This window comes from Pan paniscus, chromosome 5 (genome assembly GCF_029289425.2).
Source record: "Pan paniscus chromosome 5, NHGRI_mPanPan1-v2.0_pri, whole genome shotgun sequence".
Taxonomy (NCBI): Eukaryota; Metazoa; Chordata; class Mammalia; order Primates; family Hominidae; genus Pan; species Pan paniscus.
In genome coordinates this window covers 59,093,618-60,247,050 of record NC_073254.2, presented here as the reverse complement: position 1 = coordinate 60,247,050, position 1,153,433 = coordinate 59,093,618, and the positions used below count along the sequence as shown (strand labels likewise).

At 39.7% G+C, this 1,153,433-nt stretch overlaps 3 protein-coding genes and 1 non-coding gene across 20 annotated transcripts; 1 reads left to right on the top strand and 3 right to left on the bottom strand.

The window, feature by feature from the left end:
* Window positions 1–85,057: 85,057 nt before the first annotated feature.
* On the bottom strand, window positions 85,058–90,070 carry LOC117980789 (uncharacterized). Its single transcript, XM_055114404.2, has 3 exons — window positions 90,062–90,070; window positions 87,834–88,941; window positions 85,058–85,638 (listed from the first exon to the last, which is right to left on the bottom strand). The coding sequence occupies exons 1-2, from the start codon at window positions 90,068–90,070 to the stop codon at window positions 88,267–88,269; spliced, it is 684 nt and encodes a 227-aa protein (XP_054970379.1). The 3' UTR covers window positions 85,058–85,638; window positions 87,834–88,266.
* A 15,681-nt stretch (window positions 90,071–105,751) lies between these two features.
* LOC112440220 (U6 spliceosomal RNA) lies at window positions 105,752–105,858 on the bottom strand. Its single transcript, XR_003028400.1, has one exon. It is a non-coding gene; the product is annotated as a U6 spliceosomal RNA (small nuclear RNA).
* Window positions 105,859–201,325: 95,467 nt separating this feature from the next.
* Window positions 201,326–428,562, bottom strand: RUNX2 (RUNX family transcription factor 2). 6 transcript variants are annotated; one of them, XM_034962200.4, is made up of 9 exons: window positions 424,063–428,562; window positions 423,739–423,862; window positions 329,649–330,013; window positions 320,584–320,740; window positions 314,556–314,660; window positions 260,265–260,438; window positions 239,982–240,143; window positions 207,137–207,202; window positions 201,326–205,592 (listed from the first exon to the last, which is right to left on the bottom strand). In XM_034962200.4, exons 1-9 carry the CDS (start codon window positions 424,198–424,200, stop codon window positions 205,114–205,116), a joined length of 1,770 nt encoding a protein of 589 aa, XP_034818091.2. In that variant the 5' UTR covers window positions 424,201–428,562; the 3' UTR covers window positions 201,326–205,113. The 6 variants fall into 6 exon arrangements, with proteins under 6 accessions (XP_034818091.2, XP_034818092.2, XP_063461365.1 ...); XM_034962201.4 differs by lacking the exon at window positions 207,137–207,202; XM_063605295.1 differs by lacking the exon at window positions 260,265–260,438.
* On the top strand, window positions 330,370–927,460 carry SUPT3H (SPT3 homolog, SAGA and STAGA complex component). 12 transcript variants are annotated; one of them, XM_055113659.2, is made up of 13 exons: window positions 374,976–375,012; window positions 387,229–387,329; window positions 429,569–429,657; window positions 430,645–430,740; window positions 641,397–641,481; window positions 720,174–720,260; window positions 727,888–727,978; window positions 739,327–739,466; window positions 781,303–781,378; window positions 788,534–788,646; window positions 789,725–789,832; window positions 810,210–810,320; window positions 906,774–907,789. In XM_055113659.2, the coding sequence occupies exons 3-13, from the start codon at window positions 429,620–429,622 to the stop codon at window positions 906,813–906,815; spliced, it is 987 nt and encodes a 328-aa protein (XP_054969634.1). In that variant the 5' UTR covers window positions 374,976–375,012; window positions 387,229–387,329; window positions 429,569–429,619; the 3' UTR covers window positions 906,816–907,789. The 12 variants fall into 12 exon arrangements, 8 of the variants coding, with proteins under 8 accessions (XP_063461369.1, XP_063461368.1, XP_063461370.1 ...); XR_010112435.1 differs by lacking the exons at window positions 374,976–375,012; window positions 429,569–429,657; window positions 430,645–430,740 and adding exons at window positions 330,465–330,771; window positions 927,103–927,460 and having other exon boundaries at window positions 906,774–906,867; XR_010112436.1 differs by lacking the exons at window positions 374,976–375,012; window positions 429,569–429,657; window positions 430,645–430,740 and adding exons at window positions 330,465–330,771; window positions 916,832–918,805 and having other exon boundaries at window positions 906,774–906,867.
* Window positions 927,461–1,153,433: the final 225,973 nt, after the last annotated feature.

The following is a 1,153,433-nucleotide window of genomic DNA, read 5'->3' as shown; positions in this document are numbered from 1 at the left end:
AAAAAAAATCCCTTCTCCTATTTCTAACCACCCCCCACCCGTGTCTTCCTTTCCCCTCCCCTTACCCTCTCTTCTCTCAGGGATTGGCTTTATTTAAAAAACTATATTTCTGCCCAGGCACTCAAAAATGCTGAGTGCCTGAAGCAAAGTAGTAGAATAAGCATGTTTCTTACTGTTTCTTGGCAACTCTGAGGCCCAAGACCTGCTTCCAATTAGAGATCATGTGGCTTCAGTTTAGTATTATCATGAAAATGAAATTACCACTTTAGAAAAGTCAAGTTATTTTGGAAGTGAAAACTGCAGGTCAGAGCCCACCAAAATTCCAAAAAATTTGCTCAAGAAACATCTTGTTGAAGGGTCAAAAAGGCCTGGCTGATAAACATCCTGGGGTTGTGACTTGCACCATTCCTCCAGTGGGCCTCCCTGAGCCCTATTGTGAAGGTCAAGCTCATCGTCTTGCAAGAAAAGGCATCCTTCTGATGGTAGGTCCAAGCTCACCCTGCTTGCAGAGAGACAGTGCCAGCTTCTCAGCTCCTCTTGCCATGCTTGAGCTGCTGATCTTGACGACTCGCCTGGCTGGTACATACCTACCTTAGCTAGGTTTTTCTCTCTACTAAGGTTTATATCTTCCCTCCCCAACAAGATTGTAAATTCCTGAGAGCAAGGCCCATGTCTTTCCTTTTTTGTAGTTACATAAATTCTTAGAATAGGAAGGAATCTCGTCCAATCACTTAATTTGAAAGATAAGGCATATTAACTAGTTTCTGGCAGAAACATCGTTAGGGCTAAGGCCTCTGGCTATATCAGGATCCTCCCTGAACCCACAGATTGCCTTACCACCAGGATGAGCTTGAGATGCTTTATTGACTAGACATGGAAAACCTTGTGTACCAACACAGTGGTTAAGACCCCAGAGATTCAGCAGCACAAGGTTCAATCCCTGGGGCCTCCACTAACTACCTCTGTGATTTGAGACAAATTGCTTTACTTATTTGAGCCTTCATTTATTCATCTGTAAAACTGGGAAAATATAAATATCTACCTTGTTGGTTTACTGAGGATTAAACAAGAGAATGTATGGAAAGTACTTAGTCCATGTGCCTACAGTTGGTAAGCACCAAATAAATGGTTATTGTTTTGTTATCATTATTATTACTATTATTATTATTATTATTATTTGGAATGTGTTTGATAGAACCCAAACACGGGTGTGTGTGTGTGTCTGTGTGTGTGCATGTGCGTGTGTGTGTGTGTTTTATAGAAAGCTCCACAGCACGTCCTGTGAAAACATGGGTTTGTTTAGAGGAAATGGCCTGTGTCAGCTTTCTAGAACCATCTCTGTGTCAGCTTTCTGGAACAATCTCTGTTATTATGAAATTCCAGGAACTGGAATAAAATAGCAAGGGAATGGGGGAGAGAGCCAATGGGTTCTTCACAATGCAACTTGAACCAACCAGCTAGCAGGTCAATAATTTGTTGAACACACATTGTGTATCAGGCACTGTCAGATGCTTTAGGAAATTCAGGAAATGTTAAACACAGGCTCTTCAAATGTGCACACTCTAGTTACAGATACAGGGTGAATGGAAAGAGAACTAAAATTTCAGCTATGTGTAATGTGTCTCATGGGATCTATTGACAAGTGCTAGAGAAGTTCAGAAGAAATAGAGATGGCTTCCAGGTGGTGTGGGCAAGGAAGATGTCATAGAGAGGGTGAAACTTAAGGTGGATCTTGAAGGACTGGGAAGACTCAACCATGTAAAGATGAGAAAGCAGTGTTCCTCATGCTAAGGGAAAAGTCTGTGCAAATGTCCAGATGTGGAAATTTCAATGTGCATTTAAAAGCAGTGAGACCAGACTGGCTAAAGGTAACAGTACATCTATAGGCTTAGGGAACATAAGAGTAGAAGAGTTTCTTGGAAATATACTATGAAGTGCTTTGAATGCTTTGCTTATTACAGGACCTCAGTATGGTTGTGCATAGAATGCTGCACCTTAGCATTTTGCAGTGTACAACCTAAACAATTGTACTTAGCAGTTTGGCTAACTCTTTGGAATTCATCCTGCAGGTAGCCATGAGGCACTGAAGGTTTTTGAGTAAGATGTCAGGATTTGATTTTTATATAGGATGTTGGGGACCATGCACTCAACTTGGAAGAGTTTTGGAAATGAGCAAGTCAAAAATAACTCACCACCAATTTGGGGGTGGGAAAGGAGAGAAACTGTGGTGCTTTAAAGCCCTGGCTTTTGGCATTCACAGTCTGAATACCTTTGGAGTCTGAGGAATCATGATCCAAATTAACAGCTTCTGAGCTGACTGGAGGCAAAAAAAAAAAAACCAAAGAAACAAAAAAAAAACCTTTAGAGTAAAACATATCATAGTTGACTAACCTTTATTATTGTGGGCTGTTCTAAAATTCTCCTTATCTAATGGCACAATTTCTAAGGGGGCTTAGGGGAGAAGTGGCAGGCTGTGGGGCTTCGAGGAGGGCAGAAGGAACCATGGTACTATCTAAAACTCTTCAGAGAGGCAGGAAATGAAGGAGCAGGTAGTTGAGAGGAGGATTGGGTCACAATTACTCCATTTTCTTTTTTGCTGTCTTTGAGAACAATTGTTCTGTGGCCTACATCAAAAATAGAGACCAATCCATAACTGTGCCAAGAAAAACTCCCCTGGATATAACATAACACTGAGTCTAACATGAGGTGGTGGGGGACAAGGAGGGAGTGTATCACAAAAGAAAACAATGGTGTGTGGTCCTCCTCACACACTCTGGCAATTGATGGGTAACTTTTGGTTTCACAGGTTCCTGCCAGTCCAATTGAACCCTGAGCCTTTACTCAACATCCAGGGTGACCTGAGGCTCCCAGCGACACCTAGCTCCAGGGTCCACACACATCATGGCTCCTACTGAACCCCAGGGAAGACTGAAACTCAAAGGAGACCAGAGAGTTTCTGCAAGCCAGAAAGGTGTGAAACAGATGCTGGGGTGGAGGGTGCCAGAGGATGGGGATAGACATATGCAAGTTTCTGCCACCAACTTGTGGATTCAAGTTTGAGCCCTCATTTGCAAATATCTGTGTAAAAGACTCCATTTCCCGTGACCTCAATGGAACATGACTTGGCTGGCTGGACAAAGCATCCTGAGGAGAAAAGCAGCTTGCCCGGGACGTCACAGGAAACTTACAGGAGCCCTAAATGAGCCCCACTGCTCAAAGGCAGGAGGACCGTGTGGAGGGAAGGGATCCCCCAGCCACACCAAGAAAGCCTCTTCAGACCCTGAGAAAGAAGAGATAGGAAGGGAGAGCACAAGGTGGAGCATGTCTCTTCCACACCCTCGAGGGCAACAGGACCAGGGTCCCCACCTCACCACTCCCCCATCTACCACACTCAGACACGCCTGGGAAGTGCGAGCTGTTCTCTCGGAGAGACAGACCCAGGCAAAGCCCTGCTGACCCTGCAGCTTTCCCATCCTGGAGCCTGCCTAGCCCAGGGCAGACCCCTAACCACCCAGCCGCAAGGTGTACGTCGGGACAGAAACAACGACCCGGGATTGCTGACAGGCAGACCAGCATCAGCGACCCAGAGCGAGGTTCTGGACGGCTGGCATTCTGCTCCACAGCTACCACCTGGGACAGCAGTGGGGATTGGTTGCATTTAACTGTTTTCTTTCATTTCTTTTAAGTGCTGCTTGGCTCATTTCAACCAGGGGCTCCTGAAGGATTGCAGAGCACTGCAGAGGCACTCCGTGTGCTGAAACAGCTGAATCACAAGAGGAGTTCCCTGAGACTCTTGCAGCTGGTCAACACTGCTCAAGGGACACACAACACGTTCCCAACTCCCTCTTTCCTTGCTTTTTTCTCAAAACACAGGTGTGTATGCGCGTATGCATATCTGTGTGTGTAGATACAAATGTAGATATATAATATATAAAATCTTACAACACAACACAGTATAACATAGTAAGAGATAATATCATACAATATAATATCCTTATATACCACCATTGAGATCAAGACCCTCGATCTCAACCAACTTGTGGACAACAGTCCGTTTTACCAACCCCAGTTTGCTGGAAGTTAGTTCAGAGCAAGTTTGCTCTGAGATCTGTGCCCCTACCATCATTCTCTGAGGAAATACCAGTTGTACTTCCCATCAGTGCTCCAAATGTTCTTTGTGGGTAGATTTTTTTTTCTCACTTCACAAAAACAGAAGCTTCCAGGTTACATGTACAGCCAATCATCAATAGGCTCCCCGGCTTGGGTAAACAGTTCATCCCAGATCACGTCTTCTGTTCAGCAAAAGCGGGCTCACACTTGCAGATGGCAGAAGAGTCTCCTCTAAGTGCCACAGGCCCTTCTGCCTCCCTTTTTAACCCCCTATTTGCCTCCTCATCTTCTCCTGCTGCTAATGTTATAAGAATGAGCTGTTCTCAATGAGAACACATGGACACAGGGAGGGGAACATCACACACTGGGACCTGTCGGGGGTCGGGGGCAAGGGGAGGAAGAGCATTAGGACCAATACCTAATGCATGCGGGGCTTAAAACCAAGATGACGGGTTGATAGGTGCAGCAAACCACCATGACACATGTATACTTAAAGTAAAATAATAAAATAAAATACGAATGAGCTGTTCTCCCACAGTCTCACCTCCACCCATGTCTAGATGTTGATCCCTAACTCTCCTTGTACAATAAAGAAGTAAAATTCTGCCAAAAGTGCCAAATATCTCTGGGCATTCAAATCATCCATTCAGGCCACAAAATCTGAATTTGTGGATCACCCAAGCCATCACCATCACCCCTAAGTCACCTCCATCTCCTATTGCGACTACAACTCCTGATGGGCTCAATGCTACATGTGCCTGCGTCAAATTTCTTCAAGAGATCTCCCGTTTATTCATTCATTTGCAAATGTTTGTTGAACAGGCACGAAGAGCCAGGCGCTGGGCTAGGCGTGGTGGCTCACATCTGTAATCCCAGCACTTTGGGAGGCAGAAGCTGGCAGATCAATTGAGGTCAGGAGTTCAAGACCAACCTGGCCAAAATGGTGAAACCCCATCTCTACTAAAAACACAAAAATTAGCCAGGCATGGTGGTGAGTGCCTGTAATCGCAGCTACTCGGGAAGCTGAGGCAGAATTGCTTGAACCTGGGAGGTGGAGGTTGCAGTGAGCCGAACTCCTGCCTGGGCAACAAGAGCAAAACTGTCACCAAAAAAAAAAAAAAAAAAAGCCAGGCGCTGTTTGTCCTAGGCCTTGGGAATCAGGCCAGTGCGTAAAACTGGCAAAGACCCTGCCCTCCTGAATCTTACATTCTGATGGGGGAGAAAGATAATAAACAAATGCTGCATAATAGAGGCTGATGAGTGCAAAAGATAAAAATAGAACCAGTGAAGAAGATAGAGAAGGACCCAGTGGGTAGCACTTCAGATGTTAAGGGGCTGGTCAGAAAAGCCTCTCTGAAGGGGAGACCCTGGCGGGGGGTTGCAGTGCAATGTGAGAGCATGGCATGAGGGTATCGTTCACCTATGAAAACACAACCCTCAATTCTCCTTGGCAGTGGAAGGCAGTCATACAAATTAAACTCCCTTTATTATTGCAGCAGGGAACATCAATCACATGCTTTTACACCCGTCAATGCATTTGCTTCTCACAACTCCATGGGGTATGATTCACATTTTAAAATGCTGCAACAGAAGCCTCAAGAGGGGAAAGGACTACCCAAGGCCATTCAGAGAAAACCCAGTGGCAGAGCTAGATTGGAATCCAGATCTTCTCACGACCAGCCAAGCACTTCCTAGGAGAATAGATCATTTTAAACAGTCTTAACCTCGGGTATATTTTGCTTAAGACTTCCATCAGAGGTATGTGCCTCAGAACTGACAAAAGTCTGCTCAGGTATATGTCACTGCCTGTGCGGCCCTCATTCCCTTCCAGCATGACCTAAAACTGCTGCATGGTTACAAACGGGCTAATGAGTTACTGAATTACCATAAATATCCTACTCTTTGGTAAATAGGAGCTGGCTGTCGTCAATCAAAAACCCAACAGAAAGGAGATAAAGAGCAACATATGCACACTGTGTACTACATTTGCTAAAACTACCAGTCCTATGTAACTTTGGACACATCTTTTTCCATCTTTGACCTTAGTTTCCTCTTTTGTAAAAAGAACATTTTAAATTAGGTGATCACTAAGTTTCTTTTCGCTTCTGGCATCCTACAATTCTATGCAAACATATAGATTTGAGTAAGGACCCTAAGCAAGCCCTTTGGTGATGTGCCACATTGTACCTGGCTAGAGAGACTTTCCTGGCTAGAGACACTACCGTCCATGATTCATTTTCCCAACAGAGATGCTCTTCCCAGGCTAAAGCACTTCCTAAGATTTTCTGAGGTAAAGGATGAAGTATGTTGATTTTTTTCTAAATCAGTGTTCGTTGTTGATTGGAAAACTGAGGGAAGGTAAAGCCTTTGGGGATGAGGATGAGAATAAAAGGGAGGAGCAAGAAGGGGGCAGAAAACAAGAAAAGGAGAAGAAAGAAAGATAAGGTAAAGAAAAGAAGATAGAAGTGGTGGTGGTGGTGGGTGATAGAGGGGTAGGAGCAGGGACAGGAGATGTCCTAGAAAAGTGTTTCCCAAGCTTTGTGATTTGCTTGTTGTATAAGGCACATAGGCTTCATTAATAAGAAAGTGTGTGTGTGTGTGTGTGTGTATTCTGAAGTGTGTATTAATCATACTGGCGATGAGCAGATGAAATCAATGATTCCCCCAACTTCCTCTGAAATCTACTGGAGAGACCACGTATATGATGTTTCCTCAAACTGCCACTCATATTCATCCTTCGTGCAGTGGTTTCCTATTAAGGTTTCCAGGACAGTTTCCTATTATGATCACTCCTCACTCTGGGATGCACCCCCAAATTCTCTGTTCTTATCCAACCCCATGACTGGTTTCTCCTGCTCTCCTGGAGGAGCAAGTTTCATGTCATCCCCTTAGCTAGCTTCAGCCAGGTAAAACTTTCACGTTTCAGCTTTCACACCTTTTCTGTAAGTGTTCTCTATGAAGCAAAAAAACACTGTTTTTCCTCTGCTTTCACACTACACCATCAACACAGAAGGCTTCTGTGACCAAATGTGTCCAAGTTTTTCCCCACAAATTAAGCAAACAATTAATTCTGCAGCAGACACCAGCTGGATGTCCTCGAATTCAATTCAATCCTGACACCATCTACCTGGAAGTAGCATCAGATCCCGCAAGTTGAGGGTTCAGCCCCACAAGACTGCCTCCCCCAACTTTAGACACCAATCTCAATTAATAAGTTGTCACCTATACTTCTATCTGATCAGTTATAAAATTGGGGACCCCATGACCCCCTTTTGGGATTTGATTAATTTGCTAGAGCAGCTCACAGAACTCAGAGAAACAGTTGGTTACATTTACCAGTGTATCATAAAGGATATTACAAAGAATACAATGAAGAGGTGCATAGGGCAAGGTGTGGGGGAAGGGACATGGAGTTTCCATACCCACCCTGGGTGCACTGCCCTCCAGAAACCCCCATGTGTTCAGTTATCCAGAAGCACTGGAACTCAGTCCTTTTGGGTTTCTATGGAAGCTTCATTACAAAGGCATGATTGATTATAACATAGGCCATTGATGATCAATTCAACTTTCATCCCTTTTCTCCTTCCCAGAGGCTGGTGGGTGGGGCTGAAAGTCCCAACTCTCTAATCCTGCCTTGGTCTTTCCTGTGACTAGTTCCCATCCTGAAGCTACGTAAGGACCCCCAGCCACCAGTTATCTCATTAGCATACAGAAGGACACATCACTTGGGAGAGTCCCTGGATTTTAGGAGTTATATCCCAGGAAACAGGAGGAAGACCAAATACATATTTCACAATATCACATTTGTTATTCCACTTTCTTCCTTCTGGTTCCTTTTCCCGCTGTGGTCTTTTTACTCATTTTTCTAGGTGCACCTTTACCTGCACCTAGAGTATTCCAGTACTACAGAAATAATCTTCAGATTGGCTGTGTATACCTCTATGGGGAACCAAAGACTTTCCAGAGGGATACACAAATGTGAATAAATTGGGAATCATTTTCCAGATCCTTGACTCCAGAAATGCTCTTCAACTTGTTCCCCGACCAGCCTGCCATTCTGCCTCTGCACTTCCCTTTCACAGACAACATTTTCCCTACTTGACAAAACATGGCATATTTCTTGCCCACTCAGATCTTGCTTTGGAACATTACTTTGGTGAGTATAAATCTCTAGGATACCAAACAAGGGGACAATTCAATAATGCATGGCTCCTGAAAGGGACCCCTTGACAATGAAACAACGAGGTCTTTAGTAAGAATTATTGAAGGGCCAGAACCTTATTTCTTCCACACACACACACACACACACACAAAAGAGCAATTAATGGCATAGCTCTGTGCCTTTAACTGCGTGTCTATCTACCTGTCTGTGAGTTAGGAATGGATGGTTGCCATAGGGTTGCACCAATTTGAGTTGAAAATTTAAGTCAGATTTTTTTTCTGGAAAAAAAAAAAACAAATAAGACTGTGTGAACTGCCTTTGCCAAAGTGATTTTATATGACTGGACATTTTCAAAAACTGAATGAGTTCTAAGGTTATGACAAAAATGTTTAAAGCACATACACAATATGTCATAAATTACAAAATTTGCAACTAGTAAACTTGTAATGAAAAACTTTTAGATGTTGTGATAGATTGTATTTTTGTTTCTATTTGCTGCCATCCTCATACTAAAACTATACTTGGGTCAGGTTTGCTCATATGACCTTCTTTTGCCCGTTGAATATGAGCCATAGCTGCATGGAAGCTTTAAGAATGATCACATGGTTCTGGCAGAGCTATATTATCTCTTAAAAAAATTATAAACAATTTTCCATGATGTGCTTATTTCATACTGCATGCCTGTGTCAAAACATCTCATATACTCCATAAATATATATACCTACTCTGTACCCAATAAAAATATAAACAAACAAAAAAAAGTGTGTCCCAAACAGCAGGTGCTTCTTCCATGTGGATCCTGGAAAAAAGAATCCATGTGGAGCAGAGTCACAGCCAAAGTATCAAGTAAGCAAGAAATAAGACTTTGTTGTTATAAATCTAGATTATATTTTATATATTATATGCTTAATTTTTATATTATATGCTGTTATACAAAAACATAACCTAATTAAAACTGGCTAATATATCTGAGAGGCTAAATACATTTTTAAGTTTTATTTAAAGAGTATGAGGGCAAATATATTACAGCCTAACATTTTAGATCAATGATCAATTCCCGTTATATAAGCCACCTTTTATCCATTCTCCAGGCTTATTAATCAAATATTAGATGTGAGCCCTAGAGATACAGAAGAACACATACTCCTCAGTCTCAAGGAAATTACAGTCTGATACAGTAGAGACATACAAGCAACATACCTCACTGCCTGGTGAGGATGACCATGGATATGGATCCAGAGAACAGAGATATCAGAGAAGGGAATGGTCACATTTATATAAGGTAGAAAACACTGAGGAAGAATTACTGGAGGAGATGTAGCAGGGAAGGACATTTCAGTTACACACAAGTGCATATATAAATTCCTAAAGATTTAAAGAGACATGGTATGTTTACAGAACTAGAAACATCTGATATTGCTGGCATCCACTTTTCAAAAGCAGCGGTGGGAGATATAGGCTGTAGCAGACAGATCCTAGATCCCTGCCTCCTGGTGTTCATGACCTAGTATATCCCTCTTCCTTTGGGAGTGGGATGGATCTATCACTTACTTCTAATCAATACAATATGGCAAAAGTGATGATATGTTCCTCCCATGATTCAATTACATAAGACTCCTAGAAGACTAGCCTGGAATCTCTTTCCCTTGCTGGCTGTGAGAAAGAAAGCTGCCATAAAGTAAGTGGAAGCTCATAGTGCAAGAAACTGCAGGAGGCCTCTGGTAGCCAAGGATGGCCTCAGTCCTGCCACACAAGGAAATAAGCTCTGCCAAAAATCTAAATAAATGTAGAGGTGAATTCCTCCCCAGATGAGCTTCTGATGAGACCACAGCCCTGGCCAATAGCTTGATTGCAGCTTGGTGAGCCCCTGAAGTTTACAACCAAGCTTAGTTTTTCCCCAGGCTCCTGACCCATAGAAACTGTGAGATAATAAATGTGAGTTGTTTTAAGTCATTACTTCATGGTAATTTCTTACACAGCAATAGAAAACTAAAAGACATCTAGAGCTGTGGGAAGGGGCTGTGCTAAAGAGCTCAGCTGGGAACCTTGGAAAGAACTCTGAAGGAAATGATTAAAGTAAGATTGGTAGAACTTTGACCTTTACCATTCTTGTATGCCTAATATGCTGACTACACTTAGTACTTTGATGAATGGGTGAATGGCCACCCAAGAAGTTTTCATGGAAAAGTCAGATGTGAGCAGGTTCTGAAGGAGGGCAACAGTTAGATAAGTACTGAGGAGCAGAGAACTTTCCTGTGGGGAGCAGGAGAGTGCCAGAGGTGTGGCAATGGAGTAGGGGTCCAGGAAACATAAAGAAGACCTATTTGGTAAAGAGAAGGGTGGGAGAATATAAATAAATAGTAAAAAAATGGATGGGAAAGTTGGTTGGGGCCAATTTTTTACCTCAAAATCCTTAAGATCAATGTCCTGTCAAGCTCTTATGTTCTTAGCCCATCCATGATTACATCACTCCTTATTTACCATCTTTTGATAGCTTCCTATTATCTTTGGTATTAAATCAATACTTCTTCCCAACACCTACAAGCATCACCTGATGCAGCATATCTCTCTTGACTCAACACATATCCCCAAGACCCCTAATACTCTGGGCTCATTTTCTCAGAACACCCAAATTCTCCTGTCCTCCTGCCCTTGGGTCCTTCACACAAGCCAGGAGGGGTTGACAGAGTAAGGTGAAGGCACATTCCCGACAGGACTTCCCCAAACTCTCTGCACCCCAGTTTGGAGTCCTTCTTTGTCATATGCTCTCATGACACCTGCCTGCTTCATGGCCTGTACTATACTTGTAAATGCAACCCTGGGGATGAGTTGTTGAGTATCTGTGGATCTCATTAGGACATACGAGACCTAGGCTGTGTTGCTCACCATCACATTCCCTAGAGCCAGCATAGTGCCTGTCACAGAGCTGGCACTCAATAAATATTGCCCCAATGAGTGTATGGATCTATGGGTCCACTCTCTGCTAGAGTTTAACCCAGTATAGGTGACAAGAGTTGAAGCTTGAAACTGATGCTTCTACCACTCACCTTGTGCTGGGCTTTGTACCCAGAGCACGAGATGAAGCCATGTCACAGCAGCTTTCTACTCACCTGCCGGGGACAGAGGGGCCACTAGACACAAGGACACACCATGAACTGACAGTGCATAGAATGCTTTTACAGTCATCCCTCAACACGAGGTGAGGAAAGTCACAGGACAACTAAATCATACCCACTTCTAACAATTCCATTTCTTATTACTCTCAGAAAAGCAGTGAAAAAAAGAATAAGGTCTGGCTTGCATCTTTGCATACTATAACTGCATAATGCTTTTATTGGCAAGATGTCACAACAAACTTATGTATTTGGTTTTTTAAAATCACCATTGATAGATAAGACACCAGGAGATTTTGACATGCATAGGGTCACATGGCAAATTAACAGTGGAACTAAGGTTCAAGCTAAAAACCACAGGAGAGTCAACATATTTATTGAATAGGCTTTGTTCAACTGTGAGCTCTTGGGTTACATCTGGTGACTTCATTCCAATTGTATGTAGACTGAGAGAAACCCCAGTCTGACAGAGGACGTATTAATTAGAATGTAAGAGGATTTAGAACGTTCTAGGGTTGATGCCAAATTCGGTGTGAGGACAGGCAGTGAGTTAAGAGGAAATGAATGGCTGAGAGGGGCGGCCTTTTTGAGAGAGAGAACAGGGGAAAGGAGACAGTTGGTAGAACTCAGCCTGAGATGCAGGGACTGCCAAAGAGGTCCTGGTGCAGGGAGAAGTGGGTCAATGTTTGGTGCTTTTAGAAACTCAGAAGAAAAGTGGTTTTAAAATGGGGCCACTACAGGCACCTGTAGTCCCAGCTACCCGGGAGGCTGAGGCAGGAGAATGGCGTGAACCCGGGAGGCAGAGCTTGCAGTGAGCTGAGATCATGCCACTGCACTCCAGCCTGGGCGACAGAGCGAGACTCCGTCTCAAAAAAAAATAAAAATAAAAATAAATAAATAAATAAAAATTTTAAAAAATGGGGCCACTAGACTGGATTTAATCCTGACTTTAGGGCTTTCTTTCTGGGCAACCTCAGAAAAGTGACTAAATCTAGTTAACTAGTACCTACCTCGTGGGGTTATTACAAACATTAAACAGAGTAATTCAAATAAAGCAGAGATGGAACGGTACAGATGCTCCTTGACTAACAATGGAGTTACCTCCCAATAAACCCATTGTAAACATTGTAAGTTGAAAATGCATCTAATACACCTAACCTACCAAACGTCACAGCTAAGCCAACCCTACCTTAAACATGCTCAGCACATTTACATTAGCTTACAGTTGGGTAAAATCAGTTAATGTAAGCCTGTTTTATATTTAGGAGTTGAATAACTCAGGTAAGACTATACCATAGAGTACAGTATTGGCTGTTTACCCTCATGGTCGTGTGGCTGACTGCAAGCTGCAACTTGCTGCTGCTGCCAGGCATCACAAAAGAACCTCATATGGCATATTGCTAGGCCAGAAAGAGCAAAATTAAAAATTCAAAGTCTGGTTTCTAGTAAGTGTGTATTGCTTTTGCACCATTATAAAGTAGAAAAGAAATCATAAGTTGAACCATTGTAAAACGGGGATCCATCTGCACAGCCTGCAGATCAAGTTGAGTCCACTCCTTGCTTTTCATAAATAAAGTTTTATTGGAACACAGCCGTGCCCATTTGTTTACATATTTATCTATGGCTATTTTTACATCAGTGGCAGAGTTGAGTAGCTGCAACAGACAGCTCATGGCCTGCCAAACTGAACATATTTACTATCTGACCCTTTCCAGAAAAGTCTGTGACCCTTACTCTAACACAATTAATACACATTTAGTAAAATACATTAGCATGTAGCCTGGAACAAAGTAAGTGCTCAATAAGCATTAGTTCTTATTATCTAATCCCATGCTGTCAGATGTAGGACCAGGTTAGGTAAGTGATTTGCCCAGGAATGCTAAGCTAGGTAGTAGAAAAGAAACAGGGCTTAAGAAAGAGGATTAGGTGCCAAGCCTGGTCTATCAGAAGACCTAATCCAAGCATAGTGTGTGCAAAGGACACAGGAAGTTCAATTCAAGGAAATCTGCATGTCAAATCCAGTGTCTTGTGAATTGAACTGGATAGAGAAGCAAATTTTATTGTAATCAAGAATAAAAAGGCTATGGACAGAAACTTTCCTAAGATGTGTTTCCTTGATAAGAAAATCCAGGAAGAGAGGCCTGGAGAGAAAAGTTTTCAGAAAGGATGGCTGTGGCAAGTTACCCTAGAGTGATAAAAACCAGTTAGCAAATGTTCATCTATAAATTTGGGAACTGTCCAGTCATTGCAGGTCATGATTTACATACCAGGAAACTAGATTTAAAACGTTCTATTTAATTTGTGTTTTGTAACCCTGAAAATACAATCCAGAATATAAATAATGAAAATAAGCATAGACAGGTCAATGATACCTTTGTACAATCAAATTATCATTTAGGTGTGTCTGAGGTGGAGGTGGTTATTGTATATAAGAAGTTATATCAGGAGTTCTTGAGTAAGCATGCAATTTTAACATGAAACAGCCAAACTGGAGACAAAAATAATCTTGCTACTAGTTGTTTTTGTTTTGTTTTGCTTTTGCTCACCCAGTGGCGTCTAACATAGGGATGGCAAATACTATTCATGTAAATACTTGTTATATGTACTTCCACTTCTCTACCCAGAGTAGACATTACTAACCGTTCTTGGCACATTTTCTCACTGATCCAGACTGCTTCAGAAGTCTCCGGAGTGTCATGCTGTATGAATCTATTATGTAGCATTGAAGATGAAATAAAATTATCATTCCCAGATCCATGGTACATGGTAGATGCTTATTAAATTTTTATTGAATGGTGATGAATAGATAAATGGATTAATGAATGGATGAACAAGTAGGTGATTCAACTGTAGACCTCTCTAAATGCAGCAAACTGTTTTGTTTGTTCATACCATCGATCACAAGAGAAACCAAGTAAGGTGGAGTTGGAGCAGGGTTGGGTATTTACTGGAGACGAACAATTCCAGCTCATGCTTGAAGCCTCGAAGTCATGGTGACAACTACATCTCTAAACACCCGAATACAGGAGAAAATGGCTCTGGAACCCACTTGCTGCGATTGTCCAGAAACAAGAGTTACTACAGTGAAGCCTCATTCATTTGTTTATTCGATAAATCTTCATTTCATCAGTCAGGCTCCCAGCAGGATGTGGATAATGGAGGAAACAGATAACCTCAGATGGAGTCATTTTATGAGTTTAATGAAGAGACTACTACCAAGGATAGCACAGTACCCTGAGGCTAGAAACGGAGGGAGCCATCACCCTCCCTGAGCCCAAGAGGAGCTGCTGTTTCAGTAGAGGGACTCAACCAACCTGTATGCAGGTTTACTCCTGGTTCCTCCATGGGCTGCACGAAAGGGAAGCCGGGGGCGAGGGAGCCCACTGATATAGTTCATAAAAGTCAGCTTCCGGGCCCAACACAGGGAGGAAGTGTAGCGAGTGGACCTGGAAGGACAAAGTAGATCAACACAAAGCTGGGCAGTAGCATTGAGCAAAGCTGGGCAGTAGCATTGAGCAATACCTTGTCCTAGACAGTGAGGGCTCAACAGTGAACAAAACAAACAAGGTCCTTATCCATAGGAAGCTTAGAGTCTAATGGGGGAGGAGAAATGTTGAACTAATTAATATGTTAAAATAAGATGATTTCAAGATATTTTAGAAAACACAAAGCTAGTGGTACGTAACAATATTGTTTCTATTACATTTTCCTAAATTAAAAAATTAACCATCACCAACAGATAATGCAGATGCCAGGAGACAGCGCTTGGCCTGACTGTTTATTCTTAAAAAGGAAACCAGGCACTATTTTCCTATCTTGTCTTTTGATCACATGCTTGCTTCCAAAGTCATTCTCTCTTTGATAGTTTGAGAAAACAAATTTTTGGTTTTGGAATGGGCGCTTTGTTTAATCCTGGTTTCTGCAATCTTGGTAAATCAGGGAGAAAGATATGCCCAGTGGGCAACACAAGAATGTTTTATTTGCGTAAGAAAAAGAAAATAGATTTTTTTTTCTGAGTTGCAGGAACAGAGTTTTGACCATATTTTGGTGTTTAACATCCGTTCATCTCAAGAAACTTTTTTATTTCCAATCTGTTCTTGATTCTATTCAAAGAGAACTATGACATCTCTCTCCATTAATAATATTTTAAAGCTTATTACCCTATAGGCTCTTTCTTAAAGGTTAGGAAAGGAAGCTGCTTTGGCCAGAAGTTTTGGAGGTTTTCTCTGGGGGAGTACCTGAAGGTTGGCAAGTGGGTGGGGGTGGAATAGAGGAAGAGTGTTTATCACCAGGACACCAAGTTCTGATCCCCAAATCAACAAGCCATGCCCCAAGTTAGGAAAACGGAGAAGGGCTGGCTGGACTTCAGAAAGACATGCAAACAAATTTACCATACAGTGGGTTCACGATATTAAATTAAGTATTCAGCAATCACAAATCTTATAACACATTCCAGAACAATCGAGTGTGTGAGAGAGAATGAGACCTCAAACCAGCTAAGCCAGTATTTAAAGCCTTTTTAATTTAACAGAACCCATTTTTTATGGTATCCAGGATATGTTTCTGGCTTTTCAAGCTGTCACATGATCTCTTGTCCAGATGTGAGGGTGTATATCTGGGACTGGACCAGCCAAAAACCGCAGCACTTTCCTTCAGCTTGTAGCTTGTTACTGTAACTCAACCGTACTCCTCTCAGCTACAGAAGCCCCACATTAATATGTGGTACAACAACAATAACACAGGAGGGGATAAAGTTAACCAAAACATTCACATGAATCTGGAAAAGAGGAGAGGCGCGGGGCGGGGCGGGGGTGGAGAAGGAAGGAGAGCCAAGTCAGATAGGTTTATTTGTCAGCTCCACACAACACTGAAAATGAAACCTCCAAGTGTGTGGTGGTCTGAAAACTTCCCTTTTTCTCACCTACTGTGAACAGCTTTTACCCAAGGACAAGACTTGCTGGAGCTTTCTTCAGGAAATTAGCAAATGCCTCTGTTTGGAACGTCAGGTTTCAGGAACCCACAGCAAGGCCAGAAAGTGCCTCAAGAACCACAGAATGTAGAGCTTCTCCTTCAAAGAAATTTCTGGAAGCCCAGGCCTTCACCACAGAGCGGGCAGAAACAGGAGGGAGAGGGCAACCGCCTGCCTGCCTGACTTTGCACCTTTGCCAATGACCTCTGAGGGACCAGCTCATAAAGCTGCTCAGATGGCTTCTGTCAATCAATCACATTCGTCACGAGGTTTCTTTGTGTATAAAGTGGGGACAGTAATAGAACCTGCCTGGAGGGGATGTTTTTAGGAGTAGAGGAAAGCACTTAGCATCTTCCCTGCCTCAGTGAGTGCTTTCATTCATTCTTGAATCCACAAATATTGACAGAGCACCTACTATGCACCCCTGTTCTAGAGGCCTGGGCTACCTCTCTGAACAAAACAGACAAAGATCCTGACCACAAGGATCTTACTTACATAAGAACAGGGGGAAAAACAATATAATAAACAAGAAAACAAATTCATACCTACAAAGGCAACATGAGCTACGGCAAAAAGGGGAGAAAAAGCCTGCTCGGGAGACTGCGGCACCCGGAGAGCAGGCGCCATGTAATAAAGTGATAAGGAAGGTGGCTTTTGAATTAATTAAACAAAGCAAACGTCATTTATAATAATCTTGTCTTAATTCACAAAGGACGTCTTTCACCCCAGGGGGCTCTTTCACCCTATGTCTAGCCCTAACAAGTGGCTTCATTAGAACAGATGTGCACGGCCGGATAGTGCTGGGGAGCCTCAGAGGCCTCCCCCATTGAAGATCCTGCTCCCCTTTCTGCCCAGCCCACCTCGGAGGCTCACCAGGCCTAGAACTGCACCTCTGACTGGTCACGAGTTGGAACAAGTGGCCTCTCTTGAGCACACATTGTGCAACTGGCTCTGGCCGGCTCACCCTTAAAGCAGAGAGGGTAAGGCAAGGAGAGCTCCATGTCCCCTTTCATGCTATTCTGATTCTCCTCTAAAGGGGCATGAAAGGTGAGAGCCAACAATGTATTAAGGGGAAGCCTTGTATTCTTCTTTGCCTTAACTCCCATCCTTGCAGTGCCACAGAACGGACACCGGAAGAGAATTCTATCCTGGGCCCTTCCACGACACACTCTACTTTCAGGACACTTTTCCTTCTTCCTTCGAGTGTCAATCCTTCCAAATCCTCTGTGCACTGCTCGGTTTGACTTCAGCTCCAGTGGTGAAAGGGAAGATTTATTTCCAAAACGTTCTGTGGAGAGTGTTTCATAGAAGATGTATTGTTTCTAGCAAGATCTTCACCAGGGCTGAGGAAGAGGCAAGAAATCTCCCCCAGAAATAATGCCACATTTCTTGGAAATCATTGACTCTGCAAAAGAAATAAAGAAAAAACCTGTAATCATTTCAGTTAAGTTGTATGCAGGTATCTATATTTTATGTTTAAATACATCTGGGTATGTGATACAATGCACATATACACATGTTAAATCATATAATCTCAGGGTCAGAAGGGTGCTTATAGTAGAATTTCCTCTCTTACTATAATGCACTGTGAATTATGCCTGCATTAAGTGTAACATGGGTTACAGCCAAGGAGAAATATCTACCCAGCTGCAGTCCATCCAGTCTACTGAAAGTCTGCAGATGGCACCTGACAAAGCCAGGATTTTAATTCACAGCCTGTATTATGACAATTAAATTAATTTCAAATACTTTCATTTAGTTTAAGGTGAGTTTAAAGGCAAAGAAGTTAATAAAAGACTTACAGAGTTTTAGCAGTGGTTCATATCTCTGGCTACACACTAGAATCACCTGAACTGCGGTATTTTTAATTCATACCTATAGAGAGTCTTATTCACAAAGTAGTCCAGCATGCATTATGCTAGGTTAATTTTTGCAGCAGTAAAATATTCTGCTTATAATAATGAAAATTTGTGGCAAGAAGCCTCAAGTATAATTAATATAATTTCCCCTCAGTAATGTCTAAAATGAAATCACTCTCCTCTACACTCCATACCCATACTGTGATTTTTTTTTTTTTTTTTTTTTGAGTTGGGGTCTAGGCTGGTGTGCAGTGGTGCTGCAATCATGGCTCACTGCAGCCTCAAACTTCTAGGCCCGAGTTTCAGCCTCCCAAGTAGCTGGGACTACAGGCACACCACCACACCCAGTTAATTTTTCTACTTTTTGTGGAGATAGTCTCACTATGTTGGCCAGGCTGGTCTCTTACTCCTGGCCTCAACTCATCCTCCCACATCAGCCTCCCAAAATGCTGGGGTTATAGGCATGAGCCACCATATTTGGCATGCTCTGATATTTTTTATTGGCCTTTGCAGAGGGCCTTTTGACTCACCTTACTGCAAGAAGGTAAAGTAGTTGAAAGAATCATAGTCTAGTAATCAAGAAACATAGTCTTCTGCTCTGACGCCAATAGCTGTATGCGTCTATGTTTACCTTTCTGGCCTCAGCTTGCTCGTCCATAAAATGGGCAGATTGTCCAAGGTGACCTTAAAAACCCTTCTTTTAGAAAGAGAGAATTGAGGTTGTAGAAGGAGTGTGGATTTTGGAGTCAGAGAGATAAGAGTTCTATTCCCAACTCAGTCACTTCCTAAGCAGGCGACCTTGGGCTTGTCTCTGAGTTTCAGAACAGCCATTGGTAGGCATTTATTGGGAAAATGAATTGAGATGTGGAAGCACTTCTGCAAAATAGATGCAATTACATATTCTTTTTAATTCCATTTGATTCCCTTTCTCTCCTCAGACCCCCTCCTCTTACCCCCTGAATTAACAGAGCATTCAAGTAAAGTATGAGTTTCTTTCTTTTTTTTTTTTTTTTATTGAGACGTAGTCTCACTCTGTTGCCCAGGCTGGGTGCAGTGCCGCGATCTCAGCTCACTGCAAGCTCCACCTTCTGGGTTCACGCCATTCTCCTGACTCAGCCTCCTGAGTAGCTGGGACTACAGGTGCCCACCACCACGCCTGGCTAATTTTTTGTATTTTTTAGTAGAGACAGGGTTTCACCATGTTAACCAGGAAGGTCTCGATCTCCTGACCTTGCGATCCACCCACCTCGGCCTCCCAAAGTGCTGGGATTACAGGCATGAGCCACCAGGCCCAGCCAAGTATGAGTTTCTTAACCAAAGAAACCCATCCAAATGACAAAAGGAAATTTCTACCTTGCACCCTTTTCTGTCCAGTAGAATTATTGTTAGATTCTACCCATGTGACCCAAGAGAAACAGAATTGTCCATGCAATAGGCAGGCTCTCTACGTTCAATTCACTTCCCACAGCTGGTGATTCCCTTTGATGCCTTGCAGGCAGACATTTTAGGCTATGGGAGGGACATTTTGGAGGCAAGCCTTCCATGGAAACCTCCAAATCCCATTCTGTAGTCACCCACTGGCTTTTCCAGTGTTAGATGAATCCTACTTGTCTCAGCCACTTCCTTTAACCTCATCCAGGGCAGGCCCTCAGAGCGGCCATCTTTGGGTAAATCTATTGTTTCAGTCTTTTCGTGGGAGGGAAGAGTCTCTTGTGAGAGAGGAGAAATGAAGCTAACATATTCTTGTCATCCCTGAAAGGCCTTCTAATAGCTTGGGTGTGCTGGGAATTTGTCCAGCCCTCCGTGTGGAGGGCTTTCTACCTTGAATGAAATAATCCACTTGAATAGCCCAGTAAGTAAAATCCAGTGGGAGATAAGCCAAGAATCATTCCTTGCCGCTTTTAGCCAGCTTACAAGTTTGGTGTCTGGATTATTTTGTGAGCCTGGCCATTGGAAAAACATCTAAATCTGACTTGTTCCCTGAATGAATATGACTTGGGGTGTGGGGGTGGAAGGGAGAAGAGAAAAATGAACTGGAGCTGTGTGAAATTTGACAGTTTCAGTTCACAGGGGTTTGAGTTAACTTCTTTCAGTTTCAGCTCATGCAGGCTTCCCTCCTTTGGAGAGAAGATTTGACTTTCAGGTTGAAAGAAGCTAAACGGAGCCAAAACCACATTATTTGACGTACTTTCAGGTTGAGTCGAGGAGAAGAAAGAAGTGGAAAGGTTGCCCCAGCCTTATTCCAATTTCTCCTACAAAAACTCGCACCTGGTTTACCTCCAGGGTTCTCTGTTTCCTGGTCGACTTTCCTCCCAGCTAGATTCAAGTTGAATTGTGAACCCAAACCCTTACATATTTAGCTTATCCTGGTGGCCCACTCCCTGAGCTCCAGAAGAGCAGAGCCAGTCTGAGGAGGGACAGGGCCTACCCTGAAAGATCCGTATGCCCCCAATTGTCCCTATTGCCCCTGTTTATCTTTCTAAAATCCCCCATGGGGCCAGGGACAGTGATCAGCAAAGAATCTGAAGTTGAACCCCACTCCCGCAACATACTATCTGTGGGGTCTTATGTGGGTTAATCACCAGGCTGTTGACACAAACCTTAATGATTTTTTTAAGTTCTAAAATTTGTCTTATTATAATACGAAAAATCACATTTTCCCCCTTTGTGGTGAAGTCGACGTATTTAGTAGAGACTCATTCATCTGTTAGTAGCCCAGTCCCCAGAAAAGTGCTAAGGGGTTTTGGAGGAGTTAATTTCTAACATTAAGAAACGTTTAGAAGAATGGGACGCTGCTACGACTTGAAGAGGGTGAGGATCCACAATCTGACCACAGACAGAAGACACCCTCCTACAAATGTACAAAGCTCCCTTGAAAAACAAAAGTCCCCTCACCAGCCGCAAGGACTGCAGCAATCCCTCCCAGTCCTACCCTTGTCTGACTGAGGCCATCATTCAGCCCAGATCACATCTGTCCACTCTGAGGTCTTGGCCTGAGGAAATGGGTCACAGAGGGACCAACAACCCTACTCCATGTTACCTGGCATTTCCAAATAGAAGGATCAAGGGAAAGAAGGAGAGGGAGAAATATATAATCTTTCACATAGGGAGAATAACTGCTTCTAAGGTTGTTTCCATTTCCAAAAATTAATTTGCATATACCCTGAGAAAATTCCTGCTGCAGGTGGAAGTACTTTAGGTAGTGATCACTTATTGGATGGAAAAAGAGAGAGCAGATAGAATCCAGAATAAGAAGAGGACCTCTAATGAATACGGATGGGCCCCAATCAGTAAGACTGTGGTTTACCAGATGTTTTAAGTAACCAGCATGTCCATATTACGTAGTTAGAAAAGACTTAGTGAATCCTATCAGGATGGTTTTCGGGGGTTTTTTGTTTGCTTTTTCTCTAGAAGAAAAGCAGCTAAAACTCTCAAAGTCTGACCTGAACTCAGTATTGAATCAAGCTGACCTTTGATGACATAGGTCACAAAAGCTGATTCCACAAGCCACACATGGTAGGCAGCTCTCATATCTCAGACGACTGCAGACAGCCCAGTGGCTGAGCAGCCGAGGCACACATCCCCACTGTGCAGGTAGGAAGACTCTACCCTGCTACCAGGGCCTGCTAGACCACGGCTGCAGGAAACAAGGGTTTTGGGAGAAGGAGGTAGTTCTAATAAAACACCCTGAGGCACAAATCCAAAACGCTTTTTCGCCTGGATCAAAAGACTCCCTGTTATCAAAGCAAAGGTTGCAGGGCTGCCTTTCTCCAAATTCCGTAAATCCCCTGCATCAGTAATTACTAATTATCCCCCAATAGCTAGCTATGCTCTCTCTCTTCCACACTACTAAGATCCATGATTTTTTGTGTGGTGCCTGGATGCCAGATTAAAGACCGTATTTCTCAACCTTGTTTGCAGTTAAGTGTGACCATGTAACTTAGCCCTTGCCTTTGTGATTGAAGTGGTGTGTATAACTTGCTGGAAGTGGTTTAAAAAGCCAGGTTGTGCCCTTTCCTCCTGCCTTTTTCCTGCCCATTGGCTGGAATATAGATATAATGGTTAGCACTCCAGCAGCCATCTGGGACCATGAGATAACCTAGAGAAGTCACACATAATGGACGGCTAAGATTAAAGATGCCTCTACCTCTGACACCACGAAGAGCCATTGGAGCCCTGGACTGACCACCTCCAAACTTCTTGAACATAAGGTGTAAATAAACTTCTATCTGGTTTAAGCTGCTACTCACAGCTAAGCCTAATTGTAATTGATAAATTCGCTCAATAGGTTACGTATTTTCTCCCTTTATTTCCTCTTCCAACAATTTCAATTATTCAGTTAACACAAATTAAAATACTAGCTAGCATTTATAGAGTGCTTCTTGTGGCCAAGCCACTGGTCTAAGTGCTTTATATGAATTAATTTGTCACAACAACATATGAAGTAGGTACTTTTTTCTGTCTGACAATATTTATTTTTATAAGATATTTTTTATATTTTATAAAATATTTTATAAAATGTATGCAATAGCAAAATATAAGAAACCTATATTGGTAGGGAAATAATTAATTGTATGTGTATGTGTGTATTAAAAGAATTATGCAGTTCTATATATATTTATATAGAAAATTATCCCAGGTATAGAGTTAAGAAAAAAAAAAACAAGGTATCAAAGTGTATTTTTTACAAATCAGAAAACCGAGGCATAGAGTGCTTAAAGAACTTCCTCGAGGTTACTTGTAAAAGCTTCTTGTAAATGATTTGGTATCTGAATCCAGTTTATCTGATTTTAATTGTGAAAAATAATAGAGAGGGAGGGTTGACCTGGGTTTTCACCCACCCAATGAGGTTCATAGGGACAAAGGAATCTATCCACTGAGCAGAAAATTGGATCAGATGACTTTTAAGATGCATTCTAGTTTTCAAAATTCCATAATTCCATGAAAGGGCAACATTGTAAGATCCTTAGGTAACCAATAAACATTCACTTATATGCCTACACGTCTCTTCCAGGGGGAAAAGAGTGAACTGTTTTAGATATATTTTCAATTTAGATATACTATGTCAATGCTTTTGTTCCAAGAGGATTCTAGAGTCATCATAAAACTCAGTCAGAACTTGCATTTCTCCAAGTTTCTGGTTAATCAAGCCTTTTCTCCATCCACTCAGGATTCATTCAGTCAAGAGCAACTAAATTCTTTCGTATTCAAGTCACTGTGCTACATGGTCAGGGATATTTAAAGATAAAACAAAACAAGATAAAGACATGACATTCTCCATGCCCCGCAAAAGCCTATGAACTGCTAAAAGGGTCCTATAGAAGAGTCTTAGGCGTGAATTCAGAAGGCCTTGGTTTGCCTGGACCTTAGGAAAGTCATTTTTTCTCTTTGAGTATGTTTCTTCATATTTGAGTTGGGATTGATAAGACTTAGCTCAAAAAGTTAGAAGAAAGATTAAGTAGCAAGAGTAAAACACATTGTAAATCAAAAAGTGTTATAAACATGTAATTCTTCACTGCTCTTCCTAATCTATGCACCACCTTCTCATACACTTTCTCTGTTATTAATCCCTCATTACAATGCTGTGGGATATGTAACAGGGATAATATTATCCCTATATGACAATTGCCTCAGAAAGAAACCAAGATGCAGAAACATGAAGAACCTCGGCCAAGTTCACACCTGTTACATAGCAGAGTCAGCTTTTAGAGAAGACGCCAAAGCTGAAATCCTGGCTGTGCCATCTCCACAGAGTGAAGCAACAGAGAGGGAACCTGGTGATTAAGAACATGGTCTCTGCACTATTCGCAATAGTAAAGACATGGAATCAACCTAAAAGCCCATCAATGACAGATTGGATAAAGAAAATGTGGTGCATATACACTATGGAACACTATGCAGCCATAAGAAAGAATAACATCATGTCTTTTGCAGGAACATGGATGGAGCTGGAGGCTATTATTCTTAGGAAACTAACCCAGAGACAGAAAACCAAATACCACATGTTGTCACTTATAAATGGGAGCTAAATGATAAGAACTTATGAACACAAAGAAGGAAACAACAGACACTGAGGTCTACTTGTGGGTGGAGGGTGGGAGGAGAGAGAGGAGCAGAAAAGATAACTGTTGGATACTAGGCTTAATACTTGGGTGATGAAATAATCTGTACAACAAACCCCTGTAACATGAGTTTACCTATATAACAAACCCTCACATGTACCCTTGAACCTAAAATAAAAGTTTAAAAATAAATAAAATAAATTTTAAAAAAAGAACATGGGTTCTAGAGCCAGACTCCCTGACTGTGAATCCCAGATCCACCACTGCAACCCCTAGGACTCTAGGAAAGTGATTTACCCTCTCTGTGCCTTAGCTTCCTCATCTGTAAAATGGGGATGTGATAAGATCACAGGGCAATGAAGGTTAAGTGAGTCTCTGCAATCTTTTGCTCATGTATTGGAAGTTTTATTTTCAAATCTCTCCATTACAAATGGCACCTTTTCTAAAGGACCGTCCTGTGCCAGGTTCAGAGGAGCTTTGAAGTTCGTTGTCCCCTTTTGCTTATCCTTCCTTCGGTTCATGGATGTCTGGTGTCCACACCTTTAGCCATGGTCCAAAACCTCAGGAGGGAAAAGGACATTACAAGAAGCACATTGCTTCCTCAGCTGGGAAGCCAGAACCGCTGGCTGTGAGCTCACCCTCTGAGGGGAATTTCCACCTCTGAACAAGAAAGAGTAGACTCCACTGAGCACCAGAAGCAAAGCAGGAAAGAGAGACCAACCCCTCACTGTCCAAGCTCGACTCTTACCATGTAAACACTCCCTGGCTGTACGCAGACACCCATGGCCACACTGGTGTATACATTTACATTAGAGCGAAGCGGATGAATTGGCTCAATTCACTAACACTCTTGTTTTATTTGGAGCCATGAGCACTGGGCTGCCAAGTGAAATGGCTGTCTTAGAAAGCGCTTGTGTATTTTAAAGAAACATTGCATGCATTTTAACCAGAGATTTCCTCTGTGTGTTTATTTCCAATAGTGTGAGTGCCAAAGGGTGGTCAGTTTGCTGCATCTCATCTGTGGTTGTTGGGGTAAGATTAGGGGCCCGCCTGAGGACACTGAAAGATGGGAGACACGAGTAAATTGGAAGTCAGTGGGGTTCATCTATTCCTCATTGTTCAGTGGGGGGCAGGATGTTGGAAATTCTTCCGAAGTCAGGGTGCTTGCAGATGGTGTATTTTATGCAAGCCATCATTGTAATGCTTCCTGTTTGAATACTGCTTTGCAGATTAGAATTCCTTCATACACACTCTGCCAGTCACTAGGCAGCAGGAAGTCTGCTGGTCTTGTCTCTTTACATCCTGGGGTGTGTGTAGGGTGACCCTATGCTCAGATAGGGTGCACAGCCTGACAATGACAGGAGCCACGCCTTTATAAAACTGCTACCATGTCCCCAGCATGTAATCTTTGATGGGTGACTCAACCTCCCTCATATTCCTATTTAAGGGCTTGTGAGGATTAAATGAATTAATGTGTGTAAAGAACTTAGGACAGTACCTGACCCATGACAGTCACCTGACCCAATTGAAAATGTAATAAACATTAATGAAAATCACAATGATGAAGTTAACGATGATGATAGCAATAGTGACAATGGTGATGTGAGGATGGCGAGGATGGTGAGGACACTTCGCTCTCCTCCTTTTTGGTAAAATAACAATAACAGACTCCAGTCACTTAAGGCCAGGAAGCCACCTGATGGGCGCTTTATAACATTGTATCTAATCTTTACAACTCCTACCTTATAGTTGGAAAAACTGAGGTTCAGAAAGGTTAATGAACTAGCCTGGGGTCACAGCACTAGTCAAAAGCAGAGGATTTGGATCTGTCCATCTTCAATCCATGCCTTTTCTTCATGTCACACTGTGCACATCTCCATGTCACCTTCCGGTCATTGGAGTCACCTGAATACTTCCTTTTAAAAGTTTACTTCTGGACCATTTATCCTTCGTCTCTGCATTTTTGTTTCACATTTATCTTTACTTTTATGCCACCTACCAGCTTATATTCCCAGGCTTCCTGTTGAGTATATCCCTCCTTTGCAAAGTGTCTTGTGAAATTCCAGAGTGTGTTCTGAGGTTCCAGGCTACTTCAATACCAGCTTGGAAATCCTGGGTTACTTGGACAATGTATTAATTGGAAGTGACAGTGGCATAGGATCCATTTCAGCAGCCTGTAGAAATTGAGCTGCTGGCATGTGCCAGGCAGAGTCCCACATGCAGGGACAATGGCTCCATTCTCACAGGCCTTCATTCTAGAGCATGATACATGCAAATCCCAATACATACAAGAGAAATAATTATATCATCTCTATTTCACCAAAGCTGCATTCTTTATGGAGAAAACTGTACATTTTAAAGCGTTCATGGTTTGGCCCAGTCTTGAATTCAAAATAGCAGAATCCAGACCCTGCTGGGAGAGACAAGAATAGGGAGGCCCAGGTTCAAGTCTTGGCTCTTCTTTTCTTATCTGTGACCCTAAGCAAGAATTTTCCCCTCTGATCTTCACATTATTCCTCTTCAATAAAGATAATACCTAATGTCTCCATAACAATGCCTTGCTTTTACCTAATACTTTTAGCCATTAAATATGTTTCACATCAGTATTTCATTTAATCAGGCCAAACCTGGCCACCCAGGTCATGTGAAGCATCGACTCCCTGGATCTCCCTAGAGTGCAGTAGCCAACAACCCACACACCCACCACTGAGTGGCCCCACCCCTTTGTGCAGATCAGGGCAGAGAATTCTAAGAGAAGAACCCTGACACCACCAGATATGCTGGCTGAGGATGTCTTTAAGTGTACGCACCTTAGAGTGCTGAATTCAATTCTCACCTCTTCACTTGCTAGCTGTGTGACCTTGGGAAAGTTGCTTGACTTGTCTGTACCTTGGTTTCCTTATTACTAAAGGGGAGTAATCATATTTGGGGTAGTTTTAAAGATTCAGTCAAATAATGTATATAAGGAATTTAGGACACCAAGGAATTAAAAATTGGTATCTGGAAAATAACTAATTCTTATCAAGTAGAGTGAAGAGGAAGAAGAAAGGGGGCTCAGGAGAAATAGGAAGTGTTCAACATACCTTGAACATTGACCCTATGAAAGGACATGGTAATGTATCCTTGCTTCAACCACCCACAAACAGATGGACACCTTCTAAATGTCTTGGGAGTGGATACAAATTGACTAATTTTACAGGTGGATAAACAAGTAATCACTCAGAAATACTGATACTGACATCACACAAATAGCTAGTGAGTTTCTTGAAGATGGGAGCTACATGGATCTTATTCACCGCTGTACCTCCACCCCTTCCCTGGAAGGTGGCTGTTGCTGGGTATGTTTGTTGTTGCTTTGCCTGCTTCACCAGGCAGCATGTCCCTCCCAGAGGAACAGTGAGTTGGAGGTGATGCCAACAAGTGGGCATGGCAACAGAGAGAGATCAAAGTTATTAAAAACCCTACTCACCAGGCTACTCCTGTGTCCCTATGGCCTACCAAGGATATGAAATCCCACAGCCTCTTCCGTGGAGCTCTGAGCTTCAGCCTCACCTGCCTCCACACTAGGAAGAAAGTGTCACCACCATGCAGTTGTCCAAAAAGCATTCCTCTCATGCAAACGGCCTCCTCCCCGACCCACCAGCAGGCATGATGCCTAATGCACACCTCCAGGCTTCTACCTCCATCTCACTTTTTACTACCATCTCAACTCCCATCCAATAACTCCCCTATGGTGACACTTCCTTAAACCTGGAATTCCTCCTTCTCCCTTAAATCTCAGGGATTAAGACTCTGGTGGCTCCTGACTGATGCCACTTCTTGGCCTAATCTTGCTCCACTCTGGGGCATTGCTCTCCCCTCCTCACATGCCTCCCCTTTACTCATCTCACCCTCCAAGGCCCACCCTTCCTGAGGTGAGGGAGTCCTGAAGGATGGACCTCTAAGGTGGACGTTGCAGGACCCAAGACAAGGCCACACAGTTACCGGGGCCCTTAGGCACAGCCACAGTGGACAACAATAGAAGGCAGTGAGGACTCAGGGCACAAACAGGACAGAGTTAGAGTTCACAGGAAAAACAGAAGAGATTGGAGGTTTCATGGTGAAGGGGCCACATGAGCTCAGTCAATAGCCAGGAGGATTTTGACAGGTCCAACTGGGTATAGAAGGAGATGCCCCTCTGGGAAAACCTGAACCAATCATTACATCTGAAAAAGGACTGGGGTACATGGGACTAGCCTGATGGTGAGACAGAGACCCAGATGCACCATAATGGGGAGTGACAGTTCCCTAAGACACCTGGAATCTTAAAAACCATGGTTTTCAAAGCCAAATAGGCATGGGTTTTACTCCTCCCTCTGCTCTTTTAAGCTATAGCACCAAGAGCAGGTCACTTAACCTCCCAAGCCTCGGTTTCCTTATCTCTAAAATGGGACTATCATTATCTCAACAGGATTGATAAGGAGATTAAATGGCAAAATGTGCATAAATCCCTAAGTCCTAACTCTGGCCTATATTCTGAGTGTATAAATGATTCTCCACTGCCTTTGGGATCAGGTGCAAACCCCTTACCCTATGACTGTAAACCTTTACACAAACACCATTAGAGTAATTTAATTTTATACTCAGAAATTTATTTTTTAAAATGATTTTCAGAATACACACTATAAGATATAAAGCTCAACAAAATCTTGCTGGTAGAAATATACATAAAAATTTACAGTCCTGTTCATAGCAGGGGTCAGAATTTGGCCGGCATAAAATTGTCATGCTCCTCAGTAGAGGGTAAGAGTGTATAAAGGAACACCCTGAACTCAGGAGTTGCCTCAGGGTCCCTCTGACTGCAAGATTCAAAGTCTCACTGGAGCAAGGCCAAGAGGAGTGGAAGACAGACTCATATGCCTCCGAGCCTGAAAGGGATTGAAGAATGAGTATTGTCATAAGGATTTGTCTTCCACACACATTTTGCCTAAGTCTGGCTCTGGTCCCAGGCCACACTGCAACAGGAAGAGCCATTTAAAAGGGGTAACAGGTTTTAGAGGCTGAATTGCTTCTGTCAGCCTTGTCATAAAAGGGGCTAAGAAAATGCTGGAATTCAAATGACCATCCATATTCTAGAACATTCCAGAATCTTCCCAGGAGTTCTCAAGCCACTAGCCAAGCTGAAACGTGGCAACAAATATTTAATGGGAAAAAAACTGTTGCCATCTTTTGCTTTCAGAATATCTGCCACACATTTCAGGACCTGTCTTCCACCTGCCCTCTATCTCCCCTCCCACTGGAGCCAAGTGCGCACAGGATTCTGGCAGCTTCCTCTTCCCTCACACCAAGTTCTAGCCTTCTCAAGAACCAAGCACCTGCCACCACTTCTTCCACTGGCTGGACTTCCAGGGGCACCCTGCTCTTGGTTGGGATGTGATGAAAACTACAGTGATTGAGAAGCAGCCAGGCCTTGGCCTCCTTTCCTCTGCCCAGAACATCCATCTCCTGTCACATCTGCCCACCTGATTGACCACAAGCCCCTTTCTGCAAGGGCAGGCTAAGGTCAGAGCCAAGACAGCTGCAGGAAGAAGCTGTATGGCTTGGGGATCACCACCTGGGCTGCCAGTGCACTTCGGTCTTGCTGATGCCTGGACCCTGGTCAGGCATCTGAGATGCAGGCACTGGAGCTCAGCAGGCAACCCCGGCCTCTGATGAAATTAAGCCCCAGTGAAATCTGAGCTCCCTGCTTCTTGGGCTGTGTTGACTCTGTGTGCACCTGTCCTATTCACATCTGTGCCTTCAAAGAAGCATGTAGGATCAGGGAAGAGGTGCCTCAGGCCAGTTTGGGGAGGTGCCCAGGAAACTGTGCCAGGTGCATACAAGACACCATGCTCACAAGGCCAAGGGTGGGAATATTGGGTGGCCCAGGTAGGTCATAGCCTTGAGCCATGGACACGCCCTCCTCCCATCCCTAACCTGAGCCAGCCGTCTTAATAATGCCTATGTGTAGACAGCAAGCAGGTTAAGTAAGAATATGGACAGTTCAGGGAAACTTGTCCCCGAAACTACAGAAAGAATCTAACCCAGCTTTGAAGAGGTAGAAACGGACATCATCTCCTCTCATTAACTTCATTGTGATGGATTTCAGATACCTTCTCTGTCCACTCAAGGAGTAGCTAAGATAGTAAATGATTCCTGAGGGCAGATAAACTGTTTCAGCAAGAGCACTGATCCCAGACCCAAAGACAACACAGGGATTTCCCTGAGTACAAGCCTCTCCTCCCAGAGCTCCTGCTCCAGCCTCCCACTTTGGCCCTGTGGCACCCAAGATGGCAGCCCTGCAGCAGCTTCTATGCCAAGACTGATTTGGCAGAAAAGCCCCTGCCTCTGGACTGGCCCAGGCCCAGACTTATATTAATACCAGTTACATCATCACATTGACTGGCTGGGGGAAAGTGAATGCTCTTAGGATTGGTTGGCTAAGGTTCTGAGTCTTGCATGGTCTAGATGAAGAAAGAGTTTCTTTTTCAAATCCGGTTGAATTATGGTTTTATACAGTTTCAGCTACAACTCCTTTTTTTTTTTTTTTGAGACAGATTCTCACTCTGTCACCCTGGCTGGAGTGCAGTGGTGTGATCTGGGCTCACTGCAACCTCCACCTCCCAGGTTCAAGCAATTCTTCTGCCTCAGCCTCCTGAATAACTGGGATTACAGGCACGTGCTGCCATGCCTGGCTAATTTTTTTGTATTTTTAGTAGAGACAGGGTTTCACCATGTTGGCCAGACTGGTCTCCAACTCCTGACCTCAGGCAATCTGCCTGCCTCCGCCTCCCAAAGTGCTGGGATTACAGGCGTGAGCCACCACGCCTGGCCTACAACTCTTTTCCTAATACTTACAATGCAACAGGACTAAGATCCATGTTGACTATAACCAGGAACAGTGCAGAAGGCAGTGTGGTGACCCCCACCTCCATGGTGCCTACTTAAAGGACTCTAATGGCCCCTGAAAAAACTCTCTCCTGAAGACTTGTCACAATCCAAGGAATTACCATCTTTGGAGTTTCATTCCTTTGGGTTAAGATAGTGTCCTCTGTCAAAATATTAAAATTTCTGGGAGGGATAGCACATTGAGTATCAGTCTCCAGCATCCAAGAATTCATTTATCACACTTTCATCACCCTCACCCCGATCATCGCTGGCTGCCTGGCACTGCTCTCCCCTTCTTCCCATTCATCTTGTCCTCTTCTGACAGCAATTGCTTTTTAAAACAGCCCGTATCAGTCCCTGTCGCTTCCCTTTCTAAAATGCTTTGCTAACTCCCCTTCATTTACAAATACAACTCCAACTCCTTAGGGTCCTTAGAATTGAGGGCCTCTTGTGTTTTGGCCCCTGCAGGGAGCTCATGGCCCTTCAGTTGGCACACCCCACCCATAGCACCTTATGCTGCACACCGGGCTCCCCAGCATTCTTCTCAATATCCAGGCCCTTTCACTCCTGTCTTCTCCCATGCACTTCCATTGGCCTTCCTCCACTTCTCCTCCTGAAGAACTCCACCCCACCCTTCGAGAGCCTGATATTTTTTCTGGATTGTGCTGGGTTTCCACAGCCCACCTCACTCTGGGCACTCTGTCCTGCCAGTCTCTTCATCCCAAAGTTCTGGAGACCGCATTTGTGACATGGTCCCATGTTATAGGAATATAATGGGTATTATACTCCTTTATGTGTGTTTGTGAGTGCATAAAATGGATATAATAATATTTCTTTCCCCCTTTCAACTGGGAGCTCTTCCTGGGCAAGAACTACATCTTATTCATTGTCCCAGCACCTGCTACATAGCCAGCCTTCCACAAACATGTGTTTTCTTCCACTCCAACCGTCAGCTGAGAGATTTTTATATGAGAAAAGGGAGCAATGTGAGGTGGGGGCAAGGAGTGGAGTAGGATAAAAGCAGTCAGTACATTATACATTGGCCTAAAGACCCAGGCAGCTACGTGAAGCCTGGATGAAGGAGAGGAATCCTAAAAGGCCAGGACCCAGGACAAACATCACCAACCTAGTCATGTTCTCCAGGGCCAACTAAAGCTTAACAAACAGTGGTAGTAGCTACTTAGAGCTTTTTTTTCTTCTTCTTCTTTTTTTTTTTTTTTTGAGACGGAGTCTTGCCCTATTGCCCAAGCTGGAGTACAGTGGTGTGATCTCGGCTCACTGCAACCTCTGCCTCCCAGGTTCAAACGATTCTCCTGCTTCAGCCTCCCGAGTAGCTGGGATTACAGGCACCCGCCACCACATCCAGATAATTTTTGTATTTTTAGTAACGATGGGTTTTCACCATGTTGGTCAGGCTGGTCTCAAACTCCTGACCTCGTGATTCGCCCGCCTTGGCCTCCCAAAGTGCTGGGATTACAGGCATGAGCCACCGTGCCCAGCCTACTCATAGCTTTTTAAAACCTCTCTGCTAAATTTTACATTACTTCTTTGATTCCCAAGTTATTTAGTAGTATGTTCACATTTCCAAATGTGTGTGTGTGTTATCCTTTTGTCGTTAGTTGCTAACTTAATTGCATTGTAGTCAGAAAACATTGTCTATGTGTTCCTGATTTCTTTATTGCCTAAAATGTGGCCAGTTTTTATAAACATTTACACTGGGGAGAATATGCAAGCCCCAAGTATAGGGAGCAGGACTCCCTATAGGTTCACCAAATGGATCTTGTTCATTGAGTTGTTCAAAGGCTCTTCAGCTGTACTAACTTGTGGTCTGATGGATCTAAAATAGATGTGTTCAACATCTCCCACATTGATGGTGGGATTCACGGTCAGTCCTTTTAGTTCATTCCACCTTTGCAAACTTATCTGTTCTCACTTGCCTCAAAGAGGTGTCAGCTCCAAGGAGGAGAGGTTTCGCAAACCACAAAGCTTCATGTGCAGGGTATCACTGGTGAAATTTTTGCGGCACCTATTATCATCTTGAGAAGAATAAAAGCCTTTTCAATAGCTCTGTAGGTCTTCCCTCTCACCTTCATTATCATCACTCCCCATCATGGAACACATACTATATACACAGGCTCTTCTCACTTGATTCCCGGTTTTCTTTGGAGATGCCATTAGTCACAGAGGGAAGAGCCTTGCTCAGATTCCTCATTAATAGAACTGCAAAACCTGGAGCAGAGCCCAGGTTGGCCTGCCTCCAAAACCTATGCTTTTATGATGTTTTTTTTCATTGCTTAAGTTGTTTTTCTAATAAGGAAATATTTCATATACATATGTAATAATATACATAACACTATATAGAAGGTATAAAGAATAACAAAACAAAACCCATGCCCCCACCACAAAGCCTAACACAAAGCCACTATAATTGCTTTTAAATCTTGTGTGCCCTCCCAGTTCTCATTCCCTTCACCTCTTCTCCAGAGTAAACACTTTCCTGAATTTTATGGGATTTTTATCACCTTGCTTTTTTCTCAATAATCTTACTATCTATGTACATATACACATATACACATATGTGTGATAATATATTTTTAAGTTTTATATGATTCTGAATCTCATAGAAATGGGTTCACATTACATATACTCTTCTGCAACTTGGGAGTTTCATCTGTGTTGATGGGCTGGAATTCATTCCTTTTTACTGCTGTATAGTATTCTACTATATGAATGTACCACTATTTATTTAGTTTTTTTTTTTTTTTTTTTTTTTTTTTTTTTTTTTTTTTTTACCATTGATGGACATTTAGTTTGTTCCCACTTTTTGCTACAATGATGGTGCTATAAGTATTCTGATCCCTTGGTGCACACATGCAAGAGTTGCTCAAGGGTATAAATACCAAGAGTGTCCCTTAGTCAGCTTGGGCTGCCATAACTGAATACAGACTGGGTGGCTTAAACAACACAAATTTATTTTCTAACAGTCCTGGGGGCTAGAAGTCTAAAATCAAGGTGTGGGCATAGCTGCTTCCTGGTGAGGGCCCTCGTCCTGGCTGATAGGCAGCCTCCTTGTCTACCTATCCTCATATGATGGAGAGAGAAACAGCAAGCTCTCTGCTGTCTCTCTTTTTTTTTTTTTTTTTTTTTTTTTGAGATGGAGTCTTGCTCTGTTGCCCAGGCTGCAGTGCAGTGGCACGATCTAGACTCACTGCAACCTCTGCCACCTGGGTTCAAGTGATTCTCGTGCCTCAGCCTCCTGAGTAGCTGGGATTACAGGCATGTGCCACCACACCCAGCTAATTTTTTGTATTTTTAGTAGAGACGGGGTTTTACCATGTTGGCCAGGATGGTCTTGATTTCCTGACCTCATGATCTGCCCACCTCAGCTTCCAAAGTGCTGGGATTACAGGCATCAGCCACCATGCCCGGCCTTTGGTGTCTCTTTTATAAGGGCACTAATTCCATAATGAAGGCCCCACCCTTATGACCTAATCTAAACCTAATTATCTCCCAAAGGTCCCATGTCCAAATACCATCAATGGTGGAGAGATGACGAGGGGCTTCAACATATGAATATTGTGGGAGACACCATTCGGCCCACAGCAAAGTGGAGCTGCTGGGTCATGGTGCATTCATCTCTTCGGCTTTACTAGATATTGCCAAACTGTTATCTAAAGAAGTCAATTCAAAAGCCACGCTCGAGACCTACTTCTTCCTAACTCAGCTGCTCACCTCCTTCAGTATGCCTGCCAGGAGCATCCTTGAGCCAGATTCGACATTTTTCCTCTCTAAGAGCTTAGGAATTTTTCATGTGTCATGACCTGTTTCTCTCCCCTGCTCCCTCTCTAACTGGTTTTCTCTTCCCTCACCTTGAATGTCTCTTCTCCTGTCTTCCCAGCAATAACACTGGCTAAAACACATCCACACTCCACCTGTGCTCCCTTCTGGAGGGAAGCCACACCCTCAGGAATGTGGAGTGCTTCCAGGGCAGAGCATAAAGGAGCATTTGTCTCTCAAAGACACCAAAAGAAATAGTGTCTAAACCTTCTTATAGTTAGCCACCAGGAATGAGCCAGTCAGTTATTAAATCAGTGGGCACTGAGACTTATAGAGGTGGAGGAAGTCCAGGAATCATTATCTAGTCCAGCCCCCATCCCAGGAGGAAACAAAGGCCCAGAGGAAAGTGCTTTGCCCAGCGTCACCAGGCCAGTGAGGTGAAGCTGTCCTGGAACCCTAGCTCTGTGTTGCTAAGCAGAAGTTGCCATCCAGGCAGCTTGCAGGAACAGAGGTAATAAAATTATGCTATTTCTGGGCTTTGCATGCAAACAGCTAGTGTAAAACATAGTCTAAAATTGTTTTAAAAAAAAAGATTTGCCTGTTCAGGGAATTTATTATTAAGGGCTAATTTTAGGCTCAGCCAAATTAAGGAATGATCAATATTTTATCACAAAGGGTTTGTTTATATTAAGTGACAATTAATGTCTTGTTAACCACTTTTCCTTCATGCATACAGTAAGTGTTTATTGAGCAGCTGCTATGTGCCATATTCTAAGCATTGATGACATATCAGAGATAAAAATCAGGTGAAAATTCCTGTCTTTCTAAAACTTACTTTCTTGATTTTTTTTTTTTTTTTGACAAGTTCTTACTCTGTCACCCAGGCTGGAGTGCAGTGGCGCGATCTCGGCTCACTGCAACCTCCACCTCCCTGGTTTAAAGGACTCTCATGCCTCAGCTTCCGGAGTAACTGGGACTACAGGCGTGCACCACCACACCCAGCTAATTTTTGTATTTTTAGTGGAGAGAAAGTTTCACCATGTTGGCCAGGCTGGTCTTGATCTCCTGACCTCAAAGTGATCCACCTGCTTCAGCCTCCCAAAGTGCTGGGATTATAGGCATGAGCCGCCACACCCGGCCTCTAGAGCTTACTTTCTAATGGGTGATGACAGACAATAAACAAGCCAACAAACACAGAAATATGTGTGTGCGTGTCTGTTTGTGTGTCAGGTGCCAGGAAGCACTATGAAGAGGAGGAAGTAGGGTAAGAGAGGGTGGAAATGCCAGCCAGCAGAGGGTGCTGTCATAGCTAAGGGCACTGCGGAAGGCCCCTGGACTGCCCTATTAGAGCTTTGAACAGAGGGAGAGGAAGGATGCCACACGGGAAACGCACTCCAGGTTGAGGAAACTGCAAGAATAGAGGCCTGAAGCAAGAGCCCTCTTGGTGTGTGCAGGGAAAGAGCATGGAGACTCATTTGCCCCAAGCAGGGTAAACAAGAGGGGGCCTAGAAAGAGGCGAAGTCAGAGAGGTAATGGGGGCTGGATCACACAGGGCCTTGGAGGCTGTGATCAAACCTTTGGAACTAACTTAAGTGGGATGAGAAATTCTATCAGTTTCCTGATGCTGCTGTAACAAAGCTATAAACACACATGCTTAGTGGCTGAAAACAACACAAATTTAATATCTTACAGTTCTGGAGGGGAGACGTCTAACACGGGTCTTACTGTGTTAAAATCAGGGTGTCGGCAGGGCTGTGTCCCTTGCTGGAGCCTCTCGAGAAACCCTTTCCCTGCCTTTTCCAGCTCCCAGAGGCTGACTGCATCCTTTGGACCTTGGTTCCCTTTCTCCATTTTCAAGGCCAGCAATGAAGGGTCAAGACCACCTCACTTCACAACTCTTTAATTATTCTTCCACCCCCACAACTCAACTTCTCTGACCTCAGCCTGGAAAGGGTCTCTGCTCCCAGGGACTCATGTCCCCAAGACGTGTCACCCTAGGTTGTGTTGGACCCACCCAAGATACTTTTTCCATCTCAAGATCTATACCGTTCATCACATCTGCAAAAGTCCCTTTTGCCGTGTGAGATAACACATTCATAGGCTCTGGGCATGAGGCTGTGGACATCTTTGCGAGCCTTTAATCTGCTGACCACCATCTACACTGCAGGGTTCTGGGTAGACAGAGGAGTTATGTGACATGACCTGCTTTCCAAACAGCTGCAGGGCTGGGAATGGGCCACAGGAGGCAAAGGTGGAGGCAGAGACAACAGTGAAGCGCCTACAGCAGTTACTCAGATGAGAGGGGAGGGTGGCGTGGATAAGAGCAGTGGGACTGTGAGGAGCAGTCTTATGATGGGTATATTTTAAAGGGAGAATCATTAGGATTTCCTGACAGATTGGACATGGAGGGTGGCAGGAGAAGAGTTAGGCTAATTCCATGGATTTTGTTCAGCGCATGGGAGAATGGAATTACTGTTCATGGGGAAGGTTCCCCACAGAGGTGGGAACACATGACCTCATATAATGATTCCACTATCCAAAGTTCAGCTATGCATCCACTCTGGCCTCCCAGCCTTCAGGATCTTATATTTTAATCAGGGAAAAAAGACATACAAGATAACAGAATTGATTATTTACTGAAATATCAGAACTTATTCCTACAAATGAACACTATCTCCAAAGCTCTCATCTTGGGAATCCATACACATTTATTCCAAGGCTGCCACCAAAAGATTTTTGGAATCTCTTTCTAGGAATCTAGTTGATTTATAGACCATAAAAGAAAATCGGCCTTGTCATTTCTGCCTCCAAAGGTAAGTTTATAAAAGCATTGACTTTATTCACTGGACCTCAACTTCCAAAAATTGAAGCCATTTCCCCCAGGATGACCATCTGCTACCACAGAGGATATTCACATGTCCAGCTGTGCTGGTGTCATTAGAAGTCAGCTACAATTTCCAGGCAGGACAAATTTCCATCCACACACCAGCACCCCTTCACTGGAAGTGAGAACTACCGCCCTCCTGGAGCTCCAGTTTTTATGCTGTTAACACTGGGCAGGAGGTGAAGGGGGTGCAGATCTTCTTAACAGCCCAGAACTCATTTGGATGTAGATTCTGGTATAATATGGCTTTTAAATTGTGTTATTCTGCGATGGTGGATCATCCACATATCTTTAAAGAGACATTTGAGCTCATCTCAATACCAGGTATATTTATGTTCTCTTAAGCTACTAATTTGTTCTGATGTTATCGTCCCAGTAAATATGTAACTAATTGTATTTCTTGCTTGATTCTAGAGGCTAGAAAATCCTCCAGACTGAGATTGCTCAGTTGTAAAATGTGGGTGACAACAGTATCTTCTTCATATGGTAGTTTTGAAGAGGAAGTCACATATGTCACAGAAAGCACTTAACATAATACCCAAGAAACTCTTGAGGTATCCTGGACATGATTGCTATTCTGCATCCTCATGTGTGATCACAGTTACTAGATCCACAGCCCACCTTTTGTTTTTCCTTAGAAGGACCTACTTTTTGGCTCCAACTGATTTTGTTTCTTTCTTCTCATTCTTGCCCGGTTTTCCTAAACTTCCCTTTGAGTAACTTCACTGCCCAGTTGGGTGGGTGAGCAAGGTCTTCTTTTCCTCCATTCCCATCTCTCCTCTACCTCCCAGGACCATACCAGAGGCAGGCAACGGTCCTGGCCAAACCAGCCTCCTCTGCTTCCTTCATGACTGACAGACAGCTGGACTTCACCTGCATAGAACGACACAGGAAATTTATAGGCTCAAGGTGGGACATGGTCTTTGCTGCTATGTGGCTACTGAGGAGAAGAGGCAGGGTCTATCCATGTAAAATTTTGAATGTCCGTCCCTTTCTATGAAACCAACCCCCAAGTTTTCTATCAACCTGAAAAAGAAACACATGCTAATGCCAGGGGAATTTTCTTCTCCCACAGAGAATTTTAGGAACAAAAATAGAGGGCTCCTCGAGTCTATAGCTCATGCTTAAAATCTGATTCACCAGTGGCTCAATTGTTTGGAATTTTAGTCCAATGGAGGAGATAGTTTTGACCAGAAGGCCCTTTAGAAGCACTCTCCCCCCACTGAATTACAGTCACTCATTTTCTCTGGTTGAATAGGTTAGAGTGGGCCCCGGGGCAGCTTGAGGCTCTTCTCCACCCCTTCTTTCCCTTTCTTCCCCACTCTCCCCAACCCCACTCCACCCTTAAAGAGGAATCATATACCCCAGGTGATCAGATCATCGCCCAAATTAGATGACAAAATAGATTTAAAAGTGCCTCACCTCACTCTATGCCTGGCACATCATGGGTACTTTATGAATGTCAGTTTAATTGTGTTTCCCATCTCCCACACTTGTCCACCAAAACTATACAGTTCAGACCCCAACAGACCATATGCCAACACTCCAGTGATGAAGCTCCCCATCCTACGGAGCCTTCCCAGCCCGTTTATTCCATCTCAGTACAGCTGCTGATGGACCAGCCATGCCTGTCTTTCTTCCTGAGGCTCCAGACTTTGTAGAAACTTCCAACCGCTTGATTTGACAAATGACTTTCTGAGTGGAGGGAGGTTTTACATTTAATACATATCATAAGGGACATCAGAGCTATGCTCAGGAGATCAAATACTTTCTTCAGCTAAGAATGTAAGCATTATCCCTATTAATATCTTTCCAACAAAAGCCCTGTGCTCCCCACCCCCGTTCCTCTATGATCTCAGTTTATTAATGTCGCAGGCCCCTCCCCTGTCAAGCTGTCCTCACCACAGACTCTCATTCCAGCCTGATGTCTACCCTCTGTAGAACACACCTCCTTGGCAAGCATTTAATGCAAGAAAAAAAAATCCCCCATCATCATAAATTGTAAAATCAAACAACTGAACACCATCCCCTGGGAAATAAATTCTGAAGAGTTAAGAAGGGAAAAGAGAGGGCTATGATTATTTTAATCCTATTCCAGATGCCCAGGTACTCTCCCCAAACAAAACCCAAATTAAACATGAGCCTTATTCAAAGGGAAAACGACAACACAAGTGCAGAAAACAACGTTTGGCAAATAGTAGATGCTCAATTAATGTTTATTTAAAAATAAGTAAGTGCATAGGTACAAAGCAACGCTGTGCACCATGTTCGGCCAAGCCCCAGCCTGACCAAACAAAGTAAGTTATTGAAACCAGAGTCCCCACACTGAGAGCATGCTCTGCTGTTCAAAAGCGCCTTCATGCTCATTAGTTGCTATGACTAATGCAGCATATCGAAGCTTGCACCTGGCCTCGAAGGGATGTACCTCTCGGAGGTCCCTCAAAGAATGGAATAATACAGACATCCACAAACACTGAGAAAATCCTGTTCTCACAAGATTTTTGAACCATCTAAAGACTTTAAGACCTCTATCCTTACTACAAAAATTGCTGAGATTAGGAGCACACTGATTCATGATCAAAACTGGAGTGAATAAAGACCTCTTTTTTTACCACCACCACCAACAAAAAGTGTCAGAAGGGTACTGACATTATAAGGTGGATACTTCAGATGTAGAGGTCAAAAGGGCAAAAATGTACCAGCCAGAAAATTTCTTTTACTTAGCCAATCGAACCCTGTAGTCAATGACAAAGTCATGTATCTCTCTGGGCCTCAGTTTATACATCTGTAAAGTAGGAACAAGGAGGTTGGCTCCACATACCTACAAGGGTTCTTGAGAAAATAAAATTAGATTGTGTGAAAAAGATCTTTGAAAAATCAAAACGTATACACATAAACCAGCCACAATAAGTAAAGGACAGAAGATGTGAAAACCAAGGAGAGATCGTTCTTGGTTTTGAGTTAAAGGAGGTGTCCTTTCCCAAGACGGTACCAGGTAATAGGAACAACAGCGATGAGGTCATCACAGGTCATGTCCTGTCATCAGAGGCAGCGTATCACAGGGTCAGGGCATACTGCCTGGGGTCAGAGCCTCCACCGTCCTGGGTGTGAATACCAGAGCTGCCATCTGCAAGCTAAATAATCTCATGCTGGTCTTTTGGCCTCCCAGGTCCTTTGCTCACTTGCCTGTAAGGTGGACTAATATCTTCTTCCTCCTAGAAAACTACTGTACGAATCCAATGAGGTAACTGAAGCCAGAGCATGCAGAAGTGCTGCACAGATGTCAGCTCGGCCTGAAAGCACATCCTTCAAAGAGAACATTCCACTCTCACAGACCCTCTGAGGGGGAGAAGGAGCTTCCTTGCAGCTTCCTGTGTGAAGTTTTCTCAGGTTCTGCTTCATTGCTCTGGGTTTCCTCCCACCACCCTCTCTGTGGCACCTCCACAGCCTTGGAGGGTCACATGCTGGGAGGCAAATGGCCCTTTGCCTCATGCCCTGTCCCCCACTGCTGGAGGTGGTGCCCAGAGGGAAGGAAGAACAGCCTGGTGTGGTAGCTGGCAGCTGGTGGCTGCCTGATCCGGATGCCATCTCTGGCCCAGATGGCTCTAACATTTTCCAGTAGCCCCCAAGCAGTGCCCTAAGCAAAAGCGTGAATCAGGTGAGATTCTGCTGCATGGTTTTCCCATCTACATTTCAGTATCCTCCCCTCAACAAGGCCCAGATTCCCCCAAAAGTGCTGTACTAACTTGTTCACTCCTGACCACATCCTCCCATCAAATCCTCCTTGGACTCACAACTCTAAGACCCAGAAGGAAGGTAGAGATCATCTCATCTGGATCCTAACCTGGGTCCCTGAGCCCCCTAAATGTCCTAGCAGGCCATAACGGGAGTCCTAGAGGTATTCTTCGTATTTTTAAAGCCATTCATAAGCATATGTGTGTGCTACACATGAGACCAGACAGGCTAATTATGCCTCAGGTGCTTTGCTTTTGGATGGAATTATATCCACTGACTGTGTTCATTCTAGTTAGCTGGTGTTAAAGATTCTGATTACAAGTTTGTCATTTTAAATGTCAACAATTCCTCTTTCAGTAAATGTTGCTTGTGTCATAGACAGGCTTTTTTGTCTAAAAAAGAATCAATAGAGGAAAAATAATAAAAGGGCTCCTTTGAGGCAAAGAGGTGGAGAACCAAATCACCTCCCCATTTTACAGATGAAGACATGGAGTCCCAAGTGTTTCCCAAATTCATGCGGCTACTCTGGGGCAGAAGCAAGAGTTTAGCCTTGGTGTTTTTCCTTCTGCTCCAGCACTGCTTGTACAAGCTGTTCTGCCACATCCCAGGTTCTGTCCTCTCCTCGCAGCCCTGCCAATTATCAAGCAGCACCTAATAAGAAAACTACTGTCTCGTTGGCCAAGTGATGTACATATGTCAACAAGTCTTTCCTAGAACTGTCCTGTCCATCAAGTAGCCACTAGACACATGTAACTATTTAAATTTAAATTAATTACAATTAACTACGATTCAAAATTCAGTTCCTCAGTCACCCTAGCCACATTTCAAGGACTCAGAAGTCACATGTGGCTGGTGGCTACATATTAGACAGTGCAGACATGGCTCATTTCCACCATTGTGGAAATTTCTACTGGGCAGACTGCTGTAGATGCACTTGACTCTAATGGGGAAGGCCCCAGCCCTGTGACTGGGGAAGACATGAAGGTGCTTCTCATGGTATCAGGCTCTCTGCCTGGACTTATGGTCTATGGATCACCAATGACCTGGGGCCAGACCATTTCTGACCCCATTCCCTGGGGTCAGTTGCAACTGCAGTAAGTCCACCCAGGTCAGAGAAGGAGATCTTGCAACAGAAACAATCAGAAGGATCACCTTCTCCTTAGACAAGCCCTGTGGTTTCCATGACCAGAAACCACGTTCAAGGTTCAATCACTCTGAATATACATGTCACTCCGTCACAGGAGAAAGAGCACTAAAGGGGAGTCGGGAGAGGTGGGGTTCCAGCACAAGTGTTGCCTCTTACCAGCTGTGTGCCTCCAGCAACGCCCCCCTCTCTGGCCCTCAATCCCACACTAGGTAAACAACCCAGTCTTCTGGAGTCCTAAAATTCCACGCTGACCCCATCATCATTTCATTCCTCTCCCTCTGGTATGTGTCTTATCTTTCTTGGATGTGTGTGCATTTACAGAATGTTTCATCTTAATCAAGGACATAATAGAGAGGGCAGGGGAAATTGCCTTGGAGACTCCAAAGTGTGTGTTAACATAGAGAAAGAGCTCTGAAAACCTTCTAGGGCAGCAGAGGCTGTCAGGGTGCTGTTTTCCATGCAAGAATCCAGTAGAGGGGGATGTTGCATAGAGGCGAATTCCTAACAGGCTTTGCCTTCAGCTTGTCATTGTTAGTGCCCAAACTCAGAGGGGAGGAAATGTCTTTTTCGTCCTTGCGGGACCTCACATCTACTCTCTGTGTACCAGGACTCAATAAGTCTCTAAAAGCCTCTGGATGGACACAGGAAAGCCGCTGGTGTTCTTTCTGTGCATTTAACCCTAATGAATTTTCCCTTCCCATTTCCAAATTACAAAATCAAAGCTATTTTCTCAGGTGCCATATTTAGCAGCTGTCAGAAGTTGGAATCTGGCAAGATCAACAACTTTTGAATAGCTCAAAATTCGCTAAAGTCCCAGATGGGTTTTCCCCTTCTCTGCCCTCCCGCTCCCTTCTCAGAGCCAGCTTTCAGAGTCCACCTCGGGCGCCTGAGACCCGAGCAGTGTGCCTCTTTCAGTAAAGCATGGTTTTAAGGAAATAAAAACACATTTCCCTTTCACATGCCTCATTGCCTTATTTTCCCTCTCATTTTGACAAAATGGGGCTCTGCAGTCCTCCTCCTCAGATGAAGGCTGATTAGCAGCCACGGTCACTAATCTCTCACCATCTTCTTCTAAAAATGAGACTCACCCAGCCTCAGCACAACAACTAAGAGCAAAAGGTTCGTCGGAATTTCCAACTCCTGTGATTTCTCCCTTTGGTTCTTCAGAGATAACGGTGAGAGTGAAAGATGTAGAGGTGAGAGTAAGACACGCAGAGAAGCCCTGGCTATGAGCGCCCATAGTGGGCGTGGGGCAGCAGCCCTTGAAACTTCACGGTGAGATTCCACAGAAGGGATCTTTCCCTTGTAAATGTCCCACTTACGGCTTAAAGTTCAAGAAGGTAGGCCTGGATCCAGCCTCACCAGCCTGACCCTATGCCAGGCTTTCTGCAGCACTGGGAGGGAAGGGTGGAGAATGCTGAAGACAGAGATCTCCGGCAGTCACACCTTTCATGGAAAACAGAGACACCTGTCTTGATAGGTGAAGCTGTGGATGGTGGCTCAGCTGCTGTCTCAAAGCAATCAAAGAAAATGTCTGTGATAGGTGGAGGGAGATTTTGTTCCCCAAGGTTGGTTCTCCAAGCTGAATAGACAAAGGTGCAAGAAACAGGGAAATTCTCAAGCAAAATAAGTTGTATTTGCCGGAAAGTCTATCTGAGTGAGAATTCTCAAAATATTTTCTAAAGCTCCGAACTGTTTGGAGAACGTAGCCACAGTATATACAGAAATAAATGCCCCATTTTCATTAGAAGAGCCTTTGTGTATAAAGGGACGCATCCAGGCTTTGGGGCCAGACATTGGTTCAAATCCCAACCCTGTCACCTTCTACTCAGATAACCTCAGACAAGTCACCTAGAACCACTGAACCTCCATTTTCTCATCTCTAAAATGTAATGGCACCTAATTTTACAGACTTATTCCAGGGAATAAATAAGATAAACTATGTAAAAGCACTCAGGGGCCAGGTGAGGTGGCTCACCCCTATAATCCCAGCACTTTGGGTGGCCAAGGTGGGCAGATTACCTGAGGTCAGGAGTTCAAGACCAGCCTGGCTAACATTATGAAACCCCGTCTTTACTAAAAATACAAAAATTAGCCGGGCATGATGGCGGGTACCTGTGATCCCAGCTACTTGGGAGGCTGAGGTGGAAGAATCACTTGAACCTGGGAGGCAGAGGTTGCAGTGAGCCGAGATCGCGCCACTGCACTCCAGCCTGGGTGACAGAACGAGACTCCATATCAAAAAAAAAAAAAGCAAGCACTCAGCACCATGCCTGGCATATAGTCAGCACTCGCCAGATGTTAACTGCTATCATTACATTGCTAATGAAATAATACCACAACATTCTGAGTGTAGAGGTACAGACATACAAGAAAATCCTCTCTTTCTACAAGAAATTTCTTCAGGATTAAAATTCTGATGGCTGTATGACTTAAGACTAACCCACAAGAAAATGTCATGGGGGACTGTGATACATACTTCCTAAAATTTGTTTCCTGTTCTACCCAACAGCCCTTGTGTTTTTGGAGTTCTAAAACTGAAGCCATGTGGTCAGTATAAATGGCAGCGTATTAATCAACTGAAAATAAATATTTCTGAGATCCAAGGGCAATAAAACCCTGTGGAAGCACCCACCCCCTACCCATTACTCAAATTCAGACACAAAGAGACTGCGTCTGTCTTCATCCTCACCATGATGACCCTTCATTTCAAGCAATGGAATATTCACAGCATCATAGTGGAGCTTGGGGTACAAGTGGGGCATGGTGCTGATAGCCCTGTGTTCGGTGAGACACTGCCCTGGTGGTGGCAACTGGTGCATGCTTCAGTTCTCCTCCTTGATCCTCAGCCACGCTCAAGTCGGTGTTTGCTGCGCAACTCAGCGTCGCTGCTGCCCCTGCTCATGAGAATTACATTGTCATGTAATAAGTACCTTCCTTGAGTCCATGAAAATAAAAAAAAAGTCTTAAAAACAAAGGAAGAAAGAGCATCATTTCCACGTTTGAGGACCTCAAGATTGGTTAGAAATTAACTATGACACCTGCCCCAAGTGGTCAAGATGTTGTCCAATAATAAGTTGTCACCAGGCTGGGTGCAGTGGCTCACGCCTGTAATCCTGGGATTTCGTGAGGCCGAGGTGGGTGGATTGTCTGAGCTCAGGAGTTGAGACCAGCCTGGGCAACACGGCAAAACCCCATCTCTATTAAAATACAAAAAATTAGCCGGGTGTGGCAGCATGTGCCCGTAGTCCCAGCTACTTAGGAGGCCGAGGCAGGAGAACTGCTAGAACCCAGTAGGCAGAGGTTGCAGTGAGCCGAGATCACACCACTGCACTCCAGCCTAGGTGACACAATGAGACTCTGTCTCTAAAAATAAAAATAAAAATAAAAAAGTTGTCACCAATAATTGAAAAGTGGGCTAGTTTATTCATTCATTTCTAATCAAGCAGATGCCACAGTGTTATTTGATACTAACATCTGATCTTTGATACTAATATCTGACCTCTCACTTCAAAAATTGGGAAATATTTCTTCACATGGTTCCTCTGACACCGTGAGCCAATGGCCTCTTGCTGGGCACTCATGAGGTATAGAGCCTAACATTATTAGCTTAATAATAACAACTTTTAAAAACCTAGAGAACAATCAAATGAATAAAGTGCCTCAGATATTGCACTTAACTCCGTTCCCTAAGTCAGCAGCTACAACAGTGCTGGTTTGAGTTGATTGATCCAGTTCACGGGCGGACCTGAAGCCGGCTCAGCCCCACATTTAGGTAAGATCTGAGGGGCGCCAAGAAACTTACCCTTGGTGGTGGCATTCCAGTAAGTTATTCATATTTTGAGTGAAGGGAGTAGGACTTTGGAGCTTTGTTTGTTTTACCTTTTGGTAAAGCAGTGGAAACCCTCTTTCAAACAAAATCTCTGAGGGCCCCTATGTAGACGATACTAGCGCATTGTTAAGTAGTATTTACTGTATGCCAGATGTTTTAACTCATTTAGTCCTACAATTCTACAAGGTAGATACAGTGTGCTGTTACTGTTCATACTTTACAGATGGCAAAATTCAGGCACAGAGAAGTTAAATGATATGCCCAACATCACACAGCTGTAGGTGCTAGAGCTGGGTTTCCATCCTGCCTGGTCTGGCTCCAGAGCCCACCCTTTCATAGATCACACTGTGTGACCCCAGTATAGAGTGTTTTTAAGGAGGCGTATAAAATCAGAACAGCTCTGGCTGGAGCTCTGATAGAGGGCGGAGGGTTCCAAGCTTTCAATAGTGACCCTCAGGTACATCCAAGGAAGATGAGGACTTCAGGAAACCAGTGGATTAAGACTTTATCTACCTAAGATCACTTTAAGATCACATTTACTTCTTGAGGAGTAACAAATTAGTGCATTAGTAGGAATCTATTTCCAATTACCAGGGTCTTTAGAGAATGAAACTTAGGTAAGTGGTGACTGGGAGTCCCTGGCTACAGGGCAGGGATATGGAGAGCACACGGGTAGAGGGAGCGCTGGACTCGAGTCTGGACAGTAGGAGGGGAGGGGGCTGAGAGAGGCAGTGCCTCCAGGACAACCAAGCCTCTACTTGACAGGCAAGCTGGAGGTCAGGCTAACAGCAGTGCTTGTGACCAGTATTTGAAAGGGCCTCCGGGCAAGCCACTCTCTGGGTGCTGAACACTAAACAGCAGGTTGGTCCCTGGCAGAGGCATAGCGTGACTAGAGCCGTTGGGGTGGGTGACGAGAACAGTCTGACGTGAGAGTGTCAGGGCTCCCCCCATGAGGTGACACTCAAAGTTTCAGTTTTTATCTTGATAAAAAGTTTGCAATTTTCACAATTGCAGAACAAATAGAACCATGACTCATATTTCACAATTTGCCTGGCAAATTCACTATGTGAGCATGTTTCTGACAACTGCATGTTTTCCAGGGGTGAGGGGACATCAGGATAGAACATTTGGCCCGAGGGGCATGTTATAATGGGGGACAGTGGGACACACATTGCCCCCACCTCATGTCTTAGGTTCAATACCAGAAGCCAGTGATTCATGCTGTGCACAGGTCTCAGTGGACCTGGGAGTACATCACAAATTCTGAGGTATCCATGTGTATATTTTACTGTCTGATTTTTAATCATCTCTGAGCCACATTTTCATCCTCTGGAACTTCACGGGATAAATTACTTGAGGTTCATCATTTAAAAATTTTTTTTGAAATTTGAATAGCATAAGTTTGAGTAGCAACTTTCAAGATAATGTAATTTAAGAGATGATGATACACGTGATGAAATGTGACACTTTAAAGGAACAATTAAAACACCCATTGAAACTGAAAAACCGGAGTTTCGCCCTCCGGTTTCTAACTAAGGAATTGAGTCAGAAGTTCTGTAGTCTTCTGTGGAAGAAATAGACATGAGGGCCAACTCTGTGTCACCCGTAGATAACACCTAGTACCACGTCAGCAGCATGAGATAATGAATTATTATTTGTCAAATGAATGATAAGTACATAGATGCAAATACATAAGCATACAGTCCACACCAGCTGAAATACAGGACCCAGTCTTATTCTTAGGGACCATTTCCCTATTCAACATGCTAATAATATTTGTTCCTTTTTTTTTTTTTGAAACGGAGTTTCGCTCTTGTCGCCCAGGCTGGAGTGCAATGGCACGATCTCGGCTCACTGCAACCTCTGCCTCCCGGGTTCAAGCGATTCTCCTGTCTCAGCCTCCTGAGTAGCTGAGATTACAGGCTTGCGCCACCATGCCCAGCTAATTTTTTTGTATTACTAGTAGAGATGGGTTTCACCATGTTGGCCAGGCTAGTCTCAAACTCCTGACCTCAGGTGATCCATCTGCCTCGGCCTCCCAAAGTGCTGGCATTATAGGCATGGGCCACTGCGCCCGCCCATTTGTTCCTTTTTAAATAAGCGTTGATTAATCTTGGAAACAAGGTTTATATAGACAGCAGAAACTTATCTTCCAATGGTTATATCTCACATTCGTTGAGCACCTTTTACTCAGATCCCTTGAAATGGTCCAATTTTTGATTCTCAGAGCACTAGTGGGCTGTTAAGCCCCAAGGTAACTGTGATATTTTCCCGTATCTCCCAAACCACCCAGTGTGGCAAGTGTAATTTTGTTCATTTTAGGAGATGAAGAATTGAGAGACATCCAAGCCACAAAACAGGAAGGGACAGAATTGAGATCCTAGGCCAGGTTAAGCCCAATGCCCGTGGTCTTTATATCAAGGGCTAACAGCCTTAGTGAAGATGGGGGTGTCTGCCTGCCCCTTCTGCAGTGTCAGTACTGTGAAGGCTCATTGAACCTCAATTTTCATCATGTAGAAATTTGACCCCTTCAGTGCTGCAAGGGCCTCCCAACAGGTCCCAAGTCCATGCTTATTCCCACCCAGGCTGCCGCCCACCTTCAGCCAGAGTGATTGCAAGTCTGGTCAGGTCACTCCCTTGTTGAAAACCCTTTAAGACTGCCCATTACATTCAGAATAAAGGCCCAAATCCCCACAAAGCCAAAAGCTCCTACCTGACCAGCCCTGTCCACCCCTTTGGGCTCCCCTGCTTCTGCCCAAGCCCTCTGCTCCCCAGACATGGGAATCACTTTCTCCTTCCTGTCACAGGGCCTTTGCATATGTTGTTCCATCTCCCAGAGGGTTCTTTCCCACCACAACAGCTTCCCTCTTTCTCTTGTCTTAGCTTAAATGTCCCTTCCTCAGAGAGGCCCTTCATGATGACCTTCTGCAGTGCATTCCAGAGCACCCAGCACCCATCTTTCATTTCACTCATCACTGTTAGATCAGGATAATGGTTTACATAATTGTTTGTTTCATGTCTGTTTCACACATTGCCCAGAGGAGGAGGTATGAATTAAATAATACCTGTGAGGGCAGGAACTCTGTCCATCCCACTTATGTCTATGTTTATTACCAGTGTCTGCTTCAGCACCGGACATGTAGGAGATGCTCAATAGATGCTTATTCCATCCATGAGGCAATTCATCACCAAATCAGGACACTGCTAATCTAGTTTTAGGCCCAAGGTCTTGTAATCTCCAAGCATGTTTACCATCTGATATCTGATTGGTTCTGAGTTTTATCAGAACCAATGTGTGAGAAGCTGGTGGAGCTGAAGTGTAACATGCATTACAGGAAACCACTTACCACTCTGGGATCCCCTCTCCCCACTATGTGTTAATAAGCTTAATAATAGCGACAGCTAACATTTATTAAGTGCTATGTTCTCACCAGTACCTTAAGAGACTTTCATACAACCTAAGTCCACATGGCATGATCTTTTTAACTTAAGCCAGATCCTGTCCAAGCTCTGTTCATCTCCAGAGGCTCCATCTCACTTACAGTAAAAGCCCAAGTTCCAGGCATGGCCTGTAAGGCTCAAAGGGTTTGCTCCTCTCTGACCTCATCCTCAGCACACTCTGCCCATTTCACCGGGCTCCAGCCACACCAGCAGCCTCCTTGAAGCTCCTAGAATACACCTGACAGCTCCCCAACAGGGCCTGTGTGCCTTCTGTACCCTGGGCACGAAATGCTCCTGCCCCAGATAGATGCAGTTCTGGCTCTATCATATGCTTTAAATGTCATCTTCTCCACGGGCCTTCTCTGACAGCCATCCTGTACTCCCTCAGCCCCTTTCTTGCTACGTTTTTCTCCATCACATACCACCATCTAATATACCACTGCTATTACCTGTCTGCTCATTCATTGTCTGCCTGCCCCTTCTGCAATGTCAGTGCCACAAAGGCAAGGATTGTTGCCTATTTCGTTCACTGCTGTGTCCCTAACTGCCTGGTGCCTACAAGGAGCTCAACAAATGCACATTCCATGAGTGGATGTTCTCATTTCATCCTTACATTAATCCTGAGAGATACACACATCACCGAAACACCTTCCTTGCCATCTTTTCTGCCAAGTCTACTACTGCTCCTGTACTTTGCTCGCTGGTGGCAGAAAAGACAACCAGGAAACTCAGACCTCGAGACATTCTGGGTTCACACCCTCACCCCTACAAAGCCTGTCTGAAACAGGTGCCCTGTTTCAATTTCCCACTTCTCTAGTCTAGCCAGAAGTGAGTTTCCTTATGCATCAGTCATTCATTTGTACGTTGTTTTCCCGACATTTGCCGGAGACGGTGGCCCCAGGTGAATGAGGTAGGCCCCACCCTTGGGGAGCTCAGAACTGAAAAGCTACCTCCATCTCTCAATGGCCTCTTCAGATTCTTCCTGCTGCACCATTTTCCTGCTCATTTATTTTTCTAATTTCAAACATAGATTTTGTTACCTTTCAAAATATGAGGCATTTAAGAAAAGCAGCATTTTAAAATAGTGCTCATGGCTAGAAGTGAGAGAGATTCTTTCACACCTCCCTGTCCCTACCTCCAGGGGCGAAAGAGGTGCAGCTTGTTCTCAAATAGAAAAATTCAGCATTTTTCCAAAGCAGGCAAGGGTTATGTTTCTGCACGTAGGACAGGTTCTGAGCCCTGGGATAGTGGTGAACTTCATCATTTTCATTTCAGATGCCATTTCTCTGGATTCTTTCCCCAGCCATGACTGCTCAGCATTGCTATTAAATCTTCTAAGCATTTTGCCCAATTAACACGCAAAACATGCTTTTCGCCCTTGCACCCACCTCCTGTCCTGCATCTACCTCTCCATCCCTTCCACTAGCTTCACATCTCTGTTGTTTTCAAAGTTGTCCCTTGTATTCTGGGCAACCCGTTACTTGTTTCATCAAACCATTCTGTTCTCAAGTCCCTTCCTCTCTTTAAATCCCTCTTAAACCATCAGCAAAATCTGCTGCTGCTGCCTCACAAGCAGGGCCCCTCCACCTCGACACCCTGCCCTGAGAATCTGAAGGGGAAGGAGTAATAGTAGAACTGAAATTAAATGTCAGTTTCAGCTAACCTGAGCAAGGCACACTTTCACCAGAGGGGATCACAAAAGCAAGGGATGAGGACTGCTTGTCCTCTGCACTTACAGACTAAACTGTCAGGGTCAGCAGCTGCTTCTGAATAGACAGGTTATGGACTTGATTACCCACTCAGATTAGAGGAACTATCAGGGCACCATATACTCATTAGTTCATTAATGCCGTCCTTCACGCATGCAGCAAATAGTGATTGCAAGGTTTATTTCTTTGACTGCTGGAGGTTTTATAGTCTTTCAGAATGCCGTATTACATTGCAAATATTCTTGAGGGGTCTTATGTCTTTTTGAATGAAATTTAATTTGATACAGTTCAGTTCCTCCATTTGAACTTCCATAGCATTTTGTGACATGGAAAAGAACACTGGACTAGGGTGAAAGAGAACTAGAGAAAAATCCAGTCTATTCTACTTACTGGCTGATTAACACGAGGAAAGTCACCTGACTTCTTCAAGCCTCAGTCTCCCTCGTCCATTAAATGGATGTGATACCAGCTACCCTACCTATATCATGGGAGTTCTGTATCCCATGTACAATCAGCAATCAGCAAGATGCCTGATATACAGTGGCCTTTCCAAAAACATAGATGAAACTGAAGAGATTACAATTAAAATCAATCCGTGGTAACGAAGGGCCTTTTTGTTGAGTCGAGCATTACAGAAATGAAAGCTTCATCTCTACTTAACAAAATTTTGTGCATCCTTCAAGGCCTAAGTGAAATGCAGTTTTATTCATGAAGTGGTCCCTCCCTCCAACCCCAAGACAGAAAAGAGCCAAGGAGATTGAGTGTCATCTGGGACACAAGGCCACACCTAGGAAGTGCAGCTCCCTGAAGCAAAGCCCTTGAGAGTCGCCAGGAGAAGGGATTCACTGCAGAAAATGCAGTTTGTAAACCTAGGGCCTGCCAAAGAGGAAAGACGAACCAAGGACCCAGACTGAAAAAGGAAAGGAGGGCTCTGAGCCGTGGAGAGCAGACATGGAGCAGAGAGGAGATTTGAGAAACAAAGTTGGGTGGTGTTATGGAGCAAGTAGATTGGTGCCCAGGGGCAAATAGACACTGAGTGCTTGGAATATTCTCCTGCAGCTGAATCACGCTGGACAGAAACCATCCCACCCTTTCTCAAATCCCATAGCACTTTGTACTTCTCAGGGCACTGCCCAAACTGCCTGTCTTTACGAGTCTTTGAGGATGTGCATATCTTCCCTCCCCTACCAGAATATAAATACTTTGAAGGCAAGAGCCAGGTCTCACACCCTTTGTACACCCTTCCCAGCCCACACCTAATGCCTAGACCAGTGTCCTGCATATGATCAGTATAATAAATATTTGTGGTGGATTAATAAAAACATTACACTCTTTGGTTTCATATATGACCAAATAAAACATGACCCAAAATACTACTGAACCTTAAAAACTAGTTGTGCACAGGTACCCTGGAACTTAAAGTATGATAATTAAAAAAAAAAACTAGTCTACTCCTGTAGCTTTATCAGCTGGGTTTTGAACTTTCTCTCTATCCTTGAACACTTTACAGCATACTTAATTTTGTTATACTACAAAATCACTGCTCACTTAACTATGTGTTTCATACCAAAGAGTGTAAGCATGAGTACCATTTATTGGACATAATAGCAAAATAGCTACCTGTTGGCCAAATGCATTTGCCACCCCTTCAGAGTGTAAGCTATTGCTAAAAGGTGGCTGCTACACTAAGACTACATTTCCCAGCTCTTCTTGCACTCGGGGGAGGCCACGAAACTAGTACTCATCAATGGAATGTCAGTGAAACTAGATAAGTCTCATCTCTAGGCCAGGAATTTTAAGAAACAGTTAAAGCTTCTACACTCTCTCCTTCCTCTTTGCCACCTGGAAGCAGAGACTTTGAGGTTTCAGGGGATGCAGAAGTCACGAGATGAAAGCCACAATCCCTGAGTGACCACAGGGAGAAAAGCCCTCTGCTTTCTGTATTTAGATGGACAAAGGGAAATTGCAAGATGGAAGCCTGTATCCCTGAGTCACCACATGAAGGAAAGCTCCAGCTTTCTCCATTTGGTCTATCACATAGGCAAGAAAAAAACTTTAATCATGTTAGCCACTGGAATTTGGCATTTAATTGTTAGAAAAGCTAGTGTCACCTTAACTAACACAACTACCTATTGTATGGCAGGTGATTCACACAAATTACTTTCATAGAACACTTGCAACAGTCTTGCATGGTAGGTATGATCACTATCCTTTTTATTTTGCAAATAAGTAAACCAAAACACAGAGAGGTTAAGTCACAAAGGTTAAGTTAAGAAAGGTTGTCACAGCTAGTAGGCGCTGGAGCTAGAATTTCACTGAGATTTGTCTGGCCCCAAATGCTGTGTTTTCTCCCACGACATCATACTACCCCTCATTTATCAGTGATCTTAGACTCTGCCTTTGACATCATTTTTAAATTAGGGGTTTCTGGCTTGATTCTGACCTACACTTTTTAGAAGCAGTTGAGATATATGTCTCTGCTTTCCTTCACTGAACTCCGACCATCACCTGGAAGAATTATGTATTCCAAGCCCTGGAGTGTTCCCAAAGACTTTAATTTCTTCCTCACCTGTTTTGACACAATTCTTTTACTATCAGAATTGAATTCTTTCTCTAAGCAAATATTTAAGCTTTATACTGCTTGACTTCCATTTTTTCACCAGTTGGGAAGGGTAAGAAGACAATTCATTCTGGGTTTAGAGTGGGGGACAAGAAAGAGAGCGGGGGAAAAGGGAGATTGTATGGGTTCATCAAATCCCACCTGGTCCTTGCTTGTTTCAGAAAACCCTCTCAGACATCTTGTTGATAAAATTTATGCCACCCACGATTATGTCTGTGTTAGTTCTGTTTCTCTCTCACTTTCCTACTGAGGGATAAAAAAGTTCAAATGACTTATCCAGAGTCATACAGTATCAGTGGACAGAACTGGAAAGCAAATTATATTGACATGAAAAGAAATAGAAAGTAAGTCAATACATAAACTCATCTGCAAAAAGGAGCTTGTAGAAATTGGGTACTTTTTTTGGATTCTTTACATATAAAATGCCAGTTATCCAATGTAGAAAGAAAAAAGAGTAGGCAGCCCCAATTTGTAAGTAATTGAAACCAGCTCCTTTAGCTACTGGGTGAGTAATCTTTCTAAAATGTATATACGTGTTGACTTCTTAAACCATATTAACTATTCTTAGTGACTCAAGATAAAAACCAATTGTTGAATTAGATTGTTAGAGGATGATGCCTTCAGAGGATAATGAAGAAAACAAGGCTTCTTACACTAAATATTCCCAAAGTAGTACTGGTTCAGTGCACTCCAGGAGAGCAGAGATTTTGTCTTTAGCTAAAGCACCTGGACCTACCTGGCACATAGTAGTTGTGCAATAAACATTTGTTTAATGATTGAATAAATGGATGAGTGTTTTGCTTTCTAATCATTTCATCTCCTCCCTTTATATCAGGTTCTTTGTTGTCATCATTCCCTATGCCCTTAACTTGCTATTTCTAATCTGTTGTGGGTCGAGAAACTTAAAATAAATTACATAGATAAGAGAAATTTTAATGTAGCTCAGTAGAACTTCTAGAACTTTCTGCATGATGGAAATGTTCTAAGTACCCTGTGTACTTACCACTTTTGAACATTTGAAGTACAGCTAGTTTAGCTAAGAAACTGAGCTTTAAATTTTATCTAATTTTAATTAATTTAAATTAAATTAAAATAACTATATCTGACCATTGGGTACTGTACTAGACAGCACAGGTTTTGAACTAAGTGCTAAATAAAAGAAGGACTTGTCTGAGGGCCAGGGGATGGAGATTTTGAAAACTGTGCAGTCTTTTTTTTTTTTTTTTAAATTCCACCCTGTTATGAACGAGTAATGAAGCAGGTCACAGGGCTCTGCAGGATGCATAGGAGTGGAGTTGGGCAGGTTGATTTGGTTCAAGTTGCACAGTTTTGCCTCAGTGATAATATTTAGAAGGGCTGAAAGTGAAAAGTGGAAAAAGCTCTGTCAGGGATGTTCAGAGGCCAGGTGAAGCCGGAGGAAAAAGCTGGTCTATTCAGGGAGACATCCAGCATGACCTGACACCTTCTATCCCTGATCACTCAGGGCAGACAGCACTGCAGTTACGTGGAGTTGTGTTTGTGTTTGTTTGTGTGCATTTTTTTTTTTTTTTTTGAGATGGAGTTTCACTTTTGTTGCCCAGGCTGGAATGCAATGGCACAATCTCAGCTCACTGCAACCTCTGCCTCCCAGGTTCAAATGATTCTCCTGCCTCAGCCTCCCAAGTAGCTGGGATTACAGGCATGCGCCACCATGCCTGGCTAATTTTGTATTTTTAGTAGAGATAGGGTTTCTCCATGTTGGTCAGGCTGGTCTTGAACTCCCGACTTCAGGTGATCTGCCTGCCTCGGCCTCCCAAAGTGCAGGGATTACAGGCGTGAGCCACCTCAACTGGCCCATTTGTGTGCATTTTAAATCCCCACACTTTCTCACGATATTTTTTAACACAGGGCTTCAAGCAATCAGTATGGTTTAAAAGCTCTTCTGTCTCTATCCTAAAGAGAAAGAATCACCCTACCTTAGTCAGGAGGTCTATTATCTGACTACTAAGGAGCATTTCTGGAGCTTCTATGTCCTGCAGGGATGATTTGGAGGCTTTCTGAGTAGAATGGAGGCAGCTGTGCTCACTGGAGGGAGTCCACCCTTTGCACCTTTGTCCTAGGTTCCCCTGGAGCTAGAACAATCTCAGCCATCTAGACCTCAAGGAACTCACACTGAATTCAATGTCTATTGTCTGCAGAAATGGCATCTGCCTATCTCTATGCAGGGAAAGAGTCTCAGTGGCTGAATATTGTCACATACATATCTTTTTTGCTGGTCTAGAGGACATTGCTTATATGCGACCTGCAGGCGCACACCACTGCTCTCACCCACTTACTTCCTAATAAAAGAAACAAATTTGGTCTTAACCACACACACTGTAGCACCAGGTCCTGTTTCATGATCAAATCCATGCAATTCTTCTGTTTTTAGAATATATATCTATATCTATGCATAGATATAGATGCATATGTGTATGTAATATAAAAGCAATAATTGATCATTAAAGAAAATGTAAAGATGAACAAAGGCATTCAAATACCCTTATCCAAAGACAACCTCAGTTAACACTTTGTTGTATTTCTTACCTGCCAGTCCTCTATGCATAGATGAGGGATTTTCCCTTCTTAACCTTGTTGCAAGCGTTTTATATTCTGCATCTTTCTTTTTGTTATATCATGAGCATTTTCCTTGTAATCATACAGACTTAGCAGATCTCTTTTGTAAAGCCTGCCAAGTATTCTGTTAAGTGGAGTTAACATACATACTTAATCATTCCCCTCTTGGAAAAGCATTTGTTTTCTAACACTGCCCTTTTATAAATTATGACAGCAAATAATTTTGTGTGCAAAGACTTGTCTCCACACATACCAGCTTTGGAATATCCTCCTTAAGATAGAAGCGTAGAAGTAGAATATCTGAGTCCAGAGTCATGAGCATGTATTAAAATTAAAGTCCCATATTTCCAAGAGTCAAGGTTCAGGGTAAACGAGCAAAGCCAAGTTCACAAGCTGATAATCATTTGACCTCAGTATTCTAGCTCAGAAGTTCCCAAACATAAGACCTGCTGCAACAGGAGTGCCCGGGCATTTATTTACAACCCAGATTCCCAGTGAAACAGGAGAGTTCCCTGACCCCCTCCTGGGACTTTTGACAGGAGTGTGGTTCATTTGCTTGGCTGCAACACCTCAAACCCTTTACAGGAGGGAGAGCATGCAGACGGGCAGGTGCAGGAGGCGGGGTAAGCGCTTTTGGGCTCCGGCTTCACGGTAGCATCTAGGGAGGAGTTACAAATAATGCTCTTTCAGTAGTTACCAGCCACGGATGGCTAAGTCGTAAACCAGCTCAGTGTATAGTCAGGGTGCCGTCCTTTTATACCCTGCCCTCTTGGTACCTGGGTCCTTGTTTGGTGTCCAGAAAGAATCAGGTCACATGGACTTGAAGGATGGTGAATATGGGGATTTTTATTGAGTGAAGGGGGTGGCTCTCAGTGGGATGGAGTGGGAAAATGATCTTCCCATGGGGTTTGGCTGTCCTGCGGCCAATCCCTCTCTGACCATCCCCAGTCAAACTCCTCTTGATGTTCAGACACTCCTTCTCTTCTCTCCTTCTCTGCTACACCAATCTGCTGCTCTGCTGCTCATGGAGTTTGGGGTCTGGGGTTTATATGGGTACAGGATAGAAAGGCAGGCATGGCAGGCCAAAAGGCCACATTTGGGTATGAAAACAGGAATGCCTGTTCCCATTTAGGGCTGCAGATTTCCGGGCTTCAGCGTGGGGCCTTTGCCAGAGACCTGCCCTCTTCTGCCCAGTATTTCCCTGCCTTCTGTCTATATTAGCAGGACCCACCCCAGACTTACTGATTCAGAATATGCTGGGTTGAGCATGAATGGAATGCTAACAGTCTCTAGGTGAGTGTTTAATAATCACTGCTTCTGGACAAAGGAACCTCCAGGCAGAAACACATTTTGAAGAACAACTTTACAAGCCCTTCTGTTTATCTGCGATTAAAACTGCAGATAACAGGCCTAATCCTAACCCTGCCACATGGCAGGGAAAAAAACTCATAATAGCAACCAGTATACTTCTTAGTTCCTTATTGTACTCATTTAATCATCACATATAAAAATATGAAAATTCACATCCCACTGATCAAAAATGCTTCGCCTTATATGACCTTTGGAAGTTAGCCATTTCCCATGTAGATGTTCACTCTTTTTCTCAGTATTTCCCTCACTAAGACTGTCTACAATTTCCTCTGCTAAGACTCTAGGGTCTTATTTCCTCTTTATTGGAGGATAGAGAGTCTCATCTGTTTTAATTATAAATCTCAAAGACTTCACTAGAATTTTAGTAATATAACAATGCCACCAAATCTAAAGTATTTGGAACCGTTGATGAGATCCTCTAAAAAAGAAAAGCAAACCTGACTTAAACCCAGGATGGGCAAAACACTCAAAACTCACCCTCTCCCTGAAACCCACTGTGTTTCCATGGTGTTCCTTTGATCAGGGAACAACGAATTCACACAAACCAAAATTGAGAAACAAAGAGAGAGAAATCATGTCAAAAGCAGAGACCAATTTTGAAGCATTCAGGAGGACATCAGGCCAAGATGGGTGTGATCCTAAAGGCTACAGCCCAATAAGGCTTAAGGGGAACAACTTGCCTCCCACATCTTAGCCCTGGGTCAAAAGTCTCTTTCTCAAAGGAAGCACTACAAAGCGGTGAAAAGGTGTCCTTTGTGAGAAGTTCTAATTTGTCTTTTGTGAGAAGTTCTAGTGCTACTATAAATCACTGTGGACCATAAAGAGGGCCTCAGTGGAGGTGTCCCTGAGCTGCTTGAACTTGATGAGTCCTGAAAAAAAGAAACTTCCACCAATGAAGGTCAAGGGAGGACTACGATCCATTTTTAATCACTTGAAGTGGTTAAAGGGCAATAGCTCTGGTGGCACAAAATCACCCAACAAAAATGAACCTGGCACCTGTGCTGTCCTGGTAGCTGAGAAATTTTTAAGGAAGCATTTCTCAAAAGCAGGATGCATGGAGACCCAGAGGCTGAAGTTCAAGGTTAAAGGGTCCAGGTCGGGAAAGAATGACATTTAACTATCTAGTTTCCTTTTTTTGTGTTTGTTTTTTGTTTGTTTGTTTTTTGGCAGGGTCTCACACTCTCTCCCAGACTGGAGTGCAGTGGCGCCATCTCAGCCCACTGCAAGCTCTGCTTCCCGGGTTCAAGTGATTCTCCAGCCTCAATCTCCAGAGTAGCTGAGAGTACAGGTGCATGCCACCAAGCCTGGCTAATTTTTGTATTTTTAGTAAAGACAGGGTTTCACCATGTTGGCCAGGCTGGTCTCAAATGCCTGGCCTCAAGTGATCCAACCACCTCGGCCTCCCAAAGAGCTGGGATTACAGGCATGAGCCACCGCACCCAGCCTAGCTTCCTTTTAATATTGGCCTAACAGTCAGCCAAATCCAGATGAGTCTGGTATAAAAATGAGAAGATAGCCAGGGCTGCTGGTGACCTGGTGAGGTCATGGATGTAACTTCAAATTAAGAAAGTCACTCAGGTTTTAAAATCGCCCTACCCACCTCTCCAATCATCCTCAGGCTGTCCTGGTACAGTACACCAGCTCCAGCATCCAATTCATAATTGCTCCCAGATGATAACAGAGGCAAGGGAAGAGAAGCCAGGAGCAGGCTATCATGATATAGCTCATTTTCTAACTTCATGTTATTAAGATGTCCCTTCTCTTTAGAATATAAAAGACCCGGAGAATCCCAGGCCTGACCTCCAAAGATTCCTAGGGTGGAGCCCAGGAATCTGTGAGGTTAGCAAGACCCCATCCCTACCAAGGGATTCTGATATTGGTGGTTCAAGGACTTACCGTGACCAAAACCCTCTCCCGGAACCCCATGTCTGGCTCCACTCATGGGCCCCAAACAGAACACATGTAGTCAGGGTTGAGCAACCCGGAGATAAGCTCTGTGCTCCTGGGGTGAAAAGGCCATGGTTCTGTGGTCGTTCTTTTGGAATGCATTGCAGAAGGAGGACTAAGCATTTGTTCTTCATGCACGCAAGCTGATGACTCAATTCTGACAGCAGCCTTCTTGTAAGACGGCCTCTGCCAGGCTCCATAAGCAAAAGATTTAGTCAAGTGTGTTAATTCAGGTAGGGCTGCAATTAACTGACTATGGCTTCATCTCACCCTCAGAGTGTCCTTTTTAGATTGTATTATTGTTCCCAAATATTAATTCTCCTCTCTCCACTCCACCAGAGCTGCTGCCAACACAGCTTTCAAGCAATATAAGCAAGAGATAAATGTTTATTCTTTTAAACCATTGAGTTATTGAGGCTGTTTGTTATTGTAGCAAAAACTGGCTAACATAACCCTGTTTTGACAGGTACAGGAGTAAAGCACATTCTTTCACCTAACATACTTATTTTAAAGACCTACTGTGTGTCAGGGATTATTCAAGAATAAATGTTCAAACCTTACAAATACAGAATTTGACCACACCTTCCAACTCAGCTTTAGTCTCTTCTTCAATGGAAACAAATCATGTTACTCTTCTACTTAGAACTCTTCAAGCATTCTCCAGCTAACTCAAATTAAAGCTTAAGTCCTCTATAATGGCCTGCAGGACCCTACACACAGTCTGGCTCTCATATCCCCCATGACCCCATTTTCTACTACTCCCTATGTCCACTTTTCCAGCTGCCTTGGCCTACTTGCTGTTCCTTGAATACACTGAGCATGCTCCTACCTTAGGGCTGTTGCACCTGCTGTTCTTTCTTTGGCCACTGTTCCCCACAATATGACAGGGCTCACTTCCTCACCTCCTTTAATGTCACCTATCAAATGTCACCTTCTCATTGAAGCATTCCTTGACCACCCAATTTGAATTGTAACTCTCCCCATGCCCTCCCTATACCTCTCCCCACCACATCTGTCTCCACTGCACGCATCACCATCAAAATGGAGTGTATCAGCAGTTCTCAGAGTATGCTATACAAGCCCTGAAGGTTTCCGAGACACAACAAAAGAATTTTCGTAATAACATGAAGCCATTACTTGTCCTTTTTCCCTTGCAGTATATGCCCTTTCTCTCTTACACTTGCAGTATGTCTTTTAATACTCTGAAAAATATACATAAAGGTCTTTTGCCACCTACCAAACTATGATAGTTGTCTCAAGGAAAAGTACTTGTATTATTGTTTGAGTTGCAAGCTGAACTGGCTGTTTTCTTTTTTTTTTTAAATGGATTTTTCTTTTGATCTTCACAGAAACACTTTTTAGGGATTAATTGTTTTTATTCCCATTTTATGGTTGAAGAAACTAGAGCTTAGAGAGTTTAAGCAAAATGCTTGCCTAATAAGCACCAGAGCTAGGATGAAAATGCAGGTTTATTCATTAGGTTACATCATTAAGTTACCTTTAAAATTCTGGCTGGGTGTAGTGGCTCACGCCTGTAATCCCAACACTTTGGGAAGCTGAGGTAGGCGGATCACCTGAGGTCAGAAGTTCGAGACCACTCTGATGGTAGTTTCTTTTGCTGTGCAGAAGCTCTTTAGTTTAATTAGATCCCATTTGTCAATTTTGGCTTTTGTTGCCATTGCTTTTGGTGTTTTAGACATGAAGTCCTTGCCCATGCCTATGTCCTGAAAGGTATTGCCTAGGTTTTCTTCTAGGGTTTTTATGGTTTTAGGTCTAACATGTAAGTCTTTAAGCCATCTTGAATTAATTTTTGTATAAGGTGTAAGGAGGGGATCCAGTTTCAGCTTTCTACGTATGGCTAGCCAGTTTTCCCAGCACCATTTATTAAATAGGGACTCCTTTCCCATTACTTGTTTGTTCAGGTTTGTCAAAGATCAGATGGTTGTAGATATATGGCATTATTTCTGAGGGCTCTGTTCTGTTCCATTGATCTGTATCTCTGTTTTGATACCAGTACCATGATGTTTTGGTTACTGTAGCCTTGCAGTATAGTTTGAAGTCAGGTAGCATGATGCCTCCAGCTTTGTTCTTTTGGCTTAGGATTGACTTGGCGATGAGGGCTCTTTTTTGGTTCCATATGAACTTTAAAGTAGTTTTTTCCAATTCTGTGAAGAAAGTCACTGGTAGCTTGATGGGGATGGCATAGAATCTATAAATTACCTTGGGCAGTATGGCCATTTTCACAATATTGATTCTTCCTACCCATGAGCATGGAATGTTCTTCCATTTGTTTGTATCCTCTTTTATTTCATTGAGCAGTGATTTGTAGTTCTCCTTGAAGAGGTCCTTCACATCCCTTGTAAGTTGGATTCCTAGGTATTTTATTCTCTTTGAAGCAATTGTGAATGGGAGTTCATTCATGATTTGGCTCTCTGTTTGTCTGTTATTGGTGTATAAGAATGCTCGTGATTTTTATACATTGATTTTGTATCCTGAGACTTTGCTGAAGTTGCTTATCAGCTTAAGGAGATTTTGGGCTGAGACAATGGGGTTTTCTAGATATACAATCATGTCATCTGCAAACAGGGACAATTTGACTTCCTCTTTTCCTAATTGAATACCCTTTATTTCCTTCTCCTGTCTAATTGCCCCAGCCAGAACTTCCAACACTATGTTGAATAGGAGTGGTGAGAGAGGGCATCCCTGTCTTGTGCCAGTTTTCAAAGGGAATGCTTCCAGTTTTTGCCCATTCAGAATAATATTGGCTGTGGGTTTGTCATAGATAGCTCTTATTATTTTGAGATACGTCCCATCAATACCTAATTTATTGAGAGTTTTTAGCATGAAGGTTGTTGAATTTTGTCAAAGGCCTTTTCTGCATCTATTGAGATAAACACAGGCAACCTACAAAATGGGAGAAAATTTTCACAACCTACTCATCTGACAAAGGGCTAATATCCAGAATCTACAATGAACTCAAACAAATTTAAAAGAAAAAACAAACGACCCCATCAAAAACTGGGTGAAGGATATGAACAGACACTTCTCAAAAGAAGACATTTATGCATCCAAAAAACACATGAAAAAATGCTCATCATCACTAGCCAGCAGAGAAATGCAAATAAAAACCACAATGAGATACCACCTCACACCAGTTAGAATGGCAATCATTAAAGAGTCAGGAAACAACAGGTGCTGGAGAGGATGTGGAGAAATAGGAACACTTTTACACTGTTGGTGGGACTGTGAACTAGTTCACGCATTGTGGAAGTCAGTGTGGCGATTCCTCAGGGATCTAGAACTAGAAATACCATTTGACCCAGCCATCCCATTACTGGGTATATACCCAATGGATTATAAATCATGCTGCTATAAAGACACGTGCACACTTATGTTTATTGTGGCACTATTCACAATAGCAAAGACTTGGAACCAACCCAAATGTCCAACAACGATAGGCTGGATTAAGAAAATGTGGCACATATACACCACGGAATACTATGCAGCCATAAAAAATGAAGAGTTCACGTCCTTTATAGGGACATGGATGAAACTGGAAACTATCATTCTCAACAAACTATCGCAAGGACAAAAAAACAAACACCGCATGTTCTCACTCATAGGTAATTGAACAATGAGAACACATGGACACAGGAAGGGGAACATCACACTCCGGGGACTGTTGTGGGGTTGGGGGAGGGGGGAGGGATAGCATTAGGAGATATACCTAATGCTAAATGACGAGTTAATGGTTGCAGCACACCAACATGGCACATGTATACATATGTAACAAACCTGCACATTGTGCACATGTACCCTAAAAGTTAAAGTATAATAATAATAAAATAAAATTTTAAAAAGTTCGGGACCAGCCTGGCCAACATGGCGAAACCCTATCTCTACTAAAAAATACAACAACAACAACAAAAAAACTTAGCTGGGTGTGGTGATGGGCACCTGTAACCCCAGCTACTCAAAGGCTGAGGTACAGAGAATTGCTTGAACCTGGGAGGCGGAGCTTGCAGTGAGCAGAGATGGTGCCACTGCACTCCAGCCTGGTTGTCAGAGTGAGACTCTGTCTCAAAAATAAATAAATAAATAAATAAAATTCTTTCCATGTATAACACGCCATGACTATACCACATTGTAGAAGGTCTATGGTGATCACAGACCTCTTGTGGTTAACGGTGTTTGAACTTCAGAGTTACATAAATATAAGAAATAGAAACAAACGTATTGGGCACCTATATGCCTCATTTCTAGACAATGTCTCTTTTAATACCAGCCTCGATTTATTCCTTCTGGAATTCCAGTTAGATATTTGCTGGATATTTCCATTTTATCCTCCATGTATTTTAATCTCTTTCTCTTCTTTTGCTGGATTCTGTGTAATACCCTCAGGTTTATCTTCAGTTTGCTAATTCTTTCTTCAGTTTTGTCTAATTATCTGTTCAGTGCATCCACTGACATGTTTTTAATGCATTAACCATACTTTTTATTTTTATAAGTTCTATATTTTTAAGTCTGCCTATTCCTTCTCATCTTATTATATTTTCATCATTATTCATCTTGTTTCTTACATTTTTTAAATTAATTAATTTATTTTTTCCATAAGTTATTGCGGTACAGGTGGCGTTTGGTTACATGAGTAAGTTCTTTAGTGGTGATTTGTGAGATTTTGGTGCACGCATCACCCGAGCAGTATACACTGCACCATAGTTGTAGTCTTTTCTTTTATTTTTTTTGAGACGGCGTCTCACTCTGTTGCCAGGCTGGAGTGCAGTGGCGGCGATCTCAGCTCACTGCAAGCTCCGCCTCCCGGGTTCACGCCATTCTCCTGCCTCAGCCTCCCGAGTAGCTGGGATTACAGGCACCCGCCACCACGCCAGGCTAATTTTGTTTTTGTATTTTTAGTAGAGACGGGGTTTCACCGTGTTAGCCAGGATGGTCTTGATCTCCTGATCTCATGATCTGCCTGCCTCGGCCTCACAAAGTGCTGGGATTACAGGCGTGAGCCTGCGCCCCCGGCCCATAGTTGTAGTCTTTTATCCCTCACCCCCTTCCCACTCTTTCTCCCAAGTCCCCAAAGTCCATTGTATCATTCTTATGCCTTTGAACTAGCTGTTTTCCTTATGCATCACGTTTTTACTTGCAAGAATGACTACTGACAGACAAGGTATGGTTACTCAGACTTGAGTATTTGACAGACATTTTCTGAAAAATAACTAATGCATTTGTTGCCAAGGATAAAATATAGGCTTTCTTGCAAAAATTTAAAATTTTGTAAATTTTATATCTGTCACTATTCAATACTTAAAGGCTTTTCTAATGAAATTGGTGATGATATTAATAAATGTTATTTTGGGGATTGGATAATAAAATCTAGTAACATTTGAAAGATTTACGTAATTGGGTGAACTTATATTTTTCAAAAGATCCATTCACAATGCATTGATAAAACAGTCATTCAAAGTGCAACATAGACCAATGGATTTCAATAAAACAAAATGTTGTTATAGTTTCAGATTCAACGTTGCAAATTACCTTTAAGAAACAACTACTTGTTGAGTTCTGGTGTAGTAGCAAAGAAAAGGACTCACAATTAAATGAAAAGGCTCGTAACATACTCCTCTCTTGTGCAACTTTATGTCTGCGTGAGGCTAGATTTTCTTCATATACTTCAACCAAAACAGTACATCAACACAGATTGAATGCAGATGCAGATATGAGAATCCAGCTGTCTTCTACTTGTAAATTAAAGAAATCTGCAAAAAAGACTTTTTAAAATATCACTCTTTTCTAAAATGTTGTTTGTTTGGGAAAAAACTATAATTTTTCACTAAATATATGTCATTTGTGCTAAAATGTAATGCGTATCTTATTATTACTTTTAAATATTCATATAGATGCATTTTTAATTTCTCAATTCTAATTTCTAGTATTGTAAATATCAATAGCGATAACTTTTATAAATGAAAGTTCTTTGAGGTCCTCAATAATTTTTAGGAATATAAAGGGGTTCTGGGACCCAAAATTTTGAGAACTGCTGCTGCATATAACTCACTTATTGCTGTAACTATTTTTCATCTTCCTCCATTACAATACATGCCATAATATGGCAGGAGTTGTTTCCTGTCTTGTTCATCACTGAGTCTCCAGAGTTTAGAATAGTGCCAGGCAATTGTAGGTGCTCAGTAAAGATTTGTTGAGTGAATGAATCAATGCCACTCAACAGCAACCTCCACTTCCTGAGGCCTGTGTGCTGACTCTCCTATGAACCTCCCCAGGGCACAGAGTGTGAGGTTGAGCTAAGAACCCCCACATCCATTTATCTGTTGTAAGATATTTTCCAACTTCCTGCCCATTCCAAATCAAACCGATCTCACCCATTCTGAACTCTCCATGCACTGGCCTTCTAACACTGAGTGCACACTATGTCCTCAATCATTCATCCTGGCCCTGAAGGCCACCACTTTGCCTTGTTTATATGCAATTCCTTTTCTTCCTCTCAGATTGTAAGATCCGGGAGTGCTGTGTTTCATGGTTCGCCTATTTTCAGCTCTAATCACAGTACATAGCACTGAACAGGTATTCAATAAATGTTTTTTATATAAGTGAATAATATACAAAATGAACACTCTTTCACCTGAATATGCACGTATATATACACATTGAGAATACTTATTTGTTTCCAGCAGTCAGTGAAAACCTTTCTCCAATGACAGCATGGTTCCCATACCTTTCTTTCCCTATAGCTAAGCCCTTCCCTTGCTCCCAAAAGTTCTCTAGCCAACCCTGCCCTCAGGCACACCAGTGCAACAGTGCAGGTGACTCACTGTCAATGCCTGTTTGTAGGACATCCCTCAATGGTCAGTGCCCCGGTATCCAGGCTTCTGCCTCATAGCCACAGGTCCAGTAACCAGGCCAAGGCATTGTTCCCTTGAAAGAGTCCTGGCCTCCGTGACAGTAGCATTTCTTGAGCATCCACAATGTGTCATGAGCTTGGTCATAAATATGTATAATCCCCAGGCATCTCAGCAACATGATAGTGAAGAACCACAGAGAACATGAGATAAGGACCAAGCCTAATCAATTTGTTGTATCTACACACTCACAGTGCATGCTCAGTCAATATTTAGTGAATAAATGACTGAATGAATGAATCCTACGTGTGTGTTCACATCCCATTGTACATATGAACAAACAGCCTCACAGAGGTTATGCAGCTCATCCATCATGTTGCCAACCCCTGCATATATTTAGGGCCACCAATGGTCTACACCCAGTGGCTTCCCCCACAAGCCTCTGTCCACTCAGGCAAACTGGTTTTCATGTCACAGACCTTCTTGGTCTTGGTGGATTCCACTGTTCATTCAGCAACAATCTCTTAGTGTCAGCCAGCTGGGACAAGTCACCTCAGTCCTTCCAACTCCTGTCATCCTTAGCAGACCAGGCAGGGGCATTTTCAAAGTACCAGTTAAACCTCTTGATTTCAGCTGGTTGGTCCAGACTAGCAAACCAGAGAGCAGGACACCTAGTGCAAAGAAAGCCATTCTGCTCTCAACAAGTCTGCAGCTAACAGCACTTCTTTCAGTCCTCCTCAGTTTCTGTTGCTGGAGGAAGAAAGATAAAGGAGGCTGGGAAATTCAGGCCAACCGACTTGCTCATATTGCACCCAGGCTCCCAGTCTGTGGCTGCAGCTTTTACTGGAAGGTAGTAGACATGTGACTTGGGCAAGGCTACACTAGCTAATGCTTTGCTTCCTAAGTGCTCCTAACAGCTGCAGTTAACCAGGGAAAATGAAGCTGGGAAGGATCACGGAATGCCAAGGTTTGCCACTTTCCCCAATGCCCAGGCCCCCCATGGCCTGGCCACAAGCATCCTTTGCCCAGTTATTGCCCTGACAGCACAGGGAGCAAGTGGCCCCTTGTGCAATCTAACAGTGCAGCCAGCTGAGAAGAGCCAGGGCCCCAGACAGAATGTGAAGGCCTGGACAGGAGCATTCTTAAGCCCTGTGGAGCACTGGCCTGGTCAAGGGACAGCACCTACTTGGCCACAGGAGTAAAAGCATGGGAAAGTTGGGCCCTTCCCCTGAAGCCTCTGCACACAGGAGGCTGTGGGGCCTTCAAAAAAAGAAGAGGAAGGAAGGAAGGAAGGAAGGAGGGAAGGAGAAAGGGAGAAAAAGAAAGAAAGAAAGAAAGAAGGAAAGAAAGAAAGAAAGAAAGGAAAGAAAGACGGAAAGAAAGAAAGATGGAAAGAGAAAGGAAAGGAGAAAGAAAGAAATCTTGTATTGCTTTGGGTTGTTTTCTATTTTAAAAAGTGATATATTTCAATAGTAGAAAATTCAAATAGTACATAGAAGCATTAAGAAACTGGGTGCAGTGGCTCATGCCTGTAATCCCCGCACTTTGCTGGGGTCAAGACAAGAGGATTACTTGAGGCTGAGAGTTCAATACCAACCTGGTCAACATAGCAAGACCTCATCTCTACTAACAGTAAAAGAAAAAAAAATAGCCAGGTGTGGTGGCATGCCTGTAGTCCTGGCTACTGGTGGGGATGAGGTGGGAGGATCCCTTGAGCTCAGGAGGTCAAGGCTGCAGTGAGCTGTGATCACGCCACTCAGAGTGACAGAGTGAGACCCCATCTCTAAAATAAAAAAAGAAGCACTAAGAAGAAAATTTAAGTTACTTGTTACCTACTTGTCATCTAGAAATGACTACTGTGGACATTTTGTACCAGTCCTCCTGTCTTTCTTCTGCATGTGTCTTTATTATAACATATTGATGTCATAATGTTCCTACTGTAAACAGACTTTCCACCAAACACTGCATAATAAGCATTTTCTCCACCATAATAAATAATATTTTGTGATTTTTAAAGCATACAGAATATTCCACCATCATCTGGAATTTATTTAACCATTAATTTTTTTAACTATCCCCTATTATTGAACTTCCAAGTTGTTTTCCTTTTTTCTATTCTAAGCAACATGCTGATTATCTTGAACATAAACTGTGCCCTTCTTCAATTACTTAATTAGAAGGGTTGCTAGAAATGGAATTATTGGGTCAAAATGAACCCACATTTAAAAAAATTTAAGAAGACTTACTAATGTATAATTAACATACAATAAGTTGCACGTATTTAAAGTGCAAAATTTCGTAATTTCTGACATATGTATATACCCATGAAGCTATTGCCACAATCAAGGTGATGCACACATCTGTTACCCCCATATGTTTCTTTGTGGCCCTTTCTAATCCCTCTCTCTCTCCCCTTCCTTTCCCCATAGCAATGACTGCTCTGCTTTCTATCACTACAGACTAGGTAGAATTTTCCAGGGTTTTTTATAAATGGAGTTACCCAATACGTACTCTTTTCCTCTGGTTTCTTTTCTTCAGTATAATTATTTGGAGATTCATTCATATTATTGTATCACTAGTTTATTCCTTTTTAGTGCAGAGTCTTACTCCACTGTATAGTCAGGAACGTGCACCCATTTTTAACACTTTTGATGCCTACTACAAAACAGACTGTGGGGGCTTCTTGAGGCTCTTTATCACAAAAGCATGGACATTTGGAGCTGACCGCCCCCTCCACTGAAAAGCTAGGATTTAAATTCCATTTGTTCCAAGTGTACCATTCTGTCCCCAGAACTGCACAGCCTCTGACCCTCCCTAGTTCCAACATCCATTACCAGGAAAAAGGAAAAACTCCAGGAACCAAGAAAAGACCCAAGAGAAGAGGGGCCGGCAAGGGCAGCAGCAGTGTCACTGGAGCCCTGGTACCTCGTGCCTCAACTCTCCAATCCCAGAAGGGACCTACTTCCTAGATGCTGCTCTGCTCCCAAAGAAGCTGGCCCTGAAGCAGTGGCCTAAGCCATCACACCATGGGCAGTCATGGGGGTGATGAGCAGGGCACAGGGACAAGACAGGTTCTCAGACCACACAGACAAGTGCGTGTGAGGTCTATTTGCGCTCCCTGTAACCTGTAACACTGCATGAACATTGTACTGGTACAAATAGAACTATAAAACAGGGAGGAAAAAAAGACTGCATTTGCTTCCCTGCTAGACCATGAAACCACTGAGAGTCGGATCTGTGGCTGACTCATCTTGCTTCATGGCTTCTTGCTCTGGTGGGTTTTCAATCCGCTTTTCTCGAAGGCTATTGACTACATTTTCTTTGAAATAGCTCAGCTCCTGCCCAGCACCAGAAATCAGGCAACCACAAGGAAGATGGCAGGGGGCTGGGGCCTGCCCTATCCCTACACCCGTCCCATAAACTTCTCTGCTTCCTTCAACATGCAGTTGCATGTCTTTTCTTTAGAACCACGTCCAAACTCCCCAGGTGGAGTCAGTCATGCCCTCAAGCTGCCTGTTTTCCATTGCATTGGGATTATTTGCTTAACCATTCAGCAAGCTTATTGGGGGCCCACTGTGTGCTGAGTACTGGGCCCTTCCGCTCGTGGAGTCCAGAGTCCAGTGAAGCACCAAGGCTCAGTGGAGATGACTCCCATGCCAGGGGTCAGGAGCAAAGATGGAGCTGTGCAGAGGACACCATGGGCCCACTGAGGAAAGATGCCTCTCTTGGAATGGACAGGGAATCAAGAAAAACCTCCTGGAGGAATTAGGCCCTAAAACAAACCCTAAAGAACAAAAAGGGGTTATCTAGATGCAGAAGTTAGGAAAGAGGCAGGGTCCAGACTGCGTGGATCAGGGAACAAAGGCAGAGAGGCAGTGGGGTCAGGGGAGAGATGTACAGAGGGAAGAATCAAATCCCTCACCCACCAGGAGAACGGGAGGCCGGCCAGTCCAAAAGGACTGAAGAATCTGGCTGGTGGTGGAATAGCAACTACTGAGGGGCAAGGCAAGAGAGGCAGGTAGGAACCAGGCACCAAGAACTTTGTACTCCATGAAAAATGGGCAAAAGGGAGCCACTTGAAAATCTGAATGAGCCACTTAGTTAGAAGTGTGTGTGAGGCAGATTGTGTGCTACAGTATGGGAGAGGGATTTCTGAGGGTGACACCGGATCAGACACACTAGTTATGGGGGAAGTACAATAATCAACAGAAGAGGCATTAAAGGACTAAACTAGGGGAGTGTTGGCTGGGATGCAGAGTAGAGATGAGTATGATGGATGTTCAGAAGGTAAAATTTGTAATACTTGATGTTCGATTCCAATGTGGGGACTAAGGGTGAAAAATAAGTCGATAGTGACTCTTGAGTTTCCCAAGTGGCACACATGTGGATGGCACCTTCCCATCAATTAGGACAGACATGGCTTATTCACCACTCCATCCCCAGAGACCAGTACAGTTTCTAAGATATGGCCAGTGCTTCATAAACGTTTCTGAATGAATGAATTAGTCTAAGAACAGTCCTGCCTTACCTACTCCAAGGGGGCACATGCACAGAGCACAGAGTGAAAGATGTCCTGGATTTGGGTAGCTGCAGACCCTGCAGGGAAACCCTCAATGTAAAGATGGTCTCCTGTCCCAATAACATGCGTTTACAGAGGAGGATGCCAGCAGAGGACCCAGGCATATCAAGGAATGGAGGATAGCAACTAACACAAACAGACATGACTTGGATCCTTGCTCCATTCAGACCATTGGCAGCTCAAGGCTGTGGAAAAAGGAACATAGGAGCTTGACCCAGAGAGAGAAAAGATTTGGAGATTTTAGTCAGCAACAGACACTGAAGGTGGGCAAGGTCAACATTTACAAAGTTATGACGAAGGCCTTTAAACAAGGAGATTCCTACCATCTTCTTAGTAGGAAGTTGTCGTTGGAGGTCAATGAAATGGAAGCCACTTCCTGCAAAAGGGATCTTCCAGAACTGTGGATCCCCTTCCCTGAAAAAAGGTAAGATCAAAAACTATGATAGATTTAAAGAAGTTTTAAATTGATTGTGTCTAACAAAGTTTCCAGAGCATAAAGTGGACCCTTGGGTTTTTGTAGCACGTCCCCAGTATGGGGTGGGATAACTGAGGGCTTCCACACTCCAGCCTGTCCCTTTTGGTTTTTGTCAAGAATTACATCATGGGTTTTATGAAGCCCATTCAGAGCCCTCCTCGCTGAATATCCTTGGACATGTTTTTAAACTTCTCATTCCTCAGGTTCCTCATTGCACAAAAGGTGTGGTAATACCAACGTTGGAGGACTGTTATGGGACTGAATGAGATAATAGACGTCTAAAAAATGGCAAATTTTATTATCAGAGGCATCGCTGTTATTATCTTACAATAAGTCAACCTTTCTGAGTTTCACCACAAAAACACATGATCAGGCTTTTGGAGAATTAAATTAGATGATGGAGAGGGATACGTTTTGTGCACTGTAAAGAATTCTGTAAAAAATAAAATGATTATTGTTGTGTGGGTATGAAGAGGGAAAAACAGTCCCCTGATTCTCCTGGAGAGACTGAGGGCTCTCACCCAGAGCATGTGCATTTTTATCTTTAATTCAAAGCCTATGACTCAGGTTGGAGATCTGCTTACTGGACTGCTGGAAAGCTAGGCTTAGGACTCCCCTGCAGGACCACCCAGGAGTCTGAGCAGCCACAGGATGCCAGCATCTTGTTGACTTAAGAATATGAACCATTGGAATGTATTACACCTGTCTGTCCTGGCTACCTAGCCTTTTAGTCCTTCAAGGTGTTTAATTTAATCTGCAGAACTCTATACAGTGGGACCCTCATTCCCTCTGAGGTTATTGCTTGCTTTTATAACATTAAGCTAGGAAGTTATAAAATTGCAGAGTGTGGGAAAAATACCAAGATCCTAACCTTGGTTTGACCACCTACCAACTGTGTGGTCTTGAGAAAATCATTTCACTTCTCTAAGCCTCGATTTCCTCTCCTATAAAATGGGGCTTATAATCCCTGTTTATCTCTCATAATTTTTATGAGAATCATTAAAGTATTCTGTGCAGTATAAACAATTGTATAAAATAAATATATAAAAGTATTCTTACTACTTCTGCTATATCAGTTAGGCTAGGCTACATTATTCTTCAATAAATACAAGACTCATTTTTCATTCATGTAAAGTCAGGTGTAAATTGAGTGGCTCCTCAGGGCAATTCTCCTCCATGCAGTGATTCAGGGATCCAGGCTCCACCCATCTGGAGATGCCAACATCTGAACATCTGGTTTCCAGAGTCATTGTAGCAGAGGAAGAGAGGAGTGATGGTTTGCCAAGAATTTTATTAAATGTCATGCCTGGGAGTGGTTGGATATCATTCCCACCTATATTCTATCGGAAGCACCCAATCATATAGCCCCAACATAATTACAAGCAAGAGTGAAAAATGTAGGGGAGTCAATGGAACAACTGGTGAATACCAGTGTCTTTGCTACACCTGCACTAATGACAAATAATTTACAGTTTAGGAAAATGCATGACAAAGAACAAAGAGCTTAAAATCAAACAAGCCTGGGCTCAAATCCAAACTTTGTTGCTTGCTACCTATATGACTTTGAGCAGTTTGGAACCCATTTCCTTATATTTCAAATGGGGGTATTATGGAACCTACCTTACAGTTTTGCTGTAAGGATTATATGAGATAATAAGTATAAATCTGACACATAATTGCTTAATAAATGGTAGCTGTTTATTATTTTTCTCTTCTCTGAACTTTGAAACTGCTGATTCACTTCTGTGAATATTCTGTGGCAACTTGCGAGAAAAAATTTAAGTGTCTGTCACACTCACCAGCTCCCACCTGAGAAACACTTTATTGCTACTAAAACCTGATTAAACTGAGTTTCAAAAAAGAAGCAGTCATCTGAGAGGTTATTCACCGTCAAATAAGCCTCTTGTACTCTGCTCTGGGCATCAAGGACCAGGGTTCCCGCTGTACCATAGAGGACCTCTGTGCAAATTAGAAAAAAAAGCCCTTCCTCTTGATGTAGAATAATCCCATTGGCCCTACTGCTTGATAAGTGTGGATTTCACCCACTCCTTAGCCTGGTACCCTTGGGCAGTGACCAACCTGCACAACTGTACCCACTGGTCTGCCAGGGATATATAAACGAAAACATCTAGTCATGCTCTTGAGGAGGCCACCAGAAAGCTCTGGGGAGACAGACTTATAACCAATTGACTTCACTCCACTTTAGAGCAGAAAGGAGAGAGCAGACAATTTTGTGGGCACAAAAGGCAGCAAGTTACCCTTTATTCCTTTTCTCTCTTCCTATAAACAAGACTGTCCTGGACTGTGGTGACTTTCTGTCTTGGTTGGTCCATTCAGAGTTAAAAAGACTCAGTGTCTTTGGTCTCGCTGAGTAAAGGCTGGTCACAGTCCAAAGTACAGAAGTTCAATCATTATAGCTAGGTCTAATTGAGACACACATCCAATCCTTCCTCAGGAATCCTGAATAACCCATTTTCAAGTCCCCCCCACCAATCTCTTTGACTAACAGGTTGTTTTACTTTGGACAACTCAGTTAAACCTTTCCTTGCCTCAGTTTCCCCCAATACAGAATGGACATGGGGTACTAATCAAATGTGTATTGAGGGGAATCTATTAAGAATATTGTAAACTTTCAAAAATATAAACCGACACAAATGCATGGAAGTCATTGTTCTTTTATGTATGTGATTAATGTACTTGCATAGTAATTCACAATGATATTTTATGTGAAATATCTTTATCTTTATTTGTTCTAAGCAGTTTCTTCAAATAAGGATAAAACAGGCGCTAGAGTGTGGTATTAAGAATTACAATGGGCCAGGCATGGTGGCTCACGCCTGTAATCCCAGCACTTTGGGAGGCCAAGGCAGGTGGATCACCTGAGGTCGGGAGTTCAAGACCAGCCTCACCAACATGTAGAAACTTCATCTCTACTAAAAAAACAAAATTAACCGGGTGTGGTGGCAAATGCCTGTAATCCCAGCTACACGGGAGGCTGAGACAGGAGAATCCCTTGAACCCAGGAGGTGGAGGTTGCAGTGAGCTGAGACCGCACCATTGCAATCCAGCCTGGGCATCACAATGAGACTCTGTCACAAATAAGAAAAAGAAAAAAATGAATTACAATGAACTACAAGTAAAAGAAGTAAAAAAAAAAAAAAAAAAAAAAAACAGGGGCATAATTAGTTGAGAAGTCTTATTTTTTTCACATGTAGCTAGAAGTGAAAAAGGAGGCAGCCCATGGCTGGTACTGTAGTCATGCCATCAGAGACCCAAGCTCTTTCTGCTTTCCTCTCAATCATTCTCAGCTTGTGCTGGCTCCTTGGGGCCATAATATTTTCCAGCATCAGATTTTTATTCCAGGAAGGAAGAAGGAGAAGGGCAAAAGGACTCCCCATCCTCCTTCAAGGAACTACTCAATATTTCACTTGCTTCTCATTGGCCAAAGGAATGTCACATGACAACTCCTTTCTACAAAGGAAGCCGGAGAATGTAGGTTTTTAGCTGGGCATGCGGTTCTGGCAGTAAGAAAAAGCAGGAGAGTGGATATTGGGTAGACACCTAACAATGTTCAGATGTATTTATGACAAGTTGATTGAAACAAGGGGAAAAAGAGTGATTAAAAAAAAAAAAAAGCATATGAGGCAATTCCCTAAATCAGTCATCTACTTCCACAATAATGCTCCCTCGCAGTAAAAAAACCTCAGGGACATGCAACAGTAAACATCTAGGGTCAGCTGGAGGTCAGCTAAGTGGCTCTGCTAATTTTGGCTGGGCTTACTCATATGTGTGAGAGTCGGCTGGCAGTTGGCTGATCTAGACTGGCCTTGACTGGAGCAACAGAGATGGCTCAGCTCTGCTGCTCAGTTTCTCTTCCTCCAGCCGGCTAGCTTGAGCGTGTTGTCATGGCAATGGCAGATACACAAGACAGCAAAAGGAAACACACACAGTCTCTGAAGTTCTATATGTGGAACTGATACTTACACTTTACCTTGTTGGCCAAAACAGGTCCATGATTAGGCTCAGAAACAGCATTGGACAGCAATACAGATGTGTATGGTGAAGGACATAGATACAGGAGGGATGAATAATTAGGGTCATTTCTACACTCTGCCATATCCCCTCTCTATAGATTCTTAGACCTAGTAGCTAAAAGAGGCATTAAGTGGTTAAAAAGGATTCTCTAGAAAGCAGAGTTTATCACATTCACATTCACGCAAAGATCTGCTGTTAAAAGAGTCATGTCCCAGCAGTATGATTGCATGTTTTAAAATTATAAAAATAATATCCTAGATATTTAGAACACCAACACCACGTTTTTGGGAATAACACCCTAAAAGAAGAATTTTCTTTAGATTATTAAAACTTTACAATATTGTTTCCAATTTTTTATTTTGATAAAATACACATAACTTAAAATTTAACCTCTTAAAGATTTTTCAGGGTATATAGTTCCAGTGGTTTTAATACATTCATTCATAATGTTGTATAAACATCACCACCACCCATCTTCAGAACTTTTTCCATCTTGTAAAATTGGAATTATTTACCCATTAAACAATAACTCTCAATTGCCCCCGTCCCCTGGCAACCACCATCTCTACTATTTTGAATAGTAATTGGCAGATTTAGATTAGATCTAGTAATTTTATACTTAATTACCTCATAGAAGTGGAATCATACAGTATTTGTCTTTTTGTGACTGTCTTATTTAACTTAGCATAATGTCCTCAAGGTTCCTCCATGTTGTATCCTGTGTGAGAATTTCCTTCCTTTTTAAGGCTGAATAATTTTCCATTGAATGTATATACCATTTTGCTTATTCATTCTTCTGTAGAGGAACACTTGGGTTGTGTCTGCATTTTAGCTATCATGAACAATGCTGCTATGAACATAAGTGTACAAATATCTCTTTGAGATCTTTCTTTCAATTCTTTTTGGTATAGACCTATTAGGCTGGTGCAAAAGTAATCGTGGATTTTGCTATTTCTTTTAATGGCAACAATTGCAATTACTTTTGCACCAACCTATAGATGCAAAATTGCTGAATCCTATGGTAATTTTATTCTTAATTTTTTGAAGAATCATCATACTGTTTTCCACGGTAGCTGTACCATTTTACATTCCCACCAACAGGGCACAAGAATTCCAGTTCCTGTGTATCCTCATTAATACTTGCTTTTTGCTATGGTGTTTTGATAGTAGCCATCCTATTTGGTGTGAGTGTTACCTCATTATGGTTTTGATTTGCGTTTCCCTAATGTTTGGTGATGTTGAGCCTCTTTTCATGTGTTTATTGGTTATTTGTATATTTTCTTAGGAGAAATGCCTTTTTTTTTTTTTTTTTTTTGAGACTGAGTCTCACTCTGTCACCCAGGCTGGAGTGCAGTGGTGCGATCTCGGCTCACTACAAACTCCACCTCCCAGGTTCATGCCATTCTTCCACCTCAGCCTCCCGAGTAGCTGGGACTACAGGTGCCCACCACCATGACCAGCTAATTTTGTTTTTGTATATTTAATAGAGACGGGGTTTCACCATGTTAGCCAGGATTGTCGCAATCTCCTGACCTCGTGATCTGCCCGCCTCAGCCTCCCAAAGTGCTGGGATTACAGGTGTGAGCCATCACACTTGGCCCAGAAATGCCCATTTTTAAATTAGGTTCTTTGTTTTTGAATTTTAGTTCTTTATATATGCTGGATATTAATCCCTTATCAGATGCATGATTTATACATATCTGCTCACATTCTGAGGGTTACCTTTTTACTTTGTTGATGAGCACATTATTTCTTACAGCTAATTTTGAGGGTGGATTGTCTTCCCAGAAAATGGGGGGAAATAATGTCTCAATTTTTTAAAGGTAGAAGACCCAGGATGAATAAAGTTTCAGGTCTAAGAGGAAAAATATAAATTCTTAAGCTATAGAAATGACCCTTCACCTGATTTTGTACCTCACAGTAATGCAAAACTGAACCTGTTTCAAAGCCACCTTTTCTGTACAGTGCTGCTATTGTGTGGTGGGTGGTACAAATTTAGCCAACCCTACAAAATCCACTTCCCTAGACACATCCTGCAAGGTTTCTGTGACCGCTAGTGGTAAAGCACCACAATGGCGCTCATTAGTCAAACATCACTGCCGGTAGTCTCATTCCTCCTGGAGGCACACACTGAAAGAGAGAACTTTTCCTCTGGGGTCCTGTGCTTATGTGTTCATGGTCTTGTAAGTCACAGCAAAGAGAGAGAAAAACACAGGAGAAAATGAAAATGTCCACAGGAAACAGCCAACTGTACAGAGACAGTGCTTTGGGAAAACCTAAATGGGACTTTATTTCTTTACAGGGGGAAAGAACAAGAATGCAGTCAGCTCAGGTTTATACCAGGATAAAGTGAAATGGGTGGAAAGAAGTGTGAGTTCTACCTTAGGTAAGTTGGCACCCCTCAGTTTCCCCAAATGAGCAGGTGGAACTGGGTGAGCCTGCGGTTCCTTCCAGTCTTTATAGTCTGTGTTTGGGGAAAACCAGGAGGCCACCAGCACAGAATATTTGCGTGGGGCCATGTGTGTGTCCTCCCCAAAGGGGAGAATATAGCAGGGAAGCTCAGCGTCGGGGTGACCAGGAAATAGTGAGAGCTCCCAGCCCAGGAGAGCAGGCCCCTAACAACGAGCCCTTATGAGGGGCAGGTACATGTACACAGTGTGTCCCTGAAATGAGCTGTCAAAAGGAGGGGAAAGAGTACCCTGAGGGTGTGTTTTGGAGAGGAGAGTGGTAGCGAAGGGGGATTCAGAAAACAAACTTTGCTTTGGAACTCCAGACGAATAAGGACAGGGAATGCCCTCCAAGTACACGTGGACAACATTCACAGCAGATACCTCAGCTCCCAGATCCAAAGAGGGTAACCACGTCCAACAGGGATGACCAGGTGGCATTTCTAAACCTGATGTGCAGTTCTAAGAGGAGAATCCATTTTTTTTTTTTTTTGAGACGAAGTCTCACTCTATCGCCCAGGCTGGAGTGCAGTGGCATGATCTCGGCTCACTGAAACCCCTGCTGCCTGGGTTCAAGCAATTCTCCTGCTTCAACCTCCCGAGTAGCTGGGATTACAGGTGTCTGCCACCATGCCAGGCTAATTTTTGTATTTTTAGTGGAGATGGGTTTCACCATCTTGACCAGGCTGGTCTTGAACACCTGACCTCATGATCCACCTGCCTCAGCCTCCCAAAGTGCTAGGATTACAGGTGAGAATCCATTATTATATTTAATATTTCAATGCAGGGACTCAGAGCCCTTAAACTGATTGGACCTAAAAAACCATTCATGGACCACACATGACCTGATCACTCTTGTTCCCTTCCTGTATCTGTGACACAGACAACAAATGCCATCACTTCTCGGCCACAGGTGGAGACCCTGGCCAAGGATACATGACCAAGGATACACGACAGAGCTACAGATCAGTCCTGAACAGAAATGCAACAGAACAGCTTCTTGTTTCCTCAGCCACACTTCTAGACCGAATTTCCTGCCCTGAAATGCTGTCCACAGCCAGGCCAAGGAGCGGAAAAGAGAAGCCTTTTAAAATTAGCATACTAGCATATGGGGCGGTGGGAGGAGGGGGATGAAAAGAAGGATCTTGGAAGAGCTCCAGCTATTTTATTCCTGCTTTTTCATTCCAGTTTGGAGATCTGGGACACATTGATTCACAACTTTATAGTTCTTATTCAGCATTGATTTATGGGCTGACCAATCTGGGCCTAATCAGTCAGAGAAGGATTGGGGTTTTTTTGTCCAATAATGTTATATTTATGAGTCCATGAAGTGCACCTTGGCTGCAGCCCTGCCTGGAGTCGATAGAACAGAACTTCTAAGATCTCAGAGAAGGGGGTTCCCAGACCATTTTCTGCCCCCATATCATGCTTAAAGCTCCACTGTACATTAGAGGCCCCTGGTGTCATCTCACATTTAAACTCCAAACGGCTTGTCTGTAAATCTTCAACAACTGTGAACAGCTATGACAGTCTCGAATGTCCGTGGTTCTGTGCATCTGTCACTCTTATTTTCTCCTTTCCTTCTCTGACTGTGGAAGTAACTAACCCGCAGCTGGATGGATGCTCACTGGATATTTCACAGCTGCGGAGACCAGGGCAGCGTTTGTTCACTCAGAGAAGCCCAGCCAGGGCTGTGCGGAGTTCAGCGGGTTATCATGTGCTTCCGGCTTGATTTGTGGTTATTCTGGTTCAGTGACTATAAAGAAATGAGCAGCCTGGCTAGACAGGAACTAGTTAAGAAGCCTGTCGTGGAGGGGAGGAAACAGAAATACTCAGATTGCAAGCATCTTTATGTTTTTCTTTGACGGGAAAGACATTTTCCCTGTCACACTCTTGGCAGCTGTCTGTTCTCAGCCTCCAACTCTGGTTAGCCCCAGCCGAGTCATTTATTTGCAGGACACCTCAGGCAACAGTGTCCCTGCCTCCCTGCCCTACCGTGGGTACCAGCAGTAAATGTCCATCACCAGCCTCGGCACCCTAATTCACCTGACAAAGGATTCCACTGCTTGATTTATCCTGAGGAGAGAAAAATTCAGCAACAGCAAGAAACTTAGAAAAGCCATAGGCATCTGACAGACGAAGGAAGAAAGCTGCCAATTCTGCATTTCAGAGTCTGAGCCTACGAAGCCGACCAGATCTACCTATAAAGAGGGAGTCTTGAATGTCCTAGGAAGACTGCCAACCATTACTGGGTGAACGATCAGACAGGTCATCAAGTCAGGGATTGGCAAACTTTTTCTGGAAAGGGTCACATGGTTAAGTGTTTCCAGCTTTGAGGGTTACATACAGTCGCTGTCACATCTTATTTTTTCACTACGACTTAAAAATGTAGGCTGGGCACGGTGGCTCACGCCTGTAATCCCAGCACTTTGGGAGGCTGAGGCAGGCAGATTACAAGGTCAGGAGATCGAGACCATTCTGGCTAACACAGTGAAACCCCATCTCCACTAAAAATACAAAAAAAAAAAATTAGCTGGGTGTGGTGGCGGGTGCCTGTAATCCCAGCTACTTGGAAGGCTGAGGCAGGAGAATGGCGTGAACCTGGGAGGTGGAGCTTGCAGTGAGCCAAGATTGCGCCACTGTACTCCAGCCTGGACGACAGAGCGAGACTCCATCTCAAAAAAAAAAAAGTAAAAGTCATTCTCAGTTCACAAGCTGTACAAGAGCAAGTCACTGGTCGTGGTTTGCTAACCGCCCCTCACCCCAACCCGTGGTTTAGACAAACTAAAATTGTTTTTTATTTTAAATTTTGTATCCACTCCCACTGTGCATACATGCATGTGCATGAGTGTGTGGCCTGACAGCTCCAGGCAGTCCCAACGCGCCACACCTCACCTTCCTAGGGTAGAAGTAACACTGGGAAACTCACTCCAGAGAGCCAAGACGCGCTATAGCAGAAAGAACACAGGCTTCAGGAGACATGAGGATTCCTCCCAGCTCAGTGCTGCATCTGTTCTGTGCCCTGAGCCCGTCACTTGCCCTTTGTGACCTTCCGAGATCCATTTGCAGGGTGAAGGGGGTCAGGCCAGATGATGTCCAAGCTTCCTCCCAAAAGCGATATTTCCTGTAGGCATCCCAAACCCATTTAGGACCAAATGAGGATGTCAGAGAAAGGAATGGATACAAATGTCTTCTATTTGTTCACTCTAGCTCAAAGCACAGCCAATTTTGAGGTGACCACCCCCCACATCAGAAAACCCCCTTTGGCAGCAGAGTGGCTGGCACAAGCTCTGCTCAGAGAGAGCTGGGAGGAATGCTTGTCAGCCTGGGGGTGCCAGCCACCCCTGCCATGCTCACCATGGAAACAAGCCGTGCGGCCCGCACACCAGGCCAAGAATCTGGGCAGCTCGAAGGAGCCATGCCATTGTGGGCAGACACCGAGGCTCCCAGAAAACAAGCAAAGGCGAGGCCTGGAAGCTGTAGCGGAGACAGGTCATCATGACCTTCCCTCCCGGGCCACTGCCAGACTGGCCAGCGGACAGGTCTTCATCTCCATCCAGGCAGCCCAGGCAGCCCTCAGGAAGTAAGAGACGGAGCTCACTGCTGCCAGCGTGGGCCCAGGGACTGCTCCCTCCATCAGCAAGTATTGGGTACCAGCTACATGCCTAGATGGTGTTGGGCATTATAGGGACAGGGTGGACAGGATACCGTGACTGCTCTGGAAGGAATGGCTGGGTCGGAGAATTAACACCCTCCAGTGACCACGTGGGCAGCAGAAACTGTACCTTGTGCATTTTGAAAGAAGAAGCTGGAGCTGAGAGCCTTGAAAGATGTTCCTGGTGTCTCTCAGCAGGGGCTTTGCACGTGTACTTTATGGAAATGGTTTGAGCCCACGGGGCATCCTGCCAGCCGCATCCATGACTGCAAAGGTTAGAGTCACCATGCTTGAGCAAAGGAGTAGTGGAGACCTTGCTTTGTAGGAGGCTTAGTAATAATTTGGTAGCAAATGCCCTTGGACCTTGGGATACTAATACAGTCACCATAGAGACCTATAGAAATCCTTGCATTTTCTAGTTCTCATGCAGAGTTGGTTGTTGAAGTCAGATGATCTAAGGGGACGAGAGAGGAGGGTGATAACATACAGTAACAGCCAAGTCACCTTGTACATGGAACGTGATTAATAACATTGACCTTAAAGGGCCTAGGAGCCATTGGTGCTTCAGAGCCATCACGTTGGACAGCCCACCGGCTTCTCTCCTCTTTCCTGCACCTTGTCCTCTCCTTCAGCACCTCCTTTCTCCCTCCCCACATGACACTGATGCTGTGGCTGATGGGGGATTAGGGTATTGGTAAGGTTCCTTGTTTTCCAGCTTTCTGCTCTAGTTTCCTGGCATTTTCTTATTTTTCAGAGACCTAGTGCTTCCAGAGAGCAACTTTGCCGCCAACCGGCGGGAGACCCACTAGCCAAAGGCAGCTCAACAGTTCCAGGGCTTTGACCTGCTACCAAGAGGAAGTCTAACGGGAGAGGCAGCCCCAGGTGGTGGTACAGCCAGAGCCCTGGAGACAAACAGATCCTGTCTCTGTTCGGTACCAGCTATGTGACCATGGGCAAGTCACTTGACCTTTTCGTGCCTCAGTTTCCTGATCAGTGAAATGGGAGTGATAGGCCCTACCTCCTAACCTTGCACACAGGGTTACTGAAAGGAATAAATGAGATCCTATATGTAGAGCACATAGCACAAGGCCAGGACCTGATAGGAACCCAATAAACACTTGTGCAGATGTCCTTTTGGTAAAGGAAGACAGCCAAGGGCCAGTCCCTGGGAGGTATGTGGCTATGGTTAGAATGTCTGTGTCTCCAAAATCCATATATTGGAACCTAAGACTCCATGTGATAGTATTAAGAGGTGGGGCCTTCTGGGAAGTGATTAAGCCATGAGGGCTCTGCCCTTATAACGGGCTAGAGGGAATTGGCAAGATGTTTCTCCTTGTGCCCTTTCACCTTCTGCCATGTGAGGATGCAACAAGGGGTGTCATCTTGGAAGGAGAGACTAAGTCCTTACCAGACACTGAACATGCAGGTTCCTCGATCTTCCCAGCCCCCAGAACTGTGAGGAAATAAATTTCTGTTGTTTATAAATTGCCCAGTCTTAGGTATTTTGTTATAGCAGCACAAAAATACTAAGACTTATCTGCCTTATGGGCAGGCTGGCTTCCTGTCTCCCAGAATGGCAATGCACACTGGTTAGCCTGCCCTTGCCCAGGGCCTAGCAGTCCACCAAGAAGGTTCAGAAACCCCATCTGTCTGTGCTCTGCAGCAGAGCCATTTCTGTGGGCCAGTCTCCCACAGCATGTTCTCGTGGCATAGACTGAGAGCCAAGGGGCGGCGATCACCACAGGGTTCTTCCTGTGGCTAGCTCCAGAGAGCCAAGCCCACCTCTGCTGGCAGGAGCACTGCCCATGTCACTCTGTGACGCCCCATCTTCAGTGCCTCCGTGGCTGCGATGCCCCTCCTCTGACTGACAGTTGCTCTCTTTAGCTATCCTACTGCTTTGACCCACAGTACTACTTGCGCTGATCATTTGCCTACTCGCTGTCAGCTGCGTTCCCAGCCTTCTTTGCTCTGCTCTAGCATAGCAGGGTGAGCCTCCACATGCTGCATTTCCCAGACGCCCTCCAACAGGCTTTCAGTGAGGTTCTGTGAAGAGGAGGCACTGCCAAAAGCCTGGATAGTTCCTCCCTGCTGGCCTCTGGTGGTGTCTCAGGCAGTTGTGACAGTGCTATTGACACCCAAGGGTGGCAGTGGCAGTGGCTGCAGTGTCAGGGGCTTTGGCCTAGCAGTGCTGCTCTTGGCTTCCTGCTGAAGCAGCTCAGTTCTACAGCCATGGCTTGGAATCACACCGATTCTGGTTTCCAAGGAGACGTTCCCCCTTGGCTCCTCCAGCCCACAGCTGGTGGCGCTTTCCTGCAGCCGCTAGTCTTCGGATAACCTTACCTGACTGCCACTGTTCCTCCAGTCCTTCCATCACCCAGTTTCTGCTTCCTCAATTAGATCTCCTCAGCGTGAAAAACCGGGAGGGCTTCTGTTTCCTGACCGGACTCATACACCACTTGAGTGACCATGATTCATCTCTTCAGCATGGTTTTGCACATCTCTGTTCTGGCCTGCTGTGTGCTGATTTTAAAGTTTAATCTTCAGAAGATAGCTTTGTTTTTATTTCCCTTTTACAAAGTTTTTAAATGGAGCCACCCCGAGACCCCATTGTTCCTCCTACCATTCATTCACTTCCCCTTTTTGAACTTTGGTGAAGCCATAACAGCACTAAAGAAAGAAGTTAGGAGTGTATGCCCTTGGACCCAGCAATCATACCTCTAGGAATGTACTTACACAACATAATTACAGAAGAGTAAAAACATGTATGCTCAGATAGATTCATTACAGCATTGCATGTAATAGTGAAAAATCAGAAGCATAAATAAAAAATTGGTTAAGCAAATTTTGCTTCATATATAACATTGCTTTTTAAATGAAAAGATTTCTATCATCTATTATCAAGATTAAAAAAAACAGGTTACAGAACAGCAGGCCTACTATGATCACAGTTAAGTAAAATTGCATACGCATAGGTATTTGTATTTAGACACAAATACTTCAAAGAGTAGTTGCCAAAATATTAACAGTGGTTATCTCTTAAGTGTGGATGAAACTTTGGGTGAGTTTTATATTCGTAAGCTACCTAGATGGGTTCAATCACTACATCTGTATTTAGGATTTATAGGCCAGCTCCTCTTTGTTCTTGAAAGATTTCAGTCTTTTGTTGTTGTTTTTAATCTAATGTAAAAGAAGTCAGTTAAAATCAGAATGAAATACTGTTCAAATCAACAAATGAATAAAAACTTGATGTTCCCAGTTGCTGTAGTTGATGCCGGTTTTGCTGTTTCTTCCGCTAAAGGGCAGATCACAGGGCAGGACAGTCACTTTGGGCCATCAATTCTCCTCCTGAAGAAAAGAAGGGGAAAGCTCAGCTCAGACCTGAGTCTATGACTCTCACTCTACCAGAGTTGCCTCCTAATGATACAGGACTCAAGAGAGAGGATGTAACAAAACTCGATAACCATAAAAGGACATTTGGACAGCACTTTCTGGAATACCGAGCCCATCACATCCATGCCTGATTTTGATAGACTGCGGTACAGCGATGTTATCTCCATTTGATTCAGATTAGGAGACTGAGGCTCAGGGGGATTAAAGAACACTCCCAAAATCAAACCACAGGAAGCCTGGCCTCCCTGCGAATACTAATTTCACCACACCCTGCTGCCTCTCTCCACCACCTTCAAACTGCTTACACACTGGAACTGTTGATAATCCCTCCCTGTGTGAGACACCAGGCTGGGATCCCCTTAAGGGCAGGGACGTTATCCTATTCATCTTGTGTCCCCCGATGCACCAGCATTGTAGCACTCAGTAAATGTTTGTTGAATTAGATTGAACTTCACTGGAACAGTTTTAGAAGTAGGAGGCCAGAGCTAACACTGCCAAAAAAAAAAAAAAAAAAAAAAAAAACCAAAAGCTTTGGTTAGAGTTGAGGAATCTAGGCACTGCAGGGTACAAAGACAAGCAGAAGTTCCTGGGGAGCAGTGGCAATTCAAATAAGCAGGAATTCCAGAGCAGAAAACCCCTCATTACTTTCTTGCTACTCACAGTGTGTCTTGGATCAGTAGCATCAGCATCTCCCTGGAGCTGTCTAGAAATGCTGAGTCTCAGGCCCCACTCCAGAACTTCTGAATCAGAATCTGCATTTTCACTAGCTCTCCACGTAGTTCCTGCTTATCAAAGTCTGTGAGGCACTAGAGGTGCACAAACTCTACCAGCCACAGAACGCCAGCTGTGAGCCCTACAAGTGCTCCCAGACAGGGTTTTATTTTGTGCAATGTGGTCTCAGACCCTTCGTTTGTTTGTTTCTTTTTTTTTTTTTTTTTTTTTTTTTTTTTGAGACAGAGTTTTGCTCTTGTTGCCCAGGCTGGAGTACAATGGCACAATCTCGGCTCACTGCGACCTCTGACTCCTGGGTTCAAGCCAGTTTCCTGCTCCAGCCTCCTGAGTAGTTGGGATTACAGGCATGTGCCACCATGCCCAGCTAATTTTGTATTTTTAGTAGAGACAGAGTTTCACCATGTTGGTCAGGCTGGCCTGGAACTCCTGACCTCAAGTGATCCACCCGCTTCAGCCTCCCAAAGTGCTGGGATTACAGGCGTGAGCCACCGTGCATGAATATTTTCATTTGTTTCTGAAGAAAGAGCAGCATAGCATGTTTGCTTCTAGCAAAGAAGCACACTTTATTAAAATTCTAATAGGAAGAGGAGAAGAGCCCTGCCTCACTATGAGAAGCCAGATTCTGGAGAGTGTGGATCATCCCAAATTTTTGAAATTCTACATAGGTTAGTGGATCTCAACCAGGGGACAGTGGCGATGTCTGGAAACATTTTTTGGTTGTTTCAACTGGGGAAGCTGGTCATTCTGGCAGTGAGTAGAGGCTGGGGATGCTGTTTCCTCCATATTTATTGCCCAGTCCCTCTGGAACTTGGTTTCCACTAAGTCCAAATGAGAGGAGTGGGTCTATCAAATTTATGAAGATCTGGGAGTTATGGAAAGAATCAGAAGAACCATTAAAAGCTTATTCTTGTCAGGTGCAGTGGCTCATGCCTGTAGTCCCAGCTACTCAGGAGCCTGTGTTGGGAGGATCACTTGAGCCTGGGAGGTAGAGGCTGCAGTGACCCGAGATCGCGCCTCTGCACTCCAGCCTGGGTGACAGAGTAAGACTGTCTCTTAACAAAAAATAAAGTATATTAAATTTAAAAAGAAGCTTATACTTCACAAGTATGACAAAAGTTCAACAACTCAAGGACTATAGGAGGGCTGGGACAAGCAACTAAGCACAGAGAGAAAGGGGCCGTGCAAAGGAAGAAATGTGGTAGGGAGAGCCCAACGCCCAGAAAGTGGATATAAATTTTTTTTTATTACACAAAATACTTTCTTACTCATAAGAAAGACTTAAATACCCCCCCTTTTCCACAAATACACCAGATTTTGTTTCATTTCTCTATTTTCCAAACTTCTTGAAATGTGGTTATGAGGAAAAAAAATATTTTTCCAAAAACGATTTTAAAAACAAACAAACTTGTGAACGTCACCAGAGATGGATGCTCCACCAACGCTGGAGCTGGCCTCGCTGCTGCTTTGGCGACTTGCTTTGAGCTCCTCTCCCTCCACGCCACGCAGAAGTCGCAGGAATGGGATGTGAAAGAGTGTTTCTCTAAGCATCCTTCGCAGGGTGCCACCGCCGTCTCCAGGCACTTTTTCTGCTAGGAGCTCAAGACAAGAGAAGGGCATGTGAAGGGCCAGGAAGCCGGGCCAGGGGCCGCCGTGAGAGAGCGGAGGAGGAGGGTGTGAGGCGCAACCGGGTCTGTTTAACGCTGAAACGCTAGGGCCGTGCTTTCCGCTAGGCAGCTGCGCAGAGCAACCGCTCCTCCGCCGGGCGCGCTTCGCTGCTGGGGAGGGACAGGCAGGGATGCCTGGTGCAAGCGATCCCTTGGCCCCGGGGCGGCCCAGCCTCGCCGAGCTCCATTAGTTGGCATCCGGAACATCTGGCAGGGGCTCAGGCTGGGGCCCCAGGGACGAAGCCAGTTTGGTGAGGGCCCGCGCTATGCTGTCCAGGTGGCCGTTCATGGTCCGCAGCTCCACCAGGATGTCCCCGACGTGGGCCTCCAAGCTCGCCGCAGCGGCGGGCCGGGCTCGGGGCGACGGGGATATACCCGCGTCCACGGTGCCCTCCTCCCTGCCCGCAGTGCTGGGGCGCGGGGCGCGGCTCCTTTCCGGGCCCTCGGCCGGTGCCAGGACGGGCGGCGGCCGCTCCTTGTCATCCCCGCGTGTGCTGGGAGAGGTGGTCGAAGGGCAACCGGGGAGCCAGTCGACCAGACGCGGGGCGGCCTCCGGGGAGGAGGCGACGACTGAGTAGCGGCCTGTGCGCCGGGAGGCGCCGGGGCCTGGGGGCGCCGAGGCTGCGGGGAGCGGAGGCAACAGCGGAGGCAGCACTGGCGGACCTGGGGAAAAGGCCTGGGGCTCGCAGGAAGAGGAGGAGGGAGATGGCAGGGCGGCGGTGGAGGGGCCTGGCTCCTCCGAGGAGAGGAACAAGGTGGTCGAAGACTGGGAGTCCAAGGTACTGGGCTCTGAATCTGTCAAGGAAGAAACGAGAGAGTCACTCAGGCATGCATGCTCATCAGCATTTATTGTGCGCCAACTCTATGCCCAGCTCCATGCTAGGTGCTTAAACGAATGAGAAGGTGGAAATGTATTTCCTATCCATCAGAGCTTGCAATTCAGTAAGGAAAAGTGGGTTATATGAGCAGTTAATGACTGGAGAACAAAGTGAAGAGGGTGTGGTACAGAGCCTAGGTACTCAGGGGCAGAGAAGATCAGCGAGTCCAAGAAGGCATCCTGACCTAGCTCTCCACTTGGTCTCGAAAGGTGGCACGGGTGTGAAGACAGAGATGGACGTCCAGGCAGGGGACCATGCTGCAGCTTATTTGGAGGCAATCTTGCCAAGGACAGCCCTGAAGACTATGACAAGAAGGGCCTTCCCCAAGATTGCCAAAAACAGAACTGTGTTAAACAGATGACCCTCCACCGCCCCAGCAGAGCGAGGCTCTCAGGGTGGAGGAGAAAGAGTTCAGGGCCGGGAGCCAGGAGACCTTAGTGCTGATTCTTGCTCTGCCAGAAAATGCCATGGGACCTTGGGCAAGCCCCATCCCTCCTTGGAGACTTGGTTACATCCTCCCATTTATATAAGAAGGTTGGGGTCAATAGCCTCTGGGACCCTTCAGAACAGATCATTCTGCCTTCAAAAGTCTGCAGCTTGAAGCATTGATCTAAGTTCACAGTGGACGCACTTAAAAATCTGGAAGCACTTTACAGACCAACTTTTGTTAGTTCTCCCCTAATCCCTTGAGCTTCCAGGTAGAAAGCAGGAGGCAGCTCTTTGTGACTGGATATGGTAACAAGGTTTACCAACCTCAGATCAAAGGAGCCACATGAATTCGAGCTACCTTAACTGAGCTATCTCAGCCACCCTGGTCACCACCTTTGGGGAGATGGTCCATGCTCACCCTGGAAACAGTTCTGAGTTTTACTGGAGCCAGGTTTGGAGGCTTCTCTCCCAGTTCCAGCTAGAACCGTCTGCGCTTGGCTTTCTGCATTGTCTGTTTGGGTGCCCACCCTGGTGCCCCGCCCTTTGGGGATTCCAAGCTTTTCAAAGGCAGAACTTGCTCGAGTACCTCAGCTTATTATCTTGGGGAGGGTGACCTGATGAAAGAGTCAGTGAGTAAACATATCCCCCGCTGCCTGTGAACATGTGTGCTCTCACCCTCGTCATGGGTGAGCTGTTCCTTCATCTGGTGTCTGGCTCAGACTCAGAGAAGCCCTAGTCATCTGGGGAGAGGTTGGTCCCTCATCCCTCCCGACTCCAGTGTCCAACAACGTTCTCACAGAGCTCACAGGCCCCAGATGTTCAGATGTCCAGTTTGTGTGGGAATTGTGTCTGAGGGGATCAGAAAGGCAATTATTCCTCGGGTGACAGCATTTGAGGAGAAGCCAGCAATGTGCCTAAGAGCTTCTCTGATGGAAAAAGTTCATGGGGCCAGGCATGGTGGTGCAGGCCTGCAATCCCAGCACTTTGGGAGGCCAAGACAGATAGATTGCTTGAGTCCAGGAGTTTGAGCCCAGCCTGGGCAACATGGTGAAACCCCATCTCTACAAAAAACTTGGTGGCATGTGCCCATAGTCCCAGCTACTCAGGAAGTGAGGTGGGAGCATTACTTGATCCTGGGAGGTTGAGGCTGCAGTGAGCCATGATCACATGACTATGCTCCAGCCTGGGCAATAGGGTGAGACCCTGTCTCACAAAAAAAAAGCTCATGGGTACTTTCTGCTGTTGACTTTCACAGAACCGCCTCTCCCCCACCAAAGCTATATATCCCCAGGTGTCTGTGATTATTTTCTTTTATAAACCAAGAATCATGGCTAGTTCTAAGAACCCAACCACTATGAATTGAAAATGATAAAAAAGAAACTCCACAAACTGTTTTCTCTAGCTTTACTTGAGAAATGTTAATGAGCTTCACATATCCAATTCTCGTAGCAGACAATAAAATCTCTATATTAAACCAAATAGAAGTCTAATGTGTAAAATGAAATAGAGGCAAGCACACAGAATATTCTAGGGTAGAAGCAACCTAGAGACCTAATGCCATCATAAAGGTGGTGATAGCAATGATGCTGAGATTTCTCTGGGCTACCAGAGGTATAAGAAAGGTGACCTCGGCTGGGCGCGGTGGCTCACGCCTGTAATCCCAGCACTTTGGGAGGCCGAGGCAGGCGGATTATGAGGTCAGGAGTTCGAGACCAGCCTGGCCAACATGGTGAAACCCTGTCTCTACTAAAAATACAAAAATTAGCTGGGTATGGTGGCATGCACCTGTGATGCCAGCTACTCGGAGGCTGAGGCAGGAGAATCTCTTGAACCCGGGAGGCGGAGGTTGCAGTGAGCTGAGATCGCGCCACTGCACTCCAACCTGGGTAACACGGCGAGATTCCATCTGAAAAGAGAAAAGAGAAGAGAAGAGAAGAAAAGAAAAGAAAAGAAGACCTCTACAGCCATTCACTTAATAGGCCCCAGCAAAACCTTGAACCAAAGAGCACTGGCTCAGTGAGGGTAAAGATGTCTCAAAGAAAAATGCTTCACTGTTGTTTCAGCTAAAACTTTAAAACATGTATAAAAGTTGTCAAGACTTAACCCAACCACACTGGTAAACAGAACTGAAAATCAGAATCACTTTTTCACAAGCCACATCACCTCCCAGAACTTTCTCCTGGCTGTCAGGAAAGTTGGTTGCAGCCCTAGCTCAGCTAAAATTGGCTAAATGATTTATAGGTCTCTTCCATCCAAGCTACTGCTCATTTTATCCCAAATTTGGTGCACGAGCTTTTTGAATCAATGACATTTTTATGCACCTTTGGGGATTGCTACAAAATAATATCACAGTCTTGCTGTACAAACAGGTCTGTGTGGAGGTTGGGGGCTTTCAGGTGCACAGAGTTGAGTTCCTCAGCCTCCTTAACTCCCTTTCTCAGCCCTCCACATGGTCTCTGGCCCTTAGCCTGCTTTGCTAGCCTTCTGAGCATGAAGACTACATGACATTTTGTGAACCTTTTGTTAGCTAGAATTTAAGCCCAGTGAAAACAGGGACATTGCTTATTTCATTCTCTGCTGTATCACCAAGGCCTCAACAGTGCCTGGCGTATAGTAGATGCTTAATAAATACTTGTTGACTGAACACCATGTAATCATCATAGTCTAGAAACACAACTCTAAATGCAATAAACAGATCCAGCTGCATGTTGTTTGGTCATTCAGCACTCCAGTTATTTATCGAGCCTATGCAATATTGGGTACATATTTATCCTTTGAAAAAATGGGTTTCTTGTTTATCTGATATTCAAATTTAACTGTGCATCCTGTATTTTATCTGGTACCCTCATAGGAGATTGACATTTTCATCCTGCCTATTTCATAGATGAGGAAACTAAAGCAAAGATGGGTTAAATGTTTTCACACAATTTCAGAGTTAGAAGGAATCTTTGCTGCTGTTTTGGATTAATTGCTTAAAACGAGGAAGTAGAGGCCAGTGAGAGAAAGTGACTTACTGTTTAGTGACACAGCTGAGAATAGAAGTGAGAACAGAGAGAACAGCGTCTCCTCTCTCCTAGTTATCCCTTCAGGATCCTGATCACTCAGTCACAGAACAAATATGTATAAGAACCTACTGTGTGCCAGGTGCTACACTATATTCCAAGACACAGCCAAACCAGGCAGAGTCCCTACCTGAAGGAGCAGATCGGGCTGTAGGCTCTCTGTCCTCCCACAGAGTCAGTGGGAGAGCACACGGGGTGCAGATCTCACCAAAACAGACTGCCTCTCTGTGCATATCAAAACCCAGATGGCAGATCAGATTAGGGCGGAAATCCAAAAGAGCTGCACAGCAGACATCCACCAGCTATAGTTAGCACTGATTTGCTTATAAAGCTTTCACCCTCATTCACAAGAAGGTGGACTAGAGGCTGGTGGTGAGCCATTGTCACGCAGCAGTTGAGTGCAGACTTTCTACCACAGCACTTCTTTCTCTCTGCTTTGCCACCCCCATCCCCCTCATACATATGGTTGGTTTTTGAGGGGAGAGATGCTGCTTCTTGAGGTGAAGGAAGTGGGATTTAACTAAATATTGGTTATTCTGGTTCCTTCCAAGTCTAGAAATATCTTTGCAAAGGTCACTTGAAAAAAAAAATGTAACTAACAAGCATTTGAGAAGTGGTCAGGCTCTCTAGAAATTTTTTTAAACCTGCAAATTAAAATAATAATGAATTACTATTTCTCACTTATAAAATTGTCAAAGTATTCTTTTGCTAACGCTCATTGTGAACAAGATTGCCAGGAGAGAAGCATTCTAATATACTGATTCTAGTTGAGTAGATCAGTACAGCCTGTCTAGAAAGCAACTTAGAAACATGTATGATAATGTTTAGTGAGAAAGGGAAATTGCCAAATCACATTATTCAGATGAGTGCCACTGCTTACAGGAAAATGTGTATAATAAAGATTGGGAGAAAATACATGGTGATGTTAGGCATGTGAGGCATGTACTTGGATTGTAATTTTCTGAATTTTCAAAGATTTCTGCAGTGACTATGCATGGATATGCCTTCCCTCATCACTGACTTTTGAGCCCAAAGTGACTGCTTCCTACCAAGCCTGGTATCAAGGTCTTCTGACCACTTTCTCTTCAATCTTGTTGCTGAGTTGAGCTGAATAACTTGGCTGGTAACTATGCACCTTGAAAGTCCAGTTGTTTGGGCATTTTCTGGGGGGATGGGGTGGGGTTCAGTTAACTTTTTTTACATCCATTTAGTATTCTCCACCACTGACACCCCCCAGCCTGGGGCTTAGGCTTCCTCTGTGGAAGAGTTGAAGTGTGCACCTGGCTATGGGAACATGTGGCTCATTTGCAAATAAGACCTTCAGACCCTCTCCTTAAAAGCTATTCCTTTCACTGTCTTCCCCTCCTCCATAAATGGCCTTCTGTGTGTTCAGCCAAACACCCAGGACTAATCCTTGACCCTTCTCTTTCCCTCAATTCCCACATCCAATCTGTCAGCAATTGTTGTCAACTCTACCTTCAAAATATACCCAACATCTGACCGTTTCTGTCTCTAGGCAGTGTCCCAGCTGTTGATGGCTGAGCTGAGATCAGAAAACAGGTCTTCTGAGTTCCAGGTCAACACTTTCTCTGCCACACCTAAAGCCTACTAGATTTGGATGGACTATTTAGAATGCATCTCCCAACCCCTCTCAGCCACTCCCTATGACTGGCCCCAGGAAAACCCTTTGCCTAATTCTTGGTCCCCCTTTAATACATTTTAGGTAATATCTAAATTTATTCATTGATTCATTCAAGAAATACTTATTGAGCACCTACTGTGTGCCAGGCAGGATGCTCCATAGTGCACAAAACCAAGCCTAAACTCTGTCCTCATCATGGGGGCAGAAAATAATCATACAAAACAAATGTGTGATTGCAACGGTGACAGAATCTACATGTTATAAGCTAAACATACAAGAGGAGGATAAAAAATCCCTTCTAAATATGAGGATATGACCTCTGGAAGGTTCTTTGAGGGAACTCTGCTTGAGTGGAGTTCTGAAGGATTAGTAATTAAGTAGGAGGGAGGAGAGAACACTGAAGCATGAGCAAGGGCCTATGGCAGGAGGGAGTATTGCAAATGTGTGGAACATCTGGAGAAAGCCAGTGTGTACGGAGTGGAGAGAGCCAAGGGAAGAAGGCATGTGGTATAATGATGCTTAGGAGAGGAGTACTATATGATTTACACTGCCAGTTATCACTCAATATCTATTCTCCCCTTCTTCCTCCATTTTTGGTGGGCTATGGCCACTTGGAAAAAAATATTACATTTTCCAGCCTCTCTTTCAGCTACCTGTAGCCATGTGACTAAATTCTGCACAGAAGGATGCAAGTAGAAGTGCTGTGTGCAATTCCTCCTTCCTGTGAACTGAGATTTGGTTGCAATGGCTGGAGCTCAAGCAGCCCTCTTTGATTGTGAAGTGAAAACTGCATACTAAGGATGACAGAGCAGATAACTCAAGTAGTCTGAGTCCCCCATCACTTTAAGGAGTTGCTGTGCCAATCCTCACTGGTTGAAATGCAGACTCTTCACATACAAAAGAAAACCTTATCTATTCAAACCCCTATTAACTTGGGTTTTCTGTCACTCATAGCCAAACCAAATCTTGATCTACATGACCTTGTCAGACTTGTTAGAGGTTTTGTCTTTATCCCAAGAGCAATGTGAAGCTTTGAAAGAGTATTAAGCTTAAATGTGCATATGCGTGTATGTGTCATGATCAGTTTTATATTTTGAAAATTTTACCTGTCTGCTGGTGGCAGGTTGGGAAGACAAGGGTAGAGAGAATAGAAACAGTAAAAACAGGAGGTTGCAGTTGCAGGTGAGAAATTATAAAATGGCAGTGGCTTTTGCTAGGGTTGTGGCTCTGGAGATACAGAGAAGTAGATTCTAGAGATAGTTGGGACGTGGAAACAACAGGACTTACTATTGTTAGGGATGTGACGCAGTGTGGGGAAAGAAGGCCTCAGAGAAATGGGTCCCCTACCTGGCTGCTGCTTCAGTGCAAGGTTCCAGAAATCCTGGCTCCAGAAGGGGAACTTTCCCTTTCTTATTCTTTGGAATCTGGGTGGCCCCTTCCCAGCCCACACCCAGCCCTCGAAAATAGCTCAGCTCTGACACACCTCACCAGAGGCAGCCCTCAGAAACATTTTCCCAGGAACCTGGAGGGAGGAGAAAGTCGATAGCCTTGGGGGACTGGAAGAGAAGAGGAATGGAAAGAGGAACAGACCTGTCTTCATGAGAAGCAACATCTCCCTGCACTGCAACCAGGCCATTGCCTTTGATGGTTCAGACTTGGCTAAGTTTCTGCCTGCTCTCTTCAGAAGCACCGGCATACAAAAGGGAGGGCTGAGTGTCTGATGAACTCAGCCCAATAATATTCACTTCTTTTATTTTCCAGGAACGTCATGAGACCCACAGGGCAATCTTCTGGTTTTAAGACCTGGTGAGTCAAGTCTACAAATACCTCTGACTCAATCTGATCCCAAGTTCTCACCAGGCATCTCCTAGGAACATGGCTCAGCAGGAGAGCTGGAACTGACCAACCCTCTGCAGGGAACAGAAGGGTTGGTTTCTCTGCTTTGGGGTTTGGGGAGGGAGGGGGTGAGAAGGGCTGGCTGCAGTGGAAATGATGGGATTCTTGACTTGACACTGACCATGCTCACAATAAGAGCTGACATTTATTGAGTACTCTCTAACTCCAAGCCATGTGTTATCTCTTCTAATCTTCACAGAAAACTAGAAGTGGTTTCTGTCATCAATCCCATCTTACCATTGAGGAAATTGAGGCTCAGCTATGTTAGGAACCCTGGTCACTGGCACAGAGCTGTGATATGAACCAAGGCAGCTGATGCCAAGGCTATTCCATGTGAGGGAGGTCATGTGCTTTCTAGAGTTTTTGCAGGCATTGGAGGAGGACTGAGGAGAGCTACTATTTAAGGAGGGTCTGCTACACTCTAGGCCAGTTATATGCCACCTTGACTGCACATTAAAATCACCTGGGGAGTTTTATAAACACTATCGGCGCCCCTGACCAATTAAATCAGTATCTCTAGGAGTCATACCCAGGCATCCTAGGTTTTAAAAGTTCTCCAGGTGATTCTAATATGCAATAAGGTCTGCTCAATAAAAGCAAGTTTCATGTTTTTTATTTTTTTTCATTTAATGACCCTATATCCATTAGTAAATGGGGAAGCTGAGGCTCACAGAATTTGGATGGCTTGCACAAACCCCATGGCTGATAAGACCCATGTCTTGATCTATATCTGGCTGATTCCAACACCCGTGTTTGTTCAGTTCATTCCATTCTCTCTCATATTTGGGCATCCTCTATTTTGAAAACATGCGATTTTTTTTTATTATAAATTTCTTTTGCAATTTTCATTTTGTTTGTTCAAGTCCAAGTGCTGTTTAGGTCAGCTGCCTGAGAGTAGCAATGCAGTCTATAGCCACTGAGTCGGGTGGGTTGGCCCAGGGGCGGCTGAAACCACGGCCTTGGCTTCATCCAGGCTCTGCTGCAGCCAATGGACCAGGACCTCCGAAGAGATGTCCAGGAGCCCTGGCTGGGAGGTGCCCACTGACTCTCCCAGGCAGAATACTGGCCATCTTCTGTGGCTTCCACCCCTGAGGGGCCACCATCTGAGAATGAGAAGGCCCAGCCCTGGGGAGATCCCTAGTCTCTGTTTCCAGCAGTGCTAGTGATTTCCCAAGGAGTGACATTAGAAAAGTCATCACACATTTATTTCTGTATATATCATTCAGAGCCTAATTTTCTGGTGGCTGAGGGTTGAGCTCATCAGAAACAGACTTCATCATCAATTGAGTTAATAAAGCCAAGTCAAGACAAGGGATAAGGGCAGCCATCCAGATGGATTCAAGCAGCCAAGAGGTGCTTCTGCTCAAAGACTACCTTTAAAGAAGGGAAGAGAAAGAAGTGAGAGCAGATACCTGTACACCCATGTTCATAACAATATTATTCACGAGAGTCAAAAGGTGGAAGCAACCCAAGTGTCTATCCATGAATGAAAGAATAAACAAAATGTGGCACAAACATACAATGGAATATTGTTCAGCTTTAAAAAGGAAGGCAATTTTGATATATGCTACAACATGGATAAACTTGGAGACCTCTGCCAAGTGAAATAAGCCAGTCACAAAGGCCAGTACACAAAACATTGTATGATTTCTTTTGTGTGAAGATCCTGGAGTGGTCAAATTCATAGAGACAGAAAGTAAAATGAGGGGGAGTTAGTGCTTAAAGGATACAGAGCTTCTGTTGGGAAGGATGAAGTTCTGGTGATGGTTGCCCAACTGTGTGAATGTACTTAATGCCACAGAACTATATACTTAAAAATGGTTAAAATAGTAAATTTCATGTTGTGTATACTTTACCACAATAAAAAGGTGGAGGAGAAGTTTGACACCTTAATTCACAATTTTGTCCAAGCACTTGAAAGATCTATATATGGCATTACCATAAATGTTTATAAAATGGGAATGGGAAGAGCTGATAAAATAAATTGCTATGGAGAACATGAGAGATCAGGTATGGGTTAAGCACCCCGGAGGCTCCTGAGGATGAGGATTACTTACCCAGTCCTGGACTCTAACTAAACATTAATGCCTCCTCAAAGATGTCTGGTTTTTTAGTCATCAGGGTGTCAAATTCTAGTAAAATGGCTTTGTTGAGACTGTGTGGATGCAGGTTGGGAGAAAGTAAAGTCTAGAGCCTGACACTTTCAGAACCACTCTTACACTCATATGCATTATAAGCAAAGTGTTGCAACCTCCAAGCATTTCACAGCCAACCTTCTGGCTCAGGTCACTCATTCCCACTGGCAACACTGGCAAGTGTTTGGGTCAAGAGCCCCATGGTCCTCACCCAGACTTCCAGACACCTCATCCCTTTATTGCTCACCCTGCTCCAACTATTCCTTGAAGGCACCAAGCACATTCCCACCTCAGTGCCTTTACACTTGCTGTTCCTGCTGCCTGAAATGCTCTTCCCTCAGCTATCTGCAGGCTGTCTCCCTCATCTCCTTCAGCCTTCACTCAAAGTCACCTTCTCAAGTGTGCTTTTCTGGCCACCCTAGTTAAAAGTGCCACCCCTCACTCTACCACATCATCTTCCTGTCCCCCTTGCTCTGACCACAGACGCTATCACTGTTCCACTCATATCCCCAGGGAATATGCCAGTGGAGGAAATTGTATGTGCAAAAGCATGAGGCTTGGAAGACTGTGGCCTCAAAGGCCGTCTGAAATGGCTGGAGTGGAGCATCCATGGGGCTGGGGGACTTCATGGAATGGCTTAAAGGGTAACGAGGACAGAAGGTTGAGGGAGTTTGTCTACCAAGCTAAGGAATTTGAACTTTAGCAGGCAATGGGGAGCCACCAAAGGGTTTTAAGTAGGAAAGTAATAGATTTGATTTGCCTTTTAAAAAGATTACTTTGGCAGCCAGTGGAGTGGAGGCTGAAATGGATGGGATGAGGCTGGAGGCGAGAAGACCAAATGTAAAAGTAACATCTTGAACATTGATGAGCTCAAATGACGTTGCAGCAGAAGTGAACATAAGAGTGACATCCAGCCAGCCAGTATTAGAAGCAATTTTTTTTTTCTAGGAATAGATTGAATTTCAGCAAAAAGAAACTTTCCTGCCACCCTTTATGACAATCCTGTGAACGCTGGCTCCTGCCCTCATTCAAGTTGGCCACCCTTGGTCTTTCATGCATCACCATTCAATAAAAGCAAGCATGGGTTTTATGGGATTGTTTGGAGAGCCCTGAGCCAAAGTTTTCTACTCACTTAGGCAAGGCTGTTCTGCCAATTCTTAAATTGGCTGTTTTTTACATATAGGGTGTGAAAGATATCTCTATGCATCTCTAGGAACACACCCATTTGGAAGGAGACATATGTGACTATATATAATATCTTTATGTGCTTTTTGAAGGGATGTTTATACAACTTGCATATTCTTTGGCATGAATATTTTTGTAGAATGGAGAAAGGGAGAGACAGCATGAGAAAGCTATTCCTATGCCATAACTGACTTTGGCTCATGAAACGAAATGCAAAATAGATTATGTTCCTTAGCAATGCCTCCTGGGTTGAACGGCTCCCAAGTCAACCCACTTAATCCTTCCTCCTGGAGGGTCACTCACCTTTGAACCTTCTTTTCTAAAACTACCATTAAAAAAAAATAACAATGATGTAGCCCAGTCCAGGCCCTACTGAAACCCAGGCTCCCTACCCCCAGAGGAAGAGCTCACCAAAAGAGTCATCTCGCTTCTAAACCTCGGGTTGCTTGAAGAACTTGATGGAAAGAGCAGGGTAGTAAAAGACAGCATTTTGGTTGGTTTTAACAAGGCTAGGAAGCCTAGAGTGGGGCCAGCTGTATAGTCTGAACTAACCCAAGAATATTAGAAGCCGGGGTCACATGGAGCTGGGACACCACCAGGAATGTGGGGAGCAGAGACAGTCTGGCGAGGAGCGGAGGGAACGACTGCAGCCCCCTGCTGCCAGCTCCCACGTGAGTCAACCAGGAGGACGGGGGGACGGCTAGGATAGGCAGGCAGGAGGACTGATCCTGCAGGGTGAACGGGCAAGCTGCGCCCAGCCGTATGGAGTTCACTTGGGCCCTCTTCACACCATCAAGCTCCAGGACTTCCAGGGGGAGCCAAGGGTGACAGATGTGTCAGCCAGGACAGGCACCTCAGAGAAAAAGCCTCCTTGGTTTGTTCCATGGTGTCCCCTTGCCAAGTCCCCAACCCACACTGAGCAACCAAGCAGTAGGACACCCCATCTGGAGAGGAGGGAGGTGACGGCTCCATTCCCCAAAGCAATAGGCAGCAAGGTTTCCGACAAGGATGTTCAGTAAGTCAGCGGAACTGGCTGAGTCCTCTAGCACCTTCCATTTGCTTGGGGAATAAAGTGACACTGCCCAGCCCTGAACACACTTGGTAAACATCTGGTAAGAGGATAATCCTGTTTCGGCATTCCATGGTGCCCTGGGAGCAGACGCTGGCTCTTAACAATTGATGCCTCTGGTGTCTGTTGCCACCTCTTACCACCACGCCCTTGCACTTAGAAGCAAATAATCCCAAGAGATGGCAGGGCCATATTCAGTTCCCTAATTGTCCCATCCAGGCACTTTTAATGCCCAGTCCTTTCTCCTAAGAATTCCTCTGAGACCAGAGCTCCCAGCCTTGCCACTGTGTCTCTCCCTCAGGACATCTTTTCTAATTTGGGTCTGAGCTTTTCCATTCCTTCATTTCATGCCATTCCTTCTAATGATAACCCTTTGTGCCAGGCTCAATTATATACAAAGCTTAAATGAGCAACCCCAACTCTAAATTTGGCCCTGTCCATTGAAGGGGGTGGGGGTGGCCTTGGTCATCTGGCTTTGCTCAAAAAGAAAGATGCTACTCCCCATGGGGAAACAACGCCAAGGAGAGGGGGGAAAACCTTTTGCAGAAATAAAAATCTAGAATGAAGAAACATACCCGTGCTGGCTGCCCCTGGTCACTGGGGCTTGAAGCTGCTTCTGCATCTTCAGCCAGGCCTGTTAGGACTCTTTGTCCCACTACAGGCATGCAGAAGCTACAGACATGCTTTTATTTTTCCTTTTAAAAACGTCCTCCGATCTGACCCTACCTATGCTCTCCCTGCAGGGTTAGCAGAGGGTGAGATGAGAGCATTTGCCAGGAATTTCCTGACTTCTGTGAGTTTTTCTCAAGATCTGGTCATGAGTCAACATGATATACTGGGACACATGGTGGAGCTTGCAGTGGCCTCCCCTCCCTTCTGGAACTTTAGGAAAACCATGTCCCTGCTGAGTAACCCTGGGCAAAAATCCAGAAGGCCCCCTCCCTCTCCCTGACTCTCCCTCTGTACAGTCCCCAAGTTAGAGGAGATAAGGGAAATATATTTACAACAAACTTGATCAGACTATTAATATTCTCCAGAACTACACAAAGATCCCTGTTTATACAGCTCACCTCCTTTCAAAATTAAGCTCTCTTGTATGGTTCCATTGCTCTTTATATTTTGGGCATTTAGAAAATCGGAGGAGGGGGTGATGAGGAGAGGAATGGAGAAGAAAGGAGAAGCATTGCCCAGATTCACAATGACAAGATCCGAGACCCTAACACACCCTCTGAGAGGCCCAGGTGAACTGGGCTGCCAGGTAGGTAGAACTATCTATGCAATTTTATTGATGTTGACAACCCATCTGAAATACTCAAACGAAGTAGATTCATTACAATTTCACGTGCGAGTTCTGACTACCAGAACTGGCTATCCTGGCCAGTGGAGTCCAGCCATGATCAGTTTCTGCTAGTGATAGTTTAGAATTACCCCTAAGAGTTTGGGGGAGAAGCTCAATGAAAATCAATGACATCCTTCGATAGGTCTTTGAATTAAAACAAATGGAGTGCTACCATGAGACTGTTAAATATCTGTGAAGCTTTGCCTCAACCCGGGTTAATGGGAGCAGATTCTGGGAAGCACTTTGCAAACTGTTAGATTGTAGCAAGGAATTGTTGGTATCACCATCGTTGAGGTTCACTAGCTTCAGCTCTTTGGGCCAAAGAAGATGAACGTCTTTTATGAATGTAGCATAGACTCACACCTGTAATCCCAGCACTTTGGGAGGCCAAGGTGGGCTGATTATCTGAGGTCAGGAGTTCGAGACGAGCCTGACCAATATGGTGAAACCCCGACTCTACTAAAAATACAAAAAAATTCACCGGGTGTGGTGGCAGGCAGATGTAATCCCAGCTACTTGGGAGGCTGAGGCAGGAGAATTGCTTGAACCCGGGAGGCAGAGGTTGCAGTGAGCCGAGATCATGGCATTGCACTGCAGCCTGGGCAACAGAGCAACACTCTGTCTCGAAGGAAGAAAGGAAGGAAGGAAAGAAAGAGGAAAAGAAAGAGAGAAAGAGAAGGAAAGAAAGAAAGAAAGAAAGAAAGAAAGAAAGAAAGAAAGAAAGAAAGAAAGAAAGAAAAGAAAGAAAGAAGAGAGAGGGAGGGAGGGAAAGAAAGACGAAAGAAAGAAAGAAGGAAGGAAGGAAGAGAAAGAAGAAAGAAAGAAGAAAGAAAAGAAAGAGAAAGAAAGAAAGAAAGAAAAGACTTTCTAATATCCTTGAGAGTTTAGAGGTGAATATCTTTATTCCTGTCTTTGAAATGCAGAAACTGAGGGGCAAAGACATCAAGTGAGTTGCAGGCATTGAGGAAAATAGGACACAGCACCTCCGACCCCTTAGGCCCTTTATCTCCTTCTAGCCCAAGACCCTCAGGAAGGGTCAAGGCATCCTTAGTTGTGGAAAGCATAACTTGGGAAGGAAAATCTCAACTTGAAGGAAAAGCTTGCTGAGGAGAGAGGCCCTGTTTCTCCTCTCAGCCTTTCCTGTGTGCTGGTATCAACTGTCCAAGTAACAGATGGAGGTGGTGGGGCAGGTGGGCTGCTCTGCTGTCCCTGGCTGTGCTGGGGTCAAACTATCCACTCTCCCCATCGCAGCTGCCAGCCTGGCACGTTGTACCACCTGCCAGACCTGGTTCCTGAGGCCACAACAGAGTTCTCATACTTTCTACCATTCTGAGGGAAAAGTGAGATCAATATTTTCCAGGGCTCTTTCAACTGAGATGAAGAAGGCAACTGTCCTCTTCTCCACAGGCTTTTCTCCCCTTTCCTCACTTCCCCTGTCCTCTCACACGCAAGCACACAAGCCCATGGTCTCACCACGCCGGAAAAAGACAGCTCCCAGTTTCCTTCTCATTATGGGAAAAAAAATTCTGAATGGCTGCTTTTTCACATACATATAACAGCAAAAGGAGAACAAAATGAGGCAAAGAAGAATAAAATTTTAGTGAACTATAACTTTTACATTTTTATTTAAAAATGTTTATTATACATTATATTTTATTATATATTTTTATTATTTCTTTATTTGTTCATTTGCTTATTTATTTGTTGTAAGCCAGCAGAGCCTTTCCTTCTCCCAGCTGACCGTTTTCTACCATCTGCTGTCTGCCTGTTGAGGTGCAGGCCGCTGGGAGAGGCTTCCTGGAAGCAGAGCTTCCCCTGAAGCAGAAGTTCCCCGGATGTACGCAGTTAGAGCCCAGGCTTTCTGTGAGACCCAGACCCAGGCCACTTTCATTGGCGGGCTCTGGAAACATTTTCTTTCAAACGCTGTGGGCTGTAGCTCACTTACACATAAAATGAGCAAAACAACACTCTTTCCCATAGCTATGCCATGAGGTTTAATTGTTGCAAATTTGTGAAGTGTTTTAAAATCCTTGGATTAAAGAAGTTATATGAGAAAAAAATGTTATTATAGAGTGGAATTCTGCTTAGTTGTCATATGTTTCCTGTAACTCTTCCCCTGTGTCTTATATAACTTGGAACAAGTAGTATGAGCTATGAGGCCTTCAGAAAGCCTTTAAGTAATTTCTTGGCCTGCTTTCTTTACCTTTTAAAAAAAATTCTTCTTCTACTTTTCCTTTTTTTTTTCTTTCTAATGCAGCCAAAACTTGTTCCCCTCTAATCCGTATGATGAGAAAGGAAGTTGCTTGAGTTGGGGTGGGCCCTTGTCCACCTGAGTACTTCCTTGTCTCTCCTCCCTTCCTCTCCCTTGCCTTTGCTCCCCACCTACACCTCTTCTTTTTATCCTCATATACACGTTCATAGATTGAAATAAATTTGACTTTGAGCCCTGGCTCTAAAATTTGCTCTGCCTCTTGGACCAATTGCCAAAACAGGTTACTGAGTGAGGCTCCCTGAAGCCAAGCCTGATGTGTGTCGAGGCTTGGTGATGGTGACAGAACAGAGCCTGGCTGACCAAGGAGCACAGGAGGCCCTGGGTGGCTCTTCCCCACTAGGACTTCCCAACATCAGCGTCACACCCAAAATGTGGGAAAACACCCAGGCAGCTGCTACGGTGGCCATGAGGCAGCAGCCAAGAATGCCCCTTGTCCTGGCTGCAGCTGTGTCCCTAAGCAGGTGCTGCCTGGCGGCTGGGCATGCCTGCATGTGTCACATCCTCCCCTGGGCACACAGAAACACATCCCAGATCAGGGATACACACTGGCCCTCACAAGCAGCACTCTCAGGCCCCATGCCCGTCCTGAGGCCATGGAGATTGTGAGCATAAGATAGGCCCCAGGTGATGAATTCTTTGTAACCCAGTATCTCAGCCTCAAGATGCATTTAAACATTTTTTTTCCTTTCTTACTTTCAGCCTTGAGGCAGACTTTGAAACTCTTTGCTTCTTCCTTTCCCACCGTGCAGGCTTGTCTAATTATGAGCTTGCTTAGAAATTCCAGGGACCAACTTTGAAACATACCAGGCAGAGAGACCCAGCTGCAGGATCCTCCCACTCAAGAAGAGTTAGCAACAGTGAGCCCCCCACTGCCAGGCTGAAGTCAGTATGATGCGAATCAGACCTCCCCACAAGCCATTACCGAGATGGCCACAGAGCAGACACGCGGACCTGCGCCCCTTTTCACTACTCCTGCCTATTCCCACACCTTTTCCTTCCTAAAACCCTTCCCTCGGCCTAAAAAGTTGGAATGATCTTCCAAAGGCATGAGCTTGGCCATACCCCAACCGCCAGCATTTTCATAAAGTTGCTTTCCTTTCTCCACACCTCTCTTCTTCTGTTTTCTACCTCTGAGCGGCGAGCAGTCAGACTTCAGTTACAAAATGGGGCCCAGAGTCACATTCCCTCTGCCCTCTGCCCTCTACCCTCAGCTAAAGGACCCTGAACAGATTAGAGGAACCCCCTTCCACTGACCCTACACCTCCCTGGCATCACTGCAAGGGACAGAGTGTCCCCAGAGGAGGAGGGAGCACTGACGCTGGCTCTCTGGCCCCGCACAGGGACTAAACATCTACTGCCATCCCCACACCACCCTCATCCGAGAATTCTCAGTCGGGGTCCCACTTCTCTGCTCCCCACAGACCGGAAGAACCCAGTGAGGGAGGGCTAAAGTGAACCTGAGCCTGGGGACAGGACAGAACCAGGCAGCCTTCCTCCTGCACCTGGGCTTTTTTTTTTTTTTTTTGTAATTTTCATTTTTGTGTGCACGTAGTAGGTATATATATTTATGGGTTACATAAAATACTTCGATAGAGGAATGTGATGCATAATAACCATATCATGGAAAATGGGGTATCCCTCCCCTCAAGCATTTATCCTTTGTGCTATGTGTAATCCAATCAAATTATTATTGACTATAGTCACCCTGTTGTACTATCAAATACTAGGTCTCGTTCATTCTTTCAATTTTTTCTTTTGGTACCCATTAACCATCCTCACTTTCCCCCCACCCCGCCTCCCCCTACCATAGGGGCCATGGTAATCTTCTCTGTATCCTTCCAATTTTAGTATATGTGCTGCCGAAGCAAGCACCCTGGGCCCTCTTTGTCTCTCATTCCTTCCTTACTCTTCCTCACCTGCTTCTCCCCAACCCCAACATTCGCTCTTTTTCCCTCTTCTCCTACTGGTCTCCACTCCCACCCTCAGCCTGCCCTAGCTCCTTACCCCCAGCAACCTACTCTCTTCTTTTTTAAATTTAATTCTATTTTTAATTGATACATAATAATTATATATATTCATGGGATACATGATGATGTTTTGATATGTATAATGTATATTGACCAGAGCAGGGTAATGAACATATCCATCTTCCCAAACATTTACCATTTCTGTGTGTTGGGAGTATTCAATATCCTCCTCCTAGCTATTTGAAACTATATGATCGTTAACTACAGTGGTACAGAACACTAGAACTTATTTCTCTTATCTAGCTGTAATTTTGGATCCTTTAACAAATCTCTCCCCATACCTCTCTCTCCAGGCTGGTTGGTTATCTGGGGGTATGGGGAGCTGTGTGTTGCCTCTTCAACAAGAGGAGAGTAGGGACTATGTCTCATACGGTGATACAGTCCCCTCCCTAAATGTTTTACTCACCCCTGCAGAAACAAAAACCAAACCAGAGAAGTATTTCACTTTTAAAAGGGGGTTTCCTAGAGGCTGTTTCCTAGGGTCTACGTAAATTCGGTCCCATGATAAACATGCTAGAACATTCAGAGCTGAACACAGTTAAATGGTTTCCTTCCCTTAGGAATTCTGAGGACCTTAACATGATAAAGAGCATCATAAACATCCGAGAGAGAGGCAGAATGTAGAGTTTTCCAAATTTATTTGAAACTCCCCTTTTCTAAGAAATATTTTGAGAGGCAAGGCAAACATCCCCTTGACCAATGCTACGGGAGATGCCAGCTCCTCCAAGGCTGGCTCCACTCTGGAATTATGGACAGTGCCCAGCATAGGATCCTGGATAGGCCACCCCTTCACAGAGACCAGCACCTCTGCCCTCCTTCAAGCCAGAAAAGCAGAATTGGCCTCATCTTCCAGAACCTTCAACAGTCACTTTGACAAGTGGAGGACTTGCTTTACTCTGAGACTTTATTCTGGGGTGTTTCAGCCATGGACTAACAAAGAGACACCCAAAGCTACTCCTCTCACAATAAGGCCCCTCAGTTGTTCACCCCCAGCAGCACCTGCATTAGCACAACAAAAGTATTTCAAAGTCTAAAAACAACAGACTCAGCACCTTGGCCTGTGGCTAATTAATTACAGCCCTTCCCCTCCTGCTGCCTGCTTTCTTGGACCTGCTCTCCCTTCTTCCAAGCCCCTCAGTAATTGACTCTCACCTCCTGGCTCCCTGGGGGTTCAGCTTGGTGGTCCATGTGACAGGGCCCTTATCAAGAAGTCTCCAAACTGCCCTATGGCCTGGACACGTGCCCATGGACCAATTTTGTTTCCTTCAAATCAGGGAAAGGAGAGGGGAGTCTTCTTGCTTCCTGAGAGTGTTGGCGATGCCTGAGAGCATGAGGGGAGGAGAAGGGAGACTGTCTCAGCCAAGCCAAGGGCAGGGTGGGGTATTCCCACAGGGCACCATCAGCATGGAAGCTTTGAGAAACAGGGCACACCCTGTGCAAAGGATGTTTAAGTCTACAGCCATTGCCCTGCTGCGGCCACAGTGTATACTCCCATCATTTCCTCCCATTTCCCATTGGCATTGTCCCTACAAAGAGGGGTAAGAATTATGTGAGATTTGGGCAGGTGATATCCCCTGGACAACCATCAGGGCTGCTAAGAATCACAACCAGCACTGCAGGCCCACCCACGTTTCTTCCTCTGCAAAGGCATGCGTACCTGGGGTTGGGGGAGCAGCTGGGAAAGCACAGCTTGGGGGACACCGACACTCTGAAGGTGCAAGTCATGCTGCAACTGGGAGCCTCAGTGTGTTCATCTGCAGCATGAGCACAATGGCTCCCCATCCCACCCACAGCGTGTCTCCCAGGGGCCTCTGGGCACTCTGGGGACAGGAGTGTGAGAGAGCTGAGTACTAGTCCCTCTACCATTTCCTAAAACGTCCCATTCCTGCCACCCAGCATCTCTTCCCTATGAAGATCAAACTCGCACTGTCCCTGTCTGCCAACGTGTGCAGGTAGAGGAGACCCAAAGGTCCCACCTCATTCGATTCCAGCTGCAGATGTCATGGTGAGAGCCCCCTTAGCTGCCTCACCTTGGACGATGAACAGTGTGAATCACAGCAAAGACAGTCTAAGCCCCTCTCTTGCCACAAACCCCGCCCTGACTACGCCTGAGAGTGTCCTTACCACTCACCTCTGCAAAGAGCTTCTTGAGAAGCTCTGGAAGACTGTGGCAGAGCAAGTGTTACTTTTAACCTGTCAAGATTTTAGCCCAGGTGACCATAACTCTATCTTCCTTACAGGGTCTACTAGAGTAACCAGAACAAGGGTTGGAGGACTGGTGGGAGAAGGCGAGGAAGGAGGAGGGAACAGAATGGGGACACTCCTGCCTCTTCACCCCTCTCTGAGTCAATGGTCATGGCCAGTGCTGCTGCTTATAGGCACTCTGAAGCTGGTTCCCAGCATAATCAAATAGAAGCCAAAGGTCAGGAGATGCCTTTGCCAGACAGGAGAGCCCTCCAGAGGACCCAGTACTGCCAAAATGCTCAGGATACACACTTCCGGTTACTACGTTGCTGCCCTTTGTCTTCCTGGCTGTTGCTCACGTCTTCACCAGCCTAATCTCGGGCTTCAGGAATCCTAGACAGAGTCCCAGCCCTTCACATGTCGCTCTGTCTGGAGGGACCTGACTGTGATCTCTACTCCCCAGCCTGATGCTGCCTGCTTCCTTTCCCCGAAGTCACAGCTCAGTGCTTGAGGCAGCACAAGGAAGAAGACTCTGGGGGAACCCCAGTCTGTGATGTGGGAAAGAAAGGACACAGTATCCAAGGACAACAGAGAATGGCAGATACAGAGAAGGGGAGGGAAAGGAGGACAAGGGAAGGAAGAGAGGAAAGGAAGGGAGAGGAGAGGAGAGGAGGGGAGGGGATAGGAGAGGAGGGGAGAGGAGAGGAAGGGAGAAGGAGCGGAAAGAAGGGAAAAGGAGAGGAGGGGAGAGGGGGAGAGGAAGGGAGAGGAAAGGAGGGGAGGGAAGGGGAGGGGAGGGAAGGGGAGAGAGGAGTGGAAGGCAAGGGAGGAAAGAGAGGAGGGGAGGGGAGGGAGAAGGGGAGGGAATGGGAGAGAGGAGGGGAGAATGGAGGGGAGGGGAGGAGAGGGAAGAGAAAAGGGGAGGGGAGGAGAGGGGAAAGAGCGGGGGAGAGAGAAGGGGAAGGGAAGGGAGGGGAGAGGAGGGGAGAGAGAAGGGGAGGGGAGGGGAGAGAAGACGGAAGAGAGGAGAGGAGGGAAGAGAAGAGAGGAGAAAGGGAAGGGAGAGAGGAGGGGAAGGGAGGGAAGGGGAGGGGAGAGAGGAAGGGAGAGAGGAGGGAAGGGGAGGGGAGAGAGGAAGGGAGAGAGGAGGGGAGGGGAGGGGAGAGAGGAGGGGAGGGGAGGCAAGGGGAAAGGAGGGGAGGGGAGAGAGGAGGGAAGGGGAGGGGAGAGAGGAGGGCAGAGAGAAGGGGAAAGGAAGGGAGAGGAGAGGAGGGGAGACAGAAGGGGAGATGAGAGAGGAGGAGATAGAGAGGAGAACGGGAGGAGAGGGGAGGGGAGAGAGAGGAGAAGGGGAGGAGAGGGGAGAGGAGAGAGAAAGGGAAGGGAGGGGAGAGAGGAGGGGAGACAGGAGAGAGAAAAGGGGAGGGGAGAGGAGAGAGGAGCTGAGGGGAAAAAAAGAAAAGAAAGGGAAGAACATGAGGCCAGAAAATCTTTAAAAATGAACTTTCTCTTCCCAGAGGGATATGAATGGGAGAGGAATGCCACAAAAAAGAGCCCATACAAGTCAATATAAATATGGTTATTTTAGGACTCGGTGGAGAATGGCTGCTGGTGGTCTCCCCCTTCTTCCTGGTGGGTCGGCGTTCATCCCAGGGAAGAAAACTGGGTCATCACAAGTCTGGCCCTGCGGCCCGACCAGGCGGCCAGCGTGGAAGCGCAGTGGGCGGCCACGCGGGCGGCGGCCCGGGCCGCACCTTGAGGCGGTCAATCTGTATGTGTGAGCAGCACTTTGATATCTGGCCACGAAAGGACAAGTTCTCAAAGCCCCCATTCATGGACCCTACACACAGGAGCAGCACACAGAAAAAAAATTGTTTCCCCATCGGTCTAGAAAGGTGGGTTCCTGTTTATTAATCGAAGACCACATAAAGAATGCATGGTTACAAATGTTCCTTCTGAGGAGCACAGAAGCTGGTTTAAAAAAAAAAATCCATCCGGTGATTACTTGGGACAAAAAGCTGCTGCTGCGGCCCTCATGTTAGTTTTAGAAGGAAAATTCTACAAAAGTACGGGGGGCCTATTTTCACCAGGCCTCACTGAAGGCTTTCCACGGGGCCTGCTGAAACTCGCCCCCTGTTAGAAGCTCTCAGACGGTGGGGTCACTAGTGCCGGCCGCAGCTCCCCCTCCCCACCACTGCTTCTTCCTGCACTGAGAAACACCCAAGAGGATATTTTTTAAAAAGGTCATTGGCAATTAGCTCCCTGTGGAAATCAGAGAACATTCGAGAAGAGTTCCCTTGGAAGAAGTTCAGAGAAACTCATTCTCAAGGCAAGGCTCACCCAGACCGTGAGGGTCCCACCCTGCATCTGACCACAGGCTCCGTTTCCCACCTACAGCAGGGACCGTGGAAAGGGAATTAAGGAGCAAACAGGAGATAAGATGGAGGCTTGGGTTCTCTTTTGAAGCTTAATTAAAGCAAACCGATCAGCCTTCTACTGCACATGCCGCAGACTACACAAACGGCGAACATAATCACTAAGAGGGAGCCCTGTCCTCCGCAGCAGGCGGGTGGCAAGGAAGCCAGTTCAGGCTTCCAGCGCCGGAGAGAAAGCCCAACTGTGATCACTCAGTACAAATCGCACCTGGAGGCCAAAAACACTGCTGATTTCTCCAGATAAGGGGGGAAAGGGGACGGGCAGAGGAAATGGATTCCAGGCCATCTTCATTTAATTTATTTCTGTGGCGGATCCTAACTTATTTCTAGGTGAGGGGATCAAACAGGCCTGTCACCAAATCACAGTCATCTCAAATATGCACAGACTGTACCCCATCCAGCTCCCGGACCACCAGCACGTTTTATGATTTCTTTACACTACAAATATTTGGCCGTGCTGAAATCACCCAATAAAGTCAATCCGGGGCTTCATCTGCAGTTCTGAGGCGCTCTCCAAGTGCTTGCTGGAGACTGGCCCAAAATAACCATTGCTCATCTTATTCAATATCGCAGGAAAATGTGTCCTCCTTCCCGTATCTGCCTCCCACCACCTGGGAGCACAGGGACGGTCCCGTTTGGTGTGTGTTTGTGCTTTTGCTGTTAAAGCGACTGCTGTTGTTTTCCATACACAGTTGCAGACGCGGTCAGGATGAATTGCCTGTGGGTGACAGCCAGGTCCTATGAGCAGACTACAGGGCCAGTCCTGACCCTCCGCCGACAAAGTGAGTCGGGGCCAGCCACTAAGGCGGAGGCCGCGCCTGTCACTTTGGGCAGCCACAGAGGTAGCCTCAGGGCCTGAGTCAGAAGACCAAGACTCAGAGACCTTCCATCCTGGGCCCTTCTGCCTCCTGCCCTCCACCTTCCTCCTGGGAGAATGAGGCCAGGGCAAATTTAGGGGTGGATGCCATAGGAACAGGAAGAAAAAGAGGTGTGTCTGAGACAGGAGGAAGCCACGGTTCAGGGGTATCATCCTGAAGAAGTTGTCATTCAGGGTAAGCAAAGGGAGGGAAGAAAAGTAAGCGGCAGCCACCATCGTAACTCCACAAGGACGTCAGGCAGGCAGGCAGGCGCCATCGTCAGTGGGGCCACTGTGTGTTTCTGACCACAGAATAAGAGCTCACCCCACATTAAGACCTACACATTTCTGCATCCTCTTTCTCTTTGAACTTAGGAGTTCTTGGAGAATATAATCTGGGTTGCCCCCGAAGCCATCCTGGCTTTACTTAGAGAAGTTGGTATGATTTTCCTCTCTTCATAGAAGAGAAAACAGAGGTATGGAGAAAATGAAGGGAATCAGAGGAAGTCAGGCAGGATTCCTGAGGAGTTTCCCAGCCTCTGCACAGCAAGGGTGGGGTTCGAACACCTATTGGGAGGCCTGGAGGCATCTTCAGTTGGTTTGATGGGCATCTGTCCCCAGAAGCCTCTATGTCAGTGGGTACAGGACCTGCCCTGTGGAACCTGATGAGCAATTTTGTCCTCACTCCCACAGGCTTCCAATGCCTGACAACACCATGAAGGATGAAGTCCTGGGCAGCAGCCAAAGCTCCATGCATTCCACCCTAACCCTTCCCAGCCAGGACTGTGGACACAGCAGCCTCCATCACCCTCACCACCACTAACCACTTCTCCAGCAATGACAGCTAGCCCTGGGCCCCAGGGAAGGAAAACGAAAATCAACCCCGCTGTTCATCAGAAACATCCCTGAAAGACTTGACAGGGCCTGAGGCAAGGCCAACAAAAATCAGTGTTTTCCCAAAGCCACACCATGCTGCAAAGTGACTAACAATTCTTCTTTTTAGAGATTGCCTTGCCCATGACTTCTCCAGCTTTGTCTCTTTCCTACTGCCTCAGAAGTTGCTGAGATACCCAACCTGTCCCACTTCATGTTGGCATGCAATTCAGAGCAGGTCCACATTTCCCCTAGTCCCTCCTTACCATCATTAAGCATGAGTTCAAAGCTTATAAAATGCCCCTCCCCATTCCATCCTCCTGAGATGGGTCCCTGGGGTATGTTCTCCCTTGCTGCAGGAAGTTAACAAGCCTAACTTTATTTGACAATAAGTACCTTCTCGGTAGTTATCCGTTGGAAAGCAAAAATATGAGCAATCCTTCTGATCACAGGGGCCTCTGCAAGCTTAGTTTCCACAAGGTTGGTGCTGATGCTCTGAGATATCCACCTGGTAACCAACAACTGGTTTTCCAAAAAGACGTCACAACCCCAGCCGTGGCATCAGTGATCCATGTCTTGTATCCTCTTTTATTTCTCCTGGAGGCCACATTTCCAGTATGCAGCCAGGCTTCATGGGGAGAGAGGAGCAGAGACACCCTGAGCTCTGAAATGCAGGGAGTTGTCTTTGTGTTATTTTGCTATTTTTATTTTCACATCGAAAGTAGCTTTATTGTTTTCTGATTTTAAAATAATAAACACTGTAAAAAGTTCAAACTCCAGAAAGTATTTTTTAAAATGAAAGCTAACCTAAAGCCCACTAACCTGCTAATCATCACCAACATTTTGATAATCATCCTTTCATCTATCTCCTTATATATGTGAGCATAGATACATTTTCTATATAAATGGGGTATCACACATATTGTCTTTTAATACAGTGCACACATTTTTCTCTTCCATGATCTTTTTTTCTCATATCCCACCTTCCCCTCTTCAATGTTCCTGCTCCAGGTAACCAGTGTTACCTGAGGTGCTTCCTTCCACACTTAGCTCCTCTCTACTCTCTCTGCATGCAGCAGAGCCCAGTGAAAGCCCTGCTCCCATTGAAGGCATTGATTTTAGACAATGGACCCTGGTAGAGACAAGGATGGAGATCCACACATGTAATTAAGGAGTCAGAAGACCTCTAACCCATAGACACTGATGTGCTGCTATAATTATAAAGATTGTTGGTTGGTTGCTGGGCCATAACTGAGTTGCACTCAAAATACACTTGTGGGACAAACAGAGTCTCCTCCTCCTCCTCCTCCTCCTCCTTCTCCCCAAACTAAGTTGGATAATAAGGTGACAGGGGTCTGTGTTGATTTTAACACACCCCATTGCCCCATTGTCTGTGTGTGGCAGTGATTTGGACAGGTTGGTACCAAACCAGGTTGTTTTCAGCCTTCTTGATGGCCTCTCCTCAACACTACTGAACAGAACTCTTCACTGCTCCCACAGAGCGACTGTTTCCTTCCTGACTTTCTCTCATCAAATTATTTAGATCTTGATCTTCCTGACCTTCACCTGAGTAGGTTTGCCGCGCTCTGCATTGAACTTTTCATGCCTGTCCGTGCATGCCAGTTGTTCACCATCTTGAATGACATCTTCAAGACACCAAATATGATAAATGCCCACTTTGTAATATGCTGCACTCTAGAGCATGTGATGAAAATGGATGTTATGTTAATCAAATCTATCTTTTGAAAATTCCAAAGTACACTAAAAATGAATTAGATGGTAATTTTTTGTTTCTACAACAATTCCTAGCATAAGAAAGAAATAGCCTATTAATATTTGGGGCTACAAAAACACGTGATTTGTACTCAACATTTCAGGAACATATTTATTGTATTAAAGTGAAAGGGGGCACATCTGGGTCCCTGTTTGCATGTGTATTTCTGCATCCAGGAGCCTGGGCCTCTGGTCTCTGGCCTTTTAAAATCTGTACCAGGTTGCCTGCCACATACCTCTCCCCTGCCTGTCACTCACCACAAGCAGCCCCTCACAGGCCAGAGCTCTGCTGTGCAAACAGGTGCCTCAGAGTTCACCCAAAAGATTTTTTAAAAAAACAAAAGACAAAAACTTTCCACTCAGAGCAGGCAAGCTTTACTTTTTTTAAAGTAAGTGTTACTTAACAGAAGGCCTCGTAAAGCTCATAAAACACTGGAACATCTGGTAAACGGTGTCAACTTTACACGTTCTCCAGCACAGGGTACATGACTCTTGTTTCCACTGGCGTAACTCAGGGATGCAGAGCCCCGTGCTGGTGCGTCTCTGGGCTCCCTGCCAGTCCTGATTTTCACAGGATGGTCTCAAGCCAGCAGGTCTGTCTCTACTTTCAACCAGCCCAGCAACAGACAACCAACAACCTCAGAGCCCAGATACAAGAGGCAGCAAGGGAGGTGAGAAGAGTGAAACAACCTGAGGACCCAAGGACATGACCCTGCTGTGACGGGCACACACTGCATGCTGGGAGCTGGGGGGAGCAGACTAGGATGTCGCATATGATTGGCAGCCTACCTCTTTTGGGTGCCTTCAAAATAACATGAGAATCTGTGGTTTAAATGTTCATTCATTTATCCTAGATGTTAAACACACTGCTTTTTGCCCAGGTGGGGTGCCAGGGGTTGGGGAGGGTTACTCAAAAACACTTAAAATCAACATTTCCAAAGTCCTCTGGAAATGAGGTCATGGTTCCATCAGCAGACACGATTTTCTATACCTGTTTTTATATCCTGGCAAGTAAGGATCCCAAAGGCTCCACTGTGAGACTCTGACTTCACCATGAGAAGAAAGCTTCTTTCTTCCCAGCTGGTCTCCTTCCTACCATGTGACTTTGAATCCCAGGGATAGCCACAGGAAAACATCAGAGAGACACTATCAACATTTCGAGACTCTAAGCAAATACCTCAGTGAGCAAACCATCATGTCCCCTTAGGAATCTACTGCATTTAGGGCTCAGGATCATCCCACTCTCCCAAACACAGCAGAGACCTGGTGATACAAGCACCCAAGGGTGAGATGAGGACCTCTAGCTGGAGGAGGACTGACTATGTGTTTCTGGTTAAGTCCCTCAACTGAGCTCCAATGCTTTCATCTGAAAAATTGCTCTCTCTCTCCCAGGATTGATGTAAGAATCAGCCGACTTAATACACACAAGTGTGGCTTATAAGGCATTCCACAAATATTACTTATCATTATACACATATAATCGCTGACTAGTTTGTCTTTTCTGTAGTCTTCATTAAAAAAAACAAACTCAGTTCTGGCTAATAAAATGTAGCAGAAAGTGTGCTGAAAGGTTTCTGGGAAAAAAATGTTGCTGCTGATGAAATACAATTATGTTAGAGAAAAGAGTTCTCTAGTATACCTCCTTCCCTGTGCTTCCAGTCTTTGAAAGTGGGGCTGCTGCAGCTATTCTGTAACCATGAGGCAACAAGCCTATGGGTGGAAATTCATTATGTTGAGGATGTCAGGGAAGAGGCAAGAAATGGCCTGGAGGCTTGATATCGCTGAACCAATGCCAGCAAATGTCTGCTTTTGGACTTCTTGTTATGTGAAAAAAACAAACCCTACTTAGGCAAGCCACTGTTGATTGGGTTTTCTGTTATTTGCAGCTGAATGCATTGTAAAGGACTTAATTCTTCCTTTATCTGTTCTCACAGGACCTTGTATTTTCCTCTAAAGAACTTATCACAGTCATAATTATTTAAGTATTAGTGTGATTATCTGCTTAATGTCTCTATCAACTAGATTTTAAGTTCTGTGAGGGTAGAAACCACATCTGTCTGGTTCACCATTGAATCCCTAGCTCCTATCTCAGTGTCCAGCATATAGTAGATGCTCAGTAAATACTGGTTGAATGAATGAATGACTGAATAAATGAATAGCACTTATTCTAAACAGACACTAGTCAGTTCACTTCCTATTCTCAGTAGGACTAGTGTGGCAATCTCTCAAATTAGCGTGGAAGTTTTGGCAGCATGGAGGGACCTCCCTCTACCATTTCTCTCCAACACTGACTTGAATCAGCTTTTCCATGCCAGTCAAGACACTTTCCCTTATGGAGAATAATGCCCAACACAGACCCCTTAGAAGGACCTCAGTAAATCCCGGCAGAACAGATTTTGCCACCCCCAAGAATCATTTTCCATAAGATAAGTGCATCCTGCTTTCTAAAGACAATTTGAGTCTCTCCCTCTAAACATTAAGCCCTGACCCCAGCTTCAACAGCAGGAAAATACCTCAGTAAGCAATATCCCCCATAGCATTACCTGATTTTGCTTCAAGAAGAAGGAAGAAAAGTTTCTTAGTGAAAACCCTTCTTTCCTCTACTGCCGCTCCCTGGGCTGTGTGTTACCACTTCTAGTCTCAGCTGGAACTAGCAACCCAAAAGCAGTCCCAGAAAAGAGAAGGAAAAAGAATTAAATCACACCACCCACGAGGGATCAGGAGTTTACAAAACACTTTCCCCGTGGTTGGCTGCAAACGCAGTGCAGAGGGTGGTCTCTTACCCTCCATTGCCTGTCCCTTGTCCTCCCTGTGCCAGAGGGGTATATATTACCTTTTTCCTTCTGCTAAATGCCAACACACAAACTCCTGGAAACGATCCATCAGCAATTCGGAGAAAGGATCTCCCACGTAAAGCAGGAGGATCCTGAGTTTCAACTTCCTGTCTCCATTCACACTGTACCTTCCAAAAGGAGGGAGACTGGCCCCCTGGAAGCCATAAAGCATAATGGTCAAGAACCAAGATTCCAGACCTGGGAACTCTGCCACTTCCTCGTTATATAATCCTGGGCATTTTATCCAATCTCTATAAAAACTCATTCTCTGTTTTGGTAAAATGGGGAAATAAATGAGATAATCCATGTAAAGTGTAAGCTTGCCACATAGCAAGCCTCCAAAAACTTCACATATTTTTATCCAGGTTCAACTCAAATCACACTTACCTATGAAACCATACTCTGGGAGGTTGTTAAATGTCTTCCAAGGCATTTTCTACTGATTGGCCGGTTCCCACCAGCCTTCTGTGTCCTGCCTATGTCTTCTCTGAGTCCATCCGCCTTTCCTAGGCTCATTCCCTCTAAAAGAGCTGCTCCAACTTGAGAGATGCCTCCCAAAAGATTGTGGAGCCCATCATGGGGATATCTCAGTTACTGCCTTAGTTGCCCGAATCTTGCTGTCCTGTTCTTAGCCAGCCAAGTTACCTCCCCTCGGTCTGTTTTCATCATCTAAAATTCAAGAATAACCATTTCTACTTTGCAGGATTGTTATAAGGTTTAAAAATTAAGTATTTGTAAAACGCCAGGCACATACCGGGCACTCAAATCAGGCTTAATGTTCCTATTCATATTATTATTATTCAAGATCCAAGTTAGCATATGCCTAAGTTAAACAGAAAAAGAAGAGAGAAAAAGCAAGAGCAAAAACATTTTTTTCTTTTCTTCAAGCTGAAATGCAAGTTGGCAATCAGCTGGGGTCTGGAAAGGGAGCTGGCCAGCCACCCAGCACGCTGCTGCTTCCCAGGAAGATCCTGCTTTAAAGCTGAAGCCCCACTGGGCAGGGTCCAGCGACGCTTGGCACATGACTGGCACCACCACACAAATACAGAAGACTGTCTGGTTGCAAATGCATTTACAGATTTGGATTAAAAATAAAGTCCCCGGATGGACCCACCAAGCTTATATTTTAGAAGGATTTCTTTCTCTCTCTCTCTGGAAATGTTCTGGACTCCTGAAAATAGAGGTTTATTATGGAAATGCTGACAGACCCTTAAATAGAGCACTGTATTTGCAACACTGTAATTATGCCTCCATTGAAAAGCTCCAAAGAAAACATGATTTCCTTGTGCAAATAAATCATGCATGGCTTTAAAGGCCCAGATTTGGATCATTTGAACCATAAGGAACCATCGTCTTCCATATGTGAATGAATTATAAATAATAATGGCTTTAAAAAAGGCCCATCCCAGGGAAATATGGACCCACTACTATGGCATTTGTAAAACTGGACCCACATCTCACTATTGTCTTATTGCATGAGTAGGCACCAGATTAGCCTTATTATAGCATTGATTTGATTGGCCTAGAAATTGTCCCTGAATAAATAAGACATTCATATCTTCTTCCATTTATGTCCCTCACAGAACTTTCTCCCACACTCTCTTTCTTTCTCTCTTCCACTCTAACATATTTGCTCTGTGTGCCATTCCTCAGCAAGACGATCTGAGGTTAGACCCTGCAAATAACCACGTCAACATGATGCAGTAGCTCAGATGTGTCCAGGGGCAGCAGATCTGTTTGCACCCACAATGGAAGGTGCCACATGCACTTCTCTATGCTCTTGACACATCTCGTGGAGGGTGTGGGGCCACCAATACTTTAGAACTGTATCTTGACAGGCACTGTATGTTTGACATACAACATGTGTCTGCAGCCTCGGCAAAATGTGCTCCAGATTTCATAGCTACTGCCCCGAGCACTGGATAAGGGGCCATTATGTGAATCTGCAGCAGCTCCAAGCAGTAATCAGAGAAGCAGACCATGGTCTTGGAGGACAGGCTTTATTCTCCCATCCAGATTGTGGTTTGCTTGTTTTCAAACAGTTATTGATACTTCCAAATTGCAGTCACTAAATGACAGGTTTCATTTAGATGATCATCAAAAACGAAACTAGCAGAGTTGAGGCTATAATTCTTTTTTTCTTAATAGCAAAAGAAAATCTGCATTATAACTATATAGAGCTACATGTGGTTATAAATACTTGATTACACCTACAAAAAATAAGTGTTACATGACATTTGTTTTTTTCAACAACAAAACTGTAGCTGGATTTTTTTCATACATATAATTTTCATATTTGGGGATAAGTAAACTCCTAAGAGGCTTTTTGAATTACAAATGAGAGATTAAATTAGGCTCCTTCTGATTTTCTTATCAAGTCTACTTTATTACATTCTAATTAGTTGAAATTGGGTAACAGAGAGTTGCCTGAATCTGCATGTAACACATATAAACCCAGAGGCCCTGTGGCCCAGGCTTGGTGAAGTGCTATGTTAAAAGCAATGCAACAGAAAAGATAGATAAATATAACTGAAAGCTATTTAAATCCTTTCTTGTTCTTTTTAGAAAACACCAAATCAGGGGAGGACATATATTTCATATAATAAAATAGTTATAAAACTCTTGTTATGGACTGAATTGCGTCCTCCTAAAATCCATTTGTTGAAGCCCTAATCCCCAATGTGACTGTATTTAGAAATAGGACCTTTAAAGAGGTAATCAAGGTTAAATGAGGTCATTAGAGTCATTAGAGAGGCAGTCCTAATCCAATATGACTGTAATCCTTGTAAGACGTGACATCAAGTTACCATGTACGAAGAGTAAAGGCCATGTTGGGAGACAGCCATCTGCAAGCCAAGGAGAGAGGCTTCAGGAGAAACCAATCCTCCCAACATCTTGATCTTGGACTTCCAGCCTCCGGAAGTGTGAGAAAGTAAGTTTCTGCTGTTTAAGCTACCTGCTCTGCAGCATTTTGTTATGACAATCCCAGCAGACTAATCCAACCCTCTTTAGATATCTTTCATGGTTATTCTCTTACACCTATCAGTGGCTCCCCCTAAAAATCTATTTACTCCTTCCCTCTCTATGGCTCTCACACTCTCCCGAAAGCCCACTTCATGCCTGCTTTCATTTTTCTCTCCCTGCTCCCCTCTTTGGCTCAGCTCTTTATTACGTGTGTCGACTGGGCCTCTCTAGTAATTTGAGATATTTTTCTTCCTCTTTTCTTCTTTTCATCTTATCTTAACCAATGTAAGAGATATTGAAAAATTAAAGGCCTTCCTCCAAAGGGGAGGTGGGGAGACAGGCTATAAGTATGTATTACAACCTGTTGTCCTTATTACACACTTCAAAATTATAATACAGAAGCAAATGGGACAAGAAAGAAATGGATGAAGGTTCAGAAAGACAGAGATACAAAGCCAGGTGCAGTGGCTTACACCTGTAATCCCAGCACTTGAGAGGCCGAGGCAGGGGGGTCACTTGAGGCCAGGAGCTTGAGACCAGCCTGGCCAACATGGTGAAACCCCGTCTCTACTAAAAAATAGAAAAATTAGCCAAGTGTGGTGGTGCATGCTTGTAATCAGCTACTTGGGAGACTGAGGCAGGAGAATCACTTGAACTCAGGAGGTGGAGATTGCAGTGAGCCAAGATGGTGCCACTGCACTCCAGCCTGGGCAGCAGAGTGAGACTCCATCTCAAAAAAAAGGACAGAGATACAAACAGCAGCACTGCCGACATGATGCCAGAAGTGCAGTAGGAAAGGCCAATTCTCTAGTTATTTACAAAAAAAAAAAAAAATGGGAATCTAAATGTTTGACCACAGTCATGCATTGCTTAACAGGATAAGTTCTGAGAAATGTGTCCTTAGGCAATTTTGTCATCGTGTGAACATCGTAGAATATACTTACACAACCTACATGGGCAAGCCTACTATAGACCTAAGCTATATGGTATGACCTGTGTTCCCAGGCTACAGACCCGGGCAGCATGTTACGGTACTGAATACTGTAGACAATTACAACACAATGGTAAGCACTTGTGCATCTAAACAAATCTAAGCATAGAAAAGGCACAGTAAAAATACAGTATAATAGAGAAAAAAATAGTACACCTGTATAGAGCAGCTCTATTATAATCTTAGGGAACCACAATTGTATATGTGGTCCACCGCTGATGGTAATTTATAACAATGCATGTCTGTAATATGTTTGCCACCCTGAAAAGTTGGCTAAAAGCTTTGACATCCTGTCCACCTGGTCAGAAATGAATGTGAAGGTGAACAAGAAATGGTGTGTTCAATTCTCAGCAGGCTCTCCTCTAGGGGAAAGCGGACAGCTAAGTAAACCTCATTTGGCCTAAGAGAAGAGAAAGGAGGGAGAAAGAGGGAAACCGGAAATCCTCCACAGAACAAGTACAATTTTATAAGCATCAGTAGAAGAACTGATTTTTGTTTTGGAATGGGCTTGTTTATAGTTGACAAGCAAAATATTTAGAAATGTAACGGGAGGAAAAGGTCACCACCAACTCCAACAAATTCTACTATTAGTCAGCAAAATGCCACCAGTCTGGATTCAGGCATCTGTGTACAATTATAACAGCATTCACAATGCACTCTTCACCTTCAAAGCCCTTTCCCCAGCATTAACGAATGAATTCTCACAACGGCCTTGTCTGGGAGGTGGGATTATATCTGTGTGGGAGAGAGAGAGGCTGGGGTGGCCCAAAGAGGTTCTCTTTTCCCTAAGCCTGAGAGAGATACATCCTGGAGATGCAAATTCTTGGCAGCCTCTGGTCAGCTAGGGCCCTCCCAGGTCTCCAAGGGCTGTAGATCTCCTGGCTTCCCCTGAGTGCAGGAGCCATCCAGAGAGGAGGTCACCAGCTTTACTGCTGCCAACCACCAAGAAGTGAAAGACATACCTCCCTCTCTCAGGGGTGATGAAAGCTCATTTCTGTATCCAAACAGGCATCTCTCCTCCAACCATTAGTTTTCCGAGCTCTCTTGCAACATATGCTGGCTTTGTCCTGGGTTGACTTAGCTAAACTGTAACTAGAATTCTCAGAATTCTCTTCCTTGTACAGTTCTAAGTTAGGGTTGGCTACAAGAGACTTTAGAGTGGGATCTGGGAGGTGAAAGTGAATTAGCCTCCATTATGCTGGGAAGGAGGTATGGGACTCCAGGCAACTTTTTAGCTTAAATTGCTGCTACAGGTCCACTGCCCATCTGCTGGAAGACAGCAGAGCTGGTCCTGTGGCTCTTCCAGATCCTACAAGATTTCTTCCTTCAGCTCCTCTGGGTCCTGAACCAGGCATGTGCCCAGTTCTATGGAGAAGGACACCTGCTTCTGCAAACCAACTGCTTTGTCAAGGTGGTGAGTGCTATGGTCTGAATGTTGGTGTCTCCTGACAAATTCATAGGTTGAAAGTTAATCTTCGATGTGATGGTGGGAAGAGGAGAGGCCTGTGGGGAAGTGCTTATGTCCTCACAAATATAATTAGTGCCCTTATTAAAAAGATTAAAGGGAGCACATGAGGACACAACTAGAAGGCACTACCCATGAAGCAGAACACAAGCCCTCACCAGACACCAAACCTACTGGTGCCTTGATCTGGAGTGTCCCAGCCTCCAGAACTGAAAGAAATACATTTCTGTTGTTTATAAATTACCCAACATAAGATGTTTTGTTAGAGCAGCTTGAATGGACTAAAGCAATGAGTGATACATGTGAATTCCAGTTTGTCTTCAAGGCTTCATGCTGGTGCATTCCAGTTTATCTTTGGCCATTCCCACTTCATATCCAACCTTTTCTTTCCAACTGATGATCCTATGGACTTGCAATGGCCGCAGGCCCATCAGCAGACGAGGCAACAGCCTTCTATCGACTTCCTCACCAGCTTCCAAAACTGTGTAAAACATAATCCCTACAGAAAAGCCCTCATTCACCTTGTCCCTCATAGTGGTTCAGCTTTCTTGATCAAATTCTAACTGACACAGGGCATTTGACTACTTATGTGATCACAGGATCTCCAAACAGAATGGGTCCCCAACCAGGAGTCTACCCCGTGGAAGCCTACAAGGCATGTAAAATGGCATCCGTGGTTTCAGTGAGCCTCTCAGTTTCCCCCATTTCTCTCCTATAGATCTGCTTGGCCTCATTTCCTGTGAACTAGGACTTAGCAGACCCATGAATCTGAATTCTAACCCAACAGCACATGTCCAGTCCTCTCTTATCCCTCCTGCTCACCTCCATCCCACTGGTGAGGGCAAATGAAGAAGCAAAGACTGGACAAACAAAGTTCACCCAGCCTGTCCCCTTACTGGTCAAGTGTTTATTTAATGAGGAGCTGCCTAAAAGGTGTTCCATTCATGTAAGTTTCAGTCTTAAGTATGAGGCTAGTTTGGGGATTTAGTGGCTTCAGTAAGAAATCTGAATATTTTCCAAGGCCAAATATGGAAGAAAGAGGAGAATAGTTCAGTATAACCTTCCCAAGGGGCCACCATTTATCCAAGCAGAGAGCACCCATGTTCCCTCAACTTCACACCGTACAGGAGAGTCAGCAGGAGTGTTGGGGATGGATGAGTGGATGCTGTGCTGGACATCTGCAAACAAGCTCTAAGATCCAGACTCTGCCATTTCCCAGCTCTTCTCTATATTCAAAGAAGGATGACCTCTATAAACTACCAAGGTTCCCCACTGCTTCCTGCTTGGTTTGGCAAATGACAAATATGGGCAGATATTTGAGAATGGGCATAAAAGAGAAGCCAGGTTTTCACACCCCTCCCCTACTAGGGGCTGAGACTTCTCTACCAAGACACTACCAGTTGGATTCCCCCCAGAACCAGCTTTCAGCAGGTAGCTCAGGCTCTTGGCTCAGGTAATACCTTTGTTCCTCCAGCCCTAGGGAAAAATAGGAGTTTTCAGCAATTGCTAATCTTGGGGTCGCCTTGCCTTACCCTGGTTGCTCTTTCAACTCTTCTAAAAACCTTTGTAACTAATTTCCCATATTAAATTTCCTCTATTAAATTATTCTGCATGGGTTTTGTTTTTTCTGGAGAGACAATGGCTGATACATATGCTTTCAACTCTAGGGATTAGAATTTGCCAAAACTGATGCCCTTCCAAGATTTTTAAGTTCCCTAGGCTAGCATCATTTTTTTCCATTGCTTGTAGACAACAATACACAAAGTGTTGCTGAAGAGGAAAATTGAATGGTAATTCTGCACCCAATCTTTGCGTGGAGGGTGGGGGTAGAAGACAAGGAAAATTGACTCAGGTTTTCCCCCTAACTCAGTAAAAGTAGGTAGATACTAGAGGGGTTTCTCATGTCATAGTAATGGGTTTCTACTCATCCTTTCCACACTGTCTTACCCAAATTTCACTTCTTTCATATATTCACCAGCATATATTAAGCATCTGCTAAGCCTGGGGATATGAAGTGGACAAAATACTATTGACATCAAGGAACTTCTAGTCTAGTGGACAAGTGTGATCATGTGCATGTCCTTTCTAGGATCAGCCCTTGCCATTAGAACCTGTAGTACTGACGTAGAATTATCCATTCCAATCAAAACAGCCAGATAATTCCTCACAGACCAGAATCTTTCCAGCAGCTTCAATAGAGGTATTCACAAACAAAAGCACATCACTTCAAAGTCATCCTCACAGCAATCCTCATCACTAGGGTCCTTCATATAAGAAGGCAACAACATGCACTCCCACAAAGGAGACCATATTCTCCCTCTTCAAGTTCAGATCCCAGTCTCTTCCAGATTTGGACATTCTGGTCATTCATATCATTGCCATGTGTGATCTGACCACATATTAGTCCAATCTACTAAATCTTCAAGGGTTTTCTTGGCCTACATGTTCAGAAGATCTCTTTATCTTCCCTTTTCCTACTCCAAGCAAGACACTGACCCTGCTACTCTTCAAGGGTTCTTCAGATCATGCTTCCACCTCTTCCTTCTTAATCAGTTTTGTATCTTTCTTCAGCACTTGGTAGGTTCTGGCAAGTAGAAGGCATTCAGTGTTCATTGAATGAATGAATGTATAGATGCAAGGATGATGAATTTGGAGTAAGAAGCAATCAATGATGTGTTAACTAAGGGTTGTCTACAAAGCACTGGTTTGGAAACCTTGCTTTAAGTGCAGTACCATGCTCATCCGTGATCATCATTGGAGTCATACGCCAAAAATAAGACTTTCAAGGAATAATACTGAAGCCTCATCCCCAGGCACAGACCAGCACCCGTGTGTACAGAGGAAGGCTGGCTGCTATACCTGGACCTGCAAGAGTAGTTTTGTCCCAAGATTCAGCCAGTATTAGAAAATTAAGATTTCTAAGGAAATGTTTGAGCCATCCATTTGCCAGAGTCCCCCCACGAAGTTGGCTCAGTATGGATCCAATATTTTAAAATCCTCCACTGGCATTTCCAGTTGCAGAAAATGTGGATCATAACAAATTGCAGCAGACAGCTTCTTCATTTTCCTTTGCGGGAGCGGCCTGCAAACCCAACACCCACAGGCAAAGTCCTATGCAGTGTCAGTTAGAGACCACAGGAGAGTGTCTGTTAGTGGCTGTAAGACTTTCCCTCTTCCCAGACCTCAAACCTTAGAATCTGGCTCATTAAAGATAGACAGTAGGCTCCCCTGAGCCCCAGACCTTTCCCTAGCCTACTAGAAATAACCAAGAAGCCAGAGGTGACTCAGCTCCTACTTAGACCCAGACTGACTTTTCTACCAGCCAGTGCTGTTGTTTCAAGGTCCAGTCTTGACAGGAGCCACCCACACCCCAACCTATGAGTAGCTCTTCCCCAGGAAAAAAAACAAAACAAAACATAAACCAATAGAAACCCTGAAGATTAGGTAGCAGATTTGCAATGACTTGGGCGCCATGTAGAATTAACACAGAATGCCTCATGCCATAAGATGAAGTCACAGCACCCAAAGATGAGCCAAAGGATGGCCTCCATGTCTCCCTTCATTGCTGAGGCGAGTGGCAAAGGCCTGCCCACTCTCTGCCTTCTGGGCAGGAAGTCTTACATGGCTCTTGCATTCCATCCAAAAGACAAAAGACGGGGTGGATTTCTCTGAACCCTCGCCAGGTCACACTGAGGTGGGTGTTGGGTCTTTTGAAACTGTCAGAATGAGTATGCTTCTGATTATGGGGTTCCCAAGACTCTGAGCCAGCTTTTTTTTTGTAAGCACATACATTTTCTTTCTGGACCACAGCCACGTTGCTCTGGCTAAGTTAATCCCCACAAGTAGTCACAGTGCTTCCCAGGGCATCCAGGGAGTTGCTTGTTTTAGGGAAATCCTGTTAGTTTGAACTCTGTTCAAGAATGTGCCCAGTGTGCTTCAGCCCAGGAGCAAAGTGGATTTGGCCTGGAGAGTTAAAAGCACTTGGGTCCTTGGGGGTAGGGGACAGAAATGATCTGTGAGCCTGTAAGCCTGGAGGAAGAGTATGCAGATCCAAGGGTCAGCTAACTCAGCCCTGCAATGTTCTGACCTACAAACTTGAAGATTAACTGGCTACTGGAAGATTCTCTGCATGCCCCGATTAGCGAAGGGTCAGTTTACGTTGATGTGATGAGGGCAATTGTGAAGCAGGATTGTCCTGGTCACTCCACCTCTTGTTTTAGGGCCTTCCTCTTCCAGTAGGTTCTCTGGGCTCTTGTCTGTCTAAAAGACCCACGACTTCTCAACACAGTGCCTTTGCTGGTAAGGAAATATGCTGCTCTTTCCAGATGTTTACCTCTAATTTTCCCTACTCATCAAAGCTTGCCTGTCCTGTGTGTCTACACTGATAATAGGAGATGATTACTCCCTGTTACTGTGTTTTCCAGGATAATCCTTAAAAATAACTGGAGCAGGCCACTTTCTATATGCTGGGAATTTAAAAGAGCCTCTTACATCCCAAAAACTCTCCACCTCTGACTCAAGGCCACTTCGAGGTTTACCATCAAGAGTGACTCATTTGGCTTAAAGTTTTTGTTGTGTGTCAAAAAGCAAAGCAAAGAGGCAGTATAATCTAGAGGACAGAACATGAGACTGAGAATCAGGGGCCTCAGTCCTCCTACTGGTTCTGTCGTAGCTAGCTGTGTGATCTCAGGCAGTCACTTCAGCTCTCTGGTCCCTAATGTGCCAGGCGTCCCCAAAGGTCAGAGCAATGGCAATTTACTGAATCAATCAAGTGACACAGCCCCAAAGACTGCCTGTAGAGGGTACTTCTAAATAGTCGGTGATCAGATATGTTCCTGCCATAGACTAGCCTGCTCACGAGTTGTGACCTTATGATCACTCATATGTGTGCACTCATCAGATTCCCTCCTGAGATTGGGTTTTATTTTGTTGGCAGAAGAAGAGAGAAAAAAAGAAAAAGGGAGGGAGGGAAAGAGAGACAAAATGAGCCAGAACATAAAAGGTGCCATCCAGAAAAGGGAAAGAAAGTAGAAAGGGAAGGCAAAGGCAGTGGCGCTGAGGAGAAAATGGGCCTTCTTGCAAAACATACTTCCCTTTCTTACAAACCCAGCTAAGATATACACAGCACCCGTGGCCCAGTAGCTAATCAAGCTAACGGAGAATGTTTCAAATTTAAATCCAGACTCTACCTCTCATTCTAGGAAAGTTATCTAGCCTTTCTAGGCCTTGATTTCCTACTCTATAAAAGGAAGTGAATATTAGAACCTACCTCAGTGGGTTACTTGGAGGACTAAACGGAATAAAGCATGTTAAGCTCTGCCCTAATAGTGCAGAACTTTTCCCCACTAAAGACTCACTCTATGTAGGCTATTTTTATTATTAGGGAGGAACACAGATTACCTGAACTCTGGAGGTGTCTACAGGAAGAAGTATTCTTCAAATAGGAAGACAAGAATGGTGCAGGTTGCCAGGCTTCTGAAGTCACAGCATGTAAAATGGGAAAATTAGCTCTGCTGAATGAGCTACACTAAGGAAATGCCTAAGGCCTCCTTATAAACCCAGGTAATCCATAGACACCAAGCTATTAGTGCTCAGAGTGCATCCCCGGCCAAACGCCTGGTCAAACATCATAGTTGGTTGGTGCAAAAGTAATTGCGGTTTTTGCCATTAAAAGTAATGTCGAAAACCGCAATTACTTTTGCACCAACCTAATAGCATGGGACTGAACCTACATGTGTGATATGTTCCCTATGATGCATTTTAAAATTTGATGGTTCATCACCAATGGTAATTTTTTGTTAAGAATGGATAGGCTGGGCATGGTGGCTCACACCGGTAATCCCAGCACTTTGGGAGGCTGAGGTGGGTGCATCACTTGAGGTCAGGAGTTCCAGACCAGCCTGACCAACATGGTGAAACCCCTTCTCTACTAAAAATACAAAAATTAGCCAGGTGAGGTGTTGGGCACCTTTAATCCCAGCTACTGGGGAGGCTGAGGCAGGAGAATCGCTTGAACCTGGGAGGTGGAGGTTGCAGTGAGCCAGATGGTGCCACTGCACTCCAGCCTGAGCGACACAGCAAGACTCCATCTCAAAAAAAAAAAAAAAAAAAAGAACAGATAGATCAAAGATCAAAGTTAAAGTATCATCTAGAATAAGGTCAGCTGAAGCCTGAGGATACAGCTATGCTCAGAGGGAATGAATGAGGATGGAGGATGGGTTGAGTGGGTGGGTTTTCTTCTTAAGCCATAACTTGAGATTCTTATCACAATGATAATGATGGGGGCTCTCAGCTAGGGCAACTTACTAAACTACTAGGGCTTAAAGAAGTTTGTGTGAAAGAAAAATGATCTAACAAAACATGTTTTTTGAATTATTCCATAGAGTTCTTTTCTGAAGAATTAATTTTAAAAAATCCGAAGTCCTTACAATGGCTTCAATGTTCTATATGATCTAACCCCTTCTGTGACCTCATCTCCTGACACTCTTCCCCTGCTCCTCCTCAATCACTGCCAAGCTCACACTCTCTTTAACTTGCCTTATCCTGTTTCCAGAAAATTCTCCCCAGATATCCACATGGCTTGCCCTTTCACTTCATTTAGGTCTCTGTCCAAATGTCACCTCATCTGAGAACCCTTCCTAACCATACTACTCACAAGAAAACCCTAACAATCTTTTCCTTTTACCGTGTTTTATTTTCTTCATAGCGCATAGTACCATCTGAAACTCTAATAATAGCACTTGCATACTAATAATGGCACTTTGGTACCACCTTACATCCTGATGCACTTAGTACCACATAGCACTTAGTACCACCTTACATGCTAATAATAGCAGTTAGTACCACCTTATATGTGTTGACGCATCTAGTACCACATAGCATTTAGTACCATGTGCTGATTGGGGACATTTTAAATTTTCTTATGTTCATCTTAGTATCCATATACTAAGTGCCTGGTACATGGTAGACACCCAAAAACTATTTCTTGAATTAATGAATGAATGACATTGTTGAGTGGATGGATGAATGAATGAGTGGGGATGCAGTTAAGTGGCACAACCATTAAGCTAATGTTAGCTCCAGAATGTGACTCTCTTAGAGAAAGCTGTGTGGTAGTAATCCTACATGTTTTGTTTTATGAAAGAAAGCATAAAATAGAAGATTTGCCCATGACTTTAATCCATTTTGTATTCTTATTTGGTTCTAAAAACATAAATCCCCCTTTCAATTCATTGCTTTGTGTAGAAGAGCCCTGGATCCAGTTGAGAAGAGCTGGATTCAATCCTGATTCAGTCATTTCCAGGTACATGATCTTGGATGAGACATGTGACTGGCCTGAATCTGAATTTCCTCATTGGTAAAATGAAGCTAAAATAACTTCTTTCTCAAAGGCTGTTGAGAATTAAATGAGATGCTATATACAAAGGCACTTGGAATTGTAAAATATGATGTAAATGTGGATGGTAGATGGTAATGCTTTCTCACAAAATATGGAAAGTGTTCTCCTTTTGAAAAGTAGATACTTGATGAATTAGAAGGAAGTAGAGACTGCAGTCAGGACTATCTCTAGAGCATTATTTTTTGAAACTGTGGGACTTTACCTCTTAGTGGGTCATAAAATCAATTTGATTTAAAACCAATTATTTTTGGCCGGGTGCAGTGGCTCACGCCTGTAATCCCAGCACTTTGGGAGGCCGAGGCAGGCGGATCACGAGTTCAGGGGATCAAGACCATCCTGGCCAACATGGTGAAACCCTGTCTCTACTAAAATACAAAAAAAAATTAGCCAGGCATGGTGGCATGTGCCTGTAGTCCCAGCTACTTGGGAGGCTGAGGCAGGGGAATCGCTTGAACCCAGGAGGTGGAGGTTGCAGTGAGCTGAGATCATGCCACTGCACTCCAGCCTGGGCAACAGAGCAAGACTCCATCTGAAAAAAAAAACACAAAAAACACTATTTTTTGCAGTAAGTGAGAAAAGAATAGAAAACATCAAGGTATTTCATAAAACCTTTAATGTTGTGGATGTGTTTCTAATGTCATAATTTAGTAATGAAGTAAATTTGTCACTGTGGGTCATGGTTAAAAGGTTTGAAAACTACTACTTTAAAAGAATCTATTATTACGGTGTTAATTTTGGTCACCAAAGCCTGAACTAGATTGGAAGTATGAGAAAATACTCACACCATTTTTCCACTGCTCTCACTCCACAATGATCAACACAGAGGACTTCTGTGACCAAATGCATGAGGATTTTTCTTCACATACCAAGCAAGCCATCAATTTTGCAGTGGACAGTGGCTGGGTGTCCTCAAATTTAATTCAGTTCTGACACTATCTACCTGGAGATAGCATCAGATCCCATAGGTTGAGGACTCAGTCCCGTAAGACTGTCCACCTTTCAGATGCCAGCTGCAAATTCAGGCCTCTGGAACTTCTGATCGACTGACTTCAAGTTGGAGTTCCCGTGACTCCCAGTTTAGGTTTGATTAGTTTGCTAGAGTGGCTCACAGAACTCAGTGAAACACTTACATTTACTGGTTTATTATAAAGGATATTACAAAGGATACAGATGAAGAAATGTGTACTGCAAGGTATGAGGGACATGGAGCTTCCATGCCCTCCCTGAGCACGCCACCATTCAGGGACTTCCACATGTTCCAATATCCCAGAAGCTCCCCAAACCTTGTCCTTTTGGGTTTTTATAAAGGCTTCATTGTACAGGCATGATTGATCAAACCATTGGCCACTGGTGATCAACTTCACCTTCAACCCCTCTCCCCGGAGGTGTGGGGGTTGGGCTGGTCACCAGAAAGACCAAGGGTCCCAACCCTCTAATCATGCCTTGGTCTTTCTGGTGACCAGCCCCCATCCTCAAGCTAACTAGGGGTTGCCAGCTATTGGTCAATCATTAGCATACAAAGATTTATCGCTTTAGAGATGCTAAGGATTTTAGGAGTTTTATGCCAGGAAACGGTAGAAGACTAAATATATATTTCACAATATCACAATGAAAGAAAGAAGAACAATAATAACTATTATTATTAGCTCATATTATTATTATTATATAATCATCATAATAAGTCTATGTGGTAAGTTGTCTCTTACCCTAGTTTTTAAGAGGGTTAAAACAGGTCCAAGGTCACACAGCAAATAAGTAGCAGAGCCTGGTTCCAACCCAACTTTTATTTTTTGTTTCTCTCTCTACTCCAGATCCTACAGTCCTATCACTAGACTATCTGCTTCACCTCTGAAAGAATTGAAGAAGGTGGGAAGCCAAGGAAAGAAAAGGTCAATATTGACATCAAGGCTTCAGTGCTGAGTAACTGAAAGAATCCCTGTACAAATGTCCAAAGTGGGCACATCAGCAGAGTGAGTTGGTTTGAGCAGGGGAATGGGAAAAACCTGAATTTAAAATGATGGATTGACACCCAACTATCTAATTTTCAGGTCAAAAGAGAACCTCAAGCCCTTGGTAGACATCACTGGCATTTCAGAAGACCCAAAACCCCTCTGGGTTTGTGTATCTTGGGATCAGAACCAGCACTTGTGTAAAGGAGCACTTCCTACACCCCAGAGTGGCTGCAAATGCTTGTGAACGGCAGTGCCCACCTCAGCATGGCGCCAACATCCTAGTAACACATTTGGTTTGTGAAGGCCATCAGCCCTTCCCTGTTTGCACACCTTCTTGCCTCCTCCAAATAGTAGTCTTCCACTCAGAGGTCAAAGAACATGCTAAAAAGTCATTTCCTGTTTTGCAGTTGCAGTCTCTGAAGGCCTCTCAAATCTCCTCCAACCCTGTCCCTTGCCAGGTTGAAAAGAATGCAGTGAACCCATCACTTGCCTTTATAATCAGATCTTCTACATAGCTCATCTAAATTTCTCTCATGACAATGTGAGCCCCAGTGCTTTCAGAAGTTGTGGGCACCAGATGGGCTGTGGCCTTCTGAGTAAGCGCTGACCAAGGGCAACCACAGGCTAACCATCTGAACTGAAAGTTAATCTTACGAGAACAGTGAACATTAAGGCTTATATGTCAATGAGGAGTTAACAACATGGCACAAACACATTACAAATTATTACACCGACACTGGTGTGAAGAGACTTAAGCTGTGGGTTCTGGAGTCAGAAAAATAAACAACAAGAACAAAATATGTAAATGGCTGAGCTGTCAACCTAGGCTGCTCTGTAACATTCGTGATTAGTCTGTATGGTAGGTCGATTCGTGGTCCCCGCAAAGATATCCATGCCCTAGTTCCAAGAACCTGTGGATGTTACCTTAAATGGTAAAACATAACTGCAAATCTTAAGGATTCTTGAGATGGGGAGATTATCCTGCATTGCCTGGGTGGGCCCTGCGTGTAATCACACGTCCCTAAGTGTAATCACACATGTCCTGTAAGACAGAGGCAGAAGAGATTTGACACACACAGAAGAGAAGAAGGCGATGTGATCGCAGAGGCAGAGACAGGAATGATGTGGTCAAAGCCAAAGAATGACAGCAGCCACCTGGAGCTGGAAGAGACAAGGAACAGATTCTCCCCAGGAGCCTCCGGAGAGCGTGTGGTTATGCTGACACCTGGATTTCAGCACAGGGATGCTGATGTCAGACTTCTGGCCTCCAAAACTATGAGGAATACATTTCTACTGTTCAAGCCTCCGTTTGTGTAATTCGTTATGGCAGCCATAGGAAACTAATACAGTCTGGAACATAGAGATGTGAAAATGCCAAGCACAATAATGGTATTAGCAGATACAAATAAACAAACAGCGCTGGTAATCAAGCCCAATGTTCTTCTCTGTAGGCATTTACCCCAGAAGGCATCTGAGATGAAGAAATGTTTGTTTCTTCCCTGCATGCCTTTCTTCATCTCTTTCCTCCTTCATATGCCTTCTATTTTCTCATCCCCCTTTAAAAAAAAATCTAGTCTGTAAGGCATAGAAAAAGGAGCACCAGCTTTGGAGCCTCACTTCAAATTCCACTACTGCCCATTCACTGAAAACTTAGGCTAGTCCTGTGACCTCTCTCAGTTTTCCCATCTGCAAATGGGGACAATGCCACCTACTTTTTAGGGTTTTTGTGAAAAGCAAAGGAGATAAACCATGTAAATCTTGATACAGTCGGTTTATATCATGTACTCATTTACCTTGCAAATTGAACTTTCCATATTTGTTGGGGGCATTGGAGAGAAAATTAGAGAAAAATAGAATTAGCAAAATAAATAATCAGTGCTGGTAATTAAGCCCAGTGTTTTTCTCTATAGGCATTTACCCCAGAGGACATATAAGATGAATAATATAATCTACTCTTTCATCTGTGACTTCAGGCCTCAGGTGCTTCTGCTGAGTGCAAGTCCAACATTCAAAGATATATTTCTCATATAGCATGGTTTCTAAACACAAGACAACTTTTTCATCTGATACTTTACATGGTGCCTTCTATGGTATTTTTGCCAATAATTTTAGCATGCATGGTGTACACTGCATAGCTGACTGCAGAACGTGGACCCAGGCACAATGCGGTTCCACTGTAGTGCCTGGTCATTATCCTTCTGCACAGGTATGCCCTGAGCTTACCCAAACCCCTCATTCCCACACTGAGCTAACTCTTACCAAGCTCCCACAAGCACCAAAGGCTACTGGCCTACTGGTCTTTCAGCAGCCATGGAGTTCTGGAACAATTATCCTGCTTGTATCTTATCTTCAGTCCATAAATTTAATGCAAGTGGCAAAGGTGCCACCAAGGGGCCTAATGATCCCCAAAAGTTTGGGAAATGTAGAAAGCACTAAAAATTCATGAGATCCATCAAATACCAAGTTATCTCAATAACTTTCTGGCCCTCAGCAATTTCCTCAAAAAAAAAAAAAATGACCTGCATATTTAGAGAACAGTGGTCTTCCTACAGTGTTCTCCCACCACTTCAAAAGTGATTTTTAAAATTGCGGCAGAACTTACTGCTAAACAGCCACATCCACATCCAACAGCTTTTTGGGAGGTTATAAAACAAACAGGCAGCTCTTTTGGAGTCATAACATAGCAAAAACCTAGTCATACCACTGAAAAGAGGAAACCTGAAATTTGCCCTACCAGTCTTAAAATGGGAATCTCTCAGGGAAAAGAAAAAGGGGAGGGGGAAGATTTCTGGCTTCTTTAAATATCTTCCTGTATTTAATTTCACAGAAAACCAAGCTTCTGGCCCTACCATGCCTTCAGCCTTCTCATTACCTCCAGCAATTTACATTGCATCTTTTTTGAACTCTGAGTTCCCGGATAGAGTTGAATGTGGTGTGGCAAATTAGTGAATCATAAAAATTAGAGCTGGAAAAGGCTTCTGGGGTCATAGGGTTATCCTCTGCCAATTCTAGATGGTTCTCTGTGGTTTATTCCTGAGTGCTTTGTTCAAACTGGTTTTAAGTCAACAATACATCTCACAGGGAGGGGAGAAAGGGAATAATAACAAAAGAGTCTGTTGCCTTTCCGTTTCCCTAGCCAGCCCAATCCAGGAGAGGGAAGCCTAGGGCCACTGACTGGAGAAAGAGGGATGAATCATGGGATATGAGGGCTGGAAGGGACTTCAGAAGGTATCTAGTCCAACATTAAATTTTACAAAGAAGGAAGGGAGGTTCAGGGAGTTTAATGCACAGTGCCACAAGGATTACATGAGACCTATGTCAATGAAAGCAGGGCCTGGTACATCAAAGGAACTTGACAAATATTGGTTCCATTTCCCTCATCAGATCATCTTCTGCCTTTGTATTGGAGTTTGTTGTTTACACACATTAAATGATATCTTGTGAATTCCTTGAGGGTGGGGACTCTATTTTATTTATGTCTCCCACAGCACCTAGATCTGGGCCTTGCATAGAAAGAATGGCTCAGGAGATGCTAGTCATGTTGAATTATGTTTCAACAAAAATGGTCTCTATTCCTTACACAGATCTCACTAGCTTGTATCCATGTTTGTGCTTGCCCCCATCTCCCAGATCTTGGAATAATGGCTGTACATTATAGGAAGTGGGGTTTAGGGTCAACGTGAGCAGGACCTTCCATGGACTACACCTGAAAGGAATTGGGCTGCCACGGCAGGTATCAGGCAGAGCTGAACACTTGGGCAGAGACAAAAAGGAGGGGACATGGGCATCCAAATTAGGTTAGAGTATTGACCTCTGAGGTCCCATTCCACCTTCAAGTTTTTAGACCCTGTGATATAAAAGAGCTTTATTTCCAAATGCACATAAGGTTTCAACTAGTTGAATCCCTTAAAAGTCAAAGCCCTCTCAAGACAGATCCCCACAGTCTCTCACCCTTATAAATCAAAGACATCAAAATATGACTCCAACTGTGAGCAAGGGGTGAGAAGGGTCCCCAAAGTTTTCTCCCAAATGCACCTCTTGATCTAGCTTAGAGACTTCAAAAGTTATCCTCTTAATACACTTTTTAAAACCTCATTTAACATAGTCAAAAGTGGAATTAGTTCTGTGAGTTAGTTTGGCAGAGAGACGAAATCACATCAAATCCATATTCATTATAGACATCCCAAATGTCAACTATGAGGATGGATGGGAGCTCTTGTGTAGGAGGAAGAGTAGCTCAAGAGAAACACTCCAGGGTTTACAGAGATCTGCCTTTTGCCTTCCTGTTTCACCTCCTTTTAATTGATTCATCCCCAAACACTGGAAGACTCATCCATTCCAACCAAAACTCTTTCATTCTTAATACCTCTCTTCCTACTTTTAGCACTAGCCAGTTATGTCTAAATGGGCCCTTGAAGACATTTGAAAATTCTTATATGTTGTTTTAAATTTTAACTTTTTTAAAACGGGAAGTGTCATTGTAGAAAAATTAGAAAATGCAGGTAAGCAAAAGAAAACCCTCACCTTCTAGAGAGAATTCTATGAATATCTAACATGTAAGTTTTCAAGCCTTCTTTCTCCTCCTATCCTCTAGAACAATGGGAAAGAGGGTAGTTAGAGAATAACTGTATAACCTAGACCAGTGGTCCCCAACCTTTTTGGCACCAGGGACCAGTTTCATGGACAACAATTTTTCCACAGACAGAGCTGAGTGGGGAGCATGAGATTCTCATAAAGAGCGCACAACCTACATCCCTCACATGGGCAGTTCACAATAGGGTTCGGGATCCTATGAGAATCTAATGCTGACAGTAATCCAACAGGAGGCGGAGCTCAGGCAGGGATGCTCACTCACCTCCTGCTGTGCAGCCTGGTTCCTAACAGGCCATGACCAATACTGGTCCGTGGCCCAGGGCTTAGGGATTCATGACCTAGACCACACTGAGAGTCGGCTGTACCTGCTAGCTCTTGACTTCACTCTTGAACTCTGAATGTGGAATAGTACAGAGTAGAGGTGAATGGAAAAAAAAACTACAGGAACAATGCAGGCTGTTTCACACAAAAGCATCCTCTTGTGAGTGGGGGAAGGGAAAAGGGACAGGGATAGGATTTATTCAGACTTTCAATCACTGTAATCATAACAACCATTTATTCAACATTTATAATGTGTCAGGCATCCCTCATCTCAATGAGTTCACACCTCCTGGAGCTTTCCTAGGGGTGTGCTGGTGAAGGGTTAGCATCTGGCAAATCTTGGATGAAAGCCCTGGCTTGTAGCATTTACCATTTCCTGTGGTGTAAATACCCCTACCAATTTCAAGCTATGACACCAAGTCGGGAAGAGATGCTCAAGAGTATGAAATCATATAGTATTTCCACCATTCAGATGGAATAGCCATCAATAACCTCAAAAGCATAGATAATAGTGAAATGCAGTAACAGAATTTGGATATGTGAGTTTTGTATATTTTGTATGTTTTCAATGTAATTTGTTCAGTGGAAAGTTTGTATAACTTAATTCTTATTAATGTCTGTATTTAACAACTGGCTTGCAAAATTCCTGAAAAGTGTAAGCTTTTGTGGAGCCAGCATCAGCCAACTCCATTGCACCACTGAGCCCTCCTCATCACCTCTTACTCATCTTGCTATGTAAATACAACCTGACTCATGAGCTTTTGTTTTACCTGAACTTAGGTTTTGATTTTATGTTTTTGTTTTCCTTTTTGTAGATAACCGGGTCTCACTATATTGCCCAGGCAGGTCTCGAACTCCTGGGCTCAAGCTATCCTCTGCCTCCCTAAGAGCTGGGATTACAGGCCTGAGCCACCATGCCCAGCAGATTTTGTTTTAATCTTTTCCATCTTCAAGATGTTTTGCTTCTCCTCCCCCTCCTCTGATTTTGGCTTTCTGCAACAGGAGAGGTTATGGTGGAGAAGAGAAGCTGATGTCCAGGGGGAAGGACTTTCCCATTCAATAAAGATTTTAAGAAAGGGGAAGTGTTAAAGCAAGAAATGTGATGCGTGATTAAAAGTGATGCTCTCCAATACGGCAGCCACTAGCCACATGTTGTTGCTGAGCACTTAAAGTGTGGGTAGTTTCAATTGAGATGTGCTATAACTATAAACCACACACCAGATTTTTGAAGGCTTAGTTCAAAAATATATAAAATATCTAATGAATAATTTTATATCAGCTAATTATGAAGATGATAATATTTTATATATGCTGAGTTTAAAAATATATTATAAAATTAATTTCATCTGCTTATTTTTACTTTTTAAAATACATTGACCGGGTGAGGTGGCTCACATCTGTAATCCCAGCACTTTGGAAGTCCAAGGCAGAAGGATCATTTGAGCCCAGGAGTTCAGCCTGGGCAACACACGGAGACCCTGTCTCTACAAAAAATAAAAAATTAGCCAGGCATGGCGGTGCATGCCTGTGGTCCCAGTTACTTGGGAGGCTGAGGTGGGAGGATCACTTGAGCCCAGGAGGTCGAGGCTACAGTGAACCATAATCATGCCGCTGCACTCCAGCCTGAGCAACAGAGTGAAACCCTGTCTCAAAAAAACAAGTAAATAAAAAATAAAATACATCTACTAGAAAATTTTAAATTATATACATGGCTTACATTTGCTTTCTACTGAACAGCACTGCTATGGAGAGTTAACAGAGATCAAGGGACTTTTGCTAGAGACGGCATTTTTGATGATTTAATCCCAGGTTTCTCAAGCTGGAGGCGTGGTTTCTGAAACTTGCTGGCTTGGTGGGAAGGTTTATTCCCATAGAGTCTTTCAGGAACTCAGGCTGACCCTGATTTATTTAGTGCTGACGATTGGGTGCATTGTGAACAAGAACCAGCATGTGCTGGCGCAGCACTAACAGAACACTGCTGCTCGTTCACGCCATCTGACTTCCTCACTGCATTACTGTCCCTAAAACCAGCAGCACTAAACTGCATCTAATGAGAAACTCCTGAAAACAGCTGGAGTCAAGTTATATCCCCGAGCTGTTATTAAACACGTGCCATGTGCTGGCCCTGAGCTGGGGCTATGACAGAGTAGGGTTCAAGCTTACAAAAGAAATAGCCCCACAAATACATGGCCAATTGATTTCTGAAATAGGTGCAAAAGCTTTTTAGAGGAGAAAGGAAATTCTTCCCCATAAATGTTGCTGGAACAATTAGATACTCACATGCCAAAAAATGGAATTCCATCCATTCTTCAAACCATATACTAAAATTAACTCAAAATGGCTTATAGACCTAAAACTTTAAAACTTTTGAAGAAAAAAATGGGAAAAATACTTGTGATTTTGTGGTTAGGCAAAGATTTCTTAGATATGATACCAAAAGCACATCCATACAAGAAGAAAAAGTATAAATTGGACTTTATCAAAATTAAGAAATTTTGCTCTTCAAAAGATACCATTACGAAATGGATAAAACAAGCCACAGACTAGAAGGAAATATCTGTAAGTCACATAGCTGATTTGAAAAAAAGACCTGTGTCTAGAATATACAAAGAACTCTCAGAACTAAATGATAACAAAGCAAACAACCCAATATGAAATTGGGCAAATGATTTTAAAAGACACCTCACCAAAGAAGATACACAGATGAAAAGGTGCCAGTCCTTATTAGGAAAATGTACGTTAAGGACACAATGCAACTTAAAATCACAATCAGCTACCACTAACTATTAGATACTTATTAGCATGTCTAAAATTAAAAAGACTGACCATAACAAGTGTTGACAAGGATATGGAGCAACTGAAGCTCTCATACAATGCTGGGTGGGAAGGTACAATAGTATAACCACTTTGAAAAGTAGTTTGACACTTTCTTAAAAAGTTAAATACAAAAAAATACACAACTACCACATAATTCATTCCACTTGTAGGTATTTACCTAAGAAAGATGCAAGTGTATGTCCACAGAAAGACTTGTACATGAATGCTGATTGCAGCATCATTTGTAATAGCCCAAAACTGAAAACGACCAAAGTGTTTGTCAATGGGTGAATGAATAAACAGGTGTCAAATACCTGTCCAGTGGAATAATACTCAGCAGTAAAGAGGAGTGAACTATATAGATGTAACAACATAGTTGAATCTCTGAATAATTACACTGAGTGAAAGAAGCCCGACAAAAAATAATACTTATTGTGTGATTCCATTTATATAAAATCCTAGAAAAGGCAAACTAATCTATAGTGACAGAAAGCAGATCAGTGATTGTTTAGGGATGAAGGGGGAATCAAGGAGGACCAGGAGGGAGAAATTATAAAAGGCCACAAGGAACCCTTTTGGGGTGATGGATATGTTCATTAGCTTGATTGTGGTGATGGTTTCAAGGGTAGATATACATGTCAAAACTTTTTAAATTGTACACATTAAAAATTTGTAGTTTATTGTAAATTATACTTCAAAAAAGTATAAAGCATAGCCCCTCTCCTTGGGGAGCTTTCAATAGACAGTGTATAATCAAGATTCACCATGGCTTTCCCTGTATTTATGGAGATTGTGGGAGGGAGTCTCATGCCTGCCTCTCCCCCACCTCCCGCATTAAGCACTGCTGCTGCAGCAAAGACTCTGCTAAGAATCCTAACAAGTAAACAAGAGTGATTCCATTTAGAATCTGGTCCCATCTGGCCCAAGCCAGGGCCAGACCCCAATAACCTTCCCACCTCTCATGCCCCATTCCCATGTGGACTCCGTCTTGCTTCCTTGTCCGAGTGCCCAGTCAGGAGCTCTATTCTCAGCTACTCAGGTTGAAAAATTCGTGCTTGAAAAATACTTGTGCTATTTCTTTCAAAAAGACCTGCATTTTTTATAGACTGGCAGAATAAAAAAACTCAAAATGCTTCATGTCTAGAAAGGACATTTCAGGCTCTGTTGAAGCTTGGGGGACCTTACCACCGCATGGACAATCTCCTGCAATCACTTACCTTCTGCATGTGCATGGCACATGTTCAAAGTTGGAGACCTTTACCCTCTGGTTATTGGCCTGCTGGTAGAGGGAAGCCGAGCTAATCTCTCACCTCCCTTGTAATTCAACACTCAGAAAGGGCAGGTAGTAGAAGAGCCCTGGAGTCATGGCTGCCTGTTGGAAGCTCAGTCATGCTGGTCCCCACTGAAGCTGTACCTGCAATGGTGAGTTCCAGCTGAGAAATGGGGGATAAACTCAGTGTCCTATGAAAACACATTTCAATGAGACTATGCCTGCCAACGGGTGGCTCGAGGTCTCCCTGCAGCAGAGTCCTTCTTCCCTCCAGGTAATAATACCTGGGCCAGGTTAGCTTTAGGTGGGGTTAGAGGACAACCTGGACCTTGTCTCAGAGCCGCCTGCTTTCTAAGATGGCACAGATGGGCCCTGCAAGAGGGCCTCTTTAAAGTCCCCCTCACCCAGTGCTGGCTGAGCCCCAGGTCAGAATCCAGTCAGATAAACAAAGCAACAGTACTGTTTCTAGACAGGTTTTAATTCTTCTGTGATTCTTTGGAAAACTTAACATAGGATCAAGAAATCTCAGTTGGAGGAACAGTAGAAATATTCTAGCCTGACTGCCTCACTGACACATAAATCTCTACTCCATCGTACCTGAGAAGTGGCTGTCTGTTCCTCGCCTGAATGCTTCCTCTGACAGAGTTTTATTTTAAAACAAGCTCTAATTGTTAGAAACTTCTTCCTTATATATGCAGCTGTGAAAAAGAATGAGGAAGTTCTCTCTGTACTGATGTGGAAAAATCTCCAAGATATACTATCAAGTTAAAAAAAAAAAAAAGGCCAGGTGCTGAACAATATGTTTAATATACTAGCTTTGGAACTTAAAAAATAAGAAAAATAAGAATTGACGTTCACATTTGCATATATAATATATGCATTTTAAAATTCTGATAAAATACAGATGAAATATAAAAATAATGGTTGAATACTGGAGAAAGGGGAGAACTAAGCAGAGAAAAATGAGAGCTAAGACATTTGTGAAATTGATTGTATGCCAGCAACTGTTCTAAGTACTTTATGTGGATGTACTCATTTAATTCTCACAACGATCCTATTAGATAAGTACCATTATTATCCCCATTTTTCAGATGAGGAAGCTAAGGTTCAGAGAAGTTAAGTAATTTGCCAAAGGCCACACAGCTAAGAAGTAGCAGGACTGGGACAAACTGAGGCAGCACAGCTTTCAGAGACTACACTCTTAAGGACCATCACAAACTGTCCCTACTAGAGTACAAGGGTGGGAGGGAGGCTTTGTCCTGTATTTGTCTTTATGCTTTTTGTTAGTTAGGTTGGTTGGTTGGTTAGTTGGTTCATTATTTATGTATTTATTTATTTGGTTGGTTAGTTGGTGGGTTGGTTTGGTTGGTTGGTTGGGTTTTGAACCATGTGAATGTATGCTATATTTAATAAGAATTTCTCTGGCTGCTGTCAGGAGACAAGGTTAAAAGCTGGGGGACCAGTTTGAACAACAACAACAAAAAACTGCTTTCCTGCTTTTTTGTTGTAGGTTGGTTCTCTGGGCAGTGATCAGATCCTGCTAAATGAACCCTTTCCAGGAAGAAAAAGAACATTTTCAAGTCTGTCTGCTGATCCCTGGATGCCCCAGGCTTTCATACTTGTCACCATGCTGGTTAGTCTTCCCCAGATACACCCTGGGACCTCATTGCCCTCTTAAGGTGGGGCCCCAAATCCAGCCCAGTTCTTCAGCACTAGTCTAGCCAATGTGACTATTACCTCCTTGTTTTGAGAACTGCATTTCTACTAATGCAGCCTGTTTGCACTTGGAGTTTCCAGAGTCCTCATTTCTGTGTTGCCATTAACTGCAACGTCCAACACTCACCCTCATGTGCTCCTGCCTATTCAGCTCCTCCCCATTCCTGACTGGTACAGTTGTTTCTGGGCCCATGACTGGGACATTAAATCTCTCCCCATTAAACTTTATCTTGTTAGCCCATTTGATCTATTGTTCCAGCCTGGCTCAGTTGGATCCTGACACCATTTTCCAAAATAGTCAAGATCCTTCCCAGCCTCATGTAAGACAAGTATTAATTATTCCCATTTGGCTGTTAAGGACACTTAGCCCCAGAGAGGGGACATGCCTAACATCTCACAAATTGTGCCAGGGGAGGAACGAACCAAGGGCTCTTGACCTCCACTCAGTGCCTGTTCCAGGAAGTCCTGGTGTTGTACTAGGTCCACAGCCCGGGCCTGCCAGAAGAATTCCATCCTGCAGGCACTATGGCTCAGGACTGCCTCCCAGGGCTCGGGACTGCCTCCCAGGGTCCAGCACTGACACCTTCAATAGGAGCTGGACAAAGGGAGTGCACTAAGGCAGACTCATGCTCAAGCTTCACAGGCAAGAAGGAAGGCCGTCATGTGCATGGCACATGTTCAAAGTTGGCTGGTGATTATAGCAGCTTAAAACATCATGTTCTAGATGAGTTGCTGGGGGTTTTCTGAAGCGTGTGCCGAAATCAGAGATGCCATGGGGATGACATCTTCCTTATCTGTGAAGTGATGTGATGTGGAATTACTCAACGAGCAATCCCCAGAGACCACAAACCAAGAAACTGATCCAGGAATTCCACTCTTGTTCTTCTGCCAGATGTGCGGGTTGAAGTGTGTTTCCACGCTCCACATGTCTTCTCTCCCAGAGACAAGGTCAGACAGCTATTTCAAAGATGGGTAAAAAAAAAAAAAAAAAGGGAGGGCATTGCCTACCTAATCCACAGACTGGTCACGTGTCTGATTTGGCAAAATGGGTGAACAAAGTGAAAACAGGGCAATTTCCCAGGATCCAATAATTTGTGGTCATGAAGACACCAGAAAACATGGCAGGGGAGACAGAGAACCACGACTGGGCGGATCCGCGTGCTCCGGGACCGCCATCTATGGGAAAAGCCAAGAAAGCAAAGCACAAGGAGCAACAGGTGCCTCCTAGAGAACTGAAAATGCCTTTGAGATGAGGTGATGCTGGGTTGAGGAGAAGTGAGCCAATCAGATTCGTTGAAAGCCAGCCCTCAGTAAAGGTCATGGCAGGACACACCTCAACATCTCAAATTAAGTCTCAGATGCCATCAGGAACTCCGGCTTGACTAGATAGGAGTGGAATTTAAAATGAAAGCTTTCTAACCCGGAAACCAAAACGTGGTCTCTAATTCTGACCCTGCCTTATTGTAGTGGTTTTTGAACATCCTATGACCAATGTGTGCCTCAGTAACCCCCGTTTTCAAGGTGACTTGTTGGGAGGGTAAGAGGCAGAATAAAAGAGATGATGAAATCCACCCTGCCAGCCTCACTGGTGTCCTATAAATTCAGAGACGATAACATCAGGACATTCTTCTGAATTACTTAAAGAATGACAGAGAATAAATAGGATTCTTTATGACTGCTATTATGATGAAATTCATAAAATTTCCTGTGGGGGTGTTTTCTGAAATCCTGAAACACAATTTCATTCTCAACTATGTAACAGTTTTCACCTTGTCAAAATTCTTAACAGAAAGTCCCCAGGACCCCGTCATGGGAAATTAAACCCCTGGAGAAGTAGAAAAGCTACTAGAATATGCCCTTCTGACCCCAAACCAGGAGTAGGTTAGTGCGGGAAGATGTTTCGAGTATGTTCAGTTGTGAACTGGGTGCAGCTGGCACCCCTTAACGGATAAAACTGGTTCCAAGAATGAGTCATACTGATTATACCCTTGGGACATCATTCATAAATATCATCTGTCCCCAAAGACTTCCAAAACACAGGAGTCATGGCAAAACACACACACATATATACATGTAAGCAAGACTTCTAACAATCAGGCCATTGTTCGCAGCAGAAAAACCAGGCACACCCTTTATCTAAGATAAAAAAGAAAATGCAAAAAGTAATCAAATGAAACCTATCTTGCTTAACCTGAAAAACAGCAGTTGGATTAAAACATGTCTATGATCCATTTTCAGCAAGCCACTTTCCTGGGAGCATTTCAGTGAGCAGGAACCTTTTTGGGGACAGTCCTCCCCTAAACAATGAAGTGCTCCTTGACACCTGTACTCATGTCCCTTTTGTGGCTAACTTCCCAATCAGTCCCATCCTCACTCAAGGGGCACAGCATCTGGTTAATTAAACCTCCTTCTTTCCTGTAAAAATATGTTATCAGAAAGTAGTTTTTGTTTTGTTTTGTTTTGTTTTATTAGGGAATACAACTTAAGAAACAAAAGTTAATTTCAGCATTTCAGGCACCTACAGTCTCCTGGAGAGGGGGTGAGATGAGGTGAAGGGGTTATGTATAATCTTCTCCCTAATTCCACAAGGGAAAACCTGGATTCAGCACCTCACAGAATTCCCTCCCACCTCCCCCTTCATCCCTGCACAGAGCAGAAAGTCTCTAAAGGGCCAGCCGTACACATGGCCATTTGGTTCGACTGTGGCATCTTACCCTAAACAAAACTCTCCCAAGTATGCCTTTCTACAGAAAATGACTGGCCTGAGAAAAGCTGGCCAGCCACATAGTGTGAAGCCAGGTGCAGAATATGTTCATCCTTGCTGAGCCTGCAGCAGTGGGGTAGAAGTTGAGAGGTTTCAGACTCTGTCCCCAACCTGTTGTCCTTGCCTTCTTGTGCACACCTCAGAGGTACACATAAAACTCCGCCCCACGGCCCCTCCCCACTGCTCTTCCCTCTACTACATTTCAGGAGCTAGGAACTAACAGGAGCTCTGCCTGCCTCAAATGAAAACTTCAGTGAGGCCATCACTCCCACACCCACACCCTGCAATAGCACCAATCCTAAAAGAAATCCCCCCACACACACAACTGCCTGCTCTTTAGAGGGCATTAGACATAACACTTCCCACTGAACACACATCTAATTTGCTCACCCAGAGATAGTCACTCCAAGTAGAAACTATTCTAGCTTTGATTCTGCATGTTCAAAACACTCACGCAAAGAGAGAGGGAGACAGACAAAGAGAGAGAGACAGAGAGACAGAAGGAGGGAGACAGAGTCGGAGACAGACAGAGAAGTAGAAGAAGAGAGGGACAGAGAAAGCGAGAGAGGAAAGGAAGTTTTCATAGACCACTAGGGCTAGAAGAGACCTCCTTTTAATTTTTTCAATAGTTATAGGTCAATTGGGGTTTTGTATTTTTTCTGAGTCAATTTTGGTAATATGCTTTAATAGGAAATTGTCCACTTAAATTTTCAACTTTATGGTATAAGGTTATTTAAGTTATCCCAATAATTTTAAACTCTTATGTTTATAGTTGTCCTTTTTTTCATGGTTTGTTCATGCTTAATTTTTCTGCAGATATCCAGTAGTCTTTAAAGAACAAGCTTTTGGCTTTCGACAATCCTCAGTTGAATCTTTGTTTCTGTTTCATTAATCCCTTCTGATACTATTACTTCTCCCCTCTCTCTACTTTCTTTATCTTTACTCTTGTATTTCTCCTAACTTCCTAAGTTGGGGATTTAGCTCATTGATATAAATATTTCTTTTCTTTTCTAATTGTAATGCCCATTCTCAGACAGACAATTACACAATCACAGCACACCTCCCTTGAATCAGCTTCACTTAGAAGAATACGAACAAGAAACACAGCATGCCTTCAGGCCAGGATCAGACACTGCTCTTCATAGCAGTCCTCACAGTAGTTCAAGGACTAGTGTCTTGTTTTTAAAATGAGGAAATTGAGACCTAGAGAAGGAAACAGTTTGACAAAAATCAACAGCAAGCTGGACCTAGACCCTAGGTCCTTTGTCTCTTTTCCCTGTTGTACTAATTGGAAAACTAAGATAACTGTTTAAGTAGTCGCTGTACCTCCCATAGTGTCATAATATCTTTGACTCTCTGCTTCAGTTTCTTCATCTGTCAACTAGAAATACCATCCTTCCCGGCCAGGTGCAGTGGCTCACGCCTGTAATCCCAGCACTTTGGGAGGCCGAGGCGGGAGGATCACCTGAGGTCGGGCATTCGAGACCAGCCTGACCAACATGGAGAAACCCCGTCCCTACTAAAAAAAATACAAAATTAGCCGGTCCTGGTGGCACATGCCTGTAATCCCAGCTACTCGGGAGGCTGAGGCAGGAGAATCGCTTGAACCCGGGAGGCGGAGGTTGCGGTGAGCCGAGATTGTGCCACTGCACTCCAGCCTGGGCAACAAGGGCGAAACTCTGTCTCCAAAAAACAAAAAGAAAGAAAGAAAAAAAAAAGAAATACGATCCTTTTCTTGTCCCTCCCAGATCACAATCTTTGGAAAAAAAAGAGCCGCCCATATTTAAGAGTTTTTTTTGGTTGTTTGGTTATGTTGTTAGGGATGTGTGGGGGTAGATGTGTGCTGAGTCGGCTGGTGGGGGAGGTGGAGGTTATTGTGGGTAAGTATCATTAAAAACTGACCCTGCTCATGATGGAGTCTGGTTGAGGTCAAGATGTCTTGGTTTGCATGATCCATGATCTTAGCGTTTATCATTTAAAATTAGCACTAAAGTGAGTTCCCCACAGATAAGTAACTTTTAGCTCTTAAAATTACATCAGTGGGTACAGCAGGTCCCCATAGAATTCAACAGAGGAGAGAAGTTTTGCTCAGGGCTTTGATACCTCATTGTCTGAAAGGGCCAGAGGGAATGGACTCACATTTATTTGGGGCCAACTGTATGCCAAAGACTTTGATAGGCATCTTCCCCACCATATTTCTTTTTGGAAGAGTGTTAATTACAAATTTAATTTCTTGTTATAGATCTGTTCAGATTTTCTATTTCTTCTCTAAAGAAGTTGGTTTTGGCCCTGGCATGGAGGCTCATGCCTGTAATCCCAGCACTTTGGGAGGCCTAGGGGGTGGATCACCTGAGGTCAGGAGTTTAAGACCAGGCCTGGCCAACATGGTGAAACCCCATCTCTACTAAAAATACAAAATTAGCTGGGTGTGGTGGCGCATCCTGTAATCCTAGCTACTTGGGAGGCTGAGGTGGGACAATCATTTGAACCCAGGAAGTGGAGGTTGCAGTGAGTCCAGTGCGGCTGGAGTGCAGCTGCACTCCAGCCTGGACAACAAGAGCAAAACTGCATCTCAAAAAAAAAAAAAAAAAAAAAAAGTTGGTTTTGGTATAATTTCTCTCTAAGATTTTATCAATTTCAACTAAATTGTCTAATTTGTTGGCATAAAGTTGTTCATAGTATCTCCTAATCCTTTTACTTTCTGCAGGGTCATTACTAAATTTGGTAATTTGTGTCTTATCTCTCTTCATTCTTTGGCCAGTCTAGCTACCGTTTTGTCAGTGTGGTTGATCTTTCCAAAGAATCAACTTTTGGTTTCTTTAAATTTCTCTCTTGTTTTTCTGTGTTCTGCTTCATTCATTTCCACTCTAATCTGTATTATTTCCTTCCCTCTGCTTTGGGCTTAGTTTTCTCTTCTTTTCTCTAGTATCTTAAGATATGAACTAAGATTATTAATCTGAGATCTTTCTTCTTCTCAAATATAGATGCATAAATTTATAAATTTTCCTCTTATGAAATGGACCCTCTTAAGAAAGGACGTTTGAAAGTCAATTCCTCTATAAAGCTGAGAACGTTGGCAAAAATGTCAAAATGAATTTTTTTCAGAACTCTAAATTAACTAAAGGCTTGCAATAATCCAAGGAACACTTAAGGATCAGCTTTTCCATTTCTGCAAGAAAGGCAGTTGGAATTTTGATAGAGATAGCATTGAATCTACAGATAAATTTGGGGAGTATAGCCATGATATGGTTTGGCTGTGTCCCCATCCAAATCTCATCTTGAATTGTAGCTCCAGTAATCCCCATGTTCATGGGAGGGACCCAGTGGGAGATAATTGAATCATGGGGGTGGGTTTTTCCTATGCTGTTCTCATGATAGTGAATAAGTGTCACAAGATCTGATCTGCCCGTTATAAAGTGCAGTTCTCCTGCCACACATTCTCTTGCCTGCCACCATGTAAGACATGCCTTTGTTCCTCCTTTGCCTTCCTCCATGATTGTGAAACCTCCCCAGCTATGTGGAACTGTGAGTCCATTAAACCTCTTTTTCTTTATAAATTACCCAGTTTGGGGTGTGTCTTTATTAGCAGCATGAGAACAGACTAATACACCGTGTTAGCAATATTAAGTTTTCTAATCTATGAACATGAAATGGCTTTCCATTTTTTTATGTCTTCTTTAATTTCCTTCATCCATGTTTTGTAGTTTTTACTGTAAAGCTTTATACTCCCTTAGTTACATTTATTCCTAAGTACTTTCTTTTTTTGATTCTATTATAAATAGAATTATTTTCTTAGTTTTATTTTGGATTATTCATGGCTAGTGTATAGAATTACAACTGATTTTTATACATTGATATTGTATCCTGCAACTTTACTGGACTAGTTCCATTGCTCTAAACATTCTTTTCTGTGGAATACCTAGGATTTTCTGTATACAAAATCACTTCATCTGCATGTGGAGATAGTTTTATTTCTTCCTTTCCAATCTGGTTTACCTTTTTATTTCTTGTTCTCATCTAATTTCCCTGGTTAAAACTTCCAGCACAATACTGAATAGCAGTGATGAGAACATCCTTCTCTTATTTCTTACTTTAGGAAGTATTTCACCATTAAGTCTGTGGGATTTTCATAGATATACTTTATGGCTGGTGGGTATGTAAAATGGTGCAGTCACTTTGGAAAACTTTTTGACAGTTCCTCAAAAGGTTAAGCATAGAGCTCCCACATGACCTAGCAATTTCACTAGTAGGTTTATGCCCCCAAATAATTGAAAACATATATCCACATAAAAACCTGTACATGAATGTGCACAGCAGCATTATTCATAATAGTCAAAAACAGAAACATCCCAAATGTTAATCAACTAAAGAATGGATTAAAAAAAAGTGGTATATCTATACAATGCATTATTAAGCCATGAAAAGGATTGATATACTTATAGATGCTACAACATGGATGAACTTTGAAAACATTATGCTAAGTGAAAGGAGGCAGACACACAAGGCCACATACTGAATGATTCAATTTATATTAAATGTCCAAAATAAGCAATGCATAGCAATAAAAATTAGATTCGTATTTGCAAAGGAATGGGGGAAGGAGGCAATAGGCAGTGACTGGTAATGGGTATAGGGTTTCTTTTGAAATAATGAAAATGTTCTGAAATGACTGATGATAGTTGCAAAACTTGGTGAATACAGTAAAAGCTGTTGAACTGTACACTTTAAAAGGATGAATTATACGGTATGTGAAGTATATATCAATAAAACTGTTATTTAAAATTTTTTCTTTCTAAGCATTTTAGCTGCATGATATATATTTTGATGATGTGCTTTTGTTTTCATTCAGTTAAAAATATTTTATTATTTCCTTTGTGATGTGTTGTTCAATTTCCAAACACTTGGAGATCTCCCACATTTACTTCTCTTGTTAATTTCTAATGTAATGCCATTGTGTTCAGAGAAATGCCTTGTATTATTTAAATGCTTTTAAATTCATTGACACTTTGCTTTATGACCGAGGATATAGTCTGTTCTGGAGAAGTTTCCATATATGCTTGAAGAGAATGTGTATTTTGCTGTTGTTGGGTGGACTTCTATACATCTATAGAAATAGATGTCGGTTAGGTCAAGTTGGTTAATAGTGTGTTCAAGTCTTCTTAAATCCTTACTGATTTTCTGTCTAGTTATTCTATCAGTTATTGAGAGTGGGATGTTAAATGCTCCAGCTATTGTCAAATTATCTGTTTCTCCTTTCAATTCTTTCCATTTTTGCTCCATATATTTTGGGACTGTTTTCTTAAGTGTACATAAGTTTATAACTTTTTTATCTCCCTGGTGAATTGATCTAATTATCATTACAAAATGTCCTTCATTGTTTCCAATAATACTTTTTGTCTAAAAGCATATTTCATCTGACATTAATCGATCCAATTCTAGCTCTCTAATGGTTTCTATTTATACAGTGTATCTTTTTCCATTTTTAAAAATCTATTTGTATCTTTGAATCTAAATTGTGTTTCTTGAAAGTAGCACATAGTTAGATCTTGTTTTTTTTTCCAGGCTGATAATCACTGCCTTTTGATTGAAGTGTCTAAATCATTTGCCTTGAATGCAACTACTGATATGCTTGGATTTGCATCTTCCATGTTCTATTTGTTTTCTATAAATCCCATGGCTTTTTAAATTCATCTGTTCTTTCTTTACTACATTCTTCTGTGTCAAATAGGTATTTTCTAATATGACATTTTGATTCCTTTATTGGCTTTTAAAACTATTTTTAAAAATATTTTCATATAGTTACTCTAGGGATTACAATATGTATCTTAATTTATCAAAATCCACTTTGGATTAATACTAACTGAATTTCAGTACAATATTGAAAACTTGTTCCCATACATATAGCTCCATTTTATCTCCTTTCCTTTGTGCTATTATTATATACATTAAATCTTTATATAAGCCCAACAATACAGTTTTATAAATATTGTTTTACACAATGATCTTTTAAATCTGATATGAGAAGAAAAGAGAAAAATATATAATACAGTTCTTCTATTTACCTACATAGTTACCTTTTCCAGTGTCCTTTGTTACTTCACGTGGATTCAAGTTATTCTCTGGTGTCATTTCCTTTCAGCCTAAAGGATTTCCTTTAATATTTCCTGTAAGGCAGGTCTGTTAGCAATGAACTCTCTCAATATTTGTTTTTCTGGGTAAGTGTTTAATTCACCTTCATTTTTTAAGGACAATTTTCTTGAATATAATAACCTCAGTTTACATTTTTCTTTCAGGATTTGAATATGTTATCCATTGCCTTGTAACTTCCAATGTTTGTGGTAGAAATTCAACTTTAATCACATTGTTATTCTTGTGTACTTAATGTGTTGCTTTTCTCTTGCTGCTTTCAAGTTTTTCTCTATCTTTTAATAGTTTGACTATGACGTGTTTAGGTATAATGCTTTTTTTCTCATACTACTTGTTTGTTGAGCTTCTTTGATATTTAAATTAATTTTTTAAATCAAATTTTGGAACTATAAAACCATTATTTCCTTAAATATTTTTTCTGCCTCTTCTCTCTTGCTTCTCCTTCTGGAACACATATTACACATATGGCGTATGCTTGATAAAGTCCCACAAATCTCTGAAATTCTGTTCACATTTTGTCATGCTATTTTCTTTCTATTCTTCAGTTTAGATTATTCCTGTTCATTTATCTTCATGTTTGCCAATTCCTTCTATTGCTATTTCAAATCTGCTGTCGAGGGATTCTAGTGAATTTTTCATCTCACTTATTGTTCTTTTCAACTCCAGAATTTCATTCTTTTATACATTTCTCTCCTCATTTATATTCTCTATTTGATGTGTCATCACCATACTTTCCTTAAATTCTTTAAATATGATTTTTTTTAGTTCTTTGAGCATGTTTATTATATCTTCTTTGAGGTCCTTCTCTGCTAAGTCCAAAATCTGGATTTTCTCAAAGACAGCTTTTTTTTTTCTATGTATGGATCATACTTTTCTGTTTTTTTTTAATATGTCTTACAATTTTTTTGTTGAAAACTGAACATTTCAGTTAATGTATTGTAGCCAGTCTCGATTCTGATTCCTCCTCCTCAAAAGTTGTTGTTGCTGCTTTGGTTGGTTGGTTGGTGACATCCTTGGATTAATTCTGTAGAGTCTGTCTGCCTGCAGTATGTAGCCACTGATGTATCTGCTGAAGTTTTAAAATTTTTTCTTTTTTTAATCCTAACTTCCTATACCTAATGTTTAGCCAGAGATGTGTGGATAATCACGGCCCTCTCTGGTCACTACTGAGTGTGTGCACAGCCTTGCATCTGTGTGCAGCCTTCCACAATTCCAAAAATGTTATCAATGGCCACGGTGGCTATCCCACTCCTTGTATCTTCCTGTTCTTTTGGGGCAAGTTGCCTTTTCTGTTGCTTCCCTGAACCAGAATTACAAACTCAGGATGGCTGCTGTATTGGCCTTTCTTATTCATTCGCCACCAACATGGTTACTGTTTTAACAGGGTTTTCCTGCACTTCACTCCAAAGCAAGTCAACCCCCTCCAGCAGCAAACCTGCTGGGTTTTATGGCTTATCCTGCCCTGTTAGGAACTACTGTGCTGATGGAGCTGGAGTGAGAGTTGGGGAGGTAGGAGCAGTCCCAGTCTACCGTGGCACAGACTCCCTTTGTTCTTAATTAAGGTTCTGCTGTTTGTAATGAATAAATACTTCTCAATTTGTTGTGTATCTTTAGTTAATTTTTCATAGTCCCAAAATGGTTGTTTTTTACAATTTTGTCCAGTTTCATTGTTGTATTTCGGGAGTGTTGGACAGGCTTCTCATTCTACCATTCCAGAAGTTCCACAAGTCTCCATTCTATATTTCATTTAATCTTCATAAATACTATGAGGTAATTTTATTATTACCAATATATGATGAGGAAACAAACTTCAGAGTGATTAAGTAATTTGCTGGAAGTCATGACTCATATTTCTCAAAGGTAGTACAGTGTTTTGTGGATTCTACACCAGGGATCTGAATTGTTTCTGATTCTTTGAAGATGCACCCTCTTATAGAGATGCCATCTTGAAGAATTTTGCATATCTTGACAAGGTTAGGAGTCAACACTATTGTCTTGATGGTTCTGGTAACTCTGTTTTGGTGTTGATGATGCAGATAAAAGTTGTTTTTATGATGTACACCCCATGTTCCAGATGCCAAGCAATGTGCTACCGTATTTCAAATGTAATCCTCATAGCAATACTAGAAGGGAGTGAGACCTAGTCATGCCCACTATGAAAATGTGGAAGCTGAGACACAGGAACATCTCATGTTTTAAGTGCTAGAGACAGGATTCAAACACAGACTTCAGATTCTAAGGCCTAGTGTTGGACATAGTTCAATAGTCTCCCTCAATTGGAATGTCATCCTGCTAAAAATAAAGTGGGAAACATGGAAAGAGCCCTGAGAAAATTAATAAAAATAATGAAAGATTTAGAACTATAAATCAATGGAGAAAACTAACATGAGGGACAATTTGGTCTAGAGAGGGGCTAAAAATAGCAATCTTTAACTACATGAAGTGATACTAACATTTGCTGATAAGCACTAAATGTTTATTTCATTGAAGGAAAAAAAGCAAAGCAAAGCAATAGAAGTATATTTTTATTTCATCAGAAAAATCTCACTTCTTTCAAGGATTCAGGAGATGCTTTAAAGTTTGTTACTCAAAAGATTACGTAATCTTCTTCAACAACTAATTGTATTTCAATTCTCCTCATAGTATGGCTTAGGTAAAAGCAGGGGGTGACTTGCAAGACTCTTTCAGCCCTACCTGCCCTTCCCAAATTAGAAGAGCAGATTCCCCATCCAACCTCCCTGGTGCCTAAGCTCCATATTCTGCTCATCTCTGTGTCTCCATACCTCTCTCTGGTTCATGTAGCCAATTAAAGCAAGACTTTTGCAAGATACACCCCCTTCAGGCAGGCCAAATCTGTTTATCAGATATAAACAACTACTATGTGAGTTCTAATACGAAAGTGTGTAAAAGCCCCACTTGCTCAAGCATTTCTTCCTGACTACCATTAAAATCCCCATTTAATACTTTGGGTTAAGAGATAGTCTCCAGAATGTGACTGGTAAAACACATGTATCATGGTGGCCACATCTATTTCAATAGATGCACACATCAACTTGGCTAGGCATCCCTTTGGAAGAAGGAGTGGCTCTAAGATAACATCAATTTACATCCGGGGAAATTTGATTTATGGACAAGAAAGGTAGAAAAGTTGAGATTTTGCCATAGTGGATAAATGAGTCCATGGGTACTGAGACAGGAAAAGCGAATGAGAGGAGGGCAAGCTCACGTTCAGAAAAGTGGCATGACACATTTGATCTTTACAATTGTCCTTCAGTCTAGCCTTGACTCAGATCATCCAAAATTTATTCCTTGGGGCCGAAAGTCAGAAATGGTTACCTAAATCCCGTGCAAACTTGACTACATCTCTGCCAGCCAGCTGGAACCATAGCATATGTTTTTACATTCACTTTTATATGAACTTCATTTTGCTAGCGATTTCATTAAAACCCACTTCCAGAGCTGATATGTGCAACTTGAAATCCTCCAGATGAATAAGTTCTGTAGATGGTGACAACACTCCCGCCACACTCCATGGATCAAATTGCTCTTTATCCACTTGACTTGGCCAGAATGTAAAGGCAAACGCTGAGCAAATGCTATGAAATCAATAGCTACAGAGTGTTGGTTTTGGGTTTTTCCCCTATGTAGACTCCAAAGGAGACTGACACGCAGATTAGACAAATCACTTTTTGTAATCTTAAGGACTGCTGCATGAGGTATCCAGAGTATTAATCAAAGGCTGAGACTGAGTAAAATGTGAATTAAATTTCTTAATGGAGAGAGACATGAACTCTCTATCCTTAGATCTCTGGCTGTGGATGTCTGTAAGGCAATGAAAAATTCTGCTACCCAGTTTATAATATTCTGAGAGATATATCACCAAAGTGACACAACTTATCATGGTTACACTTTCTGTTTAGAGGACTCAGTTTCAGATGAGGTCAAAGGGAACTCAGGGCTGCTGGCAGAGAATTTAGGGTAGCCCATGAAAACCAGAGTCCTGTACATTTGGAGTCATTTGAACATCCTTTCCACCACTGGGGGCTTGCCTGAGTCTCAACCAAACACCAGCACCTTAACTTTTTTTATTTAGTCCATCGAATTGCAATGAAGTGAAATCATTTGCTTTCTATGGCAGCAAAACCAAAGTGAGCCTAAAAGAAATTAGACTAAAAGCAAATAAGATTTCATGCTAAAATTGAAAATAACCCTGTATCATGGCCACATGTGAAGATCAAACTCACACCACCTAAAGTCACTGGTGTGACACTGGTCAAGTTAGGGATGAATGGCAAAAAAAAAAAGAAAAGTTAGTAAAAGTGTTTGTAAACAGAGCTTTTTCTTCTTGCTCTCTGCAAAGATCTTTTTGGGTGCCATGGCACTGCAGAGTCAAGCCAGTACAACTGTCTACCCCAGAAGGAATGAACCCGGCAGCAGCTGGAGATGATTCCACTTCATCTAAGACTGTCTCTGGTTCTTTGAGGATGGATGGGGCTATGAACCCACACAGAAACATTATAGGATACAGTATTTGTATGTGGGCAACTTTTTCCTAAGGCGTTAAAAGCCTTTTATGGGCATTATCTGACTTATCCCTACAACCTTCGGGTAGATGGTAGGATGGGAGAGAAAGCCAGCAGTATAGATAGGAACACAAATCAGAAATCCATAAAGCCTATGTTAGGAGATATCAATGACTTCCCTAGGATAAAGCAAGCTGATGGAAAGGAATTTGAGGCATTCAGCTTTTCCAAGGAGTTGGAGGCTACAGGATTGCATGCCTCCTCCAACATACATACACACATGCAAACACACAAGTCTGAACCTCTCTGTGACTCAGTTTTCTTCATTTCTAAAGTTGGGATTACAGTGTATACCTCATAGGATTTGATGAGGATCCAAGGAGATGATCTAAGTAAAAAATAATAATGATGATCCATAATAAAAAGGCAGTTCCCTGTTAATCCCTTTCCTTTCTCCTCCTCACTGCCACATCTATCCAGAAAATGGGCCAGCCACAGAAGGAGGCAGAACACATGAGTTTGGCAGCAGAAGGAGTAGTGTTTCTAATAACCTCTCAAACAAACTGAGTATACTATATATTCTAGAGTGTACATGGTCTAGGTTAAAGCAACATGCTAAAATGTATTTTGCATTTTGTCAGGCTGTTAAGAGTGCACTGAATCACTGGCTGAAACTTCAGCCTCTTCTGCCATGCCCATCTGCTTCTCTGCGCCTCTACTGGTGTTCTTAGTAATTGGGAGGAGGCGAATTTCCCCCCAGTTGAGAGACCCCATGAGATTATCAGCAATTGTGCAATAAATCTTAAAGATCTATCCCCCCTCGAATGCAGTATGCTATGGCACACCAGGTTACAAGATGCATAATTAGAGCTCATTCGGCTGACAGATTAATGGGGTTGTAGAAAAGGCCAGATAGCAGTAAATTAGGCAGCTAAACACTGCAATCTCTGGCATAACATCAGCACTAAATAGCACATCTTTTGTAGCGTGTTGGGCACTTCTCACAGATTCTTAGAAGTGTATCTGTTTTATGAGGTGTTTTCCTTTTAAGGAACCTCAGCATAAATACTTTTGTGGGCAACTTGGCCTACTGGTATTCAGCACTTTCATTGCCCCAGCTATTTCAGAGTCACCTACTTAATATCTGTATAATATACTGTAACAGTCTATTATTGGAAGAACAGCTAAATATAACAACAATGACTTCTTAGTAGCAGTCATACTCTTGCTAACTAGCTTTAAAAAAAGACTGACAAGTTCATGATTATTGTACATCTGTTTTACTTTACTCTGAAAGTAAATTTCAGAGTGTTCAGATGGATGAAACAAATGAACCTGAGTGATTTGGGTATTTTCATTCTAGATAGGACAGCTCACCAAGATGACACAATGTCAGAATTCACGCCCATAGTGCTGACAGTAGGATCTTCTCTCCCAGGGTCTCTTAATTCTTTTCCACCTCTTTGCAGATTTCTACAATTTTGAGAGCATTTTTCCAATCCCACAGCACCTTTCTGCCTATTAATGAGTTTCCTCCTTGCCTATGTCTCTAACCCTTCTCTAAATCAGAAGTCTTTGAATTATTTGTTTGTGTATACCCTAAAATAATGTTTTAACTACATTTTTAAGAAGACACCTAAATTTCATCAACATATGTTTAGGTTGTTATGAAGGATGTACCACCTGACAGCCTGTGCACTCTGCTTATGCTTTAGCTATATTTTCATCAAAACTTCCTTGCAAAAGATTTAGGTGATTCTGTTTATGTCTGCCATATGACCTAAATGGTAAAGCAGTCCTCACTGTCAATCCAATTAGCCAAATCATACTCACTTTCTCATGGAGAAATTCTAACTTCATTTTCCAATTCAAATGAGTGTGTTAATATGTCTCCCCAGGGCAACTAATTCATTTCTGAAGTGTCATCCTGATAGACAGATGGATAAATGGGTAGATGGATAGTTATGACACTACATACATGCATGGAGGCTTGCCAGGAGTTTGCCATGGGACAGAATGGTGCTCTGCCCCCTTTCAGTATTTCCCCCTAACACGCTTTTTGGCTTTTTTTTTTTTTTTTTTTTTTTGAGACAGAGTCTCACTCTGTCGCCCGGGCTGGAGTGCAGTGGCAGGATCTCCGCTCACTGCAACCTCTGCCTCCCGGGTTCAAGTGATTCTCCTGCCTCAGCCTCGCAAGTAGCTGGGATTACAGGTGCCAGCCACTACACTCAGCTAGTTTTTTGTATTTTTAGTAGAGAGGGGGTTTCACCATGTTGGCCAGGCTGGTCTTGAACTCCTGACCTCATGATTCACCTGCCTTGGCCTCCCAAAGTGCTGGGATTACAGGCTTAAGCCACCATGCCAGGCCCATGTCCCCAATGTTTAGAGACCCAGAGGATATTTAGACCCTGAGGAAATGCTCTATAGTGGGAGGGGGATGAGTGAAAGGATGCCTTTTATTTTAAAAGTGTGAGAAGGGCAACTGTGAAGGGATGGTGGGAAAGAGTGACAAGTGGTGTGTTCTCAGGATGGTGAGTTTTAGGAAAGGGTGCACATGAAAGTTGAGCATCTGAAAATCAACAGCATTAAAGCCACCAGCATCTGCATAACCCCTGAAAAATCTTCAGGCACTCCCCAGAAGGATACACACCATAGTGTGAAGATGGCTGTTCTTGATCAAACACACAAGCTGGGGGTCATTCTGGGGAAAGCAGTGAGAAACACCTGCTGTACCAATATCTGCCTCTGCTCCTCTAGCTGCTGCAAGCAAGAGGCCTCACCAAGGGTGCCTCACTCATTTATTCACTCAACAAACATCCTCTTTGTGTGATGCTCAGTGCTATGTGTGCTCCCTTGGCCTTGCATTCTAGGGGTCATCTTGGATAATCACTGCCATCAAAATATGGAGACTCCTATCAGCCCTCATTTGTGACAACTTCATATCACAGCAAAACTCGGGTATGTACAGACAGCAACTGGTGACTTGGTTAGAAAAACCTATGTAGGGTATTTCCAGATGCTTGAGCCATCTAGATTCCAGATCCAAAATAAAAGAAAATAAAAAAGGTAGGAGGGGAGCCTGAGGGAAGAGGTCATATCCTAAACTCATCATTAAATTGCCAGGAAGTGTGAGTGATGAAAATGGCCAGGAAATATGATCCTTTGGTGAATTGGGATCTCACTAATATTTAATTGGGTCTCCTGTGAGACATTTAAATCTATGGGCAGCTATCAAGGGTGAGAATTCTACTCTAGTGGCCCCCAAATGATTTCACCTTCACTTTCATTTTAGTGGTGGAGGAAAGCCAGGACATTTGCTAAAATATTTGAACTGTGGGTATGTGTTTTAAGGCCTGTATGTGTGTGGTAGTCACCATTGAGGAAATTCAGAGCTTGATGATCTCTTTCAGCACATCGGTTACCAAAAACCAGGGCAGCCACTCTGGAGGTCTGGTCACCCTTGTACAAGCCCTGGATTAGTCAGTTTCCTAAACAGATTTTTTTCCAAGAAGGATGGCTAGGAAATGACCATCTTCAATTTTTCTACAAGTATTTACAAACCTCCTTAAGGCTGAAATCTAGGTGCTTTCAAATAAACAAAAATAGTTTGCAAAGCACTCCATAGCCTCTGCACTCCAAGCCCCTTCAAAATAAATGAAAAGGTAAAATGTTGTGTGTGTGTTTGTTGTTGTTGTTGCTTTTCTAAATTCCAACACATCATCACAGGCTTGGGGACCAGAGACAGATAGGAAAATCACTGGACCAGGAGGAAGGAGACAAAAGTTTTAAATCTCAGGTTAATGATGGGACCAAGAGAGTTCTGAAAAGTGTTGTGAACCTCAGCCACACACTTCCTTGCTCTATAATCTTAGACAAGTTACTTAACTGCCCTTTGCCTCAGTTTTCTCATCTGTTGAAGGATGAGCCTACCTCTCCGTGAATTGTGAAGAACTGAATGAGATTAGGCATCGGAAGTGCTAAGCCTCACACCCAGCACATACGACAAGCCCAATCATATTTGCTATTACTGTTTGTGGTGTGGGGCAAGTAAGTCCGCTCCGTTTCTCCAGACCCCTATTTCTTCCTCTTCTCTGTCCATGTAGAAAAAACAAAGGCACATTTTATTGTTTTTAAAATGTAGGTTTTACTAAAAGGCAAATGGATCAAAGTCCAGTTTCCTCCTCCATTAAATTGCAAATATCTTGAAGCCTGGGACCAGAATCTTGCTTTTGTATTCCACCCGCAGCCCCCGACCCTGATCCCCTGCATTGCCTAACAGTGCCTTATACATGGTAGGCATCAATAAATATTTATTGACTTGAATTACCTCTACGTTTAACTTTGTGATAAGGGAGTAAATGAGTGAGACAGTTTTTGTGGGGGCGTTAGGTGAGTCTGGGAGTCTGTTTGAGTGAGAGTAGGTGTGTTTATTAGTGATTTAGTGAGGGGAAGGGGGATGACTGCACATGGATATAAACATTTCTGTAATTACTGAGATGGCTTTAACTGACCCAAGACTTCACAGGAACATAAATCTCTGCCTAGCAGACAGAAGTGCTGTTATTTAAAAAAAAACAAAAACAAAAAACAAAAAAAACCCTTATTCAACCCTCAAATGAATCAGATTTTGAAACTGATCTTCCGAAGATAAGTTCGTGTGAGGAGAAAATGAGATGCATGTTTTCCATCTTTGCCCTTTTTTGCCTTTGTTTATCAAAAATATCAACTAGAAGAGAACTTTTTTGCACTTCAGAAAACAACTAAAATCAACCCCTGCTTTTCTGTGGGGGCTCCACTCATCTCCTCTGTGAATAACACCAAGTACAGATAAAGCCCTTTGAGACAAGCACGGGTATCCAAGACTCTACTTCAGAAACCTAAAATTAAAAACAAATCTAAACAGTGGATATTAATTGTTTTATATATATACATACTTTTTTTTACATAAAGGAAAGAAAAAATAAAAACACCAAGTGTTTTCCCTGGCTTGTGCATTTGTGATGACTCACTTCAACAAAATTCTAGGGGAGAAAACTCACCTCACTTCTACCTCTAGGAAATTCCCTTTTCATGGGAATGAAAATCTCAACTTCCATGCTCTCAGATCTGGGGACCCGTGGTGTGGGGAAGTGGGTCTGTCACCCCACCTTGAAGCTGCAAGCCCTAAGGCAGGCCAGTGCTTTCTTTCTAACCAGATCATATTTTTCGATCTGAACAATTTTATGATAGGGGCTTAAGCAACTTCCTACATTCCTGTTGTTGCTCTTAATTTCTTCTACTTGGACTGAAACCCCTACAGGGAAGCTATAAAGAAAATAGAATAAATAAAGAAGGAAGAAAATGTTTCTCTTCTCTTTCCTCCCTAAACCCCCCTCATAAACATCCCACCCCAGGTCACAAAATGTATGGTGAGCGTTAAGCCTTGGCAGTATTTTGACACGGTGCACAGTCCTTTTCTCCTCCCTTTTCCTTTGAGGTTCATCTTGCAGCCCAGGGCTCTGTTCCCCTGCCAACTTGGTGGGAGTGTTTAGTGACTGGAAGGTTGTGGCCTGCTCTCCCCAGAACTTCACACTTCATTTTTCCATATCCCTAGGAGCAGCAGCAAATATTTCACCAGCCTGGTTTGCCGGCTACTGCCATAAATCAGACTTAGGCCTCAAAAAAATATCCAGGCCTGTCAAGGCATTAAGCTTTTATTTTCTGACTCGATCCAGTGGTAAATGAGAGCTTGTATTTTCCTTTAAAACTGTAAAGGGATTTTTAAGGATTGTCGCTGGATGGCTGCCAGCTACAAAAGATACAATACAGAGTGTAACTGGTTAGGAGAGATTTGAAAAAGTCTTAAGTATGAAAAATGTCTTTTCTTAAAGGTTTTTCAATGAAATGGGAAACAGGGCTTAAATTTCATAAAGACTTTAAAAAAAAAAAAGACCCAAACTATTCATGAGAAAAGCATTAGGAAATGGAAGAGTCGTGCTCTTTGAGAAATATGAGTTATACTTGTTCTGCGTGCTCTCTGCCACTGGCCCCCTTTCTTCCTCTCTCTTTCTCAGTGTACACAGATACTTGGGCCGGTTCATTAGTCAGTTCCTGCCATCATTACTGACGATATGACAGCAAGAACAAACAGACTGGACAGTTTTATGTGCTGTATATTAATTGCTTCATAATTTAGGCCTGCAAACAGGACAGTGAGGCAAGTCTACTTGGAAAATCCCCTGCTTAAAATTCTAAGCAAGCTTGCAAGGTGCAAATCATGCCTATGAGATCACTTCTGAATATTTCCCCTGGATGAGTAATCAAATCTTAAACTCCAAATGCTGAAAGCCAAAGCCTTCTTGCAGTTGGAAGAGAGATGGAGTTAAAATAGGTAGGTATTGCACCAAAACACCATGTCCAGGAAATCTGGAAAAAGGTGCAAGAAACCAGGCTAAGATCAGGTACTAGGTGTAGAAAAACAGTCTGCTTAGATTTTGTGATGTGTCATGTTTCATTGAGGTACACATTTAATTTCAGTAAAATATAATTAAGTGAGAGTAAACATAATCTTTCCTCTGCCCAGTCCAGTCCAGGTTATTGCATACACTTGCAGCCTGGTGTCACAAGGAGGTGTGGGAAGTGGGGGACGAAATAACTAAGGAAATAGTGAACCTCTATTTACAAAGGTTTCAAGGTAGCATTTAAATCAGGATGAGACCAATCAAGACAGTAGCAGTGCCATTTAGGCAAGGTGATCTGATTCTGCACTCAAGAGAGCTGGGGATGAGGTAAGTGGGAGTGATGGGAACACAACACCAATGGGATGTGGGAAGCGGAGACCAAAAATGAGTAGAGAGGAATATCATTATAAGGAGGGTAGGGGGAGGAATAGACTGCCACAGCTGACTTTGCAAGGATGCCATAGACCATCCACCCTATTGGTGAAGTTATTTATGTAAACCTCTCACACTCCAACCTCAAGATGATTATTTGTGTTAAATCTTGGGTGTTCTCAAGGCAGGGCATTGTTTTCCTGTGTGTTGCTCTTTCTTCTTGAAGGAGTTCAGAAGAACCTGAAACCAGACTTTCTGGCCTAACATAGTTTGAGCAATGGTTTGAATGTTGGTATAATCCCAGAATGGATCCTCTTCTGAAGTCCATTCCAGCTGATCTCTCTCCACTACTCCCAACCTTTCAGTGGCACATGGAGCCGAGCTATGGGTGTCTGAAGCCTCTCCAGGAGCACGCCTCACCTCCAGCCTCCCACTCAATGATCTATCCCACCCTTCCATTAGCTCTTTAACTTGCCAAGGTTTCTCTTGCCTCTGGTCTTTTCCTTCGTCCTGTGACATTACCCCCAAAAGTCTGCAAACGGTGGTCCATGGACCAAATCTAGCCTACCACCTGTTTTTGTATGGTCCACAAGCTAAGAATTGTTTTTTTTAAATATAAAATCGAAAGAAGAATACTTTGTGACATGAAAAACTTATAGGAAATTTAAATTTCAATGCCCATAAGTTTTATTGGAACACAGCCATGCTCACTCGTTTACATATTGCCTCTGGCTGCTTTCACAGTATGACAGCACAGTAGAGTAGTTGTAACAGAGATAATAGGACCTGCAAATATTAACTATCCGGCTAATTACAGAAGGTTTGCCAACACCCTGTTGTCCCTCTCCTGATCAACCACATCACATTGAGCCTGACTGACCCCTCTTCTTCTTTGACATCACCTTTCGGACTCACTCCCAGGCTAGCTGCTCCTGCCTTGCACACACTACACTTCAAGCATAGTGAATATTTTGTACACTGAACTCATTTCAAAATGGTTTGCATTCAAACTACAAACTGGCTAAAACTACTGGATGAAAACATAGTAAAAGTCATCAATCAATCATAAAAAATACCCTAATTGAAATCTGGAATAATAAATCTAGAAATGTTCATAGGGGTTATCCATAAGGAGTAGTATGGGTGAGTTTAACATACTTTTGATTATCGATATTTTATAAATTTTCATAATGTGTATTTTCTAGATTTTCTCTATAATGTACGTGCTCTAAATTTTCTATACATTTATAATGTGGAAATATTATATAAATATTATTTTTAATGGAACTTTTACAAAAATGTGTATTGAGCACCTTTTTCATGCAAGGCACTGAGCTAAGCACCATGGAAGATACACACATTTTGCCTGTTTGGGTTGAGTATTCAAGAAAGCAACTATTATTTGGTGAGGAAATGTGTTTAGGTATTATTAGATAATATATATGTGTCTATGTATATGAGCCCCTAGTTTATTCCCTCTTCCCAGGGTTATCCACTTACTTACTGTAAGTCCTTGAATATGTCTATATCATTTTTAAAAATGGAGTATACATGTTTTACCTTACATTGAAGGTATTCTGCTATAATATCATCCTTTCATTTTTACACTCTTTAAAATAATTTGTTTGTTAATTTCCCAAAAACGTTTGGGGGATCTTCTGTGAGGTCAATTCCCAGGTATGTTGTGGGTTTAGCTGTCATTGTGAGTGGTATTTCATGTTCTATCATCATTTCTCAATGGTAACTGCTGGTGGATAACGAATCTTGAACCAGGCAATCTTGCTGGGGAAGGGAAAATATAAATAACACAATGAAGGAGACTCTTACTGATCTGTGTTGCAAACTCTGGAGTTGGGTCTGCACCTGTGGTCTAAGAGGCTGGGGTAGGGTGTGGCAGGGTGAGATTGGGGGTGGGGGGCCTCTCCATCTGTCACTGATGGTGTGTTCCACGCTTTTCATAACTGAGACTTCTGCAGGCCTGCTACGTGTGCATCTGGCATGTCCTGACACCACACCACTGCCCCACTGACTATCCAGCACACAGGCACTGCCCACGAAGTAAACTATCATTTCCTTAAAAATCCCTAAACTTCCTCATATCTTTCTACAGAGTCTCACTGAGGCTCTAAGCCCATAATCTCTCCTGTAAATATATTGGCAGGAAGCAGCCCTGGCTCTGTCCTCTCTCTCCTTAAGTGGCATTTGTGCCCACCAAGCTATCCTGGTAGGGTTAAGATGGCCTCCAGGATCTGGCAGATGGTATTGGATGGAATTCATTATTCTAGGGCACACCTATTGGTTCAATAACATCTGAAGAACTGTGGAATGATCTGAGCATCAAAGATTTCAGGTCTTGGCTTGTCCCTCTTATCACCACCACCATCATCTCTGCTAAGTCATTCCATTGTTATCATAACTTCTTAGCTCCCCAGTGATTTACTAACTATGCCATTTTGCAGGTATAAAATGAGCTGGACAATATATACTCTTTGTCCACATCCATGGAGTGCTGGGAATAAGTTTTTGAGAGCCTTGTCAAAAGACTCTAGGTAGTCAAATCCTCCTTAGCTAATGTTTGTGCAGGAATAAGAAATGCTAACTCTTACTAGCTGGGTTCAACTTTTTCCCCACTGACTTGCCTTCTAAATGCAGTGAGTCATCCAATACCTTCAATAACTAGAGCAGTGGCTCTCGATCACCTGGGAGCTTAGAGCACATACCTACACGTGGACCCCACCCCAGAGAAACTGAATCAGAATTTCCCTATCTATCTGCTGTGCCAAGAGTGTCATGTTCTGCTCTCTGAGACCAAGTAGAACACCTGGGTGGGGGTGAAGGAGCGGGGTGGAGAACCTGTCCTCTGACCCCACCTTTCTCTAACCACATCTAAGTGAAAAACCACAAAACCAAGTAAACAGGCAACTGAGGGTTGATACAGTGATTGAAAAGGGGCGGGGGTGTGGGGTAATGAGGATGGATAAGGACAAGAGACCACATCACATTAACAGAGTCTTTCTCAAATTCAGACCTCACACTCCACGGTGGAAGGGATCTTCGGGTGCCAGGGTCAAGTTGCTGACACTGCCCTGGGAAGGACTGTACCCTGCCAGTGTCCAGGCTGGAGGGGCTGAGCTCAGCTAACTAGAGGCCTGAGCACCCTTTCCTTCCTGCACCCTCCAGGCGGCCCTCCTGCCCCTCCCTGGTGGCCCCCCAGCCTCGCACACGCTCTTCATTATCACCACCGTTGCCTGTGCTTCTTGGGTGTTCCACCCATCTCTGGTCTCCGCCCTGAGTGAGGGGATTAACTTCCTGCAATGCCACAGCTGCAGCAGGCTGTTTCTGCAACGGGCAGCAGGGGGGCCACATGGCCCAGGAGGATGTGTATCCAACAACTAAGGGTGCTGAATACTCATTCTGGGGGAACTTGGGGTGGGAGAGTTTGCTCTCTGGGGCATTTCTGAGAAAGGGGGAAATTGGCATTTGGAGGCCTTGTCTGACACCTTCACCACAGTTACCAAAAAACAGAAAGAACGTTGCTTCCATCTCCATTATCCTCCTGAAGTGACTTCTCTTTCCCCATGCGGTTCCTCTTTGCTTCCTCCCCATAATAAGAAATGCCTTTTATTGAATGCTGGCCATGTACCAAGTGCATTCATGTGCTCTCTTCAGTAATATTCTGTTTGTAGATGAAGAAACTGGGGCCGAGGGAAACGAGACTCAGCTTGTTAGTAAAGTCAGAGGTGGTGCTCAAAGGGCCTGACCATCATTAACCAAATCCATCAGAACTCAGAGCCATGTGGGCAATTCTGATGGGAGCAGCATAAGCAAGAGTTGGGAGCACCCACAGGCTTTGGACCAAACAGTTACTTAGCTCTTCAGCCTCCAACCTCATCTGTAAAAGAGGACAACAGCACCTACTTCATAGGGTTGTTTGAGGACATAACACAGGAGGGACATTTAAGACCAAGTCAGGTGTAGCATAGGAGCTTCATAAAGTAGCCATTTTATTATTAATCTCATTGTTAGTTTTAGAAATATAACTGCCAAACATTTACTCACTCATTCAGTAAATATTGATAGAGGGCCCTGTACCCATCACTAAGGTACATCTGTGAACCAAAAATCAAGCGTTACTATCAGTTGATGGGTTCATTCTCACCCCAGTTGGAAAGCCCACTGTGGAAAGCAGGTCACCATTGGAGGGTTGCCTGGAAATTCTGGGATCGTCAGAGGACAAGGACGAGTGTTTTGAGATGAAGTGGCCACCTCTCTTCCAGCATCCTTGAATACTGGAACCAAGGCTCAGGATGGTCTGTCCCATGAACAGGAGGGTTGTGGGGAGGAGAAGAGACCAATCCTTATTAAGCACCTTCAGGTAAGATTCCTGAAACTCCTGATACAGCAAATGCTTGTAGGAGGCACTTGAGATGCTCTCAGAGGCCATGAAGTCAAAGCATTCAATAGCACAGACTGACACGTAAGAGAAGATATAGTCCTGTGCTGAAGAACTCCAGGTCTGGAGTCAAATTTCTTCGCTTCCCATTGTCTACACCCCTAGCTAGCTTGGGTGCTCTGAGCAAGTGGTTTATTCTCTCAGACTTGATGTCCTCAGCTAGAAAACAAATGGAAATGATAGGATCACTGGTCTCATAAAATCTGGAGGTGTCAATGGGAGGATATGTAAAAAGAGACTCAACAAATTTTACCCATTACTATGATCTGTCAGTCTTTCTTACTACTCCAAGAAGAAAGTCTGGGTGTGCTGGTGAGTCCAACACTTTCTAATCTTCCCTTTAACAGGAAAGGAGCAATCCTCAGGCCCACAGCCTTCTACAGGTAAGATAACCTCGTTAGGACTTCACGACATTGCTTTATTTTCATGGTGTGCGGGGGGAGACAGGATGATTGTCTTCTAATTATGGCAAGTGATACTGGTTTTTTTCTGATAATGATAGAAAGCTTCCTTTTAAAATAAACATTTCAATAAAAACAAATCAACTTCAATACAAATGTTAAAGAAATAATAGAGCAGGTGGATACAGCAAACATCTTAACTGTGGCATCCAAATGACTGAAGTTTGGGAAACAATGACAGAACAGCCCCCATGCCACTGCTTTTGGCCTCCAGTTAGAGATGAGAGGCTCCAAAAGCCATGCTTTGAGCCTCATTCTAACTATCTCTAACATCACTGTCCTTTCCTAATATGTCCCATCAACAGAAATATGCCTTTGCTTCCAAGCCACTCCAAAGAGACCACTGCACTTCAGCCATTTCCTCCTTCGTGTACCAGTGCTGTACATTTCACCCCCTGCACTCCAGGCTGAGGGATACGGCCCAGTCCCCTGACAGGATCAAGTTGCTTCTTGAGTCTTCTTAGAAACACAACTATACCCTGTTTCTAGGTGTGGTCTACTTTTGCACATAGCTAACCCCACTCACAGGGTATCAATTCCAACTACTTCCTTCCTCAGGCAGCAATTTTGGCACCTTTTTGTACCCACTCATGTTCCAACCACACACCCGAGATGAATGAGCATCTCATCAAGTTGGGGAGGCCAAAGCCACTGAAGGATTCTGTTTCTACTGTAGCTCTCATTACTGTTTCTCACATTAGAGCACATGTCACTCTGGGAATGCATCGCTGGATTAAAGAGTATTCTTTCACACAGTCATAATTATGGGTCCTAGAAGTCAGTGAACTAGGGAGTCCAGGGGATGTGGATGAGAATAAAAGATGAGAATCATAGAATTTAGATGTACAAGTTCCCTAAAACTACACAGTCCCACTCTTCTGCTTTACCCATGAGGGGAATGAAGCTGGGAGAGGTTAGTTGACCTGCCCAAGGTCACATGCATCCCAGTCAGAAAACTACCATGTTCCCCTTTGGGCTTCTGAACCCAATTTGACCCTGGACCTCACTAAAAATTCTCTCCATGTCTTCTTTCTTCAATGGATAATTTAAAATAGAAATAATAATAAATATAACACCTCGTTGTATATGTGTAGCACCTTTCTTCCAATAAATGGTGTTCTTTCAGCTTGCCCACCCATGCTGCACAGAACGGAAGTGTTTCCACTATGGACTCTGGTGTTGGTTATTGACTGGAGCCCAACTTCTAGCCCACACACATACCACTATCAAAGATATAGCTCAGAGTACAGGCCCATGTCTGTTATTATTAACTACTCAAGGGGTAGTGTTTAAAAACAAAAGACCCTCCCCAACATAATACACATGAAGAATATGTTTAGAAAGCTTAAATCTTAACTATTTTAAAAATTAACTATTTTTGTTTTAATTGGATAGTTATTTGATTCTCCATGGAAGAACAGGCTCTTTTGTGTTGTTAGTAATAGGTTGTACTAATATTGATAGTAGAATAGTGGCAGCAGTAATAGTAACAATCATCATTTATTAAATGTCTACATGGAAGGCATTTATATCCAGTCTTTTATTTAATCCTCACAAAAATCTTAATGATATGTGTTTTTTCACCTTACTGAGGAAATAAATGAAAGTTCAGAGACATAATTTACCCAATATGCAAAAAAGTGAGGTCTTACCTTTTTGACAATAGAGTAGACATGATTTTAAGAAAAATCCCTCACTATACTAGGAAAAATATTTTAAAAATTTTAAATGTATGACAGATCTATCTAGAAAGTAATTCCTTGGGCCCCATGAATGATCAGAATGCCCAAATCCAGAGTCATCATCAAGTGATGGAGTCAGCATTTCCTGCACATGAGAGAAAAAAATCTGAAGCTCAAGGTGAGTGAAATATCAGAATGGAGACCCACAAATAAGCCAATATCATGGAAAGGCAACACTCCATTGACGGAGCTAAAAAAACATCTATCCCACAGAACAAGGTGGAGATACATGACTGGCTTGGTCTTGACTCTGAGTAGAAAAAAAAAAAAAACAAAACAAAGAAAGAAAAAGAAAAAGTTCCCCCTCCCTATTTCTAACTACAGATGTGTAGGTTTATGACTTTGGGCCTGAATATACACAACAAATGTGGCTAAAATAAAACTCTACAAAATTAAATTGATTCCAAGTTGGTGATAAATGGAGCCTCAAAGAATTACTACATATTATTAAGTTACAAAGAAAATGAGCTCTGTAGAAAAAAAATCAGTAATAAAAAGTAAATAAACAACCCTGAGTGAAAGTCAGCAGAAACAATAAACTCTACAATCAGACCTTCAAAGACCACAGATACTGGAATTATTCAAATATAGAATATACAATTAGTATGTTTAATAGGTTTATAAATATGAGAGGAGATTGAAACTATGTGAAAGGTAAAAGAGACTATCAAAATTAGCCACATTTGAAAAGTACCAAACAGAAATTTAGAAATTAAAAATGTAATAAATGAAATAATTTAAATAAATAGGGTAAACATTAAAATCAATGAACTGTAATACTGAAGAGATTACACAGAATCTAGTAGTAAAAAAAGCAATGAGAAATGTGAAAAATGGTGAGAAAATGTAAAGAATAATTTGAGAATGTTTTATAGGAAGCAATAAAGAGAATGGGGAGAAGAAATATTAAAAGAGATAATAGCTAAGAATTGTCCAGAGTTAATGAAAGACACCAGTGCACAAATTGAGAAAGCCTAGAGAATACCGAAGAAATCCCTGCCTAGATATACCGTAGTGAAGCTGCAGAACAACAAAGACAAAGAGACCTTAAAAGCAATCAGAGAGAACAGGTAGATTGTCTGAAAAAGAATGATAAGGTCATAGCTGAGCTCTCAAGACCAGCAGGGAAAATTGAATGAATTCAGATCAACCAACTAATGTCAAAAAAACTATCTAGAATTCTAAACAAAGAAAGCTATCTTTCCTTTAAAAAAAAAAAAAAAAAAGAGGGGTGGTCAAAGAAACACAATTTCAAACTATCACAAATTGAGAGACTTTATTATCAGAATATTGTCATTGTAGAAACATCTAAAGGACATTCATTTTAGAAAGAAATCATCCCAGAAGGTAGATCTGCATTGCAAGTGAGTCAATGACAAAGATAAAAGTAAACATGTGGATAAATCTAAACAAACACTTATATGTACCAAAAAACAATGTCTAATTTATGAATCTTTAAAAATCAAGAGATAATTAAAATCTGGATAACTTCATGTAAAATTTAGAGATGAATAATTAGATTTCAAGAGTTCTTTGTTTCTTGTATTGTTCAGAAAAAGCTTATATTAATTAGCTTTCAATTAAATTATGTTAAAGTTGCATATTAAAATTTTTAGGGTGGAATAGAGGGGAAAAATGGAATTCAGAGTTGAGTGAATAAAACCAATCAATCCAAAACAAGGAAGCAAAGGAGAAAAAAGAAAAAACATATAGAAAAAAAGGTAAATATTACTATAAAGTACAAAATAAGATGGTAGAAATGAATCTAAACAGTTTGGCTATTACAAATGATATAAATGGCCTAAACTCTCCACTTAAAAGAATGACAATCAGACAAGCGCCTGACCTGGAGGGAGTTGTTAGTCCAAGTTGAGAAGTGGGGAAAAGGTTCAAAAGGTAACCCAAGCAGCACCAAGTCACATGGTGCTTTCAAAGTTTAGCTGAGGCCTTTGACTTCAAAGCTGTGCTGTTGAAGCATGGAGCAGGAGATTGCTGCCTTTCATTGTAAGACTTCTTATTATTGTTTGAATGAACTTTCATTTAGCATATTGATGAATTACAAGGATAAAATATTTAAAGTTAACAAAGAAGAAAAAATAGGGAACAATTCTTTGGTTTGAATATATATATTTTTATATATGCACACACACACACACATACTGTTATGCATTGTTTAACAATGTGGATATGTTCTAACAAATGCATCATTAGGTGATTTCTTCATTGTGTGAACATCATAGAGTGTACTTACACAAACCTAGATGGACTAGCCTACTACACATCTAAGCTATATGGCATAGCCTATTGCTCCTAGGCTACAGACATATATGGCATGTTATTGTACTAAATACTACAGGAAATTATAGCATAAAGGTAAGTATTTGTGTATCTAAACATAGAAAAGATAATGTGTTGCACTATGATGTTATCATGGCTAAGATCTCACTAGGTGATAGAAATTCTTTAGCTCCATTGTAACCTTAGGGGACCACTGTTGTATATGCACTTCTTCATTGACTAAAACATCATTTTGCAGTGCATGACTGTGTGTGTGTGTGTGTATGTGTGTGTGTGTGTGTATATATATATGTATGTATGCATATATATGAGATAGTTTCCTTTATATATTTATGTATTGTTTGAATTTGGGACAATAAGTAAGTTTACTTTTTTACGATTAACAACAACAACAAAAAACTCGGGCTGTGGTGACTCACGCCTATAATCTCAACACTGGTGAGAGGATTGCTTGAGGCCAGGAGTTCAAAGCCATCCTGAGCAACATAGCAAAACCTATTGGTGTGGTGGTGCATGCCCATAATCTCAGCTTCTTAGGAGGCTGAGGCGGGAGGATCACTTGAGCCCAAGAGTTTAAGTCTGCAGTAAGCTGTAATCACACCAATGTACTGCAGCCTAAGACACAGAGTGAGACCCTGTCTTAAAAAAAAAAAAATCTTAAAAATAGGCAATGGGATACTGTAAATTTTTTAGTCAGGAAGGGCTTGAGAATAAGATATTATGTGGGAAGTAGAGAACAAGATGGATTTAGAGATCAAGAGACAAAAACTAGAACCAGAGAAACAAATCAAAACAACTAAAATAATTGTCTGGGACAGTGTCATAAATGCAAGATAGAAGGAATGGATAAATCTAAAAGAAGCAACAGAACTTCTTCACTATTCTTGTTCTTGCAGGTCAGTCATAGGAAGAACAATTGAGTGAAACTGAAGGAAGAGGCAAAAGTGACTTAATGATGATAACAGTGCCTGCTCTACTCTGCTTCTGCAGAAGACTCACTTACTGGACATTCTGGAGCATTCATACAGAATAGTGAACCCCTCCCCGATATCTTCCATATCTTCCCTTGCTAGGCATAACAGAGGATGAAGCACCACTACGGTCTTGAGAGCCTCCTAAAACACAAGTCAATTTGATTAGAATGAAAAAAAAATCCTCTTTTGCATGTCCTCCAAGGACCCTCCCTAATTCCAGTCCACAACATTAGAGGCTCTGGACCTTCAGATAAATTGTTGGAAGGGATGGAGAAGTACCCCAACCATGCCATGGGTTCTCGAATGGGGCTGCCAAGTGTACCCTCTGTGCCCTAGACCAGGAACTTCCTGGAGTCACATTGTCCAGTGGTTAGATACAAGATCTTAAGCAACCAAAAGGCAAGGAATCAGTTACCTGGAAATGGAGGCAACTTTATAATCATTTTCACAACCTCTAGAATGGTATCCAAACTGGCCATTCCCTAGGCCTTCTAGAGCTCCACTTGTGTGGCCTACGTAAGTCACTTAGCCTCTCTGAGATTTAGTTTCTTCATCTGTAAAATGGGGATGGCAGTAACAGACTTCTACAGGTTTGTGGGGTGGCTTCAATGGGATGATAATATAGAAATTACCTGGCACAGTGATTGGCCAATCTAATAATTCAATACTTATTTTTAAAAATTAATTTTGTAAAAAGTGAAGATAAAGAAAACCCTTCCATTTCTGTAGAAATGCTAGTGGAAATGTAAAGGAAAGAAGAGAGAAAGAAAAATAGAGGAGAAGTAGAATCAATAGGACTGAAGAGAGGGGATGAAAGAAATGGAATCTTCAGGAATTAGAATGTTAAAGCCTGGCCTATTATGGAAATTACTTTATCAGTGATCAAAATAAAGAAGTCAGAAGGGAAAGACTTGTCTCTGCAGTGAAGCTGTAAGATCTCGAAGGCAAGAAATGTGCTCCCTTGTGCTCACTGCATTGAGCATAGGTCAAACATTTTAGTTCTAAAAAACAAAATATTTGCTGCATAAATAATGAATAATGAATATGTGCTGCATAAATCATTGAAGAGTGGATGAACAAGTGGGAGAAAGGGAAAAGGAGAAAGAAAAAGAGATGGGAGAGAAAGGGAAGGAAAGAGAGAGAACAAACCATAATGTGAGGCAGGTACTGTCTCCTGGAGCTGGGAAAGCAGCTCCTCCACATGGAGGAGGCCACCACTGTGGTGTCTTCCACCCCTTTGTTCTCTTCTCAAGCAAGATGGGATTCTGAACCTTGAGGCTACCTGCATATTATCAACCAGAATCCTTTACGAGTAGCCAGCACTGTTCTTGAGCTTCTTCTGTGCTCCTTCATAGCATTTCCCAAGGTCTGAGCTCTGAGAAACAACCAGAGAGCTAGAAGTGTGCCTAAAGAAATGCGGCCTTCACTGGCTTTGCTGGTTACAGGTACTCAGACACGACCAGCCCTGAAGCTTTTGTGCCTGCGCTGCTCCAGACTTAGCTTCCACAGGAAGCCCGTCCGTTCCCATGGCATTAGCCGACTTCCACTCTACTCTCACTGGTAAGGACAGTGGTAGTTAATAACCTTGTATACGGAGTCAGGAAATGGAAGGAGTTATTTATTTTCCCTGAAGACAGTTTGTTCTTTTGATAAACTACAGTTTTATATAATTTTATTAATGCCAATAGTAAATTGTGTTTTCTCATGACTAAGCTTCTTCCTCCCACCCTCCCAACCCCCTTTAGACTTTGGCTATAAATAGAAAGCTCTTTGTTCTGTCTCCTCTGGGCAATAATTACAAACATAAACTGGGGAGAAGCCCTCATGTCTTTCCACATCTCTTGGTTATTTCTCCACAAGTAGGCAGTCACACAAACAAACAGCCTGCTCTGTTTGTGTTTTCTCTGCAGTCACAATTCTTCCACTGAATGTTTATGCATTCCCGCATCTCGAGAACTTCAGGACCGGGATAGATGGTATCTTAATATGCGTTTGAACATGTGCACTTAATGTGCTTGGTTAATTGGAGTAATTAGTAGTCTTTTCATTCCAAGGCCGTTGCTGAAATTAAAACGGGGCTGTTATTTCTTTTAATGGACTAACTGAAGAATTATTATTTTGAAAGTGAATCAAGACTGAAGGATGCGAAGTTCTGTGCTTCAAAAGAGGAGGAAGGGACTGGAATTCTAAGGATCTGAACATCTTTGGGGAAAGTTCCCAGCCTCATTTACTCCCTCCAGATATCACAATACCCAGGGTGATATAATTTATTACCCAACCCAGGACACTTCTGAGAATAAAATGGGGCCTGTTTACTGATTTCATCGGGATAACAGTCCTAAACAGAGTGTTCCAGCAAACCGGAGTATGAGCACTCTACCAACACTTCACGTGGCTATAGCTGTACACACAGGGGACTAGCCATTTGATACCATCTGTTTCTCACACACATCCATGAGGGAAGAATCATTCCCATTTAACAGACAATGTAACTGGGGCTGAATATAGCTCAGCGACTTGCCCCAGGCCCACCAGGAAGTGGATAAAGCCGTGCTCAACCCAGCACTTCTTCAAAGCCTTATTCTTTGTCTGCCACACTGACCCACGCTGATTCCTTCTGGTCAGCCAAGAATGGCACAGGAGTGGGCTGGTAACATGTGAGCATGTGCAGCTGAACTGGAAGGTGGCCAGGAGCTGAAGTAGCAGAGGGCAGAGCTGCATTTCAAGAGGAGGCAGCAGGGCATCCCGGCCAGGAAGCCTCACAGGCAGCCAGGTGGGTTGCCAAAAGAGGCTGCTCCCTTGGTGTTCTGGACCAGCTTCTGACCCTTAGGCGTGGAAGTGTCTCAAATGAGCTCCAGGGGTCCTGTGTGACCAAAGGAGCTTAATTGCAAAGGCACCAGCTATTGTGACAGAATTTTTGAGACGATAACTTTCAACAAGTTCCTGGACTGAGAGGGCTGGCCGTAAAGTGGGCGTGGTCTATGGGCTGTCATAGTTACGGTCTTCTGTGACGTATCAAAAGGGCATTGTTGATGCTCTCATTTCCACCATTTGATACCATCTGTTTCTCACACACATCCATGAGGGAAGAATCATTCCCATTTAACAGACAATGTAACTGGGCCTGAATATAGCTCAGCGACTTGCCCCAGGCCCACCAGGAAGTGGATAAAGCCATGCTCAACCCAGCACTTCTTCTCCCTACCTTCCACCCATCCTGCCTGCTCATCTTCCCTCCTTGGTGAAGGCATGTGTGCTGTGCTCTGCTTAACTAATTTCCCTCAGATATTCGCATTTCTGTCTTTACAATTTGGCATCCCAGTGAGGTTTCCCTTTGTATATTTTCCGGTTCCTGTATTCCCATTATTCAGGTATCATCACTCAATAACCATTTGACAGCAGTAATGCTTTTCACATGGAAAGAATTGGGTTTTTATTGATGGCAAATGTTGTGATGAACTTTCATGCCCACTTGGAGCCGGAGCACCTTTTTTATAGAATGAACCACAATGAGAAGCGTTTCCAAGAAATGTCTTTGGAGTGTGGACTGAGATGTACTTTTAGGAACAGGTCCTGTGGCCAGAGTGGGGAGAGAGGGGCCTTCCCATTGTCAAAATCTCATCAATCAAAATGTATAATAGCAACATTATTAATAACCCTATAGTTGCATTGCACTTGGTGCTCTTCCAAGCACTTCCCTAGAATCCTAAAATGAAGGCAGGGCAGATATTATATCCATGTTACAGGTTAAACAACATTGTAACAGGACTGATAACACCATGAATGAGAAGTCATTTGATCAATGGGTAAGTGTCTCATGAGAAAGAGACTTTTAGTAGGCCTGAAATCTGTCTTTGGGGGTCATAGATGCTCTCTGTAGGAGTCCTTCCAAGGCTAAACTCTTATCAAGATCCCTTTTGTCCAGTCCAAATATAAAAGCATGGCCACTATGTCCAGGCATGGTGCTCCACCTGCAATGAAATTAAGCACCCTGACACCTAATCCAGATACAGTGAGGAACCAGGAATTATTTCACAACATATGCCATTGGCACATGGTATGGCAAACAGAATGTGAATGCCGTGTATCGACTTCCCAGGCTAGGCTGGAAACACTATGGACAAAATACACAGGGCATTCTGCACTGGATCTAACAAAAGAATGGCAAATGCTGTGTGATGGAGGTGGTGATGCTAATGAATCACATCTGCATTACCAAATAGGCTAGTTTGGGTCCTAGGCCACCCCTGTACTTCCTCAGAAGCCAGTCTTGGCACTTGCCTTGGTGAAAAAGAGAATTAAGCAATTAGACAGGAACTTGCAAACCAGCTAGGACTACCACCATCACCATTTTGTTAATATGGAAGATAAAGCCTCAAGACTGAAGAGACTTGCCCTAGTAGCAGGATTAGCCAGGGCAGAGTGGCGCTAAGAATGCAGGCCCCTGGCAGAGAATGCCACCCAGCCTCCCACATTGAGTCAAGAGATTTTCTAACTCATCATGACATCTCTTCTTCATCCTTAACCCGGAATTACCCTTATTGGTAGTCTGCAGCTGGTAATTAGGGACTCAGCAGTCTGAGTTAAGAAGAGGATGCCTTTCCTACATATTTGGCTTCTCCGTGCTCCTCCCATCCTCACTACTATTGCATAGTGCAGCAGGTGTCCATGCCCTTCATTGTGAGGAAGCACCTGCCCTTACGGCAAAGCTCCCTGAACAGCAGGTTGTGCAAGGAGCACTGTGAGGCTGGTATGAACCCACAGGATGTTGTAACTCAATAGGGGAATGCATGATCCACATGCACCTGGCACACCCCAGCTGGCTCACCGTGGCCTGTGTCCTGATAGCTCAGTCTCAGGCTCATACTTGTTCCAAACACACCAGATTACCCAGGAGTGTGCCTAGAGGAAAGGTGCTTTTTTTTCCTAAGCCACCTGCTTCCATTACCCATGGATGTCCTTCCCCAGGTCCATAGCCTCATGACTTCTGTCAGGAATTGGTTCAGAATGTAATACTCGGACTCTCTGGAGCTCAGATCTTTTGTCATTTCAAACCTAACCCTCCCTGGCTCGCGTTTCAAGGGATGTTTTTCCTGTCCTGCTTGGTTTTCCTGTCTGCTTTTTGCATTTTGGCTGGCTTATGAAATGTCCTATTTCATTCTAAACCAACACGCTGCTCCTATATCAATTCAATTTCAGTCAAAGAATATTGAATAGAGGGCACACCTAGACCATCATTAGCTTCTATCCATCCTAAGGTTGTAGAAAATTCCATCCAATGGATCTACAGCTAACTGCCATGCTGCATGCAAGCTTCTTAATTTATATTTTGCTTGGCAAACAAATAACTCAGGGGACTTTCCTCTTCATACTTCCCCTCAGAACTCAACCATCTCATGCTCCTACTACCATGGTTGACGAGGAAGCTGAGCCATCAGACAGAGCAGTGGTGACCTACGGAGCCGTGCTTTCATGACCATATGGCCTCTCAGCCGCGGGACTTGCCACACTGTCCCATACAATCCTCTGTCATTTTAGTATCTCTCACTGCCAGGTCTTCTTCACACCAGCTTGTGAGAAAAAACGGTGCATCACTTCTCAATCCTGGTTTTAGTGACATCATATTGATAGCTGGAACTTTGCCATATTTACATCACAGAAATCAGTAAACACCATTAAAAAGGCTTTTGTTTTCTTCCTTTTTTTTTTTCTCAGAGAGCCAGTTATTAAACATTTACCAACATGTGCAAGAACGGGTTTCAAGGCCGAGGTGGGCAGATCACAAGGTCAGGACTTTGAGACCAGCCTGGCCAATATGGCGAAACCCCATTTCTACTAAAAATGCAAAAAAATTAGCCAGGCGTGGTGATGCATGCCTGTAATCCCAGCTACTCGGGAGGCTGAGGCAGGAGAATTGCTTGAACCCGGGAGGCGGAGGTTTGCAGTGAGACAAGATCGCGCCACTGCACTCCAGCCTGGCAACAGAGCAAGACTCCGTCTCAAACACAACACAGCACAACAAAACAAAAAAGAACGAGTTTCATAGTGAGAAACAGCGGAGAAGCCAGCTTACCTGGTGGGCCTTGAGTGGCCCCTACAAACTCCAACCTGTTCAAGACTCATTTGCCATGTTGTCCCTTCCAGCCAGGGCAATCCCCCCAGCCTGAGCTACTTCCCAGACCAGACCACAGAAGCAAGGCCATGCTCACCGAGGACCCCACTTGTGGACTAGACTTCTGTCCTGCTGTGGCCTCAAAAGCAATAGCCAGGGCCCCATGAGGAAACTGCCATCAGAAGCACAGGTGTGCCTGGCAAGGACACAGGAGGACCACGGCTCCATGCCGATGAGAATGGCAGCTAAGTCTGAAGCTTTCTATGATTTAGATTCCTGGTTGCGAGAGGGAGCCTATAGGAATGGCGAGAAGGGAGAACTTTGCAGAGGCAGCAAGGTGAGTTTAAACTGGAAACTATGAAGTTCCTGGGTTTGGGGCTTTCACTTTTTCACCTCAAAGTTCCAGGAGAAGACTGTTCTAACTCAAGAAAACCCAGGCCAGGTGGACTCCACTATTGTTCCATGGGTTCCCCTGACAAAGACCCCAACTTCCCTCTCACTCAGCTTCCCATTTTAGGTAAAGGATCTCAAAGGAAGAGTGGTGGGGGGCAGTTCAGAAAGGAAGAAGGAAGAGGATGAGAAACAGAGGATGGAGGTCAACACAGCCAGAAGCAGAGGAGGAAGGCATAGGAAATAACACCTTTGCTCTGGTAACCAGAAGGAAGGAAGAGTTGGGTGGGGCTGGGGAGAGGACAAAGGCAGAGGCAAATGCCACCATGTCACACGTTTCCACCATGAAGGCTTTCTCAGCTCGAATCCACTCTGCACCCTGCAGCCAGATGAACACTGCTTTCCCTGGGCCATTGACAAAAACCTTCAGTGGCTTCCTAGGGCCCCGGTCATTCGCTTCATACCTAAAATCTCCCTTATCTGGCCCCAGTCTCCCTTTTCGAACCAGGCTCCTCTTCTCTTCCCTGGGCCTCTCCTAAAGGGGTCCTATTCTCAGACATCCAAGCCTTTGCACTCACTGAGCTGGGTTTTCTTGAATTAGAACAGTCCTCTCCTGGAACTTTGAGGTGGAAAAGTGAAATACATGAGTGAATGAATGAATGAATGAATGACTTACTCTTAATATATTAATTTGACCACAGAGGTCTAGTCTATTCCAAATTAAGAGAGGAAAGAGACATGACAGCTAATGCAATATGGGATCCTTGATCAAATCAGAGAATTTTTGTTAAAGAGCTATGAAGAATATTCTTGAGCTAATTTGAAAATTTTAATATATTGCTGTTTAGTATATTTAATATTATTTTACATATTAACATATTTTAATATTTAAATAATACATAATATTAATAATAGATAATATTATTTTATTAAAGTTTCTTGGGTGTGATGTCATGTTTTGGAGATGTATGTATATAAATATATCTATATAGATATATAGATAGATATACAGATATATAGATATATATAGATATATAGATATGTAATGAGTATTTATGCCTAAAGTGTCATGATATCTGAAACTTACTTTAAAGTGGTTGAGGGGGGAAAATAGAGAAAGAAGAGAGAGAGAGATGCAGTGAGATGTTAATTGGTGAATAATCTAGGTAGAGTATTTATTGTAAAATTCTTTCAAATTTTCTGAAAGCTTAAAAGTATTCTAAATAAAAATTTGGATTAAAATTAATATAACAGGCTGGGCTTGGTGACTCATGTCTGAAATCCTAGTGCTTTGGGAGGCCAGTGTGGGAGGATCACTTGAAGCTGGGAGTTTGAGATCAGCCTTGGCAACAAAGCAAGACCCTATCTCTACAAAAAATAATTTTAAATTATTTTAAATTAGCTGAGTGTTGTGGCTTGTACCTATTGTCCTAGCTACTTGGGAGGCTGAGGAAAGAGGATCACTTGAACCCAGGAGTTGGAGGCTGCAGTGAGCTAGCATCCTGCCACTGTGCTCGCTCCAGCCTGGGTAACAAAGCGAGACCGTGTCTCTAAATTAATAATAATAATAAAACAAATAAAGCCTAAAAAAGCTTGTGCCCTCCATCCATTACCACCACGGCTTCCCCAGTCACCTCAGAAGAAAACCTGAAGTCCTTCACAGCCTGCTGCTGGTCCTTCATGTTTCGGCCCTGTCTCCTCCTGACTTCTCCTACCGCTCCCCACTCTCCCACTACATTCCAGGCACATAAGCCTCCTGATTGTTTCTTGAGCCAAGTGTGGGCATTATACCCGGGGAAACAGACAATAAATATATAATCAGATAAAGAACATAAGATTAGTTAGTGCAAGAAGAAAAACAGAGCATGTGCCTGCCCCAGGGCCTCACACTCATGGCTCCTGTGGCTTGGCCCTGTTTCTCCTACAGTTACAGCTCACTCTCTCACTTTCTTCAGGTTCCCATTAAGTGTGCCCACTTCAGAAAGCTCTTTCCTAACAGCCCTATCTAAAACAACATCGCCACCCACTCCTTGCCCTTTCTTTGCTTTTCGCTTATGCAAAGCACTTATCAAAACTTGATATGATGTTGTTTATTTCATTATGCATTTACCGTTTATCTGCCTTTGTTATTGTCTCTAGTGTCTAGAACAGTGGATGGGACATATTTCACATGAAATACATGAATGAATGAATGAATGAATGAATGACTTATTCTTTATATATTAATTTGACACATATTGTACCTGACTAGGTATTGTTGGTTACCTTTCCATGTACTGGATATTTATCCTCCATCACACCTAGCTATGGTAAATTACTTTTGATTTAGGCCAGGCATGTTGGCTCACTGTCTGTAATCCCAGCACTTTGGGAGGCTGAGGCGGGCAGATCACTTGAGGTCAGGAGTTCGAGACATGCCTGGCCAATGTGGCGAAACCCCACCTCTAATAAAAATACAAAAATTAGCTGGGCATGGTGGCACATGCCTGTAATCCCAGCTACTCAGAAGGCTGAGGCATGAGACTTGCTTGATCCCAGGAGGCAGAGGTTGCAGTGAGCCGAGGTCACACCACTGCACTCCAGCCTGGATGACAGAGTGACACTCCATCACAAAAAAAAAAAAAAAAATTACTTTTGATTTAACAATTTTGCCTGAGAATAGTTTCAGGCATCATATACACAAGTTCTCCCTTTGGAGAGTACACGCGAGAGAATCTGCATTGAAGCCCCAGCTCTACCATTTACTGTTTGTAGAACCTTGGCTAAGCTGCTTAACCTCTTGGAACCTTTGTTACTTCACTCATAACCTCATTACCTACTCTACTTTGCAAGGCTATTGCATTAGAATGAAGTTTGTAAACTACAAAGTACTGTTTAAAAAAAAAGTCTATTATTTTATCTCTGAGAAAGACTTGGAATAAATAAGTAACTCAAGTACCATTAGAAGTATTAATTAAACTAGCAGTAGAACTAGTTATGAAAATGCAATTCTTTCTCGACTTACTCTCTAAAGCAGCACAGTCCAATAATACATTGCATGTGGCTAAAGAGCCCTAGTGTGACCAGCGAACTGCATTTTAAATTTAATTTTGTTAGTTTTATTTAGAGCTGTGCTGCCACATGTGGACAGAGGCTATCTCATTGGACAGCACAACTCTAGGTCATCATTTCTTCAAATATGTTTTGCAGAAAACTCCTTGACCCTGACTATGAAGGGATTAGGTTTTGCAAGCATCAAGAAGTCTAGTGATGGAAATATTATAGTTTAATGAAAAAAGTGTGGAATGGAATGAAGACAGGAAGAGGAGAACAGAGGGTGGTGTCCTTGTCCTGTGACAATGCTGATTTTGGAACGGCAAATGAAATCTGCCTCTTTGGAATTCTATCATCCCCTCTTACTGCTCTGTGGCCTTAAAAATGATATTTAAGATCTCTGAGCCTCAGTCTCCTAACTGTAAATTAGGAATCATAAGGCCTACCTCACAGGATTACTGTGAGGATTAAATGAGACTGACTAATGACACAAAGTGACTAACGCAGTGCCCAACACAAAGCAAGCTCTCAGTCCTCTAATTCTCCCCTCCCCACACACTTTTGCTACTCTGGGAACACAGGGAGGTCAGGAACGGCATGGTGAACTTGTGTTTCTTGCCCCAGACCACTTGTTCTGGGGCTGCCTAGCTGTGAGTGGGGCATCCCTCCAGCTGCATGCAGCCTCGAAGTGGCCTGGGCTGGCACACACCCAGTCTCCCTCCCTCCATCCAGGCCTCTTGAATGCCCTGACCTCACCCAGCACTTTGCTCTGAAGATCTCTGAGGGCTTCAAAGGCTCCTCTTTGGATTCAATACAAATGATGTTCCTTCTGGGTATGTACACAGGTGGGGGGAAGGCTAGTGGGTGGGGCCCAACCACCTCCTCCTAATGAAGCCACTGCTCCCTCTTCTCGGCTCTTAGGGAGAGTTCCTTGCACTGCCATTTCCTTTGCTGTTGGTAGAAAAAAATGTAAAGTCTAGTTCATGCCCACACATGCTTCCGGGCGTAAGCTTCCTTTGGTGTCGCCTGGGCAGTCCCACTCCAGTTAAAAAGCAGATGGTGGTGAATCCACTTCTCAGATGTGGCAAATGAAAATCTTAAGCAAACTGCTTAAAACTCTTAACCTCCCTCCCAGGATTACCCAAGATAGTCTCATTTTTAATTACTCTGTATCTAAACCTTCAAAAATGCCCCAAAGATCCAATACATCAATGTCCAAGTCTGATCTCTTAGACTGTCTCTTTTCCGTGGAAGCAGCACCAATCCGGTCAGGCAGTGGATTCTCAGTGTTCCAAAACTTGATCACCATGTGTGACCATTTAACATCATGGCTGCCAATCTTTGACATTCCCACCTTGAGAGATGGGGTCCCCTCTCCTCGAATGTGAGCAGGCTTGTGACTGCTTCGATCCATGGAGTATGGTGAAAGTGACAGACACCACATGACCTCTGAGGCTATGTCATAAAAGGTCACACAGCTCCAGCCAAGTTGGCTGGGACATTTGTTCTCAGAGCCCAAGTTATCATGGAAGAAATCTAACTACCCTGAGACGGCTATCCTGGAGAGCCCACGGAGAGTGTCTTAGCTAAGATTGTCCTTTGACCAGCCCAGTCAGGCACCCAGCATGTGAGTGAAGAAGCCTCAGAAGATTCTAGCCCCCAGCCTTTCAGGTCACCCCCTGCCTTTCGAGGTGGCCAGCTGAGACCACAGATATTTAGGGTGGAGATGAGCCATTCCTAGTGTGCCTGCTCCAATTCCTGATCCACAGAGTCTGTGAGCATAATAAAATGTTGTTCTCTGACACCACTGAGTTTTGGGGTGATTTGTTGTGCAGCAAAACATAACAGGGCCCTGGTATAATGTCTCATAGAACCCAGGCCTCCTGACTCTCATCTCATCTGGACAACTAATTTCCATCGACCGAAATGCCCTGACTCCTTATCAATGGACCACAAAGTTCCCAGTGCTACTTGTTGATAAGAGGGAGACCAATTTGGACTTGCGTAAAACTTGTCTGGTATAGAAGTGGCAGGCAAGGGTGGAGTGGGGCACAGCCTGGAAGGAGACATATTCTTTTTTAAAAAATAATTCTGGCTGGGTGCAGTGGCTCATGCCTGCAATCCCAGAACTTGCCAAGGTGGGATGATTGCTTGAGGCTAGGAGTTAGAGACCAGCCTGGGCAACACAGTGAGACCGCATCTCTGCAAAAATGTTTAGCCAGGTGTGATGGCATGCACTTGTAGTCCTAGCTACTCAGGAGGCTGAGGTAGGAGGATTGCTTGAACCTAGGAGGTCAAGGCTGCAGTGAGCCATGATCCTGCCACCGCACTCCACCTTGAACAACAGAGCAAGACCCCGTCCCTTAAATAATAAGAATTCTGAACTCTGATCTTTAAAATAATTTTTTTAACTAAAATAGAAAAAAATACAAAGAGAAGAGTAAGGGCTTACTAATGTGATTTAAGTGGATGGCAATGGCTTTATTCAAAGATTTTCATGTTAAAACTTGTTGGTGTTTTAATTGGTTTTATTTGGTTGTCTGTTTTTTAACGTTTTGCTTTGTTTTTTGAAGCTAGGATTTTCTCTTTGGGTCACCGCGTGTTCTTTGGGGTCATATAAAGTACTCTGCTCAAGAACAAAGGCCAGTGTGGCTATGATGAAAATGCATTGACAGAGGGGCTTCAATGTCTATGGAACAGAAACAAGAGCCCTGGGCCAAGAGGAGGAAATGTGGATTCACCAACATGTTGAAAATCATTCTAACATCTCCAGGCCTCAGCGTGGTCATTCACAAATGGAATTCAACAATTTCTAAGGCAACTTTTCTAACATTTTGGAGATAAAAAATTTAATGTTTAGTAAGTGCTTATCCTGTGGCAAGCACCATGCAAGATCCTTTAAATTTTTAATTCTTTAAAAAAAATCCTGAGCAGCACAACTGTGCATTTCTCATATCACCAATGTGTGTATTAGAAAACGGAGGCCCAGTGAGATAGAGTCCCATGGTTGAGAAGTAGAGGGGCAGAATTCTAGAATCAACATTGCCATCCCCAAGAAACGCTGGCTCCCCTCTGCCTCTGCAGCATTTCCCACACCTCGTGCCCAGAGGCTTTCACAGTCTGGTTCTTCAGTCTCTAATCCTTCATAGTTAGAAGGGAGGGTCGTAACTGCATTCCTTTGTACTGTCATCAGCTACTTAAAGTGGCAAGAAACAATAGCCTCTTTCTCTGGAGAGTCCCAGCTCTGCTTTCCTGGAAGGGTTGCTCTTTGGACCCTGCTGGATCTCTGAGTGATGGCCAGGGCAGCCCCCAGGTGCACTGGGAAGTTCAGAGGACTCCTGCCACCTAGCACTTCCCTGCAGATCTTGAAACGTAAAGTGATGTGAGTCCCTATTTCCCCCTTACCAAGGCTCCCTCAACTGCCGGTTATTTGACATATACTCAGTCTATTACAGGACTCAAGAAAGCATATAATGACTCCATTCACAAAACACTAAGGACTCATCTTTTCCTGCCAAACACTCACTTTCCTTATCACCATGATGCTTCCTATCCTTGTGTCTTGACGAAGAGGTGTCTGCCTGTGCAGGGATGCCTCATGCCCAAAATCTCTTCTCCTTGTACACCTGTTACTGATGCTGGAACCCTGAAATAATCACCAGATGTTCACTAAGTCCCACTGCAATCAGCGCTGAGAGGGATCATTGAGAACCATCATATCTAAGAGGAATCATTGCAAAGTGATTAAGATCATGGGCTTCCAAGTCAGTCACGATGGGTTTCAACTATTAATACATGTAATAGTTTAAAGACAGCTCTAAATTTGTTGCCTCTCCACTTATTCCTCTCTCCTTGATTCTGGGCAGGTCCCTGTAACTAGCTTTGACAAAGAGAACACAGTGGAAGTGATCCTGCCCACCCCTCTTCCAAGGTAGACCTTAAAAGACCTGTAGCTTCCATTATTGTGCCTCCTAGAAGCCTGTACCATGTAAGAATTCTAACTACAATGGGAACATCATGCTGTGAGGAAGCCCAAGCTAGCCATTTGGGAGAGAGAAAGGCCACGTAGAGAAGCACCAAGAAACTAGACATGTTTGTGAAGCCTACTTGAACTTTCCAGCCCAACTCCAGCTGAATGCATCCAAGTGAATGGCCCCAGCTGATCCCCTGTGGAGCAGAACCGCCCTGCTGACTCCTGACTGAATCCCTGATCCACAGAATTGTGAGCAATAATATGACTGTTGTTCTAAATCACAAAGTTGAGGCATAATTTGTTAATCAGCAATAGATAACTGAAACAGAGTATAAGAGGATTGGAGGACCAAACTCACAGTGCAGGCTACATATACTATCACTGAGCAATTGGGTCAGAATGGCAAGGAGATCTTCATGGAGGAGGTGGGAAATGTTTTGCAGGAAGGGATGGAGTTGGATGAGTGAAAGGACAAGGTATGCAGGAGAAAATTCTACAAGAGCTAACCACTCCATAGGCCTCTGGGGACATGCCCTGAACACTGACAGGACTTCACAATTATTTCTATCACAGCCACCTAACTGCCTCAGTACCGGGGAGTCTGCCTGGGTTTGGCCCAAAGTAGATTTCACCAAAGTCCTGCTTTATCTTCACAACTCCTATGAATTTTATACTGCATTTCATAATTTAGTCATCTACATTTTAATTTTAAAAATGGTTGAAATTACTTACCAATTACATTGTTTAACTTCTCCCCACCCATCCCAATCTCTTCAGTAAAACAGATGCCCCATGAAGAAGGGTCACCATGAGACCTGGACACTGTGTGCCCCAGAACATGTGACCTCAAGGGGGTCAGAGACTTGGGTTTTTCCTTTCAGGATCTACGCACAGATCTTTTTTAGTGCCATAACTGGCCTCTGGGTTCCCCACTCCTGTCTCAGTCCCAACTTTAAGCTACCCTTAGATTCACAAGGAACCTGACTCAGGAGAGACCACTTCCTGACCCTGCCCAGAGGCAGCTTAAAAACAACCTAGTTCTTCAGTCTCTGGACCATGCTCCTGGCCTCCTCCCACAGAGCATTTGGAAAGCAACCCAAGGCAATGTTCAGTCTTCCCTGAACATACTCGAATACCCCTCAAACCTCTTTTTTCCTTAAACAGGCAACTCACATATGCATCTATAACCTGTGTAGATACGTTGACACTTGGAAGCAAAATAGAGGAAAGCTTTCATTATCATTTGCCATTTGAAAATGATTATATGGGGGGATGATGGGTATTGAAGGAGACAGCTTATAGTTAGCATCCCGGGGAGACCTCTCTCTCAAGACCTGGGTGAGACTACACTACCTCCCGGCTTCCAGAATGGGGACTGCTTGGTGCCAGACCTGGATGCCTACCAACACAAATTAAAGGAATAAGACACCTCCTAGATGGGAATGCAGGACACTCAAGAGTGAGAATGGTGAGAACTTTAAAGGGATCATCACCTCTGCAGGAGACCAAAAATCTGCCCCAGAAAGAGCAGCTACCCCAACAGATGTTTCCCTCACATTCAGAAAGTCTTTGATTCTGTGTTACCATGAGACTCCAGACTCTGTCTCTCCCACATCCCACCCCGATCCCAGCCCAGGACCTCTGCTGCTCCCCATGAGAAATACTCCCTCTCTCTTCTCAGTCCCATCCAGAAATACAGCCACGCCTTATTTAAAGTTGTGAATCCCTAACTGGACACTCTGTGGAAACCAAGCTGATCAGGTCAACTTATACTAAAAAATGGATGTGGAGGTGAGACTAGGAAGCAACTGCTTAATGGGCACAAGGTTTTCTTTTAGGGTGATAAAAATGTTTTGGAACTAGACAGAGGTGGTGGTTGAACAACATTGAGAGTGTACTAAATGCCACTGAATCATTCACTTAAAAATGATTAATTTTATGTTATGTGAATTTCGACTCAATTTTTTTTAAATCTCCCGATAAAGAGTCAATCCTTCTAGAATCCTATAAACCAACACACATTTAACTCTGGAGCTTCGTCTCCTCATCTGTTAATGGGAGGTTGTGGGAGAAGAAAGAGTTCTGACCCCTATGATTGTTCTAATTCCTATAGCAGGACAAGGACTCCAGATGATCCCAGGACAGGACAGAGAGAAAATAAGATCAGCAAGCTGCCAGTAGGCTAAAATTAACTGACCCTCCACGATCTGGATTTGGCAAGTGACTGAACTTCTCTTATGTTCCTCCTCTGTGAGCTCAAACATATCATATGAAACTCTTGAGAGCAGCCCATAAAAATGATTCTAAGACTCAGGCCAAATCTGGAGAGCTATATATTTGAATCCTATAACTTCATTTCTCTCTCAAACATGAGTTCGCAGTCTGCAATAAGTCCCAACATTAGGCGACGCAGGATTTTTCTTAATACATGATTATAATCTTCAAAGGCCCTTGCCGATTCAAAATAAAGAGAAAAGAAGATTCCGGGAGCAGGCACCCTACAAATTTTAAAAGAAAATGAAAGGGGTCCCATCTGGTACTTCAACAAGTTGATTTGATACTTAGAAAATGATCCTTTTGGCCAAAGAATATTTTTACTTCGTGTGTCTATATAAATACACTTTTTTTTTAATAGAAAGTACATCACTAGTCTCTAAAACCAAACGTGGTTTTGATTGAACCAGACTTACATTTATTTCTGAAGCTCGTTTGCTAACAATAGAACTGGCTTTCCCATTTGCCAAGATCAATGTTGACCTGTTTTCACCTAAATTTTATAGATGTCAGAAAAAGAAACTGTTCACTATTCAGTGGCATACCCTGGCCTTTCTCAGCCACACTTGCTTGCATTTTTGCAGCTCCTTTAAATTCCCCTTGTCACAAAAACTAACAATAAGGTCAAGTATTTCAGTAAGAAATATTGAATTATTATCCAACGTTGTCAAGCAGCCAAGAAGCTACGAAAGCTAACCACGAACTGTAGAAGAGAGCAGCTTAACCTCAGGCCTCCCAGACCTGCCTCCATTGCACGGGGAAGGATTTTTGGCAGTGGGGGGCACCAGAAGGGTTGGGGAGGAAGGGGGGAGGGTGGATGAGTAGAATGAGAACTGGACGGCTCACAATCACGTCCAGGCTCTCGTCCCTCAGGAGTGTCTTGTTGCACTCATTTGCTGCTGCAAAGAGCCAGCTTTGATTTTTCTTGGAGAGGGCTCCAGGCACCCTAACATCTCAGCTTTGCCAACACCATGAAGCTGCCGAGCTCTCCTGATTTCCTGGCCATATCCCTGTCCATCAAGGCTAATTTCTCTGACAACATAAACTTCACTGTGTAGCCAATAAACTCAAACCCGATGGAACTTGATGTGGCCAGGAAGGAGAATGACAAACGGGCAAGATGTCAGGGCTGGAAATACAACTCATTTCGCCAGCCAGTGGTTTGGGAGGGGTATAGATGAATTAACATGTGTGTGCATGCGTGTGTTTTATTTGTTCTAATAACTCTAATAAAGATTCCATTAATCAATAAAATAACTCTCACAGAGACAGAAATCAATGCAAGCTCCCAAAATGGGCCTCTGATAGATTCAGAACTCTCTCTCATTTTCACCCTAACCCACAGTGGCTATGGGCTCAGATCCTCTCTTACTTCAAGGGATCTGGGCTGGATGCTTGGGCGCGAGAGAGAAGAATGGCTCTCAACTGGGCGGGGAAGAGTAGCCCGCAAGGAGGCAGCGGCTCCAGGATGGGAAGTGAGGATGCCAAAAAAGCATCCCTAGGAAGGTTCCTGCCTTTCCACGAGGCTATGGGGCTTTGAAGGTAAGGTTTTCATAGTTCCAGAAAACTTCCCTGGAAATGCAAATTCACCCCTCCAGGATGAGAGTCAGGACAGGTTCATTTTATAAAAGGGGAGGTCCACGGGAAAGGGTTAGCTGATGTGGGCTTAGAGAGAGGGGAGTCCATGTGAAGTCCTCTAGGGGCATGGTGGGCCTCCAAAGGAGAGCTCTGGAGGTGTGGGTAGAGAAGACACCAAGATCCTGCTTTAAATTTTTACATAGGATCAGTCACAAACATAGCTCTTGTCAAGCTCTTTGAATGTGTGACCATGCAGAGTGGTCTTACCCCAACCATTTATGCTTGACAACCTTTCCTATTGAAGGCTGAAGGGTCCTTTGTGCCAAAATTATCCCTCACTGCTCTATCAAGACTCTAGTTCACTTGGTAGTAGGTACAGGGTGAGCAATCAGATAAAATACATCCCTGTTCTGTACTGAAAATTTGACATTTTATGCTGTCCTCTCAACATTTTTATATCTATACTCTCTTTTGTTAAACATTAAAATCTCACATTTTTTCATGTTATCTGTTTTAACAACATAGGTGTTTCTCTAGGTTTTTAATTATTAAATTCTACTATTGACTATGGTTTTCCCAAGTATGACTCCTATCCCACAGAAATTCTGATACTGCCCACCCTACCCCACCACTCCACCCCCTTGCTCATCCTATCCGTGGATGTGTAGTCTGGCATGCTAAAGAATGCTGCAGAGCCTGGGGTAATTCTCTCTTTCTTTCTTTCTTCTTTCTTTTTCTTTATTTTCTTTCTTCCTTCCTTCCTTCTTTGTTTCTCTTTCTTTTCTTTCTTTCTTTCTTTCTCTTTCTTTCTTTCTTTCTTTCTTTCTTTCTTTCTCTTTCTTTCTGAAGAGCTACACGTGGGAGCTCCATGTGGCAGTATGTGTCCACTCCCAGGTGCTGCACTGCAGGAACTGACACTAGCTCAGCTTCAGACCCTGAGTGGCAAGGAATTACTCAGGCTTCCAGATCCAGCCCAGATGTCATCTTCCTGCCTTTCCCAGGACTTGCTGCCTCCTTGGGGCCCCCTCTGCCCTTGGTTCATATGGCACCTGCTGCACTGTACAAGTTTATATTTCTTTTTTCTTTTCTTTTCTTTTTTTTTTCTTTTTTTGAGAAGGAGTCTCACTCTGTCACCCAGGCTGGAGTGCAGTGGCACAATTTGGCTCACTGCAACCTCTGCCTTCCACATTCAAGTGATTCTCCTGCCTCAGCCTCCTGAGTAGCTGGGACTACAGACGTGCACCACCACACCTGGCTAATTTTTGTATTTTTAGTAGAGACAGGGTTTCACCACGCTGGCCAGGCTGGCCTCGAACTCCTGACCTCAGGTGATCCACCCGCCTCAGCTTCCCAAAGTGCTGGGATTACAGGCGTGAGCCACCTCACCTGGCCATGAAGTTTATACTTCTGTCTCTCTGAGCAGATGGTGAGCTTCATGAGGGTGGAGATATATCTCATTCATTTTCATTTCCATCATTTCTAGTAAGTGTTTAATCAATATTTTTGAATGAATACAAATGTAACCCCTCCCTTAAGATCAGACTAGAGTTGGGGACTGAAGCAAAGCAATGACAATTATTTTCTCAAGCAAGGGATGGGGTGAAGCCACAAATTCCTCCTCCTCTTAGCTTTCCACCTTCCTCTGCCCTGTAAATGACTTGACACTTATGTCTGAGAATCACTTGGCACAATAATGGCTGTGTCTATCATTAAACAGGGGTCAGATGAACTATGTTATAAGTCTTATAACACTATACTTAATACCTGTGTGCTCTATCATCACCCCATTAGAATGGTTTTCCCCTTCTACTTTTTAAATTGAAGGGTGATATGGTTTGGCTGTGTCTCCACCCAAATCTCATTTTGAATTCCCACGTGTTGTGGGAGGGATCCAGTGGAAGGTAATTGAATCATAGGGGCAAATCTTTCCCGTGCTGTTCTCATGATAGTGAATAAGTCTCATGAGATCTGATGGTTTTAAAAAGAGGAGTTCCCCTGCACAAGTTCTCTCTTTGCCTGCCACCAACCATGTAAGATATGATTTGCTCCTCCTTGCCTTCCACCATGATTGTGAGGCCTCCCCAGCCACGTGGAACTGTGAGTCCAATTAGACCTCTTTCTTTTGTAGATTGCCCAGTCTTGGGTGTGTCTTTGTCAGCAGTGTGAAAATGGACTAATACAAAGGGATATTGGTTATAGGTAACTTAGATAACAAGCAGATAAAAGGTACAATTGAGATGACAAGCCCTTTTTCAAGAATAGCTGTTATGCTTTGATTTGTTTAGGTGGCTAGGACATCATGTTAATGAAGTCAAGACTATGGCCCCATCTCTAGAGGCCAAAGCTTGAAACAGCAAATAGAAAGACCTTTCCATAGCAAGGCCATTGCCTTCCAAAGCAAGGCATTGATGGCAAGGGTCTGGGTGAGAAAATCCCTCTTGTCCACTAAACGGAAATCAACTTGAAGCATGTTGCCAACAGATATATCAGCTTTCTCCAGGAAGAAATGGCACTGATGCTCCTAGACTGGATTTCTCATCCACTAAGTCAGGCCTGGTATGCTAACTTCATCTATGTTTTAAATAAAGTAACATATAACAGGTCTTTAATTAATAAGGTTAGATGGAGGATGGTATGGGATCAGCACGTTGGAAATTAATTTATATAAGAAAGTTTTAATAAATCAGTTTGCCTAAATTTATAACAAATGAAAATAGGTTCACGAAAAGTAGGACATTAAAAAAGTAGTTAATGAAAATATAATGCAGGAGGTGCTACTATTATGAAGGAATGAAATATCTCTTACGGTGAGTGAGTATAGAAACTGCTTGAAATAGATGTCCTGACCCTTGACTTCCAATCATCTGTCTTTGGGGTGATCCTTCAAAAGTGATTTGACCTCTCTGGGATTCCATTCCCCATCCTCTACAAAATGACCATTTTGCCAGTTCTGCAGTAAACAGTGGACCCCATTCTCTTTCTTAATGTTAGACAGACTCTAGTCTTTTAAAACTCCCCATAATTTCTCCATTCTAAAAGCCATTCCAAATCTATAGGTAAGAGCTCCATGGTCCTTCAGCAGACCATCTGGCTGGCAATATATTATTGTCCCGAGTTAAAGAGAAGGTCAAGAGAGGTTAAGTGGCTTGTTCAAGGTCACGCATCTAGTTAGTAGGGGTTAAGGATCTGGAACCCAGAACTTTTTGCCACTTTCTGATGTCCCCCTTTCAATACACTGCTCAACCCCTTCAGGGAGAGTTGGCTTCATGGCTGCTACAACAGGGTGGAGAAAATGGAAGAGTAGATTTTCCCTCTTTGACTGTATGAAAATCACCCACTTTTAGAATACCAAACCACCCATATATGTGGTGGGAATGAAAGTCTTGTGTGACTAAATATAGATGCCAAGTACCTTACAAATATTTGAGTGTTTGCTTTAGGAAATGAGAAATGGGAAATGAAACTGGCCATAAACAGAAATCAAAACTGTCTAAATTCTCTCTATAAACTAATTACTACTTTTAATATCTGTTTTTTTGCAATCTCAAGAATTCATGAATTTGCTTAAAATAAAGAATGGCATGACAAAAACCTCTTTTACTGAAATGGATTAAGTTGAACAGACATGCTTTCCAATACGCTTCTTAATGACGGCAAGCCTTCCAACATATTGGTCTGCCTATAGTAGCTGTTCAATAAATATTTTCAAAGAGAAGAAAGAAAAGAAGGGAGAGAGTGTGAGAGGGAGAGAGATAATTTCTATTATCTGGACTTTCAGTAAAATATAATATTTTTTTCCATATAGATTTAAGAAAATAGTCTGCAAGGTACTTTAAGATACTTGGAGAGAAGCCTACCTATTCATTCAAAGTGATTTAAATCATTTAGGGCAAGAAACGGTCGTGCCCCATCCCTGGGCTCCTCCAGGCTTCTGCACACCAACACAAAGCCTTGCCCAGATCAGGGGTTCCACTTCAGATTGAGGGAACTGGGTAGTGCCCCTTTGTCAGATTGCAAGGAGGACCCCAGAGCCATTCATAGAAAGGTAAGGGTTGAAGTTGACAGGAATTTCTTGGCTTGGGTCTCTTTCTAGTTAGATGAAGCCAATGCTGCCAAATTAAGTGCAATAATAACATTTTCAGTGACAATGTTCACACAAAACACAACATACCTACATGGAAAACCTTGGAAGAGACTACAGATTGAGGATTGGAATGGGAGTAAGGTCAACATTCTTGTTCTGAAGGTGTTGATGTATTCCATTCATGGTTTACGTGATACAATATCTCCGGGTTCCCTAGGGAAGCAGCCCATAGCAAGCCAATTGCCAAACTTAACCTTAATGAAATGGACTAATGGCTGTTGTAACAGCCTGAACCTTAATGTTCAGTAGAAAAATAGTTTATAAAATATATAGGAAAAAAACCTCTGTCAAAGAGCAACATTTTTAAAAATGTTAAAATAGCATTTTTAAAAAATCTTCCACTTCTGGCTTCAGCTCTATTGTGATTCCAACTAATTGAAAATTTTATTTATGCTTTTAAAAACAATCTTAATTATTATCAACAATAATAATACGTACCATCTAGTTTACATCTATTATGTGCCACACACTTTGCTGGGCATTTTTAGATCTCATTAATTCATTTACTTCTCATAACCTCCATTATACAGATGATACAGAGATTGTGCCCAAAGTTTGAGCTTAGGAACATAGTCTCTGGTATCAAGCAGATCTAGGCTTGAGTCTTAATAGCTGTATAACCTTGGACAAGTCTGAACCTCAGTTTTCCTATCAGTAAAATGGGGATAAACACAGTACTAACTTCTTCATAAGTTGCTGGGAAGATTAAGATAAGGCACGTGAAACATTAAGAAAAGTGCCAGGTACATATGTGATCATGCTACTGGTACCAAATCTGAATTTTCCTCAGAAGGACATTAAAACAATGGGCTTCAGTGCCATCCTAAGTAGGGAAGGAGGAAAATCATCTTTGGCTCCCATTCCTTTCCCCCCAGGATGTTCATACTAGTGAGATCAAGGCCAAGTGAACTTCAAGGACAGCTAGGGGGGAAAAAATAGAAAGGATAATGTGCACTTTCTGCATTTCAGGGGAGGATGTGGCAGTTGGAGGGAGAAAGTATAAGGGTTTAGGAGGATGATATGAGCAGGAAAGGTAATGAAAGGGGTCTTTGGGGAACTTATTTTTGGGGCGAGCCTCTCAACCTCCTCCTAACATCCCCTTCTTCTCTCGCTCACTTTCCTGCAGGCCTTGGAAGCAAAGCCCCCAGGAATGACTGGAAGACAACATTCTGCAGACCCCTTCCACAGGGTACCCCTGCTCTCCAGGAAGGGCCTTCAGGGCAGCATTTGGAGGTGGCATGAGCTAGCAGCGGCGTGCAGCCTGGTCACTGTCTGATCTGGTCAGCCCAGCCGCACAGAACACCACACAGGCTCTGGCAGCTCCCTGGGAAAGAAGAAAGCAGCATCTTGCATGTGTGGCTTATTCTGAAAGGAATAGTATCTGAGGGATTTGATGGACTCTGACAGGGGGAAGAAGGTAGTGAAAAAGATGGAACAAAGATGCCATTTAAAAATACTGGCTCGTGTTCAGGATTTCGCTATTTTTTACTGCAAGGAACAAGTAAAAAAAAAATCCTCCTATTGATGAGTATTTTTCTACAGTCATTAAAAGTCAAAGGGCTCAGGGCTTCCGACTTTCCCTCTTGGGAAACCTGTAAGCTCGTCTTCTGGACAGCTTAGAAAAGGGCTGGATGGCGAAGGCGAGAGGCTCAAAGGCCCCCAGCAAGCAGCTCCGCCGAGGAACGGGTGCAGGGGACACACTGTGTTTTCAGTTCAGATTCTGTGATCTTTCTGCCAAACACGGGTTTACAAAGCAAAAACCACCAGAGAATTCTCATACTTTCTGCCTTATTCTCCTGGTGTTCGTCTTAACAGGAATCAGCTGTTTGCCTTCTCACTTATACAGCATGTTGCTGAGGCGAATTTAGCATCTGGCCTGGCTATTATTAAAAACAAGAACATCCTGCTCTGTTGGGAGAACAGCACCACTGGCAATAAAAGGACAGAGATCATTTGCATTCAGGATTCCAGAGATGTGTTTCAGTTCAATATCTGCGCTCCCTCCTTCCACCCCTGCTTTCATTTTAAGATTTCCTGATGCATCCATCATTTGCAGCGTGGTCAACTTTTTTTCTGAAACAGGCACACACAGAGCATATTTTTTCCTTTCACTGGGAGGCAGGAATGACTGGAGTTGTTCAAACACCGGTCCGTTCCTGCAATTCCTATGATAAAGTTGAACTACCAGAGGAATTTTTTTTTTTTTTTTTACAACTGCGGAAATGAAAAAGTAAACAAGACTGGGACTGCATTGGTATTTAGGCTCCAGCTTTTTGTTGTTGTTTTTGTCTTTCCCTTTTTTTAAGCCATTGGGCTAGGAGCCTGAAGGGAGCATATAATATGAAAAACGCTGAGAGGTTTTATTAGCCAATAAAAAAAAAAACTGAGTTCCTATTAACCACTTAACTCCTTGCTGAAGTTCAAACTTGCTTTCTCCTTGAATCCTTCTCTCCCTCTCATGCCCACGAGGAATGACGGTTGGTTCACCAGTCTTTCCCTGCACAACCTGAGCTCACAGTTTGTGCTCCAGAAGGTGTGGTTGAGAATCGTATTCAATAATAATCTCTGTATTTCTCATCTGTGAAGACATAAATAAGATTTCTGCAAGGAGCCAAATGTTCTACGCCCCCAAATCTACACACACAAAGACTCTTTAAGCACTCTACTAAAAAAGAGTAAAGTCATTGTGATTTCTAGGATTTGAAATACTAAATGATGGTTAGGGAGAACAAAATCAGGCTGAAGCATTTCTGGGATAAATAATGATCCCACAAAACGCTCCTCTCATTTGGGGGCAGAAGAATGAAGGGAAACTCACAGAGAAACAGAAAGTGAAATTGGTCCAACTATTTCACTGCTGGAGATAGATGGAGTTAGGATACATAGGTGACTTGGTTTAGGAAAGAAAGGATGTCGAAGGTGATTTAAATCCTAACACTGTTTTATTAATCGTGCCACAATTCTACATGTCACGTGGTTTTGTTATCTGCTTTTTGCTGCTTTTAAATAAATTTGTACTTTTCTATCAGTCCATCATCCAATTGTGTTTCGGGTGTTCTTGGTATTCCCATCTCTCAAAAACACCCTTAGTTTCTGCCATTATATACTGTATCTCTAATTCCACGAAGCTCACTCTATCCTATTTCCATTTTCTACATTCGGGTTAACTCTAGTACTTTTGGTCCTCCCAGATAAATTTCCTAAGGCCACATGAGCCTGTGCGCTTTTGTGTTCCGGTCCCATTTAATGTTACTGCTCCAAGAGCTACTCCCTGAAGGGCTTATGTGGAAGAATTTTGCCTTTTTGTTAAAAGTATTTTGCTCTATGTCCTTGATTTCTTTATAAGAATAGCAGGTGGGGGAAATTCTTCCCTTTTTATTGGCTACGCAGTGGGACAGAATGACCTGGAAAGAATAGATAGCAATCAAGAAGTGAGCTGTGTTTGCAGTGCTAAAACAGGAAGCACGTTTTGCAGAAAACCCCACTAAGTGGCCTGACATCAATGCAACAAGATAATAAGAAACGAATTAAAAGACATTTTGGTAAATGTTAAATGTGTTTCCAGAAATTTGATCCCTCTGCTTCCCAAATGGCTGAGCATATCTGAATAGCAGGGCTGGATTGAGTCACAAACTTTTGAATAATAGCTTTACAAAAATTACTAAAAACTCCTTAAATGTTAGCTTCTCCCTGCTCCCTTAATTGACATATCAAGGAGCATCCAGTGTCCCTTGTCCCAGTAACCTATTTGAAGACAAGTAATTGTTTCTTTATCACTTGTGGGATAAAGGCAGTACTTTTTTTTTTTTTGAAGAATTTGCAGAAATAAAAAACTGAGGCCAAGAAACACTGTGTCTCCTGAGTACATGTGCAGGGGTGGTGAGCCCCATCTTTCTCTGAGTGGGTGGCTGTTCAGGTACCCTTTCCAAACTTCACCCTCCTCCCTCCCTCCCTTCAGGCACACACATACCTGTGTGTGCATACACATATACACACATACACACATACACCACACCACACACACACACATACACATACACCACACATATACACACACATGCACATACATACACATGCACACACACACCACACACATATACACACACATACACACACACACCACACATACACACCACACATACACACACCACACACACACATACACATGCACACACACCACACACATATACACCACACACATATACACACATACACACACCACACATGCACACATACACACATAGACACACACCACACACACGTATACACATATACACACACGTATACATATACGTGCACATACACACCACACACATACACACATGCACTACACACATAAATACACATACACACATGCACCACAGACACATATACACACACATACATACACCCCCCCCACACACACACACACACACCACACACACGCCCACACACACACATCCCTGGTGTATTACCCTTTGCGTCTTCACTGGATCCTTTTCCTTGGTAAGTTTTGATTCATAACTTTTTAAAATTTCCTTTCCAAGGCCTCCTGATTGAATAGTTACCGCTGAGAAGCCCCTAGGAAGACACAAAGAGGCTTCTCAGGGTCCACAGCAATGGTGGTGAGGAAGGAAAGACTCCCTTGCCTTTGCTCAGAACCCAGAGTTTAAATCAAGAGTATCAGCTCTCCACATACTGGTTCCTACCTGGCCTTTCTTAGCACCTTTTCCAGGCCAGAGGAGAGAGACAATGGAAGAGCCGAGAAGGGTTGGGAGCAATTTGGAGTATACCTGGGGTGCATAGGCCTAGGGTGTAAGCCTGATTCCCAGTACCAATACCTGGACAGCTCAGGTGTTATGAACTCTTGCATGAAGATGTCCTTTCCAGCCTCACAGAAACTGACTAAGGAGTGAATGCATGAGAATTTGCTTGGGATTTTCACAGGTGAGCTGGCCCACACTCACTACAACTGGAGCAGTCAGTTGAGTTGTCCTCCACTTCCCCAGAAGAACTTAGAGATGGTGACACTGTTTCATAAGCATCCTTTTTAGATACCTCCAAATTGTTGCTTCCTAGGACTGGTCTCTAAAATAATTTTCGAATAGTTAGGACAGAGAGGCCAACTGATAGCATTGCTTATTGTTAACCTGGTAATCTAGGTACAGGCAAGCCAGTACCTCCATTTCTGCAGTGGCTCTTGGCTAGGTCATTATTGTTTACCAACCATTTCCAGAGAGAATGAAAAATTAACTAATAAAGAGCTGTAGGACCTGCTCTCACTGACTGCCAATGAGGGCTTCCCTGACATCCTCCCTTGCCTTTCATACTGTTTTCAAGTCCCATAAATATAAACATGCGGCTCTTCCACTGCGTCTGTAGATAATAACTTCAGGGGCCTTCCTGTTTACATGGCAATACCCATTTCCCAGCCAAATAAACTCTGTGACAGAGACCTGAGGTGTTTATTGGGCCAGTCCCGGCTGGGATTGAGTTAACAGGAAACACCCACTCTTGCAGAAATGCCTGATGATTAAATATTTGGGGGATAGGGGACACCAGGGGTCAAAAACACTGCAGAAATTGCTTTCTTCTTCCGCCTGCCGTTTCAGTGAGAAACAGGCCATGATAAATATGGCCAACCAATCCAGGCTTAACAAAGCCCCACAGCTGGGCTGTTCACTGGCTGCACAGCCCATGTTGCAGAGAGGAGTGAAGAGGTGCAGACAAAAAAGCCAACAGCAGCCCTCATGATACATCCAAATCTTGGGGTGCCATCAAGTGAAGGGATGGAAAAGGTTGAGGTGTAGCCATCACTGGGAAGTTCCTCAGCCTCTGCCTGGCTACTCTGATTTAATAAGCAATGTATTCTCATATCAGTTCTGTCAATAAAGCCTCTAGCTCAGTGGTTCTCAATCGGTGGTGATCTTGCCACCCAGGGACCATTTGGCAACATCTGGAGACATTTTTGATTGTCCTAACTAGGGAGGTGCTACTAACATTTAGTGGGTAGAGGCTAGGAATGCTGCTAAACATCCTACAATACACAGGAGAGCATCCCTGACACACACACACACAAAGAATTACCCAGTCTGAAATGTCAATAGTGCCAAGATCTAGCCCAATGTCTTTTCATAAACCAAGAAACTGAGACACAGAGGAATAAAGGGATTTGCCCTAGACCATCCTGATGGAGAAAACTGGAGACAGAAAGCAAGCCACTGTGACCACCTCCCTTGTGAATGCCCTTTAAAGTCACACAGATGTTTGATTTTTTTTTTAAATAAATAAATCTACATCCTCAGAGTTGCAGACAAGTTCCCTGGCTTAAGCTCACCCAGTTGCTTTCAGGACATTTCCTATTCTTGGAATTTAACTATTTCCAAGATTTCTTAGAAAATAGTGCCAAAGGGTTAAGAATGAGCAGATCTTCAAGGTCTCTAACTCTCCCTGTGATGTGGGTCAGCTTGGCCACTGGCTGACCTTCTCTGCACCATGTTTTCCTGGGTCCCTATTTTAGAATTGTGGTGAGCCCAAGCATTCAGAAAGCCTAGGACACAGAGAAAGCAACCTTTCTACCCCAGGCCTTCAACCTTATCACAAGGGGGGGGACTTACCAAAAATAAACAATGGCCAAGGGAAAAAAAAATCTCCAAACTATAGTTATGTTCACTAGGAGAATTCTTCTGAGGCTATAGCCCTCCAGGCCAAGGTCCATTTTTACTCATCCTTGGGCTTTGGTTGACTTTATTTTTAAGAACCCAAAAGAGATGTGGAAAGGAAAACAGACTAGCCTATACCTGGGCTGCCCGAGATCTTCTGTTGATAGCCAGAGGTTCACTTGCGGGGCCCTGTTCATGTTCTCAGAGATTAGAATCATGAAGCCATCGAGACTGCATCTATATGCCTGATAGGTCCCCCAGTTGGAATAAATGGCCTTACTCAAGGATGAGGTGAGCACTCCTTCCTTCAGACACAAGCTAGTAAGGAAGTGAGTTCACTGCTAGATTCTTTGCCCACCCCTCTCTAGGAATAGGACAAAACAAGAAGACACCGTTTACCAAGATTTTTTTTCTTCTCCCCAGTAATATAGCATCTCTTCTCTTAACTAGCCCTGGCAAGTCCTAAGACCAAACAGTGCCCAGGTGTAAGCAGGAGTAGACATCAGACTAGGGAGAAACCGTGAACAAGAAAAGACCCAAGGTACACACATAACAAAACCAAAAAAGCCATTTTATTGAAAATTAAATTCAAACTTCAAATTAATATTACAATCATGAGAAAAATGCCAAATAATTCAATTTACAGTTGCAACATACAATACAAATAGTCCCTTTGAAGTTAAGAGTAAACTCATCCACAATCATGACCTGTGGCACAAAGCGGAATTTTTACAATATGTGCATGGAAAGCAATTCTTGGGCAATAGCAATTGGAAAAAATAAAAATGAAAGCTTGTATTTACACAAAATGCTACAAATATTTTTGTTCCACAGAAACCTAAGAATGGTAAAGCATATCCAAAAGAAATGGAATTTTATTCAGAATACCTAAGAAATTATTGTAAGTTATGGTTTTGGCTGATATATTTCAAAGTACTGCATTAAAAAGCAAACAGTTATTTGTAAACATGAAGTAAACACACATCTAAAAAATTCTCACATAGAAAATATTTTTTAAATGCATTCGTTTTCTAAAAACAACAAATTCAAGGTTTGGAAGAAGTGTCTTTTATTATTGTTCTTTCAAATACCATAGGTATAATTATTACTTTTGCTAATGCTTCGTGTTTCCATGTATTAACCTGGATTCTGGGCCAGTCCCTTTCCTCAGAATGGAGGGAATCCTTAAAGCTGTACACACATCTCCTCCCTTCTGAATTTATCACAGATGGTCCCTAATGGTGTGGACTTCTCTGCTCCTTTTGAAAGGGCCCTGGCAAGGGAGAGGCAGTGAGACCGTCTAAAGAGCAAACGATAGTTAATCTGTTGAGTTTCTCAGTTCTGGGCTGAATGTTATTCCACTAATCTAAAACCAAAGCTGTGGTACCTGTTCTGGAACTCTGATATGGGTTAAAATTTGTGAGACAACTGAAATGGATAAAAATGTGGCTGCATTGAAAAGACTGCAAATTCCAGCAATGTTTGTGCTACAAAGAGAACCACGCTATTTTAATTCCCAGGAACTAGTACATGGTTCCACAGTAGTAGTAAGACTTTGCTTTGGTCTTGAAATCACAAATCAAACACATGACCCAGTGCAAATTAAGGGTTCAGTGAAAAAAAACAAAAAAAGAAAGAAAGAAAAACAAAATTTTAATCCCTAGACCAAAAAAGGGCAGAATTTGTTCTAAGAAATGTGAATTACCCCCATTGGGGTGGTTGGAGTGAGGGTGGAAGGAAGAAGTGCTTGAATTTTTCCCAAGGAAAAAAAGCTTCTAAAGTGTTTCTGGGTTGCTGCCTGCAGCCACTATAGTAACATTTCAACACAAAAGCATCCCTAAAGTCACTCAGTATGTGTACTGTAAACTTAAAAAAGCCCTTTTAACATTAAAAAATAATGTACAAATATAGTACCTTTTTAATTAAATAGGATGCAGCTGGCACTGGCGGTAGCATTTTTATGTCAATTAATTAAAATTGAAATGTGTAACCAGACACTGGCTTTTTTAAGTGCTGCTGAAACAAACACACATATTTTACACTTACAAATAAATGGACAGTGGTGTGCTTCAAGCTACCACACACAAACAATAAATAGTATCAATTACTACTTCCATCTTACTTAAGTAATAGAAAAGTGGCTTATTTATCTAAGCATACTTGGTATACGGCCTTTAGAAGGCAAAGTGTTTTGCTTTCCCATCCATTTTTATTAGAAGGAGTCAGGATGAATTCCAAGGGAGACTCCCAGGCAGGAAGCACAGGTCCAGCTGCCCCACACGCTGTCCTGCAATGCTGGGTGGCCTACAAAGGTGGGTTTGAGAAGGACCAGAGAACAAGGGGGCCGTTAGGGTTAGAAGGCAAATCTCTGCTAAATTCTGCTTGGGTGGGTGGAGGATTCCAATGAAGGGACCCTGACTTTTCAGGGAGGAGAGCAGGGATTGGCCTGGTGGTGTCATTAGATGATCCTTGTTTGGATTAAGGATTTGCACTTGGAAATCTGCCATGTGACTGCCAGGAGTGGTCAAAGTGCATGCCACAGAAGGACTCTAGCTCAAATTCATACACACTAGTAGACACCAAACTCCACACCCCCTTGCCCTCCTTGGCACTCCATTGTAAGAAATACAAATGTCAAAGGCTGTCTGTAGGTCCCCGTGGGCCATATGTCCTCTCAGCTCAGCTACCTGCTGGAACCTGGCTGCCTTTTCAGAGGACCTACTCCCAAAGGACAGTGATGTCATTCTGCTCCTCTAAATGCAAATTCTGTGGAAAGCTGCCAGTGGGGCCTTGGGTAAGGCAGATTGGGGTTCCCCTGTTGTGTTGTTTGGTAAGGCTGGTTGGTGAAGAATCCCTGGTGCAATTTTGCTCTCCTGTACTAGGTGTCTCATAATTGAACCCTCTATCCACATGTGCGGCTTTTAGCTGACTATGTCTTTGCTATGAAGCCTGGCGATTTAGAGTTTTGCTTAACTATGAAACCACAGAACATTTTTCTGTAGTTCAATGATTTACTTGTGCTTGTCTTTTTAATATGACAAGAGTCATAATTACCCCAAAGAAATTAGAAAACCACATCACTCCAGCATTTCATGCTGATAAAGGGCTAAAGGTTGTTTTTTAAATCCCTAATTACTGCTTTAGAAGGCAAAGCTGTGTTAGAGGCATTCAAAGATCTGAAAGAACTAAACATAACATTTCCTTCATACATCACAAAAACAATCTATATCTAAAATATTTGGAGATGGAAGTATTTTTTAAAATCACATTGTGCCTGGATGAACTGAAATTGCTTAGCAATATTTCAGATATGGCTCTAGACCACTGAAGAAATTTGTTATTTAATAAAGAGCACTTTTAGAGACCGAAGTCAACATATCAATACACTAAGAAATGTTTCAAGGGTCCAAATGTCATTAAATAATTATAAATATATCTTTAAAGTTATATGACCATTCACGTTAGCAAGTTACCTCAGATTTTACACATATTCATAATTTAAAAAAAAAGAAAACAAATAACACATAGCCAAACGCAAACACTATCTATATCATTATGGCTATAATAATGTATTGCCATTTTCAGTTTTGCATAAAAGGAGAAGGCAGGTTTTAGGGATGGGATTTCTTTTTGGTTCAGTGGGAAAAGGGGAGAAGGAGTGTTAAAAAGTAAAATAAAATAATCTATCCTGATCAGTTATTTTTGAAGTCACTTTCTTAGAGCAGGAAAAAAAAAAAAAAAAAAAAACGAACCCAACAGTTCAGATGAGGACCTGCAGCATGTCTGAAAGCAGAAATTGGAAGAGTTATTCTGAATGATGGTACTGTGATGGAAGCGTCCATTCTACCTCATGTCCCTTTAGTGCACCTCAACTGGTTTTGTGAGCTGTCTGCGGAGGGCACTGGTCCATACACAGCTGCCACCGTGAGGGTGTGAAGTTTCAAAGCACAGAGAGGAAGTGGCTTTGCTCTTCTCCCTCCTGAACCTGGAGTCCACCTCTCTGAATTGGCATATGAACAGGTTATTGATGATAACAGACCAAACAACAAAAACAAAAATACCTTTTCCCTTCTTTGTTCCTTTGTAAAAGTACATCTTAAATAGTAAACAATCTGAAGCTCGATTGCAATTGTCTCTCTTGAGCCTTCTGCTTCTCAATATCTACCCTCTTATGGCTGCAAGATCATGACTGAGTGAGTGAATGAAAAATCTTCTAAAAAATAGGCACTTTGTAGATAGCTAATCGATATACATATATATGCACTCTCTCTATATATGTATATATTGATACGTGTGGGATGTGGCCCCCAGATACCACTGGGCCACTGCTGAGGAATTTCAATATGGTCGCCAAACAGATTCATCCATTCTGCCACTAGAATTCAAAACAGTTGGGGAACTGCTGTGGCTTCCATCAGCGTCAACACCATCATTCTGGTTAGGCAAATTTGGATTTAATAGCGTGCTGCCATTCGAGGTGGTGGTGCATGGCGGAAGCATTCTGGAAGGAGACCGGTCTCCCCCCGGCACCATGGGAAACTGATAGGATCCTGACGAAGTGCCATAGTAGAGATATGGAGTGCTGCTGGTCTGGAAGGGTCCACTCTGGCTTTGGGAAGAGCCGGGGTAGGGTGGTGGCAGGTAGGTGTGGTAGTGAGTGGTGGCGGACATACCGAGGGACATGCCTGAGGTGACTGGCGGGGTGTAAGTAAAGGTGGCTGGATAGTGCATTCGTGGGTTGGAGAAGCGGCTCTCAGTGAGGGATGAAATGCTTGGGAACTGCCTGGGGTCTGAAAAAGGGCCCAGTTCTGAAGCACCTAAAAATTATAACAGAAGATGGAGGGAAAAATCTGTAAATATCAATTAAAATAATGATAGAATTGTTACAAGAAAAAAAAAAGAAAACTTTAGCTTTCCCATAAAGGAACAGCAAGCCACAGACAGACCTTCAAATGCACCAGTCACTTTACAGTCTTTTTCCCCCACTTTGCAGTCTTAACAGCATTGATCCTTAAGTTCTTCACCCCCAGAGAATCCCAGAGGGCTTTAAAAACCCACATGTGTGCCAGGTCAATGTGTAAACCAACCCAACACTCTGATCACATAGGTTCACTCACCAGACTTTAAAACCAAATCCTCATGGATTTTTTTTTCTCTTTTTGTTTCTCGTTGCACTTTAGATATTTGAAGTGAAATTTTTACTAAGTCAGACAAGTTTATTTTCCTCAACTCAATATAAAGAAATTCCAAAATAATGTCTTACTGTTATTTACTCTTGGTAGGCTCTTTCATCAATGAAGGAACATCAAAAAGATATCCTATCATGTTCCTATCATTTCCTTTAACGCCTTTAAAGAATTTAAAATCTTGTCAGAGGTCTCATCTTAGCAACAGTGAAATCAAACCAGAAACTCATAACTTCTCTGGGGGTGGATAGGGAGGGTCATAAGCTACTAGATCAGTCGGTTTTGAAAGTGGGAGTCAGGAGGCACAAGGGGGCTTGGTACCTTAGGAATCATTGATTTCAAGTCTTGATGGGAGACTTGTGACCTGATTTAGACCAGGTGCTAACAGTAGCTTTTGCGAGAGGCTCGCTGCCTAGGGGAGATTAAGAGGAGGGCACTCCCCACCCGTCTCCCAGGCCCCAGCACCACATCCTACAGAACCAGCTTCAGGTCAACTTGAAGCAGTAACCTGAAGGCAAAGATGGTTTTCCCCTAAAACATGAAGTCCTTTCACTTCTAAAGCTAACAGTAGGCCTCCTTAATAGATGTTTCTGGTGCCTAAGTTATGAAACCACCGTTATAAACCATTTCATGTGGAAATTTGTTTTCTGAAATGCTAGAATCTTGTAGTTGTGACCTTTAAAGATTGGGTTTATTATTATTTTTCTAGAATTGACAGAATTGTGACAAGCCCTTTTCTAATACCAGTGCTCTTGCTAAGATATTGTTCCCTTCTAAAATATTTTGATTATTCAGATCTCATATATTTGTTTCTCCTACAGCTTTTAGCTATAAAGAAAAGCACTAAACAATTCTTGAGGACTTTAATGAATGGGTACTTCTTCACCTCATTTTTATTCAGACCTTGTTCTTGGATATTACGATGTTTATTAAGGGAATAATCCGAACACTTTTCTTTAAAGGTGCTGATTGAAGGTTACTAATTTTTGTTAAAATGCACACTGCTTATAATCTTCACAAAATGCAAGGGTTAAGTGCCATGATGTGCATTTGTAATAAAAAGTGACTCTTTAAAAGCAACATATAGTTAACAAAACTCACAAATCGGACAGTAACAACCAGACAGCCCAGCCCAGCCCAGCCCTGCCCAGCCCAGCAATTGTTAAAAGTCTCACCTGCCTGGCTCTTCTTACTGAGAGTGGAAGGCCAGAGGCAGAAGTCAGAGGTGGCAGTGTCATCATCTGTAAAATGAGGGGGATGAGCTCTAAGTTCCCTTCCAGCTCTAATGTTCTATGACTATGAATTCCAAGAGAGAAGGAGAAGCAACAGCCTTAGGGGAGGGGTAGACAGAGAGGTTCCCATCCCTCATTAGTATTTCCCAGAGTCTGCAGGCCCATAAGCAGAGGGTAAAAGCTAGTGAGCAGCTTCTAAGGCCAGAAGCAAACACTTTCAAGATGAAGAACCAAAACTGACAGCCCAGGCAGTCACTCTCTGCTTTTTATAAATTCTTCCATCCTCAACCAGCCTCTACCTATTCCTCCCAAAAACGAAATTCTGACAAGCTTAAATTTAAAAATGTGGAAACAGCTATTATGACAGAATCAGAAATGGGAGCAGATGCTCCATAACATTTCCCCTGCCCAGTGCTTGTGCCCTGCCTCGTACAATACAGAGGCCAAATGGAGGCCACAGACGTTCCTCAGGCAGCCTCTGCATTGCAGGGCATCCAGGTGACCTTGAGCTGGCAGAACTAACAGCGATGGGCAGGGCACTTCTGTATGCATTAAGTTCAATATTTAGATCATATAAGAAGAACCAGAATAATGTGAACAGCGTGTATCAGAAAGAAGTCTCACTTAAAACGCCAACGTGTGCCCCCTGCAGAAGTATGGAGTTCACACAGATAGACATGTTAATGTAAAAACTGCTTCTTAGGTGTATCTGTACTTAAAATACACTGCAGTAATAATTACAATTCCGTATGGTTTCACTTATTTTGATGCAGAAGCCTCATTAAAACTCTTTATGTGGGGCCCTGGCAGTAAACTCCAATATGGTTTTGAATTTACCCCTCCCCACTCCTTCCTCTCAATTTTACCTGATACATTTTGCTGATGTTTTTATTGCCCATCACATGCCAGGATCACTGTACCTTTTTGGTTTATAGATGCTAGCTAACACAAAATGACATTTGTTTTTCAATTAACGAGCTCTGGTTATGGTTTATAGAAAACAATGCAACAAATTTCCGCTAGGTTTACAGTATTTTAACCAATCACTTCTAGGCATTTGAGTCTTAATGTCTTGAGAATGGACTCTTTCTTGATAAAGAGCGCTAATGTTGACTTGAAAGGGATTATAGGATGATTTTTCAACTTACAAACAATAGAATTTTCTGGAATTTGCTTAGTCATTTTATGTTACCAAGAAATGTTCCTGAAACATTTTGCAACATGTTCTCTAGGAAGAAATAGTAACAATTTGCTCTAGTACCATACGAGATCCCTTATAAAATAATCATGATAAGGTGGTGGGAGAAATCCTAAACTTAAAAGAAAGACTATAAAGTCCTTCCTAATCTTCAATTTTTTAAATAATAATAGTTACAGAAGCAAATAATATCATTAAATTTTCTTTCATTGAATAAGGTTGTATCTGTGCTTCCAATGTCTGTTTTGTACATGAACTCAGGTTTTCTTTTAGAACCCCTTCTTGGGCTATTTTGACATTGTATCCTAAACTAGTCATCCTTGTGTCGCCAACCACATTGTAGCCACAAACTTACCAACATAGAACTAACTGGATGTTACATCAACTAAAGTAAGCAAAATATAAGTTTGACTTATTAAGAGTCCATATTATGAAGGCCTAGAGTTCTAAAAGCAGTGCAACCCCAATCTGATTTTCTAAATATAAAACCAAAGCTCAGCCACTCCCCCAGTGATATGCCTGGTACCCTCAGAGCTCCCAAGAGCCAGTTTAAAACTCATGACTACAACTTACTGGATAGATAAAGCCAAAGGTGGTTTGGGGACCTTTTTAAAATAGCAAGGAACAACTTGCACAAGTCCATTCTTTTTGCTGTTATCCATGTTATCTCCTCCATATACAAAGTACATTCAGCTATTAGGCTTTGCTGAACAGTGGAGAAGTTGAGAGTGCTATAGCCAACACTAGATCACTTGGTGCGAAGAGTTTCAAAATGATATGTGCCTACATCTTCCTGGGGGACTGCCAGGAGTTACTAGACGCCCAAGATAATCATCGTGCATTTTCCTGATGGGTTGGTTTTACTCAACTTGGGGAAAATAATACACTATACAATAAACATGAATATGATGTGGAGGAGAATGCAACATTTATGTGAATTTTTAGATAAATAAAAAATGACTTCAACAAAATTTTGCGCTTGTAAAGCTTTAGGCTATGATCTGAGATCCCCCAAGGTACTCAAATACTCCTTTATGCTGGTTGAGGAACTCTGATGGAAAAGTCTAAACTCTTAATTTGCTGCTTAGGTAACGCAAATCTAACTCCTGTTTGACAAATAGGAAAGCTGGTATCTAGAGAAAAGAAGCCATTTACTCAATATCACAAAATCACAGCCACAGCTAGACAGACCTCTTTGACTTCTAACAAAGGATATGCGATCTTAGTTACCCTTAAGGAATTTGGTTAACATGATCACAGGTCTATCTACATACACATACACACCTGCTATCTTAGAAGTTGATTTGCCTAAATGAAAAATACTCAAAATATCTCAAAATACTTAAATTGACTCTTCTACTGCCTAAGTGTTGCCCCAGTGAGAGTTCCTATCTTTGGGATATTATTAATAACTCTTTTAGGCCTTGTTGATCTAATCTGCTAAATAATGGGCAATTAGTTTAGTTGCTCAGGGCAACATGTGAATAAGACCAAGGTCAAGGGTACGATCCCCTTAGGACCTGCTGGCTTCCTACAGATGCATTTCATTCCAAAACTGCTGTCTACACCCCTAGCCAAAGCCAAACAGCTTGCAAACAAATGTAGCTGTCATAAAAAGAGCTGCAAGAACTTTGCTCATTAAAATAGTAACAGCAGCGGCAGCAGCAATTTTTCACAACCTAATATACACAGGAAAGAATATATTAATAAAATTTCCATGGAGCACAAATAAAAATAAAATCACTAATAAAAATTAAAACATCTTGCCCCTCCTCCCAAGGCCTATGAGGGAAAAGGAAATAGCCTCTCTTTACCCAACTAGGTTTCTTGGGTCTTCAAGTGGAAAGTGTGTGAAACCAAGATAAGAGGGAATCAAACAGAATGTCTGATCTTCAATTTTCAGGGCCGGGAATCCTCCCTGTGGCATCTTTCACACACTGCTTTCGAATGCTGCTTATCCTGAGTCACGTTTGGCTCCCACTGAGAGTGAGCTGTGGAGGGTAGAGAAGTGTCTGATACTTCTTTGCCTCCCCTTCAGAACTTCATAACAGTCACACCTGTTTGACATTTGAAGGCCTTTACTTTAACATACATTTTCTCATTGACTAGGCCCCCAATAAATACGGTTGGTTGATGGAAAATGGGTAAGGAGATCTCTAGAACAAAAAAGAAATTGGAATTTGACCAAAATAACAGACCGGGTACTTGCCACTGGGGCTGTCAGCTGGGAAACCCCATGCCCCATGTCCTCTTGGCCTCTGTGCAGTACATTCACACATCCCAGCAGAGCAGGCAGGTCAGGGCAGAAAAAAGGAAGGGGGGCCTTGAATCCAGACTGAACATATGCTGGCATATTCAGAGTCCTCTGCCCACTTTATGTGAGGGGATAAAGGTACAGAATGAAAAGCCATTGTACTTCTCAGCAATGAGGTGTTAACTTCAAAGCTTCATTGGGGTCTTTTAAATGGTAGGAGTTATTGCTTCAACAAATCTCAAATAAATCCGAAGGACGTTTTATTAACCCCTCTCAGAGTTCTTTCTATTGGAACATGTAACACACAAGACCTATGTGGAACTGCTCTCCCCTGGTAACCAAGAATCTTCTCCCCCTTTTAAACGTTTTGGCTGCCCCCTTCCCAACAGCTCTATTATTTAATTTCCTATTTTACTTCTGTTCCAATAGCATTTATTTTCTGTATCACTCTTTTGGACCCTTACTCACTCCCTTATTGAATTATTAGCTGTTTCTTAGTCTGTTTTCTCCAACTATAAAGTCAGCTTTGGATGGTAAAGAATATGTTTTCCTCTCATATCCCTCTTGGAACCTAGTACATTGTAAGAGGCTAAAATGAAAAAAAAAATGTCGGCGCATGGTTGGATGGATAAATGAATACGTAAATGAGTCTAAGGATTGGGAACTCTGTACAATAACTCTGTACAGTTTTAACACAAAAGAAAAAGATATGAAAAGCATTGAGCAATGCTGACATCAAACCTAAAATGTAATTCAAATACATTCCATACCTATAAAACCTTGTAAAACTCTCTTTAAAGAGCATTCAAAGCTATTCCCAAGCATTATTGCGTCACTTGACCTCACATTGCAGACAGGAGCCCCCAAAACAGCAGTTGACACTAGTAAACGGATGCCTCTGCTTTGCTTCCACTGTTATTTCCTCTTCACTCCCAGCACCTGTCCTGCCTCCCAGCCAGTATCTGGGTGTAGATCCACACTAGGGAGCCCTGGGGAGACTAGATGAAAGGGAAAGAGGGCCAGGCCAGAAACCCATGGCCTGCTGTTAGGTAAGCACACTCGTCCTTCCTTATGATCCTGGGTTAATCGCTGCCACTAAGATCATAATCTTTATTTGGAGTGAATAGTTTAAAGGAACAGAGAGTGAAACTAGCATCTTGTTTGAATTTTTTTAGACTAGTATACAGAAGCAGAAGTCAGAGTCATCAAGAATCATAGATGAGTTCTATAGATGAGTTTTATAGACACGGAAACCTGCGGGCATGGTAGATCTGAGCGGCAACATGAGACTCCAACATGGTTCTCCGTCCTAGCTCCAGCATTCTATTCTACCTCTGCACCCTGACAGAGTATGCAGGGTGCAGAGGAAAACATAGAGGGTCTGCCTTGAGCTTCCTGAGATCTGCATTCTATGAAAACACACATGAAAAGGGAAATTCTTCCACTTACTGCCTTTTTAAGTCACACAGGCAGCAGGGCCTTAAAACAAGAGTGTATTACCCCTTACTCAAGCATAGGCCAGCCACCTTTCAAAAAGCATATCTGAGCAATTCTGTAATGAAGGGGTGAAAAGGAAGGAGGCTATGGGCATATTCAGAGTCCTCTGCCCTATTTCAAAGTCATATCCCACTGCTCCTAAGCATGGCCCCTCTTCCTGGTGGAGTGATTATATACTCAGGACACTCACGGGAGCTTTGCCCATGCTCTCCCCGGCACCCATGGTTTTCTCTCTTCTCTCTGCCAGACCAAAGTAAGCAAGCTCTGGCTCAAAGCTCACCACTACACAAGGATTTCCTGGGCACACAAATTCTTACCATAATATTTCATTTACCAGACTAACCTTGGACATTTATGTAGATAAATGTTACTGCTGCACACATTCCTAAGTATTATCATTGGTTTTAGATAAGAATTTTCGTTTTCCAACTAAAGAGGAAGCAAATGAAGAGGAAGAACCACATATTCTTCTTCCAGATCCTACCTTATAGTATGGTGCTGAGAAGACAGATGCTTCAAAAAATTTTGCAAAGCAGATGAATTACTACCAAAGTCTCAAGGAGGCAAACACGACAGAGGTAGAAATGCTATATAAACATTATTCAAAAGTCAAATGTAGACTATATGCAAAATATTACTTTGCATTTTCCACACTGAGGTTCTAAGGGACCAATTTTCTAAATTTCCCTGAATTTCTCCCCTTACACTAAAAAATGATCAACTATCCATCACTAACTTAGTTTTACTTTTCATTTCATTAGATAATAATTAGGAAAATATACCATATATAGAAGACATGCAACGGATCATGCTGATGGAGAAGAAACCAGCAAAATGAGATTGTAAAATCATTTTAAGATAATGAAATGACCAGCAAACTCCATTCTTTTGCAAAAGAGAGGGAAAATCCCTCGACTATACAGTCTAAATATTTGTTTTCTGTGTTGTAATGAATTGTACTTTTCCACTGCATGCTCACAAATTCTGAAAGAACTAGCTGATCCTAAGGCTAAGAAAGTATGTTATGCTGAAGGAAAAAGAGAGAGAGAGAGAGAGAAAAAAAAAAAACCTGGCAATTTTCAGAAAATTCAGCCATTCCTTAAACCCACCCAAATTTTGAGGATATTGTTGGAAGAATATATTTCCTTTTATAAAGGGAAAGGGGGCAGGCAGTAGATGTGTGAGTGAGTGTGTATGCATACAGGGAGGGAGAGTAAGGGAAGGAACAAGCCAAAGATGGAGGGGGAGAGAAAAGGGAGGAAAAATGAGAGAGATCTTCCTGCTAGGCCTTGATTAAGAACTTTTTAAATCCTAGGAAGGGTGGATAGTCTTTGAAACCAGATCCGCTGCAGGAAGGAGGCCAGCACCCAGGACACCGTGTCTTTCAGAAGGGGCCACCCACGGTGCCGTGGCGGTCATATGACTGCCCTGTCACATCCTGAAGCCATTTCCAGCCCATGCACACGTCTGTGCTCCCATTTAGAGAGGATGGGATATATTGGGAACACATATGGAAACACTTTCAGAGAATCAGTTTCCATGAAATTCATAATGAGCCAAGTGGCTTCAGATGTGGTTGCGTTCCTCCGATTAGCCAGCAAAAAAAAAAAAAAAGGAAAAGGGACAAATCCACCCTTTCAGACCTTATTTCAGTTTCAGAAAAATTAAAAACCACTAATGACTTATGGCTACCAAAACATGGAGCCACAATTAGGAGAGAAGGACTAGGAAAATGAGGGAGAGAGGTTTAAAAGTGATAGCCTTTCCCTCCTAAAAATAACAGCTTCGATATCGGTAATCTTATCTTAAATCAGAGAGAGCCTTTCCTGCGATGGTATCTGCCTGGAGTGGCATAATTAATTTTCTGACATCCTGGCAGAAGGTTGTACACATGTGCAAATGAGGGGGTGGGAGGTGGCGGGGAGATGGCGAGCGAGGCAGAGGCTACAAGACCAACTCTTATTTGATAACATATGTGGTCAATTAAGATTATTTTAAAAATTGCAAACTAAATGATAAATTGTTCCTAAGTAAATCTTTCAAAAAAGCCAGAATTCAGACAGGACAGACTGGTATTTTCCTGTGGCCTGCGCTAGTGGTAACTTGGTCTATATTAAAAGCAGAAATTTATGAACTGGTTGAGATGTTATATATTAGACACCAAAGCCTAACTGATAGGAAGGCATGAAATACAAGAAGTGGACAAATGGAGAAGGGTTTTTAAAGAGGGACATTTAACTGATATTAGTAAGTTAAAACGTTATTTATATATTAAAACAAAAACATACATATTCTAAAATAAAATTCACATACATTCTCAGATAAAACAAGAGACTTGGAAATATTCTCTTTGGAGACCTGGGGTTGTTTTGGGTTATGCCAGCAGATCAGGGAGAGCAGGGATAGTGAAGGAGCCCTTGAGTTTCCTCTGCCCTTTGAGGCGCTCCCGTGGAAAAATCTGCGCAGCGTTTCTTTCAGGCTTGGTAGCAAGCCTGAAGCCCTGGTGCAGGAATGTTCTGACTTGAAGCTGCTTGATGATGGGCTGGGAACTAGAACTGCCTATTGCTTAACAGACTAGTCAGTTGCTTTTCCCTAACCATATGAATCCTATAAGTGATGGAATAGCCACAGCATCCCATGGTGTTAGCAAAAATTGACTAAGAGGAAAGAGTGGCTAACCAAACAGCTGGGATGCCACGGCTCAGATCTGCAGAAGTACTCCATCAAAGCACTCCCGCTGCCATTTTGTCATTAAATCCTCTGTAAGGTAGCAATGCCACTGACTATACTATATGAATGGCAAACTCAAGCTCAAAAAAAGTGATTTCGTCGAAGTTACAGATCAGTACATGGTAGCCCAAGACCTGGCCCCAGATTTGTGGGGGCTTTGCTGTCACTGTCTCCCCTAAGGTGCAGGGATTCGGGGTCATTTTCATGTGAATCTAGCAGCCTGGCCATGGCTACCTGGAGGGCAATGATGAAAAGCGTTCTGACCAATTATCACTGACAGCCCTGGGATGAAGGTGGAATGGGAGGCAGACGCATGCACTCATTAGCCATGCTTGACCCAGCCCCAGAATTCTGATATTGTCTTTACCACTGGTGTTCTGAATGATATGAAGCAAACCATGTTTTATATTCCTTAGGTAAACTCATTGCATGAGACTCTTGTAAGCAGGAATTGGTAACAGTACACAGCAAATAGCAAACATTTCCATCCTAAAAGGGCATTCCTCCTTACCCGCACTATTTGAACTAGTAGAGCCAGAGAAGAAGGAAACCAAAAAGATTGGGTCTCCAAGCTAGAAAATACATAAATTGAGAATCAAAATCTTGAAATTCGTGATTAACCCCACACACCCAGCTGCAGGTCCAGCCAAACTCTTCTGTAAAAAAACCATAACTGAGAAGAGAGATGCTGGTTGAGGTAGGAAAAGACTATGAAATGAATAATCACCACAAAGTCCAATGTTTTCAGATAGAGTTTGCAGAGTTCTGGTTGGACTCTGCTTCTTAAAGCAGGACTCAAGCTGCTCCTTTAAATCTAAAACCAACCCAATCTAAGACTACACCTGTAACTGAGACTAGCACTGGTCCAGGAGAGATGCCAGGGAAAAGGAAGAGTCCGCTGCAGGCAGCGGCTGTTTTCAAGGCCGAATCACACAAAACCTGACAAGCTGGGGGCACTATTTTTTTCAAATACAATTTCCCAAAATAGATCTCAACAGGCTTGGTCCCCAGGTGTGGTCCAACAGCCCTGAGGCCATCCTGGGCCTTAAAGCACGTGGCTCGAATTGCCTGATGCCCCTAGACCTAGGACTTGAACCAGATTACCAAGTGCTGTTCAGTCTCTATAATTCAGCTCCAAAAGATACAGCTACCCCAGGCCTAACGCAATCCATATTAATCTAGGATCAAAGCCACAGGCTTCAGCCTCAAACTGTATCCTGTGAGGACCTATGCTTATTTTTGCCCTTTCTCCCTCTACGGTCAGATGCAGCCACTTACCTGTGCCCTACTGGAGGCCTGGGCTGACCATGCCCTGGGAGGGGTTCCTGCCCCAGGAGGAAATACATAAGGGGCTTCCGGGTTGTGACAGAAGCTGGCTTTATATTCAAGGTTCACTTTCTGTGTTGCATCTTCTGCTTGGGTGGTTTATCTGGCTTCCTGAATCTTTATCTTGTTTGACTTTCTGGTTCCTCGGGATTTCCTTGTTCATGTCTGCCTACCTGTTCTGTGACTTCACGTCAGGCTTTTTCACTCAGGTGTGTGTGTGTTTCTAGACTCTGTGTTAAGGGCACACAAACATTTGCAAGAGCAACAATCTTGTCCCAACTTACCTTTCCAGTCTTGTCTCTCATTTTACTTCCATGAACTCTACAATCCAGTCATACCAGACCCTTTTCCATCTTCTGTGCTACCCTACCTTTTCCCACCTTCCTGCCTGGGTTTACATTGGCCCCTCCGCCCTTAGTATCCCACTAGCCCCCTACCCTATCTCAGCTCCTTAAAATTCTAAGCAGCCTTTAAAATCGACCTCACAGTCCCCCTCTGCTGTGAAGCTTCTTCATATATTCTTGCTTTAGCCCTCAGTAACCTCCCCTTCCTCTCTGCAGACAATTAGTTCTTCATTTGTATCTTTCTTTTTCTTTCTTTTTTTTTTTTTTTTTTTGAGACGGAGTCTCATTCTGTTGCCCAGGCTAGAGTGCAGTGGCGCAATCTCGGCTCACTGCAAGCTCTGCCTCCCGGGTTCACGCCATTCTTCTGCCTCAGCCTCCCGAGTAGCTGGGACTCCAGGCACCCGCCACCACGCCCAGCTAATTCTTTGTATTTTTAGTAGAGATGGGGTTTCACCGTGTTAGCCAGGATGGTCTCGATCTCCTGACCTCGTGATCTGCCCGCCTCGGCCTCCCAAAGTGCTGGGATTACAGGCATGAGCCACCGCCCCCGGCCCATTTGTATCTTTCTTATAAGTGTGCTGGGGAAGCAACAATCGCGCAATCACCTCTATAGCCTTTTTTTTTTAATTTAACTTTTAAGTTCAAGGGTACATGTGCAGGTTTGTTACACAGATAAACTTGTGACTCGGAGGTTTGTTATACAGATTATTTCATCGTCCAGGTATTAAGCCTAGCACCCATTAGTTATTTATCCTGATCCTCTCCCTCCTCCCAGCCTCCACCGTCCAATAGGCCCCAGTGTGCGCCGTTCCCCTCTATGTGTCCATGTGTTCTCATCATTCAGGCTCCCACGTATAAGAACATGCAGCGGTATTTGGTTTTCTGTTCCTGCATTAGTTTGCTAAGGATAATGGTCTCCAGCTCCATCCATCTTCCTGCAAAGGACATGATCTTTCTTTTTTATGGCTGTGTTCAACTAGCCTTTAAACTGCTTAAAAATGGGACTGCTGTCCTATTTATCTTTAAACACACCATGGCCCCTCTCACAGTTACATACAAAAAGTATTTAAATGTGTGTCTAAGGGAAAAATGATGGCAATAGCAGATTTGACTTAAATCCTTGTCTTTCACTGAAATTTGTGTGTGTCATCTGCCTTCTGCCTGTACATCTTCAACTAACTGCCTTTCCTACTTACTCTACCTGTGTTTACCTGAAAGGGTTCAGGTTAGTTGCGGAGCCACAGCTCTGCCCTGACTACCAGTTAGTTCTGTGGTGCGTCTCTTGCTTTCCTCAGTTCCCTGGCTTGCCCCCTTTATCCTATGAACAAAAACTGTTTCTGATTTTTTTCAGTCCCAGCAAACCATCAGGTCCCACATCAACCTACCTCTCAAAAATCATCATGAAATAATAAGGTAACATCTCAGATTTTGCTTTTTAAGTTTTCACTGCTTTTACATACATTTGGTTTTACCTTCACAAAGAGCCTGAGAGGTAGTCAGGATAAGCACCCATTGATAAGGAAGCTTCATCAGAGAAAGAAGGCACCATCTCGAAGACACAGCTCATTAGTGCAGAGCTGAAGTGAATGCGTTGGGTTTCCAATTTGTGTCCTTTTTTCCCCCAGTAGAGGTGCCTCATTAGCATCTACTACTTTCCATCCAAACAGAAGTCTCAACGGGAGGTCTGGGCGTGGTGGCTCAGTTCTGTAATCCCAGCACTTTGGGAGGCCCAGGCAGGCAGATCACTTGAGGCCAGGAGTTTGAGACGAGCCTGACCAATATGGTGAAACCCCATCTCTACTAAAAATACAAAAATTAGCCAGGCGTGGTGGTGGGCACCTGTAGTCCCAGCTACTTGGGAGGCTGAGGCATGAGAATCACTTGAACCCAGGAGGCGGAGGTTGCAGTGAGCCGAGATCGAGCCACTGCACTCCAGCCTGGATGACAGAGCGAGACTCTTGTCTCCAAAAAAAAAAAAAAAAAAAAAAAAGCCTCAACAGGGGAAAGGACGGTATTTCTTTAAAAACAGGGCACATTTCAATTGATATTTTTAAAGCGATGACTGGTATGCCTTCTCGCATTGGATGTTTATATCCAGTGACATCAGGAACCAAACTACTACCTTTTATTTAACTGAAAAACTGACTTTGCAAAGAATTTCTTTCTCTTTGTTGTTAGGATTTAGCCTAAAACCATGTACAAGAGTCTTCCTGCTATCCTGAGACAATGCTCCTTATGTAACTTCCGAATCCAAATGTAGCGTTGTAGTAACTCGTTCCTCTGACAGTCTCAGCGTTTTTCCACTCAAGCCCTGCACACAGAATTAACTCAAAACTTCTGCAAGAAAAACGTCCCTTTTAGAGTTTGATTTGGCATCAGTTTCAAAGAGCTGTTTGTATATTTTAGAATATGTAGAATTTTCCTTTGATTGAAAACTCTCTTTTAACAATGGACAAGAGATGATTTCTCTTCTGAGTGATTTAAACAAAAACAAACACATCTTAGTTACATAGAGCCTTGTTCTCAAAGTGGTCTTTCTGAAAGAAATCAAACCCTACAGATTGTTAAGCATTTGGCAAAAGCCTTCAAACAGCCAAAGCCAAATAGCGAAATTTTCCTTGTTGCAGGAGATAAACAAATACTAGAGCAAATTTTTTAAAAAATAGAACCTCCTTTCACTTTCTACTCTGCTCGATAACATTCCCCTCTCAACACACACACACACACCCCTTCAGAGGGGTTTCATCTTCAATGTTTATTCCTGGTGCTATAGTAATAAACTCGCCACAAATGGACATTTTCAACATCTGTTTGTGGCTGTTCCCAGACGTCTTGTATTTCTTTGGGACATGAAGCCCTCTGTCTCCCAAGTGTAAACAGACACACCTAATTATGTATTAAGGTGTCTGAGAGGAGCTACTTGTTTTGATGACCATAAAAAAAAAAAAAAAAAAAGAGCCCGGTCTGCTTAGCTAGCTGTGGGATGTGGGACAAACACACAGTAGTAGCTGTAGTAGCTCCTCAAACAGTGGAAGTTCTCTGCCTGCCAAGGACAAAATCCAAGTCCTATTTTTCTCAGCCTGAGAATCATGTCCACTGAGTCCACTCCAGATGTGGACCAAAACAGTTAGTGACTGGTCAGGAGAGACAGTGCTGCCACAGATGCAGGGCCACATCTATTTAATCTTTTCATAAGGACTTAATTTTCGGGTGAAAAGAGGAAAGGTGCAGAGGGGAAGAGGTCATTGGGGGTTCATTTTTTTTCTTCTTCTTCAGGTCACAATGGCCATGGATAGCAATTTTAATCAATGTCAGTAGCCTATGAGAAGCGTAGCAGGATAAAATAATTCTAGAGTGTTGGACTAGCAACTGGAGATGTGGGTTCTGGCCACAGTGCTGTCCCTGCCTCACAGGGTGATCAAGATGGAGTCCCTTTCCCTCTCTGACCCACACATTCCTTGTCAGTAAAAAGAGGGGCGGGGATGAAATCATCTCTGTGGGTTTCCCTGCTCTAAAATTCTGATCCTGCTACATATTGGACAAGTCTGAGAATTCCAAAAATACCTTCAAAAATTCTACTAGAAATACCGTTCCTGTAAAGAATGGTCCCCATTCATTAAAAAGCAGTACTAGTTTTCAAAATGAGGTAATAAAGCTATACATTCAATGTGCAAAAAAAAAAAATCTAGGTTTTCTATGTACAAAATGTCAATTCAAAAATTTAGGATCTTTTCTAAAAATTAAAAAAATGTAATTGTTAACAACAGTTCCCAACACAGGCCAAAAGAAAATGGGAACACTACTAACTTTTTAAGAAAGTCTTTCATCCTTAAATTTAGCAGTAAAGAGGTTAAAACTAACACTTCAGGCTCCCATATTCAATGGGAGATACCATGTGAGCTATTTCTCTTTCTTTTCTGTTCTAGATTATTTAAGCAAATTGTTTGATCTAAATTATCCAAAGTTAAAATAAATGATTTTTTTATCAACCTTTCCAGCTCTCGCAAGGTAGAATATATTGTGCATAATTTAAGTAGCTTTAAATTTCTTCGCCCCACATATAAAACCATATATTTTGAGTTTTGTTTTTTTTTAGACAGAATCTCGCTCTGTTGCCAGACTGGAGTGCAGTGGCACCATCTCGGCTCACCACAGCCTCTGTCTCCTGGGTTCAAGCGATTCTCCGGCCTCAGCCTCCCGAGTAGCTGGGACTACAGGTGCGCACCACCACGCCTGGCTAATTTTTGTATTTTTAGTAGAGATGCGGTTTCACCATGTTGGCCAGGATGGTCTCGATCTCTTGACCTTGTGATCTGCCCACCTCGGCCTCCCAAAGTGCTGGGATTACAGGTGTGAGCCACCGTGCCTGGCCTATTTTGAGGTTTTAAGATTTCATTAATGTGTACATTTTTAATTTCTAGAATAAAATTTATGTTTACAAAATTGGGAGGTAGATTTTTCCACTATTATTTCTGGTTAGGGATTTGGTCCATTTTACTTTATTTTGGGTTCTCTGATCTGCATCAAACCATGAATTTTGGCTACTTAGTAAGGATTAATGGTGTTATCCAGGTTTGGGCTGGAAAGATCAGTGATAACGAATATTCCTCTTAGGATGATAGCCAACAGGCCTTTGTAGCAAAGTCCGATTCTGATATGGAGACTCCTACAGCAACGCAGAGTAGGGAAAAGCATATTATGTGGAGCTAAAAGACCTGGAATTGAGTTTTCACTCTCTATCCCTTTCACTTGATGACCCTGAACAAATCTCTAAATGTCTCTGAGCCCTAATTTCCTGCTGGCAAACTACTGAGTATAATAGTATTGATACTTCAATGCGTTGTGATGATTAAATGAAATAATGTCTATGAAAGTGCTTTCTATAGATGTAAAGCACTATCTAAGTATTATTAATACTAAGTCTTGCTATGCATTTATTTTTACTCTCACCTTTGGAGTTAGTTGCTAAAATTCTTCCCGTCTTCCCCTGCACTTAATTTGTCTGAGGTTCTAACATGTTCTTTATCTGTGAGCTTTAAGTACTTTCCACCATCAGAAAAGAGCTATTACAGAGGACCTGATCGTCCTGCTCCTTTTTAATTCCCTCACTCTCTGGAGTTCCTGAAGCAGAGCAGAAGAGTTCAAGGTGCCCTCCTAAGATGCCTCCACCTTCCTGGGGGAGTCCTCAGTTTGTCTGTACATATTCTGTTGCACATGCCCGAGTTTCCACTTCTCTTGGATGACCAGCAGCATCCTCTGGAGACAGCAGCTTGATAAGCTGCCAGAGTCCACTGTCATCTAACTGCACTGGAACATGGACCTCTTCATATGCAATAGGATACTGTGGGGGAATGCAATAAGCCTAACTCACAGATTGTACTTGTACCAATCTCTTTGTTCTTCCCGTTTCCCTCAATGTTAACCTGCTTGTTACACTTGTTGGAACTTACTTGCCACATTTTTAGATAACTGAAGGGATTTACCTCCAATTCGCCTTCTATATAACCTAAAGTGGTACTGCTTATTTGATTTTAATGAACTTTTACAAAGATTGTTTTCAAACTTCTAACTAGACATTCTATAATTTGCAGTTTGAGATTTAACCTTTTTATTAAAATGGTGGTAGGAAGACCCCTGGGAGGGGTTCACTTTGGAGAAATAGTTTTTCTCTCTTAGGTACCAGGGAATGTGGTAAAGTGCAGGAGGAAGGCAACTTAGCCATCTGCAGAAGCTGTGGCTTTGCAAGTCCAAAGCTGACACCTCAAATACTAGCTTGCAAAGTCTGCAAATGGGCTGAAAGATAACCACATCTCCAGTTCCCTAGTTTTAATCTATCTCCTAGTTACCTATCTCCTAACTCACCTGTGCGGTGATTTTCACTATTATACCACGGTGTTGTTGGAGTGAAAAAGATCAGTACCAATGCCTTAAGACTGGAGGGGGAGGGCATGAGTATAAGCAAGTCCAGCCACTCATCTGAAGAGGAGGGGAATTCATTACACACATGTGTATTGTCAGGATTCAGACCTCTTGGCTCATGGGGAGAAAGCACGCCTCTTTTCAATAAACTACCCTACCAATTTTATTCCTTTTTAAAGTGACTGTTTTTATCCAGGGGCTGTTATCTGTTATCTGCTGCTTCTGACTCTAGTGAGAAAATTCACATTACATTTTTTCACCTCCATTCTCTTTTACTATACCCTTCTAAATGAAAGGGAATGCAATAAGCCTAACTCACAGATTGTACTTGTACCAATCTCTTTGTTCTTCCCGTTTCCCTCAATGGGCTGTCAAACCTAGTTTTTAACCAGGGAGAAAGGTTAAAAACTAGGTTTGACAGCCAAAGAAACAGCCAACCCATCATCCGAAGCTCCAATCTATGAAGTTTTTGGAGCTCTGAGAATTATTCTGGATTCCCCATGCTGACACCCTTTGAACTGTATCTTCTATGGAGTCCTTGAGCTTCCAAAACTCAAAATAAATCCATCAAATACATTTTGAGTAGGTTTGGTCACTGGGAAATGTGCTCTCCAGGTCCTGATTTTACTACTCTCCTTTCCTTTAAAACAAACTAACAAATGGCTGTAATAGTTTTCAGTACACACACCTCTGAACTTCAGGATTCCAGAAAGAACAGAAAGCTGTGTCCATGGAGAAATGGAACTTCATTACATTTTAAACAGGAAATATAAGAAAAAGTGTTCATATCTGCATAAGATCTTGAAGCTAACTTCCAGAGCCCCAAATTTAGAGTTTCATGAGGAGGAATCTCCTTTTAGGGCATGGTTGAAGGATCTGAGAATGGAGTGATAGCTTACTACAACTGTGATGCCAACAGGGTTACCTGTTTAAAGCTTTCTCCTATAAGCTTGGCTTGTGATTATGAGATTCTGCTTAGAACATGTTCCTCATCCCTTATCAATTCAAGTTCCTTGCTATTTAAGATAAGCCCCAATTTCTCAGTCCTCTGAAGAAGCTGTTCCGGGTACTGACTCCACAGGGAGGACAAGTGCTGGTTTCTCACCTGGACTGACTTTTCTTGACTGCTGGATATTAGCTCGCCAGCCTGAAGGAATTGATAGCCCCTTGCCTAAGTGTTTCTTCACTTCAGAGCTGTTGCCACACACTGCCCAGTGTGATCATCTAATGATTGCCTGCAAAGCCAGCCTGGTCACAACTGCATGCATGATGCTTTCCATTGAAGTGCATCTTTTTTTTTTTTTTTTTTTGAGACAGAGTCTCCCTCTGTCACCCAGGCTGGAGTGCAGTGGCACGAGCTAGGCTCACTGTAACCTCTGCCTCCCGGATTCACACAATTCTCCTGCCTCAGCCTCCCCAGTAGCTGGGATTACAATTGTGTGCCCCACACCCGACTAATTTTTGTATTTTTAGTAGAGACGGTGTTTCACTATGTTGGCCAGGCTAATCTTGAACTCCTGACCTCAAATGATCCGCCTGCCTAGGTCTCCCAAAGTGCTGGGATTACAGGCTTGAGCCACCGCGCCTGACCTAAAGTGCATTTTAGAAGCAGTAGAAGGAACTGGTGTGTATGAAAGATACAGAAGATACATTTTGAGGATGAGAAGAACGTTGATATGGTTTGGCTGTGTCCCCATCCAAATTTCATCTTGCATTATAGCTTTCATAATCCCCACGTGCCATGGGAGGGACCTGGTGGGAGGTAACTGAATCATGGGGGTGGGTCTCTTCCATACTGTTCTCGTGATAGTGAATAAGTCTCATGAGATCTGATGGTTTTAAAAAGAGGAGTTCCCCTGCCCCCTGTACACATTCTCTTGCCTGCCACCATGTAAGATGTGCCTTTCTCCTCTTTTGCCTTTTGCCATGATTGAGGCTTCCCCAACCATGTGGAACTGTGAGTCCATTAAACCCATCTTTTTTTATAAATTACTCAGTTCTTGGGTATGTCTTTATTAGCAGCATGAGAACAGACTAATACAAACATATAATGTTCTTTCAGTCCCCAAAATTCATCTCATCATTGTACATCATTGTACTAAAATCTGGGTTTGCATGGTGCCAAGGAAGGAAAGCTATTGGAAATCAGAAGATTAAAAAAACGTGATTACAAAAAACTAATAATTTTCAGTCAAACAAAATATTTCAGATCTCAAAATGGATTTCTGGCCTGAAATTTCCAGGTTAGTAGTTCTGTATTTGTTTAATAAATCAAGTAACTCCTGAATTACCACTTCACTTAGGGTGTATAATAGTGTCTAAACATTAATTAAACTTGTAAAAGATGCAATATTATTCCTTTTAAAGTAAACTAACAATTGGGAGAAAACATTACTAAAGCATTTTGATGATACCAGCAAAATTCTCTCTCTACTCCAGTGTCTCTATCCCCACCATTTCCAGGGAAGCCCAAGCCACTGTCCTCTCACTAGGGTGACTGCCGCAGCCTCCTAACCTCCTCCCTACCCCTGTTACAATTCTCCACCCAACCGCCAAAGTGAGCTTTGAAAAATATAAATCAGTGTATATCAAGACCCTGCTTAAAATCTGCCAAATGGCTTAACACTGCACATAACAGCAAATCTAAACCTCTGATCTTGACCTGTAGTGGCCCTGCATAACTTGGACCCAGCCTATCTCTCTAACTTCATGTCATCTACACACTCCAGCCACTAAGCATTCTTCTCAAACACCCCACAGTCTTCCCACCTCTGGGCCCTTGCACTCGATTTTCCCACTGCCTAGAATGCCCTCCCTTCCTCCTGATCTTGACAGGGCTAACTCTTTTTTGTTAATTAGATCTCAGCTTCAATATCGACTCCTCATCACATCACTCTATTTTACTTCTTTCATAGTACATATCCCTAGATAGTATTTTATTATTTTTAATTGCCCACCCTTTGGTAGTAATAGCTAACATTTATTGAGCATCAGGCATTATTCTAAGGGCTTTACATATATTAACTATCCTTTAGTCCCCATAACAACCTATTAAAGCAGGTATTATTATTATTATTAGATTATATGGTCATTTAACTGATGCGGAAATTGAGGTACAAACAAGCTAAGTTACCTCCCCACAGGCACAAAGCTAGTGAGTAAAGAAGCCTGAATTTAGACCTGGCTCTAAAGACTGTTTAATTATTATGCCATATGCCAATAGAAAAAGTTCCAAGAGCCTTTCTGTCTTGATCATCAGAGTATCTCCAGTGGGCAGAACGGCGCTCAATAAATGAGTAAATTTAATGTTGGCAATAACTTGTGTTAAATATTTTTATCATGCAGTCATAAAACACTACGACAGTAATGTTTCATTAAGAGAAATCTCGTTATGATTCAAATCATATTTTCTTTAAATAGATCTAATTTCTTTAATATAGAAAGCCTGGTCCTGTGATCACATTTATTCTGTTATTAACAGAATTCGTCCGTTTTAATAACTCTTAGCTTATAAGGTTCTCATTTCTCCAGTAAGATAAATTATCACTTACAAATGTACCATTCTCATGTAAAGAGGGTTAACAAATAAATTACATAAAACCATGCAAGGGTATGAGAGATGTCAATAAAATTCCTTAATTTTACATTAAATCTGGGATTTCAAAAATTGTCTGTGGATTCTGACACACATGCACATATATAAGGCTTCACCTTAAAGACAGGTTCAGCTGTGGTCAGGTATCAATATCTAAATGTACAGGTTTTTGGTATTAAATAACCTGATCTTAGGTTGCTTCTCATCAGAATCTCTTAACTGAAATACAAAACAAAACCTTTCCTGACATCTATCATAGTTGCTCCTGTTAATTTAGTTCTTCGATTAAATGCTATATTAGCCTTTAGTGTTATTATTGATGGTGGTATTTAGTTTTCTTTTTTTTTTTTTTTGGAGACAGAGTCTCACTCTGTCACCCAGGCTGGGGTGCAGTGGCACAATCTCAGCTTACTGCAGCCTCAGCCTCCCTGGCTCAACAATCCTCCCACCTCAGTCTCCCAAGTAGCTGGGACTACAGGCACGCACCACCCCCAGCTAATTTTTGTATTTTCTGTAGAGACGGGGTTTCGCCATGTTGCTGAGGCTGGTCTCCAACTGCTGGGCTCAAGCAAACTGCCCGCCTCAGCCTCCCAAAGTGCTAGGATTACAAATGTGAGCCACCGCGCCCAGCCGGAATTTAGTTTTCTGATGTGATGATTACTAAATCTCTCCTGTAAGAAAACCTGCCCTTTCAGGCCTTAATTTAGAATCACAGACATCAAAAACTTTATGATATACCTTGGGGAAAAACTAGCCCAATTAACTCAGTTCACGCTTAAAGAAACTAAGACCTACAGAAGTTAGTGACCTGCTCAAGAACTCAGAGGCACATCTGAAATTCACAAGAGAGGCTCCTCAATTCCCAGCCAACTCCTATTTCCAATACACTGTCAACGATGCTTTGAATGTTTAATTACCACTCTACATGCTTGAGTCATGGAAGAAATGTTTTCCTGATAAACCAAATCAATTCAACACAATTTTATTGAGCAACTGCTATTTTATCACTGTTGAACTCAATTCTTCTTTGGGAGGCAAGACCCAATTCAAAAGTTTCAACCACCTACTGGATTAAAGAGGTTATGTGAGGTTTTATTAACCCTTCAAAGAGTATCTGTGGCACCTGCCAATTTCTAAGGTTAGAGAACAACTTTAACTTTCTTTGTTAACTGCTCTGAGGGCCAAACTCTTTCCTTTTTGGAATCTTTTAGGTCAGTTCTCTACTATATCTTTTGAGACTGAGTCTCACTCTGTCACCCAGGCTGGAGTGCAATTATGCAATCTTGGCTCACTGCAACCTCCGCCTCCCGGGTTCAAGCAATTCTCCTGCCTCAGCCTCCCGAGTAGCTGGGACTACAGGCGTGTGCCACCACACCCAGCTAATTGTTGTATTTATAGTAGATACGAGGTTTCACCATTTTGGCCAGGATGGTCTCTTGACCTTGTGATCCACCCACCTCGGCCTCTCAAAGTGCTGGAATTACAAGCATGAGCCACCGCGCCCAGCCTCTACCATATCTTTAAGCCACACTGAGAATGTACTGTTTTCCTAAGGTGTAGTTTGGGAGCTTACAAGTTTGTTTTCTTTAATGATGAGTACCATAACGCTATTATCAGACTTTTTCCTCTTTTCCAAACCTGTTTTTATTTCCTTTGTAGTTTTTATTTAGAAAAGGTTCTTCTTAATTATGTACGGATTTATTGTGACCACATCAATGGGTTTATTTATTGATTTTTCATGAATCACTGCTCTCCTTGGCACAGGTCAGGGTGTGTTTGTAACCATCATTATATGTGTTATTTTTATTCCATCAACTATAGCATTGTTACTAATTACCACAGAGAGCTGGAACAGTGACCATTTTGGGTAGAGCGCGAGACGGCGATAAGCTTTAGATACAAAAGCACAGGGCTCCTTCTAGTCTCCCATGCTTCGCTGCATAGTTATGGGTTGATCACTTAAGGTCACAGTCTCTCTGGAAAATACATGACATGCTTCTACTTAAAAAAAAATCCTCTGAGATATTTAGGAACAATGTTGCCTGTGCAGCATTTTATTTTTATTTACATTACTTTCATGGATTTGAAATTCATTAATTTATTGAGTCATATAAAAAAATTTAGACAGTATAGTCAAATGGGGTCCTAGATTTGCCTCAGACCAAGTTACTTAAATTCTGACCCAGTTCCATAAAATACGCCTTCCTGTTTGCATTTCAGGAAAACAAAAAAGAAGTCTGAAAATGACTGAACTATTTGAAACAAAGTGTTGTCCACAAATGACTTTGAACAATTCAAATTAAAGTTCTGTCATTTGCATTTTATCATATAAGATATTTTAATTAGAAAAAAGCTTTTTACTTGTTTAGTTATCTCTTTTTTTTTTGTTTGTTTGTTTTCGAGACGCAGTCTCGCTCTGTTGCTAGGCTAGAGTGCAGTGGCGTGATCTCAGCTCACTGCAACCTCCGCCTCCCGGGTTCAAGTGATTCTCCTGCATCAACTTCCTGAGTAGCTGGGATTACAGACATGTGCCACCACGCCTGGTTAATTTTTAGTAGAGATGGGGTTTTACCATGTTGGCCAGGATGGTCTCTATCTCCTGACCTCGTGATCCATCCACCTCTGCCTCCCAAAGTCCTGGGATTACAGACGTGAGCCACCGCACCCAGCCTATTTATCTATTTTCTAAGATTCCCCTTATAACTATTTCTGCATGTTAAAAAACCTAAGAGCTAATTTAAAATAATCATGCAGGCTGGGCGCAGTGGCTCATGCCTGTAATCCCAGCACTTTGGGAGGCCGAGGCGGGTAGATCACCTGAGGTCAGGAGTTTGAGACCAGCCTGGCCAACATGGTGAAACCCCATCTCTACTAATAATTTTTATATTAGTTAGCCAGGCATTGTGGCAGGTGCCTATAATCCCAGCTACCTAGAAAGGCTGAGTTAGGGGAATCGCTTGAACCTGGGAGGGGGAGGTTGCAGTGAGCTGAGATCATGCCACTACACTCCAGCCTGGGCAACAAGAGAAAACTCTGTCTCAAAAAATTAATAAAATAATAATAATAATCATGCAGTTCCTCTGTCCCCTTTCTACCTTTCTACCAACAGTGATCAGTTAATGTTTCCTGAGAAATCAATGCTTAATGAAGTAATCAAATAATATTAAGACATAGGGATGTCAGTGATCCTATTTTTCCTGAAAAAAGTATGAACTTGGCTAATATTTATTAATATCACAAATAATAGACCTGTCAAGACTATTTATATGTATATTCATTATCAACATAATGAGTAGGTGGATTCATGCATATGGGGATGTATATGCTGAAGCAGAGCAACAACGTTGTTTGATTTTATCAGAGTTGCTGGCATATTCCGTAACATATTGCATAGTGAGACCATACATGCATTTACGAAATATGAAATAAAGGTAAACAGAAATTGTCTTAGTCTCCTATAGAATCTTACTTCTAGATCTATTAGCCAATTTCTAATAATAGTCACAGCATAAGAACCCTGAAGCATGCAGCACTGATTCCTGGGTAGACTTTTCTACTGAATGCTAGTACTTCCCACGACATTATGCATGCTGAGCATCGGAGTAGGAGTTAGAGATAGAAAGGGATTAGAAGGCCAGGCCCTGGGCCAATGGGAGTCTTCAATCTAGCAGGAGCTCTGGAGAGATAGCAAAGGATTAGAAGACTAGGCCCCTGACTTAGGGGAGCTTTCAGTCTAGCTGGGAAAAGACAAGATCCTCCATATCCTTGTCACATCTTAAGAAACATGAAGCCACACACATCAAACATACGTAATTTTTAAAAGTTGAAAACGTAATTGTTGAAGCAATTCGGAGTGAAAGTATAATCTGAGCTGAATGGGATTTTTTTTTTTAATTTCCTAATGCAGATGGCTTTAAGTTGTTTACGGATGTGAATTATTATAATAGAGCAAAGGAACAAAAGAGATCTCCTTTCCTAAAATCCTGAGCATTCTTTGCATGTTTTTGGCATCTACATGAGCTAGTACTATAATGTAACCATCACATTTGCTTTATGTTGTATCCTAAATGAGACTGAAAACTTCTTGAAGGCAGAGACTATATCTTCTATTTCTTTTTTTACTTCTCACCTGCATAAGCACATTTTAAGTACATGCCAAATATTTGTTGAGCTGACTTGAAATGACTGAAATGAATGAAAGAAAAGCATTCCAAACAGGAAGGAATGCCAGGGACTACTAATATATTAGATGACATTATTAAAATCTAAAATGTTCTAGACAGGCAGAAATTATTACCTGAATTAAATAAGGTAAAACCTAACAGGGATAACTGTAAAGTATCATATTTGGATCTACAAAAAAACAGCTCTAAAAGTAAATAATTGGAGAAATGCAGATTGACAGAAGTGGCAAATAAGAGAAAACAGTGTAATATGGTCACCAAAAGAACAAAGGCCACTGAAGCCTGCACTACCAGAGCCTGAGAAGAGAGGAATAGTTTGGTTCTGGGTACGAGGCATTAAGATGGACACTAATGAACTGTGTCAGAGACCACTGACCAGATCAGTAGGATGACCTGCAACCATACTATACAGAAAGCGTTAAAAAAAACAGGCAGAGGTGGGGCATACAGGAAAAATTCAGGCTGAAAAAGATAAGACTATGAGAAATGATAACTGTCAAAACCCTATCTTTTGCTTTGTTGTAGAGGAATAGCTGTACTTCAGTTTACAGATTAGTTAACATAATTTCTATCATTTTCTCAGAAAAGAGCTTTGACACTTTATTACATGATGGCTATAATTAATGTCAGACTCTAAAGTGGAAATCAAAAATTCTATTTGATCATTTGGTTTCAAGCTGGACCTAAAATATGTTTTGGCATTGTTACTAACTGTTAGCAGCAAGTTCTGGAAACAGATACAGTCTTGATATGTGTTCTAAATATGAAACATATTGCAAAAAGACTTGGAGATAAAAACATATACTGCTTATGCACACTCTTACTGCGCTATTTCCTGTCCTTATCAGCAATGAAAGTTTCTCTTGTTTTGCCCTTTCTTTGTTGTTCCAGGTGAACAAAATCTTTTCTCTTCCTTTTCTTCTCCTACATATCTATCTTCCTCTTTTTTTTAAATCTTCTTTCCCACTAATACTTGTTTCATTAAACATTCTTAAGCACCTACCATGTGCCAAAAACTGTGCTAGGTTATAAGGATTCAAGAATATGCAAAACATAGCCACTGTCCTTAAGAAGCTTATAAAAGGAGAATGGCATGCAATTAAATTTTTATGCTAAAGGATGATATGGGCTGGGCATGAGGCCTCACACCTGTAATCCCAGCACTTTGGGAGGCCGAGGCGGGTGGATCAACTGAGGTCAGGAGTTCGAGATCAGCCTGGCCAACATAGAGAAATCCGTCACTACTAACACTACAAAAATTAGCTGGGTGTGGTGGCTCATGCCTGCAATCCCAGCTACTCGGGAGGGTAAGGCAAGAGAATCTTTTGAACCTGGGAGGCAGAGGCTGTAGTGAGCCGAGATCACACCACTGCACTCCAGCCTGGGCAACAGAGTGAGACTCTGTCTCAAAAAAAAAGAAAGATATGTACACATTAGAGGTGTGTCCAAAGTACAGAAATGACATACAAATGGGTGTAGATGAGACAGCGATTCACTTTGAAGAAAGTGGTGTTTGGGAAAGGGATGCCCAAGAGGGAACAACAGGGCCCTGCCCCCCAGTGCAAAGAAATGGGCTGACATGGAAGTGGGAAATAGCACAGCACACTTAAGGAATGCCAGGCATTTTTAAGAGAAAAGGCCCCCCTTTACCTAGGAGAGTCAAATATTTTGGGAGGCAACTAAGCAGTCACATAACTGGATTGTTATTTTAACTTGGTATGTTCCATATTTGAATTGGTATGCATGACCACCAAACAGTAGATGTTCAGGAATTTATCTATGGGCAAGATTAGGAAAAAAATATTTAATTTAAAAATGCACCCAAGATACAGAAAACCATTTGGTGACAATTGCTATGATAGAAAACATGCTTCTCCAGGAAGAAATGTGTGAAATGCTTTCTAATAGGAATGATCACTGACAAAGTCAGCAACAAAAGGAAAATGGAAGATAGGATAGTATCCTCAGGTTCAGGTAGAGCACCTTTGATGATTTTAAAAATATAATAGCATCCGGTCGGGTGCAGTGGCTCACACCTGTAATTCCAGCACTTTGGGAGGCCAAGGCAGGTGGATCACCTGAGTTCAGGAGTTCGAGACCACTCTGGCCAACATGGTGGAACCCCATCACTACTAAAAATACAAAAAAATAGCCAGATGTGGTGGTGGGTGCCTGTAATCCCAGTCTGTAATTGGGAGGGTGAGGCAAGAGAATTGCTTGAATCTGGGAGGCAGAGGTTGCCATGAGCCGAGATCATGCCATTGCACTCCAGCAGGGGCAACAAGAGCGAACTCCATCTCAAATATATATATACACACAAACACACACACACACACACACACATATATATATATATAAAATAGCATCCTTCCAATTCGGGGTAGAATTAAATGCAATTCGGGGTAGAATGAAATGCATTACTAAGCCATGAAAAGACATGGAGGAACTTAAATGCATATTACCAAGTGAAAGAAGCCAGTCTGCAAAAGCTACTTACTTATTGTATGATTCCAACTATATAACACTGGAAAAGGCAAAACTATAGAGACAGTTAAAAAAAAAGAATCTGTGGTTGCCAGGGGCTCAGGAAAAGAGAAGGGAAAGAGAGATGAACAGGTGGTGTACAGGGGATTTTTAGGGTAATGAAACTACTCCTTATGATTCTGTAATGGTGGACACATGGCATTATGATAAAACCCATAGAACTGCACAACACAAAGAGTGAGCCCTGTGTAAACTATGGACGTTATTTCATAACAATGTATCAATATTGGTTCATCAATTACATCAAACATCACACAAATGCAAGATGTAAATAACAGGAGAAAGTGGGAGATGGTGGGAGGAGAATATAAGAAACTATACATTCTGCTCCATTTTTCTGTAAACTTAAAATCGCTCAAAAGAATAAAGTATTAATTTTAAGACATATACATGAAAGTAATAATGTCACATGCATTTCTACTCTTTAGAAGATAATTATGCGACCTCCTTTTTCCACTAGCATTTATCTGGTAAGGCAAACTTTACTAAAAGTCCTAAGAACATCAAATCCCTAAACAGATAGCATCTTACTCCTTGCAGAGCCTCTGAGATATATGATTCAGCGATTTCTAGTAATTCATTAACATAGGACCACTGAGGCACAATAAATTAACTGTATCTGAGAATGATACAAAGACTCTTTAGTGACAATGAAATGAAAACTCAGGTGTCCTAAGTTAAACTGCGCCCCCTCTTCTCAGACCCCAGTGCACTGCAGAAGCCACTGTATCTATCGTTAGAAAATTAATACTTTGGGTGAAATGAGGTTCATACACTCAAGTTTTCTTTGATGGAAAGGAGATTTCAGCAAATCCTCAATAAAATATATAACCATGTGTTTGCCATCCCTGCAAAAGCATGATTCCTTTCATTACTAAATCTTTTCCCTATGTGTGGGTGGTTGTACATGTGTCAGAAATAAATCCCCACAAAAACAACTGAGAAAAACCATGTATAAAATCAGAGTCAAACCATGTACACAGGTTTCATTCTGAGCTTTAGTATCTCAGTGTAGCTACAAATAACAGTAATTAGTCATACAACCAAGCTTAGTAAACTTTGTGAGCTGGACCAACTATTATCTCCAACTGATCTAGTAGGAATGAAAACCACTTCTTTGGGCCTCAGCAGCAGTAAATCAAAAATTAGAGTAAATGGAGGTCCAGGTAAGATTAGAACACCATCTGCTATGTCAAAAGATAGGCTATTTTTAGGGAAAGCAAGATGAATTTCAACTTATGGAATGCAAAAGTAATCCATCCAATCAGTGGCGATATAATGAAGAATACGGAACATTCAATTGTTGACACAGGGCTTGCCTTTGTTTAGGGTCCATAAAATTTAATAACTTCCCCACTCTGTGGCTTTAAACGGAGAACTTCTTCAAAATAAGAGTTACTCCTATTAAACTTAATTATTTGCCTGTGGCTGCTGTGGCAGAGTATGTCTACCAAACAGGTGGCTCTTAATAAAGGACTGGTTCTGTAGTAAAAAGTAGATGCTCTAGTGTTTTATTATGGTTGCTTTAACTTTCTGGTTTATTAGTATTAATTGCTGAAGTTTTCCTTTTAACCTTTCTTAAGGCATTCCTCCCTCCTGTGAGTTAAGAGCTGCTCTGCTAAAATAAATGTTCACATATAATTGGCACATTACGAAGCTGCTGGTTTCAAGAACTTGACTCGGCGGACTTGATAGAGACTTGGTTATAAGGGACATTTTAAAATGAACTACATCAAACTCTACTGGGTTTGAATCCTCCTGACAGACCTTGAGTACTCAAATGGGGTTTCTCCACTGGCAATTTCTAGATTTTGTAGTAGTGATAAAATAATTTTTAATAATTTTATTATTAAACTAATGCTTATTCTCCTGACCTTGGAATATTATAGTTTAGCCACTGAAAGTCATAAAACTGGAGACATCTTCAATAGTCCTGTGCAGTTGAGTAAGTGAAAAGTGTTAATATTTACATATTTTGAAATAAGAGATTCAAGACTACTTTCCTAAGCAGAAGAAAAAAATAACCTTACAGAAAGATTAACTCTGTCCTATGTTAACAACAACAACAAACAAAAACCCCATAAATGCAGAGAAGAATCTTCCATACAATCTATAGTGGCAAGCAGGGAGAGGTGGCTCATGTCTGTAATCCCAGCACTTTGGGAGGCCAAGGCAAGAGGATTACTTGAGACCAGGAGTTCGAGACCAGCCCAGGCAACATAGTGAGATCCTGTCCCTATGAAAAATATTGGCCTGGCAAGGTGGTGCAGGCCTTTAGTCCCAGCTACTCAGGAGGCTGAGATGGGGGAATTGTTTAAGCTCAGGAATTCAAGGCTGCAGTGAGCTATGATCACGCCTCTGCATCCCATCCTGAGCAATAGAGCAAGACCCTGTCTCTTAAAAAAAAAAATCTATAGTGACCTCTTTCAGAGTAACTGAGGCAGCCAACATCTATAAATAAGATGCATCTTACCTGTGCATCTTTAACTAACATATCCTAAGTCTCTAAGAAACCTCCAGAAAGCAACAGAAAGGTATAAATCCCTTCTACCTCATTATGCCAAAGAGTGGTACAGACTTAGGTTAATCTAAGCTACTTCACTCAAATGAGTGGGATAGTGGGGGAGTTATTTGCAGTGAAAAAAAAAACCTGTGTAAGCTCTCTAGGAGACTCATACTCTGACCCACAAGTCAAACAATCAGCCTCAATAAAGAGTTGTGCTTCTTTCCATAGTAGGATAATTGTATAAAATACATTTTGAAAGTCAGCAATTATTTATTTACATAGTATTTTGTAATGACTTCCAGAAATGTAATTATAATCTTTGTGTCAAGCCTCACCAGTGCTTTGAAGATCAAAACTGCCATGGGTGATACGATTGCAATTATAAAGACATGCAGTGGTTCGGGTCATATAAGGCTTGCTGGTCCTTGCCTTGTCACACCTTACCCTTGACTAGAATCAATGAGAAATAACTTTGGCCACCTCTGTGTACTGAATAATCTTTTAGAAACATGTAGGATGAAGTGAGATAATGTATAAAATCACCCGGGGATAGGAGTGCTACTTAAATACAGATTATTATATGATGAGGCCATATTTATCAAAATAAGTATGGTAGGAAAGGAGGTGTCTTCTGCACTATAACATCACTAGACCGGTTTCTGAGACTAGTGCTGACTTTTATAATTCAACTGAATATGATTCAAACTCATTACCATAACGTACACCTGTTAGTCAATTACATGGCAATAACTTCTCATTCAATTACAAACTTATATGTGCTCTTGTTGTTCCATTACAATATTTAAGGCTACCCAATGTTAAGGAAATATTTCCTGAATCATTGTATTGTACTCTGAACTTGAAGACGTCTAGTATTATATCTTTCTCTGCAGTAAAGTAAGGATTGTAGGTAACATACCTTTATCATTTTATCTTATTTTGTTTATACCTTGCTTTCAAAAATGGTCTGAGGAAAACTACAAGACTATCTAATATAATATCACTGTGATTACTGTCATTTATTAACTTCTAGAATTGTTGCCATGCTTGAAAATTACTCAGAAGAAAGGATACTAATAAAGAAAGGTGAAATATTGGATTCTTTGAAGGTCTTTAGGTAGATTAAATCATGGTCTTTCTTTGGAATGGTCTTTTAGGAGAAAATGGAATTTCTTTAGGAACAGTTCTTTCTGGTGGATCTTTCTGGTTGTTTCTATTCCTATGATCCCTTGGAACACAGCATTAGCATGCCTAGTTAATTTAAGTGTAACTCAGCACTTTCTATTGTCTGACATAATTGAATCGTTATTTTCTCTTAATGCTTTATTGATTTTTTTGTGAATGGTTCCCAATTGCTTTTTGCTCTGTAAATATTTATTTTAAATCTACGAATAATAATAATAATGGGAAACATTTGAGGAATTCTATGTGCTAGGTACTGCATTAAGTGATTTATGAATGCCATGTGGGTATTAACTTATTTAGATAATCTAAGGGCTTTGTTTTAAATATGCCCTGTGGTGATCTATTTTCTGAAGGAAAAGTCCCCTTTAAAAGTTTAGATTTTTATCTAATCTAATTTGACTCACTTAACAAGACTTACCTGCAAATTACATATGGATATAGAATTTTTACAAAACAATTTTAGCTTCATAATATCAGCTACAATCTATTTGGCACATATCATGTGCCAGGCCAGTTCTAAACACTTTACATAAAGTATCTCACTTAATCCTCACACCAACCCTGAAGATGAGTATTGTATGCCTATTTTACAAATAATAAAACTAAGTTTCAGAGAAGTAAGAAGTTGCCTGATACATGTATGAGCTGGGATAAAAACCTGGGTCCGAACATCCAATCCTACTGTGAAGTGAAGAATTTTATTCTTTCTCACCCAAAATCATATGAGAATATTTTGTGTATCCCTTTAGATATGGAGATGAAAATTGATCAATGCACACAAAAACATAAACTGTTCTGGAAAGCATCTCAAAAAGAGACCACAGGACTGCCTGTAAACAGGGATAGAGGTTAGTATTTTTAGCTGTCCGCGTTATGTGCAAACAGCATTATTTGGCACAGAGCATTATGAAGACTAAAGGCACAGGAATGGACTCAATCCAAAGGACTTTATTTACTAAAGCACACAAACAAAAAAAAAACCCAAATTAAAAAACCCCTCATGCTTAAGTCTCACATGTAGGAGCCTCTAGGTCATGGACTTAGACATTGGGTTTAGATGTTGAGAGGAATCATAAGATATAAATTGTCTAACTTGGTACCTGGGAACCTATGAGACAGGCTCCCCCAAGAAGGCTCCCAGGACTAGTCCCCAGGGAATTAGAAATGGTGCACACTCCGATGACATGGTCCCTGAGTCCACCAGGCAGTGCTTGGGTGTGCAGGCACAGCCCCACAGCCCAGGGCAAGGTCAGGTGAGTCACGGCTCCTCCAGTTCCCTGACAGTCCATGTCTAGTTGTTTCTTCCTGTTTCCCTACCTACATGCTGACAAGAGGGATTTTCTGTTCTCTTTACTGTTTATACAGAACCTCCCACCCTGGCACCATGTTACTTTACCAGTAACGACTCCAGAAATGTTAAGGGTTGGAGGAAAAAACTGGACTAAACTCAGTATAAACCAGTTTAAACCAGAGGCTCACTCCTACCTTTGGCCTAAGATAGATATATGGCTGGAAAATTAACCAGTTTCTGCTCCTGCCTCCCTGTCTGTGAAATGGGAAAGGTACTGTTTTGTGGAAATGTTTTAAGTAACCCTCAGTAAAGTAACTTGAAATAATCTGGCTGTTTTCCGTTACACATGTACATGATAAACAATGACGACTACTCATTTATGCAGCATTTTTCCAATGTTATTTTCAATGGCTTTCCTGGTGAACTCACAGGAATATACCTCAGTAGGAAACTGCTGTAGATAAGTGTCTCTAATGCTACCATCACTCCCTGAGGTTTTTTTCCTGTAGGTACTGCTAGAGAAAAAAACAGCAAAATCTGCTTCAGCCACAGTGGGTTAGGCAGATGGAAGCCCCAGGGGACCCCAAACAGAAGCAAGTTTGCATAAGTCTATTCTGTCAAAGTGTCCTTTCGGGCCTATGTAAAACAAAACAGGCTCTCAGTATGAAATGCAGAAGGAATAACCAGAACTAACTCAACACCATCAGCATTATGCTTTTAATCCCGCATCAGCCTTCGTTATCCCCACTGTGCCTTACTCATCCTTTCCCGTATCTTTAATTAATGTTTGCCTGAAGGCGACGGTGATCCCAGGCAAGGGAAATGATAACTAAAATTCTATACTCTATACAATTCCCCAATACATACTATGTGATTCTTAAAAATGATAACAGGAGTCATAATGAAAAGTGGTAACATGGTTTTCCAAAAAACCTTGCAATTCTCCCTCCACCCCTCTTCTTTCCCTACTCACCCCCATGGGAGTCCATCTGCTGCAGAAAATGTGAGGCACTAGGACCAGAGAGCCCTTTCCTGCTATTTGCTTGAGAAACAAAGCCTTCCCTCCTCCCAAGTTGAAAGAAATAAAGGAGTCTGAACTAATCAAAACCTGCAAGCCTGCTGGTGGAGCTTCAGCTTGTCAGTGATGCAACTCAGCGGAGTGAGTAACGGCTTCGAGCTTTGCAGAAAATGAGGGAGAGAAACAGAGACAGAAACACAAAGAGAAAGAAAGAAAGGCATTAACCTGGCCAGGAGTCAAACAGGTGCAGGGGCCCGAACGCTGAGAAGAGTATCTGGCAAACGTGGGATCCAATGGGGTGTGTGCCTCTGTGGACGTACGTCATTGAGTGGGGACAATGTTTGCAGTTCATATGTCAGGGTGGACCAAGAGGTTTCTTTTCTTATTCATGGGACTCATATAGTCAGCTAAGGGCCTTTAACTTTTCTCTACTTGTCAGTTTGGAGTTTTTGTGAACACTTTCTGGCTCTCTGTGATGAATTCTCCAGGATAGAGGGGCAGCCAGGTCATTTGTCACACACACTCCCCCCATGGGCCACACATTTCTGTGGTGCCTTTGGAACAGAGGAATTGTGAGCACTGGGCTGCCAGGCTGCAAGTGACAGCAGCATGCATTATGTTTCACAGAAAGTCTGCCTCCTTCTTGAGTTAGCCACTCAGAGGCCACGCATTGTCTTTTAAGATTCTTCCAGGCCTCACAGCACTTCAAATGACTAGTTTCTGACAAAGATCCTAAGTTTGCAGGTGCTCTCTCTTGGAACTGACTAGCTTGGACTCCTGGGACTTATAAGCCTTTAGGAATGGAGGGCTGTGCCATCAATCTGGTTTATAGGCAGATGTTAGGAAAAGAAAGGAACACAAGCAGAGGAAATCCTGGCATAATACCCTCAGGAAAAGGGCCTAGTTATGAGACAGTGCCCACCAAATGGGATACAATTCAGCAGGACACTAACTGGGCGGCATTAAATACCATGTTAAAAGTATGCCATCTCTAGTGGATTTTCAGTCTCTTGACTTAAAATGTTCCAGTGTTTGATAACCCCATAATTCAGAAGATTTAATTTGCCAGTTGTCATTCCCTTGCCCACATGCCTCTAATAGAGAGTCACTGTGAGCATGGATGAGACAGGCTCAGCCCATCCCACTACCCCCGACCCCTGTGCAGGGATGGATTTTTAGTTAAAGCACGGTCTTTACCTGAAATGCGCCTAGGCACATCGGTGATGGCAGGAAGCCCAGTGCCCCGTGTGGAAGACAGCGGGGTGGTAGAGTGGATGGACGGGGACGTCATCTGGCTCAGGTAGGAAGGGTAAGACTGGTCATAGGACCACGGCGGGGAAGACTGTGCCTGCCTGGGGTCTGGGAAAAAGAAAAAGAAAAATCTTTAGTATAGCAACCATTGCAGCCTTAGAAACATGCAACCCAAAACTCAGAAAGGAAAAAGCAGAAAAACAGGGAGAGAAAAAAATGGCTTATATATATATAATATATAAGGAATGGCTATTTATCTCTTATAACCCCATCCTTTCACGCCTTAAATAGCACAAAGCGTTCTAGACTTTGAGTTTCAATGAAAGCAACAAAATGGATGATGCATAAAGACTATTTGTCTCTCTCTTCCAAATATTTCAATTTCGAAAGTCTAATAGTCATTTAGAAAACAATCTGCTTTGGTTATCTTTACAAAGTGGAATTATATTTATTTTCTGTATCTCTAAAATTCCTCCAGTGAACATGGATAACTTTTTCTAAGTTAGAATATTTTCTGAACAATTAACTTGGTTAAAGACTATGTAGACTGTGCCTTTCGCTGCTGCATATCCAGCTACTTACTATCTTTCAGACATGCTTTTTGGTTTTAAAGTGCATGATTCCATGATTTCATCTCAGGGCACTTTCTTTTCAGGCAGGTCAATGGAATGGCCCTTTCTAGCATGGGGTGAAGGGAATAAGGGCAGGAATGAGAATGGAGGGGCAGCATGTAAGATGAACAGGAAGGAGGGAAGCCAGTTACGTTACTCTCATGCTAAAGCTAAAACAGAAAATAACCCGGAAGAAAAAGACAAAAATTTAATTTCAAAGTCAACTACCATTAAGAACTGAGAAGTTTCATCACCAGCCAGTTTCAATGTTAAGCACCATAGTTTCTGACAGTAAGAAAATGCCCCAAAACAGGAGAACGGGGAAATGTTTTTAATCCTACTGGAATCTGTTTAGAAGAAGTCACATGTCTGGAATTTGGCCTAGTGTTACCTACAGTCATTGTAATATTAAAACTAATGGGCAGTCAGCTGTTTAGGGTTAATTGCTGAACATTAACAATATTTTTTGATGTATCTCTAGAAGTTTCTTGGAGGTACAAACTCAAGGCCACATAGATTTATTAAAAGACCTTCTGCTTACATACAGAAAAAAAGGTAAATGTGCTGTATGTTTCCAAAGCAAAAAAAGTATGTATTTCAAACTCTTTTGCTCTTACTTGAGGGCTAATCAAACAAAATCATAACCAAATTTCTCTTAACACGTTTTTATGCTAATTTTTAAATTATGTTAATTTCTAAAATTCTAATAGACCAGGCTGTTCACAAGATAGCTTGGTATCTTAGAATATGCATGGACTTCGGAATGTTCAGAATTAGGTCCAAGTTCTGAGACTTCTACTTTCTGTGTAACCTTGGCTTAATTACTCAGTCACTCTGAGCCTCAGTTTCCTCATCTGTAAAAGGTGAGGAAGGAGGGGCAGCAATAATACCTGAATCATAAGGATATGAAAATTACATGAGAAAACGATTAAGAGAAAACTAGCACAAAATAGACTTAATAGGCATTAATTATTTTATATACATATATATATTTAAAAAAAAACTCTGGGTGACATAGGGTTAGTTCCATGTTTCAAACATATCTGAACTGGAGTTAATACACTTGGAATAGGTTTCAAATTATCCCCACACATCACCTATTATTCTTTGAAAATAAAAACTATTAATATACTTGAACAGTTAATTCAGGTTTATCTCTAAAAGTAAAAATGAGTATATTAAGATGTGGATTTTTAGATGATTCCTCCGTTAAAACCTCTCAGTTTTTCTATACAGTCACAGCAGTTTAGTTCAGCTATTTCTTGTTTATTTGTTCAATTCAGAAACAATTTATTTAAAGATTGTTTAAATAGGACATACTTCCTTGAGTCAAAATAATTAAACACACCTGGATATTTATCTGATGTTTACTGACATTGACATATACAGAAAAATGTCATCCAATTCAATTTTAAAGAACATTTACCTGAGTTTGCAATTTGAATAAAAAAGTAGTACTATAAGTGGTTAACAAACTTTTCCTTCAGAAATCTAAAGGATAATTGATCATTAAAGTAATGGGCTTCTGTGCCTTAAAATTCTCAAGGCTGAGATTGTAGAGATTGGCAACATTTCAAATCTGAGTGACTGGTCCTTGTTATATATCTGATATTGACATACTTCCTTGCCTTACACCATTAATGTAATTCAGTATTCAGAGAAACGGTAAATGATCTTCAGATGGAAAAAGATTCATTCCTTACAGCACAGGAAAGCAGTCTCGCAAGGGCAAGTCCTTCTCTCAAGCAACATTTTCGAAAGACAAAGAGGTTGAGAACCACATAGCTAAATAAGTTGGGTACACAGGACTCAAATTTGGATTTGAGTTCTCATCTAACTTCCCCAGATGACTTCCTGAGCAAGCAGTTTAACCTATACCATTCCTCTCCTGCAACAAGTCATCCGTCTAGGGCCCCCTGCCTAAAAATGAGAACAAATACAAAGAAATGTAAAAAATGACGAAAAGGAATTAGGGTACTCAACCTGGATGTAAGATACAGTTCTCCTTGTGCAGAAAGGCGGCTCAGTACAGTGGGAAACAAGTGGGCTTTCTAGTGAGAGGATCTGAGTTGGCGTGCCAGCTCTGCTATTGATAAGCTGTATGACCTCATCTGGGTTAGCTAACTCTGAATCTCAGTTTCCTCATCTGGAAAATGAGGCAGCATAACACAGAAAAGTGAATATAGTAAAGTGGTCACGCATCCTGGCTGTGCAGACAAGCCTAGGCTTCAGTTAAACCTCCCTGCTGTGCTGAGCAAATCACTTAAACTTTTAGGCCTTGGTGGCTCATCTATAAAATGGGAATAATGATACTTACTAGGGTTTTTGTGAGGATTACATGAACTAGGCCATATCTAATATGGTACCTGGCACTCTTAGCACATATTAAGTATATAATAAATACAAGAGCTATCTATATAATGAATACAATAATAACTACTCTCATTTTTGGAAAATGAGATAATGCAAGTAAAAGCATTTTGATAACTATAAAGTACTACGGAAAAACTATTTTGACTCTCTTTAGGAGCTCACATGGTGAAGGCCCTGCCTGAGCCTTGTGACCTGGGCTGTGTTTCTCAATGTCACTGAGCTTTAATTTCCTCATCTGCAAAATGGAGATGATAATACTATCTCAAAGAGTTGAATCCTCAGACTGAAGATTAAATAATATATGGTAAATGGAAAATCGTCATTATTAAAAATAAATATTAAAATATGACTCTGTGCTATCCAGGGTAGCTGGGTTTGTCTCATGTTGTTATTCTTAAAGACTTCCAAGATCAGATTCAGCATAACTAAGTATAATGCCTTGCACATAGTACTCAATAAACAACTATTGAATGAACCTTTCAGGGTGGCTTGAGTGAATAATAAAATATTAAAATTAAGTCATAATTAGTAATTCTCTAATTTCTCTTTAAGCTACCAAAGAGGTTTATATCGTGAGGTTTTAGGTTTTACATCCTGACTGCCAGAATATATACTAGAAAAGTCTATTAAAGGATAGTTTTGCTTTTAGTGGAGGCCTTTCCAAATATCCAAGATTAGGAAAAATAAGTTCTCAAGATCCCTAAACAAGTCAGAAGATCTATCTTTGTCTTTTTGTCTCTCAGAGGATAGGCTAGAGTCAAGCCAGTCTCTTTCAAGGTCACTGTCCTAAGAATCTGTGAGAATGACTTAAAGAAAGAGTTACTAAAGAAAAATAAAATAGGCCGGGAGCAGTGGCTCACACCTGTAATCCCACCACTTTGGAAGGCCAAGGCAGGCAGATCACCTGAGGCTGGGAGCTCAAGACCAGCCTGACCAACATGGAGAAAGCCTGTCTCTACTAAAAACACAAAATTAGCTGGGCGTGGTGGCACATGCCTGTAATCCCAGCTACTCAGGAGGCTGAGGCAGGAGAATCTCTTGAACCCAAGAGGCGGAGGTTGCGGTGAGCCGAGATCACGCCATTGCACTCCAGCCCGGGCAACAAGAGCAAAACTGCATCTCAAAAAAAAAAAAAAAAAAAGAAATATAAGAACTGCCATATGGGGTTATGGGGTTCACTAGATCTAGCATAAAAAACAATTTTAAAGAGGATAGCAACCTTTTAAGCAAAAGCCATGGTCTCCAAACACCCCCATGCCTTCTCTAATACCTTGTGAATGAGTGATTACCAATCCTAGCTCCACCATTTCCAGACTGTGTGATTGGACAAATTACGTATCTAAGATTAAAGTTTCCTCATCTATAAAATGGGAGTAAATAAGAATATCTCCTTCATAAAGTTGTCTGATGATTAAATGAGATAATATAATATAGAGTTTAGCATATGGAAAGAACCTGATAAATGTTTCCCACAGTTAAAGACTCTACCTTACTGAACCTTCATTTTATATTTGTTTCTAGCCCTTGACCTCTTTTTCTGGCAGAGTACAATTTTTAGGAGAGCTTCCTGTACTGTGTAGTTCACAATTTGGAGCATATATGTCCGTGTTAGTCACGTTGATATCCGTTTACAATGGCTTAACCTTAATCATGTTCTTTCTTAAGTTTTGGTTTCTTCCCAGAGAAATCCTAATTTTGTAAGTGTATTTTCAAATACTGTACACTTTAACCTCTTCAATCTTTTAGTGGGGGAAAAAATGGCTGTAAAATATCTTCACTTCCCAAATGCGCAATCACCAAGAAAATATAATCCTGTCATAAATACATGATTACAACATATTTGCTTTTTATGGACAATTATTAGTGCTTATAGTAGAGGAAAGTCACCTTAACCTGATCTCATAAACAATTTCTGAACTCAACTTCCTGAAGAAACCTGAGACTTCTGAGATTTACTCTCAAATTGGATGAGTCAGAACAGGTGATAGATGTTTTTCAGGCATCATCAGTCAATCCTAAAGTTACTAATAGGAAAGATACAAGGCCTAGCTCTGAGACAAACCTACTAATTAACGACAAACAAGAAACTGTCTTTATCTCAGCCTCAGGTCCCACAGAGCAAGGATAATCCATCCGTCACTCTGCCTCACCCAGAGTTATATTGGATGGTGTGTCTTTTCAAATCTACAGAAACATGGAGGGAAGAACCATGTCCTAACACTCCAGCAGAAATACAAATATCCTTGAATTTTAATCATGGCCTTGAGGTGACACCCTGGCTGACTGCAGTTATAGGTCAGCCAGAGTGTCACCTCAAGGCCATAAACTACCTACAAGTTTTCAGGGGCTAAATCAATCCTATCTCACAGAAAGTTTCCAAAAAAAAAAAAGAAAAGAAAAGAAAACTGTTGCCAGGCACGGTGGCTCAGGCCTAGAATCCCAGTACTTTGGAAGGCCAAGTTGGGTGATCACTTGAGCCCAGGAGTTGGAGACCAGCCTGGGTAACAGGCTTTTGTAGAGATGGTGAAACCCCACCTCTACAAAAAAATACAAAAATTATCCGGGTGCGGTGACACATGCCTGTGGTCCCAGCTACTCTAGAGGCTGAGGAGGGAGGATCATTTGAGCCTGGGAGGCACTGAGTCACGCCACTGTACTCCAGCCTGGGCGACAGAGCGAGACTTTGTCTCAACAACAACAACAACAAAACTGTTGTTGAACTTTAAATATTTTTATGTTTTTTTAAAAACTATAATTCATTCTTTTTATATGGCAATCTTCAGAAACAGTATCAATATTATTTTAATTACTATATTAGAGAAATTCAACAAATTGACATATGTTTTCATATGGATATGATATATGAGCTACCCTCTGGTGTTGGGTTTTTATGCACACACTCTTGAGTGCTTGGGAAATCTGAGGCACTACATATCACTAAAGATGACTCCACTCTTATTTCTCCACCAACTTCTCTCCTGCCACCTAAAATAGGGGGTCTTAGAGGGAAGTGGTAATCAAATCTGACCTGTAACATAAACTTGAGAGAGAAAATCAGGTCTTTCCTATCTGATGGGTCTGCTGTACTCACAGACAGGATGTGATTGATCAAAATGACTACATGCGAGAGAAGAGAACAAAGCAGAGGACCAGGGCTGCTCCTGCGGACCCTGAGGATGAACCCAGGCAGAAAGGAGTCCCCAGGGCCAAGAAAGCACACTAAGAACCACCACCAGGAATAAAGGGAAGGCTATTTATTGGACCCCTCAGATCTGCAACAACACATTTTCAGAAGCAATCATGGTTTCCTCCGTGAGAGTAGACCAAATCTAGCTATTAAGGGTTCAGGTTAATTTCTCTTTTTCTGTCTAAGGTAGAAGCCACTGAAAGCCGTAAAAAAGAACCAGTCATCTGACATAAGGAATCCCTTCAGCATGTGTTTCAACCGAGGCAAAGTCTGTCACAAGCATGGAATTGTGTTTTAAAAACGCTCTAAAGATGGAAAGGAACCATGGAGCACCAATGTCAGAATCGATTTTATAAGTTCTCCTTCTAGGGTGGTGTTCCTTCAGCTTAGACTTCTTGAAGAGTGGTTGCATCTGCTTTCCATCCTATAAACCACAAAACATAAAAGTACAGAAGGCAAAACCATACCCAGGGGGTGCTCAAAAATGCTAATTGGGAGAGGGGTGGTTCATCTGTCTCAAGTTGCCTTTCATCAGGCAAAAATGGAGACAACCCTTTATGTAAACCTGTGGAGATGAGGAAAGCAAACAGTCTTTTTTGAGCAGGACCACAGCTTCTGAAGTACAATCACTGGTATGGGGAACAAAAAGGGGGTGGCTGTGCACTTCCTACAGTGATATATAAGAGTCATGAGCTCTAGGAGTCTCCATACTTTCAAATGACTAAAAAGCCAAATTTCGCATCTGCATAATTGAACCCTAAACACTTGGAGTCATATTGAGAAGGGAGGAAGGCAGACAAGAAAAAAAAAAAAGGCATCCCGGGAAAATGAACTGACTCCGGGAAAACATGTCCAATTCTCTTCTGAATGAGTAAGTTTGAGTGGGGGCAGCAGAGCAGGCAGAGAGCTTTCTGAAAGCCCAAAGGTATGCTGGAAACAAGGCAGCTGCTATTAGCAAGGCTCCTTTTGTAAACACTTTGGTTAAACATGTGTGGGTGTGAAGGAGGATCTGCTTTCCTAGGAATTGCTCACAACAAGGCACACCAGGGACAGGGTGCTGAACTTCATGCAGACGGGAGGAAACAAGTCAATGGGAGCAAAGCCTGAACCCGCACACAAAAGGCTATTTCCTGTTCCTGCGGCCAGCAGGCTTCTGTGTAACAGGACACCATGACAGCCAGTGATTCTGCCAAAGCTGTCTGCAGGGAGTACCTGCCGTATTGGGGCAACAAGGTATAATCAAAGATCCCCACAATCCCACCCCTTATTCTCCACCCATTTTCCCCCTAAACAGTACTCAAATCAGGCTGTGTAAACCTCAAATATTTCTTGAGAAAACTGGGGTGTCAAAAATGATATACAGAGTCTACTGGCTTAGAACTATGCCTCTTAATTGCTACCAGGGTCAATCATCCTAACACAGAGGAGCAGATTCGCCATTTCCTATCTTAAACTATTTCTGTCATATTACTGTCATTCATAATACAGACATACTCACACTTATACATATACACATTCATACATACAGAGATTCCCATTTCAAAACAATCTACACTAAATATGAAATGTTAAATTCTATGTCTTTTCTAATAACCCTGTCAGCAAGACTGGAGTTTTAGAATGAGCTTTCTTCACTCATTTCTGGTTCTCTTGACTAATAGGAAACCATTTACAAACAAATGGCCTCCTCCAAGCATAGGAAGAGCCCTAGACTGGAGGCTCTGGCACTAACTGTGCAGCCGTGGACGAATAATTTATGGCCTCTGAGTCTCACTGTTTTCACCTGTAACATGGGAATGGGTGGGTTATCTCTAAGATGTTTTCCAGATACAAAATGCTATGATGCTAACCACTCAGAAGAGTGAGCTCCCAACCCTCAGTCCTTTCTGGAGACTGTAACTGCATCAGAAATGACTGCAGCCATGCAGAGCTGACTCGGGGTGGCTATGAAAGGTAGCTGACAATGCAGCGCCTCCCATCACAGAGCATCTGGCTCATGTCTGCTGAGAAGCCCCAAGAGCAAGGTGCGGACCCCCCTTGTCCCCACCAAGGGCCTTCTCCAACTGATCTGGTGGCTACCAGAATCATCCGGCAGGAGACAGACCCGAGTGACAGAGTCTAAAAATGAAATCTGAGAAAAAAAAGCAGCAAACTGGTTAAAACTGGAAGCTATGTAGGGTACACCAGGCATGACCATAGGTTATATTACAACACAAACAATGGGAGAAGAGAGAATTAGTAAACTTAGAAGACAATAAGCAGAGAAGAGAATGAAAAACGATATGTATGGCCTAAGATATCATATCCTGTAATAAAATGTTAAAAGAAAAACCAGAAGGAAGTTGCATTGTTAAGACAAGGTGATGAGAAGCACTCTTATGTATCACCAACTTTTGCTAGATAGGGATCATAACTGTCTTACAGAAAAGGACAGGCATTTCTTGTTTTAAAAAAAATCTAATAGAAGAAGAAAGAGGCTATACCACATGTCATACCTGTCCTGGCCTCTCAGCCTTGGCATATCCTGAATCTCAATGGCAAAGCTAGAAGAGGGAAAGAAATGAGATACAAAAGGGTGGGACAAGAACTTGAAATGCCACTGAGATGTGATGCTGGCAAGGGAGAGTGGCCCTTAGTTCGAATCATAGTATTGAACTGGGTGTGGTAAATTCAGGTTCAAATCAGGCTGATGTCAACATCCAGGAAATCAGATATGGGCAGTCGGGGTATTACAGAAGGTCCCCAGGCATGGTGATACCTGATGTCACATGGATGATTATATCCATCGTTCTAGTAATTGTCTCTCATTCATTCATTCATTCATTCAAAAAAATATGTATCAGGTATCTACTCTGGTATTGTGTAGGCACTTGGAATATTAATGTTGAATAAAAATAGACCTAATCCCTGGTGCTATGGAGTTTTATGACCTAATCCCTGGTCCCATGGAGTTTTACAGTTGGGTAGGAGAGACAGGCATTAATCAAATAATCATATAACTATGGTAAATGCTGAAAAAGAGATGTTCATGGTACCATAAAATGGGAACTCCAACCACATTGAGCATCAGGGAAAGCTTCTCTAAGGTAGTAAAGATTAAGCCAAGACCTGAATGACAAGCATAAGTCTAGAAGATGAGTAAGGGAGGTTAAGAGGGCTTTAGGCCCGTGTCCAGTCCCTGGGAAGAAGGCAATATCATTTTTTTATGGACTTGATAGAAGGCCTGTGTTTAGAACATTGTGAAAAAGTTTCAAAATATTGTGAGATGAGAATGGAGAGCAGGCAGGGAGGAGCCAGGCTGTGCTGACCCTGCTGGGCCATGCTAGACATTTTAATCTTTATCCTAAATGCAATAGGTCACCTTAGAAGATGTTTAGGTATAGAGTGACATAATCAGACATGCATTTTTAAAATCTCCCTCTGGCAGCATCCTAAAAGAAACAGGGCAGAAGTCCAGTCTAGGACCAGGCGTGCAGGAAAGGGTGTGGAGAGAAAACAACAGCTGGAATGGACACACGGGTGGAGTCCAGGGGCTGCACTCAGGCTTCGGGCTCTTAGCTGCCTCCACACATCACCTGATCACGGGGGCGAGGCTCCTGAGATGGCCTCAGGCTGGATCAGGATGAGTTCTGGATGGGTAAGGTGAACCTTGAGTAATAGGCCTCCCTTGGGCCTACAGCTGGGAGTGATTTGGGCCGGCTCCATCTCACACCTTCTAATTCAGCGGTAGAGCCTGGGCATCTGTATGTTTAACAAGCTCCCCAGGTGATGTGATTATGTGCCAAAGTTCAAGAACAATAGGCATAATTTTTATTAATGAAAGTTAGAAAGGAAAATTACCGAACCCTATTTTGATTTAATCTTCCCTATCAAAAAGGATGATCTTACATAGAAAGAGCAGAACAAACGTGCATAAGAGGAAATTAAGGCCCAAGAGAAGTGAGGAGATAAGGGAGAGCAGTGTGCTGCTTTAGATGAATTCAAGTCTCTGCTCCAAGATAAATGATATCCCACAACATGGCAAAAATGTAGGTAACTAGTACTCAAGGGGCTGCTTCTTGATGGAGCAGGGTCTAAAAAGTTTTTCCTTAGATTAAGTAAAATATGCCTCCCTATAACTCCAATCACTACTAATCTTAGTTTTGCTCTCTGGGATTACTACTCCACATGACAGCTGTTAAATTACTTGAAGATAATGCCTTTAAAGTTTACGACACAAAATACACTAGGTTTTACATTCCCTTATTCCATTTATCTTATTCTGAAAACAGCATTGCTATTGGTAAAATCTAAGTTGCTGAAACTAAGTTGTTTTGGAGCCACTGTTGGTGTTGACTTGCTTGCAGCCCACTAAAAACACTTTCAATAGCCAGTGTGCAAAGAACTTCTCACACTTCATCCCACAGTGACTATCAGAAAGCAGAATGGGCTCACTAAAAAACTGTCTCCTAGAATTACTAAAGCAATAGATTAGAAGGCAGCTCATCTGTCTATTGCATATCTGGACCTCAGCAAGATATATGCCTTATCCCTAAGTGATTTATAGCTAGTTAAAAAGCCTGCCAGAAAGTGGTCATTAATATATAGATTGTGGTCAGTTTAGACAGAGTTATATGGTGGCATAATCCAGGGCACAATAGTCTTATTTCTGTCCAGCATCTTCACCAAAGTCTTGAAGGATTAGAAGGGAACTTTCCAAGCTTCAAGATGAGACAAAGTTGTGAGGAATAACCCAACACAACAGAAGAAGAATCAGAACTACAAAATAACCCTACAGGATGGAAAGAGGAGGTGAAAGCAACATGATGAAATGAAATAAGAGCAAAAGTACAGTGCTGCATTTTGTCAACTACAAGACAGGATGGGGGAGCCTGCTCCAAGAGCAGAGTTTTTCATGGACTGACAGCCACAGTGTGATGGGATAACAAAAAGTTAACACAAACTTGGGATATATTAACAGAATATTAGTAGACCCCTACTGACCTGGTCAGGCATAGCTAGAGGATTGTGTTCTCAAGAGGCAGCATCAGGCTAGAGCACTGGAGAAGACAGGACAAGGTGTGGGACCTCTATCGGTCATATGAGGAATAGCTGAAGAATGGCTAAGAGCGCCCATCTACCTTCAACCTCTCCAGATGACACTCCTTCCCCTTCCCACCTGAACGAACACTCGGATTTCCCCATTAAATTTCCCTCTTAACCCTTCCACTCGGCTGCTGCTCATTTTCCCAGTCCAGATGGGTCAAGTCCTCTTTGGAAGTTCTTCCATCTACCAACCTGCAGGACATTCCCCCACATGGGAAACTGGCTCAACATCTTCCTTGTTCCCCTGTGTTGTACTGAATCCTACCTAGTCCTAGCAGACAGACGGTCCACGACAGCCTAGCCCACTCCTAGTCACAAACTGTAACCACTGCGGGAGAGAATCACATAATCATGCCAGTTGGCTCTTCCCATGACCTCTACCTTCAGCTGGGTCCTCAAAGATGCTCATCCAAAGTCATTTTCCATTCCCACCATTCACCCTGGCAACAGCGCCAAACATTTTTCATTCTAAATCTTTCCCCCTACACCTTCACCCACTCCCCACCTAAAACTATCTGTCAGGTTTCATCTTCCTAAGACACAGATTTGCAGTTTCAGCACTGAGGATTTCAGAAATCTCCTAGCACCTCAGTTTTCATATTCTCTATATGGATCACAATCTGATTCTTCCATTAAATCTTGTCTTTTAAAGTCTATTAAAACCAATTGTTTTAAGCCATTAAAAAGCAAGTCTTTATTACAATAAACAAAGTCCTAAAGAGAATTTGATGCCTCTAACTGGGAGTAGTGCCATACAGTTCTATTCCTGGAATACTTTTGCATACATTAAAATGAAAACACTTTTTAGACTGATCATATCTATAATATATTATTGTTGCTATTAATACTGCACAGTCAATGTACACCAACTCTCTGTGTGAAGCCCTGAGATATGTGGAAGCATATCACATAAATAATGGATATGTGAAGCATATCCATTATTTAGTGTGAAAATATACCACCGGGGCATCTTTGCACAAAGTGCAGGCCTAACTTGCCCCTCTGCTGGGTTACCCCGTAAGTTAATATTTCCTTCAACATTAATCTCCTATTCTGATCCTTTTGCCCACAGTCTATCACAAAAGGTAAAACAGGGCAAAAAAGGACCCTAAGCAACTAGTAAAGGGGACAGGTATGCATACACATGGGTGTACATATATATGTACATATACATATGTATATAAAACTAAAACTAAATATAAAACTAAAAGAGAAAGATGATGTGTTGGAAAAGAATAGGAGAACAAAATCAAGACTTCCTCTGCATGGAGAGTTAAAGACAGGCTAGAAATTGAACTGTTTTGGGGGAAGAAGGATAAAACGAGGCATTATATAGGAGATAAACCCTTCTTATCACAACTAAGTGTTAACTATGCATCTTATATTCCCAGATAGGAGAAAATTACAAAGACAACTTTTTGAAACAAAAAAATAATTTTTCTGGGAACATCACCCTCTCTACTTTTCTGAAAGCGTAATAAAGTCAGACCATCTTCAGTTAATAAGGGAATGCCAACAGACAGAAATCCAAACAGAGCACCTTTAAGAAGCTCATCTGTGGATACTGCTAACAGGCTAAGCAACAACATAACGGGTTGACCACCAGCCCTTCACAGAGTCCTAGGCAGCTTCATTCTTTAAAGCCAGCACAGGCTGCACCTAAAGTCTACTCTTCCTCATAATGTGGCCACCAGAGCAGAATCAATATGAAATAGTGTTTACACACAGGATTTGAACCCTTTCTAAAAATAAGGATTGTGACTAGCAACCTCCTGTACAGAGGTTCCCTGCTCACACATGTGCAAGGCAGCAGCAAATTTGCCCAGCTGCCCCACCTGAAACATCTCAAAGGAAGAAGACAGGGCAAAACTTCCCAGGAACTTCAGAAATTACAACACTGCACCACCAAAGTAAAAAAGAACCACTTCCAACAATCTGTCTTTCAATGCAGTGACTTCAGTTCCTTGACACAAGTTGCCTACAAGTGAGCAAGGACCACAGTGACTGTGAAGCCTGAGAATTCACGTGACTCCCACTCTCCTCCATACCCACACTGATGGTACCCTACTGTCATTCTTCCTGCTCACCAACAGTATCTGAGCCTCTTACGGGTCCGTCCGCCCTCACACTCACAGCCACCATCACCCCAGGCCCACTTCATCTCCCAACTTGTTTCACATTAAAGAATCATGTGGTCACTCAGCACTTGAACAGAACAGTAACTTAAGACACATGCAACTCAGCTGTGCTTTCTGATTTCTGAAAGGATTACACTAGTAAATGTTTCGGGACAAGCACTAGAATCCTAGGACAGCCAAACATATACACAGCCTAATTCCAGCTGGCCTAATTGGCTGAGGTCCCCTTAATTGTTAAAGGAGTTCTGTTTGCTGAGGGAATACAGAATCAGACTGAAGTTAGGTGGAAACCACTTCAGTCACAGTAACTGCTGATAAGATTATTATTAGACAGGATGTCCGGCAAGCAGTTTTTACCTTAAATACATGCCTTATATAACTGGAATTTAATCATTTAAATGATTATATTGAATTTTAAAGTATAATTCAGATATTCCTAATGCTAACTCCCTTTTATGAAAATATTCTCTCTAAGTATCCTAAATAATGTATAATGGACAGAAGAAAAAGAAATTAGTCCTGCAGGACACATGTCACTTAGATTGTTGGCAACAAGCCCAACTTGATAGGGATGAAGGTGACTGCTTGCTAAGAATCAGGAACTCACAGTCAACTGCAATAGCTGAAGTAGCCTCCAGCAAGTCATTTCTCCAAGAATCAATTTCTTCCATCTGTGAAATATGTACCTTTAGAATTGTTTTAGGCCTTTGGTTTGTAAATGGTAAAGAACTGCATAAATGAAAGTGAGGTACAGAAATGGGAGGAAGCTGAGCCATGATAAAAGTACATTTCAGCTTCCCAAGAGTACTTGGTGGTAAGTACACAGGGCCATGGAGCTATGGAGAGCTGCCTTTAATTCCTGTATTTACCACTTACTAGTAGTAAGTGGGACCTTGGGTGAGTTATTCCACCTGTCTACCATCAGTTTCCATAAGAATGCCACCTATCTCATAGAGCTATTGTGAGGAACGTATGAGTTAAACTAATTAGAACAATGCCTGACACATGACAAGCATTTAATAAATGGTAACTAATAGTAATTCAATCAAACAGACACTAGAAAAATATTAAGGCTAGGATAATAGTGGGTCCTGCCTCCTGAAGAGGTCAGTGACCCATTTATTCATTGATCACCGAACCAAAAGTCACGTAGTAAGCAGGTACAATGTAAGACAATGGGGGACACAAAGATGAAGAAAACATGGCCCTAGACTTTGAAAAGTCCAAAGTCTGATGGAGGAGACAGACAAGTGAACAGTAATCATCAGCACATGGAACAAGATATAATCAAGGGTTGTACAAGGTGGCACGGGAGCCTGAATCGACTCTGCTTGGATAGGTTGGAAGAGGCTTGACAGAGGTGGCAGCATTTGATCTGAGTTTTGAAGAAACAATAAAAATGTGTTTGGAAAAACAAGACAAGGAAGAGTGTCTAGGCAGAGAAAAAAGCATGAAATACAATAACATATTAATTTAAAATAAAAAAATAAGTGAAACTTCAAATGAATTGCTTGTACATTACAAAAGGAGAAAAAGTCACAATAAATAACATGATGGACTATCTAGCAGCCTATGCAGAAGTGTCCAGAATCTACTCCTGAGTGAAGGGCAAATAGGGGTCTGAACCAAGGAAAAAAATATCCTGTGCACTTCCTTCCAGCATTTACATGCAGGGAAAATCAACTTTCATTGACTGCTTAGAAAAACAACCAAGACTCAAAAGAACCAAGAGCTGCTTTTAAAGGAGAAAGGAAATCACGAAAGGCAACGCTGCAACCTAGGAAGAATCATGAGAAGGGAAGCCCCTTGGGTGTCTGCAAAGGCAGTTTTACAAGCTACTGTAGGAGTGAGAATGTCGAGTCTCTTCTTTCTTAGCATCTTCTTTTCTCCACCCAACTGCTTCTCTGAGCTCCCCAGCCCCACTCCACCTTATCCTCCCTGAGTCTTCCCCACATCAGTGAATGGCACCACCATCCTCCAATTGCCCAGGTCAAAACTCTGAAGTCCTGTTTTCCCTTCACCATCAGCGAGAGTTGTGAACTCTCTATTAAAAAAAAGAGAGTATTCAGAATCCTTCAGTGTCCTTCCACCTCCACTGCTACCACCATTTACTCTCTCGAGCTACTGTAGCAGCTTCCTGAACATAATTCTGCTTCTTTGTTTAGCCCCTTATGGTCCCCTCAAACAGCATCCAAACAGGTTTTATTATGCATGTAAATAACATAATGTCATTCCCTTGCTTCACATCCCCCACTACACTGGTACCCCACTGCAATCAGAACTAAACCCAAGCCACTATTGCGGCCCCCAAGACTCCCCATAATCTAGGCTTTGCATGAGTTTCCTACTGCCTGAAATGTCATTCCTCACAGATCTTCAAAGCTTTTCAAAGGACCTTTTCTCAACTTTCCAATCAAAATTAGCTCCTTCCCTCTCCGAGTTGTTACCTAGCAATTATCCTATTTCATTTTCTCATGGCATTCATTATTATCAGACATTATCTTATATGTATGCTTATTTACCTATTTATTGACTGTGTCTGACACTAAAATATAAGCTCCTTGTGAGCAGAAGCTGTGTCTCTCTCACTCACTTGCATCAATGCCTAGCAGATAATACGCACTCATTAAGTATTTTTTGAATGAGTGAAAAACAGAATAGCAGCACATCCCCCACCCTAAAAGCGAGATGATTCTCCCAATCCACCAAACCCAAGGGCCTGAATCAGCATTATTTTTTAGGTGTAGCGGACCCATCTAGAGGATAATGAGTTTAAAGATATCTTAAGCGATATCTCCCAACATCATATCCTTACTCTATTGCTATCGCCGCTTTCTGAATCAAAAGAAGTGAACATTTGTGACAGACTAGGTGTTTCCTGGCACCTAGAGACAAGCAGCAGATGTCTGAATGATAAGAGGTCTAGAGGAAGCAACTTCCCCAGGAAGCTGTGGGGAGGCCCTGGGCCTTCAGCTGAACATCAGCCATTAAAGACTTCCACAAAATATCACCATCAGACAAGCACTGCAAAGATACCAGGGAGGGAATACAGAATCAGACTGAAGTTATGTGGAAACCACTTTAATTAGGTTCTAGCTACCACATGGCTATAAGTTTTGGTCCTAGGAACTGCAAGAGACACTGGAAAAGGCTAACTATGAAACACTAAATGCTTATGACTTCCTCAATTTATGATTGCTAATTTCACTTCACTCTTCTGGGAGTTTAAAGACGTCTTCTGCCTTTTATGTTGGCAAGTGGGAGAACTAGAGGGGACTATATAACCATGATCATTATCTACAGTTTTGGGGTAAAAGCTTGAGATAGCAAGAGTAGCAAGCCAATTGCAGAGAGGTAACTGGGCCCTTCCTGTTACAAACCTCTTGTCCAAAGGATTACATGAACTAAAATGCAGATATGGCATATTGCAAAGAAGTTACAAAATCCATTACAGGCAAGAATTTAAATTTAGTCATGCAATTACATTGACCCTAAACTTGAATAAAACTGAACAGTTTAAGTAAATGCTTTATTGAAATGTGATTTAAGCTGCTGCCCATCACTAGGGAACAATGACATCCTGGGACAGGAAATTAGAAAGAAGAGTTAATGCTACTAAGACAGATATGATATCCTCTCAACCCTTATTGCACCGATTGCTTCTCACCTGAACTTTCAATAATTCATATTTAATGAGACACTGCCACTGGGCTAGTCACAAAAGAAAATAAATCCCTGTAATAAATCCCTCAAAGAATGTACAATGTAGCAGGGTAGAAAAGATGAATACACAGTATCCTTAAAAGAAGGCAATCTTAACTAAAGCTTAGAGGGTGGATGCACTGCCTTTGGATGAAGGTTCCAGAACTTTTTCCTGAAGAAGATAACACAGTGGCCTTGGAGGATGGGTGGAATCTTGTCAGCAGACAGAGACTACTGTAGATGGGCTGGCTGAGTAAAGGGGTACAGAGAGAAGCACGTGTACTCAGGAATGGTATTACAGTTGGGGCACAGGATGTGGTATGCCAGGGCTGGGGAGGATAACTATCTCTTCAACTACAACTAAGAACAGCGCTTTTCTTCTCTCTCCATATTACCTAACACCCAGTTTGCTACATGTGGTAGGCCCCAAATCATACTTATTGAATAAACAAAGAAGTCAATCCAGAGATTAAAAAATTAAACCTATTCAATTCATTTTCACATTGCTGCTGCTCCAGATGTTCCTGGGCTTTCCTTTAAAAATTGGGTCACAGTAGAACACTGCATCTCCTTGGTTATGGACAGATACAGGGATTCTGTCACTCATAATATGGGAACATTTAAAGAAAGCTCACATGGCCAAGAGTGGTTGGGGTGACAAGTATGTATGTGGACATCTGGAAATTCGGAAAGTTTGAGAAAAGTTGTTGGGTCCAATACCTAGTGGATGTTGAAAAAAAAAGAACACTAGTCTATAAATCAATTCTATTACTACCATAATCCCAAAATGAAGAGCACTAATACTCATAGAAATTCCAAGAAGCTATCAGTACCTAGAAATTAACTTGTTTTATATTTTCATTTTCAGAAATATATCCAGTGAATGTGTTCCCTGCCCTGCCAGTAACTTGCTGTGCAACTGCAGACAAGAAGCTTAACTTCCTGAGCCCCCTAACAGGGAAGAGGGTGAAGAGAAGCTGACAACTGGAGGAGGGCCAGGCCTGTGGAGGTGGCCACACTCTCGATCTGCTCAGATGCATTTGTGGCACAGGCGAGCCCCACATCTCCTCTGAGCCTCACTCTCTGCACGTGTATCTGCTAGGCGGGGATGCTGCTAAAACACAGATCCTCTTCACAATTTTTCCAGCCATTGGTTTCACAATATCTAAGGTACCTTTAGGTTCTAAAATGTCCTCTGGATCTACTTTATGATCTCATCTTTAGATTTAAGGACAAAGCCTTGAGAGAAGCATCTTCTTAAGTGAATCTGGCAACACGCAGTCTCCAAAGGCCATTTCTAAAGCATTAGTCATTAACAGCATAAATAGCAAACAAAAAATGATCAGAATACAGAAATCAAACATTTAAAAAGCCAGTGGTTGCCAAATCATAGAACATATATTTATATATATTTTATTAGTCATCATAAATCCATTACAAATCATATATAAACACTTATATATATGTGTGTATATATATACATTTGCTTCTACAAACACACACACACACACACACGCAGTCTAAGGATTACTATAAAGACAAAAGGAAAGCTATTTTATGCCTTAATGAATAATCTAAAGTCTACTACTTTTTTTTTTTACATATATTTAGGGGGTATAAGTATGGATTTCTTATATGCATATAGTGCATAGAGGTGAAGTCTGGGCTTTTAGTGCACCCATAACCCAAACAGCAATCATTGTACCCAATGGGTCATTTTTCAACCCTCACCACCACCCCCACTCTCCCATCTTTTGTAGTCTCTAAGTCCACTACTTTAAATGCAGTAGCATCCATAGCTACAAGCTTCAAATTCACAAGTTAGTGTGAATTTTACTCTTGTATTTTTATCAAGGACATATGTCTAGTGAACACATTGACCTTTCAATCCCACATATGAATGATTAAAGTTTTATATAGTCTAAAACATGGCCATTCTTCAAAGAGCAATAATGTTCTTCCTTAATGCAGATATCTGGTTATCTTTAGTGTTTAGATGTTTGATTTTTATAATTCTATATTATTTTTTAAAATATACACTGATGCAAACTCATACATTCCGACTAAAATATATACACTCACAGAAACTGAAACCTACTCTAAGTAACTATCCAAGAATACATTTACATAATATGGGCAGGAGAGAAGAAGAGATAGGTCATTCTGTTTATAAACAATTATGTTTTGAGACCATTAAGAACATTCGAGCCTAACTACTATAAACAAAAATCTAACCATAAAAAAGATCCATGTTGAGGGCTTATTACACATTTTGTTTTGACTTACTTTCCCTCTATTCTAGTCCACCTCTACCAATGATAGCAATTAGATGACATGTAAACTTCCTTTCAGCTCTCAATACTTTTATCTGCAAATTAAAGATTTATAATAATTAATACACTCTCTTGTCATCATGACCTAAAAGCATTCAAACTAGTCTTTAAATAAATCTGTTTTTGCACAAGTGGGACAAAAAGAAAAGAGTTGGGGGTCTTAATGCACCGAATGTGAATGATTAGTCTGTAATGTAATGCCGATGTTAATTTCTCAGAAGAAAGGTAAAGTAAGTAGCTGACTAGAATTTATAAAGAGAAATGTCTAATGGAGAACCAGAGCTAAATGTAAATCAGAAGTGAATTCTGTGTGCCCGATGAGCCACACATTGACCTTGCCTTATAACTACCAATCAAGGCCTCCTGTTCGCCCTGGGCAATTTTCAAGCAGACTTAATGAAATAGTTATACATGTAAGAAATGTAAGCCCAAATCCGAGAGGGTAACACTAATTTTCTAATAGTAAGGGTGTGATGTTATCCCCTGCACCACCTGGATACAATATAGAAACGTATAATAAACATTCTCCCAAAGTGCATTATTACCGTTCCACCAGGGTGTAGACTGAGATTGCTGCAGAGTAGAGCATTAGTAGAAATATCCCCCAAAATGTTATCCCCAAGTTATTGAATGTTATTTTTTTAATAAAAAAGAAGAAATCAGTGTCTTCAAGTCTTGATTCTTTAATAATAAGCCGCTTCACAGCTCCAGGAGTTTTGAAGTGAACACATCTCCTCTGGTAGCCCCTCACCCCCAGCCTGCCAGCGTCTATGCAAGTGAAACCTATGAGTCTGTCTTACCTGTAATCTGACTCTGTCCTTGTGGATTAAAAGGACTTGGTGCAGAGTTCAGGGAGGGCCGTGGGTTCTGAGGCGGGACACCTACTCTCATACTGGGATGAGGAATGCGCCCTAAATCACTGAGGCGGTCAGAGAACAAACTAGGTTTAGAGTCATCAAGCTTCTGTCTGTGCCCTGGAAATAGCAAATCATAAAATAAAAGCATATTAATTAGCTGAACAATTGACCATGCTAAATAGATATGTGAACATACAAACTGGGAGTTTAAGCCAAGGAATTATCAATATTAATATTTATAATGACTTGTCTACATAATGCCTTCCATTTCAAATTGCTTTATAAGCAGTATCTGGTGGCTAGCATTCCTAGCTCTGTTTTATAAATGGAGAGCTGAGGTCTCAGAGGACAACTTGAAGTCAAGCATCAATAGAGAGGCAGGATACTAGACACCTTCTCTGGCCCTCTCAGTAAAAAAAAACAAAACAAAAAAAACAAAACAAAACAAAACAAAACAGGAGAGATGTGTATTGGGGGTGTTTGCTTGTTTCATGATGGAGGAAATCCCCTCTGAAAGTTCAGAGAGTCCATGCATGTTAGCCACAATGTCACAAAGCTGGAGCAGAGACACGGACAAACACATTTGTCAAAGGGAAATTTCCACGATGACCATAGTGACTTTTCTTTAACGTTACAACTACTCTTTACTAAGACTCTTTTCTGGAAAATTAAAACTCAAACCTAAACCCCTTTAAGAAATAAAAAAACAGAAATGTAAGCAGGGAAACTCAAATTCTCAAGAGGAATCTGGATATTTTGTGATATGCCAAAGCTGGAATGTGTATAATAAACTCTGTTAAATCAGAGAGAATGCTTTTTTATTTTAAATCCACTACTGTGGTTTTGGAAAAGAAGCTGAAATACACTCTTTAAGTAAACATGTGACTGTGACAATCCATTATTTGGCGGAGGCGGGGAGCCTTTCTATCTCTCTTCTAGTTTATTCAAGTCTAAAAGCTAAAGAAATTCTGGGTATTAGAGAAATGCGCAAATTAAAACAAACCAAGATACTAAGACTTCTTAAAAATCATCAAATCATTCTTAACAAAAGACATACTAGTGTCTTGGTGCAAGTATAACAGAAAAGCATCTAAATCTGGGTGTACCACAGTAGAGTAAATCTATAGGGTGGTGCTATTGGGGACAAATGCGATGCTAATAGAGAAACAGAAACGGACTGTGGATTCCTTCCTCCAGATTCTGTGCCAGTGAGGCCCTAGGGTGCTGCCCCAACATTTTAGTATGACTATTAAGTAACTGAAGCTGATTCGAGGAAGAACCACCAAGATGATGATGGGATTAAGAGTTTGCCCCTTGAAGAGAAACTAAGGGAATTAGAATATTATCCATAAAAGAAAGAAACCTTGAAGAAGGTTTATGAAAAGCCTTCAAGCATGGGAGTTTTTCACTACTCTACGGGTAGCGCAAACGCCTTAGCTTCCACTTAATACAGAACAAGAGGAATGTATCAGGATAGGGTTAAATTGAACATTAGAATTTCCCAACTATAAGCTGTCTTCGTAAGACAAATTCCTTATTTTATTTGCCCCAAAATGTATTTTCCTGTCTCCTTTTTCATTGCCTTCCCAGCCCAAAGAAAACAGATAGGAAGCCAAGGCTTGGTAATATGAGTGTAGCTGTCTCCACGGCCAAACGTGTTCCAACTAGGCCCATTAACTGAAATGCACCCACCACCCTATTTCCTGCCAGTGCAAGTTTTTGGGCATCTGCTATAACAGAAGGACTAGACCTAGGAGAAAAATGAACAGGAAAAACTAGAGAAATTCATTGTTAATGGTTGTTTTCCCCACCATTACTGTTTTGCATCCAGATTACAAATAGATTTTAGATCCCTAGAGGACTTTTAGAGATGACCCAAAACAGCTCCTAGACCCTGGCAAGTAAGGTGTTCACCTATGAAGTGACTGAGGCCTGCAGAGGTAGAACAACTAGCTTATGGTCCTCGGCTGCCGACTAGCTCAGCCTTCACGAGGATATAGCCCTCGTCCAAGTTGACTGAGCTTTCCATTCATCATGTGGCACCATCAGTGCTGGTATTCTAGCTTTCTCTTCCCTTCCTCTTCCAGCTGCTATGGAGGACTGAAAATATCCAGATCATATAGAGTGAAACACCTAAGAACTAAGCCCAGTGAGGTGCCAAGGCTGGCTTTCAACATAAGCAGAAGTAGCAACAAGGATCCAATTACAAAGTTAATAATTCACCCATTACCCTAAACAAATGGCTGTAGCCTAACTCACCAAACTTCCATCAGTACATCTTGCTGGGTCTAACTAGTTTCACAATTAGGGAATTATATAGTACTTGTCACAGATCCATGGAGTCTGTTCCTCACACTCACACACAGACACACACATGCACACACATAGTATTGGTGTGGTGTTGATACAGCTGTAAACATTAGCAAGAAAGCTTACGGAATTGTCCCTGGAAGTTATTTTTCTTAATAGGCCATATTTTTGGAATGGCAGGTTCCCTGAGGGCTGAGGGGAGGGCTACATGATCTTGCATGGTTCCTTTATACACTAGGACTTTACGTGGGCCATGGGTCACAAGAAAATTTAATAAGCTTTGCCTCTGCTTTCTATAGGCTTTTCATTAGGTTTTCCTAGAGGCTGTATGAGATGTGAGCTCAGACTGTACATGTGTGAGTACATTTTTACTTTCTCTTAGCCCAGTGCTTTCAGGAGTAATAAGAGGTTGCAGGCAAAAATAAAGGACTTAGGCTAGGACTGGTAAGTGTGAAAAATTTTAAAGCAGGTGAAATTTTAAAACCCTTCATGATCTTTTGGAAATTATCTTCAAAGAGCGCTTCCAAGTATCTACAGGCACCCTAGAATAATTCAGGAAACATTTATCTGCAGATGCACACATACAAAAACATACGCATTTTTCTTTGTAGATATCTGCCCCTTCACAGCCACCACTGCAACCACAACAAAATGCACTCTTCATAATGTATGAAGTACATTGAAGAACAAAGTACATTGAAGAGAAAAAGCCAAACAAGTTCTTCACACTTCAACTATGACAAATACCTGTTACCACTAAACCACATCAGGGTAACACTCGAATGATGGGCTGAAAGAAGGTGTACTTAAATCCCCAGCACCCAAGCAATTCCTTCAGAAATTAAGAACATGGAAGACCAAGGACACACTGACTAAGTCAAGGACAGGGTACTCTGTCATAGTGCAGTGAGGACTAAACCTCATCCAAAGGGCCAACGAGTAGATGTTCCAAACAGGAGGAGGGTAATGAAGAATGGAAAATTCCTGTATTATACTTGAGACTCTATGTAAAAATGCTCAGTCCTGGATCCCTTCTCTAGCTGAACTTTCTCCCTGAATCCTTCCATCATTGCTGAATAAGAAAATTCCCTAGGGAGCTTTGAAACACGGATGTCCAGGCCCCATATCAGATCAATTCAATCAGAATTTCTGATAGTGGGACCTGGGGAAAAGGTCTCTTTTATTCAAGATTTCACCACATGATCCAATGTGCAGCCAGGATTGAGAACCACTGCCCAAGGTGATCTCAGTCTCATGCACTAAATACTACCTATTTATACCAATGACTCCCCCTTTTCTGGTTGAGCCCTGACCTCTGTCTTGAGTTCCAGGTTTGTGTGTTCTACTGCCTACTTGACATCTTCCCTGGGATGTTCCAAAGGCATCCATCTTAAATGCAGTATATTCAAAACAGAATTTTTTATTCTCCCCTCCAAAAAAATCCTATTTCTCTCTAATAGTCCCCCATCTCAGTAAATGACACTAGCCACTCAGTTTCCTAAGCCAAAAGCCTAGACATTTTCCTTGATTTCTCCTTATCTCTCACTCTCCACATTCAATCCATTACCGAGTCCTGTCATTTCTATCTGAATGCTATATCTCAAATCGATTCAGTTCTCTCCATTTCTACTGATATAACCTTGGCCTAAGACTCTAGCATTTCTCTCTGGGCAGCTGAAAATCTGTCTCCTTTTCAGTTTCCCATCTCAAGAGCTTTCCATATTCCTGAAGTGCTCTCCCCTGATTCCTTGTAGGGCCCACTCTTTCTTACCCCTTAGACCTCAGAATGAACACCACCTCCTATGAGAGGCCTTGTCTGCCTCCCATAACCAAAATAGGTTCCCACCCTCTTGAACACACCCTCTCTTTATTTTATGGCAGTCACCACAATCTATAATTATCTTGTGTATTTATTTTTGTCTCTCCTGTAAGACTGTAAGTCTCATGAGAATGAGCCCTCTGTCTTGTTTACAGCTATAATCTCACAACCTAGTTCAGTGCCTGCTACACAGTGGGTGCTCAGTAAATATTTATGCAATAAGTGAATGAATGAATATTCTCCTCTTTTAGATAAATTCCTTGAGTGAAAGAAAATTTTCTGGTCCAGGACATCATATTATATATATCATATTCTTTCCCCAAAAACTATGTCTTGTTTGACAATCTAGTGAATCTAGTGGGCAAAACCTTTCTCTAGAGACAAGCCCTTATTAGTGCTTCCTACAAAATTTTACTGAAGGACATTCATTTAAGTGAAAATTTGCTTTCTTTTTGGAAAACCCTATTCGCTTTCACTGTAATTCTTAAGCATTGTTGAAAGTCACTGGGAATCAGAGAGATGAAAGGGCAATAGAAATCATTTAGACTCTAAAGTTTAGAGTAACATGCTTCTTTCATGGATGAGGACCCTGAGTCCCTGGCAGGGGACATGCCTTACCCAAAGTCATATAGTTACTGGCAGGACCAGACTCAGTTTTCCTGATTGCTGGTCTGGGGCTGTTTTCTCTCCCATTGCCAACCAGCTTATTTCAGCTCATAATAGTTCAGCAGCAGTCATTCAGGGGAAATCATGATCAAAAATCAATTTAAAATTAAAAACAAAAAAGTGGTTTCCAGAAAAGATTTCTTTCAAAAAGTTGAGTGTGTTTAGCTGAATATGACTTTTGTTGCAATAAATTCAGGGGCACAAGAAGAAAGCATAATCAAAAGGTCACAGCATTCACACATCCTTAGAGCAAAGACAAATGAGAAACAGTTAAGTCCCTAAGTCATAGTCTAGCGAATCACCCCATTGTGCCCTACCCACAATGAAAGTTAGTAGTACTACCATTAAAACTTCTGCTTTCAAAAATCACACATCTGAAACTGGCACACGAAGACTCTGAAAATGTGGTCTGTGAACTATGAAAGTAAACTTGACTCTGTGTGATGTGCCCCTTTTTGCCCATTTTTATGAAAGTTGATTGAGAAACATTTAACAACTTCGGAGAGCTACGTGGCTCCCCAGACAGAAACTTACATTCTCTGTATTATATCCACAACCTGATGCACTGCACCAGTCAGCGCACCCTGAAGAATGTCAAAATGCACTTACAAAAAACAAGGCACTTTTCATGAAGAGTGTGCCACGTGATGCCCAGTCTACCCTAATATGGCACAGCAGAATCATTTTGCTGATCACTAGGGCATGATGTTTGGCAGCTCATCTTTTTGGAGTAGTATTTTAACTTGATTTTAAAAATTCCCTAGGTATCTACCTGTATCCTAAGTATCATGAAAACATAATTTTTAAATAAAATAAAGTTTAAAAGAAGATCTGTAATAGAGCATCAATAAGGAATCAGTACCATGTCCATATTTGGGTCAGTTAGTGCAGCTAATGTGTACTGGTTATCTACTACATGCAAGCCTCACTAGGTATTGTGAGGAGGAGAGGATAGAAAAATATATAAGATAATATCCTTGCCCTCAAGGAGTTCACAGTCTAGTGGGGAAGAAAGCAATTAAATATAACTGAAGAGAGGCTGTGGTGAGGGCAATCACTAAAATGCCATGATTGCGGATCAATTGAGAAAATCTGAATATGAACTGTTTTTAAATATTAAGGAAGTGGTACTTTCTGTGATTATGTAGAAAAATGTCCTTCTTATTTAGAAGGGCTAACATATAGTTAGGGGTTAAATATCATGGCATCCAGTATTTGCTTTACAATATTTGGGCAAAATAGTAGGTGAGGAAATATGCCAAAAAATAAATAAAAGGTGATGGGTAGATAGTATTGTATTCAATATAATCTCTATTTTTATGTTCGAAATTTTTCATAATAAAAAATTTAAAAAGTATTGAAGTATTATAGGAAGTGCAGGGGAGCAATTGATTTTGACTAAGGGGAAAGAGGAAACCTCACTGACAAAATCATGATGCCTGTCCTTGAAGGTTGACTAGGATTTTGATAAGCAGAGAAGAAACAAGGAAAGTTAGCTGGAAGAAAAATGATGAAAACCTGATAATAAATATCTTGTGAGATAAGATGATGCTAAATATGTATGTATATATATATATATACACACACACACACACACACACACACACACACACACATACATATCCAGGCACACATATATATACACTTATCTATATATGTGTGTGATATCAATCTAAACAGATGCACACCATTCTTCAAACCACTTTATAACTCTAGTCTTACTACTATACATTAATTCTTCTAAGCTATGCAGTACCTATGGGAATCTGCCCTTTAAAGACAGCTCTCAGCCAGGCACAGTGGCTCACACCTGTAATCCCAACACTTTGGGAGGCCGAGGCGAGCAGATCACCTGAGGTCGGGAGTTCGAGACCAGCCTGACCAATATGGAGAAACCCCGTTTCTACTAAAAATATGAAATTAGCCAGGCGTGATGGCACATGCCTGTAATCCCAGCTACTCGGGAGGCTGAGGCAGGAGAATCGCTTGAACCCAGGAGGCAGAGATTGCGGTGAGCCGAGATCAAGCCACTGCAACAAGTGAGAAACTGGGCAACAAGTGCGAAACTCCGTCTCAAAAAAGAAAAAAAAAAAAAAGAAAGAAAGAAAAGAAAGGAAAAAGACAGCTCTCTTAATGAATAAAACCATACTTTGGCAGTCCATGAGCCTCATCCACCATGCATTCAGACTTCACTGGAAGAGAGGGGTGACTGGGGAGACATGAGCTAATTTTGCTGTCACCAAGTATGTGATTGAATAAAGTCTGTTCCAATACTCTAGGGCTCAAGCCACAGGATGTAACAGTTTCAGAATGTTGTGACAATGATCCCTGGAGTAAAAAGGAAGAGAGGAGAGGACTTGCATCAGAATTACTATTTCTCAGAGAAAATTGGTTATATGTCCACAGAGCTGCTATTCCACAGCAGTTTTGGAAAAAAATAATGAGATCCTTCACTTCTAATCTATCCTAAAAGTGCTACATGAAGGAGTGTGTTTGTAGGGAGGCGTTAGGGAACAGGTTGACTAATTTTAAAGTCATGATTGCATTCCACATGTAATTGTTGCATTTCTACTTCTAAGATGAGCCTTACTGTATCTTAGGGAGTTCAGTCGATGGTTTCCAGCAAAAGCAATAGCACAAGGAAGATTACCCAGACTCAAGTACATTCTTAGGAAAGCCACGCAAAGTTCTCATCCACATACTTTATTATAACTATTGAGGCTCTAGATTTAAAAACTTTGATTTTCTGCATTCCTACATACATGTAAAAATGAAGATACTATGGAGAAAAGTGAAAGTCTGCTCCTCTGTTTACGTTCAGATGACTACATTTCACTGGTGGTTTGTGAATGTCTAGAAATCAAAGACCTATACTCTTGTAATGTTTAATTAAGCCCTTTGCCCCTCCCTTCCTCCTCAAACCATCCCAACCAGCTTCTCTTCTGATTTCCTTATTTTCATCATCATCATTTTCTAGTCTCTCAGACTCAAAATCCAGCTTAGGCATGTCTTTGTCACCTCCTTTCCTAGACCCCCTCATCCACTCCAGCCCATTTCTACAGTTTCTTCAGGAATGGGCCTCTACTAGAACCCTCCTAACCTCTGGCCTGTGGCTAATACAGCAGAGGAGCAGCCTGGCATATTTGGAAGGGCACCAAAATGGAACCCTGTTGGTCTTAGTTTCCTCATCTACCAAAAAATGAAGAGTTAGTTTCCATAATTTCTGAAATTCTTTCTGCCCCCAAATCCTAACATTCATGTCACTTACCTGCTCAAAACCTTTCAATTGTCTTCCATTGTCTATTGAATTAAATAGAGCCCCCTGAGCCCAGCAAACAAGGACCTGGTAAATATGGTCGCAATATGCGTTGTCACTCTCATTTCCAATGGCTACAACTGTACTGCTCCCAGCTTGTGCTCTACTCACACTGGTCTATCGACAGTCCAAATACACCCTGTGCCTTTGCTCAAGCTGTCCCCTCCACTTGGAACACCCTCTCCGCATCAACTCCGTTTGGCAAAATCCCTTCCAAGCTCAACTTGGTCATCACATTGTTCTGGTGTTTCCTGTCTCGAGAGCCTTGATGATCCCTCTGATTTATATCCCAGCAAGCTGACAGCAGCGACAACTATGTTTTGTCTACTACATGTGGTTATGCTTATGTGCAGTAGGCATCCAGTAAGCATTCACTTACTATGAATTGACATAAAATATTTATACAAAATTTCAAACCCTAATATTTTAGATTTTCCTAGACTTGACTGAGAGCCCCTTAAGGATGGGTGTCACATTTTATGTCTAGCACAAACTTGGAGCCTAGGTACAGAGAAGTCACACAACAAATGATTGCTGAATTTAAAAATAAGAACATGGATAAATTTAAAATTATCTGTACTTTTGTCCAGTAAAGACAAAGAAGACAGAAAAAAAAAAAAAAAGCTGGTTATTGGGAAACATTTCCCACAGTAAAATTGATGAGTCTATAATCTTTGCTGGGAAAGGCTGCTGAGTCATCTTTTTCCCTAAGAGTGCACTGTCTGATTCAGGTCAGAAACTATTTCTGGACTAGAATAATGAAATGGGCTAAGAAACTGTCTTCATGTTTAAGGCCTCTAGCCCTTTGAGCCGCTGGAAATTAATAGCCATGCAATATGATACAGGATAGCTCGTGAGTAGAGACAGCCCTAGAACAATGTTAGTGTGTGGCTTCAGACACAGGACCACAGATCATAAACAAATCTGCTTCCAGAAGATTCTTCTCTGATGGCATTTCAAAAATGAGCTAACAGAGCTTCTCTCTAAGGGCCCTTCTTAATACATAAACCAATTTCTAAAGGAAAAAAATCATAATCACTACCACATATCTTCAAGAGTCCCCTTTCAGCTCTTAAACAGAGTCAGGCACGTAGGATTCGGCATTTATCAAGAGAGAAGAGAGGAAGAACAATTTCACCCAAGACAGGTCTGAAGCCTTTCCAGTCTCTTGGGTGAAACATAATTATGGGAAGAAAAATATAATCTACTCAAGAGACATAATTACATGGTTAAGCCATAGACTCCATAGAAATATTCTAGGGACTCCATTTCATAGAAAAAATGTTAAAAGCTGAGTTTGATTTCTTTTAATACTAAAAGGCACCCATTTAGACCAGTGACATAAAGTTCACTATCTCAATCTCATATGTAGTCATTTTTAAATACAATTAGATGTGTGTGAGAGAGAAGTGAAGGCCTGCTCCTTTCAAAATTTAGGCTTCTAAGGATTGAAGAATTCGAGATCTTTGAATAAATTCATAAATAAATAAAAGAATTGTACGATGTTAATTTGAATGTCTATAAATGCAAGTTCCTTTATAACTTTTAGGTTTTAGGCTGTGGCAAATCACAACAATCAAAGCATACAGTGTCTGAGAGAAAGGACAGTTATCAGGCTATGCCAATATCAGTCACACTTCAGGAAATAAATTATAATAAACACGTGCTTACAGTATAATCCCTTTTCTTCAGATAATGGACTAAAAAAACTTGAGACGTCTGAAGAAAAAGAAACTTCATAGGAGGTAGGAAGCAAAAAAGGATTAAAAATTTTTTTAAAAAGATTGGATGAAAGCATCATGGAAATATACAAGACGAGAAGTAATACTTTTTGCAGGCAGGAAAAAAAGAGCTAACCGGGAATCCGGCTAACTTCGCCGTAGCTCCTCTCCCATGTCCTAATACACCTCTAACCTACTATGCTTCTTTATTACAACTCTACTGGTATTTTCTCATTTCAGACCTACTACTCAAATTTGTCTGCCTGTTGTTTCCAAGGGATGCTTCCATCCCGCCTTACTCCAATTCAAAGTAAAATTATATGAATTAGGATTTTTCAGAGTTGTAAGAGAATATAGATTTCATCAGACCGGGTTCTTCGTTTTAGAGAAATAATTAATGCCCAGAAAAATACCGAGACTAGCTTTGAAGTCATGGAACTAGGCAGTGACACTGGGAGGCAGTCCCCTAAACTGCCTGAGCCTCCTTTTTCCTATACCAGGCTGCCACTGAGGGAAAGAAGAAAACGTGGAGCAAAGAGACCAAAAGGACACATTAAGAAAAAGTGCAGAAGCTTACTTCAAAGATGTTATTACATTATGCCCAGTCTCTCTGACTCCGTTTTATCACTTGTTCTCCTACTAATTACAACTGAACATTCACACCATCCTGGACCATGTGAATCTTTATCTCTCCCTTGACTTTATGGGAAATGAACAAAAAAACTTTCTCTATGTCTACACTTTACTTCCAAAACTTAGTAAAACTTGAGTGTTTTAGTTCCAAAAACATTTTCTTTGCCTTCTTTTTCTGTAACATGTTCACACATACCACAGTTCTTTGTGTTTCGAGCACTTATAGAGACCCTACTGAGAGATGCAAAGATTTTTTTAGTGGTAACATTTTTAGCAATGGAAATAGCAGTTTTTGTAGTTGAACAAAAAGCATCACTGTTTATTTGCCAATCCAGCTAAACATGGATGGCATTATTCTTCAAAGAGTGCAGTGACAACTAGCCTACAAACAGACTGTCACGCAATTCCTGGATCCTGGCTCAATTTCCTTAGCATGCGATCCTTTCTGTTTCTCTTTCATTATTAAGGTTTTGTGCATATTTTATGTGAGATAGAGAGTGAGACAGAGACAGAGAAACAGAGAGACAGAGTGTTTTAAGCAAAAAGAAACACTACACAGATGTAATTAAAAAGGCAAAGGGCTCCTCTCTTGACATTCACTGCTGCTGCAGCAGAACATCATTCTCAATTTTCTCATTTCTGTAACAGGAAGAAAATGTTAAAAAGTAATAACCAAAGAAAAAGTCAGCCAACTCCCACAGCCTGGTCTTGCTGTGCTGAATGGCAGAGAAGATCACAGAGGAAGAAAAAAGAAAAAGACAGAAAAAAGGAGGCGGAGAATTTCTTGCTTAAACTGGACCTAGTCCAGCTGGCAAGAAGAGGTGGTTTTCTTAACGCCTGCAAAACCTGATTACTTTTTTTAAAGGAATGAAGAAGAAGGAGATGTAAACACAGCCATTAAAACAGATTTAAGGTACTTAGTTTTAATCTAGTCTAAGACCTTTTCAATTGTATGCTGCTCTGCAATTCTCTGCTTGCTAGACATTAATACAGTGCATAGGCACATGTCAGTGTCTTCTAACCAGTGAACGCTTTCAGCTGAGCTCTGTGGTTACCCTCTCAGGTCAGGCATGGAAGGAACAGCAGCTTAAGCAATAATGGATGCATGTCTGTTACGTGCTATGTCTGTCAGAAGTCTGTTTTACGACATTAAAGGACTATTGTGTTTATATCTACACAACAGGTCTTAAACAGATTGTTTAAACATGATTAAACAAGAGACGTCTTTGAAATAACCCCCCTAATAAAATTCAGATGGGTAAAGAACTGAAAAATGCAGTCAACAATATTTTGAAAAATCATTTCCCTCTAAGCTGCAAGGGTAACATGATATAAACTCCAAAATAAAACAGTTTTTACAAGTTAAACTCAAAGGATTACCTCATATATCAGCACCGCTTTCCAATGGAATAGCGTTTATCCACCTATCCATCCACTCTTTCTTAATGCTGTTGCACAAGTTGCTAGTCTTGATAGACAGATAATCGCTTTATTCAGCCAGGTGTAATGAAGGGGAGTCTATTGTGTTAATCCCAGTATTCTTATCTTCTGTGAACTCTGAATAAGGAACTGAAAACTCTACCTCTTCATTTCAGAACTACTGGAGTTTACTCACATTCAAATCTGTTAAAGTGTTCTTACATTCCACTCTGTCACTAAAGGTGCCAAGTATTTTGAGTAGGATCAAGTTATCGTTATATAAAAAGGAATCAAATGTAGTGTTAAATGGAGTTAGAAGATAGCAAGTTTTACTCTTCTTTTCAAGGCACAACAGATTTTTTTCAAGTGTATTATTCTCAAGCCAAAGGAAGCAGGTTGGTGTGGGTTAATATTAAAAAACATCCTTCGAGCGATTACATTTAAAACCTTTTTTTGTTTTTCAAAAGCAAGTGTAGTGTTAAGTTTTGTGGATATCTGCCTGCTGGCTTCATGCTGAATTATTTAATCAATAATGACAGTTTGGCAAAATGTTTTTCTTTGGTCCATATGAAATATATTCCCTTTTCCACATATACGTACATATATGTGGTTATAAATTTATATTATCTCTATTATATGCATACCTATGTGTACAGAGAGGAATAATCCAGCCAGAGGAACAGCGTTACTACTAACATTAGTTCCATGTCTCTATCCAGGTAATTAGGGATACCATCCCCTCAAGGCCCCACATGCTTTATACTCTGCCCCCATGACATCACAAACACTTCTGATCACAAACATACCTTTCTTTGCAATAGAAACATACCTTTCTTTGCAATAGGAAGTTCTCATCCTTCAGCCTAATTAGATGCTTTCATTTTAGTTCAAAATGATACATACCGAAGAACCTATGAAGCTCACTGGAAAAGAAGTAATGCAATCTGGAAGAATGGGATAATCCCTGAAAGAATATTATCATTTAATTCTTTCTCTTCTGAGTCCTATCTCTTTCATGGACCTTTCATTGAGAATGTTCTCAGGAATGGCATTCTTTCTGCTCAGAGGATGGGCTCTTCTCAAGATTTAACTTGCCTAATGTCTCAACAAATCCTACTAACAACCCTTGCAATTCAACACAGAAAGTCTGTCCTATTGCGTGCACCTTAATCTCAGCTACTCGGGAGGCTGAGGCAGGAGAATAGCTTGAACCCAGGAGGTGGAGGTTGCAGTGAGCCGAGATGGCGCCACTGCACTCCAGCCTGGGCGACAGAGAGAGACTCCATCTTAAAATAAAAAGAAAAGAAAAGAAAAAAAAAAGTCTGTCCTATGGAATTGATGACTGCCCAAAATGCAGTATGAAAGAGAACATGTGACTGAAAGGAGACATGGGTTCTGCTACTAATAGCAAGTGTGAACTTCTCAGGTACAGAATTTTCTCATCTGTAAAATAACAGGTGACCTAATTTGCAATCCTAAGAATCAATAATGCTATGGATTCCTCACCTGTCACTATGAGTTCCACAAATACACACACACACACACACACACACACACACATTTACACACAATTAGTGAACTTAATGGAATAGTTAAAAGACCAAGGCAGTGTCTGATTAAAAAGGAGAATCTCATTTCTAATTCTGGGCCTGACTATACAAGGAGCAGGAAAACTTGGGAGTCTATTCCTAGCTCTGCTACTAAGTTAGTTGTGAGGCTGTAGGCAAATATCTATCATCTCTATGATTCAATTTCCTCCTATGACTCAACTTCCTCATCTGTCAGAAAAAAACAAAGTATCTACAACACAGGGATGTCGTCAGGACAAAATGTAATAAGAGGTGAAAATGTCCTACACAGGTAAAACCACTATGCAAATGTAATATTCACTTCCCAATTAAAATATCCTAAGCACTATTATGTTTCATGTACTATGCTAAACTAGGGTGCTCACGGTATACTGGAGGCATCATAAAAACAAATAATTACAGCAGTGTGATAAATAATATAATTAAAGTATGAAAAGGAAACCAAAGAGGAGCCAAAGATTAAATACTTGACTTTCAAGAGCAGTCAGGAAGGGCTCCCAGAGGAGACAGCGTTTGAGTAGAATTAAAGAATGAGTAGAATTTAGTCAAGCAAATGCAGAAGAAGATAACATTCCAACCAGAAGGAACAGCAGGTGCAAAGACACCGAGATGAGAAAGTATAGAGTGAAGCAATTTGGCATCGCTGGAGCTCAGCCACAGGTGTGTGGGTGGAAGGCAGTTGGGCAGAGCAGATGCTGAAGGGCCTTGTCAGTGTGCCACCAAGTCTGAACTTCATCCTGCAAATAACAGGGAGACACTGAAGTATTTTAAGCAAGGGTGTGCCATGCATTGGTTTACAGTTTAGGAAGATTGCTTTACTTACAGGGGAAGATAGATTTAGAAGGGAGTGCAGTTAGAGACATAAAACCAGTTAGGAAATTGTTTTTACGTTATAAGTCAGAAGATAAACACTGAGAGAGTATACTAAGCTAAATCAGCACTAAAAGATTTGAGGGAGTGAATGTGAGACATAGAATAGAGGTACAGACAACAGTACAGTGGAATAATTAGATGTCAGAAGTAAGGCAGAGAAGGTGAGTCTCAGGTTTCTGGTTTGGTCACCTGGGTGAACTATAGGGCACTCAAAACTGGTAAAACTGGAGGAGGTTCATGTTTGGGCAGAGAAGTTTGGTTGAAGTAGAGGTGGGGAATCCCTAACGCTGTGTTGGCCATGAGTTTGAAGTACCCATGGGACATATTCAGGTGCAGACACCCAGGAAGCAACCTAGAAATACCAGTCTGAAGTTCAGAAGAGACTGAAGATGCATTTTCAGTGGTCATGGGAACACGAAGTTAATAGTGTCAATGAGGACACTCAGGGAATGGGTACAGAACGAGTGGAGAAAAGTGTCTAAAAGGGAATCCTGAGAAGCAAACACACCTAGGGTGGCTTGGCAAGGAAGAGGAACACAAAAAGTGATCTAGGAAAGAGAAAGATGAGGAGCCAGTGGCGGAGACAACCCATGCAGTGGCCACTGAAACGGTTCTGAATCTGCTCTTCTGCTGCTTCAGGGACCCAGGGGAGCTTAGCAAGAGAACCTTTGTCTGTGTCCAGGCAAGGGACACAAAGTTAGGTCACAATGGTAAAAAGGATAACTCTCCTCCATTCATTCCATACCCATTCCTCATGCAGCCTCATCAATCCCAATGGCTTCAAGTTCCTATGACTATGGAAAATGCATTTCCAGTTTCTACCAAGCTTCAGATTCATATTTCTAAATGCTTCCTGTACATCCTTGCATAAGAATACCTCTAATGATATTCACTATTTAAAGGGAAAGATAGATTTAGAAGGGAAAAATGTCTAAATACTATTAGAGGTATTCTTATACAAAGATGTATTATTTTCTAATATTTCAAAATGGAGCCCTAGACTGGTCTATAATTTTATATACCAGGTCGCAGTATAAACTTTTATTTCTTAACACTAATTTGAAAAGAAATGCATGCACAGTGTCTTCTGAGTTCAATCTTAGTCATGTTATTTTAAACAAATGGGAGAATTTTTTACCCAGTCTAAAAGCCCTCCCAACTGCATGACAATCAGCCCTTTCTGGGCCAAGTCACAAGTCAGACAATGGCTCTGTACCTGTCACTTGCACAGGCCAGAGAGTAGGCAAAATTTGTTCTCGTCCAAATATTACATAGGTAAAGCCAACATCAGAGTCAGCATCAAAGATGAGGGAAATCAAAAGAGAACATGAAGCAACAACAAAAATCTCCAAAATTAACCATCCTCTCCAGCCTATCTTCTGAGCAAGGTTCCTTCCTCCCCAAAGGCTCCTTGAATCTCATGGGGCAGTATAGCTGACCACTTATCCTACCATTTGCCACTCCAGTAAGCTTAGGAGAAATATGGAAACAAAATAAAACAGACTCACTCCCTCTTTTCCATCCCATTTCTGCATTCTCATTTCTGTTGTCTATCAGAAAGTAACAAACCCTGAGCAACGTATAGTGGAATGGAAGAACAGAATCCATCTGTTATGGATGGAGAAATGGCAGGGATCCAATGCAACTAGTACAAATGATATCATTTATAGAGCTGCAAACTTAACTAATAAACACATACAAAAGGGCTTGAGAAAGAAAGTCTGAGCCACCAAGTTGGCCTGAAGATTTTTGGACCTCTTACTTTTCCCTATAAAAAACAGAACACCAGAGGTTGCTAAAATCTAGAACAATTTAGAATGTCCCTTGAAAAAACATGATTATCATCATTTTGTAATGGGCTTATTTTCTAGTATTTCAAGATCAGGCCCTAGGGCTATAATTTTATGTACCAGTTCACCGTATAAATTGTTATTCCTTAACACTAATCTGAAAACAAACTTCAATATGTATTTAAAAGACTAATTCAGATACCTGATCTACTTTGTTCAACTGAATCATATTCAATTGAATATCTAGAATGTGCAAAATGTTATCATATTGTAGTGGTACAGCTCCAGTAGGGGAGATCAATAAATACAGAACTAAAAAATGACAGAATTGTTAAAGTACTAGAGAAAGTGGCATTTAAAATTAGCTCTGAATGTTGAATAGGCCCTAGATTAATAGAGCAGATCACCACTGAGGTGGAAGGAACCACCTAAGCTAAAGCACTAAGGCATGTGATATTATATCTCCATGCCATACCTTCCATCAGTATACCTGCACGTGGAGCCAGGGACAAGACAGTGAAAGACATATAGTGTTAGTCTCCTAAAAGTCATCATCTATCTACCTAGAATTTTATAACCAAGAATTTCTGCCAATAAGTCTAATTTCTAATCTTCAAGATTCAGCTCAAACGCCTTGACTTCAATAAAACCTCCCCTCCACCCTCAAATAGAAGTAAAAATGTTTCTGAACTTCCATGTCACTCCAGTTGCCACTTTCTTATGCCCCTTCTCATGTTCTATCACTTTCTGTCACATAATCATAGTTATTAATACCCATGTCTTATCTCCTAAAACAGATTAAGCTTCTTTTTTTTTTTTTTTAAGATGGAGTCTTACTCTGTCGCCCAGGCTGGAGTGCAGTGGTGCAATCTTGGCTCATTGCAGCCTCCACCTCCCAGGTTCAAGCGACTCTCCTGCCTCAGCCTCCTCAGTAGCTGGGATTACAGGCACGTGCCACCACACCCGGAGATTAAGCTTCTTTCTAGCCCATGTGATGGGCCAGAGATGGGTCAGAACTCAGTCATCATCTCTGAATTCCCACAGCCCTTTCTTAAAGTGCCTATGGTAGGTACCCAGTAAGTTTTTATCGAATAAATAAATTATTGAATTCAGAGTGTGATTCAGTGACCAAAGGTTCTATGTGCTAGCAACCATTCTACTTAATAAAAGCAGCTCTCACTACAAAAACAAATAAGGCAATAGAAAAAGCCATCTCAACCATTCACAGTCATAGATTATTTTGCCTTCTTCCTCTAGGATAAGAAATGAAAAGCTGGACTCAACGTCTATTAAGTACTCACCGAGAGTCTGATGCTCAAAGGGACATTTCAACTCCCCAGCATTACCAACAGCCAGACTAAACTCTACAGACTCTGATAAGATCCCAGGCTTATTAACAGATGTGAACAAACATCGATGGTTTGTTTATATTTCTTCTACAGCAAAGACTAACCAGAAAGACTGCCCACTCCTCTCCAAAAAAAAGATAAAATCCACAATGATTTATCACAATGCACACATTGTATTGTCTACTGAAATACACACACACACACACATATATATAAAACATAAAAATATGGTGGGCATTATTTAATATATTTTCCTAACTTAGTTTATCCCCAAATATTCCCTAGCCATTATACAAACTAAACTTTTATTCACTTTACCTTTTACTCTACTATACCTATCTCTAGGGCACAATAGCACTGTGACAAATTAGTTCAGAGAAAGTTTTATAGCCCCGATGCTGGGCAAAGGGAAAAAAAAAAAAAGAAAACAGAAAAGCCAACTAAATCTGCACTAAGGGTTTGGACAGACAGAATGCAATTAACCTGACCTTAAGATGTGTTTTCAGGGTTGACAAATCACATTTCACTGGATTAAGGGCAATTTTTCTTTTCTTTTAAGGACAAAATCATTTGGCGCAGAAAATAATTCAGACATTTACACCTGAAGTGGCGGTGCGGCGGCAGCTCAGCCTGCTTCTTCCCAGGACCTGGTGACCATGGTGGCATTTGTGAAAAAGGAAAGAAAACATCTAACTTTCACAACTATGACCGAGGAAGAAAACTTGACATTCATTCCCACATATGTGACTCCTTTCAAGAACTCCTGACTCAAAATTTCAGAGGGAAGTGGCCCTGTAATAACATCTCTTCTGAGAATAGTGCCATATGGTTTTAACAGAGGTTTATTTCCTGAACCCAAAGAGGGCTGCTGATTCTCAATCCAACGAAAATAATTATGCAGACAATTTCACTCTATTACTTTCAGTGAAACCCATTCTGTGTGGTCCACACATGCCTGCTGACACCTTCAAAGAGACATTAAGCCATTTTTATGTACCATACCCTTAATGGGTGGAATGTAAGGTAAATTTCCTTGAAGATTAGCACCTGTCGTCATGCATAAGGCACCACCGCCGCCACCCCTCCCCCACCTTTGAGTACCACATGTTAATTCTCAGAGTGGGTCAAAGAAAAGGAGAGAGATGGACATGACTTCCAAGTTAAGTAACAACTTATTATCAGTTAGATATTAAGGCAAACATACACACAAACACACATACACGCGCGCATACACACGAACTGGAAATACTACATCTCCCAAAGTCAACAGCACTGCTGGGAAATTACTTCAGACACAATTGGCAGGTGGGAGGAATGGGGGAGGGTGGAGCTGCGGGGTGTGGGGAACCGCTCCCTTGTGTAAATTCTAGCAACATTCAACTGCTAACCTTAAAATAATCAAGAGAATAGGAAAATAAAATCCCTTCAGCGCAAAGGCTGAACAACACAAATGCTGTATAAATAAAGATTTAAACCAAGGAATACAACTATTAAATAGTTCTTTCAAAGAAGACCACCCTTTAAGCCTAAGAATATTCCCTTAAGAACAAAATATGCTAACTCACACCAGGTTGCCCCTGAATCTCAATTTTATTACACTAGCTGGGTATGAAATGAACTGGTTCTCCCTTTCAGACGACTAAAGATTATTGAGCTTGAAAATGAACTGGTGAAAACAGGCTTTTATTTTGCCAACATACTTGGCCCATTGCAGAAAGATACCCTTTTCCTCCCATAAGATCTTTGCTTTCTAATACCCACCCACCTCTCTTTGAATCAATATAGAAACAACCAAAAAAATTACAGTTTCTCTAGATGTCCACGGGTGTTTCACTAAATCGAACCAAAATCATGAATACTCTTTAAAAGAGAGAGACAGAGACAAAGTCTGTAAGGAAAGCAGTGTCCAGGCCACAAGGTCAGAGCAGGAACCAGATACAAGCCAGCACAGTATTAACCACAAGGCAGGCCCAAAGGCTGCTCCGGGACTGTTTTCTTTAGACTGCCTAAAAGTCCTGCCAAGAAACAGACGGATGCTGCTGAAAGAATATCTTCCACAGCTGGGCATCTGGGTTCAGTGACAGACAGCCCCGCTCCTGTGTGTGTGGCCTGCAGAACATATCGAAAGCCTAGGAGGGAGTATTTGGCAGAATGGGAGAAAACCTAAGGATGTTCTTTCTGGGGGAGAGGGGAATGTAATTCCAACATCATATACATCTGACTGAAACTTTGCCTTTGTTCCTGACACCCAGACTTAAATTTTGTTTCTCACTTTTGCTATCCGTTTCTGATGTCTGCTTACTGATTGGGTAGAGAACGCCCTCTGCTCACTTTCCTTTCCAGTAATACCTTTACATCTACTTTTTGCACCAGGCAGCACTAAGGCTATTTTGTTTTTAACAATCCAGGGGACTATTTAGATAAAAAATAAACTAAAAATCTTGAAATTTCTTAAAAACAGAAACAATTAAAAAATGGCCTAGTCATGCGTGAGAATTACTATCAAACAAGCTTCAGTTAATTTTCTTAAATTAAAAAAAAGAAGAACCAAGAACCCACTTACCTTCATTCATCAGATTTATTTTCTTAAAGCATAAGCAGTATCAAAGTTTAACTTTAATAGTATACTGGCTAAAACAGTAAAACAAAAACAGGGCACTATCAAGGAAAAAAGACCAGCCTCTACTATATGCCCTTCAAAGGAAAAACTCAGCGCTCAATAGAGAAAAGGAAGGTAAATCTGAGAAATTAACCATTAATAGACAATACCTAACTTCCGATTTTGATGGAATAATAGGACACTGTCTTCATGATTATCCTATTTAAATAGCTTTGAAAATGTTGGCCGGGCAGCGGTGGCTCACGCCTGTAATTCCAGCACTTTCGGAGGCCGAGGAGGACGAGGTCAGGAGATCAAGACCATCCTGGCTAACAAGGTGAAACCCCATCTCTATTAAAAATACAAAAAATTAGCTGGGCGTGGTGGTGGGCGCCTGTAGTCCCAGCTACTCGGGAGGCTGAGGCAGGAGAATGGCGTGAACCCGGGAGGCAGAGCTTGCAGTGAGCCGAGATCGCGCCACTGCACTCCAGCCTGGGAGACAGAGCGAGTCTTCCTCTCAAAAAAATAAAATAAAATAAAAACGAGGTGGGCGGATCACGAGGTCAGGAGATCACGACCATCCTGGCTAACACGGTGAAACTCCATCTCTCTAACTAAAAATACAAAAAATTAGCCGGGCGTGGTGGCGGGCGCCTGTAGTCCCAGCTGCTCGGGAGGCTGAGGCAGGAGAATGGCGTGAACCTGGGAGGCGGAGCTTGCAGTGAGCCGAGATCGCGCCACCACACTCCAGCCTGGGCGACACAGCGAGACTCCATCTCAAAAAAAGAAAGAAAGAAAGAAAGAAAATGTCTGGGGCGAGGGATGTAGGTACCGCTTGAGTTCTACATGCACAGGAAAAAATATGCACAAAACACCCTGCTTTTCAGGAACTTAGAAAGAGGATGATTCCCTGACTTATATCCATAAATATCTCCCAAACGCTAGCACTTTGTTAGGAAGTCATACACACTCCTTACAACCAGGAACTTATTTGTTCTGGACCTACTTTTTAATGTAACAAATCTGGTGACATCAATGAGTGGAAATCACTTTACCAAATTTAAAAGTTGAGGCACCTTTGCTAAAAAGAATGGGAAAAAATGCAGTAGTAATTTTCCACCCCCATTCCCAACCCCCAAGTGTCCACGTCCCAAGATGGCTCCTGGGTTGGCTTTCTATCATCTTGGCTCTAACTAGCAAAACTGAAAAGCTATACCGTTATTATTCCCACAATGCCATTATTATGTAAGCTTTTGTCAAATCTCAAATTTGGGGCCTTGAATCCACAAAGTCTAAGCCAATTTCTCTGGGACAGAGTGGTAGAGGGAATGGGTTAAAATGAATCAGTTTAATTTCTATGGAAACTTTTTTGCCCTCACAAAAGCCACAGGACTCGCCAGAGTCTTGAGCTAATAAGTATAAGAGCTACAAGAGTTTGAGGCATGTCTTCAGAGAAATATATTACAAGGGGAAACAGGCCTGTTAGTGAGACATTTTAATGCCCAACCATGGTGCTACAAAAAGGCACAGTTTCTGAGTCCCAAGGGAAAACCTCATAGAGACCAGGAGAAGTATTTCCGGTACCAAAGAAAGGACAATCTGATCAAAAGACAATCTTGGACTCACATGGAGGCCAGGTTGCTTTTTCTGAGTATCAGGGTCCACAGTGATCTCATCCCCCAAATCTGTGGTACTCTTGTCTGTATCACTCATGTGACATTTATCATACACTTCTTTGTAATCTCCTCTGGCAGATGCTTAACTTCCCAGTTCTACGTAAAATCCTTGAAGGCAGAGTACATCTTTATACTCCATTGTGTCTCTCAAACTACAAGAAGAGCTGGTTTTTAATTGACTGATTCAACCCAAGTCTGGCATTTTTCTATCAAGCTGGGCTCTGGGCGAGGCTCAAATGCATCTGAGGCAAGAGATGGAAAGAAAGTAATGAAAATTAATCATGTCATTTGGCCATATCATTTTCTTGGATCACTTTACATGGTCTCTACATTCAAAGACAAATACTTCCTACTTCAGAAAAAATTATAAACAAAGAGCTGTTAAGTTTCTTCTTGTAAATAGTAACGAACTTTTGTTGATTAGCACCTATGGTTCGACTAATTATTTAATAAATGAAAACACAACCATGAAAACTACACATTGCCAGAGTACTGCAGTTGGATTGGCAGAAAAAATACCTACTTTTCCAGTGGCGATAGTGTGTGCAGTAGCTTAAATGTGTTTTTCATTGTCAAAGGGGTCTGATTTCTTTCATATGGATATTGTTAGGAGGCTGAGGGTTCGTGACGGAGTTAAGATGACAGAAAATGAAGCCATGGCAGGAAAGACTGCACAAATGCTTGATGCTCCTCTAGTTAGAGATGAAAGGTGGGTGGAGTGAGCACTGAGCTTTCCTAGCTCATGTCATTGGAGAGGGATACTCAAAAAAGTTGAAAGCTTTCAGTTCTTGGAAATCTTGCTTACTCTTTAGACTCTATGTGTTAGAAGGAGCTCTTGAGGGAATTACCCGTAGTGGTTTTGAGGTTTTTGAATAAAGGGAGAAAACAGGGAAATTGTACAGGCATCCCAATTGACTTCAAAAGTTGATTTGATCTGTACATTTCAGAATTGAATGAAAAAGAAGCACTTTCTCTGTATTTTCTCTACAGTGTTTGAATGCTGGTTCTTGCTATGTGTAGAGAATGACCTTATCTTTAATAATAATTCCAGTGGACACATATTCATAAGTATGTGTACAGACCAAACCATAGGGCCTATAGGCTATGTGCTTTTCTGATATTATTTTGTACTATTAGAAGTTTATGACATGAGGATAAAATGTAAATGTTATAAAAACAAAAGTAAGTTTTAAATGTTAAAATAAAAACCAACCTTTTCTTTTTTCTTTACAAATACTTTTAAAATTAACCATTCATTCACCCGATAAACATTCACTGGGCACCTACTTTGTGCAAGACAGTGTTTCTATTAATAGAAACACTGGGGAATATAACCTCTTATAACATGTAAATAACATAAAGGGTCTATATCCCCAAGGACCTTACAAGCTGGTAGGTAATAGCTGTACACAAATAACTAACATGAAGCAGTATGTTTTAAGAATTCTAAGTGCCACAGTCTGGATGATGCAAAATTTTAGACTGAAGGAAAATTTAATGGGGTGTATGCCATTTAAGCTAAAGAGATAAAATTTCAAAAGGCAGAAATGAAAGAAATATATTCAAATCAAAAGGTGCCACATGAAAAGAGATGTGCAATTGGGAAAAGGCAAGGCATGTTCACCAACAGTGAGAGCAGTTTGGCTAAAGCAGTGGTTCTCAGCTCAGGTAATACAAACTCCTTGGGAGTTTGGGAAATATGTGGAGGCAGTTTTGATTGTTACATGATTGGGGGTGTGCAGCTGTAATCTGGTGGGCATAGGCTAATGATGCCAGTTGTCCTGCAATGGGACAGTCCTACAGAATGAAAAGTTTTTCCACATTCCTCATGACTTTTGGGACATACACCAGAAATTCAAGTAGGTGAAAAAAAATCTGGTTATAATTACCTGAGCCTAGAACCTAGTTCTACTTAAATATAAAGGGATTTTTTTCCCTAAAGTTTTAACACATTGGGTTTTCTAGGAATAAAACCATCTAGAAACCAAAGACAAAGCATATTTTGTTTCATTAGGAGCTTCAACAAGAGTTGCTCTACATTTCAGAAAATCTTCACTAACAGTAACATCATTCTTAGTGTTTGAGTTACTAATATGCACCTGCATCAATCTTGATTTGTAGCTGTCATATTCAAGGTGGTTTTACACATGTTCAAGAAGCTGGCTAGTTCATTGTGTTTTCTAGCATGTTCTCTAAGTATTTAGATATTAAAATGTATGAATATAATTTTGTTTTAAATTAGGTTCCTTTATTTTTCTTTTATACTATGGTAATGGCATCAGAGTGATCTTTCAGAAATTGTGTGGATATATTTAGAAAATCTACAGATTTCATTGAGGATAGTAAAGAGAGATTATTGAGTATTCGTTACAAAAAGGAGGTGTTGGCTCTAATACATTTGAGAAGTACGGGGCTAAAATGTGTGTAAGAAAGTGACTGCAGTTGTAATGATAAGACTGGGCTAAGTTATTCTGGGCATAGGGAAACAGCCTGAGAAGCCTGTACTTGGTTGAGTAGCATGTGGGGCACCACAGAGAGTTTCACAACATGAAGGCCTCAGGTTGACATGATCAAAGCTGAGATTGAGGAAAACTGAGTTGCAGCACTGCATGAAAAGAACTTTAAGGAGAAAGAGGCTGGTAGCTAGAAGAATAATTGGTAATCACTACAATTCCCTATATTAAGGTAAGGAAAGGTTAGTTTTTACAGAGATATATTATTTAAAGATCAAAAGGATTTTGTGGCATTAGTTTTAGGCATAAGGGAGATGGGACATTGAAGACGGCTAGAATGAAAGATAAAGATTTGGGAGTTGTTCATTAAGTCAAGGTGACTGCTCACATGATAGTGTCTTTGATGAGCAAGCAAGGAAACAGGAAGAAAGGAAAGCCAAGTCAGAACTTTTGGCAATGTCCATTTGTCCACTTGTAGGAGGTAGATGAGTGGCTGGGGGCGGTGGGGGTGGCGGTTCTAAAAGATAAAGCAGGCCTGGTGCAGTGTTTCATGCCTATAATCCCAACACTTTGGGAGGCCGAAGCAGGTGGATCACTTGAGGTCAGGAGTTCAAGACCAGCCTGGCCAACATAGTGAAACCCCACCTCTACTAAAAATACACTAATTAGCCAGGTGTGGTGGTGTGCGTCTGTAGTCCCAGTTACTTGGGAGGCTGAGGTAGGTGAATCGCTTGAACCCGGGAGGCAGAGGTTGCAGTCAGCTGAGATCACGCCACTGCACTCCAGCCTTAGCGACAGAGTGAGACTTCGTCTCAAAAAATAAAAGTAAATAAATAAATAAATAAAAGATAAAGCAAAAGAGAAAGAGGACCAGTCATACAGGCAGGAGAAAATTAGAATATGATATGGAAGAGACCAAGGATGGAGGCAGAAGGGGTCACCAACAGGATTATACCTGCAAAGAGGCCAAGGATGATGAGGACTGAAAGTCGGCCAGAGTAAGGCATGGACCATGGCTAAGCAACCTTCAAGACAACAGTCAAGCCGTGGGAGCAGAAGCCAGACTGCAGGAGGCTCAGCGTGAGTAGGCGATGAGGAAATGAAGGCGACAAGTCTAAGTGACTCTTTCCAGAAGTTTGGTGGTTAGGAGCAAGAAAAATAAAATATCATCTCAAAAGAGTAAGAAAGGAAAGGGATGTTTTAGCACAATCTGACCAAATAAATATTAAAGCATTGCAGGAATTGTTTGTCAGTTTCTTATCTGTCGAATAAATGAACTGAATCAAAGCAGCCTTTGTTACAACTCTAAGGTTCTATGATGAGCTACTCAGGCATACAAATTACACTGGTTAAGAAATGAAGCATTCCTAACAAAAATCTGTTTAGTGGAAATAGGATTTATCTCTCCAGGAGACAGACAGAGGGGAAAAGATAAATTATGTACTCCTACTGGAATCCTACTAAAAACTACACAGCATTAGAATACTGGAAGGTCTCTCACCAAGGCCACCTGTGAAGAGATGTCAATGCCATCCTGGCCACCCTTCTTGGAGACCTGAAAGATCATCACACAACCAGACTGGGAGCTATATTGTAGCCTGGCAAGGGCTCAGGCTTGGATGTTGATGCTGGATTCCAGTCCTGACTCTGCAGCTCACTGGGTTTGAGGAGTTGGGCACACTACCTAACTTCTCCCCATTTTTTTCTTCACATTTAAATTGAAATCACACTAGTACCTCAGAGGGTTATCGTAAATACTTTATAATATTAGTTATTATTTTTAGTTTTCTTTTTTTTTTTAAGACGGAGTTTCACTCTTGTTGCCCAGGCTGGAGTGCAATGGCGGGATCTCGGCTCACTGCAACCTCAGCCTCCTGGTTCAAGCGATTCTCCTGCCTCAGCCTCCTGAGTAGCTAGGATTACAGGCCCCCACCACACTCGGCTAATTTTTTTGTATTTTTAGTAGACATAGGATTTCACCATGTTGGCCAGGTTGGTGTCGAACTCCCCGCCTCAAGTGATCCGCCCGCCTCGGCTTCCCAAAGTGCTGGGATTACAGGCATGAGCCACTGCACTTGGCCTATTTTTAGTTTTCTTAACATCTCAAGATTAGAGCTACTGCTACAATTTAGTAGGCATGGAACTAAGGCATAGAAAAAAGAAGTAGGGCTGGGTACAGTTGCTCACGCCTATAATCCCAGAAATTTGAGAGGCCAAGGTGGGTGTATTGCTTGCATCCAGCAGTTCGAAACCAGCCTGGGCAACATGGTGAAACCCTGTCTCCACTAAAGATACAAAAAAAAAAAAAAAAAAATTAGCCAGGCATGGTGGTGTGTGCCTGTAGTCCCAGCTACTCAAGAGGCTGAGGCGGGAGAATCACCTGAGCCTAGAGGCTTCAGTGAGCCAAAATTGTACTTCTGAACTCCAGCCTGGGCAATTGAAATGAGATCTTGTCTAAAAAAAAAAACCAAAAAGAAAAAAAATAAATAAAAACAGAAAAATTAAGTAGTTTTCGTCAAGTTCCTACAGATATAGACCAGAAGGCAAATTTCTAAAATATCATATGACCATATCAACTAGACAAGGCTGCTTTTTAATTAACTGAAAAGTTTATACTTGTTCAGATTAATTAAATATTAATATTTATTATATAAGGTATGCATAGTACTAAAATTAGAGTCCTTTGAGAATAGGAGTCTTGACCAATAATATTTATTATCCAGGCAGAACACCCTCAAAATATCATATAATTAACCATGAAGGATTAATATTTCAGAAGGATGAAATAAGAGTTGTCATATTTCCATTTCACTGTCCTTAGATGATCTTGCTGAGCAATGTCTCTGAAAGATCCTCTGGGATTATAACAGGAACTTGGAGTTTTCAGAGTATCTATGGAATGCCTACAAGAAATGGATGGGTTGGCCAAGGCTTATAAATACATCAAAAAGCAGGTAACCTTATTTCAGAAGCATACTGCTCTCCCCGAGCCACCGAGTGATTTATAAGGAACCATGGCAGAGACAAAAGAAAGAGTCACATATAAATTCTAAAGTATTTCCCCAGCTTATAAACATTTTTTCTTATAAGGCTCAAAAGATGGCAAATCTTGTATATACTCAAGAATCAGCACCACTCCCAGAGTTTCTTGTGTTTGAAAGCAGTGAACTGGCCATATGATAGATAAATGTTCCAGACACTTAAGGAGCTGCCACAATCCCACTGTGCATCAAGAGATATTGTGATTCACACCCACCAGAGGGTTTGTCCAGACAACTTTAAAAAGCTTAAATCCTACCAAGGCACAGTTAAATACCTATGGTTATGAAAATGACAGCTTCTGATGTGACTGATAGGAAAATATTCATTAGGGTAAAATGAGAAAAGTGAATGAACAGGCTACCTAGCTGCTCAATCATATACAGATTCTGAAAGAGGAAATTCCTTTGTTTTCTGTAAGAAAGTGAGTTTTGGATAATGCTCGGACATTGACCTAAGCTGGTTTTTCCAGCTCTGTAGAGAGTAAAGCAACAGATAGAAAAATCTGGTTTGAAGCAGCTCATGCAACCCAAGGGCCACTGTAGATAGAGTTTTAGAATGCTGACACTTATCAAAAAGAAGTAAAGGATTTGTATTTCACTTTACATTATTCTCATGTCATCATTCTAGCCCATCATCACTAAAAAGAAAAAAAAAGTTTATATTTAGGGTATAAACGTCTTGGGTTTAGCAATCAATTAACAGTTCACTTATTCATTTGAAAACTTTACTGTTAACTACTACCTGACAGATACTGGGCTGGGACCTTGCACATAAGGGTGAAAAGACACAGTCCCTGATACACAGAGAACCAATAAATGATCGCTTAGGAACCAAACTGTCTCTGATGTTGTAAACTTTTTTTTTTTTTTTTTTTAGACGGAGTCTCACTCTGTCGCCCAGGCTGGAATGCAGGGGCGTGATCTCGGCTCACTGCAAGCTCCACCTCCCGGGTTCACGCCATTCTCCTGCCTCAGGCTCCCAAGTAGCTGGGACTACAGGCACCTGCCACCATGCCTGGCTAATTTTTTGTATTTTTAGTAGAGACGGGGTTTCACTGTGTTAACCAGGATGGTCTCGATCTCCTGACCTCGTGATTCACCTGCCTCAGCCTTCCAATGTGCTGGGATTACAGGCGTGAGCCACCGTGCCCGGCTGATGTTGTGAACATTTTTCTAATTTCAAACACAGTCCACAATGAGTCCAACTCATTGTCAAATTAGTGTTATCTCACAAATTAATGAAGATAGAAACATTTCCATTAATATGTGTATTTCCAAGACAAAGTAAAGATCTGGATGCAAATCCCTCACTGTACTGTCTCAAAGCTGACCCAGAATAATGAATAAACTGAGATATGCTATTCTTTCCAGGGAAAAGTAAACTGAAAGAAAAAGGGAACAAAAATAAAAGGAGGGAGAATTCATTTTTTTAAAAAAAGCATTTAAACAAATTTGAGTATCGCTGTATAGATTTCTTTGCTTTACATTATCATACTTACACTGAGAAAATCCATCAGTTTTAGTTCTACTGGCAAGACAAAAGGAAAAAAACCAGCATACACCAAATGAAATAAAGACTAAAGTTGGAAAGAATTTTTCTCCCCAGCTAGAAAGAAAATATCTCCTTGTTTTGGAATAATAAGGTCACCTAAAATGCCTTAATGGCAGTCTATTTAGCATATGGTCCACCTTATAACATTACTTTAATATTTGATGTCTTAGTCAATTCATTCTGTTTTTAATATGCCTGAGGATGATATAAATGCCTCCTTGTACAGACTTTTCCTCTTGTTTCTGTATGGAAAGATTTTATTTCTGTTGGAGAGTAATGGTATGCATTTTATTTCCATTGGAAAGTATCAGCATGTATTTTATTTCCTGTGCTTACAAGACCAAAAAGAAAAGTGACCGAGGAACTAAACCATTTGGTAAAGACTCCTTCTTTTTAAAAGTCATTGATCAATATTTGGTAGAAAGAGAAACTGCCTGCGATGTGCTCCTTTCAGGTCAGATACCCAAGTGGCTGCTGGTCTGCAAAGGTGCCTGTGCCACTGTATGCATCCTTCACATAGGGCCAGATGGGGACAACTTCAGCCTCAGGTTCCGCCCAGCCAGCAGAACTCTGGGGTTAGACAAGCAACTTGTTCTTTTACTCACATGAGCACAGAGGGACAATGCTACACTACGACTCACTGTGGTAATTGATGATGCCTTCCAGACATCTATGTCAAAATTAACTTGCAATTGATGCTCACTTGCTTAAGTTTCATTCAAGTTCAAATTATTTGCTCTGAAAGGGAACTGTTTACTTTTGTACACACTTTGATTTCAACCTCCAAAACCATTGCTAGAAATTAATCTTAACCACTGAACATCTGCTTTAAAACCCAAACCCAAGTCCGTCATTTTAACAACATCAATTACAAATATACTGTTTTAAAAACTCTATTGTGAATAGTGGCATATTGTCACCACACAAATCATTAAAACCAGAGTCCTAGCCCTGACGAATTATTCAAAACTACAGTTCAGAAATTAGTAAGCACATTATTTCATGCTTAAGGTTTGTTTTTAGCCAGTTTGAGAGCTCATTTATTCATGTATCTGTTTATTCTCACCTAAATCTCCAGGTACAATGTTCTGTGGTCTTCTTATACATCCCTCCCACAGATACACATAAGACCTATAAGACCATCGATGTCAATGAGAAGCAATGGCAGAACTGTCATACCCCATCAGCTTAATGTTGAGTAAACGGTGGAGTACCAATGCCGCCCCCTTCTTATTTCCCTGGAAAGGATCCAACCAGCACTTTCACTGAATTAGAAGTAGAAACATGGGTTGCTTAACATATGGATATAAATAACTGCAGTGCACCTCATTGATTCTAAATCCTTTCATGTATTTAAGGCAATTTCCTTAAAGCAGACTGTCAGGAATGGAACCTCTTTTTTCTCTCTTTATTTTTAATCAGTGTTTCTCTGTACATTTTGCTTTATTTATCTGAATGTCTTTTTTATTATTTGTTTGTATGAGGGTCACACGAATGGCTGGGGGGCTTATATTTGACAGAATTCTTTAGCAGTTGGACAAGCCAAATCTGGTCATGTGTTCTAGCCACAGCTGCCCTGGGAACATTTTTAAAGCTAGTAATTTATATTGTCAAAACACATTTTTAAAAAAGTTGCAGCAATCAATTAATATTGATAATTCATTTAATAAAAATCATTAATTCACTTAGCAAATTATGTAGTAGGCACCGAAGAAATACAAAATCTAATGGACCTAATCCCTCAAAACACAAAAAGAAAAAAGTAGTAAGCCTCATTGTATCACTATTTGGCTTCCTCCCACACATTTCCTGCCCTTAAGCATGTTTGTTAGTCCATGCTTAGAACAGAGCTTAGAAGAGTGCCCAGACTAGTGCCAAGAACAGCAATGGTACGTAGTAGGTGCTTAATATTCTTGTCGATTGACTTCAGACTCATTTCATGAGTGTTTCCCCATCTTAAGACATTCCTTCCTTTTGCACTTTCCTTCTCCATGATGTTGATACTGACTTTCAATGGCGTATACATTTCCTGGGTCTCATCACACTGGGGTTGTGCGAGTACTTTTCCAGCTGGCTTCTTTGCCTCTATACATCCCTTACCTCCTACGTCTTCCTTATATTTGGTTCCTCTTATTTTCCCCACCAAATCAAAATATCTCTGTTGCTTCACAACACTGGAGCTCTTCTGTGGACAGAGGTAGAATGGATCCAATCCCTGTAATTCCCTGTCAGGTGGCAATCCAAAGCCCTCCCTTCAACTATCTTGTTGGGGAGTTCATGAGGCCACCCTACTGCCTGCTCCATTAACTGAGACTTTTCTGAATAGCTTTTACAGCCCTGCATCATTAGCCTGATTCTACCTATTCAATGTGATTTTCCTCTTCTCCCCAACATTCATCCTCTGTTCCAAACCAGCTGTTCTTACTTCTTCACATTCCCTGATCTTTCCCTTCCCTGTGCCTGTAACACATGCCTTCAGTCCACCTAATCCATCATAACCATTTTTTCAGGACCTAATTTCCTCCAAGTGATCTTGTCTTTCTTTCAAAATTTCTATTACACTCAAAGGATAGTATGACTTTTACATTTATGTTGCATTTTACAAATGACAAACTTTTACTATACACTATCCTCTAAAATAACCATTATAGGTAGGTGTTATTATTTCTATTTTTCTGCTGAAGATGCCAAGGCTCTGAGAGACAAAGTGGTTTGTCAAGGGTCACTCACTCTTTTTTTTTTTTAAGAGTTGGGGTCTTGCTATACTGCCCAGGCTGGAGTGCAGTGGCTATTAACAAGTGCAATCATAGCACATGACAGCCTCGAACTCCTGGCCTCAAGTGATCCTCCTGCCTCAGCCTCCCAAGTAGGTGGGACTACAGGTGCATGCCACCACACCCAGCTCAAGGGTCACTCGTTCTTAACAGTTCAGCACAAGAGCTCCATTATGCCATATCCCCTTCTGGTTACTGCCCCATTTCTCTGCTCCCTTTAAACATCCTGAAAGTGTGTTCACTTTCTAAATTCATTGTACTCACCTCCTAGCCTCCATTTCTCTTAATTTTCAACAAATGATCTTTTGAATCTATCCTTGCACTGACATATTTTTTGCCAAGATCATCAATGCCTTCCACACCGCCAAACTCAATGACAGTCCTTGGTCAGCAAAATTTGACACAGTTGGTGACATTCTTCTTGAACAGAGTCCTTTGCTGCCTGAATACCACATTCTTTGGGGCTCTTCCTATCTCACTGGTTGCACCTACTCAGGGTCCCACATTGGCTCCTCTTCCTAATCCCTATTTCCAATGTTGAGAATTACCCCAGGGATCTGTCCTTGGCCTTCTTCTCTATCTAAAATTATTTATTCCAGTCCTATGACTTTAAATACCACACCAGATTTGACCTAGAGCTCCTACTTGATCTGTGCCTTCCACGCACCATTCTCTGCCCCCAACTCTCTCTGTGGCCTCATGTCATACTACTTTCCCATTCACTCACTCTGCTGCAGCCACACTGGCCTGCTTGCTATCCCATAACCATGCCAAAGAGCTGGGCCTCAATGCCTTTGCTCTTGACATTCTGCTACCTAGATATTGATAGATGGCTCGCTCCCTATTTAATTCAAGTCTCTGCTCAAATGTTGCCCCATCAGCAAGGCCTGCCTGACCTACATGAAAAATCATCCACCTCCCTCCCTCTGTCCCCTTACCCTGGTTCTTTTTTCTTTAAAGTACTTATCACTATCTGCATATTTGCATATTATATATATTCATTTGTTTGCTTATTGTCTCCCTCTTTCAATAGAATGCAACTTCCAAGAGGGAAACAATTTTGTACATTTTGTTAAAGGCTATATTCCTAACACATAGAAGAATGTCTGTCATATGGCAGGGCTCAATAAATACTTGTTGAAAGAATGAACATGTGATAGCCGAATTGAATACACAGTGCCATCTAATTGTTTATTAATTATAGCACTATCTCCAGGACAATATTTTAATTCTTCCAAAGTAAAACTTTGTGCCTTATATTCCAAACTTGTGTGTAGCTGGCATACTTGTAGGCACACAGCAGGTGCTCAATAAATACTGTGGCTGCCTGGTTGATTTGAGCAACGTAGAGAAAAGCAGGATCAGAATTTCAAGTATATTCAGCAATTCAAGTATATTCAGTTATTTTTAGGTAATTCTATGATTTTTACGAAGAAAATTAACTGTTATATCTCTGCTCTGTGGGAATACGGTTTTTGATACTGAAAATGGAAGATCATGATGTACGTGACCATAAGAATGTGTACAAATAACTATAAACATGTCAAGCTCTAGGGTTCTTTATGGCAAGAACCCAAGCTAAAGTAAATTCAACTGAAAGAAGAGTAAGGGTTGAGACTAAAGAGAAAATATGGGATGTTAAGAAATCCAGACAGAAATAAGGGCTGCTTAATGTCACATACACACAGGGAAAAGGAAATTAATCAGGAGAGGGGAAGGAAGAAGGCAAGTGGCTCAAAGCTGCAGGTTACTGTCGGGTTTTAGAAACAGAGAATACAGCTACGCATTTCTGTTGGCAAGTTTTTTCCAAGAGGACAGATTGTGGACCTTGAGGTTTTGCATCCATAACATTTGCCCTCTCAAACCAGAGACATTAACAAAAGAGCACCTCAGGAATTTGAAGGAGTCAAGAGGTTCTGTATGTTTCCAGATCATACTTAGAGCCACTTTTTCCCTCCTGCCACAGATTATTACATATGAGTTTTATGTAGAATGAATATATGAACCTTGAAAGGTCCATTCAGCTAACTGGAAGATTCCATTCGCAGTTTATTTTTCATATATTTTTACCGAAATGTCTTATACCAGAGAGGAAAAATAATCAAAATTTTTTTGTTGATTTAATTTATTTACTTGGCAAAAAGGATTAGAAACTGAAGGAGATCATAATGTATTTGCCAGTTAACACATTGGTGGCACGGAATAAATGTATAGTTTATCAAAGTTGTCACAGCTGATTCCTTAGTAACCCAATATTTCTATCTGATTTCTCAATGTTACAAAAGTGAAACACAGACTCTAGGTAGTTTCATCAAGAATGTAAGATGCTTAACAAATACTCTTCATTGCCTAAAAGTTGGCACTGTTTTTGTTTTTAATTTCCTACCCCAAGCTGGGCACGGTGGCTCATGCCTGTAATCCCAGCACTTTGGGAGGCCGAGGCGGGTGGATCACCTGAGGTCGGGAGTTCGAGACCAGCCTGACCAACATGGAGAAACCCCGTCTCTACTAAAAATACAAAAATTAGCCAGGCGTGGTGGCAGGCACCTGTAATCCCAGCTACTCAGGAGGCTGAGGCAGGAGAATCTCTTGAACCCAGGAGGCGGAGGTTGCAGTGAGCTGAGATCGTGCCATTGCACTCCAGCCTCCAGGCTAGGTAACAAGAGTGAAACTCTGTCAAAAAAAAAAAAAAAAAAAATCCTATCCCAGGATTTATCATTGCATTTGATTAGATCCCATATAGTCTGTCAGAGAGCCTTCTTTGCCTGTTAAACCTTCATATGCCTGTGAGCTTCCTTGTCATATTAACCAGGCAAATGCATTTTAGAGCCACCTCTGCACACTTTTCACAAAGCTTTTAACCACAATGGTTGACTGGGCCTCTATGTTTTTCCACTCAGTCCCAGGCTCTCATCAGCCAAGCTGCCATTGCCCTGGCTTATTTCTTCTACTTTGTTCTATGGGCCAGCCTCCCCAACCTAGTCTCCTACTTTTCTCTACTTCACTTAGCCTCCTTGATGTCAAAAGTCACACTAGAAAGGCTGCTTTAGTTTTTACAAGTGTTAAATAAAAAATAATAATAATTCAAATTGCATTTCCAGGTAGACATAGTAGCTTCAGGCAAAGCATGTGCCAAGCAGAATGCTTCTTCTTTTCCAGATATACTTATGAACCGAAAATGTTATACTTTTCAGGATTTTTAGAGTCTTCAAATCTACATCCTCTCATCTTTCATGTTTCTAGAATTCCAAAAATAGGAAAAAGCATTGTCTGACATGGGATCTTCCTTCCACCTTCCCTTCTCCAGTCACCCTATCTCCTATGGAGATGGTCCAGGAGGAAAAAAGAACTACCTTACCTGCTGATTCAGCCATCCCTGCCCTGACTTGCAGCCTTCTTCTGTTGGGAAAGGTTAAGCATTACCTTTCCCTTCCATCCTTAGTAATGAACAAGCTGCTACACTAAAAAGGCAATGTTTTCTTTTTTTCTACATATATCTTTTTCTCCATTAATTCCGCTTTTCTTTGATCCTCCACCAGAGCAATTCAGAACAAAAACTACAACTATGTAACCCCCAAAATTGATTTGAATTGTTTTTTTCTTCACATGTATCTGATTCCTACTTACTTTTGCCCCCTCCTCCCAAAAAAATGCACATAAAAATTGGCTAGCTTCTAGTTAGAGTAATCTGAAATTATTTTGGATGTGGTAAAATAGTGACATCTTACACATTTTTCTTCAAATTCACAGCAGGAACCTTTTTCCAACTTGAATTTGATTTGAATCATACTAACCAATTTCAAATATGAAATGTTCAACACAGATGTGTGATCCTGGGCAAGTTCTCTAATTTCTCCAGCCTTCTTTCTCACTTGTAAAAGAGCATCTTCTCTGTCTGCTTTACAGAGTTGTTGTGAAGTCATCAGTGTTATTACAAACTTTGTATGCTATGCAAATATAGAATATATTATTTTCTGAAAACCCAGCCCATAGGGCAGGTCTGAGCATCCTATGCTAAGGTATACATAAGCCACTCCAAAAGATGACATAAAGAGATGGAGCCTTGAGGAAGTCTGAAGAGGAAACCCAAGAGACCCTCAAAGCATGCTTAGAGTGCCCAACATAGCATATTCTTATTCGATTAGCATACCAAACATCTTGTGAGCACCTGTAAAACAGAACAGAGATAAAAGGAAAAAAGAGACAAGAAGAAAAGCAAGGAGAAGAATGTGCACTTCATATGAGTTGTCTTCTGAGGCAGGCAACCATATCAGAAAATAATGCAGTGGGCTGTAATGTTTTTAAAGGAATAGATTTTATACCAATTTTTGTAAATCAATTTTCAAAATGTTCATTTTTAATCAAACAGGATTTACCATTTTGCGATTAAGACTCAGGGTATAGGTCAGTCAATTCCTTTGAATAATTAAAAAATAAAATCAGTTTAGAAAATGCAAAAATGTATAAAATAAAAAGTATATGTGAATATATATTCATACATACAAATACATTTAGGAAAAAGTAGTAAAAGGAATTACGTCAAAATATTAACTGAGATTATCTTTGGTGTTGAGTTTCAAATGACTTACCTTTTTCTCAATGCTTTCTGAATTTTCTGAAATGTTTACAACAGATCTTCTTATATACTAATTAAATTAAGTAAATGTTATTTAAAATATAAAAAGAAACAATTGGCAGCACTGAGCATCATATATATGCTTTTGTTACTAGTCCTAACAATGTCGTATTTTCACCAAAACAGAATTTTTTCCACACAATCTAAATTATCAAAAACTAAAAGTATGATTACCTCTCTACAATGGCAGGGCATTTATCTACAATGATATTAAAGACTAACAGGATAAACAAATCTTGTAAGGTACATGAGAATATTCATTTCTTGTGACCAATAATAATTGCAGTTTCTCTAAGAAGAAAAGATGGCTTAGTAAAGATAAGCAAAGCCCAATGAACTTAAAGGCGTATTGCTGATTGTCACGGGAGTCTCTCTTTACCTTGCTCCTTCACCTTCCACCCTAGTCCATCACACTTCACACTGTGCTAAAGATAAATAAAAGGACTACAAATTAAGCCCTTTATGGACCTTTACGGTTGCTAATCTCGGGTTTATACTCAATTCTGCTGGAGGCCCTTTCAAGTTAGACTCTCAAAGTTATTTCATCAGCACTTAGCATTCTCAAAAGCCCTGGACAGAGCAGCCATGGTGCAAATGTTTGCTCAATTAACGTAGAAATAAACAATATGGATACGTTATTAAGCTGATTTTCTTTCCTAAAATTACCTTCTTTTAATTACCAAGCACACCAAGAACAAAAGCATCTAAATATCAACATTAGAATTTTACTGGAATATAATTATTTGTCAATTAAAAATGAAATAAAACTTAAAAAAGAAGAATTTCCCTGAATTTCTACAGTTACTTTGTAAGTTGTATAGAGGTCTTGGGATTTAAGATGCTATTGTACAAATAATATTTTCTAACGCAGTTGTTTTAAATAATTTCTAAACCACGAGCTTTCCAACAGCCTGGCCACATTTATGTGGAGGAGAATGGTGAGACTATGTTTTCTTTTCTTTTTTTTCTTCCCAAAGTCTCACTCTGTCGCCCAGGCTGGAGTGCAATGGCACGATCTCGGCTCACTGCAGCCTCCACCTCCCAGGTTCAAGCGATTCTCCTGCCTCAGCCTCCTGAGTAGTTGGGATTACAGTCGCCTGCCACCATGCCCAGCAAATTTTTATATTTTTAGTAGAGACGGGGTTTCACTATGTTGGCCAGGCTGGTCTCGAACTCCTGACCTCAAGTGATCCACCTGCCTCAGCCTCCCAAAGTACTGGGATTACAGGCATGAGCCAGCATGCCTGGCCTGAGACTGTGTTTTCCTGAAGTGAAAACTATCAAAATCCATTCTAAGAACTGACCAAATAGTACCAGGAATAGAAGTAGGAATAGAACTCAGCTATGGTTCAGCTGGAGGAGCTCATTGCTGTAACAAAAGTACATACACACACACATACATAGAAAAATACCTACATACATACATAATCTTCTGATAGACTTTTTGGAGCAATTTGTCCCAATTTAGAAAGGAATGAAAGGAGACATTTATAAATTAGCCGGAAATGCCACCTATTCCTTCAAACACAAGGATTTCTCCCTTCCCCATAAAAGTTTTTGTTTACAGCTAAGAGATGACTCATCTTGTTGAGTTCTTAGCAGAGAGGCATTTAGCAAAAGTGGTAATAACCAAAGGCATCTATCTAGATCATCAGATTTCCTTCCTCTGGTCAGTTTGTGCCACAAATCTCATGCTACAAAAGCTACATTTCATCCTTCAGTGTCAGATTTTTTCCAATTCAATTGCAAATTTTTATTTATTTATATTTCAGTTTTCCTAACAAGAGAATAAAGAAATGGTGCCTCCATACCACAGAAGGGCTTCTCCACCTATATCTGACAGTGGGTTGACCCTCAGCAAAAATGAGTGGTTGGGGCTGGTATGTCTTGCAAAGTCCTTTTCCATTAACTTACTTCCATTCAAATGCTACCACTGGGCTACGAGGCGACAAATTAACTACAATCAGTTTCTCTATTCACCATCCTCAGCATAGCTCCAACACAATCTAGAATGAAAGAAAAGGAAGAGGCATCTCTCCTTCTCTTCATTCAGGCTATTTGGCTCTACCAAGGAACTGTTGCACCAGGTCTCACAAAATATAGAACCAATATATAATATACAGAAAGGGGACAAAAATATGTTCTGTAAAAAATAAAATGAATGTTCATCCTGCGTTTTGGACCATCAATGCTTTCCTAATTATACAATCCAAAAACTCTTGGATCCCTGGCCCCAGCAAATTTCCTTGCTATGTCAGATCTGTGCCAACAATGTAGACTTTCATAAATACCCAAAGAGAGTCAATGTGGGAATCTCCTGAGACATGATCGAAGCACAGGACCTTCACTGACACACTCTCCAAACCATCCACTTTTGTTCCCTTTGAATCTCAAGACCTTCATAAAAGCCTCCATCCTTCTTGATTGTGCTTTAGGCATTATCATGGCCATGTGTCCAGCCTTCTAGAAAGCCCTGACCACTGAAAGCTCTCACTCTGTCTCTATCACAGTACCTCTTAAGGAAAGGGAGACTGGTTTATAAGTCTTAAGTAAAGTCCTCAGGGGAGAACAGATAATCAAACACTTTTTGTGGGTATACCAGTGGGTGTTCTGTTGCTTCAGATAACCCAGTATATCCTCAGTTTCACAGCTTATTCCTCAGGAAAACAGAGCCAGCCTCAGTTACTGCAGAAAATATGGAACTGGCCCTCCACTGTCCCCACATAGGTAATGAAGAGACCTTTCCTATAGCAAAGTGTTTGAGAAGAGGGTTCTTTTTTATAAAGATAAACAACAGGAGGAAACCAAACCTCTCTCCAGCTGATTTTCCTTCCCACTATCAATCCTCTGGCCTCACAGCAAACAAGGAGGGCTACTAATCCCCTTTAGGTTGGCTTTTCCCATGAACAGACAGCTGTAGCTTTTACAAATCTTTAGAAGAGGTTTGAAAATAAATCATCTGTTGGGGAGGGGTGGGGGAGACCCAAATGTAAAAATCATAAGAAGGACATAAGAAGTGCCAAGGACCACTAAGAAAATGTCATGGACAATGAAGAAAGGAGAGCAGTGGAAGAAAGCAAGTTGTGACTTCTGACCCACCTTCAACTGTGGGTGGTTCTCCACCAGTGATGGTGCTTTGGAAGGGTAAAGTGTAGTGGCTAAGGGTCTAAATGTTCTTAATGAGCCATGGAGCCCAAGTTATTTTGGGAGGAAAGAAAAATAGGCTTTCTGAGTATTTTTCCTTTCCCCTAGCCTGGCACCACACCCACTCAGCCTTCTTCCTTGTTGTGTCACCTGTTTCGAAGTCTGTTTCTTTGGTCTCTTGATTATTTTTTTCCTTAGAGAAAATTGTATGCACTTAGTTCAAAACAAGAACTCATCTAAAACACTGTGTTCGTGTGCATGTGTGTGTCTGTGTGTGTGTGCACATGCTTTGTTTCTCATCGTTTCATCAATGAGCTATCAGTGAGTGCTTAAAGCAAACCATGTGCAGGTGTACTAATTAATTATTACAAAAGTTGCTCAGACAGGTATTTAATAAGCAAAAGAATGAATTAAAAAATAAACTTAAAAATACAAACTCTGATGCTTGGCTTCTCCAAGAAAAGTTAACCCTGAAAACAGGGCTCTTTCTTTCCTGCAGCTCCAGCTCCAAACCTGAAAGGAATGGTATGTTCAGCCAGCCTTTCTCAGACTTGCTCTGCTCAACTTCACTTCTCTGCCAGCCTTTAAATGCATGAAGGTTTCTGTTTTCAGAAATAAATCCTGCCTATTTCCTCTCTCTTTCCTTCCCTGTGACAATAAATTCCTTGAGGTTGATTTTTGGATTGCATCACTCAAGCTCCAGGTTATACGAACTTTGGTGTCACCTGGAAATGTTTTTAATTTCTCCCAGTAGGGAAGGAACAGACAAAAATGAATCAATTTCATAAAGCCCCCTACCTTTTCTATCTGGAATATACAAATCAAATGAACGTGGGTTTTTCTAACAATAAAACATTATCCCCCTCAGTCCAAAATTAATAATGCACCTATTCTGATTATCAGTAACAATTTTTTGATCATATGGCAGATCTGTTTCTCTTTTTGGTCATATTTTTCTCAATTAAAGATTCTAATGGCCACTGAATCAAGACAAATTACCCTCATTATTTATGTCCACAAACCTCTGTGAGTCTGAGCTTCAGAATTATAATGGAAAACAGAAATCATGCCTTTGATTTTGAAAGCAGAAAGGTGGCACTTTGTTGCACTTTATAAACACACAGAGAAGCACTAAAATGGAAGGTATTTGAAAAGCCCTCCATTCAAGCCCTCATCCTTCAGCAACCTGTACTATTTAACAATTCTTATAGTCAAGAAGTTCTTCTTTAAATCTAACCTAATTCAGTTGAAACCTATTCTTTCTCTGACCTTGCCAGAAACAAAACAGCTGGTCACCATACATAGCTTAATAACTCTCATAATTTTGAGTCTGTTATTAAGTCATTTTTCAGTCTCCTCTTCTTGAAGCTAAACGATCCCAAGTCTTTCAACTTATCTTCATAGGTTCAATTTTACAAGCCTTTAATCATCATCAATGCTCTTCGCTAAACATTCTGAAGTTTTCCATGTTGCTCTTATGTTTTGAAACCCAGATCACCTTTGGGATTGCTTCTCATTGTCCACATAAGCCAAGGCTTTACTGCATGACACATAGTCCTAAGAGAATCTACTTATATAGGTAGCCTACAGCTTTGTTTGGGTTATTTTTAGTACAAGCCCACTCCTATTGCTCTTTATCTAAGAAAACATGTTATTCGGGACCCAGAATTCTTACGGAGCTCCAGCTACAGACAAGCCATTCCCCCTCCACCTCCTCCCACTCGATTTTTCTCACCAGTGCTCTTCAAGGTCTTTCTCAACCTGCTTTCCCTACCAATTTGGGTCTTGTGGTCCTCTGCTATAAAATAAGTATCTAGCTAATCTGATTTGATTCACTTATTTAAACCAAGTTGTTCACCAAAAATGGCTTAGAATGTGTTATCCTTTGTAGATAACATCTATGAACATCCTGTCCTCGAAGCCTTAACTCGAAGAAGAATCTCAGGCACCTGGTGAGAATGATAAGAGAGTGGTTTGGGGCCAGGAGGGATGAACATGAAGAGTCCTTTTGTGCTCCTCTAATTACACCACACCAGCCTTGGGTACAATTATAAACAGCCACTTTTGGGTGTGTGAGTCCAGTCTCCTTTTTTTGCAACCTCTTCCCAACCATGTAGGCATTGCTAATGCCCTCTCACCTTGCAAAGTTAGGTATTAGATTCTGATACTGACTGTGTTCAAGGTTTGCACACAATGTACCTTTTGCCTTGATGTCTCTTCCCCCAACTCTTCCTCAAACTGGCTTCTTCTCACCCTTTAGGTCTGTGCTCCAATGTCATCTCCCCAGACAGGCCTTCCTTGGACCACTCTTCAATAGGTTCCATCCTGTTCCCTCCCACTCCATTACTCTTTACTATGACATCAGTTCCCTTTACAGCACTTATCACAATTTGCAATTAGATGTGATTATAGAGAAATGTTTGTTTACTTGTTTCTTGCCTTTTTTCTCTACAGAATGTAGGCTCCTCAAAGGGAGGATCACGCCTGCCTGGCACCTGGCTAACAGTAAGCACTCAAAAGTAATTTTTTGAATGAATAAATGTTCCCATGCCGGAAATATTTACATTTTAAAACACATCTCTAATTGTCACCAAAAAAAAGGCTCTGTCAGCTATTTTAAAGGGAGATGGTATTTTCAGTGGTGGGACAGGGTTGGGGGAGGAACAGATCTTTCTCAGATCCATCTAGTCCCACATCATTCAGGCAGCACAGGCCCTTCACATCACAGAGGCAGCCATTAACTGGAAACAATTGTCGGTTCTATTGTCATGCTCCTTTTCCTTACAGCAATTACCCTCGTTTCCAGTTATTTGCTCTCCTTTGAGCTTCAATGTGGTCATGCCATTCTGTAGCATTCCATCATTTTCCTGACGTTATTTCCCCAACTTCTGTTATCTTTCATAACAGTACCAGCATTATCTATCACAGAATATCTGGGAGATACACATCACGATGTTAGTAGTGGTAATCTTGGGAGATGCAATTATGAGTGATCTCTGTCTTCTTCTTTTTTATTATTAGTTTTTATTTTCTAGTGTGCAATTTTTTCACTTGTGCAATTTTTTAAAGTTAATTTTTTAAGTACTAAATTCATTTCACTGGTATTCAAAGTAAGATTCTATTGAGGTTAATTATACAATGTATTATTTTCATCTCACAAAATTCAGTGTTTTCAGCTGTTATACTAAAATGAATTCAATACTCATTCAACAAACATGCCTATATCCATGAACTGCATGCCCACTCTGTGCCAGGCCTTATAACTTTGACTTCTGTACTATTCAGCGATGCTACTGCAGCACTAAGCATGCTTCTTATGTAACACTGCTTCATCACATCAACCAAGAATCCCCTGGGCCCAACACTTACACAGACTTGACAAATGGCAACAGGATAAACAGGAAAATATCTGGAATCCTTGCCTGTCTCTATAAATCATCTGCTGACTTGCAGAGTAACATAGGACAAATGAGTTCTCAGATGTCCATGCCTCAGTTTACCTATGTGTAAAATGCATAATGCCTCCCTCAGAGGGATGTACAGAGAATCACTGAGGTAATGTCTAAGCATTTGGAACTCCTTGGCAGAAAGGCGCTACATAATTACTATTTGGTATTTAAGCTGCCCTTCATGTGTGCCAAGTACTTTATGATCATTCCTTAGGAGTTACTCCCAGCTACTTTGTGAAGTTGCCTTCATGTCTATTTCCATTTGAAAGATGAAGAAATAGAAGTAGAGAAAAGTTTAGTGGTTTGCTTAAGGTCACAAAGATGGCAATGAGGTCTCAAAAGAAGAATTCCTGAGTCCTCCAATCCCCTTAGCCATAAGGGAATCCACCTCTTAAACACAAACTACCCTTACAGATTAATTCCCTGTTAAGCTACTCTGAAATAGCCTTCATGGTAGAAAACACATTGTCACTTGTTTTTGTAGGCTGGAGTAAACAGTGAGGGGGTGAAACAGAAACCAAAGCTCTAGAATTAGTAACCCAGACTTCACACTCACCCTTCTTTTTACACATCTATATTTCTCCTCACTTCCTGTAGAACAACCTGCATTTGGTACCTTCATCATCTCCTTGAAGGGCCCATCTTTGCCTACTAATAATTTCCTGGGCCAATCCTAAGGAGGCATAAGGCCCAGATTAATCATCCTGAGTATCCCCTGCAACCAAAATACATGCTAGCGTTTTTACCCAGATTGTATCTCATAAAATTTAACTCCAAGGAGGTAAATGAGAAGATGAGAATGCATGTTGTGGAGGGTACATATGCATTCTGAGAGTTCACGGAAAGGCAGAAAGCACCAGCTTGCTTCAGTGTCATCTGATGTCTTCCCCACCCGCCAACTACTGCACAACCCCAGGAAGACACACACCGAGACAGCACTGGAGTCACCCCATCCACCTTGCCCAGAGCTAGTCTCACCCCAGATCGTGGTCTCCTGGCCCTTTTAAACCATGTTCCTCTAGTCCACACATTATTTTCTTCCCTCTTCTTAATTCATTGATTCGTTTACCCTACAAAAGACAGCTCTTGTGGTTTTGAGTCCTATACTCTCACCAAAATGACAGAAACGTGTGGACACCAATATCTAAGGATTCCTGCTCCGGTTGCTCAGGGAGCAACAGCCACATGACCTCTGCAGAGCAAGTGTAATGATGGAGTTCTTTAACATAAATTTGGATAAAAAGTTCCAAAGCAACTCAGTGCCTGCCCATGGCAAAAGTGTAAAATAAGGGATTTAATTTCCTCCCCGTTTGCTTTCTCCTCTGCAGGAACATTCTCTCTGACCTCCTCCCCACTCACTGACCCTAGACCTCTCCAGAGTTCTCCAGAGTGACAGGAGCTTAGAAACATTTCCCTTCCACCATCTTTCATGAATATTATCTGTCCTGTGTTCCATTTCCTTAAATACTACACCAGCTAACCTGATAATAATGACCTGAAAGTTTCAATACAAAGGAATGACTGGAAGTGTGGATCTCAGGCACTCAAAGCAGACAGGCTTTCAGCAGAATGCCTCTCACATCACCGCATATTGGCAGCAGCTAACACACACAACTGCAAACATTTTCAGGAATAAAAACTCTCTGAGAGTTTCACACTAACAGTTTCTCATTGAAGGAATTACTGAAGGATCTACATCAAGAAAAAAGCAAACTCAACTTAAAAGGAAGAACTAAGGTGAAAGAAGGAATGATAAGCAAATGAATCAATAAACATAATGGATAAATACAAGTATAAACATTTTTTAAACACCGATAATGACTAATCCAGGAAATATAAAACAAGGATCTACTAAAATATCAGATAACGACATTAGAAGAGAGGGGGTGAAACTGCAGTTTAAAGAATTCTAAAGTTCTTGTGTGGACAGAGATCATGATTAATTTTAATAAGACAAATATACATATTAAAATGGTAAAGATAATACTAAAATAAAAGAAACACATTCAATGATAACTTGCAAACCAATAGAGTAGGAAAGCTAGCATGTATCTAGAACAACAGAAAAGGAATACTCTGAAAGGAAAACATTTGCAAAAGAGAGAGATATGGAAATACAGAAACCCAAAACTCTCACCTTTCAATAACAAAATCTTGCACTCTTAAGAGTATATCAGAACTGGAAAGCATCAGGAATGCTCATTGCTACAGTTGACCTGCAGCAAAACTGTGATGCCTGAAGTTGGCAACCACTGGCCTCAAGGCCGGCAAAGGTCCTGCCTGCTGCACACTGCCACTCACTGTTTACGTTCTAGTACCCAGGATTTCACTGACCACTCTCCCCCTATCTTCCAAAACCTAATTCCCAAAAAATGATTCTATGTCACTTGTTTTTATCTTAATAAGAATTTAAGTCTCAGTTACCTTTTCCAGGGGTGCTTGGGTTTAAGCCTTAATCCTAAATTTTAATGAAGGGTTTTGGTCTTCCAACAAATAGATTTTCACCACCAGTGCGCAGTAGCAGAGAAATTATGAGAACTGGAGCCCTTCCTTTGCTACTTACAAACACAGTCTTTTATTTTAACTGTTACATATGATCTTGAATTAATATTTTAGACCTAAATGGTTTTTATGCCTTTTCTTAATTTCCAAAATTACTTGAACAAACAAGAGCAATTAATTATTTTTATACCTGCTTAAATAAAAACTTTAGAGATTTTATGTGAAGGCCAAAGATGTTCTTTAGTTGACATCATAAATGTATCCTATAAAAATGCTAGGTACGGACAGGTATGAATGGGAAAAGCAATACAACAAATCTTTTTTTTCCCTGCTATTTTTAAGTATGTCCTATTCACTGGTCTAGTCTTCCTTGAAGAAATTGCCATGGCACAAACAAAATAGAGGTGAACAGAGTATTTCAGTGATCTATCAGGAATTATCTTTCTTGAGAAGGAAAGGTCATTTTTATTTAAAAAAAAAAAAAAGAGAGAGAGACAAAAAAAAAGGGGGGAGGGGAACCTCTTTCTCTCAAGTCCCTGTCAAGTCCCTAACACTATTTTCAGAATGAATGATCTCTGACTTACACTAAGATACAAACTACTGACACATTTGGATCAAGCATGTATGTGTTTTTAGAACACATATCACTTGAAAACTTGCCATGCTATATTTAGTTAGAAGTAAATATATCAACTGGAACATATGCATGTGGAAACTGTGCTCTTGCTGTGAAAGCTACAGCACCTTGTTAACACAAGTCCAATACAATGAAAACGCACATTCAGAGCTGGGAAGCCAGGGAAGAGTGCAAAGGAGGGACACGAGCATGTTTTAACGGCTGTGATAATTTGCCATGAAAGGATGTTAATGCCATAGCTCCTTGCTGCAGCATGCCATGTGCTGCTGAATTAAATTACTGCCATGCAGTCTGCGAGCGAAGGAATGTGTAAACAGGCCATATATCCTTGCATCAGTTCCACAGAATGTTGCACAACACAAAATGCCTCTCGATGTGTCATTTCCTTCTTGGCTATCTTCCCAGCTCCTGACAGCCAGTCAACAAAAAAAAAGGACTGAAAGATATTTAAAACTGGTCTTCTCAAGAGCACATTCCACCAACCACCAGACATAACCTCCACCAGCGCTTCTGACCCATCCCCCCGCCCCCCTCACCCTTCTTGAAGAAAGGGAAACAGAGAACAGTGGGGTTTTCTTACTGTTATTATTCTCTTAAGTTAAAGATTTTCAACGATGTTTTATATACTGGTAGCCAAGTGATTAATATCTATGACAATCAAATTGCTGCTTGTATTTGCCAACTTGTAAATATCAAAACATGGCATTTACCCATAAATTCTATTCCTTGGGCACTTCGGAGACAGTGAAGAACCCAGGGGAAGTCTGAAAGTCAGGAAGTTAAGGGCTTCTCTACTAATGCTTTGTGCTAAGGACTAAAACCCAGGCCTGCAGCATCTGGGGCATGGCGCAAAGGCTATCAAGGTTTTTTCAAATCATCCTCACAGACTGCAAGAATGTGAATGCAAGAACTGTGTCCAGAAGAATCAAATAATCTTAAAAAATACATCTGCTGTCCCTCTATCCAACATATTTTACATGTACCCTCACCTTATTTCACATGTGACCAATCTCTAAATAAGCATCTTCCTGGGCCGGGCGCGGTGGCTCACACCTATAATCCCAACATTTTGGGAAGCTGAGGCGGGTGAATCACGAGGTCAGGAGTTTGAGACCAGCCTGGCCAACATGGTGAAATCCCGTCTCCACTAAAAATACAAAAAATTAGCCAGGTGTGGTGGCACACACTTGTAATCCCAGCTACTCAGGAGGCTGAGGCAGGAGAATCGCTTGAACCCAGGAGGTGGAGGTTGCAGTGAGCCGAGATCCCGCCACTGCACTCCAGCCTGGGAGACAGAGCAAGACTCCATCTGAAATAAAATAAAATAAAATAAGCATCCTCTTTTGGTAAATAAGCAAAAGTCATGGGCTAGCCTTTGGCATAAAAAGTCTATTCCTTCACCCAACTAAGATGAAAAGTAATGGAGGATAAAAGTGAGCTGCCGCTGACATCAGCTGGAATGAGGAAGAGAAAAATGTCAACCCCTCCATTCTCTCCACCCTTCACCAGGCTGGAAAGCAGTCCCAGAACTAGGTGGAACAGCGTAAGAGAAAAATGAGATGATGTCTTGCCTACACCACCTGTTTCGTTAAGTCTGTTAACTCAAGTTTGTTAAGGTAAAACTTCTGCAATTGGACATGCCTCAAAAATATAGAGAAATAAAACTTCTCTGAACAATTACAGATTTGTTGATGAATTGGGCACAACTGAGAATAAGCAAACAGGAAAAGAAAATAGTTTAGCTGCAGGACCTAAGCCTAACAAGCTGAGTGAAGCAGGATACTAAGGCAAGCCTAGAAATACCAACAGTACCCTATACTTCCAGATAACCTCTCACTAACCTAAGCCCCGGACCCTTACTGAAGCCACACACAAAGACAAGCAGAGAAATGTTGCAGCCATGTACTCTGAGCTTGCAAGAAAGGAGCTAGATCACCGGAGGGAAAAAGGCAGAGCTTCTCCTTTTTCCCACCAGGTCGAGACAGGTGGCTGGCTGATCAGTGGTGAATGCCAGTGCCCTGGCAGGAAGTACACAATTCACAGCTTTGGTATCTCCTTGAGAGTAAATACGGTTTACCTACCTGAGACCCGACACACAAAAATTTTTAGAAACCCACTCACATGTGTCAGGCAGTAGGTTTGCCAAGGTGCCAGCAAGCAAGAATTTCAAAGTTGGATGATACAAAGTATAAAACCTCTAATCTTGGCCAGGCGCAGTGGCTCACGCCTGTAATCCCAGCACTTTGGGAGGCCGAGGCGGGCAGATCACCTGAGGTCAGGAGGTCGATATCAGTCAGCCAACATGGCAAAATCCCGTCTCTACTAAAAATATAAAAATTAGCCAGGCATGGTGGTACACGCCTGTAATCTCAGCTACTTGGGAGGCTGAGGCAGGGTAATTGCTCGAACCTGGAAGATGGAGGTTGCAGTGAGCCTAGATCAAGATCATGCCACTCCATCTCGAAAAAAAATTTTAAAAATTGAAAAAAAAACCTCTAATCTTAACCATCTGAGGATTCATAAGATATTTCTGCTATAGACTTGTCATGTTGCTGGGCAAGGCTCATACTTCTTTTTGTTCAAACATCTAATGTTCTTCTCACTTGAGTAGTGATCTGCTAATACCAAGCACCACAAGGGAATACCCACCACTAATTCATCTGATATTTACCAAATCTGTTCAATTCAGAATGACACTACGATTAGACTAGTAAATTTGGAGTAATTTTCTTTGAATGTCCCCTAGATTGAAAAAGCCAAGAGTCCTTTCAGAAGATGGCACCTTGAAAAGAATTATTTTTCCTGTTGTGACAATGACAACTGCCAGCTAAGCACTTATGTAAGTTGATGACATTGGTGTCATGAACCACATCCCCCAACATTCACACCATTGGTGGTTTTTTTCCCTTAAATCCAGGCTGCACCTGTGTCTTGCTTCAACCAATCAAATCTAGAGGAAGCAATTCCATGCCAGTTCTGAGCCTAATCCTTAAGAAGGCCCAACATCCTTGGGTGCAGTGGCTCACACCTATAATTCCAGCTGCTCAGGAGGCCAAAGCAGGAGGATCACTTGAGGCCAGGAGTTCAAGACCAGCCTAGGAAACATAGTGAGACCCCATCTCTACAAAAAATGTAAACATTAGCCAGGTATAGTGGCACTTACTTGTAGTCCCAGCTACTCAGGAGGCTGAGGTGAGAGGATGGATCACTTGAGCCCAGGAGTTTGAGGTTGGAGTTAGCTAAGATCATGGCACTGTACTCCAGCCTGGATGACAGGGCAAGACCTCATCTCAAAAAAAAAAAAAAAAAAAGCAAGGCCTGAGAACTCTCACTTTTGTACCTCAGGGAGCCCTGAGCTGCCGCCATGTGAGAAGTCAGACTCAGCGGGAAAGACCACATGGAGAGGCCACGTGGAGAGGAAGAGGATCCAGGATTATATGGAAAGAGATGCAGTGGGGCCTGTTGCATCATTCCAGCTGAGCCCAACCTGCAGCCATCCCACCAAGGCTTCAGACACATAAATGAAGCATGTGGGATGTTCCAGCACCAGCCACTATCTGATTGCAGCTACATGATAGACCCCAAGCCTGACAGATAGAAAAACCATCCAGATGAACCCCAATCAACCCACAGAATCATAAGAAATAATAAACTGGATGTTATATTCGAGGGTAGTTTATTATTTAGTAATAGACAACTAAAAAATACAGCAAGAGAATTTAAAGTATCCTATGTAAGCTTATTTACTTTTTCCATCCTCTGCACAACAAATAATACCTTCTCCCATCAGTCCTCTTCCCTAACTCTGAACCACTTCTATACAATATGATGTTGCTAACCAAGTTTTCACATTTCTGTAGAAATTATTTAAATCAGACTGGAGGTGGAACCAAGTCCACAGATGGAACAAGGGATCCTAATAGAAACCGATGTTTCAAAGAGCTAGGTATCTAAATGCATTACTATTGCTGCTGCTGCTACACCACTTCTCTGGCTGACAGTTGTTCTTCAGAGCTAGCTTGCCAACAGAAGGTCAAAATGCCTTGCCTAAACACAAGACTTACAAATTTGGGATCTTAAGTATGATGTCATGTCTTAAAATGATAAGCTGGCAAAGAAAATAAATGGCATTTTGTAAAGATGTGTACCATTTTCATGTTTACGCTACTTAAGATGAAGGTTCTAATAAGTCATCGGCTATGTTCCTTTAAAGGGAAGTTTTATAACCGAGATGAATCACAACTGCAAAAGATCAAAGTTAAAAAACATCAATGATGCCATAGGGTACTTTTTAATCTTGTAATGAGTGATGATCATGTGCTCTTATGAAGTTAGTCCAACTGCCAACGCCAGATGTGTATATTAAGAAAAGAAGTTGTTTGTGATGTGACAGCACTGGTTCAGCTGCCAGAGACAGAAAACATAGAAGGATGAAACCTTTTGGATTTTTGAGTGAAAAGCAAGTCTTGGCAGATGCGTTGATAGGCAAGGCCTCACAGTGGGGTACTAGTGCCATAGCATCTGCTCTTGGACTTTGCTGCAAACAAATTAAATTTATCATCAGTTCTGCACAGCTTTCCCTGAGCAGCATGAATATCTGCTCAGGCATAATTTATAATACTTATTAGTGTCATTTACTAATGAGCAAAAATTAGTAAAGCCATCTGCAGGGGGAAAAAAGTAATATACTAGAGAACAGAATCTATAGATGGTATCTGTTTCCTAGAGGCATACCATAAGCAAAACTCTACAGCCAACCTCTGACACTAAAGAAAATTGATGTAATAATAGCTGACACTTAATGAACACTTACTACATGACAGTCACTGTGCTACCCATTTTACATACATTACAATATTTAACATTCTTGTAGCAACTGATGAGGAAGGTATTATCATTCTCACATAAAAGATGAGAAAACCAAGGCAAAGAGAAGTTAGGTAACTTGCCTGCCTCCATACAGTTAATAAATGATGGAGTTGGGATTTCGATCCAAGCAGTCCAACATAAAGACCCAACCAGTTAACCCAGAATTTGTCCTTGTTCAAACAGCTGAGCTACCAGAAGCAGGCTTTTCAATATATATTCAGATCTTTAGAGGAAGGAGTGAAATTCCAACAATAGGAACCGATAGTACAAAATCCTCAACTTCAAGCCACTATAAGTGATAAACAGAAGTATACTACTTTTATGACTAATAACCACTAATTAAGGAATTATAATTTGGGGGAGAGGAGGCTAAACAATTGCATATAAATTGTTCCACTCCCCCTGCCCCAACACTGCCCCCAGGAAAGCCTTTTACTAAAGCCCTTCTCTGTTAAGGATCAATAAAATAAGCCACTTTGCATAAGCAAGGGTTGACAAACTACAACTTGGCCCACCAATTATTTTTATAAGTAAAATTTTAGTGGAATACAGATCGAGTATCCTTAATCTGAAAATCCGAAATGCTCCAAAATCTGAAAGTTTTGAGCACCAATATGATGCCACAAGTAGAAAATTCCACACATAAGTACATAACACAAACTTTGTTTCTTCCACGAAATTATTTACATATTGTATAAAATTATCTTCAAACTGTGTGCATAAGGTGTATATGAAACATACATGAATTTCATGTTTAGATTTGGGTCTCATCCCCAAGATATCTCATTATATACGCAAATATTCCAAAAATTAAAAAAAAAATTGAAATCCAAAACACTTCTGGTCCCAAGCATTTTGGATAAGGGATACTCAACCTGTATAGCCATGACCATGAATGTATGTATTTGCTTATGCTGCTTTTGAGCTACAATGGCAGAGTTGAGTGGTTGTGACAAAGACCACCATACGGCCCACAGAGTTTAAAGGATTTGCTATCTGGCACTCTGTAGAAAACGTGTGCCAGTCTGTGTTCTAGAGGATCTCCCATTTAACATTATATGCACCAACTAATCAAACTCCTATTATACTCACTGTTTAAGAAAATTGGAAATATTGTGCATTTCCCACACCTGGGAGTGTCAAAATTAAAGAACCATATTGAGAAGAGTGGTATGCTACAAATATTCAATGCCCAGGATGGCCAAGAGCAGGGAGGAAAAAAATAATCCAGCACAGAATCCAGGTTGTAGGATTCAGCTGTCGCTCAAAGCAGACCCATGCTTCTCTCCAGACACTGACTTCGTCAAGTCACCCTATGATGTCAGAAAAATGACCCCGCATTTTCACCGATATTTTCAGTTAATAAGAAATGTTACTCAGGCTTATCTAGGGCAGGTGGTCTACCACTTGCAGATCTGTATCTGCTTCCACCGCCCACCCTGGGCACCACACAAAGCTTGAACTCAGGTCCCACGTATACCACCTGGCCCCTCTACTCCTAACTCTCACTGCTTTCAGAGCACTTCTCTGCCTTTACAAGGCAATTCTCTGCCTTTATAAATTAGTCTATTGACTAATTTGGACAAAAACCTCTCTGAAATAAGGTACTGCTATGCACACTTGAAACAGAAGTGACTTTTCCAAAGCTACCCTGCCTTCTCACTTATTGTCATATGGTTCAGAACAGGGAGCACCTATCCTTCCCTCTTTCCTCTCCCAGCCATCAACTTTTGAGCATCAACTCTTGTGTGTATGTACACATATACACACACAAACATACACACACACATACACACACACACACACGCACACAAACACACGCAAATGGTTTTTCCAAGAACTGAGAAAAGCAGCTGAGATCAGCAGGAAATATCTTTAAGAGATAAGTATTAGCGGTGCTACATTTTAAAAACCAACTATCCTGCTATGTGCATTACTAAAATGGACGTCCTGCCTTTTCAGGAATTCCGGGGCTAGTCTGACCAAAAGTTAGAAGACATCTTCCATCATAAGGCATCATCCCCAACTTATGGCTATCCAGAAAAGGCAGGCAAAGCCCCAAACCAGGCAAAGCTCTATTCACCTGCACTCCATAACCACTAGCCCTTAGGACTAGAGACTTGGTGCTTACACACATGTGTACAGCAATCACCTAACAGGACATTCCCAAACTGAACAGACAGGGCCAGCACTGACTCAACATTATGAACCTGGAAGAATGCCATACACATGAAAGGAGAAGAAAACAAAAACCTCAAAGACTTGCTTTTGAGGCAGGAAACCTCCCTAGCTCAGGCAAGCAGTCAGCCTTTGTGAAAAGAGACAGCAGCAAAAGGGACGGGACCCACCATATGCTCCCACTGCTAGGAAGGTATGCTGCTTGGGTAGAGGCAAAACTTTATGAGACCTTTTCTCTCATTTTAGGGGAAGAAAAGATATGCCACTCTCATGGTCTACGCAGGTTGATTGTTATAGAACAAGTACTTCTGCCAGCTATGCCTCCACCACAAACCAAATTGACCTCCCTAAATGCAGTGGTTAGGATTCCAATGTATTCACTCAGCAAAGGCAGAGTTCTATATGATGTTTCCATTGGCACACAATTGTTAATGGTTTATATATCAAATAATCTTTAATCTCTAAATATATTCAAATACCGCTATGCTGAGTTTGTTCAAAGCAGTTTTTGGTGGGGGTGGGGGAAGCAAACCTCGGTCATTTTAGATTTAGAAGGAACAAACATATTGGCCCAAATAGATTATGTGCACTACCTGAAACTGATTGCCGGTGAAACCTTCTGGATGTCCAGACAGACAAATAAACCAAGATGGATTTAAACGTGGTTTGACTCTATCTGTTAAAAGAAAACTACCTATAACAATTACTAGAGCATGACCAAACAACAGTGTTGTAACAATCAAGCAAGTTATCATTTGCAAATAAATTCTTTGTAATTAAGCAGTGTGCTCTTCATAAAGGGAATTGAGTGGGCGAGTTAAAAAGCTAAAACACATTCTTAGGCCATGGGAAACATATGCCAGTGCTTTTTGACTAAGCTCAAGATTTTTAAGTTTGCTCTTTTCTTCCTCAGCTCTCATGGGTCTATTCTGCCCCATTATGTTCAGTACATGAGCAAAATTTCTTAGCAAATAGTTAACAGTGACTGAATAATTATTCACTCATTTCCCAAAGCTACGGAGGCCTTAGTGATTGTGTGGCAAAGGTTAAAACCGTAGTTTTATTTTCTACTAACTCTGAAGTTTGACTAACTCTCCCTCACTAAAAAAAATATATGCAGATAGCAAAGTCCACAAAGACACTATGGACATGAAAGTGACACTAACTCATTTGGAATAAATTCCTCATAGGGTCTCTGGAAACTCTATTACTTTCTTCAATAAAAAGGGGAGTACTTACTTCTGGGTTCCCGAGGTCCATCTACTGTAACTTTAATTGCTCTGTGATAGGTAGCTACTTGGGGAGGATTTGTGAAGACGGTTATGGTCAAGGTGAAACTCTTGCCTGCAGATATAAAAGGGGAAAATATACAGTGAATATTAAAAAACAGTGTTGATGATTACACAGCAGCATAGATTTCCAAATTGCATTTAAGCATCTCTAAGGAGGCAATGAAACAAAGACAAGAGGCAGGACTCCTTCTTCTAAATTGGAAACCCTCCGATGACCACTTTAGGACATTTCCAAATTTGCTTAGAGTCAAGATCATCGTCCTCATTGTAGTGCTACACAGGAAGACTCCAATTCCAAAAAAGCTCCTCAGTAGCAACAGTTGTAATGAAAACAAAACCCTGGTCCACTTGAGGAAGGTTCTTTTTCTTTCAGTTTTCTCCAACATCAGGAACACATCCAAGCACAGACAATTTTAGAAGTCTTTATTTAGGGTTGGGTCATGACCTCACGAGAGAACAATAGTAAATCATTGTTGATTATGTTATTTACTTCACATAGCTTTAGCATTTCATTTGCTTAGCTGCACTACAATAAGAAGATAAAAGAGGAAAGCTCTTATGGGAATCATTTTAACAGGAGCCAGTGTCTCCTGTCCTGGCCTTAATGTGCCTGTGGTATGATGATTTCATCATTACTGGAACAAAGTTTTTCTCCTCCCTGTCCACCCCTCCCCTAACATACATCCTTGCTGTTAAATCTTGAAATAACTCCCTGACAGTGACTTACTTTTTGCTAAATGAACATGACATCTCTCAGTATAAACTCAAATTTTGCTTTTAGCAGAAGGTGTGCTTCATTGAAATATTACATCTGATGCTTCAAATTAATGAGCTAAAAGCGATGAATAAGAAGGGGAAAAGAGACAGGGAAAAGTTTGGTAGCATATTTGGATGTCTGTTTTCTCCAGAAGAAGATACCATTCTCTGTTGCACAGACTTACTAACAGTTGTAATCAGTTAGATTTGCAACGGTTAATCATGTCAGATAGTCAAAACTGCAAACTGTTACAAGACAGGAAGAGGTGGGCGTGAAACAGTGACTCAATAAAACATTCAGCAATCTCAGGCCAGAGTACTCATTTAGTCTACTCCTGTAACAGACCTTTAAAAAGCTCATTTTGTTTTGCTTTGTTTTTTGGTCAGAGATTCTTTTTCCCTTACTGAAAACTGAGAGTATTAAACCAAAACACAAATCTTTGACAATATGTACCAATGCAAAGTTTAATGCAGTCTTTTCAAAGCTTAATATGGAACAGGTTATATACAAGGCTTAATGGAGAACAGGTCTTTGGCTGTCAAGTCTAGTGAATGGGTTTTCTTTTCAACCTAGACCATGTAAGTTCCTAAAATCTGTTTAAGACGCACATCATTTGTTACTGAGTATAAATAGTTTTAAGTCTCCTTGGCTATACTTTTCCATAGCCAAGGGGAAAAAAACAGGAAAGAAAAGACAGGAATGGGGTGGGTGCAGTTTGAATAGGGAAAGGTGAATAACAATTAGAAACGTATTAAGTGCCACTTCATACACATTATCTCAATTAATCCTCCCCACTTAGATCTCTCACCCCCATTGCACAAATAAGGAGGCTGAAGCCTCAAGAGACTTAGTAATTTACCCAAGTTCATACAACTAATAAATGAAAAAATGAGGATCTGAACCTCATTTTTCAGACCCTATAATTAATGCTCTTTTTTTTTTTAAATATTCTGTCACTTGGCCACTTCCTTAAGTGGCTTGATCACTTGCCATTTAAAAAAATTAATAAATAATTTATTTCTAGATGCGTCCCAATCAGCTCTATGTGCCCAAGAAACAGTAAACATAAATGGACTAATGCAATATCTCAGGATGATGAAAGCATCTACTTTTAAAGTGTCATTGATATATTTTATCCACTATATTGGCTATTACACGGATTTAAATAATTTATAATTGGTTAGCAAAGAGAGGCTTTATTATAAACATTAAGACTAACCAGAAGAATAAACCAGCCAGGAGTCTAAACTAGTTACAGAAAACTAAAAGCCTACAGAATTAGAAACCAGAAACTTGAATAGGAAGCCACTGGGTCCAAGTTAGAACCTCAAAACAATGGAAAGATCGCAAAAAGTAACAGAGCTGAATCTCTAGATTGAAAGTTAATTTACACTAAAACATTTTAAAGTGCCATTTTGGGGTCAGATTAGTGGTCTATGGGCCCAGGATTGCCTTTCTAACAGTGGCTCCCATGGCTGTGTTTCAGAGTCAGTTTTCATCTATGGCACTCATCTTAATAAATTAAGGATATATACAGATCTCAGTTAACCTTAATGTCTTTAAATAACCTGGTAGAAAGATTGTCGGCTGGGCGCGGTGGCTCACGCCTGTAATCCCAACACTTTGGGAGGTGGAGGAGGGCAGATCACCTGAGGTCAGGAGTTCAAGACTAGCCTGGCCAACCTGGTGAAACCCTGTCTCTACTAAAAATATAAAAATTAGCTGGGCGTGGTGACGCACGCCTGTAATCCCAGCTACTCAAGAGGCTGAGGCACAAGAATCACTTGAACTCAGGAGGCGGAGGTTATAGTGAGCCGAGATGGTGCCACTGCACTCCAGCCTGGGTGGCAGAGTGAGACTCCATCTCAAAAAAGAAAAAAAGATAAAATAGATTGTCCATAAATTTATTTAAACCAGTTTTGGTAACAGTTCTACTTGAGACCTTTACAACTTACTTAGGATATTAAAAGTCATCTATGCTTCCCCTAAATTCAGGGCGACGCCTCATGTAGGAACAAAAGGCAAAAATTAAATTCACCCTTCAAGTATAAAGCACTTAAATTTTCAGAGTAGAATGAGTTCTCTATAAAAAACTGCTTTTAAAAAGAGATGGGTTTGGGGGAGGAAACAAGTAGTTAAGTATAACTATGATCTGCCAAAATCAGACCCTAAGGATCAAGATGTAATTAACAACTACAGCAAAAGTGAATGAGGCTCCTTCTGCTTCTTATTGCCCCTTCAGAAGAAATATGTATGCAATGTTGAAGAAATTTTCAGAAATTACCAACCAATTTAGTAATTGGTTCTTCATCCTATAATAATAATGCACCTCTTAAGTCAAATGTTTATGTGGGCATTCATGATTTCCTTAAATTAATTTTTTTTCAAAAATCCCCTTTTTATCACTTTCCATAAGTGATAAAATACAGCCTGTTATTTTAAAATGTAGGCTCTCAAATAGGGAGCTAGCAGTCAGTAGATAACTAATTGTGTCATCCATGGCTTCATCAGGAAAAAGAAAGCATACCAAAAAAAAATTTAAGGACCAAAATCATTTTAAACACTTCTCTTTAAAAGATTAAGGATAAAAAAAAAGGAAAAACCATGAAAAACCTTAAGCCTCTCCTAACTTAATGCAAGTTCCACTGATGCTCTACTTTTATTCTAGCACTTTCAAAAGTTGTGGTCATAAGATGACCCATAAAGTCAAAGTCAGTAGTGACATGACTCCTTTATAATCTATGATTGTTTTTCAGTTTCTGAGAGTTTATGTTTCTACCAGTGGAAAGAAAAAAAAAAGTGTAATATTTGAGGAATTTTTTTTTATGACACTACTGAAAATAGAAATATTTAAAGCCGGGAAAGAAAATACAATGGTAGCAGCATGTTGATCCAGACTTAATAGCTTAAGAGAAATGTAGAAGTGTGAAAATCAAAGAGGAAGCTGGAAGAGTCTGTTATAAAGCAGGTCAGGTACAAAGGGTACAAAGGCAGGTTAAAGGGTTTCCTGCCACTGAAAAACTGACCCATTTTTTTTTCAGAGTGTGATCTGTTATCAGTGTTCTCTGTCTTTTTTTCCTCTTCATCTCAGCTTGATATTACTGTTTCCTTTCATACAATGTTAATGCAGTGATATAAAAATATATTATTAGTGATAAATCAATTTTTCTTTCTCTCTCCACCCACTCCCCCTACCCCCCATCTAAGTCTTGAAGACAAGTCTGGACCAATTTCTCCATCCTGCCTCTGGCAGCAGACTGTAGCATTTCAGATCCTCCACCAAGTCCCGGCTGCTTCAAAGGAAAAATCCTACTTTCTTCAGTTAAGATCATAAGAAATATAGGGGGAGGGGGTCAGCTCTGTTTGGACATAATTACACTTCATCAAAAGAAGCTTTCTTCATCTTCCATGCGTGAAAAGTCTGCAAGCAGTTAAGTCTGTCTTTTTTTTTAAATATAAAAATTGCTATTTGGGAAACCAGCCAAAACTCAGAAAGCCAATATAGTAAAACAGTGCACACCCTTTGTTTCTCTTTGAAGTTTCTTAAATAAATATGTTGAGGGTTTACAAAGTACACTATCACTTTGCCATACTTTCTACTTAAATTGATCAGAAAAAAGTTATGCAGCATCTATATAATACAAAAGTAAGATAAATGAAAACACTAGTTTGAATCTGTAATGTAAAATTAAGCATGGCACCCAATCCTTTAAAAACTAAAATTCATTACTCTAGTTAAAAAAAAAAAGTATTATTACATAAGAAGAAAGATGCAATTCAGAGCATACAGGTAAATCATCATGTTCACATTTTTCTTGATTCTAACTAGAAAAAAAGGAAAACTTTAATTGCATAGTGGACCTGCATAAGTAGATGAGAAAAAGGAAGAATGAATACACACACACACATACTCCAAACCTCATCAGTCAATAGTGATATAGGATGTGTCTTTTTTTCCTCTTTTTATGAAAGTTAACTAAACCTGATGCAGAGATAACTCCCTGAGTTTTGATTCTACCGGAGGCTGTGAGCCTCATTTTATTTCAAACAACCTGTCAGTGACAGTATCTCATTAGCATGAATCATTTTTTTTAAGTTAAAAAGTACAACTTCTTGGCCCTGTTCCTAGAAAGTAAACTAACACTACTCATCGGAAACAGCCTTGCTTGAATTTCCCTTATCAAGTTTTTACAATGGTAATAATTTGACATCTGATCCAAACTAAAGAGCAATTATTAGACATGGTTTAAAAAGTGGTGCTCCTCATTTCCTATTCAAACCTGGGTTGCAATGATTCCATAAGGCTTTATTTCACCTCAGTTCTAAAGTGGTCTATTTTCTTTCTTCTTATCAAAATACTTAAAATGGAAATATTAGATTCAGTTAAGTAAATAAATAAGCATAATGCTTCTAATAGTGAGTAACTAGTAAAAGTCTTTCTGTAGAATAAGTAAATAAAAGCCAAAATATTGGCCTCCTTAAAGACTTTTTTAAAAAACATTAACCTCATTTATCAAACAGTTACAAAAACCCTAAAAGGGATAATTTTCTATTTAAGGATCTCTAATTTTTGAATATGGATTCAGATGATGGGAATCCTTACATAGTATGGAACTATTAATATTAGAGTACTAATCATTCATCTGTCTAGGCAACCTTACACAGTCACTCTAACATAAGTAATACATTATTCACTTATTCAAATGAAAAGCCTTATGTTAAAAAAAACCATGGTTTTTAATAAATTCTTACTATGAGAGTAAATTAAATCATATAGAGGTAACCTGTGATAAGTGAAGAGCATTATGCCAGCTGTCCTTGCTACAACTTAGACCAAAATTGATATTACCAGGAAATTGATCCAACATATCCATTTTTCTTTCCCCTTTACCACTCAATTTACTCAGTTATTTGACTCCTCATAATTCAGAAGTTGATCCTCCAACTGTTCTTTTCTCTACCTTATATGCTCACACCCAGTGAAATTAGGAGCTAGTTTTTCTGAAAACATTGTTTGAATTTTCAATATCATAAAATAAATGAAAAAGGCCTGAGTACTCAGAAAAACACTCAACTTCATCTGGATATATTTAAATCAAATCTTCAGTAATTCTATTCAGAAAAAGAAGGTGCTGATTTATATACAGACTAGTCTACATTTCATCAAAGGAGCCTAATGTGCTTATTCTATTATCAGTATCAAAAGTCAGAGACCTACCTCGTCCACTCCGGCCCACAAATCTTAGATCGTTGAACCTTGCTACTTGGTTTTTCATAACAGCAGAGGCATTCCGGAGCTCAGCAGAATAATTTTCATCGTTACCTGCCATGACAGTAACCACAGTCCCATCTGGTACCTCTCCGAGGGCTACCACCTACATAAAACAGGAAACACAGCAGCAATAATGGCACATCAGAAAGGCTTACAAACAGAATATATTCTCATTGCAAATGATGTGTCTTATCAGGACTTAGTGTTCTAGTCCAGTCCAGTAATGGCCGACAGGAATGAAGCATCTGTGTATGGGTTGTGATGCCACTTCAAACAGACCAATGTTTCAGGGTCCACCCATTTCAAAGGCAGGCAAAAAACTTCCTTCATTTGTTGTTGGATTCTTCACAGAAAATATGTACATTTTTATTAAATCCCCATGTTAAGCTGTCCATAGGAATTATGCCACAGAAGGAAGAGGGATGCCCCATCTGCAGATTGCATCATACAGATCAAGGCACCACCTGTCTGCAGGCTTTCTCTCAGGGAGAGCCCTGAGGTGTGGTCTTATCCCATCACAGGCTAAAAAATATCAAGTCTGGTCAACTTTATGGGAGAAGATTTTTAAGTGAAACCCTGGGGCTCCTCACTACATAGAGCCTAGATATCGTGTGTTCTGTTTTATCTCCTTACTTTGGACTAGCACTTCAGCTTTTAATAACAGTATATTTACTGAAAACCACGCTGCGGTGGGACCCAGTGTGATATCCGAAGTCATCAAGAAACTGAAGGTGAAAATAATTGATGATAAATAAGAAAAAAACAATATATACCCTTAGCCTCAGTTCTATTATGTCTTGTGTCCCATCTGCCATCCTGGAATGACATACTTGACTGCTTAATCTTCAACAGTTAATCTGAAGCAAATTAACTCAATCAAGAAAAGATCTAGATTAATCCATCTTTGGAACTAACAAACATTTTCTCTGCTCCAAGACTAGAGATAACACTTTAACCTGAGTCAGCTAACTTGCAAATGTGTGCCTTTGATTAACACAGAGCCCAGTAAGGAGATGCTGGTGCAGATCCTTCACTGTCATATATGAAACACTCCTCCTAATCCATTGCCAAGATCCTGCCCCTTGGTAACAATCCTCTCTCTCAACGAACTTCCAGGACTCTATATTCAGATTATTTCCATGTCTTCCTCATTCAGCTTCCAGATACCCTCATGGTAACTCAGCAATGACCGCAGCTAAAGTAGCCCACAACTGTCTGATAATAACACCCCTGTGTGCTTGCCTGTCTGGTGAACCTCCCACTTATCTTTTTCTCCTTCTAGTGCTACTCCCTCCTTTGTCAAGATTTCCATAAGACAAACCTAAGCATTTAATTCCATGTTCCCAATACAATTGGCATATTACAGTAGATTTCTTACAGTGTGATAATACACACTATACCTATATTTTAGGGCTGAATTTCCCCCATCCATGAACCCTACTGCAACACGCCTTCACTATGTCCTCTCCTCCAGCCAGGAAAACAATCAAACAAAAAACTTGTCAATATTTTTGTCACCCTTACTTTTCTCTTAGGCTGTTTCTCAGTTCCATTCCTTCCATTTAGTACTGTGTTATTCAGTTCAAAATCAATAAAGCCTTCCTTAAATTACAGGCCCCACTTTCCCCAGCCTCCCACTGTACTCAAGTGATCCTCATTTCAACGTACATATATTAATATTAATGGTCTATGACTACTTTAAATATACCAGGCCAAAGCTGATGGACTCACTCCTAGGAGTCCAGATTATATGAGTTAGGAAACTACACGAGAGAAGGGCCTTCATCTCATCTGTCTTGTTCACCACTTATCAACCCTGCTCCCAAAAGTGTCCAGCACATGGTAAGTGTTTGATTAATTTTTTTTTTTTTTTTTTGAGATGGAGTCTTACTCTATCACCCAGGCTACAGTGCAGTGGCACGATCTCGGCTCACTGCAACCTCCACCTCCCAGGTTCAAGTGATTCTCCTGCCTCAGCCTCCCGAGTAGCTGGGATTACAGGTGTGCACCACTACACCTGGCTAATTTTTGTATTTTTAGTAGAGAAGGGGTTTCACCATGTTGGCCAGGCTGGTCTTGAACCCCTGACCTCAGGTGATCCGCCCGCCTCAGCCTCCCAAAATGCTGGGATTACAGGCGTGAGCCACCGAGCCCAGCGAGGTAAACATTTTTGAAATAAATGAAAGAGCTCCATAAAGAGCCCCACTTCGCAGAGACAGAAGTCTGTGGGGCTACCCACTAAAACTCTGAGGGGGCCAGTTAATGTTGAGTCAGCACCCCTTGCTAACAGCAATGTGCCCTTGCCCCCAGCTCGTTTTCTGACATTGTTTTCATCCCAGAGGAGACGGAACCATGCTGCCTCCCTTTCCCTGGAGTATATAGTTATTCTCAATATGAGAAGTCTCCTGGGTCAAAAGTAAAATCCCTTGAAAATAAGACTTCCTCTCTGTACACGTCATCTCATATCTCAAGCGGCTACTGAATACAGGTAATGCTGTACTCCTGATGGAGGCAATGTGCTTTTCAATTTTTCAAATTCACCATGCCAAAAATGTGAACATTTGAAAATACTGCAATAATTGACTACATTTGCCAGGATTCATCTGAATGTTTGACATTTTGTACACTCAGCATATTGTATTTTAACACCTGCTGCGTGGCTTTCTATGTCAAAGTAAATATGGACCCAGTAAGCATATTAATAAAGGCAGGAGAAAAGTTATACTGTTTAGAAGAGAATGAATATACCAAAATCAAGAGGCTCCACTTTTTCCCCACTTCTGCTACATATCTGCTATGACCTCACACAAAATAACTTCATCTCCAGGAACCACAGTTTTCCAATATGAATTGGAAAGTCTGCAAAATGTAGAAGATACTATATAAGTATAGAGTGTAATTATAATGATGTGCTTTTTGTAAGATGAGGAGGGTAACACAGTGTTCTGTTCCAAATCTGCTGTCTGTTAAACATAGGCTTTTACTTATAAGCATTCTTAAAGGGTTCAACTGAGTACGTACTTCCTCACTTCATGTTCTGAGATGTTCTTTGATGTTGTTGAGAGATACAGGATGACTGCTGGTGGATTTCACTCAAGTCTGGCTACATTTCCGAAAAAAAAAAAAAAAGCAATCTGCCCCAATATAAAGGTTTTCAAGAGCTCTGGGACATTATTATTTTACTGCATATTTTTAACATAATGGATTTTTTTTTAGTTAGAAGAAATGGAAAATTGATTCAATATGGGAAAATATGAAAGAAAAGATCCCTAAGAGTGAAATACATACATCCATTTTACTGTGCTTAAGCAGTATAATAATGACCATATTCAATATTAGTGTGTTTTACGTATCACATTTTACAAAACAAATAAATAATCACAAGTTGTGTGAGCCTTCTATGAGGCTGAGAGCAAGACCTGAAAAAAAATGCTAATGCAATGTAGCGACAATCTTTCCTGTTAAAGCTGAACTCAAGTTTAATGGCTAAATATATTGGGTTTTTTTCTGCTATTCACTCTACCAAATCAGATTGCCCGATGTTTTTCTGAGGGGGAGAAAAGGTTGGGAGTTGGGGGAAGTACTGTATTTGACTTTATATCAATCAGAAGTATAATTATATGTTTGAGAGGTTTTTTCTTTAAGTAGATCTCTGAAGCTAAAAAGTTTCCCTTGGAGATTCTCAACTGTGTTTATCTAAAAGAAAACCAAAAGAATCAAGAAATTTTTACACATTTCATCTGTACCAAAACCAAGCAATGGAAAAACATTTGAAGGGGTAAAGCGCAGTCAAAACTCACTCTTTAACTAGTTAGGAATAAGCACAAATTAAAATTTGCTTCCATCCTACCCAATACAAAAGTACTGCTCTGCAAAGAATAATTTGTGATGATCTTAACAATTACATTTCTAGGTGTTTTTAAAATATAAAATCTACAAATTCAAGAAACTCCATGAGAAAAGGAGAAGTAATTTTCTGTCCTGACATTTCAGAATAGAGAAAGACGTTCCTTTATTTAGCGCACCTCACCATAACTAGCACTTAAATCACATGATATGTGGCTTGCACAAAATAAAGTAGAAGGATATTTAACTGTAGTAATGCTATTGAAATTTTGTATGAGACTCCTTATGACTAAATCTGTGAATCACTAAAAGAAGAGGAATGGAGAATTAACTCAAACCCTTAAAACAGTTTCTCATCTTTTTATATGGAAATTAAAATTGCCTATGACATTTCCATGGACAGAAGTTTAGTCTTAACTCATCAATTACTCTTATAGGCCAAAATAATTCAGGATATTGTACTTGCGGTATAATTGAAATATAATTATTTTTCAAGATAAAATCTGATCAAATCTTTCTTTGCAATAAAAAGAGAAGTGAGTCTAATTGCAAAAAGCAAAAATGTTATTCCTATCACAATTACTTAAAGATAATTTCAAATACAGTATCAAAACATTTCAACAAATACTACAGTTAATATTTTGAATTTATCCTAGAACTTAGAAAAAGCCCATTGAATTTTAGAGAAAAAACACAATATATCATTTCATAATTTTAAAAATATATATGTCAAAGATAAATTTTGATAAAAATTATTTCAATTTAAAGCAGCAATTTGTGGGCCATGTATCATGGTGGTTTAGATCATCTAACAATAGATATTCTGGAATTTTGAAAGGATACAAACAATAATGCCAAAGAGGAAAAAATAATGAAAGATATCTACCATACCTATTTTCAAATATTTAATAGAAGTTTTCTAAAAAATTTTATAAGTATTTATTTTCCACCTGAAATTCTTTGTTCCAACTTCCTTACTTAGAAGTTTTATATATTCAGTCCCAAAATATTTAACTTTAAATAAGTTTTCTTGAATTCAAAGGCATAACACAAAAATGTGTCTGTCTTCACACAACTTGAAATCTATTGATTTACATAATTTTGCATAATAATTTATATTACGGTTAATAAGGATTTAACAGGCTTAACAACCTATTTTCCCTAGTTTAGATACAATGAGATTCAAAAAATATAAACATAAAATCTGATCATTAACTATGTAAGAAAAATACTACTCACTGGTATCAAGTATTTACTAGTTCTATATTTGTTTTCGAAGAGAGAAAAATGGCTAGTGATGCCAAAAATTTATTTTCAAACAGAAATTGCTCCGTCATTTTGAAACCCCTCCTTTTGACAAGCACTGAAAGGTATTATTACATATACAGAATTAACTATGAGTGCTAGATTATATATCTAAAAATGTGTTTTCTTTCTTTAACACTGCCAGAAAAACATATGATACTGATAAATATATATAGTCCAGTGTTCTCTAACTTAAAACAGCAGAATAGGCTTGAACTACTTTTAGTTTTAAAATATACATCTGGACTTAAAATTTCTGCATAGTGTTTCAGCTTGAAGCTATTTAAGGCAACTAAGTTACGAACCCTGAACACCAGGCTTCACAGTGGAAATGCTGACAGACCCCTAACTAAAAGGGTGCTACTGGATGCATGGTTGACACGCTCTCTCCACCGTTACCTGACCATCAGCTAATAAGCTGAATTTGCAAATTACTTCTTTGTCACTAGAATTATCTAGGATAGAAAGGGTCTGGGATCCTCTAATAGTATGCCCTAACTATTTTAAGGTTTCAGTGAGATACACCTGAAAATGTTAAAAATATTTATTTCCGTTTCCTTGACACCTGGGGGGACCGAACATTTCAAAACTGCAGAACTTTGTTAAAAATACAATGTTAATAAACAACTTTATATAAAGTATACCAGTTGTTTTTGCATTTTTACATGTAAAAATAAATAAATTTTATATCATCTCGAAACAAGAGTAGATGAACAACGCTAATACATTCTTAATGAAATAGATTGACAATATCGTGTTTAAACACGAGTTTAAACTGACATTTCAAAACAGTCTATTGAATTCATTTCTGATTCTCTGCGGTGTCAAGCTCAGTGTGACAGATACAAAATACGGGCTCAATAAATATTGTATTGATTTGAATATCAGACTTCACAACAAATAAGTTGTGTGTGTGTGTGTATGTGTGTGTTTAAATCCATTTACCTATCTGCTATTGACCTGACAACCACTATAATCTATTTTTTACATAGCTCTAAATATCATGGCCAAATTGCTGTCACCACTTTTAAAAGGGAGACTTCTTCATATTATTTCTTCATTGCAGATGTATTTGATTATATTGTAAGAGTATAGAAAGTCTAGTGCTCTCAGGCTTTTATTCCAAAAGTAGGGTAAAGAGAGGTTGTCACAATCTGGATGTTCCAAACATCCATACATTTTTTCTCAACAGAGTATTTTCTATACTGAGTAGATCTTAGCTATCACCCACTTTTTGAATTGTTTAACACAGGTATGTTGATAGAAAGACATTGACAGTCAGGTTTTAGGTTAACTCAATTCATTATTCAATTGATATGAATTAAAATAGTCAATTTAATATGGTCTTGTTACCTACGGTCTGTTTACTGCTTAAGATACAAAAATGTACTCTGTGTAATTAACAAGTTGATTAATAACAAAGAGCAAAATTTATTTTCAAAATAATTTTTAAAGGGTGGTAGTGAAAAATCTTAGATGACAGCCAAAATATCTGAGACTAGCTCAAGCTAAAGTGCAAAAAACAACCTTTCCATCCAAAATGCTCATGTTCAAATCAATTCAGCAGCATAAATGCAAGAGAACAGTTCAAGATAGACCTTAAATATGTTTAGCAGAATGGTATATGGAACACTTTAAAAATGTAAGCATCTGTTCTTATATTTTCACATATTCTGATTTGTGGCATTGTGCAGACAAGGTATCTACTTATTTGTATTTTTTGCTGTTTTCATCCAGGTTTGGGGTTTTTGGGGGCTTTTGGTTTGGGGGATTGGAGGGCGTTGGTGGAAACAAATTTCCATTCTCATATAAGACTAATTTGAAAATTCTGGGCCCTTGGCCGATGGACATTGTAAAAGATATATATTGTATGGAAATTTAAATTTATACAATTCACATGTATTCTGAGCTTTTCCTATTTCAAGGAAGCAAACATTAACCTACAAAATGGGTGGTTTATAAAAGGAGAAATGTGACGGTTAAAAAAAAAAATTTCTTGAGCCAACTGCAAAATGAAACTTGCCCCAGAATGCAACATCCCCTTTCCATAACAATTCATTCTGATTTCTGTTCTGATATAAGACCTAGCGAGATAACCAGGTCTAATTGACCTGGACTCCTCTTTCTTTCCATCCCACCCACACACGGAATCTGAATTGGTGCGTGGGGTGGGGGTGATCAACAACTGGGAACTGTCAGTGGCCCGTGGGAGTTTGGCCCCAGGGTCCCCAGCGGAGAAACTGGCATGATTCCTCCCCCAACTTTTTTTTTTAACCTCCCCCAAGGCCTTGCTTGCCCTGCTCTCCACAGACCTCAGAACCCAGGGGACCCAGGCCCACCTACTCAAGTTCAGAGGTTAGCAAGGGCCCAAAGCACCTTTCTGAGAGTCTCATCTCCACGTCTGGCTTACCACCCCTGCATCCCTGGCGTCTTGCGAGTGTGGACAGTCCTGCGAGTGTGGACAGCCCGGGAACCCGTTTCCCCATCAACCCAGTGTGCGCTGGGCCCTGGGGGCTCCGCGTCTCCCCCCTGTAGAGGGCTACCCCGGGAAATCTGGATCGGGTTATGGAGAGCCATCGGGCTACTGTGAGAGGCTCCAGATCCTAAACCCTCAACCTGTGGAGCACCTGCCTGCGACTCCCGCGGCTGCCACCCGCCCTCAAACTAACGGGCCGGGCAGGCACAAGAGTCCGCGGGGCGCGCAGAGGCCGCTCTCAAGCCTTCGAGCTCACTCCGTGCTCAGGCCACCAGCAGGAGCCTCTCACCACCTTTCAGAAGCAGGAGGGATCTTTTTTAGATTTAAGTCCTTTAAAAATAATAATAAAGCAAAAATACAAAATTTCACCTCCATTTTCAAGTTGGGCGAACTAAAGTTGTTCCACAGGTTTCCCTCATTCCCTCCCTGGCGGGGCGAGGCGCAGAGCTCGGTCCCGGCTGGAAGAAGCGGCCCGAGCTCCCGCCCCCTCCCCTGGCCCGCGCCTCCCAGCACTCGAGGGTTCAGCGCCCAGGCCCCCTGAACGCCCCCGCTTCGGGGCTCGCGGACGCCCCAGCGGCCCCGCCTTCCTCCCGGTAACGGGATCTGGCGCGGGTCAGCGAACAGAGCAAACGCCCCCGTCCTGACACCCCCTCCTCTGGAGACCCTAGGTTTGTCCAGGACCCTCCCGGGCACTGGTAGCGCAGCCCGCGCGCCTCAGTCAGCACCCCACGCCCAGCCCCGGGCACTAATGCCCGGCACCGGCACCCCACGAATCCCGGCACGGGAGCCCGGGAGGGACCAGGACCGCTGAACTCTGCGGGTCGGGGAAGGGGACGCCGAGACCTGAGGAGGGGCGTTTGGCTGTGAGGGAAGCGGGTGAGAGCGCGCGGAGCCCCAAAGAGAGGCTGCGCGGGCAGCCCGCAATGCGGCCAGGCCGGGATGTCCCGGAAGGACGCGGGAGCCCCAGGGGACAATGTCGGGGATCCTCGCCCCCGGGAAAGGGGCGGGGTGGAGCAAGTCCGCTCGCAGTGCAAGAGTGGGTACTTTGGGGATCCTGGGGGAAAGGGAGACGGCGCGAAGGAGTGAGTGAGAATCAAGGCCGGGCAGGAGGCATGAGGAGTGCTGAACGGGTCAGGGGGACTAGGGCTGAAGTCGGGGTGGCAGCGGGCACAGGTGGGAGAGGGAGGGATTTGCGCGGAGGGACTGAGCCCCGAGCCCGCCAGGGCATCCGGAGGGAGAGGCCCGGCCGGGGGTTTCTGGGGTTAGAGCCGCCAAGGCAGGAGGTCTTGGAGGAGGTCCGGGGCCCAGCCCCGCGGGCAGGAAGACACCGGCGGGCAGGTTCCGCGGCTCCCGGCCGGGGGCGGGGGGCGGTGTGGCCTCTTACCTTGAAGGCCACGGGCAGGGTCTTGTTGCAGCGCCAGTGCGAGGGCAGCACCGAGCACAGGAAGTTGGGGCTGTCGGTGCGGACGAGTTCGGCCGGGTGGTCGGCGATGATCTCCACCATGGTGCGGTTGTCGTGGGGCGGCCGCAACCGGGGCACTGCAGCTGCCGCCGCCGCAGCCGCCGCCGCCGCCGCAGCCGCCGCCGCCGCCTCCTGCTGCTGCTGCTGCTGTTGCTGCTGCTGCTGCTGCTGTTGCTGCTGCTGCTGTTGCTGCTGCTGTTGCGCAGCCACCACCGGGCTCACGTCGCTCATTTTGCCGGGCTGCAGGCTGCTGGAGGGGGGGCTGAAGCGCCGGCTGGTGCTCGGATCTACGGGAATACGCATCACAACAGCCACAAGTTAGCGAAGTGGCCGGGGGAGGGGGAGGAGGGTGGAAATGAGGGGCAAGGAGGAAATTGGGGGGGTGAAGGCGAGACGGGGGGAAAGAGGATGGAGGTGATGGGGCTGAGGAGGTGAGAAATCAAGTTTGATGAGGCCGACTGCCGGGCGGAGTCTGATGGGCCAACAGAGTCTGGCGATGCGGCGCAGTCGGGCTGGCGGGTAGGGAGACCCGGGAGGCGCAGATCTTTGCCGGAGCCTTTGGAACACCCGGGGTGGCAGCTGCGAACGGGCGCGGGGGTGTGTTTGGCCTGGGGAGGCGGGGGACTTGAGTTTGCAGCTTGGAATGGGGTCCCTTGGGGCACCGCGTCCTGGGTGCGCTGGCGCCCCCTCCCAGTTCGAGTCCGGTGGTGAAGCGGTGTGGGTTCAGCAGTCCAGCCCCGGGGCCGGCATTGCCGCGCGCTGCCCGCCACCGCCGCGCCGCGCCGCGCCGCGCCGCGCGCTGCTACCCAGCTGCAGGCGGCCGCGCCTCCGCCCTCCCGCGCCGCCGCCTCCGCGGCGGCCGCCGCTCCCCCCGCGCCGGCTGCACGCTCAGATTCCTCCCGCGGCGGCTGCCAGCCCGGCTCCCCGGCTAGGCTCCTTCCTTTCCCTTCTTTTCTTCTCGCCCTCTCACAGCCACCTCTTTGCATCCACTCCCTCCTGCAATTTGCAAAGCTCCCCTGTCTCTCGCGCTTCAAGGTGCCAAGAGGTAAGTCGTGGGCAGCGGATCTCGGGGCAACGAATCTCGAGCCTGCGAATCGCAGCCGCTGCCGCCGCCAGCCGGCCGCGAGAAGGAGCCCCCCGCGCGCCGTGTGCAGTTTCCGAAGCCTAGAGGCGGCCCCAGACTAAGGGCAATCTCGCCAGGTCGCGTCCTCTTGCTCTCCCCACCCCTAGGACAAGGAACCCCCTCTTTGTAGGAAGAGATTGAAGCCAAGACACCAGAGAGCCCCCGGCTGATCTGACTGTCGCTATTTTTCGTTGTAACTTCAGGAGAGGAGGAAGGAAAATTCTTGAGCGTCTGTGCTGACTTCTCAGCACTCTTCACCCTCCCACCTCCACCCCCACCTCTGTCTGAGCGACTCCCAAGGGAAAAAGATTTTGCAGGGTTTGGGTGTTTTTTGTTTTAAGTGACACAAAAAAAATGAGGGGGGGGTGGAGGGAGATCTAGTCAAAATAGTTTTTAGGAACTCAAGTGCATAGCTGGACATTTCTTTTTTCTTATATATTCAATCTTGTCATTCCTAGAGAACAAGAATGAGGTGTTTGTTTGTTTGTTTGTTTGTTTTTGTTTTAAGGACTGAAAAACTGTCAGCTTTGTGATTAAAATAAGTTGCAAAACCCTTGCTGGGGAAAAGCACCAGCCGTTTTCCATGAATTTAAATATTTTATTAAGTCTATTCTACATCTAAGACTAAGTTTCGTGTCTGTCTTCCCCAGCGCTCACGGGGAAAAATTAAAAATACGAACTAAAAAATTCAAAATGCTTCCGTGGCTGTTTATTTATGTATTTATTTCCTAGTGTGGGTTTAAAAAGCGACTTTGGATCCCCCAAAAAGTTGTGGTCGAGAGGATGAAGGAGCGCGGAAAAAAAGCGGCACTTTTTACCTAAAATGTGGTTTTTGGAGGCTGGGATTTCTAATGATTAGGTTTTTGTGGTTTATATAGACACGACTCTGGCTAAGTCGATCATTACGCTGATGAGAGTCAGAGCACGTGGGTGTCTACGACCAGCCTCAAACTCTGAGCCTTCAAAACAAATAAAACAATGTGCTGCGCCCGCAGAAGCCGGGAAATCCGCTTGAGGCTATTACACCCCAAGAAGGGGGCACAGGGCCGTTTTACCCTCGGCGTTGTGTACTACTACGTTTCTTGCTTATTACCAAACTCTTTAAAGCCTTCCAAAGCTTGAAAACGTGTTTGCGAAAAAAATCATCAGTTGCCAAAGTTTCAAAGATTCCTAGTGGAGTAGCTGACACAGTAACAAGTGATTTTATAAAATAAATGAAGAATTAGAATGCCTCCCCCTCGAAGCATTAAGGAAGAAAGATGGTTGGGTCATCTCTCACGCCCTCCCATCTTATTTAAAGCAATTCACATACCCATTACTGGGTGTTTTTATTGCTCAGTGCAAACGCCTCCCTCACCCTCGTAGCGACCTGCCACGACCCTCCCTGTCTGGTTTTAGAGCTTTGCTCCCACTCGCTGAGCCCACGCCCGGGTCTGCGCCCTAGAAGGGGCCTGGAAGGGCTCTGAGAGCATGAGGGGCACGGAAGATGGGGGCCTGGTGCCAGTCGCGGACTCTGGAGCCCTTTCGAGTACAAGATGAGCTTGGGGGGCTGTGGTTGCGTGACTCGGGATCGCCCCGCTGAAGAGATGCGCAGGGGACTGAGGGTCTGCCAGACCGCGTGAGCAGAGGTGGGGGTGCGGGGTAGCCAGGTGTGCGCTCTCGAGGGGTAAGGATGGAGTTCAGGGAATACTACTCTGTCCTTCCTAATTGGGGCTTTATTTTTACCTGCCCTTCCTCCATGCACTGCTCCACGCCTCCCTCGTCGGTCTTTCCCTTTCCCACGTTTCTCTCCACGTTCCTGCCTCTTCCCCAAATCCCTCCACAGACACTAGCCCCGAGCCGCGCCCCTCCCGCCCCACAGCCGCCGCCTGCCACTGCCACCCTCGGTGACTCCGAGAAGCGATTCTGCGCCACCGGCTATGACACCTGGTCCCCAACCTACTCTTTGCGCCCGGCCTACTGGCCTCCCAGCCCGGGCGCCGCCAGGGTGCGAGAACCCATTTAGCCAGACCGGACCAACTGGAAGCGCAGCCAGGAGCTGAGCTGGCTCCTGCGCGTGCGATTTTTAATTATCTTTTCGGTCACAGGGGAGAGCTCTAACCCCGGGCACCGCCGCGTCCCCTGCGTGCACAGGTCTCTCGAGTCCCACAGGCGGCCGATCCGGGAAGGGAAGCCAGGCTTTCGCCTCAAAAAAGAGAGAGAGAGACTGCATCCATTGCTGTCCTACCTTACACGTCCACTCATGTGCACTCGGACACACATTCTTGCAAGTCCACACGCAGACACACATAAATACATACACACTCATACAGTCATGGCTTTTTTTTCCTGCCTTTTTTTTTTCTTTTTAGGGGGCTAGTTTTACTTTGGGCATGTTGTGCCACTGTCTAACAGAGATCCCTGGATCGTTTTTTGTTTTTAAATCTGTGGGGGCTGCAAAGGGGGGAAGCAGTTATGGGAATTGATTATTTCTATGGTAAAAGTGACATCAAAATTCCATAACTACCATGGTGGATGATATGCCACCTTCTCTGGGATTGTCCTCCTCCCAGGAAGTCCATAGAACAGAGAACTCCTGGAACTTTGAAGACAATAAGAAACAATTAATATTTCAAATATGGACCACCAGAGGGGCTTTCCAAATAAAAAATTCTAGAATTGAATTTAAGAAGTTACCTTAGGGACTTTTCCTCCTTTTTTCTCCATCGCTGTTTTGTCCTTTGTTTTATTTGGTGGATAGCAAACTATGCAGTCCTCAGTGGTTGGGGATTTTAAGGGCAATTTAATCAATAGTGAGATTATTTATTTTAATTAATCATATCTAGTAACTCAGCTTTATGGCCTTTCTCAGTATCCTTCCTCCATTTCACATTTCAGTGGAACTAATATAAGCAGCTCTTGGAAGTTACTAGTCTTGGATCTCTTAAAATATCCTACAGTTATTTATAATGTGGAAATGAAATTTTCCACTGAATACCCTAACAACGTTTCAGGTATCTGGCACAGTGGGTTTTCAGTCTCCTTTCAAAAACATCCTTTTGCTGAACATTCACACTTTCGACTGGAACTGACTGAGCCTGGAGCTGATGATGTCTTGGCTCTGAGCATTATGCTTAAAGAAAGAAAACATTTTTACAGACCCCTAAACCAAACCTCTCCTGTTAATAGTAGGCACATAGGAAAACCATGAGGTTTTACATATGTGTATTTTGTGCTATAGTTTGCTTGATGTCATCTTTGGGTTTAGATTTTCTACGTCAAAATGTTTGAAACAAATCACCCACCCTATTTCTCTTCAGAAATATTCATCTTTTCAGTTGTATGTGATGGCACTAAAAAGTATACACTTTTTTTCTGAAAATGTGGCAACTCTGGAAGATACAAACATAATCCCACCCACCACTCCCTACCATGTCCTTTAACATTTAACATAACTGTTTAGTAACAACACCTGACAATTCTGACTTTCTAGACAAAGAAAATGAGATGTGAAGCAGTCAGGTTATTTATCCAGTCAAAGAACTGACTGGGAACAGAACCCATAGGCCTTTTATCCTGGTTTCCTTTTCTAACCCCCATACATTATTTTATATATACTTGTTATGATGAAAAGTAGAATAAGTCCCTGTAAAATCTTAAAATATTTTTCAATGGACCAGCTATTAAAGAGGGAAAACCAATGGAAAATTATGGGCACATTGATGATCCCTAAAGCTTTAAATGTCTCATATGGGAAAACTTTATAAACAGAACGATCTTTAGAGAATTTTCGTTTGGACTCTGATTGACAGAAGGTTACTCAGCCCTTGAAGAAGCAGCATTGCCACTAGACCAGGAGTCATCATACTATGGCCCATGGGACAAATTTGGCCTAATGCCTGTTTTTGTACAATTCTCAAAGATGTTTCTTGCATTTTTAAATAGTTGAAAAATTAAAAGAATAATATTCATAGTACATGAAAATGATATGCAATGCAAATTTCAGTGTCTACAAATAAAGCTTTATTGGAATATACCTATGGTCAGTCATTTGTGTATTATCTATAGCTGCCTTCACCTAAAGCAGAAGAATTGGGTAGTTGTGACAAAGACTGTATGAGTCACAAGGCCTAAAATATCTACTGACTTTTTACAGAAAAGTTTGCCAACCCTTACCCTAAAGTGAAAGGGATGCAAGACCGTGGAGGAGTGAGATAGCAGAGAAGAGTAGATATTTTATAAAGATACTGGAATGGGTGTGCATGTGGTTCAGATTAGTTCTCTAAAAGTGAACAACGTAACATTTAACTTATTCTTTTCTGCATAAATTGTTAATTAGATTAATATTTTTCACTTAATAATTTTGGAGGTGCCAAAACAGAAAGAAAAGAATGAGGAGCGAGTACGTTTTCACAGGCTCCTTAAGAACAATTTTCTTACACATCTCCATATGTCAGCATTTTCCATTGTCCTTAAAATATAGTGGGAACACATTAACTGCATAGATGAAGAAGAGTGAAGAAACTCTCATGTAGTCTGAACATAAAAAATAGGTAAGGTTTTAGTAGGTTTATTCCAACTGTGTTGCACATGATTACACAAGAAACTCAGTGAGCTTACCAATAATTTTCTAGTATACAATATATTCATAAGACCTATATACAGTTTTCAGACAGTTAGCTTAGTAACTTAAGTGATCCCAAAGCTTTTTGACATATTTTTTCCATTTTAACTTTTTATACCGTTAAATACTGTCTGATTTGTTTTAAGCTCAGTAAATTTTTCCCATTGTCAATGGACCTATAATAATTTGCATGGCTGTAACAAGAGATGAAATGTTTGTAGTGGAGGACTTAGCATCATAAACCTTTCCTTGTTGTTTTAGTTAGCATTCCCAAGGGCCATATTCAGGCACTTACAAGAGAGTACAGTGTTGTCATAAAAAGGCTGACACTTGCCATATGACCTTTCAGAACCACATTCATGGAGCATCTGTGTAATTACTCTTCAGGCATGGTACTGACTAAAGAGGTATATATTTTGTTTGACTAAAATACCAACTTACTAAACGACACCCTAGTTACCTTAAGAAACCAATGTAATTTCTAAAAAGAGCCTAATTCATTACCCAGGAGTCAGAGAAAACTAATTTTCTCAAATCAGCCTTCTGGTATTTTGGTGTTGGCAATTGTCCTATGGCAGTAGCAGTGATCTTTGAGCAGCAGTGGAATGTTATATATAAAAGTTTACAGAGGTCTGTGATGAAACTTCTAAGAACACCCTAAAATTAAAGATTTCCTGTAGTAATTCAGCCATTCTTTACCCAGCTGCTCACATATTGCCTTTAAGTCACCAAGGAAGGTGCTATCCTATTCTAATCTCACTGCCCAAGGTTCCAAAGTTTCACTTTAGGCATTAGGGCAGTGACTTCAATTATTTGTCCCCTCCCTACACCCTGCCACCAAAGTGAAAAATGTAAATCATAATACTCTCAGTTCATCTAGTAAAGTACCAAAAATGTCAACATTTGCACAGTGTGAGAAATTTGAATTACAAACTAGCAAAGTAAGAAAAAATAGAACAGAAAAAAATAGAATAGTAAGAGTTCAACTTGGTTCTATTAGCTGCAATCCTAGGGGATGCCAGTTATTATAAGTCACCATTCTAAGTTTTTTGCTATTCTGGATTTCATACTCAGAAACTGTTCTCTCAGTGTTTTTCCCCATGCTTTTCTAAACTAGACTTTTCTCAGAGAAAACAATTTCTTCTTCCCATCTAGTCATAATCAATTTCTAAAAGCAATGACTCATCTTTTCTGACATTAGATGATTCTCCTGAATTATCTTCGTTATTGGCAGGATCTTTTCCTGACTCATATTCCTATTAGTGACAATATTTCTTCCAGATCATTTTTCTTCCCTAGGTGTGCCAGTTATCAGTTTATTGTCTTGCAGCTCCAAATTCACCTTTTTTTACCTGCTCTGTGAAAATGAATCCGGATCCATTAAATATTTCTCTTTATCAGTTGGCAATCATGTTTTGTCGGTGGGGACGTTAGAAAGACATTGCAGGAGGAAAGGGTTTTGCTTCCTGGTTAACTTGTGCTCACACAGCAGGTTTCTGCAGTGCAGGACATATAGATTTCCCAGCTCCTGGCTCCTGAAGTGCATACATACCCACATCTTCTCCAAAGCCCAGCTGCTGCAATAAAGCTAGCTTTTCCAGTGCCAGGCTCCTGAGGCACCGGTAGCCAGAAGTTTCCCCCAGCACCCTCCCCTCCTGGGCTGTTTGTAGCAGTGTGGCTCTGGTGAGGCAACTCCATGTGAACAGCCTTCCCCAGCACCCTAGAGAGCAGATCTGCAGCAAGCTCTACTAGCACAACTTCTCTGCCACCCAGGGAGCCAAGGCTGTGCAGGGTCTGGATTCAGCCTTGGTTGAGAAGAGGGGAGGACTCTTACTTGGTTGCTGTATTTCAGCCCTGAGGGTAGTGGATGCTGTTATTCCTGTATTCTTAGAGTTATTTTTAGTTCTTCCTAGCCAATTCCTTGTTTCTCCAATCCTCTGTTATAGTCAATAATTCTTCACATTAAACTTTTCTTATTCAAATTACTATATGGTTTCTCTGTCCTCATTGGACTTAGACTGATATGCTAAGGTTTCCATTTTCTGATCCCCAAGACATGCCTATTCATAGTGGTTTCCATTTTGGATCACTCCACTGGGGTCATTATAAGATGAGGATTTCCAACACCATATCACATCTATTAAATGATTTATCTCTTCCTAATTATAAGCCTATAATTAGAGGACATATATTTTAAAGAGAAGAAGATGTAGACAGAGAGTATAGATATGGCTATTTTAAAGCACAGGCTAAAATTGGTCTGTGTTTCTTCCCACAGTCGTCCTGACATCTTCCATGAAATCCCATGATCTTATGTCCATACTGAAACTAAAATACACATAAACAAAATCCTGGGCAAAAATTCCAGAGCTGCCTTATCACTAGATCTGATAAAAAAAAAAAAAAGCCAGGATCTGGGAAGGTGGAGAGATACCTTACAGAATCAGAAAAGCAAAATGCTACCACCAAGGAAAGAAAGGGAGCAGGGCTAGACGATTGCTGCCTTATTGCAGTTGAAGTCAGAGACTGGGTAGTGCTGTGACTCTATGATAAAATAAAATTGGGAAAACGCTGTATTAAACAAAATAAACAGACTTCATATTGTCAATTTTATCCCAGATTTTAATATGCTACATGCATTTTGAATCTCCACTAGACGGACTTAAAATACAGCATTTACAAACTTATTTAATTATTGCTTCTAAAGGAATTTAAAGGTCTTTGAAGTATTTTTAGAAAATACTGAGCTAAATCAAAGTGGGAAAAAAATGTGTTGGAACATTAAAGGGACCGTTCTGTCTAGAAGGGAATATTGTAATATAGTGGAGAAGTGAAGTTGGCTTGGCTACAAGCAGCCAAGCCAAAGAGGGCCTTGGTACCATGATTCCCACTTTTGTGCACATTTACAAGAGGGAGAATATTCACGTTGCTTCTAGAAGCCACAATCTTGGTCTTTTCCTCGCTATTACAGCCCATTACCTTCCTTCATCTAAAAAGGAGAGTTGAATGAAAGTTTCTCTGGGCATGACTCTTCACTCCTCTTGAGTCCTCATTAAGATGAAGCAGAAGAGTTATGCAGGTGTGGGAGTGGATCCCCTCATTATTTAATACTTTGATATTTTGTTTATCATGTATTTATTGGTATTGAATTTCATTTTTCAGAATATTCCATTAAAATCATATCTTGAATACTAGGGTTTGTTTGGAACTCCCTTAAGTTTTGCCCCTAAGGCTAGCTAGGGCCTCCATCATTTCATCTCATCCTGGCCCAGCCCTAGGTCTGTGGGTATTGAGAACTTACCGAGTGATTTCAGGCTTCCTTGCTTCACTACGAGCATCTTTATTTTTTTAACATGTTATTAAATATAAGTACAAATTGCAATCACTGCATATTCTTCCACAAAAGAATGTATCTTTTAGGCCAAGCTCTGGTGGCTCATGCCTGTAATCCCAGTACTTTGGGAGGCCAAGGCTGGCGGATCACAAGGTCAGAAGTTCAAGACCAGCCTGACCAACATGATGAAAACCCATCTCTACTAAAAATACAAAAATTAGCCGGGTGTGGTAGCGTGTGCCTGTAATCCCAGCTACTCAGGAGGCTGAGGCAGGAGAATCACTTGAACTCAGGAGGCAAATGTTGCAGTGAGCCAAGATCACTCCACTGCACTCCAGCCTGGGCAACAGGCTGTCTCAAAAAAAAAAAAAAAAAAAAAAAGAATGTATCTTTTAACTTTCTGTATCTACTTGAAGTATTGATAGCAGATATAACAGAATTTTGACCTTCACTATATAAGGGTGATTGTGTGTGTGTGTCCTGTGCTTACCTGGTTATCACTTTTTAACAACAAAAATATGGATTATCTGCTTATTACTATGTAATTTTAAAGAAGTAGACATTCCTGTTTTGTTGTTTCTGTCTGTTTTAGAATTGTCTTTGATTTTATTTAAATACATTGCAAACACATTACACTTGGGGCTTATTTTCTTTCATTCCCATAAGTGTATCTTTGATGTTAAATTAATTAGATTCTCCTTTAGTAAATAAAATAGATTCCATTATCAAATCTTTACAAGAGTTTAAAAGAGGCAGTTCCTGCCAGGCCTAGTGACTCACGCCTGTAATCCCAGCACTTTGGGAGGCCAAGGTGGGCTGATCACTTGAGGCCAGGAGTTTGAAACCAGCCTGGCCAACATGGTGAAACCCCGCCTCTACCTAAAATAAAATACAAAAATCAGCCGAGTGTGGTGGCACACACCTGTAGTCCCAGCTACTCAGGGAGGCTGAGGCAGGAGAATCACTTGAATCTGGGAGGCGGAGGTTGCAGTAAGCCGAGATTGTGCCACTGCACTACAGCCTGGATGACAGAGCGAGACTCCGTCTCAGAAATAAGTAAATAAATAACAATAAAAGGGGCAGTTCCCACCAGTGCCACTATGAAGGTAAACTTTTACCAGAGTAAAAAAAAAAAAGTAGGAAAAAAACTGTTTTTTAAAAAAAAGGTTATTTGGCCAGTATTCTTTCCTTTGTCAATGCAGTTATTTTTCTCTGAATTCACATCTTTGCCCAGAGAATATATTTATTTCTGTTTCCTAAGTGAAACCTCTTTCTACAGTTTTTGATGACTAGGTTTGAGTCTTAACCATGATATACTGATTCTCTGGCTTTTTGAAGTAGGGATTTTTCACATGCCTCAAAATCAAAACCCTTACTTTACTTCTCATACGTACAAAAGAATCTTAGCAAGTCTTCTTTTTTGGGGGGGGTTTTGTTTTTTATTTTTTATTTTTTGAGACAGGGTCTCTCTCTGTCACCCAGGCTGGAGTGTACCGGTGTGATCATAGCTCACTGTAGCCTCAAACTGTCAGTCTCAGGTAATCCTCCTACCTCAGCCTCCCGAGTAGCTGGAACTACAGGCATGAGCTACCATGCCCGGCTAATTTTTTTTTTTTTTTTTTTTGTATTTTTTATAGATACTGGGCATGTAGCCCAGGCTAGTCTCAAATTCCTGGCCTCAAGCGATTTTCTGGCCTTGGCCTCTCAAAGTGCTGGGATTTCAGGTGTGAGCCATTGTGCCCAGCCTCAGCAAGTTTTAATTCGGATTTTTACCTCAACATTTAGACCAGATTTATATGTACATAGATAATCAACAAGTCTAAAATGCTATTGAGTGACATTATTCTTATTATTTTCAAGTAAGATATCCTACAGTAAATCACACTGAATGAGATGTTCCAGATCTTAAGCTTAATGCTTACTATTCTCCAGGATTGCTGGAAATGTGGGTTGCATCTAGTAGTTTCATTGAATATAGTTTTTTTATTTATTCTGTTTTTAACTTGCTTCACTGGTGTTTACCCTTACTGAAGGGAATTATTATAGTGTGCCCATAACTACAAACATGAAAACTGGTTGAAGTGTTATAACTTATTATAATATATAGTCCTTCATAATTAAATTATGGCTTCTCTGATGCTGATGGTATTGGTTCATACAAAAATAAATATCTTTTTTCAAAGGCTTCTCTGATAAAATTTAAACTGCAAAAAATAAAATATAAGGGAATTACCAGAAGTATGATGCATAAGAAGCATAACTCATCTTACATTAGCCTTGAAAATTGAAAGCTTTACCATTTTCAACTTTGTTTTGCTAGCATTTACAAACTCAACCATAAAAATTCCCTCTAGGCAGAGATCTGGCAAAAATATTCCAGTTCAAAGTCAAACTTTCTATAGAATGTTTCTTATTGTCAGTGTTAAAATTACAAAATTGAAAAAAAAATTGTTGGCAAGTTGCTTTGCACTTGTCACTGAATAAAAGGGGGGAGACTCACATCTAAACACGTTAAAGTCCAAACAATCCGTCAGTCATTTTTATTAGACATATATGAAAAGAAAAATAAATTAGTTTGAATTCATTTACTTCACCCTTAAAATTGTTCTATTATGTGAAAAACCTTTGCGGTCTTGAAAATTTTAATATGAGTTACTCAATTTTCTGAACTTCTCAATTGTAGAGTGTGCAATTTGGAGCCATTGAAAGAAAAAAACTTTCAGAAGGTTTATATTGGAGTGGAGACTTGGTCTCTTCCCTTTGAACTCCCTTCCAGGAACAGAGCAACAGGACCACATGTAAACTACACTTCTTCTCTGCACATCCTAAAAGATTGGGTAGACTGAAAAGTGGGAAGTGCACTGGGAAGCCTTTTTAACTAACTCACTATAAACCCTTAACCAAGGGCTCTAGACTAACATGTCCAGTGGTTTCATAGAAATTTCCATCTAAACATTCCATAAACCCTTCAAGGTCAGCATGTCCAATATGCCAAACTAATTGTTTCAGGTGAAAAGAAAGACAAGGGGCAACATGGAGGTTCCCAAGGCTCGGTGCACAGTCCTTATTTTTTTTCCGTCTTGGTTAACAGTACAACTGTACACAGAACTGTGTGCTCCTTAACCGTAGGAACTATGTCCTATCTACAGAAAATCTGGAACCACACGATTGAAGAAGTCTGGAAACACCATCCCTACCATATTCCATGTATATACCACGTGAATAGTGTCCCCTGGAGCCATGTTAACATGTTATCCCTAGATAGCCCCCACAGTCAGCATAAGTTCTGGCATGTAGCATGTGATCAATATATATTAGTTGATGAATGAATGAATGAATATATCCCCTTAGGTAGAAACTTAGGTATCATGATAGACTAATCTTTTCCCATTATTTTCTACTTCTAGTCTATCACCTGATTCTATTAATGCTACTTCCTGAATATTATTCATATCTATTTTCTTTCCATATCCATTGTCACTGCTTTAGGTTCAGGCTTTTATCATCTTGAACTTCAACTACAATGGACTCCTAACGTGTCTCCCTGCCTCCATTCATGCCCATCTCAATCCCAGTCTATCCTCCACATTGCCATCGGCATTCTCTTTTTAGAATACAATTTCGTTCATTTTGTTGCATTGCCTAAAACTCTTTAAGTGGTTCCATATCATCTATCATACAAAACCCCTTCATGTCCTGGCCTTCCCAAGTTATCACTACAGAACTATGAGTATAGAGTTTAAAAAGTAAAACCCAAATTTGAAAACAAACATATCTTGTGAAAAACCTCAACCTACACATTTCCTGATATCTCTTGCCCCAAACTCAGACTCATTTTTCTCTTTCCTTCATCAGTGCTACAGAAATTTGCATTTACCTCCATTATTGCACTCATCACCTGAATAATCTGTTGACATATATGCATTCCATATAGAGTGTAAGTTCCTTGAGAACAGGGATTAGTCTTAGTCATCTTTTATCCTCAGCATTTAGCATAATGCCAAGGGTGAAATAAGTGTCAATCAATGCTTGTTAAAATGAGTCACTGAATAAATAAACCTATTAAATTATCTTTAGACCTGAATTTTCTATCCTTTTAAAATAGGAAATTTTCATATTATTAAGTGTTATTATTCTTTCTGAAATTATCAAATATTGATTAGGCTGTGGCTCAATGGGAACTTTCTTACATCTTGTTGGGAATATAAATTGGGGAAAAAACCTCGAAATAATAGTTTGGCATTAAGGTTGAAACTGCATATGCTGTATGACTTAGCAATTCTGTACCTAAGTATCTACCCTAGATATACATAGAAAATTATAATACGTTGTATGTCATACTGGAATAAAGAAATGAGAAGCTTGTGTTTGGAGGCAAAAGAGTACAGCTCCAGCCACCTTAGCCCATGTGGGTATCCTAAGGGCTCAGGAGATCAATATCTTGCACTTGTCCTGAATGGAAGGTTTTATAGTGAGTTAGTTAAAAAGGCTTCCCAGTGTACTTCCCATTTTTCAGTCTACCCACTCTTTTAGGATGTGCAGAGAAGATATATAGTTTACATGTGATCCTGTTGCTCTGTTCCTGGAAGGGAGTTCGAAAGGAAGAGACAAGTCTCCATTCCAATATTGGTGGTGTTCTTCCAACCAGGTGCAATGAATATTTGCTGTTTTATTTAAGAATATTCAGTATGCTATGAAAAATGAGAAAAATAAGGAAAATGAATGAAACTAAACATAAAAGCTAGTGGCTTGTGAGATATGTTAGACATAAAAGAAGTTGAGCATATGTGTGCTTAATTTCAGTTGGGAGGAATAGTAGGACCAAGAGCACCAAATATTCATACAGTAAACATATATCAGGCACTCAATATTCATAAGGTCTTAAACTGACTTCTCATTTACAAAACTCATTCTAGCCCATGTGTCCTTTACCCAGTAAACTCCATGGCTGTTCATCAGTGTAATTGGCAAGCTACAGCTGTGGCCAGGTCTAAACTAAAGCCAGTGTGTTCGCTTGAGGCACCATCCTTCTGCCAAGTCCTGTTGCTCAAACCTTGACTCTGTCTTGTAACCACACCATCAGGGGAAGGTTGATACACAGGAGGAAGAGACAAGATGTATGAACTCAAATACTGCAATCCTTCCATTCTGCTTGACCCCAGCCTAGGTGTAGGTTAACCTACACCATTCCTCTCCCCTTGCTTATCCTTCTGTTTTCAATTAATTCACTAAATTACATGACACAGGCATCTTATTTTAGTCTGAAAGACATTTGATTCAGTGACTTTTAGGATAGCTTGCTTTAGTGTTCTTAGGGGCTGCATTGCATCAAGGTAGTTTTCCACAAGATGTACATGTACTCCTGCAAGACCTGAAAATTTTCCACAGACACAGGTTTAAGAGAATCAATTCCCAAATCCTCAAAGTCATATATACTCCTTCCTAAAAGTGATATGCCTAGGAACTTGCCCATAGTTCCCATTGTCTCCCTTCATATTTCCCTTTTCCTACTTTGCAAAAGTAGGCCACCTTCCCTTACTGTTATGCATTGCCTTTGGGCATAAAAAAATCTCCTGGCCTCCATGCCACTACACTCCAGCCTGGGCGACAGAGCGAGACTCTGTCTCAAAAAAAAATAAAAAATAAAAATAAAAATCTCCTGGCCTCCACACAGAGCCTCCATTAATCAAGGCAACAAAAGCACCACTTCTTTCAAATCCTTAAGAGATATATTTCCAAAAAAACAGTTAACTTTCATGTTTAATAATTGTTTATAAAAAGTATAATGTAGTTATGTTCTTTCATCAATTCTATACCATGGTAATAATAATATTATAATAACTCAAACCAGAAGAATTATTTTAACAGTTATAAACTCATGGACCTAGGAAGCTTAACTACTTACTTGCAATTTCAATTTATGTACTTATTTTTCTGCTGAAAAAATAGTGAAGCATGACTAATTGAGACTCTAAAGCAAAAAAAAAATACACCATTAAAATATTATTTTGGGCTGGACACAGTGGCTCATGCCTATAATCCCAGTATTTTGGGAGGCCATGGCAGGAGAATCGCTTGAGGCCAGGAGTTCAAGACCAGCCTGGGCAACATAGCGAGACCTCTGTCTCTACAAAAAGTCAAAAAAAAAAAAAAATTAGCTGGGCTTGGTTGGCATGTTCCTGTAGTCCCAGCTAGTGGGGAGGCTGAGATAGGAGAATTTCTTGAGGCCAGGACTTAAGAGGTTGCAGCGAGCTATGACCACACTACTGCACTCCAGCCTGGTGGACAGAGGGGGACCCTATCTCAAAAACAACAATAAAAATGATTTTGTGGAAGAAGAATAAGAGTGGGATAAAAATAAACAATGTAAAATTTCTGACTGAGGAGGATCTTGTTCATGTATTTTTTTAATGGATGAAGGTGTCTCACATCACTGTGGTATTTCCCCTGCATTACATATATCTGAGGCTGCTAGTAGTGGCTCATCCCTGCATCCCAGCAGTTTGGGAGACCGAGGCAGGTGGATCACCTGAGCTCAGGAGTTCGAGACCAGCCTGGTGGTACATGCCTGTGGTGCCAGCTACTTGGGAAGCTGAGGTGGGAGGATCGCTTGAGCCCGGGAGGCGGAGGTTGCAGTGAGCAGAGATTGCACTACTGCACTCCAGAGTGAGACCCCATCTCAAAAAATGTTAATAGTAAATAAAAATTGAGGGAATTATAACCCCCAAATTCAAGATTGTGTTTACCTCTGAATTGGTTCAGAGATCAGATCAGGGTTTTACAGGTATGGATAATGTTTTATTTTATAAGTGGGGTGGTAGCTACACAAGTATTCATTGTATTGCTATTTTTTATACCCAACAATATTATATTTTGATACTACTCAGTATTTAATAAAGCAATTTTTAAAAGCTCTATGGTTCTGAATATCAAAGTCTATGACTTTAAAGCACATATATTTCCTAGTACTGGGTTGGGCTGGAGATTGGTTTGGAAAATTCATGTCATTATTTTTAGTATTTTCGGGGATTGGGAACAAATACATCCTTTCCCACAAAATAATATAAAAATTGGTCAAATTCTTATCTGGCCCTGGAAAGCCTATTTAACATGCAATAAAACTAAATGTAATGCTAATCCCAGCACTTTGGGGGGCCAAGGCGGGCGGATCACTTGAGGCCAGGAATTTGAGACCAACCTGGCCAACATGGCAAAACCCCATCTCTACCAAAAAATACAAAAATTAGCCAGGCGTGCCTGTAGTCCCAGCTACTTGGGAGGCTGAGGCACAAGAATCACTTGAACCTGGGAGGCAGAGGTTGCAGTGAGCCAAGATTGTACCATTGCACCCCAGCCTGGGTGACAGAGCGAGAGACTCTTCCAACAACAACTATAAAAAGAATATTAAATATAATGCTAAGAGTCTTATTCTTCCATTGATTCTACAAAAAATGGGCCCAACCTTTACCTGAGAAGTCAGGATACCAGAACACACCACTTACTACTTTAGTTCCAGCCTCCCCATGATAATTTCTACTGTAGTTATCCAGACAGAGGGATTCCTATGCTATGGTTAAGTTCCCTTATCATAGGGGTAGGTGAAGAGGAGTCTGTTGAGACAACAGAGGGTGTTTACTGGGGAGTTGTGGAAAATAATACTGCATAGATTATGATCATATCATAGACTTCCTCAAAACGTTTACAGAGCAGTCGAGAATTTGTGAAATAGGTAGAGAGATTGTTTAATAAAAATTAAGCTAATAGTTGTTGAATATATATTATGTACCAACAAATTTTCTAAGTGGTTTACATATATAAACTCTTATTCTCCTGAGAACAACTGTATGAAATAGGTAATATAATATCCCTATTTTCAGATGAAGAAAGTGAGAGGCACAGGGTGGTATCTCATCAAATGTCACACAAGTAGTAAATCGTAATGCTAGATGTGAACCCATTCTACCGATCTATAGCACTTGCCAATTTCTATGGTCTAAATATTCCCATCATAGTTGATTTTTTTTTTTTTGAGACGGATTTTCACTCCTGTTGGCCAGGCTGGAGTGCAGTGGCACAGTCTCGGCTCACTGCAACCTCTGCCTCCCGGGTTCAAGTGATTCTCCTGCCTTAGCCTCCCAAGTAGCTGAGATTACAGGTGCCCACCACCACCCGGCTAATTTTTGTATTTTCAGTAGAGACGGGGTTTCACCATATTGGCCAGGCTGGTCTTGAACTCCTGACCTCAGGTGATCCCCCTGCCTCGGCCTCCCAAAGTGCTGGGATTACAGGCATAAGCCACTGTGCCCAGCCTACTATAGTTGATTTTTAAGCTACCAGCATGATGTCACCAAACAATGGGTTGGAAGGAGATGTGCACAACTGGCTCTAGTAGCTGATATGAGCTAGCTGTAGTGCACTACTGAACAAAGATTTATCAAATTATGATTGTATACAAGAAGCACTCTGTCAAGGCACAAAATTGTTTAGCTCCAACTCTTGCCCTTATGGTAGTGATGGTCTAAATGAAGAGATGATATTTGCTGCCGTGAAGTATTAAATAATACATATGTATGTAACTTTATAAGAGGAATAATAGTTCACACTTCATTGCCAGATAAATGTTGTAGATATTGGCTTACAGGTGGAAAAATTGCAGTGTCCTCTATGGGCAAATAAGATTTTATGGAGAATTAACAAGTTATTAAATCATTGCAGAATTTGCATGGATGAAAAGGAAAACATTCTAAATACTAGTAAGAACATGAACAAAAAGGGTTATTTACATGAGTTAATGCTTTCATCAAAGCAGACTGTGAAGAGAAACTGTAGAACTCCTCTCAATGAAAAATTTTCCAGCAACCGGGATAAGTTTCAACAACGATCTGCCAAAAGGCAAGAGGGTTAATCAGATGACATTTTGAAATATTTTCTAAGTTTGCTGGTTCGTATAGTTATAACTCATTAGCCTATCTGACCGTATGGCTATATCACTGCCTTTCCAGAAATACATTCATGAAGGGAGCATTGAAATCTAATCTTTAAAAATGGGATGTTCTGATTCTGCAATGTTGAGACTCTTCCTCTGGCTAAAATAAAATCTAATATACTTTTTTGGTAAATTGTGAAGTTTGGCCTCTGGTCTATTTCCTAGTAATAATCAGGTCTGTCTGTTGATGTCTAATATGCTGCTGACAGGCACCTTGAGAACTGTAAATTTTGTTCAATTGTATAGATATTTTAAAGAATCGATTAATACATGTTAATCAACAACAACACTATCAAAAAGAATGGATGGGTTGTTAAAGGGAAAGGTGCAGAAAGCTGTTTTCACATTGGCCGTTTCAATAAATGGGGAGAAGAAGAAGCACCATTGAAGAACACAGAGGAGGAAGTAGTGAAGAGGCAGGGCCATGGGGAATGGAGACATCCTAGAGCAGGAGAGAATTTCAAGAAGGTGGGTCCTTTGCACTTGCAGATTCTTATGCCTAGAATACTTTTTTTTTCTTTTTTCTTTTTTTTTTTCTTTTTTTTTTTTGAGACAGAGTCTTGCTCTGTCATCCAGGCTGGAGTGCAGTGGCACGATCTCAGCTTACTGCAACCTCTGCCACCTGGTTCCAAGCAATTCACCTGTCTCAGCCTCCCTAGTAACTGGGACTACAGGCACACGCCACCGCACCCGGCTAATTTTTGTATTTTTAGTAGAGGTACGGTTTCACCATATTGGTCAGGGTGGTCTCGAACTTCTGACCTCAGGTGATCCACCCACCTTGGCCTCCCAAAGTGATGGGATTACAGGCATGAGCCACTGCGCCCGGCCTACTCCCTCATCTTTTTAAATGTCACCTCAGTGAGTTTCCCCAGATCAGGTATGGGAGATAGCGATTTTCTCTCCCCACACCATCCAGCCCAAACTGGTTCCCTATTCTTCCCCTGCTTTGTTTTTCTCCATTTCTCTGATAGTTTACCATTTGATATATATTTACATGTTTGTTTGTTTATATTCTGTCTTCCCTCTTCCCCCAAGTCACACATAGGTTAGAATGTCAGCTCCATGAGAGCTTGTTTTTTTTTTTGTTTACTATTGAATCCCTGGTACCTGGAACAGTGACTCACACATAATGGGCATTCAATAAAGACTAGTTAGAATACAAGTAAATGAAGATATGATCAAAAGTGGCAGAGGTGGTCTAGTTCCTTGAATAGACTACATCTCCAGCATTGGTCAGCTAAACACATCTATGTTAATTAAAAGGAAAGTCAGGCCAGGCGCAGTGGCTCACGCCTGTAATCCCAGCACTTTGAGAGGCTGAGGCGGGCGGATCACCTGAAGTCAGGAGTTCGAGACTAGCCTGACCAACATGGAAAAACCCGGTCTCTACTAAAAATACAAAATTAGCTGGGCTTGGTGGCTCATGCCTGTAATCCCAGCTACTTGGGAGGCTGAGGCAGGAGAATTGCTTGAACCTGGGAGGCGGAGGTTGCAGTGAGCCGAGATCGCACCACTGCACTCCAGCCTGGGCAACAAGAGCAAAACTCCGTCTCAAAAAAAAAAAAAAAAAAAAAAAAGAGACTCAAACAATTAAGTATGGAAGAAGAGACCTTAAACCCATGGCCAACTGCTAAAGATAAATAAAAGAAATCCTTAAATCCTATTTTTTGTGTCAATAACAAACTTAATGTAATGAACTTGGATCTTTATTATAAGGTTGTTGTAATCATATCCTTGTGTTTTATAACCTTAAGAAGAAAAATGTCCATTGAGTATGGATTACTTTTTTAAACCTCATAGATCTGCCAAAATGTTTTTGCTATATATGTGATAAAGGTATTTTTTTAAAAATATACTTATGTTTTTTCAAAAAAGGACTATTAAATAGATATTTCAGTGTGTTTGTTTGAGGGATAGGGGAGTGGGAGCTGTTGAGACAGAGTCTTGCTCTGTAGCTCAGGCTGCAATGTAGTGGCATGATGAATGGCTCGCTGTAGCCTTGATTTCTCAGGTTCAAACAATCCTCCTACCTCAGCCTCCAAAGTTGCTGGGACCACAGGAGCATGTCACCATGCCCGGCTAATTTTTTTGTTTTATTTTTTGTAGAGACAGGCTCTCTATGTTGCTCAGGCCAGTCTTGAACTCCCGGCCTCAAGCAATCCTCCTGCCTCAGCCTCCCAAAGTGCTGGGATTACAGGTGTGAGCCACCGTGCCCAGCTGATATTTAAGTATTGATTATCATAGCCAAGATTTTGTTAATGCTTTATATAACTGATTATTATCTTTTGGCATGTTATAGGAAGCTCTATAAAAATTCCTAAAATATTTGTTGAGAGATAAATAAAATTAATATGTATTTACCCAATTTGGGTGAAAACATTTCAGGGCTCTTTAAAATAATTTGTATTCTTCTGTTTTAATGGTATTTCAAATGGCTTGCTTTGGAAGACATCCTGATATTAATTGATCTTTCATAATGCTACTTGTGGTATATGATTTTTGCAACTCTGAACAGCATGAGGAAATTTGCAAAATTTGCCATTTGCTAAGGGAATCATTGTTTTAAAATTCCCATTTATACTAGCTTCAGCTAAAGAAGTAGATAAGTTAAAAGAGGTAAGAAATACTTAAATTATTTTTAGAAAGTGAAGTGGCAAACAAACATGGACAAAGAAAATTTGTGGAGAGATAGATGAATATTTACAGTGAAATACCATTATGCACTCTAAGAGCATAATTAACCAACACTTTCCTTGAATTATCTAATCCATTACTCACAGTATAATACGATGTCGAATGGGATGTTTCTTGATATCCTAGTAGTAACTCTAGAACCCAAGACACTAGGAACGAAAGTTGAAGACAAAGAGAGTTTGGGTCTCAACATTACCACTGAGTGGTTGACAAGGATACATGAGTTTTGTTTGTGCCAAATGGGCACCGCAGAAAGTAGCAGTTCTAGAACCATCTGAACTGCCACTAAGGCTGCAGCTGGGGTAGGAGAAGAGAGGCCATTGGAAGAGGTTGAACGTCTACATTAGGAAGATGTACTGGCATTTGTATGCCTGTTGTTCATTAGCCAGAAAGGCAGGGGCCCCAACAGTCAGTCACACAGTCCAATCACATAAACAATCTTTGCCTTCTGTTCATTATCCAATTATTCAATTACTGGTTGCAGTTTTAAAAGCCTGCATTATCCAATTTAATTCTCATGGCAGCCCTGTGAGGTACGCATTGTTTAAAAATCATACCTCTTTTTTGGATTAGAAGACTTAGAAATGGACTCAAAGAAGTTATACAACTAGTTCAAAGTCAGAGTTAGTGACAGAGCCAGGACTTAAACCAACTTCTTTTGGCTTCATATCTCCTCCTTAATTCTACTGTACAATATAGCCTCACATGTATATTTGTATCTCCTATGAACAAGGCATTGTTAAATGGATTAAAGAGTATATAAATATGTGTAAGATGTTATTGTTCTTAAAGAATTCTTAACGAAGTCTTTGTTTAGGAGGAGATCATAAGCAGCTTGGGTGAGAATGCAATGAGATTGTGGTTAGTAGAAGATAACAAAGAATGATAAAATGCTTTCCATTAGAAATGAACAGAAATTTTGGCAGGGTTTACCCACTGGAAGATAATCCAGAATTTAAGAGAGAGGGTAGGATGGATGGCTGAACGACTTGACAGAAATGCTGAAGAAATTTTTTTGTTTTGTTGTTTGTTTTTCTCAATATCTTATTATGAAAAATTTCCAATAAATAGCAAAGCTGAAAGTTGTTTTTAAACAGCAAACACTCATATACTTACCACCTAGATTCTACATTAATATTTTATTATACTTGCTTTATCATACATCTGTACATCTATCCACCTCTATCTACTCAGCAACTCATCTTCCTAAAGAAAATGAATTTCAAGGTACAGTGCAAACAATATGGCTGGAAGCATTTTAAAAATAGGAACGTATTATATTCAATTTACGTTGTTTGTTTTGCAGCACTATAATTCTTCTTCATTTCTCTTTACCTTCGGTAAAGCTCACCACACAGAGAGTCTTTGTGAAGATGGTGTCTTTCAATAATAGAAATCAAGGAAAATGGCTGGGTTCTAAGTGTAAATAGATGCAGAGAGACTGAAATAAAAAAATACATAAGACAATGGGAAGAACCCAAATTTATTGGAGTCAGGGAATTAGAACTAGAGGTGATCACAAGACTGTAAACTTTCAGGAATTTGGAGAAGTCTTGGGGAGGGCATCAGATTTTGCACAAGGTGTGAATAGGGATTTAAGCCCATTTATCTAGATCATTTAAGGAACAGGCAAATACCAGTTGACAAGTAAATTACCACTTCGTTTCTCAGTTACCATTTACTGGAACTAGAGGTGTTCTATCACTAGAGGCAATATTTGTGGTGGGAAAAAGGCAGGAAAGGAAGGAACAAGTTAGACAGGAAAGAAAACCCGAACTTGTCATAAAGGATCCAGCCACTGCCAATGGTTCTCCTCTCTTTTCTCCACCTTCCCTCACACCTCTCTAATTTCCCTTCCTCCCTCTGTCTCCCCTCCTTCCTTCCTTCCTTCCCTCATTCCCTCCTTCTTTCCTTCCTTCCCTCCCTCCTCCTTTCCTTCCTTCCTTTTTTCCTTCCTTCCTTCCCTCCCTCCTTCTTTCCTTCCTTCCCTCCCTCCTTTCCTTCTTTCCTTCCCTCCCTCCCTCCTTCTTTCCTTCCTTTCTTCCCTCCCTCCCTCCTTTCTTTCCTTCCTTCCTTCCTAAAGAAAATGAATTCATCTTTCTAAAGAAAATGAATTTCAAGGTACAGTGCAAACAATATGGCTGGAGGCATTTTAAAAATAGGAATGTATTATATTCAATCTCCCTCCCTCCTTCTTTCCTTCCTTCCTTCCTTCCTTACTTCCCTCCCTCCTTCCTTTCTTCCCTCCTTTCCTCCCTCCCTCCTTCCTTCCTTTCCTCTCTTCCTTTCTCTCTTTCCCCACTTCCCTCCCTACCTCCCTCTCTTCTTTCTTTCTTTCTTTGGAGAGTGAAAGAAAGAAACAGGGAGAGATAGAAATGAGAGAGAAGGTGGCTCACGCCTGTAATCCCAGCACTTTGGGAGGCCAAGGTGGGCAGATCATGAGGTCAGGAGTTCAAGACTACCCTGACCAACATGGTGAAACCCCGTCTCTACTAAAAATACAAAAATTAGCTGGGCGTGGTGGTGCACGCCTGTAATCTCAGCTACTCAGTAGGCTGAGGCAGGAGAATCGCTTGAACTCAGGAGGTGGAGGTTGCAGTGAGCCAAGATCGCGCCACTACACTCCAGCCTGGGTGACAGAGCGAGACTCCATCTCAAAAAAAAAAAAAAGGAAAGAAAAGAAAGAAATGAGAAAGAAGAGAGAAACAGGAAGACAAAAAAGGGAAAGGGGGAAGAGAAAAAGAAGCCACTTTGGGAGATGGGCAATTCTCTCTGCCTCCAATGCTGATCTTGCTCAATTTCTGCTTCCACCTTGACACTATTCATTAGTAGAAATACAGATGAAGAGAGGAGGAAACAAACTGGGGTCAGGGGAGTAGAAAAATGGGAGGGAAGAGGAGAGAAACTTATGTGAATAATATCACTAATTTTTCTAATTGAGTCCCAGCAACTCAAACTCACTGTTACAGGTAGCTCAATGATTTTTTTATCCCTAACTAGAAATTTATTTACAGCTTGCTTTTGTAAACAAAAGCTTCAAACATCTTTTCTGCAAGAGAATACAGCCCTCAAGAGTTACATAGATATTATACTAAATATAGGCTTTTCATTTACCAGGTGTGTGACTTGGGAAAATTACATAGCCACAGTGTGTCTCAACGTCCTCATGTCTAAAATGGGACCAACAATACCTACTTTCTTAGATTGTTGTGATAATTAGAGATGAGTTGTATTAGAGCACATGCCACATGGCACTTATTAAAACATAGCTATTAATGTTATAAGGAGGAAAGCCCTAAGTTGGAACTCTAGATGACAAACTAGCATGAAGGTTAAAGGAGCTCTTTTGAAGGACTGACTGACTTCAAGATAAAGATCTAAGGTGAGTCAGAAAAAAATGTTCTACATAAGTCAGGGGATGAATGATGCCAGATTGTGGTCAAGAAATACTTGTTAAAATTGAAGGATTAGTAATGAAGTTACCATATTGTATGTACTTGCCAATTTCTTTAAAATCTTCACAGATCTTTTGAACATTTGTAATGTTATGTATATTGGTTTCAAAAGAAAGCCTATATATATAAATATTTTAAGGAAAAATTGAGGGGAGAAAATGCAGCTAAACTGCCTCTTTGTTAATCAGACTTAAAGCTGAAGTCTCACTGTTCAGACTCTTAACAACTTCAATGATAATAGCTCATGCTTACTGAGCACTTATTGTGATCAGGCAGTGTGTGAAGAGCTCTGCATGGATTGTCTCATCTACCTCCCACTACAACTCTAGGCAGCAAGTACAGTTAATAGGTGAGGAACCCGGGGCCTAATAAACAGGCTAAGTAACTTTTCTAAGTGCACACTGAAAGCAGTGAAGCCAAGGCAATCTGAATCTATAGCTTACACCCTTAACTGCTATGTTCTATGTCCATGTGTCCCAGAGCCAAAGAGGCAGCCCAACAAAACCACTGGCAAAGTCCTAAGGAGAAAATAATTTCACACAGACTGGATTTCCAAAACTGAGTGTAAATCATCCACTGAACACTCAAAATGTTCTAGGCACAATGCTAGGTTCGATGTCACATGCAGGGAACACTAAAATGAGATAAGATCCTCCCTGCCTCGAAGACCTCAATAGGTCAATATTGATATTCCATTGTGTTGTTTATATTTAATGTTATAAGTTTAAAAATGATTAATTGCACCAACTATATTATATATGCATGATTCTTGCATAAAATATCAAATTCAATCAAAATAATTTATCAGTAATTCTTTAATTTTGGTCCCTTAAAATATTATGTGACTAGCAAAAGACTTGAATAGACATTTTGCCAAAGAAAGTGTAAAAATGGCTAATATACCATTTTTGAAATACTAATAAGTATCATGAATCTGGCATCACTAGTCATTAGGGGAAAGCAAATTAAAACATTATGAGACACGATTTCACACCCACTGGGATGGCTATAATCAGACAGACAATAACAAATGTTAGCAAGGATGCTGCGACACAGAAACTCTCAAATATTATTGGTGAGAATGGTAAATGGTACCATTTCCAAACTGCTACTTTGGAAAACAGTTGGATCTTTTTTAAAGTTTGAAATATATGCCGGGCACGGTTGCTCAAGCCTGTAATCCCAGCACTTTGGGAGGCGGAGGTGGGCGGATCACAAGGTCACGAGATCGAGACCATCCTGGCTAAGACGTTGAAACCCCATTTCTACTAAAAAAAAAGTAGAAAAAATTAGCCGGACATGGTGGCGGGCCCCTGTAGTCCCAGCTACTTGGGAGGCTGAGGCAGGAGAATGGCATGAACCCTGGAGGCAGAGCTTGCAGTGAGCTGCGATCGCGCCACTGCACTCCAGCCTGGGCGACAGAGTGAGACTCAGTCTCAAAAAAAAAAAAAAAGTTTTAAATATAAATTTACCATATGACCCAGAAATTCTACTCTTAGGTTTATACCCAAGAGAAATAAAAACATATATACTACATATATATACTATATACATATCTACACAAAAATTTGGACAAAGTATGTATAAGCATTTTTTATAGCAGCATTATTCATAATAGCCAAAAAGTGGAAATGATCCAAATGTCCATCAACTGGTGAATGGATAAATAAAATATACTGTATCTGTTCAATGGATATTGTTATTCAGTGATATAAAGGAATAAAATACTGATACATGTTACAAAATGGATGAAGGTTGAAAACACTGTGGTAAGTGAAAGACACCAGTCACAAATGGCCACATATTATATAATTCTATTTATATGAAATGTCCAAAGTCAGAAAGAAGATTAGTGGGATGGGTACAGTGGTTTACACCTGTAATCCCAGCACTTTGGGAGATCAAGGCAAGAGGATCGCTGGAGCCCAGGAATTTGAGAGCAGGCTGAGCAACATAGCAAGACCCTGTCTCTACAATAAATTTAAAAATTAGCTGGGCATGGTACCACATGCCTGTAGTCCCAGCTACTTGGGAGGCTGAGGCAGGAGGATGGTTTGGGTCCAGGAATTCAAGAATGCAGTGAGCTATAATGGTGCCACTGAACTCTAGAAAGGAGACTAGTGGTTGTCTAGGGCTGGCATGGGAGCATAAATGAAATGGGAATTAACAATCCTTTTAGGGTGATGCAAACCTTCTAAAACTGGATTATGGTGATGGTTACACATCTCGGTAAATGTACTAAAGCCATTGAATTATACAACAATTTCATGATATGTAAATATGATATGTAATTATACCTCAATGATTGTTTTAAAATTATAAAATATTATTATATGACTAAAATTCTCAGGTTTTTATGTAATATCTGAGAATTAGTATGGAATCTATTTCCATTTTATAAAATGCTTATTTTGACAGATGCATATTATGGTATCTATTAGGAGAGTTTTTTATACTAAAGCTTTATAATTGCTTGTCACTAGGTGATGTCACTTCAGATTTAAACTGTCTTTATTCTAAAGCAATTACCCAATTAAGAAATCTTTTCATAAGCTTTTACTAATTAATATAGTGGGTTGAAAATGTTTTGGGTTAAGGCTGGTGCAGTAACTCATGCCTATAATCCCAGCACTTTGGGAGGCCGAGGCCAGTGGATCACTTGAGGCCAGGAGTTTGAGACCAGCCTGGCCAACATGGTTAAATCCGTCTCTACTAAAAATACAAAAAAATTAGCTGGGTGTGGTGTCACATGCCTGTAATCCCAGCTATTTGGGAGGCTGAGGCATGATTGCTTGAACCCAGGAAGTGGAGGTTGCAGTGAGCCAAGATGGTGCCACTTCACTCCAGCCTGGGCAACAGAACAAGACCCTGTCTCAAAAAAGTCTTGGGTTAAATAGTGTATGACTCATTTGAAATGCTTACTTTTATAGGTTATAATGTAAGGTAAAGAACCATAGAAATTGCCTCCTCTTTTGCTAAATTTTTGTCACACATTTTCCCCTAAATTTTTTGTTATATGTTCTTATTTTACTCTCTTCTTATGTTTTAGGAAGAATTTGTATTACTCTCATTTTATAGAAGAGGATATATGAGCTCTATGGGTTCAGTAATTCAACTAAAATAACCTAACACCTAGGAGGTTTAAGAACCAGATTTGAGCATAAAACAGTATGTCATTCTACCACTGAGTACCAGCGTGACTTCAGCTGATAGATGTTAAGATTCTAATAGTCATCAATTATTTCTATGTATGAGACTGAAGTGGACTTCCAGTTTCCAATGTGACATGTAAAGAGCTTGGAAGTTGTCACTTCCACTCTCACAAGAAAAAAAGCTGAACAAACTGAAAACCAACCATTCTTCTTAGTTCCATCAGAGAGTGGAGGTCACAGGACAAACCACTGCCCCAAACACTGGAGAAACAGACTGAATATAGACAATCACAGATTATCAGGAGCAGAAGTGTGGCTGAAACCTAGCAGGGACACTTAAAGGGTAATTCATTAATCGCTGGAGACTAAGCTTGTGGACTAGCTTGAGATATTAAAAACAGCAACAATAAAATTCCTGGGGCCCTAGTCTTGCCTCCCCACCACACACACCCATTCCTGAGTTTTACCTCCAGGAGTCCCACTAGGTTCTCAGGATAAAGATCAGGGAAAAATGCTCTCAAGCTTCCTGTGGAAAGAGGGGAAAGCAATCATTTGAAATATGCTCAGAGCACTTTGTTCTGCTTAACCAACGCCTGCCCTTAAGGCAAACTATTTTACCCTGGTTTAGCTGAGCTGGGGGAAATAAAATACCCAACTCCAGCCTCCTCCAGCATTCCACATGGAGGAAGAGAAATACATAAACCCAGCCCCTACTGGCCTTCCTATCTAACTTGATGGCAGTGTCGGGAGGAGGAGAAGATGAGAAGCACTTGTGAAGTTCACAGCCCAGGGAGCCAGGCTCACTAAAAGACTGAAAGCTAATAATAAAATCATGGAACACTTCCTCTGCTCCTGTGCTTTACCACCACATCAGTCAGGGTCCCTTATACTCACTGAGAATCACAGCTAAAAGATCTGTAAGCTTCAGACCCTACTTAAAAAGGAGTCTCTAGGGAAACCCAAAGACAACAGGCGAGGCTAAAAGGAGGACTCTAGAGGACATTTGATATGGCTTGGATGCTTGTCCCCTCCAAATTTCATGTTGAAATATAATCCTTAGTGTTAGAGGTGGGGCCTTGGTGGGAAGTGTTTGGATCATGGGGGCGGATCCCTCATTAATGGCTTGGTGCTTTCCTCATGACAATGAGTAAGTTCTCTGAGTTCATGTGAGATCTGGTTAAGAGTGTGGTAGCTGGTCGCAGTGGCTCACGCCTGTAATCCTAGCACTTTGGGCCGAGGAGGGCGGATCACGAGGAGGGCGGATCACGACCAGCCTGAACAACATGGTGAAATCCCGTCTCTACTAAAAATACAAAAATTAGCCGGGCATGGTGGTGCACGCCTCTAATCCCAGCTACTCAGGAGGCTGAGGCAGGAGAATTGCTTGAACCGGGACCCGGGAAGCAGAGGTTGCAGTGAGCCGAGATCACGCCTGGGCAGAGTGAGACTCCGTCTCAAAAAAAGAAAAAGAATGTGGCACCCCCTACCCAACCCCAACCTTACTCCTGCTGTCACCATGTTATGCACTGGCTCCCCTATTCACCTTCTGCCATGGTTGTAAGCTTCCTGAGGCCCTCACCAGAAAGGGATGCTGGCACTACACTTCTTATATAGCCTGCAGAACTATGAGCCAATTAAACCTCTTTTCTTTATAAATCTTCCTTTACCGGGCCGGTTGCAGTGGCTCACGCCTGTAATCCCAGCACTTTGGCAGGCCAAGGTGGGTAGATCACGAGGTCAGGAGATCAAGACCATCCTGGCTAACATGGTGAAATCCCGTCTCTACTAAAAATACGAAAAATTAGCCGGGGTGGTGGCGGGCACCTGCAGTCCCAGCTATTCGGGAGGCTAAGGCAGGAGAATCTCTTGAACCCGGGAGGCAGAGGTTGCAGTGAGCTGAGATTGGCCATTGCACTCCAGCCTGGGCTACACAGCGAGACTCCGTTTCCAGGAAAAAAAAAAAAAAAAATCTTACTTTACACAATGCAAGAACACATTAATAGTACATTTTAGACACTGACACTGCAGCTATAGCAAACAATAAACACAGCTTATCTCCTAGCCAGAAAAACATAAAACCACACAGTGAGGGCCTATCTACCTCAGTTCCTTTTACCCAATACACCATACTTGACTTTCAACAAAAAATTACAAGAAATATTGAGAAGCAAAAAGTACAGTCTGAATAGACAAAGCATCAGAACCAGACTCAGATACAGCAGATATTTTGAAATTATCAGACTAGAAATCTAAAATAACTATAATTAACATGCTAAGGACTCTAATTGAGAAAAAAAGAATGCCATGTGAGAGCAAATGGGTAATGTAAACAGATAGAATCCCTAGGAAACAATAAAAGGAAATACTAGAAGTCAAAAACACTGTAACAGAAATAAAGAATGCTTTTGATGGGCTCATCAAAAGATGTGACATGGACAAAGAACCTGTGAGCCTGAAGATATGCCAGTAGAAAGAAAAAAATCTGAACAGAATGTCCAAGAACTGTGGGCCGATTACTAAAGGGTAACATACTTGTAATGGAAATAACAGAAGGGGAAGAAAGAAAGAAATCAACAAAAGAAATACTTGCAGTGACGATGGCTGAGAATTTTCCAAAATGAATGAGAGACACTAAACCTTAGACTAGGAAACTCAGAGAACACCAAACAGCAAAAATATATATTAAAAAAAAAATAGATCTAGGCATTTTCTAGGTAATTTCCACACCTAGAAATTAACATTACAATGTATTGGTCTCCCTTCTTTTTCTTCTGACCCTCCCCACCCAGAGTCTTTGCTGTCTGGGAAATGTCACAGAATTATTATGCAGATTATACAGCCTAATAAGTTTTCCCTTTAAGAAGTAAAAGTGTATTTATTTTTATTTATTTTATTTTATTAGGGACAGAATCTCACTCTGTTGTCCAGGCTGGAGTATAGTGGTGTGATCACAGCTAACTGTAACCTGGACTCATGCATTCCTCCTGCCTCAGCTTCCCAAGTAGCTAGGAATATAGGTGGATGCCACCACACCTGGCTAGTTTTTATATATTTTTTTGTAGAGACAGAGTCTCACAAAATGTTGCCCAGGCTGGTCTCAAACTCCCAGCCTCAAGCAATCCTCCTGCCTTGGCCTCTCAAAGTGCTGGGATTACAGGCATGAGCCAATATGCCCAGCCTATATTTAAATATAAATAGTAAAAAATAAAATGTTCTATTAGCTTGCACACCTCAATTGGCGTGCAGATTTCTTGAAGGCAGGGATTATGTATTACGTAATTCTGAGTTCCCCAGAGCCTCTAGTTCTATTATACTGTACAAGCAAGGAAAATGTATGTTTGTTTAACCGATTGGAAACAAGTATAAAGGCCTGACTACATATATGAGAGCCTGCAGATGAGGACTGGAAACTGGTGAAAAGATGAGCCACCAATGAAATGGATTAAATAGTTTTGAAGTATTATTTGAATATTTAAAAAGCAAAAGTAATCTCCTCTATGCTTCCATAGTGTGTGATACGTTTAGGCTTTGTGTCCCCACCCAAATCTCATCTTGATTTTTATCCCCATAATCCCCAAGTGTCAAGTGAGAGACCAGGTAGAGGTAATTGAATCATGGGGCGGTTTCCCCATGCTGTTCTCGTGATAGTGAGTTTTATAAGGGGCTCTTTCCCCTTTGCTTGGCACTTCTCTTTCCTGCTGCCTTGTGAAGAAGGCGCCTTGCTTCGCCTTCGCTTTCCACCATGACTGTAAGTTTCCTGAAACCTCCCCAGCCATGCTGAACTGTGAGTCAATTAAACCTCTTTCCTTTATAAATTACCCAGTCTCAGGCAGTTCTTTACAGCAGTGTAGAAACAGACTAATACATTGTGTTAGGCCATTTTAGCATTGCTGTAAAGAAATACCTGAGGCTGGGTAATTTATAAAGAAAAAAGGTTTCATTGGTTCATGGTTCTTCAGGCTGTACAAGTAATCATAGTACCAATATCTGCCCAGAAAGCTTATAATCATGATGAAGGGCGAAGCAGGTGCAGGCTCATCACAGGGCGAGAGTGGGAACAAGAGAGCAAGGGGAAGGTCTCAGACTCTTTTAAACAACAGAATCTCATATAAACTAACAGCAAGAGCTCACTTTTACCAAGGGGATGGTGCTAAGCCATTCATGAGGGATCTGCCCCCATGATCTAGTCATCTTCAACCAGGCCCCAGCTCCAAATTTGGGAATCACATTTCAAAATGAAATTTCGTGTGGATAAACATCCAAACCATATCACATAGAATCTTGTACCTATACAAGACATGCAATGATTTGTTTAGTAGTCCATTTTTTCCGGTTAGACTATAAGCTTCTCTAGGACAGGGATCACATCTTTCTTCCTCTTTTAATTGTGAGAGACGCTTCATTCATATTTTGTAAATAAATAAAATTTGAGAGATATTTGATCAGAGGGAAGAGAGTCTAAAGCCAATCTATAATAATAAAGTTATGTATTTAAAAGAAGTACTATGTTTCAGAGTAATTTTGAAGGAGTTTTCCCTGAAGGAAATGTACTCCCTTGCCCCACAAACCCAATCTTTTTAGGGAGCCTGTATTCTCAGTTATCCAGCTTCTCTCCTGTGATGTTCATATCTCTATTTCCATTTCCATTGGCCTTTCTCTTTTTTTTCTGACCTAGTTTCTTTCTCATGGGGGAAAATGACAACCAAAATTCTTTTCAATTACCCAACTACACTTTCACCTTCCATTTTGTTCCCTTCCTTCTTTTAACTGCTAACCTTCTCAAATGAGTGATCTGTTCAATATGTTCACATTTATACCCTCACCACACCATCAAGACTAGTTATGTCAACATTAAAGAACTTCTGAAAACTCAAAAGTCACTTCTCAGTTTCTCATCTTCTTTAAGTTCCCAATGTTTTAAAACATTTTCATAAAGCAAACGATCCTTTTATGAGGTGAAAAAGCACATGATAATTTATCTGTTTCCTGTAGTTGTTCAGAAGAAAAACAGGTTTCCAGGTTGGGGTACTGCCAAGGAAGACGGCCTGAACCTCTTAGAGTGGAGTTCGGGTTTGGGGTTTGACCCCCTTGACCCTCACCAGACAACATATTGCTGTTCCAGAGCTGACTCAACTTATAAGAGACCCAGCATAAAAAACAAAATGCTGAGTTATTGACATTATCATTGACATTATTATCACATTACTGAGAAGCCAAATACTATTCATGGAAGCCAAAGAATCTGAAGGTTGCTTGGTCACAACAGAATCAGGATAATGAGAGTTATCTACATAATTTGAATTTTTAAATAATACTAAGACCATCATAGCCTGACCTATTTCTTTTCCTCATTTACCTCCACAGAATTGGAATGTGAAATAACTTTTTTTTTTTTTGAGACAGAGTCTTCCTCTGTGGCCCAGGCTGGAGGGCACTGGTGCAATCTCGGCTCACTGCAACCTCCATCTCCCAGGTTCAAGTGATTCTCGTGCCTCAACCTCCCAAGCAGCTGGGATTACAGGTGTGCACCACCATACCTAATTTTTGTATTTTTAGTAGAGACGTGGTTTCACCATGCTGGCCAGGCTGGTCTCTAATTCCTGGCCTCAAGTGATCTGCCCACCTCAGCCTCCCAAAGTACCAGATTACAGGCATGAGCCACCATGCCCGGCCTGCCAATATGTTCTAATTCTGCTCTTTCTGTGCTTCCTGACTAACCTCTCTTCTTATTTATATCATATTTTAATCAGGTTATAATTAAGGCTTGCTGTCTTGGATCTGTATCTCTACAGTGATCCATTATTTACTTATTGTACAAATTAACTTTCAGAGCTTAGTCTTAATTGTAAGTAATTGGAGAATGTCTCACTGTCATCTATATGTCCATCTATGATTTACAAATATGGATTTCTACATATTATGCCATATTTCTTTAAGCAAGACATACTTGGTTAAATCACCTTGATCACCTACACACATATTTAGCTGAAAAATGAGTCTTTATGATCTTTCTAGACCAGTGATCTGTTGGCTGTTTCATTGTTCAGGATTTCCAAAAGGATATCTCCCAGATCGTGAAAGTAGTTCCAAGTTAGGTTCCAAATATTTGAGCAATGGCAAGATTATTGGGACAATAATAGTAGAAAATGACTTTATTATTGGTATGCAATATAAAAATCACAGTCATAAACATGTGTTCTATTGAAGAGAAACTATTGAACTAAGTATGACTGGCTAACTTCAAGTTTCATTAATATTCATTTACTATTTGTTCACTTACTTGGTCATCAATTAGCACTTGCTGCAAGACAAATAGTAGTAGAAGCCAAAGGTTTAAGAAACATTTGTTGGAGGATAATTTAAAATTGAGAAATTCAGTTCATAAACTCCTTCCCCATGAATTGGGAAATGACTGCCATTATTTGATTAGAATGAGATGATACCAGTGCTGGAGCATAATTTGAGAACTGCTATATAGGGGGAGTCGCTGAATATTTCTGATGCTATGAACAACAATTTTATTATTTCTCTATTATAAATGTAAAATGAGAGTAGAGAAGCAAGATTTTTTTTTTTTATAGTATTTGCTTTGTAAAACTTGGAAGAAAGAAATCTGTTGGGTTAGATTTTTAAATCCTGTATGACACCCATTTCTAGAGAGAAACCAGTAGATTTTTAAAAGTCCTTAACAATATTTTTCCAAATAAATGTATTTGTAATATGAAAAATATGACCAAAAATGACTAGAATGTGGTTGAGTAGCATAGTTTGTGCTTCATCATTGCTTGCTAGTTGGAGGAGTCACAAATTCTGTAGATGCTCTAGTGCAAGTTGTTCTCAAACATTAACTTACTTCAAAATCACCCGGACAACTTTTTAAGTTAGATTGCTGAACTCCGCCCCCCAGAGTATCTGATTCTGCAGGTTTGGGGCGGGGCCCAAATATTCATTTCTAACGAGAAGCAGATGCTGCAAGTACACTTTTAGAGCCACTGCTGTATGCTCCGGGCTAGCTGCAATTTAACAAGCCTCTGGTTATCTCTGTCCTATTCCTCATAGTGTGGCAACAAAACTTTATCACCTCATACAGGATTTACCCTGTCATCCTCACTTTTTCAGCAAAATAGTTGCTTTCATACATTACTGAAAAAACTGGGATCATTAGGTATGGTCTGCTTCAAGTTCTCATTTCTTTTTTCCAGCCTGCCTCTTTTCTAATTTAAGACTCATCCCACTTTCTGGTCTCTTTTCTAGTGTCTAATTCTATCTTTGCATCACAGTGATTTTGTCATTAGCCTTCGTCTATCCCAAGTGTTCAAACCTTCCCTCCTTACCAGCTTCTTCTCGAAAGCCTGTAAATAACCTCAAGTCTTTTGATCTTGAACATCTATATCATGGCCCTGAATATTTCTCCAGCTACTCTTTCTCTTTCACAGGCAAATTCTTGGGAAGAATAAGGAACTTATAGGACTTTCCAAGTCACTATAACCAAGCTTCTATTCCTGCCACTCTATTGAAGCTGTTTTGCCAACGGTTACCTTCAACTGGCTAAGTCCAATTAATCCTGATTCTTGTTTTAGCATCATTAATGTGCCTCTTTGAAACTCTGCTCTCCTGGTTTCTGTGACACCACTAAGCACCCTCTCAATGTTCCTTGTTGACTCTTCCTCTCCTCCTCCCATTAGGACTGTGTTTAAGGTAACTGTATAAAATCCCAGTGGCTATAACCAGTAGCACAACTGGAATATTCAGGGAGAATGGTGCAGATAGAAGCTAGAATACAGTCTGGAGATCAGGAGAGTATGTGGACATTTAGATCTGGGAACTAGAAGCATTGAATGTGGATATTTAGGATTTGATGTTTGACTCACTTCTCATTGTTTTATGCACTGTCTCGGGCATTTCATTGTCTACTTTGGCTTCCGCTGTGCCCACACAGATTCTTGCGAGAATTTTCTAGGCCGAATCTAGGAACAGGGCTGTGTGTCGCATGTGAGTTATGTGTGTGGAATGATGAGTGCTGTGTGCTTCTGGTTCCTAAACCCAAATGTGCAGCCACTCTCTTGAACTACATAATTTATTCTAGCTTCTATCTTGACTATTTTGCCTGAATATTCCAATTTGCTACTTGTCATAGCCACTGAGATTTTGTACAGTCACCTCAAACATATGTCCAAAACTGCCATCTTAGTATTCCTTGTCTTGATAAATGGTACTACCATCCACTCAGTAAGTCAAGAAACCTTGGAATGATACTTGAGTTCCTTCTTTGCCTTACTTCTATCCTCATGTCTTACGAGTACCCAAGTTATATAAAATTCTACTTCTTTAGCATTTCTCCTGCCATCTTCTATTGTTTCCTACTCCATTGACTTAACTCTAGCCCGTATCACCTCTTCCTGAACTGTTAGCTCCTTCCAGTTTTTCACCCTTCCAACCTGTCTTACACATTACTGTCAACTAAAAAGCAAATTTAACTATGTCATTGCATTAAAAACAATTATTCCAAGGCTCACCATCTTTTATTAGATAAAGCCCAAACTTAATGCCCAAGACTTTATTTGATCTGGCTCCTGTCAAATTTCTAGCTTTCCTTCTCATACCCTATGATCTCATCATGCTGGACAACTGGCAGTTTCCTCCAACACATTGACTTTGCTAATACGGCTCCCTCTGCCTAAATTATCCTTCCTCATTTTGTTAAACCATCATTTACTCTTCAAGGCTGAGTGATGCGTCATCTTCTCAACAGTAACGACAATAATGACAAAAAAACCCCCAACATTTATTAAGAGCTTATCATGTGCAAGGCACTTTGCATACATTTCCATGTAATCCTAATCACAAGACCTTGAAGACAACTGAGGTTCAGAGAAGTTATCTTCCTTGACATCTTTCTCTGCTCCAGTCAACACTTAGTGGCCTCAAATGACTACTCCCTAATTGTGTCTCTGCTACAATCTATACATATGGAGGTAAGATAATTTATATCAGAGAAGATAGTTTTGAAGGAAATGATCTCCAATTTCTTTGAGAAAATGCACTAATAGGACGGGCACGGTGGCTCATGCTTGTAATCCCAGCACTTTGGGAGGCCGAGGTGGGCTGATCACCTGAGGTCGGCAGTTTGAGACCAGCCTGACCAATATGGAGAAACCCCATCTCTACTAAAAATACAAAATTAGCCAGGCGTGGTGGCATATGCCTATAATCCCAGCTACTAGGAAGGCTGAGGCAAGAGAATCGCTTGAACCTGGGAGGCGGAGGTTGCAGTGAGCCAAGATTGTTCTATTGCACTCCAGCCTGGGCAAAAAGAGTGAAACTCCATCTCAAAAAAAAAAAAAAAATGCACTAATAAGCTGCTGGGTGGCCAGTAAGCCCTCAAAGACTGGAGCCTGCTGGAATCTAAGAAAAGAAAAAACTACTTAATATTAAAAACAAATAAGAATTTGTGGGTGAGGAGGAGCAGAAGACTGAGTAGAAAGAAGAAAAAGGGGCACTGTGGAGAAGCACGACATTGTGGCAGGAGTGCTTTTTCACCAAGGCCGGAGTGCAGTGGTGCGATCTTCGCTCAACACAACCTCCACCTCCCAACTTCAAGAGATTCTCCTGCCTCAGTCTACTGAGTAGCTGGGATTACAGGCATGCACCACCACGCCCAGCTGATTTCTGTATTTTTAGTACAGACGGGGTTTCACCATATTGACTAGGCTGGTCTTGAACTCCTGACCTCAAGCGATCCACCCACCTTGGCCTCCCAAAGTGCTGGGATTATAGGTTTGAGACACCACACCTGGCCTGCTTTTAAGAATAGAAATTTACAGTACTTTTAAGTTGTGTTTCTGTGATGTTGTGATGTTAACTCCCTTTCATCATTTCACAACCTTAGTAAATCTGCTGTGCCCACACAGAGCTTTGTGAAAATGCTTTTGGGTGAAACCTAGGAACAGGGATAAGTTCCACATCTGAGTGGATGTTTGTGGAATAAGGACAGATGGCAGCTCATCCATGAACCTCACTAGTTTACCATAAGGGGAAGTTCAGAGCCAAAGCAGTTCAGTGAGAACATTAGCTCCCCAGAAATAAGAAAAAAACTTGGGTTGGGCATTGGACTTGCAAATGAGGTGGAATGGAGGTTCAAACCAATCCTAACCGAGAGGTTAAAACCCAGGGAGATCTCAGCTGACACCCAGGTTACATATTATCATAGTACCTTTGCTCTTCCTTGTTTATATACCTTTGTCTCTCCTAAATTCACCAGTAAGAAGTCTTTTTGAGAGCAGAGACTCTGTTATTCATCTTATATTCCCAATGTCTAACAATGACAAATAGTGTACTTACTACGTCCTCAGTAAATGTCTGTTAAAAGAATAATTGTCAAATTTACATAAGTTTACTGAATTAAGAAAAAATAGGCTGGGCATAGTGGCTCATGCCTATAGTCCTAGCAGTTTGGATGCTGAGGCAGGAAGATGACGTGAGGCCAGGGGTTTGAGATCAGCTTGGGCAACATAGTGAGACCCCATCTCCATAAAATTTTTTAAAAAAATTAACAGGGTATGGTGGTGTGCATCTGTAGCATCAGGTGGGAGGACTGCTTGAGCCCTGAAGTTTGAAGTTACAGTGAGCTATGATTGTGCCACTGCACTCCAGTCTGGGAGATAGAGTGAGACCCGGTCTTTAAAAAAAAAAAAAAAAAAAAAAAGACACCCTAACGTCTAATACTTGAGATAAGATTTTGTGTTTCATAGTACTATGTCTAACACATTAAAAAATATAAACATTATAAAATTACTCAATAACTAATTATAATAAAAACTAGAAAACTGGCCAGGCACAGTGGCTCACACCTGTAATCCCAGCACTTTGGGAGGCCAAGGTGGGAGGATCACTTGAGGCCAGGAGTTCAAGACCAGCCTTGCCAACATAACAAAATGCTGTCTCTACAAAAAATACAAAAATTAGCTGGGCGTGGTGGTGCATGCCCGTAGTCCCAGCTACTCAGGAGGCTGAGACATAAGAATAGCTTGAACACTGGAGGTAGAGGTTGCAGTGAGCTGAGATCATGCCACTGCACTCAGCCCGGGCAATGGAGCGAAACTCTGTCTAAAAAACAAACAAACAAACAAACAAACAAACAAACAAACAAACAAACACCCAACCACTCCCCCCACCCCTGGAAAACAATAATAACTACAAATTATCAAATATTTTCAATGTGTCAGGAACTTCCCATTTAAATCTGATATCAACCTTCCTACATTAGGTATTCCTATCCTTATTTTACAGTGGAGGACACTTATTTTCAGTTGAATAACTTGCCCAGCATTACGGCTAAAGTGACACCAAAGCCTTTATTTTTTACACTATACCTGACTGAGTTAAAGAAATGGTTTTAAACATATTCTGGAAAGAGGAAAATACAGCTTATGCTGCATCTGTAAAAAGCTAAAAATAAAAACAAAGTAACCTGGTGAAACCTGTTGGTATAGTTCCCTGATTACTATTTAACAAATGATCTGAGCATTACTTAGTCAAAATAGGTTTGTTGCATCCACCTTCAGAATGTGAAGTAGGAATAACAGGTTGCCTTAGCCACACTGTAGTTTATTTTATATGACACCAAATAACTTTTGGTCCTGTTTCCACATGTAATAGAAAAAGAAGGCAGTTATTTGAATAATTTACTGAAATAGATTCAGTTTCAATGAAAATACTTTGGAGAACTGGATGTTTCTGTATACTCGTCTTAACTTTATTCTCTACTTTCACGGATTAATAGACCAAAAAATATTTTTCTTTTTCTTTTTTTTTAAACAAGGGGATGTTTAGCTTTTCTCAAACTTTCTTAAAGGTATTCCTTGACATATATTAGATAGGTCTAAATGGAACTTTATTACATGAGCAAGATTAGAAATTAATTTAATTATTATAAAATGTTACAAATTCAAACTTCTCATTTCCTTAAGAACTTATTTATTTATTTACTGAGACAGGGTCTCGCTTTGTTGTCCAGGCTGGAGTGTGGTGGCGCTATCTTGGCTCACTGCAACCTCTGCCTCCTGGGTTCAAGCGATTCTCCTGCCTCAGCCTCTCAAGTAGCTGGGATTACAGTCATGTGCCACCCCACCTGGCTAATTTTTTGTGTGTTTTTTTTGTAGAGACGAGGTTTCGTTACGTTGGCCAGGCTGGTCTTGAACCGGCCTCAAATGATCCACCTGCCTTGGCCTCCCAAAGTGCTGGAATTATAGGTGTGAGTCACCGTGCCCGGCCCAGAACTTATTTATTTTTGATGGCAAAACATTAAAGATAATACAAACATCATGCTTAATTATGTACTTATTCCCCAAACTGCATTCCTGATCTCTTGCACCTACCCAGCATACTCCAACCCCAATCTTCCCCATCTCAGCTAATGTAGGCAAATCAATTTTTCCAGTTGCTCTGAACAAAATTGTTCATCCTTCATTCCTCTCTTTCTCTAGAACCCTAAATCCAATGTGTCAACAAATCATATTGGTTTTCAAAATATACCCAGAACCCAACCATGTCTTAAGCCCTCTACTGTAACAACCCTAGTACAAGCTACCATCGTCTTTTGCCTGGGTTACTGCAATAGGACCTGTCACTCTACAGACTATTTTCAACCTGGCAGCCAAGGTAACCAATTTAAAGCCTAAATCTTACGATGTCAATCTTCTGCCAATAGCCTCTCAGTGTCAGGCACACAAGGCCTTTCACCATCTGGCCTAGTGCTTCTCTGACCTCATATCACATGATTTTCTTTCTGGGTTACTCTTCTTTAGCTAAAGTGGCCTCCTGGCAGTTGCTTCAACTTACCAGACCTGTCCCCACCCTAGGGTTTGCACAAGTTGTTCTCATAGTCTGGAATGCTCTTTCTTCAGATATGTGCAGGTATCTCCTTCACTTTCAAGTCATTCTTCAAATACTACTTTCTCAGTGAGGCCTGCTTCAACTGCCCAATTTAAAAATGACATCTTCCCCATTTCTCCTGTGCTTGGTCTCCTTCCACATCCCTTCCTGTATAAACTTTTCTGATAACACTCATGACCTTCTAACATACTATATAATTTAGGTATTTATTTTAGGCATTTATTTTTATTGTCTAACTCCTGCATGTGAGTTTGATGATGGCATATGTTTTTGTCTGTTTTGTTCACTGCTCTATCTGCAGCTTCGAGAATAGTGTCAGGTACATGGTAGGCCTACAACAATCTGTTGAAATGTAAAAGTTGTTTGATTCCAGTACAAGAGTATTACATATTGGATTCCATGGGAACGGGAACAACTAAGTTTTCATGTGCCTGAAGAGCTCAAAGGCTCTTTGAAACTCTGGTATTCCATGGTTCCCTTACCATTCTGACTCTCAAAAACATAATCATTTTTTCAGCAGCCAAGCACTACTTTTAAAAGACCCTGGACTGTGAAATCTACAATGATAGGTCCCTAAGAGGATGATCATGATTACAATTCTACAAGCTACCTGGTACTGTAAAATTTTTTAACATTTCTTTTCTAATTATTGTACTGCTTTTCCTTATGAATGCAATTGGAAGGTAGGGGAAGCCAATTTGATTACACCTTAATAATTTTGTGACACCCCAACCCCCTGCAGTGCATCAGCATATTTGATACATCTTTTCATGTTGGTTTTTCTTTTGAAATGTGTAACATCAGGCAGGGCATGGCAGCTCACTCCTGTAATCCCAGCACTTTGGGAGGCTGAGGCAGGAGGATCTCTTGAGCCTAGGAGTTTGAGACCAGCCTGGGCAACCTAGGGAGATCCCCATCTATACACAAAATTTAAAAATTAGCTGAGTGTAGTGGCACATGCCTGTAGTCCCAGCTACTGAGGAGGCTGAGGTGGAAGGATTGCTTGAGCCCAGAAGGTTGATGCTACAGTAAGCTATGACTGCATGACTTCACTCCAGCCTGGGCAACAGAGAGGGAAACCCTGTCTCAAAAGAAAAAAAAAAGAAAAGCCCTGAATACTTTTGTATTTTTTGTAGCACAAATGCTGAAATTATTCTGCACAACTTTAGGATCCATCCTTTGGCTATTCCCATTTTGAAGGAACATAGAATTTTAGGGCTGTAAGGTTTTAGTTCATTTGGTTCTATCATCTCATTCCACAGATACAAAAACTGGGGTCCAATGATGTTAAGTGACTTGCTCAGGTACCACCGGGCTGAGTAATCTTTTTGGTCAGAACAACTTGCTCTAAACATAAAACAAGATACTTTTGAGAATGCAATTGGAAAACAGTTCTCAACGTCAGAAAACAAATATAGCAACAATTGCAATATACGGTTCTAAACAATATGCAATCTACCCAGTTTATTTCCATGGTGACAACTTAAGCATTAAAAATAGAAGGCAAATATAGCAAAGGATGAAATAATTGATAAATAGAAAATAAAAAGTCCCCACAAACATCCTAGCAAGTAAGGGTTATGAATCTCAAACAACAAAGAATTTCCAAGTCACCTGAACTGTCACTGTAGCATACACATGAGAAGAAACCACTTCTGGCCGGGTGCGGTGGCTGACGCCTGTAATCCCAGCACTTTGGGAGGCCGAGGCAGGCAGATCACAAGGTCAGGAGTTTGAGACCAGCCTGACCAACATGGTGAAACCCCGTCTCTATTAAAAATACAAAAATTACCCGGGCGTGGTGGCACACGCCTGTAATCCTAGCTACTTAGGAGGCTGAGGCAGGAGAATCGCTTGAATTGGGGAGGAGGAGGTTGCAGTGAGCCGAGATCGGGCCACTGCACTCCAGCCTGGGTGACAGAGCGAGACTCTGTCTCAAAAAATAATAATAAAAAGAAACCACTTCCATGGAATCAGAGAGATGGTTCCATATTAGCCATGACTTCTGCTGCTCTTTTGAGAATGTGGGCTTACTACCTAATCATTTTAAGATGCCCATGGGCACTTTTACTTAGATACATGCACTTTCTCTTTGCACTAGTGAGTCTACGTGAATGTTACATGCCAGAGGAACGTTAAAGTCTACGCTAACAATGCTTCATTTTTCTTTAACAATTTTGTCCAGGTCATGGAGACATTTTTGTGGAGTGATAAATTAACTTGGTCTCCTGATGTGTTTTCCCCACATGCCTTGGAAAATCACTTGTTTCTCTGAGAGGTGGTAGTCATCAAAGCCTTAACTTCAGCAACAGCTTCGCTGTTTTAGCTTTGTTATAATTAAGATACCCTAGTACCACTGATAGTTTAGGATATTTGATATGAATGTAATGCAAAAATATTTTTGGCCCTTTGTATATAGCAATGGTCTCAAACTATGAGCAAAATTATGGCTAAATCAGATTTTCAAAAATGGATTTTAAGAAATTCCAGGAGGTAGGAACCTGGTTAACTCATGTGACTTTAAAACTCAGATCTCTGCCAACAGCCCAATTCAGTTTCCTAAGAATAAATTTTTAAACTTCCTGTATCAATGCCTTAACTCAGTTTCCCTTCTCCATGTGTCACTCTCATTAACTTTTGTTGTGCGTGATTTTTTTTTTTTCTTTTTTTGACGGAGTCTAGTTCTGTTGCCAGGCTGGAGAGCAGTGGCGTGATCTCGGCTCCCTGCAACCTCCGCCTCCCAGGTTCAAGCGATTCTCCTGCCTCAGCCTCCCGAGTAGCTGGGACTACAGGCACGTGCCACCACGCCCGGATACTTTTTTGTATTTTTAGTAGAGACGGGGTTTCACCATGTTGGCCAGGATGGTTTCGATCTCCTGACCTTGTGATCCGCCCGTCTCGGCCTCCCAAAGTGCTGGGATTACAGGCGTGAGCCACCGCGCTTGGCCTGTGTGTGATTTTATGCAGGCTGGACACCAGTATCCTAGAATAAGATGATCTGGATTCTATCCTGATAAACTGGATCAAACAGGTACTCATCTGATGCAGGTGAAACTCCAGTGCAGGAACTTCTATGATAACATTAACTGAACACAATTTTAATTGAAATGATCTACTTTTATGTTTCTTTAGATGTGAACATTAATTTTTCTCTTAATCTTCTGTTAACTAATTTCTTGGTAATGTACTCAAAAGAGCTTTCAACCAGTCTTCCCATGTAAGAAGTTATCACCATACTCACTCTGTTACTTTCCCTTATACTGCACACTTTGCTCAGCAATGAATTGATCCCTGATTTACACATCAAGCTGAGCTCTCACATTCTAAATATATCTATTCTTTTGGAATTTTAGGTATTTGGCAAATATTGAAGCATTGGGGAGATTAAAGAGAATCAAACACAACACTAGCAGACTCAACTACAATCCACAGAGGAAATAACCAAATAAGTTGCTATTTTAAACAATTTAAGCAAATAGAAGGAAGGGATTTCAGAACTCACAGTATCTATAGGCAAGAAAATAACTGAAGCAGTGATGCTTAAAAAGACTTGGTGAGGGTTAATACTTGAATCCCTATAAAATACAGTATTTTATAGTATTTGACAACACAGGTGTGAAGGTGAGCATGGATAACCAGTTTTCTTCTCTAAGCAGCCAATAAGAATGTTAAAATATAAATAAGACTTCATATAATATAAAGAGTGAAAGACTGAAAGCATTGTCTTACGACTACTGTATTATTTAAAGAACTACATCTATATCAATCAAATGTGGCAGGACAGGATGTACAGTGCAATACTGGGGGTGCAAGATTTTAAAATGAGGAACAGGCCAAAATCTAAACACAGAATCGTCCAAAAAAAAAAAAAAGCCTTCAAGTAGACAAAGTTTTCAATAACAAAACATGGTAGTTAAACGCCTGCGTCTAGTAACATGAGTTGGGGAAAAAACATTAATAGCAGATTAATGAAACAGATTCTGTGCGAGGTCAGGGTAGGGAGTGATGGCGCGCGGAAGCGGCGGAAGAGCTGGTTTCGCCGTCCCAGAAAGGGTTCCACGTCCGCACGCCCGTACTGCGGCCCTGCGGGGAGCGCTCAGACCCCTCCGTTTCCCTTCACCATTGTAAACGCGCAATCCCATTAAGATCCCGTTCACTCCAATTCCTGGAAAGAAGCTTAGAACGGTGAATCTCTTCCTCGGAGTTGAAAATCAACTTCCAGTGCCGGTCACCCAATCCTTCAAAAATCCTAGCCCTCTCGGGCCCAATTCCTAAAGAATTCAAGCCTGTACCCTGTACACCCTCACCGATCTCAGCTCGTCCCCACTCCGCTCCCAGCGGCCCCAGCTCTAAACGCCGCCGCGCGGCTCAGCGCTGCCCACGCCCGGCCCTGAAGACCGCGCACAACGCCCCGCCCCCGGCGAGCGTGGCGGAAGTAGCTCGCTCGGGCTGGGAGACCGCGCGCCACCTGGCCGAGCGCGCATGCGCCCGCACTGCCAGTGCTGGGGGCGTCCGTATCGCTTACTCCTCAGTCTCCGCAACCCCCGCCCCACCGAGAGTCGGGATCACGCCATCTTGCACCCCCCCCCATCGTCCCGTCACCCAGCCGAGTCACCTTTTCCCTTTCTACACTCCACACTCTCTGTCCTCCACCCCGCCCCTTTCCAAGCGTGTCCCGGGCCGCAGCAGCAGAAACCGCCCCATCTCCACCCCTACATTCTCCTCGCGGGAAGCGCAGCAGTGCCTCCAAGGGTTCTTAAAGCAGAGGTTGTAGGGCTTGCGGGGGGTTTGCGGGGGGCGGTGCGGGGATTCGGGCGGGGGAGACGTCAGAGAGCCGGGAGGGACGCAGAGCGGAGATCCCAGCGTCGCTGCGACCTCGCGCCGGCCACGCCCTGGCCCCGGCTCGAGGGCGGCTGCCTGGGTCTTCGTCGTCTACGCCGGAGTGTTGAAGGGAGGGCGGCTGTGGGAGGCGCTGACCGGGCGCAGCGCCCTGGTTCCGCTGCCGAGCTTGGAGTTGCCTCTCGACTCCTCCCTGTTGGCGGGTGGGCGTGGGGTGAGGGGGGCTGGGCTGTGCTAAGAAGCGGGGTGCGCGGGTCGTCTAGGTAGTGTGGGGGCTGCCGGAGGAATCATTAAAGAGGGAAATTGTTGCTTTATGGCACGGCGGGAGAAGAGTTAGGTAGTTAGTGGGAGTGTAGCATCCAGAAAGAGGAAAAGATCCGCTGTGTTCTCTGTGGGGTGAGCTCACGTCTGTGACCCCTGGGGAAATTATTTAGCTTGTCTTTGCCTTGTTTTGGTCTGTAAAATGGCGATCTTATAGCCTATTTCAGAATTGTGAGGATTATATGAGAAAATACACGTTAAACGCTTAGAACAGCGCCAGGTGCTGCTCAGTACATGTTAGCTCTGCTTTTGCTCTCCACGTTTTAGGAGTTCAGAATGACTGTGACCTTATCTTCTCCGAGAATCAGGACACTTGGTCTCACACGTGAGAGTGAAGTTATGAAGACAGTGATATGTAATATTTGACACTCAGACGATCCTGGACGTAGTATTACTGTACACGTGGATAAATTAGCATTTCTCCATGAGGCTAATAGAAATGTTAAGTTATTTCGGTAGAAAGAAATGTGTGTGTATATATATGTATATACATATGTGTGTATATAAGTATATGTATGTGTATATATGTATGTATGTATTTGGAAGGAGAGGACCTGGGGTCTTAGTATATGTGAAGGGCAGACTCTGGAAGAGGAATTAAATTCGCCCTGCAAAGATTTACTTGAAGGACAAAACTTGGGGAATTTCTGGTGAATGTTTCAAAGAGGCTGAATTTGCCTATGAGAAACAGTTCGTGATAGTGCTTTGCAAGAATGGAATGCTCTTCATTGTGCTATTGAAAGTTTCTTATCTCAGGATATTCGGGACATTGGAGCGAAGTGTGCCTAAGTCTAGGGCTGCACTTTTCACTAGCAGTTTCTGCCTTGATGGAGATGTTCCATAATCTGTGCCTTTAGGCACTAGTGGTAGCCTAGGCACAGTGGCTCTTCAGCACTTGAAATGTGATAAGTGTCACTGAGGAACTTAATTTTTAATTTTATTCATAAATTAATAAATTGATTTACGTTTAAATACCCACATGTGGCTAGTGGTGGCTACTGCATTGGACAGCACAGGGCTACAATTTAGATTTTGAGAGTCCTTCCGAGTCTTAATATGGTTGAGTTTTAAATCAGAGAAGCCAGCTCTTTGGAACATTTATTGCCATAGGGAATTGTAATTATATTCAAATAATGCCTTTCATTCAAATACTGCAGTTCAGACCATGGGTCTGTTAGTACTTATTTACATCTTGACAAATTAAAGCAAAACGTTGTCTCCTAGGTTGTACAGCTAATGCCAGATTCAGAGAGCTATGACAGTATTAACTGGAGTTTTCTTTAAACATTATTGTACTATTTTGTGATTGTCGGTTTCTGCTATCTTTTACCACTTTGGTTGGTTTTTCAGTGAGAAGTTTCCAGCTCTTTTTATTCAAGTTTTTTTCTTTTTTAACCTTTTGTGTAATAAAGGGATTTGAAAAATTGTAACTCTTGAGCATTAGGACATTTTAGAACTAGTTTTATGGTTATCCAAATCTTTTGGAGAGATAAGTGAAATTAGGTAATAGATGTTTCACAAAATTACTTTACTTGAAATATGTGCATCTGTTTTTTTTTTTAAGCAAGTGTATATAAAGTCAAATTTGAAAATAAAACTAAAAGAACAAATAAAAAACCTTTTTAGGTAGCGGTAGCACCCTTAACCTTGGCCTGATGTCTGTAAAATGGTGCCATTGGGCCAGGCACGTTGGCTCATGCTTGTAATCCCAGCACTTTGGGAGGCTGAGGCCAGAGGATCTCTTGAACCTAGGAGTTCAAGGCTGCAGTGAATCATGGTCAGGCCAGGCTTCCAGCCTGGGCTGCAGAGGGAGACCTTGTCTCTTTAAAAAAAAAATAAAAAAAAAAATATGATGCTCTTGGTCTTAAGGCTGAAGATAATTGTTAGATCTGGAACAATAACTTAAAGCTCACGAGTTAAATCAGATGGAGAGAATAGCTCATAATATACAAATCAGAATGGGGTGCTTTTATGGGTGACTATAGTATCTTAATTTTTCTGAGACAGTCGTAGTATAAAGCCTGATTGTTCCAGCACAATTATTTTATTTAATAGAACCCCTTTTACTATCAAAAATGTTCGAATTGGGACCACATCATAATGTCACCCTACTGTTAGCCTTGTTGGGACTTGTAATATATAGTTTTAGGATGATTAACCACATTGCAATATCAGAAATACTTTATTATTATTTTTGAGATGGAGTTTCACTCTTGTTGCCCAGATTGGAGTGCAATGGTGCGATCTCAGCTCACTGCAACCTCCCCCTCCTGGGTTCAAGCGATTCTCCTGCCTCAGCCTCCCGAGTAGCTGGGATTACAGGCACATGCCAGCATGCCCGGCTAATTTTTGTATTTTTTGTAGAGACAGAGTTTCACTATGTTGGCCAGGCTGGTTTTGAACTCTTGACCTCAAGTGCTCCACCCGCCTCAGCCTCCCAAAGTTCTGGGATTACAGGTGTGAGCCACCGTGCCCGGCCAGAAATATACTTTAAAACAGTGACAAAATTACTGTTTTTGTGTCTAAATAATAAATGAGATACCTGGAATAAGGCCAGCAAGTGACTTTCCCATTTAAGCCACTGATAATTTTAAAATTTTGCTTTGAATAGAAACCTTTAGCAGCTTGAGTTTTGGTTCCCTCTGGAAGAAAATTATCTTTTGGTGGGGGTGACTGCATGGTAGTCTACGTCAGTCAAATCAGGAGATTGAGTATTTGTGTTGAAATAACACTGATTTTATTTTATGGTGAGGTTGAATAGTGAAATTCGTCAGAAATCTGATTATGTATTAGAATGTTAAAGAAGGATTTTGCTTACAGTTTACTTAATGAAAAATAATTCAGCCATATGCATTATTATTTTAAGTTTATACTGAAGTGGGTAAAATATTTTATTGAGGCTCTAACACTTGATTTGAGTTCTCGCTCTGCTGCTTCCTAACCATGTGATTTGGGACAAATTATTTAATCTCCCTAAGAATACTGGGTTCCTCATTTATAAAATGAAGATGGTAATGGCATCTGCTTCTAGGTTCATAAGAGGTTAATTTAAATAACTCATGTGATGGGTTGTGTGCAGTTCAGTAACTATTAGCTGCTGTAGCCTTAAGTTTATTGGATAATCTAGAAGTGATAATAATGTTCTGAGATGTTATGTGGGTTGGTGAACAGAGCACTAAGACCCAATTCTGTAAACCTAGCTTTTGCCCTTTTCTGGCACATTCTTTTGTCATTTCAGTTAAGGTATTTAACTTATTAATATCAGAGTCTCAATTTCCTTATCAGTAAAATGGAATTAGTACCCATCCTCATCCTGCTTTCTCATAGGACTGTTGGTGGCATCAAATGAGAATTACATTTAAAAATTATCGTCTTACTTTACAAACATTTTTATATTGAATTGGTTTTGTCTCATCTTGTCTACCTTCAACCTCCACTAAAGAGTGACCTGCAAAAATTGTTCTGTAAATTTTGTGTAACAGCATGGATAGTGTATAATAGGCACTATTACTGAAGACAGTTCTCTTTTACAAATAATATTGTAAGTCACAGGCTGGGTGTGGTGGCTCACACCTGTAATCCCAGCACTTTGGGAGGCTGAGATGGGTGGATCACTTGATGTCAGGAGTTGGAGACCAGACTGGCCAACGTGGCGAAACCCCGTATCTACTAAAATTACAAAAAAATTAGCCGGGCATGGTGGTGCATGCCCGTAGTCCCAGGTACTCAGGAGGCTGAGGCAGGAGAATCGCTTGAACCCGGGAGGCGGAGGTTGCAGTGAGCCGAGATTGTGCACTGCTCTCCAGCCTGGGCGACAGAGCAATACTCTGTCTCAAAAACCACACACACTCACACACAAAAATAATGTTTTAAGTCACAGTAATGGTGCTTTTTTGATCTGGTCACAATATATTTTCTACGGAAAACAACCCCATACTACTGCTAAGGGAGAACCAACATTTTCTTGGGCACTTGATGTGTTCCTTCCGTTGTATCTCATTTATCCAAACATATTCCCACCTAATAGGTTATACTAATGAGGCTCTTACTTTCTAGAATTGGTCTGTGAGGCTTTTTTATACTGTAGTTCTCCCTCTGAAAATACCTGGCCCATAGTTAATGGGTAGTGAAGGTTAAATAAGATAATGAACATGAAAATCGTGGCCGGCTCTGTGACTTCATGCCTGTAATACCAGCACTTTGGGAGGCCAAGACAGGCCCGGGTTGCTTGACCCTAAGAGTGATGGGCAATATAGTGAGACCTGGTCTCTAGAAAAAATTTAAAACAAAAATTAGCTGGGCCGGGTGCGGTGACTCACAACTGTAATCCCAGCACTTTGGGAGGCCGAGGCAGGTGGATCGCCTGAGGTCAGGAGTTTGAGACCAGCCTGGCCAACATGGTGAAACTCTGTCTACTAAAAATACAAAAATTAGCCGCGTGTCTTGGTGTGCACCTGCTACTCGGGAGGCTGAGGCATCAGAATCGCTTGAACCCTGGAGGCGGAGGTTGCAGTGAGCCAAGATTGTGCCATTACACTACAGCCTGGGTGACAGAGCAAAACTCCATCTAAAAAAAAAAATGTAGCTGAGCTTGGTGGTTTGTGCCTGTAGTACCAACTGCTTGGGAGGCTGAGGTGGGAGGATTGCTTGAGCCCAGGAGGTGGAGATTGCACTGAGCTGAGATTGTGCCACTGTACTCCATCCCGAGCAACAGAGAGAGACCCTGTCTCAAAAAGAAAATAGTACTCTGTTTGGTGTATGGTATGTAGGAGTTACTGAAAAGATGCTGTTGAATTCACAGGACAGTAAATTGAAATGATTTATGTGAATATACTTTATAAACTAAAATAACATACAAATATAAATCATTAAAAAAATCTTGAAATGTACTTTTGCTGATTTAAATGCTATAGTGGTTTTATGACTGAATTCTGTATATTTCACTTTATTCATATTAGTCTTTAAAGGTCTACTCTTAGTCATAACATTCTTTGAGAATATACATGTTTAACAATAATCTTTTGTGATATATTTTCAAGAAGCTATGCTTTTGCATGAGTTAATCATCATCATCGGCATGAACTAAATGCCTTGTATGTACAAGGCGGTTTACTAAGGGCTTTACGTATGTTATTTTATGTAACCTATAAGAGAAGTAATTTTAATCTCCATTTTAGAGATGAGAGAACTGAGGCAGTGAGGTGGCATAACTTGCCCAAGGTCATGTGTAAGTGTTAGAGCCTATAATTTAACTCCAGAGCCTAGCTCTTTACTGCTTCCATTGTGGTTTGGCATAGGCAGATATTAATATTTCACAACACAGTTCACTGTGACATACACATTGTGGAGGCCTTTTGGGTTAGTTATGATAAACTTTTATTTGTATATTCTTTGATGTATAGTAGAAAGAACTCTGGACCAGGTGTCGGGGGACCTCAGTTTTAGTCCCAGCTTGTATCACTAAATAGTAGTGTGTCCTTGGGCAGTTCAAGAAACCCCTCTGGACTTCAGTTCCTCACCTGAAAAATGAGGGATTTGGAGGAAATTAGTGATTTTCAAACTGTAGTTCTGAAGTCTGCTCAGATGTCTTTGGTTCCCTCCCACCAATTTGCATATATGTTTGTCTGTTATAGTTGCTTATCCATCTACCTAAGATTTTCTTTTAAACAAAGAATTTCTTAACTGAGTGTTTAAAGTCATCAGTCTCCAAGATAACTTAATGACCATGTAAGTCCCCTGACTGCTATGTTTACAACTTTTCAGTAATTTCACAATATTTTAGTGTTTTAGGAGACAGAGATCTTTTACTAATGAAAAAACTAAAGCACTAAAATGAGAGGATTGTTATTAAAACATAGTGTATCTAAATGGCCTGAATATTTCAGGTTATCTGCTATCTGGGATCAAAGCCTGTTGTTTATTGGATTTGTGACCTTCAGCCAGTCTTAGTTTCCTCATTGGTAGAGGGAGAATACTTGTAGGGTAATTGTGAAAAAAAAAAGTGAGCTAATACTGGTGAAGCACCCTTTATAAACTCCAAATTCCTCTATTTTTTACATGCCTACAGTAAATCCCCCAGTCCTTTTTCTTTTTGGTCACATAAACTGTTTTTAAACACATCAGATATTTTGTAAATTGTTTATGTTTAATGCAGAATTCTCATAAGCTTTAATATTTCTGAAATGTGACTCTAGACTGGAAGAGAGTTTTGATTTTTAAGGGAGCTGCTTATTTTTTTGACATGTTTGTCAAATACACTTACCTCTTACTGTTAGGAGTATAATTGCTGCCAAAATCTTCCACATATCTCAAAAGTTAACCATTAAGTAACTCTTTAATTAAGTTTGTGTAAGAACAACAGTGTTTTAATGTTGGAAAAGTAAGTGTGCTATGTGCCATTTGTCAGGGCTTAAGGATAATCTGATAGGCACATTTGCAGTGCACTTTAGGGACTGTTTTTGCAAAGAAATTTTTTTTTAAACTCAATTTTTCTGTGAGAGTACTGGATATGAAAGCATATGGAATAGAAACTTAATGTGAGACTAAAGAAGGAGGATATGCTAGAAACTCCTGTGTCTCGGAGCAGTCTATCACTGGGCTCCTATGTCTGTTCAAAAAGATGCTCAGGTAGGATATGTAATGCTGCACAGTTTTAGCTGTTTATCATCCAGAGAGAAAGGATGGGGGTAGTTTTCATGTTTACAGGGTGTTTTGATATTTTCAATTCAGATTTTTTTTAGTGCCCATTATATGGATTCCTGGGAGATAAATTATTCCTGACAGAGAAACTGAACTTATGAGATTAGTTGATCCTTATATCCTTATACAAAGTTCTATTATATTGATTAATTATCCTTAACAAAAATCTTGTGACCATGGCTTTTATTTCAGTTTTCTGCTTTACAACATCTCTCACAAAGCTTCTGCAGCTTTTTAAAATCTCCACTTGAATGTCTAATAGTTGTCTCAAACTTAACATAGGCCCAACTGAACTGTTTTTTTTTTTCCTTCCCAGCCTTCTGGATCTCAGTAAATGGCACCACCATTCAACCAGTTTCTAAGGCTCCAGAATTCGGTCATCCTTGACTGCGCTTCTCTCACACCCCACGTGTAATCCATCAGCAAATCAGTTCTGCTTTCAAAATGTATTCCAGAAATCTGACCACTTCTCATCATCTCCGCTTGTTAAACTAATTCAACCCACTGTCATCTCGTCTGCACAACCTCAATAACTTCCTAACTGGTCTTCTTGATTGCACTCTTGCTTCCATATAGTATATTCTCCCAGCTGCTGGAGTTATCTTTTTAAACCTAAAACATTTCAAGTAACTTCCCTTTTCAAAATTCTCTAATAGCTTCACATTACACTCAAGTGAAATGTAAACTCCTGTGGCCTAAAGGCTTTATAAGATCTGCCCTCTTGCTACCCCTGTGTTCATATCTTTCTAGCCACACTGGCCACAGGATTTTGGTACTTTGCTGTTCTTTCTGTTGGGAAGTTCTCCAGAGCTCCCTCCCAGATCTTATATTAAATGCCACCTCCCAGTTGAAATCAACTTGTTTTTTTGATTTCATAGTATTTGTTATTTCCTCAAATTATATTTGTTTATGTGCTTGTCTCTTGCATTATAATGTATTTCTTTTTGTCTGACTTAGTCACTACTATATCCCTACCTCTTAGAACGGTGTTTGGCCTGTAGTAGGTGCCCCGTAAATACTTAGATATGAAGAATCCAAAGCACTGGTGGTGTTGGCTTTAAATAAGAGGGTGTCTTTATTATAAGAGGAGGGAATTAAGGGAGGATACGATACACTGTCTTTGGTGGAGGAGAGTGGAGGGAATGACTAAATGATAGCTTTTTATTCCTCTGGAAGTAGAAGATGATGTCAACTGTCCATAGCTAGGGGAGGGATTCACTGTGGGACAGAGGCTTATTCAACTAAAATAATTAGTATGCACGAAAGTAATTTAATATTAAACTAATATAAACTAAAATAATTAGATGTCAGAGAAAGAATTTCTTTTGTTTACATATCTGGGAAGGTTTCTTGGAGATGGGCTTAGGTCAGTAGAGTTTGGGTAGGTTGAGAGATACTGTATTGTTTCAAAAGGTATTGCAAGAAGAGAGAACTGTAGGGGTAAAGATTCAAAAGAACATGGAATGGTTCTGGAGATAGTGAAAGTTTGATTTGACTGCGGTAGAAAAGGAGGCTGGGGAGGTCAGGTGTGACTGATTTGAGATAAGTTTATAAACCAGGCTTTTTAATACCTTCCAAAGTCCACTTAAAATGGGGCATATATTAATATATTGAGATTACCTTTGTGTTATTCTAAACACTAGGTCTAGAAGTTTTTATAGATATTTTATGTATTTAATTTTTAATTTTTTTCATTCTCAGTGATTGACCATTTGGTATTATTTTTCACATCAGAAGAAATTTAGATCATGATGTAACCTGATATTTTTTTAAACAACAAAACTAAAACTCAGTGCATAATAGTGTTGGCTTAACCATAATTGCTTCCTGCCTTTGGAATTTTATGAAAATAAAAATGTTCTAATTATAAAAGTTTTCTATTAATTTATATTATGTGAGATGTTCAGGTTATCATTAGAATTGAGACTCTGTAGATGCTCAAAATCAGTACATAGGTCTGCTGAAATAGTTTTCTTCAGCAATATAGAAGAAAAGGTTAAAACTTCTCTCTTTTAATTAGTGGATTGACTGATAGTTTTCACAGTCCAGATTTTGATGATGTTTGGAGGGTGCAGAAACTAGTAATAAGGTTCTCAACAATTTGAGGTCTTTTAAGCTTAAAGATGTTTCATGGTATTTCTTCTGTGGTCATTTAGTCCCCCAAAATATGAGATCTAACTAGAAACCCAGTAGCATGTTCAGTGCATTTTGTTTAACTCACTTTTTGTGATTAACTTCACTACAATTAAAACTTTTTTTTTGATAGCAATATTTTCTGAGGAAAGGGATGTATCCTTAAATTCCTTCATTTTAAATTGAAAGGTAAATGCCAATTTTTCTTCTCTGGAACACAGTTTTACAGGTGTGTTATAATATTAGCTATTAGCTTAATGATCAGTTTTAAATACTATTAATCAGATATGAACTTATTCCTTGGGTTCACATTTAAACTCTGGCATGTTGAAATAATCTAGGTCCCAATCTGCACATCTGAATTCATTTTGTAAAATATGGCAAACAGATGCATTTTCAATTGAAAGCTGAAACAACTGCAGGACATTAACCCATTGAGAAGATTACAGTAGGTTTTCAGTTCCACAGTAACTGTATTTATTAGTGAAAATGGACTTGAGTGCTTCTGCTTTTAACAGACTTTTCTTTTTTAATGTCTAGAAGAAAGGAAATAGAGCATTGGAATGATAGGACTTTGATGTGTAAAGAAGTTAATGTCAAAAGAAGTTAATTATCTAAATCAAACAATGTGGGTATGGGAAATAATTATTTTAAAGAGTCTAATGACCTATCAGCTCATCATGTCAAGAAAAATGTTATTCACCTGTTTGATATAAAAATTGACTTGACTGTGAAAGGATGATCATGGTTATAATAAACTAGGTTTGGTGACTGGATTTGAAAATGAAAAAGGAGCAGATTGCTCCAGCAGTGTCTCAGGACATTTGACCATAGGATAATCCCATGGAATGGCATGTCTGTCAAATCAGACAAGTCAACTCAAATCATAACTTTCTGGAGGCTGGGGTTACTACTTACTCTTTGAGTTTAACATGTTCTCGAAGATAGCTCTGTCAGCCTTCTATTGGGACAAGGGAACATTTCCTGTGGTCTTTGAGAAATCCAGGCTCCCTTTTTTCGCATTTTGTCCCAATTCTGCAGGACTATTTAGGGAAGTCCTTTGTTTCCTATTTTCCCCCAGTCTTGGACTTGTGATTTTTTTTTTTAATCCGAGTCTCAAATGGTTATGTTTCTTTTCCTGTGTTATTTGTAGAGAAAAGTACTTATTCCAAAAGTCTTTTTAAACAATGGAACAAATTTAGGCTTAAAAAAAGCGATGGTCTTTCTTAGCATTATGTTCTTCATATGTTTTAGAATTTTGGTTTTCGGGCTCAGTTTAGGTGGAACGTTTTTGTTTTCCTTCGCTTTTTGTGCTCTTGCCTTCTTGGTATAGTGGTTTTGGCCTGGCTGTTAGGGCCCTCAGACTAGACCAGAGGGATATTGGGATATTCCAAACCTAGTCACCTAGCTAGTGTGCTGCTTGCCTTAGATCTGTGTCCTGTTGCCTTCTCAAAAGCTTCAAATAAAGCCTATCTCCATCAGTGATTTGTAGTAGCTTTTTTTCCCCAACCTTCTTTTGTGGGGCCCAGCCCTTCCATCTCAGCCCTTGGTAAGTGACCCTGGTTTAGATTCCCTTTATGAATTTTATCATTACCCATAGGAGTGGTTAGATTAGAAAGATATATTAAGAAGATAAATTTGGCAGCAGTATGGAGAATGAACTGAGATGGAGATAGAAGATGTAGCTAAGAGTTTTTAGAAGGCCATAGCTGTAGGACAAGAGGGGAAGGGTGTGAGAACATACAGAAAGTAGAATTTACTTGACTTCTTACAAATTGTAGGGTGCAGGAGAAGGAGTCAAAGGTAGTGACTGAGACTTTGAGCCCAAGTGACTAGTAGTTGTAGTGATGTCATCAGTGAAAACTCAACTTATAAAGAAGCTACTTAGTATTTGTTTAGTTGCATAGAGGTCTTTTAGTAAAAATGTTTAAGTTTTAAAAACTTGCCTGATTGTGAAAAAAAGGGTAATACATCTAAATTTATATAAAAGTTTTTAGCAGATAAAGGAGGGGAATTCTTTTTTCTTCTTTAACTTTCCCCTTTAACGGAAGAGGGTGTTCTTAAGGTCTGCTTATTACAATAGCTAACATTTATTGTGTATCCACTGTGTGCTATCAGTACTGCTCTAAATTTTTGTATGTATTCATTTAATTCTCACAACAGCCCTAAGAAGGTGAGATTATCGTTGTCATTTACAGATGAGGAAACTGAAGCACAGAGAAGTTAGGTAACTTGCCCAAAGTCTTAGCAAAGGAGCGGAGCTGGGATTCAAATCTAGGCAGTCTGACCCCAGAACCTGCCCTCTTAGTTTACTGAAAGTCCTCTGCACTGCTTTACTTTATCATATGTTCTAAATATCTTACATTCTTCTTTAGAAACTGCAAAAAATATTTTGAGGAAAATTACAGCTTTGCAAAGTTTATGCAAGCATATGAAATAATAACTAATGTTTATTGAGCACTTCCAGTATAATAGTGTAATAGATGAGGGTTTACCTACTTTCATGACATTATTTTAATGTTACTTTGACTAAATCTTGCCAATTTTTTTAATGCATTAAATAAAATGTCATACATTAGGATTGGCACCCACTTTATCATTATGCATCACCTTAATTTTATTGGGAAAAATGTCACATTTAAAATTGAGTAAGTTATTTACCCATAGGATTATAAAATATCATAATGCTTTTGATCTACCAATTGACATTATTATTTGTATTTTAGGCTTTTGTTCAAATAGGATTTAGATTATGCTGTAGTTTTCTAATTTTGTATCTTTCAGCTGTGGAATTGTTTCTTTAAATGAGATCTTACTTGGAACCTTCATATATCAACTAGAAAAATCAGGGTTGTTCCGTGGCCTGAATGAAACTGGGGGTGTGTTGTGCTTGGGGTCCATCTAGAATGCCCTGAAGCATTGCTGATGAACCATAGGGTTCCCTGAAGCACATTTTGAAAACCAATGAGCTCTAGTAAAATATGTTAATAAATACTATTTTTACATTACCTATTGTAAAATAGGTGCTAAAGTATTTATCACTGAAGTGAGTAATTGGCTGACATCTTACTTGACTAGTTTTTTTCCACCTTGCTATTTCATTTTAATAAAGAACATTAAGTATAAGTGAATCAGTTTTGTGCAAAACAAATCAGAAATTTAAATTTTCTCTACTTTTTGGAGTAATTTATATTTGCTTTCTTTTTTTTTTGCATTTACTTATAGCTAGGTACATTTTGTAAGCTTTATTTCTCCTTTTTATTTAGATGAATAATACGGCAGCTAGTCCAATGTCTACTGCAACTTCAAGTAGTGGAAGGAGTACAGGGAAGTCTATAAGCTTTGCAACAGAATTACAGAGTATGATGTAAGTATGTCCCTGCATGCTATTGCTATTACTATTTTAAATTTATTCATGTTGAAAGACAATAGACATAACAACATTTATAAAACGTAACTTGGAAATAATTTGTTATTAATCAAGTAAAAATGAAATACTGTGGTAACATTTTAAATTGCCATATGTAGAGGCAAAATTGGTTAAAAATGCTACAGTGGTACTGTATTTGAAAAATGAGTATTGGTTCATCTTTATAAATGATAGAATGAATAATCAGGTGGACACAATTGCTCTAATTATTTGCCTGAGTCTGTGTTATGTATTGTTTATTTCTATTCTAGTTTATAGATTTAGGAAATTTTTAGACTGATTATATTCTTGGACAGTTGAAATGTTTTCACATGGAAGTTCGTAGTTTTTCTCAACTCTTGTAATAATTCAGTAAGCCTAATTTAAATTAGTTTTTAGTTCTGATAATATTTGAAATCACTGTGTTTCAGAGCATTGGGGAAAAACTTAGAGCATTTGAAAAACATGTATTCAATCTTTGGGAAATTGCAGAGTCATTAAGATTTCTTAAGGCTCTGTTCATCTTGATTTCTGGTTTCTTGCATTAAGTGAAACTATATCTCTTGATTTGATAAGAGGTAGCATATTTATTAGAAATGTCTGTTGACACATAGTAGTTTTTCATTATATTGGTTCGGGAGACAATTTTGTCTGTATAACGTGGGGGACAACATATTATAGTGCTCTTCTTTTCCTGTGGATACATTATTCATGACTTAACAGGTAGTTGAAAAGAATATATCTGTTGAAGGTTTAAGTGTCTTCCTCTTGTGGCTAAATTGATAGCCTTCATAGTTGAATTAACGTCACTATGTGATGATTACTGTTAAAAGGTAAAATGAGTTTGAGCATATGTCTTATAATTGCATGATAAACTTACTTTATACAATATTGAAAACATTTAGTTCAGGAGCTCTCAAACTTTTTGGCCTTAGGATCCTTTTATACTTTTAATCATTGAAGATCCTGAAGAATATTTGTTTATGAGGGTTATATCTATTAATATTTATTAGTTAGAATTTATTATTAAATTTTTTTTTTTGAGACAGAGTCTCACTCTGTTGCCCAAGCTGTAGTGCAGTGGCACAATCTTGGCTCACTGCAACCTTCACTTCCTAGGTTGAAGCGATTTTCCTGCCTCAGCCTCCCAAGTAGCTGAGATTACAGAGGTGTGCCACCACACCCGGCTAATTTTTGTATTTTTAGTAGAGACAGGGTTTCGCCATGTTGGCCAGAATTACTTAGAATTTAAAAAGAAAGAAATTTATGCATTAACTTGAAAAGTAGTAAACCTGTTATATGTTAATATAAATAATATATTTCTTATAAAAATATTCTAAAGCCAAAAATTGATTACACCTTTCAGATGAGATGCCAATAAATTTGACATATTTAGCAACTGCATGAAGTGAGCCTATATTTTAAATTATGGAAAATTATAAGTGTTTATGCTTATATACATTTTTGTGGATTAGTTTAATTTTTTTCATTATAGTTTAGTGGCTTTATATTAAGAATATTTTATGTTGTGTTATGTTAATTATGTTTAAAAATACTAAGCATGTTTTAAAAGGTTTAGAATAAGGTGAAAAAATTCATTTTCTGTAGAGCTGGTTCATTGATTTACTTTGTATTTTTAAAACTTTTAATTTGGGAATTTTCAAACTTACAGTGTAATGAAACCTATATATCCATAATCTGGCTTTAACAATAATTGTGTTTTTCCAGTCTTATTTAACCTTTCTCCCTACTCTCCCTTTTTAAAAAAATATGAAGTATTTTAAAGCAAATCCCAGACATCTTATTTCAAAATTTATAGTATTTATTAAAACAATATACTTGTTAGTAAAGTTAAAAACAGATGTCCTATAGCAGAAGTCAACAAATTATGGCCATGGACTTGCTGCCTGTTTTTGTAAATAACTTTTTACTGTACCATACCCAGGCTTATTCATCTATCTGTTGTCTATTGAAGCCTTCATGCTCTGTGCCAGAGTTGAGTATTTGCGACAGAGACTATATGGCCTGTAAAGCTGATAATATTTACTAAATGGTCTTTTACAGAAAAAGTTTGATAATCTCTGATCTGTAAGAGACAGTTGCCTTTAAGAAGAAGACTACAAAAATTAAAAATAAAAATTAAAAAACCTATGTACCTACCAAAATTAAAAATAAAATATTAAAAAAACCGAACTGTTCCCACAAAAATTAAAAATTAAATTAAAAGCTGTAGAGTATTATATTCTTTTGTTATTTATACTTAGGAGAGCTTCTATTTAGTGCATTTGATGGACCTTGGGCCATTTTAAAAAATACTGAGAAAAAATAAAGGCTAAATTCAGCACTTTCTTATTAAATACTTTTGCAAACATCTTCCCAACCAATGTACCTAAGCTGAATTCGGAATGCAAAAGTTATTGTTGGCTACAGCTCTGGAAGAAATGTACATTTTCCTTCTATTTCAGACCTCATAGAGAGGCCACTCCTAATAGTTACATTCATCATTTATAGTCTGAAGTTATTTTTTTCCCCCTTAGGAATTTCTTTATAGAACAGGGAAATAGGGCCAAAATTGGGAGAATCCTTTTAAATTTACTGGTATTTCTATTGTTATGAGATTTTTAGGCTTTTGATTGTATAAAATTAGACTCAATATACATTTAATTCTTGCTTATGTATATTTCAAATGAGAAAGTGTGGACTTATTCTGCTATGTTTATTTTGTGTTACAGTAATTTCATTCTGTGAATCCCTACTGCTGCTGTTCATAGTTCTAAGCCTGTTTATATTGCTGCTTTTCAGTCCTCTGCTGCTGTCTCCCCCAATCCATTCACTATTAATGAGTTGTTGTTCTTTTGGCTCCCTGGTCTCTAAATAAGTAACAATATTGTAGTGTCATTTCTGGGGAATGGTTTCACTGAAAGTTGTCTAGTTGTCAAGCACAAATGAAATAGTCATGATCTGCTATTAAATCTAGAACTGGCAACCAATCTGTCCTAGTATTAGAGCCTTGAAGAACTTACCATATTTTGAATTTGGGTGGTAAATATCACCAGTGAGGCATTCTTAACAGAAGTTGTGTTGTTGTTGTTGTTTTTGTTGTTTTTGAGAGGAATCTAGCTTTGTTGCCCAGGCGCTGGAGTGCAGTTGCCTGATCTCTGCTCACTGTAAACTCCGCCTCCCGGCCTCAAGTGATTTTCCTGCCTCAGCCTCCCAAGTAGCTGGGAATACAGGCATGCACTACCACGCCAGGCTAATTTTTGTATTTTTAGTAGAGATGGGGTTTCACCATGTTGGCCAGGCTGGTCTCAAACTCCTGACCTCAAGTGATCCACCTGCTTTGGCCTCCCAAAGTGCCTGGGATTACAGGCTTGACCCACCGTGCCTGGCCCCTTCTTACAGATTTCAAAGGAAAGGATTAGTAGTCTAACAAGTGTTAGTGGGTTGGGATGATAGCAGTTGTGCCTTACCTATTGCATATAACTGAGCACATTTGCTATATGCTCTTTATCACAGCTCCTTTGAATAACCTGTACTGGAATGGTCCAGAGGTTTTTCATTTTTAGGTTATTGAACTCAAGCAGCCTGTAAATTTGAAAGTGAAATCTTTTCAGTTGACATTACAGGTATTTTAACAAACTTCTTAAGAATTTTAATTAATTTAAATGCACTTTGAGAGTCTTCACTGAGTTCTCTGAGTTCTTCCTTACTTTACCCATTTATATATTTCTTGCCTTGTCATACTTTTTCAGAGTTACAGGCCTGATGATAATGATGCCAGATTTCACAGCTCAGTAGTGCTTAGTAATTATAATGTCACCACGTTTTTAAAAATTGGGAGTTTTTGGGATAAATAGCAATAACATTGAAAAAATCTTGTTTACATGTTACTTTTATATTGTAAGAATTCTTGCAAATGAAAATTTCATCCTTATCTAACATCCACAAATTAAAAAAATTTTAATTAGAATTTTCTTATATATAATAAAATACATTTTAAAAATTGTACAGTTCTGCAATTTTTGCATTTTAAAAAATTACCTTTGTATTTTTGAGATGGGGTCTCTATGTTGCCAGGCTGGTTTCAAACTCTTAGGCACAAGTGACCCTCCTGCCCCCGTCTCCTGAGTAGCTTGGACTACAGGCATGTGCCACTGTGCCCAGCTAAAAATCATTCACTGAGTCCTTATTATATGGCAGGAACTGAATGCCTTCAAGGGGCATATAGTCTAGCAATAGAGAAGGAGACAAATATTTGTAATGCAATAGGATGCGAAAAATTCCATGGTAGTACAAAGGAGGGAATGAGGAACTCTTCTGAGGATAAGCTACCTATGTTTAGGTCTGTAGTTCTGTCCGCTTCCTGGAATGTTTGTTAAGTGTTCTGCGAGCACCTCAAATTTAGAGTGTCCAAAACTGAACTAACAATTTTCTCAGTAAGATTTGCTTCTTCTCCTGAGAGTGTTTGGGATAAATAGCAATGACCATTTATTCATTGCTGCAGTATACTAGAGCTTTGTTTTATATGTGAAATGGTATCATTTGACTATTTTTTAAGTATTATGAAGATATGAGCTGTGAAAGAATGTGTGCCCCCTTCATCTGACTTTAGAGAGCCCTGATATGTATAGTCTCTGAATTTTTAGTAGATGGGTTTTTAAGCTAACACAGGCTTCCTTCAAATATTGTTCCCCTGGTTCATTTAAGTTTTTCAGGAAACTGGGAGAAAGAAAAACTCCTGAAGGTAAAAAGTCCGAACATACTGTAATTCCAAGGGTGCTTTAATAATATCAGTGATAATAATGAATGCTTGTATAGAACATGCTGTGTACCAGGCACTCTCTTAAGTACTTCCATATGCCATTTCATTTCATCCTCACACAACTCTGTGAGGGTAGATGCTATTATTCCCCTTTTATAGATGAAAGAATAGAGCCACAAAGGTTGAGTAACTCACCAAATATTATCCTATAGTCAGTGGCAAATTCTGGATTAATGCCAGGAAGTCTGACTCCAGATTCCGTGCTGTTGCACTTATGCTAAACTAATTTCAGTTAATCAACTTTTAATTTTGATTTACAAAATTTAGTTTATAAATGACTTTCAACAGTTTATGTGTGACTACTGTGCTATAATGAAATAAAATGTGAAAGCTAAATGTTTTTTCAGTTGATTGCTCGGTTATTAGTAACAAGGACCAGGTGATCCTCCTGCCTCAACAAGTAGCTGGAACTACAGGGGTGAGCCAACACACCTGGCTGATTTTTGTATTGTTTTGTAGAGGCAGGATTTTGTCGTGTTGCCCAGGCTGGTCTTGAACTTCTGGGCTCAAGTGATCCTCCCACCTTGGCCTCCCAAAGGGTTGGGATTAGAAGCATAAGCCTCTGCGCCCAGCCTGTCATTTTTATATTATCATAGCATTTGTTGCAGTTTCCTATATCTAACAACAGATCTTTTTCAGCAAGGGCATATCAGTAACCAAAAGAAAGTATAATTTTTCATAGAAATTATATACTTACTATATACTTATTAGATGCTTGTATTTGTGTTATTTCATAATTTTGGATACAAATGTGGCCATATTATTTGAATATTTAAATGTCTATCCTACTTTTGTGTTTTATCACTGTTAAAAAATAATTGATCTTCCTGATATTTAAATTACACTAAAATATGTGGTAAACTTACCCATTTACTTTTTGTGAAATGCATCTGTTTGGGATATTTTAAGATATACTTTAGTTTATAACTATAATAGTAATTAGGAATATTTTCAAATTGTAATGTAAGTGAGAATATGTATAAAGGCAGATTTCCTGAAAGTGATATTATGTATAAAAGCAGATTTGAGAACATAAAAACACTGCATAATGGAAAGTCTTTTTTCCTTTCAGAAATGAAATAGGAAATGTTTAAGTTTCTAGATCCAGTGAAATTAAGTGCTTGTGTTAAAAAATGTTATTTTATAAATGTGGCTACATAAAATAATTGATTTTTTTATTTAAATATTACTATCAATTCTCTCATGAGAAGGTAATAACTAGAACTTTCAGTTTAGGATTATATGTGTAATTACCAGGGAAAAAAGTGTCTTGCTTACTTACAGAAATGAATTCTTGAAATTCAGGTAGATGAAGTTATTTGAGTAATTCTGTGATGAAAATCCTTAGTTATATGGGGAAAAATAGGTAAAAATTCACAGACCCATCAGCCTAAAATTGCAGTATAATTGCTGATTATCACACTGGAGAGTGGCAATCTCTGTTCTGAACTAATTTGATGGTAGATCCATGCTGTAATTGATATATAGCTATTTATAGTCTTTTTTTATTTTTAGAGTGAATATTCATACGTTTCACCATGTTCCTGAATGCTTCTCTAGACTCTGCTGAAAGTATTATGTGATTTATGTACAGTATTAACTTTCAAAAATCTGAAAACTTTATATTCTGCAATACATATTTCAGATAAGAGATTGTGAACCTGTATCTACCTCACAGGGTTAGTACGAAGATTAAATGAGATGATTGAATTAAAACACATAGTGTAGTTCCTGGCAGATGATAAACATTGTGCTCTTGTTACCATTATCTTTTTAAAAAATAAATATCATCATCAACATACTGATTAAGGAGTTTATAAAAAGTAATTCAAGTATAGGGGGAAATATTTGCAATTTAATGGGAAGAATTTCATAATTATAGAGAAGAAAGGATTTGTCTACATTATAGCATGCTGTAGAACTCTCCACAGTGATAGAAATTTTATTTCCTTTTTGTCCGGTGTGATAGCCACTAGCCACGTGTACCTATTGAGTATATTAAATAAGCCAGGCAGCTGAGCAACTGAATTGTAGATTTTATTTAATTTAAGTTTAGCCATAAACTTAGCAAACAGCTACCATATTGGGCAGCACAGAAGAAATATAGTAAATACAAATTATTTATAGAATGCTTCTTTTCTGGGTTGCATGTGTTACATTTTTATTGAGATGGGAAAAATACATTTTACATGTTATAACCTGTTTTTATATTTGATTTTAACACAGTCATTGATTACTTTTTTCCTGTCTCTCTTTTTTAAGTTGTCATTGTCCCACAGTTCTTTATAGCTTTGAAGATGTTAATTTTTGGCTACTTTGGCAAGTCAGATTTGATTGAGAAGTTTAATATTACATTTATGTTCCATTTTTTAGAAAGTATGAATAATAAAGAAATGTGTTCAGTTTCTTAAAAATGTTCTTTTGTGAATGTATTTATATATATATATACTCTTAGTCTTTCTGAAAAATCCTATGACTGTAGCTCTGAATGTATTACACTTGATTATTATGTCAGCATGTGTAATTGAATATGTAATGTCATTGTGAGTTTTAGGTTCTCATTTTTATGTAGCTAGATTTACAGAATTTCTGGTAGCTGTAAAATTAGCAATGTTATGTAGTATTCTGTCAATTCATTATTTTTATTATGGTGAGATTTTGAAAACTTGTTAGTTTAAATGTACCAGCTTCAAAATTAATCTTTAGAAAAGGGGGACCAGGTGTGGTAGCTCATATCTGTAATCCCAGCACTTTGAGGGGCTGACGTCAGGGGAGCTCTTGAGGCCAGGAGTTTTGAGACTAGCCTGGGCAACATACTTGAGACGCTGTCTCTACAGAAAATAAAATTAAAAGCAATTATCTGGGCCCTGTAGTCCCAGCTACTTGGGAGGCTGAGGCAGGAGGATCACTTGCACCTAGGAGGTTAGGGCTGCAGTGAACCATGATCCTGCCACTGTTCTCCAGCCTGGGTAACAGAGTGAGACTGTCTCAAAAAATAAAAAATAAAAAAGGTACTAGATAAAAATGGATTCTTGACCGGGCACAGTGGCTCACGCCTATAATCCCAGCACTTTGGGAGGCCGAGGCGGGCGGGTCAGAAGGTCAGGAGATTGAGACCATCCTGGCTAACATGGTGAAACCCCGTCTCTACTAAAAATACAAAAAAATTAGCCAGGCTTGGTGGCGGGTGCCTGTAGTCCCAGCTACTCTGGAGGCTGAGACTGGAGAATGGCGTGAACCCAGGAGGCGGAGCTTGCAGTGAGCCGAGATCGTGCCACTGCACTCCAGCCTGGGCGACAGAGTGAGACTCCGTCTCAGAAAAGAAAAAAATGGATTCTTCATTACTAAAAATATATCAGAGAGTGGTTAGTAGTTTTAGATAGGAAATTAATATTTGATGCCTATATTATATATTGATTTGCCTTGTTACAGTAAATTCTGTAAATTAAAAAAGGTGAGTAATTTTAGAAAAGAGTAGTAAATTCTTAATATAGTGGAATAAATCTTGTTGATTTTGACTTTTTGCTGGTTCTGAAGTCCCATGATAGTTAAGTTTGCCAAAGCACAGTTTTGATTATCTCTAGATGTGAGACTGATGGACACTTTTACATTACAGCCAAAGAAATGAGAATTGGGCCAGGCGAGGTGGCTCACACCTATAATCCCAGCACTTTGGGAGGCTGAGGTGGGCAGATCACTTGAGGTCAGTCAGGAGTTCGAGACCAGCCTGGCCACCATGGTGAAACCCTGTCTCTACTAAAAAAAAAATAAACATTAGCCAGGCGTGGTGGCACACGCTTTTAATCCCAGCTACTCAGGAGGCTGAGGCAGGAGAATTGCTTGATCCTGGTGGGTGGAGGTTGCAGTGAGCTGAGATTGCGCCACTGCACTCCAGCCTGGGTGACAGAGCGAGACTCTGTCTCAAAAAAAGAAAAAAAAATAAATGAGAATTGATATATTCCAATGTGTTTTAAGATGTTAACATATATTAACATATATGTGTGTATATGTGTGTGTGTTTTTAATATACTAAAATATATAAAAAATATATATTCAAATGAGTATGCCATCTTTTGCAAATATATCTTTTTTGGACACCTATGTAGATTTTTAAAAAATCCTTAGCTGTGAAATACCATATGCCTTTGAAAAAAATGTTGTTGTAGTCATTAGAAAGTTTTCTAATTGGCATAACATTTTTTTCCTATGACAGAATAGAGTACACAACCACTTTTCTAGAGAAGAGGAGTGAGAACTAATCCTTAATCTATTATCTTTGACTGCTTTCTTCTTCTTACCTTTCATAGGTTTCTGTGTCTTAAAACAACTACGTTACAACCAGTTTTTGCCATGGCTAGTAGAGTTCTATTAGCCTTTCATGGCTTTCTCTCTATTCCTGTATTACACTGATCAGTAATGTGTGTTTAATAGGGAAAGGGGGGGAAATTAAATTTTTGGGGTTGGCCTGGCAATCAATTAATATTTATTTATTCAACAAAAATAACATTCTTTTTGGTTGGAATTACTTTCCAAACATTCAGACTTGGAATACAACCCATTTCTAAGTCAAGCACTGATAGTATTTTTTATTCTGCCTCTTCCAATTTAGAATTTGTGCATATCAATGTCTTTTATATATCTCTAATCCTTTAGAAGTATGTGAACATAGTTAATGTTTATTTTTAATAGAAATAAAACTTCACTTATCTGGAATTTGTAATTAAATGTAAATATTTCAAAAGGCAAATTGATGCAAAGAAATAATGCTACATCTGAGTGATTAAGGTAGCATGATACAGTGGAGAAGACTACGTTTGGAGCTGCAAGATCTTGGTTCACTTCTTTCTGTATTGGTGGATTTTATATTTTAGGAACAATTAACCCCCACCCCCAATGAAAAACCCTGGAAATTTTATGGGTAGGGGAACTGTTATATCAACATTTTATTCTATAATAAATGAAGTATTTTTTATATTTCCTCATAGAGACAGTTTATATTATTTTCTGAAAAGGAAAAAATCAGAAAATACAGAAAGTTCATAATTAACACCTTAATTATTAAATTAAATTAAATTAAAGTGCTTATTGGAGCTGGGCATGGTGGCTCATGCCTGTAATCCCAGTACTTTGGGAGGCTGAGGCAGGAGGATTGCTTGAGCCCAGGAGTTTAAGACCAGTCTGTGGTACCCCATCTCTAAAAAAAAAAAAAAAAAAAAAAAAAGCCAGGTCTTTTGGCATGCTCCTGTGGCTCCTGATGCTTGGGAGGCTGAGGTGGAAGGATTGCTTAAGCCCAAGTGGTTGAGTCTGCAGTGACCTGTGATCGCACCACTGCACTTTAGCCTGGGTGACAGAGTGAGACCCTGTCTCCAAAAAAAACCTCAGAGTGCTATTAAGGCTTTGGTATTTATCTTTCCAATGCATACAAAAAATTAAAAAATACCAAAAGCCCATATTATAATTACTACTGTGTAACTTGGGTTTTTACTTAATATATATCACAGGACTTTTCCATGTTGATAAATACACAGCATTATCTTTATAAGCTGCACTATAAACCCTAGCCTCAAGCGATCCTCCTGCCTCAGCCTCCCAAAGTACTGGGAATACAGGGGTGACCCACCACACCTGGCCTAAAACTTTTTTTTTCTTTTTTTAAATGTGTCTAGAGATCTCTGCATAGCAACATATAGGAGACTGTGTGTGTGTGTGTGTGTGTGTGTGTATGTGTGCGTGCATTTGTGTAGTTACTGTTTGAATAAATCAGGAAGCCTTAAATGCAGTGAAGCCCCTTATTATCCAAGGAAACTGAGACAATCCCTGAATGAGTTAGCAGCGGCAGTAGAAGTAATGAGATCCTCACACAGATAAGCAAAAAAGAAGATCATAAAAGCATCTATGATTCCTTTCCAAGCGAGGCATACACTTTGGGGTGTGTACATTTGTGTGTCACTTAATTTTTATGTTCTTAGTAATTTTTAGTCATTACTGTGCTTTTTTGGTAACTGTCCTTTTTTCCTTTCACCTACTATATTGTGAACAACTATGTTATCAGATCTTTTTATTTCATTGTATGTATATCTATCATATTATTTTTAATCCCTGCTGTTAAGTAATTAGGTTTTGTCCAGTTTTTCCACTATTATTAAAAATGATATAATGGAATCTTGATACCTACTATTTGAAAGTCATGGAGGAATTTTTGAGTCTAAAGACTTTTTTGATACTAACTTCCTAATTTTTCCTACAGGAAAGTTGAACTAATGTATTTCTATCAAGTTATGAGAGCACCTCCCTCCATCTTCCCTGACAATTTTTAACAGTAAAAATATTGTGTTTTCAGCTTTTCTTTGACAACTGAGCTTGAAAATACTTTGGCCATTTTTATTTCTTCTTTTGTGCTTGTCTGTATTCTTAGTATAATTCTACTGTATTTTTTTTTCCTATTAAGGACCTTTGATATACTAAAGGCACTGACCTTTGGTTGATTATATTTGGCATTTTCCCTATTTTCCCCGCCAGCACCTAAATCTCGTGGTTGCCTTAAGGTTTGTATATAGTGATTAAAAAAAAAAATGAGTTTTCATTGCTCATATAGTTGAATCAGTCTTATATATCTTATTGCTTCTGTCTTTGACAGAATGTCCTACCCTTGATTTTGATACATATCTTCATGCACTTTCTTACATTTCATATTTTTAGTTTCTGTGGTTTAATATTTAATCCATTGTTTTGTTTTATGATGTCAGGGAGGGTTCTAAGTTAGAATAATTTTTCTTCAAATTGATTTGCCAGTGTACTTACCATCTCAAATTATATAAGCCCTTATTTCTCCTCAGAATTGAAATACTACCTTTATCAGATAATAAATTATTTTAAACTTTTCTGCTTTGTTCCATTGAGTAGTGTATTCCTTTGCCAGTACTGCATTATTTTAGTTATTATAGCTTCTTAATATGTTTTAATAGTTAGTATTATAGTTCAAGTCCATCCGCATAACTTTTCTTTTTAAAATATTTTTGACTCTTTTCCTATTTTTATTTTTCCAGATGAATTTTTAGGAATCATTTTATCAAGTTCCAAAACAAATTCTAAGTGCAAATTTTAAGTAGTTTCATTTTTCTTTTCTTTTTCTGCTTTTTGCTGTGTACTCAGATTTCAGACATTGGTCTGTGCAATTCATTTTACTTTTAAAGTTGATTAATGAAATCATTTTACATTTAGAAAGTTTATTTGAAACAACACTGGAGAGAAACAGTAAAAACAACTGACTAATGAGTGGGCCAGTTAACTACTGTACTATTAGAGACTCTGAAGAACTTCTCAGTTTTCTTTAATATTTGTTTTTCTTGCTAGAATGTAGAATTGTGCTGTGACTGCAGTATGTAAAAATCAGCCAAACTATTCCCTCAATTTTAAATCATGCAGTTATTGTCTTAATTTTGAATGGTAGTCATAGCTGGAAATAAATGACCAGTTTAATTTTTTTATAGATATATAAAACTGCATTCTGACTAATAGAATTATATATATGTAGATATCTATGCAATATAAGTAATAAAGAATAAAGGTATTTAATATATTCTTTATTTCGTAAATACATGATCTAAGTGATCAAATGGTTCTATTTTAAAGAAATTATTTCTACAGTAGATTATGAATATGCATGACTACTTACAAACAGAATACTAGGTACAGTTGCTCCATAGTACTCTACTTGTAATACAGTGATGTCCTAGTGAATCATAGAAGCATAAAATGTACTTTGTTCCTAGGATAAATAGTCCCAATCTGTAATTTTGTTTGAATTTATAGATTTATTTTTATAGTTTTTGTTTTCTCTCCCCTTGGCTGGTAATTTTGTTGCTGTCATACCAGACTCCAGCAATGTTTCACCTTCTTTCCTTTTGAATGTTGCTTCCAGTCTACAACAGTATAGTAATCAAATTTATTAGATTTGTATCTATAATAAGAGTTCATAAACTAGGAAAACTTGATACACTTTCTTTTCTGAAAAAAACTACTTGATCTTTGGTGCATAAACATAATATCAGTTTTGAGAGGGGTTTGCTTACTCCTTGGTTCATATTTTTTATTGTATTTTCTAAGGCTGAAATTGTCAGGTAGACGATCAAAGGTTATTTGTAAGTCCTTTGGGACTGACTCTTTTCTCAAGGAAATACTGTTAGGATTTTTAGTTAGATTGCTGTAGTTCAATACACTTCTTTTGCTTATAAAAAAGGTCAGGTAATATTTATTTTCAGCTATGCCTAATTACCATTCATATCATTTTAAGGAAGCAGGCAAGATAGCTGGTTGGGATGGCAAAGATTTGAGGTAGGGGAGTTTGAAGAGAGTGGTAAAGGTTTGTTGTGTCAGCGGTAGAATTAGGGACAGAAAGCTAATTAGGAGTATACTAATTGTTGCCTAAGTTGTCAGTGACTCAGCTGAGCTTAGTCAGCATTTATAAGGCCTCTAACAGGCTGTATTACTCTTTTTCAAAGTGCTCAGCAGCTGGGCATAGGGCTGGGAAAGAAAGATAATTGGGTTAATTTAGGTATTTGAAGGGCAGATGTGGCAGAAGGCTATTGAAATTTGAGATGTTGGAGGTTCTGATCACTAAGTTTGGGCTGGTTGGGAGGGATAGAATAGAAAGTATGGAGTTGATCAATTTGGAGAAAAATGGGGAGGGAGAAGGGATTGGAGATTTTAGTGAAGTATAAAACTAGGTAGAGTAGAAGTAGTAATTAAGAGAGCTGGAGGAACAGAAAATGTAACAGAAAATACAAGTATCACCTTGGAAATCTCATCGTCCTGGAAGTCTTCTTTGACATCTCCACTCAGTTTCCTTTCTGTGTGCTGTGGTAACTTATAATACTCTTTTAAGTCCTCATTTTACTATGTTACAGTGATCTTTTTATTTTTCTCTCTTCCTCACCATAAGCTCCCTGATTATGGGGATTGTTTTAAATTTCATGTTTTACAGTGCCTGGTACGTAAGTATGCCTGGTAGGTGTTGAATTTAGTAGAATGCATAGGAAGTTGTGATCTTGATGGGTTAGTATAGCGTAGGAGGGCAGTCTCTGTGGGAGTGGCTGAAGTGATGAGTGAGTTGTATACTTGAAGTGTTTTCACTAATTTAGAGCATAATTTTTTTGTATGTATCTTAGTTTCTGTGACCAGCTATTACAGTGGTCCTCAACCATTTTGGCAGCAGGGACCAGTTTCGTGGAAGGCATTTTTTCCACAGACCTGGGTTGGTGGGGTGGGGACATGGGGAGTATGGTTTTGGGATGCAACTGTTACACCTCACATCATCAGGCATTAGATTCTCATAAGGAGCGCAGAACTTAGATCCTTTGCATGTGCAGTTCACTATAGGGTCGGAGAATCTAACGCTGCTACTGATCTGACATGAGGTAGAGCTGAGGTGGTAGTGTTCGCTCTTGCTGTGCAGCCTGGTTCCCAACAGGCCACGAACTGGAACTGGGGGTTGGGGACCCCTGAGCTATTATAAATCCGTCTGAAAATGTAAAGACTTCATTCATTTAGACACTACTGGGATATCTTAAATTTCCTGATTAGAACCTGGCATTTAGCTGACAAAAAGAGCTTATCCTTAAAATTTTTTGTTGTTTTCATGTGTTTTATAAGCTTCCTTTAAAAGGCATAGTAATATGATTATGACCACATCTTAGCAGCCAGAAATTATTTTTAGAAATTATTATTTGCTTTGAAGTTAGTTTTCATCCCCCTATTTTTCCCTCTCATTTCTACTCTCAACATTTAGTCTAAAGCAGTGTTACTCAGCAAGTTTGTGACTATTATTGGTCTTCTGTGAGAAAGCAGCTTGAGCCAAAATGTAAACCAATTCCCTGCTTCCTTTGTTGAAATAGTTTTCTTGTGATAAAAGGAGAAATTAAATGGTGTGTATTACAAATTACCTAATGTAATTCATTTACATCCTGGTGCAAATTCCTTGTATTTTATTGTGTACTTGAAACAGTTTTTAGACTAGCACCTGTTGGGCAGACCACATTTAATCTAGAAGATTATTATATACAAATGTTTTTTGTTTATTCATTCACAAATACCAAGTGGGTGCCTACTGTGTACTATGCACCGTTCTAGGCTCTGGAGATATAGCAGTGAATAAAACAAACACAAAATCCTTAATCTCAGGGCTACATTCTAATTGTATTAGAAATATCAATTTTATTTCTCATTTCTCAGAAATACTTTTGTTTTTGTAGTAAACTGTATTCTTGCAGTTTACAGTTTTGTGTATAAAAACTTTAGACTTAATTGTATGTATCTTTACATATAGTGGCAATACTACTTTATATTTTTGGCTCTAGTAATTTTTTTTCCTGTGACTAATAAAACCTTTGAAAACAGTAATTGCTTATTTGAGTCACTTCCCAATTTTACTTGAAATTAGTTTTTCTGAAGCAAAGATCTTTTTATTTAAAAGGAGATGTAAAAGGAATTAATTTTGAATAAAAGAGAACATTGACAACATGAACTGATTATGCAGTGGATGGAATTGTATGTTAAGCAATCATTGTTTGGTTGCCTTTCTTATATTCTGACAGATGACCTGTTTGTCAGACTTCAGAGTATTTTAGAGACTATATTGAAATAATATAATTTTAATGATGAAATATAAAGAGCAGCAAATTGATGAAAACCAGTGAAACAACCTATGACTTAAAAAAATGAATCTTCCAGTGCAATGGTTCCCAAACCTTAGTGTGCATTAGAATCACCTGAGAGCCTTGCTGAACCATTAAACTGCTGGGTCTCACCTCCAGCCTTTCTGATTGAATAAATCAAGGGTGAACTCAGCAATTTGCCTTTCAAATAAATTCCCAGGTGATGTTGATGTTGGTGATCCAGAGACCATACTTGGAAAACTAGTGCTTTTATATAATGTCATCTTATAGTGCCCCGATTTATCAATAAGTAGCTAATTTAATCATAGTCGTAGCAGATGGTGACTTAAAGAAAACTCAGCAGGTAAACTGAAAGCCAAGAAAGAACCCACATTTTTCTTAATCCTTATTTTAGTGGACTCATTAAATGGAAGATTGTGGGACAAAATATAGAGAATTATTGTGATTCCATAATTGTGACTTTAAATATGTAGAAGTAGACTGAAATACTAGCGATATTCTTTTTTCCCCCTCTAGTGTAGTTGTCCCTAGAAGAACTAAATTGAAATTTAAATACCCCATTTGTATTACAGGCAGTAACATTTATAATCAGGATCCCACTGATTTATGTAGAGACAGAATTTAATGATACCAGTGGAAAGATTATAAACCTCTTTCCACTCATAAATTCATTTATTCAACATTTACTAAGTACATGTGGTGTGCCATGAACTGTGTATACATTTGTGGAAATAAATAATTATAAATTGTGATAAGGACTCTGAAGGAAAATGTACAGGATACTGTGAGATAGTGTAATGGGGGAACTAAAGCCTCTCAAAGAGAGTTCATTTAAGCTGAAACATGAAGGATCGATAGGAATTTTGGTTACACAGAGTTGTGGGAAGAGGAAATATCACTTCCATCACTAAATAGGTAATGTGCACTAACATCTTCCTATATATTATTTCATTTAATGCCTTGTTAGTTGAATGATATTATTGCCAATTTTTTTTTTTTTTTTGAGTTGGAGTTTTACTTTGTCACCCAGGCTGGAGTGCAGTGGTGGGATCTTGGCTCACTGCAACCTCCACCTCCCGGATTCAAGTGATTCTCCTGCCTCAGCCTCCTGAGTAGCTGGGACTACAGGCATGCGCCACCATACCTGGATAACTTTTTTTTTTTTTTGTATTTTTAGTAGAGACGGGGTTTCACTGTGTTGGTCAGTCTGGTCTCGAACTCTAGACCTCAAGTGAGCCTTCTACCTCGGCCTCCCAAAGTCCTTGGATTACAGGCGTGAGCCACCGTGCCTGGCTATTGCCAAATTTTAGATTAAGAAAATGAGGAGACGATAAAACTAATGGTAGAGAATTTTTTTTTAGAATTTAGAATTTCTTTAATAGAAATTAAATAGCTTTCCAGAGTCATCCAGCTATTCAGTGGTAGAACTGGGATTAGATTTGGTCTTTCTGACTCCAGAGTCAGACTTTTAACTGCTATGTTATATTAGATTTAAACTTATTTTCTTAATTATTAAATAATGTAAGTATACCCCTTTTTTCTCATTTCTATGGAAATGAGAAAGGTGCTGCTTTTAATGTAAAAACTATAAGCTAGATATAAGCAGGCCATTTAGAGGGATACATACACATATCCACATATCCACACATGTGTACACATGCATACATACCTATTTATATAACTTTAAACTTTCTCTGATTGTAAAAGTAATGCATTTGTTTGAGATTTTGGAATCTCTAGAACCAAAGAGGGAAATAATTTTTTCATTCGCAGGTAACCATACTGACATTCTGTTTCATTATTTCAGTAGGCATGTAGTATTTTTTAAAAATAGTAATTACAATGTGAATACAGAATTATTCTCTGATAAATAGACAAACAGTGTTTTAATGAAATATGCGTCTTTTTTTTTAAAAAAAAGAATTGTGAAGTTCTTTTTTGGATGTAGAAAAATAAAGTATTTGGATTTCACTCTTCTATTTAAAGGGAATAATCTCACAGGATTATGTTTCTTTTATTTAAAATTTTTTTCTCTGTCATGTGCATATTCCCTTGCTTTTGCAGACAGACCCCAAGAATGCTGGGGAGTTTAAAAATATATGGAATGTAAGCCTTGCTGCATTTATGTTTATTAACCAGTTTAAAAAATATATTAAAGGTCAGATTTTGTTTTTCTCAAACTTAACATCTTGCCTATAATGATACATGGATATTCCTTTTGGGTTCATTATGTGCCATAGTGATTTATGTTGAGGTATTTCTTTTGTGCACATCTACCACCAAAAGATTTTAAATACAATTGCAGAACTTTACATTTGTAACTTGAGAAAGAAGGAAATACATCTTAAAATCAGAACACTGTTCCCTAACAGTCATATATATATCAGTGAAATCGAATTCATTTTAAAGAAATTTAATTATTCACTGTAGTTTAATTTACTATATCTCTTAATTCTAAGGTGTTGAATATAAATTAAATTTAGATGTTAGCCAGATATCCCATTATTTCACTTATCTTAATATGATACATGTAAATAATTCTTTAGTCTTAGCTTCTTTCTTTGATAGTAAAGTCACACATATTTGTGGGGTATTTTTATTTAAAATGTGTTCAATTTTTAATTATATAAAGTACCACCTCTCTTTTCAGCCATATAAGTTATTTTTAAGGCATTTTCTTTTCTTATATAGTATTTCTTTAGCTGTTACCACGTCCCTTTGCTAAGTCCTCCTACTTTTTGTTTAGGCACTTGTTTATTTGTCCATCCACTTCCACCTACTGATTGATTAATTCATTTAAGAAATGTTTATTGAGGCCCGGCGCGATGGCTCACGCCTATAATCCTAGCACTTTGGGGGGCCAAGGTGGGCGAATCACCTGAGGTCAAGTTTGAGACCAGCCTGACCAACATGGTGAAACTGGGTCTCTACTAAAAAAATACAAAAATTAGCCAGGCATGGTGGCCTGCACCTGTAATCCCAGTAGTCAGGCAGAGGCAAGAGAATTGCTTGAACCCGGGAGGTGGAGGTTGCAGTGAGCCGAGATCGTACCACTGCACTTTGGCCTGGGCAATAGAGTGAGACCCTATCTCAAGAAAAAAAAAAAAAAAAAGAAATGTTTATTGAATTCCTATTATATGCCAGGCATTTGGCTAGATGATGTGAAAAGAAAGTAAGAGTGGGAGAGAGGGAATTCTTGTGTATCTGTGCTACCAAGAGAGTGTGTAGTTTAGTGTACTGTATTGTATCTCTGTGCTTAATGAAGTTGCCTGTGGGGCTGCTCAGGAGGGCATGCGAGGTTCTAGCTACCCTCTCACCCTTCTTCGTTTCAACCCCGTAGACTCCTTTAAAAATCTATTTTATTTATTGGGCTTTCTCATAGCATTTCCTATGAACAATGGATTTTGCAATTTAAAAACTTCAGTATCACCTGTCTAGTAGAATTATATATATTTACATATATGTATAAGTAGAGTGAGAATCTTACACACATAGAAACTGAGAGAATGACAGGTGGTAGATGCAGGTAAGTATGTGAAAAGAGTTACAGATATGCTACTATAGGAATATGGAGGTGGATCAGAGAGTTTTCAATTTGGAGGATGAAAGCCAGTGAAAATAGTGTCGTTTGAGATTTTTCTTCAAGGATAGGCAATATTTAGCCCTGTAGAGATTTGTAGGTAGGGTGACAGTGAGGATAGGTAGGGAATATTGCAAGTACGGGAGACAGCATGATCAAAGACACAGAGGCAGGGATGAGGCATTTGGAGCAAATAGCTTACTGTGTCTAGAGAGAAACTGGGTCATAGAAAATACAGATAAAACATGATTAGTATCAAAATGTGGCAAGCTTTGGCAGACTGAGGAGTTAAGTCTTTTTCAAAGACAATTGGAAACCTTTGAAAAATGTTTGAAAGATAAAGGTACGGTGTGCATTGATACTCGTTAAGAAGAATTGATAATGCATCATGTAAAATGAGTTGGCTGTGGAAAGACCTGTTGTAGTAGTCCATGTAAGAGGGAATGGGAGTGAAGAATAGCAAGCAAGTGTAAGTGATATTGCATAGGTTAGATTGTTAGGTCTTGGGGATTTATGAGATTAGAGAATTAGTTACCAAAAATGATTCCAAGGTTTCTATCTTAGAGGACTAGCAAGCTGATCATGCCATTAAGCTGCAGGTTTGAGCGTTGGTTTATCATTTGTATCCTGGTTGAGGAGTCTATCATAATTATTTATAATACTAAAGGATTAAAAATGGAAATTGAGATGAAGCCTGAAAGGAATAGAGATACAAAATTAATCTAGAAGGTAAAAGTCTGCAGAGATGCATATAATAAAGTCCCTCTGGTTGCTGAGATGGGGCAAAAGTTTTACTGTCAACTTCATAGCAAATAGGAAAACATGTCATTTGAGCATGACATTTTACAGTCTTTAACAATCAAGTGAACAAAAGTTTGATTTATTTATAATACTAAATTGTAATAGCTTATCTTTGATATTTTTATAAAGTGTCAAAGATTTTTATAAGTATTCTGACATCTTGTATTAATATCTCATTTAAATCTCAAAACATCCATGTGAGGCAGCGCAGATGAGTGGGTAGTTTCTCCTCTGTTTCATCCCATGAGGAACGTTTTAATGTACAGCCTTTTTGTTACATAAATCAGTTTGCTAAATTCTGATTCAGCTAGGTGAAACAGATTTCTAAACTCACCAGAATGAAGCCTGGCTTCAGAGCATAGTCCATGGCAACTACTAAACTATCCTGCTTGTAAAGAGTCCCTTAAACTTCAGGGATTTAAAAATTCTGTACCATTAGTTTTACCGTCTCCCTTGTCATAGTCTGAATCTTGGCTTATTGCATTTTTAACTTCTGAAGTGGCCTTCTTTTTTAGGTCCACCAAGTATATTTCTCTTTTGTCTTAAAGGCAGACTCACCTTTCATATTTAGGATTTTTTTTCTCTAAGCTTTCCTAGCCAACCATGAAGAGCTAGTTTATACACTTTACCCAAAAAGTTAACATGCTTTTGACATTCCTGATTTTTAATGGGTTTTAAATTTGTGGTAGGCATAGCTTTTTGTGGCCTCTTAATAGTTTTTGTTGTGCATATTGTAAAGCAGTTAAGTACTTAATTGATAATGTTACTATTCTAGACGTTCAAAGGAAAATGTACATATATGGGCTCTCCACTGGATATTTAGAATCTAAGGCAGTGCTCATTTGGACATGAATGAAAAAAAAACCGTCAGAGAATGAAAACAATAAAGCACTGCATGAATGGGCAACAAAGTACATTGTTTATAGCTAAGGGCAAGTCAGTTTTAAGGGTGGAGAGCAAAAATAAGTATACAGACAAGGGGAAGTTTAGGCCAAGTATAAATGAAGTGGTTCCCAACTGTATAAGAAATAAGATTGAAAATTCTGGTTCAAGTAGTCTAAGAAACCCCTGCAGAGGAGCTAAACTTCTAGGAACTTTGTCATGGTCTAACTCTTTGTATACTACTAAGTATTTAGTGGATGTTCTTTCTCTTTGTCATATCCACTTCATATCAACTTTTATCTCTCCGAATAAAAGGAATTTGAATTGCTCTTTAGTTTGACAATTTTTCATATATACAATTGTCTCTCATATTTTCTGTTTTATTCAATTAGTAGTCATGGAGAGGAAAAAAGACAGGAATAGGCACCTGTGATTGTAAAATATTTTACCAGTAAACAACTAGTATAGAATATCAAGGGCAACTGGTTATAAAATGAAAGCCTGTAGACCTGTCAGGTGGAGGTCTTTGATGGCTAAGATTCTAATATGGGTTATTAAAAGCGTGATTTTAAGCACCTAGAAGGTGAGTAGTTGGAGCCAAATGGTTTTCCTCAGCAGTAGTCATGCCTCACAAACTTCTGTGTTACATCAGAGCTACTAGATAGCTGTCTCAGGAACATGGGACAGAGACACCATTTTTAAACTTCATCAAGGCTTTTCACAAGGTTGTGGTGAGACATCATTGACAACATGAAGAAATATAGACTAGTAGCTAGTTTGTACTGTTATGCAACTTAATAATTTGCAGAATGTCTCAAATTATTGAAGGCATTTTTTACAAGAGAGAGTTATGTACATAGGACCTTCTCTCTTAATCAGTCATTGTGGGTAAACTGAGGGGTGTATGAATGTGAAAATTCTATTCAGGTTTGAAAAGCTGCCTTTTGGAGGTGCAATTATTATAGATTAGATGATCTCTGTTAGTCTCTCGAGTCCTTCAGAATTAAGAATAAAGAGTAAACTACCAGGTGCTCTTCACTCAGTATTAGAACTCTGAAACAGATCAAGTGAACAACTTTAGGGACCTTTAGTAGAGAAGGGGTTTCACCATGTTGGCCGGGATGGTCTTGATCTTCTTGGTCCGCCCGCCTTGGCCTCCCAAAGTGCTGGGATTACAGGTGTGAGCCACCGCACCCGGCTGAGATTCTGCATTTTTAACAAGCTTTCAGGTCATGCTGATTCTGCTGTTTTGTGAGCCACACTATGAGTATGAGTTTAGACTTAAGATGATTTAAGGTTTGGAAAGTTGATTATATTTAATAATTGTAATGCTTTTGTCAGATCAGTGTAGACACTTCACATTTTATTTAACTGGAAACTTTCAAGGTAGGTGGTAATATTTTTACAGATGAGGAAATTGAGATACAGGGAGCTTAAATGTTGGTTGCTCAGGGTTATATACTAGGCGCTATAACTGGAATTTAAACTTAACACCAAAACCCCTGCTGTCCTTGTGTTTCCATGACATTCTATGGTTTTCATGAGAATACTTTTTCGATTTACAAATATCTTGTAATTGGAGGACTTTGTTCTGTTTCTTACAACTTGAGCATGAAAAATTAAAAACATTGTTCTTCATATGTATTTTTTTGTATGGGTTCAGGAAAAATAAGCTTTTAAAACATTAACGCAAACTATTAACTAAATTTTTGAAATTTTATGTATTGATGGTTTTTAATTGAAAAATATTGGCAAATAAAAAAAAAGGCTTCCAAAATCCTGCTACTGTGTAAACCTTATATTATGACTGTTTTGAGTTCCTCTGATATAGAGGCACTCTCATATTATTTTTAAAAATCGAGATTGTAGGGCTGGGTGTCGTGGCTTATGCGTGTAATCCCAGCACTTTGGGAGGCCAAGGCGGGTGGATTACGAGGTCAGAAGATCGAGACCATCCTGGCCAACATGTTGAAACTCCATCTCTACTAAAAATACAAAATTAGCTGGGCGTGGTGATGCGCACCTGTAGTCCTAGCTACTCGGGAGGCTGAGGCAGGAGAATCGCTTGAACCCAGGAGGCGGAGGTTGCAGTGAGCTGAGATTGTGCCACTGCACTCCAGCCTGGCGACAGAGCGACACACTGTCTCAAAAAAAAAATTGAGATTGTGTTATATATAACTTAGTATTCTATTTTTTTTTCACTAGGCACAACTGTAGTGACAAAGAGACCTCATTCTATTTATAATAAAAACCCTTTCCTATTTTCCTCATGATCATTGGCACCATCAACCATTCTGTCCTAAGTGGCAGTCTCATTTTCCTTATTCTTTGCCTCTTCCATAACTGCTGCCAAATTCTTCTGTTAGTTTCTTTGTAATATCTCTTCAACTTGCCCATATTTTTCAGTCCAGTCTCCGTTTTTTTTTAATGCTAGGTTAATTACTACTAAATCACCATGTTATTTGTGAATTTATTCTCTGCTGTTTTGGTTGACTGTTCTGGCTATACACAGAACCTTTTGTCTATCTTCATACATCTTTTTAGTGGCTTCTGATGAAATAAGTGTGAATAATTGTAGGGTTTAAACTAAAAGCGATGAATTATCTTAGTGTGTCATTTTTAATTTGTAACCACATCTTTTTCTAACTTCTTGCCTTCATTGCCAGATAGGGTACCAGAATCTGAGAACTTGTAATAATATTGCTACTGCTGAGGACTTTTAACTATCTGTTATTCCGTAGTTATTTTCATGTGTATACATTTTGCCATTTCATTCCTTTCTTTTTGTTACCTCGAGTCTTATGCCATTGTACTCTTTATGAAGTTGCCGAGACAAACTCACTTTTAACCTTTTTCAGTGGATGTTTCTAATGAAAAATAATATGAAAATTTGTGTTTTCCTTTTAAAATGTAGTTATGACTTTATACTTGCATATGTATTTATTTAATATTAGTGTGATCCTACCTCATGTAGCTTTTAAAAGTTGTTAGTTTGCTCATTAAAATATTACCTATCAAGTTAAATATAGGTGCAGAATGATTGGAGAAGTCTGTTGAGATTCATAGATCCCCAAACAGCTTTTCTCTTTTCCTTAGTGCTTTATCTTTGCAAAATATCTCATGTATCATATCATAACCTATGGTTTCTAATCAGCATTTTTTCTCAAAACCATATAGACTGAAAAATATAATCTCATAGCTTTATTCCTACCCTCTGCCAGAGAAAAAAGCGGAGCACTTTTGTGGCTTGTTTGAGAACTTTTTGTTTTGAGTAATAATGTGGATAATTGTGGTTAAAATTGGGGTGAATAGTACATGTCAAGGATTTACTTCTTAGAATCTTGTGCAGTATTTTTTTGGTAGGCACAGGAAAAAGTACACTTATTAGTGGATTTTTGTGAATATCAAATGAATTAGAATTTAAGAAATTATAATTAGAAGTTAAAGCTTAGAAATAAAGGTTGTCTGGATCACTTAGCATATGTGTAGGGGTATAGGTCTTTGTAAATGGGGCTATGAGACCATAGTATAAGGAATGCTACAGATAAATATAGGAAGTAGGATTTGATTCCAGATCTGACACCAAAGCCTATGATTATAATCATATTTATGATACATGATTATTTTAATTTTATGAGGATTATACATTCTTGGTGTTTAAGTGTTTAATTTTTTACCCCTAAATTATATTTTTATATCACATAGAGTATATATGTGTATTGTGGACATTAAGACTATTAATTATAATGATTAAGAATTATCTAATTCCTTGAAACTTTTTTTTTCTGATCAAACTCGACCTAAAGGCCAGGTGCGGTGGCTTATGCTTATAATCTCAGCACTTTGGGAGACTGAGGTGGGAGGATCGCTTGAGCCCAGTAGTTTGAGACCAGCCTGGGCAACATGGCAAAAACCTGTCTCTACAAAAAATTACAAAATTATCTGGGCGTGGTGGTGCGTGCCTGTAGTCCAAGCTACCTGGGATGCTGAGTCGGGAAGATCCCTTGAGCTCAGGAGGTCAAAGTTGCAGTGAGCTGTGATCATGCCAGTGCACTCTAGCCTGGGTGACAGAGTGAGACCTTGTCTTGAGGGGGAAGGGGGCTAAACAAACCTCACCTTAATCTTATTCCTTGATATACTTTTATTTTTTCTTAATCTCTGGTTCTGTCAGATTAGTATTTCTTAAAGATATGTGGCAGGGTAATTTGAAGACTCCAGGATTATCTTCTTGTTTGTATTTTATCGGTTTAATAACTTTAGAATAATTATGTTTCTGAGAACTAACACCTTTACAGATGAAATTGATTGAGGACTAGGAAGTAACTTCATTTAGATCATGTATAACACTGTAAAGTGGTAATTAAGAGTTAAAAGGCTTGGGTTGGAATCCCATCTCTTCAACTCTGTAACCTTGAGCAAGTTCCTTAACCTCATTCTCAGCTTCCTCATCTGTAAATAATTATGATACATGTCTCATATAAGGGAGTTGTAAGAATTAAAGGAAATAATGTTTATAAATGGCTTAGCATAGTACCTGGTACAGTAAACGCTCGACAATGAAAGCTAACAAAGTACAGTTTCAATTAAGGTATACTCTATAAAAATTATAGACTATGTTAGGTACATTGATTTTTCAAAATATGTTGTCTAATTAAATTAAAACTTTAATAAATTTTAAATAATTTAAAACAAATAACATTTAAAATAAAGTTTTGGATTAGATTAATTATGTACTTAGAATAGCTATTTGAACCTAATAGAAAAATAAGAATATTAATGTTTTTGGCTATAGTCATCTTATGGAATCCTCTGTACTTCTTATTTTCCTTATTAATATAGCTTGTTAAACACAACTTTATTTTTCTTATTAATATTACTGGTTAAACACATAACCATTGACTATCACCTCTGTTGGAAGAAAAGGAAGGAAAGAAAGGAACTAATTTTTTCTTGTGAACAAGCTTTACAAATGTTTATTGGGGACACAATTTGGAATTAATATATTTTGGATATGCATTTTGTCTTTAGCTTATTTCTAGGAGTATTAAAAGTTGGCTATCTATTGGCTCACAATCTGGGCTAATTTATCTAGGGAGTTTTGTTTTAAAAAAGTTCTGAAGGCTTTCTCTCCACAAGCTGCTCTTCCCCAAGACTTACTCCCCAGGTAATTCTGTTGATCAGCCAGATTTGGATACCACTGTAACATAAGAAGTCTTGTATAGGCTAGTGAATTCTTTAATGGAATACTCTTTCAATCCCTTTTTTCTTAAAGCCTTATAGTCAAGTAATAAGATTACTTAGCCTTATAGTCAAGCAATAAGGCCATAACTATCTTACTTTGCAAGATATTTATGGCAAGTATGTCTTCTTTAATGTAAATATTCTTATTTTTAATTTTTCTTCTTATATTACCTTATTTCTATGTTTTATGTCACCCTGCTTATTACATGTCATTTTATACTCACATGAGTATAAATAGTTTATACTTATGTGTCTTCAGCTCAGGACTAGAATTTGTATGAGGCAAGCAAAGTGCCTAGGGCACAAAATTTAAGGAGGCTGTCTCTTTGAGGACTGTGCAAGAGTGAGTACCTCCTTAAATTTTGTGCCCTGGATGCCTCCCTTGTCTCATCCAGAGAAATAGGCTGCATATAAATTATTTTTATTTTAGTTTAGCATAATCTCATGCATACTTGGATGTTTTGTAAAAAAATTGATGACAAAACGAAATAGTATAGCTGAACCCAAATTTATATCGCCCAGTATAAAAATAAATTAACTATTTGAGAAAGATAGCATTATTATTTTTATCACATGGTCAGTAACCCTCAGAGCTTCCCAGTTCAGCAGAATCTTGTCTGACACTGAAATACACTTGGTTGTTTTACCTACTGGCAGCTACCTGAAATCAGTGCTCTTGTAGCTGTCAAAGTTTCTTAATTCAAAATATAGTACCATCAGCTTTTTATATAAGCTTATATGTGATCATTTGAAGTAATCAGAAATGATACCAGTTTTATTGTATTTTTATTACTAATTTTAGAATTTCTTGAGAAGTTGCCTATAATTTTTTTTTTTATGAGAGCTACATCTGGAAATGCTCAAAAGTTGTTTGCCTTTTTTGAGAGAACAATCTGCAGTGAAAGTATAACTTCTTTAGAGGTGATGTTTAAGTTAGCAAATGCTGAACCATAATGTGAGGAAGCATAATATTGTGAATTATTTGGCAAACATACCTAATACAGGCATTAGCTGTTGAAACCATTTGTGAAGTACCACTTACAGAAAGCTAGAAAGATAGGCTACACAGAACTTTATCTGTAAACTCTGAGGATGAAAACTAGAGTACAACTTGTTTATTCAATAAAGACTAAACTCTGTAAGTTTAAGTTTGATTTGTTTATAGGTTCCATGATTAATGTGTAATTAGAGTATGAAAGAAGCATTTAGAATCCTTTAAAATTTATAGGTGTAACATCATTGTCAAGTCAGGAGTTTTGTTTCTTAAAGTTAGAATTTACTTAAATATACTTTTTCTCTAAAAAAATAAAATCTTATTTCCACTTACAGTAGTACCAAAGTGAGTTTTCGCAAAAAGAATTATTTAATATGTATTTAATATTTGTTTCAAATAAACAAAAATAAACATAACAACTAACGGTGGAGGGGCGTCTTAGATTTGTTTTTAGCTTTCTTTTTCATGGCTTCTAGAAGTGTATCATATTATAAATACATTCAAAATGTTTTGCTCTGAGGATATGTAGCATTCCAATAAAGGTTAAATCAATAAAAATGATTTGGACACATTCCTAAGCATGGCTAGAACAGGTAGTCCGTTGTTTTAGGTACCCTTGAGTTTCTGGAGCAGATCATTATGGCGTAGCAAAAGAACTTACTAAAAGTTGCTTTCTATGTGTAGATGCATCAGCTTAAAAAAATAAGATTTTCTGGCCTTCTAGAAATGAGTATTTTTAGAGTAACCCTTGTATATATTGATTTAATTATATATTTTAAATGCAGTTAAAGTTTTGGAGCTTTTTTTTCTTCGAATGCTGGAGATACACCATAATTGATAAGGAAGAGGTACGTACAGGAAAAATGCAATGGCAAGCTTTTCCAGCAAATTTAGAATAAATGACAGTCTTATGGTTAAAGAAAGTATCACACATTATAATTGCAAAATAGGGATTGGATGTGATTCTTTTTAGTCTTGCCAGTTTAGAAAAAAATTCTGTAAGTCATTGGCATGTTGTTCTGTTCATATGGGCAGTTCAAAAGGCAAGCTTTAATTTGAGCTTTTATTTTAAAAAGCATATGTATATCTCCTATGTTCGGGGTTGGCTTCTCACTATATTATTGTTGCTACGTAGTTTTATGCATTTGCTTGCGTTTTTTGTGTTCATGTCATAAGTTTTAAGTATGTAAGTTTTCAGATCACACTGTTTTCACAGCAAGTTTCAAAAAATATTTTTATGCCAGTTTATAATAATGAGTAAGGCCATTTTTATTAAAGTTTCCTTTAAAACAGCATTTAAGATGTTTCTTGATCAAAAAAATTCAGTGAATTGACCATGTATTTGAATGAAGAAAGTTTAAAACAGAGGTAGAAAATTTGAGTTACATGTATTATTAATGAAGTTATATTATAGAAAATCACTTCCTATCTTTTTGTACATCTAATATATATTTACTTTGTAAGTAAATACTTTATTAAAAATACTGTGTTACAGTATTTCTTGGAGCACAGGATTTAATTTTATAGTCAAGAAAATTGTTTGAATACGTCTGAGTAAAAATTTATTTTACATATATAGAGTGGTTTAACCATTTAATAATTAAATAATTTAGCAATTTAAGCCAAGTATTTTGATGTTTTAAAAAATATTTAAGTGTATCTTGATAGATTCTGATTTTAGTGTGTCTTGTGTCTTGATAGGACCAGAATATTTATGAAAATAAAAATAAGCCTAATTATCAGCACATGGCTCTAAATTTTCTTCCTGGGTACTTGTGAGTGATAATGTTAAAAACAGATCACTTTATGTGTTTTCTCTAGTCCTATTGGTGTACAAAAATATTCTGCAATATGCTTATGCGTGTTATAAGAGAGGGATATTGTTAAATCTTTACTACATAATCAAGAATAAAGCTTTCCTGACAGTACTCATTGTCCTTATCTAGCTAACACTTTTAAAATGAAGTGGTTACTAGTGGTAAAAAGTTTTTAAAATGTTAAGTTTTCCTTCTAAATTACAGAGAGAGAAAGAATGTATATGTATTTGGTTTTGAAAACTGGGAGAATATAAGAATTCTGGGTGGACACTGGAGTTTATAATACGTGAAAAGGAGTTTCTTCTATGGAAAGGAGGTTGGATTAATGATCAAAAGTTGGAGTACATTGACTTGTATATTTCCATTTCTTTAGAAATGCACTGTAGCACATTGTCTTTATAAGTAGTATCTCCATAGGCATTATCTTCTTAAATATTTCATTTTTGCATTGACTCTTATAAGAGCAGTAGCAAGTTTTTCTGCATTTTGTCAAAAGCTGAATTACCGAAATGCTTTACAGATTTCATGAGAGGTAAAAAAATTAATCTTATTAGATTATCTTTTGTAACCATTTATCCTGCCTAATGTTAAGATGCTGTTGTCTTGATGGGAGTTTTCTCATAGATTACTTCATGATGTCTTAATATTTTTGAATTGGGTGTTAGGTTCTTAGTATGAAATGCTTATGTACTTTCACAGGTGTCAGCTTTATGGAAAACACAGTGATTGATATAATGTGGATTGTTAGCATAAAGAAGTTTCCTTTCTGTGATCCTGTACAGTTGTTACAGATATCTGTAATCTGACAGTTTATGAAATAAAATGAGAATTTACTTTTATCTAAAAAAATGTATTTTAATGAGCTGTGTTTGCATTAAAGTATCTTATAATAAAATTGTAATTGATTGAAGAGAATCCATACTGTGTACCTTTTTGATACACATGGATTTTCTAGGATCGTTATAGTGATACAGCAGTAGGTTGACATGTTGTAAAATGTAATACCATATTACATAGTAAAATAAATGTCATGATCCTTTCTTTTAAGCTTCAAAGTAAATTCACATTGTTTAGATACATTTAAATAATTTGTAATCATTTAGTAGAATTATATCTTTTCACTTAAAATTATATTGGGAATTTGAAGTCTTAAACTGGGAAGTTCAGTACAGAAATTTAAAAAGAAAGTTAATTCTAGCAATTATCATAGAAAAATTAGAAATTCAATGCTTAAATTGTTTACCCAGGTTACATGGTCAATGAGAAAATATACCTGTTTAGCTTCAAGCCAGAGTTGTTCTTTGAGATAATATTTATAAATAGGAATCTATTAGCAAATTAATTCCATTCATATTTGCCCTTATAAACTCTAATACTTTGTTTAACTGATATCAGTTTTTAATTATTGGTACTTAAGTTTATAACTGGAAAATACCATCTTTGGATTTTACAAGATTGATTATTTTAGTCTTGAAATTCCTAGTAGATGCCTAATCCCTGTTACTGGTTTTATAGATTGACATTTGTTAACTTACATGCAAAAAAATTTTGATTATATTTCATGACAGAACTATAGTACCTCAGTTACATAATTTACAATTTTTTTCCTGGTTTATAATCATTATTACAAGTTCTGTAGTCATTGGTGTGAATGCATTCACACTCATGCATGTGTATATGCCATGTATAAAAATGTTAAGACAAACATAGCCAGAAGAAATTTAAGTTGAACATATATGACACGTATTTTGTTTCTGTGTAAAAATACATCGTGTTCATGTGAAGTTCTGTGGAATATCACGTTATTATTCTGATATTTCTAAAGAAAGACTGCATATATATGTATTCAAACCTTATTGATGATTGTTATTGTGATTTGGCTAGCATTTAACTTTGTCTTTTTTTTTTTTTTTTTTGCTTTTCCTGAAGCGCAAAATAGATGTAGGTGTAAGATACATGACTATAAGGAATATGTAAATAATGGTATGGTTTATGTAATTTAGGGGAACCTACAAATGTGTATTTAAGTTCTTGAGTTTTAACTCAAGAACTTAGTCTATTATGTAAATATATGTTTATAGTTGGTGGTATATAATGATTCTGGTAGACATCATTGATGTAAAAAATCAATGTAACTGAAATGTAAAATAAAATTACCTTATTTGACTTTGTGGTAAAAATTATTTGCCTTACATAGGATATTTAGATATACCTTTTTAGAAATGTCACTAATCTGATGTAACTAATGTATAATTAAGAGAATTGGCAATAGGAATAGTAGAGATAAAAGAGTCTTTAAACTGTTTGCCAAAATAATCTTAGATATATTTCTGGGAATAATGTTAACTTGGTAAATTTTCTAACATCAGTATGATAATTTTTAAATATCTCAAACATTATCGAAATTGCGTATGTATATATGTCGGAGATTTCCTTGTTTTGTGGGCAGTTGATTTACAAGATGAAAATCATCTAATCAAGGTAAACATTTATCTTTTATTTAGAGCTCAAGTCACCCTTGGTATGATTTTTGTTCCTTGGGTGTATACTGGATTTATGAGTATTAACAAGAATATAGAGTAGAGGAAGTGCATGAATAACAATTTTTTTCTCTTCATGTATTAAGTACTTATGTAGCAACTAGCCTTTAAAGGCCTGTTTTAATTCTACAGCTCATCTTATTTGGGGATTGTTTTTTATATCAGGTTAAATGATATAAAAAATGATTGTTTTTTATATCATGTTAAATGATGCAGTTTCTGTTTATTAGTGTTTATGAAAAACTTTGCTTTAGTTAGGCTTCTTTCTATTCAGCAGTAACAACAAAACCTAAAGTGTTTGATAACATGTTGCTTACATCCACTCAACACTGTTCCAAATCTTGAGTCCTATGCCCTTAATAAATAGTATAAAGGGGAGGAAATTCCTAAGAATTCTACATAAAGTGAAGATACTGTATAAAATAAAAGAACATTTAATCTGAATTGCTATACAGGTCTTAAAACAGTTGTATGGGAATGTATGGTCTGTTTCATGTGTATGTGCTGTTGAATGGACAAAAGCTTGTGGTTGACTGTGGTTAAAAATGTAAGGAAACTCCCTTTTAATAAGGTATAGAATTTCCCTGTTATTTTTTGAATCGTAACACATTAATCAAAATATATATCCAGTGAATTTCATAATCTTTTTGAAATGGCAAGAGATTATATTAAGGCATAAAATTTCATTATGTGAGACTTCTTTTAAAGATTTGTTTTAAGATATTAAACATCTCAGATTTGATGAAGAATTTTCACATGCTTTAGACAGTTAGCTTAGAATATTTTATTATTTAGAAAATACCAAGTATTGGAGTTCATTGTTATCTTTATTATGGGAGTTTTATGATTTTTTGGGGTGTGAGGAGAGGCAGAATTTTATCTATCTTCAGTGGAAGTTGCAGCGTTCATTGGTATAGGAGAAAAAATAGTACATTAAGGTAACCTATTGAGAAGTCTCTGCTTAAATTACCATTGGATCTGCTAGCACCTGATTAGTAATGTCTGACTTGTGAGTGACTAGAAAAAATAGTTATGCTTTGCCATAATTACAATTTTAGTATTTGCAGGAAGGATTTTTTTCACATTGAGTTGATGGCATTTGTCTATTTGGTCACATGTTTTTATATATTTTTAATAGATGCTATAGAGGTAGACTGTTTCGGTGAATCCTTCATATAAAAATGTCTAAAGATTTTTGTTAGGTAATAGTATTTGCAGTTTTAATGCATTTAATGAGCTTTTGCATGACTTCACTATTGACTTAGAGTTGTCATATCTTAGTATCCTAGAACAAAGGTTAGAACAGTATGGAAGATTGGTATTTGTATGCTTTGGAGAGGGATTTGAGATGTTACCCTGTTTTGCCGTCAATTTTCAAGTATGCACGGGTGCATCATTAATCATGAGAAATGCAAATATAAATAATATAGTCCCATTGGATTTTTTTCTATGAATACTTACCTTTTCCTTTTTTTAAAATATATATATACAGTTGAGGTATTTAGGTAACCCCTAACCTTTTGCTTCAACAAAGAAGTACAGTATAAAAATATTACCACAGTTTTCATGTGAGCAGCTCTTGAATCGGGGGGAGGGGGAAAGCCCTCTAGATGAATATTTGTTGAAAAAAAAAGTTGTGATACAGAATGTCTTAACTCAGCCTCGGTACAGTACTTGAGGACCACCAGTGTGTAAAATTGAAAGCACATGAATTTTGAAGCACTAGAAAAGGTTTGTAATTGATTAGCGCTGCTTTAAAGTATTGGAGTACAGTGAGTTTTGATTTGTGAATGGTTCTATTCAATAAAGATTAATTCTGTGTGTTTGATAAAATCTTAGTGCCTTCAATGAGTTAGCTCCCCCCGCCCCTGCAGTTTATTTAACCATCAAATATTTCAGTGTTCTTTTAACAAACTGGAACATTTCTATCTTACCGAATTTAACTTTAGCATGACTGATTTAAACAAGTCAAACTATCAGTTGTTAGCTGGAAGAGTGTAATTGAATAAATTAATATTTTGTTCTTTTAAAATAACTAAAATATATCATAATGTAATCATGTATATTTCATGCCTTGTGATATAGAGACGGATTGATCAGGAGAGTCACACAGACCAGCCAGATCTTTTTCCACAATTTATTTTCAGTGTTTTAGATTTCAAAACATTTTTTAAAAATAAAAACTAAAAATCTTTAAGTTTGTAATGTAAAATTAGGATTGTTATAATTTAAAATAATTTATATGAGTCTTTGGGAATTACTTTGACATTTTTAGCTTTTGATATGTGTTAGAGTGATTTTCTGTGTTTGTTCTTAACTTTGTAATTCTGCTGCCTAGTTTTGGAATTTAGCTCTGTATTTTAAAAAGAAGCTATAAAACTTTGTCACTACTAAATCTTGAAACTATAAATATATTATTGATATGGACCACAATTGCTGTTTTGGAAATCAGTGTTCACACATCATGTTCAAGCAGTTACAAAGATTTTATGTAGATAATCAGTCAGCTGATACATTTTCATGAGTCATTAATTTTAAGATACTCTATGAGTCACATCTGTGATTTTCAGCAAGCTATATTTATGATAAATGATGGACAGATTTTGAGTAGTACAGATTGATAATTTTTGATTAACTCAAAGTGAAGTATGCTGAGAGATCAAGGACACAGACATACTCTGTTTCTCTAGCGTGTGCGCGCGCACACCACTCATTGTATTTGAGGTGAAGCAGTTGTTAATGTGTGCTTTGTACCTCACCTAGGAAAATCCTAAACTTTCTTTTTAACTATTTTACAAAATTGGGGCACATACTTAAGACATTTCATTAGGTGGCGGTGATAATCATTATATAAAAATCTAAAGCCTGAAGTGAGGTTTTAGGCTTTGCATAGATTATAGAATGGGGAAATGTTTGCAATGTGATAACATATACATGATGTCCACTACTCACCTGTAATTAGTCTGAGGTAGTGGGTTGACATTAAGTTCTCTATTCAGGCTTCAAGATACTGTTTAGGGGCTGGCGGGGAGGGAAGGTGCAGCCCACTTTTCAAAAGAGGAAGAATTGGTTGTAATGTTGGGGGAAAAAAAAGGTTCACTACCATGCCTTGCTTAGAATCCTGTCAAGTTTTGGAAATTTTGAATAGTTATTAAGAATGTTACAGAAGTATAAGATCCCTGTTATGATAGAATAAGAAGCAGTTTAATATATCCTTTGTGAGAACTTTAACATATTCTTCATGATAACTTTACTTCTAATACTGAAGAATTTTTTGAAACTTGTGTTGTTCCTGATCTGGTTTTTCAAATGTGTTTAAAATAAATAGTTAAACAGAGTGATAACGTGAAAGAGTAACTTAACTGCCTCTGTTATCCCTCCCTGATATCTCTGTTATCCCTGTTTCAAGTTATCCCTCTGTGTAACAGTAGTTTTAACTATTCTTTTTCCTTTTATCTCTTGGGTAGTAGTAACAAAACTTTCGATGTATAAGCTATAATTATGCTATGTGTTGTAATGTAGTCTAGCTGTATTTATGTCCTGCTTCCTTAATATAGAAGTTTTTAGAGTAATACTTGGTACCCATCATTAAAATTTTAAATTAATCTGTGATTATTATATTGTATATATTATAACTGAGGGGGCCCACTTACAGCTATTGAGGGAGTCACTAAAGCAATTTTACATTTTTTTGTAAAATACAAAGTACCTTTCCTCACCCTGTAAGAGAAACCATTTTTTCTCCCTTCAGGTTTAATTATTTCTGTTTGACCTAAACTGAGACTGATCCTCTAGTAGTATCCAGTTAAAATGTGTGAAGTAGGAGGAGTAAAGGAAACTCCAGTCATTAGTTGTAAGTTAAAAGAAGAGTTAATATAGCAAGAAGGTTTATTTTAATGGATATAAGAAAAATTTTTGAAAACTTGCCTTGTAGTTGGAACATGTTGGACATCATAAAGAGAATCTTGTAAGTGTGTTTAGATATTTTGCTATAATAACACATCAGCTGATGAATGTTAAAGTCATTTACATATCTGTATCAACAGTAAGTTGAAATTAAATATTAAGGGACAAGATTATGCCTACTTCTTTTAAAGTCCAGCATGGTTTAATAGTTGTGGCTTTTAAAAATCATACAGGGTATCCTTATGGAGCTTTATTTTTCATGAGACTAAACAGCAGTTATTCATTTTGGTAGGTCCAAGAATGTGATTAAAAGAATCTTAGACGTTTCAGTGTTTGCTGTGTGTTTATAACAAGGTCTATGGATAACAGTGTGTAGATGTAAAATTAAAATTACATAGAAAAATGCAGTTGCATGTAAGTTTTGAAATACTTCCATGAACTTTTTAATATCCTGGGCAACTATAAAGATCTTTTAAAAATGGCTGTGATGTGCTTATCATAATTTTATTTCAGCTGAATGTATACTTATATAAAGTTGTTTAGAAACAAACTTATTTAGATAGGATACAGTTTGAATTTATAAGTAGATTTCTTTTAGTTGAGCTGGTTAAAATGTTAACTGTACTACAGGTTTATTTCTGTGTTATACATGGTAGACCATAATGTTGAGATAATTCTGTGGTCTGTTATTTTGTAAAATTGCTTCCTTTTTGAAGTTTGCTCAAATATTGGGAGCTGCCGGAGTCAATAATTTATAATGCTTTGATTAATTTAGGATCTGACTTTTCTTCTGGTGAGGGTTAATGAGAGTATTAAACTGTTTCTTTTACTGTTTTCATATCCTCACCTCTATAACTCTAGAAAACATTTTGATCAATGTGAGATAATTTAATTTTGTATATTTCAAGTCATTACTTTGAAAATTAGATACATTACAGATACCAAATGCAAATATATACATAAATTTCATTTTTCAATTCTTAATGCAACAAGACAGCATAATTAGGATCTTTAATATACTATTTGGAAAAGCTAGCAGTTTATCAAAGAATCATACCTTTATGTTTAACAGGTTCATATCTTACAGGATTTTAAAAATGGTAACACTTACCCCAAAAGAAGTTTTGCTGACATGGTGTCACTGTGCTGAAGAGGCTGTTTGATGCCATAGTCCCTCCTTTTTTTTTCAGATAGAACTTGTACCCTCTGTTGTAAATACTGCTTGCAGCCTTAAACTGAAAATACAAACCATACCCAAACCTTGTTTTAGTTTTACAGTATGCCTGGAGTACATAGACTTTATATTTATTTTTTTCTGTCAAGAAATTATGTAGCTGGTAACATGTGAAAAGCAAAGAAACAAAACAAAAAGAGAATGAGCAAATATTTGAAGGACCTACTATTACTGCATAGACTGTGGTTAGAGAGCACTCACTGACTCTGTTGGTCTCGGTGGCTGGTAGTGACCTGCGGAGATTAACCATTTAAAAACCAGAGACTTCTTGCTGTCCTCCTGGAGAAAGTTTGCACCGCACTTGTGGTTCTGTGGTTGTTTGTGAGGCGAATGAAGCATTCACACAATCCAAAAAAGCAAAAGCTTTAAAACTCCTTTTTTTTGCAAGCACTATTACTGGAGAGGCAGAATCATGTGGTTTGTGACCTCACAGTACTCTTAAGTAAAGTGGGACTGCCTACCACTGTGGCTTTTCCCCCTTGCTCTTTCTCTCTCTCTCTTTCTCTCACAAAAGGCTTGTGGTAAGGCCTTTCCTGGCATCCAGAAGGATATAGCTTTTTAATTTTTGTGACTCATGAGGATTTGGATAGAATACAAATGCTGAAGGAGCCCAAACTCCTGTAAGGTTAAGCATTTGTAGAGCAGAGCTCTGCAGTTAAGGGCTTTCCTTTCTACTCCCCGCTCAACCTCTGCCTTTTTGCCTCCTCTTTTTAGTTCATTATTGTGTCTGTGGAAAAATGAACAAAATTGGCTCAAGAGTCTGTGTGAAATTCTGAACAACAGTGATGATTTACAATAATTCACATCTTTGGACTGTATCACATTCTGGGGTCTGCTTCATATTTGCTGGGTGGCTGGATTCCTTCTGTTTTCCTTTTTCTTGTCTTCTTAAACTTGTGAATCTGTAACTCATTGTAAAAAAAAAAAAGTTTACCTTAAGGTCTGGTTGCAAACTGCTTGCTAGGCTTGACTATAATTGGCTGTCATGAAAGTGTTAGTCTGGGCATTCTTTTACAAATTTTAAATCACGTCTGTCTAGTTTATTATCAATCTATTAGATGGCAGCCTTTACAATAAAGATTAAATGTAATGTTTCATGTATACCATTATCTCATGCCTAGTTTGAAGATCTTAAAAAAATGAATGACAGGGATTGTAATATAGTTTATTGGATGAATCTTAGTTTTCTTTATGATTGTAATATTTTTTGTCTTTCATGGAAGTGTATTCAGTTTATATAGTTCTTTAAGTAGTTTAGACATAATAGAGTTGCTGATAGCAGATCTTCTATAAAGTAAAATGCTTATGTTATAATGTAGATTGTTCAGTATTTGATTCTATGAGCTTAGAATAGAGTGGGTTAACAGAAGCTATGTATTTTTTTGTTTCTAATGGAAGCTTTGAAATAAATTACAAAATGCTGTGTGTAGTAAGGAATAATGGCCACAGACAGAGTATGTTAGTCGTCTCGATTTGCTAATTCTGATTCAGAAGAAAATTGGAAACATCTTTGGGAAACTATCTCCTTTTTTGCCCCTTTGGACAAGTATGTATAGAACTCATTTTCTTATTAGGATGATTATATATCATAGGCAGTGAATTTTATATTTATGAATAGAGCTTCCTGTTTTCATCAGTTGGGAGCGATGGAGTATTTTTCAACCAAAATTATAAAGGCGAACAGACCAATTTTCTAGGCATTTTTTTGCCATTTATCCATGCCACTCTAAATCTGCATGTTAGACTTCTTCCTAGCGTGACAGTAACTAGGAGTGGCATAAAGTAAATGGGGTGGGCGGAGACAGTGAATTACAAAAGATTATTTGGAATATGCAAGGAGGTAAGGGCTAGGGAGACAGGAGGGTGTTAGAACTAAAATATCCCTGTGTTCTTCCTAGTGCTATTCATTATCTGCTTTTGGTTCATATTAGATCACAATAACTGTACAAATATGTTCATAAGTTTCTTTACAGAAAATTTGATTTTCCCAAAATACACTGGTAGGGTATGGGAATGATTCTAGTCCTTTATTTTTCAAATGTCCAGAACCTTTTCAGAATAAACTTTTAGTGATAAAAAACCAGAAATACATTTTGGTGTTTTATTTTAACTATGGATTTATCATGCCTTATTGTATGTGTAAACAGATTTTACATTGAAAGGTAAAAGCGTTCATTTAACATGCAGTTATTCATGTGAAGGAGAGAAAAATTATTTTTTCTCTTTTATAAATAAGTCATATCCATATTATCTGTATCTCTAATTAGTATCCAAAGTAAACAAAAGGAGGGTTTTGTCCTTATAGCTTGTGGGATTTCCAAACATAGTTTCATGTGTTCCTATAATAGCAGAATCACTTAATTGAAAATATGTAGGTAGCTGCTGTAGTATGATCAGCAAATGGTTTTCTTCTTTTCAAATAAGCTTATAGTTTCTACATTAGCATTCACTGAAACATCTTACAAACCCAACATTTTGCTATTTTCTTCCTTAAAATCTTCTTTATGTAAACTTTGGCTCTTCAAATTGACCTGATAAGAATTTAAGTAATTTTTAACATCTATTTGTCATTTAATTACCTGTTCACTTTTTGCAGGTAATCCTCCTGCATGTAATTTTTGGACCAGGATTATTATTCTTAACACATGAGAGTTTAGTAGATATTGTTATATATGCACTTTTTGTCCTGTGTGAGGCCTATCAAATTCTAGCAGGAGAAAGATAGTGAAATCATGTGCTTTAAGTTAGTATATTCATTATCCACATGAATTTTTTTCCTAAAACGAAAATATATCCTCTTTGGAGCAAATATTACTTTGTTGTAAAAATTTAAAAAACAATGATAACTGGGGCACATTTGATAATTGGTACACATTTGATAACAGTGTGTTTCATTAGAAATAGCTTACTACACGTGGTGAAGAGATACTGATTTAGAAAAGTCAATGCAAATAAAGCTCTTGATTATAGATTTATACCATGGTTATAATCAGAAATCGAAAACCACAGATTTATTTTTATTTTTGTTTTTGCTTTTTAAAGACCCATAAAATTTTATCCTCTCTGGGGACATGTTAGTATTTGCTGTTTTGAAGTAAGCAACAAGTTTAGGTATACTGTATAAATCACATACTTTAATGCCACGGAAATGAAATACAGTTTTGATCTTGAAATCAATTTCAAAGAAAAAAAGTTGTTGGTATCTTGCTTCTCCATGGCTTTGTAGTGAATAAAATGTGTTAGAATTGGTTGAACTTTTGAAAATACCAAGGTATTTGTGTTTAAATGCTATGTGTGTCTTCATTGTAACCATTTGAGTAATTTTTTATTTTCTTAACTAATGATCATATTTTAATACATTAGTTTTACTTTATCAATATTGTGCTCATTTCTATGCATTTTTTTAAGGATTATTTTAGACTTATTTGCTGCTAACTCTATTCTTTTATTTGCTGCTAATTCTTTGAAAAACAAAGGAGAAAATGGTTTGATGCAGGAATTTTTAAACTTTAGAAGTCCTAATTTGGCTTAAAATGTTCTGATTATGAGGTTTTACGAAGGAAGTTTTTAATTTATTGTTTCATCTTGGTATGTGACTGTTTCTTATTTTACTTTTTTTTGACAATTTTTCTTTTTTTTGGATTTGATGTATAGCTGTTTAAGCTTACACGGGATCTATTTGGCCTCATATTGACTACTTCTGTTAGTAAAATATGTATAGTTTCATCTGTTAAATTATGGTGACTGTGCAGTATTCCATTTCCTTGTTTAATGGGGTGTATGTTTATGTACACAACTGCATGCACATTTGTCTTATTGCGTATGTATACAAGGCATTGTTTTGTAGTACTTTTTGTAATGAGAGCATTTTTCTCAGTTTATTTTAATTAGATCAGGTAAAAACCCAAACTAGCACCATTTCCCTGATTGTTTGAACAACTTCATTTGATTAGTTTTAGCAGCTGTCTAAATGTGAGATTATGTGGAATGCCAGAAGAGAAAATGCTAAGTCAATCTCTCCCGCCTTCCCTCCCTCCCTCTCCCTATCTCTCTCCCTCTACCAATCTCTCTCCCTCTACCTGTCTCCCCCATTCCTCCTCTTTCCCTTTCTTTCTCCTTCAGGCCTTTTTGGTTTCTCTTCCTTTTTTCCCTCATTTCTATACAGCCTCAAAGTAGATTCTTAAGTTCTAGTAGGGGATATTGACATTAATCCTCACTAATGAATACTCGGTAGATTTGGAGCTCTTAACATTCATTACAAATTGTTATATTCTAATATGTAATGCCTCAGTTGTTAGATAGTATTGGCATCTGATTATAGAGACTTAATTTCTTTCAGCTGTTTTTAATTGTTTCTTGAATCCTTTTATGCTAATTTACTTTAATACATTGTTCACATAGTATTAACACTTTAATTATGAGGATTACTTTTTTTTCTTTGATTATTCTTTGAAGTGCAGAGTGATCCATACTTGTTTAATGTAGCTGTATAAGTAATTCATGTTTCTTGTAATTATTAGAACAATTCATCTTTGAATGCTGTCATTTTTGTAATAATAAAAAAAGGCGAGAACTTGCAGAAAATATGGGAAACATGCTCATATGACAGCTGAGGATGTGGCTAGACTAAAGCAGGAAACTACTACCCACAATGCAATGTTACATACACTACCACTTAATAAAATTTATATCAAACATGCTACTGACAAAACCAAAGAAAAATAATATCCCAGCTATGCTATTTAATGTATCTAGGGAGAAGTGAAAGTAATCTTTTTAGAACCTTTGTACTTAGAGAATATAGTAAATGAAACTGTAGGACATTATTGTATACGTTGGAGCACTGCTGTAACTTTGTGCTATGGAACATGGCTGTAGGTAAAACTGTCCTATAATGAGAATCTTTTGTATATTAGCTTTCTTGGAAAAGGTACAAAAGGAAAATCTCCTCTCTTTCAATTGAACTCTTTTAGTATTAAATAGGATTAGAGGATATTATCACTTGAAAAAATAAGTTAAATTTTGAGATATTCATTGTCATTATCTAAACTTTTAGTACAGTCATGTATATTTCGTTACAATTTGTTTTAAGATGTCTTTTATTGCCAAGTTGGGGGTGGGACTTGAATTGTCCACTGAGGCATATTTCTTTTTCAAGTAATTGTTTTTCTTGCTCTTTATTTATGTTAATGACTTGCTCTATCAGTCTATGTGCTTTACTGTAGGGAGGTTATTCTAAAGCAAAAATGTGAACTGCTTTTATAATGTGGTTGAAAAACATGTTAAGGCATCATCTAAAAAAATCGGATTTTAATATATTTAAGGTTTCTGTTTATAAATCTTAATCCACTGTGCTCTTAGCTGTCAGACTTCAACAATTTTGATGAAGTTAATAACTTAATAATTTAGATGAATTTTGAGGTTTATAAAGGAGGTTGTTGAAGGTTTAACCGAACATAGTAGAGTTTTTGAATTGATAACCAATGTATACAAGTTTAGTTAGAGGAAGAATAGAGAAGATTGTAAGTTAGTGTTACTTATGAAGGATTCCCCTCTGAGCATTCCAGTATATAAATTGTCAGTGTTTTGTTTCACAACCGGCACAGTAATTGTCATCTCATAATTTAAACATGAATATCATCGTATGTCTGTCTGTATCTCTATTAAGGATGATTTGCTTAATTGTTTGAAGTTTTTTCTCCTTTAGAAACTGCTTATCAATAACAGCTGTAGCACTGTGGCTTTTCTCCATGGACTCATGGTGGTCTTTGGAACAACGTTCTTCAACTTTGACAGGTGAGACAGAGCCTCTCCAGTGCCACTGCTTTTGGATGAATCTGACTGTGGTTGGAGAACGTGCATCTTGCCAAAATATATGGGCGAGACCACACACAGCCTTTAAAATAGTTATTGTAGGCTTATTTTTAGGAATACATGTCTTGACAGTTCTTTTATTTGCATGCCAGTTTCATTACTGTGTATAGATTTTTCATTGGTTTCAGTAAAGGCGATCGCAGATTTAGGTCTCTATTTGTTAGGCCTTGTGTATAACTTATGCTGGAAAATACCTTGAGTTCTAGCATAATTAACAATATAGAAAATATATTGAAAATGAAGTGCTAGAATACTGATCTTTTTGTTTTTATATATTTGACAGTATTCCCATTGGAAATCTCAATTTCTCAGAAAGCATAGCAGTGAAAACTTGCACTAATTTTACTTTTAAGATTAAGGAAGTCAGGAAAGAAATGTTAAAATATTCATATATTTTAATTATATTAATATTAGAAAATTATAAAAGTATGCATTTTTATAATATTGGTATAATAAAGCATTGTTTAAAATGTAGGTTTTACACTTTAATAGAAGCTTGAAAGCATTGAAACTAATTCCTGAAGAAGTCTGTTTCTTGATGCATAGGCATAATATACGTGTTATCCAGTCTTTTTATGGGATGATTAAAACTTTATTTAGCTTAATGAACTATAAAATTGTTTGAATATGTTTAAAAATAAGTATTTCTAGTTTTCTAAAACTAGCTTTTTTAGTGACCAGTAGAGATCACTCTAGACTTTTATAAAATGTTAATTGTTTCTTTTTATAAAATGCTGCATTGGATAATTATTCATGATTCTTATTAAGTTGTTAGTATTAACAATATTAAAACTTCTTGGGAACTGGGAGGTCACAAGACTTTTTACTTGATGATTAATGAATATTTCTTAGGTATTTATTTATAATATGTTTTAACCATCTAAGGTGAGATTACAATTTTTTTTCTAGCTTCATAGGGAAAACAGATACTATAGAAGTAATTGGAAAATCAGTTTTTCCCTATTGTTATCACAGTATCCTTCCACTGCTGAATGATTCTGGCAGGTAAGTAGTGGGAAATTGTGTTCCTATCGCTTTTCAAGAGAACAAGTTTATGGATAGAAGAGAGAATGTATTATATACAAATAGATTGTTTAGAGAAAGATCTGGTGCTTACCTGTCAGAAATCAACATGCATGTGAAACTTGATTGGTTGCTAGATTGAAAGTAGAGCTACATAGTTCACTTTTAGGATATTTGAGAAAACTTGGAATATGGACTGGATTGCGATGATACTATGGAATATGTATTAAGTTAGATGTGATAATGCTATCATGTTTTTATAGTACAATATCCATAGTCTTAAAAGAGATATGAGCTGAATTAATAAAATTTAATTAAATACATTCATAAAATAAATACATTTGTAAAACAAATGTGTCAAAATGTTAATTGGTGAATATAAGTAAAGGATATATAGGCATTTTTCAGCTTAAACAGTGAATTCTGAAAGGTAAACCATTTTATGTTTAAGTGATACAGAAATTTGATTTCAAATGGAAATCATACTTGAGGAAAATTCACTCATGTATAAATAAATTTTTAAAAATGAGTGAATATGAGTAGCTTGGGCTATACAGCAATTTTAGATTTTAGTTTATAGTTTTATTCTTTAAATTTTATTCACAGTAAAAAAATGGCTAGTTTTCACAGTTTATTTATATATGGCAAATATAAATTGAAGATGGTAAAATATTTTTGAAAATCCTAACTTTAAGAATTATGAGTTTGCATTATGGTAATTCAAGGCTAGAAATTTTTAGAGGATCAAAACAAGCATCTGTTATTGGTATGTCATTTGTGTATTCTTAGCTGTATGCTTCTGGAATATATATATAAAAGCCTTAAAAAGTTTATTTACATTAAATACTATTATATTGTACTACTGTTACTAAATTATTTATACTACTACAACTGTACTAATACTACTAAATTGTTTATACTACTACATTACACTTTACAAGCAGTATTTTAATGATCAGAAGACTACGTCTCTATGTACAAAGTATTAATTTTGAATTTGTGTTATACTAGTTGATGCCCTACCAGGAATTGACACACTTTTTCTAAAAGGCCAGGTAGTAAATATTTTTGGCTTTGTGGGCCATAGGATTTCTGTTAACTACCTAACCATTGCCGTGTGAAAGCAGATGATAAGTAAACAAATGAGTATGGCTGAATTCCAGTAAAACTTTATTTACAAAAACAGGAAGTTGTGGCCAGGCATGGTGGTTCACACCTATAATCCCAGCATTTTGGGAGGCTGAGGTGGGAGGATCACTTGCCCCCAGGAGTTCGAGACCAGCCTGGGCAACATGGTGAGACCCCATGTCTACCAGAAAAAAAAAAATGGAAAAGAAAAATTAGCCAGGCATGGTGACGTACGCTTGTGGTCCCAGCTATTAGGGAGGCTGAGGTGAGAGGATCACCTGACCCCAGGAGGTGCAGGCTGCAGTGAGCTGTGTTCTTGCCACTGCACTACAGCCTGGGCGACAGAGCAAAGCCCTGTCTCAAAAAACAAAAAAAAACCTGGGAAGCTGCCATAGTGGTTTGTCCACTCCTCTTATAGAACAGGCAAGAATGACTTGTAATAATGAAGATCATGTTTCTTATTTATATATTATAATAGAATTCTTGAAGTATTTGGAAATTTTTTTAATAATATTGTTATGTGAAAGATCGTGTCTATGGTATGTAATAACCATCTCTTGAATTGAGTCATGCAAGTTCATCTTGATCATATAATCATTATATTGTGTCACCCTAAAGTCCTTTTAGGATGAGGTTGGAATCCAAATAATTTTGATTAGAGTCCATCTATAAATTATCTTCAATCTCAATATTTAATTTATTTACTTTTCATTATTACTACTAAGATGTTAAGATTTATGTACTTATTATCCACAGAAATGTTCTCTGTTTTAGAGTTCACTACGTTTAATGCCTAAGCATGAAATATTGTAGCAGAAATCTTAGTAACAACTATGATCAACTATTTTCCCTCTGTTTTATCCATATTTGAATTTCATTGGGTGGAAAAAGTAACTAGTTATATTTGATATTACTATGTATTTCCAGAAACAGTCATTGCATCTTCCATTGGACATAATATCCAAAGTAAATTCATTTTCTGAGGATTTACCTACATTAGGTAGACTTTGAGTATTATTTGATGATGGTGGTTACTACTGAGTAAGAAAAGTAATATTTTATGTATTTTTATTGGTAAATAAAAATTGAGCTTGTATTCTGATCTGAATTTCAGATCTTTAGCCTGTTAACACTTAAGGTTTTATATAAATGGGATGGCTTTAAGTAACAGCTTACAGTTCAAATTATTGTGTACTTTATTTTGTCCATGATCATTTTAAGCAATTCTAATTATTAGATATACCGGCAAGAATATGTCTCAAGTAATTTTGTTATGGAGGAGGAATCTTTCTGCCTGCTTCCTCCTGCCTTACAAACTCTGGTGATTGCCTGTTTGCCCTCATTTATGATAAAGTTCCAAAGTGATTGTTTGTACCTCCCATATTTAATTATAAGACACATCATAAGACACATAATTATAAGACACCTATTTAATTATAAAACACATAAATCATTGCAAGCAGTAAGAAAGATAGCTCGTCTGAGAGGGAAACACACACATATACAAACCCAAAAAGCATCTTCAAGGGTCATTTAATGTGAGGGCAGATTGATTGCCCTGTCTGCCTCAGTACATTTTAAAAGATATCAGTGTAGGAATTTAATGAACTAGTTGACAAGAGGAACATTTTTTTAAACATACTTTTTTATGAAAGACTGGGAAATATTTAATATTTATGTAGGGAAGATTTTCATCCAAAATTAATAAATTAAAAATAGTTTTGACATTTAAAGTTATATAATGATCATGTAGTAGGAAAATCTCTGAGAAATAAAATCTTGACTAATAATAAATGGTTAATATAGATTTACTTTATTTATTTCACTATCTCTTGGTACTATTTTAAATCTCTAGGACTCCTGTCATTTTTAGTTATAAATTCATGTTTTTTGAAAATTGAGAAATCCTAAAGACGGCATATTTTTGAAATAATTTATGGATTATTCAATACAACTGGTTGGTGTACACTCTAGCATTGCTATTTAGTTATTTACTGCATGAAATATTTATAAAGTTGATTAGTGATAATGTCTTAAATTAATAGACTTTATTTTTCAGTGCAGTTTTAAATTTACAGACAAATTGATCACAAAGTACAGAGAATTCCCATAAGCTCTCACCTTCCTGCCACTGCCAACAGCTCTCAGTTTACTCTTACTAATATCTTGCATTGGTGGTCTACACTTAATTACAATTGATGAACCAATATTGATACATTATAGTTAGCTAAAGTCCACAGTTTACATTAGGATTTATTCTTTATGTTGTACCATTTCATAGGTTTTGCCAAATGTATAATGTCCTGTCTCCAAAATTATGGTGTCATCCAGAATAGTTTCACTGCCCTAAATATCCTCTGTGCACCTCCTATCCTTCTCTCTCCACAATCCCTGTTAATAACTATTTTTTTCTTCCCTTTCTTTTTACTGATACATGTATGTAATAGTGGTTAAATACATATAACATAAATTTACTATCTTAACCATTGTGACAACGGATCTTTTTACTCTGTCTATAGTATTGCCTTTTCCAGTATGTCATGTAGTTGGAATTGACTCCCAATCCTGCAAGTCCTTTTCATAATGGTGTTAATCTATTCCTGAGGGTGAGGCTCTCATCACCTGAAAACCTCCCGTTTTAAAAATTGTGTTACTTGTTTTTTTGCATTCCTTATGTATTTTAGATATTAACCCCTTTGCAGATGTATGGTTTGCAAATATATTTTCTCATTCTGTATGCTTGTTTCTTTACTCTGTTGATTGTTTTCTTTGTTCTGTAGAAGTGTTTTAGTTTATTGTAATCCCATTTGCCTATTTTTGCTTTTGTTGCCAGTTCTTTTGGGGTCATATCCAAAACATTATTATCCAAACCAATTTCATAGAGCTTTTCCCCTCTGTTTTCTTCTAGCACCTTTGCAATTTCATGTCTTATGTTTGTGTTTAATGCAGTTTGAGTTGATTTTTGTGTATGTTGTTAGATAAGGATCTAATTTTATTCTTCTGCATGTAGCTAACCAGTTTCCCCAGCACCATTTATTGAAGAGACTATCCTTCCCTCATTTTGTGTTCTTGGCATCTTTATTGAAAATCAGTTGACAGTAAATGTATGGATTTACTTCTGGATTCACTGTTCTGTTCCGTTTGTGCGTGTGCTTTTATGCCTGTACCATGCTGTTTTGATTACTGTAGCTTGATAGTAGATTTTCAAATTAGGTAATGTGAAGTCTCTGGATTTGCTTTTTGCTCAAGACTGCTTTGGCTATTTGGGGTCATTTGTGGTTCCATATGAATTTTAGGATTGTTTTTTCTGTTTCTGTGGAAAGTGTCATTAGATAAAGATTGCATTCAGTCTTTAGGTCACTTTGGGTAGTCTGGACATTTTGACAATATTCTTTTTTTTTTTTTTTTTTTTTTTTTTTTTGAGACAGAGTCTTCCTCTGTTACCCAGGCTGAAGTGCAAGTGGTGTGATCTCAACTCACTGCAACCTCTACCTCCCAGGCTCAAGTGATCCTTCCACCTCAGCCTCCTGAGTAGCTGGAACTATCCGTGCATGCCATGATGCCTGGCTAATTTTTGTATTTTTTGTAGAGATGGGGTCTCGCCATGTTGCCCAGGCTGGTCTTGAACTTTTGAGCTCAAGTGATCCGCCCACCTTGGCCTCCTAAATTTCTGAGATTACAGGTTCCATATGGCAGGAGCCACTGTGCCTGGCCTTAACAATACTCTTTCAATACATAAAGTTAGAATATCTTTCCATTTAATTGTGTCTTCTTCCATTTCTTTCCTCAGTGTTCATGCAGGTATGAGCCGCTGTGCCTGGTTTTAACAATATTCTTTCAATCCATAAAGTTAGGATATCTTTCCATTTAATTGTGTCTTCCATTTCTTTCATCAGTGTTTTGTAGTTTTCACAGTATAGTGTACAGGCTGTACTTCTTTGGTCAAATTTATTTCTAAGTATTTACCTTTTTTTGGTAGCTATTGTTAATGAGTTTTTTAAAATTTCTTTTTTGAATAGTATGGAAATGATACTGATTTTCACATGTTAATTTTGTGTCTTGCAGAATTACTGAATTTGTTTATTTGTTCTAACAGTTTATTCCAGAGTCTTTAGGTTTTATTCTATGAAAGATTATGTTGTCTGCCAACAGAGATGATATAACTTTTTCCTTTGGATGCCTGTTATTTCTTTCTCTTATCTAATTTTGCTTGATACAATATTTTTTTTTTTTGCTTTTTATAGGAGTTATTTAGTATTTACAGCTTTCAACATAGACATCCCTCTGATTCATTTTTATTTTTTATTTTTTTAAAATTTTATTTTTCCATAAGTTATTGGAGTACAGGTGGTATTTGGTTACATGAGTAAGTTCTTTAGTGGAGATTTGTGAGAACCTGGTGCACCCATCACCCGAGCAGTATACACTGCACCGTATTTGTTGTCTTTTATCCCCCACTTCACTCCCACTCTTCTCCCCAAGTCTCCAAAGTCCATTGTATCATTGTTACGCCTTTGTGTCCTCATAGCTTAGCTCCCACGTATCAGTGAGAACATACGATGTTTGGTTTTCCATTCCTGAGTTACTTCACTTGGAATAATAGTCTCTAATCTCATCCAGGTCATTGCAAATGCTGTTAATTCATTCCTTTGTATGGTTGAGTAGTATTCCATCATCTATCTATCTATCTATCTATCTATCTATCTATCTATCTATCTATCTAAGCTTCTTTATCCACTCATTGATTGATAGGCATTTGGGTTGGTTCCATGATTTTGCTATTGTGAATTGTGCTGCTATAAACATGCGTGTGCAAGTATCTTTTTAGAATAATGACTTCTTTTCCTCAGGGTAGATACCCAGTAATGAGATTGCTGGATCAAATGGTAGTTCTACTTTTAGTTCTTTAAGGAGTCTCCACACTGTTTTCCATAGCAGCTTGTACTGGTTTACATTCCTACCAGCAGTGTAGAAGTGTTCCCTGTTCACCGCATCCATGCCAACATCTACTGTGTTTTGATTCTTTGATTATGGCCATTCTTACAGGAGTAAGGTGGTATCGCATTGTGGTTTTGATTTGCATTTCCCTGATCATTAGTGATGTTGAGCATTTTTTCATGTGTTTGTTGGCCATTTGTATATCTTCTTTTGAGAGTTGTCTATTCATGTCCTTAGCCCACTTTTTGATGGTATTGATTGATTTTTCTTGTTGATTTGAGTTTGTTGTAGATTCTAGATATTAGTCCTTTGTCAGATATATAGATTGTGAAGATTTTCTCCAACTCTGTGGGTTGTCTGTTTACTTTGCTGACTGTTCCTTTTGCCATGCAAAAGCTCTTTAATTAGGTCACAGCTATTTATTTTTGTTTTTATTGCAATTGCTTTTGGGTTTTTGGTCATGAAATCCTTGTTTAAGGCAATGTCTAGAAGGGTTTTTCCAATGTTAACTTCTAGAATTTTTAGTTTCAGGTCTTAGATTTAAGTCCTTAATCCATCTTGAGTTGATTTTTGTGTAAGGTGAGAGATGAGATCGAGTTTCATTCTCCTACATGTGGCTAGCCTAGTGTCTGAGCACCATTTGTTGAAAAGGGAGTCCTTTCCCCACTTTGTTTTTGTTTGTTTTGTCAAAGATCAGTTGGCTATAAGTATTTGGATTTATTTCTGAGTTCTCTATTCTGTTCCATTGGTCTATATGCTTATTTTTATACTAGTACCATGCTGTTTTGGTGACTATGGCCTCATAGTATATTTTGAAATCAGGTAATATGCCTCCAGATTTGTTCTTTTTGCTTAGCCTTGCTTTGGCTATGCGGGCTCTTTTTTGGTTCCATATGAATTTTAGAATTGTTTTTTCTAACTGTGGAGAATGGTGGTGCTATTTTGATGGGGATTGCTTTGAATTTATAGATTGCTTTTGGCAGTATGATGATTTTCACAATACTGATTCTGGCCATCCATGAGCATAGGATGTGTTTCCATTTGTTTGTGTTGTCTGTAATTTCTTTAGCAGTATTTTATAGTTTTCCTTGTAGAGGTCTTTCGACTCCTTTGTTAGGTATATTCCTAAGTATTTTATTATTTTTGCAGCTATTGTAAAAGGGATTGAGTTATTGATTTCTCAGCTTGATTGCTGTTGGTATATAGAAGAGCTACTGATTTGTGTACTTTAATCTTGTATCTGGAAACTTTACTGAATTCTTTTATCAATTCTAGGAGCTTTCTGGAGAAGTACTTAGGGTTTCCAAGGTAAACGATCATATTGTCAGCAAACGGCAACAGTCTGACTTCCTCTTTACCGACGTGGATGCCCTTTATCTCTTTCTCTTGTCGGATTGTTCTGGCTAAGACTTCCAGTACTATGTTGAAGAGGAGTGGTGAGAATGGGCATCCTTGTCTTGTTCCCATTCTCAGGGGGAATACTTTCAAGTTTTCCCCATTCAGTATTATGTTGGCTGTGGTTTTGTCATAGATGGCTTTTATTACATTAAGATACGTCCCTTGTATGTTGATTTTGCTGAGGGTTTTGATCATAAAGGGATGCTGGATTTTGTCGAATGCTTTTTCTGCATCGATTGAGATGATTGTGTGATTTTTGTTTTAAAATCTGTTTATGTGGTGAAATATATTTATTGACTTGCATATGTTAAACCATCCCTGCATCCGTGGTATGAAACCCACTTGATCATGGTGGATTATCTTTTTGATGTGTTACTGGATTTGGTTAGCTAGTATTTTGTTAAGGATTTTAGTATCTATGTTCATCAAGGATATCAGTCTGTAGTTTTCTTTTTTGGTTATGTCCTTCCCTGGTTTTGTTATTAGGGTGATGCTGGCTTCATAGAATGGATTAGTGAGGGTTCCCTCTTTCTCTATCTTGTGGAATAGTGTTGAAAGGATTGGTACCAGTTCTTCTTTGAATGTCTGGTAGAATTCTGCTGTGAATCCGTCTGGTCCTGGACTTTTTTTTTTTTTTTATAATTTTTAAATTACCATTTCAATCTCGCTGCTTGTTATTGGTCTGTTCAAGGTATCTAATTCTTCCTTATTTAAGCTAGCAGGGTTGTATTTTCTAGGAATTGATCCATCTGTTCTAGGTTTTCTAGTTTATGTGTGTAAAGGTGTTCATAGTAGTCTCGAATGATCTTTTGTATTTCAGTAGTGTCAGTTGTAGTATCTCCTGTTTCATTTCTCAGTGAGGTTATTTGGATTTTCTCTCTTTTCTTGGTTAATCTTGCAAATGGTCTATCAATCTTATATATGTTTTCAAATAACCATCTTTTTGTTTCATGTATCTTTTGTACTGTATTTTTTGTTTGTTTCAATTTTGTTTAGTTCTTCTCTGCTCTTATTTTTTTTCTTCTACTGGGTTTGCTTTTGGTTTGTTCTTGTTTCTGTAGTTCCCTGAGGCGTGACTTTAGATTGTCTGTTTGTGCTCTTTCAACCTTTTTGATGTAGGCGTTTAGGGCTATGAACTTTCCTCTTAGCATTGCCTTTGCTGTGTCCCAGAGGTTTTGATAAGTTATGTCATTATTGTCATTCAGTTCGAAGAATTTTTTAATTTTCATTTTGATTTCATTTTTGATCCAGTGCTCATTCAAGAGCAGGTTATTTAATTTCCATGTATTTGCATGGTTTTGAGGGTTCCTTTTGGAGTTGATTTCCAGTTTTATTCCACTGTGGTCTGAGAAAGTGCTTGATAGCATTTCAATTTTCTTAAATTTATTGAGGCTCTTTATATGGCCTATCATATGGTCTATCTTGGCGAAAGTTCCATGGCTGTTGAATAGAATGTGTATTCTGCAGTTGTTGGATGAAATGTTCTGTATATATCTGCTCAAAGTCTATTTGTTCCAAGGTATAGTTTAAATTTATTGTTTCTTTGTTGACTGTCTTGTTGACCTGTCTAGTGCTGTCAGTGGAGTATTGAAGTTCCCCCCCCACACACACACATTATTGTGTTGCTGTCTGTCTCATTCTTAGGTCTATTAGTAATTGTTTTATAAATTTGGGAGCTCCAGTATTAGGTGCATGTATGTTTAGGATTATGATATTTTCCTGTTGGACAAGGCCTTTTATCATTATATAATGTCCCTTTTTGTCTTTTTTTTTTTTTGAGACGGAGTCTCACTCTGTTGTCCAGGCTGGAGTGCAGTGGCACGATCTCGGCTCACTGCAAGCTCCGCCTCCTGGGTTCACGCCATTCTCCTGCCTCAGCCTCCTGAGTAGCTGGGACTACAGGCACCCGCCACCATGCCTGGCTAATTTTTTTGTATATTTTGTGGAGATAGGGTTTCACTGTGTTAGCCAGGGCCAGGATGGTCTTGATCTCCTGACCTCGTGATCCGCACACCTTGGCCTCCCAAAGTGCTGGGATTACAGGTGTCAGCCACCGTGCCCGGCCTTTTGTATTTTTTAACTGTTGTTGCTTTAAGGTTTCTTTTGTCTGATATAAGAATTGCTACTCCTGCTTGCTTTTGGTGTCCATTTGCATGAAATGCTCTTTACTACCCCTTTAAGTTTATGTGAGTCCTTATGTGTTAGGTGAATCTCCTGAAGGCAGCAGATAATTGGTTGGTGAGTTCTTACCTATTCTGCAATTCTGTATGTTATAAGTGGAGCATTTAGGCCATTTACATTCCATGTTAATATTGAAATATGAGGTACCCTTGCATTCATCATGTTCTTTGTTACCTTTATACTTTGTTTTTTTTTGTTTTTGCTTTTTAACTTGTATTTTTGTTTTATAGGTCGTGTGTGCTTTATGCTTTAAAGAGATTCTGTTTTGATGTGTTTCCAGGATTTGTTTCAAGATTTAGAGCTCCTTTTAGCAGTTCTTTTAGTGGTTGCTTGGTAATGGTGAATTCTCTCAGCATTTGTCTGAAAATGACTGTATCTTTCCTTCATATATGATGTTTAGTTTCGCTGGATACAAAATTCTTGGCTGAAGATTGTTTTGTTTGAGGAGGTTGAAGATAGGGCCCCAATCCCTTCTAGCTTGTAGGGTTTCTGCTCAGAAATCTGCTGTTAATCTGATAGGTTTTCCTTTATAGGTTACCTGGTACTTTTGTCTAACAGCTTTTATGATACTTTCCTTTGTCTTAACTTTGGATAACCTGATGACAGTGTGCCTAGACGTTGATCTTTTTGTGATGAATTTCCCAGGTGTTTTTTTGTGCTTCTTGTATTTGGATGTCTAGGTCTCTAGCAAGGCTGGGGAAGTTTTCCTTGATTATTCCCCCAGATATGTTTTCTAAGCTTTTAGAATTGTCTTCTTCCTCAGGAACACTGATTATTCTTAGGTCTGTTAGTAATTGTGCATTCTCCACAGAGTATTCTTAGGTTTGGTTGTTTAACATAATCCCAAACTTCTTGGAGGGTTTGTTCATATTATTCTGTTTTCTTTTTCTTTGTTGGATTGGGTTAGTTCGAAGACCTTGTCTTTGAGCTCTCAATTTCTTCTGCTTGTTCTGTTCTATTGCTGAGACTTTCCAGAGCATTTTGCATTTCTAAAAGTGTGTCCAAAGTTTCCTGAATTTTTGATTGTATTTTCTTTATGCTATCTATTTTGTTGAATATTGATCCCTTCACTTCTTATATCACTTTTTGGATTTCCTTGCATTGGGCTTCGCCTTTCTCTGGTCCCTCCCTGTTTAGCTTAATAACTAACTTCCTGAATTCTTTTTCAGGTAAGTGAGGGATTTCTTCTTGGTTTGGATCCATTGCTGGTGAACTAGTGTGATTTTATGGGGGTGTTGATGAACCCTGTTTTGTCATATTACCAGGGTTAATTTCCTGGTTCTTTCCTATTTGGGTAGGCTCTGTCAGAGGGAAGGTCTAGGGTTGAAGGCTGTTGTTCAGATTTTTTTGTCCCACAGGGGGTTCCCTTGATGTAGTACTCGCCCCCTTTTCCTGTGGTTATGGCTTCCTGTGAGCCAAACTGCCTGATTGTTTTCTCTCTTCTGGGTCTAGCCACCCAGTGAGTCTACCCAGCTCCTGGCTGGTGCTGAGGGTTTCTGTGCACAGTCCTTCTGATGTGAACCATCTATGGGTCTCTCAGCAGTGGATACCAGTGCCTGTTCTGGTGGAGGTGGTGGAGGGTGCAACGGACTCTGTGAGGGTTCTTAGCTTTGGTGGTTTAATGCTCTATTTTTGTGCTGGTTGACTTCCTGCCAGGAGGTGGTGCTTTCCAGAAAGCATCAGCTGTAGTAGTGTGGAGAGGGATCAGCAGTGGGTGGGGCCCTAGAACTCCCAGGATTGTATGTCCTTTGTCCTTGGCTACCAGGTTTCCTAGGGAAATCCTGTCAGGTGGGGATGGGGCTAGGTGTGTCTGAATTCAGACTCTACTTGGGCCGTCTTGCTGTGGCTACTGTGGGGGATGGGGTGAGATTCCCAGGTCACTGGAATTGTATACCTAGGAGGATTATGGCTGCCTCTGCCGAGTCATGCAGGTTGTCAGGGATGTGAGGAAAAGCGACAATCACAGGCCTCACTTAGCTCCCAAGCGAACTGAAAGGCTGGTCTCATTCCCACCGTGCTGCCCACAACAGCCCCAAGTCTGTTTCCAGGTGGAGGGCACGCTTGAAAACTTACCAGAGGCTTTCCACTTCCCAGAGTATTTGAGGTGTCTCCCAGGTACTGCAGGAGCAGTCCGCTTTCTTCAGAGGTTCTGTGGGTCCTCTCAGGATTGCTGGTTTGTTCCTGCGGTTGATCAGAAGCTAACATTCACAATCTGGTACACTATTCTTGGTGGACATTTTCTCCCCATCCTTTTCATCACTTTGACTATATCATCCCATTCTCTCCTGGTCTGTAAGGTGTCTACTGAGAAAACTGCTGTTAGCCTTATTTGAACTCTGTTATATGTGATTTCTTTCTTTTCTCTTGTTGGTTTCAGGATCTTTTCTTTATGTTTGATTTCTGACAGTTTGGTTATAATATACCTTCGTCTATTCTTGTTTGGATTAACTCTGATGGGAGATTTTTTTCCCTGCCTATATGTTGATATTTATATCTTCTTCAGATTTGGGACATTTTCTGCTATTTATTTAAATAAGATTTCTATCACTTTTTCTCTTTCTTCTTCTTGAACTCCTATGACCCAAATATTTGCTGTTTTGATGCTGTCTCATATATTTTATAAGCTTTCTTCAGTTACATAGTTTTTTTTTTCTCTTTTGACTATATATTTTTAACTAACTTGTCCTTAAGATCACAGATCTTCTGCTTGATCAGTTCTGATATTGTTGATACTCAGTTAAAGTTTTAATTTCATTTCATCGTGTTTTTCGGCTTTGGAATTTGTTTCTTTTTATAATTTCAATCTATTAGGTTTTTCATTTTGGTCATTTATTTTCTTGAAGTTCACTGAGCTCACTTAAAATGATTATTCTGATTTCTTTCTCAGGCAGTTTATCTTCATTTCTTTGTGGTCAGGCACTGGGAGATTGTATTCTTTTTTTTTTTTTTTCCTAAATATTTAGACATCTATTTTTAAAAGGCATAAACACTCACAGTGTTATCATAATCCTTTCTCCATTTATTTTTCTTTTTATTCAAAATGACTAGCTAGCTTATATGCATATTTTAAAGTAGCTGAATAGCTCAGGAAAAACAAAAATTTGCATAACCAAATTGTGCACCTTTTTTTTTTTCAAATATTTAGACATTCTGTTTTTAAAAGGCATAAACAGTGCTATCATAATCATTTCTCCATTTATTTTTCTTCTTATTCAAAATGACTAGCTAGCTTATATGCATGTTTTAAAGTAGCTGAATAGCTCAGGAAAAACAAAAATTTGCGTAACAAACCGAATTGTGCACCTTTTTTTTTAAAATTCAGAATTTTCATTATTTTCTTTGACTGTTTTTTTTTTAAATTTTTTTTTTTTTGTTATACTTTAAGTTCTAGGGTACATGTGCACAACTTGCAGGTTTCTTACGTATGTTTACATGTGCCATGTTGGTGTACTGCACCGATTAACTCGTCATTTACATTAGTTATATCTCCTAATGCTTTCCCTCCTCCCTCCCCCGATCCCACGACAGGAGCTCTTGTAGGGCAGGCCTGGTGGTGACAAAATCTCTCAGCATTTGCTTCTCTGTGAAGTATTTTATTTCTCCTTCACTTATGAAGCTTAGTTTGGCTGGATATGCAATTCTGGGTTGAAAATTCTTTTCTTTAAAATGTTGAATATTGGCCCCCACTTTCTTCTGGCTTGTAGTTTCTGCTGAGAGATCAGCTGTTAGTCTGATGGTCTTCCCTTTGTGGGTAACCCGACCTTTCTCTCTGGCTGCCCTTAACATTTTTTCCTTCATTTCAACTTAGGTGAATCTGACAATTATGTGTCTTGGAGTTGCTCTTCTCGAGGAGTATCTTTGTGGCGTTCTCTGTATTTCCTGACTTTGCATGTTGGCCTGCCTTGCTAGATTGGGGAAGTTCTCCTGCAGAGTGTTTTCCAACTTGGTTCCATTCTCCCTGTCACTTTCAGGTACACCAATCAGATGTAGATTTGGTCTTTTCACATAGTCCCATATTTCTTGGAGGCTTTGCTTTTGTTTCTTTTTATTCTTTTTTCTCAAAATTTCTCTTCTCACTTCATTTCATTCATTTGATCTTCCATCACTGATACCCTTTCTTCCAGTTGATCAAATTGGCTACTGAAGCTTGTGCATTTGTCACGTAGTTCTCGTGCTGTGGTTTTCAGCTCCATCAGGTCCTTTAAGGACTTCTCTGCATTGGTTATTCTAGTTAGCCATTCGTCTAATCTTATTTCAAGGTTTGCCATGGGTTCGAACTTCCTCCTTTAGCTCGGAGAAGCTTGATCGTCTGAAGCCTTCTTCTCTCAACTCGTCAAAGTCATTCTCCATCCAGCTTTGTTCCGTTTCTTGTGAGGAGCTGCGTTCCTTTAGAGGAGGAGAGGCACTCTGATTTTTAGAATTTTCAGTTTTTCTGTTCTGCTTTTTCCCCATCTTTGTGGTTTTATCTACCTTTGGTCTTTGATGATGGTGATGTACAGATGGGGTTTTGGTGCGAATGTCCTTTCTGTTTGTTAGTTTTCCTTTTAACAGTCAGGACCCTCAGCTGCATGTCTGTTGGAGTTCGCTGGAGCTCCACTCCAGACCCTGTTTGCCTGGGTATCAGCAGCAGAGGCTGCAGAACAGCATATATTGCTGAACAGCAAATGTTGCTTTCTGATTGTTTCTCTGGAGGTTTCGTCTCAGAGGGGTACCCAGCCGTGTGAGGTGTCAGTCTGCCCCTACTGGGGGGTGCCTCCCAGTTAGGCTACTCGGGTGTCAGGGACCCACTTGAGGAGGCAGTCTGTCTGTTCTCAGATCTCCAGCTGTGTGCTGGGAGAACCCCTACTCTCTTCAAAGCTGTCAGACAGGGACGTTTAAGTCTGCAGAGGTTTCTGCTGCCTTTTGTTCGTTTATGCCCTGCCCCCAGAGGTGGAGTCTACAGAGGCAGGCAGGCCTCCTTGAGCTGCTGTGGGCTCCACCCAGTTCAAGCTTCCTGGCGGCTTTGTCTACCTACTCAAGCCTCAGCAATGGCGGGCACCCCTCCCCCAGCCTTGCTGCCACCTTGCAGTTTGATCTCAGACAGCTGTGCTAGCAATGAGTGAGGCTCCATGGGCCTGGGACCTTCTGAGCCAGGTGCGGGATATAATCTCCTGTGTGCCGTTTGCTAAGACCATTGGAAAAGCGCAGTGTTAGGGTGGGAGTGACCTGATTTTCCAGCTTTGCTTGGCCATGAAAGGGAATTCCCTGACCCCTTGCACTTCCAGGGTGAGGCGATGCCTCGCCCTGCTTCGGCTCACGCTCAGTGCGCTGCACCCACTGTCCTGCACCCAGTGTCTGACAAGCCTCAGTGAGATGAACCCGGTACCTCAGTTGGAAATGCAGAAATCACCCGTCTTCTGTGTCGCTCATGCTGGGAGCTGTAGACTGGAGCTGTTCCTATTCGGCCATCTTGGAACCGCCCGATTGTATTCTTTTGGTGGTGTTTTGTCTCCTTGGTTTTTCATGGTTCTTGTTGCATTATGTTGATGTCTGAGCATTTGGTGGAGTAGTCACCCCTTGCAGACTTTTTGGGCTAGTTTTGCTATGGAAAGACCTTCACCTTATGAGGGCGCTTGTTGGTTAGGGTACAACAGTTCTGGCACCAGTGTGGGTTCAAGCTGGGTAATCTGTGTAGCTCTGCCAGCCGAGATTGATTTTAGACCAAGATTGGAGGGATGCTCAGTGGCCAATAGTGTGAATCCTCAGTGGCTAATACTGATGTCTGTGGTGGCAGCAAGGGTTTTGGGGTCTTTGGTGACAATGGCTGCTAAGGTCCTTGTGATCTCTTTTACTCCTAACAGAGAAGTTGTGGCTGAGCATGGATTCATTTTGGTACTGGGTATGGCTTGTGGACTTGCTTGAAATAGCAATGGTACTAGTTTGTGATGTGTGTTGCCTGTGATGTGGCCTTGGAGTTGAGACCTGAAGCCTGGGTACTTGTGGAGGGAGTATGGCTCTGGCATCTGGGTCCATAATGGCACTGATATGTATCATGTAGGCACCTCACCTGCCATGTTGGCAGCAGTATGTGATGCCTGGAGGCTTGTGAACACATCAGTGGAGATGAGAATTGGGAGTACAGGTATATGCAGAATTAGAGAGGCTCCTAGGTAGAGGTGGGGCCTAGCTCTGTGTGATAGCTGGTTTGGTACTTGGAGTACAGGCATGAGCAGTGAGGGCTTGGCTTTTAGCCCAGGGAATGTGAAGTTGCTCACTAAGGTGATGGCTCAGATATCTGAAATGTGGGCCCAGTGCAGCCACATTGCCTGGGCTTGGAGTGGGTTATTTGTAGAATGACTGCAGTTCTGGGGTTGGGGCAGGTGTGGAGTTGGGAAAGATAGTGGCTTCTACTCTGTCGTTGGTGATGTCATTTCCATTATTGGATTTTTAAGGCAAGGAGTTACATGATGTATGGTTTTGAATCATCTAATAGCAATGTGGTATATAGTATATATTAGAAGGGACCAGAAGGATTTTGTAGTGAACAATGCTGAGGGCTTGAATGAACTAAAACCACATAAAGAAAGGGAACTCTGAAAACTGGTTGAAAATTAGTTTTGTGCATGTAATTTAATTTATAAACAAACAAGTTGGCGGAAGGAACATTTTGTCAAATGTTATTAGAATAATCTAGCTGAATTTATGTAGATGTATTTGTGAAAAGACTTTTGTAACTTCTTGAAAATTTCAAAACATGACGATTCATTTTATATGTGTAATAACACTGAATCATAAAATGCAGTAGGTATAGCGGAAGCAATAAATATTGTAGTTATATTGGAGTTGGTATGAAAAGACCATGATATTATGTAATACAGGTGGTGAGTTATGTTCCAGTAATATGGAAACAATTCATTTAGATTTAGAGCTAAAAGCCGATGTTTTTCGTTTGAGGTAGTTCAGGGAGTCTAATAGCTTAGATTCAAAAGTTCTACAAACTATAATTAGCCATGTCATTCTCTGGAATTTATGCCTCATGAAAATAATACTTTTCTTTGAAAAGCAAATGAATAAGCAAATATAAAAGCGTGAAGAAAATGCCTATTCCTCTGTGATTCCTATTGGATACATTATGTATTCAAAAAGAAGATCAGGCCATGGTGTTCTTGAGTTGGGTTTCTGTAATCAACTGTTTGTAAAAATAAATGTTTCAGGCTGTTGATTTCTTCTATTTGTGTTCTTTTAGTGCTCAAGTGGGTTTTCATTTTAAGTACATTATTGACTGATGATGGCCATTGGTGCTTAAAAAGAATCTAGGTATAATGGCATTGTGCATTTTCTAAGATATTTTTGGCATTCTTACCCATTAAAATGGTTACTTTGCGAGGATAAGCAACTGGAAAAAAATCATTGAAGCCATTCTTTTCTATTCGTATTTTTGGTTTTGTTTTGAATACTACTTCTTTTATTTTCTCACCCCGTATTCCTAATAACTTCTTCCTCTTTGACCTTTCTTTTTAGGAAAAAAAATTTAACAGAAACTTTCTGAGGTCTGTTTGTATAGCTTTGAAATAACTTCTGCTAACAGTCTGTTTAGTTTTAGAAAATGATACTAGCCTTGTAGAGCAGTAGAATACTAAGTGGTATCATTAATGCCAAACATAACGATAAAATAGTGGAAAAATTTATTACATATTTAGTTTTTTGGATGGTTTCATTGAGGTGTGTCTTTGAGCATAATTATCAAAGTGATTTTTCCTTTAAATTAAGTAACATTCCTCACTCTGCTAAATTGATTTTCAAAATTAGACTTCTATAATTTGGATGGATGGGTAGAGATTAGTAACTTTTATCTGTAATATTTTCCTGTATAAAGCAGTTTTAAATGTCTTTTAATATATTTTAAGTGAAATATAATTATTAGATATTGCTGTTTACACATTTAAATAGATAAAAAGTGTATTATTTTTCTATTTATAAAGCATCCACTTTGTGAGAGTGACTAACTCTTACTGATCCTGATCTGTAGTATACTAGTACTTAGTTCTCATCTGCCAACATATTTAGCTTTCTACAGTATATAGTCTATTAAAAGAGAAGTACAACAAATTTAATTTAAAGATTTAATTGGCTTTGGGTTTTTTTTTTTTTTTTTTTTTTTTTTTGAGACAGAGTCTTGCTCTGTCGCCCAGGCTGGAGTGCAGTGGTGCAACCTCCCCCTCCTGGGTTCAAGCAATTCTTTTGCCTCAGCTTCCCGAGTAGCTGGGACTACAGGCGCGCACCACTATGCCCGGCTAATTTTTGTATTTTTATTAGATATGAGGTTTCACCATATTGGCCAGGCTGGTCTCGAACTCCTGACCTCATGATCCGCCCACCTTGGCCTCCCAAAGTGCTGGGATTACAGGCATGAGCCACTGTGCCCGGCCTGGCTTTTTTTGTTTGTTTCTTTTTTTTTTTTTTTTTTTTTTTTACTTCTAGAATCAGGCAACATCTCATTCTATTAAATAGAATGGACTGAGCAGAGATAGTTGGCTTTATAGGCCAAAAATGGCTGAAGAAAACAGAAACGAGAAACAAAAAGCAAATTGGTTGTTTCAAAGTTACTTTCCTTAGTGATGTTAAGCATTTTTTCATATGTTTGTTGGCCATTTCTCTATCTTCTTTTGAAAATTGTTCATGTCCTTAGCCCACTTTTTGATGGGATTGTTTGCTTTTTTGTTGCTAATTTGCTTGAGTTCCTTGTAGATTCTGGATATTAGTCCTTTGTCGGATGTATAGCTTGCGAAGATTTTCTCCCACTCTGTGGGTTGTCTGTTTACTCTGCTGTTTATATCCTTTTGCTGTGCAGAAGCTCTTTAGTTTAATTAAGTCCCACCTATTTGTCTTTGTTTTTGTTATATTTGCTTTTGGGTTCTTGGTCATGAAGTCTTTGCCTAAGCCAAGGTCTAGAAGGGTTTTTCTGATGTTATCTTCGAGTATTTTTATAGTTTCAGGTTTTATATTTAAGTCCTTGATCCATCTTGAGTTGATTTTTGTATAAGGTGAGAGATAAGGATCCAGTTTCACTCTCCTTTATGTGGCTTGCCAGTTATCCCAGCACCATTTGTTCAATAGGGTATCCTTTCCCCGCTTTATGTTTCGTTTGTTGAAGATCAGTTGACTGTAAGTATTTGGGTTTATTTCTGGCTTCTCTCTTCTGTTCCATTGGTCCTGTGCCTATTCAAACCAAAACCCAATGCAATACCACTATACTCCTACGAGAATGGCCATAATCAAAAAATAAAAAATTAATAGATGGTGCCATGGATGTGGTGAAAAGGCAACACTTACATACTGCTGTTGGGAATGTAAACTGGTACAACCACTTTGGAAAACAGGGTGGAGATTCCTTAAAGAACTAAAAATGGAACTACTATTTGATCCAACAATCCCAATCCTGGGTATCTACCCAGAGGAAAAGAAGTTGCTATACAGAAAAGATACTTGCACACACATGTTTACAGCAGTACAATTTGCAATTGCAAAAATATGGAACCAGCCCAAATGCCCATCAATCAATAAGTAGATAAATAAATTGTGGCATATATATATATATATATATATATATTCCTGAGATACTTCATTATATATTATATATTCCATATATATATATATGTATATATGGAATACTACTCAGCCATAAAAAGGAACTAATGGCATTCACAGCACCTGGATGGAACTGGAGACTATTATTCTAAATGAAGTAACTCAGGAACGGAAAACCAAACATTGTATATTCTCACTCATAAGGGGGAGCTAAGCTATGAGGATGCAAAGGCATAAGAATTATATAATGGACTTTGGGGACTTGGGGAAAAGGGTGGGAAGGGGGTGAGGGATAAAAGACTACAAATTGGGTTCAGTGTATACTGCTTGCATGATGGGAGCATCATAATCTCACAAATCACCACTAAAAAACTTACTCATGTGACCAAATACCACCTTTCCCCTGCAAAGCCTATGGAAATAAATTTATTTAAAAAGTTACTTCCCTCATACAATTGAAGCAGAGGGGACTTCCTTATCATGCTGGCTCCAGGTAAACTGGGCCTCATTGGTTGCTGTGGAAAACTGGCCCATCTCAAAATTCAGTTCATTTACTTGGCACTTAACAGGAGTGATTCCATTTTGGTTTGGTTTTGTCTGCTAAAGTTTAGTGTGGGAGGCTAATCTAAAACAGTGACTTGCCATAAACTTTAACAAATCAAATCCACTTGCTAAAGGACACTGAAAGATACAAAGTTAAAAAAATACTGTACCTTTGGCTCTTTTCTAGTTATATTAAAACAAAGTACAGCTTAATTCAACAAACTATTTTCAAATTCCCATTAGGTGCCACATACTGATAATATAAAGATTGATAAACTAAAATGATCCTTGCTTTCAAGTATTTGACAATGTTAAGAGTAAACAGTCTTGCACACATGATTCATATGAAATAATACAAATCATAGCTATAAACAGGATTTTTAGGGACATAAATTAGAAGAACCACTTCTGTAAGGTGATGTAACATTAACTAGGAGATTGCCAGGAGGGAGAACTGATGGCAAAGGTCATTTCAAGCAGAGATGAAGCAATTATCCTCAACCCCTGCCTGCACCAAAAAGACCCAAAACAATAAAAGAAAAACCCTGAACTAAAAAGAATAAGGGGAAAAACTTAAAGGGCTAATGAATAGAAAAAAGAGAACTTCCCATTATGTTTTAATAGGTTGAAATTATATAAAGCTGGAATGGAAAAGAGCATGAGTTATAAGGTAAAGAGAATACGTTTCAAGTTCCAATTGTACCTGCTCTGTGTTTCCAGATAAGTCACTCAGTTTTTGTAAGCTTCCTTTTTCTCGTTGCAGTAGATGCTGTTAGTACCCCATCCAGTCCCTTTTTATCTGGATGGTTTATTTACCTATCCCTCACCCATACTGTTGGTGACTTACAGCTCTCAGTTCTCACTAGTGCCACAGAATTGCCAGGACCTGCCTGCCCAGAAACCCCAGAGATCTTAAGCTTCCCACTTTCCCAGGGGGTAGGTAGGTGACTTGTAGTCAATGACTGGTTGATATAAGGGTATAAGGCCTTGTCTTTGTCTCAATATGTGACATCTCCCTGGTGCCAGTTAGACTCCAGAGCTCACTCTGAGATCAGGTTGAGGCTAGTCTTTAGCTGAACCCACAGTTTTGTTGCCTCATTCACTTCTTTAAATTTTTTACTAAGAGCAGTTCCTCAATCATGTGCACAGAGTTCTTGTCTTAGGTTTTGCCTCTCAGGGACTTGACCTAACACCCACCCCCACTTTCCCCAGCCCTTTAAAAAATCTGCGATCAGGTATACATAATTTAAAATGTACAGTTTTCACCATTTTAAAGTATACAATTCAGTGGCATTAAGTATATTCCCAATGTTGTGCAACTGTCACCACTATCTCTTTTCAGAACTTTTTCATCAACCCATAGGATAACTCCAAACCCATTAAGCCGTCGCTTCCTGTCTTCCAGCCCCTAAGCAGCCACTGGTAACACCAAGGAGTAGAATTATCTCATCATATGGTAATTTAACTCACTGAAGTACTTGCCAGCTGTTTTCCAAAAGGGCCATGTAATTTTATATTTCTACCAGCAATTTTGAAGTATTAGTATTTTGATTCTCCACATGCTCACCAATGCTTGTTATTTTCCAATTTTATTTTGAGGGTCATTCTAGTGGCTGTGGATACTCTTCTTTCAAATTGAACTAACTCTCCTCTTAACATTATTGTGAGAATCAACTTGTGAGAGAAAACTTTTGGCGTATTACAAAGCACTGTGATGTACGATGCAAACTGAAATCGGATTTAAAAGATTTGTTCTATCTTTGGTTTTATAAGACTTGCATAGAAAGAAAATAATAAAATTCAGTTGTGATTAACTATTGGGCAGTCTAATAGAAGTATACAGTATTAAGCTTTTGGTTGTCCCTTTTTACATTTGAGAGATGTTATTCTTGACATAGTTTCAGTGTAAGAAAAGATAATTGGGGCTCAGTTTCATTTTCAGTGCCTGCTATTAATTAAAGGGCCACTTATGCCAGAATTTCCCATTGATATGTTTTGTTGTGTGTGTGTGTGTGCACATATATATATATATTCACATATATAATACGCATATAAAAGTCATGTTATATACTTACTAAGAAAAATGACAAAATGTTGGACAATAAAAAGAATATAAAAACATTTTTCCTATAGATAAAAATTTTAAATCAGTCTATTTTTGTATGTATTTGAGATGTATATATATGTACATGATACTGTTAATTAATTAATTTTTTTTTTTTTGGCAGAGCCGGGGTCTCACTGTGTTGCCCAGGCTGGTCTGAAACTCCTTGGCTTAAGTGATCTTCCTTCCTCAGCCTCCCCAAAGTGTTGGGATTATAGGCTTGTTAATTTTTTTAGCTACCATTAAAATTTGTTTTCTGAATTGACTAAAAAACCTCTATAGTGTGATTTTTAATGACTGTGTACAGTATTCCTCCTTGTGGATATTACAGCATTTTCATAAAAAGATAAATAAAATTGAACTTTTATTTATATGACACATTTTTGTGTGTGCATATGAATTAAAATCTCTAATCTTCAATCTTCAGTTAAGATTTCTTTTGTTAAAGGGGACGCATATCTTATATTACTGCTTTTGTTTTTAACATAGTCATCAGTTTAAGATCATTACTTCATACAATTCTTTTTTTTTTTTTTTTTTGAGACAGAGTCTTGCTGTGTTGCCCAAGCTGGAGTGCAGTGGCGCAATCTCGGCTTATTGCAACCTCTGCCTCCTGGGTTCAAGTGATCCAAGTAGCTGGGACAACAGGCCCCTGCCATCACATGCGACTAATTTTTTTTTTTTTTGTACTTTCAGTAGAGATGGGGTGCCACCATGTTGGCCAGACTGGTTTCGAACTCCTGACCTCAAATGGATCCACCTGCCTTGGCCTCCCAAAGTGTTAGGATTATAGGTGTGACCACTGCTCCTGGGCACTTCATGTAATTCTACAAAACATTTTAATTTATTTTGATGTTTTTTAAACTTTGCATTTACGTGGTTTTATGGTTTTTTGTCAAGGATAATTTATTGCCACAGGATTAAAATGGTCCATGTTTTAGAAGCATTAGTTTTATTCTTTGATGAGTAATTAAAAATTTTTAATATAAAAAGACACAGGGATCATTGTGAGATCAAGGTAAAGTTGACAGGAACTTAAAAGATAAATTTGGTTATATACTTTTAAAGGTTTCCTATATTCTAGAGAGTTACTTTAGTGGAGAGGTTTAGTTTGCAATATGGGATATTTTCAGATTTTACCATTCAGTAAATAGAAAAGTAACAATTACATTGGCCAATTTTAGTCATTTTTCTGTCTCATTTGAGCAGATCTGATAACTTTGTATGTTTTACAAAGTGTTGTTTGGATGTTTGAGTTATTGGTCATTAAGAGATAACATTTTAGGGAGGCCGAGACGGATGGATCACGAGGTCAGGAGATCGAGACCGTCCTGACTCCATCTCAAAAAAAAAAAAGAGATAACATTTTAATGAATATTCTTCATATGTGTTAGGCCCATCTTGGAAGGCTCTTTTCTGATTTTTGTAAATTACTTTTTTGATATGTTACAGGTGGATCAAAGAACAGATATCTAGGAATTAACTGTGATACACCTCCCATTCTCCTCTTGATAACCTACTTTTTTTTTTCTTTTAAGTGACAAAAATAATTTTAGTTTTTCCTGATTCTAAAACTTATTCATGCACATTGCTAAAATGTAGAAAACAAAATTTCTTAATGGCACTGTCATCCTTCCAGTCTGTCTTCTGTGTTCGTGTTCCTATTCGTTCTTTGGTCTATAATAATCTTCCTGTCTCCACTTTCTGAAGTCATGATCATTCATTAAATTATCGAAAGTCCTAACTCTTCATAAAACTTCTCAGTGTAGCCTTGTGGAAAAGAGATGAACTTCATTGTGAGAACTGCATGAAGCTGTGAAAAGTTACCAGCTTTGGATTTTGTCAAATTGCATTCCACTCCTGGCTCTACAAATTATCAGCTTGGTGGCCTGAAGCTTGTTATTAAACTTCTGTGTTTTTATGCTTTTTTATCTCTAAAGTGGGCATAATAATCTTTTTATGGATATTGTGAGCATTAAATGAAATAATATGTGTAAAGTACCTAATACAAGGAGCTGATAAGCAATTCATGTTGAATCGTTCATTCAGTAGATACATACTGGATGTCTACTCTGTGCTAAGTTTTCTCTGGGTGATAGGCTGCATAGGGAGACAGATACTAAAGTATTAAAATTTTATATACCATTAGTAATGGGGAGAAGGGAAGTATCTTACTGAACTTCAAGTTCATTATGAACATGTGTGTAACATTGTGTGTGTGTAGTTTGTTAATATGTTAAGTTTTAAAAAGCCTCCAACAATTTATTGGTTCCCAGAAGACAATAAAATGAGCTCAGATTTAAAATAAATGTGTTAGCATATTTATAGTAATCCTTCTAAACTTGCATTTCTGCCAACCTGTCTTGGAACTTCAGTGACAGAGGGACTTCTAGTGTTTAAAATATTTTATGTAATTTTTGTATAACACAAACCTTTAAACACAAACCAACTATTTTATCTAGAAGTACAAAAAAGACAGTGATCTGACACACTGGTGAAGGAAAATCTAGCTTTGTTATGCCTATGAGACAGTACTATTCTGCACTTTATTAAAAACTTAAGGGACTTTGTATAGGATAACTCTGAATACAGTTGATTTCCTCTTTTCCTTATAAATCTGCACCTAAGACAAAAGTCTACTATACAGAATTTTAGTTAACAATGACAGGTAGATAGATATCCCTTCCTCTAAAATTTTTGCTTGTATAATGGTTGAGTTAAACTTCATGATGTCTGAAACCTGGCTTTACTATTTGCTCTGTAATGGGGGATGAAACACATCATTTTTTTTTCCTTTTATTTTTTTTTAAATTTCTTTCCGTAGGTTATTGGGGAACAGGTGGTGTTTGGTTACATGAATAAGTTCTTTAGTGGTGATTTGTGAGATTTTGGTGTACTCATCACCTGAGCAGATTACGCTATACATTTGTAGTCTTTCCTTTTTTTTTTTTTCTTGAGACAGAATCTCACTCTGTCGGCCAGGCTGGAATGCAGAGTGCAGTGGCATGATCTCCATGGGGCACAGGTGGTGTTTGGTTACATGAATAAGTTCTTTAGTGGTGATTTGTGAGATTTTGGTGCACCCATCACCTGAGCAGAATATGCTGCACCCTATTTGTAATCTTTTTTTTTTTTTTTTTTTTTTTTGAGACAGAGTCTTACTCTGTTGGCCAGGCTGGAGTGCAGTGGCACGATCTCAGCTCACTGCAACCTCCATGTCCCGGGTTCAAGTGCTTCTCCTGCCTCAGCCTCCCGAGTAGCTGGGATTACAGGCATGTGCCACCACGCCTGGCTAATTTTTATATTTTTAGTAGAGACGGGGTTTCACCGTGTTGGCCAGGCTAGTCTCAAACTCCTGGCCTCAGGTAATCTGCCCACCTTGCCCTCCCAAAGTGCTGGGATTACAGGCATGAGCCATCACACCTGGCACTGTTTGTAGTCTTTTATCCCTAACCCCCTTCCCACCCTTTCCCCCTGAGTCCCCAAAGTCCATTGTGTCATTCTTATGCCTTTGCATTCTCATAGCTTAGCTCCCACTTACGAGTGAGAAAATAACGATGTTTGGTTTTCTATTCCTGCATTACTTCACTTAGAGTAATAGTCTCTAGTCTCATTCAGGTAGCTGTGAATGCCGTTAGTTCATTCGTTTTTATGGTTGAGTAGTGTTCCATTGTGTGTGTGTGTGTATATATATATATAGTATGTGTATGTATATATGTATGTATATGTGTGTATGTGTATGTATATGTATATGTGTGTATATATACTTATATATATATCACAATTTCCTTATCCATTCATTGATTGATGGGCATCTGGGTTGATTCCGTGTTTTTGCAGTTGCGAATTGTGCTGCTGTAAACGTGTGTGCAAGTATCTTTTCCTATGACTTTTTTTTCCTCTGGGTAGATACCCAGGATTGGGATTGCTGGATCAAATGGTAGTTCTACTTTTAGTTCTTTAAGGAATCTCTGTACCATTTTCCGTAGTGGTTTTACTAGTTTGTATTCCCACCAGCAGTGTAGAAGTGTTGCCTGTTTAGTGCATCCATGCCAACATTTACCCAGTTTTTGTTTTTTGATTATGGCCATTCTTGCAGGATTTGGTGGTATTGATCATTAGTGATGTTGAGCATTTTTTCATATGTTTGTTGGCCATTTGCATATCTTCTTTTGAGAATTGTCTATTCCTGTCCTTAGCCCACTTTTTGATGGGATTGTTTTTTTCTTGTTGATTTCTGTGAGTTCATTGTAGATTTTGGGTATTAGACCTTTGTCAGATGTATAGATTGTGAAGATTTTCTCTCACTTTGTAGGTTGTCTGTTGACTCTGCTGTTTTTTTTTTTTTTTTTTTTTTGCTGTGCAAAAGCTCTTTAGTTTAATTAAGTCCCAGAAATTTATCTTTGTTCTTATTGCATTTGTTTTTAGGTTATTGGTCATGAAATCCTTGCCTAAGCCAATGTCTAGAAGGGTTTTTCCAATGCTACCTTCTGGAACTTTTATAGTTTCAGGTCTTAGATTTAAGTCCTTAATCTATCTTGAGTTGATTTTTGTATACAGAGAGAGATGAAGATTGAGTTTCATTCTCCTACATGTGGCTAGCCTAGTATCCCAGCACCATTTGTTGAAAAGTGTTCCCAATTTATGTTTTGTTTGTTTGTTTTTTTCAAAGATCAGTTGGCTGTAAGTGTTTGGGTTTATTTCTGGGTTCTCTATTCCATTGGTCTATGTGCCTGTTTTTCTACCAGTACCACGCTGTTTTGGTGACTATAGCCTAATAGTATAGTTTGAAATCAGGTAATGTGATGCCTCCAGATTTATTCTTTTTGCTTAGTCTTGCTTTGTCTATGTGGGCTCTTTTTTGCTTCCATATGAATTTTAGAATTGTTTTTCTCTAATTCAGTGACGAATGATGGTGGTATTTTCATGGGAATTGCATTGATGAATTTGTAGATTGCTTTTGGCAGTATGGTCATTTTCACCATATTGATTCTACCCATCCATTAGGATGGGATGTGTTTCCATTTGTTTGTGTTGTCTGGGATTTCTTTCAGCAGTGTTTTGTAGTTTCCCTTGTAGAGGTCTTTCACCTCCTTGGTTAGGTATATTCCTAAGTTTTTTTTTTTTTTTTTTTTTGCAGCTATTGTAAAAGGGGTTGATTCTTGATTTGATTCTCAACCTGGTCACTGTTGATGTACAGAAGAGGTGCTGATTAGTGTAGAATAATTCTGTGTCCGGGAACTTTGCTGAATTCTTTTATCAGTTCCAGGAGCTTTCTGGAGGAGGCTTTAGGGTTTTCTAGGTAAACGATCATATCAGCAAACAGCAACAGTTTGACTTCCTCTTTACTGATGTGGATGCCCTTTATCTCTTTCTCTTGTCAGATTGCTCTGGCTAGGACTTTCAGTACTGTGCTGAAGGGGAGTAGTGAAAGCTAGCAGCCTTGTATTGTTCCTGTTCTCAGAGGGAATGCTTTCAACTTTTCCCCATTCAGTATTATGTTGGCTGTGGGTTTGTCATAGATGGCTTTTATTATATTGAGGTATATCCCTTGTATGCTGATTTTGCCAAGAGTTTTAATCATAAAGTGATGCTGGATTTTGTTGAATGCTTTTTCTGCTTCTATTGAGATGATCATGTGATTTTTAATTCTGTTTATGTGGTGTATCACATTTATTAACTTGTGTATGTTAAACCATCCCTGTATCCCTGGTATGAAACCCACTTGAACATAGTGAATTGTCTTTTTGATATATTGTGGATTTGGTTAACAAGTATTTTGTTAAGGATTTTAGTATCTGTGTTCATCAGGGTTATTGGTCTGTAGTTTTCTTTTTTTGGTTATGTCCTTTCCTGGTTTTAGTATTAGCGTGATAATGGCTTCATAGAATGATTTAGGGAGGGTTCCCGCTTTCTCTATCTTGTAGAATAGTGTCAATAAGATTGGTACCAATTCTTTCAATGTCTGGTAGAATTCTGCTGTGAATCCATCTGGTCCTGGACTTTTTTTTTGATAGTAATTTTTAAATTACCATTTCAATCTCACTACTTGTTATTGGTCAGTTCAGGGTATCTAATTTATCCTGATTTAAGCTAGGAAGGTTGTATCTTTTCAAGAATTTATCCATTTCTTCTAGGTTTTCTAGTCTGTGGATGTAAAGGTCTTCATAGTAGCCTTGAAGGGTCTTTTGTATTTCTTTGGCGTCAGTTGTAATTTCACATGTATTGTTTCTCACTGAGCTTATATCGATTTTCTCTCTTCTTTTCTTAGTTAATCTTGTTAATGGTCTCTCAGGTTTATCGTTTGAAAGAACCAGCTTTTTGTTTCATTTATCTTTTGTATTTTTTTTTTTTTGATTGTTTCAGTTTCGTTTAGTTCTGCTCTGATCTTGGTTATTTACTTTCTTCTGCAAGGCTTGGGTTTGGTTTGTTCTTGTTTCTCTGGTTCCTTGAGGTGTGACCTTAGATTGTCTGTCTGTGCTCTTTCAGACTTTTTGATGTTGGTGTTTAGGGCTATGAGCTTTCCTCTTAGCACTGCCTTTGCTGTGTCCCAGAGGTTTTGATAGGTTGTGTCACTATTGTCATTCAGTTCAAAGAATTTTTTAAATTCCATTTTGATTTCATTTTTGACCCACTGATTATTCAGGAGCAGGTTGTTTAATTTCCATGTGTTTGTGTGGCTTTGGAGGTTCCTTTTGGAGTTGATTTCCAGTTTTATCCCACTGTGGTTTGAAAGAGTGCTTGATATAATTTCAGTTTTCTTAAATTTATTGAGGCTCATTTTGTGCCCCATTATGTGGTCTGCCTTGGAGAAAGTTCCACGCCTTGTTGAATAGAATGTATATTCTGTGGTTGTTGGATGGAATGTTCTGTATATATCTGCTAAGTTCATTTGTTCCAAGGTATAGTTTAAATCCATTGTTTCTTTGTTGACTTTCTGTCTTAATGACCTATCTACTGCTGTCAGTGGAGTATTGAAGTCCCCCACTATTATTGTGTTGCTGTCTATCTCATTTCTTAGGTCTGTTAGTAATTGTTTTATAAATTTGGGAACTCCAGTGTCAGGTGCATGTATTTTTAGGATTGTGATATTTTCCTGTTGGACAAGGCCTTTTATCATTATATAATGTCCCTCCTTGTCTTTTTTAACTGCTGTTGCTTTAAAGTTTCTTTTGTCTGGTATAAGAATAGCTACTCCTGCTTGCTTTTGGTGTCCTTTTGCATAAAATGTCTTTTTCCACCCCTCTGCCTTAAGTTTGTGTGAGTCTTTATATGTTAGCTAGGTGAGTCTCCTGAAGGCAGCAGATAATTGGTTGGTGGATACGTATCCATTCTGCATTTCTGTATCTTCTAAGTGGAACATTTAGGCCATTTACATTCAATATTAGTATTGAGATGTGAGGTACCATTTTATTCACCATGGTATTCGTTGCCTGTATACATTAGATTTTGTTTTTGTTTTTTAAATTGTATTTTTGTTTTTGTTTTTTAAAATTGTATTTTTGTTTTATAGGTCCTGTGAGATTTATGCTTTAAAGTGGTTCTATTTTGATGTGCTTCCAGGATTTATTTCAAGATTTAGAGCTCCTTTTAGCAGCTCGTGTGGTGGTGGCTTGGTAGTGGCGAATTCTCTCGGCATTTGTTTGTCTGAAAAAGACTGTATCTTTCTTTCATATATGAAGCTTAGTTTCACTGGATACAAAATTCTTGACAAAAATCATTTTGTTTGAGGAGACTGAAGATAGGGCCCCAATCCCTCCTAGCTTGTAGGGTTTCTGCTTAGGTATCTGCTGTTAATCTGATAGGTTTTCCTTTGTAGGTTACCTGGTGCTTTTTTCTCACAGGTCTTAAGATTCTTTCCTTCATCTTAACTTTAGATAACCTGATGTCAGTGTGCCTAGGCAGTAAACTTTTTGTGATGAATTTTGCTGGTGTTCCTTTTGCTTCTTCTATTTGGATGTCTAGGTCTCTAGCAAGGTCAGGAAAGTTTTCCTCGATTATTCCCCCAAGTATGTTTTCCAAACTTTTCAATTTCTCTTCTTCCTTGGGGACACCGATTATTCTTAGATTTGGTTGTTTAACATAAGCCCAGAATGTTTGGAGCCTTTGTTCGTATTTTCTGATTTTTTTTTGGTCTTTGTTGGAGTTTGTTAATTAGAAGACCTTGTCTTCAAGCTCTGAATTTTTCTTCTACTTTTTCAGTTTTATTGCTGAGACTTTCCAGAGCATTTTGCGTTTCTATGAGTGTCCATTGTTTTCTGAAGTTTTGATTGTTTTTTATTTATACTGTTTCCCTGAATATTTCTTCTTTCACTTCGTGTAATATTTTTTGGATTTCCTTACATTGTGGCCACCTTTCTCTGGTGTCTCCCCTATTAGCTTAATAACTATCCTCCTGAATTCTTTTTCAGGTACATCAGGGATTTCTTCTTGGTTTGGTTCCATTGCTGGTGAGCCAGTGTGTGATTTTGGGGGGTGTTAAAGAACCTTGTTTTGTCATATTACCAGAGTTGGTTTTCTGGTTCCTTCTCATTTGGTTCCTTCTCTCTGTCAGAGGAAAGGTCTAGCGCTAAAGGCTGTTGTTCAGATTCTTTTGTCCCATGAGGTGTTCCCTTGATGTAGTACTCTCCCCCTTTTCCCATGGATGTGGCTTCCTGGGAGCCGAGTTGTAGTGATTATCTCTCTTCTGGATCTAGCCACCCAGCAAGTCTACCAGGCTCTGGGCTGGTATTGCAGGTTGTCTGCAGAGTCCTGTGATGTGAACCATCTATGAGTCTCTCAGCACAGTATTTGGGGTGTCTCCAGGGTCTTGCAGGAGCAGTCTGCTTCCTTCAGGGGGTCTGTGGGTCCTCTCAGGTTTCCTGATTTATTCCTGCAGTCGTTCTGGAGCAAAAATTCATGATGCGAGCCTCCACATGCTGCTCTGTCCATCCGAGTTAGAGCTGCAGTCTAGTCCTGCCTCCTGTCTGCCATGATCCATCCATTTTCTTGGGCCTCAGATTCCTCATTTGTGAAATGAGACTAGAAAAGCCTCTGGCTCCATAGGCTTATGTGATACAATACTGTGGGATACTTAGTACATAGAGTAAGTCCTCAGTGTTAGCTACTGTTATCATGTGACACTACAAACAATAGTTTAGAAATAATTTGGAATTGGATAGACCTGATATCTGGTCTAACTCTGCTTTTAGCTTTGAATGAGAGTTTCAGCCACTTCTTTGGACTTAGTTTTTAGTTTTTTAAAAATATTTTTAAAAGAGAGATCATAAGGCCCAACTTATGGGATTTTTGTTGATGTTTAAAGGAGTATATAGTTAAAACAGTGCCCAGAAGAGTAAATACAAAATAAATGCTAGATTTCTCTTCCATTCCACTCCCTACCCTCTGCTTTTTTTTTTTTTTTTTTTTTTTTAAATCATCCATGCCCTGATCTTTTTCCAGAAGAGATTCACTTAATCCCATGACAGTGCAGTTCAGACCTGACTGGAGTACTACAAATGTAGTTTGATCTGTGCCTGGTAGATAATTTAAATTGACCAACTCCAAGGTAGTTATATGTTAAGTCAGTATTTGTCTTCCTTTTTGTTCACAAATAAAAGCAAGAGCCTTTTTACTTTCCAAATGATTTTAAAATTTAGATTGAATTTGTCCAAAGGAAGAAAAATATATTTAATTTTTTTTTCTTTTTTTGAGACGGGGTCTCACTCTGTTGCCCAGGTTGGAGTGCAGTGGCATGATCATGGCTTACTGCAGTCTTGAACTTCTGGACTTAAGCGATTGCCCCACCTCAGGCTTGTCAGTAGCTGGGACTACAGGTGTGTGTCACCACGCCTGACTAACTTTTTTAAATTTTTGTAAAGATGGCATCTCTGTTGCCCATGCTGGTCCTGAACTCCTGGGCTCAAGCAGTCCTCCTGCCTCAGCCTCCAACATGCTAGGCGACTATAGGTGTGAACCATTGCACCAGGACTTTAATATTTTTGTTAAGAAATTGTTGCTGTTAAAAACAATCATAATTCAGTCTCCTCTGTACTAGTGTTACCAGCTGACGTACCATTTTTTCTTTAAAATCTAAACAGCAAGCATATTTAGTAAATATCTCATCCTTACCTGTGAAACTTATAGCATATGACGTAACAGAGGTATGACTGATGGATGTTTTCTCGTGTTTACTTATTCCTTTTTGAGGAACTGAAGAGCAATAATGGTTTATGCATACGTATTTTCTAAAAAGCCTATGTGTTAATATATTATCTGACCTCTCAAATTATTCAGATGATATCTCTTTAATATGCCACTAAGAATGGAAGGAGAGTGGCTCAGGGAAGATAAGACAAAAACTTTTCATGTTATTATTTTTTAAATTATGAATTACTTTAAAGATACAGTGAATTACTGAGAAATCCTCAGATTTCCACTTTCTCAATATTTTATTCGATAAAAGAAAGGTGGATGGTGGCTTTCTATTTCCTCAGTAATACTCTGTATCTTTATAGTACTTTATAATTTCAAAAATGAGTCAGAAGCAGTTTGTCATTAGAATTTATTAATATCTTATTTTGGCTCTTCTTATGGTTCTCTTTTATTTATAATACATGATTCTGGATTTTTTTATGGTAGGGATATAAAAATTCCCTTTAAAATTAATTTTAGTAACAATTTAACAACATAAAGGGTTGATAATTTGAAAAAATACTTGAAGAAAATATTAAGCAAATAAGAGTGCAATAGTATGCTGATATGCAAGATGGTTAAACATGGAATATGAAAAACACATTAGAAAGAACCATGTTTTAAGATACAGTTTCTTATTAAAAGAAATGTGTTACTAATCCTGGCCCGATGCTGAGAGTAGAGAGAAATAGCTCCTATGGATCCTATATTAGAGGACACGTATAATGTTTATCACCTGTATCAAATGTAGAATGTGTATATAGGACCTCGTCTCATGTATTCTTTAAAATTGAGTCAGTGGAAGGGAGAGAAGATAAGTGGGAAGATGGATCAATGGACAGAGGATGGGCAAAAAGTTCTCTCTTTTTCTTTCTTTTAAATGTCTTTTGTGAAAACTGTCAGAAAAAGTTGTGTTCTTTATAATGGTAATGGTTTGTCTTTATCAAACGGTGAATATTTAGAATATATTAAAGTATCCCACAGTGTGATTATTGCATGGAATTAATGAATTTATAAACAGTACTCAGAATATTGCATGTAGACTGAAAAATGCTTTGCTATATATATATATATATATACACACACACACTGTATCTCTTATTGTGTGTAAATATTGTGATTAATAAAGTACAAATACATTTTAAAACATTATTGAATTTATAATAATTTTGCCATCTATATTCTAAATCAGCATTGCATAGTTATTATGTTTGAATATGTGATTTTTTTGTGTTAAAGAAATTACCTTCTGACTTAAAATGGCATGAAACCACTGTTACTGATTCAAAAACTATCCTTAAGTCTCTTAATAAATATCGTTATTTATGCTTCTCAGTTATAATCCCTAAAAGATACATTAGTTTCAGCCCTTTTTAGTTGTCAGTTAAGTATTGAGTTATGTTTGAGGTTGAGGTGGAATGGATTTGATATCATATTGTGAAAGGTGAGTAGCAGAAGGTGGCTTTGGCACATAAAAGATGTCAACTCAGAAACTACCTGATGGCTGCTCTAGGATTCTCTTTAGAAAATAGTATTAGGTAAGTTCTAGTAAGAAATAGGTGCATCAAGCCTTATAATTTCATAAAATACATGAATGGCTGTCATGTTAACCTGGAAACTTAAAAGGCAAATATAACAATTAGCTGTTCTCAGCTACAGAAGTAAAATTTTAGGAAAGGAATGTGCAGCAGACCTCATTTTCAAAAAGTTACAAAATAACACGAAGAACTAAGTGTGGTAAGTTGCTTTAAGTAATTTTTAGGATAAGTCTGTTACAGTTCAGAAGTTGCAGTTATTTTTGGAAACTATTGAAATTGATCGATGGTCTTGTGCTTTTCAAAATTGTAGTGATACATTAAATTTACCATTTGCACTATTCTTAACTGTAGAGTTCATTGGCATTAAGTACCTTGACATTGCATAATCATTACTCCTATTCATCTCCAGAACTTTTTCATCTTCCTAAACTGAAATTTGGCAACCATTAAACAATAACTGCTCCTTCCCCCATCCTCCCAGTCCCTGGCAACCAGCATTCTACTGTTTCTTTCTTTGAATTGGACTATACAAATTATATGAGGTCACTCCTATAAGTAGAATCATGCAATATTCATCCTTTGGTGACTGGTTTATTTCACTAAACAATCTTCATGGTTCATCCGTATTGTAGTGTGTTACAGAATTTCCTTTCTTTTTAAGGCTAAATGCCTTATATGGATATACAGCATTTTGTTTATCAGTTTATCTGCTGAGGGACAGTTGGATTTGTTGACCTTTTGGCTATTGTGAATAATGGTGTTACGAACATCAGAGTACCGATATCAGCCATTCACTCATGTTATAATTTTTTTTATTTTTTATTTTTTATTTTTATTATACTTTAAGTTTTAGGGTACATGTGCACAATGTGCAGGTTTGTCACATATGTATACATGTGCCATGTTGGTGTGCTGCACCATTAACTCGTCATTTAACATTAGGTATATCTCCTAATGCTATCCCTCCCCCCTCCTCCGACCCCACAACAGGCTCCGGTGTGTGATGTTCCCCTTCCTGTGTCCATGTGTTCTCATTGTTCAGTTCCCACCTATGAGTGAGAACATGTGGTGTTTGGTTTTTTCTCCTTGTGATAGTTTGCTGAGAATGATGGTTTCCAGCTTCATCCATGCCCCTACAAAGGACATGAACTCATCATTTTTTATGGCTGCATAGTATTCCATGGTGTGTATGTGCCACATTTTCTTAATCCAGTCTATCATTGATGGACATTTGGCTTGGTTCCTAGTCTTTGCTATTGTGAATAGTGCTGCAATAAACATACGTGTGCATGTGTCTTTATAGCAGCATGTTTTATAATCCTTTGGGTATATACCCAGTAATGGGATGGCTGAGTCAAATGGTATTTCTAGTTCTAGATCCCTGAGGAATCGCCACACTGACTTCCACAATGGTTGAACTAGTTTACAGTCCCACCAACAGTGTAAAAGTGTTCCTATTTCTCCACATCCTCTAAAGCACCCGTTGTTTCCTCAGTTCTTAATGATGGCCATTCTAACTGGTGTGAGTTGGTATCTCATTGTCGTTTTGATTTGCATTTCTCTCCTGGCCAGTGATGATGAGCATTTTTTCACGTGTCTTTTGGTTGCATAAATGTCTTCTTTTGAGAAGTGTCTGTTCATATTCTTTGCCCACTTTTTGATGGGGTTGTTTTTTCTTGTAAATTTGTTTGAGTTCCTTGTAGATTCTAGATATTCGCCCTTTGTCAGATGAGTAGATTGCAAAAATTTTTTCCCATTCTGTAGGTTGCCTGTTCACTCTGATGGTAGTTTCTTTTGCTGTGCAGAAGCTCTTTAGTTTAATTAGATCCCATGTGTCAATTTTGGCTTCTGTTGCCATTGCTTTTGGTGTTTTAGACATGAAGTCCTTGCCCATGCCTATGTCCTGAATGGTATTGCCTAGGTTTTCTTCTAGGGTTTTTATGGTTTTAGGTCTAACATTTAAGTCTTTAATCCATCTTGAATTAATTTTTGTATAAGGTGTAAGGAAGGGATCCAGTTTCAGCTTTCTACATATGGCTAGCCAGTTTTCCCAGCACCATTTATTAAATAGGGAATCCTTTCCCCATTTCTTGTTTTTGTCACGTTTGTCAAAGATCAGATAGTTGTAGATATGTGGCATTATTTCTGAGGGCTCTGTTCTGTTCCATTGGTCTATATCCTCTGTTTTGGTACCAGTACCATGCTGTTTTGGTTACTGTCACCTTGTAGTATAGTTTGAAGTCAGGTAGTGTGATGCCTTCAGCTTTGTTCTTTTGGGCTTAGGATTGACTTGGCAATGCAGGCTCTTTTTTGGTACCATATGAACTTTAAAGTAGTTTTTTCCAATTCTGTGAAGAAAGTCATTGGTAGCTTGATGGGGATGGCATTGAATCTATAAATTATCTTGGGCAGTATGGCCATTTTCATGATATTAATTCTTCCTACCCATGAGCATGGAATGTTCTTCCATTTGTTTGTATCCTCTTTTTTTTAATTGAGCAGTGGTTTGTAGTTCTCCTTGAAGAGGTCCTTCACGTCCTTTGTAAGTTGGATTCCTAGGTATTTTATTCTCTTTGAAGCAATTGTGAATGGGAGTTCATTCATGATTTGGCTCTCTGTTTGTCTGTTATTGGTGTATAAGAATGCTTGTGATTTTTGCACATTGATTTTGTATCCTGAGACTTTGCTGAAGTTGCTTATCAGCTTAAGGAGATTTTGGGCTGAGACAGTGGGGTTTTCTAGATATACAATCATGTCATCTGCAGACAGGGACAATTTGACTTCCTCTTTTCCTAATTGAATACCCTTTATTTCCTTCTCCTGTCTAATTGCCCTGGCCAGAACTTCCAACACTATGTTGAATAGGAGTGGTGAGAGAGGGCATCCCTGTCTTGTGCCAGTTTTCAAAGGGAATGCTTCCAGTTTTTGCCCATTCAGTATGATATTGGCTGTGGGTTTGTCATAGATAGCTCTTATTATTTTGAGATACGTCCCATCAATACCTAATTTATTGAGAGTTTTTAGCATGAAGGGCTGTTGAATTTTCTCAAAGGCCTTTTCTGCATCTATTGAGATAATCGTGTGGTTTTTGTCTTTGGTTCTGTTTATATGCTGGATTACATTTATTGATTTGTGTATGTTCAACCAGCCTTCCATCCCAGGGATGAAGCCCACTTGATCATGGTGGATAAGCTTTTTGATGCACTGCTGGATTCAGTTTGCCAGTATTTTGTTGAGTATTTTTGCATCGATGTTCATCAGAGATATTGGTCTAAAATTCTCTTTTTTTGTTGTGTCTCTGCTAGGCTTTGGTATCAGGATGATGCTGGCCTCATAAAATGAGTTAGGGAGGATTCCCTCTTTTTCTGTTGATTGGAATAGTTTCAGAAGGAATGGTACCAGCTCTTCCTTGTACCTCTGGTAGAATTCGGCTGTGAATCCCTCTGGTCCTGGACTTTTTTTGGTTGGTAAGCTATTAATTATTGCCTCTATTTCAGAGCCTGTTATTGGTCTATTCAGAGATTCAACTTCTTCCTCATTTAGTCTTGGGATGGTGTATGTGTTAAGGAATTTATCCATTTCTTCTAGATTTTCTAGTTTATTTGCGTAGAGGTGTTTATAGTATTCTCTGATGATAGTTTGTATTTCTGTGGGATCAGTGGTGATATCCCCTTTATCATTTTTTATTGCATGTATTTGATTCCTCTCATTTCTTCTTTATTAGTCTTGGTAGCAGTCTATGAATTTTGTTGATCTTTTCAAAAAAAACCAGCTCCTGGATTCATTGATTTTCTGAAGGGTTTTTTGTGTTTCTATTTCCTTCAGTTCTGCTCTGATCTTAGTTATTTCTTGCCTTCTGCTAGCTTTTGAATGTGTTTGCTCTTGCTTCTCCAGTTGTTTTAATTATGATGTTAGGGTGTCAATTTTAGATCTTTCCTGCTTTCTCTTGTGGGCATGTAGTGCTCTAAATTTCCCTCTACACACTGCTTTGAATGTGTCCCAGAGATTCTGGTACATTGTGTCTTTGTTCTCGTTGGTTTCAAAGAACATCTTTATTTCTGTTTTCATTTCATATTTCATTATGTACCCAGTAGTCATTCAGGAGCAGGTTGTTCCGTTTACATGTAATTGAGCAGTTCTGAGTGAGTTTCTTAATCCTGAGTTCTAGTTTGATTGCACTGTGGTCTGAGAGACAGTTTGTTATAATTTCTGTTCTTTTGCATTTGCTGAGGAGTACTTTACTTCCAACTATGTGGTCAGTTTGGGGATAGGTGTGGTGTGGTGCTGAAAAGAATGTATATTCTGTTGATTTGGGGTGGAGAGTTCTGTAGATGTCTATTATGTCTGTTTGGTGAAAACCTGAGTTCAATTCCTGGGTATCCTTGTTAACTTTCTGTCTCGTTGGTCTGTCTAGTGTTGACAGTGGGGTGTTAAAGTCTCCCATTATTATTGTGTGGGAGTCTAAGTCTCTTTGTAGGTTTCTGAGGACTTGCTTTATGAATCTGGGTGGTCCTGTATTGGGTGCATATATATTTAGGATAGTTTGCTCTTCTTGTTGAATTGATCCCTTTACCATTATGTAATGGCCTTCTTTGTCTCTTTTGACCTTTGTTGGTTTAAAGTCTGTTTTATCAGAGACTAGGATTGCAACCCCTGCCTTTTTTTGTTTTCCATTTGCTTGGTAGATCTTCCTCCATCCCTTTATTTTGATCCTATGTATGTCTCTGCACGTGAGATGGGTTTCCTGAATACAGCACACTGATGGGTCTTGACTCTTTATACAGTTTGGCAGTGTGTGTCTTTTAATTGGAGCCTTTAGCCCATTTACATTTAAGGTTAATATTTTTATGTGTGAATTTGATCCTGTCATTATGATGTTAGCTGGTTATTTTGCTCGTTAGTTGATGCAGTTTTTTCCTAGCCTTGATGGTCTTTACAATTTGGCATGTTTTTGCAGTGGCTGGTACTGGTTGTTCCTTTCCATGTTTAGTGCTTCCTTCAGGAGCTCTTTTCGGGCAGGCCTGGTGGTGACAAAATCTCTCAGCATTTGCTTGCCTGTAAAGTATTTTATTTCTCCTTCACTTATGAAGCTTAGTTTGGCTGGATATGAAATTCTGGGTTAAAAATTCTTTTCCTTAAGAATGTTGAATGTTGGCCCCCACTCTCTTCTGGCTTGTAGAGTTTCTACTGAGAGATCAGCCGTTAGTCTGATGGGCTTCCGTTAGTGGGTAACTTGACCTTTCTCTCTGGCTGCCCTTAACATTTTTTCCTTCATTTCAACTTAGGTGAATCTGACAGTTATGTGTCTTGGAGTTGCTCTTCTCAAGGAGTATCTTTGTGGCGTTGTCTGTATTTCCTGACTTTGCATGTTGGCCGCCTTGCTAGATTGGGGAAGTTCTTCGGATAATATCCAGCAGAGTGTTTTCCAACTTGGTTCCATTCTCCCCGTCACTTTCAGGTACACCAATCAGATGTAGAGTTGGTCTTTTCACATAGTCCCATATTTCTTGGAGGCTTTGTTTGTTTCTTTTTATTCTTTTTTTCAAAACTTCTCTTCTCACTTCATTTCATTCATTTGATCTTCCATCACTGATACCCTTTCTTCCAGTTGATCAAATCAGCTACTGAAGCTTGTGCATTTGTCACGTAGTTCTCGTGCCATGGTTTTCAGTTCCATCAGGTCCTTTAAGGACTTCTCTGCATTGGTTATTCTAGTTCGCCATTTGTCTAATTTTTTTTCAAGGTTTTTAACTTCTTTGCGAAGCGTTCGAACTTCCTCCTTTAGCTCGGATTAGTTTGATTGTCTGAAACCTTCTTCTCTCAACTTGTCAAAGTCATTCTCCATCCAGCTTTGTTCTGTTGCTGGTGAGGAGCTGCGTTCCTTTAGAGGAGGAGAGGTGCTCTGATTTTTAGAATTTCCAGTTTTTCTGCTCTGTTTTTTCCCCATTTTTGTGGTTTTATCTACCTTTGGTCTTTGATGATAGTGACGTACAGATGGGCTTTTGGTGTGGATGTCCTTTCTGTTTGTTAGTTTTCCTTCTAACAGTCAGGACCCTCAGCTGCAGGTCTGTTGGAGTTTGCTGGATGTCCACTCCAGACCCTGTTTGCCTGGGTATCAGCAGTGGATGCTGCAGAACAGCAGATATTGGTGAACAGCAAATGTTGTTGCCTGATCGTTCCTCTGGAAGTTTTGTCTCAGAGGGGTACCCGGCCGTGTGAGGTGTCAGTCTGCCCCTACTGGGGGGTGCCTCCCAGTTAGGCTATTCGGGTATCAGGGACCCACTTGAGGAGGCAGTCTGTCTGTTCTCAGATGTCCAGCTGGGTGCTGGGAGAACCACTCTCTTCAAAGCTGTCAGACAGGGACATTTAAGTGTGCAGAGGTTTCTGCTGCCTATTGTTTGGCTATGCCCTGCCCCCAGAGATGGAGTCTACAGAGGCAGGCAGGCCTCCTTGAGCTGTGCTGGGCTCCATCCAGTTTGAGCTTCCCGGCTGCTTTGTTTACCTACTCGAGCATCGGCAATGGCGGGCGCCCCTCCCCCAACCTCGCTGCCACCTTGCAGTTTGATCTCAGACAGCTGTGCTAGCAATGAGCGAGGCTTCATGGGCATAGGACCCTCTGAGCCATGCGCGGGATATAATCTCCTGGTGTGCCGTTTGCTAAGAGCTTTGGAAAAGCGCAGTATTAGGGTGAGAATGACCCGATTTTCCAGGTGCCGTCTGTCACCCCTTTCTTTGACTAGGAAATGGAATTCCCTGACCCCTTGTGCTTCCCGGGTGATGCGATGCCTTGCCCTACTTCGGTTTATGCTTGGTGCGCTGCACCCACTGTCCTGTCCCCACTGTCTGACAGTCCACAGTGAGATGAACCGGTACCTCAGTTGGAAATGCAGAAATCACCTGTCTTCTGCATCGCTCACGCTGGGAGCTGTAGACTGGAGCTGTTCCTATTCGGCCATCTTGTCTCCACCCCCCATAAATTTTTAAAGATATTAAAAACTAAAACCGTCTTTTATAAGTTGCTTAATTTGAAATGAGCTATCTCAGTTAATTACTATTACTTTGAAAAACAAATAATCTACATCTGGTTACATCGAAGTGCAGTTTTCCCCCTTTATTTTTGTTAGCTATTTTTAATTGTATGTTTTTTATGGACATTACAGATGTTAATGGCAATTACTCAACCATTTCAGGAAGTTTTAAATATTTAGGAATGTTTAACCACTCTGTTGCTATAGAACATGTTACATTTTTAAATAGGAGAAATAAAGTTGATAAGGCATAAACTATTTTTAATAATTTGCCCATATATTTTATCCGACGGTTACCACTCTAGGTGAAGCCATTAGGAGTTCTGTAGTTGGTTTCCTCTTATCCACAATAGACCTTTTATTACCAGTTCATGTTACAAGGGGAGTAATTAATAATAATCCTCACGTGTTCTGAATTTATTGAAAAGACACAGAAGATAGACAAATGATAATCAAAGTATAAACCTTTTTTTCTTTTTCTGTTTTTTAATGATAAGCTGAATGGAAAATGTGGTTCTGTATCTATACCTAAGAGGTTTTTGTTGTTGTTTTTTGGTTTTGTTTTATTTTTGAGATTTTGCAGTGGCATGATCTTGGCTCACCATAACCTCCGCTTCCTGGATTCAAGCAGTTCTCCTGTGTCAGCCCCCCGAGTAGCTGGGATTACAGGCATGTGCTATGATGCCTGGCTAACTTTTTTTTGTATTTTTAGTAGAGACAGGGTTTCACCATGTTGGCCAGGCTGGTCTCAAAATCCTAACCTCAAGTGATACACCCACCTCGGCCTTCCAAAATGGTGGAATTACAGGTGTGAGCCATGACACCTGGCCTATACCTAAAAGTTTGTGCTCACATTCTTGGTGTACCCTCATTTAGTTCTTGGAAACTGTTTTTGATTGTGGAAAAATTTGGCTTCCCGTGTTAGACATACATATTTTTGCAGTAGAAGAGATGGTGAGACATGATTAGATTCTCGATATATTTAAAAGAGTCAAGATAATTTGCTAAGAGATTGGATGTGGGGATTGAAAATAAAGCTGGAGTTAAAATGACTCAAAAGTTGTTGTTCTTGTCAACTAAATAGATAGGAATGGTCATCAGCTATCATGGAGTGCAAGTAGAGCAGGTATATTAGAAATTAAGTTTTGGTTATGTTAAATTTGAGGTATCTGTTAGATTACCAAGTTGAAATATCAAGTAGGCTATTGGATGTGAGTCTGGAGAGATTTCTGGACCGGATATAACAGTTCTATCAATATGATAGCTTTTATAGATGTCTTTGTATAAATACATTGTATTAGGCCATTTTTATATCACTATAATGAAATATGTGAACTCGGTAATTTATGAAGAAAAGAGGTTTAATTGGCTCATGGTTCTGCAGGCTGTACAGGAAGTGTGGTGGCAGCATCTGCTTGACTTCTTATGATGCCTCAGAAAGTTTACAGTCGTGGTGGAAGGCAAAGTGTGAGCTGGCATCTCACATAGCAGAAGCAGGAGCAAGTCAGAAAGGGGGGGGGTGCTACACATTTTTTAAAAATCAGATCTTGGCAGAACTTACTCTCAGGAGGACAGCACCAAGCCACTCATGAGAGATCTGCCTCCATGACCCAAACGTTTCCTGCCAGGCCGCACCTCCAGCATTAGGGATTGCATATCAACATGAGTCTTGTAGGGGACACATATCCAAACCATATCATACATGCACACAAACATACACATAACCTCTACTTAAATGGTTTCTCTCATTGTTTTCATTAAATATGTACATTTTACATTGTCCCTAAATATTTTCTACAGTGTAATGCTTACTGGTCACATGGTATTTTATTTTGCAGATGTCATAATTTGGTTTCATTAATCCCATTTTGGGTCAAAAGATTTTAGATATTTGAAGGCTGTTTTTAAACTTTTAAATAATAAAAGTTGTAGTTAACACTAAGAAACATAAGTATCTTAATCGAGAATTAAATAAAAATTTTAATTAGGTGACAGTTTTTTCATTGTACTTGGGATCTGGAGTTTTAGGTTTCATGAATTATTTTAACTTTTTTCAGAAATATTATCCAAATGTCTTATTTTTGAAATATGCTAGTTGTAAAAAATTCTACATTGTATCTACTCTATCAATTAAATGATTTTTGTGTTGCTTGAAGGTCACAATTAGCACTTTTTGTGTTTATTGTCTTATTCATGAATAATTTGCAGTGCTCCTAAATATGTCTGCTTGTTGCTCACAGTCCAGTGTTTTTTAAATGATTGTTCTGTCATTTTCTATAATCTGTATTGAACAAGTCATAGACTTCTTATTGTACTCTTCTCTGTGTAATTCTTGCTTATAAATTGTAGTGCTTTGAGGAAATCATTAATTCTTTTGCAATGACATTTAAAATGAAATCAACATTTAGTTGTTTGAAAAAGTAACAGCTGTGACTTTGTAAGCTACTGTTAGTGGCTTTGGAAGCTAGTTCGCTAGTTGTCATAATGAGGTCATTTTCCAAAAGAAGATGAAGTCATTTGCCATTTTGTTTTAGTCATAGTGGGCTTTTTCTTTGCCCAAATATTTTTGGATTACACATTCCCACCCACTTATTTTCATAGTTGCTAATGCTTTTGTGGAATAGGATAATGATGGAACTTTGAAAGGCAACAGTTTATACTTAACATGTTCATTATAGGATTTTTGTTTTGTACCATAGTTGGAAAAAGACCTGTGTAGACTTGAATATCATTAAAGTATATTTTCTTTTTTTTTAAATTATACTTTTAGTTCTGGGATACATGTGCAGAATGTGCAGGTTTGTTATTTAGGTATACATGTGCCATGGTGGTTTGCTGCACCCATCAACTCGTCATCTACATTAGGTATTTCTTCTAATGCTATCCCTCCCATAGCCTCCCAACCCTTCCCCGACCCCACCCACTGCCGACAGGCCCCAGTGTGTTATGTTCCCCTCGCTGTGTCCATGTGTTCTTATTGTTCAACTCCCACTTATGCGTGAGAACATGCAGTGTTTGGTTTTCTGTTCCTGTGTTAGTTTGCTGAGAATGAGGGTTTCTAGCTTCATCCATGTCCCTGCAAAGGACATGAACACATCCTTTTTTATGGCTGCATAGTATTCCATGCTGTATAAATTGTAGTGCTTTGAGGAAATCATTAATTCTTTTGAAATGACATTTAAAATGAAATCAACAGTTGTTTGAAAAAGTAACAGCTGTGACTTTGTAAGCTACTGTTAGTGGCTTTGTAAGCTAGTTAATTAGCTAGTTGTCATAAGGAGGTAGTTTTCCTTATATGCCACATTTTCTTTATCCAGTCTATCACTTCTAATCGGAGATCCAAGTCATGTTTGGAATTGCATGTGTGTAAATCCTGACACAGAGAATATGGAGTTACACCAGAAATTGTATTCTTCTGAGTCCCTATAGGGTAATGCTTTATTCAGAGTCATGTAATAATTCCCACCTACTTGAATGCCTGCCTGTTGCTTCACCATATGTCTACAGTTTTGGAGGGTCTGTGACCCTCCAGATCCATTTGTGGTGGAAAGTTTATGGCTAGTAGAGATAAAGATTGTATCCATCCCACTGATTGTCATCTATTTTCACTGGTACAAAAAAAATTCTCTTTTCTTCTGGGATGTATTCCATATAAACCTGTACGTTTATTGTAGCCTGAGGATTCCAGACATATTAGAAGTGCTAATCCTAGATAATAATTCTAATCTAAACCTCCTTTTCTTTGTAAAGGAAAAATAATTGTAATATTTTATGCAGTAACATAAAAATAGCTATATATAATTTGGACACTTCTAATAGAGAAAAGTATTTCTATGAAGTATTAGAATTTATCTTAACTAATAATAATAATTTGACATTAGTGGAATAAAATGGAGAGTCCCAAAATGAATTCAGTTGCATTTAAGAATTTAGTATAAGCATCACAAAGCAAGAATAAGTGATTATTAAATAATGTTACATTAGATTAAATGGTTTAATATATTGAGTTTACATTGGATAAGGAGTTTTATGTAATATAAAATCATAAGAAAAGCTTATAGAAAATAGAAATGTGTTTTATCTTTGGAAGTATTGTAATTAAAAGGTAGTTTCTGGTGACCAGTGTCCTAAGTAGTATATAGTTAAGTATCTTGTATCAGTTATCTATTGCTACAGTAATGCAATATCACAAAGCAGTTCAAAGTCTCTGTGGCATGCAACAGTTAAGTCCTCATTGGTCATATGTGTATGATGGTCAGCTAGGCAGCTCTGCTGATTTTGGATGGCCTTAATTGGAGGAACTGTTTGACTTGGTTTTACTCTCTCATCAAGTAGCAGGTGTGTTCTCCTCATAATGGGAGAGGTGTAATAAAGACCAAAAAATGTGATACATTTTAAAGCCTAATCTTGTAGCTGGTGTGCCATCACTTTAATCTGTTGGCCAGAGTAAATCAGAAAATCAGCTAGGGTTCAATGAGTGGGAAATACACGCTGACCCTTTAAATGAAAAGAATTGCAAAAATTGCAAAACCACATGGAAAAAGATACAGATATGGGGAGGGGTGAAGAATTCGGGCCATTATTGTAATCTATCTCACAGACCCTAAAGCAACAAAAGCAAATGAACAATAGCTATTTTAGTGCATAACATTTTTCTTTATATAGTATTTGATTATATTGTGTAAGTTTTTATAGGAGAGGTTTCTATTTTCATATTATAATTTTGAAAAGCTGTGTAGTTTTTTACATTAATTTTGAAATGTTAAATGGTACTAATATATAAACTCCATTTAGTTGTGCTGTATTATTCTATTTATATGTCTGCAGAGTGTGTTTATTCAAACACTGTTTTTAGTAAACTTTTTAGGCTTTTATGTTTATGTTGACATTTTTGGTAAAATAAACAGTAATGCAGTAAATAGCAGAATATTTTAGTGCGTTGTTAGCATAAATTCTGGGACTGGAATTGTTTTATGAAAAGCTGTTTCTGGGGGAAAATAATATACATACCTGACAGGTATGTATTTTCTTATGGTACATTAGAAAAAATAATCTCTGGAAGGGAATAGAAAACAGATAATACTGGTTGTTCTTCAGTAAGGGAACTAGATAGTTAGTAGACAATAATAGGAGGGAGACTTTTCAGTGTGTGTTTCTTTTTTAATTTTTTAACCTATTGAATATTGAGCTAGATAAATGTATTATTCAGTCACAAGGTAATATTTTTAAAACCTTTTAATTTTTAAATAATTTATGTCATTCTAAAAAGTTGCAACAATAGAGTGGAGAATTTAAGTATTCTCTTCACCCAACTTCCCCTAATATTAACAACTTACCTAACCAAAGTATAAATATGAGAACTAGGAAATGCTATGTTTTATCATACTATTAACTAAATTACAGGCCTTATTTAAATTTCACCAGTTTTTCCTCCAGTGGAATTTTCCTGTTCCAGGAATCAGTCTGTCATTTCACATTACATTTAAATATTCTATCTTCTTAGTCTCTTCGAATGTGTGACAGTTCTTCATTCTTTTCCTGTCTTTCAAGACGTGATACTTTAGATGAATACTGACAATAATTTTACACAATGTGTAACAGATAATTTTAAAAAGAACACTTTTAAGAACAAATTTAGAAATATGTCATAGTGATTTTTTCTTTTTCTAAAAAAATGGTGAAGTAAAACATACATCTCAAAAATAACACAGATTATAAGAATATTATAGATGAATGAATATTGAAAAACTGAACATAGTCATGAAACAAGTAAGCAGACCAAGAAATAGAAGATTGCCTTCATCTTAGAATCCTCCCTCATGTTCCCAGTCACCAAGCCCACTACTTTTTCATCTCCCAGTTTATTTTGTGATGTTAATATTACTGTGATATAAAAAACAGTAATTGCAAGAAAAGAAAGCTGTACACTACTATCGCTTATGAATATAGGTACAAAAATTCTCAACAAAATAAAAGCAGCATATAAAACATATATACCAAGTTTCAGGGAAATTTATCTCAGGAATGCAAAGTTGGTTCAGCATCCAAAAATCAATTAATATAATATGCCTCATTAATAGAAAAAAAGAAAAAAATCAAAGCATCAACTCAATAGATACATACAAAAATTAATATTTGACAATGTCCAACACCTTTTCTTTCTTTTTTTGAAACAGGGTTTTGCTCTGTCACCCAGGCCACAGTGCATGTTTGGCTCACTGCAGTCTCGACCTCCTGGGCTCAGGTGATGCTCCCACCTCGGCCTCCAAAGTAGCTGGGAGTACAGGCATACAACACCACACCTGGCAAATTTTAAAAATATTTTTAATACAGACAGGGTTTCACCGTGTTGCCCAGACTGGTCTCAAACTCCTGGGCTCAAGCCATCCACCTGCCTCAGCCTCCCAGAGTGCTGCGATTACAGGCATGAGCTGCAGTTCCCAGCTAATCAACTGATTTTTGATAAAGGTTCTGAAATATTCAAAAAGGAAAGAATAGCTATTTCAAGGAATGGTGCTGGGACAACATGAAATAATTTGGACCTCTTCTTCATGCCATACATAGATATTAAAGTGGATCATAGATCTAAATATAAGAGCTCAAACTATAAAATGTTTAGAAATATAGGAGTAAATGTTCATGACCTTGAGTTTGGCAAAACACTCTTAGATATAACACAATGACCTTGAGTTTGGCAAAGCATTCTTAGATAGAACAAGCTAACAAAGGAAAAAAGGTAAATTGGACATCATTGTAATTTAAAGTTTTTGTATTTTAAGGACACTTTCAAGACAATAAAAGCACAGTTCACTCAATGGGAGAAAATTTCTGAAAATCACAGATTTGTAAGTTACTTGTATCTGTGAAGAACCTCTTACAAGTCAACAATTAAAAAGACATTACAATTAAAAAATGGGCAAAGGATCTGAATAGACTTTTCTCCAAAGAAGATTTACAAATGGCCAAATAAACACATGAAAAGATGCTCAATGTCATTAGCTATTGGCAAATCAAAACAACAATGATGACTACTTCACACCCACTAGGATAGCTATGATCAAAAAGATAACAAATGTGATGATGCGGAGAGATTGAAACCTTACAATGTTGATGGGAATGTGCTATGGTGTGGCTAGTTTGGAAAACATTTTTAGCAGCTTTTCTAGAGGTTAAATGAATACAGATTTCCCACGTGATCGAGCAGATTCACTCCTAGTGAAGCAGAATGAAGAGAAATGAAAATATAAGTCCACACAAAATTTGTACATGATGTTTGTAGCAGCATTATTTCTAATAGTCAAAAAATAAAAATGACCCAAATATTTGTTACCTGATGAATGGATAGCAAATGTGGAGGAGTCATACAATTAAATATTGTTATTTGATAATAAAAAGGAATTAATTACTGATATACAAGGGGTCTTTTAAAAGTTTGTGGAAAATGTGAATTATGAAATACTATGCCTGGGTTTCACATTTTTTTTAAACAACAAAATAAACTCTTACTAACTTGTTATAACATGTATGACAGGATCTAGTTTGAGGGACATCCATTTGAAAAGAGCAACATGAATTCTGCCCAAGTTGAAGCAAGAACTAATATCAAATTTATGGTGAAGCTTGGGTGGTAGAATGGTGAAATCACTGATGCTTCACAAGAAGTATATGAGGACGACAATGCCCCAAGATATCAGCAGTTTACAAATGAACGTCTCATTTCATGAAGGGATGAGGCGATGCTGTGAAACCCACAGCAGCGGACCATCCACATCAATTTTCAAGGAAAAAATTTATCTTGTTTGTAGCCTTATCGGAGAGGATTGACAACAGCAGAAACTGGCCAATACCATAGATATCTCAATTGGTTCACCTTATACAATTCTGACTGAAAAATTAAAGTTGAGCAAACTTTCCACCCGATGGGTGCCAAGGTTGCTGCACCCAGATCAGCTGCAGACAAGAACAGAGCTTTCAGTGGAAATTTCAAACAAATGGGCTCAAGATCTCAAAACATTTCTTCAAAGAATTGTAACAGGAGTTGAAATGTGTATTTACTAGTATGATCCTAAAGACAAAGAACAACAAAAACCATGGCTACCAAGAGGTAAAAGTGGTCCAGGCAAAGCAAAAGCAGACTGGTCAAGAGCAAAAGTCATGGCAACAGTTTTTTTGGGGATGCTTGAGGCATTTTGCTTGTTGACTTTCTGGAGGGCCAAAGAATGATAACATCTGCTTATTATTAGAGTGTTTTGAGAAAGTCAGCCAAAGCTTTAGCAGAAAAAAAATGCCTGGTAAAGCTAGAATCCTTCTCCACCAGGACGGTACTCCTGTCTTTCCTCCAATCAAGAGCAATTTTGTGAGAGTTTCCATGAGATACCATTAGGCATCCACCTTACAGTCCTGATTCAGTTTCTTCTGACTTCTTTTTCTTTACTAATCTTAAACTGTCTTTAAAGGTCAATGTATTAGCCCATTTTCACGCTGTTGATAAAGATATATCCGAGACTGGACAATTTACAAAAGACAGAGGTTTAATTGGACTAACAGTTCCACATGGCCAGGGAAGTCTCACAATTATGGCAGCAGGCAAAGAAACAATGAGAGCCAAGTTAAAAGGGTTTCCTTTATCAAACCATCAGATCTCGTGACACTTACTATCACAAGAACAGCATGGGAAAAACCTGCCACCATGATTCAGTCACCTCCCACTTGTCCCTCCCACAACATGTGGGAATTCAAGATGAGGTTTGGGTGGGGACAGAGCCAAACCATATCATTTCATCCCTAGCCCCTCCCAAATCTCATGTCCTCACATTTCAAAACCAAACATGCCTTCCCGACAGTCTCCCAAAGTCTTAACTCATTTCAGCATTAACTCAAAAGTCCACAGTCCCAAGTCTCATCTGAGACAAGGCAAGTCCTTTCTGCCTATGAGCCTGTCAAATCAAAAGCAAGTTTGTTACTTCCTAGATACAATGGGAGTACATCATTGGGTAAATACAGCCATTCCAAATGGGAGAAATTGGCCAAAACAAAGGGGCTACAGGCCCTGTGCAAGTCTGAAATCCAGTGGGGCCATCAAATCTTAATGCTCCAAAATGATTTCCTTTGACCCCATGTCTCACATCCAGGTCACACTGATGCAAGAGGTGGGTTCCCATGGTCTTGGGCAGCTTTGCCCCTCTGTTTGCAGGGTACAGCCTCCCTCCCAGCTGCTTTCATGGGGTGGAATTGAGTGTCTGCAGGTTTTCCAGATGGACAATGCAAGGTGTCCATGCATCTGTCATACTGGGGTCTAGAGGATGGTGGCCCTCTTCTCACAGCTCCACCAAGGAGTGCCGCAGTAGGTACTCTGTGTGGAGGCTCCAACCACACATTTTCCTTTCACATTGCCTGAGCAAAGGTTCTCCATGAGGGCCCTGCCCCTACTGCAAACTTCTGCGTGGGTATCCAGGCATTACCATGCATCCTCTGAAATCTAGGTGGAGGCTCACAGGCTTCAATTCTTGACTTCTGTGCACCCACAGGCTCAACACCACGTGGAAGCTGCCAAGACTTGGGGCTTCCACCCTCTAAAGCCACAGCCCAAGCTATACCTTGGCCTCTTTTAGTCATGTCTGGAGCACCTGGCACGTAGGACACCAAGTCCCTAGACTGCACACACCGCGGGGACCCTGGGCCTGGCCCAGGAAACCATTTTTTCCTCCTAGGCCTCTGGAACTGTAATGACAGGGGATTCCGTGAAGACCTCTGACATTCCCTGGAGACATTTTGCTCATTATCTTGGGGATTAACATGTAGCTCCTTGTTACTTATGCAAATTTCTGCAGCTGGCTTGAATTTCTCCCCAGAAAATGGGATTTTCTTTTCAGTCGCATTGTCAGGCTGCACATTTTCCAAACTTTTATGCTCTGTTTCCCTTTTAAAATGGAATGCCTTTAACAGCACCCAGGTCACCTCTTGAATGCTTTGCTGCTTAGAAATATCTTCTGTCAGATACCCTAAATTATCTCTCTCAAGTTCAAAGTTCCACAAATTTCTAGGGCAGGGGCAAGATGCCACTAATCTCTTTGCTGAAACATAAGAGTCACCTTTGCTTCAGTTCCCATAAAGTTCCCCATCTCCATCTGAGACCAGTTCAGCCTGGAGTTCATTGTTCATATCATTATCAGTATTTTGGCCAAAGCCATTCAACAAGTCTCTAGGGAGTTCCAAGCTTTCCCACATTTTCCTGTCTTTCTGAGCCCTCCAAATTCCAGCCTCTGCCTGTTACTCAGTTCCAAAGTTGCTTTCACATTTTCAGGTATCTTTTCAGCAGCGCCCCACTCTGGTGGTACCAGTTTACTGTATTAGTCCATTTTCACACTGCTGATAAGGACATACTCGAGACTGGGCAATTTACAAAAGAAAGAGGTTTAATTAGACTTACAGTTCCACATGGCTGAGGAACCCTCACAATTATGACAGAAGGCAAGGAGGAGCAAGTCCCGTGCTACATGGTTGGCTGCAGGCTAAGAGAGAATGAGAGCTAAGCAAAACAGGTTTCCCCTTATCAAACCGTCAGATCTCGTGAGACTTATGTACTACCACGAGAACAGCATAGGAAAGTCCTTCCCCCATGATTCGGTCACCTCCCACTGGGTGCCTCCCACAACACCTGGGAATTCAAGATGAGACTTAGGTGGGGACACAGCCAAACCATATCTGTCAACCACTTTTTTTAAAATATAGTTAATAGTGTATAAAAAAAGACTGCATTGACATGGCTAAATTCCCAGGACTCTCAGTTCTTTAGGGATAGAGTAATAAGTGGCTGGTATCATCATTTACAAGTGTCTTGACCTTGATGGAGCTTATGTTGAACATAAGGTTTATATTCTTTCATTTTTATCTTTTAATTACATTTTCCATTAACTTGTCATATGAAGTCCCTTCATATGAACTTAAAAACATTATGTTGAAGAAGCCAGTCATAAAATACCACGTATTGCATGATTTCACTTATTTGTAATATCTAGAATAGGCAAATCTATAGAAACAGGATAGATCCGTGGTTGCCTAGGGCTGGGAGCAGGGAGTGAGTAGGGTCAGGATAGAGGAATGACTGTTAAAGGACAGGGTTTGTTTTTGGAGTGATGAAAATGTTCTGAAATTAGATTGTGTTGATGGTTGCACAACTATGAATACACTAAAAACTATTGAATGGTATAATTTCAGTGGATGGATTTTATGGTATGTGAGTTATATCTCAATAAAATTGTTAAATGATCAATAACCCTTGCGCTTTAAACATCTGTCTCATATGGGAGGCAAGTGTATAAAGCAAACAATTAAATTGATAACGTGGTAAGTGCAATAGCTTAAAGATACTGTGAAGCTTGAAGGTTGACTAGTTGTTTACCTGTCAGACTGTGGAAGGGATCTCTGTAGAGGGAATTGTCTTTCCTAACCATTCAAATGTCGGTTGAGGGGATAATACTTTGAGAGATTTACAAATGATTCTGTTTAAGTAGAGATAAAGTGCGTGCCTAATACTCAGAGCTTAGTAGACTCTCAAATTGTAGTTGTCATGGTGAGACAACAGTACTAATAATTTTGATGATTAAAATGGTATGGTCTGAGGAAGTAATTGTTTCTTTAGCGTTTTCTAAAATATGTTCTAAATAAGGCTTTCCTTCAGATGCTTCTTGATAAAATGGTGTTAAACAAATGAGGAATGTGGTATTATTTGTACTTAACAGTGTAGGTACCATATTAAAGGCTCCAAATAGTCCTACAGTAAGGAAACTATTTAATTTTGTTCAACTAAGGGTTTCCCAAATTTAGTTCATTCAGTATCCATTTGATTTGACGATACCTGTTACCATGTTTTGCCGTTATCCTTCTCTGAAACATATTTTAGTATGTGCTGCTCAAATTTCTTTCTTTTCACTAGCTGTGGTGATTGGAGTATGATATACCCAAGCTTTACTTATTTGGCTTTCTAGGTGATTGACTTTCCAGAACAATCCTTCAGTTATAATGTTCATGTCTCTCTTTCATAAAGCTCTGCATGACACCATCTTTTTGAAGACAGGAAAAAAGTTACATTTTCCTGATGAATTGTTGTGCTTCATTTTATTAGGTTAAGCAGTAGGAACATTTTAACCAATATATTCATTAAATCTTTAATAATTTTGACTAGGATGAAGTTCAGAGTAAAAATCCATATTCAATTTGTCAGGTTATCTGAAATAAGTTTCTTTCAGAAACTATCACACATTCTTCTTAGTTATCTAACATTTAGTTTTGTTGAATAGTTATGGTTTTTGTTTTCTATGTGCCTCTGCTGTAGTTTACTTTAGACCCTTTTTACAAGTAGGTATACTATACACTTGTATAATTGCTTACAGTGAGAATAAAAATTCATGTCAGTTGACGTATATAAGAATGTCATGATTATGTTTTGGAGATTGTATTTTAAATGACCTCCAATTTACCCTAATCGTTCATTAAAAAATATTTTAAGGGGTTTCTGTTGTCCTTTTATGGAGAATCATGTTTTTTGTTGTTGTTTTTACTCTATTTAGGCAGATCTGTAAATCATGTATCTAGATGCTAAGCTGTGGAAAAATATTTGACATTCAAGTTTGATGGCATTTTTATGTTTTGGAGGATTTGCCATTAATTTCAGAGTTCCACACACACCCCTTTTTAATTTCAGAGTTCCACACACACCCCTTTTTAATTTCTAAAAGTGTGAATTGTAATTACAAGATATAAATTATTTGGGTCTCTGAGTCTGTCATGTCATAGCAGCAGGACTATGATTGCATATATGTATTCCAGATAAAAGAAGGAACTAATTGTTTCCATTGATGTGTTTACCTTAATGATTTCATTTGTTTTTTAACTTTGAATATCAAGGCCTTTCATTCTATGGAAAGAGAACTAATTTTATATTGTTGTATACTGTTGATGTTTCAACCTTAATGTCAATGAGAATAATGTACCTGTAACTCTTTTTACCATTGTTGCATAGCAAATAATGGGTAGCTCAGTGGCAACAATTATTTGTATGTGAGCTGGCAGCTCTGCCTCGCATTGCAGATGTGTGGGTAGGCTGGGTTGGTGCTACTCCACGTGACTTTCATCTTTACTTTTGGATTAGGGGGCAACCTAGGTCATGCTTTTTTTCTTTTTCTTTTGGTGATGGTGGCGTCTCCAGAGGGCCTCTTAAGTCCTTGTAAGGCCTAGGCTCTTAACTGGCACATTTTGTCACTACTGCCTATTTATCATTGGCCAATTTAAAGTCAAGAGGCAGAGAAGTAACTCTGCTAAGTGCAATATATTGGATGTAGACGGTGTATATTGTAATCTATCGCAGTGTGAGAGTTCAAAGGAGATAGGTATTAGGCACTGAAGAATAACACTAAGAAATTGAATATTAGCCAAGTTTTTAAAATAATTTCTTAATATCTCAACTATTTTCAAATATATTTTTTAATTCAATAACTTTCAGTTTACTGCCCTGGCAGACAACATTGGGATCATTTTAAAGCTTGCAATAAAAACATTGCACTTGTATGCATGTGCAGAAATGTGTCCATATTTTTATGTATGAATATGGGAGAGAGAATTAAATATTTTCCTTTTTACTCTATAAAAGGAATAGATTGAAGAAGTAAGGGATTTTAGATGTCCTTGTTAACTCCTTAATTAGGGCATGAATTTTAGGTCTTAAAATGCGTATTCTCTAAATCCGTTATATAAATTAAAATCGGAGATATGTGTGGCATAGTCAGCCTTTTCAATAATACAGGTTGAGTATCTCATATCCAAAATACTTGGGACCAGAAGTATTTTGGATTTTGAGTTTGTTTTTCATATTTTGGAATACTTGTGTATATATAATGAGATACCTTGAGGATGGGACCCAAGTCTAAACATGAAATTCATTTATGTTTCGTATATACCTTATACATATAGGCTGAAGGAAATTTTATACCATAATTTTAATAATTTTGTTCACTGAACAGTTTTGACTATGTAAACTGTAACCTGTCACATGAGGTCAGTTGTGGAATTTTCCACTTGTAGATATCATGCTGGTGCTCAAAAACTTTTGGATTTTGGAGCATTCTGGATGTTCAGGTTAGGAATGCTTAAGCTGTACTCATTTATTGAATATGCCAACATAATTTGTAAAGAAGATGTTCCTTAATGGCTACCTCTGTAAATATGTGAAAAAATATTTTTCATTTTATGCCTCAGAGTTTTTATATATGACTGAATATAGTGTCTCTGAATATAAGGCAGATTTCTATTTATCAGATGAGAAGATTTAAAAAAGTTGTTTACTTAGTTGAATGTGAAAATTATTAGGGATATAGATGTCATCAAATGTCTATTCATAATATTTAATAATTTAATATATGTTCAAATCATATAAATGTTAATTTAAATATACTATTTTTCTATTTAAATTTCTTGAGTCTTTTCATATTGTTGCATGCATTTGACTTAAGTGTATTCATCAATCCTAGAAATATTTTTTAAGTTATCCACTGAGTTTTCCATGGTATATGATTTTTATTTCTTCTTGGTTGTTTGAGGTAAAGTATCACTTTGACGAAATCATTAGAAATTTTTACCAAGTCCTAAGCACTCATTATTTATGATGTCCATGTTGTATTTTATTTCTTTTGAAGTTTCTAGATTTTTTAAAAAAAATTTTACAGTAACATCTAGCATTTGGAATTGTAAAGTAATTCTCCCAGGAATAACTGCTAAATCCATTTTGAATTTCCTTGTGGCTTTTCTCTTTCTTAAAAAAAAAAAATTGTCAGGTTACGTTTATAAGTTTTTAAGCTATAACTCTATAAGCTTCCAACTGATTGAGGTCAATTCAGGCTAGTGTATTTTTCTCAAATGTTACTTTTTGATTAAAAATAAAAAATCGTGGTGGTACTGTGTAATATGAGAATCTTTGTTAGGATTCTAATGTGAGGCAACTGTTTCTGAACAGTAATTCTGTGAAAGGTGACTTATATTTGGGCAAAAGATATGAATGAGTTTCTTTTTGATCACTTTTTGGTAGATACATTTTGATGTATTTTATCTTCTCAAATATCTATTTTATTGTTATAGTGTGATCTTTTTAACTACTTTAAGGAGATTAATTGGTCAAACATAACATTCTTGCTTGCATAATATATTCAGTACCTCTATCCAAATGGCATAATTTTTGTTGGAATGCTGCAGGGAACACACTAATTTTACGTGATATTTTTTCTTGGCCATGTAATACTGTTAGTACTTTTTCTGCAGATTTATTTCTAAAGGTAAAAGTAAAAACCCTACTTTGGTGTGCCTTATGTATTTAAGGATTTTTCAAAAGTACTAGATTTTAACCTTAATGTATTTAAATATATCACCAGTGTTGCTCAATGTGCAGTCTTTTCTTGGCTTAGCTCAAGGTTTTGATTGCTAAGATGTATATCCCAGGAAGTGTGAAGGTTAAAAAACTTTTGAAAGTTATTTAAGACCTAGCCGGACTAGACTCATGCTAAATATCATTAGCCAAAACAATTAGTAGTTGATTCTGTTTGACAGGACAAAGTTCAGTTAAACATTCTCCATCTGTCAACAACTTAGAAAAACTAACAATGAAATATACAAGGTTTCTTTTGTGATATAACAAAGTAGAATTGAAAGTATGTGGAAAGGACATAAGGTCTTACCTAAGAAAAATTTTCAATTATGTTTAGTACGGTTTTATTAAAATTGAGGATCATTTAAAATACACTGATAATATTAGGTGTCCTATTGAGAGGTCTTTTCTATTGTATGTATTTCATTCATTTCCAAAAATATTGCTTTAATCTGAATAATTAAGATTTTCTTGAGGAAATGCACTGGATTTGAAATAATTGTGTGTATATCAAGGAAAATTCATTGTAACTAGAGCTGTTGTCTTCTCACTCCAATACTTCATAGGGGAAATTTCAGTTCAAATTAATCTCATTAAAGTGATTTTTTTCCTTTAATAGATGTTTATCCTTTTTACATTTATTCTGATATGTTTTGCCTTCTCTCACTTAAAAATAGTTTCTCTTTTCTTTAAACTAGTTCTCATGTTTTCTAAATTTTGCTCGTCTCCCTACTTGTCTTCATTTGTCTCTTTCCTCTCCTTCCTTCCTCCCTTCTTTCTTTTCTCTTTCTTTCCCTCCCTTCCTTTCTTGGTAGCAAATATTATAAGAGTTAGGCTCATATTAGACTTGTTGTAATGAAAACATAACAAATAGTGACTTAAGTAAGTGGTGTTTTATTTATTTTATCCTGCCTCACAAGAAGTGCAGGGCTAGACAGTTTAGGGTTGGTATAGCTGATGAACTGTTGTGCTTTGTTTATTAAGTTAAACAACAGGAACCTTATAACCAATGTTCATTAAATCTTAATGACTACAGGTGTGCACCACCATGCCTGGCTAATTTTTGTACTCTAAGTAGAGACATTGTTTCACCATGTTGGCCAGGCTGGTCTTGAACTCCTGATCTCAAGTGATCCACCTGCCTCAGCCTCTCAAAGTGCTAGGATTACAGGAGTGAGCCACCGTGCCCAGCCAGTTTTCTTGAGGAAGTTAGAAAATGAAAGAAAAATGACTGGCTGGTGAACTTTTACCCACAACAATTTTTACACCACAACAATTAAAAATGTATATAAAAATACTTCTTCTGAAATCTTATTCTGGGTGTTTCTAAAAAATACAGATTTCAAGATCCAATCAGTTTTTTAAATGCACTTTGTCATTTCTGTTTTATAATGCTTATGTAAATTTTTTAAAAAATAAGTGTTTTCATTTCTTTTTCATTAATTAATTCATAGCTAATAGATTTCTACTTCTCTGGTGTACCACCACAATGTTTGACTTAATGAAACAAGTAATTTTTTTCTGTAAATTGAATTTGCTTATTTAATTGGATCTGGTTTTCTTTCAATTTTATGTTGGAGAATTGATCCTCTGGAAGGTGTTCAAATGATGTACATAATCGATGTTTAAGTACAAGTTACTGATCAGGTAACATAATTTTCCTAAAAATTTACTTTAGTGGTATTTTTAATAGAAAATGGACTATAATATACAATGTTATGAAATCACCAAGGTGCCTTTGTGTGATGGTTACGATTTTATGGCAAGAAAAAGCACATTTTTGGGGGGTGAGAAGGGACTATGTTTGTTTCTTTTGTTGGATTTGAGACTGTAGGGATACAAGAATGGCATTCCCGTTATCATCATGCAGCAAGTCCGTTTTTTACATTTGTTCATTTCTGTAGCTTTTCAAATGATAGCCTGTTTCCTCCAATTTTATTTTAGATTCAGGGGTGCATGTTCAGGTTTGTTACGTGGGTAAATTGCATGTTACTGAGGTTTGGTGTACGAATTATCTCATCACCCAGGTAGTAAACGTAGTACTCAATATGTAGTTTTTCAACCCATACCCCACTCCCTCACCCACCCTCTAGAAGTTTCCACCTTCTGTTGTTGCCATCTTTATGTCCATGTCTGCCTAATGTTTAGCTCCCACTTTTAGGTGAGAACATACGGTATTTGGTTCACTGTTCCTTTGTTAATTTGCTTAGAACAATGGCCTTCAGCTGCATCCATATTTCTGCAAAGGACATAATTCGTTCTTTTTATTGCTGTGTGGTATTCCATGGTGTGTATGTACCACATTTTCTTTATCCAGGCCACTCTTGATGGGCATCTAGGTTGATTCCATGTCTTTGCAGTTATGAACCCTGCTGTGCTGAACATATGTGTGCCAGTGTCTATCTGGTGGAATGATTTATTTTTCCTTGGGTATATATCCAGTAGTGGGATTGCTGGGTCAAATGGTGGTTCTGTTTTAACTTCTAAGAGAAATCTCCAAACTGCTTTCCACAGTGGCTGAACTAACTTACGTTCCCACCAGCAGTGTATAAGCTTTCTTTTTTTCTGCAACCTCACCTACATCTATTATTTTTTGACTTTTTAATAACAACGATTCTGACTGTTGTGAGATGGTATCTTATTGTGGTTTTGATTTACATTTCTCTAATAATTAGTGATGTTGAGCATTTTCTCATATATTTGTTGGCTGTTTGTATGTTGTCTTTTAAGAAGCTCCTGTTCAAGTCTTTTGCCCACTTTTTAATGGGGTCGTATTTCACATATTAAGTTCCTCCTAGATTCTGTATATTAGACCTTTGTCGGATGCATAGTTTGCCAATATTTTCTCCCATTTTGTAGGAGACATTGTTTGCTCTACAGATAATTTCTTTTGCTGTGCAGAAGTTTAATTAGATTCCACTTGTCAATTTTTGTTTCTGTTGCAATTGCTTTAGGGGACTTGGCCATAAACTGTGCTAAGGTTGATGTCCAGATAGGTATGCTAGGTTTTCTTCTAGAGTTTTTGTAGTTTTAGGTCTTACATCTAAGTCTTTAATCCATCTTGAGTTGATTTTTGTATGTGGTGAAAGGAAGGGGTCCAGGTTCAATCTTCTGCATATGGTAAGCCAGTTATCGTATACTGTTCATTGAATGGGGAGTCCTTTCCCCATTACTTGTTATTGTTGACTTTGTTGAAGATCAGGTGGTCGTAGGTGCTTGGGTTTATTTCTGGGTTCTCTATTCTGTTCTGTTGGTCTGTGTATCTGTTTTTGTGCCAGTAATATGCTTTTCTTTTTGCTTAGAATTGCTTTGGCTATCTAGGCTCTTTTTTGGTTCCATAAGAATTTTAGAATAGTTTAAAAAATTCTGTGAAGAGTGAGATTGGTGGTTTGATAGGAATAGCATTGAATCTGTAAATTGCCTTGTGCAGTATGGCCATTTTAACAATATTGATTCTTGCTATCCGCAAGCATGGACTATATTTCCATTTGTTTATGTCATCGCTGATTTCTTTTAGCAGTGTTTTGTAATTCTTGTAGAGATCTTTTACCTCCTTGGTTTGCTGTATTCCTGGGTATTTGATGCTATTTGTGGGTATTGTAGGTGGGATTGCATTTTTTATTTGGCTTTCAGCTTGGGCATTATTGGTATATAGAAATGCTTCTGATTTTTTATGTTGATTTTGTATTCTGAAACTTTACTGACCCTGTTTACCAGTTCTAGGAGCCTTTTAGCAGAATCTGAGATTTTCTAGGTATAGAGTGATATCATTTTTGAAGAGAGATACGTTGACTTCCTTTGTTTTTATTTGAATGCCTTTTGTTTCTTCTCTTTCCTTGATTGCTCTGGCTAGGACTTTCAGTACTATGTTGACTAGATGTGGTGAGAGTGGTGGCATCTTTGTCTCCTTCCAGTTCTCAAGGAGAATGCTTCCAGCTTTTGCCTGTCCAGTATGATGATGGCTATGGGTTTGTCATAGATGATTCTTACTATTTGAGGTATGTTCCTTTGATGCCATTGATGAGAGTTTTTAACATGAAGGGATGTTGAATTTTATTGACAGCCTTTTCTACATCTATGGAGATGATCATGTGGTTTTTTTTTCTGATTTTGTTAATTCTTTTTGTGTGGTGAATCACATTTATCGATTTGCGTATGTTGACCCAACCTTGCATCACAAGAATAAAGCCTACTTTATCATTGTCAGTTAGCTTTTTGATGTGCCTCTGGATTCAGTTTGCTGGTATTTTGTTGACAATTTGTGCATCTCTGTTCATCAGGGATATTGATCTGAAGTTTTCTTTTTTTGTTGTGTCTCTGGCAGGTTTTGGTATCAGAATGATGCTGGAGTCACAGAATGATTAAAGGAGGAGTTCCCACTTGATTTTTGTTTTTTTTGGAATAATTTCACCAGGATTGGTACTAGCTCTTCTTTGTATGTCTAGTAGAATTTGGCTGTGAATTTGCCTGGTCCAGGGCTTTTGTTTTTGATTGGTAGGGTTTTAAAAAAATTATTTTAAAATATACTTCTAATTCTTGGCTTTATTTTCAGTTATAAACATAAGCTGGCCTATCTGGTGGTGTGCAAGTAGTATACTGTGGGCAGTTTCATCTGTTTAGATGAGGAATTTATTGCAGGGAATTGGACCAGGACACCTGACGCAGCTGGGTCAAAAGTCTTTCAGTGATTTTCATCTTGGTGACTTCTAATATAGCTCAGGCTGTCACATATTTGTTTACCTTATTTTATTTGCCTATCTTGTTAGCTTGGTAAGAAGTTCCTTCATTGTTCAGAGATGATCTTTTATATAGGCAATTCATGTAAGGATTTTCAGGAGCTTTTTATTTTTCATAAAGAGGATATTCTTCAAACATCTTTGTATAACTGTTGCTCAAGAAGTTGGTGGAAGCTGTTAAATAATCTTGTGTAGTTAATGTTAATTCATTATTTTACTTGTTAAAATGTAGAGATTAAAAGATAATCTGTTATGAGAGACTAATAAAAATGGACTAATTTTAATATACTTGTTTTAAAAATGATTTATTATGATTATCTTTCAATCAGCAATGCTGCTAGAAAGCTGTTATTTAGCCTGAATTTTAGAAAATGTGTTAATTTTTTTAAAGGTACATTGATTTTTTTTGATAGGAATAAATTGAATGCAGTGACGGTGGCAGCTTTGGCCATGATTATTTAGGTAAACCACAACTAATTCATAAAGTGCTGAGGACCCTTTAATACCTACCAAAAATGGGCAGGCTGTCAATTTGGAAGTTTCCATGTGAAACATATTCTTTCACTTGGCCTCTGAAAAACTTTCCTGCAGTTCCCTGCGTAGAATGTAGTTTATTTACTGAAAAGAAGGAATGATTGAGTCAACTCACAGGAGATAAATCTGTGGTAGGTGTTACAGGGCTGATTTTTATACCATATAACATAAGTTTATTTTACTTGGTAGTATGTAAATTTTACTGGTGAAAGCAGGAGTACCCATTCAGAGGTATTTTAGACTTCGATGAAGAACAGTGCTTTTTGTTAGGAATAACGTATTAGTTTGTTCCTTAGTAACGGAATTCAAAGCTTTTAGAAGGAGATTAAGTTATTTAATCTGTGTTAACACAAGAGAAAAAGAACTATCTAATGATAATTTATATGTTTAAAGGTTAATTTATAATTTACCTGTAACATACATTGTTACTTTCCATCAGATTAACTGCAATGAACCTGTCATTTCCAACATCAGTTTTGAAGACCAACATTATGCTGCCTTTAATGGAGGGGATCGGTGTAAACAACATCCACATTCCATCCAAGGCCAAGACTAGACACCAGAGTTACTAGTTTTTACATGGCTTGATTAGAAAAGAGGTGGTTCCTATTCACTGAAGTTTTCTCTACTAGAATGGGCACATTTCCCAGCACAAATATGATACTTCTATACTAATCAGGATGGAGTCTTATCCTGCAATGAGACTTAAATTTTGGGCCTTTCACCACATCATTGCTGTTTTCTACGAGGTCAAAAATAGATATAGAGTAAACCAACCCCAAAAGTCAATTACAGGGTTTTATAGTGATGTACTGTGAAAAATTTGGTCATGTTTTTCATTATACAGAATGTTCTTTCCAAAGACATAAACAGAAAAAGCACATACGTTTGATTTTAAAAATAACTCTGCCTAGCCCTTTAAACTAGTGGAGACATTTTGGATCCTTTTAAATGATCATTATTATAATTACATGATAAACCTCTATCTAAAGGCAGCCATTCTTTGTAATTACTTATTCACCCTCCCCCCCCAATTGAAAAGAATTTTTTAAAAATGAAATTACAACATAGGTACTTTGAAAGTATTTCTGGTGCGCAATTGGAAGATCTGATAAACGCATCTTATTTTCTCATCTCTTCCCAACAAGCAAATGCTAAAGTGTACTGCATCATTTTTGGAGCATACACACTAATTTACAAGTATAAAATTATAAAAAGTACAGAAAAAATTTGTCTATTATCAACTAATACTATGGTTAAAATATGATTGATGAAATCTGGTTGGTAGTACAGTTGTTAGAGTAACATAGTACTTGAAATTATTTTAAATTAAACTTTACATTTTTAAGACAAGCTTATCTAAGCCTCAAAAAACTAAAATGAACAAAAATTTTTGCTATATAAGTGACATTTTATTGGAAGGGATACTTTGAAGCCTTGTAACTTAAAATCATGTTTTTTATTAATGATTAATTGCTGTTTTTCAGCTTTAAATTCCACATAACTCAAGTTTTTGAAGATTAGGAAATGTGCAAATAAATTTTTTTACTTAATGCTTTGCTCCTATAGTGAAGGCTTAGTTTTCCATAGACAGATTTCAACCTAGTGCAAATTTTTGTTTGTTTGCTTTTTTGAAATGGTTGCTTCCTTTGTTGTGAAGTCTTTTACTGACTGACTTGTAATTATCCATTTACTCATACTTATGCAAATAACACTAGCGCAATGGAAGCTGAATGATAACTCTTTAAATCTGGTAACTTTTCTTATTTCTGAGATGGTGTAAAAAGTGAAAACAAAGTTTTGTTTGTTTATACCTGTTGCAGATACTATTGATTTGACTGATCAAGACTTACCTTTCTCGAAGAGCCCTGATTTTGCTTGGAAATCTTGAATAATCTCAGCCAATTATGGTTGCTATGGTTTGAATGTTTTTCCCCTTTAAAACTCATGTCGAAATTTAATTGCCATTGTAATGAAGAAAATGGACTTTTAACCCTTTTCCCATTTAGAAAAGTGCAGTTTGCTGACAACGCTCATTTAATTTTACATAAACATGTTCTTTGAGGCTGAAGAAAATCTGATTTTCAATGTGAAAATAAAATGTAAAAACTCTTCTTGGAGTTGTGTCTAAACAGAACTAATATCAGAATTGTCTGATTCATCAGAATCATCTATTTCAGAAAAACTGGATTCAATAAATGAATCTTTGGCTAACAATTATTCAAGAACGATGTTAACATCATGCCTAGGAATGCTACATTTTCTGGGATTTGAGGTTTTCCGTGATCGAGAATTATTATGTTTCGTAAACGGAAATATCACTATTAAAAACAGAATGCTGTAAATAGAATGATGTTTTTTGTTTCCAAAGTCAATATATTAGACCAATGCAAAAATAATAAAAATGAGGTATTTTGTGGCAAAGTTATCTCAGGGTAAATGCTGCAGCCACAATCGCCCCCAGTGAGTATTCTCAGGTCACATGGGAAAAAGGTTAAGAGGTGATTAGGCCATCAGGGCTTCACACTCATGGGTAGGACTGTGACATTATAAAAGGGTGAGTTTGGCTCCCTCTTGTTCTCTCTTGCCCTTTCACCTTCCACCTATGGGATGCTGCAGCAAGAAGGCCCTCACCAGATCTTGGACTTCCTAGCTTCCAGAACTGTGAGACAATAAATTTTTATTATAAATTACCCAGTCTGTGGTAATCTGTTATAGTAGCACAAAACAGACTGAAACAATGATGACTGTATTCTTCTTATCAGTAATTGGTTTAAGAAGGGTCATGTGACCCAAACCTAGTCTATGTATGACATTTAAAAAGTTTGAATGGCGTCTGAGAATATTTTCTCACTGATAAAACAGACTCTCTGGAAATGTCTATCCTTCTTGCATTGAATGAAATGCCTAGAAATGCTGCTGGAGTATAGTAAAATTCTGGGCATGGAGCCAGGGTGCCTGGGTGATGAAAATCTCAGCATTTCCTTTAGTAGGTTTGTGACCTTGGATAATTTATTTAATATCTCTGTACCTTAGTTTTTCTTATGGTAAAAATGGGGCTCATATTCAAATGGAACATTAGTCGTTTGGAAAAAGACATTATAGTCATTAATCATTAGGGAAGTGCAAATCAAAACCTTAATGAGATACCACTTCACACTCGCTAGGATAGGATCAAAAAGTCAGATAGCAACAAGTGTTGGTGAGGATGTGGAAAAATTGGAACCCTCATACACTGCTAGTAAGAATGTAAAATGGTACAGCTGCTTTGGGAAACAAACTAGTAGTTCCTCAAACCATTAAACGTGGAATTACGACATGACCTAGCAATTCTACATCTGGGTATGCACTCAAGAGAACTGAAGACATATGTCAGCACAGAAACTTGTACTTGAATGTTTATAGCAACATTATTCATAATAGCCAAAAGGTTGAAACATCCCAAATGTTCATCAGTGCATGAGTGGATAAGCAAAATGTGGTATATCCACATAACAGATTATTATTCAGGCACAAAAAGGACGGAAGTACTGACATATGCCAAAACATGAATGAAGCTTGAAAACACTATGGTAAATGAAAAAGCCAGTCACTATATTATTTTACTACTACAAAAGTCTATAATTGGGAAATTTATACCAACAGAAAGCAGATTTGTGGTTCCTTAGAGTGGTGGTGGTGGAGGTTCAGGAAGACTAGTGGAGGGAGGGTGGGGGGTGGAGAGTGCTGTAGTCAGAATGTTTGTGTCCTTCCAGAATTCATGTTGAAATCTCATTCCTGTTGTGGTATTAAGAGATGGGGCTTTTAGGCGGTGATTAGGTAATGAGGGCTCTGCCCTCATCGATGAGATTAGTACCCTTATTAAAGAGGCTTGAGGGAGCCTTTACCCCTTCCTCCATGTGAGGAAACAGAGAAATCATCATTCATGGGGAATAGGCCCTCACCAGATCAATGAATGTGCTGGTGTCTTGGTTTAGGACTTCCCAGTCTCCAGAATGGTGAGAAATAAATTTCTGTTGTTTATAAATTACTGTCTATGGCATTTTGCTATAGCAGGCTGAACAGACCATGACAGAATGACAGCTAAAGGATACTAGTTTTATTTTTATTTATTTATTTTTTGAGACAGAGTCTTGCACTGTCGCCCAGGCTGGAGTGCAGTGGTGCAAACTCGGCTCACTGGAAGGCCTGCCTCCTGGGTTCACACCATTCTGTTGCCTCAGACTCCTGAGTAGCTGGAACTACAGGCACCCGCCACCACGCCCGGTTAATTTTTTGTATCTTTAGTAGAGACGGGGTTTCACCGTGTTAGCCAGGGTGGTCTCGATCTCCTGACCTCGTGATCTTCCCACCTCGGCCTCCCAAAGTGCTGGGATTATAGGCATGAGCCACCATGCCCGGCCACTAGTTTTATTTTTTCTGTGTGATAAAAATGTTCTCAAATTGACTGTGGTGATAGTTGCACATATCTGCGAATATATTAAAAGCCATTGAGTGAGTGAATTTATGGTTTGTGAATTATGTCTCAATAAAGCTGTTGAAACATGGTGCCAATAATAGTATCTACCTAGTCTGGGTTTGATGGGTCATGCTTTTAGTCCAACCACTTTGGGAGGCTGATGCGGGAGGATCACCTGAGGCCAGGAGTTCAAGACTAACTGGGGCAACATAGTGAGACCCCATTTCTACAAAAATTAAAAAAACATTTCTGGGCATGGTGATGCCTGCCTATAGTCCCAGGTACTTGGGAAGCTGAGGTGGCAGGAGTGCTTGAGCACAGGAATTCAAAGCTTCATTGAGCTATGATTTTGCCACCGCATTCCAGCCTGGGTGAGAGAGAGCGAGACCCTGACTGGAAAAAAAAAAAAAAAACCTATTATAGGTTGTTGTTAAGAATGAAATAAATTAATGAACTTTATGTTCATTGAGTGGTGCAGAGCAAGCACTCAAATAATGATAAATATGGTAAAAATTAATTATAGCCCTTAGAGGAGCTAGTCAGAAAGAAGACAATATCATAGTCCCCCATTATCCCGGGAATATATTCCAAGACCCTTAGTGCATGTCTGAAATCTCAAATACTACCAAACTCTCTCTCTCTATATATATAGTGTTTTTTCCCATACAGATATACCTTTGATAAAGTTTAATTAATTAGGCATAGTATGAGATTAGCAGCAACTAATAAAATAGTACAATCATAGCAATATGCCAGCATCACTACTCTTATGCTTTGGGGCCGTTATTAAGTAATATAAGGATTATTTGCCCACAAGTGGTGCAGTACAGCAAGTTGATCTGATAAACTAGACAGCTGCTGAGTGATTAATGGGTAGATAGCCTATACAGTGTAGATCTGCTGGACAAATGGAGAATTCATTCCAGAGGGGAATGCAGCAGGTTGGCATGAGATTTCATTATGCTGCTCCGAATGACACACAATTGAAAACTTATGAATTGTTTATTTCTGGAATTTTCTGTTTAATGTTTTGAGACTGCAGTTGACTGTAGGTAACTTAAACCATGGGTAAGTGAAACTTGGATAATGGGGAGCAGAGGAAGGAATTTTTTAGAGTTGGAAAGGCCTTGGTCCGCTCTGCTTTGGGATTACTTATGTGATAAAAATAAGGCATGTGATTCAGCGTTTTCTGTTTCTTGCAATGGAAGGCATTTTACCTGATACTACAGCTCTCTTCTGTAATTTTATTTATTCCTTATCAGAGCAATAAAACTGTCACTTTTTCTGAACTTCTGCACTTAGAATCTTTGCCAATCTTTGACCTTTCTGTATACTAATGTGTGTGTGTTTAGTTTTAGTTTTTATCTCATTACTGATTAACACTTCTTTGAGGACATAGACTGTTTTAAATTTTAGTGTCCTTTGTATTAAATTGCTGAGCACAGATTTGAGCTTGCTAATAGTAGGTGGTTAATCATGTATTAGTACAAGAGAAAAGGAAATGGCTTTTAAATTGTGTGCCTCCTCTAAAATTTACTAATTTCTGCTGTTTCTATCCTGTGTTTGTCAGTGTTTCATGGTCGAAGTCTCCCTTTGTTGGTTTAATACAACTTGGGTTCCTATTTCAATTCTGATTAAAGTAGAAATATCTCTAAAATGCTAGTAACTATCTGCCCCAGACTTTTATCCCAGTTGCCAAATAGAGTGGGTCCCATTGCTGATTATAAATGTAGTAATACTCATTTAAAGATATAAAATATAAACATACGAGGTACATTTCAAAAGAATTTGTTTGTTGTTCGGTGCCTATTGCTTCACATATCAGTAATGATACAGGTATAGATATGAATGTGTGTGTGTCTGTGCATGTGTACGTGTGTATATATGTATGTATTTTTGTTCTGGTGCTTCCACATAACTTTTGGTTCTATATATGTACTGTGTGTATATATATATATATATATGTGTGTGTGTGTGTGTGTATGTGTACGTGTGTATTTTTTCCTCCAGTACTTAACATTTTATTTATTTATTTTAGAGACAGGGTCTTGGTCTGTTGCCTCGGGTGTAGTAGCACAGTCATAGCTCACTGTAACCTGAAGCTTCTGGACTCAAGTGATTCTCCTGCTCCAGCCTCTCAAGTAGCTAGGACTCTAGGCACGTGTGACCACGCTTAGTTGATTTTTTAAGTTTTATGTAGAGACAAGGTTCTGCTTAGGTTGCTCAGGCTGGTCTCGAGCTACTGGGATCAAGTGATCCTCCCACTTCAGCCTCCCAAAGTTCTTGGATTACAGCCATGAGCCACTGGGCCCAGCTTATAATTTGTTTTGATTCTGAGCTAGAGATGGAATGGGGTAAATGGAGAAGTGGATCAATTACAATTTAAAAATTGTGCTCAGTTACACTGTTTTCTTTGGAGGGCACTTCAAAATGCCCAGTAGTGCTTGATAATTAGATAGTTATCAGATCATTGTTGTCTACAAAAATAGGTTTTTGATGCCTAGCTCTCTGCCCTTACTTCAGGCAGACTAATTCTTTGTAAATTATCTGCTATTCTTTACCCATGTAAAAGTGTTGAGATATTTGTATTTCCTTACTGAGTTACAAGAAATCTTTGTATATTGAGAGAAATTCTTTAATTCTTTGTTTTTTATAAGAAATTTTTAGTTTATTATTTGAAATAATAAACTTATATGTTTATAGTACTTATTTTTATTCAGGAGTTTAAAAATCTATGTCATGTCACACATGAGTCTTTTTTTTGTTTTTTTCCAGCTTCGATGTCATGCTAGGTAACTACTTTTTGGTAAGGTTAGTATTAAGTCATCCTCTCATAGCCCTCTATGAATAACTCACTGAAGATGGTTAGGCTCACATATTGTATTTTTAGTCTCCATTAATGCTTGTTAGTTTTTGAATCCAGTCCTCCCAGGAATAATCCATAGGAATGCTTTCTTTCTTGGTTTTTTTCTTGTGTTCTGATACATTATTTCTAATTTTCTTTTATTCATCACAGCCCTGACCCTACTCACTAACATTTGTCTTGTTGCTCTACCACTAAATATGACTGGCATATAACAGGGTTGTAGAAAATATTCTTTTAATGAATGAATAAACTTCAAGAACCTGCACATGAATCACCTCTTCTGATAGATGTTTTCTGACAGCATCCTTTTTTTTTTTCAGGTGCCTGTTTGTATTGTACCTTAGAACTCTTAACCCTTTCAAATTTACATGTTTAGGTGTCTACTGTGCCATTCCTGGATGTGAAATTCTATTGGACAGAACTGCAGCGCCAGAACAGTGCTTGTTACATCATAGGAAACGAGTGAATTATTCAATGGAACTGAGCTAAAGGGCAGCATACAGACAATTGGCAAATATCTATTTTCCCTGAATCTGTGTTGTTTCATCATATTATTTCATTAATAGAAATATTATTGGTTTCACAGCATCAGAAACATATTGAAGCAAAAGTATAACATTTCATTTTTAAATTGTGCATTACTCATTTTTGGATTAGAGTGACTTCAGCTGGAGAATTAAGTCAGTTTACCTCTCTCTCATGAACTGTGACCTTGGACAAACTGCTTAACCATTTTCAGCACAGTTCTCTTTCTACAAATGAGACTAATATGTTTGTTGTTGATGAGAGCTAAATGAGATGTCTGTAATATATGTAGAACATAGTTGAGAATCAATAAACATTTGCAATATTTTCTCATCCATTCTTGTTTTAATTTGGAACATAGAGCTAAAGTTGACCATATCTTCATCTTCTGGTCGGCTGGTTATTTTCTTATTTCCACTCCCTCACCCCATTTATAAGACCTTTTCTTTATTTAAACATAATTTATTGAAATTGAATATTTGAGATAATGTTTTTTTTTCTTTTTTTCTTATCAATGACCTTTCTTATCTTGGGACCCTGTTCTTTTATACTATGAACAGTTCATATCGAAACCTTTGGAGACCATCTAGCCTAGTGGAAGAAATACTGACATTTATCATCAGGCAAGGAGTAATTCACTCAATTACTCTGGTTTTTGTTTATGGTAAAATGAAACTAGCACTGGCCTTTGTTTATGGTAGAATGAAACTAGCACTGGAATTTTTTTGAGAAATTATTCAGTTCTGTAAATATCAGAGAGGTGTTTTATTTAAGCATGTCTTTTTCTACTTGAAAATACCTTCTTTTTTTCTGTTATACCTATCTTTTCATTTAAATTTTCCAATTTTTACTTTACTCTTTATTAGGACTTAAGAATTCTGTGACTAGATTGCTGTTCAGATGGAAATTGACAGCTATAAATTTCATTATACTCACCTGTGCCTGGGAATTACAGCAAATTTTCAGTCTTACTTTGGCTTTCTGCTGGCATCGAACACTTTGTGTGTGTGTGTGTGTGTGTGTGTGTGTGTGTGTGTGTGTGTCTGTGCAGCTTCTCTTCTTAGTCATTTAGAATAAGCTTAAAGAAGAGACTAATTGGTTTTAGAGAAACATAATTTAGATGTTAACTATTGTTGAAAGAATATACATAACATAAATTCTAAAGCCGAGAATAATGATTGGGAACACATACATACACATACATCTCTGATCATTTGTATATAAACTTCATATTATTTGAGAATAGGTTTTATATTGCAAATCATTTTCCCTTAAAAATTTGAAGTCTTTGTTCTGCTCTTTTCTAGCTTGTATTGTTGCTGTTGAGAAGTCCTGGCTGGGAACGGTGGCTAACACCTGTAATCCCAGCACTCTGGGAGGCTGAGGAAGGAGGATTGCTTGGGCCCAGGAGTTTGAGACCAGCCTGAGCAACATAGCGAGAACCCTGTCTCTACTAAAAATGAAAAAATAAAAATAGCTGGTGTGATAGTGCTCATGTGTAGTCCCAGCTACTTGCTTGAGCCCAGGAGTTCAAAGCTGCAGTGAACTATGATAGCGCTACTGTATTCCAGCCTGGGTGACTGAGCAAGACTCTGTCTCAAAAGAAAAAAAAAAGGCAGTCTTATGCCCTTCTGATCCATGAGCTTTTCTATAAACCCTTTTTTCCCCTTACTTGATGCTTTTAGGATCTTTTTTTCTGTTGTGTTCTGAAATTTTCTGATACTGTGCTGTGAGATGGGTGTTTTTTCAATCAATTTGCTAGATATAGTTATCTTTCAGTTCTTGGAAATTTTTTTGAATTATTTCTTTGATAATTTTTTTCTCCTGTTTCCTCTGTTTTTCCATCTTTCAGCTTTCCGGAATTGCTGTTATTCAGCTATTGGTTTTCTTGAAGTGGTCCTTCAGCTTTCTTTTCTATCCTGTTTTCCATTTGTTACTTTTTTGTTTTACTTTCTAGGAGATTATTCTCAACTTTATCTGGAAAATTTTAACAGTTTTTTATTCTTCTAGTCAAAATTTTAATTTGTAAGAGCTTTTTTTATTGTCTTTGTTTTATTTTTTATTGTTTTATTTTTTTATTGCCTTAATGTTTCTTTTACATTTTTTTTCATTGAAAGAAAAGCCTCTGGGGTCTTTTCATAGATGTAAGATTCTGTCTGCCTTAGATATTTGTCATGATTGCATGAAGTTTTCTTTTACTCCCTTTATTTTTCTGCTGCTTCTGATTTCCTTTTTATCCTTTTTGTTTTGCTCACCATCTTTCATGTCAGAGGCTTTTCCTTATTCTTTGGTGATTTTTGATGCCTGTTCATACTTAAGACCGAGGCATCAAAATGTATTTGAGGTAGACCTTTATTGTAGGATGACCAGGTAGAGATCTGGCTGTTTTTTTGTGCAGGATTCCTCAGTGATAGAATTAACTGTAGATTTTGTTTCTCTTAGACTGAACATTTCTCCAAACAGGAACCTTTTAGTCTTTTGTCTAGGGTTTATAAGCCTGGTTGTAAATACTTTTGCAGCTGAGCAGAAGGGATCTGGTATAAGGTTTGAGGGTGTTTTCTCATAAATTGGTATGTAGATTTTTCTTTTCAGTATGATATATCATCAACCCTTTCCCCTTGGCCCCACCCCCCACAGATGTGTTGTTCACAAACACAGCGTTTCTCTGGTGTAACGTCCCCAAAGATGAAAGCTTCAGTGTTTTGCAGGAGTGGTGAAGGAATAGTGGCATGGCTTGAGTGAGGTTGGAAAAGGGATTTGGAGTTCTGTTTCCTTTAACAATTTACAATGTGTTTTGGTTGTCAGTGCCACCGTGGATCCCTGCCTTCAGGTCCCGAACTTTGTCAGAGTTCTGTGGCATACAGCTTCTTGATTGTTGCTGAGTTAATCCCCCTGGGCTTAGGTTTCTATTTCATCGGGTGTGCTTTCTAGCTTCCAAAATGCTATTAACATTTTTTGTCTGCTGTCTTCCTTTCCCTTTTTTTTGTGTGTGTCTGTTGTTTGTATTCCTTTAGAATTTTTACTAAAATAAAAAGACTAGTAATTTTGCCTTTTTAGTACAGAGCAGAGTTAAATGTCATTTGACTAGATATACTATTTCCTTCTTAAGTTAGAGCATGTAATGTTTGCTTACAGTTTTATCTACATGATAGACAATAAAATGCAATACAGAGAAACTATAAGCAAAATAAAAGAATAATGCTAAGTAAATCTCTGAATGAAATAATAAATCAGAAAATGAGGGAAGATTAACATATGAATATTAGTCAGGAAACTATTTAAATGAAATATTCTTATATCTGGGAAAGAATAACTGCTATTCTTCAACTCCTTTTTTTGTTGCTAAAAAAGTTTAGAAACGATATTGCGTGGTTTCTAAGTGGTAAATTCCTGGGAGTAGAATTCCCAGATTGCATGGTACGTATATACTTAATTTTGTTAGAAACTGCCAAATTTTTTTCCAGAGTGTCCTTTGTATTTCGCATTGCCATCAGTAATGTATGAGAGTTCTTTTTTTTTTTTTTTTTTGAGATGGAGTCTTGCTCTGTCACCAGGCTGGAGTGCAGTGGCGTGATTTCAGCTCACTGCAACCTCCACCTCTTGGGTTCAAGTGATTCCCCTGCCTCAGCCTCCCGAGTAGCTGGGACTACAGGTGCGCTCCACCACGCCCAGCTAATCTTTTGTATTTTAGTAGAGACTGGGTTTCACCATGTTGACCAGGGTGGTCTCGATCTCCTGACCTCGTGATCTATCCACCTTGGCCTCCCAAAGTGCTGGGATTACAGGCAAGAGCCACGCCTGACCAATGTATGAGAGTTCTAATTCTTCCACATCCTCATTGGCACTTCGCATTGCCAGTTTTTTCTCTTTTTTTGATTTAGCCATTCTAATAGGTGTGAAGATGTGTCATACTATGATTTTCTTTTGCATTTCCTAGTGACTAATGATGTTGATGGCTTATTTGCTATCTGTAAACCTTCCTTGGTGAAGTATCTGCTCAGCATTTTCCTTTTTTATTTACTGGATAATTTTTCTTATTTTTTTTATTTGGAGAGCTTTTTATACATTCTGGATACCAGTCCTTTGGAAGTCCTTTGTCTCATATGTAATTTGAAATATTTTCTCCCATGGAAATATGTAGCTTTTCATTCTTCCAACAGCATCTTTTGCAGAGCAAAAGCTTTTAATTTTTATGAAATTCGATTAGTCATTTTTTCTTTTATATATCATGGTTTTGGTATTATATCTAGGAACTCTGTACATAAACAAATGTCACAAAGATTTTCTTCAGTTTTTTCTCTAAGTGATTCATAGTTTTTTTGTATAGGTTTTTTTCTGTTTTATATTTAAGTCTGTGATTGATTTTGAATTACATTTGTATAAGTTGTAAAGTATGGGTCAATATTCATTTTTTCTGCATATGGGTGTCCTGTTATTCTAGCACTATTTGTTGACAAGTAAGTCTGTCATTTCTCCAGTGAATTACTTTGCATCCTTGTGAACAGTCAATTGACTATATTTCTTTGGGTTTATTTCTGCACCTTCTATTCTGTTCCACTGATTTTTGAGTCTAACCTTTCTCCATTACCACACTGTCTTGATGACTGTAGCTTTGTAATAAGTCAGAAAATGTCTTAGAGTGAATTCTTTTTGTTCTTCTTTTTCAACATTTTTGGCTCTAGTTCTTGTTTTCTTACCTTTTTTGTATGAAAGTTAGAATTGGGTTTCTATGTCTACAAAAAAAAAAAATGGAAAAAGAATCCAGTAGAGTCTGGAGGCATCTAGATTTAAGCTTCCAAAGTTCTCCCTATTGAGAGTAGTAGGCACAAAGAACACACTTCTTCCAGCAGTGAATTGTAGTAATGCATGTGCATTGTTTCTATCTAGAAAGCCCCCTTAAGACTTAAGAGTTTTTTTATTAAGGGTTGGTCATGTAGGCACATGGTACCTGCATGACTAGCCATAACTAGTAAAATACTTGACTCCAAGAAAGAGAACAGGTCTTTATAATAAACCACAGTGTTTCTACAAAAGACCTAGATTAAGCTGGTATGTCAGGGTTTTGTGCCCAAAACAGGCAAAATAACCATGTTACATGGGAACACCCCAAAGGCCAAGTTTTTACATGCCAGCTGAAGGCCAGCTCTGCAGTCAGGCTCCCCAAAAGATAGCAGAAGGGCTGCTCAACTCTTTCCTGAAAAACATAGGGCTATTCCAGTTGTCTCTTTCTACTTCAGTGAATTTTGGTAGTTTGTATGTTTCAAGGAAATCATCAATTTCTTTTAATTCGTCAAAGTTATTATCAGAGATTTGCTTATAGTATTCCTTTATTATCCTTTTAGCATCTGTGGGATCCATTGGGATAGCTCTTCTTGTACTTTGTGCTTGGACTGGCTGGAAAATTATCAATTTTAAAGTTTCTACTTTTATTGATTTTACTCTGTTTTCAATATCATTGATTTCTGTCTCAATTATATCTTTCCTTCTGCTTACTTTAGGTTTACTTCTTATCTTTTTAGTTTCTTAAGAGGGAAGGTTTGGTTATTGACTTAAGACCTTCTTTTCTAATATGTGTAATTAATGCTGTAAGTTTTCCTCTTAGCACTGCATTAGGTGTATCTTACAAATTTTGATATGTTGTATTTACATTTTCATTTAGTTAAAAATATGTGTAAATCCCCTTAAGACATCTGCCTTGACCCGTGAATTGCTTAGATACGTGTTTTACAATTTCTGATTACTTGGGGGATTTCACAGGTACCTTCCTTTTGTTGATTTCTAGGTTATTTATGGTCAGAGAACATACTTTGTAAGAAGTAATAGCGTCTTATTTTCCTATTTCGAATCTGCATTACTTTCTATTTTTTACATGCTAGTAGGAGTTAAATATTGATTCTTAAGAGCAAATGCTTTTCATAATTTGGAGAAAACAAACCATGGGACTGATAATTTTAACTTAGTGCAAAGTTGCACTCTACTTCCTGTTACGATAATGGTTAAAAGTTCACCTGTGTTGATAAAAGACCTGAATGTAAGAGCTCAATCTGTAAAACTCTTAAAAGAAAACATAGTGAAGAAGCTTCAAGACATTGAAATTGGCAGTGATTTCTTGGATATTATACTAAAAACACAGGTAACGAAAGAAAAATAAAAAATTAGACATCATTAAAATTTAAAAGTTTTGTGCATCAAAGGACGCTGTCAAGAGAGTGAAAAGGAAATCCACAGAATGGGAAAATATTTCTAAATCATATGTCTGATAAGGGGTTAATATCCAGAATACATAAAGAACTCCCAAAACTCAACAGAAAAACTCCCAAACAACCCAATTAAAAAATGGGCAAAAATGTTGAATAAACATTCTCCAAAGAAAATATACAGGTGGCCAATTAGAATATGAAAATATGCTCTATATTACCAGTCCTTAGACAAATGCAAATCAAAACCACAATGAGTTACCATTTCATACCCATTAGAAAGGCTATTTATTAAAAAAACAGTGTTGGCAAGCATATGGACAAATTAGAACACTTCTGCATGGCTGGTAGGAATTTAAAATTGTTGAGCTGCTGTGAAAAATGGTATAGTGGTTCTTCAAAAATTAAACAGAATTACCACATGATCCAGCTATTGTATTTCTGGTTATATACCCAAAAGAATTGAAAGCAGAGTATCAAATGGATATTGGTACACCAGTGTTTGTAGCAGCATTATTCACAATATCCAAAAGGTGGAAACAACCAACATGTCCATCAGTGGATGAATGGATAAAAAAATGTGGTACCTACATGAAATGGAATATTATTTAGTTTTACAAAGGAATTAAATTTTGAACTTCTTGCGTCATGGATAATTTTAGAAAACATTAGGCTAAGTGAAATAAACCAGACCTAAAAGGACAAATTTTATGCAATTCCATTTATATGAGGTACCTAGAATGGTCAAATTCATAGTGACAGAAAGTAGATTACCAGGCGCTAGAGGAGGGGGAATTTGGAGCTTTTGATTAATAGGTGTGGAGTTTCAGCTTGGTATGATAGAAAATTTCTGGTTATGGATAGTGGTGATGTTTGCTCAATAATGTGAATGTACTTAATGTCACTGAATTTTAACCTTAAGAATGGTTACAATAGTAAACTTTATGTTATGAATATTTTACCACACAAAGAAAAGTTCACTTGTATTTTAATTGTTTGGAACTCAGAATACACATTACCTTGGTAATGGTATTATTTAGGGACTTAAATTCCCAGATTAACCAAAATAGATATTCTTGAAAAAACATGTGAAATATCTGAAATACTACACATTTGCAATGAAAAACTTGTAGAAAATATTTATGATCTTACCAATCAAAGCATTACCAATCTTAAAAAATGATTTTTACAAAATCTTTTAGTGCTCGAAGGTAAAGCTAGTTTTACTGTGGAAGAATTTGTAAATAATGAAATGGGAATTTTAGGTGCATTCATAGATATTTAGTAACTGGTTGTATTTATTATGTCAAATTGCAGCTCAAATAATAAGATTTTTCATGTATTTAGTATAGATTTATAATACATCTATATTATAAGCACATAGAAAACTTTATTCTCAAGAAATTTAACCCTCAGAATGAAAAGTGCTGAAATATTGGAATGGAGAAGGGAATGAACATGTGTATTTTAGAAGACAGGGAAGTAGGAATTAGGTTAATGTGAAAGAGAATGTTGGGTGTGGAAGAGATAGAAGTTTACTGAGGTGTAATAGCAACAGGTAAGGAGTTAGAAAATTACATACAATTAAACTCTAAACAGTGTTAAACAGGTAGAGATGATAGGCAAGAAAATTGGGTAAAATTAGTATAGAAGGTATTAACCAGGAAGAATTTAGTATTGTGTGGACAGCACCAGTTTTCAGGAAAAGGTAGTGGGGTTGTTTGTTTAAAATGTTCACTTATACAAGAGTACTGTTTTGTGTAAGATTTAAATAATGAAGGAGAGCATAAGATTGGAAAATTTTCCTAAAGCTATTTGGGAAAAATAATGATTTAAAAATGAGATGAATAATGAAATTATTATTAAGGATATAAATAAGGTGTGGCTAATAGGTTTTATCTTTATATGCAGCTCCCCTTGGTTGCTTGAAATGTTTGAGAAGAACTGTGGGAGTGTATCTGGGCTTTAGTAGGATAAAGATTTGTGATTGGTTGTAATGGCTCCTATAGGTGAATTACGGAGGCCGTGCCATCTCTGATCTAAATGGTAATCAGTCAAAAGCAAAACAGCCAGATGCCATGGCTCATGCCTGTAATCCCAGCACTTTGGGAGGCCAAGGATCACCTGATCCCGGGAGTTTGAGACCAGCCTGGGCAACATAGTGAGACCCTGTCTCTACTAAAAATAGAAAAAAATTAGCCAGGTGTGGTGGCACATGCCTGTCTTCCCAGCTACTCAGGAGGGCAGATGTGGGAGGATGACTTGAGCCCAGATGTTGAGGCTGCAGTGAGCCATGATCACACCACTGCACTCCAGCCTGGGTGACAGAGTGAGACCTTGTCTCAAATAAAATAAAATGAACAAATAGTAAATTAAAAATATAAAACAGATCGGGTATATTGTAATCTGATACAGGGGAATTACAGGCAACAGTATTAGTGCAAAGAAGAAGAACTGCTCTTTGTAATTCAGAATGATATTTATTGGAAAATTTTTACTTAGTAGTTTAGTATCTTTAATACATATAGGGCTATTCAGATTTTCAAAGTTTTATACCATTTTTGGTAGTGTCTTTCAAGGAGTTTGCCCATCTCATCTCAGTTGTTGAATGTATTGGCATAAAGTAACTCAAAATATTACCCTATTATCATTTCAGTGTTTGTAGAATATATAGTTATGCCTCTTCTTTTACAGTCTTTTGTATTAATGAGATTCATAATTTGTGTTCTTTTTCTCATTCTCAGTTAGTTTAACTAGTGATTTATTGATTTTATCAATCTTTTAAAAAGATCAGGTTTAGGTTTGAGTAATTTTTCTGTGTTTTTGGTCTGTTTTCTATTTGATTTTCATTCAAATTTTTATTATTTCTTTTCATTGGCTGACTTTGTTAAGCTGTGCAGTGAGTTTTTTCACTTTGTATATATTTTTTATGCTATAGAAGTTTTCTTAAGATTCTTTTTCATTGTTAGATTTTTTTGTCTGCTCATTTTAAATTCTTGAGCTTGTATATAATACATAGTAGCTTTTTTTTTTTTTTTTTTTTGAGAAGGAGTCTCGCTCTGTTTCCCAGGCTGGAGTGCAGTGGCACAATCTATCTCAACTCATTGCAACCTCTGCCTCCCAGTCTCAAGCAATCCTCCCACTGCAGCCTCCCGACTAGCTGGGATTACAGGTGCACACCACCATGCCCAGCTAATTTTTGTATTTTTAGTAGAGACAGGGTTTCACCATGTTGGTTAGGCTGGTCCTAAATCCTGACCTCAAGTAATCCACACTCCTCGGCCTCCCAAAGTGTTGGGATTACAGGCATGAGCCACCACGCCCAGCCTTATAATAGCTCTTTTAAAAGCTTTTCCTGCCAAGTTTTGTTATCTATGCCATTTCTGCATCTGTTTCTATTGACTTTTCTTCTGTTTATGGGCCTTATTTTCCTGCTTTTGTGCATGTCTAATAAATTATTTGGTGGTGAGTCATTGTGACTCATGTTTTTGACTTTCTAGATTTTGTTATCTTCCTTCAAGAATGGTGAATTTTGTTTTTCCAGGCAATTTAATTATAGATTAGTTATAGATACACTTGATCTTGTTGAGTTTTTAAAATTTTCTTAGAATTAGTATGGAATACTTTTTACTCTAGGGCCATTATAGTCTACTGCTTTCCAAGAGTCACTATTGAATGCCACTATTGTATTCAGTGATGTCTACACTCTGACTGGTGTGAACTTAAATGTCTCCCAGCTTGATATGAGCTCTGAGAATGTTCATCTTCAAGCTCCCCTATGGTTGTGTCTTGTGTTGTGAATTTTGTCTTTATGCACTTTCAACTTAGTATTTAGCCAAAGCCTCAAGGGGACATCAGTGGAGACTTCTAAAGTTCTTTCTTGGTGAAATACTATCTCTTCGGTACACTTAGGCACTTCAGTTGCCTCTACCTCTCAGGTTGTTGTCTCTGTCTCTTGAACTTTGGCTTCTATGTTCTATCCCTGTCCTTATTCTGTTTAGAAAGTACCTACACACGAAAGGCTGGATAAGCATAGGGTGTTCTTTATTATGCTTCTTTCAGTCATTGCTGTTATGCATGGTTTTTGTTTGTTGTGTGAGGCCAGTTATTTCACGTATTTTATCTAGTTTTCTGGTTGTTTACAGCAGAAGACCAAGTCAAGTAAATTTGCTCTGTAGTTTCCACAAGTGGAACTGTCTGGAATGTTATTTAGAATACTGTTGGAATAATGTAATTGATTGGTTTCTTATTAATCATGTTTTATTGGATAGAGTAAAACATAACCACTTTGTGTAGTCCTTCACGAGTAGCAATTTGCTTTCTTGCCTTGTGTTCTTTCCTCAAAGGAGCCTATGCTTTGTTTTATTCTTCTGGACAAATTTACTTTGCTTTTTCCTAATTATATTCCATTCTCTTTAAGCCAGTAGTTTTTATTCTAGTTACCTTTCTTTTTCCCCCTTCCATTTCTGTTAACTCTCTTTCATTGGTCATGTACTTTCTTGGCCACAAACCTCTTTTCTCACTGATGACCTTTCACTCTTGCTGAGACCAGCTTGATCGAGGAGACCCTAACCCAGCAGCGCTAGAGGAATTAAAGACACACACACAAATATAGCGTGTGGAGTGGGAAATCAGGGGACTCACAGCCTTCAGAACTGAGAGCCCCGAACAGAGATTTACCCACATATTTATTGACCTCAAGCCAGCGATAAACATTGTTTCTATAGATTATAGATTAAAAGTATTCCTTACGGGAAAAAAGGGATGGGCCGAAACAAAGGGATGGGCTCTGGCTAGTTTCCTGCAGCAGAAACATGTCCTTAAGGCACAGATTGCTCATGCCATTATTTGTGGTTTAAGAACGCCTTTAAGTGGTTTTCTGCCCTGGTTGGGCCAGGTATTCCTTGCCTTCATTCTGGTAAACCCACAACCTTCAGCATGGGCATCATGGCCATCATGAACATGTCACAGTGTTGCAGAGATTTTGTTTATGGCCAGTTTTGGGGCCAGCTTATGGCAAGATTTGGGGGGGGCCTGTTCCCAACATGTCCCCCTTTTTTGTTTCACGAAGTGATAAAAACAAAGGCAGCTTTGTCACGGTGAGCTACTTCTCGCAGGAGTCGGGATCTGCATCTGCAGACTATACAAAGACGAATAACACAGATTAAAAGCACAATCATCATTGAAATCACCCAGCTTCCAAGTGTTTTTATCCTTTTTAATGGGTTACTAGCTGCTAATCTGTCTGCAGCTCCTTCAAGCACTCCAGTTCCTAGCATTAAGGTCAGGTGTGCCTGGGATGCTTTAAATATTTGTTCTTTTAATTTTGCAATATCCAAAGACAAGTTTGTAGAGTGTCCTTCTAGATGTTTTTTAATTCTTTCCATTAATAGTTTCCACAAATCCTTATGTTAAGCTCCTACAGCAGGCATATCATCTGAGGTTGAGGTGCCTCTATACCACCATGTTTCCAAATAATAGGAACTTGCCGTATTTTTTACTGTTTCTACCATCTGATTGTTTTGTTTGGACCAGCTGAACATAGTGTGGCCATGGCACGCAGACTGAGAGGTGTAATTCAAATTAAACATCCCCTTAGGGGACCAATCAGTGATTCCATAGGAATCGTTGCGCAGCACCTCTGCCTGTTCTGTAATGCAGTCTTCCCAAACAAGTAAGTTCATTATTTCTGGCCAGGTCCAATTCTGTTTACAGATAGGTTTTTGAGGGCGGTACGCCTAATTATAGGAGCAGATTTATTATGGTAAATACTGAGACCAGAAAGCATGTGTATATGTGTCATAGAGTGATTACATCCAGGCATTATTGCCAGCCAAGATTGATAAATATGCCCAATAAGAATAATTGTTCTCTGTGTCAGCCCTTGTTGAAGGAATACTCATGGCAGTAGTGACCACCGCTATCATAGCTATCATTAAATTACTCGTTGTGACAGGTTGTCCGCTTTCCTCAGGTTTTCTTCCACTATCTGTGACAGCTGGGGTCCTCCTCAGCATCAGTGTCAACATGGCTGCAACTGGGGGGTCCTCGCAATCCTGCTAGAATGTCTTCTTTGGCATCTGGCTCATGATAAGGTTTCAGGTGTCTTGATGGTATCCAAATTGGCTGCTGGTTTTGGCCTGGAGAAACACAAGCATAACCTCTACCCCAAGTTATTATTTTACCTATTTCCCAACTTTTTGTTATCGGATCTCTCCACCAAACCAGTTGTTCTGCTTCTGTCTTTGCAGCTGGTTTCTGTAGATGCTCTTCAGCTGCTGATAGCATCTGGCCTTTAGGCAGGCTCAAAAAATTTGAAGTCAATAATGCTAGATTAAGTTGCATATGGGGTGTTCCATAGTCCCTGTTTCCCCCTTTGTGCTTTTGCAATTGTTGTTTTAGGGAGAGATTCATTCGTTCTACAATGGCTTGTCCTTGAGAATTATATGGGATGCCAGTAATGTGTTTAATATTCCATATAGAGAAAAATGTAGCTAGAGCTTTGCTAGTATAGCCTGGGGCATCATCTGTTTTAATGGAAGCTGTAATGCCTATCACTGTAAAACACTGCAAAAGGTGATGTTTAACACAGGCAGAAGACTCTCCTGATTGGCATGTAGCCCAAAGTTAGAAAAGGTGTCCACACATACATGTACACAAGCTAGTCTCCCAAACGAGGGAACATGTGTGATGTCCATTTGCCGAAGAGAATTAGATTCCAGTCCTCGAGGATTAACTCCTCCTGTAAAAGATGAGGAATGCACCATTTGGCAAGTTGGGCATCACTGGATAATAGCTTTAGCTTCTTTCCAGGTAATGCTGTATCTGCGCTTGAGACCAGAGGCATTAACATGGGTTAAATTGGGAAAGTGTGTAGCATTAGATATTGCAGTAGCAACTAGGCAATCAGCCATTTGATTCCCTTCAGTTAAAGGTCCTGGAAGAAATGTATGAGCTGTAATATGAGTAACGTAAAAAGGGTGCATTCTACTCCTAACTGCTGTTTGCAGTTGGGTAAATAAAGTCATCAGTTGTTCATCTGTATGAAGTCATAACTGAGCACTTTCAATTCATTGTGTAGAATAAACCATATATGAAGAATCAGAAATCACATTAATAGGCATATTAAAAGCAGTCAATACCTCAATTACAGCTACAAGCTCTGCATTTTGAGCTGAAGTATAGGGTGTCTGAAAAACTTCACCTTTCGATCCAGAATAAGAAGCTTTACTATTACTGGACCCATCTGTAAAAATATTCTCAGCACCTTCAATTGGTTTGAATTTAGTTATTTTAGGGAGAATCCAATTAGTTAATTTCAAAAATTGAAACAGTTCGTTTTAGGAAAAAATGACTGGAGAATACCCACAAAGTCAGCTAAATGGGTTTGCCAAGTAAGACTCTTTATAAAAGCTTGCTGTATTTGTGCCTTCGTGAGAGGGACAATAATTTTTCCAGGATCATATCCATGTAATTTAACAATCCAAGTTCTCCCATTTCCTATTGTAGTAGCAATTTGATCCAAATAAGGAGTTAGAGTCCATGAATTCACATGTGGAAGAAAAAGCCATTCTACTAAGTCCTGTTCTTGGACAATAACAAAATAACAACAGTAGGTGAATGCTGAGTCGGAAAAATTAGCAAATCTAGAGTCTTCTTGGGATCTATTCTATTTATTTGAGCTTTATGGACTTGCCTTTCAATCAGCTGTAACTCTGCCTCAGCCTCCTTTGTTAATTGCCAAGGGCTAGTGAGACTAGGATCTCCTCTAAGGGTAGAAAATAGATTACTCATGGCATGGGCAGGAATGCCTAGAGCAGGTCGTATCCAATTAATGTCCCCTGGTAATTTTTGAAAGTCATTCAGTGTTTTAAATTGATCCCTACATATGGTTACTTTCTGTGGCGCAATTGTACTGTCAGTTACTGAGGTCCCCAAGTAGGAGTAAGGAGTAGTCTGAATTTTGTCAGGAGCTATAATTAAACCAGTGCAAGAAATCGAATTTTGCAAGTGATCATAACATTGGAGTAATATTTCTCAAGTTGGGGCAGCACAAAGTATATCATCCATATACTGAATAATGTAACACTAAAAATTTTTTTACGAGTAGGTTCAATTGCTTGCCCTACATAAGTCTGGCAAATTGTTGGACTGTTTAACATGCCTTGTCACAACACTTTCCAATGAAAATGCTTAGCAGGCTGCAGGTTGTTTACTGCAGGAATTGTAAGTTCAAAGTGTTCACAGTCTTGCTCAGCTAAAGGGATAGTAAAGAAACAGTCTTTTAAATGTATGACAATTAAAGACCAGTTTTTTGGAATCATAGCAGGAGAAGGCAATCCTGGCTGTAATGCTCCCATAGGTTGTATAACTGAATTAATGGCTCTTAAGTCAGTTAACATTCTCCATTTACCTGATTTTTTCTTAATTATGAAAACTGGGGAATTCTAAGGGGAAAATATTGAAGCTATGTGTCCTTTTTCTAATTGTTCAGGAACTAAGTCCTCTAAAGCCTCCATTTTCTCTTTACTTAGCGGCCATTGTTCTATCCAAATTGGCTTATCTTTTAACCATTTTAAAGGTATAGGTTCTGGAGGCTTAACAATGGCTGCCATCAAAAATGATAACCTAAACCTTGGCAGGAACTTTGTCTTTCCGCTTGAAGCAGTTCCTTCAAACCTTGCAAATTTTGTCCTAGTCCCATACCAGGGACATACCCCATTTCATGCAACATACTTTGACTTTGAGGGCTGTACAATTGCTCTGGAATTAGAACTTGTGTTCCCCATTGTTGTAATAAATCTCTTCCCCATAAATTTATAGGTACAGAAGTTATAATTGGTTGAATATTCCCAGGTTGTCCATCGGGTCCTTCACAATGCAAAATGTAACTACTTTGATATGCTTCAGGGGCTTTACCAACTCCAACTATGTTAAATTGAGTGGGTTGAATTGGCTAGGTGAACAGCCAATGCTATAGAGAAATGATTGAAATGTCCACTCCTGTATCTACTGAACCTTTAAATTTCTTTCTCTGAATAGTTATTTCACGGGTAGGACATTGATCAGTAATTTGATTCACCCAATAAGCTGCTTTGCCTTGTTTGTTTGTGTTTCCAAATCCTCCTATTCGTTTAGTTTCACTTTTTCCCATTTCCACATATGGCACAGTCAGGAGTTGTGCTATATGCTCTCCTGGCTCTACTTTCCGGAGAACAGAAGTAGATATAACAATCTGAATTTGCCCATTGTAGTCTGAATCAATGACTTCTGTTTGTACTTGCACTCCTTTTAAATTTAAACCAGACCTACCTAGAAGTAATCCTACCGTCCCCACTGGCAACATCTGACTGGAGACAGCAACATTCTTTAACAGTCCCATTACAAAAGGAGAACCTGGTCCATATTGATTAATTGCTTGTTTAAATTCTTTGAGTAATTTAAAAGGAAAAGGCTCAAATGTAGCTATAATATTTCCCTGTTGATCTCGGGGGTGTATTCTAACAGGGAACTGCCAAGCCTCTAAATCACCCTCTCTTCTAGCTTGCTGGATTCCTGCCTGAATAGAACTGAGAGAGGTTGCTTGAGGCACTGCTTGAACAGTCACTGGGGCAACTACTTTTCACCCAAGGTCCTCCAGAAAAGAAAGATCTGGAGGGTTAGGCCACTCTTTTTCTTCAAAATAAGGAGGGGGTGCAGAAGGGTAGGGATGAACATCTGCCTCCTTTGCCACTTTAGCTTTACCTGGCAAACAAACCTGCTCTGTTACTTTGTTATACTCTCCTTCCTCCTCATCATCAGTGTGAAAAGGTTCCAAGATGGAACTAACCAGAGCCCACACTTGTCCCATTGTTACCCTGATGCTTCTGAGCTCCCCTTTTTACTCACCACGGGGATTGCTTAAGAGCACTCGGGTGTCCTCCAGCTTAGTTCCACGTTCTCCAACCGTTGCCCCAGCGACCTTTCAACCTGGGTTTGAGCCCCAACGTTGGGTTCCACTTGCCGAGACCAGCTCAGTCGTGGAGACCCTAACCCAGCAGCGCTAGAGGAATTAAAGACATATGCACAAATATAGCGTGTGGAGTGGGAAATCAGGGGACTCACAGCCTTCAGAACTGAGAGCCCCGAACAGAAATTTACCCACATATTTATTGACAGCAAGCCAGTGATAAACATTGTTTCTATAGATTACAGATTAACTAAAAGTATTCCTTACGGGAAAAAAGGGATGGGCCAAAACAAAGGGATGGGCTCTGGCTAGTTTCCTGCAGCAGAAACATGTCCTTAAGGCACAGATCGCTCATGCCATTATTTGTGGTTTAGGAAAGCCTTTAAGTGGTTTTCTGCTCTGGTTGGGCCAGGTATTCCTTGCCTTCATTCCAGTAAACCCACAACCTTCAGCATGGGAGTCATGGCCATCATGAACATGTCACAGTGCTGCAGAGATTTTGTTTATGGCCGGTTTTGAGGTCAGCTTATGGCCAGATTTGGGGGTCTGTTCCCAGCACACTCCTAATCTGCCTTCTTCTTTAAGATTAACTTTATTTTCTCCAGTTCCTTAATTCTCTTGTCCAGTAGAAACCTAATTTTCCACCTTCTCACCATCCTAGTACGTGAGGCCCTAAATTGATTTACTTAAAAATAAATGCGCGTGTGTGTTTGTAAAGTAAATCAATTTAGGGTCTTAGGTACTGGGTACAATTTAGGTCTCAGGTACACACACACACGTGTATATATCCTGTAAATATAAAGTTATCAAATACATATATTACATTTTTCTGTTTCTAAGGAGCTCTTTCCCTAATAATATTTATATTAGAATCTACAAATTTAATGCCACTTGATCCTCCCAGATTTCAAAAGAGAATTAATGGTGACTTTTGAGTAAAAAGACATATTTATGTACAGTACAGAATGGAGATTGTCCTTATCAGTAATTTAAACTTTTCAGTTATTAGAATTATTCATAAGTGTTTATAAGGTGGGGCTATTTTATTTAAAATGTGGCCTTATAATAATGTTTATACTGACGCAGAAAAATTCATTGGAAACATATATATCATTTCCCTTTAATTTCTAATTTCAAATGTTTTATCCATAGTTTTAGATACAGCATTTGTCACTTGTATCATTGGCTTTCTTTCCAGTGTTAATTTTAATTTCTTTCCATTCTCTTTTTCTCGTCTAATTTCTGTGTCATTTTTTTCCTAAATCCGAAAAAATTCTCATGAGAGGTATTTTCATGTTAGACAGGTTAAGGCAGAATTTTGTAAACTACTGGTTCATTCAGCTCTTTAATTTTATTAAGAAGCGTTTTGTATCTTGTCAAACTATTTCTAGGCATTTTAAGGACTTGGGAGTGTTAAAATTCATAAAAATCTGTTGTACCATGGAATAGTTTCTGATCAGCAGAGATCTCCAGAAAAGTTGCCACTTAAATGAAGAAAATTATCAGTTGGATATAAAAGTGGGTAACTTGATAGCTATAGTTTGTTTACATTTTCAAAGTTTTTAAGCTGAATAATTTTAAGTTGGCATGCTATAAGGGTTGTGACTAGGTAAGGAAAAAATCAGTTTTTAAAAATTGCAGCAGTTATTTGAAAATAAGCATTTGTTCAGCCCAATAATAATTTAGAACTTCAGGTCATGTGTGTATATATATGTGTATTTCTTTTTTTTCTTTTTCTTTTTTTTTTTTTTTGTGACAGCGTCTCGCTCTGTCTCCCACGCAGGAGTGCAGTGGTGCAATCTTGGCTCACTGCAACCTCTGCCTCCTGGGTTCAAGATATTTTGCTGCCTCAGCCTCCTGAGTAGCTGGGATTGCAGGTGCCCACCACCATGCCCAGCTGATTTTTGTAGTATTAGTAGAGACAGGGTTTCACCATGTTGGCCAGGCTGGTCTCGAACTCCTAACCTCAGACAATCTGCCCACCTCAGCCTCCCAAAGTGTATCTTTGGTTTTATTCAACAACATCAATGTATTTTACCAAAGGATTAAATAATTTTATCCTTTGTAACTGATACTCACTCCAGACAATAATTGAATATAATGTCAGTATTTACTGAGCAATGTATTTTATGAAAGTCAATTATACATAGGTAATATTTACATGGGAAAAGGGGATTTTATAGCTTTAAAAAGAAAGAGAGTACTTCTAATAACATTGAGCCAGTTTAGAATTTAGTACATATTCAAATACCTTGCAAGGACTAGGTGACTATTTTTTAGACAGTAAGAATTTGAGAATGTATCCATTTTAGTTGTTTTTAGTAATTTATTAGTGACAGCAAGGGTGTTTTTATTATCCCAATAAAGGACATCTATTTTTAAGGTAATTTATAGTTTTAGTCATACTGTTCTAAAAGAGTTAATAGAAAGGGAAAGATTTTCCTTTAGAGTAGCTGTAGGTGGCTTTATCATAGTGGTTAGGAATGTGGGTTTAGAGATCCCAGTTTAAATGGCTAAGACATCAGACACACATCCTCTCCAGAAAGAAGAGCTAAAATTACAAATAGACAATCATACCTTGAATAGAATATATAGGAGAGAACACCAGAATCCAACAGAGAAGTCACAGGAAACATCTGCGGCACAGAAGAAGGAAGCCATTGGAGACTTGGCTGAGATTGGTTGGGAGCCCATAGGGGCTTGATATTGTGGTGAAAGAGTAAGTGAGAGAACCTCAGCAGTTAACATTGCCACTGCACAGTACTGTGGTTGGAACCAGAGAGAGCTTCTCTACCTTCACAAATTCTGACACTAGCATGGGTAGCCATTTAAAGACCTCACCAAGGCATTAGACTGGACAGGGTACTCACGCTGGCTCACTCACACACCTGAGACTTGAGTGACTGCAGCTGAGCACCATCGTGAGCGCATAGCTGTCATGGAGCTGCATCCTGTCTTCGGGACCACAGCTCCCGTATTTCCACATCCTGTGAGCCACCACTGATGTCTCCCAGAGTCCATTTGGAGGGCTGTAGCAGCACAGCGCTGGCTGGACCCAGCCCAAAAGTGCTGAAGGGTCCTCGGTACTCTAGCCCACAGGGAGTACTAATCCCTGGAGTAAGGACAATGCAGCACACCAAAGACAGCCTCTTGTACAAAGAAAACTAAAGCGCGTAATTTCTAAAACCTGAGGGACTCCTGTCTCAGGCTGTGAGAAGTGACCCTGCCCCCAGCTGAAATAAACTGTGTGCTCGGCCTAGCACACAGAGAGTATGATCTCTTCCCCCCCGTAAGAGTTATCACTGTGTTCAGGCTCTCACATGTAGAGAGGGACCCTTTGTCTCACTCCAGACGCTTCTGTAGGCCCAGCCACTGTTGCTGCTCCTGGAGGCTGGGGCAGGCGAACTGGAGGGTTAGCTTTCCAGGGCTGTGAGTGGTGACGGCACCCTCACTGGCAGTGGGATCTTCAGTTTGTGTGTGAAGGTCTGGGTGCCTCCCCCTAACCCTTATGCAGTGCTGTGGTGCTCCTGTCACAGAGAGTGGAAGAACCTGAGAGTTGTGTGTCTGGGACTCTGGCTGGTGACCGTGCACTGTAGCCAGTGTCAACATCAGTGTGCCACTACTACCATCACCCACATCACACAGGTTATCCAGTGACTCAAGAACCCTCTCATCTGCTCAATCCACTGATTCCACTACCAGTATTTGAGCAGGCCACCTGGGTGCCCATGAATTGGCCTGCCTGGTCCCATTAATACCCTCATACCAATGTACACTGCCCTGGAGCCCATGATCAGGCACAGTCAGCTCATTGCTGCCATCATTGTGATCTTAAGACTAGCCCACCTGGCATCTCTGTCTTCAACAAAACATTACCATAGGATCTACTGATAACCATAACCTAAGCCACCAGGGAAAGCACAGATACCACTGAAGCCATTTACAGCTGGAGAAATCATATAGTGATGACACTACTGCACACACCGATAATCAAAGCCAAAGGGGCCTACCCAACCAGCACAATTGGTACATCTTCAGAAAAAGTTCTCCCCTAAGAAGGCAAATTCAGAAAACCTGAAGAAGCAGCTGTTCCACCAGATGTGCAGATATCAATGTTAGGACACAGGAAGTATGAAATAGAATGTGATAATCCTTCAGCAATAGATCCCAATCAAAAATAAATTTACACAATTCTGGAAAAAGAATGTAAAATTAAACTAAAAATGCTCAGAGAGATACAAGAGAATTCTGAAAATACAAAAAATGAGAAAAACTATTCAGGATATTTATGAGAAATTTATCAAACAGATAATCGTAAATAAGAATCAAATAGCAACTCTGGAACTGATGAATTCCTTTTATGAAATACAAAATACACTCGAAAGCTTCAGCAATAGACTAGAACAACCAGAAGAGAGACTCTCAACTTGAAGAGACATCTTTTGTAATAATCCACTTAGACAAAAATAAAAGGAGTAAAGGATGAACAAAGTGTTCATGATATATGGACACCACATAGTGATCAAATGTATGAGTTATTAGTATCCCTGAAGGTTGAGGAGAGAATGAAGGGGTTCGGAAACTTATTAAACAAATTAATAGATTAAAACTTCCCAAGTCTAGCAAGAGATTTAGACATTCAGATACAGAAAGCCTAGTGACCCCCAATCACATGCAATGTAAAAAGGTTTCTCCACCCCACATTATAGTGAAATTGCCTAAAGTCAGTGACACATAGAAAATCCTAAAAATTGTAAGAGAAAAGCGTTTAGTCACCTATAAAAGAGCCCCATCAGACTAACAGCAGCTTTCTCAGTAGAAACCTTACAGGTCAGCAGAGAATGGGAGGATATATTTAATGTGCTCAAAGACAAAAACCCTGCCAGCCAAGCATACTTTATCTAGCAAAATGATTCTTCATGAAGGAAGGATAAATAAAGTCTTTTCCAGACAAGCAAATGCTGAGAGAATTCATCACTACTATACCTATCTTACAAGAAATATTCAAGGGAGTCCTAAACCTAGAAGCAAGCAAAAGGGTGACAGTTACCATTATGAAAACACTTGAAAGTAAACTCACTGGTAAAGCAACAAATGAGGAAGAAAAAAAGACTCAAATGGTATCACCACAGAAAATCAGCAAACTACAAGGACAATCAATCAGAAAATAAGAAAGGAACAAAGAATATTCAAAACAACTAAACAACAGTTAACAAGGTGACGGGGAAAAACCTTTCATATCCATAATAACCTGTGTGTAAATGATTTAAATTCTTAAAAGATATAGATTGGCTGGGCGCAGTGGCTCACGCCTGTAATCCCAGCACTTTGGGAGGCCGAGGCAGGCAGATCATGAGGTCAGGAGATCTAGACCATCCTGGCCAACATGGTGAAACCCTGTCTCTACTAAAATACAAAAAATTAGCCAGGCATGGTGGCACATGCTTGTAATCCCAGCTGCTCAGGAGGCTGAGGCAGGGGAATCGCTTGAACCCAGGAGGCAGAGGTTGCAGTGAGCTGAGATCGTGCCACTGCGCTGCAGCCTGGTGATAGAGCAAGACTCCATCTCAAAAAAAAATATATATATATATGCTGAATGAATTTAAAACATGATTTCACTATATGTTTACTACCAGCAATGTACTTTACTTGTAAAGACACATACAGACTGAAAGTAAAGGGATGGATAAGGATAGTCCATGCAAACAGAAACCAAAAATGAGCAGAAGTAGATATACTTAGATAAAACAAAACCCATAAAAAAAGACAAAGATGGTCATTATATAATAATGATAAAGTGAAGAATTCACATAACAATTGTTACATAAGCCCCCCCACACTGGGGCATGCAGGTTCATAAAGCAAAAATATTACTAGATCTAAAGAAAGAGACAGACTCTAATAAAATAATTGTGCAGGCCTGAACATCCCACTTTCACCATTAGGCAGGTCATCTAGACAGAGAATCTATAAAGAAACGTTGGACTTAAACTAGACTTTAGACCAAATGGACTTAACAGACATTGATAGAACATTTTATCCACTAACTGCAGAATCCTGTGAATGCAACTGGAAGTCATTTTATCTAACAGCTTTATCCAGTTTGTGGATGGAACTGGAGGTCATTGTGTTCACTGAAATGAAAATTAGCCAGATACAGAAAGACAAATACCACATGTTATCACTCATATCTGGGACTAAAACACTAGATCTAATGGACATGGAGAATAGAAGAATAGATACCAGAGACAGGGTAAGTTGGGAGGGTGGGGGAAAGGGACCATGAATAGAGGTTGGTTATGGGTACAAATGTATAGTTAGGTAGAATAGATACATTCCAATGGTTGATAGCAGAATAGGGTGACTGTACTAGTAAGAATATTATATATATTTCAAAGTAACTAGAGGACTTGATACCTGTACATAAAAATAATAAATAGTCAAGATGTTGGATTACCCCATTTATCTTGACTTGATCATTACACTTTTTTTGCATGTAACAAACATTATCATATATCCCCAAAATATATAAATTATTATGTATTAATAAAAGAGAGAAACAAAATGTGGGCTTAGAGTTAGGCTGGGGTTTGAAGGAGGTTTAGCTACTTAGTCTTTAATGTGTTCTCGGAATAGTTGTTATCTTTGGGCCTCAGTTTTCTCATCTGCAAAATGTGGCTGATAATTGTATCAGCAAGATAATCTGTTTTAGAAGATTATATATATATAGAACACCATCTATGTCTGGAATGTAATAAGTACTCAGTTCATGCCAGATATTGTTATTTTTATTTTAGTATTTTGCTATAGTAGAATACATGGCTCATACTCCTATTTCATCCTGTGTATTTCATGCAGTGGGGCAGTATCACCTTTCAGAATGCAAAAGAAAACTCTCTCAGTATAAGTTGATTTGTAGTTCTCCTAGGAAAAAGAATGAGTTTAAAGACATAACTCCTGCTGTGATACAATGAGTCCCAAGAAGTTAGTTAAATAATGGCTATTTTGGTAAAAATGGTTACTGCAATAATAAAAAATTAAAATTAAAAAATAAAATTAAAAAACCCAAACCAGTAAGTAATATTTCAAATAACTCAGTTTTTACCAAACTCATGATTTTTATAAAAAAGATTCCAGAATTTTGATTTTATATATGATTTTAAAAAATGTTAGGGTTTAATCTTAGCATATTTTGGAGTGCTTGTTAATTCATTCAATTAAATGCTTTCATGCAAGATTATATCTTCTTATCATCATAGCAAAAGTTTGATAATCCTATTGGTAAATTGATTATTAAGAATTTATTTTTAGGTTGGGCACGGTGGCTCATGCCTGTAATCCCAGCACTTTCAGAGGCCAAGACGGGTGGATCGCCTTAGGTCAGGAGTTCGAGACCAGCCTGACCAACATTGTGAAACCACATCTCTACTAAAAATACAAAAATTAGCCTGGTGTGATGGTGCATGCCTGTAGTCCCAGCTTCTTTGGGAGGAGAATCACCTGAACTCTGGGGGCGGCGGCTGTAGTGAGCCGAGACTGTGCCACTGCACTGCAGCCTGAGCCACAAAGTGAGACTCCATCTCAAAAAAAAAATTTTTTTTTATTTTTATTTTTAGAAGGTGTATTCTTCAGAGAAAACCAATAGTGTGTGTGTGTGTGTGTGCGCGCGCGCGTGTGGGTGTTTGCATAGAAAGAGATTTATTATAAAGAGTTGGCTCACATGATTCAAGTTTAACATCTGCAGAGCCAACATACCAATTTGAATCTGAAGGCTAGAAGCTCCTATATAACCAGGAAAAGGCAATGTTTCAGGTTTAAGACAATAGGCAAGAAGAGCTCATGTTTCATTTCTAAGGCTATAAAGCAGCAAAATTCTCTCTTACTTGGAGGAAGGTCAGCCTTTTGCTCTATTAAGGCCTTCAACTGATTGGATTAGAACCACTGCCATTATGGAGGGCTATCTGCTTTGCTTAGTTTGCTGATTTAAATGTTAATCTCATCCCAAAACATTCTCATAGAATAACTTAGAATAATGTTTCATGAGATATTGGGGTGCCCTTTGGCCCATTTAAGTCACACATAAAATTGAACATTGTAAAAGGTAAGCAGAAAATAATAAAAGCAGACATTTTTGGCTTCACTTACTGATTGCACTTGAGGAGCAGATAGAAAATGATTCACCTGTAGAAGTTACACCTTCACAGTGTGATATTGCCATAGCATTGCTCTGTATGTTTTCATATTGGCAACAGATCATTATGTACTTTGAGTGTAGTTTTTTTTTTTTGCTTGTTTTCTTCCCCATTCTTATTATTTTGATAAAAATTAAAATATAAAAGTTTCATTTTGTTTTATTTTTAATATATTCCTCACTCTCAGCAAGCTTTACTGTATCATCTGAAAACATTAGCTATATTGCCTTAATGGGCTTAGTGTGTTTTTAGTCAGGCCAGACACAATGTTAAATTAAGGAATAATTTAATCATTGAAGTGATTGGTACCTGTCTTTTGGACCTTTTCTTATTATTCTCTACCTTTGAATCTTATTGTTCATGGCATAAAGCTGCCTGGTGGGTTGGGTGTCCTGTCTCACTGGGAAACCAGTTGTGATCTAGGAATGCAACAGGTGTCCAGGTAACCTTTTGTTTAATATTATGTGTTAGGTTCCTAATCTGAAACATAAAATGGAAAAGGAAGTCCAAGTATAAATAGTCTTTTTTGGAGGGAGCCTGGAAATAGTTTAAAACTAGTGGGAAAAGCTAATAACTGAAATTGCATGAATTTTATTTTTTATGAGCAGTATCTAGTTTTATGATTATTTTTAAAGCTGAAATCTACAGTTAAGTTAAATAAGTTAAACATAATTGTGAAGGCATAAGCACATAAACATCACAGAGTTAAGGAATCATCAAACTAATTAACATATTACTAATGTTGAAAATGTCTGAGGTAGAATATGTTTTTCAAAAGATATCTAATATAAATAATTTTTCATAATTATTTTAATTCCAGAAATTTTTCTCTTATAAACATATTCTAGTTTCCTTCAATCATGGAATTTATTTTAGTATTATTTCATATACTAACTATCATTAAATAGGTTAAAAATTTGATAATTTTGGCTGGGCATTGTGGCTCATCCTGTAATCCAGCATTTTGGGAGGCTGAAGCAGGATGATCCCTTGAGCTCAGGAGTTTGAGAATAGCAAAACCTTTTCTCTACTAAATATATATATTTAGTATATATTTAAATATATATATATTTTTCTAGATGGTCTCACTCTGTCATCCAGGCTGGAGTGCAGTCGCGTGATCGTAGCTCACTGTAACCTCGAACAGGGCTCAAGCCATTCCCCCACCTCAGCCTCCCTAGTCACTTGGGACTACAGGCACTTGCCACAGAGTACATGTAGTTTTTTTTAAATATTTTTGTTGGCTAGGCGCAGTGGCTCACGCCTGTAATCCCAGCACTTTGGGAGGGCAGGGCGGGCGGATCATGAGGTCAGGAGTTCGAGACCAGCCTTACTAACATGGTGAAACCCCATCTCTACTAAAATATAAAAATTAGCTGGGTGTGGTGGCATGGGCCTGAAATCCCAGCTACTCAAGGCAGGAGAATTGCTTGAACCCGGGATGCGGAGGTTGCAGTGAGCCAAGATTGCGCCACTGCACTGGGTGACAGAGCAAGACTCCGTCTCAAAAAGAAGAAAAAAATTTTTTTTGTAGAGATGGGGGTCTTCCTATGTTGCTTAGGCTGGCCTGAAACTCCTGGCCTCAAGCAGTCCTCCCACCTCGGCCTCCCAAAGCATGACAATTTAATAAGCCTATTTTACCAGCACAGCACAATACCACAATCAGTCATCATGCAGGCTTAAAATTTAATTTTTTTCTGTATTTGAGTAAACGTTATACACACACACACTCAAACATACACACATACAAATATATATTGTATGCTTAGAGTCATATTGTATAGTGTACATCCCCTGGTGGCAGAAAGCAAAACAATTTAGCTGCCTTAAAATAGGAATACTTCTCTGAAATAAAACTTAGAGTTTTAATATACCCAACTGAAAAATATCACCATTTCCTGGACTTCATATATCTGCTGTAAAATTATAGGATTATCGAGAGGATTAAATTCACTGATAAATGTAAAGGGCACACTACTTGGCACATTGTAAGTGCTTAATATAATGTATGACTTATTCTTACATATCTGAGGATTGCATTGGTGTATATGTCTTGTGAAGATGACAGTGTTTAGGTTAATTTTTTTCTCCTTAACAAATTTATGCCCTCTTTGTCATTGTACTAAACAGTTGGCTCCATGTTTATTGCTTGTTATGTAGAGTAGGGAATGTTTTAGTGGTGTATTTTAGTTTCATTGATAAATTACTACAACCATGTGGAAGGCTGTTATTTCTTCAGGTCTTTTGGGATTGTGCTTGATCTGTGGGTATAAAAGAGATTTTTGTATGTATTTAATAATGTGATGAGACAGAAATATACTAAATTGTATGTTTTATTCTACAGCAGACTCTGTTAAAAAGTGGATTATTGTTATATACACTTAATAAAAGCCTTGAAACAAACCTCCAAGATACTTGCAGGGTTGCCAAAAAACATACTAGCATACCATCTATTCAGTGATGAGGAAGAAGATAGTGGAAGAAAGTAGTAATCCAACCAGTTAATCTCTCTCCATATGTGGAATGGTCAAAAATATTAATTTTTATAAGAAATTTTGTATAGATTTAGCTGGGGCCAATATTGTTTATGATACAGTAGCTATCTGTAAAGATTTGGTGTTGATTCTTAATATTAAAAATTAAGGCATATAAGATAGTTCACAAAATGTCGATTAAATGAAGTAGCTGTATTTGCCTAAATGTTCTTTTGTCCTTGTTAGTGAAGAACATAAAAATCCTATCTGACAGTATAGATTGTATATTTTTATTGTCTTTTTTTTTTTTTTTTAGATGGAGTTTCGCTCTCGTTGTCCAGGCTGGAGTGCAGTAGCTAAATCTTGGCTCATTGCAACCTCCACCTCCCAGGTTCAAGCGATTCTCCTGCCTCAGCCTCCCGAGTAGCTGAGATTACAGATGCACGCCACCACACCCGGCTAATTTTTGTATTTTTAGTAGAGATGAGATTTCACCATGTTGGTCAGGTTTGTCTTGAACTCCTGTCCTCAGGTGATCCACCCACCTTGGCCTCCTAAAGTACTGGGATTACAGGTGTGAGTCACCACGCCTGGCAGATTGTATATTTTTAGAAGTTTAATAACTTAAATGTATGGGACCTTTTATGTGTTCAGAAATACACATAATGATAACTTTTATTTCTGTGTCAAAATTTATTATAGTGGCAATGATAGATATTATAATAAATGAAAAATTATCTTACCTTGACTAATAGTTAATAAAATCTGTTGGGTGTAGTTTTTTTCTTTCTATCTTTCTTTCTTTTTTTTTTTTGGAGACAAAGTCTCACTCTTTTGCCCAGGCTAGAGTGCAGTGGTGCGATCTCAGCTCACTGCAACCTCTGCCTCCCAGGTTCAAGCAATTCTCCTGCCTCAGCCTCCAGAGTAGCTGAAATTACAGGCTCACACCACCACGCCCGGCTAATTTTTGTATTTTTAGTAAAGACGAGATTTCACCATCTTGGCCAGGCTGGTCTCGAACTCCTGACCTCTTGATCCAGTTGGGTATAATTTTGAATGAACTCTTGCTTGCCTATTCATCCTTTTGTCAAATGATGGTAATATATAGAGATTTAAATTTTTTTGAAGATGTATTGATACTAAAATGCTGTACACTGTGAAGTGTCACTACCATTTATTTAAAATAGTAAACTCAGTATGTAGGTGGTGACAGAACCACACAGTGAGAAACATTCTTTCAGCATGTCATAGTTTGTTCTGCTCAAACCATGAAGTACTGTAGATCTTTTAACAATCCCATTGAGAGAATTTTATGCATTTTAGAGGGAGTACTTACATATGGGTAATGAGAACATCTTTAAGTAGACAATACAATGGGAACAGGAAAACCTGTATAGTGAATGGTAAGAATGATATTAGTTTTAATGACATTTACATTTATATGTATATATATATATATATTATGTTTGTCTTTCAATCCTGTGAGTGAATTCTAACTAAAAATATATTGCCTTTGGTTCTTTATGGAATTTTTTTTCAAATGATTTGTTTTTGGTACATTATGATATATTTTATATTTAATATGTATATTTAATATATATTAAGATATTAGATATATTTTTATTAAGGCTTGTTGGTGTAATTTACTGTTGGTAAGTATTTCTATCATTTTTAGTGTTCTACTTGTAATTTAACATTGTTAGATTAAGATTATATTAATGTTTTAAATTGAGGAATTTAAAATAAACTAGTAATTTAGTGCTTCATAGTAAATTCGTAAGTAGAGCTCTAGCTTTGATTATACTTATATTTGCAATAATTTACATCATGATGTGATAATTACAGTAAATGTATCCTTGAAGTTAAATTTAAATATTTGGTAATTTTAGACTTTACTCATTCAGAATTTGCTAGAATTTGATAGAGCTTGCAACTTAGCTTTAGTTTGTCTGTTATAAGAGGGTAAGATTAATTGAGAAGATATATATCAGATTAAGAAAAAATTTCATTATTAAATATAAAATTTAGGGGCTTTGTAGGGTATGATTTATATAGTTAGAAAAAAGTTCTATAATTGATGTTTTAATTCTGGGAATCTGAAATTTTAGATTGGAATTTCTAGGTACATACGAATTTAGTATGGCACACCTTACTAAACTTTTACAATAGTATATGGTATCATTTCTGTTTCTTCATTTTAGTTATTTAAAATTAAACTTTTTATTTTGAGATAATTGTAGATTCAAAGGTAGTTGCAAGTAATAATACAGACAGATCCTGTGTATCCTTTATCTAGTTACCCCCAATGGTAAGAGGTTGTAAAACTATAGTACACTATTAAAATTAGAATATTAACATTGATAACATCCATTGATTTTGTGAAGATTTCTGCACTTGAACTTGTGTGTTTGTTTAGTGTTTAGTTCTCTTCTTTTTTTCTCACATACGGTTTCATGTATCTACTACACCAGTCAAGACACATAACAGTTCTATTACCATGAAATTCCTTGTGTTGCTTCCCCTTTTATAGCCTCAACCAACTCTTCTCTCATATTCTCTACCTCTTTCCCTATCCCATGGCAACCACTGATTTGTTCTTTCTTTCTATTGTTTTGACATTTTAAGAATGTTAAATGGATGAATTACAATATGTAATATTTGGTATTGATTTTTTTTACTCAAACATAATTCCATGAAGATTCATCCATGTTGTTGCATTCATTAGTAGTTATTAGCTCTTTATTGATAAGAGTATTCCATGGTGTGGATGTACCAGTTTCTTTAATAGTCACCCATTGAAGGACATCTGAGTTGTCTCCAGTTTTGGGCTATTAAAAATAAAGCTTCTGTGAACATTTATATACAGAATTTTGTGTGAACACATGTTTTCATTTCTCTGGAATAAATGCCCAAGAGCATAATTGCTGTGTCATTATGGTAATTGTGTGTTTAATTTTTTAAAGAAACTGATAAACTGTTTTCCAGAGTATCTGTACAATTTTACATTGTCATCAGAAATGTATGAATGATTCACTTTCTCCATATTCTTATCAGTCTTTGTTGTTGTCACTGTTTTTAAATTTTAGCCATTCTGATGGTTCCGTAGTGATAATCTCCTGTGGTTTACATTTGCATTTCCTTGTTGGCTAATATGTTGAACACCATTTTGTGTGCTTATTTGCCATCTGTATGTCATCTTCCATGAAATGTCCATTCCTGCCTTCTGTCATTTTCTAATTGGATTGTTTGTAGTTTTACTGTCAAGCGTTGAGTGTTTTCCTTACGGTTTGTAGTTTATCTGTTCATCCTCTTAACAGGCTGTTTTGCATAGCAAAAGTTTTTAATTTTGATGAGGTGCAATGTATCTAATGTTAGGGATCTTGCTTTTGATGTCAATCCTAGCCTTAGATTCTAAAGATTTTCTTCTACTTTTTTTTTTAAGTTTTATGTTTTATATTTAGGCCTGTGATACATTTTTTAGTTTTTATATATGCTGTGAGGTTTAAGTGGAAGTTTATTTTTTTGCCTATGAATGTCCAAATGCTCCATCACTATTTGTTGAAAAGGTTATATTTCCTATATTGAATTATACTTTTAAGCTTCTAAAAAATCTGTGAGCCATTATTTGCTTGGTCCATTTCTGTGTTCTGTATTCTGTTCTATTGATCTATGTTTTTGTCCATCTACAGTACCACACTGTATTTATTATTGTAGTTATATGTAGACTTTAATATTAAGTAGAGTGAGTCCTTTCATTTGTTCTTCTTTTATAAGATTGTTTTAGCTGTTCTAGAAGTAGCTGTTCTACAAATTATTATTTTCGTAAATTATTGTGATCATGAAGTGAGAAAAGCACTACAAATTAGAATAAGCTTCCCTATGTCTACAAAAAGAAAAAACCTTGATGGGATTATGATAGGAATTAAATTAAACTTATATATCAATTTAGGGAAAATTAACATCTTCAGTATGTTGAGTCTTCTAATCTATGAACATAAACTGTGTCTCCATTTATTTAGGTTGTCTGATTTCTTTCATCAACATTTTATACTTTTGAGTATATAACTCTTGTTTATGTTTTGTTAAGTAATTGTCTTAGGAGTAATTATAATTTCTTTGGAGTATTTTAATTTCTGTTTTCACATGTTAATTGTTAGCATTTATAAACGGCTTGATTTTTGTGTGTCAATCTTGTATCCTGTAACTATTTCACTCTTATTATTATATTTTATATTATACTTTAAGTTCTAGGGTACATGTGCACAACGTGCAGGTGTGTTACATATATATACAAGTGCCATGTTGGTTTGCTGCACCCATTAACTCGTCATTTACATTAGATTTCTCCTAATGCTATCCCTCCCGCATGCCCCCACCCCACGACAGGCCCTGGTGTATGATGTTTCCCACCCTGTGTCCAAGTGTTCTCATTGTTCAATTCCCACCTATGAGTGAGAACATGCAGTGTTTGGTTTTCTGTCCTTGTGATAGTTTGCTCAGAATAATGGTTTCCAGCTTTATCCGTGTCCCTACAAAGGACATGAACTCATCATTTTTTATGGCTGCATAGTATTCTATGGTGTATTTGTGCCATATTTTCTTAATCCAGTCTATCATTGATGGACATTTGGGTTGATTCCAAGTCTTTGCTATTGTGAATAGTGCTGCAGTAAACATACGTGTGCATGTGTCTTTATAGTAGCATGATTTATAATCCTTTGGGTATATACCCAGTAATGGGATTGCTGGGTCAAATGGTATTTCCAGTTCTAGATCCTTGAGGAATCGCCACACTGTCTTCCACAATGGTTGAACTCCCACCAACAGTGTCTTGCCCATGCCTGTGTCCTGAATGGTATGGCCTAGGTTTTCTTCTAGGGTTCACTCTGTTATTTTTTTCCAGGAGGCTTTTGTAGATTCTTTGTGATTTCCTATGCAGACAGTAATGTCATTAGCAAGTAGGAACAGTTATATTTTGTTTGTTTCCAATATGTGTGCTTTTTATTTCTTTTTCTTATGGTGTTGTACTAGCTAGAACTTCCAGTAAGTAGTATGTTGAGAAAGAGTGGGGAGAGTGGATATCTTTGCCTTGTTACTAATTTTAGGGGTAAAGCATTTAGTCTTCTATCATTATGAATAATTTTAGCTGTCATTTTTTGGTTGTTGGGAAAGTTTCCCTTGATGAAATAATGTTGGATTTTGTCAGATTTTTTTTTTCTGCCTCAATTGATATGTTCATACTATTTTTCTTCTTTAGCTTGTTGATGTGATTGTTTGCATTGCTTTATTTTTGAATGTTGAACCGTGTTGCACATGTGGAATAACTCCCACTTTTTTAGGATATGTAATTATTTTTATATATGGTTGAATTTGATATGCTAATTTTTGTGTAGGTATTTTATGTCTGTATTTGTGAGAGAAGATGGTCTGCAATAATCTTTTTCTGTCTGGTTTTAGTTTCAGTTTATATTTGCCTGATAAAATGGGAAGCATTTTCTCATCTTTTTTTTAATAGATTGTGAAAATGGGTGTAATTCTTTTTTTTTTTTTTTTTTTGAGACAGAGTCTCTCTCTCTGTCACCCAGGCTGGAGTGCAATGGCATGGTCTCGGCTCACTGAAACCTCCGCCTCCCAGGTTCAAGCGATTCTCCTGCGTCAGCCTCCCAAATAGCTGGGACTATGGGCACGTGCCACCACACCCAGCTAATTTTTTTATTTTTAATGGAGACAGGGTTTCACTATGTTGGCCAGGCTTGTCTCAAACTCCTGACCTCGTGATCCACCCACCTCGGCCTCCCAAAGTGCTGGGATTACAGGTGTGAGCTGCTGCGCCTGGCAATTCTTTTTTAAAAGTTTACTTGAATTCTCCACCCAACCAGTTAGGCCTAGAGAATTTTGAATTCTCCACTTAAACCAATTAGGCCTAGATAATTGTTTTGGAATTGGGGGGAGCTGTAAAATTATGAATTCAATTTTTAACATTGTTATAGGACAGTTCATATTATCCATTTCACACTGGTTGTATTTTGGTACTGTGTGGTTTTCAAGGAATTGGCTTGTTTCTTCTAACTTGTCAGATTCGTAAGTCTAAAGTTGTTTGTAGTATTCCCTTTTTAATCTTTTAGTAGATGCAGGATTTGTGGTAATGTCGTTTTTTTCATTCCTGGTGTTTGTGATTTGTGTCTTTTCTCTATTTTTGTTAGTTTTTCATTCCTGGCGTTTGTGATTTGTGTCTTTTCTCTATTTTTGTTATTCTTCCTGTAGGTTTATCTATTTTATTCATCTGTTTTCAAAGAACCAGTTCTTTTATGGATTTTCTGTACTATTTTCCTACTTTAAATTTTGTGTCTTATCTTTATGATTTCCTTCCATCTACCTGCTTAGGTTTATTTGCTTTTTTTCTACTTTCTTGAGATAAGAACTTAGATCATTTATTTAAGACTTTTTTTTCTAATGTAAGCATGTAGTGATGTGAGTTTCTTTTTCCTCTTGATTTTAGCTGCATCAAACATATTTTGGTGTGTTGTCTTTTTATTTTCATTCAGTTTTATGAGTTTTAGACTTTCTTTGTAACTTCTTCTTTGACCCATGGATTATTTAGAAGTGTGCTTAGAGATTTTCTCATTATCTTTCTGTTATTGATTAATAGTTTGATTCAATTATGGTTAGATAACATGTTCTATATTGATTTAACTCTTTGAAATATGTTGAGATTTGTTTCATGGCTCAGGACGTGGTCTATCTTAGTGAATATTCAATGGGTACTTTTTTCTGGTGTAGTATTTGTATGTTTTAATTTGATTTTGTTGAGTGTGTTGTTCAGATTTTCTATATTCTTGATGATTTTCTCACTAGTACTTTTTTTGAGACGGAGTTTTGCTCCTGTTGTCCAGGCTGGAATGCAATGGCGTGATCTCAGCTCACCGCAACCTCCACCTCCCAGGTTCAAGTGATTCTCCTGCCTCAGCTTCCCAAGTAGATGGGATTACAGGCATGCGCCATCATGCCCAGCTAATTTTTAAATATTTTTTTAGTAGAGGTGGGATTTCTCCATGTTGGTCAGGCTGGTCTCGAACTCCCGACTTCAGGTGATCCACCTGCCTCGGCCTCCCAAAGTGTTGGGATTACAGACGTGAGCCACCGTACCCGGCCACTAGTACTTTTATCAATTGTTGAGATAGGGCTTTTGAAATCCCCATGTATAGTTGTGGATATATCAGTTTTTTTTCCAGCTCTATCAGTTTTGCTTTATGTATTCGAGACTCTGTTTTTGGTTGTTTGTATTTACAGGATTCCTATGTCTTCCTAGTAGATTGCTCCTTTGATCATTATATAATATCTTTTCTCATGTTTAGTAATTTTCTTTGCTCTGAAATTCACCTTATCTGATATTAATACAGCTCCTTCTGCTTTCTATTAATATTCCATGTTATATATTTTTCACTCTTTTGCTTTCAAAGGATTACCTTCACGTGTTTTTATGTACTCTACCCAACTTTGCCCCTTTAAATGGTATATTTCAACAATTTTCATTTAATTATGAATATGTTACAGCTTTTCTTCCATTTTATTTATTGTTTTCTGTTTATTTTCCTCTATTTCTCATTTCTCTCATTCTTTCTTTTTGCCTTCCTGTGTATACTAGAACATTTTTTCAGATTCCACCTTGCTTCATATATATGTTTTTTTGTTTTGTTTTCTTTTTCTTTTGAGACAGAGTCTTGCTCTGTCACTCAGGCTGGAGTGCAGCAGTGTGATCTCGGCCTACTGCAGCCTCTGCCTCCCAGATATAAGCAGTTCTCCTGTCTCAGCCTCCCTAGTAGCTAGGACTACAGGCACACGTCACCACGCCTGGCTAATTTTTGTATTTTTGTGGAGACTGGATTTTGCCATGTCGATCAGACTGGTCTCGAACTCCTGACCTCAAGTGATCCACCTGCCTTGGCCTCCCAAAGTGTTGGAATTACAGCGTGAGCCACCACATTCGGCCAGATTAAAATATATAGTATTTTTGACTATATTTTGTATAATTTTCCTAGTAGTTGCTTAGGGTATACATACATGTGACTTATTCTAGTCTACTGATGTCATCATTTTATATTTTATTTTATTTTTTTTTTTTTTGAGGCGGAATCTTGCTCTGTCGCCCAGGCTGGAGTGCAGTTGCGTGATCTCGGCTCACTGCAGCCTCCACCTCCCGGGTTCAAGTGATTCTCTTGCCTCAGCCTCCTGAGTAGCTGGGATTACAGACGCGCACCGCTACACCTGGCTAACTTTTGTAGTTTTAGTAGAGATGGGGTTTCATCATGTTGGTCAGGTTGGTCTTGGACTCCTGACCTTGTGATTCACCTGCCTCGGCCTCCCAAAGTGCTGGGATTACAGGCATGAGCCACCATGCCTGGCCATCATTTTATTTTTCTAAGGAAATGTAGAAACTTTATTTTTATTTAGGTCTCTTTACATTTTGGCTTTTTATTTTATTTTTCATTGACACATAATAATTGTATCTATGGGGCATTGAGCAATATTTAAATACAATGTGTAATGATCAAATTAGAATAGTTTTATATCCTTTAACCAAAGTTGTCCTACCTTGTAATCTCTCTGCCCTCCCTAGTCTCTAATAACTACTATTCTATGCCCTACTTCTGTGAGATCAATTTTTTTAGCTTCCACATGTGAGTGAGAACATGTGGTACTTATTTTTCTTTGCCTATCTTATTTCCCTTAACATAATATCCTCCAGGCTCATACATGTATTGGAGTCTGTTTCTCTCGTTAGGTATAATAATTTTAAAATATATATCAGGTGTTCCTGTGTTAGGTACAAATATATTTACAGCTGTTATATCCTCTTGCAGTTTTGATCCATTTATCATTACGTAATGACCTTCATTGTCTCTTTTTACTATTTTGACTTAAAGCTTGTCTTAGCTGATATAAATATAGCTACTGCTGCTCATTTTGAATTTCCATTTGCATGGCATACCTTTGGCATCTTTTCGCTTTCAGTCTATGTGTGTCTTTACAGCTGAAGTGAGCTTCTTGTAGGTAGTGTGTTTGCATCTTTTTCAAAATAATTTATTCAGTTTATTTATCCAGCCTATCTTTTAATTGGTGAATTAAAACTTTCTATTTAAAGTTATTATTTACAAGTAAGGGCTTACTCTTATCATTTTGTTAATTGTTTTCTGGTTGTTTTATATATACTTTGTTCCTTTATTAATTTTTTTTACAGTTTCGTGGGTTTCTTTTTGCAGTGATAAGCTTTGATTTCTTTCACTTTCTCATATGTATCTGCTGTATCAGTGAGTTTTATACTTTGTGTGTTTTCATGATGGTAGTTACCATCCTTTTACTTCCAGATGGTAGTTACCATCCTTTTACTTCCTTAGGCATTTCTTGTAAGTTCGGTCTAGTCGTGATGAATTTTCTCAGTTTTCTAGTCTGGGAATGTGTATATTTCTCTTTCATCTCTGAAGGATAGCCTTGCTGTGTATGATATTCTTGGCTACCATTACCCCCATCCCCCCACACTTTTCATCACTTTGAATATGTCATCTTAGTCTCTCTGGACTGCATGATTTCTCCTGAGAAATCCTGTTAGTCTAGTGGGGATTCCCTTATATGTGACTTGACACTTGTCTTGCTTGTTTTTAGAATTCTGGCTTTGACTTTTGACAGTTTGACTATATTCTGCTTCAGAGAAGATATTTTTGGGTTCAGTCTATTTGGCCTTTAAGCTTTATGAATCTGGATGTCCATATCTTTCCCCAGACTTCTCAGCTATTATTTCATTAAACATGTTTTCTATGCCCTTTCCTGTATCTTCTCCTTTTGGGACTTCTGTAATGTGGCTGTGGTTTGCTTAATAATTTCCCATAATTTCTGTAGGCTTTCTTCATTCTTTTTTTCCTTTCTTTTTTGTCTGACTAGATTAATTCAGAAGATCTGCCTTCTAATGTAGATTTTTTTTCTTCTGCTTCATCTAGTTTATTGTTAGTGCTCTCAATTGTACTACATTTTTTAAAATTTCATTCATTGAATTCTTTAACTCCAAGATTTTTTTCCCCGATATTTATCACTTCATATAATTTTTCTTGTAGATCACATACTGTTTTCTTGATTGGGTTGAATTGTCTGTGTATTCTCTTGTATCTCATTGAGTTTTGTAAGGATCATTATTTTGAATTCTTTTTCAGGCATATCATAGTTATCTTTTTCATTAGGGTCTGTCACTGAGGATTATTGTCTTCCTTTGGCAGTTTCATATTTTCTGGCTTTTTCATGTTTCTTGTGTCTTTACCTTGGTTTCTGTAAATCTAGTGGGACAATCAGCTCTTCAGATTTTATGTTAATTTTGTTAATTAGGGATAACATTTTTCCTGCTAGTTGTGTCCTATCATGTTGGTTGAGTAGGCTTTGATTTTTGGTTCTGAGTTAGTGCAGTAGTGGTAGTATAAATTTCCAGTGATTTCTTCAGCTCTATTTGATATCAGTGGTGTCTGTGATTGGCTTTGTGGCCTAGGCTGTGGGTATTTGTTGTTGCTGTCGTGCAGCTTTCCTGGGAGTAGGAGCCACGGGGTAGGTTGATTCTCAGGTCTGGGATGGAATACACTGGGCACAGCGGCTCTGCTGGTTGCAGAGGTAGTATCACTAGGAAGGGGCATGGAGTGCCGATTCTCGGTCGTGAGGGGGTTACAGGCAGCAGGTCTTGGCTCCAGTGTTAATGAAGTCTCTGTTACCTATTTTGGAGTGCACTGCCATGATGATAGCTCAATGCAGCCTCAAACTCCTTGGCTCAAGTGATCTTCCTCCCTTACCCTCCTGAGTAAATGGGACTACAAGCATGTGCCAACACACTCAGCTAACATGAAATAAATTATTTTAGAGATGGGAGCTCACTGTATTGCTCAGGCTGGTCTTCAACTCTTGGCCTCAAGTGATCCTCCTGCATCAGCCTTCTGAGCAGCTGGGATTACAGATGTGTGCCACCACACCTGGCTTTTCAGTCTTTATTTCAAAATTGTCTGTACTTTATGATCCATCTTTAAATATTTATTTTCAGTGTTTTACATGAAGAGTTTAATTATTAGATACAAGTTTCTATATTTCTTTCCTTTCTGTATTTTTTCATTTTTTTTTTGTATGTAATTCTTTTCTTTAATGCTGATTTCCTTTCTCCAAGTAATCCTGATTTTCTTGACCCAGCTTTTACTATCATTAGTTTTCTGAATACTGTCAATCACATTACATTCCCATTTGGCAATTTTTACTTTTTCTTCATTTTTAGATTATTTTTTTCTCTGTTATTTTCACTTTTCTCAGCATGGATTGAGAATGTGTGTGGTCACTTATTTAAATTTTTTTCATAAGGTGTTGTAGAAAACTGATTTTTTCCTTCTGAGCTGTTATGTACTTGGGTGGTCACTGAATCGTTTGATACTGTAGCTGTGAGCTGTGTTTGCTCATTTATACATTGGTTTATTGTTTAAAATCTCTTCCTGGAGTTAATTGCTTTTAGTCTATTGACTTGTTTTTTTTTTTTTTTTGCATTTCAAAATCTCAAAAGGCTTTCGAGTGTTATTAACATGATTATGGACATGGCTGATTACATTTAAGTAGTAAATTATGTAAATTTTAATGTATTTTAGAAATTTGAAATAAGCCCTTTTTAGTACCAACTTTCAAATTGATTCCCAGATGAGAATTTTTATCTTCTGTTTAAAATGATAGAGATTTGGTAATAAAGACTGCTGTCTTAATTCAAAATTTGGAATAATTTTTGTGTGACTTGGACTAAAAACTTATAAAAATTTAGATTTTTTTCTAGCTTTTAATAAATAACGAACATTTAATGGGCTTCCTTGTTCTTAATAATTTGATTGATTAATTATCATAGGATATAATCCTTAAAAGTTTGCTTACTGTTTCAGCAGAATTGGTCACTTATGATTAATATTACCTAATTGATTTATGAATGTTTTGTTCATTCTGTTATTTACAGTGGCTATAAATATTTGTTTCTCCAACATATTACAACACAGTATTTATCTGTTTTATCTTTGCCAATGAAGAATAATAGGTTATTTAATTTATATTCCCTCAGTGATGTTAAATATTTAAAAAAATGTTTTGGCCATTTATGTTTGTTCTTCTGTGAATTATAAAACAGTTCATTTTTCTTTTGGAGCATTCTTTTTTTCATATTAAATTTACATGGCTTTTTATATGCTAAAGACATTAACTTATTAAAAAATACATGTTTGTTATATGTTTTATTCAGTTTTCTTTATATTCAGTTCATCACCAGAATGCTTGCCTTTAGGGGTCCTGTTGCTTGAACAATGCATACTCAAACTCTTCCAGGCACACTTCCTGTGGTGAGAAGCTCAAGCTAAATGAATCATGAGGGAACTTAGATTCATGTCACTCTTCAGGATATATGCTAATTGAATTGTGTGGCAAACACAGTTGTTTTGTCTTTTTGACTCATATTTTAGAATATTGGTGGGAGCTTGGTGTCATTTGTTTGGCTAAACCAGTATATTTTTGCATTTACATTCAAAATCGGCTTCCTTTCTTGTGCTGATTGTGGCATGTTTTGGTATTTGGGTTTTGTCATCCTTGGAAAATAAACTTGCCTTACCTGGAAACAACCTTGTATAATTTTTGATCATGTAAATGCATCCATCCATGGTGGGGGAAGGACATCACCTGTAAACAGAAGGATATTTAAGGTAAACAAGAATGATATTTAATCAGGTATCAAGAGCAGATCCTAAAAGACGATGAATGATGTCCTAAGAACTGTGAGGGAAGGTTATTTGTATGTAGAATTCGATACCTAAGCAAATTGTCAGCCCTGAAGACAGAAAAAGATTATTTTTAGGTATTCAAGTGATTAGTACTACATCCTATATACCCTTTGGAAGTTTCTTGAAGACTTTCTCCAATAAATAAGGAAGAAAATCAAGAAAAACAAAGTCATAGGACCTAGTGAGTAGTAGAGTCAATACACACACACACACACACACACACACACACACACAAATAGTGGAGGTGGAGGGAAGTTTCAGAACCTATGGCTGAGGAAGAGAGCATTTTCCAGGAAGAAAAGGAAACTCCTTTTAATAAAGCCATGATGAAGTGAGTGGAATGCTTAAACTCATTGAGATACATTTTTCATTTTAAACAAGAAGAATGAAAACAAGTAAAATTCCAACCCTAAAAGTTATATTAAAAGTTCGGGGAAGAACAACCAAGTATAGTAAAATGAAGCATGATTTTTAAGCAATTGATTCAGCATAAGAAAAGTGCGTATATTTGATCTTGCTGCTAGAAAAATTTCCTTTTTCTTTTTCTTTTTTCTTTTTGAGACAGAGTCTTGCTCTGTGGCTGGAGTGCAGTGGTGCAATCTTGGCTCACTTCAGCCTCTGCCTCCCGGGTTCAAGGAATTCTCTCATCTCAGCACCCAGAGTAGCTGGTAATACAGGCATGCACTGCCACACCTGGCTAATCTTTTTCCATTTTTAGTAGAGATGGTGTTTTGCTATTTTGGTCAGGCTGGTCTTGAACTCCTGGCCTCCTGTGATTCGCCCACCTCAGCCTCCCAAAGTGCTGGGATTACACATGTAAGCCACTGTGCCTGGCTGAAGAATTCTCTTTTTTTTTTTTTTTAATTGAGACGGAGTCTTGCTGTGTCGCCAGGCTGGAGTGCAGTGGTGCTATCTCAGTTTACTGCAACGTCCACCTCCGGGATTCAAGTGATTCTCCTGCTTCAGCCTCCCGTGTAGCTGGGATTACAGGCACATGCCACCACGCCCCCCTAATTTTTATATTTTTAGTAGGGACAGAGTTTCACTATGTTGGCCAGGATGGTCTCGATCTCTTTACCTTGTGATCTGTCTGCCTCGGTCTCCCAAAGTGCTGGGATTACAGGTGCGAGCCACCACGCCTGGCCCAGAATTCTCTTTTAATTGGCCTAGAGATCATGTTATTGGACAAATACCGAAGGAGATGTGTTCGTTGTCCTCTACTTGGAAAGCACAGAACATAATTATAATAAAAATAATCATTTTTATTGATTTTTAGAATTTAGAGTCATTCTGTGGTCAAAACATAAGTGTCTTGTTTGTATTTAAGGGAGATAATATGAATCTTAATAAACTTTACAGTATAAAAATAAACATAAAGTACGAGGACCATGAAAGGGCAGGGGAGAGAGTAGGAGCCTTACTGTTACAACTTCACCTTACAGAGATGGATATCGAGATACTGTAGAACATTAAGAAATAAAAGTTTACTTACATTTATAAAAATTAGGTTTTTTAACCATGTAAGTATTTGCTTGTAACTTTTATACTTGTTATTTTCAAAGACAGTTATGTTGGGAAATTTTGACTCATTAAAATTTTTTTCTTCTTTGTTTAAAAAAAATGGAAGTGTAATAAAATGAGTCTAATAAAAAACACCTTTTCCCATGCTCCTTTGTGGAATGGTCAGTTAAAGTGAAAGTCACTGGGTGGAAAACTTTTGGGACTGGTGCTTGAAAGAGGCTTGTTCAGATGGGAGCTTACTTTACTTTTTGCTCCCTTTTCTTCTCTTTTCCATTCTTGTACTTGGACCTGGTCTTGGATCTTTAAGAGAAAGACTGGAAGCACAGACATGCTTCTGAGATATTGTGGGTTTAGTTCCAGACCACCGCAATGAAGTCAGTCTCATGAATTTTTTGATTGCCTGGTGCTTATAAAAGTTACGTTTACCCTATACTATAGTTTATTAAGTGTCTGTGAATGCAAAAGTATCTGAGACAGATCTCAATCAGTTTAGAAAGTTTATTTTGCCAAGGTTAAGGATGCACCCATGAGACAGCCTCAGGAAGTTCTGATGACATGTGCTCAAGGTGGTCAGAGCACAGCTTGGTTTTACATATTTTAGGGAGACATGAGATATCAATCAATATGTGTAAGATATACATTAGTTCTGTCCAGAAAGGCAGAACCTATTGAAGTGGGGGAGGGGGCTTCCAGGTTATAGGTAGATAAGAGAAAAATGGTTACATTCTTTTGAGCCTCTTAGCCTTTTACTGAAGACACAATTTATATGTGAGAGGAGGGTAGAGGAATAGTCACTTATGCCTTTGTCAGGCTTAGTGAAACAATAGGGCAGAGAAAGCAATCAGATATGCATTTGTCCTAGGTGAACAGAAGTATGACTTTGAGTTCTGTCTGTCCTTTGTCTAAAAGCAATTTCCTTCTGGGCAAATTGTGAGGTGAGTATGTAGCTTTTTGTCTTTGTAGCTGTCTTATTTAGGAATAAAATGGATGGCAGATTTGCCTAACAGTCTCCAACTTGTCTTTTCCCTTTGGCTTAGTGATTTTGGGGTCCCGAGATTTATTTTCCTTTCCAGTAGCCTTATGTCTTTAAAAAAAAAGCAGTATACATACCTTAATTACAAAAATACTTTATTTTTATAAAATGCTATCTTGATCATACGAGCCTTCAATGTGTCATAGTCTTTTTGCTGGTATCATCTGAGCCTTCAATGTGTCATGGTCTTTTTGCTGGTATCGTCTGAACCTTCAATGTGTCATAGTCTTTTTGCTGGCAGAGGATCTTGCCTTGATGTTGACAGCTGCTGAGTTTGAGTGGCTGAGGCAATTTCTTCAAATAAGACAACAATGAACTTTGCTGCACCAGTTGGCTTTTGCTTTCACAAAAGATTTCTCTATAGCACATGATGCTCTTTAATAGCATTTTACCCACAGCAGAACTTCTCTCAAAATTGGATTCAGTTCTCTCAAACCTTGTATCTGCTTTAGCAACTATGTTTATGGAATATTCTAAATTATTTGTAGTCATTTCAACAATGTTCACAACATCTTCACCAGGAACAGATTTCATCTCAGGAAACCACTTTCTTTGCTCATCCATAAGAAGCAACTCCTCATTGCTTCAACTTTGATCATGAGATTGCAGCACTTTAGTCACACAACAGGCTCTACTTCTAATTCTAATTCTCTTACAGTTTCTACCACATCAGCAGTTACTTCCTGCTCTGAATTTCTGAATCCCTAAAAGTTATCCATGAGCGCTGAAATCAGCTTCTTCCAAACTCCTATTGATGCTGATATTTTGACCTTCTCCCATGAATCACAAATGTTCTTAGTGGCATCTAGAATGGTGACTCCTTTCCAGAGGGTTTCAACTTACTTTGCCCACATCTGTCAGAGGAATCACTATCTGTGGCAACTGTAGCCTCATGAAATAGATTTCGAAAGTTGAGCTGACTCCTTGATCCATGGGCTGCAGAATGGATGTTGTGTTAGCAGTCATGAAAACAACATTCATCTCCTTGTATATCTCCACCAGAGCTCTTGGGTGACCAGGTACATTGTCAATGAGCAATAATATTTTGAAAGGAATCTTTTTTCTGAGTAGTAGGTCTCAACAGTAGACTTAAATTATTCAGTAAACCATGCTGTAAGTAGATATGCTGTCATCCAGGCTTTGTTATTTCATTTACTGAGCAAAGGAAGAGTACATTTAGTATAATTCTTAAGGGCCTGACATTTTTCTGAATGGTAAATGAACACTGGCTTCAACTTAAAGTCGTCAGCCTCATGAGCCCCTAACAAGAGGGTCAGCCTGTCCTTTGAAGCTTTGAATTGACTTCTCCTCTCCAGCTATGGAAGTTTTAGATGGCATCTTCTTCCAGTAGGAGGTTGTTTTGTTTCCACTGAGAATTTTTTTTTTGTTTTTTTTTTTTGAGACAGAGTCTTGCTGTGTTGCCCAGGCTGGAGTACAGTGGTGTGATCTTCACTCACTGCAACCTCCACCTCCTGTGTTCAAGCGATTCTCCTGTCTCAGCCTCCTGAACAGCTGGGACTACAGGTGCACACCACCATACCTGGCTAATTTTTGTATCTTTAGTAGGGACAGGGTTTCACCATGTTGGCCAGGATGGTCTCAATCTCCTGACCTTATGATCTGCCCGCCTTGGCCTCCCAAAGTTCTGGGATTACAGGCATGGGCACCACACCCAGTCAAGAATCTCTTTTTTTGTATAGCCATCTTCATCAGTGATCTTAGTTAGATCTTCTTGTTAAGTTGCTACAGCTTCTACATCATTGTTTGCTCCTTCACCTTGCACTTTTATGTTATGGAGGTGGCTTATTTCCTTAAGCCTCATGAACCAACATCTGCCAGTTTCTAACTTTTCTTCTGAATCCTTACCTTTCTCAGCCTTCATAGAATTGAGAAGAATTAATGCCTTGGTCTAGATTAGGCTTTGGCTTATGGGAATGTTCTAACTGGTATTATCATCTACCCAGACCACTAAAACTTTCTCCATATCAGCAATGAAGTTGTTTTGCTTTCTTATTCTTGTATTCACTGGAGTAGCACTTCTGATTTCCTCCAATAACTTTCCCTTTTCATGCACAACTTGGTTAACTGTTTGGCACAAGAGGCTTAGCTTTTGGACTGTGTTGACTTTCGGCATACCTTCTTAACTAAGCTTAATTCTTTCTAGCTTTTTATTTAAAGTAGAAGAAGTAAAACTTTAACTTTCACTGGAACAGTTAGAGGCCATTGTAGGGTTATTGACTGGCCAAATTCCAATTTTGTTGCATCTTGAGGAATAGGTAGGCTCCAGGAGAGGGTGTGAGATGGGAGAATAGCCAGGTGGTAGAGTAGTCAGAATATACATGATATGTATCAATTAAATTTGCTATTTTATATGGGCCTGGTTCTTGGTGCCCCCAAACAATTACAGTGGTAGCATCAAAAATCAGTGATCACAGATCACTATAACAGGTGTGAAACTAGTGAAGAGTTAAAAATGTTGTGAGAATTACCAAAACATGACACAGAGATATGAAATGAGCCCATGCTGTTGAAAAATGGCACCAAGTAGACTTGCCACAAATGACATACAGACTTGCATGAATTTTACTCATCTTAAACAACAAACACAACATCTAGATCATACATTAGTCTCCATTTACCATCCCATTACTTTGCTTCCTTTTTAGCATAATTTCTCAAAGGAATTGCTTTCTCCCTATCTCCAGTTTTTATCCTCCCCTTCTTTCTAAAATTTACTTCAGTCAGACTTTTTCCTTTTATCACTCCACCAAAGCTGCTCTTCTCAGGTTCACCACTGACCTTTATATTGCTAAATCCAGTGACTAGTTTTCAGTCCTTATCTTCCTTGACCTATCAATAGCATTTGACACAGTTGTTCACCCTCCTCTTTAAAAGACTTCATTCACTTGACTTCCAGAACACCTCAGTCTTCTGGTTTATTTTTTTTTATTTAGGTTTAACTTCACTAGTAGTTTCTACTCATCTCCTAGATGTTGGTTGCTTTTCTTCTTCTGGATCTCTGAACAATGGATTGTGCTAGGTTTCAGCCTTTGTTTCTTATCTTCTCTATCTAAACTTAACCTATAGTTGATCTCATCCAGTCCTGTGGTTTTCAATATTAAATACCATATACCCAACTGTTTCTGACTACTCCACATAGAGCTTTCCTCTGAACTCCTTGTTCACATATTGAAATCAGTACTATACCTCTCTCTCCACTTGAATGTCTGGTAGATTTCTCAAATTTAGTGTAGCCAAAACCAGGTCCTTATATTCCCTCAAACATGCTCCTGCTGCCATCTCCCCCTCATCTCAGCAATCTATTTGGCAATTCTTTACTTCCAGCAGGTCAAAATCTTTGGAGTTATCTTTAACTCTCTCACAGCCCACATTTCTTTCCACTGCTACACATTGCTCTTAGTCATCACTATCTTTTACTTGGATTTTATTCTTGTAATAGGTCTGTCTTTCTGCAACTACTTTTGCTCCTGTTTTTCATTTCTACCCCCTGCCCCTTGTTTTATTCTTCCTGTGATATTGAGTGAAATTTTAAATATTTAAATTAGATTTTTTTTTTTACTTTTATAATTTGAAATTCTTTAATGGCATCTCATTTTATTCAGAGTAAAAGTCACATATTTTATGATGGGCTGTGTGTCCTCACTTTTCACTACTTTTCTGATCTCAGTTTCTTCTGCTCTTGCCCTCACCTTCTGCTAGAATATTCTTTCCTCAAATATCTTCTTACTCTCTTCCTCATGTTCCTGCTTAAAGGTCTCCTCATCATTGAAGACCTCATTAATCGCCATATTTGAAATAGCAGTCTTTCCCTTCTCTACTTGCCATTTCTACCTAATTTTTCTTCATAGCCTTATCTCTGTGTGACACTGTAAATATCTAATTTACATATTCATTTATTCATTCATATATTATTCTTCCTTACTAACACATGTTCTTCATAAATGTATTTTAGTCAGTTTTGTTCAGTATTGTATCTCTCACACATGGTAGGTGCTTGCTAAATGCTGGTTAAATGAATGAGTCTTACATACTGTATAGATACATAGCTAAAAATTAATATAATGGAATGTCAAATTTTATTTTCAAGTAAGTGTTGTGACCTATTTTCAAACTCCAGCACTGTGACTCTAGAATCATTTCTCATAATTGTTGAATTTTAAGGCCTTCTGTGAAAATAGTTGTAGCTGATCATAAGAAAAAGGCAGTGAGCTGATCTCAACTGGTAGTCTGTTTTCAGCACTACCATTAACTTAGTGGTGTAACTTTGAACACATTGCTTACTGGTTTTTGTTTTTGTTTTTTTTTTTTAAACAGAGTCTTGCTGTGTCACCCAGGCTGGAGTAGAGTGGCGCAATCTTGGCTCTCTGCAGCCTCTGCCTCCCAGGTTCAAGCAATTCTCCTGCCTCAGCCTCCCGGGTAGCTAGGATTACAGGCGCTTGCCACCATGCCCAGGTCATTTTTGTATTTTTAGTAGAGATGGGGTTTCACCATGTTGGCTAGGCTGGTCTCAAACTCCTGACCTCAAGTGATCCGCCATCCTCAGCCTCCCAAAGTGCTGAGATTACAGCATGAGCCACCACCCGCAACCATTGCTTTTTTGAGCTTCCTTTTCTTATCTATGAATTGCATTTTGTAAGCTATACATTATATAAAGTTTATCAGAATTTCAGGAATTTTATATTATGTAATTGTGGAATGGTATGCCATGACCTAATGGAGCTGGAAACTATAGAAAATGTGGGAATAAATAAAGATCATTCCAATAGCGCAAACTCGGAAAACTGGCAACATGGAGTCCTTCTATGTTATGTCTGATGGTCTTCAGTAACTTAGGGCATACTACTTTGCATCTGTAGATAGAAGTGTATATCCTGCTTAAATGATTACAATGTACTTTTGAGAAAACTAAAAAACCAATCTGATAGAAGGAGAAGGAAATCTAATAGGTTGAGTAGCTAGTTTGGGCAGGTTATAGAAAGAGGATTTCAAAAGTCAGAGATGGGAATTTGGTTTTGCTTTATAGTACAGTATAAAACTGGAATCTACGAGATATTATTTCTATAGTTAAAATGAAAGTACTGCATGAGAAAGTTGAGCCCAACATGGGCATATTTAATGAAGGGGAGATTGGAGTTAAGCAAGCAAGTTAGGAAGTAAAATTACTTGGTATAGTAATTTCAGGAATAAGAAGGGTCTGAATCTGTTTTAAACTGACAATAGTGAGAATGAGAAAAATGGGATAATGTAAGAAAGGAATAATAATAGGATCTGGTGATTGATTAGATATGGAGGAGTCAAGGAATCAAAAATTAAGGTGATTTTGGGTTTCAGCCTGAGTTATTAGGGGTGGTTTCTGTCAGTCAGTAGCCTGGGAGTGATTCCAGGAAAGGATTGTATTTGAATGGAAGGACTGCATCAAGATTTGGAAATTTTTCAGCATAGAGGTTTTCAAACTTTTCCCCCCAAATGAAATGTTATGTGATGACTCGATATGTTAAAAACACATAAGATTGAAGCAGATCTGTTTGATGCAGAGGTGGAGAATATATGTGGAAGGAATGAGCATCTTCCTGACTCTTGTCCTCCTTGAACCCAAAGGCTCTGATGAGTATAGTAAGAAATCACTAAAGTAGATTCTTTATAAGTGTTCCCGTAGATCCAGTATTTGGTGAACTGCTTGTCTGTGATAACCTGTGTATCTTCTGCACGGCTGTATCTTTTGTTGTTTCTTCTCACCTTAGCAGTTATCAAATGTTTATTATTTTAGACTCTTACCTGGCTCTGAAGATGTATAGAATACAAAAGAGATATAGGTGGTTCTTCTTCTCCTTCTTCTTCTTTTTTTTTTTTTTGAGATGGAATCTTGCTCTGTCACCCAGACTGGAATGCAGTGGCTCAATCTCGGCTCACTGCAACCTCCGCCTCCTGGGTTCAAGCTATTCTCCTGCCTCAGCCTCCCGAGTAGCTGGGACTATAGGCATGCACCACCATACCCGGTGAGTTTTTGTATTTTTAGTAGAGATGGGGTTTCACAATGTTGGCCAGCTGGTCTTGAACTCCTAACCTCAAGTGATCCTCCAGCTTCGGCCTCCTAAAGTGCTGGGATTATAGGCGTGAGCCACTGTGTTTGGGTGGCCCTTCTTAACAGAACTAATAATTTATTATTGAAAGCTGCCATTTAAAAGCTGTGACAGAGAAGTATTAGTAGTTCAGAGTTTAAGTAGACTTAGTGTAGTCTGTCATGTTTCATAAGAGGGATGGTCAAGGGGGGCTTTCTTGGAAAAGTTACAATTGATCTTGCCTGGAGATGAGAGAGAAAGTGCACAAATAGGTTGTATGAAAAACTGAGAGAAGTCCTTCATGGCTGGGGCAGAAGGCTCTGCATGAGGCTGGAGAGGTACAAAGTAAAACTGGTAAGATAGATTAGGACCACAGCAACACATGTCGTGTTAAAGATTCCGGACATTATTTTGACAGTATTGGTAATCCACTGAAAGGTTTTTTAGTGAGGGCATAAAGTGACCTGATTTGCATTTCAAACAGATCATCCTGGGCAGAAATATGCAGAAAAGGTTTCAAGTGAGGGAGAAGTGAAATTGAGGGCAAGGGGATGCAGTAACACTACCTTGGAGGCTACAAAAATAGTTCAGATGAGAGATAGTCTGAATAACAGGTGGTGCTGCTGGGGAACTAAAGACAACTCAGGATATACTTAAGAGGTAGAATTAACAGGAATTGGTGATCATTTAGGTACAGAGTGTAGGGCAGAGGAAAGTATCATTGATGACAGCTTAGATTTTGACCTGAACAGTTGGGTAAATGTTAGTGCCGTTTATAAACTTTATGGACTGCACCTCCTTTATTTCGGTTGTTTTGCGTGTTGTCTTTACATGGTGTTTTCTGTCTCCTCAGTGCCTGTGTTCCTCGCCATTTACTCCATGCCCTGTATTCTCTATCCACTTAAATGACTGCTTTATAAAACCTATATTTTATTTTATTTCGAGATCTTCCTCCAAACTGTGGTGCAAGACTTCCTTCATGGAGTCTTTCATCAATATTCTTATCCTTGATTATGTTATCTTTACCTTATAGTTTATCAGTATTTGTGTATAATCTATATCTTACTGTCTTGTATTTGATGCTGCTCTGTAATTGATCTCTAGTGATTTATATATATATATACACACACACATACATTTGTAGGATTTCTTCAATTTATATTATAATTTATTTCTACATTATGAATATCTGCACCTGAAAGTCAGTGTAAAATGTGTAAGTACTACCTCTGTTAAATCAATTTGCTCTTTAGTTCATTAAATAGAATTGTATATTATTTATAAATGTCAGATTTATAATATTGATAAACATTTTTTGTCCATTCTAGGTTAATGCTCCAAATGGAATGACAAAGATATTTCAAAATAGAGATTTTGATAGTACGAGTAGTAATAATGTACAAGGTATTTTTTGACGTTAATGACTAGGAAAAGTTTATGGATACAATTATTTAGGCAAACTTCTAAATGGGATATTTGACTACATTATACAAAAGATCATTGGGTAAAAGCAATCTGATTAAGTTTTTATTAACTTTGTAAATGCTTTTGAAGAAACTGTTATATAAAAAGTAATCCTAAATTTTTGTTGCAGTAGTTTTGACTTTAACAAGTATGTAAGGCCTTCATTGTTTTCCTTTTTCTGTTTTCTCCTCTTCTTTCTTTTATACTATTTTATTTTTATATTCTGGATGTGAAATTTTTTTTAAGCCGTTTCATAATTATCTGCAATTTTATAATTTTGTAAACGTTCCAAGGAAGGTATCATCATTATTAAAAGATTCTTATGACAGATAATGTCTAAATATTGCATGATTTATTTTTAATTTCCAATTATTGGGTATGTCAAAAGAGTTAATAGTATTGCTTTTGATGCCTGATTTTGAGAGCTGGATTTCTTATTTTGGAAGATATTCAAAGTGAAAATAAAATGAAGTCACCTTAATATTATAATGGCAAAATATATGATTTGTACCATTTTAAGAAGTTGCTTGAGTCAGTGAAAAACAATTGAGGTTTCCTAACTTTGGAAATCACAGATGTAAAATGTTGATTAGTCGTGCATATTCTACTACTTTTTAACATGTTAACATAATTTGAAAATGTACATTTTATGGGCTTAACTAGTTGCAAATTAAGCAGAACAATATAAAACTGTTAATATTTTAAAAACTAAGCATAAGGTAGTTTGGTAAATTTTAAGAACACACGTTTTAGTTGGAACAGATGTGAAAGACATATTATTTTAAAGGAAAATGGGGTCCACAGCTATCTGTTTGGAAATGTCTTTCAATTACAGTGGCATCCATGACTGTTGGATTAGAATGAAGATTTGGCTGGAAGTTCTCTCTGTCCTATTCTGTGTTTCCTTTTGAATAAGAAACAGCATGTGTGAAGTACATTTACTATAATCCATTCCATACTGAGTAATAAAAATTCTGTGAAGAATGATTATGCATGTTATGAAATTATTCCGATTATGTTTTTTTCCACTTTCAGCTCACTAGTATTTTTAAGTTTATATAAATTTTACAGTGTGTTGATATATTAATTTATTTTTAAAAATGGGAATATGGAATAACTAACTCTCATTATAGATAATCGCATTCCATTGGTGGCGTGACTTCCTGTATTTTACCAAATGTGAAACAGTATTCACTGAAAAAGAAATAAAAATTTTCTGAGTGAGCAATAAACCAAGCAATTAGAAATGAATTCTTGCATTTTAAGTTGGCAAGTTGCAGTATGAGATTATTTGCATATACCAATTCATATGTTAAACTCTAGGATTACACTGAACTTTAAAAAATAAGACAGTTGAAAGGGTAACTTTTAGTTCACATTACAAATAAAATGAATGATTATGTTACCCGTATCATTCACTTAAGCTTAAATATTAAAATTTTGGTTAATGAAATGCAAGTTAACATGTATACTTAATTATTATGTAAGTTACTAATCATCAGAAAATATTTTTATGCTTGATTTTAGTAAATTCGTTTATATTGAAATCTTCGTATTGTTCCCATAAGGAAGTAATACATAGGTGCTTATGTGTATATTTGTACACATGACTGTTTAATTCAAATTGATAAGAGAGAAACTTTGATTTTGTTACTTTGAATGAAAATGATTACAAATAAGGTACATTTATTACCAGTATGTAATTTATATGAAGTTTATGGTAGCATCCTCAAATAAGAATATTTGACATATTTGTCCTAGGCATTATGTCAGTGAATACCACAGTTTTCTTCTTTCAAATTAAAAAAAAATCTTATATTACAGTGATGCTTTTCAGGGTAGGCCTAAAGAGAATGGACTTTGGAACCAAACTGTCACTTAATAACTGTGTGACTTCTGGTAAGCTGCTTAACCCCTATGAGCTTCATTTTTTATTGTCTCTAAAGTGAAAGGTGTTCTGAGCATTAAGAAGGTTCAAAAATGTAAAGTGCTTACAAACAGTACTTTGCACATCATAAGTACTATTAGCATATGATATCTGTTAGTTTTCTTACCAGCTGCACCTAAAAAATATGAGGCTTTAGGATCTTGTTAAGTTTGTTAATATTTTTAAAATGTGCATCAAAATGGGATATACTTTAGACATTTTGATCATGGGTTAATTTTTTATTAATGTAATAAGTCATACTTGCTTTCATTCAACATTGAACAATTTAACTTTCATTTAATGGTAACTTACTAGAAATAGACAAAATATATATGGCAGTTATACAAACAATATTTTGTATGATAATACAATTAGAGAACATATAAATACAGCACTCATTATGTTTACATTTTAGGATTTTATTAAACATTTGTAGAATTGAATAAGAAATGTTAACAAATATTTACACTGAGTATTGTTACTAATTAATGTTCAAAATTATAAATGTTTTTCTTTCATCATTTTGCTTTTCATTTTTCTCTATTGCACAGAAGATTTTTATCTATCGCACAGAATAATGATTCTTACAGTCTCTGATTTGGTTGATGGGGTGTATAACATTTGACTGAGTGAGTCTTTGCAGATGTTTATATGGACGGAAGCTAGATTATAGTATTTCAGATACAAACTGACTGACTTTCCTTGGAACAGAAAAATTCTTGTCAGTTAAGCCACAGACTCACATAAATAAGGCTCTAGACTTAAAGAAACATAATGTTTAACTAATCTTTGAAAAACCTGAGTTCAAAGTCATGTATTGCAAAAAAGGAAAACATTTCTGAATTATGAATGGCTTTTGTACTGCTGTCAGATGAAACATATTCCTTTTAGGGTTAAAGACAGAAAAAAATACCCACAGAGAAACAGAAAATGTGTTATAGGTTTAACAGTGGTTTCAAGTAATGTGAAAAATTATGCTACTGTGAAACTACTGAAGAATTATCATCTGACTATTGAATTACCTACAAATGTCAGTCTTCTATATTTAGTGGGGTTGGTTGCCTGACCATAATGTAGGAAAAATAGTCTTTTGGATGACGAAGTATTTTTGCTGTATTCTTTATTCTAAAACAAATGACTTTTTTTTTTCACTGTAAGAAGCCCAGGAAATGATCTTAATGGAGTTAAAGAAATATGCAAAAAATACTTTTTTAAATAAAATTACTTAAGGTGCTGCAGAATTGTGGAGATTCATGCTCTAATTGTAATTCCTCAGATGACCAGAGCAGGTCTCAGGTTACAGTATTTGTATATAATTTTAAGTTCTGAAGGGTATAATAAAATAGTTAAAAATTAAGCTGAGTTGTTTTTTTCTGGCAAGGAAAAATAGACTTAAATCTTTATATTGGAAGCATTCATTAATCACATATATACATTTAGTCCAATGCAACAACAGTATTTTAAAATAGATCTTAAGAAATAGGTGTATTTTATTGTCTTTGAGTTAATACATTTTGAAATATAAAATTGTATGCATTTCTAATTTTAAAGATGTTGTGTCTTTAAAGATGACAACAGCCCTTATAAGCACTAGTAAAAGATGTAATTATTTCTAGTCTTAAGATTTTAAAATGTTATAAAATAGCACAGATATTTGTTAAGTAACAGTATGGGAAATAAAGTGTTGTAATTGGTCTGTTATAAAGCTATTCTGTTGCATTTTTCTATATCCTTAATTACATGATTTAGTTTCATATTATTCAAAGCTTAAAATAACAGATATGATTAGAAGTTAGTACGTTTACTTAAAAATAATAGGTAGCTATTTCATGATAATAATTAAGATATTGGTGTTCCAAATGTAACTTCAGGTAGTGTGACTTAACTCAGAGTAACTCAAGGACTGTGTATATAGAATTAAAAAGATATAGCAGCTTAGTCAAAAACCACTCATGTTACCTGTTATAAATAACCCTGGATCAAACTAATTTTCTTAAAAATTAACTTATATCAAGAAGTTATTTTAACTGTGTCATTGTTACAGATGAGACATTGATTCATTGTTATATGCTGTTCCCAAGTTCTGAAACTTGATTTGTTTTCACAAGTGAAAATTTCAGCAAATTAATGTATTGGGACTGATTCTTTTCTTTTTCTTCGTTTTCTTATGGTTAATTAAGAAAACAAATATTTTAACCTAAAGATATAACAAAGTATTAGGAGGAAGGTTTCTAGTTTTAAATTGCAAGGCTTGTGTGTTCCATAAGCCACCAGTGTGTAATTCAGTATTTCCATCTAAGAACTTACATTATAGCAAATGAGGTAGACATTTATACCTTTTTTTTTCTGCTGCTGTTGAATACAAAATGACACTCAGTATTTGTAAAAGTGATCCTGTTTCAAATCAGAAAACTGCATCACTAGAATATGTATTCCTATTTTGAAAAGCTATTTTTAAAATTTTTTTTTGTTCCTGCCTGGCTTTCATATTGATTAGACCAGCTCTTAAGAAGATATGATTAAGTATCATTTTAAAGTAAAAATGGGTATTCAAAGCATGTAACATTTCAGATAATATCTTGTTCAGCAGACCAAAAGATAAGTTGAGAACTTTGAGAGATTTTTTTATTTCTAGAAATGCAGTGATGGAACATTATCAAGTTTGGGTTATTAAACAGTATTCAGAGTAAGAAGAAATCTGAATGCTTTTGTAAGTTTACAGTCTGAATAGATGCTAATTGCAGATGAGAAATACAGCTTTAAGTTTCTTACGTTGTATGTAATTTGGGTTTTTTTGGTGATTAATTTGGCAGTTAGACTCACTTTACACTTTGTAAATTCAAAGAAAAGCAATTATCTAACAAAGTCAAATTCTTATTAAAAGACATGGGGTAAAACCATTATGCATTGTGGGGCCCTAAAAATACAATGCATAATGGTTTTTCACTTTTTATCTTCTTATTTTATGTAAATGAAAAAATAGTACTGTCAATTTTTTTCTGCAAATACCACAAAACTTTTGTCTTTCTCATAGTTTACCTTAATTTTGTTACATTGCATATTTCAATTTGAATTCTTATTTTTTAATTAGTTTTAAAAAGCATGTATTATAGAGGATATATGAAGTATTCATCCAACCAAATAGCACAATTTAACTGATCTTTGAAAAATGTTTATTGGTTAAATGCACTTAGTAACAATGTATGTAAAGAAGAAACACCATGTAAAACAGGAGCCACTTAAAAATTCCTTGGTAGATTTATTTTTCTTTCAAATCATTTAAGTTATTAGATCATAGTATGAACTATTGTTCATGAGTTTTTGAGTCATTTATTTTAAAAATTTCATGAAAAAATCTGAAATGATCAAGTGCCATTTTCTCTCCATTTACTTGATTATTTGTTCATTCAGTGTTAATTGAACACAATTTTATTGGATGCATCAAAATATTAAAAAATAATCTTTATTCCTATTACTGATACTTAAAACCAATTTAAATATGTAGTAGCAATTTTAATATTAAAATGAGAAATGAGTATTGAAGAATTATGTCTTAAAACAAAACTTCTTCCTCCACTGTTGAATTTAGCATACTATTTTTTATGTTAACCTTTTGTACCAGGGATTTTTTTTTTCTTCTCCTCAGAAGCTGAGGATGTGTTATTTTAGATGTATCTTTACCAAGGAAGAGATGGTAAATCCATGTTGTGGCTTTTTACGTATTTTATAAAGACAGGGTTTTAAAAAAATAATATAGCAACACTGTAAGTCAATCTTCTCCATGTTTTCTTGAATCATTTTTGTATTCTCATCTTTTATCAGTAGTTGTCACACTTTTTATGGAACCAAATGCCTAATAATTGAAACACATACACATGATCTTTGAGAAATCATGAAAATACAATTCTTGTGCTTAGTGATATCCAGAAAGCATAATATTCTGAAAAAAGTTATTCCCTTCAGTCAATTTAAAATTAAACACTCTAATGCAAAAGGATATCTAAGGTGAAAGATGTTTGTGTAATGCTAAACATAACCAAAGAAACTGTGGTTTTAGCAAAGGTACTATTGCTCTATTTTATCAAGTGCCAGAAATTGCATAATGAAAGTCTTTCAGTTAGTGAAAATATAAGTATAAAAACACAAAAATACCACCCAGCTGGTAGAGATCTTCCTAATTTTTACCTGATTGTATTTCTGAAGAAATATGGCAGGGCTGTTGTAAATTTTCAACATGAACTGCATTTTTGTTGCCAATTTCCATATCCTTTAAAAAGTGCTGAAGCGTGCATTTGCTATTTATGTTTGCAGTAGACTGAGTACACTTTTACTATTTGTGGTTTTAGAAATTGGAAACAACCAAACAGTGGTGCTATGGTCTAAAAAAATAAATTTTAAACAGCTGCGGGACAGTATTTTTAGAATGGTAGGAGTACTTCTAAAGCAATATATCTGCCCCCTACCCCCTTTTAAAATGATTGAATATTGTCACAGATATAAAGTCAGATATCTATTGTGTATTATCTATGGTAGATTGGATAAATTAAACTAAAAGTATATTTTGATAGATGTGAAATATATTTTTAGCATGCTAGTGTCAGCTCACTTTTCTAACCTGTAAATATTTGTTACTATATGCCAGCTACTGGCATATACACTTCATAGGCATTGAATCTTCTCCTTCCTTGGGTAAGAACGATCATTATTCCCATCTTACAAATAAGAAAACTGATGTAAGTAACTTGCCCGGGATCAGAAAGTTTGTAACTACAGACCTCAGTGAGATTCAAACTAGTTTTCTCTAAGACTCATGAATCCAATTGTTTTTCACCTTATGTTTGGGGCAGATACTATTAAAAGAGGAAAAGAAATAATATGTACCCTAGTTTTAACTTCAAGTATTTTTCTGCTGATGTTACTGAAATATGAACAAACATAAAAATCTAGATAGCAATTCTTCATTGCATTTAAATCTATTGAAACTAGTAAGTCAAAAAAAATCAGAAATGAAAAACAAATCGATCATATCACAATCAAAATAATAACCTTAATTTGATATGACAGACTTTTAACTCCTGAAAATAAATTCCCTTTCTTAATTATGACTACTGTGTTCTAAAAGTTTGTTACATCTTCCCAGTGTTTTGCAATTCTTTTGACATTATGGCACAAGTGAAAAATGATAATATTCATAGGGCCACTGGATATAGAAGCACAAGGTTGCTCTTGACAGCAGACAATTCAGGGGTTCCTAAATGCCTCTGGTCCCACCAGTCAGGCATTCCATAGGCTGAGAGCATTAAAACCTACACACCTGTACCTAGTTGGTGGCTTTTGTTCCTAAGGGCATGGGTTGGAAAGCTCTGATCATTGCTCTCTTTTTCTGTAAGATAACAAACACAATTTCCTGTGACTTTTCTCTGTTCCAGTTATTATGAAACCATTGTATAATATATCATAGCATCACTTGGCCATTATTTTATATTAAGCTAGCCTCATTTCACGTCCCTTCTTTCTTTTCCATTATCCTGCCACAAAAAGCCAATTTTTTGTGCCAATTCATTGTTTTTTATTGACATAAAAATTTAATTATACAAGAAATATTACAGAAAATTTGCAAACTCTCAAGAATTAGATTCACAGATTTCAACTGAAAAACATCACACTGCAATTTATAGGTCTTTTCACAGTAGTTAAAGCATTTTAGTTTTGTCTTTTATGATTTGGTATCCTAGAAACAGATAAATTTGTCTAAAGTATAGTAGTCAGCTTCTTTTGGAATAAAATTGCTAAGCATTCTGAGATTAGATGAATACTGCTTAGGATGAGATTGGGTTTAAATTGTATTGATTTAAATGACTGTAATAAAAATATCACAGCAGGTTCAGTTTAATTTTTTTTCTATTGCAATGACATTCTTTTTGTTGCATTATAACCGTAGTGTATTTTTTATTAGAATTAATGTATTTTTATTAACCTTGATGCCACTTTAGAGAACTTCTTTTGATTGTATACATATGTGTGTGTATTTCACTAAAATGTTTTGCAGCATGTGCTTACGAAGGCATTAGAAAATAAATCATTTTTACTTCAACCAATTTAGTCATAGAAGATTGAATGATAATTTTACTCTGCTCTTTTTTGGTAGAAAACAGTTATCACCAATACAACAAGCACTTGAATAGTATTCTTTAAACTTATGATTTCTGTATTTTGTTGTAAACAATAGGTTTAGTAAAACAAAATTTATATTTGTAGATATATAATAGAGGTGGTTTTTCTTCTTCCTCCACACCACAAACAACACTTTAAAGTATCATTTTGAGTTGATTTTTTTTTCTTCTCAACCAGATTCTATATAGCATGATTCTTGTGAAACCAGGGATACATGTGTTGTGTTTGAAATATAGTTAATAAAGATAAGATGATTTTCTTATTTGGATGATGGAAAAAATGTAAATTTTATTTTTTAAATGCATACCATAAAATGTAAAGTTTGACAGAATCCTGTTGGTTGTAAAAGTATGTCAGTTGTGAAATAACCACATAGACCGTGTAAAGGCCTGCTAATAATGATCAACAAAAAGTTGTCTTTAATTTCTAATGAATGAACCCACTGGAAAAGGAAGCTGAAGACCCAAGTGTATAACTGGACAGTTTAAATTTCTAATGTGGAACAGATATATACTCTGTTCAATGTGTGTTTAAACTAAGACACATTTTAAATAGATAAAATACTTAAAATTTCAAAAGCTGTATGTTAGTTTACAGAACTAATGTTAATTATCTGTATGAGGGCTCACTCTAAGAATTCTGTATTGCAATCTTTGGGATTTAATCCCTAATGTACGTTACAACCTGGTGTGACTCTACTGATTGAACTTTTCTAAGAAAGCTAACAAGAATACATTACTTTTATTTTTATTATTTGAGATGGAGTTTTGCTCTTGTTGCTCAGGCTGGAGTGCAATGACACGATCTCAGCTCACTGCAGACCCGCCTCCCGGGTTCAAGCGATTCTCCTGCCTCAGCCTCCCAAATAGCTGGGATTACAGGTGCCCGTCACCATGCCCAGCTAATTTTTTGAGGAATACATTATTTTACTCAACTTTGTTCAATGAAGGACTATTTATTGAACACTGACTCTGCTTGGCCCTGGAGATTTAAAAGTGAATTTGATACAGCATCTTAATATTTAATTTGACATTACAGAAGCTTTTTCTTGACATAATCTTGAAATATTAAAATAGCTTTGATTTTAAAAAGTCAAAGATTCTTAATGAAAAACAATCCCTTTTAAAATTTGGAACTAAATTTTAAAGCTTATTTAGGACATTAAACTTTTCTGATCATGGCCTATTTATAAATAGTAGATTTTACATTAGGAACCAGTGTACACAAACTTATATATAAATGGATATAAGTGGGGTTTTTTTGGTGTACATGTGTTATTCTGAATCGAGAGTTTCAAAGAACATTTATTCCTACTTTACATACATACACTCTAATATTTATTTCTTAAAGCGTGGTGGTCATGGTCCCTTAACGAATCTTACTTAGTTTGAAAAACATTGTCAAAGAGAATTCTTTGGAACTCTATGGGTGCTGTTTCTGTTTTTGTCCTGGTTTCTACAGTAAGTACCTTCATCAAATGTAGAAAATTTGGGCGGGCTGGTCATAGCAAAACCTTTTTAGAAAATGGTTCAAAGAGCAAAAGAGTCGGATACATTTTCTTACAATTTTGCATTTCTCATATCTATAATACTAGAAGTCAGAGTTATTATTTTTGTGTCTTAAATCTTATGGAATTTTATATTTCTGATTTTCTTTATTTGTTGTAGCTAAATTCTCTGCGGTAGGGATCTGCTTTAGTGTGGTGTGATGAGTCATAATCAATGAGTTATTAAGTTCTGTGTGCCTTTTATTCTCAGAGTTAACCACTTTGCTTTGATTCGAAATATTAAGTAAGGAATCTTTGCTTTGTTATATGATAAAGGCTTATAAAGTGTGCAAAGTTGTTCTTTCGTTAGATCTAAGATTAAGAACACTTTATTTAAATAGCTTATTAATACAATTTAAAGAGAAACACCAAAAATTACCTAATTATTCATCCTTGTTAGGCTGACTTATTTGGGTTATAAACATACTCTTTAAAAACATAAAATTAAAGCTGAAATAAATTAAAATGTATTTTTTTGAAGTAATCAAGTTTCATTTTCATCTGATCCCAAGTTAACCATTCTCATTTCAAAGAATATAATTCTTGTGCTTAATCAGATTTTTGCTTTTTCAAACAGTTTTGTTTTAATAAGTCAAAATGTTATATAAACAGAAGACATTGTATTTCCCTATAAACTGATTTTTTCCCCTTGCAAAATCTATATTACAGCCAGTTCCATAATGCCAGCATGGGAACCTTGACTTCTCCTTTCATCAGATGACTAAGAGAATTCAGTTAACTGCCTGTAAAAGATATTAGAAGTATACTGGGAATACCAACTCCTAGAAATCTAAATTGAAGGGATTTAGAGAATGGGAGTACTGGACTAACAGATACGAAAAACTTATTTCTGTGGCAGAGCTTTCAGTGAACTAATGTTGCCCTTTTCGACATAGCAGTTTCTCTGACATCAGTTTACTCAGTAAAGTAAGTGAATATGAGGAGACTGAAATAAAATGTTGAAGACTTGTATTGGGTATAAAGTTTGATTATATAAATTTAAGAAATGAGGTATATTAATATTTTTTAGTCTCATGACCTGAATTATTTAAGCCACAGACACTGGAAGTGCTGGGATAGTAAATAATATCTTCTCTGCTTTTGCTAGGGAGATGACATAAATACGTTGTTGTTGGTCTTAATGTGGAACTGGTGATTTGATAAACATTTTTGTAAAATTTGAATGTAGCTAACTTCTTCTCTCTTAAAGTGCCCACATTTATCTTATTTTTGTAGACTGTATTTTTTAGAGCAGTTAATGTTTACAGAAGAATTGAGCTGAAAGTACAGAGTTCCTACCTGCCACCCTCCCTACAGTTTCAATTATATTTGTTGAGCCAATATTGATATGTTATTATTAACTAAAGTTCATAGTTTAGGATTCACTCTTGGTGTTTCACATTCTGTGGGTTTGGACAAATGTATAATGACATTTATCCACCATTATATTACTACACAGAATAGTTCCATTGCCTTAAAAATCCCCTGTGCTCCACCTATTCCTCCCTCCTTCCCTCTGAATTTCTGGCAAACACTGATCTTTTTATTGTCTACATAGTTCTGCCTTTTTCAGAATTTCATATAGTTGGAATCATATATGATGTAGCCTTTTCAGATTGACTTCTATTACTTGGCAGTGCACATCTAAGGTTCTTCCATGTCTTTTCATGGCTTGGTAGCTCATATCTTTTTATTGTTGCATAATTATTCATTATATGGATATACCACAGTTTATCCATTTGCCTATTGAAGGACATCTTGGTTGCTTACTAGTTTTGGCAATTATAAATAAAGCCGCTATAAACATTTGTGTGTAGGTTTATATGTGGACATAAGTTTTTTACTCAAACCTTTGAGTAAATACCAAGGTATTTGATTGCTGGATCATATAGTAAGAATATGTTTAGTTTTATAAGACACTATCAAATTATTTTCCAAAGTGGCAAATCATTTTACATTCCCGCCAGCAGTGAATGAGAGTTCCTGTTGCTCCACACCTTTGTCAGCATATGGTATTGTTAGTGTTTTGGGTTTTAGCCATAGTTGTAACTCGTTGTCTTATTTGCAACATAATGACATATGTTGAGCATCTTTTCCTGTGCTTATTTGCTATGTGTGTATGTTCTTGGGTGAGGTGTCTGTTCAGATCTTCGGGCCCATGTTTGAGATTCTTATTTTCTTACTTTTGAATTTTAAGGGTTCTTTGTATATTTTGGATACCAGTCCTTGATCAAATAAGTGTTTTACAAAGATGGTCTATGGCTTGTCTTTTTATTCTTTTAAAACATTTATTTTTAAAATCTTCCCTTATAAGCTATCTACGTTTTCAAAATCTATTTTCATTCTACCTGATGGGTCTCCTCACAACTCAATTTAATAGTTTAAATGAGAATAACCCAACAAAGTCTTCTATCATTTTTTTTTTCACATAAGTTTCAGCACAAAGAATTGGGCCGTATACAGAGTTTACATATGGAAAAACATTTGTAAAAATTAAATGTTAGGTTTTTGGTTTATCTTATTCTTGGTGTGTGTTGCTTTGGGAAGCTTTGCATTGAAACCACTGATTTCTTTGGGCCAATGAGAATTCCTAATCCATTTTAGTTTGCAGTTAAAATACTATTTCTCAAACTGTATTTCATGGAATTTGAATCTTTTTCAAGATATGTATAGATTTCTTTTTTAACCATAACATTTTTATTTCTTAGTCCCATTTTTTGGGAAATATTTCATGCTATATATTATCACTTGGAGAGTTGCAATGCATATTAAAGCTTTAACAAGTTTTATAGTAAAGAAACCTAATTCATTAGTTTAACGCAACAGTTGAAGTCTTTGACAATGGAATCTGTTCCTCTGGAACATATATTAAAGCTTCCAGAATATTGTTGTGCAGAACATTCATGAAATAAATGATGCCCTAGATCTGCATGCAGTGGGACATTCCCTTGGCCTAGTTCCAAAGGGAAGATACATTAAAAAGTTTAAATTTTGCTGTGCTTTTAAAGGGATTTTTCTGTGGTAACTTTTCAGAAACTGTTTCCAATCCTATGCTTATTAAAAGTGGCCAATTGTGTTACATATAACTTGGGACATCAAGGAACGTGGGGTTATTAATGGCTTTCCAATAAAAATAAAATCAATTGTGCTATTCCTCTGTAAAAAAGGGGTCTCAAAGGTAAGGCTCTTAGTTTGTTTCACAAATAAATTTTACTGGAAAGAGTGTTGTTTTCTTTGGTGGTGAGGACTTCCTCTTTGATTTTTCTAAGCTTTGACCAGTGAAAATGTCTTTGGGTGGTCTTTTGGCCTTGGGGATTGACACAGAAATCCTACTTTACCTTTTCAAATAAATAACGATTACAGTTCTCCTTATTCAGACCCCATCTTATGGTTTCCTCTATAGATTTGGTCAAATGAATAGGATTGGCTCATGAACTTCCTTGAGGGTTGGTTTTTTAATAAGGGAACCATGTTTCTCTGAAATTTTGGATTGATGAGAACATTAACATTTTTTATTAGTTGAACTGAAATGAACCTGAAATATATTCACATTAAAAATTAAATTTTTCATTTTAGAGACTATCTTAAAGTTTTTGTTTTATATTTAAAACTTTGAACCTTGTGATTTATAAACATGGTAAGGAGAAAAATATCACTAAGTGATAGACTAATTATCTGAAACATTTTATTTTACTTACTAGGGTTTCTCACTCATAAAAGTTGCTTTTGCCCAATATAATTTTATTTGTTTGGCAAATAAGACAAATGATCTCTCACATTTTATTTTATTTTTTTAAGTTCTTTCTAAGAAATGGCCAATGGGTCGGATCTGGTGGCTCATGCCTGTAATCCCAGCACTTTGGGAGGCCAATGCAGGAGGTTCACTTGAGCCCGTGAGTTCAAGACCACCTTGGGCAACATAGACCTCATCTCTAGCAAAAAAACAAAACAAAACAAAAACAACAAAAAAACAGAAAGAAAAGTGCCAATGATATTGCCACCTTAAAGGTTTATTATACAATGAATACTTTTTTACCTATTTTAAAGAACAAAAAGTCTGCAATGACGTGAACTCAAACTACCTATAAAAATGAGTACCATCATTTAAGGGTGGTTAAGTGCTGAGGTACACAATGAGTACAGTAGAGGTGAGAACCAGCATTTGCTGAGAGTTTTTTTTTTAATCATGAAATGATGTTGAATTATGTTGAATGATTTTTCAGCATCAATTTATATGATCATATAAATATCTTTAGTTTGTAGACATGGTGGATTACATTGATTGATTTACAAATGTTGTAACAGGCTTGCATGCCTGGAATAAATTCCACTGATTATTGTAGACACAGTAGTCTCTCCTTATCTGTGCAGGATACATTCCAAGACCCCCAGTGGATGCATTAAACCACAAATAGTACCAAACTTGATTGCTATAAATTAGAACACATTTCTGTTCATGTCTTCCACAAATTTAATGCCTTTTCCACCTTCACTAAGCACTTATCATGCACTGTGGCCATAACTTTTGCAGTTTGAGGTGGGACAGCAAAACTAGCAAGAAAATCTTTTTCCTTTTTCCCGATTTCATGAATAGAAGATTCGTTCTTACTATACGTCTTAGCAATCTCAGCATAAGATTTCTTTCCTTTCCTTGTTAAATCAAGAAGTCTTACCTTTCCAATTTAAGAAACCACTTTATGGCATCTCTTTGGCAAATTGGAATTGCCAGCATCACTGCTGTTGCCCTTTGGGGTCATTATTAAATAATATAAGGATGACTTAAACACAACCGCTGTGATGCTGTGACATTTGATCTGATAGAATTTAGAAGGCAGCAAAGTGACTAATGGGCAGGTAGCCTATAGAAGTGTGTACATGCTTAACAAAGGGGTGATTCATGTCCTGGGTGGGCCAGAGTGAGATTTCATCATGCTACCCAGAATGGTATGCAATTTAAAACTTATGAATTGTTTATTTCTTGAATTTTCCATGTAATATTTTCTGACCACAGTTGACAGTAGATAACTGAAACCTCAGAAAGTGAAACTATGGTGAGGGGGAACTGCTGTAATTATTTTTCTATATTGCCAGACTTGATTTGCTAACATTTTGTTGATGATTTTGCATCTAAGTTCATGAGAAATATTGGTCTGTTATTTTCTGTTTTGTACTTCCCTTTGGTTTTGTTGTGCCTTGGTCTTTTTGTACTGTATTGTTTTGGTATAACAGTAATAATAATAGTTATAAAATCAGGTGTTTCCCCTCATCCTTTATTTCCTGGAACAGATTATATAAAATGGATGTGTTTGGGAGGAAAAGTGTCTTTTCCTCACTCTTAGGTCCTCACATCTTAGGTTCATGGCTGAGGCCAGTATAAGAAAAGACAGATTAACAAGAGAAAAGATACATTTATATAATAGAAGTTTTACATGGCACACAGCCCTCGTAAGGGAAAGGAACCTGAAGAAAGAGGTAAATCTGTGTGTGGGTTGTCTTTTTTTTTTTTTGAAACGGAGTTTTGCCCTTGTCGCCCAGGTTGGAGTGCAATGGCACAATCTTGGCTCATTGCAACTTCCACCTCCTGGGTTCAAGCGATTCTCCTGCCTTAGCCTCCTGAGTAGCTGAAATTACAAGCACCCGCCACCTGGTCCAGCTAATTTTTCTATTTTTAGTAGAGACGGCGTTTCGCCATGTTGGCCAGGCTGGTCCCGAGCTCCTGACCTCTGGTGATCCACCTGCCTCCGCCTCCCAGAGTGTTGGGATTACAGGCATGAGCCACTGCATCTGGCCATCTTTTTTTTTTTTTTTTTTTTTTTTAAAGGCGACAAAGTATCACCATGTTGCCCAGGCTGGACTCCTGGGCTCAAGGTATCTACTGGCCGCAGCCTCCCAAGTAGTTGGGGCTACAGGGGTGCATACTCTGCGCTTGGCCTAAACCTGTGTACTTTTAGTGCTAGGTTTGATGAAGAAGTGGATAGTGTGTGTATGACTGGATTAAAAAGTATGACCTAATGGTAATAAACCGGAGGGAACATAGCAAGGTGTTATTCAGGTTCTTCTCTGTGACCCTAAATCATCAGAAATCAGGATGTTCCTTTCCTCTGAGTATAGGAAGGACACCTCTCAAACGAGGATCTTATGACTTGCTTCATGGGAATGTCAGAAAATCCTTTTTAGATTTTATGACCTGGGTCAGGGGAGAAGAGCTGGAGGAAGGTAAGAGTGGTCTACCTTCTTCTGAGATTTTCTCAAATTTTTCCAGCTTAAAATATTTTGGAGGAGTGTGTACTGAACCTTATTAGATGTTAATTCTACTTTAAATCTGGTAGAAGTGTGGTAGAATTTTCCTGTGAAACCATCTGAGCCTGGAGATTTTGTCTGTCATCTCCACTCTAACATTGAGTGCATCCAGCGAGTTCATTTGGGCTATTATATTTTCAGTTCTATAATTTCTATTTGGTTATTTTTTTAATTGTGTTTCTTTGCTGAGATTTTCCATTTTTTGAGAGAGATTTTTGAAGGTTTTTTGAAATACGTCTTTGATGGTTACTTTAAAATCCTGTCAGATAATTTAAACATTTGATTCATCTTAGTTTTGACATCTGTTGGTTGTTTTTTTCATTCATATTATGATTTCCTGGTTCTTGGGATGACAGTGATTTTTGGATATTATGAGGCTTTGAATGTTTTTTGTTGTTGTTGAAGTGTAACATGAGGGCTGGGTGAGTATATTCTCACCTTCCCACTGCCTGCCCTTTCCCCCAGTACCACTACAGCAAAGTGGGACACTGACTTACATTGCCTTTACAGATAGGATGTGGATGTTCACCTCCTCAGCCCACTGATGCCTTCTTGCGAAAGTGGTCTACCTCCCTTCCTGTTTGCCTCTGGTTTGAGTTTAACATTGGTCCCCTGCTGAACCCACTGCTACAGGAGTAGGAGGGGAAAGTGGAGTGCCCACCAGCTCTGCATTCCTTCACCTTCTTTGGCTTCATTGGTACAAAGTGGGTTGGGACTCTGCTTCCCTCTGGGCTTTGCTGATCCTGATGGGTGGAGTGGAGAACAGGAGTGCTGAGTAGCCCTGCTTGACACTGCCTCTTCAGTCTGTCAGCATGAAGTAAATATATAGAGACAAGTCTCCAAGCAAAGGTTTTATTTGGAAATAATATACAGGAATTGCAGTTCAGAACACAAAAACTGGGGTAGCCCCTAGGTGTGTCTGAAGAACAAAGGAAAAGTCTGGGGCTTTACTGGGGGAACAGAGGAAGCTTATGTAATTTGTTTTGCAAGTTCATTGGTGTTGGCAGTGTCTTACAGGGGCTGGTGAATTCTGATTGGTGAGTGACAGTTTCTAGGTAAAACTTGTAAGCTTAAAGTTATGGCAGGCTGTTGCGGTTTTGGACTGGGCTTGTGAGATAGTTCCTAGAATGTTTTTCCCTAAGACTCCTCCCACTTTATTTTTGTTGGGTATGACAAAAAAATCTCCTTTGCATAATCAGTTTTCACAAGTCTCTTTGCTTCTGGGTAGGTATGGAGACCCAGCTTCCATTGGGCATCAGTAACACCAAGGGTAGGAGAAAAGTAGAATACCAGTTAGCCCCCACTTGTACAGTCTCTTTGTTCCTGTCTGGTAGTTCAGGCTCAACTCTTTCCTGCGTCCCACTAACAACAGACATAGTGGGGATTAGCTGTGCTTTGGATTTCCTTCTTAATAAAGTCTCCTTGCTGCTGGGTCAGGATGGAGGCTTAGCTTGCTGCTGCACCCTGTAGACACTAATCAGTTGGAGGAATGCGATCCACAGAGGGGAATGTAAAATCAGTTCCTCCTGCTTCTGCCCCAGTGAAAGTACCCTTAGCCTATCTGGTAGATGATGGAAAATTAGCCTGCCAAACTTCCTGATTGACTACTGTTGGGTAAGTTAGGCTACCTGCAAGGACGGAATAGGTTAGAGATTTTTGGAGTGGAAATTTAATGTACCATTTGGCCTGCTGAAAGTGGGTGGTAAAGCTGTTTTTCCATTGATGATTGGCTGATACTGCCAAAAATGCTTTTTGTTGTTTGCCCACCCTTTTTATGATCATTGCTTTGCTAGTTAGGAACAGGCTTTCCTTGGAGCTTTTTTTTTTTTTTTTTTTTTTTCCTCTGCCTGTTGGTGGTTCTACATCGGAGTCTTCTCTATCACCCTGTTTGGGATATACGGGAGGCAATAAGGAGATGCAGGGGACTCATTGCCATGTTATTTATCAAATAGTGACGTCCCTAGGCAGCCAGCCTTCTTTTTTTCTACCTTTCAGCGATGTCCTGTGCTTTTCTTGTTGTGTTGTGTTTTGGGTTTTTTAGTTGTAAGAGGAACGACCTGGGAGCTCTGGGGCTTTCCACGTTGATGCAACCAGAGAGCCTTCAAAATATTGTTTTTGTTCACATAGAAGCACTCAGAAATAAAATTAAATCTCATTATTATAGTGGAGTAATATTTGGTGAGAATTTTTTCCATGAAGATTTTCATCAATTTGGACATCGGGCTGTGATTCACTATTACCATTTCCCCTGTTAGAATAACAGGATTATTTTCCTATAAAAAAAGGAGTGCTTTGTCTTTTAATGTGGTAAAATATATATAACATAAAATTTATAATTTAGCCATTTTTAAGCATACAGTTCAGAGGCGTTAATTACATTCACGATGTTGTGCAATCATCACACTGTTTCTAAAACTTAAAAAGATTTATGGACTTTTTTTTAAGAAGTTTTAAGTTTACAGAAAAATGTAAAGGAAGTATAGAGTGTTTCCATGTACTCTCTCCTTCCCCCACTTATTAACGTCTTGCGTTAGTGTGATGTGTTTGTTAAAACTGATGAGCCAAATACATCCTGTATGTTCTGACAAATGTATGACATGTATGCACCATTACAGTATCATAGAAAATAGTTTCACTGTGCTAAAAATTCTTTGTGTCTACCTGTTCATCCCTTCATCTTTCGCTTCCTCATCCCCCACCAACCCCTAATAACCAATGATCTTTTTGCCATCTCCATCGTTTTGCTTTTTTCAGAATGTTGTATCAGAATCATACAGTAGGTATCCTTTTCAGATTGGCTTCTTTGACTCTTAGCAAGGTACGTTTAAGGTTCTTCTGTGTCTTTGTGGCTTAGTAAGCTTTTTGTTACTGAATATTTTCCAAAGCACTCTCATTATACTTGATATGATTTGGATGTGTGTCCCCTCCAAATCTCGCTGAAATGTGATCCCCAGTGTTGGAGGCGGGGCCTAGTGGGAGTTGTTGATCATGGGATGGGATCCCTCCTGAATGGCTTGGTACCATCCACTTGGTGATGAGCGAGTTCTTACTCTGAGTTCACGCAAGAGCTGGTTGTTTAAAAGCTTGTGGGACCTTTTTCTTCTCTCTTTTGCTCCCTCTCTTGCCTTGTGATGTACCTGCTCCCACTTTACCTTCTGCTATGAGTAAATTTGTTTATGTTTTCATTATAAATTATCTAGTCTCAGTTACTTATGTACATTACTTATGCAACGTGAAGACGGACTAACACAATAGCTAACAGAAACTCTGTATACATTCCGCAGTTACTTTCCATTCCTCTCTCCCCCCAGCTTTTGGTAACCACTAACTTACTTTGTCTCTATCAGTTTGCCTATTCTAGATACTTTATATAAGTGAAGTCATACAATATTTGTCTTTTTGTGTCTGGCTTATTTTACTTAGTACAGTGTCCTCAAGGTTCATTTATGTTGTAGCATTATCACTACTTCATTCTTTTTGTGGCTGAATAATATTGTATGCATATACCACATTTCGTTTATCCATTCACCTTTTGACACTTAGGTTGTTGCCACCTTTTGGCTATTTATTGTGAATAATGCTGCAGTGAACACTGATATACAAATACCCATGTATATCTGCAGTTCTTTGCACGTATAACTAGGAGTGGAATTGATGGATCTTATGGTAATTACATGTTTAACCTTTTGAGGATCCACCCAGCTAGCTGTTTTGACAGTGACTGGACCATTTTGTATTTCCACCAGCAATGTAAGAGGATTCAAGTTCCTCCACAACAGGCCAACACTTGTTATTTTCCTTTTTGTTTAAATAGACATCCTGGTAGGTATGTAGTTGTATCTCATTGTGTTTCTGTGTGTATGGCTTTTTATGTTCAAAGTAACGATAAGTCATCCAAAAAAGAAATACAGCCTTCCATTCCTGTCCTGTGTAGATAAGAGACTTCATATTAAGCTTTCGTAGGTCAAATACCATATAGGAATTACCACTTAAAAATTGAAACCTTTTGCAATGAACCTAAAACTGCTCTAAAAAAGTGTATTTAAAAAAGAAAGGCAGGCCAGGTGCGGTGGCTCACGCCTGTAATCCCAGCCTTTTGGGAGGATGAGGCGGGCAGATCACCTGAGGTCAGAAGTTTGTGATCAGCCTGGCCAGCGTGGTGAAACCCCATCTCTACTGAAAATGCAAAAATTAGCCAGGCGTGGGGGCGGGTGCCTGTAATCCCAGCTACCTGGAGGGCTTGAGGCATGAGAATCACTTGAACCTGGGAGGCGGAGGTTGCAGTGAGTCGAGATTGCGCCACTACACTCCAGCCTGGGGGTTACAGTGAGACTCTGTCTCTTAAAATAAATAACTAAAAAATAAAAATAAAAAAGGCAAACAAATGAGCTATTTCTCTATAAGCTCTATGGGACAGTAACAGCAGTTGTGGCTTCTTCAGAATACTCAACACTAAACGTTGGAATTTTGTTACAGGCATCAGCTCCTTCTACTATGAATAGCTTTTGAAGACATCAGCTCCAGCACCTTTGGTGCATAAAAATTTATTAAGGTAAAGTACAACAAAAAAGGAAACGTATTATGATTATGTTCAGAGAAAAAGGATGGACTTACTCTCAACCACTGTGCCTTTGAGAATACAACTTGTATGTATTTTCAAAGCATAAATTTACTTAGCACTTTCAAAAGCAGTTTTATTAGACAAGATATAGTTTTATTATTTATTTATTTATTTATTATTATTATACTTTAAGTTTTAGGGTACATGTGCACAATGTGCAGGTTAGTTACATATGTATACATGTACCATGCTGGTGCGCTGCACCCACTAACTCGTCATCTAGCATTAGGTATATCTCCCGATGCTATCCCTCCCCCCTCCTCCCGCCCCACAACAGTCCCCAGAGTATGATGTTCCCCTTACTGTGTCCATGTGTTCTCATTGTTCAATTCCCACCTATGAGTGAGAATATGCGGTGTTTGGTTTTTTGTCCTTGCGATGGTTTACTGAGAATGATGATTTCCAATTTCATCCGTGTCCCTACAAAGGACATGAACTCATCATTTTTTATGGCTGCATAGTATTCCATGGTGTATATGTGCCACATTTTCTTAATCCAGTCTATCATTGTTGGACATTTGGGTTGGTTCCAAGTCTTTGCTATTGTGAATAATGCCGCAAGAAACATATGTGTGCATGTGTCTTTATAGCAGCATGATTTATAGTCCTTTGGGTATATACCCAGTAATGAGATGGCTGGGTCAAATGGTATTTCTAGTTCTAGATCCCTGAGGAATCGCCACACTGACTTCCACAATGGTTGAATTAGTTTACAGTCCCACCAACAGTGTAAAAGTGTTCCTATTTCTCCACATCCTCTCCAGCACCTGTTGTTTCCTGACTTTTTAATGATTGCCATTCTAACTGGTGTGAGATGGTATCTCATTGTGGTTTTGATTTGCATTTCTCTGATGGCCAGTGATGGTGAGCATTTTTCCATGTGTTTTTTGGCTGCATAAATGTTTTCTTTTGAGAAGTGTCTGTTCATGTCCTTCACCCACTTTTTGATGGGGTTTTTTTTTTTCTTGTAAATTTGTTTGAGTTCATTGTAGCTTCTGGATATTAGCCCTTTGTCAGATGAGTAGGCTGTGAAAATTTTCTCCCGTTTTGTAGGTTGCCTGTTCACTCTGATGGTAGTTTCTTTTGCTGTGCAGAAGCTCTTTAGTTTAATTAGATCCCATTTGTCAATTTTGGCTTTGGTTGCCATTGCTTTTGGTGTTTTAGACATGAAGTCCTTGCCCATGCCTATGTCCTGAATGGTATTGCCTAGGTTTTCTTCCAGGGTTTTTATGGTTTTAGGTCTAACATTTAAGTCTTTAATCCATCTTGAATTAATTTTTGTATAAGGTGTAAGGAAGGGATCCAGTTTCAGCTTTCTACATATGGCTAGCCAGTTCTCCCAGCACCGTTTATTAAATAGGGAATCCTTTCCCCATTGCTTGTTTTTCTCAGGTTTGTCAAAGATCAGATAGTTGTAGATATGCGGCGTTATTTCTGAGGGCTCTGTTCTGTTCCATTGATCTATATCTCTGTTTTGGTACCAGTACCATGCTATTTTGGTTACTGTAGCCTTGTAGTATAGTTTGAAGTCAGGTAGCGTGATGCCTCCAGCTTTGTTCTTTTGGCTTAGGATTGACTTGGAGTTGCAGGCTCTGTTTTGGTTCCATATGAACTTTAAAGTAGTTTTTTCCAATTCTGTGAAGAGAGTCATTGGTAGCTTGATGGGGATGGCATTGAATCTATAAATTACCTTGGGCAGTATGGCCATTTTCACAATATTGATTCTTCCTACGCATGAGCATGGAATGTTCTTCCATTTGTTTGTATCCTCTTTTATTTCCTTGAGCAGTGGTTTGTAGTTCTCCTTGAAGAGGTCCTTCACATCCCTTGCAAGTTGGATTCCTAGGTATTTTATTCTCTTTGAAGCAATTGTGAATGGGAGTTCACTCATGATTTGGCTCTCTGTTTGTCTGTTATTGGTGTATAAGAATGCTTGTGATTTTTGTACATTGATTTTGTATCCTGAGACTTTGCTGAAGTTGCTTATCAGCTTAAGGAGATTTTGGGCTGAGACGATGGGGTTTTCTAGATATACAATCATGTCATCTGCAAACAGGGACAATTTGACTTCCTCTTTTCCTAATTGAATACCCTTTATTTCCTCCTGCCTAATTGCCCTGGACAGAACTTCCATCACTATGTTGAATAGGAGTGGTGAGAGAGGGCATCCCTGTCTTGTGCCAGTTTTCAAAGGGAATGCTTCCAGTTTTTGCCCATTCAGAATGATATTGGCTGTGGGTTTGTCATAGATAGCTCTTACTATTTTGAAATACGTTCCATCAATACCTAATTTATTGAGAGTTTTTAGCATGAAGGTTGTTGAATTTTGTCAAAGGCCTTTTCTGCATCTATTGAGATAATCATGTTGTTTTTGTCTTTGGTTCTGTTGATATGCTGGATTACATTTATTGATTTGCATATATTGAACCAGCCTTGCATCCCAGGGATGAAGCCCACTTGATCATGGTGGATAAGCTTTTTGATGCACTGCTGGATTCAGTTTGCCAGTATTTTATTGAGGATTTTTGCATCAATGTTCATCAAGGATATTGGTCTAAAATTCTCCTCTTTGGTTGTGTCTCTGCCCGGCTTTGGTATCAGGATAATGCTGGCCTCATAAAGTGAGTTAGGGAAGATTGCCTCTTTTTCTATTGATTGGAATAGTTTCAGAAGGAATGGTACCAGCTCCTGCTTGTACCTCTGGTAGAATTCGGCTGTGAATCCATCTGGTCCTGGACTCTTTTTGGTTGGTAAGCTATTGATTATTACACAATTTCAGCTCCTGTTATTGGTCTATTCAGAGATTCAACTTCTTCCTGGTTTAGTCTTGGGAGAGTGTATGTGTCGAGGAATTTATCCATTTCTTCTAGATTTTCTAGTTTATTTGCGTAGAGGTGTTTGTAGTATTCCCTGATGGTAGTTTGTATTTCTGTGGGATCGGTGGTGATATCCCCTTTATCATTTTTTATTGCGTCTATTTGATTCTTCTCTCTTTTAATTGTGATGTTAGGGTGTCAATTTTGGATCTTTCCTGCTTTCTCTTGTGGGCATTTAGTGCTATAAATTTCCCTCTACACACTGCTTTGAATGCGTCCCAGAGATTCTGGTATGTTGTGTCTTTGTTCTCGTTGGTTTCAAAGAGCATGTTTATTTCTGCCTTCATTTCGTTATGTACCCAGTAGTCATTCAGGAGCAGGTTGTTCAGTTTCCGTGTAGTTGAGCGATTTTGAGTGAGATTCTTAATCCTGAGTTCTAGTTTGATTGCACTGTGGTCTGAGAGACAGTTTGTTATAATTTCTGTTCTTTTACATTTGCTGAGGAGAGCTTTACTTCCAACTATGTGGTCAATTTTGGAACAGGTGTGGTGTGGTGCTGAAAAAAATGTATATTCTGTTGATTTGGGGTGGAGAGTTCTGTAGATGTCTATTAGGTCCGCTTGGTGCAGAGCTGAGTTCAATTCCTGTGTATCCTTGTTGACTGTCTGTCTCGTTGATCTGTCTAATGTTGACAGTGGGGTGTTAAAGTCTCCCATTATTAATGTGTGGGAGTCTAAGTCTCTTTGTAGGTCACTCAGGAGTTGCTTTATGAATCTGGGTGGTCCTGTATTGGATGCATATATATTTAGGATAGTTAGCTCTTCTTGTTGAATTGATCCCTTTACCATTATGTAATGACCTTCTTTGTCTCTTTTGATCTTTGTTGGTTTAAAGTCTGTTTTATCAGAGACTAGGATTGCAACCCCTGCCTTTTTTTGTTTTCCATTTGCTTGGTAGATCTTCCTCTATCCTTTTATTTGAGCCTATGTGTGTCTCTGCACATGAGATGGGTTTCCTAAATACAGCACACTGATGGGTCTTGACTCTTTATCCAATTTGCCAGTCTGTGTCTTCTAATTGGAGCATTTAATCCATTTACATTTAAAGTTAATATTGTTATGTGTGAATTTGATCCTGTCATAATGATGTTAGCTGGTTATTTTGCTTGTTAGTTGATGCAGTTTCTTCCTAGTCCCGATGGTCTTTACATTTTGGCATGATTTTGCAGAGGCTGGTACCGGTTGTTCCTTTCCATGTTTAGCGCTTCCTTCAGGAGCTCTTTTAGGGCAGGCCTGGTGGTGACAAAATCTCTCAGCATTTGCTTGTCTGTAAAGGATTTTATTTCTCCTTCACTTCTGAAGCTTAGTTTGGCTGGATATGAAATTCTGGGTTGAAAATTCTTTTCTTTAAGAATGTTGAATATTGGCCCCCACTCTCTTCTGGCTTGTAGGGCTTCTGGCGAGAGATCAGCTGTTAGTCTGATGGGCTTCCCTTTGAGGGTAACCCGACCTTTCTCTCTGGCTGCCCTTAACATTTTTTCCTTCATTTCAACTTTGGTGAATCTGACAATTATGTGTCTTGGAGTTGCTCTTCTCGAGGAGTATCTTTGTGGTGTTCTTTGTATTTCCTGAATCTGAATGTTGGCCTGCCTTGCTAGATTGGGGAAGTTCTCCTGGATAATATCCTGCAGAGTGTTTTCCAACTTGGTTCCATTCTCCCCGTCACTTTCAAGTACACCAATCAGACGTAGATTTGGTCTTTTCACATAGTCCCATATTTCTTGGAAGCTTTACTCGTTTCTTTTTATTCTTTTTTCTCTAAACTTCCCTTCCTGCTTCATTTCATTCATTTCATCTTCCATCACGGATACCCTTTCTTCCAGTTGACCGCATTGGCTCCTGAGGCTTCTGCATTCTTCACGAAGTTCTTGAGCCTTGGTTTTCCGCTCCATCAGCTCCTTTAAGCACTTCTCTGTATTGGTTCTTTTAGTTATATATTCTTCTAAATTTTTTTCAAAGTTTTCAACTTCTTTGCCTTTGGTTTGAATGTCCTCCCGTAGCTCAGAGTAATTTGATCGTCTGAAGCCTTCTTCTCTCAGCTAGTCAAAGTCATTCTCCGTCCAGCTTTGTTCCGTTGCTGGTGAGGAACTGCCTTCCTTTGGAGGAGGAGAGGCGCTCTGTTTTTTAGAGTTTCCAGTTTTTCTGCTCTGTTTTTTCCCCATCTTTGTGGTTTTATCTACTTTTGGTCTTTGATGATGCTGATGTACAGATGGGTTTTTGGTGTGGATGTCCCTTCTGTTTGTTAGTTTTCCTTCTAACAGACAGGACCCTCAGCTGCAGGTCTGTTGGAGTACCCGGCCTTGTGTCAGTCTGCTCCTGCTGGGGGTGCCTCCTAGTTAGGCTGCTCGGGGGTCAGGGGTCAGGGACCCACTTGAGGAGGCAGTCTGCCTGTTCTCAGATCTCCAGCTGGGTGCTGGGAGAACCACTGCTCTCTTCAAAGCTGTCAGACAGGGATATTGAAGTCTGCAGAGGTTACTGCTGTCTTTTTGTTTGTCTGTGCCCTGCCCCCAGAGGTGGAGCCTACAGAGGCAGGCAGGTCTCCTTGAGCTGTGGTGGGCTGCACAGTTCGAGCTTCCTGGCTGCTTTGTTTACCTAAGCAAGCCTGGGCAATGGCGGGCGCCCCTCCCCCAGCCTCGCCGCCGCCTTGCAGTTTGATCTCAGACTGCTGAGCTAGCAATCAGCAAGACTCCGTGGGCGTAGGACCCTCTGAGCCAGGTGCGGGATGTAATCTCCTGGTGTGCTGTTTTTTAAGCCCGTCGGAAAAGCGCAGTATTTTGGTGGGAGTGACCCGATTTTCCAGGTGCCGTCTGTCACCCGTTTCTTTGACTAGGAGAGGGAACTCCCTGACCCCTTGCGCTTCCCGAGTGAGGCAGTGCCTCACCCTGCTTCGGCTCACGCACGGTGCGCGCACCCACTGATCTGCACCCACTGTCTGGCACTCCCTAGTGAGATGAACCCGGTACCTCAGATGTAAATGCAGAAATCACCTGTCTTCTGCATCGCTCACGCTGGGAGCTATAGACCAGAGCTGTTCCTATTCGGCCATCTTGGCTCCTCCCCCCAAGATACAGTTTTAAATACCAATCATGGACCAAGGTGAGCAATCAGATTGAGTCATTGCTTGGGAGATACAAAATAAATTCAGTTATATTGGAGATATCTGCTAGGAAGAAATTCCCTTCACCTTCTTCCCAAAGATTCTAAAGTAATTCAAAGGGAATCAGCCAGTCTAGCAATAAGCTTGATGTCACATGAGAATAACTGGTATCTATAACGAGAAGCTTTGAATCATGGAGTTATCTGTTTCTCAGTATAAGCTTATTTTTAGTATAATTTATCCAAATTCGAAATAGGATTTCATAAAACTTTGGGTTCCATAATACGTAGCCTAAAAATTACCATTTTTTTTTAATATCACTTGAGTCTCCCTCAGGGCCTAGCACCATGGTATCGTATTCATGTAGGATGCCTTCAAAATCTGTTAGTTTATTTAGTAAACTCATGAGTACTGCTGCTAGAGATAAGAAGATTGGTGAAAGACCCAAACCTCTTCCATTTAGGAGCTGATATGGCTAGGCTTTGTGTCCACACCCATGTCTCCTCTTGAATTGTAATCCTCGTAATCACCACGTGTGAAGGGAGAGACCAGGTGGAGGTAATTGAATCATGGGGGCAGTTTCCCCCATGCTGTTCTCATGATCCCCCTTTGCTCAGCACTTCTTCCTTCTGTCTTGTGAAGAAAGTGCCTTGCTTCCCCATTGCCTTTCACCGTGACTGTAAGTTTCCTGAGGCCTCCCCAGCCATGCTGAACTGTGAATCAGTTAAACCTCTTTCCTTTGTAAATTACTCAGTCTCGGGCAGTTTTTTGTAGCAGTGTGAGAACGGACTAATACAGCAGTTCAATCTAGTAATAAAAGATTATATGTGCACACACACACATCTGCAAACATATACGGTATATATATACAAACAAATAATTTTTATTAGATGTTAAGTGATATAGTAGGAAGTTCTATGTACGTAAATAACAATCTAGTATTCAGCAAAAATGTGGACAAGGAAGTGACATTTAATTTTTTTATTTTTTATTTTTTTTTTATTTTTTTTAGTCACGAGGGCTCACTATGTTGCCCAGGCTGGATTTCAACTCCTGGGCTCAAGTGATCCTGTCACCTTGACCTCCCGAGTAGCTGGGACTTCAGGCGTGATTTACCATGCCTGGTTTAGAAGTGACATTTTAGATGAATCATGTGTAAGGAGAAATTAATGAAGATACTTCAGATAGGTATTTCAAAGAATGGCTATTTTTATTTTTATTCTATACCTAATTTAGTCTAACAGAATTTCTGTATATATATGTGCAAAACTTTTGGAGAATATAATTTAGTTTCAGAACATCAGGAAGATGAGATATAATATAAAACTTTTTTATAAATGTTGCTCTAAAATAGAGCATGTTACTACAGACTGTGTGTTCTTCTTTTAGAGTATTTTGTAAAGGTGCTGTTTTATAGCTCATAAAAGTGAAAGCTGTTTTAAGCAGTTAGCATTGTGCACCATTATGGCTGTTGATGTTCCTGTTGCCCAATTTTTCTCTTATTCACCTCACTTTATGCTCAATGATTCTTAACCTGCCGCATGGTCTGTATCTTAGATTTGGAGCATAGATTATAGATTTGAAAGAAAGAGGTCAGAATCTTTTATAATAATATACTTAAATACCCTTGTGTCATAAGAGTGGAACCAAACTCCAGAGATGTAAAAGATTAATTTCTTGTTTATTTAGAGAAAGGCGATACACTTCTGCTTTATCACTAGAATGTGTCTTTATGCCTGTTGACAAACCTGAGGATCACATCAATGGGTAATCTTGCCTGTGATCACGTAGAATGTTAATGGGACAACCCAGATTAAAACTGTTGACTCTTAACCACTGTAACCACTGTTCAGTACTTAGCCAAGAAAAGCTGCACATTGAAAAGTCTTTTTCAGGTTTCTTCACATTTTGATGTTGAAGCCTAGTTGCTGAAGTCAGCTAGATTGAAAGGTTAGAGTCAGGTGGATTCTATTTATCCCTGAATGAAAGAATTACTGGGTGAGATCACCAAGCAAACCATTGTGGCCACAAACAGATGCACTATTTTCCAGTAACTCTTTGGGCAGCAGGGGCACAAAAGTAAAAAGGCAGAGGGCAGTGGTGTGAGTAGAACAATAAAGTAGGTATTGATAGTGCAAGGTAAGCAGTACTGTAAAATTTTTTTGATTATACATGGTGGGGGCATCAGTGATGTCTTCCCCCAAAAGAGGACAGTTAAATTCAGTTTTGCTATTGGCATGACTTAAAGAAGTGTTAATGCCTCTGCAGCATCTATCTCTTAGGCTTTTGAAGTATGTATGTGGCCTTTTCTGGCTCTATGCTGATAAGTTCTCCCCAACACCAAGATTCCAAGTCTCAGTTGACAGAGTATGGTTTACAGTTATTGGTTTAGAACCATTAGAAATAATCAAACTTCTGCATCTACTACAGGTGTCAGATGTCAGTGATAAAATCATTTAATGAAAAGTGGTTGGCTTTCTTAGGAAAAAGAGATCAGCTCTGGAATTTGGTAAACCTGATTTGATTTAAATCCTGCTCCTATAGTGTGTGACCATGGATAAAGCAGGTAATCTCTGTGAAACACTAGTTTTGTAGATTAAATGAGATTATGTTTATGAAGCTCTTAGCACAGTGCCTGATATATACTCAGTACTATGTTAACTGCTTTTATTAATAAAATGAGCTTGTATTTATAATTGCAAAAATGTAATGGTTACCATGTTACCTTTGATACTAAGTTTGTGCCTCAAATAGTGGGGAAAATGTTCTGTTTAAGTTTATGTAAGATTTATAATATTTCAAGTAGTAACCATAAATTTAAACCATGTGAAGAAACAAGAATTAACATTCTTATTTTGGTGATAGATATTAAAACAGTGTTTTTTGAAGAAATCCACAAAGAATTTACCAATAGAGTTCTTAAGTGTGTGATCAGGATGTTTAGTGTTTGATTATTTGTATGTACCTTCTCCAGGACTTGGAAATCTATATGCTTTGTTTGCATCTTTATTTCATCACATATGGAAGCTGAGAAGTTTTTGATAAAGGACTTTTTGTCTCATTGATATTTTTCAGATTTTTATCTGTTGAAGGATAGCCAATATAATTCCTCAACTACGAATTTTAAAAAATATCTGGGCCAGGTGTGGTGGCTCACACCTGTAATCCCAGCACTTTGGGAGGCCGAGATGGGCGGATCACGAGGTCAGGAGTTCGAGACCAGCCTGGCCAACATGGTGAAACCGCATCTCCAATAAAAATACAAAAATTAGCTGGGCACGGTGGTGCGCACCTGTAGTCCCAGCTACTTGGGAGGCTGAGACAGGAGAATCACTTGAACCTGGGAGGCAGAGGTTGTAGCCAGCTGAGATCACGCCACTGCACTCCAGCCTGGGCAACAGAGCAGACTCCATTTCAAAAAAATATATATATATGTATCTTTAAGGATTTATCTTCAGACTTTTTTTTTCCTGTTTTCAGGCATATTGGGTTTCTATTTAATCATAAATCATCAACTGTGTTCCTATTTAATCATAAATCAAGCCGCATTCCCTGGATTCAAAGAGTTTACACTCTGAGATGGTCAGGATTGTTAGAGATAAATAGAGGATAATGTAAGGATAATATTTTATAGACAATGAAGATAAAATAGGGCTGGGCACAGTGGCTCATGCCTGTAATCCCAGCACTTTGGGAGGCCGAAGGGGGCGGATCATGAGGTCCAGAGATCGAGACCATTCTGGCCAACATGGTGAAACCCCATCTCTACTAAAAGCACAAAAATTAGCTGGGCGTGGTAGCGTGCACCTATAGTCCCAGCTACTCTGGAGGCTGAGGGAGGAGAATCGCTTGAACCCAGGAGATGGAAGTTGCAGTGAGCCGAGATCACGCCACTGCACTCCAGCCTGGCGACAGAGTGAGACTCTGTCTCAAAAAGAAAAAAAAAAAAAAAAAGATAAATAAATGACCATACTCCATTGGAATGCCATCACTTTTTAAAAAGTGAGTGGAGGCCAGGTGTGGTGGCTCACGCATGTAATCCCAGCACTTTGGGAGACCGAGGCAGCCTGATCACGAGGTCAGGAGTTCAAGACCAGCCAGGCCACCATGGTGAAACCCTGTCTCTACTTAAAATACAAAAATTAGCCGGGCGTGGTGGTGCATGCCTTTAGTCCCAGCTACTTTGGAGGCTGAGGCAGGAGAATCGCTTGAACCTGGGCGGCAGAGGTTGCAGTGAGCCGAGATCACACCACTGCACTCCAGCCTGGGTGACAGAGCAAGAGTCTGTCAAAAAAAAAAAAAAAAAAAAAAAAAAGCAAGTGGAATTTTTGTTAATGCCTTACCAGAAGGGAATGATTTCAAATAGTCGTCTGCATTTTATGACAGCTAGGTGTTGGTATTACGTAAGATCATAATCTTACTTTTATCAGTCTTGAAGTGACTCACTGTTCAATTTGGGGACACTGGTTTGAAAGGTCCTCTTCAGTTATAAGGCATGAAAATACCATGGTGGTTTTGGGTTTTGATTAAAAATAGCATGTACTGATTTCTGTGTAGGTGTACTTAACATATTTGTTTATATTTATTCAGTGTTGGTATTGCCTTTATTTCTAGCAAATATTTCTTAAGAGTATTTTTGCCTTGTTTATGTTGTAAAACACAGAAACAACAAAACTGAATGTATAAATTTATGCACAATTTATAATGTTAAATAAGGTATTCATTTTAGAAAATAATATGACAGATTGCTTTTTTCTTTGATTTTATGTATCTTCTGATAAATTAGTGCCCTGAGATCAAATAAAAATTTGTTTTCATCATCTTGATGCTCATGCTCAAAACTAATATAGATACAAAAAATGAATACATTTCAGAAATTTGGACAGTTAGTAGAAATTAAAATACACCAGTAGCTAACATGCTTATAACATTTTGCTATTTATAGAACCAGTATGTCCTTTTGATTCCACCGCCAATATGATAAGGGAATGTTACTGTCTCAGAGAGCTTACTTGACTTGCCTGTATCATAGCACTTTGATATCACTAAGACGTTTGTTTGGCTCTAGATTCCATGTTCTTTCTATATTCCTCAAGGAAGTGTCTTGATTTTAAAATTATTGTCATGAATATTGGGCTTATGATATCACAGAATTAAGTTATATGACATTCCATTGCATTTTGGAAAAGAAAACAGAAATTATGCTAGCATTCTTATGTTAATAGTTAGAAATGACAGCTGTGGAGAAACGTTAGGACCTATGGAAGTAAAAGTAATTGTAGGATCCAAGTTAAGTAAAAGCCAATTGCCATATTCACATTCTGAACACAAATTCAAGGGACTCTACCAGATTCAGAATTTTAAATAAAAAGAAAAAGAAAAAAAGAAAATGAACCTAAACACCCTTGGTAGTCATTTTTATTTCAGTGATGGTAAACTAACACACCTTTTAAAGATTATGATAAACTACACAGATGGGCTTTAATTCCCTTAAACAGAATTTTGCTGAACTGATTTCAGCTACAGGGGATTTGCGGATGTAGTCAACAGTCAATGAACATAAACATTTTATTTGGCTGGAGAGGGCAGAGAGGTTTTTCTGTAGAAAGGAGTGTGGGGATATGCTCTTTATTTGTAGACTGCGGAAAATTTCATGTTACTGTTTGTTTTAATCCAGAAAAAATTGAGGAAACACGAAGTACTGCTCAAAGTTTTTAATTGTCTTTAATTCAGCAAGACTCATTTGCAGCCAGTGTAGAACAATGCCTATAGAATTATTCAGAAATGATTTTTTTCTTGTTCTGTCAGCCCTAGGAACGATAATAACATCTCTGTAGCTATTACAAATATTGATAGTTTGCACTTTTAAGAGGTAAATTTTCTTACCTAGAAGTCTACGAAGAGTTCTTTTTTAAATCATAGCCTGTCCTAAATCAAAGTGAGGCAACTATTAACTTTCTGTGTTGAAAGAGAGAAGTGGGAAGTATGAAGGCATGCTCCAGGAGTCTGACTTAATGTGTGACCATTCCCACCACCTGGGGCTGTGCCCTGTGGATCTATTTTGAGCTGCCAGACTCAAAAGTAAATAATTTTATTTAGCATCTTCTTTATATACTGGTTTGAACCTTAACTTTGTAAGTTAAAAAAATGACATTGCAAGCAGTTTATCCTCTTAACTGATTTTATATTCATATACTTTGACTATTGTCCTTGAAATCATAGGATGAATCTTAGAGATTTTAAACATATTACTGTTCTGCCTAGAAAATAATAAAACTACATTTTACAGAAAAAAGCTCTTAGATTTATTAACGTTGCTCATCAAGGAGCTATTGCAGAATAATCTGAAGAGCTTTTCCACAAATTTCTCCAGATAATTTGATTGGATATTTTTATACAAAATGCTTTTAAAAGACTCTAAACTCTGATATTAAATTGGAAGCAAGTTTACAATACGACCTGAACATATAAAAACATTTTTTTTTATGTTCAAGCAATATTTTGGATAGTTCTTACAATAAACATAATAAATGCTTTTTTAATGAATAATTCTGATTTGGAATAATGTAGCATCTAGTGCTGCATACAGTTGGATCATAGCAAATGATTATTTTGTCTGGGAGCCTTTTTTACAATTTTAAGTATAAATTTAATATTCCTCATAATTTAGAATAATTTTAATAATTTAGAATGATTTTTATTTCCCCAGAATAATTGGTTTGCATTATGTGTAACAGCAGCAGAGTTGTTGAATCTGAAAATAATAATGCATTTGAGTAGTAAAAAATCAGCCATGGAGTTTATGTGAGACCAAATTATACCACTAATTTTGGCTTAATTTTTTCCCTCATCTGTAAATGAATGAGTTGGGCTGGATTTCAGCTCTAAAATTTTATGAATGTTTTTGTAGTTATAAAGAAGAATATGTGGAGTCTAATTGTATGCTCCATTATCACCCTTTTTAAAATTCTCTGATCCATTACAGTCAGACTTCATACTCATCACTACATTAAAATCAGTCATTCATTCAAAGTTCAACAGTGCCACTGGAATTAACGAGTCCAGTTGTGGTTCTTCAGCACCAGATCAGCAGAATCTGATCAGTTTTTGACAACTTCCTGGCTGATTTTTTGAAAAAATTTAAGTCTCTTTATGACATTGAATGGCATTGAAGGCCCTTAACAGTTTAAGCTAAGCTTTCTCTTTTGCTCTTAGCTCTGGTAGCAAAATGCTTTTCTTTCCCATACTATGCCAGGTGCATGTATACTTACCTCCCATTGCTCACAGTGTTCACTTTACCTGGAAACAACCAGAATCCAACTTTCTCTGGCCCAGATTTACCTGAGCTTCATGGAATTAGAGATTTAGGCTCAGGGTTTATAAGTAATTTAAAAACAGATGCAGCCAGGATTTTACCTCAGGTCTTACTGATTTACTGTGTGATCCCCAAATATCTGAGACAGGTCTCAGTCATTTTAGAAAGTGTATTTTGCCAGGGTTAAGGATGTACCTGTGACATAGCCTCAGGAGGTCCTGAGAACATGTGCCCAAGGTGGTCGGGATACAGCTTACTTTTGTACATTTTGGGGAGACATGAGTGCCAATGTGACACTCAAGGAAATGCTCATTGGACCATTTTGGGTTTTGCATTTTTGGATTAGGGATGCTGAACCAGTGTAATGCAAATATTCCAAAATTCGAGAAAATTTGAAATCCTAAACACTTCCGATCCCAAGCATTTTGGATAACAGATATTTAGGCCGTTACTGTATCCTAGCATAAATTGTGAGATTCCTAGAAAGCAGTAGTGCCCTGAAGAACACAGGTAAACGGTTTTCCAAACAAACTAAAAGGAAAAGAGCATAATTGATTCTTTGGTGAGAGGTACGCTTTCATATGATGTAAGAAGTGAACTTTGCCAGGCGCAGTGGCTCACACCTGTAATCCCAGCACTTTGGGAGGCCGAGGTGGGTGGATCACCTGAGGTCGGAAGTTCGAGACCAGCCTGACCAACATAGAGAAACCCCGTCTCTACTAAAAATACAAAATTAGCCGGACATGGTAGCACATTCCCATAATCCCAGCTACTTGGGAGGTTGAGGCAGGAGAATCACTTGAACCTGAGAGGCGGAGGTTGCAGTGAGCCAAGATAGAGCCATTACACTCCAGCCTGGGCAGCTAGAGTGAAACTCTGTCTAAAAAAAAAAAATAAATGAAAATAAAGAAGTGAACTTCTTTTGCCAGTATCGGAGTCAAAACTTGAGTGAAGATATTGCTGTGTTTCATCAAAGTTAAGTAAATATTTCTCTCAATGTTTTTCATCCTCTAAATTTTCCTTATTCCAGCTAGAAAAAAAAAATAGCCAAAATCACAAGTCTCTTGTGTCCTAGAAGTTTTCATTGAGTGCTACAATTCCTAAGATAAAAAACGTTGAGTTTGACCAAAAGATACAGATGATCAAAACATTAATTATGAAGCAGAAAACATAACACATAAGCAAAGACAGAAAAAGGGTGAGAAAAATTGGCCTTCAATTGGCCTTACTACCAAAAATTACTTCAAAAAGGTTTCTTAATATGACTTCATCTAAATCTCTCACATAGGGATTAGAATTCTAGCAACTTCACAGGAAAGATAAGCGCTTAGTTATCACTTAGTAAGCCCATTCAGAGCAGTGGAGCCAGGTGTAAAGTTCCAAGAGAAATTCCAGGAGACCATCAGACTTTGGTGTACTTGGAAAGCATTCATCCGGTTGCTATCACTTCTTTTCCTCTTTGTTCTTGCCATGCATTAGGTTAAAGTGAGAGGAAACCAATGACTTTGGCTAGCTTTTATAGTACCTACACTTCTGTCCATTAAGCCCTTAGCCCATTTGAGGAATCCTACCCAGGAGCACTCTTATATTACAAGATTGTGTCTTTTCAGAGATCTTAATGTGCTCCTGGCAATTCAAAGTTAAGGCTTTTTATTAAAAAATTATTTGATTACTTTATTGGGTGTATATGTATAAGAGTGGAATTGGAATTGCTTGGTCATGTAGTATATGTTTACTGTTTAAAAAACTGCCAAAGTGTTTTCCAAAGTGGGGTACAACTTTACTTCCCTGCAAGCAATGCATGAGAGTTCTAGTTACTCATATCTTCGTCAACACTTGCTCTTGTCAGTCTTTTAACTTTTAGCCATTCTAGTGGGTATGTAATGGTGTGTAAGTGTTGTTTTAATTTGCATTCCCTAATGACTAATCATGTTGGACATCTTTTCATGTCCCTCTTAGCCATTCAGATATCTTCATTTTTGAAGTGTTTATTCAAATCCTAAACTCAGTTTTTATTTTTGGGGATTTTGCTTTTTGTTTTATCCTTTTACTGAGTCGTGATATTACTCTTCTCTTTTCTCTACTTTTTCTCCCTCCTTTTCTCTCCCCTCTTTTTTTTTTTTTTTGATGGAGTCATGCTCTGTCGCCCAGGCTGGAGTGCAGTGGCCCAATCTCTGCTCACTGCAAGCTCTGCCTCCTGGGTTCACGCCATTCTCCTGCCTCAGCCTCCCGAGTAGCTGGGACTATAGGCACCTGCCACTATGCCTAATTTTTTGTATTTTTTAGTAGAGACGGGGTTTCACTGTGTTAGCCAGGATGGTCTCAATCTCCTGACCTCGTGATCCTCCCACCTTGGCCTCCTAAAGTGCTAGGATTACACGTGTGAGCCGTCGCACCTGGCCCTCTCCCTGCTTTTTGAGACAGGGTCTCACTATGTCACCCAGGCTGAAGTGCAGCAGTGCAATCACGCTCACTGCAGCCATAAGCTCCCAGATGCAAGCCATCTTGTCACCTCAGCTTCTTAAGTAGCTGGGACCACAAGCGCGTGCCACCACCTCCAGCTAATTTTTAAATTTTTTGTAGAGATGACATCTCCCTGTGTTACCTTGGCTGGCCTTGAATTCCTGGGCTCAAGTGATTCTCCTGCCTTGGCTTCCCAAAGTGCTAGGATTGCAGGCGTGAGCCACTGTGCCTGGCCTACATTTCATTATTTAGTCTAGATTTATTTATTTAGTCTAGATACACGTCTCTTATCAGGTATGTGTTTTACATATATTTTCCTCCAATATGCATCTTATTTCTTCTCTTTCTGGGATTACAGTTTTACCTATGTTAGATCATTTAGTATTTTCTCACAGCTCTTGTGTTCTCTGTTCCCTTTCTTTCAGTCTTTTTTTTCCCCTTTGTTTATCGGTTTAGATCACTTTTGTTCACTTGTCTTTATGTTTTTGGATTCTTCCTTTAGCTATGTCCTTACTGTTAATAAGGTCATCTAATGAATTTATCTCTGATATTCTGTTTTTTATTCTTAGCGCTTTCATTTGATATTTTTTGTATGTTTTGTTTCTCATTTGCAATCCTTCTTCTCTGCATATTGGGCCTTTTTCCACTAGGACCTTTAACATATTAATACTAGTTAATTTAAAGCATTTATACAATATTTCCAACATCTGGATTATCTCTGATACTAGATTTGTTGATAACTTTATCTTTTGGCAATGGTTGTATTTTTGCGTTTCATAATTTTTTATTTGGAAATGCTGGATAATGCTTTTAAATGAACAGTATAGATTGTGCTAAAGAGTGTTTACTCCTGGAAATAGGCCCATTTCTTCTTCTGCTAACTGTGAGTGGTAGAGTCAATCAGTAGTTGAGCTATTTTGGATTTTGGTGTTGCTACATTCATTTTTAGTACACCAGGCTTCAGTCTTCTCCAGTAGAAAATAATGTTACCTTGTGCTTAGTATGGGCTCTCTGGTACTGGTGGTTTTTCTCAGTGTTCCAGCTCTTTTAGGATAGCTTTCATCAGTGCCTGTAGGGTTGCACCACAGACAGGGAATTTCTCTCTGTGCTCTTGCTCTTCCCCTAGCAGTAAACTGCTGTTCCTTGTTATTGGATGTGAGCCTTGCGGTGGGGACAGAATGGAAATTTCTTAGTTCTCAACCTTAATCTTAGGTGGGCCCTGCATACATGTGCCTTGGGGGTGTGACCTTCTCTGTGTATGTGCCTTACCCTCCTATGCAATCAAACTTTGCCTTGTATCTTTGGGGTCTTGGGCTTTAGATGACTTCTGCTAAAGTCTTGACCCAAAGTTTCATGCTTCTTCTCTGGTGGCTTAAACTTTTGTTTGGTATGAGAGAACAGTTATTGTGGATCTCTACATCCTGAAGTAGAAGCAGAACTTCCGAAAAATTTTACTATACTTTTTAAAATATGAAAAAAGTGGGATGAATTTTTATGACAAAATATAAGTTCACAAAGAAATACCTATTTATGGCAAGCTGCTTTGTGAAACAGTCCTCAGACTTTCTGGTATACGTGTTTGTCTTCTCTGACCTTAGGGGAACTTTTGTGGAAACTTTGAGAAGTACCGAGGCTTAGGCCAAGCAAAAAACAAAGGCAGAAAAACCCACCTTAAAACACTGGTGAGTCATCAGTGAGGCAGACACTTGTAGGTTGACTAAGGAAGCACTCATTCCCTAACACCTCTCCTGTCTACCTGTATAAAGGAGACTGGAAAAGCTAAATACAGTCAATCTTTGTAATTCTTGGTAGTTAGATTCTGTAAAGTCACCATGATGACTGAATTAGCAAATTCTCAACTATTGCTCCTAAGGAAAATATGAACAAACACACATACACCCACACATTTCATGTAGGCTATATAATCTTAATCCTGAAAACTACTCATCCTGGTAGAGTCTCTCTTTATTTAACAAAAGAGAAGCTGAGGTTCAGAGTGTTAACTGACTTTCTGATGCCCCATGAATAGGTCCCAGATTTGGGATTCAAACTCATTCAGCTGGTTCTAGAGCTGGAGCTACTTGAACTACACTTCACTGCCCCCCACAGCTCTGTCCTCTGGTGGGCATCTCTGTGTGAGAGCTGAAACAAGAAGGCAGAGTGTCTCCTTGTTAGACCTTAGCTGGGAATATGTGTATCAGCTACTCAGATTTTTCACTGCTCTACATGTTTGTTAATGATGATGAAAACACAGCAAGTACTGATTTTGGGGTTACAAGTAAATTTTGGTGAGTAGGCTGATTCACAAATACGAGATTGCAAATAATAAGGATCAACTATTTACTTTTTAAATCTCCCTAATAATTAGGGGTAGGTATGTGACAGAGTTCTTCTGGTTAAAGGTAAGTAATTAAATGTATGCTGAGGACCTCTTGCTTTTTTTTTTTTTTTTTGTAAAAGTGACAAGTGGTGCTGCATCACCCTTTTCTTTCTGATTTAATGTTGATTTGAGTTGAAAAGTATGGCAGTGATCCTCTGACAACAAGGTAACAAGTATAAACATGAAAAACAGGGCTGTAAGGTAAAAAGATAGTGGTCCTTGGTTATAGCAATGAGCAGCTAAACCCATCCTAGCAACCACCTACCGACAGTCATTTTAATTGAGAAAAATAACTACCTACATATTTAAGCTGCTGTTGGTTAAGCTTACTGTTATTTGGATAAGAATGATTTCCAATTGACATAGCCAATAATCCAGCTTTTACGTAAGTTTTTTTAAAAATAGAAAGTTAATGTATTTACTGGCAGTTGATTATGCTCACTACTTTACATATGTAATACTTATGTACTATATTAGATAGAAGATTATTTTAACTGGCTGTATTCTTGACCAGATTTAGGTAACAGTAAATTACCTAAATGCTAAGTTAAGTGCAGTATTGTAGTGCATTTCTTTTGATAATCACAATTAACAATGCAATTAGCAGTGAAATGAATTGTACCAGCTTGAGCTTTGTCTTTCATGACATTATTACTTTGAGTCATTAGTAATGCAATGCAAAGCTTTTTAAGTTGTTTCCAGTTATCTGCAGTTCACCTAGAAAGTCTGGAAATACAGAAACTAGTGCTCAAGAATTCCATATTGCTCACTAATGTTTTAGATATGTAATCTCCCCACTTCTCTTGCAATATATATGTTGTTCTGTAATTTCATAGGCCAGCAAAAGATCTTTGAACATCATTTGTTCTTGTGCTCTATCAAAACAAGAAAATAATTGTCACTTCACACCCTACAGATCTCCAGGGATGCAGACAGTCTTTGGAATATACTCTAGTCTTTAACTTCTTGAGTGATCAAATAATCTTATATTTAAGTGAAGTTTCTCCTTATATTTGAAGTCATTTTCCCCCATTTGATCTTCATTGATTATAGACAGTTCATTATTCTTATCATGAAAATAATTTATATATTATCTATCACTATGAACAAGCATCGTTACTCTTAGAAAAGAATGAGCATTTTAAGGGACTTGAAGTCTCTTCTTGGCTGTCTCCCTTGAACTACCTGGAGAAGACATCTCATAGAGTTGTAAACACTTTAAGGTTAGGTACCGCCTCTTACCTTTATATCCTCAGCTGTTAGCACATGGCCTTAAATAGGGAGTTTTATACCCATTTGTTGAGTCTAATTATCTTTAATTTGTATATAATGTTTTGGTTTTTGTTTTAGAGTTGAGGTTTTGCAGGCTGGAATGCAGTGGCATGATCTTGGCTCACTGGAGCCTCAAACCTCTGGGCTTAAGTGTTCCTCCTGCCTCAGTCTCCTGAGTAGCTGGGACTATAGGTGCACACCACCCCACCTGGCTAAGAGTTTTTATTTTTGTAGAGAAGGGATCTTGCTATGTTGCCCAGGCCTGCCTCAAACTCCTGCCCTCAAGCAATCCTCCCTGCCTTGTCCTACTGAGTCACTGGGATTACAAGCACTACACCTGGCTCTTTCTTCTTCTTCTTCTTCTTCTTCTTCTTTTAATGAGTCTCATTAATTTGTAGCAAGTCATATAACACTGAATTAATCTGGCAATTATATGATCATTGGTAAATCTATGGGGCAAAGACCTGCCTGTCAGGTTGGGGAATGTGAAAAATATCCATACCCTTGAAAGCAAACTGTGGCATTACCTTTGTCAGTTCCATGTTTTTGTTTTTGTTTTTGTTTTTAAACATGTTCTGAAGAGTTATACACATTCCTATGTATTTGTTGGAATACTGTGGCTGTCATTGTCTTTATTTAGTACATGTTACATTTAAGACACTGCCTAAGATACAAAACAACAGGCATCATCCTTCATCTCCTGGTTTTACTGTTTTGTTGAGTGATAAAGACATTTGAATTCAATAGTACAGAAATAGTGTGTAAAATAGTGTTTAAATTAAGCCATATAAAATAAAATGTCACTTGTGTGATGCTGAAAAAATTCGAGAGAAGAATAATATAGTAGGTCTTTATTAATCAAATGTTTATTGGATGTCAGTTGTGATTAAAGCACGAAGACAGGCTTTGTGTGTGTGTTGAGTGGTCAGCAGCTTTAGGGTATGGAGGGAGGGTCAAAGTCAAATAAGACACTATTCATGCCTTCAGGGAGCTCTGACTTCATGTACAGTGGCCTTTAGCAGTAATGGTACTTCCAAAAGTGCTTTTGAAAAAATGCAGTTTATGAGAGTCTCACACAATTTGTTGTAGAGAAGAGAAAGTGCAATAAGAGTTCAGAGAGTAGAGATACTTTTCTAGTGTCCATACTCTCAAGAGACTTCTGTTATAGAAAAGTATTGCCCTACGTAGAGATCAGATCTCCTGAAGTAGGTGCAGTCAATTGAAAGTTTATAATGTGGCTGTGAACTATTCTTTTGGGGCTCAGGAGTCACCTTTATAGTCAGGCCCAGGTAATGCTTCCTTCTGGACACAAGAGTTCATCAGATAAACATTACTGTGTTAGTCTGTTCTTGTGTTGCTATAAAGAAATACCTGAGACTGGGTAATTTATAAGAAAAGAGGTTTAATGGACTCACAGTTCTACAGGCTGTACAGGAAGCATGGTGCTGGCATCTGCTTCTGGGGAAACCTCAGAAAGCTTACAAATCATGGCAGAAGGTAAAGGGGGAGCAGGCGTCTCATGGAATGAGCAGAAGCAAGAGAGAGTGTTGGGGGAACACACTTAAACAACCAGAGCTCCTGAGAATGAACTCATTATTTCAAGGACAGCACTAAGCCATGAGGGATCCGCCCCCATGACCCAAACACCTCCCACTAGGCCCACACTCCAACACTGCAGATTTTATCTCAACATGAAATTTGGAGGGAACATTCAAACTATATCAATTACCTGTTTCAGAGGCAGGAAAATTTTGTGGTGTAGTTAAAGGATTTTATAGGAGGAGATTCATATCAAGACCTAGAATAGAAACTTTGGGTATCCATATTTTTTCTTGTATAACAAATTTTTGTATTGCCTACATATTGTATTTCTTTTGTGTCTATGAGTAGTTTTACTGTGTTTATTAATTTTTTTCCTTTGTACTTTACTTTTTTATTCTACCTTCCTCACTTAAATTTACAAATTTTATGGATTTTTTTTTGTTTCAATTCAGTATGCATTTCAGGCCTTTTGGAAACTCACCGTAATTCACTTATATATAAAAAATGTTTTTCCCAGCTAAAACAATATTTTTAGTTTCAGGTTTTGCTATGCTTGCAGAATCTGTGTGTGTCTTACTCATTCATTTTTATGGAAAATCTCTTTATATCTTGACTGTAGATGTAGTACTTATGTCTTTGGTCATCTAATTTTAGACTGATTTTCAAGAAAACATTTGGTCATGCATTTATTTTGTCCTCTACATTGAAGCACTACTGTTATACGACTACTGTGAATACTTGCTGTAGATCTTTTTGTAAGTCCCTTTTAATATTCCAGAAACTTTAACTGCCTTGTTTGAAGACCTGCCTCATATTAACAATTTTTCAAAATAAACAACATTTTAGTGAGTTTGTATTTCTTTGACAAGAACTTGAATGTGAGTCTTAGCCTGCCAAATGGCTATTTAAGAGAAACATTTCGGTATCCTTGTTAATGACCTTGGCTTTAACCATTTGAGCGGTACATGCTATGCTTTATATTAGTTCTTCTGGTACCTACTTTGCAATACTATTTTAAAGTTCTATTTTATTTCTCTGATGACTGTACCATAAATTAATTATTTGAACCCAGATTTTTTTTGTTAGTTTATAACTCGCATTAATTTTTGGGATTGTGGACTATGTTGTGTTATTTGGGTATATGTAGGTGTGGGTGTGTTTTAACTGTGACTTCTGGTCTTCAAGAAAAAAGCTCAGACCAATAATTGTTTTTGAAAAATTCCTGACATAACTGAACTGGAATTTATTAATATTTTACTTTTACATTTTGGAAACAAAATAAAGAGCAAGAACAACCAACAAACCAAAAAAGTAATAAGGAGAAGCTAACTAAACGTGGATCTTGTTGTAGTAGCTAAACAAAGAAAGGAATTTGAACACTTTAAACATGAGAAATTTATGATAGAGTTGTGTAGCAAGTACACATTTATAATTTATTTAAAACAGGATCTCTGACTGTTCAGAAACTATGTAGATGAATTGTGAGTTATGAGTGAATCTACATGGTTCTTGCTGGCCTCCATGACTGAAGAAAGCTTGATGTTTAGATATTGGGTGAGGCTAATGATGGCTCTAGATCCAAGGATGACAACCTGTCTCTGTGTAAACCCTTTCTCTGGGATGACTATTTTGATCTGTGCCTCAGATAACTGATAGTGCTAATTGATTTTGAAGCCTAGATGCCTAATTAGGCAGCCAATTAAGTCATTTCGAATAGTGACTTCATGATAAGTAATTTGAGCCAGTTACGTTCAGGTGTGCCCAGTAACAATCTTTCACCTCTGTAGAGGTGGAATCAATGTCATTGAATCCCATATTGCATCATTGGAAAATGCGTCTGCTGCATTGACAGTAAGTTAAGTACAGCTTGATCAAATCTGGTCAGTTCAATAGGATATTGTGCTTGAAGAACAGAGGCTTGACAACCTACGAAGAAAGGTGACTGGAGAGCTGAACATCTTGGTCATCCCCTTCAGTGGGGAGGAGAGAATGGGAATGTAGGGACTGGATTCTAACACAACTGCATAGGTCATCCTGACATACTACATTATGGATTTTAGAATGCAGCAGTGATGAACACTCAGTCAAATTGAAATGTGTCTTCCTTGCCATTGGATTTGAGTCCTTTTGCTCTGATTTTTTTGATCTTGTAACCACACTTTCTGATGAGATAGCCCCACTGACCAGCAAGGACCACCTACCTCAGGGTGACTAGTAGTAGTGGAGTGTCTTGTTTTCCCATTACCTACATATTCTTGGTGACAGATGCTATAGAATGTGTTCATATCAGGATATGACCTCTGGTTCTGCACCATCATAATATAAAATAGGTGAGTGAGTAGGGTGGGCAATAGGAATATTTCTGGAAGCCATTCCTATACTCTGACAGCTAGCGATAACCATACAAGGAAGTGGCTGGGTATGTCTCACCCCAAATCAAAGGTATCCCCAAGTCATCCCTTCCTTAGCAGGATTCCAAAAATGTCTGATCTAGAAGAGTGTTATCCTGTGTAGAGTTCAGATCTTTTGAGGTTGGTAGAGTCAACCCAGAACTTAGAACGTGGCTGTGAACTAGTGTTCCTTCTTCTAGGGCCCAAGATTTACTTTTATTGCCAGTCCTAGATATGCTTCCTTCTGGACACTACAGTTTATCAAGTTGAACATTACCCTATTTCAGTTGCAGTGAGCCGAGATAGTGCCACTACACTCCAGCCTGGGTGACATAGTGAGACTCCATCTCAAAACAAAAAAAAATATATATATATATATATTTATACACACATACATATTTATATATATAAAACATAGGCATTATCTATCTATCTATATATATCTCTATGGTTTCTACCCAGACCAATTAAATGATTGTAGATCAGAGTCAGGGAAGAAGTGACTCTGTTAGGGGTTGAATTTATAAAATAATTATATAATATTATATATTAGTATATAAATATATTATAAATTATAATAATTTATAAATAAATTATAAATGTGATTCTTTTTTAAATCCCCTAGAGCATGGATGGGTCATGTTGAGGAATTATAATTATGTATTATTAATAATTATTATAATTACAGAAATTATAAGTTTAGATATATAGTTTTTAGAATGCTGATCATGATCTATAACGATTCTCATCCTTGGCTACACATTAAAATTACCTAAAAAGCTTTTTAAAAATATAGTGCTGGCTGGGTGCGGTGGCTGACTCCTGTAATCCCAGCACTTTGGGAGGCCGAGGCAGGCGGATCACGAGGTCAGGAGTTCGAGACCAGCCTTACCAACATGGTGAAACCCTGTCTCTACTAAAAATACAAAAATTAGCCGGGCATGGTGGTGCGCGCCTGTAATCCCAGCTGCTCAGGAGGCTGAGGCAGGAGAATAGCTTCAACCCGGGAGCCGGAGGTTGCAGTGAGCTGAGATAGTGCCACTGCACTCCAGCCTGGGTAACACAGTGAGACTCCATCTCAAAAAGAAATACATATGTATATATATATATTTATATATATAAAACATAGGCATCATATATATACATATATGTATGTGGTTTCTACCCAGACCAATTAAATCAGAATCTCTTGGGGTTGGAGTTCTTGGCATTGGTACGTCTTTCAAATCTGTAGGTGATTCTAATGTGCAGCCAAGTTGAGAATGACTGGTCTTGTCATACATTATAAATGTATGATCTGACGATACATTATAAATGAAATGTTAAATAATATATTGATTTTTGGAGATTGGTTCTTAAATACTGTTTTTAAAGAGAATGTTTCAAAATATAAAAATCGATAACCATTTTTCTTAATCATATGTTGATTGTTAAGCCTCTCCAATTATTATGACATTATTGAAACTCTTTTCTACAATGTTGTATATAAACATAGTCCATGAAGTTGAATACATTTGTGAAGTTAAAAAAAGGATGGGAAGATTTCACCAGTGTTTTAACAGAAATAAATAATATTTTTGCCAGATGATTGCATTTTCATGGAAAATTATTGGAAGTTGCATTCCTTTAACTTATTAATGTTCTCTGATCAAATCAACAGATCAAGTATAGGTGGTAGTTTCTGTTAAGTTCTTTACACATGTGTCTTGATTTCAACTAGATTATCCAAGTCTCACTTTTTTTTCACTAAAACCATAAAAATTATGGTACTAAATCATGGAATTACTTCATTAAATGTCTATGTGTCAACAAATATTTCACACTAGCTTTGGAAGTTATTGTAAAAAGTGTTCTGATAAAAAAATCAAAAACTTCATCATTCTAAAATATATATATATATATTAAGAGAAAACCAAGGGTTTTAAAAATATAGAATTGGGACATTTTAAAAAACTGATTTCTTGTTATACTCATAAACTTATTTATGTTTCTTTGGGTTGACAGATGAATTCTGCAAAGCTGACACTGATTTAACATTTTTATAAACAAAGATTCCAGAAATTTATTGAAATTATATTAATTATATTAGTATTAGAACAGAAAATATATATTATTATATTAGTATCAGAACAGAAAAGGGAAAGAAAAGGGAGCTAGCATTTTGAAATTTATGTTAGTCATTGAGCCTATGCCTTTAAATGTGACAGCAAAGGTTATCGTAAGAAGTGTTTGCATTGTTATCTTTTGACCACTCTAGAACTCAGGAAGGATGCAACAGTTTTGTTAGTTAAAAAACACTATACAAATGTTGAGGATATCTGCATGACCTTAGGAGACTGAAAGCATTTTTGTCATCCTGTGATAAGAGTAAAACCAGGTGGCTGCATTCTGTGGCTTAGGATGTGGGTTTCTTTGTTTCTGATAGTCTCAGACACTGAGAGAAACAAGTTACATATGCAAAATGAGCTTATGCTCATGCTTAAAATGTTTTTAAGCATCGTGTAGCTTGGTAGCATAATTATTGGCCATAGAATCTTCCATTGGCTGTTTTTTTGTGACAAGCTATTTTCTTTTTTCTTCTTCTTTTTTAAATCCCCTAGAACATAGATGGGTCATGTTGAGAAATTATAAACATATTATTTACTCTAAGAGGTAATGAGTTTGGCTTTATTCTCCTTGAATTTGAACGTTAGATGAATTATTTGCTGTAAGGTATAGTTCAAAAATATAAATTTGCCCATTTTTGGGTAGATTGGCCTATCATTTATATATAAGTGAACTTTTACTGGTTTCTTCAACAGAATGCTTCATAGTAGCTTCAAGTTAGCTCCATTGCCCTAATATGTGGGGGTTTTCCTGAGTACAGTGACCCTGGAATCTCAGTCTTGCCCCTTAGTCCTTTTCCCCTTATTTATCTATAATTATGTAACAGTGAAAAGGAGGCCTAGCATGACTAACTCCATTTTTGTTCCTAACTCCCCATCCTTCATGCCCTCTTTTAGGTTAGCTGCTTTTGCTTATCTTTGTACATAGGCCAAGCTAATTATGGGAGGAATTTAGCTTATAGTTTAAAGCAAGGATGATAATAGTCCCTTCCTTGAAACTAACTCCTGAGGAGATAAGGAGGGTTTACACAGAATTAACAATGTAGTATTAAAAGATTTGTTGAAGCATTGTGACCTGACCAAAGACAAAGAAGTTTCAGTCTTCTTTGACCGTCACTGCTGCCCACATCAGCCCCTTCCCTCATCTCCCTTTCCCCCACATAAAAGGAGCCTAAAATTCATATTAACTTAAGATGGTTCTTTAGGACACTAGTTCACCATCTTCTTGGTATGCTGGCTCTCCAAATAGAAGTCACTTTCCTTGCCTCTTGACATTTTGGCTGTCATGTGGCGAGTGGTAAGAGCTTTGAACTTCGTTACAATTCATTGTAAAACAGCATTCTCAATTAATTGCTTATGAAGCAAAGTCTACTTAATATTTTATGAGAATATTTATGGTTCAAAATATATATTTGAAATAGGAAGTTAGAGCTATCTTAATCACACATTCTAATGAGCCCAGTAAGATGCATTTTTTTGTTTCACACTAATTTTGTTGTGCCATTTTTTCAAACCTAACTTTTTTCCTTCTAAGATGAACAGAGTTTCACTCCAAATTGCAGATCAAACACTACCTTCTCCACGGAAGTCATGTACTGACTGTCCATATTATCAGGCACGTAGGTACAGAGGCCAAGGGGGAGCTTCCCCTTTGCCCTCTGAAGGTTCTCTGAGAATGAACTGACAAAAGGCAGATTAATAGGGGAAAGGGCATACATGTTTATTTAACAGGTATAACACAGGGGAATTGCAAGAGAATGATTACCCAATAACCCAATGAGGTTTAGATGCTACATATTCTTCCTGATTGGGGATAGGGTTGATGGGTGCAGGGCAGGATGTAGGAGTAAATGATTTTTAGGGGAGATGAATGAACCTGAAGAACAATGGCCTGGGACTAAGTTCCTCTGAACTGGAGTCAGGGAGCAGGAAGGTGAGAAGCACAACTTCACTGTGAACAAAAGTTGTCCTATTATGCACATAAATTCCCTCAGGTAATCTCTAGAAGCTGCTCTCAGAATAGATGAAAAGTCTATATGAGCATGGTGACTACTCACTGAAGTCTTCTCTCTTCTCTAGTGGTTAATTGGTCTTGATTATTTGATGAGATTCTTGGGAGGAGGTCTGTTATTTTCTGAGCCACAACATTGGCATAAGATATCTTTCTTAGCCCTGATGCCATTCTTGGAAGTTTTCTTCTTCTTCTTTTTTTTAATTGTTCAGTCATTTCTTCATTGAGCAGACATTGACTAAGCATCATCCTCCAATTGTTTCGTTTCAAACACTTCCTAGAATCCTTCTTATATAGTAGGTGTGAAGTAAATAATATGTGAATGAATTGACTATATGGATTTCAAGCTACTTGTGTTTTAAGCTAAGTAGGCAAAACCAAAAGTATTGATTGACCTTTGGGATTTTCTTTATTTGAAATTAGTTCTAACATAGGAGGACTAAGCGCTGTTTTTTTTTGTTTTTTTTTTTTTTGTTTTTTTTTTGTGACAGAGTCTTGCTCTGTTGCCCAGGCTGGAGTGCAGTGGCGTGATCTCAGCTCACTGGAACCTTTCAACTGTAGTAGGTCATAGACAGCTACAAGTTGGCATTTATGGGAAATAATTGGAGTGAAAATTGACAGTGACAGTTCATTTCCACTTTGGACAGTATTTATAATTTGTAACTTATGATGGGGTTATTCTTATGTATAGGCAATGTTTGTTCATACCAATGCATATTTGTCACAGGTATGTGTTATAATATTTTTGAAGTTACAACTACTATATATTAATATGTTTAGTAATCCCAACAGTTCACACAAAAGAGAACTGGAAATTTAAGATGTCCAAAAACATATTGTGTACTAAAAGTTTGGGATGACTACATAAATAAAGATGGGAAAACACTGTAACTTACAAGCCTGGGCACTGAAATCAGCAAACTTGAATATAACTCCACTACTTAGAGTCAGTCCTGCTAAAATGCAACATATTTGCTCCTACAAGTCAGCATGCATTTCAGAATTACACAATGAAAACCACAGGACTTACAGGAAAATGGGGTTATGGCACAATACTCAAAAACTCAGTAACACATTTAAAAAATATCATAAGTGTTAAATGGTTAATAAATAAATACTGCAATATATTTGGCACTTTATATTGAAAAAGACCTGAATTCCCTCGTGGAAGCGGAAGAGGTTGCAGCTTGTGAGTTGTGAAGTGATGGAAAGGATTATCTGAAGTCAGAAGAAAAGTTGTAGTACCAGATCTGAATAGTTATCAGTCACAACTCACATGGTGAACTGAGATAGCTGGTTAATGTCTGAGCGTGTGCTTTTGGTGTCCTCCTGTATGACTTGGTTCAGTTTTCTGTAGTCACCTCATGTTTCTTATGGATGAAGTCACTCATAAGCAAAATGAAATCTGAGTTATGCTCAAATTGTTCCCTAATGTATCAGTTGGATTGGGACACATTTGCATTTCAGAATAAGTATTATAGCAGAACTGATTGTACCGTCTAGTTAGCTTTGGCACATTACTTAACTCTCAGAGCCTTGATTTTCTCATGTGTAACACAGGGATAGTAGTACTGACCTCATAGGAGTTTGAGGAGGACTAAATGAATGTATACATACAAGTTTAAAATAGAATATGGTATATGTTTGTTAAAAAGGAAGGAATTTTCTATAACTCCTATTTAGAAATCATCCCATCTGGAGAAATTAAAAATGTATGTTTTTGTGATTTTTATTTCTTCAGTTAGACATAGATGTTACATATATAGATTTAGTGTATTGTAGATAATTTAAATCTATGTTTATAATTCAGTTAGTTGCTACCAGCAGTGATGCTTTGCTTTACCCGTGGGTACGTGATAAAAATACATGATAGAAAGTCAGCATGTTCTTATTGCTTAATTTTTTCTGTAATCATCAATTTATTTATTAAAATAGTACAGTTATTTAACTGCTGGCTGACACTACTTATTTCATCATCTTTCTTCTTTCTCTTACATTCATTGTCTTAATCTTTCATCTTCATTATTACCATAATATAATCAAATTCCTCTGTCCTCTGCCCCTTTCCTGTTTCTAGCACTAAGATTTGCCTTTATCTTCCCCCAGTTCATTCATCCTCCATACAACTGCCAAAGTGACAGGGATCAGGCTGTTTCCTTGCTAGAATTTTCTCCTCACCTCCCAGCCACCTCTTCCTATGACACCAGGCACTGAAGCCATCCTAGATGATCTAATTCTTGTCTGTGCTGTTGGAAATGTCTGGATCATATCTGTCTGGTCAGGTCCCTTATACCCTTCCTTTATGTATATCTCTCCTACAACAACAATTACACTGTATAATAATATTTTTCACATTGATGGCCTCACTGAAGTCTAAGTTCTTTGTGTTCAGAGATTTTGTATTATTGTCTCTTGGGTCTAGCATATACTAGTTGTCCAATTAGTATTAGGGAAATGAATGAAGGAAGGAAGGAACAATGAAGAAAAGGTAGGTCAAAATGTTTAAAAATTGAACACCTAGGTTCAAGTTAATGAATTAGTTCAGCTTTTATCATTCAGTGTTTAATTTCATATTTCTTTTTCTTTTTTTCTAAAACGAGGACAACGTATTTTAAATATCTCGACAATATAATGTAGTAGTCAGGAGAACAGTCTGTGAAGCTAGACTGAAGACTCCTTGGTTAGATTTCTTGCTCACCTACTTATTCATTTGATGAAGTTCGGCAATTTACTAAACCTCTCAGTGCCTCAGTTTCTTTACCTGGTAAATGAGAATAATAATAATATTTGTTTCATCAACTTATTATAATGAGTAAATAAACTGTTACTGGTAAAGTGTCTAGAATTTTAGGTGGCATATGGTAAATAATAGATGTTACCTATTCTTGTTGTTCTCAATTATTATGAACTAATGCCCTGCTGTTAAGTTGCAAGGACTTTTTTCCTATAACTTGCTGTTAAGTTTCAAGGACTTTTTTCCTACCATTGCTCTGGAGCATCTTTGCTTATACCATTCTCTCCTACTTACTTATGATGTGATGCTTCTTCTCAATTGAATAAAGAAAATCTTAACACTTACCAGATTCAGGTGTGAGTTAGTGATGAAAGGAAATCAAGGCTAATCTATTTCACCCAATTTTGATGCTTTATAAGGCCAACCACCTTTTGTAGTGATTATTAGGCATTGATTGTATTTATATTGTTGCTACATGTATTATGCACTTAATATGTTTAGCTATTAAAGCTGAGTAAGAAACAAAATATTTTATTTTTATTTCAATAGTTTGTGGGGAACAGGTGGTTTTTGGTTACATGGATAAGTTCTTTAGTGGTGATTTCTGAGATTCTGGTGCACCGTCACCCATGCAGCATATACTGTATCCAGTATTTACTCTTTTATCCCTTACCCGCCTCCATCCCTTCTTCCTGAGTCCCCAAAATCCATTATATCATTCTTGTGCCTTTGTGTCCTCATAGTATAGCTCCCACTTATAAGTGAGAACATATGATATTTGGGTTTCCATTTATATATTCCATTTAGTATATACATATATTTTCTTTATCCACTCATTGATTGATGGGCATTTAGGCTGTTTCCATATTTTTGCAATTGCGAATCGTGCTGCTATAAACATGTGTGTGCAAGTATCTTTTTCATTTAATTACTTATTTTCCTCTGGGTAGATACCCAGGAGTGGGATGCTGGATCAAATGATGGTGCTACTTGTAGTTCTTTAAAGAATCTCCACACTGTTTTCCATAGTGGTTGTACTAGTTTATGTTCCCACCAGCAGTGTAAAAGTGTTCCCTTTATACCACATCCACTCCAACATCTATTATTTTTTGATTTTTTAAATTATGGCCATTCTTACAGGAGTAAGGTGGTATCTCATTATGGTTTTGATTTGCATTTCCCTGATCATTAGTGATGTTGAGCATTTTTTCATATGTTTGTTGGCCATTTGTATATCTTCTTTTGGGAATTGTCTATTCATGTCCTTTGCCCACTTTTTGATGGGATTGTTTGCTTTTTTTGTTGCTGATTTTTGTGAGTTCATTGTAGATTCTCGATATTAGTCCTTTGTTGGATGCATAGTCTGTGACTATTTTCTTCTGTTCTGTGGGTTGTTTACTTTGCTGATTATTTCTTTTGCTGTACAGAAACTTTTTGGTTTAATTAAGTCCCATCTATTTATCTTTATTTTTGTTGCATTTGCTTTTGGGTTTTTGGTCATTAACTCTTTCCCTAAGCCAATGTCTAGAAGAGTTTGTCTAATGTTATTTTCTGGAATCCTTATGTTTTCAGGTCTTAGATTTAAGTCTTTGATCCATCTTGAGTTGATTTTTGTATAAGGTGAAAGATGAAGATCCAGCTTCAGTCTTCTACATGTAGCTTGCCAGTTATCCCAGCACCATTTGTTGAATAGGGTGTCCTTTCCTCACTTTATGTTTTTGTTTGTATTGTCGAAGATCAGTTGGCTCTAAATATTTGGCTTTATTTCTGAGTTCTCTGTTCTGTTCTATTGCTCTATGTGCCTATTTTTATACCAGTACCATGTTGTTTTGGTAACTATAGCTTTGTAGTATAATTTGAAGTCAGGTAATATGATGCCTCTAGATTTGTTCTTTTTGCTTAGTCTTGTTTTGGCTATGTGGGATCTTTATTGGTCCCCTATGAATTTTAGGATTGTTTTATCTAGATCTGTGAAAAATGATGTTGGTATTTTGATGAGAATTGCATTGAATTTGTAGATTGCTTTTGGCAGTATGCTCATGTTCACAATATGAATTCTCCCCATCCATGAGCATGGGATGTGTTTCTATTTGTGTCATTGGTGATTTATTTCAGCAGTGTTTTCTAGTTTTCCTTCTAGAGATCTTTCACCTCCTTGGTTAGGTATATTCCTAAGTATTTTATTTATTTTGCAGCTGTTGTCAAAGTGTTTGAGTTCTTGATTTGATTCTCAGCTTGGTCGTTGTTAGTGTATAGCACTGCTACTGATTTGTGTACATTCATTTTGTATCCTGAAACTACTGAATTCATTTATCAAATGAATTCATTTATCAAATCTAGGAGCTTTTTGGATGAGTCTTTAGGGTTTTCTAGGTATATGATCATATTATCAGTGAATGGTGAGAGTTTGACTTCCTCTTTACCAATTCAGATGCCCCTTATTTCTTTCGTTTTTGTCTGATTGCTCTGGCTAGGACTTCCAGCACTATGTTGACTAGGAGTGGTGAAAGTGGGCATCCTTGTCTTGTTCCATTTCTCAGGGATAATTCTTTCCAATTTTCCCTGTTCAGTATAATATTGGCTGTACATTTGTCATAGATGGGTTTTATTTCCTTGAAGTGTGTCGCCTCTGTGTCAGTTTTGCTGAGGGTTTTCATCATAAAGGGATGCTGGACTTGTCAAATGCGTTTTCTGCATTTGTTGAGATGATCATATGACTGTTGTTTTAAATTCTGTTTATGTGATATATCACATTTATTGAAACCCACTTGATCATGATATATTACCTTTTTTATATGCTGTTGGATTCAGTTAGCTAGTATTTTGTTAAGGATCTTTGCATCTATGTCCATCAGGAACATGTTTTTTAGTTCACTTTTCTTGTTATGTCCTTTTCTGGTTTTGGTATTAGGGTGATACAGGCTTCAGATAATTATTTAAGGAGGATTTCTTCTTTTTCTATCTTTTGGAATAGTTTCACTAAGTGGCGTCAGTTCTTCTTTGAATGGCTGATAGAATTCAGCTGTGAATCCATCTGCTCCTGGACTTATTTTTTGTTGGCAATTTTTTTATTACTGTTTTAATCTCACTGCTTGTTATTTGTCTGTTCAGAGTTTCTGTTTCTTCCTGATTCAATCTGGGACGGTTGTATATTTCTAGAAATTTTTCCGTTTCTCTAGATTTTCTAGTTCGTGTGTATAAAGGTGTTCATAGTAACCTTGAATGATCTTTTGTATTTCTGTGGTATCAGTTGTAATATCACCCATTTTGTTTCTAATTGAGCTTATTTGGATCTTCTCTCTTCTTTTCTCGGTTAATCTTTTACTGGTGTATCTATTTTGTTTATCTTTTCAAAGAACCAGCTTTATGTTTCACTTTATTTTGCATTTTTTTGTTTCAATTTCATTTAGTTCTGCTCTGATCTTTGTTATTTATTTTCTTCTGCTGGCTTTGGGTTTGGTTTGTTCTTGTTTCTCCAGTTCCTTGAGGTGTGACCTTAGATTGTCTATTTGTGCTCTTTCAGACTATTTGATGTAGGCATTTAATACTATGAACTTTCCTCTTAGCACTACTTTTGCTGTATCCCAGATTTTGATGAGTTTTGTCACTGTTATTCAGTTCAAAGAATTTTTAATTTTTTTATCTTGATTTCATTTTTGACCCAAAGATCATTCAAAAGCAGATTATTTAATTTCTATGTATTTGTGTTGTTTCAAAGGTTCCTTTTGGAGTTAATTTCCAGTTTTATTCCACTGTAGTCTGAGAGGATACTTGATATACTTTTGATTTTGTTGTATTTATTGAGACTTGTTTTGTGGCCTATCATATGGTCTCTCTTGCAGAACGTTCCATGTGCTGATGAAAAGAATGTATATTCTGCAGTTGTTGGGTAGAATTTTCTGTAAATATGTTGGTTCCATTTGTTCTAAGGTGTAGTTTAAGTTCGTTGTTACTATGTCGATTTGCTGTCTTGATGACCTGTCTAGTGCTGTCAGTGGAATATTGGAGTCCCCCACTATTATTGTGTTGCTGTTTATCTCATTTCTTAGGTCTAGTAGTAATTGTTTTATAAACTTGGGAGCTCCAGTGTTAGGTCCATATATATTTAGAATTGTGATATTTTCTTGTTGGACTTACTCTTTTATTATGTAATGTCCCTCTTTGTCCTTTTTTTTAATTGTCGTTGCTTTAAAATCTGTTTTGTCTGATATAAGAATAGCTATTCCTGCTCGCTTTTAGTTTCCATTTGCGTGAAATATCTTTCCACTCCTTTACCTTATGTGAGTCCTTATGTGTTAGTGAGTCTCTTGAAGACAGTAGATACTTGGTTAGTGGATTTTTATGCATTCTGCCATTCTGCTTTTTTTTTTTTTTTTTTTTTTTGAGACGGAGTTTAGCTCTTGTTGCCCAGGCTGGAGTGCAATGGCGCAATCTCTGCTCACTGCAACTTCCGCCTCCCAGGATCAAGCGATTCTCCTGCTTCAGCCTCCTGAGTAGCTCAGATTACAGGCATGCACCACCACACCCGACTAATTTTGTATTTTTAGTAGAGACGGGGTTTCTCCATGTTGGTTAGGTTGGTCTCGAACTCCTGACCTCAGGTGATCTGCCCACCTCAGCCTCCCAAAGTGCTGGAATTACAGGCGTGAGCCACCACTCCTGGCAATTCTGCATATTTTAAGTGGAGCATTTAGGCCCTTTATATTCAATGTTAGTATTGAGATGTGATGTACTGTTGTAGTTATCATGGTAGTTGTTACCTAAATACCTTGTTTTTCTTTTCATTGTGTTATTTTATAGGCTCTGTGAGATTTATGCTTTAAGGAGGTTCTTTTTTGGTGTATTGCAGGGTTTTGTTTCAAGATTTAGAACTTCTTTTAGCATTTCTTGTAGTGCTGGCTTGGTAGTAATGTATTCTCTCAGCATTTGTTTGCCTGAAAAAGACTTTATCTTTCCATCGTTTATGAAGCTTAGTTTTCCTGGATACAAAATGCTTGGCTGATAATTATTTTGTTTCAAGAGGCTAAAGATAGGACCTCAATCTTTTCTGGCTTGTAAGGTTTCTGGTGAGAAATCTGCTGTTAATCTTACAGGGGAAATTTCCCTTATAGGTTACCTGATGCTTTTGTCTCACAGATCTTAAGATTCTTTCCTTTGTCTTGACTTTAGATAACCTGATGACTATGTGCTTAGGCAATGATCTTTTTGTGATGAATTTCCCATGTGTTCTTTGAGTTTATTGTATTTGAATGTCTAGATCTCTAGCTAGACTAGCGAAGTTTTCCTCAAATAAGTTTTCCACACTTTAGATTTCTCTTCTTCCTCAGGAACACCAATTCATCTGTGAATCCATCTGCTCCTGGACTTGTTTTTGTTGGCAATTTTTTATTACTGTTTTAATCTCACAACTTGTTATTACATAATCTCAAATTTCTTGGAGGCTGTCTGCACTTAAAATTTTTTTTGTCTTTGTCTTTTGGGTTAATTTAAAGCCTTGTCTTCGTGCTCTGAAGTTCTTTCTTCTACTTGTTCTAGTCTGTTTTTGAAACTTTCTAGTAGATTTTGTGTTTCTCTAAGTGTGTCTTTCATTTCCAGAAGTCTTCATTATTTTTTTTCTTTTCTGTACCTATTTCTCTGGATCATTTTTCATCTATATGCTGTACTTTTAAAAAAATTTATTTAAGTTGCTTTTCACCTTTCTTTGGTGTCTCCTTGAGTAGCTTAATAATCAACCTTCTGAATTCTTTTCTTTTTTTTTTTTTTTTTTTTTTTGAGATGGAGTCTTGCTCTGTCTCCCAGGCTGGAGTGCAGTGGCACAACCCAGCTCACTGCAACCTTCGCCTCCTGGGTTCAAGTGATTCTCCTGTCTCAGCCTCCTGAGTAGCTGGGATTACAGGCATGTGCCACAACACCTGGCTAATTTTTATAATTTTAGTAGAGATGGAGTTCTACCATGTTGGCCAGGCTGGTCTCAATCTCCTGACCTCAGGTGATCCACCCGCCTTGGCCTCCCAAAGTGCTGAGATTACAGGCATGAGCCACTGTACTCGGCCTCTTCTGAATTCTTTATGTGGCAGTGCAGAGATTTCTTCTTGGTTTAGATCCATTGCTGGTGAACATTATGATCTTATAGAATGCTGTTTTGTCATATTACCAGAATTACTTTTCTGGACTCTTTCAGTGGAAAAGCTTGGAACTCTAGGCGTGCTGTTCACATTCTTTTGTCCCACTTGGTGACCCCTTGATGTTGTGCTCTCCCCTTTTTCCTAGGAATGGGGCTTCCTGAGAGTCAGACTGTAGCGACTGTTACTGCTCTTCTGGGTCTAGCCACCCAGTGGGGCTACCAGGCTCTGGGCTGGTGCTGGGGAATGTCTGCAGAGAGTTCTGTGATGTTATCCGTCTTCAGGTCTCCCAGCCATGGATACCAGCAACCTGCTGTGCTGGAGGTGGCAGGGGAGTGATTTACACTATGTGAGAGTCCTTGGTTATAGATATGTTTAGTGCACTGGCTTTTTTGAATGCTGATTATGCTAGCAATGAAGTTGTTCTGTGGACAGACTCAGGACCTTTGGTTAGGCAGGGTATTGCAGGCGGTGAAATTAGCTGTTGTTTTCTCATTCTTGGGAGCAGGGTTATTCTGTCATGAGTTGATGTAATTGCCTGAGTTGGGTGGTGCTTTGAAGAAAGTGCCAGCTGTGGCAGTAGTAGGGGGATCTAAGCTTGCTCTAAGTTGGCCAAGGTAAATATGCTAAGTATTCTGACTTCTCAGGTGATGGGGCCATAAAGCTCCCAAAAGTTACATGTCTTGTGTTTGGCTACTTGTGTGGGTAAAGAAATACCATCAGGTAGGGGCGTGCTTAGGTGGGTCTGGCCTCAGACTGTTGTTGGTTGGAGCTTGCCATGGCCACTGTGGAGGATGGGGAGGGGGTGGTTTGCAGGCCAATGGGGTTATTTTCCATAGGGGATTAGGGCTGCTTCTGCTGTATCATATAGTTCACCAGTGAAGTGGGGGATAATCAGTAGTGAAAGGCCTCACCCAGCTCCCATGCAGTTTCGGAGGCTGGTCTTGTTCCCATAGTACCCCGCTCAGACCTTGCCCCACTCTGATAAAGCAAGCATGGCTTTCAGGCCTCAACCCTCCCTGTCTGCCCACATTGTTGGCAGCAGCTCCTGTGCTTGTGTCTGTAGCAGTTCCCATTTTCCCCCTGAATTCTGCTGAGGTAAATTTGTGCCCAGTCAAAATTATTACAAATTTCAGTTGGAAGCTTCGTTCACCCTGTGACCCCCTCCCTAAGTACGCTGTCTGCTTTCCCCAAGGGCCCCTGTGAGATATATGAAGGTGGGCTTCCCTGTGCTCATGTTATAGACGGGGAGTGCCTGCAAGACTCTTCCTGCTGCTTCTTCTGCTTTTATATTTCGTGTGGCTCCCTATTACATTTCAGCTTTACGTAAGGTAAATCCTTCTCCTGTTATCTGGAGTTTCACATTCTTCAGTGGGGATATGTGTTCAGAGGCAGGTTTTCCCCCTCTCACAGTTTTTCTCCTGTCTCGTGGAATCTGCAGCAGTGTGCCATTTGTTTCAAAGGATCTGTGAATTCTTTCAGTTTTTCTGGTATGTTGCTGCAGTGCTTCTTGGAGCAAAAGCTCATGGTGTGAGTCTCCATGTGCTGTTCTGTCTATCCAAGTGGGAGCTGCTTGTTAGCCCTGTCTCCTCTCTGCCATCTTCCCCTACCTCTGTCAAGAAAATATATTTTTTAAACAGAATGTGACCTGATGCTTCACCAGAATTTTTAGCACGCAATAATTGTTTGTAAAATATAATAGAGGTTGTTTTATGAAATTAGAAAAATTTTCATTTTGTGTTTTTATTGCCAATTATATTTTTAAGTATCATTTACCTGAGTATCTTTTTAAGTCATAAAACTTTAGCTTTGATTTTAATTTATGAAAATAATATAAAAATAGTGACCTTCATAGGAAGGATAGGCTGCAGATTTAATGACAGTCTGACTTAAAAGGGGGGTAGACTTTTAATAAGCACTGCATTTATATGCTTGAGGTAGCTAGGAATTTTTTTCTTCTGCAATTTAAGATGACAGCAGTGCCACCAAACATGTCAGTCACTAGGGGATTTGATGCTGTTCTCTGACACTAGAGTTGAAGTCAGTGTTGCAGTAATAATACAAGTGCATTATTGTCATTATCATTTACTTAGCTTTTTTCAGATTTATTGAGGTATAATTTAAATAGTGTAAAATTCACTGTCATAAGCGTTGAATGATTTTTAGTAAATTTATAGAGTTGTGTAACCATAACTGTGATTCAGTTGTAAAACATTACTCACCTCCCCCTAAAATTATTTTGATCCTATTTGTACCCAGTCTGTATTCTTATAACTACTCTTCTTGATTGGCTTTCTGTCTTCATATATTTGCCTCTTCTGGGCATTTCATATAAATGAAATCACACACACAGACAGACAGACAGACACACACACACACACACAGAGTATTTTCCATCTGGCCTCTTTTATATAGCATAATGTTTTTGAGGGACATTCATGTTGTATCAGTATTTCCTTGAGTTTTGCTGCTAAAAAATATTCCATTGTATGGACGTGCCATATTTTTTTTATCCCATTCACCAGTTGATGGACATTTGGGTATTGTTTGCTTTTTTGCCTTATGAGTAATGTAGCTGTGAAAATCTGCATTCAAATCTTTGGACATATGTTCTCTATTCTCTTGGATGGATTGCTGGGAGTGGAATTGCTAGGAGTGGGTTATATGAGAAGTTCGTGTTTAACATATTAAGAAAATATCCAACTGTTCTCCAAAATGGCTATATCATTTTACATTCTCAGTAGCAATATATGAGGAGTTTGATTTTTCCACATCCTCCCTAGCACTTCTTATTATCTTTTTGATTATTGTCATCCTAGTTGGTATGAAATATATCTCATTGTGTGTTTGATTTGCATGTTCTTAATGACTAATACTGTTGAGCATCTTTTTGTTATTTTATTGTCCATTTGTATATCTTCTTTGGAGAAACACGTATTCAAATCTTACAATTTAAAAATTGGGTTATCTTCTTATTGAGCTTTACGTGTTCTTTTTATATTCTGAGTACAAGTCCTTCAGATATATGGTATGCAAGTAATTTCTCCCTCTTTTTGGCATGTCCTTTCATTAGCTTAATATTGTTTTTTTGAAATGAAAAAGTTTTTCATTTTAATTAAGTTCAATTTGTCAATTTTGTCACTTATTGCAGGTGCTTTATAAGTTGGGTGTTTAGTATATTTGCATGTAATGTGATTATAGTCATGGTTGAATTTATAACTGCTTTTTTTGCTGTTTGTTCTCAATCTTATATCTTTATTTCTTGGTTTCTACTTTATTGCCTTTCTGTTAAATAAATATTTTTTAGTTTACAATTTATATTTCTCTGTTCATTCATTATTATTATTTCTTTGTGGTTCTAGGAATTACAGTTTGCAACTTTGTTATAATCTGCTGCAGAATAATACCTTAATTGTGGTAAAATATTGAAATATTATTCTAATATATATTCTCCTTCTCTTTTTTGTTCTGTTATGGTCATATAGATTACATTGGTGTATGTTGGTATACATAGACATATGGTATATTTAAACCTGGTGTACATTGTTGTAATTGTTGCTTTTTATAATATGTCTTTAAAAGAAACTAAGGGAAGAAATGTGAAAAAGTGTCTTTAGAGAGTCTTTTGTGTTTACCCCCATATTTAACTTTTTGAGTGTTCTTCTTTTTTTCTTTTTGCTTGATTGGTTTGAGTTATCACATAATGTCATTTCCTTTCAAACTGAAGGACTTGTCTTAGTATTTCTTACAAGGTAGGTCCTCTAGCAACACATTCTCTCAGGCTTTTTCTTTTAATCTGTGAATGTCTTTGTTTCTCCTTTATTTTTAAAAAATAGCTTTGCTGGATTTAGGATTCTTAGTTGACATTTCTTTTAGCCCTTCTAACATATTCCATTGCTTCTTGTCTTCACTTTTTAAAAAATGAGAAATCAGCTGTTAATCCAGTTGTAATTCCCTTGTATGGAATGAGTCACTTATCTTATGCTTCTGTCAGTAATCTCTGTTTTGGCATGAGTCTCTTTGAATTTATCTTATCTGGAGTTTGCTGAGACTGGATGTGTAGATTAATGTTTTTCATTACATTTGGAATTTTTTGGCCATATTTCTGTAAATATTTTTGTCCTCTTTTTTTCTTCTCCTTCTGAGACTCTGTTATGTGCACATTGGTACACTTGTGTGTCCAGAACACTTACCATGTTCTGTGAGGGTATGTCATTTCTTTTTTACTCATTTTGTCCTCTTCAGAATTGATACTTTCTATACATCTGTGTTCAAGTTCACTGATTATTTTGACAGCTCAGTTCTGCTATTGAGCCCCTCTAGTGAATTATTCATTTCAGTTACTGTACTTTTCAACTCCAGAATTTCTGTTTTTTTTTTAAATAATGTCTCTGTTGATATTCCATTTAGTGGATTATTGTTGTTATACTTTCCTTTAGTTTTTTTAAACTTGAATTTCTTTAGCTCTTTGAAATATTTATGACTGCTTGACTTGTATTTCAATTGACTCCCTTTTTCCCAGGTCAATAAGTTGCTTTCTTATTTGTTATATCTTATAATTTTTTGTTTGAACACTGGACTAAGATAGTATTTTGTAGCAAGCAATTACAGTTTTTTACTTTTTTCTCCCCTTGGGGTTATTGTTATTGTTGATTTTTGTTTGTGTGTTTGGTAATTGTCTAGACTAAGTCTGTCACCCAAACATGTAGCCACTGATGTCTCTGTTTTATTTTTTCAATTGTTTTATTTTAGGCTTGACTTTCTGGGTTTTTCTTCTGTTTCTTACAGCCTTGTGTTTAGTCAGTTCAGAGATTGTGCTCAAATAGTTTGAATCAATGCTTCTTCTTTCTGCTTTTGGATCTGTGTTTGATCATGGAGGGTACATTCATTGTTCAGGCTGTTAAGTTTTTCATGGCTCTTATTTTCCACTGGATTCACTGGTGTGTCTTCTGTGAGTGAGCTCACTTCTGTTGGCTAAGGAAGTATGGGTGGCTGATAACTCACTTTGATCTCTGCTGTGCATATTATCAACCTCAGTCAATGCAGGATAATTAGCGATCACATCAATCCCCATATGGATGAATCACCTCCCAGAATTACCTGCTAAATCCCTGGCTTGCCTGCCTGTCTGAGTTCAGGCCATTATATCAAAGTATCATGGACTGGATGGCTTTTTAATAACAGAATGCAATTTCTCATAGTTCCGGAAGTTAGAAGTATGAGATCAGGGTGCCAGCATTGTTGTTTCTGGTGAAGGCCCTCTTGGATTACAGACTGCCAAAGTTTGGTATAACCTCACATGGTGGAATGGGCAAAAACTGTGGTTTCTTTTATAAGGGCACTGCTATGATTTTAGTATGTGTAAAGACTATCCTTGTTATAAATTAGCAAAGGACTTAGCTAAGTTGTGTCCATGCCCTAGGGCTTCGTAAGAGGCGGAATTTAAGAGTGATGAACTAGGTATGTGGTGGAAGAAATTTCTATGCAAAATATTGAAGGCGCTACATGGCCTTTTAAACACATATAGTAAGATGTGAGAAGAGATAAATAATTTAATTTATAATCGAAAGAGAAATAGAACCTAAAAATCTGGAAAATTTGCAGCCAGGCCATGTAAAGAGTGAAAAAGGCATCTTTAGGAGAGTAAACCAAGGGTGTGTCCAAGCAACTGTTTGCTAAAGAGATTACTGTATATAGAAGGGAGCCAGTTACTATTCATTAAAACAATGGGAAGATGACCCCAAAGGCCTTTTAGAGACCTTTGAGGCAAGCTAAGACTCTGAGGGCAAAGTTTCTAGCAAGGTGCCAGGCAGACTTCAGCCTTCACTGCCCTGTGCTGCCTTGGCACTCTACTCATCTATTTGTGGTTTATTGTTTCTTGTCCACCTCAGCCATGGCTCAAGCAGGCTCAAGTGCTGATTATGCCACTACTCCTGAAGGTACAACCTGTAAACTTTGGCAGTGTCCATATGGTGCTAATTCTGCAGGTGCACAGAATGCAAGACATTTGGGGCCAAGGTGATCCTTAACCCGATTGCAGTGGATGTTGTGGACACCCTGGAGGTCCCAGAAAAAACCTGCTGTAGGGGTAGAGCTGCCACAGAGAGTCTCCACCAAGGCAGTGCCTAGTGGAGCCATGGGAACAAGGCCACTGATGATAGTCCCCATAGGGTAATTCCTGGTGAAGCCTTGGTAGTGGGGCTGCCTTTGAGAATCCAGAGCTGTCGAGCTACCAGCATGCAAATCCATCCTGGGAGAACTAAGACTTAATGTTGTTTTCCCTGTTGGGTTTTAGACCTACGTGAGACTACTTATTGCTTTCTTCTTTCCTGTCTCTCTCTTTGGAAATGAGAATGTCTGTCCTATGCCTTCACCCTCATTTTATTTTTGCAGTACTTGTTGTTTTCATAGGCTCACAGCTGGAGAGGAATTTGCCTCAGTATGTATCATGCCTTGAGTCTCACCCATATCTGACTGAGATGAGGCTTTGGACTTTTGAGTTGCTGCTGGAATGAGTTAAGACTTTGGGGCTATTGGGATGGAATGAATGTGTTTTGCATTGTGAGAAGGACTTGAATTTTGAAGGCTAGTGGCAGAATGCTGTGATTTGAATGTATCCCTAAAAGTTCATGTGTTAGAGACTTCTTTCCCAATGCAACAGTATTGCGAGGTTGAGCCTAATAAGAGGTGATCAGTTCATGAGGGCTTTGTCGCCCTGAATGGATTGATGTTGTTATTATTGGAGTGGATTAGTTACCATGAGAGTGTTATAATAGTGAGTTCGGCCCTCCCTTGTTTCCTTGCACTCTCTTGCCCTTTCACCTTTTGCCGTAGGATGATGCAGCAAGAAAACCCTTACCAGATGCCAATCACTTGACCTTGGGCTTCCCAACCTCCAAAACCATAAGAAATAAATCTCTGTTCTTTATAAATTACTCATTCTCAGATATTCTTTTATAGTAACATGAAGTCAACAAAGACAGGAACAAACTTTATTAATGAGATTACCTCCCAAAGGCCCTACCTCTTAATAACATCACATTGGGGGTTTGTAATTCAACAAAAGAATTTTGCAGGGATCCAAATCTTCAGTTTAATGCACTGCTAATCTGTTTCTTGCCAAAAGAAGGCTCACTACTTCAGGCGAGTGGAGGTGCTGGCACTCCCTGTTCATGTGCCACTAATATTGCCACTTTAACTGACAATACTAAATCAAGTTTTCTCCTCTTTAGCAACATGAGCAGAATTTTTAGTTATCACCTCCTGCTTTCTCCTGATTGAACTACCATATAAATAGATCTGGAGGGTTGTCACATGTTCCGGAAAAAATATCCACAGAGTCATGCTGTTTTACCCAAAATTCAGTAGTTTCATGAATAATCACATCTCAGATTTTTGTAAGCCTATGGTTGGTTTTCTGAGTGCTGAAATTGTTGTTGTTTTTCAGTTTTGTCAAGCTTTATATTTTTGGGGAAATGGCAGAAGATTTGTTGTCCTCCCATCAAGCAGGAATGGATCAATCTTAGCATTTTAACTAAGTATCTGGTATGGTTTATTTTCAGTTCTACAATGATTAAAATGTAAAAGATAATCAGAAGTTCAGTTTTGCTTGGCTATTCTCTCCCACGTCAGAATATTCTGTATTTGAAAGAACAGTTCTGCTGGGGAAGGAAAGAGCTTCATTAATTCATATTTCAAAACACTTTTTGAAGATAAGACTGCAGGAAACTAAATATGTTGGTTGGAGATCTGAACGTGTAATATGGAGTATTAGCAAGAAGAAAAGAACTTTGTGTGGAGTCAGTTTTTTCCCACAAGTTTAGAACTTTGATACTGCCTTCTCAATTTGTGTGCTAAGCAGTCTAAGCAATTAAGTAGAATTGGGCAAGAAATAAGCATGTCAAGGTCATAACTGTTAATTTTGTCTGTGTGTATGTTTACTCTTAAAAGATTACTCTCCTTCTTTATCCCTTTATTATTCAAGTAGTGTCTATTCATGGGAGGCAATATTTGTACTGGTAAGAGCTCAGGATGTGTACTCAGACAGACCTAGATTCAAACACTTACTACTTTTGTCCTGTTGGATAAATCATGTGACTTCTGTCTTAGTTTCCTTTTTTGTAAAGGGGGTGATAATAATACCATTTTATGTACTTGTATGAGGATTGAATTAGATCATTTCCATTATTGTTAGTGTTCTATTTCTAGACCAACACTAATCTGGACAACAAGTGTTGAATCATTTTGCAAAGTAAGGAAATTTTTTTAAGAATAAAATCACTTCCTAAATTTAGTAAATTCAGATGGGTTATTTTCCATTGGGTTCTTCTAAAGCATAGTGCACTGGCATATTGGAAGAATCATCAATAAAAAATAGTGACATGATAATCTGCCAAGTCTTTTGTAGAAATATTACTAAAATTGCAATCAAAATATAACACACTGTAAGAGAATTTAATATTTAAAATGCATTGGTTTCAGGAAAGGTCTAGTGGTCAAAGAGAAATGTAAGATAGCAGAAAGAGATTTGCTCTTCTATCCTGTCATTTATTTTGTTGGACGGACGTTGAAATAGGTTATCAAGCAGTAGGGAAAATGTTTAAAAGTAGGTTTAAAGTAATCTTTTGTAGCAAATTTTAAAGGGAATAGGGAACTGTAAAAGGTCTTAGAAGTTAGCTTATTTTATGTACCAGGGTTGATGGGAAGTTTACAAACAGTCTGACAAAGCAACACTTCCTCTCTCTCAGTTTGGACAGCTTCCATCCAGAGAATGCAGAGATTTAATTTTATAGGAATTCTGGAATTGCCAGTGCCAGGAGCAGGAAAATGTAGTAGTCCTCCTCTTATTTGCAGTTTAGCTTTCTGCAGTTTCAGTTACCTGCTGTCAACTATGGTCCGAAAATATTAAATAGAAAATTCCAGAAATAATTCTTAAATAATGTACTGTTGTGAATATTGTTATCATTGTTCTATTATATTATTAGTTGTTAATATCTTACTGTGCTCAATTTATAAATTGAACTTTATTATGGGTATTTATAGGAAAAACAATGTATGTTTAGGATTCAGTACTACCCAGTTTCAGGCATCCACGGAGTGTGGGGTATCTCAAAACATATTTCCCGTGAATGAAGGGGGACTATTGTAAACCCACCATTGTTCCAACCAGCCTGAATATATGGGGACTGTAGTTACAATGAAATAATACTTAAGCTATAATTTACCTGTTTTTCTCTATTCATGTTGCTTTTTGGAAATAATATTTATTTTTGATGCTTAGCTAGATTACAGTAGTTAAAAGTAAAGAGTTAACATGTTAGATTTTCTTCTTTTTTCATATTTATACATATTCCGTCAATCTGAATATCTTTTTATATGTGATGCAAGGTAGAGGGCTTTGGCTTATATGGTAACAGTTTGACTTTAATGGCTTCCTTTATCAAAACTGGCACATAAGCTGTTAATATGTATGTTAGAAACCCATCTATACTTGAGGTACAGTGGTTACATATAGGCTTGGAAATAAATATTAAGTTATGCTGTATCCTGGATAAGATGTGTAAATTGAGAGTGAATAGATTTTTAATTTATTGTAGACTGTGATTGTGAATCATGCATGAATGAATTAGGCAGAACATTGAGGAAAAAACTCATGAGATTTTTCTTTCTGCTGCCTTATTTTGCCGTATCTGGAAGGATGAGACTATAGGTTTAAATTATAATACTTTAGAACATAAAGCAACCTATAATTTAGCCCAGTATTCCATATTTACATCTGAGGAAACTGAGCTCCTTGCAGGGCGAGTGATCTAATCAGGATTATGGAGAGGATAGCAACAGCACTGAGAGAAGATACCTCAGATCCTTGAGTCCTAGTCCTCTGCTCCTGCTTGCTACTTAAAAGTGTTCTTGGCCGGGCGTGGTGGCTCACACCTGTAGTCCCAGCACTTTGGGAGACCGAGGCTGGCAAATCACCTGAGGTCGGGAGTTCGAGACCAGCCTGACCAACATGCAGAAACCCCGTCTCTACTAAAAATACAAAATTAGCTGGGCGTGGTGGCACATGCCTGTAATCCCAGCTACTTGGGAGGCTGAGGCAGGAGAATTGCTTGAACCTGGGAGGCGGAGGTTGCGGTGAGCCAAGATCATGCCATTGCACTCTAGCCTGGGCAACAAGAGTGAAACTCCATCTGAAAAAAAAAAAAAAAGTGTTTTTTTTTTGTTTTTGTTTTTTACCTTTGTCTTTTTCCTGTAAGGTATGCTTTCACCAGTGTGACTCTTTAAAGTTCAAAAGATAAAGGATACCCGTAAATTACTTCATACGATGAGAATTTACAGTAAAAATGCAGTAGGAAGTACAGACACATGGACCTACCATCCCAGCAGCTACAGAGCTAGGCCTCAAAAAGGATGGAATAAACTCGTATACAAATGTTCATAGCAGCATTGCTCATAGTAACTGAAAAGAGGAAAACAATCCAAAGGTCCATCAGCTGAATTTTATTATAAGTAAAATGTGGTATATTCATACAGTGGAATATCATTTAGACATAAAAAGGGATGATGTAGTGATAACATGTTACAACATGGATGACCCGTAAAAACATTATGTTAAGTAAAAGAGAAAAGATACAAAGGCCACATATTGTGTAATTCAATTATTAAATATCCAGAATATGCAAATTCATAGAGACAGAAAGTTGCCTGAGGCAGGGAAGATGCTGGGAGAGGGGGTGAGAATGGGGAATAACTGCTAATGGGTAGAGAGTTTCTTTTTGGGTTGATGAAATATTTCAAAATTAGATTAATGTGATGGTTTCACAACTCTGTGAATGTCCTGAAACCTAGTAAACTGTACACTTTAAATGGGTGAATTTTATGGTATGTTTATATCTCAGTGAAAGTGTTAAAAATAATCTTTAGAATATTTTGATCACTTAGCTGTCTTGTGCCAGTTCGCAAGTGGCATTTACCAATCATTACTCCAATCTTAACACTGCCTTTTTTTGTGTGTTTTGACTCATTTCTATTTATTTCTCCTTATTTTTCTCGTGCAGTCTTCCTCTCCATCCTTTCCTAAGTTCTTCATTCAGAATTCCCCCAAAATTCCCCCAAAAGAGAATGTCCAATTGATTGATGGATGGATTTTTTAAAAAAAATCCGTAAGTAGTATACGTCTTCGCTTTCTGGCATATGATATTGATTTCTGTGGTAGATTTTCATGATAGAAAGTTTATTTTTAAATTTATTAAAATAGTAATAAATATTGACGTACAAAAATCAGTAGCTGCCTAACTAGTACAAAAAAACAGCACAAGTTGTGAAGGTAGTAATCAAATGACTGACATTTAGTTCATACGGGTATCTAGGACGGTGAACTTTCAATAAATGATCTTTAGCAGTCCAGTTCTCCTTATCATAAACATGAAATTATTGCTTAAATATCTACACAAGGAAACCAAGAATTTGAAGTGCGAGACCACATAACTAGAAATTTGTTGTGCGAGGACTTGATTCCAGATCTTCAATATCCTATACTAAGCCTTTTTCGTTAATGGGCACCATTGTCCAGACTGCCAAATGAAAACTTCTTTATCCACCAAAGATCCTGTGTAGAACATACATCAGTAGTGAGTAAATAGTTGTCTTTTACATAGCACTTTTCATAACAATGCAAAGAGAATGAATTTGAAAGGCTTTGTACAGTGTAATAGCAGGTCAGAGTCTGAGTAGAGGGCAATTCAGATGAGCCCTATTAATGGTTTTCTGCTCTATAAAAATTGATACAGCAACTACAGTAAACCACATTCAAGTTATTTATGTATAGGAAATATTCATCTTTTTCTTTTTTAAAAGCTTTTGCTTATTGGACAAGTTAATAATAAATTTGTCATGAATACATAGTTAATGTGACAAAGAATCTTTTAATAGAGGCCAGGCGTGGTGGCCCATGCCTGTAATCCCAGCGCTTTGGGAGGCCGAGGCAGGCGGATCACTTGAGGTCGGGAGTTTGAGACCAGCCTGGCCAACATGGTGAAACGCTGTCTCTACTCAAAATACAAAAATTAGTCAGGTGTGGTGGCACATGCCTTTAATCCCAGCTACTCAGGAGGCTGAGACAGGAGAATCGTTTGAACCCAGGAGGTAGAGGTTGCAGTGAGCCAAGATTGTGCCACTGCACTCCAGTCTGGGTGACAGAAGGAGACTCTGTCTCAAAAAAAAAAAGAATCTTTTAATAGAAAAAAATGCTTTTCATTCTATAGACTGGACTCTTGTGGATAATTGTGTGTGTATTTATATATGTGTGTGTGTATATATATATATACGTGTATATATGTGTGTGTGTGTGTGTGTATATATATATATATATATATTTTTTTTTTTTTTTTTTTTTGAGACAGAGTCTTGCTCTGTTGCCAGGCTGGAGCGCAGTGGTGCAATCTCGGCTCACTGCAACCTGCACCTCCTGGGTTCAAGCGATTCCCCTGCCTCAGCCTCCTGAGTAGCTGAGACTACAGGCACATGCCACCATGCCTGGCTAGTTTTTTGTATTTTAGTAGAGACGGGGTTTCACCATGTTGGCCAGGATGGTCTCGATCTCCTGACCTCGTGATCTGCCTGCCTCTGCCTCCCAAAGTGCTGGGATTACAGGCGTGAGCCACTGAACCTGGCTGATAATTATATTTTCTAAGACAGTTTACTTTAGCTTGTGAGCTATTTTTGTGACTTTTTCATTAAGAAAACTGCCTTGATTCTCTTGTACATTGCAAAGCCCAGTCATAAGGATTGGGCAAGCTGATAGGGCTATATTAATATCAGACAAAGTAAACGTCAGAATAACAAGCATTATCGGTAATAAAGAGGGGTATAATGATAAAAGTCTGTCAAGAAGAAACAGTAGTCCTAAATATTTGTGCACCTAATAAGAGAGCTTCAAAATACAGGAAGCAAAGCTGACAAAATAGGAGAAATTTTAAAAATTCACCCTATGATAGTAAACACAACCTATCAGAATTTATTAGATGAATCTAAAGCTGTGCCTACAGAGAAATTTATAGCTCTAAATGCTTATGTTAGAACAGAAAGAAAAATGTTGAAAATCAGTATTTCCTCTACCTTAAGAAGATAAAAAAAAGTGAAAATTGAATCCAAAGTAAATATAAAAGGAAATAGTAAACATGAGAGTAGAAATCAGCGAGATAGAAAACAGACAATAGAGAAAAGTCATTGAAAATAGAAGTCTCTGAGAACATCAAAAAATAGATAAACTCCTAGCTACATGAAGAAAAAAACATAAATTATGAGTGTGTGTTTGAGAATACTAACTCTGGATTTAGAGTCTTTGCTTGAATCATGAAAGGTAATTTTACCATATTTGTGACCTTAGACAAATTATTTAATCTCTTAGTGCATCATTTTTCTTATCTGTGAAGAAGAGGTAATAGTACCTACCTCATAGTATTGTTGTGGAGTTTAAATGATTTAATGATGTCAGGTGCCTGGGAAGTGTATGATGTCACTGTATGATGACAGTGTATGAGGACAGTGTTCATAGTTGTTATTTTTATTATTATTTATTTATTTTGGGACGGATTCTCAGGCGCCTAGGCTGGAGTTTGGTGGCACTATCTCAGCTCACTGCAACCTCCACCTCCCAGGTTCAAGCAATCCTCCTGCCTCAGCCTCCTGAGTAGCTAGGATTACAGACGCACGCCACCGCATCCAGCTAATTTTTGTGTTTTTAGTGGAGACGGGGTTTCACCATGTTGGTCAGGCTGGTCTCGAACTCCTGACCTCATGATCTGCCCATCTTGGCCTCACAAAGTGCTGGGATTACAGGCGTCAGCCACTGTGCCCAGCCCATAGTTGTTATTTATTATTATTAATAATATTGGTTTTGGAGGGAAAACAGCATTATTCAAGTCAGGTACAGAGTGGAAGTCAGAATTTTCAGAACTCATGATCTCTTGTATCAATATAATTTTTTTTAGGCAAGCTTCTTCCATTTTTTCTTCTCGCATCGTCTCTTCCCCCTTTTTAAAAAATGAACTAAATTGCAGAGATATTTAAACTTTAGAAATTATTATGGAATCCTTCAAAACACTTTGAAGTCAGTACAGAAAAGATATACAGTACCTATTTTATCCTGATTTGCCTCAGTGGTTATTAGTGTGTATCTTTTATTCTAAATTCCAGGCTTCTCCCTTAGAGGATAGGCATAGTCAGTGTCCTTAATCCTTACATCGCTAACACTGTTCTTCATATCTTTTGGGGGAACCCTTAATTATCAATCCCAGAACATTCTATAAATCTTCATTAGGAAATTCCTTCTGAACTTTTGCTGAAAAGTAGTTACTGTGCACTGTGTGTATAGCAGCTGTTTGCCTAAGTTAAAAAAAATTGACCGTTTTAATTTGTTTTAAAAATATCCACTGGCACTGGTTCTCATTACAGATGTGTGGTTGTAACATTTCATTTTTTAAATGTGTATCCATCTTTTTTCAGTTCTAAAGGAGCCCAAAGAAACCATCTAAAACCTTAAAAATAACCACTAAACCTACAATGTTTTTGGGTTTTAAAAATTCTCAAGAGAGGACATTTTTTATCTTGGACTTAAGCTTCATACAGGGTGGCCCATTTAAAAGAGGCCCTGTACACAGCCACATTATTAAATGGGAACTGTTTTAAATGGGCCACCCTGTAAATCAGAGGGTTTTTTTCCAATGGGTATTTACTTCTTTGCACACTTCTGAGTTTAGTGCAAGTTTTCAGTTACTGTGCTTGATAGGCAGCCCTGACAAATTTAAATGTGGGCATCCAGGTGACATTGAAATGCACAAATCTGAGTTCAGAGACATGCAGAAGCTTGTTGGTTCATATTTTAAGAGATCATGTTTGGGTCTCAGAAAATTTGGGCAACATTCTATGTGAATCTCCTTTTTCAAAACTTCTGAAAAAAAATGGATGGGATACAAGTAAACTGAAAATGGAAACTTTTAGTGTAAAGAGTAATACAATTTTGGACTTTCTTTTATTGGAAGTCTTTTAAAACCGGAAAGTTTTTTTTTTTTTTTTTTGGTAATAGTTTAAGGTCAATAGTTCTTTATATTTTTAATGCAGTATTTCAAACACATACTATTGTGTTCAGTTACCTGAAAAATAAATCAGTGCTAGAAATGAGAGTTTACTGAAGCCATAATCTGATCCAGGTTTTGCTGAAGCCCACCTCAAAATTTGTAGGACACAGAGCAAGAGTGTAAGTGGAGACCCATGTACCATATTATCATTATAACTATTCCTGAAATCACAAATCAAAACAGGAAGAGATGCAAGAAAGTGGATACGTTGCACTATTGAAAATGGTACTTTAGAATGCAAGAATCTTTTGCATCCATACTCTATGAGAGGAAGATTTAAGACCCCATGCATTTCTACCACTTAATTTTCCCCATTCCACAGTAGTGTGCATTTGCCATCAATAGTAATACAACCCAAAAACCAAACAAAATTTGGTTCAAAGTATTGTAAAAAAAAAAGTTTGGTAGTCATATCATGCATAGAAAGTCAATTTAATTTTAACATGACAATTTTAATTCATGGTTTATTTTGGACTTAAAATTTTGTGCATTAAATGATGACATGTTATTTGATTACTACAGTGATAGAATTACAAAGTGAAAAACACACCTAATACGTTGATAAGTTTGTGTATTTGTTTCCTAGGGCTTCTATAACAAAGTACCAAAAACTGGGTGACTTAAAGCAACAGAAAGTTACTGCCCATATTTGAGGTTGTTAGACATCCACAATCAAGTGTCTTGTTCTCTGAAGGCTGTAGAGGAGAATCCTTCCTTGTCTCTCCTAGCTTTACGTGTTTGCCAGCAATCCTTGGTGGTTCGTGGCTTTTAGATTCATCACTCCAGTCACATTACTGTCTTCTTCCTCCGTCTTCATATTGCCTTCCCTCTGTGTGTGTCTGTCTCTGTGCAAATTTCCACTTTTTGTAAGGATACCAGTCCTATTTGTCTAGAGCCTACCCTAATGACCTTGTTTTAACTTCATTATCTCTGTAAAGACCCTATTTCTAAATAAGGTCATATTCTGAGGTACTAGGGGTTAGGATTTTTATACATTGTTTTTGGAAGGACACAATTCAACCTATAACAGTTTTTTAATTATTATTTTAAACATGAATATTCAATATTTTAAAAATTGGTAAGCTGTACAGTTTAAAAATAGTATAATTTTTCTTTCTTTCTTTTTTTTTTTTTTTGAGATGGAGTCTCTGTTAGGCTGGAGTGCAGTGCTGCAATCTCAGCTTGCTGCAACCTCCGCGTCCTGGGTTCAAGGGATTCTCCTGCCTCAGCCTTCCAAGCAGCTGGGATTACAGGCATGCACCACCATGCCCAGCTAATTTTTGTATTTTTAGTAGAGGGGGAGTTTCACCATATTGGCCAGGCTGGTCTTGAACGCCTGACCTCAAGTAATCCACCTGCCTCGGCCTCCCAAAGTGCTGGGATTACAGGCCTGAGCCCACTGTGCTCACCCAGTACAATTTTTCAACTGTAGTTTTACAATTTAAATAAGAACATGAAGTTGATTGCTTGTTTTCCGTATATTTTGACAAATTAGTGTTTTTTTTAAAGAGTGGAACAGTTTTCTTGCAGTTACTAAATAATATAATAGCTACAGTAAATGAGTTATCATCATCCTTAGATTAACTCAAGCTCTTACTCAAATACTTCTTTAAAAGAAGTTCTTGATTATTTGAATATGTTTTCCTTTCTCTCCTCTCTGAACAGTGGCAATTATGGTCAGCTACTAGTCACTCTTAATTCATATTATTTGATACTGGTGTTTGATTATACCAGGGATTGGCAAACTGTGGCTTGAAGGCGAAATCAAGATAGCTCCCTGTTTTTGTACAGCAGCCTGTGTAACCACGAATATTTTTTACATTTTTAAATGGTTGGGGAAAAAATCAAAAGATGAGTAGTATTTCATGAGATGTAGCACTTACATGAGATGAAATTATGTGAGATGCAGAATTCAGATTGCAGTGACCATTCATAAGTTTTAGTGGAGCATAGCTGTACACATTCATTCATCTATGGACTGTCGTTGGTGACTTTGGTATTGTGATGGCCATTGTGCAAAAGAGACCTTATAGCCCACAAAGTTGAAGATATTTACTGTTTGACCTTTTCCAGAAAATATTTGCTGACCCTTGGATTACACCTATAGTTTTTTTCCCAACCTGTTACACTTCACCACACAGGTTAAAATAGATTATATATATATATAATCTTTGTTTTATTTTTTGTAATAGTACAAATTTTTAATTGTACTTTAAAAAAATTATACAATTTAGTGGCCGAGTGCAATGGCTCACAGCTATAATCCCAGCACTATGGGAGGCCTAGGTGGGAGGATCACTTGAGACCAGAGGGTGGAGTCTTCAGTGAGCCATGATCACACCACTGCACTCCAGTCTGGGTGACAAAGCGAGACCCTATCTGGAAAAAAAGAAAGAAAGAAAGAAATTATACAATTTAAAATTCACACTTAAAAAAATTGATGATTTTTGTATTGTCATAGTAGAATTTTAATTAAATTAGACGGACTGAAAGAGAGTTTCATGTGTGCTTATTTGTATCTCATTTACCAGTGTGGTATGTACTAATTTTGGAGTTCACAAGGACTTGGTGTTTACATTTGCATTCCTCAGCCTTCAGGAAAGGACTTTCATCTTGGTTGATGTTCAGTGAATATTGTTAAAGTGAATTAAGTTTATATGTAAATTAAGATGGTTATGTATATATGTGGTAGAATTTTAAATCAGAAAACCCAATAAAGAAAATAGGACTATATTTATTTAGTATTCCACTTAAGTGTCAGCTTTTGGACCTAGCTTCCATTAACTAATAGGGTATTAGAATATTTACCTGTTGTAAAGAAATTTACCCCAGGTTCTCAAACATGTTAATGATGAAGCTGAAAATAGAACATGTAGACTCTAAATGTCTACCTTTCATTTTCAGTGTACAATCCAAAATGAAAGAGTCTAGCAATTTGTGGATGATTATTCTTGTTCATTGGGTCTGCAAGCACAGTTTTCAGTATGATATAAACTTAGAAAATAGACATGAAGTGCCTCTCGTTTAATTTGATATAGAATTCTCTTCAACAATACTCCCAAAATTTTTTTTTAATTAGAAACAAAATGTCATGGAGGTAGGAGCAATTCTGTCTTCTATTTTTGGTGTTTTAATGGTGTATATGGTGATTTATCCTTAAAGGTTAACTTTGTTATAAAGTCATTGGGATAAAGTTAGTTACCAAAATAAAATTAATGATGGTGGGTTTAGTATTCTTTCAAAGTCTGTTGTTTTGTTTTGCTAGCAAATAGCTTAAAGAGACATTTTAAACATCAATATTTTATTTAAAAACCTTTTTTCTTAATCCTTAGGTACTGTGAAATTATTCCTAAGTTTTTGAGAGAGAAAGTGTATTAGGGTTTTAACTATGTAAAGTATGTGTGATTTTAAGAAAATTTAAGTAGTTATACTGAATTGAATCAATATTTTTTTGTTATGGATTATTCTTATAACATGTACTAAAAGTGCTACAGACAGCCTTGTTACTTTTCCACTCCCTTGCCAAACCCTTGCTCCCAACCCCAACCCCATATCTGGAATAGATTATTGTAGGCTCTAGCATTTCACAGCGTAATAAAGGTGACACCTGTGTGAAAACATAGTTATGGTAAATAGATTAATTTTGCATTTTCTTTTTTAAAGTTAATATATGTAGAGAATACAATTTGTTCATTTTTAATTTTTCTTTTTTTTTTGTTTTTAAATGAACGATATCTTTCACTTAACTTTCTTTACTCAGAGTTTTAAAGAACACATCTGGCTAGGTGCGGTGGCTCACGCCTGTAATCCCAGCACTTTGGGAGGCTGAGGTGGGTGGATCATGAGGTCAGGAGTTCGAGACCAGCCTGGCCAACATGGTGAAACCCCGTCTCTACTAAAAAAACACAAAAATTAGCTGGGCGTGGTGGCGGGTGCCTGTAATCCCAGCTACTCAGGAGACTGAGGCAGGAGAATTGTTTGAAGCTGGGAGGCGGAGATTGCAGTGAGCCAAGATCATGCCACCGCACTCCAGCCTAGGCAACAAGAGCGAAACTTCGTCTCAAAAACAAAAACAAAAACAAAAACAAGCAAAATCTATAAGTAGAAATGAGTTATGTGAGTTTAGTGAGGAATTGAATACTGCATTATGAACAGGTTAATTTGAAATGTTAAATATTGTTTGGAGTCATTCAACTGTGAAAGGTATACTTAGATAATCCCCCACCCCCTGCATAATTTCATAGGGTTTTGAAATCTTTGGAATGTGGGGGAAAGGGAAACTCCTGCAACTGAGAAAACCCAGATTTAGTAATCTAATATTCTAATTCCTTGTCAATACTCAGGAAGTCAAATTGTTTACATTTGTTTGAATCCTGGAAACCTCTGGTCCCCAGGACATACAGAGAATCACAATTTCCTTCTTTCCTCTCAGAGTTGCCCAAGCATTCTCTCTCTAGAAAAAAATGGGACGTTCTCCAAGGGCTTTGAGATAGGAAATTTGTTCACCATAAAAGAAGCTCTAATTTTTACTCCTTTAGGATCTAGAGGTTATGGAAATCAGAGATCCTGGTTTGGAGAGTTTCTGGGCCAAGATTTTTGTGGAATTTTTCTGTTTATCAGACTCTCTGGAAACAGTATATGAATGGTATTGGTGTCTTTATGCTGCAAGGAATATTTCCCTCTGAATATAATAATAATTACATACCTAGATAATCAACCTGTTCCAAAGTATCAATTTTAATCTCTTTGTAATATTTGTATTATAATCTATCTATTAATAGCATGATGAGGTTAACCTATACTTATTATTGTTCTAATATTTCTGCAGTTTATTTTTACCAAATTTTAGCCTTGGGAAATTTTTGCATTGTTTAGTACAATTATTCCTGAACTTTATCTCAGAACCTGAGAAATTTCTATGTGATTTATGCATAAAGACACTATGGAGTTCCCCAGGTTTGTAGCTTTAATATTTACCCTTAATTCTTGAAACCTAAAAGCAAGGTAAATTTCATGTGGCAAACAGCTATTTGCATGAATAGAGAGGAAGCCAGTTATTTGCTTTTGACTTGGAAGAATTTGTTCAGCCTTTTAATAGATTCCTTTTTTTGGTTATTGATATAGACATCATTTGTTGTTCAACTTCTTTAGTTTTCCTCTTAATCTTCTGAATTCAACTATTGTGGCATTTATATATTGGTTTGCATTTCTGCATGTACCACACTGGTTGTCAAAAAGTTATTTCCAATTTTATCAAAGTATCATCATCATCCTACTCCAGTCACCCTAACTTGGATATATGCTTATATAGTTTTTTTTTTTTTTTAGACAAGGTCTCACACTGTTACCCAGACTGGATTTAAACTCTTGTGCTCAAGTGATCCTCCCTCCTCGACCTCCCAAAATCCTGGGATTATAAACAGAAGCCACCATGCCTAGCCTATATAGTCTTTTCACTTTTAAAATTTTCTTTATTGTGGTGGAAACTGAAATAAATTACTTCCGAAGTCTCTTCAGTTTCTATGAAAGACAATATTATAGAGCAGTTAGAGGGTTTTTGTTTGTTTGTTTTTTGTTTTTTTTAGTTTGCAGTCAGACTGATGGGAGTTGGAATCTCATTTCTGCCACTTATTAACTATGTTACTTGGGTAATCTAGTTAACCTCTTCAAGTCTTGAAGTAGCAATAGTAATAGTACTTACCTTTTAGAGTCATTTTGACATTTGAATCAGTTCAGTGGTGTCTAGCAAACAGTAAATCCTCAGTATGTACTATGGATATAATCGACTCATTGTCATTTTGTCATAACTATCATTATTAAACAGATTCTAAATTCTATATATTTTCAGACTCATTTTTTCCTTTTCTTTTTTAAAAGTATTTGCTGCCTTTAAAAAAAATAAATCATTAATCTGGTTCCTTTTTGAATATTTTTTACTTGGCCCCAAATGCATACCAAGTTTAATGAAATTTCAAACATTTTTCCTTCTACATGTGAAAATCTTAAGTTTTCTAGGAATACACCCTTTGATTCTCTGCCCTGGCATCTTTTACTGCATAACCTAATTCCACTCTATATTTGGTCCACAGTGCTGCAATTATTGACTCTTTCCTGTTAACATTATGCCCACAAATCACATGAATTTGTGGCCATCTGTGCTCATCCAACAGGCAGCTATATACATATAATAAGCATATATTAAAGCCTATATGCTTAAGGTTTTAATCTGCTCTAACAGTATCTAGTTTGTGTGCCCACTGAACTTTCACAACATGAGGAAAGCTCCTTGTGGTCTGAGATAATAGTGGAATCAGTTGGGAGGTGAATCCGTCCTCATACCTTCTCTTCCCTAGACATACATTGAGTGCCCACATACAACTGGCATCTTCTTAGGTGCTCAGAATACAAATTTAAATAACAGGTGATTATTTTCCTCTAAATGCATAGGGGAGAATAGAGACAAATTAGTTCATATAAAAGTATGACTATGTAACTACATAACTGTACAACTATGTAACTATACTATGAGGAGGTTGTGAAGAGTGCTATGGAAGCATCTAGGAGTGGGATTTGTTATTTATTGCCGCAATAATGCTGCATAACAAAACATTGTGAAACCTCAGCATTTATGATTATATGACAGTAGATTAGGCAACCCCACCAATCTCAACTGTGCTCTGTTATCTATCTGACGGTCAGCTGACTGCCAGCATCAGCTGATAACTCAACTACGATAACTGGGGTGACTGAGCTCTGCTTCATGTATCTCTAATTTTCCAGCAGATTAGCCTTGTCATACTTTCATGGCAGTGGCAGAGTGCAAGAGTACAAGTTGAAATGCTAAAGCACTTCTTAGCCTCTGCTGCTAATAATATCCCATTGGCCAAAGAACATAAGAGGGTTGAGCTCAGGGTTATAGTGCAGGGCTACTTAAAGTTACTTGGCAATGGGAATGGATATAATATGAGGTGAAAGGTGAGTTAGGGCAATCAGTGCAATATGCCGTAGAGCAGCAAATGAGTATTATGGAAAATTTCCCAAGGGTCGTACCCCTCGAACTATGTTTGGAAGGCATTGGCTGAATGGAAGAAGAAACAAAGACTTATTTGACAGAGAAAATATCATGTACAAAAGTGAGAAGACCTGAAACCTATTGTGTGGTCAGCTGTCCATAGGGAGTTTGGTATGTTAGGAACAAATGGTGCATGGCTAGAAATAAGGGTGGAGCCAGAGAGAAGCCAGATGTCAAAGACTTTTATATAATAAACAGAGGAGTTTGAAAGTTGTAGGATTCTGTGAAGGCTCTAATCTAGGGTCTTAATTACTGTTTTATTGATATTAACTATTATAAATAATTAATTGCCTGGTATTGCCTATTAATATTTTTATTTGCTACTACAGAGCTTGTACCTATGAAGATCTTAATCGTGTACAGGGTGGTAGTAGGTAGATACAGAGATGTATGTTTTCACTAATATTTTCAGTATACTTAAAGACTTTATATGTTCATTGTAAGCTTCTACAAGTACATACTGAGCTTTTCATAGTAAAATTTAAAGGTTAATATGAGTTTCAGTGTTAATAGTGTATATAAATATCTATAAAGGGTTATTATTTATGCATGCCAAATTTTTAAGTTATAGACTTTATACTAAAGTAAAAGATCATTTAATGTATGCTATGTGTTTATTCTCAGTAGAGTTGTGTCTTAATGTCTTTCTCATGTCATCACTTTTTTATCCATGTTCTAGAGAACAAACTGAAAACACATTTCTTCTGGGCATACTAAATTTCATTTTTATTTGAGGAATACAGTATTGTTGAGACTAGAGATGAACTTATTCTTAATGTTCTTAAAAGTGACTGATCACTATAAGACAATTGTCTTATATACGTCCTGATTCAAGCGAAAGCCCTTTGTGAAGAAACTAATGGAATATATTATGTAGTACAAGTGGAATATATTATGTGTTCTCCTACTGGCAGTCACAGATATTTACACAATTAATTTTCAAGTTGCATTATTTCCATATTTTTTAATTTATAGTTTTATTCATATTCTGAGACCAAAGCCATTGTTTTTGGTGACAAATTAGATTTTGCAAATACAACTACATTAGGAAAAAGATTATGTACAATAGTGGTATTAATTATTGCCAGGTGGTTTTTCTAGAATGCTTTGTAAGGAAGTGTAATAAAGTTGTAATTTTGGCATGAGTTTGCTTCATTTTTTAAAATGTTGGGTGAAGGAGATTCTAGTCATTGTACCCTGATGAACTTGACATCAATCTCAAGAAAAATTTTGGAATCTATAATTATTAGGAACTTGCATGAGCTCACAATTGATATCAGTATAAAATAATTTTACTTTCATTAAGGTAATGTCACAGTTGTAGAGTAAAAATTTAAATGAGATGTTTGATGTCATCTCTCCTGATGTTCTGCTGGATGAGATGGAGAGTTATATTTCAGACAAAGACAGCTTGAAACCTGTATCAACTCTTCCCAGCCCACAAAGTTTTGATTATTGGATCTGTTGTTTCAAGGATATCTCTTTGCTACAGGGCTTTATAATTGGCCTATGACTTGTTCAACACTTAGAGGTTTGCATTCCTTTGGTTTGTTTACTAAAAGTTTTATAACTTTTTTTTAAATGAAAACTTGGGTAGGACCTTAATATATAAATCAAATAAATGCCGAACTACTCTGATTCAACTGAGAATTGAAAGTGGTAGTAGTTTTGGAAAGTCTTTTCAAAGATATGCTATTTACATTGAGACCAAAATGATAAGAAATAGGAAGTCTTTAACCTTGAAGAAGCCTAGAGAGGATGTATGGTTTCTTCAAGTAGATTAGTGGTTGTCTTTGGCTGAGGATGGGAAATAGGACTGACTGTAAATGGGCATGAGACATTGTTTTGGAATGATGGAAATGTTCTGAAACTAGATTGTGGTGATGATGGTAAAACCCTGTAAATTTACTAAAAGTTATTGAACTGTACACTTTTAAACAACTGGATTTTATGGTATGTAAATGATATCTCAATAAAGCTGTTTAAAACAGATGCTGTTTAGCAAAAACAAAACAAAACCAGACCTTTAAAGTAAGCTTTCTTCATACTTTTGAAGACCTGCCATGTAAAAGGATTTGTCATTTCATCAGTTCCAGGGGACAAAGCTAATCCCAGCATATGGAAATTAATTTTTAAAAACCCAGAATTTCACTTACTGGAACAAATATCTCTCCAAGATGCAGAGGGACAGGCATAGTGATAGTGTGTTGCAGGGTCTTTAAGATGTTTAAATGACATATATAAGTATACCTGGCACTTAATACATGCTTACTGTTTAAAGAAAAATTAATACAGATAAAGATACAAGTGTATGTGTGTATAATTTTTAAGAGAGAGAGAGAAACGTGCGCAGTTGTGCTAAAATGTTAACAATTGGTGATTCTAGGTGAAGGATTTACAGATGTTCATTCCACTGTTATTTCAGCTTTTCTGTTGGTTAGGAATCTTTCAAAATAAAATGTGAGAAGAAGGAGAGGAAGGGAGGCTAGGCTGACTAGTTTGTGAAGGCAAACTTCCTTAAATGCTGTGAAAAATAATGAGCCTGTCATTCAGTATCTGAAATAAAAACAGAAAACTTGATTTATTTCTTCTTATCATAAAGGAGAGATACATGCCAGTCAAGCACAGTTTGTTAGCAAGGAAGGCTGCTGATCTTTCGGGTTTTCAGGAAGCATTGAGTTCAGGGATTGGTCGTGTTCTGGAGTTGACATAATCTATAATAAGAGAGATGAGAATGTTGTTGATTGGTTGGCACTCAAGGGTGTGTTTACTGGAATGAGTCTGTTCCTGGTTCTGGTGGCTATTTATTACCATGGCTACAGAAAATCAGTCATGTCTTTAAGTTTGTGGGAACTTTGAAAATTCTCAGCTAGTATAATATTCAGTGCCTGACATGATGTAGACCCAGTATTCAATAAATATTCGTTGAATGTAAATGCATTTTTAAAAAGCTCACAATGTTTGCCATTATCACCACCATCATCATCTCATTGTTAGAAACTGAAGAACTTGGCTTTGAAGTTCCAAAATCTTAGGTTGCATTTTATTTGGAATCCTCTCACTAAAGTCCTTAAGTTATTTTGGAAGTTGTTTTGTTTGTTTGTTTGTTTAAATCAGTGTTTCCTAATTTTTTTTTCAATGCTATGTAACTCCATGGGCTTAGAAAAGGATTGCATACACAGTAAATACGTTTAAAATCAAGAGTTTCTTTTCTTCAGAACCTCTCAGAGTGTTTAGTATGGTAACATGCATTGCAAATCTAGAGAAGAATAAAATATGTCATTTTCCAAGCTCATTTAACTACAAAATACTTTTTCTTCTGGACACTGTCAATCTGAAAAATGTTGTTGCAGTATGCCATATTTATATCCATTTTATATTGATAATTTTCTAAAGATCTGATGGTATAAAATTCTCTTATCTCTGTGACTATCTCATACCAAGTAATCTTGATGCTTACTGTTGCTGACTCCCCGGGTAAATCTCTTAACTTTTTTGACTCTCTCTGATTCCATGTTTATGTAACATGGGAGAAACTTTCCTGTTTTCATGCTTTACAGTTTGCTTTAAATGATAGGTGAGAAAAGTCCTCTATGACTATGAGGTGTTATTGTGATTACAGTGTATCTGTTTTCAATGTTATAGGAAGTTAGTTTTTTGACTAAATTTCAGTCAAACTAAGATAGTAAAGTCCATTAAATGTTTTGGAGGCTTAATAGACGTTCATTTAGCGTGTTGTTGTACAATGAGTTCTGGATGAGGTAAAAGTCCTAGTTTTACTTCTAACTGGACTTATGACCTTGAGATGGCTATTTAACCTCTTGGACTTTCATTTTTCATCTGTTTAAAACTGAATGAAAGGACTACATAATCTTTTAGATTATTTTTTGACCTAACATTCAATGATTGCTATATAGATCTTTCCTGTTCCTCAAATAGGGACGGTTTATAATAATTTGCTTTATGCTGCTATCTATTAAGAGTTTGAAGATGGGAATATTTGCTTCTTAGAAATGTAGGATATATGAGGGAAAATGCCCTGTAAATTGTTAGAAGAAATTCATAAAGATATTCTGCTAGTTTTGTAAACTTTCTCAGATGCACATTTTCATGCACTGTAGATGAGTTTTATTTTATGAGCTGTCTTAAATATGTATGGATGAGCTTTCTTATGTAAATCTTGATTTTTAAAAAAATTTTCTGATTTATATATTTTTTCTATTTAAAGCTATTTCTTTCACACATCAGATCTTAATAAATACATGTTTTAATATTTCACACTGCCCATTGCATACTTTACATTTCATGATTCTGTTCTAAGTTTTTTTCTCTCATCTTTCTAACATACAAATTATTTATTTAGTAATTCATTAGTTATATTGTTTATTGTCCTTTCCTCATTGGAATGTAAACTTGACTCATTTTTTGTCTGTTTTGTTCACTGATATGTTCCAAGCAACCAGAACAGTGCCTGGCACATACCAGGCAATCAGTCAATATTTGTTGATTGAGTGATTAATACCTATAGGTATTATGTGTTTACCTTTTCAAAAATTTATAGTTTTATCTTTTATTTTAAACATATATGTATATTAGTATATTTGTATTTTTTTACATCAGCATTATTTATTTTATATCATAAATAATTTAATTTTGCTTTTTATATATCTTCACATATTTATATTTATTTCATGGTGTTTTGTAAAATTCTAAAAGTTTTCTCAAAGTTCAATTAAATTATATGAATGTTTACTATCAGAAGGGGAATGGGGAAATGGTTGTTGAGAAATCAAGCAAGCAATGAAAAAAATCATCACTGCTAGGAAATCTGTTGTCTTAAATGTTTATTTGATTTTTTTTTTTTTTTTAATGGAGTCTTGCTCTGTCGCCCAGGCTGGAGTGCAGTGGCCCAATCTCGGCTCACCGCAACCTCTGCCTCCCAGGCTCAGGCGACTCTCCTGCCTCAACCTCCCAAGTAGCTGGGGTTACAGGCATGCACCACCACGCCATGCCTAGCTAATTTTGTATTTTTAGTAGAGATGGGGTTTCACCATGTTGGCCAGGCTGGTCTGGAACTCCTGACCTCAGGTGATCTACCCACCTTGGCCTCCCAAAGTGCTGGGATTGAGCCACCACGCCCAGCCTTATTTGATATTTTGATTTACCTATCACTTGGGGTTTCTTAGAGCTATTGTTAATAAAATTCATTTCTTCCTTTGAAAACAGGTGGGTAAAATCATAGATTTGTGAAAGAGCTGTTAAAATTTGAAGAGCAAGGCTAATTTGTAGTGTTTATAACTTTCCAATTGCATTAAATGACTGATCACGGCACTTTTATTCCCCACTTTGGATAGTGGACAAATCAGTGTCAACAGATATTGGGTAAGAATGACATAAACAACAGTATGATGTCTGTGTTCACATACATCATCTAGTACTAATTTAGCTGACTAGAGTGTATGGTAGGGCTGTAGCCTGCTATTCACTCTAATTCCATTTAGGAGACATTCTTGGGTATTATAGTAATACCTAGTCTATAAAAGTGTAATCAAAAAAATGCTTTGAAGAGAAAAAAAAAAAACCTCTCTTTTGGGGACAGCAAGTTACCCAGAGCCTTCTTAAACCAAGCAATAGTCACACAGTGTCCATTCTAAAGTAATGTCAATTACCTGGGGTAGGAGAACATCCAAAAAAACCAGAACTAATTAAAAAAAAAAAAAAAAAGTGACTAGCTCCCAAGACCACAGCGATTACTTAACCAGAGTATCCAGAATGATTTAACCACATTAGAGTCTGTAGCCAGTGGGAAGTATTGAAAGCAACTCAGCATCCAAGAAGATGTACACATGGCAGTAAAGAAACATCTCTTTATCCTTTCTTTATGTTTGGTTTCTAGATGCTTTATGAGTAGATCTGCTTGTAGGCCTTGTATGCTTGGTGACTGGCCCAGCAGGCTGTCTCACAGATCATCACCAAACTTATCCCCTTTGCTTCTTTTTCAGAATCTCTTTAATTAAAACTTAATCAGCCCTTCCCCTCTGTTAGAAACTTAATCAGCACTTCCCCTCTAAATCAGCCCTTCTCCTCTGTTAGAAACTTAATCAGTCCTTCCCCTCTGTTAGAAACTTAATCAGTCCTTCCCCTCTATTCTTAATCAGGGCTTGGAAATTTAAAAACAAGTATTTTAGACTCAAAGTTAGGCCTGTTAAATTCTTTTAATTGAAAAAGAATAATGTAAAATTCCGTGATAATATGTTCAACACCCCCCACCTTTTTTTTTTAATTTAAGGAACAGTGACATGTTTCTTAGAAATTATTTCCACATATAAGGCCAGGGATAAACTATAGCTTTCTTTTCCTTCCTCTAATTATTTTTATTTATTTATTTCGTTCTGTTACTCATTTTTAACATGTTTTTCTTTTTCTTAATTTCATGATTTTCCCACAGTTTACTCTGTGCGATTTGATTTTCTCATAACAGTGTGGCCCCATTCTTGAAGACAGTCTTTAAGATTTACGAATTATAGTTGAATCAGATATATTTGATTCAAAATAAAGTTTCTGAAAAGGTTTCTTTAAAATTATGTAATCTAGTCCCCTCCTTTTACTGCTGAGAAACTGAGGTGCCAGGAGAAGTTACCTGCTCATTGCAGTACTTCTTAATAGCATAGTGGGAACTAAAACCAGATCATCTAACTTCCAGGATATTTTCATGGTTACTGACTTTTCCTACTTTGTAGCTGACGGCCAGAATATAGTATGACTTCTAGCAGCATTATTGTAATCTTTTTAGTTGGATACAAGCCCTGTGAACTTCATCCATTTTTCTGGGCTCAAATCTCTGGCTGGTCATTTAGTTTGGTGCTATTTCTTTCCCTGAGTGGGGGTGGGGGGGCCGTGACTACAGTGAGATGTCAGCTGGGCACCTACTCATCCACTGACTCTCATGAACTTCATCCTCAACATCAGAGAATAGAAAAGCATTATCTTCAGATGAAGGAATAAATTTCCCATATGCTATTCGTTTCTGTTTTGAGACTTTAGAACTGAAATAATAAGGGTAATTGTTTGAAAGCAAATATACAAGTTTTATTTATTGTTAATTCATTCCCTTAACAAATGAAACTGTTTTCTTGCTTGTTTTTTTTTGCGGTGGGGAGGGAGGGGGGAATGTATGCCATGACCTTCTAGTACTAATTAGGCTGATTTACTTGGTAGGGAACACTTTGGAAAACCCCTCAATCCCAGGCAAACTAGGGTGATTGGTCATGCTGATAACAATAATGTATATATGTTAGTGAATGCAAAAAGATTTTCTAACACCAATAAATAAAATATATTTTTAAAAATACCATTTTGGCTGGGGGCAGTGGATCAAGCCTATAATCATAGCACTTTGGGAGGCTGAGGTGGGCAGATCACGAGGTCAGGAGTTCGAGACCAGCCTGGCCAACATGGTGAAACCCTGTCTCTACTAAAAATACAAAAACTAGCTGGGCATGGTGGCCAGCGCCTGTAATCCCAGCTACTCAGGAGGCTGAGGCAGGACAGTTGCTTGAAGCCGGGAGGCGGAGGTTGCAGTGAGCGAAGGTCACGCCACTGCACTCCAACCTGGGTGACAGAGTGAGACTCTGTCTCAAAAAAAAAAAAAAAAAAGTATCGTTTATTTTTTACCTCCTTTGATATTTCTCTTTTGTGTTTATTTTATGCTGTTTTGTTATTATATTAATTTGTATAACTTGAAAAGAAATACACACACACATATGTAAACACATTACATACACTTTCTCAAAAAGTATTTATTTTCCCCTTACAGTTTATGCCATTAAAAGAGTTTGGAGTTGACTGCCTTTCACAGCTGGGGATATGTAGATGTGAGGAGAATAGGTCAATTGATACATCATCAAATACATGCATTTACATAGGGTCCAGAGGTTAGCAAAAGATTTTAGCAAATGAAATGATGCTTTAGAATTTATAGAGAGATTAAAAGAGTATTGATATATTTGGGTAGCATCTTGGCATAGATTACTAACCAAAGATGTCACATGTGGGTTCAACATAACATAGTAAAGCTCCTTCATTTTTAAGAAATCTTTCTCCTTTTTTTTTTTTTAAAAAAAGCTGATGTTAGAAACCACTGAAAAGGGGTTCTGTTGTTTTTTGAGAGCAAAATGACTAGACGTTTATTGTATATTTTAATAGATGTCTATTTGAAGGATCTCCCCTAATTTTAGATAGTATTGGGCATATACATAGCACAAAAATGTTAAAAGTGTTAGTCATAAATTCTGCTGTCTTTTTAAAACAGTATCCAATGGTTTTGTTCAGCATTCATCCTCCTGGATCCCAGTATAAGTATACAGAATAAAAAGTTTAACTTCATCTCATAAATGCCCTTGTTTGTTTCATACTTTCACTGTGCACCTGTCAAGCGGATTGCAGAGTCAGTTGCCCTAGGTTGAAGTGAGACATTTCATCCCAGGATTGAATAAAGCCAATACTGTTTGCATGAGAAGATAGGGTGTAAGTTGCTCCGCCCCAATCATTATTAAGTTGCTCTGGCCTTAGTTATAATCATGGCTGTCAGAGTCACAGTCCTTCCGAAAATGGAGGGTTGTGTGTTATAGCAATGAGACTGCTGCAGGACACCAGGAGAGGGGCAGCCTTTTCAGAAGGTTTCCTGAAAGACCTTTAGTGGATGCTAGTCAGGCAGTACTGGTATTGTCACAGGCATCAAGACAGTATGTAAATGAATAGGGTATCAGAATCTATTGATTAGGACAAGACCCAGGATAAGTCAGTCAAGACATCAGAGCACTGGGAGATAGGTCTTCAAAGGGGAAAAAAATCAAAATAGTTGTATAAGTATCAATTACTTGTCTGTCTTTAAGTGGCTTACAAGTAGCACATACATTGCAGAGCAAAAAAGGAAGTGACTGTGGCCAGGTACAGCAGTTTTCATTTCTGTTTTCCAAAAACAACTAGAACAATATCTAGTTTTCTGTGTATGAGGGGAAAAATGGCAGAAGTTATTTATAAAAGCTGTTGGAGAAAAACTGAAGTACCAATAACCCTGAAAATTAAAATAATATACTCATCAAATGATACACCTGATACCAGTCATTGTAACTTATTTAGGTACTTACTTTACATGTGTATGCTCATGAAAACTGTTTTTAGTACAAAGATCTAACTTTCTCATAAAAGCTTAGGCAATTTGTGTCTTTTATTGATACAAGAAGTATTTTTAATTTTTTTACTATAGATGTCAATTGAATTTGTAGTTTTATGGTTAAGCCAATTATTTAGCTTTGATAACTTTGCACTTTTTTTAACAGTGACATTCGAAGTAACTTAGAATAATGGAAGGAAAACCTTATTCAAGTATTCCAGCGAATTAAATAATGCATATATCAGTGAATACAACAAAAGATTTTTGCCTTTGTGGAGTTTGCTTTTTATTGTGGACTTTTTATTCTCTTTTTGTTCTATTGGTTGTTTGCACCAAATAACATACTATCTTAATGATTGTAGCTTTATATTAAGTCCTGTAGAAAATACTCTCCCATCTTATACTTCAAAAGTGTTTTGACTATTCCTGTCTCTTTACCATCTCATATAATGTTTAGAACCAATTTATATTTACTTTTAATTGCATCTTCTACCTTTATGTTAATGATGATTTTTTGTAGATTGATCTTATAGCCAGAAACTTGCTAACTTATTAATTCAAATAATTTGTTTCTTGATTTTTGGTTTTCTATGTAGATACTCATATTATCTGCATATAAGGACGGTGTAGTTTTCTCTTTTCCAATACTTTTATAGTTTTAGTCTTTTCTTGTTTTATTGTTCTGACTATAATCTTAAATATTATATTGACTGAAAGTGGTGATAATAGATATCCTTATATTGATCTGGTTCTTAAAGGGTTTAAATGCTTCTGTGTATGTGGTTTCCTGTAGGGTCTTAGCAGATTCACTTTATCAAATTAGAGAAAGTTCCTTGTGGTGCTAGCTTACTAAAGGTTTATGTCATGAGTGGTTGCTGGATTTTGATGAGTGGTTTTCTTACATCTGTTGAAATGATTACGTAGGTTTTCTTTTTTCATTTTCTAAATTAATGTAGTTATATTAATATATTTATTCAATATTGAGCTATTCCTTTCCTGGCTATGTTAGTCAAAGTTCTCTAGAAAAAATACAAGCAATAGGATTTTATAAAGGAGATACACACATACATATAAGATACATGCACATGCATGCACACATACACACACATATCAAAACAAGGAGGAACTAATCATGACAATTATAGTCCTTGACTACAGGTGCATGCCGCCATGCCTGGCTAATTTCTTTTGTATTTTAGTAGAAACAGGGTTTCACTGTGTTGCCCAGGCTGGTCTCAAACTCCTGAGCTCATGCAATCCACCAGCCTCGGCCTCCCAAAGTAGTGCTAGGATTATGGGTATGAGCCACTGTGCCTGGCCTATTTCTTTTTCTTACCTAATTGCTTTGGCTGGAATTTACAGTATTGTGTTGAATAGAAGTGACAAAATTGGACATTGTGTTAATGCTTATCTTAGGGGAAAAGTTTTTAGTGTTTCACCATTAAGTTGGATGGTAGCTGTGAGTTTTTCATATATGGTCTTTATCAGATTGATAACTTTTCTCCATTAACTTTTTAAATGCTATTATATTTTTCATTTCTATTTCTGTTTAGTACTTTTTCAAAAATGACTAAGCATTTGTTAAGATTTTTGTTGTCCTACATATGCTTCTCATTTCTCTTTTAAAAAAACATAAATTACTATAGTTAATAGATACTTATTTATTCAGGTATGTATAGGCTGTAGGTCTGTTTCTGCAGTTTGTTGGTCCTGCTCACTCTCATTCTTGATGACTTGATTCCTGGTACATGTAGTGAATTTTGATTTTGAATTCATGGTCCTTGATATGTCATCCATGGGAATTCTTTCAGTTATTTGTTCGAAATATGTTCTTCAACAAGTGAGTTGCATTTGTTTCTACAAGGTACCTGTGGGCACTATCAATATAAATCACTTTAAATTAATGCTTGGCCTTTTTTTAAGGCTATATGGGCAGCAGATACTCTAGCACCATGGAAGTGAATTTATAGTTAACAATTCTCAGGTAAGATTTTTTTCCTCTCCTACTCAAAGTTTCGGGTGAGGTAGGCAAAGTGCATTCTCTGGAATGGGTATTTTCCTAGTTCACACATTGAGGGTGTCACCATCACTTTATGTTAGGTTTCTCAATGTTATATTGGATTCTCAAACTGATTTCCTACCTTTCTTGTGGTCCCCACATTCTTTTCTATACCTTGAATTCTCTACTAGTTCAGTATAGACTGTAGGTTACTGTGATTAGGTAGATGCCTTCAGAATAAATTTTGAAGGTTCAGTACTCTATTATAGAACTCTTTTTTTCATCTTGTCTGACTTTGGTTTTGTCTTCCCTAATGCTGGTTAAAGCATACTTTAAATATATTATTGTGCATTTTCAAGTGTTCTTTACCAAGAAGGTATTCTTTGCACATCCAGTCTACTTTTAAGTTTTAAGAAGAGGAATTCTAAGGCCAGCCTTTTTAATCCATTCTTGAAAATCTGCTTCTATATAATTCCAAGTCATATTCAATGGTATTTACATAAATTTTTCTTACCAACTTTCAAAGCTGATTACATCATACACTTTTATACCTTTCTATGTGGCTCTTACTAGCTCTTGTATTGGTAATTGGGATGTGGTTACATGATTTGCTGGTTGCCAGTGTTGTGAAGTAGTTGTTAGTATTTTGCATTTTGAAACAATAAATTCCCTTTAAAAAATACTGTACAAGACGGGCGCGGTGACTCATGCCTGTAATCCCAGGACTTTGGGAGGCCACGGTGGGTGGATCACCTGAGGTCAGGAGTTCGAGACCAGCCTGGCTGACATGGTGAAACCCTGTATCTACTAAAAATAAAAAATTAGCCAGGTGTGGTGGCACGCACCTCGCCTGTAGTCCCAGCTACTCTAGAGGCCGTGGTAGGAGAATTGCTTGAACCCGGGAGGCGGAGGTTGCAGTGAGCCGAGATTGTGCCACTGCACTACAGCCTGGGCAACAGGGTGAGACTCTGTCTCAAAAAAAATAAAAAAAATAAAAACTGTACGAATCCAGAAATAGCATAGATAACACTGCACTTTTCTTTTGAAGTTGCAACTTGTGTGGGAAAGACTTTCTTTTATTTTCTTTTGTCTTTTTTTTAAACAGGATCTGACTCCATTGCCCATGATGGAGTATGGTGGCATGATCTTGGCTCACTGCAACTTCTGCCTCCTGGGCTCAAGCCATCCCCCCACCTCAGCCTCCCAAGTAGCTGGTACTATAGGCACATGCCACTGCTTCTGGCTAATTTTTGTATTTATTGTAGAGGCGGAGTTTCACCATGTTATGCAGGCTGGTCACGAACTCTTGGGCTCAAGTGATCCTCCTGCTCCGGCCTCCCAAAGTGCTGAGATTAAAGGCGTGAGCCACCACACCTGGCCAAGAAAATTGCACACCCATTCAGACATTTGGGCAAACAATTTATATTCTCCTTACTAAACTGATTCATGTAATAAATGTTTCACTTTTTGCCTTTCTTAGTTTTATAGTCCTTAATATTGGTGTGTTTTAAATTATTTTGCAGGTATTCTTTAGGTGATGCTAGAAGGCCTCTTCATGAAACAGCAGTTTTGGTAGAAGATGTGGTACACACTCAGTTAATTAATCTGGTAAGAGCATATATAATTTGATTTGGTTTCTCTTCTCTGCATTCTTTTATTAGGATGGTAACCCAACACTTTAAAAACATTTTATTTACAGCTGGAATTCTTTTTTGTTAGCATTATTGAAGTATACTTTATATATAACAAAATTTACTAGTTTAATGCATAATTTGCTGAGCCTCGACAATGGAATATTACAATATTAACTTATAACACAATCATGATATCGAAAATTTGCATAATCTAAAACAAACCCTTGTTCCCCTGGGCAGTCAGCAGCCATCATCATCACAGCAGAAAGATTATGACTCACTGAAGGCTGAGATGGTTGTTAGCATTTTGTAACAATAAAGTATTTTTAAATTAAGGTATGTACATTATTTTTTAGACATGCCATTTGACAATCAATAGACTATAGTATAGTGTAAACATAGCTTTTATATGCATTGAGTAACCTCATAATTTGACTGTACACCTACTCTGTACCCACAAAAATTAAGTTAAAAAATTAAAAAAAAATTTGTCTGACTCACTTTATTGCAGTGGTCTGTAACTGAACTTACAGTATCACTGAGGTATGCCTGTACCATGTTTAAAGAGGAATTCACTCATGTAGCCTTCTAATCCTTGTATGATTTTATTTTTACATTTAGCTCATTCCTATAGTTGTTGTTTATTCCTGTTATTTTGTGAGATATGGATGTAATTTTATCCTTTTTCAAATGGGAACTCAGTTTTACCATCACCATGTATTTTAAAATTTATCTTTTCCTTAGTGATTTGAAATGCCTTCTTTATAATATACTAAATTTATATATATAGGTATCTGTTTCTCATTGTATATGCTATACTAAGGGTTTAGTATATGTATATCCTAGTATGGCATTTATTACAGGTTTTATAGTATATTTTAATGATTATTAGGGCTAAACTTCCTTGTAGTTTTTCTTTTTTTTTCAGTATGTTCCCAGCTATTCATGTATATTTATTGCTCCTCATGAATATTAGTAGCAACTTATCTAGCTAATAAAAATTTTCATTGGTATGTTTATTGAGATTACATGATTTTATAAGTTAAGGAGAGCTGCATCTTTAAAATCTTGAATCATTCTATGAATGGGGATATCTACATTTGTTTGAGACTACTTTTGTGTTTTTCAGTTGTGTTTTAACATTTTTCTTCTTTTAGCTTCATACATTTCTTGTTAATTTGTTTTTTTAACTATTTCATCTTCTTTGTTGCTATTGTTAATGGATTTCTTCTATAATTATGTAACAGCTGAAAACATTCAAAAGTTTAATGAAATACATAAATCTACAGATTCAAGATGAGCCAACTCCGTTTAGAAGAAATTAAAAGAAATCTATGTTCAAACTGCTGAACAATAATAACATAATACAAATCTTAAAGCCTGACAGGTTTATTATCATAGGGGAAGGATGATTTGAAAGATAGTGGAATTCTTATCAGAAAACAGGCAGGCTAGAATGAAATGGCACAGCAGTTTTAAAGTACTGAATGTAGAATATTAGGTTGACTGTTCTTTTTCTCTGTCTTTCTATAGCCTTCTCCCCTTCTTTACATGCCCTCCTGTCTTATAAGGACACCAGATATTTACTCTTTGGTGGTATTGTTATTCATGTTAAATCTATGTATGTTACTATTTTTATATGACAACATTATAACTTTTCCTTTAAAGTCAAATGCTTTTAAGGAATGTAGATAAAAAAGGAAGCATATGGCCTATTTTGTATTTACCCACATATCTACCATTTCCCATGCTCATTATTCCTTCTCACAGATTTTAGTTGCCATTTCAGTCTTTTCCTTCATCCTGAAGAAGCCTTGTAACTTTTTTTGTAGTACAGCTGTGCTAATGATGAAGTCTCTTACATTTCTTTCATCTGAACATATCTTTATCTTTATTCTTTAAGTATGTTCTTCCCTACATGGAATTCTATGTTGATAATCTTTTCCTTTCAGCTCTTTGAATATGTCATTCTAATATTTTCTGATCTACATTAGTTTCTGTTACAAGTTAACTGTTATTCGTTTGTTCCCCTGTATGTAACATGTAGTTTTTTTCTGGCTGCTCTCAAGATTTTTCCTTATCTTTGGCTTTGGGTAGTTTGCTATCTCTAGGAGTGATTTTTGAAATCGTTATTTTCTTGTTGAACACTAGGTATCAATTCGTGGAAGTTTTCAGCCATAAGTTTTACCATTTGACATTGTTTCACAAGACTTTCAGGGCCTTTAGTGTTTCTCCAAACTTTTTCTGCCCCTTTTTCTTCTGTTGTTTTGTTTCATTTGACTTTTGTAATTCCTATGGCTTTACCTTTAAGTTTACTATTTTTTCTGCCATCTCTAATATGCTATTTAGTCAGTGCTAGTGTTTTTTTCAGTGTAGCCCATAGTATTTTCTATTGCAGTATCTGTTTGAAAATGTATCTTAGTGGGTTATAAACCCCTTTTGAATTATGGATACATACTTTTATATTCTATTTTAAATATAGAAGTTGGAACATTATTTGATGACTGCTACACTAGTATAAACAAGAAATAGTATGTGCCTTTACTTATAATGAGAAATCCTCTTATTACAATAGACACTTACCTCTCCTTACCCATTTAATATTTGAATGATAGTTTTGATGCCTATTTGTGAGATTCATCCTGTCCAGATTCCACTAAATATTACATTGAATGATATACCTAACTAGAGGAAAACCTTGTTTTGTTACCTCTACAATATCCAGGCATATGTCAGAGTGAGTTCTTTAGAGGAAAGGAAGAATTATAGAGAACAGTTATTTTCAAAAAGTCAGTCCTTTTTTACCATGAAATATCATGTAGTCATGACAAATTATATGTGTGTGTTTTGTACTCTTCATTTAAATCTCTTTGTAATTCTTTATCCATTTGCCTATTAAGATCAGTTTTTTCCTGTAATTCTTTGAACATCTTTTTTTTTTTTTTTTTTTTTTTTTTTGAGACGGAGTCTCACTCTGTCATCCAGGTTGGAGTGCAGAGGCATGATCTCGGCTCACTACAACCTCCAACTCCTGGGTTCAAGCGATTTCCTGTCTCAGTCTCTTGAGTAGCTGAGATTACAGGTGTGCCACCACGCCCAGCTAATTTTTTGTATTTTTAGGAGAGACAAGGTTTCACCATATTGGCCAGGCTGGCCTCGAACACCTGACCTGAGGGATCTGCCCGCCTCAGCCTCCCAAAGTGCTGCGATTACAAGCGTAAGCCACCACACCCGGTCAACATCTTTATAATAGCTTTGTTGAAGTATTTATAGTCTAAATTCAGTAACTGTACCACATTGGAAGCCATTTATATTGACTCTGCTTTTTACTTACTAGGTGTCATTCTTTTGGGGTTTTTTTTTGCATGTCTAATAATTCTTTTAAAAGTGGATATTTTATATAATACATTATTGTGACTCTTCTGAAGACTTTTTGTTGGTTTTGTTTTAGCTGGCAGGTAACTTGGCTGGACATAAAATGTTTTCTCCCCCATATTGTAGACAGGAGGTCACCTCTCTCCTTAATTCTTATTGCTTTCTGCTGCTGTTTTTGGCTTTTCCCCTTTTGTGTCTCTCTTAAACTTGTACGTTTTCCTCTTTTGTGTCTCTCTTAAACTTGTATGTTTGAATGCTTGAGAAGAAAGGGAAAAATAGTAGGCAAATTGTTTTTTAAGTGTTAATATTCCCTTACTGTAGAATACTGTGTAACCAGTGTACATTATATTTGTTAGTTTTTTATAATATTAAATTTTTTTTGAAATTACATAGAACAAAATCTGTTTTGTTTTCTTTTTTCAGTTCTTTATGTTTTGTCAAATGTGTAGTCTTATAACCATAACTAAAATTGATTCAGAACAGTTCCCTCATTCCCCAAAAAATTATCTTGTTCTACTCATTGTCAAATTTTTCTACCCCAACCCTCTGCCACTATGAGGTCCCCATTGTTTGTCAAAGAAGGAGAAGACTTCTCTTTTAATTCTTTTTGTCTATACTTGGTAAGCAGTTCCTAGATTCATACTCCCTTTGAGTTCAATACAGGGGATATGAGTAGAAAATAAAAACAATGAAACTCACTGCCAGGTTTTTTTTTTGTTTTTTATTATCATTTTTAATAGACACATAATAATTGTACATATTTATGGGGTACAGTGTGTTATTTTGACACATGTATACAATGTATAATGATCATATCAGGGTATTTAGCATATTCGTTACCTTAAACATTTATGATTTCTTTGTGTTGGGAATATTCAAAATCCAGTCCTAGCTATTTGGAAATATACAATAAATTGTTACTATTATAGTCACTATATAATGCTATGGAACACTAGAACTTATTTCTCCTATCTAGCTGTTTATCTCTGTACAACTCTTTGGCTATACCTTTCTCTCCACTTCCCTTTCCTCACCTCTAGTAACTACTATTCTATTCTCTACTATTATGAGATCAACTTTTTGTTGTTGTTGTTTTGGAGACGGAGTTTCGCTCTTGTTGCCCAGGCTGGAGTGCAATGGCACGATCTCGGCTCACCGCAACCTCCGCCTCCCGGGTTCAAGCGATTCTGCTGCCTCAGCCTCCCAAGTAGCTGGGATTACAGGCATGCCCCACCATGACCAGCTAATTTTGTATTTTTAGTAAAGATGGGATTTCTCCATGTTGGTCAGGCTGGTCTCAAACTCCTGACCTCAGGTGATTTGTCTGCCTTGGCCTCCCAAAGTGCTGGGATTACAGGCGTGAGCCTCCGCGCCTGGCCAGCTTTTTTACCTTTCATGTATCAGTGAGAACATGTGATATTTATCTTTCTGTGCATGGCTTATTTCTATTAACATAATGTCATTTAAGCTCATTTATGTTGCCACAAATGACAGAATTTCCTTCTTTTTTATGGTGAAATAGTATTTCATTGTGAATATATACCACATTCTTGATATCCATTCGTCTGTTGATGGACACTTCAGTTATTTCATGTCTTGGCTGTTGTGAGTATTGCTGCAATAAACATGTGAGCACAGATATATCTTTGGCATACTGTTTTCCTTTGTATGTGGACCCAGTAGTGGGATTGCTGGATCATATGGTAATTCTATTTTTAGTTTTTTATTGTTTTCCATAATGGTTATACTAATTTACATTTCAATCAAAAGTGTATAAGACATTCCCTTTCTCCTCCTCATTGCTAGCATTTGGTATTATTAATTATAACCTTGTTTTTGGTAATAACCATTCTAATAATTAGGGTGAGGTGATTATTTCATTGTTGTTTTCATTTGCATTTCCCTGATAATTAGTGACATTTAGAGTTTTTTCATGTACTGTGGGCTATTTGTGTGTCTTTTTTTTTTTTTTTTTTTAAGTACAGGGTCTTGCTATGATGCCCAGACTGGTCTCAAACTCCTGGGTGCAAGCCATTTCCCCCCTCAGCCTCATGAGTAGCTGGGATTACAGGTGTGTGTCACTGCACCCAACTGTGTCTTTTGAAAGATGTTGATTCAGCTCTTTTGCCTATTTTTTAAATTGGATTTTTCATTTTATTGCTTTTAAGTTCCTTGGATATTAATCCCTTGTCCGAAGAAATTCAAGCATTTTCTCCCATCTTGCAGGTTGTCTCTTAACTCTTGATTTTGTGTAGAAGATTTTTAGTTTAATATAATTCCATTTGTCTATTTTTGGTTTTGTTGCCTGTACTTTTGAGTTCCATTTCATAAAATATTTTCCCAGAACAATGTCCGAAGCGTTTTCCCCTGTGCTTTCTTCTAGTAGCTTAAAGTTTTGGGTCTTAGATTTTAAGTCTTTAATTCATTTTGAGTTGATTTTTTGAGTATGGTGAGAGATAGGGGTCTAGTTTATTTTTCTGCATATAGACATCCAGGTTTTCCAGCACCGTTTATTGAAAAGACTCACCATTCTCGGGAATATTCTTGTCTTTATTTCTTTGTTCTGATATGTGGGAATCCCTATCTGGCTAAGCCTTTAGCCACACAATCTAAAATGATATGTAAATGGCCCTGAGGTGTTCTTTGCACATCGAAGTTAAATTTTTTTAATTATCCTGAAAACAAAAGTGTAAATGAGGTCATCATTTCGTTTTTAGATTGCCATTTACTGTTTTGAATGGTTTTCTGCTTTAATAAATTATTAAGTATTTTTTACTTTTTCATGTTTTATTCATTTATTTAGTACACTTATTTATTGACACTGGTATAGCTCTGGTTATAGTGATACAAAGATGAATAAGAGTTTACAGTTTTGTCAGGTACATTAACACATAGAAGCTAATTTTAAAACATTATGGTAAGTGATAATACTGATATCCAGAGTGAGATGAGGGTTTTAAGAAGAGATAATTATTCTGGGCTGGAATTCTTCATGTATTTCTATATTCATGTCTCTAATAAATGATAAATCTTTCATAGGATTCAACATGTATTTATTGAGTTGAATTGAGGAAAGTAAGCATTGGAATAGAGGTTATAAACTTGGCCCAAAATGTGACACAGAAACGTGTTTTATTCCATTTACAGTATGATTTTTTTTTTAAGGAAAACACATTTATTCCAAGATTCATTGATTCGGATTTTTAAGTGTTCTTTCTTCCATAGAGCCCCAGAGTGTTGATAGTGTGCTAGGGTTTCCTATGTTTTCTGGCATGAGCTCCCATCCTCTGAGGTCATGAGAAAGATAGTGGATTAATCCTGGAGTTGTCATGAAAGGAAAGGGTGGTCCCATTGAGGTGAATATGTGTGGCCTAAATCCTGGGGTTGGGGGTGTGGAAGACTAGGGGCTGGTGGCTGGGCAATGTTCACCACAGCTGGAGGACCATGTTGGGGCAGGTTGAAGTAGTTGGCACATGCATCTGCTGCTGCTGTAGGAGGAGGAAGAGCTCATGGCAGTGCTGGAATAGGCTGTAGCTGGATCCCAGAGTCTGTGATCTGTTCTTCTCTTTTTCTTTTCCTCTGGATGCTTGGGATCTTCCCCATTTTATGTTGAGTCTACAGCCATTGACAATCAACTTATCAAAGGACTTCTCAGCAGCCACTTCTGCAGCCTGCCCTGTGGAAACCTGGATGAAAGCACACTCCTCTCTCTGAACAACAGTAATCAATCTGCATCTCTCCAAACTGGTAGTGATGATGTCTTAGATCTGTCTCAGAAATGGTATTATCCAGACTACCAACATATGGGGAGGATAACCTTGTCCTCTGATGGGTCCAGATGGGGCATGATTGAAGCCCACTTTAGATGCTTATCTGTTTCTGGATCATTGATTCCATAATATTCTGATTGGCAAGGGGATCATCTGCATCTATAGGCTTCTCATGTCTGCATGGATGTTCCTCTCCTCTCTTATACTCTCCTTTCACCCAGGAGGAGCAAACGTGGGGCTTACTCCTTTGGTAGGAGGGTGTGGTCCAAGCTGGACTGAGTAGCATGTCTCTGGTCAGTGTGGCTTTTTCCCCAGCAGGCAAACTGGCCACGTTCCATCAGAGCTAGAAATCCCTGTCTCTCATATTCTACATGCAGTACTCTTTTTTTGACATCAGACTTTGGCAGGTCACCTTCAGAAGACAGTTCTGCATTATTAACCTGGATGGGCAGACCATGCTTTAGGTCTTAAGATTTAGGCCTAACAGACATGATTCAATTTACTGCAGGGTTGGCACACTTCTGTCTTCTTGAAATGCATGTGGACCCCAGGGCACGAGCAAAACACTGAATGGCCTGGCACAAATTTTGCGTTCCTTCCTGCTTTTTTCTTTGGCTATTTAATATATATAGATTTCTGCAAGACATTCCTGGCACAGAACAGGAAAGTCCACCCCCTCCCAGTTCTGCGTGTTGTAAGCTTGGGAACCCAGAGAGCTCGCCATCTTTAGAGCATCTGGAGGCAGTGGTAGCTGTTGAGATGGGAGAGAGGACCGCCACAATCCTATCAGACCCAGCCCCAAATTTCATGATTTTTCTACAAGAATACTGAAATGGATGACCTTGCAGTCCAGTTTTTTCATAAGTGTCTTTGTCCAGTATGAAATTAATTTCCCTGTTAATGATAGGTCTAAGAAGGGAGTGAGTTTGGAGAGAAGAAGATACAAGGGCAGACTTTCAGTTTATAAAAACCTGTATGTCTTTTTGCACAGTATATATATTTTTATCATTAGAGATAGAAGAAACATGAGTGTTGTTACTGTTTTGTAGAAGGACAGCAGTATTATCTTCATCAATATTTGTATTTGCATAGCAGGAACCTTTGGGGACCCATTGTAGCTACAGTCAACTGTAATTGTGACAGTGGATCTCTTTGAGATGTCAGTGGAATGACTTCGTGTGGCCACAGTTGAATTTCTCACAAATCAGCAAGTGGCTGGAAGCCTCTCACAGCCTGCATAGGGCTGCCTTGTGCTGGCCCATCTTAAGCTAGGTGGGCTTCCCCCTTTCCTTATCACACCTCTTTCCTCTGCCTTTGCTTCTGTGGCAGCTCAAGAAATTGTGAACCATCATCAGTTCTCCTTCAGGGCATGGACTTCTCTCTCTAGAGTTTCTGGGAAGCCAGAAAACTCACAGCTGGGCTTGACACTTGTGTCCTGTAGCAAACTTCCTGACTAAAGCAGTGGCTTTCAAATTAGCATGGTCCATGAAACACCAGCATTCAAAAGAATGTTCAGGGACACCTCATATTTGAGGAAGAGAAAAAGATGGGGCTCTGAGATCCCTACCCCAAATTCAACCAGAACAGTTCCTTTTTGATTATTTGTGTATTGTAGATTTCTGTCAGTCAAAAATTTTTGAAGTCCATCTTTGATCAGTGTTATCTTTTCATCATTTCACTATGTATAGGATAAGTTCCACAAGATTGATGCCTGATATATATTATACTACACTCTCTTTGTCCTACAGCATTTTTTCAGTATCAGTTATGTCAGTCCTTTCAGCTCCTCAAAATTTTATTTTGGGACTATGGACTATTTCTAGCTATTATCTCCTGATAGATATATATCAAGATTGAATATAGCACCTCGAAGTAGGTGAAGCTGTGTTTTTGACAAGACTTATTATGATATACTTTGATTCTTTAAAAAAAAAAACCTCCCTTAGTCAATACAGATTTTTATTGAATATCTACTGTTGATATTTTGTTGAATATCAACTACCAATGATGATGGACATTTTTTAGATTATTTTGGCAGTAGGTACATATTGTTTCATTTGGGGAATACTACCGTAAGACTGGCAATAAACTACATTTAGAAGTTTTTACTTAAATCATTTTTTTTTGTCTCGTCTTTCTTTGACCTGTTGTTCCCATGTGGAATCTATATCCTCTCATCTAATGCATAATTCTTATCCAGTGCTTCACTTAGGCCTGTGCTTCATTTTAAGTAATTTCACCTTCTTCCACTCTTTTCCACTTGTTAGGTTGTGGATAGCTTAGGCCTGAGTTGACTGTTTTTCCCTGAAGTTTATGTACATGTAGATTATATACTATGTTAAATAATGAAAATACATCATCTAAAATCTACATAAAGCTTTCGATTTTACTATTTCAAGAACAGATTAGAACAATAAAGTCATAGAATTTCAAAGTTGAATTACACTTGAGAAATTATTTAAACCAACTCTTACATAAGTTTGAACCAAATGAAATTGACATATTTACAGGCTATAAATGATTGAATATTGGTGATTTTATATGATTCAATGCAATACAAATTAGAAATTGTCACTAGAGAAAGGTTTCAAACTCTTAGTTTCTTTATTTTGTTATGTTGCAATGCTAATATTTACTTTTTACTGTAGTTATAAAGCATCATAAAGATTATATATATATGAAGGAGTTAATGAAATTCCTGGAACATAGCGTCCCTTCTCTAGGTTACTAGTAACAGTAGTAATAGTTGCTATTGTCGTTAATAATGGGGCTATTTAATGGCATGATTGAGATGAGAAATGGATTAGAAAATTTCCAAGAATTTCACATTTACCAGAGAGATGCAAACTTTTTCATATCCTAAGCTTCCTTATTCCTCACTTTCCAGGTTGAGTTAAATCACATTGAAGTAGAGATTTGTGCCAACTGCAAATTATGTTTGAGTTGCTGTTATGATGCTGTCAATATCTCTTCCAAGTTCAAAAAGTAATGATTTCAGATGGCTATATAGCTGCTTTCATTTCTCTGTTCATTCAAAGTTAAATATCAAAAGATTCACTACATTTTATGCATAGAATGTAATTACCATTCCATTTAAAAATCATATTAGATTTTCACTATATGAATCTACCAGTCAGTAGTAAGCTGTATAGTTGGTTACACTAGTTTTCACATCAGAACCAATTTATCATGTTTAGCTAATTCTCCTTAATTATGAAAAGTAATAAAGAACAAATTCATAAGTGTGAAGAGTTATGGCTTAATCTCCAATCTGGATTAAAATGCACTGAATTCACCCCTCCCTCCTGTAATGCTTTTTAATTTCCCTGGTAGAAGCAGTTCATGCAAAGCTCTGTTCTGTCCTTATCACCAGTTCTGTGAGGCTGTCACTTATGCCACCTCAGTAATGTTTTATGGGTGTGTTTTAAAATAGTAATAAAGTTTCCTACATAGAACTTCAATTATAAGGGTTATCAAAATAGGACAAACTAATATAATTTGTGATTGCATAAAATAAAGGAAGCAGAGGTACCATGGGGACCTAATGAATCATAGGATGGAAACAGTCTTCTTGCTAACTAAACATTCATACTTTGTACTAAGCCAGAGCATGTATATGTAGTTCAGCAAACCAGAACACACTCTGTGTTTACATGAATGGAATATGAGGTAGTCCACAAATACCATCTGGGAAAAAATTCTCGGCCTTTCTGTCTGCTACTGTGGAGTAAATTAAGCATATGTTTAGAATAAACAGACTAAAAACACACCTGCTTTGGGGAAAACACACACGTATGGTCACATATGCATACAGAGTTGTTCAAAATAGAATATTTTGTGTTGGTAAAATCTGATTACTTTTCTTCATTTTTACTTCTTAAGTAAAAATGAAGTATTATGGAATAAGTATTATGGAAAATTTCCTGATTATTTCTGTATAGCACCACTTGTTTGTAATTGATCACTCCTAATATCTTCTACTTAAATTAGTCTTATTTTCTCTCATATATTACTACCTCATGCATCAATAAATACAATTGTCTTTTTTTAAAAAAATGAGTAACTATTGACTGATACTTAGTTTTTAAAATGGGCATATTCTGTGTAGAATGCCTCTTATGCTACATTCTCCCCACCAATTGCCATGGATAGTTTGCTAAAGGCATGACACAGAGGATCAACTGGGAAGGAATTCCCAGTCCTTTCTCCCACTCTTAACATATTTTTTTCCTGCTGTAGTATATCCTACTAACCAATTCATTTTGAAAAGCAGTCTTTACTTCAGTGTCACAGAATTTCAGAGTATAAATTGTTTTTCACTTCCAGTAAATTACAAGTATTGTCTCATGTTACTTGGTTTTCTTAGCGTAGATATAAAATAGCATCTTCCCACCTTTCCATTTGTGTTTCTTTTCTTGCATCAGGCTTTTCTCCCTAAAGGTTCTTCCTTTTTTTCTCCGCTGGTCTGCTAGACTCCTATCCCCTGACTTAAGCTAAATTCTAGCTACTTGTATCCTGTGCCATGCTTGGATTTTTAATCTGTGCTGAACGTTTTAGTTCAGGCTAAAATTTCTCATAAATGCTTAGGTTCCAAGTGTTTTAGATTTACCAGAGAGATGCAAACTTTTTATAAAACTCCCACTCTCCAGATTGAATTGCATGTCTTAATAGAGATAGGCAGAGATTTGCGCCATCTTGAAATTGTGTGACTGAGTCTATATTATGCTTTTGATAATATCCAATTTTAAATGAAGTTCAAAAATTGTCATGATTTCTGATGGCTATGTGGCTGCTTTCACTACTCTATTAAATATGTGTAGAATATAATTTGTTTTATGCATAGAATATAATTATCTAACCTTCCATTTGAAAATCATATTAGGTTTTTTTCTATGTGAATCTGCTCAACAACTAGTAAGCCATTCAGTCTGTTGAACTATGCTTTCATATGTGAATCTATTCTCTGGATTATTTTTGAGATTATTTATAATCTTGAATTATAAAAAGTAATGAAGAATAAACATATCTGTGAAGAGTAACTGTTCAGTCTCCCATCTTGATTAGCATGCATCAAGTTCTCTTTCTCCCTCTTTCTTTGTTCTTACTTTTTGTGCTTTTTAATTTGGCAGATGTTTTCCAAGTATTCTATTCTCATTTATCAGTTTTTCTTTTCTCCTCTGTATCTGAACTAAGAGATTGTTTAAAACTTCCTCTTTCCAGTTCCTTTCCCAAGATCTTTGAATGTCTTTTCTTTATCCATAACTCTGCATCTTCTTTCCCCATTGCTGCCATTACTCTTGATTAGTGTTAAGTTTCTGCAGAAAAGAAGAAAATAACAGTTAGTAAATATCTACTATGTGTGAGGCCGTCTTCTAAAGAGTTTGCTTATATTATTTTATTATATATATAGGCCATTTTCCAGGTTTTAAATAAAAACATTTCTGTATAGCTTTTTAACTTACGAAATTTTAACCTAGCTTGAATTTATCCTATTTTTTATAAAAATATAATTAGCAACTTTTATTTATTTATCAGATCTCAGTATTATATATTTTTCTACATTTGAAGAACATACAATTATTTTGTAAAATATGTATTTTTATCCCTTTAGATTCTGATATGAACTCTTCACATCCATTGCGATGTTTTATTGGGGTGTTATTTTACTACATTGTGTTAGATGTTTTATTAGGGGTGTTATTTTACTACATTGTGTTAGATGTTTTATTAGGGGTGTTATTTTACTACATTGTGTTAGGGAACAGATTATTTATGCTGATAATTTCAATTCTAGTCGTTCTCACATCTCTGGGTGAATTTATAAATCACATTCTTAGTTTCCCAAGCATATATTAACTCTCCTTAGAGACTTCTCTAGTAAGTTGTTATGAAACTCTAAGTATATATATAATCTGAAATTCAAAAGGTATTTATATTTGAAGCACTAGAATAAAATTGACTTAATTTTTTTTTTTTTTTTTTTTTTTGAGACGAAGTCTCACCGTTGTTCCCCAGGCTGGAGTGCAATGGCACAATCTCAGCTCACTGGAACCTCCAACTCACAGGTTCAAGTAATTCTCCTGCCTCGGTCCCCCAAGTAGCTGGGATTACAGGTGCCTGCCACCACACCTGGCTAGTTTTTGTATTTTTAGTAGAGACAGGGTTTCACCATGTTGGCCAGGCTGGTCTAGAACTCCTGACCTCAGGTGATGCACCCGCCTCGGCCTCCCAAATGCTGGGATTACAGGTGTGAGCCACTGCACCCGGCCGACTTCAAATTTTTAAATTAAATGGAAAGAGAAAGTCTATTAAATAAATGTGTCAACTAGAAAAGGCTTAAGAAAACATCTTCAGGATAGAACTTTGAAAATGATGTTTATCAGTAAAATTTTCACTGACTTTCCACTTCTAATTCAACTAATAATATGGCATTAAGTAATAAACATCAGCATAAATACTGTAAAAATAATGCTCAGTACCCAGAATGTATTTAATCTAAGAGTTTCTTTATGTGTTTTTTGGGTTTTTTTTTGCAGTAGAGTAGGAGGAAAATGGAATGGAAAGGACCAAGGCAATTAATAAGGCAGATGCTGATAAGAAACAGCAAGAAGTTGTGACGGTGTAGAGCCAAGATAAAATAATTGCTAAAAACACCAATACACACAATTATAGGTTATCTATTTGGTTTACAAGTAAAATATATAATGTAAAGTATGTTCCAGAAAATATATATTAAAATATCAAAAGTTTCCTAACTTTTTGGTTTCAGAGAACATCATTCTGTTGTATTTAGCCCAGTATGCTTATTGATATTTGTAACCATATAAAATATAAAATTTATATTTTATTTATGTAAAATGACCAAAAACTTGATATGACCAAAAACTTTTCCTCCCCAAAACTGTAATGACCAAAGACTTTTAAATGACCAAAACCTTTTTCTCCCCAAAACTGTATATAAAGATTCCATAATTTAGCAAATATCCTTAAGGAATTAAGGGAAAAATATTTTTAAAAGTTTCTGTGTTTCTATCTATAGTTTGACAGAGTGGCATCACTTATAAGAAACATTTCACTAAATACTTCCAGTAAACCTAGAGAGTTAGAAGATACTCTCTTCACTTTATAGGTTTAGAAACTGAAGAACAGAAAGATTAAGCAACTTGCCCACAGTCACACAGCTTATAAGTAGTAGATAGGGAATTCAAACCATTTCTTCTCTAGAGAGTTTGGGGATGCCTTAGTATAGAAAATATGCTGTTTTTTTAATGGGTACTTATCAGACTGAATTTACTATATGTCTGTAAGGTCCCTTCTAATTCTGAGTATTCTGTGGTTCTCTGCAGTAAAAAGAATATTGTTTTCAGAGTAGTATTTACATTTTGCAAATAGTTAGTGAGGAGTGGTTGAAAAAGAAATAATTGAAAAAGAGAAGTGCCAAGAAAGGTAAGCACAATCTTCTTTTGGTGTGGAAAATACAAATTCAGTTTCAAGTCTATGATAAATATTTATCATATTTGAAGTTTGGAAAGAGAATAGCATTCTTTAACATGAGAAATAGTTTTAATAACCAACAAAACATAATGTAGGCATAAGTTATAATTTCATAATATTAAAATAGAAATCATTTGATAGACCACTGGACAAAGGTAATTCAATATATAAGAAAGAAGGAATTTAAACATACTTGAAAAGGATATTTAAAATATTGTGAACTTTTCCAGAAATCAACCATATTATTGCTTGCTTTGGTAATAAGCTTTAAGAAGAAAAGTTTTAGTAGAATGTTTTTCCTTGAGCACTAAAGTTTCTCTTTGTAGACTGTTTTTATTAAGAAGATCACTAGACTCGATGTAAGATTTGATGATAATACAAGAAGTAAAATAACTGTATTCCTAATAAAATGTTTATGGTTCACATATAGTTAAAAGAATAATAATTTTTTCACTAGTTAACTTTTACTCCTATCATAAAAGTCTCAGCTTTATCCTTTTCAATTATTTTGTCTATGGCAGGTTTTAAAAATCAAATATTGCCTTTTTTTCTAAATATGCAAGCATTTGATTTCACTGATAAGAATACGGTTTCAATGAGTACATTATATTTAGTAGAAACTCAATATTTTTTAATTCGTTTTTTCACTAAAAGCAAAAGTATTAATACTCTTTTTCTAAATAACTTTGGTATTTTCTATCATGGTGGATAAAAAAGTCCCTGCATTTTCATAAAAATCAGAGATCAGGTGGTGATATTTTCAAATGTCTCTTTTGTGAGAATAAAGAAAATACTGGAATTCAGTTTCCCATTTCTAACATATCTAATTTATTTGTTCTCTTTTTATGCTAGTCAGGAACTGAAAGTTTTTATAAGACAAGAAGGAAGTTATTTATCTATGTCAGTATTAAAGACCTAATGGCTGTTCTCCAAAAGAGAGAATGGTAATTAATAAATTATCCTTTTATTTACACTGAGTTTCAAAACCAATTGCTTCTTTGTTTTCAGTAAGTATAATATTTTTGTGTGAATAATAAGCTACATAGTAATGATTAATAGCTAACCCCGTTTGGATTTTAGAATGGATGTGAATGATGTTGTCAGGAATGGAATGCCTATTTTAAAATGTCAGCTATATTGCAGAGCTTTTGCATTTTATGCCAAGAACCAAATTCAGCTATTGGTTGATATTATATCACCTCTGATCAAGCCATATGGGTTTCCAGTTGTATGAGCAATGTTTCTTAATTGTATGATGGAGAAAGGTGATGAAAAAGACACTTGGGACCAGATTTTCAAGGTCATTGAATTTCAAACTGAGTAATTTGTATGTAATTCTGTAGACAGCTGGGGACAATTAAAAATTTTAGAGAGTGGCATAGTAAGTGAAGTGGATAGAATAACCTGGCTATTTTATATCGAACTGTGAAAGACTCAAGATGCTGCTTCTGGAGAGGTCAGTTATAAGGAGGATATTGCAGTATTTAGGCAAAAGATGTTGCTAGCTCTAAGTTGCACGGTTACAGATTCTGAACTACCACATCCTAGTTTGAAAAAAAAATGTAGAGCTGCAATATGCAAGATTTCATGGGTTCAGGAATTCAGGGCCAGGAAGGTTAAATAAAAGATAAGGGAGAGCAAGTCAGAGATATTTCCTAAGCATTTGGGAGAATGACAGATTTGTGAATTGAAATACGTCAGAAAGCACAGATTTGGAAGAGAAATGATGGTTTTAGACATGAATTTGAAGCTCTGATGAGAGACGCAGAAGAAGAAGGGTTTTAGAATAAGGCGAATGGCATTTCAGGAAGATACTGTTTGCCTACAAAGAGGCCTGGTTACAAGTGAAATGGGTGACGCCACCCAAGAGGATACCCAGGAATCCTGGAAAGAGAAGAATTGAGTCCTGATTGTAAAAGGGAAGAACATCATTGAAATAAGAAATGTAACATATAGATTGAAATTTAATTTTATTAGAATGATGCAAAACTGCTGTTTTTGGAATTCTTACTCATAATGCTTTGAAATGAATGGGATTTTTTAAAAACCTATATATTTTTACTTTTGTTTTAAGGTGGACTAAAGGAAAATGTTATAGGCTACTCTTGGCAAGCATTTTGCCATAAAATTTTCTGATATGGATAAACAGAAAGCTAAATTGTGTATACTTGCTACTATGTTTTCCATTCATATGATATTTTGAAGTCCATATCTCAATGTACTGAATTCTACTTTCCTTCAGATGAATACATCTTATAATAAAAGATAAAGATATCAAATTTACAAAGTTAGTGTAATTGTTATATATTATTTTGTTTTAGCTTCAACTACTTATGCTTACTACCTGTAAACAATAGTTCAGTATGGGTATAAATTAAATTCCATATCACAGAGAATAAATGAATTTAAAATCATATAACAATCAAATCTACCATGACAGCTGTCAGTATTGATCTGAGTGAGAAACTGATAGAAATACTGAGTTGTTAGTACATTTATATGTACTAACTTGGTATATTCTCATTTGGTAATCACTGTTCTAGATGTGACTCCCCTGATCCCTGATTACTTTTGCAAAACCCACAGGATTCGTGAGCCATGAGTTGGTAAATGCTTGTAGACCGGAATGTTTTTGGAGACAAACATTGCTGGATTTGAATCTTGGCTTCATAACTTGCCAGTTATACAGTCTTGAGCATATTCCTTAATCCAAGTCCTCATTTAGTCATCTCTTGGAATTTACCTACATCATAGGCATTATATAAGATAATGTGTGTAAATGACCTAACACTGGTCTACATTATTTGCCAATGGGAACAGGATTAATGGCAGCCAAAAAATTTTTTGACATTTGGAGTAACAGAGTGTCCAAGGCAAAGACACTAAGAGACAGAAAGAGAGCTCGAAGATTCATAGCATGCAGTATTTCTGAGGCCACTCTTCTGCTTTAGCATGTCATCCCGTATACAGTTTTGTCACTATTTCTCCTACCTCTACTTTTTATTGCCAATATTCTTAGATACCTTAACATTCTTAAATCCCAGTTTAGATAATTTATTATACATGAGTTTCCTTGTTCCTTCCTTGTCAGTTCCCGTCTGATTTTATGTCCCTGAGAAGAAACCTGCAGACGCAGAATGATCTAAATTTAATTCATTTCAATCCTGGAGACTTAGGAAGCTTTTCCATTAATTTTATGCCTTCTCGTTTTATCTCTATAATTGGAATAGAACTTAACTATCATTGAAATAAGGAACAGCATTGACTAAAAGCACTTATTTTTATCCAGCAAATCCTTGAATATTCTCCTAAATGATCTTCGAGTCCTAAGATATTGTATTTTAGTGGCGACTTCTATGTTTAGTTTTGTTCCTTTTTCAAACTTGATGGTTTTCAGAATATTGTGTGAAGAAATTTCCCAACATTCTTGAAAAATACATGATTTCATAAGTACATAGTAATGTGGAGTTTGAGGGAGGTGAAACAGAGAAATGGATAAATAGGTAGATGAAACAGAGAGCTCAAGCCCTCAAACTTGACCAGTGTGCTAAAATGAGTATAGATTTCTTATATTATTATTATTAGGTGTAAATTAAGTAATACTATGAATGTGTTTGTAAATTGTAAAGTGCCTTTTCATAAAACTAGGGACACTGTTTTGATGTTGACATTTCCTTTTATTATTATTGCTAATAATAATCTTTTTAAAACTTGTGTTTTAAAAGCATTTACCCTCAAAAGTCTATAGAGAAAACTCTTTATCTGAAATATTGGTAAAGTTATTAGATGATATTTTTAGTATAAATGTTAGCATTTATACTTTAGAAAAATTCTAGGTACTAAAATTTTAAGAGAAGCAATTGTACTTCCTAAGTTCGTGTGCCCTTTTCTTGTGAATTGACCCTTTAGACATCTTAACTTTTAATAACTTGAAATTTATGTGGAAAACTTCTGTTTGGGGAAAAGCTTAAAATTCAGTATCATTTATTAATCATCCAGCATTATTATTTTGAAAAATAACCAACGAAAATAATGCAGTATAGTAGTTCTACACTTTAACACTTCAAAATATGTATTCCTAAAAGTAGAATTTTCTTCAAAATATATATTCTTAAAAGTAAAAATTTGCTATGCTTTATGTAGCCAAGGTTACAAAAGACTTGTAACTTCTAATAATTAGCTTAATCTGATTTTAAACTCTTGATGGTTTTGGAACAGAAATTTTTGTTTGAAAGAAAGATTGGCTTGTTAACCGAATTATGTAATTATAAGTAAATGTGGTCACAGCTGCTTTTGATTTTATTGTTTTACACCTGATTGGAAACAACAGGTTTTTAAAAATATTTTTCCGTTTCTTACACTGACACCTAGTGTTCACTATTACTGATATCTTAAATATTAAATTTTATTTATTAATAATTATGGAAATAGATTTACGTTCAACATATTTTAGCCGTGTACCTATTCACAGATAAATAACTCTCATTTTCAGTACCAGTGATGCACAGTTTTTCTGGTTACTCCTGTGACATCATTATGAAGCAATTGCTGAGGCCATTTTGAATGCAACAAAACTCTAAGAAGCCTAGAGTTTTAGAGATGGAAGAATTGCTGGAGGGAGTTTTTAAAACCAAGATTCTTAAAATCCCAGTGCTTTGTTATGTACATAAGTACTTCAAGCCACGTGTCCAAGTGGCTGATTTAGTTTATGTATGCTTAGTCTCTGTGTCATAGAACAAAATCACATTTAGTCATGCAAGCATTATAAATTTAAAATTCTTGGTTGACCAGGAATGGAGCATGATTGAGTTATTTCTAATTTTCAAAAAGGGAGACTTGGTGATATTATATGTTTACCATTTCCTATGAGTTCCTAAGGATGATTTTAATGCCCCAGATTTCCTAGTAATAAGGTTTAAAGGTGTCGATTAATAACCGATTTTACACAATTAGGTGAAACTGTATATATAATTCGGAGAAAATTTATTTGTGCAGTAAGCATTTGGTATGTCAGAAATATAGTTGGCCAATACAGATAATGAAATTTGTTCATTTTATTTTTTTTGTCTCTCATTAAAATGGGGAATGATATTACTAATAGGATGAATATTTTTAGCTAAGATTGAGCCTTTAATTTATGCTTAACTTTACAAAGTCAATGACAGAAACTAAGTTTCAAGTAATTTCTGATAGAACTCCTGCAACCTTCAGTGTTTGACTTTCCAAATGTAATTTTCAGAGAAGTATGTTTCTCATACCTAAAGATCAAACATTTTAAATATAGGAGGATCATAATTGAGTTGTTTTAAATAATAGTTATGATGTTTTTAATATACTTGTGTTTTTTATTTCTACCTAATAAGCTGTTGTTTTATAATTCATGTAATACCTTTTCCCCAGACAAGCAAAAATTATCATTCTTCTTTTGATCCATTCATCAACTATTTATTAATCATCCAGTATTCGATTGAATCTCATTCAAGAGATAAAGTGCCAAATGAAGTTGTCATTCATGTTGTCTTAATTAACAGAAAAGATAAGTATATAGAAATGTGGAAAACATATACAAGCAAGAGATAAGTAGAAAGGAATTTTGATTACAATGTTAAATACTTTCTGCTACATTTCTCATATAATCAGGTTTTTGGGTGGATTTCCATAATTTCTGAATAATTTTTTCCATAATCATCAAGTTCATTCTAGAATTAACCAAGTTCTTAGAAATGAGGTACCAAATATGTTCAGTTGTATCTCTAGAACAGGTGACACAAAAGGTCTGAAAGGAACTTTGTCAGATGTAAAAAAAGGAGAAACAAAACAGGTAGTATGGAGTATGTAGTTTTTCCTTGGCTTTAAATGGGTTGAAAATTATCATTTGAGAATGTCACACACATTTATGTTGAATAAAAATTCCAGCAATAGCAAAAATGTATATAAATACTTTGTTTCTGGGTGCATAGAGATGCTTCAGAATATTTAATTAAATATTTAAACCTGTGTTGGGAGACAGGACAGAAAAAATTTCAAATCACATTTTTCCCCTGGCACTTAGTGCAAATGTATAGATGTTTGCACTTTCTTTTCTACATTTTTATTTATTTTTAATTAATTTTTTAAAAAATTTCAACTTTTATTTCAGATTAAGGGATTTATGTGCTGGTTTGTTACATGGGTATATTGAGTGACACTGAGGTTTGGGATATGAAGGATCCAACAGGTAGTTTTAAACCCTTGGCCCCCTCCCTCCCTCTTACCTCCTATAGTTCCCAGTGTCTGTTGTTCCCATCTTTACATCATTTGTACCCAGTGTTTAGCTCCCACTAACAGGTGAAAACATGCAGTATTTGGCTTTCTGTTCCTGCATTAACTCACTTAGGATAATGGCCTCCAGCTATATCTATGTTTCTGCAAAGGACATGATTTCATTCTTTTTTATGGCTGCATAGGATTTCGTGGTGTGTATGTAACACACTTGCTTTATCCAATATACTGTTGATGGACACCTAGATTGAGTCCATGTCTTTGCTATTGTGAATAGGGCTGTGATGAACATGAGTGCGTGTGTGGTTTTGGTAGAATGATCTATTTTCCTTTGAGTGTATACACATTAATAGGATCCTGGGTCAGATGATACTTCTGTTTTAAGTTCTTTGTGAAATCTCCAAACTGCTTTCCACAGTGGTTGAACTACTTTACATTCCTACCAGCAGTGTATGAAAGTTTCTTTTTCTTTGCAGCCTCGCCAACATGTTATTTTGATTGGTATGAGATGGTACCTCATTGTGGTTTTGATTTGTATCTCTCTGATGACGAATGATATGGAAATTTTTTTCATATGTTGTTGGTAGCTTGTATGTTTTCTTTTCAGAAGTGTCTGTTCATGTCCTTTGCCCACTTTTTAATGGGATCATTTGTTTCTTGCTTGTTGGATTGTTTAAGTTCCTTATAGATTCTAGACGTAGACCTTTGTCGCATGGATATTTGTGAATGTTTTCTCCCATTCTGCAAGTTTTCTAACATACTCTGTCAATAGTTTCTTTTGCTGTGCAGAAGCTCTTTGATTTAATTAGGTCTCACTTGTCAATTTTTTTTGTGTTGCGCTTGCTTTTGAGGATTTAGTCATGAATTCTTTGCCAAGGTCAGTGTCCAAAGTGGTGTTTCATGGATATTCTTCTAGGATTCTTACAGTTTGAGGTCTTACATTTAAATCTTTAATCTATCTTGAGTTAATTTCTGTATATGGTGAAAGGTAGGAGTCCAGTTTCATTCTTCTGCATGGTGCTGGGATAACTGGCTAGCTAGCTAAATGCATCCAAGGAAGGTCTATAGTTAGCCAGTTATCCCAGCACCATTTATTGAATATGGAATCCTTTCTCCATTGCTTAGTTTTGTCAACTTTGTCAAAGATCAGATGGTTGTAGATGTGTGGCTTTATTTCTGGCTTATCTATTCTGTTTCATTAGTCTATGTGTCTGTTTTTATACTAGACCTATGGTGTTTTGTTTTTTTTTTTTACTGTACCCTTATGAAGTCAGGTATATGATGCCTCTGACTATTCATTTTACTTAGGATTGCTCTGGGTATTCAAGCTTTTTATTGGTTCTGTAAGAATTTTAGAAGAGTTTTTTCTAATTGGGGTAAAAACAATGTTGGTAGTTTGATAGGAATAAGATTGAATCTGTACCCTGCTTTAAGCCATATGGCCTTTTTAAAGATAGTGACTCTTGGCCGGGCACAGTGGCTCATGCCTGCAATCCCAGCAGTTTGGGAGGCTGAGGTGGGTGGATTATGAGGTCAGGAGTTCAAGACCAGCCTGGCCAACATGGTGAAACCCTGTCTCTATTAAAAATACAAAAATTAGCCGGGTGTGGTGGCGTGTGCCTATAATCCCAGCTACTCAGGAGGCTGAGGTAAGAGAATCGCTTGAACCTGGGAGGCGGAGGTTGCATTGAGCCGAGATAACGCCACTGCACTCCGGCCTGGGCTACAGAGTGAGACTCCGTCTCAAAAATAATAATAATAATAATAATGATTCTTTAATATCTATGAACATGGAATGTTTTTCCATTTGTGTCATTCTGTGATTTCTTACAGCAGGGTTTTATAGTTCTCCTTGTAGATCTTTCACCTCCTTTGTTAGATGTATTCCTAGATATTTGTGTGTCTATGACTATTGTAAATGGGATTGTGTTCTTGATTTGGCTTTCAGCTAAAATGTTATAAATGTATGGAAGTGCTACTGATTTTTGTATGTTGATTTTATATCCTGAAACTTTACTAAAGTCATTTATCATTTCTAGGAGCCTTCTGGTCAAGTCTTTAGGGTTTTCTAGGTGTCGAATCCTATTGTCTCTGAAGAGAGATAATTTGACTTATTATTTTCCTATTTGGGTGCCTTTTATTTCTCTCTCCTGCCTGATTGCTCTGGTTAGGACTTCCAGTACTATGTTGAGTAGAAGTAGTCAAAGTGAGCATCCATACTTTGTTCCTATTCTTAGGGAGAATGCTTTCAAGCTTTTGCCTTTTTACTATGATGTTGGTAGTATGATATGATAGTATGTCCTTTGATGCCTAGTTTCTTGAGGGCTTTTATCGTGAAAGAATGTTGGATTTTACTGAGAGCTCTTTCTGTGTCTGTTGAGATACTCATATGGTTTTTGTTTTTAATTCTGTTTATGTAGTGAATTACATTTATTGACTTATATATGTTGAACAAACGTTGCATCTCAGGAATAAAGCCTAATTGATCGTGGTCAGTTAACTTTTTGATGTGCTGCTGGACTTGGTTTGCTAGCATTTTGTTAATGATTTTTGTGTCTACGATTGTCAGAGATATTGGCCTGAAGTTTTCTTTTTGTTGTTGTTGTTGTGTCTTTGCCAGCTTTTGGCATCAGAGTGATGCTAGTTTCATAGAATGAGTTAGGGAGGAGTCCCTCTTCCTCATTTTTTTGGAATAGTTTCAGTAGAATTGATATCAACTCTTTGTATGTCTGGTAGAGTTCAGCTGTTAATCTATCTGGTCTGGGGCTTTTTCTGGTTGGTAGGCTTTTCATTACTGATTTAATTCTGGAACTCAGTATTGGTCTGTTCAGAGTTTCAATTTCTTCCTGATTTAATATTGGGAGGTTATGTATTTCCAGGAATTTATCCATTTCCTCTAGATTTTCTAGTTTGTGTAAAATGCCATAGATGTGGCACTTCCTTTATTTGCAAGTTGATTGGCTTTATTTAAATTGCTTATTTTATTTAGAAGCCCAAATGAAATAAAACTAACGCATTGCATTTTCATGTAACTGAGTGAAAGTTCACTTGATTTTTTCCCCCTATTTTTTCCAGGCTCAAAAATTGGCTGAAATTGCTGGGCAGGCAGTTCTTTTAGAATTGTTTCTGTCAATATTTTATCAGGCCCAAGAGTAAAATATTCTGCAACTACTGCAGTGTTTTTATTGCCACTCTTAAGGTAGAACCCTGTTAAATGGTGTATAAGTATGTGGATTCAGATATGATAGAAAATCCTGTTTCCACAATTATAGTGTATGTATAAGACGTAGAGTTAGATTGGATGGTGATTTCTAGCCACAGAGGAGCTCTATCATTCATTCACTCATCAAAGACTTATTGATAAATGTGGCAACCATTGTTTTAGGTACTGGGGATATAATGGTATATACAAGAAAGTCTCTGCTCTAATGGAGCTTATATTTTGGTATGCAAGAAAGACAATAAGTAAATGAATAAATAGTATCACATAGTGTTAACTACTATGAAGGAAATAATCTAGGACAAGGACTGGGAGTAATAATGTTAGATTACCTCAGAGAAGATGATACATGAGCAAAGAATTAAATAATGTGAAGGAGAATACCATGTATTAACAGGGAGTATAAAGGTACTGAGATTGGAATGTACTCCAGAAACAGAAATATCAGTATGTCTGGAGTGAAGTGAGTTAAGGATCAAATGGGACGAGCTGAAATGTAAAAGTTAGATAGGGACCAGATTATGTAGGCATTGTTTTTCTCTCTGTCAATTTCACTCTCTTTGGCTTTCTTCAGGAGAGAAGGTGTTGTTTATTTATTCATTTAATTTCTTAATTTTTAATTCTTGTGGATACATAGTTGTATATATATATGTACATATATACGTATATATGTACATATATATATGGGATATATGAGATTTTCTGATACAGGCATAAAGTGGATAGTAATTTTATCAGGGTAAATGAGGCATCCATCACCTCAAGCATTTGTGCTTTCTACTGCAATCCATTTATACTCTTAGTTATTTTTACAGCTATAGTTAAATTATTATTGATTGTAGTCACTCTGTTCTGCTGTCACATACTAGACTTTATTTATTCTTTCCGTTTTTTGTACCCATTAACCATCCCCACTTTACCTCCACTTCTTCATTTCCCTTCTCAGCCTCTGGTAACCATCTGTCTACTCTCTATGTCCATGAGTTCAATTGTTTTAATTTTTAGCCTCCATAAATAAGCGAGAACAAGTGAAGTCGGTTTTTGTGTGCCTGGCTTATTTCACTTAATGACCTCCAGTTCCATCTATGTTGTTACAAATAACAGAATCTCTTTTTTTTTTTTAATGGCTGAATAGTACTTCATTGCGTATATGCCACATTTTCTTTATTCATTCTTCTGTTGATGGACACTTATGTTGCTTCCAAATCTTTACTATTGTGACTAGTAAACACGGGAATGCAGATATCTTTTCAATATATTGATTTCCTTTTTTCTGGGATATACCTAGCAGAGGTATATCTGGATCATATGATAGCTCTGTTTTTAGATTTCTGAGGAACCTCCAAACTGTTCTACATAGTGGTTGTACTAATTTACATTCAAACCAACATGTATGAGAGTTGCCTTTTCTCCACATTCTCACCAATATTTGTTATTGCCTTTTGGATAAAAGCCATTTTAAATGGGGTGAGATACTACCTCATTTTAGTTTTGATTTGCATTTCTCCGACGATCAGTTGTAAAGCACTTTTTCATATACTTGTGTACTGTTTGTCTTCTTTTGAGAAATGTCTCTTCAGATCTTTTGCCCATGTTTTAATCAGATTATTAGATTTTTTCCTATTGAATTGTTTGAGCTCCTTATATATTCTGGTTATTGAACCCTTGTGAGATGGATAGTTTGCAAATATTTTCTCCCATTTTTTGGGTTGTCTCTTACTTTGTTGATTGTTTCCTTTGCTGTGCAGAAGCTTTGCAATTTGATGTAATCTCATTTGTTCATTTTTACTTTGATTGCCTATGCTTGTGGGGTATTACTCAAGAAATCTTTGTCCAGTCCAATGTCCTATAGAGTATTCCTAGTGAGTTCTTTGAATAGTTTCATAGTTTGAGGTCTTAGATTTAAGTCTTTAATCCATTTTGACTTGACTTCTGTACATGGCAAGAGATGTGGGTCTAGTTTCATTCTTCTGCATATGGATATCCAGTTTTCCCAGAACTGTTTATTGAAGAGGCTGTCCTTTGCCCAATGTATGTTCTTGGCATCTTTCTCGAAAGTGAGTTCACTGTAGATGTATGCATTTGTTCTGGGTTCTCTTTTCTGTTCCACTGTTCTGTGTATCTGTTTTGATGCCAACACCATACAGTTTTGGTTACTATAGCCCAGTAATATTATTTGAAGTGAGGTAACATGGTTCTTCTAGGTTTTTTTCCTTCCTTCTTTTTTTTCTTCCTCCTTCCTCCTCCTTTCCCCTTCTTCTTCCTCCTCTTTCCCCTTCTTCTTCCTCCTCTTCCCCCTTCTTCTTCCTTCTCCTCCCCACTTCTTCCTTCTTCCACTTCTCCTCCTCCTCTTCTTTTTTCTTCTTTCTTTTTCTTCCTTTTTGCTGAGTGTGGTTTGGCTATTCTGGGCCTTTTGTGGAGTCTCACTCTGGCGCCCAGGCTGGAGTGCGGTAGTGTGATCTCAGCTCCCTGCAACCTCTGCCTCCCAGGTTCAAGAGATTCTCCTGCCTCAGCCTCCCAAGTAGCTGGGACTACAGGCCTGTGCTGCCACGCCTGGCTAATTTTTTGTATTTTGTTGTAGAGACATGGTTTCACTATATTAGCCAGATGGTCTCGATCTCCTGACCTAGTGATCCACCAGCCTCGGCCTCCCAAAATGCTGGGATTATAGGCATGAGCCACCGCGCCCGGCAATATATGTAACAAAATAATAGCTGAAAACTTCCCAAGTATGGGGAGAGATGTGGACATTGAGATCAAGAAAGCACAAATGTCCCATGTTAGATTCAAGTGAAAAAGATTCTCTGGAGCACATTATAATTAAACTGTCAAAAGTCAAAGACAGAGAATTCTAAAAGCTGCAAAAGAAAAACACTGAGTCACATATAAGGGAATTTCCATTAGACTATCAGTATATTTATCAACATAAACTTTGTAGGCCAGAAGAGAATGAGATGTTGTATTCAAAGTGCTGAAAGGAAAGGAAAGGAAGGAAAACAAACAAACAAACAAATAAAAAACCTGTCAGCCAAGTATACTGTATCCAACAAAGCTCTCCTTTCGAAATGAAAGAGAAAAAGAGACCTTCCCAGAGGAGCAAAAGCTGAGGGAATTTATCACCACTTGACCAGACTTACAAGAAATTCTTAAAGGAATGCTACAACAGGAAATAAAAAGGTGAGAATCATTGTAATGAAAACATGTGAAAGTATAAAACTCACCAATAGAGCTAAATTTATAATAAAACTAAGAACACCCCAATGCTGTAATGATACTGTGTAAATCTTTCAGTCAACTAATATGAAGGTTTAAGGTCAAAATGGTCAAAAACAACAACTGCAATGTTGGCTAAGGAACACATAATAAATAAAAATGTAAATTAAGGCCACAGAAATATAAATTGTGTGGCAGAGTGGAAAAGTCGAGAGTATTTTTATGTGACCAACATTTAATTAATTACAGCAGATATACAAACAAAAAAGAGAACAAAACCAAAGCAGTAAACAGTAGAGCATGAAAGGAAGAAAGGAGGTATAAAATGACCGGAGGACTGGGCATGGTGGCTCACACCTGTAATCCCAGCACTTTGGGAGGCCAAGGCGGGCAGATCACTTGAAGTCAGGAGTTCAAGACCAGTCTGGCCAACATGGAGAAACTCTGTCTCTACTGAAAATACTGAAATTAGCCAGGTGTACTGACAGTCCTGTCTTTCTTATGTTTTAGATTGTGTGTTCCCCCACCCCCGCAACCAGTCCTTCTATCCATCTGATTTTGTTTAATTTCTGTTTTTAGCAATTCCTCAGTTTTGGCTCACTAATACCATTCTTTATTTTCCAAAATTGTTTTTGAAGCTTTTCTTTTTTCCCCCAAAATACACCTTTTTAAAACTTCTTGAAATTTTAGGCAAAACAAAAAGTTGAGGTGTGGGCTATTTGTCATTTTGATCTATCTTTCTTTACTTTTGTGTTTATCGAGTTTTTCTACTGATAATGTGACACTATCAGTAGAAATGCACTTGGCCTTGCAGAAATACAGATTTTTATTGATTTGTTTCATGAACACTTTTTTTTTTCTTCTTTTTTTTTTTTTTTTTTTTGAGACAAGGTCTCACTCTGTCACCTAGGCTGGAGTGCAGTGGCACGATTATGGCTCACTGCAGCTTCAATCTCCTGGGCTCAAGTGATCCTCCCACCACAGCCTCCTGAGCAGCTGGGACTATAGGCACAGGCCACCACACCTGGCTAGTTTTTAAAGTTTTTGTAGAGACAGGGTTTCACTATGTTGCCCAGGCTGGTTTCAAACTCCTGGACTTAAGTGATCCTCCCACTTCAACCTGCCAAAGTCCTGGGATTATAGGCATGAGCCACCATGCCCAGCCTATGAACATTTCTTAAACACCTATCATAAGCAAAATCCTATGGTTGGTACTATGGACAAGGCCTTCTATCTCAATAGAGAGGATATAGTTTGTATGGGATATGGTCTGTTCAGGAATGAATATACTACTAATGAAGATGTAATGTTTTATAAAGTGTCACAGTGGTTCAAAAAGGGAGAAATTACTTCTTCCTTAAAAGAATGAGGGAAAGCTTCATGGGGGAAATCATTTTTATGCTGGTATTGGAAGTGGTGGTATCTGACCACATAGAGATTAGAAAGAGAGTTGAGACAGTGGGAAGTACAGGTAGGAGAACAAGTCAAGAAAAGTGAATAGAACATTTTGAGGGGAACATAGCATGCATGAAAAGGAACAAAGGGAGATTAAAAAACTACCAAACCATATTCGTTAGAAATTTAGAGCCATTTAAAGTTTTGAGCCTAGTTTCAGCTGGTGTTTTTAGCTGATAACCCAGTATTGTGCATGGAATAATTTGAGGCAAGGAGGCCATTTCTAGGGGGCCCTGCTAGGAAACTGGGCATCTAGACTGCCAGGGCTTGACAATAGGTTGGATTTTCTTTCAAGCAGATTGTAAGAAATCATTAGTGTTACTCAGTAGGCTGCAACTTAATCATTTTGACAGCCAAAGGGGGCTAATGATTAAAGGCGTCAATTTAATTATTTAAAACATTTGACCATATATGCTGAATATAACCTTGTATCACTATTTTAGAAGTACAAAAGCATTTTTGAGTGTGAGTCTGACTTCATTGACTAAAGTTTGGAAGAGCCTGTTTGTATCAGAGAATACATCAGAGTCTCTGCCCTAGTTTTTTTTTTCTTCTTGTAGTATATTCTTTATGATAATCAGACACGTAACAGGAAGAACATCTCCATCTGGTAATCATTACCTGTAGGATGTAGAGCTTGTATGTGTCTTCTGGAAGTTAACTTTTAATGTTAAACAAAGGAAGCTGATCAAAACCAGCTGTAAAACCTTTGCATAGTTCATATTTTATACAGTCAGCATTACATTACCATTCACATGACTGTATGTCTGAAGTTTTCTAAAAAAGTAAATCTTTCATTAAAATTATTGTAATCCTGATTTTATAGTTAACACAACTTAAATGTTTCCCTGTTTGGCAGGAACATTTAACGCAATTGACATCACTGTGTATGTGGTTATACACCTTGGAGAAATAACGGCTCATTTATTAAACATATATGCCACTATTAATATATTTGGGATGCAGTCAAAATAAAAGTAGTAGGTAGGTCAAAATATAATTTTCTAATTTAAAATTACGAGGTTAATAAATGTAGAAACTTGCCAGCTAAACATGTAACAGGCCATTAAATATATTATATGAACTAATTATATAGATACTGAAAATTACTCTAGTAATACCCCCTTTGACACATGGCATTTATTATAATCCTAGGTACACACAAGCATAGTAATTTTAGATCATTATTATTTATGAAAAGAAATGGCTCAGAATTATAAATCAGGAAGAAGACTTCTTTTTTTTTCCCTTAATTGAATTTAGAACTACTGTGGAACTTGGAAGAATTAAAAATTCATCCTGGGCAGTGCTTTGCATTCTGCAGGTATATCGTGTATGTTAAATAATAATAGTTTCTTCTGCCTGGAACTTGCAGTCGTTATATAAATAGCAATTTTGAAATCACAAAGCACATGAATTTCTAACAACACATACTTGTGAAAGATCTGTAACAACAGTATTGAGGATTTGCTATCATGAGATGGAATTTCATGACGAGAAAATGTACCAGATAATGTAATGACTCAGGCAGAACAATTTAAGCAGAAGACAGTAAGCATTTCTCTCCGAAGGAAATATTTTGTTATTCAGTGGTTGTTTTGTAGATGATTAATACTGTTGTGTTGGAAATGCTCTAGTCTGGAGAAACCTAAGTATTGCTCACAAATACCATGTAGTCAGAGAAGCCAAGGACATTTCTGGTGATTCAATATAGTGTAACATCAAGTATGACCATATCTGGTATTAGGGCCACTGTTGTAAAGGTGCTTTTCTCAGGCCTTGGTTAACTGTTTAGGAAGGTATTTAAAAATGTACAAGCACATAAGTGGAAAGTAACTGATGGCAAACGAATAATTTTCAAAATACTATAATTATAGTTTTCATTTCTGCTAATAGTGGCATATTCCTGTTTTAAAAGATACGGAATATATTAATTGTATGCCGAAAAGGCACTGAACCATGTTAGTCTCTGAGAATTGACAAGCTATCATTCCTTAGGAGAGAGATTTAAAGAATGGTCTACTTCAGTCATAGTATTTGTGTTAGAACACTTAAGTAAATTTAAGACATTCATTTTTAACACAAAAATAAATAATTTGTAGCACAAAGCACATAGCAGAAACTCAGTATATGTATGTTTATTAAATTATTGTACCAAGAAGACTTAATTATATTAACACCTTTATTAAACTATATCTATGTGTGTATGTATAATATCTGTAAATACACATATTTGTATACATAAGATTAACAGAAAAAGTGCAGATTGTAAGTGCTCAACTCAGGGAGTTTTGACAGTTCTGCACTGCCATGTAACCAGCACCCCAAAAGCAAGGAATAATATTTCCTGTACTTTAGAAAGTTCTCCTTTCCAGTCACAACTTTCTTACTTCCCCCAGTGGTTTCTATTACCATAGTTTAGCATGTCTGTTCTTGGATGTCATGTAAGTGCAATTACATAGAGTGTGCCCTTTTGTGTCTAGCTTTCCTTGGTTTTCTTAGTCTTTTCTATTTTATGTATTCTAGTGGGTGTGCAGTATTATTTTATTGTGATTTTCTTTTCTGTTTCCTTAAAGATGAATGATATTGAGCACCTTTCACTTGACTTATTGCCTTTCTTATATCTCACTTTGTGGTGTGTCTATTCAAACTTTTTGTTCCTTTTTATTGGGTTATTAATACTTTCTATGTTTTGTCCAAGAAATCTTTGCATACCCAAAGGTCAAGAAGACTTTCTGTTAGGTTTCTTTATGTTTATATGGTATCTATTATCTTTATAGTTATATGGTACCTATTATCTTTATGGTTATAGTTTTTATGCTTAATTTTGTGGTCCATATTTAATTATTTTTTAGGTATTGAATTAGATAGATAGTGGAGCTTTTTTGTTTTCCGTTTAGCTGTTTCAGTAACATTTGTTACCTGTGTTTCAGCAACATTTTTGGACATAAATAAAGGACGCTGTGACTAAAATTACGTATAGAGTTAACATTTTTATTCTCTTTCCTCCTTTAATTTAATTGCTTTTCTGTTTAGGTGCTTTTCTGAACCCTTGCAGGTTTAACCACTAGTGAATCACTAAGCTGTGTCTTTCATAACATTTCAACAAATTGATGTCAGCACTCATTGCAGTTTTCTGTTCTCTTCCATAGAAATACTCAAGAATCAATTAATTCTGTCAATAAGAAGTGATCTGTAGAATTTGTATCTAACTTCTATCCTGTATCCCTCCTCCTATTCTCACCTTATATAGCTCCTTTTTCTTGCCCTTTTCATAGCTGATAGTAAAGAAACGAACTTCAGTACCTCCCAAAACAAGTCATAAGATCTTAAGTATTTTCTGAAACTATTTAGCTATGGTTTTAGAACATGATGCCCCTAACATGTTAAGGTATTTGGTATAGTAGTATAAATCAAGGTATTAGATATAGTAGCATAAATTAGTGACTCTTCTATATAAAATTTCCTAGTCATCTGTGTTCATTTTGGGATGCATCCCATCAAAGGAGATGGATTTGTGGTTTTTCACATGAAATATATTTTATCAGTTCGCCATAAACTGACATAAATTGGAAGATCCATTTTTGGATTTGAGTTTTGAATTATTTGTGATTTTTATCTTTATTAAGCTTTTTTTTGTATTTTCTGAGCTTTCCATGATAAACATTTATTGCTTTTATAACAAATCCATGGGTAGATTGTATTCTCTAAACTTTTGGTAGTCTAATTAATTAACAAGGTATATGTAGATACTAGGGCACTTTGATTAATGAATTCTCAAGCTGGTATAAATAGAAGACAGAATTGAGCTTCTAGAATGCTTTCAGTTGGTAGGTTTCATTATATTGTTTGAGTTATATAGACACATATGTTTGAATGACACTGCTCATGGAATACCTACATATCTTCAGCGTAGATAATGAAGACTATCTGTCAAAGTATCAACCAAAATCTTGTCTGTGAATATAGATAAGAGATGAGAAATAGACTTTAACGGAGAAAGTCATTTCTTTCAAATTCATATTTAGGCAAATAAACATCAGAAAACATCAAGAAATCTTAGAAATGACAGACCAATAAATGATACTATTGTTTCATGGCTTCTAAGATGTACTTTTTTTTTAAACTTTTTAACTTTCTGATGTTTGGATGTGTGGTGACACAGCTGTTAATTTCCTGAGTTCTGGTAAGATAGAGAGAGGGCCAGTATCCAAGTTTGAAGAAGGTGTCAGTGCCTCAGATTAAAACCCAGGAGCTTTTAATCCTAGATTGGGCAGCCTTGGTAACACAAAGAAAGATGGGTACCAATTACTCTGCATCAAAAAGAGATTCAGAAGAGTCAGACTCTGAATGTGAAAACATTTTACGAATACTTTAACCAATTTTTTTTGCTGCTGTTTTCCTCCTTTTTTATGCTGAAGTGAAACAATAATGCCCAAGTATGATCTATAATGATAATCTATGCCCTAAATCTAAAAGAACTTTAAAAATGAGAATAAAATAAAAATTCTACATCAATGCTTCTTAGACTATCTGAAGCCAAGGTCTAGTTTTTTGTTTTCTACCTTCACCACTTTTATAAAATATATTTGAAATTTTCACTGCAATATTAAAATGTTACAAAAGTTTCTAAACACTCTTATTTTCTGACCTTGTAGACTGATAACAGTTTATGGTCTGGCACTGGTCAGGGTCCACATTTTGAGTGGCACTGATAAGAAAACATTTTATCAGTTTAATTTTCATTGTGTCTTTTTTTTCTTAACCCACCAAAATAATGGTGATCTTACACTTGGTGGTGTTAGAGGTTTGATGAAATAGTTGGTGTATATTGCCTAATTTCTTTAAAAGCATTGTTTTAGGAGTCTGACTGCCTAGTTAACTTTGGAGGAAGTCCCATATCATTTCTAAGCCTGAGCCTTTTGATTGTAAAGTGGGGATAATATTAGTTCTGACTTCATAGCATTGTTGTAATCATTAAATAAGAAAATTTGTGGAAATCACTTGACTGGACGTAGTAGGAATGACATATATATTAAAGCATATTGTCATACTCACCCAGACTTTTCCTCATGGGAACTCAATGACAGGGCACTGTAGAGAGATTATTAGCATGCCAGGAGATTACCCCTCCTCAAAGAGCTGGCTCTCAAGGACCTTTGAATTCAGGTATAATCCAGGGAATACCAACAGCCCTGCATTTCTTTGGTAGGTCTGGGCATCAGAGATCTGTATCACATTGAAGGATGTATGTCTGAATGAGCTGAAACAGGTCTTTAGTAAGCAATTGATAGAAAGTCATGATCTCCCTTCTCAGAGAGAGAAATCTAGTAAAGACTTAAGATGGCTTGTCAGGGCTCATTTTGGACAGATCAATGTTCTCAGTAGGACTCTAGTCCCAAAAGAAAACTGGAGTGCACCCTAATAACTGGGACAGATCCCCAGTCACAATGTACATGGCTCAGGGTTCTGGGAAAGCTGTTTCTTGGGTGACATGTGAACATATAATATCTTACCTGTCCTCTGCATTGGGTATCAGGCTAAGACAACTGATTCTCTTTTACCCTTTTCTGGCTGCTGACTCTTTCTCCTTGACTCCAAGCATAATAAGGACTCAGATTGCAGATCAGTGATCTTTAATGGATATCATGGGGCAAAAAAAGACAGGAAAATAATAAAGAGTTTACTGGGTTTGGTTAGGTAGTTTCCTCATGGGTAACTTTTGCAGTTTTTTTCAATGTTTCTAACAATTTTAAAATATAATTTAGATTTTCTTGTTGTGGGTCTGAGGAATCCTTGGTTTACTGACCTATGGGATTAATAAAAATTTAGGTTTCCCAGGTGTTTGTTAACCATGCTTTCATTGTTCATATATCCCAATTAACTTGAAACTCTTGCCAAATAGGAACCTGCCTGAAATGAAGATACATATTTCTATTACTATGTCCATTTTTCTTCATTTTACATTCTCCAAAAAAAGTAAACAGAGACAAAATATGGGAAACATCTTTTTTCTGTATCGGTTTGATTACTTTTTATCATATTTATTTTAATAGTATAGCCAACATACTGATTAATTAGGAATAAATGGCAAGAAAAGACTTACAAAGAATAGGGAATTTGTTTTGCGGCTCGGATGTTTGTTGCTTATACATCTGCTTTGTTTCCTGTGAACTTAATGGTGATTTTAAATTTAGTAATATAAACTCTCTGCTATACACTGGTAGTAACACTTCTTCCTTGTCATCACTCCAGTTTATAAAAAGAAATTGCTTTCATTTTGAGATTAAAGCATTTCTTTTTTTTTTTTTTTTTGAAACGGAGTTTTGCTCTTATTACCCAGGCTGGAGTACAGTGGTGCAATCTTAGCTCACTGCACCCTCCACCTCCCAGGTTCAAGTGATTCTCCTGCCTCAGGAGTAGCTGGGATTACAGGCGCGTGCCGCCATGCCCGGCCAATTTTTTGTATTTTTAGTAGAGACGGGGTTTCACCATGTTGGGCAGGCTGGTCTCGAACTCCTGACCTTAGGTGATCTGTCTGCCTCTGCCAAAGTGCTGGGATTACAGGCGTGAGCCACCATGCCCGGCCAAAGCATTTCATTTTACCAGCTGTTGTCCATGCATGTGACCTCATCAACAACAAAAGTATATACTTCTGAATACCAAATAAGATTAGGTTGGATCCTGGAGTTTCCAAATTGGCTTTGGGTGGTCTTGAAAGATCAGAAATCTTCTGTTGATCTGAAAACTCTATATAATTCTCATAAATTTCAATGTGTTATAACTTCAATCAATATAGTGAATATTTTTTTGATAAAATGGGTTTATTGGATAACAATGGTCCTTTTCCCCTTAAGTTTCCAGATTATGCGAAGTAAATCTGGAAAATCCAATGATATATCATTGGATTCATAGACTATGAAAACATGCAGATTTTCTTCTATGCTTTAGGTAACTTCAAAGCAGACTCTGATAGAAGTCCTTCTTGGGAATGACCATGATATATTCATACCTGGCATTGATCTGATGGCTCTGCCAAATTTGTTGCACACTTTTGCTGAAGTGAGCAGAGATGTTTTCCTCTTCTGGCAGCTAGAAATGCTGCTACCCGCAGCTGTTGGCAGGCTCCTCTCTAGGCATATTTAAATCAGTGGAAGGGAGCTAATGTATTTTTTTTTCCTTTGTGTCATGGAAGTTATCTGAGACCTGCAGAAAATTAAATATTACCATTCAAATACTTTTGAAAAAATAAAACCAATTCGGTGACTACTTTTAAAAATAAATAAATAAGAGTTCTCTGCAAAATATAATTTTGTTGAGTTAATCTATGGATTTTTTGGTGGTTTCCTCACCCTCATATATTTCAGATTATTTTTAGTATAATGCTTAAGCAGTTAATCTTTTAAAACTCTTCACAGGAACTTTCTAGGAAATAGGAAGGTGACTATGAGTGTGCTGTTTCCTTCCATTAGTTTACATATACTTATACGGATCATACTTACATTTTTTCCCTCAAAACACTTTTTAAACCAAGCCAAATATGCCATGCCAATTTATAGGGGCCTATAAATCTAAGTAATATTAGGACCACAGATCCATCCTTTTTCCTTACTCTCTTCTTACAACTATAAAATTAGACCAGGTGATGATATCCAGATTTCAGTGTTAGTCCCTCTTGTGTCCTCCCTGTCTAACACATACTGTTCAACCTAAACACGTTTTTTGTCATGTCGCTCTTCCCTGCTCAGAGTCCTAGAATGTTGTTTAACACGTTCTGCATGAAGTTTTTGGTTCCTCTAATACAATTGGTTTATACTGTTATTGTGGTATTTACAATCTGTTATCTTGTTTTACTACCTTTATAATTTTCTTGGTTACAAGGCCACAGATAATCCCTCTTTATCCTTCACCTTCTAATTCAGTATTTTACATTCACAGGTTCAATACAGTACTTATTGATTGTCTATTGTGCGCTAAGCATTGTAAAGTACACTAGGAATCACAGGTGGAAGCTATACAGTGTACTCTTTAGAAGGCTGATCTGCTTTGATGCTCCATTTAGTGTGTCTTGGCTGTAATATTTGTTAGTGTCTCAGAATTATAATTTTATGATATTTATAATGCTCTGGATTTATGCCTTGAAAACTAGAATTTATTACAGTGTAGATTTATAATTTTTATTATTTCAACTTTTTCAAATGTTATTTGTGTTACTTTGTAAATTACTTTCTAAGATGAATGTAATAACTTTTCCCAACAGTATTACAACAACTTTATTATGGACTGAATTGAAATAATTCGCCTAATAGAGGCATCTGTATCCTTTGCCATATCAGACGCCAGTGTGAATACTAGATAAGGTGTATATTCATATAAAAATTTGTTTACTTTGTGTTTAAAAGTGAATTGATACTGGATAATGTCTAATATCAAGAAAATTTGGATATTAAATAACACTCTAATTTTAATAGTGTGTGTTTTAGTGTGTAAGTGTTCATATAACACATCACCCAATTTAATACCTTTCAATTAGAATTTGAGTCTTTGCCAAAAAAAAAAAAAAAAACACCTTATGGATAAAAAACTGGCCGTACCACAATTGATTTTGGGGTGTAACTCTGAATTTACAGCTCAGAACAATGGTATCATTTTCAAAGATATCATGACTAGAATTATGTTATTCATAAGTATCACATAAAATATTAGTCTGATATTGATATATATAGTCATATAATGGATTTTAGAACTATACACATATTGCAAAAGCTTATAATAAAGATTATCAATCTACATTGTAAGAAATTGTTTTTAAAAGCATAAACAATCCCTAATTTCTTTTTTTGTTTGTTTCTTCAACTTTTATTTTAAGTTCCGGTGTACATGTGCAGGACGTGCAGGTTTGTTACATAGGTAAACTTGTGCCATGGTGGTTTGCTGCACAGATCAACCCATCACCTAGGTATTAAGCCCAGCATGCATTAGCTATTCTTCCTGATGCTCTCCCTCTCCCTGCCCCCTCTAAAAGGCCCCGTGTGTTGTTCCCCACAGTGTTTCTACGTGTTCTCATCGTTCGGCTCCCACTTATAAATGAGAACATGCAGTTTTTGGTTAGCTCTTCCTACATTAGTTTGCTGAGGATAACGGCTTGCAGCTCCATCTATGTCCCTGCAAAGGACATGATCTCATTCCTTTTTATGGCAGCATAGTATTCTATGGTGTATATGTACCACATTTTCTTTATCCAGTGTATAATTGATGGGCATTTGGATTGATTCCATATCTTTGCTATTGTGAGTAGTGCTGCAGTGAACATAAATATGCATGTATCTTTATAATTGAATGATTTATATTCCTTTGAGTATATATCCAGTAATGGCATTGCTGGGTCAAATGGTGTTTCTGCTTCTTGATCTTTGAGGAATTGCCATACTGTCTTCCACTATGGTCGAACTAATTTACATCCCCACCAACAGTGTTAAAGCGTTCCTATTTCTCCATAGCCTTGGCAGCATCTTGTTTCTTGACATTTTAATAATCACCATTCTGACTGGCATGAGATAGTATCTCATTGTGGTTTTGATTTACACTTCTCTAATGATCAGTGATGTTGATCCTTTTTTCATATGTTTGTTGGCCACACGAATGTCTTCTTTTCAGAAGTGTCTGTTCATGTCCTTTGCCCACTTTTTAATGGGGTTGTGTGTTTTTTTCTTGTAAATTTGTTCAAGTTCCTTGTAGACTCTGGATATTAGACCTTTATCTCATGGATAGATTGCAAAATTTTCTCCCATTCTGTAGGTTAGGTTGTCTGTTCACTCTGATGATAGTTTCCTTTGCAGTACAGAAGCTCTTTAGTTTAATTAGATCCCATCTGTCAATTTTGGCTTTTGTTGAAACTGCTTTTGGTGGTTTTGTCGTGAAATCTTTGCCCATGCCTGTGTCCAGAATGCTATTGCTTAGATTTTCATCTAGTATAGTTTTGGGTTTTACAGTTAAGTTTTTAATCCATCTTGAATTAATTTTTGTATAAGGTGTAAGGGAAGGGTCCAGTTTCAGTTTTCTGCATATGGCCAGGCAGTTCTCCCAGCACCATTTATTAAATAGGGAATCTTTTCCCCATTGCTTGTTTTTGTCAGTTTTGTCAAATATCAGATGGTTGTAGGGTGTGTGGTCTTATTTCTGAGATCTCTATTCTGTTCCATTGGTCTATGCATCTGTTTTTGTGCCAGTACCATGCTGTTTTGGTTACTGTATCCTTGTAATATAGTTTGAAGTCAGGTAGGATGATGCCTTCAGCTTTGTTCTTTTTGCTTAGGATTGTCTTGGCTATACGGGCTCTTTTTTGGTTCCATATGAATTTTAAAATAGTTTTTTTTTTCTAATTCTGTAAAGAATGTCAATGGTAGTTTAATGGGAATAGCATTGAATTCATAAATTACTTTGGGTACTATGGCCATTTTCACGATATTGATTCTTCCTATCTATGAGCATGGAATGTTATTCCATTTGTTTATGTCCTCTGTAATTTCCTTGAGCAGTGGTTGATAGTTCTCCTCGAAGAGATCCTTCACTTCCCTTGTTAGCTATATTCCCAGGTATTTTATTCTTTTTGTGGCAATTGGGTGTTCATTTGTGATTTGGCTCTCTGCTTGCCTGTTGTTGTTGTATAGGAATACTAGTGATTTTTTCATTTTAAAATCAATATTTTATAACCTGAGAATTTGCTGAAGTTGCTTATCAGTTTAAGAAGCTTTTGAACTGAGACGATGGGCTTTTTTAGATGTAGGATTATGTCATCTGCAAACAAAGATAATTTGACTTCCTCTCTCCCTATTTGAATATGCTTTATTTCTTTCTCTTGCCTGATTGCCCTGACCATAACTTCCAATACAATGTTGAATAGGAGTGATTAGAGAGGGCATCCTTGTCTTGTGCTGGTTTTCTGGGGAATGCTTCCAGCTTTTGCCCATTCAGTATGATATTGGCTGTGGGTTTCTTATATATGGCTCTTATTATTTTGAGATATATTCCTTCAATACCTAGTTTATTGGGAGCTTTTAACATGAAAGGATGTTGAATTTTATCAAAGGCCTTTTCTACATCTATTGAAATAATCATATGGTTTTTGTCTTTAGTTCTGTTTATGTGATGAATTGCATTTATTGATTTGCATATGTTGAGCCAACCTTGCATCCCAAGGATGAAGCTGACTTGATCATGGTGGATAAGCTTTTTGATGTGCTTTTGGATTCGGTTTGTCAGTACTTTATTGAGGATTTTTGTACCAATGTTCATCAGGGAACAATCCCTAATTTCTGAATAGAGTATATTCCAGTACTGTATACCAAAACTTGGTTCTATGCTATGTAGAAAATACTATGAAGGAAAGGAAAGCAAAGATTAGTAAGACTCAGATCTTATCCTCCTGATGCTTCCTATCTTACACCTATATTATAAATATGAATGTCATAAAGAAAAAGGTACAAAGTGCTTAAATAGTCAACCAAGAGAGCGATCAGACCTACTTAAAGCATCAAAAACAGCCTTATAAAGCACTTGCAATTTGGGTAGATCTTACTGGATGAATAAGATTTCACATGGAAAGATGGATAAGTGGAGAGGGAAAACGTTCAAAGTCAAAAGGAGCAGATAGGTGTTCATATGAGCAACTTCATAGACTAGTAAATAATGCGTAGTGAGTTTGGCTAGAGCTAAAAATGATGGGGCAGGGGAAGGGATAATGAATCATAATGAATCTGGAAAGGGAGCTGAAGTTATACTGTAGTGCAGTGTTTCTCAACAATAGCTGAACGCTCCTTTTAGTAGGAAGGGTTGGAATCTTAAAACCAGTATGTAAGATTTCAAAGAGCCCCACAGGTACTTCTGATAAGGGCCTCGCCAGGGTGTATCCCCAAACTGAAAATCACTCTGTATAATATAACAGTATTTTATGCCAGACACTGTACTAACTACTTTGCATCCATTATTTTAATCTTTACAGCAATTGTATGCATAGCATATTCCTTAGAATATAGAAGGCGTTCAGTATATATTTGTTGAATGTATAAATAAGAGTTTAAATAGTGAATATAAATTATAGTTATTAGTGTTTCTGTTTTCCAGATGAGGAAACTAAGGTACAAAACCTTGACTATAAGAAATCAATTGCCAAACTGCCAAAAATGTGCATAATTTCTAGGACTAAGAGTCTGGTGTGAGGGTTTGTTTTAGGTTTGGAGGCTCTGATCTCACATGGATTATTTTAGTTTCATCTTGCTTCATCTCTTATCTTACTCTTTCCAATAATAAGGAGTTTAAAATGGAATCTGTTTTCTATCAAAATAATCCACTAATGCACATTAAAGTTAAAAAAGTAAGCACCCCATAATTTTCTCACATTCATTTGTGTGTCTAAAAAGATACTTTTAACTTAGATAACTAACTTATATCACTCTCTAATTGGCATTGTTTCATGTGCATAACTAAAATTGTCAACATTTTCAGGTAGTAACCGTCACATTGATATGTTAGTTCTCTCTGGAACTGCCTTTGCTGTGTTTACTTAAGCAATTCTTTGTCCTAGATTTTTCTTTTTTCTTGTTTTTGATCCTACTGACTGAAGTGACATTTTTCCCCTCACACTGTGGCTTTCCCAGCAGTTTGTCTGCAGAAATGGCAGTCTTTCACAAATCCAGGTTTTCAAAGTAACTGCCTCTGTTCACAGACCCAATAATTAAACTTTATATTCCAGGCCCTGCAAAATATGTGGTTATCATTTGTCCAAGCATTCTTTGTTTTGTCTCAATGAGACACATGACTACTGAAAAACTATGAGTTACACTGAGCAGCAAAATAAATACTGCCATCCTCTCAACTCTGAGTCCTCCTCAAGGTAGAAGCCTAAAGCTTAGTTTAGCATTTCACTTTGTCAGGCTCTATTAGGTTTTGTTTTGTTTTGTTTTTTTGTTTTTTGTTTTTTTTAGTTTAGTTAGTTTTGTCAGGCTCTGTTGGGTTTTGTGTCATCACAATACCTTCTATGTTCCAATTCTTTTTTAAGAAAAAATCTTGATTTTTCTAAGTGAACATTGCTGGAAACATTGCTTTATTTAATTTAATGTACTTTTACATATGTCTAGAAATGAGATAAAAGACTGATATAAACTTTGTCTTCAAATTATAAAATATGGTACCATTACCTGATTTCTCTCTAGGAAGAATTGATAAAAGATTGAGTCCATAATAAGAAGGATTTTAAAAAGGAAAAACATTATCAAAGAAATCATTTAAACAATTTAAATCAATATCTTTTATTTTTAGGGTGAACTTCTATGTTTACCTAAGGTATATCTCATATTATTAATATATTCTTTACGTTTTAGAAAGACAATTGTATTTGTTTTAGGTCTTTGTGAAATACACTCAAATACATCTTTCAATTCTATGTTTATAATACCTTATTTAAAGCCTTTGTCTCCTAAGTCCAACATCTGAGCTCTCTCTGAGACACTTTTTATTGATTGCCTTTTTTCCTGTGTGTGGGCTGTAGATTTTTTCTCTTTCTTTGCATATTTGGTAATTTTGTTGTTGTTTAAGACTGGAACTTTTTTTAAATTTCAATTGGTTTTGGGGAGACATGTAATGTTTGCTTACATGGATAAGTTATTTAGTGATGATTTCTGATATTTTGGTATACCCAGTCACCCACGCAGTGTACACTCTCCCCAGTGTATACTCTTTTATCCCTCACCCCATCCCAGCCTTCCCTCCAAGTCCCCAAAGTCCACTGTGTCATTCTCATGCCTTTGTGTCTTCATAGCTTAGCTCTCACTTGTAAGTGAAAACATACAATGTTTGGTTTTTCATTCCTGAGTTACTTCACATAGAATAATGGTCTCCAGTTCCACCCAGGTTGCTGCAAATGCAAATAATGCAAATGCAAATACTGCATTATTTTGTTTCTTTTTATGGCTGAGGAGTATTCCATGATGTACCTATACATTTTCTTTATCCACTCATTGATTGATGAGCATTGGCACTGGTTTCATATTTTTGCAATTGTGAATTGTGCTGCTATAAACATGCATATGCAAGTATCTTTTTCATATAATGACTGATTTTTCTCTGGGTAGATACCCAGGAGTGGGATTGCTAGATCAAATGGTAGATCTACTTTTAGTTCTTTAAGGAATCTCCACACTGTTTTCCATAGTGGTTGTACAGCTTACATTCCCACCAGCAGTGTAGAAGTGCTCCCTTTTCACCACATCCATGACAGCATCTATTACTTTTTGATTTTTTGATTATGGCCATTCTAGAAGGAGTAAAGTGGTATGGTATCTCATTGTGGTTTTGATTTGCATTCCCCTGATCATTAGTGATGTTGAGCATTTTTTTCATATGTTTGTTGATCATTTGTATATATTCTTTTGAGAATTATCTATTCATGTTTTTAGCCCATTTTTTGATGGGATCATTTGTATTTTTCTTGCTGATTTGTTTGAGTTCCTTGTAGATTCTGGATATTAGTCCTTTGTTATATGCAGAGTTTGCTAATATTTTCTCCCATTCTGTGTGTTGTCTGTTTACTCTGCAGATTATTTCTTTTGCTGTGCAGAAGCTTTTTGGCTTAATTAAGTCCCATCTATTTATCTTTGTTTTTGTTGCATTTGCTTTTGGGTTTTTGGTCATGAAGTCTTTCCCTAAGTCAGTGTCCAAGAAGAGTTTTTTCCAAGGTTATCCTCTAGAATCTTTATGGTTTCAGGTCTTAGATTTAAGTCTTTGATCCATCTTGAGTTGATTTTTGTATAAGGTAAGAGATAAGGATCCAGTTTCATTCTTCTACGTGTAGCTTGCCAATTATCCCAGCACCATTTGTTGAATAGGGTGTCCTTTCCCCACTTTATGTTTTTGTTTGTTTTGTCGAAGATCAGTTGGCTGTATTTGGCTTTATTTCTGGGCTCTCTATGCAATTGCATGGGTCTATGTGCCATTTTTATACCAGTACCATGCTGTTTTGGTGAATACAGCCATGTATTAATAGTATAATTTGAAGTTGGGTACTGTGTTGCCACCAGATTTGTTCATTTTGCTTAGTCTCCCTTTGTCTATGCAGCCTTCTTTTTGGTTCCATATGAAATTTAGGATTGTTTTTTCTAGTTCTGTGAAGAATGATGATGGTATTTTGATGGGAATTGCATTGAATTAGTAGATTGCTTTTGGCAGTATGGTGATTTTCACAATACTGATTCTACGCTCCATGAGCATGGAACCTTTAGATAATATATTTTAGCAACTCTCAGAATCTCTGTCACCTCTAGGGATGTTGTTTCTCATATTTTTGTTTATTTAGTGAAATTACTAATTCCATAAAATCTGTCTGCCTTTCTGTATATAACCACTGAAGTCTCTGGTCAAGTTTTTTTCTAAATTTAATTTAATAATTGTTTTAATTTAATAGTTGTTATTATGCTTAAACATGGCTTTTCAGTGATTACCCCTGGGGCAGCAAGTTTTAATGGTCAGCCAGTGATTAAAAGTTTTCTTATGGGTTCAAACATTTTGAACCCATAAGGCTTCCACTTTTGCTGAGAAATCTGTATGTATATTAGGGCACACATTCAAAGTTCAGGCAGTTTACAAATCTGCCTGTGGTTTCACTTCATAGTCTGCTCAGGGTGTACAGGATCTCGTGGTCTACAATTGATAAGTAGGCAGCTGAGGTCTTTTCTGGTCTTTCCTAAGCATGCATGTAACCTGGTGCATGTGTAATCTGTTCAGATTCTCAGGAATATATTGGAACTTTTCAAAGCCCCCTATGGCTACATAGTGGCAGAAAAGATTTATCTTTTCCTCACTTATTGCAAGGTTCATGGCTGAGATATTTGTGTTAAAAGATAGACTAACAAAGGAAAAGCATACACATTTATTTCATATAAATTTTACATGACACAGGAGCCTTCAGAAATTAAAACCTAAAGAAACTGGAAAAACTATTTTTATGCTACATTAAATGAAGAGTGGACATTTGTGCAGAAGTCTGATTGGATAAAGAGAGATATGATCTAATAGTAATAAACTGGAGAGATTTCAGCAAGGCCTTTTTGTTCAGTCTTCTCTGTATCCCTGTGCGACATTCCTTGCCTCTGTGTGTGGGGTACATGAGGGCCTTAAGACCTACTTCAGAGAAAGGCCAGAGAATTCTTTTGTGGCCTGCTTCAGGGGAGAAGGGTAGCAGAAGGTAAGAGAGACCTTCCTACTACAGCTTACAGCGGGGAGAAGATTTCTCAGTCATTGCAAGGTTCATGACTGAGACCCCTATAACAAAAGACAGATTAACAATAGAAAGGCATGCAAATTTATTTAATATAAATTTTATGTGACACATAAACTGGAGGGAACTTAGCAAGTCCTGTTTGTTCAGATTTTTCTTGGCATTTCAGTGCCTTCATTCCCTCTCTCTGGGTATAGTCGAGCTCACCTGTCACCTGATGGTCTTCAGGGGAGAAGGGAGGGAGAAAGTCAGAGTGACTTTTTTTTTTTTTTTTTGAGACGGAGGCTTGCTCTGTTGCCCAGGCTGGAGTGCAGTGGAGTGACCTCAGCTCACTGCAAGCTCTGCCTCCTGGGTTCATGCCATTCTACTGCCTCAGCCTCCCGAGGAGCTGGGAATACAGGCGCCCATCACCACGCCCGGCTAATTTTTTTTTTTTTTTTTTTGTATTTTTAGTAGAGATGGGGTTTCACCGTGTTAGCCAGGATGGTCTTGATCTCCTGACCTGGCGATCCGCCTGCTTCGGCCTCCCAAAGTGCTGGGATTACAGGCATGAACCACTGCACCCGGCCATCAGAGTGACCCTTTTAGGTTTTATAGCCTGCTTTAGGGATGAAGGGTGAAGGAGAAATGAGAGTGGCCTTTCTGCCTCTGCTATTTTCTCAATTTTCAAGATGCCTTATTTTGGAGTTGTGTTTCTTGCACCTCATCATACTGTTTTCTCAAATGCTGAAGTGCCATATTTTGGGGTAGTATTTCTTGAACCCCATCAGGTATCTTCTGCAGATTTCCATTTTAAATTTTTGGTTGCTATTCTGTTAGCCACACTTGGTATTCCTGATTACTTGCCACCAATTGCTGTTGTTTTCGACAATGCCCTTGAGAACAGGTAGGAGAATCTCTTGAGGCTGGGAGTTGGAGACCAGCCTGGGCAACATTGTGAGACCCCATCTATACCACAAAAAAAAAAAAAAAAAAAGGCAAAACAAAACAAAAAAGCTGCGCCCAGTGGCACATGCCTATAGTCCCAGCTACTAAGAAGGCCTAGGCAGGAGGATTGCTTGAGCTCAGGTGTTTGTGGCTGCAGTGAGCTATGATTGTGCCACTGCACTCTAGCCTGGGCATCAGAGTAAGACTCTGTCTCAAAAAACAAAACCACCGAAAACAAGAAATTATTCTCAACTCTCCTCCCTCCCTTTTTACCTCCCTTCTCTCTACCTGTCTTCCTCTCTCTTCCCCCTCTTCCTTTTTCCTCTCTCACTCTATTCACTCTCATATCACACATACCTTTTTTACCCCCTTCTGCATTGCCTATTCTATCTGAAATGTCCTTATCCTGTTTCATACTCTTCTACTCACCCCTCCTTTTCTGGTCTGTCTTGCCCGTTAAACTATGATCTACCTAAGGTAAGGACCACATTTTAGTCATCTTTGCATTCCCAGCCTCTGGTGTAGTGTCCAGTACAGGAGTTTAGGGTAAGGTGTAGTCTATGGATTTATTTCTCATGACTTTAGGACTAAGGTAATGTCTGTTGGTAATAATGGGGCATTTTCTAAGAACCGTATTTATGTAGAGGTTTTGTTTTGTTATTGCTTTAAATTTAGCTAAATAAGAGTGTCTGAGTCAAAGGTGTCTAATTACGTTGACAGTCATCCACTGAGAAACGCAGTCAATACAAAATGCTACTGTTTGTATGATTGGATTTTTTGCAAAGCTACTGAAAGGCAGTCATGCCATAATCTGGAAATTGTATTCAGCACATTCCTATAAAACCTTTCAATGTAACTTGGTATAGCTATGTATCTGCAACAGTCCTTAGCTCTTGTCACCTGATAAACAAGTTTCATGCTTTTCTTTAATTTTAATTTAAATTTCAGAATGAATATCACAACATAAATAAATTACAGCAATCTCATTTTTAAATGGGCTTTTTAAAAACTCATAACTACTTAATGACATAGTCTTTCCACCAGTTAATTATCCCATTTCAGAAAATATATTCTGAATCTTCTGTCACCGACTCTCTTCAAAAGAGCTTTTTGTGCACCTCCTTGTAACTAAATATATCATTCTATCAGACAATACTGCCAAATACCTAGTGATTCCCTCTGATTTCTCAAAAGATTTTATTGTCTGGCTCATTGTTCTTTTGTCTATAATACTCCTGTTACAATTCTTGATCATTTCAGTAGCCACGTGCATGATCCTTCCAGTATCCTGGACTTTCAGTTTTTCATTTTCTCTCCAATGGCACTGTCCTCCAATTTATTTCAGCCATTAATTCCATGATTGTACCCTAGACCTTGTTGTTTACAATGACTGCAACTCCTGTGTAACTTCAATTTAGAGTATTCTACTCTCCAATCACCACCTCCCATTGTCTGTCACCTAATTTAAAGGTCTATGCTCAATAGTTATAATTACTCCTTTGCATATGTACTTAATACCCTTGGCCTCATTTCACTTGTCTTACTCACCTGGCAATACTCAACACTGGTTAAATTCTGCTCTTTAGCAGCTTTTAACCTGTACCAATGCAGCTGAACATTGCTAGAGATAAATACAACATGCTTACAGTAATTCCTGACCACTAACTTTAGAGTTTTAATGAGTTGTTAATACTGTCCTGTGATATATGTATAAATACATATATTTAATAAATATATATAAATACATACATTTGATAAATATATATTTAATATATATTTAATAAATATGTATTATACATATATATATATATATAAATTTTTCCCTATTTATTTCACTCTCCCAGTATCTTGGATGATGTGTTATACCTTTTTCTTTTTCTTTGAATTTCTAACAAGTTATTTCCTATCCTGATTCTCAGCTTATAGCTGTGCTTCCTACCTCTCTAAGGAAGTATGAGGAAATATAACAGGCCTTTCATATGTTTCTACTTCATCTGCTCTTTTCCTGTACTTATGCCCACATACCTGTCTTCCCTCCCCATATTGTAGCTTAACTGTCTATTCCCCAACCTCTCCACTTGTTCTTAAACTCCCATACCCTCAGGCCGGGCGCAGTGGCTCATGCCTGTAATCCCAGCACTTTGGGAGGCCGAGGCGGGCAGATCACGAGGTCAGGAGTTCGAGACCATCCTATCCTGACTAACACAGCAAAACTCCATCTCTATTAAAAATGCAAAAAATTAGCTGGGCATGGTGGCAGGCCCCTGTAGTCCCAGCTACTCAGGAGGCCGAGTCAGGAGAATGGCATGAACCTGGGAGGCGGAGCTTGCGGTGAGTCGAGATCATGCCACTGCACTCCAGCCTGGGCTACAGAGCGAGACTCCATCTCAAAAAAAAAAAAAAAAAAAAAATCCCATACCCTCTTATACACACAAGGACATCAGCACTTTTCTCTCCTGCATTATTACATTTCTACTCTTTACTAGATTATTCTGAGAATAATTAGCCAATATATAAACTTAACATCAAGTTTCTAAGTATTTGAACACTGGGGAATGTGAGAAAGTAGCTTTTGAAATGTAACATGCCTACTCATTGACCTTGTATTATCAACATGCAAAATCAGAAAACTGTCTTCCATGAGGCTTTAAAACAAAATTAATATCAAATATATGTGGCATGGTTTATTTTCTACTGAATACTGCAGTGGAGACCAAGAACATTTTAGTAATTGTATTTAATTTATAGGTTCAAATGATTATTGTGCCTCCCTCTCTTTCCCTGCCCGCCCCCATGAAAATTTCCTAAATGGAAAACCAAACTATGCGTTTTTTTTTTCTTTGCCTTTCAATGCTTCTGTATTAACTTATTGTGTTATTCTGTGTTAATTGTGTTATGCAAATATTCTTGGGAAAATGTCCATGATCCCAGATGATTTTGTGATTTATAGATATTTCAAATGGAAGTATCTTCTTTTTATACACACACACACACACACACACACACACACTGCAGAAAAAGCAGTGTTTGCTAAACCATGTGTGTGGACTGACTGGCAAGGTGGCTCTGAGTATCCTGTTTCTTAAGCTATAGCTTACCTAGATAATCTGCTGCAGTGGCTTTCAAACTGTCTTTTATAGAAGTACTTCAGGAGATTTTACTCAGGAGATGATGATGTCCTTGTGGGTGGAATCCTAGACTTGCCATACTTGGAGTACTTGAATTAAAGGAGCTCTGTTTTACCTGTTCATGGTAAGGGGGTTTCATATATGATTTCATTTTCCCCAGAACATTCTGCTGCTTAAAAAGAGGGTACCAAATATTTATCTTACTGTCAAGTAATTAGTCTTATTGTGGTTATTCTTTTGGTTCTTATTTTATTGATGGATACATAACATGAATTTTTCCATATTATTATGTAACTATTATGCAAATTGATCTGTATTTTAATTGTAAGGGGCTGCTTTAAGAGTATATTATCAATATTGTCCTTATTTTATAAGGATTAGAATTGGGTAGAAATAATTCCATCAGGAGGTAAATATAGTAAAAAGTGAAGGGGTTTTTTGCTTGTTTTCGTTTTCTTTCTGAGTTAAGCTATAAACAATGAAGCTACTTGTGTATACTCAAAGACTACTTTAACCAAGGACCTGCTCTTACAGTCACTTAAACTCTGAGTTGGCCCAACTGTGAGTTTGGTTGCCAGCGGGCAGCAAAATTAGTGGCAGGCAAGTCGTGAAATGTCATTATAGTTTCATTTGATACAAGAACTTAGGAAAATAAAAGGGGACCTAGAAAATTCATACCCCTTATTTTGTGAAGGTAAAAGTTGAGTTGTGGAAAGGAGAAGTGACTCATGGTGTCACATGTAGACCTAACTTCCTGTTTTTATCCCTGTGAATGAGTGTAACTTGTGTTGACTGTTTGAGTAAGGCTGATTGTGTGGGACAGAGGCCCCTTGGAGCATCCCTGAATAATGAAGGTTATCTTTTAAAGGATCCACATAAATGAGATCTAGCAGCAGAAGGCTCAGGGTTGGAAGCAGATCGGTGGCTGAACTCTTGGCATCCTTCTTTTCTTCTCATTTTCTTTCTAAGCTGATTTTTTAAAAAATTGTTTTAATTGACAAGTAACAATTGTATATATTTGTCATGTACACTATGTTTGGAAACACGTGTACATTGTGGAAGGGCTAAATTGAGCTAATTAATATATGTATTACTTCACATATTAATTTTTTTGTAGTGAGAAGACATATGCACTCTTAGCAATTTGCGAGAATACATTTGTTATTAACTATAGTCACTATGCTGTACAGTTCTCTTGTATGTTTTCCTATGTAACTGAAGTTTTGTATCCTTTGGCCAAAACCTCCCCAACCCTTCTATAACCCCTCCCTCCCCCTCAGCTCCTGGTAACCATCATTCTACTCTCTACTTCCGTGAAGTCAAACGTTTTAGATTCCACATATGAGATCATGTGGCATTTGTCTTTCCATGCCTGGCTTATTTCACTTAACATAATATCCTCTAGATTCATCCATGTTGTCAAAAATGACAGAACTTCCTACCTTTTTAAGGCTGAATAACAATCCATTGTATATAGCACATTTTCTTTTTCCGTTTACCCACTGATGGACTCCTAGGTTGATTCCATCTTGGCTATTGTGAATAATACTGCAGTGAACATAGGAGTAATGCTACCTCTTAAACATGCTAAGTTTACTTCTTTTGAATATGTACCCAATAATGAGATTGATGGATCATATGGTAGTTCTGTTTTAAATGGTGTTGAGACAACTGGATATTCACATATAAAAGAATGAAATTAGACTCTTATTTCATATGCAAAAATCAACTCAAAATGGATTAAAGAGTTAAATGTGAGATCTGAAACTGTAAAACTACTAGAAGAAAACACAGGAGGAAAGCTCCATGACATTGATCTGGGCAATGATTTTTTGGATATGAACCCAAAAGCATAGGCAACAGAAGTGAAAATAGATGAATGGGATTACATCAAACTAAAAAGCCTCTGCCAAAAAAAAAAAAAAAAAAAAACAGAGTAGAGAGACAACTTACAAAATGAGAGAAAATATTCGCAAGCCATATATCTGATAAGGGATTAATATTCAGAATCTATAAGGAACTCAATAGTAAGAAAATAATACACTTTACTATTAACTAAAATCCAAACTTTATTTGGATTTTGCGTTTTTCCACTGATGCTCTTTGTCTATTCCGGAGTCTAGTCCAAAGACTACCAAATCTTAAGTGAACAAAAAGCCTTGGCGATGATGTAAAAGTTTGTTGGCTAATGGAATAAAGATTTGATATTAGGGCAGTGTAAAAAAAAATGGGCAAAGACTGTATATAGACATATCTCAAAAGAAGACATAGAAATGGCCAACACGTATATGAAAAATTACTGAACATCACAAATCATCAGAGAAATGCAAATTAAAACCACAATGAGATATGACTTTGCGTATGTTAGAATGGCTGTCGTCAAAAAGATGACAGATATGAAGTGTTTGAGAGGATGTGGAGAAAAGAGAACCTTTGCACACTAGTGGTGGGAATATAAATTAGTACAGCCATATGGAAAATAGTATGGATTTTCCTTAAAAAAATTAAAAATAGATTATTCTTATCAGAATAAAGACATGCTGTTATTTCTCCCATCTGAAAATTCCTTTTTTAAAAACCTTCTTTCTATAGCTGCTACCCTTAATAGCAAAATTCCTTAAAATAGTTGTTTGTATGGGCCATCTTTAATTCCTATTTCCCCATCACTTTTCCCACAGTCCAATTCTTGCTTATTTTGTATGTTATTCTCCTTTCTTGCATACTAAGAACTTGATTACCAACAACCCTAATATTCTTACTTATTTCTTCAGTGCTCTAACACATAAGAAATGGTTGCAGGATTGCCATACCAGTACCTCTACCAATACAAACCTACTTAGTAAAGCTCAAGACTGAATGCCTTCACCTTAAGAATGAGAACAAGGCAAGGATGCTCCTTTCACCAAGTATCTTGACCATTTTGTATCAGATGCCCTATACATTGCATAAGGAACAATAAGAAAAAAGCCATAGCAAATAAAAAGAAAAAAGTAAAACTGACTTTAGTTGCAGGAAACATAATAATATAGCTAGAAAATCCTATACAATTTACCAAAGAAGTTTTTCTAGAATTAATAAATGAATTTAGCAAGGTCAAAGATACAATGTTAATCTACAAAATTCAATTGTAATTGTATTTTTATATACCGGCAGTGACATCAGAATTTAGTACCAAAAACATAAGGTATCTATGGGTAAATTTAACAAATTGTATATAATACCTGTACACAAAAAATTATAAAACATTGCTAAATGAAGTTTAAGAAGTCTTAACTATATTGAGAGGAGTAATTTTTCAGGAATTAGAAAGCTCAATATTGTTGGGCATCATTTTTCCCCAAATTGTTCTACAGATTCATTGCAGCCTCTATTAAAAGGCCAGCAGGCTGTTTTCTAGATATTGACAGCTAATTCTAAAATTAATATGGAAATGCAAAGGACTTAGAAAGTCAAAACACTTTTAGAAAAGAACAGTTAGATGTTTGTTTTAAAACTCACTGTAAACCTATAGTAAAGCAGTATGGACTGAGAGCAGTGGCTCACGCCTGTAATCCCAGCACTTTGGGAGGCCGAGGTGGGTGGATTACTTGAGGTCAGGAGTTTGAGACCAGCCTGGCCAACATGGTGAAACTTCCTCTCTACTAAAAATACAAATATTAGCCTGGCGTGGTGGTGTACAGCTGTGGTCCCAGCTGTTTGGAAGGCTGAGGTGAGATTATCACTTCAATCTGGCAGGCGGAGGTTGCAGTGAGCTGAGATCGTGCCACTGCACTCCAGCCTGGGCGGCAGAGGAAGACTCCATCTCAAAAACAAACAAACAAACAAACAAACAAAAAACAAGCAGTGTGGTAATGACATAAAGATGGACATGCATATACATCAATGGAACAGAATAAGAAATGCAGATATAAAGAGTTGAATTTCTGCAGTTTGACAGGTTAGATAATTTAATGGGGAAAGGTTATTATTTATAACAAATGGTGCTGAAGCAACTGGGTATCCATGTGGAAAAACAATCTCAACCCTTTCTTCGTGCCATGTGCAAATATTAAAATAGCTAAAATTATTAAACTTCTAGAAAAATGTGTAGGAGAAAACCTTCACCTTAAGAATGAGAACAAGGCAAGGATGCCCCTTTCACCAAATATCATGACCTCAGTTAGACAGACTTCTTAGATAGAACATAGAAAGCATGAAGAACAACAAAAGAAAAAGTGATACATTGAACTTCACCAACATTAAAAAACTTGCGCTCTGAAAGATACTGTCAAGAAAATGAAAAGGCAGGTTACAGGCAAAAAATATTTGTGATGCATATATCTGACAAAGAATCTGCCTTTAGAATATATACGGTACTCTTTATTAATCAGTAATAATGTGACAAAGAATCCAATGATAAACAGGTAAAAAACTTGTATAGACACTTTATAAAAGAATATATGTGAATGACCAGTAAGCACATGTGAAAATATTGGAAGCTCTGGCCAGGGCAATCAGGCAAGAGAAAGAAAAAAGGATGTTCAAATAGGAAGAGAGGAAGTCATATTGTCTCTGTTTGCAGATGACATGATTCTGTATTTAGAAAACCCCAGTGTCTTAGCCCCAAAACTCCTTAAGCTGATAAGCAACTTCCACAGTCTCAGGATAGAAAATCAATGTGCAAAAATCACAAGCATTCCTATACACCAACAACAGACAAGCAGATCTGCATTTACAACTACATGACTACATCCCATGAACAAGGTAGTTTGGGGTTATGACAGTATTTTAGAAGAATTTAGAGGTCTTAATACTTTGATGTTTTTGGCTTGAAGGACAGTGTGTTCCCCCAACAAAAAGATGAAGTTCCTGAGGAGGAAGCAGTTTCATTTCTTATAACGGTAGTTCTCAAAGTATGGTCCCCATAGACCACTGATGGTCTTCTAGGATTCTCTGGGTGGTCTTCCAGCTGGTTTCTTGAAATTCTAAGGTTTATAATATGACAGTATCTGTAGTCTGTTTTATGGCGTGGATTAATAATTTACTTGTGACATTTCTTAAGTATTTTTTCAGATGCCATTCTTCCCATGAGTCATGATGAGGTTTCTTTTCAGTGGCATAGTGGGTATAGATGGAGTTGGTCACTCTTTTTTCCTCTCGTGAAATAATCCACAATATGAAATTGAGAACTGCTACCTTAGAGATGTCAAACTATTTATATGATTAAAGCTTTGAGAAAGTCCTTCACTGACAATTTGTAACACTAAAATAATTTTTATTTTTTAACTGAAATCCCAGTTTGCATGCTTAAAATTGACTCCTCAGTTGGCCAGAGAGAAGTGGCTCTATTCTAAAACTGGAAGAGATCCCATCCAAGAATCTAAGACCTAAGAATCTAAGATAACACTTTGAGTTGAAAGCGTAGGGTCACCTGGCCTGAAACCCAGCAGGCCTGGATTTATTTCTGATTCCATCACCCAGTAACCATGAGACCTTGATCATGTTATATTCCATCTCTCAAGCAATTTTTAGCAGTAAAATTTTAAAGTATTTGTTTTACCATAATTAAATTCCTGGTATAGTGCCTGACTCATTGATTCAATAAGTAATATATTGACTGTCTCTTCTAATGATAGCTGTTTGGATGCATAATAAGGTAAGATGTGATTCCTGACTTCAAGTAATTTACAGATAAGTAGTGGAGGTAGAAAAGGAGATCTAGCCTAACATTACAGTGCTATCACCTATTCCCTAGTGCTGTAGATATCCTGAGAACCAGGGGATTAGATAAGTAGTGGAGGTAGAAAAGGAGATCTAGCCTAACATTACAGTGCTATCACCTATTCCCTAGTGCTGTAGATATCCTGAGAACCAGGGGATTAGGGGTTTCCCCGAGGATATGAAACCTGAGCTGAGTTTCAAAGGTTGAATAGGAGTTAGGTAGACAAAATTGGAAAGATTATTCCAACCTGATAAAGGATTCAAAGGCATACAAAGCAGAATTTGTGTAGAGAACTCAGCCCTGCAGTGAAAAGTGCATAGGGGCGAGGTTGGAAATGATAATAGAGATTTGCACAGAGGCTTAAGAAATCAATGAATGGATACTACCATTAGCATTAACACTGCACTGCCTCTACTACCACTGCTATTTTATTAGCAGCATTAGCATTTTAGATGTTTAGGTAAATGGGAGGGAACTGTAGTAGCTTAATTTGAATAAATAATTCAGCCCACTTTGTTACAAATGAAAGTATAGGAAAAATGTATTTTTCTTGACTGACATACCTGAAATTAATAAATTCTGTTAATATGGTGTACATTTCTGAGTTTCTCATTTTTAGAAAGGCAGTAAGGGGTTCTTCAAAGCCCTGAGTTGTTTGTAGCTTCAGTTCATTTAGTTTTATTCATAGTGAGTAAAAGCTGAATTTCAATCTCTACCATGCCCCAACAATTATAAATTTGAAATTAGTGAAAGCTGAATTAATGTGGTTTCACCAAATAGTAATGGTGCATAGCTATAATCAGATCATATTTATTTGTGAATTTCTTTCCTTTTTTTCAGCCTTTAATATGTGTGTAGTCTTCCATAGTAGAATAAGCTCCTTGAAGGCAAGCGGGGACATTTTTGCTTTCCATGTTTTCACCTCTTTTTGTTCTTCATTTCCAATTCTAAAAAGCATCTAATATTGTGTCTGAGTGTAGAATAAATGTTCAGAATTTATGTCATGAAGGGATTTTTAACTTAGGTGTAAGTCTCATCATTGCTCCCTGTGGGAATTTTGCCTGAGGAGGAAAAGGACTGTGTTAAAACTAACATTATCTCAGGTACCATGCTCACTACTTGGGTGACTGGATCATTCATACACCAAACCTCAGTGACACACAACTCACCCATGTAACAAACCTGTACATATATCCCTGACACTAAAATAAAGGTTGAAAAAATAATTAAGACCGTTTATTTCTATTTGTGTGCATTTGTCATTTCTCTCATTTTCATGGAGAACAAAACAAAATTAAATAGGTGTTAATTAAGTTAAAGATTTTATACTCTTTTTGTAATTTGCCTTGGTTTTGGTGTTTGTGTGTGTGTGCGCGCGCATGTGTGTGTGTATGTAAGATACAAGGCTCCCAGAAAAGTGTACTTCTTATGGGATAGTTCAAATAACCAATGAAACAGAAAAGATTCTTTTTTCATGTATGCTATATTGCTTTAAACATTTAGTAAGGGAGGACACTGCCGTTTTGTAAAAATCCTTCTTTGAACAAAATGTTGAGAAAGGGTAATTTTTTAATAAAATAAATAGTTATAGGTATATACCTTAGCTTCTAGCAGTTTTTTTTTAAGCATTAAAAACTAATTTTCCACATTTTCTTAATCCATTCTATCATTGTTGGACATTTGGCTTGGTTCCAAGTCTTTGCTATTGTGACTAGTGCTGCAGTAAACATACATGTGCATGTGTCTTTATAGCAGCATGATTTATAATCCTTTGGGTATATACCCAGTAATGGGATTGCTGGGTCAAATGGTATTTCTAGTTCTAGATCCCTGAGGAATCGCCACACTGACTTCCACAATGGTTAACTAGTTTACAGTTCCACCAACAGTGTAAAAGTGTTCCTATTTCTCCACATCCTCTCCAGCACATTGTGCACATGTACCCTAAAACTTAAAGTATAATTAAAAAAAACAACTAATTTTCCCTTATGATACCAAATATGAGTATCTGCCCTATTCCAGACATATAGTAAGCAACCATATCATGTTCTAGGTATGCATTTACCACTATAAGGAGGGATTAGACTGAATGGATTTTGTTTTGAGACGAAGTCTCCCTCTTGTGCCTCAGGCTGGAGTGCAATGCCATGATCTCGGCTCACTGCGACCTCTGTCTCTCAGGCTCAAGCAATTCTCCTGCCTCAGCCTCCCAAGTAGCTGGGATTACAGGTGCCTGCCAAAATGCCCAGCTAATTTTTTTTTTTTTTTTTTAGTAGAGACAGGATTTCACCATGTTGGCCAGGCTGGTCTCAAATTCCTGACCTCAGATGATCAGCCTGCCTCAGCCTCCCAAAGTGCTGGGATTATAGGTGTGAGCCACCACGCCCAGCCAGACTGAATGGATTTTTAAACAAGTTTGATGTTTTTTAAAAAGCTTTCTTTCATAATATTAAATTCAAGTTTTTTATTCTATGCCATACTGTATCTGTATTTTTTAACATAAAAATGATACTTTATTTACTGTCTCTAATATAGTTGACACTTCTGGAAGACGTGCTGCACACTTATGCTTCACTTTGTTTTACCCTTGATGGAGGCCTGCGTACCATGGTATCTTTATACTTTGTAGGATAAGCCCATAATCATCTCATAACCCTAAGAAGGAGTAGCCATTATCCAATATTTGAAATGAGGACACTGGAACCCAGAAAAATTACTGAGTCCTGAGAATATACAGATATCTTTACAATATCCTATTGGTAGGAGACACTTAATTTTACCTGTACTTAGGACTACTGACTAGTGAGGAAGAAATGTTTAGATGTTAAAGAAGAAAAAGAAGGTGGAAGGTAAGAAAAATGGCATGTTTTTTTCTTTGCATTTTCAGCTGCTCCTGGAAATTTCTGTTTCAAAAGCAATTTTTCTGATTTGGAAAGTTTGGCATTTATTATTCATTAATTTTGAAGGTTTATAAACAAATAGCCAACACTGCCCTGCATCAGTTGGCAACTGCCTTTTTCTGTGTCCTCACTTGTTCATTCTTATTTCTCTTTCACCATTGTCATCTCTCAGTTTCTCATATAGACCAAGTTATTTGCTGTCCAGAAGTCTTTGGACATGTTCTTCCCTGTACCTGGTAGCTACTCACCACCACTCTCTCTCCAGTGAATGCCCTTTGAATAACCAGAGCCCTTTAATCTGTTAGATTTTAAGTCTCAGCTAAAAGGTCACCCACTTAGAAAGGCATTCCTTGACACCATTGTCTAATGTAGGTGTCTCCCCTGCCTTTAAGTGCAGTTTCAGTGAACTGAGTTTTTTATTTTACTTATTATGACTTGTAAATATTTCATTTATTTATTTATTCCCTAACATAATGGAAGCCCCTTGAAGCTAGGGATATTGCTGTTTTTATCACGATGGCACCCTAGCTCCTAGCACAGTGTTTAGTGTGTAGTGGGCACTCAGTAAGTATGGTTAAGTAAATGAATGAAAACGAATTGAAAACTAAAGCTCACTTTAGTCTTGCTTCTCCAGGACAAGATAGAAAGTAGCCACCAGTTCTCTGGTGAGATTTGTTTGCTAAGATTTTGAAATGGAAAAAATAAATTGCTCATTGAGAGCTTGGGGTCCAATTACTTGGCCTCACATATAAGGGAGGGAAAAATCTCTCAAGAGAAGGAAACAGAATATTCAGTTTAAAACTAACAAGTTAAAAACTTGTGACATATTGTGGGTTTGTAGTCTGAATTTCCGTATCAACCTCAATATATTTAATTAATTACACATGTTAAAGTTGTGGGGCTTCTCTGTTATTCAACAGGATTATTGGTAATTAGCATTATTATTTGAGAGCAAATAAGAACAGTAGAAACAGAATATTTAGTGTGTTGTTCAAGAGTATGAATTTCTCTTTGAAAAGCTTTTTTCTTTGTTTTTGTTTTTGAAAAGCCACTCTGTGTTGGTAATGGTGAAAGCATTAGGAGAAAACAGGACTTTGCAAGTATATAATTTGCAATTAACTGTCAACATTTCCGAATGCTGTCTTAACAATACTTCATACAGTTGTGTCAAAACTTGCAAACAACTATTTCTTATTGTGACTATTCTTAATCTGCATGTACGAATGTAGATTGCAATAAAGTCTAAGTTCATGTTCAGTGCTGCTCGTTTTTGTTTTACATTATAGTATAGCATTTTTCCTCCCACTAGATAATTTTCATATTTTCCGCACACTACAGTAGACCAGGGTCAGCAAACTACAGCCCATGGGCCAAATACGGCATCCTTTGCTTATTTTCGTAAATAGAGTTTTGTCAGAACACAGCCATGCTCATTCACTTATGTATTGTTTATGGTTGATTTCATGCCACAACCTGGGGGTTGAATAGATGAAACAGCATATGGCCTAAAAAGCTGATGATATTTATTATTTGGCCCTTTATATTAAAAGTTTGTCAAACCCTGCTGCAGATGGTATAAGGGCAGTGAGTGTGTGATCACTGTTCATCCCATAAGTCTCCTGACAGTCTGGCCAACTGCAAAATCCTGTTGCCAGTTTAAAAAGCTGAAAGCCTTTATTCTTATTTGTATAACAGTTGTCCTAATCTGGAACATCTTGTGCATTTTATTCAAGCATAGCAAAGATAAACTCTATTTTTTTTTTGCTGTGATTAGGTCAGAGGGTTTTTTTTGTTTGTTTTTTGTTTTTGTTTTTTTCTTTTTTTTGAGACATAGTCTCGCTTAGTTGCCTAGCCTGGAGTGCAGTGGTACAATCTCGGCTCACTGCAGTGGAACCTCCACCTCCCAGGTTCAAGCGATTATCCTGCCTTAGCCTCCTAAGTAGCTGGGAATACAGGAGCCCAACACCACGCCCAGCTAAATTTTGTAATTTTAGTAGAGACAGGGTTTCACCGTGTTGGCCTGGCTGGTCTCGAACTCTTGACCTCGAGTGATCCACCAGCCTTAGCCTCTCAAATTGCTGGATTACATGCCCGGCCCAGGAGTTGTATTTTTTTAAAGTTAGGTGATGGAAACAGATTTGAGAGCAAAAATTAAATTCTTTAATAGTACAGAAATACTCAAATCAATCCTAGCAGTTTTTTTAATTCCTTCAATTTTGACATTTTGCTATTTTGTTTTGATTTTTTGTTTAAAGCCTATCACACGTACCACCTCAGCAAAGTAGATTTGAAATGTTTGGACAATACCCATCCACATATTAAAACACTTTTCTTCCCAGAGGAAGTATAGTAATTTATTCTTTTAGGAGTGTTGTGACTTAAATGCGTCTTTTTCTTCCTGTTTCTTGATCCAATGTAATTAAATAATAGATTTGATTTCATAACTTTTCAAAAGCAATAAAGAGGAAATTATGTTCAGCAGATTTGTTTATTTTTTTTCTGTGCCCCTCCAAAGTTTAAATGGGATCCTTTTTCCTTGCACTAACGGGAAGTGAAATAGCTCTTTCAAATCAATGTCCTTGAGAAATGAATGTTAATTTAAAAATACACCTTAAAGAACAGAAACATAATTTTTCCCTGGAAATATCGGATGATTAAATCTAGTTACATGCTACTTTGAAATAATACCAAGATTTTAATAACTATTCAGTTATTTAAAAATCAGTGCCATGCAATACATACACCCAGTAAAGTATAATTTAATGAATTGCCAAATTAGTCCTTATTAAGTTTTAGTTTTTATACCAAGGTATAATACACCTTTAAACTTTGTCAAAATCATTTCCTTCAAATTGTGTATGTGTATTTTATGTGCTGTATTCACTTGCCTTGTTTATGTTGAAAAATAGTTTTCTCCTAATGTTATTTAAAAAATAATTACAGAATTAAAGAAGTCCTAATACCTCAAACAATATAACAACCAGAGGAGTCTTTCCTGTTTACATATAATGAGATAGCTATTTGTACATGTTTTAAAGCCAAAAGTGGACTCAGTCACTTACTAACCAATATTCAATGTTTCTAGGTACGATGAAGTGGAAATCATTCATTTCTGATTATTATGACAAATGATGTAAAAACAAAAAACATGAATAGCTCTCAATATGAATAGCTACTCTAATCATTAGGCATTGTGAGCTGTTGGTGGGTGTTAGACACACAGCTCTTTTCATCCATTTTGATTTTACAACTTGTCATATGTGTTTTAATGCTAGTAAAACCTATCTAAAGAAGAAAGTACTTTGATTTTTGGAGGACCTTGATGAATTAATTTGAGTACCCTCTGAACAAGCCAGCTAGCAGTTTCTCTTTCAGGCCCAGGGAGATAAATTTGAGACTATTCATAGCATAAGTAAAACTTGAATAGTTTTTATAAATGAACTGGATATTTTTAGGGTGTTTTTATTCTTTTTAATTTTATCTTTCATTGATTTGTCATGGATGTCGTCGAGACTCTAACAAGACTGTGGATTCCCTCCCATCTAATACAACATTTTACGTATAATTTCAGAAAGTCTATGAGCCCCAGTTAAAATTTCCTCAGTGACAAAATATTTACATGATTAAACCTATCCTTTAAACTTGAAGAGATAGTTTAAAAGCATTAACTGTATAACTGTATTAGTGTAAAAGTAAGAAAAGTTAATTGTAGAGAATTTGAAAAATACAGAAAAGTATAGAAAATAAAAATCACATATGATTTCGTTATCTAGATATAACTACTCCTTAGTATTTTTTTTTTTTGAGACTGAGTTTCGCTCTTGTTGCCCAGGCTGGTTAATTAATTCTGTTTTCCTACTGAAATAAACTACCCCTTTTATTTTATCTTAAATTCTCATATATTTCTTTTATTTTTTTATTTAATTAATTAGTTAATTAATTTTTAATGCAGAGTCTCGCTCTGTCGCCCAGGCTGGAGTGCAGTGGCATGATCTCAGCTCATTGCAACCTCCACTTCCCGGGTTCAAACAGTTCTCCTGCCTCAGCCTCCCGAGTAGCTGGGATTACAGGAATGCATCACAACGCCTGGCTAACTTTTTTTTTTTGTTTTGTATTTTTAGTAGAGACAGGGTTTCACCATATCGGCCAGGCTGGTCTCTAACTCCTGACCTTGTGATCCCCCCGCCTCAGCCTCCCAAAGTGCTGGGATTACAGACATGAGCCACTGCGCCCTGCCATATATTTCTATCTTATCATTATGTTCATCTACTTTCATAGTCTCTTCTTTTCTTTTTTTTCTGCATCTTTTCTTTTCTCCCTCCATTTCTTACCCCTCTTCCACTGCAGCCACTCCTACCAAAGCTTTCTAATACAATTATATCATAATTTTCAGTTAATTTATTGGTCATCGTTTTGGCTCTGAAATCACCCGAATTCATAGCTGAATTGTATATGGTACTATATTTGCATTTTCTTATAATTTTATTTTCCTCACAATAATTATTCCTTTGTTTAGTTTTCTATGTACCAGTAATTCATATCCAGCTCTGAGTGTGACTCTCTTGTCAATATAAATAAAATAAATATTTCCCACAATATCATCTTTTTGGGGAATACCTCTCCTAGATTCTTCTGTCTGCTTGCTTTGGAAGCTGCTCTTTAAGCTTCCTGCACATCCATCCTGGGATCTACCCTTACATCTTGGGGACTTCCTCTATTCTGTTTGGGACCCCCTATGTCCTATCTTACTTCTTAGGCATAAACCAATGAAAAGTCATCTTCTTACTTGGATTTATTACCTTATTTTGCTGGAACACATCCTCTACTTCCTGAGAAAGAGTCCATGAGTGGTGAATTTTTATATATTTTGCATGTCTTAAACTACCTTAATCTACCTTCACAGGTTGTTGACAGTTTGGCTGTGTGTGAAAACTTTTAGGTTTGAAATTATTTTTCCTCAGATTATGAAGGCATTTTTTCATTATTTTCTGGTGTTTAGAATTATTATAACTTAAACAGTTAGAATGAAATGGCAATGTAACTTTTTAAGCTTTACCTGTGACCTCATTTTTTCTTATCTCTGTTTTTAGTATTACTGTTTATCAGAATTTTGAAATTTCACAATGATATGTCTAGAATCTTTTACATGACATGTCCCCCACCCCACCTTGGCTACTTTTCTGATCTCATCCCCAGCCACTCTCCTTATTCTCAGTATACTGTAGCTGTGTTAGCTCCTTCCCTTTCCTCCAACATGTTCAAGCAAAGTCTTGCCTCAGAACCTTTGCACTTCCTATTCCCTTTGCATGGGGTGTTCGTGAGTACTGCCCTGATTACCCTGTATAAAGTAATCCACAAACTCCCCTCACCTGATCCTGCCTACTCTTCTTATTTGGCATAGCAGTTATTATGACATTGCAAGTGGTTTATTATTTGTCCTCCTGACCACTAAACGATAAGCTTCGTGACAACATGGGCGTTATCTGTTTTTATTCAATGCTGTGTCCCTACCATTGAGAATTCTGTTGGATTTTCAATATGAATAGTGAATGTGACTTGGTATGGTCTCTTTTCATCCATTGTGCCTAGGAATTATAATAGTAGATTCAGTTTGAAAAATCCGATTTTTTCATTTCTGGGAAATTTTCTTGAATTGATTCTTCAATAGTTTTTTCACCTCTTTTTTTTTTCTTTCTCTTCCAGAACATCCATTTTGGGATATTGGAACTGTATTAATCCTCTAACTTACCTTTTTTATTTTTCATTTTTTTGTCTTAGTTAATTACTAATATACTAGACTCAAGTGTTTTAAGAGAAGCAAATTAAAATGGAAAGTGAGTTTTCTACCCACAGTTATTTCACAATCTGTAATAACTATTTACCTTTATCAGGTCACAGTGTCACTAAAATAAATATGGTTTTGGATAATTTTTCCCTTCTAATTCATACCTACGACTGTGGCAATACATTAACTAAACACATTTTTAAAATACATGATATAAATATTGATGGAGGTAGGGAAGTAATCAGAGTCTGTACATGAATGGCATTGGCATCCAGTTGAGTTGGTAACAATTCGCAACTAAGCTCCACCTCCATCCTTACCTAGTAAGGAGTCAGAGTGCTAGTACTTTTCACATTACCTCTCCATACAACCTTTTGGACATAAAACAGTGAGGATACAAATGAATATTTCTTGAGAGTCTGATAATAAACAGTACCAGACACTTTGTATACATAGCTTAATATGGTCCATACACACTCCTGAAGTGCAGGTATCATTACATCCATATTAAAAATTGGGAGATTGAAGGTAAGAGACATCAGTTACCTAGCACAAAGTCACATAACAGTGTCAGGTCTAATCCGTCAACTGAAAACTTTGAATTTAATGAAAGTCTTAGTAATGCATTTTAAGAGTACATCTGTTATAAACCATATGAAAAATTCTTACCCTACACCAAAAACAAAACATGTTTACATAGAAATACTTAACAGAAATTTATCAGAGACTTTAAATACTCCATAGAAACTATATTAAACGAATTCTGTGTAAGTCCTCTAGCATGCTGGATGTTGATTGGTCAAATTACTGAATTTTACATATTTAAATATTAGCTTCCATGAGCAAACTACTAAATATTAGTGTCCTAAGGAAAATGGGCAAAGTTGTCTACTAGCTGTGGACTACAGTGGAGACAGGAGTTATTGTCTGATAGATTTGTTCAAATCCCATTTTTGTCACTTAGCTGTTCTCAACTACAGATTTCTTATCTGTAAAATATCTATTAAAAATAATAAAACACTGACATCACCTAACAAGGTTTTTACAAGGGTTAGTAGAACTAACAATTTTGTAAAAATAATGTAAAGTGTCAGAAATTTCATGTTGTATTCAACAAATGCTAATTTATGTTCTTGTTACTGTTATTATTGGTTTTGTCTTAAATTAAGTCTTGGAATCTGGAATTACAATTTTCATCATTGGACCATAGTGTTTATTTGGTGCTGGACACCTCCCACCATTTATGTTTTTAAATAGTCTGAACAGAACTACTTTTAAAGAGGACTAAAAACATTCTGCTTTAAGTGTTTTAAGTGGAAAGTGGCCCTAGTGAGGTTGTTCTTGATAATTCTAAAGACTTATATGACACTAAATGTCTTCTCTTTCTCCCTCTAGATCCTTTTTTCACCCTTTGTTCTTTTCTGTGTTCCAGGAGGCTAGTCTCTTTGGATCTCTCTTGCCCTCTGACTTCTGGTTGATTTTGGCCTGTGGGAGGGACTGGGGAGCTCTGAGAGTGGGATGAATGTACAGGGTTGGTTGTATCCCTATCAGGTGGGCTTCTCTAGCCTCCAGCTTCAGGTAACAGCTAATTCCCCCTTAATCCTCTAGGCCTAGGTTTAGTAATGGTTTCATGCTGCTGTTGGAGGAGGAGGAGGTAGGATGGTGAGGAGGCACCACAATCTCCCTGGTCGTTTCCCTAAAGCCTTCCCCACATTTTTATAAACAGTTCCTGTATTAAGCTCTTCCTCAGTTACACAGTTTAACTATGCTGTTTCCCTCCAAGCCCCTGACTAATATACATACATTCAAATCAATATTAATACTTCCACTGGGGTCATCCCCAAAGATGCCTCAGACACACATGTATTAGCTGAGATTCAGCCAGTTAAATTCTCAAAATTGAACTTTTTCCAAATCCTGATTAGAGACTTGGAAGCATAATCTGATTTGCCTTCAGGCTTAAAATTCATCATGGCTAGTATCTAACTGAACACTAACTCAAGATGGGTAGGAATATTTTCTTTAGATATTTTAGATAATCTGTGGCAGTCTCTTTGAGACACTTAAAATCCATAACCTTAATATAGTCTGGCTTCCTTGTGCAACTTTAGAAAGATGTTAACTTTACACACTCCTCAATATAGTATATAAGTTATGATATCTATCTTGCAGTTGTCTGATTTCTAGCATAAACTCATTGAAATTATTTTAGAATAAACTTTTCGTAGTGATAGTCATAATATCTGTACAATATTTATTGTACATCTAAAAGTAATCAGTCTGTAAGCCCTGTGAGGTGAAGGACCATGTTTTCATTTGTTTTCTTCTTGTTTTTGTTGTTTGTGTACTTGCTTTGGTTTGCTTCTGGTTAGCATAATTTCCATTCTCAGCCCCATGACTGGCCTATACTAGGTGCTCAATAAGTATATATTGAAGGAACAAAGAGGCTACCAGTGTTTAACTAAAAATAATAGATTTTTAAAATCTCCATGCTTGCTTATTTTATTTTAGGTTCAACCACAATACTGTAGTTTGAAGATTTATCCTTCTGAGACTTCTCTTTTGTGATATTACTGCCCTAAGAATCACAAGATAGGAATAAAAGGTTAATATATGTTGGGCTGTTACTATATTTCAGACATTATCTTTTCTCTGTTTTTTTCCCTTTACTTGTTCTTCTTAACATATCTGCAAGGAAACTGGTATTACTCTTATATTTGCTTTTTTGTTTTGGTGAGTTAGTACAATCTTCTCTATATTTAGTTATTGATCACATTCACACAGAGCACACAGCAGGATCCAGCAGCGCTCAGTCTTCCTACTCTACTTCCTGTGCCTGTTCCCCTACATCTGCCTACAACTCAGAGTCTTCAGAGGCTTTTACTGAATTGCTGAAATACTGTTTTAGCTCATTCTAACACACATTAATGGAGAGTTTGCATCCTAGTAGAAAGGAAGCCGCCTTCTTATAAAGAGAGCTTTGTAGAGTAGAGTGCTGAGTGGTTAAGTTGGCTGAAGTTCTATGAGGACCTGGGCAGTACAATGGAAAGGGAGTGTTTAGGTCTATGCTTGTGTTAGAGAAGACCTCAAAGAGACAGTGATGTCTCACTTTTATTTATGAAGGTTATGAGGTTCCATCTTCTCTACGCTGTTTGCTTCCTTAGAATGTAACTGTATGAGTGTTGCATAATTGTACCATTTTATCCTGATGTGAATGAATCTCCCAGGAATATCCTGATTTTGGTTTTAGTGACCAGAGCTAAACATTTTCTCAGCCTACCAAGTTATTAGTGGAATCTCTTTTCCTTTTCTATATACATTGCTGTCTTAACTTCTCCCTAGCCAAAAATGAGCCATCCCTAAGCAATACTTATGCGGGTATAGTGTTTTATAGTTCTCTATTTGTCTTTACTACATTATTTCATTTGATCTTTACAATAATCTGTAAGTGTAATAAAATCTGTACTTTGTCACCTTCTTGAGCCCTTTTTAATAACCTGATAGTGAAATATGGAACTGACATCTGAGCTTAGGGAAACCTGACTTTTCATTTCATTTTACATATACTGCATCTAATTTGATAAATACTGTATACAACATGTATTGGTTTTCCTATGCAAGCAATCTTTGGATACAGAATTTGAATAAGGGCTACTTTCTCTGACAAACTGAGGGAGAAGTATATACAAATTATCTCTGTTCATCATATGATGAAAGCATAGGGCAGATGAGAAATGGATAGAGACCAATCTCTTTTACATATTAATTAGCAATTGCATTGCTATAATCCCATTTTGCAACTGTCTTTGGCTTTCAAATACACCTGGAACTATTGAATAGAATACTAAAGTAATTATATCACCTGCTGATTTGTGTACCATGGTAAACATTATGGTAAGATAAGTCATTACTGCTAAATAAGAACCCAACCCCATACTTCCTTTCATGCACGTGCAGCTAGTTGAGCTGGTTGCTATTTCCACTGGTATGACTAAGTGAGTTTCCCTTAGAGCATTGACTCCCATCTGCACCTTACCAAGTTGCGCCATTCTTTCTTATGGTTCTTCTTTATTTTTTCTCTTATTGATGTAAGTGCTTAATTATGGAACCAAAAGTATACCCAGGGTTAAACACTAGAATCAGAAAGGAAAAGCCAAAAGGATCTTTGGAGCTTATTTGATATTCACCTCTCTTTAGTTCTCACTTGAAGAACCTGAGGACCAAAAAGATCAGCTATTCTGTTAAAAACCGTAACTACAAAACTAATGTGTGCATTGTATTTCATTTTGAGGTAATTTTACATGAGAAATTATTAGAGAAACAATTCATTCTCTATCAAAAAAGCCCACATTATTTTTCCCTTGAAGTTTGGATGAAAGTTAGCTTACATTTTACAAGAAAGTGATTCGAGTGATGTACAGACATGTTTGGTATGTATCTATGTATGCACACACAAATATGTATTATAATTGAGGATAAAAATATCACACATATATACAAATACATTTATCCACAAATTATTTACATCCTAAATTTTTTAATGGGAAAATGTCATTAATACTTAATAATAATTTGATAATAACCTTTCATCTTTGTGAGTACTAAAAGTTATAAACTTTTTTATGAGTTCTTCACAATTTAATTTATCTTTTCTAAATAAATGTCAATAACATTTATGTCAGGCTAGCTATATGCTGTGTGATGTTACCTCACTAAAACATGAAATCATAGACATTTAAAAAATGTTATGAGACAAAGAAAGTCAAGATGGTTTGGGAAACACTTTCTAAGTAATGATTTTTAAAGCTTTGACTACTGTATTCGACTATAACTTGGAGGTAATAATCTAAAGATTCTGGAACACTCTTTGGGATGTACCACACTAACAGAGGAGGCCACATTTTAACCGAGTTTCATAGCAGATCCTTGCCCTCTGCATGGATCAGGTTCTTAGATCCAGCATCAGAAGCTGCAAATCTAAAATTGGCACTTTCTCTATATATTTTCTCAACAAAAAGACAAAATTATAAAGTTGCTTTTGCCAAAACAAGGGTAATTAGTAATAGAGATAAAATTAGATATCAACTTTCCTTACTCCCCATAATTATTCTAAAGCAGGACTTTATTCTTTCCATTTGGTAACTTTTCTAATCATTACATTGGCCTGTGTGTGGTCTGGTGTAATTCAGTGCTTTTAGTACCCTGATCCAGCCATGAAGACTTAGCACAAGACCTGTGTTTATTCCTGAACATTCTAGGGTGAAATGAAATCAGGCTATCTTGTAAAAACAAATGAGGAAGAGTTCTGAAAAAAACTAAGAAATTCAGTCTCTTACATGTTATATTTTTGTCCTGTGAAGAAACAAGTAAGGGCTACAACCCGTTCAGTAGATGCCTGTTTACAAATGTGAACAGAAGGGAATATGGAAAGGGGTGTGGACATGCCAAGAAGTAAGCTGAGAAAGAAGAGGCATTATTAATGTAGTCAAGTAAAGCAAATATTATATAGGCTACCAAAATATCTTATGGTTCTGAATTTTAAGAAATGCAAATGTAACCTTTTCTTAGACTTCAAAAATATATCAATTTCCAGTTACTGAGTTACCAAAGGATAACTATATATTATGTTGAACAAATTCAAGGTACACTTCCGTCGTTCTGCAATTTTAATTGTATTTTAGATTCAGTAAATAGTCAAATTGTATTTTCATTTCAATAGTTAAATACTAAATAGTTAAATTTTAAAGAGGCTGTGTGTGATAGCTCACACCTGTAATCCCAGCACTCTGGGAGGCCAAGGCAGGAGTATCACTTGAGCCAAGGAGTTCGAAAACAGCCTGCAATAAAGTGAGATCCTGTCTCTACAAAAAGAATACAAAAATTAGCTAGGCATGATGGCATGTGCCTGTAGTCCCAGCTCTTCAGGAGGCTGAGGTGGGAGGATCATTTGAGCCCCGGAGTTTGAGGCTGCAGTGAGCCAAGGTAGTGCCACAGCACTCCAGCCTGGGTGACAGAGCAAGACCCTGTCTCTTAAAAGAAAAAGAAAAATTTTTAAACAGTTATCAATTACAGTTAATTAATACTAAAATACTATGTTATTTAAACTATGACTTTATTTAATTTCAACTTTTAAAAATTTCTAAAATATGCCTTTGCTTACATTCAAAACTTAGATATATTTAGAGTTGAAAGTTGCTTATGAATAGCTTGTGTGCAAAACAGGTTAAAAGAAAATGTTCAAATGATTATTGCTTCTTGTTCTCCTAATTTCACATTTAAATCACAGAGTAACCACAGAATTAGTTCCATGTTAAGGCTGCTATCTTCATACAGTAAATACATAGTTATTGTTTATTGGATATTTTTTAAGCTTTAGAGGTCACATTGATTGTAACTGAGTAATTATATATATATACACATGCAATATATGTACACACACATTTTAAAGAATATGTATATATATACACATACAAATATGTCATATATACACACATAGTATATATGAATGAATTTTTTGAGCCATGAGATCCTGGTAATTATAGCCTTATATATTTTTTAAAACCTGACTTAACTGTGCTTGACTTACTATTCTAAAAAGAACAGTTAAAATGAAACTCTAAAAAGTTAGGCACATCTTTTATCAATTTATATACTCATTTATGTTTCAAATGTCTAAGAAAACAGAATACCAATCATCAAAAAAGAATAAGAAGATTATATGGTAGGAAAATACTATGTCAAATACCTTAAATGTAGAGTATTCTGAATGTTAACTTTAGTTACAAATACATTTCCTTTCAAATACTTACTTAGCTCACAATCCTTAGGCTGGGTCTGCATGGAGCCACTGGCTTGGATGTTTTGATCCAAACCTTTTATCTTTCTTTCTTTTTTTTTTTTTTTTTGGCAACTGTTTATTTACCAAGAAAGAAAATGTTTTGAAAGGCATATAAACATTTTTATGGTTAGACTTTTCTATGCAATGTAAGGCTTGATTTAGTGAACGCATCTTCCTCTATTCTGAATAAGAAATCTAGGAGAGAAACATGAATGGCTTAATGTTAAACATGTATTACTTAGTAATAGTTTTGTGTGTTTGGACATCTCTCATAAGTTTGCTGTGAAGGTTAAATGAGATAATATATAGAAGACATGAAGCATAGGATAATAAATTCTATAAATGTTAGCATAAAAAACGAGCGTCAGCTTCTTGTTAAATACAGGTAGTACACATGCTTCAAACTCTGAAAACTCCACTAAATAACAAAGTAATTTTAAGTGTATAAACTTACAAGACGTAGAAAATGGGAGAGGACTAAATAGCAGGTGAGAACTGTCAAAAAAAAAATCTGAAAGCTTAAAGTGGGTAGACAGGCTTAACAGACCTGAGGAAAATGAAACTTTGGAACATGGAAAAGTTTGGGATTGAAGGTTCCTCTGAAGAAAGAAGTCTTGTGTAGACTAAAAACAGGAAGATTGGTAAAAGGCATAATTTTATCCCAGTACCCTATCCAAACCATGTAGGCCATTAGCTACCCCTGTGCCATTCTGGCAAAATAGTATAACTTTACTTTGTGGAAAGGTGAAATAAAATGATCTCCAGTATTAGAAATCCTAGACACAAGTCCACCAGCATTCATTTAATAGACATTTCAGGAAAACAAACAAAACAAAAAACAGACAATAGAAATTTTCAAAATAGTCCAAGAACATTTTTCAAATGTAAAGGACAAGAACATACAGGTTGAAGTATTGTTATGAGTATTTAGAAAAATATTTCAAGATAGACCTTCGAAGAAGCATCACGAATTTTCAGAACTTGAAGTATAAAAAGAACAATAGTAAAAGTTTCTCAGACTAGGGGAAAAGTCACACAAAGGCTTAGGAATCATAATGTAATCGACTTGTCAACAGCAACATTTTAAGCTAGAAGAAAAGGTAGCAGTGCCTTGAAAATTCTGAGGGAAAATTATTTTTAATCTAGAATTCTGTACTCAGCCAGATTATCAATTGAATAGAAGGATGACATAAACACATTTTGAGACATACAAGATTTTTAAAAATTTATTTCCCTTGCACCCTTTCTCAGAAAACTGTAATATCAAGTATATTTCAGCTGTAGCCCACCACAGGGGAGAAAAAGATGTTGCAGTTTGAATCTGTTCTAGTTAAGTGCCTATTTTTTAATCTTCAAAGGAATACAACAAAATCCAGAGTTCTTACGGTATGTTATTCACAATATCTCAGATAAAACACTAGATTACTTAAAATCTGAAATAACAGGAAAACATGACCCAAAGCCAAGAAAAAATAGTCAATGGAGACTGATGCCAAGATGACACAGATGTTAAAATTAATGTACAAGGATTTTAAAGCAGCTATCATAACTATGCTCATCAACTAAAAAGGAAACTTTCAGATAATATGCTTTGCTGAAATGAGGAAGTAAATGAGGAAGGAAATGAGAAAGAGCAGAAATGGGGTCAAGAAAACAAGAATCCAGTCTGGGCACAGTAGCTCCTACGTGCCTGTAATCCCAGCACTTTGGGACACCAAAGTGGGCAGATTACTTGAGCCCAGAAGTTCCCAGCCAGCCTGGTCAACATGGCAGAACCCTGTCTCTGCAAAAAAATACAGAAATTATCCAGATGTGATGATGCACGCCTATAGTCCCAGCTACTCAGGAGGCTGAGGTGGAAGGATCTATAGTGCCTAGGAGGTTGAGGCTGCAGTGAGCTCTGATCACACCACTGCACTCCAGCCTGGATGACAGAGTGAGACCCTGACTCAAAAAAAAAAAAAAGGATCCAAAGCAGAAGAGTAGAAGGGAAGTCTGGAGGGCTGCAGATGAGATGTCTCATCAAAAGCAAAACTGAAATAAATTCTGATACATTTCAAATTTTTCAAAAATAGTTTGGTATAACATAAACACTGTATATTTAAACAAAAATTATATTTCATAGGTAAAGTCAAGAGGAGAGATGGTCAAATTTGGGGTGTCTAAGAACACTAAATCTTTTTCACCTCTCATAATAAGTCATCTGATAATTTTTAAAGCTGAAAAATAAAACAAGTATTATAAGCTTATTTCAAATATGTTGGTAAATAAAATAGAAACAAGCTTAAAAAGTTAAAGGTGGTTGCCACTGGAAGCAGAATTACAGATTCAGAAGAAGTGTGGCAAGGTATTCTGTCATAAAATTTATAGTATTATTTGACTTTTAATGTTTTATATATTTTTTAAATTAGATATAAAATTTAAAAGTTAAATATAAGACACATAGCACAGCACCTGGCACAAATTAGGGACACAATATATGGCCACTATTATTACCACTAAGATTATAATTCTCCTACTAGTAATTAAAGTCATTGATTACCCATTTCAAATAAAAGAGAAACAGAAACATAAACCCACAAATCTAGAGAACTTATTTGATGTATCTAAGGTTGTGCAATCACTTAGTGATGAAACTACACTGGAGTTTCCAAACTACACTGGAGTTTCCTAACTCCAACTTAGGAAATTTAACTCCAGGTTCTTTCAGTCTTATCATGGAGGATTTAAGAGAAGACCTTTGAGGTTATCTCTAGCTAGCAAATATGGTTGCAAGCAGAGCTGACCATTCATAGCCTAACCTAGAATCTGGCCTGATGGATAATGAGTGCATAATAGATAGACTAATAGAGGGAAAAATAAATAATTTTAAGCCAGGCGACAACCTTACCTAGGATTCTGCCTCTTCATGATACTAGCTCACCACAACTCCTACCGTTTACCATTTATCTTCAAAAAGGACAAATCCAAGGTCTTAGGCAAAACCTAAAAGAAAGAGCTGCAATGGAAGTCTCATTAAAATACTTTCAGTAGCTTAGTAATTGTGGAATAATCAACTTAATTCTGTTGTACATTTTTTTTTTTTTGAGACGGAGTCTCGCTCTGTCATCCAGGCGAGAGAGAGTGCAGTGGCGCGATCTCAGCTCACTGAAAGCTCCGCCTCCTGGGTTCACGCCATTCTCCTGCCTCAGCCTCCAGAGCAGCTGAGACTACAGGCGCCCACCACCACGCCCGGCTCATTTTTTGTATTTTTAGTAGAGACTGGGTTTCACCATGTTAGCCAGGATGGTCTCAATCTCCTGACCTCATGATCCGCCTGCCTCGGCCTCCCCAAAGTGCTGGGATTACAGGCGTGAGCCACCGCGCCCGGCCAATTCTGTTGTACATTTTAAACCTTTTAGAACTTCAGAGAAATCTTTGTGCTGAATTTATGTGGGCCCCAGCCAAATGCAAAAGGCCATCGATTTTACATAGCTTAACTCATTTCTGTTACATTTAAATTGAAAAACTGAAAATCATGGAGGGGAAGATGGATTGCCAACATTTAACAAACATTTATAAATTGCCTGTTCGGGGTCAATGGTTCTGTACCTACGTGTATAATTCAAAAGAAATTTGGGAGGCAGGAGTGTTACAAAACTTGATAACAAGTGCAATTAAGATATTATAAACTGCATTTAAGTTTTCTGTCTACGTTGGATGAGAAACACTGTTGTGTGAAAATAATCATACATCTTATTTTTCTGAGAAAATTATTTTAAAGCTCGTATTTTAAAGAAAAAGTGCCACATCTTATAAAGAATCAAGATTTTCTCATAATTTAACTATAGTACTATATTAGAGACCAGCAGTAAGTATGTGTGAGTGTGCACACCTGTGTGTATGAGAGAGATTTATGTACTATTATAAGGATAATAAATTATAATTATGCAGTTATGGAGTCTAAGGATTCCCAAAATCTTCATTTGGCAAGCTGGAGACCCAGGAAAGCCAATGTGTAGATGTTTAGTTCCAGTATGAAAGCCAGCAGCCTCAGAACACAAGAAAAGCTGATGTTTCAGTTTGAGACCAAAGGCCAGAAAAGGCCCAGTGTCCCAGGTTATGCATTCAGACAGAAGTTGTTTCCTCTTACTCAGCCTTTTCTGTTCTATCCATGTCTTCAACTGATTGGATGGGGCCCACCCACATTAAGGAGGACAGTCTGCTACTCAGTCTACTGATTGAACTGTTAATCTCATCCAGAAACACCCTCATAGTCACTCCCGGAATAATGCTTGACCAAATGTCTAGGTACCCCGCGGTCCAGTCAAATTGACACACAAAATTAACCATCACAAGTACACAAAGGTAAAAAGAACCAAAATTATTGGAGCCTAAATGTAGAATTATATGAGAGAAAAACAATAAATATAATTAGTGGAAAGGCAGGGAAAATATGTGAATCATTCGAGCTTTAAAGACCACATTGAATTTAGATAACAGGGAATTATTAATCTTAGAGCAAGAATTCAGACATTATATTTAAGGGAGATTATAGTAGAACAAATATGGTGGGAATAGCACATTCAAGACCCCCGAGAAGATTAAAAGAAACAACAAAATAAACAGAAATTGGTGAAAATATAATACAGTGAGAAAAAAAATGAATGTCATGGATAGCAATGTGAAATTGAGAACAGATTTATTTATAGGGTCAAAGATGTGGCATTTGAGGTGACATGTAATAGTGTACCTTTTACTTCTCAACCTCCTAATAAAGTATTATAACATACTTAAAATGTAAACATGAGTTTTAATATTTTAGGGAGTTTTTTCCTAACAAAGTTGTTACAAGTTAATATTTTGTTTACTTTGACAAATAGAAGTAATATTAATCAGAGAAAAACAGAAATGCTATAACTGAACTGCTGTTAACACTGAAGTTTTGAGGAACATTTTTGATATTGGTTTCCCAGTTCTACTATTGTTTTCACATTAAATGCACCAATTTTAAGTTTAATGCCTGTGGAATTGGACTGCCCAGTTGCTCACCTGTTTTTTGTTTTGTTTTTGTTTTGTTTTTAACTTTTATTTTAGGTTCAGGGGTACATGTGAAGGTTTGTTACATAGGTAAACTCATGTCACTGGGATTTGTTATACAGATTATTTCATCACCCAGGAATTAAGCCCACTACCCAAGAGTTATCCTTTCTTCTCCTCTCCCTCCTTCCACCTTCAAGTAGGCCCCAGTGTCTATTTCCTTTTTTGTGTTCATAAGTGCTCATCATTTAGCTCCCACTTATAAGTGAGAACATGCAGTATTTGGTTTTCTGTTTCTGCATTAGTTAGCCTCTGACTCCATCCATGTTCCCACAAAAGACATGATCTCATTCTTTTTTATGGCTGCATAATATTCCATGGTGTATATATACCACATTTTCTTTAATCTGTCATTGATGGGCATTTAAGTTGATTCCATGTCTTTGCTATTGTGAACAGTACTGCAGTGAACATTTGTGTGCATGTGTCTTTATGGTAGAATGATTTATACCCCTTGGGGTATATACCCAGTAATAGGATTGCTGGGTCCAATGGTAGTTCTGCTTTTAGCTCTGAGGAATCACCATACCGCTTTCCACAATGGTTGAACTAATTTACACTCCCATTAACAGAGTATAAGTGTTCCCTTTTCTCCACAGCCTTGCCAGCATCTGTTTTTTTTTTTTTTTGACTTTTTAATAATAGCCATTCTGACTGCTGTAAGATGGTATCTCATTGTGCTTTTGATTTGCATTTCTCTTAATGATCAGTGTTACTGAGCTTTTTTTTCAAATGCTTGTTGGCCACATCTATGTTGTCTTTGGAAAAGTGTCTGTTCTTCTCCTTTGCCCACTTTTTAATGCTCACCTGTTTTTAAAGTTTGTATTGTTAAAGAAAACTTTCTTTAGTCTTTCTGGTAGTAGGCAAAAATTTGCAGGAGAAGTAAACCAATGCATAATAACACAGTTGACCCTTGACCAACTTGGGCTTGAACTGCATGGTCCCACTTATATGCAGATTTTTTTCAACCAAACATGGATGGAAAATAGTATTCCTGAGATGTGAAACTCCTCTATAAGGAGGGCTGACTTTTTGGATACACAGGTTCCATAGGGCTGGGTGCAGGACTTGAGTATTTCGGTATGGGGGTAGTAGATGACTTTTGTATGAGTTACTTTAATTAGCTAATAAGATTTCTGTCTTCACTTGGTAGAGAAGAGGAGGTCAGAGTTTGGGAGAAGTAATTTTGGGGTTTGGGACACATCCGGGATAGGCAGGCCTTGGTAAGGTAACATAGTGATACTTTCAGTTCCAGAGACATACTAACTAGGCAGAGGTCCAAGGCAGACAAGGGAGTGCTACCAATGCTAGTCCTAGTAAGGATATTATGTTGGTTGAGATAAATTAGAAAATCAGGTAAATAAAAAACAAAGATAAACTTTTCCTACTACATACAACAGGATAACCATGATATAAATTCCAGATCCTTACAGTGGTCATGTATTGGTTCTGAAAATAAAAAAAAAAAACAGTGATTCCAAATGTTCAACTCTTCTGTGTCTTTATTTTCTATTATCATACTTATCCTGACTAATATGTTTGTAAACTGATACTTTAGAGAATGTTATGAATAGAGATTATTTATATGTAGTGTGCATAAACTGTTGATTAATTGAGAAAACTATTTAGGGATACATATTTCTCCTGATCCTTCTTAATGTGAGTAAAATTACATATGTCTGTATAGTGTTTTTCAGATTTCAAATGATCAGCATTCTTCATATAAGAAAATAAATTTACTGTGTATGTGTCCAGACAAATGTATATATAGCCCATATTCTTCTCAACACTGATTGCCTGTATTTTAGACTGTGATAGAAATATTTTTATTTGAAAAGCATGTGCACATATATTTCCCTCACTCTACCAATTTTTAGAAAAAATATGTTCATGCCTGCTGAAAACAGTTTCTGAGTAGATAACATCATCTTTTTAAAAACCTACCCCCCCACCAAGATTTCTTTTTAAATGGTTCACAGTTAAATTTAAATTTCTATATTTAGATAGGATAGTGTTTATATACCAACCGCAGTATCCAGGAAATTCAGTGGTAAAGCTGACACATAGCGAGTTTATAGTCTATTTTGTAGTCTGTGTATTTAGAGAAGGTTTGAAGCTTACTTAGCAAAAAGGATTAAACATTCAAGCAGAATTTCTTTAGCACAAATATACTATTTGATTTCATATATTTGTTGAGATAATAGTGTGTCACATTTTAAAGATTAGTTCTCAAGAAAATGTGTTAGGTTTATCTTTTAAAAGAAGGATGCATTCAGGAACAGCTTTTATATGTAACTATTTTTATAGTATTTCATATTGGATAGACTTGGTTTGGTGCAATCAGTAAGATTTGATCAAATTTGGAAGAAGTTACACGTTTTTATACTGTTTTCTGTAGCATCTTTATTTTTTTCAGATGGGCATATTTTATGTTGCTTCCAACTAATCAAAATAAGAAATTGAGTTTGCCTGTGCCAAAAAACAGAACTATCATTTTTCACATTCTTTTATTTTCCAGGTCATTTTTAAGTAAGATTATGTTTCTAGGACTTATGAATTCCTGAAAAATCTTGACTTTGTAGATATAAGGGTCTAGATGAACATTTCAGGGGGAATCTAACTTTTAGTGCAGTAATGTTTTGTGTTGTACATTCCAGATACAGTTAACTTTTTGTGTGCATATGATTAGTATGGAAAGAAATTAATGCAGTCCAGTATTATGATTTATGGACTGAATCCTTTACCCACTGAAGACTTGCCAAAACTAAACGTATTTTTTTTCCTTTGGATATTAGAAACAGCTACTGTTTTTGTTGATCTTTTAAAGTTCTGAATGGACCTATTTCAAATCAGAGCAGCATGGGAGCTCAGATTAATAATATACTTATTCAACTAGTGATACTGAGTGAAACCATTGCTCACATGAGTATAAAGGATAAAATTTCATGAAATCATTTTCAGGTGCATTAATGCATTTCTGGAAGCTGTGTATGATTTTTCTTTTGCAAGAAAGAAATAAAAGATTTCTGTTTATTGTATTGGTTACAGGTGGGCTCATAAGTTAATTTAATTGCATGTTTTATATCTTAAAAACATAAGACATTTTACTCTTAAAAGCAGTAATGTGATTGCTGGATTATTTCCCAAAGGTTTTTAACTCTTAGTATATTTATCTCTCTAGAGACATCATGACTGTACTATATATAATTTGTGTTACTGAGAAAAATTTCTAAATTTTCATTATTGTTAGTTACAGCAAGCTGCTGAAGTTTCTCAGCTGCGGGGAGCAAGGGTAATCACTCCTGAAGATCTTCTGTTTTTGATGCGCAAAGATAAGGTAATATAACATAATTTTATTGTATTAAAATCCATGTTTTGTTTAATTGGACTTGCATGTGGAAACTATATATCCTTGTTATGTACCTTTCACATTAAAATAATAACTATTGAACTGATGTTTTAGTCTTCATAGTTTGTACAACAAAATGGGTTTACAAAAGAATTGATATTTATTATGTGGACAAAAGCACTTATAAAAAAACTGTGCTAACAGCGAACCCTCACTTATCCTTATGCGTCTATGTAGACGCTTTCATTGCTACATGATACTCACTAAATATTGACTCTATGTTCTGTTGTCATAAGTGGGATATAACTGAATGGCATATTTATTTTTCTCCTCTTCTTACAGATTAACATTACCAGGATTATAGACTTTCATAGAGTAATTTTTTAAGCCTGAAATACAAAGTTTAGTCTGTAGCTCTACCTTATTGAAAAAAGTAAATTAATAAAGATTAATTTTCAATGGGATAAACATATGCCATAATTTCTGTTTTTGAACAAAGACCTACCTTTCTTACTCTTTGAAATCTGGTATTAAAATATTTAAGCTGATATTTGTGTGTCTAATTTTGCCATAATTATTTTTCATGAGTAGGTAGTCAAAAATATTCTCTAATATTTTACATGTTTCAGTTAATCAACTCTTAGATGATATGAAGAATATTACAAAATGAAAATCTTCACTATTAAGAAAATTATTATTTGGTATAGGGTATCTATATGATTTAGTTGAAGAAGCATTTTAAGACTCAGGAAATTTCAAGGTTGTATGATTAGATGGAGAGACTGTAGGATTTTTTAAAGTGAAAGTTTCTGCCCAGGGTGAGGCAGTCTTAGGTACAAGGCGCCAGATGCAAAGAAACTATTGAAGATATCAAATAATGTGCATCTAAAGAACTGTGTAAAATGCAGTATGTTTCAGCTATTAATAGAAATCTTGAACCCGAAGGTCAAGAACGAGTGATAATACATTCTAAGTGTAAGCATAGAACAAGCTACAAAGGATTATCAGTTACTTTTAAAATTAAGCAGCATTACGGTCTAATAAATCTAAATGCCCACAAGAGAAAGCAGGAAAGATCCAAAATTGACACCCTAACATCACAATTAAAAGAACGAGAAAAGCAAGAGCAAACACATTCAAAAGCTAGCAGAAGACAAGAAATAACTAAAATCAGAGCAGAACTGAAGGAAATAGAGACACAAAAAAACCCTTCAAAAAATTAATGAATCCAGGAGCTGGTTTTTTGAAAGGATCAACAAAACTGATAGACCGCTAGCAAGACTAATAAAGAAAAAAAGAGAGAAGAATCAAATAGACGCAATAAAAAATGATAAAGGGGATATCACCACCGATCCCACAGAAATACAAACTACCATCAGAGAATACTACAAACACCTCTACGCAAATAAACTAGAAAATCTAGAAGAAATGGATAAATTCCTTGACACATACACTCTCCCAAGACTAAACCAGGAAGAAGTTGAATCTCTGAATAGACCAATAACAGAATCTGAAATTGTGGCAATAATCAATAGCTTACCAACCAAAAAGAGTCCAGGACGAGATGGATTCACAGCCGAATTCTACCAGAGGTACAAGGAGGAACTGGTACGATTCCTTCTGAAACTATTCCAATCAATAGAAAAAGAGGGAATCCTCCCTAACTCATTTTATGAGGCCAGCATCAACCTGATACCAAAGCCGGGCAGAGACACAACCAAAAAAGAGAATTTTAAACCAATATCCTTGATGAACATTGATGCAAAAATCCTCAATAAAATACTGGCAAACTGAATCCAGCAGCACATCAAAAAGCTTATCCACCATGATCAAGTGGGCTTCATCCATGGTATGCAAGGCTGGTTCAATATACGCAAATCAATAAATGTAATCCAGCATATAAACAGAACCAAAGACAAAAACCACATGATTATCTCAATAGATGCAGAAAAGGCCTTTGACAAAATTCAACAACCCTTCATGCTAAAAATGCTCAATAAATTAGGTATTGATGGGACGTATCTCAAAATAATAAGAGCTATCTATGACAAACCCACAGCCAATATCATACTGAATGGGCAAAAACTGGAAGCATTCCCTTTGAAAACTGGCACAAGACAGGGATGCCCTCTCTCACCACTCCTATTCAACACAGTGTTGGAAGTTCTGGCTGGGGCAATTAGGCAGGAGAAGGAAATAAAGGGTATTCAATTAGGAAAAGAGGAAGTTAAATTGTCCCTGTTTGCAGATGACATGATTATATATCTAGAAAACCCCATTGTCTCAGCCCAAAATCTCCTTAAGCTGATAAGCAACTTCAGCAAAGTCTCAGGATACAAAATCAATGTACAAAAGTCACAAGCATTCTTATACACCAATAACAGACAAACAGAGAGCCAAATCATGAGTGAACTCCCATTCACAATTGCTTCAAAGAGAATAAAATACCTAGGAATCCAACTTACAAGGGACATGAAGGACCTCTTCAAGGAGAACTGCAAACCACTCCTCAATGAAATAAAAGAGGATACAAACAAATGGAAGAACATTCCATGCTCATGGGTAGGAAGAATCAATATCCTGAAAATGGCCATACTGCCCAAGGTAATTTATAGATTCAATGCCATCCCCATCAAGCTACCAATGACTTTCTTCACAGAATTGGAAAAAAACTACTTTAAAGTTCATATGGAACCAAAAAAGAGCCCGCATCGCCAAGTCAATCCTAAGCCAAAAGAACAAAGCTGGAGGCATCACGCTACCTGACTTCAAACTATACTACAAGGCTACAGTAACCAAAACAGCATGATACTGGTACCAAAACAGAGATATAGATCAATGGAACAGAACAGAGCCCTCAGAAATAATGCTGCATATCTACAACTATCTGATCTTTGACAAACCTGAGAAAAACAAGCAATGGGGAAAGGATTCCCTATTTAATAAATGGTGCTGGGAAAACTGGCTAGCCACATGTAGAAAGCTGAAACTGGATCCCTTCCTTACTCCTTATACAAAAATTAATTCAAGATGGATTAAAGACTTAAATGTTAGACCTAAAACCATAAAAACCCTAGAAGAAAACCTAGGCAATACCATTCAGGACATAGGCATGGGCCAGGACTTCATGTCTAAAACACCAAAAGCAATGGCAACCAAAGCCAAAATTGACAAAGGGGATCTAATTAAACTAAAGAGCTTCTGCACAGCAAAAGAAACTACCATCAGAGTGAACAGGCAACCTACAAAATGGGAGAAAATTTTCGCAACCTACTCATCTCACAAAGGGCTAATATCCAGAATCTACAATGAACTCAAACAAATTTACAAGAAAAAAACAAACAACCCCATCAAAAAGTGGGCAAAGGATATGAACAGACATTTCTCAAAAGAAGACATTTATGCAGCCGAAAGACACATGAAAAAATGCTCATCATCACTGGCCTTCAGAGAAATGCAAATCAAAACCACAATGAGATACCATCTCACACCAGTTAGAATGGCAATCATTAAAAAGTCAGGAAACAACAGGTGCTGGAGAGGATGTGGAGAAATAGGAACACTTTTACACTGCTGGTGGGACTGTAAACTAGTTCAACCATTGTGGAAGTCAGTGTGGCAATTCCTCAGGGATCTAGAACTAGAAATACCATTTGACCCAGCCATCCCATTACTGGGTATATACCCAAAGGAGTGTAAATCATGCTGTTATAATGACACATGAAAAGGTATGTTTATTGCGACACTATTCACAACAGCAAAGACTTGGAACCAACCCAAATGTCCAACAATGATAGACGGGATTAAGAAAATGTGGCACATATACACGATGGAATACTATGCAGCCATAAAAAATGATGAGTTCATGTCCTTTGTAGGGACATGGATGAAATTGGAAATCATCATTCTCAGCAAACTATCGCAAGGACAAAAAACCAAACACCGCATGTTCTCACTCATAGATGGGAGTTCAACAATGAGAACACATGGACGCAGTAAGGGGAACATCACACTCTGGGGACTGTTGTGGGGTGGGGGGAGGGGGGAGGGTTAGCATGAGATATACCTAATGCTACATGATGAGTTAATGGGTGCAGCACACCAGCATGGCACATGTATACATATGTAACTAACCTGCACATTGTGCACATGTACCCTGAAACTTAAAGTATAATAATAATTAAAAAAAAAAAAAAACAGAAAGGCAGCATTAAGACCTAACTATCATTCATCAGCTTTGAATTTCATAGAACTACATTTTTCGGATTACAGATTGTTTTCCATAAATATAACACAGAAACCAAATCTAATAGCAAAAAGATAAGATTCTCAGAAAATTTTTTTAAAAAGTAAAAAGGAATTTATTGACTTTTAAAGCAGCTATTACAAACTCACTGTCTAGGTATTTATAAGTTAATTTTTTAAAATAAAATTTCATCTTGAGTATATACCAAATTCTGTAGCATTAAGTACAGTCAGCTTGGTATGAAGACTGATAATACAAGCTTCAAAAAAAATTAGAACTTTATTTATTTATTTTGAGATGGAATCTTGCTCTATCGCCAGGCTAGAATGCTGTGGAACCATCTCAACTCACTTCAACCTCCGCCTCCCGGGTTCAAGAGATTCTCCTGCCTCAGCTTCCCAAGTAGCTGGGGCTACAGGCATGTGCCACTATGCCCAGCTAATTTTTCTATTTTTAGTAGAGACAGGGTTTCACCATGTTGGCCAGGATGGTCTGTATCTCCTGACCTCGTGATTTACCTGCCTCAGCCTCCCAAAGTGCTGGGATTCAGGTGTGAGCCACCACACGCAACCTAAAACTTTTTGTAAGATTAAAAAAAGCAGGCCAGGCACGGTGGCTCACGCCTGTCATCCCAACACTTTGGGAGGCCGAGGCAGGCAAATCATGAGGTCAGGAGATTGAGACCATCCTGGCTAACACGCTGAAACCCTGTCTCTACTAAAAAAAATACAAAAAATTAGCCAGACGTGGTGGCAGGCACCTGTAGTCCCAGCTACTCGGGAGGGTGAGGCAGGAGAATGGAGTGAATCTGGGAGGCGGAGCTTGCAGTGAGCCGAGATCATGCCACTGCACTCCAGCCTGGGCAACAGAGCAAGACTCCGTCTCAAAAAAAAAAAACACAAATGGGATTTAATTAAAGAGCTTCTGCACAGCAAAAGAAACTACCATCAGCGTGAACAGGCAACCTACAAAATGGGGGAAAATTTTTGCAACCTACTCATCTGACAAAAGGCTAATATCCAGAATCTACAATGAACTCAAACAAATTTACAAGAAAAAAACAAACAACCCCATCAAAAAGTGGGCGAAGGACATGAACAGACACTTCTCAAAAGAAGACATTTATGCAGCCAGAAAACACATGGAAAAATGCTCACCATCACTGGCCATCAGAGAAATGCAAATCAAAACCACAATGAGATACCATCTCACACCAGTTAGAATGGCAATCATTAAAAAGTCAGGAAACAACAGGTGCTGGAGAGGATGTGGAGAAATAGGAACACTTTTACACTGTTGGTGGGACTGTAAACTAGTTCAACCCTTGTGGAAGTCAGTGTGGCGATTCCTCAGGGATCTAGAACTAGAAATACCATTTGACCCAGCCATCCCATTACTGGGTATATACTCAAAGGACTATAAATCATGCTGCTATAAAGATACATGTACACGTATGTTTACTGCGGCACTATTCACAATAGCAAAGACTTGGAACAACCCAGATGTCCAACAATGATAGACTGGATTAAGAAAATGTGACACATATACACCATGGAGTACTATGCAGCCATAAAAAATGATGAGTCCATGTCCTTTGTAGGGACATGGATGAAATTGGAAATCATCATTCTCAGTAAACTATCGCCAGAACAAAAAACCAAACACCGCATATTCTCACTCATAGGTGGGAATTGAACAATGAGAACACATGGACGCAGTAAGGGGAACATCACACTCTGGGGACTGTTGTGGGGTGGGGGGAGGGGGGAGGGGTAGCTTTAGGAGATATACCTAATGCTAAATGACGAGTTAATGGGTGCAGCACACCAGCATGGCACATGTATACATAGGTAACTAACCTGCCCATTGTGCACATGTACCCTAAAACTTAAAGTATAATAAGAATAAAATAAAAAAATAAAGAAATAAAAAAAAAATTTAAAAAGCAATTATAGTCAGGTACCATATGATGAACTTTTTTTCAAAAATGTACTGCAAATACAGCAGTAGTCCCATAAGATTATAATGGAGCTGAACAATTCCAATTATCTAGTGATGTTGTAGGTATCATACTAACATTGTAGTGCAATGCATGACTCAACTTTGTGGTGATGCTGGTGTATACCTCTGCACTGCTGATGGTATAAAAGCGTAGCACATAAAATTATGTATAGTACATAATACTTGATAAAGATAATAAATGAGTGTTACTTGTTTATGTATTTATAATACTCCATCATTAGAGTGTACTATTTGCAAAAAACACTTAACTGTGAACCACCTGAGGTTGTTCCTTCATGAGATATACCAATAAAAAAGCAGTTATCAAGGGAGCTGACAGTTCCATGCATGCTATTGCCCTTGAAGACCTTCCAGTGGGACAGGATGTGGAGGTGGAAGACAGTGATATTGACAGTCCTGACCCTATGTAGGCATAGGCGTGTGTGTGTGTGTGTGTGTGCGCGCGCGCGCGTGTGCATCTTAGTTTTTAACAAAGAAGTTTAAAAAGCTATAAGAAATTTAAAAGTAGAAAAAAGTTTATAGAATAAGGATATAAAGGAAAAACCTTTTTGTACAATTGTGTAAGGTGTTTGTGTTTTAAGCTAAGTATTACTGTGAGAGTGAAGTTTTTTTAAAATTAAGTCTATAAAGTAAAATAGTTACAGTAAGTAAGCTAAGGCACATTTATTATTGAAGAAAGAAAAATTTTAAATATAGCGTAGCCTAAGTGTACAGCTTTGTTAAAAATAAAGTCTGCAATAGCATGCAGTAATGTCCTAGGCCCTCAAATTCACTTGCCACTCATTCATGGACTCAACCAGAGCAACTTCAGGTCCTACAAGCTTCATTCATGGTATATGCCCTCTACAAATGTATCATTTTTTGTCATTTACATGGTATTTTAACTAATTTTTCTATATTTAGAAATGTTTAGATACACAAATACTTAACATTTTCTTACCCTTACGTACCAGTTTGTAGCCCATGAATAGTAGGCCGCACCATGTAGCCTAGGTGTGCATTAGACTGTTCCATCTAGGTTTGTGTAAGTGTATTCAGTGATGTTCACAAAATGATGAAGTCTCCTGAGGAGGCATTTCTTAGATCCCCTTCATTAAGCAATGTGTGACTATTGTGATTCTGGAACATCCGAATATTTGTAAATGAAAACTGCTTTTTAAAAGACTTGTATTTTAGCCTTTGTGTTTGATGACTACCTTTTTATGTCATAGCAGTATACTAAGGATTACTTTACTTTCTCTGATATCATGAGGTACAAGTTTATTAAATTTGGTTATAGTAGTCTTTAATCAGTAAAGTTAATATATGTATAGGTTTTCTTATTTACTTATTTTATATTTTTAATAGAAAAAACTTAGAAGACTGCTAAAATACATGTTTATCCGAGACTACAAATCAAAGATTGTCAAAGGCATCGATGAGGATGATCTTCTCGAAGGTAACCAAAACAAAACACAAAACTAAAACATGAGCTTGTGACACATGTGTGCTGGATAACACATTTATGCAATTCCAATGTAACTGGAGAACTAGTTAATTTTGTTTACTGTCAACAAATCAAGTGGAATACCCTTGCAAAAGTATATATTTCTGATAAAACATATTATACTGTGTTACCTATTTAATATTACTACAGTTCTCATAGATTCTAATTCTTTTTTTTTTTTTTTTTTTTTTTTTTTTTTTGAGACGGAGTCTTGCTCTGTCTCCCAGGTTGGAGTGCAGTGGCGCGATCTCGGCTCACTGCAAGCTCCGCCTGCCGGGTTCACGCCATTCTCCTGCCTCAGCCTCCCAAGTAGCTGGGACTACAGGCGCCCGCCAACACGCCCGGCTAATTTTTTGTATTTTTAGTAGAAACGGGGTTTCACCGTGTTAGCCAAGATGGTCTCGATCTCCTGACCTCGTGATCCGCCCGTCTCGGCCTCCCAAAGTGCTAGGATTACAGGCGTGAGCCACCGCGCCCAGCCGATTCTAATTCTTGAAAAATAGTTCTGCAGATGAATTGAAATGTTTCTTTTTATGGAGCACATAGTGAATGCAGACTTAGAGTAAAACAGACCTGAATTCCAATCAATACCAGTTCTCTGCTTTCTTTGTGTGACCTTGAGGGTCAGTTTCCTCATTTATGTGGAGGGAAATTATATTGTGTAACATGTGGAGTGCTTAGGAGAGTTTAGCATAATATATGAAAAGCACTTGATACATGCCTGCCACTGAATGAATGATAGCAGTTAACACCATGCTTCAGACACCATGAAGTTTGGGATGGTAAGAGTAATATTCAGTTTTGCTAAACCATCATATTAGTTTGATGTCCTCTCATTCATTTCAAATCTTCCCCCTTATCTTCATTTGTATGTTCTAATTTTGTGTGTCTTACAAAAAGCACACTAAAACTTAAAAAAAAACAGTTGATAGAAATTATAAAGTAAAATATTCAGGTAGAACACATCTAATCTTGACGTGGGACTTCTGAAATGGCTATGTAAGGAGTATGGCAGAGTCTCTCCCCAGTGAAACACATTTAACTGGTAAATTTTTTTTGAAATAATCATTTAAAGTCTGTAGAAATTGTCCTAAGCACGTACAGCAAGCAGGGCAACACATATTCAAGATCAACTAAATCTTATTAAGAACAGTATTGAGAGTCTGTTGCATTTAAACCATGACCTGCTCACATGATCACTCTTCACCATTCTGCCACCTTAACTCAGTGTGACAGAAGCTCTACTCTGAGTGAGTGTAGCTTGCCTCTCCAGTTCTTATTCTAGGGCAACAATTTTACCCCAGAAGGGGCAAGAGGTAGGCATCTCTCATCTCCCTCAGCCCCATGTTGCAAAAGCTTTATTCTAGGCAGGCACAGCTGAGATGACTGGGGCTCCCTTTTCTCACTTAACCTCAGCTCATAGGATAAAAGCTCTACCTCAGACATGGTAGTCTGAGAATACTGGGCTCTGATTGCCACCACCCTAGCTCTCATAGGGAGCAAAGCTACATACCAGAATAGACAAGCCTAGAAGTCTAGGGGTTGCTTCCCTTTCCAGATCCCCATTCTCAGATCCAGGGAAGTCTTTCCAGGAGAAGTTAATTGCAGGTCCACCCTCAGCTTCAGTACAGTGGTACAGATGTTCGGCTCAGACCTTAGGAGCAGAAAGCTCTGCAGCTCTTCCACATCACTGCTTGGAACAGTGTGTGTGGAAATTCATACCTAAGTTCATTGTAAAAATAACAACAACAACAATGAAGATCCTGGTGATGAGTGATTAAGAGGGGACTGGTAGCTCCATGATACTGGTAGCAAAAAGCAAAACAGTGGGTCAGCTAGATGTTAAACAAAGAAAACAAGGGAAAGAGATAGTTAAAAAGAGCCCTCCTGCAGTCAGAGCAAAACTTAAAGGCTGGCAACATTTCACAGGGGCCCAACATTATTTAGATCAATCAATCTCTGGAGCAATTTATGCCCAAGGGTATTATCAGAAACAGTGGAGCAAACAGCTGTCAATTAGTGGGGGCTAACAGCTGTATGTGATAACAGTAGAGGCAGAACAGCCAGAAACTTAATAGGGAGATCAGGGAAGGTAACAGCCAAACACCCCCTGACTAAAACTACAGTCATCTCTGGTTATGGAGGAGATTGTTTGCATACTCAAGGCTGCACCCTCTGAAGAACAACATCAGAGTCTGCATACTGCAAGGGAAGAGACTTCATTTAATAGTTCAGCCAAGTCATGAAATAAACAATGACAAGCCCCAGGGAGGGGAGGGAGTTATCTAGATTTGCTACACTGTATTATCTAAAGTGTCCCTTTTCAACAACAACAACAAAAATACTAGATATGCCAAGTAATAGGTAAGTGTGAACAATAAAAAGGAGACAAAAAAAAAGTAGACAATAGAAACTGCTTTTTGGGGGCCCAGATGTAGGACTTAACAGACAAAAACATCAAAGCGGCTATTATGTATGTGTTCAAATAACTAAAGGAAATAAAATTTTTAAAAAAGGAAGATATGATAATAGTGTCTCACAAAGTAAAGCGTATCAATAGAGACAGAATTTATTTTAAAAAATAGAAATTACAGAGTTCAAGAATATAATTACTGAAATGAAAAAATTCAGAAGGGCTCAATAGTTGTTTTCAGCTGGCAGAAGAAAGAATCTGAACTTGAAGACATCATTAAAGAGTATACAATCTGAAGAAAAAAGTGAAAAAATAATAAAGAAAAATTAACAGCTTCAGAGAAATGTAGAGCACCATTAAGTGTGTAAAAATATGCATAATGAGAGTATCAGAGGATGAGAGAAAAAGTAGAAAAACAAATATTCAAGAAATAATGACTGAAAACCTCCCAAATTTGATGAAAACTACCAGTCTACTAGTTCAAGCATATCAACAAGCTCCAATTAGGATAAACATAAAGAAATCTACACTAAGACACTTTTACCAAAAATGTGGGGGGAAAAAAACAGACAAAAAATCATGAAAGTCACAAGAAAAAAGCATATACAGGGGGACCCTGACAATATTGATGGCTGACTTCTCATCAACATAGAGATCAGAAGGCAGTGGGATGATATATTCAAAGTGCTGAAAGAAAAAAACTTCTCCACTGAGAAACTTATATCCAGCAAAACTATCTTTCAAAAATGAATGCAAAATACATTCCCAGATAAACAAAAACCAGGAGAATTTCTTGCTGTCAGACCCATGTAAGAAAAGTTTTTAAGGCTGAAAGCAAGCTGCACCAAATAATTTGAATCCACACATTTATAAAGATAATTAAGTACATAAATATAAGAGAAAGTATAGTTGTCTAAAAGCAAGCTGCACCAAATAATTTGAATTCACACATTTATAAAGATAATTAAGTACATAAATATAAGAGATAGTATAATTGTATATTTCCTTTCCTTTTTAAAATTGATTTATAAAGCAGCTATATAAAACACTATGTATATAAAAATTGTTATGTTGGGTCTGTAATGTTTGGAAATATAATATATTTGACAGTAATGACACGAATGAGGTAAGTGGTAATAATGCTGTACTGGGGTAAGGAAATGGCACCTCAAGTTATAGAAAGAAATGAAAAGAACCAGAAGTGGCAAATAAAATGGTAATATAACAAACTATATAAATATACAGTTGGTCTACTATGAAGACACAGACCACTGAAACTGAATCAAGAAGGAATGGAAAATCTGAACAGGACAATAGCAAAAGGTTAAATTAGTAGCTTAAAAATTTCCACAAAGAAAAGCTCAGTCACAGATTATTTCACTGTTGAATTCCACCAAATGTTTAAAGAAGAATACCAATTATTTCCCAACTAATTCTATAAAGGTAATATAGATTGAGCCTGATATGAAAACCAGACAAAGATATCACAAGAAAACCAGACTGCAATGTTTTTTAATACAGATGCAAAAATCCTCAACAGAATGCCATTAAACTGAATTCAGCAAGTATAGAAAGGATTATAAACCATGACCAAATGGGATTTGTCATAGGGATATAAGGTTGTTTTAAACTTAGAAAACAATTCATGTAATGCATCAAATTAACAGAATAAAGGAGAAAAATCACATGATCACCTCAATAAATGTAGGAAAAGCATTTAACAAAATTCCAAAAGTTTTTAATGAGAGGGACATTCAACAAACTAGGAAGAGAAGGAAACCTCTTTAACTTGATAAAGATGATTGCATGGACTGAATGTTTTTGTCCCTCCTCACCCTCTGAATATATATGTTGAAGCCTAATTCCCAGTGTGGTAGTATTTGGAGATGAGAATTGTGGGAAGCATTAAAAATTAGATCATAAGGATGGAACCTTTATGATTAGGGCATTTCTGAGAAGAGACACAAGAAAGTTTGTTTCCTCTGTTTCTGCTGTCCACCATATGTGGATACAACAAGATCATGTCATCTGTAAGCCATGAAGCAGGCCTTCACCAGACACTAAATCTACTGGCACCTTGATCTTAGACTTCCCAACCTCCAGAACTGTGAGAAATAAATGTTTGTTGTTTAAGCCTCCCAGTTTATGATGTATTTGTTGTAGCAGCCTGAGCTAAGACAGACATATATGGAAAACCCATACCTAACATCATACTTAATGGTAAAAGACTATATGCTTTCCCTTATAAGATCGGGAACAAGACAAAGATGTCCATTAATGGCACTTATATGCAATATTGTACTGAAGGTTTTAGCCAGATGTTTAGTCAGAAAGAGAAATGAAGGGCATCCAGATTAGAAAAAAAGAAGTACAACTACCTCTGTTTACAGATAATATAATTTTGTATATAGAAAATTCTAAGAAATTCAATAAAAACTATTACAACTAATAGACTGGTTCGATGTGTTTGCTGGATGTAAGAGAAATATGCAAAAATCAAGCATATTTTAATATATCAGCTATGCACAGCTCAAAAATGAAATTAAGAAAACAATGCCATTTACAATAGCATCAAAAAGAATAAAATATTTTGGAATAAAATTACTAAAGACCTGCAAGATTTATGTACTGAAAATTACAAAATATTGTTGAAAGAAGGCCTAGATAGTAATGGAAAGACATCCTACATTCATGGATTGGAACATTCAATATTATTAAAGTGTTAATACTCTCCAACTTGGCCTACAGATTTCATCTGCTTTTTTGTAGAAATGAATACATTGATTCTACCAATCATGAATATGCTGATTCTACCAATCATATAGAAATGCCAGATTCTGATATGGAAATGACTCATCTAGGTCGTGAGGGAACTAGAATACCTAGAGCAATCTTAACAAAGAATAAAGTCAGAGGACTCATGCTTACTGACTTCAAAACTTACCATAAAGCTACAGTAATTACGATAGAGCAGTACTGGCATAAGTGTAGACATATTTGTCAATGAAATGGAATGGAATGAGAGTTCAGTAATAAGCATTTAGGGTCAGTTGATATTGACAAGGATTTCAAGAGAATTTGATAGGGAAAAAATAGCCATTTTGACAAATATTGCTGGAGCAACTGGATATCCACGTCCAAAAGAAAGAATTTGGGCACCTACAACAACACAGTACACAAAGTTAACCCAGTATGGATCATAGACCTAAATACAAGGGCTCAAACTATAAAATTCTTAAAAAGAAATACAGTAATAAATGTTGATGACTTTGGAGGAGGCAAAGCATTCTGAATGTATGACACCAAAAGCACAAACAGCAAAAGAAAAAGGGAAAATTGGACTTGATCAATTATTTCAAAGTCAAAACAATGACTAAGAAATTAACTGATCAATTTTAAAACTTTTATGTTTCAAAGAGCAACATCAAGAAAGTGAAAAGACAAACCACAGAATGGGAGAAAATTTTTCTTATATATCTGATAGGGTACTTTTGTATAGAATATATCAAGAATGCATGCAACTTAACAATAAAAAGACAGTGGCCCAATTTAAAAATGGGCAAAGGGTCTGAATAGACATTTCTACAAAAAAGATTGACTAATGGACAATAGACACTGAAAAAGATACTTAAAAATCATGCCTATAAATAATCCCAGCACTTTAGGAGGCTGAAGTGGGTGGATCACTTGAGGTCAGGAGTTCAAGACCAGCCTGGCCAACATGGTAAAACCCCATCTCTACTAAAAATACAAAAAATGAGCCGGGTGTAGTGGTGTGTGCCTGTAATCCCAGTTACCTGGGAGGTTGAGGCAATAGAATACCCTGAAACAGGAGGTAGAGGTTGCAGTGAGCCGTGATTGTGCCATTGCACTCCAGCCTGGGCAACAGAGGGAGATTCCATCTCAAAAAAAAAAGTCATTAGCCATCAGAGAAATGCAAATCAAAACCACATTGATATAATACTCCACACCCACTAGGATGACTGTGATCAAAAAGATAAAAACAAGGCCGAGTATGGTGGCTCATACCTATAATCCCAGCATTTTGGGAGGCTGAGGCAGGAGGATCACTTGAAGCCAGGATATTGAAACCAGCCTGGGCAACAAAGCAAGACCCCATCTCTAGAAAAAAAAAAATCAATTAGCCAGTCTCAGTGGCATGTGCCTGTGGACCCAGCTACTCAGGAGGCTGAGGTGGGAAGATTACTTGAGCCCAGGAGTTAGAGGCTGCAGTATGCTGTGACTGCACCACTTCATTCCAGCCTGGCAACAGAGCGAGACCCTATCTCTTAAAAACAAACAAACACACAAAATGATAATAACAAGTGCTGTTGAGGACATGGAGAGCTAGAACCTTCTTACGTTGTTAGAGTATAAAATGGTGCAGACAATTCAGAAAGCATTTGGGAAGTTCCTCAAAAGGGTAAACATAGATTTACCAACTGAACCAGAAATTCCATTCCTAGCAAAAGAAGTGGAATAAGATAAATGAAAATATGTATTCACATAAAAATTTGTACATGAGTGTTAGCAGCAGCATTCATGATAATAAAAAAGGAAATAGCCCAAATGTCTATCAGTGGATGAATGGATAAATAAGTATGGAATATTCATATAAAGGAATATTATTTGGCTATAAAAAGGAATTAAATACTGATATATGCTAAAACATGGATGAACCTTGAAAATATTAAGCTAAATGAAAGAAACCAATCACAAAGACCAGATATTTTATTCTATTTATATGAAATGTCTAGAATAGGCAAATCTAAAGAGATGGAGTGTAGAGTAGTGGTTGCCTAGAGTTGGCGGAGGGGAAGATTGAGATAGGGAATCATTTAAAATCCCATTAAAATCCTCCACTCAAACCCTTACCATTGATTACATTACAACTGAATCCCAACAAGCAGCGAAAAAAAAAAGTTGGGGGGAATACTTAGGGTGAGAGGAGTAATGCACCAACATAGAGGAAGCTAAGACAGAACGCAATACCTGCCAGCAAAATAGTTGGGATTAGATGACAACTTAAATTTTAAAAAGTAAGGAGAACAATAGTGGGACTCAAATGTAGCACAAAAGAGATTTTCTAGAGTTAACACACAGTAATTCACAACTAAATAACTTAAATAACTCAATAATTTTTTGTTCAAAAAGTCACTCTTCAGACCTAATTAGGGAGAATAAAATGCAATAGTTATCTCAAAGCACATAGAAAAATGTAAAGATATGAAAATTATGAGGGAAAAAGGTAAGAGATATAGAGGATAAATTCGGAGGAGTTAAGATGCATATCATAGGCATTTCAGAAAGTAAAAGTAGGAGATGGAGGAGAGGCAATTATTAATAAATTATAGAGCTAAGAAAATCCAAGACTGCAGAGTAAAAAAAGTTGAGTAGATAAACACCTGGAATGTCTTAGTAAAATTCTTGATCTCTAAACATAATGAGAAAATCTTACAAAAGCTCAGCCTCCTCTACCTCCAAAAAAGGAATTATTAAATGAATCACATTATAATTGGACTTCTCATATATAACACCGGAAGCTAGAAGGCACTAGAATCATATTTATCGATTCATGAGAGGAAGGGACTGCAATCCAAGGACTTTATACCCAACCAAGATAAGATATCTGTCTATAGTGCTAAAGAAACATATTCAACAATATACAAATATCAAGTGCAGAAAGTAAATGCAAATGCAGAAAGTAAATCATCCATAGATCCCAGTGATAAACTTCAAAGTTAGAAAAAGGAAGAATAGGAAAGAAGTATGTTGAGTAGTTAATCTTGTTTGGACTCAGTATTTATCTCTAATGATACAATATGTGAGAACATGCAATATAAGTGCTAAATTTCTTAAAATACTGGTGAAATTCTGTTAATACTGTAAAAATAATACCCCTTTTCATCAGAAAGCCAAAAGTTTAGAGATGGAGAAGGGGTGAAGTAAAAATTTTTCAAAGGTCTATTGATAGGAAGCTGAGATAGGGAAAATGAAAGTGTTCTGAAGGTCTCTTGATACTGGAAAGGGTGAAACGTTAGAAGAAAAAGTTACTTGATTGGGAAAATGTTACCTCTTGGTAGAAGTATAATTGATATCTTATTTTAAATAACAATGGAAACTGTTGTTTAAAATATGTTCAAGCAATGTGTCCAACCAGAGAAGGGCGAGGTAAACATTAAAGAAAATGGAAAAAGGGATGGTAAACATTAACAGAATAGAAAAGTATATTACAATTTCAAATTAACAATGAGAAGAAATGGAAGGACTATCAACATGGCCAAACCATTAAAAATGAAGAAAGGAAAAGGAAAAAACAAGAATATGAAATAAATACCAAATATAAAGCAAGAGAAAATAATAAAAATGAAATATATCGGTCATTGCACTAATTATGAAATGGATTAAATTCTTACATTGAGACATTATAAACAACCACAAAAATAAAACTTGAACATAAAAAAAGGTTATAAATAATGCGATGAACAAATAAATGGTAAATAAATGCATACACAAATGCAAAGAATGCAGAAGTGGCAATATTAGCATCATGCAAGCTATAATTTAACATTAAAAGCCCAAACAGAACAAAGAGGAATATTTTATAGAAGGATAAAGGGGAATAATAATAATAATAATAAAACAGGATAAAGAAGAATAATTATAGAAGACACAATTTTTAACATAATAGACCCATAAGCACTAAATAGTAAATCAGCAAAATAGCAAGATATGCTTCGACCTGTATTTATCTGGAATAGAGGGTCTATGAATTTTTTCAATATATCTACAGAACATTTACAAAACTGAATTGTAAAATTGGCCACAAAGGGAACCTCTACAAATTTAAATAAGAATAGATATCTGATAGTATCCATTCCATCTGTGTGAGTGGAGAGAAGTCATCTCAAACAAAAGTTATAAAAGAAAAAATGAACTTATTTGACAATATAGAAATTAAATTTTTTTTTTTTTTTGAGACGGAGTTTTGCACTTGTTGCCCAGGCTGGAGTGCAATGGAGCAATCTCGGCTCACCACAACCTCTGTCTCCCAGGTTCAAGTGATTCTCCTGCCTCAGCCTCCCGAGTAGCTGTGATTATAGTAGAGACAGGGTCTCTCCATGTTGGTCAGGCTGGTCTCAAACTCCTGACCCCAGGTGATCCGCCCGCCTCAGCCTCCCAAAGTGCTGGGATTACAGGCGTGAGCCACCACGCCTGGCAAATTTTTAATTTTTTAGTGGCAAAAGATGCTTTAAAATTCATAGGCAAATGGAAGACTAGGATAAACATTTTTAACTCAGATAACAAAGGGGTAATATAAAAGAGCCCTTTGAATTGTTAAGAAAAAGGCAACCCAGTTGAAAATGGGCAAAGGATAAAACTAGACAATTAACAGAAAGGCTTATTCAGATAGCTAACAAACATATGGGAAAACATGTTTAGATTCATTAGGGAAATTAAATATTTTAATCACAATGATGTATCACTTTACATTTATTAGACTTCTCTCATGGAGAGACAAGGCATTCCTCATTAGTCTTGGAAACTTGAAGGGTTAATGCACTGGTAAACAATCTCTTAACTTCCATTAAAATGTTTGTACCTTTTAACTCAGTAGTTCCATCCTTGTGAATCTATGCCATAAACATTAAGCCAACCATACAGAATGCCATATGGATGGGATGTTTATTACAGCATTTCCCCTGGGTAGCAAAAACCTGAAACAAAGTTTATGCCCATCAGTAGGGGATTGGCTGGAAAGCTGTGGTACATACATACTGTAAAATATTACACAGCCGTTAAGAAGGAATCAGGGCTGTACCAGTTGACTTGGAGGGATTTTTCTTCCTAATTGACAAAGAAACATGAAGTGCAAGACAAGAAAGAAATAGAAGGAATATCATAAGAACCCTTTTCTAGAAAATATAAATGAATAAAACAGCTCTATAAATGAATGTATTTTTATGGATATATGAACATGGAGAATACATATTGGGTGGTGTTAATATGAGTTACAAGATTTTGAGTTGGAATTTGGCTGATCATGTAAAAGGGAAGGAAATGGGAAAGAGTAATCAAGCAAAAATGATATGTGATATTTTAATATATTTTAATTTATAGATGTTTATAAAACTTTTTGATGTAAAAATTTAAAAGAAATGATAAAAATGAAGAAAAAGATCTATGGACCTAAGATAATAATATAGATTCTTATATGTATATAGTTGTTAATGTGCTTAGAGATATATATTTTTTAAATCTTCTGTAACCTTAAGTTGTCAAATTTAAAAAAATACATATTCAGGTATCTCACAATAATTGTGCTTTTTAAGATTTCCTTTGTGTTATTCATTTTGCTATTATTTTGTTACATAAAAGTTTATGGCCGTTTAAAATTCCTTTTATTACTAGATACTATTTCACCCTGTCTCCTTTAGTGTTTTTGGTCTTGAGCTGTATTTTCTAATGTTAATGTTACCAGTTCTGCTTTCTTAGCTTGTATTTGCCTAGCATATCCTTACTCATCATTTTTTGTATTGTCATTTCATTTCAGAGGTGTTTGTTATAAATACTATATAACAGTATTCTTTTTCCAAATCTGAGCACACCACTCTCTCCTTTTTATAAGGGATTTAATTAGCCCTTTCACACTTACTTTGGTAGTTGATCATTTGGTTCTATTCTTTCAGTCTAATTTGTGACATGAAAAATTATTTAATTCTGTATGACTTATACTTTTATTTTGAATGCAAGAATTTTTTAAAAGATTATTTTCAGAGAATCCCAATTCTGAATTTGGTATACTATATTTAATACATGTAATAATTAGTGCTGATGTAAACCTATTGAGAACATTTCTTTTTTTCTTTCCCTTGACTTCATGAAGACAAATTGAGTGGCAGCAATAATGCGAACAAAAGACAAAAGATTGCTCAGGACTTCCTCAACTCTATTGACCAGACAGGAGAACTTTTAGCAATGTTTGAAGATGACGAAATTGATGAAGTTAAACAAGAAAGAATGGAGGTATAGTACATTCTTCCCTTTTTACAGAAATAGAACAATCATTGCAGTGCCTTTGCTGTTTGGTTCTATTCTCATGTTCTTTAAATGTTGTCTGAAATCTCTAAGTCAGTGGTTTTATGTCTGATGGTAGCGATGTGCAGAGGATCAGCCCCTGAAGTGGGAGTCAGATCTGCCTTCAGCATCAACTTTGGGAAATGACTTCTGTTTTCTGTTTCCTTATTTCCTGTTTTGAAAATGATTAGGTTTCCCTACTCTGGATCTGACTTTTACTGATTTTATTTTATGAAGCTAATTTCTAATTAAATATTTACCTTTTTTGTTTCAAATCATCCAATTTTATTTGTAAACAAAACTAATTCTTACTGCTTTTATGTTGGCATATATAGTGTGAAGAGCTATTCTTCTGGCTATAGTTGCAGGCTCTGATTGGACTTACTAGCTAGGGTAGTACCCAGGGCAATTACATGCTTTATATCACTGCAAGACAAAATTAGTGACATGTATTTGGATTCCCTGGATATGTCTTAACAATGCATTTGAAAATTATATGTCTTCTATTTACCTTAGCTATCTATACATAAAATTATTATTTCTTTAAACACTAAAGGAAAAATTTAAAGTAAAATGATTTATTTCATTTGAGTGCCTTCCAAATTACAAGACAGTATTTTCACAGTTCATATTGCTATTATCATACTTTCACATATAAGGAATCTCCATTTTCCCCTTCTCTTTCAGTTGGGCAATGGAGGTAATTTCAGAATTGCAAAAGATTGTGCTAAGTGCCAACTTTTTTATAGTTTCTATGCATGCTGAAGATATAATTATTTTATGTTAAACTTTGGAGGAGGTCCAGTAGACATACATGCTTTATAAACTTCAACAACCTTTAAAGAATTAGCAGGCTTGGATCATGAACTGTGATCTAAAGGCAGTGTTCTTTTAGGTATCAATTACTTTAGAAATGTGTGGTTATCTTGGTTTGGTACAACTGCAAATGGTTTTAGTTCAACTTTGCCTTGGGCCAAAAACATGCTAAGTTGTCCAAAGCAGATGATAAACATGTATTTCTGATGTCATCATTGCCCAAACAGGATATGGTTGTTTAGTGGCATGGTTTCACTTATGATGCATTACACAAAGAGCAAATATTGTTTATGCTTTATTTTTTAAATATTTTTATATTATAAAAATGGCCACTGAGAAAGGTTCATTAAGGAATAAAGCATAATACATAAAGCATTAGTAAAATTGAACAGGTAACTTTTCAATTTTGATGGGAAGATCTTGGCTAGCCAAACCTGTTGCCTAAAAGGGCATTCCACAATCAAGAAGAGAAGAAATGGAACATTTTGTAGCTCTATAATAGCAGGCTACTGTAGACCTAGAAAACTGGGGGTCAGCAGGGTACTAAAGTCAATAAAATATCTGGAGATGCAGGGTAGAAGAAGCTTGGGTACTTATGCAGTCTGTACACTTCTTCTTTATAGTTATGTATTACATACTGGTAACCAGAATAATAAAATATCAGAAGTTGATAAAACTAGTTACAGTGAAAGTCTTCATATGTACAAATAAACATGAGACTGGCAACTTCGTTAAGCTTTGTATCATAACAAAAATCTTCTCTGGCCAACATAACAGAGTAGCTTTTATATTCTACTCATCCAAATAACAGTTTAACTGAAAAAAATATGCTGGGCTTGTACACATAACTTAACTGTAGACAGTAGAAAGTGGAACTGTTAAGAGCATAGGCCTTGCCTGCTTCTAATTTGATAGGTTATAGTTTCAAGAGTAAACCACAACTGTGGCAGTTCATATGAAACCACTTTGGACTCAGAGACTGCAATCTCTTGCTTTTAAACTTCAGTAGAATAATCAGTCCTGGCATCATTCAATGACTTAACTTTCCTCTAAGCATCACTTATGGTTGCAGAAACTTTGTTTACTACCTTCTCCCCTAGCATGTATGAAAATGGTATAGACCTACCAACAGGCTTAATTTTAGTTTTCTTTCTTCTTTATAGATATAAAAACTCACTTGGTATTCTAGCTTCTTCTCAAAACATTGAGCAAACATACAAAAAACAGCCTGAGTTCTTTCCTATTGTTTTCAGCTGATGTATGTGTGCTTGGCTTTAGTTTCATCCATAATTTACTTCATTACTATTAATTTATGTGACTTGAAATATAAAAAAATCTGAATTTTTACATCCATTTTGCCTTACTAGTTCATCATCGTGATAGTTAGCTAACTCTTACACATTTATTTTTCTCTAGCACCAGATTCTAGCACTTGGGCATACCTATAGTAGAGCTCCATGATCTCAGAACATCCTTTTAAATGATCAAATAAAGATTAAATAATGCTCAGAGTTGCTTTAGTGTATTTGAGGGACTGAGAAGAGCAGGGAAATACATACAACTATAGCTTCCCTCCAACCCCACCCACCTCCATCCTAAAATAAGGCAGGTGTGTCTAAGTGTAGCTAATGTTTCTTTCATTCTAATTTTTTCATCTAATCAAATATTGTCAACCAAAGACCAAAATACAGTCACTAAAAGCTTCAAATCGCTTTGAGTTTTCTTGTCAGTGAGGAACTGTGGTCACCCACAGAAGAGCTGTGCCTAAGAACCTGCTTTGCTGCTTGTAGAGGAACCTGAGAAGCTCAAGTTTGTCAATAATCAAGTAAACTATCTAGTCTTGTAAGCCCCTAAGTTTGTAAAGAGATGTAAACAATGGGTGCTTAAAAAGTTGAGAGAACTCTACCTTCAGAGTAATCCTCAAATTGATAAAAGTAAACAAGAGAGCAAGGATTAGAGCTTACCAGAGAGAGCAGCTTTTAAACAGTTTGGGGTGCAGAAAATCCCTAGTGACTTTTTATCTTGTGTTTTCATATCAGAGGCTTAATAATGGAATCTAGAGAGAAAGCAGAGTGATATACATAACATTTAAGGCAGCTTAAAATTTGTTGATAATAAGCTTTAAATTAAATAAGGTGCCAGGTAGTCATCTGAATTTGCTTAACCTGAAATGAACTGAGACCATAGATTTGAAAACATATAGTTTCTCATAAAGGCTGAATAATAAGAGAAATCAGATATATCATTCAGTTGTGCCCAAGTGTAGCATGGTTATGATTCCTGGGGATTTTGAGTCCCAGGGTTATGGTTTTTGGAGGTAAGTGGACTAGAAAACTCATTGAAGAAGAAATAGGTGGATGCCTGTAGAAGTTGTCCATCTCTTGTTTTTGAAGTCTTTCTACCATTCCCATTTCTACCTATCATGATTTATTTTAATTATAAGGAAAAGGAAAATAAAATGTCTGTAAAGCTAACATTCCAAAAATATTTTACATAATACTTAACATAAAAGAAAAAGGCTAATCCCAGTAAGATAAACATTCACAAATACCAGAAAAGTTTAAAAAGTTGAGTTAAAAACTGAAACTCTTAAATATGTTATAATACATGGGACTGTGAAATAAAGATAGAATTATATACTACAAAGATATATGTAGTTTACATATGTACATAATAAATACATGTATGTATATATCTATGTATATACATTTATATATGTATATACATTTACATATGCAAATTCATGTACATACATGTATACACTATGCCCATATATACATATATAGAAATAGAAATGTAATTTTTCTAGATTATTTAAAAGGTAAAAGTTAAAGAACAATCAGAGGTATATCATACAAACCCTGTAATACTGGGGGTTACAGTATTAATTTCAGAGAAAAGAGAATTTAAGGAGAGAAGCTTTAAAATGGAATAAAGGCAATAATTTTATGTTACTAAAAGATACACCTATAGTGAAAACATAGTAGGTGCAAACTGTTAATCATCAAATTCCAGAGCATTGAAAGCTTCTGGTATGTGGGGAGAGGTCAGAGAAAAACATTTGTTATGGAGACTAGAACACACCATCCCAATCTTTGACTGATTAATTCAAGGGTAAAAAAAGACTTTAATAAATATCTAAGTTTATATAATAGATGCATATATAATGTTTTATAAATGAGCAATAGTCTTAAAATCTTACAACTCCAAGGATTCCATGGGTCTCTTCAGGGAAGAGAGAAGAGGTTTGGTGGGGCTGTAGCCTCCATCTGCCCTCACACCTTCAACCAGCACATCTTCAATTTTATGTAATGGCTGTACATATCATCAGTGAAAAAAGTGATTCACTGTTTTTTAAAATTGAAAATCGTTAGAAAGCACCACCATTCAGGTGCACGTGGTGGTGTATGCCTGTAGTCCCAGCTATTCAGGAGACTGGGTCATTTGAGCCTAGGAGTTCAAGTCCAACCTGGGCAACATAGCAAGACCTCGTCTGTTAAAAACGAAAAACCGAAACACTATTCAACCATCCATGAAGAATCAAACGAAATCTTTCTCTGTCTCTGTCTCTCACACCCACCTTCACTCTCACTCTCTTTCTTACTGTCGCTTTCTCTCACACACATACAGTCAACAAACTCCAAAAATGCAAAAATTTATAGGGCATATTACTTTACCAGAATGGAAAGAAAACCTAGAAAGTAATAACGGAAGTTAAACTAACAAACAAAACCTTGACTGATTGAAAATTAAAAAGGGAAAAAAATCACAGAGGCAACTAATGAACCAAAAATAAATTTAACAGTACCGTCACAGACTGTTTAGATAGTAACAACGAGAAAAGTCCATATAAAATTAAACAAGTATAGACAAAGCTTTGTTAAAAAGAGAAGCAACTTTTTTGCTTTTAAGTCTTTCATTATTAAATTGGAAATAATGAAAATAAACCAAACATTCAACTAAAGCATAGAAATTTTACAATAAAATAGAGAAGACAGGAAAAATGAAAATACAAAGATAAGCAGAAATAAAAAGAAGACATATAATTAAATTTATCAACTTAAGAAATTCTTTGCAAATATAAGAACAAAGTGGTAGAATGAATCTGTGTCACCTCTAAATAAGAAAAATAAAAAAGTATTAGGTTGGTGCAAAAGTAATTGCAGTTTTTGCCATTAAAAAATTTAATTCTAGAATGCCCACTGTTACCACTTTTATTTGCCAGAGTTCAAGGAGCTCTCAATAAAAGGTATAGCTATTGGCAGAAGACCACAATTTATCATTTTGCCATTTAAAAAGGCAAAAACCGCAATTACTTTTGCACCAATCAATACTAAAAATTGGCAGTGAATAATGATATAGCCATAGATGCTCGTATAATTTAGTAACCAATTTATTTATAAATCTTGATGAATGAGTGTTTTTCTAAGAAAATATAAATGTATAATTTTTACTCATCAGGAAGTACTAAACCTGGATAAATCAGTAACTCAAAGAAATGCCAGATTTTTTTAAACAGTTGTATCCTCAGAAGTCTCTGAATCTAACCCAGTTTATGGAAGAGCTCTTTAATTCATGAAATAGTTAATTATCCTGCTATCCAAGCTATCTCAGAGCATAGAAAAGAAAAAAAAAGGAGAACTTGTCATTAAATTTTAAAAAGCAAGCATAACTTCAGACAGAGCTCAAATGAATGAAAATTATCATAATACCTTCCTTAGGAATATAGATGCATAAATCTTAAAGTATTAGCAATTTTAATTTGAAAGTATATATAATGAAAAATGTATCACAACTGAGTAGGATTTTTTCCTTGAGTTCGAGTATGCTTCAATATTAGAAAATATATTACTATCATATATCAAATAGCTAGGTCAAATAAGAATAACCATATGATAGTTTTAATTGGTAATAAAAAGAGATATGACAAAATTCACTTCCTAGACTTTTTAGAAAATCTTAATAAACTAGATATAGAAAAGTCCTTCTACTTTATGATAAAAAATATCTCACTTAAATGAACAGACATCATGATAGTTTTAAAAATATTAAGAGTTCTGTTAAATTCTAGAATGCCCACTGTTACCACTTTTATTTGCGAGAGTTCAAGGAGCACTAGGCAGTGCAATAAAAGACATTGCTATTGGCAGGAGACAAAAATTTATCATTATGTACAGATAACATAATTTATTAATTTTGGTAATCCTTGAGCATCAATGTAAAAAGTACTGAAGCCAATAAAAGTCTTCATTAAGTCAGATAGACACTGACCAAAATTAGGAGCTTCTTCCATAATTCAGTAATACTCAATAATAAATTCAGTAATATTCAATAGTAGAATTGAGAAAAAAGACAGTGTCAATCAGAATAATACAAGAAAAAAATTATTTGGAGATAAACTTTATATTAACAAAAAATGTAAAAGAAATATGTAACTCATTTTTAATAATGTACTGAGACATGAGTGTATAAATGAAAAAGCACTATGTTCCTGGATATAGACTAAATGTTGTAAATAGCTCAGTTGTTTCCACATTAATGTATTGGCTTAATGTTGTTTAAACAGAAATCTCAGCAAGATTAAAAAAAAACTTTATAAAATGATATTAGACTTCATCTGAAGTTATAAAAAATTAGGATAGCCAAGAAATTTTCATTAAAGAAGAGTAGGAGATTGAGTTTAATTTAATGGCAAAACCACAATTACTTTTGCACCAACCTAATACCACCAAATAATATAAGATTCCATGAAACTACGACAGTCAAAATAGTGTGGTACTAGTGTAAAACCCACAGGCACTCCTGTGAAGAGAATAAATGATACAATTAAATATAAAGAAGAATTAGTCACAATAAAGATGGTATTAGAAATCAGTGGGAGAAAGATGCCAAGATAATTATAGAACTACTGAAAAAGAAAACATAATGATAACTCTTAACCTTATACATGCATCAAAATACATTCCAGAATATTAAAAATTTGGTATAAAAAGTAAAACCATTTTCAAAAAATACAAATAACCACAGGTAATATGGAAGGACTTTCTAGGCTTTTGTTTCAAAGCTTTTGAGAAATGCTATTCCTCAAGATGTTGTCAAATACACTGTGGGGGTAGGGAGTGGTCTGTTTTCAAATAAGTTTGTGAAATGCTAAATTCAAATTTTTAAGAAGTTTCTTTTAGGAATTTTCAGAGGGTTTTGTATGCTAAATTTTGTGAATTTTTCAAGAGAGGAAATAGACTCTATTAAAATATTCTGAAAGGTCACTCAGAGCCCAGTTTGGGGGTGAAAAAATCACAAAGGAAGTGACTTTTAAATTTGATCTTATAAAAATTATGTCTGTTTCAAAAACACAAAAATTATTAAAAGACATGAATAAAAATATGACAAAACTATCAGTATCATTTATATAGATCTTTTAAAATCAATAAGAACATTCTAGTAGGAAAATTGGCAAAGGATATGAAAAACAAGAAGAAATAAAAATAAATATATAAAGTATCTACTTACTGGTATTGAAATAATGCCATTTTTGTATATAAAATGGTCAAAAGTAAGATGGGAGTGGTAACACATTAACTGTGGAAATGTAGATTAGTAAAACCGAGAAAGTATTTTAAAATATCAATTCAGTTAGAAGCATTAGAAGCATTAATATACTGCAACCTAGTAGACCTACATTTGGTAATTTCTCTTTAGATATCAGGAATTTTGTTCATGTGCACATTCATATGCACAAAACTATTCATCACAATGTTTTTCATAGTATTGGAAATGGGCTGAGAACCCTGTTTACCTGATGATAAGGGAATATTCATGTTTCGCAAACACATTGAAATTAAGGCTGCAAGGAGAAATATACCAACATGCTAATAGTGGCTGACAGTAGAGGATGAGATTTACAAGTTTATTGAATTTATAAATTTATGCTGTTTTGAATTTACATATTTACCATCTCTGTTATGTTTCTCTTAATCCTCATTTGATTTCCTTTGTTCTGCAATTTCTCTTTTCATTTTATTTTATTTTTCCCATCAGAAGTATTTACTTTGTAAGTGATGCTGAAGGATATGCTTTATGAAGCAAATTAAATAGGCTCTTTAGATGCTTGCAGTTAAGACTGAACAGATGAATGTATGAAGCAATATACACATATAATATGCATGTAAATACAGGTAAATGCATGTTGTGCAAAAAGATGTACCATTGATTTTTTCTCATCTAGAGAAGGCGCCTGTTGTCGGATTGAAATACTAGCAGTTAGAAACTCGTAAAGTGTCAGTTAAATTTTAGACATAAGAAAGTATGGTGGTTTAGTTGTGATTTGCTAAGTAAGCAGTTGTTTCTTATGCATGTTTTTCCTTTTAATTGTCCCTTGTTTCTAGATGCAAGACAGTTTAAAGAGGTAGGGAATAAAATAGATCTTTAGGGAAGAAAAAGTTGTCTGTGAATTGTCATACTGAACGTAATAAAGTTTATTTTGCATTTTATTTGAGACATGATTATATCAGGAAGATTCTAGTTTCATGGGTATTTTTGTATAAATGCAGTAACATCTATTAGATGCTCTCAATAAATAAATATCAATAGATATTAATATTGGTGTTTATTTTTAGTCCTTTAAATGTTTTATTCAGCTATAGTTTGAGTTTAGATTCTCAAATATTTCAGAAAGCTGCTGTTCCAATTTGAAGATGTATAGGTATAATATTCCATCATATTATTGAAGAGTAGGGGACTATAACCCTACATAGTGTCATACAGACCATCTTCAGAGCAGTAATAATGATGTAAAAGTTGAAAACAGTTAATATTTTTGCATGATGCTAGTGATTGCAGTTAATTAAAAAAAAAAACCAATTCAAACAAAATTAAGCAGCTAGGGAAAGGTTTTGTTTCAGATAACAAAGCCCAGAGGTAGATTTGGCTTCAAGCAAGGTTTGATATTGAAGTTCACAATGTACATTGGATTTCTGGCTCCAATTCCCTATTCTGCTTTTCCTGCCCTTTTATGTTTTTGTTGGCCTAATCTTCAGGTCATATTGAATATTTATTTCTCACATAGGAGCACAAATGACTATGGAAGTTTTAGGTCCAGGTGGAGAGAGAATGCCTTTGTCCCAGGATTTACTCTTAAAAAGGCTTGGGTCACAACATCTCCCCAGTCCCTGCCAGTGGCAGTAGCTAGTAGGATGAAATGTCCTGTCTGGCTTACCCTAAGCTGTATGCTTCATCCCTGAAGTTGAGTGTACAGTCAGACTTCAGCAAAACCCTGGATCTCTGGAACTTTAGGAAGAAGTAATGGGTGTGAAAAGATAGCCACAAAGGTCCTTCAGTGTAAAGGTCTTTAACATTATGGCAGTGTGAATTAGTAGAATGATGTCTTAGAATCTTGGCGCTCTGTTCAACTCTCTAGGAAGTTTTCTCTAAGACACAACGTGGTAAAAATGAATGCAAATCTTTTTCTTTGGAGTCAAGCAAATCGTCCATCCATGCTTTCACTCCTTTATTTATTAAACATTTATTTATTGAGATTTTTTAAGTCAATCACTGTTCTAGGTCCTGAGGCTGTGACTATTAAAAAAAGATAAAACATGGCCTTTGCCCTCACAGTCCTAGAGTAATAACTGACCAATCAAAAGTAAGTATCTAGTAAAGGTGAATACAGCCTCAATAAATGGGTTACTATTCTAATTATTACTATATTTGTTTTTAATTTTGAACCTTCTTAATGGATTATTGGTTTTGTTATTGAGCCATATATTTTCTACTTGCTACATAATTTGAAATTTAGTTTATTCTGACATAGGGCACATTACTTCTTTAAGACATTTAGGCAGGGTCATTGAATTAGCTTCAGTGTGGTTTGCAAAATAAACTTGAAAAGGGCTAGGGTGCATTGAAAAACATGAAACAATGTAATACGTCAAGGTTAGTTCCTGGAAGAGTTTCATTAGGATAACTCATTGTTATGTTTATTAAAGGTTAATTTTTGTTCAAACAATTTCAAAATACTTATGAAATTATTCTGAAGGGAGTATTAGTAGAAATACCAACAAGATACCTGTGGTAAATCTAGCTGCACAGTGCAGGATTAATGTCATTCAGTATATGTTATTCTGGCATAGGAACTGTAGAAGAGGTAGTATTATTTGATTTAGAAGAACCCAAAATAGATGTAATATGTAGCTCTGAAAATGATTTCCGTCTGTGACTTTTTATACTATCAAATTACATTTTACCCATAGCTATAGCTGTACTTTTATGATATAATGGTAAAGAATTGTGTATTTGTTGTCATAAGTGCTTGTCTAAAATTGGGGAAAGTGCGTTCTGGAGAAGGCATTTTTCAGTTAATGAAATAAAAAGCAAGTTACAGATCTATAAAAATGGAACTCTAACCTAACTCTTACCTAGATCCCTATTTTTCTGTAGCTTACTATATCCAATTTGAAGATGGCTCTCAAGGGATCTTTTTATGCTTTTCTTAACCTTGTGAAATATGAGCTTCAGCTGAGGGTGGAGTCTGACTTCTGCTTTGATGATCAGAGCACCTCACATACAGGTGTGAAACTAGAGTGGTTGTGTTTGTTTTATTCTGTTTTTGTTTTGTTTTGTTTTGTTTTGTTTTGTTTTGTTTTGTTTTGTTTTAAAGACGGAGTCTCCTTCTGTTCCCCAGGCTGAAATGCAATGGCCCAATCACAGCTCACTGCAGCCTCAACCTCCCAGGCTTGATCGATCCTCTAGCCTGAGCCTCCCAAGTAGTTGGGACTACAGGAACTTGCCACCACACCCACCAAATTTTCATATTTTTGTAGAGACAGGGTCTTACTATGTTGTCCAGGCCGGTCTCAAACTCCTGGGCTCAAGCAATCCTCCCATCTTGGCCTCCCAAAATGCTGGGATTATAGGTGTGAGGCACCAAGCCTGGCACTGTTTTTTAATCATTCTCTAACATTTCTGGATATATAATCTCTTACAGTTGTTGCTTTGCTGTAGAGAAATTTTATAGCAGGATTAATCAAATGACTGCCATCTTTTTAAAAACAATATTAGTACCATTCCCATTTGTCCCCCACCCTCGGACCTATTTAGATTCTTTACTGTTAGTTTTTGGATGAAATTTAAAAGTTTTCTTCCCCCTATTCCTTTCTTTAGTCTGCAGGGGAGCAAAATACATGGTGGCAGCATTGAAACCATACTCATAGTAATCCTATTTTCCCTAATCCAGATCAGAATATATTATCTGATATTCACAAGTATCTTTTGTTATGGGGACATGATATTTTCTATCTGGATTTGGTAGGAAAGCATTGGAATAATGATTGCTATTTATTTCCACCTTTCCTACATCAAGGGAAGTAAAACAGAGTCATTTATTTGGGTAAAGATAGACATCAGCACTGCACACTGTGAACACTCGTGTCCACTGTTGGTGATGCATGATGCAGGCCTTACCGGGCTGCTGTTTTTAGTCTTGCCTAAACGGATATTTGACTGCCACATGGTGATTATACTGTTCAATTAAGCTTTTTATAGAATCATTCAATATTTTCTGTCTCAAGTAATTTCAGTTTGTTCTTTTTAAAATGAGATCCTTCTCTTTTAAAAAATACATTTCAAGGGTTTTCTTAGAGATCAGTCTTCTAGCTTGTTTATAAAACACCTTGGCAAAGATGAATTTTAAAATATCATTGAATTTAAGAACACCACAAGATTTGCCACTAATTTACATTTAATGTTTATAGTTCTCAAATTGTGGTTGTTGTAATAACCAAAATATTTTTGCCTTGAATATTTTGTGGATTATATTTCCCTATTCTTTCTCCTTACCCACATTCCCCACAGTAGGTGGGCAGATGGTTGTTACATAGTTTGGCCTTTATTTATCTTTATTGGTTTAATCTCACCAAGTTAGTGTTTCTAAATATGAAAATAAGTGTATTCTCTGGCAAGATTTTTGTCTTTTTAATGTTTCAGTTTATTTAGTGGAATTAACAGATCATTACTTGTTTGGTATAGATAATTTCCCCCATTTCTTTATGTGCATCCATGCTGAGGAGCTGCCTTTAGTTTAATTCTTATTGTTGCCACTACTTTATAGAAAATGTGCAAATCAAGCTGTTTAATGTAATTCTATTTTTTTCTATATCATTGTGTTCCTCATTTAGAATTAATAATTTTGGATTAACGCTTGAACCCACAAGGCGGAGGTTGCAGTAAGCTGAGGTCGTGTCACTGTACTCCAGCGTAGGCAACAGAGGGAGACTCCATCTAAAAATAAATAAATAAATAAATAAAAAGAATTTTGGATTAAGCCATAAATATTTAGTGATTAGTATAATCTATTGTATTAGCATATCCGTTTGGAACTTTTCATAGCATCAGTCAAAAAGGCAGATCAGATCCTACCAGGCTTCTCCTTTTCATGATTCTCCATTTTCTAGAGAGCAGTCTTAATTCCTTAGCATGGGATTAATATGATTATTACTGTCACCACTATGGCACTTAATATTCAGTTACAAAGGGAAGTGTTTTGCATTGCTATAGAAATTCTGAAAATTTTTACTCTCACAATAGCCATGAAATAAACTTTTGAGTGTTTAATTTTCAGTTAAATAATAAGTATTAACAATTTGGGCATTTTATCTCATTTTTTAAAAATATTTATTATATCTTACTTTTACATGTCCTACCTTGAAGAAAGGACTTTTATTTCCTCGTGATTCTCACCTCAAATAGTAGAAGACAGTCATGACTAATGGATTCATTGAGCTGCTCTCAAATATAGAGGTTAAATTACAAAAGCGGCCACCTTTAGGAAAACAAACTTTAGAAAAATCCAAAATCACTGGGTAATTGTTTTCATTTTGCAAGAATACTTTTATTACATAAAAGTATAATAATTATTTTTAATAAATAACTTGTTTATTAAAATAATAAATTTATTTTAAATCATTGTTCTTTTAAGTAATTTAAAATAAGACTTTGCCAAAATTTAATACATACACAAATATCTGCAAAGAATACTACCGTATACCTTTACTGTAACTGTAGAAGTTATTCAAGTGAGGGAGAGACAGAAAGAAATGAGGTAGGGGAAGAAAAAGAGAGAGATGAATGGATGAAGAAGTGAAGCCTTTTTTCCTAGAGAGTAGCTCTGTGTAAAGTTCCGTTGTCTATTCGTGATGGGCTTGCCCCCATGATCCAATCACCCCCAACCAGGCCCCATTTCCAACACTGGGAATCACATTTTAACATATGATTTAGAGGGGAAGAATATCCAAACCATATCGGCAACCTTGAGAAAGAACAAAGTGGGAGGCATCACACCCTGATCTCCAATTATGTTACCAAGCTATAGTAATCAAAACAGTACCCTACTGCCCCCATGATTCAATCACCTCCTACCAGGCCCCACCTCCAACACTGGAAATCACATTTGAACATGAGATTTGCCATAAAAACAGACACAGAGACCAATGGAACAGAAAGCCCAGAAATAAACCTACACGCATATGGTCAACTAATCTTCGACAAAGGTGTCAAGAATGCACAATGGGGAAAGGATAGTCTCTTCAATAAATGGTGTTGGTAAAAGTGAATATCCACATGCGAAAAAAAATGAAATTGAATCCTTATCTCTCACCGTAATTAACTCAGATGGATTGAAGATAAACGTAAAAGTGTAAAACTCCTAGGAGAAAACATAGGGCAAAGCTCCTTGACGTTGGCCTTGGTAAGATTTTTTGGATATCACACCAAAAGCTCACGAAGCAAAAACAAAAATAAACAATTTGGACTATATCACTCTAAAAAGCTTCTGCATGGCAAAGGAAAAAGTCAACAATATGAAAAGGAAACCTGTGGGTTGGGAGAAGTATTTGCAAATCATACATCTGATGAGGAGTTAATACCCAAAATATATAAGGAAATCACACAACTCAATAGCAAAATAACAACCCAATTAAAAAAAGGAACAAAGGACCTGACGAGACATTTTTCCAAAGAAGACATAAAAATGGCTAACAAGTATATGAAAAGATGCTTAACAGTACTAATCATCAGGGAAATGCAAATCAAAGCTGCAGTGAGATATATCACCTCACACTTATTAGGATGGCCTTTATTAAAAAGACAAGAGATAAGTGTTAGGGCATGGAGGAATAGGAACCTTTGTACGTTATTTGTGGGAAAGGAAGTTTGGTACAGTCATTACGGAAAACAGCATGGAAGTTCCTCAAAAAGTTAAAAGTAGACTATCAGATGATCCAGCAATGCTGCTTCTGGGTATATATCCAAAAGAAATGATCTTGATACCTCAAAGAGATGCCTGCATTCCCATGTTCATTGCAGCATAATTCACAATAGCCAAGATAGCCAAGATGTGGAAACAGCCTACCTGACCTGTCAGCAGGTGAATGGATAAAGAAATTGTGAAATAGATATACACACATATATAATAAAATATTACTCAGCCTTCAGAAAAGTGGATATTGTGCCATTTATGACTACATGAATGAACCTAGAGTATATTATGCTAAGTGCAGTAAGCCGGACACAGAAAGAAAAATACTACATGATCTCACTTATACATGCAGTGTAACCAAAGGGTGATGGGTTATTTTGGTGGCCTGGATTTTATTTCCTTGGCATATCAGTCATCTCAAACTCATCAGATATTTTTAAATATTCTTTTAATGTCTCATGTTATTATAAATCATTCCATCCACTTGTGTGGGACTTGGGTACTTTCACATACAACTATAGGCCAAATGTGTGTTATTCAAAGAATTGTGGGATCTCTGAGGCATGAGACATCCATAAGAAAATTTACAATTCATTCGTAATAAATTCTAATAATATTGAATCTCCCCACCCAAGAAACCAAATCAAAACCAGGAAGAAAAGAAGACACACTTTATTTAAGCTAGAAAATGTAATTTGTTTAATTTGTACCAAGAATTATCCAGTGTTTGCTTGAGTGTGGAGAAATAGACAATCTCATATTAGTGGAAGCATATATTGATACAGCTTTCTGGAAATACATGTGGCAATATCTATCAAATACATGTTAAAAACCATTATATGTTATTTGATGCAGAAATTGCATTTCTAGGTACTCTCCTAGGGAAATAATTTTACAAATATGTTTTAAAATCAAATGTAGTCATTTTTTTAAAAAATAGGAAAATTTTTATTTAACGATAGAAATATTAGTGTTGTAAACTTTCATCTTAATATTGCTTTTGGTGTAGCCCATAAATTTTTTTAAAGTTTTTTTTTTTTAAGCCTTTCATACATAGTCTGTAATTTCCGTTTTGAATTGCCCTTTGGCCTAATTTACTTATAATATTTAAAATATATAGATATATATTTTCCAAATGGCTGGGTGTTTTATATGTTTCTTCCTTTATTAGGTATTTTAGTTGTTTTGTTGCATAGTAGTTAGATTGTTAGATATATTAGCATAAGGAATTTATTAGAATTTTCTTGGTGACATTGATATGTAGTGGCTTTTTACAACTGTTCCATGGACAGGTTAGGAAGATTTTCAAGTATCTTTTAGATCATCAGTATTAGTAGTACTTAGTGCTTTTTCATCCTTAGTCTCCGAAATTTTTTTTGACCACAGACCCTCTTCAGTAAAAATTTGAAAACTCACACTGCACCAATGCCTGCCCTAGTAAAACCCCAATCCTGGTTAGATCTCACTCTTTGCCCATTTCATAGCTATATTATGTCTATTCCCCAGTAGCAGAACACAACTGGAGAAAAATAAGCAGACTAATCTTACTTTCTTACTTCACTAAGAATCTCAAATACCCTTGGCGCTGCCCAGCAAGCCTAGAACATTCCCTAGTGTACCCATTCTCCCGTGGTACTTAATGATTATCTAAACCTTTTCCTCTCTTCAGACTTTTTGCACTTCTTCCCTTTTCCAGCTTCATTCCTAGTTCACTCATTCTCCAGATTCACTTCATCTTGTTGCACTGAGAAAAAAGAAGTAATCAGAAGAGTACTTTCACAAGCTACCAGAGCACCGACATACATTATTGGTTAATTTTTATCAGCACAGAAAAATGTTATAATTTCCCCCATCTTAAACAAACAAAAAAAGCTTTTAACTATATTTTTCTGCTCTCATTCAGCATAAAACTTCTCAAAAGAGGTTACATTTCCTCTCCTTCCATTCTCTTTAGAACCCACTTGAATCATGCTTTCATCCTCAGCACTCTACAAGAAATTACTCTTGTTAAGGTTGCTAATAACCTCCATTGTTGCCAAATACATTGGTCAATTCTCCATCTCCATCTTTCTCTGGATATCACCTCTCAGTGGCCCTGAACTGAACCAGCACACTGCCACTTCCAGAATTTTGCATGTGCTGTTTTCTAGCTCTCTCATTTTCCTCAGATCTCTACTCACATATCATATTTTCAGAGAGATTTTCTCTGACCATCCCATAAAAAGGGGCTATGGACTGAATTGCCCTCTTCCCACCCACCCCCCGCCCAATTTATATGTTGAAGCCCTGACTCCCAATGCCCAGTGTGATGGTATTTGGAGATGGGACCTTTGGGAGTTAATTAGGTTTAGACTAAGTCATGAGAGTAGAGTTTCATGATGGGATTAGTGTTTTGTAAGAACAGGAAGAACCTCTAGAGATCTCTGCCATGTGAGGACATAGGGAGAAGGCAGCTATCTGTAAGCCAGGAAGAGAGCCCTCACCAGAACCAGAGTGTGCTGGCACCCTGATGTTGAACCTCTAGCCTTCAGAACCGGGAGAAATATATTTCTGTTGTTTAAGCCACCTATTCTATGGTATTTTGTTATGGCAGCCCCAGCAGACTGACAAAAGGAACAGTGTACTTCCCATATATCAATCCTTTTCTAAATCCTTACTCTACTATATTATTCATGGCACTTATCATCCGTGATCTTTTATATGTTGGTTTTTTTTCTGTCTTCCTCTACTTGAGGAGAAAGCTCCAGGAGACAAGAGCTTCATCTACTATGTTCACTGCAGTATCTCCAGTACCCTGAACAGAGTGTAATAATAGTAGATGCTCAATAAATATATTTTATATAAACAAATAATGAAAATATCTTTAGTATGTGATTCTGTTCAGAAATTTCATAATAACCACCTTTAATTACTTTAATTACTTTGCTTAGAGCGAACCAGTGAACCTTTGGGTGGGATAAAGGATTTTGACATTCATTCTACATCTCAACTCAAAGTATTGTAAAGATTTCGACTACTGATGGTATAATTTTAATTGACCATAGCCAAGACATTTTCCTCTACCAAGTGCAATAAATTGTAGTGTCCTCAATAGTAGTAGTAGTAGTAGTACCAGAGTCATTCATTGCACTTACTGCATGCCAGATACTGTTCTAAACCCTAATATATGTATTATCTGATGTATTCCTTTCTTCACAGTCTACCCATGGGATAGTTTCTGTTACCCTGTTCACTTTATAGTTGGGGACACTGAAGCACAGAGATTAGGTAACTTGTCTAGGGTCACAGTTACAAAGTGAAAAGTACCAGGAAAGCAATCTCCTCTGTGCATGCACTATCTGGAAAAGGAAAGTATTGGGAAAGTTTTATATTTCTTCCATTCTGGCCTTTATCTGGAAGAAACTTCTCGAGTTTTGTTATGTATAGTTGCTAGGCTCCCTAATTTTAAGGCTGATAAAGATATTTTACTTTTGCTTGGCCATGTCAATTTCTGAACAGAATCACATATTAAAAGATAATGGACTTATCATACTTGGTTTACAAACGTGAACCCTCATTATCTTAAGTCCACAATTTATAAAACCATAGTTGATAAAAGATTACTTTATCTTCTTTCAAAAATTTTAAAAACACATGAAGGGCCAAGGACACTCAGTTATTTACATATTAGTGTGAATCAGATTGCTTACCTCTTGATCATTAGCTAAGAGGGACTTCAAAGAATTTTGGTTGGCAAAGAGTAGAGGTAAAGTAGTTTTGAACCTTAAAGAGTAGGGAATATTAAGTGAGGTGCTGTACTTGTTGGAAGGAGAAAATTCTAGAGAGAGATGCTAAGAAGTTGAGAAGATTTCAGAAATAAAGTGAAAATATGTCAAAGACCAACTTTATGCTTTCAGAATTTTGCCTAATACTGGTACTTGTAGAAAGAGGACAAAATTTTCTTAAATGTGTCCCTTCTGATTCCTGCATAAACTGAGTATGTCCAGGTGCATACGGGTTAAAGAGGTTTTTGTAGATTACTTGAGAACCTAACCACCATTTAGGACAGTGTTTCTATGGGAAGATGGATTTGTTTAGGATGTTGTACCCTAAACAGACTTTTAGGATACAACGTATTTATGAATTGGGAGATTCTATATCTTCTTTTTTTATTAACTTTTTGGATAAAGGGTCTCACTGTGTCACCCAAGCTGGAGTGCAGTGGTGCCATCGTAGCACACTGCATCCTTGAACTGAGCTCAAGCGATCCTCTCACCTCAGACTCCTAAGTAGCTGGGACTACAGATGCGTGCCACCATGCCTGGCTATTTTATTTATTTTATTTTATTTTATTTTATTTTATTTTATTTATTTATTTATTTATTTATTTATTTATTTATTTATTTGGTAGAGATGAGGTCTTGCTTTGTTAACCAGGCTGGTTCTGAACTCCTGGCCTCAAGCAGTCTTTCCACCACAGCCTCCCAGAACACGAGGATTACAGGCATGAGCTGCCATACCCAGCCTATATTTTAGTTTTGAATGTGACTTTTTTGTGATCACAAATTTTCAATGACACAAAACTGTTCGTCATCCCCCAAAACTCTTTCATCAAGCTTGTTTTCTCTGGGAACAGAAAACTAGTATTACAGATGAATACTGAGCAAAATTTGGCACCTCTACCTGATTTATTATGGGCTATTTAGGAAGATAATATTTCCTACTATGTAAAGGACTTTGTGTTGATCTTTTGGCCTTTATGTAATTTATGTTTATGTTTCTGGCAATGCCCTGATGGTAAATGTCCTTATGGTAATTAAAACACATATATTAATTAAGTGTGCTACTAGTAATAAAAGTTAGTTACATATAGGAAAGAGTTCAGTTTTGTCAGGATGCTGAAGCAAAGTTGCGATGGGAGTTTTATTTCATTGGGAGTTGCTACTGTTCTTCCTGCAATTGGTGACAGACTATACAGAGATCATGGATTCATGTAGAGACTGGGGATCGCAAAGATGCTAAATATATATTCACTTATACTCTATTTGACATGTTGTTTGGAAAAATAGTTAACTACATAGACAGATTTCTCATTTTATAAGGATGTGTATCTTCTAAGCAACCTACAGATGGGTATACAACTGGGCCTCAAGAACTACAACTCAGACACCAATAAAATAAAAATTTTATTCACTATTTCTGATCTCCACTTCTCTCTACATAGGCTTAATTTTTCTCTCCTTGTTGAGCTATGCTTTATACTTAGAGGGTTACATGCCACCAGTAGTTCCCAAGTTAGCTTCATCACCTTGAGAGAGGCAGGCCCAGCTCACTGGATTACCAATCTTAAGTCTCAGGAAATGGCCTCTGTTTGATTCAGCTGTGTCTAGTGTCCAGGCCTGGACTTGGCACCATCGCTAGAAGGCAGGATCCTGTTACACCTCTCTCACATAGAGGCTTCTAGGCAACCTTGCGGAGATGGAGGCAAGAGGAGGCAGACAGTGCCTTAGCTCCTTACTAGATTAGACCCTCTATTCATTCATCCACTCAACATTTATATTCATAATATGCCATATATATGCTAGGTTGATCTTGAGACTGTCAGTATTTTATTTCAAAAATGACTTTTGTCATCTAAATTTTCTTTAAAAAGCTACAGAGCATACTGTACAGTTATCTTAGACTTACAGGAAAATGCCTAATGAAAAAGTAAATAGAAAACCTCACTAAAGTTCACAGAATGACAGAGAGAAAGTAAAGTGTACTTCCAGTCAAGCTCTTTCAGTTAAAAAACATCCTCACTAAACCTGTAAAACATTTCAATAAAAACGGTTCTTTGAATGTTATTTTAAATACTATATTACTTAAGCAAATATTTAAATACTATATTAGTTTCTCTGCATTCTTTACTTGAATTTAATTCTACCTGTCTGCCAAGTATGTCAAAACCCCAAGTCCATTTTCATTTGCCAGGTTAAATGTTTATTTTGTTTTCCCACATAATATGCTCTTTGAAGTGTCATAAGCATACCAAGCCTGATTTCTCTTTAATAGGGACATGGTAGGGGATTTTTTTTCTTTCTTTCTTTCTTCAGTTAATGGGATAGGATATGCTTTTCTCGAAGAATATGTAAAGGTATGTTCACATTCCTTGCCTACTGAAGGAACACACTGCCTTCATTAGCTATTAGAAAATGAACTTTCACTTTCTTAAAATGTGTCCAATAAATTTAATGTAAATTTTTGAAGGCTCACTTTATCTCCTCATTATCAGAATACCAAAGACTTTCTTGTAACCTAGAATGTCCACTTTTACCTAACAAGTCACCCTGTATAGACTAATATAGTGAAAAAGTATGAGGCTATGGTGATCTACAAATAACAGACATTATTTGATTTGGGAGTTTCCATTTGCTTCTGCTCATCTATGCTTATGTGACTCAAACATCCATTTAGAATTTTTTACACTTATTTTCAAAGAGCATTGACATACATTTGAATACCATAATCTCTTAGATATACTTCTCTCAAAAAACAACTATTGATAATAGCTTTCAACATATATTTTATCTTAAAAAGACAGATTTAATATTTAGCCTCTATGTGAATCCCATGGTGATTGATACCTTTTGCAAAGTTCTTTAGAACATCTTCTTAGATTTCTTGTGTTGGACCTAATTCACTATACGAGCATCTCTAGGAGGAACTATTTGAAGCCAGAGTAGTGGTGTTTTTCCTATCCTTTTATTTTCTTGACTTTAAGAAGTACCTGAATTATTTTTCCATTCTCTGTTATGAAAGTACAGATTCTTACGAATGCCATAGTCTGTCTTTCATTATCACTATCACAAGGCCTCTTCATTCTCTAAATCAGCAAAAAATTCTTCTGTGCAAGATAGAGGAGAGATAGGAGACTAGTACAAAGTTGATACAGGAGAGTACATAGCTGTATCTTTGATACAAGTGAAGTGATTCTAACACACTCATAGTTTTGAAGTATCTGGATGTTTACCAGAAGTTAGGACCCTTATGGCTTCTTCCAGTGACATTTCTTCTATATAAAGAATCGGGCTGGGCATGGTGGCTCACGCCTGTAATCCCAGCACTTCAGGAGGCCAGGAGATTGAGGTCAGGAGATGGAGGCCATCCTGGCTAACACGGTGAAACACTGTCTCTACTAAAAATACAAAAAATTAGCCAGACGTGGTGGCGGGCACTTGTAGTCCCAGCTACTCGGGAGGCTGAGGCAGGAAAATGGTGTGAACCCAGGAGGCAGAGCTTGCAGTGAGCTGATATTGTGCCACAGCACTCCAGCCTGGGCGACAGAGCGAGACTCCATCTCAAAAAAAAAAGCCTGGGTGACAGAGTGAGACTGTCTCAAACAAACAAACAAACAAACAAAAAGAATCATTGCAAACAGCTTGAAATTTTCTCAGTGTGGATTTGGCCAGGTTGTCTTATCTCTTAAATCTTAGAACTATGAAATATTTCTTTGCTTTTTAAATTTCTTTTTCTTTTCTTTTGTTTTGCTTTGCTTTGTTTTAGACACAGGGTCTCACTCTGTTGACCAGGCTGGAGCACAATAGTGAGATCATTGCTCACTGCAGTGTCAAACTCCTGTGCTCAAGTGATCCTCCCACTTTAGCCTCCCCAGTAGCTGGGACTACAGGCATGCACCATGGTCCCTAGCTAGTTCTGTTTTTTTTTTTTTTCATGTTATGTAGAGATGGAGTTTCACCTCCCAAAGTGCTAAGATTACAGGCATGAGCTACCATGCCCAGCCAAAATGTTTCTAAGGCTTTCAGGAGTTCCCTGAGATAAGAGAATACACGTAGAACCACAGAATCTCAGAGCTATATTAAAGAAGAGAGAACTCAGTCACAGTGAGATGAAGCAACTTAACCTAGAGAGTCCCATCTTGTGTTAGAGGTAAAACTGAGACCTAGAGTCCAGATCTTCTGATTCCCAGGTAAACATTCCTATTACCACTCACGCTAATCTTTTTCTAATGGTATAGAATGTTTCTCAGTATTATAGAAGAATATTTCAAAATATTTGGGTTATGATTAAAACTCATTTGCCACTGAGTTACAACACTTAAGCACTGTTGATATACAGAATGTATTGGGATTGGGTTGGAATCGTATTTACCCTATGATGTACCCAGTCTATTCCTTTTCAAATATATCTTAAATGTCATTTGCTTTCTTCATATCTCTCTCATCAAAATAAAACTACAAAAATGTAATTTCATGCTTTTTGTTAACAAGTGAAGCAATATTTTCCAGGTATATGACTTCTTCATTAAAATCCATCCTTCATTTATTTGTACCCAGCTCTGCAAATATTCTCTGTTACTTTCAAGTTCCTTGTTCTTGGAATCACTTTACCCCTCATATCCTGCAGTGTATTTCTCCCTAAGATGAAGTTTGAGATGGATAGCAGCTATAGCTGGGCTTCCAGTAAAGAGTTAGAGTAGAACATGTCAGTAGCAGTGATCCATCCCACCAGCTGGCATTTACGCAAAACGGCAAAGCATTTAAGTAGGCATTGGAGTGAATCATTTGTCAAACCCCTTTTCCTGTCACTTGCCTTCCTTGAGGAGTTGTTATGCTAACTCTAAGGTATGAATAGATTAAATGCCACTAAATCTACTTCTTCAGACGTGCGCTTCTTAATCTTTTTGGAATTAGGACAGTTATTAGACATGGTTATTTGACTTAACTTTGCCTTTTCCTTATCCTCTGAAAGTACTCCAGTGAAGTTTAAAGCTACATAAATTGCATTTAAAAAAATGTTTGTAAGTGATGTGATGGAAGAGAATCCTCATTCTTAAACTTATTAGAGGTTCCTATGACTGCTAAAAATCAGTTCTGGAAATGATTATGATGGGTCACATAGATGTAATGAATTTTTAACCTCAGTCATATACCACCATGTAGACACAACTACTTGCCACTCAGTATCCATGTTCTCCTTCCTTTGTAACAAAACTGATTTGTAGCTGGGTATTTTAACATCCAGAACAAACAAGAAGAAAGAAAGAAAATCTGCATTTCTCTTACCCTCAGCCACGTTTGGTCACACGACTGAGTTGTGGCCAGTGAAATGTAAGCATTCTATGGGAATCCCTAGTACAATAAGCCCTCACGTAACATCATTGTACAGCAGGCCCTCGACTTCCTTTCCTTCACTGTCATTTTGTTATAACATTGATGCGGGACAAAGAAAAAAATGATTTTGTTATATGTTGTTTCACATAAATTTTCAGTTTCCAAGAACTTATCAATGAGATGAAGTGAGGACTTACTGTCATTTTTTCTTTTTTTTTTTTTAGAGAAAGGGTACACTCCCTACCCTTTCTGCATTTGTCTATTTTATGCAGATTCAAGGCTGGAGCTTTAGAAGCCAAGACATTCTGAATCACAAAATGTCAGAGCAGATACTGGAGGAGATTGAGGCCCTGGAGACTTCAGTCAGTGTTCGTGTAAAGCCTGAATACCTATCTCCAGAATTCATTTATGTGAGGAAAAATAAACTTTGATCTTACCTAAGCAACTATAATTTTGGCTTATATATGTAGCCAGAAATAATCTTAACTAATAAAACGTGAATGAGCCCCCTGGATTAATAAGAACGTACTTCAAGAAAATAATTAGTGTCTTAAGGTAGACCTGGTCTACTATAAAAATTGTTTTAGTTAACAGTTTGGTAAATGGAAAGAACTTAATAATTCCAATCTGTTTGACAGTAATTGCGTTCTGTTTTACCTGATGCTTGAAGAAATCCAGGTTATCTCATACAGTCTTATTTCTAATTTGTGCCAATGAAATGAACTCGTAAGTTCATAAGATGTAAAACGAACTTTTTTTGTCCCATGTCATGAGAGCAGATAATTCTTGGCTGTCACACAAACTCATCACCTTTTAATGGGTCAAGGAGGCTGTAGAGATTACTCATCCTAGTTTTTGTGTGGACTTTCACTGTCAATTCCAAAGCTCCACTTAACCTTTTACATAGAACATTGATTTCCCCCCCGCACTTTGTTCATTCTTTCACAGATAATTGATAAAAACTGAGTTTACTTTTTGTATTGAAAGAGTATTTTGTCATGGTTTATGATTTTCAAAGAACAATCATAACCATAGGCCAAGTGTTAATATCTTAACATGTTTTAGCCTAAGACTCATACTAATTTGAAGAATTTTGTTCATTGAAACCTATCAACCTATCAAATGGTTGAAGAAATCATTCAGTATTTATTAGTATGTTTCTTGTCTCTTAAATTCTGAAAGAAAATGGGAGGATTTAATTTTAGGCTTTTTTGTTAATCAAAATATTCGTTCTGCGACTTGAGAAATTAAAATACTGTGCTACAGAAAAATAAGTACCATCTGGGCTGTGTGTTTTTCTACCTCTAAAGAACATTATGCAAAGGAGGGTATGCAAAGTAACAAGGCGTGTTCATTTAACTATATGGGATACCTGGTGTGGTACAATAGGAGTATTACTTAAGAATTGTATAAAATCCAATTTAGTTTATCATGTTGTAAATGTACCTAAAAGGCACCAATAGAAAAGAATATTAACAGGATTGCTCTTGTGCTTTGAAGAATATTAATTTATTATTTTGGCAAGGACATATTTTCATTGTGTGGATTTCTGTTACTTATTTCAATGTTGTCCATGTTTTGTTTTGTTTCTAATCTGCATACAACGTTTGGGCAATCTGGTCATGAAACCTGTTGCCCCAGTGATTATAGGGTTTTTAGCCTGTTCTGACAGACCAAACTCTCTCCCTACTTTCACCCTCACCCTAGTCCTCCCATGTGGATCCTTCATGTTGCTTCTTACTCAATAGAATAACTATTATTCTATTACGTAGAACGAATAGAAAGGAAGGATGACCTTCCCAGACAGATGAGACCATGCTGTGTCACAACACTGTGTTCCCACTTAAAGCCTACAAACTAATGAAACATACACAGTATGCATATTCTCATTGTTTAGCAAATCTATCTCTTCCCTCTGCATCATTTTCTTTATTATAGAATGACAGTTTTTATCTTTTACCAAACTGTTTGTAGTATACTTGTCTTTTTTCTGATACTCTCTTTAGATTGTATGGTATTATGACCAGAGCATGGGCTTTGGGGTCATATAGACCTACATATTAAAATCACAGTTCCATTCTTTATCCAAGGTATGTTACTAACCTGGACAAATTACTACATGTTTCTGAGTCTCAGATTCCTTTATCTGGACCTGCATCTTAGAAGTGTTGGGAAGGATTTGTGATAACATATGTAATATACCTGGCTCAATTCAGCACATGGATGTTTAAGAAATGGTAGCTGTCATTGACAGAATCTTCTTTATGAAAATATATAATATAGCAATATTCCTATGGAATTTACTTTAGAAATAATCTTCCCTTCATAGTGACTAGAATCAGAATCAAAGGATTTGCAGCATGCATAACATCAAGTTAGTGGAATATGTAATATTTACTACTACCACCAAGTAAAATGACTCAGAAAATGTAGTCTGAATATTCAGTAGGCACTATGATAATTCCATGACATTCGTCCACTTATATTTCATTAAGCAATGTATTCATTTTAGAATACATTTCTAGATCTTATGAAAACTGCATGTAGCGCAATCTGAGGGTTTCAATTCTATAAAACAAACCCAGTTTCTTATCAGGGCCACTACAGAGCATTTCACGTAGAATTTTTTAGATTATTGCAAATTTTATACATCTCTAAAGTTGTAACATGTAGTAGTAATGTCAAGTGAACTGCCTAATTTTACTTGATCAGATAGAAAATTTTATATCTGAATAAGGAGTTTTGTGTAGAAGTCAGTAGTATAGTAGAAAGAGCACTGATTTTGGAATAGGAATCTTAAACTCTTTCTAGCAATATATTTTACCTTGGTGGAAAACCACAAAACTCTCATCCAAGTACTAAACAAACCTGACCCAGTTTAGCTTGTGAGATCAGATAAGATGCATGTAGGGTGGCAAGGTGGGGTGAAGAGTATACAGGAACTGTCTGTACTATTTTTGAAGTTTTTCTGCAAATCTAAAATTAGTTCAAAATTTTTTTTAAAAAGTATTTTTAAAAAATCCAGAGAGTCAGTAAGTTTCAGTTTCTTCTATAAATGGAAATGTAATAATAGCTTATCTTTCTCCCTGACACAGCTGTTGAGTGGATAAACATGTAAATAAGGCAGTATACATAAAACTTTAAAATACTGCTGTTCTATGCTGTGATTCTTCCTTACTTGACTTCACCCATTTTACTGATCTTCCCTTCCTCTTGCCGCCAAAATAGTCCTTTGCTTCTTTAAAGCTTTTGTGGTTACTTTATTTAAGGTGAAACACTGCCTCACATCACCAAGTTGCAAAAACAATTCTCCTTTCATCATCTTTCTTTGTAATCATTCCACACCCTCTGTGGCTTGCCTTCTTTAAGCTTCTTGCTTATGAACTAGGCCTGGTGGCCACTGACATTTAATCAAATAACAGTTATAATACATTTACTCATGAGTAAAGCCTGAATAAAATGTGGGCACTGACATCTAAGAGAATGGAAATTTCATCATCAAATATCTTAACAGAAACCATTTTGTTAAATAACCATAATTACAGGTTTTGCACTTATGATTGCAGAGGATTTTGCTCTTCTGCATTCTTAGAAGCTCAAGGGACAGCCATTGTGTTCAGGCTACTTGAAATACCTATACTGAATCTAAGTATAGCCAGGGCTTCTTCAAGAGAAAAGTCCTGCAAGACTTTATAATTCAAAGATTTTCACACCCACAATTATTTTAAAGATTATTTCTGTTTTTAAAAAATATTTTTAGTTTAGGTAAGTAGACTTTTCAGATAAGAATTCAAAATATGGCCGGGCGCAGTGCCTCATGCCTGTAATCTTAGCACTTTGGGAGGCTGAAGCGGGCAGATCACTTGAGGTCAGGAGTTTGAAACCAGCCTAGCCAACATGGTGAAACCCCGTCTCTACTAAAAATACAAAAAATTAGCCAGGCATGGTTGTGGTCACCTGTATTCCCAGCTATTTGGGACGCTGAGGCAGGAGAATCTCTCGAGCCCTGGAGGCAGAGATTGCAGTGAGCCAAGATTGCGCCACTGCACTCCAACCTGGGCAACAGAGCGAGACTCTGTCTCAGGAAAAAAAAAAAGACATTAATTTTCCAAATGTGTAGACATTTCTGCTTTTTCTTAAGTATTTAGGAATTTACATTTACTACATCTGAAGCAAAGCATTTTTGATTGTTATGATTATTCTTGTATCTTCGTGATAGTCATACTTGGTAAAGACTATCATTTTCTCCTTTTGTTAGTGACTAAATCTTGGCATTCTCAGGAAAAAAATTTTCTTCCTTTTGTTTTATGTTAACTCATGCTTCTAGCTTAGATCAGTCTCTGTGACAGATTTCTATTGATGGACTTGCTCATTTCTGACTCGTGAAAACAACTCGGCCAATTACAAGAAAGGAAACTTTAGCATTAAGATGATTAAGAACGTTCCATTTAGAGGAATAAATAATTTCATTTTGTTTGTTTTGTTTCTAATCTTAACTCAAATGCTATCCAGTTATAAAGGCCTATTTTTCCTCAAGAATTTTTCCCACACTGGTGGCATTGTTTCCTTACTGGAGCATGACATACTCAACATGAGTTTGCTTTTTTCATATTTTCTTTTTTTTTAATAATGAGCTCATCATTTTACTTACTCTGCTTATCAAAAATCAGAAGTAACTTGATGTTTATATTATTAATAGGACTCTTTCCAAGTATATTGACATTTCAATTTTTTTCCCAGTAGTGTTTGAGGAACAGGTGGTTTTTGGTTACGTGGATAAGTTCTTTAGTGGTGATTTCTAAGATTTTGGTGCACCTGTAACCCAAGCAGTGTACACTGTACCCAAGTGCAGTCTTTTATCCCTCACCCCCTCCCACCCTTCCCACCAAGTCTCCAAAGTTCCTTATATCATTCTTACGCCTTTGCATCTTCATAGCTTAGTTCTTACTTATAAGTGAGAACATAAGATAATTAGTCTTTCATTCCTGAGATAATTCACTTAGAATAATGATCTCCAACTCCATCCAGCTTGCTGCAGATGCCATTATTTCATTCCTTTTTATGGCTGAGTAGTATTCCATGGTATATATATACCACATTTTCTTTATTCAGTTGTTGGTTGATGGGCATTTAGGCCCAACTTAGTTCGTTAGTTAGAATACTTATGGTTTTCTATATAAAGAGTCAACTTTTAAAATATTTATAAACTGGGAGAGTGAAACTAAGAAGGTAGATTACAGATAGTAAAAGCTATAAACTGGTCATCTTTGTTTGTTTGTTTGTTTGTTTGAGATGGAGTCTTGCTGTGTCACCCAGGCTGGAGTGCAGTGGCCCGATCTCTGCTCACTGCACCCTCCGCCTCCTGGGTTCAAGTGATTCCCCTGCCTCAACCTCCCGAGTAGCTAGGATTACACGCCCCCACCACCATGCCCAGCTAATTTTTGTATTTTTAGTAGAGACGGGGTCTTACCATATTGGTCAGGCTGGTCTCGAACTCCTGACCTCAGGTGATCCACCTGCCTCGGCTTCCCAATAAACTGGTCATCTTAATACATCATTGAGCCAGTTATCTCTGCTACTCATTAACATTTCTGGCAGCAGTAGGGTAGTTTCCACATAGGGTATAGAATTTTTATCAGAGGTGAAGAGAGGTCTTATTGTATTGACTCAGGAAAGTTAAATGTAGCAACATTTGTTCTAGTCTGTTTTAGGAGCAGTTTTTCCTAAGTGCTTTATAGATAGCCTGTCATTTTTGCAACAGACCATGATGTCAGGACCAAGGAGGGTTTTGATAGAAATGACACAGCATGATTTGCATTTTTAAAAGGTCACTTTGTCTGGTGTGTGGGGATTACTTTTTCCTTTGGTACCATGATCTTCCTGTGAAATGGCCTCTGTTTTGAAACCAGAAGCACAATGCTTACTCCTTGAAGGGAAGGCAATGTGTATAGTACAGTAGTTTTCAAGTTGTGTTTTGCAGTTTTTGGTATTTCATTGAGAAGTACTTTGCAGAGGAGAAAGAATATTGGAGGACTGTGAGTCTTCTTCCCTCACCTCTATCAAAGCATCTCTGGTTTCAGCACCTTTATTTATGAGGGTTCCATAAGGTATCTCTTAAATTACACAAACACAAACACACACACTTTATACACACACATTATACATATATGTGTGTATATAGTTATACAGACATATGTATATTTATATATACAAACATATGTATATATGAATATATATACACACAAATACATATTTTCAAATGTTCACATACACCTACCCCACCCAGCATATACACACGTAGCCAAACCCCTTTTGTAGTAAAAAGAGCATAAACTTTAGAGTAAGACAGATCTCATTTCAGATTGCAGCACACATTGCTTAGCAACCTTGGACAAGTTACCTAATATATGTGAGCCATAGCAGGAAGACTCATTAGGAGTCTGTTATAGCAATTGATACAGTTTGGCTGTGTCCCCACCCAAATCTCATCTGGAATTGTAGTTCCCATAATCCTCACGTGTCGTGGGAGGGACCTGGTGGAAGGTAATTGAATTATGGGGGCTGTTACCTCCATGCTGTTTTCATGGTAGTGAGTGAGTTCTCAGGAGATCTGATGGTTTTATAAGGGGCTTCTCCTCTTTGCTGCCACCATGTGAAGAAGGATGTGTTTGCTTCCCCTTCTGCCATGATTGTAAGTTTCCTGAGACCTCCCCAGCCCTGCAGAACTGTGAGTCAATTAAACCATTTTCCTTTATAAATTACCCAATCTCTGGTATGTCTTTATTAGCAGTGTGAAAACAGACTAATATAGGAAATTGGTACCAGGTAGTGGTGTGCTGCTGTAAAAATACCTGAAAATGTGGAAGTGACTTTGGAAGTTGGTAACAGGCCAAGGTCGGAACAGTTTGGAGGCCTCAGAAGAAGACAGGAAAATATGGGAAAGTCTGAAACTTCCTAGAGACCTGGAGGGCTCAGGAGACATGAAGATGTAGGAAAGTTTGGAACTTCCTACAGACTTGTTGAATGGCTTTGACCAAAATGCTGACAGTAATGTAAACAATGAAGTCCAGGCTAAGGTGGTCCCAGATGGAGATGAGGAAGCTGTTGGGAACTAAAATAATGGTGACTCTTGCTGTGTTTTAGCAAAGAGACTGGCAGCATTTTGTCCCTGCCCTAGAGGTCTGTGGAACTTTGAACTGGGGAGAGATGATTTAGGGTATATAGCAGAAGAAATTTTTAAGCAACAAGTCATTCAAGAGATTCCTTGGGTGCTGTAAAAAGTATTCAGTTTTATGTATTTACAGAGACACTTTGGAATTGGAACTTATGTTTAAAAGGGAACCAGAGCATAAAACTTTGGAAAATTTGCAGCCTCGTGATATGATAGAAAAGATAAACCTATTTTCTGAGAAGAAACTCAAGCCTGCTGCAGAAATTTGCATAAATAATGAGGAGCAAAATGTTAATTGCCAAAACAGGGGAAAATGTCTCCAAGGCATGTCAGAGGTCTTCACGGCAACCCCTCCCATCACAGGCCCAGAGGCATAGGAGGAAAAAATGGTTTCATGAGTCAGGCCCAGGGCCTTGCTGCTTTGTGCAGTCTTGGGACTTGGTGCCCTGTGTCCCAGCATGGCTAAAAGAGTTGTGGCTTCAGAGGGTGCAAGTCCCAAGCCTTGGCAGCTTCCACATGATGTTGAGTCTGTGGGAGTAAAGAAGTCTAGAATTGAGGTTTGGGAACCTCCACCTAGACTTCAGAGGATGTATGGAAACACCTGGATGTCTAGGCAGGGGTGTGTTGCCGGGGCAGAGCCCTCCTGGAAAACCTCTACTAGGGCAGTGCAGAAAGGAAATGTGGGGTTGGAGCCACCACACAGGTCCCTACTGGGGCACTGCCTAGTAGAGCTGTAAAAGGGCCACCATTCTCCAGATCCCAGAATGGTAGATCCACTGACAGCTTGCACTGTGTTCCTGGAAAAGCCGCAGATACTCAACACCAGCCCATGAAAGCATCTGGGAGGGGAGCTGTGCCCTACAAAGCCACAGGGGCGTAGCTGACAAGAGGCCCTGGGACCCCACCTCTCTTGAATCCGTGAGACCTGGATATGAGACATGGAGTCAAAAGAGATCATTTTGGAGTTTTAAGATTTGACTGCCCCACTGGATTTTGGACTTATGTGGGGCCTGTAACCCCTTCATTTTGGCCAATTTCTCCCATTTAGAATGGGTGTGTTTACCCAGTGCCTGTACCACCATTGTATCTAGGAAGTAACTAACTTGTCTTTGATTTTACAGGCTTGTAAGTGGAAGGGACTGGTCTTGTCTCAGATGAGACTTTGGACTTGGACTTTTGGGTTAATGCTGGAATGAGTTAAGACTTTGGGGGATGTTGGCTGGGCGCAGTGGCTCATGCCTGTAATCCCAGCACTTTGGGAGGCCGAGGTGGGCAGATCACGAGGTCAGGAGATAGAGACCATCCTGGCTAACATGATGAAACCCCGTCTCTACTAAAAATACAAAAAAAATTAGCCGGGCGTGGTGGCAGGCACCTGTTGTCCCAGCTACTTGGGATGCTGAAGCAGGAGAATGGCATGAACCCAGGAGGCGGAGCTTGCAGTGAGCCGAGATTGCACCACTGCACTCCAGCCTGGGCGACAGAGTGAGACTCCGTCTCAAGAAAAAACAAACAGACAAAAAAGACTTTGGGGGATGTTGGGAAGGCATGATTGGTTTTGAAATGTGAGGACATGAGATCTGGGAGGAGCTGGGGTGGAATTAATATGGTTTGGCTGTGTCCCCACTCAAATCTCATCTTGAATTGTAGTTCCCATAATCCCCATGTGTCATGGGAAGGACCCATTGGGAGGTCATTGAATCATGGGGGGCAGTTACCCCCATGCTTCTGTTCTCATCATAGTGAGTGAGTTCTCAGGAGATCTGATGTTTTTATAAGGGGCTTTTCCTCCTTTTGCTTGGCACTTCTCCTTCCTGCCATCACGTGAAGAAGGATGTGTTTGCTTCCCCTTCTGCCATGATTATAAGTTTCCTGAGGCCTCCCCAGTTCTGTGGAAATGTGAGTCAGTTAAACTTCTTTCCTTTATAAATTACCCAGTCTCAGGCAGTCCTTTATAGCAGCATGAGAACAGACTAATAGAGTAATCCAGAGGAGAGTTGATGATGGTGGCTTGGACTAGAGTAGTATCAGTGACCCTAGAAAGTGATGAAAGTGGTTTATTTTAGTTATATTTTAAAGATAGAGCTGATGGAAAATGCTTAGAGGGAATTAACTGATGACTTAATCTGCAATAAAAATTTTTATTTTCACATGTTTAGAAAAAGTCCTTACTGAAAAAACTAAGATAAATCACATAGTAGCAACAAAGGGAGATTGCAAGCAGGGCTCCTTTGTTCTTTACAGAATTCTGTGTATCCTTGGGGAGGATAGTGAGAGCCATGCTGCACTGACAGGCTTCCCTTTTCACAAGATTTTACCTTAAAGATGCTAGACTTTTATTCTATGTAAGTAAAGCCAGACTCCATAAAGTGTGCATATTTGACTACTTGAGAATTTGATCTGGCCTAAACCAACATGGAAGGATCTGCAGTTCTAACTCAAGATTAAAGAGAAAGTATGAACTAAATTTTATGAATTAATGGCTTTATATATTTTTCAGGCAGTATTCTAAAGTTTTACCCAAAATGACCAAAATATTTAACCATATCCCTATATGCTTGCTGTACTGTAAAGCCTTTCAGCTCATCTAGATATTATGTAAACCTCTGAGAATTTTTAGGAATGTTATTCAAAATGCCTGAAGATTTTACACATATTAAACTAGCATGTTCACTTTTTTATATATAGCCAAATAAAAATCACCAAAAAAAAAAAAAAAAGGGTTGTAACATCCTTAATCAGGAAAGCAAAAAGTCAAAGTCAGTGTTCTATTACTTAAAAGAAATAGTTTGGGAAGAAACTCACATGGCTTTTTATGTTATTTGCCAACCGAGTTATTCCAGAGCATATTTACAACTTTAAGGAAACATTAGCAAAAATTGGTACTAACACTAAACACTGGGATTTACAACTTGACAGGTAATTAGGTTGTATGGCACTAGGTTGTTTTAAAAATGATACTTTTCTTAGCACACATTTTATCCCAAGATGGGAAATATTTTATTACATATGGTTTTTTTCCCCATTACTGGCTTAATAAATTTAGATTAAAAATTTTTAATGGGCATTAAAACATTTTTAAATTTATTAGTTTGATTTTAATAACTATATTTTTCATTATATAACCAATTAATGCCCACTCTTGATAGTTTAAAATGTATAAAAAAGGTAAAGCTCCTATGATGACATTAATTAATATATTTAGACCCATAGGATATAGATTAAAAAAAAACTGAATTCAATATTTTGAAACAACTCTATTATGTCATAGTAGCACAAATATCTTTTTGTGTGTTTCTCAATCACTGATGCTTTGTACTTGCTGAGGATTACTCACTTTCAGCACAAAATTTCTTTTAAATCCTTTGAATCTTCTAGGGTCTACAGCTCTTTCTTTAGGAAACTTCATATAATTACTGTAAGACATTCTTAATACCTTGGACATGTAAAATTGGTATATTATGAATGCCACTCTGGGGAAACAAATTAGCACCACTGGAAACCTATTTTTTAAGGCTGTGATATAGAAAATATACTGCATTTCTATTCAAGTCGATATAATTCAGTGAAAATTGCAGGTCAAACCTAAATGAACTTTTGGTTTCTACTTCATCAGTCAGGATTCTGAGTTGGTCCCTTAAATATTGCATGACCTTCTCCTTTGTGTGCGTATGTGTGTTTTTGCTTTTTGATTTTTTTTCTAAAAACATATATTCAAGCCTCTGCTGTTTCTCTGTGATTTTCTGCCTCTTGGGTAACTGCTTTGATTATTTTTATGTGTGCACAGTTAATGACTTCCTGTAAGTCAAGCAAAATTAACTCAAGAGGAAAGAAGATTTCTTTACTTTTGAAATGCTTTTTCTGTTTGTAATTCACTGTTAAAAAAAAATTACTGAAATGTGTCACTGAAAAGTTAAAGTTACCTATAATTTCACCTCCAGAGATAAATACTATCAAAAGTATAATGTATATGCTTCCAGACTTTCCGTGTATTTGCAGGCATACACGTGCATATGTGTGTGTGTGTTCAAACATAAATGGAATTAAGGTACATGCATTCTAGTATGCAACTTGATTTTTCCATTAATAATACATTCCTTCAGCTAATCTTTGAGGAGAGACAAAAGTAGCACACATAGAAAAGTGCAGGAAGGAGTATAATACTATCTAGAAGAACAAATAATTTCAGAAGAGAGTAATCAGTGTAAACTGGACAAACTTCCCAGAGGAGGTGGGACCTACGCAAGACCTTGAAGAAAGGGAATGATTTAAATGACCCTGAAGATGGGGAGGGGTGGCCAGCACAGTAATGGGGGAGTGGCAGGGTGGCAGCAGTACATGACACATATGACAAAGGGTGACCTAACTAAAAACAAAGAATAAATTTGGTTTTAGTGAGAACAATGTGTGCTGAGGTAGAATGGCCGAGATTATGTCTGTAATTAGAAGTCAGGCATTTGAGCTTAAATTTGATACAGTGCTTAGTTTAGAGCCATTTGTTTATGAGTCAGAGAAAAGAAAGTGATGTGGGGACACAGGACAGCCTACTACAGTGAATCTTACAATGTACCAGGGCCTTTTCTCCATGTTTTTATTTAAAATACTAGTATGCAGGATAGCTTGGGAGAGGAAAGGTCTGTGAAAGCTAGGAAGCTGTTGCAATACCCCAGGACCAAAATGATGACTTTTGCAGTGGAATAAAAAGAAAGGGTGCTTTACCATGTGTTTTGAGGGAGGCTTACTTAGCTTTTGGGTAAGGAGTCTACCAAATTACAAACTGACCCAGCAAGCAGAATGAGCACTCACTGGGTTACTGGATTGCCTCTGCAACCATCCCAGTAAATCCTTTAACCTTTCTGGACCTCAGCTTCTTTACCTACAGTGAGTTAGAGATATGGTTTCTTCGGCATTCTATGGTATTTACTGACTTGTTAATATTATCCTTCTGCAAGTGGACCACGTTATACATATATAAACATGCATACACATTTCATAATTTACATGTTGCCGCATTGCTGAATGCTGCTGCCAACCACTCCGTTTGAAGTTTTCAAGTTCAACAACCAATGCTTATCGAACATGAGATTGTTGGTAGATTACCATTTTGGTAAAAGGCATTTAGCCTTTTCCATGCAAAAAGGACTCTGCATTTCAATTGTAAGACTTTTAAGAGTAATCAGAATAATATTAAAAAAATTTTTTTGGCCAGGTGCAGTGGCTCATGCCTGTAATCCCAGCACTTTGGGAGGCCGAGGCGGGAGGATCACTTGAGGCCAGGAATTCAAGACCAGCCTGGGCAATTTTATAGAGATCTCATCTCTATAAAAATAAGAAAAAAATTTGCCAGGCCTGATGGCACACACCTGTAGTCCCAGCTACCCAGGAGGCTGAGGCAGGAGGCTCACTTAAACTGGGGAGGTCGAGGCTGAAGTAAGCCATGATGGTGTCACTGCACACCAGCCTGGGTGACAGAGCAAGACCCTGTCTCAAAAAAGAAATGAAAAAAATGTTGAAGTAGAAGTGAGAGCAGATACTCTCATCTTGGTTTGAAAGTTATGCTCTGTGTTTTTGTGTTGCTGAAGAAAGTTAAATGCCATGTGCCTTGAGAAGCTGCCAAGAGATATGCCAGCACATAGCTTCCATAACCTTTAAAAATGCTTCAGTGAAAGCACACGGAATTTAAATGCAACTGCATGCTGCATAAGTAATCCAGCCTTACACCTCAAAGTGGTATAGACAGGGCAAATGATGATTGTCCGTACTGAAAGTATTTTTCAAAGACACAATCAACTTCACATTAATTGAAATAAAAACTTTTCACTGAAAATTCAGATTAACAAATATGTACCGAGAGTTTGTTGTATTCACGATATTGAACAAACAAATTATACTAGGCACTGTATCTGTAGGGATATTAGCATTTCTGTTTTCATTTAAGTAGGACGCAGAAAGTGAGTTCATCTAGCATAAAAGTCAGCCTTCTCTGTATGTTTTACAATAACAAGAAAATACTGTAACTTCCCGGTAGTGAGAAAAGCAACTAGTCACCAACTATTCTGTTTTACCTTTTTAAAAAGCTATTTCAATTAAATTTTAAAATACTGTTGAGTATTTGGAAAACTTTAGGAATAATTCTTTCACAAGTAGTTTCTCCACATTTGCGCCTATGTTATAATACTTAGCTATATTGTAATACTAGTAAGATTTAATTTCCTAAAATCCTCTAAGTATGTTGCATATTTTATGAATGTTCAAGAATGCTGTTGTTGACACCTAAAGAAACCAGGGAGTGGGTGGAATTGACAGATTAAGCAGAAGACATACTGGACTTGCAGATACAAGAGTATGACTAATCCAAAGATGACCTTACATTCATGTGGCTGTCTGAGATAGGAGAGCATTGTGTAATTTGAGAATGTTCAGTATGAATAAAAGCCATGATAAATCATCTGTGATTATTCAGTGACTTTTATTTCAGAGATTTGTGTTTTCAGTGCCTTTGACAATGATATGATGTCTTTTTTATTATAGTTTAATGACTATACGGAATAGCCAAAGTAAGTCTTTTAAAATTAAGTTTGCATTGTAATATTTAGTTCAAAAGAAACTAGAGCCTAAAGGGAGTACAACCTTCATTACAAGTAATATGATCTAGAATAGTAACTGTTTTCTGAGAAACTTTGTATACCTTAGAGGTAGGTATTTAGGACCCAAGTTTTACTTCTAGTTTTGCCTCTTTATTAACTGTATGCTTTTAAAGTTTTCCTTTAAGTTCTCTAAATCAGTGTCTTCATTTGTAAAATGAAACTAATAAAACTGCTTACTCTTTATTGAGATGGTTTTACTTTATAAATATTTTAAATATGTATATAAATATAAATATTTTATAAATTTTATTTTATAAAACCATCTCAAAGAATAAGCAGTTTTATTAGTTTCATTTTAAAAATAAAAAAAATTGTGTTCATTTTAAAAATAAAACCATCTCAATAAAGAGTAAGCATTATTCTGATCATGATGTTTTACTAGGCCTATGCTATTGTCCCCTTGAATCTTTTTCCATAGATTTCTTAAAGGAATAGAAAAGGACTGCCAGTGTATACTTTAGTATGGATCAGAATGGGTGATCTGAATAGAGGCAGAGGAGAAGGTAGAATTAGGGCACCACAGAAAATAAGAGCCACACTTATTTAATATCTGACCACTGTCTTGATTTTTTTAATGGATTTTTGTCTTTAAAACTGCCTTGTCTCTCTGGGATTTGTAAAATTGGATTACGGTTTGATCCTAATTCTTACAGTTTCTGGTCTTAGGCCGGTCAACATGTACTTAAATGCATTTCTTTTGTCCTAGTCCATCCATTCATCTGTCCCTTGATTCAGCTAGTGAGGCCCAGGCAAATCCAAGCAAAGCATTGCCTCAGCACTCTAGAAGAGCAGCACGGTTCCTGTATTTGGAGAACATACAGTTCATGAAAGTTAGATATTTACTCCCTTTCTCAGTATTTAAGATGACAGTGGAAGGACAGGAGAAAATATAATACTCAGATGTTGAATTATTTGGATCATATGGCCAAAATTTGTTCCTTTTTTTTGTATCTTTGAAACAATTCTGGGGGAAGAGAGGAATAAACAAAAATTAGGTGATAAGCATATCCAAATCATCTTCATCATTGGCCAAAATTTGTTCCATTTTTTTTTAAACAATTCAGGGGAAGAGAGAGGAATAAACAAAAATTAGGTGATAAGCATATCCAAATCATCTTCATCATCTTCAAATCCAAGTCAGTGCATATATAGCTCAAAGAATCTCTGATTTCATGAACCCCCTTGACTATGCTGTGAATACCATTCATGTGTTATATCATGTAATACTCAAGGACATTAGTATTAGTACAGTGCTTCCAGTCTTTCTCACATCATGGCACACATAGAAAATGATAATATTTTTAACACCCACCAAGGTAAATGGACAAGGTAGCTGGTAGCAGATACCAGCCTAGGGGTTCTGCTACCTCAGCTTCGTTCAGCATCCAGAGAGTGAATGGAATCAGTATCTCTACACACCTGTGACGTGCTTGCACTATCAGATACACTACAGTTTCTACACTCTTCATTAGATTACCCCCAGCTTGTACGTCATTTGCTGACCCAGGGCCTCGCTAATTTCTTTTTCTTATGAATAGTTTGAGCATGTTAATTGTAGGAGCTACATGACATGTTTTAGTAAGACAATATATGAAATTTAGAGCATCCCAAAGGAAAACATTGGAATAAAAAATTACCATTAGTTGAAGACAGCTTTTTATAATGAAAATAGGCTGACTTAGGAATTGGGAGTCCTGAGCTTGAATTCTAACTTAGTCCACCTTTGACAAATCACTTCTCTGAGCCTCAATTCCCTTTGAATTGAAGAGATTTGAACAAGATAAACTTTAAGCTGCCTTCTGTTTCTAAGCCATGATTTTGTATTGTCTATAAGTCTTTGCTGTTGAGTCAGCTGCTTTGCGTGGAGTGTTTCCTGTGTGCTAGGCACTGGATAAATGGCTTCTTATATATACCCTAGGGTCAGATTTGTGGGGCTCCTCAGATCAAAGTTTACTGCTTCAATGCTGGAGGAATTAAAAAAGAACTAGGATGCTTAATGAAGAAAAGAGAATAGGCATTGGAGAGGGTGTCTGAAAGGAATGAGGCTTGCCATAATAATTTAGTCTTTCAGATGTTTATGGATATCTTTGAAATATTGTAGCTGGCAATTCTGGCAACCTTAACCTCTGACGATAAATTTTGCTACCTCTCATTTCTAGAAACACTTATTGCCAATACATCAGCTATGTAAGCATATATGCAGAGGCCAAATCTTGGTTGTCCAACTTGGTGGAAGAAAAAGTTAGTGTTAAGAATCCCTTTAGGAACATTCTTTTTCCATAGTTATCCAAATCTTTTCTGTCCAGCCATTTATTGGTTGGAGGAGGCTACCAAGCTGGAGAGCAGCAGAGATGGTATGTAGGAATCATTAGATAATCATTCTCGATCTAGTTCCATTATGGTGATAGTCATTTGCCCTGTGGAATAAAACAGTCGCATTTGTTCATCCAACAAATGTTTATTGCTTATTTACCATGTGTCAGATATTTTCCTGGGAGCTAGAAATTCAAACCTGAGCAGTTCCTGCTATAGTGAGACACAGACAAACAGATATATATACACAAACATACGTACATAGATACAAATTAACGTTAGTATTATCAGTCTTAGAGAGTTTATTTAAATAAACACATTAACAATTTTTTTTTTTTGAAACGGAGTCTCCCTCTGTTTCCCAGGGTGGAGTGCGGTGGCGCGATCTCGGCTCACTACAACCTCTGCCTCCCGAGTTCAAGAGATTCTCCTGCCTCAGCCTCCGAGTAGCTGGGACTACAGCCGCATGCAACCACACCCGGCTAATATTTTATATTTTTAGTAGAGATGGGGTTTCACCGTGTTAGCCAGGATGATCTCAATCTCCTGACCTCATGATCCACCCGCCTCAGCCTTCCAAAGTGCTGGGATTATAGGCATGAGCCACCGTGCCCAGCTGCAACTTTTTTTGTAATGTTCAAAACACATAAATAAATTCTCCCTTTCTTGCTTCCTATTTTCATCAGGAAACATTTATTGAGTCATGTGTCAGATACATTAAAAAGAGGGCTAAAACTAGATCATGCATTTAAATATCAAAAAATACTTCCAAGTAAATAAAAATTAACCCAATAATATACTCTTAAGGAGACGTGGTTGTGTGGTTGTTTGTTTGTTTGTTTGAGACAGAGTCTCACTCTGTCACCCAGGCTGGTGTGCAGTGGCGTGATCTCAGCTCACTGCAACCTCCACCTCCCAGGTTCAAGCAATTCTCCTGCCTCAGCCCTCCAAGTAGCTGGGATTACAGACCCATGTCCAGCTAATTTTTGTATTTTTAGTAGAGACAGGGTTTTGCCATGTTGGCCAGGCTGATCTCGAACTGCTGACTTCAAGTGATCCACCTGCCTGGACCTCCCAAGTGCTGGGATTACAGGCGTGAGCCACCACACCCAGCCGAGACGTGATATTTCTGACACATGCACAAGAAGATGTGTACATACATATATACATATATGTGTGTTTGTGTATATATATAAAAAAAGAAATTTATGTGTATATATGTGTACATATATAATTTATATATTTATCTTTATATGTGTATATATATACACATACATATATACATTATATGTATATATATATAAAATGTTTGTATATGCCCAAAAAGGATACTTGAACCTAGTGGGTAAATAACCAAGATAGACTTGGATTTGTGAGTATGTGGATGTGTGGGAGGTAAGGAAGGGAGAGAGGGAGAGAAAGAAAAAAGGGAGACAGAAAATAAGGAAGGGGAAAAACAGTCATTGGTCTTAGAAGGAACCACAGTAGTGACTAGTAATTTTTACCTTAACTCCTACTGCCCCATCTATATTCTCTATTAAGCTCCAGTTAGTACACCATTATTCATTCCATCAACTGACCTATCATTGGAATGGACTACTCACACAAATAAAAGAAAAAAGAATAATTTCTATTTCAAAAATACAAAAACATCCACAGACATTAGAAGAAATGGTACTTATGTGCTCTAACAACGATGGTAAAGGTAACTTGCTGAAAGTTCTTCCACAACAGAAAAAAAAAATTAAATCTCAGGGATTTTTTTTTTTCTTCGCTGGGCAGAAATTCATTCCAAGAAGTACCAGCCTGTCTTATTTCAAAATGCTCTCCTTACCAAGGAAGCGGAAGTGGTCATATTCTTTCCCACCAAACTATGGATGAATTATAATTATCCTACCTCTTGTGGGACAGTGAAGCAGTAAACATCTGCTATACTGAATCAAAAACTCCACAAATGAAACTATACCAAGTGAATCATACCTGGACTCAGATTAAAGGATCTGTATTGTGTTTACCTTTTTCTTTATTTTCTTGCAATCTAAAATATGGATTTGTCAACTGTGGCCCCAGATTCTAACTGAAAGGGAATATATGGATTCCATTCACTGATTCTTGTTTAACATTGAACATCACAGCTTTAAAGCAGATTGACAATAATATTTGTAACAGTTTTTCTGTTTGGTTTATTATTCCCTCATCATTTTCTTTTTCTTTAAAAGGATGATACAAGTGAGAAAATTTAGATGTGAGGTCCTTTAGTTTTAGTTTCAATAACAAAGGAGCAGAAAGTAATATTTATACTTTATTTCCAAAAGACACCAGCTTCACAACTAGTGTTAGTTATTGTGATTTTATGTATCATGATCTATGTGGTAGTATTACCCTGTTCACCTGGAATAAGGAAAGGAAAATGGTACTTCAATTCTAAGTTTAAGCTGTGAAAACATATATAATAATCTGCTTGCTTTAAAAAATGTTATGTATTTTTATCTTTTAGAGAGCAGAAAGACAAACTCGAATTATGGATTCAGCTCAATATGCAGAATTCTGTGAAAGTCGACAATTAAGTTTCTGTAAGTAACTATTTAACTTTGCTTAATTTTATGCATAAGAGATTTGTGTTATAGATGTACTAAAGTATGACAGGATCTGTTTCTTAGAAATTGGTGGATTTAATATATGTGTAGTTGTAAGTGCTATACAAACAACCTCTACATTGTGGGGAGCCTATAAACGATTTTCCTACATTGTACTGCTTTGCAGTTAATAACATTAAGAGGTCTTAAGTGGTGCTGGTAATATACAGAGTGCAATGGTAATTATTTACAGTACTTTTAATCATAAAAATTCCATTGTCTTAATATTTCCATTTTAATTTCTAGTTTCCTAGTCATATTTACACTAGTATTTCTGATTGCATTTGATCCATAATGGACTCTAATAGTAGTCATGACATTTAAAGGACCCTAATATTAATTATTTTCCTTTATGTATACTCATTACCACAAAGGAACATATCACTGGTCTCTTCCATTTTTGTCTAACCTCCTACCGTGGCATGTATTCAGTGTTAGCCAAATTTATTAGTACATGCTCTAGTAACACTAGTAACCTCGTGGTAAAATTAGTACTTTCACATCACTGCACATCAGCTTATTGAAAGTGTATAATGACTCGTAATAGTGAGCTAGATTGTGTAGCAAAACATCCTTACAGCAAAGTTTCAGTTGTGACTAAGGCTCTCGGGGTAAAGGTCAAAGAAGAAAAGTGTGATGAAAAGTCCAGTCAAAAATATGACAAAGTAGCACATGACCATGGTCTGAGGGATTATAGAAACAATGGTGTCTTTAAATGGAAAGCTATTATGTGGTCACAATAACAGCATATTTGATTTGGAAAAAGAAAGGGAGAGCTTCATTTATAGATTATAAAGTGCAAATAAATGACACATTGCATAGTATCCCATGTAAATGTCAGTAAAATATAGGAAAACATGTTTTGGAAGATTTTTTTTTTCTGACTAAATATACTTTCCAATTTGACTAACAACTTGGCATCGTACATCTGTGAAGCATTAAGTAAATGGCACTTCAGATCATGGCAATTTCAGCAAATGAAAGGTTTTGTATTGTAATTTTTAGGTTTAAAAATGGCATTCAAGTCTTTATAAGTATCAACCTCCAGTTTATAAAGTAACATTTAGTGCAATTGAACTATTTTTTTAAATTATATTTTAAATTTAATTCACTTAAAGGAACAGACATACTACTTTCACACTAAAACTCATAATCTTAAAGTCTCCTAATATGCCTTCTCTTTGAAAATCAGATTTTCAGTTACTTCATGTTTTTTTGTTTGTTTGTTTTTGTTTGTTTTGTTTTGCTTTTGTTCTTTTTTTTTTTTTTTTGAGATGGAATCTCACTCTGTTGCCCAGTCTGGAGTGCAGTGGTGCGATCTCGGCTCACTGCAGCCTCCTCCTCCTCCTCCTCCTGGGTTCAAGTGATTCTCCTTGCCTCAACCTCCTGAGTAGCTGGGACTACAGGCGTGCACCACCACACCCAGCTAATTTTTGTATTTTTAATAGACACGGGGTTTCACTATGTTGGCCAGGGTGGTCTTGAACTCCTGACCTCAGGTGAGCCACTGTGCCCGGCCCATGTTTTGTTTTTAACTCAATAATAAACTATAGTAGATTTAAAAAATAATATTTTCCCTTTCTGTATAAAATAACTATAGTATAAACAGTGTATTATGTTTAATTTTCTTTTCTTTAGAGTGGAAGGACTTGGTCATTTAAAACCATTTATATATGGTGCCCATAGGTGTTTTATTATGAAACCTTGGTGGGGAAATCTGTTTTATATGGCAAAATACTGTGGTTGAGAATGCTTTAATCCACGTGGGTCAGCAAATTCAGAAGCTATTCCTGCACTCGTCAGAGTGTTATGCTCTTTTCATTCTTCTCCTTCTAATAAATTACCAAGATACAGGAATTGTGGTCCTGCCGTATGTATCTTCTTAAGTATTTGATCATAGCCATCCCTGGAATTACTGGTACATTTTAAAATAATGAGTCTGTAACTTTATAGGCTGAGGGTAAGCTGTAGCATCGGCACACTAATCTAATTCACAATTCAGTCTTTTGTTTTCATATGTATATAAGTCAGAGAGTTATTTCTCTTAAAGTCTTTTAAAATCTGATATTACTATTGACACACAAAGCTCATAATCATAACGAATAATTTATAATAATTTAAATCATTAAAATTTATAATCTATAGTTAAAATGTATAATTGATAAATTATTTTCCAGTCCTTTACTTTCAACTTTTTATTTTATATTTGGTTTTATTTAGATTTTGTTTGTAATCAGAGAGCCTCTGTGTATTTTAATTGATTAGTTTAATTTATATGGATTTAATTACTGATATTGTATATGCTGTCTTGTGTTTTAAATTTCTGTGCTTTTTAATTTGCTTTTTCTCCTCCTTTTCTATGTTGTATTTCTATGTTGATTGGGTTTTCTTCATTTCTTTTTCCTCTGCTAGTTTGTAAGTCCTATATTCTCTTTGTACTATTTCAGTTGCTATCTTTTTTTTGATATACATCCATGACTTAAAGTTTTTAAAATTGTTAAATATTTGGCTAGGCACGGTGGCTCACGCCTGTAATCCTAGCGCTTTGGGAGGCCGAGGCAGGTGGATCACCTAAGGTCAGGAGTTAGAGACCAGCCTGACATGGTGAAACCCTGTCTCTACTAAAAATACAAACAAACAAACAAACAAACAAGCCAGGCGTGGTGGTGCATGCCTGTAATCCCAGCTACTTGGGAGGCCAAGGCAGGAGAGTCACTAGAACCCGGGAGGTGGAGGTTGCAGTGAGCCGAGATCGTGCCATTGCACTATCAGCCTGGGGGACAGGGTGAGACTCGTCTCAAAAAAAAAAAAAAAAAAAAAAAAAAAACATTGATAAGTACTTAAACTTTCCTTCTTGGCCTAATGTCATTTTTTCCTACAGCTCTGTACAAGCTTAAAAACACCCATTTTTTTTCTTAAATGTCTTTATTTTGCCCCCATACTTAAATGATTGTTTAGTTGGGTAGGAAATAGTAAGCTGATAGTTAACTTATTAAGACATGATTCACTTGTCTTTTGGCCCCTGTTGTTGGTAGAAGTTTGCTGTCAGTCTACTTATTATGTGTGTTTCCTGTGGAAGAAACTAAGAGAATGAAGACATTGACGCCAGGTCCCCCCTTATATGGGGAAATGAACACACTGGCCAAAGTAGTTGCTCATAAATATGTATAAAGGAAAGGAATAAGGAACTCCTGCTAGGGAAGTTTCCAGGGAAAACCATGCCCTCTGAAGAAGGCTATTTTCAATTAGGTTGAAGTTGCAAAGTAGTTTCTTCTGAGTGGAATGAGCATTCCAGAGGACCCTAAGGAAAAGACTGGGAATGGAAAGACTGTTGGGAAGGGATGGGATAGAAATCACTGAATAGTATGCAGGCATGAGAGAATGGAATATTGCAAGAAACTTAAATTTTGTTAGTGATCATTGATAAGAAAGATAAAAAGTATGTGAGATTAACCTTAAATTTCCATATGAAATTATCATGTAAAGTTGCTTTTTAAGTTCATCGCAGGCTGAAAATCCAGGTAGTATTACAAAGCTAATAATCCTAGGAACTTTTGACCATTGCTCAGGATTCTGTTTGTTAGTCAATTTCCAGGTTATCGTTTCTCTCCTGATACGTTGGGAAGAGGGGCGAAGGAGAAGGAACTTGTTTATTCTGAGGCCCCTCTCACCTCTTCATGAAAACAAACTGTCTTAACTAGAGTTATCTGTGCCTCTTTTGCTGGAACCAACAATACCTTGGAAGGGTCAGGCTCTAAAGCCATCCTTCTCCAGGTGACAGGGAAGGAATTAGCTCTCAAAGAATCTCCACCACTTGGTGGAACAGCAATAACCCAAGTGGTTTTTGGACTTCTATGCATGTCTTTTGATGAATAGAAAAGTTTGGACTCTACTCTTTTATTTAAAAAATACTTCATTCATTTATTCATTTCTTCTGGAAATATTTCTTGGAGTCTGCTAATGCCAAGCAGTATTCTAGGTGCTAGGGATACAGTTGGAGATATATGGTCCTTGTCCCTGCATTCTCGGTGGTTACAGTCTAGCAAGGAAGCTAATTCTGTTACGTGGATAGATCCAACTGAATATTAATAATGATCCTTTCCCTCACTTTTAAAATCAACTGTTTAGAGCACAGTCACAAAATATCTGTTTCTGTCCTAAAGATCTGTCAAGGAGATAAGTGATTAATGTACATCTCATTGATCTTGCCAAATTGCTGCCTGTTAACTTTAACTTCAGAAGTATTCCACAGATGTTAAACAAGTGTTTGTGAGCTATCGCAGCATACTAGTTAGATGGAATGTTGTATGTCAGAAAGTATTTGGAAGATTTGTTACTTTGGGGAGATAGCTTTAAGGGGGATTATCATAATTCTGCCATATTTGACAGCTTTGGGTATATGCTTCGATAGCAGGACTTAATGTTTTCCATGATTTATTTAAAAGAGAACTCTTCTGTATGTGGAATCCTTGAAGATTCTATATAGAAGGATCAAAATATCATGCTTTGAGTTACTATTAAGTGTTTTATAGACCTGTGGGGCCAGATTAATCAAAAGAATAATCAGTGGATTATAAAGAAAATCTTACAGATTTCATAAAATCTTCACTATCAATCTTTCCCTCTAGGTTACTAGTTAAATGAATAATGTCTAATGAAGTCCCTATATCAAATTAGACTGCTTAGCACTGTGGCAGTGTAGAGATATTTAACTAAAGGTTACATACGTGCTTGGTTCTGTATATGCTTGGTACTATTACACATGCAGAGACATAAGGCATGGTCTTCTCCCACAAAAATTTGTAATATGGCTTAAGAAATTATAAGCATTTGTGAAAGAATATCTGATGGTATCAGTGTTCAATAAATGGCTAGAGTAGGGAAGTATACCTTTGGCCTGTATGATCAAGATTCATATGAATGAAGAAGAGTGATGGCAGAGCATTCCATGGAAGGAAAGGAGTAGGAGTAGACACACAGAGGAAAAGATTCAAGGCCAGGTGATGGTTTAATAGGGAAATATCCTAAAGGCTGCTTGGAATCAGTCTGGATGGTTTTGAGTCATGCTTAAGAATTTAGACATCTTCATAATCAGAAAAAATGTAACCACAGGCTTAGATTAGACCAGATGTCAGTTTATTTAACTTTAAATTTACAACTTTGAGCCATTCTGGTAATAGACACTTTTTTTTTTTTTTTTTTTTTTTTTTTGAGACAGTTTCGCTCTTGTTGTGCAGTGGCGCCATCTCGGCTCACTGCAACCTCCGCCTTCCGGTTTCAAGCAATTCTCCTGCCTCAGCCTCACGAGTAGCTGGGACTACAGGCACGCACCACCACGCCCAGCTAATTTTTTGTATTTTTAGTAGAGATGGGGTTTCACCATGTTGGCCAGGATGGTCTCCATCTCTTGACCTCGTGATCTGCCCACCTTGGCCTCCCGAAGTGCTGGGATTACAGGCGTGAGCCACCGCGCCCGACCTAGACACTTTTTTTAAACGTATTTATTTAGTAGGTTTTTTGGGGGAACCGGTGGTGTTTAGTTACATGAATCTTTTTTTTTTTTTTTTTTTTTTTTTTTTTGAGACGGAGTCTCGCACTCGCCCAGGCTGGAGTGCAGTGGCTCCATCTCGGCTCACTGTAAGCTCCGCCTCCCAGGTTCACGCCATTCTCCTGTCTCAGCCTCCCAAGTAGCTGGGACTACAGGCACCCACTACCATGCCTGGCTAATTTTTTTTGTATTTTTAGTAGAGACGGGGTTTCACCATATTAGCCAGGATGGTCTCGATCTCCTGACCTCGTGATCCGCCCGCCTCGGCCTCCCAAAGTGCTGGGATTACAGGCGTGAGCCACCGCGCCCAGCCTACATGAATCTTTAGTAGCAATTTCTGAGATTTTGGTGCACCCATCACCCAAGCAGTGTGCATATTGTACCCAATGCGCAGTCTTTTATCCCTCACCCCCCTCCTACCCTTTCCCCTGAGTCCCCAAATTCCATTGTATCATTCTTATGCCTTTGCGTCCTCATAGTTTAGCTCTCAGTTATAAGTGAGAGTATAGGATATTTGGTTTGCCATGAGCTGGAGGCAGCGTTAGGCATGTCTGAGCTCAGACTCTTCGTGGGCGGGGCTTGCTGCGGCTATTGTGGGGGATGAGGGTGTGGCTTCTAGAACAAGGGAGTTACGTTGCCAGGGGCATTATGGCTGCCTCTGTTGCCCCACGCAGGTCGCCAGGGAAGTGGGGGAAAGCCAGCAGCCGCAGGCCTCACCCAGCTCCCATGCAGCCCACAGCCCGAAAGGCCGGTCTCACTCCACCATGCCCTCTGCCCGTAACAGCACCAACTTTATTTCCAGGCAGCTGGTGAGCAGGGCTGAGAACTTTCCCCAGGCTACCGGCTTCCTAGCTGAGAAAGCAAGCCTACTCACAGTTCCTCTGCGTCCCACAGAGCCTGCAGCGGTGATCCACCTCCTTCAAGGGGTCTGTGGCTCTTGGCTTTCCTGGTATATTCCTACGGTAGTTCTTGGAGCAAAAGTTCACAGTGTGGGTCTCCACGTGCTGCTCTACCCATCCAAGTGGGAGCTGCAAGTTAATCCTGCCTGCTATCTGCCATTTTCTTCTGAGACTAGAGAATATTTTTGAAAAGTATTAGCAATAGTTTCTGTATGTTTCTTTTTTCATCACAGGTTCCTTCTTGCAAGATTTTCTGTCTATATGAGTAAATTAAGGTTACATCAGACAAGAACATCTTCTGACTTCTTGTTGTAACATGAGCTGTAGCCAATGGTAAATCTGACAGTGTGAGAAGTATTAAACATTAAATGCTTTAATATACTATGTCATATAGCATAGGTGTAAAATAAAAGACCCAAATACGTAAGAGAGTTGTTGAAAACAACCATTGTGTTGCCTTATAACTGAGAGTTAAAACTTGGATTTCTTGGGGCCAGAATATCTAGACATTAATTATGCATTTTATGTGCATTATTTTTTGTGTACAATTCTGAGTATACTTTTTTAAATTTTGTGATAGTAATGTGCAGTATTAAAACACTTTAAAAATTAAAATTTCTGCACTTGTTTTTTTTAAATGGCCAGCCAAAAAAGCTTCCAAATTTCGAGACTGGTTGGACTGCAGCAGTATGGAGATAAAACCCAATGTTGTCGCAATGGAAATCTTAGCATATTTAGCATATGAAACTGTGGCACAGGTAAGAATTCTAATCTGTCATATCGGGCCACACTGGCTGGTTTTTCTTTATCTCTGCCCATGATCAATTCTTCTTCTCCCTGCTGCTCTACCAGTAATAACAGCCATGAATTCTCTCCTGTGGCATTTACATCATTTTCTAAAATTTAGTTCAGTTATGTGTCTCTGCATCCTCAATTCAAGTGGATGCTAGGATAAAAAAGAGTTTCCTGTACCTTTATCTTAATGAGAAATGGAATCCCTGCATGCTTTTTCTTGACATTGAACTCAAGTCCGCATCTGCCTTGTTTAGAGATTATTTTTGAGCTTTGAAAAACACCTTTCTACATATGTGAGAATTTAGGAGTACTTACCAAATTCTGGGTCTGGAATCTCGCCCTCTAAAAGACTTTCTCAAGATGTGGTCTTTAGACCACAGGCATCAGCATCTCCTTGGTTCTTGTTTAAAATGCAAATTCTGGCCAGGCGCGGTGGCTCTTGCCTGTAATCCCAACACTTTGGGAGGCCGAGGTGGGTGGATCACCTGCGGTCAGGAGTTCAAGACCAGCTTGGCCAATATGGTGAAACCACATCTCTACTAATAATACCAAAAAAAAGTTAGCCGGGCATGGTGGCGGGCACCTGTAGTCCCAGCTACTCAGGAAGGCTGAGGCAGGAGAATCATTTGAACCTAGGAGACCGAGGTTGCAGTGAGCTGAGGTCGCACCATTGCACTCCAGCCTGGGCAACAAGAGTGAAACTCCGTTTCAAAAATTAATAAAATAAAATAAAATAAGCAAATTCCTAGACTATATGCTTAAAACAGACCTACTGAATTAGAATCTCTGGACTTAAAGCCCAGAAATCTGCACTAGTGACTGTGAAATAAATTTTGAGAACTACTCTCCTAAAAAGTCAGAATATATCATGACTAGGTCCATTCACCAGTCAATGAAAGTGTGTGCTCATGTCTACAATATAGATTTTTAGGCAAGCAGGATTATCTGTAACATTCAGAATGTATTGCTTTTAGGTTTGCCACTTCAGTGGCATTCATGATTATTTCTAGCTATGTGACTTTCATTCTTCTGATCTTCTAGTTAGTGGATCTGGCTCTTCTTGTGAGGCAAGACATGGTAACCAAGGCAGGGGACCCCTTCAGCCATGCCATTTCTGCAACCTTCATTCAGTATCACAACTCTGCTGAGGTAAGTACAAAAAAAATCTGTCTTAAAACATTTGTGAATTTTGACACATATCTGGTATTTACATTAGTGGTTCTTTAATAAAGATTATGCAGGAGTGTATAACCTTCAGTCAAAGAATCTTAATACATTAGACGTTCAAATAAGTATTTAATTGAGCACCTACTGTGTGCCAGGTCCTGACAGTCCACTTAAGACAATGACTTTTTTCACGTTTTTCTTGCTTCACTTAGCTTTCCTAGCCCTTCATTGAAAGGGATAGTTGCAAGGCATTTCTTATTTTTATGGGAGATGAAAAACTGGTTTAGGTAATGTTGGAAAAGTCATTTATTTCTTTGTGCTTCAAAAGATAAGAGGGTTATCATTATTATTCACATAATAATCCCTGGCATTTATTGATAACTTTCCATTTCAATTATTGATTCATCTCTAAAAATGATTTAAAGAAGCTTGTCTTCATTCATCTTGAGTTTTTAGATTGCCCCTACTATGTGAAAATTATATTCTTTTCTGATCTGGCTTTGCTATGGGAACTGTAAAGTTTTCTTTCCAATTTTAAGGCTCTGTATAATAACTGTGCACCACTTTTAGTATACAGAATATCCTCTGTAAACAGCATCTACCTCAAAACCAGAAATGTATTGCAGTGTCTTGAATGTATTTGCCAATATTTGACCCTTTTCACTAACAAAAACAGCAGTTTCACGTAATTCAATCGAATATCCATAGATAAGACAGCAAGAAGGTTAAGTTCGCATCTACATGTAGAGTTGTGAAGTAAGTTTTGGATCAAGTTGGTTGAAATATATAACCTGAAAATGGCTAAGCTCTGTTTTATAGCCATACCTTGATTACACATTTCTACTCCTTGTTAAATATCTATAGGCAAGGATAGTGGTTCAAATCATTTCTAAGAAGTAGTTGTAATCTTCTTTAGGTCACAGACCCCTTTGAGAATCTGATGAAAACTATAAACCCTTTTTCTATAAACACATTCACAAATTTTGCCTACAGTTTCAGATTGTTCAGAGACATTCTGAAGCCATTCTGTGGATCCAAGGGATCTGTGAACCCTATGGACCCTAGGTTTAAATTTCTCTGCTCTAGGATACATAGAAAATATGTTAACATATATGCCCATATAGCATCTTATTACAAACAAAAGGACAATTTAACATTTTCTTATGCCCCTTGGAAAATCAAATTGGCTTGGAAACCAAATAGGGATTAAAATGTTTATGCCCATTAAAAATCCATTTTTTTCTTAGAAAAGGTCATACATCATTATCAGTCAACATACAAAAGTCCCTAAAGCTTACTTAGTTGATTAATCACTATTTGTTTTCTTTATGTTACAAACCCAAATTATGATGTCAAAAAAAACCCTTTAAAATGTCTTTGATGTTTGTTCACTTTATGAATATGTGTATAAGTATGCTTTCCATTAACATCAGACAGATTTGTCATAACATTTCTAATTGAGAAAATTTACTGTGAACACAACGGGCCTAGTTTTCTTTTAACATTCAAGTGATTGTTTGCATGCCTAGGAAAACTCTTTATTTCCCCTCTTTTCTTGGTTCTCCAGGGTGGCCAAGCTGCCCTAGGCAACTGCTCAGCAACCGCAGCCGCTGTTCCCAGCTACCCAGCAGTTGAGAGGAATATCCTATATGTGCTGGATTTCCTGGGCTCTCTGGGAGGTGGGAGCATGAGTGTCAGAGAGCCTCCTGACAAAATATGTTAGTATAAGCCTCAGACTTTTTTCTGGCTGGCAGACACCCCTCCTCTCCTGTGACTGGTAGTCAAGATGAATATTCAGAGACTGGAAGTCTTCCTTCCTGCCCTTTATCACTTGACAAAATCAGCAGCTAACATCAAGGGCCTGTACATCAAATACTATACCAAATTGAGTCCAAAGTGGGGCTCTGGAGACTGATGTGATCTCTGTTCAGGGAGACAGGATATTTTGTAAAACAAATAAGCAAATAATTGAAAAAACAGTTTAAGATGGCATATACTGGTTTCCAAATGAGTGACTCAGACAGAAAATACAGAAGTTTAAAAAAACAAAATAACCTTCTCTAGTTGCAGTCAAAGACTTTAGAGAGAAAGCTAAGGTTAAAAGAAAAATAGGACTATGATAAGGTAGAAGTTAGGATAATACTCTAGGACTCAAAGACAGCATAAGTACCATTTTAGAAGGAGAAAAACCCAATGCTGTTTAAAATATTCAAGGATTAAGGTTCATTAAAGAGGAATAGTAGGCATTTGGATTAGAAAATTAAGGCTCAGATTATATAGAGTCTTAGACTGCTAGAGTTAGGAAGGAATGAATTGTTGATGGTTTCTTGGCTGAAGGGTGAGGAGTTCAAAAGGGTGTTTTAAGATCCAAATGGTAGTGCCATGTACAGTGGATTAGAATTGGAAACTCAAGATGTGGGTTAATACACAGTGCATTTTATTTTAAGGGGTATCATTCTTGAGCACTAACCATATAAGGAACTGGGCTGGTTAAGCTTGGGTTCTTACTAGATTAGCAAGTTTAATATTAATTCAAGTTAACTTTCTAGATTTTCTATGTTGCCCAGGCTGGAGTGCAGTGGCTATTCACAGGCATGATCATAGTGCACTACAGCCTTGATCACCTGGACTCAAGCCATCTCTCTGCCTCATCCTTCCATGTAGCTGGGACTACAGGCACACCACTATGCTCGGCTATTTTTTAAAATACAGTATGAAGAATTGTGGGCCAGTAGTGCAGTTGGTATGATTGATAATGAGGAAAATGTAGATTAATAATACCATACATTAAAATGATTTTGAGATTTTTATTTGCCTGTGAATTTCTTAGGAGCCAATATTGTGATGTGACTGATAAGGAATTTTTTTAGTATTGGGCATCATCCTATAGAATGGACATTGACACAGTGGAGCATGTCTAAAGGAGAGTAATGGGAAAGGGGGCAGGTGTCTGAAGAAACTGAAAAACATTTCTTTTAATAACTGCTGGGATGAACTTGAGGTGTTTGACCATTAAAGAGAAGAGGCTATGAAAGATAAGTCTTCAACTATTTAAAAGTACTTCTCCATAAAGAAAGAACAGACTTCTTTGAACATATCAGTTTATGCATTCTCATGTTGGTGAGTATCTGGACTGTCACCAGTTTCTGAGGTATTATGAATAAACCTGCTATGAATATTACTGTACAAGTCTGAAAGGACAAATGCTTTTGTTTTTCTTAGGTAGATGGCAGTGAATGAAATTGTTGGGTCATAGAGTTAGGCATGTGTTTGGTTTTTAAAGAAACAGACTTTTTTTCCAAAGAGGTTGTACCATTTTATACTTCCACCAACAGTGTATTAGAGTTCCAGTTGCTCCACAGCTTCATCAACATTTGGCATTGTCATTTTTACTTTTAGCCATTCTAGTGGATATTTTCTGATAACAGTTTAAGTGTGTATTTCTCTGATGACTGATAAGGTTGAGCACTTTTTAATGTATTGATTGGCCATTTATGTATCTTACTCTGAGAAGTGTCTCCTCAAATCCTTTACCCATTTTTTTTTTTTTTTTGCAGGCAAAGGGGCTGACTTTTATTACCAGTTTGTAGTTCTTTACATATCTTGTGACAACAGTCCTGTATCAAACACATATTTTTCACATATTTTTCTCTCAGTTTGTTAGCTGAGAAATTTTAAGTTTCTGATGAAGCCTAATTTATCCAATTTTTTTCTTTTTTTTCTTTTTTTTGACAATATTCTGCTTGCATTTATTTATTTTTTTAATTTTTTTTTAATTATACTTTAAGTTCTAGGGTACATGTGCACAACCTGCAGGTTTGTTACATATGTATACATGTGCCATGTTGGTGTGCTACACCCATTAACTCGTCATTTACACTAGGTATGTCTCGTAATGCTATCCCTCCCCATTCCCCCCATCCCACAACAGGCCCTGGTGTGTGATGTTCCCCACCCTGTCTCCCAGTGTTCTCATTGTTCAAATCCCACCTATGAGTGAGAACATGTGGCGTTTGGTTTTCTGTCCTTGCATTAGTTTGCTCAGAATGATGTTTCCAGCTTCATACATGTCCCTACAAAGGACATGCACTCATCATTTTTTATGGCTGCATAGTATTCCATGGTGTATATGTGCCACATTTTCTTAATCCAGTCTATCATTGTTGGACATTTGGGTTGGTTCCAAGTCTTTGCTATTGAGAATAGTGCCACAATAAACATATGTGTGCATGTGTCTTTATAGCAACATAATTTATAATCCTTTGGGGATATAGCCAGTAATGGGATGGCTGGGTCAAATGGTATTGCTAGTTCTAGATTCTTGAGGAATCACCACACTGTCTTCCACAATGGTTGAACTAGTTTACAGTCCCACCAACAGTGTAAAAGTGTTCCTATTTCTCCACATCCTCTCCAGCACCTGTTTTTTCCTGACTTTTTAATGATTGCCATTCTAACTGGTGTGAGATGGTATCTCATTGTTGTTTTGATTTGCATTTCTCTGATGGCCAGTGATGATGAGCATTTTTCCATGTGTTTTTTGGCTGCATAAATGTCTTCTTTTGAGAAGTGTCTGTTCATATCCTTCGCCCACTTTTTGATTGGGTTGTTTGATTTTTTCTTGTAAATTTGTTTAAGTTCTTTGTAGATTCTGGATATTAGCCCTTTGTCAGATGGGTAGATTGTAAAAATTTTCTCCCATTCTGTAGGTTGCCTGTTCACTCTGATGGTAGTTTCTTTTGCTGTGCAGAAGCTCTTTAGTTTAATTAGATCCCATTTGTCAATTTTGGCTTCTGTTGCCATTGCTTTTGGTGTTTCAGTCATGAAGTCCTTGCCCATGCCTATGTCCTGAATGGTATTGCCTAGGTTTTCTTCTAGGGTTTTTATGGTTTTAGGTCTAACATTTAAGTCTTTAATCCATCTTGAATTAATTTTTGTATAAGGTGTAAGGAAGGGATCCAGTTTCAGTAACCAAAACAGAATGGTACTGGTACCAAAACAGAGATATACATCAATGGAACAGAACAGAGCCCTCAGAAATAATACCACACATCCACAACCATCTGATCTTTGACAAATCTGACAAAAACAAGAAATGGGTAAAGGATTCCCTATTTAATAAATGGTGCTGGGAAAACTTTCTAGCCATATGTAGAAAGCTGAAACTGGATCCCTTCCTTACACAATTTTTTTCTTTTATATTTATTGCCTGTGTCCTAAGAAACCTTTGGCTACTCCCATGTCATGATGATATTGTCCTGTGTTTTCTTCTAGAAGCTTTATCTCTTTGGTTTTTGTATTTAGTTCTATTAATCTGGTCAAATTAAAGTCCATTTATTGTATGAGTTGAAGCCAAATCCAATTTTTACTTATGGATATCTAGTTATTGCAGAACTATTTGCTGAAAGACTCTTTTCTCCCATGGGATTGCTTGAACAATATATCTAAATGGATTTATTTTTGGAGTTTCATTTGTGTTTATTTGATTATAATGTAAGTCTTCAAACTCTGTTATTTTTTAAGCTTAATATGGACACGCTGTGTTCTTCACATTTCTATGTAAATTTTAGAATCAACTTGTTAGTTACTGCCAAAGAAAGAAAAAGAGAAAAAAGAAAAGCCTGGTGGGATTTTGAAAGGAATTAGGCTGACTGCTTACATCAGTTTGGGATATGTTTTAGCAATACTAAGTCTCACAATCCATGAACATGGATTTTCTCTCTTTTTTATATTTATGAAATATCTCTTTTTATTACTGAAAATGCTGTACGTATGAAGTCTCTTTATGTGATTGATTTAGCCATTCCAGCCATGTGATTGCTGTTTACATAATATGTTTTTCCATCCACTTCCTTTCAATATATTTGTATGTTTCTGCAGGCATACTTCAGAGATATTGCAGGTTTGTTTCCACACCACCATATTGAAGTGAATATTGCAATAAAGCGAGACACAAATTTTCTGCTTTCCTGGTGCATATAAAAATTATGTTTACGCTATACTGTAGTCTATAAGTCTGCAATGGCATTATGTCTAAAACATGTACATACCTTAATTTTAAAATACTTTATTTTTTAAATGCTAATTATTATCTGAGTCATTTGCATGTCATAATCTTTTTGCTGGTGGAAGGTTTTGCCTCGATGTTAATGGCTACTGATTGATCAGGGTGGTGGTTGCCAAAGGTTGGGGTAGCTGTGGCAATATCTTAAGATAAGACAACAGTATGAAGTTTGCCACATTGATTGACTCTTCCTTTCTTGAAAGATTTCTCTGTAGCACATGATATTGTTTGATAGCATTTACCCATAGCAGTACTTCTTTCATAATTGGAGCCAGTTCTCTCAAACCCTGACATTGCTTTATCAGCTAAGTTTATGGAACTAAGTCTAAGTCATTTGTAGGAGTTTTTGTAGTTATTTTTAAAAATGTTCACAGCATCTTCAACAGATATAGACATCTTCTCAAGAAACCACTTTCTTGACTCATCCATAAGCAACAACTCTCACCCATTCAAGTTTTATCATGAGATTGAGCAGTTCAGTCATATCTTCAGGCTGCACTTTTAGTTCTCCTGCCATTTATACCACATCTGCAGTTACCTCCTCCACTGAAGTCTGGACCGCTCAAAGCCATTCATGATAGTTGGAATCAGCTTCTTCCAAACTCCTGTAAATGTTGATATTTTGACCTCCTCACGTGAATCACAGATGTTCTTAATGGCATGTAGAATAATGAATCTTTTCCAGAAGATTTTCATTTACTTTCCTTGGATCCATCAGAGGAATCACTATCTATGGCAGCAATAGTCTTATGAAATATATTTCTTAAGTAATAAAACTTGAAAGTTGAAATTATTTCTTGAACTGTGCTGCAGAATGGATTTTGTTAGCTATCGTGAAGACAGTGTTCATCTTTTTGTACTTCTCCAGCAGAGCTCTTGGGTGACCAGATACATTGTCAATGAGCAGTAATTATTTTGAAAGGAATCTTTTTTTCCTGAATAGTAGGTCTCAACACTGGAATTAAAATATTCAGTAAGCCATGCTGTAAATGGATATGCTGTCATCTAGGCTTTGTTGTTCCATTTATAGAGCATAAGCAGAATAGATTTAGCATAATTTTTCAGGATCCTGATTTTTAGAATGGTACATGAACACTAGCTAAAACTTAAAATCACCAGCTGCATGAGCCCCTGACAAGAGAGTTAGCTTTGAAGCTTTGAAGCCAGGCATTGATTTCTCCTCTTCTAGCTATGAATGGCCAAGATGGCATCTTCTTCTAATAGCCATTTCATCTACAATGAAAATCTGTTGTTACATGTAGCCATCTTCATCATTGATCTTAGCTTAACCTTCAGGACAACTTGCTACAGCTTCTACATCATCATTTGCTGCTTCACCTTGCACTTTTATATTATAGAGATGGCTTCTTTCCTAAATCTTATGAACCAGTCTCTGGTAGCCTCTAACTTTTCTTTTGCATGTTTCTCATCTCTCTTGGCCTTCACAGAATTAAAGAGAGTTAGCACCTTGCTCTGGATTAGGCTTTGACCTAAGGAAATGTCATGGCTAGTTTGATCTTCTATTCATCCTACTGAAACATTCTCCATATCAGCAATAAGGCTGTTTCACCTTCTTATCATTTGTGTGTTCAGTGGACCAGCATTTTTTAATTTTCTTCAAGAACTTTGCCTTGCACTCACAGCTTGGCTATTTGGGGCAAGAGGGCTAGCTTTCATCCTGTCTTGGCTGTCAACATGCCTCCTTCACTAAGCTTAATCATTTGTAGGCTTTGATTTAAAGTGAGAGACATGCAACTCTTCCTTACATCTGAAATACTTAGAGGTCATTGTAGGGTTATTAATTGGCCTAATTTCAGTATTGTTGTGTCTCAGGGAATAGGGAGGCCTGAGAGAAGAAAGATGGAGGAACAGCTAGTCAGTGGAGTAGTCGGAACAAACACTTTTATTAAATTTGCTATCTCATATGAATACAGTTCGTGGCGCCCCAAGACAATTATAATAGTAACACTAAAGATCACAGATCACCATAACAGATAAAATAATAATGAAAATATTTGAAATATACTGTGAAAAGTACCAAAATATGACACAGAGACATAAAGTTGGACACATATATGCTTTTGGAAAAATGGCACTGATAAGACTTGCTTGATTTAGGGTTACCATAAACCTTAAATTTGCAAAACTTACAACATCTGTGAAGCACAATAAATCAAAGTGCAATAAAGTGAGGTATGCCTGTATTGAAAGATAAATATAATATATTTAAAGTCATCTCTTATAGTCAGCAAATAATTGGGTCTTGCTTCTTTATTCCTCCTTTCTGTCTGTATCTTTTTTTCTTTTCTTTTCTTTTTTTTTTTTTTTTTTTTGGAGAGAGGGTCTTGCTTTGTCTCCCAGGCTGGAGTATAGTAGCATGATCATAGCTCACTGCAGCCTGAATCTCCCAGGCTCAAGCAATCCTCCCACCTCAGCCTCCTGAGTAGCTGGGACTACAGGCATGCACCACTACGCCTAGCTAATTATTGTATTTTTTTTTGTAGAGACAGGGTTTCACTGTGTTGCCCAAGCTATTCTCAAACTCCTGGGCTCAAGCGGTCCACCCACCTCAGCCTCCCAAAGTGCTGGGATTATAGGCATGAGCTGCTGTGCCCTCCCCCCATCTGTATCTTTTAATTGTAGTCCATAATTCTGTGATATTTGATGTATTAATTCACGTGGTCGGATATAGGGTAACTTTTCCTATTTGTTTTCTGCTTATTTCCTCTCTTACTGTTTATCTGTTTCTCTTTCCTGTCTTCTTTTGGATTGTGTGTTTTTTAGAAATTCCCTTTAATTTATATATTGATTTTTTAATGATATCTTTTTGCATCCTTTTTTCAGTAGTCATGGTAAGGATTACAATGTACATCCTTAAATGTTCAGTATACTTGGGAGTTATTATACTGTTTAAGTCACATAAAATGTAAGACTCTTGTATATATATAGGTCCAGGTCCTTTATGCTATAATTGTCATGCATACTACATCTATATATATTATAAGCCATAATACCGTAATTTTTGTCTTAAATAATCTAGTGCGTTTTAATGAAACTAAGAGAAAAAATAGAGCTTCACTTGATCTTAGCCAAAAGGCTGAGAAGCAACTAAAAAAAAGAGCTTATTGTTTACCATTCCCATTGTTCTTTATTTCTCTTTCATAATTAGAGTTTTCTTATATCATTTTTCTTTTCTGTTCTGCTAAATTTTGTTTAACATTTGTTGTAGTGCAGGTTAGCTAGTGATGGTTATCTTAGTTTTGATATTTCTGAAAAAGTCTTTACTTTTTCTTCATTGTTGGATGATGTTTCATTAGATACAGAATTCTGTCTCGAAAGTTTTATTTTTCAGTATTTTAATGATGTCATTCCACTTTTTTCTCTATTGTTTTTAATCATAAGTCAGTAGGTTTCTATTATTGTTTCCCTGTGTCTAATGTGTTGTTTTCTCTGGATGCTTTCAGAATTGTATTTTTACTTTTGATGTTCAGCTGTTTGGCCATGATATCCATAGGCATGGTTTTCTTTGTATTTATCCTGCCGAAAATTCACCAAAATTCTTGAATCTTGAATCTCTTGAATCAAAGACAGTGTATGTCTTTAACCAAATTAGGGGACTTTTTGGCAGTTATTTCTTCAGATTTTTTTCTGCCTTATTCCCTCTCCTTCACTTCTGAAACTCCAAGTACATTGTATTAGTTACTTTGATATTATTCCATAGGTAACTTAGGTGCTTTTCAATTCCTCTTTTAATATTTTCTCTCTGTTCTTCAGATTGGAGCAATTCTATTGAACTTTTATCTTCTATACATTTCTTTCTGTCAGCTCCAGTCTACTGTGACACCCATCTAGTAATATTTCATTTCTGATATTTCATTTTATACTTCTAAAATTTCTATTTGATTTTTTATAGTTTCCATTTATCTATCATTATTTTTTATTTGTCCGTTTGTTACAAATGTATTTTATTTTGTGCTTTGGAGCATGGTTAGAATTGCTGTTTTAAAATTCTTGATTGCAAAATTAAATATGTGAATTTTCTTGGTCTCCATTGAATATAAGTCATGCTTTCTTGTGTTTTGCATGTCTGGTAATTTTGAATTGTAAAGTGGACATTGTGAGTAATATGTCATAGGCATTTTAGGATTCTGTTTTATTCCTGTGAATATATTGTTTTTATTGGTGGTGGTGGTAGTGGTGTTGGTATATGTGTTCAGCAGGGAAGTTACTTTTCTAGACTCACCTGTAAACTTTGAACTCCTCTTCAGTGGCAGCAACTAGAATGTCTTTTCATTTCTTTTTGCTTTAGTGAGATTGCATGCATTTCATACCATACAGGAAGAACTTAGGGGTTAGTAAAAGATTTGCGGAAAGCCATACATGACGGCACTTATTATTTCAGCTACTCAGGAGGCTGAGATAGGAAGATCACTTTAGCCTAGGAGTTTCAGACTAGCCCGGACATAGTGAGACCCCATCTCTCCCCACCCACAAAAAAAGATTTGGGTAAGATTTGTACACCGAATTTGGGGCTCCCCCTCTTTCTATTCTGTCCCTTTGGGGATTTCCTTTCTCATTCCGCACCTACTGTGATTGCCCGAACTCTGGCATCTCGTTTATCAAGGATCTAAGATTATATGTTAGCCACTCCTCTACCCACTGGATGCTGCCCTTAGGCTAAAACTGTAAAGACAGGAAATCCACCCACTGACATTCCCTTCTAAAAGTACATACTACCGTTTCCAGTTTCAGTCTGGTTTTGATCAGTCTTCAGTGCTTTCATATACTTGGTTTTTTTTTTTATTACCTATTCAAAGCTTGTAAGAGTTTCAGCTATTGTACTCTGCAACTCATTCAGTAGCTAAAACTATGGTAACAAAATGTTACCTAAAAGACCTCTTCAGTTAATTTGATTCACAAAGTATGTGAGAAGGAGTTGTAATTAACCTAGTGATATGTATACATAAATTAATTTTTTATAAGTTTTTAGAAATTCTTTACATTTTTCTCCGTATATTTAAACATTTCTTCCCAATCCTGTTGAAAACTATTAAATTGGAGTTATTTTACAACAGAGTTTTCCTGAGGAAAGTATTATCCCAGTCTATGTCTGTATTCTCTTGAATTTGAAATTAGTAGCATCAGAATTAATAATGTTCCACTTCAGAGGCTTTAATTATTTTTCTACTCATTTATACACTTCTTTCTATATTCAGACTTTTGCTATATTTTGAGTTTTACTCACTGGAAACCTCAGCTATGATGCTATAATGGTTCAAGTAATCCTGCATATAATAATAAAATCTCTACACTCACTACGTGTATTACAAGCCAAGAAATTCGATGTATAGTTATATCTGTAATACTATTGTTGTAGCCTTGGACATGTCCCGTATTTTCACTCTTTCATCTATAAAATTGTGTAGGAGTTGGAAACATTTAGAATAGACCATTCTTATGTCCCATCCAGAGATAATAATGTATGAATCCTTGAATTTAGTGAACCTCTATTATTTTTTCCTTAAACACCTTTCTGGTTTTAATTAAAGAAAACCTTTTTCAGTCACCTATAAGAAAACCCCATCAGACTAACAGCAGACTTCTCAGCAAAACCTTACAGGCAGGCTAGGAAATAATGGGATGGCATTTTCGAAGTACTGAAAGAAGAAAAAACTGTCAGCCAAAAATTTTGTATACAGTAAGATTAAGCTTCATAAATGAAGGAGAAATAGCTTTTCCCAGGTAAGCAAACACTGAGGGACTTCATCACACTAGTCTGACCTTACACAAAATGCTCAAAGGAGTCCTAAACATGGAAACAAAAGGTTAATATTCACCGTCATACAAAGACACAAAAGTATAAAATTCTCAGGTCTTATAAAATATCACACAAAGAAGGAAGAGAAATGAATCAAATGGCAATTTGGCAGAATTCCACCAAACCACAAAGAGAAAAAGAAACAGAATTTATCAAACAACTAGAAAATAATTAACAATATCACAGGAGCAAAACCTCACTTATCAATATTAACCGTGACATAAATGGATTAAATGCTCCACTTAAAAAATACAGATTGGCAGAATGGATGGAAAAAACAAAACATGATTTAACTATATGTTGCTTACAAGAAACTCACTTTACCTATAAAGACATATATGGACTGAAAGTGAAAGGGAGGAAAAAGACGTTTCATGCAGATATAAAGCAAAAGTGAACAGCAGTGGTGATACTTAGATAACACAGACTTTGTATCAAAAACAGGAAAAAAGACAAAGAAAGTCACTACATAATAATAAAGGAATCAGTTCAGCAAGAGGCTAAAACAATTCTAAGTATATATGCACCCAACACTGGAAGGCTCAGATCCATGAAACAAATATTACTAGACCTAAAGAGATAGACAGCAATACAGTAATAATGGACAACTTCAACACCCTATTGACAGCATTAGTCAAATGGTTGAGACAGAAAGTCAACAAAGACATATTGGACTTAAATTGGACTTTAGACCAAAAGGACTTCAACAATCATTTACAGAACATTCTACCCAACAACTACAGAATATGCATTATTCTTATGAGTACATGGAACATTCGCCAAGATAGATATCACATGTTAGGCCACTAAACAAGTCTTAAGAGATTTTTAAAATCAAGTATCTTCTCAGACCACAGTGGAATAAATCTGTAACCAGTAACAAGAGGAACTTCAGAAAGCATAAAAATACATGGAAATTAAACAATATCCTCTGGAATGATCATGGGATTAATGAAGAAATTAAGACACATTAAAAGATTTTTTGAAACAAATGAAAATGGAAACACAACACACTGAAACCTGTGGTATACAGCAAAAGCATTGCAAAAGGTAAGTTTGTAGCATTAAATGCCTATATATCAAAAAAGCAGAAAGATCCCAAATTGATGACCTATCATTCTGTCTCAAGGAATTAGAAAAGCAAGAAAATACCAAACCCAGAATTATCAGAAGAAATAACAAAGACCTGAGCAGCACTAAATAAAAATAAAGACAAAAAAAATACAAAAGATCAAGGAAATTAAAAGTTGGTTCTTCAAAAAGATAAACAAAATTGGTAAATTGCTAGCAAGACTAACCAGGAAGAGAGAGGATCCAAATAAACAAAACCAGAAATGAACAAGGAGATATTGCAACTGATACCACAAACATACAAAAGATTGTCACAGACTATTATGAGCAACTATACACTCACTCACAAAGTAGAAAACCTGGAAGAAATGGATAAATTCCTGGAAACATACAAACTCCCAATATTGAACCCAGAAGAAATAGAAATCCTGAATAGACCAATAACAACTACCAAGATTGAATCAGTAATTTAAAAATCTCCCAACAAAAAAGAGTTCAGGACCAGATGGATTCACAGCCAAATGTGTACAAAGAAGAATTAATACCAGTCCTCCTGAACCTGCCCCAAAAAATTAAGGAGTAGGGAATTCTCCATAAATAATTCTATGAGGTCATTACCATCCTGATACCAAACCAGGCAAGGACACAACAAAAACAGAAAAGTACAGACCAATATCCCTGATGAACACAGACTCCAAAATCCTCAACAAAATACTAACAAACCAAATCTACTAGCATATCATAAAGATAATTACCATGATTGAGTCAGTTTTATACCAGGGATGCAAGGATGCAACATACACAAATCAATAAATGGGATACATTACATAAACAGAATGAAGGACAAAAATCATGATTATCTAAATAGGTACAGAAAAAGCATTTGATACAATTCAGCATCCCTGCATTATAAAAACCCTTAACAAACTAGGCATAAAAGGAATATACCTCACAGTAGTAAAGGCCACATACTACAGACCCACAGCCAACATCATACTGAAGTGGAAAAAGTTGAAAGCGTTCCCTCAAAGAACTGTAACAAGACAATGATGCCCACTTTAACCACTCCTATTCAACATAGTACTGGAAGTCCTAACCAGAACAATAAAGCAGGAGAAAGAAATAAAAGTTATCCAAATTGGAAAAGAAGAAGTAAAATTATTCCCGTTTGCTGATTATATGATCTTATATCTAGAAAAACCTAAAGATTCCACCAAAAACCTCTTAAATTTGATAAATGAGTTCAAAGTTTGAGTATACAAAATCATTGTACAAAAATCAGTAGTGTTTCTATTCACCGATAATCTAGCTGAGAAAGAAATCAAGAAGGCAATCTCATTTAAAGTACTACAAAGAAAATAACAAAATATCTAGTAATATTTAACCAATGAAATGAAAGATCTCTACAAAGAAAACTACAAACCAGCGATGAAAGTAATTGTAGAGGATACTGACAAATGGAAAACCATCCCATGCTTATGGATCAGAAGAATTAATATCATTAAAATGATTATACTGCCCAAAGCATTGTACAGATCCAGTGCAATCTCTATCAAAATACCAACCCCATCTTTTACAGAATTAGAAAAAAAAATCCTAAAATTCATGTGGAACCAAAAAAGTGCTCAAATAGGCAAAACAATCTTAAGCAAAAACAACAAAGCTGAAGACATTACATTTCCTGACTTCAGATTATACTGTGAGGCCATAGTAACAAAACAGCATGGTACTGATATAAAAATAGACACATAGGTCAATGGAAGAGAGTAGGTAACCCAGAAATAAAACCATGTATTTACAGCCAACTAAACTTTGCCTAAGTTAACAAGAGCATACACTGGGGAAAGGACACCCTCTTCAGAAAAAGGAGCTGGGGAATTGGATCAGCATATGCAGAAGAATGAAACTGGTCCCCTATCTCTTATCATATACAAAAATCAACTCAAGATGGAATAAAGACTTAAAGATAAGACCTGAAACTATAAAAAAATACTCAAAGTAAACCTGAGGAAAACTCTTCTGGACATTGGTCTAGGTGAAGAATTCATGACTAAGACCTCAAAAGCACAGGTAAAAAAAAATAATAGACAATGGGACTTAATTAAACTAAAAAGCTTCTGCATGGCAAAAGAAATAAGATAGGGACAGGAGGCTGAGGCAGGAGAATCGCCTGAACCCAGGAGGCGGAGGTTGCAGTAAGCTGAGATTACACCACTGCACTCCAGCCTGGGCTACAAAGTGAGACTCCGCCTCAAAAAAAAAAAAAAAAAAAAAAAAAAGATAGTGAGCAAAGAACCTGCAGAATGGGAGAAAACATTTGCAAATTGTGCATCCGACAGGGGACTAACAGCCAGAATTTACAAGGAACTCAAACAGCTAAACAACAACAACAACAAAAAAACACCAAGTAATCCCATTAAAAACTAGTCAAAGGAAATGAATAGGCATTTTTTAAAATAAGACATACCGATGGCCAACAGGCATATAAAGAAATGCTCAACATCACTAATCAGAGAAATGCAAATTAAAACCACAATGAGATATCATTTTACACCAATCAGAATGGCTATTATTAAAAAGAGAAAATAACATGTTGATGAGGATATGGAGAAAAGGGAACTCATGTACACTGTTGTTGGGAATGTAAATTAGTACAACTTCTATTGAAAACAGTACGGATTTTTTTTTTTTTTTTTTTTGAGACAGTGTCTCACTCTGGTACCCAGGCTGGAGTGCAGTGGCATGATCTGGGCTCACTGCAACCTCCACCTCCCGGGTTCAAGCGATTCCCTTGCCTCAGCCTCCCGAGTAGCTGGGATTACAGGCAAGTGCCATCACACCTGGCTAATTTTTTTATATTTTTAGTAGAGACGGGGTTTCACCATGTTGGCCAGGCTGGTCTCAAACTCTTGACCTCTAGTGATCCACCTGCCTCGGCCTCCCAAAGTGCTGGGATTACAGGCATGAGCCACTGCGCCTGGCCAGTATAGCTGTTTCTTAACTGAAAATAGAACTATCATTCAATCCAGCAATCTCATTACTGGGTATCTAGTCAAAGGAAAAGAAATCATTACATCAAAAAGATACCTCCTCTCATATGTTTATTTGCACCTCTATTTACTTTGGCAAAGATGCAGTCAACCTAAGTTTCCATCAACAGATGAATAGGTAAAGAAAATGTGGCATGTATACACAATGGAATAATATTCAGAAATGGAAAAGAATTGGTCAGGTGCAGTGGCTCATGCCTGTAATTCCAGCACGTTGGGAGGCCAAGGCAGGTGGATCACTTGAGGTCAGGAATTTGATACCAGCCTGGCTAATGTGGCAAATCCCTGTCTCTACTAACAATACAAAAATTAGCCAGGCGTGGTAGGTGTGCCTGTAGTCCCAGCTATTTGGGTGGCTTATGCATGAGAATCACTTGAACTTGGGTAACAGAGGTTGCAGTGAGTCAAGATCGCACCACTGTACTCCAGCCCGGGGGACAGAGCAAGACGCTGTCTCAAAAAAGAAATAAGGAATGAAATAATATTTTTTACAACATGGATGGAACTAGAGGCAATCATCTTATGTGAAACAGCTCAGAAACAGGAAGTCAAATATTGCATGTTCTTACTTATAAGTGAGAGCTAAATAATGTGTACACATAGAGGTAGAGTGTGGAATGATAGACAATGGAGATTTGGAAGGTTGGGAGTAAGTAGGGGTAGATGATGAGAAATTACTTAATGAGTAACTATGTTACTCAAGAAATGGATATCCTAAAAGCCCTAACTTTACCACTCTAATCTATGCATATAACATAATCACACTTGTACTGCACACATTTATACAAAGAAAAAAATAAATAAAAGCTTTTTCTAGTTATATAAGAACTACATTTTAACAGTTACCATCTCAAACTTTTAAATGAGAAAATTACATATGTTGTACACTATATCCTTTGGCCAATGAATGGCCCACCTTCATGTGAAAAAAATTCTCCATAAGGATGAAACTTTGGAGGAGCTATGTGTGTAACAGGAGAAAGACAATACTTCCTTGGCCAGATCATATCAACTTTTGTGGTCTGCAAAATGTTAGTAATAGTAGTACTAGCCTTTCAGTTGCTCTAGTCTGAGGTAAGTGTTACTTCTCTGTAAGACTTAAGATTTTACATTTAGCAAAAGATCTAGTTTACCATTATAGATGTGGAAAGAATAAGATGCAGTTGATTGAGATTCTAGATCCTTCTTAAACACTCACTCTGGTAAGGGGAAGGCTGAGAATGGATAGGACACTAACCCTGCCAAGAACTTTTAAGTTGGGAGAAAAAGGTTCAGTGAGAGATCCAGAGGCAAACCTAAGTTTCAGTATAACTTCCTGCATCACAGTTGAGAGTTTAAACTGCTAAGATATTTTGTTCATTGTAAACCGGCAAAGAAAAGCAGAGAGACAACAGTCAAATCCGGAAAATACATAGAACTCCATATGCTATTTCAGCTTCTAATACCCAGCATCAGTTTCTAGTTGAAGAACTATTAATACGAAAATGGAAGGATGCAAGAATAGAGTGTGAATGCGGCCAAGAGGAAGAGGACCTGACATATGGAGAACTTTTCCAAACAGCTAGTACTTTTCTTAAAGAAATACAGAGTTTATTTCCCAGAGAGATTTCTGCAAATACTCTATAAACAGGACTCAGTATTTTGTCAAATATTTGGGTTTCGTTTTTGAAAATTTAAAGAATATCGTAAAATTTAGGCCTAATCAGGATGCTAAAGATGAATTGATGTATAAGTATAATGCTCTTCACACGTGTTTATAGCTGATATAAGATTATTAATAACAAATATGTACATTTTATGTTAATTCTTCTGAAGCAATTTTGAAGAATATAATGCTAGAATCACTGCTATATTAAAAATTCTAAACTTGGGATACATTTTTAATTTGAACAGATTATTAGCACCTTGATAAAGGACTAGATGTTGACAGACAAAGAGAATGTGAAGATATTTGTTGAGGTAGAAAAAAAAAAAAACTGGTATTATAACGTTTAAAGGCTTGCTTCCGGAGAACTCAATGAGCAAATCAAGAAAGTATAAAAGTGCGCCTAGTAGCTTCATTATGCTAATGTTAACAGTTGCTGAATTATGGCAGATAAACCTGAAATTGGCAAAATGGAAACTCTAATGACATTTTTCACAAAATTCAATGTTTTCATTTTAATATAATTTAATGTCACATTTTGGCAAAAATAGCATGATTCAGCCAGGCTGGCTTATGTGTCTCCATATCTTACAAATGGCAGTCACAAAATTTTTCTAACTTACCCTTCTATCTTAGTCCATTTGGGCTTCCATAACAAAATCCTGTAAACTGGGTGGCTTATAAACAATAGGAATGTATTTCTTATAGTTCTGGAGGCTAGGAAGTCCCAGATTAAGACATTGGCAAATTCAGTGTTTTGTGATGGCCCGCTTCCTGGTTCATAGGCAGTCATCTGTTCACCCAAACCTCACATGGCAGAAGGGGTGAGTGGTCTTTCCCTGGTCTCTTTAAAAGGGAACTAATTCCATTCATGAGAGCTCCACCCTCGTGGATAAATCAATTCCCAGAGGCTTCTTATCCTAATACCATCACTTTGTGGGCTTGGATTTCAACGTACAAATTTTAGGGGAACACAAAGACTTACCATAGTAAACCTCCTACTTCAGTTTTTGATCAGTGTTTCATATAACATCTTAGAGATAGCTCCATAGGAGTATGTAGGGAACTGCCTCATTCTTTTCAGTGGTTGCTTTGGTTTCTGTTTCTTTGAATGGATAATTTATTTAACCAATCCCTCATTAATGAACATTTAGTACTATAGTAAATATCCTTATGTATATATATTATTTTGTACCTGTGCAATATATCTGTAGGATAAATTCTTACAGGTGAAATTGCTGAGTAAAAGAGTTTGTTCTTTTTCATTTTTATAAGATTTTGCCAAATTGCTATCCATAGAGGTTAGCAAATTTGAGAGTAAAAAATGTATTAATTATCAAAACATTACAGTAATTATCAGAAAAACAAATAATATTAATTGTGTGACTACAAATGACTTCTAGACCCGTTATAGTAATATGCAAGTTAATTCTTTAATGTTGATGGCCTGCCATCTGCTACCTACTATACTTTGAAGTAAATGAGCTTCCATTTCAAAAACTTAGCCATCCCATTTTTAACACTTAATTTAAATAACCTAATACTATTACTAGCTAACATTACCCAGGAGGCTGAGTCAGGAGGATCACTTGAGCCCAGCAGTTCAAGACCATCCTGGGCATCACAGCGAGACCATATCTCTAAAGAAATTAATCCTTTTTTTTAGCCAGATGTGGTGGCACTTGCCTTTAGTCTCAGCTACTTCAGAGGCTGAGGCCAGAGGATCGCTTGAGCCCAGAAGTTTGAGGCTTCAGTGAGCTGTGAGCACACCACTGCACTGCAGCCTAGGTGACAAAATGAAACATCATCTCTTTATAAAAATAAAACAGTTTCCTAGCATGTGTCAGGCATTGTTCTAAGTGGTTTATGTATTTCAACTTATTTAATTTTCACAACAGTCCTACAAGCAATTATAATTGTTTTCCCAATTTACAGGTGAGGAAACCGAGGCCCGAGATATTATGTATCTTGGCAGAGCTGGTAACTTGTAGGGCTAAACCCTAGCCCTATAAGTTATTTTGAAAAATCATGCTGAACACACATATGCACATCTATAATTTCTTAAGTTTGTATTCACACTCTCATCGCAAATTATCCTTATCTTTCTTGTATCTTTTTGTGCTTGCAAACCTGCCTTTTACAGATGCGGCAAATTAAAACAGAAAGTTGTTGGTTTCATTTTTGTTTTGTCCTGAGATACCTAGAAAATTAGAAACCAAGTTGAAATGGTCTTATGACAATCCCAGGTATGATAAATAAATGTATCATAATTTAACATTTTTCATTTTAAGTTGATGACCCTCAAGTTATTTCAGAAATGTGCCAAAGAAGCTCCTAAGAAACGTTTATAATAATAAATGTTAAAATGTTTTTTTAAAAAAATAACTTCCTTTGGTTCTTTCAGTAAGCTTTCATGACACTTTTTATCTGCAGGCAAGTGGCTGTATTCTCCTGTGTCTTGACATGCAGGCTTAGGTGAAATATTGTGGGCATAAAAATTGCATTTGGAAGGTCTGCTAGAAAGGGGTCATGTAAAAGTCATCTTTGATTTGTTAATGGAATTCTTTTTTAGATGTAGTATATGGCAGTAGTGATGTGCATCCTAAGGGAAAAACCGGTCTCTTTTGTAAAGGTTTATTTTCATATTTATACACTGTAGTTCTGTTGCATGTTTTTGATTTAGTAACAATTTATGTGTTTTTCTGTCGCAGAGCACTGCAGCCTGTGGTGTTGAGGCTCACAGCGATGCCATCCAGCCCTGCCACATCAGAGAGGCCATTCGACGCTACAGCCACAGGATTGGCCCACTTTCCCCATTCACAGTACGTAATAACAGAGTTATAAAAAGTTATATTTATAATATGAAAGAATTTTGATTTTCAAGTGGTCAAATGAAGAAGCAATGGAATTGTTGAAATCAATTTGTGGTGACTGTAATTTTGTTGTATAAAAGTGGCATAATTCTCTTGGGAAATGAAAGTCATTTTCATCTCTTTTTGGAAGGACACTTTTTTTCTACAAAATATTATTTTCTTTCAATTACAAATTAAGTTTTTTTGTTGAGGTTTATAGTTTCTATTTTTCAAAGCTTAGGTTTATAAAACGTTATTCTCAAATTATATGTATCCAAATATTGCTAGTAGCACTTTATATTTTAAAATTGGTTAGATTGGCATTACCACTTCTATCAGATATCCTTCTCCTAAACATGCTTTTAGTTGAAAGAAGAAGAGATATTTCTTTACTGGCTTTGAACTAAGCTGAAATGCAGACAGCCTTTTACATCTTCAAATGATTTGAAAACTTATAGTCAGGGTTTTGTGTTGTTTTAATGGGGAATTAAAGACCTGATATTTCAACAGTCTAAAGAAAGTGTGTGCAGGTGTGTGTGTTTTAATTAAATGCTCATCTTATGGCCCTTTAAAAAAAAGATCTTATTTGTGTTGAGAAATTTCTTCAAGTCCTACTCTGTTTATAAGGAAGTAGTTCAACAGAAAGTAAAGTTTGATATACCTAACTGAGGAAAGTCAGATTTACTTTTTTGATACTCTGTTTTAACAAGCTAATGAAAATGTATATGTATAACACTATACATAAACAAATGAGAAAATAAATAGTAAGTATTACATAGTATACATTTTTACCTGAGTGGATTTTACTATTCATAAAAGTCATGATTTTGTCTATATTATCTTTTTTCCTTATGTTTAGTTAAATAGAATGCTTTCTTTCCATCCTTTATTTTTTTTAGTTGTTGTTAATTATGTAGATAGATTCTCTGTGTAACAGGAAGAACATGTTTTATAAATGTCTCCAGAAGCTCTCTGTAATGGTGAAACTTTGCACTTTTAATATTTGAAGTTTATCTTATATAAGAACATGATTTTAATATTGCTGATTAAAGCAATATATCCTTTTGCATGAATGTTTTTAAAGTCTTATAATTGAAAAGAAATAATTAAATCAAGTTTCTTTTACATGATGGGTGAAGCTGTTTTAAATGACAGGCCAAAAGGAAGATGAACATGAAAAATTATGAATGAGAAAAATAAGAGATAATTGGAAGTAAGAATTTAAAAACCAACTGAAAGTGAAAAAAAACTTATAATGAAAGATTAAAAATATCAAATCCATCGATAACAGTCAAATAATGACGAATAGGTTGAGACAGTGGAAGGGAAAAAGAAGAAAAAAGAGGCAGTGTTTGATAATAATCTAGAAGCAATTAAAAGATAGCAAAGGGAAACATGATTTTTGAGAAATAACCTAAAATGGTAACTAAAAGTAATGAATAAAATTACATAAAGGAAAATGTATCTGATACAAGGAGAAAACGCCCTAATCATGAAGTCTGCATTATTTCCTCAAAAAGAAGCGGTAGCTGCTTCTCTCTTCAAAGTTTTTGTTTTTAAAATAGACTGGACAGATCACCTGAGAGCCATCTTGGTTGATGACACTATTTACATACGTGTGTGTGTATATCTTTTCCCCCATGTCCAACCTGGTACTTATGTATTACTACTTTTACAATCTAAGACTGTAGTATTAGTATATGATAAAAATGTACTTTAAGCTAGCTTCAGATATTGCCTAAGCTAATTTGGATCTAATAAACATAAAGAATGGGCTTTTTAAAACTGATGACACAATTTTAAAATGCTTAATTTAAATACATCTAGAAAATAAAACAAGCCATGACCTGGAAGGTTCAGTTAGCCACTAGTAGAACAATCAAACAAAATCAACAACAAATGGTAACAAACTCCACCCCAGAGGGGCACCCAAGGTGTTATTATTCCTCAGGAGGGGACCACCACTTGGAAAGGTCTCCTCCATTTTCTTCAGCTATGAGAATTTGCGCACTACAAGAGTGAATATGCCTGCACTTTTTTTTTTTTTTGAGATGGAGTCTCACTCTGTTGCCCAGGCTGGAGTGCATTGGTACGATCTCAGCTCACTGCAACTTCTACCTCCCAGGTTCAAGCAGTTCTCCCTACCTCAGCCTCCTGAGTAGCTGTGATTACAGGCACCTGCCACCATGCCCAACTAATTTTTGTACTAATTTTTTTTCTTTTTTTTTTTTTTTTGAGACGGAGTCTCACTCTTGTCACCCAGGCTGGAATGCAGTGGCGCGAACTCGGCTCACTGCAAGCTCCGCCTCCCGGATTCACGCCATTCTCCTATCTCAGCCTCCTGAGTAGCTGGGACTACAGGCGCCCGCCATCACGCCTGGCTAATTTTGTGTGTGTTTTTTAGTAGAGACGGGGTTTCACCATGTTAGCCAGGATGGTCTTGATCTCCTGACTTCATGATCTGCCTGCCTCAGCCTCCCAAAGTGCTGGGATTACAGGCTTGAGCCACCTCGCCCAGCCTAATTTTTGTAATTTTTAGTAGAACTTCGCCATGTTGGCCAGGCTGGCCTTGAACTCCTGACCTCAGGTGATCCACCCACCTCGGCCTCGCAAAGTGCTGGGATTACAGGTATGAGCCACAGCGCCCAGGCTACCTGTGCTTTTTTTATATCATGAATTGCATGACCAGGGTGACACAGGTTTCACGGTATATAATACATAAATCTTCCTTTTAAAGTTAAAAATTATCTCATTAAAATGGGATGGATTTGTAGACTGTGTGTGTCAATAACGCGGCCACCCTGTCTTGGCTCCCACATACCTCAAGCTGCTAAAAAAAAAAAAAGGGAGCTCATGGTAGAAACTTACCATGATTGGGGATGCTGATGTTCGCTTCCCTAAGGTCCACTCTGAGGACCTGACATGGTACTTTAAGCTGCAGTGGGGACACTTTGCCACCTCGGCTTTGAGCTGCAGCTCCTAACAAGAGAAAAGGTATGTGGACTGCTTTTATAGTAATCATAGATTGACACCTATATTTTCATACAGAAAGGCTGAACTGACTTGCCTCCAATGTAAAATGTACTTCATAAATTAAAATGCCAATGAACAACTAGTTTATATTTATGAAGCATAGAGATTTTGTCTTCATAGCATGTCATCCCAAATCTAGAGTTTTTGGTATATATTTAAATGTAACATCTAATTTAGAATACCCATAACAATGTGTGTATATATATCCATTTGCCAATAATTTGATAGTTAATAGTTTACATGGAAACATAATTCAGATAGTATATTTAAAAATCTGCTTTTAGCGAGTCATCTTTCTGTCTACTTTATGACTTCTGAAATAATTTTATACCAAATGACATGATCAATTTCAGGAATATAATTCATTATATAAAGAATTGTAAGTGAATTTTTCACCTTAGGGATTATTTAAAGTGATAGAAGAAAGGAATACTTAAAACCATGTTAGCTGGGGAAGAAGGAGAAGAGTACAAACAATGCTTTGAATTGTAGTAGCTCCTGGAGTAGGAAGTACACAGGGAGAATGGCATAAACATCAGTCACCTGCCACACACCTGTGAACACCACATTCATGTGTGCTGTGGAGACACATACCATCCGTCCCCACTCAGCGGTTAGCAACAGTACTCTCTTTGGCATATTGGTTTTCATTGGTGATTTGTTTCTTTTCTGTATTCTCATTTATTCTCAATCCTACACAGAAGATAAGAGAAGGTATCTTACCTTCTTAAGTAATTTTCCTAAGTCAAGCTATTCATTAGATTAAATTAAATTAAACCAGAGCTAAGATTCAGGCCTTCCAACCCCTAGCTTCAAACACTTTCTCCTGAAATACACACTTTTGCAACTGTGCCCACCGTACCTCACTTTCTGTATACACACTCTAAAGAACCTTTAGAGAAACTAATTTTACTTTTTTGCTTCTTGTTTGTTTTTCTTAGTTCTAAAAATCACTTCAGATTCTATGATCTGCAGTATTCTAGAGTGCTTTTGCAACCTAGAATGTCCTGAGTGATTTTGATGCTTGCCATCTTATATTGCATTTTTATTCATAGTAGTTGATAATATGTGAAGTTATATTGTGTGGTGATTAAGAACTTTGATCCTGGAGCTAAATGGCTAGGGTCCAGATCCCAGCCCTGCTACCTACAAGCTGAGTAGCCTTACACAGGTTTCTTCACCGCTTAATGGCTGTTCCCTCATCCCTAAAGTGAGGATATTAGATTATACTTCATGATAGGATTTAAGAAGTACTGTGAACTTAATTAACATATAGTAAGCTCTTAATAAATTATATTAGTAATAGTGGAAGTAGTAGTAGCTATGGTATATTTTTTAAAAGACATAAATAATACAAAGTAAGCGGAAACCATTCCACTCAACCACACTCAAATGCGTGTGCCTGTGCACACACATATGTACACACCGAGGCTATCTGGCCTTACTCTATAAGCCCGGAAAAAAACTAAAAATTTCAATAATAATGTGGTTTGTTTATGGACTAATAGTTTGTACCATTAAAATTTAAATACCATGTAAAAATTATTGTTCCTGAAAATAAATGTTCATTTTTACTCTTTGGATTAATAACGGTTAAAGAATATAATTGTTTTTTTAATCACTGATCATCATAAATAAGTCTTAGCAACTGAGTGTACATACTTACCACCCGATTTTTTGCATACCAGCTAGGTTTTGCATACTAGCTCTGTGGAACAGAAATCTAAAGAACAAATGGGTGACCTAATTTATAAAGTTTCTTCAATTTCAGTGTTTGTGATTTTACATATTTGCATAAGTTATTGAAAAGGTTTTCAGAAATTGATGAATATATCAAAGTTGATACATTTTTTAATTACTGGGCTTACTTTTCTCAACTTTTAAAATTTCTTCAGTTTACTCATTGTGAAAGAAATGCTACTGTTAGAAAATTATGAAAATATAGAAAAATAAAGAATAGAATAAAACTTACGTCCTAGAGATAACTACTGTTAATATATCACTACCTTTTCATCCTGCCCTTTTTCTTTGTATATACATATTAATAATTTAGCAAAATTGAGATTATTCTAATATTGTTACTTATCATTTTATAGTATATTATGTAGTCCTTAAAAACATGATTTGTAATAGCTTCATAATACACATTATACATCTAACTGTACCTTTATTCACTTAACCATTCCATTTTGTTCTTTATTTAGGTTATAAATAGTGATAGTGGATATTCTTGTATGTAAATATTTATCCATCTATCTAGTTGTTTCCTTATGATAGATTACTAGAAGTGAAATTCCTGGATCAAAGGATTGGACCTTTTAAATTTCCTGATAATCTTACCAAAATAATTCTTAGAAAACATGAATGACTTGGTAATTGTGTAAGTGGTATATGAGAGTATAAACTCAAATCAGCGTTGAATATTATCAGTTTTATTTTTGTCATTTTCCAGGCAAAAATAAAGTAGCAATTATAGCAGCTAATATTTGTTGAGCACTCATGCATCATGCACTGCACTGTACTGACTCACACAGGCCTCATGACGACCTTAACAAATAGAAACTATTGTTAATTTATAGATGAGAAAACTAACAGACTGTTACTAGCCTTCCCAAGTTAACATACAGCTAGTGAGTGATAGGATATTTTTGTTTTAATTTGTATTTGATAACTAATGATATTGAACATTTTTATATATTTACTAATAATTGGTATTTCTTTGAATTGAATTATGTCTTTGCCATTTTTTGTAGGGCATTAGATTTATTTGTATGAATCTACTAACTTATGTGAATAAATTTTTGTAATTAAAAAAATTTTTAAGACATTTATCAATTATGAACAGTAAAACTTTTTGTCAGGTTTGTTGCAGGTATTTTTCCCAGTTCTCCATTTATCTTAATTTTTTTCTAATTTGATATGTTTTCAATATATAGGATTTTATGTAGTTAGGTCTACTGGTATTTTCCTCTATAATATTCTGTTGTCTTATGATTTAAAAATTGTATAACCTGAGATTAAATACACATCTGTATTTTTAATTATTTTTTATTCAACTATAATTCTACATTTTTATCTAATATATGGTATGAGAGTTTCTATAATATAAAAACTAAATATCAAAATATGCCAATCAATTAAATGAGTAATCTATCCAGTTCCTATTTATTAGGATTACTTTATTTATCATTTGTTAAATTACTACAAGCGTATCGCGGGTCTTTCTGTTCTCTATTCTGTATTATTTTCCAAAATTATTGATAGTGTTTTGTATGTACTACCTGAATATATAAAGAATACAACATTTAGGAAGGGCATCAGGGTCTAAAAATGGGTGTAACAAAGGTTTAAATGAATTGTCCCATCAGAAAATTCATTGGCATTTGTTTGAAGAATATTTTTTTCACAACCTAAAAATTCAAATGCTTTTGAATGGTAATGGTAATGATTTTAACAAAAACATTCTTAGAATTTACTTGTTCAGGGTTAGAAGTAAAGAGCGTTTTAAAATGTTATGATTAGAGCATTTGGTGTTTTCTCTTAGAGAAAATACTCTGAGGGGTAGTCTAGTGTTCTCTTATGTCACAGGGAAGGTGGTCAGACATGTTTTATCTAGATCTTCACTATTTACAAGCAGTGGGTGGTACCCATGGTTACCTACTCAAGCCTAGCTCTCAATGGGAAGTGCTGTAAATTGCTGATATAAACCCAGGTCTGTAATTTTGAAAGCCAGAGTAAGGAAACTGTGTTCGCCGAGTGTGATGACATAATCCCATCTGTAATGCCTAAATCTATTTTAGTTTCTCCTGATATTCACAGTAGAAAAATGTTAACCCTCTGAACTTGCCATGTTACCAGGTAACTTTCTATTGAACTAGAATAGTGAGACAATAAAATTGCTCATTTAAGCATGGTCATTAACCTGAATAATACCTTAAGTGCATCTGTAGAAACAAATCTCTAGTCTTTACTGGAGAGGACTTGAGCTAGCCAGTTAGTCTGGACCTCTGAGAAGCTTTGTGATGTACCCAAAGACACTTTGCAAGTGCATGACAGAACTAACCCTAGAATCCAGCCTCCTGACTCTCAGATTACTGTGCCCATTTACTTTGATGTAAATTTATTAGAGGGTACTAGAGATGTTTTCATATCATTAGTTTAGGGATGTTCATAATGGACTAATAAGGATCGAAAATATGAAAAATTTTTAAAGAATTCTTCACATTGAACTTTTAAAAACAAAAGTGGCATGGCAGATTGTTTTGATCATTTTGATCTAGAATTTCATATTTGCAAATATTTATGTCATGAGCACATTAGGTTTGTCTGCATCTTATGTGTTCAACCTGGAAAATTAAATGTCACAAAATATTAGAATAATTTTCAAATCTAAATACCAAGTAGAAATTGGGTAGAAATAAATTATATGTGTTTTTACTGGAAGTGAAAATTTTCATAATAAATTTTTTGAGAGTACTAAATCTATTATTACAGATTGGAACCCAAACATATGTTTAAAACTGTAGGCCACTGATCCTAAGGAAAAAAATTAACATGTAGCATATTTATCATATAAGAATAACCTGTAAGTGAGTATTTCCCAGAAAGATATGAAACATTTAATTTAATTACTTTGAATTTTAATCACCAGAACCTTTTCTGTGTACAGCAGCTAAATACTCTGTAGCTTACTGGTACCATAGGCTTCAATAAATTCTTACTAATCCTACCCATTAAACTTTTTCTTTATTGGTTGACCTGTATTCTTAACTCTTTCAGTGGTTTTATTCTAAAACTACAGCATTTCCTAAACTAAATTCTGTAGAAGACAAGTATTCCAAGAGGTATTAAGTCTGTATTTGTGTAAGGAAGATCCACTCTTAAAATTTCATTCAGTAAGTATAGGTGTATTTTGAAGTCAAAGTTATGGATGACAGTTGGAATATTATATCCATTAATGTCCACTTTATTTTTGTATATTTTTAATTGCACAGCATTGAAAAGAGTTTGATTCAAAATACAGCCGTTTTTAATAATGTGCTATACAGGCCTGCAATAGTCTTGGTGCAAAAGAAATAGTAAAAATTATTTGTTTGAAAGTTGTTTCACTAACAATATCTGGCACGTGCTTCTATTTCTAAACTGGAAAGTGTTTAGAGGGAATCAATTTATGGATTTCTTATCCAGCATAATTCTTCATGGTTTTCTGGAAAATATTTTTAAATGAATCTTAAAACACTGTAAGCTACTTAAAGATGTCACAAAGAAAATCTCCGTCATCTGAGGATCCTTCTCTGACAAATATTTATTGAAGTTTGAGAGTTAAATTTATTTTGCTTCGTCTATTGAAACCATATTTGGTGAACTTCATTTTCCACTATTGTAAGCATAATAACATCATGATTCTACATTGCCAACTGGAGTTGGTACGATCATGTTATATTATAAAATTGTTTAATTTTTTTTGTTTTTTGTTTTTTTTAATCAGCAGGCAGATATGGGGAGAAGGGAAGAGAGATCTTATCTCATTTAAACTCTCTGCAGCAATATCTTACCTTGGGGCAGCCAGTACATTTGTTTATAAGAAATTATTCAGTTCTGTTTTGAAAAATCCTGGTATTGCCAATAACTAATGTTTGTCTCTGTGGTATACAGTGACTGTTCAAACACATTTTACTCTTTCCCGCTTTCACTTTGTATTATTAGTAAACACCTCAAATTTAGTTCAGCACAGGACATACATCCTGAGGTGATAGACTTACTTGCACAATTTTATACAGAGTATATTTGGGCTGCTTTAAATATCAAAAACAAAACCTAAATTCCAAGACATAACTTACTAATCAACAGAACAATTATGAAAAGTTCAAATATAAAACAGTGGATGACATAACCTTTATTTGGAGTAGCACAAAAATTGTGATAGACATTCAAACCAAACATCTATGGAGACCCTAGAATATTCCAAAGAATCCTAGAATTTTCAGGAACATAGTCTGGAAAAGCAAATCACTTTTCTCTAATGGGGGACATAAAGCAGCAATGAAAGATGACAGTCTTAATCATCCCTCTGTATTTTCTCCAAGTTTATATATTTCAAAGTCTTTTTAAATTGGTAGTACTTCAAGAAATTAATCTATTTTTGTTATAACAGGTATACTATATCTTGAGGAATAGAGGAAGAATTTGATCATGAGTGCAAGGAAAGGGGTAATTTATACCAAATAGAAACCTTTTGAGTGGAATATTCTAAAAGGACTAAATCTTGAGGTTTAAATGTTGTTATAGTTTCTGGGTTTTTGCAGTCTTCTGGAGGAATGGAAATCGAATGAAGAAAATCCTTGGAGTGACTCTGAAAAGGAAAATATGTCTTTAAAAAAAATTACAGGATTCTTTTAACTCATGAATTCATGAAAGCAGCACAAGGATTAGCCAGGAGGAACTAAACTAAGTTGAGCTATTTCTAAATTTTAAAATTGTGCTGTAAAAATGGCAAGAAACTTCTTTAAAGTCTATGAAGAAACAAGAAGATTATAAATACTCAGATAGATGACTCTTTCAGTACATTAAGTTGCTCATGTTGACCTAGCAAAAATATTATTTTCATTTTTTAAGTATTTTATATACAAATTAGTTGAATATTAGAAAAATATCAGTTCTATTTAAATAGATTATTTATTTACTATTGCCAGAAACATCTAACATCCATAAGTGTGTTTTGTTTAAGTGAAGCATTTGTATACTCTTTTATTGATAGTGTGACAAAAAAATCCCCTCCAAATACCTGTGATGAGAGCCTGTTGAACTGTAGGTGATTTACTTTTTGGTGATTTCTTAAATATTGAAATGTCCTTTAATTTACTGATGTAGCTGCAAAGTTAATCCCAGAACATAATAAGTGGATTGTTTTAAATAGGAAATTTGCACCTTTCAAAAATGAAACTGATACCTTACTCTTATTGCGCCCAACATATATTTAAGACTATATGCAAGTTAGTTAAAATGTGCAGGAAAAAAATAATTATGCCTTGTTTTCCTAACCAGCGTTTTAATTATGATTTGATTTAAACCAAATCCCCTAGGCTATGTATGCACAGATCAAATCTCCCACCCCCACATACTGCCTCTGCATGACTCCAGGATGCGAGAAGAGAAAATTCATAGTCCATATGTCAGTCAGATGTTAATTTTTGCCCTGGCACCTGGATAGGTTCTCCCACCTGATTAGAGTGCACTCGCAGCTCTGGGCATATGCCCAATAAGTGGAGTATGCTCTCTAAATCAGGAAATATTTTGACTGATTAGTTGGCAGAGGTCATGAGGACAGAGCCCAGTGTCAGGCTCTGAGTTTGCCCAGGCGCATTCAAGGTGACAGTTGGGCTGCTGTGCCTTTCTGGTGGAAATAGCAGGGAGGGAGTATTTGAGTTGACTTTCTGGCTGCAGAAGTTCACAGCCTGGCCTACAGATTTCTGTCAATCCAATTCAAATACTTGTGTAGATTTTACAGTTTCCAGTAGAGACGTTAGAGCCTACATTTCTGGCTCTGATTTTACTCTATATTCCTGATCTAACCCAAAAACCCATACCTGTATTCGAGACTAATTAGGTAAGATCCTAACAAGTAAATGAGTTATAGTTGACAAATATTTCTCATCCAAGCAGGGTTTTGGTGTTCAAAAGAGAAAGAGAAAAAAGAAAAGAGAGCTAGCTTGGTTTCTACACTGTGCTTTTCTCTGAAGCCACTGTCTAAAGAAGAAAGTATTAGGGGTTGATCTTCATGTTGGTGACCTAACTTTGCCTTAATTTTTGATGGCAAACAATGTCTATCGTTCACACAACCAGCTTGCAAATGGTTAAAATAAAAAATTAAGGAGGCAGGGCAAGACTGTGTACTGCTATGAGTCAATCTGTCACCCACCACTGCTAGAAAAACAATCCAAAGTACATGCCTTCCTGATAGAATGAAAGCACACTTCGCATACAAAGGACAGCACTTGATTTTTGAGTATGGACAAGAATCCGTATCTGTACAACTGAACTACATGTGACCATTATTAACATCCACATGTGTCCTGAGATCTTATAGCTTTGATATCTGCATTTATTCAATAAGCATGTGCCAAACATTGTGTTAGAAATATATTGGGAGGGAGGTATGGTGTATGGAGATAAGAAACCAGTTATCCAAATATAGCAAAGGAGGTGAATAAATAAGCAGTGCCATGTGACTGATGTTGTAACTAAAAGAGGGACAGTGCCTTAGATACAGTGAAAGGATGGCACAATCTGCCTGAGGAAGTGAAGGAAAACTTTTAGGGTGTTTAGTATTTGACTTTATAAAACAGAGGGGAAGGGAATGAGTAGTGATTTTGAAAAGACAATACAAGCACACAGAGGAGCGGGAATAAAATGAAAAATAAAATAGATGTATGAAAGTAGCATGGCTGTTCAGGCAAAGATGAGGAACTGGATCTGGAGTACGTTGAGATGAGATGAAGCATCAAAGATAAAGTGATGCCATTTTGAGAAGGACTTTTATTTATTTTTTTTTCAACTCTTAAAATAAATTTATTCATTCATTTATTCACGTATCCATTAAGTGGTGGTTAGACACCAAGTTTAGAGAGAGGAATTCCCGTAGCAGGAATTTTACAGTTCTGGGAGAAACCCATGTATCTGAAAAATCATATTAAGATAAAGAAAGTAGATTTGAAAGTAAATGCCACAGAGAAAAATGTAAATAATTTCAGGTATTTATAACATAGCATAAAATAAACCTTTAATAAAGTCACTTTTTTTTTTATTATACTTTAAGTTTTCGGGTACATGTGCACATTGTGCAGGTTAGTTACATATGTATACATGTGCCATGCTGGTGCGCTGCACCCACTAACTCGTCATCTAGCATTAGGTATATCTCCCAATGCTATCCCTCCCCCCTCCCCCCTCCCGACCACGGTCCCCAGAGTGTGATATTCCCCTTCCTGTGTCCATGTGATCTCATTGTTCAATTCCCACCTATGAGTGAGAATATGCGGTGTTTGGTTTTTTGTTCTTGCAATAGTTTACTGAGAATGATGGTTTCCAGTTTCATCCATGTCCCTACAAAGGACATGAACTCATCATTTTTTATGGCTGCATAGTATTCCATGGTGTATATGTGCCACATTTTCTTAATCCAGTCTATCATTGCCCAGACTTTATGATTTAGGGCAGCAGTTAGCAAACTGTTCTGCCAAAATACATTATGGATTTCCCACAAATAATAGTGTTTTCTCTAGTTATACAAATTTTTGTCTCTTAAATTTCTTTTTCCTTTTCTGTCTTTTTTTTTTTTTTTTTGAAAGAAACAAGGTCCCATTCTATCACCCAGGCTGTGACGCAGTAGTGCAGTAATAGCTCACTGCAGCCTCCATCTCCCAGGCTCAAGTAATCCTCGTACCTCAGGCTCCCAAGTAGTTATGCACCACCATGCCTGGCTAATTTTTTAAAACTTTTTGGAGAGATGGGGTCTCGCTCTCTTGCCCAGACTGGTCTCTAACTCCTGGCCTCAAGCAATCCTCCTGCCTTGGCCTCCCAAAGTGCTGGGATTACAGATGTGAGCCACCACACCCAGTGTGGGAAATTTTCTTTTAAACAACAGACATAGTCATTAAGGAGCTATTTCAGATTTTTTTAAGCAAAGTATTAATATGAACAGCTCTGTGTTGTAGAAAAATATAAGTGACTGTGGGTTGGGCACAGTGACTCATGCCTGTAATCGCAGCACTTTGGGAGGCCGAGGTGGGTGGATAACGAGGTCAGGAGATGGAGACCATCCTGGCTAACACAGTGAAACCCTGTCTTTACTAAAAATACAAAAAATTAGCCGGGTGTGGTGGCATGCGCCTGTAATCCCAGCTACTCGGGAGGCTGAGGCAGGAGAATCGCCTGAACCTGGGAGGCGGAGGTCGTTGTGAGCTGAGATCACGCCACTGCACTCCACCCTGGGCAACAGAGCAAGACTGCGTCTCAAAAAAAAAAAGAAAAAAGAAAAAGAAGTGATTGTGTTGAGAAGAGACTGGTGTGAGGGGATATAATAGGCAAAGAAACAAATTAGGTGGCACTGCAATATTGCAGGTGAGAGGCTAAAAGAGCGTCTTCTGAGGTAATGGCGTGAGACCAGAGAAGACAAAATGTATTCAAGATATATTTGCCGTATAGAATAAGTAGAATAAGACCCTGAGTGAGAGAAGAATAAAAAAATAGCAAGTTTACAATTTGGCTAATGCATAGAACAGACAATTAGAAATGTTCGCGAGACTAAATTCAGTGCTCATATACTTAATGAAGAACTTGCATTAAATTTAAAGATTCACCAGGGAAACTAATTTCAGGGGGATATCCTGGTTAAGGGTGGGGGTAGCTCAAAGCAGAAGTCATCTAAACTTTAAAAAAAAAAAAAAAGACACTATAGCTTTCTGTTTGAACTTCTGGGAGTGTTTGTATATACGACCAGAAAGTCCCACATATTATGCTGTTTTGATGAACAAATTGACTTTCTAAACCGTTAATGAATTTGGTCATGCATTCTTAGAAGACGCCTAATCTAACCAGGTTTTGACTTTTTTTTCCTTCATTAAAGCCATGCCTGCAATAGCTTTGGGTAAGATCCAAAGCATTATTTTCCTAAACTTTGATTAGCAGCTTTTATCTCTGTGAGAAGCTATCGTCTCTGTCATTGCTCTTCCACGACCCCTGAAAAAGAAACTGTAAGGAACGTAATGAGAGCAGCACTAACTTACACACCAGATTTTATAGGATTTATGAAATGATGAATTAGCGCTTTTTGTACAATTTAACAGAAATCCAGCCTTACTGATTGTAGTGATGCTTCTAAAGGAGACTTGCTATGTAGGTTCATCATCACCCATACAATCATTCCACCTCAACAAGCACTTCCAGTCTGTAAGAAGCTCAGGCTCAATTTCAGGCATTTTTGCCCTTCCCTGCTAAGTGTCCCTCCTTCAGATTTATGAAAGAAAACATTTCTTTCTGTGAAAGGTTTTTGTACACCCGCATCTGGAAGTGTTTATTTCAGTGGCATGTAAGCTATCTGTGGATTTAGTTAGCACCAGACCCCCTTTTGTGTACTTCTGCCTTAAAAATTTTATAAATGATCTTATTGAATTTGTGCCAGTGTGCACATGGTTTGGCTGATTGCAGCATATATCCTTTACCTGCCAGTCACCTTTGATTTATGTTCCTTCTGCTAAGCTTTTGCCTTCCAAAAATGGTGCCACTGAACTGTCCTCTAAATCATCTTATTGGTTAAATTACTCCAAGATGAGTTGGTATGTTTTTGGTTGCCTACAGTCAGATGAATTTATATTTTTATGCCCTTACCCACTTCTAGTAAAGTCACTTATAAAGGAGGATTGGACAAGGTACATCATCGATCTCTTTATTCCAAATGAATACCATCTGAAACTCTGTGCCAAGTCCAGACTAAAGTGATGAAGAAGTGTTCTTTGGCATCTACTTACAAGTCCTTCTTTTGCAAATAAGTCTGTACCTTGAACTATAAATCTGATGTGGGGACTTTTTAATTCTCAGAAAAGGGGAAATAAAGTCACTGAAACAAAATATGTAAACTTTGTCAGAAAAATAGGGATTTTGTAGGCTTTCCAAAACTTTACTAACTTGTGAGTTTCATGATGTTTCTTGGAGAAAACCAGGTGGCTTAGCAGTTACTTAAAATGTTGGCTATTTGTGGGAGTGGTTTCAAGGGGATTCATATTTCTAAAGAGAGATCTTAGCTAATTCCTAAGAGCTTTTGACAAAATGATGCATCATTTTGAACTAATTTTCTAGAGATACATTGGTCATTTAACTTAATGTCACAGGTTACCAGCTGTATCACTAGATTACCCCCAGTGAATTTACTTAGAGTGCATTTGCTAATGAGGAAGCCAACATTGTGCTGATAGAGCATGGCATTACTGATAGAAATTTTAAAGTAGGTTTTAAGTACTCAAATATCTCACTTAAGCTTTGCAAAGAACTGGTTTTTTTCTGTATAATATATGATGATAGAGGAGTATTTTTAAATTTCCATGATTGTACTGGAAATGGTGTGGAAGTATTTAAAATACTTGGATTACACAGCTCTCAGTATCATAGTTCACAAACTATTGTAAGCAAGGATAGAACTTCTAGGCTGCTTGGCTGTGGTCCCACCTAGCCTGGAGGTATTTATTCTAAAAGACTCATGAGGCTTCATTTATACTCCTGAAAATTTATGTGGTGCTCCCTGTGCTCTACCAAGGTGAAAGCTGTCTCAAGAGTGTGTCAGTCATATTTGCATGTTTAGACAGTCATGGCACTGACATGCTGTTCAGAGACGCAGCATGTGTAGGGCTGCTGCTAATAGAAAATCACTACCAGAGATGTAAGCACTGTTTCCATTAATATGTCAGTTTGACTTTTCAAAACATATATGTACACACATATATGATCTTTTAGATAGAATGTACATATATTGTACGTATATGTGTGTAAACATGTATATGTATGTGTATACAGTCTCAAATACAGTCTCATTTAAAATGATTATCCTAAATGAACCAAAAATTTAATGAATACTATTTTACGTAAATGACCAGTTAACATTCTACTGTCTTTGATGGTTTTTCAAGGGCTTTTGAGTCAGACAACTTGCCTGAGTCAGTTTTGTGACTTGTTAAAATTAGCAATTTTTTTTTTCTTTTTGAGACAGGGTCTCACTCTGTTACCCAGGCTGGAATGCAGTGGTGCAACCCTGGCTCACTGCAGCCTCAACCTCCCAGGCTCAAACAATCCTCCCGCCTCAGCCTCCCAAATAGCTGGGACTACAGACGTATACTGTCATGCTCAAGTAGTTTTGTTTGTTTGTTTGTTTGTTTGTTTTTTGTAGAGACAAGGTCTCACCATATTACCCACGGCCTTGAACTCCTGAACTCAAGCGATCCAGCTGCCTCAGCCTCCCAAAGTACTTGGAAATTACAGACATGAGCCTCTGTGCCTAGCCCCCAAATTAGCAACTTTTAATAAGTGTCAGTAATAATACTTCAAAGCTTCTAGCACTGTGCTTAACCTAGAACATGCTTAAAGAAATGCAGTATTTAAAAATCATTATTATCATATTAGAATTTAAATGTAGATTACAATGCTAGTTTGCCAATAGTACCCTTCAGAGAATCACAAAGGGAAGCCCAGCCTGACATTTGAGTGTGAGACAGAGACCCAGAGCCATAATTGGCTTTCTTTGTAGCCTTCAAAAAATTCCCTAATGTTTCTATGTCCATTTTCAGTTAGTAATAATATGTTCTCTATACCAAAACCTTTCAGAATATCTTGAGATCCACGAATGCTGGACTCCTTTCCTGCCCTGCATGTTTGCCCTTGTGTGGGCAAACAGACCCATTCTGAGTACCATTTTACTTCCCAGTGTCCATGGCATTACTGACCACATATGGGGAATAAGGCTTAGAGGCAGTAAGGGTATGGTAAAAAGATGAGGATCTACAGAAATTGTGGGTTCCAAAAAGTAACTACCAAAATCATTTCCAGGAATGAGAGCTTACTGAAGTTGGAAGCTTTAGATTGGAAGAAAAAAATGAAAGATGCAGTGTATTGTGAATTGGCTTTAATGATAAGTTTCCAGCTTGAGCATCAGGAAAGGATCCTTACCCAGAAATAGTTCCTACTTCTGCTTTTACTGATTCCTAAACTTCTACTAGTGTAGAGTCATTGTCATCTCTTAAAATATGTCTTTGTACACCTGTGAAAATTTAACGTTTCAAACATCTAGATGAGAAAATCTATAATTCAACAAAATTGTTCAGCAGTAACACTTTGAGTTGATAATGTTGACGAAAAGAGTCAAACTCTGTAAAATATTTGAAAATATTTATTCTGAGCCAAATATGAGTAACCATGGCCCATGATGCAGCCCTTGGGAGGTCCTGAGAACATATATCCAAGGTGGTTGGGGTGCAGCTTGGTTTTTTACATTTTAGGGAGACATGAGACATCAATCAAGTACATTTATTGGTCTGGTCCAGAAAGGCGGGACACCTTGAAGTGGGGAGGGGTCAGGAGCTTCCATGTTATAGGTAGATTTAAAATTTTTCTGATTGGCAATTGGTTGAGTTATTATCAATAGAAATGAATGTCTGAGTTACAATAAGAGGTTGTGGAGACCAAAAATTTTATCATGCAGATGAAGCCTCCAGGTAGCAGACTTCAGAGAGAATAGAGTGTAAATGTTTCTTATCAGACTTAAGGTCTGTGTTGATGTTAATGCTGGAGGGTATAATGTGGCATGTCCAACCCCCACTTCCCATCATGGCATGAACTAGTCTTTCAGGTTAAATTTTAGAGTGCACTGGCCAAGGAGAAAGTCCATTCAGATGGTTGGGGGGCCTTAGAACTTTATTTTTGGTTTATGGTAACTAGTATGATCTTTGGTTTATTCTCTTAGTCTATTTCAGCAGAACCGTAAATTATTCAAGACAGATGAGAATGTATACAGTTTCCAGAAATTTCCTAAGAATTTAATTGTGAAATCTTGGTCGCCAGGTTATCTTAGCATCTGATAGTTACATACTTTTCTTCAAACCTAAGTTGAAAGTGTTTCTTTCTCCCCAGTGGAAAGAAAAATGTGTAATGTTATATGAACAAACTCTCTGAGGCCCTTCCAAATTTTGGTAGCAGTATTTCTCATGCATTCAGTTGGGAGAATTTTGCCACTCTCTTTACTTTTATCCCAAGATGGCTTCTTAGCACTCATACTTTCTTTAGAGGTAAGGTAAGGAGAAAGAATTGGATGTTCAGATTTAGATAGATATGTGCCCGGGGAATTCCTGGTGATACAGGGCATGGTAGTAAGAGTCCAGATCTCATCTCTTTCTTACTTCCTTGACTTTGTTTGAATTGTTTTCTCCTTTTGGATCTAGTCCTAAGCTTTGACCCACTTGCTCCAAGATACATCGTATTTCCTGATCTGATCCACACCTGGTGAGGACCTGTATCCTCAGGTAGACCAAAGGACTGCATCTTAATCATCTTGGGTTCCTCTCTCAGCAAAGGACAATACTTTTTGTTTATTTGTAGCTCAACATAAAAGATTGATGAATGGATGGACAAGTGTACAGAATGATGGTCTGAAGAGACAACAGCCACCTGATAGAGTCCAATTTTAATCTCCCTAATCAGTTTTAGGCCCCTCAAACTTAATGTGCCTTATATAAATGTACACTTCATTACCTATGATTAATTTGTATATGGGTAACTGCAGGGCAGCCAAAAGAAATCATAAGATTGTTTGATTATTACTGTCCAGGATTGATCATTGATTCCTCATGAATCCAAGGCAAAATAATGCCCAAGCTACCTCATGAGTAATACCTGTTTTGAAATAATATGTTCAGTGGGTAGTTATGTACTACCCTAACCATACTGGGAAAAGTATGAAGCTGAGCTCCTAGCACCATGCTGGAACTATAATTGGAGCTAATAAATGCCTGTTTAATTGACCTTTGCACTCTGCACCTCATTCAGCACTGAGGAGCAAAGCTCCACATAACCAACAAGAAAGAACTTTGCTGTCAGTTTTAAGCCTCTGAGGATTATCTTTTAACTTCACTGATAAAACTCTTTAATCATTTTGCAAAAGTGGCTTTTAGTTGACTAGGTAATATGTATAAAACATTTAATCTTCATGGTTACTTTTATCACAGAAGTCCATTCTGTCTACCTATTTGTTCTTGACAGCAATTTTTTTAAAAAATGTATTCAAAGGAGCAATGCCTAACTATTAGGTTCTGGATAGAATATTATATAATAGAATATTATTCTTTGTAATGGTACTTGATGAAGGCAGATTTTACTCATGTGACTATTTTATGAGCTATTAAATAGAAAATATTTAATGAGGACTCAAGTTGATAGTTGATAAACATTTGTTATGAAAATCACAAGTTACACATGAAACTATATGATAGGGGTGGCACCGAATCATCACTATCCATTTAGGAAGCTTTTGTCTGAAAAATTTTAGATACCAAAAATAACTACTTGGAAAACAAAATTTGAAGAACCCCAAGTAGCAGAATAATATGGATAGTAAGATGCATCTATTTGTTAGATGAATGTGTGTTCTCATAGACACAACCTAATTTTTCTGATAAAAGTGCTTTTGTTAGTGGGATGCTTTTGTAGAGTTGCACACACATTTTTATGATACATTTTTATGTGTAGTCATCAATTAAGAAAAGAGTCTAGACGTCTTGTTTTCAAATTTGGAAGTTATGTTCTCTTCTTGGATAACAAATTCACATGCAGCCATGAAATGCATCAGGTTCCCATGCAGACTGTAGTTGTCTACGTTCTTAATGAGGAGCCCTTCTCTCATCCTGTTAAGAAATTCCCAACATAAAATATTTTGTGCTATATGGCTAAATAAAAAAGCTAGACAGCTGCAAGTTGAAGATGGGGCTTCACATGTTTCCTGACTGGAGGAGAATTCATCTTTTTTTGTTTTAATTATGCCAAATAAAAGCCAATGATAAACACAGGCATGCTGTGACTCTGCTTTCCTTGGGAAAAAGAGAAGAATTCTCAGCATTGTAGCAAAGAAAAAATAATGCAAAGAAATGTGTCCTAATGTAGACTGTCAACTGGAAGGATGATGATTCGACTCCATTATGCAGATAGAGATGAGCCTTGGGAAGAAAGGGAGAAGAAATCCCCTCTCCCATCTATAATCAGGAAATGCAATTCTCTGAAGCCTCTTTTTCCTGAGGGGTAAGCTTTGGTTTGCCTCTTCTTACTGGCCAGGGAAATCAGTTTTTCTGATGAACAAAGAAGAATGAGAGTCAAGTATTTCACAAATTTTCTTGGGAAGAAGGCATTTTCCAATCAATGAATCGACAATAATTTTGAATTCCTAGTGTATTGTCAGTGCAATATTAGACATTGGAGAAGAGAGAAGGGGAAGAAACTGAACATCTATGGTGCCTCCTCACCTAGCACAGTAACTGCCACATTCAGAGCCAGTGTTCATTTCCTTCTGTATCAACTACCAACAGCTGAGAACAAAAAGAGACTTTACATTTAATTGTAAGGAGGGCAACAGTAACTCATTCTGTAGATAAGTGTTAAACTTCACATCATTGGTTCTAGGTGCTTTAGGAATCCAGAGGGAAAGGGAACAACAACTGGAATAATCAAGAATCTCTGCCAGTGATTCTTGTGGGACAGCACTACTGCTCTCAGACCAGGCAGGACTCCTGCCCCAGGTCCCACAGTATAGAGAGTATCTCCTATCACAAACATTGTTCAGGTTCCACTTCTCCACATCTCTTACACTGTGTCCTGAATAAGAGGCAACTGATGATGAATGGGGATGCAAAACATAGTATATACATACAATGAAATATTATTCAGCCATAAAAAGGAGTGAGGTTCTGATACGTGCTACAACGTGGATAAACCTTGAAAATATTATGCTAAGTGAAATAAGCCAGACACAAAAGGACAAATACTGTATGATCCCACTTACTGGAAATATCTAGAATGAGCAAATTCACACAGGCAGAAAGTAGATTAGAAGCTACAGCAGTGGGGGAAGAGGAGGAATTATTGCTTAATGGGCACAGAGCTTCTGTTCGGGATGATGAAAAAGTAGATGATGATGCTTGTACAATATTATTAATGTAATTAATGCCACTGACTTGTACATTTAAAAATTGTTAAAATGACAAATTTTGTTATATATATTTTATCACCCCCTGCCTCCAAAGGAAACTGCTGCTGAATTCCATGAAGTTCTGTGGATTGTGCTGCCATGACTTCGTAGACAGACACTGCTTAAGTAAGAGCAAGGGGAAGATTTGAGCTGCAGAGCTTTTATTTAAGAGGGAAAGGAAATTAACTCATCAAAGCCTTTCTCTGGGTATGAATGCAATAGTTTCTGGCATAAGGAAGCATTGTTTCCTAGTGGTGCCAAGCATCAGTTTTCTTGCCTCTCTCCATGTTCTAATTCAAGGTTCCAAATATGCTCACAAATTAACACAGTATCCACAGCAGTTGCAAATGTTAGCTGAAAAACAGTAACGATTCGTATTACCCTTACACTGGTACGTATTTAGGCCTAGATGTAAAGTGCATGAAATGTAATAGTCATTCCTTATATTGGCAACTATATGGATAGTAGACATTAGAATTGTGAATAACTTCTTTAAAATAGAAATATTTAGTAAGAGTCCATTAAATTTTCAAAAAATTATAATAAAAATTGCAGCTTTATTTTAAAAATTTAAAATCATCTGAAGGGCAAGACCATCATGATGGTACTAATACAGCTGACAAAAGAAAAGGTATACATGCCAGAATTTTGGCATAAATTCCAGAAGTATTTTTTATGCCGTAAGTAATGCATCGTCTTTTGAATGTATTGCTAGGAGTTGTGTCAATAACAGTGACATTCTTTGGAACAATTTGGAAGATAGTTATGATATTTTCTGAATCTGCCCAAAGGAAAAAACATCCTAATTAAATATATACCAAATTTGACCTTGCAACCACTGTCAAACATGTGGTGGGAATGCTGACTAAAAAATTTAAGTGATTAATTCTAAGACAAAAGAAGATGCACTAAAAGAGAACAACAGAAGATTCTCAAAGCCTTTTTGGAGGAAAATGAAATCAATTTTGAATTGTGCTATCAATAGTTACTTGATATGGATAATAATGTTAGCAAAAGCTTACCAATAGTGTTAGCAATAGCTTTAAAAAAAACTCATCAAAAACAATTATATCTAAGTTAGACTATTTCATTTATAAAAGAAGCTACTTTTTTTTTTTTTTTTGAGATGGAGTCTCACTCTGTTGCCCAGGCTGGAGTGCGGTGGCATGATCTCGGCTCATTGCAACCTCTGCCTCCCAGGTTCAAATGGTTCTCCTGCCTAAGCCTCCCGAGTGGCTGGGAGTATAGGCACCTGCCATCATACCTGGCTAATTTTTGTATTTTTTAGTGAAGATGGGGTTTCACCATGTTGGCCAGGCTGGTCTTGAACTCCTGACCTCGAGTGATCCACCCTCCTCGGCCTCATAAAGTGCTGGGGTTACAGGTGTGAGCCACCATGCCTGGCCCCCCTTTTTTTTTTTTTAATTTGAAAGAAAATATATTTTCTAAATCAAAGAGAAATTAGAAAAAGGAAATGAAAATATTTGCCTAATTATGAAGAAGATTCACAATCTTAATTTCTTTAGATAATATTTTCTGGTCATTGTAGATAAAGGCATATTATTCAGAGAAAAGTATTTCAGTGACTGTCTTATCATTTTGGGGTTTATTTTGTTGTTATTTCTGGAAAAGTTACTTAAATCCCATGAAGTAAGTAAGGGGATGTGCATTGTTTGAAAAAGTTTTAATTTTGTCATTTAATTGGAAAATGAGAACAATGGTTATTAATTCTGAAATAAAAATGAAAGGAATATAGTAAACAATTTTCTCCACCAGCAAGATACGCAGTAGAGAAACCTTGGGAGAAGATAAGAGACTGGGAATGAAGGCATGACATGTAAGGATCTGGAGCTAATGGGAAATGTTGGGAAACATGGAAGGTCAGGTTTCAGTGACACCTTGCCAGCCTGAAGGTCCAAGGTGTAGGGGAAAAGAGAAGGAGAAGATAGGGGAAGGGAGGTTCTACAGACCGGTAGAGAGTTGAGCATGATTACAGGACTCAGAAGACAGTGGGGAAATAGGCCCAACTGGAGCAAGGGAAGTGGGTTCATGAGCAGAGGGAACTGCAGCCCAGAAATCCCAGTAGCAATTTTCTTCTTCCTCTGAAACACTTTAAGACTTTTGGTATGTATTGTCCAAATACTTTCCAAAAGTGCTATGCTAGTTTACTCTCCCACCAGCAATTCGTGAGAGTTCTCATTTCACTGTATTCATGCCAGTATTACTGTGTTTTAAACTTCATTTAAAGTTTGAAAATTTGATAGCCTGCCAACATTTCTAAAATGGTAGCATTCCCTATTTTGAAAATGTTTCCTGAAGACTCGTAATGCCCTCAGCCTTTGGTATAATGGGAAGAGCCCTGGGCCTGAGCTAGGTGTCAGAGCCCTTACCTACAGGCCTTGAGGACAAGTCCGTGCGCCTCTCTCCATCTGTAATGTGAGAGTCAAAAAACAGGCCCCTGCATGGTGCCATAGTGGTTGAAAAGGTTAAAGGAGATAATAAAAGTGAACAGTCTTCGTACGTAGGAAAATTCTAGATAACTATAAAATTCAAGATAATTGTTATATATTAGTATGCTACATGGTTAAGACTTCATCTGAGCATTTTATAGGATAAGTGTGAGCTTAAAGATGTAGCACTTCTGATCCCAATTTTTAAAAATCAAAATCAGAGGTTGGGGAAAGGACAAATAGGTGATCCAGAATTTCATATAGAAAATGAAATATATAAGAAGAGCCAGGAAATTTCTCGAAAAGTATAATTAGGGAGGGAGTTATTAATTAACTAGGCCCAATATCAAAACATTACAAAGCTACAGTAATTCAATTTGATGTTAATACATAAATAGATAAATTGAGCAGCCTAGAAAGATCAGAAATACACTCAAATATGGATAGCAAGTTTAGCATATGATATAAAAAAAATTCCCAAAATATGTTAGTAACCACACACACACACACACACACGCACACACACACACACACCTCTTAGGTATAGAGCAGCAGAAAGATACATAGTGTTATTTATATTAAGGGAGTAATTAAAGATATATTTTTATAGCTATATGTGTATACATATATATGCTAGTATATACATAGAATTATCTGGAAGGACACATGAAAATCATAAAAGTAGTTGTTGCTGAGGAGATAGATGAAAGCTTATTATTTAATATTTCCCTATGCTATAATTTGGAGTTTCTAAACCAATTTTCCAGTATTACCTATTTATTAAAATTTTAGAGACAATATTAGCTCAGAGTAAGGCTGAACCAGTGAGTACTTCTATAAACCAAATATTTCAATATTTTTTTTTTAGTTTGTACTCAGATATTTTAGTGGCCTAGATGTCTGATATGTCAGGAATTATATATACCTACCTTTCCACAGTTCTTTGCATAGTGCTAGGCACAAAGTTGGCTTGCAGTGAAGACTTTCTGGGGTGTAAAGGTGACTTTCCTTTACACATGGAATGGGTCTAATTTAGGAAGCTAGATTGCGTAGTTGGCAGTTCTCTTAAATACTTTCCCCATAGTACCAGTGTGAAATAGCAAATTTTTGGCAGCCAGGCAAGTTCCATGAATTCATGTGTAGTATGTCTTTTCTGTTTAGAATTGAGATTCAGTGCCCAGTGTCTAGCTTTTAAAAATGGTATTTCTGGCCAGGCGCGGTGGCTTATGCCTGTAATCCCAACACTTTGGGAGTCCTAGGTGGGCGGATCACGAGGTCAGGAGATTGAGACCATCCTGGCTAACACGGTAAAACCCCGTCTCTACTAAAATTACAAAAAATTAGCCGGGCATGGTGGTGGGCGCCTGTAGTCCCAGCTACTTGGGAGGCTGAGGCAGGAGAATGATGTGAACCCAGGAGGCAGAGCTTGCAGTGAGCTCAGATAGCTCCACTGCACTCCAGCCTGAGTGACAGAGCGAGACTCCATCTCAAAAAAAAAAAAAAAGAAAAAGAAAAAGTAATTTCTAAAAATCTTGCTACATTTTTGCACTGGTTAAAATTAAATTCTTTGGACACATGGGGAGTTGTTAAAATTTTTTCCTTGAGAAGGTCAATGAAATGGATTTCAGCAGATTTGGTTATTTCTTGCTACTCTTTCAAGTTCTCCTGGCTCTTTGGTCCTCCACAGTTCCTTACTTTACCATAGTCAGAGCCACATCATCAAAACTTATCTTCAGAAAGTAACTAAGCAAGTTTTGTTTTTCTTTTTCTTTAACTTAACATTGAGGAAAATATAGATAAACATTCATTACTAATATTTTTAGCAAATCAGAAATTTTGAAAGCCTGTGAAGTCAGCATCTCACAAAATGGAGACAGCCATGTTGTGTACAAGATTAAAAATATCACCTTCCAAAACAATAATGCCTGTAACAACCACATACAAATTAGAGTATAATAATTTTACTGTTTTCCTTTTTTGAGACAGAGTCTCACTGTGTTGCCCAGGCTGGAGTGCAGTGGCATGATCTGGGCTCACTGCAACCTCTGCCTCCCAGGTTCAAGCAACTCTCCTGCCTCAGCCTCCCAAGTAGCTGGGATTACAGGTGTGTACCACCATGCCTGGTTAACTTTTTGTATTTTTAGTAGAGATAGGGTCTCACCATGTTGGCCAGCCTAGTCTTGAACTCCCCACCTCAGGTGATCCGCCCGTCTCAGCCTCCCAAAGTGTCGGGATTACAGGCATGAGTTACCATGCCCGGCCACTGCTTTTATTTTATAGGTAAGAAAACTGAGACATTACATAAAAAATGAAATCCATTGTACAATGCTAATACAGTCAAATATCGTGAAATAGATTTGGTGGCTTAACCATCATTTCCCACCTTTAAACAATAAACATTATTCCCCCGTAAAGGAGGTGAAAAATTACTCGGATTAAATATAGTGAAAATAAACATCATTAATTAAATACTACTGTCTAATCTCTGCATTCATTAACACTCTGGAGTAAAAAACATAATGGTTTTTGTTATGGCTTCATATTTCTTTAAAATAACAAATAGTTTTCTAATTTGAGAAACATAACCAGTGTCATTTGGTTTTTAAAAGAATTGTATCTTAATCATCAAGGTAATGACACAGCAAGAAAACAATGACGTTAATCACTTGAAGGTTGTGTCCGTCTACATTCCACATCTAATCAGACACCCTTAAATTCCAGCAGAAAGTCTATGAAATTCATGGGTCAACCTCCAAAGTACATCAGGAAAAGTACTAATGCATTTGAGAGTAAAAACAACAATGGCCAATAGCAGGAGAACATCTTATTTAAACTTTTGAGATAATAAAACAATACAGACTGGGAACCCTTGTGAATTTTTTTTGTTTTTTGAGACGGAGTCTCACTCTGTTGCCCAGGTTGGAGTGCAGTGGCGCAGTCTCGGCTCACTGCAACCTCTGCCTCCCAGGTTTAAGCGATTCTCCTGCCTCAGCCTCCCAAGTAACTGGGATTATAGGCACCCACCACCATGCCTGGCTAATTTTTTGTATTTTTATTAGAGACGGGTTTCACAATGTTGGCCAGGCTGGTCTCAAACTCCTGACCTCGTGATCCGCCCACCTCGACCTCCCAAAGCGCTGCGATTACAGGCATGAGCCACCGCACCCGGCCACTGCTTTTGTTTTATAGGTAAGAAAACTGAGATATTACATGAAAAATGAAATCCATTGTACAATGCATAATGCAGTCAAATATCGTGAAATAGATTTGGTGGCTTAGCCATCATTTCCCACCTTTAAACAATAAACATTGTTCCTCTGTAAAGGAGGTGAAAAATTACTCATATTAAATATACTGAAGATAAACATCATTAATTAAATACTACTATCTAATCTCTTTGCATTCATTAACTAACACTCGAGTAAAAAGCATAATGGCTTTTGTTATGGCTTTATATTCCTTCAAAATAATTAAAATAGTTTTATTATACTTTAGGTTTTAGGGTACATGTGCACAATGTGCAGGTTAGTTACATATGTATACATGTGCCATGTTGGTGTGCTGCAACCATTAACTCATCATTTAACATTAGGTATATCTCCTAATGCTATCCCTCCCCCATCCCCTCACCCCACAACAGGCCCCGGTGTGTGATGTTCCCCTTCCTGTGTCTATGTGTTCTCATTATTCAGTTCCCACCTGTGAGTGAGAACATGTGGTGTTTGGTTTTTTTGTCCTTGCGATAGTTTGCTGAGAATGATGGTTTCCAGCTTCATCTATGTCCCTACAAAGGACATGCACTCATCATTTTTTATGGCTGCATAGTATTCCATGGTGTATATGTGCCACATTTTCTTAATCCAGTCTATCATTGTTGGTTGGACATTTGGGTAGGTTCCAAGTCTTTGCTATTGTGAATAGTGCCGCAATAAACATACATGTGCATGTGTCTTTATAGCAACATGATTTATAATCCTTTGGGTATATACCCAGTAATGGGATGACTGGGTCAAATGGTATTTCTAGTTCAAGATCCCTGAGGAATCGCCACACTGACCTCCACAATGGTTGAACTAGTTTACAGTCCCACCAGCAGTGTAAAAGTGTTCCTATTTCTCCACATCCTCTCCAGCACCTGTTGTTTCCTGACTTTTTAATGATTGCCATTCTAACTGGTGTGAGATGGTATCTCATTGTGGTTTTGATTTGCATTTCTCTGATGGCCAGTGATGATGAGCATTTTTTCATGTGTCTTTTGGCTGCATAAATGTCTTCTTTTGAGAAGTGTCTGTTCATATCCTTTGCCCACTTTTTGATGGGGCTGTTTGTTTTTTTCTTTTAAATTGTTGGAGATCATTGTAGATTCTGGATATTAGCCCTTTGTCAGATGAGTAGATTGCAAAAATTTTCTCTCATTTTGTAGGTTGCCTGTTCACTCTGATGGTAGTTTCTTTTGCTGTGCAGAAGCTCTTTAGTTTAATTAGATCCCATTTGTCAATTTTGGCTTCTGTTGCCATTGCTTTTGGTGTTTTAGACATGAAGTCCTTGCCCATGCCTATGTCCTGAATGGTATTGCCTAGGTTTTCTTCTAGGGTTTTTATGGTTTTAGATCTAACGTTTAAGTCTTTAATCCATCTTGAATTAATTTTTGTATAAGGTGTAAGGAAGGGATCCAGTTTCAGCTTTCTACATATGGCCAGCCAGTGTTCCCAGCACCATTAATTTAACAGGGAATCGTTTTCCCATTTCTTGTTTTTGTCAGGTTTGTCAAAGTTCAGATGGTTGTAGATATGTGGCATTATTTCTGAGGGCTCTGTTATGTTCTATTGGTCTGTATCTCTGTTTTGGTACCAGTACCATGCTGTTTTAGTTACTGTAGCCTTGTAGTATAGTTTGAAGTCAGGTAGCGTGATGCCTCCAACTTTGTTCTTTTGGCTTAGGATTGACTTGGCGGTGCAAGCTCTTTTTTGGTTCCATATGAACTTTAAAGTAGTTTTTTCCAATTCTGTGAAGAAAGTCATTGGTAACTTGATGGGGATGGCATTGAATCTATAAATTACCTTGGGCAGTATGGCCATTTTCATGATATTGATTCTTCCTATCCATGAGCATGGAGTGTTCTTCCATTTGTTTGTGTCCTCTTTTATTTCTTTGAGCAGTGGTTTGTACTTCTCCTTGAAGAGGTCCTTCATGTCCCTTGTAAGTTGGATTCCTAGGTATTTTATTCTCTTTGAAGCAGTTGTGAATGGGAGTCCACTCATGATTTGGCTCTCTGTTTGTCTGTTATTGGTGTATAAGAATGCTTGTGATTTTTGCACGTTGATTTTGTATCCTGAGACTTTGCTGAAGTTGCTTATCAGCTTAAGGAGATTTTGGGCTGAGACAATGGGGTTTTCTAGATATACAATCATGTCATCTGCAGACAGGGACAATTTGACTTCCTCTTTTCCTAATTGAATACCCTTTATTTCCTTCTCCCTGGCCAGAACTTCCAACATTATGTTGAATAGGAGTGGTGAGAGAGGGCATGCCTGTCTTGTGCCAGTTTTCAAAGGGAATGCTTCCAGTTTTTGCCCATTCAGTATGATATTGGCTATGGGTTTGTCATAGATAGCTCTTATTATTGTGAGATGCATCCTATCAATACCTAATTTATTGAGAGTTTTTAGGATGAAGGGCTGTTGAATTTTGTCAAAGGCCTTTTCTGCATCTATTGAGATAATCATGGTTTTTTGCTATTGGTTCTGTTTATATGCTGGATTACGTTTATTGATTTTCGTATGTTGAACCAGCCTTGCATCCCAGGGATGAAGCCCACTTGATCATGGTGGATAAGCTTTTTGATGTGCTGCTGGATTCGGTTTGCCAGTATTTTATTGAGGATTTTTGCATCAATGTTAATCACAGATATTGGTCTAAAATTCTCTTTTTTGGTTGTGTCTCTGCCCGGCTTCGGTATCAGGATGATGCTGGCCTCATAAAATGAGTTAGGGAGGATTCCCTCTTTTTCTGTTGATTGGAATACTTTCAGAAGGAATGGTAGCAGCTCCTCCTTGTACCTCTGGTAGAATTCGGCTGCGAATCCATCTGGTCCTGGACCTTTTTTGGTAGGTAAGCTATTATTGCCTCAATTTCAGAGCCTCTTATTGGTCTATTCAGAGATTCAAATTCTTCCTGGTTTAGTCTTGGGAGGGTGTATGTGTCCAGGAATTTATCCATTTCTTCTAGATTTTCTAGATTATTTGCGTAGAGGTGTTTATAGTATTCTCTGATGGTAGTTTGTATTTCTGTGGGATCAGTGGTAATATCCCCTTTATCATTTTTTATTTCGTCTATTTGATTCTTCTCTCTTTTCTTCTTTATTAGTCTTGCTAGCGGTCTATCAATTTTGTTGATCTTTTCAAAAAACCAGCTACTGGATTCATTGATTTTTTGAAGGGTTTTTTGTGTCTCTATCTCCTTCAGTCCTGCTCTGATCTTAGTTATTTCTTGCCTTTTGCTAGCTTTTGAATTTGTTTGCTCTTGCTTCTCTAGTTCTTTTAATTGTGATGTTAGGGTGTCAGTTTTAGATCTTTCCTGCTTTCTCTTGTGGGCATTTAGTGCTATAAATTTCCCTCTACACACTGCTTTGAATGTCTCCCAGAGATTCTGGTATGTTGTGTCTTTGTTCTCGTTGGTTTCAAAGAACATCTTTATTTCTGCCTTCATTTCATTATGTACCCAGTAGTCATTCAGGAGCAGGTTGTTCAGTTTCCATGTAGTTGAGCAGTTCTGAGTGAGTTTCTTAATCATGAGTTCTAGTTTGATTGCACTGTGGTCTGAGAGACAGTTTGTTATAATTTCTGTTCTTTTGCATTTGCTGAGGAGTGTTTTGCTTCCAACTATGTGGTCAATTTTGGAATAAGTGCAATGTGGTGCTGAGAAGAATGTATATTCTGTTGATTTGCAGTGGGGAGTTCTGCAGATGTCTATTAGGTCAGCTTGGTGCAGAGCTGAGTTCAATTCCTGGATATCCTTGTTAATTTTCTGTCTCGTTGCTGTGTCTAATATTGACAGTGGGGTGTTAAAGTCTCCCATTATTATTGTGTGGGAGTCTAAGTCTCTTTGTAGGTCTCTAAGGACTTGCTTTATGAATCTGGGTGCTCCTGTCTTGGGTGCATATATATTTAGGATAGTTAGCTCTTCTTGTTGAATTGATCCCTTTACCATTATGTTATGGACTTCTTTGTCTCTTTTGATCTTTGTAAGTTTAAAGTCTGTTTTATCAGAGACTAGGATTGCAACCCCTGCAATCCTGCCTTTTTTTGTTTTCCATTTGCTTGGTAGATCTTCCTCCATCCCTTTATTTTGAGCGTCTGTGTGTCTCTGCACATGAGATGGGTTTCCTAAATACAGCACACTGATGGATCATGACTCTTTATCCAATTTGCCAGTCTGTGTCTTTTAATTGGAGCATTTAGCCCATTTACATTTAAGGTTAATATTGTTATGTGTGAATTTCATCCTGTCATTATGATGTTAGCTGGTTATTTTGCTCGTTGGTTGATGCAGTTTCTTCCTAGCCTCGATGGTCTTTACAATTTGGCATGATTTTGCAGTGGCTGGTACCGGTTGTTCCTTTCCATGTTTAGTGCTTCCTTCATGAGCTCTTTTAGGGCAGGCCTGGTGGTGACAAAATCTCTCAGCATTTGCTTGTCTGTAAAGGATTTTATTTCTCCTTCACTTCTGAAGCTTAGTTTGGCTGGATATGAAATTCTGGGTGAAAATCCTTTTCTTTAAGAATGTTGAATATTAGCCCCCACTCTCTTCTGGATTGTAGAGTTTCTGGCGAGAGATCAGCTGTCAGTCTGATGGGCTTCCCTTTGTGGGTAACCCGACCTTTCTCTCTGGCTGCCCTTAACATTTTTTCCTTCATTTCAACTTTGGTGAATCTGACAATTATGTGTCTTGGAGTTGCTCTTCTCGAGGAGTATCTTTGTGGTGTTCTCTGTATTTCCTGAATCTGAATGTTGGCCTGCCTTGCTAGATTGGGGAAGTTCTCCTGGATAATATCCTGCAGAGTGTTTTCCAACTTGGTTCCATTCTCCCTGTCACTTTCAGGTACACCAATCAGACGTAGATTTGGTCTTTTCACGTAGTCCCATATTTCTTGGAGGCTTTGTTTGTTTCTTTTTATTCTTTTTTCTCTAAACTTCTCTTCTTGCTTCATTTCATTCATTTGATCTTCCATCACTGATACCCTTTCTTCCAGTCGATCATATCGGCTACTGAGGCTTGTGCATTCGTCACGTAGTTCTTGTGCCTTGGTTTTCAGCTCCATCAGGTCCTTTTAGGACTTCTCTGCATTGGTTATTCTAGTTAGCCATTCGTCTAATTTTTTTTCAAGGTTTTTAATTTCTTTGCCATGGGTTCGAACTTCCTCCTTTAGCTCGGAGTAGTTTGATTGTCTGAAGCCTTCTTCTCTCAACTTGTCAAAGTCATTCTCCATCCAGCTTTGTTCTGTTGCTGGTGAGGAGCTGCGTTCTTTTGGAGGAGGAGAGGTGCTCTGATTTTTAGAGTTTCCAGTTTTTCTGCTGTTTTTTTCCCCATATTTGTGGTTTTATCTACCTTTGGTCTTTGATGATGGTCATGTATAGATGGGGTTTTGGTGTGGATGTTCCTTCTGTTTGTTAGTTTTCCTTCTAACAGTCAGGACCCTCAGCTGCAGGTCTGTTGGAGTTTGCTGGAGGTCCACTCCAGACCCTGTTTGCCTGGGTATCAAAAGCGGAGGCTGCAGAACAGCGGATATTGGTGAGCAGCAAATGTTGCTGCCTGATCGTTCCTCTGGAAGTTTTGTCTCAAGGGAGTACCCGGCCGTGTGAGGTGTCAGTCTGCCCCTGCTAGGGGGTGCCTCCCAGTTAGGCTACTCGGGGGTCAAGGACCCACTTGAGGAGGCAGTCTGTCAGTTCTCAGATCTCTAACTGCATGCTGGGAGAACCACTACTCTCTTCAAAGCTGTCAGACAGGGGCATTTAAGTCTGCAGAGGATTCTGCTGCCTTTAGTTTGGCTAAGCCCTGCCCCCAGAGGTGGAGTCTACACAGTAAGGCAGGCCTCCTTGAGTTGCGGTGGGCTCCACCCAGTTCGAGCTTCCTGGCAGCTTTGTTTACCTACTCAAGCCTCGGCAATGGCAGGCACCCCTCCCCCAGCCTTGCTGCCACCTTGCAGTTTGATCTCAGACTGCTGTGCTAGCAGTGAGCGAGGCTCCGTGGGCCTCCGAGCCAGGCGCGGAATATAATCTCCTGGTGTGCCGTTTGCTAAGAGCTTTGGAAAAGCGCAGTATTAGGGTGGGAGTGACCCGATTTTCCAGGTGCAGTCTGTCACCCCTTTCTTTGACTAGGAAAGGTAATTCCCTGACCCCTTGTACTTCCCGGGTGAGGCGATGCCTCGCCCTACTTCAGCTCACGCTCGGTGCGCTGCACCCACTGTCCTGCACCCACTTTACGACATTCCCCAGTGAGATGAACCGGGTACCTCAGTTGGAAATGCAGAAATCACCCGTCTTCTGCGTCGCTTATGCTGGGAGCTGTAGACTGGAGCTGTTCTATTCAGCCATCTTGGCTCCATCATCCTAAAATAGTTTTCTAATTTGAGAAACGTAACTAGTGCCTTTTGGTTTTAAAAATAATTGTATCTTAATCATCAAGGCAATGACACAGCAAGAAAACAATGACATTATCACTTGAAGGTTGTCTCCGTCTACATTCCACCATCTAATCAGACACCCTTAGTTTCCAGCAGAAAGTCTATGAAATTCATGGATCAACCTCCAGAGTACATCAGGAAAAGTACTAATACATTTGAGAGCAAGAATAACAATGGCCAATGGCAGTAGAACATCTCATTTAAACTTTTGAGATAATAAAACAATACAGAGTGGGAACCCTTGTGAAATTTTTTGTTTGTTTGTTTTGTTTTGTTTTGAGATGGAGTCTCACTCTGTTGCCCAGGTTGGAGCGCAGTGGCATGGTCTCAGCTCACTGCATCCTCCATCTCCCGGGTTCAAACGATTCTCCTGCCTCAGCCTCCCAAGTAACTGGGATTACAGGTGCCCACCACCACACCTGGATAATTTTTTGTATTTTTATTAGAGATGGGGTTTCACCATGTTGGCCAGGCTGGTCTCGAACTCCTGACCTCATGATCTGCCCACCTCCACCTCCCAAAGAGCTGGGATTACAGGCATGAGCCACCACACTGGCCACATTATAACTTTTATAGGCACAAATTTCCTTAAATTTCAAGCAAGTTTAGTCAACCCTCATTATTCATCAGGACTACAAATAGACCGGCTTACAACCAGGCAGCACCTTACAAGTGACTCTTACTTACTATATAGTTCTTAAGATAAATGTATTTCTACTTTGAATAGTCACATGGATATTGTAAAGATGGCAACTGTACATCACTACTCAGTGACATTTCTTGCCTTCATGATTTTGTCAGTCTTTTTTTCAGTAGACAAAATATTTTCTAAAAAGTGTGAATCTTCTAGGTAAACAAAGCCAGCTCATAACCTGGTAAAAGCTGGGCATCCCATCAGCAGTTAATAAGGTGATCCCAGCCATCTTTCCACCCTCTCTAATTCATGATCCAAACAAAATTTTTGCAAATCAGGGAGGGGGGCAGAGTTTTCAAGTCTTCTTATTTCATAGAACTTTGGGGGCAACAACCAAATTTCTGTTGATAAAAAAAACTGTCAGTTGCCTCTGATGTCAATGACCACTGACAGCTCACCACCTTGGCCAAGTCGGGGTAGTCATGCAGCAGCTCATGCAGGCAGCATAGGAAGAATACCCTGTTGAAGCAGCGACTGCCACTGCACGTGAAAGGCGTGAGCCGGCTGCTCCTGTCATGCAGCGCCCAGGTGTCACGCTGTGCAGTCCGGGTGTGCACAGGCACACCAGGCGGCCAGGCCCTGTGGCAGTGCAAGAATGCAGGCACCTCAGGTGTAGGGGGCTGGCTGGGAGGCCTGGTTTCTATTGTATCTATTATAGCAATAACCTTAGAACTTACTGTTACAACAGTAACCACTTATATGGTGATTTCTGTGGGCAGGAATTTGGGAGTAGCTTGGCTGGGCAATTCTGGCTTGGAATTTCCTGTGAGGTTGCAGTCAGATGTCAGCCAGCTGTTCACTGATTTGTTACGTAGCTGATAGAGTAATGCTGGCAGTTGGCTGGGGGCCTCAGTTTTCCATGGGAGGGCTGAAGCATTCTCATTGGATGGCAGCTGGCTTACTCCAGAGCAAGCAATCCAGGAGACCAAGGTGTGAACCACGGTGCCTTCTGCGACCTAACCCTAAAGGTCACATACTGTTCCTTTCACCATTGTTATATTCAGTATGGGAAGGAACTATACATAAGGGCATGAATACCCGGAGGCAAGAATTGTCAGGTACCATCTGGAAGCTGGCTACCACCATACCTTAAGAAGGATATAATCTTTAGGATAAGAGATCATTTCTACTTCAAGTTAACAAAAGGCCTCGAAGGATCATAAGATGCAAATTCTTAGTCCCAATGCAAATTCTTAGTCCCTTATTTCTTAAAATTGGATAAGCAAGTATGTTATGTAATAATAATTTATGTATGTGACAAATGGTTGTAAGTTTTTTTGGATGGAATGGTTCTGAGATCTTGGTGTTTTCTCGAATGTCTTATATAATTGTATAACAAGAAAATACAGTATGATTTGGTGACTGAAAAAATTAAATGTCAACTCTTTGTTGACAGGACGATAGTAGATGAGGCCTAGGGCTCAGTGAAGAAGGAGTTTGGGGGAGCCAGAGAAAGAAGAGCATAGCAAAGATACCCTTAACTGGGGGATATGAGAAATAAACTGAACTTAAGCTCCCTCCAGAAGCAGGTTCTGGGTCACCTTTGCTCGCTGTTGTATCCCCAGGAACCGGCACACTGCATAATACAAGTAGATGTCCAGTGATTAATTTCTGGAGTTCCTAGGATGTGGAGAATATTGTACAGAGAGCTAAAAATTGAAGCATGGCCTTTGCTTAGGGTTTTATGATTTTGCTTGAAATGATGTTCCAGTACATCACATTATCAGTAAAAACATGATGCAAAGTCAGGAGCTTTAATCTCTTCTCCATAAGTACAAATGCTGAAGATTAGGCTATATTACACAAAGTAACTGGTCATTTCAAAAGAGGAAATTTCTGTTGGATAAAAGACCACAGCCAAGAACTGCTGAACATAGTTCAGAGAGTTTTTCCCACTATATTTTAAGTGAATATTTTTCTAACATTAGATTTCTATAGGATGACTAATGGACTGTAGGGCAATTCAGCCATTATTTTTAAAAATCCATTGTGGCAAATAAACCTGATATTCTGTCGAAAGAGTTGAGGTTAACCCCAGCTTTTTCAAAAAGCACCAAGTGTGTATCCTCACTGTAGAGAAAAGGTCTTCATTCTCAATGTCTAGCCCAAAGCCCACACTAACTAATCTGCTTGGCCTTCAGTTTATTCTCTGTATTAGGACCTTGGGCTGAATCGACACAACTGGGATTTGTGATCCTGACTCCAGAAAGTCTGCATTTTGTATACCTCAGGCTTAGCCATTCTGTGATTTTAAAACTAACAGGATTTTAAGTCACATACTCAGAGATAGATTTAGCATTAAATGAGATAATTTGCATAAGGCGCTTTGGCACAGTGCCCTAAAGAGAATCTGGATCTGATAAATGAGATGGTATTACAGCCGTCTTCATTGTGTCATCATTGTCACTATCATTCAGTTGACCTCGACCCTCTGTCTAGCTGTGCTGTATACATGCTGACTTCAGGGTATCCTGCATTTTCTCATCTGTTTTTTTAAAAAATAGAAATTAACAACTCTCCCACTTTTCTACCCTAGAGGAATTTTATACATATAAGTGAAATATACGAAAATTACTTACAGGAAAGCAAAATAGTAAGGAGATGTGTTTAAAAAGCACAGGAATAAGAACCAGAAGACCTGGTTTGATGTCTGCAGTTAACCAATTTTGTTGTGATGCCTCTTAGTTACTGTTAGAGCCTAGACTGGATGATCTCAGAATCTGTTCCATCACTAACCAGATTATTGATTTTGTTTCATCTCACAACAACCCTGTGGAATAAGTGTTCCTGTCTTTGAGCAAGTTACTTAACCTCTCTGTAACTCAGTTTCTTTATGTAGAAAATGTGACCAATAATAGTGCCTTCTCTTGGGGATGTTAAGAATTCAATGAATTAAAATATGTGAGGTCCTTAGAACATTACTTGCGATGTATTTAGGACCCTAAGTGTTAATAATGATGATGATGATTTTGCAGATGAGGAAGCTGAAATTCATGACAGTTACTTAAGTTTTCTGAGGTTACTTAGAGCTTATACAGCTGGAACTTGAATTCAAGGCTTATGAATTCCATCAAACCACATTATTTGCACATATTTCTTTCAAACCTCGTTACCTGGTTTTGAAATACTAATTGACTAGCACAGCATCTACACAACTGGACCCCTAATCACACTCTCCCAGCGTTTTTTATAGGTTGTGTTACAGAAAAAAGCATGGAATGAGAAGTTGTAATGTTGTTTGTCCCCAGGCCTCTGAATGCCCATGGGACATATACAATCCCTCCTTCAAAAGTAAGAAGTCTTACAGGGCATCACTACCTAGGAAGGTAGAAGAGAATTCTGCTTTTTTCCCCAAGCACTATTTGTGACCGCTTCACTTTTTTTACCCTACTTTAGTTATGTCTACACGTTTCTTACTTATTTGGATAAAGAGAATGAACTTCATTTTACATTATACAGCCTATTAAGGCAGTAAAATAATTGTTTGCTTTTGAAACCGGCTCTTTGTTCTCCAATTCTCCAATCTTTTCCACTAATTGTGGTTCTGCCCTGGGTAAGTGCATAAAAAGTAAAATCCCATTCCCTTCACTGCAGTTATTCCATCAGGCTGAACCACAGCCCCAGACAATACAAACATTGTTTTAGCCATGTTAAAAAGACAGGTGATACTAGAAAGTAATTTCACTGGTTTTGTTATTGCTTGTTTTGTTTTCAAATATAACTAGAGCATTATTTCTCAGAGACTGTCTCTCAAAACAAAATGTCCTTGAATATATCTACAGTTCCAAACAGTGCTGCCTTTGGTCAAAATATTTTTAAAATCAGTTTTAATAATTATCTTCAGAGCTTTCAGCACGTCCTTTTGAAAAGACTAAATGGTTGAGCCAGGTATGGTACTGTGTGCCTGTAATCCCAGTAAGAAGCTGAAACAGGAAGATCCCTTGAGCCTAGAAGTTCGAGAACAGCCTGAGCAACAGAGTGAAACTGTGTCTCTTAAAAAAAAAAAAAGACTAAGTGATGACAAACAAATCACACTATTATTATTCCATATAGTTATAGATTAGGACCACCTCTGATACATCTGACTTTAATATGAAAAAGAAAAATTATGGAATGGACTTTCTTATGGTTCAATTCATTGTCTGTGTATAATGAATCTAAACTGAGGAAAAAAATAAATGTTAAAGAAAATGTTTAAGTATTGAATGGTAATAATGGGTTATTACCATTTCTGGATATCATTGGCACATTCCCATTATATCAACATCATTAGAAGTATTTCTCTTCATGCACTCTTAAGTTTACCTAGTGGAAAAGTGAAATTAAAAGTTCTATAAGAACTCTTTTAAACAAAATAATGCTCAATTATTAGATTGTTCAATTTTTATATTTTATATTATTTTAAAATGTTATAAAATATATTATTGCCCTATGAAACACTCATGCTTATTAACATGGTTTTCCTGGCCTATAAGGGTGTTTTCTCAAAATACATATTTTAAATATAATAAATATGTAATGCTTTGCTAAATTAGACTATAAATAATTTGAAAAACCGCATCACCAAGTCAATCCTAAGCCAAAAGAACAAAGCTGGAGGCATCATGCTACCTGACTTCAAACTATACTACAAGGCTACAGTAACCAAAACAGCATGATACTGGTACCGAAACAGAGATATACATCAATGGAACAGAACAGAGCCCTCAGAAATAACACCGCATATCTACAACTATCTGATCTTTGACAAACCTGAGAAAAACAAGCAATGGGGAAAGGATTCCCTATTTATAAATGGTGCTGGGAAAACTGGCTAGCCGTATATAGAAAGCTGAAACTGGATCCCTTCCTTACACCTTATACAAAAATTAATTCAAGATGGATTAAAGACTTAGACGTGAGACCTAAAACCATAAAAACCCTAGAAGAAAACCTAGGCATTACCATTCAGGACATAGGCATGGGCAAGGACTTCATGTCTAAAACACCAAAAGCAATGGCAACAGAAGCCAAAATTGACAAATGGGATCTAATTAAACTAAAGAGCTTCTGCACAGCAAAAGAAACTACCATCAGAGTGAACAGGCAACCTACAAAATGGGAGAAAATTTTCACAACCTACTCATCTGACAAAGGGCTAATATCCAGAATCTACAATGAACTCCAACAAATTTACAAGAAAAAAACAAACAGCCCCATCAAAAAGTGGGCAAAGGACATGAACAGACACTTCTCAAAAGAAGACATTTATGCCGCCAAAAAACACATGAAAAAATGCTCACCATCACTGGCCATCAGAGAAATGCAAATCAAAACCACAATGAGATACCATCTCACACCAGTTAGAATGGCAATCATTAAAAAGTCAGGAAGCAACACGTGCTGGAGAGGATGTGGAGAAATAGGAACACTTTTACACTGCTGGTGGGACTGTAAACTAGTTCAACCATTGTGGAAGTCAGTGTGGCAATTCCTCAGGGATCTAGAACTAGAAATACCATTTGACCCAGCCATCCCATTACTGGGTATATACCCAAAGGACTATAAATCATGCTGCTATAAAGACACATGCACACATATGTTTATTGCGGCATTATTCACAATAGCAAAGACTTGGAACCAACCCAAATGTCCAACAATGATAGACTGGATTAAGAAAATGTGGCACATATACACCACGGAATACTGTGCAGCCATAAAAAATGATGAGTTCACGTCCTTTGTAGGGACATGGATGAAATTGGAAATCATTATTCTCAGTAAACTATTGCAAGAACAAAAAACCAAACACCGCATATTCTCACTCGTGGGTGGGAATTGAACAATGAGAACACATGGACACAGGAAGGGGAACATCACACTCTGGGAACTGTTGTGGGGTGGGGGGAGGGGGGAGGGATAGCATTGGGAGATATAGCTAATGCTAGATGACGAGTTAGTGGGTGCAGCGCACCAGCATGGCACATGTATACATATGTAACTAACCTGCACATTGTGCACATGTACCCTAAAACTTAAAGTATAATAATAAAATACATTTTTATTATTTTTCCAGAATGCCTTTGTATATTATAAATAGGCAACTAGAAGGAAGTGAGATGAGATGCCTTCTGTGTGTACATATGCAACCTTTAGGCACACAGGCCTCTGCTGTAAATGAATAATTGAGTCGACACTTGTCCAAATTTAAATTATGTGTGTGTGTGTTTGTATATATTGTTTTGTATTTTTGTATTCCTACATACATTTTGTATTTGTCCAAAAGACTTCTTTAGTTTTTATCCTGCTTGGATAGTTGGTTTGTGGGTTTAAAAAAAAAAGAGTAAAGTACAAAATCAGAAAAATTCAGCTGAATTTCTGAAAGAGATTTTAGTGGAAGGAAAGTAATTATAATTTTGGCTGCTAACACTTGGCTCAGGGTGTTTGATTTGATGAAGCCATGTGCTGTGGTGAAAAGAGCAGAAGTCAAGAGGCCTCGGCTTCAGTCCTGGGCTCTACCACTAATCTGTCTGAAGGACCTCAGATAAATCACTTGACCTATGTGGGCTTCTGTTTCCCTATCTGTAAAATGAAAGGTTTGACAGTAGTATGGTTGCTGGAATGTCTTCAAGATTTAATATTCCATCATTCAAATTCTGCATGTACTGTTTCAGATCCTTTTTTCCCTGTGTATTAATTGCATGCAGATTATCTAAATATCCATAGATGTTTAACTGCAGACTTTGTCTTAGTTAGATAGGGCTGCCATAACAAAATACCACAGACTTTATGGCTTAAACAACAGAAATTTATTTTCCCTCAGTTCTAGAGGCTGAAAAGTCCAAGATCAAGCTGCTGGGTGACTCAGTTCCTGGTACGGACCCTCTTCCTAGCTGTAGATGACCACCTACCTTCTCACTGTATTTTCACATGGCCTTTCCTTGGTACTTGTCTGTGGAGAGAGAGATCCCTCTCTCCCTCTCTTCCTCATCTTATAAAGCCACCAATCCTGTAAAGTCAGAGCCCTAACCATATGAGCTCATTTAACTATAACTATCTCCTTAGAGCTCTATCTCCAAATATAGTCACATTGGGGGTTAGGGGTTCAACATATGAATTTTGGAAGGATACAGTTCAGTCCATAGCAGTTCTCCCAGAATTTCATTTCACTCTAGACATTCTCTTCATTCCAGATGGTTTGTACTCACTATCCTCCTTTTAGATTAAAAAGGAAGAAAATACTAACATTTCATGAGCTTTCTAAATTAATAAGAGAAATAATAAATATATAAAAGAATAGAACATTTTGATGGAATTTTCCCCAAGATTTTATTAGGACACTTAGGAACATACAGAGAAGTTGATAAAAGTTTACAGTGAACACCTGTATACCTACCACCTATTTCAACAGTTAATATTTTACTTGTCTTTTTTTTTTTTGGTCACTAATCTGTCCATTCTCCATCAACCATCTTTTTTTTCCTGGAATGAATCTTTTATTTTTTATTGTAAAATATACATAATAAAAAATTTACCAGTGTAACCATTTTTAAGTGTACATTCAGTGGCATTCAGTACATTCACAGTGTTGTACAACCACCACCACTATCCATTTTCAGAAATATTTTATCATCCCAAACAGAAACTCTGTACCCATTAAGCACTAACAACCCATTCTTTCCTCCCCAACCCCAATCCCTAATAGCCTCTATCGACTTTCTATCTATAAGAATTTGCCTATTCTAGATACATCATATAAATGGAATTATATGATATGTGGTCTCTTGTGTCTGGCTTATTTCACTCATAATATTTTCAAGGTTTATACTTATTGTAATGTGTATCAGAATTTTATTCCCTTTTATGGTTGAATAATCTTCCATCATAAACCACATTTGTTTTAGTCAATTGATTCTTGGGTTATTTTCATCTATTGGCTATTGTGAATAATGTGGCCATGAATATTGGTGTACCAGTATCTGAGTTCCTGCTTTCAGTTATTTTGATTAGACACCTAGAAGTAGAATTTCTGTATCAGATGGTCATTTTATGTTTAACTTTCTGAAGAACCACCGAACTGTTTTCCACAGCAGCTCTACCATTTTATTTTTTATTTCTTTTTTTGACTTCTTAAGAGGTCTTCTTCTTTTTATTATTATACTTTAAGTTCTGGGATACATGTGCAAAATGTACAGGTTTGTTACATAGGTATACATGTGCCATGGTGGTTTGCTGCACCCATCAACCCGTCATCTACATTAGGTATTTCTCCTAATGTTATCCCTCCCCTAGTCCCCCTACCCCAACAGGCCCCAGTGTGTGATGTTCCCCTTCCTGTGTCCTTGTGTTCTTATTGTTCAACTCCGACTTGCAGTGTTTGGTTTTCTGTTCCTGTGTTGGTTTGCTGAGAATGATAGTTTCTAGCTTCATCCATGTCCCTGCAAAGGACATGAACTCATCCTGTTTTATGGCTGCATAGTATTCCATGTGTGCCACATTTTCTTTTTTATTATTATTATTATTATACTTTAAGTTTTAGGGTACATGTGCACAATGTGCAGGTTAATTACATATGCATACATGTGCCATGCTGGTGTGCTGCACCCATTAACTCGTCATTTAGCATTAGGTATATCTCCTAATGCTATCCCTCCCCCCTCCCCCCTCCCCCACCCCACAACAGTCCCCAGAGTGTGATGTTCCCCTTCCTGTGTCCATGTGTTCTCATTGTTCAATTCCCACCTATGAGTGAGAATATGCGGTGTTTGGTTTTTTGTTCTGGCGATAGTTTACTGAGAATGATGATTTCCAATTTAATCCATGTCCCTACAAAGGACGTGAACTCATCATTTTTTATGGCTGCACAGTATTCCATGGTATGTATGTGCCACATTTTCTTAATCCAGTCTATCATTGTTGGACATTTGGGTTGGTTCCAAGTCTTTGCTATTGTGAATAATGCCGCAATAAACATATGTGTGCATGTGTCTTTATAGCAGCATGATTTATAGTCCTTTGGGTATATACCCAGTAATGGGATGGCTGGGTCAAATGGTATTTCTAGTTCTAGATCCCTGAGGAATCGCCACACTGACTTCCACAATGGTTGAACTAGTTTACAGTCCCACCAGCAGTGTAAAAGTGTTCCTATTTCTCCACATCCTCTCCAGCACGTGTTGCTTCCTGACTTTTTAATGATCGCCATTCTAACTGGTGTGAGATGGTATCTCATTGTGGTTTTGATTTGCATTTCTCTGATGGCCAGTGATGGTGAGCATTTTTTCATGTGTTTTTTGGCGGCATAAATGTCTTCTTTTGAGAAGTGTCTGTTCATGTCCTTTGCCCACTTTTTGATGGGGTTGTTTGTTTTTTTCTTGTAAATTTGTTGGAGTTCATTGTAGATTCTGGATATTAGCCTTTTGTCAGATGAGTAGGTTGCGAAAATTTTCTCCCATTTTGTAGGTTGCCTGTTCACTCTGATGGTAGTTTCTTTTGCTGTGCAGAAGCTCTTTAGTTTAATTAGATCCCATTTGTCAATTTTGGCTTCTGTTACCATTGCTTTTGGTGTTTTAGACATGAAGTCCTTGCCCATGCCTATGTCCTGAATGGTAATGCCTAGGTTTTCTTCTAGGGTTTTTATGGTTTTAGGTCTAACATTTAAGTCTTTAATCCATCTTGAATTAATTTTTGTATAAGGAGTAAGGAAGGGATCCAGTTTCAGCTTTCTACGTGTGGCTAGCCAGTTTTCCCAGCACCATTTATTAAATAGGGAATCCTTTCCCCATTGCTTATTTTTCTCAGGTTTGTCAAAGATCAGATAGTTGCAGATATGCGGTGTTGTTTCTGAGGGCTCTGTTCTGTTCCATTGATGTATATCTCTGTTTTGGTACCAGTATCATGCTGTTTTGGTTACTGTAGCCTTGTAGTATAGTTTGAAGTCAGGTAGCGTGATGCCTCCAGCTTTGTTGTTTTGGCTTAGGATTGACTTGGCAATGCGGGCTCTGTTTTGGTTCCATATGAACTTTAAAGTAGTTTTTTCCAATTCTGTGAAGAAAGTCATTGGTAGCTTGATGGGGATGGCATTGAATCTATAAATTACCTTGGGCAGTATGGCCATTTTCACAATATTGATTTTCCTACCCATGAGCATGGAATGTTACTCCATTTGTTTGTATCCTCTTTTATTTCCTTGAGCAGTGGTTTGTAGTTCTCCTTGAAGAGGTCCTTCACATCCCTTGTAAGTTGGATTCCTAGGTATTTTATTCTCTCTGAAGCAATTGTGAATGGGAGTTCACTCATGATTTGGCTCTCTGTTTGTCTGTTATTGGTGTATAAGATTGCTTGTGATTTTTGTACATTGATTTTGTATCCTGAGACTTTGCTGAAGTTGCTTATCAGCTTAAGGAGATTTTGGGCTGAGATGATGGGGTTTTCTAGATATACAATCATGTCATCTGCAAACAGGGACAATTTGACTTCCTCTTTTCCTAATTGAATACCCTTTATTTCCTTCTCCTGCCCAATTGCCCTGGCCAGAACTTCCAACACTGTGTTGAATAGGAGTGGTGAGAGAGGGCATCCCTGTCTTGTGCCAGTTTTCAAAGGGAATGCTTCCAGTTTTTGCCCATTCAGTATGATATTGGCTGTGGGTTTGTCATAGATAGCTCTTGTTATTTTGTGATAGGTCCCATCAATACCTAATTTATTGAGAGTTTTTAGCATGAAGGGTTGTTGAATTTTGTCAAAGGCCTTTTCTGCATCTGTTGAGATAATCATGTGGTTTTTGTCTTTGGTTCTGTTGATATGCTGGATTACATTTATTGATTTGAGTATATTGAACCAGCCTTGCATCCCAGGGATGAAGCCCACTTGATCATGGTGGATAAGCTTTTTGATGTGCTGCTGGATTCGGTTTGCCAGTATTTTATTGAGGATTTTTGCATCAATGTTCATCAAGGATATTGGTCTAAAATTCTCTTTTTTTGTTGTGTCTCTGCCCGGCTTTGGTATCAGGATGATGCTGGCCTCATAAAATGAGTCAGGGAGGATTCCCTCTTTTTCTATTGATTGGAATAGTTTCAGAAGGAATGGTACCAATTCCTCCTTGTACCTCTGGTAGAATTCGGCTGTGAATCCTTCTGGTCCTGGACTCTTTTTGGTTGGTAAGCCATTGATTATTGCCACAATTTCAGAGCCTCTTATTGGTCTATTCAGAGATTCAACTTCTTCCTGGTTTAGTCTTGGGAGGGTGTATGTGTCCAGGAATTTATCCATTCTAGATTTTCTAGTTTATTTGCGTAGAGGTGTTTGTAGTATTCTCTGATGGTAGTTTGTATTTCTGTGGGATCGGTGGTGATATCCCCTTTATCATTTTTTATTGCATCTATTTGGTTCTTCTCTCTTTTCTTCTTTATTAGTCTTGCTAGCAGTCTATCAATTTTGTTGATCCTTTCAAAAAACCAGCTCCTGGATTCATTAATTTTTTGAAGGGTTTTTTGTGTCTCTATTTCCTTCAGTTCTGCTCTGATTTTAGTTATTTCTTGCCTTCTGCTAGCTTTTGAATGTGTTTGCTCTTGCTTTTCTAGTTCTTTTAATTGTGATGTTAGGGTGTCAATTTTGGATCTTTCCTGCTTTCTCTTGTGGGCATTTAGTGCTATAAATTTCCCTCTACACACTGCTTTGAATGTGTCCCAGAGATTCTGGTATGTTGTGTTTTTGTTCTTGTTGGTTTCAAAGAACATCTTTATTTCTGCCTTCATTTCATTATGTACCCAGTAGTCATTCAGGAGCAAGTTGTTCAGTTTCCATGTACTTGAGCAGTTTTGAGTGAGTTTCTTAATCCTGAGTTCTAGTTTGATTGCACTGTGGTCTGAGAGACAGTTGGTTATAATTTCTATTCTTTTACATTTGCTGAGGAGAGCTTTACTTCCAACCGTGTGGTCAATTTTAGAGTAGGTGTGGTGTGGTGCTGAAAAAAAATGTATATTCTGTTGATTTGGAGTGGGGAGTTCTATAGATGTCTATTAGGTCCACTTGGTGCAGAGCCGAGTTCAATTCCTGGGTATCCTTGTTAACTCTCTGTCTCATTGATGTGTCTAATGTTGACAGTGGGGTGTTAAAGTCTCCCATTATTATTGTGTGGGAGTCTAAGTCTCTTTGTTGGTCACACAGGACTTGCTTTATGAAACTGGGTGCTCCTGTCTTGGGTGCATATATATTTAGGATAGTTAGCTCTTCTTGTTGTATTGATCCCTTTACCATTATGTAATGGCCTTCTTTGTCTCTTTTGATCTTTGTTGGTTTAAAGTGTGTTTTATCAGAGACTAGGATTGCAACCCCTGCCTTTTTTTGTTTTCCATTAGCTTGGTAGATCTTCCTCCATCCTTTTATTTTGAGCTTCTGTGTGTCTCTGCATGTGAGATGGGTTTCCTGAATACAGCACACTGATGGGTCTTGACTCTTTATCCAATTTGCCAGTCTGTGTCTTTTAATTGGGGCATTTAGTCCATTTACATTTAAAGTTAATATTGTTATGTGTGAATTTGATCCTGTCATTTTGATGTTAGCTGGTTATTTTGCTCGTTAGTTGATGCAGTTTCTTCCTAGCCTCGATGGTCTTTACAATTTGGCATGATTTTGCAGTGGCTGGTACCGGTTGTTCCTTTCCATGTTTATTGCTCCCTTCAGGAGCTCTTTGAGGGCAGGCCTGGTGGTGACAAAATCTCTCAGCATTTGCTTGTCTGTAAAGGATTTTATTTCTCCTTCATTTCTGAAGCTTAGTTTGGCTGGATATGAAATTCTCAGTTGAAAGTTCTTTTCTTTAAGAATGTTGAATATTAGCCCCCACTCTCTTCTGGCTTGTGGAGTTTCTGGCGAGAGATCAGCTGTCAGTCTGATGGGCTTCCCTTTGTGGGTAACCTGACCTTTCTCTCTGGCTGCCCTTAACATTTTTTCCTTCATTTCAACTTTGGTGAATCTGACAATTATGTGTCTTGGAGTTGCTCTTCTCGAGGAGTATCTTTGTGGAGTTCTCTGTATTTCCTGAATCTGAATGTTGGCCTGCCTTGCTAGATTGGGGAAGTTCTCCTGGATAATATCCTGCAGAGTGTTTTCCAACTTGGTTCCATTCTCCCCCGTCACTTTCAGGAACACCAATCAGACTCAGATTTGGTCTTTTCACGTAGTCCCATATTTCTTGGAGGCATTGTTCGTTTCTTTTTATTCTTTTTTCTCTAAACTTCCCTTCTCGCTTCATTTCATTCATTTCATCTTCCATCACTGATACCCTTTCTTCCAGTTGATCGAATCGGCTCCTGAGGCTTGTGCATTCTTCACATAGTTCTCGTGCCTTGGCTTTCAGCTCCATCAGCTCCTTTAAGCACTTCTGTGTATTGGTTATTCTAGTTATACATTCATCTAAATTTTTTTCAAAGTTTTCACCTTCTTTGCCTTTGGTTTGAATTTCCTCCTGTAGCTCGGAGTAGTTTGATCGTCTGAAGCCTTCTTCTCTCAACTCGTCAAAGTCATTCTCCGTCCAGCTTTGTTCCGTTGCTGGTGAGGAACTGTGTTCCTTTGGAGGAGGAGAGGTGCTCTGCTTTTTAGAGTTTCCAGTTTTTCTGCTCTGTTTTTTCTCCATCTTTGTGGTTTTGTCTACTTTTGGTCTTTGATAATGGTGATGTACAGATGGGTTTTTGCTGTGGATGTCCTTTCTGTTTGTTAGTTTTCCTTCTAACAGACAGGACCCTTAGCTACAGGTCTGTTGGAGTTTGCTAGAGGTCCACTCCAGTCCCTGTTTGCCTGGGTAACAGCAGCGGTGGCTGCAGAACAGTGGATTTTTGTGAACCGCGAATGCTGCTGTCTGATCATTCCTCTGGAAGTTTTGTCTCAGAGGATTACCCAGACGTGTGAGGTGTCAGTCTGCCCCTACTGGGGGTGTCTCCCAGTTAGGCTTCTCGGGGGTCAGGTGTCAGGGACCCACTTGAGGAGGCAGTCTGCCCATTCTCAGATCTCCAGCTGCATGCTGGGAGAACCACTGCTCTCTTCAAAGCTGTCAGACAGGGACATTTAAGTCTGCAGAGGTTACTGCTGTCTTTTTGTTTGTCTGTGCCCTGCCCGCAGAGGTGGAGCCTACAGAGTCAGGCCAGTCTCCTTGAGCTGTGGTGGGCTCCACCCAGTTCGAGCTTCCTGGCCGCTTTGTTTACCTAAGCAAGGCTGGGCAATGGCAGGCGCCCCTTCCCCTGCCTCACTGCCGCCTTGCAGTTTGATTTCAGACTGCTGTGCTAGCAATCAGCCAGACTCCGTGGATGTAGGACCCTCCGAGCCAGGTGCAGGATATAATCTCCTGGTGCGCCGTTTTTTAAGCCCGTTGGAAAAGCGCAGTATTAGGGTGGGAGTGACCCGATTTTCGAGGTGCCGTCTTTCACCCCTTTCTTCGACTAGGAAAGGGAACTCCCTGACCCCTTGCACTTCCCGAGTGAGGCAATGCCTCGCCCTGCTTCAGCTCGCCCACAGTGCGCTGCACCCACTGACCTGCGCCCACTGTCTGGCACTCCCTAGTGAGATGAACCCGGTACCTCAGATAGAAATGCAGAAATCACCCGTCTTCTGTGTTGCTCACGCTGGGAGCTGTAGACCGGAGCTGTTCCTATTCGGCCATCTTGGCTCCTGATCCACATTTTCTTTATCCAGTCTATCATTGATAGGCATTTGGGTTGGTTCCAAGTCTTTGCTATTGTGAGTAGTGCTGCAATAAACATATGTGTGCTTGTGTCTTTATAATGGAATGATTTATAATCCTTTGGTATTTGCTGGAGCAAATGGTATTTCTGCTTCTAGATCCTGGAGGAATCGCCACACTGTCTTCCACAATGGTTGAACTAATTTACACTCCCACCAACAGTGTAAAAGCGTTCCTATTTCTTCACATCCTCTCCAGCATCTGTTGTTTCCTGACTTTTTAATGATCACCATTCTAACTGGCGTGAGATGGTATCTCATTATGGTTTGATTTGCATTTCTCTAATGACCAGTGATGATGAGCTTTTTTTCACGTTTGTTGGCCGCATAAATGTCTTCTTTTCAGAAGTATCTGTTCATATCCTTCGCCCACTTTTTGATGGTGTTGCTTTTTTCTTGTAAATTTGTTTAAGTTCCTTGTAGATTCTGGATATTAGCCCTTTGTCAGATGGATAGATTGCAAAAATTTTCACCCATTCTGTAGGTTGTCTGTTCACTCTGATGAGTTTCTTTCACTGTGCAGAAGCTCTTTAGTTTAATTAGATCCCATTTGTCAATTTTGGCTTTTGCTATCATTGCTTTTGGTGTTTTAGTCATGAAGTCTTTGCCCATGCTTATGGGTATTGCCTAGGTTTTCGTCTAGGGTTTTTATGGTTTTAGGTCTTATGTTTAAGTTTTAATCCATCTTGAGTTAATTTTTGTATAAGGTGTAAGGAAGGGGTCCAGTTTCATTATTCTGCATATGGCTAGCCAGTTTTCCCAACACCATTTATTAAATAGGGAATCCTTTCCCCATTGCTTGTTTTTGTCAGGTTTGCCAAAGATCAGATAGTTGTAGATGTGTGGTATGTTATTTCTGAGGCCTCTGTTCTGTTCCATTCATCTGTATATCTGTTTTGGTACTAGTACCATGCTTTTTGGTTACTGTAGCCTTGTAGTATAGTTACAATTTTGATGCCTCTAGCTTTGTTCTTTTTGCTTAGGACTATCTTAGCTATATGAGCTCTTTTTTGGTTCCATATGAAATTTAAAGTAGTTTTATCTAATTGTATGAAGAAAGTCAATGGTAGCTTGATTGGGGACAGCATCAAATCTGTAAATTACTTTGGGCAGTATGGCCATTTTCATGATATTGATTATTCCCATCCATAAGCATGGAATGTTTTTCCATTTGTTTGTGTCCTCTCTTATTTTCTTGAGCAGTGGTTTGTAGTTCTCCTTTAGGAGGTCCTTCACATCCCTCGTAAGTTGTATTCCTAGGTATTTTATTCTCTTTGTAGCAATTGTGAATGGGAGTTCACTCATGATTTGGCTCTGTGTTTGTGTATAGGAATGCTTGTGATTTTTGCACATTGATTTTGCATCCTGAGACTTTGCTGAAGTTGCTTATCAGCTTAAGGAGATTTTGGGCTGAGATGATTGAGTTTTCTAAATATACAATCACGTCGCCTGCAAACAGAGACAATTTGACTTCCTCTTTTCCTATTTGAATGCCATTTATTTCTTTCTCTTGCCTGATTGCCCTGGCCAGAACTTCCAATACTATGTTGAATAGGAGTGGTGAGAGAGGCCATCCTTGTATTGCACTGGTTTTAAGAAGGAATGCTTCCAGCTTTTGCCTATTCAGTATGATATTGGCTGTGGATTTGTCATAAACAGCTCTTATTATTTTGAGATACGTTCCATCAATACCTAGTTTATTGATAGTTTTTAGCATGAAGGAGTGTTGAATTTTATCGAAGGCCTTTTCTGCATCTATTGAGATAATCATTTGGTTTTTGTCATTGGTTCTGTTTATGTGATGGATTACGTTTATTGATTTGCATAAGTTGAATCAGCCTTGCATCCCAGGGATGAAGCCAACGTGATCGTGGTGGATAAGCTTTTTAATGTGCAGCTGGATCCGGTTTGCCAGTATTTTATTGAGGATTTTTGCATTGATGTTCATCAGGGATATTGGCCTGAAATTTTCTTTATTTGTTGTGTCTCTTCCAGGTTTTGGTATCAGGATGATGCTGGCCTCATAAAATGATTTAGGGAGGAGTCCCTCTTTTTCTATTGTTTGGAATAGTTTCAGAAGGAATGGTACCAATTCCTCCTTGTACCTCTGGTAGAATTCAGCTGTGAATCCATCTGGTCCTGGACTCTTTTTGGTTGGTAGGCTATTAATTACTGCCTCAATTTCAGAACTTGTTATTGATATATTCAGGGATTCTACTTCTTCTTAGTTTAGTCTTGGGAGGGTGTATGTGTCCAGCAATTTATCCATTTCTTCTGGATTTTCTAGTTTATTTGCATAGAGGTGTTTATAGTTTTCTCTGGTGGTAGTTTGTATTTATGTGGGATCCGTGGTAATATCACCTTTATCATTTTTTATTGTGTCTATTTGATTCTTCTGTCTTTTATTCTTTATTAGTCTTGCTAGCAGTCTATTTTGTTAATCTTTTCAAAAGAACCAGCTCCTGGATTCATTGATTTTTTGAAGGGTTTTTCGTGTCTCTGTCTCCTTCACTTCTGCTCTGATCTTAGTTATGTCTTGGCTTCTGCTAGCTTTTGAATGTGTTTGCTCTTGCTTCTCTAGTTCTTTTAGTTGTGATGTTAGGGTGTCGATTTTGGATCTTTCCCACTTTCTCCTGTGGGCATTTTAGTGCTATAAATTTCCCTCTAATCACTGCTTTAGCTGTGTCCCAGAGATTCTTGTACGTCATGTCTTAGTTCTCGTTGGCTTCGAAGAACTTATTTACTTCTGCCTTAATTTTATTATTTACCCAGTAGTCATTCAGGAGCAGGTTGTTCAGTTTCTATGTAGCTGTGCAGTTTTGAGTGAGTTTCTTAATCCTGAGTTCTAATTTGATTGCACTGTGGTCTGAGAGGCTGTTTATGATTTCCGTTCTCTTGCATTTGCTGAGGAGTGTTTGACTTCCAATAATGTGATCAATTTTAGAATAAGTGCAATGTGGTGCTGAGAAGAATGTATATTCTGTTGATTTGGGGTGGAGAGTTCTGTAGATATCTATTAGGTCTGCTTGGTCCAGAGCTGAGTTCAAGTCCTGAATATCCTTGTTCATTTTCTTTCTTGTTGATCTGTCTAATATTGACAGTGGGGTGTTAAAGTCTCCCACTATTATTGTGTGGGAGTCTAAGTCTCTTTGTAGATCTCTAAGAACTTGCTTTATGAATCTAGGTGCTCCAGTATTGAGTGCATATATATTTAGGATAGTTAGCTCTTCTTGTTGCATTGATCCCTTTACCATTATGTAATGGCCTTCTTTGTCTCTTTGGATCTTTGTTAGTTAAAGTCTGTTTTATCAAACTAGGATTGCAACCCCTGCTTTTTTTTGCTTTCCATTTGCTTGGTAAATATTCCTCCATCCCTTTATTTTGAGCCTTTTTGTGTCTTTGCACATGAGATGGGTCTCCTGAATACAGCACACCAATGGGTCTTATCCAATGTGCCAGTCTGTGTCTTTTAATTGGGGCATTTAGCCCGTTTACATTTGAGGTTAATATTATTATGTGTGAATTTGATCCGGTCATTATGATGCCAGCTGGTTATTTTGCCCATTAGTTGATGATGGTCTTTAGAATTTGGTATGTTTTTGCAATGGCTGGTACTGGTTGTTCCTTTCCATATTTAGTGCTTCCTTCAGGAGCTCTTGTAACGTAGGCCTGGTGGTGACAAAATCAGTATTTGATTGTCTGTAAAGGATTTTATTTTTCCTTCACTTATGAAGCTTAGTTTGGCTGGATATGAAATTCTGGGTTGAAAATTCTTTTCTTTAGGAATGTTGAATATTGGCCCCCACTCTCTTCTGGCTTATAGGGTTTCTGCAGAGAGATCTGCTGTTAGTCTGATGGGCTTCCCTTTGTCGGTAACCCTTTCTTACTCTCTGGCTGCCCTTAATATTTTTTCCTTCATTTCAACCTTGGTGAATCTGATGATTATGTGTCTTGGAGTTGCTCTTCTAAAGGAATATCTTTGTGGTGTTCTCTGTATTTCCAGAATTTGAATGTTGGCCTGCCTTGCTAGGCTGGGGAAGTTCTCCTGGATAATATCCTGCAGAGTGTTTTCCACCTTGGTTCCATTCTCCCCATCACTTTCAGGTACACCAATCAAATGTAGGTTTGGTCTTTTCACATAGTCCCATATTTCTTGGAGGCTTTGTTCACTCCTTTTCATTCTTTTTTCTCTAATGTTGTCTTCACACTTTATTTCTTCAAGTTGATCTTCAATCTCTGATATCCTTTCTTCCGCTTGATCGATTCGGCTGCTGATACTTGTGAATGCTTCATGAAGTTCTCATGCTGTGTTTTTCAGCTCTATCAGGTCATTTATATTCTTCTTTAAACTGGTTATTCTAGATAGCAATTCCTCTAACCTTTTTTCAGGTTCTCAGCTTTCTTGCTTTGGGTTGGAACATGCTCCTTTAGCTCGGAGAAGTTTGTTATTACCCACCTTCTGAAGCCTACTTCTGTCAGTTCGTCAAACTCATTCTCCATCCAGTTTTGTTCCCTTGCTGGCGAGGAGTTGTGATTTTTTGGAGAAGAGGCATTCTGGTTTTTGGAATTTTCAGCCTTTTTGCTCTAGTTTTTTCTCATCTTCGTGGATTTATTTACCTCTGGTCTTTGATTTTGGTGACCTTCAAATGGGGCTTTTGAGTGGATGTCCTTTTTGTTGATGTTGATGCTATTCCTTTGTGTTTGTTCATTTTCCTTCTAACAGTCAGGCCCCTCTGCTGCAGGTCTGCTGGAGTATGCTGGAGGTCCACTCCAGACCCTGTTTGCCTGGGTATCACCAGCAGAGGCTGCAGAACAGCAAAGATTGCTGCCTGTTCCTTCCTCTGGAAGCTTCATCCCAGAGGGGCACCCGCCAGATGCCAGCCAGAACTCTCCTGTATGAGGTGTCTGTCAGCCCCTACTGGGAGTTGTCTCCCAGTCAGGAGGCACGGGGGTCAGGGCCCCACTTGAGGAGGCAGCCTGTCCCTTAGCAGAGCTCGAGTGCTGTGCTGGGAGATCCACTGCTCTCTTCAGAACCAGCAGGCAGGAATATTTATGTCTGCTGAAGCTGTGCCCACATCCACCCCTTCCCCTAGATGCTCTGTCCCAGGAAGATGGGAGCTTTATCTATAAGCCCCTGACTGGGGCTGCTGCCTTTCTTTCAGAGATGCCCTGCCCAGAGAGGAGCAATCTAGAGAGGCAGACTGGCCACAGCAGCTTAGCCAAGCTGCAGTGGGCTCTGCCCAGTTCAAAGTTCCAGGCAGCTTTGCTTACACTGTGAGGGGAACATTGCCTACTCAAGCCTCAGTAATGGTGGACGCCCCTCCCACCACCAAGCTCGAATGTCCCAGGTTGACTTCAGACTGCTGTGCTGACAGCAAGAATTTCAAGCCAGTGGATCTTAGCTTGCTGGGCTCCATGGGGGTGGGATTTGCTGAGCTAGACCACTTGGCTCCCTGGCTTCGGCCCCCTTTCCAGGGCAGTGAATGGTTCTGTCTCACTGGCATTCCAGGTGTCACTGGGGTATTAAAACAAACTCCTGGAGCTAGCTCGGTGTCTGCCCAAACAGCTGCCCAGTTTTGTGCTTGAAACCCAGGGCCCTGGTGATGTAGGTACCCAAGGGAATCTCTTGGTCTGAGGGTTGCGAAGACCCTAGGAAAAGCATAGTTATCTGGGCTGGAATGCACCATTCCTCACAGCATGGTCCCTCACGGCTTCCCTTGGCTAAGGGAGGGAGTTCCCTGACCCCTTGCTATTCCTGGTGAGGGAACGCCCCACCCTGCTTCGGCTTGCCCTCCGTGGGCTGCACCCACTGTCTAACCAGTCCCAATGAGATAAGCTGGGTACCTCAGCTGGAAATGCAGAAATCACCCGCCTTCTTCATTAATCTCACTGGGAGCTGTAGACCAGAGCAGTTCCTATTCAGCCATCTTGCCATCCACACCGGAGAGCAGCTATACCATTTTATATTACTACGAGCAATGCGTAAGTGTTCCAGTTTCTCCACAACCTAACCAATGGACTGAAATATTTTTAAGCAAGGGATTCACACACATACACAGTAACTTCAATACGATCTTCTATTTCTCAAAACTCTCATTAGTTAAAAAAAAAAAAGGCTTTAGTGCAAGCCCAAATATCTCCAAAAAAAGGCCTATCTCACGATTTATGATAGAAGATTAGAAACATACCCACAAATGGCACGTTGTTTTTAAAAGAGTTTAGGTTCCATTAAACGTTACAAATACATGTATCTTCTCATCATAAGCATCACATTTGATGATGGACTTTGCTTCAAACAGTGTCAAAATCAGTAATGCATCACATTTTAGAAAACAATTTCAAATAAAACCTTGTTACAACACTGCTCTATATTACTTTATCACTATTTAGGATCATATCTAATTGTTTACAACAGCATATGAATTATTTAGGATTTGTTAGACTTAAAAGCAAAATGCTGGCAGCTAGGGTTCAGTGTTTGGCCCATGTTAGCATTCTGTCCTGGAAGGACTCCTTTAGTTGGGTGTCAAAATAGCTTTAATGCTTCACCAAATGAAGAAATGGCATATCATACATTTTATATTAAATTCCTTTTAGACATACTAAGGAATTTACAAACAGGATCAGGTTCCAGGATGGAAAGCACATCAGGCTTATTCAAAGAACCTTTGGAAGTCAATAAGGAGAAAAATACCAACATCACAGTGCAGAACTGGAGAACAAACACCAACAATTCATCTAAAAATATGAATGGCAGACTTCACTGATAATGGAATTCTATGGAAACAATGATAAACCAATGTCTACATCACTGACAAAAAAAAATTGAACATAATGTTTGATGCAGGAGAGGTTTGCATGAGAAATGCAATCTTAGGTCTGTTAAAAAATGTATAGATATATAGATACACACACACATAAACTGTTCCTACCCTTTAGCCATGCTGAATGGGATTGAATAATTTTCATTTAAGGGTTTTCCTGGTAGTACACTTATGTTAGTGAAAATGTGGAAATAATCTGCTTACCTGTAAGGACACACCTGAATAATTTGTGTTACAAACTGGGATTTTTTTTTTTTTTTTTTTTTTTTTGAGACTGAGTCTCACTCTGTCACCAAGGCTGGAGTGTAGTGGCACTATCGCAGCTCACTGCAACCTCTGCCTCTGGGGTTCAAGTGATTCTGCTGCCTCAGTCTCCCAAGTAGCTAGGACTACAGGCATGCGCCACCACGCCTGGCTAATTTTTTTGTGCTTTTAGTAGAGACAGGGTTTCACCATGTTGACCAGACTGGTCTTGAACTCCTGACCTCAGGTGATCTGCCTGCTTCAGCCTCCCAAAGTGCTGGGATTACAGGCGTGATCCACCATGCCCAGCCCATGCACTGGGATATTAAGTAGCCATTAAAATAACATTTTGTAAAATGTTGAATGGCTTGGGAAAATGCTCAGCATATTGTAAGGAGTAAAGAAGGCTACATTATTTGACATAGGATAAGATATTTAAAAGCAAATTTATAGAAATACGCTAGACATAACTGTCAAATCCTTTTTCCAGTTTCCTTGAGGTATAACCTACCCCATCTTTTTAATGCATTTCTAAGTAGGTTACAAACATCAGCATTTAAGGATGCATGTTATTAACTAATGTTCAGTTTTTTTCTTTTAAGATAAAATTTTCATACAATGTCATACACTTTTTTTTCTTTTTCTTTTTCTTTCTTTTTTTTTTTTTTTGAGACAGAGTCTCACTCTGTCACCCAGGCTGGAGTATAGTAGCATGGTCCCAGCTCGCTGCAGCCTCGACCTCCTGGGCTCAAGTGCTTATCTCACCTCAGCCTCCCAAGTAGCTGGGACTACAGGTGTGCACCACCACACACCTGGCTAATTTTTGTATTTTTCGTAGAGATGGAGTTTCACCGTGTTGCCCAGGCTGGTCTTGAGCTCCTGGCCTCAAGAGATCCTCCTGCCTCAGACTCACGAAGTGCTGGGATTACAGGCATGAACCACCACGCCTGGCCGACATACACAAATCTTAAGCATACTATGCTGATGAAACTCTTTTTGATCATCATTTTAACTCTTGCTGTGCTCTGTATACATGTTAATTGAAAGAGCTGTTTTGTGAGGAAAGAGGCACTGTTCCATTGGTAGAAGCTGTTTATAACTTGTTAGTTGTTGAAAGAGCCATTATTTGCCAGATCAAAGTTAAATCACTAAAAAGGACAAGGTTGGGAAGTGGATGAATGAAGAGAAATGTTGAAATTCTTTGGGGGAAAAAAGCAAAATTGGCTGATAATTGGCAAAAGACTGGTTATAGGTGTTTGGGTACCTCATACACAACTTGCTTGTATAATTTGCTTTCTACTTTTGCTTTGTAAATTTAGAGGCAGGGAAATGAAAAGAGATATTGTTTCTCATCTCCACTATTCTCCCTAGAAATTCTTTCTTATCTAATACAGAGAGCCTCACATTGTCCTGACATGTTTGACACCTTGTTAAAGATTGATAGGTGAGTGAATGAGTGAAAATAAATGAATAGCTATTCTTAGCAGTCAGAAGGTACTTCCTAGGGACTTCCTAACTAGTGGTTATGAGATAATTATGCTATATCTTCCAGTGGATTGTGGCACAATGCTTTCAAGGAGTCTTAGAGCAAGGGATTCGGGGCAGGTTAGAAAAGAGCTTTCTGATTCATGGGTATACTTGGTTTATATTTCTTTGCATTTAGGTAGGTAGGTAGAATTGGTTTAGGTTTTTTTGCATTTACATAGATAAGACACACAGATACACACATTGAAGTTGTCTGGGCATATTAGGAGTAATTACCTACATACGTGCCTCTTCTTCTAAATTAGTTGTAGATTTTCAGAACAGTTGCAATATCGTCTGTTTCAACCTACTGGGTTTTCTTAGTGGTTTATATCTCAGCCCTTGGTTCACTGCTCAGAGTTTCACCTCTGCCTCAGTGAGTCACCCAGCATTTAGCAGCATGCATGGCTATTTTTCTCGAGTCCCTTGAAATGAACTCCCAAGGAGTTGTTTTTGTAGAAGACAGTTGGTAAAGAAGGGCTTTTTCAGTATTGTCACAGCCTTTGGGGTGTGATATGCTATTTGTCTTTCCAAGGAGGCAGTCTTCAAAGAAAAAAAAAAAGACAAAGCAGCCTATACTCAGTGTTAAGAATTGCTGCTTACTTTTGATGTTTGGACAAGAGCTGGCACTGCTAGAGATGTTCTGCCTTTTGAGGCACAGCTCATGCCATCCATGTGAGCACAGAGTCTCATCAGCATTCACATCTTACCTGCTACTGGTCTCACTGTGGAAATGGGTAATAGAAACAGAAACATCAGTGACATTTGGCTCTTTTATTCAGAGGAATCAAACGTGACAAAGAGAAGCCAGGGTCAGCAGTAGGCAGTAGGTCCACCCATTGGGATAGCATAGCTATTGGGGAAATTGTCAGCACAGAGGCAAAACCATGGTATTCCATGACTGCAGCAGGAGGTCTGCAGTTGTGACTTTAGCCAAGAAGCATTGGGAATCCAAGATGAGTTGACAAGGAATCTATCCTGATGTTTGTCTTTGGGACAAACATCAGGAAACACAGGAAGTAGTTGCTGTGATGAAGTCCAAGAAAACAGGCAGAGCTAAGGAGCTCCAAAGAGGGGAAGACAGGCAGGAATTGATAGGTGTGGGGACCCCCACAGGCAGAAATGGCACCTTCAAGACTCCCAGCAGCAGAGTCTTAGAGGGAATGGTGGAGCAGCGTTGGGTTGCCTAGCAGCTGAACAGAGTCCATAGCATGACAAAATGGACAAGACAGGACCTAAGCAGAGAAAGCCGTATACTCGCAGATGACTACCTTGTCACAGAAGCATTATGAGACACGGCCTCATCCAGGCAGGTAGATGGTGACATCATCCTTAAAAGGCTGAAATGGATGGTTCCATCCTTAGAGACTTTTCTTTAAAAAGTATAATTATTGGGGCAAGAAAAACATTAACTTGGTATTTAAATTTTACTTTACGTTTTCCTGGGGTTTTATTCTGTTTGCTTCCAGCATGGTCCAAATACCTACTTCAAAGCAAACATTCTAACAAGAACTTGTTAAGAGGAAGGGAAACCAGCTCCTGTGGCTTCTTGTACACCATCTATGGGGGCACTCACAGAACCACGTTTGTGAGTTGAGTGTAAATGAATCCGAAACCTACAAATTAGATTTCCTTTGAAATACACATGGGTTTAAAACTTTAACGGGAAAAGAACTTGGCAAATCAAATCTGAGCATATTCAGTAAAACCTCACTAATTTGCACTAATGACCAAGAGATCCATTGAGAATTACTGGATTTTTGTGAGTGTGTTAGCATGGGAGAAAAAAAAAAAATACCAAAATGGTTGAGAAGGTAGGGATGGGGGATAGAAAAAGAGAAGGAGGAGGAAAATCAAAGTTCTAGCATCAAACAAACATACTTTATGGTACAATAAGAATGTATTTGAACGGTTACTGGAATGAAACTCAATAGCTTAATGAGTGCCTTGCTGTGGTACGCCTGCCCACTGGGGAGGCAGCCATGTCATAAGGCCTGCCTAAGCCAGCAGCTAATGTGCACTTAGGTAAAGAGGCCTTTGCTTTTTTGAAAGTTGAGGGGTTGTGGTTTTTGCAAGGGTGTGAACCAATGAGATTCTACTGTGTGTCATGCAGGTTTGTTATAGACTTGCACATGTAGGCTGTGATTCTAAGTCCGCATTGGGGATGGAATTGCTTATTACTGCTTAAAAAAAAGTGAAAACTTGCTAGAAAGAGACAGCAATTCTGACTAGCTGAATCTTTTTTAGATGTTAGTGAATCAATCATATCTATAGTAGAAGATGAAATTTAAAGCATTCTGAATTGAAGATTGAATATTTGGTAGCCCTTTATTGTGACATGAATTTTATTAAAAAAGGTGGGAGGCCGAGGCGGGAGGATCACTTGAGGTCAGGAGTTCGAAACCAGCCCGGCCAACATGTATCTACTAAAAATACGAAAATTAACTGACTGTGGTGATGCCTGCCTGTAATCCCAGCTCCTCAGGAGACTGAGACAGGAGAATCACTTGAGCCCAGGAGGCGGAGGTTGCAGTGAGCTGAGATCACACCACTGCACTGCAACCTGGGTGACAGAGTGAGACTCCATTTCAAAAAAAAAGTGTATCTTCCTTTATAAGTAACTGTCTAAAAAGTTCTTTAAAGATTTAATTATTTGTGGCCCAAATTTCAGTAATCATAGTGGCTGTTTTTAATCCATTTACTTAAGAAATAGTTTTCTTCAGTTGTTAGTATTTTTACATGTGCACTTAAAGGACAGTGATGTTTCCTTTCACTCTCCTTTCCATAATATCTGAGAATATCTAAAATTGTGATAGTCTTTATTACTATGGAATATGTCTTTACTAAATGTGCTATTCTTCTGACTTAAGCACAACCCTTGGTAATGATTTGTGTTTACACTGATTTAAGTCATTCCTTAGACTTCCCTTACTGCAAGCTAATGTTTTACCAGCTGAAGAATAATTTAGAACTTCAACTCAAGTAGCCATTGAAGGCTGTGGGGGATAATAAATATGAATAGTCAGAGCTTTCTCTAGGATATAAGCTGAGGCAATGATTTCAGGTCTTTAACTGCTGCCCCTAGACCAGAAAAGGAGTTGTCACACCAGCTGCTGCAGAAAAAGACCAAACCTAATTTGACACACAGTAAAGCCTAAAAGGAGTTGGTCACTAGAAGGAGTTGCTTGTATAGAAGACAGTTGTAAAGCTTTATGTTTTTTTTTTATTTTCATAAGAGATGGATCTCAATATATATATATTACCTAAGAGATGGATCTCAACATATTACCTAGGCTGTCCTCAAATTCCTAGCCTCAAGTGATCCTCCTACCTGAACTTCCCAAGTAAGTGGGACTACAGGCGTGCACTGCTAAGCCGGGTTTGCTTTTGTCATTTTTAGTATTTTCTTTCTTTTTCCCCAGTTAAACAATAAAACATAATTCATGTGCCACCTCCCCCTCAAGTCATGGAGTAGAGAAGTAATGAATTTGGAGGATTCATTTATCCCATAGGAATCATACAAAAGTTATTCACTCTTTTCAAGCCCCCAGTTTGCCCCTGTGACTCTTAGACAGGCAATCTACTTTGCTTAAAAAAAAAAAAAAAGCCGATGTAGGCTTTCTAAATTATTTTCTTCCTCACCTTAACATTTCTGTAATTTAATTCCTGTTATCTCTCTTAGACCTGTTTCTGAGGAGAAAGTACTGATTAGTTTGTCAAGCAGAGCTCTTAAACTCCCCTCCCTCACTGCAAGTTCTCCCACTTGGCTTTCTGCTTCCTGTCTGTATTTTAGCAGACTCAGGTCTCCCCCATCTTGAGTCCTCTCCTTGGCAGTGCAGATGACTATTATTGTTACTGCCCTTTTACAGCAGAACTCTTTAGAAGATTGGAGAACATTCTACTTAATATATGTGATGTACCTCAAGTGCCTGCCTCTAAGGCTCCTGGTATGGTTTGGCTCTGTTTCCCCACTCAAATCTTATCTTGAATTTTACTCCCATAATTCCCACATATTGTAGGAGAGACCCAGTGGGAGATAATTGAATCATGGTGGTTTCTCCCATACTGTTCTTGTGATAGTGAATATGTTTCATAAGTTCTAATGGTTTGATAAGGGAAAACCTGTTTCATTTGGTGCTCATTCTCTCTCTTGCCTGCTGCAATGTAAGACATGCCTTTCACCTTTTGCCATGCTTGTGAGGCCTCCCCAGCCATGTGGAACTGTGAGTCCATTAAATCTCTTTTTCTTTGTAAATTACCCAGTCTTGGGTATGTCTTTATCAGCAGCATAAAAATGAAGTAATACAGTAAATGGGTACCAGGAGTGGGGTGCTGCTGAAAAGATACCTGAAAATGTGGAAGTGACTTTGGAACCTGAATAACAGACAGAAGTTGGAACAGTTTGGAGGGCTCAGAAGAAGACAGGAAAATGTAGGAAAGTTTGGAACTCTCTAGAGACTTGCTGAATGGCTTTGACCAAAATGGTGATAATGATATGGAATGGACAGTGAAATCCACGCTGAGGTGGTCTCAGATGGAGATGAGGAACTTGTTGGGAACTGGAGCAAAGGTGACACTTGTTATGTTTTAGCAAAGAGACTGGCAGCATTTTGCCCCTGCCCTAGAGACTTGTGGAACTTTCAACTTGAGAGAGATGATTTAAGGTATCTGGCAGAAGAAATTTCTAACCCGCAAAGTATTCAAGAAGTGACTTGGTGTGTTAAAGGCATTCGGTTTATAAGGGAAGCAGACATAAAAGTTTGCAGCCTGACAATGCGATATAAAAGAAGATCCCATTATATGAGGAGAAATTCAAGCCAGCTTTAGAAATTTTTATAAGTAACACAGAGCCAAATGTTAAGCCCCAAGACAATGAGGAAAATGTCTCCAGGGCATGTCAGAGGTCTTCATGGCAGCCCTTCCCATCATGGCCCGGAGGCCTAGGAGAAAAGAGTGGTTTTTTTGTGGGCTGGGCCCAGGGTCCCCACGCTGTGTGCAGCCTAGGGACTTGGTGCCCTGTGTCCCAGCCACTCCAGCCATGGCTGAAAGGGGCCAACACAGAGCTCAGGACATGGCTTCAGAGGATGAAAGCCTCAAGCCTTGGCAGCTGCCACGTGGTGTTGAGCCTGCCAGTGCACAGAAGTCAAGAATTGGGGTTTGGGAACCTCTGCTTAGATTTGAGAGGATGTAGGGAAATACCTGGATGTCCAGGCAAAAGTTTGCTGCAGGGGTGGGGCTCTCATGGAGAACCTCTCCTAGGGCAGTGCAGAAGGGAAATATGGGGTTGGAGTCCCCACACAGAGTCCCTACTGGGGCATCACCTAGTGGAGCTGTGAGAAGAGGGTCACCGTCCTCCAGACTCCAGAATGGTAGATCCACTGACAGCTTGCACCATGGGGCCAGTAGTCCCTTTGTTTTAGCCAATTTCTACCATTTGGAATGGCTGTATTTACCCAATGCCTGTACCTTCATTATATCTAGGAATTAACTAACTTGCTTTCGATTTTACTGGCTCATAGGCGGAAGAGACTTGCCTTGTCTCAGATAAGACTTGGGACTATGGACTTTGAGTTAATGCTGAAATGAGTTAAGACTTTGGGGGACTGTTGGAAAGGCATGATTGATTTTGAAATGTGAGGATATGAGATTTGGCAGGGGACAGGAGCAGAATGATATGCTTTCATTCTGTGTCCCCACCCAAATCTCATCTTGAATTGTACTCCCATAATTCCCACATATTGTGGGAGGGACTCAGTGGGAGATAATTGAATCATGGGGGCAGTTTCTCCCATACTGTTCTCATGGTAGTGAATAAGTGTCACGAGATCTGATGTTTGATAAAGGGAAACCTGTTCCACTTGACTCTTATTCTCTCTCTTGCCTGCTGCGATGTGAGACGTGACTCTTGCCTTCCACCATGATTTTGAGGTCTCCCTAGCCACGTGGAACTGTGAGTCCATTAAATCTCTTTTTCTTTGTAAATTATGCAGTCTTGAGTATGTCTTTATCAGCAGCATGAAAATACAGCCCCACATGATCTGGCCCCCGACAACCTCTTAATTCATCTCTTAATACCTGCCCTCTTGCTCATTCTGCTGCAGCCACCCTGACCTCTATCCTGTTCCTCAAAGACTCCACTTAATGTTCCTACCCCAACGTCTTTCCACTTTCACTTCTCTCTACCTAGAGTGCTTTTTGGTCATATATTATACTATATGGCTTATTCTGTCATTTACTATAGAGCTCCCTGATCTAATGATACCTTCACGAACAGGACCTCCTGACCCCTTACATGAAATAGGAACACCACCTCCTCTCTAGAACTCACCGTTGCTTTTTCCCAGGATATCTTTTCCCCATAGCACATTACCCCTTTTCATCCCATAGCGTGTGTCACCCACAAATACTGTGTGTGTGTGTTTATTGCATATTTCTTCCACTGTAATATTTTGTGTGAGAGCATGGACTTTACCTGTTTGGCTCACAGGTGCATTCCCACACCTAGAAGAGTGACTGGTAAGTAATCAGTGCATGACTGGATTAAAGATAGAGTAGAGATACATACATTCTGCAAATATACTAGCCCTTTCTTTGGTGAACTTTGTTATTTTATTTTGTTTTTAATTAGTAATTTTTAGGTTTGTTCTTTGAGGGGAGTTTTTATAACAGTTTTTAGGTGGAGTGTTGCTCTCTTGCTTCCTAACAAGCAGATGTCAGCTGCAGGCAAACCTTGTGGAGACTCCTTTCTTAACTAAAATGTTTGCTTAAGAGAATATGCCTTCAAAGAGAGAAGCTGTACACCATCAGGGGATTTTTTAGTTTTTGAAATTAAATTGTTTGATCAAGTTCAAGGTGTTTTTAAAATTTTTTAATGTCCTCCTTCAATATGTCTTTATTGAACTTTTAGACACTAATATTTTAACAAATACAAAAGAGAAGGGCCTTGCCCATGAGACAGTTATAGCCCAAATGAAAGAGAAACTATAGAATTCTATCATTTCTTTTTTATTTTAATATTAATTTTTTTTTTTTGATACAGAGTTTCATTCTGTTGCCCAGGCTGGAGTGCAGTGGCGCAATCTTGGCTCGCTGCAACCTCCACCCGCCTTGTTCAAGCAATTCTCCCTGCCTCAGCCTCCCAAGTAGCTGGGGTTACAGGCGCCTGCCACCACGCCCGGCTAATTTTTGTATTTTTAGTAGAGGCGGGATTTCACCATGTTGGCCAGGCTGGTCTCAAACTCCTGACCTCAGGTGATCCGCTCACCTCGGCCTCCGAAAGTGCTGGAATTACAGGTGTGTGTCACTGCTCCTGGCCCTGTATCATTTCTTTATAAGGTGTAATTACTGTGCTAATCCTTCACAGGCTGTAGTAAGAGCAAGTAGAGGGTGCTTCACCTGGTTTTGGGGTTCCAAAAAGGCTTTGTGGAGAAAGGATTGCCTGAGCTGAATTTTGAAGAGTAAGAAGAGTTAAGCCAAGCAGAGAAGGGGGCAAATGCAGAAGGAGCATGAGCAAAAGTGAGTTCCAAGGAGGTGTGAAACAGCACTGCATTGTCAGGTTATTACCAACATTTTGAAATGCTTAAAGCATGAAGTACATGGTGAGAAATGGCTGGAGATGAGAAGAAAAGGAGAGGCGGGGGCTGAGGCATGGAGAATGCTGTATTTAGGAGCTTGGGTTTAATCCTTAAGGTAGTGTCCTTGCAGGGCTTTTAAGCGAACATCAGAGTCAGAAGGTGTATTATAGGTACTGTCAACTTTTCAGTGGCTTTGAAACTTCAGCCACATAACTTGTTCTTCAAACAAGATCTTACATTTTAGCTTAATATTAAAATCAGATCAAAGCAGAACTGCCCAGTTGAGGTTGGGGTGGAAAACACAGAACTTCCAAGCTTGGTATCTTCCCTATTCTTCCCTAGCCCCTCTTGTCAGCTCCTAGGACAACTTTGGGAAACTTCCAGGGCCCTTCTTAGCACACTGTTAAAAATCAACCCTTTCAATTTTTATATTAGAAAACTGTGGCTAGGGCCAGGCATGGTGGTGGCTCACATCTGTAATCCCAGCACTTTGGGAGGCTGAAGCAGGTGAATCACCTGAGGTCGGGAGTTGAAGACCAGCCTGACCAACATGGTGAAACCCTGTCTCTACTAAAAATACAAAAATTAGCTGGGCGTGATGGCGGACACCTGTAATCCTAGCTACTCAGGAAGCTGAGGCGGGAGAATCGCTTGAATCCAGGAGGCGGAAGTTGTAGTGAGACAAGATTGTGCCACTGTACTCCATCCTGAGCAACAGAGTGAGACTCCTTCTCAAAAAAAAGAAAAGAAAACTGTGGCTGAGCATCATGGCCCATGCCTTTAATCCCTTTGGGAAGCTGAGGTGAGAGGATCACTTGAGCCCAGGAGTTTGAGATTAGCCTGGGCAACATAGGAAGACCCCATCTCTACAAAAATAAAACAACTAGCCAGGTGTGGTGGTGCTTGCCTGTAGTCCTAGCTACTCAGGAGGCTGAGGCAGGAGGATTGCCAGGAAGTTGAGGCTGCAGTGAGCTGTGATCGTGCCACTACACTCCAGCCTGAATGACAGAGTGACACCCTGTATCCAAAAAATAAAAAAACAAAACAAAACAAAAGAAAGCTATGACTGAGAAAATGAGAAAATTAGAGTATCTCAGTGAATTAATAGCAGAACCCAGGACTCTTGATTCTCAATCTAGTTCTTTTCTGCAGTATAATGTACCATCATTGGCAAAAGAAAACTTTTACTGTTTAATACAGAAATTCCTCACTCTTATGCAGGTGCAATAGGTGAGATTAAAAAAATATATATCACCCAAGTAGAATAAATGTTCTACATTGAGTATATCCTTATTAATCTTATTAATGCAGACTTTTTTAAAAAAGATTCTTTTAGAATTGGTTTCTAGTCCATATAGTTTCTTTGCTTTTTTATGTTAGTGGCTAGAATACCAAGTTACCATCCCTCAACTTGAATTTTTTAGGAATTAGATACAGGGAGTTTTTTGTTACAGCCTCTTGTTGTTAATGAAATCACTTGCCATTAAGTCCTAGTAGTGTCTGTTTACTGACCTTGCTTAAATAGTATGTCATGGCTGAATCCTGTTATAATGGCAAAAGCAGTTGAATAAGAGTCGGGAGACCTGGTTCTACTCCCAGTCCAGCCATTAACTGGTTGAATAACATTTGGAAAAGTCACTCAAGCTCAACTGTACAATGAGAAGTTTGAACTAAATTACTTCTAAGGCCCATTCCAGCTCCTACAGTCTGTGATTCTAATTATAGGGTATGTTGTGTTTTATCTGTGAGAGTGGTGATGTTATAGACTGCTGCAAGCTCTCATTTTTGGTGGTCTGAATGACTAAGGATAGCTGGGTACATGAAGCAGTTGATTGTGAATATCTCTGAAGAGACGCAAAAGTGGGCATTTACTCATCAGGGCAGAGGATATGTATTAATGAAATGAGTTCATTTATTTGCAACTATATTCACAGTCTGGGAATTTGAATGGCTTCACTGAAATTCTAGTAATAAATTCCCCACGACCTTATCAGTGGACAGTTCAGCCTTGGGACAGCCCACTTAGCAGATGTTTATTAAGAGTGTTTATGAAGAGCTGTGCTTATCTCAGTGGGAGTCATGGTATATAAACTCTTTTAGGACTCTCAGAATAATAGAAGTCCTTCATAGTCCATTTCTGAATTCCCCATTCTGTGTTTGATTCCCCAATCTCATTTTTCTGCAGAAGCCCTTCCTCAATGTGCTATTTAAAGTCCTTTAAATCAAGCCCTATTACTTTGAGAATAAGTGTGATATAACAAACAATGACATTATTATATTGTAAGGACAAGAAATGGGGTTAAGTTATAAAGCAGAACATTTTTATTTACACAGCAGTGTTTTAATAACCAGCAAAATTTTGGAAGAGAGCTAGAAAAATAGTTAAAAGATAAATGGACTTATGTTTCAATGTTATGATTTTTCACATACACTAAAGTTCATTTTTACTTTTTTAAATCCTTGAATTTCGGACAGGACCCTAGGAGAGTTGTTGGCATCCTTTGGTCAACACATTTGTCAGGGTATTTTCTTTTTTCAATGTCCTTCTATGGTTCTATTAAGCAATAACCTCATTAGCACCACATTCTGAGTGGTATAGTATGATAGCTTTACTACAAAGGGGTTCTGTATTTCACTTGCCAGGATATAACACTCTTATGACAGGAGAGAAAAAGAAAACTTGCTATGAAGGGGAAGCTTAGACATTATTTACTCTAAATATTGGAGCTTTCCATTTGAAAGTTTACAGAGGCTGAAGAATTGTTGAATTTGGAGATTTTGAAATGAAAATCTCCAGCAAACTCTAAAAATGTTTCCACCTTAAAAAACAAGTTCTGTTTCCTTCTGTGAGCATTTGCCTTACATAGCTTTGGATTAGTCTATAAGTTATTTTCATCACAAATACCTTTCACTAAGAGACACAGTATCACCCTCTTCTGGAGTGAAACAAATAAAACATTCTGGTTCAGGGCTAGGCAACTTGAGAACAGACTGTCAGTTGTGTTGAGTTAGATGGACTCTTTTTACCTCTTTATATCAAGTCTATTTTTTAGGTTACATCAAGTTAAAGTAATGCAAACTCTGAAAGGCCCAATCCAAATTAACCTGGCAGTATTCCAGAAGTGCTGGGAACTGGCAAATTTAAGTCATTTTCAATTCCAGATTCTTTTTTTCTTTTACCTTTGGCTTTTTGTCATCCTGGATGAGTTAGAACTATGGAAAAACCATCATTACTGATTTTACCTCTTTTGAGTCCCTTGACTTTGTCTACACAGGCAAAATGTATTATAGCAAATATATCCCAAAAATATCATTAAGTCCTAGACAGCCATAGGAACAAAGCTCTGTTGACACAGTTAAAAATAATTATGTGCATAAATACCTTCTCAGGTCCCTCTCCAGGTGCGTGTCACTCTAGCATGGCAATATGTAGGTGCATGCTACCCAGTTGTGGGTAGATTTAGAGATAAAGCACAGGGATAAAGATGAAATTGCCATTTATGTAGGTCAAACCCAATTGAATGCCAACAGTTTTATATGGTTCAACCTAGTAATTATTTTGATCTGTTATCAATTAGCAGTTACTCTTCACTTCACCTTTGCTCCGAGCATATAATCTGAATTCATCTAAATTGACAAGCCACTACCAAAACAAAGCAATGCAACAAAATACAGACGGTTCTCTGTGTCTCAGCTTCTTCATCCATAAAATGGAGGTGGTAATGGCACAAATGCACCTTCCTTGTAGGGTTGTGAAGATGAAATGTAAAAGGCCTAGAATAGCACTTGACGTGTAACAAGCACTCAGTAAATTTAGCCATTAGTAACATTGTCATCATTATCAGCATGTTACTAATTTGTTTGTTCAATGAATATTTATTGGCTTCTGACTATTTGGCAAGCTGCCTGGTGCTGGGGCCACATTTCTGAATAGGCTATATTCCCTACCCTCAAGGTTCAATTATAATGTAGTGTAGTGTAGTAGTAATGTAGTATAAGTGCTACTGTAGGGCTAGCAGGTGCTGTGGACTTAGTGCACTTGGGCGAGGCCTGATTTTGTCTTAATGATCAGGGAAGGCTTCCTGCAGGGAATGTCAGCTAAGCTGAAATCTAAAGGACTAATAAAGTTAGCCAAGAAAAAGTAACCAGGAAGAACAGATTCATCAGCATGAATATAAAGTATAGAGGCTGGAGGGAGAGAGAGCATTATGTGTTCTGAGAACAAGTCTTTACTTCCCTCCTGTTTTGCACTTGTTACCCCATATATCAACAGGTTTCATCTGTTGACACCATGGCAAAAATGTATATGATTTTTACCAATGTGATCAAGAGCTTATTGCTAGTTGCCTATTTGAATAGTTCGAGAGTTGCTTACCAAAGGATTCCAGCTGTAATGTTTTTGTCCTGTAGAGAAGTGGCTATTCTCTAAAGGTATTTTTATGTAATCCTAGGTAAGAAAAATCGACTAAAAAGTAATAACTGGGCCTCCAGAATAGAAAAGAACTTTTAAAGAAAATCTGTTAATAATGCTACATAATAATAGCAATAGTAAAATGATTGTAGAAGAGCTGGATTACTTATTTATCTGAATAACCAAAGAGTGCATTTTTCAAAAACAAAGCCAGTTAACATTGAGCTAAACATAGACATTAAAAATCAATCCAATTGATATGGATTTTTTTTAATAGAGCAAAGTAAACCAGTTAAAGCAAACGATTGTAGCAGTCAGATCTCTCCCAATGAGACTGCTCTCCCCAATAGAACATCCCTTTCTTTCACAAACCCATACGAGCTTAAGAGAATGTGTTTCTCTTCCGCTTTTGTCCTTTTACTAAGATAAAACTTATGTGTCCATTATGGCGCTTTGTGTTTTATAAGGGTATTATAAGTGATGCTTTATTTATTTTGTATTTTCAGAACATCTGGATAAAAAGATTAAAAAGGTAAACAATGTGGAAGAAGCAAAATGCAGACAGTAACAATAAAAAAAAATTTACCAATTAATATACTATTGAAAATCTGAATTTTTAATAAAGGGATTATTTCTTTGAGTCTCAAAAGACTGCTTACTGTTGAGCCTATGTTTTGGGTTAGTTTATGATATAGAAAATTGATTGAATTGAAATGTATATCTTTCCCCCATTTAATAACATACCTAATTCTATACTCGTGAATACCGAAGTCCCCATGATTTATTACGGATTTTATTCTCATTTATGAGTTCCATGTCAAACTGTTAAATCAACGGAATCATTACCTTTGCCTTAAATTAGCATAGCACATCATTAGGGAAAGCAATGCTATACATTTAATTGCTGTTTTTAAAAGTTATGTCATGTTGCCGTGCCCTACGTTTGTGTTCATGTGTTACCATGTTTAATTTATAAGGCGTTTGTTTAATTTACAACAAGCTTCTGGGCTGCTTCCTGTTGTTCACTAGCTCCCTCAAAGCCCAACTATTTGGTAATAGCTGTGGCTATTGCTATGTGAGTATTTGAAATATAGTGAAACTGAAATGATATAGGATAAGAGGGCAAATGTTAGAGAATTGGAAAAATAGAAAAAACCAGTGCAGCATGAAATGTCAAACCACATTTTAGGGCACTTTTACTGTATTTCCATAAATGCATGAGGGAATTATGTTGCAAATACTTGAAACTGTTTATTTTCATTTTTGGCCCGATTTTCTAGCATTGAAGAAACCATGTCTAATGATCTTGAGTATTCCTAAAGAAAAAGAAATTATATTTTACATAATGGTTTGCATGTGTGAGTTCCCTCTGGCAGAAGCACTATAATTAGTGTGTCGTCTCTGAGGGAAGAGACTAGCTGTCTTAAAGATGCAGTGGCCACATTTGACTGCAGGAGCTGAGTGCAGAACATTATGATTTTGTTGAAAGATAAACACCATCCCTTTTCACTTAATCATTTGCTCTCCTTCCTGCTTCTTTGGCAAGGGAAGCAAAGGACAACTGAGTACAAGCAGTTTTCTTCCTTTCTTATTCAGCAAACCATGGAGAAATATCTTGGCTTCTTGACATTAATAAGTGCTTCAACTATATTTGGAACCATTTGGGCAGCTTTTCAAAAATGAAAAAGGTACAATAAAAGAGGACCGAACTTCCTGTTTTACTCATAAAGTAGCAGATTCAGCAAAGGCTTACTCTCCTCTGGGAACAGTCATATTCTTCCCTGGAGACTGGAGATTGTAGAATATTATTTCCTTGCACAGCTTTCATTGAAACTATTAAAAGACAGCTTGAGGAGGCATAATGGCAGACAGTATGAAGCTTTTCAGTATTGTTACTAAACGAGAATAATGGTAGTGTAAATGCTTGACTGCCTCTGAAGTAGTCAAAAGTGTCTCTGATTGTCAGGGTGGTGGGGTGGGACCTAAAGGCTGTCCTAGAACCGAAACAGAAAAAGAATGTGAGCGCATATATAATGGTTTTGTGTAAGATGTATGGATGTATCTGTTGTCTATCTGCATTATCGTCTGCACACCATCTTTGTGTAGTCTTTGCTGTATATTAATTCTTGATTCCCTGCAATATTTGAAGAAACTGGAATTGACCAAGAATCAAATACGGCACATTTCAGACCAGTACCTATGGCTGCACAGAAGTAGTGAAAAGATATGAAGAAACCATTCTATGAATAAAGATGACAGTTTCATTAGGAGAGCAAATAAGAAAAACTGTGCCTTCTGATTCTGTTTTGCATTAGTTTGTATTCGTTTCTGAGCACACTAGAGCCAGGATGTCTGCTACCCCTTATCTGTTACAGTGTGGGCCATAAAGCTGGGGAGATGAAAAACTGCTGCTTCAGTAGAAGCATCTGCCAGTCAAAACTGGCCAGCCCAAGAGATGGGACTCAAGCCCGTCAGCACCTCCCTGATCCACAGCAAAGCAGTTTGGGAGAAGAGGGGCAAAGTTAAGTGTGCGGTATTATATGACCCTCTCTAGAAAGTGCAAGATGTTTGTGTGCAATTCCATGTGATAGAAAAAGCTTTGAGATCAGAAAACATGAGTTTCTTAATATAATCTGACTGTTCTTTGATAACCCAAGAATTGCAAGTTGCACAACTGAGTGGTGAAAAATGAACTCTATGATTGTTTTCATTCTAAGGTGAAAACATCAAGGACACATTTCGTGCTTCCTCTTTGTGCTTATCTTTTAGATAAGGAAATACTATGTTTTATCTCTGGAGGTTTCTTGAACTTAAGTAATATAATGAATCCTGTCACATAAGATAGTCCTTCAGGTATTTGAAGATAGCTGTCATGTTTCCAGATTCTGTAAGAAAGTCTTTAGTTTAAAAGAATTATCCAGGTGGAAATAAATTTCTTCTTATCTTTCATATGAATAATATTTTAAAATCACATTTTAGATACATTTAAATGCTGGCATTTTTACTTTAATGTGTTTGTGGTCATAAGCAGAGATGGTTCATAAGGGGTTGCTCACTGAGTGCGGAAGCTGAATGGAGCTAGATCTGCAAGAAGCGTAAAGAAAAGAGAGGAGAATTCTGGCTGCAAGGGATTGAGGGCATATAGAATGGGAAAAAGGAGAAGGAACCTCAGCAGAGAGAAGCTGTTCGGTAACATTGATGCCACTAAGCTCTCCCGCTCCAAAACCAAGTGCAACAGAAGAGCAGAATGACTCCTAGTATCTACTGTTCAGTATTAGTTTATACTGATTGACAGATAGCTTCTTTTCAAAATAGGTGGTAAAGGATCACTCAGGCTGCTATGAAGAGAGTGTCCTACAGACCAGAAGAGAAGCAAGGAGACCAGTTAGGGTGTTATTAAAAGAGTCCATAGAAGGATGATGGTACAGTGCATTTTGTTTTGGGAAAGCTGATTTCAGCCTATTTTTTTCTTGCCTGTTAACAAGACAAAAAAAATCATTCCTGCATTCATTTTTATTCCCCTGTTTGGGGGAATAAATTTTATAATTTGTTCTATGTGCATTTTCAGGCCCCAAGCATGGATTAACTTTTCATCTGTTTAAATGACTGAATGTCATGGCAGTGATATTTGTGTCTTGTTTATTCTTCTGTCTCCAGTGCAGACTCCAAGAGCTCTCTGCGTATATTTATTATAAGTGAAGGGGTTCAAAATATACCACTTTGACTTTTTTTTTTTTTTAGCTAAAAGCAATTGAGAACCAGCTAATGCAGGAAAAGCTCTTTACCTCCCCCTCAACTATCTAGAATAAAGTATAAATTTACTTTTGTAAATGAAATTTCCACTAGTAAAATATTTTTATCAGAAAGAGAACTACTCTCAGTAGTTCTTATCACTCTTACCTGCATAATAAAGCAACCTTTATTTGCTACACATTTTTCCCCTCACCTTCCCATAATTTGCCTCCCACTCCCCCCACCAGAAGCCCCTAAACCACTACTCCTGTTTATAGCTCAGGTATGTAAGTCTCAATTATCTGCCCATCTCCTTGAGCCTCATTTTTGTAAAACACTCATGCATATGTATGTAATTAAGTTTTTTTCTCCTGTTAATCTGTCTTACACTGATTTAATTCTTAGACCAGAGAACCTGGAAAGAGTAAAAGGAAGCGTTGTTTCCTCCTGTACACATGCACTTATTTAATTTTTATTTTTTTATTTTTGATAGAGATGGTTTCCCACTATGTTGCCCAGACTGGTCTGGAACTTCTGGGCTCAAGCAAGCCTTCTGCATTGACCTCCCAAAGTGCTAGGATTATAGGCATGAGCCACCTCATGCACCACTTGAATTTATTGAATGCATGTTTCCTATGATGATTTTAGAGCTTCTCGAGGTTATCAGTGATTCGAAGGCCAGTACAACGTAGAAGTTGAGAACATGGGTTGTGGAGCAACTGCCTAGGTTCACATCATGACTCTCCACTTAGCAACTGTGTGACTTTGGGCAAGTTATATAACCTTACTGAAAGCACCTGTCTAATAGCATTGTTATAAGGACTAAATAAGTTAATACATGTTAAATGCTTAGAATAGTCCCAGGCACAGAGTAAACATAGTATGTTAGACTTTGTTATTATAATTAAAAAACAAAAGCTTATTTCTCTTTAATCTCTAGAGAGCAAGGCAGTCGTTAGGTAACATACTTTCTACAGCCACTAGGACATTATTTAAAAATGTTAAAGATATCGATGTAAAACTCTGTTTAGAATTGTTTTGAACCAGGTGGTAGACTGGAACCTCCTACAAGACAAAGTGCAAAACAAATTGCTGCATAGTTAGCTAATACTGTACGTACACCTTTTCTCTGCACTTGCCCTAAGGTCAGCTCACAGAACAGAGACAACTATGGAAGAAGTGGCATTTTTTATACAAATTACTTGTTTTGTGGGAGAGCAAGACCTTTTGTATGCTGATAGGAGTTTTTGTTTAATAGAACACTTAAAGGTTAAAAATATAGAGAATTTACCATAGCTGTTCTTCTATGAAAATAGTATGTTCTCCAAATTAGAAGAATGAGTAAATACAGCATAAATTTTTAAGATGTTTTCATTTTCTTCTAATGTTCATGAATACTATTTCTCTTGTGGGAGGTTGGGAAGAGGGTAAGGAAAGTAACAGAAAGCTTGGGAGAAGAGGTTGTTCCTTCTCCACTGAATTTTTCAAAGGATGAAGTCCTTCAATAGCCTTAGAACCAGAAGAGGTTAAGTAAAAATGTAAAAGTAGAGCCCTGCTGAAACTTGACCTCCAAAGCCTTTTTTGAGGTAGGTGCCATATTATATGTTCACAGCTCTATAATATGGCTTTCAGTGTAGTAAATGAAGCTGAGCAAGGTCTGAGCATGCCTCAGCCAAGCATAATGCAAAATTAGGGAAAAAATAGTAGAATGGAATTAGTTGAAAGGTAAAGAAAGCAAACTGGAAAAGGTGACTAGTGCCACCTATAATTACTTTTCCTCAGGTGCCCATTTGCCTAATTCTGGCTTAAATACTTTAAATAATTGATTCTCAGCCTCTTCCCTCCTCACTAGAACACAGTGAAAATCAAAAGCAAAAGTTTTTGAGTTTCCCCAAGGCTGGAAAATAGAAGATATGGTATTATTACCACGAATTGGTCCTCTAATGTGTGAGGATGATGGATTTTCCATTTCATTTGGCACCCAAATTTGTAGGAAATGCCAATGGGGCCCCTCTTATTTAAATAAGGAGTCAATCTTTGTCTCTTTGGCAGATTAAGTTCCTGGAAAAGGCCTGACAAGTCAAAATGATGTAAGTCAGTTTTCGATTTTCCCATAGAAACAGTGTTCAGTAGGAGTTTATAATCTTGATCAGGGGCTCAATGAGCAGCTTTTTATAGAAATCACTCCAGACACCAGATTTCATCAACTGAATCAATTTTAAAAGGCACTCTAGTATTTCATAACCTAGATATTTATGTATTTTTAATAAGTTCATAGCCATATGGAATCCTTTTTAAAAATTATCCTATCACATTTTTATTTTAAGGAACTAGAAGGCAACAATATGTCTCCATTGGTATGGAAATTCAAAAGGCTAACCGGGGATCATTTTGACAAGTTTCTCCAGGGAGATCTAGGATAACTCAATGATGGCTCTTCAATAAAGGAATCACACTTTTTCTCATCACTATTTCCACTATATCTAGCACAAGTCTTAGAGACTGAGTATTTTGGTAGATCAATCTGAAGTTGGATTTATTTCCTTCTAATTGCCTAATAAGTCTGTCTGTTCTGCCAACCATAATTGTGGTGAATATGAACACAAGTGTGAGTCACGTCAGTGTCTCTCCAAGACTGCCTGTTTACCAATGAAGGAGAATTTCTTACATCCCCACTTTCTGCTCATCCTAGCCAGTTTAGAAAACTCTTTTTATTCCTTAGATATTGGTGTTATTTTATTCTGCTCCTGTATTTAAGTACATCTTTATATGTAAATATTTCAAAAAATATATTTATAAAGGGCCATGGAAAGGTATTCAAATTTATTGAAACCATTCCTATGAGGAGGGCTAAAGGCTGATCCCTTCCTGTGGTCTCTACACATAGAAAAATCCCCAAGTCCTTGATGCTTATTTCCAGAATTCCATCACATGAATTAAATTCAGTGTCCATCATGTACACCATCTGTCAGAAGTCACAGCCATGTCATTAGACCTTGAGCTCCCAAAAAAGAGAGAACTTAGTCTATGGGTGGGTTCCTACTAGCAAATCTTGAACAAACCAGAAGCTTTATCAGAAACCTCTAGATAAACCAGTAGCTTATTATGAATGCTAATATGACTATAACTGAGAAAACTGAAAGCTATAAATGGTGGCTTCATAGCATCTATATATGTTTGTACATACAAGGTACATTTATAGATAGATAGATAGATAGATAGATAGATAGATAGATAGATAGATAGATAGATAGATGTATATAAAACCAAAAGCAAAATAAGCCCAGCTTCCCTGGATTCTGACTGACAATGAACAAAATAATTGAAAAAAGAAAGTTCAGTATTTCAGTCATAAACTTCCAAGACTCCTTTCTATTTGAGAATGTTTTTGTCTTGCTAACCACAGAGAACAGTTGGAGTGAGTGCATCATTTTATTTTGATTGCTTCTCCTGCACTGGCCCTGAGGGACAGACTTGATGATCTAATAAGTCTTTTCCATCTCTAATATCTATAATTTTGGCTATTCTGTGGCAGCTTCTTATTGCTTTAAATAAGCCATCTTAATTCAAAAAACATACATCTGGATTTGACCTGCCTAATATATGTCAAGAAGAGTGTGTCCCTTTAAAGCCCCACCAGGGAATTTCTGAGAGACTAAAGAAACTGAAAGGAAGCAGGAAAAAAAAGGTTAGGGGGAAGTGGAGGGGAACTGTGATTCAAACAATTTTCTGTTTATTTTATTTAAGTTTTTATTTTTCAATAAGGAGATTGTCCCTTAGGCCTCCTTAAATCATTTATTGGTTAAAATTTAATCTGATCATTAGTGCATTCTTACATTAGTAGCATTTTAAAATTGTTGATTCTTTTTCTTGGAAGTTATTCTACCATTAACTAGCATTTTGTTTCACAGATTTTAGTCATCATCTCTGACCAGTTCTTGGCCTCATATCCACTCTGCAACTCCTCAGACTTGAATGTCTGAAGAGGAAGTGGTATCTATGCATTGCTCCAAATGTCAGCCAGTGGTGGTCCTCAGGCCAGGTGTCCTGGGGGCATTATTACAAATACATAGTAACTGTCTTCTCCCCAGCTAAATACATTGCCAACACTATGAATTCGCTTTTATAAATGTATAAATATATTGCCTCTACAGTTGTACTCAGGCCATACATCTGGTTGATCTGCTGGAATAGCTATCCTTTATTTTTCCTGCCCAGTGATTTTAATTCAATGTGTAGGTCTTGTAAGCTGTTTTTGGTTAATATTTTCTCCTGCACATATTTAGTTATTTCCTGAGATTATTATTCCAGACAGAAGAATAGAGGACTATGTCTGTGTCTCTTTTTGTCCATCAGTCTGTCCTTGTCTTCCTGCAAGACTAATTCAGTCTAAATGCTTAGTTACTTTTTCTGACCCTTTCTCCAGATCCTCATGATTATAGGCAGATCAAACTAGAATAAAAATTAGTATTCATTTGTAGTGCTTATATCTACAGCTATGCCCTATAGAAAAGTCATATACATGGCAAGAAACAAGTGGAAGTTTGTAAATTTATTCAACAAATATTTGTTGGCCATATGTTATATTCTAGGCACTTCATGAAATTACGTTAAACTGCTCCCATGTATGGTACCCAGTGCTTCAGCTATGACTTAGCCTATAATGTCACATTGGAGTTGAAATTAAAGTTATAAGGTAGTGTTTTTATCAGTTGTTTATTTAGACTAAAATGCCTTTAAAAAGAAAGTCGTCTCTTATTCACTTCTGATTTCCTTCAAAGGAAGGTTTGGGGGAATGAAGTAGTAGGAAGTGTAATAGGTTAAATGTTAGATGTCATTGTTTCGAGTCCTGAGTCTGTCATTGAACCACGAAATTTAGAAAAATGATTTAACCTTTTTGAGCCACAGTTTCTCATCTAAAATGGGCATAGTAATCCCCCCTGCTTTCCAGAATTACAGTTAGGTTCACATGAGAGAATGCTTGTAGAAGTACCTTGCCTATCTCTACAATATCTATTGGTCTGTAATAGAAAAGACTCTCTTATAATTGTAAGTCAGCTCACAGGAAAACCTTCATTAGAAAAGGACAGTTGCAGAGATCCACACAACAAATGTACACAGACTGTTACTCTAATACTGTTCTTATCACAAGAATAAAGACAACAGAGATTTAAAACTAGGAATGAACCTGACAAATAAGGTTTTGATTTTTCTCCCTAGCCTAGTGGTTCTCTGCCCTGGCCGAACTTTGGAATTGATGCCTGGGGCCTGTCACCAGAAATTAATTGGTGCCAGTGGGTCTCAGGATATTTAAAAGTTCCCCAGGTGGCTCTAATGTACAACCAGCCAGTGTTGAGAAAAGTCACCGTGCTAGAGAAATCAATAAAAGACCTCCAGAAGTCTAGTTATGAAGACACAGGCTGGGTACAGTGGCTCACTCCTGTAATCCTAGCACTTTGGGAGGCTGAGACAGGTGGATCACTTGAGGATAGGAGTTCAAGACCAGCCTGGCCAACATGGTGAAACCCCATCTCTACTAAAAATACAAAAAAAAATTAGCTGAGTGTGGTGGCACACACCTGTAATTCCAGCTACTCAGGAGGCTGAGGCAGGAGAATCACTTGAACCGCAAGACAGAGGTTGCAGTGAGTCAAGATCACGCCACTGCACTCCAGCCTGGATAACAGAGCCAGACTCCATCTCAAAAAAAAAAAAAAAAAAAAAAAAGACACAGAGATAACTGTCAACACTAGAAGAAAATATTTCTGTAATGAATGGTAAAGAAAATTAGTGGAATCCATACATCTCCAACAATAGTCTATAGTAGCTTAGGTTGACATCTCACCAGTGACAAGAGCAGGAGAAGAAAAGACAGAGCATTTAAAAAATCTTCCCATAGGCTGGGTGCAGTGGCTCACGCCTGTAATCCCAGCACTTTGGGAGGCCAAGGCAGGTGGATCACCCGAGGTCAGGAGTTCGAGACCAGCCTGGCCAACATAGCGAAACCCCATCTCTACTAAAAATACAAAATTAGCTGGGCATGGTGGCACATGCCTGTAGTCCCAGCTACTCAGGAGGCTGAGGCAGGAGAATCACTTGAACCCGGGAGGCGGAGGTTGTAGTGAGCCAAGATTGTGCCACTGCACTCCAGCCTGGGTGACAGAGCAAGACTCTGTCTCAAAAAAAAAAAAAAAAAATCTTCCCATAACTGTTTAAGTTTCCATTTAAAAATTAGTATTCAACCAGTAATATGATAGCTATAGAATGAGTCAAGTGGCAATAGGTATACGTAAACACAAGTGTAAGTGCTGTTTTCACAATTCTTGTTCCCTGTAGTAAATATTTAAGTAACAGCTAATCTGTGTTGTTATAACCAATCATGGCTGATTCCATTAAATATGTAGACACTTTGATTGTGACCAGACTTGTAGTCTCAGGTCATTTCTATGCCTAACAAAATAACTGTATCAGCAATTGGAAAAGTATATAGTAGCTAGCACAGTCCCAAACTAAAATACAAGAAACAAAATATTAGTCTTTCATTGTGATGCTAAGGGTCCAGTTCTCAGAGCATTGTCCTGATTTGTGCCCAAGGATTCAATCTCATCCTTAATATCAATTACTAAAAACAAAAAAATCACATTTATGTGTTTTCCAGTTTAAACACAGAAAAAGCCAAGACACAGAAAAAAGTCAAATGGTAAGCCTTAAAAACTCCATTCCTGATGTGGAAATTGTTTTAGTCTTCAAAAAACTTTTCAACTGGGGCTGGGTACAGTGCCTCACGCCTGTAATCCCAGCACTTTGGGAGGCTAAGGCGGAGAGATCACCTGAGGTCAAGAGTTTGAGACCAGCCTGTCCAGCAGAGAAACCCCGTCTCTACCAAAAATACAAAAATGAGCCAGATGTGGTGGCAGATGCCTGTAATCCCAGCTACTCAGAAAGCTGAGGCAGGAGAATTGCTTGAACCCAGGAGGCGGAGGTTGCAGTGAGCCAGTATTGCGCCACTGCACTCCAGCCTGAGCGACAGAGGGAGACTCTGTCTCAAAAAGAAAAAAAAAAAATTCAATTGGGAAAGACAAAAATGTTCAGAAAGCTCAGGCCTCCCCTGTTCTCTCCAAAGACCATTCTCAGTTTCCCTGCAATATAGACATCTATCCTGGTCTTACCTCCTTTTTCCCACTCCTTCCCTTCTAAAACCTCCCTTGTTTCTTCTGTAGTCTGGTGCACATGCTTTATTGAAGGGCTCTGAGGTTCCTCCCTTCAACTGTAAGGTTGTCTGGTGTCTGAACTACCTTTGAGCCTCTTGTCACTATCTGTGTGGTTAGCTTGTTGAAATATGCATAAGTGTAACTCTTGAAGAGATTAGTAAATCGAACTGTTGGTATCCTTAACTAGCCTTTTGCATTAAGTTGAGGAAAAGTTCATGATTGACAAGCCTAAAGTTACAGAGCAGAGTGAGTGCAAAGTTGGAAGGCAAAGTGATGAAAAGGACAAAGGATCAGGGATGGTACTGAAACGGGAAAAATTCCCTTGTCCCCCTCACAGGGCATGCAGTGGGGGTGTGGCTCGCCTGTTCAGTGCCCCGCTGCCCATACCTCTAGGGGAGCATAAAGACGGGCAGGCTGTGGGCTCTGACCCCATGGCAGTGTCTAGGGGTGGACGTTTACAGCTGAAGCCCCAGTGGGCGTGTGTTACAGGGTGCTCTTTTAGTTTAGCCGTCCATAGGCAGCTTGTGTTAGTCAGCTCAATTAGACCCCTGCCTTATCGCAAGGACAGAGGGCTTTCTGTATCCCAGGGTTCTTGCCTTGGTGTACCGGAAAAATCAGATCACACATGGGCTTGGAGAATGAGCACAAGGTTTTATTGAGTGGAAGTAGCTCTCAGCAGATAGGGGAGCCAGAAGGGAGATATTTTCCCCTGGTGTCGGGTTGCTCAGTGGCCTGGGCTCATGCCAGCGAGCTCCCCTCAACGTCCTCTTGACATCCAGCCTCTTGTGTCTTCTTCTGCCAATGTGTTCCTCTTGATGTCCAGCCGCTTGTGTGTGTGCCCACTAGGGTCTCAGGTTTTTATAGGCACAGGATCGGGGCGTGGTGGACCAGGGTGGTCTTGGGAAATGCAACATTTGGGCAGAAGTGCCTGTCCTCACCTAGGTCTGTGGGTACAGGTCCTAGGGTGGAGCCCTCACCAGGGACCCACCCTTCTCTTCCCAGCACTTCTTTGCCCCTCTTCCATACCAGTACCAAAACAGTTTTTGAAAGCCTGCTACTTCATATACCTTTACCAAGGAGCAGTTCTTCAGAATTAGAATTCAAGCCCTCCATAGAGAAATGCCATTTCAGAGCTGTGTAGTGATTGGTATATCACTTCACAATGATAGCTTATGAATGGATGGCTTAGATGTACTCCTGTGAGTCCCAGGAGACCCTGTTTTATGCCTCACGTATCTGTTTTTCTCCCACTCAGTTTCTACCCCAGTGTCTGGTACTAGTAAGCATTCAATAAATGTTTGCCAAAATGAATGGAATTTATTGTATAATTATATACACAGTTTACCTTGGTCTTAAGGAACTCTAGTCATATAATTTTTCTATTCAACTGGGACTTTCTAATGAACATGTAGTGTGCTGCCATGTAGAAAACTAACAACTTGGAAACTTACTAAGTGCTGTGTTTCATTTCTAGTACTGTTCAAGTCCAAACAAGTACATCCTGCCTGTGATGTACAAATCCTGACCATCTCCAACAAAAGCATTATTGGGGGGGGGGGGGGGTTGTTGTTTTATTTTACTGAGTTATAATTTACATACAATAAAATTCATTCTTTTAAAATATATAGTTTGATGATTTTGACAAATGTATATAGCCATAAAACCACCATCACAATTAAAATATTAGAGCATTTCCATTGCTGCAAAAAAGATGTCCTGACATCTCATTATAGTCAGTCCTCTACCCCTACCATCCATAGCTCTGTCAATCACTGATGTGTTTTCTGACCCTATAATTTTCCCATTTGTAATATGTCATACAAATGCAAATTGTATATATGTACCCCTTTGAGTCTGACTTCTTTTCATTTAGCATAATGCATTTGAAGTTCATCTGTGTTATTGCATATATCAATAATACATTCCTTTTTTATTGCTGAAGAGTGTTCCCTTCTATGGGTGTACCGCATTTGGTTTCTTTGTAGTGGACATTTGGGATATTTCCAGTTTTGAGCAATTAGGAATAAAGTTTACATAAAAATGTATAAATGTTCACCTATAAAACATGGACATGTTTTCATTTCTCTTGAGTTGGTAATTTTGACATAGTCTGATTTATCAATCTTTTTTTTACAGATAAGTATGTTAGCTAAGAAAGCTTTGCTTATAAGGGCACAAAAATTTTGTCCTATTTCTTCTAGAATTTTTATGGTTACTTGTGTTTGGGTCTGTGATTCATTTTCAGTTAATATTTGTACATGGTATGGGGTAAGAATCGAGGTTCACTTTTTTGCATATGGATGTCCAATTGTTCCAACATCATATATTGAAGACTGTCCTTTCCCTATTGAGTTATCTTGGCACCTATGCTGAAAATAAATACTCCAAAAACGTGTAGGTCTATTTGGACTCTCTCATCTGTTTCACTGATCTGCATTTCTATCTGTGCCAATACCATACTGACTTGATTACTTTAGCTTTAAAATTAGGTAGTGTGCCTCCTCCCAACTTTGTTCTTTTTCTGTGCATGTGTGTGTGTGTGTGTGTGTGTGTGTGTGTGTGTGTGTGTGTGTGTGTGTGTGTGTGTTTGGCTGTTCAAGGTCCTTTGAGTTTTTATTTGGAATCAGTTTATCACTTTCTACAGAAAAGCCTGGTAGGATTTAGAAAAGAATTACACCGACTCTATAGATAAGTCTATGGAAAAATATCTTTACAATATTGTCTTCTGATCCCTTAACACAGTATCTCTCTTCACTTATATATTAATATTTAAAATTTTTCCTCTGTAGTGTTTTGTAGTTTTCATTGTACAGGTCTTACACATATTTTAAGAGTCCCCTAATTAATATTATGTTTTTATGCCATTTTAATTTCTCAATTTTTTCTTCTTGTTCACTGCTAGATATAGAAGTAAAGTTTATTTTTTTCTGGTGTTGATTTTGTATCCTATAACCTTACTAAACTCCCTAGTTCCAGTAAGTTTTCTGTAGATTCTTTGGTATTTTCTATGTAAACAATTGTATTATTGTCTGTGAATACTGGCAGTTTATTTCAACACTTCCAATCTGTATGCCTTTTGTTTTCTTTCCTTATTTCAGCTGGTATTAATGGTGAAATTGGTGCAGTGGGAGTAGATATCTTTGCTTTATCCCTGATCTTATGGAGAAATTGTTTTAGACTTTCACCACCAAGACTGATGTTAGCTGTGGGGTTTTTATGTATGTCTTTTATCAGATTGTACAGCACCATTGTTCTTGCCTGTCTGTTTTTGTGTATGTATACACAACTCATTTTGAAATTTCTAATGCTTCTTCATGTATATCACTTAAAGCACCGATATAAAACAATTTATAATAATTTGCTGCTACCAAAAAGGTTTTTTGTCAGCACACTGAATTGCATGTGTCCTGAAACTAGGCTTTTATTTTTTACTATTTCTAAAATTTCTAGAAATATTGGATATTTTTTATCCAGTCTCCCTTCAGTGGATGGACATTTGGGTAGCCACAATGTGCCCAGGTGATAATTCCCTTCCACGTAACAGTATGTTTCTTTTCAAAAGTCAGTAGACGTGGGTCTTTTTCATTGAGCAATGTCTTTTTGCTCCCACCGAAAACAAGTGACATCATTAACATTTATTATGATTCATTCTGATGTGAGCATGTACTCATAGTCACCACCATAATCTTGTGCTGATATATAGTAATGTAATAAATGGTCCCTTCTGTCTCACAGGAGACTGGATAAATAGGCCTGTCTGTAATCATGTTCCCCTTGTGTCAAAGCACAGACCATCAAATTGCTCTTATATCACTGGTATTTTAAAAAATAATCTTTCTTATCTTTATGTATCATGTAAGCATTTTTTTAAAAAAAATAGGTATGTGACAGCGTGAAAAGCCTTTAAATGATTTATAGTTGGTAATGTCTTACTCTCTTTCCATTCATTTCTTTATATTGAAATAATCCCAAGACAATTGGACAGCACTGACTAGCCTCATGATCTCATGTCCTGACACTGATACCACTTACCTGTTTTTGTAGAGGAAACATTTATTTCTAAATAAATGTTAATAAACATTTATTAATGAATAATATTTATATTTCTAAATCCAATATGCATGTATACATATACATGATACACACAGACATCTAAGTAACTTCCTTCCTCTGCCCACCCCCAGCCCAAAGTGAGATTCCTATGTAATAAGAACCATGACTGTTTAACTGATTCCTCAGAGCCTACCATGTGCATTTCACAGAGAATATACACAGAAAAAAATGTTGGAAAGACAAGTCATTCTCAATGTTCCCAGCATCCTATCAAAGCCTTCCTTTTAAACACGATTTCAGCACCCACACTCTGCTGTCCATTAATAGGCCATCTGCACTCTGGTGTCTGCATGGCTTCCTCCATTCAGGCCTCTAAATGTCACTTTATCAGAGAGGTAACACCTTCACCCCATCTCTCTCTGTCACCTCATCCTGCCTTATTTGTCTTTATAGCACTTACCACTGTCATTGTGTGTATATACACACACACATATAGAGACTGTCTATCTTACCTCACTAGAAAGTAAGATTTAGTGGATTCACATGTATTCACGATACATCTCCAGCACTAAGAACTGTGCCTGACATGTCATAGGCACTTAATAAATACTTGTAAATGAGTGAATGAACAAATGAATAAGCAAAAGTAGGCCAGAGAGGCGTTTCCAAACCTGAGTTCCCCAAGAGCCTTATGCTTACAATGGGACATCTGCAGACCCAAAGATGCATTAAGCATTGTCTGTAGGGAGAATAACTGATTTTTCTTCATGTTTTTCAGTGGTATGTAGATACCATCGTGATTAATAAAATTTATTTAAATACATTATTGAAGGCTTTCAGTCATTACATATTAGATACCATTGTGATTAATAAAATTTATTTAAACACATTATTGAAGGCTTTCAATCATTACATATTTTGTTGGTCAGTGGCTACGAGAAGTACAGCACCTCCTATGTGGGTGTCTTTAAACACCTCCCAACACTTCCACATTGAGGACCAAGCCTTACCATTACTTTTGGTGAGGCTTTAAAAAAATAGTTTTGGTGGGGAAAAACCATATTCACAGCATAGCACGGATTACCTAAACTTGAATAGTATTTAAATAAATTCTATTCACCAAATACCTATTGAGCATCTAAATGTCAGACATTACAGGAGATATAATAATGGCTAAAACACGGTTTAAAAGGTGGAACTTATTAATTCATATAACAACTAATAATAATATCTGTTAGGACATTCTTGCTTGCTATAACAAAATACCTGAGACTAGGTAGTTTATAAAGAAAAGAGGTTTTATTGGCTCATGGTTCTCCAGGCTGTACAGGAAGCATGGCAGCATCTGCTTCAGGAAGCTTCCAATAATGGCAGAAGGCAAAGGGGAAGCAGGCACATCACAGAGACAGACAGAGAGATAATACTTTCATGTACATTATCATAGCCAAACTCTCAAATTTCTCTTCTCCAAAGTTAGATGACAACATCATGTTTTAAGGTATTGCAACCTTATTTGACTTTTTCATTGGAAGTTTGACTCTTTAATATCACCATATAATTATGTTTACACAAAGAATTGGAAAGAAGGCATAGAGTCTCCATATGTTCATTTCAGCCTGGGTGGCTAAAGGGCTTCTAAGAGTCAGTGCATGAAAATGGCCTAGATTGAATAAATTAGCAAAATCACAAAAGGAAACCACTATAGGAAATAGTTTTACACATGTAATTGCTGAAATCCTATAGTGAATGTGTCAATCTGTACTAACTAAATAAATTTGTTTATAGACATGTTCTGTATTAGCTTCCACTCTTTCACAGACCTTTGCCAAACAAAATCCCACTAGAAGTAGGATGTTCACACCCGAGTAGGAGTTTCTTGGATAAATATTTTTACTATATGGAGACCAAAACCACTTTTACAAATTTTAGACTTTGATTGAAATACTATATTTCTTTTGCTTTTTTCTCCCATCTTTTCTTCTGGCAGCTACTTGTGCATTAGCTTACCTCCTGTCACCTCCCACGGGTCTGCTGAACAAGAGACTGGCTGCATGCACAGGAGGCCAGGCAGTCCCGAAAGTGGTGAGACCAGTTTACCCAGTCACTCCCACCACCAGTTGGACTGGAGAGACAGAGGAAGGTCCATTTGCCCTTCTCCCAAAACCTACTTGAAATTATTCCTTGAATTAAGCATAGAGATTATACATTGAGGCTATATTTTATAGAATGCCTGTTTACATTTCATTTGATTGCTACATGAATAGAATACATAAAGGTAGAATTTATGCATGGTCCTCAAGAAATCGCAGTAAAAGTTATTAAAATATAACAGCCACATTCTTTTGTAAGGATGACTCTGATCTCAACTTTTGCCAACCAGTTTGGACAAGAATTTCAACTGACTTCTTAATTCTGTAGTCAAAAACTGGTGCTGGGCTGGGCGCCGTGGCTCACGCCTGTAATCCCAGCACTTTGGGAGGCCAAGGCGGGCGAATCACGAGGTCAGGAGATCGAGACCATCCTGGCTAACACGGTGAAACCCCGTCTCTACTAAAAATACAAAAAATTAGCCGGGCGTGGTGGCGGGCACCTGTAGTCCCAGCTACTCGGGAGGCTGAGGCAGGAGAATGGCGTGAACCCAGGAGGCGGAGCTTGCAGTGAGCCGAGATGGCGCCACTGCACTCCAGCCTGGGCGACAGAGACTCCGTCTCAAAAAAGAAAAAAAAAACTGGTGCTGAATTTTTCATAGGCCCTTTTGAGGATCCATTTTGTTAACTTGGCTGTTGAGTAATAAAATATTTTTAATTATAATAACTTATGTTAAAAGTGAAACAAGGAGCCAGGCATGATGGGTAGCTAAGGCAAGAAGATCATTCGAGCCCAGGAGTTCAAGACCAGCCTGGGCAACAAAGTGAGACCCTCATCTCTAAAAAAATTTTTTTTAATTAGCTGAGCGTGGTGGTGCACACCTGCAGTCCCAGCTACTCAGGAGGCTGAGGTGGGAGAATCGCTTGAGTGTGGGAGATTGGGGCTTCACTGAGGCATGATCACACCACATCACTCTAGCCTGGGCGAGACCCAGTTTCAAAAAAAAAAAAAATAATAGTGAAACAAACATTTATTTTTGATGCGCTTAAGCCTTTTCACTGTGTTTATGAGACAATGTAACCAGTAGGCAGTTGACTTGGACAATAGTGTGATAAGGGTGATCTGGGCCAGTGCAGGATCCTAGTTACCATGAGCCCAAAAGCTCACCTTTTAGAATTAATTAGAATAATACCCAATAAAATGAGTACTGTCACTACCACATAAATAATATATCTGACTTGGGATGGCTCCACAACTCGGATCTTGTCATTTAATATGATAGCTCTGTTCAAATTAATCTTTCACATCAGAGGAGACACTTTGGTTATTTATGATATGTTGGAGATAAATTTTCAGAATGGTTAAGGCATATTATTGTAAATGTCCATGGCAAATTTAACACAACTCTGTTTTAGAAATATAGATGTGTAATATGTACAAGGTAAAAGTATGTTCACAGTGTCTCAAGAACACCTAACTTTAAGGAAAGAGACACAAAGGCATGGAAGAGGCATGCCCCCCTATTGTCAGTCCACAGCAGTTCAGCTTGGAAATAAATGCCAACAGAGAGTACTCTAATTTAATATAAAGAGTTTATGCCAGGCCCTAAAGCAGTGATTCAAGAGAATCACTTGGTTGAATGCTTATGAGTATCTCGGACCTGAATTTGGATAAGCTCTTTAGTGGTAGGTAGTTTGGGTTGGTGTCTCAGATTTAACATTTATTGACTAGCCTATAGATTGGCACTTGGAAACAAGAGAAGTCAAGATCTCTCTCCTCTTGGCCTTACTTAAAACACTTTTTTGTCCCCTGAACCCATCCCCTTCCCGTCCCCAACTCAGATCTCAGCTGTGTGACTTCTTCAAGAAACCTCCTTAATGACCACCATCTCCCTCTACTGCCCTCTTACACAGCCCATTACACTCTATTCTCATTTTGTAACTTCCATCACTTTTGGCATTTCTCATTCAGTATGTGTCTTCCCCCTCAGCCTGTTCACCACAGAGGGCAGGAACCACATCTGTGATCCTGCTGTACCCACTGTACCTTGTACTCTGTGTTTTTTGAATGAATAAGTAAAATGACAGTAGGTTCATACAGACATACACCTTCTCTATCATTTCTCAGCCTTTTGGCTAAAATCAAGTGTAAAAATATATCTTCTCAGGTGGCTACCAAATGTAATTGATATTATTAACTACCATCTCCTGATTTTTGTCATAATTTTTTATTTATTGTCTTTAAAGAATTCTTAAAGACCTTAATTGTAATTTACTTACTGTCCAATCAAATTGGTGTTGACCATTGGCAAACAGCTATTGCTATCTGTGTTCTTACTCCTTGTGTGGTGTTTTAATGTGGCAAAGGCCATTGAGAAGGCGGGGGAAGGCCATAGCAACAGTATTTTCTTTTTGTTTTTGTCTTACATCAGTATTGTCTAAGACCTTGAAAATGCAATTGAGTAACATGACTACAAAACCAAGATTGTAAAAAAAATTATATTATCTACTACAAACTTACTGTTGATTATAATTTTTGGTAACAGAGTATTTGAACCTAAAATGTTTATAGACTCAACAAAATAATTTCACAGTGTTGTTTTAGATGAATTGAATATTCTTTTTCTGGCAAACAAAGCAATTGGCTTGATTGATGCATAACTTTTCACTGTTGACTGATAATCAGTAAGAAGAAGCCCAGAAATGCTCCCAGTGGGAACTGAGACCTAATATCAGAATAACTGCTTTGCAACATTGCTAGTGGTTGGGCTATCAAGGTCACTAATTTAGTTTTCTTAATAACTGGTGCTGATGGTTCTCTTGCAAAATGGTAAGTGTGTGGTCTAAGCCCAATTTTTAGGAACTGAGACTATCCAGCCCCTGCTCTAATGATGAGCACATCAGCATTTCCCATTATTGCCCAGAGGAAAAGAAGCTACCTGCTAGTCAAATTCATTCATTCATTAGATGACTATTTATTAAGCATTTAATTTATTTCATGCATTGGGTTATGCCTTAGACATACAGAAATAAATAGAACAGTAAGTTCCCTTCCTTCTGGAGGTTATAGGTTACTCAAGCGAAATGAGAATTAACTGTTGTTAGAGCTGAGCCCCCAAACAATTGTTATTTGGGTTGCTAATTCCTGCCAATTTGGCACTTTTTGGCCATTCTTTTTGTTTTTATCTTGTATCAATATTGTCTAAGACCTTGAAAATGCAGTTGAGTAACATGACTACAAAACCAAGATTGTAAAAAAAAGAGTATTTGATGTTATCTATTACAAACCTACTATTGATTCTAATTTTTGGTAACAGTATGTGAACCTAAAATGTTTACTTATATGTGTTTGCAGCTTGGAATAATTTGAGACATTTGTTTTGATTGTCTTTAATATAAAAGTAGCTGAAGACAAGTTTAATATTATTGGTGTTAAGTTACTATTAAACAAAGATGTATGTAAGTGCATATAGTGTCATGGAAAGAATTTATACGTAGTCTCATAAAATTGCTGAAGATAATATTTACAAAAAACCTTTTTTTCCTAAAATACAATGTTGTATTTATTAGCCACTTAATTATTTTGCTCAACAACAAAAAAGTCTTAATATATCTCATAATTTGAAATGACTTGGGCAATTATGAGTGGTAACTTTTAATAACTAAATTTAATCTAGAGATTTTTGTATTCAGACTGCCGAAACAACTTGGTAATAACTCAAGAATTTATAAAAGTCCAATGTTAGTATTTTCAATAAAATAAGAAGAGACTGGCATAGAGTTAGAGAAAATCGGGCATAAAATGACAAGTTCCTCAAGATTTATGGGCTCTGGGTTACATGGACTACAATGAGAGTTAATACTATGTTTTTTTCCCATTCTGCCAGGCGGAGAAGACCTCTTATTTAAAGGGCAGGGCTCCCTCCACTGTTGTTAAATCAAGGCTCTGCTTCTGACAGGATATTTATAACATAGGGCAAGTATACAAAAGAAAAATGTTTAATGATGAGTTTTGCATGTTATACAGTGCTATACATCATATGGTTTAATTTAGGTCCTCTGAAATATCAGAGTTAGAATGAAATTATCAAAAGGAGAAAAGTCACATGGCATGGTGCAAACAAGATGTGCCTATTTGTATTTATGTTTGCTAATGAAATTCAGCCATGATTCCCACTTTGATTTTAAGAGTCTTAGACCAGCATTCGGCTTTATTCATTATAATTAAATATCTTGCCCACACGCAGACACAAGGGCAGCAAAGAAAGGGGCATATTTTATCTTTTAAAAAGCGATTGCATAGCTTTCATATGAAACTCCTGAACTTCCAAGATTTATAGTATTAAAGCAAAACAATATGTCTTTCGGAGCACGGTCATCTTCTTAGGCAAATGGAGGGCTTAGACTCGGAATCTAATGACCTCACAGAGGCCAGGGCTGAATTCGGACATATGGGAGCAGCTGAATTTGAAACAACCTAAGTTTGAGACAACTTGGCATAGTCTGTCTTCTACCAGAAGAGAGATTGAAAAAGGCCTGTTAGAAGCACAACTGATTTTTACTATAAAGCTTGGGAGTGGGGTGGGACAGAGAGGGGGACTAATTTAGTTGACCGAAACAGCATTTATACATGAAATTCAGAAATGTGCCTACCATCCCAGCTGTGGCTCAACTGAGTATTCCAATAAACCAGACATTTAGGTTAAGTTAACAAGTAAGAGTTAGTGAAAGCCTGTTGCTTCTAGTTTATTCTACTACCTCCCTACCTTTTTCTCCCAGCAAAGCAAAGCCAGCGTAGAACCTCAACCCTCTGTGCCCATCTTCATCCCTTTCAGCCTCAACCCTCTGTGCCCTCACATCCCAAGATGTGAAGAATTTGGAAAACCCCAGGCTCTTGGTGACAGGGCAGCTCCTGTGGCCCACAGATCATCCTAGAGACAGAGCATCTATACTCTATACTTAGTTAATTAGGAGTTAACAGTAGTTTGGGAGAGGGTGAATGTATGCGCCAAATCTTTTTTATCGTCCCTTTTACTGCTGGATTTAACCCAGACTTGCTAACTCCAAACAGCTCCACGCAGGCCATATTATTTGCTTAACCCAAAATCAGATACTGAGCATAGCCATAGTAAGACTTCCATGAAAACACATGGTGTATCAACCCCTTGAAGGTCCTAAAGATGCATACATTTGCCACAGAACCTTTCAGCTATGTATATCTTATTTTGATGCTTTGTCCATTTATCAGAATTATTATTTTGGGCACTCAGGAAAATTAAGTGATTCTCCAGGGGAGGGCTAATCATAAAGCAGAAAAGCCCAAGGTAGAACTCAAAGCTTATAATGGCTTGACCTCTACCTGCTCAGCTATATTGTTTCGGACATAATTAAGTTGTGTTCCTTCCTTCCCCCTCCCCTAACCGCCCCTCCGCCAACTCCACCAGTTTCTTCACTTTTGTTCTGCTCCCAAGGGCTGTTCTTTATCCAGAAAAACTGTTTCTTTCCCTGCATCTGTTTTCCCCATTAAGGCCGGGGAAGCTAAACACATAGCTTTGGGCAGAATCAGAACCATCTGCAACAAGCCCTAAACTGAGTCAGGAATCCTAGGCGAAAACCATGTGACTGTGGATGGGTCACTCTCTCTGGACATTAGTTTTTTCATCTGTTAAATTAAGAATGGGGCCAGAGGAATTCACAAATATACTTTCCAATTCCAAAGTTCTATTGTTCCTTGATTCTAGATGTTAGTAAAGGGTTTGTTCAGCTTGGTTTAGCAGACTTAGTTTCCAAATTCCTTTTTCACTATAGTATTAAACATGTTGTGGCAGTCAGACAGACTGTGCTCCTAACAGTGGCATCTCAGCATCTTGGGGGCGGAAAGCAATGCCTAATCTACAGATAACCTAAAGTGAGAGATACAGGTAACCTGTCTGCTGTGGGTAAAAGCCACAGTCTGAAAACTTCAATTTCTGCCTCTTCCATGTTAAATTTACTAAATGCCAAAATTAGAATTTCCATTAGGAAATATTTATTTACTCCATACTCATGACAGATTCTTAAAATGTTCCATTTATTGACAAAACCATTATTGGGTCCTGTTAATGATCTCCTCATCCATTTTACCACTGTTCTCAGCTCTCAGTATGCACCTGGGATACTTCTAAGACATTCCAAAGCCTAAACTCCACTCAGACCCACTGGCTTTGAAGAACTGGAGCTACAGCATCTGTATCTTTTAAAGCTCCCCAAGTGATTTGGGTGCAATGTTCTATACTATACACTATTCTTAAAGTTAGTTTGGAAAATAAGCAGTAGTTGAGAAAGCCTCCAAAGTGAAGATGATTTAGATTTAAGGTCCATTGTCTGTACTCTGAAGTATTATACCTGGCTGATTTAGCTTAAATTTGAAATAAAATTGTAATTTGCCCTTTAAGTGATGTTTAGCAAGAATTGAGTTTGTTAGGACTAAGAGAATATGTGTATCTACAGTGCTCTGGGTGGAATTGGGGCAGGGGACTATCTGGTTTGTTTTGTTTATTGTAAGACAATGTAGTATAATGAAAAGAACACAGGCCCTGGGTTTTAAATCCAAAATCTACTCTTTTACTAATTGTGGTAAGGCTCAAATTAGATGCAGACATGAAAATATTTCATAAACCATAAAACCATGTATCTCAGCATTTTTTAATCTTTGCCCCTCCCTACTTTGAGAAATAGACAAATCTCATGCCTTTCGAAAGTGTAAGTAAGTTCAAATTAAATATTGTGATTAGAAGCAAAAAAACAAAAGCCTGCTTTGTTTTCTCCCTCCTTTCTCACTTTGAGAATGACCTCTCAGTGCATTTTACTTGTGGTGGTTAAAACTTGAATGTGAAACTGGAAGTTTAGTGAAGCCAGGGACTGTCTATTTATCTTAGTGTCCTGTTGTACCACCAAGCACACAGTGATTTACAGAATAAGAACTCAGTAAAAATTTGCTGAAATCATATTAAGCAAATTTATAGGAATTCAGACAATAGAACCAAAACCTCTTTCTTATGCCTTTGAGAAATAAAGTATTTGTAAGAGAGTTTGGGACTTACTACAGTGAGATTCTTATGCTAGTTTATTTAAGATTTGAGAAAGCAGAAGAGAATCAGGAAAGGTAATAGAATAAAACAAGTCTGTACTGGAAGAAAGACTGGTGTTTATAGTTAATGTTTTAATAATTAGGCTAATGGCAAAAATAATACACAGTAATATTTAAGTTGGAACTACAAAATAAGTTTTGTAGCATGTGTCCTTTTGCTTAAGAAAAATATTAATCTTTTTTGCTTTTTAATATTCATTTGTATCCCTTAAGATGTATCAATTTATGATAACCCATAAAAAACAGAAGTAAACCACTATGGGATTTAAATGTTTTCTCTACCTTGTCCATATGAAGTAAAAAACAGTCATTTTAAAAAGTACACACTTAGAAATTAATTACCCCACAGTGCCCAGTGCAGTAGGTAAAATCTGTATCTGCTTATCCAGGTAGATTGACATTCTGGCACAGGTCATAATTTGGCACTGTATGAATAAATGAATGTCAAAAATTGGGTCCTCAATTTAAAAAAATGGGAACTATGAATTCCTAATTTTATAACTAATTGGGCCTTAAAAACATTAAGTATTGTCTTTGCTGTGAACTTTAAGAAATGCTAAAATGTCTGAGCTTTTCAGCAAATTCACAAAGGAGCAACTGATGTTGAGAACAGAGCTTTATTAAACCAGAAATGAACCTTAAGTAGTATATAGGCATGTAGGATCCAGTTTGTTGGGGAGGTCTAATTGTGTTATTGATTAATCTATAATTTTCAGTAGTGGGTGGAAGTCCTGACTCTTTCTGGTCAAAGCCTGGATTTTACTAACTAACTAACTAGGAGTGTCTGTAAAGATACAGAACTGGGAATCATTCATAGGGTCTGACAGAAGAAAGTAAGTAAGTGGGATACAAAGTATTCCATGAGAATGTGGCCTCTGGAAGGCCCTCACACCAAGCAATGTTTAAATTTAGTTTCAACATTTGCAACACAAATAGAGAGAACTTTACAGTTGACGTGAAGATGAGTTGTCTTCATCCATCTTCCTGTAAAGTTGCTTACTCTGGAAAGCATGCCAAAGTTGGGACGTTCCCATAATTGCCCTACATAGACAATGTACATCCTTTGTACATCAAAAGGAAAAAGCAGTGACTCGAAATAGAGGACCCTAGGGAATATGTTTACTGAAATTGCTCTTCACTAATTACACATGCTTGTTTGTTCCTTCTTTATTTTAGAATTCAAATAGGAAGAACATAACAGAAATCTGGGTCAACTCTAAACTTTGGTTTTCTCATAGGATCTGTGTTATTAAATAAGTTATTAAAAAAATCTTTTGTTTGCAAAGCAGTGATTGATAAATCATCTGTGAAGGTGAATCGATCTTTCAAAAGTGACCTTTTCCATGCTAATAAGAACTATTTTATATTGCCCCGTCTGAAAAGATTAAAACCTGGTTATTTCTCAGGTGAACTCAGCTAAGACTCAGTCTCCCTCTAAGCCAAAACCTCCTTTCTCAAGCAAGGCTCACTTCAACACTGTATGTTTAGAAGGAATGCAGCCTTACTCCTAGGTCCATTTAACTCCATATAAAACCATCCCTGTGCTTTAAATAATACATGATGTTAAAGATTGTCACTGTGGTTGTAAAATTTAAAATATCAGGGTCAAGAAGCTAAGAGTATTACTTTGGCATAAGCCTCTCTGTAAGGCAGCCGTGGTGGTAGGAGCTGTTTCACAGACTGAGGCTCCACTGCCTGTGGTTGTGGGAAGACACCCTATGCATTCCTGCAAGTTATTTGTGGCTCTCTGAGGCATTCACTTAACACTGTTCTATAGCGCAATTTTAGGAAGTAGAGTTGGAATTTTCTAGTCCTTGTTAGAATGTTTTCTTCAATCCAGAAGTGTTCTACAACACAAAAAGCCCCATGGTAAAGAACAAGCTCACAGAAAGAACACTGAGGAATGACACTTGGAATGTGCCACTGTTTTGTCATCCCTGATACACTGATCTGGAGTGAACTGCATAGCAGCATAACTAACCGAAGAAATTTCAGCCAGGGCGCCAAAGCCTGACAAGCATAGTAAATCTTCTTAAGCAGGATATTTGGAGAGAAGGTTTTCAAGTTAATTGAATTTTATGATTAACAGAAGGTTATCTAGAAAACTATATTTGTTTCACCTCATGTTGATGGAAGTCTTTCTAAAGGGTTAAGTCTACTTTCCATTTTTAGTATAATTAATTATAAATGTGGTTTAATTATTTTTTAAGATGAAGATTTCACTGCCTCCATAGCCTTATCTTGATCGTAAAAGGTTATTCTGTATTTCTTAAAATATGGCTGTGGCTGTTCAAGGTTAATTCATTGGGCTGGAAGTATACAGACTCCAGAACTGCTTCAGAGTTATTAGCCTAAGGGGGAAAAATCCCTAACCTGAATTTTATGATTTTCTTTGTTTTTCTGAAAAGATTGACGGTTATGAATTCTCTGGATGTGACTGTTCCTAGTTTAAATGATTAAAAATGTGCCAGGGAAAGGGAAATTTTATTCCTAAGTCCTGAATTTTAGTTCTGCTCCCCTCTGGGTCTTATGGTGAGATTCAGGATGTTACAGAGACCCTGTGTGATCCAGGTCTCCCAACACTGAAATGCAAAATATGTCTCTTGGAATGAAAAGCATGCAACTTTTCTTTCTTTACTGAAATGTATTAATTATTGCACTTAGAATCCATTTTCCCATTTTCTTTTATGGGAGTATTTTATCCCACCATGCATATCCATGTGTACATCTGTATGTACAGGTATGTATATAAAATTATATAAGATTTGCATTTTTGATACTGTCTACAATATGCAGAACTATACAGAACTCCTTTGAGATCATCCTATTTTAGGGAGGAGGAGAGGCCTCTATTAGTGTCTGTTCCGACAGCTTTTCACTCAGACTATAAATTAGGCCCAGGAAGGGCCAGTAATGAGTCAGTAATTTATAGACTATTAAGATACTTAGTTAGAAGTGATTCCTGAGCATATCGAATAGAGAACACATGTTTATAAAAGACAAACAGATTCAATACATCTCTTTGGCCTAACCAAGCCCAATCAGTTAACAAAATGGGATGTCTTATTTTGTGTATCTGCTACTTCCCAAACCACTTGTTAACCACACTGACTTTTTAATAGACAGAATGGTTGCTATAGTTTTGCCACCAGAAATATTCAGATTAAGCATTCTATTAGATTGTAGCCAGCAGAGTCTACAAAACAGGAAGAGGGCTCTGCTTGCTTTTTGCCTCCTTTCCTTGTTTGACTTGATGTGATAATTCATTGCAGATTTCTTTTTCTTTGACAGAATGCCTACCGCAGGAATGGGATGGCTTTTCTAGCCTGCTGATGTGACAACTGTGATGTGCCTGCAACAACAGGAAAGGCAATGTTATATTAAGGTGATTTCTTGTGAACAAAATAAAATACAAATTTACCTTTCTTTTATCTGAGGGAGTGGGCTGGTCTGTTGTGACTTTCAACTTGCTGACTCCTCCTCTTTTCCAGCCCCTCAACCATCGGTCTTGTTTACTAGATGGGCTGTTCAGCTAATTAATGGCAGGATGTTTAGGATAGTCTGTAGGTGGACAAGAATGCAGATCACACAATTTTGAAATTTTAATTTGAGTAGATTTACTGCCCTCAGCTCACATACCTTAAAAGCAGTGGTTGCCCCCGTCCAGCGTTTTGTCTGCATTTTATTTTATATATTTTATAATCCGGGTTTGGAACAAGGAAACAAAATTAAAAGGACAGTGAGTTTTCGCCTTCCCTTACACCACCAACTTTACTTTCCAACATTTGTTGACTACATGTATTTTAGTGACAGCTATCCATTTTATAAACTTACAGTAATCAAAGATCTAACAGACCTGATAAATCACCTGTTCCCACCTCCTTTCCCCTTCACTCCACTTATAGTATGTGTCATTTTCAATGCCTGCTTCCCAACTTCCTGCCATCTGCCTTTCATGTGTGTTTTTCCTCACACAGAACCTCTTCCTCCATCTTCATTTCCCTCCTTTTCCTGTTCCTCCAATCCCCAGATCCACCACTCCTGCACATGCCATACACATTTAGAAGCCAAGTATTCAGAATCAGTAGAAGGGGAGCAGAGTGATTTCTTGCTTCCTCCCTTCAAAGCACTACCACACCTAGACTGGAAATGTGGGCTGGGTAATTTCTTGCTGTTAGCAGCCGAGCTATCCTTCTGGCATCTATACTTTCTCCAGTAAATGAGGAACCGTAACTCTTTGGAACAAACCAAAATATAGCAGATGTAATTGTACAGTTCCTGATTAAACTTCAATTGCAAAAAAGAAAGTTATTTCTTTAATTCTGTGGGAGTTTTGTATAATTTTACTTTTATGGTTTTTACACATACTTGAAACACTCTTTCTAAAGAATTAATAAAAACAAATGAGAAATATGAAAGATCTTTTTCTTGATACTGCTCCTTTTTCTTGATACTGCTCAAGAGAGCAAGCCTCTCTTGATACTGCTTCCTAGATTTAAGGGTAAAGAAAGTAGAAATATTTCTCCCTTCACCCAAATTTGGAAGTATAACTTTCTGAACATGCCATTTAGAGGTTATGTCATTAGCTTTCCTGCCTTCTTATACTGTAATCGTTGCAATTCAAAAATACTGTTTCAATTTTAAAACCAAGACTTTTTATTTGAAAACCATCAGACTCAAAGAATTATGAGTCTCAGTTAATATGATTATGCCACATTATTTACATTTGTTAACTGTCATTTACCTGCTCTATGTTAATCTTTTTAGAAAAAATTTGCATTTCAGAAACAAAAAGCACAGATAGATATATAATATCAAAATATTCCCAAAGGATTTTGATGCTCCATCTATGCTTGTTAAAATGCATGATTAAACTTTTTATCATTCTTATTTTCCTTGGCATCCATAATCATGGAAAATTACAAGCTTGCAGTAAACATCCTAACTTAACTTTTAAACGATAGCATTTATTGTATTTGGTTTTGATCTGCCAGGCTTATAGATGGTATAAAATTTTCAGGGGATAATTTTTCACATCAAAATTCCTTCTCTCCCACATTATACATTTTAAAGTATGCACAAGGCAGAAAATACAGGGTTTGGGTTTTTTTCCTTCGTTTTATTCCACCTGATCTCCTTATAGTCCCAGAGAAGGAAGACTCAATGTACATTTCTCTCAGAAATATGACAGGTCTGTGTTTTTGTTGGTCTGGCATATGTTTGTCTATCTTGAACAGTCTGACAGGTAATTATTTATAAAATCTGGTTTTGCCCGGTAAGTTCATATAATAACCTTTCATTTTTCATCATAAGCCAGTAAGCTGAATTTAGAATAAAGCAAGGTCATTTATGTCTGTCCTGAACCAGCCTACATGTCCCCATAATTGCTCAATATTTTTAATTCCTTTTTCTATTTTTTATACTTAGGTTCTTTCTCTGACTCTTTGCACAATACTAAATTTGAAGTGAAATAAAATTTCCTTCAGCAGTGACTATAGAAATAAAAGAAAATTTACAGAAGGAATGTTTAAGAAAACTTCAGTAAATTATTTTCTCAATAATCATAATGTTAGAGCAGAAGATAGTCTTAGAGATCATTCAGAACAGCTGCTTATCTTACAAATGAAAAAACCATGGCCTAGAGAGGGAAAGTGAGTTTCCTAAGATCACTCAATAATGTAGTGACAGACCAGAGATGAGAATCGATGGTCCCTAATTTTCAGTCGGTATTATACAGTATTTTCTACCATACTGGGTTAGCATAAGAATATTACTAAGACATGTTGGGGTTTTGTGGCATATTTATCCTAGACAACAATGTAAATTTATTTAAAAACTGTACTAATTATGGATACACCCTAAGGCATACGTGTTATATAGTAAAATCTTCAGTGTGACTGTGGTATTAACAGTCTGTTATCTTACACATCAGGCTTAACTCTAAGTTAAATGGAAATATACAAAGCTAGTTTCTATTTTTTGTCCCTTGTATTTTAGAGACTGAATTTGAAAATAAATAAGCCAATAAATAAATAGCCTCTCTTGATACTGCTTCCTAGATTTAAGGGTAAAGAAAGTAGAAATATTTCTCCCGTCACCTAAATTTGGAAGTATAACTTTCTGAACATGCCATTTAGAGGTTATGTCATTAGCTTTCCTGCCTTCTTAGATTGTAATAGTTGTGATTCAAAAATACTGTTTCAATTTTAAAACCAAGACTTTTTATTTGAAAACCAGCAGAAGCACAAATATTTTTTAAATGGTGTATATAATTCCTGTATCTGGGGAGAACCCTTCATTTATTGCTGTTCTTTGTTTTTATAAAATAAATAATAAGCCATGTCTAATGCTTTTACCATGTAGAAGACAAATAAACATAACTGGTGATTCTTGGTCTGAAAGAAAACATGTTTGTTTAGAATTATAAAGTTTAATTTTATGAATTTTTTTACATAGTTCTCAAATCAGGCAATGCTTTCCAGTTGATATAACCTCTTGTGTAAAACTGAATCACTAAAGAGAACATATTCTCTCATCTGCCCCCCTGGAATTTGGATAGAACCTTTCCAGGCTACATTTAAAATTCTACCATCAACCATGTATACATCTCATAAAATATTTTACAGTTTCCTGTATGCTCTGGCCGAACATTTCATAGTACATAAACACTCTGCAAATAATCTAAGGGCATTAAGTTGAATATGTCATAGCAGTGGCCACTACATAAAGCTAATTCTCCAGCAACACAGTTTCTTATTTTTACCTTCTTATTTGAAACTCAAGATGAAACTTTACATGCTATTGTTGTACAGTGGCAGGGGTGAGAAGAGAGCAGGGAACTCTAGCAGTTTTTGTGGAATTGTGTTCATTAAAGCAAAGGCTTTCTGCAGAGGGTATCTAGCCAAGCTTAAACAACAAAACTTTGCCTGCAGGAATTGGATGTAAATGTGATGGTTAAATAAGGGCCAGATGTCGTTAAAAACTCAAATATTAGAAAGTCATATCTCTTAAAGTAAGTCTCAAATGTTGTAAGTCGGATACTGATACCATGATACCTAAAGAAAGAGACGAGACTTGCATTTGTTTTCCGGAGCAAGATAGATAGTAAGTATTCAAGCTGTCATAAGTCATGGAAGTTTTGGCAATTGAAGCATATTTTAAAGCAATCAATTCCTGCAGTCACAAGAACACCGCATACGTATTTCATTGTTGGGAGCCACTGTAATTATCTGTACAGCATTGTGTTCATGATCCCTTTTCTGCTCATCACTACTGAATATTCACTATTCTCATTTTTTTCAAAGGAGGGTAAAGATAGGAAAAAAAAAGGAGGCGAGGCTCAAGATGATCAAAATATAGTTTTACTTATACCAGGTAACACTCTACTTGCTATCAAAAATGATGATGTATTGTGTCAGCATTTTAATAAGCTATGACATAATAATTATAGCACACCATGTGCTACCCTGTGTACTAAGCAGTTTGTGTGATTTATCTCATTTAATACTCACAGCCCCACTACCAGATATGCCCTGTTGCCCACAGGCAGGAGAGAGGAAACTGAGGAACAGCAGATTAAATGTCTTATGCAGAATTACCCAAGGTAGAGCTGGCTTTTGTACCCAGCACTTTGATCCCAAAGCTCATGCTGTTAACCACTGTTACACACGTGGACTGTACTGGAGTAGAGATTTCTGAGAGCTTATTAAAGAGAATTGCTGCCTGACCTTGAACCTAGAAGCACTTCTCAGAACCAGAAAATTTGATTGCAAGAAAATTTTAACTTAACATTCCTCCTCTAATGCCAAGTATTATGTATATAATAGAATATTATATCATGTACAATAGAATATAATTATATAGGCTCATGCCAAGTTTTTAATAATGATGTCTTAAGCCTCAAGATAGATAAATGTATATAATCAATGAATATACTAAAAGTCCCTATACAAATTATGGGGAAAAATTCCTCAAAGATCCATGTATACAAAGCTTCTCTCCTTTCTGAAGACCAGATTTCCCCAGAAGGCTCTATTTACAGGCCACCGTTTCACGCTTTCATACAAGGTATGTATCCATGTTATAAAATAATTCCCATCGTGTTTACATGTGTTTGCAGTGGCAGATACAGAAGTACATATGGCAATGCCCTGAAACTTTAAATAAATGACCCTTTTAAAGGCTTGCTCATTAATTCATTAATTATATAGTAGTCATAGTTTTTCCCAGCCTGACATGTTTGTGTATGAGGCAGGTCTGGGGGAAGTGGTGTATGGAAATAAATAGGAAAGTGGAAAAAAGCTACCATGCACAATTTGAATTACAAAGGATAGTTTTCCATTCCACTCAGTAGTTAGCAGCAGCTTTGTTTTACAGAGAGAGAGAGAGTCAGGTCTCTCTTTGTTGCCCAGGCTGATCTCAAACTCTTGGACTGAAGTGATCCTCCCACCTTGGCCTCCCAAAATGCTGGGATTATAGGCATGAGCCACCACACCCAGCCAGCAGCTTCTTTAATTCAACCCTAAGTTTGTTCTGCCTCAGGACAAGCCACCTTCTGATTTATGTCCTTTAAGATTCCAAATAACTGCACCAGCCTGTGGTACAACTTTCTTTTCTGAATTTTTTTTTAAGATGGGGTCTCCCTATATCACTGAGGCTGGTCTCCAACTCCTAGGTGCAAGCAGTCCTCCCACCTCAGCCTCCTGATTAGCTGGGACTACAGGCACAAGCCACCTCACCCAGCTATTTCTGAATGGCTTTAAGTGTGTCTTCCAGCTACTTCACTTGGGAAGAGTTAGTTCACCTGCCAATGCATTGGCCACTTGTCACCCCTCCCTGACCTAAACATACCAGTCAGTCAAGCAAGCAGACACTAAGCAGCACCAACTACTGCAGCTCATGAGTTGGCTTGCCACACTTCCATAGGTTTGGCCTGTAAGGAAACGGTGAGCCCAAATGGCTTTAGACAGTCTGTTACACAGCTACATAAGCAAGATTGGCACAGTGTCAACTTCCCACGTTCCTAATCCCACAGGAAGATACCAAGCCAGAGGGGCCAATTGACAGAAGACATGAGTGACTGGGGGGTTACCATGTCATGGAGGAGCCAACTCTAAACCACAGCCAAGCAGTTTTTTGGTTTTGTTTTTTGTGTTTTTGAGACAGAGTTTCACTCTTGTTGCCCAGGCTGGAGTGCAATGGCTCGATCTCAGCTCACTGCAACCTCCGCCTCCCAGGTTCAAGCGATTCTCCTGCCTCAGCCTCCCGAGTAGCTGGGATTACAGGCGCCTGCCACCACACCCAGCTAATTTTTTGTATTTTTAGTAGAGACGGGGTTTCACTATGTTGGCCAGGTTGGTCTTGAACTCCTGACCTCGGGCGATCCACCCACCTCAGCCTCCCAAAGTGCTGGGATTACAGGCATGAGCCACCGTGCCTGGCCAGCCAAGCAGTTTTATAGCTTGCATTCACATCCCAAAGGGGGCTGAGGTGGGAAGACCTTTGCCTTACCAGAACTAGGGAGTCAGATGCAAAACTACCTGTGGCAGCTCCTCTCAAGAGTGGCTGTCTTGCTGTGTTCCTGTAACAATCACAGAGGAAGGTCCCTATGGCCTAGGTAGGGCTGCGTGGCCTATGTGGAGATGAGGTCTCCTGGGAGCCCTTCCACGGCAATGTGTAGAAGGTCTGGTGTTTCTGTTAGCAGTATGCAAAATCAATCTGCCTCTTCTTTCCTAGGATTTCATGGTGGTCTCCTTCCCTAGCTCTTTCCCATAAAGTTTCCTGCCTGTCTCAGCACATAGCACCCTTTGCTTCCTCTGAACTCTAAGCCCTTGTTGTTCTCTCTGCTTCCTATTTAGTATCCCTGATCATCTGTCCATGTGCCTTTAGACTGCACCAGATTAAGAATTTCTTGAGGGCAAGTCTTGAATTAACACCTCTTTGTCATTCTCATATACACAGATACTCATAAACATTTGTGGTTTGGTTGGTAGAAAAAAAATTTTTTTTTTTTTTTTTGAAACGGAGTCTCATTCTATTGCCCAGGCTGAAGTGGCTCACAGGAACCTCCGCCTCCCGGGTTCAAGCAATTCTCCTGCCTCAGCCTCCAGAGTAGCTGGGATTACAGGCATGCGCCACCACATCCAGCTGATTTTTGTATTTTTAGTAGAGACAGGGTTTCACCATGTTGGAAAGGCTGGTCTTGAACTCCTCACCTCTAGTAGTCCACCTGCCTCAGCTTCCCAAAGTGCTGGAATTACAGGTGTGAGCCACCGTGCCCAGCCAAAAAAATGCATTTAAACATAAGCTCAGAATCCTTTTTTAAAAATCTTTGTTTAATCTCATCAATTCTTATTTCACTTATTTGGCTATACAGCTTATGAACTTTAGATGATCACAGCTTTTTTCTTAAAGACAAATACAATGTCTCAGAAAAACCAATTTAAAGCACCACATGCATCAGGTTTCTTGTGGCCTTTGTGAGTAGGTCACTGTGCCATCAGTCTTGTGTGAAGGGGTTAAGGACCTCATAAACAGATGACCTTAATCATATTTGCATTACTTTGCACTACTAAGACCTAAGAACCTTTGAGTTCCATCTGAATCTATACAATCTTGAAAAAGAATTACAAACTAGTAGGACTATTTTTGTATATAGTCCATCTTTGAAAACCTACCAGTTCTCCCACTGGTTCACTGTAAAGACAATGAGCCTTTTAGGATCAAATTTCCCTAAAGGTAATGGAATAACATGTCCACTGAACTTAAAGCAAATATAAAGATCTATTTAGACTAAAAATAACATTTTGTGAACCGGAAGCTACTCCAAAGAGTAGCTTGAAATTAAAATGTCTGTTTTCTTTATAGCCATTCCTTCAGAAATCTTATTTGGCACCTATGAAAATCAAGCAATCAACATGTAGTCTGCAGGCCCCAAACAGTGAGCCTGAGGGGAACCGTGAAATTATAGAAAGGGGTTCATGAACCCACCTAGATTAAATTATCTGTAGATTCAATAAAGCATATTTTGCCCATGTAGGTGCTAGTCTATTTTATTAATAAATATACACATAAGTCCCATTGTAATTATAAAATGTAAAATCACTTTAAAGTGATACTGAAATCCTGCTAGCTTTTTGACACTACCTTTTTCTTTAAAACAATAGATAGCAAAAGCCAAGTTACAGAATGCAGGGATCAGTGAGTTTATGTTAAAAAGTGATTCTCAAGCTCAATAAAAGGTAATCGTTGCTTTCTGTACTTTATCATAATTGCCATTGTCTCCTCGTTCTCCAATGGTGAGTAGGTTGTGCCTTCTGAAGATTTCAGGCAGCTTTAACGTGGATTTGAGGGCTTTTTTCTTCCTTTGACATAAACTATCACTGGAACTTTTTTCATATGTCTTATTTTGGGAAAAATTTATGATATTTTTAACATTAGGAAGTTTTGCTTTTCCTGACATTTTATTGCTTTGCCTATTTGAAACATTTCAATCCCAGACAATAAATATTATGTGATTATTGTTTTCATATGGATAGGCTATTTCCTCCCACTCTTTCTAACCCCCTTTCCCAGCTAATGATACTAAAAAAGTAAATTCAGCATTCCCAAAGTCACATATAATGAAAATTGAAAGAGGGGCAGGTTTCAGAGAGGGGGGTAGTAGTAGTTAAAAATAAAGTGAGGTATGTGGTTTTCTTTCAGTTGGATCTCAAATTTTTCTTGCTCAGTTGAAATGAAGATTATTCTGTAAATCATTTTTATCAGCAGTCATAACCAATTATCACATTAATGGTATATTTGAATATCATTTCAATGGAAGCTAAATGGGTCTCAACGAAGTAGATGGATGTTAGCTGTGCATACCATGAGTACTCAGTGTTTAGAAGCATCCACCGTAAAAAGCTGTCCTCATGGCTACCTTACCTTCTTCAAGCCATACATGAAATAGCATGTTACTTTCTCAGACCGGGCCACAGTGGCTCACACCTGTAATCCCAGAACTTTAGAAGGCCAAAGTGGGAGGATTGCTTGAGGCGAAGAATTGGAGACCAGCCTGGGCAACAGAGCAAGACCCTGCCTCTACAAAAAATTAAAAAAGTAGCCAGGCACAGTGGCACATTCCTGTAGTCCCAGCTAATGGGAAGGTTGAGGCAGGAGAATCACTTGAGCCCAGGAGTTCAAGGCAGCACTGAGCTAGGATAGTGCCATTGCACTCCAACCTGGGCAACACAGCCAGACCCTGTCTCAAAAAAACATAAATCACTTTCTCTATAAGACCTTCTCTGACCACCCTTTTAAATATTGAGACCCCAACCCCTGCTCTAGCACATCATATCCCTTTCCTTGCTTTCTTTTTCACTCTAACACTTACTGTCTTCTAAAATACCATTCCATAGATCTGTTTATTTTGTTACTGTGTTCTCCCTCTAGAATGTAGACTCTGCAATTAAGGATCATGGTCTATTTTGCCCACTGCTATATCCCAGCACTTAGAACAGTGCGTGACACATAATACGTGTTGAGTCAGTGTTATATGAATGAATGACTGATCAGTACTTAATTCTGCAAATTCTTGCAACACTATACCCATGTTATTATACTTCTCTGGTTCTTCTCCAGCCTTTAGCTTTTCCTTTTCACTTCTGTCCTGGCTCGTCATCTTCATATCTCAACATTCAGCTTCCCCTTGACTTTCCAAAGACTTCTGAACTTCTTCAACTGTGTTTTTCAACATAACTCTTTTAAAAAACATTTTTGCATTTTGATACTTCCTAAATCACAGTGCATCTCCAACAAAATAAGAAATTTGACCACTACAAGCAGAAATTAGTTGTGATGTCATTAGGTTTCAGTAATATTATGTCAAATTTTATTTGATGTATCTTTTTTTCTTTTTGAGATGGGGTCTCACTCTGTTACCTAGGCTGGAGTACAGTGGCGTGATCCTGGCTCACCGCAACCCCTGCCTCCTGGGCTCAAATGATCCTCCCACCTCAGCCTCCTGAGTAGCTGGGACCACAGGCGCATGCCACCATGCCCGGCTAATATTTTTTTGGTAGAGACAGGGTTTCACCATGTTGCCCAGGCTGGTCTTGAATTCCTGAGCTCAAGTGATCCGCCCACCTTGGCTTCCCAACGTGTTGGGATTACAGGCGTGAGCCACTGCACCTGGCCTATTTTGATATATCTGTTTCACCACTTGCTCAAATTTTCTTTTTACCACAGCTCCAGGTTAGCATTTTTATTAAAAAATCATGTATTATTTATCACTTCATATGTTGCAGAAGTTCTTTAGATATGGCACATAGAAACAGAATATATTTCCTTTTTTCTTTTTTTTGATACAGGGTCTTGCTCTGTCACCCAGGCTGAAGTACATTGGCATGACCTGGGCTCCTGGGCTCAAGCAATCCTCCCACCTCAGCCTCCTGAGTAGTTGGGACTACAAAGCACATGCCACCATGCCCAGCATTTTTTTTTTCTTTTTATAGAGACAGGGTCTCACTATGTTGCTCAGGCTTATCTCAAACTCCTGGATTCAAACTGTCCTCCTGCCTCAGCCTCCCAAAGTACTGGAATTATAGGCATGAATCACCACTCTTATCTATGTTTCTTTAAAAAAAATGCTTAGTCTGATCTAGTTTGCATATAGTTATAAACCCTTTTTATATGTACAGCACAATTTAGTGACTTCTGACAAATGAACAGTTGTGTAATCACCATCACAATAAAAATAAAAGAACCCAAAACAGTTTTTTCATGTTCCTTTGTAACATGATTCCCCCACCTCATCACTAACCCCTGGCAACACTCATTCTGTCCCTATCATTTTTTATATTTTCCAGAATGGCTTATTAAATGCAATAATTCCATATCAAGTTGAATTTCAAGATTTTTGTGTGTCTTTTTTACTTAGCATTATGCTTTTGAGATTTATCCATCTTGTTTCATGTGTTAGTTCATTATATGTTATTGCTGAGTAATATTCCATCATATGGATGCACTACAATTTGTTCATCCATTCGCTATTGAGTGGACATTTGCATTGTTTCCATTTCCTTGCTATTAAAAATAAAATTGCTCTGAACACAAATGGACAGATCTTTGTGTGGACTCACGTGTTCATTTGTATTGGGTAAATACCTAGAAGTGGGATTACTGACTCATGGTAAGTGAATATTTATTTTTATAAAAAACTACCAAAATGTTTTCCAATGTAGATGTACCATATGGCACTCCCACCAGAAATATGAGATTTCTAGTTTCTCCATATCTTCACTAGCTTTTGGTATGATCCAGCATTTGGTGTATTGCTTATTTATTTTGCTTTAATTTTAGCCATTCCAGTAGGTGCATAGTGATATCTCATTGTGGCTTTACCTGCATTTCCCTGATGACCAATGATATTAAGCATTTTCCATGTGTTCATTTGCCATCTGTATTTTTTCTTTGTTGAAGTGTTTATTCACATCTTTTGCCCCTTAAAAACATGGTTGTTTGTCTCATTACAATGTAAGTGTTATGTCTTTTAGATACAGATCTATTATCAGAAATGTGCTTTTCAAAACTTTCAAGTCTGGAGCTTGTTCTTTCCTAAAGTGCCCTTGGAAAAGCTGATATTTTTAATTTTGAATAAGTCATAGTTATCAATTTTTATTCTTTTAGGGCTTATACTGTATGTCTTATGTAAGAAACCTTCATCTAATCCAAGCTCACAAAGGCTTTCTTTCTCCTATGTTTTCTTTTAGATATTTAAGTTTTGAATTTTTGCTTTCAGGTTTTCTATTTATTTTGACTTTGTATATGGTATTAATACAAGATAAGAGTTGAGGTTCTATTTTTTTGTTTTTTGCATATGGATGTCAGATAGTTTCAATACCACTCGTTGAGAAAACTATCCTTTCTGTGTTGAATTACCTTGACCCCCTTGTCTAAAATTAATTGACCATATAAATATTGCTCTGCTTTGCATCCTGTTTTGTTCCATTGGTCTATTTGTTTATCCTGATACTAATGCCTGGTTGTCTTGATTACTATGACTTTTATACTAAGTCATGAAATCAGGTCTTAAGAGTTTCTCAGCTCTTCTTTTTCAAAATTGCTTTGCATATTTTAGATTCTTTGCTTTTTCATATTTCTACAAAACACTTTCTGAAATTTTCACTGGGATTGCTTACAATGTATAGCTTAATTTGGAAAGAACTGACACCTTAGCAACATTAAGCCTTCTAATTAATGAACATGATATAGCTCTCCGTTTATAAAGGTCTTTTTAAATTTTTCTCATCAATGTTTTATAGCTTTCAGAATATAAACCTAGTACATATTTTGTTAGGTTCATGCATGGATATTTCATGGCTGATGTTATAAGAAATATTTAAATTTTTTTCATTTTCCAATTATTCATTATTCATTTTATTTCACAGAGAAATAAAATTGATTTTTGTGTATTAACTTTTTATGCTAAAACCTTGCTGAACTTCCTAGCTCTAATAGATTGCTGAGGTGGTGGGGGCAGTTAATAGTTTCTTCGGGATTTTCTACATAGATGATCATTTTGTTTGCAAATACAATTTTTTTCTTTCTAATCTGTATAGTTTTTATTTCTTCTTCATGTCTTATTGCAGTGACTAGGATCTCCAGTACACTATTGAATAGGAGTGGTAAAAATGGACATCCTGTCCTTTTCCCTATTTTATGGGGAAAGCATTCAGCCTTTACCCCATTAAATTAGCTAAGATTTTCTTAGATGCTTTTTATCACATTAAGGAAGTTTCCTTTTATTCCTTTTTTGCTGAGTGTTTTTATGGATGTTGAATTTTATCAAATGGATTTCTTCATCCTTGAAGACAATGAGTTTTTTTTTTTCCCAGTGATAGATTACGTTGATTGATTTTTACTTGTTGAACTAATCTTTCATTACTGGGATAAATGCAATTCGGTCATGATGTATTAACCTCCGTGTGTGTGGGCATGTGTGTGTGTGTGTGTGTGAATATGTATGTGTATATTTATATATATTTGTGTGTTTGTATTTTTAAAGAGACAGGGTCTCACTCTGTAGTCCAAGCTGGAGTGCAGTGGCATGATCATAGCTCACTGCAACCTGGAACTCCTGGGCTCAAGCCATCTTCTCGCCTCAGCCTCCCAAACAGCTAGAAGTATAAGCACACATCACCATGCCTGGCATTTTTTTTTTTTTAATGTTTTATTTTGTAGTGACAGGGTCTTGCTTGTTGCCCAGGCTGGTCTCGATCTCCTGGCCTCAAGTGATCCTCCCACCTTGGCCTCCCAAAGTACTGGGATTATAGGCCTGAGCTACTGTGCCTGGTGACATTTTGATGGATCTGATTTGCTAACATTTTGCTAGGTATTTTTGTATCTGTACTCATGAAAAGTATTGATCTGGAGTTTTTGTAATGTCTCATTTCTGGTTTTTATATCAGCTAATGCTAGGCTCATAAAATGAGTTTGGGCCTGCTGCTTCCTTTTCTATGTTCTGGAAGAGTTTCTGTAGAATTAGTGTTTTTTGTTGTTGTTGTTAAAATTCCGTAGAATTCACCAGGGAGGCTATCAGGGTCTGAAGTGTTTTTTTGTAGGAAAGCTTTTAGCTATGAATAATATTAGATATAAGGCTATTTCTTAGATAGATATAAGGTTATCTATTAGATATAAGGTTATCTATTTCTTCTTGAGAGAGTTTTGATAGTTTGTCTCTTATTTGTCCCTTATCTAAGTTAACAAAAGTTTTGGCATAAAGTTGTTCATTAAATTATCTTATAATCCTTTAAATTGTCTGTAGGATCTGTAGTGACACTCCTCTTTTTAATTCCTAATATTGGCAATTTGTTTATTCTTCCTTTTCAGTTTCCCTCTAAACACTACTTTAGCTATATCCCACAACCTTTAATGTGTTTTGTTTTCATTTTCATCCAATTCAGAACATTTTCTAATTTCCTTTCTGATTTTCTCTTTGACTCATGGCTTATTTAGAAATGTGTTGATTCGTTTCCAAATGTTTGAGAATGTCCTAGATATCTTCCTGTTACTAAATTTTAGTTTAATTTTATAATACATACTTTGTATGATTTCAGTTCCTTTAGGTTTTCTAAGGTTTGCTTATGGCCCAGAACATGTGCATATGCACTTGAAAACTTGTGTATTGTGCTCTTTGATGTAGTATTCTATAAATATTAGGTCAAGTTGGTTGATATGTTGGTGCAAAAGTAATCACGGTTTTTGCCTTTGAAATAGTAATGGCAAAAACCATGATTACTTTTGCATCAACCTAACAGTGTTATTCAGTTCTTCTGTATACTTACTGATTTTCTACTTTTTACAATCAATTACTGAGAAAGGAGGGTTAATGTCTTCAATTAATATTGTAGACTTATCTGTTTCTCCTTTGAGTTTTATTAGGTTTTGCTTAGTATATTTTGAAGTTCTGTTCTCAGTTACATACACACATTTAGGAATGGCATGTCTTCTTGATTAATTGTCCCCTTTAGCATTCTTAATTTTCCTTTTTACCCCTGACAGTATGTCATGTTCTGAAGTGTACTTGGTCTGATATTAATAAATCTACTTCATCTTTCTTCAGTACTTATATTATACATATTTTTTCATCCTTTACTTTTATTTAAAGTATCTTTTTCACTGATAGCCTATAGTTAGGTGTTGCTTTTTAACCCATTTTACAATCTCTGCCTTTTAATCCCACTCTTTAGACTATATGTAATGTAATGATTGATATGGTTACATTTAAATCTACAATCTTATCCTCATCATAACTCCTTAACATGCTAACTTGTATTTCTTGGTTTTAACTTATTTTTGTCATTTTAACTCTTTAACTTGTTCTTTACCACCCTTTTTATTATTTTTAAAATATTCATTCATTGCAAACAAAAAACTCAGAAGACTCAGAAAAGCACAAAGAATGCAATTAGAATTAGCTATAGTCCTTTAACGTTGAGACTACACGTGACTGACATTTTAATACACACATGCACACATACACACACACACACACAATATGTTCATAAAGTACATACTTCTTTGTAACCTATAGTAACACTTTCTCATGACTTTTTTTTAAGACTGCAGAGTATTTCTGTTATGAAAAAAATTTGAGGCCGGGCGTGGTGGCTCACAACTATAATCCCAGCACTTTGGGAGGCCAAGGCAGGTGGATCACTTGAGGCCAAGAGTTTGAAACCAGCCTGGCCAACATGGCTAAACCCCATCTCTACTAAAAATACAAAAATTATCCAGGCGTGGTGATGCACACTTGTAATCCCAGCTATTCAGGACGCTGAGGCAGGAGAATTGCTTGAACCCGGAAGGTGGAGGTTGCAGTGACCTGAGATCACACCACTGCACTCCAGCCTGGGCAACAAAATGAGACGCTGTCTAAAAAAAAAAATAACAGTAAAAATAAAATTTTGAGACTATAACACTGCTTCCACCCCCAAACTGGGAAGATGCCAAGAAACCAAAGAATGATTCGGACAAGTCCAGCTTGGTGAGTAGATGAGTTTATTAAGACTTACACACAGGGAACTCCTGGGCAGCAGCAGAACAACTCTAGAGATCCACGCTGCCTCCCATTTCTAAGGCTGCTTTTAAGCTAATTTTCTGGCTCTTTGCTTACCGTGTGTGTGATGGGACTGTTTTCCTTGGTATGTTCCCAGATACTCTCTGGGAAGTTTGGATTCTCAGGGACACCTGCTCCTCTGCTGGGCACCCTGGACTTGGATCACTGCCTGGCCTTTAGGGTTCAAGCAGTGAACATATACCCTTAAATAACCTGTTGGGAGACCTGACACTACATTTCTTCATACTATGATGGCTGGTTCGTTTTCAATTGTATCCTATTTTTGGACATTTCTCTTTTCCTAAAGTTTTGCATTATAAAATGTGCATTATTTTTCACACATCAGACTTATTTCCTTCTCTTTTGGCCTCTGTCATTTTGGTTGTCAGCCTCGTTGTTGCCCCTGTGAAGGTAATGTGCCTGCTTTTCTCTGGCTGCTTTTGAGGTTTTTTTCCTTTTATTATTTAACAGTTGTAGTATGACATGCCTACATGTAGTTTTCTTTGATTTTCTCTTTCTTGGAATTTGTAGAACTACTTGAATCTGTGGCTGGATATTTTTCATCGATTTTTTTTAATCCTATCCACTTTTCTTCAAATATTTCTTTATGTCTTCTAGGATTTCAATTAGATGTATGTCAGACTTATTTTTTTAACCATACATTATATGTCTTCTGTACCCTTTTCTGTATTTCTTATTTCCTTTTCTCTCTGCTTCATATGAATATTTTCTACTGACCTATCTTGTATTTATTGAACTTTCCTTCTAAAATCTATTAAGCTCATCTACTGAATTCTTTATTTTTTTTATTTTTTTAATTATACCATCACCATTTGATTCTTTTTTGAAAAAAAAAAAATTCCAGTTCCAGTCCCTTCTTTATTACCTCAATATTTGGGTTGCTTGGGGATGTTTCTGTTGTCTGTTTTTTTTTTTTTTTCCTCTTGGTTTTCAGTGCCTCCTGCTTTGCCTATGAGTTTTTTACTGAATGCCAGACATCATATATGCAAAAGATATAGACGCTCTGGGCTGGGCACGCTGGCTCACCCCTGTAATCTCACCACTTTGGGAGGCCAAGGTAGGGGGGAGGATCGCTTGAGCCCAGGATTTCAAGACCACCCTGGGCAACAAAGCAAGACCCCATCGCTACAAAAATAAAAATTAACTCGGCGTGGTGGCATGTGCCTGTAGTAGTCCCAGCCACTCAGAAGGCTGAGGCAGGAGGATCCCTTAAGCCCAGGAATTTGAGTCTGCAGTGAGTTATGATTGCACCACTGCACTCCAACCTGGATGACAGATCAAGACCCTGTCTTAAAGAAACTCTGGATGGTGATTTTTTCTAGAGAGGATATAATTTTCTGGCAGGCAGATGGGGTACAGTTGGATCAAGGTTGATCTATTTCTGCTTTGCCTTTATTCCTAGAAAATATCCCTAGGGTCTCAGCTGAGAGCCTATGGTGTTTACCAGGCCCTTTCAACCCTGGTGAGCTCTGAAATCTAACCCCTAACCCAATAAGATTGATGGAATTTTTGCTCACCTTTTTAGCCTTCCATCTGCTGCTCTCACCCCCCACCCCACCATATGTACAGCTTTGGAGTTGACATACGCTTCAAGGGGAAATTGCATGCAGAATTATAGACTTATTTCTCTGTAGTTTCCTCTGGTCAGGGAATCATGGTCCCTCAACTGCCTTGGCAGCCCCAAATTCCAACCTCTGCTTCCCCAGCCCAGTGATACTGCCATAATTCCCAGACTGTTTGGCCTCACTTCCTCTCACAGTTAATTGGCAAATTTTGTGAGAAAAAAAGAGAACCTGACTTTTCTCCATTATCTTATTCTCTCAAGTCCTGGCCACACTGGTTTTTTTCTGATGCTTCAAATAATTTGTACCCCTACCCCAAGATGTCCATATCCAAATCTCAGAACCTGTGAATATGTTACATCACATAGCAAAAGGGAAATAAGGTTGCAGATGGCATGAAGGTTGCTAATCAAAGGAAGTTAAGATGGAGAGGTTATCCTAGATTATCCACATGGGTCCAGTCTAATCACATGAGCTCTTAAAAGCAGAAGAATGGGTAAGAGAGATGCAACATGAAAATGACTTGATGTTCTAGCTTTGAAGACAGAGTAAAGGAGCCACGAGCCAAGGAATATGATGGCCTCCTAGAATGGCCCCAGCTTACAGACCACTCGAAAATGGAGACCTTGGTACTGAAGAAACAGAAACTGAGTTCTCCCAACAATCTGAATGAACAGGAAACAGATTCTTCCCTATAGCCTCCAGAAAAAAACATAGTCTGACAACACTGATTTTAGTCTAATGAGACTTATACTGGACTTCTGGCCTATAGAACTGTAAGATAATAAATTTGTGGTATTTATGCTACTAAATTTGTAGTAATTTGTTACGGCATCATAGAAAACTATTACACAACTGCATTTGTATTTTTTTTTCCAGCTTCTGTAGTTGTTTGCAGTTTGAAAATCAGTCTCTCATACCTTGAGTTATCAGTCAGGGTTCAGTCACAGAATCAGAACCACTGTGTACTATGGGATGAGGATTACAGGAATCAGACCTTATACAGTTGTGAGAAGAACTGGGAAAGTGAAAGCATAGGAAGGAAGTTGGAGGATCAGAGGAAAAAAAAAAAAAAGACCAACCCATCAATGTGAGAAACAAAGAACAACCAGGTGCCAAAAGTGGCTGCAAAGTGATGGCTTATGAGAAGGTATGCAGGAAGCCATGCTTCTGTATAACTGCCACCTTGGCAGGCCCACCACCGAGTGTCTAGCATAAGCTGGGAGCCACTGTTGGTCAACAGCCTCTTCAGTCAGAACTGAATGTGGAGTAGAAGAATGTGAAGACAAGCTAGAACCTGTCAGCATTTCTGTGCCTTCTCTGTACCTGCAAGACCTTCAAAGATCAATAGCTGCTTCATTTCCACCTTCCACATCTGCATACATTTCCCTTTTGGCCAACTCTAACTCAGAACCCTGTAGGGAAGGGGACTATGGGAAAGTAGTTTAAGTTTCACCAAGTTGGCACACTACCAATGACTGCAGTCTATCCAACCTTTGTCTACTTGGTACCCATACATACATCTTTTAACCATGTTTAACCTCCAAATAAAGTCAACAGCAAAATGCTTCCACCTAATATGATGCATGCTAACCCTGTCCTCCAAAAAGGGTATAAATACCTTTGTGGTCATCTTCCCAATAACCCATAACCCCTTCTAATCTTGAGCATCATACAAATGTCACTTGAGAGGCATTACAGAATACCTGACCACACTCCTCAAAACTGTCAAGGAAAGCCTGAGAAACTATCATAGCCAAGAGGAGCCTAAGGAGACATGATATAAATGTAATGTGGCGTCCTGGATGCAATTCTGGAGCAGAAACGGGACAATGGATAAAAACTAAGGAAATCCGAATCAAGTATGGGCTTTAGGTAATAACATACCAATATTTGTTCATTAATTGTGACAAATGTATCATAATGTAAATTACTAATAATAGAGGAAAGTAGGTGTTGGGTATATGGGAACTTTGTGCTGTCTTCACAATTCAGTAAATGTAAAACTGTTCTAATATAAATTTTTTTTTTTTTTTGAGATGGAGTCTCTCGCTCTGTCATCCAGGCTGGAGTGCAGTGGCACGATCTCAGCTCACTGCAGCCTCCGCCTCCCAGGTTCAAGTGATTCTCTTGCCTCAGCCTCCCAAGTAGCTGGGACTACAGGCATGTGCCACCAGGCCTGGCTAATTTTTGTATTTTTAATGGAGACGGAGTTTCACCATGTTGGCCAGGATGGTCTCAATCTCCTGACCTCGTGATCCACCTGCCTCAGCCTCCCAAAGTGCTGGGATTACAGGCGTGAGCCACCATGCCCCACCAAAAGTGCATTTTTTTTTTTTTTTTAGTAAAAGGCTATTAAGTCCTATATGACACATCCATTTTGGGGTGATATTTTTTCCTCTTTTCTCTGAGTCACACTCCCTCTTTAACATCCTGTAACCTAAATACTGAGCTATATGGCTAGCCACTATTAACACATCTTCTATTAAAGATAGGGAATGGAAGTGGGGGAGTAAAGAAAATTAATACCAAAAAAATGCTGTATTCATATTAAAGTAAGAAAGAAATACTTACAACCACTACTGTCATCATTTCTGTAACTGGTCCAGTGGTCCTTGCTAGTATTTATAACTTCCGTCTTCTGTTAGCCAGTCCATATCGCCTTTGCCCTTAGTAAACAACTCAGCTGATGTGCTTCCTTGCCTCATGGGGTGATCCTGCCTATTTCTGTTTCAGTTATCTTTTGCTGTGTAACAAACCCACCCCAAACCTTAGTGGCTTTAAGGCAACATGATTTTTTTTATTTCTCATGATTCTGGAGTCAGGCATTTAGATGGTATTTAGCTCTTGTCCAGAGCTGCTGAAGGACAGAAGTACACTCGGTTTGGACCCACAGGCCCAGTCTTGGCTTCTGGAAAAAACTACACCAACAATACATTTGGCCCCTTCACCACAAGGTTTCCTCGGTGGATCTGGCACTAAGAAATTATATCTATTCATAACTCTTGCCTGATGAGTAACTTGGATCCTAAATTCTCCCTGCCCTTAATGGCTGTGTGGTGTTTGAGAAATTGCTTTAACTTTGGGGTCTTGGATTCCTCATCTATTAAGTGGGAGCATTGAAGTTCTACTAGATGACTTTAAGACATATTTTTTACTCCTGAAATCTGTTATTTAAGAGGGGCATTTATGGAGTGTGGATTATGGAAAAACCAGCATAAGTGGGAGTCAAAACTTTAAGAATTTATTTCAGCCTAAAATGCCTATTTTTGAAGGGAACCTAATCAAAACTTTTTAAAAATAGTTTTTAATTATAGGTTTGAAACTTTGTGTTATTTGTAATACCTTTTTAGAAGCCTGAAAATAACATTTCTCTCTGTACCAACTTTGTGCTTTTCCATTTGGTAAACACTGATTTTATTTCTCTCTGTCCCTGTAGGAGTAAACCAAGCCAATTCAGCACTTCCTGTTTACTTCCTTGTCATATGTATCATAGATGGTGACAGACCTGCTCTCAAAACAAGCTTCCTTCGTTTAATTCTGCATTTTCTGCTTAGGCAACCACCCTATCAATATACTTGAACAATGAAACAATTTGGCTACGGAAGCACTGTCTCTGAATTCCTCCTTCAACTTGTCAGTGGAAAGGAAAGTCCCTTGGTGGAATGGTAGGAATAGTTTTAAGCGGGGTATCACACAGTGCCTTACAGTGGAGAATATCAAAGCATTTTCAGCTCTTAATCTTCGTATGCATGACATGGGTGAACACAAGACTAATAAACAACTTGATTTCCTTAGGAGATTCTCAGTGCTCTATCTGTTTTTTAAGTAAGAAGATTGAGTTTCATGTATATTGAGTGACTAAAGTGTAAGCTTAGAAATATTTTATGTTTCCATCATAGTTTATTCTGTTCAGCATAAATCATCAGAGCCAACCATAACTTAACCATTTACTAGAGCTTTTTCAGAGTCAGTTGTATTACAAGCATGTCAGACACACCTTCCTACAAGTCCCTCAAGGTCAATAGTTGAGAAATTCTGCGTTTTCCTTCCCTTCCCCACTCAACACTTATGGAAATATATGCTAATTGGAACAGAAGCTGCCTACCAAACTAACAGGGTTAGACCACTCTTAACACAAGATTAATGAGAAAGAAGTTTAAGGAAAAAATAACATTTCTCAAGCAGTAAGAAAGTACATGCCAAGTAAAAGCCAACAGTCTGCATCAGTCGGATACCAAACTCTGCTTTCCCTTGACTTTACTTAAAGGAGTTAAAGACAGGGAATCCTGTATGTCCAGCCTTGCTCCAGTCACTGTTGCCAGCCCTTTGGCTCAGTGTGGCTGGCTTCTCACCTTCCTTGGGGCCTCAGCTCAGCAGCCACCATTGTAGAAAACAAGATCACAGACTCAAGGGTTAGAATGAGACTCTATACATTGTTTACTAAGGTGACATGCCAGAAGGAATGATGAGGCACAGACATACTGCATGTGGCCCGCTGCATTCATGACAGGCCTTTGTAGGTGTGTGATTTATATTCATAAAGGGGGGTTCGGAGACAATGGATGTTTAAAGTCACTGATATTGGCAAGAAATTAAGTTTGTGAATCACTCTGCGCTGTTGACGAATGACTGAACTCTGAGTTAGCAGACATCAAGAGCTGTCAGTTAGGAGTGATACTAACGTTCTTTTGAAATAGGTTTAGACAACAGTATTTGCTTAGAAGGAGAAAAGCCTAAAGATCTTATCAATTTGCAGAAACTGTAATTGGCATACTACATGACATATTTACATTATTTGGCAAGGGCCGGTGGGGGCGGGGGGTGATTTCTCTTAGAATTCCAACCCTTTCGGGATCCAAAGGCAGCCTTCACCTGTGGCACATGCTTAGCTCTTTATAAGCACCCTAAATTTTTCCAAATAAATTTTACACATTTAAAAAGTGATGATCTTTCACACCTAGTGCCCAGATCTTAGTTTCTAAATATCATTCCCCACTGGTATTCAGGGTTCCTTGGAGAAATGCCTGATCCCAGAACCAGGGCAGGGAAAGATGCCTGGAAAAATGAGCCTTGAATATTTTATTGCATAAGAAAATAAGGAACTGGTCAAAGAACCATGGGGAGATGTCAAAAATGGAGCTGGAAGAGGCTCTTACTGGCCAAATCTGGGACAATTTGAGCATCAAAATGAATGATAGTACTAGTTTGTCACCCATCGAATAAAATATTCATGAGTCCATGCAGTATAAATAAGTAAACAGAGGAGAAAGTGAAAGGTCTTCTTTGCAGAAGAATGCCAACTAATAAATATAGAAGGAATAGTGGCATTAAAAGATCATCCATGGTAGAGGAAGACTGATAAGAAGTGGTTTATGTAGTCTCAGATTGTCTCCCCACAAATTACTGATTAATTAAAAAGGAAAAAATAGTAAAAAAGAAATCTGATGTTCTTTAAATTATTTATTGTAAGTACTGTTAATTAAAATGTTATGTTTGTGTTCAAAAATAGATAAGTACTCTTGCTTAAATTTTGTGTTTCTGCAGGCCATGCCACTAAATAAGAAATGCAAACAGGGAGAAAATCATTTATAATAGTTGAAAGAATATCTCCAATGATGGCAAATCCTTTGATAAAATATATTTTGGTCAAATGCCCAAGACAGCTCCTTTTGTTCAGCCTCAATCTGGAAATTGTTCTTCCCTCCAAAAGCCAGAACAGGCTGACACTGTAGCACATCAGAGGCATATGGGAGCTCTCTGCTCCAAGCACTGCAATTTAAGGGAGATGGGGAGCTACAGCATCATGTGGGCAAAGAGGTGGCCATTCTAGGATGGCACTGGAACTCCGTCTGTCCCTTGCCCAGTGAGGACCCTGGCCTTTATTTCCCCCTTTTGTTGACTATATAAAACCAGAAACACTGTTTTCAGTTCCTGTGATGGTTAGGTATCTGAAGCAGGCAGGACACCAATGTCCAGACAGGGCAGACTGGGTAAACAGGACTCATAGATAATGCTGGCTCAGCTGGGCGCCCAGCCACCTGGTTATGTGATGAACTGCACTAGCATTCCAGGGAGACCGGACAGGCACCTCGAAGACTACATTCAGACGCTAAAATGCACACCCACAAAACAGCCATCTCAGACTTCTAATCTTACTTTATGACCAAACTGTAATTACATTACACCAATTACTTGAATATTACATTTTTATTACTGTTATGTCATTATGTCTACTAGGAAAAAAATATGCCTACTTTAACCAATAAAATTCTTAATGACTCATTTAAGCTGTGTCTACATGAAACCCCTGACTTAAACATTTTGGTCAAAATAATTTTTAGAGCCTGGGAGAAAAAGAGAGTTAATCTCCATCTATGTGATTACCCCCAAAGCAAGAAAACTTCCATTCGTAGATGTACGGCTAGAAGTTAAAAAAGTTCCAGCCAAAGCTAATCAGAAAGTTACGATGACTATATTTAAGAGCTATATTTATACAGCCATCAATTCTTTATCGTCTGTTGATCAGTTACAACTATTAATAAAAAAGGAGAGCTGGGAACTCAGGAAACAGCCATGTAGCCATCCTCCAAATGCATGGAGGCACGTTTACATTTCCAAAATGTCAAGTAGGCCTAGCTGTAAAAAGATTCTTTAAAGGCCATCTAGGCCAGTTTTTTGGGAGCCAGTGATTTAATTGGGACTCACTAGGGACAGTCCCCCAAATAAAGTTATTAATGTGTAGAACTTCTGTTTTAAAATCATTATAATTACATTTTACTTCATTTACCTCTTTTAAGGTAGCATCTCATTTTCTGTAGGCCAGTGACCTGTAGAGCTTATCTCACTGAGAAATTCCAGGCAGTCAGACTCGGTGCATTTTCTCAGCAGAGGGACCTCTGACCTTAACCACCTCTCAGCTCACCCCAAACCTATGTGTCCCTTTCCCAAGCCATGCAGACTCAGACAAGCATAGGACGCTACCTGTCTCCAAAATAATTCTCTACTTCAGGAGCCAGAATTCAGACCCTTGAATTTTGAGAATTTACCATATGCACTTAAGTGAGTCAAAATATCCAAATTTAATCACTGTTGAAAACTTTTTTCACATACATTTTACATATGCCTTTTCCTCCCAATTTTTTATGCATTAAACACTTTCCTACAAGAAGATGAAGTGGGAACAGGTTTTTCTTCCCCTAGGCTTGGTATTTGCTTTATTTTAAAAAAAAAATCCTTTTGACAATATATGTACTCTGTATTACTGTGTAAAATCTCATGCCTAATTCTTAAGTTATGTGCATCTGCTGGACATAAACACTGTTAAACATTCATGACTGCCTACAAATGTGAAAAGTATTACCAGGTCTATTTTTAACATTATTTTGGCAAGACTGTTGCTGTGGAAAAAAAAAATCCTATAGAATCTTAATGAGAAAACTGAATGATTCTTTGAAATGTGGTTGTGATTCCCTAACTTATTAAGTGATGATGTCACTGGTGCCGAGAAGCAAGAAACAGTGGACTCACTCACTTGCCAGCATGCTCTGGAGATACACCAGACGGGAAATAAAACTCATCTTGAGTACGGTTTGCGCTGAGCTGCACCTTCCCCCACAGCTCGGAAGGTCACACGTGTCCCTGCACAGGACGTGTCTCACACACTTGGTCTGTCATTTCTGTGAACCTACGTCATAGAAGGGTGCACTGATTGCTTTTGTTTTTATGGAACTTGATCTGTTTGCTGGCCTTTTTTCTGTTTATTACCCACATTTGTCTTACAGAAAAGAACCACCTTGTTTCACCTGTTGGAGAAAGACGGGGGTGTCCTCCAGCTCACCTAAGTCCCCTCAGTCACTTAATCAGCAAGTGGCAAGAAGTTCAAAGAAGTCTGTCAGGACAGGAGCACAGGTCTAATGAAGGAGGTTGTTCCTCATGCCTTCTTACTCCCCAACTCCCTTCAGACTTCTGGCCACTCGACTTGAATCCCACTTGTCCTAAGTGGGCACAGGCCCTGTAAGAGCAAGGTGTGAGGCTGTTTGGTTCTAGGCAGCAGCAAACAGGACCCGGCAGAGTTGTACAGACTGCGCCCTACACAAAGAAACCAGGCCAGGAAGGCATTGGTGGAGACTAACTTTCATTTTGGCCTTCATTTGCCAAGCCTTGCGTCCTGGCACAGGAGATGTGTCAGCCAGGAGCAAGGGCCACTCAGAGGGAGCGTTGTTTTATCATTCCCCTACCTAGAGGAGGCACTTTTTCGTAATTCTTCTGCCCTACGAGGATCCATTTGGCTTGTTTGTACAAAGTCACTGTGTGTGCTTGCAGAAGCCCTGGGGCTGGCCCTGGAGGAATCAGGACTTGTCATACTGAAGGGGCAGATTCTGCACCTTAAATGCTGGCTGGGTCAGCAGTGAATATAAATGAGGTCATTGCTTCTATGGAAAAAGTGCTACAGAATAAGGTCTTTCATCCTAGACAGCAAGTCTGGAACCTTTCAGAGTTCCAGAATCAGCCACAGCTGATTGAAAATTGAGGAACGATTTTCAGCCAGAAACCTGCAGAACCCGTATCTAGAGAGAGAGCTATGTGTTCCATCCAAAGTAGGGGCTGGTTTAGTTCTGCACTGGAGAAAATGCAGCCTGAGGGTGGCCTAGCTGGTCTTAAATCTGCATAAAATCATGGAATCACTGAAGTTTAGAGCAGAAAGAAGTCTTAGGTCCTCTAAGATCCATTCACAACTTTCCAAGATGAACACAGGAACATGAAGTGCTGGTCCCCACCACCCGCAAAGGTGGTATCTTCTCAGCCAAGGGAGCCTGCCGCTCCCTTCACATCCATTCTTCTGCCATCCTGATGGCTCTAGATATTTTGTGGCGAGTATTCTGATTTCTGGGCATGGACCCACTGGTGCTCCACTTTCTTCCACAAGTTCTTTGTGAAATACCTACCTGCCACTAATCACTCAGTGACGTCTACCATTTGCACAGAATGACCAGTGGCTCAAATGCTCTTCACTGGTCATCCATGATTGCCACAGACTTCCAGAGGAACTCAGGGCCATGAACCTGCAGTCTTAGTCCAGTCCCTGCCCCAGTCCACTGGAATGATGCAAGGACCCATCCTGTCACTCCCCTCCACCACTGCCAGGACACTCTTGTTTCCTACCCCTTTATCCTCTGGCTATGATGCAGCTTCAGTTTGTTGGGGGAGGTCCCCAGGAGCCAGCCTCCTGACCACTGCCTCTGCAGAGACTCCTGCCATGCCCCACTCAGCAGTGCAGACTTGTGCATGGACACCCCACACCAGAGCTCTGTTTATCACACACTCGGGACAGCAATTTGGACTAGAGCTCGTCCTACACTCCCTTTATCTACCCTAAGTCCAGAAGCATACATTTTTTGACTACTTCGTCCCACCCAGCAGCCTCCACTGAAGTCCCAGCATGTCTCAGAGCTGAGGCTATGCTGGAGATGACACATGACATTTCAGTCCATCTTGGAAGTTTCTTTGTCTTTGCAAGAAGGATGTTACTTTCGCAGGTTAATTTGGTAAACCTGTAAGTCAAGAAGGGGGACTTTGACTTCAAATTATTACATTTACAATGCTGCGTATTATTTTAGCAGGTTCCACAGAGATAATTCACTCATTGTTACAATTGTGTTTTTATAAACTTCAAAGAAACATGGACTTTCCTTTCAGAAACTGTCTCATACAGACTCATATTACATTGTTCTGAACCCCAAGTCTACCTAAGACATGACCAAGACATCATTTGATGTGCCATCCCATCCTCCTGCCGGAGAGTGTGACCCAAGCAAGAGACCCTCAGGGCTGGTGGCCATATTGCCCCTCTCTGATGGACTGCATGTGCCACTGCCATTACTTATACTGACTTTGCCCTTAACTATTAGTTCTGATTGATTAATTTTTGGCAAAATACTCCACAAGGTCCATATCAGTTAGCTATTGCCACCTAACAAAATCCTAGAACTCAGTAGCTTAAACCAATATGCATTTATTATTGTGGATGAGTCCAGAGATCTTCTGGTCTCAGGTGACTTACTCGTGCATCTGCATCTGCGTTCTGTGTGTTGGTTGGCAGCTCTGCTGATCCTGGCTGGACACTATCATCTGTTTAGGGGTCAGGTGACTGCGTCTGGCATAGGATGGCTGTGGCTAAGACAAGTGGGCTCTTCTCCATGTAGTCTTACCCTTCTGGCCCTGGGTGGTTCATATAGAGGCAGCAGGATTCCATGAGAGGGGAAACACACCAGGTCTCTTGACCCCTAGGCTCAGAACTGGTACAATGTCAATGTCACTTCTGCCACATTCAAGGCCAAAATATACCACAAGCCCTGCCTACATTCACGGGGTGGGAAAGTAGGCTCTACCTCTTTCTGAGAGGAACTGCAAAGTGACACTGCAAAGGGCATGGCAATAGGGAAGGGTGGTGAAGTGTGGATATTTTTGCAATCGATCTATCAACTCTCTACTAATAGCTTTTATTGGCCAGGTGCAGTGGCTCACACCTATAATCCCAGCACTCTGGGAGGCTGAGCTGGGAGGATCACTTGAGGCCAGAAGTTCAAGACAAGCCTAGGCAACATAGTGAGACCCTGTCTCTATTAAAAAAAAAAAAAAAAATTCTAAAAATTAGCTGGTGCACTGGTGTGCACCTCTGGTCCCAGCTACTTGGTAGGCTGAGACAGGAGGATCACTTGAGCTCAGGAGTTAGAGGTTGCACTTAGCCATGATCACAGCACTGCACTCCAGCCTGGGTGACAGAGCAAGACCCTGTCTCTATTAAAAAGAAAAAAACTTTTATTTTTCTCATTCTACATGTAAGTAATTAAATGTCTTTATAATTATAAAGTGCTTTCTCTTATGTGATCTTGCATAATATATCCAATGCATGCACTTCCCAGATGACGAAACTAGAGACTCTAAGAGGTTAAGCTGCTTGCCAAGAGCTAGTAAGTGGCAGTATCAGGACTAGAATCCTGATAGAATCCTAGGACTAGAAGACTAGAATCCAGGTCTTCTGATACAAAGTTCAGAATCATTTTGAAAATTTCACACTCATGATCCCCTTTGGGGTAATGGTGTTCCCTTAAAATAGCTTCCTCCAAAGGAAGGAGTAATTTGTGGCCATAGGATGGGAGCAGGGGTGGGGCTATACAATCCATATGGAGCCTGACCCCATCTTGGTCTCCTTGTCTCCCTAGCACAGTGTTGTAATTCTCTAAGCCAAATAATCCTAGCAAGATGCTGTACCCTACACACCCTCAGACACTTCATTCCAGACTATGGTTTTGTGAGATTTCATGCTGCTTTAATTATCTTATTCCTTGTTAACTCTGGGTCTCCCTGCCAGCCTGCCTTAGAACTTTTGTCTCTTTCCACTGTCACACTTTGTCTCGAGTTACATATCCCAGCCTCAGACCTACTGCCTGCACTTTCAATCTGTTTTCTCCCTTCTCCTGATGTCTTCTTGAGATCTCGGGGTTATTGGCTTTTTTCCCCAGGACTACAGCTCTCAACCAGTTTTTACAGGACCAGCTGGTGACCTCACTTGCTACTTGACTGCTGCAGCTCATTTAAATGCAACCAACGGCCTTGGAGTTTTAATAAGAAACTTGGAGCTCCTAGTTCTGTTGCGACTTGGTGGCAGCTCAGTACCTGCTAAAGTGTTGCTTCCCCCCTGGCCTCACAGAGGGACTGTAAAAGGTTCGAGTTCTGAAAGCTTGAGTGGAAGCTGTTGCGTGCAGGCTCCTGGGCCCAGAGAGGACTGCTTTTCTTTTCTGAGCCAGCCTCCTTTTTATTTCCTCCTGGCACGTGTCTGCTCTACTGAGGTCTCCACTAAGGGCTCTATGCTCAAGACAAGCAGCAACACAAGGGAGGCCAAGTCTGGTGCGAAGAGAAGAGGTGATGAGTCACTCAGATGTTGCCTTGGACACAATCCTGCACCTCAGGCAGACACTACCCCACTGCCCCACAGAGTGGACCCCACAGAGCTCCACTCTGAAGTCTTGATGGGGTAGCCATGGACAGACTAAGGCAAACTCAGAAATTTGCACTTCTTTTGCCAAAAGCAAATCTTAGGTAACAGAACTTTATCTTTCATTTGGAAACCCCTTTTCTTCTTCTAACAGCTACGTGTATCCCACTTACAAAAAAGGAAAATGAATCTTCAAGATTCACCAAGTGATGACACTTGGCAAGTCTGAAAGGGAGAATTCCCAGGTCCACTGACTGCTCTCAGATTTCCTGATAAGTAATGGTGAAGACAAGGCAGGGAGTGAGAACTGTGTGTTTAGTTGGGGTCTCCTTGGGGATTATAAAAGACAAACAAACAAAAAACCTTGACACTCAATAAACCATTTATAGAAGCTAAGATAAGGAGTTCCCGTGAGCTTCGGAGCCACTTCTGTTTGCTGCTGTTCTCCAATTAGCCGAGAATGCAAGCAGATTGTGCGAACGCAGCACTAAGCCCCGTGCCAAACACCTTCTCAGGTTTTTTCCCCTCTGCATTTTGCTAATCCCTGGATGAAACATAATCGCAGAGAAATGTTCAAGGTTGGACACAACAGGGAGGAACTCAATGTTGGCTCCCACTCAGTGGAAATAACATGCCACTGGACTCAGCAAGGCAGGAATAAGGATGTTAAACAAATACACTTCTCTCCAGACTCCCTAGCAACGGCTTGTTGCTTTCTGCAGAAGCCCTGAGTTTCCTCAAGCTGTTCATTCCGCTCCAAGGTTTCATCACCTGAGATATGTTTTATAAGAGAGAAACAGGGAAGTCAACGAGTAAAAATTCCAATCAGGAAAAGAATGGAAAGAGAATTAAGTCATTTATTCCCCTCTAGGGAAAAATAAAAGTAGCAAAAGTATTTATATAGAATAAGTATATAATTATGTGTAATAATTAAACTCCAGCAACTTGCAGTCATCATTCTTTGTCACTTTGTCTCAAACCAGAGGAAAACATTTCTCCCTATTGTGGTTTCAAGTTAAGATTTCTGAATTAGAAGTTCCAGGTTCCAACTGACACGTGTCATTTGTGTTCTGATGATGGAATGGGAAAAGAAATCAGAGAACAGGACAGAACTTTCTGTAATAAAAAGGGAAAAAAATCCTGTCTAAAAGTACTTAAAATATAACACCTATCTCAAATATACACACATTTATATTTATATCTTATTTAATCTTTACCACAGTCCTGAGATTGATGTTATTATTCCATTTTACAGATGAAAATCTGAGGTGAAGAGGGGTTTAAGGCCACACAGATTGAACCATGGAGTGAACTGGAGATGGCTATGCGGTTCTCCTAAACAGAAAAGGGGGCTCAGAATGGTTTAGGAGAGGTACCGCTGGAGATTAAAAACAATCACAAGAGCAAATACTTGTGCGTGCTAAAAAGCAAATAAAAAATAGAACATGGCCAAAGTTCTAGACCTCTTCCTGAGGGGTTAGAAAGTGCTCAGTGGTGATTTTGGCATCTCTGTCCACTTATAGTCCAGAAAACTGAGGCTTTGTAATGTAGGTTTGCCTGCAGGCATGCGATAAATTTGTGCTGAAACCCAGTCTGAAACAGGTCTCCTCATTCCTGTTGATCTCGCTTTCATGAACCTAAACGTGATGGAACCAGGAGGGGCATCAGCATTTTTACTGGCCCTGAAATGGAGAAGGTAAAATGGCAGCCTGTCTTATTGCACTTCCTAGAGTGAATCATGTGGCTTTTGATTAACTTGCTTGGGGCTTCTTTCCTTTTTTTTTTTTTTTTTTTTTTTTGAGACAGAGTCTCGCTCTGTCACCCAGGCTGGAGCGCAGTGGTGCAACCTCGGCTCACTGCAACCTCCACCTCCTGGGTTCAAGCGATTCTCCTGCCTCAGCCTCCCAAGTAGCTGGGACTACAGGCACCCGCCACCACGCCCAGCTAATCTTTGTATTTTTAGCAGAGATGGGGTTTCACCATGTTGGCCAGGCTAGTCTCGAACTCCTGACCTCAAATGATCCACCCACCTTGGCCTGGCCCTGAGGCCATGAAGCCAAATACGGCCACTAGCTGAGCACTGGCTTCTATGGCTCTTAAAAGTGTCTGCAAGCATGATAGTCACTCCATTTTCCTGTAGATCATCCAAAACTCTCTATGAAACAGTCTTTCCTCTTTTATTCATTGAGCCCTCTATGTTCCAAGCACTGTACCACACAGCAACAACACAGGGAGAATGCAGGTTCCCTTAACCAAGTAAAGTGAAGCCCTCCTCCACCTAGGTTCACATTAAATGTGTAATTCTCTCACCCTTATGACTTTATTAGAGTTTGCCAGACTTCCTTGGACTTGAAGATGATACACAGGAGTGAGAACTTCATAGGCTTTGAGTTCTGGTTCTGGTTCTGGTCAGCTGTCTATTCTTGGGCATGTCACTTGACCTATTTGAGCTTCAATTTCCTCATCTATAAAATGGGGGTGATAATTCCTGTCTTGTAGGATTTGGGGTAGTGCTGGTTATGCAACTGGCACAGAGCATGTGGTCAGTGAGGGGGACCCATTATTTTGCTACATTCAGTTTTCATCAGCATAAATTTCTAACTCCATTGTTTATTCTGAAGACTTACTTTTTTTCCCCCTTCCATAGTGAGTAATCACTAAAAGCCAATTATTCCATCCACTCTCTGGTTTGGGGTTTTCTTTTTGTTCTTCATTTGATAATTTCCTCCAAAAAAGTATCTGCCTGCCTCCTGGGTAAGAATATTTCTGGCCAACTTCTTTGAAAGCCTTTGGCAGAGGTGAACACATTTCTAATAAAATGCCACTAGAAAAGAGAGTAGAGGGAGAGACAATCATACCCCTTCTGTCTAGAAAGCCTTTTACAAGCACAAAGAGCTTTCTCATCCACTGCCTCCTTTCATCCTACAACAATACTGAGAAGTAATCAGGGCTGAAACTGTCAGTCCATTTTACAAATGAGGAAATTGAGGTTTGCAGAGATTGCGTGTCTTGAGGGGCACACAGGCAAAATGCAATGAAGATAGATCTCTAAAGCAAGTCTCTGACTTTCCATCGATGCTCCTTCTACCACAGGGAACAGCTTCTGGGATAAGTCCTTTTTCTTGTTGCAAATTAAAAGTAGGGAGGATTTTTTAATATGGCTTAAGTGCAAGGGGGTGAAGTCACTGGGAGACCCAGGCCTGCCTTGCTTCCTGCATCTGTGAAGAAGTTCTCCATACAGCTTCCTTTTCCAGGAACCAAGGGCATTAGGGCCTCTGTTTCTCTACTCAGGAATTGAATTTATCCAAATCTAGAATTACTGGAAGCCCAGAATCTTATCCACCAGCCCAACCTCCCTCAAGTTTCCACTTGTGACTACATGTGAAACCCTGTATGAGCAATTATCCTGCATGAGCCTGAGCCTCCTCATCTGTTAATTCGGGATAATAATGCTACCTCTCACTGTTGGGATATGTATGAGAAAGCAGCTTCCATCTTATGGGCATCTTATGAAGGTGTATTACATGTCAGAAATTATTCCAGGTACTGGGGATAAGCGGGGTACAAGACAGAAGGGAACCCTCCTCTTACAGAGCTTACCTGCTAAATGGGGGAGGTAGATAAGAAACAAACAATGAACAAGGTAAGTTCCCAGTAGTAATCACTGCTATGGCGATATATAATATACAAATGAATGAATATTCATTTAGACGAATATTTAAAAATTATTCAAACAAACTGAAATAATCTTAACTTTGTATCAATTTGGTGATACAGCCACACAGAGTAAAGAATTACTTCAGGTCACTTTAAAATACAGTATTTTGATTATACATCTCTGGTAAGGTATATTATCAGGACAAAAAGAACTACAAAGAGATCTTATACTGCATTCAGGTGTCTTATTGTAATTTTAATTCACATTGGAAAATCAATGTGAATCCTTTGTTCTCTTAACAAAGCATATTTCCTAGCTCTATCCATTGAAAAGGCTTAGAAACTGACAACCCAGTAGCAGTAAGCTCCTACATCGTGGCCTCTAAATGCGATTTCCTTTCAAAAGAAACCAAACATTCTTAGAGAAATGTTTGACTTCAGGTCTAGTGCAATAAATATACAAGATGAGCCTGATATCTTGAACCAGAAAGCAGGGAAACTATCAAAGACTAATTTTAATGAGAGTCTGCTCATTAAAACAGGACATCGGAGTCTATTTGAAGGGGCTCCTATTGGCCTACAATAGGATAACATGAACATCAAAAAGATTAAAACACACCCAATAATATATATATTTGATATATTATACATCCATGGGTTCAGAACAATTGTACAATGAAAATTTACAGTACCTTTTTTCAAGTTACTAAGCCACCAACTCATTATTCTGAAAACTTGCTTTTAAAAATTGAGAGGAATTAAGCATTTATCCTGTCTTTCCTGCATGAACTGGATTTTGGAGAAACTAAACTGTTATTAGGGAAAAATTTTTTAGAAGAATTCCAAATAATAAATGCAAAAAAAGAAAAATAGAAATATAAAAATCACCATTTTGCAACTCCTAATGAAATAATGTATCAAGCAACAATCATTGAAGGTCCCAAAATCATCAGATGAAAGGTTGATGGGGAGCTTTCCAGTGGAAGGGACAGGTGGACACCACCTGAATGTATCAGTCAGTTTTGGCATCAGTAAAGGGGGGGCAGCTGAACACTGTGTGTTTCATAATGTGATATACTCCCTCTGAAGTACTGCCAAACAAACTTGAATCTGATCAACACTCAGTAGCAGTGTAGAGGAAATCCAAGGGACAGAGGAACAAACCAAACAATACCATGAGGAAGCAATCAACCAAATCAAAAATGTAGAACCTCCTTCAGGTCACATAACCTGATATCTCTACCAAATCAAAGGTATTAAAAAGAGGTGGTAGATATTAAAAAGAGGTGGTAGATAAGGGAGTTTTTAAAGAATAAAAAAGACTTAGGAGATAAAACGACCAAATACAATGTGTGGACCTTGCTTGGATCCTGATTTGAACAAACCAACTGCAAGAAGGCTATAACAAATCAGGAAGCTGATGATGGACTGGCTATTACTATTTATTTTTAAATTTTTAAGGTATGATAATGGCATGGAGATATACCTTAACAGTTGGAGATCCACACTGAATTATTTAGGGTGAATTACATAATGTCTAGTGTAGTGGGCTGAATAATGACTCCTAAAGATGCCTGTGTTCTAATCCCTGGAATCTGTGAATGTGTTACTTTGCATGGCAAAAGGAACCTGGTGGACATGATTAAATTAAGGATCTTCAGATAGATCGGCCTGGGTTATCCAGGTGCACCCAATCTAATCACATAAGTGATAGAGAAGAGAGGCCATAACACAAAGGATGCAGGATGTGGGCTGTGGGCTGCGGGATGCGGGATGTGGGCTGCCTCCTGCAGATGGAAAAAGCAAGGAAACAGATTTTCCCCCGGAGCCTCGAGAAAGGGCCATAGCCCTGCCAGACACCGTAAAATAATAAATTTGTGTTGTTTTAAGTCACCGAGGTAATTTCATCAGCACTAATAGAAAATGAATACCTATGGGATCTGTTTTTAAATGCTTCAGAAATAAAAGTGGTGGAGAATAAATGAAAGATTGGAAAAATATCGATGATAACTGTTGAAATGGGAGAGGAGTGCTCTGAGTTTCATTATACTATTCTGTCTACTTATATATTTGAAATTTTCCACGATAAATGAGTTTTTAAAAACTACTACAGGGTAGGTAGTGAGCAAAGGAAGAAGGGCTTGTGGGAGACAATGGAAGAGTGGTTTTGTGGTGTGGCATGAGATTGGAGGTCTCAGACCTGCAACCACCAAGAGTGACACATGTCTTGGGTTAGGGAGATGGCTCCCAGGCTCCCTTTCTTGGTGCTGAGTGCTTTCTGGGTGCACTGAACTAGAAGTAAAAGGCGCTCTCTAGAAAAAAACTAATCAACAATTTACTAAACATTTCTTGAGCATCTACTGTGGCCGTGATCACTAGATATAGCCTCCATGCTCTAAGAACTTGACCTCTATGCAAGAAACTACAGCAAACCCAGAAAGATGGCAGAATTAAAACCCAATTCATTGAACTCACACACTCCTTTGGCAGTGGAAGTGACTGTGAGCTCTGACTTGTCTCTGAGAGTGAGGATTAAATGTCTATAAAGCATTTGCCACACCCTGCCCCATGAAAAGTATCTGTGTGGTCACCAGCTTCATTGGCGCACACATCAGCCAAATGAGCTCCCTGGGTCATTCACACTGCCTCAGTGGGCAAGAAAGAAAGGCCTACTCACACTGGCTTAAGGAAAAGTGAGTTTGGTGTAAGGAGTCAGGGCAGTAAATAAGGCAGATCTAATAAGGGGCTGAGCTGGAACCAGCTAGCTATAGGAAACACAGCAACATCTTTCTCCCTCTCATTCCCCACACAGCCTCTCAGAGTCTCCCCTTCCTCTTTAACCCTGCACCTCTTTTACTCTCTCCGTTAGTTCTGCCCACCAGCATCCTCTCTCTTATGAGGTCAGATCACATCTTGAATAATTAACTTTCTTTAGACCTGATCCTATTCAGACAGTGGCATCCATTGTTCAGGGAATGTTGGGGCTGTCAATCTAAAAGGAAGGGAAACAAAGAAACCCTCCTCCATGCCCACTTTTGGAAAAGAGACTTCTGACACTGATGGCAAAAACATTAGTCTTGAAAGCCAGGGCTTTTGATTGGCAAGAACCAAGCGAATGTGGAAGCAAAAGAGTCTGCTGGGCCTTAATCAGTTTTGTGGTATGGAAACACAAGAGGCAAAATCCTGAACAGGACTGATGCCATAATCCAGACTGATGGCACAGATTATTAGGTGTGGAAAGAGACCAGCAGACCCCAGAGGTGAATGGTTCCACAGGCTGCAAAATGGATGGCACCACGGGAACATGATGAGGCCAACTGGCAGGAGCCAGAGTGGGAAAGTGGAAGTAGAGTCTTGTCCAGAAACTGTCAAGTCAACACCCACAGGCTTCTGGTCACCATTCTTTGCCTATCCAGAAGCTCACTGGGTAGCCTCATTGGTCAGCAAGGCTCTCCCATTGACGGCAGCCTGCACATGGCCTGACGATTGTTCCAGCAGGAGTAATGTTCTAACACACTGTTCACCCTATTCTAATTTGCATTTACTGTAATGGCACAGGACACTCATGAGCTCCCCAAAGAGAAATGACACGCAGAAGGAGGCAGAGTGTGGAAGTAAAGGCCCCAGCACCGTCTCTGGCATGGAACTGAATCCTAGGATCTTTACCTAAGCAAGGATATTGGTGAACCACTGCCCTCTTATATTTAGCACAAAAACAGGCACTCCAGGCCCAGAGGCACTGATCAATCAACTGGAGTCACAGCATCTTGAGGCCTCTGTCCTGGAACAGACAATCCAACTGGCTCTACTTGGGTAAAGTCTATTTCTGTGCCTCTCATCTGTGGCCGGGCGTGGAGTCACATGGCCTGCTGCCTCCTCCCTAAGAAGTATGGGAGCACATGCTCCAACTCCTCCCCACTCCAAAACCCATCTTCCAAGTCTTCCTCATCTCCTATTGAGGTCTTCAGGGACTCCACACCGCCAATCCAGTCATTATTTCTCTCTCCTTTTCTTTCCTGGCCTCTGAGCAGCATTTGGCACAGTTGATCGCCCCCTCCTTTTTCATCCTCAATACTCTTGATGTCGGTGACACCATCCATGCCCAGTTTTCCCCCACTTCAGTTGCTATTCGTTCTCAGTCTCCTTCGCAGCTTTTCCTCCTCTGATCAAACATTTAATGTTGAGATTCCCAGTGCTTGGCCCTACAGTATCTTCCTAAAAGATCACATCTAGTCTTATGGCTTTAAACACCATCGCTTTGCTAGTGACTGCCAGATATCCCTAGCTCTGACATCTCCAATGAGCATCAAACTGATATATCCAACCACTTACATGATGTCTTCACTTAAAAGATCTCATTTAGGCCGGGCGCAGTGGCTCACGCCTATAATCCCAGCACTTTGGGAGGCCGAGGTGGGCGGATCATGAGGTCAGGAGATTGAGACCACGGTGAAACCCCATCTCTACTAAAAATACAAAAAAATTAGCCGGGCGCTGTGGTGGGCGCTTGTAGTCCCAGCTGCTCTGGAGGCTGAGGCAGGAGAATGGCGTGAACCCGGGAGGCGGAGCTTGCAGTGAGCCATCTCGCCACTGCACTCCAGCCTGGGAGACAGAGCGAGACTCTGTCTCAAAAAAACAACAACAAAAAAGATCTCATTTAAAAGCCAAAAGATAACTCTTTATCTTCTGCCACAAATTTGTTCTTCCTGGTTTCAGTAAATGGCCCCAACATTCACCCAAGTGCTGGAACTCGAAATGTAAGGAGTCACCCTCAATCACCCTCTTTCCCCTAAATCCCACATCCAATACATCAAGCCAAAATGTCGCCCTTATTCATCTATCTCTCTCCATCTCCACAGCAACAGTCCTGATCCAAGACCTCGTTACTTCTGACCTGAGCTCCTGGAATCCATCATCATCTTACTAACTTCTTGCTGCCATGCTTACCTTCCTACAGAGCAGCATGGCCGACTCCCTCCTGATTTTATACCTCAGCTCAAAGTCACCTCCTCAGAGAGGCTTCCCTGACCTCAACTAGCTCCCCTCCACTGGCCCACTCTGCCATGTCACACTTTCACTTCATTTATATCATTCAGTGTCATCTTATTTACCTTGTTCTTTTCTGTCTCCCCTCACCAGAATATAAATTCTATGAGAGCAGAAACCTTGTGTTCCAAACACCTAGCACAGTCCCAGCATTCAATAAATATTTACTGAATGAATGAATGAATCCACAAACTCCTATGTAGCTGGGGACAGTCTTTCTGTTCCAAAAGTAAGTGCAGGTTAGGAGCGGAAGAGCAGAGTGGGTAGAGCAGGGAGGGAACTCTTTGTCCAGACTGGGTAAGACAAACTGTTATATTAATAGAAGAAAATCCAGATTTGAGGATTTGGGAGAGGACAAAGACAGCAGTGCCTTCCATTCTACAGTATTTTCACAGGGTTCGATTGTCACAACGCCCCCTCCTTGGGGGAGGGGGGGACAAGGAGGAGTACCATTCTTACTTTTTTCACTAATGAAGCAAAGAATGAAGTAATTTTCCAAGGTCACACAGCCAGTTAATAGGATTTGGGTCTGGAGTCCTGATCACCAGACGCCCAGTTCAGCAATCCTGCCTGTCTGCCCTTAGGCCACTAGGAAAGCTGAGTGGTGAACTGTGCGAGTGGTGAGAGTTCTGCCCTCCATACTCTGGGCAGCTCCCTAGTTTGAGGACATGAGCAGGCTCAGGGAGATGCCAGGCCAGCCTCCTTCCTGAGGGAGGCACTCTCTACTGACTTGCCTTTCCCCAGTCTCGTTGGACACTTGCTCAGGAAGCTCATGACATAAGCACCCCTAAGCTTCCTTTCAATTCTTTGAGCCACAAAAGGGACGCTGGATGATCTGGTCCAAACCTCTCATTCTACAGATGAGGAAACTGAGACCTAAAGAGAGGTATGGCTTGCCCAAAGTCACATAGTGAATTAGTGGCAAATCTGGGGTGCAACCAGGGCCCCTGCATGCAGAAAAGTATAGTAACATACCCACCTCCCAGCCCTGTTCAATTTTTATATTTTGCAAAAATTGCCTACTTTTTGAGACAGGGTCTCACTCTGTTGCCCAGGCTGGATTACAGTGATGCAATCATAGCTCACTGCAGCCTCAAACTCCTGGGCTCAAGCAGTCCTCCCATCTAAGCCTCCTGAGTAGCTGCGACTACCAAACCCAGCTAATTTTTAAATTTTTTGTAGAGATGAGTCTCACTACACTGCCCAGGCTGGTCTTGAACTCCTAGCCTCAAGCCATCCTCCCACCTCAGGCCCTCCCAAAGTGTACATCTTTTGTTTTTAAATGAAGCATTATAACACAATTGAGAGTCCCTGTGTACCCTCCCCTGATTCCATTCCCCACTCCTTTTCCCCCGAGGTTACCTGAATTTGGTATTTAACATTTCCAAGTGTTTTTATACTTCTACAACATATGTATGTATACATAAACAGTACATAGAATCATCTTGTATGTTTTAAAACTTCATATAAACATCACTATCCTGTACAAGTCCTCCAAATGGCCATTATGTTCTTGAGATTTAAAACCATGTTGGTAAATGCAGGGCTGGTTCATTCGTTCAAACTACTCAGGTACCGTAATTTATTTATCCCTTTATTGATGGGTATTTAGTTCTGTTTCTTTCACTGTTACAAATAATGTTGCAATAAGTATTTGGGGGACACAGTTTTCCATTTTCCTATTGATGGACTCATTTTTTTCCCAGTGTGTTGCTATTTCTGTCAATGCTGCAATGCCCCTAGACACGTGGCCCAGAGTTTCTCTAGGGAATTCACCTGAGAGAAGAACTGCTGGGCTTCAGCTTTACTAGATATTGCCAATTTGCTCTTCAAAAGTGGTTGTACCAATTTACACTCCCACCCCGTTCAGTAATCTTTCCATTATGCCAAGCTGCTGCCTTATTCTGCTTTCAATTCTTTATAATTTATGAAAGGAAAATATAAAAGAGGTGCTATTACCTTATTAAAAAATCCAGCTTCCTTTCCCTGCAGAAAGGAGAGGAGAAAAGAAGGGCAATTGCATATTGGATTAGGGCCTGGCATGCATTCATCAACTTTATAGTAGCGCCGACTTGGAATTTGGGTCTCCTGAGGGGAAGAGTGGGGCCACTGGAAACAAGAGACACTTTCACCACGGCCTTCTCCAGGAACGCAGATATAATTTACTCTAAGGTACAAAAACGTTTGCACTTACAGCCTCCCTGGTTCCAATCAGGACATGAAGGGAAAGTGCCAAGACACCAGAGAATAAGCCAGTTCTCATAAACTTTCCAGCCAAGTGCTGCAAACTCTGGAAGGTAGAATCAGGACTGGTAATGAACTTGAGTGCTCGGGCCAGGTCAGCTCCGAGCTCTTCTGAGCAATGCCTGGCCGCCCCCTCACGACTGCAGAGGGCCCTCACTCCCTCCAGCCCCTTACCGCTCTGATGCCTTGCAGCAACCTCATAGACCTGTGTCAGGTGTCTGCCCAGGTGGGGTACCTTCTTCTCCTGGGTTTTAAGAGAAGGGATTCTTCTGGCTTCTTCTGAAACCCTTCTTCCCCAGTCTCAAATCATCTGTCCCTCTCCTTAGACTCTCATGGCACTGTGCTCACCACTGTGTCATACAACTTACTTAGGACTCAGTCTGCCTGCCTTGATCCAGATTTGTGAGTGGATCCCCCAAAGACTATCGTCCCCTTACAGCAGTGATTATGTCTTTGTCACCTTTGTACCTGCCTGGTATGCACCCACTGTTCTGCTCTGGGAGGAAAAAAGGAAAAGAAAGACAAACAAAAACACCACACAACAGTTCATCAGGCCCATCTCTGAGCTCCCCACTCCTTCCCATCAATGATTTCATTCTCCTCGCTCTGTGCTGTGCATATTCGCCTCCCTCCCTATCTTCCCTACCAGGCTGTGTAAGCCCTGCTTGCGCCCTGAGAGCGGGGGCGTGCTGTGGGCAAGTGCTCAGTAGTTGCTGCATGGCACATAGTAGGTGTGCACTGAACTGAATGGCATTGGGACTTCGTTTTCAACTTCAGATTCAACCCAGTTCCTCTAATCAGCTGCAGGTATATCTTTATTGGTGAAAAGAAAATGTCAGAATTCGCTCATGAGAGTTTGGGGTGGAAGGGAAAAATAAGAGTCCTGCTGACTCCCCAGGATGAAGGCTGAAGACGGGAGAAAGCCTGAGGGGAGGAGGAAAGAGGCCCATTTTAATTGGACAGCTTTTTTCCCCCCTTTTATTCTTCTTGTTTTTAAGTTCCAGTCTTGGATCCTAGAAATTACAGGCTCCTTCAGCATCGCCTCTGCGGTTGGAAAAAATGCTTATTTCACTTTTAAAACAAACAATGGAAAGTTCCTTTTAAAGGAAAAATCTTATTAGCCCAAGTCCAAGGAGATCTGCTGAGAGTCAGATCTGCTGGGATTGCCTACTGGGCAAACTGGGCCTCACAGGGGGCAGCCCCAAGACAAGGTCTGGCCGACCCCCACCCAAGGGCTCCCTTCTCAGAAGAAGAACCCACCCCTCCCTGCAGAGCAGCATGCAGAAGACCTCCCAGTGAACACTCGCAGGAGGAAACCGCTCAGACATGAAAGGGAGGAGAATATCCTTTACCCAAATAAACAGCCAGAGGAAGATGCAGAGGGAAGCGAGTCCATCAGACAAAGCCACAAATTAAGATCACAAGAGGGCTTGGGATTCGGGCTCTGTCTTTAAAACATTTTCCAGGAAGCTGCCCCTGGGGCAACCCTGTCATCATGCTGGGCTCGAGTGGCCCTTCCAGTGGGCATCTGCGCATGTGCTGAGTCACTGGTGACATAGAGTTGGCGGGAGCCTGAGAAGATGGGAATAGAGGTGAAATAGGCCATGGGTTAGGGTCAAGGATGTGGAATGGGGCCTGTGGAAAGGAGGAGAGGGAGCCCTTCATAAAATCCTGGGTGGCACCAGACGACAGAAAACAGCCTGGGGCCGGAGCTAGTTCTCTGTCCTTGACAGAGCCTTCCTCACCCACAAGCAAGGCCTCAGGCCCTCCACAAAGAGTCTCACCTCTGGGACTCAAAGTGCTTCAGTTGTTACAGCAGACTCCGCTCAAGCTGTTCTCCCCATTCCTCACCGCGTCCTTTGACGCGGGTCAGCAGTGGCTGGTGTGGCACATCTCGGGATTAGACAGCCTCCCCGATCCTCCTCTACTTGGGTAGTAGAGGACTTAGTGTGAAGGCATTCTGATGCCACCTGAAGGCTCACCTGGTCTTGTTTAAATGTCTCAGTGCTTGGATGTGAGGACACAGGAACCACTGGTGGGAATGGGCACAGGCACAGTCGCACTGCAAAGAAATCTGGCAATATTTAAAGAAAACCAAGTATGGGGTTCTCCAAGCTCAAGCAATCCTTTTTACACAGTTTGGTAAGGGGATATGTACAGAAATGTTTGTGTGGTATTACTTTGGTGATAGAGAGTTAAGAGAATCCCAAATGTTAACCTCTAGGGGAGTGGATAAGAAAAATGAGGGGCACGCATACTATATCAGAACTCAGGACTGCAGCTAAGAGCAACGCACGGGCCAGGACACTGTACATGCTTACCTCAGAGAGTAAGGAAGGACCGAGATGAGTGACAGCCTTCCCACTTAAGAAGTCAGAAAAAGAACCACTCAGCCCACAGGAAGAAGAAAGCAGGAAATAAAACTTAAGGTAGAAGTTAAGGAACCAGAAAATAGATAACAGAATCAACAAAGTCAAAAGGGTTCTTAGAAAAGGTAAACCTCGGCAAGATGAATCAAGAAAAAAAGACAGGGCGCTAAAGCGCTCCATTTTAGGAATGAAAAATGGAACATGACCCACACATCCTGTAGAGATTAACAGATAATAAGAGGATACTATGAACAACTTTATGTCTGTAAATTTAAAAATTCAGATAAAATGAAATAGATAAATTCTTAGAAAAATACAAGTTGCCAAAAGTGACTCAAGCAAAAATAAAGAACCAGGGTAATCTTATAAGTAATAAGGAAATTAAATTACTAGTTTAAAATAGCAGTAAAAAGACAACCACAGTCCAAAAGGCTTTACAGTAACTTCTATAAATCATTTAAAGAATTGATCATTCCAATGCAAATAAAATACTGGAATAAGAGCAATTTATTCTCCCATCTCCAATTTACTGAGGAGACTAAAAAGAGATCAATGCAAATGACAGCATAGTACAAGCAAAAATATTACAGGACAATCTCACTCCAAACATTCTTAACAAAAGATTAGCAAACAAATATTTTATTAGAAATACATTTTAAAACAATACATCCTGGCCAAGTTAGAATCTATTAATTATATAATTATATTAACAATTAATAAATCATTACATTAATGTTATATTAAAGGAGGAAAACCCTTACGATCATCTCATTGCTTTTTAAAGCAATGAATTCCTTATAAAGCATTAGGTAAAATTCAAAAATTGACAATGGGAAAACAAAAGCTTTTTGCAAACTAGGATCCGAAGACCTGTTCTTGAATCTGATCAAGAATATCCACAAAGAACCTGCAGCAAACGCATTCCCTGAAATCCCAGAAGCCCTCCCTTTGTGATCGCAGAAACATGGGGCTGTCCCTTCCTACTCCTGTTCAATGCTGTCCAGCCATCTCCACAGGACACATAAAGAAATGTCAGGATTGGAAAGAAACAAAATTACCATTATTTGCAGATGATTTGGTTTTCCATTTAGAAAACTCAAAATAATCTTGAGATAAATATTAGAGTTAATAAAATAAACTTTAAAAGTGATATTATAGCAAAAACCGCAACTACTTTTGCACCAACCTAATACGTAAGCTGATTCCCTTTCTATATTCCAGTAAAAACAGCTAAACAATGTAATAAAACACTGCACTTAGAATAGCAACAAAAATATATCCAGAAATAAATCTACCAAAGATGTGAAAGTCCTCTATAGATAAAGTTATAAACATGTATTAAGAGATACAAAAAAGACCTAATTAAAATGACTGTACTTAGATAGGAAGACTCTAGATCCTGAAGTTGTCAATATTCTCCTCAGTTGATGCACCGTCAATGCAAGTGCAAGCAAAATGTCATTACGTGTGTGTATATGACAGTGGTGGCAGGGGGACAGCAACTAAACAAGGTGGTTCTAAAAATTTATATGGAAGAACAAAAGTCAAAAATAACTTAAAGATGAAAAACAAAATGGAGGGACTTGTCCTACCAAATATCGAAACTTTCAATAAAGCTATAAAAATGAAGACAGTGCGGTATTAGCACAAGAAGAGACAAAGAGACCTGTGGAAGAGAATAATCAACCCAGGACCAAACCCAATACAAAACAGGCATTGCAGGGTGGACTGATCAATATAACTAAGACAATGTGTTATCTATGTGAGATAAAAATAAACTTAGAGCCTTATCTCACACTCTACATTAAAAAAAAACACCAACTTTGGGTGGGTTAAAAACTTGTGAAAGGCAAAAGTTTACATCTTTCAGAAGACAATGGGAGAGGCTATCTCTATGATCTCAGAGCCAGGAAGGAATTATTTAACAAGACAGGTAAATGCAAACTATATAGGATCATACTGACAAACTTGACTATATTAAAATTAACTTAAAGAGCTGATATCATGCAACAGTAAGAAGCAATGAGCTAAATGAACATATAATCACATGGATAGTCCTCAAAACACAGCACCGAGTAAAAAAATATGAAGCAGAACAAAAATTATAGCATATTTCTGTTTATGCAAATTAAAAACATATATACACAAAACAGTACATATTTTACAAAGATACAAACAAATTTAAGGATATTCAAATCATTCCAATGCATTAGGGTGAATATTCAGAATAAATAAGAATGTGAGTCAGAGAGAAGGGGGAAATGGAATAAAATGCAACAAGAGAAGGGCTTGCCCAGGCTAGTGAAGACAGTGTACTACCAACTAGGGAGTACAATTACCTCTACTCTGCTCCTCAAGTTCAACAGAAAAAACAAAACAAGCAAATAAAACAAACAAAGATTGCCAATGTTACCTCAACCATGAATATCTCAACTTTGGATTTAAGGCTGTTTCATTCTTTTTTTTCCTGATATCCATGACGATTTCACAAAATGCCCCAAAATTCCATTAGGAAGTAAACATGTCTTGAACAAGCACCACTTTATAATTATTAGGTGTTTTAGGTTGAGTTTCTTAGAAGCAGAACCTGAGGCAAGAATTCTGTGTATAAATGTTTTATTGAGGGAGTGAAGAAAGCAGGATAGGACAAGGGAAGAAGATAGGCAAAGAAATGGGTTCAGAGGAAGTCTAGTCTGTCTGATCCCGTGGGGAGCTCTGAAGTATGAATTACCACCTAAAATGTATGCCACTTACACAAAAGGATACTAGCCTCTTATATCCCACTATCAGTCAGGGGTACAACAGTCACACTTAGGGGCACTTGTAAGTGACATGAGTCTGAGTAGGAGGGCATCTTTGAGGCAGGCTATCCCAGTCTACCCTCTAGCCTTCCAAAATTCACTTCCCTCCCACATGCAAAATACACTTCCCCCTTTCCAAGTTTCCCAAAAGTCTCATACCATTATGGCTTCAGATCAAAGTTCAGAATCCCTTCATCTAAATGAGGTCTAGGTGCTCATGGGGTTCCTTTGAGGGTAGTTCCTTAAGCAAGCTCCTTGAATACACTACTTCTGATTTTAAAACCTTCAAACTAGACAGACAAGTTATCCCTTCCTCCCCCAACACTTGATGTTGGAACATGGATAGGATAATTTCTACAGGAATTCCTGTTCAAAAGCAGGGGAAATGGGAGGTACAAAGGAGTCACTGGCCCATAGCAATTCTGAAATCTCATGGGGGCAAATACCCTGATTAGGAATCAGTCTTACTTCTGATTGAGTCAAAAGGCAGAGAACAATTCTCCTTGGATTTTGACTCTAACATCCAGGCTCTTAGTTCCAGCCCCTGTGCTCTTGATTTCCCCTTGTGAGTCATTCTTTTTTTCTTTATTTTTGTTTTTTGTCTCACCCTGATTCCTGCCAGAATTTTGCGGTCCAAAGGCCTTTATTTATTTTGTACTAATTCTGTCCCTTTCAGTACAAGCCGGATATGTTTTTGTGATTATTATCTAAAAACTTGTAGCTTTCCTATGAATGTCATTGGGGATTTTCTCCATTAGACAAAAGCCACATACATATAAATCTCTTTGAGATAAGCCCTTCTCTACCCTGGGCTTCTACTGCAATCAGTTAGCTTTACTCTTAAGCTTCTTAGAAACTTTAGCAAAAGGTGCTAAAACACTTTAGCACCTTTTGTCTATCTGAATGGTACTCTAAGGCATCCCTTAGATCTTTTCTGAAATCTTAACAAAGAATTTTACAGCCACAGCCTCAGCTTTATTTTTGGACCATGTTTTCCCAGCAGTGCCCTTGATTTGATCTTTAGTTAAAAGACATTTCTTAATTTTTAGCATCATTTGGCATCTAGAGATGTTAGGAAGTGTCTAAATCACAAGTCCTTACTCCTCTTAGCTTATCTCCCTCCTGTCGCATTTTAGTAGAAGCATCATGAACCAGGTGAAACTTCTAACACTCTGGCTGGAAATATCCTTACTAGATCACACAGTTCATTAGGTGCATTTTCTATTTCCACATGACTCTAGGTGACACTTTTGCTACCCTTTCTGCCACTAGGTATTCAGGATTTCCCTTTATCCAGCTTCCAGTAACATGTTCCTTTGTTCCTGTTAGGGCCTATCAGCAGCCTTCTCATCCAGACTGTTCAAGGCACTTCCGGCTTTCAGCAGCACTCTCTTTAATGTCCTTCCAGCTTCCATTTACCTCCTGGTTCCAAAGCCACTTCTACTTCTGTAGGTATTTGTTATGGCAACCCCCTCTTGCAGATACCAAAAACCTGTATTCTTGATTGTCATGTAACAAATTAACCCCAAAACATTTATTATGACACAGTATCTGTGGTTCAGAAATTCAGGGGCAGTTTAGCTGAGAGGTTCTTACTTGGGGCCTCTCATGTAGCTATGGTCAGAATGTTGGCAGGAGCCGAAGTCACTAAAAGGCTTGACTGAAGCTGGATGGCTCCCACACATGGGAGTTAGCAGGAGGCTCAGTTCCTCACCAAATGGCCCTCTCTACAGGCTATTTGAGTGTCGTGCCAACATGACATCTAACTTCCCCAAGAGCAAGTAATACAAGAGAAAGACTAACTTTATGTTTTAACAAGAATCACTCTGGTTGCTCTGTGGAGAATAGACTGCAGGAGGGCAAGGGTAGAAATGGAGAACTTACTAAGAAGCTAATAAGATGATGTAGGCAAGAAATGATGGTGGCTTGAACACGACAGGAGCAATGGAGATGGTAAGATCCTGAATATATGTTGATATTTTGAAGGCAGAGCTGGCAAGATGTACTGCTAGATTGTAGATGGAGTCTGAGAGAAGGACCACGGAGATCTACCAGGTTTTGACCTGAGCGAACTGGAGGAATGAGATCACCATTCACTGAGGCGGCCACCCTCCATATGATTTAGGAACCTTTATTATCTATATTTCAGAGGTAAGGAAAGTGAAATTTTGAGTGCTTAAGTAACTTGCCAAAGGTATCCCAGATGGTAAGTGACATAGCTGGTTCTTAGTGATGTAGTGTACTGGTTATTAACTACTGTACACTACTGTCTACTGAGCCAGGAATATTACTAGATGGATCACTTGCCAACATACTTTGTTAAAGCAACTGGCAGATGTCTGTGTGCTTCCAGATGACTTGCTCAGCAGTAGGGGCAGGGCATCAAGGGAATACACATCCCTACATTCACATGTGTGTGGCCACAGTGCTCACTGCCCATGCCACCCTGGCCAGGGTCTGGTGCTGAATGTGAGCCATGCTAATGTGGAAGCTTCCAAACATGCACTTCGCACTCCAGAGAGAAGGCAAGGTCAGGGGAATCTTGCCCCCCACATGCCACCAGGCTGCCTGCTTTCCAGCCAGTAACTGTTGGTACTTTAGGAATTCACTGCTAGGGTCAGCTCTTTAGTGCAAACCTGCTATGGGCTCTTTGTTAGATGATGCCAAGGGCAGGAGCCTGAAACATTAAGCCAGGGCCCCTGGGACATTCATTTCTGCAGTTATCCATATGTGGACTGACAAGGGAGGCAGCATTTAGCATTGTTTGCAGTCTGGATTCCTTCATGAGCAATTGGATTTTCTATTTCTTCTCTAATTCAGTTTCTACCCTCACTGACTAAGCTACATCCCAATTCCTGATGAGGACTAGGAATTCCAAGTGGCTGCGCTGGGACAGAAGGGATCCTGTTTCCAGGCTGGTCCCCGTTAGCCCTGCCCTTGCTTGAGAAACCCTTTACAGTCTTGCGGAGTGAGAATCTTTTCCTTTTTCTCTTTCTTTTCCTTTTCCCTCTCTATAGGAGAATATATAATGGCTGCTTTATATACCTAGTAAAATTTTTGGATAAGTCCTCCCAAAAACAATGTTTCTTTGATGTTGTATTAAAGAAAAAAATATACTTTAAGCGGGGAAAGCAAAGCACATTTCTGTGTTTTCATGCAGGGCCTAATTAGGGAGAATTTCTGGAAGGTGAACCTGGAAGTAGGGGGCCTCGGTGTCTCCTGCTGATCTCAGAAGGGGTCTGGGGTGTCACCACTTTTTAATTTTAAATAGAAAAACACAGACAGAGACCCAATCTCTAAAGGGAATAGATTCTAAGTGGGGACTGCAGAACTTTGGGATACTGAGACACAAAGAGTTTGAGGGAAAATGTCCAGCCTCACTTAGAAAAATGTAAACTAAAACAAGTCACCATTTGTCACCTATCAAATCAGCAAGGAGGTTTTAAAAGATACATCTGACACCAGTGAGATTGTAGAATGACAGCTGTTCCCATGCAGGTGAAAGAATAAACTGTTATAAACTCTTGGTAGGCAGTTTGGCAGTTTGTATCAAAAGCCCTTAAATCAGACCAACCCTTTGAACCACCAATCCCTAAACTACAGGTTTGCCATAAAGAAATATTGCTAGATATGCACAGGGCTTTGGGTAAAACAATGCTTGTGGCAGCTTTGCTTATTTGAGAAAACACTTAGAAACAATGATAGGAAAGGGGTTAATAAATCATTATGCCTCTAAATGCTGACATTAAAATGTGTTGTAGGAGAATATGTTGTGATGTAGGAAAATAAGCATCTTTTATTGTCAAGTGAGAAAGATGTGATAAACGGAGGTATATATATATGTATAAAATCAACAGCAGCATAGCAAAATGACTAAGAGCTCAAACTCAACATTCAGATAACCTGGGCAACTTAACTAATTCTCTCAAAGTCTTAGCTCTTCGGCTATGAAATGGGGATGAAAGGCCCTTCCTTCTTCATGTAGTTATGAGGGCTCAATGTGAAGCCCATGGCACAGTATCTCCACCTGGTGAGTACTTAACAAACAGTAGCAGAGATGTCTCTCTACCAAAAAGTAACAAGTGGAATCTCTGGGATATCAGTTGATAGGTTACTTTTCTCAGTTGTCTTATTGGTGATTTTCTGTGTTTTCTATTATTTTGTGCAGGAAATATGTCATACTTCTGCAACCTGAATATCAAATAAACCCTTATAAATAAAAATGAACTCTAGGCTCAGAGCGGCAGCAGGAGGTGAATCCCACAAATGCCTGAGTGTCTCGCCACAGAGACCATGAGGGTGCCGGGAGCCCCTGGTGGGTCAGAGGTACGCCTTCAGCAGGCCTCAGGTCTGTCCTGCCCCTGGCCCAACTGGGACCATGGCTTTAGTCAGCACTGGGAAGGGAGGGCACCTCCTCTCAGGTGCTGTTCTCATCCCGGAGTGCCCGGCCCAGGCCCCTCCATGCTGCATTCAGTCAGTGCAGGAACTCTTCCCGTGGGCCTATCACAATAAGGTGGAGATGGTAAGTGCCTGCCTGAGCCAGAAGGTCCCCACCATGCAAGGACCTCCATATTCCTTCACCCTAGTGGGCTTACCTGCCTGGAATGCTACTCTCCCTCATTGTCCCTCCCCGCTTCCCTGATCCTTCTCAGCCTTCCAGGCCCAGCTCAAGCCCCACCTCCGTCAAGAAGGCCTCTTGGGCTGCCATAGCCTCCACAGTCTCTTCCTCCCCTGAATGCTTTTCACCCCTGCTGGGCTCACCAAACACAACCCCATGCTTTCCTTGGGAGATGAGACACTACAGTTCCTCAGCTCTCATCCCAATCAATCAGACTCACTCCAGGCTTACCACGTGTGTGCCCTGCACATGTTACCTGACCTCTCTGGGCCTCCGTTTCTCATTTATAAAATGGGAATAACTGCACTGCTTTGCCAGCTTGTTGTAGACACTAGAAATAAAACATGAAAGGCAGGTACCACTCAACAGTCATCATTCAATAAATGGTAACTGTTATTAAAAGCTAAACATTGCTTTTCTTTTGCAAATCACCCTCCCTGTCAATAGAAGAACTAGCAGGCTGTGAACAGAGGCCTGAGGAGCTCAGCATGAGTGAAGCATGTGATCTCGGGCACACTGACCTCTGGGAGGTTGGAGAACTTTTCTGCTTCCTTCTTGGTTCACAGCTGAGAGGACAGGAGTTTTCCCCAACGTGTTCTATGATTTAATCATGTGTGTGGGTTTCTGTTCCCTTTTTGGAAAGTGTGTTTTATATCCAATGTCACACACCCTGAATTTGTCTAAAACTCTCCAGTACTTTCCAGGTTTTGCAAACACTGCCCTGTGACAGAATGTCCTACCTTGGATGAGCCACTTGGGGAAGTGGCGACAGCAGAAATCACCTGTATTTCAAGCACAAGTAAGGATCCAGCATGTCTCTTGAAGGGCTCACCAAGGAGACTACAGGTGTGGAAATAACAATCGAAGCCAGAGTGGAGGCAGCCAGAAGGCCACTCCAGGGCAAGGCAGGCATGGGTGGCTTCCAAGGCCAGGGCCTGAGCTACACAAGGAGTATAGGCTTGAGCTAAGAGTGTGTGCTGTGAAGGTCACAGGTGGCCTAATGATCTCCCAAGCTGGGCATTGCCATGTCTAAGACTCTCCCGATGGAGCTTCATTCTTCTGAGTTGAGCTCTGCTGCCTCTTTAAGCATGGCCATACTCTGGATAGGATTAATTACTCAGCTTACTTGTGCCTATTTGCACTAAGATGTTGCTGAAAAAGCCAACAACCCAAATGAAAAATAGCCAATGGATACAGTGAGTTAACAGAAAATGTACATACATTGCCCTTAAACTTATAAAAAAAATCGGTCAATGTCACTCATAAGAATGCATGTTAAAACTCCATTGAGATACCATTTCTCACCTATTAGGTTGGCAAAAATCCAGATGTTTGACAAATACACCTAGAGATGTGCTAGTTTTTGTTACTGACTCTCAGCTCCAAACCCACCCCTCTCGCTTCTGCTTTGCAATGCTGGGGCTGGACCTCCGCAAACCCCTTCTCTAGTTTGACAGCTGTTGACCTCTTAGGCTCTGCCAAGAGGGGGCACTAGATGGAGACTGCAAGGTTGGAGGGGGCAGAAGTTAACTCCTTCCTTCCTATTTTGCAACCTGTCAGCCTCCTGTTTGGTTACTGTTCTTGAGAAGATTGCCCAGCCCCTTCACTGATAAAATTGGTAAAACTGGTGAAAGCACAAAATAGTATATAACCTTTATGTAGAGAAATTTTACAATATCTAATAAATTACAAATTCAATCACCATCTAGCTCAGTAACCAATCCCTCTTCATTCTAAATGTTCGAGATCACCTATTGCAGCATTATTTGAAACAGCAAAAAGTGTCCATATATAGGGGATTGGCCAAATCAACTATGGTATGTCTGTACAATGGGTACTCTGCAGCAGAATAAAAGAGAAAAACTTACATTGTTAACTAAAAAAACCAAAGTATATAACCATGAATGTGGTGTTCAGCTTTCATATAACAAACAGCATAAAATTAGAAAATATATTTGCTTATAGTTACATATACAAATGTTGGAAGGATACACAAGAAACTAATAATAGCAGACATCTAGATGGCTAGGTGTGGGGTGCTGGGAGACAATTTTCTGCATGTCTTCTGAGCAGAGACCCTGACAGCATATGTTGTAGATTATTTTTCCAAGGATGTGTGTACAGAAACAGGCTTAGAAGATATAGTGTCTCTCTCCAGAGCAGAAAAGAGATTTGTTTGCTGTCTGGTAAAAGTAAAATAATGTCTTTCTCCAGGGCAAATATTGGGTAGGTATGTTCTCAGCCCAATATAAAACATTAGGGTTTCCTAATCTCGGGATTCCTGAATTATGATGCAAACCTACTGCATGCATGGCACCCACCTTGGCCACTCCACATGCCCGCCCTGGGGGACACAAGGAACTGGTATGAATATCAAATGCATGCTGTCTGTTGTGCCATGAGTAATGAAGTCCTTTGTTTCTTACCTAATTCTTACATCTTCTGCCTGTATAACAGTGGTGGCTTATATGTTAGCTTGCAAGCAGGGTAAAATCAAACCGTTCACAGTTCTAGATGGGGGGAGGAGGGAATTAGGTGGCTAGAGATGGAGCAGGACAAGACTTCTTACGGTGTATCTTTTCATGTTATCATGAGTTTTGAAGTACACAATTATATTACCTGTTTAATCATAAATAACATTTAGTTTGAAATTAAAATGTTACTCTTATAAGTAGGCCACAAAATTTTAGAGTGCTGGGCCTGGCAAGAACATAGGAGGATGCTGAGTATGACCTTGGACTCTTGCAGAGGAGAGGGTCAAGACTGAGGGACATGGCATGACCTACACAGCTACTTACCAGAGGATCCTGGATGAACCCTGACCTCCTGACTGCCAGTTCTTTATAGTGCCCAGGCTGGATCAGGGAGATAGAGGTGAGACAAGGATGTTGAAAACAGAGGTAGAGATTATGATTTTGACCTCACAATTTAGCCTAGAACCAGCCCCGCCTGAAATTAAGTAGTCAGGCTTAACCTGACTCTTAACCTTCATTTCTTACAGTAACATCTACTGCAGAATATGCTATTTAGTAAACTGTCTCAAATTATGTTTGGGAGCAAACAAAACATTTTAAAAGGCATGTTCATATGCTAATTCAACCTAAACCACTCTCCCTATTACAAGCAACTGTGGAGAGAAGGCAGGTTTGAGGCTCTCTTAGACTCACTCCACATTCCTAATAAGTCAGTGGCAGCATAAAGTAGACAAGAGAAATGTGGGGTACAGGAGTTTTGGTGGGCTTTTGTAGAAAGATGATCAGAGGCCAAAAATGTGGTATATCTATTCAGGAATCATATATCATATCTGACCCTTCAAAGGTAGGGCGGCTATAAGTTTTTAATAAAGGTTTCTCAAATGAATAGAGAAGTATGTATTGCCATCACTCAGGCAAATTTCTAGAATCAATATTATCAGGCTGCTAATACTTGAGAACCAGAGAAGGATCACACGATTGTTCCTACTGCTGTGGAGCTTGATATGGTGTGGAGAAAGGGTGGAGGATGGGCCCTGAGAAAGTGCTTCTTCAATCAAACTAGCTCCACCTGATTCCTTCCTTTCATCCATCTGTCCACTTGTCCATCCATCCATCCATTTATCCATCCATCCACCCATTCATCCATCCATCCACTCACCCAGCCAAACAACTATCTATCCATCCATCCATCCATCCATCCACTCACTCAGCCACACAACTATCTATCCATCCATCCATCCATCCATCCATCCATCCATCCATCCATCAACCCACCCCCCCAACCAATCCCTGTCCTATAAGATCTTTGAGAGTATTGAGCTTTTAGGGGAAATATACAGAGATTATTAGAAGACAGTTGGAAAAGTGCCAGAGTGCTAATATCTGTCGCAGATATGCATGAGGTGGAAGGGTAATGTTGCTTGTCTATTGGCCTGGTCTGTCTCCCTTAAACAGCGAGCACCTTAAAGGCAGTGAACTGCACTTTATTAATTTCTGCATTTTGGGGGCTCAAGACAGCACACATTAAGTCAACATTTGTTGAATGAAAGAATTAATGTGTGTTAGAGAGTATCAGTCAGAATGAACTAGATTATGCTCTGGTTACCAAAACCTCACTGGCTTAGAATGATTAACAAAAGGTTGATTTCTTGCTCATGAAACACGTCTCTCAATTGGCTGGGAGCTCTAAATTATCAACACACTGGAATTGGTCTGACGGAGTCGTCACCATCTGAAACAGTGTCTATCATCACGGCAAAGGGAGAGACAGAAATGGCAAATTGTTCACTGCTCAGAGGCGACCCATATCAACCCCATTAACATTTCATTGAGCAAAGCAAGTGCTTCCTCCCTTAGGAAGACAATCTGTAAGTCTGTGCAGACCTCTGGTGGAGGTCCCAGATCCCTAGGCAATGCACAATATTCTCATCATCAGGTCTACATTGGATGTGTGTTTTTTCCTGATATGAATGCCTATGACAAGTTATCTGCCCCATACCCACAATGTACAAATGTGGTGTAGGGGCAGAATGACAGACACTCCAGTCCTAAAAGGGGAATGGAGAATTTGGCAGAAAACAAACACCCGCCCTGCACACTTTGAGGGTACCTATCATTGGATGGGGATTGTTTCTTGATTAGGCCTTCATTTCCAGCTCTGAAAGAAGCTCCCATTGTCCACTGCCCTCTGAGATCTCTGGATCAGCCCTCTGGAATATTCTTTCTCTTTGGCCAAGTCAGGAGTGAGCTCTGGAGACTGTGTCCCCCTTGGAGGCTGAGCAGCTTTCTCAGAGAAGCCACTGTCTGATACAGTAGTGGTTCCCACAGCATAAGGAAACCTCCAGCACGGAAAATCACACACTAGCTCTGAATGCTTCCACCCAGAAGTGACACATACCACTGTGGTTCACACAGCATGTCACATGGCCAAGCTTGGCTCCAAGGGGCAGGGAAATGTAATACTTCCATGTGCCTGGAAGGAGAATTGGAAGTACTAGGTAAATGACATTTGCAGTGAGTGAATTTCCTCTGGCACTGGAAGTCAGACTGTCATAGCCCAATGGGTTCTTTCTTCCTGCTGCCCAGAAAAGACAATGCACTAGGAACAGCAGGTACTGCAGCAAAGAAAGAGCTTAATAATTGCAGAGCCAGGCAAATGAAAGGATGATAGAGACGATGTTATTTCTCAAATCTGCCTCCCTGATAATTCAGAAGCTAGACCTCAAACTATGAAATTATTACAAGAAAACATTGGGGAAAATCTTCAGGACATTAGTCTGAGCAAGAATTTCTTGAGCAATACCCCAAAAGCACAGGCAACCAAAGCAAAAATGGACAAATGTGACGATATCAAGTTAAAAAGCTTCTGCACAGCAAATGATACAATCAACAAAGTGAAGAGACAACCCATAGAGTAGGAGGAAATATGTGCAAACTACCTATCTGACAAGGGATGAATAACCAGAATATATAAGGAGCTCAACTTTACAAGAAAAAAAAATATAATCATCCAGTCAAAAAAATGGGCAAAAGATTTGAACAGACATTTCTCAAAAGAAGACATACAAATGGCAAACAGGCATATCATATTAGTCCATTTTCACACTGCCATAAAGAAATACCCAAGACGGACTGGGTAATTTATAAAGGAAAGAAGTTTAATTGACTCACAATTGCACATGGCTGAGGAGGCCTCAGGAAACTTACAATCAAGGCAGAAGGTGAAGGGGAAGCAAGCACCTTCTTCACAAGGCAGCAGGAGAGAGAACGTGTGAAGGAAGAACTGTGAAACATTTATAAAACCATCAGATCTCAAGAGGACTCATTATCATGAGAACAGCACGGGGGGAACCACTCTCATGATCCAATCACCTCCCTCCCTCGACTTGTGGGGATTACAGGTCCCTCCCTCAACACGTAGGGATTACCATTCGAGATGAGATTTGGGTGGAGACACAGAGCCAAACCATGTCACATATGAAAATGTGCTTGACTTCATTGATCATTAGAGAAATGCAAATCAAAACTATAATGAGATATCATTTCATTCCGGTTAAAATGGCATATATCTAAAAGATAGGCAATAACAAATGTTGATGAGGATGTAGAGAAAAGGGAACCTTTGTACACTTTTGGTGGGAATGCAAATTAGTACATCCACTAGGAGAACAGTTTGGAGGTTCCTTAAAAAACTAAAAATCGAGCTACCATATGATCCAGCAATCCCACTGCTGGGTATATACCAAAAAGAAAAGAAATCAGTAAATCAAAGAGATATCTGCACTTCTATGTTTGCTGCAGCACTGTTTACGATAGCTAACATCTGGAAGCAACCTAAGTGTCCATCAAGAGATGAATGGATAAAGAAAATGCGGGACAGATACACAATGGAGTACTATTCAGTCATAAAAAAGAATGAGATCCTGTCTTTGCAACAACATGGATAGAACTGGAGATCATTATGTTAAGCGAAATAAGCCAGGCATAGAAAGATAAACGTCGCATGTTCTCACTTATTTGTGGGATCTAAAAATCAAAACAATTGAACTCATGGGCAGAGAGAGTAAAAGGTTAGTTACCAGAGGCTGGGAAGAATAGTGTGGAACTGGGGAGGAGTGGGGATGGTTAATGGGCATAAAAAAATGGAAAGGATGAATAAGAACTACTTTGTGCTATTTGATAGCACAACAGGGTGACTATAGTCAATAATAACCTAACTGTACATTTTAAAATAATTTAAAGAGTGCAACTAGATTGTTTGTAACTCGAACGATAAATGCTTGAGGGAATGATTACTCTATTCTCCATGATGTGCTTATTTCACATTGCATGCCTGTATCAAAACATCTCACGTACCCCTTAAATATATAGACCTACTATATACCATGAAATTTTTTAAATGAAAAAATGTAAATAAATAAATAAATAAATCCAGAGGCTAGGGTTTTTAAGAGTGCTTCGGTGAGCAGGATACTGGAGAAATGAAACAATTGATTGGCTTAGGATGAAATCACAGGGGTGTCTAAACTGTCTTCATGCAGCTGAGTCAGTTCTTGGTGGCAGGGTGTAGGGAGGGGGGTCTCAGGACCAGGTGGCATCTTTTGGTTTACCAAAATGCTAAATCTGAAAAAATATCTCAAAGATCAGTTCTTTAGGTTTCACAATAGTGATGTCATGTATAGGAGTAGTTGGGGAAGTTATAAATCTTGCAATCTTTGATTATGTGATGGTGGGGTAGTAAGCAATTTATAGAAAAGCAAACTAAGCAATGGCAGGTTACTATGTATGCTGATTCCTTAACAAAGTTCAAGCCTCCACCATAGTTCTAGCCTTGTCATATGAATGTAGCTTCAATCTCTGGACAAGGAGAGGATCAGTTTTCCTTGCTTCAAACTTTACCTATGAACTAAAGTCCTCTCATAGTTATCTTGGCCTCAACACTAGAATAAGCAAAAAAACAAAAACAAAACAATAATTTAGCCTGTGAGGTTAGAAGTAACCTCTAACCTCAGTCAGTCATGTTAGATTTCCCTCATTACTTATAATTTTGCGAAGGCAGTTTCAAGACCAGCTTCCAAAAAATGGCATTTGCTTACCTTAAAGAAGGTGCAGAGAAGGGTAGCTTCAATCAAGGTGAAGCAGAGAAGGCAAAAGGAAGCCTGAATATGAGGCTGTTCCCTCAGGCTGCAAGATGAGGCTGTAAAGGAAAGGGGCTGAGACTTAAAGCTGGGAAGGGTGCCCTCCAGAAGAGGACACCCAGGACTTGTGTCCCCATCCCCCTGACCCCCAAGTCTAAGATGAAAGATTCTGCTGGGTGAGGCTGCAGAGTTGAGTTCTGGCAAATAAAAGGAAGGCTGATCTCCCAGGTGGGAAAGTATGGAGCGTGTACTCCCAGCTGGGGTGCTCATGGATGACCTGCATCATTTCTTTAGTAACATAAAGGAGGCCTGTGAATCAGGAAGCTACAGATGTTCCAGAATGTTCCTAACCTCTTGAGGGTGACGTCATCACAGCTCCCAGACATGTTTCTCCTTACTTGGGCCCTGGCCCTGACAGAGGGGGACCTGGGGCTGACCTGGATGGCAATTGTGGAAATAAATGGTATTAAAACTCTCTATTATACGCTGTTCTTAAAGAAATCAAACACTAGCTTTAAAGAAATGTAGTTTTATTTTTTTTCTACGGACAAACAGTATAATCTGAAACAAGCTATTGGCAAGTAGGGGCCTTAGAGCTTCCTTTGGTGCCACAAAGAAGAATGAAGTGGAATTAGCACATCAATTGGTTACAGGTGAAAAATGGGTCTAAAGTATTTAAAAGCTGTTTGTTCTCCTAAGGCAGTTAAGCATTCCCCTCCTCCCTGCCTTCCTTTTTTTTTTCCCTTCTGAGCTCTTCCTGCAGTTAGTAAAGAGGGCAAGCTCTGGCCTGGCCTCTGGCCCAATTATTGCCACTTCCCTGCCTGTGGATTCTCCTCAGCAGAGGTTTTGCCTGCTAATAAGTATCATTTTCTCTAGGCTGGCTTTTACACTTGCCCAGAACTGTCTGAAATTGTAGGCTGCTTCTGTAATCAGCAGCAAAGACAGATGTCTGAGGCTTCTGGTCTTGACTTTTTTTTATTTAAGTTTTCCTACTTATTTGTAAAATTTTATTATATATTAAGGATATTAAACGTACAGGTTTGTTACAGAGGTATACACGTGCCACGGTGGTTTGCTGCACCTATCAACCCGTCTCCTGCATTAGGTATTTCTCCAAATGCTATCCCTCCCCTGGCTCCCCACCCCTTGACAGGCCCCGGTGTGTGATATTCCCTTCCCTGTGTCCATGTGTTCTCATTGTTCAACTCCCACTTATGAGTGAGAATATGCAGTGTTTGGTTTTCTGTTCTTGCGTTAGTTTGCTGAGAATGATGGTTTCCAGCTTCATCCATGTCCCTACAAAGGACATGAACTCATCCTTTTTTATGGCTGCATAGTATTCCATGGTGTAGATGTGCCACATTTTCTTTATCCAGCCTATCATTGATGGGCATTTGGGTTGGTTCCAAGTCTTTGCTACTGTGAACAGTGCTGCAATAAACATACGTGTGCATGTGTCTTTATAGCAGAATAATTTATAATCCTTTGGGTATATACCCAGTAATGGGATTGCTGGGTCAAATGGTATTTCTGGTTCTAGATCCTTGAGGAATTGCCACACTGTCTTCCACAATGGTTGAACTAATGTATACTCCCACCAACACTGTAAAAGGGTTCCTATTTCTCCACATCCTCCCCAGCATCTATTGTTTCCTGACTTTGTAATGATCGCCATTCTAACTGGCATGAGATGGTATCTCATTGTGGTTTTGATTTGCATTTCTCTAATGAACAGTGATGACGAGCTTTTTTTCATGAGTTTGTTGGCCACAAAAATGTCTTTTTTTCAGAAGCGACTGCTCATATCCTTCACCCACTTGTTGATGGGGTTGTTTTTTTCTTGTAAATTTAAGTTCTTTGTAGATTCTGGATATTAGCCCTTTGTCAGATGGATAGATTTCAAAAATTTTCTCCCATTCTGTAGGTTGCCTGTTCACTCTGATGGTAGTTTCTTTTGCTGTGCAGAAGCTCTTTAGTTTAATTAGATCCCATTAGTCTATTTTGGCTTTTGTTGCCATTGCTTTTGGTGTTTTAGTCACGAAATCTTTGCCCATGCCTATGTCCTGAATGGCATTGCCTAAGTTTTCTTCTAGAGTTTTTATGGTTTTAGGTCTTACATTTAAGTCTTTAATCCATCTTGAGTTAATTTTTGTATAAGGTGTAATGAAGGGGTCCAGTTTCAGCTTTCTGCATATGGCTAACCAGTTTTCCCAACACCACTTGTTAAATAGGGAACCCTTTCCCCACTGCTTGTTTTTGTCAGGTTTGTCAAAGATCAGATGGTTGCAGATGTGTGGCATTATTTCTGTTCTGTTCCATTGGTCTACGTATCTGTTTTGGTACCAGTACCATGCTGTTTTGTTTACTGTAGCCTTGTAGTATAGTTTGAAGTCAGGTAGCGTGATGTCTCCAGCTTTGTTAACAATATCGTGAAAATGGCCACACTGCCCAAAGTAATTTATAGATTCAATGCTATCCCCATCAAGCTACCATTGATTTTGTTTACAGAATTAGAAAAAACTACTTTAAATTTCATATGGAACCAAAAAAAGAGCCCATAAAGCCAAGACAATCCTAAGCAAAATGAACAAAGCTGGTCTTGATTTTTCAGAAAATTTAAGCATCACATCCATGTGGAGGAAACCCTTCCTGTCTGACAGATGTAAGAGAAAAAAAAAAAAAAGAACTTTTATCTGGGGAATGTGAGTCCTTTTAAACTATCAGACCCAGAGAGACATTAAAATGAGGCAGCAATCACATCCTACTCCCTCCCTTTTGAGACTTGTATTTATCTCTTGAAACTGCTTGCTACTGCCACAGCTATAAACTAACCTAATAATGCTGCTCCAGGCACTATAACCCACACCCTATAGCTTAACAATGTATAGTCAATCTATAGGTTGTTATTTTTAATGTACAGTCTTGGTAAACAACTTGTTACAGTAGGTAGTCAGGCAGATATGAGCAGGGCAGGAGAGCTTGCCCATCACAACAAGGAAGGTCAGGCGACCATCAGGTGACGGCCAGGCAGTTGTTAACTGTCTCTCTAAAATAACAATTGGTCGCAGTCAGTGCCAGGGAAAAGCAGACTCCCTATAGATTTTTTAAAAAAAACCAAAACCTGAAACTGGTGATCAGCAGCTTCCTGATAAGATTTCAGGAGTTGGAAGAGTGGGCTCACACATGTGCACTAAGAGGCAAAATGATGGCGTTTAACAGGTATATGACCCTCCGTGGACATTCCACCAGTGAGGGAAAAAAATGTCTCAAGTGAGCATGTGTACAACTCCAGTACACACACTGTGCATGCTCACCTCCCAAGTGCTAGCAGGCCACTGTGCATGCAGACAACAGACCCCAAGGGAAAAATCAGGGGAGAAAGGATGCAAGACCCTGGAAGTAGGCCAATGTATAAAACCCCAAGGCAAAGGTCAAGCTGACTACTTGCCCTTCAAGTCGCCCACTTGGACCTCTTCCAAGTGTACTTTCCTTCATTCCTGTTCTAAAGCTTTTTAATAAACTTTCGCTCCTGCTCTAAAACTTGCCTCGGTCTCTTCTTCTGCCTTATGCCCCTCAGTTGAATTCTTTCTTCTGAGAAGGCAAAAATTGAGGTTGCTGCAGACCCATATGGATTCACCGCCAGTAACTCAGATGCCTGCCACCGGTAACAAACTCAGAAATGGACTCTTCTTTCCTTTCAACAGTGTACTTGTAACTGCTGCCAACTGGAGAGTATATTTGGGACAACTTGAATCAATGCTCCTGGGTTGTAATCTTCAAGCTGGGCCCAAATAAACTTTCTACTTTTATTAATTTTGCCTCAGCTTCTTCCTTTTAGGTCAACATGTCTGGCATAAATCAGCAGGACTCAGAGTGACTCCCCCGGACCCCAACCGCTTGGTGTTTCTCTCAGAAAGCAGCGCTCGGTACCAGCATAAACAGTCTGTCTTCAGAAGTCCCGTTGGGTGTTTCAGATGAGTTTTCCTGAATTCAGACCTCCCACTCTTTGGTTAAAGGTCTAGACTTTCTTTGGACCATTTTTCAAACTCTTTCTTGAAGAGTGAGGGCTTCAGTCTTTGGACAGGAGATTCTGGTGGAGAGCTCTGTGGGGAACTGCCTTTTTTCCCACTTCTGTCTTACAGCAGAAGCTCGGGTCAAGGTTTTTCCACCTCTGCCTCAGGACCAGAGGTTTGAGTCAAGGTTTTTCTGCCTGCCTCACAGCAGAGACTCAGGGCAAAAGACTGGCAGTTAGGCACTGGTGGTTTCATTTTACATAGTATGCTTTTAAGATTGTGGCTGTTTTCTATCTCTTGAAAATTCAGGGTTAGCCTTTCATTTGTGACTGGTTCCTGTTAGTTACTAAGTGAAAAGTGTACCCCCGTTTTGCTCTTCCAGACTCTTATAAGGGTCTGGCCCCACATACTTTTAGCATTCTGCTGCCACCTGGCAGTTAGACACACTCAGAGACTCATCACACTTTGACCCTAAACGCATTCCCAGTCTCACTTTTGAAAAATTCCTAAATGATGGGAAATCAAGCTTCAAAATCTCAATGCTCCTTTTAAAAACACCAGCTGGATTTATGTAGAACACTTATAGGGTGCCCTCTTGTAGATATCCAGGAACGTGGACCCACCTAACCTGGGATGGTCATAAGCAGCAATGACCAAAAATGAAGGCCTTTAAAAATACCAAAAACAGGCCAGGTACAGTGGTTCACGCCTGTAATCCCAGCACTTTAGGAGGCCAAGGCAGGTGGATCACGAGGTCAGGAGATCAAGAACATCCTGGCCAACATGGTGAAACCCCGTCTCTGCTAAAAATAGAAAAATTAGCCAGGTATGGTGGCACGCACCTGTAGTCCAGCTACTCAGGAGGCTGAGGCAGGAGAATTGCTTGAACCCAGGATGCAGAGGTTTCAGTGAGCTGAGATCGTGCCACTGCACTCCAGCCTAGGCAACAGAGCGAGACTCCGTCTCAAAAAAAAAAAAAAAAATTATTTCTGTGAACAATTAGGAAGAGCTGGTTTTAGAACCAGATAAATTGAATAGGAGACTTATTTCCAATACACCTTAAAACCTCTAAAAGAAACTCTAACAGAAAAAAATTGCCTCTTCCATTCAACAGGTAAACAAAGGAATATTTGAAACTATTAAAATAGACTTCACAGGCTTTCTCCCTTTCACCTCTCACTGCTCCTTCAGATGAGCCCTGTGATCTACTCATCCCTTTCTGCTTGTTCCCTCAACTCCCATACACCTTTTAGCCAGAAATATTCTGGAATTTTACAGTGTACACATTTCCTTCTCTCAGAGGGGAAAATGAATTTAAATTTAGAACAGAAGGAACAAATGGAGCAACTGCAGGATGGAAATAAAACTACTGTGATTATAAAAATGCAGATCTAACAACTGTCCTAAACCAAGACTAATAAATACACTGATTTTCTGACCCAATATCAAACAATACCCTTTAAACTTTATCGTGTCTTTGAAATGCTAACATCCGGAAAATTAGCAAAGCAGCAGTCCAACTCAAATCAGATCAGAAATAAGTTAAAATCCTTTAAACACTCAAACTTCCTGCTTTGGATCCCCTGCAGGATTGACACAAAAAAAAGCACTCCACGCTGTAGTCTAGTGGCCAGGGTGGCCCAGGTTCAATCCCTGGTCAGGGAAATAGTCCGATTTGTTTAAAATTATTTGCATGATTCATGACCTTTTGGGATACTCATTTGTTACTGGTCCTTTTCCCTTTCCGTGGAGAGCTTTTGGGCTCCCTTCTTTTTCCATTTGTGGGGCATATGGGGCTTCGGGTCCTTGTGCACAGGTGCTAGGCTGAAAGGCTGAGATCCAAGAAAACATGGCCAGACAGAAATGTGAGTTTACTCCATTTGCAGCTAGCGAAACCTTCCTTTCTTTGAGCTGTCTTTGGGGTAGTTCTGGATCTTGTGAGGACTGCTTTGAACTTCTTTGGAGATACTTCACGAAACCAACAAAGATCAAAAGACACAAAGAAGGCCATTACATAATGGTAAAGGGATCAATTCAAAAAGAAGAGCTAACTATCCTAAATATATATGCACCCAATACAGGAGCACCACATTCATAAAGCAAGTCCTTAGAGACTTACAAAGAGACTTAGACTCCCACACAATAATAATGGGAGACTTTAACACCCCACTGTCAATATTAGACAGATCAATGAGACAGAAGGTTAACAAGGATATCCAGAAACTGAACTCAGCTCTGCACCAAGCAGACCTAATAGACATCTACAGAACTCTCCACCCCAAATCAACAGAATATACATTCTTCTCAGCACCACATCGCACTTATTCCAAAATTGACCACATAGTTGGAAGTAAAGCACTCCTCAGCAAATGTAAAAGAACAGAAATCACAACAAACTGTCTCTCAGACCACAGTGCAATCAAATTAGAAGTGAGGATTAAAAAACTCACTCAAAACCGCTCAACTACATAGAAACTGAAAAACCTGCTCCTGAATGACTACTGGGTACATAACAAAGTGAAGGCAGAAATAAAGATGTTCTTTGAAACTAATGAGGACAAAGACACAACGTATCAGAATCTCTGGTACACATTTAAAGCAGTGTGTAGAGGGAAATTTATAGCACTAAATGCTCACAAGAGAAAGCAGGAAAGATCTAAAATTGACACCCTAACATCACAATTAAAAGAACTAGATAAGCAAGAGCAAACAAATTCAAAAGCTAGCAAAAGGCAAGAAATAACTAAGATCAGAGCAGAACTGAAAGAGATAGAGACACAAAAACCCTTCAAAAAAAATCAGTGAATCTAGGAGCTGTTTTTTGAAAAGATCAACAAAATTGATAGACCACTCTCAAGACTAATAAAGAAGAAAAGAGAAGAATCAAATAGACACAATAAAAAATGATAAAGGGGGTATCACCACCGATCCCACAGAAATACAAACTACTATCAGAGAATACTATAAACACCTCTACGCAAATAAATTAGAAAATCTAGAAGAGATGGATAAATTCCTGGACACATACACCCTCCCAAGACTAAACCAGGAAGAAGTTGAATCCCTGAATACACCAATAACAGGCTCTGAAATGGAGGCAATAATTAATAGCCTACCACCAAAAAAAGTCCAGGACCAGATGGATTCACAGCCAAATTCTACCAGAGGTACAAAGAGGAGCTGGTACCATTCCTTCTGAAACTATTCCCATCAATAGAAAAAGAAGGAATCCTCCCTAACTCATTTTATGAGGCCAGCAGCATCCTGATACCAAAGCCTGGCAGAGATACAACAACAAAAAAGAGAATTTTAGACCAATATCCCTGATGAACATTGATGCGAAAATCCTCAATAAAATACTGGCAAACCAAATCTAGCAGCACATCAAAAAGCTTATCCACCATGATCAAGTCAGCTTCATCCCTGGGATGGAAGGCTGGTTCAACATACACGAATCAATAGACGTAATCCATCACATAAACAGAACCAATGACAAAAACCTCATGATTATCTCAGTAGATTCAGAAAAGGCCTTCGTCAAATTCAACAGCCCTTCATGCTAAAAAAAACTCTTCAATAAACTAGGTATCAATGGAACGTATCTCAAAATAATGACAGCTATTTATGACAAACCCACAGACAATATCATACTGAATGGGCAAAAACTGGAAGCATTCCCTTTGAAAACTGGCACAAGACAGGGATGCCCTCTCTCACCACTCCTGTTCAACATGGTGTTGGAAGTTCTGGCCAGGACAATCAGGCAAGAGAAATAAATAAGGGGTATTCAATTACGAAATGAGGAAGTCAAATTGTCCCTGTTTGCAGATGACACGATTGTATATTTAGAAAACCCCACCGTCTCAGCCCAAAATCTCCTTAAGCTGATAAGCAACTCAGCAAAGTCTCAGGATACAAAGTCAATGTGCAAAAATCACAAGCATTCCTATACACCATTAACAGACAAACAGAGAGCCAAATCATGAGTGAACTCCCATTCACAATTGCTACAAAGAGAATAAAATGCCTAGGTATACAACTTACAAGGGATATGAAGGACCTCTTCAAGGAGAACTACAAACCACTGCTCAATGAAATAAAAGAGGACACAAACAAATGGAAGAATATTCCATGCTCATGGAGAGGAAGAATCAATATCGTGAAACTGGCCATACTGCCTAAAATAATTTATAGATTCAATGCCATCCCCATCAAGCTACCAATGATTTTCTTCACAGAATTGGAAAGAAAACTACTTGAAAGTTCTTACGGAACCAAAAAAAGAGCCCACATAGCCAAGACAATCCTAAGCAAAAAGAACAAAGCTGGAGGCATCATGCTACCTGACTTCAAACTATATTACAAGGTTCCAGTAACCAAAACAGCATGGTACTGGTACCAAAACAGAGATATAGACCAATGGAACAGAACAGAGGCCTCAGAAATAACACCACACATTTACAACTATCTGATCTTTGACAAACATGACAAAAACAAGAAATGGGGAAAGGATTCCCTATTTAATAAATGGTGCTGGGAAAACTGGCTAGCCATATGTAGAAAGCTGAAACTGGATCCCTTCCTTACAACTTGTACAAAAATTAATTCAAGATGGATTAAAGACTTACATGTTAGACCTAAAACCATAAAACCCTAGAAGAAAACCTAGGCAATACCATTCAGGACATAGGCATGGGCAAGAACTTCATGACAAAAACACCAAAAGCAATGGCAACAAAAGCCAAAATAGACTAATGGGATCTAAATTAAACTAAAGAGCTTCTGCACAGCAAAAGAAACTACCATCACAGTGAACAGGTGACCTACAGAATGGGAGAAAATTTTTGCAATCTACCCATCGGACAAAGGGCTAATATCCAGAATCTAAAAAGAACTCAAATTTACAAGAAAAAAACAACCCCATCAAAAAGTGGGCAAAGGATATAATCATACACTTCTCAAAAGAAGACATCTATGCAGGCAAAAGACACATGAAAAAATGCTCATCATCATTGGTCATCAGAGACATGCAAATCAAAACCACAATGAGATACCATCTCACACCAGTTAGAATGGCAATCATTAAAAAGTCAGGAAACAACAGATGCTGTAGAGGATGTGGAGAAATAGGAATGCTTTTACATTGTTGGTGGGAGTGTAAATTAGTTCAACCATTGTGGAAGACAGTGTGGCAATTCCTCAAGGATCTAGAACTAGAATTACCATTTGACCCAGCCATCCCATTACTGGGTATGTAGCCAAAGGATTATAAATCATACTACTATAAAGACACATGCACACGTATGTTTGTTGCGGCACTGTTCACTATAGCAAAGACTTGGAACCAACCCAAATGTCCATCAATGATAGACTGGATTAAAGAAATGTGGCACATATACACTATGGAATACTAGGCAACCATAAAAAAGGATGAGTTCATGTCCTTTGCAGGGAGATGGATGAAGCTGGATGAAGCTGGAAACCATCATTCTCAGCAAACTATCACAAGGACAGAAAACCAAACACTGCATGTTCTCACTCATAGGTGGGAACTGAACAATGAGATCACTTGGACACAGGGTGGGGAACATCACACGCCAGGGCCTACTAGGGGAGGAATAGCATTAGGAGAAATACCTAATGTAAATGATGAGTTGATGGATGCAGCAAACCAACATGGCACATGTATACCTATGTAACAAATCTGCATGTTGTGCACATGTACCCTTGAACTTAAATTTAAAAAAAAAAGTCATACCTTGGTTAAGCCTTATTGGTTTTGGTGAGTCACTTGGGAGGTTGCCTTTGGTTAAAACAAAAGTTCAAATGCCAGGAATACCAGCTATTTTTCCTGGCTAAAACCTGATAATAAGAGATATGCAAAGACTTTTTTTTAAAAGCTCTATGGTCAAAGTCAGCTTAATTAAAAGCTGATATACAAGTTCCTCCTTTCTCTTTGTTGTCTTTGGTCACACATGAAAGAATCTAGAAGAGACTTCTAATGACTCAAATTCCCTTAAGGCACACAGAAAAGAGTACCACTAACCCTCTTTTTGGGGTATTCTGTCTTCCTGTGGAGTCTGAAGAGTCATGGACGAGTTCCTCTCAGGTCTAAAGCTCTGCTTTCTTTTGTATTGTGTTACCTGATCTCTTTGGCTTTGAGGGGTACCAGAGATTTCTCTACTTTGAGAGAGCACTTGACCTTTGTATGTGTGATGGCTGCTGAGTCAATGGCAAGAGCTGCAGTTTTGGAGGTAGCTGACAGCAGCTGTTTAAAATGAATGGTTATTTTCTAAAAAGTTTAAAATTTTTATTTTTGCTTTCTTTTTTCTCTTCCTTACTTTAGGAAGTATAATGAATGGTTACTATTACAGAGGGCTACTCATTTCTTTGCATGTTTAGATTTAAAAGGCATGATTTAAACACTTAAAGAAATGTGTTTCTAGTAAAGTGCACTGTGAAAGCATTGCGTGGCTCAGTCCCATGGCATTCTCCTCTTTCTGGGAACTCAGGATAAAGTGTAAAAGTGGAGTCCTTGATTTTTAAATATCTAGATGTTCTGCCTCCCAACTGCACCTGCTTTTCACATAAATTATTAGGCCATTAAAAATTACAAATGCTTTGTTGGTCATGTTTCTTAATGGGCTCTGCCCTGAACATAGCAGCCCAGTTGGAAAACAGGCTAAATTAAAAGCTACTTATCTAAATAAAATTGGTCTCCTTATAAAATGCTATGGCATTTTCCTATCATTTGTGTTACCTTGGCATCCATTTTAAATCTTTCTCTAACACACCCAAACTCCTTCTTGAAAGAAGCCAAATTCTCTCTGTCTCTCTCTCTCTGATTTGAGAAGTAAATTTGCTACCATGTTTTCTCTAAAACTCCGTAAGGGCTTCAGCCCTGTGAGAGAGATAAACTTTAACCTTTTTCATTCACAAAGACACAGTTTGAATCCCACCATCCTTTCAAGCTAGTGACTTTTACAGGTCTCATGGTTAAGAGTTTTAAATCAAAGCTATAATGTCTTTATTTGTGCCTGTCTGTATTATGTGTACATATATACATGGCTGTTTGTATATTGGTTGTGATACCATTGACTTATAAATAAATGAGGGCTCATAAGTTAAATAACCCAAATGCTTTTCAGGTCCCTGTGACTTTAGTACTCTTTGGTAAATAAAGATAGTTTTTAAATTGTTGATAAAATAATAGAAATGTCTTCAGAATTTTAGACATTTTTGCCTGGGTCTACTGATCAGATCTGTTTATAATGTCTCTACTAGATATTTTAAAGTCATAAAGCTGTTGCTTTTATGATATTTTTGACACTTGCTTAATTTGTCTGTGAGCTTATGTCTTTGAATTTGGGCCTTTAAATCCTGTGGTATAGATAGTGGCCATGGTGAGGCCTTGGGACAGTGCCTGGGCTGCATCCTCCATGGGTCAGCTATGCCTCTTGACCATGCTGGGAAAGGCTGCATCCAACCTTTGTCCTGGGATCTGCATCTGACACATAAGTAAAATCGGTTCCTAGGTTTTTCACTGAAAATCAGGGTTACTAAGAGTTAACACTGGAATTAATATATGCAATTAAAACTACTAAGTATAAGACAAACAATTCTACATACAGAGTATATAAAGAAAGTAAGATGCAAAAAGAGTTTTTAAAAAAGAATAATTTTTTTTCTTTTACTTGAGAGAACTTTGTGTGGTCAAAACAAGAGGGCAAGGAAAGTAAATTTTCACCTAAGGTAGAATGTCAATATAAAAAGGGGATATATAACACAAAACTGAAGGTTTAAGCAAGTTGTAGAAGGCCTGTAGAAGATTAATCTCATGAAAAGAATTTTATGTGTGATCAAGTTGGCTAAATTAGAAGGGGATTATTTTTCCTAAAAATGGAGCATATCAAAAATACACAGATGCAGGGCCAGAGTTAGGCCCCTGGGTCAAAATAACAGGGTTTTCTTGGAGCACTGATCTGTTCTTTAATAGAAAATTGTAAAGGTTAAAAGGTTTACAGAAATCTTGTGCAGTCAAAACTGAGATTGAAAGATGGCCAAATAGGAACAGCTCCGATCTACAGCTCCCAGCGTGAGCAACGCAGAAGACAGGTGATTTCTGCATTTCCATCTGAGGTACCGGGTTCATCTCACTAGGGAGTGCCAGACAGTGGGCGCAGGTCAGTGGGTGTGCGCACCGTGCGTGAGCAGAAGCAGGGCGAGGCATTGCCTCACTTGGGAAGCGCAAGGGGTCAGGGAGTTCCCTTTCTGAGTCAAAGAAAGGGGTGATTGACAGCACCTGGAAAATCGGGTCACTCCCACCCAAATACTGTGCTTTTCCGACGGGCTTAAAAAACGGTGCAACACGAGATTATATCCCGCACCTGGCTCAGAGGGTCCTGCGCCCACGGAGTCTTGCTGATTGCTAACACAGCAGTCTGAGATCAAACTGCAAGGCAGCAGCGAGGCTGGGGGAGGGGCGCCCGCCATTGCCCAGGCTTGATTAGGTAAACAAAGCAGCCGGGAAGCTCGAACTGGGTGGAGCCCACCACAGCTCAAGGAGACCTGCCTGCCTATGTAGGCTCCACCTCTGGGGGCAGAGCGCAGACAAACAAAAAGACAGCAGCAACCTCTGCAGACTTAAATGTCCCTGTCGGACAGCTTTGAAGAGAGCAGTGGTTCTCCCAGCACGTGGCTGGAGATCTGAGAACGGGCAGACTGCCTCCTCAAGTGGGTCCCTGACCCCTGACCCCCGAGCAGCGTAACTGGGAGGCACCCCCCAGCAGGGGCACACTGACACCTCACACGGCAGGGTACTCCAACAGACCTGCAGCTGAGGGTCCTCTCTGTTAGAAGGAAAACTAACAAACAGAAAGGACATCCACACCAAAAACCCATCTGTACACCACCATCATCAAAGACCAAAAGTAGATAAAACCACAAAGATGGGGAAAAAACAGAACAGAAAAACTGGAAACTCTAAAAAGCAGAGCGCCTCTCCTCCTCCAAAGGAACGCAGTTCCTCACCAGCAACAGAACAAAGCTGGATGGAGAATGACTTTGACGAGCTGAGAGAAGAAGGCTTCAGATGATCAAATTACTCTGAGCTACAGGAGGAAATTCAAACCAAAGACAAAGAAGTTGAAAACTTTGAAAAAAATTTAGAAGAATGTATAACTAGAATAACCAATATAGAAAAGTGCTTAAAGGAGCTGATGGAGCTGAAAACCAAGGCTCGAGAACTACGTGAAGAATGCAGAAGCCTCAGGAGCCGATGCGATCAACTGGAAGAAAGGGTATCAGCAATGGAAGATGAAATGAATGAAATGAAGCGAGAAGGGAAGTTTAGAGAAAAAAGAATAAAAAGAAATGAGCAAAGCCTCCAAGAAATATGGGACTATGTGAAAAGACCAAATCTACGTCTGATTGGTATACCTGAAAGTGACAGGGAGAATGGAACCAAGTTGGAAAACACTCTGCAGGATATTATCCAGGAGAACTTCCCCAATCTAGCAAGGCAGGCCAACGTTCAGATTCAGGAAATACAGAGAACGCCACAAAGATACTCCTCAAGAAGAGCAACTCCAAGACACATAATTGTCAGATTCACCAAAGTTGAAATGAAGGAAAAAATGTTAAGGGCAGCCAGAGAGAAAGGTCGGGTTACCCTAAAAGGGAAGCCCATCAGACTAACAGCTGATCTCTCGCCAGAAGCCCTACAAGCCAGAAGAGAGTGGGGGCCAATATTTAACATTCTTAAAGAAAAGAATTTTCAACCCAGAATTTCATATCCAGCCAAACTAAGCTTCATAAGTGAAGGAGAAATAAAATACTTACAGACAAGCAAATGCTGAGAGATTTTGTCACCACCAGGCCTGCCTTAAAAGAGCTCCTGAAGGAAGCACTAAACAGGGAAAGGAACAACCGGTACCAGCCGCTGCAAAATCATGCCAAAATGTAAAGACCATCGAGACTAGGAAGAAACTGCATCAACTAACGAGCAAAATAACCAGCTAACATCATAATGACAGGATGAAATTCACACATAACAATATTAACCTTAAATGAAAATGGGTTAAATGCTCCAATTAAAAGACACAGACTGGCATTTTGGATAAACAGTCAAGACCCATCAGTGTGCTGTATTCAGGAGACCCATCTCACGTGCAGAGACACACATAGGCTCAAAATAAAAGCATGGAGGAAGATCTACCAAGCCAATGGAAAACAAAAAAAGGCAGGGGTTGCAATCCTAGTCTCTGATAAAACAGACTTTAAACCAACAAAGATCAAAAGAGACAAAGAAGGCCATTACATAATGGTAAAGGGATCAATTCAGCAAGAAGAGCTAACTATCCTAAATATATATGCACCCAATACAAGAGCACCAAGATTCATAAAGCAAGTCCTGAGTGACCTACGAAGAGACTTAGACTCCCACACATTAACAATGGGAGACTTTAACACCCCACTGTCAACATTAGACAGATCAACGAGACAGAAAGTCAACAAGGATACCCAGGAATTGAACTCAGCTCTGCACCAGGCAGACCTAATAGAAATCTACAGAACTCTCCACCCCAAATCAACAGAATATACATTTTTTTCAGCACCATACCACACCTATTCCAAAATTGACCACATACTGGGAAGTAAAGCTCTCCTCAGCAAATGTAAAAGAACAGAAATTATAACAAACTATCTCTCAGACCACAGTGCAATCAAACTAGAACTCAGGATTAAGAATCCCACTCAAAACAGCTCAACTACATGGAAACTGAACAACCTGCTCCTGAATGACTACTGGGTACATAACGAAATGAAGGCAGAAATACAGATGTTCTTTGAAACCAATGATAACAAAGACACAACATACCAGAATCTCTGGGACGCATTCAAAGCAGTGTGTAGAGGGAAATTTATAGCACTAAATGCCCACAAGAGAAAGCAGGAAAGATCCAAAATTGACACCCTAACATCACAATTAAAAGAACTAGAAAAGCAAGAGCAAACACATTCAAAAGCTAGCAGAAGGCAAGAAATAACTAAAATCAGAGCAGAATTGAAGGAAATAGAGACACAAAAAACCCTTCAAAATATTAATGAATCCAGGAGCTGGTTTTTTGAAAGGATCAACAAAATTGATAGACTGCTAGCAAGAATAATAAAGAATAAAAGAGAGAAGAATCAAATAGATGCAATGAAAAATGATAAAGGGGATATCACCACCGATCCCACAGAAATACAAACTACCATCAGAGAATACTGCCAACACCTCTATGCAAATAAACTAGAAAATCTAGAAGAAATGGATAAATTCCTGGACACATACACTCTCCCAAGACTAAACCAGGAAGAAGTTGAATCTCTGAATAGACCAATAACAGGAGCTGAAATTGTGGCAATAATCAATAGCTTACCAATCAAAAAGAGTCCAGGACCAGATGGATTGACAGCCGAATTCTACCAGAGGTACAAGGAGGAACTGGTACCATTCCTTCTGAAACTATTCCAATCAATAGAAAAAGAGGGAATCCTCCCTAACTCATTTTATGAGGCCAGCATCATTCTGATACCAAAGCCGGGCAGAGACACAACAAAAAAAGAGACTTTTAGACCAATATCCTTGATGAACATTGATGCAAAAATCCTCAATAAAATACTGGTAAAACGAATCCAGCAGCACATCAAAAGGCTTATCCACCATGATCAAGTAGGCTTCATCCCTGGGATGCAAGGCTGGTTCAATATATGCAAATCAATAAATGTAATCCAGCATATAAACAGAGCCAAACACAAAAACCACATGATTATCTCAAAAGATGCAGAAAAAGCCGTTGACAAAATTCAACAACCCTTCATGCTAAAAACTCTCAATAAATTAGGTATTGATGGGACGTATTTCAAAATAATAAGAGCTATCTATGACAAACCCACAGCCAATATCATACTGAATGGGCAAAAACTGGAAGCATTCCCTTTGAAAAATGGCACAAGACAGGGATGCCCTCTCTCACCACTCCTATTCAACATAGTGTTGGAAGTTCTGGCCAGGGCAATTCGGCAGGAGAAGGAAATAAAGGGTATTCCATTAGGAAAAGAGGAAGTCAAATTGTCCCTGTTTGCAGATGACATGATTGTATATCTAGAAAACCCCATTGTCTCAGCCCAAAATCTCCTTAAGCTGATAAGCAACTTCAGCAAAGTCTCAGGATACAAAATCAATGTACAAAAATCACAAGCATTCTTATACACCAACAATAGACAAACAGAGAGCCAAATCATGAGTGAACTCCCATTCACAATTGCTTCAAAGAGAATAAAATACCTAGGAATCCAACTTACAAGGGATGTGAAGGACCTCTTCAAGGAGAACTACAAACCACTGCTCAAGGAAATAAAAGAGGATACAAACAAATGGAAGAACATTCCATGCTCATGGGTAGGAAGAATCAATATCGTGAAAATGGCCATACTGCCCAAGGTAATTTATAGATTCAATGCCATCCCCATCAAGCTACCAATGATTTTCTTCACAGAATTGGAAAAAACTACTTTAAAGTTCATATGGAACCAAAAAAGAGCCCACATCACCAAGTCAATCCTAAGCCAAAAGAACAAAGCTGCAGGCATCACACTACCTGACTTCAAACGATACTACAAGTCCACAGTAACCAAAACAGCATGGTACTGGTAGCAAAACAGAGATATAGATCAATGGAACAGAACAGAGCCCTCAGAAATAATGCCGCATATCTACAACTATCTGATCTTTGACAAACCTGAGAAAAACAAGCAATGGGGAAAGGATTCCCTATTTAATAAATGGTGTTGGGAAAACTGGCTAGCCATATGTAGAAAGCTGAAACTGGATCCCTTCCTTACGCCTTATACAAAAATTAATTCAAGATGGATTAAAGATTTAAACGTTAGACCTAAAACCATAAAAACCCTAGAAGAAAACCTAGGCATTACCATTCAGGACATAGGCATGGGCAAGGACTTCATGTCTAAAACACCAAAAGCAATGGCAACAAAAGCCAAAATTGACAAATGGGATCTAATTAAACGAAAGAGCTTCTGCACAGCAAAAGAAACTACCATCAGAGTGAACAGGCAACCTACAAAATGGGAGAAAATTTTCGCAACCTACTCATCTGACAAAGGGCTAATATCCAGAATCTACAATGAACTCAAACAAATTTACAAGAAAAAAACAAACAACCCCATCAAAGAGTGAGCAAAGGACATGAACAGACACTTCTCAAAAGAAGACATTTATGCAGCCAAAAAACACATGAAAAAATGCTCATCATCACTGGCCATCAGAGTAATGCAAATCAAAACCACAATGAGATACCATCTCACACCAGTTAGAATGGCAATCGTTAAAAAGTCAGGAAACAACAGGTGCTGGAGAGGATGTGGAGAAACAGGAACACTTTTACACTGTTGGTGGGACTATAAACTAGTTCAACCATTGTGGAAGTCAGTGTGGCGATTCCACAGGGATCTAGAACTAGAAATACCATTTGACCCAGCCATCCCATTACTGGGTATATACCCAAAGGACTATAAATCATGCTGCTATAAAGACACATGCATACGTATGTTTATTGTGGCATTATTCACAATAGCAAAGACTTGGAACCAACCCAGATGTCCAACAATGATAGACTGGATTAAGAAAATGGGGCACATATACACCATGGAATACTATGTAGCCATAAAAAATGATGAGTTCAAGTCCTTTGTAGGGACATGGATGAAATTGGAAATCATCATTCTCAGTAAACTATCGCAAGAACAAAAAACCAAACACCGCATATTCTCACTCATAGGTGGGAATTGAACAATGAGATCACATGGACACAGGAAGGGGAACATCACACTCTGGGGACTGTTGTGGGGTGGGGGGAGGGGGGAGGGATAGCATCGGGAGATATATCTAATGCTAGATGACGAGTTAGTGGGTGCAGCGCACCAGCATGGCACATGTATACATATGTAACTAACCTGCACAATGTGCACATGTACCCTAAAACTTAAAGTATAATTAAAAAAAAAAAAAAACTGAGATTGAGATTGGATAGATTTGTTTTTTGTTTTTTGTTTTTAATTATACTTTAAGTTCTAGGGTACGTGTGCACAACGTGCAGGTTTGTTACATATGTATACATGTGCCATGTTGGTGCACTGCACCCATTAACTCGTCATTTGCATTAGGTATATCGCCTAATGCTCTCCCTCCCCTCCTCCCCCCACACCACGACAGTCCCCAGTGTGTGATGTTCCCCTTCCTGTGTCCAAGTGTTCTCGTTGTTCAATTCCCACCTATGAGTGAGAACATGCAGTGCTTGGTTTTTTGTGCTTGCGATAGTTTGCTGAGAATGATGGTTTCCAGCTTCATCCATGTCCCTACAAAGGACATGAACTCTTCCTTTTTTATGGCTGCATAGTATTCCGTGGTGTATATGTGCCATATTTTCTTAATCCAGTCTATCATTGATGGACATTTGAGTTGGTTCCAAGTCTTTGCTACTGTGAATAGTGCCGCAATAAACATATGTGTGCATGTGTCTTTATAGCAGCATGATTTATAATCCTTTGGGTATATACCCAGTAATGGGATGGCTGGGTCAAATGGTATTTCTAGTTCTAGATCATTGAGGAATTGCCACGCTATCTTCCACAATGGTTGAACTAGTTTACAGTCCCACCAACAGTGTTAAAGTGTTCCTATTTCTCCACATCCTCTCCAGCACCTGTTGTTTCCTGACTTTTTAATAATTGCCATTCTAACTGGTGTGAGATGGTATCTCATTGTGGTTTTGATTTGCATGTCTCTGATGGCCAGTGGTGATGAGCATTTTTTCATGTGTCTGTTGGCTGCATAAATGTCTTCTTTTGAGAAGTGTCTGTTTACATCCTTTGCCCACTTTTTGATAGGGTTGTTTGTTTTTTTCTTTTTTTTTTTAATTACACTTTAAGTTCTAGGGTACATGTGCACAACGTGCAGGTTTGTTACATATGTATACATGTGCCATGTTGGTGTGCTGCACCCATTAACTTGTCATTTACATTAGGTATATCTCCTAATGCTTTCCCTCCCCCCTCCCCACAACAGGCCCCGGTGTGTGATGTTCCCCTTCCTGTGTCCAAGTGTTCTCATTGTTCAATTCCCACCTATGAATGAGAACATGTGGTGTTTTGTTTTTTGTCCTTGTGATAGTTTGCTGTGAATGATGATTTCCAGCTTCATCCATGTCCCTACAAAGGACATGAACTCATCATTTTTTATGGCTGCATAGTTTTCCATGGTATATATGTGCCACATTTTCTTAATCCAGTCTATCATTGTTGGACATCTGGGTTGGTTCCAAGTCTTTGCTATTGTGAATAATGCCACAATAAACATACGTGTGTATGTGTCTTTATAGCAGCATGATTTATAGTCCTTTGGGTATATACGCAGTAATGGGATGGCTGGGTCAAATGGTGTTTCTAGTTCTAGATCCCTGTGGAATCGCCACACTGACTTCCACAATGGTTGAACTAGTTTACAGTCCCACCAGCAGTGTAAAAGTGTTCCTATTTCTCCACATCCTCTCCAGCACGTGTTGTTTCCTGACTTTTTAATGATTGCCATTCTAACTGGCATGAGATGGTATCTCATTGTGGTTTTGATTTGCATGTCTCTGATGGCCAGTGATGGTGAGCATTTTTTCATGTGTTTTTTGGCTGCATAAATGTCTTCTTTTGAGAAGTGTCTGTTCATATCCTTCACCCACTTGTTGATGGGGTTGTTTTTTTCTTGTAAACTTGTTTGAGTTCTTTGTAGATTCTGGATATTAGCCCTTTGTCAGGGCTATTAGCCCTTTGTCAGAGAAGATTGCAAAAATTTTCTCCCATTCTGTAGGTTGCCTGTTCTCTCTGATGGTAGTTTCTTTTGTTGTGCAGAAGCTCTTTAGTTTAATTAGATCCCATTTGTCAATTTTGGCTTTTGTTGCCATGGCTTTTGGTGTTTTAGACATGAAGTTCTTGCCCATGCCTGTGTCCTGAATGGTATCGCCTAGGTTTTCTTCTAGGGTTTTTATGGTTTTAGGTCTAACATGTAAGTCTTTAATCCATCTTGAATTAATTTTTGTATAAGGTGTAAGGAAGGGATCCAGTTTCAGCTTTCTACATATGGCTAGCCAGTTTTCCCAACACCATTTATTAAATAGGGAATCCTTTCCCCATTGCTTGTTTTTGTCATGTTTGTCAAAGACCAGATGGTTGTAGATGTGTGGTATGATTTCTGAGGCCTCTGTTCTGTTCCATTGGTCTATATCTCTGTTTTGGTAACAGTACCATGCTGTTTTGGTTACTAAGCCTTGTAATATAATTTGAAGTCAGGTAGCATGATGCCTCCAGCTTTGTTCTTTTGACTTAGGATTCTCTTGGCAATGTCAGCTCTTTTTTGGTTCCATATGAACTTTAAAGTAGTTTTTTCCAATTCTGTGAAGAAAGTCATTGGTAGCTTGATGTGGATGGCATTGAATCTATAAATTACTTTAGGCAGTATGGCCATTTTCAAAATATTGATTCTTCCTATCCATGAGCATGGAGTGTTCTTCCATTTGTTTGTATCCTCTTTTATTTCGTTGAGCAGTGCTTTGTAGTTCTCCTTGAAGAGGTCCTTTACATCCCTTGTAAGTTGGATTCCTAGGTATTTTATTCTCTTTGTAGCAATTGTGAATGGGAGTTCACTCATGATTTGGCTCTCTGTTTGTCTGTTAATGGTGTATAGGAATGCTTGTGATTTTTGCACATTGACTTTGTATCCTGAGACTTTGCTGAAGTTGCTTATCAGCTTAAAGAGATTTTGGGCTGAGACGGTGGGGTTTTCTAAATATACAATCATGTCATCTGCAAACAGGGACAATTTGACTTCCTCATTTCCTAATTGAATACCCTTTATTTATTTCTCTTGCCTGATTGTCCTGGCCAGAACTTCCAATAACATGTTGAACAGGAGTGGTAAGAGAGGGCATCCCTGACTTGTGCCAGTTTTCAAAGGGAATGCTTCCAGTTTTTGCCCATTCAGTATATTAGCTGTAGGTTTGTCATAAATAGCTGTCATTATTTTGAGATATGTCCCATCAATACCTAATTTATTGAGAGTTTTTAGCATGAAGGGTTGTTGAATTTTGTCAAAGGCCTTTTTTTGCATCTATTGATATAATCATGTGGTTTTTGTCTTTGGTTCTGTTTATATGCTGGATTACATTTATTGATTTGTGTATGTTGAACCAGCCTTCCATCCCAGGGATGAAGCCCACTTGGTCATAGTGGATAAGCTTTTTGATGTGCTGCTGGATTCAGTTTGCCAGTATTTTATTGAGGATTTTTGCATCGATGTTCATCAGGGATATTGGTCTAAAATTCTCTTTTTTGTTGTTGTGTCTCTGCCAGGCTTTGGTATCAGGATGATGCTGGCCTCATAAAACGAGTTAGGGAGGATTCCTTCTTTTTCTATTGATAGGAATACTTTCAGAAGGAATGGTACCAGCTTCTCCTTGTACCTCTGGTAGAATTTGGCTGTGGATCCATCTGGTCCTGGACTTTTTTTGGTTGGTAGGCTATTAATTATTGCCTCCATTTGAGAGCCTGTTATTGGTGTATTCAGGGATTCAACTTCTTCCTGGTTTAGTCTTGGGATTGTATATGTGTCCAGGAATTTATCCATTTCTTCTAGATTTTCTAGTTTATTTGCGTAGAGGTGTTTATAGTATTCTCTGATGGTAGTTTGTATTTCTGTGGGATCGGTGGTGATATCTCCTTTATCATTTTTTATTGCATCTATTTGATTCTTCTCTTTTCTTCTTTATTAGTCTTGATAGTGGTCTATCAATTTTGTCGATCTTTTCAGAAAACCAGCTCCTGGATTCATTGATTTTTTGAAGGGTTTTTGTGTCTCTATCTCTTTCAGTTCTGCTCTGATCTTAGTTATTTCTTGCCTTCTGCTAGCTTTTGAATATGTTTGCTCTTGCTTATCTAGTTCTTTTAATTGTGATGTTAGGGTGTCAATTTTAGATCTTTCCTGCTTTTTCTTGTGGGCATTTAGTGCTATAAATTTCCCTCTACACACTGCTTTAAATGTGTACCAGAGATGCTGGTATGTTGTGTCTTTGTCCTCATTAGTTTCAAAGAACATCTTTATTTCTGCCTTCATTTTGTTATGTACCCAGTATTCATTCAGGAGCAGGTTGTTCAGTTTCCATGTAGTTGAGCTGTTTTGAGTGAGTTTCTTAATCCTGACTTCTAATTTGATTGCACTGTGGTCTGAGAGACAGTTTGTCATAATTTCTGTTCTTTTACATTTGCTGAGGAGTGCTTTACTTCCAACTGTGTGGTCAGTTTTGGAATAAGTGCGATGTGGTGCTGAGAAGAACGTATATTCTGTTGATTTGGGGTGGAGAATTCTGTAGCTGTCTTTAGGTCCGCTTGGTGCAGAGCTGAGTTCAATTCCTGGATATCTTTGTTAACTTTCTGTCTCGTTGATCTGTCTAATGTTGACAGTGGGGTGTTAAAGTCTCTCATTATTATTGTGTAGGAATCTAAATCTCTTTGTGGATCTCTAAGGACTTGCTTTATGAATCTGGGTGCTCCTGTATTGGGTGCATATATATTTAGGATAGTTAGCTCTTCTTGCTGAATTGATCCCTTTACCATTATGTAATGGCCTTCTTTGTCTCTTTTGATCTTTGTTGGTTTAAAGTCTGTTTTATCAGAGACTAGGATTGCAATCCCTGCCTTTGTTTTCCATTTGCTTGGTAGATCTTCCTCCATCCCTTTATTTTGAGCTTATGTGTGTCTCTGCATGTGAGATGGGTCTCCTGAATACAGCACACTGATGGGTCTTGACTGTTTATCCAAAATGCCAGTCTGTGTCTTTTAATTGGAGCATTTAACCCATTTTCATTTAAGGTTAATATTGTTATGTGTGAATTTCATCCTGTCATTATGATGTTAGCTGGTTATTTTGCTCGTTAGTTGATGCAGTTTCTTCCTAGTCTCGATGGTCTTTACAATTTGTCATGTTTTTGCAGTGTCTGGTACCGGTTGTTCCTTTCCATGGTTAGTGCTTCCTTCAGGAGCTCTTGTAGGGCAGGCCTGGTGTTGACAAAGTCTCTCAGCATTTGCTTGTCTGTAAAGAATTTTATTTCTCCTTCACTTATAAAGCTTTGTTTGGCTGGATATGAAATTCTGGGTTGAAAATTCTTTTCTTTAAGAATGTTGAATATTGGCCCCCACTCTCTTCTGGCTTGTAGAGTTTCTGCCAAGAGATCAGCTGTTAGTCTTATGGGCTTCCCTTTGTGGGTAACCTGACCTTTCTCTCTGGCTGCCCTTAACATTTTTTCCTTCATTTCAACTTTGGTGAATCTGAAAATTATGTGTCTTGGAGTTGCTCTTCTTGAGGAGTATCTTTGTGGCGTTCTCTGTATTTCCTGAATTTCAATGTTGGTCTGCCTTGCTACGTTGGGGAAGTTCTCCTGGATAATATCCTGCAGAGTGTTTTCCAACTTGGTTCCATTCTCCCCGTCACTTTCAGGAACACCAATCAGATGTAGATTTGCTCTTCTCACAGAGTCCTATATTTCTTGGAGGCTTTGTTCATTCCTTTTTACTCTTTTTTCTCTAAACTTCTCTTCTCGCTTCACTTCATTCATTTGATCTTCAATCACTGATACCCTTTCTTCCAGTTGATCGAATCAGCTACTGAAGCTTGTGCATTTGTCACGTAGTTCTTGTGCCATGATTTTCAGCTCCATCAGGTCATTTAAGGACTTCTCTAGACTGGTTATTCTAGTTAGCCATTCGTCTAATCTTTTTTCAAGGTTTTTAGCTTCTTTGTGATGGGTTCAAACTTAGCTCAGAGAAGTTTGATTGCCTGAAGCCTTCCTCTCTCAACTCATCAAAGTCATTTTCCGTCCAGCTTTGTTCTGTTGCTGGTGAGGAGCTGCGTTCCTTTGGAGTGGGAGAGGCGCTCTGATTTTTAGAATTTTCAGCTTTTCTGCTCTGTTTTTTCCCCATCTTTGTGGTTTTATCTACCTTTGGTCTTTGATCATGGTGACGTATAGATGGGGTTTTGGTGTGGATGTCCTTTCTGTTTGTTAGTTTTCCTTCTAACAGTCAGGACCCTCAGCAGCAGGTCTGTTGGAGTTTGCTGGAGGTCCACTCCATACCTTGTTTGCCTGTGTATCAGCAGTGGAGGCTGCAGAACAGCAAATATTGCTGAACAGCAAGTTTTCCTGCCTTTTCATTCCTCTGGAAGCTTTGTCTCAGAGGGGTACCTGGCCGTGTGAGGTGTCAGTCTACCCCTACTGGGGGGTGCCTCCCAGTTAGCCTACTTGGGGGTCAGGGACCCACTTGAGGAGGCAGTCTGTCCGTTCTCAGATCTCAAACTCCATGCTGGGAGAACCACTACTCTCTTCAAAGCTGTCAGACAGGGACATTTAAGTCTGCAGAGGTTTCTGCTGCCTTTTGTTCAGCTATGCCCTGCCCCCAGAGGTGGAGTCCACAGAAGCAGGCAGGCCTCCTTGAGCTGCAGTGGGCTCCACCGAGTTCAAGCTTCCCAGAAGCTTTGCTTACCTACTCAAGTCTCAGCAATGGTGGGTGCCCCTCCCCCAGCCTTGCTGCCGCCTTGCAGTTTGATCTCAGACTGCCGTGCTAGCAATGAGTGAGGCTCCGTGGGCATGGGACCCTCTGATCCATGCGTGGGATATAATCTCCTGGTGTGCTGTTTGCTAAGACCGTTGGAAAAGCACAGTGCTAGGGTGGGAGTGACCCGATTTTCCAGGTGCCATCTCTCACCCCTTCCCTTGGCTAGGAGAGGGAATTCCCTGACCCCCTGTGCTTCTCAGGTGAGGTGATGCCTTGCCCTGCTTTAGCTCACACTCAGTGGGCTGCACTCACTGTCCTGCCCCCACTGTCCGACAAGCCCCAGTGAGATGAACCTGGTACCTCAGTTGGAAATGCAGAAATCACCAGTCTTCTGCGTCACTCATGCTGGGAGCTGTAGACTGGAGCTGTTCCTATTCAGCCATCTTGTAAATAAACATCTGGATAGATTTGTTTATAAGGTTTAATTAAAATTAGCTTTACATTAATAATACACTGATGCAAAGGTAAGATTTGTTTTTCTCTTTTGAACAATATTTTTGTGAAGTACTAATAAGGATTAATTTTTTGCTCACCTTCTGAGTGGAAAAAAGAGGGAAAGACATTTTTTCATCCAATGCTGTCTTTATTAGGTCTTTTGATTGCTTGGAAAACTGAGTCTCCTCTCTATCAAAGAGTAAAGGTGTTTTTGTTTTTTGTGGTTTTTTGGTCCTATTTATATGCAAAGAAGGTTTTTGCTTTCAGAAATATTGGAATTATCACTTTGGTTAAATGAATGACTATTATTAGTGACCTGTAATCCTATTTTGATCAAATATTTTAAACCTTCAGTATTTGACATACTCCCAAAATCAAATTTAAAATTCTAAAATTAAGTCTTTTCCAGAAGAAAACCCTGGAAGTCCAAGAGAGATATATTAGGCTTATTTGGTATATTAAAATCATATGGGAAGCACTGTCAAATAAGAAATAGTATTTAACTTTGAGTTATATTTGTATAGCTATGTTAATATGTTCCAAAATTGTAGGAGATTCCACTTCAGATATGTCTTGTTATATGAAATCAGTCATGATTATGATTAAACTGCTGTATGCCACAGGAATACCCAAATTTCCTTTTCAATTGTGTCTTTAACCATAGCTATCCTAAGTCTTTTGTCATTTACAGACAATTAGTATTCTACTTTGATTCTTCTGAAAAACAAAACAAAACAAAACAAAAAATGGTTTAAAGCAACGGCAACAAAAGCCAAAATAGGCAAATGGGATCTAATTAAACTAAAGAGCTTCTGCACAGCAAAAGAAACTATCATCAGAGTGAACAGTCAACCTACAGAATAGGCGAACATTTTTGCAATCTATCCATCTGACAAAGGGCTAATATCCAGAATCTACAAAGGCCTTAAACAAATTTACAAGAAAAAAAAATCCCATCAAAAAGTGGTGAAGGATATGAACAGACAGTTCTCAAAAGAAGACATTTATGCAGCCAACAAACATCTGAAAAAAAGCTCATCATCACTGGTCATCAGAGAAATGCAAATCAAAACCACAATGAGATACCATCTCACACCAGTTAGAATGGCGATTATTAAAAAGTCAGGAAACAACAGATGCTGGAGAGGATGTGGAGAAATCAGAACTCTTTTACAATGTTGGTGGGAGTATAAACTAGTTCAACCATTGTGGAAGACAGTGTGGCGATTCCTCAAGGATCTAGAACCAGAAATACCATTTGACCCAGCAAAGGATTATAAATCATTCTACTATAAAAACACATGCAGCCGGGCACAGTGGCTCACACCTGTAATCCCAGCACTTTGGGAGGCCGAGGCAGGGGGATCAAGGCAGGGTCAGGAGATCAAGACCATCCTGGCTAACATGGTGAAACCCTGTCTCTACTAAAAAATTAAAAAAAATTAGCCGGGCATGGTGGTGGGCACCTGTAGTCCCAGCTACTTGGGAGGCAGAGGCAGGAGAATTGCGTGAACCCAGGAGATGGAGCTTGCAGTGAGCCAAGATTGCGCCCCTGCACTCCAGCCTGGGCGACAGAGCAAGACTCCATCTCAAAAAAAGAAAAAAAATAAAAAACCACAACACATGCACACATATGTTTATTGCTATTGCAGCACTGTTCACAAAATAGCAAAGACTTGGACCCAACCCAAATGTCCATCAATAATAGACTGGTTAAAGAAAACGTGGTATATCTACACCATGGAATACTATGCAGCTGTAAAAAAAAAAGGATGAGTTCATGTCCTTTGCAGGGACATGGATGAAGCTGGAAACCATCATTCTCAGCAAACTAACACAAGAACAGAAAACCAAACACCACATATTCTCACTCATAAGTTGGAGGTGAACAATGAGAACACGTGGACACAGGGAGGAGAACATCACACACCAGGGCCTGTCGGGGGATGGGGGGCTAGGGGAGGATAGCATTAGGTGATATACCTAATGTAGATGATGAGTTGATGTGTGCAGCAAACCACCATGGCACATGTATACCTATGTAACAAACCTGCACATTCTGCACATGTATCCCAGAACTTGAAGTACAATAACAAAATTTTTTTAAAAATTTGCTACAATCCAAAATTTGCTTTTTCTTCAAAGAAATTCATGAAAAGGGACCCTGACAAGTACTCTTGAGTACAGACATCTGATAACTTCAGAGATCATACCACTGGACTAAGTAAAAATCTTCAAAACTCAATAAACTAATGTGTTCATGAAGATTACTAACCCAACATCAAGCAGAACATGAATTACATGTCACTAAACTGATAAAGAACTGAAATGATTTTTAAGACTTTTTATTTCAAACATTGATTTTTTTTTATATTTTGTTTTCCAGAGTCAAAAATATATTTTTCTTTTGAGGTATTTATAGGTTATAGCAATTGGGTAATATATCTTTATAAGCAAAATCAAAACATTTGCCTTTCTCTCTACTTTGTTTCCCCCAAATTTGGAAATTATTCATGGGTATTCTTATTTCATGGCAATCTAGTAATCTGCACTAGTTCAATAAGAATCTGTTTTCTGTAACAGGACACAACTGAAGACATTGTTTGGTGGTGGTGGTGTTTTTAGCCAGACTTTGACTGGAGTGGTATATTTTCAGAGATGATCAGACTGCTTTGAGGAATTGAGGTTGACTTTATAGAGCTGATAAAAAGCCTCTTGGAAAGACTGGCCTGAAACCTTATCTTACACAGTTCCCTTTCAAGATTTCTGTCCTTGTGGTAAGTAAAGAATGTCACTTTTAGACAGGTTTGGGAACCTCAAGATATTTTGGGGACCTTGTGAAGAGACAAATTTACCAATTCCTACAGGTAGTACAATGGCAGTCTAGTGGTGAATCCTTGGCTTGATTTCCTAACCTCAAAACTTTTAACAGTGTAATCCAAAATTCCTTATGAAAGTTCCAGCAAAGTCAACCTAAAAGAGCCTATTTGGCCAATCATTTTTCTTGCACTTTATGCAAGTAATCAGACCAAGTATAACATTAAAACTTATTTTACAAATAAATTGGTCCTACTAAGATTTATCGTTGGTAAAAATGGGGGCTGAAAACAGAAAAAAATTATGTTTCAGAAGAAAACTACAGTACACCTGTTATTAGACTCTAGCCCTGTCCATTTTTCTGAGTTTTTATTATCTTCCTACAATTTGGACTACATTCTGAACTACTTCCTGGATACAAGTCTCTAAAAAAGGACCAGGCTTTAATTTTCTTCATGATGCGTTTAACTGACTTCCCCAATGGAATAGGTTTATTAAAAATTTTGGCATACACATTTTCTTCTTTATTATAGTCCTTGTGCGTATTATATTTCTACTATATATCTCTCATTGTTTTACTACTTCTAAGAAAACTAAATTCATGGTACCCTACAGACTAGAGATGATTTAACAAGTGACAGCAGCTATAGATCAATGACTTTGACAGGACTACCCTAAGATCGAGCCTTCCCAGCAATGAGGGACACCTTGACACTCAGATTTTGATCATCAATGCTTTCAAGAAGAAATATTTTTGATCAAAAGGGGGAAATGAGAAAATAAAAGAAAATTTATCTGAGAAACGCAAATCCTTTTAAATTATCAGACCCAGAGAGGCATGAAACTAAAGCCACAATCACATCCTACTCCCCCACCCCATTTTTAAGATATGTATTCATCTCTTAAAACTGCTTGCTATTGCCACTAGTAGCTACAAAGTAACCTAATAATGCTCCACCAGAAACTGTAACCCAGTCTATAGCTTAACAATGTATAGTCAACAGCTTATGTTATTTTAAGGTAAAGTCTTGGTAAACAACTCAGGAATGGCCTCTTCCTTCCCATTTGTAACTGCTGCTAATTAGACAGTATACTCAGGACAACTTGAATCTATACTGCTGGGTTGTAATCCTCAGGCCTGGCCCAAATAAACTTTCTATTTATATTAATTTTGCCTCAGCTTCTTTACCTTTTAGATCAACAGACAACAGGGACTAGAAGCCTTTTTGGAGTAAGGAAGTGGCATTCACAGGTGACAGTGCTGAGGAAGGAGGCTGGGGTCTCCAGGGATATAGCTTACAATTCCTCTCTAAATCCTGGGTTCAAAGAGCTGGGCTCCCAAATGTCCCAGGAAAGCTTTCTTGTGGCAACACAAACTTGCACCAGCCCCCTACATCTGAGCCATTTGAGGTGATTTATATGAAGATGATTGCAGGATAATTCATTGAGACATGAATTCATGCTGTATTTTTCCCTCTGTTCCAAGTAGGAAGCTTCTCTGTGCTCCTGCACCTCTGGGGAGCCTTGTGGTACAGGCTGGGGTTAAAGTCTGCTTAGAGACGATGAATTTCCTGGACTTTGCCTTCCAGGAGCCAGAGCAGCTTAATGGGATCACGCAGTAGAGGAGAGGGCAGAGAGAAGGAAGGAGCCCCATCCAAAGGAGCTTGTGGAGTTCCCCTCATGAGTAGAACCAGCAGCCCTCCTAGGGAGGTGGAGGACCTCCAAGAGTACTGGTTACCAGGATGGCCAAGGATAGGCCTGAATATCTGGCTTCCCTCTAAGCCCAAGCCTAGAACCTGAATTTCTGTGCAAAGATGCACCACTCCTCTCACCAACACTCCCCTGCATCCTTGCAGCTGTTAAGGTGAAGGGGACTCAGCTCACTCTTGGAAGCTGGCTGCATCACTCCAACCACTTGGACAGGATGGAATTCCTGAGCAGCTCTTCACTCATTCGCTGGCTCACTCAAATAACCAGTGGGTCTGGAGAGCAGACCAGCACTCAAAGCAGAAGTTGCTTCAGTGCATGTGATTTGTTTTCTGAGGCTTGGTCCCACACCTCAGGGCTGCACTGGGGACACAGAGTCATCAGAAGGCATTAAGGAACCAGCTAGGCATCCCCATGCTTTCAGGAAGCAAATCACCTAAACCCTACCCTCTGACCCAAGCCAGGTAAGAGAGACCACCAGGGGGCCAAGTCCCCCAGCTAGGGTAATGTCCGTGAATGTCTTGTAAGAGAGCCCTTTGAATACAAATACCCACAGAAGCTGCTGACTCTCCTCCAGTGCCTTAAAAAGTGGCCCAACCCTGGTGTCAGCCAGGGTCATCTGTCCCTTAAAATCTAGACCTGATTGTCTTGAACCCCTCCCCCTGGCATGTGCAGTGCCCTCACCAAGACTTCTGGGAATTCTCAGAGATTGGTGCTTCTTCTATCCTCTTCTGGCTCTGATTTCAGAATTCTGCTGAATTATCCTTCTTCTTCATTTTGTGTCTCTTCCTATGACACCTCCCAGCACAGACCCAGAAACTTTCCCTGATCCCCAAGCTTCTGAGTACAAGCAGGCATGGAAGTTGGATGTAGAGATTTTTCTGAAGATTTAGGGGCAATAGCTGGAAACGTGCATCTCACTCCAAGATGCAGGGAAAATTAAAAGTGGACTTAAGTTCTTAGGAAGCCCCTGGGCATTTCCTACCCTTCTGCCTCAGTTCCTGGTTGCTGCAGCCCTCTCTTCTCTAATCCTCTCCCCGAGCCCACCACCAATTCTGGTCCCTTCTCATGCAGACTAGGATGGTTCCCTATTCCTCTTCTTACTCCAGCCTCCCCTAGGGGCCCCTCCCACCCTCATGTCCTACTGTGCTTTTTTTTTTTTATTTTTTTGAGATGGAGTCTCACTCTTTCACCCAGGCTGGACTGCAGTGGCACTATCTCGGCTCACCACAACCTCCGCCTCCTGGGTTCACGCCATTCTCCTGCCTCAGCCTCCCGAGTAGCTGGGACTACAGGCGCCCGCCACCATGCCCGGCTAATTTTTTGTATTTTTAGTAGAGACGGGGTTCCACCGTGTTAGCCAGGATGGTCTCGATCTCCTGACCTCATGATCCACCCGCCTCAGCCTCCCACCTACTGTGCATTTTACTAAACTAAGATCATTCCTTTCCCATGTGAAACTGGTACTGGTTGTGGTAAAATAGTAATTTCCTACCTCTGAAAGTACCATTATTTTACAGATGAGGCCAATTGGACTCAGTAGTTTAAATAAATCAGTCAAGATCACATAGCAAGAGGAAGAGTTGGGATTGCACTGGGATCTGTCTTCACAGAAAGTTGCCTTTCCTTCTGGGCTGCCTCTGATTTGGCTGAGGTCTTGGCCTGCAGGAGGGGTCTGCTGCAAGAGGGGCAGGTGGTTCTGAGAGGGGATCTTCATGACCCAGGCAGGAAGCGAGCGTGCCACTGCCTTGTCAAAGTTCCAGAAGCAGTGGTGTTTGGAGTCCTGAGAACAGGCAATCCTGAGTTCTAGGGAGCCTATGTTAGGTGGCTAGACCGAGACCGCCAGGGTGTGAGGGGCTGGCACAGAAGGCTGGGCTTTTGCTCGCAGGCAATGAGGAATGAGAAACCAGGCAGAGCTGGGAGGGCTAGAAGGCGCCTTTAGCCATAAAGCAAAGCTACTAATCCTGGGTGCCAGGAGCAGTGCTAAAGCCTTTTACATTACATCATTTCTAATACACACAGTAAGCCCCAGAGAGAGTCATCCTTTTACTTCACAGATAAGGAAGCTGAGGGTCTCAGTGATTGAGTGACTTGCTCAAAGCCCCACAGTTAGTAAGTAAACAGGCAGCCAGAATGCAAACTCCACACGTCTGCTTCCTAGTCTCCCACGTGCCATGTGGGTTCTGGGAGAATATTCAGCTGCTGGGGGCTGGTAAATTGTGTGTCTGTTCCCACCTCAGGGACTCTGCCGCTGTTCTGGAATACTCTCCCACTAGGTTTCAGTACAGCAGGCCCCATCTTGTCTTTGGGACTAAGTTTAGGGGACTTCTCCTTGCAAAAGCCTTGCTGACCTCCTAATCCAAAGAAGCCCCCAGGCCCTCTCCCTCTCCTCACTCTGTCACATTTTCTTCTTGGAACTTACTTGAAATTTTCTCATTTGTTTATTACTTATTGTCTCCCCCATGCCCTAAACGTGAAAGTGGAAGGTATCTGTCCTGTTTTCCCAAATCCCCAGTGCCTAGGTCAGCCAGCACGCACATACAAATATCTGGCAAAGTGAAGGAGGCGGCAGAGTCTGAACACCAGCAAAAGCCATCTCTTGCCCATATCAATAACCCTCTCTCCACAGCCCAACCACCTCAGTGGCAGCTTTTCTACTCCATTTCCCCATGAAGAATTGCTGTGGGAGGAATGACAACTGGACCAGATGTCACCTGACAGGAGTCCAAGCCAGATCCTGCTACCCTACCTGGTGGGTCTCCAAACTGGCAGACCAGTCTGCCCTGGTCCTTTGGAGGTCCTCTACCCCAAGTCTGCCCAGGAATTCCCTTCAGCCTTTCTACAACCTCTCATGCTCACTGACCTTTAGGCTTTAGGGAAACAAAAACAATTCTGCCCTATAAAGATGTCAGGACCCTGACTCCAGGTGGCCAAACCCTTGTCATGAAATGGAAGGAACACAGGGCCTGGAGGTGGACTACTGGCTAGAGGCCTGGGGATGAGGCCCAGACCCTGAGCTAGGGACTGGAGGCTCCTGGTTCCATGTGCAACACGCTCAGGATCACTGGCTGTGGCTGAACTCCACTTCTATTAAACACATTCAATGATGTGTTCCCTTTGTCTACCCTGTGGGGAGGCCAGAACATCAATGAAATATAAAATTGAAAGCACATTGTACTTCTCAGATGAAAAGTGCCACAGTCAGAGAGATTCACAGCCATACTGTTCACTCGTGCTGGTCAAATGTCTTTGGCTGGGAGATTTTTTTATGGGTATGAGTTTTAGAGTTTAAAGAAAAAAATACAGCTTGTTTCATAGAGCCATTATGGGATTTTTCTGTTGAGGCACACAGTCTCTGCACAGCCCTAAAATGTTTTGACAGCTCAGGCAAATTCTTAGGAAAACCTGAGACCAGAGCGTGCCAACCAGCCGCTTATCACTCTGCTCCCACAGCCCCAGCGCTCGGCTGGAGCTTCCCCTGCTGGCTCCTCAGCAGGCCCGGCCGCCACCCTGCCCGCGGGACCAGCCGCACGCGGCCCAGCTATGAATCAACCTTGTCCTCCCATTCCAGTGCGGGAAATGGGATGATGAATTCGTTTCCATCACCACACTGCCCATAAGTCACGGCTTGAAGGGCATTTTTTTCTTTTAAAGTTTCCAATGACAAAGATTTCATTATCCAAAGCAATAATTTTTACCCGGAGCAATGCAAGATTTCACTCTACCTGAATTAGGCCCATATGTGAAAGGGCAGCCTGAGAACGTCAGTGTCTGGGGGTGGAGAGGAGGGTGGGGAAGGGGGAGGCTGGTCTCTGTGTTCTCGCCCTGCCCCCACGCGTTCCCTTTCTCTCTCTGTGTGGATGTTCGCTTTCTTTGTTCTCAGTCTCCTTCCTCCTGAGCCAACCTCTCTCCTTGTCACTGGGCACCCCCATGATCCTCTCCCTAGGGTACAACCCTTCCTCCAGTGACAACCCCAGGCCTGGGCTGACACTGTCTGTTTATTCTGCTGGCCTGTTCTCCCTACTGCTTCACATCCACACACTCCCCATCCCCCGCCCATATCAGAGCCAAAGAAGGGCAAAGAATCATCAGCATTGCTCTCACATGGAGGCCAAAGGGCTTTCCTTTGAGTCAGAAAGGCAATTTCAAAACTGCACTACAGAAGTGCACTGCACTGCACAAGATCCCCGGGGGATTGGCTCATTCTCAGGCTCCGGATGTGCCACCTTCTGCCAGGCCCCATCTTTTTACCCTGTTAGTTTTCACACTGAGGCCTCATTGCTCCAAAGCCAAAGCCTAAAGTCACAGGAAGCATATATAAGAATCTAAAGAAGGAAATATGGGGACCTTCTACAGCAGCGCAGGAGAAGCCAAGACAGGGCCCTCTGCTCTCAGCCCTCCTGGAAAGCAGCACTTGAGGGGTAGGGGGTTCCTTCAGGGACTGGCTGGTATCTTTTGAGGACTGGCCTGGCCAGGGAAGGCCAGGAGCCCTGCTGAGAAGGGCTTACTGTTCTCAGGGTTAAGACTGGGGTGCCCCTGGCATCTCCCACTGTCCACATCCCAATCCCACAGAGCCTCCTGCTCCACCTGCTTTCCCACTAACAACGCTGCCGCCATCAGTCCGGGGACAGGCCCAGGTCAGATCACCTGTGACAAGCCCAAGAGGAAATGCTAGTGCCAGATTCGAGGGAGCCACGTACAGCCAGTCTACATTTAAACAGCAAGTATTAATTACAGAATCCCAGCCAAGTACAAAAGACAAAATAAATGCACGAATGTATTTCACTTCCTCTTAAAGCAAACACAAAGTAGGGCTGATATTAACTACCAAAATGACAAACTTTCATATGACTGACCTACATGCACACACAGTTAGAATAAACACCAGGGAAGAGGCCCAGACAGTGACCTCAGGAGTTCAGGCAAGCAAGGGAAAACTGGAGGCTAGGCCAAAGAGTCTTCACAGAAGAGTGGTGCTCTGGTGTGGAGGAAGTAATAATCCGAGTCTTCAAGAGAGTGCCAGAGTAGTGGAGTGTCCTCCCGGAGGGGTGGGAGTGATGCTGGGAGTTAACTGAGCCCATCCATTGAGTTTGGAAGCCCAAGCTAAAGATCTAGACCTCTCATTACTTCCCAATCAGTGACAAAGGGAGTGTTTTGAAGCCATGTTAGCCCCCACAATTCTCAGCTACCACTATTACATATCGTTAACTCCTCCCACCAGGTGCAGCAAAGCACATTATGAGTGTTACAGTGAGCATGGGGATAGGGAGACAGGACAAAATTGATCTGAGGTGTGATGCCTGTGCTGGGAGGCCTCTAGTGCACTCGCTGGCTAAGAGAGGCCCCCATGCCAACCCCCTGACCCGCGCACAGCCCCACTGCAGGCCAATCTTCAAATTCCTGCCTCAACAGTCTCACCTACTACCTCATGTCAGGAATCTGGAGCTCTGGGTTAGCAGGTGGAGTTGCGGCTGATATATGTGACATCAGGGTGCTGTGAGATTTGTAGGCAGTGGCAAGTTTTAATTAAAATTTTTTCTTAGGCCAGGCATGTTGGCTCATACCTGTAATCCCAGCACTTTGGGAGGCTGAGGTGGGCAGATCACATGAGGTCAGGAGTTCAAGACCAGCCTGGCCAACATGGCAAAACCCCATCTCTACTAAAAATACGAAAATTAGCCAGGTGTGGTGTGGTGTCGGGCACCTGTAGTCCCAGCTACTTGGGAGGCTGAGGCAGGAGAATCACTTGAACCCAGGAGGCGGAGGTTGCAGTGAGCCAAGATTGCACCACTGCACTCCAGTCTGGGTGACAGAGTGAGACTTGGTCTCAAAAAAAAAAAAAAGAAAAAAAGAAAAAAAATTCTTAGAGGTGAAATTCACATAATATAAAATTAACCATTTTAAACACAATTCAGTAGCACTGAGTACATTCACAGTGTCGTGCATCTGCTGCCTCTATTTAGTTGCAGAACATTTTCTTCACCCCAAAGGGAAAACTCATGCCCACGAAGCAATCACTCCCAAGTTCTCCTCATCCCAGGCCCTGGCAGTCACTGATGTGCTTTCTGTCTCTTTCCAGATGTTTCATATAAGCAGAATCATACAATATGTGACCTTCGGTGTCTGGCTTCTTAGCATGTTAGCTTGGCTTAGAAACTTAGCATGTTTCTGAAGTTCATCCATGTTGTTTCATGTATCAGAATTCCATTCCTTTTTATGGCTGAATAGTATTTCATTGTATGTATATACTACACCTTGTGTAGCCATTCATCTGCTGATGGACAACTGTGCCCACCTTTGGCTAGTGTGAATAATGCTCCTATAAGCATGTACGCCCAAGTATTCGTTTGAGTCCTTGCTTTCAATTCTTTTGGGCATATGCCTAGGAGGGGAGTTGCCGGGTCATATAGTAATTCTATATAATATACTTTTGAGGAATGGCCAAACTTCTTTCCGCAGGGCTGCATCACTTTACATTCCCACCAGTAGAAAGGTTCTGAGAATCCTCAGACAGATAGATAGTGGTAGGGGATGCATCTGATGGTTTTGTTTGAGTCAGGGTTAGGGGAGGCTGAGCTGGAGCTACTACCTGGTGCTCTCGTGGCACCCAAGTCCTCCGCCATTCCTAGAGCCCAGAACCGTGTGCGGCTCAGAGCAGGTCCTCAGAATTGAGGTGTAAAGGAAGCAGTGAAGACTAGGAAGGTGGTCACAATGATGATCCTGGGTCGCAGAGTCCTGAGACACCACAGTCACACCGTGAAAGTCAAGGCTGAGGACCTGAGACTACACAGGCTTCCCCACTCGGGCTCCTGCAGATAGCAGGCTGGGAGCTGCACTCCTTTGCAGATACCATTACTGGAGATAGGACTGCAACACGAAATGATGAAAATGTAAAACATCAGGGAACATGCTGTAAATCACTTATTCGCAACCTGCTGCCTCCCAGACATGCCCGATCGGAGTGAGATGCTGCAGCAGCTCGGGATTTCCACATGGCCTAGACCAGGTTTTCCTTCAGGTGCCAAGACCCTGACCTAAGAACTGAAACCATGTGGGGAAAACACCTTGGGGGCCTGACTCATCCTGTCCTCCAGCCAAAAGCATCGCCCCTGAGTCTTCTCCTGGCATCGAGCCCACCAGCCCCGGGCCTTGGGAAAACCCCTTTGCCCCTCCATGCCTGTGTTTTCCCAATTTGAGAAATGATGATGCCTTGGCTTGAACAGCCTCCCAGGCTCCCCAGCAGATTCCAGATGTATCTTTGATTCGTGGAATTTACCCATAGTCTTGGCTCTCCTCATCTGGTCTCAGTGAAAAAAAATCAAGAAACAAAGAAAAGAAGTGGCAAGTTCCACAAGGCCCTATGAACAGGCTTCTCAGGGCCAGTGTCAGCAGCAAGGCTCCTGAGGCCAGGGGTCCTGCCATCCACCTGCACTGGCCCAGATGGGAAACGGGGCTGCTCAGGAATGTGTAGGGTTTCAAGCACAACTGGCATTCCTTCAGGTGTGCAGTATGAGGTATGGCCCCTTAGAAGCAAAACCCACATTGAAAATCAAACTAAGAGAGAAAGTGAAATGATGGGCTGTCTGCCTGCTTTCCCAAGCACTCCCCTCAGGACACCTTTAAATGCTTTAAGTGGAACTGTGTCTCTGCACACTTTTGCAGTTTCATGTATACTGTCTGAAGCAGAGGTTAATGTATATAGCCTTGTTGCAACTGGGTGGACTTTCTCAGTTCCCTGGTTGCTTGGCCACCAAAGCAAGCCCTGAGCAGGAGGGTGGAGGGCAGTAAGAGAAAGAGCATGGGATTTGGGGTCTCAGAGGATCTGCAAACCACAGCTGAGCTGTGGCTAACACCAGCGCCAGTGATGGAGGAGCTATAAATCTTGTGTGCCCTCCAGCGAGCCCTTCTCACCTCTGGGCCTCAGTTTCCTCCTTTCAACAGTGAGAACATCAGACCAGATGACCCTCCGGGTTGCTCCAATGTTCTAGGCAGTGGACCTTCATGGAGCAACTGAATATTCATGAAGTTGTGAGCAGGCCAGTCCTAGCCAGAGCCAAGCAGATGCACTAGCAAGACCCCCTCTCACCCATTAAAGAGTAATGATGGTGTGTCACAGTCCATCGGCTGAGTAGGCCACTCAATTCTCCATCTCATCTACCTTCTTTGATCTGAAGGTCCACACAAATGGTTCCCCTTTAAGTGCATGGGGAATACTGTCCTGCCATAGGAACAGCATTTAACAAAGCTGGGGGCCCGAGGTGCCCAAAACCATCATCGTAATAAAGTAAAAGATCAATGTATCCAACAACGCCACCCCTGTTTGCCAAATTTATTAGCCACAACAGCTTTGCTGTGAGGTGAAATGTTGGGGGCTGGGTTGGGGAAATCAGTCGCCTTTCCTTACTATGCAGCAGTTTAGCCATAATTCTTCTTCAGATTTACTTCCTGTAGCAGTCTTGTCTCCTCAGATTCTCATTTCTTAGAATCCTTTCATGATTATCCCATAGTGCCTAGAACAGGGCTGGGCACACAGTGGGTACTTAATAAGTATATATGGATCTGTTTTCAGGCGTGTCCAGGAAAAGAAGACTAGTATTTCAGTTACCTGTGGCTGCAGAACAAACTACCAATTTAGTGGCTTATAACAACGATTTATGATTTCTCATGAATCTGTGTTGACTGGATTCAGCTGGGTGGTTTGGCAGGGCTCATTTAGCAGCTGCATTCATCTGGAAGCTTGTTTGAAGCTGGAATGTCCAAGATGGCCTCTTATCCTCCAGAGCTTCTCTCCCATGTCCCTGCATTATCCACTGGCCTAGTCTGGACTTCCTCTTAGCAGCAGGGTGGCTGGGTTCCAAGAGGAACTGTTCTAAGAAGACAAGCCTAGTGCGCAAGCACTCATAAAGCCACGGCTTGGATCATGCTTGTTAATATCCTTTTGGCCAAAGAAAGCCACATGGCAAACTCCAGAGTCAATGCAGGAGCGACCACACAAAAGTGTGACTTCTAAGAGATATAGTTCATTGAATGCCACAAAGCAATGACCTACCACAGCTGGTGAATCCCCTCTGCCCCCCTCGATGGGGATAGAGCCATGATACCCTGAGCCATCCTCTACCCTCCCAGAAAAGTGGAAGACAGGACAGGTTTCTGAGTGGAAAACCATCCTCCAGAGCATGTGAGGAAGTCAAGTCACCCACTGCCAAGTTAGGGAGGGAAGGTTCCTTGAGTCCCATCATGGTCATGCTCAAAATCTAGCAAAAGCTGGACTGTCTTTTCAGATCCTGGGGGACAAGTGGAACCTGTCACTTGCATTCATTCACTGAATATAGTACCTGAGCACTACCATCATGGAGCACTTGGGATCAAGGTGTATCAAGGGAACCTCTGCTACCAACAGCAGGAGAGGAACACATGCATTTCCACGCATGGCCATGGGGATTGTCTTTTTCCACTGGGGAGTAATAATGTGGTGCAGTGGTTAATTGCATGGACCCTGTTGGCAGATGGCTTGGCTTCAGATTCTAGCTCTGCCACATACCAACTCTGCTGACCTGGGCAACCTGCCCAGCCCTCCTGAGCTACGGTTCCCGCGTCTAAATTCTCGTGAGGGTTAAATCACTTAATCCATGAAAAGCACTCAGAACAGAGGTTGGCATAAAATAAGCACCAGGCAAGCATTTGCTAATATTATTCATGAGTAACCCTTACATAAAGAATTCTTTTTTCAAATTACAAACCTAATATATACTCGATGTAAAAACAAACCAACCTTGCAATATCTGAAAAAAGAAAAAAGGGAAAACCCACTCACACAATTCCTCAACCCGAAAAGAATCCTCTTCACCTCCTGGCATGCACACTTAGTGTTTTCCTATGAAATATGTACACATAGCCATTCTTTTCATTACAAAAAATTGTCATACTGTTTGTAGCCTGCCAGTTAAAATGTAATAATGTCAAAAATGTTGGCCATAAATATTAATCTACAATTTGATTTTACTATCAGCATGTATTTAATGATGTAATCTATCCTTTCCTGTGGGATATTTATATGATCTGTGATTTTTCACAAATAGAAGTAATGCTGTGATACATATCCTCATACGCATCCCTCATTATGTCTTCAGAATAAGTTCCTAGAAGAGGAAAATGCTGGGTTTGAATGGAATGCCTACCTGCAGGGTTGATTCAGATGCTGCTGTCCTGGCCTGGAGAGAATGATTGTGCCTGGAAGGCATAGTAGGAGAGGAACATGTACCTGTCCTCCATGTCCTTGTCGGCCATGGGGATTGTTTTTTGTCACTAGGGAGTTATAGTATCAGCCTCTAGGCCAGGAACATTCTGCTGTGGTGTGGCTTCTCCTCTGCCGCAAGTAAGGCCAGAGCCGCCTTTAGAGCCTGTGGAGGCCAAAGCAACTCCATCTTGGAAGCTACCCACCATGTTGACTTCTGATTATCCCCAGTTCTGGGACGGCCTCTAAGATTTCGAGCCTATCCATTGTTCCTTGTGTAAGAGCAAGTACTTACTATAAATCCTGCACTTAGGTCAACCTTGATGTTATCATACTTCAACTGTCCTACACTTCCCTTCTGAACCACCCCTCCCCTGTGGTATATAAGCTCTGGGTCTGGAGGGTAATGGCACGTGGATCCACCATCTCCTCTCACTGCCACCTGAGACATAAACATGGTTTCTTTTCTTAAGTCTCTATTAAATGTTTCTAAGAAACTGGATTTGTCAGCCTCTTTCTTCAGCCTCTCAGCTTCTTCAGACTTTGGGGGTGGGACTGCATAGACCTGCCCATTGTAAACAGAGCCCCAGTTGCCTTCTGCCTGCCTGTAACCACTAACTGCCCCAGGTTTCCACCTGGTCCTCCTGCACCACTCTCTACACACAGAGTTTCAGTGTCCCAAAGAGAGACTTTGGCAGGAAACAGACATGCTTCAATATCCCTTTAGCAGGTGACCCCAATCCATGTATCCCTCTCTGATGCCCATCTCCAACCTGGACCTGTATTTCTGCCGGACTGTTCCATGGCATCCTCAAATTTAGCCCGGCCTAACCCACTCTTCTTGTCTGCTTTCCCATCACCTGTTCCAGCAAGCTATTTGAGCAGGTGTCCCGGCTTCAGGGGTCAGGCAGCATGGGTTTAATTCTGGCTCTGCATTTACCAGCTGGGTGATTGTGGGCAAATGACTCAACCCCCTTGAGCTGCAGTTTTTCTTAACTGCAAATTGAGGACTTTAATATGAGCCTCTCAGGGTTCTGAGGATTCAGTGGGGTGACAGCAGGTCTTACAGAGTAAATGTCTAATAAATGATAACAAGAGCAATACTGATATTATTTTTATTCTTACTACCCACTGCTCCAACTGAAAACCTCATAGTCATTCTTCCTTCTTCAAGGGTCTCTTCTCTTCCACAAAGCCAGGAAGTAAACCTTACAAATGGCCCCTGAACCCCTGCTGCTGCCCTGCTGCTGGCACACATGCATTAAGTGGTCTCCTTACCCCCTCGCCATCCTGTGGACAGCACATAGCAGATGCCTGGAAAGTTGCTTGTGTGAAAAGTACAGTGGTTCCCAGCAGATCACTTCCTTTCTCTGGACTCTGCTTCCTCATCTGTAAAACCATCTCCAAGGGCCCTTGCAGCCGGGAAACACTGTGATTCCCTATCCCTCTACTGGTTCCTTGCCCCAGGGAACAAGGGAGCCTGGCTGCATCACTCAGGCAGGCAGATTCTTAGCAGGACAGAGCGAGATAACAGCTAGGTAGATGACTTCTCTTTTTATTGCCTGAACCATCAAACCCTCCCCAAGATTTCTGGACTACTGTCCCTTGGCTGGCTCAGAAATTTCTTAGCTCTACCAATATTTTCTTTCGTAGTTCTGTAAAGCAAGCTCAAACTCAGCGAGCACCGCCTATGCAAAGACCTTAAACCACATGTTTATTTTCCTAAGCTATAAAAAGTTTATGAGGGGAGCTGGACTTCTTGTCCAGCACCATGCTCAGAATTGCTACTGCATTCCACAGGAAGACAGAGGGCTCTGTGTCAGTCCAGGGGGGCTGGAGGGAAGTAGGTGGAGTATAGCTGTCCAGCCTCCAGTGGAAAGGGCATAGGGCATGGGAAGGAACAACTGAATGGCAAATTCATTGGGTAGTGAGGGCAGTGGAGAAGAAAGATGGGGGAAAGATTTGAGCATGGTTGCAGGTGGTTTAATCCAGCATTCTGCCTCTCAGGTCCGTCTCCTGTCAAGGCAGCTTTGGGACACTGAGTCAGCAAAGGCACTGGGGCTCGCCCTGGCTGAAGCTCACTAAGCCAGCCCTTCTGACATGACACAGCCCCTTCATCCAAGAATATGAAGTCACTGAAGCTTGATCCTGGAATAAACTGCCAAGAGGAGACACCTTCACTTAGTTGCCTCTAGTTTCCTAATGATCCCAGCCCATCTATTTACTTCTTTCCACCTAGCCCAGTGCTTCTTGAGAATCAGATGCCATGGAGTCATTCAGAACTCCAGCACCAGGGTATGTTCTGAGATACAGTTTGTTTGTCCACCAGCCTGGCATTTCTGGGGGTCCCTGATATGGACTGAGCCTCTGAGGGTAGAGTATTTCCTCTTGCAATGCAGGTCTAGGTTTTCCTTTGAGCTGATGCCAACCTCTTTAAGTGGATGAGATCTTGAATGACTCTTGGATACCAATATCTATAATACCACCTGCCAAGATCTGGTGAAGCTCACTGAGCCTGGGCCCTTGGTCCTTCAGGCCCATTTCCCACTTGGTTCCATCCTGGGAACTCCAAAGGGTCACATCATAGGAGGAAGGAAACAGAGGTGTGTGAAGGTCCTTGGTCCTCCAACTGCAGGGATTTGAGTACTAGATGGAGTGGGGAAAGGACTGAGTGACACTCAAGGTCTCCTCTAACCCTAAAATCCTATGATTTCTAGGAAAAAAAGGAAACTGCCATGTGCTCAGAGCAGTAATTCTCAAACTCAATGCCTCTATTCTGTTACAAATATATCATAATACTCCCTTATTATCCTGAAACAAAAGGTAATATATTTATACTCATAATTTTAAAAGGTCAAACATCTTAACTGTAAAAAGGGCAATTTATGATAAATTAATGTGTATTGCCATATGTAAATGTGTGGGCATGGCTACTTCGGAAGCCCTGATGAAGCACAGCACCGCACCGCTGAACGGACTCCCGGTGCCAGCAACATCATCAATGCAGAGTGACAAGGTGGGTCATACAGGGATTCCAAAACTACATGCAGCATTGCTGTCAGATACAATGCTTTCCTATATTGTGAACACTGTTAAAGTACAATCTTAATTTACATACTGGTTGCATGCATTCAATGTTTTCTAAAACCGTGCAAAAAATAATCTGTATTGAGTCCTGGTATAAGATGATAAAGTCAGGTTTTTCCCTCCAGAATTGTCCAGTTAGTAATTTGACAGTTGTGTAGGGCACAGGACAATTCTTCATTTTGCAGGACAGTCTCAGGAATGGCAGGGCATTGGGCATCCTTTATCCAGTGTGCAAAATGCTAGTTGCCCCTCGGCTGGTATTATCACCCTGTTCAAAATGGTTGAATTGAAGCCTCCTCTCTGCCTGGAGACACAGGAGGCAGGAGATGGGGACACTAATCATCACAGTGTTAAGGATCTGCAAGATCTGCTGAGACATCACTACAGTTTGGTGAAGTGGCCATGGTAATAACCTGTGTTGCTGAGGTAATAACCTGTGTTATACCTGTGTTGCTGCAATGCCCAGCTTTGTCTCTCAGGTGGTCCTTGGCCTCCACCCCAGCCCCAATAGCTGAGGTCTCGTTTAGCATACAACTTATAAACCAGGCTGGTAGCAGCCCTCAGGGCCCAGGAGTGGCCTTCTCTTGTCTGAGATGCTTTCAGAAGAACCTGGAGACCCTCGCTTTTGGACAAGACACTGCCCATGAACCATTTTTGCGGTGGTTGTCCTTTTACCCGCTACCCCAATTTAACCATAGAGGCACTTACAAATCAGAATGATTAAAAAAAAAAAAAAAGGTTCAGTGACCTGAGCAAGTTGCATAACTTTTCTGTGACTCAGTTTCCTCATCTGTAAAATGGGAATAAGAAGATGGGTGGATACCATTAACCTTAAAAGGTTGCAAGCATCACACTTTCATTAATGAAAGGGCTTTTCAAATTTGAAAGCACAAATATAAGGTATTACTACTTTTTCATTTTGTAGCACTATTATTATTGCCAGTTCACTAAGCCCCTATGAGGCACATCCAACATGTGCTGACCACAGCCCATCTTTGGCCTCAAAGGAAAAGGAGGCCTGCAGAGCCTGAGTCTCCCACTGCCTGGCCTGGCCAGCTGTGCACCGGCTCCGCACCTGCAGGAGACTAGGTGGGCTCCCAACAGAAGGCGCAGGGCAGTGTCAGTAAGGCCACTGTGGGACAGCTGGCTGTTCTTTCCGGAGGGCAGGGCTAGGCTTCAGATATTCATTTCAGGGTGCAGTCCAGGAGGTGTCTGCCCCAAGGCAGGGCACACGACCAGAGCTGAGAGCGTGAGGATAAAAGTAGTGACAAAGAGACTGAAGAGGCATCCTAGCACCAGATGGCGCAAGGCCTGAGAGGCCTAATCAGAAAAGGAGAGAGGGGCACCCACTTGTTTAATTGGCTTTACTGTCCTTGAGTATTCAAACCTGGCGCTTATTTCCACAGGACTGACGCCATCATTGCCCCAGGCAGCAGGAAGCTGGCTCAAGACCTGCTCAGGCTGTTTTCCCCTGCACTCACCTTGTGCTCCCGGATCCTGGCCTTCCTCCTGTGGCCCGGTCTCAGGTCCGAACCCTCCTGCTTCTTGCGGACTCCTTCTGGCTGCCAATTGCAGACACTGTTGAGCAAATCATCAGGGGAGCAGCAAGTGTACATGTACACCTAACGCACGCATGCCCACCTGCGTGCCTCGTGTGTACGCGTGCGTGCTCGCTCATGTGCGAGCATCGTGCGGGCTCGCCTCCAAGCTTCCAGCGAGCCTCCGTGCGTGCGCGTGCGTGCTCATGTGCGTGCGTTGTGCGGGCTCACCTTCGGGCTTCAGGTGAGCCTGCCGCGTGCATGCTCAGCAGGTGCGGGCCCTCCCAAGGTTCTGCGCTGCCTCCAACTCCTCTGGACCCAGCTTCTCTAGAGGTGATTGGAGTTGTGGTGCTCAGCGCCGATCTTGTGTGCTGATAAAAGCTGCGGGGATTGTCGAGGTCTTCCTAGGGCGGTGAAAGTGGGGGGGTCCAGCTTCAGATCCGGCGAGTTTGCCACTAGCCTGGCTGCGGCTGTTACCAGCCTGTTCAGATTCGTCGTCAAATTGGAAGCCCCCGAGAGGAGACAGCCAAAATACTGAGGACCCGCAAATGCAGACCGGGGAGACGGAAAGGGAGATCCCATCTCACTGGAGTAAGGTGGAGGAGCTGAAACAAAAATTGGTACCCAGGCCATGACAGCCCTGGATACAGCTATCCACAGACAAGAAAGAGCTTGGTTTTCCTGTTTTGAAGCTAAGTTGTGTTGGGCCCCTTCTAGGGACTAGAAGTTTTGTATACTTAAGAGGTAGATACTGCCATCTATCTCTATTTTACAGATGGGGAAACGGAGGCCCTGGGCAGGTAGGGAACTGGCCCACAGCCACACAGCTATAACTAGTAGAGCTCAGATTTGAACCCAGGTTTTTCTTCTGCGAAAACTTTTCCTCTTTCAGCCACCTCACGCAGCCTCCCTAATTTGAAGGGCCATGAGGCTAAAGAGGAAACTGACATCTCAGATTTTCAGGGAACATACCTAATCCTTAACACAGAGAAGACTGTAAACCCCTGAGGTTTTGGAGGTATATCCAAACAACCAGCCACACGCACAAAATGATTTAACATTTTAATCCTGAGAGTTCATGTAAAGTTTGCTTTCTACTCCATGATACATCCGGGTCTTCTTAAATATGTTCAAAAGGTGTAACACTTGAATAAAACAGATTTTCCAGGGACCATTCTTGTTTATTCAGGCACCAATTCTGTGTCTCCAGGCAGTTTGAAGAGCAGAGCCTTGGACCAGAGGATCTCAAGTATGTTTGCTGCAGACCCTTCCGGCTGCCTGAAGAAGTCCAGGGACTCCTCCCCAGAATAATGTTTTAAATGCATAAAATAAAACACTTGAGATTATAAAGGAAACAAGCCATATCAAAATATAATTAACAATATGTTTTGAATTGAATTTGTGATACAGTTTTTGGGGGGGTTCTTTTTTTTAGGACAGCTTTTTAAAAAGTTATCTTAACCATTTTTAAGTGTACAGTTCCAGTGGTAGTAAATATATTCACACTGCTGTGCGACCACCACCGCTATCCATCCACAGAGCTCTTCATCTTGCAAACTGAAACTCTACCCATTAAATGCTAACTCCACATTCCCCTGTACTCCCACCCCCCTAGCAACCACCATTCTACTTTTCTTCTCTATGATTTTGAATACTTTTAACTACCTCATATAAGTGGAATCAAACAGTCAATTTGTGACTGGCTGATTTCACTTAGCGTAATGGCTTCAAGGTTCACCCATGTGTCAGAATTCCTTCCTTTTTAAGGCTGAATAATATTCCATTGAATGTGCATACTACGTATTATTCATTCATCAATCAATATATACTTGGGTTGCTTCCAGCTTCCGGCTATTGTGAATAATGCTGTTATAAAAATGGGTGTACAAATATCTCTTTGAGATCTTGCTTTTTTTTGAGACGGAGTCTCACTCTGTCGCCCAGGCTGGAGTGCAGTGGCACAATCTCAGCTCACTGCAAGCTCCGCTTCCCGGGTTCACGCCATTCTTCTACCTCAGCCTCCCAAATAGCTGGGACTACAGGCGCCCGCCACCACGCCCAGCTAATTTTTTGTATTTTTTAGTAGAGACGGGGTTTCACTGTGGTCTCGATCTGACCTCGTGATCTGCCTGCCTCAGCCTCCCAAAGTGAGATCCTGCTTTCAGTTCTCTAGGGTATAGATCCAGAATTAGACTTACTGGATCCTATGGCAATTCTATTTTTTTGTTTTTGAGGAACCACCCTACTGCTCTCCACACAACTGCACCATTCCTGCAGGGAATGCATTCCTGCAGGGAGTGCACAAGGGGTTCCACTTTCTTCAGATCTTAAGCAACATCCATTTTCTATTTTTTTGATAGTAGCCATCATAATGGGTGTGAGGTGTGTGATAAAATTTTATATATGCTTCATTATTAAGACCTTAAATAACAAGCTCTTGTGGTGGGACCGTAATATAAAAAATATTTCTTGATATTTGTAACTATAATATGAAAATATCTGTGATTGCCAGTGAAAAAGACTGCATTTGAAAGGAATGCTACATTTCAACTTTAGGGGAATAAAAATAAAGTTTTTCTTTTCTCCTTCAAATTCAGAGAACCCCTGAAAATTTAACCTCAGATTAAGAAACTCTGCTAGAGAGACAGCTCCAGAGGAAAAGCTAAAGGAAAAGGCCTGACAGATTTGTAGGTAGGGAAGTGGGGTGACTGCAGGCTGACTTCCTTCCGTGACATTCTGCAGCCGTGAGATGGCAGAATGACCATGAGTAAATGTCCTCTCCTTTACCCTGTGTCCCCCCTTAGTCATTGGATTAGCTCCAGCCATGATGCGAGTCACTGAAGAGGATTAGCAAACCCACTGTGTCCACGCATTCTGCCTTCTACAGCCCCTCACTGCCCATCCCCACCTCTCTGAACCTTGACCTTCAAGTGCTCTGGAGAAAGTCACCTTCCCAGGTCACATGGTCCCTTTTAAGACTCCTCCAGTGCAGAGGAGGTGAGGGGTCACTGCTGTCGGGAGGGCCAACTACAGGTACCACTCCACTGTGAGAAATGAGGCTGAGACCAGGAGTGCCTTTCAAAGCCTCAGAAGTCAGCCACTCAGTTCTCCCAGCCACATCTTGAAGCATTTTTACTATCAAGAAGGATCTGCATGCAAATTTCAGAATCTGTCTGTCAGTTCATTTTGCAGAGTATTGGAACAGTGGCATAAAAGGAAATCCAGTGAGACAAGGTAATGGGTGTGGATGACTGCTAATGGGACCTTCAAGTCCCTAGGCTGTCCGCCCTGTCTTCCTTAAGCACATGTTTGGAGTTCAAGTTCAGTGAGGTGGAGTTGTGTTCTGATTTGTTGATTTTTGGAAAATACACACACACACACACACACACACACCAGAAAAATCCAAAATCAGTTTTCTTTCGGGTGCTTTGTTTTTAAAGAGAATCAAGATGTTAACCATTCATATATTCAATGAGGGCAGAGGCTTCTTTTCATACACTAGGTGTGGGGATGTTAAGAACAATTTTCCTCATAGGCTAAAAATTATTTCTTTGTTTTCTGCTATACACAGTATGCATTTGGAAAGGCAGAGTGACACTGCTTGTGAACAGGATATTTCTTTACAATTTTTGTTACTGTTTAATTTTTCAAAAATGTTTTCCTGCTCAAGATTGAGTACCTACTTTTTAAAAGAAAATTAAACTGAAAATTGTAACAGTAACGCAGCTGGGATGTCTGACTTTACAGTTTAAGAGTCGAAATATAACACCCGAGCACTGTCTCAAAGGGCAGTGTTTGAGGTCCCAGTATACTGAGTCTCTTTATCAACCCTGCTTCTGCCTTCACCTCCCCTTCTTCATATGTCAAGGAAACTCCAATATATCCATCTGGCTCTTCTCAACAGAACCGAGCTAGGTAGGGAATTAGAGAGTCCCTCTGCCTGTGGCCACTGCCTTAGTACAGGAATCACGGTGGTCATTAATGTGGGTCCTAAGCACTGATCACTGCCACTCCACTGGTTTTATTTCAGGAGATTTATTGTACGCTCATGTCCCTAGATGATAGCCTGGGCTTTGGATTTATCCTGACTAATGTTCACAATATGGAATCTCGGAGGAGAGAATTCTGGTTTCTCCCAGAAGGCTCCTGAGTTCCTTATGCAAATTTGCTCACATTTCCCCAGTAAGTTTCGAGTTAATCATATGCAAGCTGCCAGAGTAATCAACCTGCTACAGATGGTGTATCAATTATCTATTGCTGCATAACAAAGCCACCCCAAAACCTAGTGGCTTAAAACAAGAACCATTTATTTGCTCATGATTCTACAGGCTGGAGGCTGGACTGAGGCTGAATAAATCAATATGCCTGGCCCTCACAGCAGCAACAGCTGAGAGCTGGTAGGACCTTTGTCTCTAGCAGGGTAGCCTGACTTACAAGGGGTAGCTCAGAGCTCCAAGATAACCGAAGCTACCAGACCTCTTAAAGCCTGGGCTCAGAAGTCCCAGAAGGTCACATTCCACAAAGTCAGCCCAGATTCAAGGGGGAGGGAGAATGGACTTCTTGATGCCCATAAGGGATGGGAAGAATGTTATTGGCTGTATTTGCAGACAATCTAGTCTTACCCCTGGACAATTTGCCAGAAATGACAATTGCATCCCAAACTGGCAGGTTTTATGTGAAGAAGTGGGGTGTCAAGGGCTTGCTCCCAGGTGTTTATGAGGGCAGGACTCAGGGGAATTGTGGAGCAAGTTGTGGGGAAAGGGAGGACACCACTGTTGCTCCAAAAGATAGGGTCTCTGGAGCTCCCTCCCACAAGCCAGCTTCAGGGATTGGCTTTAGAAAGCCTCAGCAAAACTAGAACTGAAAATAAGGAAAACCCCCAAAGGCTGTGGAAACCATTTCATGAAGTGTGAGTTGGTAAATAGTTACTAGAAACATGGTTTTGATCAGGTAAATTCAACCCAATTAAAGGCAGGAATGGACCTCATATCCCCCTGACCCCACCCCTAATAAGGGATATAGTGAAATGGGAAACACCAGCAGGCAGATGAGGTGGCAGGCTGATTTTTGGCAAATCAGTCTGTTATCTGCAGAGCACATTGTAATTTACAATGTGATTTCTCATTGCTCATTTCTTATTGCTTATTTAATGTGACTCATGACTTATTTCATGTGTTGATATTTAAATATCTTTATAAGATAGCTCAAGCCCTGAGTTCCTGATATTTTCATCTACCCACAGGCATTATATACCCTAAGAAAAACAGAGGAGGCCTAAATTGGAATTAGGACTTATCTGAGTGTGTCTGGGGAGCTCATGGGGAGGGTCACCAGAGGCATATGTGACTGAGGAAATGGGGCGGCTAGGAGAATGCAGCCCAAGAGGGGAGGCAGCCAGATGGGGCCAACTTGAGCAAGTTAAAAAAAACAAAAAACAAAAAACAAAAAAACACCCATAGGGATCAGTAAGTAGCCACAGTTCAGAATAGAGCTTGAGCTTGAAATCTGTCATTCTGTTGTGTCCCCTCTGAAATCCCCATGGATTCATTTCTGGGACCAAGGAGCTAGAAGGCTGAAGGAAAACAGAGGAGATCTGGCAGGGGCCAAGGACCTCCCTAAGCACATGGATGTGAGATCCAGTGAACTGTGGATTCTTATCATTCATGGGGACTTAATCTGTGCTGATTTGCTGGAGTGGCCTGGGGAACTAGGATAAATAAATAAAATCATAGCACATTTACTTACTGATTGTTCTTCAGTGTTATGGACCTAATTCTCTATTCAGTATTTGAGATGCCAAAAAAGAAAGTGAAAAAACAGCCGGTTCACTTGCATGTCAGATCACCATGGACTTACCAGGGAATTAGGGGATACCATTAAGTAACATATCCACCCTCCTGAAGATGAGGAAATACTGGAGGTTAGTGCAGGACATGAGATGTTAGGAGTCCTGGGATGTTTCTGGTGTCCTCATGTGTCATTACATGACTTGGAAATTTGCTTAACCTCTCTGGTTCAAAGTAGTTGGGGGAAATAAATCTAAAAGTAATGTTTTGGTGGGTGACTCCAACATTTTCTACAAATTCAGTGGTTCTGAAATAGTGTGAGGCAGAAAGTTAAAATTCATCAATGGACATGAATTTAGAACAAATATACGCTGAACTTTCAGGATGAGACCTGGTTCTGCTGCAGGCTCTTCTGAGTGCCTATGGGCTTTTGTGTGTGTGTGTATGTGTGTGTGTGTGTGTGTGTGTGTGTGTGTGTGAAACTCTTATGCTACACAAAAAAAAGCCAAAACCGAACAATAACAAAAACTTTATGCCATTGCCCTACAATGTGAGATATGTGGTTCTGAGACCTCTAATATTATTATATTGCAAGATGCTTGCAGGCCATAGTTTTCAAGTAACTTTTTGATACAGAGCCTAAAGCTTAGCAACTTTTAATATTTGCAGCTGCACTGACATCTAGGATGTTGCTGTTCTCTCGTGCCCTGCACACCGTAGACATTCTTTTTGAAAAAAAGAATCAAATTCTCATGGGCAGGCTTTGAACTGAACCCCATACCAGCCCAAACTACTCTCTTCAACTGAAAGCCAAACCAAACCCAAATGATATTTTTCAAATTTTGCCATTAACCAAACCAAAGATTTTCTAAAAGCCCAGCAAACCTACTTGGAAAAAAATAATTGAACCCGTTTAAAAATTTTTAAATGAAAATAAAAACTTGAACTGGAACAAAAACAAAACATAAAAGTGTTCTCCAAATTGGATAGCTATTTTACTTGGTTCAAGTGTCTGGTAAATATAAGGTCACAGTCTGTGTCTAAGTTGTAGAATTCAGCCAGAGAAGCCTGTTTCTTGTAATCATACAGATTGAGCCTCCCAAATAGGAAAATCTGGAATCTGAAATGCTCCAAAATCTGAAACTTTTTGAGTGCTGACATAATGCTCGAAGGAAATGCTCACTGGAGCATTTCAGGTCTATGCAAATATTCCAAAATATGAAAAAGTATGAAATCAGAAATAGTTCTGGTTCCCAAGCATTTTGGATAAGGGATATTCAACCTGTAGCTATCTTCCAGGTAGTTATGTGATTTTTCATGCTTTTTTATTCATTCAATCTTTTTGATGCCTCTGCGACAGTTTCCACCTTTGTCCCCATCTTCCAGAGGGGGAAACTAGGGCACAGAGATGTCAGAAACTAGCCCTTGTCTAGTAGAGCCACCGGAGCTGGGATTCGATGTCCACACTGTACCTTGTGACAGAGACAGACTGTGAAACTGAATGAGTGGGACCATGATGGAGCAAGAGGTTCCTTAGTGGAAACACTGGCACTTGGGAAGCTTTCATCATATATGGAAAATGAAACGGTATTTTTATTACCAAGTCACTGATGTGGGGGCTTTTAAATTAGGCAGTTCAGGAAATAGCACCTTATCATTTTGTGGCACATGTTTAAGTGGATTTGGCACCCTTGGGAGACCCATTAGCTCCCATGAGCAAGGACACAGGGCCCACTCTGGAGCACTTGGGACTCACCAGGGTGTGTTGCCTCACCTCTGCTCCATCTACCCCTCACCCCCACCCTGTTTCTGGCTGCCCACCACCCTGCCTCTTGGGAAAGAGGCTTCAGAAGGACTGTGGTTTGCTTATCCTTGCCTTTGCCTTGGGCAATGCCAGTCAGATCTGCCTTGCTTCTGAGTCCTATGCAGGTCCAGAGATCCCTTCACAGGGGACAGCTCAGGAGAGGTTCCTGAACCCTTCAGCCAGGTAGAGACTCGGATAGTACCTATCCCTGAGGAACTCAAAGCATGTCTCTGACTGTCTATTCCAAAGCCACATCCTAGGAGATTGAAAACACCTGTGCTTTACTCACCTTGGAGAAGGAAACAGGATTCCATGGTGAGGCAGATGGATGAGGATGAGGAGAACTGTTTCTGTGCCCAGGACCTCCAGGAATACCTGGGTGAGGAGACAAAATCCTACACTCATACTGATAGGGGCTTAGAGCCATCCAAAGCTTGGGACTGATGTTAGTGCAGTTTTATTTGCACTCTGCATTTGTGCATGTGGGCTAAACTGTTGTAACAAATAGTCCCAAGCTGTAATATGTCAACACAATACAAGTTTATCTCTTGCTCATGTAATAGTTCTGGACAGTTGTCAAGAAAGGTAGGGTGATGCTCTTCCATGTCATTCAGGGATCCAGTTTCCTTCTATCTCATGGCTCTGTCATTCTCTATGGTATCGTGCACCCAGTTGATAGAAGGAGAAAACTACAGAGGATCATAAGTGGGAGACTTTCTGGCTCAGTCTGAAAGTGGAGCACCTCACCTCCTTTTACATTCCAATGGCCAAAGTCAATGACATGACATGCCCAATGGCAAGGAAAGCTGGGAAGTGGATCTAGTTGTGTGCATGGAAGAAGGGGAGAACGGGTTTTCCTGAGCAGTCATCAGTCTCTGCCACACACCTACATAGACATTGGTGAGACCTGCAAACATTTGGAAGATACCTCAGAAAGAATCTAAAGGGAAAACAAAAGATGAAGAGAGAAAGTAGAGATGTAAAAGTGATTACTGACTATGGTGAACTAAATAAATGTAATTTGAAGTCACAGATTAAAATTACTAGCTTAACTTAAAGAGTCCATCTAATCTATCCTGAGAAAGTTGTCCTAAATCTTTCATAAAAAATGTTAACTACCACTTTATGTATAAAATTAACTGTTCAAGATAAAGCAAATTCCCATATATAGGGGAAAGATAAACTGAATATTGAGTATGTCCATGCCCTTAATAATATTCTCAGTGGCTAAGTAATAATCTGAAAATGCTTAGGTTACAAAGTTACGTGGAAAAAACAGGACAGAAAGTTGTATGTACAATATGATGGCTGCTTGGTAACACTAAAAAAAAAATCACATAAAGGAAAGGCGGAAATAAACTCATCAAAATCATAGCAATAGTTGTGTTTGGATAAGGGCATCCTTAGAGATTTGTTCCCCTAGATCTTAATTTTCTGTAATGTTTAAAGTTTACAAGAGAGCATGTATTGTTCTGTCTCTCCTGTCTGTCCTAAATCAGGCCTTCCTCCTACTCTCTTTCTACCCTTTCATGCTCCCGAGTGTTGGTAAAAATTAGATATCATTGTCCTGCCCCCGATGCAATGGAATGCTCCTCCTTACCAACTCACTCAGCACAGACCCAGCAGCCATTCTAGGATCCTCATCTTTCACTGCCAGGGAAGAGGAGAGAGACCCTCCCTCACAGAACCTTCGTGGGGTTTCCTGGGCTGGGAGGATCCAAGATTACAATTGCTTTTTTTTATTGTGGGAATTTGCTTATGGGTCGCCCAGCTCTGCTACCATCATCACCCTCCTCACCAGTATACTCCATGCCAATGTCAGGTGAATGCATGTTAATATGTGTGTTGTATATACCCATACATGTATGCAAATGTGCCTTCTTATGCTAACAAGTGTCAAAGACTCAACAGACATTAAGATCTGCAGCCAGGGCCAGGAATGGTGGTTCATGCCTGTAATCCCAACACTTTGGGAGGCCAAGGCAGACAGATAACGAGGTCAGGAGTTCAAGACCAGCCTGACCAACATAGTGATACCCCATCTCTACTAAAAATACAAAAAAAAAAAAAAAAAAAATTAGCCAGGCATGGTGGCGGGCACCTGTTATCCTAGCTACACAGGAGGCTGAGGCAGGCGAATCACTTGAACCTGGGAGGCAGAGGTTGCAGTGAGCCGAGATCGTGCCACTGCACTTCAGCCTGGGCAACAGTGTGAGACCCCATCTCAAAAAAACAAAACAAAAAAAAAAAACAAAAAAAAGATCTGCAGCCAGAAAACTGTCTAATCAATGGCCAATTTACATTAAGATCTTAGGGCTTTGAGATTGTTATTATAATCTATGAACAAATAAGAGGAGACCTTCAAGCTGAGACTCAAAGAATGAGAAGGAACCCGTGATAAAAAGAGCTTCCGAGTGAGATCTCAGTGATATGCATGTGTAAAGGGCTTGAGATGGGTGTGAGTGTCTGGGAGTTGTCAGGGTTGGTTGGGGGGCAGGTATCTGTAGCCCAGGGAAGACAGAATGGGGTGCAGAGTGGGAATGGGGAGAGAGTTAAGAGAAGTGAGGATTGGATCAAGCAAGGCCTTACAGGTCACAGTGAGATGTTTGGATTTAATTCTAACTACAATGGAAAGCCACTGCACATTTTTATGCAGAGAAATGACATGATCTGAATTATGCTTTGAGAAGTGACATGGTCTCTGGGACAGCTGTCTGGAGGAGGCACTGGTGGAAAGGCAGGAAGAGCAGTGAGTAGAGATGATGGAGGCTACCTGGGAGGTGACTGAGGTTGTCCAGCCAGAAGATGCTGGTGCCTGGAGGAGTCGATGGCAGTGTATAGATTCAAGACATATTTTTGGGCCTGAGAGTCATACTTCTAGGACTTCCTTGTGTACTGAATCTAAGGAATGAGCAAGAGGGAGTGATTGAGGCGGAATCTGAGATTTCCAACTTGAGTAGACTCCACTGCCCCTGCCTGACATGGGAATACTAAGGCAGTAACAGAAACAAAGAATCCCACTTTAGACGTGCTAAGTATGAATTAGCAGATTTTATAATGCTTTTGATTTTCTAGGAAGGACCACAGTTGGGCCTGTGATGGAATGTCTAAAAAAAATTCCATAGAACATTAAATTTAGGACAAATTCTGAAGATCCCCAATCATTTTTCCTTTCGGCATCATTTTCAGAATATTATGTCTCAACAGGAACAACTCCTTTGAACAACAAAGATAGCTGCATGGTGGTGATAGACTCCATTCAGCTTTGGAGGATAGACTAATACCACAGCACCGACTGGAGAACCACGGAGGCAGCAACTCCCCTTGAGAACTCTGCAAAGCCTACAGATGTGCAGCTAGCACAGGCAGCGGGTATGCTGGAAAGATGAGGACTGGCCAAGAGGCCACTGCTGGGACCAGCCATTATCTCCGACTCTGTTCCTGTGTTTTGAGCTTAACAAAACTCCAAATGCATTTCAGCTCCAAATTCCCTTTCTTCTGTATGGAAGTCCCTTCATATTTCAGGGAAATCTGTAACCGATTTGAGAGCAATCTGCCTACCCTGGAGCAACTTTGTCACAAAATATACTATTTTCACATTCTTGCAGAAACCACTGATGTGTCCGCTTCCACCATCCAGCACACTCCCACCCCACCAGTCAGAGCCTCTATGCACACATCTAACTGTTGCAGAATGGATGGCAAACCCAGCAACTGGTTACCTCCAAAATAATTTTCATCTTCCATGGAAGTGCTCCAGGGGAGTGGTTTAGGGAAGGTATACTGTAAATTAGAACAGCTAATTTTCAGAAGCCATGTTTTAGAAACTTGATAGCAGCTCCATGTTCTTGATAACTGTGCCTCTTGGAGGCTGCACAGACATTTCTGTTGACGCTGGACTGGGTGCTCCCACATGAGCTGGTTGGATCAGTCAAGTGCCTCGTGCCCTTTTCCTTGAATTTTGGGCTCATGGAAACCCCAAATGCTTTTTGCCTCTGCCCTTCCCTCTAGGTTGAAAATCTGTGTATTTCAGAGAAATTTTATCCATCTGTTTCTGATTCATTTACCCCAACTCATCATGATATTTGTTTTGCAAGAGATATTCGATAGCTAAAAAGTTATTTTCAAGTTCTTCATAGAGAAAGGCTTATGTCTTCTCGTGTACAAAAAGAACATCTCATCCCGTAAAAGCACCTGAATTCCTAAAATAGTCAATAGAGAAGCCAAGATGGTGAGAACAGAGGCTCAAAATCTGGCTACACTTCCAACCCTCATTTCTGCTAAATCCCAGTTATTGAGGGATCAAGTGGGGACTTACTCATGTGGCATCTCAGGTTTCATTCGGAAAAGGTGGGGTGGGGAGAAGGAAAGGAGACAGAAGATGCTTCCCAAGTGATCAGTGCAGTCATGTGCTCTGCCAGTGCAGCCTCCTGAGGTTTGTGGAGGCAGACAAGCAGCAGAGGCCTTGGGGGTGGCAACATGGGCTGTGGAGACTCCTGGCAGATGGGACAGCTATGCCAACAGAGGGCAGTCCCTGGAGACCCCCAGCCTCAATAGCCCAGGAGCAAAGATGATATAAGATGGTGACTTTCATTCTGATGGACACCCTGCCTCATTTCAGAAAGGGTTTGGATTGCTTATAAGATTTGGTCCAGATACTCCAATATAAGCAGTGCATCAGAAGGGCAGAATCCTTCTCCTGGGTTAGGCCCCCCTCCCTCAGAGGTGGAACTCAGCAGAGCCCAGGAGCATGGCAGTGAGCACACTTGAGGAAGGGTTCCAAGGAGGAAGGAAACACATAGGCTCCTTGGTGGCCCCCACGGCCCAGCCATGCCCTGAACAGAGAGGGTGCTGGCTTGGGTGGCTCATTTCCACGGTGCTGATGGGTCTGTTGTGGCCATCTACCCCTCCCTCCAGTGGCCCCGACCTTCTGCTGCCCCTTTGCATCTGGGCTGTGGCCACAACCAAGGAGGCGAGAGTCCGGCTCCTGTCACCATCGGTGTGTCTGGCAGGCCAGGCGGAGGCACGTGGGGAAACGCTGAAGCAGGGGCAGAGGCAGGCGCCATCTGGGAACGATTAGAGGCTGACTTTTATCCCGAGGCCTCTATAAACCATCCATCAGGGAGGCAAGTAGAAAAAACACAACCTTCTTTCCCTTTTTATTTATTTATTCTCTGCTTTGTTTATAGTGACAGTGGTCACAGTTTCCCTGAAAGGAAATCACTGAAAATTACAGGGTGTTTGGTTGGGCTTTTTAAAAATTAATTTCCTCTATTTTTGCATGAATTTGATTTGCTCTCATTCCCGTCCACTAACTCACGCTTAGTGAAAAATCTCTTTTGATTTGTTCTTAATGTGGAAAATGTTGGCAGTTCCACATGGCAATTGGAAAAACTCCGAGGAGCGCACACCAGGTAGAGCTTTCCAAGGCTTTCCAGAGCTGGGGAGAAGCTCTCTGTGAAGTGAGGCCACGGGCAGAGCCCCTCACCCAGCCTTTGCCCAAATGCCCAGGCTCCTCAGGCTCATCTCCCAGTTCTCCTCAAGTCCAGCTCACTGCCCAAATGCTTGTTTTCTTTCTTTCCCATCTTCAAGGCTCCATTCTCTATTTCTAGTCAAATTATCTCACCAAAAGAATATCCCCAGTAAAGACCCCCTTCTCCTGCAAAGTGTCTATCATTGTCCCCAAACTGGAAACTTTCTCTTCTGAAATTAATTCAAGATACTGCCTTCTGAGCTGGGATGGCAATGAGCAAAGCAGGAACCATCCTTTCCTCTCTTGTGAGAACCACACTTTCCCCTGAAGGAGGGAAACCCTACCTGGCAACTGTGGGCTGCCTCATGCAGCGTGTCCTCTGGGCCAGTGGTGGAGATACACAAACGGCTTCCTCTGGAGAGGCCAAGGACATTGAGTGGTGAGTGAGCACGTTATCCTGCACATCCAATCTATTCTAAAGAAAGAGGAGGGCCACAATTGGAAGGCTTTATTTTCATTACAGGAGGATATTTAATTCTTGGGGATAAAATAATGTATTTTCCTCCTGAATGTCTCTGCTCCCTCTATGTCCCCAGCCTTCCCAGGATTAGGTCCCACTGGCCCTGTGGAGATTACCTCTCAGAAATGACAGGAGGCATTTAGGTAGCTGGAGGGAGCTGCTGCATGAAAATCAACGTCCAATGCATCTCCTAGGTGGAGAATCTGTAGAGTAGCTCTCAGCAAAAGGATCCACATATCATCATTACAATAGTAACAGGGACACTGCAGTGGGCTGAGTGTTTATGCACCCCCATCAAAATTAATATGTTGAAATCCTAACCCCCAAAGTGATGGTGTTAGCAGGTGGGGCCTTTGGGAGGTGATTAGGTAATGAAGGCAGAGTCTTTGTGAATGGGATTAGCACTTTTATAAGAGAGGGCCTGGAGAGCTCCTTCTCCTCTCCCACCATGTGAGGAGGACACAGAGAGCCTTCCACAGTCACAGGCACTGACTTTGAACCAGGAAGGGGGCCCTCACCAGACACCAGATCTGCTGCTGACTTGATCTCGGACGTTCCAGCCTCCAGAACTGTGAGCAATAAATTTCTATTACTTATAAGCTACCCAATTTATGGTATTTTGTTATAGCAACCTGAACAGACCAAGACATACACCAAACACTGTCAAGAGGCCATTTACTAAATGTCAGGTATTGTGCTGAAAGCTTTAAGTCATGATCTTGTGTAAATACTTGGTCAACCTGATAGGCAGGTATTATTATTGCCATTTTATAGATAAAGCAACTATAGCTCAGCCAGGTTAAATAATTCACCCACAATCATACCACTGTGTATGTGGGAACCTGGATTTAAACCTGACTTTAGTCCTATTTTACTGCCTCCCTTATGCTGTTAAGCAACAGGATCAAGTTGTGCAGGCATCTCATAAGAGAGCACACCAGAAAGACAGTCAGGACACGTGGAGCCTCATGTCACTTCAAGAGTGGTGAGTCTTTTTGAGCCTGTTTACTTGATCCAGTAAAGCAGGCAGAGTAGATGATTTTTAAAGGCCCTTCTAGCCACACTTCTAGAGCCAAGAGACCATCACACACTATTTCTCACTAAGTTCCACCAAATTCCTCATGCCCAGAACCACATGGGCCACATGGAAGAGCCCCCGTTAACAACTTTAAGGACCAGCGGTGTGGACTTCACAGGCAAAGGAGCCAAAACCATCCCCAGAGGCAAAGACCACAGCTCGCTCTCCAAACCTGTGTTCTGAGTGGCTGGCCATGATGGAAATCTGCAATTAGCTGTTTTAATCCCTAAAATAGCTTTGCTACTATTGTATATAGTCACGTAGGAAAAGAGAAAACCAGGGACCACCACAGCAAGGTTGGGGGGAAGTTGGAGATTCAGGCCTCTGAACGCCAGCCTCTTATTTGAATTGTGTGTGGTTGCAGATAATGTTCTGATTTCCAGAGAGCTGACAGCTGGGATGAACGGCCGCTTAACCTGATTAGATATGCCTCAGCCACAGACTCTGGGGCCACAGACAACTGCTCATTTGAGATGCATGCCACTGGCACCCGTCTGAAAGAATAAAGGCCAGCCTCAAACAGACAACACATTCTTGGATGGAAACCTTATGGTTTCTACACAGCAAAAAAGGTTTATAACTGCCTGGGGTTCCTTTTCACTGAATATTCTTTGTTGAAGAGTGTTTAGAACAAACTTGTAACTTTAGCACTTTGCTGTAATTGCACCTTGTCATTTATGACCCAGTGGTATGTGGTGGAACCCCAGGGGGGAAAAGGGGGGACCAAAGGGCTACTGATTTCCTGCATTGAATCTATTCTGTCTTCCCTGACACCCTGGGCAGTAGCTCCTGACCTTTCTCCTCAGGACCCAAATGTAGTCAGGAGGCCCTGATCCTCCCTGCTCCTCCCTGCTCCTCCCTGCTCCTCGCTGCTGGGTGTCAGGACTGCAGAGCGTCTCTTTTCCCACCAGCTCATTCGCTGCCCAGAGGATGCTTCCTTGTTGATGCGCCAAGCCTCCTGCTCTGCCATGGTTTTTAGCTGTGGTTCTTAGTACCATGAGGCCTCCCGTACATCTCCAGGAGTCTTGTCAGCACCCTGTAGGAGGATGGTGGAAGGGCCAGAGGGGCTTCTTCCAAACACCCCCGCCCCTCACCACCCATCATCTGAAATGCCAGCAATCCTCAGCCTCAGTGAGCCTCCAGTTATATCACTAACCTTGAGATACTTTTAAATGTAAAGCACAAACTATTATGGTGTGAGCACATACTATTGAGAACAACACCTTTAGAGTTCTCTCCTAGAAGGGGAGAGGAGCACATTGCTCCCAAGGAGCAGCAGGGAATCCATTCCTTCACAACCCACACATTGGAACCAAGTGCTGAGCCATCAGTCGTCCTTGTACATTTCCCCCCCTTGTTTTTTCAAAAACTGGAACCTACTCAAATACTAACTATAAACTACAAATCTTAAATCCTCCTGTTCATTTTTCTCCAAATGGTAAGACTTCCGCAAAAGTCTTCCAACAGGTCTCTCCCTGGTGCCCCTCTCACCTTAGTGGTGAAGAGCATGGAGGGAGTATCTAACTAGGATGCATGGAGTATGGAAGTGACTAACTAGGATGCATGGAGTATGGGAGTGTCTAACTAGGATGCATGGAGTATGGGAGTATCTAACTAGGATGTGTGGAGTAGGATGCATGGAGTATGGGAGTGTCTAACTAGGATGTGTGGAGTAGGATGCGTGGAGTATAGGAGTGCCTAACTAGGATGCATGGAGTATGGGAGTATCTAACTAGGAAGCGTGGAGTATGGAAGTGACTAGGATGCGTGGAGTATGGAAGTGACTAGGATGCGTGGAGTATGGAAGTGGAAGTGACTAGGATGCATGGAGTATGGGAGTGTCTAACTAGGATGCATGGAGTATGGGAGTGCCTAACTAGGATGCATGGAGTATGGGAGTATCTAACTAGGAAGCGTGGAGTATGGAAGTGACTAGGATGCGTGGAGTATGGAAGTGGAAGTGACTAGGATGCATGGAGTATGGGAGTGTCTAACTAGGATGCATGGAGTATGGGAGTGTCTAATTAGGATGCATGGAGTATGGGAGTGTCTAACTAGGATGCATGGAGTATGGGAGTGTCTAATTAGGATGCATGGAGTATGGGAGTGTCTAACTAGGATGCGTGGAGTATGGGAGTGCCTAACTAGGATGCATGGAGTATGGAAGTGACTAACTGGGATGCATGGAGTATGGGAATGTCTAACTACGATGAATGGAGTATGGGAGTATCTAACTAGGATGTATGGAGTATGGGAGTATCTAACTAGGATGCATGGAGTATGGGAATGTCTAACTACGATGAATGGAGTATGGGAGTATCTAACTAGGATGTATGGAGTATGGGAGTATCTAACTAGGATGCATGGAGTATGGGAGTATCTAACTGGGATGTGTGGAGTATGGAAGTGACTAAGTAGGATGCATGGAGTATGGGAATGTCTAACTAGGATGCATGGAGTATGGGAGTATCTAACTAGGATGCATGGAGTATGGGAGTGTCTAACTAGGATGCATGGAGTATGGGAGTATTTAACTAGGATGCATGGAGTATGGAAGTGACTACCTAGGATGCATGGAGTATGGCAGTGTCTAACTAGGATGTGTGGAGTATGGAAGTGACTAACTAGGATACATGAAGTATGGGAGTGTCTAACTAGGATGCATGGGGTTTGGGAGTATCTAATTTGGATGTATGGAGTATAGAAGTGTCTAACTTGGGTTCAAATCCCAGCTTAGTTTGAATTTCCTCATCAGTTAAATAGGAATAATAGTTAACTGGGTCATCTGACTTAACTGAGTTACCTCATCAGTTAATTGGGAATAATATGAGTATCTCCTTACAAGGTTATTACGACATTAATTGAGATGTGGTGTGTAAAGCACTTAGCAGAGGACCTGGCTCATACCACAGGTCCAGTTAATCTTTTTTCTTTCTTTTTTTTTTTGAGATGGAGTCTCACTCTGTCACCCAGGCTGGAGTGTAGTGGCATAATCTTGGCTCACTGCAACCTCTGCCTCCCAGGTTCAAGCAATTCTCCCACCTCGGCCTCCCGAGTAGCTGGGATTACAGGCACACACCACCATGCTCGGCTAATTTTTGTATTTTTAGTAGAGACATGGTTTCACCATGTTGGCCAGGCTGGTCTCGACCTCCTAGCCTCAAGTGATCCGCCCACCTCAGCTTCCCAAAGTGCTGGGATTATAGGCGTGAACCACTGTGCCCGGCCCAGTGAATCTTAATTATCATTATTATTGTCATTAATAATCCATCCTCTACCTGATTATCAGTTTTTACTGTGCTTGAACCCCTCTTTGATCACTTTCCAGGTTTAGGTTTCCCTATAGAGGCATTGTTCTGCCCTGTAATATAATTGTTTGGGCACTTGTCATATTACCATTATTAGAGTTATAAGCTCCTTGATAGCAGGAATCAGGTCTAATTCATCTGTGTATTTCATGCAGTGCCTCATCTGTGCTAATTATAGGTCAACCCCTGCTACAAAAGTCTCCAAGATACTCCACAGCCCACTGATTGAGATCCAGGCTCCTATCTTCACTTTGGCCCCAAATATGCATCAGATTTCTGTGCCCTCACACATTAGTCCGTGCTGTTCATGTTGTTAGAACCCTGTTCCCACCTTCACTTCTTGAACTTTTATGAATCCTTCAAAGCCTAGCTGAAACTATACTTCCTCAGGGACATATTCCCAGTGCAGTAGTCAAATGGGATTCATCCTACCTCTCATCTGTAAAATCTGACTTTAGTGCAAGAGTCAGCAAACTTTTTTCTGTAAAGAACCAGAAAGTAAATATCTTTGGCTTTGCAGGCCATATAGTCTTTGTCACAATTACACAACTCTGCAAAAGCAGCCATAAATAATGCACACAAAAATGGGCATGGCTGTGTTTCAATAAAACTTTATTTATAAAAACAGGTGGGCTGGATTTGGCCTATGGCCTGTAGTTTGCCAGCCTCTACTAGTCTCTAGTCTTTTTTTTTTTTTTTTTTGAGACAGAATCTTGCTCTGTTACCAGGCTGGAGTGCAGTGGTGCGATCTCGGCTCACTGCAACCTCCACCTCCTGGGTTCAAGCAATTCTCCTGCCTCAGCCTCCCAGGTAGCTGGGACTACAGGCGCACGCCACCACACCTAGCTAATTTTTGTATTTTTAGTAGAGATGAGGTTTCACCATGTTGGCCAGGATGGTCTCAATCTCTTGACCTTGTGATCCACCCACCTCGGCCTCCCAAAGTGCTGGGATTACAGGCATGAGCCACCGTGCCCAGCCAACCTCCGCTCTAGTCTCTTACGGTGCTAATCACAAGCTGCCTTTGTATTATGGTTATCTGAGGTCAAGTCTCCTCTCCACTTCAGAATAAAAGTTTCTAGGGGGCAGGGACAACATTTTTCTGTTGCCGTCTGACATGGTTTGGCTGTGTCCCCACCCAAATCTCACTTTGAATTGTAATAATGCCCACGTGTCAAGGGCAGGGCCAGGTGGAGATAGTTGAATCATGGGGGTGGTTTCCCCCATACTGTTCTCGTGATAGTAAATAAGTCTCACGAAGTCTGATGGTTTTAGAAGTGGGAGTTCCCCTGCACAAGTTCTCTTGCCTGCCACCATGTAAGATGTCATTTTGCTCCTCCTTTGCCTTCTGCCATGATTGTAAAGCCTCCCCAGCCATGTGGAACTGTGACTCCATTAAATCTCTTTCCTTTATGAATTACCCAGTCTTGGGCATCTCTTTATTAGCAGTGTGAGAACAGACTAATACACTATTACTTACAACAGGCACATAGAAATGAACAGATATTTGAAGAAAGACAGGAAGAATGAGGTAGGTAAGAGGGCGGAGGGTGTGGGTGGAAGAGACATGCACAGAGGAACTGAGGACGCCGAGTCAGAAAGATGAAGAGGTTCAGAGATGGAAGAGAAAGCAGGCAAGAGAGCCCCCAGCAGAATATCCCCAGTGCAGAGATGTAGGGAGATTGAGAACAGAGCATTATGGGCTAATTTTGCCCCCTCCTCCCCACCACCAATTTCTGTGTTGAGATCCTAACTCCCAGTACCTCAGAATGGGACTGTATTTGCAGATAGGATCTTAAAATAGGTGATTAAGTTAAAATGAGACTATTAGGGCGGGCTTTAATCTGATCTGACTGGTGTCCTTACAAGAAGAGGAAATTTGGCCACACAGACAGACACAGGGATGTGTGTGAACACAGAGATAACCATGTACAGACACAGCATGAGGGTGGCCATCTGCAAGCCAAAGAGAGAGGCCTCAGGAGAAACCAGACCTGCTGACACCTTGATTTTGAACTTCTAGCCTCCAGAACTGTGAGAAAATAAATTTCTGTTTAAGCCACCCAGTGTGTGGCATTTTGTTATGGCAGCCTGAGCTGGCTAACACACGGGGGAAGGCCAATTAGAAAAACAGAAGGAAGGCCCCAGCAAATGCTCATGATTTCAAATACTTTGCCTGTGATTTCTCAAACATTCTAGCTTTCTGAAGACTTTCAAGTCTTAGTCTCTTGGGAGATGAAGGTAGGGAGGAGTTAAGGATGGATTCAGTTTCCAAGTCCTGGGATACAAGTGTGTAGCTGCAGGCTTGCATTTCTAACACCATACAGTCCTGATGATTCTGCTGAGTGCCATCCTGTCCAGTTGCTCCACAGTGTTCCAGAAACATTTCTTACATGTCCACTCAAACTTAATCACCTAAATACCTGCCATTTCTCATGTACTTTTGGAGGGTTCTGTCTGCTTTGTAGTTTAAGGAAAGCATTTGATTTTTCTACCCTTGTAAAAACTGCAGTTGGAAGAAATAATTGTACTTTCGCTTCCAGGTTTATTTTGTTTAACTAAAGCCATTAGAAATAGCTTCAGTTTTACATTTTTCTTCAGTCTGCTTGCAAAGTGTGTTAACACGGTGGTTGAATTTCAATGGTTTGGATTGCTTTGAATGACTTCTGTGTTTTCGTTCCCGATTCCTCACATATTGGTTGCTATCTAGGTGACCAGATGAAAGAGTTAATTTTTTTTTATTGATGTGTAATAGATGTACATATTTTTGGGATGCATGTGACAATTTGATACCCTCAAATAATCAAATCAAAATCTTAATTATTAAGAAAGTATTTTCACTAAGTAAAGGCTTAAATGTGCATATCAAAGTTGAAAACCTGATGTCCCCGTAGATACAAGTTCAACTTGTATACCAAGAGACCCAGCAGCCAGATTTTTCTCTTTGCAGAAAGTGACTTAAGACCTCACAAAGTGAAGTCCCTGGGACACATGCCATGGCCCTGGGGAGCACAGCCTCTATTAGGCCAGGAAATAAAACCACCAGGAAGGGTCTAGCAGAGTTGCACTACCCTGGAGCCTGTCTTGTGGCAAACGATGCCGTAGGAAGTTTTCACTTGACTAGTATAATTTTGAGATGCTCATACTAGATTTCCAGACTCATTATATTTTCCTAACCATCTGGTGGAGCCAGGTGCTGTTTTTATTATCATCATCCCCATTATACGTGAAAAGAAACAGGACAAGAGAGGTTGTCTAAAGCTGCCTTCTATGTCAGTTCTCCTTTGTGACTGTTGCTTGCCAACCAACAGTTTGCTGGTGGGGTCACTGGTGGGCAGGAGCTGGGTTCTTTCACTCCTTTATATCCCCTCTTGGCACCTGGTAATATTAGGAACAGCATCATGGGCTATGATTCTCAATGATATTTGCAATTTAACAAGATGCCCTCCTGTGCCTGCTGGAGATGCTCCCCTATGGCGAAACCAGGGACCTCTTGTGTGCTGGTGCTGGTAGGATCACATGTTGTGCTCCCGCTGCCAAGGAAGGCTCTTTCCTGAAGTTGATGTGCAGAAAACAGTAGTTAGGATTGACCTCTAAGAGGAGGGTGACTCTTGAGAGATGAGAATCAAGAACCAAAAGATTCTTCCCCCCTTACTGGTTTTGGAGTATCTGGGGCTCGATTTTATTGAAGAAACCAAGCCTTTATACGAAAATACATCAAATTAACAGGAAAGCCTCTGACTTTTTGCTGCAGAAAGACTTCTGCCTTAAGTATTCATTCTGAATTGGGACTGTTCCCTGGCCAGGCTGTCCCCTTGTCAACTTGGAAGCTGACCTCTCCTGCCTTACAGAGAATCAAGGGACAGAGTTCCAGTCCTCTGGCTTGGGACTGACACTGCCCACCCGGGTTACAGCCCCACTCCCAGCAGCCTTCGCATCTGCAGTGCCATGATTTAATGAGGGCTGTCAGGGATTATCGAGTTGTGAACTCTTTTGCATCCGCCAGGCTCTCATGAATGAGGCATTTTGTTCAGCTCCTTCTCACTTCGTGTTTCTTGGAGCTAGCACAGAGAGAAAAGGCAGCAAGTGAGCAGCTATTTTGGGCCAGGGTCTTATATTTGAATATTACATGATGAAATAGTGCACCTATCAAGTCTGTTGTTTTTGTAGCTTTTCTCTGCGTCTTCTTCCCACCTCAACTCACCCCACTGCCACCCCACCCTGGCCTTCTGAGCCCCGAGGCGCCCTTGCTGATGGGCCAGCTAGGTAATTCTGCAGTTGGTGAATCACAGATCAGTAACTGAGACAGAAAATACTTGCTGTTGCAAATCCCCTGATGAATGGTCACCAGAAGCTGGGCCTGCAAAAGAGGGGCTGTAGGCCAACATTTGAGCTCCCTGAGCTGGGCAGATTTAGAGACCGACTCACACTGAATCCTTCTTGATCCAAGTTAATTTTCTGAGGGAAATCCAAGGGGGAATGGTCTTATGATTTAGTAGTGTTTTGAGGCTCAAAAAACATTTGTCAATAAAAGAAAAAGAAAATGGTGGCTTGGATATTCAGTTGCTTTCAGTGGACAACGTTTTGGTCACTAGGAGGCAGAAACATCCACTGTGAGCGAGGGTCTCCTTTCCGGGAAGATCGTGGCAGAGCAACTGGGCCAGCCTTTGGCCTGCAGCCGGGACTATCTTTATATAACACAGCAATAAATGCTATTTAAACAACAATTATAAACAAGTATTCTTTGACTCTTCTAGCTCTCACTTCAAAGAAAACCAAAGCCTTTGGATGCCATTGGAGAAAAGAATACTGTGATCATTTTCATTCTTCCCAAACACCCTCCTTCCAGCAGCCTGGACAAGCCTTGAGTGGGACTTTACAGGTCACAGGATTCTTCTCATATATTCCAGGTAGAAAAAAAAAATCTATTTAGGATTAAAATTTTCTTGACATTGACATTTTTTATCTATCCACACTATGAGGGAATATTTCCTTTTCAAAATATACCAGCCTGTAGAATCTCTGAAAGAAGTCTGTTGACTGAGAGGCAGATGGAGGGTGGAAAACGAAAGGTAAGTCAGCTGGAGGTTCACAGGTGAGAGAATTAAAAAAGGAAAGAAACCATTGTCGAGTTGGTAACCATTAACACAGGGTCGGGCGAGACACGCTTCAACGAAGTAGCTCTTTGTGGCTGTAAAATACTATTCTGGACCAAGTCCACCACAAACCACAGGAACATCTAACTTAGAGGCCCTTGGAAGGATTGAAACACAAACCCTGAACTTTGGTGTCCTCCAACAGGCAGTGGCTGTGGGCTACTATGAACATCCGTCTGACCCTTGGAAAGCCTGAAGGAGGTGCCTCCTTGCTCTCCAGCTTGGGCCTTGGCACTCGACTCTGTAGTCAGGGCCCCGGGTGTCCAGGATAAGGGTGAGTGTGGCCTTGTACAGCTGCACATTGTGGCTTAGGTTTCTTGTGATTACTACGGATGTAGTTGAGTTGACTGTGGTGTCATGTAACCAGGATTGGTTGGCAATTCCGGAAATCTGAGGGTAAAAATAGCTGCAGACCCGCCAACCCTTGGCCGGTGCCACCACGGTGGACAGGAATGGTGGGCTGGAAAGTGCTGAGTTTCGTGAACTTTTCTTCCTTCCGGTGGTGGGAGGTTCTCAGAATAAGAAGGTCTGGGCTTTGGATTTCCCCCAAAGGTTTCTCGGTGCTTCCCGGGCCTGCTGAGTCAGTGTAGTTGGGTTTGAGTGAGCACTCAAGAAGGGATGTTGGTTTTTGAGAGAGGGGGCTTGCAGCATGAGCCGACTCAGGCTCAACAGCCAGGGGAGGTAACCACAGAGAGCACCCACTGGTTCCCAGCCTCCTATGGCCCCAACATCCTGTCACCAAGGGTTTACAGCCTCCCAACCACCCTCCAAAATAGACCCATCAGAGCCAAGGCCTCTACCCTACTCCATCTTTCTTGCTTCTTGCCAATTCTGTGTCTGAATTTTGCCATTTCCTGACTACCATCTTCACCCCACAACTGCTTCTCCTGTCTCTGTAGGAGAACTGGTTAAATGCCAAGCCCATAGCCCAGTTCCCCTCCCTAGGGTACCATCCCATGTACTCTCTGTTTGATCTTAACTCTGAATTCCTCTGTACCATATTTTCACCTTTTTCTAGTAAATGTTCATTCATTGCAAAATGCTTCAGGACCCCCTGAGAAATGGAAAACATAACTTTTCTACACATGACCTACAGAGAAGCTGCATTAGCTTGGACTGAGAGAGAGATGCACTTGAACCAAATGTACATCTAAATTCTAGAATGTCTCTAGAAGGGGAAAAGCCTTATTATTTTAATGTTCACATGATAGTTTAAACTAGGCTGACAAAAGTTGAGTTGATATCAGCCCTTTGATATCCTGCTTTAATAATTTGATAGGGATAATTTTCATCGCTAGGTTAATCTTTCAAATAAAAGGGACCTCTGGAAGGAATGCATTTATGAAAATTGTCAGTTGAGTCTTAAAAGTTTTCTTGGATCTTGCCAAACCTAATTTATCCCTCTTTTCATTTTATTCACGCAGAACTTACTTTTTAAAATATTTTGCATGTGTGTGTTTGTGTTTGTATATGTGTGTGTATGTGTGTGTGTTTGTGTGTGTGCGTGTGTGTGTGTACGCGTGTGTGTGCACTTAGATTGCTTACTTCTAGGCTGGGCTGTGAACTCCCTTTGAAAGGGACAAATTCACTCGGCTCTTCAATTCAGCACCCAGTAAGTGCTTACAAAATGTTTATTGAATTGGACAGGATTATATGGATTAAAGATTCTTGTGGGAAATCTTGTTTACATTATTAATTTGCTTGGCATGTTCTTTCTTTCTAGATAGCAATAAGGCACACTTTATTTCCAGCTCTTGTCCAAATTTAAAATTCCACCTTAGTGACGTTCTGTCATCTCTCAGTAAGCCTGTGGGTCTTTATTCTCCAACCAGGTCTTTACTTCTTCCCACAGTGTCCCAAGGAGGACCCCAGCCAGCAGCTGGCTCCATTGCCTGGAGTTTGCTGCCCTTGTGGCCAGAATCATGCATTTGGCCTGCTGTGGTCCACCAAAGCCCACAGACCCCATCCTGTGTACCTGGCCCAAGGCAGGCACTATGGTGCACTTGGTCTCAGAAGGTGGGGCGAAGTTAGAAAGGCTCACTGCAGAGGCAGTGTTTCTACATCGTGGGCTTTGGCACCACACTTCACCTGATTCAAATCCTGGCTCTAGCCCTTTCTAAGTGTGTGGCCTTGGTCAATTCCGTTAGTCTCTGATACCATCTCCTTTCCTGTAAAATGAAGAAAATAATACTTTACCTGTGAGAGTGCTGAAAAAAGTGGAAATACAGTATGCAAAAAGGCTACCATAGTGCCTGGTAGCTGTTTATTTCCTTCTAGATAGCAATAAAGCACACTTTATTTCCAGCTCTTGTCCAAATTTAAAATTCCACCTTACTAAGTTTCTGTCATCTCTCTTTAAGCCTGTGTGTCTTTATTCTCCAACTAGGTCCTTATTTCTTCCCACAGTGTCCTAAGGAGGACCCCAGCCAGCAGCTGGATGAAAAGCTTTTCTCACCATGAATGAGTCACAACATCTTAACAAAAGATGAAACTTTGTTTCAGAGTCCTAGGCCAAGGGGAAGCTGAAGAATCAGAGGCCAGGTCTAGTGTGCCATAGGGAGTAGCCTGAGAAGTGGGAGAAGAATGGTAGTAATGGTAAATATGAATTGAGCACTCCCTAAGGACAAGCACTGTGCTCAGCACTTTATATGGAACATTTTATTTCCTCTTCACAACTTCCATGTTATAGATGAAAAAAGTAAGGCTCAGAGAAGCTAAGTCCACGTCCAAGTTCATGCAGCTAGCTGAAGTCAGGTCAGTTCCAGGAAAGAACCGAGCATCACACCAAGTTCAGGTTCCTGCAACATGCAGCCTCACTGCCTCAGTGACCCTCTTGCCTCCTGAAGTTGCCCCTCCCTGGGACCCACAGTTGGAGTCCAGCATAGAGGGGCAGACACACAAGCCAACTTTGCATGTGCCACACAGCAGAGATGGTGAGAAGTGACTGGGTCCACACTACTAATAAGACCGAGGCCTGCAGAGGCGAAAGGAAAGCTTTGTCGCTTCATGTGACTGCTTAGGGCAGAGCTGGGACCAGCCCAGCCCTCCCAAACAAAAGGGAGGCAGCCGCCTACTTCCCTAATTCCTCAGCATCCTTCGCCTGACTCATGCTAACGAGCTTTGGGGCAGGGGCGGGAGGAAGAAAACTGACAAAACCAGTGATCGAAAAAACCTGGATTGGAACATTTAGCTTCCTTCAAGACCAAGTATAAACCGCACCTCTGCCTGCCAAGCCCTAATCATCATCCCATGGCAGAGTCCCTTCTTAGTCACTGTCTGCCCCTCCAGAGGGGCTTGTCAGACAATTACAAGAATTCAGCGATAATCTCTCCCTATTTTACATCTTTCACTTTTTATTTCCAGGGTTTTCCTGAATTTGCCCTCATTAAGCATCCCAGCCCATGCTTCACTTAGCCCTGAGCCCAAGCCAGCCAAAAAGCCTTTCAGCATATGTTAGTGACTCCCTCTGCCTGATTCTATTACACGGATCAAAGTCCCCTAGCAGAGTCCTGGGGCTTCCTGTCAGCGTCAGCAAGATCAAACAGAACAAAGACAAAGCCCTTAGAAGTGGGAGGATGACTGGCTCCATGATATTTGCATGTTGGAGGCATAGACGGAAGACCTAGTCCGAGAAGGGGCTGCTTGCCTGAGCAGAGGGTTCCACACCCCAGGGGGTATAACCCAGTGATGGGTGCACCCTGAGGCCCAGGGAAAGCCAGGTCTGGTGTGAGTGTCAGAGTCCATCATAGCCAGATGACCGTCACAGCATCTAGAATGAAAAGTAGAGCCTGCCATCCAGATGGGAGCCCCATTTAAACCCTCAACCTCAGCCCTCTCCATCCAGCCCCCACAGTGCACACACGTGCACACACTTACACACACACAAACACACACACACACACAACACACTGGATGAAGAGGGAAGACTTGGAAGTTCTTGGTGAGAAAGGAATCCTTGGACATGAGAACTTTGAAACATGGCTTCTTTGAAACATGGCTCCTACCGTTGTGAGTTCAGAACTTGGTTGGGCCAAGGATGATCAGAGCTATGGGTTACAAAAGGCCAGTGAACCCCGCTGGATGTCTTTCCTCAGCATCCCTGAGAACCACTCCTTCTGCTGGTGTCTTTCCACATCGGTCCCTTCTATACCTGACCCTAGACTCCTGAAAGGTTGGCTCCTAGGCAAGAGGGCTCTAATTTTCCGTCTTGGGTTCCACATACCACACTCTGATCTTGACCTTTTGTAATTTCAGCAAGGTGTGTATTTTACCCTCTGCAAAGGTGACTGTGACTGAGGAGTAAGCCCCAGACAGGTTTAGTATTTAGGATGTAGGGCTTTATGTAAGGCTGGACACGCTGCTTTAACAGAGACCGCAGTCACACTGAAGCATGGTTCTCTTCCACGTGGCAGTCTGGAAATGAGTGGTTCAGGCCAGGAGGGAAGCTCTGCTCCACATAGTCTCTCGGCACCCAGGCCTCTTCCACCCTGTTACTCTGCCATCCTCTTGAGAGTTGTCCTCATCTGCAGGATCAAAGCTGGGTCACCACCTTGTCAGCATCTCTGTTCATAGGGAGCAAGGTGGAGCAGAAATGAAGGGCAATCTACTTGCATTTAAGCAAGCGATGCAGAAGCTACATATCTCAGTTCTGCTCATATTCCGTCAGTGAGAATTGAGTCACATGACTACCAACCCAGCTGCAAGAGAGGCTAGCTCTATCTATCTCTATACCTACCTACCTATAATCTATCTCTCTATTTTCACTGAGAATATGGTGGAAAGTTTGTCAGGAAGATATCTTCAAGATTAAAATATCAAGTAAACTGGCCATTTTTTTTATTCCGTCAACAAACATTTATCAAGTTCTTAACATTATCTAGGTGCTATGCTAGGCACCAGACAGACACAGATGGGGGAATGCATGCCCCACGACTGAGTAATCTAGTCTGTGGTTTATAAATTTGCCAATCCACCTTTACTCCCGGAAAGAGAGAGAGACAGAGAAAGAGAGGGAGAAGGTGAACTTGTTTTTAAGCAGATCACAAAGGATGCTTCTTAGCCACCTCTGTGTAATTGAAAGGTATCCTCAGATTCCAAGCCAACTAAAAACTTGCCATTGGAGCTCCTTATCTTCTTAATGATCTGCACAACAACAACAAATGCAAACATAAATTGAAAGCTTACATTGATATGATTATAACTGTAACACCTAATTCTGAATTTTCCATTTGGGGACCATCAAAACAGCATTACTATGCTCATATGTTGACTTTATAGTAAGCCTTTATACAAAATGCCACTTTTGTTGGTTTCCTATTCTTTAGCAAAACTACTGGAAAGATGTGAAGACAGTAGAATCAAGCTTCTCTCAATTATTCCAATACAGAAGCTCTGTGGCTCCCTGATTCTCCATGATGCCTTGTGAGGCTGGAGTGTGATGTGGGACCACTGAGGAGCCAAACAGCACTAAACAGGGGAAGAGGTTGAAGGGGGAATCAGAAGTTTCCCCCACTGCAACTTTGGTGCAGAAGCACATTGGGTAAGAGTCAAAAATCTGACAGGGCTTGGAAAACCTCAGAACCAGGGTTCCACATCTCCTGCAGCTGCCAGACTTTTGTTCAAGGAAAATTATTTTCCTCTCAAATATGTGCTTACAATCCCACAAGCTGCCTTGCACATGGGCTGTAGCAATGGCCCAAGCAGCCTCTGGCTCAACCCCCACCTGCCTGAGCACCCTCTGGGTAAACTGCCAAAAGTCTGGCCTAAAGGAGCCAGCTACTTCATTGTCAACAGATTGTCACTCTCCAAAGCATCTAGAGCTGGAGCGAATTTGCTGAGTTTCAATGCCATGAATGTCTGCTCACAGGCACTAGAGTCTGTTCAGAGTCATCGGCCTTTAAATCCTGGAAGGCAGTGATATATTACCTCGCACAACCTCTGGGTTTACAGAGTGGACAAGGAGATGCTCAGGATCTCACAACAAGTTAGTAGCTGTGTCCAGATTTAAACCTAAGATTCCAACATCCCATTCTTTATTCTTTCCAACAGAACATTTAACACAAATGTGCACGTGGTTTAATGAGAAACAAAAGTAACAGTTGACAGCCCCAGTTGCCAAAGCACTGTGAACTCTCCAAATCATTTTCATGGCGCCTATATGGTGGCCCAGTTCTTGCTAACAACCTTACATAGTAGATGGAGCAGGGATAAGCCACACTTCAGAGGAGGCAGATGTGGACTGCCGAGAATGTCAAAGCCTTAGCCCCAGCACACATGCTGTTCATAGCATGTCCATGCTTTGAACCAGGTCTCCTGGCCTCACCCAGCATGCTCCCCACTCTGCAGCTCAGCTTCCCTATTGGCAAGTTTCTGTCCCCCAGGTCTTGATTTGCTCTTTTGCTAACAAGAGGGAGAGAGGATAAAAACAAAAACAAAATGAAAGAGTGACAGTGTCTCCAAAAGCAGCCATAAAGCTCCTAACCAGGGCTTGGAGGCACAGTGAGAGTCCTCCAGCACAAAGCACGTGATTCTTGTGTCCCAACTCTTCACCCGGAAATATCTAGAGTCCTTTACCCAACGTTTGTGGAGTGCTCACAGTGTGCTAGGTGCTGCAGGGTGTTTGGGGAAGCACAAGGCAAGGGCTCTATCCTACAGGAAGGGAAAGAGAACCGAGGAAGAGGTGTTAGAGTTGTTGCCCATGATGTTAAGCACCTTGTATTACCTCATTTAACTGTTACAACTGCATTCTAAGGTATGTATTTTTGTCCCCCTTTTAAGACATCTGACGCTCAGGGAGATTAGACAACACCTGAAGTCATAAAACTATTAAGTGGCCAAACTAGAATTCGAGTCTAGGTCTGTCTGAATTTGAGACCTTTCCAGCACTGGGTCTGGTACATAGTAGATGCTCAATAAATGTGTTGAGTAAATGAATGGGCAGGGTGAGGTTTGACCAGGCAGAGGAGAGAACCATAAATTGGAGGTACAGTGGATAAGCCACCCTATCTTAGTGATAAGCCACTATCACTAAGATAGTGGCTTACACTGTAGAAAAAGATGCTGAGGTCCCAGGAAGAATGTGCTGGTGATTTATCACAGCTACCCGGAGAAGACCAGCCTTCCTAGCTAGGGAAGATGCTGCTGGGGAAGGTGCTTGCTTTTCTCTGCTCCAGGCCTGTCCTTTCCATCCACCAAGCAAGGCACCACACTCATTTTTATGCTCATTACTCATTTGGGGAGGCAGCTGCCTGTCCTGTCCACACCTCCTTCCTTCCCCCGAGGCGAGAATCACCCTCAGGCCCCTGCTGTTCCTACCTCCAAGGGGCAGGCCCTGTCCTTGCTGCCCATGCCTGTCTTTACTTCCCCAGATGGCGTCAGAATCAGCAACCCTAGAAGAGGAGCCCAAGAGGCCCTGGTCCCACCCTCCGAAGTAGTTTGACGCTCTGAGTTGGGCGCCGACAGCTGGTTTAGCTGAGACACATCTCCAAACCACGGGCTACAGCTGCCGCAGTGTGAACTGTCTCTGAGCCTCCTCTTGGGGCAGCCACGGCCTGACACTGTGGTTCCTAATGGCTGACAGATTATCCTGTGTGCTTGGAGGAGTCACAGGAGGATTATAACTGTCTGCCCCATCCTATTACCCCTCCAGCTGCCTCTCCGTCTGGAGTCCCTCTCTAGTATGTAAGAATGTCATCAGCACAGCCACATTAAAAAATTTGTAAATGACATTTTTCAAAGCTTGAGCATGACTGGTGTGTCTGTGTGTGTGTGTGTGTGTGTGTGTGACTCTAAGCCATGAATATATCAAAGATACCTCTGCTGCCTCCCTCGATGGGTTTTTGGGGGCGCGAGAGAGGGTTGAAGGAATGAATGAAAGCCCTTTAGAGTCCTGTCCACCTCTTGGTCTTGGCCATTGTGAGCATTTTCTTTCTCAAAATCGCCTATCCCCGATTCCCCAGCATGAAGGGAATGTGTGGTCCGAAAGCCTGCGCTAGGAAAGCACATCTGGAGGCCAGCCCTTCCCCGGCAGCTTTGCCCATTCTGCTACTGGCAGGGAGCACAGCTGGGCCAGCTGGCAGCAGTGCATGCACCTCCTGTCCCGCACACCCCACATGCTGCTCTTCCTGCCCTTGCACCTCCCTCTTTAGCCCATGCCTCCCTGTGCTGGATGTGTCAGGAGTGTCCAAGTAGCAGAAGCCATCTCTGGCTCAAGAGCACCATTAGACCTGCCAGGTCTGGCTGAGCCTCATGTGTATTCGCTACAGCCTTCCCTCTGGATGCCACTGTCTCCAGCAAGGGTTTCGGCCAATTGATTTCCAGGTTGGTCTCACTTGGGGATTACATCCGGCTGGGCTGCCAACCAGAGCCCTGACAGCTGGAGCAGGACTCTTGTCTACAAGGAGTGGGCCCACACCCCTCGAGGTTGATGATACCCTCTCTCCATCCTCACACACATCCCTGCATCATTAGAGCTGAACTCTTTAGGAAGGGCCTGGACCCTCCCAGAGTTGTAACCTGGGTCTCTCAGGAGGAATGAGATAGTGAAGCAGATTGTCACCATTTGGGAGCCATTTTCCTCCCCAGAGACAAGGGAGTCCACTAGGAGTACTGTCCCAGGCCTCCCCCTGCCATGCCACGTTGCCTGTTGTCCTACAGCATGACACAGCACTCTGAGTTTGAAGGCAGGGATCTGTCTTCACTTACAACTGTGAGATGTGAAATCAGTTTGTACCTCCTCTGGCCTCTGCTGAGGGAAGGTAATAGACCGGAAAAAAAAATCACAGACCCTGTTCCTCTGAACATTTGCGAAGTTTTATGAAAAACTGTGGTTATGATTCAACCCCAGACAATGACAAAGAAATTGGAATGTTGATTTGTAAAAGAAAGAAAAAAACCTGGATTGCATTATTTGTATTTAAATTTTCCATTACTTAAATTGGTTTCTACCATCTATTGATCATAATTCATATTAGGAGAAGCCATTGTTATAGTACATGACATGGCCACTATTAAAAAATACAACCACTCATGTGGTAACAAATTGAAATATAAATCAATGTATAAACCACAAATTTAAAAACATATTGTCTTTTATTCCCAAATAAACTATACTGTAAATAACAGAACTATTTACCAAGTTATAGAAGTTGTGCTGCACCAGTTAGAATGGCAATCATTAAAAAGTCAGGAAACAACAGGTGCTGGAGAGGATGTGGAGAAATAGGAACACTTTTACACTGTTGGTGGGACTGTAAACTAGTTCAACCATTGTGGAAGTCAGTGTGGCGATTCCTCAGGGATATAGAACTGGAAATACCATTTGACCCAGCCATCCCATTACTGGGTATATACCCAAAGGACTATAAATCATGCTGCTATAAAGACACATGCACACGTATGTTTATTGCGGCATTATTCACAATAGCAAAGACTTGGAACCAACCCAGATGTCCAACAATGATAGACTGGATTAAGAAAATGTGGCACATATACACCATGGAATACTATGCAGCCATAAAAAATGATGAGTTCATGTCCTTTGTAGGGACATGGATGAAATTGGAAATCATCATTCTCAGTAAACTATCGCAAGAACAAAAAACCAAACACCGCATATTCTCACTCATAGGTGGGAATTGAACAATGAGATCACATGGACACAGGAAGGGGAATATCACACTCTGGGACTGTTGTGGGGTGGGGGGAGGGGGGAGGGATAGCATCGGGAGATATACCTAACGCTAGATGACGAGTTAGTGGGTGCAACGCACCAGCATGGCACATGTATACATATGTAACTAACCTGCACATTGTGCACATGTACCCTAAAACTTAAAGTATAATTAAAAATAAATAAAATAAATAAAATAAAAAAATAAAAAAAAAGAAGTTGTGCTGCAAATCAGTCATCAAACCAGACCAGTCAATAACTTCCAAATCACTGGTGGAGTTTTAGAAGTTGTCTTTTCTATTCTTACTTTCCTCAGCTGTCACTACCCAAATGGTAAACATATCAAATAATTTTTGATGTCTAGAACAATATCAAACCCTTCCACAGACTCCCTTATAAATTAACAGTCATCAGGTGGCTTTCAGTTTCAGTAGACAGAGAATTTCTCTTAAGGTCATTGACACTGTTCATAGTACTGAGCCCCCACCCAGTTCCTGCCAAACTCATGGCAACAAGGTAAAGTTTTTCCCAACCCTTGTCATACTGTTTATGACGTTTTTGTCTTCTATGTCTCTATTTTTGAAGGAGTCACACAAAATTATTTATTGGAACGTCATACTTAATTGGCCTAAATGTATTAAGTCTGTTCACCTTCAAACCCAAATGTCACTTAGCCATGCTTCAAGATTTAACAAATTGAAAGAACATAAACATTCATTATATTTTTAATTTTTGTGTTATCAAACAATGTAACACATTTTCTTTCTTCTAAAAATAATCTCATGGTTTTTTGTTGTCTTGTTTGTTTGTTTGTTTGTTTGTTTGTTTTGGAGATGGAGTCTCTTCTGTCACCCAGGCTGGAGTGCAGTGGCATGATCTCGGCTCACTGCAACCTCCACCTCCCAGGTTCAAGCGATTCTCCAGCCTCAGCCTCCCAAGTAGCTGGGAATACAGGCGTGCGCTATCGCATCCAGCTAATTCTTTTCTGTATTTGTAGTAGAAACAAGGTTTCACTATGTTGGCCAGGCTGGTCTTGAACTCCTGACCTCAGGTGATCCGCCCTCCTCAGCCTCCCAAAGTGCTGGGATTATAGGCATGAGCCACTGTGCCCAGCCATTGTTGTTTTTTGTTTTTGTTTTTTTCCTTAGAACAGATACTCTCTTTTGTTGTTTCAAATGACATAAATCAGTCAGCGTCCCAGTAGGAAACAGATGAACACTCAAATTCAGTAATTTGAAGAGGTTCAGAAAGAGACTCTTTACTAAGGGGTGGGCCCAGCACAGGGAAAAGACAAAGGTCAGTGCAGTACCTCACAGCCAGTCATTACTAAGCCCAGGCTTGAGGGGAAGATGGAGCTGTTACTAACATTTGGAGAGAGAACTGGATGCACAGTGCGAGGAAGGCGCTGGCTATCAGCAGGGAGGGAGCCTCACAGTGATCACTTTGACCTCAGACTTCTCCCTCTCTCCGACATTCTGTTGCTGCTCCAATTGGCCAAAGTCAGTTGGTAGGCAGAGCTCCCAGGAGCCCATTGGTGAGCCTTGATGGGCCATACAGGTGAGAGAACAGAGCAGAGAAGGAGAGAGAGAGGGCTAGGGGCAGGAGGAAACAGACAGAAGATGTACTGCTTTGTCTCTGTAACATCTTGTGTGTCTCTTTCATGGTTTCCCATATTTCGTTTTTTAGGCTCAGATACCATAATTGTCCTCAAATTAATTATCAAAGAAACTTTTCTTTCTTAAAAGGCGAAAGAATGGATGAATGTCATTGATTAAAGCCACATCTCTTAAAACAAATTTTCAAAATGTTCAACTATAGCCACTTTATAATTTCTGTTAAAATAAATATCTCAACCTTGACACAATGTCCAACCTGCCTTTGCAGGTCTTATGCCGCAGGCTGGCTCTTGAAGACTGAATATTTGTCCGGTTTTTGTCACTTAAATTCTAAGCTCTTCAAGTATATTCTTTAATCTTTAATATCTTATTTGGAGAAAGGTGATAAATATAAAGTTAATGGAGGACAGATTTAAAGTGATTTACTTATTTACATTTTTTATTGAATATTTCAAAGAGAACTGAATACAGTAACTTAGATGATATCAAATTAAAACACCTGGAAATTTTTTCTAAAATTTGTGCCGAAACCTCATATTTTATTCATCTCATTATATTGATACACTCTATAAAATTCAATGAGATTTTCGTGTAACTATTTCTCAGTGAAAAATTATTTTTCTCAAGCATTGATACACTTAGCAATATCATTTCAGATGTTACTACTTCCAGTTCCGTATGATCAACAAATTCCATTAAACTACCTTCAAAGTCTTAAATTTCACATTTAAGTACATTGTTAACAATGTTGAGACTTTATCAATAATGGTTGACGTTTTATTGGTTAATGTGTATGTCTTCCAAAAAGCAATTTTTTATCCTAATAGATGTTTCGTAACAAACAAGATCATAAATAACAATATACCTGTATTGAAATTAATGATTTTTGAAGTTTGTTAAATATTTTCTATCTGTAAATACTCACTTATTTGTAACTAGCTACCTTATAGTGTTACGAAGTCTAATAGTACTTTCAAAATGTTTATCTCTTTATTAATAGTCATTGATAAACTCTTTGTCAGAAATGTTGATGATTACAAATGCTGTTTTATGGAAAACTGATTCATGATTAACTTCTGCTTTTTTCCTCACTGATGATTGCAAACTTAAAATTTGGACTATGAGCTTTATCAGAATGGGACTGCCATTCTGATAAAATATTTAAATGTTTAGTACTTTCCACTTTTAATTTTTTTTTTTTTTTTTGAGATGGAGTCTCGCTCTGTTGCCCAGGCTGGAGTGCAGTGGCGCGATCTCGGCTCACTGCAAGCTCCGCCTCCCGGGTTCACGCTATTCTCCTGCCTCAGCCTCCTGAGTAGCTGGGACTACAGGCGCCCGCCACCACGCCGGGCTAATTTTTTGCACTTTTAGTAGAGGCGGGGTTTCACCGTGTTAGCCAGGATGGTCTCGATATCCCGACCTTGTGTTCCACCCGCCTTGGCCTCCCAAAGTTCTGGGATTACAGGCATGAGCCACCGCGCCCGGCTAATGATACAATTTTTAGCACTATTTGCATCCCACATTTACATTATGAGCAAAATAAGCCAGCTATGTTTTGTTGAAAAAATAAAATTATGAATTGTTTTTTATGTCAGAAATACAAATTATTTGGTTTATTTTGTCCCAGCACTTCCATAGTCCCAAGACATTCTGTTTGGGTTTGTTGCCTGGTGTTGGGAGATATTTCAGCTTACGGTTGATTGTTAGTATGATATCTTCTTTGTTTCCTACAGAGTCAGAAGATGAACATTTATGACATGTTAAAAGGAACATTAATAAATATCTCAGCTTTCATGTTTCTTCATTCTGTGTGTTCAGGTTTCTGTTTTTTTCTAAGCGAGTATGTATTCCTAATGGAACAGGCAAGATGGTAGACTGATTGGAGGGAGCAAACTATTCACAGTGACTGGAAGAAAGAATGCCTGAATATGATTGCTAATTTAGACACAAAACTGGCTAATATGCCATGGAGCAATAACACTATAACCTTTGGTGTCATCTTTTCTAGCAGACAGAAATACTTGTGTCTCCACTGAACAAAATTCATTTACATTACTATTGGACAAAAGCCAATTGCATCGCTTTCAGTTTTCTGCAAGTTAATACCTATCTTTATAGATTTATAAAGTAGCCTAAATCAGTAGTAAGTAGCAAATCGAAGGAACACATTCCTAGAGAACTGGGTAATTTCCAGTGGGCCTGCTCAGCAGTGCTTAGCACTGAAAGAATGTGTAATAATCTCTTTGTCTATTTCCAACTTTTGGATAATTCTCCTGAATTATCTTCTTTGTGATTATAAATAATGTTCAGGTATTATTTTTAATCACACTGTGTTTTGGCCTGATTAATTTATATACATATAGCAAAAAGTAGATTAACATATGTAAACTTCCTTGTAGTCTGGTCAGCAAATCTACAGCCATATGGTGTGAGGCATTGCTATGGCCAGAAAATTAACTTCTGTCTGAAGACTGTGAAAGCAATTGCATCTTCAATAATATCTATTATCCCAGTATTTTTAAATTGCTCTTCTATTCCAAAGTTAAAAAACCAGGCCCAAGATAATAATTATCTCCATCAATTTTGCTTACCACATCTATAAATAAGAGTGAATTTCTTCTCGAGGTCCTTCAAACCTGCAGAGATTCCTGACTGCCAAGAAGTGATTTTTCTATAAGCCATAGAACAGATATCAGATCAATTTTCCTTTCTCTCTCTCTCTCTCTCTTTCTCTCCTCCCTCCCTCCCTTTTTTTTTTTTTTTTTTTTTTTTGAGACAGAGTCTCACTCTGTTGCCCACATTGGAATGCAGTGTCGCAATCTCGGCTTACTGCAACCTCCATCTCCCAGGTTCAACTGATTCTCCTGCCTCAGCCTCCTGAGTAGCTGAGATTATAGGTGCCCACCACCACAGCCAGCTAATTTTTATAATTTTAGTAGAGATGGGGTTTCACCATGTTGGCCAGGCCGGTCTCGAACTCCTGACCTCAAGTGATCTACCTGCCTTGGCCTCCCAAAGTGTTGGGATTACAGGCATGAGTCACCATGCCCAGCCTTCAGATCAGTTTTCTAGGAGGGCTGTGGACATTGGTTTCACGTATGAAATGCAACTCTTGTTCTTTAACAGTGGGATTGTCATACCTGACAAAATGAAATTTATTCTCAAATATGGCACCTGAATTTGTCTTTGGTTGTACAATCAAATTGTCCAATTATATCCTGCTAAAAAAACAAAAAGAGGACAAATTCTTACTGAATCTATAAATAAACTACACTTCCATTAAAAGCACAGAGATTCAGTAAATTATATTTGTTCCTAAATTTTGAGATGTCAGTAAAAACAAGTTATTTAAATAATCCTTCCTTCCTTCCTTCCTTCCTTCCTTCCTTCCTTGCCTTCTTGCTTTCTTGCTTTCTTTTTCTTTCTTTCTTTGAGACAGGGTCTCACTCTGTCATCCAGGCTGGAGTGCAGTGGTACAATCATGGCTCACTGCAGCCTCGAACTTCTGGCCTCAAGCAATCCTGTCACCTAAGATTCCCAAAGTGCTGGGATTACAGGCATGAGCCACTGTGCCCAGCCATTGTTGTTTTTTGTTTTTGTTTTTTTCCTTAGAACAGATACTCTCTTTTGTTGTTTCAAATGACATAAATCAGTCAGCGTCCCAGTAGGAAACAGATGAACACTCAAATTCAGTAATTTGAAGAGGTTCAGAAAGAGACTCTTTACTAAGGGGTGGGCCCAGCACAGGGAAAAGACAAAGGTCAGTGCAGTACCTCACAGCCAGTCATTACTAAGCCCAGGCTTGAGGGGAAGATGGAGCTGTTACTAACATTTGGTGAGAGAACTGGATGCACAGTGCGAGGAAGGCGCTGGCTATCGGCAGGGAGGGAGCCTCACAGTGATCACTTTGACCTCAGACTTCTCCCTCTCTCCGACATTCTGTTGCTGCTCCAATTGGCCAAAGTCAGTTGGTAGGCAGAGCTCCCAGGAGCCCATTGGTGAGCCTTGATGGGCCATACAGGTGAGAGAACAGAGCAGAGAAGGAGAGAGAGAGGGCTAGGGGCAGGAGGAAACAGACAGAAGATGTACTGCTTTGTCTCTGTAACATCTTGTGTGTCTCTTTCATGGTTTCCCATATTTCGTTTTTTAGGCTCAGATACCATAATTGTCCTCAAATTAATTATCAAAGAAACTTTTCTTTCTTAAAAGGCGAAGGAATGGATGAATGTCATTGATTAAAGCCACATCTCTTAAAACAAATTTTCAAAATGTTCAACTATAGCCACTTTATAATTTCTGTTAAAATAAATATCTCAACCTTGACACAATGTCCAACCTGCCTTTGCAGGTCTTATGCCGCAGGCTGGCTCTTGAAGACTGAATATTTGTCCGGTTTTTGTCACTTAAATTCTAAGCTCTTCAAGTATATTCTTTAATCTTTAATATCTTATTTGGAGAAAGGTGATAAATATAAAGTTAATGGAGGACAGATTTAAAGTGATTTACTTATTTACATTTTTTATTGAATATTTCAAAGAGAACTGAATACAGTAACTTAGATTATATCAAATTAAAACACCTGGAAATTTTTTCTAAAATTTGTGCCGAAACCTCATATTTTATTCATCTCATTATATTGATACACTCTATAAAATTCAATGAGATTTTCGTGTAACTATTTCTCAGTGAAAAATTATTTTTCCCAAGCATTGATACGCTTAGCAATATCATTTCAGATGTTACTACTTCCAGTTCTGTATGATCAACAAATTCCATTAAACTACCTTCAAAGTCTTAAATTTCACATTTAAGTACATTGTTAACAATGTTGAGACTTTATCAATAATGGTTGACATTTTATTGGTTAATGTGTGTGTCTTCCAAAAAGCAATTTTTTATCCTAATAGATGTTTCGTAACAAACAAGATCATAAATAACAATATACCTGTATTGAAATTAATGATTTTTGAAGTTTGTTAAATATTTTCTATCTGTAAATACTCATTTGTAACTAGCTACCTTATAGTGTTACGAAGTCTAATAGTACTTTCAAAATGTTTATCTCTTTATTAATAGTCATTGATAAACTCTTTGTGAGAACTGTTGATGATTACAAATGCTGTTTTATGGAAAACTGATTCATGATCAACTTTTGCTTTTTTCCTCACTGATGATTGCAAACTTAAAATCTGGACTATGAGCTTTATCAGAATGGGACTGCCATTCTGATAAAATATTTAAATGTTTAGTACTTTCCACTTTTAATTTTTTTTTTTTTTTTTGAGATGGAGTCTCGCTCTGTTGCCCAGGCTGGAGTGCAGTGGCGCGATCTCGGCTGACTGCAAGCTCCGCCTCCCGGGTTCACGCTATTCTCCTGCCTCAGCCTCCCGAGTAGCTGGGACTACAGGCGCCCGCCACCACGCCGGGCTAATTTTTTGCACTTTTAGTAGAGGCGGGGTTTCACCATGTTAGCCAGGATGGTCTCGATCTCCCGACCTTGTGTTCCACCCGCCTCGGCCTCCCAAAGTTCTGGGATTACAGGCATGAGCCACCATGCCCGGCTAATGATACAATTTTTAGCACTATTTGCATCCCACATTTACATTATGAGCAAAATAAGCCAGCTATGTTTTGTTGAAAAAATAAAATTATGAATTGTTTTTTATGTCAGAAATACAAATTATTTGGTTTATTTTGTCCCAGCACTTCCATAGTCCCAAGACATTCTGTTTGGGTTTGTTGCCTGGTGTTGGGAGATATTTCAGCTTACGGTTGATTGTTAGTATGATATCTTCTTTGTTTCCTACAGAGTCAGAAGATGAACATTTATGACATGTTAAAAGGAACATTAATAAATATCTCAACTTTCATGTTTCTTCATTCTGTGTGTTCAGGTTTCTGTTTTTTTCTAAGCGAGTATGTATTCCTAATGGAACAGGCAAGATGGTAGACTGATTGGAGGGAGCAAACTATTCACAGTGACTGGAAGAAAGAATGCCTGAATATGATTGCTAATTTAGACACAAAACTGGCTAATATGCCATGGAGCAATAACACTATAACCTTTGGTGTCATCTTTTCTAGCAGACAGAAATACTTGTGTCTCCACTGAACAAAATTCATTTACATTACTATTGGACAAAAGCCAATTGCATCGCTTTCAGTTTTCTGCAAGTTAATACCTATCTTTATAGATTTATAAAGTAGCCTAAATCAGTAGTAAGTAGCAAATCGAAGGAACACATTCCTAGAGAACTGGGTAATTTCCAGTGGGCCTGCTCAGCAGTGCTTAGCACTGAAAGAATGTGTAATAATCTCTTTGTCTATTTCCAACTTTTGGATAATTCTCCTGAATTATCTTCTTTGTGATTATAAATAATGTTCAGGTATTATTTTTAATCACACTGTGTTTTGGCCTGATTAATTTATATACATATAGCAAAAAGTAGATTAACATATGTAAACTTCCTTGTAGTCTGGTCAGCAAATCTACAGCCATATGGTGTGAGGCATTGCTATGGCCAGAAAATTAACTTCTGTCTGAAGACTGTGAAAGCAATTGCATCTTCAATAATATCTATTATCCCAGTATTTTTAAATTGCTCTTCTATTCCAAAGTTAAAAAACCAGGCCCAAGATAATAATTATCTCCATCAATTTTGCTTACCACATCTATAAATAAGAGTGAATTTCTTCTCGAGGTCCTTCAAACCTGCAGAGATTCCTGACTGCCAAGAAGTGATTTTTCTATAAGCCATAGAACAGATATCAGATCAATTTTCCTTTCTCTCTCTCTCTCTCTCTCTCTCTTTCTCTCCTCCCTCCCTCCCTTTTTTTTTTTTTTTTTTTTTTTTTGAGACAGAGTCTCACTCTGTTGCCCACATTGGAATGCAGTGTCGCAATCTCGGCTTACTGCAACCTCCATCTCCCAGGTTCAACTGATTCTCCTGCCTCAGCCTCCTGAGTAGCTGAGATTATAGGTGCCCACCACCACAGCCAGCTAATTTTTATAATTTTAGTAGAGATGGGGTTTCACCATGTTGGCCAGGCCGGTCTCGAACTCCTGACCTCAAGTGATCTACCTGCCTTGGCCTCCCAAAGTGTTGGGATTACAGGCATGAGTCACCATGCCCAGCCTTCAGATCAGTTTTCTAGGAGGGCTGTGGACATTGGTTTCACGTATGAAATGCAACTCTTGTTCTTTAACAGTGGGATTGTCATACCTGACAAAATGAAATTTATTCTCAAATATGGCACCTGAATTTGTCTTTGGTTGTACAATCAAATTGTCCAATTATATCCTGCTAAAAAAACAAAAAGAGGACAAATTCTTACTGAATCTATAAATAAACTACACTTCCATTAAAAGCACAGAGATTCAGTAAATTATATTTGTTCCTAAATTTTGAGATGTCAGTAAAAACAAGTTATTTAAATAATCCTTCCTTCCTTCCTTCCTTCCTTCCTTCCTTCCTTCCTTCCTTCCTTCCTTGCCTTCTTGCTTTCTTGCTTTCTTTTTCTTTCTTTCTTTGAGACAGGGTCTCACTCTGTCATCCAGGCTGGAGTGCAGTGGTACAATCATGGCTCACTGCAGCCTCGAACTTCTGGCCTCAAGCAATCCTGTCACCTAAGATTCCCAAAGTGCTGGGATTACAGGCATGAGATACTGTACCCATCCAGAATGTTTTATTTCTACATAGCATAGACTACTAACTTAAAGGTTAGCAATAGATCAAGAAAAGGAAGGGCTTCATCACATAGCCATAATAAGATAAAACATTGAACATGAAAATGAAAACAAATAACCACAATTAGATCACCCTTACCAGTTAACTCAGTCCTGTGTAAGGTTCTGTTGGATCTTTGTTAGCAGTGGTTTACAAAAAGTCACTTGTTTCTGAAATAAAAAATGTCCTAGAGATCTTTTCTCTTAAACTCGTCTAAGTGATATCACCTCAGAAGCTTGTATCTATAAGTCTATTTCTTGAAGTAGTAATCATTAAACAGGATCTGTTGCAGTCATTTCCACTGGGTTTCTGAGACTGTTCTTTGTTGAAGACCCAATTTCTAGGCTATAGTTTATAAAAAAAAAAAAATCTTTCAGGCAAGCATGAAAAGAAATCAGAAATTACTTGCTCATAAGAATGGAGAAGACTGAAACCTATTAGGTTATAATATAAAACTATCACATACGGGTTAGATCAATGTTTCTCATAAGAGTATTAGTGAGCCTCCTGAACCTTCTTGTAATGTATACAAATCTCTGAAAATCTAGGAAATGTTACTGCTTTGATTTGTCAACACCTCACATACAGCTTTCATGATAGTATTGGACTATCTAAGAAATATGGAGCATATGGCAGGGCGGGGTGGCCCACACCTGTAATCCCAGCACTTTGGGAGATCGGGGCAGTCGGATCACCTGAGGTCAGGAGTTCGAGACCAGCCTGACCAACATGGAGAAAGCCTGTCTCTACTACAAATACAAAATTGACAGACCATTAGCAAGATTAACCAAGAAAAGGAGAGAATATCTAAATAAGCTCAATTAGAAGTGAAACGGAAGACATTACAACCAATACCACAGAAATACAAAAGACCATTCAAGGCTACTATGAACATCTTGATATACACAAACTAGGAAACCTAGAGGTCATTGATAAATTCCTGGAAATATGCAATCCTCCTAGATTAAATCAGGAAGAAATAGAAACTCTGAACAGACAAATAACAAGTAGCAAGATGGAAACAGTAATTTAAAAACAGCCAATGATAAAAGTCCAGGACCAGATGAATTTATAGCTGAATTTTATCAAGTATTCAAATAATTGGTACCAATCTTACTGAAATTCCAAAAGATGGCGAAAGATGGAATTCTCCTTAAATCATTCTATGAAGCCAGTATCACTCTAATTCCAAAACCAAGAAAGGACATAACAAAAAAAGAAAACTACAGACCAATATTCATGATGAACATAGATGCAAAGGTCCTCAATAAAATACTGGCTAAATGAATTCAACAGCATATCAAAAAGATAATCCACCATGATCAACTGGGTTTTATACCAGGAATGCAGGGATAGTTTAACATATGCAAGTCAATAAATCTGATATACCACATAAACAGAATTAGAAACAAAACCATATGATCATCTCAATAGATGCAGAAAAAGCATTTGACAAAATCCAGCATCACTTTATGCATAAAACCCTCAGCAAAATTGGCATAGAAGGGACATACTTCAAGGAAATAAAAGCCATCAGTGACAAACCTACAGCCAACATTATACTGAATGGGGAAAAGTTGAAAGTATTCCCCCCTGAGAACTGGAACATGACAAGGATTCCCACTTTCACCACTTCTATTCAACATAGTACTGGAAATCCTAGCCAGAGCAATCAGACAAGAGAAAGAAATAAAGGGCATCCAAATCAGTAAAGAGGAAGTCAAACTGTCACTGATTGATGATGATGTGTTCATATACCTAGAAAACTCTAAAGACTCATTCAAAAAGCTGCTAGATCTGATAAATGAATTGAGTAAAGTTTCAGGATACAAAATCAATGTACCTGAATCAGTAGCACTGCTATACACCAACAATGACCAAGCTCAGAATAAAATCAAGAACTCAACCCCTTTTACAACAGCTGCAAAATAAATAAAATACTTAGGAATATACCTAACCAAGGAAGTGAAAAATATCTCTACAAGGAAAACTATAAAACACTGCTGAAAGAAATCATGGATGACACAAACAAATAGAAACACATCCCATGCTCATGGATGGGTAAAATCAATATTATGAAAATGACCATACTGTCAAAAGCAATCTACAAATTCAATGAAATTCTCATCAAAATATCATTGCCATTCTTCACAGAACTAGGAAAAACAATCCTAAAATTCATATGGAACCAAATAAAGACCCTGCATAGACAAAACAGGACTAAGCCACAAGAACAAATCTAGAGGCATCACATTACCTGACTTCAAACTATGCTACAAAGTTATAGTTACCAAAATAGCATGGTACTGATATAAAAATAGGCACATTGACCAATAGAACAGAATTGAGAACTCAGAAATAAAGCCAAATACTCATAGCCAATGGATCTTTGACAAAGCAAACAAAAAAATAATGTGGGAAAAGGACACCCTATTCAACAAATGGTACTGGGATAATTGGCAAGCCACAAGTAGAAGAATAAAGCTGGATCTTCATCTTTCACCTTATACAAAAATCAACTCAAAATGGATCAAAGACTTAAATCTAAGACCTGAAATCATACAAATTTTAGAAAATAACATTGAAAAAACTCCTAGACATTGGCTTAGGCAGAGTTCATGACCAAGAATCCAAAAGCAAATGCAACAAAAACAAAGATAAATAGATGGAACTTAATTAAACTAAAAATCTTCTGCACAGCAAAAGAAATAATCAGCAGAGCAAACAGACAACCCACAGAATGGGAGAAAATTTTTGCAATGATGCATCTGACAAAGGACTAATATCCAAAATCTACAAGGAATTCAAACAAATCAGCAAGAAAAAAAAAACTATCAAAAAGTGGGCAAAGGACATGAATAGACAATTCTCAAAAGAAGATATATGAATGGCCAAAAAACATATGAAAAAACACTCAACACCACTAATTATCAGGGAAATGCAAATCAAAACCACCATGAGATACCACCTTACTCCTGCAAGAATGGCCATAATTTAAAAATTAAAAAAACAGATGTTGGTGTGGATATGATGAAAAGGGAACACTTTTACACTGCTGGTGGGAATGTAAACTAGTACAACCACTGTGGAAAACAGTATGAAGATTCCATAAAGAACTAAAAGTAGAACTACCATTTGATCCAGCAATCCCACTACTGGGTATCTACCAAGAAGAAAAGAAGTCATAATATGAAAAAGACACTTGCACACGCATGTTTGTAGCAGCACAATTCGCAATTGCAAAAATATGGAACCAGCCTAAATCCCCATTAACCGGGTGGATAAAGAAAATGTGGTGTATATATACCAAAGAATACTACTCAGCCATAAAAAAGGAACAAAATAATGGAATTTGCAGCAACCTGGACAGAGTTTGAGACCATTATTCTAAGTGAGGTAATGCGGGAATGGAAAACCAAACATCCTATGTTCTCACTTATAAGTAGGAGCTAAGCTATGAGGATGCAGAGGCATAAGAATGATATAATGGACTCTGGGGACTCAGTGGGAAAGGAGGGAAGGGGGTAAGGGACAAAAGACTATACATTGGGTACAGTGTCACCACTAAAGAAATTTTCCATGCAACCAAACACCACCTTTTCCCCCAAAACTAGTGAAATAAAAATATAAACTATGTATGTATGTATGTATGTATAATTGACACTACAAATTTAGAAAAACAATACAGTTTAAGTATATTTTGTAATTTTAAAAAAATAACATAAAATTGTATTAATAAACCCATAAAAAACTTAGGCATCTTTGGCAAAATTTTAATAAATTTCAATGACTTATTTATGAGGCTCAATTATCTTCAGGTATTATAGTTTCAGACAAATAAAATTATCTTTTCATAAACCTTCTACTACTTCCTATATCAATTGGGGTTTTGTCCTTTACCATCCTCTTTCATGTTCAGGATCAAATTCTTTATTTCAAAATACAAATAATTTTCTCTTTTTTTTTTTTTTTTTGAGACAGAGTCTTGTTCTGTCACCCAGGCTGGAGTGCAGTGGTGCCATCTAAGCTCACTGCAACTTTTACCTTCCGGGTTCAAGCGATTCTCCTACCTCAGCCTTCCAATTAGCTGGGATTACAGGCACGTACCACCATGCCCAGCTAATTTTTTGTATTTTTAGTAGATACAGGGTTTCACCATGTTGGCCAGACTGGTCTCGAATGCCTGACCTCAAATAACCCACCCACCTTGGCCTCCCAGAGTGCTGGGATTACAGGTGTGAGCCCCTGCACGTGGCCTGATTTTCTGTTAATAAGCAGAAACACCTCTCACTGCATTGCAGAAACAGATGTACTTTTTCTATGCCCACTATTATTCCTAGTGTAGTATAGCCTCGAGAACTCATGTTAAATATAACTTTTTCCAAAGTAGGCCTGTTTTGTTCCACAGTGAAACCTGAAGATATCTTTAAAAAAAAAGATTTGAATGAATTTGTGATCCCAGTTAATATATAGCAGATTATTGTGAGTATTAGGAAGGTCTTATAGAAATGAGACACTTTATATTTTAGAGCTGAATTTAACAGGTTCTAGATAAAACCTATGCATACTTTCATGCAGGAAGGCTGGCCTAAGATGTCTCTACCCAGTGGATGCAGACGTGCCTGGACATGTTTGGGAACTGTGGAAGCAGCAAGGTAGGACTGATTCTCATACATTCTGGAGAGCCCAGGGAGCTTCTAGAAAGAATTCTCCATTCAGAAGAGGTTTGCAACTGCTTTTATATCTCAACACAACTGGATTAGTGTAGCTCATATGACAGTGCTCTCCAAAGAGGTAAGGGAGACGAACACCTCTACTAAGTCAACTAGGACTACTCTTGGCTATAAGTAATAGAAAACATGACTACACAGAAGCCGACATTATTCTTTTTTTTTTTTTTTTTTTTGGAGATGGAATTTCACTCCGTCACCCAGGCTGGAGTGCAGTGGCGCAATTTCAGCTCACTGCAACCTCCACCTCCCAGGTTCAAGCGATTCTTCTACCTCAACCTCCAAGTAGCTGGGATTCAGGCACCTGCCCTCATGCCCAGCTAATTTTTGTATTTTTAGTAGAGACGGGGTTTTACCATGTTGGCCAGGCTGGTCTTGAACTACTGACCACAGGTGATCCGCCAGCCTCGGCCTCCCAGAGCGGCGTGAGCCACTGCACCCAGCAAGCTCACAGAATTTAAGGAAGATTTTTTTCCCTCACAAAGTAAGAAGTTCAGAAGAGGTAGTTCCTGGTATTAGTTTAGGGATTTGCAGACTTCAGGGCTGAGGTCTCTACAACTCCCTTGGCCTTTTCCTCATGGTCAAAATATGGTTGCTGAACTTTCAGCCACTAAGTCCAAATTCCAGCCAGAAAGTAGAAAACAGGAATGGAGGAGAGAAAATGAGAACGAAGGGGCAATATTGTCATCAGAAAAGCAAAATGTTTCCCCCAAATGCCCAGTAGACTTTTGCTGATGGCTTATCAGTCAGGATGGTAACATTTGGACATTGTAGCTGAACAAATGGCTCCCCTGCTAAACTCAGGATTCTATTCATAAGGAAGAATATATGAATAAATATTGGAGATGTGTATCAGTCAGAAAACACCCCATTTCATGCAGTTCAAAGAGAAAGGGAGTTGATACAAAGAATCAAGTGCTTGTGCTTGCAAGATGGTTTAAAGGGCTAAAGGAAGGAAGGGAAGTGAAGGTCGGAGCAGGCTCTCAGGTTCACTGCCTGATTTCAGACACGGGAATGCCACGACCACAGAAAACCACCACCAATGACTAGAACTACCTGCAACACCAAGGCAGGTGATTCACAGGGGAAAATCAGAGGCGGCTGCAAAACCCCATGTCTGCAAAACCCAAATGTGTCTGCCCACCACTGCTGAAGGAAACTTTTGGCGTCTGTTCCCCTTCTATCTTCCAATTCTCAGTGAGTGCCTCTCATCGGGAAATTTAAACCAGAAGCCTGCTGGCATCAGATTCTGGGAAATATAGTTCCCAGTCTTCCAGCCCCCGCATTACAGAGGAGTTGGTGAGTACCACAAACTTGTTTGGCACAGCGGGTAACTAGCAGTGTACTACATCAATGCAGGGTAGAGGCATCAAAATGTGTGTGTGTGTGTGTGTGTGTGTGTAAAGGTTGGGAATGCCCCCAGGTGCTCCCACTATGGGCCACCTTTGACAGTCACTTCTTTAAGGAAAGAGAGGTACAAATGCATATGCTCAATGCAAGGACAATAGGTTATCTCCAGTGGGGTGTGGACATTCTGAAAATAATTTGCATGTGTGCAGTTTAGATCATTCTGTCCTTTTGCATGTTCCTTTACCCCATGCTCTCCAACACAAGTTACCTGTACCTGTGCCAGAGGTCCCAAGAAAGGGGGCTGGGAGAGAAAAACGATTGTGTTACTAGGGCCAAAGCGGATCCTCCTGGGCTGTTGATTGGGAGAAGGATGCTTTGCTCACTTTAGGCCATCTGCACTCAGCAACAAGACAGGGCTGTGAGCAGCCTGTGAGCTACATGGCCAATATTAGAAGCAGAAGAAGGCCTCCACGAAAGAACCACTGAGTCACCACAGCCTCCATGTGGAGTGATGGCCTAGGAGTCAGAGACCTATGTGTCCATGACACTAGAAGATGTCACAGAGTGGTCATATGACTGGCTGAGGAGCCTGGGAAGGGATCTGGGGAACAGTTGTTAAAATTCTGTGCTATGGAAATACTCTTTTATTACATTATTACGTATTATTACTGTGGCCTGCTCTCCAAAGATAAGGATCAAACCTCACCTTCCAGGAACCTGTCTGTATGAAACTTACTACGCAAACTGTGACGAGCTGCTCCTGGCAGAAAACTAGATTTTGTGGGAGGGTGAGGATGAAAGAGAGGGGAGAGATGGAAGTGGCGAGCGGTGAGTCCCTGTTCCTCTTTTTCTGGTGTAGCCTGGGAGTAGCTGAGCCTCACCATTGCTTTCTGTGTTTTCAAAACACGAACTTATTTAAAGGGGATTTGAAAAATACTTGGTTAGTGGTTGCAGGGATTTCCGCAGAAGGGCTCCGAGGAGCCAAAAGCATCACGGGCTTCAGAACATTGGAATGGTCGCTACATGTGCTGCAGTTGACCTCAGAGGCTGCGGAGGTTTGCAAAGCATAAGTAGCTCTTTTTAGGTAATATGGAGCAAGTAAGACCAGTGGCTTTGGAGCCAAACCTTAAAGTGGATGTGAACTCGTCAGCAGAGCCAAAGCAGAGGTTTCTAGAATGATGTGATGTCATGACTGAGAAGAGTTCAATTCAGTTACATGGTCATCTGGTCACAATTCTGAGTTATGGCTGGAGTACAGCCTTGGCTTTATGAGCCAGAGAGAGGAAGGGAGGGAAGGGAAGGAGCAACAACAAAGAAAAGGAGGAAGTGGCACACGGGAGCCTGGACAGAGCCTGGGATTGGCGTCCTGGCTTCCATCCCTGGAGAGGACTGTTGAGGGGCTTACGGGTGTGGCAGATGCCTTGTGGGAGGGGAGCCCAGAGCCACAGGGAATGCTATGCTCTGGGTTAGGGGTCTCAGGCTTCTGGTTGAGGAAGTCATCTCCCCAAGGTGGATACAGCTGGCAGTAGCTGCCAAGGACGTCACCATGGAGTATATGAGGACAGGGCTCACCTCTGCTGACGGCTCCCCTTTTTTTTCTAGGAAACCAGGGGGTGTCAAGCCTCCTGTGACCCTTCCTGGAAAGGACTGGGAACCTCAAGTGGAGCCAGGCCTGCTGGCCCAGAGGGCCTCTCTCAAGTCAAGATGCTGGCTAATAAATAGCTGAGTTGAAGCAGAAAAAATGAAAGGAGAAGGGGCCCCTTCAATGCTAGATGCCTCTTAGGTATTTGGGGGTGGTGGCAGGTCCCATTTAGAGGAAGGAGCCAGAATTCTGGGCAGGACCTACCACCCGGCACTCTCCACTGAGCCCCTCCAAGGGCCAGATTTAGATTCCACTTGAGAAAATTGGGAGTCCTCCAGAGTTGACCTTCAGCAAACCACAGGGTGACCCGGCAACCGCAAGACTGAGATTGGAGAGCAGGGACACGTTAGGTCAGAGAATCTGCACAGACTTAAAAGAGCAGCTGTCACAGCAGGGACGACGTGCGAAGGGTCAGACTGGGGGACAATAGGAAGGGGGCGTCCATCGCAGCTGAGGATGCCATAGGCTGCCTGGGTAGCCAGGGGGCAAAGCAAAAGCCAGAGGCTGAATCATGGGACCCAGATGAATGCACTACTGCAGGCGGAGGAAGGGAGGTGGGGAAAAGCTGCTGGAAAAACCTCACCATTCATGTCAAAATGACTGCTGTCAGATGACTGGATATTCCACAACTGGTGTCTCCATTCAACAAATAGTAAGCACACCTACTATGTGCAGAGGCTGGCGGGGAAACAAGGATAAATAAAACAGATGAATCCAGGGAGGGAGAGACGGTGCACACAAGGATAAACAATTCTCGCAGCGTCCTGTGGGGACAGGAGTCAGACCCTCTTCTTTCCCCTCTGCCAGGGGCGCAGTCGCAGTCTCTGAGTGCTGTGGTGTGCGCTGCTACGTACCACTCACGTGCACTGTTCTTTACCCACCATGCTCCACCCCTGAGCTTGGTTTCACTGTCCTATTGTGGGGATGAGAAAAGGGAGGCCTAGAGAAAGACAGAGAGGTAGAAGAGCCCAAGGCCCCATGGCTGGTCATTGGAGAGGGGGTAGAAGGCTCATGCTTGACCTTGGCTTAACAACTCCATCCCTAGGGCCCTGTCTCCCTTTGGACAAGGAGGTAAAAAACAGCCTCATGCTCTTCCTCCTCTGCTCACACTCCTCCTTTCCAGAACTCACTGTCACAACTTTATAATGGTTGACTATGCATTTGGGTCATGTCTCCAAGTGCCTACCTCATTTTCGCCTTTTTTAGGAGTTATAAATAATAATAATAGTAATATTAAGATGAACTTTCTGACCTTAAGGAGCATATACTCTAAGGGAAAGTCTGACTGCACACCTGTGAATTAACTTGAGAATAGTTTCAAAGCCACTAGCCCCCGTGGGGAAAATGAAAAGCACATCTACTAAGAGACACCAAATAAAATGAGGCATCAAGGTGGTGTTGGGGTAATCAGGGAAGGCTTCCTGAAGGAGGTGGGTTTAAAAGGGAAATGTAGAGGATGTACTGTACCCAGTTATGAGAGACTACATTCTAAGAAGGTGTGAGCTGGTCACAAAAGGACGGATCTGGGGAAGAGAGTGATCTGGAAGCCAGGAGTCAAGGAGGGAAGAAATTAGATTTGCTTTAATTTGAGCAGATGGTCTGCAGAGGAGAGTAACCAAGGATGGGCTTGGAGAGACCCTGTGATTGCACTTGAAGGAGAGCTGGGGGCACCAGGGAGACCTAGAATACCCTGTGGGTTAAAACAACAAACGAAAAACCCTTCTGATGGTTTGTTGCCATGGTCACACCTATCATGATGAAATGCTGGCTCACTCTTTCTCATAGGATCTTAATGCTCTCAGCCGCACAGCCCTAAGTGTGGGGAGATTCAGAACTATTGTTCAGTGATGCATCCAACAGGTGAGAATCTGTACCTTGTCTGCACAAGCCCGCAGAACTTTGTAGAGAAATGATTTTAAATAATGACTGTGGGCCTCCAGCTTCGCACCTGCTCAGAAGTCACCCCTTGTCTCAGTGGCAGGCTGGTAAATATTCCTGGCTCTCCAGGGAAGAAAGCCCTGATTTGTAGTGGTTACCAATTTCTGTAGTACAAGTACACCCTCTGTGGCTTATTTCAAGCCACCAACAGACTATGGAAAGAAAACAAAGTTGCTGATAGCAGAGCTGGAATGTGATGTGCACAATCAGCTCTGGAAAGCTGGTACCTGCCAGCTGCAGCCCACCACTGTCTGTGTTCATCTCACATTGGCCTGGCTAACTCCCACCCCCTCTTGATTCTGGCTTTTCCTTACTCTGCACACCCCCACCCAGACCACATCAGAGGCTCTCAGAGCCCACACCACCTCCATGTGTCCTTCAGAGCATATATCACAAAGCGTGACAATGCACTTATTTTTGTGACTCTCTGATATTGTCCCTCTCCCCACTAGATTATGAGTTTCATGAAGACAGGGCCATGAGTCTTTGTTCCCATGCACAGTGCCTGGCATTCGTACAAGATGAGTGTGAAATTGTTAAATGAAGGAAGGGAAGGAATCACAAACATTCTTTCTAGATTTAGTGGATTTAGTCATTTGACAGAGTCACTTTGACCCCCACCTCTGGGACTGCAGATCCATTACATGACATTATTTCACTCTTGGGGGTGCCACACAGACATATGGGTAGAAAGAGATCGTGGAAAAAGGAATAGGACAGGCAGAGGGCATGGGTGTGGCTGGTGAGAACTCGCAGGAAGAGAACACTGAGCCTCCTTGGTAAATGAGTTGGGCTTAATCAAATCTTGGCTCTGAGCTTCTTTCCATGGGAACAAAGGAGACTATGGAAAGAAAACATTAAGCTGTGATGTTCCTCTTCCTGTGTCCAAGTGTTCTCATTGTTCAATTCCCACCTATGAGTGAGAACATGCGGTGTTTGGTTTTTTGTCCTTGAGATAGTTTGCTGAGAAAGATGGTTTCCAGCTTCATCCATGTCCCTACAAAGGACATGAACTCATCAACATGGCGTATGTATACATATGTAACAAACCTGCATGCTGTGCACATGTACCCTAGAACTTAAAGTATAATAATAATTTTTTTAAAAAAAGAAAGAAACTTTAAGCTGTGAACTGTCGCAATCACTCCTGATTGTCTCGGCTTGACAGGAGTTCTGAAACCACCTCATACTTGGAATAGAAGCCATGTGAAAACAAAGCCCCTGCATCACTCCTATCTGCCTGGAATGCTGTTGTGTGACGGTGTAATGTTTGAAGCTGTGGCTGCCATCTTGTGACAAAGGAGCACTCCGTGTTGTCAGGATGAGGACGGCAGAGGAAGATGCTGGGGAAAGCCTGGATCTGCGGACATCTCTGAACCACTACGTCCTGGGACCAGCTATCTGGGCTTCTTGTTTTGTGAGATAATTTCACGTATTTATGATAAAATTATTAAAATTTGGGTATCCTGTTATACACAGCCAGAACTGTTCCTAACTGATACATCCCATTAAGTGGAATCAAACGCCTGTGTCACAATTGGGAACCTCCCTCATGATGCCTGGGTTGCATCATGGGGCCACTCTGGACAGGCAGGGGCTGGAGTTAGATGGAGCCTCCACCTCTGGATAAGATAGAGAGACAAGAGGAGAAGCAAGGGGGAGGCCGGGCGGGGCAGCTCCCCCAGCTCACAGGAGGCTTCTGTCTCACCCCTTCTCTCTGAAGCAGTGGAGTCATGTGGGTGCCAAACAGGTGTGCCTGGACCACCAAGGCCCTCCGTGGCCCAGTGAGGGATGGACAGAAGAGGAGACAGAGAGGGGATAAGGGATCTTGGCACTAAGCCCTGGAGTGTGTGTGCACACGTGCGTGCATGAGTGTGTGTGTGTGCGCATGACTCTAGAATAGATCACACACAGACACACTGAGACACACACCCTGGAGCAGGGACAGTCAGCTGACAGGCAGGCATGACCCTGAGCAGCTCTGCCATGCCAGCCCTGGGTTTCTTGCAGGGGTGACGTGTCATCCATCCCTTTTGGAAGTGGAGTCATGGGGGCAGGGAGATCATGCCTCCAGATAAGAGTCCAAGCTGGTGGATATCTTCACTCTAGGGGAATGAAGGCAGGGAAAAGTGTTCATGGAGCGGAAACTGGGATGTTCCCTCAGCTCTTCGGACTGGGGCTTGTACACTTTCTTTTGACTCCTATCGTGTGCCTCCTGACACTATGTTCTAGGGGTAACTCATCCTTCTCTACAGCTAAACTGTGAGGCAGGGACAGAGACAGGGCCTAGCACTCCTGGCAGTGGTGCACACAGTTGATGCATGAGTGAAGAAATACTATTTTGTCACTGTTATGTGGGGGCTGTGATACCCCTAGGCTGCGGTGGCTTGTGATGTTACTCTTGACATCTACTCAGTGTGTGTTATATTCCAGGAATAGTGCAATGCAGGCACCCAGCATGTGCATATGTACGGGTCTGTGTGTGTGTGCATGTATGCGTGTGCACATGTGCATGTGTGTGTGTAGGGTAGGGAATGATGCTGTCACCAGTTACCACCTCTTCTCTATCCTTTGTCTTTTGAGATCTTTTTTTTTTAAGCCCATACATGGAATTCCAGCCGTAGGTCAACACATGCTACAAGAAAATTTTTTTTAATAAAAGCTTGCCACAAGTTACATGAAAACATGGCCCATTCTAATCACAGGGGGGCTTAAAAGCAGAGAACTTTCTCTGGCTGGAGTCAGACAGATGAGGCAGGGGAGAAAGGCAGAAGAGATATGGCTGAGGGAAGTCAGAGAGATTGGAAGTGTGAGAAGAACTTGACCCACTTTTGCTGTTTGAAGATGGAGGGAGCAGTGGCGAGAGTGGCTTTACAGAGCAGAGAGAGGCTCTTGGATGACATCAGAAAGGGGCTGGATCCTGAATTCTCTTCCACAGCCTCTGGATCAGGGCCCAGGCTAGTGGATACCTTGATTTTGGACCGTGAGACCCTAAGCTGAGCCATGCTGTACCAGACTTCCGCCCTACAGAACTGTGGTATAATAAGTTAGTGTTGTTTTAAGCCACAGAGTTCGTGGTTCCACAGCAATGGGAGATAATCCATCCTCCCATCTGGCTTTGCAGAGGCCCCTGGGTGCCAGTCTGTCTTGGGTGGTTCCTTAGCCTCTCTTGGGTGCTTCTTAGTCCTTGGCCTGGGAACCAAGAAACTAATTCCTGCTAATACGTAAGTAGCAGTGACATGGATGTCTTTTAGCTGAGGCTTTGGAGTGGATTTAACAGGAGACTCACAGGCATTCACATGGGTTGGAGGTGACAGTGCAAACCAAGCCAACAGAGCCGACTCTTCTCCCAGCTCAGCCTCTGCTCACAAATCTCATTTCTGATATTACTTCTGAGGGATCCAGTCACAGGAAGCAGCCTACAGGCTAAGCAGCTCTTTGAGGCTGACTCAGCCAGCAGCCTTATGGGATTTAAAGCCTAGGCTCCAGAGTGTCTAGGACTGGGACAGGAGACCACAAAACCAGCATCCCCACTGCGTCCAGCCAGGTCCTACCTGCCAATAAATGCCTCCTTCTGCTAGGCGGTGACTGCTTTTGTTTGCCAGAAGTCATCTCATTGAAGCTTGTAATCGTCTTCTCTCCTCCTCCAGGGAGACCACCAGCTTGGGAGACAGAGGTCTATATGGCCTGCACCGGCTCTCCCTCCTGCCTCTGCAGACTCAGTAGGCACAGCCTCTCCCCTGTGTATCCGAGTCACTGACGAACATGCTCAGTGGGCCGAGGCTGAAGGCATCTTTGTTGGAATGTTTGGTTCCAATGTTCTAGGTGGCAAACTCCATGCCCTGTGGCCCTCCTCAAGGACATGCCCCTCCAGGGTAACACCAACCCAGTCACTGCTTCCCCTTGAAGACAGTCATTCAACCAGTCACTGTCCCAACCACACAGTATAGTTCTCTGGTCTTGTCCAGAAACCCCGTATCTACTGTCTTTTACTGATATGCTAATCCTGGCACCCTGCCAGGAGGGCAACATGGATGCATGGACACACTCTCTCCCAGTGCATTCATGCTTCTCTCCAGGGGGCACTCCCAGGAGAAGCAGTGTGGCGCAGCAGTTAGGGCACAGCCCTGGAGCCAGGTGCCTCGGTGTGGATCCTGGCTCTGCTACTTGCTACCTGTGTGGCACTGGGCAAAGCTGTTAACCACATTCTCTGTCTCAATATCCTCATCTGCAGAGTCCAAGTAATCATCATAGCCAATTAAATACTATTTGGCCATAAAAAAGCATGAGATCCTGTCATTTGCTGAGCATACATGGGTGAAACTGGAGGTCATTATGGTAAGCGAAATGAGCCAGATATGGAAAGACAAACATCGCATGTTCTCACTCATGTGTGGGAGCTTTTTAAAAAGTTGATCTTGTGGACGTGAAGAGTAGAATGATAGAATACCAGAGGCCAGGAAGGTTGTGGGTATGGGGTGTGGAGGACGAAGAGAGGTTGGTTAATGGATACAAACATACAGTTAGAGAGAAAGAGTAAGTTCTAATGCTCAGTAGTAGAGTGGGGTGACTGTAGTTAACAACAATGTATTGTACATTTCAAAATAGCTAAAAGTGAGGACTTGAAATGTTCTCAACCCATACAAATGGTAAATACTTGAGTCAGTAGTTACCCTAAATACCCTGACTCAATAATTACACATTCTATGCATGTAACAAAGTATCATTTGTACAAATGTTATTTGTCAATAAAAATCATCATACCAATTTCGTAAGGTGGTTAGGAGCACTGAATTAGTAATAGCACATGTAAAGCTCAAATGTTAGCTAGTTTTATTACTATTTACTTCTCTAGGTATTGGCAAGCCCTACTTAATAATCTGTTCTACATCCTGTCCACAAGGGGTTGAGCTCATGGTTGTTATCCGCTTTGGCTGAATACTCCAGGAGTATCCTTGTTTCTGCTGGGCAGGTCTCGTTACGATCGGGGTGCACCGGTTATTTTTTTTAATGCACCTCCTCTCAGGTTTGAGAAGAATGATAGGGACACATCTAGACAATGAGCAGAAGCTTTCAGACCTCGGGCAAAGGGAGACTGTTAGGTCCCAACACACTAGAATGCAAACTCCCAACAGGTGGCAACCCTGCCCCTCTCAGTGTCTGAATTCTTCCTAGGATCTAGTACGTTGCCAAACACAAAGTGCTCCATTCACATTTTCTGAATGAGTGAATGAACAGAGGGGTAGCACACACTAAAAGACAACGTGCTTTGGACTCTTTTGATGGGAAGCCTGCATCTCACAGTTACACTCTTTGAAAGACTGAATTTTTGGTAAAGTTTGACCCTAACCTGCTTCGCAAGCCATTTTGTAAATATCCACTGGGTTATCTGGCACCCTGCCGGTCCCTCACCCTGTGACCCACTCTGAGGCTTGGGTCTGCAGCTGAGCTTCGGAGAGAAAGGTACTCAGAGGTCCAGCTGTGCTCCGGGGAGGAGGTGGCCTGTTTGCTAGGGCAGTGGCCCATTGTCACCCTTTGTGGTGGAGAATCAGGGCAGTTGATCTTTGTGGGACCTTTGCCCTCAGAGGTGCCCACTCTGCCCTAGGTAATTTCTCCAGAGCGGAACTAGATTTGGAAGCTGGGGAGACATTGGTGACTAATGAATGACTTAAGGGTGGAAAGGAGATTTGCATACAGGTAGGATGTGCCTCTGTGGGCTAGATTGAGGTAGTTTAGAAGTCTAATAATAGGCTTTCCAACAGGTAGACTTCTGAGGTCTCGCATGCTTCCGGTGCCTGGGGTTGACTCATCTTTCCAGTGCCTCAGGCAGGTTCCCATAAAGGTGCATTCCCGTAGGGAAATCCAACAAAAACACTGGATTTGCTGTCACTTATGGATGAGGATTGCAGCTCTGTGTTGAGGCTTTCAGCATAGCCCCTGACTTAGACATGACCTTGACCTGGTTGAGATTATAGCATCTTCCTGAGCCAGGGCTTTGAGCTGGAGTTCTGTCCCCAAGCCTGCCCCACCACCCACATCCCTGCTTGCCCTTTATAGCTTGACTCTTGCAGCTGCTGAGGAAATGTTAAGTGTCTCAAGGCACAGAAGCAGAAGGTGCACCATAAAGCCCTTCACAGAAGATTTTGTTAGGAAGTCTGGAGCAAACGTGGTCTTCCTTCTGGCTCCCCTCTCAGAAAAAATGCCCAGCCTCCATCTACTCCTTCTTCTCCCCACCCCCAGCCCATGTAAACCCCTGAATTTCTTCCTCTTTTCATTTTTTCCTGCCACCCAGTCCAAGATGTGACCATTTTTCTCCTGGAAAAGCCTCATGGAGGACACCTTGCTTTCCACACTTGTCCCTGTAATCCATTCTCTACATAGCAGCCAGGGGATATTTTAAAAATGCAAATTGGATTGTGTTGCTCCCCTTTAGAAATCCTCCAATGGCTTCCCATTGCTCCAAGGAGAAAAATCCAAGTCTTTAACCCAGCCAATGAGGTTCTACATGGTTTGGACCTCACTCCAGCCCTCCTTTGCCTTTTCCTCATTACACACATCTGAGTTTTGAATTATATATTGGTGGAATGATTTGAGTAGAGAGTAGGCAGGGCACCTCGTATGTCCAGACAGTTTGTGCACTGCACAGTTCCAGAGCATGGGGGGCATTTACACAGATTAGGATGTGACTACACAGATTAGGACATGAAATTGTGCAGTGCACGACCTGCATGACCATACCTGGCTGCCTAGTTGTGTTTTCAGCTCCTGGCAGAGTACCTGGCACTTGGTAGGTGCTCAGTAAATATCAGTTGAATGAATTGATGTTGATGCAAGTTGAACTGGCATAATATGAGCATCCTGTAAATTTTCTTGAACCCCAGATATAATCAACAAATCCTAGAATGTTACAGACGCAATGCAGAGAGATTCTTGAAATATTTTTATTGGCAGTTGATCGTGATAGCATTAACCTTTATCAATCATTAATTTCTGACACAGTCCTAGGTTCCTTGCATGGTTTATTGCAGTCAGTCCTCAAAACAAACCCATGAAATGAGCCTGATTATTATTTTCTTATTACAAAGGAGGAAATCATTTCCCAAGGGGCAAACTACACAGGTCCTAAGTGGCAACACCAGGATTGGAACCAGTGCTGTCTGACTCCAAAGCCCACGCTCCTGCCTTCAAGCCTGACACCAATGTTCAGGGTCAAGACTATTCCTTTATTTACTCCCAGAATCTTGCTTAGTACTTTGTAAGCAAACTAAAAGCTTTGCATAGCCGTGTGCCTGCCAGCTCTGAGTGTGTTACCTGGAACAAGCTCTCCTAGGATGCCCGGGGGCAGATGAGGGGATCAGCCACATGCCCATGGGCCCTGACTCACCAGCAACTTGAGAACAAGAAGAAGCTCAGCAGGTCACCTGAAACCTTTGTGCTGGCCTCTGGCTCAAATGCAACACAAAGAGCTTTTTGCTTCTAGCAGACAGCAGTGGTAGGGTGGTTGGGGAACAGACAGCCTACTCCTGAGATCTGTGGCTTAAAAATTCTCATAACTATTGTTACCACATATCAGTTGTCCAGGCCTCTGGACAGATGTGGGGTCCAGGCACCATGCAGACTCTCCTGCATATGTTAATTCCCTGAAAGGCAGGAAGAATTATGCCTAGTTTACAGCTGGGAAAACTGAGGCTCATTGAGATTAAGCAACTTGTTAAGGCTTCCTTAACCTGAGAGTGGCAGATCTGATATCCAAATAGGGTCTGTCAGTATCTAAATGCCATGCTTTCACTAGGATGCCCTGAGGCTCAGATTGTATCTAAGACCAAAGACCAGGTCACTGGGAGGCAGACAATGTGATGGCTCCCAGCCCACCCCTACCCCATCCCCCATCCTCTCCCACAGTAGGGCAGCATGCTGCTTTGGTGGAAATCATCCCTCTCCTAGCTCCATAAGCCAATCCATGTAGTTTCATCCCCCTTGCCACAGTGTTTTATTTGTTCTGGGATGGGAAGGAACTTAGGCTCAAGCCCATCAGTGCTTGACACTCTCCTGGCCATAATGTCTGTCTGAGGCTGGCTAAATCAGAGTGAAGCACAGGACTCCTGTTAAATATTTGGGGGTGGGGTGGGAGAGCTCTCTCTCTCTCACACTCCACAGCATGGTATGTGGATGTGAGGCCCAGAACAATTGCAGCTGTTTTGCCACCATCTGAGAAATCAGGATGAAATGAAGCCAAATCATCAAAAAGGACAGAGCTGGGCAGATCGCAGAGAAATGGAGACATAGCCCTGATCAAACCATTCCTGCAGGTTGAACCACTCCTGGCCTTTCCATTGCATTTTCTAACATGTTATTCCCTTACTGTTCAAGTCGGTTTTTGAGCTAAGTTTTCTATTCATTGCAATAGAAATGATCATATCCAGAATCTACAGAAAATTGGCCTGGGTTGGTTTTCATCAGACCAGCCTCTACTAAAAGGAACTGGTTGCAGATGAGGTGAAGCAGCTGTGTGCAGGGCCGAAGGTGCAGGGATACAAAGGGAGCAGGGTATGGTGGGGAAGTGTAAGGGAGGGGAGGGGTGGGGGGCTGAGGGAGAGGAGGGGGAGAGAAGAACTGAGGGGCTGGGGATTGAGAGTGTAAGAGACATTAGAGGAATTAGGGGTGTAAGGGGGCTAGGAGAATTTGGGAGGAGTGGAGGGTGGGGTAAAGAGATAAGTAAGGTGAGGGGTGAGAGAGCAAGGGGGTGAAGGAGGTGAGGATGCTGAAGGAGATGAGGGGGTAAGGGAGTGAAGGGGGTGAGGAAATTAAGGAGGGGAGGAGTTGGGTGGGGGCCTCCTAGGGGCCGTCCCAGGCCAGAGCTGCCGGGAGCACTCCTCTGGCTGCTGGGGACCCTGTTCCTACTGGGCAGGGGAGGCATCCTGCCTCGAGCCGTGGGGGGAACCAGAAGTCATGGAGGGAAACTGAAGTGGGAAGGCTGAGCACATTGATGTAAATCGTTGCCCTCCATGTTTTCAGTTCCTTGTTGCTGAGAAATGGAGACTAGCCCTGATCAAACCATTTCTCTGCAACAAGAAAGGATTGAGCCCTGGGCTTTCGACCCTTGTTCCAAAGACCTAAGCATAGAAAGAATTCACCTGCTTCAAAGAGAGGGGATATTTTTGGAACTAAAACACTCCCCCTCCTCTTGCCTTAACCTTTTGCCCGGAGATCACTGGGAAGCCTTGGTGAGGCTGCAGAGAAGGAAGGTGGACCCCACTGTGCACTGACTCCATCTGTGAAAATCTTGAATTACAAAGGAAAGCAGAGAAGACAGTATGATCACAAAAGGCTTCTTCCCATGCTAAAAGGAGGTTCTGCAGTAGTCTTGTGAATAGTGAGCTGTCGAAGTGTCTTTAAAATCATATCTCAATTTACAGGAATCTGGCCTCATTTTACAGAATCCATCACCACTAGTAAGCAAGGCACACCCAAAGATAGGGTGCACCTAATGAGGACAAGGGCCCAAATTAGCCTTCTCTCTGGTCCTTGCCTCAGTTTCTCATTATCAAACCTGTCCTGAGGTTGTGCAATCAGGGCCTGTCAAAACGCTCTGGCCCGCTGGACCTCCTGTCTTTAAAAAGACACACACACCTTTGTTCCTTCACCAGTGCATCCTTTTCTCAGACCTTTAGGTCATGGGAAAGTGGTAGACAACTTGAAAATCTGCCCAAGTCTAGCTCTGCAGCTTGAGTTATGTTTCTTAACCTCTCTGAGCTTCAGTGTACTCCTCTCTTAGTAGGTACTATGTCACAAGGCAGTTGTTGTATTAAACAAGAAAAATGCAAGTCAAAACACAAAACTTGATACTAGTAGATGTTGAATAAATTGTTTAAAGAAAAGAATACATCTTTTCTTTAAGGATGGATTGAACAAAGTGCTTAATTGCAGACAACAGAGTCTACTCTAGCTATTGACATGAATATGAGTTTATTACAGAGTATGTGGGAGTTTGCAAAGTTTCTTGGGAGGCCCAGGAACAAAGCCAGGATGCTGCCCAACCAAAAACAATGCAGACTAGACAAATACCCAACCACACCACAGGACAATTTCAGCAGAAACTCTACACCCATGATGTTGGGAACCAGTCAGGATGGTTCCAGAATAAACAAACATATCCCCAGGGGATCCAATGTACCCACACTTGGCCACCACTCATGTTGCTCGCTGCCATCTTTCCTGCCACATGTGAGGCTGCCATTTGCTATACCTGGGCCATTAGCAGAACTCTGGCTGCAGAGAACCAACCCCTCATATTTGGGAAAGTCAGAGAGGCTGGTTTAGGCAGATGTTTAGTGAAGCAGCCTGCAGTGTTCACCATGTTGGGGCATCTCAGAACCCCTTGTTGTCCAGGTCTGGAAAGAGCCAACAATGTTGGGGGGTCCCATGCTGTCCCCACCACTGGTCTGTGCCCAGGAGCTACAGCATTCAATCTCTGTCATGCTCTTTAACCTGGCACCAACAGCTTCCCAGAATCCAGCCCAAACTACCACCTTGGCCTTGCCTTCCTCCTCTTGTTTACAGGACTCCTCTCTTTCAGGCAGCCCAGCCTACTCACTGGCTTCTGCCTCCTGAGATCCTGCAGGACATTGGGGGAAGGTGGACACTATGCATGCAGGCACACAAAGCCTTGATTTCAATTTCCAGCCCTGTTATTTGTCTTCTAGCTATGGGACTGGGATGAATGATTTCCCTCTGGCCTTTAAATCCCTCACCTACCATTGCGTGATCATCACAACACCTCCCACTGCTGCAAGACTCCAAAGAAGGGCTAGGTGGAAAAAGTACTTGGTACATTGAAGAGCGCTCATATGGTCACTCAGAGCTTTCTCAACCTTCAAGGTTCAGCTCAAAACTGACTTCGCCGCCAACGCTGCCTGGATCCTGACTCTGTTGGGATTGTTCTCAGAGCCTGCTCAGTGTACTTGGAAATGTCCTTCAAAGCCTGCTAACTCTCATCATTTCAGGGTTGATCTGATATTTAGAAGCAACTGAAAATCATTTGAAGCCAATCCCAGTGAATTAGGTGAGTAATCAAACTGGGTAATGAAATTTTTTGGTCAATAACGAGGTGGGACGGAGTGGTTTATTTTTTTTTCCATGTGGCCCACACAAATGGACTCTGAAGGCAATTCCAAAAGAGATGCCACAAGGAACTTGAGCGATGGCAACTCCACTGGAATTGGATGGAGCCTTCCAATGGAATGTCTTTGGAGTCCTACTCTGTTTGCTGAAAAAACACAGTCATTATTTTATAATCACATCTTACATAAACATCAGCTTTTCTCTACTGGCTTTGAAACTGGCATATATAAACAATGTTCCCTCAATTTATTTTGAGTAAATGACCATAGTCAACAAGCAAGAATCTATAAAGATGGAATATATGTATTTGGAATTTTAGTGTTGTAATTAAATCAAACGTACAGCGAAGGTTATCTGATGCATAATTAATCATTTGCATAGTTGTTGCTATGTGGCTTGGTAATAAGGTATAAATGTTCTTTGCCTAATTTTGGCACAACAAACTCAGGCATTTTGGACGTTGGCTGGGATGGGGAGAGAGGGGGAAATGCGGGTATGGGGGATGGGGCAGGTTTAGCTCTCCAGCCCTCTCTGCCACTCCCTCCCCAGCAGGTCTCATCTGGGCACAGGAGACCGCTTGGCCTCAAGCTAAGATGCAGTTTCAAGACTGAGCCCGTGGGCCAGGACTCTGAGAGCAGTGGGCCGTGGATGCTGCCAGTTCTGTCTTCCGGAAGAAGAAAAATGAGTTAGAGGTTGGGAAGATGTTTCTGGGGCCCAGGAGGCAGTCAGCTCCTGCTTGGAAGGTTGATGAATCCAGAAGTGAATCTGGCTTGCCCCCTCTCTGGGTAGGTGACCTTGGGCTGCTTAGTAACCTCCCTGAACCTCAGCGGTTTTCTGATTCAATGGCAGGGTTCCTGGGGCATAATGAAAAACTCTAGGTGCATAGTAGGCACTCCATGAAAGAAGTCTTGGTCTCTTTCCCCAGGGACACTGGAGGCAGGGTGAGGGTGGTGGCGGCACAGCAAGTCAAGGATGTCACTTAGCCATCTGTCGGCAGGGGTAGGAACTGCAAAGGGCTTTGGGAAGGCTGGCAGAGCTCTTCAGATGAGATGCTCCCTCTTCTCTCTTTCTCGTCCCTTTTATTATCACATATCACATTCCTAATGCCAGCATTCAGGAACAGCTGGTTTTATGGAGGCAGAGGAAAGAAGGACTCCCTCAAGAGATAATCATGGGGCATGGCTGGCTTGTGAAAGTCCCAGGGGCTCAGCGCTGTGTGGGGCCAGAGCAGGCTTAGCAGGGCAGGGCCAAGGAGGCTGAACAGTGGGCCCTGGAGGAGCGGAGTCCCTGAAGTGCAAGAGAAGGGAGGGGCCCACCTGCAGGGAGAAAAGAGGGAAGGCACCTCGGCAAAATGGGGCTCTGCTGTACCTTGTTCTTTAACCCTGTGATGATTGACAAGCTATTTCTGTGCACTCTGAAGGGGTGCCCTTGGTTTGGGGAACTGACAAAAGGCAGACACTGGGGGATGAATCAAAGGTGTGTGGGGCAAAGGAAGGGCTTCAACTAGATGGGAACTGGCCTCCCAGATTCTGCACCATGCAGAGATCCAGGGGAACCTGGCCTGCAAATCCTGTAACTTGGCTGGGTTTTATTCAAGGTGGGCGGTCTAGTCCTGGTGGTAGGAGGAGGGAGGAGAAACACATTCAAGTTGTGTTGCTTATTAATGGGAAAGATCCTTTCTCTGGAGACACATAGAAAGAGGAAGAGGAAAACAGCCACAGGTCTGAACAGTCCAAAAAGCCGGAGCAAATGCGACTGTCAGATCCCAGCTCCCCCAACACCCCCTGTGGAGGCATTTCACAGGCCTAAAGACGACCGTGACTCATCCATTAATTTGAAGAGAAAACAGAGGATGAAAACAACAGAATAGTCCAGACACAAGCATTCTTCTAATGCTTTCCATTCCCCAAACACACATTTTAAACCAGATTCCCTTGGCTTCCCAGAATGTCTTGATTTTATGCTTTCATGAGTCACTAGAGAGAATGCTGAACCCTATAGAGGGGGCAGCCGCCAATGAAGTTATTGATGCTTAAGGATGGAGGCGCTGAGACAGCCTGGGGCTCCCAAGCTCTGCCAGCCTCGTCCCTCATACAGGTGAGGGGCCTGAGACCCCAGAGTTAGAAACTTGTGCTCATGCCTGCTTTCCTTCATCCTCTCCCTCTTCTCCTTCTCTTCCCTTCTTCTCCTCTTTCTCTCCTTCCTCCCTTCCTTCCAATGCTTCCCTCACACTTTTTCTTGCCGTTCCCTCCTTCTCCTCCTCTGGGTTTCCCTTAAGAAGTGGGTCATCTCAGGTCACCAGGACACAGCCCCTGCCCTTGTCTTGTAAAGCTCTGGTTTACAAAAATCCCACCTGTGCCAGGAAGACCAGGCTCTGCCCAGTCTTCTTTGCAATGCAGAATAGACTTACCTGGTTTTATGAACAGCTTAACCAATTATTTTAAAAACAAATACCCATCCTGGAACACTATGTGAAGGAACATTTCTCTTTCCCAATTTAAAAGCCAGCATATTCTCCTACCGTCCCCAGCCCCTTCTGTGCCTCTCCTTCCCTAAATGCTTGCTTTGGCTTGGGGGAGAGGTTTTCGATATCTGACACCTCTTGAAAGTGTAGTTTGGCAAATGAGAATTAAAATCCACTCCAGACAGCCAGGCCTGCTCTGGGGGCTGCCTAAAAACACCTGGGTCCCTCCTCACACCCGACGAAAGCCAGGCCTCCTGTCTGAAAAAAAGCAACACCCTGGTCTTTCCACTGTTCCCTGCCCTGCTCCATACTCAGCTGCCCCTGCTCTTTGAACACTGAACTAAATTTAAAACCTTGGTACTAAAACAGGTGGTAGAAGCAGGCAGGAGTGGGCCTGGCTGGATTGGGGGCATCTTCCAAGAGTTAAGACAGAGGACTTTTAAGGCTGGACATCTGGGCTTCTTCCCTCCTCCAGCCTCCCCACCAGGCCCTGACTTGACCATCCTCAAAGCCTTGCAGATGTTCAAACTGATTTAAGATGTTCCTGGAAATGACAAGGGAAAGTGTCCAGGTGTCTTTAGCAGGCCTTACCTGAAAAGCCCCCTCTCCCCACAACCTCTGGGAAAGCTGCCTCAGTTGGTACACTTCCCTCTCCCTGGGAATCAAAACTACTTTCCAAGGCCTACATGTGGGCTGGTTTCAATAGCCCCATATAAAACAGCAAACACCCTGTCTAAAGAAAACAGTTTTTAAGGTGCAGTAGAACACATCATAATGCAGAAAACTGTAGCCCAGCAAGCACATGGTGGAATGGAGAAATGGGTAAACTGTTAAGCCAGCACAATGGTTCAGAGGTCATAGTGCTGGGCCCGCTGTGGGACGGCCACTCACACAGACACACACAGACCCACACACAGAGCCGTCCCCGATCATGCTCCTGTTTGTACTCAAGCAAACATACCCCCATGGCAACGAAGGAATTTTGCATCACGCAATGCACACTTTGTTGTGCGCATTACGTAATTCATATTTGTAAAAGTTTCCTCTAGGGGTAAATTATTAGGGAGACAAAGGGAAAAAAAGAAAACAAATTCCAGCTTCTTCTAGATTGTGCTCTCAGAGAGGAGCTGTGCTGCCCAGAACAGTTTTCCACTCCCCAGCCGTGTTCTTCCTTGGAGGGCGGTGCTGGCCCCAAAAAGAGTCCTGTGCTGTGGAGGGGACACCTGGGTTCTTTCTGCTTTGATTTCCTCATGGGCCAGAACATGAGGCTCCTCTCTGCACCTCAGTGTCTTTCTCTGCTGTGCAGCTCAAGTATGGGGGCTGATGAGCACAGGAGTTCTTTGAGCATTGGTTGATGGCTTTGAATCCTAAAATGCACAAAGCTTCCATTGCTTTTGTCCCCACTTGCCCTTAGCCCAGCCCATGGCCTTTGTGAATTAGGCTTGCAGCAATTTCTTTTGGGCTGGGCTGTGAGCATTTCTCTAGGTGGTCTGCTCTTGCTGTCTGGGAAGGAAGGGGAGGAGAGTGGCCAGGCAGCCCCCGGAGACCGCAGTCTGTGTGAGGGCCACTCTGGGCCAACCCAGCGAAGCCCCTCAGTGTCCCCTGGGTCACTGGGCAGGCACATACCCCAAATGGCAATAGTCTGGGAGCACAGTCTCTTCCTCCTTGTGTCAAACTGCTCATCTGGATCTAGCCTGTACCTGGGATTTCTTATTTATCTAAGTCAAGTATCTCCACATGCAGGTCTGAGGGGGAAAAAAACTGTGAGCTCAGTCGCTCTCTGGCTAAGCACTTAACTTTTCTTTGGCTCCAGACGCATGTTCCAAATACGAGGGTTTACATATAGACATATCTATTTGCAGATAATTTGTCTGAGCCCTTATTATCCTGTAATTGGGTTAAATGCTGCTGTGTAGGCAGCAGCATACCAAAGCCATTGCCGAATCCCTGCAAGGCCTCAGGCCTCCCCTCCCTCCCTCTTTCCTCCTGCAGGCCTATTGGAAGAAAAAGGTAGAAACATAAATTAAGGCAGGGAGAACATATTTCTTTCTTGGAATGAGCTATTTAAAGAACAAGCCAGATGTGCAAATAGACATTTTCCCCTTGCTCTTTACATTTAAAAAGACTGTGTGTGTGTATGCATGTGTGTGTGCGTGGGGGGGTTGGTGGTGGTGAGAGAGAGAGAGAGAGAGAGAGAGAGAGAGAGAAAGCCTGAAAGATACCATTCTCCTCTTCCTGTGGAGACCACCGCACTTTTCAATAAGAGCCATTGGTGGTGGGTCCGATGTCACCGTGTAAACACAGCGAGCCCCTTCCCATGGCAGCAGGGCCCGGCTCTGCCCTTTCTAAAAAGCTGCCCACACTGTCCTTCTCTCTCAAAGCCTTTCATCTTTCACCTCCCCGTTGGTCTCTAGGTCAGACACAGCCCTTCTAAAGGACCACCACCCTGCCCTGGCACCCCCTAGACCTTGAATGATGGGGCCTCTCTTGGAGCCCATGTTCCCAGTGGCTGGAACACATACTTTTACAGTCACCACCTGGCATCGGGACACCAGCTTCATGACTTACCAGGTTCTCTCCAGAGAAAGCACTCTTTGATATTTTAATTGTTTTATAGAAATCTTCCTAAAGCATATTATGTTTTCTACCTTAAAAAAATTACATATCACATTGGGCATAATTTCATCGAAGACATAAAATGCAGGACAGCCCTGCCAGCCTGGAACTGGTTTGGTGTTGGGAGTCAGAGCTGGGTTGGGATCCAGAGAGCATCGCTCCCTATCTGTGACCTTAATAGCACCAGGAGTCTGTCTCCTCCCGGAGAGATGGCTTTGACCCTGTAGGGGATAGCATTCTGGGGGATGCCTTGCAATAATCCCATTGTCCCTTGCCCCTTCCTCTTTACCTCCACTGCCTTCAGGCCCTTCCCTTGCTTGCCTGGGTTACTGTCAACCACTAAGGGAGCCCTGCTTTTGCTCCCCCTCCTGTCCTGATCCTTTCAGCCAGATTAACCTTTTCCAAAATGTAAATCACATCATGTCCCTCCCCTACTTAAAACCTTCAAAACTCCCTTCAGCTCAGAGAACAAACTTCGAGTGCTTGGTTTGCTGCACAGAACATTCTCATGGACACTCTCCTGCCCCACCTGCCAGCCAGGCCATGCCCCTTGCAGGTCTGAACTGTAGAGTCCTGTTGTCACCCTTCTACCTGGCTAACTTCTGTTCCTCTTGGGCGCAACCCAGCTGTCGGCTTCTCCTAGAAGTTTTCTCAAGCTGCATTAGGTCTACCTTACTGTGCTCCCTCATTTATGGAATTTCACCCCACAGAAATCCTTCCTGTTCGCCCACATAAACTTCTTGAAGGCTGGGCTTGTGTCTTTTCCCCTTGTACTCCCAGCGCCCAGAGCAGCGGGCAATAAGCAGTTCTCCCTCCATCATTTCAGCACCAACTTTCCTTCTGTCTTGCTCTTGATGACTTAGACACGTGTCCTGGACACTGATGATGGTGATTATAATTACAGCCCTAGGGGCTACAGAGCTGAGTAGGCTATTTATCTCTGCCCTAAATAGGCGCAGACCACTGGGGCTTTGAAATGGTCCCTCCACTCTTTCTGCTGTGAATTCTCACCTCTTGCTGCTGACTGTGTGTCTTACTTTATGCCCAATTATTGGGTGAGGGCCTCGCCTGTCTTAAAAATTAAATTGCAGGGCTCTGAGCTGTTTTCCTTGACAAGCAGGAGTCTTATTCTCTACCTTTGTCTCTGCGGTTTTTGTCCTCAACCGTTGGAATGGCAGGAATTTGGCTTTTGGACAAGCCATGGGGGCCGCTGCAAGGGCTGTGTGTGAATTGCCCCCTGTAGATCTGGGGAGTGTGGATGGACAGCACGCCAGCTGCAGACACAAGAGCTTCCGGATTGTTTCAAGGACTAATTTGATTAAGAATAACTTTAATTCCTGGAACCTGCTTTGAAAACCTGCATCTGTGTAAATGTCAAGTTTCTTAGTGTCAAATTGAAAACCACAAGAGGACAGATGTTTTGCTTAAGCTGGAGGACGACTAGCCCAGTTGGAAGAAGGACACACAGGGAGGCCAAATGGGGCCACCAGGACAGAGCCCGGGCCCGGGGAAGTGCTTCTCCTCTGATGCGTGACGTTTCCCGCAGGTGTGCCCTGTCTACAAGGCAGGTGAACACGAGGACCCAGCTGAAGGCAGTAGTGCACCCACTAGGAAAATACCTGTATTTGTGAGTGGCACGGGCACAGGAGCCACCTTGAGAAAAATGTGAACATTCCAACCACCCAGTTACAGGAAATACAGAGCTCACAGGAACATGTTAGATTGCACCACTGGCACACAAGGAGCAAAATCCAGCATAGGGGAACTCTGTGGGACTGCACAAACTCTATTTTCCTCAACTAATAAATTGCAAGGAAAAGAGAGAGGGGGTGGAACCTCTAGGTCAGGGTTCTCAACCTCAACACCCTTGTCATCGGGGCTGGATAATTTTTTGTTGTTAGGGGTCTCGGGGGCTGTCCTGAGCATGATAGGACGCTTAACAGCATCCCTGGCTTCTACCCACTAGATACGCTCCCCACCAACCCAGTTTTGACAACCAAAATTGTCCCCAGACATTGTCAAGTTACCCCTTTAGGAGCAAAACTGCCCCTAGTTAAAAGCTCCTGCTGTAAATTAAAAGAGGCTTAGGAAACATACTGACCAATCACAACGTGTGGACCTTATCTGGATACTGAAACAAATAGATAAACTGTTTAAAAATAAAAAAAGAAATATTTATGGGACAATTACAGAACTGTATACTTGATACTATTAAAGGGTTCATTGCTAATATTTTAGATATATAGTGGCATCATGAATATCTTTTTTAAATTCCCATTTAGAGACACATATTGAAACATATAAGCGAAATGATATCTGACATCTGCGCTTTGCTTCAAAATAACCCAGGGCAGGGGCAGGGAGTAAAACAAAGAAGAAACAAGATTGGTCATGAGTTAAAGATAATTGATGAGTCGTGGAGCTTGTTATACTAGTTTCTCTACTTTTGTATATATATTTTTTCACAAAAAATATGTTAAATGAAAGAAAAAGAATAAAAGAAGGGAAATACTAGTTAGGACTCTGAAGCTGAAGATATTGTTTCTCCTCAAAGAATCGCTGTCACCTTCTCATCAGCTTTTCCCAATCTTCCCTTTAATCAGATCCCTCTGGAAGCCTGTGTCAGTGGTGTTCACTACTCTAAAAAGCTCAAGCTGTGCAAAGGAAAGTCACATTGGGCTGAATCCTTGTTGCATGAGAATTTTAATAGTTGATGTTATCTGCATGACCCATCTTGCCCAAGCAGTTCTCTCCCTAATGAGTTCTAGCAGTACAAGGTAGGCATTCCACAAATGGCTTTTGCATGCAGCCATCTGTGAGTGAATGAACTGGTGAATGGGCACAGTTCAAGGTAGTCTGCTGGGCTGTGGGAGAGATGTGACTTAATAAGTAAGTCATGGTCCCTGCCCTAGAGGAGTTCACTGTCTACTGGGGGCTAGTTTAAACAATCAATGCGAAAATAATTCAGAACGAAGGAAATGCTAAGTAGACTCTAAGCAATGTGACATGGTGTGGCCAATTCCAAGCAACAAGGAGAGCCAAGTCTCAGCTCAAACCTTGGGGCCTGATCTCAGAAGGAGCAGCACCAATTCTTATGACATCCAGTTGCTTTTTACGATTCTTTCAGTTGTGAAGTCATAAAAGTTGTCCTACTCTAACAAATTCACCGGGGAGACTTGGCTGGCTACAAAGGAGAAAGTCTGTTTACATTAAAAAGGAAAAAAAAAAAAAAGAAAAGAAAAACAGATGAACTACTGCAAGAAAACCAAAAATCAGAAAAAGCTGTCGGTGGCTTAATATGCTCTTTAGCGGCTTCAGAAGATCTGACTCATGCCTTTTCCTAATATGTCTTCCCATGTCAAAATCCACCACCTCAAAGGGAAGCAGAAGATGGTCTTACGGAGACCATGCTCTAGGCAGCTGCTTCTGAATGGTGCCAATGTGTTAGCTCACCGCCCGAAGTGCAAAGTCCTTTTAGGAAATTGATTTTCCTTGGATAAAGTCACTTCCCTCTCTGCACCTCAGTCTCTTCCACTGTAAGATGAAGCAGTTGGATGAGATCAAGCATGGCAAATTTGTGGCACACTTGCCACTCCTTACCACTCTGTGCTCAAGACAGGCATTGCTAATTGAGCTAAGCACCTTTCCACACCGAGCCCAGACATACCGGGCCTACTCAGTGGAGGATTCCAGTCACACGCAATCCATCAGAGGGAAATGATGCTTGCCTCAAACGTACTTATCATCTCTGGCCTTCAATGTCCCAGAATTTTAAGTGAGTTTAAAAATCCCTGACACAGAGAGAAAACCCAAGCACACAATTACTTCACATCCAAAGGTTATGGAGAACTTCTACTTGCTGAGTGTCATGATGGGATTCAGGCAGAAGACAGAGAAGACAGGGCCCACTCACCCAGCTTCTTCCACAACTTAAGGGGCTTATGATTTGATTAGGGAGAGGAGACTTACAGGAAAACACAAGCCACAGCCTGACACCAGGGCCAGATCACGGACAGTCAGACCACAGCAAATGGAGGTGGAGGTGGCATGGAGTGGGCAGAGAATAGGAGACTTGAGCTGAGACTTGACGGATGAGCAGAGTAGACAAAACAGCCAGAAAAGCCAAGGTCATTCGGAGCCAGGCCCCTGCCCTAAGCTCTCCCGCTGCTCTCCTGAGTGATAAGCGAGCCCCTTCTCCTTCTGGGCTGTGTTTTCTTTGCAATGGGCTCCATTCCTAACCCATTTTGCAGGTGATGCAATATCCATGGGGATGTTGGGTGGTGAGGCTGTCCTAACAGCATCTAATAATAGGAAAGGAAATTAAGCTTGAGAAATCCACACTCAAAGGCATCTTTTCTTCCCACAAAGGAAGTATCTGGAAGAAGTTTGCTGGTGTGTGAGCATTTTATCCATTTCCCCACACAGACTGAATTTAGCACAGAGGGTGGAAATGAAAGGATCGGGGAGTCCCTGATCTTAGCTGCATAAACTGTAAGAATTCTGTTTTCAAAGTGGCTACCCCAAACCTTTATGCCAGAAATAGGGCTGACCAAGGCAGAATCTGCAGGTGAAGAAGTCTGTTTTAGCTGTGTGTTTAGTGAGATAATGTAAGACCGTATAATGGTAAAAGGCACTGTTCAATATGTGTACAGGGAAATATACTTTTATCTGTTATTGATTTCTAAAGAGGAGTAATTTGAGAATGTGCCTCAGCCAAACTGTAGAGGGATGGATTGGAAACCTATTTCATGTCTCTCCTGGGTCTGACCACAGGTCAGTCGGACAACAGACTGAAGGCATGTCCTCTCTCCACAGTGGCCAGGCTTTGGCTCAAGGTGGAATACAGTCCCTGGACTGGAAGCCCAAGACCAATTACCCAATCGGTCAGACCTTGCCACCACTGTGTGCCCAGTTTTCTGTCCCTTTGCATGATACAGATTACAAAGGATGGCAGTCAGGTGGGATTTGAGGTGTGTGTGCCCTTGTGGCAGAGGAAGCAGCTATTTGTCTGTTTAGGGTCCAAAATGGGGGCTGGGGGAGCTGGAGGGGGGCAGATGACTCTGAAGCTTAGAAACTCATCTGGTCTTTTCTGACTCTGTTACTTTTTATCCATAAATGTCCCCTAAGAGAACACAGAAAGGAGATTTGATTCTATTCTGCTTGCCCTCACCATGCTTCAAATCACAGTAGTCCGAACCAATGAAACTCCCAGAAGACATCTAGCCCAACACCACCCCATGTCCCCATTTCTTCTATTTTGATGTTTTTAATCAGCAATTGTCTGAGAAGTCCACTTGACAGGTTTGTTGGAATTGTGTCAATTAAAAATAAACAGCTTGGAAGTGGAAACTACCCAAAATATCTATGAACAGTCCAATGGATATATAAATTGTGGTGTCATCAGATGTTGGAATACTATACAGCAATGAAAAATGAGCAAACTGCAATCAGACATAATGGTAGGAAAGAAGGTAAAAGTAATCCATGATACAGAAGTTAGGAGAGTGGTTCTCTGGGGGAAATAGGGCTAGGAGGTAGTATGGTGGAGTTTCTGGGTGCATGTAATGCTCTATTTCTTGATTTAGGCAGTAGTTACTTGGATGTGTTCTGTTTACAGAAATTTGTCCAACTGTAGTGTTTGTGTACTTTATACATATTATATACCAATAAAAGATTTAAAAATCTATATTTTACTTATGTCTTGTATGATTCCATTTGTATGAAATATCCAGAAGAGGTAAATTCATAGAGACAGAAATAGACTGGCAGTTGCCAGGGGCTGGGTGGACAGGAGAAAGGAGAGTGACTGCTTAAGGAGTACAAGGTTTCCTTTTGGGTAGAACTAGGGAGAGGTGATGGTTACATGACATTATGAGTGCACTAAATGCCATTGAATTGTTCAGTTTAAATTAGTTAATGGTCAATTTTATGCTATGTGAATTGTACCTCAAAAAAAAATTCTATCTAGGATGGTCACCTTTTAAGGGCCATCTTTTTTTTTTTTTTTTTTTTTTTGCTTTTTGAGACAGAATCTTACTCTGTCACCCAGGCTGGAGTGCAGTGGCACAATCGCGGCTCACTGCAACTTCCACCTCCCAGGCTCAAGTGATCCTCCCACCTAAACCTCCCGAGTAGCTGGGACTGTAGGCACACACCACCATGTCCAGCTAATTTTTGTATTTTTTGTAGAGATGGGGTTTCGCCATGTTGCCCAGGCTGGTCTCAAACCCCTGAGCTCAAGCAATCACCTGCCTTGGCCTCCCAAAGTGCCGGGATCACAGGCATGAGCCACTGTGCCCAGCCTAAGAGCCATCTTTGTTGCTGTGATTCCTGTAGCTCAACAGCTTTGCCCTCCCTCACTCTTGCCATGGCTGCAGACAGCTGAGGTTGAGGGGCTCTGGCCTGAGTCCAGATAACTGGGGAGTTCCAGGATAATGCCCAGGGAGCTGGTACAGGGAAGTAGACTTAGACTTTTAAGCAGCCCACAACACCTCCTAGAGGTCCTTGGGCGACGGAGCCTGGGCTTGTGGAGTGCCAAGCTTTATCCGACTGCCATGTCAACACCACTCCAGAGTCAAAGACTTCCCAGGCCTTCAGCCCCATCCTCATCCCTGCCCTAGGCAAAGTTGGGTCTGGAACGTTTCCCCTCAGCCTTGGGAGGAAACTCACATTCGAAGCAGTGTGTGAGCCCTGGCTGGCGAGCGATGGCCACTCACAATGTTATCCCTTTCTCAGCAATAATGTTTAGGTTCAGGAAAGAGTTCCAAGATATATATAATTCCTCATGCTGAGTAAGGGCTTCAGCCTGACTCCACAGCTGCCCCGGCTACTGCTCTCTCCAGGAATGTTATTACACCAGCACTGGCCCGGTGCTAGAGATGGGGTCTCTCAATGTTCTCATTATGTGCTCCGTATTTTTCAGGTCATGTAATTCAGCTGTAAAAATTTGCCCCTGGCTGCACCTGGCATAGGAGTGGCACAGAGGGGTGAGTTTATTTTTTTAAGGTACTGTTAAAAATAAATTTAATAAGGAAAAGAGAGAGCAAGAGACTAAGACTGTGTTTAATTTGAACTATGAAGGAGAAGATATGAACCGAAGGTCTGAGATCCTGGTGCTTTGGCTGTATGTGTGTCTGTGTGTGTGTGTGTGTGTGTGTGTACGCACGGGAGACTACATGTTTCTCCTGTGTAACTTAAAGCCAGCTTTGTTTATTTAACTGAGATTTTCCAGATCGTTAGTTTGTGATGTGGCTTAGTTTATACTGTGCAATATCCCATTTTAAATACACTCAGGTACATAAGTGAAATGCAACGGAGCTACTTCAATTAGCAAGAGCATGGGCAGCAATTAAGTTTAAATGAACATTTTCATGAGTCTTTTCTTCCCCTTCCTTCTCTTAGCCATGTAATTAATGAGCCTCTGAATGAACCTACTCTCTGTCTATGGGCGTAGAAGATTTTGGCTCTGGAATCCAGGACATATAAATGGAGAGGAACGCAAAGGCCTCCAGGCTGCAAGCTGAGGGGGCAGGTGGCTGCCTTTCCATGTTGCTCTGCGTGGGTAGAAGGAGCCTCTCCCCTTCCAACAGCCTCACCTTAGGAATATAGGATAGGCCATGGGTGACCTTAGTATGTAAACCAAACCCCAGCACTTTTAGAGTTCTGTCCCACTTCTGGCTGAGAGAAGCTGTTTGGGAGATGCCACATTGAATATTGGGCTTTCCAGGCTATTTTCAATGACTTATAAGAAAAACTGGGATGTATGAAATTGGCAAGTCCTGGAAAGACTGAGATGGTCCCGGTAATTAGGAGGTGGGGCAGACAAAGGTAGGAGACTGATACATCAAATCGTCCCTTTTTCTGCTTGAGCTATGTTACCAGGGTTTTGGGCATGTCTGTGTCACCTGGAATCCAAGTGTGATTGTTTTCGTCCAGATATTCTACCAAGTGGAAACCAAGAGTGGAGGCTCAGTCCACAGTAAGAGAAGGCACAGGGCCCTGGACAGAAGGGCCTGGCTTCCAGGGGGATGGGGATCCCCAACGCGGGAGACTCCTTTCCCCTGTGACCAGAAGCTGGGGTCTAAGGACTCCTCCTGCTCAACCACATCCACTGGTCGGGGTCCACCCAGGCCAAGCACAGAGCTGCGGAGGGGCCGAGGGGGCCTCTGCCGGGAAATGGAAAGCGGCTCTCTTGGAGGAACTGAAGGAACCCCCACTTCCGTCTTCTGTCCCTGGTGCCTGCATGGCAGGACCCTGGGACCATGAGCCCACAACTCCTCCCCGGGTCACTGTAGTAGACATCAGGATCACCCCACGGTGCTCAGTGTTTGGATAGGGCACCCTCACGTAGCATCTCCCCCACAGGCCACCCAACCATAGCTAGGACACCTCTCTTTGGCTGGCCATCACCTCCACCCACTCTATTTGACAGTCGGTGGACGCTGTGTCCCCTTAGAAATCAGACCGAGGGGAGCTCAGCGTTCGGCCAGACTCGGGCGCCACCTGGTGTCTGCGGGCGTCCCTGCGGGTAGACTCGAGCCCCAGGTGTTTGCTTCTGTCTTTGTTGTTCCTGCTTCTTTTAGACCCAGAAAGGCTCTGTCGCAAGAGGTGGGGTCTGTCTCAATTACAGCGGCTGAGCAGGCACGGGTTGCCTGGGGACATTCCTTGATATTCATGTCACAGGACATGCTGTGCTCTGCACGGGTTTTCACACCTCACCATGAGGTTCTCAGGCCCTCAGTCAGGATTTCAGGGGTTTGTTTTGTTTTTTTAGGTAGGTAGGTAGATAAGGTAGATAAGAGTTTTGGGGGAAATGGGTTGTTTAGGAGTGAGGCTGGGTTTCTGTCTTATCTCAGCCACTTACCAGCTGTGGGATCATGGGAAAATTACTTTAATCTCTCTGAATTTCAGTTTCTTTATCTGTAAAATAGGAATAACAACACCCACTTCAGAGGGTTATATGAGACTTAAAATAAGTCCTGCCAAGTTCTTGACAACTGAAGGTGTTCAATAAATGTTAGTTCCTTCTTTCCTTAGCAAAGACAGTCATAGATAATAATATAGGTAGTAATTAAAGTTAGTGACACAATGAGAGTAATACTAATTTTTTCTTCCTTCCTCTTCCTTTGTTTTTCTTTCTTCCTTCCTTCCTTCCATCCCTCCCTCCCTTCCTTCCTTCCCTTACTTTCTTTCTTTTTTCTTCTTCTTCTTTTTCTTTCTTTCTTTTTTTTTTTTTTTTTTTTTTGAGGCAGGATCTTGCTGTGTCACCCAGGCTGGAGTGCAGTGGTGCAATCTCGGCTCACGACAACCTCTGCCTCCCAGGCTCCAGTGCTTCTCCTGCGTCATCCTCCCACAGGTGCATGCCACCAGGGGTTCACCACGTTGCCCAGGCTGGTCTCGAACTCCTGCGCTCAAGTAATCCTGTCCGCCTCGGCCTCTGAAAGTGCTAGGATTATAGGTGTGAGCCACCGCACCTGGCCAGAGTGATACCAATTTTCTTCGTGTGTGCAGTGACAGGCAGAGCAGCGGCAGGGAGGAGCTCTTCATTCATACTTTCCTCCAGGCCCCTCCAGCGTTTTTCATGGCTGAGAAGGGGAGTCTGGGCTCTGTGTGGGGAGACTGACTATAACTTCATTGAAGAGGCTAGTGGCACATTTCCATTCCAAACTGTGTACAAAACTGGCTAATAAATAATCACTGTTGATCAAGCTTTGGAAAGTCCTCATCATCATTTACTGAGCACCTACTATGGGGAAGCCACATTTAAGTATTTTACCAATAGGGCCCCATTAACTCTTGTAGCTGCCACTCAGGGTCAGTTTTATTATCCCTATTACCTAGATGAGGAAACTGGGGCTCAGGGTGTCTCAAGTCACATATCTAGGAAGCAGTGAGGTTCACACAGTTCCAAATCCAGTTTGCCCTCTTCCTGCTTCTTGCAACTGCCCCTCAGAGCTGAGGCATTCTCTTAGGGGTCTTCTTCTGAAAGAACAGCCTGTCCCCGAACCAACCAGAAACAGCTTTCTCCACCAGCCACAGCCCCGGCATAAATCAAGTCTAGGTTCCTGCCCATGGGTCATTGGTCGGGCTCCCAGCTGTCTTCCGGATAGTTCCTGGCGTGTGGCTATATTAAGAATGTGAACCGTAACATTAACACTTAAAAAAAAATTCAAAGAAAGAAAGAAAGAAAGGAAGAAATACCCCTAAAGAGACTCACATCAGGTCTAGCCAAGAGTCATAAATCAATGTCGGTAAATTTATAAACAGTTCATAAATGTAAGTGCTTTTCACAGGGCTGTTTGTTATTGTGTCGGGCTGAGCTGGGGGTGGGGCTGGGGGTGCAGCTGGGGGTGCAGAGAGGCACTGCATCCATTCTGTCTCCGGGTGAGGAGCAGCTCAGATGGCCCCGGCAGCAGAAGGAACAGGGATGGGACCAGTCCTGGTTGAATACTCACATCCAGGTGGCCACAGCATGACATAGGCTTGAGTGAACTGAGAGAACCAGCCTGGATGGCAGGTGAGCTGAGCCCTGAACCTGAACTGAGATTTTGAAGACATTTACAAAAGAAAACCCCATCATAACAACTGTGTGGTTTTTTGTTGTTGTTGTTTGTTTCCCAGATTCCCTTTTTTGCTTTTCTAAGTATTCTGCTCCTTGAAGCTCTGGAGGGTGCAGGGCTGAGATGAGTAGCCAAAGGGGAATCCTATAGAATAGAGAAAAGAATTTTACACACACAGTCCCCACCCCACCTGCACACTTAATGGCACCCCCACCTCATCTCCACTCAGCCAGTTCCAGGACCCAAAGTCCAGTGACACCAACACCCAGTGACACATACTCTAAAACTGAGGACAGTGACAAGACAGAGAGCCTGGGTTTTGTCAACAAGAAGGGAAAGTAGCTGGCCCCCGCTGCCATCCTGTCACTGGGTTGCAAAGTAGCAGTATTTGGACCCTGGAAGCTCAGAGGGCAGCTCGTGAAAAGAACTTCTCTCTATTTCTCCATTGAGACTAGGGAACACACACTATCCTCTGCATTATCTTTATGTTTCTCTCTTCTTTAGGTACCCCTTGACTCACACACGTACCACTTCTCCATTATCCCCAAACCAAGGACGCTGTGCATAGAAACTCTTGCAAATGGATCCTTAGGGTAGAAGACAGGGTGTGGGGTTGCCCCAAGCTTCACCCCAGAAGCTCCAGCTTCTGGAGTTCCAGCTCTGGCCCAGTTCAGATGCCCTGTGGCATGTTCACCTCGACATGTCCCACCAGGTAGCTGGTTGGTAAGGGTGGAGTGAGAGTAGGTATCACCCACTAGCCTTGGCTGCCCCGTTCCAAGCCCCAGCCCCCTATGCTGTTGTTTGAGAGGATTTGGAGGCTAAGTGAAAGCTAGGCCAAGTTGTGACTTTGCTATTATACTTTACAGAGTCAAGGCCCATTCATCCCTCTGGAATGGCACATAATGAAAGTAGATTCTTAGAACTGATGCCTTCTGAGAGCTTCTCCTTCCCCAATTCTGAGACACACACATTTTTATGTGTGAGTGATTACAATTCTGCACACAAAGCAGCTCTTAAGACTTTTTTTAAAAAATGCATTTGCCCATTTATTATAACAGCTGTTCCATTATTCTATAACCTTGTCCCCCCATTTCTGAGAGACCCCGGTCACTGCACCCTCTTCAAGAGGCTGCCGGGTTTGACAGAGTCGCCTTGCGCAGGCCCATGAAAAATTCCTTAACCAACTGCACCTTTCCAGGCCGGCACTAAACAGGGATTTCATTTATTTGAAAAGTAGGTATTAAATATGTCAGATATAGGAAGTTAAATGTAATGGGCCCAATTCCACACTCGGTTCCATATGCGCAAATCCCACTGATGGAGAACAGAGTGCGGCTCAAGCAGCAAAAATGAGGTCCCAAGTCTGTGGGAGGAAATTGCGCCCTTGATGGATCTTAGCTGACGTTCTAATGGACATCAAACCAAGACTGTTAAAACTGGAAGGCGCCCTGAAGTTCTGGGGTTTTATCTTTTTATTTCTAAGCTTTAGGAGTTGTCGCATTCCTCTGCTTCTTTCTTTGTTTTGTTTGTTTGTTTGTTTGTTTTTTCCTAACTCCCAGTAAACATTTACCATTTCTCTTCATAGCTTTTGTTTCAGCTCACCTGCACTGAAGCTGTTTCCCAAGAGGATGACCCGGGTGCCTGCCTGGCTAAGGAACAAGCAAACATTTCGGAGCCTAAGTTTGGGAAAGAGCCTGAAGGCCTCTACACCCTGAAGCAACATTCCAAGCCTTGCTGCTCACAATGCGGTCCCGGGACCAGCGGCAGCAGCAGCCCAGGACGCTTGTTAGAAATGCAGCACCTCCGGCCCCACTTCAGACGTTCTGAACCCAAATCTGCATTTTATCATGATCCCAGGTGATTCATGTGCCCGTTAGAGTGAGCGAAGCCCTGGATTAGAGAACAGAAATTAGACGTGACCCTTCCTTTGACAGGAATTTATCACCAGGCACTATCTCAAGAACTGTGAGAATTCGGTTCAGATGTTTGTGATAACTCTGCAGCAGTAACTGACTAGCGTGGTGGTTCTCTTCCCTGACTGGGCATTGGAATCAGCGAGGGAAGTTTTAAAAGATGTTGATGTGCAGAATTTACCCAAGAGGTTGTGATTCAATGGGTGTCTGGGAAGGGACTGGGACATCTGTGTTTACTTAGAGTTCCCCAGGTGATTCTACTGTGCAGCCAGGGCTAAGAGGCCCTGGGGTAAAAATATCATCTTGAATGGTTAGACTTCTTTCTGAATGGGAGTGATGTAATTTCCGATTCGTCCACCAAGCACAGCATGCTGGGCCCTGAGGATGTTACAGAAGTGGATACCATTATTGCTCTCCAGGGACAATTCATCGAGGAACAATATGGCATCTGCAAGGTGAAAAAAGAGCTATAACAGGAGATGCCGCAAAGTGTGGCTTGCAGACACAAGAGTGTTCTGGGAGGAGAGCTGAGGAGGTGAGTGCATGGCAGGAAGGGATGAAAACGGACTGAGCATAGAGAGCTGGGAGGGAGAGGGAAAGGCCCTGCGTGACACATCCTTGTGGCATGTGAGAACTAGAAGGTGCTTAGGAATCTTCTGGTTTTGCCACAGGATACCATGCTGCACCATTGACATTTTGAATCAGATCATTCTTTGTTAGGGGCTGCCCTGTGCATTGTAGGATGTTTAACAACATCCCTGACCTCCACCCACCAGATGCCAGTAGCATCCCCTGTCCCATCTGTGACAAACAAAAATGTCTGCAGACTTTGTCAGCTGTTCCCTGGGGTCAAAAGCACCCCTGGCTGAGAGGCACTGGCATAGAACAATTAAGAACAATGGTGGTAGGCCCTAGATACTGACATGAAAGGTGCATTGAGATGTTAAGAATGAAAAGTAAGTTGCACAACAACATGGATGTTAGTACCAATAAAACGGATGTGTGTGTGTGTGTGTGTGTGTGTGTACAAGGATTGTGCCCAAAAGCAGAAGTGGTTAAAGCATGAATACTGGCACTCACTCACCTGGGCCTTTTTTTTTTTTTTTTTGACACCGAGTCTTGCTTGCCCTGTTGCCTAGACTGAGTGCAATGGTGCAATCTTGGCTCACTGCAACCTTCGCCGCCCAGGTTCAATCGCATCTCCTGCCTCAGCTTCCCGAGTAGCTGGGATTATAGGTGCCCGCCACCATGCCCGGCTAATTTCTGTATATTCAGTAGAGACAGGGTTTCACCATGTTGGCCAGGCTGGTCTCGAACTCCTGACCTCAAGTGGTCCACCTGCCTCGACCTCCCAAAGTGCTAGGATTACTGTGCCTGTCCTGTCCTGGGCTTTTTATCCCAGCTCTGCCACCTACTACCTTCCCTGGCCAGTTTCCATAATCTCCATGTGTCTCAGTTTCTCCATCTGTAAAATGAGTCTAGCAGTGTCTATCCCAATAGGTTGTTATGAAGATTAAGTTCAGTCACTCAGTTTTGGCAAAGCATTTCTAGCAAAACCGGGCACATAGTAAGCAGTTTCCCAGTTTGAGCCATAATGAACATTATTAGCTCTGAGGAGGTAAATGGAAGGCAGGGGTAGAGGAGAGATGGAGACTTCCTGGTTTTGTTCTGTAAACTTCTGTTTGTCTGAATCCTGCACAATGTATTTATATGTCAATTGCGTAATAACACATGCACACAAAAGAAAGAAACATTCTAGTTTAGCCTACCTCATCTTTTAAAATGAACTCTTTATTTTGGAACAATTTTAGATTCACCAAAAGTCTGCAACGATGTGCAGAGTGTTCCTGTATGCCTGTCACCCAGTTTCAGTTTCCCCTGGTGTTATCATTTTACATTTCCCCGGTACAATTGTCAAAACTAAGAAACATGGGTCCATTACTATTAACTAAACTCCAGACTCCATTTGGATTTCACACAATTTTTTTTAACTAATATCCTTTTTCTGTTCCAGGATCCCATCCAGAATATCATGTTACATTTAGTCATCATGTCTCCCTGAGCTCTTCTTGGCTGATCATTTCTCAGTCTTTCTTTGTTTTTCACAACCTTGAAGAGTACTGGCCAGGTGTTTTACAATACACCCCTCAATTTGGGTGTGACATATTCTCTTGATTAGACTAGAGTTATGGGTTTAGGTGACAACCACAGAGGTGAAGCACCCTTCTCTTTGTACCATACCAGGGAGTACATGCTATGAACAGGACTTATCACTGCTGATGTCACTTGATCACCTGGCCAAGGTAGTGTTTGCCAGGTGACTTGTAATTCTCTGCTGTAAAGCAATTCCCTGCATCCCTTACCCTCACCACACTCTATTCTTTGGAAGCGAGTGGCTATGTGCAGTCTACACTCAAGGAAGAGGGAGCTCCTTGTCCTCGTGGAGGAAGTATCTACACAGGATTTGGAATTCCTCTGCAGAAGATGGGTCTCTTCTCCACAGTTATTTGTTTATTCTGTCATGTATTTATATCAGTACGGACTTGTGGATATTTATATTAGACTTTGGCTTATAATCCAATACTGTGCTATTTATTTTGTTGTTCAAATACTTATCTCCTTTTAGATTTTCACTTTCATCAGTGGGAAGGCCCTGGACTGGGAGGGTGGAAGGCTCATTTGTGGAGCAGGGACTCCAACCCAGAGACAGAGTGTGAGCGGGGGTCTTTTGGTTTTTGTTGGCCTCTGTAGAAGGCTTTGGCCAGTGGGAAGCAGGAAGAACAGAGGCTGTGTGACTCGTGGTAAAGGTGCAGAGAAGAGGAATGTGTATGAGTGGGGTCCAGGCACAAGGCAGGGTGAAACTCAAGTTGTAAGAATCATGGTATATCAGTCAGGAGTTTCCAAAGTAACAGAAGCAACAGTGTGTGCATGTGCATGTGTAAAGGAGCAGGGGAGAGACAGAGAGAGATTATAAGGAATTGGTCATATGATTATGGAGGCTAAGTCCCAAGATCTACAGTGAGCATGCTGGAGACTCAGGAGAGCTGATGGTGTAAGTTCCAGTCCAAAAGCCAGCAGGCTTGACACTGGAGAAGAGTTGATGTTTCAGTTCGAGTTCCAAGGGCCAAAAGAGACTGACTTCCCAGCTCAAAGCTGTCAGGCAGGAGGAGTTCCCTCTCACTTGGCCTTTTTGTTCTATTCAGGCCTTTAGCTGATTGGATGAGGCCCACGGACATTAGGCAGGGCCATCTGCTTTACTCAGTCTACTGATTCAAAAGATAATCTCATGCAGAAATGCCCTCACAGACACACTCAGAATAGTATTTGACTAAATGTCTGGCACTCCATGGCCCAGGAAAATTGACACATAAAATTCACCATCACACACAGGGTTAGCAACTTCTCCAGCAGCAAGCCCACTCAGAGCCTGGGAGCCACAGAGCTGGGATTCCTTGGAAGACCACTGCCAATGTTGTGGAAGGGAGAGCTTCAAGAGTGAGGGATGCAGGCAGGAGGATCTAGATGTGCTTCTCATCTGTACAATTCTGGGGAAATCAAGGCCATGATGTGGTTGAGCAGTTGACATTGGAAACGTAGGACTTTCTCAAGGATCATAGAACAAAGACTGTCAGAGTTGCTGGATTTTTGTGTGATTTGTGGGGAGGGAGGAACAGGCATGTTGAAACCACCAGTATTTGGGGTGAGGAATAAAACATGGTGTGAAAAACATGTAATCATAGGCTATGACATTACAAGGGATATATCAGCCTTGCTGTGGTTACTCAGTCACTCTTATACAGGGAGTCTTAAACCAAATGCACCAGTTTTCACTTCGAAGTTGTGTCTTAGCATCTGTCCTGAACACAGTCCACAGGAGTGTGGAAGACACTCACCCTCCCTCCTTGGCTTCACGGTGCCTTTAGCTCTTTGTTCCTTCCCCCACAGTCCAGCCTCTTCATTTTCTTAACCCCCCATGAGGAGTCTTGGGCTCCCTCTGCTCCTTCTGGCCCCCCTGGGGAGGGGTGGAGAAGGAAGGAGTGGGGAAAGGAGGTGTATAGGCCTTGGATTCTGTGAGAAGACCTCTTTTGAGAGGGCCAGGCCTTTCCCTGGCAAAGCTGGCTGTGCCCAGCACAGCTTCTGGGATCATAAGGCTCTGGGCTCTTCTCTGCCTGTCACATGACCCAGGGCCTCCTCCATTCCTCTGGCTTCCTTATGTGTATTTCTCTAGGAAGAGGGGGCACGGGGTGAGGGAAGAACACCTGTCCTTTCCAGTAACACTCATTAAACATCCTAATATTACTTCCTATTGGAAAATAAAAGGGTCCCTCCCTATTAGTTTTATAAATTAAGAGGCAGAAAGGACAGCTCTACAAAATCTTCTTGGCTGGGGGTCATGTGCCTAGAGTCTGTCTATAGGGTTAAATGAGGCCAGGTAGGCCAGGAGCAGTGGCTCATGCCCATAATCCCAGCACTTTGGGAGGCTGAGGCGGGTGGATAGCTTAAGCCCGGGAGTTTGAGCCTGGGCAACATGGTGAAACCCCTTGCCTACCCCAAGAAAACACAAAAATTAGCCAGGTGTGGTGGCATAAGCCTGGAGTCCCAGCTACTCAGGAGGCTAAGGTGGGAGGACTGCTTGAACCTGGGAGGCAGAGGTTGCAGTAGGCCAAGATCATGCCACTGCACTCCAGCCTGGGCAACAGAGTGAGAGCCTGTCTTTGAAAAAAAAAAAAAAAGCAAAAAATGAGGCCAGGTATATAAATAATTGTAATTCTTCATTGGAGTTGTTCAGATTATCTTTGGGTGGCAGAAGAAGGAGTCGTGGAATTTTTATATTTATCAGAAGGTGAAATGGGTTACAAATCAGTGTGGAAGCTCAGACCCAGCTCAACCTTTGGGTTTGGGCAGGTGCAGGAACAGGGCTGGTATTGAGGGGATCTTGGTCGAGGTCACACCTAAGGTCCTCTTGAGGTGTCCTTCCAGCTAACTTGAAGCTGTGGGCTTCTCCAAGACTTCTCCCCACATGGTCTGGCTGGTCAAGGCAAGAATAACTCATAGTGGAAGAAGAGGTGAGTCAAAGACAAATAGTGTCCAGGAGTGGAGAGAGCAGACAGCCTGACCACAAGAAGGCCCCCCCGGGGCAGCTTCAGACTCCCACGCTCTGCCGGGAGAGCCTTCCTGGAAGCTGAAATCCTCTGGCCAGGAAATTTTTTGAAAAATAACTAAATGAACCACATGTGGACCTGGAACTCAGACTATCAAAGAGGAAGAGGAGGAGGGGTGAGAAAGATGGAGAAGAGGCTGGGATACACATACACTATCCACAGAGCAGCTCCTAGAAACCACAGTGGTGGACATGTCAATGGGAGCACACTCTCAAGCACAGGAGGGAACCCAGCCTGGCTACCTCCAACTAAGGGGGGCTTCCTCTGCCCAGCAGTCCTGTTGGGAGAAGGAGCAGGGAGACCCTTGGGTTTCTATGCCAGGCGAGAGAGGCTGAAGCCACCATGAACAGGCATGAGGAAAATCCTTGTGAGCTGACTGTTTCCAACAGCAGGCCATGCCAGGGGCCACAGGGGACATGGCAGACACAGTCCCTACCCTCAAGGAGCAACTGTCTTTTTGAGGAGACAAGCCTGGTTTTGGAAGTAGCACAGTCTGGGGACCCAAAGCATGGACTGAAGCTCAGCTCAGCCATTTATGGGTTGTGTTAAGCACCTGCAAAGGTGTTATCATCATTATCCTCATATTGCAGATGAAGAAAAAGACCAGGAGAGATCCAAGAAACATTTCCAAAGAATAACTGGGGGTCGTGAAGAGTTGTCAGGACACAAGGAATGGAAAGAGGACAAAGAGGACCCTACGAGTAATTTTCTAAATGGACTGCAGAGGGCCCGCTCACTGTTGACACAAATCTGGTTGTGAAGGGAAAGACTCCCCTGCAAAAGAAGCAGCCCTCAGTCTCTTGGGACACTCTGAATGTCCTATCCAGCATCTTGGCATTTGCACTCACCTTTACTTTTCAGACCAAGACCACCCAGAGGACACCCCCTGTTGGCGCCTGGGTGGGATGCTTGAGTGTCTGGGAAACCTGCCTGCTATCCCTATACCATCATTCCTTGGGAAGTTGCCCCAAGGCTGAATCTGCTGCGGAACCTGCAGCTTCAGCAGGGCTGTGTCCCCTTCCTCTGCTCCTGTCTCAGGAAGGAGGACCCAGATCTGTTCAGGATCTGAAGATTGTGCCCATCTTCTCATCCATCCTCTCTTCATCCCAGGAAGCCCAGCTTTGAAGACCCAAGATGACCCCAGGATACCACAGCCTCCAGGCTCATGCTAGAAAAGAAAATAACCCTCCATGTCTGTCAATCAGGAACATGCAGGAAGCCCTGGAGGCCCCAGGAAGTGCCAGGAGCAGCAGGTCTTGACAGAAATATCTGCACAAATAGCTCCCAGTGGGTTTGATCTGATGTTGCTGCTACAATTCCAGATCCTACAAAGGCCCTAAAGAGAGATGCAAGGTACAATGTCTCTCATGGGACAATTTTTAATTGGCAGAGCTGAGGGGAACATTCCTTGTGTCTTTGCCCAATGCCATCTTTTTCTCTTTTGTTCTTAATTTTTTAACTCTGGCCCTGGTGAACATTTGTGGTAGAAGTTTCTAACAATAGCAACCACATCAGTGATCATGGCTACTAATTATTAAACACCTCCCTCTACAAACCAACTTCTGGGCTGGCTGCTTTACGGGTATTATTTCTAATCCAGACAATAACCATGCAAAGTGGGTGATATTCTTCCCATTTTACAGATGTGGAAATTCAGCAGAAACAACAGAATTCACATACAAAGACTTCTGATTCTGGAATTATCAAACACCGAATATAACTGTTTTTGATAAATGAAAGAGCATCTTTAAAATATGAGTAAAGGGTAAGCATATTTGTGAAAGAACAGAATGGAACTTCTAGAAAGTGAAAGTCTAGACATAAAATAAAATAAAAATTTAAAACTCAGGAGAGACAGCCCAGCGCGGTGGCTCACGCCTGTAATCCCAGCACTTTGGGAGCCTGAGGCAGGTGGATCACCTGATGTCAGAAGTTTGAGACCAGCCTTGTTAACATGGTAAAACCCATTTCTACTAAAAATACAAAAAATTAGCCAGGCGTGGTGGCAGGCACCTGTAATCCCAGCTATTCAAGAGGCTGAGGTAGGAGAATGGTGGGACCTGGGAGGTGGAGGTTGCAGTGAGCCAAGATCGCACCATTGCACCCCAGCCTGGGCAACGAGAGCGAAACGCCATCTCAAAAACAACAACAACAACAGCAACTCAGGAGAGACTTTGTGAACTGGAGGACAGAACTGGAGAAGTGATCTAGAATGTAGCCCAGAGAGATAAATAGATGGAAAATGTAAAAGAGATTAAAAGCCATGGAGAATAAAGTAAGATGGTCCGGTGTGTAATCAGAGTTTCAAAAAGTGAGGGAAGAGGGAAAGGGCCTAAGGCAGTTTGAAGGCCTAATGGCTGAGAATTTCCTAGAACTGATGACTGCCACTAGTCCACAGATTAAGAATTTGAGCTGAGTCCTGAAGATGGAAAGCGTGGACTTTGGATGCTCACAATGTGGTATGTGAGAAGCAGTTTGTCTGCAGAGGGTGTTGGGAGGGCGGCACCCTAGGAACTGGCCTTCTGGGACAGAGAACAGATCCAGAGCCTCCAGGGGGCTTTGGGGGAATGTGCACAGCACAAAGCTGAGCCCTGCCTCCCAGGGGAGGAACATCAGGAAAATTTGCCCTACCCCTGGATGACACAGCAAGAAGAGCAGGTGGTTCTGTGGCGTCATTTGGAGACATTTCTGGGAAAGGGAGAGAAGGGATGTTAATATACCCATTGTATGGATTAGGGAATTGAAGCACAAACAACAGAGTTCCATAAAGGAAGTGACAGCAGCCCTGGGATCAGAGCTCTTTCCTCTGGTCCCCAGGGCAGGCCCCTCTGGGTAACTAACAGATTCTCCAGTTCACCTGTTTGGCAGTCAGCCAAAGCATGGATGGAGCCACTGGCATCATTTCCAGCCCTGATGGGATTTTCAGAAGCAAAAGTGAACAAAGGACATTGCCGTGCCGCACTCTCTCCCAGACCCAGGTCTGCATCCCTTCCCCACAGGCAAAGTCCTAATGACCTCCGGCTGTGTCAACCTGATGACTTAGACTCCACTGGGGCAGTGTTGTCACATCTGTGTGACGTGCACATGAGTCAATTTAGGAGCAGCAGAGCTATCACTGAAAACTGAAAACAAGTCTGACACATACTGTCCTACGCGCCATGTGGTGAAACAGCAGACCGAGCCCCACGGCGCCAAACTGTCTGCCTGGTCCCCACCTCCGCCTCCCCTCTACCTTCACCTTGGTCATTCCAGGAGAGCAGGAGACAGTGTTGGTTGTGGTTCAGCTTTCCAGCTCATCCAAACTCAAATTCCAGGCCTCTGACTTTCACAAGGTATCTAACACCGCTAAGCCTCAGTGTTCTCACCTGTACGATGGAGTCTGTACTAGCTCTTGGAATTAAACAAGACTACGTGTTTTGGTACATTTATGAATGAGTGACAAATACAGTTATCAGGCTTATTTCTAGTAATCTCATATTATGATTGAGTTAAATAGCCAAAGAATTAAAGTTGTCTGTAATTATACATGTTTCTTTTGGCTTAAGGTTTTAAAAGAGGACTCAGAGAATTGTCACAGCATTTCACAATGAAGTTGCAAGAATGACGAAAGAAAGAATAAAAATGCCAAACTGGGTAGGGAGTGGGGAGTAAATTAGTTAGAGGTTTCACTTCCTTTAGATCTATATATGACAGTGATTCTCAACTGGGGGCAGGCCACCCTTTTTCTGGGTTCCAAAGACTTTCTTTTTTTCTTTCTTTTTTTTTTTTTTGAGACAGTCTTGCTCTGTTGCTCAGGCTGGAGCACAGTGACATGATCTCGGCTCACTGCAACCTCCATCTCCTGGGTTTAAGCAATTTTCCTGCCTCAGCCTCCTGAGTAGCTGGGATGACAGGCTCCCGCCACCACATCCAGCTCATTTTTTTCTATTTTTAGTAGAGACAGGGTTTCACCATGTTGGCCAGGCTGGTCTTGAACTCCTGACCTCAGGTGATCCACCCGCTTTGACCTCCCAAAGTGCTGGGATTACAGGCGTGAGCCACTGTGCCTGGCCCCAAAGACTTTCTTACTAGTTTGCCACATTCTGGATTTCCTCACTCTGCCGTGCTAGATTTGGCTTAGGGGATTGAGAGTAGAAATGGCAGGGCCCTAGCAGAGGGAGATATGATGGTGTTTAGATGTGTGTGTAATACAGAACAAAGGTGTGGTTAGACAGATGGCCCGACCCAGAGCCTGTCTGGATCTAAGGGGTGAGACCCCACTGTGCCCTGTTCCACCTTCTGCGCCACCACAGCTGTGACTGCTGAAATTCAAAAGTGTATCACAGACACAATACATTGCGAAATCTTGGTCTACACGTTTGAAGAGCAGGCACCATGGGTGGTCCAAAGGGATCCAGCAGAAACATGACAGTGGGAAAAGAAGGAAAGGGAAAATTAGACTCAATCAAAGGCATACAACTCCAAATGGTGAGTTCGTTCTAGTTGGCTGCAGTATAACCCCTCTAGGGAAGACGGTGGAGCTTGAGTCATTTAAACTCTGGCTGGGAAAAGTCACGGAGGATGTACAATAGACAAAGCTGGAGTTTGGATCAGTCTGGTGGTAGGACCAGAAGACCCAATAGGCGACTTGACTCGACATGGCTCTGCTTCTCCAGACATTTCCCCGCTGCTGTCAGATTCTGCTGAGGGGCTGACTCAGGCCCAGCTGATGAACAGGGCCTGGACACACGTGCATGGATGTGTGTGTAAAGGGAGGTGTTTTCCAAGTCGTCATTGCCTCGTTTCCTCAGACTGACTGGGATGTTTGAAAAGTTAGCATGTTCAGTCTCGTAAGAAATTTCACATTTCTTGCAAAGAGTTTGTTTTATGGGGGAAAAAAATAGAAGCAGGGGAAGAATATTCCATTTGGCTTTGCAGGAAATGATCTTTTTAATTAGAAGCCTGCTGCACATTTCAGATTTTCCAGCAGTGCTTAAGTTCACTGCCGTCATATGTATGTGTGTTTTTTATAAAAGCACACTGCTATTAATCATTTGTTTTTCCTAGAAAGTACTGGTTAAGGTGTGATTTCTGTGAAATTAGGTTATTTTGTGTCATCCATGTGATCAAGATTTGGTTAAATGTTATATTCTGTGTGGTTTGGTTCATAAAGGTACTTGAAGCCAGGAACCGTCATATAAACTTGGTATAAATTCAGTTTTTACATTCAATATCATCCATACCTAGCACCATGCTGGGTAAATAGAGAGTGCTCAATAATTGCATATTGATTGATTGATTTGGGAAGTTACCCAAAGTAATAATGCTTCCAGGGTCTGTGCAGGGAGCAATGGGTGATTAAATTCAAGCCATTTTTTCAAAACCAGTTTGTTTTTCATTTCAGAAAAACACAGGAATCTGACATGAAGGGAAGAAACAAACTAGATTTTTACATAAAAAGACCTTGATTCAAAGGCCACCCTTCTCATGGCTCATCAAAGGACCTATGTAACATCCTGCCAGCCTGCCCTGCCTTGGTTTCTAGATCTATGAAATGGGGGAGCTGCACCCGATCACTGCTATGGCTCCTCCTAACCGTGCAAAACATTGCCATGCCCAGCAACAGCCAGAGCCAAGTTGCCTGCTTATATTGTCCTGCCACTGCCCAGAAGTAATAATGGGTAACACCACTGCTATTTGAAAGATGAAATGAGACTATTCTCATAAAGAAGCAGACAAGTTATCCAGGGAGGTGTGCCAGCACAGCAGAGCAAAGATGAGTCAGGAATAAGGACACCTGGGGTCTGGTTCTAATTCTGTTTCTGACCTGATTTTCTATATGATCTTTGACAAGTTGTTCAGTGTGTTTCTGGACCAAATGTTATACAAACATAAAGGGACACTCTGCCCATTATTATCAGCAGTAATTAATTGAGGTTACGTTTGTCTGTCTGCTTCTTTTTGTTTAGCTATCCTCAGCCATCTTGTTCCCCCAAGGATTTAGGACAGCTTAAAAATGAGGTAACACTCTAGAGAAAATCCCCCAAATCAGACCCCCTTATCTGACTCCCTCAATATTTTAATGCTGTCCATGAAGAAGACAATGAGCCTGGAGTCTCCTGTTCCAGTCCTGGTCCTGCTAACACATTAGCCATGTAACTTGGGGAAAATCACTTCACTCCTCTGGAACTTGGGGTCCGTGGTGGTTTAAAAACATGTCCACAGGCTGGGCGCGGTGGCTCACGCCTGTAATCCCAGCACTTTGGGAGACCAAGGTGGGTGAATCACTTGAGGTCCAGAGTTCAAGACCAGCCTGGCCAACATGGTGAAACCCTGTCTCTACTAAAAAATACAAAAATTAGCCGGGCATGGTGGCGGGCATCTGTAATCCCAGCTACTCGGGAGGCTGAGGCAGGGAGAATTGCTTGAACCCGGGAGGCAGAGGTTGCAGTGAACCGAGATCACGCCACTGCACCCCAGCCTGGGCGACACAGCGAGACTCCATCTTGGAAAAAAAAAAAACACACATGTCCACAAATTCTTTAAACTCTTCTCATAAAGACAGGATGCCTAATTCCCCCTCTCTTTGAACACAGCTTCCTCAAGGACTCACTTCTAACTAATTGAAATACACAGTGTGGCAGAAGTGGCCTTGCGTGTTGTCTAAGGCTAGGCCTGGTGCCCTCTCTCGGAACACACACCTTTGGAGCCCCGAGCCATGTGGAGGACTCAGGCGACTCTGAAGCCACCCTGCTGGAGAGACCACTGAGAGATAGAGCGAGATACCCGAGGGGCCCCAGCCATTCAAGTTTCCCCTCCAGGCTGCCAAACACAGCCTTCAGGATGACCCTGGCCACAGGCATGTCTAGCTGTAAGCTATAAAGAGGTGCCGACCAGCTGAGCTGCTCCCAAATTCCTGGCACACAGAAACTGTGAGAGATGACAAATGAATGGTGTCGTTTTAAGCCACTGAGTCTTGGGGTAATTTGTTGAGCAGCAATAGATACCTGAAATGGAAAATTTCCATCATCTCCTCCAGAAGGAACGCCTGAACTCGGTGTTACTCGGGAGGCCTCCAGCAGCCCCACATGCATCCCGGGAGGTGTTTCTATTACCAGAACTCATACCCCATTATCTTCCTGAAACAGACACAGAAGTGCAAGGAGCTGGAGATTCCTAACTTTGACACTGCAAATAGACGAGCCTTTCTCCTGTCCTTGTACTTCCCAAGAGTGTAAATTACACAACCTGGAACTCTTAAGTTGATGAAGCATTTTGAACTCCTCAGAAGGCCCTGTTTAAATTCAAGTCATAACACAATGCATCTTCCATACAAAAGCCCTACATGGCTTCAGCACTCTCCCAAGAGGCAACAGTCAGAAAAGGCCAAGTTCCTGTTCTCCAGCTCATGCTCCCCTTCCTCCTGCTTAGACCAGTCACCTCACTGGTCACTGCTCCGAGTCCCACCTTGCCTATAAAATGGGTGGCTTGGTCAGCATACTCTCAGTCCCGTTCCAACTGTAGGATGCTGCAAACCTATGAGGCTAGGGTGTGAAAAAGACAAAAAGAAGGAAAGATAGGATCTCTGCCTTCAGAGTTTCTAACCCAGTGAAGAGGCAGCCCCAAGCACTGCAGAAATTTGAAGACAACAGGCAATTTAATTTTTAATTGGCTGGGGTGGGGCAGATTTTAAGACAGGCACAGCTGCAGAATCTGAAGGCCTCAGAGAGAGTAGCAGAAAATTCACTTTCTCTAGCTACTCTTTTTTTTTTTTTCAACTTTTACTTTAGAATCAGGAGGTACACATGCAGGTTTGTTACAAAGGTGTATTGTGTGATGCTGAGGTTTGGAGTACGAACGAATGAATCCGTCACCCAGGTGGTAAGCATAGTAACCAGTAGGTAGTTTTTCAGCCCTTCCCCCTGTCCCTTTCTCCCCACAGTAGTCCCCAGTGTCTGTTATTCCCATCTTTGTGTCCACGTGTAGCCAGTGTTCAGCTCCCCCTTATAAATGAGAATGTGTGGTATTTGGTTTTCTGTTTCTGTGTTAGTTTGCTTAGGATAATGGCCTCCAGCTGCACCCATGTTGCTGCAAAGGACAAGATTTTGTTCTTTTTTATGGCTGTGTAGTATTCTATGATGTATATGTACCACATTTTCTTTATCTAGTCCACCATTGGAGAGAACCTGGGTTGATTCCATGTCTTTGCTATCATAAATAGCATCTTCAGCTACTCTCGAAGGATGGTGCTATTGGTTGGATGTTTGTGAACTCTTAAAATTTACATGTTGATGCCTAATTTCCAATGTGGTAGCCTTTGGGAGGTAATTAGATCATGAGGGTGGAGCCCTCCTGAATGAGATTAGTGCCCTTATAAGCAGAGATACAAAAAAGATGATACCTTTCTTCACCATATGAAGATGGAAAGGAAAGTCAGCTGTCTGTAAACTGGGACAATAACTCTCACCAGACTCTGACTCTGTCAGCACCCAGGTATGGACTTCCCAATCTCCAAACTATGAGAAATAAATTTTTGTTGTTTAAACCACCCCGGTCTATGGTACCTGTTACAGCAGGATGAACTAAGACAAATGGTGTAATAGTAAAATTCTTAGTTGCAAACAACAGAATCCATTGGGTTCTTTAAGGGAAAAGATAAGTTTAATCAAGACTCTTGGAGAGCTCACAAAATGTCCAGGAGAACCAGATGCTGAAGTTATTAGCCATAAGCAGTGCCCAACCAAACAAGGGAGTTTCTTAAAGATCTCCCCATCCCCCACCATCACCACTTGGGAGCTAGGAACCCCTGCACTGCAAACCAGAAGCTGGATCCCTTCTATGTCCTCAGGAACCAAGTATCTCTGCTAGCCCCTTGCCACCCAAACTGAATTCTGTTGTGGACATGTCACAATGCAATACATGGCAACGGGGTCTAGAGATGTGAGTTTTCTAGCTTTTCCCTTCATAATGTGGGGTTCATAATGTGGGGGATATCTGAAATGCAGGGAGGGTATGCAGAGATGGGTCACAGCAGGTGACAAATGTCCCCCAAAGATGGGTAGAGTTAGAATAAACACAGGATGGAGGCGAAGCTGAGGGGGAAGGGGACAAACGTGAAGGAGGGTCTGGGGCAAGGAATCTGGGACAGGAGATTGACTCCCCTAAGTGGTGCAGAGAGGCAGGCAGAGTGGCTGCGGGCACAGAGGATGGCAGGCAGGCTGATGGGCCACGAGCCGCCATCTCAAGATGCCTGTCGCCTGGCTGTCTGCGCCCCTTCCTCCTGGCTCACACCAGCCCCACTCGGTCGTTTGGAAGCAGCCTTCCTTCACAGAGCTGGCGGTTCGCAGTTGGCAGGGAGCACTCTGCCTTCTCTCAACAGCCGTCCGTCTTCTTGTCTTCCCCTTTCCAACAGGGTGAATACATTTCTCTTCTGCTGTGCATGCCAACATACCTCGAATTTGCTGGCAGCAGGCACTTCTCATGTGTTGGTTTTGGAACCCTTTAGGAGTTTGTCCTATTTCTCTTCCATCTGGGCTAGAAACATGCCAACCAGGATTTCTCTAGATGTTTTCTTCTTAACCCTGGGCTGTAACCCAAGGGAGCATGCATCTAGACCCCTTGGGTCTCAAGCTCCATCTCTGCCTCTGGCGCCCCTCCCCCTCCACACCTCTCTCCGGGCAGCCAGGCAGTCAAGCCTTGTAGGTGGAGCCTCGACTTGTGACCCCCTTGAACTTAGTGCTCAGAGGCCGGGTGATTACAAATGGACATTTGAGCTTCCACTGGAGATTGGTAATATATATTCTTGGCAGCAATAAGGACAGGCTGTGAAAATTCTTTTCGTGTTGGACTTCTTTTAAGGAGTGAAGTTTTGTTTTAGCCTACTCGCAGGCAGTAGAAGTTGGTGGGGGTTGTGTAATGGGAAAACCAGGCTAGAACTGGAGATGTTCAAGGGTGGCAGGTGGAACCCATTGCCATGTGTCCCACGAACATCAGTGCCTGCCACCTTGGAGGTGACCAACAATTATTTGCTGCATAGAAACTGGATAATGTAGAGGAGAAAGCAATGCATGGTAGCACTTCAACCTCACTGTATTAGACCCATTCCTCAGCAAGTGAAAAGAAAGACTCTGGGGATGCAGAGACAGTTGGTCATGCTGAACCCTCAAACGGCTCCTCATCAGGTGAGTATAAAGTCCAGATTTCTTGGGCTAGCTGAATAAGCTCTTCCATGGTCTGTGCCCAGCTTGTACCTCTAGCCACAGAGCTCTGCCATCCCCCCACACCTCACCAACTACCTTGGGCTCCGCTGAGCAACCTCCAGTCTGCACCTTCGCTCACGTTGTTTCTCTGCCTGGAGAGTCTTCTCTGTCCTCTCATCCCCACCAGTCAATAAACACAGAGTTCCTGTTTTAAGGACAGCTCAGGTTTTATCTTCTCTTCAAAAGGTTTCTCCATGCCAGTGAGTTGAAAACTTATTTCCACACATACATAAAAACCAGCATACTGATGTTGACAGCAACTTAATTCATAATTGCCCAAACTTGGAAGCCACAAGATGTTCCAAGCGGTGAATGGATAAATAAACTATGGTGCATCCAGACAATAGAATTCAACATTAACAAGAAATGAGCTATCTAGTCATGAAAGGCATGGAGGAAACTTGAATGCATGTTACTAAGAGAACGACGCCAATCTGAAAAAGCTATAAACTGTATGATTTCAACTAGATGACATTCTGGAAAAGGCAAAACTGTGGAGACAGTAAAAAGATCAGTAGTTGCCAGGGGTTAAGGGGATGGGGGGTGGGGGGAATTGGCAGAACACTGAGGATTTTTAGGGAAGTGAAAATACTCTGTAGGATACTATAATGATGGATATACGTCATTGTACATTTGTCAAAGCCCATTAAATGTACAATGCCAGGAGTGAATCTTAATATAAATCCTGGACTTTGGGTGATAGTGATGTATCCATGTAGATTCATCCATTGTAACAAATGTAGCACTCCAGTGGGGGCTGTTGACGGTGGGGGAGGCTGTGTGTGTGAGGGGGTAGGGGGCATATGGGAACTTTGTACCTTCAGCTCAGTATCTATGTGAATTTAGAACTGCTCTAAAAAACAAAGCCTATATAAAGCAAACAAACACATCAAAAAACCTATCTTTCTCCAGGCAGTTGCCCCACTCCCCTCCCTGCAACTGGCCCTGCCCTTTTTTGGTTCCTCCACCCCTGCCCTGTTATGGTCAGAGCCTTTGCAGCAATGCATTAAGCCTCTCGGTCCGGGCCTGTTTGCTTCCACTCCACTGGGAACCAGAGAGTGGGAGCACGGCATATTCATTCCAGCCTTCCCAGAGCCTGGAGTGCTTTTTGGCTCCTGGTAGTTTAATGTTTGTTGAATGAATGATCCAGTGTTGTTGATAATCTACTAGGTGCCAAATACCCCTTCTCCTCGCTCCTGACTGTTCATGTTCCCCTTCTCTGCCAGTTTGCTTCCTTCAGCCTGTACAGAAGTTAAAAGAAATCTTCTCTCGCCCTGCTGTCCTATGTAGTTCTTGCCATATTTTTGTCCTAACACAGGTGAATTTCTCATAAGGAAGCCCTGTCCACACTGTCGACATTTCCTGATGGCCCGCTCATGATTCCCTGCCACCTGGCTTGAGTTCAGCTGCAGCCCTGCTGGGCATGGCTTATGCTGCTCGCCTGGGTTCACAGCCTCCGTCCTGAATCCCTGAATTGCTCATCACAACCCCCCACTTTAGTCCCCATCTGCCTCTGCCTCACTCACTCGGCTGTCTTCCCGTTTGTGGCCTCAGCTTACCCTTGGTCCAGCAGCTGGGCATGAATTATTAGTCTTTGACTTTGCTCCTTGTGCTTCCCTGAGGCAAACATCCAGCCCACGGGAGGCCAGTCTGTTTGGTGTGACCCCATAAACAGGCTCCTCTAAGCTGCCCAACCCTGAAAACAGGACACTGGAGCTCTTTCCTAAGGCTATGCTACCCAAGAGCTCCGCTGGTTCCTACTTCAACAAAGTAAGGCCCATTTCCAGACACTCTTACTCAACATCTCTGCAGGATTGGATGCTATTAGCCTCTCTCTCCTGACCAACCCTATAATAAGGGCAGCCATGGAGCAATATTAGTAAAATAAACATGAGTTTATTTTATTTTTGAGATGGAGTCTCGTTCTGTCACCCACACTGGAGTGCAGTGGCGTGACCTTGACTCACTGCAACCTCCTTCTCCCAGGTTCAAGGGATTCTCCTGCCTCAGCCTCCCAAATAGCTGGGACTACAGGAGTGCACCACCACACCCAGCTAAGTTTTTTGGTATTTTTTCAGTAGAGACAGGGTTTCACCATCTTGGCCAGGCTGGTCTCGAACTCCTGACCTCAAGTGATCCGCCCGCCTCAGCCTCCCAAAGTGCTGGGATTATAGGCATGAGCCACGGCACCCCTGTGACATGAGTTTATTTAGGCGTGTCTTAGGTGCGGTACTCCGTTCTGGGACAGAGCAAGAGAGTATGGACCACTTACTTCTCACAAGAAGCCCAGCTCTATGGATGGATAATAAATCTAGGGAAAAAAAAGCTCTGGCCTACTCCAGAATGTATTCATTCTGTCTTCACAGAATGTATCAACTTTCAAAGTGTACGTACCTTTTAACCCTTTCACCCAGCAATTCCAATTCTAGAATTCTACTCCATAGAAATACACATATCCATAAAGGTATGTGCACAAAGATATTCTGTTAAGTGAAATGTTTGGAATAACCTACTTGTCCATTGATAAGGAAAAGATTATATAAATTGAGCTAAATGCATGCAATGGAATACTGTGCAGCCATTAAAACAATGAGGTAGATCTACATCTCATAACGGGAAGAGATTTCCAAGATACAATGTAAATCAGGGGTTATCAAACTAAGCCCCATAAGCTGAATCCAGCCTGCCACCTGTTTTTAAATAGCCTATAAGCTAAGAATGGCTTCCCCATTTTCAAATGGTTGAAATAAAATGAAAAGAAGAACAATATTTCATGACCCATGAAAATTACATGAAATCTACATTTCAATGCCCACAAATAAAGTTTTATCGGAACACAGCCATGCCCATTCATTCCCATATAGTCTACGGCTGCTTTTGCACTGCAACAGCAGAGTTCAACGCATGTGACAGAGACCATGGGGCTCACAAAGCCAGCAATATTCACTTTCCAGCCCTTCACAGAAAGAGTTTGCCAGTCTCTCTGCTCTCCAGCCTTGGTGAGAAGATACAACAAGAAGTTGGCCATCTGCAACCAGTAAGAAGACCTTCACCAGAACCTGACCGTGCTGGTACCTGACCTCAGCCTTCCAGCCTCCAGAGCTGGGAGAGATACCTTTCTGTTGTTTATAAGCCAAAAAAATACAGAAAGAAAAAGAAAAAGTTTGCCAACCCCTAATCTAAGTGATAAAAGGTGAACTATATATATATATAGTTTATATATATATAATTCCTTTCATAGAATACTCCCATAAAAATTATGCATGTTATGTAATATATATTAATTTTTATGTATGTAAATTAATAGAAGAGGTGTCAGAGGCTGCACCCTAAACTGTTAACAATGTTTCCCTACGAAAGAGGAGCAGAACTGGAGAGTGGTAGATAGGAGATGTTTTATTATTTATGCCTATATTTGTTTCATTTGGATACTGAATATATATATTTATGTTCTTGTTATTTGTGGTAGCAATATTCTATAAAATCAGCACAAGCACTGGAATAGCAAATACTGAACCATTGCTTCCAGGGGAAATACAAGGTTAGGCCCCTGTGAGTCTCTGGTCACAACATTTTGTCAACGGATCAATACATAACCTTGTTTCAGTGTGTTTCTGTTTAAAGACGTCTTACTTTCTGTAAGACACATCACAGCCTTCTCTGGCGCAGGAACACAGACAGCTCGTCAGTGCTATGTTTAGGGGCCATTTTAAACAGTGAAGTCACCAACGAAAAGCACAAAAATGTGAAAAATGTGGCACTAAATAGACCACAGAAAGAACTCTTATTTACAGTTTGAGAGCTGGAACAGAAAGCAGAGCTTCACCTTGTTTGTCCCCAGCTGGAAATGCACCCACCGGTTAGGTGACCCAAATGTTTTGCTACTCTGCCCATGTCCGAGAATGACTGCAAAAGCACCACATGTGCTGATTTGGGGGTTACAAATACATTTTTGTGAGTAGCCAAATTTGCAAGTACAGAATTATCAAATAATGAGGATCAACTGTACGTTTATATATGTGAGACATATATATATATATACACACACACAGTTTCTATACTTAATAAAAATATGTATAATGTTTGCCCTTGACCATGCACGGAGCTGCCTCCAAAGTTGTCTTTTGGGCAGCATGCAGAGGGTCTCTAACCAATGCCTCTGACAGGCAGACATGGTCGAAATGTTCATTTTTACATGAGTGAGTCAACTTTTCAACAGGACCTCCATAGGGCAGAGACAGCAGCAAAGCAGAGAACATGTTAAGCCTTCCTCACACAGCGTCCTATCATCCAATGGCTGACTTCTTGGGTGTCTATGAACACTTTCTGCAAAGCCACATGGCCATCTGTGAGGCACGAAAATGCTGGCAACACACACAGGCCAGCCAGAGGCATATGATGAAGAGCTTGCCTCTCCTCACTACGGCGTCCTTTTCTTCATTTATACCACTCATTAATTCACACCATTCATTCGTGCAGCCAATGCATTCATTCTCCTCCTGCATTCTCTCCATCAATCCTTAACCAGGGCAGGTTTGAGAGGCACGGTGGCTTCTCTGCTTTGTTCTTCCCTTCCTTGGCACCACAGCCTTCCAAGGCTGAGTTGGAGCCATGACCATTATTTGAACAGCTTGACGGGAATTAGTTCCTGAATGGATACCCGACTGGCCACGTCACAGGAGTCCGCTGGCATGGAGTGAGCAATTTGAGTGGGATCCTGGCCAGTGGATGGTATGAACCCCCCACTCTCCACTCCCCTTCCCAACCTTCTCCCAGAGCTGCCAGCCCCACCCAGGGGCCAGGCATGGCTGGACGGGAAAGAGCACCAGACAGGGTGGGGTGAAGGGAGCCTGCAAGGCTGCTGGAGAGAGGGTTTTGTGCTCCAGGCAATATTGTTTCCAGGTTGAAATGCCACTTTTAGCTCTTCTTCTAAAATGAAAAATATAAATTCATCACCACACATAGCACCAAATTATGCACATTCATCTATACTGTCTAACAGGTTTTTAATATCTTAGGCTTATCTCCACCTAGCTTTTCAAGAGTGCTGTGAGTTGAACGGCATCTTCCTACCATCCCCACCCTCCTATGGAGCTTATAGGATAGGTAAAAGGGACAGAGGAAAAATCAGAACCGCTCATCAGGTACAGTTGGAACTGAGCTCAAGGCAATCAAACAGGAAAAGAGACACACCCAGACCCACATTAAATTAACTCTCATCCTGATCTGAAGGCATCAGAAGAATACTCAGACCATGGAGGTAAGGATGTGGGTCCAGTCCTCCCAGCAAGCTGGACCCGCCCCGGCCCCCGCCCGAGCTTGGGGCTCATACAAAGCTCTGTTGCCATCTTGTGGTCAGCAGGGGTGAGCTTCTGAGCTCTGGCAACTTCAGGCTTTTCTCAGCGGGCTCCTGAGGGCTCTGGGGAACACAGCCCTTCCCTAGGCTGCTAGACATGTCTCCTGGGAGGCTGGGCCCTGTGTAGCTGCAGCAGAGTCTTCTCTGGGCCCCTGTCCCTCTGTCAAACTTCAGGTTTGTCCTGGCCTCACCATCCAACCCCCTATGATCCCTTCCAGCTCTTACATGCTATGTATGTAGTCACTATTTTGTTTAAGGCACTGTAGGGGACCAGGAGCAGCTTCTCCCCGCAGGGCACTGGGCATGGAATGTGCTCTGAACGGGACTGAGTGGGGAGGAACCCCATGGCCCTTCCTCAGGGCATTTCCCAGTTCCTCCATCTTAGTGAGCAAGGGGGCCTGCAGAGGAAAATGGCTTTTTGTGCCTTGCCTCCATTACATTAAGACAGAATACAGCCTTTCCACATGTGGCCAGAGGGCCCAGGCACAGAAGACCTGGAAGAGGGGAGAGAAAGAGAGAGAGAGAGAGAGAGAGAGAGGGAGGGAGAGAGAGAGAGGGAGGGAGGGAGAGAGAGAGAGGGAGGGAGGGAGGGAGAGAGAAAGAGATGCATGTGCTGCATGTGTGTTTCTGGGCTTGCATGTTTCTCTGTCTTTTTCCATACTAGAAGAGACAGGCTGCAGACAAGACCTGTAGAAGGAGGGAGGGGGACAGAGGAGCTCCTGGGCTGCCGGCCTCAGAGGAAGCTGAAGTGCTGCCTTATCTTCGTGAAAAGTGAGGCCAGGCCTTGAGAAATGATCAGTTCCGCTTCCCAAGGGCTCCCTCCGGACTGAAATCGGCAGCCTCAAGGCCGCGGTTTCAGCTCCAGGTGAAACTTGCATTGTCTGTGACAGCAGAGTACAGAAGCCCACCGTGTCTCCCCAGCACCCCAGCAGACCCTGTTCCTTCTAGAATACCCCTGCTCACCCACCCCTCTGGTCTGCCCCTGGCCTGGAGGACAGGCTCCAACCCCATCCTCACCCTTCCTGTCTCAGGCTCCAGCCAGGCAGGCTTCACCCCTCTGACTGTCCCTGACCAGCTGTCCCAGGGCTCCTGGAGAGACCTGGCACACAAGCTCAGGTGGGCTTCGATATGTGCTCCCTTTCAGATCTAGGAAGCCCAGCCCCAATGTGTCAAGAGGGGCAGTGATTGATAACCCCGGGAAAATTTGTTTTTCTTATTTTCCAGAGGAAATGTTGCCAAGACCAACCTAGAACAGGGTGAGATGGGAGGAGAGGGAGAGGGTACCAAGGGGCTGGAGTTGTCATCATTCCTCTCTGGGGGAAAACAAGCCCAATCTGGCTAGCCTAGCTGGTCTCTAGGAGCACTGAAAATAGTACATGAAATTTCTCCTTGTGAAGGATAAGGCAGGATTACTATGTCCATTTTACAGAGGAGAAAACTGAGGCACGAGGTATTTATAGGCATATATTTTATACATACATATATATGTCTATTTTGCCTTGCTACTGTTCCATCATCTTCCATGATCCCCAACAGCTCTGAGAGGCAGAAAGGCCAGGCTGACAGTGTCTCAGCCCACAAAAGAGGCTCTGCTACAACAGGGCTCCCTTGTTTCTGGCTGGAAAAGCTGTTAGTTGCTTGACTGCTTTCATTTCCAACCCACCTTCCCCCACTTTCCTAGCAGAGTCCAGTCTGGGCCTGGGCCTGACCCTCCTATGTGACACCTGTGCCTCGTGGGAATCCAATCCCAGCAGTTAGAGTCACTCAAACCTCCTTGGTTGGGTGGGGTTCAGAACTCTGGGCAAGCCAAGGGCAGAAGATGTTAGCCTAGTGGCTCCAATTGTCCAGTTCGTGGCTTCAGTTGACCCATTCAGACCAAAAGGAAAATGTTTTCCTCTCTTTCTCCTTGGACATGACCAAAGAAGCAACTGCCTGAGTTGCTGCCAGCAGCTATCTTGCAGCCATGAGGGAAGTCAGCCTAAGGACAAAGAACTAGAAGGGGGCAGAGCAGACAAGGTCACAGGAAAACAGAATTGGCACCCTGATCAAACCCTACCTGAAGCCCTAACTCTGGGCTACTTTGAGATGATCTAATGCACTCCTTACGATTTTAGTCAGTTAGTATTGACTTTTCTCTTTCTTGTATCTAAAAGCATCCTAATGGGCACATTTGGATGGATGCACCTTTCCCCACTTCTGCTGTAAGAATTCCCTTTGCCTTCCTCCAGCCCCTGTCAGAGCCAAGTCAGCACACATTAAACGGGCCAGGGCAGACTAAATGTGTCCTCTGGACACTGCAAATGTCTCTTGTGGTATCTTAAGACTTTAAAAACTGTACAGGGAGCTGTGGCTTAGCTCAGTCCTGCTTCCCATTAGGATAAACACACCCCTCAGTGTAGGGACCCATGTACAGCTCCAGAAATAGCCTGCCCACCAGAGAAAATGCACTTTATTTGACAGGCTTCCCACAGCCATGTCATTATCATATAATCTCTTTTATCCACCCCTTTTCCCTGCCTGGAACTCAAATTGCATCTTTAAAATGTCTAAGTAGCAGTTTGGTGATCTTCAGCGATGCTATACTTGATTCTGAGCTGGGAAAATCAGCGTCAAAGGAGAAGTCTGGGTGAGGGGCGAGAGGAGTGTTTTACATCCAATTATTTTTCTTTGAAGAAAGAAGAGTTGAAAATACATCACAATGTACATTTCAATGTCCACGGTTCCGCTTTCATCCTTGAAATCCGCCCTCACAGACCTGGCCTGAGCACCTACTGGGCGCGATGTTTTGCCCTTAGCACTAGGTGGTGATTCTTACTTCTGGCTTCCTTCTCACAGGGCTGGCACAGCCCTGCAGGAGCGTAGATCTCCCAGGGCTCCAGGGGAAATCAGGCAAGAGGCAAAGAGGCAGACCCAGGAAAAGAGTGAAGGAATCTGAAAAAGCTACCTGCTAAGGGACAGCATCAGAACCACTGGGGAGGGGGAGGGGGAGCGGCTCAGGGCGGTCAAAGACAGTGTCAGAGTGAAACAAGGAAAGAGCTCTAGAGGAAGCAGGAAGTACACCACACACACACACACACACGCCACACACACGGGCACACACATGCACACATACACACATGCACATGCGCACACATGGGCACACACGTGCACACATGCATATGGACACGCACGCATGCGCACGCACACACGTGCACACACACACACGGGGATGTTGAGGGCTGAAGACTTCTGGGTTCGCTGTGTGGGAGGCTGGTGAGCTCCACTTAGCCAAGGCTAACTCTCGGAGCAAAACTGGGAAGCAGGCGGGGTTTGTCTCCTGTGCCCGGCCCACCACCTCCTGCTTCATGCCCTGCTTGGGTGGAGCCTCCCCGCAAGGGGAGTTCTTCCTCTTTCCAGTACTGAAGACCTGCTCTAGGTCCCTCCTGGGCTGAGTGACAAGCCCCAGCTCCACGTGCTGAGGGGAGGATCGGAGAGGCAGCCTGGGAGTGGGGCACTGGGGTGGCTTTCTAAAAGGAAACAAAGCCTTGCTTGTGCCAAGTCCATTTCCAACAGCACACAGGAGGAGGCCTTGGTGGGAGGCCAGAGCACGGGCCCTCTCCTCCCCTGAGCACCCGCCCGTACCAGCCTCTGTGCTCACACTGCCTCCTTGCAGCCTCACAAGGACTGCACATCAAGGAGGTCATTGGCCCCGATTTAAAGATGAGAAAACTCAGGCTGAGAGAGGTCAGCAGGATTCTAGTTCAGGCCTTTCTCTCCCTCAAGGCCTGCTTTGTTCCTCTACCTGCCCAGCTTGCCTGCTGAGGTGAGGTGGAGTGGACTCTGACCTCACGCAAGCTTTGCCTTCCTTACCACCTCTTAAACCAACCCGAAGAAGCAAATAACAACGTAAATCTCACAATAGGCGAAATTACGCAGAGGTGGGTATTTGCAGGCCTAAAGATCAACCTTTTCTCTTCCTGCAAGTTGCTCCTGACCAATGCTGGGCAGCATTGGCCATCCCAGGAGAAAAGGCAATATAGAACTTTCTGGAAACCACTAAATTCCTGAGCTCACAGGGGATTGTTGGAGTACCCCAAACCACACTTCATCTCCTGTCATTGTTTCTCTTCTAAGGTGGCAACTACTGTTTCCTCGTGCCTGCTATCAGACCCACTGCATTTCTCCTCATCTCATCAGAGCCTCCTTGTTCTTTCCTTCCCAGAATCCCTACCCTCCACACACCCACACCCACCCACATGCACACACATGAACACACAAGCACACTGACACACACACAGCACATGCATGCACACACTAGCATGCTCATACACATGCACATACTTGAGCACTCATGCACACACATGCATACACAAGCACACTCACACACCCACATGCACACACACGCACAAAAAGCAGACTCACACACCCACATGCACACACAAGCACACACACCCACATGCACACGCCAGCACACACATGCACACATACAAGCACACTCACCCACAAACACACGCACACACACAGAGCAATCAGTTCCTTTCAAAACCAAAATATATGAACTTATATAATCATATTTTCTTCTACAATTCTGAAGTATTAAGAAAAAGGTCATTATGCCTACACTTTTGGTTGAGGAAAATTTCAGTCATCAAAATAAAGTAACAGAGAAGCAGAGCAGATCTGTTTCTAATGAAGAAAGTTTGGGGAAAGGCAGCTTGCACAGGCACGTGTGTGTCCTGGGTGGTTTACACTGGTGTGCGTGCAGCGGCGGGCTGTTCCTCCCACCCAAGTGTGTGTCCCCGTGCAGGTTGGTGTGTCTGAGCTTGTGTGCCGGGGGACCCAGCAGCACTGAAGCCCCTTGTCCAGTCAGAATCTGGCAGCAGAAAATCTGCATTTAATTGCAAATGTTGTAAAAATAATCACACAGAAGACCAAGCTAGCATTGAAACTATGCGTCCTTGACTTAGTGCCTGAGTGTGGGACATCTTTCTACTGAAATGCTTATAAAGCTGCAAGCCATAAGTCAAAATTTCTTCAAGAACATGTCTTCTCTCGTTAGGATGATTTTACTTCTCAGGGTGTTCCCAGCCTTTTCTGGGAAAAGGAGATGGGGGAAGGGCACGGAGATGGGGGATTTATAGGGTGAGGGCATGGGATGGGAGGCCTCCTTAGATCTGTCTTAAAGATGTCTTTGTTTTTAATTATCCATGTCTTGAACTACAGTGAAATCGGCCTCACTCTTGCGTTTTAAACTCAGATAAAATGCTCTGCGTTGCAGCCTTCTCTCTACCTCCCAGACAGTGGCCTCTCCCCCATTTGAAGATTATTTATTGCTTCTCAACCACCTTTCATCCTGCTAAATGATTCTCCATGCTTGGTGCACAAAACAGCCCAGAGGGATTTTATTTCTCTGAGTGCTGGGCTCTGTCCTCTTACCTCTTCCCAGGGAACACTTTGGGCTCAAAAACCCGCGTTGCATTCACTGTCCCAGGCCAGCTCTGTGTCGTTGGCTTCTCCCGACAAAGGCCCAGAGAGTCCCCTGGTCATAGGGCTGCCTCTGGGCCTGCATGACTATACTTTCAAAAGGGGGGAAAATAAACTGCTTTTAGAAGCTTGCTGAGAAGGAGCTCAGTCTGCAATACCTCCCTTCCCAACTCCCCACCCGCCAGGGCATCCAGTAGGTGGTCACCCTTGTGGACTTTAAAATGCAGATTTAGCCTAAGTGGGCTGATGCCAACCTCTCTTGGCTCCCCACCCAGGTCCAAAATAAATTCACACCTCCTCATTTCTGTCCTATTAATCAGTCCCTCCCAGGGAAAAACAAGCCAGTCAATGCTGGCCAGTTGGATGGAACCACAGAATACATGTTTTTAGATATTTTAAAATTAATTTATTTCCTGCTCATATTTTTAATTTTGCTTCCGTTACCAGAACGCAACTGCGCTGTACCTCTTGTTAAGGAAAACTGTAAATTCTAAAGTTAGACTTTCTTTTTCCCCTCAGGAACTGAAGGTTCTATTTGCGGACTCCATGGCCCTACCCCTGAGGCTGGGATCTGGGGAGAGAGGTGACCCCACCCCCCGCCAGCCCCCTCCTCCTTCAGGTTCTCATTTGCAGCTCCACACCACCCCCACTCTGGACTTTCTCTCTCATTTCCTGTCCCACTCCTGGCCCAGCTAGTCTGTGCCTGGGGGGCCCTGCCAGCTCTCCCTGGCCTTGAGGGTGGAGGCAGTGCCTGGGCGCCTGGTGTCAGCCTTGCTCTCAGCTGTGCCACTCCCTTGCTGTCCCTTCCAGCCCTAGCCATCTCCTTCTGCTCCTGAGCCTCTGTAAAAGACAAAAATTCTGAAAGAGTAGGTCAAAAATGTTTCAAAGAAACTTTAAAATGCCCTCATAACATAATTAGAACATAAAAATAGCAAATACTCACTAGAGCTTACCAAGGGCCAGGCACAGTCCTAAGTGTTTTCCAGACATTCATTCATTTCATACGCACAGCGGTCTTGTGAGGTGGACACTATGATGATTCCATTTTGCAAGGGGACTGAGGCACAGAGACTGAAACTTGCCTGATGGCTCCCAACTAGAAAGAGGGAGAACTGGGATTTGAACGCAGGCAGCTCTGAACAATGACACCATTCTACCTTGCTGGTAGAAAAGTAGATTTTATCATTTTTACTAATGCAGTCATATCTCACTTATCAAGAAGTCCATGAATTGATAATCTCAACTATTCAGACCTCGATCAAGAACCGAAAACACAAGTAAAAGGATACTTTGAGAGAGTAAAGTATAAGAGGTGTCAAAAAAATTCATACCCAAAGGCTCCTGAGGAAAACCTCTCCAGCCTTCCCACAAAATTCTGAGACTGATTAACTCTTCCTGAGAACGTACAGTTCTAACACACTTGGTGAGTGGTCTCCCTGCCACAGCCTCTTAGAAACAACAAACTAGAAAGAAATTCATATCAATCTTAAAGAAATGCGTAAGTTAAACCACGGGACCATGACCAGCCATATTTGCAGCCAATATAGATGTTGTTGGTGATGAATTTAAAATTAGCATGGGGAAGTGCTTATGTTATCATTATAACTAAAAAGAAGCAGGGTGCAAAATTATATCTATGGTGTAACTTCAACATATGCAATAAACAAACAACACTCAAAACTGAAAAATGAGATAAAATGGAAATATATCAAAATGTAGTTTTCTCAAGGTGTCATAGGTGATTTTGTTTTCTTTCTGTTTTTTTGTTTTCTTTTTTTCAAATTTTCTGTAATGAGCATTTTATAGAGAAAAGTTCCCAATAAACTTTAAAAAGAGAAATAAGGAAAGAGGAAGAGAGAAAGAAGAAAAAGGAGGAAGGGAGGGAGAAAGGAAGGGAGGGTCACTAAGTCAGGTGCAAGCCAGCCATGCAACTGGTGACAAGGGAGAGGAAGAGAAACTATTTAATTCATGCCCAAGAAATCAAAATGCCTAACAGTCCAGGGGCCATTTCCTGGAAGGGCAAATTGCTCTTCATAGATCAGTCTTCTCTGAATATATCACCATGTAATCAACTGACAATTAAAATAATAATCGCTATTAACTAAGCATGTCCCTCTTTCCAGGCTAGCCCTTTGTTTACATAATCACACGGACCTTGTGAGGGAGATATGCTTTTCCTCAGTTTACCCATGAAAACCTGAGGCAGGACAATTGATACTCGTTAGGATGAAGGTTTGACTCTGTTCATGATACCCAGCTGAGAGGGCTGAGAAGCAAGGAACAAAAAGTATCTATTCCCATCTAAAATGGTGAAAATGGGCCAGGTGCGGTGGCTCATGCGTGTAATCCCCGCACTGTGGGAGGCCAAAGCAGGTGAATCACTTGAGGTCAGGAGTTCAAGACCAGCCTGGACAGCATGGTGAAACCCTGACTATACTAAAAATACAAAAATTAGCTTGACGTGGTGGCACATGCCTGTAAATCTCAGCTACTCGGGAGGCTGAGGCATGACAATCACTTGAACCCAGGAGGCAGAGGTTGCAGTGAGCTGAGATCATGCCACTGCACTCCAGCCTGGGTGACAGAGTGAGACTTTGTCTCAAAAATAAATAAATAAAATTGTTCAAATGATTAAAACTATTTTATTATTTACAGGGTAAAATTCAGGTGTGTGGAAAAACTACTTAGCTAGCACACCTTATGGGGGTAGGCGGTGAATAACTGAGGAAAGTCCATGTTAATTAAGTTCCTTAGAACCTCAGCAGACACACCCCACGGGGATCCCAAGGGGCTGGGATGGCCTCTGCCTTACCCTGCTGGCTGGATAGGCCCTGCCTGCAGGCACCTTAAAGAGGTACATTCCCTTCTGGAGCCTAAAGCCTTAGAAGTGTGGATTTGGTCTAATACTGTCCTCTTTTGTCCCCTTCCTTCCCCCTAAGGAAAAAATGAGGGAAGGAAGGGGAGAGAAGGTTCTGTGACCCTATGGGCCCACCATGCTACTACACAGCCTGGTTGCTGAGGGAGCCCCAGGCAGGCAGCCAAGGCCTCCATTGAAGTATGTACGTTCTCCAGGAGGGCTGGATGCTCTCATGTTTGTTCTTGAGCAATGACCGGGGAGTGGAACATGGGAGAGATACAGTTCAATGAATGAAAGAGCCTTTGAATCCTTTCCTTAGAGGCACAGTTAATTGAAAATAAAGTTGTTGTGTTCATAGCATCATAACATTTAAGCTCTGAAAGACACCTTCACCATCACCTAGTTTCTCGTCCAATTTCCTTTGTTTGTTTGTTTACACATAAGGAAACTGAGTCCCAGAGAGGGGAACTGATTTACCCAGGGTCACATTGCAAGTCTGTGGCTAAGCCTGAACCACTTGTCACTTTCCTAAATTCTTGCTGGATCAAGCTCATTTTGACAGTGAACCTACAACCATACAGCGTAGAATGATGCTCAGTGTGTCTTCCAGAGACTGCTTGATGCTGCTGCCAGGGAGAGAACACGCTGTGTTCCTCTCAGATCATTTATTGAAAATTCTTCATGATATGGATTCCCAGGCCACATCTCCCTGCCCCTTCCACCTGGGAAGGGTTGAGATAGCATTTACGAAATGACCACCCTGCAAAACCCAAACCACAGCAGATCTCAACCCTAGGCTAAACCTAATCTGTACCCAACCCCAAATACCAAACTTTTCACTGAACCACAAAAGGAACTGAAGTCTTTCAGAAATATTGATAGTGAAGAATTATGAACCAGAACCAAATGGATATGCGTTCAACACAGCTGAAGCAGAACAGGATCCAGCAGATCACAACGTTGTCTGACCCCGGGAGCTCTTGGCTATTAGTGATGTGAATAGAGAGGAGTGGGGTGAAGAAGCACCTCCCCTGGAAGAAAGAAAGTAGAAGATAGTGGTTAACTACTCCCAGATGTGCACCTCCCATCCCATCCTCCACAGCTGGGTGGAGGACTGGGATCCCTAGAGGGTCAGAGACACCAAAGAGTCCTTCATAACAAAGGTAAGGACTGAAGACAGGCAGAATGTCAATGTCTTCTTGTTTCATGTAAATGAATGAACTGTGCTTTGTGTTATAGAGGTGATACAATTGGAAGCCCATGTTTAAAGAAAAGAACACGAACTGGCTTCTTATCAGAGGTGCAGCGTTTTAGGAATCTAGCAGCTAAGTTACATTCAGGTGAAAGCAAACACCAGCAGACAGATATTCGTGCACTTGTGTCAACTGTCGGGATGGGTACCTTGGGAATACCAATATGTCCTTTAAGAACAAAATTTAACTCACCTGTTATTTTCCAACTCAACTATCCTTCCTTCCACTGAATCTGCCTGATTATTTCACACCCTCCATGGTAGAAATAATGTCCTCCTCTGAACTGGGACAAAAAAATATAGCCATATGTCTGCTATAATATTAAATCATTTCTACTTTTCATTATGGTTTTTGCTGCCTGTGAGCAGTTTGGGGAAAGGTCTCCTATCTGACTTTTCCCTGACATCCTGGTCCCCCACAAAGCACCAGGCATGTGACAGTCACACAAGAAATGTTTACTGGATGAGCAAATGAATTTCTCAGGTTGTTGTCTCTGAAGTGAGAAACTTTAGCCTCCGTGGATGGTCTCAAGTGGAGACCCAAACCTGCCACAATCACACGCAAGCTTCTGAGGACACTCCATGCACAGGTGCTATTTGGGGAGGAGTCCACAGATTGTATTAGATTTCCAGAGGGATCCAGTTCCCCAAAAGATTAAGAACCACAGCTCTGGAACTGGGGAGACAGTCCAGATGAGGCAGTCTCTGTGACAGCTTTGGACTTGCGCCCCCAGGAGTGCCTGGTGGTGAGCTTCTGGAAGTTGGAAGATAGGCCGTGCCTCCACTCTGTCCCTCTCTCCTTGGCTCACTCAACAATAATAACGTCAATAAATGCCACCATTTTTCAGGGACCTATAGGGTCTGCTCTAGTATTTGCTATATTGCAAATGAAGAACCAAGCCTCAAAGAGGAAGGTGTCACTGATGTCACAGAGCCAGTAAGTGCAGGGCTGGATTCTGAACCCAGGCCTTACTTCAGAGTCCTTATAGCTCTTCCTCTGAGGCGGCTCATCAAATCCATGCAAGTAAGACATCAAGTAGTGTCCCTGGATGACAGGGGCTTCCAGTAAGGAACCCCTAGAGTCCCACCTATATAAAGTGTGTGTGTGTGTGCACGTGTGTGATAACGGATGGATGGATGGATGGATGGATCACTGGGTAGAAAAGGAGAAAAGGGACTCCTGCCTTTCGCTTCTTCTAGATGTTTATTATCCAATTCATAGGTATGGCACAGACTGAATTCTATGGATAAACCCTGATTTGGAGAACAATAAATTCAAATAAGAAGGCTGTTGCACTGTGTTAAATATGCTCACCCACCACCACTAAATTAATGTTGAAATCCTAACCCCTAGTACCACCAGAATATGACCTTACTTGGAAATAGGGTCATCGCACATGTGATCAGTTAAGATGAGGCCATACTACAGAGTATGATGATCCCGTAATCCAATATGATCAATGTCCTTATAAAAGAGGAAATTTAGACACAGACAGACACACAGACACACACAGGGAGATGACCATGTGAAGATGAAGGCAGAGGTCCGCAAGCGAAGGGACACCAAAGGTCGTAGCAAGCCACCAGAAGCGAGGAACAGGCTTCCCTCACAGCCCTCAGAAGGAGCCAACCCTGCCCACAACTTGATCTTGGCCATCTGGCCTCCAGAACTGTGAGAGAATAAACTTCTGTTGTTGAAGCGACCCAGTTTGTGGTACCTTGCTATGGCAGCCCAACCAAACAAATACACTGTTTCTCCAAAAGTGTGAAGGTGTGAAAAGGTGCATGTGATCTGAACTCTAGTTCTATCTCATGTGCCAAATTCTAACCTTTGACTCTTTTAGCCTCCCACAAGCTGTAGACAAACAATTCAGGCAGTATTGGCATGGCAGGAGTGACAGAAAGCTATTATGGATTGATTCGATTTTGCCCAGCACATGGCTTTGTCTTCATCAGACTTTTCTTAAATTTTGTAAACTCCTTAACTCAAACCACTGTTCTTCAGATGTTTGCATTGCTTATTTGTTTATTTCCAAGGAATACTTAACCAAATCAGAAGCCAAGGCTCTGGAAATCTGGTTGGAACATAACCTCCTCCAGTTCCTAGCTTTACAACAGAGCAAACCTCAGTCCTTAACTGTGACCCATGAGTATTGGACCCTGGGCAAGTCTCACGGAGGGGAAAGGAAAGAGGCCTGAGGACAGCCCCTGCCCAGAAGATGTCTCCAGCCCAGCCCAGGAGATAAGACTGAAAGGCAGAGTATAAGGTCCGTGTGATCATAACAGAAAACAACGCAAGAGAAGTCACGGCAACAGCCACGTGAGAAACACAACCAGAGTGATGAGTTCCAAGAAGGGAGAGTGAAATTTGGGGAAGTTAAAAAGATGAGAACGGATAAATTAAAATGTGCAGTAGATTGAAATTCAGGCTTTGCCCAAGTCAAGGGGAACTTGAAACTCAAGTTCCCAGATCACATCTAAATTTGGAGCTGTAGTTTTAAGTGGGTTTGAAACCCTGCCAAATTGCCCATCTTTTGGGTTCAAATCTCTTGATTTATTTGAAGCCACAAACATGGCATTTCTAAACAGAGGAACCAAAAACCAGAGAACTCAGCTGGGTTGGAACCCTTCATTATCGTTAATGTCTCTGAGTCCTCAAGGAGCAAGTCCTTACCCCACTGTGGGTGAAAGACAGGGCCTGTTGTGCTTCAGGTGGGTTTTCCGTTCTGTTTTCACTCACATTAAGAAGCTTAAGCCCCTGAGCTGGAGTTACTGAGCACTTGCTGTGTGCCAGGAACTGGGCTGCATTCATGAGCGCTGCCTGTGGGGCCTGTACCACAACCTGCCCTGGCCTCACACTTGGGACTTAGCCCAGGGACTAAATCATGTACAAGTGCAAAGTAACAAGCCCATACCTGCAGGATGGAGCCACAGACTGGGTCAATACAGATCCAGAAATAGAAGGCACCAGAGGTAACAACTTCCATACATTGTCTTCACTCACAGCTGTCATAATTTACCCACAAATTGATTCAATCTTTAGCAGTGAACAGTGAAATCCGGTAACTGAGAACATCCTCTCCTAAGGGTTCAGTGACCTCTGATTTTCTAATTCTCAGTCCTGGTGAGGTGACTTGTCCTTGAGGAACCTGCAGACAAAATGACTATATGGAGGTGCTACTGTGGAAGGGGAGGGCTGTGAGTCCAGCACTGGCCGGAGAGACATTTCCGAGGGTGACCGCGTGTGTATGTGTGTGTGATATGAACATCCACCAGGCCCTCCTTGACCCACAGAAGCAATGTCTCTGTAACATGAGACCTGGGGTTGGGGGAGACATCCTCCAGAGGGTCCCCCTAGGCTGGCCTGGACATCACCTGTGCTTGTCTCTCCCACTTCAGCATCCTGTGGGAACACACCAGACAGTCAAGGGAAATGAAACAGAGAAGCTGGAAGATCAGACATAACAGAGCCAAGTGAATGGAGAGCTTAGAGATGGATGAAGGCGTGTGACCCATTCCTGCTTCAGTGAGGAGAAACGAGGACACTGCTTCCTAGGGAAGCCCACGAGTTCACGGTGCAGTCAGGCTCACACTTTGATTCTGTCAGTGCACCAAAGGCGCAGGGGCCCTGGGAATCAGGTCGGGACGGGAGGCACAAAAGTGAATGCCAAGGTGCCCTGTATGGCAGGGTAGCTGGCTTGGCCCTTTCTTCCTAGGGGATAGGTCTGCTCTGGAAATCAAATCCCTAAGACACTGAATGAGCAGAGTTAAGAAAAGTAACTCTACTCTGAGGATCCTAATTTCCTCACTGGTAAAATAAAGGGGTTTATTCTACAGCTTCTAGAGTCTTCCATTCTTATTGTTTTAACTCATAAACAACAGAAATTTCTCATCGTTCTGGAGTCTGAGAAGTCCAAGATCAAGGCGCTGCTGATCCAGTGTCTGGTGAGGTCCCATTTTCTCATAGACAGCACCTTCTCACTGCATCCTCACATGGTGGAGGGGCCTTTCTCTAGAACAAGGCACCTGTTTGTAGGGCACTGCAGCTGCACCAACAGTTCTCCATAAGGAGGGAAATACATAGCAAATAAAGTAGCAAATGAAATGAGCCAACTTTGGCACCATCAGGAAAGAGCTCCATTTCTCTCATTGCTATTGCCTTTAGTCACAGTCTCTCAGATCTAAGTACTCCAACCCTAGATGACAGCTCTTCTTGTCCCCTTTAGAAAGTATACCAATCTCTTAGGTGTGGTGGTTTGAGGCTATAGTCCCGTCTACCCGGGAGGCTGAGTGGGGAGGATCATTTGAGGCCGGGAGCCTGGGCAACATAGTGAGACCTGGTCTCTAAAAATATAAAATAAAATATATTAGCCAGGAAAAATGGTGCACACCTCTTTCCCATCTAGTCGGGTGGCTGAAGTGGGAGGATCGCTTGAGTCCAGGAGTATGAGACCAGCCTGAGCAATAGAGAGAGACCTTGTCTCCAAAAAAATAAAATAAAGTAGCCAGGTATGGTGGTGCATGCCTGTCATCCCATCTACTTGGAGGCTGAGGCAGATGGATTGCTTGAGCCCAAGAGTTCGAGACTGCAGTGAACTATGATCATGCCACTGCACTTCAGATTAGGTGACAGTGAGACCCCATCCCTTAAATAAAGAAATCATTAGAAAGCATAACAGTCTCATTTTCGATTGTTAAAAAATCCCATACAACCTAACCCCAAAAATTAATTTCTCATCAGTTCAAACTTCTGCCTTTCTTCCTCTCTGCTCCAGTGCATCTGCAGAAACTCAGAGATAACAGAGACACTATCAACTAGCACTCTCTTATGTATACAGAGAGCACAATTGACTCAGCATTATGTTCTGTCACATTTTACTAAAGTTTTGTGTAGGAATAAATGGCCCAAGATCTCACTGGCTTAAAGCAAGGAGATTTACTTCTCACTCACATTTCATGTACCTGCAGGTGTAGCCCTGCTCCACATGTCTTTATTCCAGGGCTCAGGTTGAAGGAGAAGCCCCCATCTGGAACATGCCATTCTTGTGGTAGAGGGAAAAACACAATAACCAAACCAGGCAATGCCTTTTAAGGCTTCCATTCAGACATAGTATACACCACTTCCTACTCACATTCCATTGGCTAAAGCAAGTCACATGGCCAGGCCCAACAACGAAGCCAGGTATTATACTTCTCCCAAAGGGGACACCGTGTGCCACCTGGCAACAAGTATAGATTTATAGTTCTCGTACAGGCAAGTGGCAAATAACTGGAAATGATAATATCAATTACCACAAATAATCTTTACCACAAATAAAATCTATAACTTCACTTGAGTCTATTTAATTAATATGAGGTAAACCACAGTTTATCTTAAAATAATCACATTTTAAATTGTGACTTCTTCTAATGTTCTAAAATGGTCTCAAATCCTGATTCATATCTTAAGGTGGGCTGTTCCTGAGAACAATTTCTCGAGATGAACCATCACATACATGTAATTATAGTTTCTGTTTCCAAAAGAGACATTTCTCACTGTGTCCCCATGTTCTTAGATCTATATGCTCCTCAACTCTGTCTGACATTCAGTTTAGGAAAGAGAAGGTAGGAAAAAAGGATTTAGGATTGGTGCCTTACTCACAGCCTGGCACACAGTAAGTGCTAAACTGGTCGGCAAATGAACAAGTGAATGGGCCATGGTAACTATTGACCATGTCCCTGGAGGGCCTGATGATGAGAAGGATCAGGCTTTGATTTCATCAGGAAGAAATGGTGTTCAGTGTTTGAACACACTTCCTGGCTTGGAGAGGATTGGGGGCTATGGAGAACAGACTCATAAGGTGGTCCACGTGCCTGCTGCCTCCTGGTATTCATGTTCTTGGGTGACCTCCACCCCTTCAGTGTGGGACCTGTGACTTGCTTCTTTTTTTTTTTTTTGGAGACGGAGTTTTGCTCTTGTTGCTCAGGCTGGAGTGCAATGGTGTGATCTCGGCTGACTGCAACCTCCACCTCTTGGGTTCAGGAGATTCTTCTCCTCAGCCTCCCGAGTAGCTGGGATTACAGGGTGCGCCACCACGCCCAGCTAATTTCGTACTTTTAGTAGAGACGGGGTTTCCCCATGTTGGTCAGGCTGGTCTCGAGCTCCCGGCCTCAGGTGATCCACCTGCCTCAGCCTCCCAAAGTGCTGGGATTACAGGTGTGAGCCACCACACCCGGCCGACTTGCTTCTAACTAGTAGAATACAGTAAACATGATAGCTTGTTTTGGTTACATGTACGTGATTACGAGAGTTACATTACATAAAACTGTAACAGCTGTCTTGCTGGAGTCTCTCGCTTCCTTGCCAGCTTTGAAGAAGCAAGCTGCCATGTTGTGGGCTGCCTATGTTGGAAGGCCCATGTGGCAGGGAACTGAGAGTGACCTCTAGGAACTGAGGATAGATTGCAGCTAACAGCCAGCAAGAAGCTGAAGACTTCACTCCTACAGCTGCAAGGAGCTGAATGAAAGTGATCCTTCCCCAAACAAGCCTCAGGTGAGACTGAGCCCCAGCCAATATCTGATTGCAGCCTTGTGAAATTTTGCAGAGGACTTAGCCAAGTCATGTCCAGACTCCTGACCCACAAAAACTGATATTATAAATGTGTTTTGTAAGCCACTAAGTATGTGGGGTCTTGTTATGCAGTAATAGAGAATGAATATGGGCACATTAGCTCTACAGATTCTCCCTACAGAGCTTATCCACATTGTACACCAGAAGACTAAGCTCATGGGGTAGAATGACTTGCCTGAAGCCACACAAATATCTGGTGTCAAAGCCAGGGTGAGAATTCACTCTTCCTGTCTTCCTCCTCTGTAAATTTGTAAACACTGGAAGCAGCTCCCATCCTCAGTTCCTTGGAGTGGTGGAAGTCCATTTCTCTGCTAAGAATTCTGGGATTTTCTGATCAAAGACTGACCACCCAGCAGCAGGAAAATCTTACTCTAGTGTTTAGCCTGATCTGCCTTGGATACAGAAGACTCCACGTAAGCTACCTCTGACCCAAAACCTTCCCCTTCCTCAGGCCCAGGAGAATTAGCTGGAAACCAACAATTAACCATTACCCAGAGTGCCCATTAATTGCCTAATAGGGCTTGACAGCCAGGAGCCCAGCAACTTTGCTCCACCACCTGCTTTATAATTAGCCCAACAGGTGAACCACAAATCACTCAGGATGACCCAACTTCATTCAAACCTCCCTTTTAGAAGACTGTGAGATGCTGTTGGTATCAGAAGGGCCTATAGACGTAGTCTGCAAAGAGAAAAGGCATATGCCACAGAGAGAAGAACCCAAGATCGTCAGAACATCTGTACTTTCCTGAAGAGCAGCAGGCTGTCAGAGCAGAGGTGAGCTTACAGCAACCCTGGAGGAGTCGGGGCTCCCAGCTTTCAACTACCAGGATCCCTTTTCAATGCCGAAGTTGTTGATAGTAGTTATATTTTTTATATCTGGGGTAGACAAAATTCCTAAAGATGAAAAACTACTAAAAGTTCAGTAACATTTTTCAACTGATTAATGGTGGCTTGCTTTCAACAGGACCCACGTTTGTCATGTGCCTAAGTGCAATAACAGTATTTCTCTAGTCTCCATCAAAACATGGACTTGCTTATGCTGGAGTCATTTAGTGAACCCATTGCTGCTGCTTTGTAGCTTTCATGAATTTGAAGATTGGTTGAAACAACGAACATTTCTAACCTTAAGACTGGTCACACACCCAGCTTGTTTCAGAATTTAAGTTTTGGTGCCACGGCACTAAAAAACACAGCATCACTTTACAATGGAAAGCCCAGAAGAAGTTCATAAATGCCAAGAATTAGCACCCCAAATGGTGCAGAACAGGCGAGGTACCTTGTCACAGATAAAAGTCATAATTTCATCCCCTAATGCCAGGAAAAAAAAAAAAAAAACCTTCTATCAGGCACAGATGGAGTACTCACAATAAAAAATAACATCAAATGTATTATTCATGCTTGTCAGTTGGGAAGCAGTAGAGTGTAGTGGTTAAAAATGCAGATTTGGAGGTAGACTTTAGTTGGAATCCCAGCTCTGCCATTTATTAGCTCTCTGACCTTGGTGGTTTTCTTAAATTCTCTGAGCTCCAATTCTCTCAAATAGAGATGTACTTGTTTTCCATTGCTGCCTAACAAATTGCCACAAGCAGCAGCCTTTAAAAAGCCCATTTATTATCTCACAGTTTCTGTAGGTCAGAATCCAGGCAGAGCTCTCTGCTCATGGATTTATAAGACTAGAATCAAGGTGTCGGCCAGTCTGAGAAGGAATCTGCTTCCAAGCTCCATTCGGGCATTGGCAGAATTCAGCTTGTAGCAGCTGTGTGATTGAGGTCCTCATTTTCTTGCTGGCTCTTGGACTGGACTGCCCTCAGCTCCTTGCCATGTGGTCCCCTCCACAGGTAGTTCACAACACAATGGCTTACTTCTTCAAGCCAGCAGCGGAATCTCTCTCCCAGTCAGCTAAGATGAAGTCTTACATAACTTAATTTTGAGTGCAACTATCCCATCACTTTTTTTTTTTTTTTTTTTTTTTTTGAGACAGAGTTTTGCTCTTTTGCCCAGGCTGGAGTGCAGTGGCGAGATCTTGGCTCACTGCAACCTCCACCTTCTGGTTTCAAGCGATTCTCCTGCCTTGGCCTCCCGAGTAGCTGGGATTACAGGCATCCGCCACCATGCCCAGCTAATTTTCGTATTTTCAGTAGAGACGGGGTTTCACCATGTTGGCCAGGCTGGTCTCGAGCTCCTGACCTCATGATCTGCCCACCTCAGCCTCCTAAAGTACTGGGATTACAGGCGTGAGCCACCGTGCCCAGGCTATCTCATCATTTTTGCCTTCTTGCCATGTTACTTAATGACTGGAGTGAAATTCCATCCTATTCGTAGGCCCTGCCCACACATTTGAGAGGACTGCATTGATTATATAGGGTATGCACACCAGGGGGCAGAACTCTTGGGGCCATCTTAAAATTCTGCCTATCATAGGAGATAATATTATCTATACCTTGGGGCTGCTATGGGGTTAAATAAGACACTGCATATAAAGTTCTTGGTTCAGTGCATGGCCTTCAGAAAGCCTCAATAAATAATAGTCATTGTCCCCATCATCAATATCTGTGTCAGTGTGTTAGTTCATTCTTACATTGCTATAAAGGATTACCTGAGACTGGATAATTTATAAAGAAAAGAGGTCTAATTGGCTCAGGCTTCTGCAGGCTGCACAAGCACAGCACCAATATCCGCTCGGCTTCTGGTGAGGCCTCAGGGGGCTTTTACTCATGGTGAAAGACCAAGTGGGAACAGGCACATCACACAGTGAGATGGAGCAAGAAAGAGAGAAGGAAGAGGTCCTAGACTCTTGTAAACAACTAGATCTCTCATGAACTGAGTAGGAACTCACTCATCACCAAGGGGATGATGCAAAGCCATTCACAAGGGATCCGGGGATCTGCCCCCATGATCCAACACCTCCCACCAGGCCCCACCTCCAACATTGGATGTCACATTTCTAAATGAGATTTGGAGGGGACAAACATCTAAACCACATCCATCAGGAAGAATAAAGGCCTCCCAAAGAAGTCTACAGAACCCATGAATATGTTATGCTACATGGTAAAAGGGAATGAGGATTGCAAATGGAATCGAAGTTGCTAATCAGCTGACCTTAACATACGGGCGCCCTCCGGATTAGCTCCTTGTGTTAGCACAAGGGCCCTTCAAGGTAGAAGAGGGAGGCAGAAGAGGATTCAGAACCAGATAGATGGCGGCGTGAAAAGACCTGGCCCACTATGGCTGGTTTTGAAGATGTTAGAAGATGATGAGCCAAGGAATGTGGGTGCCTCTAGAAGCTGGAAAGGGCAAGGAATAGATTCCCCCCTAGAGCCTCTGGAAAGGAGCTCAGCCCTGCTGTCACTTTGATTTTAGCCCAGTGAGACCGATTTCTGGTCTACATGACCTCCAGAACTATAATGCAATAAAATGGTGGTGTTTTAAGCCACTGCGTTTGTAGCAATTTGTTGCAGCATCTTTAGAAAATGAATACAGTATGTTATATATTCTATTGGGGCTGAAGAAAAGATGCAAATGACAGCATTCAGGGCTGACCTGAAGTGACTCACTGACCACTTATAAAAGCTGGTTGTGAAAGTTTGAAGTGAAAAATCTGAAATAGAGTAAGTGACATTCTCCCTGTGTCCAATCTGCTTGGCCTGAGTGTACATGGTGTGAGGCCTCAAAGGAGGAAAACAGATGGAACACAGGTGTCATAGGGAGTGGCAGGTCCTACAGAGAGCAGTGGAGAATCGGGAGCTGAGAGATGATGTGCTGTGGGCATATGGCTTGGGGGGATGCCATGCTTGTTGGGAAACCACCAATGGACTGTGTTTGGAAGAGGATTTAGAAATGTTGTGTATAGGCACAAGGGGAACCTACTAAGGTGGGGAGCTATAGGCGCTCAGCACTCGGCTCAGTGGAAGTAATTGCTTTTTGCATTGTATCATTTAGGAATAGATTCAACCGTGGATAACAGAGACCAGAGTGAACAGTGGCTTTGACAGAAGTGTCTTTCTGTCACGGTAAATGGCTTCTGCAGGGGAGCAGGCCGGGGCTGGTTTGATGACTCCATGATGTCACAGACCCAGGCTCCTTCTCCCCTGATGCTCTGCCTCCCCAAGGTTGCTGCTGTGGCCCACATGTTCCAAGATGGAGCAACATTGCATCCACATTCCAGGCTGCTGCCAAGGGGAAGGGCACAGCCTTTAAGTTTACATCCCAGATGATGCATGTACCACTTTTGCTCTCATCCCAATGACAAGAACTTCATCAGATGCCCTCACCAGGCTGCAAGGGAAACCGGGAAACTCACCCTTATTCTGGGTGGCCATGCAACCTGCTAAAACCTGAAGTTACCCTGGGAGAGGAGGGGAGAACTGACTGGGGGCAACCAGCAGGCTTTGCACAGTGCTGCCTAGGTTACTTTGGAGGCAGGTATTTTCCTCTCTGTAATGAACTTGCATGGTCTCAGCACTGCAGTAGCACCTGACATCCTTTTGGGGACTGAACCTTTCTCCCCATGGAACTGTCAGATGAGACTATTTACGAAGGTGCTGCCCTCCCATAGCCAAGAGCCCTATGATTCATTCCACCTCTAGCCTCAGGGAGAGACTGGTTTCTGTTATCCCCCCAAGCTGCCTAGTTCTTGCCCTTTCCCAGACCAGTTTTCAAACCTTTCCTTGTCTGTCCAAAAAACTTTCTTTCTGCTTAGATCAGTTAGAGTATGTTTCTGTTGCTTGCAACCTATAACCCTTCACCAACACCCTCCCCACTGCATCTTTAAGCAGAAGCTTGCAGTCTCAGGGCAGAACCAGAAGCAATCCTTGTAGGGCAGTGCACATTTTAGTATTACATTGGAGAATCAGAAAGCAAAACACTAAGTTAAATACCTTAAGTAAGATTTAGATTTTATCACTAAGACACTTAGGATAAGTAATTCAGAGTTGGTACAGGACACAATAATCCCATCATGTGGGAGTCAGCAACTTTTTCTGAAAAGGCCAGATTGTAAATAGTTTAGGCTTTGGGAAGTTCCCATTCTCTTTGCAATTACTCCATTCTGCCATTGTAGTGCAAAAGTAGCCACAGATAATACACAAAGGAATGGGCATGGCTGTGTTCCAATAAAGCTTTATTGACAAATCAGATGACAAGCAAAATCTGACCTATGAGTCCTACTTTGCTGACTCCTGCCATTAAGGACACCTCTCTCTTGCTGCTGTGCCTTAGCATAAGGCTTTTGTTATCATGCTTGTCTCGTCATTGTCACAGGTGAATACCCTACCTCTAGCATCATCTCCTTTTGAAGAGTCTTGGTAGATCCCACCCAATGACTTCCACCTACATCTTATTGGCCCAAACTGTATTGTATGGCCACCTCTACGAGCCAAAAAAAAGGGGGTATACGTAGTTTTTAGAAGGATACTGAATAAACCCATGGTTCATCATGGAAAGAAGAAAGAACAGGAAGGAGAAAGGGAGGGAGGGAGATGGACTGGATAAAGCGTAGGCAATGAGCAGTGTATACTACAGGCTGGGACTGTGTCTTGTTCTGTCTGATGCCCCCACACCCAGCACAGTGCCAGGCACATGAGGAGGAGGAGAAGGAGGATGGTCACTATTATTGAAGGCTTCACCTTGAGCCAGGTGCTGGGCTAATTAGTTTCCATTCACTTTCTTATTTAGCCCTAAAAACAACCCTCTGGCATTGGTACCATTCTTTTTCCAGGTTTACCGATTGTGGAGATTGAAGTTAAGCAACTTGCCCAAGGTCACTGTTAGGAAGTGGATGGCCAGGATTCAAACCTACATCTGTCTGACTTTGAGCCAGTGCAAAATGCCGTGGGATGGCCAGGACATGGTTATGGAAAGACTGAGGCTGAACCAGATGACCCTGACAGCCTTCCACCCTGATCGGCTATGATAGCTACTGTTGCTTAAGCAAACTGAAATGAAGCCTCTCTGTGGTCTCCTTCTCATACTCAGAACCGGGCTCCAATTACTGTCCTTTCCAATTTCTCTCTCCCCAGTTATGCTGACCATATTTTCTGAAACAAAAATCAGAACACATTTGTCTGGCACTATCCTGACACGTGGTCTCCCAACACAGCCGACTGTTTGAAATCAAGACTTTCTTGGAAATTGGGACACAGAGGCACCACCCAGGATGCCTGTGCCCCAGGGATGTGGGCCCCACCCAGCCCAGATAAAGGGACCAGGGCCACTGCTTCTGACTCTTGTGTTCATTCAAGACAGAAGATGCGGGGTGGCTGTGGACATTTTGGAAGTTGCAGAACCTACAGCTTTTTCTGCCTCAAAGTAGAGGAATGGCAACCAGAAATCTGGAAAATTAGGATCTAGGGACCTCAGCTCTAGGGTGTGAGACCCTATTTCACTGAGGCCAAGATTCTCAGAGGAATCGGAAGGTGAGAGCACTGTCATTCCATACAGGTTCACGTTTGCCATCTAGGCCAGAGTCCTCTCTGGGGAGCCAGGAAGGAAACCCACAGAGACCAGTTTCAACAGGAGCTGGCCGGAATGGACCGGGTGGTTTGGACTCACTCAGCTTGCTGAACCCAGGAGTAGGAGTGAGGAGGGAGCCGTGACTGCCTTTTTTCCCCTGTCAGAGTCCTCCTCCCCTTTAGAAACAAGCCCTCTTTGGCTCCAGCATGTCTCCAGGTTACTTCCATGTTGCCCCTGGTAAGCCCACCTCCTCCTGGAAACCACCTGGACACAACGCCTCTCCTCCAGGAAGCCCCTGCCATGATCTCAGCTGCCCTCCTCAGTAAGCACCTAACCTCACACTTACATTGATTCCATTCCAGGGAAACAGAGTCACAGGAGACTGAGTGGTCCCCCATTGTTATCCAGAGGAGAGGCTGGAAAATAAGGCCTGGTCTCCCTGACCCCACTTGAAAAGCAGGCCCAGAGGTAGAGGAGAAGGCTTTCTAACCAGGGCAGGTGTGTGAGGTGCTCTTGTGAGGGTGGTGTGAGGACTAACGGGATCACCATAGCCCACGGAGACACTTAAAGATTCCCCAAAGGGCCATGATGCCTCAGAGCTTCTACCCACACGGCTCCTTTACATGGAATAATCTCCCCCAGAATAAAGGACCTTTGAGGAAGGGAAGCCATGTTGGGCGATTCAAAGAGCAGCCGGGAGGATTTGCTAAGAAGATGCAATCAGGGGGCCTCAATGTACGCGAGGCATGCAGGAGCCAAGGGGCACCATGGTGGAGAAGTTGAAGGATTCCGGGTATCTGGACCATCACACACACAGAAAAGCAGACAGCCCAATAGAGAGGACGAGGTCTCCATGGCAAACTGTGTCAATGTGACAATTTTACAGGGCAAGGAGGGATAGGATTTATTTCTAGCCTTGATAAAAATTTTATATAGCAAGCATGGGGTCTGTAGCTGCCCACCTGGGTTCAGATCCCAGCTCTGCCACACACTGGCAAGATACGGAACCTCTCTGTACTCCACTGGGCCATTCTGTATGGCAGTTTCCTCATCTGTGAAATGGGCTGATGGGACAATGGGCTGCGATGTGGATGTTGCTCTGCAGGACTCCTGATGCTGGTGAGCAGTGAGACAGCCCTTCCTATTATTACTCAGGCCAATATTCACAGCCACTGGCTCGGAGGACTCTGAGCGCTGACAACATGACTGGCACAGAGCCAGGTACACACATTGTCTTCACGCTTCACACAGCCCTGCCGTCCACTGCTGAGAAGATCAAGGCTCAGAGGTGGGAAGACTTGCCCAAGGCCATCCAAATAGAAGCGACTGAGCAGGGATTGGACACATTGTTTGGCTCAAGAACAAAAGCCAGCATATAAGATTTGATGGTAACTTTTAGGAGCAGGTTAGGGGGAACCAAAATCCCTCAGTCCAAATTCGTCTGCTTTTACCATCTGTTTCTTGCTTCCCACCAGTAAAATGATACAGTGTAGAGAGAAGCAGTTCCCTGGGTACTTTGGGAATTAGAGCAATAAATTTTTATAAGCCAATCAAAACACTGGGACTAGTTCTCAGATTTTCCTTCTTGCCCCACCATGTCATTGCCTCGCTGGACCTATCTGGAAGCCTCATTCTCATGGCGGGGGAGAGGAACTATTGAGGCCCAGACACACCCCTCTGTCAGGCAGGAGCCTGGGCCTGCCATGCAGTGCCTCATGCCATCTAAAGGGTGCCCTGCGCCTCCTCTGCCTGCCCTCTGTCCGCTCCACCCCTCCCCTATGGATTCTGTCACTCATCTTGTGCAAAAGGCTTTATCAAATTCCACTTGTCTTTATATGAGAAACCTCCCTTTATTAGTATCCCTAAGACCTCTCCTGGAATCAGATATGCTCTTGTTTGTCTCCGCTTCTTCCTTTTTTCACCAGCCCTGCTCTCTTTCTCAACTGATTCATGACCCTTGCTAGTCCCAAGGTTCATTTCTCTGCAACCAATCCTCAGAAGGCCTAAGTGTGAGACCAAGTCTGAGACCCACACTCCCTGACAGCTCCCCTCTGGCCTGCCCTTGGCCCTGCTGGAGAGGCCCAAGATGGAAACATTTTAATCAGGTGATGGTAATCTTCAGTGAGGACTTTGAAGGAGACAATACAGCCACATCCCATTCCCTTCCTGCTGTCAGCCACATCTTCTCCCAAAAAGAGGCCCCTCCCCTCTCATTAGCAACTCCCAGTATTGCAACCTGCCCACAGCAGAGGCCCTATAGCCTGAATTTGTTCTCTATACCCAGAGTCAGCACCTCTGAAGCGAACCCAGCAAATGGAAGTCATCGAACCCCCCATAAGAGCCATCCAACATGGAACCAGCCTGCAAGGAGGTTCTGACCTCCCCGTCACTACAGAGTCTACAGGTCCAGGAGAGGAAAGACCAGAGGTTTCAACTCCAGCCCACATATTAGAACCCCACTCATGCCCAGGCTCCACCACAGGGATACTGATGCCAACACCCAGGAGGGGCTCACGCACATGAATCCTCTTAAATGCCTCTCCAGCCATGGTTGAGAACCACTGGGTCAGACTGTCTTCATTAAAGGTCTCTGAGGGGCTCACATTAGGAGTTGATCATTAAATGTGTCTTGGTTCAGCCCACATTTATGGAGGACTGCTCTGTGGCATAAACCTGTCCCAAGGCACATGAGGGTAAACAAGACATGTCCGTCAACCTCAGCTCCCACCTGCCAGCTCCCACCTGAGAGTGAACAACTAGAATAAGACAATGACATCAGCCCCTTCCAAACTCAACACCCAGGGTGCTGCATTGCACCACTCTGGGAGCATCCTTCCTACCGTAGACCTTAGGGGTGTCTCCAGAGGGTGTCACCAATATACACCAACAGGATGGATGCATGTGATGCCTCATAGCTGTGCCATCTGGATCTACTGCTGAGAGTGCCCACTTCATACTACAGGTACCTAAAGAGCAAAGGAGAAAAGAATATTGGTTCACTCTTTGGAAACCCATGGATATCAATATGCCACTCCTCAACAGCAGTCCAGCTTTATCTCACTTCACTTATTCCAAAAACATGAGTTGCTTGTTTATTCCAACTAGATTGTGAGCTCTCCAATAGTGTATATATATATATATTTTAATTGAGACGGAGTCTCACTCTGTCACCCAGGCTGGAGTGAGTGCAGTGACGCAATCTCAGCTCGCTACCACCTCTGCTGCCTGGGTTCAAATGATTCTCATGCCTCAGCCCCCTCAAGTAGCTGGGACTACAGGCACGCACCACCATGCCCAGCTAAATTTTTTTGTATATTTAGTAGAGATGGGGTTCTGCCATGTTGGCCAGGCTGGTCTTGAACTCCTGACCTCAGGTGATCCACCTGCCTCAGCCTCCCAAAGTGCTGGGATTGCAGGCGTGAGCCACCTCACCCAGCCTTTAATAGCATTTTTATGTTGAGGGTGAACATATCACTTATTGTCTGAGCCAGGGTGCTCCTAAGACTAAAAGGAGGAGCCAGTAAGAATTACACCAGTACAACAGGTGCAAGCCAGGACTGCACCAGACAAGTAGGGCATGTGGTTCCCCAATTTATGTTCCTTCTGTTTCCCCACCATACATAGCACAAAGTTTTGCACACACGAAATATTGAGAACTATAAATATTTTTATCGCTTGATGAATTTACTTTCCTCTTATCAACCAATTCAAGTACAGAAACAACCATTGTTTTGAGAGTATTCTACTTTACAGCACCAGAGAAGGACGTAGCCTCGTTAGGCTCTCTGCATTGAATTAATGTCCCTGGTGAACAGAGCAAAACCATGTTGCTGGGTCCTTCGTCAACTGGAGAGCATGAGAAAATGGCATGCATCAGACTCGCCCCAGCCCCTAATGAATGTTCAAGTGAGCAAAGTGACTTCCTTGCCCTCCAACTTGGAGCATTTCCAGAGGATTATTAGGCCTTGTTCCTGATGCATGGGTTGTGTTAGGGAAGGTGGAAGCATGATTTCCACTTCCCTTGAAGAACATCGAATAATAGGAGAGCACTGGCAGAATGACAAATGAATTATTCGTGCCAGGAAATTTTGGATCGATGTGTACCTACCCTTGAACCCACTCTCAGTTGACCAAGACCATGAACTCCGTGAGATTAAGGTCTTATCACCTCTCTGAATTTCTCACTACAGCTTCCCCAGACTGCTCTTCCCACTAGAAACTTCCTCCCCTGGGCCATCTCTCCCAGACAGAGCCACAGATCTCTCCTGTACCTACCTCCATATAGAAGGCAGCTGTCCTGGGTTACATGGGTTTTACCATGCCTGCCTTCCCCCCAAGAAAGCCTGCTTGGGTATGGTTGCCTGGTAGTGGGTAGAGTAGGCTGCCCCACCTAGTGAGCTATTGCTTTTTGACAGGAGCCTCTTGAGCCGAAGGCCCATCTCCTACAAGAGAATTTCTATTTTAGGCCAAAGGGTAGTTGGGCCTTTTGGAGCTCTTTAAATTATATCCTACATAAGTGGACACTTCTCTGCTGACCCACAAAAACAGTGAGGATAGAGGCCAAACCCATCAGTAGGTGAAAAGTGGTACTCTGGGGCACAGGGTCGTGTACTTTGGTTTTGTTTGTGACTTGCTCACAGCCCAGTCTCTTGAAAACAGACCCGCTGTCATCCCTGCGGCTGGCGTCTGTGTGATCGGTCCTGCCACAGAGTCTGTCTGAAATGACAGACACCAGCATAGAGCCACGGAAGAGAATGGGCATCAGTCAGGGGTTTGCTCCCGGGGTGAGAGGATTTGAGCACAGGCCTGTGGGCAGGTATCATGTTCCGTGGCAAGTCTAAAAAGGAAGGGAGGAAAGGAAATGCAATGGAAATGGCCAAGCATCTCTGGAAGCTGGAGGGTTGAAAGGCAAGGACAGGGACGCAGCCCTTGTCTTTTCTGTTGGCTCTCTTCACAGCTGTTTTCATTTTGCCAAATGTACTGGAATTAGAATGCTGATTAGAATTAGAATCTCAGTTTGAGCCTTCAAACAGGACTTTCTCTCATTAGGGGACTGCGTCTCATCAGCTACTCAACAACCAACACATGGTTACCACTTGCCCGGACAGCAGTACCCCTTGCCCATGGCAAATGCATCCAGAGACTATGTCTTTCTGCCTGAAGTTGATTCTTCTAGAAACCAGGAAAGTATTGGTCCTCTGCACCTCCCCAGAGCCCTAATTCCCTGAACCACCGACAATCACCTGCCACTCCTGGCACAGGACACCCTCAGCCTAACTTTCAGCTGTTCCTCTTTCCTGTTTCAGTGCCTTCCCCAGGTGCCAGACCCTCCTGGACACCACCCTGTCCCTCAGACTTTTCCGGGGAGAGGTAACATTTGCTGAGCAGCTAGATGCCCCAGATACTCTGCTAAGCACCTCACATTCACCATCACATTCAATCTCCATGACCCAAATGCAGAGAGAGAGGCAACTTCCTGGTCACCCAGATGGCTCTTGTAAGAATGAAAATTTTAAATAATCTCTGTTAGCACCAAAACCCACGCTCATCTTAAATCCTTTCTTTCCTACTTTCCCCAACTCAGAATGTAACTGTCAACCTTTCTAAACCTTTGAGTCTAGCTCTCTGATAATTAAAAAAGCCAATAACTTAATAAGCACTAAGTTGTTCATAGTTGAGAATGGTTTTAAACAGTGGTATCTGACCTGTGGACTATGGGTCCCTTGTGTCCTTAGAATGGACACAAACTGCAAACCCTTTGTGACTCCATAATGCATCAGGTAGTGTCAGTATATTGCATAAATTGATACAAATAGAGAATGTAACATCCTATTTGTCAAATGGATATGGATTAATAAAGTACAGTTCATTTTAAAGAACTGTATTTTCCAAGTACAGCTACTATCACATATGCATCTATGAAATGTTTTGAGCTTAAAGCGGCCTCCCTACTGAAAAAAGGTTAGGAATCATGGATTAAAATATCACACAGCCCCTATCCAAATCTCAGCAGTCTCAAGTTATAGACATTCAGCTCACTCAACAGGTGTTTGTTGGGTGCTCACCATATGCTAGACGTGTTCCTAGATACTGGGGTTATATCAGTGAAATATTACGTTGGTGCAAAAGTAATTGCTGTTTTTGCCATTAAAAGTAATGGCCACCCACGTCCTAATGTAGGCCATGCTGCAATTACTTTCGCACCAACGTAATAACAAACAAAAATGCCTGTCCTCCTAGAACGTACAGTCTGGTAGGAGGGGCCAGAAAATAATAAATAGGCAAAGTATATTGTATGTTAGGTGAAAAGTACAATAAAAATAAAATAGGGGCCAGGCACAGTGGCTCACACCTATAATCTCAGTACTTTGGGAAGCTGAGGCAGGAGGATCGCTTGAGACCGGGAGTCCAAGGCTGTAGTGAGCCATGATCACACCACTGCATTCCAGCCTGGTCAACACAGTGAGACCCTGTCTCAAATAAATAAATAAATAGGAAGTTTTGGGTGGCAGGACTGCAGTTTTAAATATGATGGTCAAGGTAGATCTCACTGCAATGTGGTTTGAGCATGGGAACAGTTCATGATGGGCCTTCTAGTAACATTCTCAAGCCAAAGACTTCACTCTGGATAGGGATTTCAGAATTTTAGAAAGATGATGGGGAAGATGGTAGATGATCTACAGAAGCTCTTAGCACCCCACAAAGCTTCCTCACAGCCTGCCTGTAAGCACCGTCCACTGTGCCTTGCCTCATGGAAACACGAAGGGACTGCATGACTTTGATCTTTCCGTTTCATAAAGACATACTATAAAGTTCCTTCCTGCATGCCCTCGTGTGGGAGAGCATGGGCCCCAGCCTTGTTCCTTGTGATCTTTTTAGGTCAAGATGCCGGATCCCTCACCGTGGAGCCAGCCGCACCCAAGCAGGCCCTCCACCCCAGGAACACTCCCGTTCCTTCACTGCTTGCCCTGAGCCCTTCACACCCAGCACCCTCACTGTTGTCTTGTCTGCTCTGGCCAACCTGGCAGCATTTGCCAGCTTTATACTCCCCTCCACCTGTACCCTAATGTACACCATGCCCTTTTTCACTCCCGACGGGTCAAGCACAGATGGCCTTGACATTCACATGTATTCAAACTCCAAAAAGCAGGTGTCTTTACAGGCCCCAGTCATTGAGAATCCTGAGTTTTCCAAATCTATCTTTACACCCTAAGCTAACCATCCTTTAGATAATCAGTAACACTTTCTCTTTTGCAGATCTCTTTTTCTCCAGAAACAAAAGGACTGAGATGCACCCACAAGGGATGAACAGGGGATGCTGGCTGCACAGGTGGCTCCTTCCTCCATGCTGCCCGTGGCAGAGGTGATTCAAACCCGATCAGCAGATTCCTACTTAACTCCTGGGGATGACCAAACTTAGGAACTACAGATGTTCTACCTGTGAACACCAAGGACCAACCAAATGGGAGCTGCTTGCCTGTGCCCTTCATGTCTGACAATCTATGAAAGCCCCCTCATGGTCCCTCCCCAGGAATCAGGTGGGCTGTCTGGGCCCATGGGTGTCACTCACAGGCCCAGGGTGGATGCAGTGTAGGAGGAGCTCTCAGATTTCTTCCCTTGGGGAAGGGAACCAAGACATGCAGGACATTAAGGATCAGGAACTGAAAACAAAATGTCTTGGAGTAGAAAGAAGGGTTCTTTTGGGCCTTTGGTAAGAGGAGGATGTCCCTGAGAAAGCAAGAGAGAAATAGAGCAGAGAAAAGTGTAGAAGAGGAAGAGCAACAACCCAGAAAGAGAGTTCCAGAAACCTAATTGATATTCTTGATTTCACCGCCTGGCCTTGGCACCTTCTGGCTTGGTCTGCTTTCAGTGGGTTTCTAGTCCTTGAAACCAGGATAATCTGTATGATGGCCCTGCCCAGGCCCCAAAGGCTTGTGCATCAAGCTGCTCCCCACAGCTGTCAGGGCTGGCCTGGGCTGCATGCTCTGAACCAGGCAGCTGGGGGCCCACAGGGATGCTGGGGGTGCAGGGGAGGGCCCACGTTCCCAGGAAAAGTTGCCTGTCTGCAGGTCTGCACTTTGCCTCAGTTTCCTGACTTTCCCTCCAGGTCTCTCATCTGGGCCTGTGTTCTAGCACATTTCAGTCCTGGTTTTACATTCTTCAACATCTTTTTCTTTATTATAATAGCAATTTTCTTCTGATCAGAACAATGGTTACCTGTGGGAGATACATGAGGGAAGCTTCTGGGGTGCTGGTAAATGTTCCACCTTTCTTTTTTCTCTCTCTCTCTCTCTTCCTTTAAGAGACAGGGTCTCACTCTGTTGCCTAGGCTGAAGTGCAGTGGCGCAATTATAGCGCACTGCAGCCTAGAACTCCTGGGCTCAAGAGATCCTCCTGCCTTAGCCTCCCCAGTAGGTGGAAATGCACCACCACACCTAGCTAAACTTTTTTTGTATTTTTTGTAAAGATAGGATCTTGCTATGCTGCCCAGGTTGGTCTTGAACTAGTGGCTTCAAGGAGTCGTCTCATCTTCGCCTCCTAAAGTGCTCAGGTTGGTCTTGAACTCCTGGCCTCAAGCGATCCTCCCACCTCAGCCTCCCAAAGTGCTGGAATTACAGGCATGAACCACCATGCCTGGCCAATGTTCCGTTTCTTGGACTTGGTGGTGGTAAAAAGGAGTTGACTTTGTAACCATTCAGTAAGCTGTGCTTATATGTTTATGCATTTCTAGATGTATATTATTTATTACAAAAAAAGAATAAATTTGAAAGTGAAGACATTTCCCCAGCCTTTGAAGAGGTTGCAGTCTCCTTAGGGAGGGGGAGCTGAAGGGAGAGGGAAGAGAAGTGTTGAGAAGCCTGTCCATCCTCCCTTCTCCTCTGGCCCTTCTGCCCACCAGTCTCATCTGTCCCCACTGCACCTGCTTCCTGGGCCTTGCTGGACCACTCTCCTGCCCAGAGGCCTCCTCCTCCCCAGCACCTTGCTCTTGCCCTTCCCTCCTGGTTTCTCTTCCTCCCCTCCTTCCCGCAGGCCTCCCTGGTAACCCACAGCCTCCGCGCCTGCCTCTGTCTTTCTATCTTTGTCCCCGATTGCCGACTTTCAGTTCTGGATACACAGATGGTGTTCTCTCCCCACCTCTGAGGTCCCCTCCCTCGTCTCTTTTTCAATGTCTTGGTGACAGACCCTCCCCTCTCCCCACAAACCCCAATCCAAACATCACCTGAGGTCAAAGCAAGTGAGCTTTGGCTCAGAGGGAGATGAGTGGGAACGAAGCAGGGGCCTTAGTTATTGCTGTTAATGTGAACGGCTAAAAATCACTGCAGATCTGGAAATGTTTCCATGTCCTGAGGGCCTTCCACCTGGAACAGGACTAGAACTGATGGAGAGGCAAAAAAGAAGCCTCAAACAAATGGAAAGTCAAGTTATATGGGGTCTTGGATAGGAATACCCAATGTAAAAAAAAAAAAAAAAGATGTCAATCTTTCCTCAATTAATGTTTTAATTTAATGAAATTCCAATAAAATACTAATGTATGTTTTGAACTAGATTATCTGATTCTAAATTTCGTATGGAAAATAAGCAAATAAGAATAGCCTAGTCACCTCTGAAAAAGCAGAGAAATGAGGGAGTCCTGCACTACTAGACATTAAAACATATTCAGTGTTCTGAAAGAACTCTGACACTGGCATATACGCAGATTAACAGACGGCACAGAATAGAAATACCAGAAATGCACCCAAATAATACAAGATGGTGTTATGATAAAAGTGGCACTTCAAATCACTGTTAAAAAACAAAAAGTCAATTATTCATTATTCAATAGATGATATCAGTATATCTTGGTAGCAAGCTAGATAAAAATAAGCTTGGACTCAATTAGAAACTTTAAAATTAATCAAAGACTTAAACAAAAGATAATAAAACTATAAAAGTACTAGAAGACATGGGAGAATTCTTTTAAAATCTTGGCATAAAGAGGGTCTTTCTAATGACAGCATATCCATATTATAAAAGGAAAGGCTGATTCGACTATATGAAAATCAAAACTTCAATGTGGCAAACAGACAACAAAAAACACCTAAGGAAAAAATTTTTAAAAAAGCAAATAAACATGTCAAAATAGGAAAAAGCATTTGCAACTTATCTCATTGACAACGAGCTGGTCTCTATAATAAATAAAAAGCTCCTAAAAATTAATAGAAAAATGACGAACACCACAGTACGAAAGTGGGCAAAAATAGAAACCGGTAATTTATATGTATATAAAAAGAATAACATAATCTCCTTTAGGCATTTGAAAATATCTCCAACCTAACTCAAGATATTAAAAATGTAAGATAAATCTTTTTCACTTCTCTCCTATCAATGATAAACGTCAGAAAGTTTGAACACCAACACATTCTATTGGTGAAACTGCAGAATACTGCACTCTCTGCCAGGCGCAGTGGCTCATGCCTATAATCCCAGTCCTTTGGGAGGCTGATACAGGAGGGTTGCTTGAGCCCAGAAGCTGGAGACCAGCCTGCACAACGCAGTCTCTACAAAATAAAAAATTTAAACATTAGTCGAGCATGGCAGCACAGTCCTGTAGTCTTAGCTACTAGGGAGGCTGATGTGGGAGGACTGCTTGAGACCAAGAGGTTGAAGCAGCAGTGAGCTATGATCACACCACTACACTCCAGCCTGGGCAACAGGCTGTCTCAAAAAAAAAAAAAAGAGCCCACGGTCTCCCTCTCCCCTCTCTTTCCACGGTCTCCCTCTGATGCTGAGCCAAGGCTGGACTGTACTGCTGCCATCTCGGCTCACTGCAACCTCCCTGCCTGATTCTCCTGCCTCAGCCTGCCGAGTGCCTGCGATTGCAGGCGCGCGCCGCCACGCCTGACTGGTTTTCGTATTTTTTTGGTGGAGACGGGGTTTCGCAGTGTTGGCCGGGCTGGTCTCCAGCTCCTAACCGCGAGTGATCCGCCAGCCTCGGCCTCCCGAGGTGCCAGGATTGCAGACGGAGTCTCGTTCACTCAGTGCACAATGTTGCCCAGGCTGGAGTGCAGTGGCGTGATCTTGGCTCGCTACAACCTCCACCTCCCAGCCGCCTGCCTTGGCCTCCCAAGGTGCCGAGATTGCAGCCTCTGCCCGGCCGCCACCCCGTCTGGGAGGTGAGGAGCGTCTCTGCCTGGCCGCCCATTGTCTGGGATGTGAGGAGCCCCTCTGCCTGGCTGCCCAGTCTGGAAAGTGAGGAGCGTCTCTGCCCGCCCGCCATCCCATCTAGGAAATGAGGAGCGCCTCTTCCCGGCCGCCATCCCATCGAGGAAGTGAGGAGCGTCTCTGCCCGGCCACCCATCGTCTGAGATGTGGGGAGCGCCTCTGTCCCGCCGCCCCGTCTGGGATATGAGGAGTGCCTCTGCCCGGCCGCGACACCCCATCTGGGAGGTGAGGAGTGTCTCTGCCCGGCCGCCCCGTCTGAGAAGTGAGGAGACCCTCCGCCCGGCAGCCGCCCCGTCTGGGAAGTGAGGAGCGTCTCCGCCGGGCAGCCACCCCGTCCGGGAGGGAGGCGGGGGGTCAGCCCCCCGCCCGGCCAGCCGCCCCATCCGGGAGGTGGGGGGCGCCTCTGCCTGGCCACCCCTACTGGGAAGTGAGGAGCCCCTCTTCCCCGGCCATCACCCCATCTGGGAGGTGTACCCAACAGCTCATTGAGAACGGGCCATGATGACAATGGCGGTTTTGTGGGATAGAAAAGGGGGAAAGGTGGGGAAAAGATTGAGAAATCGGATGGTTGCTGTGTCTGTGTAGAAAGAAGTAGACATGGGAGACTTTTCATTTTGTTCTGTACTAAGAAAAATTCTTCTGCCTTGGGATCCTGTTGATCTATGACCTTACCCCCAACCCTGTGCTCTCTGAAACATGTGCTGTGTCCACTCAGGGTTAAATGGATTAAGGGAGGTGCAAGATGTGCTTTGTTAAACAGATGCTTGAAGGCAACATGCTAGTTAAGAGTCATCACCACTCCCTAATCTCAAGTACCCAGGGACACAAACACTGCGGAAGGCCGCAGGGTCCTCTGCCTAGGAAAACCAGAGAATTTGTTCACTTGTTTATCTGCTGACCTTCCCTCCACTATTGTCCTATGACCCTGCCAAATCCCCCTCTGCGAGAAACACCCAAGAATGATCAATTTTAAAAAAATAAATAAAAATAAAAATAAAAAATAAAAAATAAAAATAAATAATGACATGATATACAAAAAAAAAAAAAGAAAAAGAAAAAGAAAATTGTACCCTCATACACTGCTGGTAGGGGGAAAAAATTGCCACAACAAACCCTGATAGAGGGCACTTTCGTATCATCAAAATGTAAAATGCATATACTCTTCGACCTAGCAATTCCACTTTTAGGAATTTATCTTTCAAGTATATTTGAAAATATGCAAAGTGACATATGTAGAGGATGTTCATTGCATTGTTATTTATAATAGCAAAATGTTGGAAACAAGCTAAATGTCTATCAGTGAAAAACTGGTTAAATAAATTGTGGTACATCTTTACAATGCCACACATCTACTCAAAAAAGAGAGAATGATCTTGATGTTCTTTATCCTTGTATAAAATACTTCCAAGTTGTATTAAGGGGAAAAAGCAAGATGCAGTATAGAGTGTCAGTATTCATGAGAAAAGCAAGGATAAAAATAATGCACATCTCAACTATCTTACAAATGTACAAAATAAAATCTGAATGGAAATAATGAACTAGACACAATGGGTGCCTATGAGGTGAAATGGGAAGTGGACAGACAGAGGGCATGGGTGGGAGAGCATCTTCTTACTGTATATACCTTTAGATATTTTTTAATGTTTTAACTATATATATATATAATCTATTCAAAAATAAATAAAAAACAATACAGAAAGAGAAAAACGGAACCAGCATTTAAGTGGCTTAACCATAAAGGATGTGGCTGGTAAATGTTCACATTTCAAAGAGGAGCTCAAAACCAGGTTGAGCAACGCCAGCCTGGTTGAATGAGGGCAGCTTTGGGGCACAGCATTTCTTTGGCCATTTCCCTTCAACCATGTTTTATGCAATCTCAGTGGTTTTATTACCACTTGCCTGCCTATCCAGAGCACACCTAGAACCAGGTACATGAATCCCCAAAGACATTTGCGTGGTTCTACCTTCCTGGTGTTGTGGGTCTCACACAAGGGCACCCCCTCAACTCCAAAGGGTCCCAAGTCTGCCTTGAGGCTAAGGATATGGAGGGAGGAAGGAGTCAAGATTCTCCTTAAAGCACTCCCTTCTTTCCTTCCTTCTCTCCCCACCTCGATCTGACCTTCTGCCTGGCTCTCTACACCAAGTGGGGGGCCCTCTTCATTTCACCCTATTGCCACCTCTCTACTTGCGCTTAACCTTCCACCGTCCCATCTGCTTATTCTCTATCCAGTTACGTGACCTGGGGTAAGTCACTGTTGCAATTTGCTCACCTGTAAAATGGGAAAAATGAAAATGATCTCCCAGGGTTGTTAGGAAAAGCAAGTGATATTGGATAACTCCAGGAGCTGCATTGACATAAGCGGTTGCATTAATCTAAGTAATTAGTCCTAGCAGCCACAAACATCAAAATCTTAGTGGCTTGGCACAATAAAGGTGGATTCCTCCCTCAGGAAAATTCCAGTGCAGGTTGGGCAGCCTTTCTCCATCTTGCAGTCCAGCTGTCTGGACCACATGGTCTCCAGGGTTCCTGCAGCAGGGGAAGAGGGGAATGGAAAAGGCACACTGGCTTTTACCTGCCTCAACCCAGAAGAAACACACATCATTCTGCTCGTGGTCCCTTGGCCAGAACTAACCCCGTGACTGACCTTAACTCCACAGGAGGCTGGGGAGTCCAATGGCACCTGGAATATTTGGAGAGCTCTATCTCTGCCCCAGGTTTCTGCCACCACCCTCATCGTATCACCCCCATCAGGCTGCATACTTTGCCACCCATAAAAATGTCTAATTTTTCTCTCCTGAGGCCTGGGCAGCAGTCATGAAAAATGAAATGAAGTCCAAAGCGATCTCCTCACCCCACCTGCCCCATTTGCTAGCCTTCAGGATGTCAGCTTGTCACCTGCTGTCCCCTCCTCTCCAGCCCTTGATTTGTTTTAACTGGGGTAAGGCACAGCCAGGAGTAGACTTGAGTGACCAGGTTTCACCAAGAATCAGGTCAGCAGGACAATGGTGTAGGGACCAGAGTCAGAGAGATTGGCTGGGTCTCTTTGACCTTCAACTCCCTTGACGCAGTGGCCATAGTCGCTTGGCATTTGTGTAGGACTGTGAGGTCCTGCGGGGCTGTAAGACACCTTGTTTCATTATCCCTTCCCGACAAAACTCCAAGTGACTCCCATTAGGTGCGGGCTTTAGTCAGAACCCAGCCAGAGGAGCCAGGACAAATTGGGGACAGGGCAGGTCCTTCCTTAGGCTGTCCCTCTGTCTGCCAAGGGCACTTTCCCATTTGGAGGCCAACAGTGTAGGTGAGAAACAAGAAACCAACATGTCAAACAGATACAGCAGAGAAAGTCCAGGCAAATCCTGTCCCCCACCCCCGCCCAGCTTCAGTCCTCACAGCCCCTCCTTCCCAGAATAGCCTTGGAGGAAAGAGATGGGTGGGGAAGGCAGCTTTCCCTCCTCCTGGGGCTGCAGCTGCTGGCTGGCCCCAAGATGGCAGCTGCTAGGGACTGCTTCCTCTCCTGTGGATGGGGCGGTTTCTGTCAGTGAGTGTGGGAGGACTGCCCTCCCTCCACATCTCAGGTGACCTCTCTGACCTCCTGTGGCCCAGACCACCTGAGCCCTGCAGCCCTCTGCAGACCCTTTTCCTCTAACAGCCGAATGAATGAAATGGCTCCAGGCTCATCCTAGAGGAATGTGGAAAATGTTGCTTTGTTCCTAAGTTCCAGAGACTCCTGGGAGGTGTCCATCCTCAGGGCTTCCCTCCCAGGGCTACCCTCCCGGGGCTGTGGTCTTCTTTTGGGACCCCTCATGTGACTCCCCCAGCTCCTCCTCCCTTCCTCAGCCTACCTCGAATCCCTGCCTGCCATGGGTGGCAGATGAAGGTGAAAAGATACCAGCCCAGGATGCAACAGGAACCAACACCACATCCAGTATGAGCCCTCGCTGCTCCAGAGGGGCTGAATGCCAATACACACACACACTCACACTCACACTCGGTCACACAACACTCAAAGGAGTCTTTATTTATTTATTTATTTATTTTATTTATTTAAAGATGGGGTCTTGCTCTATCACCCGGGCTGCAGTGCAGTGGCATGATCATAGCTCTTTGCAGTCTTGAACTCCCAGTCTCAAGCGATCTTCCTGCCTCAGCCTCTTGAGTCGCTGGGACTACAGGCGCGCACCACCACACCTGGCTGATTTTTTATTTTTTGTAGAGACAGGGTTTCGATATGTTGCCCAGGCTAGTCTTGAACTCTCAGCCTCAAGCAATCCTTCCAGCTTGGTCTCCCGAGTAGCTGGGATGCAGATGAGTCTCTTGTGGGCTGTCCTTCCCCTTAGGCCTGGCTGCATCTGTTCTTCCTGTCAGAGCTACATCTCCATGACCACATCTTCTGTCCTTTCTAAGATTTCTTACCCCCTATCCTCTTACATGCCAAGGGAAGATTCCAAATTCCTGGGTTTGGGGGAGGGTTTTTGTTTGTTTTTTAATTACCTAGAATGATAGCTCTCTCACACATCACAAAGAGGCAGACTAGCATGATGGTTACGAGTACACAGACCCCTGAGCCAGACTGCAGGGCTTTATATCTCAACTCTGCCACCTGCTGGCCATATGACTTTGAGCAGGTTACTTAACCTCTTGAGTCTCAGTTTCCTCATCTATAAAATCAAGGTAATTACCTACCCCACAGGGCAACCACCCTTTGAGGATTAAATGATATAATGCACGTAAGCCACCATAATAGGCTGGACAGTGGTCCCCCCCAAAAGATATGTCCACATACTAATCTCTAGGACCTGTGAACATGAACTTATTTGGAAAATGGGTCTTTGCAGATGAAGTTAAGGATATTGAAATGAGATCATCTTGGACTGTCTGAGTGGGCCCTAAATCCAGTGACAAGTGTCCTTATGAGGGACACACAGAGAAAGCCATGTGAAGACAGAGGCAGAAGGCTGGGCACAGTGGCTCACGCCTGTATCCCAGCACTTTGGGAGGCTGAGGCAGGAGGGTCACTTGAGGCCAGGAGTTTGAGACCAGCTTGGCTAACGTGCCAAAACCCCATCTCTACTAAAAATACAAAAATTAGCCAGGCATGGTGATGTGCACCTGTTGTACTGTTACTTGGGAGGCTGAGGCAGGAGAATCACTTGAACTCGGGAGGTGAAGTTTGCAGCGAGCTGGGATCGAGACACTGCACTCCAGCCTGGGTGACAGAGTGAGGCTTTGTCTCAAAAAAAAAAAAAAAAAAAAGAGAGAGAGATAGAGATTGGAGTGATGCAGCCATGAGATAAGGAACACCTGGAGCCAAGCTGAGAAAAACCTTCCACTTTTCCCTTAGAGCTCCGGTGGAAGAATGGCCTTCGGGTCGGACAATGACCTGCCCACACTTGAGTTGGACTCCCACCCTCCAGAAATGTGAAGAATAAATGTTTTAAGCCACCCAGTGTGTGGTAATTTGCTGTGGTAGCCCCAGGAAACTAACACAATTACTCCAACAGTGCTTGGCACATAGTAAATGTTCAATAAATGTTAGCAACCTTTATTATTGGCCCTAACTGTTATTGGACCTAATTGTTATCTGAACCTAACTTTTCATTAAAAGTAATAATGACGGGGAAAAGAAAAACCCATCAACTGTTTTGCTAAACTGAAGGGACATCTTCCCAGGTCTCACCCTTAGCAATATAAAGACACCTCCTAAAGCTTTGAAATTACATTGTTTTCAGAGCAAATCCTTAGATTGGGCTCCCTCCCTCACTCCCCAGGAGTTGGGCAGGATCTTCCTTCCTGTCACATGTCCAGAACCCTCCAGTCCATTTTTTGGTCTAGAGGCTGGACTGTTGGTCTGGGTGGGGTCTGATGAATTTTATTTTCCCCATCCCTTTATTTTCCCCATGCTCCAGCTGAATGAGGGGACTTGCTATCTCCTCTGCATCCTCTAATGCCTTCCTGTCTCCCTGCTGCATCCACAGGGTTTCTGGAGCCTGATATTGCCCCTAATATTTCCATGTGCTCCAATGTTACCCACGTTTTAAGGCCCAGCACAGATTCTGTCCCTCTATGAACCCTACAGAAGAGAGAATACAAACTCTCCTGCCTTCTCCTGCCTCTCTTTGGGCACTTACATCTTTCTAGTACAAGGTCAGTCTTCTATTCTATGTTGATACCAGCAAATCACTCCTCAATAGCTCTGTCTCCAAAATAAGGCTAATCATTTCTTCTGCTGTGAAAGGGGTGTGAGAAAAAGCTGATATGTGCCTAGAATCCCACTTATAGAGGAATGCCTGCAACTTCCACACAGTTTTAACTGAGAAAGTTCACATAACTGCAAAGCATCTTAACATTATTTCTCAAAGTTATCTTATATGCACAATCTCATCTGAAGCATTTAACAACATTATGGAGAAGGCAGGCAGGGATTATTGACCGTCTTTAACAGACTAGAAAACTAAGTCCTAGAAAGATAAATATTCAACTAATATTTATTGAGCACGTTCTATGTGACGGGTATCGAACCCAGCACAATCACATTATGTTTTCTCAGGAGCTCTTTGAGTTAGGTAGTTAAAAGTATCAGAATCTAGAACACTAAATCCACTGTGAGTGTAGAACAAAAGTCACAAAACCCAGGTTTGGAAATGATCCCCTGTGGGTATTTTCATGAGTAAGTGCTTGGGCCTCAGTTTTCTTACTAATGAAATTGTATTTATAGTTGTAGCTGGTTTCTCTTGCAGGTTTTGTTTTGTTTTGTTTTCCTGCTAGGAGGCCCATGATCTTGGGATTGTTTTTCATGGGTGATGATATCATAACTGCCCCTGCCCCTTGCCCATGCAGGCCTGGGAGAAGAGTAGAGATGGAAACCTGAACTGTCATTCCATCTCAGTCACTTGTGAGCTATGTGACTTTGAGCAACTCTCAGTTTTCTCACCTATGAAATGGGAATTCAGTCTCTCCTATTCAGCACACAGGTCATTGGTGGTTGAGAATAAGAAATGATCTCATGTCTGTAACAATGCCTTATTTTAAAAAGACAAAAAAGGCCAGACAAGGTGGCTCACACCTGTAATCCCAGCACTTTGGGAGGCAGAGGCAGGCGGATCACTTGAGGTTGGGAGTTTGAGACCAGCCTAGCCAACACGGTGAAACCCTATCTCTACTAAAAATATAAAAATTAGCCGGGCATGGTGGTGCACACCTGTAATACCAGCTGCTCAGGAGGCTGAGGCATGAGAATCACTTGAACTCAGAAGGCGGAGGTTGCAGTGAGCTGAGATTGCACCACTGCACTCCAGCCTGGGCAACAGAACAAGATTCCATCTCAAAAATAAATAATAAATAAAATAATAAAATAAAATAATAAAAAAAAGACAAGAGACACCCATTGCATCCATTTTAATGATATCACTTGCTCTGTCTTTGCTGCCGTAAGAGTGTCCAAGGATGAAATTGCTACTTGGAAAGGCTTAGAGATTCCAGGGTCCTCAGACCCCACAAGGAGCAGGAAATGGCACACACAGCTGAAGGCAGGTCATGGGGTAGAGCAATGAGCCTTGCACATGGCTTTGATTTCCAACAGTTTGCAACAGAGATGATCCTTGTGAATGCAGTGGCCTCACCAAAGGCTTAAGGGGCAGGATGCTGGGACTTGACATGGAATTCAGCATTCTTGAAGTTCTGAAGCTGACACTTCTTATGTTTCAAATCCTCTCCCTTATTTCCTATTACCCTATTCTTCCTTGCTATAATCTTACCTATTAACTCAGAAGCAACAAAATTTAAAAGGGACACAGAGTTTCAAATAGTTCCAAGGTGGTCAGAGTTTTAAATAAACCATTCAACTTCCCCTTTAAAAAATTTTGTTTTACATCCCAGAAAAATTGTATTTTTTTTCTTTCAGCACTTTTTGATTAAAGTCAGATTGACCGGGTGGTTCCAAGATGGCCAAATACGAACAGCTCCAGTCTACATCCCCCAGCGTGAGCGACGCAGAAGACAGGTGATTTCTGCATTTCCACCTGAGGTACTCGGTTCATCTCACTGGGGCTTGTGGGACAGTGGGTGCAGGACAGTGGGTGCAGCCCACTGAGCGTGAGCCAAAGCAGGGCGAGGCATCGCCTCACCTGGGAAGTGCAAGTGGTCAGGGAATTCCCTTTCCTAGCCAAGGGAAGCTGTGACAGATGGCACCTGGAAAATCGGGTCACTCCCACCCTAACACTGTGCTTTTCCAGCGGTCTTAGCAAACAGCACACCAGGAGATTATATCCCACGACTGGCTTGGAGGGTCCCATGCCTACGGAGCCTCGCTCATTGCTAGCACAACACTCTGAGATCGAACTGCAAGGGGGCAGCGAGGCTGGGGGTGGGGCGCCCACCATTGCTGAGACTTGAGTAGGTAAACAAAGCTGCCAGGAAGCTCAAACTGGGTGGAGCCCACCACAGCTCAAGAAGGCCTGCCTGCCTTTGTAGACTCCACCTCTGGGGGCAGGGCATAGCTGAATAAAAGGCAGCAGAAACCTCTGCAGACTTAAATGTCCCTGTCTGGCAGCTATGAAGAGAGTAGTGGTTCTCCCAGCATGGAGTTTGAGGTCTGAGAACGGTCAGAATGCCTCCTCAAGTGGGTCCCTGATCCCTGAGTAGCCTAACTGGGAGGCATCCCCCAGTAGGCACAGACTGACACCTCACACAGCCAGGAACCCCTCTGAGACGAAACCTCCAGAGGAACGATCAGGCAGCAACATTTGCTGTTCAGCAATATTTGCTGTTCTGCAGCCTCTGCTGCTGATACCCAGGCAAACAGGGTCTGGAGTGGACCTCCAGCAAACTCCAACAGACCTGCAGCTGAGGGTCCTGACTGTTAGAAGGAAAACTAACAAACAGAAAGGACATCCACACCAAAATCCCATCTGTACGTCACCATCATCAAAGACCAAAGGTAGATAAAACCATAAAGATGGGGAAAAAACAGAGCAGAAAAGCTGAAAATTCTAAAAATCAGAGCACCTCTCCGCCTCCAAAGGAACGCAGCTCCTCACCAGCAACGGAACAAAGCTGGACGGAGAATGACTTTGACAAGTTGAGAGAAGAAAGCTTCAGATGATCAAACTTCTCCGAGCTAAAGGAGGAAGTTCGAACACATCGCAAAGAAGCTAAAAATCTTGAAAAAAGATTAGACAAATGGCTAACTAGAATAACCAGTGTAGAGAAGTCCTTAAATGACCTGATGGAGCTGAAAACCATGGCACGAGAACTACGTGATGAATGCAGAAGCCTCAGTAGCCAATTCAGTCATCTGGAAGAAAGGGTACCAGTGATTGAAGAGCAAATGAATGAAATGAAGCGACAAGAGAAGTTTAGAGAAAAAAGAGTAAAAAAAAAATAAACAAAGCCTCCAAGAAATATAGGACTATGTGAAAAGACCAAATCTACATCTGATTTGTGTACCTGAAAGTGATGGGGAGAATGGAACCAAGTTGAAAAACACTCTGCAGGATATTATCCAGGAGAACTTCCCCAATCTAGCAAGGCAGGCCAACATTCAAATTCAGGAAATACAGAGAACACCACAAAGATACTCCTCGAGAAGAGCAACTCCAAGACATATAATTGTCAGATTCACCAAAGTTGAAATGAAGGAAAAAATGTTAAGGGCAGCCAGAAAGAAAGGTTGGGTTACCCAAAAACGGAAGCCCATCAGACTAACAGCTGATCTCTTGGCAGAAACTCTACAAGCCAGAAGAGACTGGGGGCCAATATTCAACATTCTTAAAGAATTTTCAACCCAGAATTTCATATCCAGCCAAACTAAGCTTCATAAGTG

Coding starts and splice junctions, on each gene's coding strand:
- SUPT3H (XM_057302510.2), top strand. CDS start 374,453: ATGCGCCCGCACTGCCAGTGCTGGGGGCGTCCGTATCGCTTACTCCTC. Junction 387,330..641,396: donor ACAGAATTACAGAGTATGAT/GTAAGTATGTCC, acceptor ATTATTTTGCAG/GTATTCTTTAGGTGATGCTA. Junction 789,833..810,209: donor AGTATCACAACTCTGCTGAG/GTAAGTACAAAA, acceptor TTTCTGTCGCAG/AGCACTGCAGCCTGTGGTGT.
- RUNX2 (XM_034962200.4), bottom strand. CDS start 424,200: ATGCTTCATTCGCCTCACAAACAACCACAGAACCACAAGTGCGGTGCA. Junction 330,014..423,738: donor TCAGCAAAACTTCTTTTGGG/GTAAGTGTTACC, acceptor GTATTCCCGTAG/ATCCGAGCACCAGCCGGCGC. Junction 207,203..239,981: donor TGTGCCTAGGCGCATTTCAG/GTAAAGACCGTG, acceptor CTCATTTTACAG/ATGATGACACTGCCACCTCT.